The sequence below is a fragment of the Bacillus rossius genome, chromosome 3, assembly GCF_032445375.1.
Source record: "Bacillus rossius redtenbacheri isolate Brsri chromosome 3, Brsri_v3, whole genome shotgun sequence".
In the NCBI taxonomy this organism is placed as follows: Eukaryota; Metazoa; Arthropoda; class Insecta; order Phasmatodea; family Bacillidae; genus Bacillus; species Bacillus rossius.
The window spans coordinates 39,096,037-40,171,855 of record NC_086332.1 but is presented as its reverse complement, the minus strand read 5'-3'; the positions used below and the strand labels follow the sequence as shown (position 1 = coordinate 40,171,855).

The following is a 1,075,819-nucleotide window of genomic DNA, read 5'->3' as shown; positions in this document are numbered from 1 at the left end:
AAACTCGTTCACAACCACTGGCTCAACTGACTCCATATCAGTATCAGAATCATCAGAGAGCACATCCACATACAATTTTTTTGCATTCCCCGTCGCTTTTCGCGAGGCAGACGTCTGAGGCTCGCTCGAGCGCAATTTCACACCTCGTTCGGGGGCTCGTTTTGCCCCACTGGTTCATTTCTCTCGATTACTATGCCTCATTCGATACCTAAGACACTTCCATGCATTTTCAATTGCTTCTGTTCGGGCGATTTCGCTTGTTTTATTTCTTTTCTCTGACATAACCCGTTTTCGCTAAGGCATTTTGCGATTATTGGCTCTAAAACAAAAGTTAGTAACTTTATAGTTCATTCCACTCAACTAGCTCCACTCAGTGATCACTCAAGAGCAACTTAAAGTATAAATCCTGAAAATCACTCATTTACTCTCGGAGTAACGGCTCTCACTGACTTCAGTTCGATGCTCCCCCCCAACGCTCATTACATCATCACCGCAAATGTTAACCTTGTGAGTTATACGTAACGACCACGAGCAAAGTCTGCTCTACTAAGATATATTTACTTCAAATCTGTAGCTCTCATAGTTTACGAGTTTTAAGCGGTGTCGAATCCTCAGCCGAAGTGACACATAACCTGAGATTAAAGACATTCATATTCCTATCGGAAATTCATGTCGAAAGAATATTTACTTTATATTTGGTTCAGAAATTATGGAATGTTGTATTAACAGAGTGGCGTATTGATTATAATGGCCAAATATACTTTGGGGTATTTTTTTAATTGTTAAGTTATTTTAGCATCAATGAAATAAGCATTGATGCATAGAAAAATATTATGCTTGCTTTGTTCGTGTGTAATTTTTGCAATACAAGCTGAGGTTATGATTTTCAGCGTTCAAACTTTGCTGCAATGCAGTTTTCAATCATATCATAGTGTTCTGACTGTCCCGTTTTGAAAAAATAAATCATCTTAAAAGTAATTTGACTGATATTCCCAGCAACGAACGTCCAAAAAAAAAAATCAAGGTTGCCAACGTTTAATTTCGAAAAATTAACGACTTTCTGGTTGTAAGGTTACCTCTAAATTCCGCACAGTTCTCGGATTCCCAAAGAAAATAAGAGCGTTAGTTATAGTAAGGTTAATTCTACTACAGGTTAGTAAGAAAAGGAGTTTTCTTATGGGCGAGTTTGGCACAGGGAAAATTTCTGCCGCTAGGTGCGCTGACGCAGCAACCGAGTAAAAGCAAGGCAGAACCGAGGAACGTACTACGATATTTATGGAGAGAAAGCTGCATGGTTAAGTGATTTTTATTTGCAATAAATTGTAAACTTACCCTCAGTGCAGAGTGCTAAATGCTTAACGTTCTTGTAACCAGGAAGTGGTGATGGTATTTAAGGTTAGTGTGTACACTTTATTGCAATCATAAATATAAAAGTTGATTTCACACAAATAATTTACTTTGTTTTACCTTGTTCACTTTTTGGGATCTTTCTGTTGCATAATACTCCTTTTTTTTCCTATAAGGGAGTTAGTAATATCGAAACGTTAGCACTAAACTTCCATTACACCGATTTTAGCACTCGGACGTAAAAAAACACTAGGCATACTTCGAAATAAAATTTAAACCACTAAGAGAGAAAGATTAATAATTTGTAATTCAAAAACCATAAGTATTGGAAGGATTAACACACATTTAATCTTTTAATTTAATTTTTGCAAACAACCACCTTGATGGAATTTAAAAAAAGAATATTTGAATCTGGTCAAACCCCACTGCTATCTAGCGGCGAAACCATTAAGTGTGCCAAACTTACAACATTGATCTTCCCAACCTGTAGTAGAATTAACCCTAGTTATAGCACTGAGTTGTGACTCTGTATATTCCTTGCTCTGTGACTCCGAAGCGACTACGCGTGTGAAACTGCCATGTTCTGCGGTGGTTTGCCATCGCCTTCTGCAGTATGCACGTGAAGGGAAAAAACACCCAGGAAGGATTTTCCACGAATGAAAAATTCTCGATTGTGCTGGGATTCCAACCCGGGACCCTAGGGTCATCAGCTAGAAACTCTCACCTCTTTTTTGATGTGTAAACATCTTCGCTCTCCGTATACTGCGTTTGGTAGGAGTAATTTCGTGAAATTCAAACGGCAGTCGATGAACGGAAATGTGACACGAAGATGGCGGACCCACATGTAGACACATAAGTCCGTATATAGTCACTTTCGAAAACATTAGGGTACATACCAAACGTATTGGTGTGCCAAATGAAACTTTGTGATAGCGGAACTACCCTGGAATATATTTGGTAAATAGTCATGGTAAAAAGTAATCCCACGTTTTAAAATACCTAATAAAACTGGTATTACAATGTTGATAATGCATAGTCTCCTTCATTAAACCCAATTTTCTCGCTAGCACAGTTGTAAAACGCGCTGTTAGTGCACTCTAAGGGTAAAATTTGACGTGGTTCAAACCTCGTCACTCGAAATACATTTTTTTTATTATACAAATTCCGCTTTAAGCAAATATGAATACATTTTATTTGTTAATCTTATTGCCATAATATTATTAAATACATAGTTAGTCGTGAATTAATTATTTCATACTATGTAGACCTATATCCTTCATTTATATTTAAAATAAAATTAATTAATTAATTAGTAAATGAATGTATATGAATTTTCATGTTTTTTATAAAAAAACTTTTTAATAGTACAAATGTCATTTAATAATTTATGTTATAATTTATAATCATCTAAAGTGTGCGGGAACGTAATATGCGAATGTTTAATAAATTTTAACCAGATGGGCCGTAATTCAATAAAATCCCTTGTCGAATAACTGGTCAAAGCTGGGGTTAAATGTTTTTTTTTTTTAAATCTATTTCGATTTTATGGAGCAGTTTCATTATACCTGTAGTTTAATATTTCGCTCTGCAAATCGAATGTTTCGATAGTCGAAGTAGCTGCTCCGGCAGCGAATTTTAGCGGTGGGTGCGGAACTACGTGTGATTCGCGTCCAGAAATGTAGTTGAATACACGATTTACGTGTATGTATTTATCACGTTCGGCATTATTTTAAAGATTTCTACGTTAAATTTAAAGTCCGAGTTTCGTATAATAAGTTAATTTTCAACATGAGAACACGCGAATTGGCTCGTTACCGAGGTTAGAAGTTTAAAAATCATTTGCGACTACTGAAAGACTCGCTCACTTTTTTTTAACTAAACGATTGACTCATTTGTAAATGTTCTTTACCAACGTGCCAACCATCCCCACTTTAATGACTAATTTGTATTTAGACAATTTCAGTGACTGTGACATGTGCTGTGGTTTATTATAAATAAATTACAGCTCATGCCTTTCACGGGACTCGAACCAGAACCATGTGCACCATAGAGCGGCATGAAGCCGGCTGCACCACTCGCCAAATTGTCGAACTTTCCCTGGAACAGAGCTCGGAAAACCCACTTCGTCATGGTTGCAAATTTATTTGTGTTGACTAATAGTGGTTTTCAATTTATTGCACAAATGATGTGAATAATCACATAAAAACAGAGTTTTGTATCGTTAATACTGAAAGGAGGGTGAATATATCAAATGACGCCCAGCATGTCTATTAAATTTTCATGAACTCCGAGTTGGGATATTAATAGTTAGTTTATGTGCGTACACTGCGACGTAAAACCTTTGCATTTGCACTGTAGCTTTCCCACCCGTGGGTAACACTCAACCTACTATCCGCCTTGCCATTTTGATTTACGTTTTGTTGATGGTTATTCAAATGAGGGGGCGATGAGATGGGAATGGAACATTCAAGAAACGAATTGGAAAAGAGAAGGGGGCGGTGTAGACGGGAGTATCCAGAGAAAACCCCAATAATCACAGCAACACTGCCACGTCTTTCACTTGCGAAAGCCCGTGGAAGGGAATGTAGGGGGAAAGGGTGGCCCCGCTGGAAGTCGAACCCGTAAGCAGGGACGCGACTAGACTAGTTTCCACCCGGGGCAAGAACTCATCTTAGCGTCCCCCCTTTTTTTTTCCAAACCAAAATCTACCCCGACAACACCTCGTATTTCCATTAATTCCACTATTCCAAATATTTGTGGTTCAACTTATAAGGTAACCTAAATAAATAGATTTATTTGCATTAATTCATTTTAAATACACCGCAAATTTGATAGTGTATCTTTCAATACAAATAATTCAGTCCATCTGCTCTCCAACATTTTTTTTTTGTGTTCAAACACTAAGATAATCGAGTAAATATCTATAGTAAACATTACTCTGCAAGTTTAGCGCTTACACCCCCCCCCCCTAGTTGCGTCCCTGTTGTAGCGCCCTGGCGGGAGGCGAGGGAGATGTCACAGTGACATAACCGCACAATCACCCGCACCTCAGAAGTGCCGTGCGCTCGGACGCCTCTGCGTGCTTGAACTAACACAGTGTTGCCATACCCACACATCACAGTACCTACGAGCGGCCAATGTTGCGCGCCGGACAGACAGCGCAGCTGGAACTACCTCCACGGGGCACTCGCGGTTGTCATTCCGACAACTACAATTATGCATTGGCATAATAGCCCCGCTCGATAACTACGTCTCACAATCTCCCTGTGTTCTAACCGCAACACGTAGGGCGGCGGGGGGTAAGCAGTCGCTGGCCCCTTGGCGGGGTGTAGCGACTGGTGCGGGCGCAGCACCACGACGGCCCTCGACCGCGGCTGAGCCCAGGGACGCGTGCAGACCATGGAGCTAATATACAGTAATACATCTGGAGAGGACAAGGGAAGGCCAGCAAAGGATGCGAGGTGAAGCCGGGTATCGGCGTTTGTTCCCTGCTTCCTACGCTGGAAGAAAACGAAAACGAGCCAAACTTGTCTCGCGCGGCGGAAAAATCCTCCAAACTAAACTCGCAACAGCTCCGAAACTATCAAAACAATCAAACTGAAAATTTTACTGGATTATCTGTAAACATTCTTCCCCACACCGCTTTAATATTTTTTTTCGAAACATGAATACTTTCATTTTTAAAAATTAAATACCTATTTACTGCCAAATTTTTTTGTGAATACGCAGAGTAAATTTCAACATCGAGGAAAAATTTTTGTTTGCAACTATAGGTGGGGGACACCTGCGAATGAAATTAGGAAGAAGCTTCAAATTTTATTTATATACCACTCTAGACGCATTCAACCCAATACTTTTATTTTTACAGAGAGTTGAAGTGGGTATAATGTTTCAGTGGGTAACACTACCGACATATGTCTTCGTAACGCACTTCTTTTTGTTATTATACTTCTCAAATTTTATAATTTCATACACAACGTTTATAAAAAACGAATTCTTACTTACTTCATTTAATCTATTACAAATCTCTTGTAATATACGTGTATTAGTAGAAGTTAGAAGTCTTTTCAATATCATGTTCATGTTCCAGTCTACTTACTCAACCAACGTAACATGCAAACCTTAGCTTAACACTGGTAGAGAATTGTTTGTAATAACTGTAATGCTATGCATATACTGACAATGTAAGAAACTTTCAATTTTATTAATTGTTTGCATAAGAATTAATAATTTAAAAAAATCATAGAATAGGCCTTTATAGACTGAAAACCTTTCACGTAGTTTCAAGTAGCGTACATAAAAGTTTTTAAATATATATAATTACCAAATATTGTTGAATATATTTAACATTTTTATACATGTTACAACACACATATAATAACAAGCCTATATAGGATATAAAAAGACAGACGCCAAATTTTAGCATTTTGTATTTCTTTTCTCTGTGTGAATAAAATAACAGTTCTTAACGTAGTTGCTAATACATACTGTACTATATTTCTAAAAAAAATACGAAAACCCCTGACATCGTCACCATAACAATGATAAATTTGCAAAATAATTAAGGCACGTCTTTTAATGCTACGAAGCACACTCTTAAGAGAAATGTTTTAAACTTATGTTGGGATTTATCTAATATCTTAAAAGCATTGTGAAACCGTTCCTTTGAGGGAAACCTTAATATACCGAACACCATATCATCCTTTAATCGAATTAGATTTTCGCTTCTTAAGACCCATTTGTCTTCAAAATGCACTGTACACAATGCATGGTTCGGAGACGCAGTCCAATTTTTCCGCTTTGTCGCTTTTTCCCAGATCTGTCGTTGATCGTCACGTTTTGGAAATCTATGAAAAAAGTAAAGAATTATACAACTGAAACTACTTCTCTTTGTTAAATAGTTTTCTTAGGTTTTTCGAAAAGTTCGAAGATTAGTTACTTCTGTTTAAAACATTTGCCACTTTTTTCTGATGCTTCAAAAGTTTTGGGAATTAATTTAGTTAACAAATGAAAAAAAAATCTTTAATACATGTGAAAAGCAACGCCATCCGGCTTGTAATTCCATCGATTTGTACAGCCATATGCGCTACAGGAAATCACCATTGTAGCCGCACACCAGCGCCACTCAAACCTCAAGGACAAGTGGGCTGGGGCTGCGTTTGCGGTAGAAATACGCTCTCCTCCTCTTTCTTTTCAACCCTTCTTCGCAACCGGCTGGCTTCGCTCTCGCCCTACACATGTCCACTCCAGATCTTCTTACATGCTCCTTGGTGCAGACCGGACTTCCGCGGTCACGCCGGGCGCGCGCCGAGCGCCTGTCCGGGTCAGCCCCGGGCACTAGCAGAGGCGCAACAGGGGGGGGGGGCAAGGGTATTTTGCCCCTCCCCCCTTCTGAAACCTTGAAGAGGGGGCAAACAGGGGCAAAGAAAGTGCGGTGTAATCAATTTTTAGATAATAAAACTGCCTAAATAGCACCATTTTCCACCTTGAAATTCAAATTTTTCCGGGGGAGGACCAGCGGGGATAGATGATTGTTTATAAAAAGGTATATTGCCCCCCCCCCTCCCTTTGGAAATTTAGTTGTTGCGCCCCTGACCACCAGGACTGCACCCCGCAGTTAGGGCCGTTCTACAATAGCGTGGAGACGGATCTCCCGGAGCATTCTTTCCAATTATGAATAGCCAGGCTTCGCTCTGTGATGAAAGAGTTGTATTTTGGAAAACTTTTTTTGGCGTGAAGATCAAATATCACAATACTATACATTATACTTACTTACACTTTAATGGTTAACGTAGCATTATTTTACAGATAATAAGACGTAACCAAAGACACAAGGCTGAGATTTTAAGTTTTTTTCATTTAATTATATACACACAAAGAAACCCTGGGATAAGTAAGGTAGATTGTAGTGAGTGATGTGTAACGTGTTATTTGTAATTTCATTTACTGATCTGTTGTTTTGATGATTTTCATAAAAAAAAAAGATGTGTCTTTTTTTAATTTTAATGACTGTTTTACACGTGGTTGTTTTTGTTAGAAAAAGTATTTGCCGAGTTTATTTTCCATATTTTTACGATGCTATATTTTTTAAGTTAGAATATAAATTTATGATTTATTTGTTTATTTTATATGGGAATATTTTTTACAGGATGTAAAAGTGATGGCGCGTGGAAAAAGGAGAGAAACCTAGCGGTGGAATGGCGAACTATCGGCGACCGCGACGGGAGTCCACGCATGAAGTTCGCGGTCACGTCGTCCCGGACCGCCCCGCTTTCCCCCCGGCCACGGCCGGGCGCGATGATCTGGTGTGACGCAGTACGGTTCACGGACAGCCTCCCGTACGTCCAGCTTTCTCCAGCTCGCCACTCGCGGGCCTATCTGCGGTCGAGATCATCTCCCCACCCCCCTCTACTACTTCGCCGAGGTCCACTGTAACGACCGCCTGCATCACGACGTCCGTGCTGCCGTGGAGCATGATAGCGCACAGGACTGAGGTTTCCTTTGGGCGAGATGGAATACCAAAAAATGAAAGCCTCTTGTGGGGTTATTTTAATGCATTTCTGGCATCTTGAAATTCACTTCAAAATTATGTAATATATTATTTTTACTATCCCTACGGTTTATTTTAGTTCCTAAAGAATAGAGAAAAAAAATGGGGGGGCAGGGAGCATCGCCCCACCCATACGACCGCCACTGTTGGCTGGCTATGCGTTTCTGCCGCTGTGGTTAAACCTACCGCTGCGTTTTGGGCTGAACACTCTTTCGACCGCTGTTCTTAGCTTCTCAAGAGTTCACTAAGTAAACTGATCAAAATCGAACATGTAAATAATTGAGCTGTAAGAAATCGCTGAACGGACACTGGTAACCGCTCCTGCTCCACTAGCCTGCGCAAAGGTTGGCTCCGCCTCCCACCGAGTTCCCGTCGAGGCTCTGGTCTGGCGAGTCGCTCGGTCGGCCATCTTGCCTGCGCGCGAGAGTCCTGGTGTGTGTCGCCGTGTCGCAGCTGCGACGAGCTGAGGAGGACTTCCGCCCAGGGTCGCCAACTGGCTCGGTAAAAGGTCGCCGCTCACCTGGCTAAGGAGGTTGTGCACAGCACAGAGGCCACAGCACTGTTTCCATGCGCCTTTTTCTCAGCCTGGGAGCGAAGAAGGTGACACGGGCACGAACAAACATTTCCCCTGTTTTCCGGTGCCAGGTTAGACTCTCAAGTCCATGCCATTGGCTGCTGCCACAATTTGTCGTTGTTACGAGTCGCACATGATTCGTTCAAAGGCTTTGCTGGGTGCGGTTTTCATTGGCTTGTAGTTCTTCAGGGCGTTCAAATAACTCGGGTTTCAATAACGAAGAACGTTGAAGGGGGCGTTCATGAATTATGTAAGGACGATTTTGGCCTTTTAGAACACCCTTACCCCCACGTAAGAACACATAATATTTTGTGGACCCCCTCCCATTTCTTACATTATATTTTACCTAGAGTTTACCTAAAAATCATTAAATAGTTAAATGCCGTTATAAAATGTTCAATTATGCTGAAAAGTTATTATTGAACTAAGATCAAAGATTTTTATTTAAAAAAATAATTATGCTATTTAGTTTTAGAAAATGCGTATTATAAATAAAGTTGAAATTTGATGCGTCCTGGTGCTTCTTGGTGAAGGCGAATTTCGACTCGTAGTAAAATATTATGTAAGAATGGCTTTCCCTCATTCCCCACAAAGTAAGGTCACGTAGAGGTTTTTACCGCCCCACCCCCCTCTTTTTTTCCCCTCTCGAGACCCTTACGTAATTAATTAACGGCCTCCAAGCGTGTAAACGTTTGCAACGACTGTCACCAGATAATAACTTGTGTTTTGCGACTCAGAGAGAAGGTTAAATGTGGCGGTAAACCAACACTGGCGACTCTAGACTTCATGGAGCCATGGCTTCTACAGTAACGTAACATTTCAAAGAGGAGCGTTACCGGAAGGAATGGAGCGTATGGAATAGCCCACAGGTCCTCCACCAGAAAATTAGAAAAATAAACTCTCTCAAACTGTTTTTTATTTTTTTTTTAAAGTCAATCCAACTTCCACTTTGTCGATGTTTTTTTTTTTAAATTCTTCCCTATCAATTATGGTGTTATTTCCTGATATGTTATCCTCTGGTTAGTTTTATAAATTATTACGATAAAATTCATGCCAAATCGCATCTTTATATCAGAAAAAAACATTAAATGATTTTATTTCCTAAAACGAAATCATGAATTGAAATAGGAACTGGCCAGCTCTTAAAAGTACGCTCTAATAATTTAACTTTCCTTTTCCCATGTATGACCATATATTTAGCAGAACGGTAGAGAAACAAGGAAAATGAGAACGAAATGGGCCGGCGCAGGGTCTCGCTAGTCGCCCGACTCCTTCATTGTGCCGCCCCTGTCGACCAATGAACACATGCCATCGACTTGATCACGCACACGTGTGTGGATTATAGCCTGGCGATTAAAACAAACAATAATTTGGCATATTTCTACTGTGACGAAGCAATCACACATTATTAATTTATAAAACAATAGTTATTTACGTTTGGAACTGTGTCTTGCGCCTTATACATGCTCCAGTGTGGATGCTGGAAGTATAAACAGAATACTCTATGATGTCTAATAGTGCAATTGAACAGTAAGCAATTTTTTTTGTATGGCGTAACATTAAAGCCGTAAACTGCATCAAAAACTAATGTTTTATTATCGGTGACCTTACAAGCACTGTTTAAGTTTGATAAGTGTGTGATTTAGCATTTGCTGCGCTTGTCACCGTGGCGCATAGCACACTAGCCAATAATGGCGCACCATTGTAAACAAACGTTTGTTATATAACGAATATAGCTATAAAATAAATGAGTTCCTTCTGAACCTATCATCTCAAAGTGGCATCTCAGAAATTTTAGTTAACAAGTTTAGAATTCCTCAACTTATTGATGCTTAGGGAGTTTATGAAGTTTTTTAGCTATTGAGGTATAACAGAGCAATATTAAAAAAAATTGCATAAGAGTAATTTTTTATAGAAGTGAGCACCGTAAGTACCTGCTCTATCACAGCCTCCATGATTAAAACGGACACATGACTCCAAGCCGTTAATTTAAACAGTGAAAGTGCGTGTAACTATTTCATGTACAAATTGTACTATCTTTTGTTTTGTTTGATTGTTCAACCTACATAAATCTTCAAGACCCTATATTTGCAGTTGTATTTATTGGTTTAGTGTCAAGTCAATATCAATTCAAGGTGAGTTACCTAGTGAATCAGATGTTTGTTAATCGCCCACATCACAGGCGTTATAATAAGTATCTGTCTTACAGGTTTTATTGTACTATACGCAGCTATAGTGATAAACTGTGTGAGGGGTAGAAGGACACAGCACACTACTAACTATGCGCTGCGAGTTGGTAACATAATTGCAACTCCTGTACCAGTTTCCCCACCTGCTCGAGGCAAGCCAGGGCGTTCCCAATGTCGTTGGAAGTGTGTTTGTGCGGAGATCACGTGCTGGTATGGGCTGAGACGTCCTTGACAGCGAACAGTTGTTTCTGAACGGGAATCTGCTCTATGGCATGGCTTGTGAACATGACAGATTATTCCGACCTTACGGCCGGCATTCTCGCGTTCCCCTCCCACATATGCGCCCTAATAGGGTAGGGTGGAAGTAGCGTTCCAGTTCGCTTTTAATAACATTCCAGAGCTTTAATAAAAACATAACTGTTAGGGATCGCTCCCTTTTGTTGATCGGGAGGGCATTAGAGCTTCGGCACCGACCAGCGGCTGGGGCCACCAACCCAGCATAGTCGCCGCCTCAGCCCCTTTACCACACTCAGATAACCAGACAGTTGGCTGTGTCCTGAGCCCTAAGACTTTAACAGCACTGCTTCCCCGATCTCCCACATCAAGCTGGGACCACTCCAAACACCCAGTGAACCCGTGGTCCGGTGGAGGCCTATCCAACCTCTCCTAGCTGTCCAGGCTAGTACCGGAGCTGTGTCGTCGCTCACCACGTCGACTCCGCATCGGGCTAGGGAACCCTTGGAGCCTGCTCTAAGCGATCGGAGCACCACTACCAAGTACGAGTCCTACCCAATCAGTGTGTACATGACCATGGTTTGGTTCGGCGATTATCTGAACTTCGGAAATCATGCGTGGCTCAAGATTACATAAAAACCCGCCAAACAAAATGTTGCTTGGATGCAGAAAATTTAGTTAACGTGAGCTGTATTATCAGCCTTTTTAAATTTAATTTGGGGGGGGGGGGGAGAAACGAGAATTTAAAGTACCATATATACTTTTTATCAAATTTGGGTGAGTACATGAGAATTATGTGTAGTGAAATCTAAATCTAATCCCTTAACGCCAAGTGTAACAGCTACTTAGAAAAAAACAGCAAATAATTAGGCGTCACTGTTATGTCCTAGTCAAAATGCGGAAGAGAGTGAAGTGAGTGGTCGCAACAGCAGCCAGTCGTCGTAAAATGTATGTTAACGTGTGTTCCGCGGTAGCTTTCGCTTCCTGCCAACTCGCTTCCGTAAGCTGCACTCGGCTAGACTCGGCTGCCGCGAAGGGTTGCCTACACTGTTAAAAATTACAGTACATTTACGGACCTTTCAATGGAGAACGCACATAGAAGGTAAACAGGCACGTGGGAGAAAAAATGAGTGTTTTCTGTGGGAGGTTTTCTTTGGAGGTTATGTTAATGTTCCAAGATGAATCCCGCGAGTTCATGTTCTAAGTACCGTAAATTTATGAAGATCGCTGGATAATTTGTAGCAAGTATACTTTTCGTAAATTTGAAGTGTCTGTTTTTAACAGTGTACAGGCCTGCTTGCCCTCTGCGGTGTTAAAACAGTACCGCGATATCTTTGACGGGCAGGAATGGGGAAATAATTTAGAGTACGTGAATCAAAACTTTTTAAGCATGGATTTGTTAATTTCATTCCAACCCGTTGACCGTAAGCATGAAAGCGTTGTGATATGTGGCGAGGTTGCGTGTCACGGCTTCACCCATACTTACTAGCCCGCTATAACCAGGAATGCTTTGTCACAATAAGCCTCTGTGTGCAACCGTGTGTCGTGATCCGCTGTCTTTGTTGACCAGCATAGTTTCAAATCGCATTCAACACAGTCAATTTTAAAAGGTCTTCTCAAATAGACAATAATCAACAAGACATTGCAATCGGCAGAAACAGTTATTATGTTTGTCGCGAAAAGATTTTACACTTAAGTAGAAATCAACACACACTAGCGACATCAACGTTATGTGATCAACTAAAATTATTTGTCACGTGTAGTTTGTTCGCTCACGAATCACAGATTCCCAATGTCGGAGTTGCGGGACTTGACTGGCCGGACCGAAAAATGCTACACGTGTTGCAGTCTAACCTGTTCTCAGAGTTTCGCATGGAAAAAAACCCTGATATTAATGACTGGGTATCCCAGGGTTATAAAACGTGTTGTCGAAACAGCCACAGACAATTTAAAAATTTTAAGCCAAAATAATTTTATTTTCATTGAGTGTCGGTTCAGCAATTGAAGTCGCTTATTCGCTGTGGATTTAGAAACGGATTCGCGTTTTTGTCCGGCGACAGCCTTGCGTTCGTGGCCCCGTTCTGAATGAACTCCAGCTATTCGCAGTTGTTCGACAGCTGCAGCCTCGGTCATTAGTAATTTCCTCCGTTGTTGGACGGACCTAATTGCGCCTCGCACCCAGGAGTGGAGTGTGTGTCACGGGGTCACAGCCATCCAGGGTGCGCATCGATTAAAAATAATTGTGGTTCTACGGAAAAGATACACATGCTGAAATTATAGCCTTTCACGGGAACATATAGCGCTAATTTAGTGGGTCTCTTAACTACAGGGTGCACACGAACACGTCAGATCCTCGAGAACACATTCCTCGGCCTCGCAAGTCCGGAGACTTCAGTGATCACGACAACGACCAAGCTTAGAGATCGAAGTGTGCTACGAAAGTATATCCTGCTTCTTCACTCGCTTTGAGGCCGACGAAAGCCACTCACGGCGACTTTGTGGCAAAGGAAGACAACCGGACAACGGTATCTCATTAGCTGCAGTCTGAGCTTCTGAGGTTCTACGGTGCCCTTCTTATAGGGTATCCATACGTTGCATACGACCGTAACGTAGCCCCGTTGCGTAACCAAAATGTGCATGTGTTGACGGGACTCGTTGCAGCGTTGCGTGTCAAAAGTTGACACGAAGATACGTAACGGGCTCGATCCGTCATTTGTCGGTCTTTTCGCCGTCACATCAAAGGAAGCAATGGCTCGATGAAAGAACCAGTGTGGACGGGTGACGTGTCCTTCTTCATTTTTCGACCAAATTGAACACAGAAGAAGATTCGAATCCCGTCGAATGCTTTCTCGTAAAGTTCTAGTACAGTCAACTCACTGCCTGAAACTTCAAATCGCAAAAAAAAAAAAAAATTCGAACCGCCGTACAGCTCCCTACTTGTAAAACTTTTGAAATTCACCAACTAGGTGTGTAAAAATGAAGGCGGCCGCTGCAAGTTTTGACCTGCACTCATGGCTACTGATGAACTGCCCTTCTGGATTGTCTACGGGACGTAACATTTGTTTTTAATACGGATACTCTGTAACGGATGAATGGCACGGTGGGAATTCCAAAACTGTTGCACCGTGTTGCGTCACAGGGTTATACATAACCCGACTAAACGTGCTATCTCCCCCCGTGTAAAACACCCTGCGAGTCTAGACTCTACTCTCATGTACATTGGAAAATCGGTTTATTTTCTTGACAGGTTGTTGTTACAATTTGCAGTTAATACGCAACTGTGTTTTTGGTTTATAGACCTTCAGGGCGTGTCAAATTACTCGTGATGCAATACATAGTAATGGTAACGCCAGTGTACAATAGTGTAAATTCTAGCATGATGTTGAACAAAAAAAATTGGTTGTCTGTAAAGTCGGTTTACGGACGATAGTTTATAGTTTAACGTGACAACGTCATAACAAAACATTGATGAAATGATTGATCCAGAAGAAAAGGAAATGTCATATTCAGCCTGAGACTGAGCCGTAATAGGTTTTTGCAACCAAACCATTTAGGCATTAAAAATATTATATTCTTAGAGGAAGAATTTTTTAATATTTTTTCTATCGTTTGCATGATAAAATCTACCTCTGCATACTTTTATGAATAAAATTGAATCATTTTTATTGAATTATCACTATTTTTTTTATGGATACAAAGGAATGAAATGAAATGTGCAATTGAATTAATAAATTTACTTTTATTTGCATTCATTAATTCAAATATATTTATTAATTTTGAAATGTTGCGTGCGCCGTATTTATTTTTACAAGTAAAAAAAAATTTTTCAGCAGTCGGATTTCGAACCGACAACCTTTAGTTCAAGAGGTTAGTACGCTAACCACACGCCCACGAGGCCATACTAAAACCACTTACTTTCAGATGGTATATATATGTTTATAAAAATTTTGTTCACGGTAGGGGAATAATATTAATACGATTTTATAACAAATACGCATCCCAAATACACCAAACTTATTTATAATGTGTTACAATATTTTATAAAACATTGTGCAAAAGATCCCGGGTGTAATTTGAATTATTATGTGTAACTGTAAAACACCATTGTTGGTTCAAAACGTATTTGAATTTTCAACATTACTTTTAAATAACCGTACCGATTGTGCTGAAAATCGGTGGACGATCGTTAAATTACATAATATTAATAATTCAAACGACGAAAATATGATTGAAAAGTCAAATCGATGGTTGTTCCAATCTAGTGGAAGAGAGATGCCACGCATGCGTACAATAAGCATGAAGAGAGATGCCACGCATGCGTACAATGAGCATGAAGAGAGATGCCACGCATGCGTACAATGAGCAAACAGGATACAACCGTAGTGGGACATCCGTAGTGGGACACTTTTTCGTGCGTGCAGCCGGCGTTCATCGATTTATTAGACGTTGTCACGTCAAAATGTTAAATTTGCAGGATCCTGGCTATCAAGAGAAGAAATTAGATATATTTTTTTTGTATCTCATTTCGAATTTCCTGAAACCCTCTGCCAAGCAGTACAGCAGAATAGACCATACGAGGTTTCCCACCTGCAAAGAAGAAGTCTTAATTGAAAATGTTTAAAATACTAAATGTAGTCAGTGAAATTACCTTCTTGCAGCGACTCTTCCAGCTTACCATACTGGACTTCAAAGTTTGTTAAATACTTGAGAAAAGGTAATATTTAATTGGATCCTCTTCGACGTGGTCTCCCGAACCAAACGAAGCCACACGAATGCTATCTAAGTGTCTACTTTTGTCTGAATGAACAGCAGTCCAATGATAAAACGTTTAATACTGCGGCTTCTAGCCTGCCACAGTGTTATGACCTGGAATGACAGGGTTTCGGCTTCGCGGACAGTGGTTCAAGTCAGTATGTTGTGTGCAGGACCGCCGATGGGGGAGGGGGGGGGGCAAAAGGGGCAAATGCCCAGGGGCCCGGTAGCCTTAGGGGCCCGGACGCCCGGCTGGGAAGTGTAAAATAAATGGCTGGAAAAACATTTTTCCCCTGCTATTAAAACATCTTGTACTATATGTGTGTGTGTGTGTGTGTGTGTGTGTGTGTGTATATATATATATATATATATATGTATGTGTGTGTGTGTGTGTGTTTTATGTGTTTTATGTGTTCCTGTGTAACATTCAGTTCACACCAAAATGGGAACGCCAGGTACGAGCACAATAGGTTTGCTTGGTCCAGTACACCCCCTCCTCTTGGGGTCAATGCCATTTAGACTCGCCCTTCTGAAGTAAAGAATGCGGTGATGGGCCCTGGCTGGAGGGGGTTTCATGGAGATATCTAATGAAATGAAACATCTCAAATCAATTAATGTTTCAAATATTGGTCCAAACCAGTTGAAACAAATCAAGCTTTTAAACACTCTATGGAGATTAAAATTGGATAGTTTATTTCCAAACGTGTGTATCGCTGTTCGAGTGTTCTGCACAATTCCCGTGACAGTTGCCGAAGCGAAAGGTCCTTCAGCAAAATGAAGGAAATAAAAAATGTACATCGCTCATCCATGTCTCAGGAAAGGATTAGTGGACTCACCTTGCTTGCCTTAGAGTCTGATCTCGCTCGGTCATTGAACTATGACGATGTAATTAACGATTTTGCTTTGAAAAAGGCACGGAAAATAGATTTGTTGTGATTACTTCTGAACTATTTAATTGTTTGTAAATCAATATTATTGAGTAGCATAATCCTTTTAAATGCATTATATGTTTAAAATTTTAAATAATATACTACAGTGTATGATTATTCTGAATGTAGTGTTTCGATATGAAGTAATGACTGTTTTGTCGTAAAACATTTTGCAGTGTTATTAAATTTAGACATTTTTATATAGTATATGACATTTGAATTGTGTTTTAGTAGGATGTAAAATATATATCATTGTTATTTAAAATGCACGTTATTTATGATTTTACATCGAACTAAGGGTATTAAATTAATTTGTATAAATTATCAATATGTATTACAAATTTTTCAATGTAATGAACGTGGTTCAATGTGTTTCATATTTTCGAAATAATAAAATTTATTATTACTTAAATTATTTTAATAATATTTATATTTAGAATAAATTATTATACTTACGTATTTTAAACACTCATATGATAATGCAATTTCTGATTACCATTTAAGATTTTTTTAGCAGAATATACATCAAAATTAAATATTATTTGTATATTGATGGGATTAACAATGTAAAAGTGCACTGAGACAATACATGCAAATGCTCTCTTTTTTTGCGTAACTAGGAAATCGTTATGTATGTTCAAATGAAGGATGCAATTTTATGATACCATATATATTTATGGTATAAGTAGTACGTAGTAGTGTTATGGAAAAAAAAAAAGAAGGGGGCCTACTACCCCAGCTGTCCAGGGGCCCACAAATTCTCTCAGCGGCCCTGGTTGTGTGTTTATCGTATGACGCGCGCTCACATATTCCCGCGAAGCGCAGGTGTGTCTCGCGACGAGCTTTCCCGCCGACAGCTTCGCTGACGAAAGCGGAAAGCAATCAACAGGTTATCCACCCGCTCGAGTTGAGGGAGAAAGTTCTTAAGCCCCGGGTTTTTGAACTGAGCGCCTCCTGATGTCAGCGCACTCTGGTAAGACCAGTCCACGCGAGATCTAGACTAGCGTGCTGTAGCCAATCACGTGCTTGCTATACACCGTAGAAAAATTAAAATTACATTTACAAAGGTTTAGTAATTCCCCATTTTTGTGTTGTAATTTAAACAAAGAAGTGCATTTTGTGTAATTTTACTCAAATTGTTTCTAAAAAAAAATTGTGCTGCAGGTTTCGGTAAAGATAATTTTATTCCAATAACTAACATGGTAAATGAGATATTTGAATGTATATGTGAAATTACACATACAACGAGTGTTATATGTGTTATACAATTTATTTTGTCAGTACATTGTAGCTGTATTTACACACTAAATTCATTGTAAAAGTTCATTGTATTCGTCCAAGTAAATTTACGACTAATAAACTGCAAAAATAGAAAAAGCGTTTTACAATTCATACTAAAAAAAATCTTATCATTAGGTTACGAAAGTAGTATTTCCATAACTTCATGGATTATTAATGTGCTAGATGTCCGAGAAGTTAGGAAATTAAACTAACAACCAAAAGATCGTGGGTTAAATACTTTACTAATTCGCTCAGACTGTTATAATTTTTCACTTCAACGATTTCAAGTTATTTAAAAAAAAGTTTTAAAGTAAACATTGTGCATTAACAGATCTTAGCACCAAAAAATGAAGTATTTTTGGAAATTGTAAAAATCAAAATGTTTATTGTTAATGTAAATCTGCTCAAAGATGTAGTAAAATTAACAGACAGTTGTGGTATACATACATATGCATGAATATGGAAATGTATATATCACGAAGTAAAAATACGTTAACAGCTATGAAATATTTACCAAACCATAGCAATTGTATGTTTGTACATTTGCACGTAGGTTTTCTTTTTGTTAGTTTACAATTTTTTTTTTTACTCAAATGAAACAGCTCTCTCACCGCACAGAAGTCAGAAAGAAAGAAAGAAAGAACACAGTATTTCGAAGTCCAACAAACTATTTTTTTTTTGCGTGAAACACTATCGAGGACATGATGTAAAGAAGAGGAGGTGAAACCGTCCGGCCGCCCAAACTCGTCCTCCACTGCGCACTACGTCACCTTGGTCGCACCGCCCGGTCTACACGCAGCGCGCTTACGGGAATACGACGCAAAAAGTTCATTTACAATCGTTTGAATAGTAAGAGTGACCACGAAGCGTAAATAAAAATACTTTGCTATGCACATTGTATATCATGCAATTTACATACAGTTTAAATAAATGTATTAGCATCCAAACTCGGGGTTTATATTAATAATAAAATCAACGAAGCAATATTTTTCTGCTGTTTCATCACTTCAAAAAGTTGATTGGGTCTTGTAAACACAGAATGGTAATGGGAATTGGAGTGAATATACTTCGAAAATATTTATTATTAATATTAATAAAATAGATATAATAAACATTCAGGATGCAAGCGGCAAATAATAATACAAACATATTACAAAAAAAAAAGCATCTGACACAAAGCAAAGTTTCTATAAATACGTATTTGTAATTTACATAAACATAAGCGCTTTTAATTTATTTACTAATTTTAATTTTATTTAGTTACAAACAATAAACAAAAGGGTAAATAATGATAGAGAGTATATTTAAAAAAATATTAAAACATATTATTAAACCAAATAGCTCTACAATATTCAGCAAAAAACAGCTTGCAGGTATTACAAAATTTTTTTCACGGCAAAGAAAAGGAAAAGGTTGGATTTGTTTATTATCTTGGAGAGGAAAAACCTAATAGTTTTCACATCCCCCCAAGTACATTGTGCGTTAAAACATGGCACATAATTGTTGGTTGATTAATAAAAATAACTCAATTGCAAAATAACTCGCTAGTAAATATTTCACAAAACCCGTATGCCTTCTATACTACATTTTATTAAAACCAAAACCGATTCATAATGGCTTGAAGAACTCCCGTCCCTCATAGGTATTTGAATGTAATTTTAACGCGTGTATCTTGGCTGTAGGTGTTTTTTTCTCAATTTTTATAACGTTAACTTCTGAAAACTCAAAAATGTTGCTTGCTATAATTTTGATTACTGAGAATTCCATGTTATAACAAAATAAGTATTGTTTTACCTACCGTACATTGTGCATTTGCAGGCACTCGCATAATTTGATAAGACAATTGAAGAGAGTCACGGCCTTTCCATGGAAAAAAATTACAAAATAAATATCTTAAGTTCATCTAATTCCCCTTAAAATTGGCGTTTTAAAATTCCTCCTGGATTCTGTAATACTAAAATGATTTGAAGGCAATAAATTCAAGGGAAATGGTGTGATAAAAGCATTAAAAATACAAAAAAAATATATTGAAATATAATAAAATCATTGTAATCGTCGAAACATTAAAATCGGAAATACCATTTTTCCCACTTATATCTAGTTTTACGGAAAATCCGCTTCCTTCCATAATTACTATTCCAAGGCCGCGCTGCAAATGTACACATGTACAATTTTCAATACATAGCTGTGTTTTTATATATCTCATGCGCTTTATAGTTATAGAATCTAGAAAAATGAATACCTACAAACATGCAAACTTATGTGCTACACTGTTTTTAGTTATAGCCGAGTTCTGTTAGTGTTAGGATTGTAGACACAGTAGGGGCGGATCCAGGAATTACTGGGGGGGGGGGGGGGGGTGGAGAGACCGTGAGTCTGGGCCTAGTATGATACCTGTTTATTACTGCAAAAGTCGTTATTAATCAATGTATATTTTACCCTTAGATGGGTGGGAGGTCACGTGCCCCTGTGCCACCCCCCCCCCCCCCCCCCCTTCTCTTTCTGGATTCGCCTATGGAGCACACACGCACGTGCGCTGAGAATGTACTGAGCTATGGTCCCTGCAAACCTTATGTTTAAGTATTTAAAACGTTAGTTTTTTTAACGCGTTAAATGCTATTTAAGGCGTAAACACAAACTCTTACAATGAGAGACGAAACAAAATTATACTATTATCTAAACGCTTGAATGGAAAAATTGGCAAAGACAACATTAGATAACAATGAATTAATTTACGTTAATTTTCATTATTGTGTGTAAACCAACAACATAACACAACACAAAGAGATTGTAATGCTGAAATCTTAAAATACCTTTAGGTAACTAACATATTATTAAAATCAGTATCTCACATGTAACAAGAAAAGTAATTCACTTTCACGCACCGCATTTTGAGCGGTATTTTGCCTTAACATTATTAAGTTAAATACATATCGTAATGAAATAAAAATTAACATCTTCCAAAGCCTAAACGAATTCATTTAAAACAAACATATTAGACCCAGAATTTCAAAAGTGGTTGTATTAAAGCCTGTTTATTTTTTCTATATTTTTTAATTCTTATCTCACGGTTTTGCGTGTATACTTAAATATATTTAAACGTAATGATATCTTATGTCCTACCCACTCCATTGAAGAGAACATTTTGAATAGAAAAAATGCGCATGTTTCTTTTTGATGTATAGGGGATTCACATTCCTACTTTCATTCGATTTGTTTACATGCATTGATGAAATATTTCCCCCTTTATTAATACTGCAAACCTAGTATTTGGGTTAGTGCTATAACAAACAAGAAAAAAAAGTTTAATTGAAATAAATTCTGTAGGTCTCGCTGATGCCCGAACACACAAACATTTTAAAAACAATTGAGTTGAGTTTTTTTTAATGGGTACGTATATATACGTTGAGATTTCATTTTTAATAAATTAATTCAATAAATAACCTTTTTACCGCGAAAGACTTTAGGAATAGATAATAACTCAGTATTTTGCACGAAATATATTCCTTGGCCTAATATTAACCTACAGTTAATCATATTAAAAAATTAAAAATAAATACTCGTATTATAAAACAAGTGACATTTCTACTTAAAATCACGTTTGTTTAAACTTACTTCTGCTAACACAGAATGTGTCCTTTCTTTTGCATACGTTCACCCACTTATTGCAAAGATGTTCATTTATTTGGAAAAGAAAAATATTTTATGCCAGAATCAAGAGTCTATTTGAAATGATTGTGGCATCCGAACACTGCACAGCTACATAAAAGCACTCAGGATTATTTAAGCACCAACAATAACAAAGGTTCGCACGAGACGCAGATGAAATGGATGATAGCGCCTGGAAGAAGAGCGCTGGCTACAACCAAGGTGACGTAGCAAGGGAGCGCGTGGAGGGGGAAAACCTGCGCACGGTTTCACCTCCCCTTCTTTACATCATGATCGAGGATGATCAGTAGAAACATTTTATTCGTAATGAGAGACATCGGGAACAACCTCAACTATAAAAAAAAGGTTGTTTGTTTTTATGCGAAATGTATGAGGCTTCGGAATAGTCTCCACTGATGAGAGTGCAGTTATAAACCTACATGCGTTGGTGTAATTTTACTCTTGTATAAATCAAATAATGTATCCCTAATGGTTTGGAACTAACGTAAATATAGGCTAATTGTATTATTATCTAATTAATTTAAGATTAAATTGCAATTTTGTTTAAATCTCAGATGACCTGCAGTAAGTCTTTAACTATAGTATTCTTTAAGAGAATAATTTCCCAACTTTATGTCTTGATGGCTGCAGCAGTCTTCAGTTATTAGGTAAAATATTGTTACAAGTGGAAAACAGGTCTAAAAGGATAGTCCGATTAATTGATTGAAGTTTCATTTATTAGCTAACAATCACCACAATCGATATGCCCGACCACAAATTAAAAACACTTTCATAAGTTCACAACGTGCTCTCTCCACTGGAGCTCTGTACTGTTCGTCTCGTACCGCGCTAACGCGCACCTCGGTCTCAACACACTGTTTCTCACTGCTCGCTCGTCCGCCGCACGCACAACACACGACGCTCCGTTCCTCGCACCTGAAGCACCGTCGCCTACAGTCGCTAGGCCAGGCGTCACTCACCCTCTTCACTTCACTGCCATGTCACCACCGGCCTGTGCCGCACCCCGCCATCTTACACAACTTCGCACTCCTGCCCTGGGAAGGTCTCGTAGCCCTCGGACGTGTCGCGTCGTCAAGCTGCGAGAACAGTGTCGTCCTAGTCACGCCCCTTCGCGCGAACGGTGCTCCGGGGACAGAGAGTCGCCGCTCTAAAAGTAGCGCTACCTGTGTTCGGGAGGTGGGGCCTCCCTTGCCCCCCCCCCTCCACCCGCAGGCCGGTGCACCGGACCGACTGGCCTCTGTCTCGTCTCCAGCATCCTCGTAACAATACATCGAAGGCCTTTCATTTTAAATGTGATCATTCTTGGTTTTCTACTAGAAAATAAATTTTTGGTAAACTATAAAATGATAATACGAAATTTAACCTAGAACTTTGTTACGTGGATGGACGACATTTTATTTTCCTTCGTGCACCATTAACGAGCACACAGCATTACGTGTTTCTCCTCGCCCAACTTCTGGCGAGCGAGGGCGGACGCATAGGCGCGAGTGCATCACTGGCAACCTCGGGCTGAGACACGCCTAACCTTGGTAATCCTGCGACTTCCTTCCTGTTTACACTCGGGCCGTGCGTTCCGCAGCGACCCTCGGAGACCTAAACAACTCCCAGGTTCGCAACACACTCGACCAAACATCTGAGCATCTCAAGGGTCCCGTCCACAGAGATCGTCGCAACGTGTTCTCGTGTTCAGCAAAGCTAAAGCCATCCATGTGCCTAACGTCGATTGTTCGTCAAGTCTCCAGCAAAGCGAATCGGATTAGCGAAAAGAAACAAACGTAACTTCTTGGGTATAGCGTAAACGCTGTATGTAAAATAAAATGCTACATTATAGTTCCTCTAACCGGTAAAGCAACCTGTGCATATTTAAAACAGTGAAATATACTCTGGGGTAAAATTTAACGTGACGTTTTCGGGTACAAATGAATTCGTTGACTTGTATAGGCTGTATTCCAAAATCCTGTGTATACTCGGGGCAATATGTATGTTTGCCTTACACTTCGTGAGAAGTATGCCCTGGGTGGACATGACCCAGTACCTACTACTGCAGAAGCGCCACGATTGTAAGAGTGTTTTAACACACCCTCCAATCAGTCAGCGAGTTTGTCCCGGTATCTGCGCGCGGTACCTGACACCGGAAACCACGCCGAAGGAGGAAGTGGAGCATCATCGCGCCAGCGCGACGTTCCCGCTGCCCGCGAGTCACACTCCCGCGGTCTTCTCGCTGACGTCTCCGGTCCGCCGCGGCTCTTTTCCAGCCCGGCGACCGCGCGCGACTAGCCGTCCCCTGCGACCCTGTGCCTGAACGAGCGCACTGACGCGCCAGCTGGCGAGCGGTTGTTCCGTTATGCAGTGCAGCGTTGGCAATATTTTCGAATCTCAGTGTACGTCACTTCACTAAATACAATACGGGCAATACTTACTGCTATACATCACTTGAAAATATACAACCGGATATTATTGTCTCGTTCCTTACTATGCATCTATTACAATTGTATCCAAAATGAAAATTTAATAACTAAACAATAGAAAATTTTGTGCCTGAAGTCAACACACGACAGGTGTGAAACTTCTTGCTTATTATATTATTAGGTATAGGAAAAATAATTCTCTTTGGCTGAGATCTCAGATAAAAAAAAATTGTGCAAATATGCGAACGCTAAATTATGGTATTGCGCAAGTATCCAAGTATGCGAAAGTAAAGCATTCACGTGTACAAGTATGCAAGTGTGTAAGTATTGCAGTGTGCAAATATGCAAGTGTGCATGAATGCAACTGTGCAAGTATGCTGCTCATTTCTACCTCTCCCCCGCCGTCTCCTCCTCTTCTTGTTTCCTCACCACGTACCTAACTATTCCCTTCATGCGATCGGAATTTTTGTAACGCTCGAAAATTTTAGCCCCATCAGCAAAGAAGTTTCACTTCAGAAATTGCATTTTTTTTTTTTTTCGCAAATCGTTTGCGCCAGCAATGCGTCTGTATGAGGAAATTGTTAGGAGGACTTTTACTTTCGAAATTTCTTTATCTGCTCATCGTTCGCAATATTTTGTTTACAGTTGTAGTTTATCTTGTGGTCAGTGGAATGCGCTGCGGAAGTTGTGACATGCCTACATTTATTTAGTCTTACAACGTGTGTGTGTTGTGTATATATAATTTCCTTTACCGAGATAAACATGTTTGTCTGCACTTGTGCAACCACAGCTGCTGTGGACAGACAGGCGGTGTCGCAAGGAAAGCTGGCAAGATATCTAGTACCTACTACGTTCCAACGACATAAGTTAGTTGGTTTAGAAAGTTTGTAAGCTGATACATCAAAATTTTTTACTATGTAATATGTCATATATTGACATAGATCGGACTCGTAACAGCTAACTTCTATGTTTAGTCCGAAAAAACAGGGCACTATTTATTCTTGAGACGAATTATTCCTTCCTTTGAAAACAAATTACTTAAGGTTATTTTCTATCTCTTTTTTTTTAAACGTCCACCGTTTGATTAGGGTAGGTTACGTTACTATTTCATTTTTCAGTCCCATGGAAGCAATAATTTAAAAACAATTCAAAGGCAATGTCAACAAGTTTGTCTTCCTGTAAACGGAAACACTCGTATCTTTTGAGTGCTCCTGCAAGTCCAGCCACGTGGAGGCCTGGATTGGCGGGATTAGCGGGAGCTTCGAGACTAGGAGAGTTACTCCTGTTTCTTCCTATAAGCACATGATATCGACATTAGTTGCTTATTCACTTTCAGTCGTAAGCATATCGATCTATGATCAACGAAGATACAGGCTACGGGCGCCTGCGGTGCTGGAATGCCTCACCAAATGAGACTAGCCGTGGAGATGTTGACGTAGCTGAAGACTACGCTGTTAGAAATAGCAGTAAATTTACGCACTTTTCAACGAAGAATTTAAATAAAATAAACAAAGAGTTCTTCTTAATTTCAAATAACTGAATCTTCGTAGAAACTACGCCGTATTTTGTACTTCCGAGTTGTATGTTTCGTTCTAAACAAATTTTTAACATGCATGTGGACAAAGAAGAGTGTTCTTACTTTCTTACTGTAGACTACAAGTTTTTGAATGTTTTGCTAATATATAAATGGTGTTCTTTTAGAAGTCATCTTCAAAGCAAAAGTGAACTCATTCTCCATAAATTTACGAAGATCCCTGGATAATTTGTAATCAGCGTTTTCGTAAATTGAAGGTGAAAATTTTTAACAGTGAAGAGAGTAGCCTACGGTAACGGTTGGTGCCAGAATATTAAAATTTCTGAAAATAGTTGAAAATAACGACTACAATGCTGCACCAAGCGTAATGTCTCGGTACAACGTTTTACAGTAAAACCTCGTTTAGCAGGCCCTCGTTCATCTGAATCTCGGGATAATCCGGATCACCTTTGTAGACATTTTATTAATCTTCACGTAAAAAATTTGACTTAAGTTGGCACGAACGTAATTACAAGTACGCCAGATATTTATTATTTTTATAATGATTCAATGCACAGTTATTGCATAAATTGTACAATTATGGAAATAAAATGTTTTTTGTTGAGTTTAAGAAGGCGCACCAACTGACAAACATCAAGGCGCAGTTGGAGCGTCAGCCCGACACAGCTCCAGCTGGGCTACTGTTGACAAAGCGTTTGCGTCGCCGTGCTACATTCAAACACCATACATGTTTGAAACGGAAGAAAGTTCGTTAACAAATGATGTGAACAGTTTTTTTTTATGTATTATAAACAATATAGTTATGTAAACTAGGTATTTTTTTTACAAAGATTAGTTTTATTTTATCGTAATAAACGGTAAGTCTTGCTTATTTAAGGATTTTATTTTGATTATTACCCATAATACCCGGATTATCCGCAATTGCGACTGTCCGGATTGCCTTTGGTCCTAGTTAGTTCGGATAGACAAGGTTCAACTGTACTTCATCTGGCCCACAGCACTGAACACTACTTCCCTGGGCGTAGCACGCTGTGCACAGGCATTAAAAATAACTGAGACATCCAAATGTCGAAGCTGTGAATTCAATGGCCAGGCAAATTAGTGCGCATTAAAAAAAAACAAAAAAAAAAAAAACACTAGACTACCGTTTGGATATTCGTCGTAGTAGTACAGGATACAACAGTTGAATGCAAACTTTGATCATATTTCTAGCGTCAAATGTTTGTTATAAATAAAATTCTGAGAACTCCTTATTTTTTAATAATTCTGTATTTTTAAACCTAGGACGAAGCTCAAAATGCGCTGAAAGAAAATTCTAGAGGCAAGCATAAAAGTAAATTTTTAATATGTTTATAGAAAATAAAATTCTGGATCGCGGGCTGTTTATTTACTATTTATTTTGGCGCTATTTTTACTACCGCTACTCTTACAAAGCAAATTAATTCGCTCGTAAACTATTTTTTACAAAAAAAAACATTATAAGAGACAAGTGCTTCCTCCTATCCCTGCGATTATTCCCACGTACATAGCGCTACCACAAGTCCAAGATGTCGGCAAGCATCTCTTCACGGTGTACGCGTGTGTTTGAAGGCCAGTGTCGCGACTGACAAGAACTGGCTGACACGCCAGCACCAACTCGCTCGCAGACGACACGGAGACGTGACCAGAGCAAAGCTTTTTAAATCTATTTTTCTGTCTTTGAGTTAATATATGCGCTCACATTTTTTTTGACGTGACAACGTCTAATAAATCGATGAACGCCGGCTGCACGCAAAAAAGTGTCCCGTTGCAAACATTGTTCCGTTACGCTATGTCCCGTTACGCACATCGCATCTATCGCATCTATCTCTCTTCCACTCGATTGGACTATGCGTCCGAGGAGAAGAAAGACAGCGGCAGCACACGACTTACATTTACACGTGAACTGTTTCGTCAACTGGTTATAAAGTGAAGTGAAAAGTTAATGTGGTTTTCATTGCTTATTACAACAACATTTTTCCGCAATAAAGGTTAATTATTCTTGCATTTTAAAAATCTGATTACTAGTATAATTTCAAGTATTTATTCTTTTATTATTAAAATAAAAAGATTCAATTTTATTCATAAAAGTATGCAATCATTTCATCAATGTTTTGTTATGACGTCACGTTAAACTATCGTCCGTAAACCGACTTTACAGACAACCAATTTTTCCATATAAGGTACCGTGTGATAATCAACTTATTTCGTGCAGCCGAAGGAAGTTTGTCGTTATAATTCAGACCTACGCTAAAATACAAACATAAAATACTAAATAACTTAAATACACAGAAAATTAAATTAAAAAAACTTCAGAGTAATACAATAATATATATAATAATATAAAAACGCTCATTACTGACTCACTGACTCTTGAACGCTGTATGAATTCTGTTTTCATGCGCTTACAGTGTAACATTTTTTAGTGATAAATTAGCGAACCGTGGCTTAGTTTGCCACGTTTTGGCCGCGCAATCTGTTTAATATATATAGTTCACGTTGTTGGTCTCCACTTGCAAATATGAATCTACCAACCTCTAATGATAGGATTAAATTAATTGTAAATATATGTTAAGGCACATTTGAATTGTAGCATGCTAATGTTGTTTGCAAACTCTATTTAATTGAGCACCTTCATACGAATTGCACTGCCAACGTAGTAGCCATTCTGGTGTATATTGAATATAATACACAGCAAGGAAGATTATCATTAACACGCAATGTAGTTTTTCAAGAGGTTCTTCATTAAAACATTTTTTTTCAAATATATAATTATATACATATATACACATTAGCTAATGCCCGGCATGCGTTGCTATGCCTCTTTCATTTTTTTTGTTATTTGTTTGAAATAGGTATTTATATACAAAGAATCTCTCTCTCTCTCTCTAATATATATATATATATTCCTCTATAAATCTCACAATATTTCTCTCTATATATATATAAATCTATCTATATATATATCCATATCTCTCCATATAACATATCTCTCTATATCTCTCTATGTATCTATGTTTCTATCTATATCTCAATCTATCTCCCTATCTATATCTCTCTACATATTTCTATATATCTGTATGTTTCCTGTCTTTATCTCGTTGTACCCCCCCCCCCTCTATATATATGTTTATATCTTCCTATCTATATCTTTACAAAACAGAAGATGAACGCATAAACACCCATTTATATATATTTTTTATTTATATTTTATCTAACTTTTTACCTGCCACATGAGTGACGTAGGTATATAAAAATTCGCGCATATTCTAATGCAACATTGTGTAAAAATTAGGGACAGGAAAAATTCTCAGGTTCAATGACCTGTAGGATGAACTCCATAGTTATACGTACACTCGGTCAAATGTCACCCACTCATTGGTTGCTGTCTTGTGAGACGTCCCAACGTATCAGCCAGTGATTCGATACAGCTTTGGTTGGGTGTTTGTCATTGGCTCAGAGTGATCCAGGTGAGTTGTGAGCCAATAGCAGAGGCAGCACTGAGGTATAACTATTTGTATTTTAGCCTATCGCGAAATGAACTCGCGAATTTTTTTTTCGGTCTCCAGTAAAAATTTCAAAGCAATCGGCGAAGAACTTCTGGAGTTCTAAGGTTTTTGAACGAAAGAACATTTACATATATATACCTATGTGTAATTATCATTTGCACGATATTTAAAGACATTGAATTTTTAATAAATATTTCACATGCATGAAATCAAAGTGTTTTGTTACGTACATTATTTTCGAACGGGCGCCATGCAACTAAACTAGCGTGACGGACAGAGAGGCAGATGTAGTTCGGCCACACACGTGTTCCTCCGCGGCCGGAGAGGGAAGGGGGAGGGGAGCTGAAGGGCAGGTGCGAGTCAGACCCGGGGGTCCGCCGTGCGTGTCGGCGAGGAGCGGCCGGCCGGAAGTGGCGCGGCGGGGTCGGCGGAGGACAGCGACGCGATGCCTCGGCCGTGACCGTCAGCGCGGGGCCGCCCACGACGTACAACAGGGACTCGGGGGAAGGAAACCGCCACGGCCCGCCCACACACACGATCAGTTCCGACTGCTCAGCCTTCCGCACGCACGATCACCGCGGTTGCTGTTACCGTCGGACGTTATCGTTTCATCGTATTAGAATGTGGAAGCGACTTTGGATGTTGCAGCTGCAGTTGCACTTAATTAATGGCAAAGAAAACAAAAAGAGTGGGTAAATGCTTAATACAATGTACGATTGTAGCTAGTTACACTGAATCACATGGATTTCTACTGCTGTGTATAATACTGTGTTGTGTTGATACCATGTTGATTAATGCAAGAAAATATCGCTAGACGCAAGACGTCATGCACCCTAAAAATTGAAATTGTTAAAAAAAAAAAAAGCAAAATTCTTCTGCCGGCTATTTATCACGAAAGCGTGTTAAACTGTCAGTTTGATTTGAAAAGTGTTATTTTCTTTCAATGCGCAAACACTGAAAAAGCGTAAACATAATGCCCATTTTCAAATAGTATTTTATAATCTTATAAACATAGCTTCTGCATCGTTAAAACTTTTCGGAATCTTTCCTTCAATTATGGAGGGCGGAAATGGAACGTGAAACGCAAGAAGTTAACAGATGCTTTGGTTGCGTTTTACCTAGTTTATAAAAGAGTATTTGAATACTTTTTTTTTCCTAACCTCACTAAGTGTATTTGTAGTAGGGGTCTGGGTTAGGGAGGGACGTAGGTGTGTCTCAGGCTGAAGCCTATACGCATACTCATGCTGGGTTTCACCCTTGCAGAGAAGGGTCGCATGCATCATATGCTTTGTGTGGGGATTGGCCAGCCATGGCAGCAATTGGCACCATTACTAGCTCCCCTATCTTAAAACTCTGCTACGTTGGGCCCAGGTAAAACCCGCATAGACACAGGGAAAACCCTGGGCACAGACATGCGGGATGCAAGGGCATGCATTAATATTGTAGGAGTATACGGGATACAGAGGATGGTACGGCTGAATAGTTGGACAAAGTATAAAATAGTCTACCATACGGGGTATAACTAGGGACCGGAAAAATTCGCGGATTCAATGACCTCTAGGATAGCCTCCATTATCCTCTGCACTTCTCAAGTAAACACACTTGTTCATTGGCTACTAAATTGCGAGTCGTCTCCACTGGGTAGCTTGTGATTCGACGCTTCTTTGGTCGATAGTCTCTCATTGGCCCAGAGAGCTCCAGTTGAACCGCGAGCCAATAGCAGAACCAGCAGAATTATACACATGTTTGAATTTCAGCCTATCACGAAATGAATCCGCTAATTTTTCCGGTCTCTAGGTATAACTTTTTGAGTGTTGCGTTTATTGCGAAGTTTCTTGGCTGGAGTGGTTCCGGCCGGTCCGTGATATGAACGCGGGATCTCAAGAATGTGAGTCTATGCGAGGCCAGTGCGTCAAATCTCTTATTTGCATTAGAATCATAATCAAAATACGTAAGCCTCATTTATTAATTGAGGGACCGGCACGCACACAGGCTACGATCTCAGATGCGTATAGAGCTTGTCTAGTTTTGCTCGAAGAAAACCAATATTATTTATTAAGCCACTGAAACGAAAATCATATTTTGTAGCATTTTCAAATCGCGTGGCCCTAAAAAAACGCAGCTGGGGCAGAGTGTATCACAGAAAAGTCCTTTGTCTGGTCGGCTGTGCGTGACAGATGAGGATGAAACTGTATTATTTCGTTCCCGCATATTTACGTCTACTTATGCGAAGAAGCTCGCTGGAAATGGCTTACATAATAATCAGCAAAAAAATAACACCCAAGTTGGAACTCAAGGCTCAACTGCAACACTCATAGGAAGATTACTGTAAAACATAGAGGTTTAAATGCGGTTTTAAACATATGTCTACTAGGAGATTGTAAAGCACCTAAGGCGTCCGTTGAAAAATGATGAATATAACAAACGCTTTAATTTAATAACCAAGGCATGTTCCACTTAATATGTTGCTGTATTTCAAATGTTACTCTATTGTTACACTTCCATTTTCTATTTTATACATTATTTTTTATATATTTGTGCTTCATGATACACATCTCTTTGGCGTTACAGAGTAAGTGAGTCAGTGTAACAGTGTATTTAAGTACGTGCTTCCCCTGTGAAGGCAGCAACGAGGCAGTTGAATGAACATATGCCCCAGACGACCCTCCGTTAGCGGCGCTGGTCAAAGACGCCGCACGATGCCGTGGTGACGCCATCTTGCAGTAGCGCCGAGTAGCTCGCGAGTTCCTGTCAATTGTTTCACGGCAATTCACGCGTTCTCGCGCTGGAAACTCCCTGTTTGATTGGCTGGAGAGTCCCTCGGAGCATGACGCCATCTTGAAAGTCCCGTTTGTCGGGCGTCTCTTCTGTACACACATAAAAAACCATTCATTCGGACATTTAACTTTCTCCACCCGTTCTCTTCTACGAACGCACTTAGTTTTATAATTTTTCGTTCGCTCTGAGTGATTTTTAGCACCTACCAGCTCATTGTAAATACTTCAGAAGTCTCAGGCAGTATTGCTGGCGATTGAGGGTCACCGCGCATCTGGTGGTGAAAAGGATGAGGTGGAAGGGGGTGGCCGCGATGAAGGAGGTGAAGCCAATAAATAGTTTACTGAGCACAACGGACACAAATGAAACATCATTCCTGACAGATGTATGCATATGCGCATAATGTGAGAAGGAAAATTTTCTGTTTGGAAACATATAAGCACTTTTTTTTTCAGGAAAAATTATTCTTTTTTATTAGCGTAATTAGAGATAAGATGTAAACGTACAGAATTTTTGAAGTGTAACATTTTTGGGGCACTCTCAAATGCTAAGAGAGCCATTACGTTGTAAAGAAAACCAAATGTAAGTTTTATTTTGTTCTTTTTATACAAAAAAAAAAGTTGATAAAATTGAATTGTTTGTTTCGGCGAAAGGACAAATGTTGAGAAAATTTCCCCAAATATACGCTAAAGGCTCGTACACACTGCGCTGACGTTTCGTGTTAACACGTGTTTACACGTGTCATCACATCACGTCAGATTGCGACATAACACGACATAACACGGCAAAGTGTGCACATTGTTCTGATACTGTCAGATGACGTGTTGATACGGAACAGGGTGCACGGTTTTGTGACAGGTATTTGAAATGGCTGAAATCACTGTACTTATGGATGAACTTGATGAAGAAGAAGATTGTGCAGTAGCAGTATGCATCATGTTAAATAAAAAAAAAGGAACGAGAGTGGGTGCATCCTATAAACGCAGACAGGCCAATTGTTGGCGAATTTCATCATTTGATGCCTCAACTACTGGACGATGAGGAGAGGTTCTTAATGTACTACCGTGAAGGCTTCCATGAGCTTCATGGGACAGTGTAAACAGGTGAAGTACATTCACGTGAACCTTCAACTGCGTGTAACACTATCCTAAAAATACTGAATAAATTATGCTGAATAAAAGGTTTTCAAAGAGGTAATCTAACAATTATAGCCAAGGATGGATTCAAAGGTTAAATTAGCAAGAATGAATTTACATACATGTCGTTTAATCCTGGGCAAAAGCCTCACGTAAAACATTCTTTCACATACAAGAGTAATACTGGGTTTTTAATAATACTGATAGCAAGAAAAATTAGCGGTACAAATGCCACGGCACGTGAACACATATCCATGTTTTCTTTAGGATTAAATGCTTGATTGAATACATAATATTAACTTGATAAATACTTGAAAGAAATTTTACAATTAAGTATTAACGATTACACACAAGGATAATGAACACTAACATGCCTCATTAGAGAATACAAAAACGTCAAATGAACATGCAGGCGACCGCGGCCTAACCTACACTAGGCGGTATAAGCTTACTGTAAAGCATGATAAGGCATGATATAAAAGGAAAATTCACAAATTAATACATTAAATACATTACGTAAAAAACAAGTCCTAACGAAGACTGTAGACCAGACGGGGAGAGACGTCAAACAAACTATGCATGGTACTAATACAAAAAATGATCAAGGAAAACAATAAATGCCAAATAGAATTTAGACGGTGACGGCCGAAATGGAATTTATAATACAGCTATTACCAAATACCGTTTACATTACTGTAAGGGTCACCACCTTACAACACTTACGTGCATTCTCCCCGCTGTCACACACTCTCTCTAAAGCAAGTTTCTGACTACATGCTTAATTCACGACCAGCACCGACTGACTGCTAACGAACAAGAAGAGCCTTCAAGGCATTACACCTAGTTTTAATTAAGCAAGAGGGCGCCACGCGCATGCGCGGACACCTCACGAGGGGAAGACAAAACACAGCACTGGACGCAGATAGGAGGGGGAAAGTAGGAAGGGAAGGAGCGCCGAAGTCCGCCGCGCGGCGCGAAATTCAAGTGACGCGCACCGACCACTTCAACTCCCCCACCCTTGACGAACGCAACCGCGAGCCTCGCCAACCAAGTCACAAGGACACGAGGAACTGCAGGTCCAGTCACAACTCTTGAAGTAACTCAAATGTCAAGTCAACACAATTCTATGTGTGTACAAATACAAACAAATGTTTCTAAATAACAATTTCTAGAAGTGAGTTCATGACTGGCATAGTTTCCGTGTAGGACACCAAGTAAGGATTATCAGTGTATCCACAGAAATAAAGAGTCTTCAGCGTTTCCACTGAAATAAAGACTCTTCAGCGTTTCCACTGAAATAAAGACTCTTCAGCGCTGAAGAGAAAGTTTAGAGTACGGGACGTCCCTAATAAATTCAATATCGGACAGCATCTTCTTCATCCCAGAGTAGCAGGAACAGCAAGCCTTCACCCAGCGCGAACCCAGGGCAAGAACGGCGGGCGTCCCCACCGCCTGCCCACGCTCGGCGCCTGGCAGGCAGGGCCATCCGAAGCGGCCGCTGCAGAAGAGTCAGTCTCCGCACGCGTCACGGCCCCTCACAGGCAGGAGACGGCGGCGACTCCATGCCACCGCTCCTCATCGGTGACGTGACGGCGACCAACGTCCCACCAAGCAAGTGACCTTGCAGACACGACGAACCCGGCGGGCGGCTGCGGTCACGCTATCTCGGGCAGGGCAAGGAGCGTCGGGTGCGCTGCGGCGCGAAGTCCTCTTCTGGGCGTGGCGGGAGCATCGGTGGGAGGAAAGGAAAAAAAAAAAAAGAGAAGGAAACACGAACACCCAAACAACAACAAAAAAAAAACTAAGTCAAAAAAAAGGTAATTATTGATGAAATTTCTTTAATTGACCCACATGGGCCTTTTTATATTTTCTAGAACCAGAAGGGTTACGCAATAGGACCGTGTTGTCTCCCAAAAATTTATCAATCACGAATGGCCCAACAAAAGCAGAAATCAATTTTGAATTAACATTATCAGCCAGTTTTGGCAATTTAAAATTCTTTAAGAGAACCAAGTCATTAACAGCAAAACCATGAGGTCTCCGCGTAGCATTAAAAGAGGCGGCTACAGCCTCGCGGGCCCTCTTAAGATTACAACTCACATCGTCAAGCATGGCCTCCAGGGAATCACTGTCAGACGCGAGTTCCAGAGGCGGCAGTCCCCAGGAGTTAAGCAAAGGATGGGTCAACTCACGGCCCATGAAGGGGATGGAAGGGGGAAACCCTGTCGCCATATGGACAGCAGAATTAAACGCCACGTTGATGAATTCAAGGTCACTGTCCCACAATGACTGGTCATCCCTGTAATAAGCAGTTAGAGTGGCTTTAAGCACCTTGTTTACACGTTCAGACTGATTACCCTGGGGGCAATAGGGACTACTGTAAATGGGTTTAATAGCCCATTCAAAACACATATCCTTAAATAATACAGACCGGAAGTAACGGGCATTATCACAGGTTATCATAGCAGGAGCACCAAAAAATTTCCACACTTGCTCTCTTAAGGCTTTAACAATACTAGTGGCCTTCATATTTTTTAAGGGGAGTAGTAACACAAATTTGGAAAAGATGTCCAGAACCACTAGAATGCAAATATTTCCCTTTTTGGAGCGTGTAAGGGGGCCAAAAATATCCATATGCAGAACGTGCCATGGAGCAACCGGGGGATCCGCACAATACAGGCCAACCTTGGCACATTGCGGGGGTTTAGAAACCTGGCAGTCAACACAGGACCTCACGTGGTGACGCACGTCTGCACGTAGTTCGGGCCATGCCAGATGCGCGCTGATGCGGCGGAACGTTTTTTCGATACCCAAGTGAGCACCCAACAATGAGTCATGAAAGTATTTAAGAACCATCGGACGAAGGGAGGCAGGGACCACTGCCTTCCTCTGCTTGCCTGACTTCCCTGTGTAATAAATTACACCTTGTTCCTCTACGTAGGGCGTAACAGTGCCATGATGCAAATCCCTGCGTATGCGAACGCACAGCGGGTCATCCTTCTGACAATCACGGATACTAAGAAAAGACTCTGGGAAGACCTTGCACACCGCGGCACTAATCGGCTCAGAACAGGATACTGGCAAGGCACTGGTGTCAAACTCCTCAGGGGTAAACATCCGCGACAACGTGTCCGCGACCACATTGTCACTACCCTTAAGATGGTGTAGCTTAAAGTTAAAACGGGACAGCCGTAACACCCAGCGCCCTAATTTCCCTAGCTGGTTAGGGTGGTTAAATAACCAGCTAAGTGCCTGATTGTCAGTGTACAGGTAAAATTCCTGACAGTCCAGGTACGAGGCGAACTTCTCAACGCCGAACAAACATGCAAGCGCCTCCTTCTCATACACGCCGAGACGCCTTTCTCCGTCTGTCAACGATCGGCTAGCATAAGCTATGGGACATAATCTATCATTTTCGAGGTGACCTAGGACGGCTCCTAGAGCAATACTAGACGCATCGACCTGAAGTGCGAACCTACGCTGAAAATCCGGAAGGATCAAAACGGGAGGAGAAGAGACAAGGGCCTTAAGATTATCAAAGGCTTTCTGTTGCGCGTCACCCCATTCAAAGGCTGTGCTTTTCTTGCGCAGCTTGTTCAACGGACCACAGACCGCAGCATAGTCCAGTATAAAGCGTGCATAGTAACCTGTCATGCCTAGGAATCTCTGAATTCCTTTGACGTTTTTAGGGGGCGGAAAATTAACTATGGGTAAAACCTTGTCAGGGTCCATAATGAGCTTTCCCTTAGAAATAATGTAGCCAAGGAACTTAACATGGTCCTGGGCCAAACGAAGTTTGTCAGGATTAACAGTTAACCCAGCCGCTCGAAGACGGTCAAACACTTGAGTTAGATGTTGTTTGTGCTCTTCTAAGCTAGCGCTATAAACAATAATATCATCAATATAGTTAAAGACAAATTTATACTTTAAATTAGAAAGAATATGGTCCAGCACGCGACTCATGGCCTGACTACCAAATGAAACGCCCATGGGCACCCTATTGAACTGAAATTGTCCCCAAGGGGTAGAAAATGCGGTGTATTTACGGCAATCAGGATGCAGGAGGATTTGATGGAAACTGGCGTTCAAATCGATGACGGAAGAAATGGCTGACTCTCCTAGGTGTTGTAGAGCGCTCTCTACCGTCGGTAATTCGTAAGAGTCCTGAATGACCTTATCATTTAAAGATTTGAAGTTGTGAACCAAGCGAAATTCTCCAGCCTCCTTTTTAGGAACTAGAAAAGTAGGCGAGCTAAAATCAGAAATAGATGGGGCAATGACCCCAGCTTCCATGAGGCGATCGACAATAATCTTCATTTTTTGTAGTTTAGGGGGTGATACTCTGTGGCCTTTGGCCTTAACAGGCGTGCGATCCTTTAAATAAAACTTGTAGGGCAATATATCACACCTACCTATACGACTGTTTATTACGTCAGGATAACGACTGAATACGTCCGAAATCAGAGAGTCTCTGAAGGTCACGTCACTCATGTCAGGACAAGACATGACTTCAGGGGCGGCATTCTGCGGAATTAATTTAATTTTTAATGAAGGGTGAAAGCCAAAAACAAGATGCTGATTAGCCACGTCAATCAAACAACGAGTTTTCCCCAGAAAATCCAGACCAAGGATAAGTGAATGACACAAACCAGGAATAACGTAAAAATTCCAGTTCCAGGAAAATCCGGCAATTTTAATGTGAAGCTCAACTGTCATGTTAGCGCGTACTACTTCTCCGTTAGCTACACAAATAATGACGTCAGGGCACGTAGTCACACGGCTCTGCAATGCAGGAAATTTATTACATAAGGAATCAAAAAAATCAGCACTCAACAAAGAACGAGTGGCTCCGGAATCCACTAATGCCGGAACAATATCACTAAACAAATTAACATGAACAAAATTGTAAAATTTATGAAAGGCGGCTTTTCTCTGACGACGATCGCGGCGACCGCTCATACGCCCTGATCGGGGCCCGTTTCCCGGACACTGATCCCTATAGTGCCCTGCGCGGTTGCACCTAAAGCATTTGCGTAAATCACGGCTCACAGCGGGCTGCGTGCACTCAGACACCGCGTGACCGAACTTTCCGCAGTTGGCACACCTAGACCGGCTGGCCTTAAGGCCGGGCGCATTAGTGGGAGGGGGGCGCCTGTCGGTAGCGCGGTCGGAGCCGACAAGGGGCTCGGTTACACTAGCCGCACAATCAACGAGCTGCGGCGCGCGCGTAGCACGAGCAGACTGAGAATAAACATTCACAGCAGGCTGAAATTCTACGTTTTTAGGCTTATAAAACCGCGATGTAGATGAAATGGGGAATTCCTCCTTATATTTTCTAACAGCGAGCAAGCGATTCTCCACTTCAGAGCTCCACTTGCGTAAAGCATTCAAAGTTGTGGGAGGACTAAGCATGGCGCTATGTTGAAGCACAAGCGGAGAGACATTCCCTAATATAGTTTGTACTAACTCAGTTTCCGTGAGATTTAAATTAAGAACGGCCGCATAATTGGCCACGGAATTAATGAACTGAAGAGTGGGCTCGTTAGGCAATTGAAACCTAAATACTAAGTCACGTTTACAGCTCTCAAGCACACGTGGAGGACAGGCAAATTGCAAAACTGAGCTTTTGAACTGAGCAAAAGAAAGATTCTGAGTAATTGCGTCAGTAAGTAATTGCAAAAATGCGGCTCCACAAAGACTCAGCAGGGCCTTTAACAATTCTGCCTCACTAACTAATTTCAGCCCTTCAAGACGTGATGCCGCACTTAAAAAATCCAAAACTGCTCGTGGCTCGCAGCTATCAAGCCGAGGAAGAAGCTTAAGGTTAGAAAAAAATATTTTTATATTAAACTTTGAGTTCAAGGCGGGGCCAGAAGGGGGTGGGAACTGCCGAGACGGTACCTCATCAGCTGATTCCCAGGAGTTACGAACATGCTGGACGAGTAGGCTCCTCAAAACAGCAACAGTAGCGCCCTCCTCGAAGGAAACGCCCTCCTCGGAGAGGATTTGAACCAGCTCGTCACGGCGTAGACGATACACCCATCCCGTGACCGGTGACCCCATGGTGCATGCAAGACAAAAGAGACAAACATAAACTTTAATAGTCAGCATAACAAAGCAGAGTTGCGCAGTTGAAGGCTTCCATGAGCTTCATGGGACAGTGTAAACAGGTGAAGTACATTCACGTGAACCTTCAACTGCGTGTAACACTATCCTAAAAATACTGAATAAATTATGCTGAATAAAAGGTTTTCAAAGAGGTAATCTAACAATTATAGCCAAGGATGGATTCAAAGGTTAAATTAGCAAGAATGAATTTACATACATGTCGTTTAATCCTGGGCAAAAGCCTCACGTAAAACATTCTTTCACATACAAGAGTAATACTGGGTTTTTAATAATACTGATAGCAAGAAAAATTAGCGGTACAAATGCCACGGCACGTGAACACATATCCATGTTTTCTTTAGGATTAAATGCTTGATTGAATACATAATATTAACTTGATAAATACTTGAAAGAAATTTTACAATTAAGTATTAACGATTACACACAAGGATAATGAACACTAACATGCCTCATTAGAGAATACAAAAACGTCAAATGAACATGCAGGCGACCGCGGCCTAACCTACACTAGGCGGTATAAGCTTACTGTAAAGCATGATAAGGCATGATATAAAAGGAAAATTCACAAATTAATACATTAAATACATTACGTAAAAAACAAGTCCTAACGAAGACTGTAGACCAGACGGGGAGAGACGTCAAACAAACTATGCATGGTACTAATACAAAAAATGATCAAGGAAAACAATAAATGCCAAATAGAATTTAGACGGTGACGGCCGAAATGGAATTTATAATACAGCTATTACCAAATACCGTTTACATTACTGTAAGGGTCACCACCTTACAACACTTACGTGCATTCTCCCCGCTGTCACACACTCTCTCTAAAGCAAGTTTCTGACTACATGCTTAATTCACGACCAGCACCGACTGACTGCTAACGAACAAGAAGAGCCTTCAAGGCATTACACCTAGTTTTAATTAAGCAAGAGGGCGCCACGCGCATGCGCGGACACCTCACGAGGGGAAGACAAAACACAGCACTGGACGCAGATAGGAGGGGGAAAGTAGGAAGGGAAGGAGCGCCGAAGTCCGCCGCGCGGCGCGAAATTCAAGTGACGCGCACCGACCACTTCAACCGCATGACGAAAAATAAGTTTTATAAGCTACTAAATTGTTGAAAACGTACAACAACTCGTACGTATGCACAAGTTCTATCAGTTGCTCCTCCATACTCGTGTCTGACGCATAACACGTCTGACGAAAATCTGGGAGCCTAGATATTGTTGTGACGCGTGTAATGTCGTGTTATGACGCGCTCCGCGTCAGCTTACGCAATAACACATCATAACACGTCACATCACAACAATGTGCGCACTCCCATATAAAAGTCATGACGAATTTTTTCTGCAACACGTGTTAACATGTGTTTACACGTGTTAATGCGTGTTAACACGAAACGTCAGCGCAGTGTGTACGAGCCTTTAGACCTCTACTCAGGCAGACGCGGGTAAGCGATGTCTCCTGGTGCGGGGGCCGGGGGACGGAGGAAGTGTGTCAGCGGGTCGCTGCCGGAGGTCGCCGACCTCGTCCCTGCTCCCCGACCCGCGGCTGGCCGGCGACTTGCCGCCAAGAAGCCGCGCTTGCACGGGACTCTGAACTAGGGATGTGCATGCTGAAAATACATCGATGTTTATTTCGATGTGATACATCGTAATGTGGCATCGATGTTTTCCGATGTATCAAACAAAAGCATCGATGTTTTCGATGCATCGTAAAGAAACATTGGAATAAATAAGTTATATATTTATAAACTATCTAGTAAACATTTTGCTAAGACATATTAAAAATCTTCAGGAAATTCTACTCTACCAGATGACTTAAATATTTCAGCTAGAGATAATTATAATAATGTTATTAACATATCTGTGCCACCGATTACGGAGAGTTTGATTAGGTGGGTCATTAAGAAACTGAAGTCAAATAAAGCTACTGGATCTGACGGTATCCTTAATTTGATAATAATTAAAGAATGTATAGAGACATATACACTCAATTATTAACACTAGCCTCAGTAATGCCTCTTTTCCCTATACCTACATGGAAAAACACAATTGTGATATCAGTATTTAAAAACGGGGGAAAAATCATATCTTAACAAATTACAGACCTATTTCTTTATTATGTAGTTTTTAAAAAAAATTCGAAAAAATTATTTTTTAGACACATCAATTTTCATTTGAAAAATAAGATTACTGAAAATCAACATGGATTTCAATCTGGAAGTTCCACTCTCACAAATTTATTTAGTTATGTAAATGATCTTTATAGTAAAATAACATCCAGATCCAGACAGCAAACTGATGCTGTCTTTTTTTGATATGAGCAAAGCATTTAATACATACATGCCAACATAATCTTATTCTTAAAACAATCATGCATTTTAGGTATTGACAAACAGTACTTAGACTGGTTGCCGAACTATCTGTCTAATAGAAATTATCAGTCAGAGTTGCTAATGCATTATCATCGTACTTTAACATTACGTCGGGTGTCCCTCAAGACACTGTCTTGAAGACAGTAATCTATCTCCAGTACTATTTAATGTCTTTATGAATTAGGTACAAGATCGATAAAAACTGAAAGATTCTACTATATGCTGATGACATTAAATTGTACAAAAAGATAAACATAATGGGTAAACGATATAATATCCTGCACTTGTAAAATAACAAAACACGTTATAAAAATCTAACCTTTTCACACTGTTCGTACAGAAAATACAGTTACCTACGAGAAATAAACATTATCAAGCCCAATGAACACTCAAACATTTTATAGGGTGCATATTAATTTAAATGTAGTAAAATATTTAAAGCTCTTATGTTCATACCATGGAAACAAATAAGTTTTAGTTTCTATGGCCTATGAGCTAACCTACGTCAATTCGCGTAATTTTAATCTAAATATAGGACTCTTGTCACATTATTTCTCTATATTCACAATGGTCCAGCGAGGTTGAATAACCTTATTTAGCCTACATTCAAACAACGATCGAAAATGGTCTAGTACAAAACCAGTGATCAAAACATCTTAATCACTTAATCCCTCCAATTTAGCAACGAAACTTGCATCATGCGATAGGGCCATTAATTAATACTACAAAATATCACCTGCACTCAGGTTTGGTTTGTAATTTATTTACATAATTCGCAGTTGAAGTAATAGAATCGTAACTATTGCTTGTATTAGATCTATTACAGAGAGACAAATATAAACAAACTTCATAGAATATTCCTTCCTTCCTAGTCCGAAACCGTTCTTTTAATGTAAAAAAAAAAACAACGTATTTTTCGATGTATCGAAAGAAATACATCGATGCATCGTTAAACATCGAAAGTCATCGATGCATCGGATGGGTTCGATGCATCAAATAGAAAACATCGATGTTTTCGATGCATCGATGTATATCGAACATCCCTACTCTGAACCACTTCAGGCAAACATGTTCAACTACACAGTCTGGAAATGTTCCGTTCCAGGCCATTTCCCACTCGACCCAAACTGGTCGGCGAAGTGGTTCAGATCGACATCTCTTCTACAGGGGTGCTGTCATAACTTAGAAACACACAACTTAGAAACACATAACTTAGAATTTTCTAAGTTGTGACTTTCTACGTTATGACGTTTCTAAGTTGTGTGGTTCTGCGTTGCGTGTTTCTAAGTTACGTGTTTCTAGGTTATGACAGTTCTAAGTTGTGTGTTTCTAAGTTGTGATAGTTCTAAGCTGTGAAATTCTACGTTATGACGTTTCTAAGTTGTGTGGTTCTGCGTTGTGTGTTTCTAAGTTATGATCTTTCTAAGTTGTGTGTTTCTAAGTTACGTGGATTTTCCCAATTGTTCTAAGTTATGACAGTTCTAAGTTGTGACTTTCTAAGTTATGTGGTGTTCCCTCTTCTACACAAGCCTCTGATTGGCTGTTGAGTGTTGAGAGTGTTTGCGGGGAAAAAAATGCAAGTTGGAGATTGTCCCCGGCACAAGTTTGTTTAGATATTTAATCGAATGCAACAAAAATATAATTAGGTAAATATATTATTGTTTTAAAATTGATGCTGATAGTAATTCTCTGACAGAGGTACACTCGCTCAAATAAAATAGGAACCACAGCACATTCATTCGATGGCAGTAGACAATATGTTTTGGCTTTGAACACACTTTATACCAACTGTCGCGTTTGTAAACATGTTTACTTAAAAACCTGTTTACCTGAAGTTATTCGGTGTTCCGTTTACTGTTTGGACACACATACGGTGTGCAGCGCTTCAGGAAAAAAAACCTACGCGATTTAAAAACTGCTCAACATACAAAACTGTTCAACATACACGACGATCTTTTCCGTTACTTTTGACACTTAGATAATTAATAATCCTTTAAAAACCACTTTTTTCCTACGTGTCACAAATATTTGTGGGAAATAAGGCTGTAAACCAAAATTATTTTAATTGAATAACTTTACTTCTGTTACAAGATTGGAAGTGTTTGTAGAACTTTGTATGGATATATATTATCCATACGCTTGGTTTTCATCGTTAATACTTTATTTATTACTTTCAATAAACGACTGGTTCAGCTGCAACTTCAAAGATGTATACCAGTTTTAAGGAGTACTTTAGACAGTAATTCGCAATATGTTTTTGACTTATTTTTACGCGTTTTTAAACATGCGAGTGTAGTGTGTGTTCAGTGCAATTTTGCTCTCTTTTATGTAGATTTCGAAGAAATACTACCTATTGTAGCCATTACCATGATGCGACTTACGGAAATTTTTTATATAGTTTTCGTTTCATGGTCCATAGACCCCAAAACCATCGTGTGTGTGTATTATATTTTGTAATATTGGAGAAAATAAATACGTTATATACATTAAGTTCTTAAAATGTCCCAGACGTTTATCTTTGAATATATATATTCAAAGCGTTTATAGAAGTGACCAAATTTTTCCAGAATAAATGAGTAATACGAAATCTACCTACACCTGTAGGATATGCCGAAAGGGATTTTTTTACGTACACGTGCTGAATGCACTTGTTTAATATCTTTGTGCAAACTTGTATACACAAAAGTTATCAAATGGATAGGCAAAATAAAATTACAACTTGTTGTGTTGTGCCTATTTAAGAAGAATTTATTTTAAAATGATACGGGAACATGAAAAAACGTTACTGTTTTTTTCAGTTCATTACATTAAAAAAATTTTTGTTATGCGAGAATTAGTATAGCAATGGCGGATCTGGGTTTGGATTCGGAGTGTGGTGGGTGGTACCGATGTTCGCCATTTTGGATTGTGACGTCACAGAGGCAATCTTAGACACACAATTCCTCAAAATTCCTCAAAAAGGCTCAAAATTCCTAGTAATTTCCCTATTTCGAGGGAAAAGTTCCAGTTTTGAGAGAAAATTTTCCGTTTTTATTCTAGAAAAATTTGAAAATTCGAAATGTCTCCATTGAGGCTTAAATTACATATGGACAAGCCTCCATCAAGCCTCTGGAGGGGAGATTTGACCATGACCTTTACCTCAGCCGTAACGGTTGCACTTTTCGTTACGCCCGCCATCTTAGATTCTAGAACATTACACTGCATCTATGGTAAACCGTATCCATTCGAGGACAAAGAGAAGAAGTGTGCTTTCAAGACATCGGCTGCTATAATTTACACTTCTGACGATGTGACAGGAAGAGGAAGAATATACTTATTATACTATACGACTATATAAGGTCAAAGCTCCCCTACAGATACATCGTTAAATTTAATAGGCTAAAAATAACGCATAAAAATTCTACCGTAAACCAAATTCGTAAATGTGGTGTGATCAGGTGTGCGAGTGCGTATGCAGATTTTCTTTTCTTGCGGAGGGGAGGGGAAAGAACACAGTATTTCGGAGGGGGGACATCTGCACCTCCCCACCCCGGAAAGGTGGCCATGGCAGTAGTGTGCATGGGCTGCATCCGAATACTGGCCTAATGGATCCCTTAGCTAAGGGATCCACTAAAAGTGCATCGTAGTGGATGCGGCCATCTTTGTGTTGAATCCGAATTATCACAAGGGATGCCGATGCATCCCTTCACGCATCCACTAATTCGAGATTTCTAGGGATGCGACACTCGCATCCACTAACGCGTCCCTACATCCATTAGCTTCGGAATCGGGTTTTATTTTGTTTGTGTATAATATTACTTCATATTTTCAGCATAAGATTTGTTTAAAACATTATAAGCGAAAGTGATAACAGAGACAAATGAAGACGTTAATAAATATGATCAAAATACGAATTTAAACTTAAAGGATAATTCAAAACTCATAAGTATTTTTAAAGTTTACAATTTATCAAATGTATTTTATTTGGGTCGCTAACATGTATAACATACAAGTTACATTATTTTTTAATTGGTAGGTATTTATTATTTATGTTTTGCTGAATATTCGTAGATATCCCTACACAAAATGGCTCCGTGAACATTAGTACGACTGACAGTCAACAGGTGGTGCTAGCAGTAAAAGTATTCGGATACTATCCATCCATTAGAAATGCGTCCTCTACATTGCTCTTAGATTGCAGTACACGGCTTATGGCGCGCGCTGTTGCCAAATCTCTAACACATTACGAATTTCAGGAGATGCGTATCTTTGTAATTCGGATCGAACAAGAAGCATTTTAAGAAATCATATCGTAATTTATAATATTTTAAACTATTACACATATAAATTTGTAATAATGCCACTTTTATGTACATTTCAAATAAAAACTACCTATTGTAGACGAAAATTTCTTATAGTTTTCTTTTATGTTCTAAAAAACCCATATATATATATATTTATATCGGGCCCATGAAAATGTGATATATATATATATATATATATATATATATATATATATATATATATATATATATATATATATATATATCACATTTTCATGGGCCCGATAAATGCCGTATTTTTGGACAAGGCATGTCCAAAATGATAAATAAAATACGGTAATGGAAATTCTCGGTCGAGTAAGTTATGGGAAAAATCCGAACAATTGGTTCGAAATGGGGAAGATTTTTTGAAAAACAGAAAAATCGCAACAACTCCCATAATATGAATAATATCGAATCCGTTTTAACGTATGATAACTCGGAGTACCTAATGCCGAAAAATGTTTTCTAAATAAATTTTTGATACGACCAGCCATAACTGCATGGGTTTGAAAAGAATTTTCACCGGACAAAAAAAACGTAACTGCCTTAGTAGACACCTTATCAAATCTGTTTAAATTGTTTGTAAATATCATAATTATTTTCCAAAACTTTGTCTAAAACAATGTTTGATAATATGTTTGGTGTTGAGAAGGATAGAAAAATAATTCAAAATTTTGTACCATGATCGCTATTAAATTCCTTCGTATTTATTTCATACATTTTACATATTATGTTCAAGAATCGATTAAAATATTTTTGTTGACTAAGGAGGCCATGTATTTGAAATTGCTTGTAGGACAGAACCTCACTTATCTAAACACACGACCCTGTTTCCTCTTACGACGGCAGCGCGCGCTGTTGTACTGATAAGACACATCTTTAACAGCTGTTTCCACGGAAACAGTAGAAGCAATTGAGATGGAGCTGCTTTTAAAAACTAATTCAATTCATTATGAACATTTTTCACGCTTTCGTCCCCCCATCTATCTTTAATAGAAACATTTTTTTCCGCTGGTCAACTTTTTGATGTGTCAGTTTGTGACAAAATGCATTTCAATTTATTAAAAATTTTATTTAAGTGAAACTTGTACAGTTTTTGTCTTAAAATTTGTTCGGTGGCGTCCTAAGCCATTAATTTATTAATAAAAAAATCTGAATGAAATACATATGTAGGTTTTTTTTTAAATGTGAAACATATCGGAATACTTCAAAACAGTTCGCAGCGAATAAGTTGTTTTTTTTTTTAATTTTTTCGGACACTTAAAATATTGTTAAGTATTCAAAATAAGCATTGCCTGATGCGTATTTCGATGCTATACAATATGAAAAAAAGCTTGGGCCAAAAATTAAAATTTTAATTTCGTTTGATATTTGGCAACAACGCACGAAGAAACAAGGACAGTGTTAACGGCAATCGGCGTGTGTTAGAGAGAGAGAGAATGCGCCCATTTACTCCCACACTGCAATCTAAGAGTGGGATGCTAAGGGATGTAGGGATGTGTGTGCTAAGGACGCATCCCTATGTATTCGGATACAGCCATGGTCTACTATGCAATTTCATATGTTTGTTAAAAATTATGAACTAAGTTTAACCGTAATTTTAAAACCATAAATTTATTTAGGGAAATAACTTGGTCACGCAATTAGTGTGTGTAGAGACAATGGCGATTCCGAGCACGTTACGTTTCCCTACGAGGATTACCACAATACTCGTTTAAAAATTCATTACTATATAAGTTAATCCAACACATATATAAAAACAAGTATTTGCAGCAAACTTACACATGCTTAATAAAGTGTAAACATTTACGTATGTACAGCGAACGTGTAACGCAAAGCGAGTGAAATGAAAAACCTAAAGCTGGAATCACAATGCCCCGACGGGTCCGACACGACAGGCCCGACAAACTGTCGTGCAGCATCTCAGCACGACAGATTGAAAAGCGTAGGGTCACAATACCACGACAAAAATAACCCGACGATTTTCAATTTGGCCTTCGGCTAATCGTGCCAAGCTAAATACTTCAATTAAAATGCATTATAGAAAGCGTTAAAAACAAAGTAGGCTCTTATTCATTATTGACAGTTGAAGTGCAAAAAAAACATTTAGTCGTCTGCGATACGAAGTAAGGTTAATTTGATTTGTAAAACAAAGAGTAGTTTTTTATAGGTACAAGGAAACAAGATAAAGATATGTCAGTGAGGGACAGAAAAATACTCCTGATGTTAGCTGTGCGAAGAATTAAAAAGAAACGAAAAATTAAAAGATGGATTCTAAAATAACGACTTTAACCATAAACACGATGATATCTGTTTATGTTTATATAAACAGACTAAGGCAAGCTACAAATTTTTCTATTCACCACACGTAAAACGAAATTTCACTTTTCAGCAAAAAGATTTACCAAGTAGGTAAATATTTTTGAAATTTAGTTCTGTGCTGTTTCCTTTCCGTTGCCGTTTTCTTTTCTGTCGGGCCCCGACACGACGAAATTAGAAATAGAATCTATTCCTTGCGGGCCGTCGGGGTGCGTATATTGTCGGGCTGACGTCACGGCGAGCTTGTATTTCATTGGCTATTGAACTTGTCGGGCCTGTCGTGTCGGGGCCGTCGGGGCATTGTGATTCCAGCATTACACCTAACAACTGACAATTTTCAAAGACACACTCGGTTGAAGTATCACTCGCCAGAGTGCAGCATTGTACGTTTGTGTTAGCGCCATCTACCAAGTGCTATAACAACTAATTCTGCACTTTCAAACGTTGAATTTTCCCCAACAAAAATTTGCTAATTCATTTAACAAAATATATAAAATATTTGAAATAATTCACGGTTTATTCACTAATGCGTTAACATTCGTTCTGACCCACTCGGCAGTGATTTTCTTTTGTACATACTCATAAATTTTTCTTAAACGAGTTTTAGTTCCATAATCCATGCATTGTACATGGAAAATATGTTCAGATTTGGTTATAGGCAAAACAGATTTGCTGTCTATATACATAAAAATAAGAATTTTTTAATGGATTTAAATGACATTTTGAAGAAGAAAAATGGTAGCTCAAAAAACTGGATTAACAGTATTAACACACAGGCTATTAATACTTCCGCGATTTCACCCTGAAATAATGGTTTAATTTAGTTTTTAATATTTTTTTTTTAATAATAAATCATACATCCAACGCTAATATAGCGGCAGGAAAGACAGTAATTACTAACACCCTTTTACAATTTTCCTCAATTCTACGGCGAAGATCGGTTTGTCTAGAGTTCTGTGATAACATTATATCTTACAACATTCAATTTTCTTTTAAATTATTTTTATGTAAATATTAATATATCAATGTATCATATTAAATAAGTGTCTTCAGGGCATCTCGCCTCCGTGGCGCAATCGGCTAGCGCGTTCGGCTGTTAACCGAAAGGTTGGTGGTTCGAGCCCACCCGGGGGCGTAAATTTTTTTATGTTCTAGTTTGTACATATCATATAAAGTCTGGTTAGAATTATTTTGTAGTTCAAAAGTACCATCTGGAAAATGGCATTTTTCAAACACTATTTAGCTATTAAACATTTTCAAATTAGACCTATTTCCGAAACGTTTTTGAACCTGCGTCACTATATATTTTATTTTATTTTATTTTATTTTATTTTATTTTATTTTATTTTATTTTATTTTATTTTATTTTATTTTATTTTATTTTATTTTATTTTATTTTATTTTATTTTATTTTATTTTATTTTATTTTATTTTATTTTATTTATTCATTCATTTTATGATCTGTAGATCCCATATGGAGGTAAGGACTCCGGGATATAGGAAAAAAAAAAAAAAAAAGCAATACGTATTCTCTCTGGGATTAATTGTAGAACTTCCTGTAGACCCTACTTTAAAACTCTTCAAATTAAAACATTCTACACAGAATACGCCATTCAAGCACTCAAATTGATTAAACGAAATCTGAATAACTATAATAAAAATGAAGAAATACACACAATACAAGAAATGCATACAAGTTGCGGATAACTCAACATAACAGCTCACTCTTTAGAACAAGTCTATTTCACTCTGGTCTGAAAATGTACAACAATTTACCTAAAGAAAAGTTACTTCTGAAACTGATATACATAAATTTAACAATAAAATTAAATGCATTTTTGAAAACCAGTATCTATATAGTGTACAAGAAATTGAAGAATATATCTTGAGCCTTTGCGAGTACAACATTAAATTTTCTACTTAAATTAATGTGTTTAGCTCGTAACCATTACTCTAGTCTGCTCTATGAAGTGTCATGTGAACAATAATTGCATGAATGTAAAGTTCAATAATTTTGACTGTATAGATAATTCATAGTGTATAAAATAATGCAAGTGAGTGAATTTTAACTATGATGTGAACTACGGTGATTAATGTGAATAGGACTAGAAATAGACATATTGATCTAATTCTAATGTTTAACAAACTCTGCTCATTAATACTTATTTTAATTGTTGAACATAATATCCATTATTAGAAATTTGTAATATAACTTTAATGCTAGCTAATGTATATATTGTACATATATTAGAAATAGTGTATGTAATCATAACCTACATGTATATCATAAATTTTGTAACCATGTTGACAAGCCCTATATTCAGAGAGCCACTGCTCAGGGCCGGCGCGTCCATATAGGCGAACTAGGAACCGCCTAGGCCCTAGGGCGCCAAGTAGCTGGGGCGGCGCAGCACGACACATAACAGCTGATATAATATGTTTAACGATTATTGAAAATAAATGAAAATGGATTTTTGTAACAGTTCGGAATGTTTGTATTGATATAAGTAATTATTTAAAGTCCACGGTGACCTGTTTATGATTTGTAATAAGTAAAAAAAAAAAAAAAAAAAAAAAAAAACACCTGCTTACATTTGATTGTTGACAAAATCTTAGGCTTACGTGTAGTATTTTGAGGCAAGGAAAAAAATTTTTGGGTGTCCTGGTGGTGATGGGGGGGAGGGGGGGGGTGAGGATTAAGGTTTTTCGCCTAGGGCGCCAATTTACCTTGCACCGGCCCTGCCGCTGCTCATCAACTGAGTCTATTGGGTGCTAAGAAAATAAAATAAAAAAGTCAATTAATACAAATATACACATAAATTCAAACAAACTGTACAACCACAAAAAATAAATATTACAGAGTACTTTTACATTTCAATAGTAAGAAAGAGAGAAGAAAAATCTGAACGCAGTAAATTCAATATGTCCATTAAAGAATGTCCCAGTAATCACTTTTAATAGTATCAACTGTAAACGTTGTAGTGTGTTGGTTCGAGGTTACAATTAAAGATTAACTCAAACATGTTTAAATAAGAGCATGCGCGAATACTGCCTTGTTTTCTCGCTTGCAGAGCCACCTATGCCGAAAGAATGGCTCTTTCCCCAATTAGTAGAGAGTGAACCTGTAAACTTTATTTGGCAACAGGATGGAGCCCCTCCCCATTGGAATCTCTTTGTACGAGACATTGATCGTCGAAGTCCCTGGCCGTTGGATTGGTCGTAATGGTCGAGACGACATAACTCTTTTTCGCTTGCTACGTTCGCCTGACATAACGTCATGCGATTGTTTCCTGTGGGGCTTTAAGTATAGAAGATCGTGTCTGCGTTCCTCCGTTACCTAATGGTTTTCCAGAGTTGAGACCCATAATCGAAGAAGCTATAGCTTCCATTACTCAGGACGTTTTAACCAAAGTGTGGGACGAATTGGACTTTAGGTTGGATGTGTGACGTATAACTAAAGGTGCATATATAGAGCATTTGAAGAAAATAAAATTAGGTTAGTTTACCTTCAATTTTATGTATGATTTGTTGTAAATAGTATAAATTAAACAGTTATAATATTCCATTGAAACTCGGACATTCTTTCATGGACATCCTGTAGAACGGGCATTATTGTTTGCCCGGCGATAGAATTTTTACACCCAGCTAACAGCTATATAAATTGCAATACACAGTCTAGTTATACTATACGAGTATCACCAGCCACGTTTTGCATCGGTACTCGAACCAACGATTCATTCATGTAAGTGTAAATTACGTAGTTCGGTTACACTGTACATGAGATGAGACCAGGTTGAAATTTATTTGAGCTTTGAGATTATTTTTAATAAGTCTTATTTAATATATTTCATTGTCAAACACAATTTATTGGATTATTCTCTTGGATTATATTTTCACAGTTAGTGTTAAAATTTCAAAACAAAAAAATTTATTCTCATCAGTACAAGGCAGAATAATAATTATTGTTCCAATGCAGATACAAAATGGTGAAATTCGGGATTGTAACTAAGTACGTGAAATTTTGCTGGTACGTAGGCCTACTGCTTGTTGTGATTGTTGTTATTATTGTGGTGCGAATGGAATAGGCATTACGTGTTTCGTGCATCCGCAGGATGCCGTTACTCACGACTGTCAAAAAGTTCTAACTCACCTTCGGAAGATTGAAGTGAAGAGAGAGAACGAAAGGGAAGGATAGGAATAGAGCGAGAGGAAAAAAGGTTTGCTCAACTTTATCTACGACCTATCGGTCTCCACAGCGACGCGTCGCCCATGAGTCAAGCCGGTGATTAGCGCTGCTGCTTAGTGTCGTGCGAGCTCACGTGATGGCGGCCTGTCAGGGAGACGGACTGTGAGCATGCTCTGCGTAAACAATGTGGCGCCCCAACTCTACGCTATAGTTAACGTTTATTTTCTTTGGAAATCAGCGAACCATCGGGTATTTATCGGCCACCTAACCTAAAAGTCGTTAATATTTCGACGAAAAAAAAATGTTGGCTAGCTTTTTTTCTTTTTTTTGGTTCTTCGTTGTTGGGAATATTCACCATACTTTTTTCCGATTATGTATTTTACAATGCGGAACAAACAAAAGACTTTGTTAAAGGGATTTATCGTTTGTTTAAAAAAAAAAACAACTGAATAGCGGAAAGTATGAGTGTTGGAAATCAGAACTTTAGTTTCAGTTATAAAAAAACACGTACATACGTCTACACATGAAATTCAGGGGTGGCAGTTAAAACCCCAGAATTGTCCAAGTATTTAGCCAACCCATTTTGAAGTAAAACTATCATTAAGTTACAAACTTACATGATAAAATATCAGGCATAACACTCAATCAATTAAAAATAGGCATACTCTTGAGCTATGTGTAAATTATATCTACTTTACAAATGGTTTAGCTACCTATTAATTAAAGTAATTAAAAATAAATATTCTAGGGTAAATAGAGACTTTTAGTAATTATTTTGCGATTTGCGATGAAAAGTCTAAAAAAAAGCTTTAAAAAACTAACAATTTAATGTTAGTTTTTAAAAAAGTTTCGAGGGAGGACACGTGGGGGGCATTCCATACTCCCCAGACCCCTGGCACGCCTTGCTACCCCAGTTCAAATATTGTAATTACGCCTCTGGCTATCGCCCAAATCGTTTCAATTTCGAAAATTTAAAATTTTAATAAGCTTTAATAGTTAAGAGAATATTTGTGGACCCTCGGCAACTGTGGACAATTTTTTGCGGAAAATAGCCTTCCTTACCTATGTTCAACAACCTCAGTGGCTATACGGTCAGGATACCGATTTCCCACAGCTTCCGAGGGGTGGGGGGGGGGGGGGGGGGAGGTGTCTTTCCGAGATTCGTAGCTGACGTCGCCGAGGACGGGCGTGTTTTCTCCCTTTCCACGTGTATTTCGTCACTGCATTCAGCGACGCAAACGCAAATGGGCCCCAGTGAGAAGTATGCCCACGGCGGATAATGTGTCTTCCTAAGGTTCATCTTCATTTTAATGTCATCCATGTGTACTGGCTCTAGTGAAATAACTATTACGTACTTGTAATTAAATAAAGACGCAATTATTATAAGTATCATATCTTACCTTCTCTTCCAAGCTAGGCTACTGTCATTAACAAACTCGAGTCAAGAACGTTTTCTCATTGGCCACTGCCTCGCGCCACTGTAAAATTTTAATTTTTGAGCTGGGGAATTCCACTGGAATAATTTTTTTCAAACAGAAACCAGGATTCGTACCGTTATAACAGAAAATACTGACGATGTTTAAATATGTGCTGCATCCAAATACTAGCCTAATGGATCCTCTAGCTCAGGGATTCACCAAGTACATCGTAGTGGACGTGGCCATATTTGTGTTAAACTTATAGGGTTATTTAATGTTTTTTATGAGTATTTTTTTATAATTTTATTTTAATAAATATATATTTATCTTGATTGCTTACATTTATAACATTCACGCTACATAAAAAAAAAATTAATTGGTTCTTATTTACGTTTTTCTGAATATTCGTAAGTATCACGAATTCACGACTCAAAATGGCTACGTGAACATTAGTACGACCAACTGCAAAGATGATGCCAGCAGTAAAAGAATTCGGATACTATCCATCCCTTGGAAATGCGTTGTGGTTGCATTTTCTAAGGAATGTAGGGATGTGTGTGCTATGGACGCATCCATATGTATTCGGAAACAACCATGGTCTGTGTCATTTAACTTGTCTCTCCCATATCCGAAAGTTTTCATAAAGTAGTTCCAGTGGCCTACAGGTGGGTTTACGATTGAAAATTAAGAATTAAGACTTAAGACTTAGTCGTGTTCTTACCATATGACTCTATGTAAACTAGTGGAATGGTTTATGATTGTCGTGTGTGAATTTTGACGGGTCTTGTGCGAACCATATGATGACTTAAGACTTAACAGAAATGGTTATATTTTATATTTTTCGTTAAGACTTAAGGGAAGCGACCAATCACAACAAACCGGAACCTTTCAACCGGAAGTTTATGTCTTATTATTGGACCGAGCGAGGCAGTATTTTGGGTTAGAATTCGTATATTTGTCATTATAATCATCATCCATTTCGAGAAATAGATATCCCATTTGTCAATAATCTATTTCAAACCTGCTTTATTCCGTTTCGAGCAATGGCCGACCATGTGTTTTGTGCTGTGATTGGTTAGAATTAACGACTTCTATGTCAATCATAAACTGGAAAATGTAGTTTTGACTTAATCGTGTGCTCGATGTTAAGTTATAATTCTTAAGGAAATCAATCGTAAACCCAGCTTACGAATCCTTCTGCCTCTGTTGTTTTGTCGCCAGTGTAAACAAACATGGTGTGTTGCTTTGCTAGTGGGATTTGCTACATGGGTACCACTGGCCTACTTCCAAGAACTGTCAAGTTTGAGACAGATGCGTGACGCATACCTTACCGTGCGAACAGGGCCGGTGGAAGCTGGCCCACAGGTTCAACACAACGGCCCGAGTCTCCGACAGCTGACGAGTCCGGACAAGAATGACAGCGACCGCTCCTCCATTGGCTGAACAACGAGTGCAACGACCCGTCTGGTATTGTCTGTCTGTTGATGCCTCGATGACACACCGTCCCGACTGTCGTGGTGGGAGAACGACAAGGGGTGGAATAAGGGGGCGGAGTTACACGTCACAACCACCCTGCTGTGAAAAGGGGAATGGAAGGGGGAGGGGGGGGATTGTTTTTGTTTTGTTCGCGAGGAAACGTCAGAGGTCACTGAGTATTCTGTAGTTGCCTTCGCTCTGAGATGGGCGGACCACGAGGAAGAGCCACCATGCTCCGCGGAGTTTACTCCGTGTTCCTTCTAGTATCGTGGTGCCGGCACTGTTCAGGTACGTGTAATACTCGCTTCTTTTTGTTCGCGCTGTCTCGAAAATATGATTGTTTAGGTCTCATTTTCCTTTGGAGTTACCAAACCCAGACTAACCAAAAATCTCGTAAAATCGTGAGTTACCTAACCACCAGGAATACAACGCATAACTAGTGATGTCTGATAATACATACATATTATGCACATTTATAAGTTCTAACCAATTTACTTTAAAATAACTCATGCTAAACTCGCTCCAAGTGTATTTAAAGATGAAATAACTGAAATATTTCCTGAATTGAATACATATTTTTCTGCAAGTATATTAAAAAAAAAAAAAAAAAAAATGAAAATTCTTCCTAAATATTACAAGTATTCGCTCCAAGAGTATTAAAAATGAAATAATGAGAATATTTCCTGAATTTACAGATTGCCCTCCAAGTGTATTGACAAAATAATATAATGAAAAGGTTTACTAATGTTTATGCAGAAAGTTCTCTAATATACTAAAATTAAGAATCTGATTGCGTTTTTTTTAATGTGTTCAGGATCAGGTTGAATTGTTATAAACAACTTCGTCGTTTAACTGAAATTATTATATTAGTGTTTGAAAACCTATGATCGCGGTGTGTCTGGCAAACAGTATACAGCGCAAGCAAAGTTTGGTCATTAATTTGATTCCAGGAACCTACCAGATTATGAAGAGTTTAGAAGTGAATTTATGTCAATACCTTGTTATATGTCTAATAGCATAATTACATTTACTTATTTAAGGTAGATTCTGAAGAAATACTGTCTATTTCTGTCGTTACCATGGTGATGGTGCGAATCTTTTGGAATGTGTCTACCTGATTTTTCGTTTCATGGCTTCTTCTACTAGACTGCAAAACCAACGTTATCTACAACGTTTATGTATGGAAAAATGATACACAAACCGTTAATAAGATTTGTATAATTCCTTAAAATTAAATTAATTTGTCTAACATTTGGTTGAAAATGGACTTTGGCCCCTTCTGTCCCAAAGTATAACAATATGAACTTCAAAAATCTAGCTTCTTCCGTAGGCCGGACTGAAAGGGATTTTGTAATGATTATTTATTTTCGATTAACAGAAAAACACAGCTGTAATCTTATTCAATACGGGTAACAGGCGTAAGAAGGGAATTTAATGAAAAATAAATCATGTAAATTGTCGAAAACAAGTGAATCAAAGAACGGAAGAATTTGGGACGGGTCACCGTCCTTATTTTCCTTACCTCCGTTGACGTAAAGGTATGACACATTCCTGCTTGTTGCACTCCTGAGTCATGACGAAGGTACCAGACGATTCAATAATTTGCTGATGGAATTTCGTGAATATGCTGATCTCTTGGGACTAGAACGTGCATGTTCGTTTATCTGTTTTTATTTATTGCAAATATGAACTTTTGACGTGAAACGTTTTAAAAATCAAACCGTAACATATAGGCCTGATAATATAAATTTGTGACGTGACTAAAAAGCCCACATAATACCGCCATGATAAACTTTAAACACTCAGTATGTCGGCCTCAGTCTGCGCCGAGCGAGCGTGACGGTTTCGGGAACGTCGTAGCAAAAGGTTCGGCGATCCTAAGGAAGTGAGCGAGTGAAGACGATTCCCTTACACCTGCTATGTCGAAATGACAATCACTTACCTTCCAACTCTGTCTTGTGTAAAAAATAAAACTAGGTACGCTGTCAATGTCTCGCTTTGGGTTTTAATCCAATACGCTAAAAGCAAAACTCTTCCTTCCGACACAGCCCCAACTTTTTTTGTGTGTGCGAATTTTACCGCGAGCTCGTATGATTGCATCTTCCCTTCAAAGACGATTTGAACTCCCGAGTTAATGGGTTCGAGTTCCCTCTAGGTATAGTTCTTTATCAGGGTACTGTACATAACTCGTAGCAATTTATGCACTATTCGGTCATTTATATACAACCAACTGGCGTCTGGGATAAAAAAAAAAAATGGATACGACTTTCGCTACTGTAGAAAACTTGCGGTTAGTTTATATTACAAAATTTTGCCATGGGACGTAGACCAAGATCTAAAACTACTGGAAGGGGCGAGTGGTACTGTACCACGTGGTAGAGATCTAATCGGCCGGCCACGCCAAGGGTAAATGTTATTACCTGGAGAGTAGAAGGCACGCAACGCAAACAGAGGGCGACTGATCTTATCTAAATACGACATATTCACTATCGGTGGGTAGCTGTTTACATCCCGACTCACGAGAACAAGAGGGCAAAGGGTAGAGAATAAGAAGAGAGGGGGTTATTCCGACCTCAGGAGGTATGAGTGAAGTAGAAACAACACTGCCTATTGTAGTAGTAGTCTTATCAAATGAGATAACTTATTATCTATTGAGGTAAATATTCTTACCATAGTTACCATACATATATTTATGTAGTGTAGTCCCATGCCCAGTGGCGGACCTAGATTCTGCGGGGCCCTGGACAATTTATTTCAGCGGGGCCCTTGTATCTCGGTGGGAGGGAGGGGGGGGTGGGGGTCTTATCAGACTGGAGTATGGAAAACAACTGGGGAAAGAGGGATTTGTGGTCACACTCCCGGAAAATTAGAAAATTAAACTTTTGAGCCTACATGGAACCTAAATTTCGACGATGGTAAAGAAATTTTATTTCGTGGTAAATTGTAATTGGGTTAGTTTTATTAATGCATACAATTTAATTCTGGTAAAATCTGGTCATTTGGCAAGTCTATAAAATCTGTGAATATTTTTTAAAGTGAACTGTCTTGTTTATAGTTTGGTGCAAGTGCTGTCGCAATGTTGGGTCAAATCGTGCAATCAAATTAACCAAATCCAAAAAATTTCCACTGTTATTCGAATTGGACAACCTCTCTTCATGCCCTCTGAAAGCCAAGTTATCAGTATCTGTGATAACTGTAACCTGAAGCAAACACTAATCAGCATCGCCGGCTGGCGAGTGTCAGGTAATGTAATCCACATATTGCTAACCCAATCATCTGACACCTGCATGTTGCGGGTAATACATATAAAAGAGGTTCTAATAAACATTAGGGGTGTACAACTTAATTTCGAACACCTTACATGACAGGTGCTAGGGTGAGGGCAGACGCGGGGCCCCACTAGGCGCGGGGCCCTGGGCGATTGCCCGGGTCGCCCGGCCCTGGATCCGCCCCTGCCCATGCCTACTGGTTCAAGTGCACGAGGCTGAAAAATTCTGATGTAACTGAATTAAACATACTCAGAAGAGCATCAAACAATAATTAATGATTCTTTTAATTCCCAGGATTCATCATACCTGCTAAAGACCTATCATATGTAAAGATTCCATTCTTTGGTAATGCACAATACGAGGAAAACTTCGCCAATATTTCAACTACAACCTTTAAAGGTAAGTTTTTCATAGTTTATTAAGTCCCTGGTAATCGATATATATATATACATACATACACACACACATATATATATATACACACACACTTTTAGGCAACATTTCATTTATGCACATGCATTTTGATTGTTTAAATACCTAAAAATCATAATATATATTTTATTAAATTTTATGTTGCTAATAATTTGTAAAAAACAATGGTTTTTCACACTGTCAGCTCTGAATCACTATTAAAAGGTAGGGCTGTGGAGAAATTATGCAGCTGTGTGACTGTTCATTTAAAGCTACTCACTGTCTTATTCTTTCAAGCACAGATATCTTTACTGAGCTGCCTGCAAATTCATATTTCATCTCAATCATGTTTACCATGTTTCAACTCTTAAGTTATCCTGACCTGTATTTAATTTACATTGTTTATTCTCTCCACTCTTGCCACTCGTACACCAGCTTCCCTCCGCCCCCTTCCCCAGTGGCCGTGCTCATTGGGGCAGCACACCATGTGGTGAAACCTACTGGTTCCAGCCCAGTCCACAGTAAGATTATAGTTATGACCCCTGCATTATTTCCATAGTGGTTTGGCATCCACTGTGATTTTGTAAGTCCTTTTGACTTGGCAGTGCGGCCATTAAATTTTAAAATATATTTGTATTCTTCAAATTTTTTGGAAAGCTTTAAAAAAATAAAAATTTGTAATGAACTTTCTCACATTTGTGTGTTTCTCAGTGTGTTGTGTTGTTAACATGTATTGTCGCTGTACGTATATTTTAAAATTTATGTTTGTTTTAAGTGTTTATTTTTATTGTCTTGTATGGTAATGTATTTTTTGTATTTTATTTTTGTCATTCTGTTAATGACCTACAAATGTTGAATAGCACATAAAAACTAAACCAAATAAAATTAAAATAAAAAATAAATTTATGCAGCCAAACACATTTTCAGAGATTATTTCCACATATTCAAAGTGGACTGTCTCTAACTACTTAAGAGTAACAGTCAGGCAAGAAAACAAAAGTGAGTTTCGTGACTTCCGACACCTTTGCTGTTTATTTAGGGACTTGTTCATGACTTTTGTGACAGTTCTTCAGTTTCCTTAACTTTTTAGTGAGTTTTGTGATCTGTATGCACCCTGCTAAGGAGTTTGTTGTACACTTGTAGGGAAAGCTGTGGGTAAACAGGTGCTCTGTACTTGGCAACACTCTCCTTGAGACCAGGGGCTCCAGGGCGGGGCTGGCCAGGCAATCGTCGAGGGCCCGTTCCCGGTGCTCTTCATTGTTTGTCTAGTGTCTGTTAAAATATGAAAATAAATGGGAAAAGGAAATTTATATTTTATTAGAATGTAAATTAAATTGCTGGTCAAAACCAATTTCAGTTCATGATTTTGTATAAGAAAAAAATTTCAAATATATCTTGAGATATATTAGCAAAACCATCATTGAAATTTAAGTTCCAAGTTGGCTTAAAATTTTGTTTGAAAAAGTTAATTTTTCAAATTTTCCAAGGGAGGACCTCCATAAAAGTGAAAAGCTTAGAGCCCCGCAGAGTCATGGCCGCTCTTAAATATTTCAAATCCTTACTTCACCAGCAGTTTCAGGACAACACTCTAATTGTGCATTTTGCAAATTGATACCAAACACAGTGTACTTTCTTAGTAACTATTCACATTACCACTGTTTTCTGTTAGAAGCCTTTCCAACACTGCTATGGATCATTTTTTTCTTGACTTATTTTGACTCAACTACTTAATTTAAGATACGTTGTGTTTATATTTATATTGAGTGTGTGTGTGTGTGTGTGTATATATATATATATATATATATATATATATATATATATATATATATATATATATATATATATATGCTGCTTTTAAGAATTTTATAGAGGTTATTTATAAGCAACTGATGATTTCTTAGGTTCCATTATTCCCGGAGGAGACTTACCCTACATAGACATTCCACTGATTGAAAATACAGGATATGATGATAATCACAACAGTACATCAGTTATACTTCAAGGTAAGATGTGCAACAGAAACTGAAGAATACACTTTAAAACATATGTTTTGCTCTTTACTATCACAGATCCAAAAGCTCATGAAGGAAAGGAGCTTGTGTTAAAAAACTTAATTTTTCATTGAACTCTTTAAATTTCATTCCAAGTAAATTGGGGGTAGGACACAATGCCCACATAATCTTGTATCCCCACTTCTACCTTGTACATGTTAGTCAAAATGTATCTTCATAAATAAATAAACAAACACAAGAAAGCAGAATTACTCTTCTATTTCCTAGCCAGTGATAAGGGTTGTTTTGCATCCATATGGCCCTAAAATCATCTCGCAAACTACAAAGATAGTTTAAATATGGGTTCTGCAGTAAAAATAAACATACAGATCATGTAGTACTGTATATTTTCTATAACTATTACTTCTTTTCTGTATTTCTAAACTTAAATTTTTGTCTGCCTGGATTTGTGGCCTAAGACAGAGATAAGTAAACAGACATAAAGGAGCAGAAATGAATAAAGAGAAGGACAAAGCAGATATTACTTAGAGAGGATGAGAAATAGTGATAGTGTTTAAATGAGTAACAAGGAAAAGAGGGCTTATTTTAAAATTTAAGTTAGGTTTCATATCTAACTGACAGCAAAGTAATTAAAGATGGCAATGCATAATAAATGAAGGATATTTCCAAAGGAATCGGCCATGGCCTATTATTGTAAGCAACATTTCCAAACATATGTCTGGAGTGTTTTCGGCGAAACCATCTCGGTGGGCTACTGAAGCCTTGTGCACACAGGCTTTTGATGAATAACTTAAACCGATACCTACTGTTTCAGGCAATTCCACAACAGGCGAGTGTAACAGCACAACGGTCTGCAGCAAGAGTGATGACACTATATGGTACGGTTGAGTCAAGTTCTTCCAATTTAGTGCATTGTAAAACTCTGATCCAGACCAATTTTCATTGCAATCCAAGCACAAAGTATTTATTAAAGTACCTAATTATGAACAATTATTTTCAGTTAAAATTTTTTTTAAATTAATTACCTATTAAAAAAAGTTAGAGTATTACATTTTTTTTTATATATTATGTATAGCTGTTGATTTCCTGCAAGGATACAGATTGACAGGGCACCGGCATCTTTTAAGATTCTGCCTTCATGGAGGTGTTCCACACATCCAGGACCGGAGAGCACGGCCGCTCAAAGTGTGCATTCCTTGTGATCACCAAGACATGCTGAAACAGCATGACGACTCAGCATGTTTCATCCTATTCCCCGGCGCAAATAAATTTACAAGCAAGCACTAAAACCAAGCCAAATGGTTCGGAGCTTGTGATAATCACAAAGTCCCATCGCTTCAAGCCTCTGTGCAAAACCGTGGTACGTGAACCGCGTGTGCATTGATGCAGTATGCTCAGTTCTGCGCTAATATTGATTAGATAATCTGAAAAGTTTAAAATTCTTACAAGAATTTTCTTTATGCCAAGAAGGGGTTAGAATGTAAACCTACTGTCCAAAGACAGGCTATTTTCAAGTTGAGTTATAGCAGTTGAAGAGAACGACCACCAGGACCTTAACAGTTCTGTTGGCCAGCAGTAAGGTGATGATGGTCGAATGCAGAAGACAAAATCTGTAAATATAATACAGTATTAGACCATAAAGGAAAGTCCCAGTTATCAATTTTAATAGTATCAACTGTAATCGCTGTAGAGTTTTGGTTCAATTTTGGTCACAATTAAAGAGTAACTCCAAAACGTTTTAGATAAGTACATGCGCGAGCACTGCTTTGTTGTTTTCTTGCTTGCAGCACCACCTACGCAAAATGGTGACTCCTGAGCATAAAGCGTTTTGTGTTCTGCAATTTGCTAAAAACGAATCTGTAATTTCGGTTCATAGTGCATTTCGTTTAAAATTAAAATGTAGCAAAAAAAATTTCAATGGTCGTGATAACAAAAGAGCTCTTTTTACCTGGCCTCCACGTCGCCTGACGTAACGCAGTTCGTTTTTTTTATTTGGGGCTTTATAAAAGATCGTGTCTACGTTCCGCCGCTTCCCAATGATTTGCCAGATGACACAGAATTGAAGAGGCTTCCATTACTGTGGATGTGTTAACCAAAAGGTGGGAAGAATTGGACGTTAGGTTGGATGAAAAAGGTGCACATACTGAACATTTGAAAGAAAAACTAGGTTAGTTCACCTTCAATTTGATGTACGATTTGTTGTAAATAATCTAAATTAAACTGTTATAATATACCAATGAAACTGGGACATTCTTTTTGTGGACATCCTGTACAATGTTCTGGAGGACTTGCGTGTTCCTCAAGGTAGTTGCAGTAAGCTGTATGGTGAGGCAGGACACGAAGCCAAGGGACGGAGGTTGTGCCGGCAGCGTGAGGAAGGATGCGGCCGCGGCGATGGCCGGGGGGAGCCTCCTGCTGGCCCTGCTGATGTACCTGCTGCGGCAGCGACTGGGGCCGGCCCCGCTGCCCGCCTGCAGTGCCTCCTGCAGCCCCAGCTGCCGTCTCGTCTGTTGCGGCGGCTGCTGCGACTGCCCCTGGCTGCTGGTGCGCGCTCTACTCTGGCTGTGCGGAGCACGCAACCACACGTACGTACCCGCACCCCTTTCCACCCCGCTCCTTAAAACCTAATGTATTTATGGTCATGTGTATCTTATGATTATATTGTTAATAAAGATTGCAGGCTTTCACAGCCATGGTCTGGAGTTGCTTGGCTTCTGGTTTGAAGATGCGTCAAAGGCAAAGAGATCACAGACTTCGAAACAGCTGAAACCCAGAAGCCAAGCAACTCTATATCGTTAATATTGGCATCATAAAAATCAATACTTAAAAATAAAAATAATATTGACTTCACCAATACTGACACTTCAAGTATCACTTATGCTATTGAAAATGGATCTAACAGATTTTAATTTCAAATTAAAATAAAAAAATTTGAGTAAAACAGCAAATATGGTGTGATATACGTACATACTATAAATTGCTCCAAATAATTTTTGCTATGTCACATATGTGGTTATTGAAACATACCGAATCCAGATCAGAATATCGACGAACTGCACTGCCCAGCTAGCACCCTGACCCAGAATTAAAATTTAGTGACAATTTGCTGACACTTCCCTCGGGGAAAATGTATGAAATGACTTCCTTTGGGCTTTTATTTTCAACTTAGTGAAATTTTTTCTCACCATTTGCATTTTTTATAATCGAAACCACATAATGTGACCAATAAATAATTATTCAATGATAAGTATTTTCTGTAACTTAAGCAACAAAACATTAAAAAGTTCACTTCTGACCAGTAGTGACACTCACCAATAGCAATATATTACTAGTTACTTGTGTTTAAAAGTATGCCTTTGATTAAATCAAAGTTCTTGTTTGCATTTTTCTCATTGCTTTAAATATATGAAAAAATGATTTTTATTGAATATGGAAAACAGAATAAGTTTATTATGTTCATTGATTAACACTGCTGTATACGTGATATTGTCAAGTGTTATAAAATACAAACATATGTTTCTAAAAACATCTTATTGAAGGTTAATATTATTATATGCGACAATTACATAGCAATTATAATTAACATCAGTTATTGTGAATTGAGCATTTCTAATACAATTTATTAGAAAATTAATATTTACATTTTAAATGTTCGTAAATTAAATATTCATACATACAATTTTTTTATCATAACTTTATACATTAAAACCACAAAATAAATTAAATGCTTATTTTACTTAAAAAAATTGGTAGTGCAGTACATTAGCAAACATTAAGTTGCTACGTTAACTCATGAAGTTCTAACATTTAGGGAGTGCCAAGAACCTGTAGTCCTGCTGTGGTCTACATCAAAGCAAAATGCAAGAGAGTGCAGCCTGTTTTGTTTTAAATTTACTAGTCAACCATTCATTTTTCGTCTGATGTATTGTAAAATCTGCGGCAAAGATGGTGGACGTGTTGTGTCTGTGTATTAACAGAAGTGCAGATAAGTCTTCCAAACACTGCCAATTATGAATATAAAGTGAGTCAGGTCACAAAGTGGCAGCAATATGCTACTGTTTCCGGCCCCTAAATGTTGTAAGCCATGCATGTTAATGCAAGACACACTAAAGGGTAACTATGAGTGGGCCTATTACATGCTTGCTTAACTTAGAATCCTTATTAGACATCTATCCTCCAGACACCACTGTTTGTGACTTTTTTGAACACAAGTTACCTTTCCATCAAAAAAAAAACCTTACAATAGCAAGTTACGGTTTCAGGCAGCACAGTTACGGACAGCCAGCCTTGTCTCAGAATCACTGTGATACAGCTGCGTTATGTGCGTTTTCTTCCGACAGACGTTCGCGTGGACACGATCGAGACGCCGCCGCAAGGAAACCCAAGCAGAAGCTCCCCGTGCAGGAAGAACTGCTGGGGTGCGTGTCTGCGGGTGACGCGAGCGACACACCAGTCCCGCAAGGCGACAAGCCGCCGGTCGAGCCGGACTACCACGAAATTCGGGACTATTACATCCTAGACAACTCCCTCAGCTACTTTGTGGTCTGCCCAGTGCACAGATGACAGACCAGTCGTCAGGTACCGCGAGAGCTGCACCTAGCTTGCTTCCCTGCTGCGAGATGGCTGTGTACTTGTTACACCAGCACCTCTTGCTGTAGTCGTTACGAGTTATGTTACTCATTCACTGCAGCCGGAATGCAGTTTGTTTTATTTTCATCTAACTGATCCTCTAATGTTTTCGTCAGAAACACATGTTTACTTATATTAAACATGCTTTTCTGAATTACATAGAGCAGTGGGAAAGTAAAAAATTTTTTTTAAGTACATTTTACAGACGATCTGGTTTTTTAGTTCTGAAATAATTCAACCCATCGATTTACTGTTGTTTCTGCAAGAAAAATTTCTCTGCAGCACTTTTTAATATTTTTTTACCCCTTGTATTTTACACTGCACTGTGCTAACTCTGGTGACATGGTGAAGTGTTTGTTTAATTGCAATGTGCACACATTTACAGATTTTCCATTGTTTCTTTGAAACTCTGCATCGTAATATTTAAGATTTTTTTTGAACTATAGCATAAATTTTTAAAATTAGTTGGAAATGATGAAAGGGGAAATTTTACTTTTCAAGCCTTTTTCTTGAATATCACAACCTCAAACCTACATGATAAAATGTAAAAAATTTTAAAACACAAAATGTGATACAATAAAGTAAACTAATTAATAACCATTGACAAATTAGTGTCTTGTGCATGTAATATACACGACCTAGGATTTGGTCTAGGTTCTAATTTATGTAAATACAGTGAAACCTCGTTAATATTATCCCGCTTATTACGAATGACTCGTTAATATTACCTATTACTATTTCCCCGTGAAATATGCCCATTAAACACAATGAAGATTTGTTTGGTTAATACGAAATTCTCGTTATTATGTATAGCGAACAATAACAATTCCCGTCCGTATAAACAAACAGTCATGTTTACCGTTTAATACGAACCAAAGATTACCACAAAGATACGGCCCCGCCTGAGTCTCCGAAGTGTGTTTTTAACTCTATGTTTTCAAAATCACTCGTTCGTGTGTTCGATATGTTCAGAAATCACTCGCGTTTGTACAATATTCGATATATCGAACTTCACGTGGGATGGTATTTACGTTCGATTTTGTACTTCCTTTGTATACATGAATCTGTGCCGGACCAATAAAAACAAAATATATGTTACGCCTAACGTGTTTAATATTTGTGTACGTTGTAATGAAAGTTTAAGTGAATTATCTCGTGAGAATTTTATTAAACTTTAGAATTTGTACGTACACACATAAAAATGGAGGCAAAACGTAAACGCAAGGAAATTGCATTGAAGACGAAAATTAAGATAATAAATTCAGTTCGTCAGGGTGAAAAAACGAAAACAGAACTTTCTGAAGAGTTTGGTATATCAAAATCAACCTTAAGTACAATTCTAAAGCAAGCAGATAAAATAGAAGAAGCGGTCAGGAAAGGTAGTAATCAAACTAAGAAAAGGATGCGCGTCGGTAAACATTCCGAATTAGAGGCCAAACTGCTGGAGTGGTTTCATCAAATGCGCGCCGCCAGAGTTCCAATTTCCGGGCCTATTATCCAAGAAAAGGCTGATCAGCTGGCACTGCAACTCAGAATTGACGATTTTCATTGCAGCAACGGATGGCTTCAACGCTTCAAAGATAGGCATAATTTGGCCACAAAATCCATTTGTGGCGAATCTGCAGCTGTCGACCAAACAGCAACGAGTGACTGGCTTCAGTCAGTACAGTCCATCGTAAGTAAATTTGCACCACAAGATGTGTTTAATATGGATGAAACAGGGCTTTTTTACAATCTGTTGCCCAATAAAACTCTAACCGTAAAAGGTGAAAACTGCCATGGCGGTAAACACAGTAAAGTTCGTCTTACAGTTTTACTATGTTGTAATCAAGATGGCAGTACTAAACTTCGACCCTTGGTTATTGGCAAGTCTGCCAAGCCAAGATGTTTCAAAGATGTTGCAGCAAAAAACCTGCCAGTAGATTACGAGGCAAACAGTAAGGCTTGGGTCACCACAAAAATTTTCCAGTTGTGGTTGTTAAAATTGGACAGGAAAATGGCGACTCTAAATCGCAAAATTTTGTTATTGTTGGACAACTGTGCTGCACATACTGCTCATGGTATGAAGTTGGAAAACATTACCTTACTCTTCTTGCTACCAAATACAACAAGTGTGACACAACCACTCGACCAAGGTATAATACAGTGCTTGAAAAGAAACTACAGACAGCGCTTGGTGAAATACCTTATCAGGCAGTGTGAAAAAGGAAAGACTGAGCTTCCTAGATGGTCAGTTTTGGATGCTATCCGCAGTATAGCCATGTCGTGGGACAGCATCAGCCAAAAGACAATTGTGCATTGCTTTGCAAAAAGTGGTTTTGGCCAGCAAACTGTTGAAGAACCTGACTGTGATCAACCTTTAGAGGATTGGCAAGAGTTAAAAGAACATGTGCAAGTTGATAATGACTTCAATGAGTTTGTTCATATTGATGACAGTGTGTACACCAGTGCAAGATTAACTGCAGAAGATCTTGTTGGTTCACGAGGATTACAGGAAACACCAACGGCTGACGCTGTACAGTCACTTTGTGAGGGTGGTACAAGTCAGGATAATGATGGTGATGACGACAATGGTGAGGTAGTGCATAAACTTCCAAGCAAAAGTGACACAATCAGTGCTTTGCGTACACTGGAAAATGTACTTGCTGCAAGTGATGTGCCAATTGACTTGATTGCAGGATTTGAGAAGATATGTTCTGCTGTAAATGATATTTACAGAGATAAGTGTGTCCAGAAAAAAATTAATGATTTTTTTAAACCTATGTAAATATATCTTGCATACTTTGCATAAGAATTGCTATACACTCAACAGCAATTAACTGTACGGTAAATGTTAATCATTTTTGTCAAAACTTTGGAAGCAAATTAAATAAGAATACATACATACGTATATGTATACTAATTATCAGTCTGTTATAGTATATTTTATTAAAACTATTAAAATTGCTTCTAAGTGTATTTTGTTAGTGTGCATGTCAATATCTGGCTTCTATTACAATAATAATATTCCACATTTTTAGTGCTCTGACATGTAGGAATTCAATATTTCTTATCGAGTTCTTATTCTACCTATTGGCTCAAAAACCTCATTAATATGAACCTCGTTATTACAAACTGAAATATTTTACTCCCCTTCAGGTTTGTATTAATGAGGTTTCACTGTAGATTGTAACACCAATAAAGTTTATTTTATGTAGTTTATTTTTTCTTCATATATATAAAGTTAAAATCAAACAAAAAATAAAATTTTAAATACTAAATTTATATGCAACATAGATACATGAATCAAATATTTGACAAAATTGGCAAGTGTTCTGTATAATCCTGCCTGAAGTAATGTAAAATTGTTGCACATCCCTACAAAGCACTTTGGTTATACAGCTGGCAATTCGAATGCTCAAAAACGAGACTAGACAGAACAAGATCAGGCAGAGATGTTATACATAATCAAATATGGTTTATAATTTTGTATTTACAGGTTTGCTTTTACTGAATAAACTGAATATTTATGTATCTACATCCAAAATTTGCATCTTTGAATGCCTGGAGATGCATGTATATTTATGCATATTAATAAGTATGTATTTACAGTATTTATATATGCAATATGCTATATAAATCATGTGAGAAAGAAGAAATATTAGAGTCTGGATGTACAAGTGGGTTGAACATATTGAGGTTTTTCCTGTTCAAACTTTTGAACTGCACTTGCCTATACCACTCATATTTGATGTCTGGTCCAACGTTTCTATCGAGTTGGGCCCAGAATAACGAGCATCCAATAAAGTAAACAAAGCCATACAAAAAGCTATTGGCCAACTTCAGCTCTCTACAAGCACACCTACAGCTGGTCGTATACTTGCAGACAAGTTACCACATTCCTTCAGGTTCACCTGCACACATGTGGATTATTGTTTCTTCGTAATTATACAATTTCACAAAGAAAAATTTGGGGAGAAAACAAAACTACATGTTTAGTTATATGCATTACTCAGTTGCAAAGATGCAAAAATATAAGCTTCTGGTGAGCAAATACGATAGGATTAGCTAAACAAAAGGTTTCTCTTCTAAATGCTTACTTATGAATACTTGCACAAAAAACAGACAATGAATTTGGTGAAAAAATTAGCAGTAAATATATAGGAAAATATATCAACGGATTGCACAAAAAAACTATTGTGACATAAAAATAAAAATCAAAAAGGTTGTGTGCTCCACTCACAATTTTTGCTCTTTACACAGTTCACAGAACTCCTGGGCCACTTATAGCTTTACTCCCAACCTCGACAGTAGACCAACACAATACCAATTCCCGGTGCCAGCTACAGACGTTATTAGGCTCTGAACCAAGTCATACAGTATTTGCATGCTAATAGAATAGGTCATTAGAATGTAAACCTACACCTATCTATTCAGGTTTTATGTGGGCAAACGGAGCAAGAATTCCTCCAAACAGTAAAAAACATAAAATATACTCTATGTAGCTACATCATAATATATATAATAATATAAATTTTATTTAGTGTTTTCGCGTATTTCTGGCACAATCAGTACTGGCTCTGGTAGCAGGTATCAGTGGTGACAGTACTGCGAATTGGTATTAGTACGGACGCACACAACAGGATAAATTCAGGTGTCAAGAGAAGTATCGCTATCAGTTACATGAGCTCCTGAAACTGCATCTGCGACGATTCGCCAGTTATTCATCAGACTCTCGAGCTTTGCTGTTGCATCTTCTGCAAGATATTTAAATGCTTCATCACACTTGAGCGAAAGTGTTGCAGCAAAAGATTTGTACACTGAAACAGAAAACAAACAAACCAAAACATATTTAGCTTTCAAGGCAATATTTGTACACAAATAAAATGGAGACAACAGATGTACACATGAACACATGTATTTCACACATCATTTATTTAATTTTGTATTTCATCTTTCTGAGCAACACACAAAAACAAATACAAAAATTGACCTTAATTCCCTTTTCCTAATTCCCACCCAGATATTAATGCTTGTCAAGTTCTTAAGACAGATATTTTGAATCTAAATATACTGACCTGTTTATGCAATCACTAGTGGTTAAGTCCTGTTTTCGACTATTACTAATACATATTGATATCACAATAGAAATAGTCTAGATCTGTTTGAATGTAAGTTATAATATAAATGTGTCAAATTTTAGTCTGCTTTATAATAGAAGTATCCCAAATTTGCATGTTACCTTAAACATATCTGTAGTAGTTTTAAATTACATTCCAGGTCGTTTTACAATTTTTTGGTTGACATACTTGCATAGATATGGTACTATAAATATGAGAATCCAAGTTGATGGCTTGAAATTATAATTTGATTCCACTACCGGTTCAGTACAAGCTCTCTAGTCTGGCGTGTTCAGGAACATGGCCATGCTGGAGAAGCGTTCAAAAAATCGCAATAAGCTAGCTTCAGTTTTAATGCATAGCTTTGCATTTGTTGTAAAGCTTTAAAAGATTGGAAACTTAAGATATGCTCATGAAAATATTTAATATGGTTTGCTTCAATAAAGTTTGTTATTAAAAAAATAAAAGGTATGAAGTTTGCTTATGAACGCTCAATATTAATATAGTTCATGGTTATTTTATAATTATATTGAATAACGTTACTATATATAGGGCCGAACTGGTTATCACTTAATCAAATCAAACATTACAAATATTTGACATGGCCGCGGCCTAACTGTCCTTATGCTAAGCGGGGGTTCGCGTTGATACATGTACTGAGATTAATTTGTGGGCTCCACCGTGCAAGGAGCACGGACCCAGGAGAGACTCTTTTTCAGGGCCATGATGTCGCCCATGTGAGGCGTGATTTTAACTCCCCTAAATCCAATCCTAGTACTCGCTACTGGTCCGCTCTCAGCATCGGGTACGCTCTTCACCTACGCAGTGGGCTCTTACGGTGTCCCACACGCTGTCACACTCAGGATGTTGAAATAAACAAATACAAATAAAATCGTATGTCCTGGTTTATTAGCCGCTACTTCGCCTACACCTTTGATTATATCACACAACACCTGTGGCACGAATCGGTTCACGTGGTGACCTGACCACGTGGTCACACTCTACAATTAGGTAATTAACATAAAAAGGACCATAATGGTCACTCATATAATTATTTAAACAGTCCCCCCCGACCGAGAGAAGCCCCGAGGAATTACTAACGAAAGATTTAAAATGATTTAAAATTTAACGGAATTACTTAGCAGTGCTGGCAAGCGGTGAGGTCCCTGGGGTGCTGATGCGTCTGCTCTCGGTCGGAGCTGGCAAAGGACTGGGGTGAGCTCAGGGCTCTGCTCGCCTAACATGGCGTCTTCGTGCCGAACCAATTATCGTTATACCTATTTACGATTACGTGCCACAGGAAGCTACAGGTAAAACATGAAACACTCTTAATAATTATATTACACCTAATGCATGATAAAAACTATTAACTAAAATTACAACAATATATTATTAACGATAACCAGTCTGGCTTCGGCGGACTTCGGTTCGCCTTGTGCATGTTCGGTACATTTTTTCGTTGTTTATGCCTTAACTAAATATTAATTACTTACTGGGGCGCAGGCCCGGTTGATGTCATGTTAATAATTATTTTTTTAGTTTGATCCTGAATTTTATAAAATAAATGTAATACAGCCTCACCGAGAACAATATCTGCAAGTAGATTCGACTTTGCGAATATTTTAAACATTCAAATTGATATTCACTTTGAATCACAAAACTAATTAATATTCGTACAGTCCTAGCAAATGTGAAATACAACTCCCTAGAAAACATCCACTAAAAATACTAGCAGCCCAACTTGTGCAGAATTAGACTTTTCCTTAGAAAAAAATGTCACCTTTGTGAGACAACTGTACTTTGATTCAATTAACAATTAGGAATTCTAAAAATAAGTTCCAATAAATGCAGTGAAAAATTAAGATTGAGTGTGAGCTATTAAACTGCACTATTATATAGTTAAAGATGGTAGTTGTACATTTATACCTTGAAAAATTCAAGGATATTGTCTTAATGTTTTTTAACATTCAAAGGTAGCAACAGAATACATGAGAAAAAAAAATATTGAACCAAAGGCTGCACACATCATGCCGCTAAGAAACATTATATACTTTCTCCTAAAAGCATCAACATATTTTAATGTTTCAGAAAAAAAAGAAGTACCAATAAGGCACTTAAGTTACGGCTGATTGTGATAGCAGAATCATTAAAGCTACAGAATATTAAAAAACAGATATGACTTAACCCCAAAGACTTACAAAAATGTACAAATTATCGATTACAAGGTGGCTTTCAGCAAGAGTTTTGTTGTTTTATTGTTGTGTCAGGTTTTAATTGTGAGTTGTCTCGTTAAAGGTTTGTATTATTATCATGGACTGAGTCAAGAAACATTAATTTGTCAAAATCTCTTTTAATTTATTTCCTGTACGTTCAATAGTACAGAGATGAATCTTATTATGAACCTGTTGTTGACAAGAACTAACATAGACATGTTATCAGCATCGTATGAATACCACTCAGCCTGTTCTGTAGCATACTCACCACTGAAAAAGAGAGAGTGGCATACTGACTGATGACGGGGATCCTTCACGATCTTCCACTCAACCTCGAAGTACGTCCTCCTCTGCTCGTCATGAGCGGTTATGAGCATGCCGCCAATCTCCACTCTGATGTCCACCGTGAAGAATCTTCGATACTCTCTCTCCAACCACTCGACAACCGTCTGTCTCGCCGTGTACAGCTCCCCGTACACCGGTATGCACCGGAGGATCGTCTGAAGGTCGTTGTTGCGCACACAGCCGGGCAGCCAAACTGATATCTCCAGTTTCTGGAATGGCTCTGGGAGAGTTATTTCTATCGACTTAATAACTCTGTTCAATCCAACCTGGGGAGCAACAGATTTGTCCAGCTGTTAGGCCAATAAAGACAGCACAAATAGTGTTAAAAAGGAAATAAACAAGAAATTAAAAAAAAAAAAAAATTCTGCACGCAAACATCTTATTATGAACCAATAACAGTTTTAGTGTTTCAATGTTTAAATGACATCTTGTAATGACCCAAAATAATACCCTCCCCACTAGCTACACAGTTTAATTAACGAGTTATTATGTTGTCTAATCATGGTCAGTACTATGTTTGGGTTGTTCAGTATCATTTAAATAGCAGCTTGTGATTCCTTCTAAGAAGAATTTAGGTGTTTGCCGTAAGTTTTATTATCTTAATTTACATTATTTCATGCTTTTAAATTTATTCTGACAATTTTTTTTGTGAATAAGCCCCTAGATATTATTTTTACTGGATTGTTTATTTGTTTAGTTATGTTTTTATGGGCTTTCACGTATTTTTTTTAACTATTGCTTGTTTTTTTTCCCTTTATTCATAAATGTTTGTTAACGTAATTTTTCTTTTGTACCTATATTTTTCTGTCATGGTCCTTTGTTTGAATGAGCAGGTGCAATAGTTTGCCGGGCGAGTACAGACAGAGAGTTCAGCAACCGTGAGAAAGGACTTTGCAGTTAGTTGAAGTGATGCTGCCATGTGCCATGATTGGCTGATATTTTTTTCCCAGGTATATTTGCGATTGGTTAAAAATGATGTCACAAGACTCAGTGCTTTTTGCTTGTAATTTTGCTAGTAAAGCCTCGTTGTGGAATCGGGAATTTGTGTACTGCTATGTTTTTGTGGGTGCTGTGGTGATTGGGTAGAGGTGGATGCAGCTGCATAGCCTCGTTTGTCAGTCACTGTCTGTACGAGGTACTGGTCGGTCACGTATTGGGCGGTGGCTCGATAACAACATATTAATGGCTTGAAGAGAGAATTTTGCGGCTGTAGTCCCGCCGCTACCTTATGGAATCAACCTTTTTCCGTCATTTCAAACTTTTAATTAGAATTATGTGACCACAGTCGTAGGTAATTCGCCCACAGCAAGGATTGAGAGAACGTCTTTGTTCCGAGGACTGAGTTCTGCTTGTACCGTGAGTTCGTGTGCAACTACAGGATTTACTTACGAACAACATTGAATATTAATTTTTTGGTACCTACAAACAGTCAGTTAGTATTCTTGGAATCAATGAAGATGTTTCGTGCAACCTGTTTGTATATTCGACATGTATTTATTTTAGTGGTCACAAGATGGTGGTCATGAATGACTTGTGAATTTTATATTATATTATATATATTAAAAAAAAAGTTAAAATCAGTTTGCTTACGAGAGACTTTTATCTCAGTAATCTAGCATCGAAAGTAACATTTATTTTGGAACTTACATAGTTTCTTCATCGCCCAACTTTTTTATTCAAGTGTTTATGATTGTAAACTCTAGGCATAATTTTGAGCTAGCTGGGAAGTCTGGAGTGGTACGATATTTATTCAATTATACCTCAGGCTCCTTATTTAGCCAATAATAATAGTACACACTTTGACCCTGATAGTTTAATTCATATGAAAAACTGGTCATCTGGGTTACAGAAGAGGAATGGAAAACCTGACAGAAAACCTACATCCCAGCTGTCAAACTTAAGTGCACAGCTACCGACTTACAACCCAGTACCTGCTTGCACTGCATGAACTAATACCTCTCCTTCGTCATCCTCGGACTGCTCCACATCGAAGCAGACATGGAACTCGATCGGCCCCGAGATCCCCGTAGCTTCGTACCGGAACAAGTCACTGGACAGCTGCTGGATGTGCTCGTCTACAAACTTCAAGTTGTTCATCCGTTCGCATCTCTGGAGACGCCGGGTCAGCAACTTGTCGGACTCGACACTTTTCGCCTGCTGCTGGCTGAAAACAAACGCACCTTTGTTTTTGCACCGTAGCAATTGCTTAATGGAAAACCAAATAATATTAATGTGCTTGATTTTTTTTACAATATACCTTTAAGCTTTTCATTTTTTATTTTGATTTTAAACTGTTGTAGCTATTTGATAAAGTTGAAAAAAAAAGCCAGATTTTATCTTAGAACAAGCTACAAAAAAAGGTTTAGCTTGTAAGAAGTTTGCTGGTGAATCATAGACCAGTGCTTGTATGGTAACGATGCAAGGATCTCCAGCACACACCGAGCCACAGTGCGTAACAAGCTCCGGCCAATACCTCACGACGCTAGTCCCGGGGCTGGCTGCCCCGTTCCTGGTCCGCTGCTTCAACAGTCTCTCCTCGCGAGCGATCAGCTCGTCGTATCTCTTGATCATGGCGCTGAGCCGCTGAGCCTCATTTGCCATCACGTCATGCAGACCAAACCTTTAACAACACACATTCAGATTATTTAAAAGTGAAGAGTGCATTTCAAAATATATCAGGCAAAATATTACAAATTAATGAGAACTTGCATAAAACCCATTTAAAAACAACCTTACCAAACTTCCACTAACACATGGGAGTAAAAAACGGGGGAGTGGGATTATTGGGAGAAAATATTCTTATGGTTAAATTAAACTAACAGGACTCAACATGTAGAAAACACATTTTTAAACTACGCAATGATCTGGAGACTTTCAGCTTGCTGCTAAATGTTTCCTCAATGATATTTGAAAATGAAATTATTATCGTTTTGATTTTTTCATAATGAACATAAATAATCTAAAAAAATAAAAAGTTTTTTTCTGTATTACTTAAAAGATGTGGTTTAGCATGATGAATAAAAAACATTTACAACAGGAAACAAGATTTATGAATTTATTTTGTTTATGTATCACACTTCTACTACGACAAGGCGGGTCAAGTTCAAAATACAATACCTGTCTTACTATTGCTCAGAAACAAAGTAGGGGAAATGTAAGATGTCATGGAAGTTGGCTAATGATAAACTGAATTGCAGAACAAAATAGAGTAGGTAGTGTGTAATATTGGCAACAACAAAAGCCATAACAGCACTGTGTTAGTGTGAATTTTGGATTATCATGGTACGAGGTGTGAATTAATAAATAGAATGAAATTTTTTTGGATATGTGTAGAAATAAGAGTAGAAGTTGTCACGAGATGAAAGGCCGTGTTTAATTATATTGAATTAATATAATGGTTCAGTGGAGAGAAAGAGTGTATGGTTGTGTGAATTTAGTAGACAGGAAAGCGAATGTTTGTTTTGTGATATAGAGGAAATTATATGAAGCAATAGCAAATTTACTTGAAGTCAATTTAATATCTACAAGAGAAATATTGATAGTAAATGATTATTGTCATAAAGCAAAGAAAAATAAATGATTTTTAAAGGCTTTTAAAGGTTTGTGATTTGTAATTGTGTTTTATATGCATTTTGTTTCATTTGTTAGGTGAGTTGTGTGTGTTTCATTTGCATGTTAGGTGAAATAGTTTAATTGGTTATGTGAATCATAAAATTTATTAATTAATGACAAAAAAGATAATTTTTTAATAGGTAAATTTTGCAATCCTTGAAGTGATAAAAACAAAGCAAAAGATTTGGCAAAGGTAGGTTAGCTAATAAATAAATATATACATTTATATTGTGATATGATAGGGATATTGATGAAGTCGTCAACAAAGCTGTCCTGAAGTAGTTACGTCCTCTACGTTCTTACGGTATAAGCTCTGGAATGGGAATTTAGGTTTGGGAAAATTCTCATGCTTATTTTGCAAAAGATATTGTTGTTGAGAAAAGTAAATTAGTGCACGGAATATATATTCAGTAGCAAGTTCTATAATTAAATTATAAAACATGGTATCACAAAATATACTAAACCAGATGGGATTATAATAAACAATAACATTGCTACCGCAATGGGGGTTGAAGTGTTAGTCGAATCCTAGGGCGCCACCACATGTATAATGGGCATGTGGACCTGGCTACTCTGTTCTCAGGGCCGTGACGTAGCCCGTTTCCCCCTGTATCACAAAAAAGCTCAGAAAAACAATGACAGGTGTGTGAAGCTCCTTTCTCTAACTGCAATCGCGACTCGCTGCCAGTTCGTCCTCGCTCGGCAGCTTTCGGGAGCGGAGCAATGACATCACACCGGTGGGCGTGGGCCGACACATGCACACACACACACACACGCACACTTCGGCAGGCGGTTAAATTCCGGGGTCATAGAGGGTGGTGGGTGGTGGTGGAAGGAGTGGGCTCGGTGGTGGCACATCGGGCTCAGAAGGGCGCAGCCTGGGACGATGTCAACGTAGCAAATTTATTTTTGGTATTTTGTTCTATACTTTAATAGATATGACTGAAAAATAGAACATGATACCTTGGGAAATATCACTTTGGGATAGAATTCTATATTTAAATATTCTGGAATAGTAGGTATACAACATCAGAAAGTTAGTTTAATAGAGAAACCTGGTTTTTACAAAATGTAGGGGTGGTAATGACATCAGTGCTGTCATCAATATTGTTACGGCAACGGGGTAATTATTCCTTAATTTTTCTATGATACGTATCCAAGTTTATTCCTTGATCCTAATGGCATGATCCTGTACATATTGATCCTGTGGTACATGATGCTTGCTATTTTAATTTAGTATGTCAAAAGATCCTGCACATAACAAAAACATGTGATATAACAATAATTTATGTTATTAAGTTGAATAAGAAGAAAAATACATTTTGTATTCAACTTAAGATCATTATTCATTGTTATATGACAAATATTTATGTATAGGATCTTTCGATGTACTAAATTAAAACAGCAAGCATCATGTACCACAGGATCAACATTTACAGGATCATGCCATCAGGATCAAGGGATAAACTTGGATATGTGATACGGAACAATTACCAGCATAGGGATCTAGACTACTCGCTTACAATTTTCCTTATCCTCATAGCCATCAATTTTATTAGAATCTACTTGGATCTGAAAAATGACAGTTGCGTGACAGTCAAACAAATTTAGAAGAACTCAAAAATAACATATTTAGATTTATATTTAACAAGCGCACCTAAAATCTACAATTAACTATTTTCCGAATCTAGACCAGTAAGAAAAATAAAAACACAATTAAACAAAAAAATGACAAGTATTTTTTTTAAAAAGGTTTAAAATTATAAAAGCCCAAGCTAAAAATTATTGTATACAGACTAATCCAACAAAATAAAAATCTTACATTAATTTACACTTAACTGCAATATAATTTCTTAAGGCACGTATTACAGATCAAAAGTTTGGAATCATCAAATTAAAATGTTTTACTTCAAAATACTAAAAATGCTAATTAACTTTACTTTTAGACAAAAAAAACATTAAAGGAATCCCTTGAATTATCTTACTTCCAAACGAAACTTTTGGCGCGCGCACTGCACTCAGTCCAACGAGCAACGAGGTAAGCCTTCTTTTCACATACGAGAGAGCCAAACGGCCGATCGTGCATCATCGGTTTTTTTTTGTTCATTGTAAATAAATATGGCGGTGTTGATAAAAGGAAAGACCATAAACAAGGCAACGGTATTTATTTGTAATTGTTTTTAAAGGAAAATACCTAATTGAAGAAACGTACTTCGTGGATTTGTATATTTTTCCTACCGTATAAAATCTAGGAAGTCTTTGTCTTCCACAAATATTCTCGGGACGTCCCATATTCCTTTGCAATTTAACGCATCTTGTAATTTTCAGGTAAAGAATTATGATATTTCTGATTGATTTTTAGAATACTGAATCGTTTTGTACCTAACATGTTTATAAAAATTACGAAGGCTTTATACGGTAATTTTGTTCTTTCAGATCTTTGTGAAGATTAATATAAGCTCAAGTGATGGTAGCAGTTGACTGCATTCAAGCGAGAAAATTTCGAAGTAATTTTTACTTGAGCTAAACTATTCAGGTGAGTTCAGTTAATTTAATTTTGGGTAATTTACTAACACATTATAAAAGCATATTTTGGTAAATATGTAGTGTACGGATTAGCGTCAAAAAAATTTCATTATTATGCTCTTTTACTTCCTCTTTGGTAAATATTTATTTATTTATTATCTTCCTGTTTTATACACTCACAAGGTGAAATAGGAGTTGTCAATTGATTACAATATTATAAATGATAAAAATCATAACAAACAATATAATAAACATCACACAAAGTATAAAAAGGACATATTATGTAAAAGCTAATAAATATAAAACAAAAATACACAATAAAATAATAAAATTGACAAGACAATTAATAAGTATCTATACATTAATCACAATTATGAGAAGATATTAGGTATTAATAAGAAATTGATTTAAACTTTCTTTGAAAACTGGAAATTTATTTATTTTAAAAGATAATTGAAGATCTTTAGGAAGTTTATTTATTAATTTTGCTGCTGAAAAATAAGGATTCTTTTCATATAATGTTGTTCGATGAGATTTAAAATATATATCAGCCTTTTTTCGAGTATTATAAAAGTGGATATCATTATTATGGGGAAACTTAATGTTTGTTAACCCAAAAATTATTGTTTGATATATATATAAACTTGGCACAGTAAGAATTTTTAGGTATTCAAAATGGGGTTTACATGTAATTGAAGATTTAACGTTTTGAATTATCCGTATAATTTTTTTTTTGCAAAATGAATACGTTTTTCCAATAGCTAGATGCCCCCCAAAATATAACCCCATAGCTGATAATAGAATTAACATTAGCAAAATACATTGTTCTTACTGTATCATGAGTACATGTTTTCCTAAGAGCATTAAAAGCATAACATAATGAGCTTAGTCTGCTACATAAATTTGTGATATGTGTTTTCCAAGACAAATAATTGTCTATTGCTAATCCAAGTAATTTAATATTATCATTTATATTATCATTTGTAGAGTAGCGGTATATTCGAAAAGAAAATGCTAAAAATCCGAAAATACTTTTATTATATGCTCTTTCACTTCCTCTTTTCAAAACAATCGGCGGAGATAAGAAATTCCAAATACTTTAGGAGATAAAAAAATTTTAATTTTAATAGTTCGGCGATATTTGTTAAAAAAAATTTAAAAATTCCGAAAATACTTTTATTCTATGCTCTTTAACTTCCTCTTTTCATTTAACCCGGCGGAGATAAGAAATTCCAAGTACTTTAGGAGATATTGAATTTTTAAATTTTCATCACCATACCTTGCATTAATGCGGCCACCATTGTTTCTTGTTTACGAGTTTTTTTTTTTTTTTCCGTGACGTAGGTGAACGACTACATCATTTTCTATTAATGGCAAAGGAATTGTACCCGCCTCTAACTTAGGTGAGTTTTTAACGTTTCAAATTTTAATGTTTTATTTTTGTTATTTGGATTTGTTGCGCAAGTAATAAGTAAAAAAAAAAAACAATTACGTGAGTTCCTACTGTTCATCCTTTGTCCCGGTTTGTTTGGCCAGGTCAGTTACATTATAAATACTTTAAAATAAACAAGCATTGAAATGAATTCACATTATTTTTAATGTCTGCTTAGTTTGAAAGTATTTTTTATGTAACTGACCTGACCTAATCGACCATTTTATTAATTACGCATTCACGAACACACAGCAAAATAAAAAAAATGACGACGTTCCAATGGTTGCACAGGTCTTGTATTGCAAAATTAAAAAATTCGATATCTCCTAAAGTATTTGGAATTTCTTATCTCCGTCGGTTGTTTTACACCAAACTTATTTATAATGTGTTACAATATTTTTTAAAACATTGTGCAAACGATCCCGGGTGTAATTTGAATTATTATGTGTAACTGTAAAACACCATTGTTCGTTAAAAACGTATTTGAATATTCAACATTATTTTTAAATAACCGTACCGATTGTGCCGAAAATCGGTGGACGATCGTTAAGTTACATAATATTAATAATTCAAACGACGAAAATATGATTGAAAAGTCAAATCGATGGTTGTTCCAATCGAGTGGAAGAGAAGCAATGAAAACCAGAGATTAAAATCTGTCGAGAATATTTTTGTTTTTATGTCTTCCAGTGCTCAAAATGATATGCAATTGTGGCCCCGACCACAAAATTTTATTTATAATTCATTAATAATAACGCCCCTCGCGATAAACAAAGGAAAATATGTATTAAGGAGTGCCTGGTTTCCGTGATAGCGGATAGGTATTGCGATTCATTTGGATCGCGTCCGTCACCGTAGATGGCAGCACATAGGGGAATAATATTATTTCGTTTTTATAACACGATTTTATAACAAATACGCATCCCAAATACACCAAACTTATTTATAATGTGTTACAATATTTTTTGAAACATTGTGCAAATGATCCCGGGTGTAATTTGAATTATTATGGAATTATTATGTGTAACTGTAAAACACCATTCGTTAAAAACGTATTTGAATATTCAACATTACTTTTAAATAACTGTACAGATTGTGCTGAAAATCGGTGGACGATCGTTAAATTACATAATATTAATAATTCAAATGATGAAAATATGATTGATAAGTCAAATTGATGGTTGTTCCAATTGAGTGGAAGAGAGATGCCACGCATGCGTACAATCAGCATAACAGGACACATCCGTAGTGGGACATCCGTAGTGGGACAATGTGCATTATGGGACACTTTTTCGTGCGTGCAGCCGGCGTTCATCAATTTATTAGACGTCACGTCAAAATATAAAGAAAATGTTGTATCCAACATAATATAAATACTTTTATACGTCAAGTTAGTACAAACGCACGTCACAGGTAAGGAACATTTCATAATGTCTTCATACACCATTTTTAGTAAGCAAAGCATGTACAAATGTGTACAATTCCTTTTGTACGTCATGTTTGCAATTAATATTACAAATAAATGTGTGACATCGTAGGAATAATCCTTTATATGAACTTACGGTACCTACATTAAAAAACTTAAAAACATTGTGGACTGTTAGTTTGATTAGTATAGCTACATTAAAATGTGAAATCGTGTGAATGGTTTGCTATGTCTGGGTACCTACATATTATACTGTTAGTTCCTAAGCAACCATATATGAGTATTTTCAATGTAGCTATCCTAACCAAATCAACCATCCTCAATGTTTTAAAGTATTTATAATGTAACTAACCTAACTGACCATTAGTTATTATGAGTTGATCTAAACAAACCTAAACGGACCCACACGGCAAACAAACATGGCGGCGGCCGCACTAATGTACAGATGTATGTTTATGAATAATCGGCGATTTATCCTAAACGTGTTGGAATTTTAATTCTCCGCAAGGTTGGTCGAATAGAGGAAGGTTTTAGCACTAAATAAAAGTGTTCTCCAATTTTTGAAACTTTTTTGAGGTAAGGAAAAAAATGGCGGCGGCTGCACCAAATTACAGGTATGTTAATTTATAAACGGCGATATCTCCTAAACAAGTTCGTATTTCACATCTCCGCAAGTTGTATTAAATAGAGGAATTTTTGTAGCACGAAATAAAAGTATTCACGTATTTAATTTTTTTTTTTTTAAGGAAGAGGGACTGGTCGAGATAATAACCAGGGACTGTATTACAGTTCACAATACCACGAAAATATTATCTCAAAATATCTTACTTTCTAATTATTAAATACTGGTATCAAAAACAAAACTAGAATGGGTAGAATTTTAACCTTCAATTCGATACCGAAACTATAATTTATAAAATTTTGCATGTAAAATATTGCGTCTACAGTACTCTATCCAAAACATGTTTTTCCTCGCTTATCCTGTAAGACTGTAGCTATAATATCATAACCGACTTCTACCTCATGATACACTTTTCCATCCTGACTATATTAAAATTTTTATAACATAGCTGACCTAAACTAATCAATCATTCACTTCATTTTCAATGCGAACAAGTACTATCCTCACGTATTAAATTGAAAATATCGCCTTACACATCAACACCATCATACATACTTAATTCTTCCATGCACACATTTTTACATCTCTGACTTATATCTTTTTTTCTAAGTAGGCCTAATTTCAATTACAATTTTTTCTCTTCAATCCAAACCCAACATAGTTTAAATAACTATGACCGTTCCTGTTTTATTACTCAACATACGTCACCACTCCTGCTTAGACTTCCAGACACCTCTTTAACATCCATCACAAATATCAAATGAAACCACTTCACATAAAACAATAACCTACTGTTCTATCAACTCCTAAACTTACATTCCGTACTTCCAAACTCTTACTACGCTACTGATATGACATCATTATATTTCCCCTCCGTGATTCTCAACCAATCAGAAAGCCATCGGATATTAGAATTGAGCCTTTTCATTGTCTCTAACCTGTGCTAACCAAACGTTGACAATATTTCACAGAATGTATAATGAAACTAACCTAATTAACCACTTCACAATTTCGCAATAATTCTCAACCCAACTGACTATTTTTTCAATTTCATAGCTTCGTAATATAGTAGGGGTTGTAATGACGTAAACGATGCCATCTTGGAGGCATCATTAAAAAAAAATGTATGGAATGCGTTGTAGACTAGTCCTCAAATTCTGTCAAATCATTTGAATGGTTGGTTAGCTTATCTAATCTAACCAAAACCGACCAATCTCACTATTTAATAAGTTTTTTTTTATGTATTTAACTTACCATTGACATGTTTTCATACTATTTGTATTATCCACAATCACCTGCTTGAATGTTGAACTACTGGTAACTAGTAAACCATTGTATGTATATTTAAAGACTTGCAGCACTTGCCAAGTGGAATGGAAGGACATGCACTGTACTGGTTATTGATTTACTGTAATGATTAAACAATATTTCCATGGATCCATAATACACCCTTGATAAACATGAGCCAATAATAAACAAGGAGAAAAAGTATTGACCCGATCACGTGGAACCCAGTCAAGCCTCCGATTGTGGTATTTGCCAATGAGTACACAAATGTGGTTGGATAACCTGGAGTGTAAATAACTTGGAAAATAATTCAAGCTCTATAATTTTTTAGTATAGATAGGTGCTGTTTTATAGAAAACAATTTTACTATAGGAAATTACTGAATCCATGTTAGCAGGATAATAAACTAATATTTTTAAAAACTAAAAATACCTCTTGTTGCATTCCTGTATTATACATAAAAAGGTGTTTCTAAATTCTTCCTGGTTTCTGAGAAATCTCGGTTTATATGTTTATAGCTTAAATTACTATACCTGTGCATTGATGAAGCAGTCACTTTTTTATTAGTCTTTTTTTAGAAAGCTTTAGTCATAACGTGAGTGGTTGATTAAGGTAGGTAAGCTACATTAAAAATACTTAAAAACGTTGGATAGCTGGTTAGGTTAGTATAGCTCCATTCAAAATTCTGTTAACTATTTTGATGGTTACTTAAGGTTTACCATTTTAAGATGATGTAGTTATTTTGACCTAACCAACCATTCACACGATTTTACAGTATTTTTAGTATAGCTAACCAAACCTAGTGGACCATTCTCACAATTTTCCTTGTCTCCAAAACATACATATGCACAGACCCTAAAGGGAAAGCAAAAAATTGTGACAGCCATGTCAATGCACACGTATTGTAATTAAAACAAACTCAGATTTCTCAGAAACCAGGAGGATTTATAAATGCAGTTTTCTGATCCAAAGAATAAACCTTTAGTAATTGGGTTGGGGGGGGGGGGGGGGGGAATTTCAGAATTTTACTTACGTAAATCCATGATGTATGAGTATTAAAGAAAATTGTTATTTGTAGTATGTATATAAAAATTAATGTTACAACTTTCAAGTTTTCAGTTCTTTTTTTCTTTGATATGTTTATTGTTGATAATTTTTTAGTTCATTCTATTTAGTTAAATATATATCACTTACCTGTAATTTTTTTTTTTTGTTTCAGCATCTGAAGAAATTGACAGCTTCAGATCAACTAGTGCACTTTGTCACCCAACTGGCTCATAATTAGTATTATCATTAAGGGGAAGAAAAATTTTTGCAGCTGTGGTCAAGGCTATAACAAACTTTATATTTTTTTGGAAAACTTAAATTATAATTAGTTAGATCACAATCATAGAGTATCATCATTGTTTAATGAAAAAAAATACCAAACAAGTATGGAAAACATAATTATTAAAAAAATTGTTACAGCCCGAAGATATGAAAATGTAATTGATGATGTTGATTAATAAATTTAGTGTTCTAATTTGTAATTAGGGACAAATTAATTAAATTGAACTGTGAACCCAAAACTTTCCAGAATTACTAAAACAACACTACCTCTACTATTGGTTTTCTTGAAGCTGGTGCAGGAGACCAGATGCTGATAAACCAAACATTTTAATGTGGGAACAAATTAGATAAAGTAAACTATATATAACAAGGTTTTTTCAGGTTCTCAATAGATGAACTTCCTTTGTTTTATTTACATGAAATAACTGTAACATTAGAAATAAAACTTATTAATTAGTTTTGCAGGACCAGTATTTATTACATTAATTATTATCAGTTACTTTACATTAATTTAACATTCATAAAACAATGTAATTCTACATGCCGTTTCAAAAAAAATTATTTTTAATCACAACTTGACATAAACAAATACTTTAATTTTAATATCATTCACACCAACAAAAGGAAAGAATTTTAAAGCAAACTACCCATATACAGTTCTCCTCCCTTCCCTTCTTCCCCACTGAAAAGAAATTTTTCTCCAGAATCTGGCTGATGCAGCTGAAAATTTGAAACAAAGTTTCAAAATAATAAATACATATTACAACACCCAAATTAGATGCACATTTGAATAGTTCATTAAACGTGGCACTTTCATAACGTAACATTTTCAGTAATCTATACTTAAGCATTTAATAATTAATTATAATTTAGGATAGATATCCAACATCATAAAGCAAAACCATAATACTCAATATTTTAAGTAATTAATAATTTATTGTAGAGCATATGAAGTGTTTGGTAAAGGTGACAAGATTACCCAATGTATGGCTGCATTCCTTTTCTACCACCTTAAAATGTTTGCTACATAATTGTTAGTGGCAAGAGACTTCAGCACAGTTACCAAGGGTAGAGCATGAGTGGCATAGGCCTACCTAAAATTTTATTTCGGGAGGGATCCGTCCAATTATTTAAGAAAAATTCCATACCTATACAGAAAAAATGAATTTTTACTATAATATATAGAAGACTATACACTATTAATCTAACTTTTTTTTTTAAATCTATTCCCCATGTTTTATTTAACAATTTGACCTATAACAACACCAAATAGCATTCTTATTACTTAAAAATAAAAATACTGGTAACTCTGGAAACATGTGTGATATTTTAGCTAGGTTAGTTTATGTGAACAAAGTGATCCTGGGCTGATCTAGCTGGAAAAAAAATTAAGTTGAATTAAAAAATTTGCTGGAATAAAACTTAAATTATTACAAAATTTCTTCAACCTTTGATTTTATTCCAATGATTTTTTTTTTTAATTTTCATTTCTTAAGTAAATGAATAGAATAGCCATGAATTTCATTTTTCAAACCTGGGTTATTACAAGTTCGTTTGTACACATTTTTTTTTTCAATTCTCAAGTAAGTATACATTATTATATTTAAATACCACACAAACCTAGTAAAATAAAAAATTACATAAAATAATTAACACTTTCTGAGTGCTATGGACGTAATTTTACGTCCTTCAATTTCTTTTGAGAAATGCGACGGACGTACTGGTACGTCCATGATCTAAAAATACTTTCCTTTGGCTAGTCGTAGTATTACGTCCGCCGTTTTACCAGTGAAAGTTCTTCGTTCATTTTAGTTTTTAATTCTATCGCTAGATCACATATGAATCGAAAATGTGGGCCGATAGAATCGATTGTTTTGTTTCGGCCAACCTGACAGTTCATTCTACGAATGCTAGGTGGCAGTGTAGTTTTCAACTGCGCGATGTTGATGAAATGAACACATTTGTTACAACTTTGCGTACTATACATACTGGCTTACACATACATGATAGTTTAGTGCTGTACACAAATACACGGTACAGTTTTCTGATAGTAGGCTTATATGTTTGTAAGGATTGTTCTTGATATGAGAGAAGGAAAAATTCAAAACTTTTTTTTTAAATTTTGAATATTACTATCTAAGTTTGTTTTATTTTTTATTTTTATTTATTATTTTGAATGGGCAATCTTTTGTATTTATAAGCACTAACATGTATATGTTGGAATTATTTTGGGGGCTTTCCCTGTTTCTCTACCTGTAATCTGTGGGTTTGAAAAGTCCAAGGGGGCTTCCCTATCTTCAGTGTTCCCAAAGATAGTAGGTGTTGCATTTATTAGAGATTTCTGTGTGTGAATAAATAAATATTGTGGTAAATAAACATAAATAAGGTACCAAAAATGTCAAGTGATACAAGTGAAAGTAACTCGCGAAATGAATGTGATGATAGTGATCTGGACCCAGAATTTTTTTATCTTCAGATTATACAGATTCAGGTAGGATATATTCATGTATTGGTTTTTATGTATCGGCCTGATAGGGTTTTAAATTGACTGGCAGATGTGCAATCAATGTATATATAAAACTAAAAAGAATAGTAATGAAAATAATAAAAAGTATAATGCATGGTTTCAAAAAATTTATGTATGTATAAGTTTTCCTAATTTCAACAGTAAAAAATTATGAACATTGCTGCGCTATGGTTTAGTAGAAATCATAACTGTAATATAGAATCTTACATTTCTTGGTACAGAAGCAATATTTGTTGCACATGCATATTTTGCTTGTGATTTCGCATGAAGTCCTATAGTAATTAAAATTCATCATAAGGAAATTTTTCTTTTTTACATGGAAATCCTAATTCACTTTACTATTTTCCACAGACAGTGATGAAGAAAACAATTCTGAAAGTGAACCTGAGAGTATTAGAAGTGGTTCAGTACCAGGTGTTGGGGCAAGAAACAGAGGGCAAAGCAGAGGGCGAAGCAGAGGTAGAACAGGCAGGCTTTGTGACAGACGGAAAAGGAGACCTTGTAGCAGAGGTACAAGAGGCAGCAAAGTACGAAGCAGAAGTAGAGAAAACAGAAAATTACAAACAGATTCGCAAGATGGATGGACGGAAATAGATAGGATGCCTTCCATAAATGTGTATTCAGGGGAAACTGGAGTTATGCCAGAAACAGATTTGGATGAACACAGTGCACCACTAGATTTTTTCTTTCTCATTTTATAAATACAGATATTATCAAGCATATGAAAGAACAAACAAATTTGTATGCTTGCCAAAAAATAAACAAGAAAAACGTTTCAACCGAATCTCACCCAAAAGTAGATTAGCGAGTTGGAAGCCTGTATCTCTAGGAGAAGAAAATAAGTTTCTTGCTATAATTATTCACATGAGCATTTCTGAACGCCCTGATATGAAAGACCACTGGAGCACTACACCAGTGGTTTCCTGCAACTTTTGCCCTAATTTGATGTCAAGGGATAGATTTTTATCACTGTTAGCAAATTTTCATTTGAATGACAATGAGCACATGCAACAGAAAGGCGAACCTGGGTTTGATCCTCTGCACAAAGTGCGCCCACTCCTTGAACTATTGCGTCAGAAATATAGAACATCATTTCAAGTTGCAGAAGACATTACAATAGATGAAGGAATGTGTGCCTACAGAGGCAGACTGTACTTCAAACAATACATGCCACAAAAACCCAGTCGTTATGGGATAAAGGTGTACATGCTATCCGACTCAAAGACAGGGTATGTTTGGAACTACAATGTGTTTTGTGGCAAAGACAATGTAGTTACCGATGTTGTCATGCGACTACTGGATGACTTGGCAGGAAAAGGTCACACTCTATTTACTGACCGGTACTAGACAAGCCCTTCCCTAGCTGTGGAGCTAGAAAAAGTGCAGACAGGACTGGTCGGAACTGTTCAAAAAAACCGGCTTGGTATGCCTCGTGCACTTCATACTCCAACTTTACAAAGAGGGGAGCAAATTTTTCGTAGGAAAGGAAACTTGATGGTGCTTTGTTGGAAGGATAAAAGGGATGTGTACATGCTCACCACACAACATGAGGCTAAGATGATAACATATAATGACAGGAGGGGAAATGAGAAAATAAAACTTGCTGCTGTTGTCAGTTACAATGCTAAGAAGTTTGGTGTTGACCTTTCAGATCAGCGCATGTCATATGGAGCTTTCAACCACAGATCTGTGAAATGGTGGAGGAAGTTGGCATTTCACATGATCCTTATTGGCATATCTAATGCGTGTATTATGTACAACCAGGTAAAACCAAGAAAATTATCAATTACATCTTTTATTAAGCAGATTGCCAGTGACTTAGCTGTGTTCGAAGAGGACCCACAAGATGAGCCAAGTCGTTCTGGAGCTAGTTTGGCTAGACTCACGGGGAAACGAAAAAATTCCAGTTCAAGAAGGACAGAAAAAGAAACAAAAGAAGTTTAGAGTGTGCGCAGAAACAGGTAGATCAAGGACTGGCACAGCAATTCGCAAGGACACAACATGGCAGTGTAGTGTGTGCAAACTTGCAATGTGTATTGAACCTTGTTTTTCTCTGTTTTGAAGTGGATAACAGTGAAATTCAGTATCGACACATTGTGAACACAGTGAAAATTATTACTGTAATTTATTTTTTATATTTTCTAAAAAAAGGTTCTATTCAGAAATGTCTCTAAAAATTAAAAATTCAATATGTGTACTTATATATATTTTGTTTTGTAGAAGAAGTTACAAACTTTCAAAAAATGTTTAGTGCCCAATTATTATTAAAATAATTTTTTATCAAAAAATTATTAAAAAAGGCTTAAAATGGCCAGTTTTTCTAGAAGGGAATCCATTATTAAGCCCAGCACTCAAAGTGTTAAAGTACTATTACGTTTGTTGTCGGATTAATTAACCTAACGGATATAAGTAGGCATTTAACAAACTTACCCCTAATAATTTGACGTTGACAAGACAATACAATTGTTATATAATTTTATTGTAAGGCTATTAACAACTAACAGCATTATTTAAAAAAAACATAAGTTTTGGACCTAATCGCCATGATTTAGAAAGATTTTTTTTTAGGGACGGTGAGCCAAAGATAGGCTCTGGACTGTATCATATAAATTTATGTGTTTGAATATGTCCTTTTAATTACAGGCCCAAAATTTTTAACCTGTCACACGTATAAGTTCAAAAATGTGTGCGCTCCACTTAACGACTTAGCAATGACTGATCTACAGAATATAAACACCCACGCATTGAGCTGAGGCCACCAAGCCGAGCTACTGACTCAATCACAACTTCTCACCCCATCGCACTCCATGTGGTTCATTTCATTTAAGATGGGAAACTCCAGTTTTAGTGTATGTAACTATCATCATTTAATATTACGCATCTCTCAATAATCAAACGTTTCTCTTTGTGTTATACGAAACAAATTTAAAGTTTTTTCTTACTGTTTAATGAAGTTTTGTACATAATTAAGTCGCAGCATTGCAATCTCTACTGTTACCCAGTACTCAATTCTGTTAAACAAAACTTAAACATAGTTGAAGTTGAGTTAACTAATTAATTAGTCCATAGAACAATCTCCACGATTCGAGAATTGAAACTGACCAATCATGAACCAACCACTGCGATCTGACTTTGTTTGTTTACGTTTGATCAGTGGTATTGTCTCGCTCGTCGCTTTAAATGTCACGAGCTTTCACAATTTTATTTTCTTTATTTATGGAGGGTTTGAACCCCCAAAACACTCCCCTAGGTGAGTGGAATCCAATTAGTGTTGAGTTTTTTGCTGCAAGAAGAGAATCCAGATTTCCTGCATTTTGAATAATGTTTTAATGTACCAGCAATAAAACATACATGTCAGTTTTGGTACTTAATAACTTAAACCAAAATTTTTTTTTGAAGTGCATTCCAAGCCACTAAGCAAATAAAGGCGTAGCAAAAACAATCACAGCTCTTTACTATAACCAGCTACACAGTAACAAATGTATGCTTCTAACCTTAAGGCTCAATTATGTACAGAGTGAGTTTTCTAGCTGATTGGTTGTAAACCAACCTGTACAATTTAATCACTGATAGACTCTTTAATTCACTTTGGTCCAGAAAGTTAACCTAAAAAATAGTCTACTCTTATTGTCATTGCTGTATGTGGTGAAAGGTCATAGAATTCTTTATATTTGAAGAATAAAACCGATTTATGTAAGCAATGTTGGAATTGCATCATTTCAATTTAAACTGGTTATAATTATTACACTTAAAAATCTGTGGTTTTCTTCTGCTTTTGGACATCCATACATATTCCTCTTCATGATCCTACATTGCTTTAAAATGCCATTTATTTGTCAAATTTCTTAATAAAATGTCATAAATCTACCACACTATATCAAAAGACAATTTTCCAATTGTTTTACAAAATCTATAGTCTAGACGTGAAAAGAAATAAAACTGTCAAGCAGATTTTACATGACATAACTTAATTCTATTAACACAATAATTCCAATATTTACAAAATACATCATACAATCATACTACATATCTAGGACATATGAATATGTATATCATATGTAAGTTCATGTTACAACATTTCCTTATTATTTAAACTTTTCATCACATCAGTAAATATGCAATCACACAACATCCACCAGATTTAATGGAGATATTCTTTTGACTCCTGGACAAATGGTTTATGTTAAGACAGTAGGATGAAAACCAACCTCTGACATACTAATGTTTGTTGGTACACTGACAACTAATTTATAAAGCAATGTAATAAGAGTTTTTATATATATATATATATATATATATATATATATATATATATATATATATATATATATATATATATATATATATATATATAAACCTAAAAAGCCATTATGACAACTGTTTTCACGTGTACATAACCACAAGTGTATTTATCATTACTCATTTTTAATTTTTTGACATGTAATTATTTGTTTAGTGAACCTTTAGAATTTTGATACTAAGTTTACTTAGGTTGCAAGAGAATATAATTTAATCAAACAATCGAAACAGGATTGCATTTTCTTCTCAAGGGCAGCATCTTATATTTTTGATTAATTTTTTTCGATGTGCACATTGTGTTTTCAGACAAAAGAGGCAATCCAAAATCACGTTTAACTTTTTTTTCCATTTCATTAATTTTGTCTTGTGCAAACATTGTTGCCTCGCAGAGGAAAGTACTGTCCTCACAGATATATGATAAATCTATTAATCTATTAATCTGTACAGTTTCTCTAGAAAATTTTGTTGGTGTTTGATTATTTCCGATGGTAGAGATACATCATCAGGTGTAATTTGAGTTCTTTGAGAGGTCACGTCAGAGGTATTATTTGCTGAGGAAGGATTGCTGAATTCTTCCAAGGTGCAGAAACTGTTCTCTGAATCAAGCGTGATGTATGGAGTGGTAATGTATGCAGAATTTAGCTGAAGGAAACTCCAAGTGGGCAAAAATTCAAATACTGCACACATATGTTTGCAAGGAAATCTAAAAGTCATAAAGTCCATGCAACTACATGAGGCATCATCAAAATTAACATAGTACATTCTTTCCATATCTGTAGAACTCTCAACTGCAAAAATTCCACCTGAGATTTCTGTGATGGAAGTCCTTGGTGAAATCGTACTGAGCAGCACTTATCTTGGTGAGAACATGTTTTATAAAGTGCTGTGGTCGGTTCATCAGGTATGATGGAATATCTGAATTAAACTTCTTGATAGTAGAATTCTTGGAGCAGTATTTTTTGCATGCATCTGGTAAATAGTTATTTATAACAATTTTAAGCATTCCGGTCAAAGATTTGTCAGAATTGTTACACAGATATGAATGCTTTAGCACTTTATTTTGGCTTTCAATGCCATTGTTGGTATGAATTATAGTGACAAAGTCTTTTTCACTGAAGGCCTGTACCCACCTGTGCTTATGAGGTAGCCAGTGCAAAGCAATATAGCAGGATGCTTTCGGATTTTGTTGCATGATATTACTACTATTCATTATTTGTACATTTAGTTCAAACTCGTGCTCATTTCTTGAAGCTGCAATAGTGCGCCACATACTTAAAATCTCTTCTGCATCACCTGATGTAATCTTGCCACTCTTCCTGACCCACCTTAACCAGGCTTGCTCTTGTGAAATGCACATAAGTACACTGTGTTTTTAGGGAAGGTATTTTCAATCGCGTTTATTTCCATCTCACTAAAATCTGTCATCCAGAATTGTGATTGCCATTCAGGAAGCCATTTTTTAAATACATTCAAAGCTTCTGCAATGAGTGCTCTGCTTTCAGACTGCACAACAAATGTACCAACTACACTGTAGTCAACATTGGTCTTCACTACTAAAAAAAAAGTGGCAATGCATATTTAGTCGTTTTATAAGTCGCATCTAACAGACAAACACCACCCTACCGCAACAGCATCTTCTGTTGCCACTTTGTTTGGTGACAAAACAATAAAGGTGATGGCACATCACCATCAGCAACATCTGCATAGGGTCTGAAAAAAAAAAACAGTCCTCGCTGTTTTCAATTTTCCATTATTGTTTTCTGCAGCAGCTCTGGGTCAATTTGGTCTCGTTTCTGTAAAAACCTTGCCCTGTATACATGTGAGTAAATTGTGGAGTCTTCCGGGTAAAAGGATTTATTGAGGCTGGTAAGTATTTTATCATGAGAAAATTTTCTTTCAACATATTGTTTGAGAAGAAGTTTCACATCTTTAATGTTTGTAATGCCTTGCTCTGCTAGTCTTTTTATTTCAGTGGCAATGTCGGTATGTATTTTCTGCGTAAGAGCAGAGCCTGTTGCGGAATGATTGTGGGTTTCAGCACAACTTACTCTTACATACCAACGAAGGTAGCTTGTTAGGGATGTCTTTTTTCCCCAGTCTCCTTTTAATTTTTTCACCATCTGAAAGCAATGTAATTACATTAGTTATTTGCACTTTAAATGTTCAAATTATTTCAGAGATAGAGTAAGACTGAAAGGAAAGAAAACAAACATTGATGGTGTGTAGTTGTACCTAATATAAATGGACAATTCAATTGTAGCTGAAGTAGAACTATGTTATTCACTAACTGTAGTAAGTAATGATGTAATGGTTGGCTAACCTGGCAGTTACAAAGATGGTGAGGGTCTGTACACATGTATGTAGTACGAGATGATTGGAGACAAAATCAAACAGTGAAATAAAGAACAATACATGGCGCAGTCGGTACGATTAATATGACGAATATCTTAGATGTACGCGAACCAACAGTGTTCATCATTTGTTTGAATGTATATTATTAATAAATAGTGTCGGCCTATAGTGTCATTTGTATACAACATGGCGGCCTGTTTCAACACTCCAGAAAAGTTGTCGCTTCGCGGCAATTTAAGTGAAAATTGGAAGAAATTTAACCAAGTATTCAACATTTACTAGAAGCATCGGACTCGGTTTTACAATCAGAAACACGTAAAATCATCTTCCTCAACATTGTGGGTGAAGAGGCTTTAGATGTCTACAATACCTTCACTTTCACTGATGAGGAGGTTAAGAATAAATCGTTGGCAAATGTACTCAAGAAGTTTCAAACGCATTGTAACCCCAAGAAAAATATATTACATGTACGTTTCTTGTTCTACAACATAAGTCAAAGAAAAGGTGAACCATTTGACACATTTTTAACGGATTTAAAGACACTAGCATGTCTGCCAACTTGTACGATTTTCCCGTAATTTGTACGGAAAATAATTCATATTACGATTGTATGGAAATTCGGAACATCTTACGATTTTTTCCTGTTCAAAAATGCAGTATAATATTTGAGTGCCCATATAAATGTACCGTTTGAGCAGCATTTGTTATTGTTTAACAACATGGCGTCCGCGATAATATGAGAATAATGGAGTCCGAGAAAAATCGTTCCGAAAAGAAAGTAATTTTTGTAAGTTTCGTTGGTACACAGCAGGCTGGATGGCAACTGATCTTGCTAATCTTTTGTGCGGAATCAACGACCTAGGTCGTTGTGCGGAATAGTCATGAAAGTAATTTATGTGAGTTTTGTTGGTACACAGCAGGTTGGCTGGAGACAAGTGAAAAACCGTTTATGTACGAGTGCGGTAAATATTTTATAAGTTAGCGCTTGTACGAAACGTAAGATAATATAATGTCATAATGGCTACGAGTAGTGAAAAAAAATATGGACAGGTGTTTCGGTCATGTTACTCAGAATTATTTCCTTTCATTACTAAGAGTGAATAAGGCTCTAATTTTGCGTTTTGTATAGTGTTTGTCGTTGCGACATTGTTTCCCATGGCGGCAAGCACGATATTGACTATCACGTCGAGAGCTTGAAACATGCAAATAACGCGAAGCTTGCAGAAGAAAACAAAAAAATCAGTAGTTTCTTTTCCGTGAACCATAACAGGGACAGTGATGTGATTAGGGCGGAATGTTATTTTACAAGCTTTTTAGTGGAACATAACCTTCCATTCAGCCTCGCCGACCACGCCGGGCATTTGTTTCGAAAAATGTTCCCAGGGTCTGATATCGCAAAAATATACAACTGTGGGCGCACTAAAACTGCAGCAATAGTAAAAGAAATGGCTTCCAATACTACTACTTCAGTAGTAAAGTGCTTGCAAAGTGGCCCACATACACTAGCTACTGATGGAAGCAATGACACCAGTAATAAGTTATATCCTCTCGTGGTAACTTATTACAACCCTGACTGCAGGTTAGTAACTAGTTGTGTTTTGGCCATGCCTTCATTGGAAGGTGCTTCTACTGGTAAAAATATTGGGCAGTTATTGCTATCAGAACTTGAAAGTATGAATGTGCCAATTCATAATTGTATAGGTTTTGGCTGTGATAATGCAGCAGTTATGGTTGGAGTTAAAATTGGTGTTATTTCTGTATTAAAAGAAAAGCAGCCAAATTTAGTAGTCATAGGTTGTCTGTGCCACTTAATTAATTTGGCTGCAGAAAAGGCTTCTGCAAGTTTGCCAGTAAGGGTGGAAGAAATACTTGTAGACATTTATTACTTTTTGGAAACAAGCTCCAAAAGAAAGGAAAGGCTGCGTGACTTTCAAGGTCTCCATGATAATGAACTTTTAATAAATTGCAGTAACTTTTTATTTAACTTTCGTATTTTGGGTAGAGACGTGGTGTTATCAATACAAAATAAACACGTGTTTTCCGGATCACTTATTTTAAACATCGCGCCTTACAATCTTACTGCTTGCACTCCTAACAAGTTGGCAGGTATGCACTAGTGCGTGACTGTGAGTTAAAAGATGCTGACGACCTACTCCGAGACCGCATTGTATTCGGGACGCTGGATCGCCTGACCCAAGAAAAAGTTGTTAAAACTGGTGGGGCTTCTTTGGAAGACACAGTTCAACAGTTTCGAACTGTGGAGGTTACAGCTGCCCAGGCCAACCAGATACTGCAACCTAGTCAAAATGACCCGGATCACATCAGCATTGACGAAGCAAAATACAAACAGAACAATACTCAGAGGTCACCGCTCCTCTGAGACACCTGTTATGGAAGGATAGTGAATTTGTCTGGGATCATAGGTGCATGGTGCTTGCATTGAAAGATTGACAACTATATTAGTCACAGAGCCACTCTTGCAAACATTTGACGATGCAAAAGAAATTGTAATCCAAACCGATAGTAACAAAGAAGGCATAGGCTGTGTCCTCCTCCAAGACAGCAAGCCAGTGTGATATGCATCAAAGTGCCTCTCGCCAACAGAAGTAAATTATGGACAAATCGACAAAGAGTTTCTAGCAATTTTATTTGCTTGCAAAAAGTTCCATCAATATGTATATGGACACGAGGTTATCGTTCAAACAGATCATCAGCCACTGTTGTCAATAATGAAGAAAGACATTCACAAAATTCCATCCAAAAGGCTTCAATCCATTAAACTTAAGCTCAGCATATACAAGCTTAAATTAGAATACGTCCTTGGCTCAAAATTGTTTGTGGCTGATGCCTTGAGTAGGGCTTGCTCGAAGGCTGCAGTGAATGACATTGACAATCAATATGTCAGACGAAAGAAAAAGGATCTTTCAACAAGAAACAGACAAGGAAGCGGTCTTAAGGGAATTGAAAAAATTATTTTTGAGGGGTTGGCCAACTTCTAGAACTAAGGTAACAGATATTGCTAAGATGTATTACAAGCTGAGAAATGACATCACAGTAGAGGATGGACTAGTGTTTCTAGGGGACAGAATTGTTGTGCCCGTTTCTCTGAGAGGATTTGTGTTGCAAAATCTTCACCAATCCCATTTTGGGGTGACCAAAACGAAGGCCAGAGGTAAAACCCTCTTCTACTGGCCAGGCATGGATTTGGATATTGAAAACTACATAGCCAAATGTAGCTTGTGTAAAAGATTTAGTGCCCGGAACCCGAAAGAACGAATGATCTTGCAGGAACCACAGACACTGCCATTCTACAAGATTGCATGTGACATTTTAGAATTTGACTCCCGTTCTTATCTTGTCCTGTGCGATTATTATTCCAAGTGCGGTCAAAAGATGCACATAGCATTGTGAAGGTTCTAAAAATAATTTTTACTACTCATGGTATACAGAGTATTATTGTAACTGACAACATGCCTTTCAACTCTCAGCACTTCAGGGAGTTTAGTGAAAAGTATGGTTTCAAGATGCAAACTTCCAGCCCATACTAACCTAGAAGCAATGGCTTGGCTGAACGTGCGGTAGGCATATGTAAGAGCATGCTGAAGAAATGCAAACAGAGTCTACTTGACCTACACATCATGCTGTTGGAGTACCGCAACACCCCAGTGATGGGCTCGAATGCTAGCCCAGCTCAGCTTCTGTTCAGCAGAACACGGACCCAGCTACCGATACGTGACACATTGCTAAAACCCAGAGTCGTGCACACCTTCAGTGATGTGCAGTCACGGAAGGACACCCACAACAAAACATATTGTCTGTCATTTGTAAGAAGGGGCTAACCTACAAAACATAAACTTTTCAGGAGAGCAGAAAAACAAAATGAGCACACTGTAATGCATCACTGTATTTTAATTATTTATGGTTAGCCCCTGTCATATCTTAAAAACTATTAGAGATACAGTTATCCCCTTCTTACAGACCATGAAGGATGAAAGAAAACATGTATTTCTGCAGTTAACTCATTTTAAACAAAAATGTAAGATGGCCCCTTCTTACAAATGACATACGATATTATGATAAAAATGCTCAAACTAGAAACTTGGATCTTGAAAACAGTGACAATGTTGTTTACTGGGATAAGAGTGTTTGGAAACCAGCAAAGGTGGTTGGAGAAGAAGGAAGCCCACGCTCCGTGTTAATTCAAGATGAACAAGGAAAAATAAAGAGGAGAAACACACATTTAAAGAAGTCCTTGGTGAGCAGGGAGTACCAGCAGAAAGAACCACAGCAGAACTCAAATATGTACAACCAATGCTATTGGTCAGACAAACGTAGTGTGATGAGGATGAACCCAGAGCAGACTGTTCAAGGTAGTGGAAGGGGCGGCGAAGAGGAAGAGGAACACAGTGTCGGGAGTGAACAGGAAGAGGGGTTCAAACGATTTGGACCTGAACATAGGGAGACGGCAGGAGTGAGAATACATCGAGATCCGTTTGTTGAGTCAGCACACCAATTAAAGAGGATGACCAAGACACCGCATTACCTTGAGGACTACAGACTGAAATAAAAACTTCTTCACAGTGATGTTAACTGTATTAATTTAAAAAAGAAATCTTAGTTTTGTATAAAGGGAGATGTAGTAAGTAATGATGTAATGGTTGGCTAACCTGGCAGTTACAAAGATGGTGAGGGTCTGTACACATGTATGTAAGACACTAACTATTCAAAGTACAGAAGTTTACACTTCAGATTTACGAGTTACTTTTGGATTTTAATAATGTCGCTGAATTAAGTCTAGTCAAGTATTGCTTTTAACATGCTGACCTCTGTATCGTAGTTGGTTGGAGCACCAATTCCACTGTGTGGGGTTTTGGGTTTGAAGTAAGGTTAAGGCTGACCATAAAACTATTTGCCTTGAGCATACAGCGACTTACAATTGAGAAATGTCTTAAAATGCTGGAGTTTGTATCATACAACACATGTTACTGTAAGTTGGTCAAACAGTTTATTTTAACCAATTGTTAATTTTCCCTGGATGAAATGACACACAGTTACAGTAGATAATTACCATGAAAAAGTATTACCATGATAATAGTAAAATTTACTACAAACTAATACATTCAGTATAATTTCAAAACAAACTTGTGTGTAACTTTTGATTAATGTAAATACCGTGAATTGTTTTTTAGTTGCAGAATTACTAGAAAATGTGATGTTATTCAATTGTAACTTGTGAGCATATGGTGAATAAACATTGCTATGAATAGAGAAAAATTGTTACCTATTAATTTTTTTTCCATTTCATAATCATGTTTTAATTTCATAGTTTAATTTAAGGGTATTTCATTTTACTTTAATATGTTAGGCAATTTAAAAGCTTGTCAGTGTGAGGCTCAGCCATAAAGATCAGCAAGACCAAAAGAGAAAATGGACACATATTTCAGTCTTTGTAATGTTCAAGCTAATGTCAAATTTCTTCAAACATTATTGCTAGCAGGAAAAAATATAACTAATATTTAATGTATTTAGTATACCTACATTCTTGAAGAATGTAGTGTTTGGGAAATACTATTTAAGTAAGTAGCTAATAGCTGTATAGGTATAAGTGAAACAGGTATGTAACTTACGGAACGTTTCTTCAATTTATGATCAGGTGCTGAATATTCTTCATACACCCGCACACAGTTAACAGCCATAAATGCAGGGCATCCAAGTTTTTTTGTATTTTGTATACATAATCTTCGCTTAGCTGAATTCGGATGGTCAGACTAGAAAAAAAATAAAATACTGATGAAAGCTCAATTTAGGGTTCGAGTGATTTATATGTAATTCAATTTGAATAAAAAAATTATAAAAATCTTACAGACTACGTGTATTATTTAGTGACATATAAATACAATCATTTTTATTACTTGATATTGAGAACTGTCACTTAATTGTTTCATTTAAACATATAAGAATCCAAATGCAAAACAGCCCTAGTATATGATATAGGTATAGCAAACAATAAAATCATCTCACAGTGTAACATGTCCTCAAAAATGTGGTGCATGATTAAATATCATATACATAGCAAAAGTGCCATCGGAAGATGTGGCATGTTATAAAACATTTTTAACCACGTAACCTTACATTTATACACTTGTCTGTTCAACCATGCTATTTTCAACAGACTGTGTGCAATAGAACCATAACACATAATGTGGCAATGTTCTGCAGCAAAAAATACAAAGAAAGACACCTATCAAATAAAAATAAAGCTAAAAAGGCTTTCACAAGGTAAGAAACCCCTTTGTTATATTAAAAATGGGTGACACTCAAATCTGTAAATTTCTAAAATGTGCAAATTTTCTGTTGTGCTATATGATTAATATCTACATTAATATTAAACAAAACGTATTAAAATTTATCATGGTTAAGTAGTAGAATAAAAACCAAAAATGAAATAAGGGAGGTATCCATAGAAAACCTTTAATTTTAAATGCAATAATCTAATAAATTCTGGAGTGGTTAAAAAAGAATATGGTTTTCTTTGGTACCTAATGTAAAGTGCACTCTTGCGAACCATATGATTTTGAAATCACAGTCTGCCAATCTCTTGCATCAGTAGGTAACTACTTACAATTTAACTCAAATTATCTTACTTCGATTCAACTGACAACATATCAAATTAAAATGTTTCATATTTTTAATTATTCACTCAAAGAAAATCAACAAGAAATCAAAAGTGGTTAGATTAGCTGGACTACGCTATAAATATGTAATGTCAGATTGATATATAAAAATGTTTACAAAAATGAACATACAAAAAGAAATAACTTACCAGTTGATCAGAGGTTTGTTTTGAGCTGTAATATTTTGGACCCTGTGAACACTGCATAAATGTTCGCTTCTCAATTGAAAATGGTGCCCCAAAAAAATCAATTTTTGGCACATTAATGCCACGGTGATATTTAAAATAGAAATTTGGCTCATTTATATTTTCACCTGTAACATATAAATAGAAACAATTATTTATATTATGTAATGTGCATTGCATATAATCTAAAATCTTGATATGTAATGCCAGTCTGATGTAATACATGCCAGACAGGCCATTTTTAACTTGAATTTAATGAAATTACTGTAAAATTGTTGTTGCTCTCTCTCATTCTACACCAGAGGGGCAGAACATTAAAAAATCAACAGTACCAGAGAGTCAAAAAATAAAGAAATGAGAGTAGAAGGAGAGTAACAGAAAAGAAAAACAGTAACACAGTAGCAAAAAAAATCACTGCGGCCAAGGGGCTAAAGTAATTAATAATTGTGGCTGAATATGTTACATTAAGCTAATACTATTGTAATATTTAATTGAAATTGCAGTTAAACAAGCTAACCAACAGTCTCCAATTTGAACTATTTTTAAAATTAAAACTATTGTCAGCTTGTTCTGAGCCTTCAGTAACTGTTTTAATGTCTTAATTATTATTTAAAGAATTGGCAAAAGGGTTTAGCAAGTAAGTTTTATGCATGTACAATATTAGTGAATAGGGCGCGGGGAATGCGGGAGGAGAGACATTTCCCTCCCTCGTTCACCGCCATCTTCCAGCAGTTCTCTCCAACTCACGATCCGGGTCAGACCTGAGGTCCCGTGGGGAGCCATCAACTTTGCATTTCACTGATTTTGGTCTTACTGGTAATTTTAAGTTACAACCTAAACCTCTTTCATGAGCCCCCCACGTGTACCCGGGCCATTTTTAGCAGAGCCGGGCTATAACGACCGCCTTAACTTAACCCGTCGCGTGCGCGTCGCAGAGTTAGCAATTATACGGTACTGACCGACTCCAGCCACCATTCTTAACTTTAAGGAAGCCATGCATACGTCTGCCAGTTACACCAGACTAGACTGCAAAACGACTTTACAGCCACGCTTTCGGAGCCTTCTCTCAACAGTTAAACTTCCGGGGTTGGCCGTAATCCAACCAGAAAACCCACCTCTCCCGAGACTGCCGCGAGAAGGGTGGATGTAGTGCTTTGTTTATGTGCAACGTTACAGTGTGTTTAAGTTCAGTGTAATTTTTGTGACGTAGCATGTTCATGCCCTGTGCATAACGAGACGCGCCATGAATAAAACGCACGTTCTCAGCAAACTATTTAATTTAATAGTTCTGACTATCCTAGCTAGGCACCAGTGTTTTATGCTGTCTAGGGAGTGTGAACCTGCTGCTCAGTAACTAGGGTACACCCTCTGCAAGCCGCCGAGCCTAGTGAAACACACTGGGGCTGACGACCCACCAAGCAATTGGCCGAGTTTGCAAACTAGCCTGGCGTCCTCCCAGAAAACTTAACTAAATATTAATTCACTCATTGAAATATAGGTGATGGCATATGTACTTGCAGTGACAAATATATTTAAAAAAAATTATTATTTTTGGTTTAAGTTTACATTACACGTAGTTAGGTATCATAATGATATTTAATTTGGGAATTAAGTAATAAAAATAAGATTAACTTACTTGATGCAGCATGCACTTCACTGTCTCTGATAGAAAAATAATAACCCGCAACTTTCAGTTCATTACAAAACCGATCATATGCTTCTTTTGACTCAAAAAAACCAGATACTGTTTCATCTTCATTTACTGAATAATTCTTTAAATTACTTCTTGCTAATTTTAAGAATGACATCTTATAAGTTAAACCCGCGCATTTGAAGAATAAATAACAGAAATTTATATTATTTTTTACCCAAATAAATTACGTTATTATTCAGGCCTGAAAGGAGAGGGGGTTTTCAGCTCCGAAATCCGTGCCGCTACGTTTCACGCAATTGCCGCTAGATGTCTCTCTAATTTGCATTAAAAAAGGTAAATCAAAACAGAGTTGTATGCGCAATGTGGTCGATTTGTAATGTATTACGAGTGTTCGACAATTCATGTATATAATTTTTCATTTAAAATGTGTTTTTTAAATTTTATATTAGGTGATGATAATATGTAACAAAAATATGTATGTAGGACATTGTAAATATGATATAATTATTCAGAAACTTGTAGGGCGATTGTGCAATATTCAAACATAATTTCACATGTGTGTTAATTCCCGCCATTCGAAATGGTTTACTGTTGCGTGCCAAACTGCACGTCTGAGTCATCAAAATGTGACAAAAATGTGACATCCCATACATCTATATATATAAAAATGAAACCCGTTTTCCTTGGTCACGGCATCACGCGTGAACGGCTGGACCAATTTCACTAATTTTATTTTTGTTGTGTTTGCTATGGTCAGGAGAAGGTTCTTATAAAAGAAAAAATTAAGAAAATTGTGCGGAAAATTAGAAAATTTAAGAATAATGAATTCCTATTTCCCTTGGTCACGCCATCACGCGTAAATGACTGAACCGATTTCACTAATTCTTTTTTTGTTGTGTTTGTTATTGTCACGAGAAGGTTCTTATGAAAGAAAAAATTTAACGGAAAATTAGAAAATTTAAGAATACTGAACCACCATATATAAAATTATTTCCAAACTAACCCAACACTTTGTACAATATAAATATTTTTAAAGTAACCTTATGACATTCAGCTTTAAGCGTTTACAGTTTCCAGTGCGGCTTGCATTTGCAATGTCAATAAATAAATCGCAAGGGCAGTCGCTAAGTGTATGTGGAATCAACCTAGAAAATCCATGTTTTTCACATGGCCAATTATATGTCGCCTGTTCCCGTGTCGGAAAACCATCAACATTATTTATTTACGCGCCAGAACATAAAACTAAAAATATAGTTTATCAAAAATCATTAGAGTAGAGAGAAGCAGTGAGGGGTACAGAGACTATTAGATGATTTATAGAGCGCACGTGGTATTGAGCTCATTGTTTACTTAAAAATGCCAAGTTGTTCAATAGCAATTTGTAAAAACATTAGTGGAATTATTGAATCCTATGGAATAAACACTATTTTGACAATATATATATTTTGTTTTTTATTTAATTAAATTAGTAAGGTCCTTTTCAGTTATAGTGATACCAGGGAATTATGGATTCATTTTTATATGGAGGATATTATAGATTCCAGTTAAAATTGAATAGGTACTCATACCTAAGATAGGTCAGCTATACAAAATAAAGTAGTGCATCATTGCTACGCTAAGGCGGTACGAAGTTCGCCGGGTCAGCTAGTTTCCTATACAACCTGAACTAAACGATAGGTGGCAAACAGCGATTTCAAGGCAGGGTAAAACAGCTGGATCTCTATGGTCTCCGTCTTCGAGTTCACGAGTATGTAGTTTACACTTCAGGACATCTGATTTCAGCATAAGTATAACAAGAAAAAGATTACTTCCAAATGTGGTCCCCACATTCTTCCCAGGGTATACTCTGCACAAACAGAGAAAATTACCGAAACGAAGTCCAGCTTCTAGATCTGATGTAAGCCCGAAAATTAAACGAAAAAAAAATGTGTATACAAAATGAAAACGAGGAGCTTGCATTCTTGTCTGAAGATAATATTTAAGTCAAAGAAGTAGGAACACAAGTATCATCGTTTTATACACGTAGACCTAAACTCACAGCCATAAAAACACAAGTACAAACTCGTCAAACAGTTGACGTCGTCCGGCCGAAGACCACCTAAAGCCCGACTTGCAACCGCCAGTATCCGAACCCGCTAATGAAACGTACCCCTAGCAATGGCCCACCCGAGTCAGGCGAGCCTCCGATACCAAGGTAGAACCAAGAGTCATGTCTAATTAATCAGCCACATCGACCCCTGTTCAATAGATATCAGACACAATTTAATTTTAACGTCACTTTTTATTGAAAACCCGGCCAAGGAAAGTGCGACGCAGGAGTGCCCGGGTCACTCACGTGTGAAATTACATTAATACAATTGTGCGAGTCTCCCTCGCGGCCTTCAGCCTAAATTCATTAGAGTATTGTGTAACGTAAATATGACATCCAGGTTTTTTGTGTATAACTTGCCACCGGAGCAGTCAACAAGTGACGAACAGTCTCTGGTGTGACTCTTATTATTTAAACTTAATTTAAGTAAAATTGTTAAAACTAAATCTTAGAGAGTATCTGCCAATTAAATTAATCATTAATAATTAATGTACGAATTTAGAGCCACTCTCTGTTTCCTGTCATTACAATAATTTCAGAATAACGGAACTTTAGAAACTTTGGCGCGAGAGAACGCTGAGCCCTTCCCTCGCGCCAAGGGCAAACGCCAGTACCGAGCGACTCGCGGACCGGGGCGGACGTGCGTTCCACAGGGAGTCATCACCTTTGTCTCCTCTGAACATTCTTGCTGGTAACTATAGTTACTAAATCAAAACCTTTTTCGTTTGCATAAACTCCCCGTGCATCCCCCGTCCTTTTTTACGGTGTAGGGCCTAACCCAGCCGCTTAACTATAAACTCCCCACACTAGACATTACGTGGGGCAGTTGACCATACGGCACGGGTCGACTCCGGCTACCAGTGATTATTTTATTAAACGTCGAGTGCACAGGCACCGGCAACAACGACGCATAGACCTTGCATATAATTTAACTGCGAGCCGCAGTCCACACAGGTGGACCCGGGTACCGCAGCATTAGCAGTTTTCGGGATTGGCCGTCTCCAATCAACCTCCCCCTTACCACGACTGGCGCGAGGGTTTAAATTAGTGACAGTGCATCAGAGAACTCAGTGTTAATTTAATGTAATTTCGTAGGGTAATTCAATGTACGTCATGTAAGTGTAAACTGTACTTGTAACTGTTCGAAGCGATTAAACGTCCACTCCGCACACTCCGTGCGCGATGTGTCACTGACAGTACAAAACCTGAATTCGTGTGAGTTATTGCATTGAGTCTCCCTAACCCAGCCAGGAATCAGCGTGTTATGCTGCAAAGGACCTGTGATGTGTTAACAGCCAGGGATCCCTCCAACCGCAACCATCGCCGATGGTCCTAGCAGGCCACGCAGGGGCAATGCACCCACAGACCCAACTTTTGGTTAGACACAGAGCTAGCCTGGCGCTCCCCAGACACATTTTCATTAAGAGCCAGTTTCCCGCTAGGATCCACACCCGATCTCAAAGACGAGAACCCGGACGACGGCAGCATATTCAATTGTATGCGAAGATACATTTTGAAAATGCGACTATAGGTAGTTGACAACTTGCACTCCAATACAGTGCAAACTTTTATTACATTATGATGCCTTTTGTCATACCACCTACTTTTTAAAATAAATTATTAATGCATTCCTGCTTTTTTTTAAGTGTAAGATGTAATATTTTGTCAAGGATATTTTATTTGTTAGAAACTAATTTCATAGGTAGTCCTACTTGTGATTTATGAGGTCTATAATGTATATCTAATTTTGAAGAAAATAATGGAACATTAAAAGTTATGTGATGCCGAGCCTTGACGTTGTAACGACCATATCCGTTAAGCCCGTGCTCCGCACCGCCAGTACCGTATCCCGTTTTCGGAGCGCACCTCTAGTCCAGCCAGAATGAGTCAAGCGAGCGCCCCGGGCGTGACCTCAATTAACTGAATTAAACATCAGGACACGAAACCCCGGGGGCTCGACTACGGAAAACAATTCTCAAACGAGGCATTAAGACAAAGTTAATCAATCACAAGCAGTGAGCAAGTGCGTAGTAGAGGCTCTGTGCGTGGGCGGCACGTACAGAACAGAAAACAAACCCCGTTACTAGCCACAGCGGCTACTGGCCTTTATTAACTGGCCTGTGATAGTGGTCTAGCCATACTAAGGGAAATGAAATCCAAACAGTGCACGTTGAGACAATTTATAGTTAAATTTACAGTCGCCAACTTGGTGCCGCTTTTCAAATTAGTAAATCAATTAAAACAACTGTTAAGCCTTAGGCAACTATTTAACAGGTGCAAAGTTTTAATCAAGCACCTGGAGTATGTTTTTTACTCATCATATAACCAATTAGGTTATTATAAGTTTTTGGCACCGACTCACAAAGGAGGTGAAAGTTGCCTCCCTTGCGAAGCGGCCATCTTTCGGCAGTCTCCAACCACTCCGCGCCGGAAACAGACGTGTGTCCGTGGTCAGCATTCAAGTTAGTTTCACTGATCATTTTTATTCTGCACTATACCTTCATAACTAAATCCTTTTATTAATTCACCGCTGCCCAAGTCGACTCAGCGCGTATTTTGCGGAACCGGGCCTATCCCAACCGTCCTCATTGTGATACCGCGCTGTGTATCGGATCACGGAACTTACGGTACTAGCCGACTCCAGCGAGAGTATTTTAATTAAGGATGCCGTGCATATACCTGCCGACTGCACTCATGTGTTTCTCCGAACTTAGGAGCCCGCTTATCGAGCCCCCCTATACAAGTTAACTTTCGGCGCTGGCCGTCTCCAGCGAGCATCGACCCACGTCCCGCGAGACTGCCGCGGTAATCACTTCAGTGTCGCGTAGTGTTGTGTTTTTTTTTTTGTTTTTTGATTGTTTTGTAAATGTAATTGTGTAACCGCTAGATGCTGCCAAGTGTTGGTGATAGTTTTTGTAGTGGGACTGAACCGCGGAGCGAACGTGTAGAGCATACCGTGTACCCCCGCGGACCCCCGGTGAAGCTCTTAAATTAAACGTAATTCTCACAAACTTGTGTACAATCATTTCCGTAGTCTTCTGTCCTCCAACGGCCGAGCAGCCTTCACAGCCAAGGGGAAACCATTCAGGTTTCAAGCCGTGTACCTGGCGGGGAACGCGGGGGCAGAGTACCCACGACCCGACATCAACGGCCTAGCAGCCCGCTAGCCTGGCGCCCCTCCGTACAACAACAGCATCGCGACGCCCGTAGCGCCCGTCAGGTACCCCCCGGGCCTTTCACAGAGGTCGGGTGACGGCAGCCTTAAATTATTAGTGAGTTACATAATTTCATGTTGTTGAAGGCTTCCATGGGCTTCATAGGAAAGTGTCAGCAGGTGAAGTACTTTCACGAGAACCTTCAACCGCGTGTAACACAATCATTAAATATGATAATACTATGAGCTGAGTAAACAGTGTTTAAATGTGTGATCCAATTAATAATAGCCAAGGATAGTCACATTTCGTTTTAATCGTGGGCAATAGCCTTATGTAAGATCCTCATACAATTACACAAACCTTTTACATTGAAATTAATACTGATTAATTACAAAGGGATACAGAGACAATTATATAAAATTAAGAACAAGAGCACTAGTACAATTGTCACGGCAAAATACGTGAACGTATTTTCAATATGACAAATAGTATTGGATAGTATTGGATAGTAAAGAATAATCTCTCGTTAAATTAACATCAACAAGTGCAAAAGAGTGACAACCCTCAATCATCGCAGCGACCGAGAATTACGTTAATACAGACAAATGTCTCATTAGACATTACATGACCCGTAAATGTTAATGCGGGCATCCGCGGCCTAACATACACTAGGCAAATTGCAACTTAATTCAAATGCATAAGATATCAAGAGAAAACCCACAACATGTAACAATTTAACACTACGTGATTAAATACATTACGCAAAAGCGAAACACAAGCATTAAACACGAGTAACGACATGACGGGGAGAAATGTCAGACAAAACACGAGTAACAATGCAACCTATTAATAAAAAAAGCGTAAAGAGAAATAATGCCAAAAGTAATTTCAAAGGTGATGGCCGAATAAACAATTTAGAATACCTTAAGAGTTTAGCTGTTACAAGTTACATGAATGTAAGGGTCACCACCTTACAAGCACTTGCATGAAGTCTCCCCGCTGTCACACTCACTACATTTAACTAACTGACCTACATACTGAATTCAGTAAATACCAGCACCGACAGGCTATAACAACCTATCTACATAATTTGCTAACGAACAAGAAGAGCCTTCAAGGCAATACACGCAGTTTTAAGTAAAACCGAAGGAGCCACGCGCATGCGCGGACACCTCAGGAGGGGAAGTCAAGCACAGCACTAGATGATGGGAGGGGGAAAAGGAGGAAGGGAAGGAGTGCCAATGTCAGCCGCGCGGCGCGAAATACAAACGCAGCGCACCGACCACTTCATTGTTTTGGTGTTTGTGTTTTGCAGAAACTTCAGTAACGCTGCAAATCGCGTCTTTAGCTATGATTGCTGGTTACTTGGTACAGGTTGCAGAAGAAAATTTTAACTGTGCCAATTGCCTAGAACAAATATCAACTCTCGATTGTGACAGCCGTTGCTCCGATTGATTAAAATGCAAGATCGCGGAGGTCTGCGGTACCCATCTAGAAAATTAGTTTTTTTCCTGAGCAAGATACTAAAATATACTTGTGTCACTCTTAAACACTTAGGACGTAAACAGCTCATCAAGAAGCTTAAAGTGTTTCTAGTGCCAAAGTATTCATAATTTTAAGTGTTCACTGTGCAGTCAAGAAAAGCTTGCAAATACCATACTAACCAAATTTCTGAAGCCTTTTTTGGACAACCAAGCACGTTCGGTGACAGACATATTTGACAAACCATCAAAAATATACAGACAACCATTGAGTCGCAAAATTTTAAAACCTTAAGCGTAGTTCCAGGTGAGTAACAATTATCACTTTATTTGGTGTTACAACTGTTACATTCATTTAGTTTACGACTGCTTTAACTTTTAGAAGTATTTGAACATAGGTTTCATTGTATTTATCATAACAGTTCGTTCTAAACACCAATGTTATGAGTTATAGGACCTATGGTAATTTAAACAGATCTTTCGCGCCGTTCCGTGTACTGCTATTGAGAGAGCTACCTAGCGGCGATCTCTGGAACTGATTCGTCTCGCGTATTACATCCTCTCCTTCCCGGCCTTGAATAATAACGTAAGCAACAGTTATACGGAAAAAAATAGCGAGCATGAACTTCGGGGAACTTCTGGTGTGGCTCTCTCGCCTGTGAAATAATGGCTTTCCATCCAACGTGAGATGTGAGTAACAAACATTTCCAGAGAGTAGAATAAATTATAGAGAAAGGGATGTCAAAAGCAAATCTCAAATATCCTTATATACCTTAGTCATCCACTCTTGCTTTAACTTCTTTACTCTTATTTTCACAAATTTTCTAAAATTTGTGCACATTTTATAATTTAAAAAAAAAATCGGTTGTCTGTAAAGTCGGTTTACGGACGATAGTTTAACGTGATGTCATAACAAAACATTGATGAAAAGATTGCATAATTTTATGAATAAAAATAAATCATTTTTATTTTAACTATAAAAGAATAAATACTTGAAATTATACTACTAATCAGATTTTTAAAATGCAAGAATAATTAATCTTTATTGCCGAAATTGTTGTTGTAATAAGCTGACGACAGTCGTCGTGCCCTCCTAGACGTAGAGGCCGTACCTGTACACCAACGTGGGCCTAAGGGAGGAATTTTCCCCATAGTGCAACTTAAGTGCAGTGTAATGTCTACGATCAGGGACGCACCCGCGTGCGCCCTGGAACGTCCACAAACGACCACATGTTTTGTTAATAATTTCTACTATCTTATAATTATCGTGTCAGTGTATTTCCTGTTGTAAATACTCACGAGCGTCTACGTTTTGTATAATATTTTGTGATATTTTCATAATTCTTATTAACTTGTGTTTATGTTTTTGTATAATAATTTATAATGTTTTCATAACTCTTTAATAATATGTATTTAAATATTTTTGTATATATTTTTAATTGCAGTGCCTGTAACATGTAAATCCGCAACCTGGCCCAGCGCGATACGCGTCTCTCCCACGCCGGCCTATTTCCCCTTCCCTTCCTCCGCGGCCCGCGTAATGATGTGTGGGCGGGCGGGGAGGCAGTGGCTTTCCAGTCTCCGAGCCGAGCAGATGTGCGCACACTCCCTCCGCTCGAGGCGCGTGCTTAGTATGGCAGAATTCTCACAACCAGCACATTTCGTCACAGGACTGTCTCCACATTTATTTCCGGTCGCGTATGAGTTACTTTGTACTGCTGAATTCTGGCAACCAGCAAGTTCGTCACGGGACTGTCTCCGTCGTCATATCAGGCCGCATATGAGTTTCTTTGTACGCTGACTTCTCGCAACCAGCAGGTTTTGTCAGTCATATCAAGTCACGTATACGTTGCTTCAAGTGTATTTCCGGGAGTCCGGGTCGCGGCGAGGGAGAATGTTCGTGTTGCAACGTGTCGGCCAGGCTGCGATAGGGCTTCGGCGGAATAAACTAGCTCGTGAAAACGGACATCAATGTCTTCTCCTTTATACCTTAATCTTAACCTCTAACCTCTACAAGATTCCCTCCCGGTCCTATGTTTCCCGGTCCCGACCACCCTGGCCTGAACTCCACTATCTCTCCGACCGGAGCTAGGCGGGCAAATCAGGGTGAGTTTCAGGACAATTCGCAACAGGGACTTAGGGACCACAGGGCGATGGACGTCAAAGCAATGAAAACCACATTAACTTTTCACTTTACTTTATAAACAGTTGACGAAACAGTTCACGTGTAGATGACTTGTAATTACTTTTAAAAAACTGGTGTTTAGCTATAAAGTTTAAAAATAATTATGAACAAGTTTTCATACAAATAAACTGTAATCAAATATCTATAATCAATTATATGAAACACCATAATTTTTTAGCCAATTGTAACATAACCTATTATTACTGCATTCGCCGACAGATGCTACTTTTTTAATAATAAAAGAATAAATACTTTAAATTATACTAGTAGGTAATCAGATTTTTAAAATTCAAGAATAATTAACCTTTATTGCCGAAATTGTTATTGTAATAAGCAATGAACACCACATTAACTTTTCGTTTAATTATAATTATGAACATGTTTTCATATAAATAACTGTAATCAAATATCTAACATAACCTATTATTACTGCACTCGCTGAGAGATGCTACTTTTTTTTAATAATATAAGAATAAATACTTGAAATTATACTAGTAATCAAATTTTTAAAATTCAAGAATAATTAACCTTTATTGCCGTAATTTTTGTTGTAATAAGCAATCAAAACCACAAATTAAAATTCGTCGAGAATATTTTACATTTTTGTGTCTTCCAGTGCTCAAAATTATATGAATTGTGGCCCCGGCCACGAAATTTTATTTATAATTCATTAATAATAACGCCCCTCGCGATAAACAATGAAAATATGTATTAACGAGTGCCTGGTTGCTTTGGCAGCAAATTGATAGCGCGATTCATTCGGTTCGCATCTGTCAGGGTAGATGGCAGCACCATAGGGAATAATATTATTTTGTTTTTATAATACGATTTTATAACAAATATGCATCCCAAATTCACAAAACTTATTTATAATGTGTTACAATATTTTTTAAAACCATTGTGCAAAAGATCCCGGGTTTAATTTGAATTATTATGTGTAACTGTAAAACACCACACACACCGTACAAAAAAAAGTATTTGGAAATTCAACAGTACTTTTAAATTGCCGTCGTCCGAGGTCTCGGGCTCGAGTCCCGGTGCGGCTCCTAGCGGGAATGGCTGTTGCCGGTGTATTGTTTCCGGGTGGGCGACATACTAGCTCTGTTTCTAGTCTATAGGTGGGTCGTGAGGTCGGTTGCTCTGCGTAGCCCACTAGGACCGTCGGCGGTGTTGCGTGGGTTATGAGGAATTCCCTACTTGGCGGTGGTTCGGAGTCGTATGGTTAGTTAATCAGACGTTGAAGTGATGCAACAAATGACGTGTGTCATTTATTCATGCGACTGTGTGCTTGGTGTAATACAGTTGATTGCACACCACGTCGTACAGAGGGTGACCTCACACAATACAGAAGTTACACAATTACACAAAGTTGGTTTGAAAGTTACGTAATAAGACGTGGCACAAGTTTCCAACAAAATGTTACGTGAAGGTGCGTTGCATAAGTTTATTGAATGTTACGCGGTGGCGCGTCGCACAAGTTTACAAAAGAAAACGTTCTAGATTCAAGGCATCGTACAAAGTTACTAAATATTACGTATTAGCATGGCACTAGGCGGTTCTGAGTTTGGTTACTCATAAGAGGGGTGAGGGCAATTGGAGGCGGCCAATCCCGTATATCAATGTCTCGAGGCGGTGTTCGCGTCCACTGTAGTGGAGCGCGGTACGCAGCTAAATTCGCTCAAGTTCCCTTACGGGGGGTTATCAGCGCCGGAGCGACTGGTTTTAATTAAAGGTCTGTACTTTGGGAGGCGGCCCGTGCCGTATGCTGAAACTACCCCGCAGACCAAGTGTGGTGCAGGGGGTTTTAAAAGTTATGCGGCTGGATTAAGTCCTGGACCGAAAATTGGACCGGGTACGCACGGAGAGATAAGTAAAAAGAGGTTTCGAGGAAGTGACTATAATTACCAGAAGTGAGTTCAATGCAGACAATGGATGATGTCTCTCTGTGGGACGTGCATCCGCCCCGGTCCACGAGTCGCGCTGTACTGGCATGATGTCATGGCGCCCGGCCGAGGCTCGGTGGCCCTCGCGCCAGAGTTGACCTCATTACGTTAGTTTCTAATGTGACACGTTAATAAGAGATTTTAAGGGCGCTAAATTCCTACATTAATTATTAAGGCTAAATTAACATCACTCGTCCGTTCTACAAATTGGAGTTAGTATGTTTACGAATTATGTCCTCTAAATTTTACGTCACACCAGCGACTGTTCGTCTCTTGCCGGACTGCTCTGGTGGGGGTTAATAATTAACACAAGGTGTTAATAATTATGTCATATGGTTAATTAACTAATCTAAGCAGAAGGCCGCCAGGGGAACACTCACACACGTATCGACGTATTTACACACGTGAGTGCCCGGACACTCCTACGTCGCAATTTCGGTAATCAACTTTTAATTTATACATAATATTGTTTAATATTCTGTGTTTGTTTTTGCAACGTGGTCGGCTGTAATGTCGGTCTGTTTATTAGGGGGCCGGGTTCTACCTTGGTTGCTGGTGGCTCACCTGACTCGGGTGCAGGGGCGTAGCCAGGGGGGGGTTTTAGGGGTTCAAACCCCCCCCTTAGCACCAAATCTTTAATTAATTTCTTATTCATCACTGAAACAAATTTCATATTAAAATTAATAAAATTTTTACCATTACAATATTTTAATTTAAGTACCGAAAACTGCTAAAATAGCACTATTTTACACCTTAAAATCCAAATTTTCCCGGGGGAGGACCCCCCGGACCCCCCGCTTTAATGGGGGGGGGGGGGCATGCTTCTTAACACCCCCCATACACAAATCCTGGCTACGCCACTGCTCGGGTGGGCCATGGCTAGGGGCGCGTTCCGTTAGCGGGGTTGAATACCGGCAGTTGCAGGTCGGGCTTTAGGGTGGCCTTCGGTCGAACGACGTCAAAATAACCGTACCGATTGTGCTGAAAACCGGTGGACGTCCTTAAATTACATAATATTAATAATTCAAACGATGAATACATGATTGAAAACTCAAATCTATTGTTGTTCCAATCGAGTGGAAGATAGATTCCGCGCATGCGTACAATGAGCGTAACGGGACACATCCGTAGTGGGACAATGTGCGTTATGGGATACTTTTTCGTGCGTGCAACCGGCGTTCATCGATTTATTAGACCTTGTCACTTCAAAAACCACCTATGATCAGTTAAAATTAAGCATGAATAATGAATATGTATAAAATTTGGTCCACTCAGGGGGGTAGCACAAGGTCGTGCGTTTGACGAGAGGTATGATGCCTTTTATGGGGGAGGGGGGGCACCATATTGGTAGATTTCACTTTTCGAAAAACACTTATAAGATTGCATTGGGCAGGTGGTGGTGTTGAGCTTCAAAATCGGTGTAAATGTGTATTTAGTGGTTTAAAACTAAAATTTCATAAATTTACTGATATAAAAAACGTGTACATGATCTGCTGCCTTTATTATTTCATGTTACTAGATGTGGGATAAACGAAAATGACTTGTGTAGCATTCGGCTGTAGTAACCGAACTGGATGAAAATCTATTTTCATTTGGAGAAAGAAAGTATTAGTAAAATCACTTTCAGGTATTTATAGATTATTTTTTTATTAGTTACTGAACTATGTATTTTTTGAAGCCTGTTTTTCTGTTTATGCGCTTGTTAAAGTATCACCCGTGAGTTATTTCTACTTTTAGGTTATATTAGTTAAATTTAAATCGGCATGCACTCGTAATACGACACTGAACACTATATAAATATGTTCGGAATTTGTGAATGGTTATGCATATTGGACACTATTTGATGGCAACCTAATGACCAAACAAGCAGGTTAACATGTTTTTTTATGTAGAACCAAGCTACCAACTGTGTTAATTTTTTCAGATTGTAAAACTTGTTTATATTTCTGCCTCATTGGCTGTGGTGATATTTTCAACCACAAACTAACCCATCTTGACGTCGTACCGACCATGGCCTTTAAGCCCGTGCTCCGCACCGCCAGTACCGTATCCCGTTTTCGGAGCGCGCCCCTTGCCCAGCCGGATTGAGTCAGGCGAGCGCCTCGGGCGTGACCCCAATAGACAACAAACCAAATTAACAGTCACCGCGGCCACTGGCCTTAATTAAAATGCCCGTGAATGTCGGAATAGGAGAAGTCCCTCTAAAACAATTCACAGTGGGACAACATGGTAGTAAATTTACAGTCGCCAACTTGATGTTTCATTTTAAATAATTAAATACATTAAATCTATTGTTAAGCCTTAAGCACCCAATTACCAGGTGCTACATTTTAATTGGGCACCTGGAACATGTTTTAACTGGTAATATAGTAAATTAAATTAATATAAGTTTTTTGACGCCGACTCACAAAGAAGAGAAAGTTTCTCTTCCTTGCGAGGCGGCCATGTCCGGCAGTCTCGAACCACTCCGCGCCGGGAACAGACGTGTGTCCGTGGGCAGCCTCCAAGTTTCTTTCATTTTATTACTTTTTATTCTGTACTAAATCTTTAAATTTAAAACCTTTTGTTAATTCACCGCTGCCCACGTCGACTCGGCGCGTATTTTGCGGAGCCGGGCCTATCCCGACCGTCTTAAGTGTGATACCGCGATACGTATCGTAGCACAAAACGTACGGTGCTGGCCGACTCCAGCGAAAGTGTTTTTACTTAAGGACGCCGTGCATATGCCTGCCGGCTGCACACACGTAAGTGTTTCGCCGAATTTAGGAGCCCGCTCATAGAGCACCCCCTGCACCCGTTAATGTTCGGCGCTGGCCGTCTCCAGCGAGCATCGACCCGTGTCCCGCGAGACTGCCGCGGTAACCATTAATGTCGAGTAGCGTTGTTTTTTCTGTGTTAATCGTGTAACGGCTAGACGTCGCCAAGTGTTGGTGAGAGTGTTTTGTAGCGGGACTAGATTAAAGATAATTCTCACCAACTCGTGTATACTAATTTTCCGGAGTCTCCCGTCCTCCACACGGCCGAGCGGCCTTCACAGTCAAGGGAGAACCATTCAGGGTAGATTCAAGATGTGTACCTGGCGGGGCACGCGGGGGCAGAGTACCCACGACCCACAAGTTCAAGTGTTGATATATGCTCAGGCTAGTAATAAGATTGGTTTGAACTTTTAAACTTTAGTTTTAGAGTATTTGTCAGCTTTTATTGGAGAATTGTAAACATCAGATTGTTTTCACAATCTTGTGTAGGCCTAAAACATGGAAGGGTAATTTTTCCTTAACTCGTATCCAATTTTAGCACTTGATCCTGATGGCATGATTTGCTAATTATCAATCCGTGGTAAATGATGCTTGCTGTTGTAATTAAGTAGGGCCTACAATGAAAGATCCTGCAAATAACAAAAAAATATTTTTGATATAACAATAAATAATGATCTTTTGTTGGATAAAAACTCAAAATATAAGTTTCCAAGTTTCAAACTATTGCATAATTCAACAATACATTATTTAAAGCATTAAAGTGGCTCCAAAGAGCGACACACATAATTTAAATGATATAAATTAACCATAGGAATATTTAAAGCATCTATTTTCAAGTGTGATTTAATTTTCATCGAATATTACCTCATATACTCGCATAAGAACTCAAATTAATTCAAAACCAAGTTTTTACGTATGAAAACACGTAGCCCCAATGCATTGTTTTTATTCTCAATGTGGGCGTGGCTTGGCAGAATGTAAATACGGCCGCCATATTGGTACATTCCACGTCAAAGTTTGTTTTGTTTCACATTCGCAGCCATGAACTTTATCTGGTTCAACAACCTAGAGATATATAGACTGCTAGTGGGAGGCCATCTTTGATTCCAATTGTTTTTGACAGAATGGTGGGCAAACAGTGCTTTGTTAGCAGACGACATACGTTGACAGCAGAAAAGTGGCAGTGTACTAAGTTAATTATGAAATTGCATTGAATCTGAAATATTAACAGTAAAGAGACAACTAAAACTCGTAATGAACGAATACGACTACAATAATAACAAACCCACACACCATTTAAAAGTGGTCATTATTCCATTGCAGTAGATTATTTTAAATTAATAGTACTTAGTTGAGATAAATTCCACGTACTGTATCAGATTACATACACGAAATACATATTTAATAGGTTCAATAACTGATGTACATATATTGGTCACAAACGTTGGGTCGAAGAAGGGTTAGCTATTTTCTAGCGCATTTAATGTCGTAAATACACATCACATTACAATGAAACTGTATTTAAAATTATATTTCACTCGATCCATCTTTAAGTATTACCCGCAAAAACTGTAAAATTGCGGAAAACCTACATTTTTAGGGAATTTACTAGCAACTTGCATCTTTCTCCCATAAGAACCAATGCTTTTGCAGCTATGTTTTGCCCACCATTCTGTCAAAACAGCTCTCTGTCTCTCTCGCTCGGATTGTAGTTCCCCAGTATGCCGTCGACAGCAGCAATTGGCGCTGAAAGCAGGGTGACAAGCAGTCTATATATCTCTAGGTCGTTGATCTGGTTACTTCTTATTTCTGTGGGTCTACTCGTCCGAAGCAAAGTGATTAAAGAGTTAGCATAGTCTATGGAACGTTTTGTTTACTTTCATCAAATATTGCTTTCAGTTTTCAGTTATTCGCTGACATTTGAGGGTTTACAAGTGTTATTGGAGACGTGACGTAATAAGATTTGCTGAATTGATTTGAGTCGCTTACGCTTTGAATTGTAGGGAAGATTAAGTGCATGTATGGTATTTAAAATGCTATTCTTATAAAATTTATTGATTGGCCTTGGGCCTGACATTCTTTCTTTTCATATTTTTAAATTCAAATATTTATTTTATAGTTATCTGTAGGTAGGGTGTATTAAAAAGTTATATGCTTAAATTAATGTATTATATATGTATGTATGTGTGTATATATGTATATATTTATATGTATGTGTATATATATATAATCATTTTTTGTTTGTCGACATTAGCTGCGTCAGTCTTGTTTTCTGTGAATTTTTTATCTTCATATTTTTTTTCTTCTGATTTTCGTAATTTTTTCTTGAGAAACAGTGTAAAACTGCAATGGCATATGTCCAAAAAACCCTTTCCATAAATCATTTAAAGAATGTACCCAGTCAGTATTCAAGTGGTTCAGAGTCTACCGTGCATGACCTTGGAGGTCCCATTGCTTTAAATCTCTGTGGTTTGTAATGGGATGTGTGATGTTAAATTATTTCAAATCAAATTTGAAAGAGCCAAATTTAATAGGTTTCCATTTTCCCAGTATGAGTTACAAATATTAATGTAATGATAATACTTAAAAATAAACTTTTTCTAGTTTCTACCCTAGTGAGAAATATGGCATGGCCCAGCAAGCAAGGTATGGTTGATATGCTGCAGACTGGGTTTTGCGTCTGATACTTAGATTAATTTTTTATTTATTTATTAACCTTAGGAATAAAAAAGTATTTTCTTATATTTTTTTTAAATATTATCTCTTGCTTTGCCACTATTATATTTGACAGTACATTTCTTGATAAAGTTTTTATACACAGTACTTAACTGTCTATTGTCTATAGTATGTTTGTAAACATGGCATAACGGTATTGGACAAGTAATTATTTATAAAAAATATAATAATACAATAGTAAAATGACAACTGAAGTGGGCACTAGCAAGAAAGCCTTCCTAATTGCACATTGAACAGTTTGAACAGAGATGGGTTTGAAAGAGAAGATGGTGGTGGTGACGGGGTTCGGACCGTTCGGCGAGCACAGTGTGAACGCCAGCTGGGAGGCGGTGAAGCTGCTGCCCTCTCTGGCGCTGGACGAGGAGCTGGGCTTGCGCTTGCACGTGGAGGAGGTGTCGGTCGCGTACGACGCCGTCTCCTCGCAGGTGCCGCGCCTCTGGCAGGCTCTGGAGCCCGCGGTGAGACGTGCTTCCCCGTCGCTTCAATTGTGGTCCCAGGGAGGGATCTGGGCTTCCCTTCACCAGGGGCACCTTCTGCCCTCTCCTCATGTTCACCACTTTAATAAATGTATTAGGGATAATTTGATTTACATCCGTGTATATTTTGCAGGGTAAATATGTAGTTGGGCGGTATTTGCAAAAAAAAAAAGTTAAAAATCCGAAAATACTTTTATTCTATGCTCTTTAACTTCCTCTTTTCATTAAACCCGGCGGAGATAAGAAATTCCAAATACTATAGGAGATATCGCCGTTCTTATTTTGTAATATAAGACCCGTGCAATCATTTGACTGTTAAAATTTTTTTATTTTGCCATGTGTTCGTGAATGCCTAGTTAATTAAAATGGTCGATTAGGTCAGGTTAGTTACATTATAAAATACTTTCAAACTAAGCGGACATTAGAAATAATATGAATTAATTTTAATGGTTGTTTAGTTTTAAAGTATTTATAATGTAACTGACCTGACCTAACAAACCGGGACAAAGGATCAACAGTAGGAACTCACGTAATTTTTTTTTTTACTTATTACTTGAGCAACAAAATTCAAATAACAAATAAAACATTAAAATTTGAAACGTTATAAACTCACCTAATTTAGAGGCGGGTACAATTCCTTTGTCATTAGTAGATAATGATGTAGTCGTTCACCTACGTCGCGAAAAAAAAATCCTACTCGTAAACAAGAAACAAAGTTAAAAGCCGCATGAATGCACAGGTATTGTGATGAAAATTAAAAATTTTGATATCTCCTAAAGTATTTGGAATTTATTATCTCCACCGGGTTTAATGAAAAGAGGAAGTTAAAGAGCATAGAATAAAAATATTTTCGGAATTTTAAATTTTTTTTTTAACAAATATCACCGTACTATGAAAATTAAAAGAATCGATATCTCCTAAAGTATTTGGAATTTCTTATCTCCGCCGGGTTTAATTAAAAGAGGAAGATAATGAGCATAAAATAAAAGTATTTTCGGATTTTTAAAATTTTTTTCGCAAATACCGCCCAACTACATATTTACCATTTTGCAGTGTTTACTAAGTGTAGGTACATTTTATTTCACACACTGTATCTAAAGAAATAATATACCTAGTGTTTAAGTTCCAATGGCATGCAATATTCAAAAGAAAAATTACCTATTGTGTTAAAGTTTTAAATTACTATATTGAAAAATATTTTGACAACGTACAGGAACTAAACTTATTTTTATTGTTGTGTTACCTAAATCCTAAACATATTCAAGGTTCAATAAAAAATTATGACAAGAATATATACATGTTAAATGAGGTAATTAGGACATATATACTGTACTGTTTTCAATTACTTAGGTGATATTATATAATTATTTATTTTATATTTGCCTTATATTTCACACTTTTTGTAGTCTACAAATATTTGTCGGCCCATCCTGCGCTCCCTCTAACCAGGCAACTGGGGCAGGTTGTCCCCCCCCTCCCTCCATCATCCATCACCTACATCCGTCCTGCGTGGCACATGGCTGTTCGTTACGTCCCTTTCAAGTTCTTGCTAAGAGTAGGTGGGTGCGGAGAAGTGCAGAGTCATGCAAGTAACTTAATTTGTATTTACTGTTAAGTACCATGCCAGCACTTTCGAGATCATAATTCATTTTGAAAAATACTTGTATAAACACCACATAGCATCCACTAAAATTATCTGCCATTTTTTCAGGGATACCCTATACTGTTATATTTGTTCATATAGTAAGCATAAATATATTTATGTTCATGTAATCGACAAACGTAAGCATTTACAAAACTGACCTGAGGATAATTTATCAGGAAAGAACATCAAACTATCCTAAAATAAATGAGCAAAACTATTGCAAAATTTAAATAAATTTTGGGTTAGTAATGTTGTTTGAAAGAGTTATTTTTTCAAATTTTCCGGGGCAGGGCTTCCATGAAATGAAATAGCCCAGGGCCCCATAAGGTCTAGGGCCACTGCTGCATGAAACCCTACAATCGGGATGTGCTTGAGTGAGTGTGTTGGCCTGCGGACATCACATTGATAAATTTCCTTTACGTTCAGCTGTGATGAAGTTCAGGCTTCCTGCTCGAGAATGCCTGATTGCTAGAGGCAAGATTTTATGGTGTTATAAAAAACCTAATTTCATCATTAAATATAGTGGATTTTATCTTTGTAATTAAAATTTTAAACGAATATTAGCACATACAAATATTAGTACATACATACAATTAGTACATACAGAGCAAAATTACATTGATTAACTGCTTCAACAATTTGTGATAAGACCCTTAAAATATTTACATCAAACAATACTACATCTACTGATGAAAGTTAAACCAAAACATGCAATAGGCCTAATCAAAAAATCAAAATACGATGTTTGTAGCCCAAAATCATTATACGTATACATTTTCTTGTGGTGTTTCTCTGTAGGCCTTTAGGCTATAAACTGCCTTTATTTACTTAGATAAACAATTTTTTTTGTTGTAATTGTTTCTTATTGTGTAACTAGTTAATTTTAAAAGTTTTATAATTCATATTTTCAAAATCAATTATATGTGGGTTATGGTATAGTTTAATATTTTAGGTTAGAATACAATTGGATACGTTACACGAAACATTTGCTCATGACAATGTTTCTTATCATCAATCCAGTTTATATCAAAACTATATAATGAATATCTTCAAAATCAAAAATTTATTGGTAATTGTACTGTTGCAAATCACAAACATTCAACTGCTCAATTTATTTAAAAATTTTTACATTACAATGCAACTGGATACGTTACACCTCAGAACAACACTATTCCCGAGAACAATGTTCCTCAAAGTTTTATTCATATTTTCAAAACAATATTATTTTTGGTAAATATACAGTTTTGTGTCACAAAACACAATCAATTCCTTTCTTTATTTTCATATTTTACTTTAAAATAAACCTGGATATGCAATAAGAAAGTTACTTTTTTTACTGCACCAGTTTGCTCTACTTGAAATACAAGGTAGGTGTATTGGTTTTGCTGTCACACTGGGGTTGGAAATAGCTACGCGTTGTGAGTGTCTACCGGATATGGGCGCCACCACGAGGTTTAAGGGCACGTGGACTCGGCTATCCCCTCTCGGGGCCGTGACGTAGCCCAAGTCAAGTGTGATGAGGCTCGAACCCCCCTATACAATGAAATCTAACCTGCCAGCCCGCTCTAAGCATCGGGCACGCTGTAATCTTACCAAAGGATGGTTGTCTGGGCTCTCCAGGCGGACCACACGCCTCAACCTCGGCGTAGAGAAGAACATGTGTCACAGTTTGAACAGGTTTTATTGACTCTCCATTCTACACCTGAATCACCCTCTCGTCTCGCAATATCACAGTCACAAAGTGCCAACGATAAAGAAATCAGATTACGGCGGGCCAGTACACCCCAGTCCTGGTCTAGTAGTTACAATCGTCTGGTTCGAAATGTCCTCCTAGTGACTTAAATGATTATAAAACAGTCTACCTCCTGGAGTAGGCCCCGAAGCAAAATAAAAGGTTCAAGAATTAATTAATACCAGACAGATGTTAATGGATCAGAGATGCAACAGTTGAAGTCCACGAGGTGTAGCCACTACATCCTACTCTGGGTGGGGATATAGAGAGACTGGGGTTTTACTAGGGCGGCAGGAAGCTTCCTCTTTACCATTAGTTGCCGAATACTGTGTAGCAGAACACGTAAAACAACAAACCCTTTACAACTAGTTACATAAAAATTATACATGTTACCCTGATTAAACATTAATTAAAAAGTTGTTTAATATTTGTTTAAGTTTAAATGAGAGAGGCCTGCACCGGGGCTAGTTCTGGCAACGACCGCATAGGGCGCTACTCCGTCCTTACTTACGCTGAAAGGAAACAACAACACTGGGGGTTATAATTACATAAGTAAAATTACAAATTATATTAATTAAAATATTATTTTAGGGGTGCGTTGTAGACACTACTCGCCTCTTGCAGGGCGGGCAAACACGCATGCACACACTCATGCATGCACACACTCATGCATGCACATGCACACACAGACACACGTTCCTGATGGTGGGAGGAGATGGGGGAGGAGGGGCCAGGCGAGACATGAGGCACATTGGGCTTAGGGAGGGCAGCTCTGGTCGACGTCAGTTTGAAGTATTTTGGTTGTAGTATTGGTTTGAAGTTAGTACATTCTGGCTCTCAATTGCTGCAACTATACAATACTGCGCAACGAAGGAATCGGGCATTGCAGAGGATCAGTCGAGGGGAGAGCTTGTGCATGAACTGGCAGCCTTCTGCGATGTAGCCGTGCGCGCACCACTCAGGTGCTGACACTGTGGGAGGCTGCATTCGGAGAAGAGAATGAGGGTGGAGCTGGTTTTGATGTGAGGAAGGCGGAATGTCATAATTTCAGCAAACCAACGTATAGCTAATATAGCATAGAGGGTGATTAAGAGGGGGGGAGTGAAGGGAAATAGAGAGAGATGGAGGGAGAGAGCGAAACTGTAACAGATGACCATAGTCACAGTTGCAGCTGATGTCTACTTGCGGCTTATAGGTACTTCCGACTGGCACTGTCTCAGAGATAGCATCATATGTTGTAAAAATTCTTGAAGAGATATATTTGTAAACCATAACTAATGATCAGGGAAAGGTGTGCGCAGGGAATATGTGTGCGTGCATGTCTATGCATGTGCATCTGCTCATGCATGTGTGCCCATCTGCACATGCATGTGTGCATCTGTCTGTGCGCATGTCTGTGACTGTCTGTGTGTGTTTGTATCGTTCTGTGCGTGTTTGTTTTTGTGTTGTTTGTGTGCATTTTCTCATAGTTGTATATGATAGTTTATTGTGAATAAGGTTTTTAACAACCAATATATTAGTTACATATATAAAAACAAAATTAATGGGTCTACTTACCAGGCACTAAGTTGCATACAAGGGTGCATAGAATACTGGTTTTGCCAGTAAAATGCTTAATGCTAAATGCTGAATGTAATGGCAATCCGTTTTCACGTGGAAAGAAAAAATTACAAGAATGGGTTGCCTACACTCTATTACATATGAATCAGGTAAAAATATTATCTAAGCTCTCTAACATGGTTAAAATAAATTTTGCTGTGTATATTAACGAAACTACACAAGGTCCGTGCATTGAATTTTGTGTGGCACTTACCCATGATAAAATAACCGGTAGGGTTACAGGCAGAATTCTCCTTAGTACATGCTGTACGATCAAAGGACTACATGCCCGCTCTTTGCCTCGTGCGTGGAGGGGACTGATGTTTGGCCAGTGTTGCTCTTAGTGCTTGTTGCTTGTGTCCAAATACAGTGAAGAGTCTTTAATCCAGGACGTACTGGACCACAGCCTTGCCGGTTTATTGAAGGTCAGTATAGTTTTAACAAGAATAATAGGGTCACGTAAGATATTCTCAACCACGGGGTGTAAAGATTATTGCACAAACTTTTAAAACTTTCCTGTGAGGTTAAAGAAAACAATAAAAAGTGACGTATAGAGCCTTTTTATCTACACTGCATCTTAAAGAACCTATAAAACACATTTAATTGATTTTTTTTTTTCACCATACAGTAAGATATTAAAAGTTTGAGGTATTGTCTTTTCCCCATGATCGGAATTACCTCACTTGACCCTAAATGTGAAAAGTAACCTGCTAGAAAACAGGTAACATTGTACTGAAATGAAAACCAACAGGAATGATTACCTCTAATTGATATGAAAATGCAGGCAGCGCTGTAGTGCCACCTGGCGCCAAGGTCAACCGCTGGAATCCACTCAAAGCATTCTCGACGCAAGCTGCTCTATTGGCGCTGGATTAAAGAGTGTGTTGAACCGTACAGGGCAGGATTAGAGATCTCTCGTCGTAGCAGTCATAGCTCGTGGCAGGTGGACCCCTGAGTGCATGCGCTGGGAACTGCCGAGTCACGTGCTGGGTGTGGGAACTGTCTGCAGCTCGTGGTGCACGTGGGCGTGTCGAGTGTCGCCACGGACGTGGTGCTCGAGAGCTGTGCTCACAGGGCAGGCTACGTGAAGCAGGACGTGTGCGGCAAAGTCCCGCTGGACGGCCAGTGCTGCAACGGAAGCACCGAGAAAATAATTTCCGACATCGACGTGGAGTTGATCAGCAAGAAGGTCAACGAGTCAAATATCGGCGTGGCTACGTCAGTTTCTAGGAATGCTGGGAGGTAGGAGGTACTTTCGGAATGCTTTTGATTCCATTTAATTTATTTTTTTTACACCCTATTTATCAGACACAATCTACAGTTAAGTTATGCTTCCTGCCTTACTTATATGGCAGTCGTCTACTAGAGGCAAGATGGGCTGAAGTTATGCTGCAAATACTTGACTATAAGTTAATCCAAATCCTTTTCTCGCAATAAAGTGAAGCATGTTTTGATATGCAACCACTCATTCCTTCCTCTTAATGTAGAAAACTGCAGGTCAGATGTTGCCAATGTTTACCCCTAGTTTGCAGCCTTCCGTTTTTTGTTCTGTTTCCACTGTTGAGCCGATAGTTATCCAAGAAAGTGGCAACATCAGACGTGTGATTTTGGTGATTCTGGACACTGCAGAGCCTTTGGCAGTTGCAGGCATGGAAAAAAATCTGGGCGCCTTTTAGCTGTTCACATAAGTAAGCAGGCGAGAAGTTTTTTTTTTCTTCAGACTTCTTGGTTACTTAATCTTTGAACCTATGCTTTTGGTCAAAGAGAGTCAGAATTTTAGTGGAGCTTATGCGAGTAAGTATGGTACTAACTGATTTCAAAACTACTTGTGAGAAGTCGTAAAGCAGGTTGTTATAATGCCTACTGATAATCAGTCCAGTTTTTGATTTACTTACTTAAGAATTTTATGAAACATATACTTAATACAAAAAAATACTGCTTGGTGAAGTGGTGGTGTAAGAATATTTCGCTTTAGTAAAAATTAAGAATGAAGAATTAAGATTGGGAATTATTGCAATTAAATTCTATACATACCTTACACATTCATGATTTTCTAAATTTTTTATATTTTATTATATTTTAATTTTATTGTGAAAAATCTTAGTATACACTATACAGTTTCATTTTAAGATTGATGCTCAAATAAGCCAAAAACTGAAATAACCTCTTAACTGAATGAACTAGAAGCAGGTTAAACCCACCAGGATGTACGGAGTAGCACAGCGAGGTTGCGAAGGCAGCATGCAAAATGGGCTCAGAAAAACATAATATTTTTGTAAAGTGTTATCAGAGTCATAATTTAGCACTTGCTGCATTTGTCCGCAATGTGTTCTCATGTTGAGCAATAGTTGACCTAGTGGGATGAACAGTATGATGATTTACCACACACTTTTATGGTCTGCCAGTTGTCAGCCTTTGTGATTTGATAGCCAAATTAATGGTTGCAAATAGCTGTTGAGAAAAATATTCTGAACTATTAGTATTTACAAAAAAAAATGTAAACAAATTACTATAGTATTTAAAATGTGAAATCTGAATGAAAATTATTATTGTGATTTTACTGCCTCAGTCTACAGGTAAACTGGATATGCTTGATTGCCAATATTAAGAAGAAAATATTTTTGTACAATATAGTACAAATACATACAGAACTCACACAAGTGAATTAATTTTGAAGAGTAATTGTGATAATATTATGTCACTATAATCAACAACCGTAAAAAATCAACTAATGTGTGCTCTGTGCTTTAAGGGAAACAGAATATCAAATATACATAGTTTTTTAAAGTTATTGTGAAACATCTATAAATAATGACTACCCTCCCCTTTGATGTTCTATTGCTAGCCATGCAAAGTTTACGTGGCAGATTGCAGTTTCTCTCGAGATGTAAGTAGCCAATTTTGCAGGGGGTTTGGTGTCACTTGGAGAGGTTTTGAATTTTGCACATTTCTATTGCAGGTACCTTTGTGAGTACATATACTACACATCTCTGTGCATCAACAACTTGCGCTGCATATTTGTCCACGTCCCACCGCTCGGCAAGCCATACTCTGCGCAAGAGCTTGCACGCGCTCTCAAAGAAATCATCAAGGTCATCGTTCAAAACATGGACCAGTTTGAAGGCAGACGCTGTGATGCTACGTGCGACAAAAATGTGTTATGATGAAACTGCAAAACCATGCCAGAAGTTTTTCATGATTTTCACACCTTTGGGAATGGGCTTACCAATGAAAAGCCAGTTTAAAAGTATGACAATTTGTGGGGGTCAGTGCCTTCAGGAATTCTTGTGTCATCCGTGTATATAATATAATTGCTTTAGATTTCAGAAAAGAAAAAAAAATTATCTGCCAACAGGCAAAAACTCAGATTCTGAAGAGAAGAAGGTATCAAAGCATGATGTCAGTGTGAAAAGTCACTAATTGTGGAATCTGTTCCATTTTGATGTTTAACATGAATACGCACAATTTTCAGGTAAACATTTTAGACTTGTGTCCGATTAAGAGAGTGTAAAGATTTTAAATTTTTTATTTTATTTTTGCATTACTGTTGTCTTGTATAAATGTTTCAGTATATTTTTTGGGGTTGATACTAACACTAAGTGGCAACACCTTCCACATTTTTTAAAATAATTTTTATTGGAGTTAAAAAATTTTATTGACTGGTGTTTAAGTTTAATAAATACCAATAGCAAAATTTCTGTATGTGAATATGTTTAAAGTCACTGTAGACAATTTTACCATTCCTAGTTTTTTTATTATTGATTTCTAGACACATTTAAAACAATTTGTTTGCATATTTTGATAAAAGCCCTTAAAAGTAATTTATTTTTATTTTTATTTATTTCGTATGTTAGCTAGGTAAAGAGGTAGCTGAACATAATTTTATAGTATTTGTTATTTCTAAGAGAGAGGAAGGTGATGCTCTGAAGTGTGAGAGTCAGGAATGGGTGTTCCGCCGAGCGTGGGAACTCAAAGGCAAATATATCACAGTGAAGGAAGCATGATTAAGAATTAGAAAGAAACAGAGAAGCGAGAGTATGCAGAGATTTTTTATGTATTGTAACTGGTGCCTTGATTAGCTGATTTTGTAAGGAGTGTTTGTGATTGGTTGTTAGTAAGCCTGTGCGAATATCAGTTTTTTAGTTCGAATAGAATTCAAATATGAATACCAAATTATTCTCGAATACGAATATTGAGTTCGAATAATTGGAATGAGAATTGAAATCCCATAAAACAAGTTATATCACATCACATTACAATATAACAGGTACATATTTACTGATACAATGTATTTAGAATCAAAAAACTGACAGTACTTAAAATTTTAAGGTTCTCCAATTTTATAATCAGTTCGTATTAAAGAGTCTTTTCACATCACTACATATTAGCTAATTTAAATTTTTGTGGAGAAACACAAGCTGCTCTACATTTTCGGGGAGTAGACTCTCTCTTCTACACGTCACAATGTTGCCAGCTGTTGAGAAAAGTCTCTCACTGCACACTTGTGTGGCAGGTATATAGGCAAGTACTTTCTTGCTACCACAGCTATGTTTCGGAAACAAGTGCGCCCCTTCTCTGACCAGAAACTGAAAGGCTGAGCTGCTGTTGAAGGTTTCACGTAGGCCCACAGAGATGACTTCTTAATAGGCATTTCACTTGTAGCCTCACTTGTCTCAGTTATAGTTTCAGCTACTGTGTTCAGCTTACACAGCTTATATACCTCCCTGCACAAATTTTCAACCCATATCTTTTTTTATCCTCAATTAGTGAATCTTTGAACCGTGGATCTACCATCATAGAAAACACATTTACTTCACAATCTTGGTACACCATGTAACGTGATCGCAAGCTTTTAAGTAAGTTCTTGGCAAGAGATTTTTTTCGGGACAGGATAATTGCCTGAGCTGTCACTACGTGAGGAATTTGGGAAGAGTCGGATGGGTATGAATTGGTGGGGGGGTTGTTTCCGCCTGCATCCGGTCGTTTACTGTGTATTATCCTATTGAAAAACATTGACGTAGCATGTTAGGCTTTTGGAGTCTTTGCTGTGAGTATGCGGCCAGATGTTTTCCACATGGTCTGTACAATTTTCTTTCTCTTCGCCGTCACGTTCGGAACGAAATTACAGTGCCGACAAACCATGTTTCATCCTCTAATCTGAAAACTGTCACCTATAACACCCCAGTTGTGTGGATTTTACAGACACGTATTTATCTTTATCAGTATGCTGACAGTTCAGATCTATTTTAAACGACCTGACGACATTCTTCTACATAAAATACGTTAGTTATCGCTCCGGATTACTGTGTTAAAACGGGCTTTACGTGGCCAGATGTAGTGGAATAACTCCACATACATAACTCTAAAACATTACAAAAATCCCGCGGAACTTTTGCCCTCGCCCAACGAGAGAAACCTCCGTAATCCCGAAATGTTTCCCGGTTTCAGTGATCCCGTTCAGCCTTTTTCGTAAATGACTATTCATTTTTTCGAAGTGTTAGTATTTGAAATTGAATACGAATAATACCGTATTCACTCGCGTAATGTCCGCCCTCGCATAATGTCCGCACCCTTTATTTATATATCCTTAAAAGAAAAAATTAAAAATTCGCATAATGTCCGCACCAGTCGTCTAAGGCGGGCAACACAACTTTGTCCACCCCTAAATGACGCAGTACGAATGGAAAGTTGACGGCTCTGTAAACAAAGCCGTGACCTTCAGCTGTCCTTTCTCTCCTGTCCTGAAAGGGTGGGGAAATTCGTTGAACTGAACAAAGCACAGTAACGGTAAACACAGCTGACCAACACGCACGCAAGTTCAAGGCATGAGTTTCGCGTCGAGTTTTGTAGTGTAGAGTACAGAATGGGTAAATATAAATCCTTCACTGCACAGTTTAAATTAAGAGTTGTTCGTTATGCTGAAGAGCATGGGAACAGGGCTGCTGAAAGGGAGTTTGAAGTGCAGGAAAAAAGTGTTAGTCAGTGGCGGAAAATAAAAGAACAGTTGCAGTCAACAAATGCAACACGGCGTGCGTTTCGCGGACCCAAGGCTGGGAAGTTCCCAGAACTTGAAGTTAAAGTTTTAAACTATATACGTGAATTAAGAAGTAATACCTGTGCTGTTTCGTATGAAATGGTTCAAGTAAAGGCGCGGGGAAAAAAAAATTAACATCACATTTGCTGACATGGATCAGTCTTGTTTTCTGTTGAGGTAAGACACGCAGCGCAGCGTAAAAGAAACGTCAACTTTAATTAGTGTATACCCTGTTTTACGTGTCAGGACAGAACAGAACCCCTCTTTGTTTACATTTGGTTGGAATCCCTCCCTCGGCCATTCTCACGCTCTAAATGTTTCCTTCCCCTTCCTCCTTCTCTACGTCACGAAGGCCATCAGTTGCCGGAAGGGGGGGGGGGGGGGGGAGTACAGTGCGCAGCAGATGTGGCACTGGTGAGTCACTGCGCTGTTGCCAGCTCGCTGGTTCCCTACGCGCCGCACGTAAGGATATGGTACGGCTAAAATATTGCAGCCGTGCCGTTAATAGCCGTTTTAATCCATCACATATTAATCACATTAATAAGGCACACGTAACCACAGTTATTTCAGTGTAGCGTGTAATTTTTTTTAATGTTCCGGCGGGTGCGAGACAGTTACCGGTGGCAATTACAGCAAAGTAAACATGGTCTAAGCCGGGTTGTTTGCAAGCGATCCCGCAGCAATATTCTTTTAAAATACATAGCTAGTTAAATCCAAATTGATTTTAGATACGTTTTGTGCCTTTTTAGTAATAATTAAGACACAAAATTTTGTATTTTTGTTTTTCCTCGCATAATGTCCGCACGCCATTTTTTTGGCCAAAAAAGTGGTCAAATTACTGCGGACATTACGCGAGTGATTACGGTAAACTATTCGTTTTGATATTCGAAAATTCGAATATTCGCACAGGCCTAGTTGTTAGGGACACATGACCACCTCCCTTCTTCGTGGATAGCGCTAGTCAAGTCATCCAGTAGTATTATAGTTTGCTTTTCATGTTACTGAAAGGTTGTGTTACGATAATATAATAACGTAATTTGAGAAGTAAATTTTGTGTCTGTGGCCAGGCTTTTTTTAACTTTGGAATTGGAATTTGTTGATCACAATCGTCAGAGTGAGTCCACAACAAGGCAAACGTAAGTTTTTTTGTCTTCATTCTTGGGAAGGAGTCCTTCAGTTGTACTTTACTTTGAAAGACTTCCAGGAAGCAATTATTGCATTAAATAATTTTTTGTTTGACTTTTCAGAACCATTTAAAAGGAAATTTATTTAGAAAGTTACAATACATGAAAAATCTCTGCATACTCAGATCTTCTTTGTTTCTAATTCTTTATCATGCCTCCTCCATGATGATATATTTGTCCTCAAGTTCCCACGCTTGACTTGGAACACCCATTTCTGTGTTTTTCTCACACTTCAGGGCATTACCTGCCTCTCTTTTAACCATAACTCTTACCAATATGAATGAGACAATTTAATGCAAAAATTTCCATTTTGAGTTAAAAAACAAAAAATATATAAAAATGGCACTGTTGTGGTTGACTGGCCGGTGCTGGTAAGTGATGTGGCTATCTGCCGTTGGCCCTGTGGCACTCTGCTAGAGGGGGAATCTACAAATAAACCAGCCAGAGAAAAGAGAATGTGTGTTTGAGTGCCTGTGACCACGCAGCAGTGTTTATGGTTCTCCCTCCCTCTACGTCGTCGTAAACTGGCACGGTACACATTCATCACATCTGTCTCGACAGGTTTTTGTGATGAAACTGTGTCCAAACATTGTTTTTGCATGCAATTTCCTAGTCTGTATACTGCAACATTTCATTCATGACAAAACTGCTGTAAAATGCATGCTTGTTTGTGCTGAAGAAAATGACAAAAAAAAATTGACAAGGAAATAACCTGCAGTCTTTTCTCTCTTTAGGAAGATGGGAAGGGAAACATGGGTATTAAAATAGCTGTAATTTTTGTTAGATAGTGCTAGAATGAATGGGGAGGGAGGAGGAAGGGCCATTAAGAATGAAGAGGGGGAAAGACGAAGGACATCAGTGCCATTTCTTACACGGCAATAAGCTGAGATACAGATCAGCTGTGACTTCAACTTAGACTTCTCTTGTATTCTACTGGAGACAGTTATATGGAGTGACTCATATTCTAGGGCGACTCTTATAATGAAAAGGTTACATTTTTTGGCCCACAATTGGGGTGTGACCCATACGAAGAGGTGACCCTTCTGCGTGTAAATATGGTACTTGCAGAAATTTTGCTATAATTTATAAAATTCCAAAACCAATCAATAAAATGTCTTAACTCCAATAACATACATTCCAAAAAGATGTATGTAATCGGTGTGGCCCATTGCAATCCACAACTGATTCTCTGTGAGGAATTCACAACTGCTTTAAGCAATGATCCTTAATTGGATAATTGTCAATACTCAGGTGGTTGGGATGGTAGTGGTGGTTTCAAACCAACACAATTAAAGTTGGTGGTATGGGTTGAATCCCAGCCGAATTTTTCACTAAGAGTTGCACACATCAGAATTTGCAGAAAGCATCTGTTTTTTTTCTTGTAGTGCTTCCATCCACTCTCTTCTTGTTGCTTATAAATAGTTAATTGTTGGAATTATAACACATTTCATTGACTCCTTGAGGGGTCTGGACAATTAGCTTGCAACAGATCTGTAGTTATGAGTCTACAGGTCCATAGATGTGTTTTTTCTCTCATGCATCACAATGCTGGAGGAAATAAAATAATGAAACTGTCAGAATTTAAATAAGCAGAACAGTTTAAATGCTACAACTGTGTCCATTTTCGTACAATAGCACTAAATACAGGTAGATTCATAGCATCAGAGTAAATTATTTGAGCAAATTTTAGTTGTAAAAAAAGAAAATCCTTATGAAGCTAAAAGTTAATTCTTTAAATGTACATATGTATCTATATGAATAAATATTTTGAACATTTGTTGTATGTACTGAAATAAACCCTCTTATATTTTATTTGCTTATTTTTGGGTCTCTTTTTCCTTAAATGGTGGTAAATAATTCTTAGTTCTGTATTGCATTAAATTCAGTGATTTTTTTTTTTTTTTTTTTTTTTAAATTTTGTAATGTCCATGTTTGAAATTTTAATTTTTTACTTTGCTATATTTAGATATAAATTAAAATTTTTTTACATATTTTCTATTTGCCAATCACACCTGTGCCTGCTGAGACCAATCAAACTTATATATATAAAAAAAAGATGATGATTTAGAATTTTCCATTTGATTTAAAAAAACTTTCTAATAAGCCAATATTAACTTAAAGAAATTGTGTTGGTAGATAAAAGTGAAAATGTTTTCAAAAAATTATTAAAATATTTGCCAATATATGATATACTCTCAGAATGTAAACTTTCTTAAAGCAGCATTCATTTGTTTGATTACTCAAATTTTGGACATCCTAAAATATCCAATGAAGAAAAACTATACCTTTCCTTAAAAATCACTGCTTATTCTACGTTCGTAAACCCCCCCCCCCCCCCCCCCTCAAAAAAAAAAGGCCAGAACGACATTTGGGTAGTGTTTAAATTATATCATGACAAACAATTAAATATTTTATATACCCTCTATTATCGCATAATCGTCACACCTATATTTTAGGCAGTAATCATCGCATGTTTTTGGTCCCGCTTTGTGTGGGTATTTTATCCGTATAAAACAATGTATTTTAAAGTATAAATTTAATATTTATTCGTGCATTACCACTTACTTTTTTAATTAACGGGGATTCAATGTTGTCACCTTGTGTAAATATTCTTTAAAAGACGTTTTTAAACGTTATCTTACAACCTTTATCTGTTCGTTTGCGTCACCACGGTGTACCACTTACAAAAATGTAGCCAAGGATAGTTGGCATCATTCATGCTTGGTTATGTTGCTTCCCGTATAGAGCGAGCACACATAGTCGAATATCGATATCTTGCCGATTGCATGCAATGCGTGCTCTCTGTTGAGTGCCGAGTTGACTACATTTAATGCCCCACACTCTTATGTGGTAAGTGTGTACTACGATAGTTACGTGTTCATTCAGGCTCGCATTCGGATCACAGATTTTGTTTTTCTATTTAAAGTTGAAGATAGGTTTTTGTTGCATGACTTATTAATTTAAATTGTTTGGAGTGCTCTTTTATACTGCACTTTTTTAACTTGCGTACTTTCCATGAATGGGTTTTGTTTTTATGAATAACTTTATCTAACTAAAATTTGTTTCTCTCGCATAAACGTCGCACCCCTACTTTTTAAACTTGATTTTAGTTTAAAATGTGCGACAATTATGCGATAAAACACAGTAAATAGTCTTATTAATTGACTACTGAACAAAGAGTTTGGCACCAGCCAGATGTGTACAAGGAAAAATAGTGTTAACCATGTCATAGCTAAGATCTTGGCCATTTTGCAATACTTAATGACCCAAGGACAATATTTTTGTTTTTTCTTTGACATTTTTTACCAGTTCACAACTTCAGCTGATGCACCGAAATGTTGCATTTTCCATTATAATAGTATTATCTATCACACATATAAGTGTGTTTAACCAGACCGATAAGGTTGAAGTCTGTTAACTTGAACTCATTTAAATATTATCAGTTTATAAATGAAACTGAATATTTTATATTCCTTAGTAAATAACATACACATGATACAGTTAGCACTATATCCATAATATGGTAAGTTATCTGGGTGTATCTTAAACTCCTCCTGTGTAGTTGGATTGAAGAACACCTAAGTATTATCACCACTGACGAACTTGGTGCGAAGGGGAGTGATGTTGTACTTGACGTCTCGGCTGTACGGCTTGCGCAGCACGCTGGCGGCGTGCGTGAGCTGCAGCGCGCAGTCGGGGTGGGCGGCCCCGGGCAGCAGCGTGCACTCGCGCTCCAGCACGCCGGCCAGTCCGTCCAGCAGCTCCACGAAGCCGAAGGACACGGCAGCCCGCCGCACACGGTTCAGCTCCTTGTAGAACTGCTGCGTCTTGTCGGGCAGCTTGCGTGCGTGCCGCAGGATCTTCTGGATGTCTGACTGGAGGCCCGCCTGGCGGATCCACGCCACGCAGTTCTGGGAGTAGCTGCGCTTCTCGGCGGGGCGCACGGGGAAGGCGGGCGCCGCGTCCGGCAGGCCCTCGGCCGACCCCAGCCGCCGCAGGTCTCCCAGCCAGGGCACGGCCCCCGCGCCGGGCTCCAGCACCGTCAGCATCAGGTTGGACTTCTTCTTGCCGTCCGCCCACGAGCACACCAGCCCGAACCAGTCGTCGGCCAGCAGGCACAGCGCGGCCATGCCCTCCACCTTGAGCGCGCCGTGCAGCAGCACGCAGAACGAGGCCAGCTTGCCCTCGTCCACCCCCGACTCGTCGTCGGAGTCCACCTCCAGGTTCACGTCTGCTGGAACAGCTGCGAGCGGGGACCCCTCGCTCTACATCTCTACGTCACAGTTACTGTGATGTAGCTTGACAATAACGTAAGTGCAGCAGGCTGGAAATTAATATCAACAAGGTAAATCTCAATAACATGTATATATTCTCATCTAAAATCCAGGCAAATACAACACTTACAGTACCATCCAGTATTATACATTTTTTACGCACAGGAAACTCATGTTATCCATTCCCTTGAATTTCACCATATGGCTATCTGTAGATTCATTTTGCTTAAAACATTTACGATGCACCACCCTTTCCTGGATAAAACATTAGAAACACATTCATAGAACTACGATAAAATCTAAACTTTCAGTTCAAATTCAATATTTACAAAGTGCTTGTGAGTCATAGATATAGCAATGGCCAATGAGTGATGATCTGATGATTGTGGAATATTATGCAGAAAATGGTTATTACACTAAACGCTGTAGGCGCAAGGATATTTAGACCAAAATGACAATCTATGTCTAACCAAGCATCTACGATATTTTTACCTTTTTGTACTGGTAGCACTGCAGCCAGTATGCCTACCATGGAAATGGAATAACAGCAAATCTTAGATTAACTGACACATGTTTAACGGATATTTGTTATCATGGACACTATATTTTGTTCCCTTTAATATGCACAAACTCGTCACTGCTGAGACATTTCTACGTTGCAACTTAAGAATGGGTGGGGTTGGTACCACTTGAACAGCCTGTATATAAACACGTATTCAAGAACTATACTGTGTAAAAACGTAAATAATTCTTGCATGCCTAATGGTTATCAAAGGATGATGATACAACTGTTTTAAAAAAAAAGTATCTACGTGTCGACGTAGGTTTTCTCCCATGCCTGTAAATAAAAAAAAGGAAGTAAAACGTGACACTAAAATTTATGATGCACGTGGCACAGAAAACAACAGCTAACTCACCCCTTTCACCAGCCTGTGCCTCCATCATGACAAAGGAATCTGTGCAGGTCTTTAATCAAATTGCTGGATGGTGATACACACCAGCCATTATACTCAAAACCAGTTTTGTAGCAAGCCATTAGTCCTTCATTGCACAGGCACTGTGCGTTCGAGGTATGTTTACCATAAATAAATAGATTCTTATAGTTCTTTGTACTCAGTCAGGGGCCAAGCAGGGGGGGGGGGGGGTTTGGGGTTCAACCCCCCCCCCCCCCCTTAGCACCAAATCTTTAATTAATTAATTTTTTATTCATCACTCAAACAAATTTCATATTAAAATTAATAAAATTTTTACCATTACAATATTTAAATATAAGTACCGGAAACTGCTAAAATAGCACTATTTTACACCTTAAAATCCAAATTTTCCCGGGGGAGGACCCTGGACCCCCAGCTTTAATATGGGGGGGGAGGGGGGGGGCATGCTTCTTAACATCCCCTATACACAAATCCTGGCTACGCCACTGCACTCAGTGAAATCTTATAATATACTGTTTTCTACATAACCGTATGGATGAAAAAAGAATATGATAAATCTGCCTCCAGTTATCATGGGAAGAAGAAAGGTTTGCTTGAGTTTTTTCCCCCTCTATCAAAAGCACGTGAAGGGAACCAGCCACTTGTCACACACACACTCATTTCTGGCCGATTTACACACACCAGTGTCATGAGTGTCATGGCCAGCCCATGAATCCACCAACAAGATTGAAAATATTGTAAAAAAAAATATTCTATGACTTCGAAAGGTTTTGTTTACACACACCCGGCACGCGTCCGTGCCGTTGCAAATAGTGCTGTCACTGTGCCGTGACCGCTGGATAATTAGGGACTATATTTTTTTGTTTCACTGCATGCAACTGATGGATACTTAAAGAGTGTAGTTGCCAGACGATGGATGAAACACTGTCCATTGTGAATAGATATCAATACGCGATCATGATCTGCAAAGTTGACAGGTCATATCACAAGTGTGTGTGAATCGGCCTTACCTCATGTCCTTACTCTCAACCTCGCTCTTGACAAGGTCACTGGACTGATATGTTTCCAACCATCATGTCACCAGTTAGCTGTAAAGTTTTTACATCAAAACGAGGTTCTCAAAGTGTGCGCTACTGTGCTGTGGGGCGCCTCTCTTCTCCGGAAACTTCATTACTTATCGTGTTTTATCGCATAATTGTCGCACATTTTATACTAAAATCAAGTTTGAAAAATAGGGGTGCGACTTTTATGCGAAAATTTTTTTTTGTTAGTTAAAGTTATTCTTAAAAACAAATCCCATTCATGGAAAGTACATTTATTTAAAAAGTGAAGTACAAAAGAGCATGCCATACAATTTAAATTAATAAGTCATGCAACAAAAACCTTTCTTCAACATTAAATATAAAAATAAAATCTGTAATCCAAATGCCAGCCTGAACGAACGCGTAACTATTGTCATAGTACCAACCACGAAAGAGTGCGGGCTATCAAATGTAGTTAATTCGGCACTCGACAGAGAGCGCGCATTGCATGCACTCAGCGAGATATCGATATTCGACTACTTGTGCGCGCTCTATACGGGAAGCAACATAACCAAACATGAATGATGCCAACTAGCGCTGGCTAAATTTTTGTAAGCGGTACACCGCAGCGACGTAAACGAACCGATAGAGGTTATAATGTTTAAAAACGTCTTTAAAAGAAAATTTACACATCAGACAACTTTGTATTTCCGTTAATAAAATAAGTAAGTGGTAATGTCCGAATAAATATTAGATTTATACTTTAAAATACATCATTTTATACGGAAGAAATACCCACACAAAGCCCTCGGAAACTAATAGCAGGACCAAATCATGCAACGTTTACACGAGAGGATTTTTTATTTACATTTCGACGCCCTAAAATATACGTGCGACGATTATGCGATAAAAGAGAGTACATTCGTAATAAACAATTCAAATTGCGCACACATCATGCACCACTTGTTGTGTTTGCCGGTACTCACGCTTGGGTTGTATTCGGAGATGAGATCACACAGCTCACACGACACATTAATTAACTTGACACAGATTTTTTTTTTTTTTTTTTTTAGTATTTTTCTGTAGTAATAATAATAATAATAATAATAATAATAATATATTCTTGAGTGTCAATTCTAATATATATTACCGATGTGAGCCTGAGATTGTAGTTCTTTTAATTTCTGTATCTAGGCTTATCAAATAAATATCTTTATTACATTTTTCGCCATTCTACACATATTTTGACTAGGTAGGGTGCCACGTCAAAATACTAAACCTGTAAGTGCGCTGCGAACTGAAAAATTTTGGGAACCCCTGATATAGGCTGAATTCATAATGGAATTATTTTCCATCAAACATGCTTTATATTAAAAGGGAGTAACTACATAAGTATTGACCTTCAGATCTTGTGTTGTATGAACAGAAGCACTTTACTACATATTCACCTTCTGTTTTTGTTGTCGGGTGTGGGAGCACGAGATGTCTGGAAACTGCCATCGGACTTCCAACATTGACAACCTCCATGAACCCACAGATATCTATTGTGTTGGAGATTGACCTTTTGATGACATCAAAATCTGTCTCCTTATGATATGCCTGCAATTCAATTAAAATAAACACATATTTTTCATATACAAAAAACTCAATTATTAAAATAAAAACTATCTCAAATTGACTCAGTGTAAATACAGCTGAGTTCTGCAATACAATTATCATTTACTATCATTAAGGTTACAGTTAAAAGATATCTGTTAATAGGTAGTTATTATAAAAGCTGTTAATTTTTAATTTTTTTTTTTAATTTTAAAACAGTATATTTTAATGGCAAGTTTTTATGGGAAAAAAAAATTACATAACATTAAACAAAAACCCTTCCAAAATTTGAATCCAATTCTACTGTATATGTCATAATATTATAATTTTTTTATAAGGTTTATTTTAATACTTAATATTTAATAAGTTAAAATTTACAAAACCACTCAAAAATTTTGTTAGCCATTTGTTTTTTGTTTTATTTATTTTGACAGCTTATTACAGAATTTGTACTTAATATTTTATCTTAAAAGATTTCTCACAACAATTACAAAGTCAATTCTAATGTAATACCTAGGACAGTTCAGCATAGTTCATTTTTTAAACTTAGTGTTGTTGTTGACATAATTTCAATCCAAGGGCTGAAAAATGTCATAACAGTTGTCTCTTGCGGACTGCAGTCAGGGATGAACGCTGTTCCGCAGGAGTCCATGTCTTTGTCTTCACCGATATTAGTGTGCAACGGTCAGTAATTATTTCTTTAAATACTTGTTTTTCTCTGTTCCTATGAAAGCCCTGCCCCAATAACTCCACCCTCTGCACTTAAGCCCCATCCTGCCAACATGAGCTGTGGGATACGTGTATACCACACAGCTGGTGGTTTCAAACAAATTTCTCTCCAAAGACAGACATTGTAAGTAATAAAAAATTTTACCATCTAAAGATAGTTAGTGTCCTTTGACCAGCCAATACGGCCGAGTCACGATGCATCCTCATGCTCACAGGGCGCTCGGGACCGAGCAACTAGCAACACATCTGTGGTCCGAGACCTGTCCCACCATCAAGGCCAGTGATACTAGGTGATGACCAATCAACACAGACTGAATTCACTTTTGCTTTGCATCATGTGTTGGTTAGCAATGACTGAGATGATTTTTAGTGCAGTTTCTAATATTTGACCACCAACATGTGATAAAATAAAAATGGACATCATCTTATTGCATTATGGTGCAACGTGTTCAACTATCCAGATGCTCAATATTATAAAGTTTTTTCTTTGATTGGAACTTCACAGTTTCCTGCTTTCCCAGAAGAGAAAACCAGAGTATTGGAGACATGATAGAGACCTAGGTATACATTCTTATAGTCTATACTACGACTACACATCTAATTAATAATTTGCAATTATTAGAAGTATACTAAAACATTGGTACAGAGGTATATTCATACAAGTTTACAAGTTTTTGGAACACTTTTAAATAGTATGTCTTGGTAATATCATCTTTAGTTTCTAACCAATTTATTTATAATTATAAGACTCCAAGGATGTTTATTTTGGTTATGAAACTTGGTTTTATGTATAAAAGGACTGTTTGTAGTTTAGACTGCATTTCCAGTTGGCATGATGCGATTGGCTGCTGCTTGGGCAGCATGGCGTTGAAATGTCCAAACAATTTGATTGTTTGAATCTTTCGAGCGTCAGGCCTGTAGCATCATGGGAATTGGAATGCTGGAGAGCTTCTCGGGTTCAGGTCTAAGAGAAGCGTCACCTGTGTCGGGTGAGCGTTTACCTGGCCCGAATTACAGTTAAAAGTTAACGATGGCACTTAAATTAGGGTGCAAGTGCCGAGACCTGTTGACACTGCAAGATTGTGACCATTTGTACGACGATTTTGACCTGTGTTGCGAAATGATGTAAGTTTTTTGATAGTTCATATCAGCAGCATCTCAAGGTAGGCCATCTCGAAAAGTCGTTGTACTCTGGTTTGGCAAAGAATCTAGTGATGCTTCCACATTTTCGTGCCCTGATCACATTTTGAGTGATTGAAACACTTGCATTCACACATCATAAAAACTTTAATGTACACATTGACATTAATTTTATATGGTTAATTCTGCCTCAGTTATATAAAACAGCCATTGAAAATACTGCGCTATCAGATATTACAGGTTCAGTAGTCCAAGATATAGGATTATTGTACAATACTTGCCTGAACTTTGCCGGCGCATGAAATATTTCATATAAAATTACCATGAGACTCATTTAAAGAAATTTGAAATATATAATTTTTGATTTGAGAAATTTTCTACTACGAGTGAGGACATTTGCATAGTTTGTGCTTATCACATTGGCCATTCTAGGTAGATATTTCTTATTCTAGCTAAATTATTTTTCCCAGGAAATAGTTGGAATGACTTTCATATTTCAATATGTATTGTTATCAACTTTAATAATTATTAAGTGTATGTCCATGTATGATTCTGTCAAGTGTGCATGTCTTTCACGTGTTGTGTTCACTTGCATGTTATTAATTTCTTTCTCTTTTTTCAATACAAATTAAATTTTTTTAACAATAAATCTAATATTTAATTAGTTATTTTAATGCTTCTTTTTGACATCAAGCACTTAACGTGTTATGTTATCAAAAGTAACATACTCTTACAGGTTTCAATTTAATATCTTTTACAGTTGTTGATAGGTTGTAATGTAAATGTTTCACTACAGAAGATATATTTGCAATAAAGTGACTTAAGAATTTAAAGTATTAATAGTAATTGTAATAACAATTCCTCATTTCTTTATTTTACTTTCTTGCATTTTCATGCGTATTAGTTATGTTGTTGTCTACATGATACATACTTCACAGTGTGACACCTACACTGGACCTGGTGATGCGTACCTGGGGCGAGGGGAACAGTATAACCCGGGAACTGAGATTGCCGCACTTGAGCGTGCCGACAAACGTGGAGAAGTTGTTCTCCGCCAGCTTCTGGAACATCTCGCGCACACTGTCGAGGCCCAACGGGGCGTCCGGAACGTGCACCGTGCTACCCGCGCCTGCAGCTTCGGCCAGTCGGCGGTACAGTGGTAGCGAGAGCCGGAGGTCCGGGCAGTCGGGTGCTGCCACACACATCACGCTCAGCTGGCCCGGGAACGAGAAGGGCAGCGGGAAGGGCGCGGAGGCATCGCGCTGCCCCGCTGTCGCCAGCGAGTCCTTCAGCGACAGCGGGCCAATGCCACGGTTGCCGTCCGTCACCAGGACCACCTGCACAGCTCTTCATGACTACAGCCAGTCCTACGTGCTATGCGTGCACAGGCTATTAGTACACATCCCCAAAGTGTAGAAGCCTGGCCGGCCGGCCGGCTTTTGCCTTCATCTAGATCGGTAGTTGTGTCAAGTTAGCATGTGTAAAGGTAATATAGACAATACCTATAGTTAAAAATTTATGAGAATTAAAAAAAAAAAGGGTTAAAAACTTAAATGCAGCTAAAAGTATATGAACACTGTTAAATGAAACTGATATCAATAAAAAATAATAATTATGATTAATAATAATGATTCTTGCAGATATTCAGTGTTGGTCATAATGTCAAAGCATTTAAGAGGCAGGCTCTTTTAACAAATGCCTCATACAATAAAAAACCAGACAAACTAACTCAAGAGCACAAGACAATGACACCTAAAGACAACCAATACAAAAAAAAATTGTACATACAGATTGTTCGCAAAGTGAGTTATATAAAATTAATTTGTGGCAGGGAATGAAAAAATAAGCATTTTTTAATAAGGAACAGAGGACTGGAAACGAAACTATGCTAAGTTACAGCCGCAAACAGAAACGCACAAAATTTGTAATTGGTGTGCTTCAGGGAACTACTTCAATGGTCGAGAGGATACACGATTGCAGTACAGTAACGTTCAAACGTTCCACGGGAAGCAGGTGACATGCAATTTCTTAACTGGCAGGAGAAATAAAACTGTGGAAAACTGTAATGTGCACCAAATTGAAGTGTAAACATTTCTTAATCAGTGATGTAAAAACACCATTGTAATGGCCAGTCTACAACTGCAATGTCCTAAACTGTGTCCGACAGACACTGATCGCTGATTGGTCCACGTGACCCTCTGACGTCAAGCGTGGTGTGGGCGATGGTCCAAATCTCCCAGGTCCGAATACATTGGACAACTTTAACATTTTGTCCCAATAAGTGACCTTTGGTAGCACAGAAAAACAGAAATACTCACAATATTTCAGTTCCCGGTTCCAGTTTGAAAAACAAACATGAAAAAAAAAATTTACTACGCTCTAGTGACTACTTTAGGATTCAGGACATTTGGAGATCAGACATCACAATTGTAGACAGGGCAGTTTTCTGTGTGACAATGTGAGTCCTTCACATTAGGATAAAGACACGGACCGCCCACAGGTTCAGACTGTTGTAGACGGGCCTTAAACAGTTTTGACTGAATAATTTTCATCATTGTTACTAAACCACACCCTGAAATGGTTATGATTATCATACAGCACCTGGCAAGGAGTGGAATTCCCCCATTCTCCAAGCACCATTCTATTAACTCCATGCAGGGCGGTCTCGATTGATGTCCTGCTGTATTCACCCAAGTGCTGTATCTTTTCCTTGATGCTGTCAAAGTCTCTGGTGAACGGCACCACCCTCTCGTACAGGGACGAGAATGCAATCTGGAAAGAATAATTATGTACTCAATATTATCCTCCAAAAGGTTACAGATAATAATAGGCTCTGGATCATAAATATGCTAACTGCAATACATCCCTGAAAATCTGTGGTGTCCAATACATGGCGCACATTAAAAGTACCACAAGTGGAAGATAACAGAATGTGTGGAGGTGAACAGAAAGAGGGAAACATCATTTCTAGTGAGGACAGGGTGGGAGTGGATTTGGTTTGAGGAAGGTATTGGAAGTGAGAGTTACGGAGAAAGCTAAAATGAACGGGAGAGTGAAATAGAGGAAGACTTCTCTCCTCCGGGCAAAAGCCCAATTGCAGGTGTATTTAATCCATTCAATAGCTGCAATACAAGGGCTACGGTACCACTGACAAACAGTCCACATTCACATAAAAACTGATTATGGAAGTGTTAGAAATTTATGGTTTACGATCCGTCTACCTCTTTCACTGAGCACGGAAAAACATGGCAACCAACGAGACTGATGTATCACATTAATGAAACAATTTAGTTGAAAAATTTTTGAGTTACAATAAGATAAGTCAGAATTTTCTATTTAATAAAAATAACCACAACGTCATTATAGAACACTGGTCATATGCTGACATTCTTTTACTTAAAAAAATTATTACATATTATAAAAGTAAACATACATGGCTAACAACACAGCAAAATAATTGGCTTCTATTCACTAATAGTTCTTCTAATACTACATAAAATACTTGAACCAAACACTCCTTAACATTTATCTGGGCAATTTGCATTTTTAAGCTCGTGTCACAGTCTTGGGACCCGTTCAAAATAAAATTGTGAACTTTTAATACCCACGCATGAAACCAAAACAATGTCAACAACCTTCACAGTCACTACACCTTGCCGTGGGAACAGCCTCTACCAGCATGCTGGACACCAAAAGTCTACCAAGGTATTTAAAAAAAAAAAACTTAATATAAACATAGGCTCTCTAAATACATAAACTCATGTGTGAGTGAGTGAATGACAGTATCATAATAAGAATTTAAATTATATTTTTATAATTAAAACTACAGTTATCACAGTTTATATCAGTAATTAATTTTTTTTCTCTCTATTTAATACAATATTTAAAGGGGATGAAAACAAGGGAGGCAAGAGATGCATACATGGAAAGGCTAATGGGAGAAAGGTGGAAAGGAAATGATGGGGCAGATCATTACAGCTATGTGCGAAGGGTGAAGGGAGAGAAAGGAATAGCGGTGCTCAGAGGAAGAGAGGAGCGGGAATGCAGGGAGGGCAGGGAGAAGGCAAATTTGCTACAGGAGCAGTACCTATCTGTGACTGTAAGGGGGAAGGTATGGGAGTGTCGGAAAGTAGCAAACACAGCAGAACAGAGAGGTTTATAGATAAGGATGGAAGAGGTGCAACAGAGGGTCAAGAGTTTAAAGGGGAGGAAGGCATCTGGTACGGACGGGATAGGGAACAGTCACCTTAAGTTGGGGGGTGAGCAAGGTATGTAGATACTTAACTGTGATGTTCAAACAATCCCTGGAGGAGGAGAAGTGGTAGTGGTACTAATTTACGAGGGAGGTAGGCATAGGACAAATCTGGGAGACTACAGACCAGGCAGCCTAACGTCCTGTGCAGGGAAAGTAATGAGAGGCTTCTAGGCACATATGGGGTGGAAGTAATGAATGACCTAGGTTGGGTGGACGATAGACAACATGGATTCAGGAGGTGATTCTCATGTGAAACACAGATGGCGAGGTTGCTGGAGGATCTGGTGGAAGCCGTGAACGGGAGGAAGCAGATGGATGCAATATTCATAGACTTTGAAAAGGCAGAGTACCACACAAGAGGCTAATGGAGAAGGTAGAGATATTGAAGGAGGATGAGAGAGTGGTTAGCTTGGTAGGAGACTTCCTGAGGGATAGAAGGCAGAGGGTGAGGGTGGGTGAGGAAAGGTCTGGAGAGGGGTAAGTGACGTCAGGAGTTCCACAGGGGGGGGGGGAGGGGGGGGTGTTGGGGCCCCTATGGTTCACGATAATGATGAACAATATCGGAAAGGGATGGAAGCCGGGATGGAAGCCAGGATGAAAGTATTTGCAGATGATTGCGTAGTGTATGAGGTGGTGGGGGATGGATTACGTCTGCAAGGTGACTTGAGCAGACTGGAAGGATGGACGGAGGAGAATGGTATGTTGCTGAATGTTGAAAAGACGAAGGTGGTCAGACTCTCGAGGAAGAGGAAAATAATGAGGGAAGTGTATATGTGGAAGGAGCAGGAGATAAAGGAGGCCGAAGAGTATAAGTACCTGGGGGTGACCTTGCAAAATAACCTGGGATGGGCAAAGCAGGTTCAGCGGGTGGTGAGTACGGATAGGAAGGTGCTGGGGCTGCTTGGCAGAACCCTGCAGAGGGCAGGGAGGTGGGTAAGGGAGAAGGCATACTCCACATTGGTCAGGCCATGTGATGGAGTATGCAGCTATGATATGAGATAAGGGACCTGCAGTGTAGAGCAACAAGGTAGATGATGGTTATGTGGAGGAGAAAGGAAGGGCAAGAGGAAGAAATGCATAGTCTGGCTAAGATGATTAAGGAGCTTGGGTGGGAAGCATTACAAGGGGGAAGATGGGTGGAAAGTTTAGTCAGACTGAATAAGGTGATAAAGGGAGAGGGTAATTGGGGACTAGGATACACAGAGGTAGGAATAAGGGGTGGAGAGATCATGTGTGGAAGCTCCAGAGGGTATGAAGGAGAATGAAAAGGGTTAGGAACGCTTTCCTTGGGCGAGCGTAATATTCAATTCAATTCAACACTAATTAAAAAGTTATAAAAAGTAAAGTTTCATTATAATCTTACATTGGCTACTATATTTAGGGTAAACTTACCACAGAGACGTACTCAAGTTTACAGTTTGCAGCCAAATAATCTAGGAGCGTATTTACGCCTTGAACAGCTAAAAATTGTTTGGTGACTACTTCTCCTGTTTCAGGTAATTCAATAGGCTCTGACATAGACAACGAAACATCGATAACTATAACGGTAGGCATTATTTATTAAACGTTGTGAACTTCAATAGCTAAAGGTTTATTTTACAACTGGTCAAATAATCTTTTAACATTAATTGACGTCGGTTCGAAGTAACACATGTGTTTCATTGTTAGTAAATATTACAACTTAGTCCCTTAGATTATAAATTGAACTTTCTAGAAGACACGCAAGTATGATATCAGAACATTCAAATAAAATTCTTCTTGTGTTTACTTATCGCTTAGTAGAAAAAACTAGGTAGCTTTATCTTAACATCGTTTTTGACATTTAATATACCCGAATTCTTGTTTATTGCACAAAAAAAAAAGCTATCTGATTTGAAAAATATAAATTTAAAGCGATGGTGTAGTACATTTGGTTTTATGAACATGTATTGTTCAGAGTCTCATGTAAATAAAAACTTCTGTGTATGTAGCATGTGAATCAATATTACAATAAATACTCAGGAGAACTGACGTGCCGTATGAGTGAATTTTATCAGGTTATCAAATATTATTCTAGATTTAATGCTACCGAGTTAGGAATTGTCAGGAGACAATGCTGGGGCGTAGTTGAATTCATTTTTAAAACTTAGTTATCGCCATATTGTTCTATTGTTGTGGAAATTAGTGATGGGTCGTTCGTTAACGATTCGTTCAAAAAGAACGAATCTTTGAGAGAACGAAATCTTGCGATTCGTTCGCGATGTAAAGAACCGGCTCTTTGAGAGCCGGTACCTTGAAAGATTCGGAAGAACGAAAACGCGGAGAGAACGAGAGAACGAGAGAACGAGATGAGAGAACCGGTCACGCGCCCGGTCTGATTCGTTCGTAAAATGATTCATGACGTCAGGAGTCTGAAGAATTTGTAATCACAGCGTGCGCATGTTCACAAGAGCAAACGATAACTGATCAAATAAAATAGGGTAACATGAAAAGTATCTATACCTGAAAATATCAACTGTTAAGTAGTGGTTTAAAATTGCTTTTTCACATTCACATACACAAATTTGGAAATAAAAAACTAAAAAAACAAAAAAAAACCGTATGAATTAAAAAATAACAGGGAAAGTAACTACAAATGTTCACACTTACCATTTTTGGGTTAATTAATGTACTTCATTTGTTTCTCTTCATACTGAATTGCAGTAGTATTAAATTTTTGTCTTTTTTCTCTAAATGTGTTGGTCTACATGTAAACACTTTACTGTCACTAGAGTGTAAATAGCCTATATATTAATATTTGTAACTTAAAAAATAATAAAATATAAATAATCTTGTTTCATATACGCAACTGTGATTCACTGGCTACGGAAAGCAATGTTCAAATTCAAATACAAAAACACGTACGTAATACTCTAAAGGATGAACGAGTTACGACACCTGATAAAAGAGCCAGATCTCATACACAGAAAAGAACGAATTGACCGAGATGAACGTATCGTTCTGAACGAATCATCTCACGGAACTGATCCAAAAGAACCGATTCGGTCAAAAGATCCGTTCTGCCCATCACTAGTGGAAATAATTGCGTTAGGAATCGTGGAGACGGCATGCGGTGACGTAGTTGGAGTCACTTTTTAACCTCGTCATTAACTAATTGTTCCAACCATAATATAGTGGAAAAGGTTCTTGGTTACTTCTAATGATGGTTAGTAAGTATGAATCAAAATCTCCGTCGTTAAAAACAGTCATTCAAATAAACAACATATCATACAACACCCATCGGGGGTTCCTGCAGTTATTCGTTGTTGCCCATTTTCGTCTTATTTTCCCCTGCGGGCACCGCAAACGAGTGCAGTGTAACGTGTGCTGTGCGATGAATGGCCCGCATCACCAAGCTATCGATAGCCGTATCGACCCATGTTTATGTATCATTCCGTTAATCTTTTAATGTCAAATCTAATTATAAACTATTTATGTATCTGTTTTTAAAGCACTGTCATATGTATTTTACTATTTAAATGTAATTCAACTTGCGACTAAATCTTTGATTACAGCCTATCTTGTTCTGCGGTCTCTACGCACTTTTTGATCACGAACCTGGCAACGTGGCGTAGTGCCTCTTAGTGCCTGAACTTAAGAAAAACTTGTGATATAAAAGTGAATTATGATCGCAAGTTTAATACAAAAATAAAATTTCACAAGATGAGACATAAGTAATTTGTTTGTATTGAGATATATTTGTTGTGTTCAGGTTCTTTAGATTTACTAAATTAAAACAGCTAGCATCAATTATACAGGATCATGCCATTGGGATCAAGGCTAAATTTGAATACGTGATGTGGAACAATTACTTATTGTAAAGATAGCATATAACCTAAGAAACCCTTCACACCATTATTAATTTTAAAAAATTCTGAAAATACCTTTTTCGAACACTAATGGCATTACTCTATTTACCCAGTAAATAGCGTTTCTTTATTCCTGTTGGTTTCTGAAAAATTACCGTTTGTTGTGATTTAATTTCATTGATGATCCTATAGTTTTCCATGAATATAAACGTGTATGTTAAGTTTTGACATCGTACGGCCGAAGGCCACCTCAAAGCCCGACCTGCACCCACCAGTACTCGGCTCCGCTAACGGAAAGCACCCCTAGCCATGGCCCACCCGAGTCAAGTGAGCGGACCGCAGCCCCAAGGTAGAGAATAGCGAACCATTTCTAATTACGCATGCAATGCACTCACCGTGCCTACAAAATTCCCCACGCAATAATAACGTAATCAAAAACAAACAAAAGCCCCTAATTAATAAAGTGCGACGTAGGAGTGCCCGGCTCACTCACGTGTAGTTTTCCGCTAAAACAGCTGTGAGTGCAACCCTTGCGGCCTTCAGCCTAATTTCAGTAGGGAAACGTGTGACGTAATTCAAACCACCCCAAATTAGCATTATCGTTCGCCACTGTAGTAGTTTTCAAGAAACAGACAGTCTCCAGCTTGACTCTAATATTCAAACTTATTTTAGACAAAATTATTAAATGTCATTTCTATAACATATATAGATATTAGATTAATCATTATGGTTTTATTATGTGAATTTAGAGCCACTTAAAATTAGTTAATTATATAGATTTTTACGAATAACGGAACTTCAGAAACTCTGGCGCGACAGGGAGCTTACCCCTCCCCTCGCGCCAGGGCTGCACGTGAGTACAGCGCGACTCGCGGACCGGGACGGACGCACGTCCCACGGGGAGCCAGCATCTCTTTGTTTCACCGAACATCCATCTGGTAATTATAGTCACCACCAAAACCTTTTTTTAATACTCCCCGTGTGCGCCCGGTCCTTTTTCCGGTGTAGGGCCTAACCCAGCCGCATCAATTTAACACGCCCCACACAAAGCATTACGTGGGGCCGTGCAGTATTCGGTACGGGCTGTCTCCCGCCACCCCAGAACTTTATTTAATCGCCTAGTGCACAGGCAGAGGCTACCTTCAAGAGTAAACGTGTTTTAATTTAGTAGCGAGCCGCGGTCCACACAGGTGGGCCCGCGCGTCGCCAATTACAGATTACGAAATTAGCCGATGCTAATTGAACGCTCTCCCTCGACTGCAACTGGCGTGAGGACTTAAGTAAACGCACGTAGAGGCACGCAGGTGCCCCTCTCAGACGTGTGCAGTGTAGTCGTGTACTTAAAAGCACCACAGAGTGCCGTTTTATCAAGTGTAATTGTAATCATAGTGTAATCAAAACTTCTACGTGTTCCGACGCCCCATTGGCAGTCATGTACCGCCGAGTAAACCTCGCGCCCAATGTAATGAACCAGTGTCAATCGTGAACAATAAAAAGTCCACCCCGCACCCCCTGTGCGCGACGTGCGACCCGTAGAACAGCCAAAACAGTGTATGTAAATTAATTTAAACAACCCAACCCAATCAGGAAACAAAATTCACCACCGCCGACGGTTCTAGCGGACCACGCTGGGGCAACGAACCCACGACCATCACACGGTTAGACACCGAGCTAGCCTGGCGCCCTCCCGGAGCAGAAAACGCTAAGAAAGCCAGCCACCCCGCTAGGACCTGCGCCCGATCTCGAACACGAGACCGCGGCTGACGGCAGTTTGATACAAGCAGTAACAATTCCTTTTATAATATTATGTACTACCCATTGAGAACCGCCATTCAAGTTTAGAATCTGTTAAACAAATTAGTGTTTCCAATTGTGTTTCTTCTCAGTTATAAAGAAATAAAGAAATCCCATCAATAAGTGTCCATTAATCTATGAATTATTGTATAAAATTAAAGAATTTACTTACCGTAAACTGGGCCAACTTTGTCCAGTGGCGTAGCCAGGATTTGTGTATGGGGGGGTGTTAAGAAGCATGCCCCCCCACCCCCCCATCAAGGGGGTCCTTCGCTGGGAAAATTTGGATTTTAAGGTGTAAAATAGTGCTATTTTAGCAGTTTTCGGTACTTAAATTTAATTATTGTAATGGTAAAAAATGTATTAATTTTAACATGAAATTTGTTTGAGTGATGAATAAGAAATTAATTAAAGAATTGAGCTTTGGAGAGGGGGGGGGGGGGGGGGGTGTTTGAACCCCTAACCCCCCCCCCCCCCCCCCCGGCTACGCCCATGACTTTGTCCCACACTGAGAAAAAAGGTTGATTATTTTGTTTTACAAATGTTTTTCAAAATAACAGGTCCAACATTAGTTAGACTTCTTTCCCATTATGTTACTGTTTAAAATTGACGCCGTCCCCGCTACCTCTGATTATTTAGACGTGATTTTTGTCCGGTTCGTGTTCTCAGGGAGGGTTCGGCCTTGTGGCTAGAGGTAGGGGTCAACGCAGTAGGGCCCCCCGAGCTGTTGAGGCCACTCGGGACGCCTGAATAATAACACAAAACTTCTTCAGATAGTTGGTGAATTTAATACAGCACAGCCCAATACATGCTGCTGCCCGTTCTGGCCGTAACGGTTTGCCCGACGCGACTAGTCACACGCGCAGCTCACTTCCTCAGTGGCGGCTCACGATTCTTATGCGCGTGAGGGGCAGACTCGTATACGTGACGCGAAAGTTACAAAAGATACTCTGACATGGCACACGATATTTTGAAGCACAATACACTACACTAATACCTAGCTCTGGATAAACTGGGCTAGCAACACGTAGGCCCGTGTCTCCGGCGACTCTACGTGGTGTCTAGGTGTGTCCCAGGGACTGAATCGTTATTAAGTTTGGTGGCGCACTGCCGTACGACGGTGATACATAAGCCCTGACATGACGAATTACACTTAGGCGAACAACTATTCCACTAACATATTACACTTGATAAACTGGGCTAGCAGCACGTAGGCCCGTGTCTCCGGCGACTCTACGTGGTGTCTAGATGTGTCCCAGGGACTGAATCGTTATTAAGTTTGATGACACGTGTCGCCTGCTGGCTGCCCCGTGCGAGCCAAAACTAAGTAGCCTGTAGGCTAGGTTGGGCATGAAGCGCCGACGTAAAACCACATACTCTCCCCACAGTACTTACGTATGACGTGGAACACTCATCTCGGAGCACTGATTGAATTAAGTTAAGTACCTCATGGTAAATTTAGGCCGACCGCGGAACTGTACAAAAGGTTGAAAAGAAATTACACTATGGAAAACTACATGTCGGTGAATGCAAAGGTTGAAGGTTCCGCGTTGCGCGCAGGCTGCCGGCCTGGTTGAGCTCTCGAAGGACACTGGCGGTGTCGCCGCGCTCGACCCCCCTCCCCCGCCAGCCCTCCCGCGGAAACGTGTGAATTTCGCGGGAAACTGAACCGGCCAGGTTCGGGACAAATCGCACCGTGAAACATGATTTTGCAAAGACTTAATTATTAATTAATAAAAAATAATGTTCAATAAAATCCTGTGGAAAAACATAATTATAACAATTTGTTGTAGTGCGGCGGAAGGATATGCCACACCCGGCCGGATCCTTGCGCCGGTGTAGCACTCGTTGTATGGCGTTCGCCTCGTCGCACGAACTGCACTTAGCTGCGCGCACGGGCGCGTTCGGTGCACACGCTTCTAGGAGACGTTGATGAGGCATAGCGGTCTATGCGACATAGAGGAGCATTGGCGGTCGGCGTCAAAATATGTAGGTAGAAAATTTTAGAGGTGTTAAATCGAATATAAACAATTAAAAGTATTTGATAATTAACAGCTTTTGTTAACCAAGAAACAATAAAATCTCATTGGAGCAGCTTTATTATAATATCTCTTTTAAGATAAGAACAAAAAACGTGAAAATACGCGATAATAAAAAACAAAAACATACATATTTATAATTTGTAAAAAATACTTTCTTACGTTGTTTCTGTTCCAATCTCAAACTTTGTCTACACACACAATACCTTTAATAAACAGTAAAAAACTTGGACGACGAATTTCCAAATTATACTTTTCTTAATAAACAAACATCGTTCTTTATAACGAATAAGCGCGCGCATGCGTAAAACATACGAAAAATGCGAGTAACGAAATGCATTCGTGTGTAACGTTTCGTTACTCGTTACTAGATGCCGCACCCGTTACTCAGTAACGAATACATACGGTTTGCTCTAGAAAATTTTTGTACCACTTCAATTGAGGTGGTAGCACTGTTACAAAAGAATCAGCTGTTTCATAAAGAATTATTCAGTGCACAACTTTGTGGTGTGTGTATTTTGAATTTAGTCGGACAATTCTGGTAAGTGTAATATTATTTTCGTTATACATATGTCCTTACAGGAACATTTGGTAAATATGTAGATTAGCTGTAATTGCGAAAAAAAATGTTAAAATTCCGAAAATACTTTTATATATGCTCTTTAACTTCCTCTTTTCATTAAACCCGGCGGAGATAAGAAATTCCAAATACTTTAGGAGATATGGAATTTTTTAATTTCCATCACAATACTGTGCATTCATGCGGCGTTCCATTGTTTCTTGTTTACGAGTATGAATTTTTTTTTCCCGCGACGTAGGTGAACGACTACATCATTTTCTACTAATGGCAAAGGAATTGTACCCGCCTCTATCTTAAGTGAGTATTTAACGTTTCAAATTTCAATGTTTTATTTGTTATTTGGATATTATTGCACAAGCAATAAGTAAAAAAAAAATATTACGTGAGTTGTTACTGTTCATCCTTTGTCCCGGTTTGTTAGGTCAGGTCAGTTACATTATAAATACTTTAAAACTAAAGAACCATTAAAATTAATTCACATTATTTTTAATGTCAGCTTAGTTTGAAAGTATTTAAAATGTAACTGACCGGACCCAATTGACCATTTTAATTAATTAGGCATTCACGAACACATGGCAATAAAAAAAATTGTGGCGGTCGAATGATTGCACAGGTCTTGTATAGCAAAATAAGAACGGCGATATCTCCTAAATATTTGGAATTTCTTATCTCCGCCGGGTTTAATGAAAAGAGGAAGTTAAAGAGCATAGAATAAAAGTATTTCTGGATTTTTAACATTATTTTTCAGAAATATTGCTAAACTACATATTCACCGAACATTTCAATATCAGCTTAATTGTACAAATTTTTTTCAACTTTGCTCATAGTAATAGCAAATGTCAATTTAGAGGTTAGTTTGGACAACTTTGTTCCGGGTTAAAGTTGCACCATTGAAAATAAATTACCTCATCTGTCACTCTTCCTGTTTTAATGTTTCAGAAAACTTTATATCACATTGAGGCCAAACTATGCTAAATATTTTTTGCTTGTTTATATGTTTCAGGGAGTAAACATGCAGCACTAAGAGAACAGCGAGAAAAGGAAGTAGAAGAAAGATAGGGAGTCGTAGATATCAAGACTACACAGAAGATACTTTACAGAAGTGTTTGAAAGATATTAGGGATGGTAGACTTTCTCAGAGGGCAGCAGAGAAGTTTTGGAACATCTCCCGCAGCAAAATTAAAAACAAACTGAAAGGTAAAAAACCAGGTTGGCAGCCAATACTAACCGAAGAAGAGGAATAAATACTCATTGAACATACTACGATTTTATGTGATTTTGGGTTTCCCATTACAGAATATGCTCTAAGATGTGTTGTCAAATTTTATTTAGACAAAATGGGTTGAAATGTTTGTGAGTTCCGTGACAACCTACCAGGTTATGACTGGGGAAGGCACTTTCTGGAACGTCACCCCGAGTTAACGTGCTGCATATCCTCAAACATGAAGCGAGACCGGGCTGGTAATTACTTAATTTTTTTTCAAATATGGAGAAAAGTGCTGAAGGCATTCCACCTGAAAATATGTAGAATTACGATGAAACCAACATTACTGATGACCCAGGAAGCAGAAAAGTTTTGTCAAGGCGCAGAATGAAACATGTTGCGCAAGTAATGGATTATTTCCAAAACGTCCACCTCAGTTATGATTTGTGGAAATGCTAAAGGGGAACTTCTGCCCGTCTATGTTGTCTATAAGGCAGAAACGTTATGGGACACATGGATGGAAGGGGGTCCGAAAGGTGCACAATTTAATAGGTCAATGAGTGGATGGTATGACTCGGGATCATTTGAAGACTGGTTTTTCCATCTTGTGCTCCCTAGACTCAAAAGACAAGAAGGAAAAAAGTTACTGATAGGAGACAACTTAGCATCTCACATTAACAAGGAAGTCATTTCAGCTTGCCAAGAAAATGACATTGTCTTTGTTTGCCTGCCCCCACACTCCACCCATCTGACACAGCCACTAGATATGATGTTCTTTCATCCACTGAAGACAGAATGGAGAAAAATCCTACATGAATGGCATAAAACTCCTAGTGGAGAGCGTTTCAAAACTCTACCGAAGGATGTATTCCCTAGATTGCTGAATAAACTTTTGGGAGTCTCTGTTCAAGACAAGGGGCAAAATTTAGTCTCAGATTTCAAAAGTTGCGGCATTCATCCTCTTGATGCCACCAATGTTTTGAAACAATTGCCAGGTGCTGAAAGTTCTGTGAATGTTGAGATTGTCAGTGAAGCATTCCTCGAAACAGTAATCAGTAAGAGATCAGAGACCACACCTTCGATTCGAAAGAAAACTTGTAAACGTTGAACCTGGTAAAGGAATCACTCCAACAGACGTGGATAACAGTACACAAGTCGCCTCAGAACCTAAACAAAAGAGAAAGAGGGGAAGGCCAAGGAAAGACAATTCTACCTCATCTGACGAGGGATCCAGTGTTGACATTTCCGATTCCACAAGTGACGATCTGGAATCTGGAAACCCTAATTCCGATTCTGAGTGCCTAACTTCACACAAAAATGAATCATGGAAGGAATAACTAAGTGAGTGTGACTATGTTGCAGTCACATACAATGGAGAACTCTATCCTGGCAGGATTGTTGGCTTTCCCATAGAAGATGACAGTAGAATCTATCCTGGCAGGATTGTTGGTTTTCCCATAGATGACAGTAGAATCAAGAAAGTTAATGGAAAAAATTATGAAATTTTGGAAATGGCCAGTCAATGGTAAAGAGGACATAATGATTTATGATTTTGATGACATAATAATGAAAATACGTGAGCCTGTGCCAATAAGGAGGGGATAATTTTTTGTCCCTCAGCTCAACACTTTCACTTCATAAAGAGTTTTGTCCTCATATTGACTCTGACTACCTATGTAAAAATGTTTATCATATGTTGCCTAATAATTTTTCATGGTGACTCACAAGTGTGCTTGGACATATGTTTGCATTAGTTATCAATAGAAGGTACAGGTATACTTAAAATAATGAATGTTTTAGTGTGATTTTTGTATGCTTTAGATAATCACAGTTTTTTCTTAATAAAATGTTGAACAAAAATTTCTTTTTAGTCATTTATTTGGTCTTATATTCTAGGTATAACTCTAAATAACATTGTCCCATAACCCCATTTGTACAACATTAACTCTCTAATAAAAATAAACTCACTACTGCAGTAAAAATGATAGTGGGCTAAAGTTGTCATATGATGGGACAACTTTAAACCACTAAAAAAATAATTTGTAAAAAAACAATAAAATTTTATAATACTCCAAACCGACATAACTACTTATCCCCAATACTTTCACCTTTACACCAAAAATGTTTTGGAAAATTTTACTTTATTAGGTAATGCAAAAGATAAGAAGCATCAAATTTGAAAAATTGAAAAATGTGGGTCAAAGTTGGCCTAGTTTACGGTACCTAAGTGTGTTTGTGTGTGTGTTTGTGTGTGTGTTTGTGTGTGTGTGTGTGTGTGTGTATATGTACAGTAAGTCCTCGGTTTACGTCGGGGTTACGTTCCTGAAAACCGCGACGTAAATAGAAACGACGCAAAATGAGCCATGTTTCATGCCACCGGCCGGCCATGGCCCAAGGTCGGCCGGAAGCGCTGGCATACAGACGTGACAACGGGCAATTTTATCAGCAAATGACAACCGACGGCGTGGGAAACAAGTCCAACTAGTACTTCTCAGCTTTATAGAATGGTTATTTAACCAGCTGCTTTATTACCTTTATTGATTGAAATATAAAAACAGATATATAGTACATACTGTACGTAAGAGCAGGAAGCGTCCCTCATGATGTATGATAAGATAAGGCGGTGAACGTGTAGCTTACGCTACATAGCATAAATTAACTACCGAAGGAAACAAAGAATTATAAACAAATTATATACGGTGTTTTGGTTAAAATAAAGATTTACGGTCATTGTAAATGACGTTATTGTGAATCGGCGACAACTTAAATTGAAACATGAGTACTCAAACATTAGCGACGTTACTCCGAAACGACGTAAATCGGTACGACGTAAATAGAGGACTTACTGTATTATATATATATATATATATTAGGGATGGGACGAATCCACATTTTGGTCGAATCCGAATCCTTGTTCGAATCCTCAGTGTTTGTCATCGAATCTCGAATCCCAGTCCCACACTAACCTTCACCACATGTTATTAAAAAAAAATCCCACATTTATTTTAAAAAATTAAATAGGCCTATGTATTAAAAAAAATCACATGTGTATTAATAAAATTATAAAATAAGTGTATAGTGTATACACCTGATATAAAATAGAGACAAATAACCTCAAAAACCACACACGTAAGTTTGCATCTGTCTAATTCTCTGTTAAATTAATCCTTCCTATGTTTTCAATAAAATACGTTTGTATAACAGACACCATTTAAAAAAAGTTACGTTTTTTTCTGCAATGTTATATTATTGAAGGTTGGAAATGATAGAGTAGTTATGCTAATTGACAAAATGCAGCGTAGTTTATCTTATGTTTGTGCCATTTCCGTTACCTTTATAATATAGTTTAGGTATACAATTTTCTAGAGCTGGACGAACCTCAGTTCTCTGGTTTCGAACCGAGCCGAACTGAACCTCATACAGAAATAATTGTTTTGAATTAAAATGAACCGATGAGCAGCATTTTGGTCTAACTGAGTGGTGAGAAAGAAAGGTTCTCAAGCCATATGTAAAATTAAAACCTTATATAGCTTAGCTTATATATATACCAACTTTTAATTTATGAAGAAGTTCCAGCATTTTGGTCTTTAACTGACTGGTGAGAAAGAAAGATTCTCCAGCCATATGTAAAATTAAAAAACATTATATCGTGAAGAAGTTACATCTAAATTTCAAAAAGACTATATTCCTTTTTAAGTGTACACTAACCTTCGTTTAAAAAAAATATTATAAAGATGACGAACATTCAGCATAAGGCCACATAACATATTTTTGTGGTAGACATAACCTAACATTTTTAATAAGTAAAACTTTTTAATAGGACATCAAAAAAAAGGCGAATGTGAATTAAGTTACCTATCTACATTACAAAACCCGCTGACTGCAGTTGCTGTTTTCTTGGAAGAATGCTGCTCGTTAGAAGAAACTTTAGACGTTTTTTTTGGGGTGGTTCTGGATCATCCGGGTCGTCATTATCTTTTCTCCATTTGGAAAACTTAAACGACGTTAGCCTGCTCATCGCAAATCACCTCAAGAACAATAATATTATAAACGTAACGTAAAAAGTGTGGTTTAAAAAATTTGCGTAGGAAAAAAGAAAACACGAGAAATAATGAAAGCTGCCGCGACTACGCTAGTCAAATTAGTACCGTACTGTAAAATTTACTGGACCAGTACTTTTAATACACAAGATTAAATTAATATTTTCATTACCTGACTGTTATAACCAAAAAGGCCAAAGAAAATAAATACATCCCAGTAATTTAAAATACGTAATTTACGTAATCATTTCCTACCGCATTTGTCTTGTGTTAACTTGATCACGTTAGTTTTGCCGAAATACGAGAGTTCTCGTACATGCGCTTTAGTTTAACGTATGGGGTAAGCAATTTTTGGTGATTTTACAACACTTATCGTACACGCACTATAGTTAAAGGTATAATATACAATACCTTTGGCATTTGTACGATAGTTTATATTACGTAGTACGACAAATGCATACAAAATTCTCTAAAGTAATCAAAAAACAAAGCGCGCCCATATGAAAAAATGCTATGCGAGTTATGCGACGATTAATAATTTTTATTTTATTTTGTCTGAGCTTGAAACTTTGAGGCGACGATTATGCGATAAAAGTCGGAATATTACAAGTAATAGAATTTTGTTGAGCTGTTTTGTGAATGGTCTCTAATGGGGGTTAGAAAATTAGAAAAACGTAATTTTTTTTAAACGAACTTTCGGTTTTTCGAATATATTTTAAGAGGTTTCGAACCGAACCGAACGTAAGGGTTCGGTTCGGTTCGAAATTTTCAAACTTCGCCCAGCACTACAATTATCAGTTACTACCTAAAACTCTTAAAAACCCACCTCGAATCCCACCTCGGATCCTACGAATCCTCGAATCCATAGGATTCGGTATATTCGACGAATCCAAGATTCGAAAATCCCATCCCTAATATATATATAAAAACCAGTAATCAATTAATCACAATCCCCTATACTGAAGTTTGGCAGTAATATCAAAGACTCTCTGTTCTGATGTTTTTAATTTTCAAATAAGCTAGTGACATGGTTGTACAGCATGACCATAACTCGTGTCCCAATTCACTTAAAAATAGTGAAACATACTTTAATATACATTTATTTAAAGATTCTATCTTAGACTGAGTGTTTTTGAAATAAACCTTGCAGCAATAATTTATACCTATTGATTATATATTTTAGATATATTTTTGACTGCTGCTGCAATGAACTTTGGACTATGCTTGTTTTGTGTATAACTTCTCAGTATTTTTCATCTGTCAAAGTCTGAATGCTCTTTCTAGCACCTATATGCATAAATTTGGGAAGGGGAGGAGGTGGCCCTATCTGCCCCCCCCCCCCCCCCCTGAAATTTAAAATTTCTAAAGGTTAAAGAATTATATTTATAATATAATATAATATTATTATTTTCAATTATAGCCTATCCAGAGCTACAATTAACTTTTATCAGGAAAATATTTAAATTTTAGGTTTCATGAAATTTTAAATTATGAAATAAATTTTAATTTTTAAAATGTATAAACAAGTTTCTGACATTAACATCATGCCACAATATTAATACTATTCTCGTTTCTAACTGCCAGCAATTGGAGTTTTAAGATTGTTGGTTGAAAATGTCAATAAAATATTTCTAATTACAACTCATATAATTTAATAAGCTGGTGCTCGTGTAATTAGTTCGTCACCCAGCCGCGGTCATTAACAACTGTGCCCAACACCTAGTGGAGCAATCACTATCTTGCCAGCAACGAGGTAGTTTTCCATTATTAATATTTTCTGAATCCGTTTCCATCAGCTCCGTGGTATGTCCTCCTTGGTCAAGAGCTGACCATCTGGCAGCTTAATTAATATGTTAGCCCTCCTCTGAGAGGTGTTTTATTTTCCTACAAGTTAACAGAGTATTTTACCTGCTACGGGCCACGAGAATACAGAAACTTTGCCAGTAGGATTTTCCAGCATCGCCCTCACAGGGCCGCCTGCGGGCTAAATGTGTAGACAAACTTTCGGACGAGTCATTTCCCTGGGGCTTTACAGTAGGGCATTACAACGTCCACGAGGTGGATCACTTGTACCTTTGCCCAGGTTTTACACCAGACAGTGTCAGTTAGGGTATTTTGTGTAATTTCGCCATCATTGTAGTTTGTAACTTGTACTTTTGGTAACTTCTGTCGTCACCCGTACAATGGACCCTAGGGGTCCTCCACCCAGTTTTAGCACCAGATGGTCCCTGCTCTTGAGAGTTCATGTGTGTTTGTTTAACATTTCGTAAGCGCCGTGTAACTGTGGGTAATCCATCATCACGCTTGTGCAACCTGTACGACGTCTTCAGTGCATCGCTGCTCAAGCACATGACAGGCTAGGGACCTGGACAGCACCGTGTACAGTGTCACGCAGTTATGAATAAATCTAGTGTTTGCAACAGTTTTCTTTCATTCCCGAATAGGAGCAACCTGCTCAGGGAGCCTGTACTGACTGCAAGCCACTGCCTCTGGCACATGGCCAACACCCACCCCATGAGAGACACTCGTGTAGCAGCGCACAGTAATTCGTTGGTTGGCGCTCTGGGCTAGCTCATTCCGCAAATTATCCCCGGAGGAAACTGGACCGACTTCAAGTAATGTAAAACATCTTCCACAATGCAAGCACTACACTTCAGCCAATGTTTTGGGCATTTAACAAATATAGCACAACAATTAGCTAAAGAAAAAAAATGGCTCTTCACACTTACGAAACATGCAGATGTGACCTGGAAGAAATAAGATTTGATAACTTCTGATGGTGGTTAGTAAGTATGAATTAGAATATTCATTGTTAAAAACAGCCACATTTATAAAACAAGCCAGTTAAAACTGTTCACACAAAGCAAACAACATTTCAGCCAATGTTTTGGGCTTCTAACCAATATGGCTCAACAATTGGCTGAATAAAAAAAAGTCAAATTACATGCGAAGCATTGTCTTAAAAATTTGTTGCAATATCACACTTTTTAAATCTTTGCTATGATAAATTAGTAGTTACCTGACAAAATGTTGGATGATTTGTTGGTGAAACATTATTTTATTTAAATACAGTTCTTCGGAATAAATATTTTATGACACACGTCTCTCATTTCCAAAGGAAGCATAAACACCTAAGTCATGTTGAACACTTAGGCCCTTTTTACATTGGCATGGAAATGAAGACGGATCGCATCTCCCTGAACATTTCACTATCATGTCTGCTGCTTCCACAATGCACGAAAATGTAACAAATAGCAGCCAATGAAATTGTAGTTCAAGGTAAATAGAAAATCTCAGAAAATATTAAACTGAAAAATACAAAAAATGCCCCAACAAATTATTTATGGTACTTCTTATAATATTTCATAAATATTCGCACATTTTTAATTCAGTAAAGTGCAAAATTTTCCCCTTCTTTGAAGCCCTTCACAACTACACGAATTTTCATCAGTTCAATAAAATAAATTAAGCACTTTTGTGAAAACTCATAATTTTAAAGATTTTATAGTATTTTAAATGTTGCTGACCCGACCTAGATCAAACTGACTTTTTACTTGCTTGTATTTCCGCCTAAACCTGTTTGAATCTAACCACAACACGATTACCACCACTCCTTCAAACACCTTAATTTTTCATTAGCCATAAGCTTGGAATTCACCAAAGCCAGCACTCAATACATTTTTCCTAATTCTTTTGACAAATGGTGTGAAAATGCTATGTGAGGGGGAACCAAAAAAAAAACTGGACTGAGAGCGCGCTGCCATTCGTAGACGGAGTAGAGTTTTCTCGCTAGATGGGGTTAGTAGATACCTTCACTAAACAGCTGTCCAGATGGCATCAGTTTGTAGGTTAACGTTTTATTCTGAAATTATTTTTCTTACTGTTCTCGTGTTCCGCTTGCGAAGTTGTAATAGCAGATTTAAAAGAACAAAATGTGTGTTTGAAATTTTGTTTCCTGCTTGAAAAATCGGCATCAGAAGCTTACCAAACGCTTCAACAGACTTTCAAAGAGGATACTATGAGCCATACACAAGTTTTCAAATGGTTTTGCCAAAAAATCAATGAGGATCGTTGTTTCACGATCGACGAAATTTCAGAAGAGACAGGAGTGAGTTAGAGCTCATACCAGAGGATTTTGACAGGATTTGCAAATGAGACGTGTTGCTGCTAAATTTGTTCCTGGCCTTCTCAAACAGGATATAAAAAAAAAAATTGGATAGAATTTGAGCCAAGAACTTGAAAAACGAGATTGAAAATATTCAAACTTTTTGACCACAGTCATTAGGGGTGATGAGTGTTGGTATTACGGGTTTGACCCAGAAACCAAGCAAGCGTAAAGCTAGTGGAAGACTCCCAACTCCCCCAGACCAAAAATAGCAAGACGAGTAAGGTCGAATGTTAAGACAATGAACATAGTATTTTTTGATGTCTGTGGAATTGTGCACCAGAAATTTGTTCCCTCTTGCCAGACTGTTAACCAGAGCAATTTTATTTGGAAGTTTTAAGAAGTTTGTGAGAAGATGTGCGGAGGAAACACCTTGGAACTATGGCGATCAGGTGACTGGTCCTTTCATCAAGACAACACCCCCCCCACAATATGGCCTTACAAGTGAACCGCTATTTGGCCTCTCAGGGGTGGTCTGTTGTTCCCCACCCTCTGTAATCGGCAGAACTAGCCCCATGCGACTTTTTCCTGTTCCCGAGAATGAAGAAAAATTTAAAAGTGAAGTGTTTTGATGATGTGGAAGCATTAAAAACAGTATCACAAAGGGCACTGAAGGATTAAAAAGTAGAAGAGATCCAGAAGTGCTTCAAACAGTGTGAAAAAAAAATTTTAACAAGTGCATTGCATCTATTGGAGAGTACTATGAAGGTGCCTGAAGGAATTTGTAAAAAAGGAAATAAATAATTATTTTTGATAGAAATCTGGTCTCTTTTTGGTTCCCCTTCGTATATAGTCTCATTCTTAATGGTTATCACTATTTATCACAATACAGGTAAATACTGATTATGCACAGCAAAGCAAATAAAATTAATCATGTTTTATATGTATATACAAAAGTCACAGTTTAGATATTCATAAAAAATGCTCACAAAGTTTTAAGTGCTTGAACAACACACAAGTTGTACAACATTTTGTTTTGTAAGTCCTGCCAACCCGACAGCTGTTGCTCACGCAGGATGCTGGCGTGAGTCCTCAGCTCGGGCTCCGACGCGACAGTGTCCTCGTGTCTCTTGAGGAACAGCCCCAGGTAGGAGTAGGCCAGCTCAAAGTTCCTGCGACTGTCCAGCATATGATCGATGAGTCTCATGAACTGCAGCATCAGCGCTACGGAGCCCCCCGCTGCCGGCGCCAGGAGACTCACTTCCAGGTCTATCGCAGAGGGGCCCATGCTCATGAGCTTCTCCAGCACCGGGTCGAAGTTGTCAGTTTCTGCAGATTTGCTCAGCAGCTTTCCGAAAACTGTCAGGTTCTGATTTACCTCCAGGAAAGTTCTACTCTCGTCAACTCCTGCTTTTTGCACGGCATCACTCAAATCGAACCTCATCTCCAAAGAAGGCAGAGTGGGCAGAAAGAATGGAGCAGCTTTGGGAGCCTTCGGAGGTTCTTTTGGTTTGTTTCGTCTCTTTATGACATCGAGGTTCAGAAGGTTTTGCCACCGAGATGTAGAGAGTGTTGATAAAGTTATGAGCATTTTATTTATCTGCTGAGCTGAAGTGAACTCTGGCTCTTCGGGGACAGGCACGTGGTTTTCTTCAGACGTGGGTTTGCCCAACGAGGAAGGAAGGTCCACGAGCTGGGGCTCGGCCTCCGGATCCACAGGTTTCAACGACACGTGAGAATACAAGGTGCGGTTGAACCACAAGTACACTCCGAGATAGTTCACGTGTGTGGTTGCAAGCAAGCTGCCCGTCGGAGAAAAACTGAGCGATGTGCAAGGTGATTCTGTCTGCAACACACAACAAGCAGACAAATTATTTTTTAAATGATCATTAGTAATTGCTGATGATGCCTGTTACATAAAACTGTTTCCCTTCCTAGTGTCACTGTCTAAGAAGGTAACTCAGGAATGATCACAGTACTTTTGGAATTGCCTTGCCTGAAAAATTGTGAAACTCTTGGATGTTGATGAGAAGGGAGTTAAATCCCTCGACCAAAAGATTGTTTGTACATAGGTTTAACGTCAACAGGGTTACGCAGAGGCTCAAGGCGGTGAGACCTCCAAGATTATACTGGACTCCGAACCACTTGGATACTAACTACGTGCTCATAAATTTGAGTTCCTGTTGGATGCTGGAATCAAGTCAGCAACCCTCGCCACACAAGCACGCCTCGTCAGCGGACAACTGCCACCAAGACGTTGGTGGGAGGGAGTGGACTGCGGAGCAAGGCCCACCTGGAAGCAGTCCACGAGCTGGCTGGATGGCAGGTCCCAGGTGTGCACGGAGCAGTCGGTGCCGGCGGTCACCAGCCAGCGGGCGTCGGGGCTGAAGGCCAGGTCGGTGACGGCGCCGGCGTGGCCAGGGAATCTTCGCACCACGCTGTGCACGTCCATGTCCACCACGAGGACGGAGTGGTCTTCCAGGGCCACTGCCAGCATGCTGCTCTCCCGGTGGCAGCAGAACCTGTCCACCGGCTCCTCCACGTCCAGCTTGCCCACCAGCGACCCTGGGGACGACCGCACGACCAACCGCCAAGCTAGCGACACTATACATGCAAGGAAACACTGTGAGCCTTCGTCACTACATGGCATGATAAGACTCTACTGAGTACCTGCAGATATCTGCAGTTTCACGAAGAGTGATGTGGAAAAGAGATCAGTGGAGGTATCAGGAGTGTTATGAGAAATTCCTTCCTCCCCCATCCCTTCACAAGGATGTTTTCTACGTGCCAAAAATTCAAGTTTGACCTCGCTGGGAACTGAAGTCTGATATATGGAACAGGAGTGTCTGACTAGAAAACCATGATGGACCGTATTCTAAAGCTTTGGAGAGGAACACGGTCACAATGTTTTTATTTACCTAAAAGTCATTAAAAATATTCCTGGAGAATATAACCTGGTAGAAAATTAGCGTAAGTAGTTCTCCATCTCAACATCTTAGATAGAGATAAAGTACCTCACTATTAAGGATTTCTCACTTTAAAATATATATTTTCAGGTCCCAACAAGATTGTTTACATTTAGTAACAGTTCAGTATAAAGTACTTTCATTATTAAGTATTTTTAAAAAGGTGGGTTTCATCAGTTACGTTGTAATAAGATTTCACAGTACAAATTATTTTCTCCTAGTTTCATTGGGAAAGGAACTGGTTTAATTAAAATAATTACAATGATCAAGGCCCTGCCAGCTTAGATTTTTTAAGTATTTTGCCACAGCTTACAACACAAACTTGAGTATTTAATTTTTTTTGGCTCTACATAGCATTAGGGATGGCTTTGGACTTTGGTTACCATGACAGTTGAAGTTGCATTCCCACCAACATAAGGCAAGACTTTGAAATCAAACAGCAGGCAAAGGGGTTCATTCCCTCCACTTTTCCCTTACTCCTGCACGTATGAAATGATCAGTTAGTGCTCCCGGTGGTTAGGCTCCAACCTGTCACTTGGTAAACATACTATACACCCTTGAGGAAATTTTATTAAAGCATTGTTATGTCAAAAATTGATAGGGTAAATAAGCAAAATTAAAAATATAGTAACAAATTAAAAAAATTTTTTTTTTTTTTGGCAAACACGTGACAATGCAATGTGGGGGATAAATAAAAAAGTGAGTTTAACCTTACAGTAGTCTGGCCCAAACTAACATTATCAGTAGTGAAAAGGGAGGGGGGGGGGGGGAGAGGAGGGAAACCTAAGCTATTTTAAACACTAATTTCAATTCTAAAATATCAATTATGATAAAATCTACCTAAATTTCAGACAACCTTAAATATAAGGCAACTCCAAGTACAGGCTTTACAAATAGAGGGAGGCCCTTATTTATTTGGTTTCAGTCACGCTAGGGTACCAGCAGGGTTGAAGTGAAAGAACTTGACGAGGCAGTCGCTGCCCCCAGTGATGACGACCTGGTTGAGGCTGTCCGAGGCCACGCCCCGGACCGGCCCCTCGTGGGCCCGGGGCTTGCCGTAACTGCCTCGGTGCACGCCAGACTGGATGTTGAACCGGTCCGCGTGCCCGCTGCTGTAGCCGACGACGACGAAGTTGCCGCACTGGGAGAGGCACACGCACGTAGCGGTCACCTTGGACTGACTCTTGCTCTCCACGCTGTCAAATCTGCCAAAAAAATTACATCAGTCTCTGATGAAACCAACCTAAGATAAATCAAAGCAATTATGGTTTTAAATGTGACATTTACAAAATATTGAATGCTTCAATTATTTGTCCCTACATTTTAGCCACTATTTTTTTTTAGATTTATTATAATCTTTATTTATTTTAATTTATTTATCATCTTTACTTGAGACAAAGTTAAGAGACGCCGTTTCTTACTGAACCAGATTAAAAGATTGTGTACATTTATATTGCATATTAAAAATGAAAACAATAAAGAAAAAAATATAACTAATGATAGAAAATCAACTTGAATGCAAACTAAATGTTTAACGATAAAAGATAAACAGAAAAATAATTTATATGAATAGTTTATAATGTTTATGTACTTGCAGGAATGAAATTAAAGTTAAAAAGACATTAGTTGCCAATATAAGATGAGAGACTAAAAATGTATTACATAATTACCACTTACTCACACATTCACACACGGATACTGCTGAGAATAAATTTGTTATTAAGTATGTAATACTACTAAATAAGAACATTATAGTTTTCATCAGGCAGCTAGATACAAGAAAAGGGTAATTTTCTTGCATCGCTGCTTTTCCATAAAAAAAATAAGAAAATTTAGAAACTACGTTTTCCAAACACTAAAGACGCCCCTCTATTTACCCTATGATCTTAATCACTACTGGTTTCTAAAAAAAATTATCGTTTGTAGGTCACATAAGATAGCCTATGCTGTGCAGCGGCCATCTCCACGTACTTTAATTGCGTTGTCGATCCTGTGGTTTTCCATATGTAAGAACGTTTAAATACTGCATTTGGATATTGTGATGCAATGGAATGTAAATGTAAATAATAATGAAGAAAAAAAAAAGTAACTTCTTACTGTGCATCCAACCCAAGCATCAACACTTGACAGGAACTTTTTTTTAGCAATGTGGAGGTGCGAAGTGTCAACGTATAAAAGGGGAATTGTAATTGTGTGTATCAAACATAATAAATCCTTTTATATGTCAAGTTATGTGCTATCACACGAAACAAGTCAGCGTTTCGTGCCTCCATACTGCTAAAAACAATTCCGTCCAAGGGTAGACACTCGGTTTCAGATGCACAGTAGGGAGTCATAATTATTTTAAAATTATTATTTACGTTACATTGCCTCAAAATATCCAAATCAAAATTATACTCTTTCTTATGTATGGAAAACTACAGGATTAAAGAATAACATGGCGATGGCCGCTTCACTGTATTGGCTATCTAATGAGACCTATAAACGTAAATTACTCAGAAAATAGTAGAAATTAAGAAACACTGTTTACAGACTAAAAAGATAGATGAAAAAATAGATCTTAAGTGTTAAAAAAAAGTATTTTCTGAATTTTATTATTTTATCTACGCAAAAGCCACGACGCGAGAAAATTACCACGATAAGCACTTATGAATCATTATTTCCACTCAGACAAACCTTTCGGGCAACAACTTCAAGTCGCCCATCTTGACCTTATCGTACGACCATGTCGTAACATGCGGGATCCCCTGGTGGATGGCAGCAATGTTGTCCCACTCCTTTTCACGAGTCATTTCAGAAGTGAAAGCAACTATCGGAGGCATCTTCAATGCACTCGCAACTGTCCATCCCTTCTTCTTGGTGATTTTCCGATTGTAAGACGCCTTCCCCAAACTTTTGTTGAAAGTCTCGTTGACAGTGTTGAAAATCCTTAACGTGGAGTCGGCTCCAGCGCTGAGGAGGTTATGGCCGTTGCTCCCATGGAAGCGGATGAAGGCAGGAGGCGCCGAGTGTCCCTCACGCAGCCGCAGGAGCCGGGCGCCTCCGTCCGGCAGGTCGAAGATCCACATCTTGAGGGTGTTGTCCGGCGAGGAGGTGACCATGAGAGGCTCCCCGGGGAAGCAGCGCATGCCGGTGACGGACCCGGCATGGGCATTCTCCATCTGGCAGAGCACCCGGCGCTCCTCCAGGTCCCACAGCACGACGGCGCCCGCAGGGCTGCCTGTCACCATGGTGGGGTGGCCGTCCGTGCGGAACGAGATTGCCGTGACGGCGCCCCAGTCCTGTAGCAACTCCAGCACCGTCTCGTCGTAGCGTAGGTTGTGCAAGACGATCCTGCCGGTGGCGAGCCCCACGGCGACCACGTCCACGGCGGGCGCCTGTTCCAGCACCGTCACCGCGGACTCCCAGCCGGGGAAGGCGTGCACCCGCTTGCACGTGCGCATGTTCCACAGCTCGAGGCCGCCCTGCCGGCTGCCCAGCAGCACCTTGTTCGCGTACGTGCTCGGGTGCACCAGCGCCGTCACCTCGAACACGTCCCGGCTGAAGGTCAGCTCGGCGTGCTGCTCCTCCGCCTTCACGTCCCACACGCGCAGCGAGCCGCCCTCGTCGACGGTGAGCAGGTGCGGCCCGAAGGGCAGCATGAGGCGCACCGCGCCGTCGTGGCCCGGGTACTCGTGCTTCACGTCCTTGCCGCGGCGCCACGCGCGCACCACGCTGCCGGCGGCCGTGTACACGTGGTACGAGTCCGCCGCGACGCAGCTGATGTCCTCGTCGTGCTGGCCGCTTACGCTCAGCAGCGCAAAGTGCGAGCTGCCGTACGTATGGAACGCGCGCCCCACGCACGTCACCACCAGGTTCTCCTTGCGCAATTTTATGTAGCGCACCTGGAGCGGCACGTGGTTGCTCACGTAGCCCAGCGCGCGGTTCCTCTGAAATATTTTGCTCATTGCCCTGCTCAAACGTAACTTATAGAAATAAAATAAACAACTAACCTGTACACCAATAACAAACAAGTGTGTTCGCCATATTTATTTGCGTGTTACCAACTACGCTAAAAACAGGACATTTATAGTTAATTGACACTACATAAATACTTTAATATATTAAAATAAAAAGATAATTAATAAATTAAAACTGTTGCAAATGAAGTGTGAGATTTATCTCCTTAATCACTTTTTCCAATGTTTTAAAATCAATTTGTTAATTTTTTTTTATCACAAGTTGTGGCAATGCTTGTTTGGAAAATAAATGAAAGCCTTGAAGGAGTAGTAGTAGTTAATGTACAAAGTTAATAAGTAATTTTATCGTGTAAAGAGGTAAGTTTTGGTTTCGGCTTGATATTTATGATTTGTGTAAGTTTTATTGAAATTGTTTAAACATTTCATCAGGGTTATTGATATTTTAAAATTTCAATGATAGTTTTTGTCAGACATAACCTATAATGATTGTTCATACAGGATGTCTGAAGGTGGTGGGAAATCGCCTCTTCCTATAGGTCCTCAGGAAGGAGTATCATATCCAATAACTGTACAGTATTGTGGTAACTGTACAATGCCAATAGAGGTATAGTATTCCATGAAGTAATTAAAAAAAAAAATCTAGGCTTAGTTATTTCAAGAAGTTCTTATAGCCTTTTAATAATGTGCGCTTATTTATTTCTTCCAGTATTGTGAATACTATCCAGAGTATGAGAAGTGCAAGCATTGGCTAGAAAAGAATTTACCTTCAGAGTTTGAGAAGGTGTTGAAACTAGGTAAGTTTTGGGTAAATATGTATTGTACGGATTAGCGCCAAAAAAAATCGTACCAATATGAAATAACTTTCATTATATGCTATCTTACGTCCACTTTTCAGAACCGCCTGCGGAGATAAAAAATTCCAATTACTTTAGGAGATATCGAATTTTTTAATCTTCATTTTTTGGCGATTTTTTTAAAAAAAAATTTTAAAAATCCGAAAATACCTTTATTCTGTGCTCTTAAACTTCCTCTTTTCATTAAACCCGGCTGAGATAAGAAATTCCAAATACTTTTGGAGATATCGAATTTTTTAATTTTCATCCTGTGCACTCATGCGGCGAAAACGGTTGCTTGTTTACAAGTATGATTTTTTTTTTGCGACGTTCCCGAACGGAGAAAGCTAAGATGCACATAAAGTTATGCCATTCCCGATTACACCCGAACAATTCTTCTTCGGCCAACCTCGGGTTTATTTATTAATATTTATATTTCTCTGTTTATTTTAATGTAGCTATACTAACCTAACTAACCATCCAAAGGGTTTTAAAGTGTTTTAATGTAGCTAACCTATCCGACCACTTTTAATATTTCAATTCATTTTTCCTGCGCAAAAATAAATAAATCCCGAGGTTGGCCGAAGGTGAATATTCGGGTGTAATCGGGAATGGCAGAACTTTATTTATTTATTTATTTATTTATTTATTTATTTATTAAAATCCACCACTAGATCCCCTTACAAGCATTACACTTGGGGATATGGGCTTAGTCAAATTAATATAAGTATACATATTTACTATATATACATACATTCCTTTTTCAATACTTATAATAAATTACAGTCACAAATTAAAATTAAAGAATAAAATTTCCCATATTATAGATATATCAAAAGGCCTGTGTTTCATAATACACTTGGGGATATGGGCTTAGTCAAATTAATATAAGTATGCATATTTACAATATATACATAAATTCCTTTTTCAACACTCATTACAAATTACAATCATAGATTAAAATCAATGAATAAAGTTTCCTATATTATAAATATATCAAAAGGCCTGTATTACATAATAATAACATGTTAAAAATCATTGATATCTGATATTGAATAAAATTTTTTTTTAATTATAAAATTTCTAAGTTCTTTCTTAAATTCATTGTGATTGTTTAGAAGTAATAATTTTTTAGGCAACTTATTAAAAAGCGTAATACCTTTATGTTGAACTCCCTTTGCATATAACGTAGTTTTAAAACACTTAGGTTTGAGTTTATATTGATACCTAGTTTCATAGTAATCGATAAAATGAGTTTCTTTAAAATTTTCCACATTTTCTTTTGTAAATAACAGTAAACGATAAACATATTCGGAGTAATATGGTAAAATATTTAGTTCTCGAAAATATGGTTTACAGGAGGAATTTGGTTTCTTATTACAAATAATTCGAATAGCTCTTTTTTGTAATCTAAAAATGTTCACACTGAAACTACTATTTCCCCATATTTCAATTCCGTAAGTCATGTAAGAGTGAAATAAAGCAAAATAAGCAGTACGTAAGGATTCCTTATCTAATGTATTGCTTAAAATTCTGAGTGCATAACATGATTTGCTTAATTTTTTAACTGTTTGTTCAATATGTTCTTTCCATTTAAGACTTTTGTCTACTATTAAACCTAGAAATTTGGTTGTATCAGTCATACAGTATTTGTTTTTTGATTCAATATTTGTTCTAGAATACTTTTCTGATCAATGTCATAATTAGGCCTAATCCTATTTTGAAAATACATAAATCCGGTTTTATTAATGTTAATTTTCAAGTTATTAGCAATTATCCAGTCACACATGATTTTAAATTGTTGTTCTGTTTTAGTCTTAAGTTCAAATAATGTATCAGTTGATACAATTAAATTAGTATCATCAGCAAATGATATGAGGTTTCCATTTGTAATTTGATTGGGTAAATCATTAACATATAATAAGAACAATAGAGGACCCAAAACACTTCCCTGGGGTACACCTTTTTTTATATAACCCCAGTCGGAATAATTTATATCATTATTACTTTTTAAAAATACTCTTTGTTTTCGCATATGTAAATATGACTGAAACAACTTCAATTCTTTTTCTCTTATACCGTAAAAATCTAATTTATTTAGAAGTATTTCATGATTAACTAGATCAAAAGCCTTAGAAAGGTCACAGAAAACTCCAAGTACATGGCGGCCAGAATCCAAGCTATTCAGAATAGTTTTAACAAAGTGGTACATAGCCAAAGTAGTAGATTTGCCTTTTTGAAATCCAAATTGCTCAGGTCTAAGAATGTTATTATTTTCTAGAAAATTAATTAATTTAACATGAATGATTTTTTCATAAATTTTTGAGAAGATAGGAAGTAAACTTATAGGCCTATAGTTATCAGCAGATGTAAAAGTCCCTTTCTTGTGTACAGGAATTAGTTTTGTAATTTTCATCCTATCAGGGAAAATACCTTCCCGAATAGAAGTATTAATAATATGATTCAGTGGTTTAGAGATTTGTTTTGCACATTTTTTTATCAAAAAAGAAGAAAGATTGAAAAAGTCAGTTGACTTTTTATTACTAAGGGATGAAATAGTTTTAATAACTTCTCTTTCAGTAACTGGACACATATGGAAACAATTTACATTTCTAGTAAGTTTAGAAAGAAAATGTTAAGAATTTATATTAATTTTTTTTAATTCGTCCGATATATTCAAAAAGTAGTTATTAAAATAATTTGCAATATTAACCTGTGAAGTAATTAATCCTGATTCACTGTTTAATTCATTAATCATATTATTTTGAGATTTGAGTTTAGTTTCATTGTTTATTATTTTCCATAGCATTTTAGTTTTATTATCGCTTTTACTTAATAACCTTTTTGCATGTAATTTTTTAGCTTCTTTTAATACTTTTTTATATATCAATTTATAACTTTTGTAATATTCCAATATTTCATCACTTGATTCATTTCTTTGTACTAAGGAGTAAAGCTCCTTTAGTCTTACACTCGAAGTTCTTATACCTTTTGTAACCCAGTGCTTATTATTTCCTGTGTGCATCTTATAATTGTTTACTTTAAGTGGGAATACATTTTCAAAGAGTTTCAGAAAACTATCTAAGAATTTATTATACATAGTATTTATATCATCAGATTCATATACCTCTTCCCAAGTGTTATTAGTCAATTTTCCAATAAAATCTTTTATCTGGAAATCATACATAGGTCTATAAATTTTTTTATTTATTGTATTAGTTGAACTTGATATATGTACAGGAAAATTTATTAGTTGAGCACAATGATCAGACAATCCAAAATCAATATTATCTACATTGATAGATGAGATATTAGATATCACATAATCTAATGCGGTGCTGTTTTTATTTGTTAGACGAGTATAACCACTAATCTTGTTTTTTAAATTGTATGAATTCATTATTTCCATAAGTCTTTCCCTCTCCCTAGACTCTACCATAAAATCAATATTTATATCTCCACAAATTATAACATTTTTATTAAAATTATTTTGTTTAAATAATAGATACACTAGTATCTCAAACCTTTCAAAAAATATTTGTAATTTACTATTTGGAGGTCTATATATACAGACAAATGTAACAATTTTCCCACTACATTCTACTGTTATTGCTACACATTCAAATTCACTAGTGACACTGAGATCTTTTATATAATTCAATTCATTGCACATTGGTAAGTAATTATCACGAACCAATATGCAGCTACCTCCATACCCTTTTTCTCTACAATATATGGACTTGATGGAATAGTTATATAAACCTATTTTATTGGAGCCTGCTTCTTGTGGATTGAGCCAATGTTCAGTGAGACAAATTAAGTCAATTTCTGTCTCTAAAGATTCTAAATAAGCTGTTAATGCTAAGTATTTATTTCTGATTGATTGAATATTAATATGTAGTGCATTTAAAGGACCAACATTATCTGATATTCCTACAAAATTGTTACACATACTAGTATTTTCTTTACCAACATTACATACATTTTTTCCACATTTCCCAGAAATTTCATTAAGATCAAATACCTTTCCAACAGGCCTACTTTCTAGTTTTTTTGATGGCTAATTGAGGGTAATTCAATTATTGGATGGTTTACTTTATGTGGATCTTAGGACTCTCACGTGAACGAATACATCATGTAAAAAGAAACTTACGTGAGTTTATTCTGTTCATCCTTTGTCCCGGTTTGTTAGGTCAGGTCAGCTACATTATAAATACTTTAAAACTAAACAACCAATAAAATTAATTTTATTATTTTTAATGTCCGTTCAGTTTCAAAGTATTTATAATGTAGCTGACCTGACCTAATCTACCTTTGTCCCATTTTGTTAGGTCAGGTCAGTTACATTATAAATACTTAAAACTATACAACATGTAAAATAAATTGATATTATTTTTAATTTCCGTTTATTTTGAAGTATTTATAATGTAACTAACCTTACCTAATGGAAAATTTCTGTTATTTAGACATTCACGCGCACACGGCAAAATATAAAATGGCGACGGTCAAATTATTACACACGTCTGGTATAGCAAAATAAGAACGGCCATATCTCCAAAAGTATTTGGAATTTTTTATCTCCGCAGGCGGTTCTGAAAAGAGGACGTAAGATAGCATATAATGAAAGTTATTTCATATTTGTAAGATTTTTTTTGGCGCTAATCCGTACAATACATATTTACCCCATTTTTTTTGCCTCACCACAACCCTTAAAGTTTCATTAGTGTCTAGTGGAATTCTGTGGCAGTGCTATGGGAAGTGCGATGGGGGTGATCTTCCCTCCCCATAACCTTCATTGGCATTCGTTCCGTATCACGTTTCCAAGTTTAACCCTTGATTCTGATGGCATAATCCTGTATAATCAGTCCTCTGGTACATGATGCTGGCTGTTTTAAGTTAGTAGGTCAAAAGATCCTGGCCAAACAGTATCGCAATGCAAAAAAATATGTCAAGTCTTGTGGAAATATTTACTTCTGTATTCTAGTTACGATCATAATTCATTGTTATATTACAAGTTTTTGTGTATGTTCAGGATCTTTCGACGTGCTAAATTAAAACAGTATGTAAACATTATGTACCACACGATCAATGTATACATGATCATGCTATTAGGATCAAGGCATCAACTTGGATACCTGATATGGAACTTTTACCCCTTCATTAATTAAAAAACTGGAGACATAGAAAAATTAATTTTCTTGACATCAGAATTGCATTAAAATAGTCTTTAAGGGGCTATTGCTTTTCAAAATATCTGACTTTTTCATTTACCTTGGAAGAATTTCCATACCTACTACCTAAAAAAACAAAAAAAAAAACCTCTGGTCATCTGCTTCCACCCACCCTTCCGTCAATCATCCGTCTCAAAATTATGTATATATATGTTAAAGAAGTACAGACTTCATAATTTTTAAGTACTACCACAATTTGGTTGTCACTTTAATTAAGTATAATGTTGAGAATACATAGATGTGTTGGTTGGTTGTTGTCATGATCAACATTTAAATTTTACTCTACAGGTTCATAGAAAAACTCACAACTCGATGATGGTTGGGTGCCGTACTACTTTTGCTTATTAACTAAATAAAAAAAAAATTGAAATAATTTCAAAAGATGCAATTATTATTCTGAATGTAATTCATAAACCTAATAGGTACCTTTACAAATGGTATGGTGAATGAAATTGTGTGTTCGATCCTATATTACGGACATCTTCAGTATTAAATTCAATATATTCTCACCATTCATTCAGATTTCCGCTCATTCTCAAAAATTAGTTTCAATAGCAAACATATGATATATTCACTTAAATAACTAATATGACTCGACTGTGTGTGATTCTAGAATTAAGCTCGATTTTAATCAGCGTGGTAGAGCAGGACCACTGGTTCATGTATACAAGTATTAGTCAAGACAAAATATAATCAATCATCTAAATACATTTAACTATTTCAAATGCCCTGTTCGAAGGTCAAAACTCTAAGCAAATAAGTCCTTGGAAGTTATTCTACATCAGATGACAAACATGACTTTAATGGCAAAACTATGCAAATTAAATCTGAGTTCATGGTGGAATGCAAACAATTATTACACAACCTGAGTAACAACTTATAACTATATTTAATGATGAACTCGCAACTTAAAGATTTTATGTCCTAAAACTGGTATTCTTATCAACCTACCCATGTCTGAGATATTTTGTCTCTATAAATCATCAACTGAATGAACCCTGTTACCACTGTTTAAATAGGTCTAGCCCCTCCGAAGTCTACCAACGGTTCTGTAGTCCTCAGTAGATGAATGTAGTTCGTCACTGATGAATTTATCATCTGGACCTAGGCTGGCACACTCTTCTCTTGGTTCTGGAACTAGAACTGTGCCTGGGAAACTGCGGTAGAACTCCTTCCTTTCAGTTTGTATTTCTTGAAGAAGAAGTCTTGCAGACAGTCGTCACTTGAAATACATTGATTACCCTGAATATTAGTTTGCTGGTTGTTGATTGCAAAGACTAAAAATTTGAGACAAAAAAAAATTGAATATTAAACTTCAATAAAAATAAAACATTAATTGTATAGAGAAATATTCCAAATTCCAAATTCTAATACTCTTACACTAGTTATGTTCCTAACATCGAAGTGGTACCCTAAATAATAACTTCAAGCTTTATTATGTAATCTGTGAAATTCAACTTTATCTGACTAGTCCTAAACTAATGTTATATGCTTAGTATGACTGTTTCCAAATACATAGGGATGCATCCACAGCACACACATCCCTACATTCCTTAGCAAATGCAGTCACAATATAAAGGGTCCATTTATAAGGGTGGATTATAGCCAAATTCCTTTAAGGCTAGTGCTGCCTGTTAACATTAAGTCGTACTAATGTGTTAGCAGCCATTTTGAGTTATGATATCTACAGAAATTCAGCAAAACATAGATAATAATGATCTTTCGTAAATAAAATTACAAAAATTAATGTAGTCTGGATGTTAAAATAATTAATGATCAAAATAAATACTTAACTATGAATAAAAAAAGTTTATTATGAGCATTAAATACCCTTGTTAAGTTAAATTTCATCAATAGATAATTGTCTCCTTTAAGTTGTAAACTAATATATTTATGTCTTCAACAAATCTTATGCCAAAACTCGAAGCTAATGGACGTAGGGACGCATCAGTGGATGCGAGTGTCACATTGCTAGAAATCCTGTTTTTAGTGGACTCGTGTAGCGATGCATCGCATCCCTTGTGAGAATTTGAAAGCAATGCAAAGATAGGCCGCGTCCACTACGATGTATTTTTAGCGGATTCCTTAGCTGAGGGATCCATTAGGTTAGTATTTGAAAGCAGCTAATATCACAAAGTAAAAAAAAAAAGCCAAGAGAGCATTATTAGAGTTAAAATATAGGTAATCATACTTAGTGAATCACAAGAATTCACCATAAATATTCTGATTCACCACTGAATTACTGTCACTGATGTATAGGTTCTCAATATCCAGCTTTTCTTACTGCAGCACTTACCTGTTCCAATATGAGAGTAAAAATAGTTATTTTGAAATCTGATAATTGAATTTTGAGTACTACTATGCTTTTTGTTATCTTGCAAAGTAGCATTTTGAAATAATATTGTATTCTATAAAACTCTATATTGGAAAGGTAGATGAAATATTAGGAAATTTTGTTGTAAAAACCATAAATTTTTTTTTAAAAAATGTAACTTAATTTGCTATAAAAAAATTTATGATGGCAGTTATAATAAACTATGTACATCAATATTTACTAATTTTTAATTCCTGTAACCACACAATTTTCCTTGATTTCTATCCAATACTTTCATAATAGCAATTTTTCCAAAAAGCAGTGGGAATTTATCATCTTATTTTACGGGAGGGCTAACGTTGCTTCGACAGAGAGGTCCTTGGAGACAGTAGGACATGGCATGGACCAGGAATATCGGGGGAAGGAATATTCCCAGCATTTTACTGCAATTATGTAATTTTAAATAATAATAATAATAATAATAATAATAATAATAAAACCAACATAGCAACCAGGATTTGAATCTGGGTCGTCTGCTTTGCAAATCTAGTGTTTACCACACGCATTCATTTTATGGGACTGGCCTAACCCAACTAAATCTTTCATTTATATTATGATCATAGAGATATTTTAACACTTTGCTCGTGGAATAGCCTTGCCTTCTCAGAGTGACATAGCCATCGATGAAAAATTCACACAACAAATATCCTAGCCTTCCTGGTAAAATCACAGCAATGAACCTAGTATTTGCAGACAAATAAAGTAGTAGAAACATTAAATTCATGAAAAACTCATCGGCATTTCAAATTCCAATACTCTTACACTAGTTATGTTCCTGGCATAGATGAAATGGCATTCATGGGGGAAAAATCATACAACAGATGGCAGAGTAAAATAACAAAAATTACACAATATGAATGAAAAAAATTCACATTTTCAGAGTATTATTAATCCTTAGTATGCTTTTTACTCATTAATCATTAACATTCATCAGAAAAAAAAGTGACACATCATGAGTTTGGCAAAGTATGAAAATATTTGTGAAGCATTAAAATAATTTCAAAATGCACCATTGAAGATTCTACATTAAGAACCAAACAATTTCGGCTAATCTCCAAAGACTGACAGTAGATAAAAATGCAGATGCCTTATATTGATGCAACCATTATGTTTACAAATACAAACTCAAATGGCTTTACCTTGGACTAGTTGTACAAGAAACACAGTGAAAATAGAACCATCCCTACAGCATACTAAATGTTTTCAAGTCCTTGTATACTAGTCACTAGCATACTCTACAACCACTCACACGTCACAATTTTGCAAAGTGTGTAGGTGTACATTCTCGTGGGTCACTAGAAAGAAGGCTTCACAGTTTTTGTATGCCCTTGTGTAGATCTAGTGACTAACGTGTGTTAGGGGACAAAGATGATGGTGGCGGAGCTGGCGAGGAAGAGAAGAAACGCCAGAAACGTGGAGGCAAAGGCATGATGAAGGCGAAGAAGAAGGAAGACCTCCCCAAGCAGGTGTGCGTGTTCAGGGCACCGCGGGGCAAGAAGAAGTCTGTTACCGTGGTCACCGGCCTCAGCACGTTTGGTGAGTCTTCAAGCAATATGCATTGCACTCTAGTCTTAGCTTTCTCTTAGGTCAGGGTTTGTCAGTGTTCGTAACTCGAGCATGTATTTGCAGGCATAAATTCATTTCTGACACAGTGATTGTTCGATGATATTCTTGAAGGTAGGAATATATTTGTCAGGGTGGTGGTGGGAGGGATACAACCTCTTTGTCTGCTGTTTGCCACCAAATTCTTTCTTTTTGTTGGTGGGAATGATAGATTTATTTAGGATTGGGAAGGGGGGGGATATATCCCCCGATCTCCCACCTTACATACACCCTTGCTTAAAAGATTTAGCTAAGTTTTCATGAGCCTAAATGATGAATTTGCCAAAGGTTTATTCTGAAATAATATAATTTAGTCTATGTTGTTTTAAAAATAACAAATGGAATTCAAACTTGATAAAAAAATTGTTGTTTTAATTCAGACGGTTGTATATTTATAAATCAAATATCTAAACCACATTATTAAAAAAATTAAATTATGTTAATTTCCTTGGACTTGAACTAGATCACTGATTAGAACAATCAGTTTGGAAACAAGTTTACATGGAAGTGTTTAAACGTGTATGATCTGAATTGTAGTATTATGATACCATGTTCTAATTAAATCAGTGTTTTAAAAAGCCATTATTTATCAAACTGAAGGTCTGAAAATAATATAAAATAATTGGCACTTCAAAAGAATTCCATAACATTAATTACCAAGGCAAAATCACTTAATAGTTGTAGGCACTTATTTAAATATCTAAAAACTGTTAATTTTAATTTACATGTAAGTAGTACAGCCATGCTTTGTAAGAAGTTTTTCTATATTAAAAAAATACATTTTACCAAATCCTGATTTCCATAGCCTAATTAGAATCAGGTATGTATTTCTAAAATTGAAAACGATGGAAAGGTTGTCGATTACAAAATCATTCATCCTTACATCTTGACAGCAAATGATTTAGTAACACTCTTATGCACAATATTGTGTATAGTTATAGCCAAAATTTTATGGTCTTATAATAAAGCTAATTTTGTGATAAATAGTGGTTTTCGTCTTTATCGTCATTAAATATTAAAATACATGTAATGCCAACATATTTTAAAATTTAAAGCTACTTTTTATCTGTCTTATTTTCTGAATTCTATTAATATGAATAAAAAATCAACGTGCAATGAAAAGCTAATAATATTGTAATGTGGGACTTTAAAAGAACAAAAATAAATAAATAAAGGGTTGTGTGTGACCATCAAGTTGGCAACATCTTATTTGGGGGAAAAACAAAATAACTCTTATTCTGGTTGAGCAATTAAATGCAGCGAGAGGAATTATAACAATTACCATTATTTCTCCTTAAATCGGCTAGTTTCATCCCGGTATAGGGATTTTCAGGGTATGACGACTTGCTTATTCTAAGGATTAAAAAATTTATTGAATATATCTTAAATCTAAATTCTATAAAAATAAGCATTTATTAAGACAGTGACAAAATATTTAAACTTACAATTAATTATTTGGGAACTGACTCTACATAGGATAAATACTTGCACAATCTACATACATGGTTTAATCAAATGAGATACCATGGGGGCGTGTAAGAAACTTCTATGTAATCAAAATTTTCTGTCTTACTTGATTAGCGGCACCATAACCTTTAAATTAAATCTCCTCAAGAGCTTCACCAATCTGGTTTATTTTTCATGAAGACGGAGAACTTTGTTAACTTACCTGGACTGCTGTTCTACGAGCCCCTTGGGCCTCGACTGATTGACTGAAATTTAAATACTTACAGTGTCTTAACTTTTTTTCTTCTAATCGTAACCTCCGAGGGCCAAAGTCTCTCCTTGGAGTGAGTCTAAAACATTTCATCGCGAACTAGGGAACTTGTCCCCTTAAGCGAGAGGCATAGCGTCCGCCTGAGTGAGCCTCGACTTCTCTCAAACCCCAGGCTTAAATCCCTGCGCGCTGCAGCGCCTACCAGAACAATCCATGGTTGTTGGAACCAAATTTACAAACATTTAACCAGGACAGTTGAGCAGGCTACCCCCTCCACCCGTGCGTGCTGCCACACCGTGCCAGCGTGCCCCAGTAACTGCGCAAGCGTGCAGCTGAACAAACGGACGACATAAGAATGTGTCCACTCCGCATGTTAGCAGTGCACCGCACCAGCCCCGTGCCCCAATTACTGGTCACGCCACCCACGCGGCGAGTGAACAGAGCCGCCAGCCCAGATTCCCATCAGTGAAGTCCTAAAATTTATTTTCAAAAATACTGGAAAATTATGACACTTGACAATATATTTATACTTAAGCATTTCCTAATGCTGTTTCTCTTTAGGCCTTTAGCTAAATCTCGGTGAAAAAACCACACATAGAAAGATAGAAAATAAGAACTTTTTTTTTACTTATTACTTTAGGTTTTTAAAGAAAGATATGTTAAATTTATTTTATATTTTAATAGACAAAGTGAAGAAATTAAGGTAAAATTTGAATCATTGTGTGTTTTGTCTTGCATTTCAGTGTTATATGGACTTCCATTTTGTTGCTTGGCGGTGTATTTATTTCCATTTCGCTGTTATTTTGGTTTTACGTTATTCACCACATAATCTTGCCTCTGTATATATTATTGATGACATTATACAGCTGATTGTATGGACATTACACCATAACCACCAAAATGTGACTAGCAACATCAGTTCAGTACTACAGCTAATGTACAGTATAATAGTCTGATCTTTGATTTTGCAAATGTTACCTAAGTGTGGGCTTGCTCAGCTGAAGTGTAATGTGTAAGATGCTAAATATGTAGGACAAGATTATGCGATTGAACTGAAATAACACAGAAATGCAAGTTAATACACCATATAGCACTGAAATCCAAGTTATATCATGGAATTTAGTAACATTTAACCAAAATTTAATTCAAACCATAAAAAAGTAACTTATTAATGTTTGAAATTCAGGGAATGTCATTTACGTACAAAAATTGTACCAAAGTGCATGGATCACAAAAATTAAAAAAAAAATTGTTTTATTGTGCATGTTTTATTGGATCACTTTCAAATCACAAATGCTCACTAATTTATTCCTATTGCTCTGAATGTATCTCGTTTTAGACAAAATTTATTAAAAATAATTTTATTTTAAAAATGCAGCATACAAATTTTACTGGCGTAATTATTACAAAACCACTTTTAACTTTTATAAAAAATGAAAACAATAACGCCAAACCCGACTGTTTTAAAAAGTAAATTGGGCTAAAAATAAATTCAAATAATCTTGTCTCTACAAATATGTTAGTGGTGTTGTGGCTGTGTTTGCAGACATAGACTTGAAGGTGGCGGCAAAGTTTTTCGGCACAAAGTTTGCTTGCGGCTCGTCGGTAACTGGGGACGACGAGATTGTGATCCAAGGAGATGTGAAGGACGACCTGTTTGATATCATACCAGAGAAGTGGCCCGAGGTGAGACGCCTTCCCCAGGCCTCCATTAGTTGGGCTAGGGGCCCACGAATAGTATTAGAAAAATATTCTATGTTCCTAAATAACTTAATATTAAGTCCAACAGTTTGAGTCAAATAAATTTTAAATTATTCATTACTAGAGACCCGTGAATTTCGCGGATTCATTTTGTTTTATGCTAAAATTCAAATAATTATACCTTTGTGCTGCTTCTGTCATTGGTTCTCTGTTAATCTGGAGGACTGAGGGCCAATTAGAGACCCTCACTCATAGAAATGTCGAATCACAGGCCACCCAGTCGAGACGACTCACAAGTCAACAGCCAATGAACAGTTGGCATTTTCAAGAGTGTGTAGAGGATATTGGAGTCTATCCTGGAGGTCATTGAATCCGCGAAATTCACGGGTCTCTATTCATTACCAATAGATAAACCAAGTGGGACTCATTCACAAAAATTTAAAAATTTAAAAATTAGGTACCATGTATGAGTCTTAAGTTGTATGAGAAATTAAGATTAGTTTTTTTTTAAACATTATACATGCATTGTTTTTATGTGTGACAAATAATTTATGATTGTGATTTTAAATATTTCTCATAATAATCTGTTTTTATGTATATAGGTAATCAGTTGGATCAACAACCAAGTTATTAAAATTTTACTGGTTTGAGAAAATGTGTTGCCAGTTAATTTTATTTTATCTCATTTGAAAACTTTGTATTATGTTTTCATATGTATATTTTTCTTTTCCAGTTTACTGTATTTTGGATCAACTTTTCTTGGATTTTAGTAAAATGTGAAGGGAAAAAAAATCCTCTTTCATTTTAAGTTTTTATTTAAATAATTTTTGATATTGGTGAATAATATATTTGATTCAAATAAAAAAAAAAGTATTCACAGAAGCCAAATACTTACCTTATTCACTCGCACATTTGTCGCCATTGTGTAATGTACGCATCCATGTTTTTAGATGCATTATTTGGTTCTTATTAGTATCTTCTTCTAATAGTGCTCCTTGCTTTTGTGTGATGCCTGGCAAGTGATTTAGGACCATCTTGTAGGTTGTAACAAATAAGAGGTTTGCTGTAATCACGTAAGTGGTGTGGTGTGGTGTGTTATTGCCTGGTAGGTAGGGGAAGGAACAGATTTATCAACTACTTATGCTTATAAAAGTGCCTTTGGCGAGCAGTAAAACTGATAACACACACTCTCACCTAAATTGTATTTTAAATTTCTGTGGAAAGCCAAACCCCACAGGTGAAAACGTAGAAGTGAATTTTCAAAGCTCTGCACACCTCTTCATGTGCAGACAGCCTTCTTGAATAGAAGGCCAACTATTACGGTATACCAGCAGCATGTGTTGGGGCATGAGATATGTGCGTTTGCTCTTGCTAATGCAAGCTACCCTTTTACCTACCTTCCTGTGGTTGGTGTGGTAACATTCCTTGCTTTCAAGGTATTTCAAAACTCAGTTGTTTAGTTATTCATAGTAAAGTGAAGACCAATAAGGAGACGTTGGAGCCACGGGACTGCGGGTTTCCACATTCCTGTCTCGTCCTTCCAGCCTGGAACTGTGTTGGAAATTGAAGAGTGTTATATTTCTTTTCCAAATATGTTGCAATTTATTTATACCACACATTTAGTACAGTAAATACTAATAAAACTCTTTATCAGCCATTTGCACGATTCCTTAGATAAGTAATAAATAAAATAAAAGTAAGTTTTAGTGAAAAAAATGTAAAATTTTCTTGAGATTAAATGTTTTTTGAACTTTTTTCTTTGAGGAAATGGAACAGTGGGTTTGATCAAAAATGGGTTTTCTCTATGCGTCTGTCTGTCTACCACACACTTTTACAATTTCTTGACATTGAGGTAATATGTTATGGAAAAAAGATAAATTCATGTAATACAGGTGTATAGGAAAAGCAGGTTAGACATGGTCTATGTTAGGGATTCTTCTTACAGTGGTTTTGGGAAACCATAGAAGTCTAAAATCAAGATGGCTAGTTTTAAATTCAAAACTGGATTCTCTATAATGGGAATCCAGTCTTACCACTCACTACCATCTCACTCTGTAGATTTGAGAAAAGCAAAGATTAACTAGTGTATAACTGACTGATAACACATACTCCAAACTTTTGTTGGTAATATGGGTGGTGCCTATGTTCTTTCAGCTCAGCTTTGCGACATCACCTTAGTTTCACTAGAGTATTTTGACTCTTAGCCAATTTTTGTCAAACATATTTTTTAATTATATTACCCTCAGGATTTCGTGCTGCTGTCTGTGTTCCTGCATTTCACGACATTCTGTATATGATTTTCTTGGCTTTCTATTTCACTATCTGTTGCGCACTGCAAAAGACCTGAAAATATATTCTTGTTTGCAGATTGATGAAGACCTCATTGAAGATCTTGGTGACCAAAAAAGATAGCCTGCTATCGTCATTTTATTAGATTGTCCACTTTCACGTGCTTGGTATTGTCTGTACATTAAAACTGTTACCTCCAAGTTCAGAACAGTGTTGTTTTATCAAATAATGAGTTAAATGTTGCTCTTAAAGCCATGAAATGAATTTTTTTTTGTATACCTACTGGTTTCATTCAGTGCCTGTGTGTTTTGTTTTATTTATTTAAAAACACCATGATATACTGTTTTGCTTCAGCTACATTTTTATGGATATTCGTAAGTCGGTGATAACTTCTTGTTGCATAAAATTTTTTGTAACGTTTTCATGTTTGTGAAGATGTGATATTGATGAAAGATATAAATTACATAATTTTTTAATAAAAGTTTTTTTGATATAATTGCGTACTTACAGAACAACTTTTGCCATAATTTGTGAAATGTAAGATATATTTATGAAAATTGTGTGTTTGGAGTGAGTAAAAATAAAAAATTAGGCAACTAAATTCTTTGTTTTCAGACTACTGTACTATGTTAATCCTGTACAGTTATATCACTGAATGTTTTGGAGAATATTTAGCATTTGGTATTGTGTTTTGCAACATTTACTAGATAGATATTACATGGCATTTAAGCAGAACAAAAAAAATTACGGTGATCCTAGAAATAGCTATGATAGAAAGTGGCTACGAACTGTCTGCTAACTACTTTTCCAACAAACATAACCAAATTAGTTTACTAAATTTTGAGTTAAAATGTTATATAGTTCAAAGATTTAATATTCATGAAGAAGACATCTATAGAATTAATGGTATTTTAGTCAAAAAAGCTATTTTTGTAATAGCATGTGTATTACTGTTTCTGCTTCCCATAAGATAAAACAAAATTTATTTCTTATTACTCTCTGTTCTACGACTTATATTTTACCAACTTATTACTGGCATTTTTAAATGTTCCTTTATTTATAACTTCAACTGCTATTTTAGTCTTCATTTGAAAACACAATTGATGACAGTTTTCTGTGCACATCAAAACAGCTCAACGACTGCATACATTTTTTTTAGAACCTCATATGAAAGAACTGTTTGGAATTTTGTAATGAGACATTTGCTTGACGTTTATGGAAGTTTTTGATCATGTGTAGCCGGGATGAGCTGCCATGCGTGGTGAATGTGAAATGTTCTGTTCTCTCTCTGCCGTTGTTACAGTATAATATTGTAAGAAGTTTATGGTAGTAAATACTTTTTTTTGGATTAACATGTAAGTAGATAGTAAATGAAATGGTTTCAATTTACTTCACTGCCCCAGTAAACTCTATTAGGTCATTTTGTGATGGGCCAGGGCAGATTAGTTCCTTCTTGGTGGTTATTAGTTTTGTTTTAATTGTAATTTTGGGAAGAGAAATTTAAAATTTTCCATTTCCGTGGTATTGCTGCATTTACATTATGTTAGCCATTCACTCAAAAATTCTACCTTTGTATAAGTTAATTTAAAAGTTTATGCAAACAGAGTTGGTTCTGCAGCACCTAATTTATTGTTGCTGTTATTTATGTAGGATATAGATTCCCTGTTCACCAAATGAGAAATATTTATATTTTTAGATGGTTCCTCTTTATAATTGACTGTTCATAAGTAGGTTTGATTTGGCCATAACACAGTCCGCAATGCCAAAAAGAAATCTGTACTCTCGCGCTAAACTTTCTTTTTCTGAGCTGCAAGGTGTTAAGCTATGGCTTCTGTCGCCAGAAATCAGGGTGGGGGAGATTATTGTGTGAGCTTTGGCTCATCCTGTTTCCTTTTTTAAATGCTGTATTTCATAGTCTGCAGATGGTCGTTGCATCCCCTAGAATAGTTAAGATACCAACCACACCATGATTTTAGCAATAACGTAGTGTTACAAGTGGAGGAAAAGAAGACCAGAAAGCATAGCCCAATTAATTAATTTAAGTTTTTTATTATCAGCTATTATTTACACTAATAATTATATTTCAACAAATTTTAAATGTCTGTCCGCAAATTAAAAACACTTTCATAAGTCTGCTATTGACTCTCCTCATTGGAGCTCGGTTCGACAGCGGCTCTCTCTTGCAGTGGCGTGTCTAAGTAGAGGTTGCAGGGGTCGCAGTTCCATTCTCAGACCATCCATTTTACTAGAGATAAGTTATGAACCAGATATATGCTTATTTTTATATTTCTAACTTTAAACACTTGTGGCAGTTGGGACAGAGCACTCAGGGTGGGGAAGCTGAGAGAAGGAGTGGGCCGCATCTCGACAAGGGCGGCCTTTCTGATGTCCCAACCCAACCTATTATTTTTTTTTGCTTTTTTTAATCTTTATTATTGTTGATTTGAAGCCAGGCCTAGGCACTAGATATAAGGCCTGGCTCTAGTGAACAATACCACTAGAAGATATTTTTTATATATATATATATATATATATATATATATATATATATATATATATATATATAGATAGATAAATAAATAGGAAGGTAATGGGACTTAACTTTGCGGAGTTTGTAGCGTATTCAAAGAAAAAGCTAGGAAAAAAGTATAATTTTATTATAAATGATCTTTAACAGCTTCAACATAACAATTTATGTAAAGATGTAATAAATGCTTACAAATTACTATACATAAAAAACTGTTAAATAATATATGTTAGAAGATACCGTTATAAGCTCTTACACAGTAATTCTTAATACGTTGTTTTACAACAAAATAATATCCGTATAGAGTCATGAAGAAGTACAATGCTCGATATGTTTAGCGTAAGGCTACTTAAATACAATTTACGCATTTATGGGCGGAGTTCATGGCTAGCAGCTACGAACCAAGTAACCTACACAACTATTGAGCAAAACCTCACATATATACATGTGCGACGCGTCATGTTTTAATGAACATTCAAAAGAGTAGATAACGCATCGGGCACAGAAGATAATACTGATACAAAACAGCGGGCCGCTAGGCTGAGCAGAGGCCTCTTAATCATGGAGGATCCCTACTAAGGCAAGTGTAAGCGTGGCTTAACGTTACGCGTCGCTGGCCATCACAGCATTCCCGCACAGTGCCTAAAATCTTAGATGTGAAAAGAGGGTAAGCTATCAAAATGCAATTTGTATGACCAAAGTTAAAGACACTCGACGAAGCAATATTAAGCATGGAAACAGACAAACTAACAGGGACGCAAGACTGAAAATTATTAATACGACTGGCCATATCCAAGATACCAAGTGACGCGGTAACTACGTGCGAACAAGAGTGTCGGTTGAATTCGGACATGGCTTCGCCGAATGCCACGGAGGAAGACAATACTGATGCCCGATGGACTGTCAACAGCTCCTAAGAGTGCTAATAAGCGCGGGCTTATATAGCACTGGAAACTACTACACCAGGAGCGCTAGTGTAGTGGCGGGTGGGGAAGGAGAAGACAGGATTGGGGAAATTAAGGGAGGGAAGGAGGTGGCGGGTGGGGGAATGGAGGGGAAAAGAGGAAAGGAGCGCTGTGCTGCGGCTGGAAGCAGAAGCATCTGCTTCAACCCCCCTCCCTTAAGTGTCTCTGCCTGCTAGAACGTTGAACAGCTTCAGCTATGTTCCAAAACACAGATCGGTAGGCTCACGACGCATCGTGAAGAGTATGAGGTCTACCACAAATAATCTCTATCATGGACAACTTCCACAGGTCCGACGAAGTCAATACAGCATAAATCAAAACGGGGCTCTGGCAGAGGTGCTGACAGTCCAGCGAGTGACCCTCCAGGGGCCCACGGAGAGGACACTCCAGCAAGTATCAGCACAATCCAGCTGTCCTAGCAGCTCGAAGGAGAAGCTCACGGAGAGCTGAACTCCCACAGAGGAAGATCAGAGTGGCTGCGGAGATGTCTAGAAGGTCACACTCGACGCGGCCGCTCCATATGCTCACTACAAGGAAGCAGACGCAGAAATCTTTAATGACGGTAGCGTAGCAGGCAGCTCCAGAGAAGAATAGGTGAAGGTCTCTAACAGGCAGGTCCCACTACCAGGGAGGAGGATCCGTAGTGGTTTGAAGAAGAAAACAAGAAAGTTTTCCTCAAAAAGAGAAATTTTTAATTTTTCAAATTTTTTGAGAATTTTCGACGGAATTTTTTTTCCAAATAACTGGAAATTTTGGCGAATTTTGAGGATTTTTGGATAAATTTTTGGCTAATTTTGCCAATTTTTGAAGGTCAAATTCAAGATCAAGGTCAAAGGTCAAGGTTACGGACATCCAAGATGGCCGCCGTGACGTCACAATCCAAGATGGCGGTCGGCTCCTCTGGCTCCTTCTGCGAGTGCCTGGCGCTGGAGCCCCTTTTACATACTACTGTTATTTAATGCTTGCAAGAACTATAGTATCAGGAACTGTGTTTATGTAGTCTTTAAGCAATGTTGTTTTGGTTGCTTTCGAGTGATTTCAAGTTTTACATTGTTAGATGTACATAAGAAATGGATATTATACTTAAAATCATAATCAGTATATTTCTACTTTCACCTATAAAAACACTACAATGAAGTACCTAGTTGTATTAAATTTCTTAATTGCACAGAAGAAAGTATGCATTAACTGAGTCTGATTTTGTTTTTGGTGTTCAAACTGTTTGCAAATAATCGTCAAAAAATCACACCTCACTGCTTTTAAAACACAAATTTTCAATGCATGTAAATAAAAAATATAAAACCTATACCAATTTATTTAAAATGCTATTGACATTATATTTCTTCAATGGTAAAGTAATTTGTAGTACATAAAATGATTTTTTAAGATTCTGCAAAGTTACTAACAAGGCATTAATGACATGGGTTTACTTTAGGCCAGCTATCATTATGTACTGTATTAACTTGTTTAGTGCAGCCATGTTTTATTATCAAATACATATCTACAATTGAATTATTTTCATACAAGCAATAGGTTTTTATGTCTGGCAGTAACAAGAGGCAATTATTATGCAATGAAACAATGTTGACAGATGACATAGGTCTAAATAATAATAATAATATAATATCATTTTATAATGCATGTAAATAAAAAATATAAAACCTATACGAAGGGAAAAAATTTATTGAAAATTGTAGAACATTGTATATTAAACAAAATCTATACATTTCTAAGTAATTCACATTGAAAAATGATGACATTGTTTTCTTCAATTAACTCCCTCAAATCATCACAGTATCAACCCCTGGTTTACTTTTTGTCTCTTACCACGCACCTCTGTTCCAACACAGTGCTGCTCATTACTCACTCGTCCAATTCGCGACACTGTCCTCGATGATGCGATCTTCGTTTCCAAAGTCCGTCGCTTGTTGCCTGCTGTTCACTCGCCAAGGGGTCACTCACCATCTTCACTTCATTGCGTCGCCGTCCACATACCACTCCGGAAAGGTCTTGTAGTCGTTAAAATTTTTCACGTCTTCAGAATCCCCGTCTTAACACTCGAAGCGTCGAGAAAAATAGCGCCTTATTTTCACCACTTCATGCATACAGGGCTCTGGAAGCATGCCTAACTCTCGGGGGAGGTAGGGAAGTGCTGCATTAATTGGATTACCGTGACAGGAAAAGACGGGTGGACGTCACCTTTATTACGCCTCTTCCGCAGGCTAACTAGTCGCATTAAACAATAGTGTTAAGCAAGAGCTAAACATAAAGTTAACATTCGTGAACACTAAAACCAGGCTTCTGTAAATGCTTATCACAATGCATGTTTGTAGCTGGTCAGATTGAATGACATCAAGTTCAACTATTATGTATAATACCTACTGTTTTTTGTTAGTGAAATGCTAATGTTGATTGTGTCTGGGTCATTAGCTGTAAATTTTGCATCCTATGAAATACACTAGAACTACTATTTTGTATTTTTTTAAGGGGCAGAGTGAAATTATGTGAGTAATGGGAAAGTGTAAATGAATAGATAAAAGTGTCATTTACTTAAATATCATTACTTCGAAATGATTGTGATGGATAATCAGATAGATAGCTAGATAGATAAATAGGTGATAATAAAATGATATTATTATTATTATTATTATTTAGACCTCTGTCATCTGTCAACATTGTTTCATTGCATAATAAATGCCTCTTGTTACTGCCAGACATAAAAACCTATTGCTTGTATGAAAATAATTCAGTTGTAGATATGTATTTGATAATAAAACATGGCTGCAGTAAACAAGTTAATACAGTACCTAATGATAGCTGGTCTAAAGTAAACCCATGTCATTAATGCCTTATTAGTAACTTTGCAGAATCTTAGAAAAATTATTTTTATGTACTTCAAATTACTTTACCGGTGAAGAAATATAATGTCAATACCATTTTAAATAAAGCGGTAAACTTTCAAATGAACGCTATAAATATTTTTTACAACCATAATTTGCTCTAAGATTGTACCTACTGTAAACACTAAGTTCTCTTTCACCGAAATTTACATACCTTCTGTTATTTTGCTCACAACTTAAAGGGTGCAGAATAAAACTATAGTATTTAATTTTGTTTTAAATTTTTGAAATAATCAATACACACATCACATGCTGAGTGAGCTCAGCCTGTTACCGTACACACATATCAACTTGAAGTTCAGCATTGAAAACATGGAATATTGTCAAAAAAGTACCAAATACATGAAGGGCTAATTAATAATGGCCTTATATATACATGTATTTACTATGTGTATATTTATTTATGATTTCACACTAACATGGAAGTAGCAACAAAATAACTGGTATTGTATGATAGAAAGTTCTGCGTATGATGGTTGCATTAATATGTTTTAAAATTTCATAATCCTTCCCCAAACCATTGTAATACCAATTAAAAATCTTTGTGCTTACTGTTCAGGGTGTAGGAATCAATATTTGTTGTTCTGTTGTCTCCGTTCTTCATTGGGAAAACAGGGTCTCTGTCTTGAACACACTGTAAATTGCTATGTGGGATGACAGAAGATGTGTTCCTGTCAACCTGGCAAAAGAGTGGTTTTAATAACACCATAAACAATACACCAACATCTGGCTGAAGAAAAGTGTAAGACACAGCTAGCCATACTGTGTTGTGGTGTGTAAAAATAATTGTTTGCATTATAAACATAGTGTATAATCAGGGCATTGAGAAAAATGGTGGGGGCAGGGAAAACCAAATCCACAGGGCCGTTTGTTTAGAGATTTAACTATTGTATGAGTTTACTGAGAGTATGACTAATATTACTAGTCCATTGTAAATAGAATTCATAAGAAACTTTACAAGTAATCAGATACGCTCATCACCTTTAGAGTTGTGGCCACAGTAACGTTTACAGTATTTAGATTTTTTTTTGTTATGGGGTTTGCAAAGTTGTACATTAAGTAATGTGGAGGGGCCCCGACACAATTGTTGGTCCTGGGTCCTTGGTTTATCTCGTGGCCATGACTGTAATTAAGGGGAAAGTTTGGGGGGGGGGGGGGGGGGGGGTTTAAGGTCTGCCATCTTGGATATTTCAATCTTTTGTTATATTTATATTTTGAGGAATATATAAAAATATCTGGTACTACATGGCATAGAATATATCTTGCTGAGCTTTTATACCTAACAAAAGACTTACAGGTTTGTCGCCCTACCGGTCCCTGCTACGATGTTGCCGTTGCTGAGGGCGCCAACTAGCCTAAGTTTAGACCCTGTGGGCCAGTTCACAGGTAGAGCGGAGATCCTCGGGGTCGTGACGTCGCCACGTGGCTGGCAGGGAGCTGGATCGGTAGAGGTGGTGGCCCGGTGCGGGCGGAGCTGCTCAGTTCCCGGCGGAACTGTTCACTTGCGAGGCGCGACACACAAACTGGTCCAGGTCTGAAGCTCAACTGCCGCGTTCCGTATCGCTGCGCGTCACCCGGAGCTCGCTTCCCGCATAAACGTCCCAAGCGCAGCAGGCTCCTCAAGCCGCGAACTACCCCCCCCCCCCCCCTTCCCCTGGTGAGGCGACGAGGGAACATAACGACCTGTGCGAGCAAAGGGAGCTCTTGGAACAACGTCAAATGCCCCCCCTTCACTGAGGCCGTTATGCCCCTCGAAGCTCCATGTCACACGCATTGCCTCGGGGCCTGTTCCCCACCAATGTTCGGAATGTTTCTGGAGGGTTCTGTGCTCGGGGTTTGGCTGGCAATGATGGGGAGAATGGACCGGGCATCCAAAGGGAGGAGGGTCATTACATGAAGGCGTGGTGCATCGGGGTGTGGCGCTCGGTTGATCTTCTTATGTGGGTTTTCTCATTCGTAGTCCACCAGGTGTCGTGGGGCTACACGGACTCGGGTAGAGCACCTCAGTCCCTCGTGTCGGGCTTCCCTCAGGATGCTGGACTCCCCTTGACTCTCCCGTTGCGGTTCGACTTCATCCCTGTCTCCCGTTAGGCCGCTGGGTGTAACTGCCGTTGTCCTGGGGCTGTTCTCGCAGCCCTGTTCCACCAAGACTTGCCGCGTGTTGCATGGACGTCCTACCTGAGATGGTCCGGTTTCGGATTGCTCTGGCTCCTCCATGTTCATCCTGAACATTGAACTGCCATGGCTCGCGTCCAATGGCCAGCGTGGTTGATCTCATCCGGGCCATCCTGGCGAACTGGATTGGGAGTTGTCGTCTATTCCATCAGGGAATGTGATCTACGGATGCGACACGAGGTTGAGCAGGGTTGGGTCGTCCCCATCGTAAAGTTCTACGGACAATCCCTCTGGGTCCAGCCGATCCATCAGGCTCTCGAGCTCGCGCAAAGTTGCGCCGCTCGAACGGAGTACGGGGTGAGCAGTAGATGGGTGTTGGTCTGATGGGGACGCGGTACGAGTGGTGCTTAGGTGTTGAGCTGATGGGGACGTGGGACAAGGAGTAGTTAAGTGTTGAACTGATGGTGATGTGGGACGAATGGTTGTTGGGTGTTGGTCTGATGGGGATGTGGGACAAGAAGTGCTTGGGTGTTGAGCAGCTGGGGACGTGGGGTGAGCAGTGGATGTATGCTGGTCATTACCACTGTCCCTGTCCCCCGCTGGGACAGTTGGGGCGCCTGTGGGTGGGACGAGACGCAAATCATCCCGGTGGATCTTTGTCGACCTACCGTTCGGGAGTCGGATCAAGTAAGAAGTGGGCCCTAGACGTCGCAGTACCTCCCGGGGGGCGGGCCATTTGGGGCTCAGACCTGTGCAGTAGCGCTTGCTGCTAGACGACAAGTGGTGACACCGGGCATACACCATTTGCCCGGGCTCCAATGGCGTCGGTGAATTTGGTGATTGTGGAGTGCGCGTGGCTAGGAATCGAGCCTGGTGTTGCCGTGCCTCTTGTCTAAAGTCAGTGACAGGGGGATGGGTGACAACTCCTGCTGCTTCTGCGACCCGGAGCTCCCCTGGTAGGGCGAGATTCTGCCCATGAAGCAGTTCAGCAGGGGTGTGGCCCGTGACCACATTGGTCCGCCGCTGCAGGCAATAGAGCAGCTTGGGCAGGTGGAGATCCCATTTGGAATGGTCTTCCCCCAGACGGAGGCGCAACTGGATTTTTATGTCCTGGTTGCGACGTTCCGTCGGGTTCGCCCTGGGGTGGTAAGTCGGGGTAGTGTGATGCACTACGTCCCACCTGCGGCAGTCGGCCTTCCACCGCCGTCCTGCGAACTGTGTTCCGTTGTCCGTTAGTAACACTCTCGGATACCCATAACGGGGGAAGACCTCATTGTCCATTAGGGCTGCTACTGTCCCTGCTCGTACGTTGGATACGGCGAATGCCTCCGACCAACGTGTGAACACATCCGTGACCACGACGAGGAACTGCTTGCCCCGCGACGTGCGAGGGTAGGGGCCCATGACATCGAGGGCTACTGTGTGGAATGGTTCCTCCGGTCGCCTGGGGCGCTGTTGCTCAATCCCATCGGCCCGGCGGGCCTTTCGCTGCTGGCAGAGCTGGCAGTTGCGCACGTATTCCCGGACATCCCATGCTATGCCCGGCCAATGGAACAGCTTCCTGATCTCCCGTTGGGTCTTATCTGCTCCCGGGTGGCCTGCTAGGTCATGGTTGTGGAAATACTGCAGCACCAGCTGTCGTGCAGTGGGGGGTACATGGGTTTGCCAGGTGTCCATGTCACCCGGCACCCTGCTCTGCAGGACCCCGTCCAGGTTGCGCTGGTGTGGGAGGGCACGTTCACCGCATGCTGCCAGGTTGCGCTGCGTGTCTGGGTCATCCTGCTGGGCCAGTTTAACGTGATCTACCAGAGTGGCCAGGGTGGGCGATGCCTCTGCTGGGCCGTGGGATCCGCTCTTCCGATGACGTAGAGTGCCGATGGAGGTGATGCTGCTAGACCGGTAGCTGGCTGGTGGGACGGTGGCATCAGGTCATCGCACCCTTGAGTGTCTTGGAAGATGGTATCGGGGTCTGGGTGACGGGACAGCTCATCTGCCAGCTGGTTCTCTCGCCCAGGGATGTGTTCGACATGGAATGTGAAGACCTGGAGCATAAGTGCCCAGCGGGTGAACTTCGATTTTCGTCCCTGGGCGGAGTCCAGCCACCGCAGACACTGACTATCCGTGCGCAGGGTGAATGGTCTCCCCTCAAGGTGGTGCCGGTAGCGTTTGAGGGCCCACACCACCACGAGACACTCCTGCTCATTCACATGATAGCGTCGTTCTGCGGGGCCGAACTTGGCACTTGCATACTCTGCTACCCGCCGCTCCCCATCATCACCCACCTGGTAGAGAACCGCGCCCATACCGTCCTGGCTGGCATCCGTCTGGACAAAGATGGGCTTGTCTGGGGCCAGATGTGACAGGTTGTGGCACTCGCGGAACTGTTGCTTCACTAGTATGAGTGATTGGTCCGCGGCTTCTGTCCACCGGAACTTTGTTTTCGGGGAGAGAAGGTCCGTCATGGGTGCGGTGATTGTGGCAAGATTGGGAATGAATGAACGTAACCAGTTTAACAGCCCCATTAGCTTCTGGAGCTGCTTCCTGGTGCGGGGCGCCTGTTTCCTGTCAATGAGGCTTAGCTGTTCGGGGATGGGGCGGCAGCCCTCGGCGCTGACGATGTGCCCCAAGAACTCTAGCTCACGGGCGCCGATGTAACACTTGTGTGGCGCGCATGTGAGTCCGTGTGTGGCGAGCCGTTCGAGGACCAGCGAGAGATGGTGGGCATGGTCCTCCCACGTCCGTGACCAGATGATCACGTCATCCAGGTACGCGGTGGCAAACTCGCCGATGTATCCGTCCAGGACGTGGACCATCATGGTCTGGAATGTCGGGGGGGGGGGGGGGGGGGGGGGCGTCCTGCAGCCCGATTGGCATCGCGCAGAACTGAAAGCGCCGCCCATCGGGCGCCGTGAACGCAGTCTTGGGGCGATCCTTGGGGCTTACTGGGACTTGCCAGTACCCCGACTTCAGGTCAAGTGTCGAAAAGATGCGTGCGTCTCCTAACCTCGTGAGGGCCTCTGAGATGTTGATGAGGGGTGGTGGTGTGGGGATGGTGAGGTTATTGATTGGCTTGAAATTAACACAGAATCTAAGTGAGCCGTCTTTTTTGTCTACCATTACGATCCTACATTTGTATGGGGACTCGCTATGCTCTATGACGCCATCGCACAACATCTCTGCGATTTGCTCCCTGATGGCAAGTAGTTCGCGGGGCCCAAACCCGAATGGTTTCTCGTAAGGCGGAATGTGAGGGATGGTGGGGATGCAATGCTCTGTTACATTGGTTCGGTGTAGTTGGTCTGCTGCGGAGAACACCTGGGGCTGCTGCTCCAGGACTGTCTCTTACAATCTGTGGTACTCAGGGGGAACATTGTGGCGGAGATCAGCTAGGCGGGGGGGTTCGGCCCGGGAAGGGGGTGGGGTATGTCTCAGCCCATATACAGTTCGGCGGCCCCTGGTCCCCACATGTATCCTCCCTGCGCGGACCTCAACAGTGGCGTCCTTTTGCACCAGCCAGGGTAGCCCCAGGATGAGGTTATCGCGAAGGTCCTGCACAACCAGGGCACTGGTGCAGCTCACAATGTCTCTAATGCCAATCCTTACCTGGGCACGCCCAGTCGTTAGAGTGCTAGTCCCAGTAGTGGCCAGCTGGATGGTGTTGACCTCCAGCACCAGGTCCCCCTCAGGAATGAGGTGGGCCGCGACATAAGTGTGTGTGGCTGCGGTGTCCACTAGCGCGGCTATAGACTGCCCATTCAGCTCCACTGGGATCCGGATCAGCTCCGCGGCATCTGGCCCCATTCGGCCCAGGCGGGTTTTGGACCGACTTGGTCCTGCAGCTGCGGGCGTGGGCGGCGCCGATGCCTGGTGGGCGGCGTCGCTCGCCGGCGACCTGGGGCGGGCCCCGAAAGGATGAGGCGGGCCGTCCCCAGTGGTCCCTGATGGACAGGGCGGTGCCTCGTCGGGCCCTGCAGCTGCGGGCGGTGCCTCGCCTGGGCCCTGCAGCTGCGGGCGGGGGCGGCGCCGATGCCTGGTGGGCGGCGTCGCTCGCCGGCGACCTGGGGCGGGCCCCGAACGGATGAGGCGGGCCATCCCCAGTGGTCCCTGATGGACAGGGCGGTGCCTCGTCGGGCCCTGCAGCTGCGGGCGGTCCTCGCCTGGGCCCTGCAGCTGCGGGCGGGGGCGGCGCCGATGCCTGGTGGGCGGCGTCGCTCGCCGGCGACCTGGGGCGGGCCCCGAACGGATGAGGCGGGCCGTCCCCAGTGGTCCCTGATGGACAGGGCGGTGCCTCGTCGGGCCCTGCAGCTGCGGGCGGTGCCTCGCCTGGGCCCTGCAGCTGCGGGCGGGGGCGGCGCCGATGCCTGGTGGGCGGCGTCGCTCGCCGGCGACCTGGGGCGGGCCCCGAACGGATGAGGCGGGCCGTCCCCAGTGGTCCCTGATGGACAGGGCGGTGCCTCGTCGGGCCCTGCAGCTGCGGGCGGTGCCTCGTCGGGCCCTGCAGCTGCGGGCCTTGCCTCGTCGGGACTTGCAGCTGCGGGCGAGGGCGGCGCCGATGCCTGGTGGGCGGCGTCGCTCGCCGGCGACCTGGGGCGGGCCCCGAACGGATGAGGCAGGCCGACCCCACTAGTGCTAGGGGGATGAGACGGCGGCTGGACGACTGCTGCAGACGCGGGCGGGGGTGACGCCGACGCCGACGCCCGATTAGCGGCATCGCTACTTGGAGGGAGGCGTTGCTCCCTGATGTCCTGGAACGTGGTGCGCTTGGGTGGGGCGTCATCGCGACCTGGTGGCCGTGGTGGCGCACGCGTGTGCGGGGCTGGATGATGGGTAGGGGGGTGGTGGCCAGCGATGTCACTGCTCCCTAGATGGAGTTTTCCGGAGGTACGGCCTCCCCCCCTCGCGCCTGCCAGATGGCCTCGCGTGTTGGACACACATTGTGCCAGTGGTTTTCCGCCGTGGGGTAGTAGCGACAGCGAGGCGGGCGACTGTCTTGGGCACCCTGTGGTCCACTGCGGCGCTCCTCGCGGCGCGGTTGTTGCGCGGCCCGGCTGGGCGGGCTGGTTTGTGACGCTCCCCCCCTCCCCCGGGGCGGAGTGTAAAGCCGGTAGTTATCTCTCGGAGGCGGCTGTTCTACGTACGGAACGACTGCTTGGGCGTCCTCTGGTTGCACCGCCTCCTGAGTTTGCGGAGTTGGGCGCAGCGTCGCGATGTTTTTGGTACGTCGGTGCGCCATCAGATCGTATTCTAAGTCCCTGGCTCGGGCGAGGAAGTTTTCTAGTCCGTGCGAAACTACCCCGAGCAAGAATGGGCGTAGTTCGGGAGACATCAACTCTACGATGAAAGGGAGCACGTCGTCGGCGCGGCCCCCGAGTGAAAGGCGGCGGTAAAGCCGGAGTTTGCCATAAACAAACGCCTCCACGCTTTCCCCACTCTCTTGCGCGCGGCTGAACAGTTCACTGCGGCATTTGTTCTGGGTGCGTGCGTCGTTGAACCGAGCCTCCAACCGGCGTGAGAAGTCTTCCCAGCCCACATCGTATCCCCCCGCCTGAGACCACAAAGTGCGCGCTTCCCCTCACAGCTGTCCGCTGACCCGCTCTGTCCAGTCTTCGAGCACTGTGTTGTGCCGGGTTAGTTTCTCTTCACAGGCACTTAGGAATAAACGCAGGTCATCGTGGGCGTGGCCCTTAAATTCTGGGAGAGTGACAGGTCTGTTAGGGGGGCGGTGCACTAAGGCCAGGGAGCCACTCTGTCGCCTACGTGCGCGTCCTTCGCACTCGACACATAGGTAAAGTCTGTCGCGGAAGTTTACAAACTCGAGTGCGTCAGTGCATGCGCGGTGCCTGATAGTCCCACACTGTTGACAATGTGCTACTTCGTCATGGCGGCCCGGACACCTGTTCGCGGCGCACAGAGGGCCTGTCGGGGCTCGGAGATTGCTCTCTGCCATTAAATGCTGAAACTGACATGTGCAGCACTTATGAGGGTACTCACCAGCGCAGCTGTTGTTGGTGTATGGTTTTCCGCAGCAGTCGCAGGGCTCCTCCATGGCGATGGTTACGTCAGCTCCCGCGTACATGGCGTGGTTCGCGGCTGTCAGACCCGGACGACGGGTCGTGGCATCGGTGGCGGGCGCGGACAGATCCGGGAGGGCGCTCCCTTCGCTATCGTCCGAGCGGTCTTGTCCGCACATCCTCGCCCCGCGGATGTTTGCGCGGTTGCGGTCGGTGGTGAAATGTGTTACCTCGGTGATCCTCGGGCGTTCTCGCGCGCGCTCGGCGCATGGGTGGAGGGGTGGTGTTCTGGAGCCTGCGCGCTGCTGGGGTGGGGGGTGCTGTGACCTTATTTCTCCAGCGGGTCCCGTTTCCCGGCGCCTGTCTGTCTAGTGCTGCGCACCTGAAGTTCTTTGTCCCTACCCTGCGAGTTATGCCGTTTTCGCCTGCGTTTTTCACTGGTTTGCGCTGTACATCTCTAGAAAGACGAATTTTTTTTTCTGATTTGCCTAAAATTTGGTAGCCACACTAGCTGGGCGCCATTTGTCGCCCTACTGGTCCCTGCTACGATGTTGCCGTTGCTGAGGGCGCCAACTAGCCTAAGTTTAGACCCTGTAGGCCAGTTCACAGGTAGAGCGGAGATCCTCGGGGTCCTGACGTCGCCACGTGGCTGGCAGGGAGCTGGATCGGTAGAGGTGGTGGCCCGGTGCGGGCGGAGCTGCTCAGTTCCCGGCGGAACTGTTCACTTACGAGGCGCGACACACAACTTGCCTGGTCCAGGTCTGAAGCTCGACTGCCGCATTCCGCATCAATGCGCGTCACCCGGAGCCCGCTTCCCGCAAAAACCTCCCAAGTGCAGCAGGACTCCTCAAGCTGCGAACTACCCCCCCCCCCCCCAACCTGGTGAGGCGACGAGGGAACATAACGACCTGTGCGAGCGAAGGGAGCACTTGAAACGACGTCAGGTTATAGTTTAGCACAGCCGGGTGGAAATAATATTATTTCCTGGGAGCAACAACTGTCATATATGTTATTGCACCAGTCCAAAGATAGGTTCTATGTCATGTCAAGCCATAAGACATAATACTACAGCTGTTCTTCAAACTGTAGCTCAACAAGTGAAAAACCAAGTGAGTTGAGCCAGTGTATCCTAAAAGATGGGAATGTAATGAAATTTCCTAATGCAAGGTAAACCTTTCTTGCACTGTTAGGTTAATTTCATGAAATATTAATTTAGTTTAACATAATATTAAAGTTAGTATTCTTACTCATTAGTGAATATATTTTGAATTTCTTAAAAGTATAAGTTTTGTTGTAATTTATGACTTATATTAACTAATTTGGCGTGTTTATGTATGTCAAATTCCAAATTTATGCAGTATCTTGTCCTTTGGTACTAAATTAATAATATAAAAATATACACCACATTGTATTTTACTGTTTTGTGAATGTGAACAAGATGGGTAGTATTTTATTGAAATTCCTTGCTGAATTCAGGTCCAGGGGCCTTTTCTAATAGTTTAAAAATCTCGGTTGTTTCGTGCTGCTTTTAGAGAGGAGTGGTATTTACGTTATGTTAACCGGTATATACAACTGTTATGAAAGAATAGCAGTTTAGTTACGTTTCTGAGTCTGATAACAATTTATTGAAGAAAGAAAATCTACTTCCCAACTGTGCGGTAGCCTCATCGCCCGATATAGTGAGCAATAAAAATACTGTTACGATTTAACCACACATTCGTAAAGGATAGCCCGATTAAAGATTTTATTACAATAGACAGTTTTATTGATGACCACTACTTATATCACTTACAAATAATTTTCTAAAATGGCAAATTATCAATTGCACTTAAAAATTTTGCTTCCCCAGTCACTCAGTTTCCACACGCCACACAACTCGCTGGGCCGCACCTCTGGCGCAACTCTCCCCGCAGCACCCCTCGTGGATCTCCACCGCGGGACTACGTCGCCGCACTCCGCCGTCGCCGACGCACTTGCCTTCGCCGAGGATCCGCTCGACGCCTCGCTCGGGACTTCACACGGAACTCCGCCGTGCCCGCGACACTATCGCCCAGAACTGAACTTTCTGCCCTAGAACCTTCGTCCAGGGACTTTGCCGTTCTATCGCCCCGGAAACTCCGCCGCGGGAGAACTCCCGACTGAACTCTCACTGACTCTCTCAAGGCCGGCATCCCGGGCACATATATAGGCCCAGAAACCTTCCAGAACTCCCGAGCGTGGCTGGGGCCAGTCGCGTCATTCCGCGCCGTCCCGAGGGCAGAAATCTCTCGAAACATGTGTCGGCGGCTCGCGTAACTCCGCAGCTGTCAGGTGTCAGTTACGTGTCAAAGGCAGGGTGCCACGCGGGGAGTGGTGTGAAGGAGGGGGGGAAAGCGACAATCCTTGTTATCTTCCAGGCGCGCGCGGTGCATATCATGTTGCGGCAGCCGCCAGCCAGCTCTGCACCTGCACATGCCTCGGCCTTGCTCACATTCGTAACATTGCCCCCTCCTTATACCTGTTCGTCCCGAACAGGTAACACTGCGCTGTTGTGAGCCATGCGGCGAAGCCATCCTATGCAACGGGCAGGTGTACTGAATATGGCCCACTTCCTGACAGATGTAACATCGCGGCCATCCTCCGACTTTTCGGGTCCGTAGGCCAGCTTTGCGGTGACTATGGGTCTCGCTCTTCCGCTCCTGCTGCTGTGGCGCTTCCCTTTCCACCAGGCAACCCGGCTGAACACGTTCCCATTCCGGGCACCTACCTTGAGAATACCCTTGTCGGCACGCAGAAGCAGAACACCGTAGGCGACATCCCGTTCCTTTAACCAGTGAGTTACCACCCTCCTTAATCCCGCTGTCACATCGATGTCCTTCCCCTTTCAGTTTCTTCACACGATTCGGACAGTCACGTTGGATGTGCCCTCTTTCTCGACACGCGTAACATCGTGGGTGACCTTGTCTCCGTCGGTCCGGTAGACTCTGCTCCTGTTCGATCGTTGTTTTACAGCGTTGTACTTCTCCCTTGGGCTTCCTACCACGATTCGGACACTCGCGCCGTATGCATACGAAGCACCGCTGTCTTCCCCTTGTTTTCCGAAACTGCAATCCATTCAACAGCTTCCTTAGTGTTCCAAGTATAATCTCTTCGTTAGTATCTGAGCGGCCATTCGCTTGGTGGTATAGTTCTATCACGGCCTGTCTCGCACTGATAATCTTGTTTCTTGAGGCCATGCAGGCACCTTCGATTTCCAGGGCGTGAACAAGAGCATCGCGAATGTTTTTGTGGCGAGCCAACCAAAGAGTTTGCTGAACATCCGCATCTCTGAGCCCGTTATAAAAGCACTAGTGGCAGCTGCTGGCGGAACTCTGTTGGTGCTTCTGGGTAGGCGAGGTGCACGAGTCGCTCGATGTCGGCTTTGAACTCTTGGAGGGTTTCCGAAGATCTCTGTTGACGTGTTTTCAGGGCTGTTCTGTACACCTCGCCCATGTGTCGATCACCATACCTCAGCTCAAGGGCCTCTACTAATACCCCATATTCTTTCTGGTCTGTAACTGGTATGGTCTGCATCAGCTCTAGTGGAGATCCTCGCAGGGCCAAGACGAGTGCCGTAGCATTTTCTTCATCGTCCCACCCATTTACTTCAGCAGCTGCCTCAAACTGTAACCTGTAGACAGTCCATGACGATTGGCCATCAAAGGTGGGTGGCTTGAATTTTGAGTGTCAGGTTGCTCCTCCCACCTTCACATCTCCAGAATAACTGCTCCGTTTCGTAGCACATGTAGCATCCTTGAGCATCCGACGCCATTCTTCGGTTACCGCTGATATTCGCTGTTCTGTGGTGTGCTCGAGTTGGGCCAGCTGTTGTGCTACTAGTTCTTCATGTTCTGCTACATGTTGCTCTAAACACTGTACTTTGCCTTCCAACTGGTTGCTGGTTTCATCGATTTACTTTTTCATTTCTTCTTGGTTTTTCTTGATGTCCTTTATCTCTTCCTTCATAGCATTCTTCAACTCCTCTTGGCAGTTATCAGTTTTATTCTTCATTTCTTCCTGGCCACTCTTCATTTCATTTATTGCTTCCTGGCTACTCTTCATCTCGTCCAGCCTATTCCCCATTTTCTCCTGATTATTCTTCATCTCCTCATGGCAGTTATCAATTTTATTCTTCATTTCTTCCTGGCTTCTCTTCAGTTCTTCCTTGTTACTCTTCATTTCATTCTTCATTTCGACCAAGAATGCATGACATTCTTAAGGTCGTCGGCAGCCATCTTTCTTGTCCACATACACTACAAACTAACACCACTGTAATTCCCCTATGAGCTAACCTAAACCCCTACTAAACAGTAACACTCAAAACTAACTACGGTTTCTAACACTAATTTTAATACCGACAACCTAAACTCTAATTTAATTTTTTTAGTCACAATTAACTATTTTCAAATTATTCAATTAGGGATATCCCACTTCTGACACAAAAAATGATGCGATTTACCATGGGTTCGTAAAGGATAGCCTAATTAAAGATTTTATTACCCTTGACAGTTTTATTGATGGCCAGTACTTATATCACTTACAAATAATATTCTAAAATAGCAAATTATCAATAGCACTTATAAATGTTGCTTCTGCAGTCACTCAGTTTCCACACGCCACACACCTCGCTGGGCCGCACCTCTGACGCAACTCTCGCCGCAGCACCCCTCGTGGATCTCCGCCGCGGGACTACGTCACCGCACTCCGCCACTACCGACGCACTTGCCTTCGCCGAGGATCCGCTCAACGCCTCGCTCGGGACTTCGCTCGGAACTCCGCCGCGCCCGCGACACTATCGCCCGGAACTGAACTCTCTGCCCTAGAACCTTCTTCCAGGGACTTTGCCGCTCTATCGCCCGGAAAATCTGTCGCGGGAAAACTCCCGACTCCACTCACCCACTCACTCCCTGCCCTGGAAACTTCGTCCAAGGACTTCGCCACTCTGCCGCACCCGCGGCACTATTGCCCCGGAAACTCCGCCGCGGGAGAACTCCCGACTGAACTCTCACTGACTCTCTCAAGGCCGGCGTCCTGGGCACATATATAGGTCCCGAAACCTTCCAGAACTTCCGAGTGCGGCTGGGGCCAGTCGCGTCATTCCGCGCCGACCCGAGGGCAGAAATCTCTCGAAACATGTGTCGGCGGCTCGCGTAACTCCATAGCTGTCAGGTGTCAGTTACATGTCAAAGGCAGGGCGCCGCGCGGGGAGTGGTGTGAAGGAGGGTTGAAAGCGACAATCCTTGTTATCTTCCAGGCGCGCGCGGCGCATATCATGTTGCGGCAGCCGCCAGCCAGCTCTGCACCTGCACGTGTCCCGGCCTTGCTCACGTTCATTACAATACTGTAACTTCAACTCTTGTGCAGCCGTTGGTATCGTGTATGTGCATTTTATTAGTAATAGATCTTGCTATCGATAGTATCGATTCTCAAACAGCAATAACTATTGTCAGAACGAAACTATCTATACCTTCACACAGTTCTCGGTTATAAAATAATCGTTTAGCACTTACAATTTTACGTTCTTCAAGTAATAGCAGATCTTTAAAATAAAGTTTTATACCAAAGTTCTCTGCTCGCGATCAACATAAATCGTTCTGTGCTCGCGATCGACATTTTAACCAATTCTCAGTTATTTGACCACTACAAGGAAGAGGCAGTTATTAATTATTTCGTAATTGTGTGGTATTAACAGATTAACAGTTTAAGGTTGTTTTATACGTGCGTCAATATGCTATATCTTCTGCACATCAAAGTTTAGCGTAATATGAGCTAAATTATATAAAATTTGTCATTAATTCTTTCAGAAGAAATTTCTTTGTAATTACGCAAATAAATGTCGTGCCTGAATAAAATGATAGATGGTTACATCTGTAACATGACAAAATATTCTTGTTAATGAGAAAAAAAAGAAAAATTACAATGCCAGTATTAAAATTACGCTATTATTTTGATAACAGTAATGATTTTTTGGCTGCTCTTTGAAATTGGAATAGTGAATGTTTGAAAACACACCATGCTCAATAACTGATAACGTTAACCATCTAAATAACCAGTTATTCAATCGGAACCATAATTGCCACAACTGCTATTGGAAAATAACCTTTTTGCTCATGCCTAGCTGATGTCTGCGTTTGATGGTGACAAGCAACATTTACGATTCAGGCAGCGAACTCTAGCGCAGAATTATAGCGGGCGCAGAAAGTATGTGTGTGATTCGCATCCAGAAATGTTGGTATATGATAAACTAAAAGTTCATCTATCAGTTTGTTTACCACGCTCAGCATTATTTTAACGAATTCTACGTACAATTTTGTATCAGGTTACTTATTACATGTTTATTTGCAACATGAACATGAGTTTATCGAGGTTAGATGTTTACATATCACTGGCGAGTACTAAAAGCAACACTTTTTTTTTTTTTTTTTTTTTTTTAGTTAAGTGAGATTGGTATATACTCTCTCAATTTGTCGTGGTTGATAATTTTGCACAAGTACATATGCATTTCTTACACTGTATTAGAAACGAAATAAAGACATCAGTCTGGAAAAATACTTACATCCTGCAAGTTGCTATACAATAAGTATTACCAGTTAATAATGAGTGGACGTGCTGCTACACAGCGATGCAGCAAAAGCTCAATCCACATGTTGGCCCAGCACATTCCAGCACTTTTAGCGTAGGCTAAATGACTCATGTTCGACGCAAGCGAGTGCTACCGTCCATAAGTTGTCTTTGGTTACAGTCAGATGTCGTAAACCACTGAAAATGTTAAGGCAGATGCCTTTTCACTTCAAAAGTACTTAAGCTGGACGCACAATTATCCGAGCGTCAATTACGTGACCTACAGCCAATCAGATGGCCCGAAAAATTCCGTCCGTCCGTCCGTCAAAACCTTGCCAAGCTTTAACTTTCGACGGACAGATGAAATTATTGAAAGGCAGCCTTTTTTTTTTGTTTAAAAGTTTTTTTTTCAGTTAGCTTATTTGTTTGTTGCTTCCGTATTAAGATTTAATTTGCATATGAACACGTTGTAATCTTGATATTCAAAACTAAAAATGTCTGAGACACACAAAGTAAGCATAAATGCACGGCAAATAGAAATTATATTGAAATAAATATTTTAGAGGTTGTTTAATAATTTATAAGTGCTTAGAGCACTACAAGATAAATTTTCTGAAAAATTTAAGCCTCAATAGTTAGTTGCGACATCCAAGTAGAGAAATATTACGATGGTCGGACGCGGCGAATTATTGTGAGCCCGGCTTCACTGTGAATAAGAGCTGTCGGTGGGATGGCAGGTCTCTCGGCAAATAAAAACAAGAACGTTTACAAACTGTAATAAACTTCTCATCTCATTCGATTTATTAAGAAAACTGTAAAACTATATACAAGAATGTGCACAGAAGTGTAGACACTAGTCGAGCGGCTGTTGCCGTGCTGCATGGCGGCCGGGTGCTCACCTGCGAACACAACGCATGCTGCGGTCAGAGTCGGAACTAGAGGAACTCTGGCGCGCCGTGAGCCGTGGTTGGTGGGGAGAACGCCTTGTGCGACACACTTGTCGCTTCTAAACACCCAGGTGTCCATAAAAGAAAGTCTCCAGTTTCAACGGCATATTTCCAGTTTAATTTAAAACAAATCATTCATCAGACTGAAGGTAAACTAACCTAGTTTTGTTTTACAAACGTTAAATATGGGCACCTTTAATCATACCGCACACATCCAATTATTCCCACACTTTGGTTAACACGTCCGGAGTAATGGAAGCAACAGCCTCTTCGATTCTGCGGAAGTTAGACACGGTCTTATAACTCTCACAGTTTATATTATGGAAATTTATAACTGGGACATTCTTTTATGTATTACATTCGCAATAGACTGTTACTTGCTGTCAACTACTACTGAAATGTGTTCTGTGGTGTTCATGCAAACACGTGCATACATTCACATATTATGTATTGAACTATTGACATATTAGTAGGTTTATGGTAAATGAATGAACTTCAGGTTAACATGTCCTTGACATTGGGGTAATAAGAGATGATGAGGTGTAACGAGATGAGAATGGAGATTTGATGGAATGAACGGGTGGGCAAACCGCGAGTAGATCGAGAAAACCCACGCACTAACAACAGTTTTAAGTCCTTGGTGGAAGGCGAGTAATATGGTCACACTTCCCGTGGCCTCTACTAGGCTTACAGAGTTATTATTAGGTTATACTATAGTTTGTTAATAATTTACATTAAGGCCCCTGCCTGCCTTGCCACACATACGGTGTGGCAGCAGTGGCGTAGCAAGCGGGTGGCAGGGATGGCCCCCGCCAGGGGCGCCGGAGCTGTGAAAAAAAGGGGGGGGGGGGGGGGGGGCGCAGCGACGGTTTCGCGTTACTGAACCCTCCGCCCAATCTCTTTTAATCCAAGAGGGGGCGCCATTTTCAGTTCTGGCCAGGGGCGCCAGTCACCTTAGCTACGCCACTGTGTGGCAGAGATATAGAACAAAAAAAGGGTTAGATAACTGCTTAGATATCCAAGTGGGGTCTGTTTACGAAAAGCATTTAAGAATACGCTGAGGGCTTATAAGTACGTATTTTGTTTACGGATTGCGTTGTTAAACTGTAATTTTAGAAGACTGAAAACTTCTAAAACGTGTGCTTTCGGAATAATTTTTGGCATTAAATATCCTCAAGGGACTTACATTACATATTTATATTATTTTCATTACTCTGCTGTATAATGTAAAGGTTACCGCTCGAATATCATAGTTGTTCTACGCGCAACGCGAAGACTACCCGCCAGTTCATAGATTTGCGCTGAGGTGATGCTGCTTGGAGGTGATATTGCGCTAGAAACACCAGCCACTCTACCAAAAATTTACAACAGAAACCAGAAAACCCTACAGGAATCTGTGTTTCCTGTTGCGTGACATATATGAATTAAGTGTATTTTGTTGAATACTATTGGTTTCGGTTGTAAACACAATGGTTTCAGTGGTTTATTTTAGAAGAAATCGACTCACAAAAAAAAAATCAGAGTATTATGTTGTCAAAAAACACTGAATTCATTTGTTTTGATTGAATTATGTTGTGAACTAAATTTGAACAGAATCTGTTGGGTTTTGTTGTTTCCTGTTGTGAAACAGTATGCTGGTTTCTATTGGGTCTTAGGGCCGTTTTCACCAACGCCTCCTAAACACACCCTCAGCAAAGGACTGCTTAAGTTAAGGCGTTCCTTAAAAACAATTCTCACGAAATTGGTTTTCACCATCGTAACATTCACTTATGTAGGGGTTGCTTAGTTAGGGACTTGCTTGCCATAGAGCGAGGTTTCGTACAGATATAAGTACTAATAGTTTTCAGGTTGGTACTTCGAACTTGTTGTCACGTGACATACATAAGCCAATCAAATATTTTTACTAAACAGTAAACAAATATCTGAATGTTTATTAATTTCGCAGTAATTGGATGTTACGATGTTAGTGTATTTTCACGGAAAGTAGTAGCTATATGGTCGTTGCAAAGTAGTGTGAAAAAGTTTGAAACAAAGAGAATGAAAATGCAAAACTTTTCTTCTGATGAGAAAATAAAGGTGTTGAGCCTAGTTGAGAGGCATAAAAATATAATAGAAAATAAGAGGACGGATGCTGTTTCGAGCAAAGAAAAGGACGCAGCATGGGAGAATTTATTCGCTATTGTAATTTTGTCTAAGTTTAAACTAAGTTTTAATAGCAGATGAAAATAAAAAAAAATATCAGTTTATTTCCTTTAGGACATACAAAATTCCTTGTAATAAATGTTCTTTTAAGACTTTTCAAAAGAAAAACCTTTAATTACTTCCTTATTAAATGAGTTCTTAAATAAAAGTGGAGTATGCGAACATTCTCGAATGTATTTATAATAAAGGATTTCACATTAAGTTCACCTTAAAAATGTTCCACAACTTCAGCAATAACATTTATATCAAAAATAAAATGTACATCTTCGGCTAGTTCGTATTCCTCCACGGCATCCATTTTATTTTTCTTGTTTTGTGACAGTAAGTGCCGCTTAAATAGTTAGGGGCCCGATTTCCACCACTTAAACTAAGGGATGCTTAAGATTACTTAAGAGTTCCTTAACTGTTGGTGAAACGATTCAATGTGCTAGGCAGCCCTTACACATGCCTTAAGCAGCCCTTAAAAGTTAGGGGACATTGGTGAAACCGGCCATTAGTGTTTTCCATTGCATCTGTTGGATTTTGTTGTCAAAAACATCTTTTGGTTTTTGGTGGTTTCTGTTGTAAGGCATTCTTTATTTTATGTTTTATTTGATATCTTCAATGTTTTTTTTAAAAGTTTTTCTAATGAAAGGCACTTTTTTGGGGGTCTGTTGTTTTCTGTAGTAAGGTATTCTGTTGGCTTCTGTTGTTTTTTAGGGGTTTTCTGCGGTGAGAGTTGCGCGCGGAGTGCGGTCCAGTGAAGAGTGCGGTCTGTAAGAACTTGAGACACTGAGTGATTTGGGAATATAACATTTCTAATTGAGAGAAATTGGTGATTAGGCATTTATGAGTAAGATTATTTATTATTACTGCAAATATTAATAATCAATATAACTGTGTAATGAAAACTTAATTGGGCTATCCCCATACGAATACGAACCCAGTAGTTCTCCCACACACATTAATAAATCGTAACAATAATATCTTAAACCTTGGTGCAAAGCAATTTTTTTTTCACGACCACGTTATTAGTACAAGGGATAATAAATAGTGTTTGGTTAAAACCATTAAGTAATTATTTTACTTGGCATATAATATGAAATTCGTTCTAAGTTAATCAATGGCTAATATATTGAATTTAAAATATTCGTAATATTTTCACTGCGTGGAAAACGAGGAAATATTTAATCGATCATTTTATAATATTGTAGAACATAAATATGATATGTACATTAAGTTCTTAAAATGTTCCAGAAGTTCATAGAAGTTTCCAAAATAATTCCAGAATAAATCGGTACTTCCAAATCAGCCTGTAGGCTGTGCCGAAAGGGCTTTTTAGTGTACGATGTGGAATAAAATACGCATTCGCAAATATCAAGGTACTTAATTAAACGCCCTTTCCATGCATTGGAAATAATACAATTATGAAGAAATTTATGTGATAATATTTAGTTTTGAAATATTTGAGTATTGTTTTGATACTGGTATTCATACCCTCCGTTCTATCTCTTTTAAAAACCAGAAAATCTGTAGAAGAACATTTAGTTTCATCAACGTCGACCACACATATCGATAATGAGGGTGGCTTTCAAAACATGTCATATGTCTTGTGTCTGTTGAATATAAAAATGTCATCGGGCCACTGACAACACTCCACTAAAATGTGACGCGTTTTAAAAGCCATTAGAGCCTTCTAGAATTTTTAAACCACCGACAGCCATGTTGGCAGATTTTTTATTTTATTTCTAGTGCCGTACACCTTTCATCCTTCTCTCTGATGGCTTTGGCGTAGAACCTACTGCAACTGCACGCACACAATACAAAATAGTTTGCCCATGTTATTATACTGGCCTGTTGTATAGTCCATCCTCTGCGAGGATAAATTATTCAGGATTCTCCGGCGTATACAGAGCGCTTTCATGTTGGCTCGTGTTCCCGATCCGTTAAAGCAAAAACACTCCAAAATGAACGAGGTATTACCGCGCGTACGTTAATTATGAATGCTATCGCCGCTAACAGCAAACGTTTGTTTTCATTTACTTATTACGATCCCTAATTCCGATTGCTTTCGTTCTCTGCGGGACCGGGGTACATGGCGCAGAGAGGCCGTCAGGGTTTTACGTATCCCGCCCTTTCTGCTGGGAGAAAATCCTGGTAGGCAAAAAAAAAAAATACCCCAGACGTGAAAATAAATGTCTCATGCATGCAACACACGTGTGCAAGCGCGTGGAGTTTATCCTGGTACCAGAATATAACGCGAATTTTTATAGGTCTTTAAAAATTTATACTAACTGCATTCACTTCTGACGGGATAGAACACGCAAAAACTTGAGCGATAGGTACACACCGGAAAAAATTCGCGTATTCATTTCGCGATGTGAGCCAATGAAAAACCTTCAACCAAAAAAGTTTCGAAACGCAAGCATCCCAGTTGACAGGTTTCACGGGTCAACAGCCAATGAGCAGATGGCATTTGCCTGAGTATGTAGGGGATTGTGGATTCTATCCTATATGTCATATAAAGTGCGAATTTTTAAGTCCCTATCCATCCATAGGAATGCATTTGGCAGGAACGATGTTTTAAATCCGCCTTGTATAGCGTTGTTCCAATATTTCAAGAGTTTGATTTCGCTTCCGAGATTCTCGTTGAAAACAAATCCAAGAAGTTAAGACCTTGGCCAAGCTCCTGCTTAACAAATACATGTTCGACAGACATGCGGAGCTCATCAATCTTCCAGTGACAAATGACTCTGACCGCGCGCTTCGAGACCAATTCCACACACTACTTGTTTGGATTGTAACTGGCAAATAAAAATGCAGTTCAGTTGCTATGTTATTCTCTAAGCCAAGGAAACTTGATCCACATGCACTGAACTAACGAAGACGGGGTAAAATATTTGTACAGTATCAATATAACGTGTTACCCTTTCTGTAAATATCCGAACACTATGCGAATTCATTTTATCCAAGCGCAGTTTTTGAATACTTGAAACATTCGTTTGTTTAATGATTTTACCATAATTATAACGACCTATTCAATGGTAGCAAATTAGCAGAAGCATACCACTTACCGACAGAGATATATAAAACAGAGAGTTTGTTGCTACACAGTAATGAACAGGGACTTAAGTTGACGGGTCTTACAAGACGGCAGTGGGCTCCGAAGCTGTTAGAAACCAACTCTGAGCGCATGTATCGACCCACGTTTCGGTCGAGGGATCGAACCCGCTACCCTCGCACATGAGTCATCGCGGCCGTGAGAACACCTTAACTACTTAAGGCTAAGACCGCAGGAACAATAATGCATCACATAACAGCGACTCGAAATAAGCATATGATGCAAAAATTTAACCCAACGTATTTATAAACAAGGTTGTAAATTTTCAACGTCGTACTAATATGTTTTCTACGGATTTTTTTTATAACCCGTTGGCTGATACATTGGCTGCTCTAAGCGATAAATAAAATGTTAAAAGCAAAGCAGCGATAGCATGGGAAGGAAGGTTTTTATAATGGCTTTGGAAAGTTTAATTTAACTCTCTGAACCTCGTGCTACGGAAAACGAAGTGACCACATTTTTTTAAAATATAAAATACAAGATGTATTGCGACCAACCTGCGGTCTGGGATAGAGGAACCGAGTGGACTTTCAGCCCGGTGATTTATACTCTCTGTTCGCGAAGCCCCTCTCTACCCCCGCACATGCCTTCCCCTCTGGTAGGCTGTCTCTCTCCCCCAACAGCGCCCTCCCAGAATCTTTCTGCTGATGCTCCAGGTTTATTGGAAAATAAATGTGATTTAGAAGCTAAATTGTGTTCGCTAACTTTACTGCAGAGGCCAAACAGGAGACACGGGAGGCATGCACTCTCGTCCTAAAACAAACTGGGCTTAGTAACAGTTACACACGGAGAGGAAAAATAAATTCCACAATTTTTCTTGAGTGAGTTACGATCAAATTGCATTGTTCAGTATTAAACACGCCGTACAAAAGTGGCGCTCTCAAAGCTTAGACGGATATAAAAAAAGAAGAGTGTTTTGACGGCATAGTGACCGTAGGTCACGAAGTCAGAGAGTCATGTGACATTGGAAGATTGGCGAGCGCTGCATGTCTGGTAAACGAGTGTTTGAAAAACGAGAATTTGGACAGGGTTTTAAATTCTTGGATTTTTTTTTTTTAACGAGGAAGCGAAATAAAACACTTCTAATATTGGAACAATCCTAGACATAGCGGAATTCAAACTTCGTTCTTGCCAAATGTACTCCTTTGGCCCAAGTTTTTTTGCGGTGTACGAGGTAAACAAAACACTGAGAGTCATTTTAAGAAACCTGGATAATTCGAGTTATTTTCTGGTACCAGGATAAACTCCACACACACGTTTACACAAATAAGTGGGTGTCAACTGTTTGGTGACTGCTGCTACATGTTAACTTCCGGTTAGATCGCATGTGATTGGTTCATTTGAATTTTGTAATATTGTTGGAGTCCTGTCCTTCGGGGAATGTAAAAACTACCTATGGTCCAATGAGAACGCAGTTCAAGTGTTAAAATGGCGTACATGCCAGTATCTCTAAATCGTAATGACGCGAACTTTGCATGCACCTAATTAAACAGGGAAATAAATTTTTTAAATAGATACTTCGTAAAACTTAGTTATTTTGGCTTCCGAATTTGAGTCACGTCACAGTGGTAGTATGTAACGACATTTCGTTCTGCATTGCAGCAGGCATCTTCAGAGTTGAGAATCAACTGAGAAATGAGATGTATATTGTATATGTATTTTTTTTTGGCCGAAGGCGCTCACATCAGCGTGTATCAGTTTTGTTTGGGGCCTGCCTTCATCGGTAACGAGGTGCTCTGGCGTCTCAATAGCTCCTGGCTGACGTGATTGATGTGTTTGTGATCACCGCAGACAGTTCCCTGTCCGCGTCGGAGGGAGATGTCACTCTTAAATGGCTTCGTATTTAGTGACTTGTCAGCAGTGAATGATATCACGTACAACGAAAAGAATCACAAAAAATAAATTGTTAAAAATACTGCTTGAAGATAAAATCTAGGTAGTTATATTAAATAAATCTTCGAAATAAAAAAAATCATGCAATGAAAAAGACGAACTACGCGTGGATAATTTTTGTAAATAGCTTATTATTTGCTAAACAAAAACTGCATGGTTTCACAAATCCGATGAATTGAAAAATCATATGAGCAGGAAAAATATTGTTCAATTTAAATAAGAGCATGTTTATTTAGTTAACCTTGGATGTACTTAAGTTAACAAAATATCGTTGCCGTAAAGGGAAATAAATAACTACTGAGACTTTTGTTTAAATGTATCTAGCAAGAGTTCTCCTAACATGAAAGCACTCAAGTTTTTAACAAATAAACATTTTCAGGTGATGGGCGCACTGGTAAAAGTTGCGATATTAATTTCGAATTGGGGCGGATGGATACAAATTGAGTTCAAAAAGAATTTACTCAGTGCTTCAATAAAGTTAATTTAAATACAGCAAAATTACACTTCGAAATCAATCTAGATTATCAAATTTAGGAATTTACCCGTAAATAAATTTTAAATACGGTCCAACAACGAAGAGCGGCCAACGTGAAATCGGTAATTTATTTTTAACGCTCATTCATATGCGTGGGGATACCATTTTATTTTATCCTTCGTCAAGAGTGTACAGATGATTCCCTCCCGGGTCTCAACGATCAATCAAAGAGTCCGCTGACCCAACTACAACCTAACTTACTCTGTGTTTCCCCTCACCCGATTTTGTAGGAGACACCCAATCCTAAATATCATTCCCAAACCCACCCCTTTACCACCCCCCCTTCCCTGGCACAGACAAGGGTTTTAGAGGGGTCAACCAGTTTTTTTTCCCCCTTTCCTCCTCCCCCTGGCAGACATCGCGAGAACGCCCCGTTAAATAATCTGCCTCGCAACGTCGCTTCACTGGAGGGAAGGATTTTTTTTTTTTGCTGTAGAATCTCGTTGCGTTCGCTGTCGATATTTCCTTAGTTATGGCTTATTACTTTCCCCGAGGGTCAGCGGGCAATCTCGCTATGGACCCACCGCCCGCCCCCCCCCCCTCCCCCGACTGGCCGTCGGGCCGCGGACGAGAGCCCCCTGCACGTGTCTGCAGCCGCCAGGTCACGTGATGTCAACCGCATGCCAGCGGGACGAGTCGCGTTTCTGCGGCTGCGGTGAGATTTCCGTGCGTGGAAGCAACACCCAGGTTACAGTCGCAGCGATACCTTCTACGGAAATGAAAGGAGAATTATTTCGTATGTCTCTGTTGAAACACACACACTCAAATATACAGGATTATGCACTGAGAGTTATTTAAAAATTTCACAATTCAGGCAGTGAAAGCTTTGTCGAACAATTTTTGTTGAAAAATCATTCCGTTTCTTTACAAATCTTCAATTATGCTTCCATAATGAGACAAAATAGTAATAAAAAATTGAGGCGAGTATTGCAGTTTCCATGATAATTAGGCGAAATAAAATTAATGGTAAATATAAGACGATTGTATTCTTTCCGGAGGATTTTTTTTTGTACGGAAGTGGTTGAGCGTCGAAGTCCCTGACCGTTGGATTGGTCGTAATGGTCGAGACGACAGAGATCTTTTTCGCTGGCCTTCACGTTCACCTGACGTAACGCCAGGCGATTTTTTTCCTTATGGGGGTTTATAAAATATCGCGTCTATGTTCCGCCGCAACCTAATAATTATCCAGAGTAGGGACACAGAACTGAAAAGGCTAAATCTTCCGGTACTCCAGACCAAAGTGTGGGAAGAATTGGACTTTAGGTTTGATGTGTGCCATTCAACTAAATGTGCACATATTGAACATTTGCAAAAAAAAAAAAAAAAAAAAAAAACTAGGTTAGTTTACCTTCAATTTGTGGTATGATCTGTTGTAAATAGTATAAATTATACTGGTATAATACATTATTGAAACTGGAACATTCTTTTATGGACATCCTGTATGATACCTACCAGATACAAGTTCTGGGTGCGTTCGTGGAATCCACAAAATAAATAAGAATTAAGGACATTGACCACTATACCGCGCTGTTACTTCTGTCGCCGCAGAATAGTGGGGATAACGTACCTACATGAATAAAATACTTCCCCAAGAATATCTGCAATCATTTGTTACAATGGACAATTTGTTACATTAGGACAATTTATACGGCTGAAGTAGCTTGGCTTTTGGGTTGTAGCCGCGTAACTGCTCCCTGATGATGGCGACTGCAATGTCGACCGAAACGTCGGTATATTATTCGCCAAGGACATGGCTACAACCTAGAAGCCAAGCTACTTCAGACAATAGCCGTAAAAGCCTGCGAACATTATTAATTTATACGGTTTTTCCTTTATATGAGCACTGCGTTTTGTATTCTTTAGCAAATATGTCACTAATTTTACAACTGATAAATAACTTAAAATGAAGTATTTTATATAAAATATCAAAATAAATAATATGTTTTTACAAAGAAAAAATATAAAAAAGTTAAAACTTCTATAACACTACATAAAAAAAATAATAATATATATATAATAATAATAATAAACCGACCACAATCAATTAAAAACCAAATTAATTTAACGATGAATGAAAATATATTTTCAAGCAAAATAGCTGTTCATGTTGTTTACTATTGTAAAAAATTTTTTTCAGGAAAATAGTCATAATTCAATTTTTCCTGACATAATCTGTTATCGCCACTCACTAGAAGCTGATATCCTGCATCTTTACAGCTGGGCGACGCGTACAAAATGGCGTGGAACGTCTCGTTCTTGAAGTGAGTGGGAAACCAGAATCCAAGATGACCACACGCAGGTCCAGACCAGCTCGGTCCGAACCGTAACTAACTAACTTGAGTAATCCAACTGAAAGTTGGCGGTAGGGAAGCTGGAATGAAATCACGGGCGGAACGCGGCCTGGCGAGACACGGGGCATCTCCGCACCTCTGACGGACTGTTGAATCTCCGCGACGCAGTTCACCTGACACGACGCCATCCCCGAGTGACGTCACGGCCAGCGCACTGAGCATCTTCGCGCATGCGCCGAGGAGACCGGCGTACCAACTCATAACCCACTACAAGCAACCTCCACGAACTCCTGATGAAAGTGTTCGGATTACATTTTATACATGTCTGAGTTTGTACGCTTGTGCTGAAAGGCAAAGTGAAGACTGAAGGATAATATAAAAGCTAATTATTGAAGTTTATGCTTCTTTAAAGCACGTTATAAAAAAAAAACCATGAGAGTGAAATTTTACGATGCGCGCGTGCCACGCAACGAAATTTTCACAGCATGAAAAAATTCTGCATACAAATAAGAGACTACATTATAATAAAAAATACATATATATGCTTTTATATCTTATAATTTAGGGATTGAATACTGGACCATATAATTAAACATATTTATTTATTACTAATATTATTGATAGAAAAGTTGTTTATAAACTTTTTCAAGTGTATTTTCAAGTGTATTTATGTAAGTAAGGTTATGTTTCCGTATGTATTAACGATGTCAGGTTCCTTGTAAGCTCCCATTGTCGCTGACAGGGAGTGCCTGTGGAAGGTTTAGTAGTCTCCTGGCCGTTTTCATGGAGTGTTTGTGAGGTTATGTTCCTGTATGTATAATTTATTCCCATTATACATTATTATTTCATATATAATTAAAGTTAATAAATTAGAACTAACGTTCACCATATTGATTGATTTTCATTATCAAATACAATTTATCCCAATTATTGTACTAAATTAAATAATCAATTTATACACGTGATTTTATTAATATTTAATATTACTTATTTAATTTTTGAAAATTTGGTTTTATTTAATTTTACTAACCGTATTTATAATATTACGCCAATGATTTTTATTTTATTTTTGTTAGTTTAATTGAATGCAAAATTAAAAAAAAAAAGTTAATTTTTACCACGCCAAGTAAGTGTAACTTCTAACGCGCGGCACCCATTTTCATTTACTTCAAGATAGATGATAGAACTCGACAATTACAAAACAACTAGGTAAAAATATAGATTATAAAGTTTTTACAAAGAAAACTTTTTTTAATATTTTAGAAAAAAAATTGAATTTTTTTAAATTTTTACTCTGAAAATATTGTTTTTTTTTTTTTAATATTCCGTCAAAAACATGATTAGAATTCCTTTTAATTTTTTTTTTTTTCGTAATTCGCTAAAGATAACTGTTATTCTTGCAGATGAAGAACTGTCTCGCTGGCCAGAGAGCAAGCGGGCAGCCAGCACCCGCCTCAGTGGTCTCGCCGGCTGGGGCGACATCGGCGGGCCTCCCTCCCTGGCCACGTCACGAGTCGAGCTGACGCGCGTTTTTCAAACCGGCGCGGCGCCCTGCGAGCAGGGGGGGGGGGGGGGAGTGACTAATGAATCGCCTGCCACGGCGGGCGGGCGCGCATTAAATCTGTCGATGGCCGCCGCGGACATGCGAGCAGCTACAAGCGTGTCGCGTCTGACGCCACTCCAGTGGTTACAACTCTACCAAGAGAAACAATTCTACCGAGTTTTCATACATTTAAAATTTTTTTCCATAAGACCACAGACGTACGCATTATGGTTTCAGCTATTAAAAAAAACAATGAAACATTATATACTATGGCACTACGAAAGATAATTGTTAATAGTGTTTAAGTTATGAAAAAACTTTTTTGTTTGTTTATGAATGTTAGAGTATAATATAAATGTGTGATACTGCTATGTAACTGTGGCTCTTTCTTAATTTTTTGGTTACGTATCAATTCTATAAAAGAAAAAAAATAAAGGCTCGTGTACTTGTGATACACAATCTCTACAACTAATCTTTAATCTGTTTTAAAATTTCCACAAATTCTTGCAAATAAAAGTTTACACTTATTTCACCACCACCACATAATTTGGCAGCTGCTCTTTTAAGTTAATTGAGAAGTATTTATCATTATTCAACAAATATCCTAAATTTAAGAATTGTCATTTGGGACCTGGATGCAAAACTACGTCCAAATGGCAGTCTCGTCTGGAATACCGCCACCAAACAGACAGCCGCGGCGGTGTAGTGGTCCAGTGACTCCTTCCTCACCTGGGAGGCCCGGCGGAAAGACATCTCGGTCGGAAAAAAAATAATGTTCTTTAAACAATTGTGAAGAAATAGAAAGCATATTAAATTAAATGAAAACAAATGAAAAGTAGGTAATAAATAAATAATAAAGACATTTTATATGATTTTGACCGCACTAAATGCATCATCTGTAGTTTTGCTGCCTAAAAGTGCGTGTCCAAGCAATACAAAACACAGCAACACAATACTTAGTAATGTTACATATGCGTGTCTTGTGATCCATAATAAAGGCCATTTCCTTGCTCGCCACAGCTATCAGCATATTGATTCTATTTTTGATGAAAAAAATTAACGTTCATAATTTTTTCTAACAAAATGTTAAAATCTTTGCTTCAAATGGTTTTATTTTACTTGATTCGTTTGTGAAGCGAAGTCTGTATAAAAACACAACAAAAAAAGTGCAAAAAAATTACTGTTCTTGAAATGAAAGCTGTCATTTACACTTAACAATTTAATCTCGCATCATGGCTTGAAATCCCGCGGTTCAATGAGATTTGCCACCGTAACACTGACAGTAATTGATTAAATATGGAATAATGTCGGCACATCAGTTTACGTCATTCAAAATAATTTTGGAATTTTTTTTGAAAATTTTATATCAACTTTTACAAAAGTCAATGGCACGGTCACAGAATTTTCGATACATAAAATAACTGATGATTTTTACCTTTTAGTGTTAATCAGGATATTGATTATATCTTATGGTAAACCATAACAATTATCATTTAAACCGTATAACTTTCATGATGAAGTTCTTAAGTCATAATAATTTAGACAGCAATAATTGTGATTAAACAACAATTTGACAGACGATGGAAAACAAATCCTTGAATATACGCTAGGATGCATATAGAATCTTTTTCCCCAAACAACAAAATATTTTTATCCTTGTAAATAAATTTCTTCTGCGTGTGGAATTACGAGCTTACCTACTAATATTTTCTATATCCTTCAACTTTTCATCATGTTTATGAAATTTATTTCAATGAAATAAGTATGTATTCTAGAATCATAGAGCTAAAAACTATCTCACGGAAGAAAAGAAGAAAACTAATGAACATCTAGTTGGAATGTTTAAAGTGTATCTCTGCAAGGGCGTGTTCTGCGTATATTTGAAGTGTAAGAGGCCAGCCGGCTCAGCAGCCTTTGCACAGAGCTGAACAGTCTTTGCACAAAGCTGGGCAGCCTTCGCACAGAGCTGACCAGACTTTGCACAGAGCTGAGCAGCATTCGCACAGAGCTGAGCGGCCTTTGCACAGAGCTGAGCAGCCTTTGCACAGATCTGAGCATCATGTGCACAGATCTGAGCAGCTTTCTAATAGAGCTGAACAGCCTTTGTACAGAGCTGAGCATCTTTCTATAGAGCTGAACAGCCTTCGCACAGAGCTGAGCATCCTTCGCACAGAGCTGAGCAGCCTTTGCACAGAGCTGAGCAGCCTTTGCACAGATCTGAGCATCATGTGCACAGATCTGAGCAGCTTTCTAATAGAGCTGAGCAGCCTTTGTACAGAGCTGAGCAGCTTTCTATAGAGCTGAGCATCCTTCGCACAGAGCTGAGCATCCTTTGCACAGATCTGAGCATCATGTGCACAGATCTGAGCAGCTTTCTAATAGAGCTGAACAGCCTTTGTACAGAGCTGAGCATCTTTCTATAGAGCTGAACAGCCTTCGCACAGAGCTGAGCATCCTTCGCACAGAGCTGAGCAGCCTTTGCACAGAGCTGAGCAGCCTTTGCACAGATCTGAGCATCATGTGCACAGATCTGAGCAGCTTTCTAATAGAGCTGAGCAGCCTTTGTACAGAGCTGAGCAGCTTTCTATAGAGCTGAGCATCCTTCGCACAGAGCTGAGCATCCTTCGCACAGAGCTGAGCATCCTTCGCACAGAGCTGAGCAGCCTTCGCACAGAGCTGAGCAGGATGTCGAGGCTCTGCTGCGGTGACGGGGACCGGTGAGGCCAGGCCAGGATACACAGAGATCCAGTGTAGTTAAAAGGGAAAAGAATTAGCCCACGAAAGAAAATTTTCCAATAGGCCAGGAATCGAACCTGGGATCTTTGGTTCACTAGTTAGAAAAAATGATCTCCAAACTAAATATGTGAACATCATGTACTGTATGGAACGATAATAAACTATAATATATATACTAATGATACAACCACGTCTTGCAAAATGGGTTCTGAAATTATTGAACAATACTATAAACCAATTTGTGATATAATAAATAATAATGAATTCTTGACTAACGTATGGACGATAGCTCAGGAAACTCATGTTTGATTTCAAAACAGCAGTGGAAACGCAAATTTTTATCCTTCATGATAAGTGACAAGTCAAAAGCGTAGCATTTATTGGCGAGTCTTCTACGAGTCCAATTCCACAGTTGTATTAATTTTGTCGGGTAAAAGATAATTTGGCTGATTTATGTGGTGAAACAATTAGTTTGATCATTAAAAAGTTTCACTGGCGAAAATGAATGAGAGAGAGGTGGGATAGAGGTTGCAGCAGGGAGAAACACACACACACATACACACACACAAACACACACACTGGCACTTCTGATTAAATACGTAAGTTAAAAAGAAACTTTCTTCTATGAGGGGAAAGCAGACGTCAGCCGTGCCTTAAGGACTCGTGAACCACGAATCCCTGTTAAGGTCAGGCGAAGCTGCAGCAGGTATTAAACATGCAAGCGACGAGAAAACCGAAAATATTTCCAAACTGCGGGAGTGAAAAGTTTACCAAAGCCAGAGTTGGCCGGGACCTATTACTTTGCCAGTTGAAGGATGGAGCGGTCACGTGGTGCTCGAAGCGCCAATCGAGAGGCAAGAAGCGCGGAGGAACTTGCTGGAGAGGTTGGACTGGATGAGCGGTGGCGGGGCTACTGAAGCCAACTACTATTTTAAGGCTCGGCTCTACCCCTGCCGTGGTAGCTTTCCTTCCTGATTACACGTATTTATGAAGGGAAATATTGAAACTGGGACTGCAGAAGTGAAGTTGCATGCAAAACCCAGCGCCGTTGAAACACGGAAAACGAGTGCCTAGAAAGCTATTAGCCAGACGAAAAATTAGAATAGAGAATATTTGAATGACTTTGTACAAAAAGCAGATTACGTGTGGATCACATCTGGCGTGGAGTCCACGCGCGACAGAAGGGAAACTTCTTGCTTATTAAATATTGATAGAGATGAATTATTAGAATTATATTGAACAAGAGATAATAATTGAGAATAGTAAGGATGTGGGTATGATCTAAAAAAAAAGAGCAGGCGAACACAAGCAGCGTTACGAGAATTCCTTAGCATCATTTCTACCTCTCCCCTGCCGTCACCCCTCCCGGCCGTTACAACTAGCATATAGCATGATCCGCTACGTACCTGTCCCCCCTCCCTTGTCATCTTCCCATTCGACCGCTAGCGCATGCGTTGGAGTGGAGTCGCCGCTGACGCACTCTCCTGCTCTACCGGTTCCCCCACCAAGTACCTGACTATTCCTCTAATGCGATAGAATTTTGGTAACGCTCATTCAGCAAAGAAGTTTCACTTCAAAATCAACAACTACCAACACGGAAAGTGGAGATACGACTTTACAGAAGTTCTCGCGATGGAGTAATTTTTTTAAATGAAATATAAAACGTTCAACCAATACGGAGCACAGTACAACTGTGTCTCTCCACCCACTCCCAAATAAAATAATGTTAAATATTATGGTTTTACAATTTCATTTTTAAGTGTTGTTGATAAATCTGTGCTTAATACTAAATTATGTTTAACATCAATTCTAGTCTACTCCATCATAACCCTTGAAAAGCTAGTCATTTTTCCATTATATATGTTTAAGATATATCATAAACATTTTTCGTGTATTGTATTAGAGACCAGCTAAAATATTTATTAAGTTTTATAATATTAGAATGGTAGAATCAAAATTTGTACCACTCAATTAAGTCACCATAACGACAATAACAGTGAAACAATAAGTGGCTTTTGGCTGAAAAACCAGTGAACACAGGGCAAAACTTATAAGGTAAATGTAAAAAAAAAAAATTGAAATTGTTTGCATCCAAGGCGTCATTACATGAACGCCTTTTAATATTTTACTTCATTGAATAAAGTTTTAAACATAAAGACAACTTAAAATTTATTTCTGGTTTTCTACACGTAGACTCGAGATTCATGATTCCATTCCACAACCTCCTGAATCGAAGGTACGGAAGTAACGATTTGTTTCAAAGAATGAGGCATGCGATTAGGTTTCACTGAGTTCACAATTACAAATTTTTATTTGATTTGGTTATTTTCACGATTTAACTCTAAAATAGTTAACAAAATGAAACTATAGAATGAACCCGATTTTTTTTTCTTCAGAACTTCTTCCTCTTCACTAATACACCATTTTTTTTATTTTGTCCACTTCAAAACATTTTCACTCATTCAGTCAGATGATTTTTAGATTTCTCAATCATCCGTTCGTTCTGACATTCACATATAAAATTTATTGCATGGTGTTTCTCTAAACATGTTTCAAACAGTCACTAATTCATATTTATTCATGATTATTCACATTTATTCATAATCAAGCAATTAACAATAGTAATGAGTGACATTTAACAGTACTTTAGTATTGTTTAACTGGATATAGTGGTCGTTACTCGGTGATGACACTGTAACAAATTCATATGTGTTCATATTCATTCAACCTTTTATTAAAACAAGTATTCTTTGTTCCAAACAATTATTTATTCTGCTTTACTCTATAAATTCTCCTTGCTTAGTAATATATTTGGTGTTAGCACACACGGTCAGCTCAGCGAGTTACTACTCATTCAAAATTATATCTTGAGCATCGGATAGTGACAGTGAGGCGACTGTGTAAGTATTCTTTGACTAACGTTATAAAGTGTCGACACGCCTCAAGGACGGCGCGGGCATCAAGCCAGTCGTGTGCTCGCCTTGACACTCGCTGCTCCGGACTCGCTGCCCGACCGCAACTCCGCGTCCCCTGGGGTCGGGAACACTACTCGCCCCGCTACTCCTCCGGCCAGGTCCCTGGTTGAAGCAGCTGGACGGTGTTGCTCGGGCCTCCTTGCCCTGCTGGTCCCTCCTCGGGACTGGGGTCACTGGAAGGCACTCGCCTGCTCGTCGCTACAGTAGTAGTCCGCTACTCGCTCCTCCCCCGGCGAGTAAGGCGCGGGCGTCTCTCCTCCTCCTCCTATCGGCTCGCTGCAGCGACCAGCAACCCACTCGTCCCCTCGGCTGGGACTCGGCGACGACCCGGGTGGAGTCGCGAACAGCCCCCCAGTCCGCGGGCCGTCTCAACCGAAGTTACTCGCTCGTCACTGGCGTCTCCTCCGGGTCCCGTACTACATCACGTCCGGGCGTTGTGCAGAACCCGTGCGCTGCTGTGGAGTCACAGCGTGACGACACTCCAGTCATTACACATACTCCCCTGTCCGGGCTGACGTCACACGCCGATTCATTTGCTGCAGATTTGCCGTACGGACCGCCTGGCTCGCCGCCTAAGTTTCATGGCCCGAAGGTTACACAAGGCGAGACTCGTCGCCTGCCGAGATGTTCCACGCTTGAAAGACCATTACGCAAATGAGTTACGGAGTAACGTGCGTACTTCCCGTTATAATTTGTTTTCAAAACCCCCTGCATGCTGGTCAAGGAACCTTTCACTGCACGACCAAGTCAACGCAAGTCATTGTCGCCGCTCGCCAGAAGACCATCACACTCGCCATAAGCCATGTTCATATTGTCGGGGTTCTAAACGAGTATCTGAACCGAGTTACAAATTACCAAGGAAATATTTGTGCCACTACTTTTCAAACTTAGTTCTTCTTTTTGTTACCTAACACTGACTTAGTATTCCAGTAATACTTAAATGCAAAAAAATAATTAAACTGGTCTATTGATTGCTGAGCCCGAAGAATAACAAGACCAATTGCGGTGTTACCTAACAAATCGAGTATGTCAGAGTTATAACTAGGAACAAATTGCACTAAGCACATAATATTCCCCGACCTACGTATTTCGGTGTGACCAGAGTTCGACATGCTGCTCCGTAACAGTATGCATTGCCCGTGCATATAATTAACAGTTTCCGCTTTCAACAAATGGTTGGTCCGGAGAGCACTAATTAAAGCGATGGCGGGCGCAGCGTAAAGTTGATTGCCCCTGTTTTAAATAAGCGCTGTTTTGAAAGCATTCGCTGTGTCAGCCTCACCGTCCGTCACAAACACGCATTTGGCCGGGACGAGAAGCCAGACGTGCTGACTACAATCACTTTCAATTAACAACATGGCCGCTCCCAGAATATTGCAGTGGGTCTCCGCGTTCGTGTGACAAAGAACTCGATGAGACCTTTTTTATGAGCGATGTTGAACTCTCGTTATCCAACACGGTGAATTACTCTTCTGCATCACAGACCCCCTGTCATTTATGAATCTATAGAAATCAGATGATTCAATGACATTCACGCTAAACTCTCAGGTACTACGAATAAAAATTGTTTTACAGTTGAAAACATTTTCATTCGGAAAAAAAATATGTAGGTATTAATTATTATACAGTCAGTCCATAAAATAATGTCCCGGTTATAAAATGTAATAGTATCCATTGTAAGCGTTGTAGAGTGTTGGTTCCAGGTCACAATAGAAGAGAAAATAAAACAGTTATTAATGGGTTAGCAGGTAATAACGGAAATAACATAGAGAGGATCGCTGTAACTAGAAACACATTTATTCATAATTAACCAACTAACAATAAAAATGGGTGACACTGAACAATACTTCAGTTGATAGCGTTTATCTGGATATAGTGACCGTTACTCGGTGATGACACTGTAACAAATGAACGTAACATTATTAGGTAAGTGCGTGCGCGAGTACCGCTTTGTTGTTTTCTCGCTTGCGGCGCGATAGAATGGTTCTTTCCTCCAATTAATAGAGGGTTATTATTGGCAACAGGATGTAATCTCTTTGTACGAGAGTAGTTGAACGTCATAGTTCCTGACCGTTGGATTGGTCGTAATAGTCGAGACTACAGAGCTCTTTTTCGCTGGCCTAACACCTTCACCTGACATAACGTCATGCGATTATTTTTCCTTTAGGGCTTTATAAAAGATCGTGTCTGCGTTTCAGCGCTAAATAATGATTTGCCAGAGTTGAGACACGGAATTGAAGAAGCTAAGACTTCCGTTACACCAGACCAAAGGGTGGGAAGAATTGGACTTTAGGTTACATGCGTGACGTATAACTAAAAATGCACATATTGAACATTTGTAAAAAAAAACTAGGTAGGTTTACCTTTAATTTGTGGTATGAGCTGTTGTAAATAGCCTAAATTAAATTTTTTGTAATATATAATATTGAAACTGGGACATTATTTTATGGGCATCCTGGACATTATTTAATGGTCATCCTGTACATTCAGTGACCCAGCTGCATGGACGTCACTCAAGTGTTACCACATCGACGGAGTTCTGGTGTGGAGAGCTCCCCGGACGGCCACAGCAAGTCGCCGTGGCTTCGGCCACGAGTGTTCCCCTGGGGTCGTCCACCTGCCCCAGCATCTCGGAGTGGTCACGAGTCATCCTCCTCGCCATGACGCCAGTAAGGATAGTCGTCGGTGGACCTTCCCCGCAGGTCTGACCCTGTCTCGTCGGGAGGGCACGAACTCTCCAGCGCAGGAGGACAAGAGCAACGCGAATTAGGATCTCGGGTTTTCGCGGTCGTTGCCTCAAGTTGCTCTGGGTTATAGCCGCGTCGAAGGCGAACACTTCACCGACACCTCGGTTCGACCTTGCAGCCACCATCTTCAGGGTGGATATTGCCTGGTAACTGCTACCCTGATGATGGCGGCTTCAAGATTGGCCGAAACATCGGTGAAATATTCGCCTTCCACGCGGCTAGAACCCAAAAGACGCTTTTCTTCAGGAGCAACGTGATTGGCTGTTTTAACTGCGCTGGTTTATTGTTGTTAAGCAGACTTCTAAGATCTTATCTTGTTGAAAAACTGATGAACTACGGTTCATCTGCGATCATAAAAACAGAGTGTACGAGGTAACTCAGTAGGTTACTAACACTGCACGGCCACTGGGCCTAAATCAGGAAGAGTGACCCAGCACCGAGTCGTCAGCTAAGTATCGTTCATATATTCTTTGGCCTTAAGCCTTCGCCACAATGTTAGTGGTTTTACCTTGTTTAAGATTGTCAGTAACGCTAGCGTGTTAATGCCAGAGTGCAGCGTATGTACCACTTCACATAGTTGCTGTTGGAGCAGGCATAATCTACCCACGAACGAAGTATTTAACCACAAACATTACTTCTGTGTATCATCCTCAAGCCAATACGAAGAAATGTAAAACGTCACTTGTGTATGACACAACCCCCATTTCAGAGTCAAAAGGAAATTCTTGTTTATGAGTCGATAACGAAGCTAATATAAATGTTTTATTTCAAGAGTGACTACTACTATCGCGGTCAACGTAAATATTTGTGCTCAAAATTGCTCGAGTAGCTTCATCTCAACCGCTACATGTATTTTTGTTGCGAAACTTACAATTATATTTAAATATTACTTTTCATATACACTTGTAATTATTCGGACGTGTAAAGAAAATACAGATACTCGTGGTAGTAAATGATAAACCTAAAAGCTCGGTAAGAAAATAATATATATATACCTACCTATAAATATATATAATCAATTATATTTTAATGCTTGAAAATAGGCAATTCAGGTTTTAAGAATAGTTCATTAAATATAGTTTCATTTTTTAAAACTATTTTAGTGTTAAAACGTGAAAATAACCAAATCAAATAAAAATTTGTAATGGTGAACTTCCGTACCTTCGATTCGGGATGTTGTGGAATGGGGCTGTATTGGGACACAAAGGCCATTGGTTCAACGTGACACGTCCGTGTCAGCGAGTAGGTAGCTGATAGTGTAATCTCCACTCGCTATGTCGGCTGGTGCAGGCGCCACAGCGGCAGAGCTGCTTCACTGAGCGAGCCTGGCGGCTCTGAGACGCTCCAGAGACAGTCTCGCTGATACTGTGGTGCCTGTGCCTCTTCTCTCCAGCGACATGCGTGATTGTACTTCCGGCTGGCTCTTGCACGGGCTGAGGCTCACATATTGTAGTTTAATACTTTTATACGCTTACTCTACATTTTTACAAATAAATACTATCCAAAATAAACTATTTTTTTGGCTTGGATCGATCTATCTAAATAAAATCTATACACAGCACACGAATAACCGCGCCATCACGCCTGAGTCGTGAGCTGCGCTGAGTAGAAAGGAGCGGGAGCGCCGGTTGTGACCAATCAGCGCTGTACTGCTTCCCCGCCAACCCGCCAAACGCTAACTCTAATGACACCGCACTTACGACTCTAATACTAATAGTTAAGGAATCATTAAGGCAAGACGATATAGACCTTTCCGTTGCGGCACAAATTTCTGTTCTAGTACCTGTATGTTTCGATTTGATTTTAAACATATTTTTTCCCCGTCAGAACATGACAGTTAAAATGAATATAATTGTTGAAAGGACAGAAAGGAACGTTATGAGGATCTCTCCTCCTTATTGATAACCCAGCCTTCATATCCTAAAGGATTTCCAGGCTGGGGCCCCCATGGGCACGGATACGGATACGTCGTATACGCAAAATGGAAAGGCGTTAGAGGCGCGGCTATGCCCAGAGAAGGACAGGAAGGCAGTCGAAGGTTGAGCACGGGACGAGAGAGCCCGGTGTACAGGGACAGCTCACGTACCGTTGATCACGTGCACCATGACGCTGGCCGCCTTGGCGATGGTCGGCACGCACGTGTAGTTGCCCGAGTCCTGCGGCCGGGCGTGCGAGATGCGCAGCCACGACGTCAGGCCGTCCGTCCACTCGGTGTGGATGCGCAGGCGCGGCGCGGGGGCGGAGACCCCGGGCTGCTGGGGCGGCGGCGGCTGCAGGATGGACGCCCCGCGGTACCAGAACACCGTGCCCAGGTCGTGCGGGCCCTGGCTGATCTCGCACCTCAGGCTCACCTGGCTGCCCGTCTTCACGTACAGGTCGGCGGGGCCCAGCACGCGCGCCTTGGCCTCTGCAACCAGCCACACACACGGCTCAGGCGCGCTACCTACACTACAACACTACACATGGTTTACACTGAGGAAAAAACTTTTTTGTTTGACTCAAGAAAAGAAACAAGTGCTTCTTCTGAATGACCAACAACTACATTTGACGTGGCTAATTAAAATAAGTTATTTCAGTCTGCATGTACTCTATACATTAAATTTAATGTTGTTAAAACTCATTGCACAATCCCACAATATTTTCTAGCGCCCGCGCAGGAAAACCTGATAATCTCCTCTATAGTGCAAACGAAACGATACATTGAAAGGGTGAACTCTTGGAGTGGGGAAAGCTTGGAAATATTCGGTTGAATATGCGTGATGTCCGTGGTCCGGGCACGTTACCTTGGAGCGGCGCGGCGGGTCAGCGGGAGGTGAAACAAAGAAACGCGCTCAACAATATTTGCCGCGCCGGCGCAGGTTCGCGTGCCGACCGCCAGGCGCGCTCCACGCGCCACAATGGCGGGCCCCGGGTGTTGTTTCTGCGGCACAATGCCGCCCGCGCACAATGACCGCCGCCGGGTCGAAAGTTCCCGCCGACCATCAATAACGTCAGCGCCGCCCTCTGCCCTCCTTTCGGAAATCCATCGACGGTCACGCCCCTTTCCCCCTTCCGAACGCCAATTAAACTTTCATAGCCGCTTCCCACGTGATCTCCTTTCGTTAAAAAAAAATGGCTACTGCAATCGCCATTCTGCGAGCAACATTTTCATTTGATTAACCTATGCAGAGCGCACCCACGCGAAGATTGACGTCCTGGGAAATGGACGAAGGCGAATTGGGATTCTGGACTCGAGGGTGGCGTTCGCGGCTCTGCGGACTGACGTGTGATCGATGTCAGCGGATCCGCCAATAGAAAGGAAGCGGTCAGATGCTCCATAAACTTAACGGTCGGCTCATCGTTCACGTGTGTGTGGTAAAAGCCTCATCACCCACACAATTTTGAATCTTCACTTTTTTTTTTTTTTAATTATTTTGACGAGACAACGTCTATTTGCTCGTCGCTGTGATAGTCGGTCGAAATTTCTCGTGCGACAAAATACCGTCAGATTTGAATCGCTAATAACTACGACACTGTAAATGTTTTGAGTCTACAACGGATGAATCACGTCTGTACGAGTGTCGCTCAGTATTTGTTTTCCCTGTGACGTCATCGTACCAGTGTAGACGCATGCGTGTGATTGTATTAACGAGATTGATGATTAAATTGCATATTAATACGAAACTTTTATTATGATTTATCTCGACGTCTTAAAGGAAACTTAAAGGCAAGTCCCGAACTGCGTCGTTCTCTGGTTTTCTGTTGGTGTTTCACAAACCGCCGAAGCTGCGAGAACACTTCACGGAGCTTCGGGAACCGGCAGAACTCCGGACAGCCAGGCGTGGCCCGCTAATGGAGGGTCCATGTAGCGGCAAAGGAGGGACGGACGTCACCTGTGTCATGTCCGCTCCAAGAGGAGGTGGTGTTTCCCCTAGGAATGCCACAGTCTGGCTGGCCGGACCTCGTCTCTAGCAGCCTCGTAACAATATCTTTGTTACAAGAAACAGGCAGTTGTATTATTAAGGTGGGTTTCCATATGTTGCAAACGACCGTAACGAAAATGTGCATGTGTTGACGGGACTCGTTGCAGCGTTGCGTGTCAAAAGTTGACGCGAAGATACGCAACGGGTTCGATCAGTCATTTGTCGGTCACGACGAAGGAAGTCACGGCTCGACGAAAGAACCAGTGCGGACGGGTGGCGTGTCATTAATTATCGACCCAATCGAACACGGAAAAAATTTCGGAATTCCGTCGGATGCTTTCACGTAAAGTTATTGTACAGTCCACTCGCTGCCTGAAACTTCAAATCAGTCAACGAACTCGAACCATCGTACACCTTACACTCCTGCTTGTTAATATTTTTGACATCCACCAACGATGTGACTTTCTCTTCTTTCTTCTTTTAAGCGAGATGCGTGTAAAAAATGTAGTTGCCGCTGCATGTTGACCTGCGCTCATGGCTACTGATGAACTGCCCTTCTGGAGTGTCTACGGGACGTAAAATTTGTTTTTGATACGGATACGCTGGAACGGATGAATGAGAGGGTGGGAATAATTCCAACATAGTTTCACTGTGTCGTGTCACAAGGTTACACGTAACATGAACATTATGGACACCCACCTTTACAGAGAATTGTGGGACGCGAGGACATGGCGTTGTCTCGCGGTCCGCGGACTCGTCATGCTTCGCGACAAGACGCCCGACGACGGCCCGCGAAGTGCCACTAAACCCGCCGCGAGCCCTTCCCCCCTCCCCCCCAGGGCCCACCTCGCGCCGCAATGCCTTCCCTCCTTAATGCGCAGGTAATATCGTCCTAACGGCCGGAGCGCTGGTGTAAAGGCGCAGTAACCAGAAGCGCACTCCGCGGTGAAGGAAGACGTCCGAGCGAGCAGGACGGGAAGAACTGTCCTTCCCTCCCCCCCTCCCTCACGCTACAGCAACAACACAATTACTCCCTGCATTCCAGGTAAGGCGGAGACAGGCTCTTTACACTCCTTCAGTAATTACTTGGAGTGCGACCAATGATATTATCATCTCTGCGAGAACTAGGAAAAAAGAACTTCGTAGTAACGCCAGATATCGCAATAGGACAGTAGGAAAATAATACTGACCAGTTAACATGGCGAAGCGCGAGACAATTTTCTGCATTTCTTTCAAGCAATTTTACACTTCACGCCGCTAGATGCCACTACTGTGAACTAGTTTCACTCAATTAAAAACGTAGGTACACTCCACATCGCCAGGTTCGCTGGCATCACTTGTCTCGCGTTTTTCTTACCAGTTTCCCATATTGTCCCAAATTGGTTGTGACGTCATCATTGGTACGTCCCTCTCTAATAGTGTACTTTTATGGTTATTTTTTATCATGCCACTTATTTAGTTTATAATTTTTTTACTGTTATTATAAATTTTACTGGGTCAGAAATTTCCAGTGGTGCCTTTATGCCAAAGTTGGTACGAACTGTGAAGCAGAGATGAGAATGGACTAGAAGCGTTGAGACTAAGAAAACTTATCTGTGATGTTATATTTTAAAGTGTATTATTTTTCTCTGGTGATTTTAGTGTTTAGATATTTTTATATGTCGTTGTTTTAGCTGTTTTTGGGCGTAGAATTAGTTTGACAGTTAGTAATATTATTTAGTGTGTAAACAGTGTGGTAGTCTATCGGAACTATTTCCCGTCGGTGGCGCGTCGAGGGCGAGTGCGCGCAAAGGAGAGGGGTAGAGGGACAGACATAGGTCAGATGGCTGTTTGCTGCGACACGCCTTCAAGGCGAATACCTTTTCACGTAATAACGTGGAGTGCCCTTTTGGAGCTTCGCGCAGAAGTCAGTGTGGTCTCCAATACGTGGTGAGCAGGGGCAAAACACGCGAGCACCGCTAGCACAGTTTCCGTCACCTGGCGGTGGGGCGCGTTCACGTGAAGGGCGGTAGCTACCACTCTTCTATTTGCTGAGGTTTACCAGGAGCCTGGTATATTCCTGGGAATGCGAGATTGAATGTGCCCAACTCATCGAGAGATGAAGAGAGACGCCACGACCTTTTCAAGTACGTAGTACCCGCCCGGTGTAACTGCACATTGGGCATACTCGTTAAACTCGGACGCGTCCAGTGAGCTTGTTATAAAGACATTTTTTTATGACGCCCGGAACAGCCTAGTTTGCCCCCTTACGAAGTATATATGTGCACAGGAACTATAAAAGACATAAATGAATACCACTAGTGGGACTAATGTAAAATAGGCATAAAATAGCGTTATTTTGTAGCATATTCATTCTTTGGCAGTTGTATGAGTAAATTCTCCACCCAATTAAAATTTTTAGTCGAGTGAAAAAAATGATGTTGACAGTTGAGAAACTGCCTCCTTTTTAAATATTGTTTTTTTTATCAGGCTGTTTGTTCCCGCAACAATAAATAGTATATTCATATTTAGTGTCTTTGGAAAAGTATTTATATGCGGGGAATTTGGTACGCATGTAATTTGTAAGCAAACTCACTTTTCAAAAATGATTTTCGGTATTGAGCTAAGGTATGATATAAGCTCACGGACATTGTACAGCGATGGTAATGATTTGGCTTAACGAATTTTTTGGGGGCATAATAAAATGCTTAATAATTTTATGCCTTTTTATTTTTGGCTGCGATCACCTACTCGCTACTTAAAAAATTGGAATCATAATTTTTCTTTGATGGTTGTGTATATTGTGTTTTGTTCACGCACTAAGAATACAGTCAGGGATGGTAATGCGCCCATTTCTTTGTGCCTTTTGACAATTTGGAGCCCACAACCCTGGTGTGTGGGGATGTGCCTCACGACCCAGTATAGCGGGTTGTGAGCCACATGTTTAAACATCCATTCAACAGACCAACAACAGACACACTCAAGTGTAGGCAGAAAACGTTAAATTTAATATGTAACACGAAATATAATGCTGAACGGGTCAGACTTATACCGCATGTATTATTATGCTTCAAGATGAAAATTTGTGTGTAGCCTTCAAAATTTTACCACAAATTTTCTATCGTTAATTTTTAAAATTTAAATCAACCAAAAATGGTTTCATTAATGTAGAAAATGGTTAAAATTTCTGTTTACAACTCTAGGTTTTAATTAATTTATCTTAACCATAAATAAAGGAGCGCTAGTTCCAATAAATAGGTCATCAGGACAATCAAGGGCGGATCCAGGATTCTTTTCTGGGAAGGGCACAAGGGGCGGATGGGAAAAAAAATCAACAACTGTTAGAAATAAACTCTACAAGTTCAAGTATGTATAGGAATGTTTATGAAAGTGTCAAATCAATAGAAAAATTAAATGTTTAGTAAAGACAGTTTTCTTTTATGTTTCCTGCTAAAGATGTCCAGCACTTCATTAGCTTCCATTTTTGCCGCAACATCTTGATGGATGTGCATTAAAGCCAATCCATTCAAACGCTCTTCTGTCATCCTGTTGCGAAGATCTGACTTTAATCAGCGTAAGGTGGAGAAAGATCGTTCGGCAGTGCTAGTATTCACTGGAAACGTGCACAGCAATTGACAAATAATTCTAATATTTGACAGCACCGTTGCTCTTCTGTAGGCATCTGCTGGAGATACTGCGATATTTTCTCTCATCTGTTGACAAATTTTTAGCTCTTAATTCAAAGCTAACAAACAAGGAAGGTCTTCTTTATATACATCAACGCCTTGCAAAACATCCTCTACATCTTCGTCGCTGAAGTTATGGGACAGCAACTTTTGCAACTTTCCGATTCTTTGCGTGGGAGCGATAGGGAACCTGGATGACATTTCACTTAACATGTAATCTAGAAAATAAATATATATACTGAAAGTCGGTAATATTCTTCAATTGACTAAGTCTGAATGTTCGGCCGATTTGTTTGACGGCCACGGCGGACCGTGATTTCTGCACCAATTTCATTTGCGATGTCCTCAGCCTGATTGAAAAGTTTTTTGAATGTGTCCGTGCTAGTTTCATGTTGCCTCTGGAGACTTGCTGTGGTCGTATTAATAAGATGAACTGCAGAAAGTATATCAATTTCAATGGCTTGTAATGATCGGGATAAGGGCAGCGTGATTCCTAAAATATCAGAGAGGATTACCAAGCTTATGAGAAATTCCGACGACATTATAGCTTGGAGTAACGAAAATTGAGATGTAGCACTTCTTCTGTTTCCTTGATATTGATCAGCCATTTTTTGCAATATTTCAGGAAGACATGGCAAGACGTCTAAAAATTTCAAAACAGCTTAATGTCTTTCCACCCATCTGGTCTCACACATTTTTTTTCACACGTTTTTGTTTTTCCTTTGGCAGATGAGCTTGTATTTATTCTCTGAGATTTATTCGTTGAGCTGAGTCACGAAAGAAAGTTGGTACACTTGAGATAACTCCTACGGCATTTCTTATGCTGGGTACGGTGCAGGCTGTACTAATAGTTAAGTTGAGTCGGTGGCTTGCACAGTGGGTAAAAAAGGCTAGAGGCTGAATACTGGAAATTAGTGCATGAACACCTTTTATTTTACCGCTCATGTTGGCTCCTCCATCATATGCTTGACCCCGGCACAATTTAATGTCCAGGTTAAGGTTTTCCAACGCCTTCAAAATATGGCGAGCAATGTTTTCACCAGTAAGTTCAACAACTTCGACAAACATTAGGAAGTCTTCTTGTATTTCGAATACAAATAGCTAGTTGCTCACAAACAGAAAACATCTGTGGTCTCATAAACTATAATGGTAAAATATTTAGCCTTTTTAATTTTGTCCACTATTTGTTTCTGATTAATTCCCCACAGCATTCAATTAAATCATTTTGTGTCGACTTGCTAATGTAGGAAGCGTTTTTAGCACACGTTTTTACGTATTCATGCAATATCTCATCTCCAGCATCGGTTCGGAACTTTAACAACGCTCTGAAGTTTCCTTCTCCGTGTCCTTAAGAACTTTCCGATTCTAAACTACCGTCATCCCTGTGACCTCTTAACGGTATGTTTTGCCTTCCACATAATATTGTTTTTATAATGGGTACTAGTTTTTTACGATTCTCTTCAACAGTTTTTATTTCCTGGGATCTCATTTGGACAACAACATCCATTGATTTTCCCTCCATTACCATCAAACAATTTTGAGATGCTACCACGTTCGCTTGGTGGTAATTCGTGCTCTCGTGGTGTGTGATCGTTTCGATTGCCTTTTCATATCTTGCCAATGGTTCCGACACCAATTTTCCCAGCTTCACATCATTTGTACCCGCTTCACGTCGACCAAAAAGAACGCACATTTTGCACAATACGCCACCAGCAATTTTACTGTATGCTAGCCATTCATGTCTCTTTAACCAGATTATTTAAAAAGACCGGTTCTTTTTTCCCTCACGCACCAGTGGAAACTTAAAGTCGGTTATAGGTTGCCAAGTATATTTCAACCACTGGTACCTTTCTTCGTCTGTAAGAACTAACCCGTCTTGCTGGTTGATTTGTAGTGTACCTGAAATTAAAAATAAGTAATTAACTGTTTAGATACCTACATAGAAGTGCGATTATTATAATTTATTTATTAGAAACTGAAATAGCCTAGCCGTAGCCCAGTAATAACTATTTATTTAATGGTGGTTTTATCTATGAAAAGCAAGCACTGACGAAGTGACTGCGAAAGCAGCTCTCTATTCTATAAATGATAGCATGGCATGCCTATGCTTATGCGGCTTCAGGGACGCGCACTGTCCTACACGACGTCTAATCTAACCACAACACAACCATGGGTCGACCGCGCTCGTGCGTGAATTCACTCGCGACGAGTATTAGCTACGTGTGACCGAGGCTTAACACAGGAGCAAGGTGTGTAGGTATAACTTGTAGGTAAGTAAATGAAGCTGCGGCGAACGAAGAACAAGCTGCACATATAATAGACGTTCGCAATTCGCAGTCACCCGAATATACATAGCCACTTCCTAGAGATATACAAAATGTTTAAATACACAAAGATTGCGATACCCACCTATGTCTCGTTCCTGCAACATGTAACTAGTAGAGGCTGATGCTGCTGATAGGTTTGTTGGCATTGATGTAGTTGCCGCATGCGTGGATGCACATGGGACACCATCAAATTCAACCCCTTTCCCTGTATCTGCAACTGCATGGTCGGTTTTTTTCTTTTTTGGAAAAGAAAAACGCACTTATGCGCTTTTGCCTTTTCTTGTCTTTATCACTCATTGTATTATATACAGTAATATTACTTGTTACTTGCTAAAACTACACTGAACTAGGTAGGCTACAAAGATAAGTTTATTTTAGTTTACATAATTATAACAAGCGCATGAAAAACTCGGCCGGCTATGACCTGTCGCAAGTCGCGACCTGACTCACAATGCGCTGAGACTCCCTCGCCCACGCCCCCCCCCCCCCCGATACACGCCCGCGCCCCTCACCACCCCGACCCTAGCTGATCATCATCTCTCATTTGCAAGTGCGTGAAAGGGATGCAACGAACAAACTTCGCAATTCCAGCCAGAAATAGACAAGAGTTTCACTCATGTTCTTTCTGTTATTTTATTCATATACTTTAACTCCTCTGATAATTTGATTTGCTTCTATGTATGTACTGTGATGGAATCTCCACAGTACACAAAAATACGGTCTGGGGGGGGGGGGGGGTGCACGTGCCCCCGTGCCCCCCCTTAAATCCGCACTTGAGGACAATAAGCAATAGTTTGAGGTTCGATGATAATTTTCGTACTCATTCCAAAAGTGTAGAGATGATATTCTTTAATGTAACTGAAAATTAGTCTGCAAATAAACTCAAAGCAACACCAAAAAATTTCGAGAGCACTGCAATGGATTAATTGAGAGAAAGAAGACGCATAATTCCCTCACTGGGATATAGTATTGAGAGATGGGTAACCGAACAAAATCCACCAACAACGAGCACAATACAACGGATATTCATTAAATTAGTTCCAAAGTATAGTTTGAGAATGAAATTATTTAAAATGATAATTCAGACAGTAGAAACATCAACTAGCGAAAACACGGTAATTTGAAAAGGTAATCCCATTTGATATGACGTTTATTTACAGTATTTACGCAAGTCGTGGATAATTGTAACTTTCGAATTATATGTTACTGACTCTCTCTCATGGACATTGGGAAATCTTGCAGTGGTCAGGTTCGCTGCCTTCAAACTTCGCGCTTCACCGCGAGCGTCCTCCCTCCTTCCCCCTCTTAGTGTTGTGTTTTGATTCTCCTCGCCTCCCCTCTCGGGATTGGCGCATGCGCGCTGTGCCGCGCCGATTCCATATAAGCAGCCGTCAGGGTTTTATTAGCCCTTCTTTTTAGTAGTCATGAGCAAGTAGTCTTCAAGTAGAGTTTTCTTTATCAACGACGTGTGAGAGCGACCTCGGGGGGAAAGCTATGTAAGTGTCATATCTCGTGAGTGAGGCGGTGGCCCTTGCCATATTGTGATCCGCAAACTTTAACTTTTTGCTATCTTGTATAAATTCTCTTTCGGCTGCCACCTTGGAAAAATCGTGTTTGGATTTAACTTTCCGTCGTTTGCCTTTTCATGCATTTACTAATTTCTATTAATTGGTTACTCAGAACTGTTCCCCTCTCTCCCCCCCCCCGAGGAGTCGATATTGATATTGATAATGATCATGTTATTTATTAGTATGTAAACTGTATCGCGTGTAAACGTTTTTTGGTTCATGCATTTTTTGCTATACGTTTAAAGTATTTATTATCCTGTATCTGTGGCGTAAGGCTTGTAGGTAATTGAGTTGGTTGACACAACGGCCCTTTTGATGGTCCGTACAGGGATTATACTCCAGTTATGCGGGTGTTACTTGCGTTGAAAATGTTCATGGCCTTGATAATTGTAATGCTCGTCTGAATTAGGCGTAATTATTCGTGTGTATCCCTTTAGGATTTGTCAAATATCATTGCTTGAGGCAATCGTATTTCGCTGGATTGTTTTTTTTGTATTTACCTAAATTTATATGTCTTAATGTTCACGGAAAGCATAACTTCTAATGATAAATTATCATGATAATGGTTTTTCACCTGTCAGTATTACTTTGTATGAAATGTTCTATTGTGTATTGTGTAGCTTCATTAGGCTCTGGGCTTGATTAAAAAAATGAATTTAAATATTCTCTTATTGGAAATTACCTTCGTAGTCCCTGTTGAATGCATTGTTTTCTGATACACAAACACCTTAGTCTTTGCCGAATAATTTAATTTGGCCACTTCTTCTTTAGACGGCAATGATAGAAAGATAAGCTTTCAATCTATTGAAAATCTGACGTAATATTTAAAATAGTTTATAGTGCAAGATTACGAAGCATAGCTGCTTTGAGAATAACGACGTTCTCTAACGATACACTGTTAAAAATTACCGTAAATTTAAGGCATTTCCAACTAAGAATTCACCTCAAATAAACGAAGAGTTCTTAGTAATTTCAGATAACTGGTTCTTCGCAGAAAAAATGCCGTATTTCAACTTCCGCGTTTTGTTTATTCACTATAAACAGGGTAAACACACGTGGAAGCAATATAAGGGTTTTTGCAGTAGACTTAACCAGTTTCTGAACGTTTTGTTTATGTACTAATATTATTCTTGTGAATTCACGTTCAAAGTAATTAAACTTAGTAACGGCAAATTTACAAAGATAACGATAAATTTACGAAGATATTTGGATAATTTGTAACCAGAATTTTTCACAAATTTAAAGTGAAAATTTTTAACAGTGTAAAGCACCGCAGTTCTGCCAATACCAGAGCAGATCCTACAAGGGAGACTTGCCATTGGGTGATTTAGACCGGAAGGGTGGCACGGCTAACAGCAAGCGGTGTTGCCGAACCTGTCGTGACAAGCAGGTAAATGTAGTTAGACAGAAAAAATAATTCTCATTTTCATTTCACAACGACAACTTTCAAACACTTTCACCAACACCTGCTTCTTCTATTGATTCGCAGGCCACTTGGCGGTCTTTGAGCCAATGAGGAACTCTCAAACAAAAAAAAAGTCTGATCAGGGGTAACCCAGTTGAGAAAGCTCTGAAGTGAGCAGCCAATCAACAGTCGACGTTTGCCCAAGCACGGGTATTACAGTGGCGTCCATCCTAATAGGTCAATGAACCCACGAGTTGTTCATAGTGACGAGACACTTCAAACTACTTCCTGCTTGGAGCATGCGCTGTTTTGCACGGAGTACAAACACTCTCACAGGCGTGACGCATAGTGAAAAGCTACTACTCATTTGGCGACAGTGTAACATTCGGCTACTCTCCCTGGAAGGGCCCATGTTTTCCTCTCGCTTTATGTGGCAGGGCCAAATCAAGTGTTTGCCCGTCGCTTGAGCAGTCTCTACGGTGACCATGACATCGTTTTGCAAGGAGACTTGTAAAGATTTATCTAAAGACTTTTTTTAGTTTATGAAATATGTATGGTCGATCTTAAAGGAAAACAGATGATAAAAACTTTTATATGCTACTTTTTATTTAATTTTATTTAGTTATATTATCGAATGACACTTCCACCGGTCTACATATTGTCGGTTAAAGTAGATGCAAAACTTAGGGATACATATAGGCTAAAAATAAAGGAAATCTAGAAGGGTGAGAAAATATCACATTCAAGGAATAATATTTTTTTGAAATGACCTGTAAAACATGAAGTTAAAAAGTCATAAAATGTGACGAATCCAAACCAAGTGTCATGTGGATCGTTTTGTGGGCTTTATATTACTGAGAAAATCCCAAAAGCAAACCGTATTGCTAGTGAATTACCTCGTTCCAAGCTCAAATGCATACTCAGAGAGCACTTTGGGATATTGACCACCTTCTAAAAAGTGAATGAAATAAATATTCTAGGAGCAAAGGTTCCGCACATTTTTTTTGCAGGGGTGGTAGCGCGGATCAATTCTACAAGTGGAGAGTTTTTTATTTATGTGGGCACCCTTTGATAACTCGTATATTTTTACGGCTGCCCACAGTGGGGGGTCGGTAAAATGCGGCTGGGAAATTGACCGGTATTTTACGTCACCGACACTGCCAGAAAATGATGGCGGCCCTATAACGATATTAAATAATATATCAGAATACGGTCCGTGGTTGTTGACCCTCTCGTGCTTTATGGACACTTCAAACTGTGATGACGGAGGCTCACGGTGGATATTGAAAGCTTTTTATTTTGACACACGACAATCAAATTGTATAATTTTGTAAAGTAGTGGTTACTCGCAGTTGTCTGTCCGAATGCATAGCGTAAAGTGATTGGAAATCCATTCCTCAAACAGTCAGATAATGCCACATACACTGAGATAATTTTATTCAATAACATATATTTGCTGGATTTTTAAAACACAATGAAACTTGCTTAAGCTATGCCATATTGCGTATCAGTTGTAAGTTCAGTATTAAAAATAAAACTGACAAAATTTTTTTTAAAAAGAAACCAGAGGTTGTCCACGAAGTTTTTGTAACAGCTAGCTAGCATTAGCTCACACGTGAGAAATAATTTAATACCTTTTTATACTTGGTTATGAATGCCTCTCTTTAATAAGAACTTGGTCTCCAGCTGAGTTAGTTGAATTTATACTTCAAACGAGTTATTGTACGATTACATTTAAGTTAATATTACACAGAATATTGGAAAAAAAGTTTAATATTTCCTTTTAAGGGGGGGGGGGGGGGGGAATACATTTCTTTATTCTTTGAGATTTAAAACTGAACAAGTCGATTTATCGTTATTAAAAAATGCGTTCTTTTACAGGTTATTTTGCGAAATCATTAAATTATTTGGTTAACAATCTTTAAACTAAACGTTTTTATTGAAATAATTTTTCAAGCAACGTAAAAAATAAAATTAATTGACATGTGCAAACTATTTTTTCCAACTTAATAAACAAACGCAGTGCCACATTATGACTGAGAACTATTTCACGAACAAATCTTGTTTAAAATTTTTTCTCCAGCATTACGAAACTTTACGTTATTTTTACAAAATTATCCGGATTCAGTGTACAGGCAAAACTAAAAAAAGTTGTGTTTTGGCAACTTTTAAAAAATTTATTGAACATTAAGTATTCTATGACCTAACTTTTGAGAACATAATTTTAATTAAAATACTTTCTAAACCACTCGAAGTTGATAATGAACCTATGGACTCGGCGAGGAAGTTTTAATGCCCAATGTTCCCGTGTTCGAGTTATTACTCCGAGTGTGATAATAAGCGAATGATCAAATGGATAGTTTGTCTTTATTACTTCTGTTTTCGAATTTTACAAATAGAAAAGTAAATTACTAAAAGAAACATAATTAGCAGAGCAAAAATTTCAAATCGGAACAGTTATTAACTCACCTAAATGAAAAATTGTATCAAAAAAAGTTTGATATTTAAATTTTTTTAAATCGCCGCGTGTAATTGTGATGTCCTGCGTGATTTATTTTCTTGTTTGGAACATTTTCAATTGCGCTCTTTCAAGGACGCAACGTTTTCTTTTTCGAAACAATGGGCAAATGACGAGGACCCGGCTGAAACATCCAGACCTTCGCGCTCAGCAGGTCTGAATGTTTTCATTTACTTTCACCCTGCAAACAGGCACGAAAGTTGTCACACATTAAAGGTTTTAAAAAAAGAAATTAAGCTATCCTACCATTTTTCAGTGGGGTAGCAAAAGATTGTGCATGAAAATGTCTCCTACAATATCAGTTGTTTTTTGTAATAACCAAATTGACCAGAGTGAAACGCGTAGATATAAGAACATTGTTAGAGATTCATAATATAATTTACTAAATAGTGTTTTAAAATCTGGACTCAAAAAGTTGGCTAGTGTAAAAATGTATTTTTATTTTCACGGATTTTCCACTCAAACTCCACGCTCAGCGGCCCCAGACGCCGCAGAAGTCCCAAAACTCGAGAATTTTTTTTTTGCGTCGGCCCAATGTGCAGCCCATCTTTTTATCCTGCTTGTTTTGCATCTTCTCTTCGTAAATGAACTAGGACGCCGAGAACAGGTCATGCGTGAACTTTATGCCTCAACTCTGTTCGCTAAACCCAACCCCCCCCCCCCTTTTATAGCTCTCCAAGAAATTCATTTAAGTAAATTGACATTTTTACTGCTTTCAAAGAAAACTTTAAAGCAAAATTTTTTATTATTTCATCTCAAAAAAAAAAAAAACTTTCGCGGGCTTTACAGAAGTAAGTGGTAAAAATATAACATCCTGTTTACGAAGGGAAATATCATCGTGTGCGGAGCTCTTGGGTCGTGTTCTTTAACTTCACCTCAGAAGTTAATTGCAGCTCGGCTGAAATAAATTTACAAAAGTACCACCGAAATAATATAGTCAGTGAAATATAAGGTGGAATGTTCGCGAGCCTGTTTTCAGAGAAAAGAGTACGGGTAAAATAATCAATTTTATGAGACACCAGTACAACTATTACATAGCAATGAATAAAAGCAATTAATTATATTTCAGGGTGTGCGGTATGGTAGCACAGAGACGTACGAAAACATAATTGATTGTTATTTTGTAATTTATATTAAGATGTGACTAAATCATTACCGTTTATTACGTCTTAAAAGGACATAAGAACTGGAAACAGCCCTACGATTGTCTTAGCTGTACGCAGCATGAATGTATGGTCTTTAACTCATAAGGGAGGCTAAACACAGTTCACGTAATTCTTAAAACAAACAATTTATATAAGAAATTTTCATGTCAGTAACTCCTATTTTGAATTTGATTTTATTAAAACGTGAAACTGTAAATAACATACAAGTATTTATATTATTGTCAAGATAAGTTTGTTATGACGTCACAGGCGTCAGAATCGGTAAGCTACATTTTTTAAACCAACGGAAGATTTTAATAAAAATTTTCTTCCCCAAATGGCGTCCATGTTATTACGCTCCGGTAATATAGGAATAAAATATTTATTTAGCTAGGCATCCGTCAGCTTAAGCCAGTTAACGTAATGCCAGGAAGACCAGGTATTATTTTAGTACGAAGATATCTAACGATATCTTAAACAGGAGTGTCTTATCTGAGTAAGCAGAATCGGCTGCTAAGGTAAGCCATTCTTCTCCTGTCAATGGCTGGGGCGTAGTGTTGCCAAGCGCATAACTTAAATATCCTTAAGTGATCATATTCACAAACTTAAATAAGACTGTGTGAAAATAATAAGTTGAACGAACATATATGTAAAAGCGCTATCATACGACTTGTGGAACCAGTGGTCCTGGAAAAGGATTCCGGGCAGTTGAAACCCCTGAGATATAGTCGTGAGAAAATTCAAATACATTTTTATTATTGGTGACCCAAGATTATTACATTTTCGGTAGTGAGAACTTTTGTTTTCAATTGTTGTGCCCTGCGTGAATCCTGCATTGATACTGCATTACAAGCGGACCACTTAACTTAAATGTATGTGTTAAGGGATATAACGGTAACACACGTATAGCGTATAGCACCAGTGAGGTTTTAATTTTTTTTTTATAAAATTTTGGGTTCAACTAAAGCCGAGTCGTCTCTCACATTGTCATATAGGTCTTATGTGTTTATGTGTGATACGTGTAACGTTATTGCCTCTTGTCATACGCATGTCTGGCGCAACATTAATATTTATTCATCATTAAAATATAACATATTGTTACGAACGTGAGAGATCAGACCACGATGCCAGGTTCGGAGCTGACTGGTGGCCCTACACGTACCGTCCACTGACGTCAGGCGTACCACGCGCGCCTGGCCGGATTACAAGGGTCGTCACTACCCCCTCTCCCCTCTCCCCGAGCAGCATCATTCCTCAGCGCTGTTATCTATCGCTGTGTGGCCTTAGGAATCACGCGGAGTGGCGTGAATGAGCGCCGCCTTTCTCGATGTTTCGGGCGTCGGGTCAGCCCAGGATGACGCGACTCGTCACTGCCGCTCTCGTCGGTTCGAGAAGGGCGCTCCATGTGTGGTACTTAAGCAGCGACGCCGGCCTCCGCGGGAGTTCCGCGACAGTTCCGAGCGAGTTCCAAGAGTTCGGAGAAGTGCGACATCGGCGAAGAGGGTGAGAGCGACCCCTCCCTCTGAGAGTGGCGCGACGCGGAGCGACGGGATCGAGGGAGTGTGACCGAGTGGCGAGAACTGTGTGTCTGGACAGGCGCGAGGTAACGAGCGAACCACTGTTGAGCCTAGCTCTAGTGAGGAGTGCAAACTGTGGAACTTTACAGATATCGTTGACTTGCGAATAAACATTTTTAAGTTCCAGTGATTGATGGTCAGACGTTTTTACGTAGAATTATACTTTAGTAATGTAAATATTAGATATTAATAAAACCCTAATTAAATTTAATTGGGCTATCCTTTACGAACCCAGTCCTCCCAATATAGGTCATAACAATATTATTGTTAGCAGTGTTATAGCAGTTACAGTAAAAAAGCTACACAAACGTTATTAGATTACACATAAAGATGGTTTAAAATACTAATTAAAATATTCCGGAATACTATATTTATAAGTTTCAAGATTATTCCAGTACATTTTCAGAGTAAATAGTTGTAACAGTAATGGGAACAATGTTATCATAGAAGTTTCCTCTAAAGGGTAGCTTATGTTAATGAGCTATTAACATAAAACAGGAACTTGAAAAATACTATTTTCTTAGAGAGAAGAACACGTAACTCATGTGAATGCTAACAACATTTTTGTATCATAAGCTTTATCACAAATATAATTTATTTTAAGTGTTACTACTTTGCAGTCTTCTAATAAGTATTTTTATATATACATATTTACAACAAAGATAAGTTAGGTTCGCGTATTTTAGATAATGTTTTCATATATATTGCAACGAAAAAATATTCAGTGGCATATTTCGAATATCACACAAAACTGATATGAACAAAATTATAAAAACGTCCTATTACTTAGTATTAACAGTCCTAATAGATACAATTTAATCTCTTCAATTGGATTAAGTACTTTCTTCACCTAACACCCACATAGTTTATATTCATTCACTCAGCAGCATGCTCGCATGCTACTACCTTATGCAGCCGCGTTTCTCACGACAGTCTACAGGGAGAGCACAGTATACAGACAGAGCACAGTCTACAGACAGATCACAGTCTACAAGGAGAGCACAGTATTACAAGGAGAGCACAGTCTACAGGGAGAGCACAGTCTACAGGGAGAGCACAGTCTACAGATAGAGCACAATCTACAGACAGAGCACAGTCTACAAGGAGAGCACAGTCTACAAGGAGATCACCGTCTACAGGGTGAGCACAGTCTACAGGGAGAGCACAGTCTACAAGGAGAGCACAGTCTATAGACAGAGCACAGTCTACAGTGTGAGCACAGTCTACAAGGAGAACACTCTCGCACTCCTCATACACGCCCCACCTCAATGCCTCTTCTCGTGGGTACGTCACTGCCACGTCACGAACAAAAAAAAAGTTAAAAAAAATTAAATCAACCTATGAAAAAAATTTGTTAGAAATAAGCTTAACGGGAAGAAATATAAACCAAAGACGCCATCTGAAATAAACAGTTTTCACGGGCTTTCAAGTTCGCATGTATTTAATCAACAATACCGTGATGGTACGAGGACAAATGTTGATTACATAATGACTGGGTGAGATTAAAATCAGAGTGAATAAAGTATCGAAAATGCAGTAGCCGTTGCGAGACGATGAGAGCGCCAACAATGCATTGGCGGTTGCAATGGAAATGATTGGGAAAACGTAGTGACTGAATATAACATTTTTTATGTGTTCACTACGTTCTCTGCGCGTTATTTTTAACATAGCTTCTGAAATATTGCAAGGACTAGATCTGATATATTTACTTATGGTCCATTTTTTTTTTTGATTTTGAGACATTGGAACATTTTGGTTATCTACAACAATGTACTATTTTAATGGCACATTTAAAAACCTGGAAAATTTCTGTGTGTAGTAATGTTTACGGTGTGAATCTTCTGGTTTACTTCGAGTAGCAATAGTCACTAATTCCTGAGAAACACGTTATGGCTGGGTAAACTGCAAACGTTTATGCAAATAACAGCGAGTTGTGTTTTCTCGCTCACCCGCGCAGCTGTGATAGAACAAAGTTTGATGTCTGTGTCGCGCACCGAAGTGGCCAAGAGAAAAGACGTGACAGAGGAGTTGCGCGAAAGGGGAAGAGAGGGGAGGGGATTGCAGAGAGATGGAATGAAGCGGGGTTGGATATGAGGATAGGACAATCGATCAATTGCGATCCATCACTCGCCCTTGTCAAACCTTCAACATTTTCCCCGAACTCTTTATCAGACACTCTCGGCTTCTATCTCACAGTCTCTGGACTCCACAGGTAAAGTGGCCGGGCCTGTCTGCAGTTGAAGCCATTCGTTTTCCCGAGCTTTCAGAAAGAGCCAAGGGTTTTGACAACAAAATGGCGCTTGTGCGATTGAATACAGAATATTAAGTTTAGAGCAGAATACTAAAGGCAAAGCAACGAGGCAGGCCGGTCGGTCCGGTGCGCCGGCCAGCGGGGGGTCCAGTGGAGGCCCCACCTTCCGGACAGGAAGCGTCCGTCACTCCCCTACATGGCAACCCGATTATAGCGACGCCTGTCTTTTACACCCGAGTGTCCGGCACTCCCCACAGACTTGTACAGGTGAAGTGGCATAACTAGGACGCTACTGTTCTCGAAACTTCGAGTGTCAAGTCGAACTTGTTGAAGTAACATTTCGAAGGGCTGCGAGACCTCTCCAGAGCGCAATGCACCCAGGAACACCAACATCAGGGCACGAAGAACGTGATTATAATCGTACCACGAGGGAAACACTAATGCCCCTACCAAAGAAGGGGATATCACCAGGGCTCTAAAGAGGTTGCTGAATAGTAGTCAAGGTTCCCAATACCAGAGGACAGGATGTCACCCACGGTGCTTTGCCAGCCAAGAACTAGGACATATACAGTGAGACTGCGCATAATGCAAGAAAACCCGACAACAAGAATATCAGTAGGGATACGTGCAGTAGCTTGTGTGAAGGTCTGCATGCCAGCCTTATGGGAAATAATAGCCCATAGGATGTTCCCTGTCTATTTACTCTGAAGAGGAAACACCAGTCTATTACTTAACGGATAGGTCAACACCAGCCAGTGCTTACTTACCGTCGACAACGGAGTATCACCATCTACATTTCGTACAGACATCATTAATAAGGAACAGTTAAGGACACCTCTACCATAAAAACTGAAATCAGCAACTGGAGATACATCACCCATGCATGGACAGCTCGATTTGAAGGTAAATATAGGAACTCTGACATTTTTGTTGACATTTCTTGTTTCTAATATTACTGATGAGAAAATGGACATCATGAATTAATTTATATCTGTTCTTCACATGAAAGTTCAGGAATTGCGAATTAGAGGAGAAAAGCTAGCATTGTTTACTCCCAAACCAATAGAAGTGCCCTTAATGAAGGCGGTAGTCGATGAAACTGTTTCAATTCCAGCCAATCATGATTAGCAGCCCGAAAAACAGGGAGACTCTGGGGGCAACATGACTCACATCATCGAGCCAGATATGACAATAGTCCCGGAGAGACACCTGATCGTCCGCGGCATAACCAAGGTTGGTGAGATTGTGCCTGTAAGGGTGACCAAGTTCAATTCAAAAATGAAGTCTTTGTAGCAGTGCGAATTAATAGATAACGGTGAATCAAATTGTTTTTATACAGGAATCAAAACAAAACTGGAAATCATTTTTTTTTTGGGAGCTAGAGTCTCTTTCATGTAGACCCTTCAATTGTTAACAGTGTACCTTCGAAGTAGCCTGCTACGTTCGGCGACGCTAGCGCCAGTGCTTCTCGTCGGTCGCCCGAGGTACTAGCGACTGTAGCCCGCGCACCACCAGGGGGAGTGAGACCCTGCCGTACTCCCCAAGAAGGGGGTTGTTTGGGGCAGAGGGCGGGAACTTGACTCTGCGTGCATCGCGCGCTCGGAACTTGACACCGCTGGGGCGCCGTCGCCTTCAAAGCTCGCAACCCGACACCTGCGCCGAGACGCCCATCAGGACGCGACGAGACTTCGCCGAAGCTCAGGTCGGGACGAACTTGCCAGAGTTCACAAGGCTTCAATGCGAGAAGCTAGACGAAGTTTCTCTTCGTAAAGAAAGTTCTATATGAAACCATAGTTTTTGGACAGTAATTTACTCCCTACCCTCCCATTTTTAGCGGTAAAAGGACTTACGAAATCGTCTTCCAGATTGAGCATGTGTGTGTCTGTGTGTTTGTGTGTATTTATTTTTCCCCTCCCTCTCCATTAACATATCTCCCGCTGAACCGATTTCGATGAAAATTAATTTGCAAGATTTTTCTGCTTGTAAATCGTACTTTTGAATTTTTCGTCAAAATTGGTTTCCATACACTATGCAGTTGAAATATATGAACATCATCAAAAAATTTACAGTACAAAATATTTAAAAAAACTGGATTGTTTATCAGCATAGGTAACATTAATTGTTCATTGAGTATTTGAACCATATGCTCAATTTCACGCATTGATCGATCATATAGCAGGTCTCACTTAAAGAAACATCTGCGGTTTATGTACGTTTAGGATAGCACCTAAGAGCACCTGGATCTTCTTCTAGTTTGTTAATTGTTAACGAAGACGTGATAACACTTTGGTGGTTGCTCCCCACTTACTACTGCAGAGATTTTGAGGAGGTAATCTCTTGTTTTGAACTTCTGTGCGGTGTTGACAGTGAGTTAGGAAGGTTACGGTTTTGTCGAGAGTAGGCATAACATCGAAGGTTTTAGGTGCGTCAACATGTTCTAGAAGTAGGTCCTCCCGTGTATAATCGCTTTAATATATCTAGAAAAGTAAAATAAATAATATAAATAATTTATAATTAGCACAACTAAGTTTGTGGCCGTCAGGGCCACATTTAACCTTGTAATTAAATTTGGCTTTATTGAGGTTAATAGCTTTAAGTTTTATATCGTTTTATTTTACGTATTTTTACGTTTTTATTTTTTATTTGATGTTAATTCATCTCTTTAAATAATGGTTGTGACTGTTAATATTTTATTTTAAGCTAAGCGCTTTATTTTGTAACTATGGATTGGTAATTACGTGATATCGATTGTGTTTCGCATGAATTCCACTTGGTGCGCTACCGACGGTTTGGCAATGACGTCACCGACGCGGCCGGCCGGGAGTAAGGGGTATCAGCTGGAAGCGAGGACTTTTGGCGAGACTCGTGGGGAGAACGGAGCATGTGACGGCGGACTGAAGAGCCGGGCGGCAGCGGGCGGCTATGGGCAGGGTCAGCATGGAGACACCACGCAGGACGACAGGGCAAGGGATTGCCCGGCGATGCACTCTTCGTACAAGGTAAAAAGAGGCGGCTGCATTGAGTTTTTTCCCTCGTGGCGTTAAACCAACTGTTGCGAAGATCGTAATTTGATTTTATGCCCATGCTGAACTTTTCTACTTTGGACGAAACTTTTGCACCCTTTTTGTGAGAAGAGGCCCATTTTTTTTAATGTCACACATTGGTGATGTGATGACGTGTTTTTGTTAACGGTCGCCCGTTTGCCTGCTTTGTGGGACACGAAAGTGTTTTTAAAATAATGCGGCGTTTGGAAAATTGTAGCAACGTTTTGAGACTTTGGCGAAATTAGCGTATTTTCAATTGGACTTTACTAATCCTAATGACTTTCTGCAGTATTATAGAGTGCATACGAGGGAGTTTTGCCGCACGCACGGACTGAAGTTAGTGCGTAATTTATTCATTTTTATGGAACAGTATGTCGGCGAGGCATTAGACTGTCTAGTTTATTGAAGAAGGTCAGCGAGCTGGCGGACGTCTAGAATGTTAACATAATGGCAAGCTTGTAGTGACAAATTATTTCAAGAGAACAATTAATGAGAGCTGGGAAATACGTTTAATTCTTGTTTGTATTAGAACGTTTTATGTAGAATTTTATATAGCATTTTATATAGATTTATATATTTTTTTATAATTGGTATTAAGGTAGGCCATCTTACATTAACCTTTTTTTGTGGCCACACCTCACGACCTTCGGTGTGATCATTTAATTATTAGTAAGGCCGTTCTTAATATTTACATACATATATATATATTTGTTATCATCATTATTTTTTTAATTTAATCTGTAATGAGTATTTTTGAGAATGGGTTAAGAGACTGCCATTATGATCGCCCTTTGTTTGTAACCAAACGTGTATTGTTATATATAGTAAATGCTAATTCCTGAAAATTATTTTTCTTTAATAGTAATTACCCAAAGTCGTTTTTGGCCTGACCCCTGAGCATTGGTATGGGGAATTTTTTATTGTGTAGCATTTCATACCTTTTCATAATTTTTGGAATTTCCCTTCGCGCCCAGAGTGGGTCGGGGACGCAACCCCTCTTCCAAGTTAGCAGGAAGAAGGGTTACAAGTTTAGTAGTAACTTATGAAATAATGCATAGAAATAACATTTATTCTGTTTACATAACTATTTTGAAGTGATACATAAGTGTTGAACCACAGATAAATATAATATTATAATAAGGAACAGTAACTGGGAAGCCTTAGTGGAGGAGGAGTGACAGTTTGATAAAGGAGGGAGATGTATTAGGTTCATCGCGAATGATGCCAGGATTCTAAATTTTTATTGTAAAACAAGTACTTCATGGATATACACTTTTGGTGCCATAAAACGTTCAGAAAAATTAAAAGTTTTAGACTTAGCGTAGTAAACTTTGACACGGGTGCCATTTTTAGCTCTGGCGGTGCCTGTATTAAATTCCTACCACTTCTACTGAATCGTGTACACACTTACAGTTGCAATCGCTGCAAATACTCTATCTCTCTCTCTTTAAAGTGCTGGATGTTCGTAATCTTCTCAGCTACACAATGTTTTCAACATATCCCTACAAGAAATAACGAAGTGTCAGTGAGTTCTTGAGTCTTGAAACGCCGCTGGCGGGGGGAGAGTGAGTGTGGATGCGAGACTTCACTGTTAGAAAATACAGTAAATTTACAGATATTTCAACAAAGAATTGAACTCAAATAAACGAAGTGTTATTCGTAATTTAAGTTTAATCTTCACAGAAACTACGCTGTGTTTCGACTTTCGAGTTGTACGAAACTTTTCCTTCTTAACACATGCAGACAAAAGAAAAGTGTTCTTGTCGTAGACTTAACCAGTTTTTGAATGTTTTTTAATATACCAAGATTAATATTTTGGGTTCATGTTTGATGAAAGTGAACTCAGTGTTCGTAAATTTACGAAGATAGCTGTAAGTTTACGAAGACCCCTGGATAATTTATTACCAGCATTCTTCGTAAATTGAAGGTGAACATATTTAACAGTTTGCCCTGGTCACTCCGCCTTAATTGCACGATTTAGCCCATTAAACAGAAGGCTCAGCTTGTATTGTGGTGTGGAGAACTGAAATTGGCTGTCGCAGGACAACAGAAGTGGTGATGTTTGCATCCACGGGAAAAACCTTCTGGTGACAAAGCCTTGAATCGGCGCCTGAAACAGGGTAGTCACAGCCCCACCCCCGCATGGCGGTCACACAAGGTCACACAAAACTTATGTCTTTCTTGTAGGGATACGTTGAAAACATTGTGTATACTGAGGAGATAATGAACATTCAGCACCTGAGAGAGAGAGAGAGAGAGAGAGAGAGAGAGAGAGAGAGAGAGAGAAAGAAAGAGTCTTTGCAGCTATTGCAACTGTAACTGTGGATACGATTCAGAAGAAGTGGCAGCAGAGATTTGAATACTGTCTGATCATCGCCAGAGCTAAAAATGGCACCCATTTCGAAGTTTACTAGCTAAGTCTAAACGTTTAATTTTCTGAACATTTTAAGGTGTCAAATGTGTATATCCATGAAGTATTTATTTGACAATAACGATTTAGAATCTTGGATCAATGTCGACGACCTTTAGAATGATACAAACGTTATTAATCTGTGCTACTGCATACGCAAAATGCTTTATAAACTTCATTGGCCAATCAACATCTAAGTTAGACGTGTCATTCCAGAAACGCACTTTCTATAGTTGGAGAACATTGTTGTTGCCCGCGTCCTTAAACATTATGTTTATTCAAGTATTTAATTTCTTAGTTAATTTATACATATCATTGAGTAGTCTTGCTCTTACCTTACTTCTTTCAAATATTTATTCAAATAACGTTGATAACTAGCTGAAAAGTATTATCAAATATTGTAGAAGAACAATATAGGAAAGTCACAAAAAAACGGGCGACACGTTGTGCAGCGCATTCTATTGGCATGTCCTGCTCCTACAGCGTAAGCGCATTTGGGACAATGTTATTTTAGCGATTTTTATTTTAATTTTTTATAAGTTTTCTTCAGTAGTTGTAATTTATTATGACTGGAAAAAATTGTTCAATGTTTGGTTGCAACAATTACGATGTTGCTAACTGTTCGAAGTCGTTTTTTTAGATTTCTGAAGGACGAAACACTGTAAGTAACCCACTCCACTACTTCATAACCATGATAACCTTTGTATGGTTAAAAATTTTCACTTATTGATAGGTATATAAATATTGTTATACTGTAGGATTAGTTACTTAATAATCTTCTTAATATTTCTCAAGGTGCAAACAGTGGGTGTTGAAATGCAAGCGAAGTGACTTGGATGTTGTGCTCAGAAAGAATGGACCTGGTCATTTTAAATCCAGACGCATTTGCTCTGACCATTTCAAGAAAGAGGATTTGCGTAACCCTAACCTGCCATCACAAGGGTAAGAACAAATATATGTTAATTTTTAAATCTTTGAACATTTGGTCAGGTTTCCTACATTTACAGTATATACTGTAGTTTATCTGAATGGTTGGTTAGGTTAGGCTGGGTACAACACAAAACCTGTAAATTGGGTAACTTTCGGACAGGGAGACTCCTGACGAAATAAAAAATGGGAGGGAAACTACGTTCCTTGCATTCTAGACACGTCCCTGAGTTTACCCTTAAAAGTGCGTTTTTAAATTTCTTATAGTTTGGGATAAATCACACTTCATATCTTCCGGTTTAAAATACCTGTGCTTTTATGCAGCAGCAACATTGTTACAGCTATTACAGATGTTGCATCAACAGGCATAGGCGGATTTAGGGAGGGGAGTTACATTCCTTTCCCCCAGAACCTTAAAAATTTGCAAGGAGTTTAATACAGTCCCGCTAAAATTACGTTCATTTCGACCCTTGTCCCCCCCCCCCCCCCCCCGGTTGAAACATTTTTGTGCCCCAACCCGTCCCCCCTCCCAGAAAAATATCCTGGATCTGCCACTGTCAACAAGTCTCATTAAGTCTTAAAAAGTTTAAAGAAATATATTATGTTTACATATCTACAACATTTTGCTCTTAAATTTTGTTTGTTGCAATATAAACCAATTTTAAAAGCATTTTTAAGATATTTTATAGTTTTTTAAGTAGATTCTTGTTAGAAAAAAATTAAAAAAATTAAAAATTGTATTTTTTAGTTCCTCTCATTCTATTTAATGACTTAACTGTACGTAACTGCTATATTTCAAGAGTTCATCAGTATTTACTTATTTCAACAGTTGTGAAAATTTTGTTTTCTACATTAAAAAAACTAAAATAGTTGGTTAGGTTAGCTACATTTATTATACTGTAAATTTTTTGAACAGTTTCTTACATTGTGTTAGCTACATTTAAGTTATTTTAATTTTTGTAAATTTAGGTAAAACTAGCGATATTGAGAATTCTCACTTTTGTTTTTGGAACAAGTATCTCTTAATTTTTTTATATATTTTTAATTTTTTTCGAGATAAACTCTTCCTTAGGAAATTACCTGTTTTAAATTTTTTTCGCGGAATATTTACGAAGTAAACAATATAGTGTATATTTAATTGTTAAATGCTGTCTCATCTGTGTCCTTTAGTTTGTCTGATATGTTTGAAATGACATAATTTTTCAGATCTTATAGTCAATAAATCTTTGTAGATTGTAAAAAAACGTGTTCTGGTTATGAAACACTGTTTTAATACAAATACAAGGACGGTAAATTCTTTTCGCGATGACAACAAGTTTTCAAAAGACGAGAGAAAAAGTGTGCCGAAATCACCCATTATATTACACGGAAATTTGAATTTCGCGGGCGTTCTGCAGGACAAGCCGCTAGGATCGCTGCAATCATGTGTCGCCAGCGCTCGCCATGTTAAATGGCCTGAGTTTCCTATATTGTTCTTCTACAATATTTGGTATTATGTTAACAGTAGTGAATACTATGAAACAATTTATCTTTGCTAATTGTATTTAGATATGAAACTTATGTACAGTATTATTATTTAGCGTAACTACAAATACTACAAATTAGTCTTTTGGTGATATGCTTTCTTGTCACGAAGCACTCCATCTAGCCGTTGATTCGCCTTGTTTATCTGTCTCAGTAGCCTGGTGCAAACACAGCACGAATTGGGCACTTGCCTCGACACACTACCGCGCGCGGGCCAAATCGAGTCCAGTTCGCAGCGAGAGGCCACAGCATGTCGGGCCGGCCGGTCAGGCAAGACGCGGACTCGAGTGCTTGCAGAAGTTGTGTCCACAATGAGGCCGGGAAGGCCCCTGTGTCAACCGCAGTCGGGAGTCGGCCGTTGTGGCGGCGAGGTGAGGTGTTTACCGAAGGGCTGTCCGGTGACCCCTGGGAGGGAGGTCAGCTCGACTTCTCGACTTCAAACAAGGCTGGTATTGACCTCGATCGCCATGTCGTCCAAGAGGCTCTGGTGTTTCAGCGGGCAGAAGTTTGAGAGAAAATTGAGGGTTTCAAGCTCCTGGCACTGTAGGGCTTATAACTGTCGGGGCCGTTACCAATTACAGCCGATAAAACAAGTTCTCCACTGCTGCCAATAAAACCATTAGAAAAAAAAATTGCAACGGATGATAGCCAGTAAATATCTTAGCTACAATATTTATGTATTGTTGAAAATTTTAAACTCACATCATGGCGAGACATGCCCAAAAATTACAGTTGTTTACCGAACATACTTTTAAAATGTGACTACGATTATTTTTTTTTAACTTGCAAATTTTCAAGTAATCCAGTGAAGGTAGTTTATAATTATGGTTTAGATTACTTTCATGGGCAAAATTTATTCTTCAAGTAATAATTCAAGTGGTCCAGCGGAAAAAAAGTAAAACAATTATCGTCCTTCAAATCTAATGAGCGTACATTGTAATAGGTGATAGGCTAACTTTAAATAACATTCTCATCACTGGGAATGAGTGATAGTTGCCGAGAAGCTCTTGCACATTGGGATCTAGGTTGCTGGGCAGTGAGAGCTCAGCGAAACCACGACAGGGGGACCTGTTTCAGGAGGAAGCACCGAGAAGCGGACCTCCAGACCTGACCGACCGCCCTCCTAGAGAGAGAGAGAGAGAGAGAGGGGTCCGCGCTGGCTTGTCTGGCTTGCTGCCAGCACGCGCGCCACGACCATCAGGGCTCGCAGCGCGACTCGGCGGTGCTGACTGCCGACACGACCATCCATCATGCGACAAGTTGCCGCCCCCCCCCTCCAACTCACTGTGCCAACGCCCGTCGACGCTCCACGTCTCCTCCCCTGGCGCGCAGCTCCGACAGGCGCGTGGATCCACTCCCCAAACCTCTCCAGCGACTGTTTCCTTCCAGGCGCCTGCCCTGTGGCTCGAGGTGACGACTTATTGTAAAAAAAAAAATGTTCCGCACCGAGATGGTGCACTGAACACTCTAACTCCGTACCACAGTAGAAAGTATTTAATCTGCTACGTTCCGAGGCCATGGCTATGATGGATTACTGAATGTCAATCATAGTTTCAAAGCGAGTACCAAACGTGAACATGTTAAGTTTAAGCCGCCAGTAAACAGGAACTACTGTGGTGAAGTGAAAACCTACACTGTGACCAAACTTTTGATTGCTGGATGAAATAAATTTTTTTAATATTTTGGTTACAATGAAATTTCTTCAACATGAAGTTATGTAACGTAACATCTGGGTTCATAATGGCCCATGTAACAGGTAAGCAAGTTTCTTTCACAGGACAGAACCAGTGAAAAGTAAAACATTTCACGGATTTAAACAAAGCGTTTCGAAGCCTATCGAACAGTTATATTTTAATGGGATCAACCAAGATCCCTGTATATGGCATAAAAACCCAGTATGCCCTAATGAACGAGGGGCTCAGCCATGCCGTGTTGAGACCATGTTCCGAGATTACAAAAGCCATGACGTACAGTTGTCAGTAAGCAGTCGGTGAAGAAACAAAACATTAAACTCTGTTGACAAAATGCTGTACCTCTACAGCAAGCGTCGTCACAGCCATGCATTCATCCACGAAAACAATAGCTGTAACGGTCCTTGGAAATGTATTCCTTGACTCCTGCGGGAGCAGCTGTGGAAGCTGTTGCCAGCGCTAATATCCGAGTCAGATTACAACAGGTACGCGGAAAGGTTGCATGGATGCGAATACATAGCTTCCACACACCACGGCAACTTGCTACCTCCTTCATGGCACCAAGACTGATTACCAAAGTGAGCTCTTCCGGGGAGTCGTCGTCCCCCGTTATCTTCAGATGTATCTCTCTGCAGGCAACGGCAGATGGTTTTCAGAAACTTCGTCGTGGGGTCAGTACTCCCAAAGGCCTTGGATCACCGTGATGATCTAAAAGGCATGCTGGAAATAACCGGGATGGGCGGGGCTTCTGACCTGGTAAAGATCACGACCGGGCCGTTGAAGCTGGTAAGCTCCGGGGTGCCGGAGACGGTGGGAAAACAAAGGGTCTGGTGTTGCGGGTGCCCGGACCGGCACAGCTGCCCCACTAGCTGACACTCCAACCTGCCGGAGAAGCTCCCAGCGCCATGGAAAGTCCAGGCAGTAGTGCGGGACGGCTAAGCGACACTGGGATCGCTCCTGCTGAGGTTTCCTCATGGAGCCCCGGTTGTCAGGAGTTGGACTCGCACTGGTAGCTGGTCGCTCTACGCTTAAGAGCAAGCCCTCTTGAGTCCCCACTCTGATACGGGCAGACAGGTGGGCAGCGTTACTGCTCCGGTACTACTAGCCTGGATAGCTAGCAGAGAGTTGGATCACGGGCTCTCTGGGTGTTGTGAGGAGTCCCAGATATTTTATAAGTTCGGATAGTCCCCCTCAGTGCTTGCTGGAGGGGCTTAGCCATCAGTGAGTTTCTGTTGGTTGCTGAATGGGCTTAGCGCTTACGGGTTGTGGTGGTGTCGTTGCTTGGATGGGTTCCCTCAGCCTCTCGACATAGTTCTTCCCCAACACCTCTGAACCACGCTGAAGTGGTGTATCCACTTCCCTCGCAAAATGGGGCCATGCCAAAGAAGGTCCAGCCCCTCACGGGCAGTACATACTGGTCCCGCAAGGGTCATTATCTGGCAATCAGCACGGACATTTAATACTGTAACGGTCATATATACAAATTTAAGTTCTGTGTTTTCCAACTTTGTAAGAATTAGTTGGCATGCACTGAATATTACAGCCTTATTCATGTTATCAAAGTGTAAGGACGAGAAAGGCTGGTCGATATGCACAATACCATTTTCCCTGTTTTTATTTTCTTGCTCACTTTTAGAGTAATTTCGGGACGGTAGTTGGTATGATATAATAATAAAATACATGAGCTAAAGTTTTTTACCTCCTTATAATGTTTTATAAAGACAAAATAGTTCTTTCAACCTTGAATCCACAGTAACAAGATATGACGAACTGCCAGATAATTCTGTGGCAAGACATGGCATGTACAACCAATGTGTCAATTTCCTCCTGCATACATGGTTGAATAGAGAAGGAAATTATGTTTTGCCCATGTATGTAGATTATTCTTCATTTAACTATGACAAATAGATAAGTTTCAGTTAACTAGTGTAACAAGTTCTGCAAATGTAATCGGTTTTGCTATCCGTCACTAACAAAAAAAATGTACTTCTTAATTATTGAATTTTAATCACAATATCAAAAACATTTATTGTTAATGTATCAATGTACATTCCTACAAAAATAAAAAAAATATAAATACAAAATGACTAATTTATGCACCCCTTTATTATAACTACTATTTATTTTAATTTTTACAAAATCAGACCTCCCTTACCAAGTAACTTTCATTTTGCATCACCTACTTATAAGTAAGTTATAGGTAGCTTAAGAGTATCAAACAAGGAAAACAGATGCAGGAACTGAACATGTATCAGTTAATGCATCTGTTTGCAGAACATTTTCTAACCCACACAAGCCAAACTTATTATGTATTGCACTAAATTACTGAGATCGATGACTCAGACTTGCTGTTCCTACATATAATGGTAAGCATAAACCGATGCCGACAATCTTGTTGTCGTTTCTCGAGTGCCACTTTTTAACGCCATCACTGGCCTTAGCCATTAATTTTCACGTGGACGTATGAAGTTATTACCGTTATACGTCACAGAATACTCCGAGCGCTGCTCAATGGAACACGTAAAAAAAACTGAGACAAAAAAACTGTCATTGCTGCGCACACAAAAGAGTTGTCCGTAGTGACTGAGCGCTCTTCGCTTCCGCCATGACCACGAGAGTCCGTTGTGCGCATGCGCGAAATTGGTGTCAGATAAATCTTTCAAAAGGAACGCGCACGAGCATGACTATAACTAGAAGTGACTCGCACACAAAACTAATCATGAATAAGCTCCAATAGATCCATTTGTCATATGAAGGCGCTCATTCAATTCAGCTGAAAAAAGATATAATACTGCAGATATTTAAGTACTGATTATTGATATTATATGTACCTGTAAACTACGTACTAAGATCGGTGTCATGGCGTGTCTAGTTTGACTTGGAAAGTGTCGAAAGAGTAGACATAGAGTTTACATAACCTGCGCACTGGGCAAAAATAACGTAATGTACATGCAAACAAAACTATAAAAATCACCTTAGACAAAAATTTTGTTTTGAAGTAATATTTCATCCCAACGAAAATGAATATTTTTTGTTTGTTTAGGAGAGTTTTCTTTAGTTATAGACACGCATAACTCCGTCAAACACACACATTTTATCACTACCTTGAAATATATCTAAACCGAAAACGTAAAAAATTCTCTTTAAGTTGGAAAATATCGAATTTAACTAACCATTTGAATTCGTGATTTTGTTTAAGTGGAAGTAGAATATGACACTAGAATAAATTTTAGATTAATTCTAATTGAATAAAAGGGATAACAATATATGTATAACTAAAATATAAGTAAAAAAAATAAGAAAGTTAAAGATATAAATTTTTTTGTCATAAAGAGAATGATGAAAGTGATATAAATATAAAAAAAAAACAGACAAAATGGAGAGGTATAAATACAGACTGAGAGAAAGAAAGAGTAAGAGGGAGAGAGAGCAAGGGGTAAAGGTTAAAAATTGGCATTAAAAATATATTTCAGTTTCCAGCAAATAAATGGCAAAATATTAAGCAATGAAAACGCCAACTGTCAAAGTGACGCTCGAAATTAAAATAGAATTCATTTTCTAAATTTCCCGCTCAGCAAAGTTGAGGTAAATTTTGTCTGCTTCCTGCCGTTCAGACGAGAGTTGGCGCCGTTAATGCCAGAGTTTGGGGCTGGCAGAGTTTGCCGGTCCCTGCGGACAAAAGACGAAACAATATAAACAAGGAACAAAAGCCGAACTCGGTTCATGGGCGAGACGAGCGCGAATTGAAAACCGACTTCTCGCACGCCCTCAGGACCCGTGTTGCCAGGTCTTGGTAACCGCAGCGCGCAGTTGCCAAGTTGTCCCGTCCGCCACTGTGGTCCCAGACACGTCTCTCCGTGCGCAGACTGCTCATTGCACCGTTCACTTTTTCAAGTAGTTATGGGTACACCCGCTAGATGGTAGCTTTCATAATACTGAATGTTCATACAAGAATGTTCCAATTTCAATGGTATATTGTAACTGGTCACTAAAGTAAGTATAAAGTTTGCAATGAAGCTACGAGATAAACACCAAAATCTTTCATCCACGGTAAAAATCCCTGATTAGAGTATGGCGACAACTATAATGATTATAATACATTTTATTATGAGGATTAAACAGTTGATCAGCCTGGCTACTGGTTGTAATCACGAGCTGGTTAACAGGCAAACCATACTCCGGCTGCGTAGGGAAGCGGTCTGCAGGGTGGCAATGCGTGGCATGTTAGAATAAGCTATGTATAAACATAATATATAGCCTTGTAAAATTAAATATTATAATAATATAATTAAGTATTATGCATAGAATATGATAAGTCATTTGCTTCTGCCATACGCGGTGGCTTGTTTATTTTATTTCAACATATTTCTTGTGTTATTGACTTTTACTTCTCTAGTTTTAGGTTCTGACTGGCAGCGGAGCGAGTGGTCTGTGTAGCCACTCACCACCAGGGGCTCTTGCGTCCCTGGTCACTAAATCCAGCCCTGGATAAGATACAAAGCGGACCACGAGTCCAAGTGCCCAACCCCCCGCATGGTAGATTCTTTTCTTCTCTGTCAAACTCTTCATCCAGACCATCCTCTGTCTCCTGTATTATCCTATACTTAATGCATGCAAATTTGCACCCCGCATGACAGGGTTTTCCCTGTGTTTATACATGTTTTACCTGGGCCCAACCTATCTCTAGTTATAGTCTAGATTTATGAGTGAGGGGAGTTAGTCATGGCGCCAATCGTTGCCATGGATGGCCAATCCCCTCCTAGCACACGATGCATGCGACCCTCTCCCTGCATGGTTAATCCCAGCATGACAAGGCGTATAGGCTTCGGCCTGAGACGCACCTAGGACCCTCCCCTAACCCGGACCCCTCCCAAATACACTTAGTTATTAGTTAGGTTAGAAAAAAAATGCAATCACGAGCCATAGATGCATGTAGACGGACATAGCGCGACAAAGGCAGCCCTCGCACATGATGATTGTGCGGTGGTTTCCCACCGACTATTGCAGTATATATGGAGGCGAACGGACAGCACACCATATGGTAAAAACATGTAAAGGAAACACTTCTTACATGAAATTAAAAGTCCCCAACCCATGAACGAAAATTAAACCTAGAACCTTATTTATTCTACTTATAATATGCCCTGACATTTATGTCTGTATACAAAAAGGTTGGTTGTTAGAAAAAAATCGTCAGATAGCACCTGGCCTGAAACCCAAGAAACGGACTATATTTTTGATCGATTTAATGAGTGATATTATCAACCATTGTAATAATGATGTAGTTTGGAAACTGTTCGAATATTTTACATTTTGAGGTTATTCAAATTATCACGTAATCCATCTGAAAGTTTATTTTTAAAAATAAATAACACATATTATTTTTGAAAATGAAACTCAGAAAAAATGGACAGAATCGCCAAGTAGTTTATAAAGGCAGCGATTGAGGCTTTCTTAAGTAGCAGACTGAAGACCAGCCAATACGGTTCATAACCTGCGGGAAACTGCGGGCAAGAGGTCCCAAGAGATCGAAGACAAATGGTGTCGCCACCGGCAATCTCTCCTGTTCTAAAAGGGCAAGTGATGCCTTCGCGCGGGGTTGACTTTACCCTCGAACAAAGGGGGTTGTTGACAAATGGCGTGAGATAAAGTGCTGACTGGCGCAAGTACAATGCTCTGGTGACCGAACTCACTCTCCCCCCCCCCCCCCCCCAATTCCCGCTGTTCCACCGAGGACCAACACTCCTGCCTTATCAGCTTCCATTAACCTGAGTGAGCATGGGACGAATCACTCCGACGTTAAGAGTCTACAATCGCCCAATCTGTTAGAAAAAAATTTAAGCCCAAATCCAGCCACCCTGATGAGTTATTTTAGTTTAACGTCAAAAATGTTTTAAAGAATTTCTTTGATTCTTAAAAACTATACATTTCCGTTAAACTTATAAGCTATCATGGCTTTCGAGGTTGAGCTACGTCGAAGTGGTAGATCGTATCGAAGTTTTGCTCTGAATTGCAGCAGATATATTCAGGGCTGAGAAATGAACTGAGAGGTAGAAGGTAGAAGGGTTGTATATATTATTGTCAGGTGACCCAATGGCTGACACTGTACCCAATGGGAAGAGGCGTCTCATGACTGACTGTCCGAAGAAGACACCTGGAAAGTGCATAGAGAAATCCCTACTAACCCTAATGATGCCTGCTGCAATGAAAGGCGAAACGTCTTTACAATCGACGTCTGTACTTCAACGTGGCTCAAAATAGCTACATTATTATACAATACTTGCGAAAACCTGAAATAAATAAAAATAATTCCTCGTGCCGAAATAATTTAACATTAACTCTCAATACCTCTAAAGGCACTCATAAAGAAAATAACTTCTAACTAGCAGGATACGACCTTCGTCAACACACACATTTAGAGTTACAAAGATACCAAATTACTTCAAAATTTTTTAAAAAATACATTCGATTTTTGTTAACTGATACGTTAAATAAAACATAGCTCATACTGAGAGAAGAAAAAAAAATCATGTGGGATTTTATAAAAATAACGTAATGATGCATATTAATTACTTGAATGTATATGATAAAATTTATTTCATAGTGGTTAACATGAACATACTTTCCTCATAGAAAATTTCCTTCATAAAACGTCAACAGACTGAAAACACCTAAATATAATAATGTTATTATAAAAAGCCGCGGAGCTATAGTTACTAGGAGCTGGGCTGATTTAGGAATTCAGTCTGAAATTTAATTCATGCTTGTGTGTGACAATTTAAAACAATATTTCGTTCAATTATGAATTATAACATGGCATTATTTAAACGTAAATGCATATTAAAATTACTCTTTTTATAAACTACTACAATGCTATAGTCCTTATGAAACAGCATCCAAGGTGCATATTAACATATGTTAATCGTGTCCAAGTTTAACGGCTGAGTTCGGGATATGACGAACCATTCACTTCAGGAAGTTTTGATTGTGTAAGTTAATATCTCTTCCAGTTAAATGAAGTTTAGAGACAGTACTTGAAGGACAAATAATATTGAGCGGGATACCAATGATTGATCCCCTAGCTTGCCGCTTGCAATTAGGTTACTGTCAAGACTGTATAAAAGGTAGTCGATCCGAGAACACTGTCAGTATTGTAGGTCTCTTGCGTGGTTCATCGACGGTCACATTGCCAAGAAGGTTAGCCTGCAAACCACGAAACCTCCACCAGGCGGTCCTCGTCGACCCCTGACCAGGTGCGCGGGACGTCTTGCGGAGCTTCTTTGCGCCGCGCGGACACTCTTAGACACAGTGACTTGATGTAAGTTTTTGGACATACGCCATTGCTAAGAACTTTTTCTGTTGAAGAAAAACTAAAAACTAAATAAAATAAAAAAAATAAAAAAATAAATAAAAATATCCAAAAAAGACAAAAAACACAAATTAAGCAAAAAATTGCTGTTGTCAACAAGGATATAAACACCACAGAATATTCCGTAACAGGAATATGGTCAACAAACAAAGAAAAACAAAGAAAAATGTACTAAGAGAACGAAAAAAAACCCACAAATGATGACGACACAGAAATATTGAACCCAAAAAAATTCAGCACAACGGTTGAAACGAAACAAAAACACGACAAAACGAAAAGACGAAACAAACACAATATTTTTCCAAAACAGAATAGAACTTAGACACAGTCGTCAGCGCCGGCGCAGCCCCAGCCACCCGGCTGTCTCGTTCACTGCCGCGACTGTGAGGCTGCAGACCATTTCGTCGGCTAGGGTCACCAACTCAGCCGTCGTCCATCGTCTGCTCGCGACTCCTCCGGTATCTCGCTCTCTTTGTTATGTTCCAACGACCTTCTGGGAACTGCTTTCCGAGCGATCCCACGCCGTCTGTCCCCAGTCGCCGATCTGCCGTCCGACACCTCACCAGTTTACCGACGACAGCGGCAACTACTCTCGCGCGTCGCTTCTAGGAACTGCACTGTTATAAACGTCCACCTCTGGTTACAAATTACTTACTGATCTTAATAATAATTTACGGTTATAGTGGTCAATTAACTGGTAATGATTCCACTTGCATTGAGCACGAATCCAGACGATCAATCTTGGTACACCACAAACACATAAAAAAACTAGTTAAGTCGACAGCAAGACCACCCTTCTTCCTCACACTTTCGTGTTTACCATGTTCACAGCGTAGATCGGAACTAGCAAGTCGGAATTTGGCATGGTTTTCACGAAGATACAGTTGTCTGCAATTACATAGAACTCTTCGATTGTTTCAGGTATTGTCTTCGTTAAAAGTGTCCATACATCTACTGTATTTACTACTGTATTTACTATACTGTATTCGCTGCCACCGAACTCTGCCACGCTACCTATACCAGCTACCGTAAAATCTTATGAAGTTCAATCAAAGAATATCTGTTCATATATTTTAAGAGGAGACTAAATACAACAAAACATATACCTTATATAACCTACTAAGCCCAGAGGAATCCAGACACCGCCTTACATTTATTGTATTTTGTGCTTTGTTGCAAATTTTAACATTTGATGTTTACTTCACTTTACTTGCTTACCGAGAAATGCCAGGAATATGATAAAAGGTGATGTTACAATTTTCACGTAGTAGTAATGAAATAAATGTTTTATTTATTTATTGACAACCTGATTATAGAAAACTATCGAAAGCTCTAAGAAAATAACGCATACTTTTTTCACAACATATCTCTAAAATCAGAAATAATGACCGAGAGCCAGTTTTAGTTCGCGAAGTCTTTAAATTTATTCATTCCGAAACTTCGTGCCGGAAGAAAAAGTTTGATTTAATTTGGAAGCAGTAATAACATCGCTTTCGGAACGCGATCGCGCCGCGCACAAACCTGACTCTGATCACGCCCAGCAAGCCGCCGCGGTGGCACGAGGTGAGCCAGAAAGTTCACGCGGAACGCCCCGGAGCGCTATTCGCGAGGAGAAGTTCGCCCTGAACCAACCGGCAGCCCAGGAAGAGAGGCGCCGTAACATTTCACACGAGCGGCAAGTTTTTTTTATTCGGTCTGCAGTTACGCCCCTCCGCGGTCCCGCTTCGCTCAGCAACAACTTGAAAAGTTTGCTGGAATGTTGTTCGGCAAGTCGCTGGCGCGACGAATAAAAGCTGTCGGCCAGGAGCGTTACCAGAAACAAAACACTGCTTCGCGGGAAGTTGGAAGGAGAGGGTTAAGTTCTTGGGAGCGTTGTTGACGCAGGCAGAACGCTCACGGCCGGTAAACATGGACCTGCTCACGTTGTTGTTACACGGCGTAGACAGATCATAAATCAACCTATTCCTCTATTTCATAAAATAACTTCACAGACATCTTTAGAATTTTTTGCTTCCGAAAATTGTAGTTGTTCTTCCTGAAAAATTAAAAACAAAAAAACTTTGAAATAAAAATATGTTAATCTTCGGCTGAATAATTTAACCGATGAAGAGATTCCTGTAATATTTAAGTAAGGTTTATTAAATGTTGATATTATATATATATATAAAAGGAGATTTTTTAAATGAAATAATGTTAAACTTTATCTTGTATTTAAATTAATTTCTCTTTTTAACTTTAAAATTTATAAAAGTTTATGTAAATTTCTAAATTAATATTTTTTTATTTGTTTATTATTACAATTTTTATAATGTTTACATTAGTCAAAATACGGCATGTAGTTTTAAGTGACTAGATGCAGTCACAAACAAGCTTGCTTTTGTGAGCGCTAAATTTTCCTGTTTAATTTAGTGAATTGTAATCAAAATGTTAAAAAAAAGGATTTAATTATTTTTATTATTATTGAGCTGGTAAAATAGCGCATTAAACTTTCACTGCCTGCTTATTTTGTCTGCGGTAGGAGCATATTTTATTCGACACGCTCTGTAGAACACCGGGCCACTGTGAAACAACCAGTGAACATATACTAGGAATTCGCTGAAAAAAAAAAACCCGATCATTCCGTTGCCTGCTTCAAAGCGCTGTTCGCTGTGTGTTTATGACATCACTTTCTGTGGAAGCACAGCTTCAGTGTTCAGTTAATTACTGATGTATAAATTATTGCCAGAAAAGTAAGTAATTGTGCATTTTTTTTGGTTGTTAGGTAAACATTATACCCAAGACTCACCTACGAGGCGAGGTTATTTTTTCTCTTAAGAAAGGAAAATGGCGTGTCAAAACGTTTACACCCATATATACAGAAGTTAATTGGGTTAAGACTGGAATCAAGCCACACGTTACCATTTATTTACTGTTAACATGCTCTCGAAATTACTTTCGGAAATATTGGTGTGGAGTTAAGCGCTGTACGTACATGTATCGCTCTATGAGAAGTGGCACTCCGAACTGCCGAAAGAGCTTCGGACCACTCGCACATCCACGGCGATCCGCTATTAGAGACTTTGATGTCGGCCCTTATTTCTAATCACGGTGATTCGGGATCGTACACAGACGATCCCGGGGCGTGGGATGGCAAAATGAAAACATGCAAAAAGTATGTAAAAACAAGCTTTGTCATTGTTATTTTACTAACAAAGTAATTTATGTCCTTACACAATAGTCATTTATGAGTAATCAGACATGAATCCACACAAACACAATAGTTTTCCCACAAAAATCATCGAGTAGGGCCTACTTCTTATATTAAAAAAAAGAAAGACAGAGGTATAATCTGGAAAAACAGAACAGAAAAACATTTTGGAATTTTTTATCGAACGTAACCCTATAACAAAAAAGAAACACTGATTTTCAAGAAAATATTGTCTGTTTACTTATCACACAAATATAAAATAGTAAATTGACTTCCAAATTTAGCTCTAGCACATAACCATTATTTTAGATCATTTATGCTAATCAACAAAAAAAAAAAGAATAAATAATGTTACTTGCGCGATGTAAAGATCAGATTTTTAGACGCCTTCTCACTCACAAAGTCACAACTCTCCCAACTCGCAACTTCTCTGTTTGCAGGCACATTCGCGACTAAAATCAGCTGTTGAAACAAGATGGCGGACAAGAATGTCAAAGCGACAGTGACAGATATGATGAGTGCGTTTCGTTGGTAAATTTTTCGTTTTATGATGTGTGTTTCATAGCAAGTATACTTTTCACTTTCCCGGGCTTAGGGAAATGATTGGTACAACATTTGGGGCGTGGAAATGGACCGGGATCCCGGGAAGGCATCCACCAGCCTCGACGCCTCTGCCAGATGACCGCGGAGCCGCAGTGCCGGCGCCGCCCGAGCGCCGGGGCGGCTAATTAATTAGCTAATTACAAATATGGACGTGGCCGATGACGGATGGCCGGCGCAGCTGGCTCGCCGGTGGGAGGAGCCGTCACGTGTCGCGTGGGTGGCGGCGCTAATTAAGAGCGTTTAGTGTTACCGCTCGCCCTCGCCTGCTTCCGTCACCGGCACTAGACGGAGTCACTTCACCGAAGAAACCACTTTCTGTCTAGTGCCTTTCGGTCTGTTGCCAGAATTAAGACATATTTCTAGCTAAATAAATTTTAAAATTTTTTGTCTAGTGCCTTTTTGTCTAGTGCCTTTCGGTCTAGTGTCTTTCGGTCTAATGTCTTTCGGTCTAGTGATTTCCGGTCAAGAGCCATTCTGTCTAGTGCCTTTCGGTCTAGTGCCTTTCGGTCAACTGTCTGTTGCCAGAATTAAGACATATTCCTAGCGAGATAAATGTTCAAATTTTTGGTCTAGTGCCTTTCTGTCTAGTGCCTTTCTGTCTAGTGCCTTTCGGTCTAGTGCCTTTCGGTCATCTGTCTGTTGCCAGAATTAAGACATATTCCTAGCGTGGTAAATTTTCAAATTTTTGGTCTAGTGCCTTTCGGTCTAGTGATTTTCGGTCTAGTGCCTTTCGGTCTAGTGTATTTCGGTCTAGTGTCTTTCTGTCTAGTGTCTTTCAGCTAAATTACTTTTGGACAAGTACCTTTCGGTATAGTGATTTTCGGTCTAGTGTCTTTCGGTCTAGTGATTTCAGGTCAAGAGCCTTTCTGTCTAGTGCCTTTCGGTCTAGTGATTTTCGGCCTACTGCCGCATCCCCGCGTCACAGACCCCGTGATCGGCGACTGGCTTTGTGGCGGATTGAACACGACTCTCCACTTGAATATTTTTATTAGTAAAGTTTTTTTTTTTCCATTTACTAAATGTCACTTATTTCTACTGATTTCGCTGTAGACTCCCCTTATTTTGCCAGTTACAAATAGCTTCCTGAGTAGTCTGGAGTGAATACCAAAATGAGTAAAGTCACACGCGTTGAACAGTTTAAACTGTACAACTAAAAGTGCGAGAAGTAGCAGTGCCGAGTGCGATGGCTTCACAGGACGTATGCTACGAGCCAATGTTGCGCTTTGGGCTAGCGCTCTTCATGCTAACTAATGATTCTGTGTTTTTTTTCTCTTCGTGAATTTGATTCAAGTCGCAAAGTAGGATGCGAGTTCGGAGTTGTCCACGTCCACTGAGTCTATATCGCCGGCTGGGTCGATGCAGACGGCTGCAGCTCGAGTAGCTGACCTCTCCGGGCGTCTGGGCGCTTCCTTGCTTCTTCTGGCGTCTTTCTCTCTGACTGGCGGCATCGGGGAGTCTGGGCGTCACTCGTTGCTTCTTCGATTTCTCCACGTTTGGTTTGGGCATTGTTCCTGGCTGCTTGCGTAAAAAAAATAATATTATCCACGAAAATTAAAGTATATTATTTCCACAAAACGTAGTTTACACTCTAACGTAAAGAATAAAAGTTGTTTGGAGCAAATCCACGAAGTTCTTTCGTTGCTGGCTCGCTTGAGACTGAACGCTAGCCGCGCATACTGCGCATTTTAGCTTCGCTGCCGCGCGGTGACCTCATTGCGGGAGACACTGGGAGAGCGTTGGTGCCTAAGCGGGCTTTACGATGGTGAGGTTGTAATTATCCTCGGGTGTACACTTTGGCCGTAGTGGGAGTTCAAAGGTATCCTACTTTCGTGTCGCCAAGATTCTGTCGTGATCCCCCGTACGATACGTCCTTTAAATGATTCATGATTCATATTTTGTCACAGGAAACCTGCTGTGTTCGTCGGTGTTGTCATCGTTGTGTTGACCATAATAACTGTTTATCTTCAGCGTTATGTTCGTATATTTACTGCGTTGACCAGGGTTTGTTGTCTGTCTGCATTTAATGTCATTGTTGAAACTATCTCATCGTTGTTAGCCCACTGTGTCGACGTTGTGTTGTCCATAATACCTGTTTAGTTTCATCTTTGGATTCATCTCTTTGACATCAGCTGATTTAGGCTTGTATTATGTGGGTTCATGTTGTCATTTTTTTTTATTTTGCATTTTTAATTTGACAAACAGTGCAAACCTGCAATGACGGTTTACCAAGAAATTGTATTAAAACCTTGTACGAAACATAAGACGTTTATCGAATTCACGTCAAAACAAGAGCTAAAAGTATGAGTAGGGAAATGGAAGTTTTGGCTGCGTGTGTTAGACTCCATCGCTAGAGAGAAGCCACGTGTTGTGCAGAATGAAGACCAGAGCAGACCGTGGCAGAGCCGAGGCAGCACGAGTCAGCCCCGGCTGAGCTGCGCGAGGAACGGGGATCGCCCGCAGCCTGCCCCAGGAGAGGCCCTCCCGCAACGTCCGCCACGTCTCACCGAGTCCCCTTCAGGGCATCCAACCAGAATCATCCCAAGAACCGCAACCTGAAAACAAAACTAGTTTTTTAAAGTTTAGTTTCCCGGCTTCTTCAAATTTATCTTTCTTATCTTTCAGTATATGGCATTTGGTGGGAGTAATTTCATGAAAGAACGGAAGTCGCATGGGACCGAAGTGTGTAACCACGGTGCTGCGATGTGTGGTGGATGGTGCGAACCAGATTTCAAAAAACCAACGTGAAACTTATTAAAAATTCCCTTGTTAAAAATAAGGTCCAAAGCCGGGGTTTAGTCTTTTCTCAAGTCGTTTTAGCTTTTATATAAACCGTTTCAGTATATAGTTTAAAATTTCGTTTTGCTGATCAAATGATTCAACAGTCGTCGTGGCTTCTCCGGAAATGAACTCTAGCGGTGGGTGCGGAAACTACTTTTTTTTTTCGCGCCAAGAAAAGAAGTTGAAAACACAATTTGCGTACATATTTATCACGCTTGGTATTATTTTAAAGAATTCTAAGTCAAATTTTGTGTCCGAGTTCCGTATTTCAAGTGTATTTGCAACACGAGAACACAAGGTAGATGTTACACATCACTGGCGAGTGCTGCAGGACTCGCTCTCATGGCTTTTTCTTCTGTGAAATAACTAACGAAGTTCTTAAAATACAGTTAAACTATTCACCAAAAAATCACAAACGTGGTCGAAGGAGATATAGTACTGAAAACTTAACGCGCATTAGGAGCAACATTTTTCAACCCTTCTACATTGCTAAAAAAAAAGGGGGGGTTGTCTGTAAAGTCGGTTTACGGACCATAATTTTACGTGATAACGTCATAAGAAAACATTGATGAAAAATTGCATACTTTTTAATTTCAAATATTATTTACAGCTTTTGCAAATTTAATTTAAATAATTTGTTTAAATATAATCACGAACAATTAGTTACAGAAATAAACTGAAATCAAATAAATGTCAATAAATTGTTAATTTAAAATGACGAAATTGGACAAATAAATCAAATTGTTTAAATTGCTGCTTTTAAAAAGCCCGCCTTAACTTGTTTGATATTATAGAAGATTTTCTCGCACGGTGATTGGTCAGTTCTTGCACGCTCGGCTCAGGCGGAACGTGACAATGAGTCATGCTTTTTCGTGCGTGCAGCTGACGTTTATCGATTTATAAGACGTTATCACGCAAAAAAAAATGTATTTCCAGACTTTCAGTTCTTGAAAAAACAATAAAAATTACAAAAGTAGGTTATTTGCACATAATTTTGTTACAGACCTATAATCTTCAAATTATAAGTCATAACTGAGGTTTTCATGGTTGTACACCACATCTGGAATTCTGCGTGCCAGTTTTCAGAGCCTTGCGCCTAGGGGCGGTTCCGCACTATGAACACCAGCTAGTGTCGCTCTTATCACGTCACTGTTCGAGTCCCTCTGAGAAGAGAAGCGTCCACTAGTCTCTGGAGTATCTCACGCATGGGGGGACGAGTTTTTTTTTAATTTGCGAAACCATAACTGGAGATCAGAAAAAAAGTTCGCTGTGTAATTTTGCGTTAAAAATAAAATTTAAAAAATGCAATATCCCAGATGTTCTGCGATTGGCCCAGAGTACACGCCGAGGCCAATTAGCCAATATAAACCCAACAGAAGCACCGAACCACTGGGTCCCTAGTTGAGACAGATCTCACTTGAACGCCAAGGAGCACACGACATTAACAAGAGTAATTTTTTTAGGATTGTGGAGTCCATAATAGAGGTCCAATTACTAAGTACCACGTATGGGAGAAATGACAGACGGACGTCACTCAGAAATATGGAGCATGTATTCCTACACCCAGAGGTTAAGTTCTTGTCTGGCTGTCCAGGCAAACATATGACCACACACGCACAAACACACACACATATATTTTATTCGCGTGGACGTACGACAGAAACTGTCATGTTTTCGTCACTGAGTCTATACTCTGGCCTCTGTGTCCAGAACCATCTCGTCGACGTAATTGGTTTGAAAGTTACCGTCCTATCAGGTTAATCCTACTGTGCCCGGCCTCTGGGTCTTTTTTTTTCATCCGGTTCGACTTTGCAAACAAATCACTGCTGCGCTGCCACCTCTACCCTCTACCCTGGCCATTATCCCCCCCCCCCCCCGCCGGGTGAATGCAACTCGGCACTCACCTCTCCCGGTCTGTCCGCCGCCGCCCCATTCGTTCCGTGCGACAATTGAAATAAAATATGCACGTGCCCGCGACAAGGTGACGCCACCGCGGATTTGAAACGAAAAAAAAAAAAATGAACGAGGGAATGAAAAATGTTGGGAAACAATGTGTCGAGGAAACGCAGATGTTCTAACGAAAAACAAAGCCGAGCTACTGTGATGTGGCTGAGCCAACAGACGGCGCCGGCGGTGTAGACTTCACAAGACCACGAACAGTTAAAAAAAAGTTAGTTAGAGTGTCATTAGTTTACGAACATTATTGAAAAAAAAAATCTTCCGATGTTTAAATTAGAATATTTCCTTAGATTTTCGCATCCAAATATACTGTTTCGTTGAGGAAACTAAAGTGAATAAAACGGTGTGTTTTCCTCCACTGTACCTTCATCTTATCCCTCCGTCGCGTATTGTACAGGCAGGAAGAAAACAACAATATTTTCTTCCGAACTGAACCAATGGCTAATCACAAGTATTAGTCCCATTTCATAAGTTTCGGAAATTGTTCAGACATGAGTCTAGCGGATTTATTTTTGGTGTGTGTGTTGTTTATGAGCGACAATATATATATATATATTTTTTAAAACTGTTATTTTTGTTTTACGTAAAACTTAATCGTAAGTCAAGGATTTAACGTACAGAAATCTCATTTTAAGCCGCTCTCTGTGATTATATTCAATGTTGGTGGATTGTAGCCCTGGTGGTTTTGAGTTTTTACTCAGCCATGAGTATGAATTTCTTTGTATCTCTTTACTTTATTAATGGGTTAATTATGCCTCTGCTTTAATGCTGTTTGCCAGTGTTACAATTTAAAACGCCATCCACAACCATGTATTACCCGAGAATCGATCTTAGAGCCCTTCTCTGGCATTTTAAATATATGTTTTACGGAGGTTAGATAGGGTTTGTTTAGAATTAATAAATTTGTATATCGGCTTCCATGAATACTTCCGACATAAGGCTGACAGTAGTATATAAATGTTCTTCAGGGAACAGGAATCCGCATGAGGTGCTGACCGCCATCTTTGATTGTGATGTCACTTCGTCCATCTGGGATGAATTTGACCTTTGACCTCCAGCAGAACTGAAAATAAGATGGCTGCTGTGACATAATACAAAATGACGGCCTCCAGCAGGTGAACACAATATGGCAGAATCCATAATGGCGGAAGGTGCTACAGTAACGAAAAAATGCAACGCATGTGGGAGGGGCCTTCGATTTCAAGGTGGTGGAATGAAAAATGGTACCTAGGCCAAGGTCAAATTTCAAGTTTAAAGGTCAAGGTCTAAGGCCATCAAATATGGCCGCCATGACGTTACAATCCAATATGGCACTTGGCACCTCCTGCAGAACCTGTCTTCATAGGAACATTTATACATTAATGCAGACTCATTATTTTCTGGTAGAAATTATGACTCTCCATAAAAACAGGGGGCTATTTTTCCCGGAGATCGTCGTCACGGGTACACAGGAGAATATACAAGAAATGTTGTAAACTGCAAATGAAGCATTTAGAGACGAAGCACGGTCGTAACTAGCATCGGCGAGCACTTATTTTGACGCGCCCGCGTTTGCGCCACGAGCCGGATAATTTCGCAGATGCCAGAACAGCAAATTCGCACGAAATTCGCTCAAGCGCCTTATTATATCATCCCTCCCGCCCCCCTTTACCAACCACCCCTCTTTCGGTGTCGAACACGGGTGGTCACGCCCATCCCTCCGCGCGCAGCGGGAACCAGCTTCGGAACCAACGAAGTGTCCAGGGCACGAGACATTAACCGCCCGCTGACCGTATTGCTGAAAGGGGCGGTGGGTTCGTGCATGCACGCAGATAATTACAGCGGAAAGTAGGGGCTGGCGTAAATTTGAAACAGTATATATAAACAAAAAAGAAAAAAAAAACACTGGAGCGAGGCAGTGAGGAGTTTAGTTGTATTTGCGGACAGGGGAAGGATGTCGGGGCTGATAAAAGAGAGAGAGAGAGAGAGAGAGAGAGAGGAAGGGAGGACGGGATTAGCGACTCTCCCTTTTCCATTAACTGGATTATTCGCTTTGTTTTCGCTCCACTTTATGATTACCGCGCATTAATAGCGGTCTCTCCGGGGGCCGGGCTCGCTGCAGATGTGCGGCTGGCCGTGGGTCAGTGACCCGGGGGGGGGGGAGGGGGGGTCTCGCCGACCCTCCGGCGGCGGGCAGTCCGGGGTCGCCCTCAGCAGTCGCCGGACCAGCGATGCTGCCCGAAGCCAAGCAATGCCTGGTCGCCCCGAGCCCCACGCCAGCGGCCTCGGCGAGGGAATCCGGGAGGTCAACTACCCCACACCACACAGTCCTCGCACGTTCAACACTATATGCGCCATTCTCTCCTCGGCAGCAGCCACTCCGAGAACATACCTTTATTTGTAACTGACTGCCACTTTTCCAACATTTATTCCAGCGTTTAAATATGCTTAACAGAAAACGTAGCACAGACACCTATATTTTTTAACATTAAATTTTAATTGTAACATTTATTCATGGCCTTATATTTGTTTTTTAACTGCGAGATAATTAGATACCAACACATGCAACTAAAAAAGGAGTAGTAATAATCAGGAAGGAATCGGTCACGGCCTATAGTAATAGCAAAGAACTTTTAAACAACATATAAATAAATAAATAAATATATATATATATATATATATATAAACCGAATAAAGTTGCGGTTTCATTTCGCGATAGGTTAGAAACAAAATACACTTAAAGTTTTGCTGTTTAAATGATTGGACCACAGTTTACTGCAAGGACTCTGAGCCAATGAAGGAAGAAGTGAACAATCAGAAGCATCAAGTTCACAGTTGTCGCGAGGCAGTAGCCAATGAGCAGGTGTAATTTATCCCGGATACATAGAGGACCACATGGAGTCCATCCTAGAGGTGTTTGAAACAGCGAATTTTTTTCGAATCCCAAATAATAATACAGACACTTCAGGTTGCGATTTTTTCATAAACCTTATAAAACAGAATTCAGGAATGCGAGCGCAGTGATTTTGATTTTGACTTTACTATCTCTATCAAATAATTGAAACCTATCCCGAACAGCAAGCGACCCCCCACGGCCGCTAGTAGACCGGCAGCTCCGGTTAAAGCGATACCGTGAACAGCGGCAGCTAATGAAGTCGTGGTTTGGCGCTTAATTACGCAAAGTGCTGGGAGCGAGGAAACGAGCAGGCGACTATCAGGCGCGGGGCTGCCCCTGAGGCGCCCGGAGTGCCGGGTCGCTGCTTGTCGACAGCGAGGACACAGTGGGGACAAATAAGTGAACCAGCGAGTACACAGGTAAACCAGCGAGGACACAGGTGAACCAGCGAGTACACAGATGAACCAGCGAGGACACAAGGTGAACCAGCGAGGACACAGATGAACCAGCGAGTACACAGATGAACCAGCGAGTACACAGATGAACCAGCGAGGACACAAGGTGAACCAGCGAGGACACAGGTAAACCAGCGAGGACACAGGTGAACCAGCGAGTACACACAGGTGAACCAACGAGTACACAGATGAACCAGCGAGGACACAAGTTGAACCAGCGAGGACACAGATGAACCAGCGAGTACACAGATGAACCAGCGAGGACACACCGGTGAACCAGCGAGGACACAAGGTGAACCAGCGAGGACACACAGATGAACCAGAAAGGACACACATGCTTCCTGTCTGCAAACATAAACAAGAGGACCTTCAAAATAGAAACTTTTTCTTTCAGCGTTCAGTGTAAAATTTTCGCTCAGGATACTACACACTAGTCTCAAAGTTTCGACTTGATTTTAATTTTTTTTCTCGTTCCTCTCCTAGTTCAGCCGAGGATATAGTTTCAGTCATGAACTTCTCGCCGGGATCCGAATGAAAAGCTTACTCTAAACGCGTTTGGTAGTGTTCGAGTGGCGACGGGGAATCGGCTTCCAACCGGTCTGGAGTCGAGTGCCGACGACGCGGGTCAGTTCTCGCGGCGGGAGCCGGACCTCTGAAGGGAGGCGGACACTTGTGCCGTGCTTCCTCTCAGTCGGCGGCTCCGAGGGCCGTGTTTCATCCACTCAAGCTTCACTCCATTACCTCCTGCAGACGTGTTATCCTGTTACAGCGCCGAGGACCGGCGGCAGGAATTGAGGGGGTCTCCCTCCGCCAAACCACACCACATATCTCTCGCAGCTGCTTGCTGTCTTTATTTAGCTGGGTCGCCCGCACACTCGCAGGGCGCAGGCTGGGCCTCTGTGCCACGAAGAAACTCAATGCTGTAACTAACGCTTTTATTTTCTTTGGAAATACAGGAACTGCGCGGTATTTAGAGGCAACCTAACAACCTGAACAACTTTTCCATAGCAAATGTTGGCTACCTTAATTTTTTTTTTTGGTCGTTCGTTACTGAGAATTTTAATCGTATTAAGCTTGAGATGATTTATTATTCAATACGGAACAACAGAAACACTATGTAAAAATGCTTTGTCTTTTGTTTCAAGTATTGAAAAATGCATAGCCGCATAGATTGAGCCCTGAAAACCACAACTTTGTTTCCATTGCAAAAAAAAAAAAATACACACGAAAAAAAAATAATTTGCTTTGCAGCCGTTGTTATTTCATCTCTATCAAAATAATTTAATATTGACGAAAAATATTCAAAATTATATTTTACTATTATACTTCGTTAATACACAATTACACAAATTTTGAACCAAGAATGTTAATTAATATTCTTTTTTTATTTACGTTATTATGTTTAAGAAATGTCTCTTTCCTTCATATCGAAATCATATTTTGGATGTGGGCGTTTCTCAACCGCACAGTTTGTTAGTGGCCGTGTTCCGCCCGCACAGTTGCGCCCCCTGCTCGGTGCTCGCCCCCCCCCTCCTACCCGAGAGGGGCCGTGTGGCCCCCGACTCGGTGCCTAAACGTTTCCACAGCGCCTCAGTGAAGGGACGCGCGCCAAGTCCTGCGCGGCGAAGGCTGAATGTCACCTCCCGGATTACACTCATCTCTGGACCTCTTCCCTACGCAGGGACGGCAAAACCTCGGAACACGTCGGAATATCGGGTTTTCGATGTATCGCTTGAATTATATCGATACAGATAAAATATCGCCATAAAGTTATCGATATATATTGGTCTGTAATAATATAAAAACTTTAACTCAAGCTTTACTTAATATAAAATTATTATTTAAGTATATGTTAATTTAATGCTTGATACATCTAAGCTAATATAACAGAGTTAGCTAATACAAGTTTAACTTAATTTGATCTTTCAGAAGCCTTCAATTCGCCATTTAATTATTTTTTCTTAAAATTTATGTACAGATATTAAAAAAGTGCTTTTTACTTTAAAAAAATATTTTATTCAAATTCGATATTATAGGAACAAAATATTTGATATCAAAATATCGGAACTAAAATATCTATACTTAGTCATTTATATTTTGAAAATGAAATAATATTTTCGATATATCGATTTATAGTTGCCGTCTTTTTCCATACCACCTAGGTTCTCAACTGGAGGGTAGACACAACACATCTGTGCGTGTGGTCATAGAACGAAATTTACTACGAGTATTTCGTATTACTGTCAACACGTTTTCGTATCACCGAATTATGTAACATTACTGAATTATTTGTTACAACTATGCCGTTATTAAATGAGATAAGAGTTCTAACAGTGTGAATGGCGGAGTAGTTATTTGTAAATAAATCAATGCAAATCTTAAGGTGAACACAATATTTATTTTGGTTTTCAAAAACAAAAATCTAGAAATAATGATAAGGCGCTAGAAATGCACATAAAATACTGTATGGGCATTCGCCCTGGATTGAAAAGAAAGATCTCATGGAGAATAAAACACTTTAATATAATCGGTCAGGTTGGAACCCGTGACATTCTTAGTACGAAAGCACTCCAGCCAAATCTTGAGCCATTAGTTATTATATTTTGAAACTTCCATGTATTGTACTTGCTTGTATGCGTGCTTCACTTGTGGCATCGCTGACGAAATGTGAAACCTATACACAAATATTGAACAGGACAGCACATACATCGACAAAGAATTCCTTTGCGAGTTGCTACTGTTTGGAAGAAAACTTATCTGTAGAATTTAATCCGTGCGTTGTCTATAATGCGCTATGAACAACGAAATAAAGATAATTGTTTTGGGGTTGAAAAAGCCGTAATGAAAATGTAGTCCACTTCTTTACGCCACGCTTATCCCGGTGCCCCTGGTGCGTGGCGTCGACGGGGAGGTAAACAAAGTCATTGAGGGGCCGTAGCCCTCTAGCGGTGGGGTTGGCAGGGAACACCCCCTCCCTGCTCCTCCCTCCCTCTCAGCCAATGAGCACTCCGGGTCTCCTCGGAGAGAAACGAGCGTCTCGAGAGGGTGAGAGGGAGGGAGAGAGCGAATAAAAGAAACTGCGCTCGGCAACAAATGGGCGTAATGAAGCAATTCTGCGAAGACTCTCCGATATGGCAGGCACGTGCAGGCAAAAGGAGAAGTATGCTCCTGCACCGAGCACGACCCAGTAGCAGTGACGAGTCCGGAGCACTTTAATGAGCTGCCACCTTCCTTTGAAGTTGGCTGTGAAGAATATCGTTTAGTGTCTTGAGACAACGTACAATTTTCTTTTAAACGCACGGCAGCAAATAAGAGCTAATTATCTTTTACAAAAAAAAAAAAAAAATAAGGGGGCTGTACATCACGCCGTTATAGGAAACCTACCACGAGTACAAATCAGACGCACTGGTAAAGGAATAGGACAAGGACTATTGCCCGAAACAGTCACAACAAAGTGTTTCAGCACTTTCCCGTTCAGGTCCTCGTTAGCAGCCAGATCTCTTGGGGTATGTGGTGGAGTGATACCTGCAAGCTGACACAACAGGGACAATGGCAATAGGCCGAAAATCACTAGACCAAAATGAATCAGACTGAAAGGCATCAGACCGAAAGGCACTAGACCGAAAAGCAATAGACTGAAAGGCACTATATTGAAAGTCGTTTCTCCGAAATTTCGGTAGAATTATTTTCGGTCTAGTGCCTGCTACCCGACACAATTTTTCGACCAGTTAAGACTCTAAACAGCGTATCACCGAATCTACAGTTTTCATTTCAGAGTATCGTCTACAATAGACCATTTCGCCGTGGCTCAACCTCGAAATCCTGCAATCTACTCGTCTACTTGTTTGGCACGAGATACACACGGACATGCATATTCTGCAGATGGAGTTATCACAGGGTCATTGCTGATGTGCGGGTAGTTTGGTGTCGACTATCACACTTTGATCCAGCCAATGTTTTTGCTTCACCGAAGGTTGCGACTTGATAGCGACTTCATAAGCAATCGAGTGAACCACAGATTTTGGTGATTGGACGGCTATTGGAATTCGTGAAATATAATTTGTCGCTTAGACGATATAAATAAAAGTTAAGAGATGAATGAACTAAAAAAAAAAAACAGTCAGAAATCACCTGTATTAATCCTAAAAACACCTTGATTAGAATTCAAAACGAATACCTCATGACTTTGAGGCCAGCCTCTAAAAGATTTGGAAAAATCTCAGTAAAATATATGTTTAGTTTAAAAACAAAATCATTCAAATAAATATGGAAATGTGACTATTTATAATAAATGTGATTAAAATGTTATAATAACCGGAAAAATTTGACCAAAATGTAATGAATTTTTAGCTGAAGTCTTTTATTTATAGATTCAGATATTTCATGTTAATGTTTGGCCAAAAATACCGTTAAAATCAATTCACTACAGGACGTAATTCACTTAACTCCTGGAAAATGAAAAATTGAAATTGACTTGGCAAAGGAACGCCTTCGTAAATTTTCTTTTCCGCGGATTTTTATCCGAGTTACTTTATAGGTGCTGAATATATTGCTCTGAAAAACGCTAGTTTTTTCTTATAAATTTTAATGCGCACTTTTTGAAACACAAGTTATGGAAGTTGGAAAAGTTTTACACTTTAGATTTTACGCTTCTTCGCAGACTGTATTCAAAATAATACTAATGAACTTTCCTCCAAAACAATAAAACGCAGATGGGCTACGCACGAACATATATCATGCTATTAAGGAGCGTACTTCTGCGATGGTAATGGGACCGTGTGCCTACAGCTCCCAGGCCGGCGGGAGGCACTTAACTCCATTACCGCTTCGCGGCATTACGCAAACAAGAAGGAGAAAGGGAGGGCAATGTCGTCCAGCGAGCAGAACACGGTGCGCCTAAACAAGTGCCGACGTCTCGTCCACAAAGGGCCGGGCCGTGGACTTCAGACCTGCTGGGCGGAGCTGAAACTACGAGGAGCCGCGCATGCATTAAAGAAGAGCTTCAGTGTCCTCTGTTGCTTCAACGTGGCCACTCGGAGAACTTCCCACGATGACTGTCGTCACAAAAAAAAAAAGAGAAGACAGTTGTCTATGAGTATTCGGCCCAAACAGCACCAGGTTCTATTCACACTGAAAAACAACAGTTATCTGTCCAATATAATATTTTTGTCAATATAGACCACATAAATTTTTTTGGAGTTCGTAAGCACAAATACAATCACATGGGAAAAAATGTGGTCAGTATTTTTAAAAAGACAGAACAAAAAAAATTCATTGAATGAATGGTTTAATGGCACACTTACATTACCCTAACAACTGGGCCTCGAATATACATACTGTAGATACAGGCAGACGACCTGAAATTATGCAGATCCATTTGTCACCAATATAGAGGATATATGTCTTTGTCTTACAGGATACAGTCCCAGCACCTCTTGCCAATCGATTGCTAGCACACTAATCCACTTTTACTTCTGAGCTGATTCTTTATGGCCAGTGCTCATTGAAAACTTTGTTAATCTGCATTTTATGTTAGGAAAATCTTTAATAATTAATTTTTCTTTTTGCAATAGTTTGATTTGTTTACCTTTACTTTTTAAATTTACATATTTATTAGTGTATTATTTTTGTTATTTAAATTGTTTAGTTTCATAGCTTTAATGAGTAAAGTTATAGTTGCCTTTTATTTAAAAGTTTTATTTGTATAGTTGAGTTCTGTACTTAAAAACAAGTGTAAGTAATTGGTAGCAGAGCGTGGTTTCGATTCATGTACCTATGAGTTATGGACCCACACATTGGCCTCCCAGTGCTCATAACTTGCTCCCATTCTCTCAGGAAGGTTCACCATAACTAACACAATGAGTACACGTGCTTTAAATCCACCCTCCTGCCCAATGTTTAGTCAAAACTTGTGACCAAGATGTTTTAGGTCGGACTTTAAAAAACTTTCTGTCAATAGTTGGGCCTTCAAAATGTGTAAGTTTTCTGCCACTTAAAGAAATTACTTTTATTAGGCTATATTTTGGGCGTGATATTCACAACTATTTAGGGCATGATTAGGTCTTTTTGTGTATATTTATTTTAGCAATTCGTGGCAAACAAAATATGATCTGCTTACACAAAAAACAAAAACGGAATAGGGTCTAAAGTTTAGCGATACTCTGTCTAGAAACAAGGAAGACAAGCACTGGCATTAAGTCTTAATTTATTTAACAAAGTGGTTATTAAATACAGTCTTAAAAAGAACAGGTATGTAGTTTTTGACATAAAACCAGCACGACGAGGCAGTGCCTGCGAAGAGCAGCGTCGATGGAAACTGGGTTCCTCCCAACAGCTAGCTGAAGTGTCGAGGGAGATTCGCGAGCTATCGACCGGTCGAAGAGACAGCGTGAGCGCGTCTTCTTCTCGGCCGGCAGAGAGATTGATAGCGTGGGTATCGATCTATCGCGCGCGCGGAGCAGGCGGGCAAACATCCCGGGGCGGGATAACACGAGGAGGCCCGCGGGGCCGTGGAGGAGGAATATGCGAGGGGCTGATGGCGGCATCCCAAAGAATACCCGAGCGAGCACGGAGCTCACCGGAACACACACAAAAAATGCTCTCATTTTGTTATAGTGTCCTGCTCCAGGCTAAATCCCAGCAATCGGAAAAACCTTAACAAAAAGGGAGGAAAATAATAAGGAATCTCTGTAGGCGAAATGTACATTACCTACTATCACATTCCTCTAAACACAGAGCTTAAGTAAAATTAAATTAATTAAAAAAATTATATTTATGTCTTTGATAAACTTCTACGAGATCATGGCTGTGAGATCAATTAAACTATTTAACGTTTTTATCCTTATATTGACATATGTTACAACTGCCATAATGCACTTTATTATGATACAAATAAAGTAAAAAAATGTCCTGCAACACATTTTTGCAATTTGAAGAAAATTTAAACAAACAGCTAAAATAATGCGACATTCTAATGAGTAGCATAGTGCGGAGTACAGTTATTTGCTGTACGGTCGCGCTACGCTCTGAACAGTAAACAGTCACTCGTTATTTGAATTGTACATTAATTCCAATTTTCCAATTTCAAAATAAATGAATATTAAAGATTCGAATGTACTTTGATTCTAAAACCATTTTGGACTACAAAAACAGGAAACGATAAAAAACAATTATACTCCAAGAGAGCAAGCAGCTTCTTAGGTATAGTTCGAGCAAGAAATCGTTTTAAACGTCAGCACTTCGTTATAATGAAATATACCAAGTAGCGGTTTATATTCCTACAGCACGGTATTCTGATGTGAAAACATTACTTAAGTATTGGTGCAGTAAAATGACTCCATAAAATGTTACTCTGAACTTAACCCGAAAGCAGTCTTCATGGGCACTAATACGTAGCTAAGAAACATGAAACGATGAGAAAAATAATAAGGTGATCTATTAAAATAATGCGTTTTCGAGATTGAATTAAAAACATCTGCTGCTACAAAATAGATTTCATATTCATTCAATTTAATATTATTAATTTAATTATTTTTCTCCTCGGTTGTCTTCATATTTTCTAGACGTTTTTCAGCGGCTAATAAATAATTTATTTAGTATGTTTATTATCAGTTAATCTTGAGACTTAAAAACATACCTTGGATGTATATTTAGTTTATATCACTTCGTCAATATTGTACAACACACCTTGCGAGTTATTTTTATCAGTGTCTCTTTCAGAACTGGCTCGATCGATAGAGTTTATTTTGCGTGTTCTGCGCGCTCTTGGCGACGAAGTAGGACCGCTGGTTGTTCGAGACCAACATTCGGCATGATAAATAATTCATGGGAACTGGATCGGCACACGACCGGTTCGTACTCCACGGCGGGAGAACCCCATCGACCATCCGCATACATTCGTCGCGTTTACCCAAATGCCCAGTGCAACAGTTCAGGAGCCGAGCAATCAACCGAGTGTTCATCAAGTAGACGGATCATTTTTGACAGGAATTTCCGACAGGAATATGAATGTCTTTAATCTCGGGTTGGGTGTCACTTCGGCTGAGGATTCGACACCGCTTACAACTCGTAAACTATGAGAGCTACAAATTTGAAGTAAATATATTACAGTACAGCAAACATTTGCTCGTGAAAGTTACGTATCACTCACCCGGTTAATTTTTGCAGTGATGACGTAATTAGCGTTGGCGTGGAGCATTGAATTGCAGTCAGTGAGCCCGTCACTCCGAGAGTAATAAAGCGATATGATTTACTTAAAATTTAATTGGCTCGTGAGTGATAACTGAGTGGTGCTAGTTGAGTGGAATGAACTATAAAGTTACTAACTTTGGTTTCGGAGCCAATAATCGCCAAATGCCTAAGTGAAAACGGGTTATGTTGGAGAAAAGAAACAAAACAAGCAAAACCGCTTGAGCAGAAGTAATTAAAAATGCATAGAAGTGTCTTATGTATCGAATGGGGCACAGTAGTCGAGAGAAATGAATTAATGGGACAAAACGAGCCCCCGAACGAGGCTAGAAATTTGCGCTCGAGTGAGCCTCAGCCATCTACCTCACGAGAAGCGACGGGGAATGCAGAAAATTGTTTGAAAATGGACGTGGATGTGCTCTTTAATTATTCTGAGGTTGATATGGAGTCAGCTGAGCCAGTGGTGGTGAACGATGGGCCGAGTTGGTCGCGGATTGGCGTCGCAATTTTTCTGGCGTGGCCGCCCGACCACAAAGTAAGACTTTCATCGAATTCACGTCAAAAAGTAAAGTAGCATCCATTTTGTTACATTTTTTATTTATTTAATACACAAAATTCTCGTTCAGCGCGATGAGAATTCATGAAACAAACCCTTGGCGGCTGTAGTCCAAAATACAGCCACCCAGACTTTTTTTTTTGTAATCTGGTTTATTGACACTTTCGCTTTTGAAACGTAGCGGATCATCAAAAATAACTTAATCAAATATCACTATAATAAACCAAGCACTACCATGGCTACCCTGGTTTTGAGCTCAGTATCCCTCACCAGTATACACGTGTATAAAGTGCCCGCTCACACGGGCACACATACGTCGAGCACTTCTTCACAAGAACCCACGTGATTTGAAACCTTATACAATACACAAACATTCTCTGTTCACGAGAAGTATTTAATATTTGAATGGTATAACTGTTTTCGTATTTCTTTTCTAAAATGTACAATTAAAAAAAGTGAAAATTACGTAATATTTAGGAACGAAAATCATGGTGGAATTTTCTGAAAGCACCAAAAGAGATTTGCAGTTACCTTCATCTTCATTTACTTGCCATAAAATTTTATCGTCACTACTTAAACCTCATAGTTGTACTATGCAAGACGTAAAGACTGCGCGCTAATTGAGAGCCTTGCACTATGGCGACACCGCGCTAGAAGCACCAGCAAAGGGTCTCATGTATCGTTCCGCATCACAGACACAAATAAACCTCTTGCTAGACGAATCCTTTAATAACTGCCTACGGAGGTATGCGCGAACCTTGGGCGGAAACAGCGACTGCTTCTGCCTTCCGAAGGATCATGCTTTTAGCTACTACAAAACTACGAGGATTGGCAGATGGTATGATGTTCTCCATGACTAGCACGGAGGAAAAGTTTTTACAGACATTGTTCAGCATGGCTAGCCCCGCGGTGTTGCGTTCCTGTTCGTGGAATGGCTTTCTGGAATCCGGTTGGCGAACAAGATTCTCCAGGAAGGCGGTCCCTGACGTCTTTTTGAAAACTGTCTCACTGGACAATTTTCTAAAGTTGACTTCGTTAAATAAGGGACTATAATTAAATTTATCGTTACACATAATTATAACTGATACAAAAAGATTCCCTTATGAAGTCGCTGGTGTTTATTATTAAATAGTCTAATGTTCGGAAATTACATAAACTGCAAAATATACTATATACACTATCTTGTAGTCTTTAAAACGCCCTTAACACATGACCTCTGCCTTATCGAAGGTCGATTTTCCGTATTTAATGTTAAAATAATGCAAGTGCATAATAAAATGTCGAAATTTTTATGGAGTATTTCCAATTTCGTTATAAAAATTAACGTTACAATTATATAATTAAAATAATGCATACTTATTAGATAATAAAATTCATTCAAATTTTTTTAAATAGTTTTTATAAATCTCGCACATAGAACCTATATATTGACATAAATTAATGGTTAAATAAATATAATTTCTGGGACAGGGCGTGTTACCTCAAATTTAATTTCACCCGAGAATCTCTTTTTTACGCAACTTTAGCAATGTGATAAAATATGTTTGCGATTTGGTAATTTTAATATTTTCGTTTTGAAGTCTTGTAATGATTGGAACACATTAACAGTTGATGGTTTGTAGTTTAGGATGCACAGCTTCAGTTTACAATCCCTTCAATTACAAGAGCGAAGTTAATAGTGATGGCTCACCAAATACTCTTATCCTCCTATACTATTAAAACCACAGTATTCGAAAGGTTTCATATTCGTGGAAAAATATTTGAAGAATAATATTTTAGGAAGGTAAATTCAGAAAATATAAAAATCCCTTTCGGCACAGTCTACAGGCGTAGGAAGATTTCGAAGTACCTATTTATTCTAGAAATATTCTGGAAACTTCTATAAACTTCTGGAAAATTTTAAGAACTTAATGTAAATAACATATTAATGTTCTCCAATATTACAAAATGATTTATTAAATATTTTCTCAGTTTACATGCAGTGAAAATATTACGAATATTTTTAATACAGTGTATCTAGCATTGAATAGCTTAGAAAACATTAATATTGTATGTCAACTAAGGTAATTATTGAATTTTTTTGACCTTCAAACACTATTTTTCATCCCTTGCACTAATAAAATTGGTTCTATAAAAAATTCGCTTTGCACCAAGGTTTAATATAATATTAAGATAGTTTAAAAAATAAATATGACAAATTTGATACCAAGAAAGTTGATTTTTTTTTAAATTTGAACCCCTGCTTTTACAATAATAATTAGTTTCGTCAAAATTTGTTTGAGCCAAAGCTTTAGATAAAGTTTAGGATCTATAAAATACATTATAAAGGATTTGATAATATATATATTAAAAAAGTGATAACTACTTTTACTTTCAAATGTTTTTATTTACATCCTTTGCAGGAATGGTTAGTTATATATAAAAATTATTTTAACAGTAGTTTCAGACAATATTTAGAAAGTTAGATAAAAAATAAGAATGGACCTGATAGCGCACACGGTAGGGAAGTTTCCATTTATTTTCGTTTTACAATTCCAGGTTTTTAAACACCTTGAAATAAGGGTTTGTATGATCAAAAATTGTTTCAGACAACAGTTTTAGATAAAAATAATAAAATTTACAAACAATTTGAACGGATTATATTGTGCCCTTACTAAGAGAGTTATATATATATATTTTTTGTATTCCAACCCTTCTTTTCCTACCCCTGGCAGTTATGGTCGGTCGTTAAAAATTGTTTAAGACAATTTTTTTTGTATAATATTTATACAGTTTACAAACAACTTGAACGGAATTAATAGTGTGCATAATAAGGGAGTTATTATTTTTTTTGTCTTTGAACCCTGTTATTTTCCACATCTTGCAGTAATAGTTGGCCATATAAAAATAATTTCGGCCGAAAGTTATAGATAATATTTTTAAGTTTTACAATAAAAAAGAATAGATTTAATGGTGCACAAAGTACGGATTTTATGATTTGTTTTAAAGTTCCACCCCTTTTTCCCAACCCTTTGCAGTAATGGTTCGTCTTATCAAAAATGGTTTCATACAAAAGTTTTGGATAAACATTACAAGATTTACAGACACTTTGAACGAATTCGATGGTGTACATACGAACATAGTTATGTTTTTTTTTGTCTTCCAAACCTTGTTTTTTCCACTCCTTGCAGTTATAGTTGGTCGTAACAAAAATGTTTTCAGACAAACGTATTTGCTATTACTCCTACGAGTTATTATACATTCAAACGGACGGGGTATTTATGATACTGTGGAAGTTCTAGCGATTATTCTGTTTTTCAAAAAACCTTCCTCATTTATACCCCTTTGGTCGGATATGGCCCATTAACGAAATCGACCAAAGAATTTCCATATTTTTATTTTATGTATCAGTTTGGAAGTGATTTGTAAAAAATTACCGCAGTTATCGTGTTCGCAAAAATGTGACATATATATATATAAATAAATATAAATGTGATGTATATATAAATATAAATGTGAGTATAAATTTTAAGTTGACGATGGTTTTGGGGTCTATGGACTATGAAATTAAAAACTGTAGGTATAAAATTTTCCGGAAGATCTCACCATGGTAATAGCTACAATAGGCAGTATTGCTTCGAACTCTACCTAAAAAAATATTAGCATCAAGGTAGTAAAAATAATTACATTATTGATCCCTACAGCATAAGCTATTGAATAAATGTTTTTATTTGCTACCGACTCTGAGGATGTTTGTTTAGCAGTTCAAGTTTTTTTTTCTAGAGAAAATATTTTGTTTATATCCTGAACATTTAAAAATTATGGGTGGACTATGTGAAATCTTCGAGCTCTCGAATCTCTAGTATTTAACAGATTTGAGATTTGATGAAAAAAAATATATTTTGAGAAAAATATTGGACGAAATTTAGTAAATTGAAAAATTCGACACTGACAAGTCTCACTAGGTCTATTTTTCTTCATAAATTTTATATTAACTTCGAGAAGATATTTTCAATTTAATATTACATATGAAAAAAGTATATGTTCTGCAAACTCAGTTAAACAAACATTTAAGGGGTTGAATGATTCAACACCATAGTTAATATTGTTAATTTCTTGTACAGAATCTTATTTTTGACCCTAGACACCTATATTTGGTTTCGAGGGGTACTTGCGAGGACTGTTTGGGATTTGAATTCAATAAAATGTTTATTATACCTACCACTAGTGGTTGTAATTATAAAATAAAGAAGTACAGTTATTACTAAAATAATTCCTGTGATTTTCATCACTATCTCGTAAATATGTGGCAAACAGTTTTAACTTAAAAAATTGCATGAAACTGTAAGATCTAATAATAAAATTGTGCCATTACAGTGAACATATTTCATATTACGAATATAATATCATACCGAGTACTTAAATGTACATTATCTTACGAATATAATTCGTTTATTTATTCTCAAATATGTACAACAATTTTAATTCCTCGGCTTTTTTATTCCATTATTCCCGTAGGTTGTCTGTCATATCAAAATTTTGTGATTATCATTGAATACATTTGAAAATTCTCCACAATGTTCAAATATAGGAAACATTTGTGTTAAAGTGCAAGAATATTAATGAAGTTAAACGGGTACAACATAAATATTTCAATTCATTCTTAAAATAATGTTAAGTTCTAAAAAAAATATGTTTTCGGTTGTATTTACTCCCTTTATTGTAAGTATTCCAGAAAGTTGAATGGTCGCAAGGGAGCGACAGTAATTACTGACTTGTTTCTCGGAAGGAGCAGAAGTGCTGCGAGAGCTCAAGAAACCCCAATCTCAAAGCAACGGAGTGAACCCTAGAACCAAGTGGAGCGTTTACCCTGCTGAAGAATACAAACTCGCAGAAAGGTTGAACGTAATTTCAGAAGCGGCGAGACAGGGGTTTTATCAATGACAACGCTTGACTGGGCCGCAGAAGTTCTCACCTCGCACAAAGAGGCGCGCTGAAGCTAACTCTCTAACACACGAGCGCGCGCGCACACACACACACATGCACACACCTGCCTTGCGCACAGAGGCCGTGTGTCGTCTGCTGTTTTCAGCGATCCTTTCTTCCCTCTGTTGTTGTTCCTTCCGCGGAGTTGTGGCAACACCGCCGCCCCACCACAAACCCCGACGGAGAAACAACTTGGCGTCTAGTTTTCCGTTTGCAGTCCGTAATCCGTAGGGCGCCTGGCAGACGCCGAATTAAGGGAGTTGTTAACACCAACACAGGCATAACTCAATGTACACACGGCGTTATGAAGTTCAGGGCTCCACTTCTTAGGGGGGGGGGGGGGGGGGAGGTGGATAAGAGGCAATTCGAGAAGGAGCGTACGGAGCGAGAAGGTGATGGAAAGGGTGGCAGAGAAAAATTCATAATTGCATTTTCCTCATCCCCTGAAATTCTGTAGGAGTTCCCAGAAGAAAGTGTCTTTTACGAAGCTGCGGAGAGAGAGAGAGAGGGAGTTAAGTCTCGTTATTTACGCAGATTAATTAAGGGATAATACAGGCTTCGTGAAGGAAGTTGGGTTTGCGCGGGAAAGTTTGGTTTCGGCGGGACGGAGGAGTTGGCGCAAAGAACTGGCGGAGGCTCTGAGAAATGACGTTACAGTCGCCCGGATGGAGGCGAAGCCAACGAACGCCGCCGTCACCGGGCGAGCAAGTCGGACGGAGCCGGAGGATCGAACAGCTTGGCTAATCACGTTACCGCGCATGCGCAGAGCGATGCCCCGGTCCTTCTTGCAGACCAGCGCACCCGGAGCGCCGCGCATAGTTCCCAAGCCCTTCATCCCTCCGTGTGGCGCGGGCGAGCCCTGCGTGGATCGAGACGTACTGCGGGTGGTGTGGCCACACAGGGGAACCGGGCAGAAGTTCATCAATGTCTGAACCAGCGTGGGGGAACATCCAGACGCAGAGACTCCAGCAGTGTTAAGTCAGAGCGAGCTGCTGAAGTTTCTAAATGCTTCATGCGCATGTACGTGCGTTATCTTAAAAGGCGAAATTTAGTCGTTGCCACTGAAATACATTTCACAAATTAAGAGGAACGCTCAGTTTGTTTCAGTGAGATGGGGTCATAAGTGCGACACTCGCTTGCACTCTGAACGCAAGGCTTTGAACTTGCGCGCAGTCTTCTCGTCACGCACAGGGAAACTGTGATATTTTAGTGGTAACCATAACATTATACTGCGGGAAATGAAGATGAAGGTGCAATGCTTTAAAGGATCTGTACAGCATGTTTCATGCCTAAACATTATTCTGAAAAAAAAAAAAAATTAAATTTTTTTTCTCTTATAAAAATAGAGTTAAAAAACGAAGTACGGAAACAGAACAACTCATCGGCCTTAAGTGTATTCTCAAGTGCTTTTCATAAAAAGGCGCCACTGTCTTCAGCAGTTTAAGTTTTCTGAAGCTCTTCACATCGTGCTCAGATAGGCGGGGCCCTTAAAATGTGTTTATTTCATTGCAGTCAAATCTGCATCAAAGAACAAAGTTCAAAACTATTTAAAACTATTGACAAGTCCAGGAAAAGGGTTTACACCTCACATTTGTGCATATAAGTTGTCAAGGAAACGGACCTCCAAAGAATGTAGTAGACTCCGGGCACTCGGAAGCACTAACGTGGCGGTAGTCGTATCGACATCGCTAATATAATCAGGACATCGCCGCTAGCGACTGCTCTTGTGAACAATTCTTCGAGGAGCTGGCCGGTGATAAGCTTTGAAACACTTGGATCATGTGTGCAGTTGTCACTTCGTTTCTGGCTCTGGCGGGCAGACCGACACGCTCTGCGCTTGCGTTATCCGACCGAGAAAAAAACTACACCGGGATCAATAAAGTTATGTTCAAAAAGTGCAAGAAAAAAGTAACGTGTTTTAAAAACAAAACTGGACCAAATATGTTTTATTTCGCGGCAAACAACTATCTTCAACATTTAAATGAAATTAGTTTTTAAAATGCAATAAAACATTTTCAATTTAACTTAAACCAAACTAAAGCCAATTGAATGTTTTTTTTTTTTTAATTCGGAGAACTCTCCAGCAAGTTGGCAGTAATCCATTGTTATCGTCCGCATTGGCTTTTTCAGACGCGGATGACATATCAGAGAACGTCAGATGTGAAATGCTGGCAAATCACACATTCAAGGCAATTATGTCATCGTAAAACGCACTTCCTGGTTACTCAATTCGACCTGTCGTACAACCGGCCTGGATAATTTTAGCAACGGGCTCAAAGCTTACAGCATGACACAGAATTTCCAATTTCGCAATTTCGCAATTAAAAAGAAGGTTAAATAAAAATCCCACTATATTTTCGATGTTGTTACTCATGGGATTCTTCACAACACCAGATCGCTTGTAACTGTTATTTACAGTTACGAAACACGTTTAACACTTTGATGTGAAACTGGCTTCTTTGTTGAAACCCGTGCGTTACGTTCCAGTGAATATCGAGAAGTAAAGTTTTGCTAAAACTAAATTTTAGTAGGTTCATTTTCTCATGCTGTTATTATAATATATTTTATACTCGTACCTAAAACCGAAGGCATGGTTTTACAGTGGACGGCAACAGTTACGTGGAAAGTCATAGTTTCTCGGTATGGTTCCTCATGCATTGACTAACGCAACGTTATTTGATTTACATTTCCCCCCCCCCCCCCTCATTTCTCGCTTGCAAGCAAGAAGTTTGCTTGGTGAAGTTCCAGCAACACCTCAAAGACACTGACTCGTACAAAGTAGTAGAACAAGAAAGTCGTCAAAAAAGACCCATGCAGAAGACTCAAAATATGTTGTAACCAAACTTTAATTTAGAGCTCAACCCAGTTTGCTGATACTGAATTAAATATTTTGAAAGAAGTAGATTTCTTACAGTAAATATTTAAGTTAGCTTTAAAGTAAACGTTGATTATGAAAAACATACAAATATTCATGTTTAGTAAGGAGACATATAATAATTTTGTAGTTTTATTTAAGTGGTAAGGTTATTCTGAAGACACCTATTTCTACTAAAATTGTTTTACAATCCTTTAAAGAAGGGGTCCGTCCTCATAGCAGCAGATTATGCACAAGTGATTCTGGTTAGTGAATTTTTAACAATGCTAAACATTGACTGGTGCCTAAATTTGTAGCTAGGAGTTTTGAAAGTTCTTTGGTTGCTATTTTATAACGCTAAAATCTAAATAAAGAAAATAAAACTTGAAAAACATATTTTTTTTTCTTTACAAGAAAAGTCTTTGTTACCTTTAAAAGTTATTTCTTTTTTTCAGCGGTTACTTCAACAACTATCCTGTATTTTCGCTCTCCAATCTGCTCATCTTAAGCTGAGAAGTAACGAGATGGCCGAAGCGCAAGAGGCGCAATCTCCCGGTGCTCCTCCGGTTCGAGGCAGCTCACGGTGGTGGTTAAACGCGCCCTGGAAGTGTTCTCCTCGTCGACTCTCTAGTGCCCGAGTGTAAAACGGAGCAGGTCTTTAACGGATCCCGCCGCTCGGCGAACACGAGGGGGGAGCCCGAGGCACAGGGGAAGAAAAGGCGGCGGGAAGAAAAGGGAATTCGAGGAAGGGCGACGTAAGAAACGGGAGCAATTTAATGGTTGTGCTTAGTGGCATTAAATCAGCTATTCGTCAGCTAATGGCCTCCTCTAAAACTTTTTACCACCGCGCTGAGACCAATTCAACCGTGAATCCCACTTTTCTCATCGTTACTCTTCAGCTTCTGGCCATCGGAGAATCTGCACACTTTGTTCATTTTAAAAGTTTTAGTTTAATTAATATTTACAAAGTTGCGTGCTTGTGAAATTCACTATAACGTTTCAGAATCGAATGATGCGAGACGTTTTAATTATCGTTAAAACAAAGTTACGCATAGACTAATTATTACAGTGTATGTTCATATACAACTAAAACCAACCTTTTATTTTCTTATCAAACACGCCCTAATTTCATGTAGCCTCCTTTAACATGTGCAATGCGTACGTTTGTAATGTTCATTTATAAGTTGGGCTTGAATATTTTTGCCTTATAAAAAGAGGAAAATATGGGATTTTAAATCGCAGCTTCATTTCACGGCTGCAAAGGATAAACGCAAATTTTTCAAAGTTCTGTTTTAACCTAATGGTGCGGTGTGATTGGATGAAAGCTATTTTTTTTAAATTTAATCTTGGTTGCGCTTTTAAGCCGAGTCCACGCTGTAACGTAGATCCTACTTAGTTTTAAACAAATAAGCAGATTAATTATTGTTACATACTAATAAAGGATTTTGGTACTGTAAATTTAAATTCAAATAATTTTTTTGTTATAATTTATACCAAGTATTGCATTTATGTAAAAAAAAGTCTTTATACGAATGTAAGTAATTGTATAGTGCAGTGCTCTGTTTATTTTAAACCTAGTACGTAAAAATGAATGGGAGTATATGTGGTTCGTAATAACGGCTTGCACTTACCAGCCAGCGCGAAATGCAACAGTTGCATTAGCGAAACTACAGACACGGCGATAATGGAGAAGTAGCTGCACCAATAGTTTTACGATGTGCAGAAACAGTGCGGGAAAAGATGTTAAAAAACTGCTAATGTGGAAATATGTGATGTCAAACATGCTATCCAAAGCAGAAAATTCATAAATGAATAAATAAACAAAACTTAACTATTTTAAATTTGGGTATTGATAAAAAAATTTTCCCACGTAGAATTATTATCCACCATTATTTAAAAAAAATTCCCAGAAATAACTGATGGAGTTTAGATAACAAATTTTCATGATAAGAAACCCATACATAAAACTTTTAAATTCTAAAAGTGAGGCAAACATACGTGTTTTTCTCGGAGTTGTAAAGTATCACTTCTGATACTTTGAAGTTATAATTCTTTAGGTGCGTTACGAAAAAATTATGAAACTAAATTTTTAAGATGCACGCGCACTATGCAGCGAGATATTCACAGTATGAATAAAAGGCTATATACAAATACAAATTATATATGCGCTTTTAAATCTTATACTTTAGTACTTATATTTAATACTGGTCTATATATAATTAAAAACATTTATTTATTGTAAATATTAGTGATATAAATTGTGTTTATAAAGTTTTTAAAGTGTATAATCAAGTGTATTTATATAAGAGAGGTTATGTTCCCGTATGTATAACGATGTCAGGTTCCTTGTAAGCTCCCATTGTCGCTGGTAGTGAGTGTCTGTGGAAGGTTTAGTAGTCTCCTGGCCGTTTTCATGGGAGCGTTTGTGAGGTTATGTTCCAGTATGTAAAATTCATTTGCATTAAAAATTATGATTTATTTAATTATTTAATAAATAATGAAGAGTAATAAATTGGAATAAACATTCAACGTAGTTATTGATTTTGATTATTAATTAAAATTGATATCGATTATGTTACTAAATTAAATGTTTATACGAATATTGCGTACTGATTATTTATTTAACGTTTTATATAATTGAAATTATTCTTTAAAACATCACTCCAGTCCTATTAATATTTTATTTCTAATATTTTTTTTGCGTGCATAATTAAGGTTTGTTTTTTATTACGCAAAGTAGGTATAACTACTAACGCGCTTTCATAAATACACGGCCACTTTAAAAAAAAAATGCAATTTAACGTTGCATTGTTTTAAGGCACGTGATGATGTTGGAACATTGAGTCATGTACGGCATCCTCCCAAAAATTAGAAGAAATATATTAAACATTTTCAGTTTTCTTTCCGCAATCTTTTGAAGTAGAACTTAAAAATGGTGGACTTATTTAGAGTCTCGGGAAACATGGAAGAAGCAGGTGTACTGAATGTTAACGGTACTTACTACTCTTCCTTGATCGTCTTAGAAGGAGGCATGTCAATGGCAGAGGTTAGACATATAATTGTTTCAGTTACAGCAGATAACGTCGTGGTAGGGTTATCAGCCATCATTGCGAGAGAAATACTGCGACTAAGAACAACATATATTACGCTGTAAGCCAAAGAGGGATAACTGCTACTCAGCGGTGGTAGAAAAGAAATTTTTGGAATTGTGGAAGCATAGGAAAATATCAAATAAAAACCGACTAAAGATTTTCACAAGTGGATAAAGCAGCTTTGGAATAAGTTCAAACTGAACGGGCTTGAGTGTTCAGCAGGTGAAAAAAATCGTTCCTCGTTTAATGTCGGAAAGAAGAAAACAACGAAGGGTGGCATGAGAGGAGGATACGATAGAATGGAAAAACCCAACGATGACTGCTTCTGGTTAATCTGTTGGTCGTTCCTTAACGCATTGTTTTGTGGGCAGCTGTGGATGCAAGCGGTCTTGAAGTTCTGGAATCCCTTGTGGGTGGAGATGCGGATATTAGGAAAGGATACAGATAGAGCATTAGCCGTCAGTTGTGAAGCCGTTTCCCCCTTTATTTCCTTCTGATTTCCATGTACAAATATAGGGGCCCTTTGTATATATATTTGTATAAGCTGTTCGGCAATCCTGATTTCAGCTGGGATGTTTTCTTACTACAAGCCATGGTTGGTTATTTCTCCAGTTTTCTTTTTTCTGCGTCGTTAGGCTAACCCGTTCCTAATGACCTCGCTGTCGACGAAACGTTAGGGTCAAAGAAAATAAATTCCAAATGCTCAAAATTGAAATTGAACACGTTTAAATTGACTTGTAGGGACAAGCTTTCGTATTAAAAAACCTTCTTGAACGAAGAATGCGCTGTGTATAGCATGGCAGTTTTTGGGGGTGGACGTGATGGATTTGGTCTTTAGGGGGAGGAGGGGGAAGTATTGGGAAGGGGGTTAGTCACAGGGAGGGAGAAAAGCGCATTTCCAATCACCGTCCAAGGAACTCCGGGCACCCCCTTCTCCCTCCCTTTCATAAATCTGGTTAATCCCAACGACCAGAGAGCGAATAACTTTTAATTGCCCTCGCCTCGTGGGCCAAGAAACTCCGCGCACCTCTCCCCCTTGATCACCCTTTCCCCCAGGACTGCTTCCTCCTTTCCCTTCTCACGCCATTAACAACACCCCGCCGCGCACCTTAGTCCCCTGACCCTTAAGGGCCGCACCTTTACTCCTCGGATACACGGCTGGACCCGGCTGGGAAGGACCTAAGGGCGGAAGGTGCGGGGATTAATTCCTTCCACAACAGCCCTCGAGAGCGTCTCCCAACCGCTCACAGCCAGCGAGGTCCATCTGGAAGAAATATCACTGAAGATACACAAAAATTCGGCTGAATTTTGTTTTAAAATCGTGTAGTCTTTGAAAAGCATTTTTCTAAATTCACTGCTCAACTTACACCACAGAATCTATGGATATGGGTGTTGGAGAAAGTAAAATAACAATAACATTTCAACAGGAAAATTGGTTACGTAGTGTAAAATAGTCACGTTTGTGTGGCGAGTAGGCAAAACCATTACTTATGGTCCGCACTTATCCTTTTACATTGCTTGCAGTAAACTTGGAGGTCCTGTAATGTGAACGCCCCCAAGCGTAGCACTAGAACTTGCCACCCGAAATTTAACCAAATTCTGGCTTACACTCTCACGGAAAAAAAATTGCGTTTGCGAAGCCTTCAGTCGGGTTTCTGCATGCAAATGACATTCCGATCACTGTCAAAAAATTTCAGCTTCAATTTACAAAAACACTGGTCACGAATTATCCAGTGATCTTCGTTACATTACGAACACTGAGATAACTTTCTTTTAAATTGAGTATTCTTATTAATCTAACAAACCTTTCAAAAACTCTTCAATTACACCGTTTTTTTGTGCATGTGTAAGTTGATCTGTGTTTAGAAAGAAACATACAACTTGGAAATCAAAATACAGCGTAGTTTCTAAGAACACTAAGTTATTTGAAATTACGAAGAACTCTCCGTGTATTTGAGGTTAATTCTTCGTTGAAAAGTCAACAATTTATAACTGTGTAGCCTGCTTCCATGTTATCGAGATAATCGATTCACGCATCGAGTCTCGACGTCTCGAGGCCACTGGATGATTCGACGTCGACGGGGGGAGAAATGAACGGCCGAAGGGAAGTTCGGCGCGGTTTTATTTCTCCCGGGCGAGACGGAGCACCGGCGGGTGATACGGGGTTGAAGGAGCGGGCGGAAATGAGTTCTTCCTGCTCGTGTGACCACTCGACCCGCGCCCAGGCGCGGCAGGCGGGCGCGGTAATTGGCACAGGCGCGAGCTAGGAGCCCGCGAGCCCGCCCCAAGAGTTGTCGCCGAGTTGCACCTCGCGCTGAGCCCCGGGGCTGTGTTTATCCGCGGGGCAGCGCCGACGGAATCCAATTACCCCGCGCGATTGTCGGCGCGAACAGGACTTGCACTTCTGCCCCCTCCTCCATCACCCGGTGTCCCAGTTCACGAGGAATTACACTTCTGCCGCTGATGAGTGTGAGCGCGCGACCAAACTTTTATTGGTGTAGTTAGAGCTGGAAATACGAATTTCTCATTTATATTTCTAGTTACTTTGGCTTTCCGAAGCATGTGTTTTTATATATATATATAAAAACATTTTTTTAAGGATGCCATTATTATTTACTGGAAAGTCAACCGCCCAAAAAACTATATTAGAAGGAAATTTTAATCTTGTAGGTTTTTAAATTTACTATTTTCACGCGTCCTCAACATGTTCCACTTTGGTTTCCAGCGAATGCATTTATATATGAATACAAAATAATACAGGAAAAGTGTTTCAAAATCAGCCGTCTAGCCTGTTATAATACCCTCCACCAATACACCTAGATATAATAATAATATAAATGCTTCGCGTTTAAATAAACTTGTAACAACACGCTGATCAAGTGTAAATGGGAAATTGTTAGCAACGCTAACATGCAAGTGTTAAGGGCTCCACACACACAGTCCGAACTGACAGTTTGGACTTAACTGAAGTATCCCCACACAGGATCAGTCTTATGGTTGCTGTTGCTGTTTGAAGTATCGTTTCATCATAGATTATGAAAGTAACTTTGGATGTTGCCATTTCAAATGCACTTAGAGTTAGAAAAAGGGTAAATAAGAGTTACTTTGCTAAGTAACCAAAGATTATAAACAAAGATATCCACCCCAACACTCAACTGATGGACGAATGGACTGATTGTTTGGATTGTCAGTTTGGACTGGCGAGATGCTGTTCCCACACATGGCAGTTCGGTCTGAGTGCACTTGAGCCCACAGTCCGATATGATGGGAAGCCATCAGTTCGTCAGTCCATCAGTTCCAACTGAAAAGTCCACCGTTCTTGCTCACACACGATAGTTCTGACCGTTCAGTTCATACTGATAATTCTGAACTGATATTTCGGATTTATCATGTTTGTGGGCACCTTTAACGCGACTATTGTTAAAAGTTAACTCGAAAAACCACTTACAATGCCTTTCGACGTGGCGAAAACACTTAAAACTACTAAAGTTTCTTTGTTTATGTGAAATTAAGCTGCGTTGAGGATGAAGGGTTCACTGACGTTTCGGTTAAAATTGCTGTCGCCATCATTAACAAACCTTATGAGTCTTATGTCCAAAAACAGAAACAAGTAACAATTTTTTTTTCTCTTTCGGGGGCAGCGGTGGTTGGGCGGTCACATCATTCGCCCGGGTTGATCACGATTTTGGAAACGTGTCGAACGTCGCCATGAACACTTAGGTATCCTCGGGGTGCTGTCGTTTACCCTGCTGAAACATTCCGCCAGCGTTCCATTCACAGGTTGACCAACCCCATCATCTCAAAACAACCCCGATGACGTTGCGACGTTAAGCCACGGATCTTTTTTTTTTTTCACCCCCAGGGTTGGTTTCAGAAGCGCGAAGGTAAGAGCAAGCGGACGGTAACTTGGTTCATCCTCCCTGATTCGCTGCATTCACCGGCCTCTCGAAGTCGCCGGCAGGTCGGCGGCCGGGCTACAAGCACGCCGAGGATCGCGCCAACCTGGGGGAGTTCATTAGGAAATCTCATTTCACCTCGCGTCCCGGGGAAGAAGGATGTTCGGCGAAATTGCCGAGGTCGGCTGGGGGGGCTTTGAGGGGGTAACTTAATCCCGTCCCGTCTCCGGGCTAGGCGCATGTTTCCCCGCGTCTCCCCTAAGTGCAGCTTCTTCGGGGATGATCTCCCTCCATGGAAATTCCTCTTACTGATCAAAGACCAGTTTTTTTTCCCCCACATATCGTCTCGACGTTAACCCGTCACGACGAGACTTCACAATGTACATAATAAATTTTACAGGAAAAAAAAATTAAATACTTTTTACTTCAACTAAAATGTGAGAGTGTCTTTCAATACTCGCGAGAGATGTGTAACATCTAGTTTTCGGCGAAGAGAAAATTCGCGTGTTATCATGTTGGCCAATACATTTACAATCCTATACTCTGACAGGGAATTTAAAGTAGAACACTTTTAAATGAATGCCGAGCGTGATGAATACACACAAACTGATTTTTCAAGTACACTTCTAGACGCGAATCACACGTAGTTTCCGCACCCGCCGCTAGAATTCAGTGTCGGAGCAGCTACGTCGACTATCGAATCATTTTATTTGCAGAGCGTAATTTTAAACTATGTAATGAAACGGCTCTGATAAAAGCAAAAGACTTGAATAAATACTAAACCCCGGCTTTGGACCTGATTTTATTAAAAGATTTTTTTTAAATACTGGCAATATCTTTAAAATTCATCAGACAGTTAATACTTTAAAGTTTTTCTTTGGCGTTGTGAACTTTCGTTCATGTAATCCACCACAGATGCCAGCACCGTGGTTACATATTTCCGTTTCATGTGACTTCCGTTCCATTCACAATTACTCCTACCAAATGCAATATACCGAGAGTTTAGATGTTACCCATCAAAAATATCTTTGAGCGTGATTACTTTCATTACTCATACATCGCACTTACCTAATGCTTTGAATCGAGTTGGGGTGAATAAACTATTTTTTTTGTTTTACATGCAATTTAAATCCTGATGTTTTAGTTGTTTAGTTATATAGTTACTTCAGGTATTTAGATAATAGTAAAACCTGGCTTCATATTAGTGATCTTGAAATTCTGTCAAAATATTATTTCATATTCATGTAAAAAAACATGCCATTACATAGTTATTTTAAGTGGCAATTTTCATTACATAATATTTCCTGATGTTGAGTAAATTTCGCATTATTAGCCGAGTTCAAATGTTTTTATGTGGTAAACGTAACGAAAATAAAAAAAACCTTATATTCAAAATGTAATTTTGGACATAAGTTCGCCCTTTTATGCCATATGAAACTTCAAAAACATACACTAAGAACACCCAATAAAAGGGGAAATAAAAGAATCAGCATTTATTGTCAGCGATATAACAATGTTGTCAGTCAACAACGTATTTAATTAAAAATTACATGGATTCCTTTAATTAAAACTGAAACTACGTTACCATAAAAATACAACAGAAAACCAACTATCCTCGCAGCAAGACACCAGCCAATAATATGGGTTCACTAGTGCACGGCCAAACAGAGGACTGCGTGTCATTGGCCGCGTCTGGAGATGAGTTCGCCTGTTTTCCAACACCATTTAGTTGATATAATTGTTGGGGAGGGGGGGTATAATTTTTCTCCCCCTGTACACCTTTACGTAATTGAAATCAGCATTGCACTACAAACTACACCATAAGGTAGACTTCAGGCGCGTGTGCCAATACATCCCACATAACTGCACCGCACCCGTTGATCCAAGTTGCTCTACAATAGTGTGGAGGGCATTTGAAATACAGTGCACAGATAGCAACTTAGATTTCTGGTCTCGCTGACAATATGACGGATTGGTAGGTATCGTCCATCAGACTGTTTGTGGCTTTCATATCTCAGTTCCCGAAACATCGCAACTGTTTTCTGAGGGAGCCTACTGTGGCGTCTGTGCTATCGTCGTTGTGTTTTCCAGAATATATGTTTTGCCACATCGCTGGGTTCGCCTGTGCGTCGCTGTTTTGTCACGGTGTTGTCCATTTTAACTGCTTCGTACCATCGTTAGGTTCTTCTATTTGTCGTTTTGCTGGCCAAGGTATTTTTTGTCTTTATTTAATGTTCTTGTTGCTAATGTCTCGTCGTTGTTATCCCACTATCTCCACCTGTAATATACTTTAATGCAATTTGACTTATTCCTTCCATGGAATTTTTCCTGCTAAGTTTTAAATTATTGCCTGTTTTTGGCTTGTTTTCTGCGTGTTTGCATATTTATTTTCCGTGTCTGTTTTTAGGTGTTTTTAATGACATACTGTGTAATCAGCAATAGTGTGATTTTAAACTACAAACTACAATGTTGTTGGGTATTAAAAGCATAATTTTATTCTGCTTAGGGAAATATTAACTATTTAATGGGGCGTAATACATAATGTTATATTGATTATGGTTGAAATACAATAATTGGCGTGATATGCTGCTCTAAACAAATGTTAACGGAATCCTTGAATTAAACACAATAATACATTTTCTTTCGTTTAACAAGTTATTTAGTTTCTTTTACTTAGAACACCACAGTGAAGCAAAAACTAGATAGGACTTGCTTTCGATATAAAAAAATCAAATTTGGTAAGGATTTAAAAGTAGTTTTCGAAAAAACGTATACATCGTTACAACGAGATCTGATAGTTTGTTATGGGATGAATCACAAGTATTCAAGTTTTTATATTCTTTGTCGAAGAAGTATGTTTTGAATCAAAATATGTATTATTCATATATTCGGATCAACATAATTTAAAATAACTGATTAATGAGTAATGGTAATGGATAATCGGGACTGTGATCACTAACACGTCATGCACACGTGTGTAGTAGGTTTGATCCTAACAACCCGGCAAGACTTGAATTTATGAGCAACCAAGTATGTTTCCAAGTGGTTTGGAGCCCACTTAATATTGGAGTTGTCGTCGCCTTAAGACTCTTTAATACCCGAGTCACGTACAACTGTTATCCTAACAAACACATTCATTGCTACTTTTATGAAACTCGCCTACGAATTTTGTTCAGAAAGTCCATTCGATAAGGAACGCATAGATGAAATTAGAAAAGATTCACAAATAATCTTAAACTCTAACCTCCTCCCCCTCCCGGAAACATGGATGATGCTAGAATTTCCCCAGAGAATAATCGGGAATCCTAATTTTCAGTTTAAGAGCTTTACTGCTCGAGAAGTAATCAGTCCAACCTCCAGTCACTTGAAGGAGAAGGAGTGATGACGGAAAGTTAGTGAAACCTTAAATCGAACATCCGTCTCGCTGAAAAGCCAGCAATTCATCTAGAACTAACGGGGATCTCATCCCATTTGTCGAAAGCTCGAGGTGGATGGAAACTATGACCATTTGTTCTCTTGAAGGCAAAGTCAGATTCTAGACGAGAACTTCAGATCTAGTGATGTGTTTGATTTGGCCAAATAGTACGGTTTTAAGCGTCTTCCATGGGTTTTGAAGTTTACCTCCTTGGAGTAGCACTTTAAGAATGAACTTGCACTCGAAACACTATGGTAATAAGTAATATGTCACTTAGTTTACTGTCTGGGTTGTTTGTAGTTGGGACCAGAGGACAAGAGTTTAATATTATGTGCAATTTTTAACTGTGCCTGTATTTAAGAATTGCTCGTGGTTTGATAACAGTCAGAGACAAAATAGAGATAAAAAAAATTACTGAGCAAATATATTATGTAGAATTTGTTTAAATATTCTTTATATGAATGCTATAAGTATTAAATTAGTTGACTACTTTTGAAGTGAGGACGTAATTATCACTGTTGGTGCTTATTTAATCTTGCTATTTTTCAGCTTATCTTACTATAAACGCTTAAATTAACTATCATACTGAAAAGTAAGTATTCTCGTTACCTCTCACAAGTCCAGAATACCAATCAGCCAATAATTACTGACATATTTTGTTACACAGATGACCGGTTCACGTTTTCGGTCATTCATCAACGTTAAATGCTAACTTTTGTAGACCTATCATTTTACATAACGCCAAGTGCTGATACGCTTTGCACACCATTTTGAAACAATATGTAGCCTAATCACATAGGTAAACCCGATATATGTTGACGTTTATATCTATGAATATATCAATATTAATAATATATTCATATATATATACATACATATATATTCATATATATGAATATATCCTGTTTACATAGATGCGTAATATTGATTTACAGAATGATAAACGCAATTACAATATAAACTTGTTATATCGTTCCCTGAGAATTATGTTTGCTTTATTAAGAAATTCTTTCCTGCTTGAACGGACCATACATCGGAAAGGAAGTTCGTTTGTCTCAACAAAACAGTTGCTTGTATTTGGCGGAATATAAACAAACTAGCTGAAGTACCCGGCGTTTCCGGGCTAAAACATCACCACCGAGTTTCAAGTCTGTATGATATACTCTTTTGAATAACGGGGAATTTTGATTTTAAAGTCACTTTGATTGCAAACTCAAGGCTAAGCATCAGTCAAACTGGGACGCTAATGTTCAACTTCATTTTGTGGGAAGGCAGGTAACCCCTAGGCAAGACGCGATGGACGCACCAAACGACAAATTACAAATTCAAGCAATATATCGTTGACGTTCTAAGCTAAAATTTTATAAGTGCCTTTAGTTCGCTATTAGCCGTGAGTTTCACTAAGCGGATGGGTTTCGCCAATTTGAAATATAGGAAGTTGCCAGACCTTACTACATGACCGTGTGGCGGACATAGATAAATGGTACAAACTTACTGTTTGTGTGTCTATTACCTACTTTATATTTCTATTCTTAGAATTAATTTACCCTTTTACACTCCCTTGGGGATGGAATTTCAATATTATATATAACCCATGTCACTCTCTGGCCCATAAACTATCTATATGCAAAAATAAATATCACGTTGATCCGTTGCTCCGTTGCTGCGTGAGAGAAGGACAAACAGACAAGCACACTTTGGCATTTATAGGGATGTATCGTAGCATGAGAAATGTTATGGACCGAACAAAATGAATCCGTCAGTTCAACTGCACCTGTATTTAGTCGGTCGAGCGGAGGTTGGCCAGGCCCGCGGACATGTCTCCTGCGCCGACGCGAGCGACCCGGGTACTTAGCAGTGTTGCCAGGCATAGAGCACACAATCTGGACACACTCACCTCTACGTTCGGGTACTTTCGGCCACAAGAAGTTCTCAGTTCGGGTGTCATCCATGTACATGCACACGTGTCAGTATGTAAACAAATCATTGCTGTCATTTAAATACAAATATCACATACACTGGTCTGTTAAATCTCACAATAGCGTGACAACACCAAATTTTATAGTTTAAATGCAATATTGGCTCTGTTGCTCAGTCCCACGAGTAGGATTTTAAAATGCGTCGTTGGGTAGTTGGTGAGGAGAGGGGATAGTGTAAACGTTGAACACTATTATTTCAGCTACATGTGGAAAATTTGTATTATCAGGTTAATGGTTGGTGTATAATTATTGGAAATATTACCCGTAATATAAATACAGCAACGTAAATTTATGTTGGGCTTTAATGGTGTAGCCGAGACTGTTTTCAGAGAGTGATACCCTTGATCCTGTTGTCACCGCCCTTCTATTTAATTGGTTACTAGCTGCAACTTGACCCTGTGGTTCTCCAGAAATCCTTGTTTAATATCAGTGCGTTACGGCCAGGAAAAAGACTTCCCCACGACAATTGGTTTTACATTTTAAGTTAATATTGTTAGTATATTTTTTAATATTAAATTTTCGCTAAATGTGTTTACGTTTGCTTACCGGGGCGGATCTTCTTGGGTACCGGGTACGGACGTGGTAGTTCAGGTACGTGTACCAGCATTCAGGTACGCTGAAACCGGCGCTCGCCAGGCTGCCCGGGAAACTCAGCGAGCTAGGGGAAGGAGGGGGGTAGGAGGGGTTGATAAATGTGAAGGGGGAACGAGTTGAAGGACCGAGCCGGGGTGCAGGGAGGGGGAGGGGGTTAATCGCGAGATTACGTTGTCGCCGTGGATAACAAGGGAGGCGGTGCCGTCGCCGGGTCGATGCGGCGCGAGTTGCCGCGACAGGGGGGGGGGGGGGGGGGCGAGAGACGGGCGAAGGTAAACGCTGGGGTTTACGACGCGACGTCGCAGGAGCACCCGGGCTCCGGGACACTCGCTGCTCAGAATCAGCGCTTCTTAAACTAGAATGATCCGTGTAGCGATCGAACTATCGACCCTCGCTGCGTGAGGGTTGTTTCAACAGGGCTTATCTGCATCTCCTACCTTCAGCCCCGCCGGGCTCTCACCAGGAGACGCCTAGCATACTGAGGAGATACAGTCCATCTCGTTAATAGTTTTTAAATGTGTGTCCGGCGCCAGGGTACGCCATTTTGACCTTTGACCTTAACCCCTGCAGTTACCCAACATAAATATACATAATATTCTCATTGCTGCATACTTCCAATAACCATGAATCAATGTCTTAACGTTAGTATAAAACGAGACTTTACTGAAATATGTGTCATCCCTAGTCAAATTCTCAGTCCGTCCTTTTACAGCTAATTTTAAATTATGTAAATTTTTAAACATTATCTCAAACCATTGGCTGAAACAATTTTCGAAGAAACGAACTTTTACAGTAAAAACAGGTATTAGAAATAAAAAAAGCCATTACTATCTTACTATCACATTCTTTTTAATATATTTTAAATTTTATTAAAATTATTCCAACCTTGGTCTGAAACAAATATTTATGTGACTACGTATTAGTGCAAGAGTTGAAAATTAGTTTGAATGTAAAAAATTTCATAACTATCTTAATAGGCATAATATGAAATTTGTTTTAAGTTATTCAATACTGGATGCATTAAGTTAAAAACATTCGAAACATTTTCGCTGCATGGAATATGAGAAAATGTTTTATTAATAATTTTGGAATATTAGAAAACATATAGGATGCCACGTACATTTATCCTTAAATTGTTCCAGAAGTTTATAGAAGTTTCCAGAACGTTTCCAGAAGAAATAGATACTTCGAAAACTACCTACGTCTATAGACTGTGCCAAAATGGATTTTTTTATAATTGCATTATTTTTATAGTATATTGATTGGATTTATTTGTGTGAGAATTTCAAAGATTTAAATCAATTTAATGTATTTTTGAGACTAAATAGTTACATATTTTTGAAATTACAACGACTTCACATCTTCGCAACCTCTGTACATAGCTCGCAAGCCTACACCAGGCCTCCATTTTCTTGCTTGAAAACCTGTTAGCGGAATTTTACGCTAATAACCCTGGCCGTGATGAAACGAATACCCGAACCTCTTCTCTCCTGTGGCCAGTAATGAGTCATAACCCTCATTAACTCTGCGAAATGGGGGAGAGATAATTATCTGGAAGATGCCTCCACCTATTCATCGTCATATTTCTGTGCGTATTGAGCCGGCGGACTGTAATCACGGCTCCACCCTCCAGGAACAGCATGGGGCGGTCCTCGGTCCACAGTAATACCCGGTCCAGAGGAAACAGATTATGATTAAAGAAAAACCCTTTGCTCTCCCAGCGATGCAGAAACATGGGATCTGGTACTAAGGGTAGTCGTTGCGTCAAATGCATTGTCAGTTTATTAAAAATATATTAAATCTCAAATCTCTAAATAAACAATAAGACAAGGTTAAATCTTCAAAACAAATTCTGAACCAGCATTTTCAGGAAATAAATTTTGTATTTCGTGACTGTCAATAATTTAGGTACCTTAGACACGTATTGGCAGTTGCATACAATTAAAATGTTGCGATTCAGAAAAATACCTTTGTACAGTTTTAACGATGAAAACATAGTCTATGTTGTCTTTAATATCATAAAATACTGTGAGAGGTCTTTAGTCCGCCATGTTCCGGATCACAACCATGCCACGATTATCGAACGCCAATAAAGTTTTAACGGGAACACCAAATGTAAAAATGTGAAATGTAACGCTCTAAAAACAAACAGGTAACACTGAACTGAAGCGAAAGCCCACATTAACGATAAACTCTGTGCGAACTAAAAACGATAAACTCTGTGTGAACTGAATATGATAAACTCTGCGCGAACTTAATACGCCAGCGGTGCAGTAATTGTTCCTGGTGGAAAAATTCACAGCCGAAAGCCCCGAATTTTTGGGATAGTAATTACGGATTTTCAAGATGGCCCACATGTCAACATAATTTCAAAATGGCGGAAAGTAGTTCATTTAAATTTAATTAATTATTTTTTATAATTTAAAAAAAGTTTCTTAATATTTTCCGATAATATGTACAGATTTTAAAGATTTTGTAGATGAGGACTTCAACCTCTTTGAGGAATTATGCGTTTTTTCAAAGACAAAATAGTTTAGAGGCATTTAGCATTTCGAATATTGGAATGTTTTACAGGTTTCTTTCAAACGAAAATTAATATTTGAATTTAAAATTTTTTCATAAATATTTGTGGACGAATTTTTTTCTAAAAACTGGAAAATTTGGAGTCTATTTTAGACACATTTTTGGCAAATTTTGAAGGTCAAGTTCAAAGGTCTAGGTAATCCAAGATGGCCGTCGTGACGTCACACTCAAAGATGGTGGAAATCACCGCCGACACCACACTCCTATTCCTGCCGCAGGAAATACTTTTATATACTACTCATATTAAATTCACATTTAATCAACTATCAAACACAAACTGTAATGGAATTAGACCTATCAAAGTGATTCGATGTTTCATGACCTCCTCAACGTACCACTGCGTCCACCACGAAAAGCGACTTAGTACTGTTTACGAATAAACAGTTGGACGTTGTACACGTATTTTTTTTTCCCATGCAACTTACATGTTAGGTAAATTGTCTAAAACTTGACCGTACTCAGAAGTGGCAACAGTGGTACCCATTCACTAACTGTAACGCTGGAATCACAACTGCGCGACGGCGCGACGCGTGCGACGCGATGCGACCGAAAAAAAATATCGCGTTGTTTTGAACATCCGGTTCTCAACCACGCGACGAGCAAAAATAAACCAGCTATTCAACATGAAAATGTTTCTTTCCATTACATACGCAGCAAACATACGACAGCCATCAACATTTGCAGGATTTTTAATCGACATGTCTGAGAAAATTATGCTGAGTTAAAATTTAAAATTGATTTGGTAAATTCACTATACGTTCACATTTCAGAGATTTCACAAATATTTGTAGTAAACAAAATCTTAAATAGACAAATAATACTAGTTTTACTAACATACCAGTTTAAATATTTTTTTGAAAACAATATTCTGACGTTCATTTTGCAACGCAATGGAAATAGAAAATTATTTCTAATCGGGAAATCTGTCGCGTCCACCAGTTATGTCTCTCTGACGCCACGGATGTGTCTAACGTGATAAGGCCTGCGCGTCGCACTATCGTGACTCCAGCATCTCTCGAAGAGCAGGTAAAGATGCTGGCTCTCGATCACTAGGTACAGAACAACAGATACAGGACACGTGCTGTGAGGTCTGGGTGGCTGAGGGAACCCCAGACACATGTGTAGTAGACTAGGTTAAGCGCCTTGCGATACTCCTGGTATGGGGCATCCCTTGACTCCACCACAGTTATAGGGAGCGGGTGGCGGTGATCCTGGGATGGGTAGCCTCAACCTCTCATTGTAGCTCCTCCTCAAATAACTCCAAGTTGTGTTGAAAGGGTGTACCCATTTTCCTATGTATCTAGGGAGCTGTAATTATTTTTTTGTAAATGGAACATAAATATTCATGCAAAAATTACAAGTATTTGTAAATTTGTACAATTACATGAACACAACAGTATCACTTTCCCGGACATTTATTCTTTGTGTTGTCCCAGTACCTCCAATGGTTAAAGGTACTTGTGAACCGTTCCCAGTATGTAATAAGCATGATACAACAAAATTAACTCAGATTGTTGAACATCAGTTTATATTCTCCATGATTAAAAAAAACATATATTCTTGAATGAAACATAAAATAAAACATCACAAATCACGTGCCAATTTTCGTAAGAAATACTTATTATTATCTCGAGAAAAAAGAAACGTTTTTAATGTATGTGAAAATTACAATAGGCATGTGTTGCACAAATTTACAATACCTTTCTTGTGGTATTACAAACTATTTCTTGGCAACTGGCTTTGAAAGGAATCTTTTCTCGGGAGTAGTCGCACGTGTGTTCCGAGAGACACCGGCACTGACCTATGACGTTGAGGCGGAAAGCGAGGCTCATCTTGGGCTCCGTGTTGACCTGGCACTCGTACACGCCAGAGTCTCGCTCCTGCGGGAACTTGATCTGCAGCGTCCAGTTGTCGGACTTGTCGGGCCGGATGACCTGGAAGCGCGCGTCGCTCGTGTACGTGAGGATGCCCACCGTGAGGATGTGCAGGTCCCGCTGGCGGATCCACGACACCTGCGCACACGGTCACAGCGCAGTCCAGCCAGGCGCCAGTCCCGACCACCAAACCAGGCACCACCACGTCTCCTTAACTGATTCATGCAACGGGGAACAATAAACCAAACACCACCACGTCTCCTTAACTGATTCATGCAACGGGGACCACTAAACCAAACACCACCACGTCTCCTTAACTGATTCATGCAACGGGGAACAATAAACCAAACACCACCACGTCTCCTTAACTGATTCATGCAACGGGGACCACTAAACCAAACACCACCACGTCTCCTTAACTGATTCATGCAACGGGGAACAATAAACCAAACACCACCACGTCTCCTTAACTGATTCATGCAACGGGGACCACTAAACCAAACACCACCACGTCTCCTTAACAGATTCATGCAACGGGGACCACTAAACCAAACACCACCACGTCTACTTAACTGATTCATGCTACGGGGACCACTAAACCAAACACCACCACGTCTCCTTAACTGATTCATGCAACGGGGAACAATAAACCAAACACTACCACGTCTCCTTAACTGATTCATGCAACGGGGACCACTAAACCAAACACCACCACGTCTCCTTAACAGATTCATGCAACGGGGACCACTAAACCAAACACCACCACGTCTCTTTGAGTGATTCATGCAACGGGGACCACTAAACCAAACACCACCACGTCTCCTTAACAGATTCATGCAACGGGGACCACTAAACCAAACACCACCACGTCTCTTTGAGTGATTCATGCAACGGGGACCACTAAACCAAACACCACCACGTCTCCTTAACTGATTCATGTAACGGGGACCACTAAACCAAACACCACCACGTCTCCTTAACTGATTCATGCAACGGGGACCACTAAACCAAACACCACCACGTCTCCTTAACTGATTCATGCAACGGGGACCACTAAACCAAACACCACCACGTCTCTTTGAGTGATTCATGCAACGGGGACCACTAAACCAAACACCACCACGTCTCTTTGAGTGATTCATGCAACGGGGACCACTAAACCAAACACCACCACGTCTCTTTGAGTGATTCATGCAACGGGGACCACTAAACCAAACACCACCACGTCTCCTTAACTGATTCATGCAACGGGGACCACTAAACCAAACACCACCACGTCTCCTTAACTGATTCATGCAACGGGGACCACTAAACCAAACACCACCACGTCTCCTTAACTGATTCATACAACGGGGACCACTAAACCAAACACCACCACGTCTCCTTAACTGATTAATGCAACGGGGACCACTAAACCAAACACCACCACGTCTCCTTAACTGATCCATGCAACGGGGACCACTAAACCAAACACCACCACGTCTCCTTAACTGATTAATGCAACGGGGACCACTAAACCAAACACCACCACGTCTACTTAACTGATTCATGCAACGGGGACCACTAAACCAAACACCACCACGTCTCCTCTCACCATTATTCATCCCATTTATAAACGCTGCACTTTTCGTTACGTTCTTATGAATCATCATTTTAACTCAGCCTACCGGCTGTTAAAAAGTTTTACTTCAAATATTTATTTGTAAAATTCGTTTAAAGGACTTGAATTAATTTTTGAAAAATTGATAAAATTTACAACTATTAAAATGTAATTGATGAGAAAAAACAGGTCGCCCTCTTACCAAGGCGATATTTTTAAATTATCTCCTTCCGTAGCACAGCAAAGATCTGTAACCAATAGCACGTGACCACGAGGTCCCCATGCCTCGGTTAATTAATTAAATTAAGCTGAAATAAATTCAAGTAGTTCATACCCTATGCATGTAAAAGATTGGAAATTCGTTTCTGGCATTTAAAGAACAATCAAATTTTAGACACAACCTTCTATTTTTTACAAGACCTGATTAAAAACGATCTATAATACAATAAACTAATGCCACAAGTATCGAGAAACACAATTAATTATTGAAATGTTTACGGTTCACACGCCTCTGACGCTTAGTTGGTCACACATGTTTCTTAAACTGACGTATCTACAAACAAGTTTAACATTGAAATTGTCGTTACAATATCTCTCACGTAGTATGACGAAAAAGAGTAGCTACCAGTTTCGCACAGATGAACACAAGTTAAAGGTAAAGACTAAAGCATGATCGGCCGTGTACATCGTACATCGGACATAATTCGATACGATCCCAAACCTCGCGAAATCGTACAAATTGAATTTGACATCGACTGCCTGTTGACGAGCATGTCTAAGGAATGGCTAACATCAAATCCTCTAATCACTTGTCTTAGAACTTAAAAATTACAAGATTGCGAATTGTAAATCCAAGATTACCAACATCGCGACACAAAGGACCGGTATACTATCGTCAAGCACTCCGATTCTCTACAGTGAACCCCAGACTGTCACGAAAAAAAACGTTGTAACAAAATAAACTAAACTGCTTCTGAATCATCATAAGCAAGAAATTACGATTCAAACACTTAAAGATTAAGGCGAATATACCTTATCCCACTTAACAAGGTTACAAGAGCACTATCCTGCTCTCGATCACAACGAAAATAACCAACCTCACTTTAAGCTTAGCTTACATTCCTGTAGCTTCAAGAGCTCGTTGACGAAGAAAGCAATATGTCATACTGCCCTCAAGACCAAGTCTACGATATCACTCGTACGCATGGGTGAAGGGGAATGAACCGACACAGGAGGGGTAGGGAGGGAGAAGTAACGTTGAACGGGAGGGGAAGAGCACAGTTCAGAAACAAAATACAGTCGTCCGGCGGCGGGAACTTCAAAAATAACGAAGTCTCTCCTAGCTCCCGGCTGAGATCAATGGTGCAAGAAATACAGTCTGGTTAATGGTATACCACAGTCGGGATGAAGACTTTTGTGTTTTGCTTTGCGTGCAGGCGTCCTAGGGATGATACTAATTTTCAAAATGAAAAATAAATATTTTGTTTGTATGATTGTTGTAAGGAAATTAATATCACAGTATACGAGCTTGAGAAGGAAAACAGCCCGAAGAATCACACGGCATAGCCGCACAAAGACTTTATAATTAGTCGAAAACTTCCGAACTATGCATTGATGAAATTAATTCACATTGCAGTGATTAACCGCAATCCGTCTGTAACAAGCAGCGCCGGGCTGGCATCTCCCTCCTGCATTGTCTAGTTCCTTATCATCTGCTGCCTGGAGTCACGAGGCCAGTCAGGCTACTCAAGCTCGCAAGTTAGCACATGAAGTTCAAACTTGCTCGCTTATTTTTACGTCCATGCCTTCGCAGTGGGGCACAAGTGTCAAGTCTCAATGTGTTCCACAACATACTTAAGATTGGACGAATATACAGTAACTACACTGGTTCGATATTTTATACGAGGTGGCATTCTAAATTAACACATCACAGTGAATTTATGATGCATTATCTGCTGGAAAAAAATTGTTTGCCATTCCAAAGGTATCAAACTATACTTCACATTTTTCTGTGAATGATGATTCAGGCCAAGGTCTCTACCCAGATGCGTGGTCGTTACATTGACATAAGTTACGCAACGAACAGTCTTATGGATCCTTACATACTCCCTATTTTCATGGGACACCAATTATACCAAAATTTGTTGAAAAACTTCAGCCGCCCCAAAGGAGAAATCTCCATAGATAACGTCCACACCAGAGAGAAGTCACCTCGATGGATAGTTTGACTTCCACCCGGCCTCGCTGTCTGACCTCTCCTGGAAAACTGACTTGTGCGAGGATGTTTCTGACGAGTGCCGTGTCGCCTTGCACATTTCACTCTATCCCAGAGCCACCAAGGTATGGCGGCACGTAGTTTCTTCATTCAGACATATATAAATTACCCTATTTACTTGACGAAAACATCCACCAATATATTAAAAACCTTGTGTTTACTCAAAATATTCAAGTTTCAATTTTTGAACTTATACTTCTTTAGGTGCGTTATGAAGAAAATGACAAGAGTGAATTTTTACGATGCGCGCGCACAATGAAACGAAATTTTCACAGATTGAACAAAAAGGTTACATACAAAAAAGCTACATATAAATGAAAATTATGTATGTGCTTTTAAATCTTATACTCAAGGAATTGATACTGAATACTGGTTCATATAACTAAAAAAATATTTATTGCGAATGTAAGTGATAAAAATTGTGTTTAGAAAATTTCAAGTGTAATTTAAAGTCTATTTATGTAAGTGAGGTTATGTTCTTGTGTGTATAACGATGCCGAGTTGCTTGTAAGCTTCTATTGTCGATAGCAGAGAGTGTCTGTGGAAGGTTTATTAGTTTCCTGGCCGTTTTCACGGAAGTATTTGTGAGGTTATGATCCCGTATGTATAATTTATTTAATGAATTATAAATCATTCCAGTTTTGTTTGATAAATTATTAAAATAATTAAAAAGAATAAACATATTAGATTAAACATCTAGCATATTTTTTGATATCCATTATTAATTAAAATTATCTATACAGATTTACTAAATTAAGTAATTAATTTTATACACGTGTGTATATTAATATTGAATACGGAGTATTTTTAAAAATATTTTATTTGATTGAATTTATACTTTATTAGCTGTATTTAAAATATCGCTACAGTTCATTTATTATTTTATTTCTATTAATTATTTGCATGCGTAATTAAAGTTAGTTTTTTATTTAGCCAAGTAAGTATAACTACTAACGCGCATACATAAGTAGGCCTATAAGCACCTATTTTTTTTGGAATATCTGTGCCTTATATATTGCAAATCATCCATAAACGAATCCAATACTGTGTTGATTAGTCACATGCAACGTAAGAATTGCGTAAAAAGTTTTGAAAACCGTACCAACTGTTGTATCCAGCTGTTTTTCACTGTTAGGCTTATTTCTGTACATAAGGTTTTAAGCCCACAATAATAACGATAAAAAGAATACAGCTCTCCCCTAAAGCAGTGGCGGATCCATACGCTCGTAAAGGGGTTGCTTGAAGAGGGTGTGGTGGTGGAATAAAATAGAATCGTTTTCATTAAATTATGTTTTTTATAAAGTAAATATTTATAAGCTACCTTGGATTCACCTCTGCGGTAAAATAAAGAATGCAGATTGTTTTGAACATAACTTAATCTTTATGAGTATAAATTTTTGGTCAAACAATGTTCTTTGGAGGACATGACTTAGTCATGTGTAAATAACTCTCTCTTAAAATAGATTTAGGGACTAATATAATTTGATATTTTTTAGTGCACAGTCATTTAATGAGTACAAAGTTATTAATGGGAATTTTTGGAATTTTTTTTTGACACAGCTGCACCACTTACTTACAAGAAAGGCTAAGTGTGTTTGAAACCCTTCCTCAATGTTTCTTTACTAGTACCTAACCAGTTTCGGAAGAAAACGCTTGAGTACTATTGTTTTAAATCACGATCGTATTTTTCACTAAAAGAAACATCCTAACTCACAGGTGGCCATTAAATATCATTTTACTCTTAGATCTCGTTACAGTATAATATTTTCTGCTTTTGATTATTTTTTCCTATTTTTTTATCGTTTTGTTTTGTTTACAATTTGTTTGAAAAAAAAACTCAGAAAATATTCTTTATCCCTCCAGTTTGCATAGTCTGAAATCACCATAATCGGCATATAGTTTGCAAACCAACGTGCGTACAAACGAATAACTTGATGTAAGATGAACACTTAAATAATATTTTAGTATATTCTGAAATAGGCTATATTTAGAGGTGACAGAAACATTTAAATTTGTGCTGAGTAATAAAAAAACTTGTTCGTAACTAAGACACAAATAATTATCATTTACAAGGATTAGTTTTTAAGTTAGCTATAAAATAATTATGTCATTAACTCTATAATTATTTGTTTGGGCAAGAAACAGTAATATTTGCTTTAAAATAAAGAAAATGCTATTTTATGATTTGCTTGGTTTGCGGAATAGATTCGTGAATATATCTTAGAGTTGAAATTATTTCCAAAAGAAAGTTTTTCTTTTGGCACGCTAAACACAAAAGAACACAGAGCGATTTATTATTCTGTTGTTAGTAGTGATGAACGGATGTGAACTCGTTCATATCGTAAAAAGAGATGTGTTCGCTTGGCCAAGTTTTTTATGGCTCGTCGGAAGTAATGATTGCGGTGCAATAATTTTCACGCTCAGTGTACTTAAACGAAATTATTGGATTCTAAATTACCAGTTTCATTTGTTTGTCAGGTTTGAAAGCCAAAATACGTCCAAATAATTTGCGCTCATATTCAATTCCCATTTGATTTAAAAAAAAAAGATTAGTGATGAAAATTTCGAAAATTAACAGATCCATAAAACCCAATGGATTAATCAATACACAGAGAGATTTTTTTAGACTAAACAAATCACACCATTTAATTAAAAACGGGATCGTTAAAGTAACTTAAGTGCCAACCATATAAATTGGTAATAACGTCTGGCTGCATGGTTACCTGATCAACTACACGCAACGAATTGGTCCTAAATTACTTTCATTTAGTTCGAGCTATAACACACTATACGATTTGCAGCTAACGAGATAAATCGTTTTATCTGACACGGGAGCTTGAAGCTTGCATTTCAAAAGTAAATCAGACATATTATATGTCCTTCCTGTCTGTGTATTTCGGGACTATGTGTATGCGCACCCTCTGCACTTTCTCCCAGCCAGCATACTGTTTCTCTCGCTTGAAAAATTTAGACAAAATCCTGCATCCAGGGAGGCCGTACTGAAAAGTCGTTACGACACATTTTACTGACGCCACGCAGTTTTCAGGCACTTTTCATAGCAATGTGTAGGTAAAAAAATATATAGTTGCGAAACCTAGACTTGAAACTGATTAATTACACACTCTTTCAATGTTTCCCAAGGCCTAATTTTGAACATCAAGAAAATAATCAGTCAGACTGAGACAACTAAGTTCAGAGGTCCAAAGGAATGGAAATTTGTTGCTTCATCACTCTGAGTTGGTCAAATTATAATTTAAAATATACTCTGAGAAACAACAATTTAAATATTTACGAAACTGTTACAATATTACTGAAGACAATAGTGACATTTGTAGGAGTTGTGTCCAACATATCTGAAAACTTTAAATTGTTTTTTTTTTCTCTTTTCAACATTCCGTTTATTTTGGAATAGTGTTGGAGTAGCCTGTTGTCTGTCTAAATAATATTTTATTTTCTTTAAGAATAAATATTAGCCATTTCTACTCTTATTCATGTTCGTTGTCATTGTGCAATTTTCATGCCAAATAAAGCCCTACACTATTAAATGTATTATAGAGAGAGTATTTTATTTAATCTGTACACACTAAGTCAAGTGTTTGTTTACAATAATAGCGAGAGAGGAAAGTTTTGTATGTATTAATAAATCTTTAGCAAGAAATGAACTGTCAAATAATTAAATAAATCATATATTCCCATTTCTTTTACAGTGTTTGCTATGTATCTTGGAGGCAAGCGTATGCCGAGACGACCAGTCATGAGCCCAGAAGTAAACTAGGGGGCGTGGTAATGAGCCAGTATTTTTGTCGGGAAACTCATGTTCCCCAAGCATTTGCATTACGTCGTTGCTCCCTTTCAGGGGTGGATATACTGTGCCATTCATGGACGATGGACTCTTGTAGGATCTTCTTATAAACTTTTTACTTACCTACTAATGTGCACTGAAATTAATGTATTGTGGCTGCCAAAAATATGTTTGTCTTTATAGACACCGCAAAATATTTAGTTGTAACACACAAATAATTTTGTAGCCCCAAAAAATATTTTTTACAACACTTTACTTTCATAAGTATTAATTTTTTGTCACCAAAATATATTTTACGAGGCATGAATGAAATGAAAAATAAAATCAATGATTACAAAACATTTTGTTCAGTGTGATATTTATGAATTAGGACGCTATAGCCATTTAATGTTTATAAAATATTCTAGGGTCTGAAAAGAGGATAAAATTTATTATAATAACATCTTGCCGTTAGTTTTGGTACACATGTTACACTTTAATAATAAATTTAAACCTTGGCGCTCATACAAAATGCATGGTAAAAAATGTTTGTTTTTCGGTGTAAAATTAAAACTTAACAAAAAAATAGTGAAACTTCGTAATGTGGAAATGAAAATAGGAAGGGGTAGAAATTGATTTTTAGTGAAATCATATTGTATCAAATCCAACTAAAAAATCAAGTAAATGAAATAATGAATATTATAAATTAAAATAGAACAATAAAATAGAACAACCAGTACGTATTTCAACTAATTTCACGACGCTCACACTGTTTACTTCGCTGCATAGCAAGAATACCACGCGCATGTGCTTGGAATATTGGACGCTGCTCGTTGCTAACGCTCGCGCTGGCCTGTAACAGGTATACATACTACGCGCATGCGTTCGAGTGCCACGCATTCACTCTCGCTCTGTCTCGTTTCTATTCCCCCTCCCCAGGAGCGTTGAACGTTTAACGCAACAGTGCTTTCATACCCCCTCCATGGTAGCGTTAAACGTTTAACGCAACCTTGATGGAAGTCGCATTAGAAGTTTCACTTCAAAAAAATTTGACTTTCACTTTCTGTTTTTAAATTTCTTAGTTATTAAATTGGAAGACGTGCAAAAGAAATAAAAGATGGAAATACGGGATAGACGCAACCAAAATTAAGTACGGACAACCTAATGTTGTTTTATAGATACCAGCCTGACCAGGTTTCGTGGAAACAACACTGCAGTCGACTACAGTCCATGCAGTAAAGAATTCTAGGTTACAGAAAATGTTAGTTCCACGGACTCATATTTCTTCTCAGGAGACACGGAGGAAAACATTCTATCGGACGGTTTGTTCCAGGTGAATAATTACGTTCGCGAACCCTGCGCGCGGTCGCAGCCACGGCAGCAATCGCTCACCGTCTCCGCGATTCCCCGACGGCATAATTCCCCCCCCCCCCCCTTCCCAAAACACGTCGCTGGAAGCAAGGTGCGCGCGCACTTCGCGCCGCCGGGGCTTGGTTTTTTTTTGTTTCGCGAGGGTTGGCAGCGAGGTTATTTGTTCGCGTCTGGAGTTGTTGTGGGTGCCGTTTATTCATCGCGCCGACGAGACGTTATCTCCCACGCTGCACCTGGTCCAGGAGGAGGCAGCGCGCGCTGCAGCAAGGCAGGGACGCTGCAGCGATGCTAAACGGAACGTGTTACGTGTTACATGACATGTCACTGGGGAAGTACAGTTTTTTATTTTTCCATAAAAGAACGTCCCAGTTTAAATTTTTAACAAACTATCAACTGCAAGCGTTGTTAGAGTTTCAGTTCGAGGTCAGAACATGAAAGAGTAACGCAAACAGTTTTAGATAAGCGCATGCGCGAGTACTGCAGCTCGAAAGAATGACCCTTTTTTCCCAATTAGTAGAGGGCGAATCTCGGCAACAGGTAAAGCCCCTCCCTATTGGAATATTTTTTGTACGAGAGTGGTTGAACGTTGAAAGTCCTTGGAATGTTCGATTGATTGTTACTAATAGGAAATCGTTTGAATGGAAACGCAACCGTTACTAATATTCCATGAAGGTGTTAATTTTAAAACGTGCAACACATGGAGAAGTTATTGTTTTGTAACGTCAATTTGAAATGAAGGATTCTTATGATACAATCTTTAAAAGTGTATTGACGTATTTAAATAGACAGTTACTAACTAGAAAATTTTGATAATCCTCGAGTGAGACTTCTGCAATACAATGTATTCAAGTCTTAACGTTATCAATAACTAAGTCAATCTGATACAAAATTTAATAACCACCTGTGATGCACTAGTATGTCACTCCATGTTCTCAATCTGATAAATCTGTTTTATATATTATAAACCTAGTATACATTTATGGGCAGCTAAAATTCAGTTTTTCCAGTCAGTAGTAAATTAAGTAACTTAAAAGTATGTTTAATACATGTTCAAAATAATTTGTACTTGTTTGAATGAAAATTTGGAATTCCTATTAAAGATAAACATTAAGTGACTTGTGCCACATTTCCTAACTCAGCCCCGGGCCCAGTGGCATGTATGCATGCATCGAGAAATGCACACAATTAAACTAACAAAATTTTTCGGGCCATCAATCTAAATGACAACACTTTTAATCATATTCCAATGATGAAGATATGCGCGCACTGAAACTGTGCAGTAATAATAACTGTTACTACTACAACTAATTGCTTATTGGCGGTGGAAAAGTATAAAAATGTGCCCTGGAGATGGCAGTTTGCACATTGTACAGTTTTGTAGCTTTTTGTATGTATTCAGTTTAAACGCAGTAATGTAGTGACTTTCAGGCCTACATTGAAGTATGCACTGGATGAAAATATAATGTGACATTTAATAATTAGAAAAAAATGTGTTTTGGAGTAATGTTTGTAAATAAAGGCACCTATCATTGTTAACATCAACTTATCTCGACAGTTACACTGGAAAATTGCGAGACACTAATTGATCCAATGCTCACTAAACAAGAATCGATTTAGTTATACTATCAGTGAAAGGTTTTGCATGATACGGTAAGTTGAGTAAACACTACTTTCTAAATTCTGCCAACTTAATAGAAAATGTACTAGAATTTACTTCATTCGCTTTCAGCTTATTAAGAGTGAAATTCAGAGTTTAGATACTGGTGGCTACCACCACAAACTTATTCGTGATGACAGGTTTGTAACTGAAACAGCAAGCAGCCGGGAATCACGGAAAGCCGCGCGCGAACAAACACACGGCATTACCGCCGGGACGTGTGTGGCGATAGAGCGGTTGGTGGGGGGAGGGGACCATGGGGTGATAAGGGGCGGGGGGAGGGAGCCCAACACGACGCGATAACACAGCCAGAAACATTGGCAAAACTCATTAAATCTGGCTTTTGGTAATCAGGAACCAGAATCCCAAATGAACCGCAAATATTGGCGCGGCGCACGACAGTTACACGAAATACTGATCACATGTGTTTGCAAGGATTAAATTATTAATTTATTCATGATTAATTTTTGGTGCTTCCATTCTTATTTTAATTTTGCATGTTTCCGTGTTTAAGTAGCTGGTTTGGCTAAATGGCCTTGTGTGTGACATCCACCACCAAAAACGTTTTCAATGAATAACAAACGTTAATTGATATTTTCATTATTCATGTGAACCTTACTTAACCTTAAAACATTTGCCAACAAACCCATTGTATTATTTTCGTAACTTTTAAAAATACTGTTGTCTTTATTGATACTGGAGTATTTAACTATCAGAATGTAATGCAATACTACAATTATGTATCAGTAATGAACCACCCACGAGTATTTCATATGTCATACGAAGAATAACAAATATTGGTATAGAAATTTTTAGCCAACTTTACGACCTGATACACGTCAGACATTGTGTTCGAGCATTTCCCTGTATTGTAGGCAACTCTAGTTCTACTCCTGTAATGTAGGCAGCCCTCGTGCTACTCCTGTAAAACAGGCAACCCTCGTGATTCTTCTGTAATGTAAGCAACCCGCGTAATACCAATGTAGTGTAGGCAACCATTCTGATATTCCTTCTGTAATGTAAGCAACCATAGTGTTACCATTGTAATGTAAGCATCCATCGAACTACTCTTGTGATGTAATCAACTCTCGTGCTACTCATGTAATGCTGAGTACCCTCGTGATACTTATGTAGAGTAGGTAGCACTCGTGCTACTCCTGTAAAGTAGACAACCTTTGTGCTACTTCTGTAAAGTAGGCAACACTTGTACGACTCCTGTAACGTAGGTAACCCTTGTGTTACTCCTGAAAAGTAGGCAATCCTCAAGCTACCCCTGTATTGTAGGCAACTATCTTGTTACTTCTGGTGGTTGAACAACACAACGAGCTCTGTTCTCATTTTCTAAATCATATTTCTGACATTTAGTCTCAAAACCTGTCTTAAAATTCCGGTTGAATATTGTAACTCATTTGACAGATGGTAGAGAAAAGATTGAAAGAACAAAAATGTGCCTTCAATTTTAATTTTATAAAATTAAATTATTTCTTAATATTGGAGTTTTACCAAAAAAAATTCCGCTTAAAATGGGCACACACATCCTTAATTATCTTGAATTCGTATCTGCAACATGTTATGGCTCATTAAAGAAAAACAAAACATGGAAATACATTAAACTTAAAAAATTCTATGTCGGGGTTATGAGTTTTGCATCCAAAAAAATATAAAAATAAAACTAATACATTTTATGACGACTGTGTAAAGTTTTCCAGCTTTATATATTCTTTTCCTGTGAATAAATATAGTAAGATGGAAGATAGCTATAAGGCTGTCCTTATTCTACTTTTATGGAGGAGATAAGTGAGATAAAGTTTCAACTCTCACCATCCCCTCGTTCCCACCAAACGGCACGAGTTCTGAAAAATTGCCAGCTAGAGGAATAAATATGAGAAAGCATGAACAGAAGAAAAACTTAGGTCTATAAACTAATAGAAATTTAACCAATATGTAGAACAAAATAGTTTACTAGTATATACTGACAAAGTTTATAAAAATTGACTGATTTTATTTAATAAAATATTTACAACTTGTTTAAAATTGACGAGAAAACAAATATAAATCAGTAGTATGTTAATATCTAATGTAATTATCCATATTTACGACATGCACCACCGAGATGTTGTCAATGTTTTCAGCAAAAATTAATGGTTTACGCAGAATAAACGCCATTTTCTGTGCAGCATTACACAATCCTGTCCCACTCACTAACTTTCTAGCTTTGCCCGGAATGCAGAAATGAGACGTGAGATAGAGATAGAGTTAGTGAGAGAGAGAGAGAAACTATGTTTATGATTATGATATAAATGTGGCCATGAAAATATAGCGTAATTATCGCTATGGACAGCATTTGTCGTGAAATAGTTATATTGATTGTTAGACTGCAATGAGGTATGACCGTGCTTGCGTTTCCTTGCAATTGGAGGCTGTCAGCAAGAGAAGTCATGTCCCTATTTGGCCGGGCCATTCAGAACTCGTGTGCTTCCGGACTGGGTGGCTATGGCTGGTGTGCTGACAGTACTACACGCCCAAGCCAACTGTGGTCCCGGGAAAAATGTGAACTACCCAAGGTCAGACGGACCCCTCCCTCCGTCGTCATCCCTTCCACCCCACTGTCCCCTCCTTTCCCTAGTCCGCCTCAAGGCTCGGAGCGAATCATGTCGCGGGTGGGACGGCAAGTAGAGTTGTCACCATACCCCTCCTCATTCCCCACCCCTCTCTCACTGCGACACTAGCGCTCCCGTCACTCCCCTCCTCGGGATCACAGTTGGCTTGGGCGTGTAGTAGACATGCACATAAAATATGCCCAGCCAACCACGAAGCACCGATATGCTGAGAAGTTTTAGCACATGGTTGGTCTGTAAATCTTTTTCACGTGAAAGTACACGGCCCCTATTAACGGCCGCTTTGTTAACGTGTTCCTTTCTCTTCTCCGCTCACTCGACGTCGGTGAAATTGAAGCTGGACGAAGAGCGACCACAGACGGCGGTGCAGTCAAGTCCAAGCGCTCCGCCAATGGCTGAGCTGCGAAGGCGTGCAATGACACGGACTGCGCGCACTGGACACCTCCCTCCCGAACACACGACCCCTCCCCCTTTTTCACCCCCGGTCAAACGTGTGATTTATTCCGGCGATTATCTGGCCCGCTGGCACTCGCGGATAGAGCGGTCACGCGCGCGAGCCGCGCCATGCAAATTGTATGGTAAGCGCCACCGAACAAGTGAGCGTGGCTTCAGGGCGGCCCAGGGGCGGCGCGCCGAACGCATCGCGCCCTCGCAGGTGACGAACGGGACAGTTTGACGCCGGGCAGACCGAGCGACGGGTCTCAACTTGTCCCCGCGGAACTTGTTGCGAGTGCTCGCAACCGATAAGCACATTTGCAAACAGAAATTATCGCTTAAAGGTTTTTTGTTTTCAAACTTCTTTGGGCGTGATGAGCGTAAAATTTCAAGGTTGAATTATCAATGCAACTTTTTTCGTGAAACATTTTATTTTTAAGGATATCATCACTGCATAACATTTAAATTTACATTTACAACACATCAGTTACACGTCCTTTTGTACTGTGAGCTTTTTTTCCTCTCTCGTGAATAAATACAATGGTTATTAAAATACCACATTTTACACTTTAGGTTTACAACAATTCAGAATTTTCAACTTGAGAAAATAAAAAAATAAATAAAAAAAACACAGCTTATCAATATACAGGTTTAGCAATTGAAAAACATATTAATACATAGAGTTTTATATTTATTGAACATAAAACGTTTTGAAATAAAATAAAAATTTACATAACATGTGATATTTAAATTAAAGATTTACGTTACAGATTTTTACACAAGAAATTCTGTATGTTTATCTGTCGTGTTTGAAGGTTGCCAAAGCACAAAGTCTAATGATTGACGAACATAGTGATCTTTTGAATAAAAAAAAATTGGTTGTCTGTAAAGTTGGTTTACGGACGATAGTTTAACGTGACGTCATTTTATTTGCACTCATTAATTCAAATATGTTTATTAATTAACGAAGAGATTATTTTAACTATAACATTTATACATGTTTGCTATTTAACTTCTTCCAATCTGTGTTATTCGGTTAAGGATAGGACGATGATAGGAAAAGTAGAAAACGAATGGGAGTGTTTCAAGTTTAACGTGCCTCGAAAAATTCAAATCGATGGTTGTTCCAATCGAGTGGAATAGAGATAGATGCGGCGCAAGCGTACAATGAGCGTAACGGGACACAGCGTGACGGGACAATGTGCGTAACGCGACAACTTTTTCGTGCGTGCAGCCGGCGTTCATCGATTTATTAGACGTTGTCACGTCAAAACATAACACTCGATAATTATATTACATGTATAAGATGATGACAGTTTATTTTTTTGTCACGAGGACATCAGTTCATCGTGTCGTCGTGTCTGGAGGTTGCTTCAGCCTGCGGTGTTACGAGCGGGTCTGGGACAGGGACGGGGTCGAGATCACGAGCGCGCCAGGGCGGGGCAGGGGTGAGGGGGGGGGGCACTCCCAGCACCGCGCGCCGCCCCTGGTGGTGACCCGAGATGACGGGGCCCGCGGCAGAGGTCGGGCGCACGTGACCACCGGGCAGGGAGGGCAGGACGAGGGTCCGCCACGGCTTGGCTCGTGTCTCCGCTGCCGGTGGACAGCGTGTAGCAGACACGCCCTGCTCCAGACACCCAGCAGTTGCGCACAGCAAGGCCTCGGCGATGCGCACACGACAATAGCACAACACGTACATTATTACTAAGACTGTCAGTACTACTAAATACAGAATTTTCAGGTTCATGTACGTTCAGAAAACACATATCTCATAAGCAAGCTGTAATTGTACTGTACTAGCCCCTTGAAGCGCAAATTTACGTATCACATTTTTTTCTATTAATTAACTTGCCAAAAATACTGTAGCAGCGCTGGCTGCAAACACCAATAATTTTGGTATTACAAACATTTCGTTAAGTATTAATTCAAACGCACATGGCTTAATTCCCCATTCGTTTTTGTTGTACAAATTTTCCATTTTTTTTTTTAGTTTTTGCAACGATGATATTTAATAGATTATGAGCCAACCATTCCACATGTATTGACGTGTTATTTTTAAATACATTTATTTTATTTGAGAGTTTCTTTGGCTTCAACATTTTTGAGAACCATTTTATACGATACAAATTCCCATCCATGCCTCATCCAGGTCTTGAACCCATTTCCCCTGGTACCAAAAGCCGTCATGAATCCGACTGCGCTACGGAGGTTGACTAGCTCAGTTGCTAAGTTTCTTAATAAACAGTTATGACCTTTGAAAAGTAGTTTTTTAGACTTGATCTGATAAACTATAGCCAGAAAAAAAAGATCATTTAAAGTTTTAAACGTTAATAGTCAGTTTCGTAAGTCTTTTGCTGGTTTATTCCTGATTCGGCTTCTTGGTGCCATTAAATAATGTCACATAATTTTCACACTTTAATTGGTATCACAAAACGTTTGTTCACGAGTAAATAATAATTATTTAATTATTCATTACTGCATCACTCTAATTACGATGTTTCACACATGCCATGCATTTTTATTTACGTGCAGCACTACAAATTTATGAACAAACTGATTAGTCGACAGCAAACCAGATTTTTAAGAACATTTCCCGTTTTGATGTATTTGATTAATCGTAAAACTGTCGAAGGCTTTCACTATGCCATTAAGAGATCAACACACGGCGGCAAAGCCAAACACTGCAAAGTTAATGGTCAGAAGAACTCAAGTTTACAAATTTTTTTCGTCATTAATATTCTTTAAATAACAATTATATTTTTAGGAATGTAACTAAAAAAAGGTAATGAAAATGATTTTACGTATCATATTTGCGTTATTCGTATTTTAACTGGAGTAATCTCTAGCTGATTAAAAAAAAATATATTCTACTTTTGTAACATAAAATATAATTTTGAATGACAGAACACATTAATAATTGTTCCAGAGCAAGTTTAGTGTTGTTGAAGTGATCAGAGTTATAGCATAATAGTATCATGATAGTATCTGCTGCAATAGAACCTCCCTTACCGGAGTAGGCCACAACCAACTGTCTAGCTCGGCTTGACACCGCGAGAGAACAGCACATGAGCGGATCAGTAACTTTCATATGGTTTACAGAATCAGAGTATAATGACGGCCGCAACTGTGATAAAAAAAGTTAACCTTTAATGATACTATCACCATGACCATCAAGTTTTTATTAAAAGCTATAAGAAAATAAATCCAAATGCATGTTTATTTCCTGTCTTCTGTCTAATTAAGATTTTGAATTTTCCAAGGGGTTCAAATTAGATTAGTTTATTTCCCATAAATTCGCGTACAGAAACGATGGTGACTTAATTTCGTGCTTCATGATGAGTTTATCTCAGCGTGCGATGGAATTGATGAGTGCGACAGGCGAGAACTGCCCAACGGACTAAGGGCGGTCGACCATCACACTCAACAGTGCGTGCCAACGCTGAGTAGCGGCGAAATATGTAAGGTTTTTCAACTTAAAGTGAAGGGCAAACTCAAACATAAGGGCAGATGAAGGTTGCTGAAACGGTAGCATGGCTAACTTGATACAAACCTGAATCAATTACCTGGGTGGTCGTTCCAGCCCGACAAAAATACCCCCCCCCCCCGTCACGCGAAATGCAAGCGGAACCTTGCAGCTAATCCCTTTCGTTCCAGCCAATAAATCCACGCGTCCCTCCCCCTGAGGCTACAACCCTCTCCTGAGAGAGACCGTGTTTGACTTGGCCGGAGCAATATCCGGCGGTACTGGCGCGCGACTGTCGCCATAGAACAAGGAGGTAGGTGCACGAGTGCGACTCTTACAGCGGAAACTGAAACCATGTTTTGCGCAACATGTGACGCTATCTGTTGAGTGGACCCATAACTTCTAGAAGAAAAAAAACCTCGGACGGGAGGTTTCTATCCAAAGTGTTAGGTTTACAATGTTAATTTAACTACTTGACGACAAATGTCTTGGCAACAGAGATTTAAACTGTGAGATAAACTCTGAATGCTGTTTTGTAATAAACAAAAACATGTTCTACATAAATTAACAAGATGCAAAAATTCTGATATGCCGCACCACAAAGTATGTGGCTAACAAATTAAAGTTAAGTAATTTTCACTGGTTTGTTTGCGTGGAAATAGCTTATGCATTACTCCTCACGATCAATATAGCTGTTAGCAGTATATTATGAAAGCTACTATCTAGCGGGTGGGCCCAGAACTACTTCAGTAAAACAGAGAGTGCCAGTCTTGGCGATTAGAGTACCTCCCCCGTGACCGTCGTCCGGTCCACGTCCTGGGAAGACGGCGAGGGAGAACGGTGAAGTCTCTGGCGAGGAGAGCAGCTGTAAGCTCCTCGTATCCAGCTCAAGGGACGAGCCACGTGTGATAGGTCAGGCCCAGCTGACTGGAGTCTAGGAGCACCGCTCGTTTCTCCTGTCTGTGTTTGAGACCGCGGCTCCGACGACCAGTCTCTCTGAAAGTTCTGGCTGGTCTCTCTCTCTCTCTCTCTCTCTCTCTCTCTCTCTCTCTCTCCTGACGTCCTCTTCGTGTGCCCCGACACTGCCAGTCTGGGATGCTACAGGCGGAGAAAACAGGGGAAAGTCAGGGCAATCATCAAATATCTCTGTAATTTTTTCCTTGTATAAGCCAAAATTAACCGAAAATACAATTTCCGCCAACGTTCAAGCCCCTCAAAAATCTTCTTCAAACGTTTACTAATCACGAAATTTTGTTGATTTTCCTTTTCGTGAATCCCTGGTATTATTACTGTAAATACAAAGGTGGGTAAACTAATTTTCGGGTACTCACAAAAACGTTCGAAGGACTATGTATTCAATAGCTTTAGGCGAATCTATAGAAATTGTGTACAGACAGGTGTAACCATTTAAAAAATGGCGTTAATTTTGCTAAGGTGACACATTTGAAAGCACATACGTTCCCCCCTAAAAAAAAAAGCAACACCAAGTGAGCCGTGGTATAATTTGTGTCTGGAAGGTCGGGGAAACTTGTGGATTCAGATCTGGAGAAGCTTTAAAAGTCAGGGAATTCTGGAATTTCAATCTTGAAGCAACGCTGCGTGCACAGACGACAGACCAGTCCGTAGCGATGAAGGCGAAGAAGTACTTAGAATGATATATTGGATTGAACATTTCTGACGTGTAACATCTTTGCTTTCGGTATGCGGGGAATTGGTAGGAGTTTATTTCTGGAATGGAACGGAAGTGTGTAACCACGGCGCTGCCATTTGTAGCGGATGGCGCGAACCAAAGATCACCAAGTCAAGGGATAATGGTGTACAGGGACTCTGTAGAGTGGCGCACGTGACTGTCCCTGTCTCTCTCCACGCGCTCTGGGGGAAGAAGTGTGGTGCTGCGGATCATGGAGTACAGGGGACTCTGGCGCGCGGCTAATCGTCAATAAATTATGCCCTGGAAGCCGTCGGCCCTCGGAGGCGCGCGTGCCCAGGGAAACGTCGTTAAACTTGAATCAGATCAATGCGGAGCTCTGCTAAGCCGCGCCACGTTAATCGCCCCTGCGCCGATAATCAATTATAAATGATGAATAGTCTGGCGCAAGTCGCCACAGAAAAATTCTCAAAGTACTGGACTGTAATCACGAGCTTCCCCCCTTCCTCAACAAGCCACCGACTAACGTGAACATAATTTGCAATAAGGGCTTGTCACGCCATGCGCAAGGTATTTGCATGGATTTTAAAACCTCGCAAATAACTTTTATGGCGTGGCGTTATTTTAACTCTCGATAAAAACCATGTTAAAATTATTCCACCCGATTAATCCATAATATATTTAACTCAAAGCATCCTTGTATACATTCATTTTATCATGTCTAGCTGGATTATAATAGTGAAAAAGAATTGGTTGTCTGTAAAGTCGGTTTACGGACGATAGTTTAACGCGACGTCATAACAAAACATTGATGAAATGATTGCATACTTTTATGAATAAAATTGAATCATTTTTATTGAATTATCACTATTTTGTATGGATACAAAGAAGGAGTGAAATGAAATCTACAAATTAATTGATAAATTTACTTTTATTTGCACTCATTAATTCAAATATGTTTATTACTTTAATGATGACATTTTTTTTAACTATAACTTTTAAACATGTTTGCCATTTAAATTCTTCCAATCTGTGTTATTCTGTTAAGGATAGGACGATGATAGGAAAAGTAGGAAACGAATGGGAGTGTTTCAAGTTTAATTTGCCTCGAAAAAGTCAAATAGATGGTTGTTCCAATCGAGTGGAAGAGCGATAGATGCGGCGCAAGCGTACAATGAGCGTAATGGGACACAGCATAACGGGACAATGTGCGTAACGGGACACTTTTTCGTGTGTGCAGCCGGCGGTCATCGATTTATTATACGTCACATCAAAAAGAAGTTCCACCTACAGTTTTTTTAACTGTAAATTTTTTCTCTCTACAAATGTAGTTTTCTTCTATTTCTATTTCTTCGTTATTTGCTTATCCGTTATTTTTTTCCCCGAGATTTTTGTGTTTTAAAGAAATAATTTTTAAGGAGCGTTATGAAAAAATTATGAAAGTGAATTTTTACAATTCGCACGCAGCATGCAACAAAAATTTATTGACAGGATAAAAAGAGGCTACATAAAAAGGAGCGAGGAGACGGTCCACCATCTTGGATTGTGTCGTCACAGCGGCAATATAGAGTTTCATTACCTGCAAAAATTGACAAAATTTGCTAAAAATGGCCCAAAAACAGCCAAAATTTGCCAATATTCGCTCAATTGGACCAATATTTCCACTTTCTTTTGAAAATAATTCTGCCAAAAAACTCAAAAAATCAGAAAATAAAAATTTATTTATTTCAAAGTTTAAAAAAAAATCATGTTTCGAGGAAACATTTCCCGTTGTAGTTCACAAAAAAAAAGCCGGAGGCTTGAAATGTCCTTATAGAGGCTTAAATTTCTCATCTACAAGTCTCCATTGAACCTCTGAGAACATTTTACCTCGACCATTAGGATTTCATGGCCGCCATTTTGAATGGTGACGTAACCGTTGCAATTATTGTCAAGGTCGCCATGTATAAAATGTGTAAAATTATAGGAAAAAAAGTGGAAAAATTTAAAATTTGAAATTATGAAGTACGTCCGCCATATCGAAATCTCATCACAGGGATAAAATCTCATCATAGGGATACGATATTATCACAGGGATACGATATAATCACAGGAATACGATCTTGTCACAAAAATAGAATCTCAACACAGTATACGATATTAATCACAGCGTTAAGATCTCATAACAGGGATACGATCTTATCACAGGGATACGTTCCCATCACAGAGATACGATCTCATAACGGGGATGTCTCATAACGGGGATACGGTCTCATCACATGGATACGATATCATCACATGAATACGATCTCGCCAAAGGGATACGATCTCACACAGGGATACGATCTCAGCAGCGGTTCACGATTTGTCGCAGAATACGATAGAATACAGTAGGCGGGATACGGTAGGATACGATCGGGATACGACTGGCAGAATACGATAGGATAATACTAGAACTCAGTCTTAGTTAGAACAGCCTTAATTAGAAATCGGATTCTAAGGAATAAAGACATAAATTTTTAATTTTAATATTTGATTTATTTTTCAATTTTGTACACATGCAGTTAAACAAGCGATTAATGTATTTAGCCGGCTTCCCTCAGTTCTTTAAGTATGTTACTTCATCGCTGTGCAAGTAGTTTACTCCATGAACCGATGACACCAACAGTCTCAGACGATCGACTAATATTTCGTATATATGTATGAATGTATAGTATGCCTTGTGTACGCGCCTACAGTCATACAGAATGAACAATAAATTTATTTCTTATGTTTGTAAACCCTCTTCAAAATATATATTTAATTTCAATGTTATTACTAAATTACATACTTTGTGAGATAAACCTCTTTGCGAAGTGATGTCTATGGACAGTAAAATTTGTATATGATTTGGACTTAAAGAGAAGTAAAGAGGCATATTTTTTAAAAATAAAATAAGTTTGTTGTTTTGATAAAAGTAATCATGACTAGATTTATAAAATACTAATAAATTATTTACAACTAATAATAACACAATGATGGTGGTAAACTCATTATATGACTTTGGTGAGTTTTGTAATTTGTAGTTTATTTGAATTAGCATATTTTTATGCAAGACATTTAATATCAGTAAACACTGTGTGACGTGCAAGTAAAAACTATCTCTTTTATTCGAATTGAAGTATATAGTACGATATACGATAGTACGAATCACAAGTACATACTTATATCTTACCACACTCTATGAACTCTCATTGGCTTGAAATTAGGAACTCTTGCCAATTGACTGAGCGAAAGTCGAGAACACTTATAACATTAGAGAATGTACCTATTTATGGACTTTTAGAGACTAAATTATATTTCTAGAACATCAATATCGAAAGTCATCTTGATCCAACTAATATGTATATAACGCTGTATTGTCAATTATATTGCTGTATTGTGCATTTGGCGACTGAACCATGCTTGTATTGAGTATTCGGTATAGTATTCATTAGCATATGATGTATTGATGATATAGTACTGTCTCATGAGTAATTGTAATTGTATTTGAACTTCAGTACTGCTAAATACAAAAATTTTATGCAAATACCATTAACGAGTACTTCATATGACTTCACCTTTCGATACACATATAAATTGTACTATCTAAGCCACTGCCGATAGATATAGATTTTCATATCCAGAGTCATAAATAAATGTTAGAATTTACATTTTGTACTGATGACAATATAAATTAACATACGATATTAATTGAGGTTTTAAAGTAAGTACATTTGAACGCATAACCATATATAAATAACAAGTTAATCATAATTACATTACATAAGCAGTTAAGGTTAGTTATGGTAAACTCGCATAATAATATGCTAAGCATATGTCTATTACAAATGTGAATAATCATAAAAATATATAAATATGCTATACATATTATATTAAGTATGTAAGCATACATCTAAATGTATTCACTTGGCTAGATTTACAAGACTTCTGCTGGTTTTCTCCGTGTACTCCTTATTAGACCTGTCAAAACTGATGTTAGTGTTCTCCGTGTGCTCCTAATTATTTGTGGCATAATTTTGTTGGGTTTCTCCGTGTGCTTCTGGTTATTGTTGAGAACAATTTCACTGAATGCAATAATTTTTTTGCATGAACTTTGCTATTGTATTCATAATTTCGTTTATTTACTCATTTCCCATTATTAAATCAACACTTACAATATTTTATATTGTGGAAATTAAACAGAAGAGATTCAATACTGAGTCGATTACTATGCCTTGAGACAGCTGTGAAACACTAGCATTCTAGCGAATTTCCTTCTCCTTCATGTCTAGTGAAGCCCTCTTTCTCTTGCGATCATGATAGAGAATCCCGTATCCCACATAAAAAATAAATACACATTTACCTCAATACGTGGTGACCTCTGTTGGTAGGAATAGGAACTACTTGTAATATTTTTCTTGCGTGAGATAAATTATCTCTCGCTGACGAAATATTTAAATGCATACATATAAGAGCGATAATATTAAAGAACATTTTTCAAAAGTGAAAGTGTTCGACCCTGGTTGAATCATTTTCTTTTTGAACTATGGAAAACGATTTTAATGATATCAAGAACAGTCAGCGTGGTTCCAAAAGTAGTAGTGTCATCGTCGGCATATATGTGTCGGTACTGTGGCTTTAGTTCACTAAAACCAACAATGCTAGACATCACGAAAAAGGCAATTGTGCAAAGAGTCCTTTGAGGAAAAGTGCGCGGTTCAGTTTGGACAAATTAAATTAAAAACTAAGAAGGTTCAATTTTTTTGTCTACTGGGAAAAATTCAGTGTTTGGACCGTATGTATGTGGAGTTGGCATAAATAACCACACTTGGATATCTGCATCTCCTGCTTTGAAATGTAATGAGACTCCAGCATCGAAGAAACTGAAACAAGCTATCGTACTACAGGAAGAAAATTATAACAAGTTTCCTAAGATGAGTCATGGAGGATTTGATCTTCATACAGAATTCTCTGAAGGATTAAATAATATTACTGGAAACCATGACAGCAACAACAGCTTCCCATGAAATGAGAACAATATATAAGAATTTGAAGTTGCCAAGACAGAAAATTGTGATGATGGACTGAGGCCAAAACGATGGAAACGACGGGTTAAAAAAAATTATGTTCAAGATTATGATGATCACTGGGACAATGACAATGGTGACGTTGAGGCTGGTGCTAAAACGGAAGTCTTCAGAGATCTTAAAAATAATACACAATATAAACATGAATGGAAGATGGAAGCAGCAGCAGAAGAGATTGGATACACGTCATAGAAATATCTTAAGACTTCTATTTGCTTTGCTTCGTGGAGGAAACTATTCGCACCTAAAAGAAGTAGCCACCAAACTCTGTGAAATAATTACAGGCTATATACAATAAGGACTTGTTTTACTTTCATGTTTATAAAATCGAAAAATAAAACCATTATTCATATTTAAAAAAAATATTATTTTATTTATTTTAATCTTATTCCTAACCAAGACTGAGTTCCCGTATTGTCATATTGTATCCTACACGTATCCCGCCTACCGTATCCCGCCTACCATTTCCCGCCTGCCGTATCCTATCATATCCTGAAACAGATCGTATCCCTCTGATGAATTCGTATCCATATCGAGTTGGATATAGGTATGTACAAAATGTGCGTCCTTTTCGTTAAATTTGCGTAGTCACGGTTGTAGATTTTATATTGATTAATTTTATATTTTAGATTGAATATTTGAAGATTCTATGGTAAGAGTAAAACATTTTTCAGGATTCTTGGTCCTATAGTAAGCGTAAGAACATATAATGTCCTATTTTCCTGTTTTAAATTATATCCATACTGTATGTCTGATAGTTCAGAGATTTTGTCTTGTCTGCTTAAAATATGACATATTTGCAATAAAAGATATCGTCCGATAAGGCTTCACGGTTCTGATACTCTTGGTCTATATGCCTAAAATGTACATGACCCGTCTTCGTGGTTCGGAGACACTTAGCCTATATGCTTGTAGTTGGAACTATATTAAAAAAGTTCACCGAATGTAGTCTCCATTATCGGCGTAGTACTATCGATTAACATATTTATTAAGCTGGACAGAGTCCTTGTTTGTAGTGAGAATGATTAATTAAATAAATATTTAAGAGCATAAATAACTTTTTGTATCGACAAAGGATTGAACCAAGTAATGAATTGAATAAAATCAACCGTTACAGTTATAGTTGATTTTTTTGTTGATTTTTAGGATTTTTCCCCATGAATTTATAGGTTAATTATTACGAATTTCCAATATGGTGGTCAATAGGTCATCATCGGCTTACTGGAGAATTTAGGTGAGGAATTTAAGACAGTTTTTGGATTTTGACCATGTTTTATTACATCGAAGTTTTTAAAACTTGAATTTGGATCGCGGAAGGATAGAAACAAGGATAGGATTCAATTGAATGAATCCATAAATTAATGAGTAATTTTTCAAGGATTTTTTATTTTTGAATTTCTAGCTAAATAGTTACGAATTTTCCTAGATGGTAGCAAGACGACTTACAAGATGGTGGATGCTGTGGTAATAAAAACTAATGCACTCTAACGGGGGTAAAAATTAAATCAGTATGGATCCGCTAGCAGGTATTGTATGAGACACTAGCGCTCCTGGTAGCAAGTACTGAAAAAAAAAAGAAAAAAAAGATGGTGACTTATACGTCATAATCCAAAATGGTGGCCTCCAGCAGACTTAAACAGTATGGCGGACGTGACGTCATAGTACTAATATTCTTTGATATATAATATTGAACACTGAGAATTTATTAAAAAAATTTTTTTTATTGAATTTATACTTTACCAATCGTATTTATAATATAAATCCAGTGCATTTATTATTTTATTTCTTTGCATTTTTATTTGCACGCAAATTTAAAGTTATTTTTTTATTACGTCAAATAAGTATAACTTTTAACACACACCTTTCTTTTAGCAACAGTAAATATTTTACTGGCAAAAAAGTTATAAGCAATCCAATGCCGAATAGAGAGAAAATGTTAATAATGCACTAAAATATATAAATAACTACGGAACTTTATGTAAGTAATATTTTTAATACAGTTTATTCACTCTCGCGAATTTGCTACCTATAATTTACTTCATTGGTTAATAATTGTGCTCACGACAATATACAGTTGAATTTTTTTTTAAATTTTGATACTAAACAATTACACCATTTTAGTAGCCACATATACAATTTTAAATGTACAATATTTTATTCTAACCACCTGAACGTATTTTTTTCCAGGTCTGTGCGTTTAATGATCCAGATTAGTTACTTGAACATACTCCCAATATCAATACGTGCAAGTGTTTTTAAAGCTCACGTATACAAACTATACGTTCTTGGTGTGGTTGGCTTATTACTGTTAAAAATTTAAATTTTTAGAAGCAATTTTCTTGAAACAAAGACGCAAAAAATGTTAACTGGTGCCATGACAAGGAAATTAAATCTACGACACGTTAAAGTCTTTCACTAAAAGTGCCGCTTGATGTAATATTGTATCTATTAATTACGTCTCGCCAGCTAATACACGTCTGAAGACAATACCCAAAGGACTCATCTTCATACAGTTATAGAAGGATGATGATAAAAGGACGTTAAAAAACCCTGTACACGAAAGAAGACAAAGGAGCGTTTCCAGGCAACCGGAAAATCAGGCCATGATCCGTTCCCTGCACGAACGCGCTAACACAAAACTTCGCGAAACACTGTTCCGTTACCCTGAGTACGAGTGCATCATCCCGAAGAAGAAAATGGCTCCGCTTCGCTGGGCGTGTAGCCTGTTGGGAACGAAATCGTATAAGGTGCATTCTTTGACATACTGCTCTGAATACTCTATATACGCTATACATACTCACCCTTAGACATCCGTTCAGCAAACCAGTGTATGACCTAAAACTAAGATATGCTCCTTCACATTTTACATAGCACGTATCATTCTCGCGCGTGGATAGCAGTACAGATAGAACGTATAACACTGTTGCCAGAATGCCTATGCATGGCAACGTACATGAGTAGCTCTTTGTTGATTGATGAGCGTAAAAGTATGAAACTCTCAATATCAATATTTAATTTAATATTTTTATAAAAATAAGTGTTAATCTCGAAGATAACGCTCATTATAGTTCCATTACACATTAATAAAAATAAACTCTTGAAATGTAATAGTGTATTCATCTATGATAGGTGTGAAATCTGTTATACATAGAAGACAAACAAAAGCTTCATGCAAGGCAAAGCTTCATATCGATTTATTTACTAAGTACGTCATACAATAGTGTATATGACAAATAATTCACAGTAAAGGCCAACACAGTTTTCAATATTATACGCAGTTAGCTGTTGCAAAGGGAAACAACCCAACTGCAACTATACGTTTAATTGTTTAGTAGGTACAAACACATTTGTTTGAAACAATTTGACTAAACAATTACCAGCGTTTTGTACCTACAAGTTTAACTCACCAATGTAATCAAACACCGATAAAACTAGAAATGTCTTACTTATGCGTGAATTGCTTTCATAAGTTCCTATTGTCTAACAACATAACTGATTAAAAATTCTAGAACTGTTTAGCTTGTTCTTCAAGATGATTCTGTTGTTCTCTTAACTGTCGCTAGTCACACAAATATCATAGTCTTGACATGGGGCTCGAAATATTCTTGTAATCCTAATCTAACGCGTTATTAAGGGCCATGCATTATGCTCTGCTTGAGAGTTATTTGCGAGGCGACTATTCCCAAGCACTGGGGCGTTCGATGACTGGCAACAGAAGCTATTGGCAGTACAGCCTTCGTGCGCTTATAAGTAGGGTCAGATTCTCTTAAAGTATTTACTGTATGCACATTACGTGCTAATGACGAAGTTCCGCAATCAGAACAGAATCACCAATGCGCAGCTTTCTTCATTTCACGCCTGTTCGTCTGGCGCACTAACTGCACGGGGCTCAGCATTGAAACGACATAAGCGGTGGCCCACGTGGTGCGAGTGTCCAGACTAGTCTAGTATGTACTTAACAACTGCAGACACACGTCGGAAGACACAGGAATAAAGTCTATTTACAAGTAGCGCTTGAAAGTAACTCACAGGAAAAAAAGAATGAAATTATATATAGTGCCATGTTTTTGAAGTTTCGCATGTTCCATTTTGCTTACGACACATTAAACTATATGAGCACATTCTAAATACGAGACTATAAAAACTTCTAAAAATCAGTTAAATTTTAAGGATTTTTTTTAAAAAAAAAATTCCATTATTGGTCAGTTTGGAGTTGATAAAACAGTTCTTCTTTCAGCGCATGAAGTTACAGAACAAGATTCGCGTGTCACGCGAGTAACGGAACGCGACCTAGGAGACGGGATGTGCTCAGACGGTCTGGCTGGCTGAAGTGTGAAGGGAAAAGATGAAAAAGGCAAGTGTGTGTGTGTGGAGGGGGGAGGAGGAGGTGGGAGGAGGGAACTCCCAACGGGTGTCTTCATATTCGACGCTCCAGCCATTAGCGCGTGTCTAACAATGCGGGCGGCGGAAGACGGAAGACACGGCGGGAACTGGCTGTTGAAACAGCGCCGGCGACGTAATCACCGCGAGGTAAGTGATTAATGACGTCCCTCGGCGGCGAGCTCTCCTAGGGGGGGGGGAGGAGGGGGGGGGACGCGCCGGGTATGCGAACCTTGACCCGCGAGGAACCAGCCATCGATCAACCCCGTCCTCCTCTCGACCGCCGACAGACAGGACGCTTGCCTTCTCGCCGCAACCCCCTTGGGGGGGGGGGGGGGGGCGCCTCCCCCCCCCCCACCGCTTCACCCCGCCCTCCGTCCGGGCCGTGTTTGCGAACTACGCGAGGAACGCGACAACGGGGAAACACGCGCCTCTGACGCAACGCGAAGTTCGCAAGTTCTTAAGACGTCAGCGGACTCTTAGGGGAAATACGAAGGCGGGTGATTGGTTTCACTCGTGTCTCGAAAGCCCAGCCAACTAAGAGGCGGCGCCGTACTGCCATACAAGGTCCGGGACAGCTCTTGCAGGGCTACTTGAGCCCTGGATTGGACGTTGCAGTGGTCACCCCCGCATCCTGGCGTGGGCCTCGAGGAACGCGCTCCCCTCCTGATGGAGAGCTGGACCGAATACGGCAATACTTGTCTTGTTGCTAGCATCCCGGACAGAAGCAGGAGCGTGTACAGCACTCCGAACAGACCTGGTACTGACGACAGTTAGGAAAACAACACGATCGTCTTGAAGGACAAGCTAAATTGTGCTTGAATTTTTGATCAGTACTGCTGGCAGCAGTGGCGTAGCCAGGATTTGTGTATGGGGGGTGTTGAGAAGCATGCCCTCCCCCCGTAATAAAGCGAGGGGTCCGGGGTTCCTCGCCCAAGAAAATTAGTGTTATTTTAGCAGTTTTCGGTACTTAAATTTAAATATTGTAATTATAAAATTTTTATCAATTTTTATTATGAAATTTGTTTGAGTGATGAATAAGAAATTTAATTAAAGATTTGGGGCTAAGGGAGGTGGGAGGGGTTGAACCCCTAACCACCCCCACACCCGGCTACGCCCCTGGCTGGCAGACGATAGGACCTCATGAAAATAAGTCCCGCTTAAGAAAAGACATTTCCCGTTTTTATCGGTGTTTGATCACAGTGGCGAGTGAAACTTGTAGGCACAAAAAGGTTTGTAATCGTTCAGTCCACTTGTTCGAAACAAACGTGTATGTACACACTAAACATGTCCACGTGTAGTTACTGCTGGACAACAAACTGCACGTGTCGGCCTCGACTGTGGACTGTTTGCTGTCGAGTGGGAGGTGTCGGACCGGCCGGGACACCGGGCGCCTCAGAGCGACTGCCTGGGGCTTCGTGCGGTCCAGCTGCGGTGCTCCCTGGGAGTCAGGGCGAGTGGGACTCCGGGAAGCCTGAAACTCACGTAGTTTCGGTTCCCTACCACGTTCGTGCAACTTCGGATTTCTCTCAAAAATTGAAATTAAAAAAAAATCGAAGGGTTAGGCTAGGTTAGGTCAGTCACAACATTCTTGTTTTCATTGGAAACTTCTGATTTAGCTGCTGAAGTGGCGTTAATACCAAAACGCAAAACTTCGGAAATCTTTTGAAATTCTTGCAGGGAACCGAAACTACGTGAGTTGTAGGCTTCCCGTGGGACTCCAGCCTGCACGAGGAACCTCGCACGGGAATGCCCGCAGTGCGCACGGCTTCACCTCGGGGGCTGCGAACTCGCCTCTCTTGGAACTAAACCGTCTCGAGGGAACTTCACAATCTCACCACAAACTCATTAACACGACACGTCGCCTCAGCGCAAGACTCAGAATCTACATCAAGTAACAAATGACTCCGGAAACAAATTGATTAAGCATTGAATTTTTTGCGTCATAAAAACTGATTACGTCTTTTAGTGGTTCCAATGACTTAACGACTTTGAATGTTCTATTTATGGAATAATATAATAGGATTGTTAATAACACACTTTTTTTTTAAATATTTACCATTTATCCTCTAGTATCACTATTTGTTTATTAACGATATATTTTGTATTTACAGTTTTGCATTATAGATTGTATAAGATTATGTAAGATCACACAAAATTACACACTGATAACAATTTTATTCTCGAAACCTAGGTAACGTATTCACAAAACAGTATCCTAAACCTGTTTACTAGTAAAATCTGCTTTAAAATGTTTAAGTTAATAAATAGTTGGAATAAATACACGAATTTTTTTTAAATATTTAAGTTAATATTTAAGTATATTTAGGCATATATAATATTTAAGTATATTTAGATACTTATTTTATCATACTTAAACATTATGTTAAGCATGTATTGAACAAGAATTTTTTTTAAACAATATAATCTTTTAATGTTTGTAAAAGATTTCACTTTTAAACTACAGATTATGAGTAAAAGAAATTTATCGACACTTACTGAGACTCACAGTATCGAAGCATTTTTTTTTCCATTGAAGGGATGAGGTAAAATAATAAAAAAACTGGGTGTGGCCACAGTTTTGTACTGAGGTAACGTGTTGGGAAGGAAGTACAGTTTTTGACGCCTGTTAGATATCTTGTCAGGCGTAGTTATTTATGAGTCATTCCTTGGATTGGTGGCTCCTTCGGGAAGTACGAGACCCTGCGGCCGAAGGCTCTGACTCCTTATCGTGTGCCGCAAGACAACCCGCAGAGCTATTCTGTACGGCGGGTTTACCACCCCAATTATCTGCAGGCGTCGACAGCGGGCTTTCCCTTCTCCGTCTGAGATAGGCAATCCCGCACAACACAATTGCTCTCCGGGTGGACACGGCTAAGGCGCGCTCAATTGAAACTCCTATTTGGGCGACATCTCGTTATGTGCTGGCAACCACACACGCGACTTGTTTGTTTGCACTATGAATGTGACATTGTACATGAACACTGAAATAATTATTTACATGTGGCATAAAAACAAACAAACACTTTGAAAAACAAATCAAGCAGAGGAGAAACGGTGTAACGTTAAGAATATTTTGAACTTTCTTCGGAAATAAAACCATTTTTCAAAGGTATAAAAACATTTACGAATAGGTAAGTGAAATCTTTAATTTTTGCAAAACATTCAGAAAAAATGAGTTGAAATAACAAACGAGTTGTATTAAAGCGGACAATAAGTATAAAAAATAAATCGAATTGATCTTATTTAACTTGATTGTAGTCTAGAGTCTGGTCGAATAAACTAACTTTGAGTCTGCTTTAAAAATTAATATTTTCTTGCTGTAAGAAACGTTTATCGTTTTAGATTTAATAAGATGTTTTTATATTGAAGCCGTGTAAATGTTTTTGCTTAATCAAAACTTCCGAATTTAATGTGGTCCCTTTAAATTGTAAAATAAAAACCGTAAAATACAACATAATTCCATACTAATATTTAATCACGCTTGAGGAATAATAAGATCTTTTTTGGAACAGGTTTAGTAGCTTCACAAATACATGTTTACCTTTTATTCTTGTTTAAAGCTCAACGGTAGATGAACTATTATAATTATTATAAACAGAAAGAATAATAATTGCCAATCATAAAATTCGTGACTAAGAAAGTGAGAATACAGCTCTCTGCCAAAAATTTTAACGAACTTGAAATTTTTTTTTAAACTGATTGCGAAGATGGCAAGTCAAAGTTGTGAATTAAATTAAAAAAAAAAGTACACATATTTCCAGCAAGACTCCATTACAACGGAGATTCCCGGATTCAGCTGGAAACTGGTAGCTCCAATCTTGTTGAAACTTTTTGACGTGACGTCTAATAAATCGATGAACGCCGGCTGCACGCACGAAAAAGTGTCCCTTTACGCACATTGTTCCGTTACGCTGTGTCCCGTTACGCTCATTGTACGCTTGCGCCGCATCTATCTCTCTTCCACTCGATTGGAACAACCATCAATTTTACTTTTTCGAGGCACATTAAACTTGAAACACTCCCATTCGTTTCCTACTTTTCCTATCATCGTCCTATCCTTAACAGAATAACACAGATTGGAAGAAGTTAAATAGCATACATGTATAAAAGTTGCAGTTAAAACACTCTCTTCGTTAAAGTAATAAACATATTAGAATTAATGAGTGCAAATAAAAGTAAATTTATCAATTAAATTGTAGATTTCATTTCACTCCTTCTTTGTATCCATACAAAATAGTGATAATTCAATAAAAATGATTCAATTTTATTCATAAAAGTATGCAATCATGTCATCAATGTTTTGTTATGACGTTGTCACGTCAAACTATCGTCCGTAAACCGACTTTACAGACAAACAATTTTTTTTTTGTTCGCGAGTGTATTTTCTACTTGTCATTCCGCGGGTGGCTGGCGTTCGGTCGCGCGGCGGACTCTCAGAGCGCCGAGACCTGCCCTCGTCGCGTCGCGCGAGCGCCGACATAATGAGCCAATTTAACGCTTGTTAATCACTTTGAGAATTTCCCATTACCCAGCGACGCGCCCAGGCCCCCCCCCCCCCCCCCCGCCAGAAGAACCCGGGCGTCGAGCGGTCGGCTCGCAGGTGGCCGCCGGCTACGTTTTAACAGGCGCTGCGTTTTCCTTTCCGCGCTCGGGAACTAACGAGAGGCGACGCAAGTTCACTGCGAAGAACTCGCGAGTTCATGTACATCTCCCCCAGCTGGGTGAAGATCTTCTGCACGTTTTACATACAAAGCAAGATGACGCAATTAAAAAAAAACTTTCAAGTTCACCGAATACAAATTTACCAGACTCTAGCACAAAATGTCACGGTTACCTTCGTATGTTTACGGTTGATGGAATCATCTCCGAGAGTGAAGAAAACATTCAAAAATGTTTTACGTATATATAAAAAACAACTTTGTTGTATGTTTTAAAAACACTTACTTGCGAAAAAAAATCAATGAAGTCTTGGTAACAGAAATAAACTATTCCCGATGGCAAACATTACTGTTATTATGTTAGAAAATTTTACAACCAAAAAACATTCTTTAGAACACAAAATAATAATCCCTTGTAATGAGCGACTTGAACTGCTGACTTATGGTCGCTGAAGCCTCTCCTCAAGGTAACTAGAGAACGAGAAGGAACTGTTATTAATATATGATACATAAAACTAACCTCTAACCGATCATAAAATATAATCAAAAATGAATACAATTGCTTTTCGGTTTAGTAAGGAACAAATTACCTCGATAGATACATGCAAACAATGGCATGAACTAGAAAGTCTAAGCTCCAAATATACTGAAGAATATGAACGGTTTACATGTACTAGTACTTCAAACTACTGAATTATATACCTACTATAACAAATACAGCTATTAACTGATGCTACTCTTCAAGCTGACGGTTACTGCTGAATATCTTATGTCTGTCTAAGTCTAAGCTCCAAATATACTGAAGAATATGAACGGTTTACATGTACTAGTACTTCAAACTACTGAATTATATACCTACTATAACAAATACAGCTATTAACAGATGCTACTCTTCAAGCTGACGGTTACTGCTGAATATCTTATGTCTGTCTAAGTCTAAGCTCCAAATATACTGAAGAATATGAACGGTTTACATGTACTAGTACTTCAAACTACTGAATTATATACCTACTATAACAAATACAGCTATTAACAGATGCTACTCTTCAAGCTGACGGTTACTGCTGAATATCTTATGTCTGTTCGCCACCGGCAAATGTGACTTGAATTCAAAACGTCACTCGCCTTCCAAAGCTAGGCGAGCGATCCACGCCAGCTCGCACGGAAGATTTATTCAACTCGCCGAATCGCTCCTCTTCAATCCTCCGCCGCTCGGTGCACCGTCAGGCGGTGGAGCGGACTCGCTCGGCGAGTGGTCACTCGCCCGACGAGTGCCGGGCCGCATCCATCAGTCGAGTTTAGTCTCTGCTCCTTTACCCTCGTCTTCTAGAAGTCGTTTCTCGCTCGGCGAGTGGCGACTCGTTCAGCGTCAGGGTGCTCACCGCCGACTGAATTGTGGCTCACCAGTCGTCTTACGATGGCTACTCGCATCTCGGCTTTGCTCCCAAGGTACAATCATCGCTGGCGACGCCTTCATTTACCCGCCTGCTGACTCTATGACGAGCTCGCTAGGGGTCTACTCGCCGTGACTGAGTATTACTCGCCGGACTCGCTCTTACTGGACTCGAACCCGCGACTTCTGGGTCTTAGTCGCGGTGGCTCCGAAGAACGGCTGGCGACTCCTTAACTCGTGCGTACTTCATTGTCGAATTACTTTCACCTACTGTATGTTTGCACTGTACTGCTTGCAACGGCTCGCTCTATTCCTTATAAACCTCCTCCCCCCTTCTGAGGTCGCTGTCTCCATTTTATCCAGAAGGTCTGCTCTGATTCTCCTGCTTGTTTTCTCCACGTCGTTCTAGGAGCGTTGGGCTAGGTTCACTGATCCCCACACAGTTCGTGCGTGACGGGCATAAGCCTACTTACACGCGCCTGTTCACACGGGTTTAAAACGGAACACGAAAACTAGGAAGTCGTAATCCGATTTGATTTGTAAGAAGATCCAGTTATTTGAGTTTAAGAATAACTTTTTGTTTATTTGAGATGGATTCTTCGTTGAAAAGTTCGTAAAATTACTGTTATTTCTAACAGTCCACTGAAATCACACTATGGAGAAGCTGTGTTAGAATTCCAGTCCAGCCGTGCTCATTTTGGTCTTCCGTTTTTTTCTTAAAGAAGAAAATAATTGCTGCTTCTAGAGTAAAAAAAAAACAACAACAAAATAGTAGATATTTTAATTAGAATGTTCATGTATCGATATTTCCATTGCACAACTAGCAGGCCGCCTATACAATTATAACTTTGTGTACGGTTTCATGGACAACCTTTGTTTCATGACCAACCTTTCAATTGAGAGTAATAAAACAACGGTATATTTTATTTCGTTAATTTAAAATTTAATTACTGATCGTTTGAAAAATCTACGATTGTTTACTGAAAAATAAACTAGTACAATAACAAGACATGTTTTATTTTAACTAACGAAAAATATAATATTACCAGACGTACTACCTCACTTCAGCCTCTTCATGTATTGTGGCATCAATTAAAGCCCGATGTTTTAGGAGATTGAAAAGTTCCAATTTGTACTGCACAGTTAAAAATATTCAAAATAAAAAAACAGCATTTTCATAACTTTTATATTATTATAGTGAATAAAAATTCTTATCGGTGTTACAAAGTGTTACATTTTTACCTTAAATAAAAACAATAATAGATGAAACATTTTTGTGAAAAACGTTTGATTAAGGAATGTGTTGTTTCATATCAGGTAGTTAGTTTATATTAAAATAAAAATATTTATAAAACTCTTGCTGGAAAAGGGCGTACTTATCTCAAACAACACTATAGATTTTTAGTTGTATAATGTTATTTGGCTGTTATCAGTTAATCAGGGACAGTCATTTCACAAATTTAAGCGGTTGCTAACACGTCAGGTGAACGTTCGTTTATTCGAGAGGTTCAGAGGTCACTGTACTACTAAAGAAAACTAAATAAGTACCGAGTTGTGGCATGGAAGTAAAAGGGTTAAAAAAAGTTGAGAGAAAATCCAGTAATAGCATCTTTATGGGGTATTAAAGGAAGATTGCGAAGAATTACGGCGTGGAGTTTCCCATGTGCTTCTAACAAGGTTAAGATTCTCTTCAGAGGAGACTCTCGCAGTATCTTCACGACACAGTGAATCTCTCCGCGTATCGGAAACTCTTGTGTTCAGCGCCAGGTCGTTACAGCGAGAAGCAGTGCGAACACAATAAAATACAACGGTAAACGCATCCAGAGGAAGAAATAATGCGTTTGAAATGTTTACAAAAAAAAACGCGTTCTATGTGTGCTGCTGCTAGACAGTTTTATTGCTTTGAATAGAGTGAGTCTGAATCCAACAAAAAAAAACTTTAGCTATAGGTTAGTCACTAAAAAATGAGTTGAAATTTTTATATATTTGAGTCATATCCTATGAGTATAGAGAAATAAATATTCTTATCAGTGATACCAAATGCAATAGTTAACTTAAATAAATTATGCAAGCAATGACGTTTAATTTAGAAATTTGTAGTTTTGATTTATACGTGTTGCTATAGCCAATAATTGTTTCAATGAAATCATTTTACGACTGCAAAAGGTCTTGTGGTGGTTGTAAAATTTTGTTAGATTAAACAGTATCCAGACGCTTCTAAGTTCATATTAAATATCTTCTCTAGTATTTGTGTTAAACCAGTGGTTCATCTCCCAGCTTCAAAGGTTATACATCCGATTTTTAAAAAAACACGCTCGCTCTGTATTGAAGTATGGTTTATGTCCAAGCATGAGTATGTCATAGACCGAGACAGACACGTGAGGAGTTATTCCTGACGTCGTGGCCACGGTTGTCGAGCGGTCAGAGAACTGGTGGGTAACGTGGCGGACGTTGCCTGCAGGTGGAGGGGCCTTCGAGTGGTTCACTCGTCTCCCCGATTCTACCCTGACCGCTGATAACGTTACATAGTCAACTCCAGGTCAACGAGATATTAAGCTCTGGTTATTCGCTCATTCATCCATACATCCATTCATTTTGGGTTTGGGTAGCAGGTAAACTATACGATTAGAAACATTACCATGTATCCACGGGTTACTGCTGGCAAATCATACAGAAACCTCCCTATTATTAACAAGTATTCTTATGGGGATTCAGAATGTTCCGTTAGCTGTCTTCTTATTGTATTGTTATTTGTAATTTTAGAAGAGTTTTTACAAAATTTCAACTGTGTGGCGAAGCTGTTGCAGTAAGCATAAAAACATTTTTTTTTCTTTTGAAGTGATTTAAATTTGATCACAAGCTAAAACACATCATTATCCTACGACTCCTTTTTTTTGAAATTAGTAGTTGACGAGTTATTGATTATAAAATTGTGAATACCGATCTGTGGGCTTTTAAACACATTTGTATGACAGTTGGTCTGAACTACATAGGAATGAGAATTTTCGAGCTTTATTTGCGAATAGCTTTTTAGCTTTCGTCAAACTTCATTTTAACACTCGCAGCCACAACAAAAGCGGAAACTCTTCACATACATATTTTTATAAAGAGGTTTCATCCATTTTGTGAAGTTAAGAACTTTGTTTCTGTAAATTTAGTCTACATCTTGGTTGAGGTTTGAGCAAATTTACGGACTCTCGAAATGTGTAACTAGAACACATAATAAAAATAACGTTGCGACGGATTTCCTCTGTAATCAGTGTCTAGTTTATAAAACTAAAACATGCGTATCGGAACACACTACCGAACGAGCCACAGCCGGTCGATCATACCGCAGTGATCGCGAACAATGGCAAGCCTGGTTCTTTCCTGCTAGTTAGGCCCGCACGTAATACCCTGGAAACCACACACAGTGATCATTAATATTTAACAAGCTTGTTCGCCACAGCAACACACGAGATGACACACAAAAATGAAATTTCGGAATATTAAAATATTCTAAAGTGCGACATTCCAATACCATGGCTCAGTTTGTCCTCCAATAGACACAAACAAAAAAATCCATAATCAGGAACAAATTTATTTGAATTAGACAAGACACCTTCCTAAGTCAAAAAGATGAAGTTTTTAACCGGTGGAATCATCTAGTGTTTGCATAAATTAAGCACATTAGAAGGGATGAAGAACGATAAAACTTATTAAATATAATTCAGGCGAATGTTTGAAATATTTTATTCTTTTGTTCGATATGAACGTCAGAACTAATTTAATAGAGAGTACGCAAAAATGTTTCTGTTATATTGATAATTTTATTTGGATCAAAATGTATAATACTGTATTTGACATGTTACAAAGTGAAATTATACTTATAAATTAAATATAAATCATTGAAACAGCAAAAAGGCGTGTCTGAGTGTAGAGTATGCAGCACTCGTGGTACTTGATTACGATAAAAATCAGTTCTTAAAAAAATTTAAATATTCCTAAAGAATCCATGCAAACTCTGTGCTAAAAATTCAGTTATGAATAGATATTTCTTACAATGAGCAGCGTAACATTTTCCCAGCTATAGGCAAAATATTCTAAGAATTTTTTCACTTAAAAATTTTAAACTACTGAAAGTGGCTAGGATTTTTATGGATGAATTCTTACATCTAATTAAGGATATTTTATACTTATTTATCTCGCAGTCCCGTGAAACAGGAGTCAGCAATTTTCCTTCCTACGTTTTCGTACGCAAAAATAAATTTCAGTTTCAAATTAAGTTTATTATGATGTTGCAGGATCATTTTCGGATATTTTTACATTTTACGAAATTTAATTTTACTTTATTTCTAGAGAGCCGAAATTTAAAACAGCCAGCTAACGCACACAAAGGCCATAGCTGCAATGAGCACAGTATTTGGAGTATTTTATAACGAGACAAATTCTAAAACATCTATTCACTTTTACACATTACGTTATTCGACCATCATTAATTTGACACACTTTATAGCCAATGGCAATTCAAGTGTTCTATATTCCACCTGGTCAAAACAAGGACTTTGGTGTGAAATTGAATAGTTTCTGAGGCAGTACAAAACTGAAAATTACTTTTATTAAAAAAATATATATCATAGGTTCTCCAGTTCTCCACCAGTTTATAGCTTGTCTCAAGAATTATTTGGGTGAAATAAATAACGAAAGGAATAAGCAGGAAAAAGGACAATAAAAAAAAACTTGTCTTTACATGAGCATATTCTTTTGAGACCTTCGGGCACGTGAAAAATGAACCTATTATACTGTACTAAAATTTAGTTGAGCATTAGACGATTACGATGAATATTTAAACATAAAATAAATTATGATTTACTTGGGAGTAAAACTTTACCTATTTTCCGGCTATTTTCAATTTATCTCATAATCTTATATGGCTTATGAAGTGGTTGACGACTTTGGATGTTAGCACAACACCAAGTGTTATCATCTTCGAAACGTATAAATGAAACGAGCACTTCGAACGAGGTAAAATAAGTACATTCCAGAAAAGCTTCGTTATAGTAAATGCAAATTTAGCTACAGGAATATAACAAAAATATATCCATAATTGCTGTAGAAACCAGTCGATTTGAAACTTTAATCACTTAAATGTTCATTTGTGGCGTTTAGAAACACGTGTACTTGAAGTGTGATTTTTTTTCTCAATTTAAAAGTAAATGACTGTGTAAACAACTACAATGTCCAGCACTCCTTTGAGGGTTCCGAGTTACATAACCGACAGGAACAGAAGTTTCTTCCACGTGTGGTAAATGTCCTCTCCAGACCCTAGGTCGGGCGATGTCCGTCCACCTCCACGTTGCGGTGGTGACAATGAGCGCTGCAGACAATCCACAGGAGATCGACTGGGTCACCGTGCGCGGAGATTCACCAAACATTCATCACCGCAGCCACATTATTTAAAAAACTTTTCAAGTGAGACATTTAAATTTTCTCCATGTCAGCAGATATTTTTTTGAGATGGAAAGAACTGTCACCACGTTCAATTGTACTCAAATTATAGTAACTCAGTATCGCAAAAAAAAGAAGATATTTCATCTTTTGGTTTTTATCAATGGATTTGGACACTCGTTACTAGTAAATTTACCACGACTATATATAGTCATTTATTGATAGTTTTATCATTTAACCCAGACTCATGATAGCGTTACCGAATAGACAGAATTAGAGTGGAGGTCATATAAAATATGTTATCCAATTCATTATTACCATCCAGCTATTTAATCTATGAGTAATAAGTAGTGCATATGTTTCAAAATTCTTCGTCACATTTCAGAGACCATAATTTTGGTCACACTTATTTTACATGCTAGTGTAGATTTTTATCACGGCTTGAAAATAATTTTGAAACAATCAGTACGTATCTTTGAGGCCAGAAAACACAATCCTCAAAAAGGTTTATATATGTCATTAATTTTTATTTTTATTTTCAATACTTTCAGTAGAATATACAAACTATATTGCTATTTGTGCCCAATATCAGTAATTTTATCTGTATGGTTCCTCTTAAAAGAAGCCACAACGTATCTGTCCAGGCATGAGTTTAGATTATTTTTCACAAAGCCCAAACTTAAGTTGACGGATTAATTTTTCATTACTTCAAAAACATCATACTTTAAAAATGCATAAGAATGACATTGACTACATGGTAAATTTTCTCGTACTTTTTACAAGGAAAATCCTTGGATATCCATTTGCCGACGACACCACTTTGTAAAACTTCAAGGCAGAGCTTTGTAAAATTGATAACGGTACAAAACTTCGACTTGCAGTTTTACATGTGATATCGTTGGCAACTGGGTTTCCAAGTACATAATATTATTTTTTTTTTTCATACGGTGTACGTCGCAGCTGCGAAGTGTCACCTTAACTGGTCGCTCGGCTTCCCTCCCGCTCTCGCCCGTGTCCAGCTCTGCTCTCGTGCGTTCGGGACGCTGCTCCCCCTTGCCCCTGCTCGCCCCCCGGGCGACGGCCCGCTTCATTATTTTAAAAGGTGTTCCCGAGCGCGCCTTTGTCGCCCGAGCGCCCGCCGCGTCGCCAGCCAATTGCGTCACTCGCCGCGCGCCAGGCGCAAACACAACTGTGTTGGCAAACAGTGAGCGTCCATAGGGAAATGTTAGACCGCAAACGGCGGAACCAAACTTTCATGTACACATAGTAACTTCTCAAACTCTTGAGAAAAGTAATGCACGTCGATTAAAGGACACAACAAAGTTTGTTTCGACGAAAGTTAAGGGTCGGCAAGACGGTTAATACAATCATCATACTTCGGGTTGAAAACACGATGTAACTAAATGAAAAAAAAAAAATTCCTTCGGGAATGCTTCGAACGTGGGAAACTACATATTCGGGTTAAAGTTTTCGTGCTGTGATGCCTCCGTAGCAGCACACAACTTGGGAGTTTAGCGTTGCGATGTTTCCTGAGGATAGCTGGTTTATGTGTTCGTAGAACACTTTTTAGTATAATCTGCTAAAGGTCTCGAGCGTTATGATTTCCCTTGATGTACAGGTTTGATCACTAATACTACCACCTCAAAGGATACAGTCTCACGTAGTCATGAAGAAGTGGGTATCTTCCAGAGTAAGGACATCTTGTGTCGCGTCAATTGCAGCCACTCTCCTTGGAAGCTGAATTCACGTTGGTTAACTGTTTCCACCTTGCCGACTGACCTGACCGGCAGGAATTGCGAAGCAATTAGTTTGTGGTACTCGGTGGACTGAGAGACAACACACGTGACCATAATTTTGAACACCCAGGAATTTTTTCACGGCAGTTTGCACCCGGAAATTGTAAGTAGCACAGTGGTGTTGTGAGGGAGATCATAAAGTGTTGCCTAACTTCCAGAAATACCACGAATTGTTGTCTATCTTCAAGTTGTTCCCAAGCGTCGTTTTATGACGTCAGTCACGACAATTCATAATGTTTTCAACCTGTAAATAATACTTATAATACTTAAATGTTTAGTAACGATTGTAACATTGTGTATATAATATTTAGAGGGAGCATTCCTGCGGCTTTCACCTCCCTTATATGAGCAAATGTTTGATTATATTTAAATTTATGTCACATCAGTGTCACAAAATGATTACACAGACACTTCGACTGACATTGCAGTTGTAATTTAATATCGTAGTTACTGAGGCTCTGTGGAGTCTTTACACAATGTCGTTTGTTTGGCTATTATACTCTGCACACGAGATTGTTTATACATATTTAAAGCTGTTTGCTAATCAGACTGGAAGCGAATCAGTTACATTGTGGTTATGCTCCTGTATATATAATGGGAGATTTCGTCCCATTTACCTCTCATTCAGCTGATACTTAATGCATTTTTAAAATATATATTTGAGTAATCCAACCCAAATTATGGTAACTTTAATGTAAGCCGAAACGGTAGTAATCTCTGCTATAATTTTGTGTCTATGAAACCAAAATCCAAGAATATACATTATAATCTTTGAGTGACACAAATGAAAACATAATAAAATAAAATGTTAAAAAGAAAGTTTTTGAGCGCACATAATATACCATACAGATAGTTTATGATTAAAAAATATATAAAAATACGTATTTTGTAACTTTTTTTTGTTTGTTAGTATGTATTTTTGTTTTTATGTTTGTTCTGGTGTTTATTTATACTACACACAACAAGACTAAACAGTTTCTATTGGTTAATATAAAGCCTACACGAGCATGTACGGTACGGTCCATGTAATCACTCTGAAAATCGGGGAGATAAAATGCGAGGTAAGGGCTTTGCATGTTTCCGCCCCAACGGCGGCAAAGGGGATGGCGAGAATGAAGAAGTGAGCGAGGGAAGAAGGAAGTGAACCTGGTCTTCCCCGGGAATGAACACCCGATTAGTACATTCCCCTCTACGCGCGCCAGCGTGCCGTGGGAAATTGAGTGGGACGAAATGAGGACGGAATGTGGCTCAATTTTCGTTCCTGCTTCTGCCATGTCGACAGGCATCAGCTAGGTACTTTCGGTTCGCGGAAAAAGGGTGCACAATTTTTTAAAATCTTGAGAGCTTAGATATTTAATTCGCAGCTTATCTTCCGCGTTCGTGATCAAAAAATACATACATTTATAGAATTTATCATAGTTTTTACTATAAAAGCACCGCTAACTTATGATCTGCAAGCTGTTCCATTGTCAGAGATTCTCACAAAAAGAATATAAGAGAGTCTGCTTGTAATCTGCGCGACATACAAGAGCTGTTGACAACTCTAAGAGGTACAATACTAACGTGCTACATGAACAATAGTTCCTTCTGGAATCAAGCTGCAGTCTCTCTTGCTACGCACCAGTCTGGCTCCCACCAATTTTTTGACGAGTTATTCCACCCCTTTATTTTACTACAGTGGTCGGGGATGTTACAAGCTAGCCAAGTTAGCAAGAAAAAAGTTTCAACTCACAGTGTCACACATCATTAATTGGTGTTAAGAAAAATTTAATTACTTTTTGTCAATATGTGCAGTTACACACGTATTTGTTTAGTTGTAACACGCAAGTCAGTTTAAAGTTGTCTTTCGATGGACCCATGTATATAGTAAAGGGAATAGGCAATAAAGAGTATATGCAAGCTTCGCAGTAGCTTATGCACATGTCATAGTTTGTTTTTTAGTATTTTGACAGGCACATATATACATGCGAAGAAGGCGAAAAATCAGACTTTATTATCATTAGTCTATAATTTACTCAAGGTTATTTTCTTAGAGAATAATTCGAAACAAAACACCCTGTTCAAGGCGTGGGGGGAAATTAATTTATAGCCCAGGAAGATATAGTAACTTCTCACACAAAAGGCTTCTATAAAAACAAATATTTAAAACTAAAAATTTCACCATATATTTAATAAAGAGGTGAGTGTTTTGTGGTACAGAGCTAGCTAGGCCTTTATGTCCTGTGCAAATTTGGGTTGATGGTAAACTGCTTAATTCTGTGACCAAACAATTGTTCTCAGTAACTGGAACTGCTTCTTATTCCAGGATCCGGCTGTCCATCAATTTCCGATAAGTCCGGATGCCGAAATCAGATGCCGGGCCTATCCTGGCAGTGTTGAGAGGCTTGCTACCGAAAGATTGCGAATTGGTGGAGGCGCCGGGTACGAAATTGGTGGAGGCGCCGGGTACAGAATGAAAGAGGACGCGGATGGGGGTGTTCGCAAGGAAGGGAGGCGGCACAGAAACGGTGCAAGCACGTCAGAGAATGTGGGCTCACGTAGGACGACAGTCCCCAAGTGGATGGGGGGAAGGAGGGAGGAGACAATTGCGGTGTTTGTGGAGGAGGACGAGAGGGGATGGCCCGCACAGAAACGCATTATGAATACATTTGAATGCGTAATGGCAGCCGTGCCGGCCGCCGAACGCACGACGGCGCGCGCGGACGCAGACAGCATTGCCGGCGACATCTGCCCGCCATCCGTCAGGACTTACCCCCGGAGCGCGCTGTCACGGCGGTCCTGGCCGCTGCCCTCCCACTGCCCGCTCGGCACTCACCTGCACGGGCCTTCGGGAGCCCCACCGACTCCAGTGACTTAACTTAGTGGTAGAGAACAAATGAATAATTAACTATCCCGTAACTTAATGTCAAGTCAATAGCAGTCGATAGAACAATTAATAAAGTTTATCAATCAAAATACCAAAATTCATAAAGTGTTGTTTTCAATTACCAACCCTGAACCAAATTACAAGATACTGTGCCAAATTTTTGTTTGCTATGCAATCATAAACAATTCTTCTATTCATAAACTTTCATAATAAAATCAAACATGCTATACTTTTGTGGGAAAAAGTTCTTTGCACGAATTATACGGCAACAATTTTTATTCGGGTAACATTGTCTATTCACACAGAAAAAAAAAATTTCTAACTGAGAAAGTTATTTGATTTAATTGTCCTTTTTAAATTAACGAGCTAAGTTAACAAAGTTATTTTTTTACGGTATGATTAGTCAGATTTAACTGATTAAATTATTATTTTCTTCCGCATTAATCTTCGAAATAATAATTTTTCTCTAAAAATATGGGGATGTTTGATTTTATTTTGAATTGTTATCAGTAGGAGAGTTATTTGTGATTGCGCAGCCTAAATTTTAAGTCTCAAAATCTAATAATTTTGTGCAGGGTGGAGAATTAAAAACTTTTGCATAAAGCCTACAATTTGAAAACTACGACATTATTGAATTTTGTTTTTTTTTGATTTATAACCGTAATTTACTGGCCTATCAAATGTTTTCGGCATGGCGTTGAGGCTTAGGAATTCCTATTTTCTATTAATAGCAGATGTAGGAAGTGAAACTAATGTGAAAATAAGTAGAAGATTACTTTACAAGATATCACGCAGAAATCAATGATATATGACTAATGCTATAAATATGAGCAAAATTAATAACTAATTTTTAAATTTGGTAATCCTATCTCCATCCTTTTTTGTATGATTGTAAATACAAACATTTTCTGTTCTGCAATGCAGTGAAAAATGTTTTATTACAGTTACAAACATGTTTTGTCAGTCCAGACCCTAACAAGTATTTTGTTTTGACAAACAAACAATTTAAAAGTATCAAAAAATGACTTATTAGTGACAGAAAAATGTAATTGTCCCTTATAAATGGTTTTCTTGAGACTAAAAATTTATTTTGATGGCAAAAAAAAATATCAGTTTTCATCCAAAAAAGCCAACTGACTTATTAAAAATTTAACTGCTATATACACGACAGAAAAGTAAATTGACGAATACAAAGAATTCAATTAAAAAACCAAATTTAATATGACTTATAATATTTTATCTATAAGATTTTACTTATAATTTAAAAAAAAATTGAAGCTAGCTTTTATAAAATTTGTGGTTACGATTCTGCATTGCAATGCTTCTCCGCATTTTATTTTCACCAATGTGACTTCTATGATTTTCGTTTTGATACGCAGCAGCATTTTATTCAGATTGTTTGTACTTAAATGTTCCAACACTGAAGACGGGTAAGAGGGGGGAGGGTGGAAAGCCTCTTACACCGCCAACGTCGGAGCGAGACACACCTGCGAGGAACTCAGCACCCGCGGAGCGCAGGTGCAGATAACTGCCCCCTGGAAGGTAGAGTGCGGGGCGGAGGGACGGGTGAAGGCAGGGGGGGGGGGGGGGAAAGATGGAAAAGGGGTGTGTGTTTGGGGTGGAGGGGGAAGAATTTTTTTCCTGTTTCTCATTCCTTGCAGGGAGAAAATTTTGTTTGTAGGAGATTGGCGGACCCGCACAGTTTCCCGTGAGTCGCGGCCGTTATTAGGCCGGGAACTTCCGCATGCAAATTGCGGGGCGCAAACTGGTGGAGGGTGGAGGGAGGGGGGGCTCTCCGGCTTGTTAGAAGTCACCCCTTTCTCTGTACCCTATCCTCCCCTCCTCCCCTCCACAGCAGCCGTGCCTGGCGAGCGAGCACACTTGTTTGTCCGCGCGGACCGAGGAGATATGCTCGTCTCTCTCTCGTCGAAAATGAGTTGCAATACCATCTCCACATGAACCTCGTCATATCTCTTCATCCTCGTAGCTGCGCTTATAAGGGGATTAGCAGAGTCTCTGTGTGGAGGGGGCGGGCGGGTTGGAAGGTTGGGTAGACGCGGGGGGAATGAAGGATGACGAGGAAAACTCATATCCCGGGAAACCCACGCGGAATATATTTCACAGGAACGACCGGCGGCTGCAAACGAAAAGAAAATTTCGGACGCTGGAAATAATTTAATGAACCGATGAAGCATGACTCCTGGTATGGACTAATCTCCCCGTCGAGGCGCAGATAAAAGGTCCTCACTCGAACCAACTGCGAGGCGCAGAGCTGAGCTGAGCGCCAGTCACAATGTGTCGGGTACATGGTTCATGACGACATTGATACTTTGTGCTTGAATGTACTCAGCCTCTAGCCCGCATCGAACCTGACTTGGACACCAGGATTTTAGTAAGGTATACGTAAGCTATCAATTTCGAAACTACAAATTTACTCTGATGTATTTTATTATTCAATAGAGGATTATTTTAAATTTTTAAAGTAATTTATTTAATATATATTTAAAAAAACTAGAAATGCTCAATATTTCTATAAAAAATGTTATTTTATTTAGTATTTCTTTGTTCATTGTTAAAACCATTGAATAAAATTATTTTTTTGTATGGTGTTAAATTTTCGGAAGATAAATTTTGCCTTGAAATGCCAAAAATTTGGAATATTATATAAACAATTTAAGTTTCCCACTAAAGTTTAGTAACATAGAAGTCACCAACATATCAATTTAAATGTATTTTCTTCTCTTGTATTTACTTTTAACGTACAGGTTTTGCAATTATGAAAAAGTTCATTAAAGCACCACATTGCATTAAAAGTAATTTATATTTATTTTGGGGACTATTTACTTGCTCGGCCAAAAATAATAATGCGAATTTTTTTAGTTTTGTCTGGATGTATTTAGTTGAAAGGCTGGATTTTAAGACTTTTAAAATGAAATTTATTTCAAATGGCTATCGCTGTAATATAAAAAAACACACAAAAACAGCAACACTTACGATCAAAACAATCAAAACATTTGTTATTTAAAACACATTGGGCAATTTCACTTTAATCACATTCACACACCTTGTGCGGGTTATGTTATAAAGTTCACCATTTTTTTTCTTGGCTACGTGGGACTTGCCTTATTTAGAGCAACGGTTTCCACTTGTAGTGAAGCACCAGGCCAGACCGGTCTCAGTTGTGTTTCATGTCTGGTGCAAGGATGCAAGTGCGTCGCCCTAACACTTCAGCTCTGAGCGCTGACGTGGGACGTGCGAACGGAGCCCAAGCAACAACGACCAGAAAATACGAGGGCTGTTCGTAAAGGAAGCTCCTGTTGGACGTTAAAAAAAATTAACTCGCGAGAAAATTTTTTTTACCGGCAGTTAAGTTTACTACAGACCTACTTTACATTTTCACATAATCGCCTTTCATTCCACGCACTTCGCAATGCTGCACCAGTTTCTTTAAGCCCTCTGCACAGAAGTTCGCCGCCTGGAAATTAAACCAGCTGACAATCGTTATTTTGTAATTTTTGCCGTAATTGCTTACCCACGATTTATTAAATCAACCAAAATGACGCCTCTTTTGTTTCAAAAAAACGTATCCATCATTTTCCTACTCGAGTACGGCGATTGCTTAAGCGTTTTCCGGAGATGTTTACTGAACGCCTGTACTCAGACTACACGCATTACATATTCTAAGTCCGTGATGCCTATAGCCGAGGCGTCCGTTCCATTTCCAGGCGGGGAACTCCTATGCAAAAGGGTTAAAGAAACTGTTGCAGCGTTAGGAAACTTGTCTGAAACTGTTTGGCTTTTATGTAAAAACATGAAGTAGATATGAAATAAACTAAAACTGTCAATAAAAACCTTTTATCTCACGATTTATTATTTTTTTAAATACCAACGGAGCTTACTGTACGGACAACCCTTGTATTGTGTTTAGTCAGTCAGTCAAATAGTGTTATATTAGAATTTCGAAACTTATGAAGAAAATATTTACATTCCCTTCCTCCCCCATCTCTTCCTTTCTACCCACGAAATTTTTCTGAAACAGTTATGCAATAACTTACTGGAAGTCACACCTAAAGCAACGTGAATTACAGTAAAGTATTATTTTTTTAATATTAACAAAGTCTTAGCAATGATGCTGGGCCCTTAGCGAGTAGCATTTACCATTCCTATATACTAATAAATACTTTTCAGCTAATAGTTAATAATTTACCAAACTTTTTTATGAAATTTGTAAGCAGCTGTGTTTTCGTCAACATAATCAATCTCGTGTTTCATGGTTATTTAGGTACCAAACGATCATCGGATTTTCAATTTTATTGTTTATGTTTTGTTCGGAGAAAAACTAATTAACTTACCAAATAATTATTTAATGTTTTTACTACCTCAAAATTATCTTCTATTGGCACATTTATATTAGAAATGTCAAACCAATATGTTAATGACTCATTTTTTATATTGTTTCACACTTCATAAAAATAAGTAGTCGATATTAATACAAAACGTAAAAAAAAATTGCCTTTACATACAGCCTTATACGTTATGTTGTTAACCAAGTTTTGTATAAAGTTTCTTTAAAAATTTTTACTAACCTATTACATGAACAATGATAATTTTTACTATGATAGCTAATTATTAAAATTCTAACAAAATAAAGGCACGTTGTTTATAATAAAAACTATACGATTTTAGTGATTCAAAAATAACCCTAAACTCGCACATATAAAAAAAAATCAATATACAAAAGAACCAACAGCAGCAAGTTATTTCAAAAGTAATAAGGAAATAAAAAATACAATAATTTTTTTATTTAAAAACTTATAAACTGGTGAAGAGTCAAACGTATGTACAGATTTTCAGTTGATCTTTTTCGTTCATTACTTAATCCACATGAAAGATTGAACTGCTATTTCTTAATTGGATTTAGAAATGGACAAAAAGAAACGCGCACATCCACGTAAGCAATAATAAATTTCAAGCAGCAAAGCATCCCGGTTTTTTTTGTCTTTGTTTCTTCTTCAAAGAAAACTGTGGGAGGGGAGACGAGGAGAATTTATTTTCGCTGTTATTTCTCTCCGAGTCTCTGCACCTCCCTGGCTACGCACTGCGAACGGGACAGTTGTACAAAAGAGCGGGAAACAGGACACAAGTCAGAGAAAACGAATCGCACATTTCCCGATCTGCATCAAGTCTCTCTCTCTCTCCCTCTCTCTGTCTCCCTCTCTCTCCACGAACGAACTCCTCCAATGCCAGACGCTTGCTTCAGCGTCTCCAAAGTTATGCCCAAATGGCAGAAAATACTTGTCGTTATACTTTTTTCCCCTTCCTTTAGTTCCCTCGTCCTTCCCTTTTATCAACCACGTCTTCGAATACAATTTCCTCTTCTTTTTCCTGTAATACGTTTGGCTGTCCTCCTACCAGACATCTCAGCAAACTTCTGCCTTCTTCACTTATTTATCACGGCGGATTTTTCTTCCTCGACTCCAAGACGGATTTTACTTTGCTTCTACTTTTACTCTTTTCTTTTTTTTACCCCAATCAGTCACAACTATTTTTCCGACTTGTCACCAGTGCAAACAAGCACAGACGAAACAAACACACTCGTAGTTAAACACGGAAAGGGGAAGGGGGAATAAGGACGCACGGAAACCAAATACTGAGAGAAAAATTTTTCAATTCAAAATAGTTTTTTTTGTTCAATTGTTTCGTCACTGAAGTTTTTGTATGGTAATATTTCACTCAACTTAAGTGTTGAAAAACGAATAGGATTAAATAATGTTTGTTTATAAAAGATATTTGCTTGAAATTATTTGTGCCTTGACCATATTTGAAGTGTTATAATAATTGTCCGAGTGGTTTACGAAAAACTTAATGTATGTAATCAACGTAACATATGTCTGTTCACGTGCATCACTAGGGTTTTTAGCCTATGACCCTTCACAGAATAGGATGACATTCGACCAACTTGACTCGTTGGCTGGCCAAAGTGCTTTGAAAAGAACTGACTTTGAACTGTTAATTGCTTCTAAGCCACGCATTAATTTTTTCCCCCCAGGTTGGACTGTTCTGTCTGACGTTGGAGCTAATTAGAAGCCAAGAAAAGGAATTTAAAATGATTGCCATTAATCGGACCCTTCTGGAGCCGAGTGGAGTTCCGCACAGCCACTCATTCTTTCTTTTCAGGCAAAGGAAAAACGAAATAAATTATACGACAGGTTGGACACATTTAAGCACCACATTTCTTTCCGCTCAATAAAAGACTTTGAGTCACTTGAAACGGATGGTAAGTTGCTGCAAGAATTATAAAATATTTAATTTTTTTGGTCCCATAATCACGTAAAAATATTTCCGTATGCATATATATATTTTTAGAAAGGAATAAAAAAATAAATGTTAATATTCAGTCCTGCATCTTACATGTGTAATCAACATATTAGGGGAAACATTTTCTTAAATTAATCAGTCGTTTATAAGCTAAAATCGACGAACCATTAGATAATGTTGGCCAGTTACATCTATTTACAGTGTGTTTACACAGTAAAATGTATTCTTTTTTCTGTAGAAAATCAAACGTAGTTTTAAAACAGTTTTAGGAATTGGATAATTTTCTTTTCTCTAGTAGCATATAACTATAGTTGAAAACTGCAGCCTTTGTTTTAAATAAAGCCAAGTAATATTTTGTTATTTTAAAACAAAATTTTGCAAGCAGTAGCAGTTACGTAAGCCAAATTGACGTATTTTTAAAGACATAACACTCTACTTAACATATTGCCTTAATCCTATCTCGACTGTGTGTGATCACTATTGAACTTAGTGAATTCAGTTATATAGGTTTTTGATTAGTATATGATAAATGGTTCTCAAATTAAATAATTAATAACAATCAATATATTACAAGTTCTAAAACTTTGAATTTGAAATAGATTTTATTATATTTTCATTAAAGGATCTCAGGCTACATTTTTTTTTCGAATACCATGCTAGTCATATTAAGACTTTTAACCCTTTCAATGGTTTACTCAGATCCTACTATAATGGTGTTTTAATATTTCGCCATTAATATAAATTCTCGAAAATCTCTATATACTTAAAGGTAATTATAGTTGCAACTAAGTTATTGAGCGATTTGAACTCTGGTATCATCGATAAGAAACATGAACGTCGGGAAGATATCATAAACTTAAAAAATTAAAATTAAATAGTGTCATAAAAAACTGCAGCTTAGTAAACAAGGATCTCGTATAGTATCATAAGGTTACTAAACACTACTTCCCGTTAGCTAATAAATTAAATAACTGCGTTAATATTTATAACATCACGTGATTTCAATGATGAAGACCAATATTATCGTCAAAATATAAGTTATTTTAAAATGTCACGATATATTAAAATTGGCAATATAATATTTATAACTGCACACAACCACCAAATACTTGTACACTGTAACTACTACATTAGTATTGAAGAAGTTGAAGTAATCAATCGTCCCTCGTCAATTTGTCGATAACATAGTACGAAGAATCCATAAATTTCGACCCTCAACTATGACACCAGTTCGTTTACGGAGTAGGAATATTACTATCTTCGTATTACACATACTGGACATTAAATTCTGGCAGAATTGTAACCGGTTGTAGATATCTCTACGAACTGGAATCTTTAAGTTATGGTAGATAAGTTCCAATGTAGAAACTTGAATCACACGAACATTATAGAGATATATTGAATTCTTGAAGAAAAAGTTGAAATAAATGTAGTCTGTGTTACCGAGGACTTAGTTTTAAAACAGTTCGTAAAGTTTTAAAGTAATTGATCCATCAAACAAATTATCACAAATTATATTCGCTGAGTTGGATATTATTCCTTAAATAACTTAAAGCGGGCATTTATTTTCTCCAATCGATGTACCTATATTATTCTTAGTATGAAAAAAATTGATTAACAATTTGTCAACTTTAACATTAATCGAAATTTTAAGGAGACTTAGATAAATGTGTCTTGCTCCTTCCAAGCCTGAAAACATTCTTTTATTCTAAATATTTTTAATTAATTTTATACATACAATATTAAGCTATACTACCTTCTACCATAAATAACAACACAGTTTACATAGTATTACTCTAAGTATTTAAAACAGATAATAGTTTCGCCATTGTTTAAAAATATATAAGATCAAAATTATTATTTTTTATATTATAAAGAAGTGATTTTAAATAAGTAAAATCAATTAAATAGAACATGAACTCTTACAACTATTTAGGATTTTTCATGCAGAATCCATTGGAATAGTTAAACAATTGCCTGATTCCTATCAGAGAACGACGTGAAGATAATGATAGAAACAGTACTTATTCCTGCAACGCCAGTATGTGTCTCATGCCTGAACAGTCACGTTGAAATTTGTAAAATATATTCATATTCATTATTTAAAAAAACACAATCTATAAATGGCAGTCGTCACACGCGGGTTTTACGCATATTCAGGCTCTAGCAGCACGGGAGCGATAAATGCGAATTAAGCTCGCGCATCAATTGCCTTATCGCATCTACATGCATCCCACTAAGCTGGCGTTCCATGCTTTTGTTTTCAGCTCGCTGCTATGGACCTTTAAATTATAGATGTATGTATTAGCTATTTCTCATCAGAAAAACACATGGTTTAAAAATGAAAGGAGGAAATTATTAATGCCCAGTTTTTAAAATTTTTATTTGTAATTTGTTTCAGCTTAAAAATATTAAATAGATTCTATGAGAAATATCTTTCTACCGTAACTCAGAACACAATTTTATAATTAGCAACGGATACATGCTTAGTGTACCTGATATACAGGCTAATTATAAAGTCCGTGAAACATTTCATAAAATCGGTACAGCGAAATGGAATACAATAACGTAACAAATTATATACCGCGTGAAAGAACAACTCTCAAAGTTTTTTTTAACACATCAAGGATAGTGTTTATGTTCCACCTCTACCACAGAACCTTGACGAATTGAGACACCGCATCGTATCAGCTGCTCTTACCATCACTCCTGATATTCTGGGTCGGGTATGGGCAGAATTGGACTATCGATTAGATGTGTGTCGTGTGACGCAAGGTGGAAACAATTAACATTTATAACTAGTGAAAAAAAAAAAACTTTGAGAGTTTTTCTTTCCCGTGGTATATAATTTGTTACATAATTCTTAGTCATTTCACTGTACCAATTTTTTTAAATGTTTCACGGACTTTATAATTACCCTGTATATATATAATTTATTTAAAAATTGTTAGTATCGAGAGATCTGCCCTCGGGTACACATAACGTCTTGTCACTCCCTGTCCAACACTCTCAGTGACGTCACAACACGTCCTCCTTTCGAGCCCTGGCGCAAAAGGGGAAGGGGGGGGGGGGAATCGGGCAAGCCGCTTGTCAATGCAAAACCCTCCATGTCTCATGAACGGACAGGCACCAGGGTTGGAAGGATGGGGGGGGGGGAGAGGCCGGGAAGCCGAGGTGACAGGCCTCGGTGTCACCCACAGCCTAAAAAAAGGCTACGAAGTTCCCCTGAATTGCTACAAAAGCGAAAATTATCGTTAAGAGAAGATTCAATTAAAATATACTCGATCGTGCACCATTAATTTAGTGCTCCTGTTTTCTCCCCAATGATTCAGTGTGCTTGGTTTGCATTAAAATTGAAAGAGAAACGACCTTCATTTAAAAACCCGGATGAAGTATGCCTTCATTGAATCATATTTCGGGAAAAAAATATTGTTTCTAAATAATGCTTTTATAATACGTGCTTGTTGAGAACAATATTTATGTTTTAAAAGTTGCGTTGATGATTACCACTCTAAAAAATAAATATATTTCTTCTGATAGCAAATTAACAAAAGCGTAGAAATTACTAGAAATTTCGTAAACGTTTCTTTATCCAAAACCTCGCCAAATTTAGTAATTAAACTGTTTAAATTAGTGATAAATCGGATATCCGATAACTATCCGGTATCCGGTCTATCCAGCCTAAATTTACTATCCGGCCGAATACCGGTTGATAAGCGAGTATCCGGCCGGATACCGGATTAAAAATACGAAATATAAAATTTAGGTACTTTATTTAATCCACAAAAACCAATATAATCACAATATTTTCATTTTACAACAAAATAAATAGTATTGATACTACACTATGTGCAAATTACGGTGAATGAATACCAATATCTCTGCATTAAGAGACAACAAACGGTTTCGCTTGTCTTCACAGACACAGCCAGCTTCAGAAAAAAGATCTTTCGCTGTCCACACTGCTGCAGGGTGCTTAGCAATTCATAGCGGGGTAGAGCTTGTTCTAGGAGTCTGGTGAATCCGGTTCTTTCTACTATGGATAATGGCTCGTTGTCTAAGTACAATAATTTCAGCTATTAAATACTGGTAGTCTCGGCTTTTGCGTCATAAACGTCCCAGACAAGTGCTTGACCACGCCACGCCCGCTGACTTGGAAGTTCAAATATATAATATACCTCAAACTCTAAATTAAAATCTTAAAAAAAATCTTTTTCTCGCTTCCTAGAGTCCACTCTGGATGTTGAAAGGGGCCCCTACCTGCTTCTACCCACACAGTTTAAGCCACATCGGTGAGCCCCGACTCCAACACTCCTCTTGTAATTGTAAAATAATGTGCGTAGAATGTCACGCAAGTGGTAATAATTACGAACACCTGCGTGGCATTTCACATAAATGAATGAATATCTGTTCACATGTTTGTGACGGATCACTAACTGCAAGGGATGCATCGTGTTAAAATTACATTATTAGCCCTTAAATTATAGCGCTGACGAGAAAATGAAGGAATAGTTCTACATGGCGTGTGGCACCGAGCCTTAAATATCAAATTGAGCTTGGTTTGCATATTATGTACATTTGTTTGGAGAGTCTTGCATGGCCGTAATCGCTAAGGCGCCTCGCTGAGGTGGATAGAGATCCCAGCAATCAGGCATGTCTCTCAGATCCACTGGCTACGGAAAGGTTCGGAGCCCACTATAATCTCGGAGACGCCGTCGCCTTGAGTCGCTGTGCGTCAACGCGCGGCGTTAACCCATGCCTAATGAAATCCCCCACTCCGAAGTCCCCGTGCCGTGCCGAGACACCGTTGGTCCCGATGTAAGTGCGAGTGGAAGATGAGCGGTCCGGATGACGAGGGATGTTCCAGAAGGTCTCTGTGGAGGCGATGGAGGCCGTGAATGGTTGGTTTGGGGGGGGGGGGAGGGTTTGGGGAGACCGCGTGCCTCTGCTGGCGGACTGGGGCAGGACGGGGTGGTTTCTACTACTACATGCGCACTGAATTATGCAGCCCTCGCCTCCTCCCCTTTTCTCGGCTCTCATAGCGCGGCCCTCTCTCTCCTGGCCAATTGCCACGACGGATCCTCCAGATTTTACCCCTCCCTCGCCCCGTCCCTCCCTCCGGAGGTCCCGCCACTCGGTGGGCGACCCGTCGACAGCCGACCTCAGAGGTGTCCACCTCCCGCACTGGTGACCAAGGGCTGGATCCTCACTGCAATTGTACAACCCACTCAACCTCTGCAGAGAGAGGTCTAAACGTAAGAAAGACTAACGAAATATAACTAGTAAGCCCTTAGATTTCTATTATCTAATTTTTGGAGAAGAGAAAGGTTTGTTTTACAAAAAAACGCGTAGACAGTTTTAAGAGACTATCAGTGGAAAAACGGAAATCTTAGGTGTACAGACGCTTAACTGACAATGGTGTGAATGAATTTTGATGAATTAGTTATCTCAACTCAAATTGAAGAAAATCTTGTAAAATAATCATTTAAACGGGAATTGAAATTCGAAATTTTTAGTAAATGACCCAGCACTAAAGAAAATAGTTTTTTGAGACAGTAAGTTAATTTTATTTAGGTGTAACAACTGTGCAGTTAGAATTAAGAGAATGTTTTTGTTCTCGCAACTCAAAATAACGTATAGCCTACATAGACTACATACGTTTGAGTAAAAGAAACCCTTTTGTTAAATATCTGGCGGCGTGTTTAAAATTACGTTGGCTAACTTTCTACGAGATTAAAAACTCCAACTAACCTGTGACTCATACAAAATACTTAGTAAGTTCAACTAATAATTTTTTAAAGAAAAACCAAGGTGTGTTCAAGCGAAGATAATAACTAAAAACAAAGTACATACAGAGCATTAAGAGCAGCTTATCTAGCTATGAATAGTATATTTGTTAAGTTTGTTCGAAAAAGGAATTCATAGCGGCCGCAGTTATATGGTTCTCTGCGTCTCCAACATCGGGAAATTTCTTTGTTCGCTGAAGTATTTCTGGTGCCTGTGTTCAGTCCGCTGTCTCCTCTCTCTCTCTCTCTCTCTCTCTCTCTCTCTCTCGGTGGTGAGGTCTCTCCCACGCCACGCTATGAGCTGTGGTAGTCTGCAGTGCACGAGGTAGTGAAACCTCTCAGAATGTACGCGTGCAGATACCAGGGCGGTTTTGTCTGCTCTGCATCTTCTGTAGACTTCCTCCGTTGCCGCGACGCAGAAATTTGTTTATTCTCACTTTGAATCGCTTCAACAAACGTAACGTCACATATTTCCGCTATCTTCACCACAAGCGTGAGCTTCAGTGCTACTGCATGGCAGGTCTTAGTTCGCTTTAAAAAAAATGTGAGCTAGTTACTTCAGCACTCGCCAGTGATGTGTAAACATCTGACTTCGGTAACAAGCAAATTCACGCGTTCTCATGTTGTTCATGTTGCAAATAAACTGATAAGAACAAACTCAGACACGATATTCAACGTAGAATTCTTTAAAATAAGGCCGAGAGTGTTAAATAAACTAAACATATACTTTAAAGGAAACAAATGGTCAATTCCCCCCCCCCCCCCTTTTAAAACCAAGCAATAATTCTGTTAGCAAGTTGTTTAAACTGAACAGAACGTGTTCATCTGTACTGTCGTGTTGTCCATGATACCTGTTTAGTTTCATCGTTGGGTCCATCTAATCACTGTCTTGTCCAGGGTTCCGTGGATTTGCATGCGTGAATATTTTTCCATGACAAACAGTGCAAAACTGCAATGGCGTATGTCCGTGAATTGTATCAAATCAGTAAAACGGTAAACCTAAACATTTTACTATGTTAGCACAAACAGGAACTTACTTAAAAGGTACTTAATAGTTTTCGAGTTTTGCATCAAATTTTTATTTTTCGATAACAAGTTTGGTAGAGTGAATTTTTAGGCTTAGTGGCTGTGCGGGCTGCGTGACTTCATGAGCTGTCGGCTGTGCTCGGACATTCCCTCTGCCACTCTACTGCATGTCCATAATAGAATGTCCCATTTATAAAATTCAATAGTGCCTGCTGTAAGCTTTGTAGATTGTGGGTTCAAGGTCACAATTAAAGAGTAACTCGAAAAGTTTTAGATAAGCACATGCGAGAGTACTGCTTTGTTTTTTTTTATCACTAGCAGCGCCACCTATGTTTAAAGAATGTCTCTTTCCCCAATAAACTTTATTTAGAAACAGGATGGAGCCCCTCCCCATTGGAATCTGTTTGTACGAGAGTAGTTGAACGTCGAATTCCTTGGCCATTGGATTGGTCGTAATGGTCGAGACGACAGAGCTTTTTTTCGCTAGTCTCTACGTTCACCTGTCATAACGCCAGGCGATTTTTCCTTCGGGGCTTTATGAAAGATCGTGTCTGCGTTCCGCAGTTACCTAATGATTTGCAAGAGTTGAGACACAGAACTGAAGAGGCTATTGCTTCCATTACTCCGAACTTGTTAACCAAAGTGTGGGAAGAATTGGACTTTAGGTTGGATGTGTGCCGTATAACAAAAGATGCACATATTGCAAATTTGTTAGAAAAAAATAGGTTAGATTAATTACAATTTGATATATGATTTTTTGTAAATAATGTTAATTATACTGTTTTAATATACCACCAAGACTGGGATATTCTTTTATGGACATCCTGTACTTTGCGCCCGGAAGTCACTTGATTACATTCATAGGAAAATTCAAATGTAGTTGAAGACTGAGATCAATATTAACGAACTAACAACATTAAAAATATTGAATCCGATTATGCCTTTACTATACTCAGGCACCCACTCAGAGCTTTAAGTGCCTAATCCGTCGCTAGCAATATATATAAAATAATCAATCAAAATCATAAATTATTTATTACTAGGCGGTTGGTTTCTGACATACTATAAATAAATATACACTAGCAATTATGGTTTTCATTATTTTATAGCAATACTGCAAATAGATGACATAAAAAATCAAGACGATATTCAAACTCTTGAGTTTACAACACACATACTTTTAGATTGCCTCAGTTCATCCAACTTATTGGCCAGCTCAGATTTATATTATTAATTAAAATAGCCTATAAAGTTTGGTTATAATATTGAACGAATAAGGAAGCTATGCCACCAGCCTACTCTTGTTACTGGTCTGGCTGATATGATGGGCACAAAACCAAACCAAAGTCTTATTGAGCGAAGTATTCCCATTCACGTTAGAATGGACTACACTTTTTACTGTCTCTTAGATTCAGTTTCATTTATGGGTTCCGGCTAACTGAATGCAGTGGTAGACAAAAGGACCGCTGGGGGATTTAAATTTAAAGTATTTAAATTCAGTTTGTTAACGTAGAAATCGTATGTTACTTTTATTAATAAAATAATTTAGGTTTCTTTTGAAACAGTCCTAGTTATCATCAGTTCACTACTGTTTGAATAAGTGACTAGGCGTCACATGATGTTCACTAACAATAGCAGCTATGTGTAAAGACAAGGGACTCACTGCGTTTATAGTACTGTTGATTCGTGCCTTTAAGAAACACTTAACAGTGATGCTTTATCATTGTAGCTAACTAGCACAACTTTTGGCACTCCCTAAGCATCTTTACTCAGATGAATGCTAATTTACTTAGCTAAAACGCACTAATAAAGTAACAGAGTTCGGTAACTGCGTTAAACCATTTTGTAGAAAATTTTATTTTCTTCTCACATTGTTCATTCAAATAGATTATTTTTTTGTAGCTTGTCTCTGATTGGTTCTGCTTCTCTGGTTCACTGAATCCAGAGGCAGTAAACATACAAACACACGTTACATAAAATTTTAAATATAGAGAGTTTTAAATATCTTTCAAAATAGTGGCGAATAAAGTTCATAAAGTTTATTATTAAATCAACTTAAAAGTTCGTTGCTGGGATAATTTTCCTTAGAACAGTCTAGATACCATAGAGCGTACTAACTGTAAAGATATAGTTTTTTTTATTTGGCTAAAATACTGTTTATACACAACTATTCAAAATATAGTTTAAAATGCAAACATTTCAGTTTGTAAATAATGTAGGCCAGATAATACGTGGGTGGTTTTGTCACACGATTTTATTGGGGGACGTGGGTAAATGTCTGGAAATTAATAATATATATTCGAAGATTTTTATCATCGTAGCTGAACATAAAAACTATAACAAACAACGCTTGCCTACCAACGGAACATCATTTTTAACAGATTTGAATTTTACTAGAATTTATGTGATGCCATGTATTGGTATGACGTTCAGCAAAGCCAGCCCGCCAACGTCTCGTAATGAAATTCGCGTCTAAGCTTTCTTTCACGGCCGCTTATTAAAGCGTCGAGAACAAGAAACTAGAATTCTACAGCAGATTTAATATTTTCATTTTCCATTATATTCTTAGAGATGAAGAATAAAGGGCAAGGAAAAAAAAAACATTTAATTTATGCGCAGAATTTTCTCTCAAAGAAAAAAGACGAAATATAAAAAATACTGAGGGACGGAGAGCTAACGTATAAAATTTTTAAGACTTAGGACAACAAAAAAATAAATATTTTAGCTGAATTTTGGATAGTAACACTACCAGCAATTCATTTTGATTTATTTTCGCGTTTTAATGGTTTGTAACTTGAAATATTTCGTGAGATATAACCACCATTATCCCTGAGAGACGTCAGATAGATGATCGTTCAAATTTTATTGTTTACTGTTCGTGTGGAAGGTTCTTAATTGGTTTGAAATTTCAGCAAAAAATTAAAACCACATATCTGAAAATAAGACATAAAAACACGACCTTAACGTTCATGAACCTTTATTATCATAAAATTAATATTTTATAGGATATGAAAGTCATCGACATATTCCAGCTGGGTTAATTGAGTGGAAAAAGGAGGGGGGGCCCCTTGAAAACTGACTATAATAACTCTAATGTCTAAGGTGGGCTCTAACCCGTGACTCTAGGATTATATAGGTGCATCACATAACGAAATACTTGAGTTAGAATGACGTTATCCAAAACATTTTTGTTTAAGATTAGCTATGTTACTAGAAAAGTAACACGAATTAAATTCAGCGTATCGTTCAAGAATCAGTACATCCAGAATGTCCCATAACTCAAAATCAAGCCGAGAACAGATGTTAGGCCAATTAATCTCGGTTCTGAATTTAAAAAAAAAAAAACACATTCAAAATGTGTCTTAGTTTTCGAGTGTAGGCATTTATTTTAAACTAATTTTATTCCCACCCTGTGCCAAATTATTAAATGCTGTGACTAAACATTGCTAAGCGATGATAAATAACACTACTATTGATACAAATTCAATATAAAATCAAACATGTTATTCTTTTGGTGGAAAAACATTATTTGCACAACATATGCGGCAACACTTACTTTGCCAACTTAGTAAGTTAATGCTTTAATTAGCTATATTTTCAGATAAATTGCTAAGTTTGCAAAGCATTTTTTTACATTATTACTTGTCAAAAGTAAAAGAAGATCAAGAATTTTTCTTCGCATAAGTTTCTCAAATATTTTGTTCGCCCTAAAATGTATGTTATGTTTGATTATATTTTGAGCTGTTATCAGTCGGAAGATTATTTATAATTGCGCAGTTGAATATGAGTTATGGGACAACCTTTATCTGCGCCACTTACTTGCGATATACATCCCCAAAGCCATCCTGCCGGACACAGAGACAGAGAGAGAGAGAGAGAGAGAGAGAGAGAGAGAGAGAGAGAGAGAAAGAGTGAGAAACCAATAATACCAACTTGCAGATATTAATCCTCGATTAAAAGAAATATTCCGAGCTCGCGCGAATTTTTTTTTTCTGCGTTGCACATGACAAACTGCAAACGTGATTCCCTAATTTCGGCCGGCAGAGGGGGGCATTAGTTATTCCATCACGTGCGCTCTGAAAAACAAATAATGAGGACAAAACGTCGGCGCGCTTCCCCGATCGCGCGGCACGACGCAAAGAGCTTGTTGTTATTTTGTTTCAGCCTCGTCCGTTCGTCGGAACGGCGTCATTAGAGCTACGAATGTGCCAGCTATGTTACCGGCAGCTCATGTGGGTGCGGGGAGGGGGAAATAGAAATGAGCAGCGGCGGAAACTGAAGAGAGGAAGGAATATTTTTTTTTACCCCCTCACGGGAAACAAGGTTTAATTGCCAGGCACGTCATATAGCAGGTAAAATTGGCCAAATAAAAATAGCCGCGCGCGGAATTTCGCATGAAAACGGGTCGAGACCGTGCGTCAGCGCGATGAAAGGAGCAGACGTACCAACTGTTCGCGGCGTGTTCCAACCGCTTTGCGCGCGGGCCGACGGCACGTGACAGGCCACCGACAGAAGCCAGTCGCTATTCGTCTTCTGCATTTTTAAACTAACGACCGACGCGAACGCATCCCGCCATATTTCTGGGAACGGGCGCCCAAGTCCTTTGTGTAACTCGCGAAACACCAGGGTGTGTGGTACGTAGTTTCACATTTGTGTCTGCGCCTCATTTAAACAGTAAACAGAACACACAGGCATAAAAAAAATACCGACGGAATTAAAAAAAAAGTTTACGATTCATTGAAGTTCGGTTGTCATTATCTTCGTTCAAAGTACAGGCGTTTTTGCTTTATGATCGATTTACAATGTAAATAAAACGTGTAAATGTACACCTTCAGTGTTAGTGTATTTTTACATTTTTTTTTGGGCGTGTGATTCGAAAAAAAAAACATATGCAGTTTGTGTAATTTTACACATTCCTTGTGTAAAGTTACCCCTATGTCTTGTAATGTTACACCCGATGTTAGTTATTATTCTAAAAACTCAACATTGGTGTAAAAATACACAGTTTCCGTGTAAATTAACGATTATTCTGATAATTTTACGCCTACAACGTCCTTGTAAAATTACACCAACATGTAGTAAAATAACACATTGTTTTGTGATAACAATACAGCGACATGTTTGTGTAATTTTACAGAAACAGTGAGTATTTAAACATTATCAACAAGTGTAAATTCACTCAATTGTGTTCCTCTGTGCCTGTCAGGCAGCATTCTTTGTGTATAATTCTCCCTGCGTCGTCTTATTTTACACCTGTTGTAGGTAATAGTCTTCAAATTAAACAATGACAAAAAACTGAGAAGCAGTGTATATCTACGCATTTTTGACGGTTTTACACCTAAAAAGTTCCAGAAAATTACACTAACACGAAGAAAAATAACATTGTGTTTTGATAATTATACACCAATCTGGTGAGTGTAATTTTAAACAAGCATTATGTATTTTAAAACAATATCAAGTGTTCATTTCCTTACTTGTATCCCTGTGTGCCTTAAGAAAAATTAATTTTCACATTTGATGTAAGTGTATTTTTTAAAGTAAGTATGAGTAAACTATGAAAACTCATTTAATGTAATTTAAACAAATATTCTTACTTTATAGACCTTAATTTAAAAATTCCCAAGATATTATGTCGCTTAATGGTGAAGGCCGTTTTTTTTTTCCGGATCAAATAATGAACATACACCATCATGGTTCAGACCCGCCACCAGACTCTTTATTTTTTAAAGGTATTTACATTTAGGCACACTAGTGACATCTAGTATCCAACTACAGAACCTCCCAAGATGCCATACAAATTTCAAATTTTTTTTAAAAGTATTATTTAATGAATGATAGAGAGACATATACAACAGAGTAGTTTTACACAGACAAAAAGAGTGTTATATGTTACTCTGCGCTGCATGGTTACATAGGTTGAACGGCGTATGTGTAAATTTACATATATATTAGTAAAATTACTCATCCAAACCGTGTAAAATTACGCGTACAGGTATTTATGTGATTTTTAATGCTAAATAGTTAAATTACCTGACAGTGAGTGTAAAATTACACCTCCTTTATTGGTTGTTTTTTTTTACAAAAATTTTTTTTTTCGTACCTTCATGTGTAGGTTAAAATACACTTACACATTTGAGGTAAAATACACTTACATCAGTGGAGATACAGCTGCCATCTACATCGGTGTAACATTACACATTTTTTTTTCCAGTGTAGATCAGGAGTGGTCAACGTTTAAACAGCGAGGGCCATCTAGAAACATTTAAAAATCGATCCATACCAGTTTGCAATTTTCTATGTTTTTTTTTACAAAAAAAATCCTTATTTATTTTGTACCTGATTTTATGACATTTTCATTTGTAACAGAACATAAATTAGAAAACTGAGAATTTCATCAGGAATACCTCTGCTCTCACCTAAAGCAATTAAAAAGCGTATTTTGCCAACTAATTTTTCTCTAGGGTATGTTAAATTGTTTTATTCCAATAATTTATGTTTCAATCGAGTGGTGATATCATGAGACGGGTTGCTGTCCAAGTCTTGGGGGACAAAGGTGGCCTGAGGGCTATAGGTTGGATACCACTGGTATAGATATAGGTACAGGTACAGGCTATAAGCGAGTCTTGTTTTAAATGAACCAAAGTGAAAAATCATTTACATTCGCCACTAAAAATTATTTTTCTGTCGCAGAAAACCAAGACTGATGAATAAAATGTATAAACATGAACGAAAAAAGGAAAAGCCCACATAACCTATTATTACAAATAAAAAAAAAACCTTGAGCATTTTATGAACGGATTGCTTTTCCCATCACGTTGGAAATGATTCGTTGCTGAAAGCTTACTTTGTTCGCCTGTGTCGTCGCCGCTGTTGCGTCACCGTTGTATCGTTTAAGTCTGTTTGTCTGTTATCAGTTATTTATTCCCCGTTGTTTTGTACAATAAATTAATAATTCATTTGTTCTAATTTTATGAGTGTCCATAAAAAAACTAACTCTCTATTTTTACTAACAGGTGCTTCACACAAGGCAAATTCAGAGACGAACTCCATCATGCTACAAGAAAGATACATTAACGAAAACTATCATTACACAAAAGCAGAAAATCAAACTCTGAAAAATTGCTGGCCATAATTGAAAAAAAAATCAATAAAACACTACCATACTTAGCCATCCATTACCTACATCCTTCTGTGAAACACACACACACACGCACACACATTATATATATACTATCTGCAATACCCGGCGATGCCCGGGCTGAACACAGGGTGAAGGGGACCTTTATCGAAATCAGACGTAGTTAGTAATTGTCTTCTTAATTTGAATGTCAAGTGTACAAAATAATTTATAGGACTTTCAGATCCCGACAGACGTTGTTCTGCCAGTGTATAGTTATTTACCTGTATATATCTAAAAATTGGTGGTCTGTATGTAATATAGACTCTATAAAGCACTTTAGAAAAAAGCTGAAACATTAGAGATTACTAATATTGAAAAGATTCCATTATCTAGCTAATGCTCAGCATGCATTGCAATGCCTCATTCAGTTTTGTTTTGTAATATGTTTAAAGTAGTTACACATATACAAATTATCTATCAATCTCTCTAAATATATATTTATCTCTATCTATATATCTGTGTATCTATCTCTATTTATCTCTTCATATCTACATATATACATATATACCTCCCACTATCTCTATCTCTTATATATATAAATCTCTATATAACTCTAACATCTATATATCTCTTTATCTAACCCATTTCATTCTCTATATCTTGCTCTATCTCTACTTATCTCTCTCTATCTCACTCTATATATTTTTATATATATCACTATCTCTGTCTCTCTTTTATATTAAAATAAATTGTGTCATGCGCGCACATATACAACAAAAACAGACGAAGTGCTGCTATATAATATGAAATAAACACATTTTTTGAAACGATTCGTGCTCCAACTATTGCAAAATAGTTATACCGTCTCAGAAACCTTTACGGGTATGCGCATAACAACTCACCAAAATTTCATCGCAATCGAATGAATTGTATAGGAACGCATACGGCACAAACAAACGAAAATTAAAGACATGACAAACGCATCAAACGATGGTGCGTTTAAAATTCAAGGCAATTGACGAAGTTGAGAACAATACTGTTATTAGAGCCTTATTATTCTTGCCTCTGCGAGCTCCACTAAGCGGGCTGGTCTCACCAAGGAGAAAAATATGAATTTGCCAGACCTTACTATGTAGGCCTATGTGTATGATCGTGTGGCAGACATAGAGAAGTGACACTCACGCACTATTTGTATGTCTATGACCTATGATTTTTTCTGTTATAAAATGAAATTATCACTTTTTCACTCCCTTAGGGATGGAATTTCATATTAATATGGGGTCTATGTGTTACTCCAGGTTATGAGCTCGCTGTAAGCCAAATTTCATCCAGATCGGTTCAGCCGTTCTGGCGTGATTGAGTAACAAACATCCATCCATCCATCCATCCAAACTTTCACATTTATCATATTAGTGGGATATATGTATATGTATATATCTGTCAATGAATTGTCAGCATCTTGGATCTTCTGAGGGAAACGATAGTGCCCCGAGAAAACCCCTATCGACTCACGCCAACGTCCACCACATTTCACATTCGCGAAAGAATCCGAGGTCCTGTGTCAAAGAGTCCTTGTAACCCATAATTTTACAACAGTGATGACCCGAATACGCGTGGCCCGGGTTCGAACTCCGCTACCGCGGACATGGTTTCTGAAACCCCACGTGGCTCCACAGAAGTCGCCACAGTTCTCGCGAGACTTGGCCGGTTCTTCCCCAACGATCAGTGCTTGTACACAACCGCCTCTGAAGACCTCGCTGTCATCAACGAGACTACAAAAAAGGACTTTTGAAAGAAAGACGACGGAGAATCGCGATACGCTGCGGGAGACATGCGTCATGCATTACTGAACTCTGTAAGCGGATTGACTTCTCCCACGCACGGCAAACCATGTCAAAGCTGTTGTTCCGCGACGCACAGCGATACAGCGGAAAGGGCTTCGAAGGAATTGTTTGAGCCCTTAAGCTATCGATTCCCTGCTCACCAATTAATTTTGCCATGCCTTTCGCCTGTTCATGATGTTTTATCACAGTCTGTCCCAACAAATTAGAAATGATTGAAAATTGGTTTTCTCTACGATTATAAACTAATCATAAACCTGGGAGGAAAAAAAATTCTTATGCTTAGTAATAATAAGTTCAGTCTCAGTTTGTTTTGGTTATGTTGGAACCGACGGATAATACAATCTATAATTTATTACTTTGGTGATAATGATACATTTTCCACAACATTTTACCCTTTTTTCTTCTTCTGATTATTGAATGTTCTATAAACAAAATAACTTTCGCAATTGAATACAGAGACGGTGAAAACGTCACTAAAAGAGGCGCAGGGCAAATAAAAATGGCCTAACATATAGGCCCAGAATGTGCTGTCAAATGTTCTCTGCGGAGTAGTATATAATAATCGGTCCTGCGCCTGGGTTCTGGGTGTGGTGGTGATGGCGGTGTCTGCTGCCTTGGAACCTACATCTCTGATGACGTCACGGCGGCCATATTGGATGACTTTGACATTTGTCCTTGACCTTCAAAATTTGCCAAAAAATTATAAAAATGACTTAAAATTGGCCAAATATTTGCAAAAATCCGCCAAAACTACCAGTGTTAAAAAAATCCTCCAAAAACTCTCAAAAAAGTTGAAAAATGAAAAATTTCCCTATATATTTTGGGGGGAAATTTCCCGTTTTAAATCACAAAAATGCCAAAGGATTTAAAATTCCTTAAAGTGGCTTAAATTCACCAGCGATAAGCCACTCTTAAGCCGCTAAGGTCATGACCTCAACAGTTAGGATGCCATGGCTCCTAATTTTGAATTATTACATAACCACTGCAATTATCGTTACGGCAGCCATCTTGAAAATAATATTTTTTTTTTGTGGGATGCGGGATGCTCACTAACGGTGGCAAGAGAAGGAAGGCTTCGCTAGACTTCAAGGAGAAGAAAGTTCATCTTTCATGATGGTGCTTCTCAGCTGTCTCAAGGTATATTATTTGACTGAGTAATGGATGTTTTTTCGTTTGAATTCCACCTGAACAAAAATGTTTTCAGTGATAATTTGGTAGCAGAAATTCACAAATTAAGTGTAACTCTGAATTAAATTGCACGACTTATTAAGTAAAAAACATTCGTGCAGAGATCGATTTCTCGGAAATAACAAGTTGCTCTCGGAGATCATCAGCAGAAGTCTTGACATGAATAATAAGAAGCACATGAAGAATACCATTAAAATATTGGAAGGAATAATCAAGAGCACACGGAGAAAACTAACGCACGGTTTCCTTAATCAATATCAGCAAATCACATAAAACAATTAAAATGAATGAAAATAAAAATTACAAAATAACAAATAATGGTAATAAAAAAAATATAAAAAATTACAAAAAATTCTGGCTTGTGCTATAACTCTATCCTCGCTCGTCAAGTGGGAAGTTCACAAGCTGGCAGAAGTGTGGGACCGAGAAATAATTCCACTCACACCTTCTCCCGCGCGGCTGAGCATTTACTGTGGCATTGCGGGCATGTTTCAGAAGTTTAAATTGCAAATTGGCATAATTGACAGTCCAGAACTCATTAACCCAGCTTGAACGCCAGGCAAACGATCTGCGCATTTTTTTTCGTTGCTTAGCCATGGTTTAAGAAAAAATCACGTTAGTTTAAACAAAAAAAAAAATGTTTCATCTCAGACGTCCATAGTTCGAACCATTTTTCATAGATATCGTTTGCAATTACTGAGTTTTGACTGCCAAATAGACGTAGTTATGCAAAAAGGAACCAACCCAAATAATAGTGCATACATGTACCATAACAGCTTCAACAAGGCTCAAAAATGCCATGCATGATGACGTTACGTAGAACTGCCACGGGTCTCGATGACCTCGTGGTATGATCTGGTGACGGGATGGACTTGGAACAAGGCCTCAGCTGGCTCCACGCTGGTTGGCCGACGCGCCCAGGTGAAACGTGATCAACTACCAGTCATGCATACCATACATGCATAGCCATTTATTCAAGGTAATTAAGTGTATACAGTACTTTCACACAAGATTCCTTTGGAAATTAGTTGCCAAGAAATAGTTCGTAATACTATAAGAAAAATATTTTTAATTTGTACAATACATGGCTACGGTTATTTTTGCAGAAATGAAATACGTTTTTTTTATAGAAAATACTGAGTAGTTCTTACGAAAATTGGTGCGTGATTTTATATTTTTTATAAATACTTCATTCCAGAATAATTTTTACATACCACGGCAAAAATAATCAAATATTCAATAATTTAACTCTATTTGGTTTATCATGCTTATTATCTAATGTGCGCAAGTTAATACTGGAAAGCTATTCAGGGTAAGAATCAAAACCCAGTATTACTGCAAAGACATATGTGTAGGGATACAGTTGTTTTCGTGTAAATGTACAAATTTACAAACATATGTAACGTTACGTGAATATTTCTGTTCCATTTACACATTAAAAAAAACCATTGCAGTTTGGTTGGGCTTCTGTGCTGTTTGACGACTTTATACACAGAGTCTGTGACAAATTTACATCATAGTAGTGACCAAATTTCAATATCAGAAATATAGTGGTCTAGGTTGTATCCGAATACCATCTCAAAGGACACTTTAGCTTAAAGGATTTTTGAAAAGTACGTCTCAAAGTTTTCAGTGGCATGAACTGTGTTGAACTTCCGAATAGTTTCTAGGATCCTCACAGAACTACCGCTACAGCTTCCATGACGGGACGAACCACTCGAATGCTTACATTAATTCTTATGGCCTTTAATCGGATTTTGTTGTTCTCTTAGTTGGAAATCTAACATTACTTGATGGTTGAACGAGCCAACTTCTGTCCACATCTCTTATGTGGATTTATTGTTGTCAACTGACCAACTAGAAACACGAAGAAATAAATAAAATTGAATACAACGTGAAAATAAACAAATGACCGCCCAAAATGTATCTTTTTTTTATACGCCAGATTGCGTTAAAGTCAAAAAATATTAACCTACTTTCACGACTAGTGTCTTACTAAATGCAGCCTCTACATTAAAGCATCATTTGGTTAAGTTTGGATAAGTGAAACACGAATTCTTACTATTCCGAAACTTAAAGCAGTTTTGAACGGTACGAGGGCTATTCGTAAAGTAAGATACGTTTGGTCATTAAAAAAATAATAAGCAACAGTTTTAGTTTACTCTATATCTACTTCACATTACCACATAATCTCCATTCAGTTCTAAGCACTTTAACACTTTAACCCATCTGTACTCAGAAGTTCGCCGCCTGGGAATGGAACGAACTCCTTGGCCTTAGGCACCGTAGACTTCGTAAACTCAATGCGTGAAGCCTAATTACAGGCGCGTTTAAGCGATCTCAGTACTCGAGTCCAAAAATGATGGCTACTGTTTTTTTTTTTGGGACGAAAAGAGAATCAATTTGGTTGATTCAACGAAACGCGGGTCAAAAATTACTGCAAAAATTACATAATTACGATTTTTAACTGGTTTAATTCCCGGCGGTGAACATTTATGCAGAGGGGTTCATGAAACCGGTGCAGCTTTACGAAAAGCGCTTGGAACTGAATGGCGATTACGTGAAAATGTAAAGTAGGTCTGTAGTAAATTATAACTGTTAATATAAATATATATTTTTCCTCTGGTATCACTGTATCAAGTTTTGTAGGGTAGCAGGTCCTCAGTGTACAGTCACAGCAGAGTCCAGAGCCGAACCGAGCAAGGTGAGGCAGCAGTAAAACACAGGACTGTAACTCGGAAGCGGTCGTCCCCGCTGTACCCACGGAATCATGCTATGCGAAGCCATATCACGTCTCATCCTTTGTTTGCAGTGTGAATTTCAATGGGCATTCACCCTCTCTCTCTCCAATGCTACTATCGCTGTCCTTGTTTCAGTGAGCTCTGGTGCCGGATACACGTCGTAGAGCGCGATAGCTCTACAACACAACTTCATAATGTAGTGATTTTTAAATGTATCTGAATCATTGCATTCTATAAAGGAAAATTTCGATTAAAATTTTTTGAAACCAATTTTCTCGTTGTATTTTATCAAACGCATCATTTCATAATATTAAATTTCTACTTCTAAGGAGACGTACCTAACTGAAGGACACCATTTTTGTCAACTAGTTTTTTTTAAATAATTTAATTGTAAAAAAATGTTTCTCGGGTGGAGCATAGAAAATAAATGAACGTAATACCTTGTTTTTACAAAGAAGGTAAACTACTACTACTACTACACAAAGTTTCTCCTGTGAAACTATAATTAGTGTTAACTTTCGTATAATTTTTTTCTTACAGATTGATTACAACGGTAATAATTCTGTCCAAATGTAATATTTTATGGTCTTAGAACAATAATTATATTATACTAAAATAAAAAAAATTAAAACCTTTTGAAGTTAAACTTCTAGAGGCGCATAAAAAATAATGAAAGTGAATTTTTTACGTTGCCAGCGCACCACGCAATGAAATTTACACAGAATGAATAAAGGGTTACAAACTAAAAAAGGCTACACATAAAAAATTAATATATGTGCTTTTAAATATATTTATTTAGTGATTGATATTCAATACTTGTCCATATCATTAAAAACAATTATTTATTGGGAATATAAGTGATAAAAATTCAGTTTATAAACTTTATGATGTGAGTTTATATAAGTGAGGTTATGTTCCCATGTTTATAATGTATTTGTATTGTAAATTATTACATTATTACTTAATGAATATTTAAAATTAATACAATAGAATAAACATTAAGCATATTTACTTATTTTCATTAATAATAAAAATGTATCTCTAATATTTCACTACCTACCTTAAAAAAATAATTTTTTACCCGTGATTATATTAATATTAAATACTGAGTATTTATGTACACGTTTTTATTTGTTTTAATTTATACTTTATCAACAGATTTTATAATATCACTCCAGTTCTTTTATTAATTTATTTCTATTAATTATTTAAATGCAAAATTAAAGTTAGTTATTTATTACGTCAAGCAAGTATAACTTCTAACGCGCGTACATAAGAACACGCACCCAATTTTTTAACGAACGACTGTGTTCAATTGAATATATTTAATGTAAACAAACCGGTTAGTATCATGCTGGCTTCAGTGGTCACGATTTACTGCGTACTGCAAGCTAAGAGTGAGACACTCTATAGAATACCACGGTGTAACAATACACCAACATACGACCACAGCAGTTGTACTTTTACAATTTTGGTAGTAGTTTTACTTGAACACAAGAGCACAATTACACCAACACATGTATGAGTTCATAAAAAATAAACACCTACATCGATGGAGACACAGTTTCCATCTATATCGCTGTAAACTTATACAGTAAGCCAACAGCTAACAATTATAATGTTACGATCTCTCTTAGAAGTGGAGATATTTTCCTCAGCTATGTTTGTATGCTCGTGTGTGGTAGATGTAGAACAAGTGATTCCATCTTCAACTCGGGCGAGCTCTTCAATGGCACTCTCGCGAGCAGTTAAGTTACCACGGGATTAAGACCTGGTCTTAAGGATATATTTTAAATTCAGACATGAATTTTAAACGCATGAGCTGTAGTTTTCAAAGCTTCAGATTTTCAATTTACAGGAAACGGATAAAGAGTGGCACAGCAAACGATTTTTTTTCCCTCCTGTAGACTTGACGTTCCGCCAGATAACGTTTTTTTTTTGACTACGAAGCAGTTCACAGGGAAAGAAAACTTAATTCACTACGAACCAGTGCACTTTATGCATCGCTTAAATTGTCGCTTTATTGAAATTTTGCCAATATAGTTGATATAGGGGAGTTTATTGCAAGTTCTGACAGTGCTAAGCAAAGCTGTAAAACTACCAAAATTAAAAAAAAAAACGTACACCAGATAAGATATTTCATATAAATTTTACTGCCCATTAATAAAAACGAAAAAAAGACGAAAACGATATTAAAGAATTTTTTTTATGTTTTTTTTTTGCGTATGAGTAACCATTTAAAGGTCTCCATTTGAATGTTGCTCATTAAAGTGAACTGAGCGTATTACGAAGCATTTTGCCCGATGGGCTTATTTACTGACATCGCAAATACGTGCCTTCGATTTCTAGTCAAAGGCTTAAAGTCAATCGGTAGAGGTCACTCTACTGCTCAGGGGTTTTAAGGAAGATGTTTGATGGTCACTGCTTAGGAACTCCATACTCCCTCTCCAATTACATCTGTAAAAACATTAAAAAAATAAAAAATTTGGTAAAGCCCTTTTAATATTGAATAAAAAAAAGCATTACACAGGATTAATTACACCAACAATGTTTGGTCATGAACTCACACGTCATAATATCAAAATATTACCCAGGCATTTTGCCAGACTCGTGAGGGGAGGTATTGACGGACATGTTAGTCTTCAAAACAACACCCTCCTTCGATAACATACGCGTAAATAACTGAATATCGTGCACAACTACAGTGATTGAATTAATCTTCAACGAACTGTAGCTCCCTAATTCTGTTTCGTACACGCTCAACTATTCTTTTGCTTCATTGGCAACTGTCTCCACTAAGAAGAGTCTTGAATCTGCTCATGTTCCTGATTGGCCAATAACATTGTATTTTTTTTTGTAAATAGAACATGAACATTCACGTAAAATTACATACCTATATTTATACATTTACATGATAACCATTTTTTAACTACAAAATAGCGTTCGCAGTAATAATGAGTCTTGATTCTTGCCCGGGCATTTATGATTTGTGTTGTCCCAGTACCACCAATAGTTAAAATTATTTGTAAACGATTCCTTGAATAGATTGCCAGTATTAACTGCGCACATAATATAACAGAATAAAGTAAAATTATTGAATGCATGATTATGGTTTAAAAAATTTATTGAATGTAACATCAATTAAAATATAAAATTATGCACCAATTTTAGTAGGAAGTAGTAAAGTATTATCTCGATTAAAACGTTTTTCACATTAGGAAAAATAACCATAGCCACGTGTTTTAAAAATTTAAGATGTCTTTCTTGTAGTATCACGAACTATTTCTTTGGCAATTGGTTTCCAAGGGAATTTTTTGTCGAAGTACAGAAGTCCCCGCAGGCAAGTACGAAATAACATCTGAGCATCTGATCAGCGGACAGCCTCAGGCAGTCGGGAATAAACCCGACAGAAACTTTTAGAGAGAATTAGAATTTTTTTCAAACTTGAATTAAAGCTAAAGTGCACTATGCTTAAAAACCGTGGATTGGTCTCAGGCCTAAGTGTGTACGCCTTATCATGCTGGGTATGAACCTTCCAGATGCAATCGCGAGCTTTGTTTGAGGATTGGCCGGCCATTGCAACACCTATCGCCATGAACAACATACTTGTCTTAACTCTAGACTTATGCTAGCTGAAGTGGACCGGGGTAAAACCTGCATGGACCCAGGGACAACCCTGGGCTCAGTTAAGCGGGCCTCAGTACGGCATGCATTGAAGGAAGCAGGATGCAAGTAGCAGGAACATTGAACCGTGTGTCCCGCATTAAATTTAGTACCGCGCTGGGTCAGTTCCTGTAACTATACAAAAAGACAAAACGTAGTGTAAAAACTGACTTAAACATTTATAATTCCAAGCTGCAGTATAATCCAACAGCGGCTTCACGGTGTGTTCTTTAAACATATGTTGCAGGTGTACCATGATTCGGATGCTTCTACACTGAGTAACTCATGTTGGGTACAAATTATAGTTTAGATATAACTACGTTAATACTTAACTGCGATTCGGAAACATGTATTATCATGGAATCAAGTGAAGTAATTAGAGCGCGTGAACTTCCACTGTGCGAATTGAAAGTTTTGCCAGTTACGTATTCTAAACAATAAAATAATTTGCCGTGTTTATTATTTTTTCAATCGGAGGTAATTCCGAGAATTAGCAGGAGCGCAAGGCCGCCGTTAATTCGCCACGAGATATGTAAGTAACGACCAAGTCATCCCGCAATCTGTAATTTTAAAATTCCTTCTCTCCGTGGTTTCAAAATTTTTTTTTAACTACAAGAGCGACGCGCGAATGTTTTTTTATTTGCTATTGTCGGCACTTGGCGGCGCCGCTGGTTGGGCAGTCCCGCCGGGAGCAGTTCCGAGGCGTGCCGCTACGCCGCGCCACTGCGCCTCCCGCGGCGCTGCTGGAACGCCAAGGGACGCGAGGGGAAAATAAATAATGCCGTTGGCCGCCCTGTCATTTGATTACCGTCTCTCCCGCGTCGCCATCCATCCCGCGACCGGCCGCTAAATTCTTCCGCAGCGACGCCGAGACTTTCGACCTCGATACATCGAGTGTCGATTCCACGGCCGCAGCAATCAGGCTTCCCCAGAGAAATCCCAAACGCACCACGGCGTTCGCTCTTTTATTCCATTTTCCATTAGATTCTTCATAAAACGTTGCGCAATTGGGTTTCTGCGTGAACACGATACGATGCAGGTGATTTATTTACGGACGACATGGAAGGTTTGTGTTACGAAACGACACGAATACCGAAGTTCTGTTAATTAATTTTAATTTATTATTCCGTTAAGATTTAACGATTAAAATACTTTAGGTTTCTAGAATACGTAAGACAGCCTATTTCTAAAAATTATCTTTGTTGTATTGATTTTTAATTTCCATTTCGTTCTACCACCGCGCAGAGGTCTCGTGACTGAGAACCGGGTTGAACTTAGTGTCGCGTAAGTTAATTACAATAATTTAATATCAGCTTGGTACACGAATAGCAGCCATTGAGAACATAAGAAAACGCGTCCTGAATGGCCCGGTGAAATAAGGCAATGACTTCTCTTGCAAACGGCCGCCAATCACGAGGAAGAAAAGGCTGGCACACCTTAATGCAGTCTAATGAGCGTTCAGATTTCATCGCGAAACATACACAACACAGCCTAGTGCCTGGTGTTTGCTTCGAGGCAGGTCTCGAACCTTGGCAACGCCGCGGGGGTGAAAACCACAGAAGAGAGGTGATCCTACCTTCAGTAGCCCGGTGACAGAGGGCAATGTATGCCCCTGGAGCACAGAAGGGCATCGAGTCCGGGCAAGTGACGCAGTCTGTCAACTCCACACCGTAACAACTTACCAGAGTTGGGGGTGTCCGCTGAAATGGACAGATTAAAAAGCAAATTTTAAAATGTCAACGACTATCTCGGACATTTAGTGGGAATAATGAACTCTTTAACCTGCTATAAGTGAGTAAAAAATGTGGAATCCCCAAATTGTTAATTTTTTAAAATATCAGGGGGGATGTACCTATATCACAGTTCTGGTAAGGGTTTAGAAGTATTTTTTTTTTCTCTGCAAAGTTTATTAATAATTATTCTTTGTAACTCACGTATCTCCTCAACTTCAAAGATTCCAATGCAGTTTCCTTCCAGGATGCCACTTTTATTTACAGCAACCCAAAAAACCACTCGCTGTAAGTAGTTGCCGGTTACCAACTTTGTAGCGATGAGAACATAACTTCATTATCCGACGAACCCTTGTAAAACCAGATTCTAGGATGCACTTACGCTGACGTATAGCAAGGGATTAAAAAAGAAAAGGTTGAAGTAAAAACTAGAAAAAAATATCTACGTGTTTTTAAGTGCCATCTATTATTTCCACAAGAGTTCGAGCTAAAGCAAAATAACGAAGTTTATAGTCTGCCAAGTGATATTCTCAGACTTCTTCTTCCCCATGAGCTAAAGGAAAGTGGTGTACGTTCAAGAGATCTCTTGGTGTACACGTGCCATCGAGCTTACAGCGCGAAGGTCGGGAGCACAGAGCAAGGAAGGTACAGAGTCGCAAATCAATGATATAACTAACGCTCTTATTTTCTTTGTAAATCAGCGAATTGTGCGGCATTCAACGCCAAACTAACAACCTAAAAGTTGCTAACATTCTGAAAGAAAATGTTGGCCACCTTGATTTTTTTTTTTGGTAATTTCTTGCTGAAAATATTCACCATGAATGTTTCATATTATCTAATTTCCAATACGGCACAACCAAAAAACTATTTCAAAGTGCTTTTTCTTTTGTTTAAAAACAAAAAAAAAAAAAACCTGCATTCCCGCCTTGTATAAGCGTTAAAAATCACAAGTTCAGTTTCATTTACAAAAAAAAAAAAAAAAAAAACTAATATACACGAGCACAAGCATGCTAGTGTGCACATGGCAGCCATGCTTATTTCATTGCTACCAAAATGATTCAACATTTTCAAAAAAAAAGATTTACAGAGTATAATAGTTTATAATTATACAGAATACAAGACTCCGTTAATGTACCATTCCATAAATTTTGAACTAAAAACGTTTTTTTTTTTTTTAAATTTTAGTCATTGTGCTAAAGGAATTTTCATGTTTCATTTATATTTAAAAATTAATTTTTGATGTTGGCATTTCACAACCGCGCACTGTTCAGTTGCTCCCCCTGGTCCTGCCTCCCCGCGCGCACATAGCCCGCGGCAGGGCTGTGCGCGAGGGCGCCAGGCATTAGCCGTCGACCTCTGTCCCGGCGGGGGAGCGTGTTGGTTTATTCAATTCGACCTGCCCGTCGAGTGCAGCGCCGCGATGTATCGATCTGCACAGGCCGCGCGGCGGCTGCTGCGACCTTTGTTCGCCAGCCGCGGCCGGCGGGTCGCTGTCCAGTGGCGACTCGGAGCGGGGTGTGGCTGTGTTGTACGTGAATGCGTGTACGTAACAGGTAAATATTTCATATGCAAAACATACAATAAGCTATTTTTTTTATTTTAACACCATATATATCCACTGTAACTACTTTAAACTAATGTTTTATGTACGCAATAGATAGATTTTCACGAGAGCTGACGATTGAAACACAAACGAACGTCGTGATTTCTCCGAGTCAAAGGTTGTACTAAATAGAAATCTCGAAACGCAGAAAAATGACCTCAAAAAGGCGGCGCTTCCCCCTCCACCGCGCGCGATGCGTCAAAGTCCTCACTTAGCGTAACGGATTCTTTGATCCTTTAGCTATCCAGTGGTGTAATTAAATTTTGGATGTAGATGATAGATATTTAGCTGTAACACCAAAATTTATCTCTCGATTTTGTTATCATTGGTTATTTTGAATTGCCTCCCACTATGGTATCAATTTTAAAGACGTAGTCACGTCAAAAAAAGCGAAGACAGAATAAGAAAATCATAGCAAATTAGCTTTTTGTAGATTATATTACAAGGCTTATTGTAATACTTAGTGGGCTACAATAATGTATTTCCTCGCCATCATAGACCGACATGCCTCGTACACAGAAGCAGCAATAATTGTTTTTAGAAGTAGTCTACATTTAATTCCTGTTTTGCACGCGTGTTACCGTAAGCATTTCTTCCTTACAAACTTGACATGCAAGTTTCATGTATCAAATAATATAAGTATATGTGTATTTAAGACTTGTTCTAAAGCCATTGTCAAATAATCACTTACGAAAAAAATATTGAAAACAATTAAAATAATCACAAATATACGAAATGTTCAGTTTCTTCAATCCAAATCAGTACTTAAATTTGTACTTTTAAAGGTCCGAGTTCTAAAAATTTTCTACTTCCGGAGATTTTAAGTGTGACAGTAAATTTTCTTTTAAAATTTAGTTATAGAGAAAAATCATCATAAATATGTATAATTATGTAATTGTTATACTGGACTCTTTCCTTCACAAAATCCTGGGTACAGCCCTGACTCGAATCACCACACTGCTGCGCGCGCGCGCACACACACATGTTTAAAGTCCAGCATGACCATATATGGGCAGGGACTGTGACCCATGGGCTGGGCTCCATGCTCCTACACTTAATTGGTCCAAAGGAAGCAAAGGAATATGTTCGCTTTCTGCCGTCAGCATGAGAAGTCGTGACTAAGGGCGGTATTACAGACGTTCGGTTAAGGTAGTGAACAACGACCGCCTTATTGGGACACAACCGTGACCTAACTCGCGGGCCGTATTCCAGAACGTTTCAAAACACAATCCCAGGGAAAAAACAGACAGACAGCCGTTCAAATGATCGGTGCTCTGCGCAAGTCTAGAAATCGGTTCCAACGCATTCTAGCGGACGTTTCGCTTTCACCGATTCGTGTTGTGCGGTAAAAATCATAGTGATAGGAGCACCATCGCACGAAAATTTAATACACAAACCAGACACTGTAAGTACTTTTAAGCTGCAATTATTTTTTGTTATAAACATTTAAGAGTAGCAAATGTATTCCAGGATAGTTTCGTTATTATAATGTTTCGTTTGGCACACCATTTTTTTTGTACTTCCCCCAATGTTCACGAAAGTGAATACATTCGAGTTAATGGTGCCAGACGCTGGTCCACCATCCGGAAGAAATCGCAGAAAAAGTGATACGATACCAAATTCCGTTTTCTAAAAGTAAGGGACTGACCGTTGCCCATCTAAGAGTTTGGGATCAGTTTTGTTCACTTGAATTACGGTTAAGGCACAGGTGTTTCATATATAACACCTAAACCCTAATTTTTGTGCCTTGGAATACCGGCCTAAGTCAAGCGTGATTGGGCACTTTCTCAATTGCAGGTCTGCTATTGGTCCGATAGTCCCACAGGTAGTATCTCAGAAAGCGTGGCTCATTTGCAGGAGCGGTGTTAATGCGGATATATGTTTAGGGTATAGCTTGCCACGCAATAAATACGCGAATTATTTTCCAGTAGTCTAAATAAGAGTCTGGCTGATTTTGATCTTCTGATCGTGCGTCCGTAAGTGCCTTAAGATTTCCTGACAGAACTCTCAATCCACCACTCAGTGGAAGCACGTTAACATTCACACGAAACAAGACGGATGAAGTAGTATGGAATGAAGTAACTTGGCTTCTGAGTTCTAGCCGCGTCCTTGGTGAATAATTCATCAACTTTTCGATCGACATTGCAGTCGCCATCATCAGGGAGCAGTTACCTACTGAACTAACCTAGGTAACTGCTCCCTGATGTTGGCGACTGCAATGTCGACGTCGACCGAAACTTCGGTGAATTATTCCCCAAGGACGCGGCTACAACCCAGAAGCCAAGTTACTTCAGACAATGGCCGTGAAAGCCTGCGGAAATTTTTAATAGTATGGAATGAGTAACACTTCAAAAAACAGGTGGCGGATTTTGTATCTGAAAAGACTACAAACTCGAGACAATCGTATAACTCTATTCATTCATAACTACTCGGATTGTTAAGAACAGTGGTTTCGATCGTCGTCCCAAATGCTGCTAAAGGTTATGGGTTTTCCAAATCATGTAAATTTATTTGAATTTATTTAAGGTTAACACGGTAAGTATTGTTACGAACGTGAACAAGGCCGGGACACGTGCAGGTGCAGAGCTGGCTGGCGACTGCCGCAACATGATATGCGCCGCGCGTGCCTGGAAGATATCAAGGATTGTCTCTTTCCCCCCTCCTTTACACCACTCCCCGCGCGGCGCCCTGCCTTTGACACGTAACTGAAACCTGACAGCTATGGAGTTACGCGAGCCACCGACACGTGTTTCGAGAGATTTCTGGCGTCGGGTCGGCGCGGAATTACGCGACTGGCCCCGGCCGCGCTCACGAGTTCTGGAAATTGTGGCTGATAGATAAAACGAGGACGGCGGCCTCGAGGGAGTCAGTTGAGTCAGAGTTCAGAGAGAGAGAGTTCAAGCGGGAGCCTTCCCGCAGCGGAGCTTCCGGGGCGATAGTGCCGCGGGTGCGGCAGAGTGGCGAAGTCCTTGGACGAAGATTCCAGGGCAGTCAGTGGAGTTCAGAGTGAAGTCGGGAGTTTTCCCGCGGCGGAGTTTCCAGGCGATAGAGTGGCGAAGTCCCTGGACGAAGGTTCCAGGGCGAAGAGTTCAGTTCCGGGCGATAGCGTCGCGGGCGCGGCGGAGTTCCGAGCGAAGTTCCGTGCGAGGCATCGAGTGGGACTCGGCGAAGGGGAAGTGGGACGGCGGCGGCGGAGTGCGGCGACGGAGTCCTGCGACGGAGGACCACGAGGGGCGCTGCGGTGAGAGTTGCGCCAGAGGTGCGGCCCAGCGAGGCGTGTGGATTGTGAGAAACGAGTGACTGGAGGAAGCAACATTATTTTTTTTAAGTACAACTGATTATTTGCCATTTTAGATTATTTGTAAGTGCAAAAGTAGTGGCCATCAATAAAATTGTGTGTGATAAAAATCTTTAATTGGGATATCCTTTACGAACCCGCAGTAAATCGTAACAGTATAATACATTCTACGTCAGAAATTACAACATATTCAAAGTTAAGTCAGGGGTTGCTTGGACTGACTAAGTTGAAAATTTAACTAAAAATATTTTGGTCACGGTTAATATTGTCCTCGAATGAATATTTTTGGGTAAGAAATACATTTTAGAAACACCCACGTTACCATAACCCAAATTAAATTCATCGCTAAAAACAAATGTTCTACAACTCTAAGGGCCACTTTCAGAGTCAGGTTAGGAAAATTTAAGCAGAAACTTTGGAGGTGAATAAAATTGAGAAATATAATCTTTTGCCTCAAATCACAAATGTGACTATGAAAATTTATATTTCTGTATGAATACTGTTGTATTAAAATTTTATATAACTATATATTTTTAAGACTTGTATATGTCAATGTAGAAGGAAGCAGCCACGCTTAATGAGTTTGTTGGGAGAATTTATACAGCCTAAATTCAACTTTATAGAGTCAGGAATAATAATTTTTGAAAACAGGTTTTGGAGAAAAACTTTCAGTCTTAAATGCTAAACGAAATTGGGTTTATCAATAACTTAATATTTATCCACATAGCTTCACAGCGGTTACTAATAGCTCACAGTTGTTATTGATGTTATATTATAATTTACCCGTCAATGTAACACTTTAAAAAGAGACTTTTCAAGCCTTTCTGTGTTTGAAATTAGACACGTGACTTGGCACTGCAAGAGGAAACTGATAGTTCTACCGTTTCTCACTGCACATAATTGTTTGTGATAACGATTCACAGCATGTAAGGTATTTACCCTGAATCGAGGTATCTCTCCTGCATTATATTTTGTTAAGGGAAAAAGTTAAATACGTATGAAGGCAGGAAATTGAATTTACAGCATGCCCGCGGAGGAAAAGCTAGATAGGTCCATCAGGGTAAATGTGTCCCCACAGCGAGGCCAAAGAAGCGAAGTTTTTACCGAGCAACCCAACACCCCTATTCCTCTGTCTGGAAAGACCTTGTTACAGATATGGACAGCGCGGTGCAAAGTCCGCGGGTGCCATTTCCTACCAGACTTCTCCTGCGGGCCAATTTCCCCGCCAGCGCCGATTATCGGATTCGCTCACCGCTGTTTTATCTCTCTCTCTCTTTTCCTCCCCGCAGGCCCCGTCTCCCTCCGCGGGGTCACGGGTTTCTGCGGGAGAAAAAGACGTCGTTTATCAGCGGCGTGTGCCTCGACGGGATTGGCCGACGCCGACCCGCGGGGCCGAGGTTGTTAGCGGGATCCGCCAATGGCGATCGACCGCGGCCTGAGAGACGGGCAGACTCCGCGGAACCAGTCGCCGCCGGGGCAACAACACACGCGGACGAACCCAAGTTACGACGACATTCTCGAGTCTCCATAACGATGCCGCTTGTTATTTATCATGGAACCTCACTTGTTTCAGGCAACAACTTCCGAGAACTTGGCCTTATGAAAAAGAACCGCTACTCAGACTCAGGCTAAAATTGATAGCTATAGTATATATTTTTTACTAACAATTTATCACAAAATTCAAGTCAAATCAAATATTTCAATAATAAAAATCAAATGTTATTTATTTATGTCCCTTCCCCCCCCCCCCCCCCCCGTGTATTTAACTACTTGCTTTGGCAATAAATTCTTCCTACTCGACTTTCATGTATAGTATTATTGTTTGTATGCAAACATTTTTTTTATTAAAAAGAAAACTCTTAATTCTTCTTATTACTCATAGGGAAAAAATAAAAATTGTTAATATTTGTTCCGAGAGAATAATAAAAAGATTTTTTTTTCAAAAACATAATGATTTCTTAAACTCTTTGAGAATACACCTACCTACTGTTCACATGAAAACGTTACATATATTATCTCGAGAAGGTGCTTTAAAAACCGCTAAAATTCGTCTAAAAGATATCTGACGATCTTCCATTTGTCTCTTAGCAGATGAGATTTCCTACAAATTACTTTTATTAAAAATGCTCAGTAAAATAAGAGTAGCAAGAGGTTTTTAAAATGCTGTTACAAGGAGAAAGAAATGGTAAATGTAGTTAAAAATAAATAATAGTTTAAAAAACTAAAAAACACGCTTTTATAGAAAATCCAACTAAAAAATAGAATTTTTTTTAATAAATTCGAATTAAGAATAGTGTAAATAAGAAAAAAATGTATTTTATTGTAAAAAAGCGTGGGGTGCTTTTTAAGATATTATCAAAATGATAATCCTTCTACTCATATCTGTCAATAAAATATTTGTATCTATTGACACCATGCACCCCACGCTTTTTTTATAGTAAAATCCTTTTTTATTTTCTTATTTACATTATTATTAATTCAAATTTATTTTCTATTTTTAGTTGGATTTTCTATCAAAGGGTTTTTTTTAGTTTTTTAAACTATTATTTATTTTTAATATTTTAGTCGGATTTTTTATAAAAGCATGTTTTTTAGTTTTATAAACTATTATTTATTTTTCATTTTTAGTCGGATTTTCTATAAAAGCGTGGATTTTAGTTTTTTAAAACCATTATTATTTTTCATTTTTTAGTTGGGTTTTCTTTATTACATCAATTTACTATTAAAGTGAGTTTGAGTAGATATTGGCTGCTTTTAAAATATATATTCCATATAGCGTATTGTCAATATCCTATTCTGAAAATCAATAATTTTCAATAAAATTGGGAAGTCACTGATGTTTATTCTAAGTCAGTAACTTATCCGAGAAATTAGCAATTTGGGCGCCTACTGCCTCCCTTGGATGAGATAACTGGTTCTCAGGTTCCCTCTCCAAAAATTTCATTTATTCAAATTCAGTAACTTATACGAGAAATAGGTGATCGGCGCGCCTGGTAATTTCACTTTTTGGTCTTGGCGCAAATACACTAGGTACCTGTTTTAGGAAAACAAAAAATCGCTAATCCTGATTATCCTAGTAATGATAACGGGTCTAACTGTTCAAAATATTGAATTGTCATCGGTCCTTGATAAGTATGCCAAATTTCGAGTAAATCCGAAGTTTTGAAAGGGGTCAAAATCATGTTAAAAGTTTCCGTTACATACTAACATAATGTTACGAACGTGAGCAAGGCCACGACACGTGCAGGTGCAGAGCTGGCTGGCGGCCGCCGCAACATGAGACGCGTGGTAGATTACAAGGAGCACCGCTTCCCCTCCCTCCAGCGCACCACTCCCCGCGCGACGCTGATAGACATCCGAAACCTGACAGCTGCGGAGTTACGCGAGTCACCGACACGTGTTTCGAGAGATTTCTGCCGTCGGGTCGGCACGTAATGACGCGACTGGCCCCAGCTACGCTGGTGAATTCGAGAAGCGGCGCCTGTGATACAAAAGCCCGGGACGCCGGCCTCCGAGAGCAGAGAGAGTCAGTTCAGAGTTCAGGCGGGAGCTTTCCCGCGGCGATAATGCCGCGGGTGCGGCAGAGTGGCGAAGTCGTTGGACGAAGGTTCCAGGGCAGGGAGTGTGTGAGTGAGTGAAGTCGGGAGTTTTCCCGCGGCGTAGTTCCGAGCGAAGTTCCGAGCAAGGCGTCGAGTGGATCCTCGGTGAAGGCAAGCGCGTCGGCGGCGGCGGAGTGTGGCGACGGAGTCCCGCGGCGTAGATCCACGAGGGGTTCTGCGGCGAGAGTTGCGCCAGAGGTGCGGCCCAGTGAGGTGTGTGGATTTTAAGAACTAGTGACTGGGGAAGCAACATTTTTAAGTGAAATTGATTATTTGCCATTTTAGAAAATTATTTGTAAGTGATATAAGTAGAGGTCAACAATAAAACTGTGTAGTGTAATGAAATCTTTAATTGGGCTATCATTTACGAACCCGCGGTAAAATCGTAACAATACATACGTATGAAGCTAATAAAAGCGTGTTAATATGTTTTTTTCTCTCTCAAAGCCTTAAACCTCACGGTAAATATTTTTAATATTGTGTATATATGGTTTTAAATGGCGTAAAATATTTTTCTGCGAATATTATTATCTTTTAAATAATTGAAATATTCCATTGACATTGTGCTTGAAGATGATTGTCACAAAAATGCTCGAAAAGTCGTTTTCTCCAGACTGCATTTCCAGTTTGTAAAAAAAAAAAAAAATGTTTTAATGAATTTTCGGAAACCTGCAACTCAGAAGTTATAGAACCATGATATTTATAGTATGCCTAAAACTACCTCTAATGAAAATATATAAATTTGTTTGAATATGTTTTGGTATAGTATGCTTAAAAATACAATTAATCAAAAATAACTTTATAACATTGTATCAACATTTTAAAAGGAATAAAACGTGTTATAGTTTTCATTAAAACAAAACATTGGTTTTGGTTGGTAAATTATACTTGCACAAAAGCCTATATCATGAAAATTCACGTGAAAGTCTAATTGTGCAAAGCGCGCCAATACACATACCTTTTCGATTTCAAATCCTGTATTTTAACCATCTTATTTCGACTGCGGTCACCAGCTGCGCTCCTGCACTTTCTTCTTCGACCGGGACAGTGACCAGTGACTACACAATTTTAAGGGGATTAGCTAGAAAATTATAGGTCAAAATATATAATAAGCCAATAACAAAGTATACTGTACAAGTAACACTAGATATATTCAGAAATCGTTTACATGTCTTATGTGTATGTCGGCAAGAACATTGCTTCGTTAAACAAGGCATCTCTCGTGTCTTTCCAGCGCATCTCATTGAAACTTGTAGACTGAGATGCTGGCTCGAGCACGGGGTAGAAGTGTTAGCAACTCAGTGAGGCATTCATACACATATTGATGATGATCTAATTGACAAGTTTTCACTGAGTGAAACTCACAGCTTCAATTTGTCTCGTGATTCTAATAAAAACAATAAATTCTTGATTGCAAAATTTTTTCAGAACTATGACCTATGTTTATGTCAAAAAGCCTGCTTCACATTTTTAAATAAACTGTATAATTTATTATAAGTTGGACAAGTCATTATATATATTATTGGCTGCAAGCACTATAGTGACAAGAACTGTGGTTGTGTAGTCATAATGCTATGTTGTTTTGGTTGATTTTAGGTGAACTTAGTTTATGTCGATATAGTTTTGAAACATTTTTAGATTAAATGACATATTTAAAAAAAAACACTATATCATAGCATTTGTATAATATAAATAAATATTTCTCCTAAAAACAGTAATTAGATATTTCAAAAGTCTCCATTGTTTGCAGCGAAAAAGGTTTCAATTAACTGAATTGTATCATTTTGTAAATTGTGTTTGAACTGTTTGAAGATAAATGTCACAAAATATCAACCATGTCTTAATGCTCTATACACATAGAATTTTCGATACCTATAAGTAGATATATATATATATAAACTGATTATGAGGCGAACATCTAATAAACGTCGTAGGACGTGGTTTGTTTCAAAGTCTCAAATCATCACTGACTCTGTCCCCGTGCCGTACCAGTTAATATTCCATCATGCTTCAAGCTGTTTGAGAAGTATCCTTAGCAAGATCTTTCCCATTAAAACTGTATTGAGCCTGCCCTATGCGGGAACATAACTTTTTTTTTTCCCTCGGTTGTGACGGCAGCTTATGTTCGGAGTCAGTCCGGAGGGATGTAGTTTATACCTCGTAACTGTTCCTCCATTTTCCCAGCATCGCCGCCCCTCCCAGCGCCCCTGGCGGAGACGGGCCGCAGCTGGCGCGCCGTTGCCAACACTGCGAAAATAAAACGAGGAAACTATCGGGCCGGGGCCCGGCGCGTAGTTCCGCAGTGCGGCCAACCGCCGCCTGGCAGCCCCGCACCTGACCCGGGGAGGGAAAACAAGCAGAGGTGCAAATCTCTTGAGGAGAGTGAGTGGAGAGGCGGGGGAGGGGGGGAGGGAGGCTTGCGCGCGGAAGACAAGATGGCGGCAGAAATCCCTGCCCAACTAATGGCCGGCCATAAGTCCCCGCAGGACGCCAACAGCCCACCGCGTAATACCAGCCACTCATCCTCCAGATAAACCCACCACCTGTTCGTTGCAACCGCCCTGGGCCAAGAGGGGCGAAAAGGGGCGAAGATCGATGGCCGGTACATTCAGAGAGAGAGCGAAAAAAAAATACGCACAGGCTCGAAATAAAGAAATCTATGGCCTCTCTCCCTAATAAATTACTAACGAAAACAAGTAATAAAGAATTCCGTTGTTAAACTGCAGATTTTTACAGTTATTTCTAAAGTTATGGGCGCAATGAAACCATACCTTTGTTAAGGAGAATGTAGAGGGAGACAGAAAGCTACGGGTACTATAAGGATACGGCAAAACTGTTTAATTTTTTTCAGATACCGAGCTGAAATCTACGCATCTTCGTACCAACGAATCGGTGTAATATTTCATTGCAAGTTATCACATTGAGATTTCAATTAACTGCATAACAAAATGTTATTTAATGTCACAAGGTTTTTATTTTCTTATTACTCTAGCAACTATAGTTAATATTAGACTAGCTAATAACTCATGGCTTCGCTTTCGCAATTCAAAGTATTGCTGATATTTTACCATTTTAAGAAAATTATTTGTTTAGTTCCAAGCATTTTTACTAAAGAATAGACAGAAAAAAGTCAGGTGTATAAAAGATTTTATTCATAAAAATAACGTTTAAGAATAATATTTTTTAAAGTAATTATACGTAAGCTTTTTATTTTTAAGCATAGATTTAGCATATGATTTTATTTCCCGGTTTATTATGTTCTATTATATGTTTTATCTTGATGAAATGACATCTTCTCATTTCATGAGTTAGTAAATTGTAAAAAAAAGATGAACACGCAGCTATTTCAATTTAAATATTATTATGCCATCGTTTACACTAACACTTATATTTATTTTAGTTATAGCTATGCATAAAATAATTATATAATTATTACTTTATCAAATTAACCAACTTATTTTAAGATTTTTAAAACAATCGAATTTTTATTAAAATGTAAACTTCAGGTATTATATTTATTTTCTCACAGGAATGGCTATGGGAAAATTTAGAACAACAGATATAGAAATAAGGCAAAATATCCGTTCACCAAATAAAACCAAACCTATCCCGTTATTTTTTTTTATCGTAGATGTGAAATCAAGGATATTTTTAAAAACTTACATTTATATTGAATTTAAATTTACCTTGCCAATACTGATTAAGTGGATCCATAATGTTATTTTTATTTTTTAAAAATAAATATTCACCCCTGTTACAAATTAAGAGGTGGTATTTCAAAGAAGATAGGGTTGTTTTAGTAATGTTTATTGAAGTGAAACTTATTTAGGTGCAATGAGAGTAAAATTTCAATTACAATTTCAAGGCCCAATTTTAATGCAACGTTTTCGGGAAACATTTTTTTGAAACGTTAATGTTTCCAAAGAGAGCACTTACCAGTAGAGTTTTAAATTGTCAAAGAAATTTCACTTCTATCACGTGTACTGAGTTACACGCGCTCTTTTTTTAATCATTGCGAACATCTTAAATTAGGTTTTATTTAATTTGATGATATTGTTTTTTTAATGTTTAAACCATATATTCAATTCTTCATCCCTATAATGAATAGAATTTCAGAAAATAGTAGAAATGAGATAGAAGATTTGGCATGTTTATAAACTATACCGCATAACTTACATTCCACTTGATTAGCTTCAGAGATATGACTTTTATGATTAGAAAATTTGACCGCCTTATCACCCCTTTTGCGGTTGAGCTTAGAAAAAGGTAAATATTTCTATGGAATCATATATTGTACGCTTTTTTTGCTCATTTTCTTACCTTCAGCTTAATTTTCTTGGATATATGATATATTACTATTAAATATAATGTAACCCCGTTTCACTGACTTTGTATTAGAATTTCTAAAAATGGTGAATTCACCCTAAGAAATTAATTATTTAAGTTATTCATTCTCAGTTTCTTACAACCAGTTTTATTTGCTATAGAGATAAAATTTTTTTGTGATGAAACAAAACTGACTCCTTTTTCACACCCTTAAAAGGCAATATCCGGAAAATTGACAAAGGCAATTCGTAACTCTATATGCTTGTTCATTCGTAATTTTTTACGTAAGTATATTCGGAAGTATGTTTTTTTTCTAAAAGCTAAACTAACCCCTTTTACACCCCTTAGGATTCGAATTTCGCAAAATGTTAAATTTTTTATGGTTGGTACTAAATACATTTCTTTTGCTTGCTTAAACAATATTTACAATATTTACAATAAATACTCCCTTTTCAACCCCTTAGGTGTTGAATTCCGGATAAAAATAGTAACATTAGGTTTTGTATTATTTGGAATGTTATTATTGGTATCCAAAATTTTTTTTATTGCTTTAATAGCTTAGAAAATATGATTAACTATCTTAAAACCATATTTACCGTTTTTCATCCACTTAGAGTTAAATTTTGCAAAATGGTAAAACTGTGGTTGGTTTTTTTTGTTGTGTGTTTATTATTTGTACCAAATCTATTTTTCTTTGCTTTGGTAGCTTCGGAAATATAATTAATTTTCTTAAAAACATATTTAAATCTTTTTCACCCTCTTCGGCGTTGAAATTTGCAATATTGTAACATTTTAGCTGGTTTTTTGGTGTGTTTATTATTGGTACCCAATCATTTATCGTTTGCTTGATTAGCTTTGGGGATATCATTAAATGTCTAAAACATTTACCCCATTTTAACACCCTTAGAGGTGCAATTATTTAATTATATCTATATAGTCTAGTGTTTTAGTTATTCAAACACATTACTAATTTAAAAAATTCATCAATATCCGTCTAGTATTTTTACAGTGATGCCGGAACAAACTGACATATAAACAAACATACAAATAGATAGTTACACAAACAGACAAAATTACTAAAAACTATATTTTGACTTTAAATTAATATTATTAGCCATTTACAATATATATTTTTTCAAATTTTAATTTAGTGTACAACATTTTTACCTCGAACAGTTTTTTAATTAGTATAGATTGATTTCCACAAAGTTATTTTAAAAAACACAGTAACTTCTAAAAGTTTTATTTGGCGATATGAATGTTTGTCGCGCTCTATAAAACAAACGGAATTTACTTGACTCAATCTAGAGTGGTGCCAAATACAGAGTTGCAGGGAGGAAAACCATAATGCTCTGTATACATAACATTTTAAACCATTCTTATCGCAGGACAGTTGCATGGAACCTGCCCATCTGATAACTGTCTCTGTTTTAAGAAGTTCACCTGGTTATGGGTGTATTCGTGTCAGTGAGGCGGGATTACAAGTGCGACACACGCTAGTGCTTCTAGCACTGTGTCGCCTCTAAGCACAAGGCTGTGGATTGGCGCGCAGTCTTCCCGTACTGCATAGGGAGCAATAACATTATACGGTGGAGAAATGAAGACAAAGGCGTAATGCATGTCCCTTGAGTTCTTTCAGAAATATCTACCGTATGTTTCATGCCTAAATATTATTCTGAAAACATGAGTTTTAGCCATTTTCACTCTTCTAAAAATACAGTTTTAAAACGGAATACGGAAACAGAACTACTCATCCGCCCTCAACGCATCCTTGAATGTTTTTCGTAAACAGACACCACTCGGATTTTCCGAGTAGTTCTTAAATCACGTGGTTGCTTCTAAAGCCCTCCACAACGCGCGTGTGCCCGGGTAGACGGGGCCCGTTAGAAAGGTGTACGTGAGCGGTGATAAATAAAATTGTGGTTCCCTGCGACCACTCATTTCTCTCACTTAATCATCATTTCGTCTTGGCAATCGAGATCGGGAAAATGTTGACGGCTGATGCTGTAGCACTCGAGGCTTGATACAACTCCAGCGATTCTCGCGCGTGCGTGCGCGTGGTTCTGACAAACTCTTCTGTTGTTCTCCGGAAAGCGAAAGTGGAGGTCCTGTCGCGGACGGAGCGAAAGAGAGGCAATTAATCCAAAGTCTAGAAGTTTCCCGCCGAACCCCCCCTCCCCCCCTCACCAAGGATAAACAAAAGCGCTCGGCGGCTGTTTTCTCCAAGTGATGATTGGGATGGTTTTGGTGGATTCGGCTCAGGGGAAGGGGTGGAGGGGGTAAGGAGAAGCGAACGGCTTCCTTCCTGAAGGTGACGGCAAATGATGGCAGGGATTTTTCCCCGCGGATTTAGCGAAGGATATTTTTTTCTCCCTCCTATGGCGTGGAAAGACAGGAAAGAATTGGTGGTATCATTTTTCATTGTTAACTTCATAGCCCCAGGCCCATTAAGACGAACGTAGCTCGCCTCTCTTACGCCGCGAGACTTGCCTTGGATTTATACAAAACCTTACGTAGATTGTAATAATAAAGTATGAACAAGTTATCAAGAAACCGTGAAAGATACTGCGATAGTAATTGGAGATAGTAATCATGATTTATTTTTCCTCACGTACCTACTACAATAAATCTGAATGCAAGCATCTGAGAGCAATGACATTGTATCAATACTTATTACACTGGATGAAAAATGTTCCTATTCTATAAAATAATGAAGGGATGTACGCTGCATAAACTGGAACATTAAGTATGTTTGTCTAATGCAACGAAAGCCATAAACTAGGAAAAACAGATTTTAAAGATCAAATTGCAATTTTCTGAAAAATGTAGTTACTTAAACGATTTCCAATTTTTTTTGATAAGTTCCGCATGAAAACTAATATTTCGTGGCAAAGAAAAAATCAAAATCTTGAATTATAAAAAAAATCTAAAATACAGAGCATAAGAAATAATTTATAATTACTGAATTTCCGTTAAATTTAGAATTTTTAAATAGTTAGCCTAGCTCACTTACTATCCATAGTGTGTTGAACATTACAGAGATAAATGGAATATATTACGTTGTTTTATAGTTAATGTGGTATTTCTAACAGCTGATACAAAATAATGTAGAATATTCATATAAATAAACACTGTAATAGAAGTAAACATTAATTAGTTTGTAAGTATTCAATGATACCTTTTTTTACAAAACTATTCACTTAATTGTTGCGTTTGAATTAAAAAAAGGTTTATTAACTTGTCTGAAAACGCGTATGAAGAAATGAAATATAAAAAAAATCACTGTGTGAGAGAATTAAAAAAAATGTATGTGAATGATGTTATGAAACTACTAATCGTAAAAAACTCGCAGTGTTTCGAACAGAATAAACATAGATTTTTGAATGAGATCAGTACCAATAAAACCTATGTGTGGAGAGAAACGTGGATAGGGCCACAAACAATGCCGTGTTTGAAGGCAGTGGACGAGGAAATCGAAAACTAGAAAAATAACAAATGTTTTTGTGTGTGCAAAACGCCAGTGAATTGTCGCTACTTAAATCAAGCCCGGAAATGTCGAGAGTTGGTGATTTACACAACTGTGGCAAACGGTTGTGACAATAACGCAGGCAACCAGCAGGTTGGTGAACGCGCGTTCATTGGATCGTTGGAACTGTCATTCTTTACACCAGCAGACAATTTACCTAATGTTCTTTTTGGAACACGTGCATGCCGGTTATTGTGAAAACTCATTGCGAAACAGATTCGTGGCAGAATGTATCAGAACTAGAGACCACAGAAGATCTTTTATTTCATAATCAGCTTTATAAATTGGGGGGGGGGGGGGGGGGGGAAACCCTCATAAAAGAGTATCATGAAACGTGGTACACAGATGAAGAAACTTGCACTCAGAATCATGTGTTACAAAGTTTCTGGAGAGTGAGAGATAACGGTAAACACAAATAAAGAAGGTCATACCTTGTTGTGTATTTCCTGCAAGTAGGGAGACGCAAATTTCATATTCCGCGTTCTTGTACTTTTTCCCCCTCTCTATTTGTGTTCCTTGCGCGCTCTGCTTCTCAAACGAGAGTATTATTTTCACACAATAAAAGGAAACGAAGCAGGGAGGAGAGCATCAGTTTTCTCCTCCCCCCACCCCCGGCCAAGGGGAGGGCGTCTGCGGAAATAAAGCGCCCTACTTCCCAGCCGCAATAAGTTCCAAGGTCGCGTCTGCGCGGAGGAGGAGGCGAGATACAACGGTTTCATTTTTCTGACACTTTCTAGTCTCACTTTTGTTTTTGTCGGTGGTCTCGGCCAGTCATTCTTTACGAATTTTATTTTTTGAAAATAATCCGGGGGCTAGACAAATAATATAACATTACGTTTTTAACAATAATTTTACACACGATATATGTTCTGTGATTAAGTAACCTGTTTTATATATCTTACGTTTTATAAAATTTTAGAGTGGTGATTTGGTTGGTTTGGAGCCATAATTACATTCGGCTTTCTTGAGGTCCAAAAGAAAGCGTGCTAGCCACACAGCCAAATGCACAATTAACATGTTATGATGATATTACACTACTTTAATATATGTAGAAAATATTTGTGGCTCAACAACAAATGCAAGGGAGGTATCGAGTTAAAATTTTAGAAATAGCCATTAAATAAAAGTATGGAAAATAGTGCTTGTACTTATGTACGCACGTTAGAAGTTATGCGTCTTTTTTGTCTTCAGACACTGAATTATTTTGTAATTTACTGTAACAAAATTAATTAAATAAATACTTAGTATTTAATATTATCCTAATATAGACATGTGTATAAAATTAATCATTTAATTTAGTAAAATAATCGAGATAAATTTTAATTAATAATGAAATCAATAAATAAGCTGAATATTTATTCTATTTTATTAATTGTAATTATTTATTAAATAATAATTCATACTGCAAATACATTATACATAGGTACAGGAACCTGGAACGTCTCCGATAAAAACGAAAAAGACTTGTGAAAATACTTAACTGTGCCGTGGACTTGATTTTAGACAAGGAATTTTATTAAAATACTGCTCAATTTGTTAAAATTCATAAAAAAATTAATACGATATCGTTTTTGCACTAGTTATGTCCCTATAAATTATTAAAGGGTAGAGTTGTTGTATTATAGAGTTTTATTTCTTACTAGCTGCAGTACCCGGCTTTGCCCGGGCTGAACACCGGGTGATATATTGTCCGCGAGTTACAGCAAAATGGATAGCGATATGTCCAGTGTGTTGGACATTAAGAAATGACACATAATTACTGTTTGTGTATCTGTGACCTATGATTTTCTGTTTACCCATGGCGATCGGTTGAAAGGTTTAGAAGTTGATGCGCTACAGCGCCATCTAGCGGCGAGTTACAAAAAAAATGGATGATAAAAACACTTCGATGTGCCAACTTTCATGGCGATCGGTCAAACGGTGTAAGAGTTTATCGACGTCATACATACCAAAATCCAATTATATATATTCTTATATTTCGAAATTTTGGGGCTTTCACTTTTGCGAAAAGTGGATGTTCAGGACCTCGAATGGTTTGGAACACTCCATCTCGAAAGAAATGATATTTGAAATTCCTGAAATTGTCGAAATTTTGGGGCTTTGTTCCCAGAGGGGGGGGGGGGGGGGTGATGTTGAGGACCCCGAATGGCTCGTAAACACTCCAAATCGAAAAAGAATAGGTTTTTGGAAATTTTGGGAATTTTTTTAATGATTGGGTCTTTGACTCCTTGTGGGGGGAGGGTAGTTTGAGAACCCCGAATGGCTCGGAAACAATCCAAATAGTAAAAAAAGTATTCTTAAATTTAAGAAATTTTTCGAAATTTTGGGGTTTTACATTCCCCCAATCCCCTTAACACAAATTTGTTGGAGAACACGTCTTTGGGTAAACGTTCCGTCATCCCCCGGACACTTTAGTTAGTAATGACTTAATTTTAATACAATTTCCTCCAATTTTTCGAAATTTTGTGGCTTTCACTTTTGAGAAAAGAAGGGGGGGGGGGGTGGAGGTTCAGGACCTCGAATGGTTCGGAACACTCCATCTCGAAAGAAATGATATTTGAAAATCCTGAAATTTTCGAGATTTTGGGGCTTTGTCCCCAGAGGGGGAGGGGTTATTTTGAGGACCCTGAATGGCAAGGAAACACTAAAAATCGAAAGAGAATGATTTTTGAAATTTTCTAAATTTTGGGGCTTTAACCACCTGCGGGGGGGGGGGGGGGGTGATGTTGAGGACCCCGAATGGCTCGTAAACACTCCAAACCGAAAGACAATAGGTTTTCGAAAGTTTGGGAATTTTTTTTATTATTGGGTCTTTGACTCCTTGTGGGGGGAGGGTAGTTTGAGGACCCTGAATGACTCGGAAACACTCCAAATAGTAAAAAAGTATACTTAAATTTAAGAAATTTTTCGTAATTTTGGAGTTTTGCACTCCCCCCCCCCCTCTCACAAAATTGGGTGCGAAGTCGACTTTGGGTAAAAGTTCCACCATGCCCCGGACACTTTAGTTCGTAATGACTTAATTTTAATACAATTTTCTCAAATTTTTCGAAATTTTGTGGCTTTCACTTTTGAGAAAAGGGGGGGGGGGGGGAGGTTCAAGACCTCGAATGTTTCGGAACACTCCATCTCGAAAGAATAGATATTTGAAATTCCTAAAATTATCGAAATTTTGGGGCTTTTTCCCAGAGGGGGGCGGGGGGTTCTAGGACCCCGAATGGCTCGGAAACACTCCAAATCGAAAGAGATATAAAGGAAAACTAATTACCTACCTATAAATAATTTTCTAAATAAATAAATAAATAACTCTATGTTTAAGAATTTACGTACATACATAATATTAAACTTCAAACTATACACACCAAAAAAAAACTAAGGATGTCTGTGAAACCATTTTTTATTTGTCATAATGTTTAAAACATTTGTAGGATTTGTTGATATGTAAAACTGTGGTGGCCATATTCCGCTTATCCAAAGGAGTATAGAAATTAATAGAGATATCACTCCCTGTACACACCACAAATCTTTGAATTAAGTAAAAAAAAACATAGTCCAAAATGAAACAAAAAGTATAAATAACAACTAATTTGTCAAAAAAAATTATTCAACTGGAATGACAATGATAACATCCACCTGAAATTTAATAGAAGTAGGTAGGTAAGAATATATATATATATATATATATATATATATATATAAGAAAATAAATGAAACTAAAACATACATAAATAAAATTATCTCACACTCAACCAAACATAATGTTTAATATGAAATAAAGGAAGATGGCAATTACACGTAACTATTCTAATTAATAAAAAAATCGACCTACCTGAAATAGTAAAATTCAAATTTTTCAACAATATATTACATAATTGATAAATATTTCTGGTCTTCGGTCTCAGTAGCCCTAAGACTCTTGACGCTCAGCAGATAAATTATAAACACTAAACCAAACTCCTTGCAAATAAGTTATAAGTAGGTACTGTAAAAAAATAATTTAAATTGTAATATACAAAAACGGTATTGAAAATTGAAACAAATATGGCGACACTACAAACTGTCAAGATCTTTATTTTTTTCTTACCCTCTACTTAGTTCCTTACAATAGCAAAACGTAACGTAATGTCTTGAAAGCTATTGCTCGGCAGACATAGAGGAATGAAACTAACAGTTTGTATATCTATGACACACGTTACATAAAATTAAGATATATTTTTTTAACCAGTTTAAAATTTATTTTTTTAGACAAAAGATAGCCTATGTCCATCCCCAGGATATAATCTATCTCCTTGCCAAATTTCATTACGATCCGTTCAGCCGTTCAGACGGGAAAAGGTAACAAACAGACAGACAGACAGACAGACAGACAGACAGAGTTACTTTCGCATTTATAATATTAGTAAGGACTAGTAAGGATAACCTATGAAAATTAATTAAAAATTCCCAACAAAGTAATTAATTTGACATTTCTTTAAGCCAAATAGAGTTTACAGAATTACCTAGTATGAAATGAACCATTAAATGGATTGAGCTATTTATTTAATAATATTATAGCAATACGACCAACAAATAAAATGTTTATATATATTTGCTTAAAGCACAATTTGAATAAAACAGTAGTATATAATTTAAAAAAAAACGTAAAATTTTTTTTCACTACCACTTTTCGAACCATGCTCATCTGGTCATTTAACCCTGACAGGTTCTTGTAAGGAGAATATTTATCATATTAGAGTAATACCAGTTTTTTAAATATTGGAAATAACTCCTTACTATGACTATTTTAGTATACCAAATATATTCCAGGGTAGTTTTACTATCATAAAGTTTCGTTTGGCACACCAATACGTTTGTTATCTCTCGTAAATTGTATGAAAGTGACTACATGTGGATTTATGTTCATACAAGTAGGTTCGCCATCGTCCTGTCAAAATTTCGTTGCATTGTGCGCGCGTAGTAAAATTTCACCCTCATCACTTTTCCATAACGCGCCTATTCAGGGGTGTATGTGTGTTAGTGAGACGGGATGATAAGTGCAACGCTCGCTGGCGCTTCTAGCGCGGTTGTCGCCTCTAAGCGCAAGGCTCTGAACTGGCGCGCAGTCTTCTCGTCGTCACAGGATAACTGTGAAATTTGAGCAGTGACCATAACATTATATGGCAGAGAAATGAAGATAAAGGTGTAATGGAATTTGTACCGGTTGTGTTAAACCTAAAAATTACTCTGAAAATAATCCTTTTAGCCATTTTAACTCTTATGAAAAAACAGTTTGAAAACTTAATCCGAAATCAAAAATACTTATCGGCCCTCAGCGAATTCTTAAATGCTGTTCGTAAACAGACTCCATCACTGATATCTCGAGTAGTTTTGAAATCGCGTGGTTTCTCCTAAGGCTCATCGCGTCGTGTGTGCCCGCGTGGGCGGGGGCCTTCCAAGGCGTTTTAACTACTCGGACGACGCCGAAGAGCACCAACCATCCTTCGCGGAGACGATCGGCGGTTCTGGCGCGCACCTGCGATGTATCGCGAATATGAAATACGGGGCGGAGGCGGTAATGAAATTCCGTGAACGAGCCTTCTTTCTCATCGCTTGATGAAAATCCGCCACGCGTTCCACTCGCTCTCAGCCCTCCAGACGTGCCAGGGCGTTCAGTCACCTCAAGTTAAACTAGCCGCGGGCCCTACAGGACGCACATGCGGTACACACGCCAAGACGCCTACTTTGGGACGTATGCAGCACCGGTTTGAAACGGGCACCATGTCAGCGAAATATGCACAGGAATCCTTCAGCTTATCTCTGGAATCGTTACAGTGTACCGTGAGATGCGCTGGATCCATGTTATGAGGAATGCCGTATCAGCGGAAGTGCGCATGCTAGAGGTTCCGGTGTGGCGAGTGGTGTACCTTGACGTTAATAACTGCATAGGTTTCGATAAAACATTACAACTTTATCAGGGTGTAATCGATTAGTAATTCACATTTACAATTATCTTCAATACACGAATAGTGTTTTGCCAGAAAATAAACTTGCAACTTGAAACCGACGTTTTAAGTAAATATACCACTGTCTATTGTTTATAGGACATATCTTTGATGCATATAAAGGAAACTATATAAATAATCATGCAAATTCTTAAACACTATTTGTAAAAATTGTACTCTCTGTGTGACATCAGTCATATTATTTGTATTAATTAAAAAAAAAATATAGTAAACTTAACAAAAGGTTTGGTAAGGTAATTTTATTTGACATAATTCTTTATTTTTACAAATCTTTGTAACACTTGAGGTTTTTAAGTCATTTAATTTTCTAATTAGTGTTTCATTTTTGAAACTCTTGCAATGAATTCTTTACGTACGAAAATTAATAAAATGTAAATAAATGCTGCTAGTTTTGTTGTCTTAAACACATGTCACACTTTATGTTAGTTGTTAAAAGCAATACATGTGGTTTTTAATGCACATACATAATATTGTGTTTATTATTTACATTTCTTACACAGTTAAAATTAACTTTTTTTTTATTCTTTCAATTGAATCCACGCAGTCCCAATTTAGAACATTTATGGTTGAAATTCGGACGTGGAGACTGGAGATCACACGAGCAGCCACGGAGGTGCCTGGACACCCCTGTCCGCGCGGCGGAGTAGTTTTTTTTTGCGGGGGGGGGGGGGGGGGAGGAGTTGACTAGGGGCAAATAAACTAGCGGAACAAACAGAGCCGGGTTCGAGGGGGGAAAAAACGGGCGGCGAGAAACAAGAAAGTAGGGAGGTTCTTCCCTTTTCCTTCGTCGGGAGTCGAAGACGGCACAGCGGTCGGGAGATGAAGGGCGAGAGAGGAGAGAGCGAGAGAGAGAGAGAGAGAGAGAGAGAGAGAGAGAGGAGAGTGTAGAGGCCCGGAAGACAGCGAGTCCAGCCCGCCAGTCCGACCGGATGCGAGAAACAGTTGCCAGATAGCGAAAGATAAAGATTTTGTACGAACAAAGCGAATTTAGTTTCTAGTATTTTGTAAGAAATACGCACGGTGCAATAAAACAGTTTTAAAGTTTATTTTGACGAATATTGTACATTAATTTTATTAAAACATGAACTAATTAAAAAAAAAAAGTGTGCGTGTACTTACATACGTGCGTTAGAAGTTATACTAACTTAGCGTTATGAAGAAACCAACTTTAATTTTGCATACAAATAATTAATAGAAATAAAAAAATTAAAAGGATGGAGTGATATTATAAATACGGTTGGTAAGTATAAATTTAGTCAATTTTTTAAAATATATAATAAATATTCAATATTAATATAAACCATTTTCTCAAATAAATTATTAAATTTAGTAAAATAATCAAGATAATTTCAATTAAGAATTAAGATCAATAATATGCTGAAATTATATTCTTATTTAAAATTTTGAATATTTATTAAATAATAATGTAATAATTTATAATGCAACTTAATTATACAAACGGAAACATAACCTAACTTGTATAAATACAGTTGAAAAAGTTTATAAACACAAGTTTTATCACTAATATTCACAATAAATAAATGCTTAAAATAATATGGACCAATATTCAGTATCAATCACTAAACTATAAGATTCAATATCACATATATTATTTTTATTTGTATGTAGATTTTTTATGGAAATTTCGTGAAACATTTGCTGCATGGTGCGTGCGCATCGTAAATATTAACTCATTATCTTTATAACGCGCCTAAATAAGTATAACTAAAAAAAAATATATATATATTTGGATATAAATTGTTAACAAATAAAAATAAAACCTTGATATAATACTAAAATAAAAATTTCAGCATAGAACCATTTCACATAGATAATTTTTTAATGGGATATTCTGGATTATAGCTGTAAAATACAGGGCGAACACCGTACATTACCAGCACACCTGATCACTGAAAAAATAAGATAGTTCTCAACAACATAAAACAATTATTAAGGATTATATAAACTCAAAGTTGGAAGTTTTACTGGCAATGATTCGTTCGTCCTGATTATTTTATTATGAAATAAATGAAGTTTTCGACATAAAAAGTCATACTTTCTGGAAAATGGTTGGACTACTGGTAGCGTCAAAGCTTTCAACATATCCACCATCCTTAGTCACCCGATCTCTTCACACCCACTCGAAGGAGACAGTTCTCCGAAGTGGTTTGTTTTTGACGTCTGAAAACGGCACAAGCTGACGTTACGGTGCTATTTGAGCTGCGGAGCTGGGACTTGCTTAAGTTACTCCTTTTGATGCAGGTTTTCGTAACTCGGCTACGCGGAGAGGGTTAAGGTGACGGGATCTCCAAGTTGTGAAGGGCTCCGAACCACTGGGTCACCGACTCACTGCTCGTTAGCTTGAGTTATGCCGGGGAATTGATGTCGAACCCACGATTTTCGCCACATGAGCGTGACGTGAAAGCGGACGCGGTCACGTGTTTTTCCTAAATGTCTGTCTCGTTCCTAATTTACATCGCTAACGAGGCAACCACCCACTCCTCTTTGTGACTTTTCATTGACAATCAATTGTTTAATTTTACAAATTCATTTATTTGAATAATTTTTGTAACGAATTCGATACAAATTACGCCATGCCTTATCCGAGCCCAGAACCCCGTGATGTCGACACAAAACACCCCTGTACAATTTACCACGTTTTCTACCATTTAAGGCATGATTGTGATTGACCTGAAATTTCTTAATCAAGAAGAAAGAATAAGACGATGGCTTTCGAATACTTCCGGAGATAGTGTACTGAAAAAAATCCTCAAGTAATGACGTATACAACCGAGAGCATTCCACATTCGAATATTTCTTAACATTCACAAGAAATTTATTATGGTCAAGAAATATATTTGGTTTCTGTAGCAACATATTTGGCCCAAGAAATTAAAAATCACCTCTTTTTTTAATCTGACAATCTTTCTCCAGTACGTTGGAGCAGATTTAGCCATTTCTAATCGGTTTTCTTCTAAATCTCCTAGATAGTATCACTGATGTGCGTATCCTAGAATTTATTTTGTGCTTAATTATTTGTTCTTCATGTCCCTTGACAGCCTTAAATATTCTTAATAAATTAGTATTGGGGTTTTATATACACGAGGTGTCTACATACATTTTGACCCAATATTTCTTAATCATTAATCATTTCTGACTTGTTTATATCTATGTACACATTAATTTTTATTATATATTTATTATTACTAGCACACCAGTTGATTACAATTATATCATAAACGATTTTAAATTTATTGTTGTATTCAATATATTATATTCTTCCTGTGGATCAATGATACAATTAAAATCGTATAACATTATGTAATTTGTAGCCTAGTTAGATTACTCCTTTGCGAGAAGACCCGCCAAGAAAACCGCAAGGGCGTATCTGATTTAAACTCACGCAATACCGTTTCATTGTATTTGGTGGCGTCGGGGGGGGGGGGGGGGGGGTTCGCAAGTCTCGTCCTCCTTGCTCGTTAGATGTTGGTCTTCTCCGCAATTCACCGCAGTTCATTACAGGCTTCTCTGTTTTCTTCGACCCTCTGTTTCTCGGGTTCAACCTCCCGTTCTTTGTCATCTTTCCCACTGCGTTGGAGCAGTGATGACTTTGGGAAGTTGTCGTGGCGTCTCGGAAGGCGAGCTGTCTCGCAGGGCGCGGTGTGGAAGGGGGGGGGGGTGTCACGTGACGGCGAACGTGACGCTGGCGTCCGAGAAGCGGCAGGTCTCGGAACTAACTCCTCCACCTGCGGTGACGTCAGGGGGGAGGATCATGTTCAGGGTGGGACTTTGCTGCGCCATAGGTGTGCCCTGGGAGTACAGCCGGGTGGAGAGAAAGTAAGGTTTCCCCGTTACAAACAAGGTTAATATTTGTTAATGTTTTTTTTTTTTATCTCAGATGAAACTTAAAATACTTTTTTATTTTTTAATGTTAGTATGAGAAAAAGGCTGTCCAAAAACTCAATTTTCTAAAAGATGTTTTAAATTTCTCCAACAAAAAAAACCGATATTTATATAAATTTTGTTTTCATTAAGTATGCGTATATTGTTCCCGTTAAAGAAAATGAAATCTAATAAAAATACTGATTGATCTGAACAAGGTTACAGAAATCTTAGCACTAACTTTGTAAAGACTATAACTAGTTACTGAACAAAATTTTTTTTAATGATTATTGATAAATTTGTTAAAGTAATTACATATGTTTTCAAAGACTCTGGTATACAAAAATATGAATTATTCCTGGTTATTATTTTTTAAACAAAGAACAAACTGTCGTTACAGATTACGCTGAAGAATATTAAAACGCGCAAATAAAAAAAATGACTAGTGTAGAAAGAATTTATGCAAAAAATTTGTAAACCTTAAATTAACAAAAAACTTAATTAAAACATTTCTTAATCCACCAACGGGTGCGCTACAGAAAAACTAATATGTTTCACTTAAATTGTGTACAACTTACTTGAAAGGTGGATATTATTGGCGAACTTAACACAAGAGCTCTGATTTTAACTGCTGGAAATAGTGATGCTTAAGTTTAGGCTAGAAATGCATTTCTCAGATGTTAGTTAATTAATGAAAACCTGTTTTTTTATCAATGGCATGGAATTAAAAAAAAAAAGAATTTGATTAGACGTCAAAGGCATTTTCTCGTTTTAAAAACAATAGCATTATATTATAAACGTATTTGAATTGTTATGTTAATAATTTTTTTCATGGTAAGGTGATTATACTTTACAGTACAGGGAAATATTTTATACGTATCCAGCAAAACATTTCCTGTGTAAAATTAAAATAATCGAAATCTTTTACGTGAAAATTTATTTGTTTAATGGTGATAATTGATATATATCATTAATCTTGGTTTCGTACCTACTAGATTCGTATTGGGTGTATTCATATAATCAAACCGTATGTCAGCGATTGTCTCGAACCTTTAAGTAAAACGCCTTCATAAACGATAGAGGAAATAATTTTTGTATCGACGAACAAATGTCAGAATGTACACTTTAGTCCATCTGACATAAAAGCGCATTCAAAAACAAATTCGAAAATAATTTGTGATTAAATTTTTATAAGAAGATATTGTAGCATTAAATCACTTTTTGCTATTTATGCTGTCATGTAAATGAGAAGGGGGGGGGGGGGGGAAATGTGTGCTTGTACTCATGTACGCGCGTTAGAAGTTATTCTTACTTAGCGTAGTAAAAAACCTAACCCTAATTTTGGAATCAAATTATTAAGAAAAAACAAATAATAATGATAAAAAGCCTGGGGTGATACAAATATGGTTGGCAAAGTAAAAATATATATTAAATTTCAAATATTAAAATAAATAAACAGTATTTAAAATTAATATATACACATATAAAAATTAATTAATTTAGTAAAATAATTTAGGTAAATTTTAATTAATAAAAAATCAATAAATTGCTGAATGTTTATTATAATTTATGAAATATATAATTATTTATTAAATAATGATGTAATGATTTATAATTTATAAAGCAAATAAATTACGTACGGTAACATAACCTAACCAACACTTCCATGAAAACTGCTAGAAGACTACTAAACCTTTCACAGACACTCCCTGCCAGCGCCAATGGAAGTTTACAAACAACCTGACATCGTTAATACATATGGGAACATAACCTCACACTTGAAGAATTTCATAAACATAATTTCTTTAACTGATATTCACAATAAATAAATGTTTTTAAATTATATGGAGCAGCATTAATATCAATCATTTAATGGATCAGTATTAATATCAATCGCCAAAGTAAATGGTTTAAAAGCATATATATAATTTTTATTTGTACTGTTACGAACGCGAGAGACCAGACCGCGATGCCAGGGTCGAAGCTGACTGGCGGCCCTGTACGGCCACTGGCGTCATGCCCCGGGTCACGTGCCGTACACTGACGTAAGGCATGCCTCGCGTGTCTGGCCGGATTACAAGGGTCGTCGCTAACCCTCCCTCCTCCGCACCCCGTGCATCATCCTGCCTCTATCGCTGAGCGGCCTTGGGGATTCTGCGGCCCACCGCGCGAAGTAGCGTGATCAAACGACGCTATTCTTGATGTTTCGGGCGTTGGGTCGGCCCGGGATGACGCGTCACGTCACAGCTGCTCTCGTCGGTTCGAGAAGGGCGCCACAGTACTTTAAGCAGCGACGCCCGCCTCCACGGGGTCCGCGCGATGACAGCGTGAGTGCCAAGTTCCGAGCGGATTCCGAGCGATTCCTGAGACAGTTTCGGAGTTCCGAGAGTTCCGCGAGTGAAGGGAAGTGCAACATTGACGTAGAGGGTGAGAGACCCCCCTGCGAGTGGCGCGGCGAGGAGTTCGACTGGATCCAGAGAGTGCGACTGAGTGGCGCAAGACTGTGTGTGTGTGGACATGCGCGAGGTAAGGGGCGAACCAGTGTTGAGCCAAGCTCCAGTGAGGAGTGCGAACTGCGTAACTTGACAAACATTGAGTGACTTGAGAATAAACATTTTTTTAGTGCTAGTGATTTGTGATCGGACATTTTAAAATAATATTATTCATTATTAATGTAAATATTAGTAGTTAATAAAACTGGGAAAAAATCTAATTGGGCTATCCCTCATGGACCCAGTTTTCCCCACATTAAATTATAACACTATGTAGCCTTTTAATTCATCCTGTGAAAATTTCGTTGCAATGTGAGTGCTGCGCATCGTCAAAATTCACTCTTATCATTTTTTAATAACGCGCCGAAAGAAGTATAACGTCAATTTTTTTTATTTTTACTGGATAAAGTACAAATTAATTTCAAATTATATAAAAAAAATATTATTTATATATTTTTTTAAAGATTATGACAGAGAGCGTTCTAAAAAAAACCAAACAAAGAAAATGTTCCACCGACACGCGAAGCAGAGCCAGGCCGTGACGGCACTCTGAGGTCAGCACCGGCTGCCTCGCAGTCAGCACACACAGCCGTCGCGGCAACAGTGGCAGGCAGGAATTAACACTCCCGGCCAGACACGCGCCTAACATTGTTCGCGCTCGTTATGTTAATCACGAAATTAACGCGCGGGAACTCAAATGCAGACCTGTCACGGCAAGCAGATTCGTTTGCGAGGGACAGGAGGAGTGGGGATGTGTATTGTACCGGGGGGAGGGGGAGGGTTTGTGAGCAGGGTCCGAAGGAGTGTGTTGGGGGGGGGGAGGTGTACCCCCCGTGGGATCAATTTTCGTAATTTGCGAACGGGCGGGAAAACAGCGACCGGGGCTATCTGCGAAAAGCTCCGTCGTGTTTTTGCGTCCCCTACCCCCCCCCCCCCTTCCCCACGTCACACCGGGCGAAACAAAACTGGCATGACGCAGTAGTTAACACCGCCCCCCGGGGCCCGACTTGTCCAAACAGGGCCCGTGATGAATCGCACCTCGCCTTGTTTACTGCAGGGCTGCGTGAGGGAGTCGACGTGCTTCGGATAGGCGGGGGAAAATTAATTGATACCGAAACCGAAAGCGCGGGTGGGATATGGCGGGAGGTAGTGAGGAATGAGAGGAGGGATGTAATTACAACTTTCGAAATGGGCCTTGAGAATGGTCTCTCCCTGCGTTCGGCCTCGGCAAAAATTAAATTCTTCGACTCGAAATTTCTTTCCTCGACCCGAGCTCAACGGAACGCCCACTAACAAGGAGACGCCCCATCCACCGACTGCCCCGCCCCCTCTGCCCCACTCATACGGCTTCAATACCGGGGGTCAAAACACAGGCGGCTGGAAGTGGCCGTGCCTTTAGTGAATCAGACGACGAGCAATGATTCGGGCTGCTTCTTACCGAGGGCAAGTTGAACAGCACCAAGCAATAAAACACGTCATCACTCGTTGAATAAACACCCGAAAAACAGCCATGTTTTATCGTTTGTCCACCCCAGAGAACGTGTTGCTGTTTGGCCGCACCATCGCAGCGGAGGCACTAGTTCTGTCCTCGACAGATACTGACCGCGCACTTGAGTGTCATCTCGGCGCGGGGTTTATGGTATTCCGTCGGCTTGGAAGTCATCTCGAGATGTGCGAAGTTGTGGTGCGATTACGAAGTTAGCACAAATACACGTGTCGCTCTATGTTAGGATATCTTTAAAGTGCACGTGATTCAAATTAGTTTCTTATTATCAAAAACAGGTAAAGTATCCTTGTTTTCGGAAAAAAAATAGGAGACCAGTTATGGATATCCTTAAGCGCAGAGAATTTGTCTGGAGTAGAAAACCAAGAATAACAAAATATGGTGCGTGTACTTATGTACGCGCGTTAGAAGTTATACTTCTTGGCGTAATTAAAAAAAAACTAACTAACTCTGAATGTAATTAATTAATTGAAATAAAATAATAAATTGCAAAGAGTTTTATAATAAATAAGATTGGTAAAATATAATTTCAGTCAAACTAATAAATTATAAACAAATACTCAGTGTTCAGTATTACTATAACACGTGTATAGTATTAGTGATTTAATTTAGTAAAATAGTCGAGATGAATTTTAATTAATAATGATAATAACAAATATGAATAATTTTAATTCTTATTTTATTTTAATTATTGATTAAATAATATTGCAATAATTTATAATTATAATGCAAATAAATAATACATACGGAAACTTAACTTATTTTAGAACATTATAAAATACACTTGAAAAAGATTATAAACACAATTTCTATCACTAATATTCACATAAAATGAATTATTTTAACGATAGTGACCAGTATTTAGTATCAGTCACTAAAGCAGGGGTGCCCACAAGGGGGGGGGTAACGACGCAGACTGCGTCATTAAAATTTCAGGGGGGGGGGGGGTGTGTTGTCAAAAGACGAGAAAAAATATATATCATTTACATACTTATAGCTTCTAATGTAAAAATTCGTTTCTGGTGCTTTGATAATTGAAAAGGGATCTTGTATATCAAATTGGCAACCCCGCACTTTCCTCAACAAAAGCAGTTTGGCATCTGTCGGTTCAGGATGGTCCCTATCTCCGCTTCGACAATAAGTGCACACACGCATATGACCAAAATTATTATTATTAGAAAATTAGTTTTAATTAATGCAAAATGTGACAAAAGATAATACTAAAAAAGTATAATATTATAAAATCATTGAGAAAATGGCACAAAAAATTTTTTTTTTGGGGGGGGGGGGGCGCCCTCATTAGGTTAGGGGGGGGGGGTGAGTCATAGTGTTTGGGGGGGGGGCACCTCTGACTAAAGTATATGAGTTATAAACACATTAATAATTTTTATTAGAATGTAGCCTTATTCATTATGTCATTTTTTTTGTTGCATGTTGCACACACATCGTAAAAAAATTCACTCTAAAATATGTTCCATATTGCAACCTAATGAAGTATAACTTCAATAAAAAACAATAGAAGTAAATTACTATCTACAAAAATAGCAAACAAGCCAAGGTTAGCTGTAGTCAAAAATGGTTTCCTAAGAACGAACTGAGTCAGTAAAAAACACATAGAATTACACGAAGAAGAACTGGACCAGTAATACTACCCAGGAAACAAACCGGAGGGAACGACAAGACACCAGATAGAGAGCTGTGGATATCATGTGACGAAACAAGTGCGACGAGTCAGGAACTAAGAACTGTAGCCGTCGTCAGGCTCACAGAAGACGATGACCAACAAGCAGGTGTTCTCTTGCGATGCTCATGGTAGTTGGTCTACTAAAACCAGTTTCTCTCTGTGCATTATAAAGTACGTTCATAAAAGAATGTCCCAGATATATCAACTGTAAGCTTTGCCGAGTGTTGGCTCAAGGTCACAACAAAAGAGTAACTCAAACAAATTTAAATAAGCACATGCGCGAATACTGCTTTGTTGATTTCTTGCTTGTAGCGCGAATGAACGGCTCTTTCACCAATTAGTAGAGGGTGAACCTGTAAACCTTATTCGGCAACAGGATGGGATCTCTTTGTACGAGAGTGGTTTAACGTCGAAGTCTCTGGCCTTTGGATTGGTCGTAATGGTCGAGACGAAAGAACTCTTTTTCGCTGGCCTCCATGTGTACCTGACATAAATCCATGATATATATTTTTATTTTTGGGTCTTTACCGTGCCTAAGTTTCACCACTACTTAATGGTTTTCAAGAATTGAGACACATAATTGAAGAGGCTATTGCTTACATTACTCTGGACGTGTTAACAAGTGTGGGAAGAATTGAACATTCTGTTGGATGTGTGCCGTATAACTAAAAGTGAGTACATTAACTTTTGTAAAAAAATTAGGTTTGTCTACATTTGATTTATAATTTGTTATAAGTAGTCTAAATTAAACTGGTATAATATACCTTTAAAACAGGGATATTCTTGTATGGACTCTCTGTATATAGAAAACCCAACTTTCATCATCAGGACATCGCTGTTGACAAAATATAGACCAAACTTATACATCTGGAAGTTTCTTGCCTCAACGGTGGTTGATTTTCCATATAAGCTATAGTTAAACAAAATAATGCTTTTTTTTAATATCTCGCAGAAACTTAGGCGTAATGGATGAATTATTGTCGTATTCCACGATTTGTCTCAAAATGATTGTGGACAAACTTAAAAAAAGAAAAGATATTCGTTCAGTAGGTATAACAACATTTTTAATGGGACTAAAATTTTACGAACTTTTCTAAGGCGCATTATTCAACAAAATAACACAAATAAATTAACCCTTGACGAGATCCCAAGTTTCTGTACGGGAATTTTAAAAATGTTATTATTCCATATCAGAAACAGAGATTAGAAATTTTTTCCGATCCGTTTAATGCCGTACATCTGAAAGAATCGAATAACGGACTGATAAAAAAAAAGCAAGACTAAAACGAAATCCCTTGATTAATATTCGAACTGGCAGCGTGTAAACGCGCCCGATGTATTCGCAGGCACGAGAGCGGGGTAAAAAAATATTCCATCTCATTTATTGGAGAGGCTTATTCCAAATGCTGTGCATAATCTCTTATCCAATTTCATCCATCGCTGGACAACAATGGAATATGGATTTACGTAGCGAACGTCAAAGAGCGGCGGGACGGAGACGGATGGTGTTTTGGCGCGGCCGGTAAAGAGACAGAGAGACAGAGATAGAGAAGTAGAGAAGCATGAGAGAGAGAGAGAGAGAGAGAGAGAGAGAGAGGTTTACCCACCCAAGAGTTCCGCGAATCACACGCACTGACAGTCAGCTGCGGTGATCGTAGTGACTGCGGATGTTGGAAGCCGACAAGGACAGTCGTGCGCGAGCTGATCAAAGGAAAACGAGATGTCCTTTCAACCATGGAGAAATTTCACAAAATGACCTCTTGTGATAAATAATGCCACGTATATCTACCTTGTCATTAGGTAAATAAATACAAAATGTTTGTTAAAACAACAGCATTTAGTATAAATATGCTTTCATTATCGAAACTGGGAAGAAAGGTTATGCTACAAGTTTTGCGTAAAATTAATGCCGTACACAAACAATATTACGAATATCACTGAAGCCGACATTTTAAACTGGCGATATATAAAAATTAATGTTTAAGAAAAAAATCTATTATATACTAGGCAACAGCTGGAAAATGAAATGAAGTCTTCTAAACATGTGAATCAAGTAATTTTTTTTATTATTATAAATTAGTGCTTGCGATCATAGCCAACACTTTAAATACAGATTTTAAATTACATCTCATGGATCGACAGGGTATGAATTAACAATGGCTTTAGACAACATCTGAAGTCAAAATTGTATCATTTATTTTATTCGTTGTTACTCGGAAGTATATTTCAGACATAAGTGATATTAGGTTACAAAATATTCACTAACAACAAGCACATTTGAAAACATTTACAGAAGCCTCGTCATCCACACAAATCTACATTAAACAGAACAGATGGTAACAAGAAGCATATAGGGAAGAGTGCAATGAATACAATGGAGAACCTTGCAGCAGGAAAAGACCACTTAATACATTTGATAAAATATTAGGAATAAAAGCATTCTGCTCAAATTGAGTTATTAATTCTCAATGTAACTTTGTGTTTGAGTTTTAAATAATAATTTATGTTTATGGACATTTGCCATTGCTGGCTTTCACCTTATGTCATAGAAAAACCACACTATTGGACAACGACGTGTCAGGGACCGCAAAAAGGGACGGGAAAATATCATAGTGTTAGTACTTAACGATGGTTTTCTCACTTACTCACAACATTGAATCTAACTTAAAGTCAAAGTAAAGTCTTATATTAAAGTTAAACCGATAAATGTTTTTTTTAATCTTCTGGTTTCTTTATCCCTTCTCATAACTAATATGATTGACTTCAATGTGGCGTGGTATAAAATTCAATTCTTATTTATCTGTCATTGATAAACTACATTACTAGTGCAGTATGTATAAGAAATGGGTAGATAGATGTTAACACTATATTATAACATTAATTGATTACGTTTTTATTTCGTAGTTTTGGGATACACATTTTATTAGCTATAGTTATAGGTTTTTTAATTGATACGTGAGATAGCGTGTTTATCGAAAGTGGGGGTATGAATATGTATGAGAGAGTGCGGCTTTTTTTGTCTACAGTGGCCGGTAGTTTGAATTCGCAAAGTTGGTCACTTTGTTATGGGAGGGGCGACAAATGTGAATTTTGCCTAGGGTGGCAGACCTGGTTGCGCCGGCCCTGCCTGCAGTGGAAATAAGTGCACATGACGCAGCAAAGGAACGAAGAGAGTTAAGAAACAGATTTTACAAACAATAATACATTTTATTTATCTGCAATTAAATGCACTAATGTGATGTAAATGTCTCAAAAACAAACACTATTAATTCTTGTAGAGTTTTGGCAAAACATAATTGGATAATGAATCGTAATATTTCGAAGATTTTTTAAATTATATTTTAGTCAGTTCTGGGATATTAAAATAGTTTGAATACTTATAGTGAACGAAAATAGTTTTCATGAAGAAATATTATGAAATAAAAACTCAAAAAGGTTAAGGGGATTAGATAAAAATGATTTTGATGACGTAGTTAAAGCAAATAAAATTTTTTATGAAAAAGCTATACGATTTTTTGCAAACAAAAGGGGAGAGGGATTACAGTTACCTTTATATTAGAGTATGCAAAGATATTTAAAACTTAATTGTATTCAAAGAAGTTAAGGAATCAGTATTTGAATTTTAGCGACACATACACACCTGCACACTAGTTACGATAATCTGATAAGCTGCACACTAGAAATAAATTAGTCTGGCAGGTGAAATATATATACATCTATATATATATATTAAAACACACGTTTAAAAGAAAACAATGATGAAAAATTAGAAAACAGAGAGATCAGCAGCAGCTTTAAAAGGTACACAACCAACATTTGCTGCAAATTCGGATACATAATTTACTTGTTGAAGAGGATTATTTATATTTAATTCCAGTCTGCCAGCTTTATTCTTTTATCGCCTTTCCCTGCATTGTGCTTTGCATAAAAAAAAACACCCCTTCCGTAGACATCTGCTCTTTTGCCCACGTGACCACACATTCAGGAGAAGATATTTTAAAAGCAGCGTTGGCGGAGGGATGTGCCGGACTCCGGTTGGTCGACAACAGTGGTGTGCGATAGGGGTGTTGGGGGAGGGGGGGGGGGGAGAAAAGTGGGCTGGAAGGGAGGGCTGCATACACATTCTGCCTGGGGCAGAATAAAGAGACGCAGCAATAACAGAAACAAGAGATTACGAGCTTTGCACGCGCATACCTCACACGCCGCCGCACGCCTGGATTATCTCTGCGAAAACCGCAACTTGACGAAGAGCCAATTAAGGGCGGACATTATCCTTTCTTCTACTTTTTTTCTTCTCCCCCTCTCTGCAGGTTGAAGATAAAGATATTTCCGTAAATAAAGGATGATCTGGGGTTCTTCTGGGCTCTCTCACCCTCTGCGCCAAGCCGCATAAAAACGAGCAACCGTAGTAGAAACAGCGGGTTGGAAAAATCCCCTTTACTAAGGCAGTAGTGAAAGATCTAAACCTCCAGTACTTAGCGGAAATTGTCGGTAGCTTGGTGGCAGACAGCTAAATTATTTTCAGTAACCAAAATCGTAATCAAATAAGAAAAATACAAAAGAAATCATAAGGCGACAGAATGGTAGCTTTGCAACCTCGTTAGATATGCAATGGAAATGTTAATATTTACTAACAAGTATATTTAACAGAATTTATATAGACGGCTTGAGAAAAAAAGAAGATTACAATGACAATGACAATGACAACAAGCCTACTAAAGCAAAAATACAAAAAAAGAGAAGAATAACAACGTTTTCAGATAAAATAGTTTTAACACGTTCCTAACGTTTCTTGCGCCAATTATTATTTAATGTTGGTTTATATATGGTGGTTTTGTAGTATGCAGCGAGATGTGACGATTTATTTAGTTTTATTAATATTTGTCTTCAAAATTAAAATAAAAATATATAAATTTTTACTCAAAACTGCAGTCTGGCATTGTTCAGGCTAGAGAAAGTCAGTTCTTGGTCAAGTGAGAAAAATTTCAAGCTTAGTCCCGCTGTATTGAACACAAATAAGTATACTTAAGATTGAAAATAAATTTCAGTTGTGATATTAAATTTAGATAAAAAACTATTTTTCATTGTTTTTATAGAAATGAAGTTCAAAATAATAATTCAAATTTTTAAGTTAATTAATAAATTAGGAATGTTAAACAATGTTTCTTAAGAGCCTTCTCCACCCTTTACGATAATAGTTAAACATTTATAATAATATTTTGTTTCTATTCTCATGAAACCTTTCAATCAGGTTCAACTGATTAAATGAAAAAAAAATCCCTGAAGAAGTTCTCATGATGTTGATTCTCATTACAAGTAACTTGCTTATGTTTATACAATTTTTGTAGGCTCATGTGGTTGGAGCGTGGCAAATTTAATTGGTTTATTGAGAGGAGAGTTCCACACTGGATGGGGCGAAAAAAACAATCCAGTTCCTTGAAAGTGCCAGGCGATACTGATACGTAAGGGCACGTGTTCCCCCCCCCCCCCCCGAAATGATCTGATAGCTAGGAACAGGAAAAATTCGCGGGTTCAATGACCTCTAGGATGAACTCCACAGTTCTACGTACACTCGGTAAAATGCCACGCACTCATTGGCTGCTGTCTTGTGAGACGTCCCAATGTAGCAGCCTGTGATTCGATAAAGCTTTGGTCGGGCGTTTTCTCATTGGCCCAGAGACATCCAGGTGAATTGTGAGCCAATAGCAGAGGCAGCACTGAGGTATAACTATTTGTATTTTAGTCTATCGCGAAATTAATTCGCGAATTTTTCCGGTCTCTACTGATAGCTCATTAGACTGCAACAAGTTATGCACACGTCAGCGATTGCTCCCTTGTGATTGCCCTGTTTGACCGGGGCCAGCCAGGACTTGTTTGCTCCTGCCCTGGATGGCCGTGATTGGCGCGCTGGCAGCAGACACGCGCCTGGAACGAACCCAGTCGACAGCGAAGCACAGACACTGCTGCAGAGTTTGGAAACGTGGCTGGTCAGGAAATGTTTTTTCTCGAAGAGCACTCGACCCCGCTGATACGACCCGTGGTCCTAGCAGCAAGAGACTCTCAGCAGTGGCGACGCTGCGGGCGACCGGAAATGTTTGCGTTGTGAACGCAGCTTTACTTTTTACAAATGTCTAGAGACCTGCAAAATTCGCGGATTCATTCGGTGATAGGCTAGGATTCAAACACATATACCTCTTAGATAATTTTGCTATTGGCTTACTGTTCATCTGGACGAATCTCAACCAGTTATAAACCCTCAACCAAAGAAGGAGCGAATCACAGAGAAACCAGCTGAGACGACTTACAAGTCTGCAGCCAATGAACTTGCGTTATTTGCCCGAGTGTACAGGGGTATGTGCAATCTATCCTGAAGGCCAATGAAACACCGAATTTTGCAGGTCTCTACCAATGTCTAGAGACCCGGAAAATTCACGGGTTCATTTCGTGTTATGCTAAAATTCAAATAATTATTCCTTAGTGCTGCTTCTGTCATTGGTTCTCTGTTAATCTGGAGGACTGAGGGCCAATTAGAGACCCTCACTCATAGAAATGTCGAATCACAGGCCACCCAGTCGAGACGACTCACAAGTCAACAGCCAATGAACAGTTGGCATTTTCCTGAGTGAGTAGAGGATATTGGAGTCTATTCTGGAGGTAATTGAACCCGCGAATTTTCCGGGTCTCTACCAATGTCCTATTTTACGGGAGTGGCCAAAATAAAAAAAAATGGGGTGTGGCTGTATCATGGACACGGCCGCGTGTGGTACGTGACTGCGTGTACGTAACAGGTAATAATTTCTATACAAAATATAAAATACGCTTTTTTTATTTTAACACCCTATATATTCAATGTAACTGTTTTAATCTAACATTTAATATATTCAATCGATAGTTTTGATGAGAGCTGACGATTGAAACTCAAACGAACGTCGTAGCTTCTCCGAGTCAAAAGTTATACTAAATGTAAATCTCGAAAAGCAGCAAAATGATCTCAAAATGGCGGCGCTTCCCGCTCCACCGCGCGCGATGCTTCAGATTATTTTTTAGCGTAATTAATTCTTTCATCCTTTAGCTATCCAATGGTGTAATTACATTTTGGATGGAGATGATAGATATGTAGCTGCAACACCAAACTGTATCCCCTGATTTGGTTATCATTAGAGACCCGTGAATTTCGCGGATTCATTTCGTGTTATGCTAAAATTCAAATAATTATACCTTAGTGCTGCTTCTGTCATTGGTTCTCTGTTAATCTGGAGGACTGAGGGCCAATTAGAGACCCTCACTCATAGAAATGTCGAATCACAGGCCACCCAGTCGAGACGACTCACAAGTCAACAGCCAATGAACAGTTGGCATTTTCCCGAGTGTGTAGAGGATATTGGAGTCTATCCTGGAGGTCATTGAATCTGCGAAATTCACGGGTCTCTAGTTATCATACGTTTTTTGAATTGCCTCCCACTATGGAAGTTATTTTAAAGACGTATTCGAGTCAAAAAACCCCCTTCACTTTAAAAACCATATACATTCATTACATACATTCGGAACAACGTCGGTCGCTAAAGGCTAAGCGAACAACACGAAGCCCGTTCAGTAGGGACATGCATGTTTCGCGGAAAGATTCCGAGACTAGATAAAAGTTAAAACACTGTAGCACATCGTCTGTGTTCCGTGATTAGTAGAGACCTGCAAAATTCGCGGTTTCGATGGCCTTCAGGATAGATTGCATATACCCCTGTACACTCGGGCAAATAACGCAAGTTCATTGGCTGCCGACTTGTAAGTCGTCTCAGCTGGTTTGTCTGTGATTCGATCCTTCTTTGGTTGAGGGTTCATAACTGGTTGAGATTCGTCCAGATGAACAGTAAGCCAATAGCAAAATTATCTACGAGGTATATGTGTTTTAATTCTAGCCTATCACCGAATGAATCCGCGAATTTGCAGGTCTCTAGTGATTAGGTGAGTTTCTTTCAGGTGCATGTAGATTATTTTAACACCAGTCACAGTAATTCGGTGCGGAAGCAAACGCGTCTTGAATGGCTCGGTCAAATATGACAACGGCTTCTCTCGCAGACGGCTGCCAATAATAAGGAAGAAATCAGGTGGTGCGGTTGTACCTTGTTGCAGTCTAACAGGCGTTCAGATTTGTTTCAGTTTGGTATATTCGTAGAGAGTATTTTAGAATTTATCTGAGGGCTGAGGTGCTCCGTAGTGTATACCGTAGGGTGGTGGTGCTGAAGTGTGTCGAGTGGTGGGACGAAGGTTTTTACTGCATGGAAAATTAGTCCAATGCTGAACTTTTGTACAGCGGCAGAATCAACGTTTCTTAGTAACATGTCAAAAGTTTACCTTTTCGAACCATGCGCGTCACGCCAGAAACGTGCAGTTAAGTCCTAAATGATAATTATTTTTTGCAAAGATCCAAAAAATGCTTTTCGTAAAGGCAATTTCTACAGTAGACTCTCAGTATGGACCCCTGAAAAGTCTTGAAACATTATCCTACAAGATAAAAATGAAAAAAAATGGTATTTTAGTTTTAACATACCATTCACAGACAATGCAAACCTATTAAGTTATACAATAAAATATTTTTCAAATGTACGGAAATCAAAATACAGATTACATAAACATGAATGCCCCGACGTGAAAATTACTCAAACAAATTTTGTTGCATTTATCTCAAGCTTTGAAATGCTGTATTTGTTAACAGTCTATATTTTTATTGGCCCCCTACAGCGGTTGGAGCGTCGTAGTGTGTAGTGGGCCCCATGACACATGGACAAATGATAGGAAAGAAAGTTCTGACTAAACAGATCAAAAATCAATAGTAAATTGTTTAAATAAGGAATGCATTGTAAGCAGATCGAAACGCGTGTTTCAATTTTATCACTACACTAGAATAGAATTATTTACTAATAATTAGAAATAATATACATCATGAGAACTATTTGTGTTATGTTTTCTGAATGACCACGTAACCTAGGTAAATAAAAAATCGACTGCCAACGTTACGAAAGTGATAGTATGAGTCAGTAACTTTCAGATTATACGTTTTTGTTGATTAGTAAATGTATTAATTTAAGTAGTTAGTTTTTAGATGATATCTAATTTACATACTGAAAATATATTCTCATAAGATATGCTTTAACCGAAATGTGACACATGTTCGAACCCTTATAAGAGATTCAGTTCTTTCATTAAAATAACAAACAGACACCAGCCAAATTAAAAATGAACACTTAAATCATGCTTTATGATAAATAAAGCCTACCTATTTTTTTTTATATATTTACATATATAACAATTAAACTTGGATTTTAGGGTTTTACTGTTGACAAGTTATAAGAAATAAGTTCATTAAAATTTTATTGAGCCATATTGGAAATACTTCAAAAGAGAACATTGATTGAAATATAATTTTACAAGCGTCAATTTAAATCAAATACACTAAATCGAATAAACTTAATATATTTGCAGTATTTTCTAAAAAAGAAAATAATTCACTAACTTGTGAACTCGGCCAACATGGTCGCGAGTAACACACGTCACGCAGGCTTGCTGCGTCAGGATCACCGCCACAGACTACACACTCCGTCACTAGGCTACTCTAGCGAGCCAAATAATTGCGCTAGACTCTTTGTAACTATACTACCCTGAAACCTAAGGATTAGGCAACAATTTTACGGAGACTATTTTCACGTTGGGCCCTTAATTTGCATGTAAATAATAATTTTCTCTCCAGAGTTGATTAAAAAAAAATCATCTATAAATTTAACAATTTTTATTTCATATTGAGTATTCAACATTTTAAAAACTTTTTATATGGTTTTGTAGAATCACGTTTCTGTATTATTTTTATTGCCTTTTAGAAAGTCTACGGTAGGAACTGCGTTTGTGGGAAACATTTTAATGGATGGCTGTAAGACGTTGTCATGAATGATTTTACTGCAAGTTTTCGGTGTCACTCACGAGGTGTTCGGCGGTAAACTTTTGGAATGTTGTTAAACATAGTCGACTCTGTTTTGGTGTTGTTTTTGCCTGTTGTGGTGTTTGTTTCCCGGACCAGAGGCCGGTCTCGGACAACTCGGCGCGCTACGGATGTAAGCCCGCTGGCACACTCTGTCGGCAGGGAGGGGAAAAAACGGAGTCTCTTGTTTCTAGTCGGATAGGCTTCGCTTCATTTTTCCTTCTGTGTCGATGAAAAGTGCGAGATAGAACCTTTTATCCTCGCTTGGATTTTGTTTCCAAGGGGTAAAAAAAAAAAAAAAAAAACTTCGACACAATAGAGCATAGCTGAGGTAGATCTGTTTGAAGTTGAGGTATTAAAAGTTTCATCTGTTTTAGAAGAAAATGTTCACTGGAAACATTATTTCTAATTTTTCTTGTTTAAAATTTCTTTTTTTTCATACTAATCATATAAAATTTATAAAATTATCCTTTTATTTTATTTAAAAATATAGAAATTAAGACTATTATTATTCTAAAATAAAATAAAAATATTTCCAATAGATTCACCATAATGATTTTACGATTTACAACTGATTCAATTTTTTAAACATTAATAACCATAGTTGCATTTTTTTTTAACAAGGGTTCCACGTAGTTAGAACTTTGTTAGTGTAAGTGAGGCGCTTCTAAGTGTCAGGCTCTGAACTGAGGTACAAAATTCCTTCCTGCACAGAGCAACCGTGGTACTTGGGTGAATAAATAAAGATTAAAGGTGAAATGCAAGTCCATGTGGTGCTCTAAAGAATCTGTATCAAGAGACTGATACATAAAAAAAATATTTTGAAAACACTTGTAGCAGCCAATTTCCCCCTTCCAAAAATACATTTAAAAGAAACCCATAAAGAATCGTAAATCAAACTTTTCTTGCATATTTTGTGCAGTTTTTAAACCGCGACCATTGTTTTGGTTAGTTTACTGTAACTACTTTAAGTATCGTGTGTATGAAATAACGAATACTTTCTTCTCTTCTAAGATGTACAAACTGCCATGCACGTTTTTATTCACATGGATACAAACAAAATGTCTATCAGAAATTAGGCATTTCGTATAGTGGGCTTACATAACTTCCTTACCTCATTTCCAACATGTAATCGCTGACACTTTGCTATACCGATTGTGATAAAGGCCCCGTTTGAACGAGTTCAGAACAACTGTTGTAACGACGCGAAGGAAATGGACGTGAACCACTTAACAGCAAAAGACCCTTGGACACTGCTGTGATATTCTTGAAAATAACGTCAAAAAAGTAAGCCAGGCTGTTCCCGATTCGCTGTTGATCCAGGGGTGAAAATTTTCTGATACGAGTGAATGTCACGCGTGCCAGCTTTGTGGAAGGGGAGGGGGAGCGTGTTTCCAAGTTGTATCGTAACCAGAGATAAGGAAATGATACAGGTGGAGTATTATCCGGCAGATATGAATCTTTTTTTTACTTCTGATTTTCACATACCAATATGACGAACGTTTGTTTATATTTGTATCAGCTGTTCTGACCTGCTTTTATTAACAACTGCAGTTAAGCTGTTCGGAAGAAAATTATATCAAAATTTTACTGGTTAACATGTTTAAATATATATTGGAAGCCCAAAACGATCTTCTTAATACAAATGTAACGATATTAGTTGACAATTATTTCTCCAATTTTAAACTCCAATTCAGGTAGAGCCGATACATTTGTACACAAAAGTCCGCCATATTGGTTCGTGTGTAGTAAATTGAAATCCTTCTCCCCTTTTGGCTCCATCCACCTCGTCTATAAATGGACCTTATATGTACTGCATCTGTATATTTCCCAATCTCTGAGCGTAACATTTTTTGAAGAAGACGTTAAATTTCAAAACGAAAGTATTTTTTTCCAAGTGTCTTTCAGAATATCGTAAGTTTTTTTGGAGAATACGTTAAATATATTATTTTATTTTGTTTGAAGGGTTTTTAAGATTGACGTAAATGTTGTACAGCGGGATTCCACAGTAACGTTTTTTTCCCCCCACCACGGCGCGGCGTGAGGGCGCACAGAAGTTGAGCTCGGTGTAGTGGCAGCAGTGAGCGGGGTCTGCGGCGGAAGGGGGCGGGGCGAAGTTACGCTCGGAATGCAAGAGGCATTTGCATGAATGAGATCGCAATGATTTAACCGATTGGGCCGCCGCCGTCCCGTTATTGGCGCGGACTGCGTTCGACCGTGGCCACCGTTATTGACCGGAGTGATTTACCCGCCGAGCCAGCTCTGCCGCCTTCCTCACACCCTCGTCGCTTTCCACTGCTTGCCACGTCCAATAGTTCTCTTCTTGAAAACGACACCTTGTAAATTACACAAAAAAAAAAACAGGATTCGTAATATTGCGCATCATGCACTTGTAGCACCAGTTTTCGCCGCTGTTCTGTTCTGTTCTGTTCTGTTCTGTTCTGTTCCCCATGAGTCAGTCTGCCAAGTGACGTCACCCGAAAACGGCTAGCCGTGGTTTCTCCGGCGGTTCTCTGTGTGTGTTTTTTTAGTGCACCCGTGTTGTTTTTCACTCGGCAAGAGCGCATCGGAAACTTCACAGCAGTGAAGACAGTTCGTGAAGACCAGCAATTTCTTCGTGTCACGAGTGCACTGAAGACACAAACACAGAACTGCCAGGGAAACCACACTCGTTTTCGGGTAACGCCACTTTGGCAGACTGACTGAGGAGAGGTCCTACATTATGATTCCGGTTATCACTCGTATGCGTGTGTATATAGACACACACACGCAAACAATTTTTTTTCTTCAAAAATTTCAAAACCTACTAACAAAGACGTTGCTTGGCTTCTGGTTTGTAGCCGCGTCAAAGGCTAAGATTTCACCATCGGTCAGATCGACCGTGTAGTAGCCATATTCAGGGAGCAGTTACCTTACTGCTTGGCTGAGCTAATGCAACCTGAAGATGGTGACTGTCAGGTCGACTGAAACGTCGGCATAATGTTCGCCTTCGTCTCGGCTAAAACTTCAGACGTCGACAGCGAAAGCGTCAGATCCTTAAGTACTGACAAAGCATTCAAACGTGAAATCTGAAGCTAGGTTTTTTAAACTTTAAGTTCCTAAGAAGTCTGTACCTTAGTTCAGAGCCTGGCACTTAGAGGTGACATCGCACAAAATTCACCTGTGAGTTTCAAACTATCATTCCGCTACGCTTACACTAATAAAATTCTAGCTAGGTGGAACCATTAGTAAAAAAAATGGTAACAATGACTATTAAAGTTAAAAAAATTAATGAATGAATCAGTTGTAAATCGTAAAAAAGATGGTGAATGTACGGGAAATGTAGTTATATTATTGTGGAATAATAATAATAATTTTCGAATTCCATAAATTGTACATAAAATTAAGATAATATATCAAAAATTTTAATTACTAGTTTGTAGTAATGAATTTTTACAACCAAAATTACCAAAATTATAGTATGGAGTTCACAATGTACCATTTTCTCTAAAACTGTAATTAAGACGCCAGAAAAATAAAATGTAATGACGTTGGAAATTTATAATACATTTTAGTAGTCTATCGACGAACACTAATTTCATGACAACATTTTGTAATTTTATATGAATAATTCATATAAACTACATTCTAGGACCATACTATTTTACTATCAGCATGTCACATCTCTACGAGGTACATGATTTTATAAGGTTCCCTTCGGGAGAAGTAATTTTTATCGTAGACACCAATATATAATTAATCATATTAGTCAAGTTAAATGCAAACCCTGATCTCCTGACGGTTTTGGCTACAGCGGCAGCACAGAGTGTTTGAAGGCTTGTCGGATCCAAGATTCGTCAAGTACTAGAGGAATTTAATTTTCGGAGTCAGGAGAAGGAGGAGTGGGGGTGGGAAGAGAGAGAGAGAGCAGCAAGGTATAAGAGGACACTTAAGTGCGTGAAACCAACCACTTTAACCTCCCTCTCTACGCCAAAGAGCAGACACACGGGCTTTACCTACAACACGACCAGCCAGAAGTACACGCCACGAGCGCCATCTCGTCGACAAAATGATAGCCTCAGATTAAATTCGAAGTCTGCGTAAACGGAGGAGCGCGAAAGAGCGGGCCACTCTAGAACATCGCTGTTAACCTCCGCAATCTTAAAAAAAAAAAAATGAACGGAATTCATCCCGTTTAAGTTTATCGTAGATCCTGCGATACGAACAAAAGAATGTTACGGTGTCTGGTGAATCCTCTTGAAGGCAGCTAACGTGTGCTAAACTGGGCGCGTCGTTAAACGTCAAATAAAACAGTACACCAAAAAAAGAAATATATTTTATTGAGCGTTATGTTAACAGCCCCTCCTTTTATTTCCGCCCGAGCGGAGACCAAGGCAGCATGTCATCCTCATAAGCTCTGGTTTAATTGCCGCACTTTCCAAGTTATGTCACTCCCCTTTTATTTTTTCCTTCCCCTACTCCGCGAGCCGAATATCTGTTTTTATGTTGTACACCCCATTACGTCCGCTGTTCTGAAAGAAGTCTGTAAGCGCGGGAAAAAAAAGAAGATTGTCAACTAAGGTTTATGACGGTGAAAGGTAATATTATTTTTATTAACAGAAGTCCAAAGCTATTACTCTAACAGCAAAGAGTGGTCTTGTTTTCTCGTAGGGATTGGGAGTGAACTCTACTCTGCCATAAAGCATAGGACTCGATGGGTAATCACGGCTATACGAAAACATCCCGTAGTTAGGTCAAGCTTGTTTTACACTCAGTAGTTTCCTTTCTGAGGCTGGTTTTAGTTTAGTTTTATATTATGTTCATTTTAGGAAGTGATAATTATATATATAAATCTATATTCCCAGGAATAGGTTCCAAGTTTGACCCGCTAAGGGCTTCATCAGGCGAGGAAAGTTGGAAGTAAGAAAAACATTCACAAGAACTCCACTGAAGCTTAAACGAGTATATCAATAGACTAACGTATACGTGTGTTGGTGAGGAAGCAGAATGTAGACATTTTATACAGCTATTTAGAGCAGCGGTAGTCGAGACGCTCCAGACGTGCTCAGCCTAGCTCATCCACGCCTTAGACTAGAACTACTCAGCGAAGCGAGATGAAGGCGGGTTAGAAGTCATAATTAATATCCACACTTTTCCACGTTTCGTAATTTACTCAGAGATTTGAGTACCATACTTATAACTGGACTCGTAGCATCAGCGGGAGACATTAACTGTTTGAATAATCCGGATGAAAGGACTAGGTAAATTTCGCTTCTTGGTCGAAAGACTAATTTCATAACGGAAAAATGATAGTTTTCAATAAACTTGTGAAAGCCATAAACTTTAATTTGTAATCAAGTAAGGCGATACATTAATGCTGATTCATACAAGATGATTATACAAGATACATTGTGTTGGTCTGGTTAATGAGGATAGTTCTTTTTATATGACAAGGAGTTTTTAATTCGTTGAGTTTAAAAGTGTAAAATACATGTTTTGTTTAGTGGTTTTGTTAATTATTTTCTAATGTTTCATTTCTGGTTGCTTCATAATTTGGAGGGACAGTAGGTGTCACTGGAACTGTTGACGAAGAGTAACTGTCAATGTAATGTTATGTAATTTTTTAAATTTAATTAAAATATAGGAGCTTATTGTCTGTCGGTACTAAACTACCTGCATAACCTCAAGTTGAAGCAATCTAAATCAATAACAAACCAGCAGCAAATGAATCATATTCGAACCATTTAGGAGCACGGCTTCGCAGCACATCTAAACTATTTTAAGTATGTGTAGGGAGCCATATTTTAAAACATTTACTTGATAGAGAACAAAGTGCTTATCAGGTTACACGGAATTCGATTGATTGCAGATCGAAAGTATCGCATTTATTATGTTTAAGTTAAGGTGTTTATTAGGATGAGTCTTTAGTTGCAAGCTTAAAGTTATTACACCACTCACTTATTTAGTGACATTTACTAACACTATATAAAAAAGCATAAATTTTATTTACTTGTTACATCTGCTGCTCTATGAGTCACGTTCGACCACATCATTAGCTATGGTTTGTTGAAGTTAAACAATACATAGGGAACCTGCTGTGTTCGTCGGTGATGTTTGTATCTCATGATGGGAACAGATGCTAGTTCCCAAAACGTCGCAACTGTTTTGTTTTCATAGGAAACCTGCTGTGTTGGTCAGTGATGTCATCGTTGTGTTGTCCATACTAACTGTTTATCTTCATCGCTGTGTTAGTATATTTGCTGCGTTGTCCAGATTTTGCTTTCTGTCTGCATTTAATATTATTGTTGAAACTGTCTCTTATTCGTTAGCCCACTGTGTTCACCTGAGCTATTATCTTTTCATTACTAAATTCCTTTCTGGGAATGGTTGTGCAGTCTGGTATTTAAGTTTGAATGTGTTCGTCTCTGCTGTAATCCTTGAGTTGTCCGTACATGATGCCTGTTAGGGTACATCGTTTGGGTTTATCTGTTCGACATCAGCTGATTTAGGCTTGTTTTCTGTGGGTTTATGTTTAAATTTTTTATTTCTTATTTTGCATTTATGAATTTTTCCCATGACATACAGTGCAAAACTGCAATGGTGTATGCTTTCAGGGGCGCAACAACCAGGGGGGAGGGTATTTTGCCCCCCCCCCCCCTTCTGAAACTTTGATGTGGGGGCAAACGGGGGCAAAGAAAGTGCTGTGTAATCAATTTTTAGATAATAAAACTGCTTAAATAGCACCATTTTTCCACCTAGAAATACAAATTTTCCCGGGGGAGGACCCCCGGACACCCCGCTTCAATAAGGGGGATCGATGATTCTTTATAAAAAGGTATATTCCCCCCCCCCTTTTGGAAATTTAGTTGTTGCGCCCCTGTGTCCAAGGAATGTTATTAATTCGTTTCCCGAATGTTACGTAGTCCACAGTAAAGTTGATCGAAGTGCTGCGTATCGGTGTTTTCGCTCGCAGTGGACGAAGCTCGAGAGTACAAAGCAGCATTATGTATATAAGTTGTTTCGGGCCGAAGCCCGGCCTAGCCTCACCACCTCCACCTCCTAGGACTGAACCCGTGAGGATATTCCAGGAGCACTAGCTTTTCTTCTTTCCATCCTGATGTCACCTGGTCTTAATGGCATCAGGATGATTGGCCTCAGATGTTCATATGCCATGGTTTTGAATGGTTAAACACCATTCGTTTGCCTCAACCAGAAACAACTTATCCATTCTGTTTGAGCCGCCGTGCCTGCAGCCAGAATATAGCTTTGTCAGTTTTATAATATATATTGTCCGATGCATCCATTCAGATTTAAAACACGACGGCTGATGTTAAAACACTTCAGTCACTCCGCGTGGGATCTCTTGCATTGTGTATATAGTGTGAAGATCACATTTTCAGCCCTCTGCTAGTCGTGAGCGAGGGGGGAAAGTCGGGGAGGAAGGAAACAGGAAGCCGAGAGGCGCCGCCGGCAACTACGGAGTCTTCGACCACGCGACATAATTGCGCTGCTGTGATGGTCTGATGGGGAGGAGAGAGATGGACGGAGGGGATAACCCACGCCGCCAGTGTGTCGGATGGCAGGTCGTTGCCGCCAGGCGCCGGTGCGTCCAGCGAGAAGATCACAGACAAGAGATGGTAGATACAGCAGACCCTACCACTTCCTTGTTGTCAGCCCAGGATGCGTTTGGCGCTCCAAGCGGGAGTGGGCGGAACCAGCTCTGTCTGCTTGCCTCAGACATCTGACAGTCGAGAAAAAACATTCATTTCCAGGAGGAATAATTTAATTTTCACAGCAAACATGTAACTTTAAATACGCAAAAAAACACTTGGGCACGTATTTCTTATATTTAAATAATAAGCGATGATTATTAAAAAGGTTTGATTAAATAAAATATTAAATTTATCAAAATGTCCAACTATAAATTTGTCGTAATTTATAACATTCTAGCTGCAATACCCGGCGTTGCCCGGGCTGAACACAGGGTGAAGGGGACCTTTTTCGAAATCAGACGTAGTTAGTAATTGTCTTCTTAAATTGAATGTCAAGTGTGAAAATTAATTTATATCACTTTTAGATCCCGACAGACGTTGTTCTGCCAGTTTATAGTTATTTTCGTGGTCTGTATGTAATTTAGACTTTATAAAGCAATATAGAAAAAAGCTGAAAAATAAGAGACTACAAATATTGAAAAGATTCCATTATCTAGCTAATGCTCGGCCTGCATTGTAATGCCTCATTCAGTTTTGTTTTGTAATATGTTTGAAGTAGTTCCACGTATGCAAATAATCTATCCATCTCTCTATACATATTTATCTCTATCTACATATATATACATCTATGTATCTCTCTATCTCTATTTATCTCTTTATATCTACATATATACTTTCCACTGTCTCTATATTTTTTATATATAAATCTCTATATAGCTCTATACATCTATAGGTATATCTCTTTATCTAACCCATTTCATTCTCTATAGCTCGCTCTATCTCAACTTCTCTCCGTCTCTATCTCACTCTATATATATACATCACTCTATCTCTGTCTCTCTTTTATAATTAAATAAATTGTGTCATGCGTGCGCACTTATACAACAAAAACAGAAGAAGTTCCGCTATATAAAATGAAATAAACACATTTTTTGATACGATTCGTGCTCCAACAATTAAAAAATAGTTATACCGTCTCAGTAACCTTCATGTGCATGCGCATAACAAATCACTAAAATTTCATCGCAATCGGATGAATGGTATAGGAACGCATACGGCACCAACAAACGAAAATTAAAGACATGACAAACGCATCAAACGATGGTGCGTTTAAAATTCAAGGCAACTCTATATATTGACGAAGTTAAGAACAAAACTGTTATTGGCGCCTTTATTTTGCTAGCCACTGCGAGCTCCACTAAGCGGACTGGTCTCACCAAGGAGAAAAATATTAATTTACCAGACCTTACTATGTGTATGATCGTGTGTCAGACATAGAGAAATGACACTCACTCACTATTTGTATGTCTATGACCTATGATTTTTTCTGTTATAAAATGTAATTATCACTTTTTCACTCCCTTAGGGATGGAATTTAATTTTAATATGGGGTCTATGTGTTAATCCAGGTTATAAGCTATCTGTAGGCCATATTTCATTCAAATCCATTCAGTAGTTTTTACGTGAAAGAGTAACAAACATCAATCCATCCATACTTACAAACTGTCGCGTTTATAATATTAGTAGGATCAATTAAAATATTCTAAATGTAACTGCAAAATTATATGCAATTTTAATTATTATTAATATTTTTTGCCATTTACAATGTTGATAAAAAAAACTATTAATCAATACATATGAAGGACAAACATCAAGGAAAAAAAGAAAGAAAAATATCTAGAGAAGAACTGTAATCCTAGCAATAGAAAAATATAACATAAAAATTTATTGACAGAACTTAAAGAAAAAAAAATCTTATGCCGCAGAAATACAGGTTCCTCCACAGCCGCAAAAAAATCCAACTTTTTACGCAGTGACACACTCGCAAAAATAAAATAATCAAAAACAAAAGCTTACTGCAAACAGTTCAAGTCATAAGTGTAATCAAGCAAATTGAAACATTAGCTCAAGATTAGTTGACCAATAATTGTTAGGCCATTTGTACTTCGCCCAGTGAGTAATTCGAAATGGCAGTCTTAAAGTCTGAAATGAAGCAAAATTGTGTCGTGAGTTTTGTATTTCATTAAAAATTTTTAATATTAGTTTATACCGGCTTTACTCCTGGCGGACAACGATTGAAGGTCAATAGAAACGGAACACAGCACAATAAAGCCTTGGCCTGTGGCAAGGAACCAATCAGGTATTATTTTCCAGTAAAGCTTGAAACCTTGGAGTACTAGAATATGGATGGACTGGTTATTAAAACCGAGTACTACTGATTTGAAAGTTTAGAGTTCTATCAGTCTGTGCCTGATGACGGGAACAGATGCCCGAACGCGAAACGTGGCAACTGTTTTGTCGTAGGAAACCTACGTGTTTGTCTGTGCTGTCGTCGTTGTGTTGTCCATAATACCTGTTAGGGTACATCGTTTTATGTTTATCTGTTTGACATCAGCTGATTTAGGCTTGCTCTCTGTGGGTTTATGTTTTCATTCTTATCTCTTAATTTGTGTTCTTGAATTTCTTCCATGACAAACAGTGCAAAACTGCAATGACGTATGTCCAAGAAATTGTATTAAATCAAAATTCTTCTTTCCATGAATCATTTAAAGAACGCATTAGTGTTATACCACTACAAAATCTCAGTATTTCTCTACTCAGATAATGCCAATCAGGTTTGTAAGATATTTCTGACTAAAGTGTATAAAAATATACATAAACTTAGTCAGCTATGCACTCGTTACAGTCGACAACATACAAGGTCAAGCAATTCCATGTTTCGATGTATTATTGGCCGAAAGACAATCCCAAAAAAGCATCGGTGGACGTCCTCGCCATGTGGTGAGGGTCGCGGGTTTGAATCCAGCAGCAAGCCATACCTAACATTCATGAGCACAGAGCTGATGCCGAGTGGTTCGGGGTCCACAGTCATCCGGGAAGTCCCGAGGTCTTTGGGCCCGTCCCGTCCGAGCACACAACGTTGCGCAGAGCTTCAGGTAAAACCACGTGATTTGACTACTGATCAAGACATCCGAGTGGTGCTCATTTACGAAGAGAATTCTCTAATACGCTTAGGGTGAATTGGTAGTTATGATCCCGTACATATTTTTAACAAGCTTTTATTAGCTTCACTTGTAACTAACTAAAGATATAAAGAAATCTTGGAAGTCGATATTAATCTACTTCTAATTGGCGTATCGATTTGGAAATTTTCAAGTTTATGTAATCCGGATGACAATATAATTTTTACTATTTTAGTAAACAAAATTTAGTACGTTAATAAGGTATATTAGAACTTGTTGATAATTTTATTTAAAAAAATGTGTTTTTAAATTTTTTAACTATATTTTTTTATATAACTGAATTTTTAGAAGCGAGATAATAGTTAGACGCCCGTTTTAAGAAAAATATTTATGTATGAAACGTCCGGTACAGATTCTTAAAAACACCCAAGGGAACTGCATTACACATTTTGCTTCATCCCTCCGTCATATATTGTTACGGTGTCCGCTCAAATCTCGCAGTTATCCTATGCACGACGAGAAGACTGCGCGCCAGTTTACAGCTTTGCGCTTAGAGGCGACAACGCGTTAGAAGCACCAGCAAGCGTGCACTTATCATCCCAATTCACTTACACAAGTAGCTACACCCCTGACTCGGCGGGCGACTTTAAGGCTCTGCTATACCCACCATGTTGACGTACTGCATTGTTAGGTCATTATATTTGCTCTAGAGCAGTGTTTTTCAATCTGTGGGTCGCGACCCCGAGGGGGGTCGCGAAGCCTTACTCGGGGGGTCGCCGGCTGAAAGAAAAAGGCAAGGTTCTAACACTACAAAAACAAAGTACTTTTACTAAAAGTAAACAGCCGACTTCTTAAAACCATATTTATTACCTAAATAATAGTGTTTTGCTGCTGACTAAGAGCTTTCAACTTTCGTTCAAAGAAATCCAACGGCTTATCAGCTTCTTTTTTATGCTTGGTTGTGAGATGCCGCATAAGCTTTGACGGTTTCATACTCTCACGTGATAAAACATCGCCGCAAATTACACATTGAGGTTTATTATTTATGACTGTGAACCCGTATTTCAAATAACTGTCATCGTAATGTCTATTTTTTTTTGGGTTTGTTTCACCACCACTGCTATTGACACTCGTACCAGATGCTGAAGGCTGCAATCTTTTGAGAAACTTATCCATTTTACAAACGCGCCGAGCAAGTGAATAACAAAAGAACGACGTCCGTACTCATCGGTGACTACGCTTAACTGGGTGAGATGAGAGTTGAAACAAAAGAACATTGCGGGCGGCGGCGGGTGGCGCGCGCGGGTCGCTTTCTGTCGCCGCAACGACAATGCGGCGTGTCAACGTGGCCGTCGCCGACGCAGTTTGGCCCGCGCGAGTTGGCGTCCAAGTTAAGTCGCACGTAGCCTTACCAACTTACCTCGTACTTACTTTCAAAACCCTCGCGGCTTCCTGCAGAGTGTAGATCCGAATAATAGATAATTGTACCAAAATAGAAAATACCATTAACGTAGTCTTTTAATTAAATAATTTCTTTGTCTTTCTGTGACACAAGGGGGTCACCGGAATTTTTCAACTTGTAAAGGGGTCGCGAAAGGAAAGGTGGGTCGCCAGCTGATAAAGTTTGGGAACCACTGCTCTAGAGAAACATATACTGATGTTTGTGATATCTTCTCTCACTTAGAGCAAGCCATTACAACTTTTACACCCAACTGGTAGCAAAGTCTCCCAATTAAAAATAAAAATTTCAATCTACGTAAATCACACGTGACTTTAAACGTGCTGTGCCAAGCAAATGTACGTAAGAATAAAATACTTAAACTGCAAAAAAAAATTAATAAAGATAAGGTTGATGGAAGAAACTAGTCAGGGTCAAACAAACTAAAATCTGAAACCAAATGTTAAAATTACCATAATAAAAAATGGAGATTAACACAATAATAAAATAATAAAAACTAGCTTTTCATATTTAAAGTCCAGGAAAAAGTTTCAAACTTCCAACAATCACAAAGCGGGGTCTCATGTACCACTGCATTAGGTTGCGTTTTGAGGTTTTGTTGGAAATTCGCCAGGTATAAGCAAATTGTGAAATTGTTGGGCAAATATTCATAAATGATTTGATTTATTTGGCTAATTGCGTCACGATATCTAACATAAAGTGAATTTTCTATGTTTTCACCATGCTGGGCAATACATACAACTTTTATTTTACAGTCCCATTTTCGGGATATTTTATTTTTCATAAAATTTGGAGGCTAGCAAAAAAAAAGTAATCGTTCAGAATAAAATAAACAAACGGGAAGGTTTCAGCTCGGTGGGATCCAGCTGAAATGCAGCATATCTGCGATGGCCCGCTGCATCCGGCACTATGCCTGTGCGCGGATTTGATGGCTGGAGGGGGGGAAGGGGGAGGGGCGCTCGACCGGAATAACCGGATTGGCCAAGCGCAATCCGGGGCGAGACAAGGTCTGGCAGGGCGCAGTCGACCCTTTGCCCCGTGGCGCGGGAACGGATTACTCCCTCTACCCGCCCTCGCAGTTCCCCTCCCACAACCCTGCACTGCAACCGTCTGCCAGCTCTGCGGGCTCACGGGAAAAAAATCACGCAAGCGTAAGATTTGCGACGCAAGTCATTTATAAGCATCTTAATCACGTTTATTTTTTTTTATTTTTATTTTTTTAAAGTGAAACGTCTTGGCTGAAGGGGGCTACAATTTTCGAGCGTTACGAAAATTCCAATAGCATGAGGGGAATAGTTAGGTACGTGGTGGGGGAACCGGTAGATGATGAGACGGCAGGGGAGAGGTATAAATAATGCAGCATACTTAAACTCTTGCATGCTTGCAGACTTGCATGCTTGCACACTTGCCTACTTGTGCACTTGCATACTTGCACACTTGCACATTTGCACACTCGCATACTTACACACTTGCATACTTGCACACTTCGTATTTTCTTTTATCTGCGACTTCAACCAAACAGAATAATGTTTCCTATACCTAATAATATAAGAAGCAAGAAGTTTCACTTCTGTCGAGCGTGGTCTCCATGCATACATTTTTTTTTAAATTTCAGTTTTCGTTTTGCTTAGAGTCTTTACAAATGTAAGCCTATGATGACTAACAATAGTTTCGGATTTCTGAGAGTTTATTTATATACAATTCTTCATTTAAATATAGTGTGTGTGTTACTAAATAATAATCGATTTTTTCAGGCTTGAATGGACTCAAATTTCTATTTTCTTTCTTAAATTTTATCGGCTAGAAAAAAAAACTGGAGTATCCGATGTTAGCATACCCTCGATCATGCTTTTAGGTCCTGAATGTCGAGACTCTCTACACATAGTAGCTAATAGATAGATACACTAAAAAGGCATCTTGAAGAGCCAAAACAAGAAAATACAAAATAGCACAGTTAAGGGAGTGTGTCCTGTTTAAAGTCATCATTCTATATTTACTTTCCACAAGTTCAAACTTGCTGAGTTTTTGAGTGACTGAATTTTTACAAAATGAAAGTAATACATATCGCATGATTAGCTGGAAACGTAGAACATTTAACGGTTTTGTGCAGTATACATAAGATGAATGAGATGGATTATAAAACTGGAACTTTTTAGGTTTAAAGTCAGTTTTACTGGCTGCTACGTGATATGTTTTGTTTCTTTCCGAAGAAAAAATGTTTTATTTTACCTAGCCTTTTAAAATTATCAGAATTTTTATTATTTTAAAATGCTGATACCATAAAATAAATAAATTAAAATAAATTTTTACCATACCAAGCATTACCCACCAACTTTGCCTTTAAACACAAACATTTTCAGTTATTTAATCCATTATGGTTCTTATCCATAGTACACAAAAATATTAAAAATTCAACTTCCAACTACTGTAGGGCCGCGACGTCTTGGTGTGTCGTTTTGCGGGGAAGCGGGGAAGAGTAAGGCCTAGCGCACACAGAGCAACTGTTCTGCAACTAGAGTCGGCAACCAGTTGCATCTGCAACTAGTTTGTAACTGAAACAAAACTTCTGTCCGCACACGTCAACGGGTCAGTTGTGAATCAGTTGCGTAATTAGTGGAGTATTTTGTAGGCCTAGTTCGCTGTGTTTTAAGGCATTGCCTTGACAATTTGTGCTTATCATGTCATCAGACTCAGACGAAGAGGATGTCATTAACTACTATCTTTACCGAAGGCGGCGAAGGACACAAAGAGAGCATTGGGTCCACCCTTATTTAAGAAATAATGTGAACTCTAGGCTATTTGTAGCAGCTAGAGAGTTGTCTCAGTCAGATAGGAAGTTTAAATATTTTTACCGAATGACAAAAGATACGTTTTTGGAACTAACAAGACTGGTTGGCCCTTCCTTGGAGAAGATGGACACACACCTGAGGGAATGTATTCCAGCACAGGAAAGATTACTGATCACTCTGAGGTAAGTTTAATAAGTCAACTTTATTGTTATTTTAAATTTACATAAGAATAAAACATATCCACATAAGAAATGACCATTGAGTACTTATATTGAGTATTTACATGTTTGAGCTATTAAGACCTTGTGAAAAAGCGTTATAAAAATCTGCAGTTTGGATATTTACATCAGACGACATGTGAGTCAAGTCTATTTGTGAATCTCTTGAGTCGGACATCGTCGGTGAGGTGAGGATGGTGAGGCCTGATGAGGACCGTGGCTGCTGTTGATGGTGTCCCGAGAAACTTATGTCATCAATCACTCTCAACACCTGTCGCTTGAAACGTTTGATTTGTAAATCACTCAATTCTTCTAATTCTGGAATCAAGCTGAGCAGGAACATCTTGATCCCCTGCTGTCGATCAATTTTCTGATTGGTATCATCGGCCTCAGGTTTTGATAGTAGCTTTGCCCTTTTTTGCCTGAAGTACTCCGCTACCGTTTGGTCAGCAATGGTCGCAGCACTTTTGGCTTTTCTCTTTGGGATTTGAGTAGGCCTATTGCTTGATGTTGAACTTGTGGATTGCATTTCCACTGCCTGTTGGGAATGCTTTAAAATTGAGGGAGACATATCTGGGGAAAAGTGGCCTTCGTCTGTAGGATCGATTTCCAACTGAATGGGGTCATCAATTTGGGTTTCAGAACCTTCAATTTCAGGAACTGTAGACTGGGTATTGCTGGGTTGTGGAGGCTAGTTTCCCGGAGAGGGGGGAGTTACTGTTTTTATAAATGGCAGACAAAACTGCATGGCATTTTCTAAGTAGTATGCCTTTTTCTTCCCCCCAGAACCACTAGGGGAAGGTTTCATTCTTCTCATTAAGATGGTTCGTAGATTTCTCCACTTCTCTTTGCAATCTTGCACTGAAACAAAAAAAGATAAAATCTTATGAAAAATTAGATATTTTCTTTATGTAAAACCTATTAAATTATCATAATTTTAATAGGTTTCACCTAACCTATATGTTTTTTTCTGTTGCAGATATTTGGGAACTGGTGAAACATTTGTGGCAGTGTCCTTATATTTTGCAAGAGGTGAGAGTACAGTTAGAAAAATTATCAAGGAAACCTCAGAAGCTATCTGGAACGTACTGAGGGATATTTACATGCCTGTTCCTACTCAAGATATGTTGAAACACATTGCTGATCGTTTTGAGCTGCTATGGAACCTTCCAAATTGCATTGGAGCACTGGACGGTAAGCACATAAGAATTGAAAAGTTTCCACTTACTGGATCTGAAAACTTCAATTACAAGCACTTCCACTCAACTGTACTTTTGGCATGTTGTGATGCCGATGGGCTCTTTACAATTATTGAGCCAGGTTATGCTGGGCGTAACAGTGATGGAGGCATTTTCAAAGCAAGCTCAATGAACTTCTGGATGGCACATGGTGATAATATCCCCTTGCCATCACCATTGCGGTAGAATGAAAAAAACATACCGTTCCCATACTATTTCGTAGGAGACGAAGCCTTCCCACTGACTCGGAACCTTATGAGGCCTTTTTCAGGTAAAACACTGGACAATGTTAAACGAATATTTAACTACAGGTTGAGCCGAGGAAGGAAAACCATTGAATGTGTGTTTGGAATGGCAACAGAAAAGTTTGCATCTTAAACGGGCCAATACGATGTCGTGATTCTTCAACAGTAAATAGCATAGTGAGATCAGCTTGCATCCTACATAACTTTGTTCGAAAGCAGGAAGGAGCTTAGTACAGGCCTCAAGACATATCTCAACGTGAAAATCTAGCTCAACGTCCGACCGGTATTGAAACAAGAGACTTGGTGGTAAACAATGGATCATCAGCGATTGCTCTGAGAAATTATCTGGCCAATCATTTCCTTTCTGCAAGTTTACCGTGGCAGTGGAAAGCAGCAGTGTAACTACCCTGACTTAAGCTAAAATTACAAAAAACTATACAATAGATTTGTGATGGATACAAAGAAATTAACGAAAAATGTGGTTATTTATAAACTGATGGTATGATTATCACTTTAGTAAAGTTATTAGGTTACTAATTTAATTTATAAGGGTCACTGTAAAATTGAACGTAAAACATTCACCCGTTCAAAAATTATTGTGCCTTGCACCGATTTGTACTCAAATTGAATCTAAGTAACAATATTTCGCTGAAAAATACAAAATAAAACCTTTTCTTACCTGGCATATTTACTTCAGCTGCCACTTCTTTCCATGCTTTCTCCGTTACATCTTTCCGTGAATAGTCTGGGAGTTTGTAATTGTACAGTGCTTCATGTTTCTCCACTTCTCCAACTAGCTTAATGTTCATTTCTTGGTCACCCATATTAATTTAACAATATGCGGCCGTCAAAAAACCAACAAAACAACAACACAACACCCCGTGATCACGTGTGACTGAAGTCTGCAACGCAAATGCAACCGCGGGCCCACGATTGGAAGCGACTGGTTTCAGACTGGTTTGAGATCGTCACAAACCGGTCGTGCAGTGTGCGTCTCCCCACTCCAATACATTGCCGAGGTCACCAAAAGGTTGCGCGCCAAACTGGTTTGCAACTGTGGTTGCAAAGCAGTTGCTCTGTGTGCGCTAGGCCTAAATGAGAGGGGAAGCAGCTGCGCGCGCACATCAGCCGCTATGCGGTTCATAGCAAAAACATCAGGCGCCACGCTCTCAGTCTGAAGTGAACAATGGAGCCCGATGCAGGACGTTCAAGATACAATAAAGTAATACATAGTGGGGAGAGGGGAATTATAAATAGTGTAATCCAGTGTTGTGATGAAGAAGCTGCCAACAAATGTCTGCTAGTATCTCTTACAAAAGCAACCGAAAGAGCTGCGCGATACACAGGTATAAGCCAAAGATCAGTTTCGCGCATCCGAAAACACAACAGAGAGACGCCAAATAAAAAACAATCAACAACATTATAAGTTTTTCAACGCATTCCCCGTAATTTCACCCGCAGTTTGTTTGTTTTGCATTTGGCAATTTTCCAAACTTTCTGCACAGCTTGTTAGAATATTTGTTAACTACAAGTGTAGCCGATATTGCTACACATTATATTGCATTATATTACATGATATTATATTACATTATATTACATTATATACATTATATATTTTATGATATATATGATTTTATGATATATATTAATGTATGTTTAATTATTCATTTCAAGCCAAAAAAACTGTGAAACGTTTGTTGTCAGTTGATGACTATGATAGAAGAGTGATCAGAGACACTAGCAACGAATTTCATGCAGTAAAAAAAGTGGTTCCCACAACAAGGAAACTACTGCCAGTTTTGAAAAAACTGTGAAACGTTTGTTGTCAGTTGATGACTTTGATAGAAGAGTGATCAGAGACACTAGCAACGAATTTCATGCAGTAAAAAAAGTGGTTCCCACAACAAGGAAACTACTGCAAGTTTTGAAAGAAAAAATCGGATGGAGTTGGGGAAAGACATCGCTGCGTAAAATACTCAAAGAAATGGGTTTTTCGTCGAGAAGAAGCCAAAATAAGCGAATGCTTCTTCTCGAAAGATCTGACGTTATTGCTTGGCGATAACGGTAGCTGACTCAGATGAAACAGTGCAGGGAGGCTGGGAAGAATATATTTGACATGGATGAATCCTGGGTTGACACTTATTTAACCTTTCAGAAATGTTGGCAAAAGAAAGGTGACGTTGAAGGTGTAATGGCAACAGGAAATGCAGCGCACAGACTGATAGTTGTAAGCCTTGGTTCTAGGCAGGGCTTCCTTCCTGGAGCCTCTCTTGTTTATAAAGCAAGCACAACAACAGGAGACTTTAAAACACGCGAGGATGGCTTGTTATAAATATGGTTTTCGACCCCCTCGAAATGACTAAAATGGTTCTTTCAGAGTGCTGTTATGGAAAAAATACCAACCCGTGTGCATAAAAGTGGTAAGGTTCTTGAAGTGCGTGAAAGTGTCATGTCGATCGTCTTCACATTTCAGCCAAACCAAATGGAAAAGTAAGCATCAGCGAGGGAGTTACATGCAAGTCTTAGTTAATTGTGTTTCCTACAGCAACCCACAATTACAAATTTAGTTCTTAACTTTAAAGAATTGTATAGCTATGTTTAACTATATTTAACTAAGCTGCCCAGTCGAGCAAATGGTGCACTACCTTTAAATAATAAATTACCGTAAAGCATTATCGCATCTTTGTATCATTAATATCTGCGCTGTGTTGCACCGTACGTGAGATTTTTCTCGACCGATGTTTTCGGAACGACATGAAGACTTCCAGGCCGTTGCTATCTGCGGAGCAGGCAAGGCGGGACGTGTCGAATACAAGGTCGCTGAGCTCTAGGGAGTCGACCCGCCAAGACGTCGCGGCCCTACAGTACTAACTCTGCAAAAATTATGCACTTTATATTTTCTTCATTGTTATGAAGTTCCGCCACTCAAAATATCCACAAGTTTAACAGTGTTAAACGTAACAATAAAATAATGACCAGGAACAGGACATACACCCTTAAGACTCTAGTCTTGTTTTCCAGCGGGCCAGGTTCTCGGATCACATCGGAACATCCCTATTACAGGTTTTAAGGTATACGAAATCACATAAGGCCCAGGGATGATTCCTTACTAGAGACCACGATCGATTACTTTACTACTATCTCTAATTTGTGGTGTTACATGTTTTCCCTAGCGACCTTGCTTATTGCAAAACTACCGAGGGACAAATTCCAGAAGAAGTCTTTTTCTTTGGTTTCTGAATTAATATAATCTGGTTTGGAATTTTCTGTATCCAACATTCTGTTGCAATTATTTTTAATGAAAGACATAGTCAAGTGTTCTTTAAATGACTGATACAATGCAAAATTTTGATTTAATACAATTTATTGGACATTAACTTTCCAGTTTTTAACTGTTTTCCAGGGAAAAAATTCATAAATGAAAAATAAAACTGTTCTATAATTTAAACCTAATGTCTTTGTCGGTGTTGTTGTCGTTGTGTTATCCATAATATCTGTTCATCTTCACCGGTGAGTTAATATATTTGCTGCGTTGTCCAGGTTTTGTCTGTCTGCATTTACTGTTATTGTTGAAACTGTCTCGTCGTTGTTAGCCCACTGTGTTCGTCTGTGCTGTTTTTGTTTCATGGTTATATTCCTTCCACGAAAATCTTGTGCTGTCTGGTGTTTAAGTTTGAATTTTTTTGTCTGTGCTGTAGACTTGTATTTTGTCCATAACACCTGTTTAGGTTCATTGTTTATGAATAAACAAATAATTCATCCTGGGCTTGGATTTGAATCTATGCTCCTCTTCAAATGAGCGTGACGCGTTACCAGTGACAGGCACCAATGGGCCAGAACCATCTTTCAAGAAAGCGCGTAGGCTTCAATGCCCCGAAATATGCTTTGGAAATCTATATTAATTAAGACAAAATTTAGAGGTTTTACTTTAGTATTGATTAAGTTTTCAATACAAGTGTTTATACTGATGATTTTTTTATTTTAATTATTTGTTTATTCATAATGAAAGTGTATTATTAATAAAATATGCACCAAAAAGCGTAATTTTATTGTGATACTTGACAAATTTTAAAAATATTTAATTTGGATTACCCATGCCTAGATCATAGTTAGGTACTTGGCACGTTAAAATAAATTGTCCAATATTTGTACATTAAAAAAGGTAACAACGTTAATAAAGTAAAAATGTGTTAAATTGTTGGGTTTATCTGTTTGGCATCAACTGATTTAAGTTTGTTTTCTGTGGGTATATATTTTAATTTTTTTAAATTTTATTTTTCATGTATGAATTTTTCTCACGACAAACAGTGCAAAACTGGAATGGCATTTGTCCAAAAAATGGTATTCAATAGTCAAAAGGTTAATAGGAAGTTAAAATTTGTCCTCGACAATGTCTGTGACAAAGCATGCTGAAAGTTAAAAATAAATCTCATAGAAGGACGTTCCCTCAACCCAGAAGCCGAAACAGGGAGAATGGCTTGTATCAGCACGTTCTGACGAGGTGGCGCTGGAAAACACGGGCCTTCAGCGTCCAGTGATGATGCGTCCTCGCGTGGCATAACTGTGGCGGGAGTACGCCAGTCTGAGGCAACCACGGAAAACTCTGGCGGGAGTCGCCTGGAGGCTGACGGTGCATTCCTAGTCCCATTCCTTCTTGTCGCCACCTCTACCGCCGCGAGTGTCTGAACAAAGGAGGGCGGGTTCGTGGGCTGAGGAATTTCGTTTACGAGTTTTATTTATTTATTTTTGTAAAAGAAAAATATACTGGGAAAGTTTTCTTCCTTCGTGTGAATTTCTCCGCGCCACTTCCAGAAAGTAATTTTCTTCTCGTTCCATTTCACCCAGCGTGAGGGTTTTCGCCGAAGGCGCTGATGTTCAAGACGTCATTCGGTGGCACCGGAATTTCTTCAACTCGGGGTAAAGCCACAAGCCTCTGGTCTCATGGCCTGTAGGGCCGATGCGTTAAAAGTAGTTCGTAGCAAGTACTTAGACCACGCACTGCGGCAAATAAAAAAAACTTTTAAAAATAAATTTCTTTAAAAGTTGTTAAATAAATTGAGATAAAGCTTTGCGCATTACGATGAGAATATTTTCTGGTTTGTAAGTCACGTTCTATTTCCGGAATTAAATTTTTATAAGTGTGTATGTTCACCAGGGTTCTGAACTCTTGTATCCTCAACATGAATATATTCCATCCATGTTTAATTGTACCCTTTGTGGCTTTATTTAAATGTAACCTGAAATTAACTAAGCTCAGGGTAAATTAAATAAAAACTCTAGCTGCCATGTTAATCCATCGCCGTCAGCGAATAAAGTTCCCTTACCGTATTCTAATTGCCGCTACTACCTTTCTTTGGCCGATTCCCTGAAAAACCTCGAAGGGAGGATGTAAACTTTCCCCAGGGGTGAATTAAAACTTTAACGTATATTGATTTAAATAATTTTTAAAGCCCCCAAACTCTAAACTTTTTCGTTTAAGAAGAAGATTCCAGAGTCACAAGGAAAAAGCTTTTAAAAATGAAAGTAATAAAGGGGAGGAGGGTTTCATCGCTCGGTCTTTTTCTCAGAAGCTTATAACATGCGGGAACTACAGGAACATGGTTGTTGGTGCTCATGACTATGAGTCAGTCCTGGGCTTGGAATTGAATCTACGCCCCTCTTCAAATGAGCGTGACGCGTTACCAGTGACAGGCACCAATGACCCAGAACCATCTTTCAAGAAGCCGTGTAGGCTCCAGTGCCCCGAAATATGCTTTGGAAATCTATATAAATAAAGACAAAATTTAGAGGTTTTACTTTAGTATTAATTAAGTTTTCAATACAGGTGTTTATGCTGATGGTGTTTTTTTTAATTATTTGTTTATTCATAAAGAAAGTGTATTATTAATAAAATATGCACTAAAAAGCGTAATTTTACTGTGATACTTGGCAAATTTTAAAAATAATTAATTTGTATTACCCATGCCTAGATCATAGTTACTTGGCACATTGAAATTAATTGACCAATATTTGTACATTAAAAAAGGTTACAACGTAAGTAAAGTAAAAATGTGTTAACAAGACATGTAAGATATAGCAAAGTAAATTAATGTTTGCTAATAATTTGGTCTATACATTTCCGTAATATCTCTATGCTATATAAATGATATTCATCCAATTAAATATATTATTAGAAAACACTTCTGTGATTCGAGTTAGGTTTTGTTAAAATATTGAATAATTTCAGGATTTTACTTGCATTATAGTTTTTAAAGGTGTATTGACATTATTTTCGGCGTTAATTCCTTTTTATCGAATTAATCGTAAACTCTTGGCTCCACGTTATTTATTGTTGAAAATTTCCATTGAAATGTTATTAATTTTGATAACTCGGCAAGAGATTATGTACCTACTAAATTTTGAAGCGCGATAATGACATATACTATCAACATTTTATTGCACTGTTCATAAACCCACCAACAGTTATGTAGTATCAGAAATAATTCTAAGTAATTCATCATATTATTTAATAAATTTTTTATAGATTGGAAAATATTTTTGAAGTATCTCAAATTTGTTTACCTCGAAGTAGTTTTAAAATTGCATTTTACATACTCGGTCTAGATTTATGAATTACAAACTTGAGTGTACTTTCCCTGTGCACACATCTTCGTTTAAAATTGTCTCTCGTTCTCACACAAACTAGACACAACCGCACCAATAGAGATTCCCAATATATCTTAAGTCGTTAAATTTCCATTGACATTAATATCGTCTCGTCAAATAAGTCGAGAAAATAAATTATTTATTTTCTTCAGATATGCTGCGAAAAACCTAGCCACACAAATAAGATGCGGCATATGAAGTTCAGAAAACACCATACTGGGCCAAAATGTTTGCAAAATGTAAGGTTTACAAAATTACAGAGATTTTTAAATACCGAGTTAAAAAAATACGAGATGTTTGGAATTTATTTAGTTCATGCTACAATATTTGTTTATTTTTATTCGAACAATAGGTTTATAGGATGTGAAAAAAAAAGATTTTTATAATTTTCTTTGTGGTGCGCTGAATCAGACTATATTATTTATACAAACGCCCTGAAGACAAGTTTTTTTTTGTTACGCTGGCTAATAAGGACTATAGTAATGCAAATAAAGTAAAACTTCATAATGTCCTGTGGGATCGGGCGAGGCGAAAACCGCGCGCCGGGATTAAGCATGTCTCCTGCAGGCCGGGAGCCCTTGATGGCGTCCGTCATCAGGCGCCTTCTACCATCTTCACGAGGTTCCTCGCCACGAAGGCGCCGCGGCTTCTGCGCCTAAGAGCGTCGAGCCCCCCCACCCCCCTCCCTCAGCCGACGAGCTGCTGTGTCCTCCGGGCCGCGCCTGTACGATAAGAGGCGGCCGTTAACCCTTACGTACACACCCCCTCCCCCTTCTGTATCCCCTCTCAGCTGCTGTGGGGCGCAGCCCTGCTCGCGAGGAGCTCCCATGCCCTTGCATGCCTCGAGACCACAGTACGTTCTCTTCTGCACCTCGAGGGACCAAGTAGGCTTACCCTGGACGCAGCAGATGTCGCACGGCTCTTATCATCAAGCATCACATTGTTAACTCCGTGAAAATTCCAGGAAAAAATCCAATACTCAATCATAGAAAATCAGTTTTAAGGTTCGGTCCCACATGCTATGCCGACATTTTTTGTTGTTGTTGTAATTTTATCGTCATTACTTTTATATCAGGGCTATTTCTGAAATATCTACACCGTACCTCCCATGCCTTTTTTTGCTGCCATTACATTACACTTACAGAAAAGGCGTTGAAACTGTTAATGGCAGAACAACAAATTCAAAAGAGGTATCGTTTCAAAATTTCAGAAATTACATTCAAATAATTGTAACGTCGAGAAAAAAGACAAAAATTGAAGTAGCGCGTGAAATTAAGTTTTAATTGTGGATTGATGGCAGTCGAAATGTGTAACTTTTATATGAATTTAAATGGATGTTTTCTATTGGATAACACTAGACTACAAATAATAAGAAACGACAGGTAAGCGTAAGTAAATTGAACTCACAGTACTTAACAAAGAAACGAACTTAAAATGTAACGCACATACTTAATTATTATATGAAACTGATGTTCTGACGATTTTTAAACCCTTAACTCTGTGATGTTCTCAAACACGAACAGTGCTCAAGCACAATCACTGTTACAATGCTACTTGCGTCAAACAAAGCAATTTAATAGTTAGCAAGTGAGGCACAATTAAAGTATATCTGTTTCACGTGATGCCTGCTTGACTCTTCTAACAATCCTAGCCCGATGTATTCGAATTTGTTTAGATCTTGTTTTATTTGTAAATTTCTACACTGAAATCACTAAAATTCTCAAACTCCATTTGGTTTTTTTGTGTCCATTGTGTTTTAAAATGTTTACTCTATGCACTATGTGGTTACGTTAAGCGTGTTGAAGCATTACATTTCTGCGATGTAATACATTTCACTGTGACGCGGTGTGACTAGGCTATTTCCTCTCGAGTACGTAACGTCGCAAAGTTGTTTTGATTTACTTTCTTCACCGGTAAGGACGCGAGTCAAACTTCTAATGGCCCCATTCTACGGTAGAGTTACATCGCAAACTGTACTCATTTGGAAAAGTATTCATATCGTATTTTTTTGTCAAACGCGACAAACTTTTAAGGCACTGTTAGAAACAGCACAGTTTTCCCCAACATCGTCAAGGAAGACGTAACAGTCCGCTTCGACTGGCCTTTAGCAGTAAAGCACAGCACTTTGTTCTAAATAGCCCGTGTACTTCTCCTCGCCAGTAGGAGAGTTTATTTTTGTCGCCAGCTTAAAAAATCTTTTTCTCCATTGCTTTTGTAATAGATTTCAGTAAATCCGTTCTTACAACGCTAGAAAATCATTGCGATGTAAACTGACAGCAAGGTTATAAATTGTTACAAGTATTTCCTCAGAACAATGTTTCTACCAGTTGGACTATGAGGCAGGGAAGAAAAATAATAATTATTACATGTCTATAACATCACTAACCACTATTATTTTAATAACTAATAATCTGGTTAACAAATACTATTTAATCACAATGTGTCGTCACGCAAGCAAATATAACATAGACCAATAACGTGTCATCTGAAATATCGTTTTATCTAATTACAATTAAAGTTATTAAGCTCCATTTTTATTAAGAAAAAGTTGCAGATTAAATTTTTAAAAAAGTTTTGCTTCCCGAATTAATCATATTATTTCGTATCTAGTTTTATAACTGATAGTTATTAGTTAATTACATTCCACTCTATATTATGATCTGCTGTTACAGTTTTCAGAAAGCATTGAAAAATGCAGGCTTCTGGCTCATTACGTGAGCTTTAACCGCAAATTTGTCAAATTCGAACAACGCTTCGATATGTATGTGAGCTATAAGTCGGCACCGAGTGGCTTAAGGCGTCTTTATATCCCTGGTGTCGTTTCACTTACATGTTTCTTTGCATTATCTACTTATCAACACAAAATCTAAACTTAATATTTTAGTTTTTTTCCAAGTAATCGGGCACTACTGCGTTACAAATATTGTCTACCTTTAGTCGAATAACGCTTATTTTATTTGGGACTTGAAAATAAGTCAGCGTCTACCTCCAGAGGCGTACTTTTGCTGTCAAGATGTACATTTATTTTTCACACGTGTGAATAAATTACACGTAATTATCTGTTTATAGGAAAAAATAAACGCAGTTACTATACAAAGCCTTGTTTGAATTCGTGTATTTTATACCAAGCATTTTTAGCAGCAATAAATATTGCGATGACTTAAAAAAAATATTTATATTTTCTTTTTCATTGAAATCTTAGCTAGGGTGTACAAAGCAAGCGCATGTTCGTTTTAGCCGAAGTAGCGAAACATTAGGTTTTTAAGTGCTTTATTCAAAATTGTTTAGATTGACTAGAATATAACGTGGAGTCAAGCCTAGTATACATGAGACTATCTTGTGAGAAACAAGCTGAACTCGTGTGCGCACAGTTTGACTTGCAGTGAGTTTGCATCGTGTGAATAGTCACTGGACATACTAGAGTTAAGAACACAGACACTGATGTTCTGCGTAACACATGAGAAACACATCTATATACCCCACAATGTAAACACATAGTTATTCTTTAAATCATTAAAAATATCGAATTTGTTTTACCAATTATTTTTTAGTACTTGACACTATTAATTAGTTGTTAGCGATACATTTTCATATTTTCTCTTGCATTGAAATGTTTTCATTTATTTATTTTATTTTCTTTATCAGTGTTTCTTACTTATCCACCGGTTCGTAGTAAAAAAATACCCTTCAGAGTTTGCTTTAAATTTATAACTATTTGAAAATTATGTTTTACAAGTAATCATTAAAAAAGACTATCAATTGTGCAGTGTGTATTATTTACATCCTTACTCACGTTTTTCGTGCCAATTAATGTTTGCGAAAGATACCGGTCAATACTAGAGGCATTGTACGAGTGTTCGCAGAAAGAGGCGACTTCCAGCCGAACAGGCAATTGACGCGGGTTGCATAACCACAAGGCGATTCCCGGCGCTCGGCAACTCGACAGCAGCGCGCCGAGCGGCCGTTTCGGCGCAGTTTTAAACGAGGCGGGCCTCCGCCGCGATACGCATCGATGGCGCGATATTCGCCAGGCGCCTCCTGGTATCTGCGCGGGCGCATCTGCCCCCCTCCCCCTCCCCCCGCAATCTACCACCGGATAGCCCGCCTCATTGGCCGTAAAACCCTGTCCCTCCCGGTGACGTCATCGCGCGCGCGAGCGAGAGAGCCGGAAGGTGAAAATGTGGCGGCCCTGATATCGCGGTACAAGCAGGACAGCCGTAAAGTGGACCCCCCGCGCCTTCCGTGCTAGTCGTCCAGCTGACGAACGAACGAGGTAACGATCGTTGGTGTGCTGAAAGTAATTCTTAAATTGCCTTGCGGCTGATTAAGAGAAAGAAGATGAAACTGTTTTGATTTATTATTTCAATATATTGCGAAAATTATTTTCTTAACATGTCAAACTGACTGGTATCCATACGTCGATAAAATATAACTTAAAATTATTTAATTTAAATTAAAAAAGTATAGTATTCTTACAATTACGACACTTAATATGTGATACATTTAACTGATGTAATATTTGTTTAGAAGTTAGAGCAGCTGGCGAAAGCAAACTGTTGTAATGGCCTTGTTTTTTTCTTTGACAGTGCTATGGTTAAAGAGAGAGATTTGCATGGAATAAAGTTACGAGGTTGGAAGAGAGGTGTTTCGGTTTAAGAATTTGTTTGATTGACACGCGGCGAATTAAATTATTGACCTTATTTGTTAACCGACAAAACAAAAATGCCTAAATTATCCTTTCCACTCTAAGCACTTCAGTCTTAATATTAGGAAAGATACCTAGAGATGTAACAGCTTGGTCAGTAAACCGGATTAAAAATTCAGACTGAACTACACGTAAATGTAACTTTATTCTTTTTAAAGTGTTTGTTGGTTCGTTGATAAATTATCGTATCAAAATTTATAATTTAAAATTGTAGCAGCAAATTGGTTGGACGGTTAGACCAAGCAAAGACGAACAGCGGTAACACGTCGAATTAACGTTCGAAAGGAATGGGTTCAAATACTGATTAATTTGTCCTGATCTCGGTTTTCTGTTATTTTCTGAAAATTCACTCTCGGCGAATGCTAAGTACCTCGCTGTCGACGATAAGTTAAACAAAAGTTAGAAAAAAAAGTTTGTATCTGAGTGGTGCGTGTTTGATAAGCATGGATACTCTTGTTCCTGGCGTATTTTCCGGTTTCTCGTGCGCGCCGCAGAGTAACGGAACGGCACGTCGCCAGCCGGCGGGCCTCGCTCGTTCGTGCGCGGAGCGGGTCGCGCGCGTCTCGGACGCACAGAGTCGCTGGCGCGCGCATATTTCCCCGCGCGGGGCAACTCGTTCATGCCCCGGCGGTCGTTACACTCGGCCCCGGGTAATTTACGACGGGAACATAAAATCCAACCCTCACCGGAACTCGTTCACCGCACTCTACCCCTTCCCTTCTCCTCTCCCACACTTTCCCTCCCTCATCCCCCCCCCCCACAAGCACCACCTTTTAGCCGCTCTAAATTTTCTGATCCGCCGAATTTACGACGCGGAAAAAGGATCACATTTACTGCGCAATTATTTATTATTACATAATACGACCGATAGCGGGCTGCAAGTGGTGGCGAAATTGTGTTTTCCCACAAGAGTATTTTTTTAACAGCTCATTAAACTACTTTAATGTTGTCATGAAACCATTCTCTCTTCCCACCCCTTCCCATTCAACAATCAATTTACAAACGTTTCCTAAAACTCCGAAAAAAAGACACATTAAAGCTTTATCACCTTTTGAATTTAAATTTAAAAAAATACTTTCAATTAAATACGGATGCAAAACATAAAACCTGTCTTAAAAAAATTAAAGCTACGTGAATTCCAAATTAAAATTAATATTTCAAAAACACAAAACGAGTGTAGTATATTCTGCGTTCTTATATCAGAGTTTGTCTCTTACTTTATTATATAATTGACACTAAGAATTAAGTTTTATTCATATACGTTATATGATTCCAACATATCTTAAATAAGAAACAATACATTACTGTTTATACTTCATTATATTACAAATGTTGTAAAGTAAATATAATGGCCAAGGTTACAATAGATACTACGGGCGGATCAATTCTTTATTAAAAAATGTTTGCCTAGAATTAAAGTTAATTGCTATGCGTATATTGACGTAAAAACCAACACATACGCGAAACGATCAATGTTCGTTTAGAATTATACGTCGCAATATGATCCTATTTGAGGGCGGACGCACTCAAATTTCACTTTAAACAAAGCGCGCTGGTTAAAAATTGTGTGAGTCGATATGGCTCGCGCAATTTGATATTCTGCCATAAAACCAATCCATCGAAACCATAGATCACTTACCCAGATTACTAGTTCAAACTATACGAATATGCTTTCAAGAGCATCCATGTTCTACTGTGTTTACCCAAAGTGTTTCATTGTTAAAGTGTCGTTACTTAAAATATGTTATTTATATATTAAAGAAATGTAAATGTTTAGTGCATATTCCAAAAAAAAGAAGTTGATTGATTTAGTAACCATATTTATTGGATGATGACTATAAAGCTACGCATGAAACACACCGTGGCCCTAATACCAGTAGTATTATCATGCGTTTCGCACAAAATGATCGCTTAAATTACAGTACAATGATTTTTTTCAATCGGACAGGATACCTATGCTTGCTGAGTAAAGGAGCTTCGGTTTGCACAGTGCAAGAGCGTTGTTTACAATAAATTCCACGAACGAGTGAACTTTTGTGTCAGGTAACATCATCAACATTTTTTTTTTGCTTTGAGAAGTGAAGATTCTTCCAAAATATCATAATGTAATACTGATAGATGGTTTCTAACCAATTTATCAATAAATGCACAATTATTTTATTTGTGGGATGAAATCTTAGTGCATCACTAAAAAAATCGCACTCCGTGACACGAGATGGACGACATTTGACAGCACACTTGCTCTCACGGATAGAACTGTGATCACCGTCTCGTTTGTTTTCACTGGGACTTAACAAGGTGAACCCTGCAGATCTGTTCAAGGAAGCCGGGGAGAGAACCATCACGGGATGTGCATGTAGTGATTGAGGGAAACCATCACGAGGTGTGCATGGAGTGATTTAGGGAAACCATCACGGGGTGTGCATGGAGTGATTTAGGGAAACCATCACGGGGTGTGCATGGAGTGATTTAGGGAAACCATCACGGGGTGTGCATGGAGTAATCGAGGGAAACCATCACGAGGTGTGCATGAAGTGATTCAGGGAAACCATAACGGGATGTGCATGGAGTGATTTAGGGAAACCATCACGAGGTGTGCATGGAGTGATTTAGGGAAACCATCACGGGGTGTGCATGTAGCGATCTAGGGTAAGATGCAGGGATCTGAAACCGATTCCCCTGGTGTGCGAGGCCAGTGCCTACCAGCGCTACTCACTCCCGCCTTGCGCTCCCCGAGCTCGGCGAGCCGACCTCGACCACGACCCGGAGGGTGTTTTTGTTTTGTTCGCCTGACGGAGGCTCGAGTGCCGCCAGCTCCGAGTCCCAGGTCACGTGCCGCACCCTCCCCTTCCACTCCCCTTCCCCACAGCTGCAGCCCGGAGGTCGTGGTGGTCACGTGACCCCGGCGAGGAGCGACGTCTCTGTATGCAAGACAGGTGTCTTCATTATACTGACATTTAACTCTGTCCAAACCACAAATGCAATTTGAAATAATATTTTTGTACTTTAAAAATGAAAGTTATGTTCGCGCGTTAGATTTTTTTACTTACTTGGCGTAATTAAAAACTAACTTTAATTTTGATTGCAAGTAATTAATAGAAATAAAATGACTGGAGTGATATTATAAATACAGTTTGTAAAGAATATATTCAATCAAATTAAAAAAAATCACAGAAATACTCAGATATCAATATTAGTATAAACGCGTGTATAAATTTAATTATATAATTTAGCTCATTATTCATAATAAATATTAATAAGTAATTAAAATTAATAAATTTTCTTTACGTTTATTCTAATTTGTAAATATTAATTATTTATTAAACAGTAACATAACCTCACTTATATAAATACTTTTGAAAATACACATGACTAAATTTATAAACAAAATTTATATCACTAAAATTTTCAATAAATAAATGATTTTAATGATATGGACCAGTATTCAATATGAATCACTAAATAATAAGAGTTACAAGTACAATTTAATTTTTATTAGAATGTTGCCATTTTTTTGTATGTAGCTTTTTTTATCCTGTGAAATTTTCGTTGTATGGTGCACGCACATCGTATAAATTAACTCTCACAATTTTTTTAATATCATGCTTGAAGAATTTTAACATAAAATTTTCGGATTGACTATTTTATCATCGAAAAAAAATTCTTATTGTGTAGGGTTATAAGAGAGAAAGACTTCCAATAAAATTAGAACAGTCCAGTTTATAATATAAATAGATGCATTAGGTAACCTTAATTATTTAAAAGACAACATTTTAAGTGCAGAATAGCACTAACAACGTCAGTCATCCAACAAAATAAATTTAAAAATGGAGAACATACACTAGTAGAGTAAACGGGATACCAACTAGTGAAAATATTGCTATAGGCTATCATTTACTCTACCAGTGAAAGCGCTCTTTAATAAAAGTAACAAATTTATAAAAGGCTTAAAAATTACGAAATCGCAAAAAAAAACCTCTTGAATCCAAGATGATATAGACGAATTTTTGTCATGTCATTTCTCTTGTTCTCTTTACTATAACTAGCTTACGTTTTGTCAATTTAACTCACAAAAATTCTTACTTAAACAACGAAATGTGCGATTGTTTACAAATAGTTTTCCAACAAAGGCACAGTTTTTAGATGGAAAGTTGTGTTTTGATTCAGAGCAAGTATTACTTTATAGTTACGGAACATAAATCAAACTTACTGCGTTGAAACCACGATGTAAAAAGGACGTATTCGCTGGATTCTCCCAACCTAGAGAAGTTACTTTTCAAGTATTTCCTAGATGAATTCACTATTTGATAACTCAAGTCCCTGCAAAGATGTTTAGAAAAAATTTCCGACCTGTAGAAGTAACTTCTCCGGTCGATGTGTGGAGTATCTACAAATTGCTGTACACTGTAAACATCTCAGCAGGCAGAGAGTTTGGAAATGTTCTATCCTGGTGAAGGTACATAGCTAGCACAATGTGCGTTAGCTAGCTTTGTAATATCAAATCTAAGTCTTTGTAGAAGAGATATAAAACTGAAATGAACAAGATCAAACAAAATTAAACTTTCCGTAATGATATATCGGCTTTCAGTCCTACTCTTAGCAGAGTGACTTGAACCAGACTTGCATTGCCAACTTGCTGTACCGAGCTTGATTCGAGCTATTTTTTAAGCTAAACTTTGATGATCATTACACAGACTTGCAATTGCAAGTTTGGAAATAGCTTGAATGAGACTAGCCAAATTAACTTTTCCCAGAAACTTTTATTCAGTGTCGACTGAAGCATGAGTCAAGCTTGCGCCAGCCTGATTAATGCTTGTAGAAACTAGTGTGAAGAGTATTAGGCTTGTTTAAAGCTACCCCACAAGACGAACATGTACAGTGAATGGTCTTTAATCCGGCACTATACACATTCTGTAATCCGGCACCAATGGAGCCACACGAGTTCAGATTTTTTCGGGTGGATTCCGGCTTTGACATTGCCAGCCAGGTCGCAGCACTGCGCTGCCGGCTTCTGTCTGCTCAAAGATTACCGTTACTGGCGGGTTTTTCCTTTCAGTACAGTGTTTCCTCTGTTTTCTAGCTGATGAAAAGAGACGCAACGTAATATCGGAGACATTTTTAGATAGTATTTTTCATCTTATTTTTTTTGTTTCTAAATATCAAGCTTATAAGGAGCGAATACAGGATTTGATTTGGGCCAGGGGAGAGGGGGACCAACCTCTTTGCCTGCTCTTCTTTTCGAATTCTTTCCTTTTTTTTTTAGAATGAATGATATATTTGTAGGATTTCTTAGGATTAATTCTCCCCCCCCTTTCCCTACTGTGTACTTCCCCGTTGCTTATTGGAATACGAGGAATATTCTTAAAGAGAGCTCTGTTTTTTATTATTAAAAAAATAAACTCGCGAGAAAAATGTTTTTTTAAAATTTTTTTTTTAAGCTTTAGTCTACTCGATATATACTTCAAATTTTCACATAATCTCCATTCAGTTGTAAGCACATTTCGCAAAGCTGTACCTGTTTGTTTAACCCCTCTGCATAGAAATTCGGACTTTTGAAATTAATCCAGTTGGAAATCGTAATTTCGTAATTTTTGCTGTAATTGTTGACTCACGCTTCATTGAATTAACAAAAATAACGCCCTTTTGTTACCAAAATAAAAAGGTAGACTTTCACTTTTCGGCTCGAGTACGGAGATCGCTTAAACGTTTTTCGGAAATGTCCACTAAGCGCCTGTACGTAGACCACACGCATAGCGTATTCTAAGTCAATGATGCCTATGGTCAAGGCGTCCGTTCCATTCCCATACGGCGAACATCTATGCAGAGGGGTTAAAGAAACTGGTGCAGCGTTGCGGAAAGTTCTTGGAACGGAATGGCGAATATGAGAAACTGTAAAGTAGGCCTGCATTAAACTAAAAATGTCAATTAAAACTTTTTTCTCACGAGTTTATTTCTAAAGTGAAACTTCTTTGCTGAGGGGGGCTACAATTTTCGAGAATTACGAATATTCCGATCGCACGAAGGGAATAGTCAGGTACGTGGTTGGGAACCGGGAGAAGAGGACTTTGCGCCAGCGGCGACGCCACTCCAACACATGCGCTAGCGGTCAAACGGTAAAAGGGGGGGGGGGGGATAGGTACGTAGCGGAGCATGCTAGGGAATAATCGTAACGATTCTTGCGTTAGTCTATTCCTCGTTTTTTTTTGAGATCATAAACGCATTCTTACTATTCTCAATTATTATCTACTGTTCAACACATTTTTAATGTATGTTATTAATTTTTATAAATTTAATGAAAATTTACAATGAATCCATTGAAACTCCTTTTATCATTTTTATTACAACGTCAAATGCCTAGGGAAAATACCATAATACCTATTTATGGCAAATTAAATTTACCGTACAACTGTTTAATTTTGTAACTTCCACTGCGTGCTAAGAATTATTACCAATTTCGTTTACAGCACTCACTTGTCTGTAATAAATATAAATATTTGATAATTAATAATTTTTAAAAATTATTTAATAATTTTTCTTTGTGCCGAATGAGCAAGAAGTTTCACTTCTGTCGCTTACTTGATGGAAAGCCCTTGTTTGTCTCCGCTACCGCTAGGCGGGTGTGGGTGTGTAGTGGAGAGCACTCACCCCCTTGTCGCCCAGCTGCTCGACGCGGCAGTGCAGGAAGGCCGTCTGCCCCGTGGCCGTGGTCACGTTGCGAGGCACGCTCAGGTCGAAGAAGGGCGCCGCGCCGCCTGGACCAGCGTCCTCCGGCGCCTCCTCGTCCAGCTGCGGCCAGCCTGCAGCACAGAGCGGGCGGCCGTCAGCGCCTGTCTCCCTCCACTGTCCGGGCCTACCCGGCTCCTGGGTCACAACCGCGCGTCACTCGACGCCTCGTACTCCTGGCTTTGAACACTCTCGCCTGAGAGAGGGGAGGGGGGTGTTGCCTGATTGGCTGCAACCGTGGGCCAGTCAGAGCAGAACACCAGTCAACCACTCTTCAGAAATACTAAAAAAAAAAAAAAAAGCTTTGCATCCAAAAAAAGGAAAAGATCGCCCACGATCGGCAAAACTAGCCCAGCCAACCAGAAGAGAAAGTGGCTCCGTTTTTCGCCCGGTACCGTCAGCGGATTCACAGGATCCCAGCTCCGATTGGCCCAACAGCCCCCAGCCAATGAGAAGAGAAGAGGGCCACCGATTGGCCAGCGGCCCAGAAGGTTTTAAGCCCTGATCGGGCAAACCAAACATGCAAACAATAACAGAGGAAGACTCCGATCGGCCCGCGGCTGCAGCCAATAATCGGGAAACACCCCCTTTTTTCAGACTAGAGTAGGTACTTAAAGTCGGGAGAATTTCCAAGAACCTGATGATGGCGACTGCAAGGTCAACCGAAACGTCGGTGAAATCTTTGACTTCGACGCGGCTATTAACCAGCAGCCAAGCAATACCAGTATAATTACAGTTGTAGTCGTCCTGAACACATTTTAGTTATACTAAACGCCAATTATTTCTCTCCAGATACTATTTGTAGAAGCTTGCCAATATTGATTTTAGGGATTCCAGTAAATCATGTGAGTCTAAAAGTGTAAATTTTAAACTCTAAAAATAATTTTTAAACCACGATGTCAACTTTTAAGTTTGTCTACTTAGAAATTTATATATATACCTATATATATAATATATATATAATTCTTCTGACAAAATACAACATGAAGATGCATTATTTTCCAAATACTCATTTAAAACTTAACTTAACTCACAATAATTCAGATATATTTTTCAGAAAGTTTTCATAAACTTAGGTAAACGTAATTTCTTGAAACAATACAAAGTTTGTCTAAAACTGTTATGCTCTATGGCGCCTATATCTGGTAACAGTGCACACAGAAATAAAGACAACGCTGGTGGCTGAAAGAGTGTTCTGGAAAGAGAGAGAGAGAGAGAGAGAGAGAGAGAGAAAGAGTGAGTGGCCATCACACTGCCCACTGCAGACTAAGGATGAGACGGGCTATGGACAGTGACGGACACATCGGCCGTGCGCGAGTGATACTTGGAACGACAGGCAGGCGATCCGACGCGGGAAAGTAACACCAAGTGATTCTTACACATTTCCCACTAACATGATCCACAAGCAAACTTCAGAAAACATTTATTTAATACTAGCCGTCCCCGGGCACGCGTTACTGTGGTCCAGTATGGTTAAATGAAAAAAATAGAAAGTACATAATTTTTTCGTAATATGTTTGAAGTAGGTACAAATATTCAAATCATCTCTCTTTATCTCTATCTCTGTATATGTGTCCCTCTATAAATCTCATTGTATTTCTCTATATACATAATATATCTCTATATAACTATCTATTCCATTATATATATATCCATATCGCTCTATATCTCTCTATATCTCCTTCTGTGTCTGTTTTCCATCTATATCTGACTCTATCTCTCTACATCTGTCTATATATCTCCCTCGCTCTCTATCTCTCTCTATATATCTGTATATGTCCTTCTCTATATCTCTATGCCTCTCTTAATATCTCTATCTCTCTATGTCCATATATTTTATATATATATTTACTTTTAAAAACAGAAGACAAACACACATTTATATATATATACATGTATCTATTTTTATGTATTTGTTTACCTGATATAGGTACACAAAACACGCGGGTATTCGAACTCAACGTTGTGTCAAAATTTAAAAGCAACAGGTGAATAACTTTCTAAGATATAAGAATTTAAACGGTCATATAATTATTTATTTATATAGATTAAATAACTTAAGGAACTTACATATAAATCAGTGATTAATGTTTCATATAACAGAGATTTACATCTGTGAATAAATGGTAGAAAATATACATCCCTCTTCAATAAACAAAAGGGGATGGCTTAGTGCCGTATAATTACATGCACAAGAGGTTGCCCACTACTTATATTAATTGTAAATATGGGGAATGACAATTTCCGTCAATTAGCTGCAATAAAAAGTGTTTTTTTTCAATTGTTGGTTTTTATAGGAGTATAACTAACTTGATTATTAATTTCATAATATATGATACGAATGACCTCGTCCTACTTGCTTTTAAGGAGTCGCTAAAAGTCACTGATGTTTTTTAGGATACAACAGTATCCTGATTCTTGTCCACTGCGCGCTGGCCACAATTTCGCTGGCGTTAACCCGGTCATGTCCGTTTGTTTACGCATGCCACCCCAAAACACACAGTAACTTGACACGGAACGTATCCAAGTGCATTGTCAACAAAGTATTAAACACTTGCTGCATTGTAACTGGTGCATGCATGCAGATTGCCAACAGGTAATACAACTTCAACATCGCACAATCTGCTTTCGCCATGATGGATGTCTAAGCAAGTAAACCAATAATTGAACATTGAAATTGTTATCTATGTCTATCATTATTCAATGAGAGAAATGGTCTCCAAGAGTACAAACCAAACAGTTCTGTTATAAGTTTTCAAATTCGTTGTGATATAACTTTAGTTCCAGTAGCTGACTAATACATATATATTTTTAATAATTTTTTTTTTAACTGGAGAGTTCCAGGGTGAAAAATGACATCTAATTAGTAACTAAATCACAAAGAACCATAGTTAATAGCAGTTCTAAGTGCAACAATAACCGTTGAAAGTACCAACATTTAGGGAATGAAAAATTTTCAGGTTAAATGAACTCTTGAATAGAATACCTTGAATTCTCGGGCAAAAGTCACATGTCCATTGGCTACTGACCAATGAGGCGTATAAAATGAGGTGTATCTGATTGGATATGTCTTTGGTTGAGAGTTTTCTCACTGGCCCTGATTCATCCGAATTAACTTTGAGTTTATAGCAGAAGCTGAAAAATATGTATAGATGTTTGAATTCTAACCTATCCAGAAATGAATCTGTAAATTTGTCCTATCTCAACCAACAACCCAGCTAATATTACTTTATGTTACGAGTCTGTGAAGATTATGGGAGAAACAGTTTGGTACTTGCAAGCAAACCATTTTTTTTATGCACTAACCACTGGTAAGAAGTTTCGTGACAAAGAACTTTCGTACACATAGCCAAATAGTGCTGAAAATAACTGATTTCGTCATCTCAGTACAACTGTACAAAAATTAGAAAAAATAAATTTATAAAATTCTTTGACCCTAACTAAACAGGAAAATAATTCAAAACAAAGTATCTCTTAGATAGTCAAACCATTAAACAACTTTATTTGTTTCTACTCTACTTTATGATTTAAAATACTTTATAATGTTGATGGTTTGGGTTTGATATTTTAAGCATCCACGTTAAATCTAATGGTTCCAATACTATCCAGTTAATTTTTATAATTCTTAGTATCCAAATCATAGAAAGCTTAACTTAGCTAAACAAGTGGTAATAAATATGAAAATACAGATTTTTTTTTATCTCAAGACTTAGAGTGGTAAAAAGTAAAATATCTTCTATATAAAATCTGTTTAAAGATAATGATTAGAACAACAATTCTTTTACATAGCTTATAGTAAAAGCCGAAAATGATTTTCCTCCCCAAAACATGTAATATATACTTGGTTTCGATTACACAAATTACCTGTAAATTATTTTTATAAAACCTAATTATTAAGAGCTGTAGAAGCCTATAATGTAGGCAGTAATATTTATTACGTGGATAAGTAAAAAAACACGTTTTTATAGAAGATAATATAGAAAAAAATAGAAATACTTAATCATTTTTAATAAAAGGACGGCCAATATTTTTGCTGCCTTAGGTGATCTTAATTTCAAACTATACCCTAACATTAATCTTCGTGAAAATAACTTACAATTTTTGTGTAAATACGTTTTCTTTCATCTACGTAATTTAAAATCGGTTGATTCAGCATAAGAAATTTATCGCGCGCTAGAAGCATAAATCTGGGGGAAAACTCGCCGAGTGTGACCTGTATAAAATTCATGAGAAAACATTTTCGTTTGCCTGCCTTTTCGCGGGAACACGTCTCCTCCTCCCAAGCCACGTTCCGCAACTTTCTCCCTCCAGGTTTATGGCTTCTGTGGACTTAATGTTCGCATCCAATCACTCACGCCTCGCATCTCCCGAGAAGTTATTGCAGGGGAAAACTTTTGGCTCCGACAAAATATAAAAATATCCGTCGGTTTCCTTCCAGCCGACTTCACGATTTCCAATGCAACGAATAAGAAATATTATTTTTCTCTAAATTAGAACACACGACGTTCAAAAGAAGCACTGAACAAGTTTATCAGTTTTTCAGTATTTTATCATGATTCACGAAACATTTGCCTTGTTAACATACTTTGGAAATATTGTGAACCAAGTATTTGTTTTGAATAAAAAATTGTTTTTCATCACAATTTTAAAATTAGTAGTCCAATAAAATATAAAAACACCTCTGATTCACTCCTGAATATAATTTATATCTCTAAAACACTGTTGCTTAACGTGATTTATATATTAAAAAATATCAAAATATCTTGGGATACGAAACACTACTTATATAAAACTTACGTTATTTTACTAAGTAAATTTTTTTTTCTGAAATTATTGTAAGTTTACTTAAGGGTTTATTTGTAGAGTATGAAGTTCTAAGTTATTTGACATAGGGGTTAAATAAAAAATATTTCCTGAACTGTATTTTAATAAGAATGTTTATATGTAAATGCGACACAGAGCAGCTAAAAAAAACTATACTTAGACCATTACTAAGTCATTAAAATATACATATTTGTTGGTAAATGTACGGAATTTAAATTTAAGAATGAATTTGATAAGCTATTTGTAAAATAGAATGGGGAAAACTGGTGCGTTAGTAGGGTGCAGAGTATGTAAATGAACTTTGACGAATGTTTCAGTTTCGACGCTACGTGTTTCACGCGGGATTGGGAAGGGGGGGGGGGTTGGGTATAAAATAATGTCTCGCAGTTGGATGCCCGTGACAGCAATCGCGGCCCGCGAGGGGCAGGATTGATTCCACGTGGCCACGGCCGACGACCATTGTCAGCCAGTCGAATGGGGCGCCCCAGGCCTCGACACGCGCCGAGCGTTCCTTATCTCGACATGCCCTCTCGCCCGCCAGGGGCGCTGGCGCTGGCCGGGCGTGATGGATTGGGTTAGCATCCTGCTGATAATGATTTCGTCGCGTCCATTGTGCGGTGCATCGGCGGGGACCGCGAGGCAGTCGCCAATAAATCTGCCCCCTCCTCCCCTAACCCCTCGTCACGGCAAGCCTCCGTCCGACTGTCAAAGGGGGGTCCTTCGAGCTTCATCATCCGTCTGTATCCTTGTCTCCCCCCCCACCACCCTCCTTCCTCCCAATGACCGGTAGGGACTAATGCTAATCTGGAGCTCGCTGGGGGAAACCAGGTCTCCGTGTTCAAAAGTCTATTTCGTGCATGAGGTTTATTTTCCTCCCCGCCCCCCTCTCCCGCAATTCGCTGATCTGTGAACGAGGGCTTTTAGTTTAGCCGTCCGATCGCCAGCTACACTCGTTCCATTCCCTCGTTCGCTCGCAGGGACGCCCGTTTAAATATTGCCAGAAGAGTGGGCGCTCCACTGTGATTCTCTGACGTGCGCGTTCAGAAAGAGGGGAAAAAAAAAAACAACAACTAAATAACGGAGTCGCCAATAACACCGCAACCTATTTGAAAACTCGTGGCTTCCTCTCGTAGCCACAAAGCCAAAGAACATGCACGTGGATAGTATGGAGCAGCGAGCTCCGAGGCCTTGTCGTTAAGAACACATCTAAACTTTTTTAATGGTGAATAAAAAAAAATGCTGTGAGAGGTAATCAAATATATACTCTGTATGTGATGGCTATAACTGTAATTCCAGAATAAATATTACTGATGTCAAGTATAGACAGAATAATAAACCATAAAAAAGATAATAAAAAATAATAAAAAAACTAAAATAGTGAGAAAAATAATTTGTTGACCATTAATGTGTTTTGCAAAACCTTTGGTAGCAGTTTTCCGGGAAGCTAACGTTTTCTCTTGCTTGTTGTTTGGTTCTCTGGAATTTTATTCCACCGTAAAAAAAAGTGCCAATTTTGTATCCCCATAGAGTTATAGTGTTTCCCACTAATCTGGAAATGTTATGATTCTAATTAAGTACTTACATTCATTCAAAAAAAGTTTAAATATAAACTGCACGCTATTTATAAAAAAAAATTGTACGTGTACTCATGTACACGCGTTAGAAGCTATACTTATTATTGGTAAAATACACAAAAATATTTTGAGTTTAATAGTTGTAAAAATATAAAATTTTGGGAACATAACTCTTGTAACTGATAAAAAAAATTATAGCACCAAATTATATAATATTTTTAAATACCTATAAGCTGGAACATCCGTACAGCCTGGGTCTTTTAAAGTTATTAGAATACAAAAATGTGATGTTTTCTTTCAGTAATTTTAAATTACTGGTGAATAGTGGATAAGACCCGGTTTTTTTAAAAATCAAATGTAGACAGTAATTTTCAACTTATATTCAATATAAAGTGTGGAGAAATTCATCATCTAGTACTAAAATTATTTTCTAAGGGGTGAGGATCTCGAATGATGTGGTATTTTAAAATCTAATGCAAATCTATTTTTTTTTTCAAAATTAGATGTCGACGTTTGTATTTCATGTGTGCAAAATTTCATCAAGAAGTGCCAAAATTCAGCTATAAGATATGGGAAAGGAGAATAGGGTGGTTTTTAGAAATCTTATGTCAACAGTTACGTTCCTCTTGTTTTGAAGGTCAGGAGTGGAACCATTAATAAAGCTCGGAATAAAAGTGTAGATTGTATTAACAAAAACAACAAACAAACAGAAACTTTTTAATATATTTGAATATATTTATAAGATTAATTTTAATTTTAATTAAAATAAAATATTGAGTGGCTACATAGCGTAAAATAATCAAATAAATGAACAGATCTATATATTAAAAGTTATTACAACAATTAGCCAAAAACAAATAATAATATTTTTTCTTAAACTTTAGTGTTAAAATGCAATGATATATATCTATATATATATATATATATATATATAAAACCGAAATACCACTAACTGACTCACTTATCACGAATTATCTGGAACTGTAAGACTTACAGTCTTTAAATTCGGCACGTATATTACTTATGTTACATGAAGAACATACACTAATAACAGATTTGCAGAAATGAACTCACCAGGGGGGTGAACTGGGGTGGGTTAAAAATTTGGTGGTTGACATTCTCTCTGGAAAAATCAGACTTCAAACCTTGACATTTTTCAGATATGTTACTTATGTTATATGAGCATCCACCAACAACCGATTTTATGGAAATCAAATCACAAGAATCTGAATGGGGGTGGGTAAACGAATTTGTAACATTCTATCCAGTTTAATCATATGTATAACGAACAGTGCAAGGGTGTTTGTCATGTACAATTCTGTACTGGGTAAAAAACTAATAAGTTATTTACGAAAAAATAAAAAAAATACATATTTTATGCTTTAACGAGATTTGAATTAAGAAACTTGTAATCCGAAATCGCGAATTTAATTGCTAAACTAAAAATTTTGTTATAAATCTTATAATCCCAAAATTATAAAGTGTATTAAACTTTGCGATCACTTCTTTTTGTGACAATTAGTGTTTGTATACTGCATTTCGAAATCGTTTTATCACAAAGATTTATTTGACTCACACATACGCTTGTTACGTCCCCCGAAGTTCATGTGAGCTAATATATATCACAGATCGAAGCAGCATTATGAGGTCGGCTATCTGGAGGACTTCGCCAATTGGTTGTAGCAGAAACGAGCGTTTACTGTTGAAATACACCATAGATAAAAACGGTGCGCGTTACTGTTTTTTCAAACAGTTATGCCATTCTAAACACGCCAAATCTCTGTACGTAATATGAACTTCACGACAGATAGCGCTATCTATTTGGGAAATGTAGAGACTGTCTCAACTGCGCTCTCTTACGCTGTTGGTTGATCAAAGAGGAACGCGAGCGCTCTGGTAGCAAATATAAAATCCAAGGCATTCAAGCTAATTGTATAGGACATCTATATCTATTTTCTGAAACAAGTTCATGCGCTCACTCTTTGTCTTATTCTTTCGTTCATCTATCTATCTCTCTGTTCAATTTTTTTTGAAGGGAGAGAAATCATCGCACAAAGAGGAGAACGGAAACGAGTCCAGCAGCATATAAAGCATAGTGCTCTCTTTATATCTCTTTGGCAAAATGCCTCTTTGCTTCAGACAAGTTTCACAATGATTTTAACAAAGAAGTGGCATTAAAATTCGGCCTCGAAACTTTACTCTCATCGCGCCCAAAGAAGTTTCACTTCAAAAACGACTCAGCCATGTCAGGCCGAGAGTTGGCGCTGTGGTACGACGCAGGAATTCTAATACTGTTACGTCATTTTGTGTTTAATTTTTTTTCTGTTTTTTTTCCTGATGTCGAGAACATGTTGCGAATCCAAAGGTTCGAGCAGTGAGTCGGTGGCCGGGTGGTCCTTGGAGTCTCCGCGCGGCAGAAAGCACCGCCGACCCTGGTCAATCCTCCTGAGGGACAGGCGGGCCAGAGGACAAGGGGTGCGAGCCACGGCGAGGGACCGTCGAGGCGTGGACCGGACAGCCGTGGACTGGGAGCCCTCCGGCCCCATTTGACGCGCGGCGGGTGATTTCCCCTCGGAGGGAATTCCCGCCTCGTTGCCTCCCGCAGCTGACGAGGCGCAGCGGGTCCGCGGTCAATCGGGCTTTTTTGAGGTCCTGTTTATTCCCTCACAATACCCGCTAGCCGGTGTCAACTTTCCTGCTTGTATACACACTATTTCCATGAAGTAATATCCCAGCCATTAATTTTAATAATATGGACTGTTGTAGAGTGTTGGTTCAAAGGTCACAACTAAAGAGTAACTCAAACAGTTTTAGATACATGAGTGCATGCGCGAGTACTGATTTGTTGTTTTCTCGCCCCAGCAGCGCCACTAACGCAAAATGGCGACTCCTGCGCGTTATTAGTGAAGGGTGAAACTGTAAAATTTATTTTACAACAGGATGGAGCCCTTCCCCGCATTGGAATCTGTTTGTACGAGAGTGGTTGAACGTCGAAGTCCCTGGCCTATTGGGTTGGTCGTAATGGTCAATACGACATAGCTAATTTTTCACTGTCCTCCACCTTTACCTGACATAAATATCGTGTCTACGTTCCACCGCTACATAATTATTTGGCAGAGTTGAGACACAGAACTGAAGAGACTATTGCGTCCGTTACTCCGGATTTGTTAACCAAAGTGTGGGAAGAATTGGACTTTAGGTTGGATGTTTGCCGTATAGCTAAAGATGCACACATTAAACATTTGTAAGATGAATTAGCTTGGTTTACCTTTAATTTGATGTATGGATTGTTGTAAATAGTCTAAAATAAATTGTTATAACCTATCTTTGAAACTGTGATATTCTTTTATGGCCATCCTGTATTTACGAGTCGATCTATTTTACTTGTCTCTCGTGAGTCGTTCTCTGAAATTATTTTCACATGAACTTCCAGCGATCCATGGAAAAGGAAGGAACCAACTGGAAACCACCGGCAGTATTTGTCAGCCACTGGTGCTTCTACTTGATATCATGACTTGTTTTCATAGGTTGCGATGACTGGAAGCTAGCTAGCAAATCTCACTATTTTATATTTCCACGTATATAGAGTGAGTCTAAATTCGACCTCGGCTTCGATTACAGGTTCATCACGTAAAACATTAGTTGAAAACATATTTATGACATAATGTCAAAAGTGCTTCCTGTGACTGGTATACACCTTGGTATACACCAGCTGAACAGTTCGTTTTTGGAAAAAATAAAGTTTTTTTTGTGATTAAATGCCAAGCGTTTAGGTAATGTTTTGTTGAACAAATTTCTACAAACAATTCAAATATTGTCGTTGAAGAAATAATTTTGCGTAAATAATTTACGTTAACAACCTTATTTCCCATGCATTTTTACGCGGAGAAATAATGGTGTTTCTTAAGGCTGATTATTAATCTACATTTCAAAAGTAACAAAAAAAGGTCACTTTGTTGTACTAACATCACCGTTTTCGCAAAAAGCTAGTATAAAATTTAGACCGAAATACTTCTTTTCTCGTCAAGTGCGCAACACTCACAACAATAAATTTAAAAATCAGCCTAAAAATCAGGAATACTGATTGTTAGTGATGTATTCTGTAAAGTAATATTAACACTTTGTTTTCTCCAGACATCATACTTTAAATTTTCGAAGTTAAACTTTTTTTTGCGCATTAATGAAGAAATTCTTAGTATGCAACGAAATTTTCTTGCCCCAAGCAACGAAAATTCGACAGAATTAAGTGCAAATGGCATGCGTTTCGTCCAGCTGTGTTGAAACGCAAAATATACAAACGAATAAAAATTGGATTATGAAGCAAAAAAAAAAAACCTGAAAATATTATGCTCATATATTGTTTATATTGGAATAATTGCTAAAACTACTAGTTCCTATTTCTTTTTTGCCGAAACCAGCGAGTTCAGTTTCTGCAGTTTTGTTTTATTAAGGTTAACTTATAATTTATTAGCAGGGAAAATTTGTGCTAGTTCATAATTGCGTTGATGAATACCACAGCGTTAGTTCTATTTAATATGGCAAGGGATCCCTTTTGATGTTAACAATATACTTTATTTAAAATAAGTATAACTGCTAATGAATGCGAACGGATAAGTACTAGCACCATTGTTAAGTAGTCGTTATGTCTGGGATCCAAGATTTTTACAAACATCATTCAGTTTCAGTATATTTTTTTAACTACTACACAATTAAATAAAAGCGTTTGAATAAAAACAATAGATAAGAAATACAATTTTTGATGAAACCTGGAGTGAGTGCAGAAAAAAAAAAACGGGTTACTTACGGCGCCATCCTAATGTGAACCGACAACGCCTTTGTATTCTTCTGAAATCCCGACATGTGGCGAATTTGCACGAGTGGTCAAAATGGCAGCTCGTACGTTGCTACGGGCCCCGTACCACCAATAAGAACTAGTGACTCTCGGATAGTTCGGCTCGCTCTAGACTAAGGGCTGCAACACTGCCACCCACGGTTGAACGTGACAAAGAGCACGCACCTGAGAGTTAACTGACATGAGGTGGTCAGATCCACGGGGGAGAAACTCAACTGCCGGAGACTGAGACATAATTTTTTTTAAGTAGTTCTGGGGCCACCCGCTAGATAGTAGTTTCATTATATATTACTGACATAAGTGTATTGATTGTGAGACGTAATTCATAAGCTATTATCAGGCAAACAAACCTGTCAAAATTAATTCACTTTATTTTCGTAGCTACATACATATTTTGTGAAGTGGCGCACCAGAAATACTGAATCTCATACTAATTGATATAGAACATACTTATTTTAACTAACAAACAATACTAATTTTTTTCTCGCAGCGTTAAAGGTTTTTTTCTAAGCATTTAGTCATCAAGTAATTTAATTTACATTATAAACCAAACACTTTGGATAGGAACCACCCATCCGATTTTTTTTGTTGGTAGTTATGGGCCCACGTGTCTCTCTAAACATGGTTTCAGTCTCCACTGTAAGAGCTGCACTACTATATCTCGCTTTTGACTTACGCCTAGGAGGTTCGTGTTCTTGACCCGGTGGGGACGCACATGGATAACTCGCTATACGGAAACGTGACGGACGCTGCCGTTAGTCGGTGGGTTTTCCCGGGGTGCTTTACATTTCTTTCCCCATGTCATTCCGTCAATGCTCCGTTCTTATGTCACCATCCCTGATTGTTTCTATTATCCTCGCTGCCGACAACAACTTTAGCCCATTCGTGAATTATTGAACATCGGGTACTCGTCCAGAAATAAGTCCGATAACTTTGTATCAATAAAAAGCGACGAGGAAATAAATGTGTTAGCAACCCTGGTTTAAAACAACTTGCCCGAAAAGAGAAGAAAAAGAAAAATAAGTAACGCATGCCAGAGATTCCTGAGCCGAGGAAAGTGTAAAAACACAGAAATTCACGCTGGAAGGCAGAATCAGCCAATAATATGAACATACACATATATATATATATAATGGCTATAAAAGTACCGTATAAAAAGAGTGAGAGGAAATTTTCAATTGGTAAACTTGGAATAAGAGATACGTTATGGGAGAAGTTATCGAATGTGATTGAGGGATCCATAGAAAAACAATGGAGTGGAAATGCAAAGATCCAGGCATCAGTGACACGAGAGGGAAAGATACTGGCAAAACCCCAAGAATAAAATGAGTCCGTGCATAAAATACCAGGAAATAAATTAAAATGATACAACATTAAAAAGGTTAAAGTGCCATACTTTATTACGAAGAAAGGAGGAAATACGTTAAATTCTCTGAATGAAACGCTTAATTAGGTCAACACAAAACAATAAATTTAAATTGCAAATGAAAACTTGTTGTATTAAATATTCCACGAAGTATTTACAACCCAACAGAGTGCGTGAGAAGTCATTGTAATTAAATTAGTTTATGGGTTGCAATTTTTTTCTTGCGGAAGTATAAGTGTTTTTTTTCAGTGAAAGTTAGTAAATTTCACAATTGGTTCCACCCCATTATTAATTGATTAGCCTAACATCTTATTTGATTAAAACATTTGGCCTAACTCACGGGGTACACTCTGTGTACTTTTCGTGATACTCGTTGGCGAGCTGACAATAAGCTCTAGGAGATAAAGTTATCGGCGGACTGCACGGGAGATGTCAGCCATATGATTGATTCATTAATAATTATAACAACAACCCAATCTGAAAAGTAAACCGGCTTGCTGCCAGTTGAAGATAATTTGTTCCGGAAATCCCGGCCGCCCAATATTCAGAACTGGAAGCGTATCGCAGCAACTCCCGGTTCGCCCTGAACAGAAATAAGGCGGGGGAACTGAGGCAAGACTTCCCATGCTGCGGAATCCCATCGGCTGAAATTGCGAAATCACGTGACAAACAAGGCAGAGCGAGATAGAGAGAGAGTGAGAGAGATAGAAAGAGTCCTCAGAAGATGTTTAATACCCGTGGGCGAAATGCGATGCCTGGAAGGAGGGTCTCGGCATTAGGGAAAGGGTTCGGAGCGGAATTGAAGGGTGAGGTAGAGGGGAGGGGGTGAGGGGGTGCGTCCAAAGGTTCGCCGCACAAACACGTAAACAGACCCGCGTAATTGCGAATCCATCCCCTCCCTCTTCACCACCACCGGGTGCATGGTTGTCCCTGTCATCGTGTCGCCGCAATGACTGCGGTCTGTTTATTAACGTCCCGCACGAGATTTCGTTCCCGCGACCGACGCCACCGAACACTCCACCCCCCCTCCTCCCCCGCGCAAAGTACGCTCGCTTTGAAGCGACTCGATATGAGGCCCCGCCCCACTAGCTCTCACCGGCGGTCGACCTCGCCGAGGCAGGCCCGCCAACCTGGGGCACCCGCAGTGACTCCCCTGGACTCCGCTCCTGAATCAAGCTCGGCGCACAACTGGAAAAAAATAAAGTAACAGTAGATCGTAGATATTACCTTTGAAAGATTTGCGCAATGGGAGTGCATGACTTGATGCAAACTTTTTGGACGTACGCTATTGCTAAGCTTTTTTTGGCACAAATCTTTCAAAGATAATATAAATGCCCGGCATGGACCCCGGTATGCATATTTCTCTGAGGAAGTTGAAAAAGGCTTAGCAATGGCGTATGTCCAAAAGCTTGCATCAAGTTAGTAGGTGGTTGATCGCCATGTTTTCGAGCCCACTGATTCACGATAGCGCAAAGGACGGTCGTGTGCATAGAAGCGAAATGAATCGAGGGCATCATACCAAAAGGGCGTATCAACGAAAATGCAAGTTTACAGGGGAGTCATTTAAAGTTTGGCTGTTTTTCTCTTTCTTTGTCTACATAACATGGTATCATCATTCGATTCATGGTTATGTTTTTCAGAAGTTCTGAATAAGTGTTTATGAACCTAATTGGGTTATATTACATTTATCTCGATATTGTAAAAAAAAGTGTTGATACGCCCTTCTGGTATGATGCCCTCGATATTTTATTCCTGTTGCGGGCGCATGGCGCAACAGCCAATGAGAGTACAGTGGGATGCACTTTTGGCGGGACCAGAGAACTGTTTGTAACCATCAATTATATTTTGGCAGTAAATTGACGATAAAATTATAATGCTAATGTGTATGTAGTTCCTGCTTTAAAAATAATTACTGATATTGCTTGTAAACATCTTAAGTATTAATGCAAATAAAAAAAAACAATATTTAATGGGTAGAGGGGTAAACCAACCATTTTATATGAATCAAATTAAATTAAATTTTGAAAAACTTTGTTCACAAATTGCTGCTCAAACGTCGTGGGAACATCATTTGGTAGTTAATATAGTTACTTACAGAATTCTGATGCATCACGAAATGTCATTGGCTTAAACTAACAGTAATATTTCAATTGTGAACCCATTTCGCAAAGGTAGTGTGTACAGTCGCGCGCATGGCCTGCTATGCACTCGCTTATGTTTTTTAATCGTGAACCCAGCATTAAACGCGCAGGTAGTTCTCCGTCTTCCATAGTTTGTATTAAACTCGCTATGAATGAAGTGCATCTGTTTCGTCCTCGACTATCTTTGCTGACGACACCTCATTGCGAATATCTAGAGAAACTTTCTCAGCACAATAAAATTATTGTTGAATAATGACTTAATTTCATTGAATTCGTAAACTGAAATGGAGGGTACTGAAAAGTAAATCATTATTTTTTTACTAGCCATTGCAGTAATGCTCTAATATAAAAAATGTGATTTCATCATCATTAATTTAAAAACATAAATAAAAGTATTTGCATGTTTCAAACTTAATAATCGTGACTAAACATAGTAGTTCTGGTACTTTTATGTCACCCGCTGAACTCTTGAAAGATTGTCAGATATATTGAAACGAATAAAACTAAACATGCCAACAAAGTTGATATGTTACCGCAATCGAACGTTGTCGAATATGTAATGCGTAACACATCTGGTTTTGGCATTGCGTTAAAAATGGGACAATATTTTCTAGTGAGCTACCAATTTGAATGTTCACGCTTCTGGAATATTTTTTGTTTTAATTTTAACATCATACGAGGAAATATTTTGTTAAAAGATAACATTTTTATAAACATTATCGGCATAATATTATTTGAATACACTATTTTGCTAGTTGAATAAACAGCGTTTGTGTTTTAAAAATTTATGACATATGTTTCAATGCATGAATAAAAGTTAACTGTGAGTTAAAGTCTTGCTTTGTACGACTACGTGAAGGGGACTTGTGAGTATATGTTAGCTACAAACCATCCACTCGCTGCAAGTAAGAATTAACAACTGTTATCACGAACGCGTAAACGGTCGGGGGGTTGCTCTATCAGCGAGGAGTCTCCCACGAGGGTCGTGAGATGGGGCAGACAAAGAAGCTGGCGACAAGTGCCCGCGAACAAAGTTCCCTCTCCGTCCACGTGATAACCGCGGGAACATTCAAGTGAAGTGTCGGCTGCTTTCAAATGCGACACACAATGTTTTTTTCCTATGATCTTTAATGGGATCTGCAAATAGCCCTTAACAAAGCTGCCTCGCTCGGGGAGTGCTCTGCAGGGGAATAAGTACTAATTAGTTGTACAATCTCTCGCCTTATCACACGCGCTTTCATCCAAACGATAAACATGCGCAGTTATAGTAAATCCGTGGTAAAAGTACTGGCTCATGTAGAACCTTTAAAATTAAAAATAAAAAGTTTTACTTTTACCGTGACTGAAGTTTGACGTTTTCGATATAGCTGTGGAAGAACAAAGTTTGTTCACAGTAGTTATAGAAACTAAATATTCCGCGATCCTTAAAAAATATACGATAGAAAGAAGAATTGCAAAAGAATGGAATATAAATAATAAATTATATGAACCATTCATATTCTTCAAAATAAACTTGTAATATTGTCGCGGGTCGAAATTTCCCATGGTTCTTGAAATCGACTGTTACGACTTCACTAACGGGACTCTGGGCAGGTGGCTCTGCTCGCTCGCCGCAGTGAGTGGCTGACGCGGTGCGCGGCCGGCTTGCAGACTGGACACATTCTCTTGTTAGTCCAGCCGCGCACCTGGCACTGTCTCTGGGACGCGCTGGCGCAACACGCCGCGTCTGGGTGGAGGAGGTAGCCTGCTCAGCTGTCCTGGTTAGTTGCTTGTGGGATTTTGGTTCAACAACCACGGATTGTTCTGGTAGGCGCGGCGGTGCGCGGGGATTTAAGCGGCAGTTAGAGATAAGTCGGGGCTCACTCCGGTGGAGACTATGCCTCACGACAGTGGCAACGAGTAGCTTAGTTCGTGATGTAGTCAGGGTGGTGGAGGTTGTGCCTCATGTCAGTGGTAATGAGTACCTTAGTTCGTGATGTCGTGTTTAGGCTCACTCCGGCGGAGGCTATGCCTCTCGTCGGAGGTAACGAGTACCCTAGTTCGGGAGTAGATATGTTACTATCGTGTTAGGTTCACTGGTCGGTATGCTGCCCAACTTGGTAGCGAGTCGGTAGTGTTCAAGATCGAAAATGTAAAGCTTGGTCGGGTTACGAGGGCAGGAGAGACCCTCATATCAGTTTTACAGTGTTGGATCGGGAAATGTTCAGCTTCTTTAGACTAGTGAGTACAAAAGTAATTTTTCTTTGTTGTAATGATAAATTATAGGTTTTGATGTTCTTGTGTTAACGTGTCAGAAGAGATTAGGGTAGGGTTTGGTGAACTCTCTCGCTCTCTCTCTCTCCCTAATTAATTGTAATAACATAATTATAATTACTCAACTCGTTACACGTAGATAATAATTGTAATTTATTATTAATGATTCATCTTAATTTTTAAATATAACCTGTTCCTTGAAACTCATTTTACTCATTATAAATTGAAAAATAAATTAAGTTTATTTTTGGAGTTAATGTTAAGTTATTTTTAAGTAACTCCATTTATTAATCTCTCTCCAGACATCCTGTAGAAGATGTCGAACCTAGATCCTAGAATGAAAGGTTTTTTTACTAAGTTGGGTGGAAAATAAGAATAAACCTTTTGCTAGCTTATGCGATTGTTCTCAGAGTTACAATTTCCCCCCAATAAGTTTAAGACAACTCTTTATAGTTTCCAACTGTCTGATTGACTGATTTTTTTTATTTAAACTATTTTATTTATTTATTTTTATACAAAGGCAGACAATTTGCTTTCTAAAAAGCCTTTTGCCATATTTGGTGTTTTGTATTTCTGCCACAATATTAAACCAGTATAGATTGAGTGAATCGGATTCGTGCATCATGTTGCTCTTAACTTAAACTGTGTATATACTCATCTGAGTGTTTATAAATTGTTGATAAATTAATAATTTTGCTTACATCAATTCTGTTTTTCATTTTGCAAGCTAAACATGTTTTCTAGTTAGAACCATATAAAAACATTGTAAAACTAGCAATATAGGTGAGTTATAATTTGTTTGTAGGCTTCTTTTTCAAAACAAACAAGCAACACATATAGCTTTGTCATGTTGTTAGAAATATCTCGAAACAAATATACCTCGTAGACAAGGCAGGAAAAGGTTTTAGAAATCGCCCGTTATGGAAATATTTCTGCAATAATCTGAACATGATTTTCGGCATTTTATTAATACAACACTATTAAATTGACATGAAATCTAAATCATCTAAATTTTCGTATTTACGAGCAAAAAACAGAATAGTGACAAGATAATATTGTGATCGTTTGTAAGGTCACAACAGTATAACGAAAAATGTTGAGTGAAGTAGCAGGGATTCGAATTTAGATGTAGAAAAATATGAAACTCTTACTTGAACGAGTCGTATAAAACAGTGTTCTTATGTAAACGTGAGCCCAATACTGTAGCTAACATTCTGCCACCTTTAAAAAATACCGACAAAGTTTATGTTCATTACTTACTTTTGCTGATGTGCACTTTTTAAAAGACGATAACACGCAAAGCATGACCCGTCTTGGAAAACACGGTCACTAGAGTGCGAGCATGGTTATAATGCGTCTGACCTTTTGAGCACATAAAACACTGTACAAAGGAAAATGCTGGCGTGTGAAACACAACCACCGCGCTACTTACTTCAGCTGCACGCAACCTCCTGGTAGATTACTGCTGCGAGAATAATGTAAACATGAAAAAGCAATGGTAGGAGCTGAAATAAAACACAGCTCACAATTGCAGCTCACACGCCGCAGGGGACAGCCTGCGCTTGTTTTAATCCTCTGCTTCGCTACGAACCCAGCACATCGCGAGTTAGAGTTCCGTGTCAACAGCGTGGTAACAAGGCTTGTTTTGATTGTTACCACTTTGGCTTTAGCGCTCGCGGGTTTCAACGTTGTTTCCAACGTTGTTTGGTTGGCTACACGACATCGGTTCATAGATAATTGCGGTCGAATCCAGTTTTTGTTGGAGGGAGCACGGAGTTTGATGCTCGGCTCCGGAATACACAGTGAAATGACTCGATAGTTCTGAGCATGACTTCTGCAACTGACTGGGTTCCAAAGAGATTGAGCTGACACACGCGGTGAAGTGCCAGCGCAGGCGAACCAGCTACGCCTGGCTGTGCTACCACTGCGTGGTGCCGGCGGGACGTGATGAATGTTCCAACGTTGAGACCAAAGTGCCATTTGGTGTGTACGTACCCGCTGGGCGTCACTGCTACGGCCGCAAGCTAACGGCGCGAGGCGACGAGTGTTCCTGGAAGTATCGTAGTCACAAGCGAATCATCGCACACGGAAAAATACTCATCGTAGCCTTGAGTACAGAGCCAGAAAAACCAAACAGTTTCCACATTAATACCGAATATAAAGATAAAAATCACCACTAAAGCATTACGTTTGAATCTTTCAGACATATAGTTCACGCTCACGCATCGATAATTAGCTCCAAGAGTTATTAATTTAATTTGATTTTTAACTATTTAGAGGCTAATATATTTATTAATAAATTGAAATCATTGAATGTTCTACGGATTTCTGTAAGAATAATTAACTTGTAACACTTTTACTAAAAACCTCTAAGTTTTTATTTATATAATATTGAAACATATAACCAAAAAGGCGGTATAATTTTTTATCACATAAAAACGCAATATTGTTGTACGAACACCACAAAACTGGCTATTTTTCTGACTGATGTGTTCTCGTTGATGAACTGCGGCGAGACAAACTCCAAGCGCATACGGCCTGTACTGGCGAGGTACGCTACAGCGGCAGCCTCTGCAGAGCACCCCGGAGGCTCTACACTACAGAGGCAGCCTCTGTAGAGCACCTGCGAGGCTCTACGCTACAGCGGTAGCTTCTGCAGAGCACCCCGGAGGCTCTACACTACAGAGGCAGCCTCTGTAGAGCACCTGCGAGGCTCTACGCTACAGCGGCAGCCTCTGCAGAGCACCCAGGAGGCTCTACGCTGCAGCGGCAGCCTCTGCAGAGCACCCAGGAGGCTCTACGCTGCAGAGGCCGACTGCAACGCTTCAGCACTGCACTAAGAAGCGACAGCCACAGAAAAGGAGGGAGATATAGAAGTGAGAATCTTACAGTGTAAATTGAAAACTCGTTTTGCGCGACATGTGGCGCTATCTGTTTAGTGAGCTCATAACTTCTAGCAAAAAAAAAAATCGGACGGGAGGTTCCTATCCAATGTGTTAGGGCTATAATGTTAATTTAACTACCTGACCACTAATTATTCAGTAACAGAGATTTAAATTGTGCGAGAAACACTTTTTGCTGTTTTGTAATAAAAAAAACTCTATATATATTTATGGTATGCCACATCACAAATTATGGGGTTACAACAATGAAGTGAATTAATTTTTTCTGTTTTGTTTGATTGATACAGCTTATGCATTACTTCTCACAATCAATAGAGGTGTGAGAGTAATATATTACGAATGCTACTATCCAGCGTGTTGGCCCAAAACTACTTGGGTCTCATTCTCGGCCGTTATAGTTTCTCCCCCATGGCGACAGTGACGCTCTAGAATGTCCACCTTCATACACCTCTGCACTTTATGGCACGCCGTGGTAAGTAGCCACTGCCGCTGTGACGTACTGAGCCAGTGAGTAGCGGTAGCAGCGCCGGGGCGGTGGGGTAGCATTCGGAGGAGGGTTCCGGGGATCCCGCAGGATAAGAGGCGAGAGGAAGGAAGAAAGCCCCAGCCAAGACAAACCAGGGTGGGGATGGGGGAGGGAGGGCAAGAGAAACAGCTCAGGAAGCGAGACAGATGTGCGTCTGAAAACAAGGGAATTCAATTTAGAGACGCTCCTTCGAGTCAAACGAGCACGCCGCTCAATCCATCAAGTGAAAACACAGAGGATTATACTGACCAGGAAGAACACTGCTCTTTTAAACTGTTACTTTTTCTTTTTCTACGTTTGCCTTCGGTCTGTGTGAGTTGGCTCGCACAAGCTAGCAGGGAAGCTTACTCGAAATTATTTACAAATTTGGTTTTTGTAAAAACGGATGTCAATTCTATTTGTTTTTGAATTTCTGCAAAGTAGCAAACCCCAAAGTAAACTATCCCTTTCCCCAATGACCCCACCTTGAGACACACCAAAGTGGTCCATGTTCGATACTATGCTGGTTATTGCTTAGATGCTATACGTGGAAAACCTAATGGAATTTGCCTGTGGAAGAGGGGAATTATTCGTAACCATTTTTTGGTGTTCCTCTTTAAAACCTAATTCCTTTGGTCACGTCAAAGAATTTTAGAATTTATATTTTGGAGGCTATGATTCAATCTTGGTTCCTTCCTGATACCTGTATTATATCTAAACCACTTTCTCAAAAAAAAATTTTTTTGTTACTAAGTAAACCACATGTATATATTTTAAGTGTTATCTATTTTTATTCAAATAATTTTTCAATTAATAACCGTAATTGAATTGAAAATAAAATTCACAAATTTGGTCGTATTGGTAATTTTTCTAAGAAATAAATTTAATGATGTCGGCGAGAATTTGATAATCAACTTTTGCAAAACATCTCGGAAATAATCAAATCTCGTACTTTGTATCAATATTGCTAAATTTTTTTGGTGACCGCCTGAAGTTGTACGCCTCTTAGCCGATTATGTCACTAGCAACTCTGTTGACGTCTTATAAGAACGAGGTAGAGTTTTCCTGGATGCACATTAGTTCAACAAACAAAATGCCACTAACAGAGGAAATATAATTACAACTAAAGTGTTTAGAAAATTTTTATACTAAATATAAAGCTAGTGGCTGATGACATGTGGCGCATAAAATATTTTTGCATATTATGTCCTCAAATTAATAAAACATATATAAATACTTAAGAAATACAAGATTTTACTTTGTTTTTGGGATTAAAAACTTGATGTGGAAAAATAAGGATAATTGTTTCCAGCGAAAGTGCTACTAGGAAGTATTTAAAAATTAAATTTTGAGAAAAAACTCACAGATGCGTGGTCGCCACGAGCATTAAAAGTGAGACTTCACAGACTGGTTGAAGTATTGTGTGAGCTTAACTGCGGTTTCCATCTTGCTGGCCAAAACATGATGCATAATTTCGTGATGTGAAGGGCTCTAGTGTTAGTGCTAGTACAGTACATTCAAAGGTTATGTGTAAGTTATGTGTTTCCAAGTTTACATAAACAGGAAAAGTCAGTTTTCAGTAGTGCTAAGAGGCTTTAGAATAATGTGTGTAATGTGCAATTGACGTATCCGCAGCCACACCTAGCAGCTAGGTGTCATCATAGAAGTGCAAGTTGGAAAACATTGTTTCAAATAGCAATGCAGTTACAACACTTTATTCCGGTTCGTTACACTTTCCGTGACGCTCTGAGCGTTGCACATTTCGTTACGCTAGCTTCGTTACGCTCTGATGACTAGACTCACCCAACCGGTTGTCAAAATGGTTTACTTCAGAAATCACGCTTCTAGTCTCTAGCTAATAAATTCGCTTGCGCAGAGGAGGGAGGCCTCATTAGTGTCAATTCTGTTTAAAATAAGCCAAACAAAAAATTTAAATCACCATCAAAGCGTGAGTGAAAAACGCGGAACACAATGGATTGTTGAACCTTTATCTCTGAATGGCGGTGTTTGCTGACAGTGAAGAAGTAACCTTTCAAAGTTGCGGAAAAGAATTCTCCTAAGCTAATAAAGGAACTGTCGCTCGTTCGCAGGGCTCAGCATCTAATTATTATTTTTGTTTGCTTATGATGGGAGCTTGATATTAGTTTCACCATTTTGCCTGAGAGGATAATAGAGCGAGAGAAAGAGAGAGTATAAGAGAGCGAGAGAGAAAGAAAGACATAGAGAGAAGGATAGAGAGAAAGAGAGAGAGAGAGAAAGAGAGAGAGAGAAAGAGAGAGATATGAAGTAAGAAACAAGAGAAAGAAGTAAAGAGGGAAAGAGAGAGAGAGTGAGAAAAAGAGAGGATGAGAGAAAGAAAAGAGAGGGAGAGATAAAGAGAGACAAAGGTAGAGGAAGAGAGAAAAAGAGATAAAGGTTGAGGAATAATGAAAGAGAGAAAGAGAGAGCAATACATAAAGTGAGAGAGAGAAAGGAAGAGAGGAAGCGTTAAAGAGAGAAAGAGAGAGAAATACAGAGAGAAAGAAAAATAGGAAGAGAGAGAAAGGTATAGGAAAAGATAAATAGAGATAGGGAGAGAGAGAGAGATAGTAAGAGAGGGTGAGAGAGTATGACGAGCAGGAAAATACAGAATTATGATTAGTTAAAGGCTTACAAATCATTGTATAAAGAAAGTATTAAAATATTATTTATTTAGAGTTGATATGTATTGTAATTACACGATATTAAACATGGTTATTGAGAAAATAAGTTAGTGAATATTGTTTTGACATTTTTGTAGCATGGTGGTTTAAACCTTATCATAAAAATTATTTCATATCTATTTACAAAAGTGTTTGTTAAAGTATGATATTGAGCTGGAATGTTATTCACACAAGCCAAATAGAAATTAAAAAAATATAGTGATTTGAAATGGACATATTTATCGTCTTAACTTAGAGCTAGACGTCAAAATTGTATTATTTGACAACAGAAAAAATTAAAATATATAAGATTTTCGGTGAATTCGAATAATTATAATTGGTGCTGACACAGGCTGAATGCTGTTAACTCTGTTGCCAAGAAATGGTTTGTATTACTATAAGAAAGATAGTGTAACTTTCTACAACACTTGACTATGGTTACTTTTTGCATAAATGGAATACGTTTTTCAAGACAATACTGAGTATTTGTCAAGAAAATTGGCGCATTATTCTATATTTTAATTGACGTTTTATTTGAACATATTCAATAATTTGACTTTAACTGGTTTTATGATGCTTATTAATGTGCACAGTTATTACTGGAAAGCTATTCAGGGAATGTTTTACAAATAACATTAACCATTGGAAGTACTGGGACAACACAAAGCATAAATGTCCGGGTAAGAACCCGAACCCAGTATTACTGCGAACACTATTTTGTAGTGATACCGTCGTTTTCATGTAAATGTAAAAATTTACAAATATTTATAATTTTACACAAAAACTTTTTTCCATATACAAAAAAAAAATGTTTCCGTGTGCGCGCGTTATAAATTAAACTTACTTGGCGTAATAAAATCCTAACTTCTATTTTGCATCAAATAATTAATAGAAATAAAATAATAAAAGGACTGGAGTGATAAATAATACGGTTGGTAAAGAATAAAGTCAATAAAAAAATAAAATAAATATTCAATATTCTATTTTAATATCAACATGTGTATAAAATAAATAAATAAATTTAGTATAGTAATGGAGATAAATTTTAATTAATATTGAAAATTAATATTTATGCTTATGGTGTATTATAATTTATTAATTTAATTTATTCATTAAATAATGTTGTAATAATTTATAATTAATAATGAAAAAAATTATACATACAGAAACATTAAATTACTTACATAAATACACTTGAAAAAAAAAGGATATTGTATATAAACACAATTTATATCACTAAAATTCACAATAAATGTTTTTCATTACTTGGACCAGTACTCAATATCGAGCATAAAAGTATAAGCAATAAAAGCATGTACATAAAATTTATTTTTATGTAGCCCTTTTTTCATCCTGTGGAAATTCCGTTGCATGGTGCGCGCGCATCGTAAAAATTCACGCTCATCACTTTTTCATAACGCGCCTAAAGAAGTATAACTTAAAAAAAAATTACTGTGTGCAGTGCCATGTATCTTCGTTGTCAACGAGCATAAATCAAAAGTAGTAAAAAAACCAAGAAATTGAAGCGATGGCGTGGTTGCAGAATTTTTTTTTAACCGTATTCGTAACGGTCCGTGGAAGGACAGTTTTGCTCGGTTCGCTGACGCAGCGACGTTAATTTCCAGCTCGGCCAGCCCGCCTTCCCGCCTCCAGCCAAATAGCTAGAGTTAAAAAAAAAAGAAGAAGCCGAGGAGGGGCGGAGCTAATCGCATCGGGAGTCGCTCTGAGCGCCCGGGCACGCGGGAGGTTGATCATGCGAGGCGCGAGCCGTCGCAGTTTTAATGGCATTAGTCTGTAATGGCCGCCGGCCACGCCCCTCGCTCCCGGAGATAACTGGCGGGCGAATACCAAGCTTTCGTGGAGGAAATATTTTCCGATTGCTTGCATATCAAGATACTGTACTCCCACGAGAACTCTGTAGATACTTTTGAGTATTCAAGTTAGAGACGTAAGTAGTATATGATAGTTGGTCCGAGCCCAGACTGCGGTCTGTGGTGCTTGGTGCCAGTCTGCCATCTTGGATTGTGGCGTCATGGTGGCCATATTGGATGAAATTGACATTAACCTTTGACACTGACCCTTGACCTTGACCCCGCTGGCCATTCGGAATCCGTCATTGTGGATTATGCCATTTTGAATTTCACATCCACCATTTTGTTTTCTAGAACTTTCCACCATTTTAAATTCCACCAATTCGAATTATGACGCACCATTGCAATTTTCATGGTCGCCATCTTGAAAATCTGTAATTCTATTGCCCACGGTCATTTACTCGTCGAGCGAGTTCACTACTTGTTGAGCGAGTCTTTGAAGTTGCCGTTGGCTGCTTCCTTTATCATGGGCCAAGTCCGTCCTCAAGAAATGCAGAAAAATGTCTCTTGCCCACATCCAGGCCATCTCCGCACTTGTAGACTTCGGTGGTCATGGACTGGCTTTCCCAATTAGGCTAAAAACAACTACAATCTAGACACGTCACTGGGAACGGCCTTTGCTAAATTAATTTTTTTTAAAAATTAAGTGTAATATTTTTTTAGCTAAATTTAATATACCAAATCGCTATTCCTTAACAAACGTGTCCTCAAAAACACGGTTAAAATATTACTCCAAAAATAATTTAGAAAGTGACAATCCTGAAGGGCCTTACAAAATATGCACAAATATTATTAGATGTTTCAAACTATTTAATAATAAAATATTATTTCTCCTTTGAACGAATCGGCGTTTCAATGCTTAAAACCAGACGTTAATATAAACTTACAAAATAAAATAACGTTTGTGCGATCATTTTTTCTACTGATTAATTTTATGCGTATTAAAAATATATACTGACAATTTAGCAAATAAAACCTGACATGTAATTATATTAATGACTACATAGGTCCTCTCCAATCCATACTTCATGCCATAGAACAAATAACATTCGGCCTATTACAAAAATTATACACAAACATTTAAATACTTTTGAAAAATTCTAAAAATAAATATACTATATTAAAAATATTCCTTCAAAAAGTTACTCGACCCAGGTCATTCACTAAAGCATACACTTGGCATAAGATCTTGGCCGCCTAAAATCGCTAACACAGTAATTTCGAGAAAGGGTGGTGTTTGTTCATGCGCATAAAAAATATTTGGTCAAAAAATCTACAAGACTGAAAATAACACTTTCACTTCCGGAAAACACAGCACGATTCTTTTTATCATATATTCAGTGTAATCATTACGCAATAATACTTTCCAGGCTCGTGCGCTGCGTGCAGTAGAAGGGGAAATCCCTTCAGCTGATCTTGCTTTGTTTTTATCGAGGACATGCCCTCGGCGACAGGCCAACTTACTTCAGTTCAGCTCCCTGGCGAAGAAATACAGGTCTCCAAAGACGTATGCCACAAATTTGTGTCCCGGTCACGAATCAAACCCAGAGACGTTTCGAAAGCCACAACAGGTATGCTTACGCCCTCCGTTGCGCGGACTCGTAGACACGCACTCATTTCTTCAAGAAACAGCGTTGGTACGCCCGTTCCCCGACGCAGTTTTCGTTCTTAAATCGGCGGGAAATGTCGTCCCCGCAAAATATACGCGAGTACTTTTCCGCTACCTTCACGTCCGTTTCGCGCAGACTACACACAAGGACATTTCTTCACCTCAGTCGCAATACTGCTTGAATATTCAAAATTCCGAAGAATGAAGTCTGCGAAACAGCGATGCGCGGTTCTCCGCCACGTCCACGGCCCTACTAGCCGCCGCCAGCGCTCCACACTCGCGCGGCGCAATACGTCACCACCGCCTCCACCAGCGCCTCTAGCGGCGGGGAGCGAGAACTCTGCTTCAAGGAACGTGTTCAGCTTTCCTTTAAGTTCCCTCACATAATTCCAAAAATAAACAGCCTTCCGAAACTCTTTTATAAGATTCAAAATAAATTACTAAAAGACTTATCAACTTAAAGCTTATAAATGAATCAATTAAGTAAACGTCAGATAAAATTAGTGACAAAATTTATGCCAACATATGAAATGAAATGGCTGTAATTCTTTAAAAGCCAAAATAAAATGTAATGCAATATTAATAAAGAACCATTATGGAAAATAATGCTTAAAGTTAATATTAAATGTATTTAAAAAGAACATGGGAAAAATTTCAATACTTTAAATAGTCCACAGGGCACGCGAATCATGCCACAGTTTAGGCCAGCGTGGTGGTCTTCAGGCGGCGTGACGCTCTCTGGTAGTGAGCGAGGAGAACTCTGACTGAAGGAGTCCCGAAGGGGGTATGATGACGCGCTGTCGACTTGGACCAAGTCGGAGTGGTTTACCCCTTGCGACAAAGCTGCAAGCAACCTATACACATTGCATTATGGCGGTTGGACTACCTCCAGGCGTAAACTAATGACTAAATAGGCGGGGTAGAAATATATTTACAGGCGACTTTTATATACCTGTAACAAAGTAAATGCACGTGGAGTATGGGCTGACGAAACGCCTTGTCGCTGCTAGTTAAACACACTGGCCCCAGCGGGAGCACCATGCTTGTTTAATTAGTACTTGCGGGCAGCTGAGGCAACAACAGCCCAGGATTGCTCGCGAGGCGCTCAATCAAATCACGGGCGCATGCTGTCGCAACAGCAGGGGAAGTTTACCAACAGACGTCAGGCGACTCAGGACAGCTCACGTCACTGGGCGGGCACTGGCCGCAAGTCGGACGCGGCCAACCACGAGCCACAAAAATTGCGTTTCTCACATAATACGTAAACGACGTTTCGAACAAAATTTAATTTGAAATTTTTTTTAGGTGTAGTGGGGAAATTGGGAATGGGTAGGAGTGCTTACGGATGAAATAAATTTAAATTATAAATATAACGGCCTAAATACTGACATTTGTCAAGGCACAAGAGAAAAATAATGAATTGCAAGTAGATAAAAAAAAAATAGTATTTTGTATTTACTAGGCTACTTCGACAAATGCTGTGAACAATTTTTTTTTGTTTCTAACTTGAAACAGCCGCGTTTTCGTATTTCAAATGGCTGCAATAAAATTATTTTTATGTATTTGCAAATTTTCTTGATGTTTACGTAACATGCATATTTGAGGTTTTTATACTTAAATTTTAAGGAAAAAACTGCAAAATACCTTACAAATAAAAGAGGAGAACCTTTATTGACACGAAGATGGCATATTTATTGACAAAAGTTTGAAGCTGCTACCGCAGCTAACAGTCCAACTGTCACAGGTAGGTGTAGTGTTAAGCGGCGCAGCAATAGGGACCACAGACGCACGCTAGCAGGCATCCCGTGGCGTCCCTGCGACGAGCCGCGAAGGAAATGTAAAGGTTCGTCGGAGGAAGTCGGTCAGTGGAGCCAAATGTCGTGGTCAAGGGAAATGCGCCGGTGATAACTCGGAGGCGAAATGTCAGGACCAGCGTAAAGATCATCAAAGATTAGCGACCCGGGAAGGTAAAAGATTGGGAGCAACAACGATCCATAGAATGCGCGCGTTTTTATTCGTTTGGCATGCACAGAAGACAAGCAGTTTTACTTAACGTTTTACGAAAGAACCCATTAAAAATTAGTTAAGAATTTATTTCAATATATTTAATAGCTTTTCTTTTATTTTCCGGAAAGCTTTGTTTACGAACGACAGTTTTGACAGTAGTTCATAAATAGAGCACACATTATAAATATTTTTAACTAAAAAATATTCAATACAAAATTCGTATTCTTCTCTTTGAGATATGGAACGCTTTTCCTGGTTCGCAATACCTTAAATACGATAAAAACGTTTATTTTCTAAAGCCGAAAAAAATATAAATGCCTGTTAATTTATTTTTAGTAACAATGATCCCAAAGATTTAAGATATTATTTGTGTGAACAGTTTCACTTTTAAAACAGGAAGTTACTTAAAAAATATTTTTTTTGCCGTGCTCAATGGAGCAATGTTACTAGAAATAAAAGCATTTATTTATAAAAACACTCATACTGTTTTCAAAAGCAAAACGCTTGTAGCAACATTTATGTCAACTTACGTCAGCGGTGAACAGATCGGTAAAAGGATTTCATTTGACTAGAATCTTCATTTCTCTTGTCATGCGAATGGGCGTACTTTCAACACATCGCATTGTTTTTGAGGAAATCGAAAACATTTCTGTAGTAAAAGAATTTTGTCATATTCGCATTTTAAAATTTTCTTTATGAAAAAAAATACTTCTAAAGGCAAATAATTTATAATCTGGTTTGTAACATAAAGAGCTAAATGATTATTAGTAACAAAAGTGCATTTAATTTATAACGTTTTATTAATAACTGAAGTATTAATAAATACAATTATTTGCTGGCTTCTAGCTTTGTTGAAAAGGTTATCGGAGTAAGCCTACCATATTTCTTGTTACCTTAATTAAACCCTGGAAGTAGAGTAAATTAGTATTTTTTGTATCTAAGTTAAACAATGAAGATCTTAAATTTTTTCCTCTTAAGCGTAGCTCAGCACGGGGAAGAGGCCAAATGAAATCTTGGCAGAGAATTCTACTCTGGACTGCGAGAGCATTAAAATTTGCATTCCTTATGCAAAGTAGGCGATTGACGTGCCAAGCTAGGGTAGATATTAAAAAAATAAGGCAGCAGCTGAGAGTTTATTATGGAACAGGAAATATATTAGAGGAACCGTAGAACACAATTTAACGATTTATTTTGAGGTCTTGAATAAACACGTGAATAATGTAGTAATTATTCAAGTACAGTTACGGAAATAATCACAACTACTGCCAGGTCAAACAAATTAAAAGTCAAGTAGACAAATTTTTATTATTGAGAAATAAACCATAGACACTCAAAATTATATTCAGAAGCTGTAGTTCCTACACTTTAGGGCTCGTTTAGCTAAAAAGTACCAACATTGCCACTAAACGTCATTACCAAACATCAATGAATATTTGCCTCGTAATTTTAACTTAAGTTATAAATATCTTCCAGAAAGTTACCTTATTACCTGTATTTTATTAAACATTTCATTCAGCCATTTTATATTCTAAATAATATAAATTGAATGACAGATTCCGGTCGATTTTAAGAAGTAATTTCTATTTACGTTTTTCAAAAATCTATTTTAAGTTAATAGAAGAACACAAACAGTATTAATCGAAATATTTTGACGTGACAACGTCTAATAAATCGATGAACGCTGGCTGCACGCACGAAAAATTGTCCCACTACGGATGTCCCACTACGGATGTCCCACTACGGATGTGTTTTTTTTCTAACCTAACTAATTACTAAGTGTGTTTGGGAGGGGTCTGGGTAGGGAAGACTCTAAGTGCGTCTCAGGCCGAAGCCTATACGCTTTAGGCATGCAGGTTATGAACCATGCCGGAGAGGAAGCATGCATCATGTGCTAGGAGGGGATTGGCCAGCCATGGCAGAGTTTTAGCCATGACTAACTCCCCTCACTGACTATTCTAAGTTAAAACTAGATAAGTTGGGCCCAGGTAAAACCTGCATAGACACAGGGAAAACCCTGGGCACTGACATGCGGGATGAAAAATTTCATGCATTAATTACAAGCAGGTTGGTTACAGGAACAGAAGGATGGTTCTGGAAGAAGAGTTGGACAGAGTAGAAAGGCTACTATGCAAATGGGCGGGAGCTTGGAGCCCACGAGCGTGTAAATATTTCGAGTCCAACAGAGAATATGCTAGTTAAAAGAAATTCAAACAAATATCGTGCGTGGAAATTTCTCAATTTGTACCATCTGAAACAATAATTCTCAATATGGTCTCGTGGCCGTGTGGTTAGTATGGATGACTTCCACTCCAAAGGTTATCGGTTAGAATCTCGGCAGCTGCGAATTTTTTTTTGTACTTGTAAAAATAAATACGGCGCATGCAACATTTCAAAAACAATAAATATATTTGAATTAATGAATGCAAATAAAAGTAAATTTATTAATTAAATTGTACATTTAATTTCACTCCTTCTTTGTATCCATACAAAATAGTGATAATTCAATAAAATTGATTCAATTTTATTCATAAAAATATGCAGAGGTAGATTTTATTATACAAAAGATAGAAAAATTAAAAAAATTCTTCCTCAAAGAATATAATATTTTTAATGCCTAAATGGTTTGGTTGCAAAAACCTATTACGGCTCAGTCTCAGGCCGAATATGATATTTCGTTTTCTTCTGGATCAATCATTTCATCAATGTTTTGTTATGACTTTGTCACGTTAAACTATCGTCCGTAAACCAACTTTACAGACAACCAATTTTTTTTCTGACTTAACGGTATTATACAATTTAATTTATGTTGATAAATATGGCTTTTGTATTTAAGACAAAATTGACATTTATCTGAAAAATATGGAATAATAATTTTTTTTGCAAATTTTAAGGATAGGAAATTTAATACATTTTGCATGATACCCACTGCAATATTGAAACCAAATTATTTCTTTTTTAGTTATAAAATGGGCTATTATTTTATTTCTGGTACTTTAAGAAAACTACTGAAACCAATTTTATATTAATAGATTTGGGTATTTTTTTTTTGTTGGCAATGTCCCTTAATTTTGCCAAAAGAACATTAATTTGAATAAATTTAAGTAATTCTGTACATCACGGGATTATGTAACTGTTTTGCTTGGCGTCTTCCATTATTGGCAGTTGAACAGTTGAACAAGCGAGGCAGGCAGACAACACACATGCCACTTCCATGATACTCTCTGCATTGAACCTGTTGCTGCAGGGGAACGCGCTGATGCAAGTATGTTTTGGACCAATCACGAGCGAGCCGCCTTGGGGATGCATTTCACCCGCTGATTGACGTGAGCTTTAGCGGCCACTGCAGAGCTCAGATAACAACGCCCGCTGCCTGGGAAACGACTGATAACCTAATCATCACGCAACAACAATCACTGGCAGCTCGGTGTTACATACGTTATTATTTTTTCTCGTGAGCCTTCAGTAATCCACAAGTTAACATCAAACAGTTTTCATACAAATATGCTGTTTTGTTTCATCGTCTCGTACACGCAAAAAAAATTAAATAAATATTTTAATAAATTATTTACAAATAAAAATATTTTTTAAATAATTTTTTTGCATACAATTGTTTTTCTCAACGCTTAAATAATGTCTGTTTGCTACAAAAAATATTTATTTACAAAAAAATTATTTCCGGTAAAACATTTCACAAAAAATGTACACTCAGAATTGTGAAGAGTGAGAACAGTGTTTATATAATATAAAAACTGTTTATATTGATTGTAAATGTACAGAATGTAAAACATACAAATTTTATAGAAAATGGAAAGGGTAAATAACACATTTAAAGCCTATAACAAAGCACGAAAAAGCGTAATGAAATAAAAAAAAAATTAAACAAGGAATAATGAGTACAGAAGATGCTGTCTCAGCGTCAAACATTTAAGCTTAATGAATTTTGTACGGTAAATAGCAAAATATAATAAAATAACCCTAAATTAATGGAATTAAATCAAGAGGCTATTAGTAAATGAGAACAAGCATAGTGAGATGACACCGTAGAAGCTTAAAATAAATTATCTTCAACGTAGCATATTTTTACATACTATTTGAATGGTGCTGATGAAAACACTATTTCGTGAATCAAATTTAATTAAATTACATAAATAATATTTATAATTTAATATGTGTAAAAAAACTATCGTTAGATTTTTAGATTCTTTACTTTGGTGTTTTTACTTCAGTGATTAATTAAGTTTGTATAATAATTTTTAGTTTATTACCTATTATATGAATGAAGCATTTTTAACTTTAAGACTTTTAATGTGACATAATTTTAGTAAATTAAAATTACCATTATTAAATAATAAGCTCGTAAAATAAAGTAAATGTTTGCAAGTTACACTAAAATCACATTTAAAGCGTCAATTTTTTTGTGATGGACTTCATTGACCACATGCCAAATAAAGTTTTTGGGGCAGAGCTTCTTCAACTGTGAAGCCAATCTTAATTTCTTTCCATTATTTTACCCTGGCTAAAGCCATTTTCTCAAAAATATTCGGGAAAACGAGTAAAAATCTCACTTTGTCTATAGATTTCATAATTTTAACGTTTCATGAAAAAAAATACTCTCAAGTTACATAAACTGAGAATTTGTATATAATTTTTTTAAATCGCGAAAATTTTTAAAAAAAGAGTAGTAGCTATATAAATGTAGGTCCGGCACCTTTGTTCTGGGTGTGATGTCGGTGTTGGTGTCCGCCATCTTGGATTTTGACGTCATGGCTGCCATCTTGGATAACCTTGACCATTAAATTTGACCTTAATATTTTGCCAAAAATTACCTAAAATGACTAGAAATTCCTAAAATTTGCCCAACTAACTGTTAAATCCGATAATATTTCCAGTTTTTAGGAAAACAAATCGGCAAAAATATCTAGAAAAAAAAAAAAAAATTACATTTCCTTGTTTCCAGGTAAATATTTCCATTTTGTGGGAAATTTACCGTTTTAGTCCTCAAAAATGTCAACGTCTTGAAAATTCCTCAAAGCGGCTTAAATTACCCATTAGCAAGCCGCTCTAAGCCGCCGAGGTCATTACCTCACCATTAGGATGTCATGGCCGCCATTTTGAATTATAAAATAACCGTTGCACTTTTCGTTATGGCCGCCATCTTTAAAATACGTAATGTTTGGTTAGAAATTTAGGGAAAAAAATTGAAATTTAGTAAAACAATAATTTAAATACAATTTTAATACATTTTTTATTAATAAAAACACTTACGGCATCTAGTCTTTGGGGAATTTTCAAGATGTTGACATTTTTGAGGACTAAAACGGAAAGTTTTCACTCAAAACAGGAATTTTTTTATCTCAAAACATGTTTTTTTTTAAATTTATTTTTTTCCTCAAAAAACTGGAAGTTTTGGCGGGTTTAGGCGAATTTCGGCAAATTCTGAGGAATTCTGATGGAATTTTTAGCAACTTTTGGCAATTTTTTAAAGTAAAATTTAAAGGTCAAGATCAATTTCATCCAAGATGGCCGCCGTGACGTAACAATTCATGTTGGCGTACACCGACACCGACTCCACTCCCAGAACCCTGGCGCCGGACCTACATTCATATACTAGTCTACTGAAAAGTTAGTATAACTTTCGAAGTATGTTTACTCAATTATTATTTGATTAAAGTCTTTTTGTTCTTGAATTTCATTCGGAATGATTATACGGCATATCAAGGAATGAAATCGGTACGTACTTAAAGCGCTATTCACGTGAGACAATTGCGCATGGATTAAAATATTTCAGTCTCGACATGCTGAAAAGCTGCTTGGTGGCCTTCGGCAGAGTAATTATGTAGCAAAAAAAAAGCTGAAATGATAAATTCTTAAAATATTTTTTCCCCTTCCTTTGACTTTACGGAGGCGTGTTTGAAACGTCACCAGGGAAGCCGGAGGGCGGTAAATTGTAGGCTGCGGCGAAAGAGCGCTTTGACGAGGGAGGGCGAGTAAGAGGCAGGGAACGGAAGTTCTAATTAGTCAACCTCTTGCAAGAGTTGCGTCGGGCACAATCAACAAACTCGACAAGAAACTCGGCGGGACAGTCCAGCCGAGCGCGACACCGTCTTCCTCCTGCTGTGCCGACTTCAACAAGCATCGTTTAGCAGCGAAAATTACGGCCTACGTAGAAAATTCACGCCGAGGCATAGCTTACATACGCGAATACTTCTTTGTAGACCATAGTCGAATATAGTTAACATATACTTTGGAATCTTCCCGTATTGTTACTAACACGCCTATTAAAAATGTTTCATGTTTAAAATACAGGAAAAGGAGTAGCCAGAAACAATTTTAGTAAAAGCAAATATTTCTGTAAAAGGCATGAAAACTTGAATGATTTGCTGATAGATACAAAACTGATTTTTGGTCATAACAATACCAACACCTAACAAATGATGGGCTGAGTGTAAGCCGGTTCTAAGTAACTTGAAAACCATTTCACACAACGTGATTCTTAATAATAATTATTAATTAAATAAATAAGAATGTGTCATATGTTAGATGTGAATATCATATGGTAGTTTGGTTTATAAATGTTATTCGATCAGAGCTATGAAAATATAAAATTGGCCTTACTGATGACCTCTGCGTTGTCGAAATGCATCTGGCATAAAAAAACAATTCCAAAGCAGTCATGAGGACTGCCGACTGAAGTGAAAACGTAATTGCAATTTTTACGAAAATATATTATCACACAACAAATTAGTTTATCACGTTAGTAAAATAACTCCTAAATTACTATAAAATACGCATTGCATAGTAATTGTAGGTATCAAATAAATAAATAATAATGGTTCTAAATTTTAGGTTATATTGCTACAAAGACTCCGTTTTTCACACAAATTCAAGTATAAAAAAAAATAAAAATATATACTTAGAGAGAATAACAATATACTAATGTACAAAACATTTTTCCTAAACTTAAAATGATAGAATTAATAATAATAATAGAAGTAACTATTATAAATATTATTAATGTAATTAAGAAAATATAAATATAATTTGAAATTGAAATATTAGATTTGTAAAATATAATTGTGTAAAATAAGAAAATTATTTTTTAATGACAATCAGATACTTTTTCGCAATTTTTACAAAAAAGTATTAACACACAACAAATTTGTTTTATCACATTAATAAAATAACTCCTAAATTACTATAAAATACGCAATGCATAGTAATTGTAGGTATTAAAAAATAAATAATGATGTTCATAATTTTAAGGTTATATTGATACAAAGACTCCATTTTCTTCTTTATTCAAACTATATATCTATATGAGAATATTAATATATTTTATACTCACTTTTTACTGCACAGTAATCGTATAGTTAAGATTTAAAATAAATGTTGAAAATAAACACAATTTGAACACTGGATACACACATATACACAGCACTGATGTACAGGGACTGAAGACGCGTACTGGCTGCGCGCGCACCACTGTGTGTGTGTGTGTGTGTGTGTGTATATATATAATTCCTTTAAAAGTTTTCACTTCAAAAACGTTTGATACTTGTCGAGATCTGAACAGCAATACCCCACATAAATTGGGAGAAAATTTTTTTCTGACATCTGCAAATATGTGTAAGGGCCCCGGGAACACCATGAGGAAACCTATATCGTTGGTGAAGTACGCTACGTCTTAGAACTCACTAATATCCAAGGATTCAGCCAGCAGGGAATCGATCCCGAACCACCGTGCTGGGATGCTGGCGCGCCAATCACATGACCACGGAGACATGCAAAACAAAACAAAAATTACCCCAACATTTTTGTTTTGTTTACAGAAGTTCGTAAAGTCCTACGCGCTTGGAAATAAAATCGCGAAATTTATGGGTCCCTACGTCAAGCTCGCACCGAAGGTTCGTATTTCTGGAATGGTTCGAGCCATTAAAATATACTTTGGCAAATTACTGCGTCTGCCGGAATATTTATTTTTTTTTTCTCTAGGAGAGAGCTGGGGAGACGTCGACGCCGTTTAGGGTCCGCGAGGGGAGGAGGGCTGCAAGACGGCGATAAAGTCGATATATCGACCCTGGCGGGGGAAAGGGGGCGAGATGAGGTTACAGGGTCAACCCGGGTCGACACGGAATGTCTCTCAGACCGCCTCGGGGGGAAGGCGCACGAGGGAAATGCGGTCACGGAGGAGTAACTTTTCTTCCCCAGGTTTGTGTTGGCAGCTCCTTGGCTCTTCCCCGCCCCAGGGTCGCCTCGGGCCGCAGCCAGGCGTGATCCGCCCGAGACAAATACAAACCTTACAATATTAAACCTAATATAATCCACGTAAATAAAAAATGCAAATGTTCGTTTGTTCAAATTCTAAAATCTCCGAAAGCTCTTCACCAATTGCTTTGAAATTTTTACACAAACGCCAAAATTGCATTCGAATACGCGCGTTTTTTTTATTTACCTATGACACACCTGCCATATGTTAGATAAAAAGATTCATAGGTAAAATCATATATTTTAAATATTTTCAATGCTACAGCGTGATATATACAGAGATATATATTGACATAGGTATATTGAGGAGAGACAGAGAGATATAGATATTTGTAGAGAGATAAAGACAGATTGAGAGAAGTATATATGTAGATAGATCTATAGAGATATACATAGAGAGATTTAGAATTAGAGAGAGGGATAGAGAAATACTTTGTATATGTGTACCTACTTCAAAAAAATTATAAAAAAAGTGATTGAGGCATTGCAACACATGCCGGGTATTTACTATTAAATTAATAAAAGTAAAAATATATCCACACCCTAAAATATTTTTATATGACTATAAAACAAAAACAACAGGCAAAAAATTTCTGTTGTGAAAGGAAAAAAAAATTGTTATAATTACAAACACGCAGGAGAAAAACAGGTAATTATTTTAAAATATGTGAGCGAGTCTTTCATAACTTTTATATCTAACCTCAGTAACCAGAAAATTCATGCGCTCTCACGTTACAAATAATCTTAAAACACAAAACTTGGATACCAAAATTAACGTATAATTCTTTTCAATAAAGTCAAGCGTGATAAACACAAAAAATGTATTCATTTTAGGAAAAAAACTTTACAATTTTTTCGACTTTTTAACACCTAAATAAGAAATTTGTTTAACGAGATCGTACTGTTGATTTCTCAGGGCTAGCCGAGCGCGTCACATGTAAATACCTTAACGCTGAACATGTGACATTTCCTCTTAGACCAGATTTATTATCGCCTGCGTTTTTGAGGCTATACTTTTTTAGGTTCTTTGAGGGTGAATTTAGTATGCACTAGAAATACAATGAAATAAGCGCGCATTACACAACGGAGATTTAAAAGGCTGAAAGCTGAAAGCCAATGCGCATGCATGCAGAATCTGGTATAGTCACAAGCCGAATTCCACAAAATAGCGGACCAATGTTTGCGCAGCATGCACCTGTACATATTAATTTTCGCGAACATCAGGGAATGTAATAGGCGTATTGGTGGGCCAAAGTAAACTTTCTGATAGTGAAACTATCCTGGAATACATTTTGTAAACCTGAATAGTCATAACAAAATATAATAGCAATTTAAAAATGCCTATAATTTATTAGAAAGAAAAATTGTGTTAGGACGAACATTGCATCAAAGATATTTAAAATTTTATTCATTCTCCAAAACATTACGAACAAACTCAAAGTTGCAGTCTAATAGATACATTAAAACAGAATTAATCTGAAACCTTTTAAAACTCATATCTGTACTAATTATATATATATTTATTTTTGATTAAACGACAGGAATGTCTGTAAATACTTCCTACAAAAAACCTTAACTGTATTTAAATTAATCAAAAATTTAAATTTAACAAAAAAATTCCTAAGGCCCGACTTTGAACTTGATTTTCTGCAAGGAATTTGGTAAAACACTGGCCATCTTGTTATAATTCATAAGGAGTTATACTATAAAGTTTCCGCACACGTTAGAAATTAATTTCTATGGAATTAATAAAATATTTACGTGAAAAATTTAAAACACATATTATAACACTAAATAAATGTTAGTATATTTATTTTTGCATAAACGACTGAAATCAGACTTCTTACAAACCTTAACATTATTTAGTTGATTCAGCATTATTTGAAATAGAGCTAGATGAGTGGAACACGCCTTAATAATTAAATTCCAGTTTTGTATTCATCATATTTCAATGGGCCCATTAGGCGCCTTACGTCTAACTGTGCTTATAACTACTAAAAAGGCTCCTATCTCAGAAATATAAGCTCTAAACAAAAAACCGTGAAAATTTTGCCGTTTTTAAGATCTTTGCGTGCGTCACTGGTATTATTTTAATGATATTTAGAATTTTGTACTTATGACCTTTCGATAAACTGGCTTGTTTTAAATATGTTCAGTACATTTATAATTATATTTTTGAAGTTTATAATTTTAATAAAACCTTTGGTGGTTTTGTCTTTTATTTATATGATTTATTTTTTATGTCTATTTTATTTTTGGTAGATTTGTTTTTTTTATTTTATTTTCGCCATTTTGAATTTTTATATTCTATACTTCTTTTGTGGTCTCTTAATTTTTTGCCGCTAAAATTATCTGTAAATAGCACCAATTCACTTTTTATATATAACATAATATTCTTATTTGTCAATTATTTTTATTATTATATATCTATCAGAAATAATTTTCATATGCGCAATCAAAAATAATTTAATTTAAAAAATTCGTGTACATTAAATTACAGAGTTTTTTGTATTTATTATTTTTTAACGGGCACCATATGCCAGTGTCCTTAGGTATTTAAAGTTTGTGATTACTTTATACTGTGGCTATTTAAGTTTACCAAATACATTCCTTGTTAGTTTCACTATCATAATATTTAATTTGGCACAATTTTGGTATGTCCCCTAATGTTTACGAAAGTGACTATATACAGGTTTATGATGATATACGTGTGTCCACCATCTTTGTGACACATTTACTTTCATCAACATCCGTTCCGTTTTCACTAAATGACTTCTACCAATTGCCGTATACCGAGAACAAAACTGTTTACACATCAAAAATGTGTTCCACTGTAAAAATAACATTTGAATGATTGCATTATTTTGTTTGTAATAACATGACTCAAAAGGGTGTGTTTTTCATTGAAAAAGTGATAAATGAAAAATGTTTCTGTGTGCAGTTGCGAAGAACTATATTATGTTGCTGAAGTGTGGGCTGAAAAAATATCAAAGGGACTGCTCCAGGGTACTCATCACGATATAACAGCAAACTACAGTACATGTCAGTCTGTTGCGAGTGAATTATATTGAGTGGGAGAAATGTAATGGGAGGTATAGATCATTTTACACCTTACCGTCATTTGCTTGGTATCGAAAACAAATTTAAGGTGAAGTTATTGGTATTATTTTAGGTTCAGTACATTTACACTTATCTTAACACTTTTGGAACCAAACGTAAAAATAAAATCCACTGGTACTGTATAAAAGGAATGGAAGAATATACTCATGATATTTTTATAACTAATTTAATTCAACATCGACCTAATTCTTAGGAAAAAGTATATTTTTTAATAATATGATGGCTTTTGAAATTGGTTTATTTCGTTTTTGTACATTAGAATAAGTTATAGCATTATCGCTATATTTTGTTATATTTTAAATAATATATCTTGCATAAAATATTCCCAGTAGTCACTAGGCTCATACAATGATATTACGGTGTTTGTTGGAAGGGTACGGATCGCAAAATTTTAATATGAGCTTCAAAATATTAACTTAGCTTAGACCAGCTTGTTTCCGTTCGACAAAACATTTCCTTAATTTGTACATGCGATATACCTAGATATATCTCGCGGTATAAGCTGTCAAAGTTAATGAATTTTTATAATTTTTTGGCTACCGTTTAAAGGATACCTAGTCATTAACCACGAGAGCTCGTGTTTGTCCGAATGCAACAACGAAGGCCCGTCAAGACACAGCTGAACTAACTGAAGGCGCAGAACGGCGGACGGTGTCCTGTGTATCTGGCCGCGTGATAAGCGACCACGCAATCACGCCCGCGGTCGGCAGCCGCGATGAGCCCGGACATGGCGCGCGGGCAAACCCGCTGGAGCCGGACTCGCACCAGCTCGCTCTACGAACAAACGGAACACAGCGGGGGGGAAAAAAAAAGACGCGGGAAAAACAGCACGAGCCCCGCGGTCGAACCGTGTCCGCTAGGGTGACGTGGAAATGAAAATCCGCTTTCACCGGCCCGCGGAAACCACCTCCTTCCCCCTACTACCCCCCCCCCCCCCCGCAGCGGTCATTTTTCCGACCTGTCCGGTCAAGCGGACATCATCGTCTCTGCCTCCGACAGGCTGCGCCACCGCAACCCACTTCCAGCCCGTCAGTCACGTGATTAGACTGCGCGCAGACACATGTACATGTATGTTTATTTAAATAGAGGGGAAAAAAAACAGAGGTAGTCAACTTGTATTTCGTAAAAGTAGAGTCAAGGAGATCATAGGACCGAGAGGGATGTATCAGATTGCTAAGAGAAAGAGAGAGAAGGATGGAAATATAATTAGAGAAAGATAGACACAGTCAACTGGATGTCTTTGGAACTGAGAGAGATGGAGCAGGGAAGATGTGGTTGGGGAGGACACCCATCGTATCCCCTGCTGACCATCAAGGGCACTCGAGGGGACGAAAGGAGTCTTGGCAGTGGTTTTCAAAAGGGGCTTACAGGGGAGGGGATATGCAGTTAATGGGGGAAGGGGTCTTCGCAGGAATCGACCCGCGAGCAGTCAACACAAAGGGAGAGATCGGCAGCAAAGCAAAGCCGAAATGAGGTTCGGGCCTGTGTCTCTCCCCCGGCTCTATTCTACGTCGAACGACCGTACTCGGGAGAGCCACGCTGACCTACACACTGCCCACTTCCCGCGCGCCTCATCGTATGTCCAATGGCGAGTCACTTGTTCTTTTACATATTGCCACATTATGTCAGGCTTTTCTATAATTAACGTAGTTGTCGGTAATCAACGTGATGAAGGTAATCATTATTTTCGATCGACGGGTAACTAAAATTTTGGTATCTTGTAAATAAACGCCCCTCTGTCACGGATATTTATTTATTAATCTTAGGAAATCGACGATACATAGAGAGAAAAATAAAATTACATTCCTCAATGGGAATCTCTTAAAACAAATTCAAGTTACCTTAATATTGATTTAAAGTGTACTGATAATCCGAGAATATGGCAGTGTTTGATGTTTTTAATAGGATACTGGACCATTTCACTAAGTACACATTCATACACACACACACACACACACACACACACACACACACACACACACACATATCAGCTGCCAGTTGACTGCTTGTTGACTGAGGTTGTTAAGAGTTTAAGGTAAGGTTGTAGAAAAAGTTTATTTATTCTTAAGTTCACAATCAAACAAGCCTTGCTGGTTAATTTTTTCAAGTGTGTTGACCAAACCGGTGGCTGGTTGTACATAGAAAGTTAGGTATCATTTGCCTAAGATAATGCCTGAGTTTGTATTCGTCGAACTGAGGGTGTTCGGTAAAATAACTCGCAGAATAAAAGCGCGTGAACATGGTCTAGTTAAAGTTCTTTTATTGCTTTTCGATGGATACATATTGGTAGCAGTACCTCTCTCAGCTATTATTAGATCTTTCCCGTTGGGAAATATCTTTTATATCTTCCAAGAAATTTTGACAGCAGCTATGCTTAGTATTTTGTGAACACATAATTACACGTGACAACGTTGGTTGTAGGCGGGGACATCATGTCTGTTGTTTGTCCTTAATACTTTTTGTCCGTGTTTGTTGTATCGGTTCTTTCGAATGGCTGAGATCGGCGAAAAAGACCCCGTCGGCTTTTGTTCAAGGTTTGGTGGGTGAGTCGATGTAGGGTTGTTTTTTAGAGGAGGCACACCACTATAATTTTTCCGACAACAACAACGCAAAAAAAAATATTTTTTAACAGTTGTGAAGCGAATTTTGATTTTAAATCTGTTTATAACTATATCACAAACATTTCCCAACACATTACGTACTATGGAACATATATATTTGGTAATTCATTTATATATTGTAAGTAATATTATATTTAAAAAAACTGTAAAGCATGTTTAAACGTTGTATGAACTAAAAAGAAAATAATATTTAATTTTAAGTAGTTTATTCAAAAGTGACAGAATGAAATACAACTTTTATAATGTAATTTTTCTAATAAGCTTAAAATAATAATCAAGTCATTAACATAAATCGTTGATTTTAATTTAAAAAAACTTGGGGTGCTTGATATCTGTTGTATTTTTTATATCACTGATATCTATTTGTTAGGGTTGAGTCATTAAGAACATGAAAGAAGAGAGCCAAGTATGTTTCATATAAGATGTCTTAAATTTTCTACCACAAATGGCTATTCTTTAGGACAGAGTCACTATAAAAACGCATCGGTTTCAAACATTTGGTCTCTACGAAAATGTGGCCAGATTTCCTCAGAAATGAAACAAATGTTACCATTGACGAGGCTTTTCTCCACTTCAATGTTAGATCGTAACATTATCTTGGCACGTTCGGAAATTCTCAGTTAGCGTGGGAGGCCACCAGTTTTATTAATGTCCTTAGTTATGATAGACGTCAAACTGGTGTTTCAAAGGTTGCGATTTGCATCAACAATTTGGTCCTGGGCCTTGATATCGTACATTCCAGTACCATTCAGTCCGAAATATTTAAGACGTTTATCGTTGTGCCTGATCGTTTGTGGCACAGATTCGTCATGCTCAAACTAGCCGGTGACATTTGCCGATATCTTATCACGAAGAACCGCAAGATGTTCAGACCTCATATTTTCAACTCTCAAAAGAATTTAAGATGTCAGAAAATGTAGTGTCTCCTTGCTGTCGCATATTTTCGGTAAGTTCCAGGAATGTGAACAGAAACCCTGTGCAATAAGTGAATAGCTGGCCTCGTATGTTCCAGTCGTTGGAATACTTGTCTGCCCCTCACTGGCTATAGCTGAATCAGATCACCAATCAGCATAGCGTTTATACCTCCCGGCGGCTCACAACAGTTCTTCAAATTACGCAACGGGCGTCCATCATTTGGAACTGGGAAAAAAAATAGCGTTTTTAATTTCCTCTACGATGGACTCCACAGTCCTCTGTGTACACGGGCAAATGTCATCTCTTGAATGGTCGCCGATTGATAAGACATATCTTCTATTTATGAGAGTTTATAATAGGCCTAGAGCATTCCCTATAAGCTATGTGCCAATAGCGAAAGCAGCTTAGAGTTATACATATTGAGATTTTATCTTTGTCACGAAAAGATCCCGAAAAACTTCCCGGTCTTTATCTATCATGCAAAACATCTCATAGGAAACCATAGATATCTCGTCTACGAACAAGAACTGCACGTTTTGCCATTGCTGACGCATGACTCTCCAGCAATTACCTGTGAGGAGAGGCATGTTTACAATGATACCGTCTTTCTGCACTGGCAATTTTATTAAACTATGTAACGTAGAACCACCCACTAAATGTTCTGCAACTCCGTTTAGAACATCTACCTTCACAACCTGCTTTCCACAGCATCGATTAACATGATTGTTATGCAAGTTAAATAGGAAGGGTTTGTCTGTATCCGCACCACCAGTCACGAAAAGATTTTCCCGTCGTTCGTCTCGTATTGTTGCGCTTGTATGCAGTTGAACAATTGTCCTTTTTTGGTCCATATTCATAGCCTGACGTGCTGACTCCAACTGTTTGTCATGGCTTTCTCCGGCAATTCATCATCTTTAAAATCAATATCTGTTGGCAGGTGATCCTCGGAAAATTGGAAAGCATGCACTTGATTGAAATTCAATTATAGCTGCCTTTCGCGCTCCCTATGCTGTTCCATTTGTTTGTTGATCGCTTTCAACTGATCTTCCAGAGATAAGAAAGAATTTCTTGCATTATAAAACCCTTCTAACAATTCCGGCTCTAAGCGATAAGGCACATACTGAAGTAATAAGCTGTAATTGAAGTTCTCAGGGTCTGTCGTAGCTATGAAAGTTTGTACTCTAAACATTTTCAGGCGTATTTCTTGGTGTTGCTGTTTCCAGTCGCTTTAATTGATTTGTCTTTATTTGTATTCATGTGTGTTCCCACGGGTAGCGGACAATGTTACAGTCGACTTCCAGTCTTCTGTGTGGGAGAGCAAAGCCAACCGTGTTGCATTAAATTCTTATTCATTAAGTTTCTTTAATGGTGTTCTATAGCATGGTGTAAATGTTTAGTGTTAAACTGATATTTTACTTAAACCAAATGTATTATAACATAATCAATGACAGGGTACTCACTGCTAAATACGATAAAGTAAATCTTGCACAGGCTTGTCAATTATGGTAAAGCAAGTTACGAGAAACTTAGACAGTTTAAGATAAAACATATTAATAAAACAAAATGTGTCAACAGAAGCAGGGGTATAACTATATTACAAAGAGCATGCTGATACTCATAGACTAATCATTCTTCTACAGAAAACAATATTACTCTATGATAATACTGAAAGTCAATATTATATACATTTTTATAAACTTCTCCTTGAAAGAGTGACCCAGTTAATAATATTATTGAGAAAAACAACATTTCGTTTAAAAGGGTCAGGACCCATCCCTCTGAGAGTGAGAAGGTAAAATGGAGAGGGGGGGGGGGTGACGCACCGACGTCCCCCTCCCCTTACCGTGAGATCATCCGAGGGGGACCGATGGTGCCTGAAGACCTAGGGAGCACGTCTCAATCAACGGTCTTCAATTTTCCTGAATTTCGAAAAATCGGAGGTAAGTGACCATCCATCGAGGGGGGAGGGGGTGAATTCGAACCCCCGGTAACATTTTATACCATGGTCCGGCCTCCTGGATCTAAAACACTCAAAATCAAAATGAAATTAATTTTTCAAATTTTGGATATTTTCGGTTTTGACCTCCTGGGAAAAACGTGAAGGGGAAGCGCAGCCTATCCTTTGGGAAAATGTGCCTCCAAGCTCCGGCCTTATGGATACACAAAACGCATTGTTATTGTCCATATATCGAAAATAGTGGATTTTTGCCCCCTTAATCCTCCTCCTTATCTCTTCAGGTTTTAGTTATGAAATTATTGTATTGTAATCGGAATTACATATAATTGCAAAGTTTCAACTCGATAATTATAAGTAGTTTGAAATCGACTTATAAGATTTTATTACATAATTAGTTACAAGTGAAGCTAATAAACGCATGTTAAAAAATGGAGAATCGCTATTACAACTCTGAGGTGATCTGTATTTGTCTTTTTTTAGTTGCTGTTTACAACAAATTTTTATTTGCTACGTTTAAAACAAATATCCGAGATAGTGCTTAAAATTATATTGTTCTAACTTTTGACAAACATACATCTAACACAACGAAGAAGATCGTTTCCAGTAAATTAGCGTGAAATATTACTAAATAAAATAAAGTGTCTCCAGCTGCACTTAAATAAAATTTATAAAATAAATTCCTTGAAATATTTTAGATATTAAATAATCCACGTCTGCAAAAAATACTAGTATTTTTAAAAATCTCTGCAAGGGCACAATTATCGTGTCAACACGTTGAAAAACTTAAAAATGTCTTAAGTTGATTTTTGTGCTCTTAAATTTTGACACGCGTCACCTGAGCCGCTTATAGCGGTTTAAGCCCATTGCTGAACTGAAACTTATAGTTTTTCTTCGTCAATTTGTTCTCAGACTTTTTTTCAAGGAATGATGATAAAAAAAATCCAGTCTCATGAGAAAATGTCTAGCATCTTTCCCAGAAAAGCATCGATAGCTTGTGTGTCGTTTGCCAACGACTTATAACTGCTGTCCGAGATGTGTGCTGGAGGGACTTTGCTAAACTGAAACTAATAGTTTTTCCTCGTCAATTTGTCTTCTGACTTCTTTCAAGGAATGCTGATATAAAATTCTAGTCTCATGAGAAAATGTCTACGATCTTTCCCAAAAAGCATCGAAAGCTTTTGTGTCGTTTGCCGACGACTTATAACTGCTGTCCGAGATGTGTGCTGGAGAGACAATGCTAAACTGAAACTAATAGTTTTTCCTCGTCAATTTGTCTTCTGACTTCTTTCAAGGAATGATGATAAAAAAATTCTAGTCTCATGAGAAAATATCTACCATCTTTCCCAAAAAGTATCTATATCTTGTGTGTCGTTTGCCGACGACTTATAACTGCTGTCCGAGATGTGTGCTGGAGGGACAATGCTAAACTGAAACTAATAGCTTTTCCTCGTCAATTTGTTCTCTGACTTATTTCAAGGAATGATGATAAAAAAATCCAGTCTCATGAGAAAATGTCAACCATCTTTCCCAAAAAGCATCGACATCTTGTGTGTCGTTTTCCGAAGACTTATAACTGCTGTCCGAGATGTGTGCTGGAGGGACAATGCTAAACTGAAACTAATAGCTTTTCCTCGTCAATTTGTTCTCTGACTTCTTTCAAGGAATGATGATAAAAAAAATCCAGTCTCATGAGAAAATGTCTACGATCTTTCCCAAAAAGCATCGACATCTTGTGTGTCGTTTTCCGACGACTTATAACTGCTGTCCGAGATGTGTGCTGGAGGGACAATGCTAAACTGAGACTAATAGTTTTTCCTCGTCAAATTGTTCTCTGGCTTCTTTCAAGGAATGATGATAACAAAAATCCAGTCTTATGAGAAAATGTCTACCATCTTTCCCAAAAAGCATCGATAGCTTGTGTGTCGTGTGCCGACGACTTATAACTTGTCCGAAATGTGTGCAGGAGGGACAAACTGAAATTGAAACTAATAGTTTTTTTTTCGTCAATTTGTTTTCAGACTTCTTTCAAGGAATGATGATAAAAAAATTCTAGTCTCATGAGAAAATTTCTACCATCTTTACCAAAAAGCATCGATAGCTTGGGTGTCGTTTGCTGACGACTTATAACTGTTGTACGAGATGTGTGCTAAAGGGTCTTTGCTAAACTGAAACTAATAGTTTTTTCTCGTCAACTTTTCCTCTGACTTCTTTCAACGAATGTCTCATGAGAAAATTTTTATCATCTTTCTCAAAAAGCATCGATAGCTTGTGTGTCGTTTACCGACGACTTATAACTGCTGTCCGAGATGTGTGCTGGAGGGACAATGCTAAACTGAAAACAATAGTTTTTCCTCGTCAATTTGTTCTCTGACTTCTTTCAAGGAATGATGATAAAAAAATTCCAGTCTCATTAGAAAATGTCTGCCATCTTTCCCAAAAAAGCATCGATAGCTAGTGCGACTGCTGTCCGAGACGTGTGCTGGACGGCCAACGGGCCGATCAGCGGACGGCGAGTCACGGGTCTTGCCGACGAGGACTCCTCGCAGGCGGCGAGGCGAGACCTCCGTCGCGCCGACGGGCCCAGATTGCAGGCTCCTCCGGGCCGTCGCAGGGTCCATGACCTCCGGAAATTGAATAAAGTTCCTGCGAGATCAAAGCCTTTGGCGCGCCGCTGCGAGAGTCTCTTTTCCGTTCGGGCGCCGAGGGTTTATTTGAAGTCCTCGGTCCCATGGCCCGAGAGGCAGGGGAGGCAGAAAAATTCCCCCTAGAAGCCCGTCGCGAAATTTTTTTTATAACCCCCCTTTCTCTCTTCACCACTAACCTCCGGCTTTGAAAAGATCAGCGTCGAAGAACACGGTAACAGGCGAACGATTCTCTCGGAACGAATAAGAGAATGGCAGGTCTGCGTTTATCTCCCTGGCACTCTTTGACGTTGGAAGTCGTCCCGGGGCGGGCCGGATAAATAAGTCCCCGTCGGATCTTGTAGCGACGTGGGTTTACTGAGAACAAACAATTCCCCTAATAATTACACTCTGAAACGTGATCAAAGCCCGGCTCACTAACGAAGTGACGTTCCTTTTATATAATATTCATGATGCGTGCCGGTGATAACGCGACATTGACCTCAGGGTACTTGTTAAATGAGGCAAAGCCAAAGACACGTATATTATAACACAAATGGCTGTTGACGGGCTGTTAATATTTTTTCTCTACACAGGATGAATTTGTAATGTTTATCCTGGTGGTGTTATGTACCTCAGAATAAGAATGCCCATAGAAATAAAAATAAACAATCCTGTTACTTTTCAACCCTCATTTTACCAATCTTTTGAAATAGAATCTTATGCTGTTTGGGAAAACGTACCACAATAAAACTGGAAGGTCCCTGACAGAAATCAGCACAAACGTGATAAAATCGAAGCATTTGTGCAAGTCACTGTGTTAGCGCTTGGGCCAGTAATCAATACTCAGTAGGCTAGTTACCAAATCTTTCCAAACATCTGACTTCTGGAAATGAGGAAATGACATAGAAATTCGAGTTCGGAGAGGAAGGTGAAAAATTAGTCAGTAGGTGAATAGAATTGTGAAATACGTGGGAATCTGCCATATATATTTTACAGTGAAAATAATAATAAAAGTAATTGTTGAAAGAACCTATTCGATACAAATTTTTGAATTTTGCTTGGAATTTAACTTCTCTTTGAAACAAATTGCAGATGGTTACTAATTAAGAAATACAATTTTAATTCTGTAGAGATTTTAATTTATGTTGGAATTATAATGTAGGAATATAATTATTTTAATTTTATTACAACGTTTATTTTAATAAATTTTTACTTTTCCGGATAAGTGGCTTTTCGTTTGGTTAGTAAATTATCATAAATATTTAAACGGAGATAGTAATAAAGGAGAAGTGAGCTAAGTGGACTGTCAACTATAAACGATGTAACGAAGTAATCAAATTTTCAGCTGATGTAATTGGAAGCTTAGTGTTACTCTTGGTAACTTGTTTAGCGAACGCTGCATTTTTATACAGAAAATTTCACTTTCGCCGGTTTTGGGATACAGACGTCAAAAGTGGAGAGGCAAAAATTTACGAACAATCAAATTTCAGTACTATTTATTGTATGGTCGCTGCACGAGCAAGCAGAGAGCAAACTGGATGCGTCTATAATTCAAGCGAACGTTTAATGTCAGCAAGCGATCCCTCCCAAAAATCAACCATTCATCATTCGGTTCAGATATTTATTTTCTAACTGCGCAAAAGTATCAAGTTACTGAGCTGGTGATGTGGCCTATGTTGAAAGCACGTAAGTTATAATATGGTAAATTCATGGCACAGAGCTCTTGAGATCTCAATGAACAAATACGGATATACCTTTTTTTTGCGTTGTGGTCTTTGAATAATTTAACATAATTGAAAAATTGAAATTATTAGAATATTAAATTTTTATGAAGGGTATTTGTAAAAACCAACATTCAAAATTTTATATACATGTGTGTATATATGAACTATATTTGTTGAGTAGCTATATACGCAACGCATTGTTAGTTGAAGTGTCTTCTGGTGTGCATGTCAAGAACTCAAATACATTCAAAGTGATTTTCAATACAGAAAACTATCTTGCATGTGGAACGCTGCAGTAGCCCGCTTTCCCTGCACGTAAAAGTCTCTGGACACTTGAGGCGCGCGCCAATGTCATCCTTACAGCTTCCGTTCCCCAAGTGAGATAGGATCACTTTCCTAGGAATATGAATATGGATCCAGTTTAGTTATTTCCTACACATATTTGCGAGTTCTGTACACCTAAAATGTCTCGTTGGATTTTGGCTTTTTCTTCTTAACACGCATTTACACGCAATAGTTGGTTGACAAACATCTATAATGCGTTGAAACCAGTTTCTAGCCTCGCGCAGGGCGCCGTTTACTAAAACGGTGGTCGGTTTTTTTACCTTACTGGGATTCGGGTTGGACACGTTCTGAAATAAGGCCCGCGAGGCAGTGCTTATTCGCTACCTTACCCGAAAGTCTTGGAATATCGCCCTCAGTGACTAATCTAGTCGAACAATGTGCATCTCTTTTCATATGAACGATACTCAGACTGACACGCTAGGAAGAGTTGAGCTCATGAGATTGATTGTCCAGACAAGACCGATATCGATCACTCTATTGGTAAACGACAGAAACGCGTGTGTGAAATGTTTGTGTCACATGTGCGGCGTTATCAACGATAACGGAAACACCACGATTAAAGGTTAAATTAATATACAATGTTTGTGTTTACAACAACGTGCTTTGAAGGGCGAATCTAAAAAAAAAAAAACATAATTTGGTTTTTAATGTGACAATGATGATATTATGCACAGGCCATAAATCATATTTTAGAGTGACTTCATTTTCACTTAAAGAATAAACCAATCTGTTGTTTTTACTGCCTAGTTATCCGTCAAAATATAATGGTTAAATATGTTTGGACTCAGAAGTAAAGCGAACGAATTATATAAATTAGCTGAACCAGTTTTAAAATTCAGTGCCACTGTATAGTTAATGATGCAACTGGCAGATATTACAGAAAACTCATCTAACATTACAAAAGTGCTGAAATGTTGGCAACAATAGATAAGCCATATAGGCGACATTGGCAACATAAACTGAAATGCTTAATATTTCAGTAAACAATTTTTATGAAAAATTTATTATTATAAATCATTAAATTTCTGTAACATTAAAACTGTGACTATTGAAACATAAAATAAAGTTGTAGTGATTAAACATTGATCAGAAATTATTTTACTGGATTGAAAAAATCTGTATCAGCCAAACATTGTCAATTGAACACATTAAGTTAATTTTAGTTTCTCTTTGAACTTTTATGTTAATATTAAAGCAAATGTTGAATATAAATTTGAATCGAAATATTTCATCGCTTGATATTTGTCAAACAAAAAAAAAAACACAAGTGACAGGTGAACACAATTAATTAAAAGGCTTGCATGATAAATCACACAGCATCGATCTGGAAATCCTGCTAGGTTTACTATTTTAATCCTAGGTCTGTGCCATTTTTCTTTGGTTTAAGCTTATTCAGTTGTGATGTCCGGTCTTTCATAGATTTTGTTACTGATGCTAGTTAACATAGCAGAAATGAATGTAAATTATTAGCTACGATTTAAGGCGAAGAAATAGGAATCGATGGACGCAATTTTGTTTCAACAGTTTTTATGCCACAATTTTTAAAGTTTATATCGCAAATTTTACTTTCTAATGGCACTGATGACACATTAAGACATTTTGTAGACCATAAAATAGTTATCAATGAGAGCGTTATTGCATTTATAGTCATTCCCAAATATTAAATAAATACTACATGCCAATGACTTCACAAATAACTATATACTACTGTGATTTAAAAGAAACAAATTTTGGAAATTTAATGATATAAAAAGTTTAGGGACTAAAAACACTTGAAAGCAAAATTGTGTATTTCAGTTCTATCTGTTTCCCTAAAGGATGTATAGCTGAAACCAAATATGGTGCCATTCGGCCTCCATCCCCTCTCCTCTTCATGTTCGATGGGCGCTTTCGTTTTATTTTATTTTCTAACGCGGCGACGCATTTTGTAAAGCGGCCGTTAACATCCTGGGCGTGAGATTCCTTTTCTCCCCGCAACGATGTTTTAACTCGGGCGCCGTTGTCCCTGAGAGGGCTGCGAATCCGTGATAAGTGGCCCTCGTTAACGTAGTCGTACTTTAAGAGGGAAGAGGGGGGTGGTGGTGTGTAGTCAGTGTTCTTGCCCTCTCTTCCCCCCCCCCCCCCCCACCCATGAACAGCCGCCGCGACCCGGCAGTATCGCTGTAATGGTCGCGCGGGGCGGAGGAGACTCTACGGCGGTGTTAAAACTTGGCAACGTCGCCCCGCGGAGGAGGGAGGTGTTTCGCGAGCGGACTCTGAGACCGCTTTGCGCGCGGCCTGAGGCATGGTCGACCCGGGGGTCGTAAACTAGCATTTGGCAGCCATGCCGCTGCTCTTCCGACCCCCTCCGTACTCAGTGATTCTGCTGAGCGTGCACTCTACTCTCCTCCACCTACGGTGACTCTGCTGAGCGAGCACTCTACTCTCCTCCGCCCTCAGTGACTCTGCTGAGCGAGGAATCTACTTTCTTCCGCCCTCAGTGACTCTTCTGAGCGAGGAATCTACTTTCTTCCGCCCTCAGTTACTCTGCTGAGCGAGCACTCTACTCTCCTCCGCCCACGGTGACTCTGCTGAGCGAGCATTCTACTCTTCTCCACCCATTGTGACTCTGCTCTGAGCGAGCACTCTACTCTTCTCCACCCCCGGTGACTCTGCTGAGCGAGCACACTACTCTTCTCCACCCATTGTGACTCAGCGAACACTCTTCTCTCTTCCGCCCACAGTGACTCTGCTCAGCGAGCACTCTACTTTCCTCCCGTACCTTTGGTGCATGGACACGGGAGCGACGATACACTGACCTGAGAGAGAGAGAGAGAGAGAGAGAGAGAGAATATGTGAGAAAAAGAACGCGAAAGCGAAGAAACTGAAATAGAAAGAAAAAGGGAGAATAAGAGCGTAAAAGAAGTCGAACGAAAGAGAAAAAGGGAGAGAGATTAAGGGATGAAGAGAGAAAGAAAGAGAAAGAGAGTGTAAGATAAAACAAGGGAGAGATTAGAAAGAGAGAGGGAAAGAGAAAGATAAAGAATTAGAGAGAGCGAAAAAGAGAAAGAGAATGATAGAAAGAGGAGAAGGAAAGATAGAGAAGGATAGATTAAAAGAGAGATATAAATTAGAGAGAAAAAGAGTGAGAACGATAGAAAAAGTGAAAGCGAAAGAGAGACCGAAATAGATAAAGAGAAAAGATTGAGATAAAGAGAATGTGAAAGAGATACATAGAGAGAAAATAAAATAAATATAGATCAATAAGAGAGAGAAAGAGAAAGAGAGGAAAAAGAGAAAAGAAGATAAAGATAGTGAAAGTGAGAGAAAACGAGCGAAAGAGAAAGAGTGAGACAAATAGAGAGAAAGAGTTAGAGAAAGAGAGAGAAAGAGAAATAGAAAAAGAGAGAGGAGTTCAGGAAGAGTTAGATAAAGAGGGAAAAAGAGGAAAATAGAGAAAGCGTGAGGGGTATAATAGTGCGTTATTAGCTTTCGGTTGGTAGTAAGTACCATTTCAGATTATTATTTATTTTACGTTTTACACGGTTAAGCTTTAGACTTTTTGAGTAGCCGAACTGCAAAAAAAAAAAATTAAACAATAGTAATACATACATAGTGCACATGTTTTGCGTAATAGCTGGCAAAGTTGAATTTTTAACATTTTTGTGCAGTATACATAAGGAAAACAATGAAATAACAAACTGTACATTTTTTAATTTAATGGCAATGCTGGTGGCTATTGCGTGGCATGGTTTAAAATATTTTCAGAAAAATTTATTTAGACCTTTAAAAACCTAAAATATTCTGATGTTTTTAAAACGCCCGGGATAAACGCATCATAATACAAGGAACATCACTACCGAGTTTCAAGTCTGTAGGACATACACTTGAAAAACGGGAAGACCAGACCTTACTACATGACTGTATGGCGGACATAGAGAAATGACACAAACTACTTTTGAGTGTCTGTGACCTACCTCGTATGATTTTATATTACAAAACTGAATTTACCCCTTTTCACTCCATTAGGGATAAAATTTCAAATGTCATCCTCCGGCACATAAACTAACTCAATGCAAATATATAAATATATATATATATATATATATATATATATATATATATATATATATATATATATATATATATATATCGATCTGTTGCTCTCTTGTTGCACGAAAAAAAGACACAAAGAAAAACTCATTTTTGCATTCATATCATTAGAAGGGGTAGGAGGGATTCCAAAACAAACGTTACTCAATCTATAGTCTGCTTTGGTTGAACATGGCATAAATGCCACAGTGAATTTGCAGTTTGAGTTAACTTAGCTCCACTGAGAAGGGAACATGGTAGGTCATAACGTGACAATTACCATATAGCCTACTTATTTCTGCATCACATAAAACTGTTATAATCTTAATCTGCGAGTAGTATGTAAATGTATTTCCTGAAACAGGCTTCAGGCTGTGGTGCTGTGTGTCCTTTCCGCCATCTTGGATTGTGACGTCACGGCGGCCATCTTGGATGACCTTGACCTTGACCTTTGACCTTGACCTGGAATTTGATCCTCAAAAATCGCCAAAAATGACCAAAATTGGGCAAAAATGGCCCAAAATTCCTCAAAAATCGCCATAATTTCAATTTTTTTGAAAAAAATTTCCGCCAAAAAATCTCAAATAATTCCACAGTTCAAAAATTAGGATTTAGAAAATCCTCAAAAGTCGCTTTGCCCTAGAAAAAACGAAAACTCCTAAAAGCGGCTTAAAACTCCTAAGAGCTAGCCGCTTATAAGCCGCCGACCTTGAAAATAAGGATGTCATGGCAGCCATATTGGATTATGACGTCACCGTTGCTATTTTCGTTACGCCCGCCATCTTGAAAATCCGCAATTTTTATGTTAGAAAATCGGGAAAATTTTTAAAAATCATTAAAAAATTAAATAATCGAATTAAATAAAAATCTTAAAAACCACTGTTGGACTTATCGTTACGGTCGCCATCTTGGATTATATAAATGTTGCAATTTTCGTTACGCCCGCCATCTTGAAAATCCGCAATTTTTATGTTAGAAAATCGTGAAAATTTTTAAAAATCATTAAAAAAATTATTTAATCGAATAAATAATAAAAATCTTAAAAACCACTGTTCCAGTTATCGTTACGGTCGCCATCTTGGATTATATAAATGTTGAATATTTCGTTACACCCGCCATCTTGGTTGAGTACCATGTCATTCTTACACTTTACGTTACGACCACCATATTGGATCCTATTAATGTTGCAATTATCGTTATGGACGCCATCTTGAAATTTAGACGCCATCTTGGAAATCCGTAATTTTTATGTTAGAAAATCGGGATAAATTCCAAAATTCATCAAAAAATTAATGTATTTGAATTCTGTTTGATTATATCGATGTACGTCCTTGGTTCGAAACCGGTGAGGGCAAAAAATAAAAAATAAAATCAGATCCTTCCTCCACAGAAGCCACCTACAGACTGACCTACCACAACCAATAACTAGGTATTTACCATCAGCTGGTATGACATCATGTCCGCCATCTTGTCTTTGTCCGCTGGAGGGAACCATCTTGTTTTCGTCTGCTAGAGTGTGCTGGAGTCATGTTAGTATAATGTTCCGTTCTCCATAACTTTGATCTTGACCTTGAACTTTGACCTTGACCTTGGACTTTAACCTTGACCTTGAAATTTGACCTTGGACTTTGACCTTGACCTTAAACCTTGAACCTTGACCTTGGCCTTTGACCTTGAGCTTGAACTTTGACCTTGACCTTGAAATTTGACTTTGACCTTGACGTCCATCATGGATTCGACATTTTATGTTCAGTACATGCTACCAGGAACTACCACATGCTAGTGGTCATTGCCATCATCTTGTTTTCGTCTGCTGGAGGGGTATCCATATTGTGTGTACTCGTCTTACCAAAATGTTAGTTTTATTCTAACCTGTTACAGTGCAGTAATCATTTATTATTACCGAGGTGCCCGCCATCTTGAAATTTGGTCGCCATCTTGAAATCATGTAATTATTTAGCTATAAATGCGGGAAAAATTCCAAAATTCATCAAAAAAATCACTCATTAATTTACATATTGAATCGATGGATCCCTGTCCACGGTTCGATTCTTGACCAGTGACAGTTGTAACTAAATATTTAAATAAATTTTAGATTCTGTTTTCCATTACCTTTCACAGAGTTTATTAATCATTCGCTCTACGAAAATCAACTCTAGTCAATATTCCTCACCAACGAATTAATACAGTACCGCTATGCATTACATGAAAGTCTAATTGTTCAATAATCGGAATAACCTATAAGCCGTTCATGTACAAAGCCACACATATAGATCAATTGTCTTCACTCCATGAGACCGAGTCATGTAATTATCAGTCGTATAGGCTAGAAATTTCAGGACCGCATGACCTTCGTCGTTATCTAATTATATACAATTAATCCATCGTGACATTTTTTTATACATACTAAGGGACTAAGTGACCTTGAAAAATATTTTAGTAAAACCAAGAGGTTTTAAACTAGTAAATATTCAATCACTACATTTTGTACTACGCGCAATCAACGAAAAGGTAGCACCGCCAACGAAAAGGCAGCTCATTTATCATTGGCTCCAATATTCATTGGCTCCAATATTCATCGGCTCCAATATTCATCGCCTCCAATATTCATTGGCTACAATATTCATCGGCTCCAATATTCATCGGCTACAATATTCATCGGCTCCAATATTCATCGACTCCAATATTCATTGGCTCCAATATTCATAGGCTCCAATTGCTCCAAATGCTCCAATATTCAACGACTCCAATATTCATCGGCTCCAATATTCATCGGCTCCAATATTCATCGACTCCAATATTCATTGGCTCCAATATTCATGGGCTCCAATTGCTCCAAATGCTCCAATATTCAACGACTCCAATATTCATCGGCTCCAATATTCATCGGCTCCAATATTCATCGGCTCCAATATTCATCGGCTTCAATATTCATCGGCTCCAATATTCATCGGCTCCAATATTCATCGGCTCCAATATTCATCGGCTCCAATATTCATCGGCTCCAATATTCATCGGCTCCAATATTCATTGGCTCCAATATTCATCGTCTCCAATATTCATTGACTCCAATATTCATCGGCTCCAATATTCATCGACTCCAATATTCATTGGCTCCAATATTCATGGGCTCCATTTGCTCCAAATGCTCTAATATTCATTGACTCCAATATTCATTGGCTCCAATATTCATGGGCTCCATTTGCTCCAAATGCTCTAATATTCATTGACTCCAATATTCATTGGCTCCAATATTCATTGGTTCCAATACTCATCGGCTCCAATATTCATTGGCTCCAATATTCATCGGCTCCAATTGCTCCAAATGCTACAATATTCAACGGCTCCAATATTCATCGGCTCCAATATTCATCGGCTACAATATTCATTGGCTCCAATATTCATTGGCTCCAATATTCATCGGCTTCAATATTCATCGGCTCCAATAATCATTGGCTCCAATATTCATCGGCTCCAATATTCATCGCCTCCAATATTCATTGGCTACAATATCCATCGGCTCCAATTGCTCCAAATGCTCCAATATTCATTGGCTCCAATATTCATGGGCTCCAATTGCTCCAAATGCTCCAATATTCAACGGCTCCAATATTCATCGGCTCCAATATTCATCGGCTTCAATATTCATCGGCTCCAATATTCATCGGCTCCAATATTCATCGGCTCCAATATTCATCGGCTTCAATATTCATCGGCTCCAATATTCATCGGCTCCAATATTCATCGGCTCCAATATTCATCGGCTCCAATATTCATCGGCTCCAATATTCATCGGCTCCAATATTCATCGCCTCCAATATTCATCGGCTTCAATATTCATCGGCTCCAATATTCATCGGCTCCAATATTCATCGCCTCCAATATTCATTGGCTCCAATATTCATCGGCTCCAATATTCATCGCCTCCAATATTCATCGACTCCAATATTCATCGGCTCCAATATTCATTGGCTCCAATATTCATGGGCTCCAATTGCTCCAAATGCTCTAATATTCATTGACTCCAATATTCATTGGCTCCAATATTCATTGGTTCCAATACTAATCGGCTCCAATATTCATTGGCACCAATATTCATGGGCTCCAATATCAATTGGCTCCAATTGCTCCAAATGCTTCAATATTCATTGGCTCCAATATTCATTGGCTCCAATTGCTCCAAATGCTTCAATATTCATTGGCTCCATTAATTTTCTCGCTCCAATATTCATTGGCTCCAAAAGGCTCCAACAGTCTTTTTGCTCCTATATTCATTGGCTTCATTATTAATTGACTCCAATATTCGTTGGCTCCAATATTCATTGGATACATTATTCATTGTCTTCATCAATCATTGACAACAACAGTCTTTTGGTTCCAAAAGTCTTTTGACTCCAAATATATTTGGCTAGAATTCTTCGAGTCTAAGAGACTATGAGGCCACATGGCTACGAGTCTAAAATAATCTAGCTGGTTACAGGTTATACATGGCTCGTGAGGCTACATAGCTACGAAACCTCTAGAAAACGAGTTTACGTGACTGTGTGGATACAGGAATACAAGTCTACATGACTACTTGGCTACGAAGCTACGAAGCTACTCGTCTACAAGGCTCCAATTGTCACATCTGTCTTCGACGGAATTTTCTCTTTTGCTCCAACTGCACCATCAGCATTGTTTTATAAGATTATAAGGCTACTTGCTTACGTAGCTTCAAGTCTACGAGGCTCCAATACATCATGGCTACGAGACTACGACTCATGAGGTTACGAGACTATGCGATTGCAAGTCTTCAAGGTTACGTGATCGCGAGGCTATAGGACTACGAAGCTTCCAGAACGCATGGTTACGAGACTGCATGTCTAATTGGCCGCGCGGCTACGAAACTTCATGTCTCTAACTGTCTACAATAGCACTATTCAGTGGTGAGAGTTAATTTATCTCATGAAAAATATCCTGTTTAAAGTAGTGTCGATTATTGTCATCAGATGTCATCACGTGTTGCATGCAGGTAAATAATATTTATTTCTTTTATGCGGGATGCGGGATGCTCACTATCGATCGCAATAGAACGATGGCTTCGCTAGGCTCTATGGAAAAGGAATTTTGTTCTTCCAGTAAGTGTTTCACAGATTTCTCAAAGCATATTATTAATTTGACTGAGTAATGATATTTTTTTAAATTCCACCTGATAAAAATATCGCAAGTTTTGATTTAGTAGCAGAAAGTAACGAATTAAATGTAACTCCAAATAAAATGACATGTCTCATTAGACAAAAAAAAAAAATATCCATGCAGAGAGCGGTTTCTCAGAATAGTCAGAAGCACTTGAAGAAACCCCAGGAATGATCGCAAAAACACGGGAAAAATTATCAAAATATTGACAAGAATAATCAGGAGCACACGGAGAAAACCACCATAATATTATCAATAATAATCGGAAAAACACGGAGAAAACCACCATAATATTGACAAGAATAATCGGAAGCACACGGAGAAAACCACCACAAGTTTTCTTTTATATCATAAAAATTCAGAAAAAAATATTTAATAAATAACAAAAAAAAATTAATAAAAATTTTTAAATGACAAAATAAAATACAAAAATACATAAACAGATTCTGCTAGCTTGTGAACTTCTCATTGTTGAGCAAAGATATAGTTCTAGTACAAGCCAGAATTTTATGTATTTTTGTATTTTATTTTGTCATTTAAAAATTTTTATTAATTTTTTTTGTTATTTATTAAATATTTTTTTCTGAATTTTTATGATATCAAAGAAAACTTGTGGGGGTTTTCTCCGTGTGCTTCCGATTATTCTTGTCAATATTATGGTGGTTTTCTCCGTGTTTTTCCGATTATTATTGATAATATTAAGGTGGTTTTCTCCGTGTGCTCCTGATTATTCTTGTCAATATTTTGATAATTTTTCCCGTGTTTTTGCGATCATTCCTGTGGTTTCTTCAAGTGCTTCTGACTATTCTGAGAAACCGCTCTCTGCATGGATATTTTTTTTTGTCTAATGAGACATGTCATTTTATTTGGAGTTACATTTAATTCGTTACTTTCTGCTACTAAATCAAAACTTGCGATATTTTTATCAGGTGGAATTTAAAAAAATATCATTACTCAGTCAAATTAATAATATGCTTTGAGAAATCTGTGAAACACTTACTGGAAGAACAAAATTCCTTTTCCATAGAGCCTAGCGAAGCCATCGTTCTATTGCGATCGATAGTGAGCATCCCGCATCCCGCATAAAAGAAATAAATATTATTTACCTGCATGCAACACGTGATGACATCTGATGACAATAATCGACACTACTTTAAACAGGATATTTTTCATGAGATAAATTAACTCTCACCACTGAATAGTGCTATTGTAGACAGTTAGAGACATGAAGTTTCGTAGCCGCGCGGCCAATGAGACATGCAGTCTCGTAACCATGCGTTCTGGAAGCTTCGTAGTCCTATAGCCTCGCGATCACGTAACCTTGAAGACTTGCAATCGCATAGTCTCGTAACCTCATGAGTCGTAGTCTCGTAGCCATGATGTATTGGAGCCTCGTAGACTTGAAGCTACGTAAGCAAGTAGCCTTATAATCTTATAAAACAATGCTGATGGTGCAGTTGGAGCAAAAGAGAAAATTCCGTCGAAGACAGATGTGACAATTGGAGCCTTGTAGACGAGTAGCTTCGTAGCTTCGTAGCCAAGTAGTCATGTAGACTTGTATTCCTGTATCCACACAGTCACGTAAACTCGTTTTCTAGAGGTTTCGTAGCTATGTAGCCTCACGAGCCATGTATAACCTGTAACCAGCTAGATTATTTTAGACTCGTAGCCATGTGGCCTCATAGTCTCTTAGACTCGAAGAATTCTAGCCAAATATATTTGGAGTCAAAAGACTTTTGGAACCAAAAGACTGTTGTTGTCAATGACTGATGAAGACAATGAATAATGTATCCAATGAATATTGGAGCCAACGAATATTGGAGTCAATTAATAATGAAGCCAATGAATATAGGAGCAAAAAGACTGTTGGAGCCTTTTGGAGCCAATGAATATTGGAGCGAGCAAATTAATGGAGCCAATGAATATTGAAGCATTTGGAGCAATTGGAGCCAATGAATATTGGAGCCAATGAATATTGAAGCATTTGGAGCAATTGGAGCCAATTGATATTGGAGCCCATGAATATTGGTGCCAATGAATATTGGAGCCGATTAGTATTGGAACCAATGAATATTGGAGCCAATGAATATTGGAGTCAATGAATATTAGAGCATTTGGAGCAATTGGAGCCCATGAATATTGGAGCCAATGAATATTGGAGCCGATGAATATTGGAGTCGATGAATATTGGAGGCGATGAATATTGGAGCCGATGAATATTGGAGCCCATGAATATTGGAGGCGATGAATATTGGAGCCGATGAATATTGGAGCCGATGAATATTGGAGCCGATGAATATTGGAGGCGATGAATATTGGAGCCGATGAATATTGGAGCCGATGAATATTGGAGCCGATGAATATTGGAGCCGATGAATATTGGAGCCGATGAATATTGGAGCCGATGAATATTGAAGCCGATGAATATTGGAGCCGATGAATATTGGAACCGATGAATATTGGAGCCGATGAATATTGAAGCCGATGAATATTGGAGCCGATTAATATTGGAGCCGTTGAATATTGGAGCATTTGGAGCAATTGGAGCCCATGAATATTGGATCCAATGAATATTGGAGCATTTGGAGCAATTGGAGCCGATGAATATTGTAGCCAATGAATATTGGAGGCGATGAATATTGGAGCCGATGAATATTGGAGCCAATGAATATTGGAGCCGATGAATATTGAAGCCGATGAATATTGGAGCCAATGAATATTGGAGCCAATGAATATTGTAGCCGATGAATATTGGAGCCGATGAATATTGGAGCCGTTGAATATTGTAGCATTTGGAGCAATTGGAGCCGATGAATATTGGAGCCGATGAATATTGGAGCCAATGAATATTGGAGCCGATGAGTATTGGAACCAATGAATATTGGAGCCAATGAATATTGGAGTCAATGAATATTAGAGCATTTGGAGCAAATGGAGCCCATGAATATTGGAGCCAATGAATATTGGAGTCAATGAATATTAGAGCATTTGGAGCAAATGGAGCCCATGAATATTGGAGCCAATGAATATTGGAGTCGATGAATATTGGAGCCGATGAATATTGGAGTCAATGAATATTGGAGACGATGAATATTGGAGCCAATGAATATTGGAGCCGATGAATATTGGAGCCGATGAATATTGGAGCCGATGAATATTGGAGCCGATGAATATTGGAGCCGATGAATATTGAAGCCGATGAATATTGGAGCCGATGAATATTGGAGCCGATGAATATTGGAGCCGATGAATATTGGAGTCGTTGAATATTGGAGCATTTGGAGCAATTGGAGCCCATGAATATTGGAGCCAATGAATATTGGAGTCGATGAATATTGGAGCCGATTAATATTGGAGCCGATGAATATTGGAGTCGTTGAATATTGGAGCATTTGGAGCAATTGGAGCCTATGAATATTGGAGCCAATGAATATTGGAGTCGATGAATATTGGAGCCGATGAATATTGTAGCCGATGAATATTGGAGCCGATGAATATTGTAGCCAATGAATATTGGAGGCGATGAATATTGGAGCCGATGAATATTGGAGCCAATGAATATTGGAGCCAATGATAAATGAGCTGCCTTTTCGTTGGCGGTGCTACCTTTTCGTTGATTGCGCGTAGTACAAAATGTAGTGATTGAATATTTACTAGTTTAAAACCTCTTGGTTTTACTAAAATATTTTTCAAGGTCACTTAGTCCCTTAGTATGTATAAAAAAATGTCACGATGGATTAATTGTATATAATTAGATAACGACGAAGGTCATGCGGTCCTGAAATTTCTAGCCTATACGACTGATAATTACATGACTCGGTCTCATGGAGTGAAGACAATTGATCTATATGTGTGGCTTTGTACATGAACGGCTTATAGGTTATTCCGATTATTGAACAATTAGACTTTCATGTAATGCATAGCGGTACTGTATTAATTCGTTGGTGAGGAATATTGACTAGAGTTGATTTTCGTAGAGCGAATGATTAATAAACTCTGTGAAAGGTAATGGAAAACAGAATCTAAAATTTATTTAAATATTTAGTTACAACTGTCACTGGTCAAGAATCGAACCGTGGACAGGGATCCATCGATTCAATATGTAAATTAATGAGTGATTTTTTTGATGAATTTTGGAATTTTTCCCGCATTTATAGCTAAATAATTACATGATTTCAAGATGGCGACCAAATTTCAAGATGGCGGGCACCTCGGTAATAATAAATGATTACTGCACTGTAACAGGTTAGAATAAAACTAACATTTTGGTAAGACGAGTACACACAATATGGATACCCCTCCAGCAGACGAAAACAAGATGATGGCAATGACCACTAGCATGTGGTAGTTCCTGGTAGCATGTACTGAACATAAAATGTCGAATCCATGATGGACGTCAAGGTCAAAGTCAAATTTCAAGGTCAAGGTCAAAGTTCAAGCTCAAGGTCAAAGGCCAAGGTCAAGGTTCAAGGTTTAAGGTCAAGGTCAAAGTCCAAGGTCAAATTTCAAGGTCAAGGTTAAAGTCCAAGGTCAAGGTCAAAGTTCAAGGTCAAGATCAAAGTTATGGAGAACGGAACATTATACTAACATGACTCCAGCACACTCTAGCAGACGAAAACAAGATGGTTCCCTCCAGCGGACAAAGACAAGATGGCGGACATGATGTCATACCAGCTGATGGTAAATACCTAGTTATTGGTTGTGGTAGGTCAGTCTGTAGGTGGCTTCTGTGGAGGAAGGATCTGATTTTATTTTTTATTTTTTGCCCTCACCGGTTTCGAACCAAGGACGTACATCGATATAATCAAACAGAATTCAAATACATTAATTTTTTGATGAATTTTGGAATTTATCCCGATTTTCTAACATAAAAATTACGGATTTCCAAGATGGCGTCTAAATTTCAAGATGGCGTCCATAACGATAATTGCAACATTAATAGGATCCAATATGGTGGTCGTAACGTAAAGTGTAAGAATGACATGGTACTCAACCAAGATGGCGGGTGTAACGAAATATTCAACATTTATATAATCCAAGATGGCGACCGTAACGATAACTGGAACAGTGGTTTTTAAGATTTTTATTATTTATTCGATTAAATAATTTTTTTAATGATTTTTAAAAATTTTCACGATTTTCTAACATAAAAATTGCGGATTTTCAAGATGGCGGGCGTAACGAAAATTGCAACATTTATATAATCCAAGATGGCGACCGTATCGATAAGTCCAACAGTGGTTTTTAAGATTTTTATTTAATTCGATTATTTAATTTTTTAATGATTTTTAAAAATTTTCCCGATTTTCTAACATAAAAATTGCGGATTTTCAAGATGGCGGGCGTAACGAAAATAGCAACGGTGACGTCATAATCCAATATGGCTGCCATGACATCCTTATTTTCAAGGTCGGCGGCTTATAAGCGGCTAGCTCTTAGGAGTTTTAAGCCGCTTTTAGGAGTTTTCGTTTTTTCTAGGGCAAAGCGACTTTTGAGGATTTTCGAAATCCTAATTTTTGAACTGTGGAATTATTTGAGATTTTTTGGCGGAAATTTTTTTCAAAAAAATTGAAGTTATGGCGATTTTTGAGGAATTTTGGGCCATTTTTGCCCAATTTTGGTCATTTTTGGCGATTTTTGAGGATCAAATTCCAGGTCAAGGTCAAAGGTCAAGGTCAAGGTCATCCAAGATGGCCGCCGTGACGTCACAATCCAAGATGGCGGAAAGGACACACAGCACCACAGCCTGAAGCCTGTTTCAGGAAATACATTTACATACTACTTCTGCGGTCTAGTGTTTTTTGTATCGGATCATTTAGTAGCTTTTTCTGGAGTTTGATACCTGCTGCCTTGCAAACCTCTTACAGATATATTTTTTTTTTAAGTTTTCCCTTTAAATTCTCAATGTAATATATTGGAGTTAAAATTAAATATTCTAATTTACCTTCAGGATAATAGTGAAGCAAAAATTTACGCTCTGTAACTACATACTTTCTCTTTGCCACATTATCATGCTAGTCACAGAAAAAAAAACACCGTACTCGTTAAAGTTTCTTTATTATTTTCTTACCTTTTGAAAGCATGCACAATGCAATCTATTTATATGTAGTCTGGCGGAAATTCATTTATGAATTAATTTAAAGTTTACTCTTTGTCTAAAGGAAAATTTCAGTTTGGAACTAATACTCGTTAAGTTAATTCTGAGAACTTCTCTGAATTGTCTACTTTTTCATGTTCATAAAAATTCTTCTACTTCACTACAAACTTAATCCGGAATGAAAATTAACTGAATGCATGGTATATGGTTGTACTTCTTACAAACAATGCTGCTGTAAATTGCCTTAAAAAACTAAATAAAATATTGATCCGTTTAAATGAAACGCTTCAAAACACAAAAAAATCTTGAATTTATATTAGTATATACTAATTTTGAATCACTTAGTTATATTTAAAAAAATTGTTTTATACAGATAGAAATTAAACATCTTACAATAAATCAATATATAAAATTTTAATGAGGAGTTTTGTTGCTTCAGCAGGAAAACATATATACGCTGATGTACAAATTGGACGCGGGCAGCTTTAATAAATGAGTTGCTTGCCAATTATGGTCCCACTTCGAGGTCGCAGATGGTGGATAAGCATGTTTGCTTGGTTTCCTAGGCAATTAATACTCAATTATAATATCCTTAATGTTCTGCATGTGTCACGAAATTCAAAAAGTTCAGTCAGCAAAGTGCACATTAGTACACCTGACTAATGATGAGACAGATGTGCGGGATTGATGCGGGCAAACATTTTATGGCTCGAATGTAGAACTTCTGATTTGCCAATGAAACTGTCATTAGCACATTCATAGTGGACACAGTTACCGCGATTTGGAGGTAATAAAATGTAGAAGAAATTTGTATGCCAGTTCCAATGCAGCAAGTGTTTGAAATGTAATGTCTAGTAAAAAAAAAATATATGTATTGTGTCAAAATACAAGTTTAAAATTAATATTTTTTAACAAAATTGCAATTTCAGTGGAGTGTATAGGCAAAAAAACCCATGAGGCATATTATACTCCAATGATGGAGCCATGTCCTGAGGGCGATATTTTTGGTCTAAATCATCATTAGTCTATAGTCCTTACAAAGGTAACTCCATTTTCGCGTAGCCATGTGAGTTTTGTTGTCTGGGGGAAGAGCGTTGCATGTTCCAACGTCAAATTAGCAATCGCAGCAGCTTAGTGCAAGACGAGAGAAATTTAATTTTTGACTCGATTATTAAAGGAGTAGTATTTTTTATTAGAATAGAGAGAAAAATTACTTTCAGACTAAGTCCTGTGTTTAAATGTATGGAAACATTAACGTGTCTCTCCGAACATCACAAGAATACAATTTATATTAGTACTAGCGGTCGTAGCCGTCGTTGACGCAGATGGTTCCCATTTCATTCCAAAGCGTTCTGCTCCACTATACTCCATAAGTAGAGACATGCAAAATTCGCGGATTCATTTCGCGATAGGCTAGCATCAAAACAACTATACCTTCGTACCGCTTCTGCGATTGGCCCACATTTTATCCGGGGAACTGTGAGCCAATGGGAAACACTAAACCAAGAAAGTGCCGAATTACGGACAGCTTAGTTGAGACGTCTCACGCGTCAGTTGCCAATGAACAGGTGTCATTTTCGCTAGTATTTAAAGGACTGTGGAGTCTATCCTAGAGGTCAATGAATCCGCGAATTTTGCAGGTCTCTATCCATAAGTGTGTGTGTGTGTGTATATATATGTCACCATGAAAATAACTGATTCAGTATCATTAGGTATATGGTGGTAGGAAAAATGAACAACTATAAACTGTCCATGTTAGTAGTATGTAAATGGGGCTACTAGATCAGGATGCAGGATGTAAATTGTGATTGTCGGTCCGCCATCTTGGATTCTGACGTCACGGCGGCCATCTTGGATGGTTTTGACCTTGACCTTTGACCTTGACCTTGAATTTGATCCCCAAAAATCGCCAAAATCCGCCAAAATTGGGCAAAATTTGCCCAAAATTCCTCAAAAATCGCCAAAATTTCCATTTCTGTGGAAAAAGTTCCGCCAAAAAATCTCAAAAAATTCCACAAATTAAAAATTTCTCTTTTCGAGGGAAAAATTTCCCGTTTCGAGGGAAAAATTCCCGTTTTTAGTCCTTAAAAATCCCAGCGGCTGAAAATTCCTAAAACTGGCTTAAGCATCCTTAACTCAAGCCTCAGTTAAGCCATTTCTAGGAATAAGGATACCATGACCGCCATCTTGAATTATGACGTCATCGTTGCAATTTACGTTACGGCCGCCATCTTTAAATTTATTATCCGATTTTATGAAAAAAAAATTTAAAATTCATAAAACAAATTAAATAATAAAATTTTTAATAAAATATTTAAAAAACAAACATTTACGACACGGAGCTCGGAGTCCTCGGTTCGAACCCGACGAGTGCAAAAAAAATAAAAATGGCGACCGATCCTTCCCCCGCGGTGGCTGCAGGCATACTGACTCCCACCACTTTTTATCATCATCTAGTATGACGTCATGGCCGCCATCTTGTCTTCGATGCTGGAAGCCATCATCATTGTATCGTCGGCTAAAGTGCGCCGATGACATGTTAATTTAATTCGTATCCGATAGAGTGCAGTAATCATTTATTACTGTGACATCCGCCATCTTGTTATTTGGCCGCCATCTTAAAAATCCGTAATTATTTAGCTAGAAATTCGGGAAAAGTTCCAAAATTCATTAAATAAATCACATATTAATTTACATATTGATTCGATCGATTCCCGTCCTCGGTTCGATACCCGATCGTTGCAATAATGTTTAATCTTATGTAAAAAAAATAATTTAAATAAACCATGTTCAACATTCGTAAAGAGACTCTAAATTCTCTACGACCACCATCCTATCAGACATCAAGACCACCATATTGGAAATGCGTAATTTTAATGCTAGAGATCCGGGAAAAAGTTCAGAAATCATTAAATAAATTTCCGATCAATATACTGATTAATTAGATCGACTAAGTTCCTTGGTACGGTCTAAGATGATGCAAAAAAAATTAAATATAACATCAATTTAACATAATAGTAACAGGTTTGAGGAATTAAACAACGCAAGTTCTTTTACAAACATAATATTTATTTCATAATTTCTATTCTACTACAGGATCACTTACGAAAGCCAGCAATCTTATAATCATTTAGTTCCGCAGCGGTGTGAAATGACTAATTCTTAGCTCCAATGGGTTTATACTAGACAGAGTCCAGCCAGAACCTTTACAGACATAGTCCACCTCTTCTTGACAGAGTTTCTGGATACCGTTTTTAACAGTTTGCTTCACATCGTTAGAACTGTAAATTACTGCAGCCGATGTCTTGAATGCACACTTCTTCACTTCGTCATCGAACGGATATGGCTTTCCATATATACAGTCCAACCACAATTTATATTTCATAGGTCCGTTTGTTGCTACATCATCAGTAAGCTGATTGATTATCTTCTGTCTGATATCGTCAAGAAAATTACAAATGTCCTTCGACTCACCGAACGTATTTAGATAATAGTAGTCTTTCAACGTTCCACGAAATGCAGACTGCGCCAAGTAGAAGCCATTATCGTTCACTTGTAATGTTCCGAACACAATCTTAGGTTTAGTTCCATGTTCAGACGTCATAACAATCGGTTGCTGGGCATCTGTTTTTTTGGTTGTACGCTTTCGTGTCTCCAATCTAAAGCGAGGAGTCGAAATGTCGGCAGGTAGTTAGCAGTAGGAGCACAGACTCCACCTTTACATTTTTTCGCATGATGTCGCAAACTGTCAATTCGAGTAAACCATTTAAGGCACTCATCACATCGAAACTTCATGCGAGAAGGATTCTTCGCGCATTTGCTCCGCTCATGTCTTCGTGCATCATGGGAAAATGCGAACGACGTATCACAGTAGCTGCAAGGATACCGTGGTGATGAAGACGATCCTTTCAGACCCGATCCAGATACAGGCGTTGCAACAGTAGTACCATTTCCAGGCATTCTCTTATGCACATCGATGCATCGTTGTTGCGCCGAAACCTTTACTTTCTGCCGCACAGCAGGACCTTTGCATGCCTTCATGTGCGTTTTCATATTATCTTTTCTGGCAAACTGCTTATGACATTTCTCACAAACAAACATTTTACGATATAGGTTCTTGGCACTTTCGCTCCTCTCGTGTCGCCGAGCATTGCTGTTGTTTGAGAAAATCTTGTCGCAGTAACAGCACCGATGTTCGCTAGTTGTCATATCAGCATCCATTGAAGTCTCCATCGAGGTCGTATCGTCGATCGTCGTGGTTTCCTGCACATCCAGCTCAGTAGTCATTAAGCTATCTTCTGCTGGTGGTATCACATCTGTTGAAATCTCCTACAATGTTGACGTCGTCGTCTTTGCCAACGGGATCTGCTCCACCATTGTCGTCGCTGTCGTCAAGGTTCCCGTAGACGATGGTACAACGTCCATCGAGTTCGGCGTTAAAGTCGGTAAATATGCCATCGAGTTCTCAAGAACAGGTAATTACGCGACTTATGCACCAGATGAAATAATCTAGGTGATCCTTACACCGTCGACGACAGTAACAAACTGAGCGACCTGCTGTCTAGGACTCGCTTATATACATGCACCGGATGGAATAATACGCAAGTCAAATCAAGAACCATTTACTATAATACCAGAGTCAAAACAACATTAAAAATAGAAGGACCATCAACGAAAAGGCAGCACATTTGGAAGCACCGACAACGAAAAGGCAGCACCGACAACGAAAAGGCAGCACATTTGGAAGCACCGACAACGAAAAGGCAGCACCGACAACGAAAAGGCAGCACATTTGGAAGCACCGACAAAGAAAAGGCCGCACCGCCAACGAAAAGGAAGCACATTTGGAACCACCGACAACGAAAAGGCAGCACCGCCAAAGAAAAGACAGCACATTTGGAAGCACCGACAACGAAAAGGAAGCACCATCAACGAAAAGGCCGCACCGCCAACGAAAAGGAAGCACATTTGGAAGCACCGACAAAGAAAAGGCAGCACCGCCAACGAAAAGGAAGCACATTTGGAAGCACCGACAACGAAAAGGCAGCACGATCGACGAAAAGGAAGCACATTAATTTGTCATTGACTCGGTATTCATTGATTCCAATATTCATTGGCTCCAATATTCATTGGCTCCAATATTCATTGGCTCCAATATTCATTGGCTCCAATATTCATTGGCTCCAATATTCATTGACTCTAATATCCATGAGCTCCAATATCAATTGGCTCGAATTGCTCCAAAAGGTTCCATCAGCCTTTTGTTCCAACAGTCTTTTGGCTCCGATAGTCATTGGCTCCAATAGTCATTGGCTACAATATTCATTGGCTCCAATAATCATTGACTGCAATATTCATTGGTTCCAATATTCATTGGCTCCAATATTAATTGGCTCCAATATTTAATGGCTCCAATATTCATTGGCTCCAATATTCATTGGCTCCATCAGTCATTGACACCTACAGTCTTTTGGTTCCAAAAGTCTTTTGGCTCCAAATATATTAGGCTAGAATTCTTCGAGTCTAAGAGACTATGAGACCACATGGCTACGAGTCTAAAATGATCTAGCTGGTTACGAGTTATACATGGCTTGCGAGGCTACAGAGCTACGAAGTTTCTAGTACACAGGTTTACATGACTGCGAGGATACAGGACTACAAGTCTGCAAGAATACTTGACTACGAAGGTACTCGTCTACATGACTCCAGTTACCGCATCTGTCTTCGACAGAATTTTCTCTTTTGCTCCAACTGCTCCATCAGCATTATGTTATAAGATTACAAGGCCTCTTGCTTACGTAGCTTCAAGTCTACGAGCCTCCAATGCATCATGACTACGAGACTACGAGCCATGAGGTTACGAGTCTATGCGATTGCGAGTCTTCTAGGTTACGTGATCGCGAGGCTATAGGACTACGAAGCTTCCAGAACGCATGGTTACGAGACTGCGAGGCTACAATTCAACGAGGTCCCAAGACATCCTGGCTACGCGACTACGAGCCATGAGGTTACGAGACTACGTGACTACGAATCTTCAAGTTTACGAGACTGCGAGGCTACAGAGCTACGAAGCCTCTAGTACACAGGTTTACGTGATTGCGAGGATACAGGACTACCAGTCTGCATGAGTACTTGACTACGAAGCTACTCGTCTACAAGGCTACAATTACAGCATCTGTTTTCGTCAGAATTTTCTCTTTTGCTCCAACTGCACCACCAGCATTATGTTATAAGATTACAAGGCCGCTTGCTTACGTAGCTTCAAGTCTACGAGGATACTTGGATACGTAGCTTCAATTCTACGAGGTCCTAAGACTTCATGACTACGCGACTTCGAGCCTTGAGGTTACGAGTTTACGTGACTACGAATCTTCATGTTTACGAGACTGTGAGGCTACAGAGCTACGAAGCCTCTAGAAAACGAGTTTACGTGACTGCGTGGATACAGGAATACAAGTTTGCATGAGTTCTTGACTACGAAGCTACTCGTCTACAAGGCCCCAATTGACACATCTGTCTTCGATGGAATTTTCTCTTTTGCTACATCTACGCCATCAGCATTATGTTATAAAATTACAAAGATACTTGCTTACGTAGCTTCAAGTCTACGAGGCTCCAATACATCATGACTACGAGACTACGAGCCATGAGGTTACGAGACTATGCGATTGCAAGTCTTCAAGGTTACGTCATCGCGAGGCTATAGGACTACGAAGCTTCCAGAACGCATGGTTACGAGAATGCATGACTAATTGTCCGCATGGCTACGAAACTTTATGTCTCTAACTGACTACAATAGCACTATTCAGTGGTGAGAGTTAATTTATTTCATGCAAAGGTACTTGCTGCAAGCAGTTCCGCTTTTCAACATCAGATGACGTCACGTTTTGCTTGCAGGTAAAATAATATTTATTTATTTTATGCGGGATGCGGGTTGTTAACTATCGATCGCATAAGAAGAATGGCATCGATAGTCTTCAAGGAGAAGGAAGTTCGTCCTTCCTGCTAGTGCTTCTCAGATTTCTCACGGTCCGCCATATTGGATTGCGACGTCACGGCTGCCATCTTGGATGGGTGTGACTTTGACCTTTAAACGAAACAGCAGGAATGATTTAAAGCACACGGATTAACCATCAAAATATTGATAAGAATAATCAGGGGCACACGGAGAAAACCATCATAATATTGGCAAGAATAATCAGGAGCACACGGAGAAAAACGACACATGTTTTCTTTGATATCATAAAATTACAGATAAAAAAAAATTTAAAAATAAAAATAAATTAATAAAAAAATTTAAAATAAAAACAAAAAATACATAAAATTCTGGCTTGTACTAGAACTCTATCTTCGCTCAACAATGATAAGTTTACAAGCTAGCAGAATCTGTTTATGTATTAATTGTTTTTATTTGAAATTTTTTTATTAATTTATTTTTATTTTTAAATATTTTTTTTCTGTAATTTTATGATATCAAAGAAAACATGTGTCGTTTTTCTCCGTGTGCTCCCGATTATTCTTGCCAATATTATGATGGTTTTCTCCGTGTGCCCCTGATTATTCTTATCAATATTTTGATGGTTAATCCGTGTGCTTGCGATCATTCCTGCGGTTTCGGTCAAAGGTGAAAGTCACACCCATCCAAGATGGCAGCCGTGACGTCGCAATCCAATATGGCGGACCGTGAGAAATCTGAGAAGCACTAGCAGGAAGGACGAACTTCCTTCTCCTTGAAGACTATCGATGCCATTCTTCTTATGCGATCGATAGTGAACAACCCGCATCCCGCATAAAATAAATAAATATTATTTTACCTGCAAGCAAAACGTGACGTCATCTGATGTTGAAAAGCGGAACTGCTTGCAGCAAGTACCTTTGCATGAAATAAATTAACTCTCACCACTGTATAGTGCTATTGTAGTCAGTTAGAGACATAAAGTTTCGTAGCCATGCGGACAATTAGTCATGCATTCTCGTAACCATGCGTTCTGGAAGCTTCGTAGTCCTATAGCCTCGCGATGACGTAACCTTGAAGACTTGCAATCGCATAGTCTCGTAACCTCATGGCTCGTAGTCTCGTAGTCATGATGTATTGGAGCCTCGTAGACTTGAAGCTACGTAAGCAAGTATCTTTGTAATTTTATAACATAATGCTGATGGCGTAGATGTAGCAAAAGAGAAAATTCCATCGAAGACAGATGTGTCAATTGGGGCCTTGTAGACGAGTAGCTTCGTAGTCAAGAACTCATGCAAACTTGTATTCCTGTATCCACGCAGTCACGTAAACTCGTTTTCTAGAGGCTTCGTAGCTCTGTAGCCTCACAGTCTTGTAAACATGAAGATTCGTAGTCACGTAATCTCGTAACCTCATGGCTCGAAGTCGCGTAGTCATGAAGTCTTAGGACCTCGTAGAATTGAAGCTACGTATCCAAGTATCCTCGTAGACTTGAAGCTACGTAAGCAAGCGGCCTTGTAATCTTATAACATAATGCTGGTGGTGCAGTTGGAGCAAAAGAGAAAATTCTGACGAAAACAGATGCTGTAATTGTAGCCTTGTAGACGAGTAGCTTCGTAGTCAAGTACTCATGCAGACTGGTAGTCCTGTATCCTCGCAGTCACGTAAACCTGTGTACTAGAGTCTTCGTAGCTCTGTAGCCTCGCAGTCTCGTAAACTTGAAGATTCGTAGTCATGTAGTCTCGTAACCTCATGGCTCGTAGTCGCGTAGCCAGGATTTCATGGGACCTCGTAGAATTGTAGCCTCGCAGTCTCGTAACCATGCGTTCTGGAAGCTTCGTAGTCCTATAGCCTCGCGATCACGTAACCTAGAAGACTCGCAATCGCATAGACTCGTAACCTCATGGCTCGTAGTCTCGTAGTCATGATGCATTGGAGGCTCGTAGACTTGAAGCTACGTAAGCAAGAGGCCTTGTAATCTTATAACATAATGCTGATGGAGCAGTTGGAGCAAAAGAGAAAATTCTGTCGAAGACAGATGCGGTAAATGGAGTCATGTAGACGAGTACCTTCGTAGTCAAGTACTCTTGCAGACTTGTAGTCCTGTATCCTCGCAGTCATGTAAACCTGTGTACTAGAAACTTCGTAGCTCTGTAGCCTCGCAAGCCATGTATAACTCGTAACCAGCTAGATCATTTTAGACTCGTAGCCATGTGGTCTCATAGTCTCTTAGACTCGAAGAATTCTAGCCTAATATATTTGGAGCCAAAAGACTTTTGGAACCAAAAGACTGTAGGTATCAATGACTGATGGAGCCAATGAATATTCGAGCCAATGAATATTGGAGCCATTGAATATTGGAGCCAATTAATATTGGAGCCAATGAATATTGGAACCAATGAATATAGCAGTCAATGATTATTGGAGCCAATGAATATTGTAGCCAATGACTATTGGAGCCAATGACTATCGGAGCCAAAAGACTGTTGGAGCCAAAAGGCTGATGGAACCTTTTGGAGCAATTCGAGCCAATTGATATTGGAGCTCATGGATATTGGAGTCAATGAATATTGGAGCCAATGAATATTGGAGCCAATGAATATTGGAGCCAATGAATATTGGAGCCAATGAATATTGGAGTCAATGACAAATTAATGTGCTTCCTTTTCGTCGATGGTGCTGCCTTTTCGTTGTCGGTGCTTCCAAATGTGCTGTCTTTTCTTTGGCGGTGCTGCCTTTTCGTTGTCGGTGGTTCCAAATGTGCTTCCTTTTCGTTGGCGGTGCTGCCTTTTCTTTGTCGGTGCTTCCAAATGTGCTGCCTTTTCGTTGTCGGTGCTGCCTTGTCGTTGTCGGTGCTTCCAAATGTGCTGCCTTTTCGTTGTCGGTGCTGCCTTTCGTTGTCGGTGCTTCCAAATGTGCTGCCATTTCGTTGTAGGTGCTGCCTTTTCGTTGTCGGTGCTTCCAAATGTGCTGCCTTTTCGTTGTCGGTGCTGCCTTTTCGTTGTCGGTGCTTCCAAATGTGCTGCCTTTTCGTTGATGGTCCTTCTATTTTTAATGTTGTTTTGACTCTGGTATTATAGTAAATGGTTCTTGATTTGACTTGCGTATTATTCCATCCGGTGCATGTATATAAGCGAGTCCTAGACAGCAGGTCGCTCAGTTTGTTACTGTCGTCGACGGTGTAAGGATCACCTAGATTATTTCATCTGGTGCATAAGTCGCGTAATTACCTGTTCTTGAGAACTCGATGGCATATTTACCGACTTTAACGCCGAACTCGATGGACGTTGTACCATCGTCTACGGGAACCTTGACGACAGCGACGACAATGGTGGAGCAGATCCCGTTGGCAACGACGACGACGTCAACATTGGAGGAGATTTCAACAGATGTGATACCACCAGCAGAAGATAGCTTAATGACTACTGAGCTGGATGTGCAGGAAACCACGACGATCGACGATACGACCTCGATGGAGACTTCAATGGATGCTGATATGACAACTAGCGAACATCGGTGCTGTTACTGCGACAAGATTTTCTCAAACAACAGCAATGCTCGGCGACACGAGAGGAGCGAAAGTGCCAAGAACCTATATCGTAAAATGTTTGTTTGTGAGAAATGTCATAAGCAGTTTGCCAGAAAAGATAATATGAAAACGCACATGAAGGCATGCAAAGGTCCTGCTGTGCGGCAGAAAGTAAAGGTTTCGGCGCAACAACGATGCATCGATGTGCATAAGAGAATGCCTGGAAATGGTACTACTGTTGCAACGCCTGTATCTGGATCGGGTCTGAAAGGATCGTCTTCATCACCACGGTATCCTTGCAGCTACTGTGATACGTCGTTCGCATTTTCCTATGATGCACGAAGACATGAGCGGAGCAAATGCGCGAAGAATCCTTCTCGCATGAAGTTTCGATGTGATGAGTGCCTTAAATGGTTTACTCGAATTGACAGTTTGCGACATCATGCGAAAAAATGTAAAGGTGGAGTCTGTGCTCCTACTGCTAACTACCTGCCGACATTTCGACTCCTCGCTTTAGATTGGAGACACGAAAGCGTACAACCAAAAAAACAGATGCCCAGCAACCGATTGTTATGACGTCTGAACATGGAACTAAACCTAAGATTGTGTTCGGAGCATTACAAGTGAACGATAATGGCTTCTACTTGGCGCAGTCTGCATTTCGTGGAACGTTGAAAGACTACTATTATCTAAATACGTTCGGTGAGTCGAAGGACATTTGTAATTTTCTTGACGATATCAGACAGAAGATAATCAATCAGCTTACTGATGATGTAGCAACAAACGGACCTATGAAATATAAATTGTGGTTGGACTGTATATATGGAAAGCCATATCCGTTCGATGACGAAGTGAAGAAGTGTGCATTCAAGACATCGGCTGCAGTAATTTACAGTTCTAACGATGTGAAGCAAACTGTTAAAAACGGTATCCAGAAACTCTGTCAAGAAGAGGAGGACTATGTCTGTAAAGGTTCTGGCTGGACTCTGTCTAGTATAAACCCATTGGAGCTAAGAATTAGTCATTTCACACCGCTGCGGAACTAAATGATTATAAGATTGCTGGCTTTCGTAAGTGATCCTGTAGTAGAATAGAAATTATGAAATAAATATTATGTTTGTAAAAGAACTTGCGTTGTTTAATTCCTCAAACCTGTTACTATTATGTTAAATTGATGTTATATTTTTTTTTTGCATCATCTTAGACCGTACCAAGGAACTTAGTCGATCTAATTAATCAGTATATTGATCGGAAATTTATTTAATGATTTCTGAACTTTTTCCCGGATCTCTAGCATTAAAATAACCATTTCCAATATGGTGGTCTTGATGTCTGATAGGATGGTGGTCGTAGAGAATTTAGAGTCTCTTTACGAATGTTGAACATGGTTTATTTAAATTATTTTTTTTTTACATAAGATTAAACATTATTGCAACGATCGGGTATCGAACCGAGGACGGGAATCGATCGAATCAATATGTAAATTAATATGTGATTTATTTAATGAATTTTGGAACTTTTCCCGAATTTCTAGCTAAATAATTACGGATTTTTAAGATGGCGGCCAAATAACAAGATGGCGGATGTCACAGTAATAAATGATTACTGCACTCTATCGGATACGAATTAAATTAACATGTCATCGGCGCACTTTAGCCGACGATACAATGATGATGGCTTTCAGCATCGAAGACAAGATGGCGGCCATGACGTCATACTAGATGATGATAAAAAGTGGTGGGAGTCAGTATGCCTGCAGCCACCGCGGGGGAAGGATCGGTCGCCATTTTTATTTTTTTTGCACTCGTCGGGTTCGAACCGAGGACTCCGAGCTCCGTGTCGTAAATGTATTTTTTTAAATATTTTATTAAAAATTTTATTATTTAATTTGTTTTATGAATTTTAAATTTTTTTTCATTAAAATCGGATAATAAATTTAAAGATGGCGGCCGTAACGGAAATTGCAACTATGACGTCATAATTCAAGATGGCGGTCATGGTATCCTTATTCCTAGAAATGGCTTAACTGAGGCTTGAGTTAAGGATGCTTAAGCCAGTTTTAGGAATTTTCAGCCGCTGGGATTTTTAAGGACTAAAAACGGGAATTTTTCCCTCGAAACGGGAAATTTTTCCCTCGAAAAGAGAAATTTTTAATTTGTGGAATTTTTTGAGATTTTTTGGCGGAACTTTTTCCACAGAAATGGAAATTTTGGCGATTTTTGAGGAATTTTGGGCAAATTTTGCCCAATTTTGGCGGATTTTGGCGATTTTTGGGGATCAAATTCAAGGTCAAGGTCAAAGGTCAAGGTCAAAACCATCCAAGATGGCCGCCGTGACGTCAGAATCCAAGATGGCGGACCGACAATCACAATCCACATCCTGCATCCTGATCTAGTAGCCCCATTTACATACTACTCATGTTATTATTAAACACAAAATAAATAATGATTCTAACTAAATCTTTATTAAAACTATAAAAATAGGCACTAATCACTATTAATATTGCTATTTTTGTACGTGTCGTAATTTTTTATTTTAAATAGAATTATAACGGCTATTCCCTGATGAAATTTATTTTTTAAAGAGATACATGCTGCTCTGTGTTCAAATCCAATAAATGGGTTGTTAACATTCCCAAAGTCATCAAAATTGGTTAAATAATGAAGCTGAGATCGCGTTACAAACTTCGAAAGTTCACGTTTATACTTTAGAAGATAAAAGCAAATTAATGCAAAAATACCAATAACATTTTTTGCGAACTAGTTAGCGTGATAAAGACTACAAAAACGATTTAATTTTAAAGGGAGAAGTTTGCAAGGTAAAGTTTAAATATATAACTTTTTTCGCTCTCCATTATTTATTGCAGGGACGTCAGAACAGTTGAGCAGTGTCAGCAATAATCTCCGCATTACGTAAATATACGTCTAACAAACGAACACTTAAATTAAGTCTATGCTGCACAGAGGTACTTATATTTTAGATTCTTTAGTTATTAAACACTTTGTAAAAGTTTTTTGAAAAAAATTGTGTTTGGTTTACATTATAATGGTAACCTAAGCAGTCGTAAATCTTGTTGTGCTGTTACTTGTTACAGATATGAGGTATTTCACTACAATCACGTAGACACCCGTGTTCAAATTATATATAAGGATGTCAGGAATCACTTGCCTCGGAAAGGAGGAATATTGTATCACCACAGTTTTGTAAACGTTACGACGTCTCTGTTTGTGTGTGTTTATTTCGCCTGCTATATGAACTTAGCGAACAGTCTCTGCTGTGCATCAGTTCCTTCGAGGACGGAGACCGGGTCCAGGAAGCGATGATTGATCGTTCAACCACGACGGCAGTTGTTTCGCGCCGCTGGCGCGGCGCGCGGGGGGAAAGCCAACCGACGAGTGCCTTATTAATTTCGCGGCTCGCCCCGGCCGGAATGGAGACGGTGGCAGGTTCTTGACGGTCGGAAAGAGCAGAAATACAGTTATGTGTTTTTTTCTTCCCCCGGAGAGGGAGGGAGTCGGCGACAGGCGCCGCGATGAGGGAGGGTGACGTATGGCCGAGCGGCGACTCGGGGAGTGAGATACGCGTCTCGGAGCTCCGGCGCTGGAGTGATGACACGGCTGTCCTCGCTTCAAGCGTCTCCCGGGAAGCCCTTCCGCTCTCTCTTCACTCGGGCGCTCGTTGAAACTTCCGTGACGTGATATGCGCCATAAAGATAAAATCGTTTTTCGACGTGCAGTGATATGTCCGGCTCTTACACGCGAGGTCGTGCGGTGACATGTCCGGCTCTTACACGGGAGAACTTGGGCTCTATCCCGCGCGTCTACATCGGTGAAACATTCCATCTCCAGACTGGAAATATTCTGTAAATTTTTGTTTGGTAAATGGAACAGAAATATTCACAAAAAAATTACTGATATTTTTAAAATTTGCACATTTACACGAAAACAACTTCATCACTACAAAATTGTGTTTACAGTTATACTGGGTTCGTATTCTTACCCAGGCATTTATGTTTTGTGTTGTCCCAGCACCTCCAAAAGTTAAAGTTATTCGTAAATCGTTCACATAATAGCTATCTAAAGTTAACTGCGCACATTAATAAGCACACTAAAACCAAATTAATTATAATGAATGATTATTTGGTTATCTTTTCAATGGTAAATAAATATGCTTGAATTAAACATCAATAATCAGTAATATCTTGAAAAACGTCTTTAATGTATGCGTAAATAACCATATCCGTGTGTTGTACAATGCTACAATTCTTTTTTTGTGGTATTATAAACTATTTATTTACAACTGGTTTCCGAAGGAATCTTTTGTAAAACCACAGAAAATCTTTTTCTGTGTGTACTCGAATTCCTTATCCTTCACGGTGCTCATCAGTAATTTACAGCATTCTGTAGACCAGCACACAGAAATAGGCATTTTACAAGTCAGATGACGGAAGGAAACATCAGTGTACGGCCTACTGGCTCAGTGATTGGAATCTCGAGCAGGTAATGTCCCAGGTGCCATTCTCAGGAGTGCCTGGGATTTCACACTGATGGAAAATTTTCGGATCCAGGACCAGTTTTTGTATAGTCCTAATCTCCGCGCGGCGCGCGATAGGAGGTATCGCCGAATCGTCCCACCAGACCTGTCCCAGTTCTCTGGACTTGTGACGGTTGTGGACTCGAACCAGACCGCGGGTTCGTCGACCTGCCAGCTTCAAGTGCGGAGCTTGACGTTGGCCATCAGAGGCTCGAGACAGAGTGGCCTCTAAGGGTATGTAAAACACTATCCGGAGTATCCGCTCTTCGCCACGGCGGTCCGCGGGCAGAACACACTCGCACTACTCACTGTACACGCCCTTCCTCGTGGGTGCGCCACTGTCGTCGCCAAAGCCCGTGGCCACGGAAACGAAGAAAGCATCATCAATGAATTGGCAAAAAATTTAATTAAATCTTGCTCATTTTTATGGTATATCACAGCTTCGCGCCACTCAAGACTGATTCCCCTTTATTATGAATGAACTTGAAATGGGATCTCACCTTATATTTGATTCACTTTGTTGTGACAAAAAAAAGTGATTTTATTGTTGTATCTCCGGCTCTCATCGTCGTACAGAGATAAAATACGTACCAGTTTTTACGTCCAGTCCGGGGATAAGCGTGTTTGGCTTCTAGTCTGAACTGAGCCTGCGGTTTAGATTTTGAGTAATATAATTAGTAATGACTGTACTTTCACAATTGGCATCCATAAGCACTCAACAGGAGATTTCAGTTCATGAAAGAAGAATATAGAATACGTAACTCCAAAATAAATCGTTGTGGTTTTAACAAACAAACATATGACTCATTGTTTCTTATTTATTTTTGGTTTTACCTTCACATGAATATGCTGCTCTCGTGTTTTCCAACAAGGTTCATTTTATGATGGTGTTATAGGTTTAATCATGCGATAGTTTAGTAGCTGTAAGATTAAATTATCTGCGGTACATCCATCCCAGATTACGAAATGAGCACGGCTTTAGTTTATAGCCTCTAAGACATTAAAAACTTGGAAATACTTCTACGGGAGCCATTTTAAGACTAAGCCATGAAAAGAGAAGGGGGTGGAAATTCGTGAGGTTAACATGCAAATATACGAGTCTCGAGCTATAAAATTTGCTAAAGCAATGTCATAAAATATTTGCTTTGTGAATGCAATGATATTGGATTTCAATATTAAGACTTTGCATACGTAATTTCAACACGAAATTGACGTTTGGGCCAAAAAATATTTAGTTAGGAAAAATCCAAACATAAAGTCCACCCATCGGAACGGCAAGTGTGTGTTGAAGAAAGAGAGAAAGAAAGAGATCGTGAGAGAAAGAGAGTGAGAATAAAGTATTTTTCTTTGGGGAGGATATGAGGAGGGGCAAAGAGGGAAAGTACAGCCAAGTTTAAAGCAAGCAATTTTCTTCCGCTCTTAGTCAATTTTCGTCAACCTCAATATAATCCACCTCTTAGTAGGTCTTGCTGAGAATTTTCAAACACATGAAGGATATGTTGAAAACTTTCGCAAATTAGTATGGTAGTAGGCTGATTCATAACATTTAATTATTTTAGGCTACATAGGTAAATTTATATAAGAAATAACGAGTTACCTGTATGGGTTATAAACAAAAAAATGTGACAAATACCTTATCAAGGGAACCCATTCTGTTTATTTACAAATCTAACAATTAAAAGGGTGTCAATAGCCATGCGTAGATGACATGTGAAGCTTGCCTTAAAATTATTGAAGACACGAATTTGTTCTGTTTAAATTTACATATCACAAATCAGTTTAAACGCGTCAAGGTAGAAGAAATAGTCTCCAAAGTCTCGGTCGACATTGAAATCGCTATAATCAGGGTAACAATAAATTGCCTACTGACATGTCGTTATCTTGCCTTTTTACATACTTGTCTGGGCAAGGCATGGTTATGATTGGCCGCAGCTGTTGGCCAACCCCCGACTGGCTGAGGGACATGGTCAATCAGGGGTCACTATCTCACTGATTGGCAGGGGGCGTGGTCAACTAGAAAAGAGTTTATGTGTCTCGCAGAAGGTGTTAGCCGACCAGTGGGGGCTAAAATGTTCCATACAATTGTCTTAGATAACTTTTCCATCGTCGTGCACTGCTACATTTAGAAAATATTTTCGTACCAATAATTTGCCACACTGTATTAGTGATTTGGTTACAATTTGGATTGTGTAACACAAAAAAAAAGACAGAAAATTATAATATAATATAATTTATAATATAATTATAAATGCGAACGTCTCAACTGTAAGATGCCGTTCACGCAAGGGCAGGCAGTTTAGCGATACTGACAGCAGTTTAGCTCATAAGAAGTTCTTGTCTGAACGGTTAGAGGAAGGCTGTTTATAGTGTATTATTTTGAACATGGGGGGGGGGATTTTTTTGTGTGTGTGTGGGAAGAGAGAGATGGCGAGAGGAAGAGAGAGAGAGAGCTTGTGCACACGGCTGACGAAGCAGAAAAAGTTGAAGCGGCGAGGAAGAAAGACGAGGAGTGGATGTTACCGAGGTTGCCACAGGTTTTTTTTTCTTGTCACCCTCGCTCCTTCAGATGTCAATCCTTGCCGCAGAATACGTCAACTGTCCGCCGGGCTGCGAGAGTCGAGGCAGAAGTGCAGGCGGCGCAGATACGCGGCGGGCCGTGTAGAGCAGCGAGGCGCGCGAATCGTACGTCCAGGTTTTTGAAGTTGCACTTCTATAGGCGCGTTATGAAAATATGATGACAGTGAATTTTTATGATGCGTGCGTACCATGCAACAAAATTTTCACAGGATAAAAAAAAGGCTACATAAAAATAGTATATATAAGTTTTTATATCATATACTTTAGTGATTGATATTGAATAGTTGTCAATATTTTGAATATAAGTTATATAAATGCTGCTTATAAACTATTTCAAGTGTATATTTTCAAGTGTATTTATATAGGTGATGTTATGTTCCCGTGTGTATAATTTATTTGCATTAATAGTTAAATAATTATTAATTTATTGAAGTGAAACTTTTTGGAGGGCGATGGGAGTAAAATTTAAAAGCCGAATTTTAATGCAACGTTTTCGTGAAACATTATTGTGGAACGATTCCTAACGCTAAGCGGACGGAAAATAGCTTGTGAACGGTGCAGAGAACTCGTCGAGCCTCGATGCCTTGAGTTGACTCCACGTGACGGCGCGCGGCTCAGGTTGAACCCCGCCATGCTGCAGGGATAGGCGGGTCGCGGCGGTAGGAACCCGCCTGCGCCTGACTCCACCCCGACTTGCTGGCATCTAGTAAAGGAGTGTTTGGACAGAGGGAAACACAGCGAGGTTTGAGCTTATTGTTGTGCACCGTCCCACGTGCCATATTCGCATGAAAATGGTGTTTTTAAATTACGTATTTCTTTCAAATATGTATTATTTTAATTACTTGTGTAAATCATTATTGTTAAATGCTGTTGTATGAGTATTTATTTAGCCGTGTAACTAAATATTTTTTTTACTGGTATGATGCCTTTCACGCTTTAGCTTGACAGGGTAATTATTTGTCACGAATTATTATTTGATTAACTAAATCACACACCGATGACCCCACGAGTGTGTAAATATGTTAAGTTCAACAAAGAATATGCTAGTTAGAAAAACCCAACCAAATCCTGTTGGTGGAATATTAATTGTTTATACAACGCTTTTATTAGCTTCAAATGTATGAACGAATATAATATGTTATAAAATATTTCCATTAAATTGTTACCCACTTTTCGACGTCCGAATGTGTTAAAATTTTGATAACATATGAAGAACCTCTGATAATACACTATTTTGATAACTCAAGACTTTAGTTTTAAGTGTGTGTGTGCAAGCAGGGGGGGGGGGGGGGGTTGTCAGAGGGTTAATCAAAACACAATAATTTTGAGATATGGTTAATAACCAGGCTTTTTGTGTATACATAAGTTCGGGGCATGGTGGGAATTTGCCCCGGGGCAACCATTACCCTATCGGGGAGGGGGGGGGGGGAGGGATAAAAACCTAAAATTTCGAAAATTTTAAAACTAAATGCTTTTTATATTTTGAGTGTTTCCGATCCAAAAGGTCGGGTTATGGTGGAAAATGAACTCGGGTAAAAAAAAAAAAAGGGTGGGATTAATGTAAGTCCATGGTTCAGTTAACGCGGACACGTTGCTATTCTTCATTCGACGACAGAACATTATCAGTGCCTATGAAACCATTGCAGTGTGACTACGTAGCCTATTAGCAGAATTTGTTGCACTTTAACTGAATGATAAGGTGATATTTGTAGAACTATGAGATCAGTCTATTACAATGCTTGATCACATATAACCTATACATAATATAAAATTAAATTAAAATATTATTATTTATAATCAAAAATACTTTTGTTGTATTTCAACAGTGAGTAATATTTATTGTTAAATAATCAATATTGATCTATTTAATAATTTTTCTATATCCTGGCTTGTTATTTTGAAGTGAGTAATAACTTTGTTAATTCATGTTTATTAATTCATTTCTATTTTAATAAAATTTCTAAACATAAAAAATATTAGGATTCTTAAATATTTGAAAAAGAAATGAAAGCCAAAAAATAAACCTGCGCTGAATTATTTGTTATTAAAATTTGTAAATGGTTTTGCTGAGTAATCCTATTCAATATTATAAATGTGGTTGAGAATAAAATTTATCTAAATTGATTTAATTTTTAAAACATGTTGACATAATAAACCTTATCTTCAGAAACTAAGGCTTTATTAAGCACAAAACATGACTTAGATTGTTACATGAATTAATACATTGATTTGAATAAGAGGTAATATTGAAAGTTAAACAATGTTCATGCAAAGAGGTTGCTAAGAGGTTGCTAAGAGGTTAAAACCAATATCACCACATTCGCCCCCTCTTCATTTAAGGACATAGTCCTTGAGATATTCAGAAGGTCTAGTGGTGCGGGAAGATCTCCGGAGTGGAGGTTGAGGTCTGGGAGGAGATCTGGGTGGAGTCCGAATTGGGTTCACTTGAGGTAGGTCTTGATCATTCATGTTCTTCGCAGGTGAATCTTCTGGAGTGAGGTTCAGCTGGGTGTCTTCAGATGCTTCAGTGTGTTGATTAGGATCATCAGCGAGGTTTGGAAAATTCACGTCTTCTAAGTTAGATTCATTGTTGACAATATCCCCTGCAGGAGCGAGATGCCTGAGGTTGACTGTTGTCTCCTTACCATCTGGAAGTTGAACCAGAGCATAGTCAGGGTTCGCCTCAAGCAGAGTTACTTCTTGCACCAGGGGGTCATATTTACTCTGACGGACGTGATTCTTCATTAGAATTTTCCCTGGTGTAGTAAGCCACGAAGGAAGAGTAACTCCAGAACTGGCCCTTCTCTTATGGTAGAACATACGTTCGTGGGGTGTAGCGTTAGTAGCAGTACAGAGCAGTGTGCGGATGGAGTGCAACGCTTCAGGTAACACCTTCTCCCACTGCGTTATCACGAGTCCCTTCGTTTTCAGCGCCAGCGATACAGTTCTCCATATTATCCCATTGTAACGTTCTACTTGGCCATTTCCACACGGATTGTATGGTGTAGTACGACTAGTAGCAACTCCATTGGAATGTAGGAATGATTGAAGTTCTCTGGATATAAAGGATGTGCCTCTGTCTGTGTGAATGTATGAAGGATATCCGAAGAGTGTAAAGATCTGATTTAGTGCTTGAATGACGGTTGTGGAGGATAGGTCGTTGCAAGGGATGGCAAAAGGGAACCTGGAGTACTCGTCGACTACCGTTAACAGATATTTCCGAGGAGTGTTGGATGGTAATGGTCCCTTAAAATCAACGCTGAGCCGTTCGAAGGGTGCGGTGGCCTTGATGAGGGTGCTCCGCTTGTTGTGAAAGCGAGGTTTGATTTCGGAGCATGTTCTGCAGGAAGACGTGACTCGGCGTATCTCGTCGATGGAGTAGGGAAGGTTCTGATTCTTCACCCAGTGAGCCATCCGGTTGATCCCTGGGTGACACAAAGCCTTGTGGTAGTGGACAAGTCTGTCGAAGGTATGGAGCGAGCCGCAAGTCCTAGAGAGAGTGTCAGCCGCCACGTTCTCCTACCCCGGTCTGTAGATGATGTCATAGTTGTAAGGAGCAAGTTCTAACCGCCATCTTGTAAATTTTTCGTTCTTGATTTTACCAGGATGCCGAATGTTAAACATGTAAGAAATAGACTTCTGGTCGGTTATAAGTTGAAACTTTCTTCCTATCAAGTAATGCCTCCACTTCCGAAGGGCTTCAATGATCGCATAAGCTTCCTTCTCGACAGCTGAATGGTGTTGTTCGCTCTTAGTGAGGGTTCTCGAGAAGAAGGCTACTGGTCTCTTGTTTTGAGTCAGAGTGGCGGCGATGGCGACGTCAGAGGCATCTGTTTCGACGCAGAATGGGATGTCTTCCTCTACGTTAACGACGAAGGATTTAACTATGCAGTTCTGTAAATTGTTGAAGTCTTGGATTAGTTCAGGGGCCATAGGAAATACTTTACAGTTCACTAATCTATATATTTTTCTGAAAATTTTGGAATCCATTTAGAATAATAAGCGAACATCCCTAGTGCTCGTTGCAAGGATGCTTTGTTTCTAGGGATAGGGAAATCAATCAGTGGCTTAAGTCTGTCGGGATCTGGTTTGAGTATATTGTTTTCGATGAGATAACCGAGGAGCTTAAGAGACTTCAAATTGAAATGGGATTTTTCTTGATTAATGGTTAAATTATATTTCTTGCAGACGTCTAAAAATTTTCGTAGATTGGAGTCGTGTTCAGATTGGTTTTTTCCGCTCACCGACACATCGTCCAAGTAGATGTCAACTCCTTGTAGTCTTTCTTTGGTCTTGATCTCGTCCATCTTCCTCTGGAACGCAGACACTCCATTGGTGACGCCCATTGGTATACGTTTGAATTGCCAGAGTTTTCCTGCTGCCTCGAAGGCGGTGTACGGCCTGTCTTCAACCCTTATTGGTATTTGATAATATGCGCTCTTGAGATCTATTGTGCTGTGGATATTATATTTAGCTACATCGGAAACTATTTTCTCTATGGAAGATATTGGGTAAGCGTCTAACATCGTGTATCGGTTTATAGTCTGAGAATAGTCGACGACCATACGTTTTCGATGTGTTCCACTCACGACTAGTACCTGCGCCCTCCAGGGTGAGTTGCTTTCTTCAATGACACCGTCAGAGAGAAGTTTTTCTATGTGGGATTGAATGTATTTTTCGTCTTCGTTTGAGTGTCGTCTGGACTTGATCGCGATAGGTCTACAATTTGGTGTTAAGTGTTCGAAGAGGGTGGCCGGACCGACTTTGGCACATGCTAAGCTACTGATTTGCAGTTCAGGTTTATTACCACCAAAAACTATCGACAGAGTGGAATGCTGCTTAAAGATATCGTGCCCTAATATAACATCTGCGCAACAGTTGTTTAGAACGTTAAGCTTTGTTTGTCTGTATATATTGTCCGAGATTTGTAAATCTACGGAACAATAAGCTTTTATAGGCATGGCCAAAGAGGACGATGCCATAGCTACTTCAGATGACGTAGGATATTGTTTTAATTTATGTTTGGAGACAAAACCATCATTTATGTAACTCTCCGAACTCCCCGTGTCTATTAGCCCTTCAGCTGGAAAACCATTTACTTTCAGTTTGACAATGGTTTTGGAAAGGCTAGTTGGAGAAGCAGCTGATTTTTTGGAAGATGTTGGTTTGGTCTTACGATTACGATTAGATTGGTTAGTAGGGAAAACCAGAGACTTAACAGGAAGGCAAGCAACAGTTGAGAAGTCATCTGTGTCTTGAGGAGAGTCAAGTAAGGCGGCAGTACGATCTTTGGGCTTAATTGACCTACAGACTTTTGCATAATGGCCTTTCTTACCACAGAGTTTGCACGTAGCTTCTCGCGCTGGACAGGAAGAACGAGGATGACGAGGGAACCCACAGAAGAAACATTTCTGACTACTGCTGGCTGCGGTTACAGGAGAATTTGGTTGCTGAAACGGCTCAGTTGAGGCTAAAGGTGTCTGGCTAGGAATATAGGATTCAGAAATTATATGAGCTGATTATAATGATCGTGCTTTTGCAAATGCTTCATCCAGGCTAAGAGTTGCGTTTTCTAACAAACGTTGTCGGATACTGTTCGATGAGAGACCTTTTATAAATGCATCTCTAATGTATTCATCCCTATAAGCTGCTGCTTTAACATCTTTGAACTCGCAGTCAGAGCTAAGGAGACGCAAAGATTGTAAGAATTGATTTACACTTTCATCAGGTTGCTGGTGTCGGCTCATTAGTTTATGCCTTGAAAATATTTCATTCTTAGGTTTAATAAAGAGTGAATCTAGCTTTTCGATTGCAGACGCATAAGAAGTACATTTGCTAATAAGTTCGTATATACTGTGACTCACGTGATTGTAGAGTAGTAACAGCTTATCAGCTTCAGAAGTCTTGATTGAAGCTGTGAAGGCTTCGAATGTTTTCTTCCAGTGATTCCATTGTGAGGAGCTTTTCCCAGTTGTGTGATCTGCTTCAAATCTCTCGGGCTTGAAATACTTGTCCATTGTTTGTATTAAATGTTTCTTGATAGAATGTGCTTAATAAATTGACATAATAAACCTTATCTTCAGAAACTAAGGCTTTATTAAGCACAAAACATGACTTAGATTGTTACATGAATTAATACATAGATTTGAATAAGAGGTAATATTGAAGGTTAAACAATGTTCATGCAAAGAGGTTGCTAAGAGGTTGCTAAGAGGTTAAAACCAATATCACCACACGTGTATAAAATGTAGTACGAATTGTTTCCATACTATATTGGGGTCATGTAATCTTAATATAACATAATATGGTGTAATTATTTAAACAGTGAATATAATTGATTGTTATTTAATCATTATGGAATTGATAATTAGTTATTAATATCCTGAGCAGTTATTTTGAAGTGAGTTATAATCTCGTTTTTTTTTAATTTTTATTAACAAAATTGCCTTCTTTCTCTCTTTTTCTCTCTTTGCCGTTTTATCCCTTCACAAGTCGAAGTTTTATTTTGCCAAAGAAGTTTCACTTCTAGCATATGTACGTACTATTTTTTATTTTAAAAAAAAAACTTAAAACTAATAGATTAGGATAAATATTCATATTTTAATTTTTCAATAATTTATTTTTATTATTTTACTATATTAACTAATTTATTTTATATACGCGTTTATATTAATATTTAACACTTAGTATTTATTTTAAAAAAATTGATTCATCGAATTTATACTTTATCAAAACTTTTTATAATATCACCCCTGTCCTATTATTATTTTATTTATAAATTATTTGCATGCAAATTTAAGATTCTTTTTTTAAATTACGTCAAGTGTGTAAAACGTTAAACGCGCGTAAATATGTACACGCACCCACTTTTTTTTGAAGTTGTAATCGAATACGGCGTCACGGAGGAAAGAATCGTGGACGTACGCTAGTTCGTATTTCTTCCGCGGCCGTAAAACTGGGTCGCGTTTGGAATATCTGATGAGGGCAGTCTTCCGGCGACCGGCACTAGAAGGACGAGCATTCACGGCACCTCTTCTCCTCCGCAGCTAGCTCCAGGTCTGCATTGGAGGTTTCCTCGCGACAGCCAAGACCCTCTACACCACTCTCCCTCTCATCAGCTCATAACTCTCATCAGCTCATTGTTGGCTCACCTTCGACAGAAAGTGTTCGGCAGTCATGTACCCTCAACATGGACGTGAGAACGGGGGGTTTTATGCGTCAGTCGAACTTTTAGAACTATAATTTTTTTTTAAGTTATACATCTTTAGGTGCATTATGGAAAAAAAATGATGAGATGGATTTTTTTACGATGCGCGCGCATCACGCAAGGAAATATTCACAGGATGTACAAAAGGCTAAATACAAAAAAAATTATATATGTGCTTTTAAATAGTGTATTTTTGTGAGTGATATTAACTGCTGGTCCATGCGATTAAACACATTCATTTATTGTTAATATCAGGGAGAGAAATTGTGTTTATAAACATTTTCAAGTGTATTTTCCTGTGTATTTACGTGAGGTTACTATCCCGTATGTAAAATTTATTTGTATAGTAAGTAGAGACCCGTGAATTTTGCGGATTCAATGACCTCCAGGATAGACTCCAATATCCTCCTCACACTCGGGCAAATGCCAACTGTTCATTGGCTGTTGACTTGTGAGTCGTCTCGACTGGGTGGCCTGTGATTCGACATTTCTATGAGTGAGGGTCTCTAATTGGCCCTCAGTCCTCCAGATTAACAGAGAACCAATGACAGAAGCAGCACTAAGGTATAATTATTTGAATTTTAGCATAAAACGAAATGAATCCGCGAAATTCACGGGTCTCTAATAATAAGTTATTTAATATTTATATAATAAATATTTAAACATAATTCATTATAATAAAATTAGCACATTTATTTATTTACATAATTAATTAAAAATTATTTTCATTATTTTATGAAATTAATTAATTCATTTTATACAAGTGTTCATATTGAATACTTTTTTATATATTTATCTTTTTAATTTGATGAATTTATACTTAACAATACGTAATTATAGTATAAATCCAGTAATTTCATTATTTTATTTCTATTAATTATATGCACGTAAAATTAATATACTTTTATTACGCCAAATAAGTATAACTTTTAAAGCGCGTACATATGTACACGAACTTTTTTTTATTAAAAATTCAATTTAATTTAATACTGTGCAAATGAAAATTATTTCTGAAACATAAATGTATTTAAATTAATTGATTAAAATATTTAACAAAATTTATATTAATATATATTAAGTACATTTGTACTTTTTACAGAAATTAAAACACTAAAAAATAAGAATATATTACACAAACTGAAAATGGCGTAACTAAAAAAAAAAAAACAAATCTCCCGAAAACATTTTGGAGATACAAACACACACACACATACATATATATACACACACACAAGCACACACACACAACGCATAAAAAGCTACTAAGGGTTTTAAATAAAATTAGAAACTTAAATTGTATAAGAGTATTAAAAAATTAAAACAAAGACTTTTGAAAAGGCATAAGTATAAAATTCAACATATCAAACGATTCCTAGTGACGCAAAATAAAATTATCAAAAAAGGAAAAATGTTAACTTTTTTTTTAGAGCTTATCGTTATTGGATATAGACTTTTTAGTAATTATAAGCATAGTTATTATACCGCGCCTACTGATAAATATAACAAACACTTTTAATTAATAATTAAGGTTTATTCCACTTAGCAGTATTTAAAATGTTACTCTATTGTTACACTCCCACTTTATATTTTATACACATCTCTATGGAATAGGCTAATAATTGTGCTTCATGATACGATTGTCTCCAAGGTATACATATATCTTTGGCATTACAGAGTCCGTGAATGAGTGATTATCGTAACTATATGTAAGTTCATATAGTTTTTAAAAATACATTAATTCTAAATTAGAACAAATATTCAGAATATTTATCGATTTTCATTTATCAATTAAACTTATCTTGATTATTTTACTAAATGGTATAAATAATTCTATACACGTGTTTATATTAATATTGAATACTGAGTATTTATTTATAAAATTAATTGTTGAATTTATACTTTACGAACCATTTTTATATCATCACTAAATCATTTTATTTTTTATTTTTATTAATTATTTGCATCCAAAGTTAAAGTTAGTTTTTTTATTACATCAAGTAGGTATAGCATCTAACGCGCGCACAGTAGTACAAGCTCCCAATGTTTTATAATAATAATTTAACCACATCATGAATACAAGGTACTTTTGTTTACGTGAATAAGGACAAAAAATCACTTGAGGGGCCAAACATATTCTTAAACTTCCCGTTTAAGCCAAAACATTTTTTTATGTTTATTTTAAACCAACTAGATGTGTAGTAAACCTGGTAATGTTTGCGTTGAACTATACGCAATTACCGAGCGTGAAACTTAAAAATAAAAAGTTAACCCTAAAGTGCTCAGATAAACACCATTGTATGCGGATTGACAAATTTTGCAACACTTAGAGACATTTTTATTCCTATTAGTTTAATGGGTAAAAACACCAGAGAATTTTTTTAATATGCCGAATTGGATTTATTTTGGAAACGCGAGATTAAATTTTAATGTTATTATTAATAGAAATACTTTTAAGAAATAAAATAAAATGTTTTTAAAACTGACTGTTTTCCTTAGTCGATAAGGTTTAAAGCATCATGTATAACGTGATTGAGCGTTGTGATGTCACCGTGCCGTGGCGAGTTTTCCCTTAAGGCACCGAATGCGGAGCACCACCACCAGACAGCTCCGCAGTCGACCGGACAACGAGGCCCCGCCTGGTGCGTGGCGCGACCTGTGCTGAGTTCACGCTCGTGGCCCGGAGCGTGGACCAGAGCGTGGACCAGAGCGTGGACCAGACGTCCCGCGACCCGCCAGCACCGCGAGGGGCGAGCGCGGCTGGAGGGGAAGTAGGGCAAGTGGGGGGAGAGGATCGATTAAACACTTAGTGTGAAGCCTTAACAAATATTCAGTAAGCTAATGAAAAACTTGATGTAAGCTTTTGGACATACGCCATTGCTGAGTACTTTTTCTGTAGAAGAAAACTAAAAAATACTCAAAAGACTAAAAACACAAATTAAGCAAAACATTGCTGTTGTGAACAGGATATAAACACCACATAATATTCCGTAACAGGAATATGGTCAACAAACAAAGAAAAACAAAGAAAAATGGACTAAGAGAACGAAAAAATCCCCACAAATGATGACAGCACAAAAATTTTAAACCCAAAAAACACAGCAGAACAGTTGAAACGAGACAAAAACACGACAAAACGTCATTATTTGTGTTTTTTTTTCGTTCTCTAAGTCCATTTTTCTTTGTTTTTCTTTGTTTTTTGACCATATTCCTATTATGGAATATTATGTGGTGTTTATATCCTGTTTACAATAGCAATGTTTTGCTTAATTAGTGTTTTTAGTCTTTTGGGTATTTTTTAGTTTTCTTCTACAGAAAAAGTGCTTAGCAATAGCGTATGTCCAAACGCTCACATCAAGTCATGCACTCCCATTGTACAAATAAACTAAAATACCATTGAAAGTATTGTTTCAGAAATGAAATTTAATTGATTTCTAGTTAACTAGTGTAAGTTTAATTATTTTAAATATTTTATAAATAATTTTGTTTCGTATTTGGTGGAAAACCGGCGCTTGGCTGGATTTGTACGGGGGTTAATAAATTAATATGTTATAATACTTATATGTGGGGTGTGACCAAGGAGGGTGCAAAATATTATTGGGTGAGGCACTTTTAAATCTATAGCCGTTCAAATGCTGACCATTTAGTAATCATACAGCAATTCAGCAAAGCCTCAAGCGCAGAAAAGCAACGATGGTGTTTTTAGAACATATGATGTGTAACCGGGCCGTGTCGAACCAGCACTACACTGTTAAAAAAAATTTAACATTAAATTTACGAAGAACAAACTAAAATCACAGCTATCTTCGTTAATTTACGGACACTGAGAACACTTTCTTAAAAACCTGAATAGAAAAAGAATAGTCTTGGTATATGAACAAAAATTTTGAAAAATTGTTAAATAACCACTTCTTTTGTTTACGTGTTAGTTTATCTTTCTTTAGGACAAAGATACATATTGGAATTTTTTTAAAAAAAAAAAGGATTAGCTTTGAAGAAGATACAGTTATTATAAATGACGTAAAATTTGAGGTAAATTCTTCGTTATGAAGTCCGTAAATTTACTGTAATTTGTAACAGTGTAGTTATTCTCGTACGGCTTCACCTGGTACTTGGCTCTGCGGGTGTGCTCAGAGCATAGCGGTTCCACCGAACTACGAACCTGCAGGAGAGCCGAGCAGCTGATTTGCAAGAAGCAACACGCTCTGCAAGGATACCACCCGCAACACAGCAGCGTGTTGCAGGGGAAGGATCGGTGCCGACCAGGGGCACGCCAGCTTTGCTACAGCGCCAGCGGTTCAAAATTAAATCGTAAATCAAAAAACGGCGTAATTTCTAAGAAGATTCAGTTATTTTAAATTACGCTGAACTCTCCATTTATTTGAGGTAAATCCGTCGTTGAAAAGTCCGTAAATTTGCTGTAATTTCTAACAGTGTAGTTATTCTCTTAGGGCTCCGCCTGCTACCTGGCTCTGCGGGTGTGCTCAGAGCATGGCGGTTCCACCGAGCTACGAACCTGCGTGAGAGCCGAGCAGCCCACTGTTTGTTGTTTGTGACTGGCGCAGTACCTCTAGTTGTCGTTCCGCGAACCTCCGATACCTCCGGTCGCGGCTGCCTTCGGAAATGAACGCACCAGGCCAGGGTGTCGCTCTTGATTTATCTGATCTTCCCCTCCCCTTCTGCCGGGCTCGAACCACGTGACAAACAGCGGCAATGAATCACCGGGCTAATACGTCAACTCGGGGACATCCTCTGAAAAAAAAAAAAAACCTAGCCTACAAACGTAGCTCCGCGCTTCGACCACACCGGCGTCAGTCAACGTTTGTCACGAATTTGAGCCAGAAGTTTCTTTGTGACTCAATTTGACCTTTATTTTCGTGTTAACAAATCTAGAAATTTGTTTTGAAAGTTTCAGAATTTTTATTTAAATTCATCTGAAATAACTACAGTATAGAAATCTAATACATATAATTTACGATTCAGTAAAAACAAGTCAAGCGGGAAGACATCAGACTGATACCCGCCATGAAAAATGTTTCATTACTATTTAAGCATTTTTTCACCGTGTAATGGTTTTAGCTCGTTGGGCCTAATACTTCAACTTTTTATTACTAAACTTGAGTTTATTTCTTAATACATAGTATCTCAACTAAGCTTTTAATTACAAGCGAAGCATCTTAAAATAAGCTTATAAAAGGGAGCACACAACAAAAAAAAAGAAGTAATTACCTGGTCGCCGTTGTTATTTATTTAATACCAGCTCGAAGAACCGTGCACAAGTAGCTTACTTCTACTCTAAATCATTACTAAGTAGTCCTCAAGTGCTATTTGCTCACAAATTAGCGTTACCACTATCCTAAAGCGCGCTATCTATTGGTTTCTCTCAATAGATCTAGGTGGTGAGGTGTAATAAAGCGGAAGTCTTGTATTTACAAACACTTTTGCAAATGGTGTAAATGAGTGATTATTAATTAATTTGAGAGTATTTAGAGAGTTTTACGGTAGAAACCACACTTAACAGTGGTAAGAAAATGTCGGTTGCAGTCAAGTCATTGGCGCGCCGAGACCACAAAATATGAAATGAGAATGCAATGATGCAGAGCTGTATTTTCTTTCTGAAATCTGAAACAGTAGGACAAAATGAAACGGGAAAATTTTAAACCTCACGAATGGAAAGTGTACAATCAGAAACACAGGAACTCCAAACAAGCTATGTTCGTGGGATATTTTTCGTTAGAGAAAATATACCCTTTACTTCTGTTACGAGGCAACCAGAGATAACAGGAGTGGTGTACTGGCCGGGCTTTTTTCTTGGGAAACCCCGCTGCGACCTAGGTAATGGCCGTCCCTCCCTCTTCCACTACCAGTACACGGAAACGCCCCCCCCCCAAATTAGTAGACCTCTTTCTGTACTACGAAGTCCGGGCGCAACGCTGATTCTATCTCTCTCTCTCTCTGGTTAGGCGGGTTCCCAGGGCCTCGTTGCGTGACATGACGAAACTATGACACCACTGTTCTCGCAGCTTCGAGTGTTAAGTCAAGGGGGAGGGGCTTTGATGACGCGACATTATGAGGGCTACGAGACCTTTCCATGTGTAAAGGCGGTAGGTACGAGGTATATTCGTAAAGAACGATCAATTTGTTCATTAAAAATTTAACTCTAAAGAAAAATATATTATTCAGAGTTTTAGTTTACTACAAACCTACTTTACATTGTTACATAATCGCAATTCAGTTCCAAGCATTTTCCGCAACGCTGCACCAGTTTATTTAACCCTTCTGCATGGAAGTTCTCCGTCTGGGAATAGAACGGACGCCTCGGCTATAGGCATTATGCACTTCAATTACGCAATGCGTGTAGCCTAAGTACAGGCGTATATAAAAAATCTCCGGAAATCGTTTCTGCAATCTTCGTACTCAAGTTAAAAAATTTTAGCTCCCCGTTTTATGGAACGAAAAGGGAGTCATTAGGTTTGATTTAATGAAACGTAGGTCCGAAGTTACAGTAAAAATTAAAAAAAAAATTAGGTTTGTCAACTGGTATGATTCCCAGGCAGCGGTATTCTATGCGTAGGCTTTAAAGAAACAAATGCAGCTTAGTGAAGCGTGCTTCGAACGGAATGTATATTTTTGAAAATGTGAAGTAGGTCTGTAGTTAACTAAAACTGTGAATAAATTTTTTTTTCTCGTGAGCTTATTATTTTAACGACCAAACGGAGCTTACTTTACGAATAGCTCTCGTAGATAAGGCGACGCCGATATGCGGTGGGGAGCGAGACTGGTGACAACACAGGGGAACTTTTGGAGCCATGACAGCAGTGAAGTGACCCCTTGGCGAGAGATAGCGGGCGACGAGCGACGGGCTGCATTGGAGCATGGGGAACGGTGTCACGGCGAGTGGATACAGTGACGCACAGTGTGTTGGGACCGAACCACTGTCGAGCTGAGTTCCAGAGGGGAGAGTCAATAATGGACCTATGAACGTGCGATTCATCTGTGGACAGTCATTTAGATTGTTGTAGTTTAGGATGTAAAACAATTGTGTACATAGTTTTTAATTAAATAATTAAGGCTATTATTTCCGGACCTGTATTCCCCACTCGTAACTGTTATTTAACTTACTATTTGGTACTTAAAACTTTATGAAACTTAGTTTTGTTATATCTCGTAAGTTTGAAGTAAATCGTAAATTGTACATAAATTTGTGAAAGCAATATATTTATAAACAGTGATATATATATAACCGAGTAGAGTAGAAGGAATGCCTGCGTCGGGGCGCAGCATTCGCGCGTTGTCGCGCGGGTTCCAGTAGCTCGACCTCGCGGGAAAGCGACCAACAAGGCAGGCCCGGGGGGAAGCGAGCCTTTGCCGTGTTCAGCCGGACGGCCGGACAGGTCGAAACGGACAGCCGCCCACAGAGGGTCAATCCAGTTAGCCCCCTGGAGCACCGGGGCAACCGCCCCGCCTTCCCTGGCGACCACTCCCCCCCCCCTCACCCGTGTTGCTCCAACCCTCTTGAACCGCACTCCAAGCGCCGACTGAACGTCACTTGTCAAAACGTCACGTGATTAACTCGATTACGTCGTCGGGGCGGGGCCAGTGGTGACGGCACAAGGGGGGGGGGGTGATGTTCAGACAAGCAACCCCGGCCTCCGGCGCGAGTGTCAACAAGTGGGGGAAGTTTCGGTAAAAGAGAGCGACGTGCAAACACAACAGTTCTCGTGTTATTTTAACCGACTTTATAGTGCATTAGCGGCGATCTTAACAACTTAGAACGAGACTTCGAAAAATTAATCAGCACACGCTTTTGCATAGAAATTGAATGCATTTTTACACTGCCTGCCAAACAGACAGTCCTTTTAACATTTTGAATCCTGGTTTAATGCTCTTTAAAAACATTATGAAACTCTTATTTTTTGGACATTTTATTTTAAATTTAGTCTTGCAATAAAATGACCAGCATTAAAAAATTTGAAAGTCAACCCAATTTTGTGATCATTAAGCAATTAAAATGTTGTCATTTTATTGTTAATGTGTTCCTTGGAAAAATTTGTCTTCGAAATAACTATCAATATAAAATTTCCCCTCAGTTACTACATTTATTTTCAAACGAAAAGCCAAACTGACTTTCTAGGTCGATATACAGTTATACAAGCATACATTTAACTTGGCTTAGAGAATTATAAAAAACCCGCAAAGAAATTTCAATATAAAGCGTAATGCAGATAAAATTATTGTCAATATTGTAGTATTCATGGGGAGAAAATATACTAATAATTTTTTTAGCTATTGGTTAAAATTTTCCATGAGGGGAATGCCAATTTAAATTTTTCATAATTAAAAATATAGTTTTCTGGGACAGCATACAATAATAAATAGAATAATTTAGAAATGTATTTGAAATGTTAGGAAGATATTTTGTAAGATGCAATACTATCGTGCCATGAAAGGAAACAAGCGACTGGCTTTGTTTGCTTTGAACTGTCCCACGAGCTATGCTCGGCGCGCCGGCATATTGAACCAGCTGGGGCAGAGAGACACACAGCCACAGTTTGCAGCGCGACTAATCCACTCCCGCTGTCTTCACTGTTTCATTTGGGACTGGGGTATAATGTGAAACTCAGCGGGACAGCCAATGACAAGCGAGGGTAGGTATGCAGGGAGGAGGCTGGAAGTCTTCGACCACACTTCGCCTGCAACTTGCAAGACGCAACACGCTCTGCAAGGATACTATCCGCAACACAGCGTGTGGGGCAGGGAAAGGAAACCACCCGCAGTACAGTGGAGTGCTGCATGGGGAGGATCGGTGCCGACCAAGGGCACGCCAACTTTGCTACAGCGTGTGCAAAATAATTTTTTTAAAATTAATTATTATTTTAACTTGAAAAATATTTTTTGTAATCAAACTTGATTACCTATTAAAAATATCCAAAAACTGAGTTACTTGCATTTGGCCTTACTACAATCTTTCCACCGGTGAATTAAATGACTGAGCTCTGAAATAACAACTTTAAAAGTTGTGCACATGGATATCATACTCCGTTTAACGCACGAGCGAGCTTCATGCGAGAACATGCTATTTGGCAAGCAGAGTCATTATAAGGTTTAACCTGATCACACGATGTGTACTCTACAAGTCTGTGTGCGTAGGACATCAAATGGCGAGAGCTAAAGGCTTAATCAATTTCAGTAGCCTCTATGTGCAAAGGCACTGATCTGGTATAGTGGTAAAAGTTTAAGATATTCTGTCATTACTTGAAACCAAATCAGATACGAACGAAACCTATACGTCACCATAGTTATTCCAAAACTCTGTACCCATTACTCAGTTGACTTATTTTCACTGTCCAAGATACACACAGAAAAGAGAACAAGTAAATAAAAATTGTTATGTGCGTGTAAATATTGGTAATATATTGTGTAATTAAACAAATGTCAGAAACCTTAAGTAGTTTCCAAACGGTGTGAGGAAACCTGGACTTAATTAGGATTTTTAGAAATAATTGTTTTGTTTCCAAAACAACAAAGTTCCTTTTTTGCAGCAAACTCGAGAGATTATTTTCCAAAGCTGAATCTTAAAATATTAACAAATACTATGTCTGCACGGCAAAAATATATATTTTGGATAGGTGGTAAGGAAAAATCATTAACAGTCGCGATCTGCCAGAGTAAAGCTTTAAATGACGCGCAATTTATTCCAAATATTTGTGCTAATGCTGTCATAGAACAGAATTTAAAAATACAACTGTCTAAATGCTAGTACTTTTCTATTTTTTCATAATACTAGAAGCGGTGTATTTTCCACTATAGTTTTTTTTTTAATTAAGAAAACCTTGTATAGTATTTGAAGCCATAGATAGGTGTCCTTCCAGCGTTTTCTTTATTACTTTGCCAGAGAACACTGCGTAAAAGATATGCAGTAGTATATGATGTACCAGACACTGCTGGCCTTAGCTCTGCAGAGCTTGCAGAGCTCGTATACGCAGCGCTGCATAGCTGGCAAAGCTTGTATATGCAGCATGGCATAGCTTGCAGAGATCGTATACGCGAAAAATCTGCAGCCAAAGTGCGCAGATCCTCGTGATTTCCTTTGTAACGGAGCGGTTCCCTACACCACGCCGGGAGAGTCAGCCCCTTGATCCGCGAGGATGCAAGCCGCACGACACAGATGTGGCGCGAGAAGGCTATTAGCGTAACACCAGGTGGTGGGAGGCCTCCCCAACTCCGTGGCCGCTAAGCCAATTAGTATCACGGGTCATTAGGCGTGGCAGCTAGGCGGCAAGGGCCCTTTGACGGGTCACGGTTCATTAGAGCCCGCTTCCTCAGGGTCTCTCGAGGTGGCGAGAGGCGACACTTTCTTGCACCTTCGCGGGAGCTGCCTTGTTCGCTCGCTGCTGTTCGCCGACGTCTCTGACTACCGGGAGCACCGGGTGTTCGGAAACGATACTACCTCTTCTCTGTACATTTGTGCTTAAGAAAACGGCAAGTTGAAAACTAATTGCAGTAATTTTTTTCACACATATGAATAAAAAACGCGTCGTGTAACTCTTTATATGAGATAGAAGAGGAAATTCTTTGGTAATTCAAACCTCGACTCGTTAGTATATCGTTAGGCGTAAAATGGCAGAGAGAGTGTGAGAGAGAGAAAGACCGAAAGAAGATAATTTTATTAATAAACAAGAATTAACAAAATTTTTACTCACTTCAAAATAATTGCTCAGGATATCATTAATTTATGATAATGAATAATGATTAATTAACAATAAATATTACTCACTGTTGAAATACTCACACCATAGAGAAAAACTGTGCGTTTTCCTGTTTCTTCAAACAATTCTACCGTTTGGAAAACGCCAAATCTTTGAACGAAATATGAAATTCATTACAGTTAGCGTTATCTATGCGGAAAATGCAGGGACTGTCTCAACAGCGCTCTCTACGCTGCTGGTTGAACAAGGAGGAACGCGAACGAGCGGGTAGGAAATTTTAAATTTAAGGTGTTCACAGCTGTCTGTATAGGATACCTAATTCTATTTTCTGAAACAAGAGCATGCGCAGAGACCTTTTCTTATTCTTTAGTTCATAATCTCTCTCGGTTCTATTTAAGACGAATCATTACACAAAGACCAGAACAAAAAACGAGCCCATCAACGTTTATAGCATAGTACTCTATATATCTTTGGCCAAAGACCTGTTCTCTGTCCTTTTCGCGTTAGAAACTTTTCACAACAATTTTGCACAACCCGAACGATCCACAACTATCCACACGTCCGTGATCATATTTTTATATACTTGGATGCTGCCAACTTAGTATTAAGGCTTAAATTATTGAGAAAATTTCTCTTGTAAAGGATTACCAGTTGGACGATTAGGTAAGCTAAGCATATGCCATTAAACAAACTCTTAAAAACTTATTTAAATATAAAGTCAAATTTTCGTGCATTATTAATTAAATTTGTGTCTCAGATAATTTTGATTTGAATATCAAGTTTAAAACGTGTTGATAGGCAATTTTATAACACAATATGGAAGCAGCAGAACAAATAAAAAACTTAAAATCTTTTAAACAAATAACAATGCATTTTAAATATTATTGTGGTTATAATTACATCCATCCGTCCATCCGTACAAAGTTAAAACTTGAAAATATTTTAATGGAAGGGTGGATGGAATTTTTGTCGGGCCATCTGATTGGCTGTAAGTCACGTGATTGACGAATGGACGGATGACGGACGGATTATACGGATCATTGTGATATCAGCTTTACCACTTTACTAAAAAAAATTATACTTGTACTACAGTATTGTATGTGCGTAAGAAAATATACTTGCTTGGTGTGATAAAAAATTTAATTGTCCATGCTAATAAATAAGTAATATAAATAAAATAATAAAAGGACTGGAGTGAGATTATAAATAAGGCTGTAAAGTATATACATATTCAAATAAATTAAAAAATTTAAAATAAATACTCAGTATTCAATAATACTATTGTTACGAACGTGGGAGGCAAGGTCGCGACATGTGCCAGGTACCTGAGCGGCCTGGCGACCCCACACGGTCACTGACGTCACGCGCGCATACCTTTGGGGATTAGCGCGGCCCGGCCTCGTCACCCCTGCCCCCGCGTCATCTTTACTCATCGCTATTATCTCTCTCTCTTATCGACCTGTGAATTCCTTGAGGCCGCCGCGTCAAGTGGCGTGAAAAAGCGCCACTGTTATGGATGCGTTGGGTTGGCCCGGGATGACGCGACACGTCAAAACCACTACAGTCAGTTCCAGAAAGACAGACGAAGAGTATAAAAGCGGCGACGCCAACCTCCGCGGGAGTCCCAACAGGAGAGTTGAGTGAATTGCGTGCTCGGCTAGCGATGCGAGAGTGTATGTGTGGACAGGCGTCGAGGTAAGGATCGAACCACTGTCGAGCCCTAGCCCCAGTGAGGAGTGCGAGCTGTGCACTGGACAGATACTTAGTGTTTGGTGAACAGACATTAAGTGCGGTGATTTAATTATAAATGTAATTATTAGTTATAAATAAAACTGTATAAAATTAATTAGGCTGTCCTTACGAACCCGTTTCCCCAATTGTAACAATTGAAGACACGTGCAATAATTAATTATTTAATTTAATAAAATAATCAATATACACATTAATTTATAATGCAAAAAAATATAAATATAAAAGGGAACATAACCTCAAAAATACTGCCATGAAAACGGCCAGCAGACTACTAAACCTTCCACAGACACTCCCTGCCAGCGACAATGGAAGCTTACAAATAATCTGACATCGTTAATACATACGGGAAAATAACCTCACTTATATAAATACACTTTAAATTTTTATAAACACATTTTCTATTACTGATGTTTTCCATAAATAAATGTTTAAAAAAATGGATCCAGTGTTCAGTATCGATCACTAAAGTAGTATATTTAAAAGCACGTATATAATTTTTATTTGTATGTAGCCCTTTTTCATATTGACTATTTTTGTTGCATGCTGCGAGCGCACCGTAAAAATTCACTCTCGTAGTTTTTTTTTGTTTTCGTAACATGCCTAAAGAAGTTTAACTTCATAAATATCCTGTATTAAGTCAGTGAAGTTGACAGCAGGCAAGAAGTGTGTATTGAGAGCTGGACCTATCGTTGTGACAAAAATCGTCCTCTGGAGGAAGTGAGGACACGCAATTACTTCTCGCTCCGCTGCAATTCCGTTCCGTTTGTTTTCCGTAAGCGTTCCGTTTGCGTTCCACGTGGCGTAGTTTCCACACGTCTCCCGCTTTAATTACTGGAACGGGCCAAAAGTAAAGACAGTCGGTTTCTGTTCACAGTACGTTTCCATGGCGTCGTGACACCGGAGCTAATGGCGTTTGCTCTGCTTAATTGTAAACATTTTCACATTAAAAAAAAGAGCGCTCGGTACGTTTGCGCAGTTAAATTATCACAGTTCATAATCTCCGACACAGTTATTCTGAAATTCAGCAAAAGAGGTTTTTGTATAAAAAAAAAAACTCGTGCCTGGTAAAGCCAAACCAATTTTCTTCCTTAATTAGCGAAAAGGTTCTTTGAAGTACTTCATAGTTTTGTGTAACTTTTTCCGGCGGAAGTCTTGTAAGTTTCACGTTTCCTGAAGAGAGAGGTGGTTCGAGAAAATTTCTTGTGAGGTTTCACTGTTTGCTCGAACTTTTCGCAGCCTTACTCGAAGTAATTACTATTTAAATAGAGCCACGGTTATTGCTAACACGTAATAATACTTAGTCACGCCTTCATGACTAAGCAGAAAACTAATGAATAATATATTTAGAATAATAAGAAAATATTTCCTTCGAAATATTTATGTGTGTCGAAACTTAAAATTGATCACAAAAATCAAGAAGACTATAATTGCATGCAAAAATAATCATTAGCGAAGTATTTTTTTTGGTAGCATGTTCTAAATATTACGCTTGTGGTGCCAAAAAAATACTTTGAAATCGTCCGCAAGGTAGATAGGTGTATTAAGATCTGACAAATTGGTACGTGTACTTACATACACGCGTTAGAAGTTCTACTTGCTTAGCGTGATTAAAACTAACTTTAATTTTGCATGCGAATAACTAATATAAATGGAATAACAAAAGGGAAAGAGTTATATTATAAATACGGTTGGTAAAATACAAATTGAATCAAATTTAAAGAAAATTAAAATAAATAATTTGTTCACCTATATTATTGATTAAATAATTAAGTTATGAGTAAAATTTCTTAATGAAAATTAATTATACGTGCAGAAACATAACCTCTATTATATAAATACACTTAAAAATACATTTGAAAAAGTTTATAACCACACTTTATATCACTAATATTCACAATAAATACAAGTTTTTTTAATGATGTAGACCCATTTTTCAATATAAAACACTAAAGTATAAGATTCAAAAACCCATATGTAATTTATATTTATATGTAGTCTTTTTTTTTCATCGCGTGAAAAATTTCGCTGCTTGGTGCTTCGTAACACACTCATCATTTTTCCATAACGCGCCTGAGGTAGTATAACTTAAAAAAAAATATTTTTTACTTGACGTCTAATAAATCGAAGAACGCCGGCTGCACGCACGAAAAAGTGTCCCGTTACGCACATTGTTCCGTTACGCTGTGTCCCGTTACGCTCATTGTACGCTTGCGCCGCATCTATCTCTCTTCCACTCGACTGTTTATAAAGTGAAGTGAAAAGTTAATGTGGGTTTCATTCCTTATTACAACAACATTTTAGGAAATATAGGTTAGTTATTCTTGCATTTTAAAAATCTGATTACTACTATAATTTCAAGTATTTATTATTTTATTATTAAAATAAAAATGAATCAATTTTATTCATAAAGTATGCAATAATTTCATCAATGTTTTGTTATGACGTTACGTTAAACTATCGTCCGTAAACCGACTTTACAGACAACCAAATTTTTTTTTTGTGAACACAAACTAATCGATGTGGTGAAAACTGACGATTCGATATTCGATATCGGCCACAAGAAGGGCTGCGTGTTTTACCTGGTCCAGTCCGAGCCGTCAAAACCGACCTTTTCCCAGCCAGACGCCGTGCCGGCAACTCCCTCCTTCAGCCAGGTAGAGGTGGGGGTGGGTGAAGGTTGGTAGGGGGGGGGGGGGTGGGTGCGGACATCAATTCAATCTGCAAGTTTGACCGCGGCCAGCGCCGCCCCTCGGGGGAGCTCGCAATTACCGGCGCGGTGTGTTCCAGCCGGACAACACCCCCGTGGGACGGCGGGGCCCGCGCGCGCGACGGCTGTCCGCGAGCAATTAGCGACCCGGGGTCGACGTGCAGTCGGCGCTGGCCCCAGTTCGGGCCTCCGTCCCCCTTTAATCCCCCCCCCCCCAAACTTGCCCCAAACCTCGCGTCGAACTGTTGCTGCTGCCGCGACCCTGAGGCTCCATAGTTCTCAAACCTTTTTTTGAACTCTGATCGCATTTAGAAGCAATTGTAGGCGCACCCATGATGTACATAATGGGCGCACCACACTCACACACACACACACACACACACACACACTGTTAGAAATATTCATATTAATTCCACGAAGAACGCTGGTTGCAAATAATCCAAGGATCTTCGTTTAAAAAAAAACGGATAATGATTTCAACTTACATTTAGCACTGATCAACAAAACAAATTTTAAAAAAATTTAAAAAAAAACTAGTAGAGTCAACACTTGCCTGCTTACCCTGTTCGGGCGGAATATGGCGTAGTTTTTACGAAGACTCGGTTTTCTGCAATCACGAAGAACTTTTCCTTTAATTTAAGGTAATTTCTTCGTTAGAAAGTCCGAAAGTTTACTGTAGTTTCGAACAGTGCACAATTGTTCAAATAATAAAACAAGTTAAATATTTCAAAAAAAAGCGATAAAAACAACCCGAACATACATTAAGATTATTAAGGCTTGTTTAAAAAAACCCGGAAATAGCGACCTCAGTGCTATACTGAACTAAATCTCTGTTCGAGTGCACCCTGTAGTTGTTCAGATAGCTACAAATTAAAGACGCGTTAACAAAAAAAAGCGGTATATCTGTAATAAACTGGTATAATAGAGTGCCTATTTTTGTTTTTATGACTGGACACGTTTATCTCTGAAATGCCTTAGGGCACATCTGGTAATCTTCTAGTGAGCACGCTTTGTAGACCACTGCCTAACGTAAAGGATTCTGAAAAAGCGCAATTTCAAAGGAGGTGGTTTGAGTCAAGAGGTTATAAGTCACAGAATTTATAGATTTATGTGTAGTTATGTTTTAAAATGAAACGGTATGTAGGCAAAGCGAAATTGTTTCGTCCCAAAGTTTGCTGCTGCTATGTAGAAAGTTTTCGTTAAGTTCTTAACAAAATTTCCTTTATGCAATTTTTGTTGAGACTTTACAAATAGTTGCCTGGATCTTTACAGAATCGCAGATGCAGCCTTTCGTAAAAGATCGAGTCACACGAACTTGCATCCTTGCGGTCTTTGATGAGTTTGTTGCGCTATTTTCTCCTATAAATTGCGATGATAGTCTATTGCTTAGCCAGCCAACTACCGTCTACACCATTTGATCTTTATGTGTTATGTAAAATGATTAAGATGAATGTGAAAAGATTGAAAATTGTTCTAAAATATAGTGAAACGCAGAAAAATTGACTGAAGAAAATGTATCTCTTTGTTGGTACACGAGGTACGCTGACGTCGAAATAAATTCTGATATCCTTTCACGACTAATTTCTCACTGAATGCAGCCTTGAAATCAAGAGATCCGTTGTCTAGACCAAGTTGGTAAAGGGCTCATCCTCACTATTTGGAATCTGCAAAACCAAAAATGCACAAATATTTGTTTTTAAAATGCTGGGATTTTCATAGCTGGTATGCAGAAATAACTATCTTGGACTGCTATCTGTTGTCCTTGTTCGAGAATAAATTGAACTGTCACATAAGATATAATGGTCTACTTACATCAGGCAGTAATTTAATGGCAAGTGTGTATCGCAACAATTTATACAACATGGCTCAGTTTTTTTAAGTTACCTGTGCCTATTTTTGTTGACTAGTTCACCAAGATATGCTGCGTGCTTGTGGAAACATTGCCTGTTCATTGGCTGCTGACTTTTACAGCAAGGCGTCTCAACTGGGTAACTTGTGATTAGATTCTTCACTGATTGATGGTCTCTAATTAACCAAGAAACCCCCACATTAACAATGAACCAATAGGGGAAGCCATACAAAGGTATACATTTATGAATTTTAGCATATTAATAAATGAATCAGGAAATTTTTACGGTCTCTACCTTGTGTTCATTAACAGTTTACCTTCTGTCCGGATTGCATATGATTGCACGATAATTATTTCTTTAGATTCTCATTTTTCCCTAATGCTCCAATAAAATTATATTTAAGTGTATAACAGTACACGCGCTAGCCTGTCTGTAAATAACCACGTGAATTTTGCAGGCCCCTACGGTGCTCCATTTTAAATTAACAATTCAGAATTTTTCTTTTTACCTGGCAGTTAACCGACGGAAAGGACATGTATTCTACCGGAATAATCTCATCGCTTATTAGACTGCAACAAGATATGCCCGTACTAGCGATTGTTAGCTTGAAATTGACGGCAGTCTGCCAGAGAAGCCACTGCCCTGTTTGACCGGGCCATTTAGGACGCGTTTACGTCCTCACTGGGTGATCATGATTGGTGTGCTGGCAGTAGACATGTACTTGAAATAACCCCAGCCAACCACAAAACACATACAATGCAACAGAATTCAAACACATAGCCGGTCTGGAAATCTTTCCGCGAAAAGTACACGGCCCTACCAATGGACTTTCTCCAGGAACTACTTCCCTCCGCCAATTTTAAACTTAAATATATTTTGGCGACGCACTTCAGTATAAGTCTAGAAGCCATAGTTCATAAAGGTGTCCCTGGAGTGAACCTACAATATCACGTCCATACCTACTCAAAGTTTTCATTATAGCAGTTATTAATGGAGAATCACTTCTCTTTTTTTATGGGAAATGAACGGGCATAAAGTAAATTACGTGTTTTTTTCTCACGCTTATTCTCCTCCATATTGATTCACATTGTAATTAACACCATCACATCTTTCACGGGGAATCAGTCAATTCGAATAATTAGATTCCTTACAATAGGCTAGTTAATGATGGCGGCGTCCTGGACAGAACAAACGCATCTCTAACGAGTTGATTCAGGTCCCAGCACAGGCAGATAACAGGCTTTAATGATGTTTTTGTTAAGTGGACGAACGTAATGGGATCCAGTGAGGTTTTTCGGTGATCCATTCAAATTGTTTAAAGTTGCTGGTAGTTATTCAATTATTTCATTATTAAATCATTGGTAATAGATTATATATTTAAATTAATAATACTGTTAATGGATTACAAGTAAAAACAGAGAATAAATAAAGTTTCGTTTTCTCGAAAACTTTGAAGAAGTATTTAAGTCATATGATAAAATGCTGTAAGTCGTGTAAAATACGTTTAATATTTTTTAATCTTTACTTGTTATCAAATAATTTGGAAAAATTTACTTTGGCTAACAGTAACAGGATATAGTACACAATCATTACAGCTTAACACGTTCCTTTTTAAAATTTGTTTCACTAGATTAATGCTTACATTTTCCGATGTGAAAAATAGATGCGTAGTACAGTATGTCTATAAAAGAATGTACCAGGTATAATAACTTTTAATAGCATCATCTGCAAGTGTTGTAGAGTTTTCGTTCAAGGCCACAATTAAAAAGTAACTCAATCCGTTTTATATACGCGCATGCGCGTGTATTGCTTGCAGCGCCAGTGACTCCTAAGCCTAAAGCGTTTTGTGTCCTGCAATTTGTTAAGAGTGAATTTGTAATAAAATTTCAGTTCACCTGCGTTTCGTTTAAAGTTTAATCGTGATCTCCCATGGAAATATTTTAGTACGAGAGTGGCTGAACGTCGAATTCCCTGGCCGTTGGATTGGTCGTAATGCTTTTTTGCTGGCCTCCACGTTCATCTGACATAAAACCAAGCAATTTTTTTTTTTCCTTTGGGGTTTTATAAAATGCCGTATATACGTTCCGCCTCAACGTATTGATTTGCCATAGTTGAGACACAGAATTGAAGAGGCTATTGTTTCCACTACTCCGGACGTTTTAACCAAGCGTGGGAATAATTGGAGTTCAGGTTGGATGTATGCTGTATAAATAAAGGTGCATATTGTCACGTGCACCTAGCCGGTGCCACCGCCATTTCTGTCACGATCCACCTTCAGAGGGGGGGCGAGAATCGTAGCTCTTTACATAGAAACAACTCGCTTGGCATCAACTAGTCTTAACTTCATAAAATACTTTACTGTACCTAGGATCATAGGTTCGTCATCCCGTACAGGATGTCTGGTGAGAGCTGAACTAAGGAGATTTTGCAAAATAACATAATACTTAATTAAAATTATTTTATTCTTAAAGTCAAATACTCAACATCATTTTAAAGAACATTTAAATAGCGGGATTACAATTTAAAACAATAATCTCTTTACTTCCTTAACGATTGAACGACCTTACAAGAGAGAGAATGAGAGAACTTCACTAAACACTTCCCTAGTCCTTCCGAATACCTCAAATCATAATCAATACTTAAAATTAAAACAAAGATAAGTCCATACTCACATTTTCCGAAAAGCCTTTCTTGATCGATTACTTTAAAAAAATAACGTAGGGGCCTCTCCTGCCCTTGAAATCCCGAACGAACATTACATTTTAAAAACTATGACGCGTGACCCCTGACGAGGGCCATAGCCTCCGCCCGAAAGCTTGACGACTACATTATGACCTAACTTAAATTAAACGACTCGTGGCCTCTGGCGTCGACCATAGCTTCTGCCCGAAAGCTTGAATTCCTACATCACGAACGAACTAACAACTCGTGACCACAGGTGAGACGCATAGCCTCCGCCTGAGTGAGCCTGAATTCCTACATCACGAACGAACTAACAACTCGTGACCACAGGTGAGACGCATAGCCTCCGCCTGAGTGAGCCTGAATTCCTACATCACGAACGAACTAACAACTCGTGACCACAGGTGAGACGCATAGCCTCCGCCTGAATGAGCCCCGAGTCATCACTCACTTGCGCTTAAATTCGCGCGCCCTGCCGCGCCTACCATAACAAAAGCTCGTTATTGAAGTCAAATTTACTAAACAACTAACTAGAACATCTGGGAAGACTACCCCCCCTCTACCCCAATGTGCAGGCCACACCGCGCGGCTTGTTACGACAGCGCGCCCCAGTAACTGCGGCCCGTGGCTGCGCCAGCGCGCGGCCAAACAAACAAACAAAATTCTGCAAGCCCGCAGCGCGCCGCGCCGGCCCCGTGCCCCAATTACATGGTCACGCCACTTGCGCTGACGAGTGAACAGAGCAGCCAGCCCAGAGTCCCGTCAGTAAAGTCCCTAAATTTGATTTCAACAACCCTGCAAAATTTCAACCCGCGACATAACCCTCCCCTCACAGAGCTCGAGCCCCATCGAGCTACCTCAAAATTACAAATTGTCTTTTTCCATTAAACCATAACTATAAATTCCTCATTTCACAAAAATAATAATTTTCTTAGTTCCTTGCTGTCTGAACATACATCTAGATTCTGCATAAGATTTATTTTAAAACAACAAGTATTCATAAAATTAAAGGTAAAACTTTTATCTGGTTTGTTCTCACAGGAACCTTCAGAGGCTCGAGTTCTCAATTCAAAAAAAATTGTTCTGTTAGTGAAGCTCTCTTTACAAATTAAATTACTGTTCTTAGTTTCTCAGTATTCGTTAAACAATGTGCAAATTCTTGATAATTATTATTATTTTTTTTTTCGGTTTCCGTTTATTACCATACTTCTTTCGTTCTTCAAAAAAAATTAAGTGTCCTTACAGTGTTTCAATTAATTAAACTCTTATCTCGTGAAGGTTGGTGCAACTCCTCGAAGTCAGTGTTGTCGAGAAGAGTAGCTCCCTGGGCTGGCCATCAGCAAACACCACTCAACTCCAACAGCTACTGGACTGGCTTCCAGGGCAGCTCACAACTTCTCCCCACATCTGCTTCGGAGTTGTGCCATCCTCATCACGAACAGATTACAATTCTGAAACATCATCAACAGGCATTACCATCACGCCTGACAAATACAAAACTAACTACTAAACTGCAATCGATGGGCAAGGATGCAAACACACAAAAAAATAAAATTAATTAATTCAACTGCTAACATAAAGTATCCCACCCTTAGCATAATCTAATCAGGCAAATAATTTGATAGGAAAAACTTAAGGAAGGGAAACATGACCTCCAATGATTTTCCCTAACTCTTGAGTCTTGATCTTCTCTATACAGCAAATAGTCCCCACGAAGTAACTGGGTTGAAGGTCAGTTCACATGACCCACCCATAACCTCTTCTACTCTTCTTTTCTTCTGGGGGCAACCACAATGCCCACCAATCTCTCTCCATGGTGCCGAACCAGCTATCCCATGAGAGTAAACAACGTAGTCAATAGGAGCGCAGAGGGGAAACACCAATCTCTGGCTTGTCGAGTCATAAAACTGCTTTATCTTCTTCTTCTTCTTCTTCTGAGTAAAACATCTGATTAATCTTGCTACTATTCTTCCCAACAATAAAAAAAATGTTCATCAGGTATCTTCATAAAAAAACATTCTAACTAATAATAAGTCTTCTTTTTCTTCTTTTTTTTTTCTGTTAGATGTAATAGAAGGCCATGTTAGGGAGGTTATAGGGAAAAAGAGTGGCCAATTCCCACCCCATCACCCACCTAGATCATGACTAATTAACTTTTAAATTTTCTATTTCAAACAAATTAAAAAAAAACCATTTTTATTCAAATTTTTAAATTATAGCTACTTTTCCTTCATAACCTCAAAAGCAAATCAATAATTCTAAATGAAATTGTGATTTACTGCATCCTTGTTCCATCCGATCTGTTTGTTTATAACCTTTCTTGTAAAGTATAAAATTTTCAAACATTACTAATTCAAAAAAAAATTAAATTCTGGTGTCCTTTGAGTTACAATTAACTTTACTATTTCTTAGCTTGAAATAATTTAAGTTTTCAGAACTATTTCATTGTCTAATTCACAACACTTAAAAATCAACTCAAAACAACAAATCATCAAAATCAATAAGATCATCTGACCTACCTATCAGTACTGTGAACTTGAACTGTTCGTACACATTTATAATAAGCTATTGTATTTAAATTCCAACCTAAATAAGGTTTAAAAAAAACTACTAATCCCTCTGTAAATTAAGAAAATTAACTTTAAAAATTAAACTTAAGGTATTAGTTCTTTTTGACAGCTACCACAACTCACTAGTTCCATTACATTACTATAACCTAAAAAGTTCTGTAAATAATGTTTATAACAAAAAAAACTCCAGTTACTGTCTTCCATAAAAAAAAATAAAACTTTACATGACCTTATTAATCTCCACTTGTAAGTCCATGGCTGCCAGCTTTCTCTTCTCTTGAATCTTCAGTCTTGGCTCTTGTTTCAGTGATCTTGTATCTTGTCTCTCGAACTCTTGTCATCTTGTAAACTGGACTGCTGCTCAGCTCATCTTAAGGAATCTGTAACAGTTTCAAAAATACATGTTAATTTAAATTACATAATTCCTGTTCTTTGGTCCTAAAAAAAAATTGTATTATTAGTACACATTACCCTGAAACAACATTATTATTCATTGTTTATTACTTAAAAAAAATGCTTTACCATAAAATCCTTTTTTGTTCTTTTCATTAGGCCTATTTATTTTCCTTCTTCTTAATTAAATTCTGCTTCAAATGTTAATCCTAACTTAAGACCTACCATCTATTTATTATTCATTACCTACATTATTTATGTTACCCTAAAATTCCCATAAGTTTCTAATACTTCCTATCAAAGACATTCTCTCTAAAAAAAAATTTACTTGTGACTCTTAACTTAACAAACTTAAAAAAAACTTTTACACTAGACTTAACTTATTATTCATTCTTAGTTACTAAATTTCTATATGTAAACTTTAGTACTTACAAACAAAAACTGCCTATTTCCCTCTACCTCTTAATCTCTTTCAATTATTACAATAATAATGTTACCTTGCATCTTTAAACTTTCTTCTTTTCAATTAAATTAGACATCTCATAACAATAAAAATTCTGCCTATACTCTTCTTATGGGTGTCCAACCCAACAACAAAATTTCAAATTCTCAAGTTTCCTTATATTTAAATTATGCAATGCACATAACCTCTGTGGTGCCTGTACCCTTTTAGGCCTACCACCTTCTCCTCTCACAGCATGACAACTCTTATTCCTCGGGGTCTGTATTCACTGTTACAAATCAAATATCTCAAATAAATTAAAAACAAATTTATTATTTTAAGAAAACAAAAATTTACATTGAATTTACTATGGAGCCTGGAAATCTTAATGTCTCACAGCAGCTAACATGACTAAATCCCATGGAACCCCAGGTTTACATAACCTGTGCCCAAAAATTTAAGCATACCAGGCTTTCTCTGCACTGGTTTTACAGCATCACACACTATTTAGGGCCCCTGATCTGCCATCAGTCCCAAGGAGTTTTCCCACAACCCCTCTCTACACAAGCGCCTACCGCATTCCTCTCAATTGGCTATCGGTTTTACGGCATTCTTTTGGGATCCGACCATCAAGTTAGGGCTAATCGAACACTAAACCTCCATACTTCCAAACTAATGTAAATCAATTAAATTTTCTCTGTAAATTCTAAAAATCAAAAAAAATTATTCCAACATGCCAAAGAAACTTCCAAAAAAAAATTCATAATCTTATCTTCAAACCATTAAAATAAAAATAAATAGATTACTCTGTTTTCTCCTTAATAACTGTAAACTGTCAACAAATATCATGTCGTAAATTTTAACTATGCTTACTGACTCTTAATCATAAAATCTCATTTGTCCTAATTAATAAACAACCGATTTCCTTAAAATCTCACTGTATCTCTCACACTCAAACTTCACTGGCTGAATATCTCAATAAATTCAAAAACAATTATCTAAACTCTTAAAGAAACTCCTCCCCAATTATTCAAATTACTTCACCTTATTTTATTTCATTACTTAAAACACCTTACTCAAAAAAAATTAATTAATTATCTAGCTATCTTCCATTATTATTTATTTACCGAACAAAACTTTCTCCTAAATTAATTTAGTAAAATTCAATTTCACATTAGGCAAGTACACTAACTCTCTACAGCAATGTTTCTCATTTCCCTCCTTCCTAACTGAATCCAATCTTACTTAACCTCCAGGGAATTTACCTCACAAAATAACCAAAAATTTCACTGTAGTGCCTATCTGCTATAGGCCCACTACACAGGGGGCTCTAACCCCACCAACAAACTTCATTGAAATGGTACCCTATCCCATACAGGATAGCCACTTCGGTACTACCATGGGGAACTCCTGCCCCAAACTACTCACAACTCTCAGGATTCTCCTGACCCTTAATTCCGTAGTCAGCCCATCTCCTATGGTCTGCGCTACAATTCCCTTTCTTCCCAGGGACACAACGCCTCACCTTAGGGTCCCTCGCCCTAATGAAAACATTAATTTTGTCTCTCTGTTCTTTTGGAGTAAATTCCCTCTACACACAAAATCTAGCCTTCCCAGTTTTCTTAATGCTTATCGATTTTATAGTGTACCTCCTTAATAATGTTTACAAATCCCAAAAAAATATTTTTAAAACCGAGGTAGAATTTAACTAACAAAAACATAAACAACTTACAACGAAACACTTCTAGCCTATACATCATACACTTCTTAAATTAAATTACTTACATACTGAAAGTTCCTCTTCTCCTAAAACACACTTAAATTTAAATTTATTTAACCAATAGTCTATTTTCTTATCGCTAAGTTACCGTACAGCTGATCAAAACAAGGTCACGGCCTGTCCACGTCTCCGTATGAGCCCGTGACGTCACCGAATTCCATCAGGTGCGCCAACCCTCGCTTGCGGTTCCTCCGTTCTCCGCTAGGTCTCAGCACCTCCCCGTCACGTGTTCACTCTGCCACGTCCACTGACGTGTCGTTCTGAAACAACTCTCAACATTTTTCTAATTAAAACAAAACATCACTATAAATTCTATAACTCTCTTTTACATAAACTCTCGTTTTCTCTTTAATTCCTTTCTAACGTTTATCCTTCCCTCGACTGATTTAATTCGTACGTCTCGTCTCCTACGCGCACGAAAACAAAACAAACTTCTCTTGAAAATAATTCCTATTTACGACAAAAAACTTTATTTTAAATTATAATTCTCTTAACCTACAATCTTAAAATGAACTTCAATTAAATTAAACCACTTGCATTATCTCTAATAAGCATTTAACTTATAACGTATTCTCCTCACGTAATAATCCCCGATATAAATCTACAATAAATTCAACGACTTAAAACAACTTATCACTATAAACTTTATCCTTACAAGTATCCTCAAATAAACATCTGTTACGTCAAAAAAAAAATCTCAAAGACTTCCTCCACTATAGACTAAAATTCCGTAATCCTCTCCTCAAGTAAACTCTTAATAACCTGCTATCAGAAGCTGAAACTAACTTAATAATAAACATAAAAATCTACCTCTCTCTCTCCAGAAATAGAACCTATCCGGCGAACTCTACCATTTCTGTCACGTGCACCTAGCCGGTGCCACCGCCATTTCTGTCACGATCCACCTTCAGAGGGGGGGCGAGAATCGTAGCTCTTTACATAGAAACAACTCGCTTGGCATCAACTAGTCTTAACTTCATAAAATACTTTACTGTACCTAGGATCATAGGTTCGTCATCCCGTACAGGATGTCTGGTGAGAGCTGAACTAAGGAGATTTTGCAAAATAACATAATACTTAATTAAAATTATTTTATTCTTAAAGTCAAATACTCAACATCATTTTAAAGAACATTTAAATAGCGGGATTACAATTTAAAACAATAATCTCTTTACTTCCTTAACGATTGAACGACCTTACAAGAGAGAGAATGAGAGAACTTCACTAAACACTTCCCTAGTCCTTCCGAATACCTCAAATCATAATCAATACTTAAAATTAAAACAAAGATAAGTCCATACTCACATTTTCCGAAAAGCCTTTCTTGATCGATTACTTTAAAAAAATAACGTAGGGGCCTCTCCTGCCCTTGAAATCCCGAACGAACATTACATTTTAAAAACTATGACGCGTGACCCCTGACGAGGGCCATAGCCTCCGCCCGAAAGCTTGACGACTACATTATGACCTAACTTAAATTAAACGACTCGTGGCCTCTGGCGTCGACCATAGCTTCTGCCCGAAAGCTTGAATTCCTACATCACGAACGAACTAACAACTCGTGACCACAGGTGAGACGCATAGCCTCCGCCTGAGTGAGCCTGAATTCCTACATCACGAACGAACTAACAACTCGTGACCACAGGTGAGACGCATAGCCTCCGCCTGAATGAGCCCCGAGTCATCACTCACTTGCGCTTAAATTCGCGCGCCCTGCCGCGCCTACCATAACAAAAGCTCGTTATTGAAGTCAAATTTACTAAACAACTAACTAGAACATCTGGGAAGACTACCCCCCCTCTACCACAATGTGCAGGCCACACCGCGCGGCTTGTTACGACAGCGCGCCCCAGTAACTGCGGCCCGTGGCTGCGCCAGCGCGCGGCCAAACAAACAAACAAAATTCTGCAAGCCCGCAGCGCGCCGCGCCGGCCCCGTGCCCCAATTACATGGTCACGCCACTTGCGCTGACGAGTGAACAGAGCAGCCAGCCCAGAGTCCCGTCAGTAAAGTCCCTAAATTTGATTTCAACAACCCTGCAAAATTTCAACCCGCGACAATATATTTTAAGTTTTTAAGAAAAAAAACTATGGTAGTTTACTTTCAATTTGATGTACTATTGGTTGTAAATAGTCTTTATTAAAATGTTATAATATACAATTGAAACTGGGATATTATTTTAGGGAAACTCTATATTTCAGCGAAGTTATGGAGTTGTTGCTGTTTGCGACTGCTGAAAGTTCTGGGAAGAACAGTTTTTCTTTCACTTTGACCGCGTTATCCCGAACGTGTTTACGCACAAGCCCCGGGCGGCTAAAGTGTCCAGGGTCGGCTCCGTAGGAGAGCGCCGGCTCTTTGAGGGCGTCGTAACACTTTCGCCCGCCAAGTGACGAAGTTTAGCGGTCTTGTCTCCCGAGCGCCTCCCCCTCTCATCGCTATTCAACGGGAACACGTCGGCGACTTTGTTCCGGCGGGGATAATGCTTCCCGGTGAAAAAAAAAAAAAAAAAAAAACACACCCCCATCCCCGGCGGCGGAGCGCCGACCAAGTTAAGTCATATTTCTGGAGAGTTTTCTAAAGCCCTGAGACAGGGCTTCGCCGCTGAATGCGTGATGATTTTTTTCTTCCTGTACCTGGTTGCGGTGAAAAGTTGGTCTACGTGAAAGGCGCGCGGAGAACTCCTCACCTCGCGTCCCGACGATCCGCCAGCTCGACGCGCGAGATGGAACTCTGCGGCGACTGTCTGGGGGGTCTCCTCCGGCAGACACTTTCCTCGCGTGAAATATTTTCCTCCGCCATTTTCGAACTGTCTCCAGCAATGTCCCGACGCCCTCCGCCTCGAACACGAGCGAGAAACAGACATGACGTCGTGCAGATGTCGAGGTCACTGCAGACGGATGAGCGGTGCAGCGACTAGCGGGAGCACCCCGCGATAACCTAGATCCTCGCAGCACCGTCCGCCGACGTCCCTCTTGGAGTCTTCCCTCGTCGGGAATCTAACCATGGTGTTTTAATTCGACTGCCTAGCAAGACATTCCAAATAACTCTTTTCTCGTTTTTTTTTTAAATGTTACATTATTATTCTGTTTCTTACATGTATATATTCATCGAACGTTTCATCAGTTACATGTAAAGCTAACGTGTTTTTTTTTTTGCGATATGGTGTAGCTTACATAAGTTTAATTTTTTTTTGTTAGCTGTAGTTTTTGGTTTTTATCTATTTTTTTATTTTATGTATCTATTGTGTACATTTTCTTTGTAAGAAATAAGGCAAACATTTTAGAGTACATATTAAAAAGAAAATCAAAATAATTTTACATTTATTTCCGTAGTTTAAATATGAGCTGTTTTCTGCTTAGTCTTTTTTTTGTGATCACTTCTTGTTTTACTTTTTAATGTTGAATTTTATTTGTGAAAATAATATATATTTAACCTGTGGTTAAATGTAAGACAAGGTGGTGTCTACGCCTTAAATTCACATGTACAAATAAGACGAATTTTTTTATTTAGACTTTAGTTTGGCGCAGAAAAGGCGTGTTACACCTTATCTTACACTGAACCATGAGACATAAACTACTTATAACAAGTTATATCTCGGAATAAAACATAATATTACATACTATAAAATTACAAATTACAGCAAATACTGATTAATCATTTACTAATTTAACATACAAGTTTCGTACTAACATATACCATATAAAATAATGTATTAAATTTACAAAATATATAATTAAGTATATTAAATGTATTACGTTTTTTTTAATAAATAAAATTTTATGTAATATATAAAATTCTTATTCTTTCTCACACACATTCATTTAGTATTCCCTTGTTTACGTGCAAAAAAAAAAAAGCCCGAACTCTTACCAGAAATCAGTCACTGCCATATCGGATTAAATGATGTTTCCTCTAATAGATTCCGTGTGGCGATACACGTGGCATCGCGGACGCGTTAATAAGGGATAACTGCTGAGAGAGAGAGAGAGAGAGAGAGAGAGAGAAAGAGAGAGAGGCCTCTCTTCACGGAGCACCTCGTGGTCCCGGGTGCCGGTGGTCTCCGACCTCACCCGAGGGCAGACGCCGACACGGATCCTCCCCGGGAGGTCATCAGCAAGACAGCCGCGCAGAGCGAAGCGCGCGGCGCAGGTGTCGCGGGCAACAGCCCCGGGGACCGCCTCCATAATGCAGCTCCTCCTTCGCCCCGGCCATTGCTTATTCAGGCGCGCGCGCGGTCCTCCGGCGTCCACGAATCCAATGCCATCACTACCGCTCGCGTAATGGCCGCCTTGAATAAGTCACTTCGGTGGTGGGCGAAGGACCCGTCTCGCCGAATCCCTCTTTCACTCCGGGCCGGGCTCGTAACTTTTTTAACGCGGCTCCGGAGCAAGTGTTTTGGGATCGCTCGCCTCGAACGACGGGTCGTTAGGGGCGGCGAGCGGCCCTCCTGCTGTGGCCGAGACACCCTCCACTCTCCACTCTCCGCCGAGACAAAGATTGGCGCTAGCAACTAAATACCTCACTTGCTAAATGTTCTTTCTTTTTTAAATGTCAAAGGACAGTCAATTTATTGGTATTTTGGAAGAAACGGCCATATTTACGAAGAAAAAAAAGGAACAACATTTGGTAACATGGCAATATCATTGGGTAAAATTACATAAAATGTTACAGAGGACAAGTAATTTATCTATGCTGCCAAATAATTACAAAACGTCATTCATGTGATTGCGAACCAACATGCGGAGTGTGTTTCCACGTATTACCTGCGAGACGTAACGAGCCACGGCAGATATAAGTCGATGATATCAATGTCCCAGCAACCACTTCGTAGTTAATGTTTCCGTTCAATAAACTTTTATTTTTCAGTATGAAACTTGACTCTAACGTTACTTCAATAACTCAAAAATGTATTTTTTTAGCATAATATTTTCTTGTCTTAAGAATTTGGAATTTTCGTTGGTTTGTAACAATACCATTCAGTGTCAATGTTGCCAAACGTGGAGATTGCCATCGAAAACATGAAACCATAAATTAACCAATTATAAATTACTACAGTAACAGTTTCTGAAAGGTTTGACTCCTTAACATAAATAAATCATGTTTGAAAAAACTCGTGCTATAAAATATTCACCCTATCATACACATTAAAGTTAAGTAATATTGCTAACCTTTTATTAGCTTCGTGCCATACGTGAGATACACCGTGGCACCATCCGTAATGTGTTTCATCAATTGTCTGAGTTGAACTAAATATGTTGTGCTCATAACGCCGAGCTTCTTCCTGCTGTAGTTTCCGCGACACTCTTTGCTTATCGTCACTCATATCGCTAAATGTGTTTCCTGATCACCCCCAGATCATTGCTCCTTGCTGCTGGTTGCACTCGCTTTAAGCCACTCACACGATAGAGTCTGAAACTTCTGTCAAAGCGGCATCTCTAACTGGTGAATAGTTTAGAATCTTCAGGAGTCCACATTTAATGGGTCCGCGTGGTTAGGAATGTATCTGTGTTGGTGAGGCGGGATGTTAAGCGCGACACTCGCCGTTATTTTTAAGTGCAATGTCGACATTAAGAGCAATGCTCTTAACTGGCGCACAGTCTTCTCTTCGTGCATACGACAACTATATTTGACCAATGATAGTACATTATATGGATGATAAATGAAGTTAAGGTGCAATGCAAGTCCCTTAAGTGCTTTCAATAGTATTTACCGGTTGTTTTATGCCTAAAAAATTACACTGAAAACACGCATTTTAGACATTTTAACTCTTCGGAAAAAACAGTTTTAAAAACTCAATCCGGAAACAAAAACTACCTATCAGCCCTCAGAACAAACTCACATAAATGGTTTTAGTAAAGAGACCACACTCGGGTATCTTGAGCAGTTTGGAAATCGCGGAAGCCCGGAGTGGCAGTGGCTCGCGCGTCACTCACCGCACAGCCTCTGCTCTGTCGGTGGACCTGATTGGTCGACGTCTCTCGCCTTCCCCCGCCCTCGGCGGCCGAGGGCGCCGGTGTGCTCTGCCGGGCGTCGAACCCTGTAGAGAGCTCCGGCTCCCCAGCCAAGGGTACCCGGCCCTGGACTGCCACGGCAGCTCAGCGCAGAGTCCGCACTGTGGGTCATGTTTCCAGGCCCTTCCCGACATACATTTAAAGCAGTGGAACTCGTACTCTCGTTGAAGTTAGGCGTGCAATGAAAAAAAAAAAAAAATCACGTGATTGAATTCTCACGATGCGCGCGAAACATGCAAAGAAATTTTCACAGGATAAAAAGTAAAATAAGCTACATACAAATAAAACATTATATAATATGTGCTTTTAAATATATTACTTCAGTGACTGATACTGAATACTGGTTCCATATAATTAAAAACATTCATTTATTGTGAATATCAATGATAGAAAATGTGACTTGATGTAAACTTTTGGACAAACGCCATTGCTAAGCACATGTTGTATGTCTGTAGAAGAAAACTACAAAAAACCAAAAGACCAAAAACACAAATTAAGCAAAAATTGCTGTTGTCAACAGGATATAATACACCACATAATATTCCATAACAGGTTGTTGTGTTTTTGTCTCGTTTCAACTGTTGTGCTGAATTTTTTTGGGGTTCAATTAATCACTTATGTTTTTTTTTCGTTCTCTTAATCCATTTTTCTTTGTTTGTTGACCATATTCCTGTTGTGGAATATTATGTGGTATATATATCCTGTTTACAACAGCAATTTTTGCTTAATTTGTGTTTTTTGTCTTTTGTTTTTTTCTAGTTTTCTTCTACAGGCATACATGTTCTTAGCAATGTCGTATGTCTAAACGTTTACATCAATTCATGCACTCCCATTGCACAAATCTTTCAAAAATGATAGAAAATGTGTTTATGAACGTTTCAAGTGTATTTATATAAGTGAGGTTATGTTCCCGTGTGTATAACGATGTCAGGTTGCTTATAAGATTCCATTGTCTCTGGCAGGGAGTGTCTGTGGAAGGTTTAGTAGTCTCCTGGCCGTTTACATGGGAGTGTTTGGGAGGTTAAAACTTATGTATGTGTACATAATTTGTTTGCATAATAAATATTAAGTTATCACATTTTTATTTAATAATAATTAAATTTAATAAATTGGAATAAACATTCAGCACATTTATTGAGTTTCATTATTAATTTAAATTAATCATCTCGATTATTTTACTAAATTATATAATTAATTTTATACAAATGTTTATATTAATATTGAATACTGAATAGTTATTTAAATTTTTTAATATGATTCATTTTATACTTTTCCAAACGTATTTGTAATATCATTTCAGTATTTTTACTATTTAATTTCTATTAATTATTAGCATGCAAAATTAAAGTTATTTTTGTATCACGCCAAGTAATTATAACTTATAACACCTGTAGATAAGTACATAAGCGAGAAATTAATAAAATCCAGCATCATAATTTTTGGTTGTTAATTTTAAAGTTTTAATATAAATAAGCATAATAGGTTTGACTATTTTCGTGATCTTCACATGAAATTAACAAATTTTTAATAAGTTAAAATGATGCACAAATTAAGAAAAAATGGTTCTTATTCAAGTAAAAAAAAGTATATTTTTTGTAACGACTATCCTAAAAGATTAAAAACAAAAAAAATTATATTCCATTTTTATTTTATTTTACTAACAAATGCTTGAAAAAACATGACGTTTTGTAATTATTTGGCAGCATAGATAAATTACTTGTTCTCTGTAACATTTTATGTAATTTTACCAAATGATATTGCCATGTTTCCAAATGTTGTTCCTTTTTTCCATAAATATTGCCGTTAATTCCAAAATACCATTAATTTGACTGAATTGTGACATTTAAAACAGAAATAACATTTAGCAAGTCTGGTATTAAGTTGTTAGCGTCTTTTTTTTTTAAGTTTTATATGCATTGCTACGTTTTAGGGAATGACCTAACAAAACGTAAAAAAAATCGTACAAAATTAAAGTGAAGTTATGTTTCATTAAGTCACAAAAACGTTTGTTTTTAAAAAAGATAGTAATATTGCACTATTTTTGTTAGCTAGTCTTATTGCGCACCAGCACGTTGTTCTGAGCTGCATACGAGCGAGGCGGTTTTCCCCCGAGCTGTCCCTGGCCGCGTGAGCTGCCCGAGCTGTCCCTGGCCGGCGCGAATGGGGCAGCCGGCGCGGAAGTTGTATTGAGTTCTGACAAGTTCATCCGCGGAGACGCCACGTCCCGCCCACCGCGAAGCGCGGCCATAACTCTCGGTGTCTTCTTCGAGAACAAGCCGCCATCGCGTCAGTCAGCTTTCAGGTGTTGCATACTTCGAAACAAAGCACTCTAGCACTTACACGGCACTGTGTTCACTATCGTTAACAGGTGCATCAGCGAACATTCGTGATCTGACTGCTGAATATTTTGACTCAACGAACAAATCTAACTGAAATTCGTGCAGCACCAGAGTAGCGAATCACGTATCAACGATTATTACAACATTCTGCTGTCAAAGGTTAACTAAAATTTTCAGAAACTTTAAAAAAAAGGACAACTTTTCTTGAACAGAATATATATGTTTATTATTACGATGGAAACTGCGTACTTGAGAAATCATACTAAACAGCCTTATGTTATTAAATTTTTATTAAGTTGTCACCTAATTTGGTTTTAAATGTTTGGTCAAAGGGAACAAAATAATTAACTGTAATTCATGACAGCGAAAATAGCTTAGTACATTGTAATCGTTTATTTTTTGCGTTTGATGCGACTTAAAGATTAATGAGAATGTTTTAAATTGATTCTTGTCTCGGTATACTAGACACACGACGCGTAGTTCAGATCAGTGGAACAGATCACTCTGAACCCAAAGAAAGAGGTTTAAGGGGGTAAATCCTGGTTACCAATGTATCTTTGGACGTCGCATCAGATACATAGTTCACTGACATGTAAAGTGGGAAGTCCAGTTCCATACTTTTTTTTTATAATATGACGCACGTATACTGAATTTTCCGGACGACTACGCGGCCTTCAGTTCTGTTTCTTCCCTGTTCACTTCACTCCACACTGCCTCTTCCTGCTTTTCCACAGCTTCCCGTCTGAAAGTTGCAGTGATTAGCACGCGAAAATCCAATTAAGGAAATCGAGCTTTCTGGGGTGCACAGCGCCAATTAGTGAAGGGAGCGATTGTGAAGTGTGAAGGGGCCACTTCTCCTTGAAACTTAAGTTCACCCCCTTTACTTTCCGGTCTCCTTTAGAAGAGATCACGTTAAGGTCTTGAGATCGCTAACGCACCATCAGCTGCGACAGGTTCCCAGTTCTCTTTCCCCTCGTTAGTTTATGTTAAAACAGTGTTTCAAGTTTCGGCTGAAAAGGAAGCTGAATGGAGTATCCACACTGTAAAAACTGAGTAAAAGTACGCATACACAATCAGTACAAAATTACTCGTTTGTCGTTGAATTCAGTAAACCAAACTCAAAATACACGAAGCAAATAATTTCAGATGCCAGGCATTTCTGTAAAAAAAAGCACTGTTTACTATTAAAAAATGTTGTGTAAATTTACACATTATTAGAATAATTTTACATTTACATTTGGTAATAAAATAAAATAACACACACCACCACAAAAACATAAAATAAGGAGATTTTTACTCACACCAACATTCATGTAAAAATAGAAAAGGTGTTACAGTATGGTTTCAGTTAAATATACTTCATAACGTTCACTAAATGCGCTGCCAGGTATGTGTTTTAATAGGTAAAATGATATATTCATATTTTGTTTACACAGTAACATCAGATTCCCTTTTTGCTCTAGTATAGATAAATATAATTGTCAAGACTATTTAATTAAATATTGAGAATACAGAGGAACTGATTGAGTAACATTCAGGATCCACTTGGCTCATCTGCTTATGACTTTACAGATATATCTTCTGAATGATATTGGAAAGTATGTTTAAGAAATATTCATTACGTAACATACTTTTACCTCAATGCAGTTCACCGTGTCCTTGCAAGATTTTCGTTAATGTTATAAAATTTATTAAAAAAATTATTCCTTTAAACTTTATTTACAAGATTATTATGACAATTCACTATTAGATACAGTATTAATGTGTGTTTTCAGCAGGCTGAACCCGTATTATTTTAAGTAGAAAACGTGGAGGCCATTTAGGCGAGCTGGTGGATATTCTCTAAGTGATTCTTGTTTTCCCCACAAATTCATTCCACTGCTTTTTTATCCTCCTAGTTATGGATGTACGAGGTACTAAACACTCGCTCATTCATTCACACATAGTTTATGTACGATCAGCGAGAGTCTTGATATCATACCAGTCGGACCTCTGAGAGAAACATTAACGTAGTAGAAACCGGAATACGATACCCGAAACCCCTTTCAAAATGTTAATATTCTGACAACAATAATCTGGGTCGAGATATCCTTTTATGCAACTCAAATAACTGTTAAAAACTAAAGGCGTAGATCGACCGTTCTGTACAAAGGTACCCAAAGTTTAGAATTAAGATACTTTGCACATCTATTACTGAGCTGTTGAGTGTTACCATCGCGTCTTTGTGGTTCACAGATCCATGCAGTCTGGAAGCTCGGATTCATGCTCGTCCAACGAGGACCCCGTCCAAACTGCTGGCGTGTTCCTGTCTCCGCTGTTTCCCATGGCGTCTCTGTGGTTAACAGACCCATGCTCTCTGGAATCTCGTATGCCCGCTCGTCCAACGAGAACCCCGGCCAAACTGCTGATGTGTTCCTGTCTCCGCTGTTTCCCGTGGCGTCTCTGTGGTTAACAGACCCATGCTCTCTGGAATCTCGTATGCCCGCTCGTCCAACGAGAACCCCGGCCAAACTGCTGATGTGTTCCTGTCTCCGCTGTTTCCCGTGGCGTCACTGAGGTTCAGAGACCAGTGCTATCTGGAATCTCGTATGCCTGCTCATCCAACGAGGACCCCGGCCAAACTGCTGATGTGTTCCTGTCTCCGCTGTTTCCCATGGCGTCTCTGTGGTTAACAGACCCATGCTCTCTGGAATCTCGTATGCCCGCTCGTCCAACGAGAACCCCGGCCAAACTGCTGATGTGTTCCTGTCTCCGCTGTTTCCCGTGGCGTCTCTGTGGTTAACAGACCCATGCTCTCTGGAATCTCGTATGCCCGCTCGTCCAACGAGAACCCCGGCCAAACTGCTGATGTGTTCCTGTCTCCGCTGTTTCCCGTGGCGTCTCTGTGGTTAACAGACCCATGCTCTCTGGAATCTCGTATGCCTGCTCATCCAACGAGAACCCCGGCCAAACTGCTGATGTGTTCCTGTCTCCGCTGTTTCCCATGGCGTCTCTGTGGTTAACAGACCCATGCTCTCTGGAATCTCGTATGCCCGCTCGTCCAACGAGAACCCCGGCCAAACTGCTGATGTGTTCCTGTCTCCGCTGTTTCCCGTGGCGTCTCTGTGGTTAACAGACCCATGCTCTCTGGAATCTCGTATGCCCGCTCGTCCAACGAGAACCCCGGCCAAACTGCTGATGTGTTCCTGTCTCCGCTGTTTCCCGTGGCGTCACTGAGGTTCAGAGACCAGTGCTATCTGGAATCTCGTATGCCTGCTCATCCAACGAGGACCCCGGCCAAACTGCTGATGTGTTCCTGTCTCCGCTGTTTCCCGTGGCGTCACTGAGGTTCAGAGACCAGTGCTATCTGGAATCTCGTATGCCTGCTCATCCAACGAGAACCCCGGCCAAACTGCTGATGTGTTCCTGTCTCCGCTGTTTCCCGTGGCGTCTCTGTGGTTAACAGACCCATGCTCTCTGGAATCTCGTATGCCCGCTCGTCCAACGAGAACCCCGGCCAAACTGCTGATGTGTTCCTGTCTCCGCTGTTTCCCGTGGCGTCTCTGTGGTTAACAGACCCATGCTCTCTGGAATCTCGTATGCCCGCTCGTCCAACGAGAACCCCGGCCAAACTGCTGATGTGTTCCTGTCTCCGCTGTTTCCCGTGGCGTCTCTGTGGTTAACAGACCCATGCTCTCTGGAATCTCGTATGCCCGCTCGTCCAACGAGAACCCCGGCCAAACTGCTGATGTGTTCCTGTCTCCGCTGTTTCCCGTGGCGTCACTGAGGTTCAGAGACCAGTGCTATCTGGAATCTCGTATGCCTGCTCATCCAACGAGGACCCCGGCCAAACTGCTGATGTGTTCCTGTCTCCGCTGTTTCCCATGGCGTCTCTGTGGTTAACAGACCCATGCTCTCTGGAATCTCGTATGCCCGCTCGTCCAACGAGAACCCCGGCCAAACTGCTGATGTGTTCCTGTCTCCGCTGTTTCCCGTGGCGTCTCTGTGGTTAACAGACCCATGCTATCTGGAATCTCGTATGCCCGCTCGTCCAACGAGAACCCCGGCCAAACTGCTGATGTGTTCCTGTCTCCGCTGTTTCCCGTGGCGTCACTGAGGTTCAGAGACCAGTGCTATCTGGAATCTCGTATGCCTGCTCATCCAACGAGGACCCCGGCCAAACTGCTGATGTGTTCCTGTCTCCGCTGTTTCCCATGGCGTCTCTGTGGTTAACAGACCCATGCTCTCTGGAATCTCGTATGCCCGCTCGTCCAACGAGAACCCCGGCCAAACTGCTGATGTGTTCCTGTCTCCGCTGTTTCCCGTGGCGTCTCTGTGGTTAACAGACCCATGCTCTCTGGAATCTCGTATGCCCGCTCGTCCAACGAGAACCCCGGCCAAACTGCTGATGTGTTCCTGTCTCCGCTGTTTCCCGTGGCGTCTCTGTGGTTAACAGACCCATGCTCTCTGGAATCTCGTATGCCTGCTCATCCAACGAGAACCCCGGCCAAACTGCTGATGTGTTCCTGTCTCCGCTGTTTCCCATGGCGTCTCTGTGGTTAACAGACCCATGCTCTCTGGAATCTCGTATGCCCGCTCGTCCAACGAGAACCCCGGCCAAACTGCTGATGTGTTCCTGTCTCCGCTGTTTCCCGTGGCGTCTCTGTGGTTAACAGACCCATGCTCTCTGGAATCTCGTATGCCCGCTCGTCCAACGAGAACCCCGGCCAAACTGCTGATGTGTTCCTGTCTCCGCTGTTTCCCGTGGCGTCACTGAGGTTCAGAGACCAGTGCTATCTGGAATCTCGTATGCCTGCTCATCCAACGAGGACCCCGGCCAAACTGCTGATGTGTTCCTGTCTCCGCTGTTTCCCGTGGCGTCACTGAGGTTCAGAGACCAGTGCTATCTGGAATCTCGTATGCCTGCTCATCCAACGAGAACCCCGGCCAAACTGCTGATGTGTTCCTGTCTCCGCTGTTTCCCGTGGCGTCTCTGTGGTTAACAGACCCATGCTCTCTGGAATCTCGTATGCCCGCTCGTCCAACGAGAACCCCGGCCAAACTGCTGATGTGTTCCTGTCTCCGCTGTTTCCCGTGGCGTCTCTGTGGTTAACAGACCCATGCTCTCTGGAATCTCGTATGCCCGCTCGTCCAACGAGAACCCCGGCCAAACTGCTGATGTGTTCCTGTCTCCGCTGTTTCCCGTGGCGTCACTGAGGTTCAGAGACCAGTGCTATCTGGAATCTCGTATGCCTGCTCATCCAACGAGGACCCCGGTCAAGCTGCTGATGTGTTCCTGTCTCCGCTGTTTTCCGTGGCGTCTCTGTGGTTAACAGACCAATGCTCTCTGGAATCTCGTATGCCTGCTCATCCAACGAGGTCCCCGGCCAAGCTGCTGATGTGTTCCTGTCTCCGCTCTTTCCCGGGGCGTCTCTGTGGTTCACAGACCCGTGCAATCTAGAAGCAAGTATGCCCGCTCGTCAAGCGAGAACCCCGGCCAAACTGCGCCAGGGAGTGCAGGTGGTGGTCCCGGCAAGAGGTCGCGCCGGGAGCACTCAGGAGGATTGCCGACGCCTCAAAGGGCCAATCACGTCGAGCAGACGTGGCGCCCCGAAGTCTGGCGTCAGCGAGCGTACGGCGTCCCGGCGCACAGGAAAACATCATCATGATTTATTGCGTAAAAGGTCTTTTAGATCAAGGAAAGCCTAAAAAAAAAAAAAAAAAAAACACCGTCGATTCAGACAGGAATTTTTTTTTTTTTTTTCGAAAGGACGTAGCTATTTTCAGACCAACCACGGGCGTTCTGTAATGTAACATCTGTGTTCTCATTGGCTGTTTCGAGCTGCTCTCGTCAAATATGTCATACATTATGCGAATATAAACGAAACATGCTGAAGCTAACAAACAGTTTAGGGTAGCGTGGAGTAATTTCGCTCATGGAGCTACTGCGCTCATTTTATGTAAGGCTTCGTGAAAGTCACCCGTAATGGATTAAAAAAAACGTTTTAGCAACTGTTTATCTTAGTTTAGACACTCAACAGTAATTGCATCTACCTGAGAGTGTCAGACTAACATTTCTGGGAACAGGAGATAGGCATGGAAGGGGATGTTGTTGACAACGGATTTTATTTTATTAGAATTTTTTTATATACATTTGGGGCTATTCAGCATAGTGTAAATGTGGATATATAATGTGGGAAATAACAATAAACTTTTCAAATGGTACAAAGTCATAAGTGTATGGAAAATAAAAAGAAACAGAAAGTAGGTAGTCCGTAGAAAACATGGAAATGATAACTCGAACGGTGTTTTTACAACTTTTTTAACACTTTAATTTCACATCTGAAGAAGTGAATTAATACGATAAAAACATCAACAAATTATGTTAAGGAGATTAATATTATTCACATCTTGTTTTTTCCTGGACATCACTCCAGACTATAAAAAAGGACAATTAGCCACCGAAACAAGAAAAGCCCCAAAGGAAACGTTCTTGAGAACTTCACACCAATAACTTAACTTTCGAAGAACGTTACACGAAAACCAAGGTAACACGAAGTTTCAAGATGAAAGACTCTTACAAATTAAATCATTTCCAAGCACCAAATATTTGATGTATCGGTCAGGTTACACGGTTTATTGAAAGAGGTTGAAAATATACCATGTGGTTTCTGCGACTTGCATACTTTTCAGAAAAAATGTATAAAACAAGATAATAGTATATAATGTCCTAAAAGTCAATTGTGGTTTCATTAAGTGTGGAACCACAGGGAAAAAAATAACTAACATATGTTTATAAATTTTGGAATATTTGTCAATGATTAGAATGTCTTACAGGAGAGTGAACTTGCTCCTCCAATGTGAATGTATCTCAGTTTCTTCGTTTATATTGTATTAGCATCTAGTAGAATAGTCATTTATTTTTAATATAGTTTCTGAATTTTTATGTATAGCTAAGGAAATACCAGTTTTTTGTGGTTAAAATAAGATTTACCTAACTTTCCCTCACAGGAAAGATGCCGCATTGTTTACATTTGTGTGCAAAACAAGTTTTACGTTAATTGAATAGTTTTTGTTACCTAAAGTGTTCTTTCAGGGTTGTTTGTTTGTTATATTGTTTAGAGTATTTCTTTTTATAAACCAAATTAATGCCTTTTGTGAAATATTCGTTGTAGTATGTGTAACATAATTTCCATAAATTTAATTAATTAATCTGCGTAACCATATTATTATAAAATAAAGTATCCAGAAGTATCAACTTTAAACTTTCACGTATAACTAGTAGGCAAAGCGCTGCACAAAAAAAAAAAACAACTTATAACCCTGGTGAATTCGGGAAGTAAATACGATATACGTCTGTGCAACCATTTTAGTTTCACGCGTCTGTTAATTCAAGAAAATAGGTGATTAGTTTTTATTCAAGCATAATGAAAGCATACGAAAGTAATTTGAATAATTAAAAAACTACAAATGATAGGATGGCACTAAGAAGGTTTTTTTTTTTTTTTAACTCGGTAATTAAAATAGTCATATAGTGCACATTTCAGCAATATTCGTGTGAAACCCTTGAAAAAAATCGGGGTGGGGTGCAAGATAAACCAAGAAATAAAGAGAATGACGTTTGTTTAGCCTAAATTTTTGACACCAGGAATGAAATTTCCGCGCTCTAAGTACAGCCGTATGTCAGAAAACTTGAGTGACAGCATCGCCGAATATGATTAAGCGTTTGCCCCTCCTTCAGAGCTCTCGCGACGCCGAGAGGCCCACAAAGTTTTTAAAACTGACGAAGATTGACGACAATGGGCTTGGGGTTAATTTGATTGAACGGTGAACGCGGGGCAATAGGAATGGTCTATCGTGGTGGGGGGGAAGGGGGGGGGGGGCAAGAGGGGAAACCCGAGCGAAATGAGGGGTGACGAGAATGAAGGGATGTAAAAGAGGAAACTTTCTTTCCGACTGTGACTGCCGTGGAAAAATTCACGCCCTAACCAAAGAAAAGCAGCGCGAGTCAATTTGCTAAAGTTTGACTTTTTTTTTATCGCAGGAAATATCTCCAACCTTGTCCTTCTCCACTCCACAGTTACAGAAAGCATTCAACTCTCCGTTAGTTGGATCAGCTCAAGTTTTCTTTTTTTTTTGCGATGGTGCCGGGCAGCTATTAAACGTGCGGAATTTTACGACTTAAGCCACGTCTTCCAGTCCTTGTCCACTGAAACATTCAGGACGAATGTTTTTGAACTGCTGGCATCTCTGTGATGATCTTCGCTGTGAGATAGTCTTAGTTTATGTACATCTTGTGTAGAAAATAGATTCTCTTTTGTGAGCCAGTGACTGAGCTGCTTTTACTAATGTGAAATATAATTTTATAAAAGTTCAGTTTTATTGTTTAAGTGCTTGAAGATATTAATATTTGGAAGGAAAATAGCTATATATTCTGAATTAACTTGTATTTAATCGAAACAATATATATTTTTAAACTTAAAAGTGTTGTTTTTTAATTTCTTTTTAAATTATTTTATAAAAAAATAAAGTCTGCAAAAAATATATATATATTTCAATGCGGCAACACAAAAATTTGGCGTCACGAACACAGAGTTTTGAGGTTAGCTAAAAAAAAAAACATAAAAGAACATTTTTTTAAATTAATATATTTAAGGTAAAGTGAATTCCCGCTGAAATTATTATTTTTTGGACCAGGAGACTCATTCCCTCCCCCTCCCCTCGCCGGGGCAGCAAGCAGGTACGCTGATTGGTGACTCCTCGCGCGGTCACGCCGGACAATGGCCAATGGCGTCACGCCCGCTGGATACGTCACCAGAGTTCACGGAACTGAATGAGCCGCGCGGGCGAACGTTTATAAACGAAAAAAAAAAAAAAAAATGGAGAGAATTTCGTAAATGAAAAAATATTTCACTTGGCAGCTCAGTTAAAATCATTTTCGTAGGTGGTTGTTCAATAACGTGTATGAAACCATACTTCTAACCAAAAAGTATTTTCAAAAAGTTCATTTATTGGGTTTTCGAATTCAAAATTTAATTATGCTGTCTACAATTATCCTTATGCAAAAAAATATATAAAATCAATAGAAAATATAGTACGTATTATATAGTGAACGCGTTAATACGTCTCTTTTTTTAAACAAAAAATAAAATACATATACTCCAAGAATTGTTTTATATATAAAAAATATGTAAAATTTTTACGATGGAGACGTTTTTTGATTCGAAAAAATAAATAATGTGCGGTAAATACAAATATTTTGCTGACGATAAAAACTGCTGCTTGTAAAATTATATTAACACATACCCATGTTTATGAAAGTACATTTAATGCGACGATATAGTTTAATCTTCACACAATTTCTGCAAAATTAAATTAGAAAAATTAATTTTACAAAATAACGTAATTTACACTTCTCATAAAAATCTACTGTACGTTTATAACTCTACTATATTGCATAAAATTTTATTTTAAATCATTCATTAATAAGTACCAATACAAACGTCATTAAGTTGGTCAACATATTAATTCGCACTATTCATTCACATAGACATGAGGTGATAAACAGTTAAGTCTGTTAGTCTTTGTATCGCTATATATCAGTTGTAGAATTAATGCAGGCCATTTGAAAACCAAAATATTTTACGGACATGATAGACTATTGATAAGACTTAGCCATCAACCAGATCATTAAAAATAGATATACTCATTGGTTACGGACTTAATAATTTTATAGAGTACACTTTTTATGTGATTGGAGTTTTAATTGTAACATTTTAGTTGTTGTCAGATATTGACAGATATTGTGAAACAGAGGGAGTGACTTAACTTTGACGTCTTAACCAAACTTTATAGTAAGACAGTCTACATACTGTACTCTCAATCCCACAAAACCTTAATAAATTCATCTGTTAAACTAAGCGTACAAGGATATATTGTTGTGGTTGGTCAATTGTGTTAATCAGACGTTTAGACTTATTATATCGAATTAAAAAGGAACACATATATAGCTAAAGTATATGTTTATAATATATTTAATTAAAACTTTGAATTCGTAATTTCGTCCAGTCTATTCGGAAATTTAGACTTAAAGCAGATTTAAATTCGTGCGCAAATCTATCAATTGCATTATTAATATGAACTTGTTGGATGCTTAAATAAAAAGATGAAAAAATATAAAAAATGTCGTATGGAAGGTTTAAAGGAAAAAAATTTCCAATAACTTTGTTTATCTTTTCCCCGGTAGTAAAGTATCGGCCATATCTTCGAAGTGTAGAAATATACAAAACATCTTTGCGAATTCCACGTACGCCTCAAGAATTCATATCATTGTGCAATGGGCTACCGTCTACCGCGGTGATTTAATAATGTCTGACAACAGTTTCATTTATTATATTTTTTATCTTAGAGCACATTGCTATCCCCAACTCTAACCTCTGATATGAAAAGGTCTACTCTATAAATTTACTCCCGGGGGTTATTCCTCCGACTCCGACCGCAAAGCAAACAAATTCCTTTTCTTTTTCCTCCACTTCCCTTCTTTACCTTATAAAAAAAGGAATAAAGGTTAAGGAATCTATTGTGACGATGCTCTCTGCAGAAAGAAGGAACAGAAGAATACGAAGAAAGCTTCGATCGTGATCGAATATCGCAAAGGCTAGACCCGGAGAAAGTATTTCTCCCGTTTCCCCATTGTCCCGAGTATTAGACGCGTCATAAAATTTCTATTACGTAAAGGACATAAAGGTAGCGTTTCTGTGAAAAAAAAAAGAGTAAGCATGTTGCGCACAGCAGAACATTCTTTACAAAGATACTACATGAAAACAGCTTATTAGCAGTGAGCGCAACACAGTTCGCAGAGAATAAGATCAAATAGTTTTAAGAAACTCTGAATAACCGGTTTGTTCATCGAACAAAACCAAATACAATAACAAAACCTGTGAACATAAACACATGCTTTTTCTTTATTTGTATGAGATTTAATTTTGAAACAATGTTTCACGGTGAAGGTGTTAGAAGGACTAACTAAAAACGTTTTTGGGCCCATGAATTTATATATTTAACACACCCGGAAACTTGGGACTTCATAAACAAAATCTATTTAGAGGAAGAATCCCAGTGTCATTTTACGATAGTCTTAAGGTAGCACAATTTGTCTTCGTTTAGTATCGATGATTGTCCCACAGCTGATTAGGAGTGTGAGCAAACGAAAAAACCTGAATCAGAGAGAGAGAATTGCAAGACTACAGTTATCACAGTTAAGACGCTACATAAGCTAGCAGCCAATGACCCATTGACATTTGTCAGAGTTAGTAGAGTTCAGAAAACTGTATGGAAAATAATGGCTTTACCTCCAATTATTTCATTGAAATAATTTTACATTTTGGGGTGGTTATTGAACTTTTCTAATTGAACCTTATCCAGAATCTTAGTATTAAATTTTAAATACTTTCTATATTGTTCATCACTTCAAAGTGTACTCTAGCCTTGGAAAGCAAATAGAACATAATTAAGGACTGGAAAAAAAATCGCGGGGTTTTAATGACCTCCTGGATAGACTCGATGATCCTTTGCAAAACTCGGGCAAACTTCACTGCCCATTGGCTGCTGACTTGTGAGGCGTCTCTGTGATTAGATAAATCCTTGTTTGAGGGTTTCTGATTGGCCAAGGACCCTCCAACAGTAAACCAACAACAGAAGCAGCAAAGGTATTATTATTTGAATTTTAGCACATCACCAAACCAAATATTTTCGGTATCTATCCATAAGGCGTATTGTTTCGACACACACGCCTCACTGCGGTGTCAGCGACGACAACGGCGTCAGCTCGTCAGGGAGAAGTAGTGAGACAGTGCCCTACCCTGTAGCGTGGCCGGCCGCCGTACTGGTGTTGAAGAAGTAGGGGGGTGGGGGAATTGGAATAAGGACTGTGGACCCGAGGTTTCAAATACGGCAGCCACGGCCAAAAAGGGACTTTTTGGGAGGTCGAGACTACGGAGCCCCGGTGCGCTACGGTGCCTCTCGTCGCCGCATCCCGCCTCTTCGAGAGGTCAGAAGAACAACGAAGATAACAAAGCCCTACAACGGTGTGCTGCTAGAGTGGCGACAACTAGATGGGTGACGATTACGGACTCATGCATTCACTGCTGTCGAAACCTCGCAATTAAAATCTATGTTGATCTTTTTAAAGTCTTTGATTCCCCTCGAGATCCCAGTAGGAAGAAGATGTCTAATGACGGCTGGTTGTGAGGCCAGCACAAACTTAACCATATTTTTAATTGTTGAACTTGCAGCGAAAGTCCGTGGTAATGTCCTGACTCGTCCTCACAAGCACAGATGCGCACAGAAATGAAACCAGCTCTGAGCTAGACGCCGGGAACAGGAGCGGACGGTTGTTCTCCAGGCAAGTGACGACCGCTAAAGCCCCGACGATGAAGCAGATTCGGCTGGCGGGCTCGAGTACCTCGCGGCGTGTGGCGGAACAAGCGTCAAAGCGGGCAGCTCACACGCCCGACAGTGGACGCCGCTGTTTGATGTGACGGTCGCGAAGGGTGCTCTTCCCCTGGCGCGCCTCATTCAGGCGGCATTCCGCGAGCTCTTCCCGGCTCACGGCGATCTAGTTCAACCGCCACGTGTTCTGCTCTGAGGACCCGAGCTGGTCAGCTCTCGGCTGCCCACTTACCCGTCTTGGCCCGGTCTCGCACTCCATTGGGTTACTTCACGTCTCATCCCTTCTTTTTGACATGATAACTCTCTTGCATTATAAGTTTGTATCTAAATTTCGACACCATTTTCTACCTCTGAAATGATTCGGAACACTTGCTTGATCTTCAACAGCTATTAAGTAGACAACACTTTTTATTTAAATATCTAGTAACGAAATTTCAAATGAAATTCTAATTGAAAAATAACTATCATGTTATATTTACAAAAAAAATCCCTTAAAAAATTATTATAATGGTATGTAAGACTCAAGCTTCTCTTCCTGATCAATTGATCCTGACGTTGGATTTCTCTTGTTTACGCGAAATTAGACTACGAAAATACTGGCGTGTTTTGTTGCCATAGGCCATGTATGTGTCTGTCTCTACGCTGTTACAAAATTCCAATACAAATTAACGATAAATCCTGGTTACAAATTAAAATCATGTATGTTTGGCAGATACGAATATTAGTTTAGAACTAATGCAATAAGGCCGCTATTCAAAGACACAAAAAGAAAGGTTTAGATGTTGAATATTCTACACCTGTACCCTAACCGTATTCTTAGGGAGTTATTTTAACGAACAGATTTTGGTGTCATATACATTTCCAATTTGTTGTCCAAATTCCGCGCATGCGCAGAGCTCACTTTTTCGTTGATTTCGTACAGATAGCGAACCCGCATCTGGTGCCATTAACACGTAAATATTCATTTCTGAGATCATTCGGGGACATACCCCGCGTGCTAGTGTGCGAAATGAAACTTAATGATAGCGAAACTGTACTGGAATACATTTTGTACACTTTAATGGTCATAACAATAAAAAAAATCGCTACATTAAAATTACTTGAAAAGTTAGGTGCTGCTGTATCTAGTATTTTTTTTCCCGGAACTATTACATAAATGAATACAAAACGTCCGCTAGAGTGAACTGAAACCAGTTCCTAGCTTCGCGCAGGACACAGTTTATTAAAACGGTTGCTGATATGGTTAATTGCTGGGATTCGGTTTGGATACGTCCGGGAATACGGCTCGCGAGTTAGGTTAAATGTTTGTACCCCAACAAGGCAGTGCTTACAAGCTACGTTACCCGAAAGTCTTGGAATACCACCCTAAGCCATTAGTATGAGAGTCTCCAGCACTGTAAGCTAAAGTAATATAACGCTGTCCGCCTGAAGATGGCACGAGGAAGTGTGCAGCTTGCATCAGCTCCGAGAGGCGCGGGCCTGCTGGTCGTGATATCGACCGGGGCAAGGTAGCCAAGAGCGTCCAGCCCGCTGCGTACCTGGGCGTACCTGGGACTACTTGGGGGTACTTGGGAGTACCTGGGAGTACCTGGGGGTATCTGGGAGTACGTGGGGGTATCTGGGAATACCTGGGCGTACCTGGACGTACCTGGGAGGACCTGCGAGTACCTGAGGGCACCTTGGAGAACCTAGGAGTACCTGGGGTACCTGGGAAACCAGGGAGTGCCTGGGGTACCTGGGAGTACCTGAGAGTACCTAATCGTACCTTAGTGTACCTGGGAGTACACGGGAGTACCAGGGAATACCTGGGAGTACCTGGACGTATCTGGGAGTACCTGGGAGTACCTGCAATTACCTGGGGGTACCTGGGGTACTCGAGCATCGTGGACCTGTTGTTGGCGGTGTTGGGTACTGTGGTGACGTCGCGCGATGGATGGAGACGAGGTTGCGTCTTCAGCCACAAAACCAAGTCTCCTGGTAGCTTGGCTCGTGACTACAAAAGCCAGTTTCGCCAACACAGCTGAGTGCCTGCGCCTAATATGGCCCTGTTTTAACCTACTAATAAAATTGAGAAGATAAATGCGCAACAGAATTAAAACTTATTCAGTTATTTGGGTAGCAGTCACCAAAAAACATCACTAGCAACATAGCCTTCTGTAAAAATAAAACTTTAAAATCTACAGTTCATCTTTGTTTGGCAGGAAATGTTACATGGTACCAACAACCACCAGATAAATGCCCCCATAACAAGGGTCTTGATAGGTTGTATGTAATAATATTCGGTTACAAACACTATATTCGTATATTTTTCATTTATATATATTTTTTAGAAAAATGCTTATCCGTATGTGACTTCAACGGTAAGATTTCATCTCATATCTTAGGTGTGGCATATCCGTTCAGGCACCTTAGTGCAAGTACCAGATAACCTATATAATCTGCTGCTGAAACAAATCTGGTAACGACCCACAGGGGCCTGGAACCAGTCTGGCCACGATCCAGAGGGGCCTTGAACCAGTTTTTTTGCGACCGAGAGATGCCTTGAACCAGTCTGGCCGCAACCCAGAGGGGCCTTGAACCAGTTTGGTCGCGACCGAGAGATGCCTTGAACCAGTCTGGTCACGACCTAGAGGCGCCTGGAACCTGTCTGGTTGCGAGAACACACAGACTTTATGAACGGTCAAGTCTGCATGGTTCATAAATGCGAGGCGATGTGCGGAAGCAGAGCCAAGCTCTCGTTTTGCACGTAATGAAAACATGAAGTTTTAATGCTCTCTGCTTCTGTTTGACCCGAGTCCGACGATGCTGCACGGTGTTTACTCTTTTTTTCACTTTGCGAATTAAAATTGCAGTAGTTCTCGTGCTTGCCGCTTGCAGCGTGTAGCGTCCCAGTGCGCGTATATCTTGAAATAGAGGACGTTTCGGGGAAGTCCATAAACGAGTGTTCTAATTTCCCTCATAAATACATTTTATTTTTTTAGCTTAAGTTAAATTTTATTGACCTATTTTTGCTTGAGCGTTTTTCGTGTATTCGCCTATTTTTTTTTGCTTCTTGCGAAATTCATTAATTTTGCTGACTTGGCCAAAAAATAAATAATTTTCATGCTTTCAGTAACTGTTTCTACCGTGCCATACCTACCCATGTCGAGTGAAAAAAATACCCATAGTTATGCTTACCCTATTAAAGTCACTACTATCAAATTCATATAATTATTTTATAAACAAAAGCCTCCTAACTCACAACGGTAGTGGATTGGCATGCAGTTTGTAAGAAGAACGCGTTTGAAGTTTAGTGCGTATAAACTTGATATGCTAGACGGGGCCAGAATATTCTTTTCCTTACTTAATTAATGACAATAGTCATTTGTGGATTCCAAAATGGCGGAATTGGAATCATTTAAAGTGGCCAAAAACCTCCTGATCATAGTCAACGAGCGGCGGAAACGCCCGAACATGGCCGAATCCTGACGATTGACAAGCCACCACAAGAATCCACCACAAAATTGTATCCCATATCGGCTATTATATACTACTAAAAAGATAAATTATTAGTATTTTTATTGAACAAGAAATAATAATTGAGATTAAAAAGGGTGTGTAGGTATGATTTCAGATTTGAAAAAAAATTGCTTTTTTCCGTGCCCAGTTCTTTCGCATCTGTTCACTGGGACTTTTTAGCACCTTATTTGGCAAATTATTCATACATTGCCTTTCATACGTACCTCTTATTTGCTTCTTCCTTTTTTTTTATAGGTATGATATTAAATCACGATCTCAAGCTGAATAAAATGAAAGAACAAAAAAATATTAAACATTCCCATGAATGTAAATTACACTTATAAAGTTGATCTCAGAAGTCTGTCAGGCCTTTTCACATTTCAAATCACAGTGTCCATATACCAAAACAAATTACACTTAGAAAGCTACCTTTTCAAGTCTATACTGATTTTTGCATTTCAATCACACTATTCACATAAAAATGAATAACACTTATAAAGTTAATTGCAATAATCAATTACTGTATTACACTCGAATAAATAAATAGTTTAAAATTCAAACAAAATAAAAAAAGTATGGTTACGTCAATTGTTAGCCGTTATGAAAAGTGAGTAACAAACATACGAACATAAGCACCGTTACGAGAATTCCGTAGCATTACTGTTGCGTTATTTCTACCTCTCCCCTGCCGTCTCCCCATCTGGCCGTTTCAACTAGCATATGGCATGCTCCGCTACACACCTATCCCCTCCCTTTGCCGTCTTCCCATTCGACCGCTAATAATGGTTGGAGTGGCCTCACCGCTGACGCACTCTCTTCCTTTCCTGGTTTCCCCACCACGTACCTAACTATTCCCCTCGTGCGATCGGAATTTTCGTATTGTAGCCCCCTCAGCAAAGAAGTTTCACTCAAGAACTTTAAAATTTGAGTTAAGCTACGTGGCACAGACTATGCGGTGCGTCTCGGAGCTCGGACGTCGGCGCGCAAGAACACGGCGCACATGGGACCCGCTGCAACCGTCTCTTCCTCCTGTTGTAGTTCTCCCCCAGGAGTACCGGGGCGGGCTTTAACGGCTCCTCGGCCTGTCTCGAGGCGACGGGCAGCTGGGTTGTTCACTGCTGTCTTCCTGCAGGAGCGCTTCCGGAACCCACCTGCCAAGCCAGCGCACTTTACACGCGCGTCCTCGCTCTCTTTCGTGCTCTTCCGTCCTCCTCCCACCCCCCTTGTCGGGGGAAGCAACATGGTCAGTGCGGCAGAAGGCTCTTCTACCAACCCGAGGAACTTTTAAACACGCTTTTAAAACTAACTTGAAGCATGCAATTTACTGCCTGGAAATTGTCTTTCTTCCCTCGCAATGAATTCTCTTATTTCGGGCCGATTCATTCCCACTCCCCTCTCCAACCTCATCGTCCCACCGCGAAACGCCATTCCCGGTCCGAAATACGTTCTATTTTACTGCTTTGGACTGCGGACGCCAATTCGTTTCAGCGCGAGAGTTTTATTTCACCCTGAAACGGCTTTGTGGAGAGTAAATTAATTTTTCTTTGGTTTGGAGCCGAGACTTTTTCTCATTCTAACTTTACCCCGCTTGAAGAACTAATTCATATTTTTTGTAAAAAAAATGTGAACTCGCAGTTAATGATTGTCTGTAGCCTTCGCGTGCAAGTGTAATTTAACACCCTTTAACAGCGAACTTCGCGAACGCGCTATAATAAAGCGTGCCGTCTTTGATCACAAACATTTATTAGTAACGTCCACATTTATGAAGCGAGGAACAAAAAATATGACTTTAATTCTCGTTATAACACTTAACTCATGAGAGAGTGGATAAAAATGTATTCTTGAGGGTATGAGCCATTAAAAATTGCATTTTATTATTTCTTACCAAAATTGTATCAATATAATTTTTACTGATTATTACATTTAACTTTTCTAAATAAAATATGTAGCTGTCAGTAATTTCCTGGTTTTAATCTTGAACACAAACCCCGCTCTGATCAAAGCAGGCTAATATTATTGTTTTTGTTTACATTTAGTTAAACCGCATCCCAATATATTTCGAACAGAATAATAATGGTTATTGGGTTGTCTACTTTATCTCTATTAATCTACAAACAATGTACAATTAATGCATTATGAAAGGTTTAACTTTAATAATTTGTACGTAATTTTCATATTATAAATTTTTAATTGACTCTATTTAAAGGTATTAATAATAGAGGCCGGCAAATGCGCGTTTTGTCAAGCTACCAGGATTGGGTACAAGCACTGTACATAAACGAACCAATGTGTTTCGTTCATTTTCTGTTGTCATATCTTATGTACTTTCTGTCCGGAGGTATTTCTGGGGTAGTAACGTATAACTTAAATCTTAGTTTGAATCATATATACCATCGTAACAAGAAAAGGCAAATTTTTGTCACTCCAATAATTCTAATTAAATAATTTTTCTTGTGTTATTCAGTTAAGTCCCTTTTAATTTATTACATTGCTTCTTATTTAAAATATATAAAACGTATTTAAGATGAAGAAATTGAGTTTCACTCAAACATATTAAATTTTTCGCTTGCTACAAATATTTGTTGTATTTGTAATAAAATGTCTGGTAAAGAAAAAAAAGGTCATTTAATCCTGTAAGTAAAACACAGTTTTTAATTTTCTTTAAACCTCAGCACAACGAACGTCGCAAAACATTTAATGAATGCAGAACAAGGGAAGTCAACAAGGAAAATTCCAGCTTCGTACCACAGGACTTTCGTAGCAGCGCTTAACGTGAACGTAAGGAAACACGACTTCCTTTTCTAGGTGGTTTCTAATCTCAGAAACTGATGTGTTACTGAAATGCTATTTCCCCAGCTATCTCAAAGCTAAGTTCTTATGGCATAGTTTGCACAATACTACATCAAATTCATACACTCAGTGTGATTTTCAGACGAATATCGAACGTCATATGATTAGAGATAATAATTTATCAAAAGGAATGATGAGTAGGTGCAGGTATATTTCACGAAAAAAAACCTGAGCGTCCATTCGACTGCAGTAAGCTACGCCCCGCTAGCTCTTTCTTGCTTGTGATTGGCGGCCGTCTGCAAGAGAAGCCATTGCCCTGTTTGGCCGGGCCATTCAGGACGGGTTTAATTCCGCACTGGATGGCTGTGATTGATGTGCTAACAGTAGACATTTACCTGAAAGAAACTCTACCAACCATGAAACACAGATGATGCTTAGATGTTTTCGCGAAAAATACATGTTCCTAATGACTATAGACCGGAAAATTCGCGATTTCAAATACCTATAGGATAGACTCCATGATCCTCTATGCACTCGTGCAAATTACATCTGCTCATTGGTTACCGACTCGTAACACCTGTTGACTGGGATGATCGTGATTCGCTAATTCTTCTGTTAAAGATTTTTCATTGGCCCAGAGTCCTTCAGATAAACTGTAGCCCAATCACTTAAGCAAAATAACGTCAAAAGTATTTAGACTCTATACTATCGCGATATGAATACGCGAATTTTTCTGGTCTCTAATAATGACGATTTATCGTTTGAAATTTTGACATTCTTTGAATGGTTCCAGAATAGGGAAGGCTGATTTGAGATTTTTTTTGAACATACGCCATTGCTGATTAAACTGTATGTCACGAGGTAAATCAATAACCAACACAAAAGATAAATATGCAAACACACATGAAACAAGCCAAAATCAGGCGATGTTAGAAAGAATTTAAAACCTAGAAAGCATAGAAAATTCCGGGAAGGAGTTAGTCAAAAAATTATTAAAGCACAGACTGACACTGCGAGCTCCTTAGACATGAGTAGCAACACACATTTTTTTCTTGTCTTAATTTTTTCTCTCCTCATTGGTTCTTATTTGAGAGAGCAGCTTGGCTCATTGACTGGGCAAATAGGAACACAGATGCTGAGCTTCCGACCTTGCGTGACGGGCTTCAAATATCTAAGTCATGTTTAAATATAATCATAAGGACTGACAGAAAATTTTTGCGGATTCATTTCATGACAGGCTTACATTCAAGTAGTTATTCTTATTCTTAGTTCTGCTTCTGCTATTGGCTCACAACTCCTCAGGAGGACTCCGGTCCAATGGAAACCCTCAACCAAAGCTGTATAGAATCACAGGCGGCTAAATGTTGGAATTTCCCACAAGACAGCTTCCAGTCCTTAATCATAAGAGTAAATATAAGTTACAGCAAATTACAAACTATCTCTGTGCCGAAAATATTTGACAATATTTATCACGAATATTTTTTCGGTGAAGATATTCTACACAACCACTATGTAGCACATTCGTAACATTTTGGCTGGAAGAAATGCGATTTTTGAAAGGCCGAAGTTATTTTCAGATACGAATCACTGATATTCTGTAATGCGACAGTTGCCCTCTCATTCGTCCATTATAAAGCCATACATGCGCTTCTTGCACCAGACAGAGCCAATAAGGTTATAAATCCTGCAGACATAAAATAACACACTAAAGCATATCAAACAGTCAAATGTCCCCACGATAGCTACATCACCATCCATAACTTTAATAAATCATCTGAGTCCTCAACAGTCGGTGAAGGTTGTTCTTCTCGGATCAACGTCAGGCCCTGAAGAAATGTGTCTGGCAGAACGATCAGTATCGAAGCATCACAAACAGAATAATCGTCCCTCCGTTACTTCTGTGCGCATTGAAGATTTTTTTTTATGTTTGTGAGCGAACAGTGTGTGAACAGAGAAGGAAAATCTAAAGAACGCTCAACATACTCACTGACCGCACTCTCTTAATCCGCAGGGCCATGCGTTATTCGCGAATAGATTTCCAGATCAGCTGTGTGTTGATACTGTGTAGCACTGTTTGTGTCTCGTGATTGGCTGGGGTTTCTTTCAGGTACATGCCAACACACCAATCATATACTGAGGAGAAATTACAGTATTTAAAAATTTTGAAAAAGGAATAATTCACCTCAAATAAACGAAGGGTTCTCCATTATTTCAGATAACTGGATATTCACAGAAATTACGTCCTATTTCAACTTCTAAACTTTGTTTTCATGTATAAAAAAAGAATAAACGCACACGTGGAAGAAATATGTGTTTTCCCACGGTTCTCGACCAGTTTTTGAATGTTTTTAATATATACCAAGATTATTGTTGTGGGTTCATGTCCGATTTAGTGAAGTTTATTCGCGTAAATTTGCTAATATAACGGTTCATTTATGAAGATTCCTGGGTCATTTGTAACAAGATTTTTCGTGAATTCAAAGTGAAAATTTTTAACAGTGTAGTCGTCCAATCAGAAAGAAAACGCGTCCTGTTTGGCCTAGTCAAATAGGCCATTTGTTTTTTTTTTTCCAGACGGCTACCAATTACAAGGAAACATTCGCTTTAGCGAGTATTACTTATTCAGGTATAATGAATGGGCTAACAGATAGTTCTTTTACGAAAAATACAACTGCACATTAATGCCTCATTTCTTTTTTTTTTTCCAGGAGCTTGGACGCCAGACGGGTGATGATGGATCGTTATACAATCGTGAGACCGGGAAACACGAATGCAAGCACTAGGTACGTGTACATAAAGTAATATAACGCAGACAAAAAAATATTACGTTTGTAACGAAGCACTCGCGACATTGACGAGCATTCCAGACGACAGATGACATTCACAATGTTATTTATGATGCTCTCAGAAGGACACGGGCTAGAATTACAGTCACCCAGTTCTGATTTCGGTTTTCGGTGTTTTCCGAAATGACTCCAGGCCTGTTTATTCCCCAGTTTTGCCAACTTGTATAGTGTTTGTGCGTCTATAATCACTCGTCCACAAGAAATCCAGCAAAAAGAAATGAAAAATTGTTTTATAAATTGACGCAGCAAGTAAAATAAATTATTTAAGGTTATATTTTTGCTACATAATTTTATAATGTAACATTGGAATGAGTAGTATGTGAATGACGGTCCGGAAAGAGGCCTCAGGCGGTGGTGGTGGTGTCGGTGTCCGCCATCTTGGATTGTGACGTCACGGCGGCCATCTTGGATTGTGACGTCACGGCGGCCATCTTGGATAAGCGTAACGGGACACCACGTAACGGGACACAGCGTAACGGGACACCGTGTAACGGGGCATAACGTAACGGGACAAGTAGATCACGGCGGCCATTTTGGATCCGTCATCTTGGATCCGCCATTTTGGATGACGTCATTGTGTGTTCTCGAAAATTCCGGTGGTGATGTGTTTTCCGCCATATTGGATGATGACGTCACCGTTGCAATTTTCGTTACGGTCGCCATCTTGAAAATCCGTAATTATTATCTGATTTTAATGAAAAAAATTCCAAAATTCATCAAAAAATTAACTTATTCGAATTCTGATTGATTATATCGATTCCCGTCCTTGGTTCGATTCCCGGTGAGTGCAAACATCAGATCCTTCCTCCATGAAAGCTACCTAGACTGATCTACCACCACCAGTACCAAGGTATATATCATCAACTGGTATGACATCATGTCCGCCATCTTGTCTTCATCCGCTGGAGACCACCATCTTGTTTTCGTCAGCTAGAGTGTGCCGATACCATGTAGTATAATTATCTGGTCACTAAACTTGTGTCCTCAACTGTTGACATTGAACATTGACCTTGAACTTTGACCTTGACCTTGAAATTTAACCTTGACCTTGAACTTTGACCTTGACCTTGAAATTTGACCTTGACCTTGAAATTTGACCTTGACCTTGAAATTTGACCTTGACCTTGAAATTTGACCTTGACCTTGAAATATGACTTTGTCCCTGAAATTTGACTTTGTCCTTGTCGACCATCATGGATCCGGCATTTTATGTTCAGTACATGCTACCAGAGGATACCACCTGCCGGAGTACGCCATCTTGTGTGTGTACTTGTATTATAGAGTACATTTCCATCTGGATTATTTTATTCTAACCCGCTACAGTGCAGTAATCATTTATTACGGAGGTGCCCCCCGCCATCTTGAAATTCGACCGCCATCTTGAAATCATGTAATAATGTAGCTAGAAAAGCGGGAAAAAATCCAAAATTCATCAAAAAAATCACTCATTAACTTACATATCGATTCGATCCGCTCCAGTCCTTGGTTCGATCCCTGAATGATGCAAAACATTTAATTTTATGAAAAAATAATAACTTCAATAAGCCACGTTCAACATTCTTAAAGAGACTTTAAAACCTCTACTACCATCATCCTATAAGCCATCAAGACCACCATATTGAAAATTCGTAATAATTAAACTAAAAATTCAGGAAAAAGTTAAAAATTCATTAAATAAATTTGCAAACAATATACTGATTAATTAGGTCGTCTAAGGTCCTTGGAACGATCCTGGACGAAGCTAAAATAAATTTAATTTAAATACCAGAAAAGCGTAAGGTTCAAGAAATAAAACACCACAAAGTCGTTTACAAACATAATATTTATTACACAATTTCTATCCTACTACAGAATCACTTGCGAAAGCCAGCAAACTTATAAACATTTAGCTTTGCATAGACGTGCAACGACTACTTCTTAGCTCCAAATGGCTCCAAATGCTCCAAACGGCCTCCAAATGCTTGACAGCACCAAATGTTTCCAGCAGCTCCAAATGCTCCAAATGCTTGACAGCTCCAAATGCTTCAAAAGGCTCCAAATGCTCCAAATGCTCCAAACGGCCTCCAAATGGCTCCAACAGCTCCAACAGCCTCCAAATGCTTGACAGCTCCAAATGTTTCCAGCAGCTCCAAATGCTCCAAATGGCTCCAACAGCCTCCAAATGCTTAACACAGTTCCAAATGGCTCCAAATTCTCCAAACGGCCTCCAAATGCTTGACAGCACCAAATGTTTCCAGCAGCTCCAAATGCTCCAAATGCTTGACAGCTCCAAATGCTTCAAAAGGCTCCAAATGCTCCAAATGCTCCAAACGGCCTCCAAATGGCTCCAACAGCTCCAACAGCCTCCAAATGCTTGACAGCTCCAAATGTTTCCAGCAGCTCCAAATGCTCCAAATGGCTCCAACAGCCTCCAAATGCTTAACACAGCTCTAAATGGCTCCAAATGCTCCAAACGGCCTCCAAATGCTTGACAGCTCCAAATGTCTCCAGCAGCTCCAAATGCTCCAAATGCTTGTCAGCTCCAAATGCTCCAACAGCCTCCAAATGCTTAACACAGCTCCAAATGGCTCCAAATGCTTGACAGCTCCAAATGTTTCCAGCAGCTCCAAATGCTCCAAATGGCTCCAACAGCCTCCAAATGCTTAACACAGCTCTAAATGGCTCCAAATGCTCCAAACGGCCTCCAAATGCTTGACAGCTCCAAATGTCTCCAGCAGCTCCAATTGCTCCAACAGCTCCAAAAAAGGCTCCAAAATGCTCCAACAGCCTCCAAATGCTTAACACAGCTCCAAATGGCTCCAAATGCTTGACAGCTCCAAATGTCTCCAGCAGCTCCAAATGCTCCAACAGCTCCAAAAAAAAAGGCTCCAAAATGCTCCAACAGCCTCCAAATGCTTAACACAGCTCCAAATGGCTCCAAATGCTTGGCAGCTCCAAATGCTTCAAAAGGCTCCAAATGCTCCAAATGGCTCCAACAGCTCCAAAAGACTCCAAATGCTTCAAAAGGCTCCAATTGCTCCAAGAGCTCCATCTTCAATTGGTTTCAACTGATTCCAATACTTTTATCGAACTTGGCATGATTACTAACATGTCTTTATCAGTATACATTTTGACTGGCAGTGGTAACGTTTTTTACACCTTTAAGTTATAAGTTTTATTTAGAAATCAGATTTCGATAAATGATAGCTTCCATCTGGAAAGAAAATATATTAATTTATCTTCAAGTTTATACACATACATTTAATTTAATCCATTATTGTATGTAGCCAGCTTCCCTCAGTTCTTTGAGTATGAAGGATATTTCTTTAATGTTCGAATAGTTTCCTGCACAAAGCGATCCATGTAGTAGTCGTAGCCTGTTAACCAATATGTTAGGATCTTCCCATGAGGTATAATCAATCTCATCTGCTGCCTTCTTCATCCTTGCATGTTTATAATAAATATTATCTCTGGTGTCTATCGTTTTAACACCAACCACAAGGTCACTTTCGTCATCTTGCCAGTGATTATCACAAGCTTGATCAGGATAATTTATTTTATTACGTCGTTTCCATCGTTTTGGTCTCAAACCACCATCACAGTCTTCGCTCTTGCATGCTTTTGGTGCTTCAGTACAGTACTCAATCATGTCAGCCTCAGATGTGTCACCACAGTCTTCGATCACGCCAGCTTCTGATGTGTCACCACAGTCTTCAATCATGTCAGCACCACAAACTTGATCAGGATAATTTATTTTATTACGTCGTTTCCATCGTTTTGGTCTCAGACTACCATCACAGTCTTCGATCTTGCCTGCTTTAGGTGTTTCAGTACAGTACTCAATCATGTCAGCCTCAGATGTGTCACCACAATCTTCAATCATGCCAGCCTCAGATGATTCATCAAAGTCTTCGACCTTGTAAGCTTCAGGTGGTTCTCCATCTTTCACATTTTCATGGAGACGACTAGATATTGGAGTAAATATATTTTCATTTCTAATGTGGTTACAACTTCCTTCGTTTGTTTTAAATTTTAAATTATTATCTTGATCTAGATCAGTAATTTTAGCATTAGCTTTTTCGCCTTCGTTCCTCTTCCGCGATGTTGTAGCCCAGTCTTCGTTATCTTTATTCATCTTAATTGTACAGGTCTTGTAATGTCTATCCAAGTAATATCTTCTACCAAAGGATTTCTGACACTGACTGCAATGAAATGGTTTTTGACAAGGACCCAAATTACACTCGCTTCTCTCATGTCGTTTAGCATTCTTTCTCAAGGTAAACACCTTGCTACAGTATCTACAGTGATGACGTTTTGATACAGCAACAACTCCCGTTTCAGGATTCATATTAGTTATTGAGACGAATGCCAGATGCAAACTAAGAGTTTTAAATTAGATATATTACTTAAATAGAATTTTTTAATTATTTCATCAGCGAGAATTAATTTATCTCATTCAAAGGTACTTGTTGCAAGTAGTTCTGCTTTTCAACAACAGATGTCGCCACATGTTACTTGCAGGTAAATAATATTTAGTTCTTTTATGCGGGATGCGGGATGCTCACTAACGATCGCAAAAGAAGGATGGCTTCGCTAGACTCCAAGGAGAAGGAAGTTCGTCCATCCTGTTAGTGCTTCTTAGATTTCTCAGAGATTATTTGACTGAGTAATGATATTTTTTTTTTAAATTTCCACCTGATAAAAATATTACAAGTGCTGATTTATTGGCAGAATTTCAATAATTAAATGCAACCTTGAATAAAAAATGACATGACGCATTAAGTAAAAAATTCTTCATGCAGAGATCAATTCCTCATCAGTAACCAGAAGCACTCGGAGAAAACCATCAGATGTCTAGTCAGGAATAATCAGAAGCACCCAGAGAAAACCATCAAAATATTGTCAAGAATAATCAGGAGCACACGGAGAAAACTACCATAATATTGTCAAGAATAAACGGGAGCACACGGAGAAATCCACCATAATATTGACAAGAATAATCAGGAGCACACGGAGAAAACCACCGCAAGTTTTCTTTGATATCATAAAATTTTAGGAAATAAATAATAAAAAATAAAAATAAATTAATAAAAAATTTAAAAAAAATAAAATAAAAAAATACATAAAATTCTGGCTTGTACTAGAACTCTATCTTTGTTCAACAATGAGAAGTTCACAAGCTAGCAGAATATATTTATGTATTTTTTTATTTTATTTTTTTTTAATTTTTTATTAATTTATTTTTATTTTTTATTATTTATTTCCTAAAATTTTATGATATCAAAGAAAACTTGCGGTGGTTTTCTCCGTGTGCTCCTGATTATTCTTGTCAATATTATGGTGGATTTCTCCGTGTGCTCCCGTTTATTCTTGACAATATTATGGTAGTTTTCTCCGTGTGCTCCTGATTATTCTTGACAATATTTTGATGGTTTTCTCTGGGTGCTTCTGATTATTCCTGACTAGACATCTGATGGTTTTCTCCGAGTGCTTCTGGTTACTGATGAGGAATTGATCTCTGCATGAAGAATTTTTTACTTAATGCGTCATGTCATTTTTTATTCAAGGTTGCATTTAATTATTGAAATTCTGCCAATAAATCAGCACTTGTAATATTTTTATCAGGTGGAAATTTAAAAAAAAAATATCATTACTCAGTCAAATAATCTCTGAGAAATCTAAGAAGCACTAACAGGATGGACGAACTTCCTTCTCCTTGGAGTCTAGCGAAGCCATCCTTCTTTTGCGATCGTTAGTGAGCATCCCGCATCCCGCATAAAAGAACTAAATATTATTTACCTGCAAGTAACATGTGGCGACATCTGTTGTTGAAAAGCAGAACTACTTGCAACAAGTACCTTTGAATGAGATAAATTAATTCTCGCTGATGAAATAATTAAAAAATTCTATTTAAGTAATATATCTAATTTAAAACTCTTAGTTTGCATCTGGCATTCGTCTCAATAACTAATATGAATCCTGAAACGGGAGTTGTTGCTGTATCAAAACGTCATCACTGTAGATACTGTAGCAAGGTGTTTACCTTGAGAAAGAATGCTAAACGACATGAGAGAAGCGAGTGTAATTTGGGTCCTTGTCAAAAACCATTTCATTGCAGTCAGTGTCAGAAATCCTTTGGTAGAAGATATTACTTGGATAGACATTACAAGACCTGTACAATTAAGATGAATAAAGATAACGAAGACTGGGCTACAACATCGCGGAAGAGGAACGAAGGCGAAAAAGCTAATGCTAAAATTACTGATCTAGATCAAGATAATAATTTAAAATTTAAAACAAACGAAGGAAGTTGTAACCACATTAGAAATGAAAATATATTTACTCCAATATCTAGTCGTCTCCATGAAAATGTGAAAGATGGAGAACCACCTGAAGCTTACAAGGTCGAAGACTTTGATGAATCATCTGAGGCTGGCATGATTGAAGATTGTGGTGACACATCTGAGGCTGACATGATTGAGTACTGTACTGAAACACCTAAAGCAGGCAAGATCGAAGACTGTGATGGCAGTCTGAGACCAAAACGATGGAAACGACGTAATAAAATAAATTATCCTGATCAAGTTTGTGGTGCTGACATGATTGAAGACTGTGGTGACACATCAGAAGCTGGCGTGATCGAAGACTGTGGTGACACATCTGAGGCTGACATGATTGAGTACTGTACTGAAGCACCAAAAGCATGCAAGAGCGAAGACTGTGATGGTGGTTTGAGACCAAAACGATGGAAACGACGTAATAAAATAAATTATCCTGATCAAGCTTGTGATAATCACTGGCAAGATGACGAAAGTGACCTTGTGGTTGGTGTTAAAACGATAGACACCAGAGATAATATTTATTATAAACATGCAAGTATGAAGAAGGCAGCAGATGAGATTGATTATACCTCATGGGAAGATCCTAACATATTGGTTAACAGGCTACGACTACTACATGGATCGCTTTGTGCAGGAAACTATTCGAACATTAAAGAAATATCCTTCATACTCAAAGAACTGAGGGAAGCTGGCTACATACAATAATGGATTAAATTAAATGTATGTGTATAAACTTGAAGATAAATTAATATATTTTCTTTCCAGATGGAAGCTATCATTTATCGAAATCTGATTTCTAAATAAAACTTATAACTTAAAGGTGTAAAAAACGTTACCACTGCCAGTCAAAATGTATACTGATAAAGACATGTTAGTAATCATGCCAAGTTCGATAAAAGTATTGGAATCAGTTGAAACCAATTGAAGATGGAGCTCTTGGAGCAATTGGAGCCTTTTGAAGCATTTGGAGTCTTTTGGAGCTGTTGGAGCCATTTGGAGCATTTGGAGCCTTTTGAAGCATTTGGAGCTGCCAAGCATTTGGAGCCATTTGGAGCTGTGTTAAGCATTTGGAGGCTGTTGGAGCATTTTGGAGCCTTTTTTTTTGGAGCTGTTGGAGCATTTGGAGCTGCTGGAGACATTTGGAGCTGTCAAGCATTTGGAGCCATTTGGAGCTGTGTTAAGCATTTGGAGGCTGTTGGAGCATTTTGGAGCCTTTTTTGGAGCTGTTGGAGCAATTGGAGCTGCTGGAGACATTTGGAGCTGTCAAGCATTTGGAGGCCGTTTGGAGCATTTGGAGCCATTTAGAGCTGTGTTAAGCATTTGGAGGCTGTTGGAGCCATTTGGAGCATTTGGAGCTGCTGGAAACATTTGGAGCTGTCAAGCATTTGGAGCCATTTGGAGCTGTGTTAAGCATTTGGAGGCTGTTGGAGCATTTGGAGCTGACAAGCATTTGGAGCATTTGGAGCTGCTGGAGACATTTGGAGCTGTCAAGCATTTGGAGGCCGTTTGGAGCATTTGGAGCCATTTAGAGCTGTGTTAAGCATTTGGAGGCTGTTGGAGCCATTTGGAGCATTTGGAGCTGCTGGAAACATTTGGAGCTGTCAAGCATTTGGAGGCTGTTGGAGCTGTTGGAGCCATTTGGAGGCCGTTTGGAGCATTTGGAGCATTTGGAGCCTTTTGAAGCATTTGGAGCTGTCAAGCATTTGGAGCATTTGGAGCTGCTGGAAACATTTGGTGCTGTCAAGCATTTGGAGGCCGTTTGGAGAATTTGGAGCCATTTGGAACTGTGTTAAGCATTTGGAGGCTGTTGGAGCCATTTGGAGCATTTGGAGCTGCTGGAAACATTTGGAGCTGTCAAGCATTTGGAGGCTGTTGGAGCTGTTGGAGCCATTTGGAGGCCGTTTGGAGCATTTGGAGCATTTGGAGCCTTTTGAAGCATTTGGAGCTGTCAAGCATTTGGAGCATTTGGAGCTGCTGGAAACATTTGGTGCTGTCAAGCATTTGGAGGCCGTTTGGAGCATTTGGAGCCATTTGGAACTGTGTTAAGCATTTGGAGGTTGTTGGAGCTTTTGGAGCCATTTGGAGGCCGTTTGGAGCATTTGGAGCCATTTGGAGCTAAGAAGTAGTCGTTGCACGTCTATGCAAAGCTAAATGTTTATAAGTTTGCTGGCTTTCGCAAGTGATTCTGTAGTAGGATAGAAATTGTGTAATAAATATTATGTTTGTAAACGACTTTGTGGTGTTTTATTTCTTGAACCTTACGCTTTTCTGGTATTTAAATTAAATTTATTTTAGCTTCGTCCAGGATCGTTCCAAGGACCTTAGACGACCTAATTAATCAGTATATTGTTTGCAAATTTATTTAATGAATTTTTAACTTTTTCCTGAATTTTTAGTTTAATTATTACGAATTTTCAATATGGTAGTCTTGATGGCTTATAGGATGATGGTAGTAGAGGTTTTAAAGTCTCTTTAAGAATGTTGAACGTGGCTTATTGAAGTTATTATTTTTTCATAAAATTAAATGTTTTGCATCATTCAGGGATCGAACCAAGGACTGGAGCGGATCGAATCGATATGTAAGTTAATGAGTGATTTTTTTGATGAATTTTGGATTTTTTCCCGCTTTTCTAGCTACATTATTACATGATTTCAAGATGGCGGTCGAATTTCAAGATGGCGGGGGGCACCTCCGTAATAAATGATTACTGCACTGTAGCGGGTTAGAATAAAATAATCCAGATGGAAATGTACTCTATAATACAAGTACACACACAAGATGGCGTACTCCGGCAGGTGGTATCCTCTGGTAGCATGTACTGAACATAAAATGCCGGATCCATGATGGTCGACAAGGACAAAGTCAAATTTCAGGGACAAAGTCATATTTCAAGGTCAAGGTCAAATTCCAAGGTCAAGGTCAAATTTCAAGGTCCTATTTCAAGGTCAAGGTCAAATTTCAAGGTCAAGGTCAAATTTCAAGGTCAAGGTCAAATTTCAAGGTCAAGGTCAAAGTTCAAGGTCAAGGTTAAATTTCAAGGTCAAGGTCAAAGTTCAAGGTCAATGTTCAATGTCAACAGTTGAGGACACAAGTTTAGTGACCAGATAATTATACTACATGGTATCGGCACACTCTAGCTGACGAAAACAAGATGGTGGTCTCCAGCGGATGAAGACAAGATGGCGGACATGATGTCATACCAGTTGATGATATATACCTTGGTACTGGTGGTGGTAGATCAGTCTAGGTAGCTTTCATGGAGGAAGGATCTGATGTTTGCACTCACCGGGAATCGAACCAAGGACGGGAATCGATATAATCAATCAGAATTCGAATAAGTTAATTTTTTGATGAATTTTGGAATTTTTTTCATTAAAATCAGATAATAATTACGGATTTTCAAGATGGCGACCGTAACGAAAATTGCAATGGTGACATCATCATCCAATATGGCGGAAAACACATCACCACCGGAATTTTCGAGAACACACAATGACGTCATCCAAAATGGCGGATCCAAGATGACGGATCCAAAATGGCCGCCGTGATCTACTTGTCCCGTTACGTTATGCCCCGTTACACGGTGTCCCGTTACGCTGTGTCCCGTTACGTGGTGTCCCGTTACGCTTATCCAAGATGGCCGCCGTGACGTCACAATCCAAGATGGCCGCCGTGACGTCACAATCCAAGATGGCGGACACCGACACCACCACCACCGCCTGAGGCCTGTTTCCGGACCGTCATTCACATACTACTGGAATGATAATTTACTTCTCAGTTTAAATATAAGTATAATCCAAAATACAAAGAAAAATGTGTGTGTGGAGTCCACGTGCGACAGAAGTTAAACTTCTTGTTTATTTGGTATAAATAGAGATTAGTAATTAACATACTTTAATGAACAAGAGATGATAATTGAGAATGATGCGGTTATGATTTCAAAAGAAATATATGTCTTTTTCTGCGCCATAAATTGTTCACTGACTTTTTGGCGCCTCTTTTGGCAGTCTATTACCACGTTGCCTTTAATAGTACCTACATCTTATCTGCTTCTGCTGTTTATTATTTTTAGGCATGAGAACTCAAGCTTAGTAAAATGAAAGAACAAAAAAATTCCAATCGTACATTAACTGCACTTATAAAGTCTATCTCACAAGTCTATAGGTCCTTTTGACATTTCAAATCATGGGTTTCATATACCAAAAATAAATTACACATATGAACCTCTTAAGTCTATACATATTTTTTTTACATTTTCAACTACATTATTCACATAAAAATAAATTATACTTATAAAGTTAATAGCAAAAATAAATAACTCTTTTTCACACGAATAAATAAATTGTAGATACGTTAAATAAAATAAAAGAAATATGGTAGCATCAATCGTTAGCAATTACGAAAACACAAGCAGTGTTACGAGAATTCCGTAGCATCACTGCTGCGTAATTTCTTTCTCTCCCTTGCCGTCTCCCCTTCCGGCCGTTACAACTAGCATATAGCATGCTCCGCTTTGCACTTATACCCCCCCTTTATTTTTCTTTTCATATTCCCATTCGACCGTTAGCGCATGCGTTTAAGTGGCGTCGCCGCTGACGCACTCTCCTGCTCTTCCGGTTCCGCCACCACACACCTAACTATTTCCCCCTTGCTTTGAAATTGTAGCGCCTTAACAAAGAAGTTTCACTACAAAACCTTCATTTGATTTTACGAAGCTTTATAGACAACATATCGGACTTCGAATGATAATGTTTGGCATGTTTCATGCATGACGAAAATAAAGGACGAAAAAATATTCCCAAGCCACCAAATTAAACCAATTGAATCGAAGTTTAAACTCCGACTTATAAAATTAGTTCATTAGGGATTATTTAAAGCCTTCAAAACAAGATAAGCGGCTTACTAAAAGCCTAAAAGCCTGAGTAGTAAACAATTAGTTTTGATAATGAATTAACCGGTATAATTTTGACCAAAAATCTTTAATTCACTCACACATATTGTGTTCGCTTACAAACTATAGGTCTGCTTACATGAAACTGGAACACTGGCTATGTGTTAGACCGATCCTGAGATCCAGTGTTACGATAATCACATTTTTCGTGAAAAGCTAATTAAATGGGATTCAGGAAAGACTTAATTAATTGAATACTTTTTTGAGCTATGTCAGTTATTTAGAATATAAATGCTTTTAGGGTTTATACGGCTCATAGTTTAATATATTCATGTTACTTTGTTATCTTAATAATGCTGAAAATTTAAAAGAATTATTATGATTTTACTACGTAGTTTTAAAATATTACAAAATCAAATTGCAAAGAAATAAAACGTTTAAGTAAATAGGTAGCGGCAACCACTGTTTTGAGCCAACTTCTACACATTTAAGGAGAATACAAAGGGCTTGGTTTGTTAAAGTAATAAAAAAAATAATATTATTATGCAGAACTACGTTCATTTGTCTGTCCGACGGGTATTGTTAACTGGATGCGATTAAAGTTTTGTATTTTGACAAAATATATTTGATCCAAAACTAAAGTACGGGTTGATAAATTTGTAGAGCGGTTTATAAGGAGCAAATAACTTATTTATTTAAAATGCATGTTTTGACAAAGAACGTAAGTTACGTATCATGCTTGAGTATAAAAAAATCGTAAATATACATTTTTTTACGTGATAACGTCTTATATATCGATGAACGCCGGCTGCATGCACGAAAAAGCATGACTCCTTGTCACGTTCCGTCTGAGCCGAGCATGAAAGAACCGGCCAACCACCGTGCGAGAAAATCTTCTATAATATCAAACAGGTTATGGTGGGCTTTTTAAAAGTAGCAATTAAAAAAATGTGATTTATTTGTCCAATTTCGTGGTTTCAAATTAACAATTTATTGACATTGATTTGTTTCTATAACTAATTGTTCGTGATTATATTTAAACAAATTATTTAAATTAAATTTGCAAAAACTGTAAATAATATTTGAAATTTAAAAAGTATGCAATTTTTCATAATTTTTTTTCTTATGACGTTATCACGTAAAATTATCGTCCGTAAACCGACTTTACAGACAACCCCCTTTTTTTCAAATATATCGTTCGTCAAAATATCTTCACACATATAACAATTATATTTTTTTTTATAAACGAAGGGTGACGTATTTTCAGAAAGATTGGTCCGATCAGGGCGAGACGCGAGGCAGAGAGGTGTCTGTCGGCCGCGATCGCTAAGCAGAAGTTCGCGGGCTGTTAATTAGAGCGCAATTACTCGCAATTAAGGGGCGCCCCGCGGCCAGCGAGAGCAGTTGGAAGGGTAGGAAGTCGCCCCGGAGAAGGGGAAGTTGGCGGGACGAAGACCAGCAGGCGCTGCGGGAGGGGACATCAGAACTTGACCACCGCTCTCATTACGCGCGCGAGTTTCGAGAGGGGGAGTGGGGGTGTTTGCCGGGGATTTGCCCTGCTTGTTTAGAAGGGACGTAAGGGCGAGTCGCAGGGGAGAGGGAAGGAAGCGGCCGTGCCCCGGGGGAGGGAACAAAGTGTCCCGGGCAGTTCCCTCGCGCCGACGACGCCCTCAGCTAATTGGAGGGCAAGGAACGACGGCCGAGCAAGATAAAAAAAAACCCACCCGGAGACCCGACGGTGCGCCGCTCGCGACACAACGGAACGAGAGACGGCAATAGTCCCAAACTGCCACGTTCAGGGCTACAAACACATGCTATGCTTATTATGTGTGATCACGTAGATTAGTTGCCGGGGTTTGACAGGAGTAGCCAGAGGTGTAGACCGCCGTCTTGAATTTGAGAAGTCACTTCTGAAATTTAGGTAATTTTTTTCACATTTATTTACCAAAAAAAATAATCAAAATTTGGAAGAGAAGAACTTAGATTTTCTTAAAATAAAATTCACCCAAAAAAAAAATTCAGTATTTCCACAACAGCTAGAATTTTCCTCACAGTGTTCAACTTTCCTCGAAAAGTGTCATCGCATTTCATAAAATTGACTAAAAAAATATTTCAATTATAATATAACCACTCAAAAAACTTCTAGAAAATTCAAAAAAAAAAGTCGGTTATTCAGAAACAAAAATGTACTCTCTTGCAAGCCACCTTGACTATGGCTATATCAGATTTTCCACCTACGACTGCATAATTACTTTTTTCTTAAAAATAGTATGGCAATGCTGAACTGAGCCTGTAATTACTTAAATTTTAATGGATTTTCATCATAAATTACTATTTTTCTTTAATTGGTGTTAATGGTCAAACGTAATCACCGTGTGAATATATAGAGAGGTCTCCATATTAAAAACTTGAATGATTTCCCGGGCTGTATTTCAAGCATCCATTTAGTTTAATTTAATTCTGAGGTATTATCAATTCTTAAGAAGAATTTGACCTCATATTCCAGTTTTATCTCATATTTATGTGTTTTTTATACTTGAGGAAATTTCCCACAACGAACCCTGCTCCTTGTACAACCAAATTTTGTCTGTTTGTTTTACTGTATTTAAGAGTTTTTGTATATTAATTGATACTTCATTTTAATTACATGAGCTGGACCTGGCAGAGTAGTCTACTTAATTTATAAAAGTACTGAAAACATAATATGATTAGAGTAAGAAATTAATAGTTGTCTTTCCGACCAGGAAATATTAAAAAAAAAAAAGGTTTAGCGAAAAATAGTTTCAGAATTTTTAAAGTTATTTCAGAAAATGTTATTATTTTTTTGAACGAATATGTATATGTCACAAGTATTCCTACTTAGCCCATCGGATTGTTATCTTCTGTAAATGAATTGAGGACAATCAAGAAAATCGAGAACAATCTCGATTGTCAAATAAAATTGGAAAATGTTTGTTTTTGTGGAAGTCTTAGTCTAGACTCTTGCTTTAAAGCCAGTGACGTGAATTTGCATCGTTAATGAACTTGGTAGGCCTGGCAGATAACACGTCGCCCGTGACAGTGGACTCCTAATTGGTCTTGGTGGAAAAAAACAAAAGAATTCTTTCACGAGACCTGCGACGAAGCGCTGCATTCCCCGAGCGAGACGTGCACGGGGAAGCTGCCCCGAGTGAAGGCGCCGCGGCGCGGGAAGGAGGCATGTCCTTCTGGACCGGGAGCCAAGCCTCTGAGAAGAGATCCTGCCGAGAGGACGCGCGGACAACTTTGCGGCAGGGACAGATATGACCGGCGTTGGCCGAAGCTCTCCGCGATACACCCAGCGACTTCATCTCGTTTCAAGTCTCTCCTCTTCACTCCCAGTGTCTGCTGATCGCTTTACCCGGCTAGCGAGCGACCAGAGAATACTTTAAATACACGACAAACGAGCTACCAATTTTTTTTCGCTATTAAATTTAAACTAATACGGTTTCATATCTTGCATTCATTGTGATATGACAAAATTGTATTGTGCCTGTACCGATGATCTGCACAATTTATGGTGTTTTGACGTATCGAACTGTTAGGAATTAACGCAAATTCACAGACTTGTGAACGAAGAGTTCCTCATAATTTCAAACAACTGAATCTTCGTATAATTAAAAGCCGCATTTTGACTTCACTGTTGTAGGCTATATTTCTTTCCAAACAAAGGTAAACGCGCGAGTGGACGAAATAAAGAGTGGTTTTGCTGAAGATTTAGTCAGATTAAAATTTTTTTTAACTAATACCCCACGAATATTCTTTTTCATTCATGTCCAAAGTAAGTGGACGGAGATAAATCGCAACCAGCGTTATTCGTAGATTGAAGGAAGGTGAAAATTTAAAACAGTACACACACCCGGAGTTCGTTTCCAGAAATTCTCGGTAAATACAGAATGTAGGGAGGAGTGTTCACGTGTGGTGTGTTCAGGTTATCCTTTCACAAAGGAAAATAGAGAGGGAGAGTTGGTGGTGGGTGGAGGGGGGTTGGAGGGGCATAGAAGAAGCGGCATGGAGAGGAGACGCTGGTGGACAAAGAGGGGAGTAGGGTAAAGAGTACCGCAGATGGAAGCAGCCCGGAGAACTGGCGATCTTTTAATCCTCTTTGCCGGCGGTGGGACGCGAGCGCAGGTCCGGCAGGCTCAAGAAGGGTGTGGTGGGAGGGGGGGGGGGGTTGCCCCTGGCGCCAAGGAGCGGCGCTCAGCGCTGATCCAGGCCGGGCGCAGGGCTAATGAGTCCTAATGCCTTGCAGCTCAAATCTCTCTTCCCCCATCCGCGAGGGATTTCGCAGGGAAGAGCGAGGGACGGGAAGGACACAACATCGCATGACGCACCACTGTTAGGTGCCTTAACCCAGGGGCACAGCCATCGGGATGTATCCCTCCCCGAGATTATTCGGGAGAGGTACTTTTGCTTTCGTAGTAGCTTTCCGAGTGCTTAAAAAAAAATTACTTCGCTAACTCAGCAAGTTATTTGCTTTGATTAGCCGTCTTTTTAAATAACTAGCAATGTTAGTAAAAATTTTTTTTTACAGTTTGACTTGTCAAACTAAACAGATTAAATATTTTTGCTGCGTAAGTCATCCAACCTTTTATTTTAATTTTAGAATGTTATCAATAACTATTAGGGTTTCTTGTGATTGCGTAGCACAGTATCTGATAATTTTTTGCAGGGTGGGGATTTTAAAAAATTGAAAAAAAAAAATGTCTTAACTCAAAAACTACGACACTGAATTTTTGTATTTTTATCCAACTGTTCTAGGCATGAAGTTGAATTATGGGACACTCTTTATTTTATTAGGCTCTCAAACTACAAACCGTTGGTCTAATACAACATTAAGTAAAAACAAATTAATGTTTAGCTGACAGAGTAAAAACAAATATATAATATATATATAATCCTGCCCGAATAATCATCCTTTTTGTCGGCACAGTTTTAGACTCGTCAAATATAAAACTTGAAGGATTTCACCTGCCTTGCCACACACACCGAGGAAACCGCATGGTTGTAGGAACGTAATTAAATTGGTTATCTTAACATATCCAGACTTTTAATAAAGGAAAATTTATTAGACGTGTTATTGGTACTTTTTAACTGTTCTCTGCAACACACATAACTGTTTTTAACTCTGATTCAGAATTTTCTTCATATAAAATCATTCCGTTGCTGTTATTGTAGCTCAGTATCTCTTGTCTTGTAAACCTACTACAGAACTGTTTTGTTGGATTTTATGTGATCAGTTTGCTACGTGTGAAGACGTTAAGTTACATTTATTAGTGAAGGTGACCAACTGATATCACCATCGTTTGGCAATATTCTAAACTAGAAAATATTTAAGGTTCGATTTCTTGCCATTTACAATAAATTCACCTCACCTAATTACCTTTTATTAATTTCTAACTAGAGACAGGTTTTAATTTTTCGTTCATTAGACACCGCGTAAAAAAAAAGGACGCCTTCCTTGAACGATATTTGCGTTGGCGGTTGGAAACTGAATAAAAATAGCGTTGAAATATTGCATTAAAAATACTTGAAATTACTAAATTTTTTTTCGTGCATGTGTGCGTATATTGCTCAAAATTCCCAGATTTTTTTTTTTTTTTTATAAATTTACCGTTATACACTACACGTATTTATGTTTTGTAACATAAAAATTTCCGTTCAACTGCATGAGCCCGGTGTTTTGGGGAGTCAACTCGAAACAGAAGGGTCTGGGTTTGAATGTAATATTTTATTGTAATAATAAGTTCAGTAGGGTGTAATTCCTCCCCCTCCCCACACCCGATTAACCTAACGTCTATAAATCGAAGAGTTTTTCAAAACAAATAAAAATATAGCGAGTGGGTTGGCGCGCACTGAGTGCACACCCCTCTACCCAGTGTGCGCTCCAAGGTGTCGGGGTGTCTGCCCGGACACGTGCTCTCGCGGCGGCGGGACGTGACCTCTCACCTCGGCGGACCTTGCCGGGGGGGGGGGGATGGGGCACGGGAGGGCCCGCCGAAGTCACCCGGCGAACCGAGGCGTCGAGTGGCCGGCCGAGGATCTCTCCGCCGCTGGCGGCCCGCGCCGAGGGAAGGAATCATCATCGGCTTCCGCGATGCCCGCTTGGTTGGGGGTGGGGGGGAAGGAAGGGAGTCTTCCAACACTCACCAGCGATGTGTCAACTTCTAACCTCGGTAAAGAGCAAACTCGTGTGTTCTCATGCTGTTCGTGATAACAAAAATAAAAATGGTTGTCTGTAAAGTCGGTTTACGGACGATAGTTTAACGTGACGTCATAACAAAACATTGATGAAATGATTGCAAACTTTTATAATTAAAATTGAATCATTTTTATTGAATTATCACTATTTTGTATGGATACAAAGGAGTGAAATGAAATCTACAATTTAATTGATAAATTTACTTTTTTTGCACTCATTAATTCAAATATGTTTATTATTTTAACGAACAGATTATTTTAACTATAAAGTTTATACATGTTTGCTATTTAACTTCTTCCAATCTGTGTTATTCTGTTAAGAATAGGACGATGATAGGAAAAGTAGGAAACGAATGGGAGTGTTTCAAGTTTAATGTGCCTCGAAAAAGTCAAATCGATGGTTGTTCCAATCCAGTGGAAGAGAGATAGATGTGGCGCAAGCGTACAATGAGCGTAACGGGACACAGCGTAAAGGGACAATGTGCGTAACGGGACAATGAGTCATCCTTTTTCGTGCGTGCAGCCGGCGTTCATCGATTTATTAGACGTTGTCACGTCAAAAAAAAAACCTTATATGAACTCGGACACGAAATTTAACTTAGAATACTTTAAAATAAATCAAGAGAGATAAATAAACTGATACCAAATTTTTTTCGATGCGGATCGTATATTTCCGGCACCCGCCGCTAGAACTCGCTGCCTGAATCATAAACGTTGCTTGCCACAATCAAACACAGATTACAATTGCAGCACGAAATAACAGGATTTTTATAACTGTTAGAAACGGCTCCAATAAAACCTCGGCTTTGGACCTGAATTTCAACAGGGAATTTTTTTTAAACTACTGCCTATCTTGTTAAAATTCACCAATCAGTTAATGCTATAATGTTTCCGCAAACGTCAGAAGTTATACTTATACGGAATTACTAAAATATTATTTTAAACATTTTTAAACGCGCATTGAAGCACTACGAATAGGTTTGTGTATTTGTTTTTGCTTAAATGACTGAAATCAATCTGCAAATAATTCCTACAAACAAACATTAACCACGTTGAGCTGTTTCAACATTATTAATTTTAATGTTATTACAAAATAAAAGAAAAAAAATCCATTGATGAGATTTGAACTACGCCCTTGAGTTTATCAAGAGCGCGCTATGCCGATGTGCTACCAAGCTTACTGGTAACACAGAAGCGAATATGTATTATGATCATTGTAATGTCAGTTTTAATAAGTATCATACAACTTGTGATTACTTATGTTATGAATATTTTAGTTTACCAGATATATCCCAGTCGCTTGTTTCTGTTTTGGTAAAACTATTGTGTTCGTTTCGTCTTTTAGTTTTGTCGTGTTTTTGTCTCGTTTCAACTGTTGTGCTGAATTATTTTGGGTCTAAAAATTTTTTGTGCTGTCATCATATGTGGTTTTTTTTATCGTTATATTCTGTTTTGGAAAACTATTGTGTTTGTTTCGTCTTTTCGTTTTGTCGTGTTTTTGTTTCGTTTGAACCGTTGTGCTGAATTTTTTTGGGTTCAATATTTCTGTGTCGTCATCATTTGTGGTTTTTTTTTTTCGTTCTCTTAGTACATTTTTCTTTGTTTTTCTTTGTTTGTTGACCATATTCCTGTTACGGAATATTTTGTGGTGTTTATATCCTTGTTGACAACAGCAATTAATTTGCTTAATTTTGTGTTTTTTGTCTTTTTTGGGTATTTTTATTTATTTATATTTATATTTTTTAGTTTTTAGTTTTTCTTCAACAGAAAAAGTTCTTAGCAATGGCGTATGTCCAAAAACTGACATCAAGTCAAGCACTCCCATTGCACAAATCTTTCAAAGATAATAAGTATATATCCCAGTGTAGTTGCACTGTCGTAAAGTTTCATTTGGCACACCAATACGTTTGGTATGTTACAAAAGCGACTACATACGTGTTTAAGTGGGGCGGCCATTTTTGTGTCACATTTCCGTTTTTCGACTTCCGTTCCATATCCGCAAAATTATTCCTACCAGTTGCCGTACACCGAGAGCTAAGACGTTTACACATTAAAATATGATTGGACTATTCTGCAGTCATGGCTAGTTAGACTAGAGAACCTTGACCTCCAAACTCAAGGCCCACCTCCAAGGCGCCAGCTTGGGTTAGAATCTCTCTGACGTCACGTCAGGGGGAAGGGGGGGGGGGAGGAAGAAATGTGTGGGGCACAAGATTACGTCAAGTTAGAACCGAAACTTTCACAGAGTTAACAAATCAAATCAAATAAAAAGAAACTAAATAAATTGAAGATAGTGTTAGAGTTAAAATCGATGATCGTGATTAATGAGTTATGGTAGAGTTAAAATTCCCACACTTTCTGGTTATGAAACTCTTGCTACATAAACACGAAGCTGAAAGACAGGATCGACAAAAATATTTCCATACAATCGTTTATTTGTTTTATTTTTGTGCTGACGAGCACATAGCTTAAAGTGTTTGACGAGTTCTTTTCTCTAAAAATATGTTCCGTTGTTTGGTAACATAAATTTTTATTGTCCGCTTTAGCTTCTCCAGCTTAAAAATTATTGTGATGTATTGTGCACTATTAATTTTAATCTCGATCAGCGTCAATAGTATATATTTTTCTTTTCTGAGATTTATCAAGTACACATGTAAATACAAAATCAGCTAGGCTTTTCAAGTAAACGCAACTCAAATTGTTACCTTTTTGAGATGCACAATTTTTCCGTCACAGCGTTCCGCTTACTATGTAATGTACTAGGTCACGCAAAATGTCTCAAACTTGACAATTCTCAAAATTTCCCAACAGTCACTTTATAAGCACCAAATGAAGTTCATTTATGAACGATTACAACAGCATGAACATGTTACAAGCACTATTAAAGATCGCAGGCTTTCACGTCCATTGTCTAGAGTTGCTTGGCTTCTGGGTTGTAGCCACGTCGAAGGCGAAAAGTTTACGGACGTTTCGATCGATGTTACAGTTGCATAATCAGGGAGCAGTTACCTACTGAGGTTATTGCAAGGTCTTCAGCCTTTCGCTTGAGAGGGGAGTGTTTCCCGATCGGCTGCATATTTGAGACGATGAGAGCCTTCCTGTCTTCTGGTTGGCCGGTTGGTTTGGCCAATCGGGACTGGACCTCTGTGATTGGCTGAGGGTGCTGGCCAATCAGGGGCCTCTTCTCTTCTGGTTGGCTGTGCTGTTTGACCAACCAGAGGCAATCAGTGTTTTGTTGGATCCAGAGATAGGTTTTGAGGTTTTTTGAAGAGTGGTTCCCAAATCCTCTCGATTTATGTTCGATGAGTGTTTTAATATTTCTATGGATTCCCGAATGTATATTTTCTTGTATTGTGGTACGTTGGGTATGGTGTGGAATGGGTCAAGTTGAATGCTGTGCCTGGAATCGAGGCATTTATACTAATTTTTCAAACAGTTCAGTTTAAGACAATTTTTGTTACACATGCTACAACAGGATTAAAAAAAAAGAAACAACGAATTAATTTTACATCGTCCTGTAAGCAGAAACACATTCGTGAGCAGTGATACGTTAAGAAGCGGAACGATGACAGTTGGTTCTCCGGCCGCCAGACTGCGTGTAGACAATGCGGTGCTCGTGTCAGATGTCACGTGCAGTGAAGTGGCGGGGTCGTGGCGTGAGTAAACTGGAGCGCAGCCCGGCGACTCGCCGTGGCTCCTTCACGCCCGCCTGCAGATTGGACGGCATGATTGATATCGCTTCTTTGAATATTCAGCGCCGGGGCATATTCCTCCGGGGTTGCCTGCGGAAAGGGGTTGGGGGGAGGGAGGCTGGAAGCAAAAAAAGGGGCCGCAAGCGGAAGAAATATGTCAAATATTCCTCGTTGGGCGGAGGATTGGAATTTCATGGAGCCCGTCGCAGTAATTCATATCGTGACATTTCAACGTCGCTTTAATATATGGGCCTGTCTCGCTGATGGAGGGAGACGGGGGAATAGATTCCAGTCCGGCGTCGCCGCGAGACATCCCACATATTGCCCCGAAACTTACCGCGCGGAGGAAGGGGAAGAGCAAACCACAATGGAAGACTGGGGACGACAAACTCGCAGAAATCCGGAAGAGTACTCCTGCGTCGCCGTGTTTGCATTGGTAACTAGGTCGCTCGCAACGTCTGTAGTTTGTATACGTTGTGGCTTACTATTCTTCCCATGTTACAATCTGCACATATTCACGACGGCAACAGAAGAACTCATCTTTCCTAAAAATGAAGATAAAATCAGCATCTCAAGACGTTTCCTTTGATATCACCACCAAATTTACAACCTCAATGCAAAACCTTTCCTTAATTACACAGTTATGTTTTTATTAAAATCCACACATCTTACTAACGGATATAAGAATAATTCTTGCTGAAAGTGATGAACTCCCTATTTGGAAAATTACTTCAATGTTCCAGTGAAGCAAGTAGTTTAATTTAATTCAACACTTTATGACCATTGCACCTAACATTCAGAATAATTTCGGTCACACCAACGGATGGGATAATCAACATATTTTAAATTGCATCAAGCCATGGCACGGAAGTACTACAATATAATGTGGATGAACTGTAACTACAGCCGATATTTTTGTTTTATTTTAAAAATTAATTCTAGAGGATAACCTCAAAATGTTTTGAGCACCAGAGGGATCTCCTACCCTGTAAAAAAGTTACTTTATGCGCCAACGGTTTTCACGTCAATCAAACTAGGTCTGTTACTAAAACGATTTAAAATTTCATAGTCGCTATTCCGTGCGAGTCGGAGATAGTTGGTAGTGGATTATCACGCAAATAATATCACACAGGAATTTTTTTTCCTTCACTGCCAACCTTTTAATTAATTTTTAAAAAAAGAATGATCAGAGAATTGGGCAAAGAGAACAATCTGTCACATGCAATACCAATACGTTATATTGAAAAAAAAAATATTAATTTTTTTTGTTCACGGTTGCATTTGACCGGCGCACAGCCAACGGAACTAGAGGTCGCACGTGTGTCTTCCAGTCAACTGCGCCTTCCCGCTCGTGCTCGAGTGACGCCTGCCATTGGGCGACGCGCCTTCCAACCAGAACAAACTGTTTTAATATCAATCTGTAACAAAAATCCCCTTCTCACCACGTGCTAAAAAATTACTCCAGTTCCAGTTAAACGTTCTAGAAAGTTAGGTAAAGAATGTTAAAGTAGGCTGACTATGCTTCTTATACTGCTTGGTTAGAGAAGTAAAATTATTTTGTTTAACGAATAGACAATAGGTAAAGGAATGATTGAATTATTTTCTTAGAATATTTCCAAGGATTTAATTGAAAATTTAGAACTCAAATACAGATTTAAGTACTTTTTGAGGTAAAAAAAAGAAACAAAATAGTTTATCAAATTACAGATGTGATGATATGCCGTGTGCAAACAACTATGGCTTTACACAACAAATTCAGTGTTAAAACAATCAAACACTCTACACATGTGAATATATTAAGTTCTCTACATCATCAAGAAAATATGGGTGTGTGACAAAATATAGTAAAATTACCTTACTTGGTACCAAGAATAATATTCAAATAAATAAACGCGTATTGGAGTCTAACAATCATACATTTTCACGCAATCGACGTACATTATTAAGTCACTAGTTAGTTGTGAAGCACCTTAAGCGCCCGTTTAAAAACGATAAATATAACAAACACTTTAATTTAATGTACACGAAATACTTATTTAAAATAAATTTTATTATAATATTGCGCAAATGAAAATTATTTATGATATATATCAAATGATAAAAGAATTGAAAAAAAAATGTTTTTTAATGAAGAACCTCTGAAAATACTATATTTCGTGTTAATTGTCTATGTTCATTCAACATTCTTCCTTACTGTGGATTCGGTTCACTATACACAAGGATGGTAACCGTATAGGTAGTGTGATTCATATGAAGGTGCTCAATAGAATAGAGTTCGCAACAACATTGGCGTGCTAAAATTCAAATGTGCCTTAACATCTATTCGCGATCAATTTTATCCCTTTATTAGCTCTGGAAATTATGCACAACAGTTGTTGGTCGATTCATATTTGCTAGTGGAGGCCAACAACTTGAATTATATTTAACATATATAAGCGGCCAGAACTAACTAAGTTACGTCTCGCTACTTTATCACTGAAAAATTCTGAAACTGCGGGTCTCGTTAGAATATGAAGCCATGCCCCCATGCATATCATCTTTGCGTCACGGACTCGGCAGCAATGCTAGGAGGAACAGGTTAGCAAAGAGCAGTGAAGATGTTACACGGTAAGCGCATGAAAAAAGATTCATACAGCGTTAAGCTGGACTCACAATCATCCGTCTCATCCGTCCGTCACACGTCCGTCCGTCAATCACGTGACCTGCAGCCAATCAGATGGCCCGGGAAATTCCATCCGTCTATCCGTCAAAATATTACAAAGGTTTAACTTACTACGGACGGACGGATTAAACAATCTCCAAAATGTTAGCAAGATACTTATCGCCGGCAATCTTTACTGTCTTATAAGGCATTTAAGAATATTTATTTGTTTAGCTGCTTCCATTAAATGTTATTGAAATACGTCTGAACGTATTTTTAACAACTGAAAATGTTTAAATAAATATCAGAGCAAAAAAAAATTGAATTGAATTATTTCTTAAGTGCTTGAATTTCATGATTGTCAGTATAATATAACTAAACAAGATAAATCTTCACCAGTAATTGAGGTTTTTTGGTCTGTTGGCAGCGGTAAAATAGAAAAGTATTTGACGGACGTGCGGATGAGTGTGAATCGCTCGGCTTGAGGATGGACGGATGTCTGACGGACGGACGTACCATTGTGAATCCATCTTTAAAGAGTCGTTCAGTAAGTCAGTGATGAGCGTATTTATATTAGTCATTAGGATCATGGAAGTTACTCTAAACAAGTGGAGGAAAGAAACATGAAAATAGAATGTGGGAAATGAACAAGCAGAACTTTTATTTATGATTGGCAAATTACATCGGTAGTTTTGTATACTTCTCATCTGGTCTTTCCTCTCATGATTGGCACATTGTTTTGATGAGTTAATTCTTCTTCATACCATCGCGGCCTAAGCATATCTCATGTCAGCAAGACACACGAGCCCACATTTTAGGCCAAACATTTTGCCTGTATGATGAAGACAAATTAAATAAAGTATTTACATACTCCTTAAAGCGTGCGCTAATAATAAATCCACAACCATGTGAATAGCCGATAAATATTGTAATCAATGGCTCCAAAGATTGCAAACGAAATAATTATTTTTTGTATAAAACTTCAAAGCTGTAATAAAAAAAAATAGGATATTCTGAGATCATATTAAAATTGCCAAAACATTTTTCACATAATTATGATTAATAAAACTGGACATTATATTTTCAGATAGACCTTGAACCAAAATATATTGTAGAGTTCGTAAAACGTTTGCTCATAGAAGACACGAAATTTGAAGAAGAAATGTCAAACAATATAATCACAGTAGCTAATTGGTAATCTCACACAGCAGTTGCACAGATGTGATGATAATCTGTCAATTTTTATTTTGAGCACCTTTACATGAAAATTTACGCCAGTATGCTGAATTTTTACTCTTCGATTTTGTTTTCAATTCTAGTAGAGATTTTCTTCAAAACATAGGCCTATTCTATCCACAACTCGCTTCAATTAAGAAGGTATTCGTTAAGTATTTAAATGACAAATTCATTCAGACAGAATAAAAACAATAATTTTTATCTGCTTTATTTTTTATTAGTGATAAATTCTCAGTTTAGGATAGTCAAAGTCCAGCTTACATGATCACTCGCCGCAGTAGTACTGGTTGCAGATTATTCCTAAATGCTTTGACTCCTTGCCAGTTTCCTGGATGATATCCCGTTTAGGATGTACAAGGAGAATACTCTTAAATTCTGAGTCTTCACTTGCCAAAAAATTGGCTTTCTTGAGGCACTTTGATTCTATCACCATTATTGTTTCAGACATAGTTTATTCTTATACCTTGTTTCATTTATGCATTTATATAAATACTACGATTATATTACACAAATATATAAACTTATATTCCGAAATGCCGCACCGAATATAGTGAGGTTTTGTACGTCGTCTCAATGTATGCTCAAAACCAATCTTCAAGTCCACTGGGCTGTCTTAGACGTCTTTCACTATAAGGATGATATCAGCATTCTGCTTCTTCGTAGGTTTTGTTGGCGTGCTGGTTTGCAATGCTGCGGCTACCCGCATCACAGTTTATCGCAGGAGAGCGATAAACTTCCTGGTAGCGCCAGGGTGGTTTTGCGGCGTCATTCGCTAGACCGCGCGTCACGTGACTTTCTGCTCGACGAGGCCAGCGCCATCCGGGGGTTGGTTTCCCCTCGCCCCCCCCCCCAACCCTCCACCGTGCGCTCACGTGCCGGGAGGGGGTGGGTCAGGGGTTCATTGCGCGCTACACGACGCAACAAACAATGCCCGTCCCCCCTGCGCTGACCTCAAAGATAAAATCATTTAACGTCGCTGGAAGGGATGATCCATGCGGCCGAGCGAGAGAGGGGGATTGTTTTAGGGTGGCGCCTGTAACTGCAGGAACGAAACAACGGCCCCTCCTCCTAAACGAGCCCAAGGAGGGGATGATGGCAGGCGCTAATATGAATTGCAAAACACCCCGTTCGAGAACAATTGAGGCTCGCTCGCGCTGCCGCGATGTGTTTAATCTGTTTGCACGCGCGCGCGCACACACACACACACTCTCCCGCCGCCAAATCAAACAGTGGTCCTTTCCACCCTCCTCCCCTCCCAAACCATCCTGCGTGTGTCAACGTGCGCGACCCTTCCATCCCTCCCGTCGCAATATTCACACCCCTGTCCTCCTCATAACAGCTCCAGAATCTCACTCAATTAGGCTTATTAATAACACCGCGCATTGCATCTAGTGGGTACAGACCTATATTCTGTACATTCTTGGTGATATTTTTAACCGGAAAAATTTACAAGTTTAAAATATTAAATATTTTTTTATAGAATAGTCATCGTTGCAGCAAAAGTATACCTAAGTATTGTTACCTGTGGGGAATATCTACAGTTCCGAAATCATAGTCTAATTAATTTCAATTTTCAATAATAATGTTTTTACACTACCAATAAAATTTCAGCGATTTAAATGTCTGTACGAAAATAAATCACGCATCTGTAAGTCCACTATTCAATCTCACCCCCAATTGAGCTCGTCTCTTGACACGCAACTCAGTCCCAACGCACTGCTTTGAACTGCTCGCTTCACCGTCCGCTGAGACACCGTGCCCCTGATGATCCGATCCTCAGTGATCCGATCTGCGCGCACGAAGACCGTCGCACGTCGCCCGCCATCGCTCGCCAAGCGGTCACTCGCCCACGTCACTTCGACTGCTCCAGCCAGCCTCTCCCGGTGTCACTGTCACCGGAGGTCTCAGCGTCGTCTTATACACCAGCGAACTCCCACCACGGGAAGGTCCCATAGCCCTCAGAAAAGTCGACTTAACACCTTAAGTTGCGAGAGCAATGGCGTACTTGTTACGCAAATTCACGTGAACGGAGCTCTGGGGACGTCCAGAGCCCTAGAGAGAGAGACAGACAGGTGCCGCTCTAATCGGATAACCATGAAGTAGGGTGACGGGCGCTTCCTGTCGGGGAAGGTGGGGCCTCTCCTGGACCCCCCGTTGGCCGGCGCACCGGACCGACCGGCCTGCCTCGTCTCCAGCATCCTCGTAACAATATTTTATGTCCTTCTCTTAATTTTTATGAACATCATTAATGTGTGAAGTTTATGTTTCCGTGAGAACACGTGTCAGTATAATGTGTGTATGCAAATTCTTCATCGCAGTTACATCTTTTTAATGCAAACATTGATTGGTATACGAAAGTTAAAAAAAAAAAAAAAAAATTCAATTTCGAACGCTGTGGGTTCATTTTCGACGTTAAAATTCCCACTAATATTATAAATGTGAAAGTTTGGATGGATGGATGTTTGTTACTCAATCACGCCAGAACGGCTGAACGGATCTGGATGAAATTTGGCCTACAGAGAGCTCATAACCTGGATTAACACATAGACCACATATTAATATGAAAGTCCATCCCTAAGGGAGTGAAAAAGTGATAATTTCATTTTATAACAGAAAAAATCATAGGTCATAGACATACAAATAGTAGTGAGTGTCATTTCTCTATGGCTGCCACACGGTCATACACATAGTAAGGTCTGGCAAATTCATATTTTTCTCCTTGGTGAGACCAGCCCGCTTAGTGGAGCTCGCCGCGGCTAGCAAAATAAAGGCACTAATCACAGTTTTGTTCTTAACTACGTCAATAGATAGAGTTGCCTTGAATTCAAACGCACCATCGTTTGATGAGTTTGTCATGTCTTTAATTTTCGTTTGTTTGTGCCGTATGCGTTCCTATACCATTCATCCGATTGCGATGAAATTTTGGTGAGTTGTTATGCGCATGCCCGTGAAGGTTTCTCAGACGGTAAAACTATTTTGCAATAGTTGGAGCACGAATCGTTTCAAAAAATGTGTTTATTTCCTATTATATAGCGGCACTTCGAATGTTTTGTTGTATAAGTGCGCACGCATGACACAATTTATTTAAATATAAAAGAGAGACAGAGATATTGTGATATATATATATATATATATATATATAGATATATAGATATAGTGAGATATATAGAGACAGAGAGATAAGTTGAGATAGAGCGAGGTATAGAGAATTAAATGGGTTAGATAAAGAGATATATAGATTTATAGAGCCATATAGAGATTTATATTATATATAGAAGAGATAGAGATATTGGGAGGTATATATGTATATATAAAGAGATAAATAGAGATAGAGAGATACATAGATATATAGATGTAGATAGAGATAAATATATATTTAGAGAGATGGATAGATGATTTGTATATGTGTAACTACTTCAAACATATTACAAAACAAAACCGAATGAGGCATTGCAGTTCATGCCGAGCATTAGCCAGATAATGGAATATTTTCAATATTAGTAATCTCTTATTTTTCAGCTTTTTTCTATAGTGCTTTATAGAGTCTAGATTACATACAGACCACCAATTTTTAGATATATACGGGCAAATAACTAAATACTGGCAGAACAATATCTGTCGGGATCTGAAAGTGATATAAATTATTTTGCACATTTGATATTCAAATTAAGAAGACATTTAGTAACTACATCCAATTTCGAAAAAGGTTCCCGTCACCCTGTGTTTAACCCGGGCAACACCGGGTACTGCAGCTAGTATATTCTATAATTAGCATGTCTGAGTTCTAATTCTGTAAGTATTTATTAGCACTCAACTATTATCGAATTATAAACGACATTAAATAAATTAAACAAAATAATTGTCACACAGCATAGTAATCAATATTATATTTCATCAATTACATAAGACGATATTTTATAACGATTTAATGTAAAATAATATTGAACTGATCGGCATACGCACGGAAGGCGAAAATTAGTCCCCTTTAACATTAGTATACCTAAATGGCCTTTAAAATATTATGTTTAATTTTAAGTGTAAGACTCATATGTGTGTGTAATTAATATAAATATGCCACATGTTTTGGAAAGTCTGTTTATTTTATAATTAAATATTTTCCATGTGCGAAAATAAATTAGCTATATACACCCCCTCCCCCCAGTTCACTTTCTGAAAGAGCTTGTAAAGTGAGGGACTGTAGGTCCCGGAGCTATGAGAAACCCCAGGATATTACGTAATTGTACCGTGGCTACGCAACACCAAGGATGGCAGATGAGTCATGTTACGTTACTTATTTTGCGCAAGCATTCCAAGTTAAATTTTGCGGTCGTGAAATAAAATACATGCGAATAAAATACCAGTGGATTTTTCGGTAATTAAAGTTAATTAGCATTTTAAAATTATATTTTAAAAAATATCATCTAAACATTTATAAACCAGCTTATTATATAATACTTAATTTGTACCCACATTAAAACGAACATTTTATTTAAAAAAAACATACAAATTAATAAATATGAGTGAGGTGGAACAATGAAAAAACTCCGAACTTGCATTAGGGAGAGCAATGATCGAGTCACAGAGAAGTCATTCTTCTCTCTCTGTTCGGAAAAAAAAACGCAGTGGAAATCGATTTCAAGATATCGTCTGCTAGGCCTGATGGCTGGAGCGCAGAAATGTTTAACTTTTCTATGTGCGCGTTTCTCGTCCATAGAAGTTAATTTTTTTTCGGTTTAGTGTGCTGCATAAAAGAAAACTCGCAGTTCGCTCACGCGGTGTTTGTTCGGCGACTTCGCCAGAACCTATTGAAGTTCACGATGCCTGGTCGAAAAATATAAAAAACCAATCACAACCTCCCGAACACAGTATGGGCGCAGATGGACGCCACATGAGACTGTTCGTTAAGCTCTTCAATCGTTACGTTCGGGCGCCGCGTTACGCTAACTCATTTTTGCAAAAATAGAAAGAAAAAAAAACTTTCGTTTTCTGTGGCGAAGAGGAACGGGGTTTGCTCGAATTCAGAGGTCGTTTTGTGACTGTAATTATTCCAGACGCCTTCCCTTTAATTTTCAGCACTATTAAGCCTCCCCCCTTTCCCACAACAGAACCAGCCTTCTCTCCGCTAACTGCGCAGCAGATTATTGCAAAACGTGTTAACTGCATTCCTGCCATAGTCTCTCGCAGCGAAAATGTGTTCTAGTGCACATAAGCCCAATAGGTTAGTCCAACGCGTTATCCCTATTGAACGTTGCGGCAAATTTAAAGAATGGGTGAATACATTTTATTTTATAATATAATATATGAAAACTTTCCACGAATTTCTAATGCTCGATGTACTGATGTTGAATTTTCTTTAAATAAACATTTGTTTTAGTTTATTTCGAAACTAATTAGTTTTGCAGATTCACCAGAAATGAGTACTGTTAAAACTAAATAAATAATAATTTTTCAAGAAAAATTGCTTCTGTGAAGCGGAATTAAAACTTATTCGCAGGAAAACGTTTTTTTTTTTTTTTTTTTCATTTTCCGTTTTTGTCTTCTAAGCAATGGTTTTGGGAGTACTATTACTCATGAAAATATACTAATATTTCTCTTACATATTTGTGTTGAGTCATTGGTGACCGTCACTGATAGTATGTGTTAGCGTTTTATTTTGTGATAGTATGTGTAAGCGTTTTATTTTGTCAACAACTTTCTCGATCAGGTTTTATTTAAGTTATACTTTTTTTTTGCTTTGGCCTCAGATAAAAAATTGCACAAGTGTTGATGACGTTACGTATCACTTGATCCTATGAAGAAGAAAACCATAGGTACATAAAAAATGGGGACCTGCAAAAGTTTTGTTATTATTTTGAGGAAGATTGTAATGCATATGACTGTACACTTTTACTGCTTTCTCATTGTCGCGCACAGAAGCAAGGAGTATAGACTCCCAGGTTAAACATAACAATTCCTTATATTTGTCTCTCAAATCGGTCACTAACGATTCTGACACTACCTACCACACAGCATAAAACCAAAGAAATTTGGCTTTTTCCCGGACCATATCAGGATCTAGGTTGTTTACCGAATTCTCGTGTTCAGGATTTAGGGCTTAGTAATAAATTTATATGTTTTAGTAAAACATCGTCGAGTTAAAAAATTAGGATTTTTATAAGATTTCATTAGAGATGATAGGTGACTTTCGTTGACGATTTAGAACATTTTTATATTAACCTAGATGTTTCACAATAGTTATCTTTGGCTCGTAAAATCGCTAAATTTATTTACATGATTGCTCATCTAATGCAATACACAAAAGTTGTTTTTGTTGAAAGTGGTAGCTATAAATATCGTAAATATCGTAAAAAGGAATGTACTATTAACTAGTGCCTTCAATAGTGAACCGATTCAAACACACAACGTCACAAAATTTTGGTATTCAATCAAAAACGTTTACAGAGGTCTCTCGATTACTTTATATTTAGACGCCACATATTATTTAATTGTTATGTATCCTATGTATTATATTAAATACATCAGACAGGCATGTGCAAAACACAAAGATCTTGTGACGAGCGCGATTGAAAGATTCAAGGACTCCAACCTGGAGGTGTAACATTTGTTGATTCTCACCTTTGTTTTTAAAAATAAAATAAAAATTTTAAAGGTTTCCTTAACATAAAAATGGTGTACGAGTCAAAATAGTGATATTAAGAAAGTAAAATTACCATCATATTATTAACAATTTCTTGTAATTTAGCTCTTAATGTGAATGACATTCTTATGTTGGTACGGGCGAATCGTTACTGTACAGTAAGATATCAATAAGTGTGTTATAGACCCTAACTAATAAAAGCCCCCCGCCACGAAGGCTTTACTAAACTCAAATAAGCAAACTGCATGCAATCCAGCTGTAAAGCGATATGAGGCAGCATCTTAGCTCTCGGTATATAGCATTAGATAGGAGTAATTCCGTGAATATGAAACGGAAATGTGTTACCACGGTGCTGTGTCTGAGCGACAGTCTCAGAAACCTCGAATAGATGGCGGACCTGCGTGATTCATTAATGTCTGTATGAATATATTTTTATAGTTTTATAAAATTCGTGGTCACCTATTAAAAGTACCAGCCACGCCTGATGGTGCTTAACTTTGATATTAGTTTACCCGCTCGCCCACCATACATCATAAAATACAATGGTTTTATAATTATTGTGTATACAAAACAAGAATTTCCAGAAAAAATATAATATTTTCGAGTCCTTTAACTTTCCTTTTTGTTCGCACGAACTGCATCATAACTGTTCCGAAAATACCCGAAGCGCAGCAAATGCACAGAAATTAAGAATAATAGTAGGAAATAAAAAATAGCCTAACTGAACCTCAGTTGGATTCAGTTCGGTTCGGTTCGGTTATTACTAACTTGTTAAACAGAATTATAGTTAGGTTTTAAAAAGTGGAAACTTTTTTCCTTTCTCCCTCCTCCCCCCTAAAATGAATACTTTTCGTATGTTTAACACGCTTGGCATTATTTTTAAGAATTCTACGTTAAATTTCGTGTGAAAGTTTCATATTATAAATTTATTTTCAACATGAGAACACATTTATCACCTCGTTACCGAGGTTGGATGTTTACACATTATTGGCTAGTACTGAAAGACATACTAAAATTTTATTTTAATTATCAAGCTGACCTTGAAATATTTGATAGAAAACAAACATTTTTTACTTTTAGTTATTTAAATGGTAATTTTTATAAAACGAGCGAGTGACGTTAAAAGGGCAGTTGTTTAGTAACAAATTTATATTTCATAAAATATTTTTATAAGGAAAATACATTAATTATAATTTATCCCAAAGCCTATATACCTACATCTTTAAATACTTATTATGTGTTAGTAAATACATGCTAACATCAGAAACATGTCTTTTAGTGGTTTAAATAACTAACGAAAAATTATATATATATATATATCGTTTTGGACATGGATTATCTACACTAACATATATTTAAGAAAAATAATAAAATTATAAAACTAATTTTACTTTTAGATAATCTTTTGCGCGATAAAAATGCCGTTTTCAAAACTATGTTTCACTTCCAAGAGTATGTAAATGTAGGTCCGAGCACTGGTGTTAAGAGTGTGGATTGTGGATGGAACAACACAGACCGCCATATTGAATTATGACGTCTCCGGTGCACGTTTTCGTTACAGACTCAATCTTGAATTATCACGTCACGGCAGCAATATTGGATGAACGTAACATTGACAATTTTCCTTGACCCCAGCGGCCATCTTGAACACAGCAATTTTGAATTCTAGGGCATTACGCCATTGTGAATTATTACGTCACCGCTCAAATTTTCTTAGTTCGCATGGATGGCGATAGTACCTAACATACGAGACTCCCTATGTTATGACTAGAATTTAGAATAAAGAAAGTTTTAATTTTAGTAATAAGATTTTTTTTCTGCTATGCGCAGAGGCTCGGGGAGACATGAGCTAAGAAACACTTGCGTGGCCGATTCTGCGCTCATGGACATGAGTCGTGCCGAGGTGTTGGATCTGAACCCACGACCCTCGCCTCGTGGTCGTGATGCCTGAGCGACCGCGGCCGCACAGGATCCACTTTGTTAGGAATTACAGTAGATTTACTGACTTGTCAACGAAGGAATTAACTCAAAGGAACGAAGAGTCCTTCGGAACTTCAAATAGCTTAATCTTCATAGCTACTACGCCGTATTTTGACTCCCGAGTTGTATGTATCGTTCTTAACAAAGGTAAACACACACTTGGGCAAGAGAATAGTGTTAAACAGTTTTTTTAAATGTTTTGTTTATATACGAACAGTATTTTTTTTGGATTTATGTTCAAAGAAAGTGAACTCAGTGTCCCTAAATGATTTGTAATCGGCGGTCTTCATAAAGTGAAGGTGACATTTTTTAACGGTAAAAATATCGTGAGAAAGTGCGCATATTTACAATTAATTAATTTTTTATAAAGACTACACGGTGATGAGAAACATAACCGTTAAGATATTATATGGACAATGACCGATCACTTTACCAATATTCTCGGATTGTGTTGAGAATTCAAACTCTCTAATAACCTTGATTCTTACTGTTAGGAATTACAGTAAATGTGTAAAATTTGTGACACGGAAAGTAAATCAAATGAACGAATGGTTCTTCGCAGTTTTAGACAAATGGATATTCGTAGACACGACGCCAGACTCAGACTTCCCTGTCCGCTGCCCTTTTATAACCACTGTGCACATGCTCTTGTAAAACAGAAGAAAGTTTTAGCTGCAAACTTAAAACGCTTGTCTATTGAGGTTTTGTAATACTAGGGGATAAATTATGTGAGTTACGTTGTAAGTTGGTTAACATAGAATCCGAAAATTTACAAAAATCCCAGCGGAATTTGTAACAAGTTTTCTTCATACTTTTTAAGTTGAACGCTTTTAAAATGTTGATGAGTTAGTATGAAAAAAAAAAAATAAATAAAAAAAATATTTCTCTCTTTTTGCGCATTTCCAAGCCACTCACTGTCGAATGGGATAAAAACCCAGCGTTGGAGAGGTTACGAAAATGGATTCGTAGCGACTGCCAATTTGAACCCCCTCCCTTCAAAAAATAATCGCGCTGGAAATTGGGACGACGAAATGTTCACGGATGTGCGCGGACGGGAGAGCAGAATTGCGAGTTTAAAATTAAAAGCAGGTACAGAGGGCGGGAAGTTAGTAATCACGCGGATTGGACTAACGTTTACAAGTACGCATGGTGGCGTGACTGACTGTGCCGACGCGAGAAACAAAACAAAACAAAACAAAAAGTTAATTGTGTTTCAGTTTACAACTCACCGAAAATTTATGATTTTCGAAAGTGCCGTTGTTCTGTATTTTCATTATGAGGTGACTCGATTACCCTGCAGGCATGTAGAAGGTGCATTCTGTTTGTTTTCCCGTCCGGCGTTCGTGGAGATAATATCTTAACGGTTCTGTTGCTTCACGCCGTGAAATCACTTTTAATATTAATTAATAGCATGTGTGCACATTTTTGCACGATATTTGAACTGTTAAAATATTTCACCTACACGTTATGAAGTACGATTTACAATTTATTCAACGATCTTCGTAAATTTACGGGCTCTGAGTTCGCTTACTTTGAACATGAATCCAAAAGAAAATTCCTTGTATACAAACAAAACATAAAAAAAAAGGTTTAACACTCTTTTATTGTCCAAGCGTGTGTTAACCTTTGGTAAGAACGATACATACAACTACGGGAGTCGAAATAATGCGTAGTTTCTACGAAGATTAGGCTATTTGAAGTTACGAAGGACTCTTCGTTTATTTCAGTGAATTATTTCGTTGACAAGTCAGTAATTCATAGCAATGGGGATACTGAGGGGGCCGCGGTCGCTAATACGTCACGACCACGAGGCGAGGGTCGTGGGTTCGGGTCCAACACCTCGGCACGACTCATGTCTATGAGCGCAGAGTCGGCCACGCAAGTGTTTCGGAGCTCATGTCACCTCCGAGCCTCTGCGCATAGCAGGACAAGAACATTTACTACTGGAAAAGGTCGAAGAACCGTCGCACAAGTTGCTGGGGTGGTTTCGGGAGACCGCGCCGGACAGCAGTCGGGATCCGAACCCCGAGCCCTCTGGAGTGCGACTCCGCGGTCTTTCTACTCCGCCACCGGGCGTCCATAAGTGTTCACGTTTCCGGACAGGAAGCTGTCGACGTCTGACAACAAGAAGCAGTTCACACAATCGCAGGAAGCCTCGTCTGAATGCAGCGACAAGTGTCCAGGTGGTTGTTCAGCATTTTTTTTAAAAATTAAACACTATCCACACGCTTGTTTTTCAGTCTTAAATAATTGATGTATTATCTGCGATAACCCAGGGGCACGCCCCAGTCTTGTGAAGCACTTTAGACATTAAGTAGCATGTGTATTGGCTAGTCGGTCGAATTCAGACACATGCTGTATAACGGGCAAATGCTTTTTATTTTTTATTATTTCGCTAATTACGAACATCAAATCAAGTGCAAAATAATATTTTCTTTTCGTCTATCAGAGCCAGTAATGGAATCATATGTTGAAGAATTGAAGAAAGTGATTCATAAAGAACGGCAAACCTTTCGCACGACGAATCACCATCTTTAAAAAATCATTTGATGTAATATTTTATCATAATAAATGTTGCCATTTCATCTACGAAACCACAAAATAACTGGCTAGAGAGTACGTGTAGCAAATGACGATTTGTCTTATTTCTTTGGAGACCGCAAATAAATAATATATTTTTTTTTCTTTATCTACGCATGCCTCGCCTTTGCTCGGTCAAGATCAGACGTGTTCCTGAACTTGTTTCCGCCATTATCGCGAGTATTCGCGGGCACCCCGGAACCCCGGAGCCTTGCGGCGTTTCCGGTCGAAGCCGCGCGCCGCCTGTTTTTAGCGGCGATCCCTTTTACGGGGAACATCACAAGGAACTACGAACTCATTACGCACCTTCTCTTCTCTCGCTGTTTTCCCTCCCATCTTCCTCCTCCCGTGTCCCCCGCCCCCGCCACCTGCCAGGAGCTGAGCTCCCCGCGGACTGTAATAAAAGCCAGACCCCTTTTAATGTTTTTGCGCCCGGCTGCCGTGTTGAACCGGGCCGTAAGGAAAAGGAGAAGAGGCGCAGGGGAGGGGACCAGCACAAAACCGAAAACATGCCCCGCAACACCGCATGGAAATGTGTTCGTCTGAGCGACCCCGTGCGTGGGGAGAGAGAGAGGAATTATAATCTCCGTCTTTTTTTTTACTTCCATTTCTTACAAGCCTTTCCTTTCGTCTCGTCTGAAGGAAAAAAAAAATTGAAAATAATACACATCGCCATGTTAGGTATCTTTTGAAACCTTCAAAGCTCGCGAAATTATTTTGCAACAAAGGCGTAACCACAGTACGGAAATCCATGGAAGCAGTGACACCCCTAGTAAATATAGAAACAACATTTAAACACGAAGAACAAAATTAGAAACAAAATTTAAAAAATATATATATTTTGCGCAAAATAATAGCATATTATGATAAAAGCAAGATTCACCGGACTGTAAAATTTGTTAAAAATGTAAATGAAAATTTTTCGAATTTTTTCTGAAATGAGAATTTTAGTATTGCTTACGGTGGCTGAAACTTGAGCGTGCTTTTGTGGTAATGCTACTGGGAAAAATAACGGCAATCTTTCAATAATCTTTGCAATCGAGGAAAAACATTTAGTGTTCAAAAATAGTATCTAGCGACGCAGTAACTCAACTCTGTCCGAAACATTGCTTCGACTCACCGCAAACTTTCCTGACTAGAAAACAGCTTCTATGAAAAATATGCTATTGTACTCAGCAAGAAGTATTCACACGAAAAGTGCCTAGTCTCTGGACGTCGTTTATAAAATCTCAAGATATTTTGGTCCTCAACTATTACGAGAAATTTATAGTGGTCCCTACACTGTCAAAAATTTTCACCTCCAATTTACGAAGAACGCTGGTCAAAAATTATACAGGGATCTTTGTACATTCACAGACACTGGGTGAAACTAACTTTGGGCACGAATCCAAACGAATATTAGTGGTGTACGTATTATCCAAACATTCAAAAACTGGCGAAGTCTACAGTAAGAACACTCTTATTATGTCCACATTTGTTATAAGAACGAAACATACAATCGGAAGGCACGGCGTGGTTAACGCGAAGATTCAGTTATTTTGAATTACGAAGAATCCTTCGTTCATTATTCGTTGGAAATTCCGGGCTTTTTACCGTAACTTCTAACAGTGTAGATGTACGTGTAGGTCCTTGGAGCGTCGTATACGCGCGGGAAGTTAGTTCGCCGCCGCACAAAAGGGTGAAGGGCAAGCCCCGCTGCGCCTGAATAACCTCTCCATCCCGAGATGAACTGCTTCGCTGCCGGGGCCCGCGGAAAGCAGCAAACAACTCGCCCGAGCCGGGGAGACGGCCCGTGTTTGGCCTGAGTGCGGCGGGAAAAACTCGCCCTTTGCGCAGGTCCGCGGTGGCCCAGGACCATTGTCGCCAGAGGCAGCCGCCGCCCGAGCAAGAAAACACCATCACGCGCAGTGCAGCCGGACCAGGCGAACAAACTTCCCCGGCTAAGAACCACACTGCTCACTGCACTATCAGAAACTAAGGTAAGTTTACTGACTTTTGAACGAAGTATTCATCTGGAATGAATGAAGAGTTCTTCGTAATTTCATATAACTGGATATTCGTAAAAACTACGCTGTGTATCAACTTCGAAAGAACTGTTTTTTTCTGTACTAACAGGAAAAACGAACTCGTGGAAGAAATGAGCTTTCATTTTGCTCGAGTCTTAACACGTTTTTGAATGTTTTTTTTTTTTTACATACCAGGATTATTCTGGTGGGCTCATGTTAAAATTAAGTGAACATTCTACCCGTGAATTTACGAAGATCGCTGTATAATTGGTAAAAAGAATTCTTTATAAATGTAAGGTTAAAATTATTAGCTGTGTGCTTGTCCTGACAGAACTTCAGACACGAACACGTGTGTGCTACATTCGTTATTGGTGCGTCTACGGACCTGGCGTGGAACTAGCGTGCAACATTCTCGCCCATTGCTCACATTCAGTCCTACAGTGGCGGACTTTTTTTTATGTGACTCCGGCATAATGCTTGCTATGACCAATTGTTAGGGACGCCTGTATTTCACGATTTCATTTCATGTCAAGGTATTTCACAAATCACTGTAGCTTTTTCTAAGAGTCATGGCAAATTGTGAGGGTGCAGCAGTACGGTGACCACATTCTCATTGGCCCCGTCAAGAGTGGGACGACACCTCTCCCCGACCTCAGCCAATAACCACAGGAGAAAAGCTACAGTATTTTGTGAAATACCTTGACACGAAATGTATTTGCGAAATACAGGTGTCCCTACCAATGGTCGATTAAAGGTGAGTTTTCTTTAGCGCAAAATTAGATTTTCAATCAATTGTTAGAACTATATTAACAGAAGTTGTTTGTTTCAGAATAATCATGCAGTAAGAAAAGGCTCATATATAAAAAATCTTGCTACAACTGAAAACAAAATCATTAGAATTTTTTCAACATATTGAAATTTATAAAAACTAATTAAATTAACAAGCAGTTTATAGGACGTGCATTGAATAATTTCTACTGTTGTCAGATACTTTGTTTCTGTCGGGAAAATTTATTTTGTTACTTTGTATGACTAGCAAAGGTATCTCTTTCCTCACTTGTTTGGGTTGTTAAGACACAACTGCTTCATTCCGAAAACCACTTCGCCATGTTGAGTTTATCTGATTTATATGTCACCACACATATGCACGATCAATTACTGGTCTCTACCTATTGATAATTGCTTGAAATAATTACCAATGTGTAAAGCCTGGAAAAATTTCGCGATTTTGACAAATACCACCTGCTCATTGGCTACTGACTTTTGAGACCCGTCAACAAGGATGACAGGGATTTGTTACTTCTATTGTTGAAGGTTTTTCATTGGATCAGACTCCCCCAGCTAAACTGTTGCCAATAAATGAAGCAATGTCAAGGTAAACATGTTTTGATTATAGCCTACCGCGAAATGAAACAGCGAACTTTTCCGTCTCTGCCATTGTGTACTGTATACGTTACCCCTTCCTAGCAAACTTAAATTTAACTGCAACCACATGTTAGCCGTATTCGTTATCTGGGAGTGTATGTATACGTGAGAACATTATTTCTCTCTCGTGTATTGCAGGGCCTATTATTTTCTGTTACATCCAGTAGTCTGATAATGCCGGCCTTGTGACAACAGAGAAGTAATTACACAAACGCGCCCAGCTTTGCTGAACATGAAGCTGGAAGCCCTCCACAGTTTTGGGTTGGAACTAACATAATTTCCTTAAAATGATCTACTCCGGCATCTACTACTGGTCGATTCTGTTAGGCTGCGTGCTCCTCAGGGCTTTGTACTCTCGTCGCCGAAGTCTCGAGTTGCCGTAATGAGCAGCACGGAGCATTTGTGGAATAATTATGTGACGTGCGCTGATTCTCCGCGCGAGAGACTCGGGTGCTTCCGCAATCGGTAGACACACGAGGCTAGACTTGAAAATATTAATTGCAATTTAGTGGTGAAAATGATCGAATTAACACTAAGCAGTAGGCCATTAGTCGAGGAAAACCCGTTTGGAAAGGGAAATTTTGAATCCGGTCGCGTTTAAGACTAATTAATGGGAAGTGCTAAAACTCTTTTAATGGGAAAGTGGGTTTCAGAGGCAAGTTTCGCAAAATGTTTTTTCATGAAAATTATTCACTTTAAATTCAGAGCACAATATATTATTTTACTGAAAGGAGATATCATGAACATTGTGTCTGTTGAATTTTAATGAATGCTTTGCTAGTGTTATAAATTGTAATATGAGATAACAGTAAGCGTGACAACTTATTACCTGTCATAATTATATAGCTAAATACTGCTTGTTATTTATTACAAATAACTCTTTTTCTATTTTTACATATTTCGAAATGTTCTTTATTCATTCGTTTAGAAATCAATACTTAATAGCTATTTAGATAAGACTTCCTACTTTTTGTATGCATTGTAAAAAAACTCGCAATGAATGATCATTTATAATATATTTAATACCAAAAATTGACAAAATGTCAATGACAATTAAATAAAAAAATGTTTTTGTGCTGCAATAAATCAAGAAATACAATAAGTTCGTAGAATAATAAGCGCGTTATGTGTTCTCTGGGAATGCAATATTTAGCTGTAAATTAGTTAAAATAAAGCATGATATAAATTATTTGCATCTATATTAACTCATTTAAGAAAAATATGAATAATAATTTCTTCACTGATATATATATATTCCGCCAACGACAATTATAAATTACTTGTTAAGTGATTTGTATAAATGTGTCATTGACTCAAACTGTTTTAAAAATAAATATGTTTTTGTCACATTAGTGTCATTAAGTGTAACAGCTATAACAGCTGTGCAAGAGGATACAAAATTCATTAATATTATTTGCATACAATATATGATTTAGCAGGAAGGATTTTAAGGAGAACGTAGCTGTTCTACCTTTTAATGAACGCTCTACCGTAGACCTGACAACGTTGCGTATGTGTGACGCAGCTCCCGAGACACGCCCTTTTAGTCTTATCATATCCCTTCCATCTTGGTAAAGGAGGGGGGGGGGGGGGGTTAAGTAGAGTTCATAAAGGAATTATATTGCTCTCTAGTAACCTGAACCTGAAGAGGGAAAAGAAACTGGTGGATTTTGTGTGCGAGAAGCTTCGCACTATATTAAGCTTAAACTTGCACTTTAAACAAAAATAGAAACAAACGAAGTGTTTCAAAATGTGGTGTTGTAATAGAACAGATAACTTTTACACGATGCGTACTGTGGAAACTAAGAGAGACCCTGAGAAAAGAAATATTCCGTTAGAGATAAGAAATGAATGAATTATAGGGATTAAAGTTTCATCCAGAAAATTGGTTCGTGGAAAATCTTTTAAGAGTGACTTAGAATTAGACTTGCTGACTCATACTTGTTTCAATCTTAAATTTTTTTTAAACATCTTTGTATAGGCTTGATTTGTGCTGGCTAATTTATGTAGCCACAGAAATCTCAATATAAGCATTGTATATATATATATATATATATATATAACAAGGTAACAAGTCACATTTTGGTGATATTTAGAGAACAAGTGACTTAAACTCTTAAGTATACTTAGAATATGTAATGCATTTTTAATCATTGGCAACTATGTTGGTAAATATGTTGGTAAATAAAAGAATAATGCAAGAAAAATTTAAGTATTTAAATTCAATTTTTATCTAAGAATTTTTTGTTTCTCCTGCAAAAAGTGAATTTTTGACTTGTTACCTTTTACCCGGAGACCGTATTGAATGATACAAGGTTGGAGTAGGTAAGACGCAAACTGGCAGGCTTGGGATGGCGAAGTGACGGCGAGACGGCTGATCTCGGAGAGGGGTGGCAGGCTTGACGGGAGCTTGCTCTGCGAGGTGGACGACCTCCTGAAGTGTGCTTTCCTCCGCCGGCCACCGGGGTAGTCACCCCTCTTTCACCCGCGACTGTTCGGGGCGCCGCGGGAGGTCCGAGCGCCGGAACAGGCGGGAATTGAAGGGGACATTTGCATGCCAACTGCAGGGCGCAGCACTCGGATCGTGTAGCAGAGCGAGTGATAGCGCACGGTGAGTAGGGGGAGGGATGGGGGTTATCCCGCACGGGCTTAATGGGGCGGCGGGCCCATGTGTGAGGTAATTGTCCAACCCTTCCCCCCCCCCCCTGACCGTTCTCTTCGGTTCCTCTTGCGACCCTCTACCCTCCCCCTGGGGTTGGGGGGAAAAGGGGGTTCGCATTTAAATTCCCGCTCGTAAGAGCCGCGGACTGGGGATACGTCCCAGCGTCTCGCCGCGCAGATAGCGGGGCTAGCGCGCCGGGGAGAGGGGAGAGGGCGGTGTGTTCGTCCACAGAGACCCTCGTCTGGTTAAACATGTCGGGACGCTTAAAGGGGACGTCTGTCGCGCTGCCCTTTTGGAGACCTGGAGCTGGTACTGCACGCACCAACCAGGCGATAAGAGTCCTACCTTCGGGTTTTATCTTCTTTAAATAGGTCAACAGTGAAAAAGCTAGAGGAACCTTAAAACGTATTACACAACATTTCGACTGACAACTTTTTAAAGATGGTTAAAAATAGGATTCCAACTATCTGGGGCATTGGTTGGAGGATTATACAATTTTTTTAGTACTGTATTTATAAAAAAAAAATCATTCATGTTACACGACTTTAACTTAACCAAAATATTATTAAAATGCATTTCGGCACATGATTCCAAATAAATTTATTTCTTAAGTAAACAATGTTCCAAAAATTTATTGAATATATTTTTCTGATTTTGAAAATTGTATTTTAATTTTTAATATTGTTATTTTTTTTAAGTGTTTCGTCACGTTACGATAAAGAAAACTTTACTCGCTAAATTTTGGGGTTCATTCATTTCAATTGAGAAAATAGAAAATACGGGTTGTGCTAAAAATCAAATGCCAAATGGTCAAGCATTTGGTTGTTTTGAAATTCCAAGCTTCTGTTGACGAAACCGGCCCCCAAAAGATAAACGTAATAGACTCATTCACAATACACTCGCACTTATCAGAAAACATTTAATTTGAAAAAATAAATGCTTTTGAAATGGCGATATGTTGAGCGTTTGTTCATTCAAAATTGCATATCAGTTAGACTGACAACATATCAAATAAGTTCAAATAATAATCACTCTTTTTTTTATCATTAGAAACAAAATCTAAAATAATAAAGTTTTATACAGGTACACTAGGACAGTTTTAGGATAGTAACTTGAGAAACAACAAAACAAAATATCGAATGAGTAGCTTTATCGTAATTAATTTTATTTACAAATGTTTTATTTTTCACGAACTTCCTTAAATGGCTCCCTGCGATTGTGTAGGTAAACAAGTACGCAAGTCAGAACTCGTATAATACGCAAGCGCAGACGAATGATGTTTGCAGACAAGAATAAAACCTAAGACTGTAAAAATATTTTTGTACTTTAACAGTGATAATCCTTGGAAACTCAGTTGTCAAATGCATCACTTGTAAAATTGCAAGGCAGAGCTTTGTACCATTTGCAATTTTACAAAGCTCTGCCTTGAAGTCTTACAAGTGATGTCGTCGGCAACTGATTTTCCAAGGATTTTCTTTTTAAGGGGAACTGTATTTTTTACAGTGTATTTAATTTCTAAATGCTCTAGACAGCACTGGCGGTACTTAAATAAGAACACGATTCGCTTAGTAGAGAACTTAATTTTACAGAATAGGTAGTATTTAAAAAAATGTGAAACATAATTTATTTAAAGGAAACTTTTGTTTTTGAGATTGTCTAGAAGTAAAGAAACTTTTATCTAAAACAAAAACTGGCCCGCCTCTGGTACAAATGAAACTTAATTATATCATTTAAGGTTGCGTCTGTAGCTCCAAAGGGGAGGGGGTGAACAGCGTTAATTTATTCAGTTGTCCGCCGCAGGGTTAATATGCTTGTTATCTTGTGCTGGGAATGGAAAACAGGGGGTTTTTTTTTTTAAAGGAGGGGCTAATCGTGGGGGTGAAAAGGGGTGAATGAGGTGGTCACAGCGAAGTCGAGTCCAGGTGGCGTGGTCACGACGAGGTGAGAGGGATAAAAAAAAAAACCCGGAGCCTCCTGGGAAATTAAGGTCGGCGGTGATTGGCCGGCCGCGGGCCACCCCCGCCCGCCCCTAACGACCTGGTGATTGCGGCGACCTGTGTCGGGGTCTCGCAGGTGGTTGCTGGGTGCCGCGGTCTTCCTGGAGCAGGAGGTGACTCGCCCGCTAATGACCCCGCTCTCGCGAGCGACCCGACCCTGCTATCACATCCCTTCCCCTGCCCAGTTTACGAACACCGCTACTTACATTTTATCTTTGAATATATATATACTGTATAGGAGTCACGAGTGGATAGGATTTACTCTACGTTTTTCAGAAGCGTATGATGAGCAGCTTGGGAACTTCACCGCTGCAGTGCGCTGCCGTAACGCCCTGTATCGTCTTAGGTTGTTATTTACACGTTAGAGCGCAGCTCTGTCGCCCGCTGTCATTCCCCGCAAACCCCCCCCCCCCCATCTATCATTCACTGCAGCTCAAGTTCGTTCAACGGGAGGGGGAAGGGGTGTCTGAAGAGTTCGACACTTTTCCGCTAGGGACCACCACAAGTCGATGCCCCAGAGATGGTGGCGATTGCGGCGGTGAATTAACCAACCACCTCAAAACCGTATTAGAAATTTTAACCTGGGCTGGCGACTTCTATACAGTATATATATTCAAAGATTTTATCAAAGTAACTTCGCAAATCTACGGGTGCTGCATTCTCGAACGAAAATGAACTCATCTAGGATTATCACATTTAAAATGGGCGTGTGTACTTAACGATCGCGCGTTAGAAGTTACAACTACAACCAACTTTAATTTTGTACGCAAATAATTACTAAAATTAAAATAATAAATTGAGTGGAATGGAGTGATGTCGTAAACAAGGTTGGTGAAGTATAATTGAAAGTTATTAAAATATACATTTTCGTGTATCGCGCCATCAAGCAATCACTCACCGGATATCTCTCTCTCTATCTCTCTCTCTCTCTCTTTTTCTCTTCCCCTTCCACGTTAGCGTTAGTAAGTAATGCAAACGTTAAACGCGAGAAACCTCGTATAAGAATTATAACTTCGATAACTAAACACACTCTTCTTCCTTCCTCGTGCCGGCTTGCCCTGTTAAAAAAAAAAAAAAAAAAAAAAACCGGAAGTTGAAATGCGACGTAGTTTATACGAAGTCTGCGGTATATACAACCACGAATAACCCCTAGTTTATTCTAAGTGCATTGTCTTCCTTCAAAACATTGCATGCAAATTTAGTGTAATTTCTAAACCAGTAAAAAAAATATCACTGGTTAAAAAATACATATTTCAATACAAAAATTGTCTACTTTACAATTAAACATGTTGGCAGCATATCACGAGTAGGTTTTTCCTTTACGTTCATTTCTTGGGAACTACCTTCCTTTATGCTACCATTTAATTAGATTATTTCTAATGATGCATAAAATTGCAATACATATTTTTACACGAAAGATAAAAATGTTCCGATTTTAAGCGATTATTTAGAAGGGGGTAACGCAATATTTTTTTTATCTCTGTAATGGAAATAACATATTAATATCCTAAGAACAAAACACATATAAATGTTGGTATTTAGCACATGTTATAGCCTATAAAAAATTCGTAAACTATAAGTGCAATTAATTAGTGTCGAAAGCACTAAAAATTATTGACGTTATACTTATTTAGGCATGTTATGAAAAAAATGATCAGAGTGATTTTCTACGAAACGCGCGCACCATCCAACGAAATTTTCACAGGATGAAAAGAAGGCTACAATATATATATATATATATTGTATATATATACAATATATATATTGTATACATATTTAATATAAATATATAAATATGTCCTTTTAAATATTATATTTTGGTGAATAATTTTGAATACAGGTTCATATCATTAAAAAACATTTTTTTACTGTGAATATTAGTGATAGAATATGCGTTAAAAACTTTTTCAAGTATATTTATATAAGCGAGTATAAGTTAACATAAGCATTATTTATTTGGATTATAAATTATTGCATTATCATTTAATAAATAATTACAGTGAATAAACAAGAATAAACATTCAGTATATTTACTTATTGTCATTATTAATTAATAATTCAACTCAATTATTTTACCAAATTAAAAAATTTCTCAAACGTGCATTTATATTAATAATGAATAATGAGTATTTATTAAAAAAAATTTAATTTGATTGGATCTATACTTTAACAACTGTATATATAATATAACTCCATTAATTTTATTATTATTTTTTTCTTTTGATTATTTAAATGCAAAATTAAAGTTACTTTTTTAATACACCAAGTAAGCATATATTCTAACGCGTGTACATAAGTACTCGCACGCATTATTTTTTTATAGTTTTTTGGGATATAAATGTTTTTTTGTATACGTCATTAAAATCAGGAAATTTCCAAAAGTGTCTGCTATAAAATCTTATGATCGCATCACCTCCGGTTAGGGCAACCCAAAGCAACTCAGGGCAACCAAGGACAACACAATGTAACTCAGGGAAACCCAGAGCAACCCAATGCAACTCAGGGCAACCCAGTCCAACTCAAGGAAACTCAGGGCAACCCAGTCCAACTCACGGAAAGTCACGACAACCCAGGACAACCTAGTGCAACTAAAAGCAATCCAGGGCAACACAGTGCAACTAAGAGCAACCCAGGGCAACCCAGTCCAACTCAGGGAAACTCAGGGCACCCCAGTAAAACTCAGGGAAACCCATGGCAACCCAGGGAAACCCACTGCAACCCATGGCAACCCAGTACAACTCAGGGCAACCCAATGCAATCCAATGAAACTTAGGGCAACCCAGGGCAACCTAGGGAAACTCAGGGCAACCCAGTGCAACCCAGAGAAACTCAGGGCAACCCAGAGCAACCCAGGGCGACCCAGGGCAACCCAGGGCAACCCAGGGCGTGGTTGCCGCAGCGGCCACCCCAGCGGTCGCTGGCCTCGGTAGCGGGTTGCCGCCTGGGCAACCTCGTCGCTCCGTTCTCCCCGCGGCTCTCTCGGCGGGCGCCATGTTCCATGGATGCGCGCGCTCTCGAACTAGGAATTTAAAGTTTTCTTTATACTCCGAGAGTTACGCCCATTCTTTTCAGTATTAGTGCGTCCGCGTGCAGCTGAGCTCTCTTCAACCGTGAAACACTCTTGTTCCGTCTCCGTAAAGCTTCCGATATTAACTGCTGTGCCAGTGAGAACCGTTGTTTCGATTTGCATTACTAGTCTACGTTAGCAGTTAACATTAATAACACCAATTTTTATACAACTAAGACATCTCTCTATTGCGAGTTTCAATAAGAAAGAAAATAAAATTGTTGCTTAAAACCGTTTATTTTCTAGGTAATTGTCACACGTTTAACGTTGGTTAAGTGATTTATTAACAATTAGTGCATTACCGTGTTTAGATTTCAGACTTTTTATTTTTAGAGGAACGAAAATACTTTTAAACCCTCAGCAACACCACTTAATGCGAAAAAAAAATTACGTTTATGTATATTATTATATAATTTTTAAACTATGCGAGGTTATGAATTTAAATCCACGTGTTCCGCTAGAGTTAGATTCATTCCGCAAACACACGGACGTGAGTCTTCGCAGATGTACACATAAAAAAAAAAAACAAATAAAGGTTTGTGGATGAAAATGTCCCAACCAGAAATGATTTTTTTTTGGGGGGGAAGGGGAGGGGGACTTAATCAATCCGTCCAGCGCAGGGGAAAATGGCGAGAGGTCCGGCAAACGAGTCCGCGTGTAAGAGAGTTTGAGAATGTGTGGGGGGGGGGGGGGGGGAGATGGAATTTGAAAGTCTGTCGCAGACGTCTGGGCGTGGAGGTGCGTCATCTGCGACGGAGTCTCCGTGGTCGGCGGGCGACGCGCGGGACTTCAGGAACAAGAACGTGTATGCTTGCTCGTTGACGCGACCCTTGCGCGTGACGAGTTGCAACCAGCGCAATGGCGGATCCTGAGAAAAAAAATAGGGGGGAGGGGCTTAACGGCATACTTACCCAACCACCCTGAACCCTGAATAATTTTTATTGAAGTGAAACTTCTAATGCGACTTCCAACAAGGTTGCGTTAAACGTTAAACGCTTCCATGGAGGGGGTATGAAAGCACTGTTGCGTTAAACGTTCAACGCTCCTGGGGAGGGGGAATAGAAAGAGACAGAGCGAGAGTGAATGCGTGGCACTCGAACGCATGCGCGTAGTATACCTGTTACAGGCCAGCGCGAGCGTTAGCAACGAGCGGCGTCCAATATTCCAAGCACATGCGCGTGGTATTCTTTCTATGCAGCGAGGTAAACAGCGTGAGCGTCGTGAAATTAGCTGAAATACGTACTTGTGTTCTATTTTATTGTTCTATTTTAATTTATAATATTCATTATTTCATTTACTTGTTTTTTTAGTTTCATTTCCACATTACGAAGTTTCACTTCTTCCGCGCGGAGGGACTCCACGCACTGTTTTTTTTTTTTTTTTTCCAAATTCCTTACCATAGTTTACCAAACGTAATTAATTATTATATTACTGCAGTGCCATAGATAGCAGGATGTGTTTTTTTCCAAAAAAAATTGAATGCACTAAATGTACTAAATTTTTGTGTTAGAAAATTTAATTTGGCCCTCCCGTGACGCTCACTCTGTATCAGCCCTAGAGCTTGGCTTTCACCGCTGGCTTCTCCCAGCGTCACTCTTCGCTGGAGGCCCGCAATAGAACAACGTGTGCTGGCTGGAGTGTCGCTACTGGTCTACGCCGGGTAGAAAACGTGGAAACAAGTTGGTGTCATTTGTTACTAAACGTAAACAAAATATCAATTTAATATATTTTTTTTTAAATTTTTGGTTTGTTACACTCCAGACTGTTATAATGAAGTTTTATTTTTAGGTGATTGTTTGAAGTATTTAACTCGTTCTGTAATAAATAAATAGGATTTTATAAAGCTTTAAATTTAATCAAAAATATCATGTCGAAAATATGTGTTTTTTCGTTTCTTCAGGGAGATAATTTTTTTGTTTCGTTCACATAATTTTTTAAAAATTAAATGATATTTTTTTTATTATTCTCAGCATTTTACAGATGTAAATTACTTTGATATAAATACAAATAAATCTTTACGGTACAATATATAGGATACCACAGCGTGTACGACTTATCGAACGAATAACCAAGCGTAAAACTTTTGAAACTTTGAAAACATTACAAACACACAACCTTTAATATAACCCTGTAGTTAATATAGTTTAATATAATGTTGTATAATGTTATCGTAATATAGGTTTCTCTAGATTTAAGCGTAATACAAGCAAGAATTGCGTGACCTACGTTAATACCTAACACATACCGACATCCATAAAGTCTTGAATTTAAAATACTTTAATATTATTTATGTGCTTGCATTTATAATATTTTATTTTTCTTGTTAAAAAATCAAAATAGAGCTATAAAGCTGTTTGCGCATTGCTTTTTGTACACGCCTACACATAATTCATAATTTGGGTTTTGAACATGATTTATTTACCCCCATACCGGCTTTAACATACCTACTTGAAATATAATGTCATATTTATTAAAAAAAAACTTATAATTGAAAACATAAACGAATTAAATTTATTAAAAATTCTGCACTTAAAACATCGAAATAGGTAGCAATGCTCCACTTTGAAAATTTTTATTGCTTCTGAAAAATTAACAATCGCGTTTCAGAAGAAGGAATTAATCAAAAAAATAAACAACGTAACCATGAAAACAGTCAAGAAATTTATACCTATAACTAAACACTCATGAGCATTATTTTACAGACAAATCAAAATATTGCAGTATATGGATTTTAAAATCGCACATATCTAAAATTTGTTGCTTCTTTCATTGATTCATGCATAAAGATGCAGTAGGTTTACAGATACTTAAAGCAACGGAACCATTATATTTCATGGACGTAGTTACACGTGTAATTTATCTCAACCCATTCCTAAATATATATTTCTTTCAATATATACTAGATAATGCCCGGCATGCATTGCAATGCCTCAATCAATTTTTTTTTGTAATTTTTTAAACATATACTAAGCATCTCTCTTTATCTCTCTAATTCTCTATCTCTCTATGTATATCTCTATAACGCTCTCTATCTTTATATTTATATCTCTATCTCTCTATATATCTTTCTAGCGGACCCGACAGACATTGTCCTGCCCAAATGTACTTTTTGTGAGATATGGATATGGCGGTAAGTATTTCTACGCTGGACATTTTGTATCTTCTCATTATACATACCCCTCCTCTTGGGCACGCCACTGCCGTAACCAAAAACCTTTCCCATGGTTACGCAGATGGCAACAACAATGCAAAAGCCCGTTGCCATGGAGGCTAATTATCAACAAAGCTTAGTTTTTTTTTTGCTTTTAAAGCGTTTTTGTTTAGTTTTTCTTAACTCAGAATCGAGATAAAATATCCAATTGTGAATCTAAACCATCCTCGAATCCCCGTGAACTCACACACAAAATTTCATCAAAATCGCGTACAAACAGACAGACAGAAAAAGTACTGTTTTATTATAGTAAGATAGATAGATTATTCTTACATGTTCGCATCCATTCAGTATATGAAAAATCAGCATGCATAGTCCCACACCTATAACTATACGTATCTGCTGCCCACGACTTTTTCCGCATGGAATTTTGTATTATCTTGCACCATTTAGAAATTTAAACATTATAACATAACAGTTGATACAGTTGTAGTAGTTTTCTTATGTTCACAAATGATAATTTTTCTCACCTCTATTTCAGTCTTGGCAATAAAAATATGTTACTACCTAAATTTTGAGTAAATATGTTTCTACTTTCAAATGTAATCACGGGAAGACACTTCATAAAATGTCTTTGTAAACCACATTTACTGTTTTTTCCGTCTTGAGTTAGAATGTAAAGATTATCTGTATTACTGACCCGCGAGCAAGCTACATACATTTCAGAGAGAGAGAGAGAGAGAGAGAGAGAGAGAGAGAGAGAGAGAGAGAGAGAGAGAGAGTGAGAGAAAGACACCTATTGAATGTCTATCTAACTAATTTTTTTATGAGAGCATATTTTCATTAAATAAATCATGAAATCATTCAACGATAAAAGCTGTTTATTTAATTAAGCGGACGGGTTCGCTCCAAGGAGAAAATTGACGCGGCGAGACCTCGTGGACATAGAGAAATGACACACACTCACTATTTGTGTGGCTATGAAACATGATTTTTTTCTGCAATTTAAATTGTAATATACAAAAAGGGTATTGAAAATTGAAACAAATATGGCAACACCATAAACTGTCAGGATCTTTATTTTTTTCTTACTCTCTACTTAGTTCCTTACAATAGCAAAACTTAATGGCTTCTAATAATGCGTTGCAATTTTTGCTTTTAAAGCGTGTTTTTTTAGTTTTTCTTAACTCAGAATCGAGATAAAATATCCAATTGTGAATCCAAACCATCCTCACTATTTGTGTGGCTACGAAACATGATTTTTTTCTGCAATTTAAATTGTAATATACAAAAAAGGGTATTGAAAATTGAAACAAATATGGCGACAATATAAACTGTCAGGATCTTTATTTTTTTCTTACTCCTCTACTTAGTTCCTTACAATAGCAAAACTTAATGGCTTCTAATAATGCGTTGCAATTTTTGCTTTTAAAGCGTGTTTTTTTAGTTTTTCTTAACTCAGAATCGAGATAAAATATCCAATTGTGAATCTAAACCATCCTCGAATCCCCGTGAACTCACACACAAAATTTCATCAAAATCCGTCCAGCCGTCTAGGAGGAGTTCAGTGACATACACACGCACACAAGAAATATATATATAAAGATAATTAAAATGTATTACAAAACTTCAGTAACTTTGAACTAAATGTGCGCATTTTTCGTAGGCATAATTTAATTATCTTCAGTTGGGTAGATACATTTTTTTAAAAAATTAATAAATGCCATTATAAAAATTTAATTTTTTTAGCATACGTGTCTTTAATACAGTTTTAGCTTTTTAAATTTGAAGTAAATTAGTTTTAATAAGAATTGAGGCTGATGCGATGAAAATATGTTTTATTAAATTATTGACTTTATAAAAAACGTAGACCACTTAAACGTGTGTGAAATATTTTTTTTTGAATGTTCGGCATTTAAAAATAATAGTAGGTGTAGCAAAAGTATTAAACCTTCCCAAAACTTAGAGTTGAAAATAAAATTATTTATTTGTGTTTAAAAATAACTTTTATTTTATGGCCCCTAAAAAAACGGTGTTATTGTCAATACACGTTTTTTATCGTGACAAAATATATGACAGAAAATTCGATATAAAATACTTAGTGACAAACCTAAAACCTTTTTAAAAATAAAGTAGGGCTTAAAACTGTATTTCAAATATTGGCTTTTGAGATTCATACGGGGAAATCAAATTACATAACGGTGAACATAACATGATAATGCGATTTCTGGAACATTTATTTGTTTGTTGCACAGGCTAAAAATAAAAGGTTTCTTTCCTGTAAAACACTGCCAACTCACACGGGCTTTATTTCTTACCGGAGCTGCTCATACACTACCCTGCGGAAAAGTTTGAAAAACTATGATTCGGTGATTTATAGACGTAGATACGGACCACGCCGAAAATTTTATGCTCGCCACTTCCAATAACTATTTGTTCCCAGTTGGGGATTTGTTTTTAACGATATTTCATCGATTTATGAGTGGATGCTTTCTGATCGCGCTTCTCCGTCCAGCCTTGAGTCAACCAGAGAGAAGAAATATTTCATCCAAGTGAAAAGAAAACCAGACAAATGACTGCATACCAGGCACTGTGTGGAAGTATGTGAGCGTCATGTTGACCGGTTCTCGGTTCTGTCCACTCGCGCAAGTTTTCACATGATTCACAACGCTCTGAAAACGTGATGGTAATTCGATTTATCATCAGAAACCACCAACTAGCACGAATATAAGTTCTAGAAGGATAATATCCCACTAAAAGCTATGAAAGATAAATTTATTTACAAGCTACGCAGTGATTACATATATTCAAAACTTTGTTGTAATTTATTTATCCAAAAATCACTTTTTATTTGACCGAAGTCTCACAAAATTTTCATAAATATTAGTACTAGGGTGGGTCGAAATTTTTTTTTAAATAGCTTTAATGCAGAAGAGTTATCACATAATATAAGACGTATCTAAGAAAAATTTCGAAATCAATTGACTTCTCCTGGTCACGCATCGTGCGAAAAAGGTTTATACAAAATAAATAAGTTTATAATTATACTTATCTTGTATTTTTTTCATTTTTTTTCTATTTATTTGAGAGCACTGAGTTACTATCTTTTGTTTAGAAAATAAATTTTTATAGTACAAAAGTGTTGTGAGGTTATGTTAGGCGAAGAAAAATGTAACTTTCAAAAATTTAGTAAATTATTTTTTTCAGACACATGGTGTGACTCAAATACATTGAAATACTATGTTGTAAATAATTTAATTTAAATAAACCACAAAAATACAAAAAAAATCTGTTATTTAATTTATTTTAACGTTTATTACGTTGTAGACCGGAATATGTCAACCGATTAATATATTATTATGTTGTTTTTGTTCATATTATAGAAGTCAACGAGAGGTTCAAAATTAATCTAAGTTTACTATAAGAGCATTGAAGAGTAGTGAAAACAATTAAACGTATTGACTACAAACACAACTAAGAACTACTTTGTTAGAAAGTTTATTTAACTTTAGTGTAAACAAGGAGTTGGAATGCAAAAAAAAAAAATATGAATTGCCAAATTATCACCAAGATTTTATTTTTAGCAATATATGAACTGGAACGGCGAATATTATTTTAAGATTTGTAAACACGCACAATGTTAAATATTAATTTCCGAAGTATTTCCGCGAAATAATTTTCTATTTGATGAGAAACGTATGATAAATACAGTTATTTTGTAAATGACAGTTTCCTGCCGAAGAAACAGAAACAAAAGTACTTTTCTTTCATACTCCTAAAACTAACCTCAACTTTTACAAAAAAATTAATTAAATTTATCATTAATCAATTGATCATGACCATTTTCCAAGTCGTTTCTGTAAAGTCCGTCTTGCTGTTAAGTGCCATATTTAGATAACCAAAAATATTGCTAGTTCAATGACTTATTACCGGACTTCTTGCTGTGTTCATTAGCGTAACGGTAATTTTTTTCATTTGGTGTTCTTATCGTGGAAGGAATTTTTAGTGTTACTGGTACCAGTGTAATTTGTATTTTCTTGTTAATGGCCTAGACGTGCAAAAGTAACCGTGTGAAAAAATTTAATTTAATAAGCCTAAAAAAGGAGCGCGTGTAACACATGATAGAAGTAAAACTTTTTTGGGAATTCATACCTCGATTAGTAAGTATATAGCAAGAAGAAAAACGGTAGAGAGAGAGAGAGAGAGAGAGGAGACAATTTTATAATAATGTATAATTAACAATAATTCTTACTCACTGTTGAAATACTCCCACCATCACCATAAAGAAACAGTTCTGCCATTTGGAACACACCAAATCTCTGAACAAAATATGAAATTCATAACATGTAGCGCTATCTATTCGGGAAATGCAGGGACTGTCTCAACAGCGCCCTCTACGCTGCTGGTTGAACAAGGAGGAACGCGAGCGCGCTGGTAGCAGATATAGAATTCAAGACACTCACAGCTGACCGTATAGGAAACCTATAACTATTTTCTGAAACAAGCGCATGCGCACACACTCTGTCTTATTCTTTCATTCATCATCTCTCTCGGTTCTATGTTTATTTTGGAGGGACAGGGGACGAATCATCGCACAAAGAACGAATAAGAGCCCAAGAACGTATACATCATAGTGCTCTCTTTATATCTCTTTGGACTAGTACCTAGTTCTCTGTCCTTTTCGCATCAGAGACGTTTCGCAACAAAACGAGGCATTAAAATTTGGTCTTGAAATTTGACTCATATCGCGCCCGAACAAGTCCCACTTCAAAAACACAAAGTCTTAAAGTATAACTTTTCGTTTAATGAAGCCTGGAAATTTCCGGTAATTTTTTTTTAGCCGTGACGACTGCGTCAGGGCTTCGTGATACGGTACTTCGCGCTGAAGCAGCGATATATTTACCACAAAAAAAAAAGAAGGAAAAAAAAAGGATGTTTCAAGTGATACCGCGGATTCTCTGGCGATGGACGGTCGCTTCGCTGGCAGAGGTCCATCGGCGCAGAACGAGAGAGAGAGAGAGAGAAAGAGAGAGCATCGTGGCACGGGGGAGGGAATGAAAAAAAAAAACACAATTAATGGCCGTCGGTATTTCATCAGGAGAGCAGAGTCCTCGGTTCGAGACCGGCTTCCGGCCGCCGTGAAACAATGCGTCAAAAATATCGACTGACGGGAAGCTGAGGCAACGCGAGCCTCGTACCCACACCCCCGTGCGCATGCGCGCGTTTTGTTGAAAAAAGTTATGTGGAGGGGAGATGGCGCTCCTTTATCGCCAGGCACTCGTCGAAGCGCGTCGAAATATTGCTGGCTTTTTCGCGAGCGATAAAAACCATGAATCAAAAACCGGCGGCCCGCTCCGAAGGGACAGTTGAGATCGTGATGGACACGTCGGCATTCCAGCAGAGATAAACTGAGGTAAACAATAATAATAAATATATATTTTTTATTGTTTTCTAGCTCCATAGATTTCTATATAGATATTTCAACAACTGAACGTTAAGTCATCGCATTCACACGGGGATTTGTTGAGTGCTGTAACAATATAGAAAAATATACGAATTCCGGACAGAAAAGATAAATAAACACATCACTAAGGCTTACACAATTCTCTAAATTTTATATTTAATGTCGTAAATCAAAGATATTATTTTACTGGCAATAATTCAAGTAACAGCTTGATTTAAAAATGACATTTATGAATATTTTATAAATTTTACAAAATTAACTGCAAATATTGTTTTGTAATGTCTGATATTAAATTGGGTCGTCGTAACTCAGGACAAGACCCACCAAAGACAAGCAGCGTTGCCAAGTGTAACCAAAATCGCACACTAAACGAACGCTTGATTCATGTAATTTTTCGTGAGAAGAACCAACTTTGTCATGTGTAAACTCTCCGAAAATCATAAAGCTGTTTGACACGTTACTACTCATGTGGCGACGACGCATTTGTCTGACACATGAATTTAGCTATCACTGAGAACAGTAAGTGGTTTTACGTACAAGTATAACATACGACAGTTTTATCTCTCTCACACACACTTGTCAACTATACAAAATAGTCTGTATTCGACCCACATACTTCGGCTGAAGTTATGTCACAAAAAAAATTGAAGATACATTCGACTTGTCTAAAGTGCATCCCGAGTGCTGTGTCTCTCCGAAGTTGAAGCTAAACAACTGGTTTATTGCGAACAATACAGACATTGTTTAAGATGGAACACTTAGCGTCGGGATAATATTCGATTGAACAATTTTTTACAAACACCGCCAAACTTGTCGATGTGAAATGATGTCAGTGCACGATCGGGTGTCGGAACATGCAACAAAAATATTTATAACACAATGGTTTACCATCAATGGCATTAATGAAGTTGAATAGTGTGATTAATATTAAAAACAATATATGTGTTCCATTAAAATTCTTTGTATTTTATTTCCAAATAAATCACTTCCTCAGCTCCAACTTCAATCGCGTAAAGCATCGTTGGGAAACACTTAAAGACCACAAGTCGTATAAATTATTTCAAGTTAATTTTTTTTCCGTGATGAATCTCGATCCGATGTTTTCGGTCAAATTGAGACTCATCCTGTATAAAAGTTAACCTCTTAACATTCACATTTATTTTGGACGGGAAAATTATACTTCTGGTCATACTTCATGATATTTGACTGCTGGTCATACTTCATAACATTTGACTGCTGGTCATACTTCATAACATTTGATTACAGGTCATACTTCACTATATTTTACTGCTGGGAATACTTCATTACATTTGACGGCTAGATATACTTCATTACCGACTGCTGGTCATACTTCGTTACATTTTGTTCGTGTCTGAATCATTTATTTCCTTACAGGCTCTGATCTTAATGAAGATTCACTGAGCCAATGAGAACATACTTGCTACATTATAGAACATCCATGATGGGTCTGAAAATAGCTACGCCATATCAAAAATATTTCTTACAGTTTAAATTAGAAGTGTTTTGTAGTTAATCTTGTTCCAAAAAAAAAAAACGCCTTCGTTATTAATCACTTATTTTACTTATTCCACACTTAACAGAACAACAGCTCTAATATTCTGTATAATTCGGCTCTAAATAACTGAACAAGGATTAAAAATATTATTCCAACACTACAAACCAATAGAAACTTCAATCGTATCAGAAAAAAAAATGGTAGAACAATGTTTTCATTAGATATTACTATCTGTTTCGCTACAGAAACAAGTGCAGTAGGCCCATTACTGATGAATTATTGAAAGTAAGTAATTACGTACGTTTAAAAATCATGGGAGGTATAAAATATCTAATAAGAACAACCCTCATCCATAATTTATTAGGTTAGTTACAATATCAAGCTAAATATTTTTTGGAATGTTTTTAAAATAATAATTAGCCTAATTTATAGCCACGCAAGAAAAGATTTGTAAACTATATTAATCAGCACTGTCCCTGGAAAATGATAAAATATACTAGGTATAATTAACCACAGAATCGTTAAAGAGTTTTCTGTTCGGTTTCACGAGTTGGCCAATCTAGTTCGATAGCGAGGCAAGCATTGATATTAAACGTAGTAGTCCAAATGCATCGAGTTAGAAAAATTTTATGTAAACATTTTCCATTCCTGCGCAGAAGTTTCCTGGATAGGCGGTGTCTGACTGTTATAAATTTATTCATTCATTTTAAACCAAGGTCTCGTACTTTTTTAAATTTATTTTAAAATCAATAACTTCTGTGATTTTTGTCTTTTAATGAGCTATTTGCCTTACTTTTTCTCCAAAAAGCTAACTTCAGATTTTTCTGTCTATCCTACATTACCGTTCTTAATTTTCCATTGTTCTTTACTCACTTCCATAACATCATTCTATTCTTTACAAATATTTTTCGTTACTTATTTTATTACGTTGGCTGTATTATTTTTTATTTAACGTCACATTTTTGTAGTAATTTTCTGAGGGATATCTACTAAAGGCTATGTAAGATTATGTTTCCGTTTGAAAATAATTTTTATACTTTTTTAGTACTTACTAAACGTCATATATTCACTTATATATTTTAATCGCTTCAGCTTTTTAGTCCATAACTGATTGTTCGTTTACCTAACGCAATTTAAATAATTTAACATTTTAATTCCAAGTCAGCTCAATGAAAGTGCAGGTTTAACTATACAAATAATTTTATTTATTACTGTAGGGCCTAAACCCTAACACAGCGTTGTTTGATTTGATTACTTAAAACCACCAAAGATAAAGGGAACCAAAATAATCCAATTCGTAGGTAGATTTCAAAGTACATACTTCTGAAAACTTCTATAAACTCCAGGAACACTTTAAGAACTTACAGTACATAACATTCTAAATGTTCTCCAATATTCCAAAATGATTTTCTAAACATTTTCTCATATTTCATGCGGCGAAAATATTTTTAATTTTTTTTTTAATTCGGTGCATCTAGCATTGAATAACTTAGAATGAATTACGTATTATGCTTACTAAGGTAGTTATGCAATTTTTTACCTCCAAACATTACTTTTAATCCCTTGCACGAATACACAAATACAAAGTACTGTTAAATTTTTTTTGGGTTTAAAATAAATTTGAACTATTTTGATACTAAATAAGTTTTGAATTTTTTTTTAGTTACAACCCCTGTTTTTACGGTATTTGTACGTTCCATGAAAAAAATTGTTACACGTAAAGGTTTTACAGAATTTTTAAAATAAATTATAACGGATCTGATAGTATATCTATTAAAAAAGTAATGACTTTTTTGTCCTCAAACTATTGTTACTTTTACCCCTTACAGTAATGGTTTGTTGTATAAAATTTGCTTCAACAAAAGTTTTAGACTATATTTTAAAACTTAAACTTGGATAGTGTACATGGTAGGGAAGCTTTTTATTATCTTATTTTAACCTTGGGTGTTTTCAACCCCTTGCAAAATGGCTAGTCGTATTAAAAATTATTTCAGAAAAAAGTTTTAAATAAAAATTATAATATTTACCAAAAAATTGAAAGGATTCGATGATGTACTTACAAAGATATTTATGAAACACTTTTTTTGTAATCTAACCCCTCTTTATCCACCCTTTGTAGCACTATTTGGTAATATCAAAATCATTTCTGACAAAGGTTTTAGATAATATTTATAAATTTTACAAAAAATCAAACGAATTCGATTGCATGCCTTCGAAGGGAGTTATTTTTTTTGTCCTCCAACCCTTAATTTCCAATCCTTGCAGTTATGCTTGGTTGTGTCAAAAATGTTTTTAAACAAAAGAGTTATTACTCCCACGAGTTATAACACGTTCAAACGGAAGTTATATATTTCATATTTTGGGATTTATAGCGATTTTCAGTTTTTCAAAAAACCTTCCAAATGTCCACTCCTTTGGTCGGATATTACCCATTAACAAACCAGGCTGAAATTTTCCATTAATATATTTTACGTATGTTTAAAAGTGATTCCTGAAAAATTTAAACATTCTCAAACATAATAGGTCCAATTTATTAATTTTTACAATTAAAGTCACGTTTCCTAAGCACGATAAAAAATCGTAGAAAAAAGATACTTAAACATCTTACTAAATTCAGTCTCTTGAGTGAAACAAAGAATTAATTGTATATATTCCATCGTTTAGGGGACGTGCACTGCTCAAATCCACTTCACAAACGATAATACTTAGAGAATAATGAATAACGAAATGATTTTCGGGTCACCCTTTGGAATAGGCAATTTCGACGGAAATAATTTGAAATAGCACGAGGTCCCCCCGTGGAAAATTCGGGAAACAAAAGCGGTGAACTCAATAACATCACTTAATTAAAATATATATTTTTTAATAAAACGAGAAAGTGTAGAGGGAAAGGGAGAACTGCGGAGAAGGAATTTGTCCCCAGATTCCTCGGGGAGGGGGGGGGCCAGCGGGAATGGAGGAGGGGGCTGGCGGGAATTCAGGAGGCGGTAGTGAGTGCGAAAGAGCAGGATCACCGGGGGAGTGATAAGGTTTTATGCCTGCGACCCCGTAACGCTATTGATTGACGATTTCCACGAGGCTGCCACAGGCGGGAAAGACTGGCGCCTAGCCGCGTCTCCACAGGGACCAGCGGCGCTGCCCGGGGAGAGCGTTCCGTTACCCGCGCGAACTGCACGAACCACGCAGCTTCCGTGCGCCTCGCTGGCGTCGAGCAAGTTCTTCAGTCGATCCCGAGCCAAGTGCTTGCACTCACGAACACCCAGTCGTTTATCGAACCATCATGTTCAGGATTCCGTCACGTCACGTTTCCTTTCCCTGCGTGCTTTCGATAGGCACGGGGGGAAAAATAATTCAGGTGTGTTTACTTACTCGAGATTGTACGAACTATACAGAGACCGGAAAAATTCGCGGGTTCAGTGACATCCAGGATGGACTCCAATATCCTCTACACACTCGGGTAAATGCCAACTGTTCATTGGCTGTTGACTTGTGAGTCGTCTCGACTTGGTGGCCTGTGATTCGACACTTCTATGAGTGAGGGTCTCTAATTGGCCCTCAGTCCTCCAGATTAACAGTGAACCAATGACAGAAGCAGCTCTAAGGTATAATTATTTGAATTTTAGCATAACACGAAATGAACCCGCGAATTTTTCAGGTCTCTAACTATACAGAATGAGTCACAATTCAAAAGACAAAATCCAGCGGAAGGATAGTTGCGAAAAAGAAGGTGAAAACGATTCATATTCTAAAGTGCTTCCCATGCCCGGTATTACGCCTTTGAAGTTGAAGTACAACTACCTTTTTTTATTAAATATTATGAAGAAAGTATAAGTATGTCAGATGGAACATTAAGAGTCTGGATAATATTTTATTAAACAAAGTCATTCAATCGCGAAACTTGTAGCTTTTTCCTCACATGATTTAATTTAAATAATTAGGGTTAACAACCTTGTATCGAATGGATTTTCATGACGAGTTTTTACCCCAATTTAACTCAATGAAATAATTTTACAACTGCTACAAGTTTTGCGGTGTTTGTAGTAATTGGTTCGATCTAATATTACTCAGATGTTCAGTGTTCCATAAAATAGACTTTTTTTATATTATTTTCAATAAAAAATTGTTGTTCAAAAGCCTGGGGTAGCACTTTAGACCATTATAACATGCATGAGTTTAACTTATTTTTTTCGTCATGAAATGATGAACCTGTAGTCGATGTTTTTCAGTCGAATCCTCACTCATCTTGTGTCTCCCTCTCGTTAGTTGTTCAGAATGTTGTCTGAACACCTCAAGGTGGAGTCTTACGTATCTTCTCGACATGAACCACCCGGCAACATTCTCAGTTTCGCGGATGTTGTTTATGTGGGTATCTGGTTACACAGATCAGTTGTCTTAAATTATCTATCGCTAATGGCTATACGTTAGGACAGGGTCACTGTTAAAATGAAGAGAGCACCCTATTAAAATTAATTGTTTTGTGTATTTCTTGATTCTTATTTTAAGCTTATCAAAAAATTTGGTTATACAGAGTTTATTTAATTCTGTCGCTGTTCAACAAATTACTTAAGTTTAATGATTAGTTTTTTTACTTTATAGTTGATACAACATTTAAAGTGTTTTTATTTTAGATTTTAAAAATATAATTTTACCATCTTACACGTGTTGATACTTCATAGAGAAACATTTAAATTCAGAGAAAAGAGAATTTACAATATGTTAAACACAACTGTTTTCTTTGTTTTAATTTTGGTAAAGATTTTGAGGTAAATGAACACGGAAATCATGTTTTGCAGTTACTTTAAATGAAATAATTTAATGAGGGCAGAAGTATATTTGTGCTTGGTGGAAAATAAAATATTATTAATTCCTAAAAAGATTCTAATTTGCATGTTTTTTCGCGGTTGCTAAGTGTAAATTTGGTCAAATTATAATTTTTTGTACCTTCTGATATATGTATTCCCACAGTGTTTAAAAGTTTATAAATATATCAACTGCCCTTGTCTATTCTATAGTATTTCCCACTCTGATACATTTTTAATCCGAAATCCTAATGCAGAATTTTGTATACTTTGAAATTGTTTTACTTTACCTTTATTATAAATTTTCTTTTGTGGTGTTTAATATCAGATCATTTGTTTTCTGAGATAGCTAAGCAAAATAACCCTGAAAAAGAATAATTCGAACAATTGTTACGTAACAAAGTTTTCAGTTTGTTATAAGCACGTCCATCAGGAACTAAATAATAACATATTTTATTTAAACGTCGATTGTGTATTATTTCGAGAACGCGCCTTAGTTACGAAGCCACAGTCTACCTACAGCTTCAAACGAAGAGAAACTCCAGTCCCCATGTCGTGGATAGAATTCCAACTAGGACCACCGTCAGCTACACGTGGGTCTCCCCGGTCTACATGTTCGGCTTGCCTCCCTCGCGTTTCAATCGTTCCACCAGCCCACGTAGGAAGAACAGCAGATAAGTCGGGAGATGGGAAATGGAGAAGAAGGAAGAGAAAAGAGCCGGTCGGAAGATGGAGGGGAAAGCTGAAACTCCGCGATGGTAGCGGGCGACAATGGAAATTTCTTCCATCAGGGATTGATTTCCACCCGCGCGCGTCCGCCGTTTCCGCGCGAAGTCGGGGTAAGTGGGGAGGGAAGATAGAGATGTTGAAAATGGGTAAGGACCCGCTAGCGAGAAAAAAAGCGAGGGGACAAGGAGATGAAGGAATCTCAGAAGCGGAAACTCCGAGCCTTGTTAAATGGTGGGAAAGATTTGGAAAGACTAGAGCTACCAGAGGGTGGCCTAGGGACTACGCAGATACTGCGTGTCGCTCAGCCCAGGACGTATTCGTTCTCGATTACCCGGTGGTCTCTTTCACTCTCTTTCTCTCTCACTCTCGTAGCTGATACCTTCTCCACCACCTTGAATTTTTTTAAAGGACTAAGTACAGTTTAAGTTTTATGTTTTATGGGCATGCAGGTCAAATTTTCCTGTTTATAAACCTGTCCAAGCTAGTAGGGCGCAACTATTACCACACAGAGTCAGTCATCTGACGGAGGTTGAATGCCGGATCTTGGTACTACAAATGATACCGAGACAAGAGACAATGTAAAGGATCTAACTTGGATATTCATAATGATGCCCTGTCATGCAAGAAACTGGTCACAACAATATTACAAATTAAAATGCAGCGTAAATTAACGATCCAAAATTACGAATACCTCATTGAGAAATTGTAATACGTACCCATACAACCATTTTATGAAGCAAGTCCAGAGGAAATAAATCTCCCAAAGATATGGTTTTTAACCGACTTCAAAAAAAAGAGGAGGTTATCAATTCGACTGTATGTTTTTTTTTTATGTTTGTTACCTCAGTACGTTCGACTGGGTGAACCGATTTTGATGATTCTTTTTTCATTTGAAAGCTGGTGCTTCCCGTGTGGTCCCATTTAAATTTAGTCCAGTTCTGACAATGGCATCCATGAGAAAACCATTTAAGTCTTAAATTTTCATTAAATGTGTGCGCGACAAAATGACGAATAACTCAATATCACGCCAACCGATTTCGATAATTTTTTTTTTTATTGGAAAAGACGTACTTCAAGGGTATTTTAATGAGAGTTTGGTTAGGTTCTGATCATGGGATCCATGACAAAGTAACGGAACTCTTCAATTCTTAGGAGCCTGCCATGGCGGTAATTAGCAATAGCAACATTTTTTTTAAGTTTGTTATTTTAATTTCATTTAATTTGGTTAAACGTGACTTCAAGAGGTAGTTCTTCAAGACACAGATAAGACACGACTAACACCGGCCGATACTGGTACATGAATCTATAATGATCTGTATAATGAAGAAGCACATTAACATGTATTATTATTAAATAATGAACGAGAGATAGATGCGTCACAAGCCCTCTCTGTATATAGTTTGTTTAGCCCTCTCCCTTGCACGCTCGGACATTTCGGAACGTGGCACATTTTCGTGCGTGCAGCCGGCGTTCATCGATTTATAAGACGTTATCACATCAAAAAATATTTCTTAAAATATTATCTTATTGTTATTGTTAGGTATATTGTAGTGTTTCCTTGGCTGACACCGACTCCAAAAATAACAATAATTGTAACTACATTATATTATCGTAATAATTTGATTGACTTTTAAGTAGTCTAATATTTTTCATTTCATTTTACTTAGGAGAACTCTATAAAACATTTTGATCATTGTTTGTTATTCATAGGTATGTGTTGAGTTATATTTGAAGTGGGTTGGTACCTACCTACCTTCTTGCGTGGTAAACACATAGATCGTACATACATATTGATGAGTAGAAAAAGTAATTTGATTATTAAGTTGTAGAAGAATACACAATTATTTTTTTACTTTTTAGTGCATATTATTTTGTGTTGGAATTGTTTATTTTGAAGTCGGTTTATTTTGTTAAAATGTTTGTTTATTTTTTTCATTTTTAGGGATCAAATGAGAAAGCGCCGTTTAAAGGTCTGAGGTACCAAACCTAAAATTAATAAAGTACTTTTTTTTACTTTTTATTGCATTTTCATTTAAGTATATTATTTTGAAGTCAGTTTTTAGATTTTGTTAAAATATTATTTATTTATACTTTTTAATTTAAGTTCGTAAATATAAATACAGGTATGAAGTGTTTTTTTTAATAATAATATATGTTAATGTGCTTCTTCATTATACAGATCATTATAGATTCATGTACCAGTATCGGCCCGTGTTAGTCGTGTCTTATCTGTGTCTTGAAGAACTACCTCTTGAAGTCACGTTTAACCAAATTAAATGAAATTAAAATAACAAACTTAAAAAAAAATGTTGCTATTACTAAATACCGCCATGGCAGGCTCCTAAGAATTGAAGAGTTCCGTTACTTTGTCATGGATCCCATGATCAGAACCTAACCAAACTCTCATTAAAATACCCTTGAAGTACGTCTTTTCCAATAAAAAAAAATTTATCGAAATCGGTTGGCGTGATATTGAGTTATTCGTCCTTTTGTCGCGCACACATTTAATGAAAATTTAAGACTTATATGGTTTTCTCATGGATGCCATTGTCAGAACTGGACTAAATTTAAATGGGACCACACGGGAAGCATCAGCTTTCAAATGAAAAAAGAATCATCAAAATCGGTTCACCCAGTCGAACGTACTGAGGTAACAAACATTAAAAAAAAACATACAGTCGAATTGATAACCTCCTCTTTTTTTTGAAGTCGGTTAAAAAAACACTTCATACCTGTATTTATATTTACGAACTTAAATTAAAAAGTATAAATAAATAATATTTTAACAAAATCTAAAAACTGACTTCAAAATAATATACTTAAATGAAAATGCAATAAAAAGTAAAAAAAAAGTACTTTATTAATTTTAGGTTTGGTACCTCAGACCTTTAAACGGCGCTTTCTCATTTGATCAGCACGTTTAGTAGGTCTACCCATATTCAGACAAATTAGTTCGTGTACTTCAGAGTCCCTAAAAATGAAAAAAAATAAACAAACATTTTAACAAAAAAAAACGACTTTTAAAATAAACAATTCCAACACAAAATAATGTGCACTAAAAAGTAAAAAAATAATTGTGTATTCTTCTACAACTTAATAATCAAATTAAAAGTCAATCAAATTATTACGATAATATAATGTAGTTACAATTATTGTTATTTTTGGAGTCGGTGTCAGCCAAGGAAACACTACAATATACCTAACAATAACAATAAGATAATATTTTAAGAAATATTTTTTGATGTGATAACGTCTTATAAATCGATGAACTCCGGCTGCACGCACGAAAATGTGCCACGTTCCGAAATGTCCGAGCGTGCAAGGGAGAGGGCTAAACAAACTATATACAGAGAGGGCTTGTGACGCATCTATCTCTCGTTCATTCCTTGGCTGACACCGACTCCAAAAATAACAATAATTGTAACTACATTATATTATCGTAATAATTTGATTGACTTTTGATTTGATTATTAAGTTGTAGAAGAATACACAATTATTTTTTTTACTTTTTAGTGCATATTATTTTGTGTTGGAATTGTTTATTTTGAAGTCGGTTTTTTTTGTTAAAATGTTTATTATATTTAAACTAGATAATGCCCGGTATGCGTTGCAATGCCTCAATCATTTTTTTTTTGTAATTTTTTTATACGTATACTAAGCATCTCTCTTCATCTCTCTAATTCTCTATCTCTCTATGTATATCTCTATAACTCTCTCTATCTTTCTATTTATATCTCTATCTCTCTATATATCTTTCTAGCGGACCCGACAGACATTGTCCTGCCCAAATGTACTTTTTGTGAGATATGGATATGGCGGTAAGTATTTCTACGCTGGACATTTTGTATCTTCTCATTATACATACCCCTCCTCTTGGACACGCAACTGCCGTTACCAAAAACCTTTCCCATGGTTACGCAGAAGGCAACAACAATGCAAAAGCCCGTTGCCAAGGAGGCTAATTATCAACAATGCTTAGTTTTTTTGCTTTTAAAGCGTGTTTTTTTTAGTTTTTCTTAACTCAGAATCGAGATAAAATATCCAATTGTGAATCTAAACCATCCTCGAATCCCCGTTAACTCACACACAAAAGTTCATCAAAATCGCGTACAAACAGACAGACAGAAAAAGTACTGTTATATTATAGTAAGATAGATAGATTATTCTTAAATGTTCGCATCCATGCAATATATGAAAAATCAGCATGCATAGCCCCACACCTATAACTATACGTATCTGCTGCTCACGACTTTTTCCGCATGGAATTTTGTATTATCTTGCACCATTTAGAAATTTAAACATTAAAAAATAACAGTTGATACAGTTGTAGTAGTTTCCTTATGTTCACAAATGATAATTTTCTCACCTCTATTTCAGTCTTTGCAATAAAAATATGTTACTACCTAAATTTTGAGTAAATATGTTTCTACTTTCAAATGTAATGACGGGAAGACACTTCATAAAATGTCTTTGTAAACCACATTTACTGTTTTTTCCGTCTTGAGCTAGAATGTAAAGATTATCTGTATTACTGACCCGCGAGCAAGCTACATACATTTCAGAGAGAGAGAGAGAGAGAGAGAGAGAGAGAGAGAGAGAGAGAGAGAGAGAGAGAGAGAGAGAGAGTGAGAGAAAGAAACCTATTGAATGTCTATCTAACTAATTTTTTTATGAGAGCATATTTTCATTAAATAAATCATGAAATCATTCAACGATAAAAGCTGTTTATTTAATTAAGCGGACGGGTTCGCTCCAAGGAGAAAATTGACGCGGCGAGACCTCGTGGACATAGAGAAATGACACACACTCACTATTTGTGTGGCTATGAAACATGATTTTTTTCTGCAATTTAAATTGTAATATACAAAAAGGGTATTGAAAATTGAAACAAATATGGCAACACCATAAACTGTCAGGATCTTTATTTTTTTTTTATTCTCTACCTAGTTCCTTACAATAGCAAAACTTAATGGCTTCTAATAATGCGTTGCAATTTTTGCTTTTAAAGCGTGTTTTTTTAGTTTTTCTTAACTCAGAATCGAGATAAAATATCCAATTGTGAATCTAAACCATCCTCACTATTTGTGTGGCTATGAAACATGATTTTTTTCTGCAATTTAAATTGTAATATACAAAAAGGGTATTGAAAATTGAAACAAAAATGGCGACTCTATAAACTGACAGGATCTTTATTTTTTTCTTTCTCTCTAATTAGTTCCTTACAATAGCAAAACTTAATGGCTTCTAATAATGCGTTGCAATTTTTGCTTTTAAAGCGTGTTTTTTTAGTTTTTCTTAACTCAGAATCGAAATAAAATATCCAATTGTGAATCTAAACCATCCTCGAATCCCCGTGAACTCACACACAAAATTTCATCAAAATCGGTTCAGCCGTCTAGGAGGAGTTCAGTGACATACACACGCACACAAGAAATATATATATAAAGATGGGCTTTTCCATTTGGTCTTCCAGGTTTGTTCCTGGGACAAATCAGGGGTATTGGAGACCGGATCGGCCAGCATTCACCGGGAGTGATGTTTGGAAAACATGGAAACTAGATGTTACGATTGGTGGACCGGGATTATGTTACTCCTATCTTCCGGGATCCCGGTGAAGGCACCCCATTCCCCCCCCCCCCCTCCCGGGAACTCGACCAACCTAGTGACTTGCTGATGAAGCGAGGAACGAGAACAACACAGCTATGTTAAGCAACATTCATACAAATTATTATTTTCTGATGTGAACATTATGTTTGAAAACTCTTTGTTAAACCATGCGTGCATACATTAAAGTGAAGACTTATGGAGGCAATGAAAGCCACCATTCAATCAAATTTATGCTTTGATTGTTACTTGTTTTGCGTTTGTGTCGAAGGAAAGTTCATCTCTTTTTATTAAATTGTGTTGCCATAAATTCTGAACAGAAGCAAAATTAGAAAACAGACTTTAATTATTTATCTTTAGAGTGAGCTCATGCATCGATGACTCAAAAGGTTTTCTTTTATGTTTATTGCAATACATATTCTTTTGATTGTAACATGTTTCTTCCCAGTGATTCAATGTAAACAAAATGGTCTTGTAAATATCAAATCCCACTTTCTAATGTTTTTCCTGTGGTCCCTCACATGGATGCACACGCCGAGGTGGAATCTTATGCAGACTCACGGTCAGGAAGCTCATTTTACGAGCCTTCTTTGGTTTGGGGGATGAAGAGAGGTGGGAAAGTGGTGGGAAAGTGGTGGGACACTGGGCTAGAATTCCTGAGTGCCCGGGATAAACCCTGGATAAGATATCCTGATTCACGTTCTTCGTGTTTTACCGATAGCCTTCCAGGCAGATGCTGCCACGGTTCTTTGTTCTGCGTCGATGTTGAAAAATTAAAGAAATTGTAACATTACTTATGGTTATGTGACTATGCTATAAATGCTGAACTCTCTTTAAACTATAATGAAAACTCCTATAACAGTGCATTTTGATTTTGCTATTTCATGATAGCTGGGTAACACATAAGCTACTAATTACAAGATAAAAGTTAACTCTAATGAACCTTAAACTAACTAAACAATTTATTTTCCTTAAGTTTTTCAAAAAATAATTTCAAAAAGAGTAGACTTTTCTAATTGTTTCAATAATTGCTGTTTCATTTTTTATGCAAAACAAATGTTCACATTTTTACTTAATTATGCGTGTTGTTTACATTAGAGTAAACTGAAATTTCTCGAAAGGTTTATATACTTCAGAATTATTCCTAACACAAATAAAATATTAGTTGAGTTAGGCTACCTTTATTGCTAAAGTCCAAATCCGCCGAAGAGCAAATCATAATTTTTGAATCAATTATTTATTTTGCCTGTGCTTGAAAGAAAATTAAAATACAAAGTTAGCTTCATTATAATGTTGTGACAGAGATTACAGAGAAAGGTTTTGTTAAAAGAAAAGTTTTTCGGGATACTGCGAGTTAATGTATCTGGGACTGATGTTTGAGTTCCGTCATGACACTTCGTTACTCAGTGTAACTTTTCACTCGCCGGAAAGTTTTTCCGTGCTGTGGATGAGTTAATTAATTTTGGAGACAGAAAAGTCAGTACCTAAAGAAGCTCTGTGATTTCCATGCTGTCCAGAACGCTTGCAGGTGCAGAATTAATCCGTAAATTCACTTTTATACTATCGTGGCTCTTTCACAGTGACGCAGCGTCTGAAGTTATTAATGAAATACTCACAGATCAGCAACTCTCTACTGTACTGAACGTTTGATGGGTAATATAATTCTGTAACGAACTGAAAAAATTTTTAATCATAATTTATTTTAATAGATATTGTTACATCCAAAAAGACTCTTGGTAACAAACAACGGCTATATTAAGTGCTTGAAAAACTGATTTAGAACCTGAAATATGGGTGTTTTTAAGGAGAATTTTATAAGTTCACAACGAACAAGATTCTTAATTTTTTTAAAATGATTTTATAGTGTTAGGGCCTATTACGTTGCATAAATCATATCTTTAAAGCGATGTGGAATAAATTAATGAATCCTATTCGTTATGAAGCGATAAAAACTTTAAAAATTGCTGCTGTGATAAACAATGGTATCTTATAAAATTTTGCCGCACATGAATAGCTGTTACGAAAAATGATTTATTAATATTTCAACTTTCTTGAAATTTTTGAGACTTTAAAAATAAATTAACAAACAAATTTTTAAACCATAAAGAATTACATAAATACTCTTTAAGAACAGCATGCATAGAGTTTTCTAGTAACAAGAGCTCAATTTTTTTTGGTGAAGACAATATTTATGAATATGTTTTTTTGAAAATCATTTTAAAACCAGACCTGAATTTTTCTATTAGTCCAATGGCAACACAAATCTTAAACAAACCAAATTTAATTGATAATTTCAGCACGCATTTATTATGCCATAAAATAATCATTTCCTGATTTTAATATATATATATATATACATATTTATATATTATTGCTGCTCCCCATAATGTAACTATATAGTAAACTTATTTTTATAGACAAATTTTTTATGGCTTTTTGTTTGGATTGGTATAAACTTTTAGATAGTTGAATTGTTCGCCACATTTAAGTGGCGGTCATTATGGCCAATAGCTCTGAACTGTTCTAGCACCCTACAACGACCAATCTAAAACAAAGAGGCGTGCAGTAAGGAAATAAAGTCGTCAGCTGACCAATAACTTAGCTATTAATGTTGATGTCAGTTATATGTTCAAATAAAGTACACCACAGGCGCCTTGTTATTTAAAAACCTGTCGAACGGTTTAACAGTCGGACACTTTGTCCCGTATTTGAATCAACTGTTCACCGCATCAACTGGTCGCCAATGAAGCGTGCCATTTAGTGCCTGGGTTTCCCGGTAAGTCAGGCTAGTTCAATAAGACAGCCAAGCATTTAGTGCCTGAGTGTCCATGTAGGTCATGCTAGTTCTCCAAGGCAGCGTGGCATTTAGTTCCTGGGTTTCCAGGTAGGTGATACTAGTTCGATAAGACATCCTTGCATTTAGTGCCTGAGTTTCCAGGTAGGCCAGGCTAGTTCAATAAGACACGAATAAGGGTTTCCCCCCTTTTCTTTGATAACCCAGCGCTCTTAGCAATAAGCCCTACCGCCCTGGGGCCCCCACGGGCGTGGATGCGGATACGCCGCATACGCAACCAGGAAGAGCGTTAGAGCTTTTGGCTATGCAAAGGGACTGAGGCTACCCATCTCAGTTTATGCACCACCTCCGGCCCCCTACTCCACTCAGCTAACCAGCAAGTTGGATGCTCCCTTAGCCCTCTGGAGTTGTCATCACTTCTGGCGCCTACCCCAGTCTCCCGCCTCACACTGGGACTCCTCAATCACCCAGCGAACCCGCGGTCCGGTGGAGGCCTACCCAACCTCTCCCAGCTATCCTGGCTGGTAACCGGAGCTGTCCTCGTCGCTCACAACGTCAGTACTTCAATGGGCTAGGGAGCCCTGATACCTGCCCCTAAAGCACTCGGGGCACCACTCCCAAGTACGAGTCCTACCTCACCAAGAATCCTGGGCCTTAAGGAAACCTCAGCGGGAAACCATTCAAACTTGATGGATTCTTCCCGTACTACGACCAACTTTTGGTCTCGTCGGCAGACTGTTCGCCGGTGGTTTGACCAGACCACCGCGCTTCAGAGTGCAGCCACGAGGTGTCCTCGTCGCCTCGGAAAACCCTCCGACCCGCCGTACCTCGGCCCGGCGGGTTTACAGCCGATTAAGGCCCGGATGCGACTGCACTCGTCAGGCGACGACCGCCGTCAACCCCAGCTGGAAATGGCAACTACAGTGCCCAGGCAGGAGGCACCTGGGGGTTTCCTCAGTACCTCCACCGACTACAAGGCTAAAGGGGAAACCTCGCCGTGCAGTTTACAGCCAGCTTTTAGGCCCGGTCGCCCGACACCGCAACCACCATACCCAATCGAACTCCTTTACCATGGGGCCTAATCCATTCACTATGGGGCCCTTTGGGACCGATGCACCGAGGCTCGGCCGTCGAACCCCCCGGAAAGGTTTCTATCGTATCTGCTGTTGCCCGCAGATTCAGCCCTTTCACCATTTCCGGTCTCATACATGCAATTGAGGATGCACTGTGGCAGAGTTAGACCCGGCAGCGCCCTCTTTAGTTAGAGAGGTGCTAAGACCAGAGGTTGGGGAACCCTCCCAACATAGTCACCACGATCCTCCCCCAACAGCGGTGCCAACGTGGAGGCAGAGGGTTGCCACTTGGTGTGGAGATGCTATATAATCGCGTCACACACCCTTTCCGCGGACTTGATGGTTCATGTTCAATAAGACAGCCAGGCATTAGTGCCTGAGTTTCCAGGTAGGCCAGGCTAGTTCAATAAGACAGCCAGGCATTTAGTGCCTGGGTTTCCAGGTAGGCCAGGCTAGTTCAATAAGACAGCCAGGTATTTAGTGCCTGGGTTTCCAGGTAGGCCAGGCTAGTTCAATAAGACAGCCAGGCATTTAGTGCCTTGGTTTCCTGGTTGTCAGGATAGTTTAATGACAGCCAGGCATTTAGTGCCTGGGTTTCCAGGTATGCCACGCTAGTTTGCCAAGGCAGCGTGGCATATAGTGTAATAGATTTTATAGTTAACCTAATATGGAAGTTATAAATTTTTTTAACTTTTAACCTCTGATTATTTTTGACCCTTGGCAAAAATGTTTGGCTGTATAATTTTTTTTCAGACAAAAGTTTTAGATAATACTTATAATATTAAAAAACAAACAAATCTAACATATTTGATGGTGTGTTTACTAAGGGAGTTATGGATATTTTGTATTTTAACATCTGTTTAGCCCACCCTTTTCAGCAGTGGTTCAAGAGTATAAAAAAATTAGGAAACGATTTTATGTAACATTTATAAGGCTTATAAACAATTAGAACTGATTCAATAGTATGCCTACTCAGGGAGTTATATATTTGTTTAAACTTCAATCTTTGTATTTTCAACGCCTTTCAGTAATGGTTGGTCGTACTGAAAAACTTTTGTCCGATAAAAGTTGTAGATAACATTTTGCAATAAATAAGAAAAGTTTTGATAGTGTACATGGTACGGAAATTATGAATTTTTTGTTTTTTCAACAATTCCTGTTAGTCGCTGTCTTAAAGCTTTACCATCTCACAAAAATAATAGAACAAATAATTTCATAATTTAACAACTTTGATGAAATAATACACTTGACATGCTTTTTCAAGAGTTCTGATAAAATGTAATGTGATTATTTATCTTGTAATTTGGGACGAGTGGGGAAAAAATCAAAATTGTACAATCGATAAGAAATAATTTTTCAAATATCACGAGTGTTAAAATATTCTGTGCCACGTATCAGTACAGCTTAAAACGTAATATTTAACCCAAAAACAGACTCCTGTAACATTAAGTCAATATTCTTCAGAAATATATAAATGAAGGTTTACAACTCAAAATAAAAACATGCAATCAAAGAAGTGAAATAAATCTTTATATAATTAATTTTACTTTTCACTTGATAGATAGTCACACGTATGTTGCCTGGATCAGAAATATTTAATACTAAAACGATTGAACAAACTTATCATCAACTTTAAAGAAGGGTACTTCTATATGTAAGACCACACACAAATTACCAAAAGCTGTACTTAAAAATAAATTCACCAGTGCTCTCTGCAAACGGAAATTCAATTGAAAACTGGTCAGAACTCACCCAAACATCACTACTTTCAAGTGATAACAAACTTGCTGGCAGTGACGCGCAGCTGACAGTTGTTAAGAAGGCGCTGTAGCCATCCAAAATTTATACACCATGGCTCCACTTACCTGTGAACACAGAAATCTCTCTTTAAAACAAAGTAACACCGTTATTGATGGAAAACTGACGCTGTTTCACACATTGCGCTCTACAAATAACAAATGAATTTGAGCAAATACATGGTCTCGAACACTGAGATCAGTTATGGACGTAAGCTTTATAAAACGAAATAAAACTATATATTTCAAAATTGCTTTACTTCTTGTTTACGTTTTCATTATATTTCCACTTTACGATTAGAATGTTTGTTTAAAATGGTCGTATTATAGTTGGTATGTACAATTTTGTTAATAATTAACAATAATGCATATATATGATATTTATGATGCATTGCATGTTGTACCTGGTTTTAGGATGTTACCATATGTATGTCTGAAATATTTATATTTGATTTATTCTATATACGCATTTTTAGTAGGTAAGTAGAAAGCATTACCAAGATGGAGTAAGTAAACAAGTAACTATAATGTATCCTACTTTTTAACTCAAATCATGCCGCGACACAGATTTCACAGTACTGTCCAATTCTATACTTGATATTTTTTTTATTATTCCAAGTCATCTTAATGGTGATTTTGTGACACAGGCACATGCCAAGATCCCGTTTTTTTCCTGATGCCTGTAGTGCTAGGCTATGCAACAGTGTCCTTACATACACGGGGTGCCGTTGTCTGTCGTTTTCCTCCTCTGCGGACTTCAATCACCTCGTCCGGTTTCAACTTTGTGACATTAACTATTAAAATTTCACGAAATAACTTATTAACAAATAAACGAAAAGCAGTATTCATAATTTATTTTGGTACACCAAGTTTGAAACTAAAATTTTGGAATTGTTGCGAGTGAATGTGAGTCAAGCAGCCAATGTTTTGCGAGACAAGATAATTACACACAATACTCCATAGTTATGATAAATTAATGAAATGTTTGTTCTTAGAATTTTGCAAACCCGTATTTAGCGATGCGAACAAGATATGTTTATTTTTGGAGGAAGTTAAAACAGCTGCAATAAAACGGGCGTTTGCAGTTCACCGCACCATCGATTCCTCGGATAATTACATCGATGACACGTGACCAGTAGTATACCCAATTGAAGTGACGCGTATAGGTTTTTATCAGCTTTGTAAACTGATACCTCGCAGCATCGGGCGTCCTTAATGAGATGGAACGTCGCGGGTACACACCCGCAGTGTTTAGCTAACGAGCTTCAATTAAGAGCTATGGCGAAGGATGAATTGCAGGGGAGGGTGAGAGCTTTGGTGGATGCGGTGAAAGCAAAGCACTACGAATACTCGATTTTTTCCCCCCTGCGAACATTCGAGTTGTGAGGATCGAACCCGCTGCCAAGGCTGTGAGAAAACATCCACTTAATTTGAAAACTAGCGTGTACTCGCTAAGAGCGAATTTGTCGTATTTGAGGGGGGGTGTTGTATAATTCCACAATCCATTGCGCAAAGCCAGACGCCATTCGTAAAAATTATATTTCTTTCGTAAATGCGGATGTGTTTGGTGCCACTCCAATGATACATCCATGTAGAAGTTCTGATGTTTTATTCGTAAATTTTATTAAATATATATTATTTCAAACGTATTTTTATTTTAAGCAATGTTTGAGACTTAGTCAGTCGTGAATGGTGTTTACGTAATTTGATACATAAATTAAATAAATGAAAAAGTATTTTAATCCACAGTTATTCCATCTTTAGATAATTATAATTACAAAGGCGAAATTTAAAAGTACACATTTAAGTATGAATAATTGTAAATGAAATTTTGAGAGCTTGAGCCTACTGTCAACCAAATGTAACTAAAAACACTAGAACTCAAAGTAAATAAATAATAAAATAGGTGTATTTTTGATAAAATGCGTTTTTATTTTCGAGTATTAATTTTCTTCTGATTAGGATACTTGGTTATCAAAATTATAGTACATTTTTAGTGTTGTTTTTAAAACATTTATCAAATGATATTTATGCGAGAAACTTATTTATTTTCTAATTAATATTTAATATCTAAAGTGGAAACAATAGTACTTATTATGTTGCGGTCTAAATAAAATTAATGTACATAACGCATTTAAAGTAAAAAAAAATATTATTGATACGAATTGATTGAAAGTAAAAGAGTATTCAATGAAATTTATTTAAGAAAACATAAATTTTAAAGTGTTTCCTTGGAAACACGTGATTAATAGTGAGTAAAATAAAGACAGGCTGGTATAACATTTTCTGACATATAAAAAAATAAATACTAATTTATTTTGCGCTTGGAGAATATTATTCTTCCGTATAATAGTGATGGGCATGAACTAGCGAGGCGACGACCAAAATTTTTTAAGTAATATCAGAAAGAGATTTGTTTGTTAAAAATCATTATTTTATATTTATGTTTAACACTATATAATTAGATTAAACTTGTAGACATGTTGAGTGATTGAATTTTCATAAAAAATATATATACAATTAAATTTATTTCTGTGAGTTATTAACATGGTATGACGTTACATCTAGTTGAATGAAACGCCATTGGTATAGTTTTGTTTTGTAAGTGAATAAATATCCGTTATCTAATCGAAACAAGGCTCTTGTATGACAAAATTAAAACAAAACACGTTCCAAATAGCACGTGATAGTAACATTGTTTAGGGCGTAGGTCACGTTCCACGTCATTCCTTTATATTCACGGTGAATATTGTTAATTTTGCAGATTATAAGTGGCTGCCCTCTACTCATAGCACGCAGTAGCTAATAGCATTGTATTACACAAAAAAAATTCTGATGTTTATTCTAGTTGATTCTCATCATCCCTACGGCACAAAAACGTAAAAATTACAATTTTAGCATCTAATTTTTTAAACGGTATTATATGTGTGTGTGTTTGTGTGTAAATTATTTCTGGAGAAAGTTCGTTTCATTAAAACACGCTATACTCACACCACCTGGCGTAGCCAGTGCAAACTTCATGCCGTTTCTTACCCCGGCTACGGCAGTAAAAACACTATACATAATAACGTTAACGTTTTGTATTCATATACATAGCGAATGATGAAAGTTATTATTCTTAACATATAGTGTTCAACATTGTTTACGAGAATTCTATAAACACATCCACTCTGCATCCGCATTTCCTTCTCTCTTTGGTATAAGATTTGCTTCCTAATATGAATAAATACATATACATAGTATTTGTTTTCTGTTGCTTTAAAGTATTTTAATATAAAAATGTGCTAAAAAAGTTTATTTCCTACAGTTTAAATCTAGATAGGACATTTTATCACGCCCGAGAAAAAACTAAATCGCAAGAGCTATTTTTGAGAACGGCAATACGTACAATAATTTTCTGATTTTAAATTTTAAGATTTATTAGTGAAACAATTGTCAAAGCCTTTATATATAACGTTTGTAAGTTATAGCAAGTGAATACTTCAGCCCTTACCAAATGCAATGTTTCCTGCCAGAAAATACACATAGTTATGTTCAAAAAAGCAGAAGGGATCGCTTCGAAATCTCCTTCACAGCGACGCATTTCTGTTCCATCCAGTGGTTCGCGACAGAACAAGGATAGGAGAAGGGTGAGGAACCACACGTTTTACATTATCTTCAATAGGTTTCTCCTTTTTTTCTTTTTTTATTCTTTCGATTAAACTCTTTTTCGTGTACCCGCGCGGCCGATTTGTTGCGAACAAATGATTTTTCCTCTCTCCCCTCCCTCCAAGCCTTCGTCCTTTTCCCGAGCTCGGTCCGCGAAGGGTTGTGAAAGCATTTGTGATTCCTCCCGTGTCGAAACTGCCGCCGCCACTTCTCCGAGTGATTGTGGACCGTCCATTGTGGCTCGTTTCGCGCGTGGCACTCTGTCGTAGCACTCTCTCTCTCACACTCTCTCTCTCACACACACACTCTCTCTCACACACACTCTCTCGCACGAACACCTAGGTCCTAGACTCGCAGCGCAAACACTGACTCGGCAGAGTGTTTTCTTTGGCGCGAACGCTTCTGGAGGATTGGTGGTATCTCGCTCAGCGACACGTAAACTATATATATAAACTTGGGGCAATGTTAGATGAAGAAGTAAACCTAGTTTTACCAGGGTTAACTTTTAGCATCATCCAAGTTTGTTGCGCAAAGTCCGAATAGTCGCTGAAATAAATTTAAATTCGACGTTTACCCGTGTACAACTAGCTCTACCCAACGCTGACTGGGTAATTTTATATAATAAAAAAACGATTGATAACTTCAATTTAATTTAGTGGATTTAATAATCGACAAGACATTGATACCTTAACTAAACATACATAGTCTTCAATTTGGCTGTTTTTTTAAACATTTAACATAATTGATTAATTGCACATACTGTTCGTTGTTAATGTAAAAGCAATTCGATCCATTCACAAACAATAACTCTTGAATTTTTTTCCCAAAAATGACCACGGAACGCATTACGTGCACTCTGCCGTGATTCTGTCACTGACTGGTATGGCGGATGTCGGCCGCCATTCTGTCACTGAGCGGCGTGGCGGATGTCAACGCCCAAGCGTCTAGTGCCACGTGCTCAATAAATATCGCAACACCTAACATTGCCCAGTCAGCGTTGGGTAGACCTAAGTGTACACGGTTTAACGCAGAATTCAAACATGGCTAATGCTAATTTAACCGGGGTAAACCTAGATTTACTTCTTCTAGCATTACCCGTAACATATATATATATATATATATATATATATAAACATCTGTTTAATAAAACTCTAGCACTGACTGACTGACAATTAATGCACAGCTCAAACCGGTGGGTATAGAAGCAGGAAATTTTGCATAGGAATTCCTTATATTACGTAGGTGAGCACTAAAAAAGGATATGTGAAAATTCATCCCCTAAGAAAATTAAATAGGGTGTGAAAATTTGTAAGGTAGTTTATCATTTGTTAAGTAAGCGTTTATGGTGATTAATCAAAAACTCTGATCAAATAGTTTTGAGAAATTTTATGCTATTAATTAGAGAGTAGGTTACCCAAAAACTCTCAACATTTGTGGAAACAGATGGTTCCTGAAATGTTGCCTTTGGAAAATCCCATCGGGCACACGGCTAGTATTACATAAAATGTATTACTTTTTTTCAGGCCGGCTTTCATCCGCCTTGTAGTTTTATTTCAAATACATGCCATTATTATTTTATCAATAATAACAGTATACAAGCAATGCACATTGAATTTTGTAACAAATTTTGTCGCTACATTTTATCTGCTGTAAAATAGGCATGCAAACGTTCAAAACTAAAATATTTTTCTCACTAGTTGTATTGAGTTCACTCACTTTTAAGTTATTTTCAAAATTCTTCAGTTATAATATGATCACAAAATTCTTTTATTTAGCCTTAACTTGGAACCATTCGCACGTAAATACAGAAATTTCTCATAACCATAGAATTTAAAAAGGGCTGGAAAACCCGATCCCTGATAAATCTGTTTGAATATCTTCGAAATTAATACTTATTGGAAGACGAATTACGTACTGTCCGCGCCGAACATTTATCGGCCCCGTCAAGACATTTGACCTGGGGTTCAACTCTGACGGAGAAAAATCAGACGGTATTTGGCAAATATTTTCGTGAAAGTTTATAAACAGCCGTGACTTATAGAGCGCTAGCTATGACTATAGTCTTCCAAGGACAGTGACCGGACAACTAAGCGTCTAGCCAGCAGGACATCTGGCTCGGACAGTGGATTATGAATATATTCTGCACCCACGGACATAGAGCCCAGGCTCGATTGTCTATACAGATTGTTCAAACTATTTGAGTCTTCACCAATCCTAAGAGTAGGTATGTAATTCATTGGTTTGCTTCATTTATCTTTAAAAAAATATGCATGAATTTTAGTGGATGTGACAGCTTTAAAAATTATTAACAGAGACCTGTTTCTTGTTTACTTAACTTCAATAAACCACTTGCATTGTAAAGTCATTGCATCATTCAGTTTGTTTAACACCAAGAACAAGCCAAATATGTATTAACTGAAAATTCCAATTTTTTAAATGTTTTTGTTGACGATATGAAAATATTAATAAAATTCAAAATAAACACAAAAATCTTGGCGAGCAATCACATAGGTATTACTTACGTTTTTCCTCAACTTTTTATAAGGTTTTTTTAGTACTAAGAAAAAATAGATAGCGGAAGTGTTTTACAAATATTTTTCTCTCCGTAACCAGGACATGTTTGCATAAGTTTTATATTGAGATGATTACGGATGACTTTCTCGTACTTCTAATTAAATAATATGTTTTTAGTTTGAAAACTAAGTAACACGCTTTTATCAGTTATACAGTAAAAATTTAATATTATAGTTTTAAATCAACGATTTTTTTAGTGACGGACTAAAACGTAAAGGGTTAACTAGTAGCCACTGAAGAGTTCCACTATCCACCTCCTGGTTCTATCATCAGATCAGTTGTATTGTCATCTGGATTACATATACTTAGAATGTTTCAAATCGATGCGACAATTAGAAGGACTTGCAGGATTTGTTTAAATAATTCGTTACTTAGATACAAGTGAAGCTAATAAAATCGTGTTAAAACATTACTGTGGATCAGTCTAGATAAAGGGAAAATAAATAAAAGAGAACCAACACATATTATTTTACAATGCTTGTGGGTATACGTAAAATATTTTTTTTTGTTTCATTATCTGTGCAGATATAGAGATTGTAACATATAATTGTGCATGTAAGAAGCAATCTGTATCTAGATCCAAACCGTTGTCCCAAAATAATTAAATCAAAAATAAAATTTATTGAAACTGATCAATCACTACAAAAAATTATGTTCGAATGGAAGCAATGAAAATATTTAAAATAATATATATATGCTCTTCTTTATGTATATTTTTATCTATCTCTTTACCTGTCACAAGTGTGACAGATGGTTATAAAAACACGAGAGTATTCTAATACAACGTTGTGTCAAAATTTGAAAGGAATCTTTGAACTCCCGTACGTTTACATTATTATTTATAGAGAATTTTAAAAGTTTACAAAACGAATTTTTAACATACCGGAAGACCTCACAGATATCAAAAACACCACATCCGCTCACACTACGTCCACACCCAAGACACGTCTCACTGCGCACATCAAAAGACACTCGCTTCTGCAGTTTATTTGCACTGCCGTCTGCAGCCAGATGTACTTTGCGCGCTCCGTGCCTATCACCGGCGGATCGTCAACTCGGCGCCAAGCGAGAAGTGGCTGTGCTGAAGTCCGCAGCAGTGACTCCATCAGCCCGGGATAGCAGGCAGTTATTGTGTTATCATTCTGCTAGCGAAAGCAGGGGAGATGGGGAATAGTCAGAACCTTAAAAAAAATCGGTTGTCTGTAAAGTCAGTTTACGGACGATAGTTTAACGTGACGTCATAACAAAACATTGATGAAATGATTGCATACTTTCATGAATAAAATTGAATCTTTTTTATTGAATTATCACTGTTTTGTATGGATACAAAGAAGGAGTGAAATAAAATCTACAATTTAATTAATAAATTTACTTTTATTTGCACTCATTAATTCAAATATGTTTATTACTTTAACGAAGAGATTATTTTAACTATAACTTTTATACGTGTTTGCTATTTAACTTATTCCAATCTGTGTTATTCTGTTAAGGATAGGACGATGATAGGAAAAGTAGGAAACGAATGGGAGTGTTTCAAGTTTAATGTGCCTCGAAAAAGTCAAATCGATGCATGTTCCAATCGAGTGGAAGAAAGATAGATGCGGCGCAAGCGTACAATGAGCGTAACAGGACACAGCGTAACGGGAAAATGTGCGTAACGGGACACTTTTTCGTGCGTGCAGCCGGCTTTCATCGATTTATCAGACGTTGTCACGGCAAAAAGTGATCATAAAATTTCACGCATGCGTGTTTTTACGGCGGATGTTTATGTGCTGTTAAAACTTACACCACAGAATCACCCAAGTTAAGTTGGGCTCCAAAACGCAGTGGTACTCATTAATTGGGACTCTCAAAATACGATCATTAATATGCCTAAGCCTAAAACTTACACCCTTAATGTTTGACATTTAATCATTGCCCGTTGTTTTCTTACGGGGAACTACCCTAATGAAAGGGGTTTTCAAATTTAATTTTTTTTGTGTGCTGTCAGCTACACAACCTAAATTATGTAACATAAATAACGTTAAATAGCAGCATATCTGTAAGGGATATAAGGAAATAGTTAACAGAACCAAAATTAATTAATTTATATTTTTTTAAGTATATACTTTGACTAATAAATTTATTTAAGAATAAAACTAGTTAGAATACTGTTATTTTTGAAAATGTTTTACTTCAAATTAAGTAGATTTTTACCTATCTAAATTTTATCGGCAAATATATGTATATTAGGATGTTAATGTGAAATTTTTAACACAGAAAAATATTTTCAAAGATCACTGCTCTCAAGTATCGTACGACTTGTACTTCTTTAACCCTTTAACTGTTTAATAGCTCTGCAATTTAAGTTTATGTTTTTTTTTGGTAACAAACAGAAATTTAAATGACAGCCAACAATAAGAATCGAACGGAATCCAAGGAACTTGCCATTGGATCGGCCAAACCATACAGCTTGGTGTATTTTAATTAATAATATACATGCGTGTGTACTTTTTACTGTGTCAAATTTTGCATTGAGGAGTGTACGCCAGTGTTAAACCTGACTCTCTCTCCCTCTTTCTTTGGAGTGTCCGCTGTGTCGTGACCTTTAATCCCTGTCCGACCGTAGCGGCCACGTGCTGGCGAAAATATGTTTTGGCAGCCCAGGGTGTGATGTGAGTGGATTTCCCTTTCCTCTCCCGCATCGGCCCCTTTTCCAACTCCGGGGGGGACGGAGGGGTAGAGAGTCGAAAAGGGCGAACGGCGTGACATATTGGAGGGTCCGTGGGAGACATAACCTCCCCCTTCCCCAAAACCCTACTCCCTTTACTTTCTGCTCCACGTCGCCCTGGAACATTCTGAATCGCAGCCTTGCCCCCCCTCCACCATTTCCCCGGGGGGGGGGGGGTGGGCGAGCCTTATGACGCAACTTTCGGTCATGCATGGCTGCCAGCTGTGAAACAAGATATTCCCGCGAGGGGTCGAGGGCTCTTAGCCCGCCAGCACGCACACCGGCCCTCAACCACGGCCCTGCTAAAGGGCGTGACACCGAAGGGACCTCTTCCCCCTCCCCCCCCCCACCACCCAGCGCAATATGAGACCCGCGGCGTGAAGTCACGGCTCAGCACGACGCCGCGTCGCGACGCTCTAGGGACGCGATGGGGCCGAGCGCCGAGCCACGCACGCCCAGCAAGAAAGTTTCTTTTGCCTGCTGCGCTTACACCATCATTTTAAAGGGTTTCAGATACCGATTCATCAATGAAATTAGTGAAGTAGTTTAATTATTTTATATCTATTAATTATATGTGTGCAAAATTAAAATTAGTTTACGCCACGTAAGTATTACTTCTCATGCGGGTACACTAAACATACCTACAATAGTATTTTATTCTGTAAGAGGACCTTTCATTATTATTATTATTATTATTTGATTTACGACACTATTATTACTGGTCGTGTGAAGAAAACACACACTGAATGATTGACATAGCTCAAAATATCCAAAACAGTGTTGTACGTAACATATCCAAGCCATTATTTTACTGGGGTTGAGTTAAAAATTTCTACAATAAATTGTGAAATATTTATTTTTACGTTAAAAAAACTGTCATGATTCTTTTACCCCCGAAGTTTGCTTTGTACTTAATTTTTTCGTGTAGTACTTGAAAAATGACACTATTTTACTGACATTATTTTACTGGGCGTGCGATCTTCAGTCACCATCTCGTTGCTCTGGACTGTGACTCCTAGGAAATCTCTCTCATCAGCATCAACATCAGCTTCAATTATATTACATTCCTTTTAACCGTAATCGAAAATAAATAATCTGGGTGAAAATGCACATGCGAAATGAAAATGCAAAAATAAAGTTCCTAAAATGAATGCTTTTATAATATTTATCACCCTCGGCATTATTTTAAAGAATTCTACGTTAACTTTTCTTATAAGTTAATTTGCAACATGAGAACAAATTAATCCCCTCGTTACAGAGGTTAGTTCACACATTATTGGCGAGTACTGAAAGTCTCGTTTACATATTTTTATTTTTTAATGTAATTATGGTATTTTAAAATCGTATATTACCTTGCAGCATCAACCACTATCCAGTTACAGCCAGCATAAATAAAGCACTGGAGTGCCAATTGTCAAAATTCAATATATCTCGTAGTCTCGTAGTAATGTTTGCAAAGTTTTCACTGTTTTCAGTTCTAGGTGATATGTGCCGTAAAAACCACTGCTGCTATTATGATTTAAGTGAAACACTAAACAGAAATGTATTGAAGTACAACTTTTATTTTTGAAAATTAGGAAAAAAACAACGCCTTGTTCGTAATTATTTATAGAACCCAAAAAATAATGTAAAATATCTTTGACGCCATGTTTGTTTCAACACAATTTTTCTCTTTATATTTAATTTCTTTCAGGCGGCTCCCGTGTTCTAGCGAGATGAAATATGTACAAGTTTTTTAAAGTCTAATAATAAGTTTTTAAACACAAATTTTTCATCAAAATCGGTTGAGTAAATTATGCGTGATGCTCGAACAGACAAAGATATGACGGACGCACCAAACGATAGGGCATTTCTAATTTAAGGCAACGTCATCTATTAAGGAAATTTATAATCAAACTGTTATTAGCGCCGTTAGTTTCCTAGCGAAGAAGTGTAAAAAAAATGTTTTCTTATTGTCATCGCTTAGTTGGAAAATAAAATATATACCAGTTTTTAATTTTAATGGTAAGCTTTTAAACACAAAAAGGTTTCTTTAAAATAGATCCAGGATTATTGCATGACGCCCAAACAAATAAAACAGACAGTTACAGTTTTATAATAGTATAAAGAATATAGATTTTATATATGCATCAGCCTATAGTAATACTAATAATGTTAAGATGGGAAATATAACTAAATACCTGGAAGTTGTGGCTTTCGATTTGTGTGAACTAATTTTAGCTATTTTGTGATAAAATATCTTTATTTTCTTTTAATGATAAACACTCTAAATTGTAATCACTTAATTGATTTTTCCGACAAGGTATCTACTTAACATGGAACGTGGCGAACAATGTCGCTTAGGCACACCATGTTATTAGGCAATCTTTCTTAGAAATATACCTAAAAGAGTGGTTGTTTTATATTAAGTACGGAAATGTTTTAATGATATAAAATATGTACGCTAACTGTAATTCCAATAATTTTTTTAATGAACAAGGTTTTATAATTTAAAAATATCGTATTTTACTCAGAAAATATTCTGTTACCAACGGGGGAAACGATTGTATTATCTTCTTTTAACCATTCAAAATCCGAACAATATTTATTTCAAAACTAGCTACTGCCCGCCATGCATTGTAATTCCATATATATATAATGTAATTTTTTTAAGTAGATACACATGTACAGAGAATATCTCTATCTCTCTCTAATTCTCTATCCACCTATCCCTCTATTTATAACTCTATCTACGTATATATCTCTCTCTAGTTATCTCTCTCTCTATCTCTATATTATCTCTCTATAGGTATCTATATCTATCTCATCTTTATACCTAAATATTTATATATGTCACTCTATAGCAATGAACATATTAAAAATGAATGTTTTTACCTATCTATTTGTTCATCTATCTTTTTACCCCTTTTACTGGTGTGACATAGGTAAATTAAAACACGCCCGTATTCGAATAAAAAGTTGTGTCAAAATTTCAAAGCAATGGAGATTTTAGAATGTGAATGAACAAACATTTGAATTTTCATTCATATAGATATCATCCTGATATAAAAATAATAACCCCTTAAATGAGGTAAAAATGTTGTGCATGTACAGAATGAGCTGTGATCGTAAGGGACGATATTACGTTAAACGCGCAGTGCTATTGTTTCGTGGTCAATGCGGAAACCATTCAACGAGAGCGAGCCAGTCGCCGCTGTTGGCCGCCAGCAAAGGGAGACAACACATTTAACGAGGCGACGGCGGATCGATAAAACGTCATTCGAGTGATGTAGTGCCATATTTCGCAATCACAGTGAATTTAATTACATCTGCTTAAACGCACTTCGCGAGGATCGTAAATTAATAGTGTCATGTGCCGAGACCGTGGGGGGTTGGGAAAATGGGGGGAGGGGGGAGGCTTGCTAGAGCGCGTGTAGTTTGAAATGAGGGCGTAGCAATTCATCTGAATAAAATGTCACAACCGTGAACCAGGCGAAACTTTAACTAAATAAACGAAAAAAAAAAATACCACCAGTATCGCTCGTGTACCTCTGTCGAAGGTACCATCGAGATAAATAATATTAATTGCCACTATAGATCGTTGCAAAAAACACATATCAAACATTCTTTCGGATCGCGATTCGTGTCGGACATGAATTCTTGCAAATGTTCGAAAACGTAACGCGAAATTACCACGTGACATGCGCTCAGGGAATTAGTTGGATAAGCTGTACGAATCACTAAAGTTCGATGCAAGCGATCTAGTAATGAATTGTAAACTTTTTTTTTTTTTTAACTGGCTCTCGTCATTTTTGTTCACATACTCTCACTCATAAATTTCTTACGTTACGTACACAATACAATTAAAAATGTTGCATAAATTTGAAAAAAAAAATATTTTGATTTGGCATCTTTAATAATATCAAAATTATAACCTTTTAAGTGAACGTAATTTTCCATCCATGTTTAAGTAAAATTATAATTACATATATTAGAATTATAGCAATATTTGTGAAACTTCTAACACTTAAAAAAAAAATTTGATCGTGTTTTCCATTACATGAATTTTCAAAAATTAGTACTTTAAACGAAATTCTTTTATTCAGGTACAGCATAGAGTACGTAAGCATATTTCAAGATATTAAGGCATTTCACAGTTTTTTAGGTATGCATTTTATCAATAAACATGTGATATATTAATGTTAATATTTGTTATTTTCCATTCAGCAGCGATTAATCGTAAAAATCATTTGTTGAATTGCATTCAGCAAAATGTAAGGTGCGTGATTATAGAATTTTGATGATAGTTTAGAGTCTTGCGATCTTCAACCAGAGCGAGGTGTCACTGTGGTAGAACACTGCAGGCACTTCTGTTCGAATGCTCGTTTGGCCGTCTTGGATGCGGTTTACCAAAGTCCACCCGAAATCACTCTTCAGGTTCCTTGTTGTAGCCCGTGGCACTCAAGTACGTTCTAGGATGTTTATGCTTCTAATGACATTTTGTCGACTAATGTGTTAAACATTTTGGTCATAAATTTACGGAAAACGCTGGTTACAAATTATTCAGGGATATCCGAAAATTTGTCGTTATTTTCGTAGATTTTCGGGTGCTAAGTTTATTTACATTGACAATAAATCCACAATAATAACAATTGTATACAATTAAACATTAAAATATTGTTTAATACAACTGAAAAAAAAACACATTTATATCTTCCACGTCTGTGTTAACCATGTTTACAACGAAAAACAGAAATTAAAGTGTTGTAAATTCTGCTTTTATTTCAAGTGAATTCTTTGTTGAAAAGTCCATAAATTTACTGTATTTTCTGACAGTGTATACGTTAAGTGAGAATTATCACTCGGACAGTCGCAGAAATATAGTATTGATGGCAGCAATCAATAATTGTTTGGAGGCAGGTGCTGCTGTGTCCCACACAGGACAATCTGCAAAGCGGTGACGTAAAGTAATTGCCGTGCTCCGTAGGGAGCCTGAAGAGGCAGGGAGTGGGGGAGGACTCGGGAGATTCCAGAACCACTTTGTCCCTCTTCTCCCCCCACCCTACTCACCATCTCACTGGCTCCCGCCCCTCAGGAGACCAGCGGCTGACGTAGCTCGCTGTCAGCCGTGATGCTGCATGCCCCTGGGGGACGGGCAGCCCGCGAGACAGCGACTGTTGCGCGGGTTGCCGGCACGCCAGGGGAGCGTCATGGCCGGGAGCCGGGGGGGAAAAGCTCTCCCCAAAAACATTCCGCAACGCTCCAAGCTGCAGAGTTGCGCATCAGAGCTTCAATAACGGTACCACCACAGAGTAGCAGCTTCTGGCGAATACGGTGAAAAACAACTGAAGTTAATTTTTTTGCTAAAGTTAGATCAAGAAACTTGATATTATATAACGATTATAATTTAAAATAATTTATCTGCCGTAACTTTACCATTCTTTGACTTAAGTTATTATTCACCTTACTTCCTAGAAACACCTTCTCTAAGGTATTATCTTAAATAAACTGTTAAATATAAATTTTTTTTCTGGTTTTTTATAAATTTTTTTTTACGGTTCGCAGATTTTGTTTCGTTTGGTATAAAATCCTAAAACGATATTTCACATACATAACATTTAATTTAATACATTTTGGTCTCATGTTCTAGGATTCTGATTGTAGTTACTTAGTTTTCTTTACCTTTGAGGAGTATTAAGTTTATTTTTCTAGTGAATGTTTACCTAAATTACTATATTAAATAATCAATTTCGTGAAGTGTATAAAGTACTTAATATTTATTTTGAGTTTGCTCCACAACTGGTATTTTCTTTAACGATGGCCATGGAAAGAGAAGATAAGTTCTTCTTCAGATATAACGTCAGATTTCAGTTTGAAATCTAGCTTCACGTGGTAAATAATGAAGATACAATTAAACACTAAAAAAACTATGTAAAACGTAGATTATTAGTGTTTTTAAAGTAATTAAATATTGTTCAAGATAAATTCTCAATTTTTATCACGAAGCTTTAGCGAGAAATCAATTTAACATTAAAAACTGTAAATAGTTATAAATTGTAACGGTAGAATATATTGCTCATTTTCTCGCAAATAGAAAATTGTTTTAAACATGATAATACTGCTATAAAACACTACGAATTCGGTTACTTAGTGTTTTTTTTTCATGCGAGATTTATCAAAGATCTATAATCAATACTTTTTTCGACAGCACTTGATATTTCCTCCTTATTAAATGTATGAACACCAGACAAACTTTCTTTCCGCATTTAATGCGTTAGGTATCACTTTTACCAAGTATAAATTAATTATTACCAACAGCGAATTCGAGGTGACTTAGTACTAGGACCAGAGCAACGAAAATTGTAGATTTTTTATTTATGTCCTTTTTTGTCCTTTTGATTGTTTCTTTTTTACTAAAAACAAATCTTAAATAGTATTGCAAACATTACAGACAAAAATTAGATATAGTTATTTCCTGCCAACCACCTTCAACATATTGTATAAAAAAGAATATAATACAGTTTCTAACGCGCAACTTCTTAGTGTCTGTATTTTATTGTAAGGCTGGAGATCGCTCAAAATGTAACAGTTTCGTTTCCTACGGCCTGTGAGATTTCCCTGGCGGCGGCTGCGCTGTATCGCGAGTGCATCCCCGAAGCAATGGCACGTCTCTTTGGACGGCTCGTGTCGGGAGTTTCCGCTCGCCTTCGGCTATCTCCCTCGACGCGCGCCGCCCCGAGGGCGGATTCGGGCGGATTCGGGCGGACTCGGGTCGCGCGGGTAAGCCCGAACAACTCGCCCCGGGGCGGAATACCCACTCGTGAGGGACGTGTCGCGCGAAGTAAGACCTCTTTTCCCCCTTCCCAAACACTCTGGACCCTGGCGCCGAACCGCCGTAACGATACTACTAGCCATTCCTCCAGCCAGACAGCAGTGGCGCCACCCTCCCTGGGGACATCGCCGCCATCTTGAGCATTTCAGTTTCCTTTCGTGACTCTTTCATCACTGAATATACAACAATTGCTTGGATGGTCAAAGCAATTCAGATGCTAGTACATTTTAGATTATACAACTTCTTTATTCAGAAAGTTGCGAAGTGAAGGCAGCATTCTCTACGCCTAAACGTTACCTATTAATTTAATTTACTTTTACCTGATCAGTTTCCACCTTCATTCTACTAAACTACGTAAGAGTATGACGCGTAAGATACATCACATAATGCTGAAAAAAATTATAAAAAAGGTCTTTTCTTCTAATTTTATGAATATGATTTTATTTTCATCAGTAATATCACAATTTGAATTTATAAAATATTTAATTATTAACTTTTTTGGCTTGTAATGATAGACGTGAGAGGAAAAGATGAAACTAAACATTTCAAAGTTTATGAAGTGTTTTAATAAAACGCAAACTAATTTCATTCTTGCAAAGAATGTTCATTTTAGTTAATGAAAAACGTAATAAAAAAGGGAGTATTGGCAATCATTGCAGGCAGAGATCGAAATTTTTTTTCCGTAAAAAAATTTATTTCTTGATAATAACAATGATTTGAGCGATATTAATTATAACAATCATTTGGGCAAGGTATGTTTACAGACAAAATCACAGTTACATCTTTATTAAGGCCTATTTGCACGGAAGTCTTAAATTCTGCGTGAACGAACTATGGATGAAGTGTCCAACCCGCTGGTCGAGCTAATTCTGACATGTTGCGAAAGAATAAACAAAATGGGGGAAGAAGGGGGCGAACCAACTTTAATCATGTTTCCCCGCGGACAAAGCGAGACTCGGTCCACGTGGCGCAGCGCTTCGCCAGTTTTGAAAAGCGGCGGTCGATACTCGCTAATTGCAAACCAAACGAGGTTCTTTGCAAATTATTGTGTCGGAACTGGACGAATCGCTGACCCTGTTTCCTGCAGCTCAAAAATAAGTTCAAAAATCCCCGAGGAAGGGTATTACATATAAAACAAAGACTATGATTTTTGTGACAATCATTCTGTCACTACATATTACTCCAAACCAATGATTTCACATTAAGAAATAAATTTTAAAAATATTTCTTTTGCTATGGTATAATAACTATGATGTAGAACTCATACGAGAAGTCATAGGTTTTGCCGACTCACGTAGTGTAGTTGTATGCACATCGCATTTCGGCGCAAGGGGCTCTGTATAATGTCCCGCGTAAGGCATGACGTATTAATAGAGACCCGTAAAATTCGTGGGTTCATATCGTGTTATGCTAAAATTAAAATAATTATACCTTAGTGCTGCTTCTGTCATTGGTTCACTGTTAATCTGGAGGACTGAGGGCCAAGTATAGACCCTCACTCATAGAAGTGTCGAGTCTATCCTGAAGGTCATTGAACCCGCGAATTTTTCCGGTCTCTACGTATTAACTAAGTTGGTCACACAATGTTTTGAGCCTAAGTCACCCAAACTGTCAGAAGAAACTGTCAGACTGTAAATAAATATCAGCAACTAGTCGCACACTTTCATGGGGAAATGTGACCTCGATCGCAAACTTGACTCTCTTTAAGGCAATTGTCAATAGATTCGAACCCAACACTGGCATGACTTAACTTTCAATGACTGAGGCAGTTATGCTGCCTAGTACGCCGGGATTTATGACCTAATAGGCTCCGAACCACGTGATGCCTGAGTTATATCCCAGTCGCTTGTCTTACTTGTGAGACGCCTTGGATATCTCGACTCCTAAAATCCGTATGAAATTAATTTATTCCTCCAGATTCATTGGTTGGCAATAAAATCCTTGGCATCTATTTAAAGAAAGAAACGAAAATATTACGAGCATGTAACGAATTGACTCGTAAGGTAATGTAGAGAAAAGAATGCGAGAGAAAAAAAAAAATGGAACTAATTGGAAGAAAGAAATGTTTTTATAGACTTTATAAAGAAGCAGGTAAAAGGCTAAAAAAAGAGAACAAAAGAGTTGATTAATGACGTTAAAGAAAAAAGAACGCTGAAAGTTATGACACAATGTATTGTTTTATAAAACTCTATTGTCATGTTCTCCGACCAAGAAATGCGTATTTGGACGTTTCGTAATTTAAAAAAAAATTCTGTGCTAATAATAAAATATTTATAAGGTTTATCTCAGAATTTAATTCATATAATTGCCTGTTTCTCTTCTCTGATTAAAGCAACGGGTAACTTGAAACATAAATGGCCGTGCTTTTTATTTCGCGTAGCCGGCGCCCACTCAGTGAGCTCGGCTGGTTGGTTGATTTAACCCACAGTTAAAGTGGCTGCGGGCGTTCCGTTTCACACGCCAGATGAACAGCGTACGTTATGACTTGGTTGCGCAAGGCGCAGCAGTTGATGTTTGTTCTCGCGCTAACGATGAATGTTTTCCATTTTTTTGTAATATAAGTATATAAGTTCTTTAAAAGATTCATAAAATGGGGAATTTTGATTCAATGTATTTTCTGGGCATACGCTATTGCAGTTTGCACTGGTTGTCATGGAAAAATTCCGAAAATAAAAAAATTAAAAATATGAAGATAAAAACTTCACAGGTAACAAGACTGACTCAGCTGATATCGGACAAACGGAACAAACGATGAAACTAAACAAGTATTATGGACAACACGATGGCGACAGCTCGGGTAAAAAATATCAAACATATAAATATCAGACAGCAGAAGAATTCCATTTAAAAGAACTTAGTCATGAAAAATAATATAACAACACAGACGAACACAGACACTGGAAAACTATGGGGTTTTATATGTTAGAGTTCCGCTCCTTGCACAGCCAATGGCAGGTGATGGCTATCCTGATTGGCCGCGCACAAAAGAAGTGATATTATTGGCTGATGTTGTTTGTTGCATCTGATTCCTGTAGTAAATTGATTTCTATTTAAATTAAAGATATACATATATATGTTTTGTTCAGTGCTTTGTTGACTGATAATATTGCTATTGCTGACAATAAATGCTGATTCCTTGTTTCCTTTAAATTGGGTGTTCTTCCTGTATGAGTGGGGCAGCTTTTTCCAAGCGTATTCTATGGCTATTGTCTCAGGCATGTTGGGAAGGTCTAGATTTTGAAGTTTCACCCTTATTATGTTATTTGTGTGCTTCTTAATGTTTAGTTTTATCGTTGGTTCCGTTTGTCCGACATCAGATGATTCAGTCTTGTTTTCTGTGAATTTTTTATTTTCATAATTTTATTTCTTTTTTTATTATTTTCGGAAATTTTTCATGATAAATAGTGCAAAACTGCAATGGAGTATTTATAAAAAGCTACATTAAGTAATTAAATACCTCATAAACTTTCAAATACTCCTAAATATGTGACTGATTTGTAGTTAAAATTATTTTGTGTGAACTGTAGAGGCAAAAGGAATTTTTCGTTTTTATTTGGAAGCAAAGTAAACTTAAACTACACATACATCTGCGTTCATGATTTGCCTACGGTTATAAACAAAAGTAAAATGTACTACACAGTACATTTTATGAAAGATCTGTAAACTTATTACTGGCCAGTCGTCACTCTGTACTGGCTTGAATATGTATATGATTTCTTAATATACCTAGAAATAAAATAAGCCGTGGTATAAGCATGGCTCTCCGAACACAAAATTACACACGTAATTATTAATATTTTTTTCTTCAAAAAACGGAATTTTATTGAAAATTATAAATTATTTTTGTTGTTTGTCGTAGGGAAGGATTTAATTATCTTTACCACGAAAAATAAAAATTATAAAATTTAACTAATTTTTAAGTCTGATAGCAGCCCAGGCCATCAAACGGTGTGTGTTTCTTTAACTACATTAAGTGCTATGTACAATCTTCTCGTGATATCTAGACGTTCGAAATATTTTAAAAGTGTTACAGACGCTACAGAAAAATGAAATATATAATATGTTTTAAAACGCATTTTTAACCTGACATTTATATAATTTACTGAGTAAGTACACAGGCAAAAAAAAATATTTAGGTTTTTTTTACACTTTTTAACTATTATAACTTAGCGTTTGAGTCATGTTGACAAAAATAAAAACTTTAATTTATTAATTAAGGCTTAATAAGTTCTTGCTTTACTTAAAGTTTGCATATTATTAAGTCAAGTGGTTTTTAACAGTACAAACGCGTAGGTTTTTTTTTCATTTTTTTTAAAAAAAAAAACCTTGTCGGTGTCTTCTCGCATGCTGTTATAACTTACCATTTACTCGCGTTTCCCCAAGTTTCCACCCCGCACTCATAATTCACGATTACCCAGATTACGGTAAGATACGCCTTCATTAGCTGCAAAATAATAATGAACCTTTATTGTACCTTCCGCGAGAAATTTGATTTATCACTGGTCTGTTGCCATGGGTGCAAACGCTACAGCAGCACGCAGCCTACAAAAAACGTTTTTCTTCTCTTATCTCATATGAGGCAAAAGAAAACTATGTCATGCGTGTTCGACGTTAAATAATGTTGTGCCCTTTGTGTAGGTTAATTTAATGGTTTACTGCTTTCAATTCAAGAGACTTAATATAAATCTGTAAAAGTATAAAATTACGTCACTTGGTTTTGCCCAATTTGTCTTGGAAACTATTTTGCTGTTCAAGTTCTAGTATTGTTGGAGCGCTAAGTGAAACATTGCATTCCGCATTGATTCATTGTGTCAGTATTAAACAAACTCTTTATTGGAGTTAAAAATTAATTAAAGTATAACTGTTACATTTAAGACAGGTGCTTCAGCAAACATTCAGACTTTGACATCTGAAATATCTTATAAAACTAACAAAATTATCACTGACATGTGATTAGCTATTCTGGAGCTACATAAAACTGGGTTTGTTTGGTTAATTACATAACACTGTCCACATGTCAAAGTATGAGTGATAACTGAAGCACTTGTAAAAAATCTTTCTCTTGAACATAAAATTTACGTAATGGAAAAGCCATTAGCATTGAGTTTAAACATTGGAAAGTTCCAATTCTGCAATCAATTAGATTCTCATTTTGGACAGTTCACAAAAGTTAAAACGTCTCATTGTAGCAGCAATATTTTATATGAATCGGATACACATTAATAAAGATAAAATGAAATAAAACTTACCCAACGAAAAACAATGATTCTGGAGATAAATTAGGAAAACGTTGATATATGTCAAGCACCATTGCCTGAAAGAATCCTTCTACGATCTCCCGCAGACAATTTGATTTAAAAAATATCAAGGTTTTTTTTTTTTTTTTTTTTTTGGTCTGCCAAGCTAAATTTCAGTTAGAACGCGTGTAGGATGTTCAACTCTCGGGCGATTAAGACACGTGCATATAGCGGGATACTAAATCTTCTTTGGGATAACTACTTACCAGTAGAAGGGTGGGCTTGTTGGGGATGAGATATGCGGCCTAATCAGCTGGTAACCAAGGAAGGGGAAGGGGGGGAGGGTGTAGCACATGGCGGGGTTGCGTCTGGAGCATGCGGTTCAGGGGGCGACTGGTAATAGGGGTGTTTGTTGGGGAGAGGGAAGAGAAAGGAAATGAAGGGCGAGAAAATGAAGAGAATGGAAGTAGAGAGGCGAGAACCAAACCAGTGCGAGTCGCAGCGAAAGCAGTGAAAAAAAAAAGCAAAAAAGGAAACTCCCCTTGCAAGTGTCTATCTCCTGACTAATGGAGAGGAAACGAGAGGGAATTAGGATCAAACTGTATTTCACCCCTTTTCTCTTATTCCTTTTTTTTCTTTCAGCTTCCCACTTTTTCAGCTCCTTTTCCTTCTGGACGTTTCCTTCAAAGTTATTTTTTTGTACCCCCCCCCCCCCCTCACTTTCACACTCCTTGCCCGCGTTCTCGTAATACCCCGGCCGAATTCATATAAATCCTGGCCCCAGGGCAGAACCTTTAACGACCTCCCTCCTGCGGTCTTTCCCCGGGAGAACAGGTCCAATTACTCACTGCCCGAGAAGGGCGACCAAACAATACAGCAGCGAGATCAACAATGAACACTCTGGGCCGTAGCTCAAGTTCCCCAAACTGAACTTCATTATTTGGTGCAGCAAATAAAATAAGGAGAAAAAAAAACTGCAATGAAGCTGATAGAAATGTAAGATAATATTCCACCAGCATTCAGCGATTATTTGTATCAGAATTATTTAACACAACATTAGACATTTTAAATATATTTGATAGTTTAAGATTTATCATTTTTATAAAAGTCAGTTTTAAAATTCTGTTTCACACATTTACATGCCATTTCTGTGGTGATAGAATATCTTGAAATGTGTATTTGTCTAACCTTTTCTATAACTTATACTTTGTTTGACTCTTAATTCCCTTAACTTATAAATATTTAATTTGTTATTGAATTCTTCATGTTAATAGGCAGGTAAAAGGGAAGAGCGATAGTTTTGAAAACAAATAATTATCCTAAATACAAACATGTAAGGTAACAAAATATCCTGGCAAAGTGCGCATATTTGAACTCAAGGAGAATGTGTCTACTCTTAACACCGCTTATCATTAAAAAGTTTTGTTATGGATTTAAAAACAAGTTATTTCAGTGTTTAAATCTTCAGTAATTATTCTGTAAACTGACGTGAGAACTAATGTTATGTTTCTTTAAAATACAAATTTGTCTGGCATAGACCAATTTTTTGTGTCCATTACGTAACTTAATGGAAATCAATTATTTATATTAAATGTTATTTTAAGATTTAAAAAGATGCTATCACCATAAAATATTGGGTACAGTGTATTTAAAAAATTAAAAAGTTATAATAAATTTTTCTTAGTCTCAGCAGAACTGCAGTAATGTGAAGTCTTATTCATTTGTAAAAAAAACACATTGAAGTAAAATGCCTTCATTGCAAATTATTTCTCTTTTTCGTAGAAAGATTTATAGAAATGCATTTGTGCCTGAAAATAGTTTTCATTGGCTGACTAGTCAGGATTTTCAAAGCCAAGACATTAATATTTACTAGGTTAGTTTCATGTCACAGACTACATGTCAAGACTGGGGTACTGATATGAATAAAAAAAATAAATTATGGAGAGGAAGCAGAATACAAGTGTTTTTGTTTTGTCTTCGAAGAAGTTCGTAATATCCCATTTATAATAAAATATAGGAAATCTTTAAAATTGTTGTTTCCTTGATATAAAACAATTGTAACCGTTCACTCTTTCTGCTTTAATTATCCTAGAAAAGGAAATTAAAACCAATGTCATATTCTATCTTTAGCCCTTTACGCATCTTCCGTTCAGTCATAAGTATGTTGAATTGTCGGTATCCATTTATCAACATGTAAAATATTGAAGTCGCACTAAATATGCGTACATAACTATTGACGTTATATTTCCACAAAAGGTTCTTATTTCAATGTTTGTTTGCATCTAGGTCTATAATATTTATATATATTTTATAAACAGAAGTTTTGTTTTTACATTTAACATATTCATTTCCTCTCTACCAGAATTTGCCTTAAAATAAATAGTATGCTACTGTACGAGGGGAAAATATAATTCACGCTATGATACCAAACGTACATATGTTTTCCCAAAGTCAAGCAGTTTTAAGCTTATGCAAGACGGTGTTTTTGGAGTGCCTTTTTTGTTGTAAAAACTGGGAAGTAAACACAAACCTCCATAAATAAAAAAAAGGAAAAAAGTTGTTCCAGCTACTTAAATATAACCTTCTCACGTCTTATGGCTTTCGTGTAATCTGATGTGAGATAGCCATGAGCATTCCTCTTGAGCTCTTAAGCAAACACAAAACATGAGCAAAACATTTACAAGCAACTCCCCACTAGCCAGACGAGAAAGAACGTTATCACGGATTTTCTTACTTCCATGCGCAACTCTAGACTACATTAAAAAAAAAAACTACGAAATAAATCTTACATAAAATACAGGAAGTATTTCAATTAGTTTATTTGTGAACAATACATCGGCTGAAACATGTCTAGAAATATTATAAACTTGAAAATAATTTAAATATTTAATATCAAACTATTGATATTTGTCAGGTGTATTCGTGTGATTTGTAGCGGGAACGTAGTGAGAAATATATGTGTATATTAAATTCCATATTTAGTGTGTTAACCACTAGTTCTTACGACGGTAATTTGTGAATGTGGGTGTTAAACTTATGGTAGACGGACAACGGGCGTTAATAAAACTTCGAAGTACTAGAAAGTAATGAACTCTAGCAGCTACATTAACATTAAAAACATGGTAGAAGTGAACACAACAACGATTTCAGCAAAAACATTAAGATATTTTTTGATGTCTGACAATAAAACTTTTTCACTTATACAGCCTCATAAAATATATTTTCTCCATAGAACAGCAAAGAAATGGTAAGAGTATGACAGTGACTGCCTTTCCTAAGATAAAAATGACAGAGTTATGGTGTAACGGGTTTGCTGGATTTCATGGAAAATGGTTGCCGGTCTCCACGCCAAAGTATCCTGAGGCTCTCAAACAGATGAAGCACAAAAAAAAAAAAGAATTTGTGGTAACACGTAGCATTTGAGGTAATTTAATTTTGATTGAAAGAATACTTGAACTTCCCTCGTGCAGCAGGCGAACAGCGCAAAGAAGCGGGCTGTATGTTCTGATGAAGACTTCACGGGGTGGGCCATGCATGGACTGCTACCTGGAGACAGCGATAACCCGGTTTTTAGCCAGCTGATGGTCTGTGCGAGGTTTGCAAGACACCAGAAGCATCGGTGTTTGCTTGTGGATTTAGTTTTAAAGGACTGTACTTCGTAAGAGAATGTGGTTCAAGAACGTAAATTCCAATTCCATACTTATTAACCATCATCAAGCGTGGTCGGGTAGCAGGCACTACTTCGAAAGTCATTTGACCGAAATTTCGGAGAAACGGTTTTCATTTAAGTGCCTTTCGGTCTAGTGCCTTTCGAAAAAGTGCCTTTTTGTATAGTGCCTTTCAGTCTAGTACCTTTCGGTCTAGTGCCTATTGCCAGAGTTAAGACATTTTCCTAGCAAGATAATTTTTCAAGTTTTTGGTCTAGTACATTTCGGTCTAGTAACTTTCGGTCTAATGATTTTCGGCCTAATGCCGCGTCCCCGCGTGGATCAAGAGTAGTATAGTTTGGTATGTCCTGCGCCTGGTAACTGGTTGTGGAGCCTGTGGAGCCGACCGCCATCTTGGATTGTGACATCACGGCGCCTATTTTGAATTAACTTGACCTTGACTTTTGTCTTTGACCTTGACCCCAGCAGCCTTTTTGGATCCACTGTTTTGGTATTTCCACCATTTTATATTGCCACCGTTTTATATTGTCGCCTTTTTATAAACCACCATTTTGAAATATGAAATTTTGTTTTCTCATGACATCGAATGCCCCACTCCTTAACGTTGATGTTTTCTTACGTACGCCATTTTGAATATCTGTAATTATTATGCTAGAAAATATGGGAAAATTTAAAAATTAAATAATTAAATTTTAATAAAAATCATTTCTCCATCTTGGAATCTAGAACGTTGCTCTTTTCGTTACGGTTGCTACCTTGAAAATCCGAATTTTTATGGTAGAAATGTGGATTTTTTTTAAAAAGAACAAAAAAAGTTATAAAAAATTATAATAAAAAAACAATGTTAATTATATGGAGTCCTCGGTTCGAACCGGGTGCGGTCTTTCGATTATAAATTACGACGGATCCTTCCTCCACGGCAGCCACCAGCAGAATGACTGCCCATCACTAATGTTAAGGAATATATTACATCATCCAGTGTGACATCATGGCAGCCATCTTTGATCCTCCAAAATGGCGGAATGAAAGACGCAGGTAATACAAAAATGTGGCAATACAAAATAGTGGATCAAAAATGGTTTTCGGGGTCAAGGTCAAGTTGAATGTCATTCACGATGGTGCTGTGACGTTGCAATCCCAGATGGTGGTCGGCTCCACCGGCTCCACAACCAGGAACCAGGCGCAGGGCATACCATACTATACGACCGCCAAAGTACGTTTCCCAGCAATTTTTTTAGTGTTGCGATACTGCGGTGTTGAGGTAAAGATCGACTTCAACTACTTCACAGCACGCCATCTCTCTAATCCATCGGAGAATCACACGGAGGAACAGATGAAGGAGGCGGGGCGGAGACCCCAGGTGAGCGTACTTTTCTCCGGATGGCAACATCCCGCGCTAGCAGCTCCCTCTAGGGCCTCCAGGGGTCCTCATTAAAGGAAACTGCTTCTTTCCTGCCCCCCCCCCTCTTTTTTATACCTCTCGTAGACATATTGTTGCACGCAGGACGTCTATGCGTTCCTTCACTGACGAGACGCGCGATGTGACGAAACTGTTTCACTGTTAAAAAATGTTCACTTTCAATTATTTAAAGAAGAACTTTGGTTACAAATCATCCAGGGATTTTCGTAAATGAACGGAATATGAGTTCTTTTACTTTGAACATTATTTCAAAAGAATTATAATTGGTGTATTAACACAACATCCAAAAATAGATTATGTCTGCAGCAAGAGCAGTATTGTTTTTCCACGTTTGTCACGTTTGTCCACAACCAAACATTAAACTCGGAAGCCGAAATACGGCGTAGTTCATACGAAGGTTCAGTTACTTGGATTTACGAAGAGTCAAATGCTTCGTTGAAAAGTCCCTAACTGGACTGTAATTTCTAACGGTGTTGGAGCGTTGGAACTCCAACTGGTTGGAAGAAGACACGAAGCAGGGTACTTTCCGGGACGCAGTTACAGGAAGATCGTCTAAGTGCGAGCTCCCGTGTTTAGTCCGTGTGAAAAATGGTGATTGCCGCTTTTACGTCCAGAGGGGACCAGGTTTAAGATAAAATGCTTTTGCCTTCTTTATTTAACGCATTCTCCGGTTTAACATGAAATCTTGCTCGTTATACCAAAATACACATGAATCCTACAGTTAAACTACAGACAGCTTTTATTAACTAAAAATTAGCTACTGTTTCCGAAACGATATATTTTTTTTTTTAAATTTTGATTTTCGACTTAGATCAAAAATTATTTATTACACACCTCTCTCAAATATCAGCTGATTCATTTTGTTTGATAAGATAATAAAATGACCAAATTTCAGTTATTTTGACAAATAAATAAATGTCTCGTAAGTTTTTTTTAATTTTATTTGCTTTCTGCAGGTTTTATTTTTTGTGCCTGGTGCAGCTACAACTAAATAAACGCAACGATCAAGCGAAGTTAAACCCGAGGCACTGAAGTAAATTACCGAGCTAAGCGTATACAGATATTGAACACGTATTGACTACTTCGTGTTACGTTTACTCTGATCGTGTTAACCCGGTTAAGGTTTTCGAAAGCACATTTTAGCGTAAAACAAGTGCTTCAAGTCTGTTCCCATTTGATAAGCTCGGTGAGATGAAGCTTGGATTCAACTCGTTATATTTTTTTGGACGATGTAAAAAAAAAACTTGCCTGAATAATGGAAGAACTAAAATGTTATGTTGGGAAAGTTTCGACATGAGGTATGAGTCAACGTACTCAAAATGCGGGTTTTGTTATGTATCCGTCCACCCACGTCCTTGCAATCCTATATAAAACTTCATTTAACTCCACCGCGCGTAATTTTTTTTTTTTTTTTTTTTTACGTCTGATGGGGATACACTTTGTCTGCGAGGAAGCGCCCGAGGGATTTGCCGGGTTCGCGCGGGGGGCTTACCGCGTGGCCCAGATAGCCGCGCCAATAGCGGCGGCGGACTCTCTCGTCGCTCTAATCTCGCCCTCAGCTCCGCCCAGGACGCGCGGGCGCTGTTAACGCTGCGAGTGCGAGCTGCTGTGCTGCATTCAACGATCCGCGGCGCATCTTCCGAAACCTCCCGACCATTCAGAACGCTTCTTTGTTACAACGAGCTTTCGAACCACTTTAACAATAAAACAAACCACCTTCGCCACGGGCGGGTCAATGAAACCGCTGTAGCAGAAGTATGATTCCGCAACCCTGAAAAATTCACCCCAACGCAACTATTTAGAAATGAATATGTGCGAGGAATTAGTTCGCTCGTAGTAAAATAATTAACATTAAATTTGAAAGCAACTAATAAATATAAATTAAATAATACATGTACTGGAGTGATATTATAAATACGGTTGGTTAAGCATACAATTTAAAAAAAAATATTGAAATTTTAAAATAAATTATTAGTACTCCATTTTAAAATTAACACGTCTATACAATTGCTTATTTAATTTAGTAAACTAATATAAATAAATTTTATGTTAATTTAAAGCAGTAAACAATCTGAACGTTTATTATAATTTTTTTAAGTTTAATTTTTTAGGAATTAATAATTTATAATGAAAATAAAATATACAAACTGGGTCATGAACTCACTTATTTAAAAACCCTTTCAAAATTAATAAACCAAAATTATATTATTAATATTCACAATAAATAACGGTTTTTGTTGATATGGACAGTGTTCAGTATCAATTACTAAATTATATAATTAAAAGCACATATCACATTTTTATGTACCTATGTATTTTTTAAGTGGCCTTTTTTCACCCTGAGAAAATTTCGTTGCATGGTGCGCGCTTATCATAAAAATTCACTATCATCAATTTTTCATAACGCGCATAAAGAAGTATAACTTTTAAAATATTTATTTTTATAAACGATTATAAATATTTTATTTATGCTAGAAATAAACATTTAGAAGGTTATTTAATGATGTCAGCATCAGGTTTCGTGACACTTTTTTTTTTTGCAATGGGTGTAAGAAGTGAAGTAAATAATTTTGGTCATAAAATAAAACATTAAAGAAATTTGTTTGTTAAAAATTCAATACTGACAATACAAGATTATAACAGACATAAAGACCGTCATATACATTACATTTTAATTTATATTATTCTATATCATATAGTACTAGTAATTGATAATATTATAAAAGCGAAATTGTGTATGTCTGATATTTCGTCTTTCACGCAGCAACGCAGCTGGAGATAGTTTATGGGCCGGAGAGTGCCATAGGATACTTTTTATCCCGGAACAAGTGAAGGATTTGTGTGGGATGGATATGGAGCCTAATTTTGTAGCATTTTTGAAGCTTTATTTGCATCACTGGTAGCAGGGCGTTTGGATTTTTGATAACTTCTGCGTCTCCACGGCAACGGCTTTTGCATTGTTTGCCTGCACTTCGGGGTTGATTAGTCGATTAGTTAATACATCATCTCAATTTTGACTTTGTTTTGTTACTGCATTTTTTAAATGATTCAATGCCTTGCAAACTAAAGACTTGTTTTACGTAAATAAAGTCTTTCGAGGGTGTCATGCCAAGCACAAGCGAAAAGACTTGCTCGATCGCTAAAGTCAATGGAATATACCGAACACATTGCTATTGCTTCGCTTGGCAACGCCTACTGCATTGTTTACTTTTTTTCTTAGTTTAGGCTCGCGGTGACGTACCTTTGATGAGGGGCAAGTGTAGTGAGCTATTTTGGTTCAGCCTGTAGACTGCGGTATCTAGTCTTAATTTATATAAATCCAGTGTCCTGATGTTTGTTTCCAGTGGACTCTTCCCTAAGTCAACCGATTTCGATGAAAATTGGCATTTATGTGTAATTTTTTTGCAACTTGAGAGATAGCATAGTTTTTATTTAGATTAATGGTCTTAATAACTTATAATTAATAATAAACTGATTATCAATGTTGATTGGTGTTTAAGCCCGGGAAACAGTGGGTACTTCGTCTCCATGACAACGTTGCGTGCTCGAGAGTCGGGAAACCATCGGTGCTATTCGTTTTTTCTTCGGTACATTACAAAGCGTTGTATTAAGTTTTTATCAAAATTAATTAATTTTCATTTTATTTCATTTATTATAACTGTAAATAAGAGATTTGGTCTCATTTTTTCCGTGCTAAGCCGGGTCGGGCAGCTAATTCATTATAAAAATAATGCTAGCAAATAAAATGTTTTCCCTGTATGCCCGCAGTCCTATAAAATATACATATCTATTTTTTTTTTGCTACGGGAAAGCTGTAGACATGACATACAACATATATATTATCTGCGGCTGATTAATTTTATTACTCTTTGTAAAATAATACCATGTCTTCGCAAATATAATTTATTTATCTATGTATGTAATTGTGTTAAATTGTTTGAATTGCAAGTGTGTTTTTAAATGCCATGTTGTTCCATTTTGTTGTAAAGTGATGTCTAATGCTAATTATATTGATAGTATAAGTCATACATTATTATAATTCTGGCGAGTCTTCGTCACATTTTGAGCTTTAATATGTATTTATTTTGTTTCAAAGTAAATAATTGATGGAATGAGTTATGAACAAATTTGGTAACAAATTATATTATTCGTCATTTATGTTTGAAAATACCTACGACAGAATCATTAAATAAACCTTAACTGTAAAATTAGTTTGTCTCTGAACTCAAAAACAATCCAGTAGTCTTGAGAAAGTGATCGTTTTTCAAACCGATCTTTTGCCTGGAGTATATGCATATATTTATACATAACATTACACTTAATTGTCATGGGCATGTGATAGTGACCATAAATTTCGAGGTATATTTTGTGTGTATGTTCTTAGAATGAGTTCATAAACAAAATAATAATAATAATAAAAATATTGGAGCCTGAAAAAAAACTGGACGAAATCGTTACAGTAGGTATATGTACACACACAAATGAATGTAGAAAAAAGAGAAATATAAATGAAATAAAAACATGAAGACACATTTCGAAAATTATACCCAACCAATATAGGACAATCGTAAAAAATACAGCTCGTAAAAAAGGAAAAAGTAGAGTTTCCATCTAGCGATCAAACAACCAATTAATAAATAACATATTGCCACGGGTATAGAGTTTCGAATTGCCTTCTAATATTTAAAAAAAAAAAAGAAATTATTTAATCAGAAGTTAGATACTTTACCAATACACAACCTTTAAGGTCAAAATGTCTGGCTCCAATATTGGAATTGAAGCCACATAAATGAACATGTGCCGCTTGTAAAACATAAAGGTATTTATTTTATTTGATGCATTCCCATTTCAAATTGGGGTCAACTTCATTTGGTGTTTTACAGAGGTGGTTCAGCTAAATTTAACATTTATATAGCATCTCGAGAGTTAATATGCCACGTTCCAGCTATAATTGCAAATCGCGCGATAGTTTAAAGTAATTGGTGAATTTAAACGTTATAATTTTGTACTGCGCTCTTAAAATTTAAAAACTGCATTTGATGCTTGGATATTTTTCCTCCAAATTTTTATAATGTAAAATATTGTCTACAAATAAATAATATTTGCTATATCTATAAAGTGTTTTATTTAAACAAATAAACTTATACTTTAATTGGGTTGTGTATTGTTTGAAATACTAATATCCGTTATTCTGGGTTTGGATTCATATTGCTTGGTGGTTACTTCAACTTTTTGAAATTATACTTCTTAACTCACTTTATGAAAAAAAATTATGTTCATTATTACGTTGCACCTGCACCATGCAAAATTTTCACATTATAAAAAAAGGCTTCTTATAAAATAAGACTACTTACAAATCCAAAATTTTAATTTGCTTTTAATTTTTTTACTTTAGTGATTGATATTGAACACTGTTCCATATAATTAAAAACTTTTATCTATTTAGAATATTAATTATATAAATTGTATTTATAATATTTTTCAAGTGTATCTTCAAGTGTAGTTATGTAAGTAGGTTGTGCCGTAGGTAAACGCACTCTTCCTTGGTTTACCTTTGTTGTTGTTTTTTAGTGAGCACTTGTACTCGACACCTGCGGAGCTTGCAACCCGCAATGTTTGCGCGTCTGAAGAGCAGTCTGCCGTCCAGGGAAGTGGTGGTTCTGTGTGAAAGAAAAAAAAATTCCAGGGATAAAAAAAAATGCTCCTATTGTCAACGCCCGGAGATGACGTCATACCGAAAGGCAACCACTCCTGCGACCACCTAGAAGACCGCCGACACTCCTACTCCATAGACGCCGTCACCGGATTGCCGCTGGAACGACGCACATCCGGTACGGCAACGAAACACTAAGTCACGTTTCTATTTCTAATTTTGTCGTGTTGTGCTGCCCGACAGAAAATCAAACGTAAACGAAACCCTTACAGAACTAAACTTCAAAAATATTTACCTAATTGGTAAATCGTTATGCTGAATATATTAAATTTCTTTTGGATATTTGTAGCTTGGCTTCATCTGTTTATATAACGGATATCATCGTGCCGATGGTCAATGTTGTTGTTGTAGATTGGTGAAGATTTAATTTAAGAATCAACGAGTTTGGCGAAGAACTTATTATTTAAAAGTTCACGCTCGTGGTATTGTATATCGCTCTGGGTTGAAAAATTACAGAAATCAGCAAAAAAAAAATGGGCTGAGATAGCATGCTCTTTTTTTTTCTTCTAGGCTGTTTTTAGCGCATTCTCTACTGCATTTCATGGTAGTATTTGGTTTGGCACGATTTGCCGACAGCGAAATCAGAAATCGTCGGGATAATGCTGTCGTGATAGTGACCCTACGCAACTATCAGTCGGGCTGGAACGATGTACGACGGTTCGACGGCCCTGTCGTAACGTGTTGGTCGTGCGGCATTACGACTCCGGCGTTACAACTAACTAGTTATAAATATTAAAAAAAGTGTTTTCAACAATAAAGCAGTGGTATTTTGCTGTGAAAAAACTGATTACAGATGCAAAACCGGTGGAAAGTTGTTTTTTAAAACTAGTCTTAAGCTGTGTGATCTTCCAGACTGAGAATATGTGCTCTCCTTCCGAGGGAAAGACTGCAGTAAAGTTGAGAAAGCGCGCAGTGCAATCCCGCGCCAAGCGGAATGGCTCCTTGAAGCACACAGGGTGTGCGGAGTTATTTTTCACGACCCGGTGTGTGGCGGTCGTAAAGACGATGGCGCTATTGATTCCCGCTTGAGCATCGACTACGCCGCTCCACTCTCTAGGAACAACACGACAAATTTCCTTGCCACGCGCTCGCCGAGGAAGATTGCTTCACGGATACGCAATATGGCTTTACTCTGGCGCTTATGTTTTTTTTTTTTTTAGCATCGAGTAGCTAGTTCCCCTCCGGGTGCGCTGTTTAAACACGTGGTCGTAAAACACGAATAAAATGAACTTCCGTTATAAGCCCTCGTCTAGTGAGGTTACTCATGGGAAGTTACTAATTTTTCTCTTTAATTATGACAATTATAACTGAGAAAATAAAACAGTCCTAACTGTTTGTCTTTGCCAGCATCATTAGTTAAGATATATTAAGTGTTTAGTTTTTTCTTCAAAATATCTCTAAAATATCACAAACAAATTAAAAAAAAAATTAAAGGAAAATAACTTATACATAGTAAAAGTTCGGCTTAACATGTTCATGTTTATTTCTTTGCTTTATTTTTTCCAAAACTTTGCTTAGTCCACACATTTATCACTAACACGACACTGATCATCATTCTTAAACTACGGCAGTCATGTTATAAAAGGTTCGAATTATTTATTTTTTCCTTGATAGAACCATTATTTGGCCTTTAGTTTCACTCCCACCTTTAACAGTATAAAACACAAGTAGTGTTTTATTTGCTTACTCCCGAGACACTTTCTGCAAGTCCCGCGTTCAGAAATCTCTCCCGGTGGTTGTAAAGTCTGAGCTCCGAGCCCATAAAGTAAAGAGAGAATCCTTCTGGCCAGTGGCTGTGTTTATCGCAAGGACAAGAAGCCGTGAGTTCATTGATCGCAGGATGGGTGTCTCGAGGCATTCCGCGAGTCTGGACAAAGACGAAGCCATTTCGCTGCGACGAGGGAAAATATAGACAAATAAATAAAATCTATTTCTTGTATGGTTTCAGTTGGATTATGTTTATCTTATTTTCTAACGTTTAAAATGTTTGTCAGTCTATCCGTACGAAACGATTACACTCAAAATCTAATTATGCAGTTGTCTTGAAACTAACACAGGTTTCAGATAATAACCCCAGAATGAACTTATTTTTATTTTTTGCTATGTTAAACTTTTCCAAAGTTGTGATAATTTTACACCGTAAACTGTTTTCCGTTCTGAATAGCTCTATTGTACTATATATATATATATATATATATATATATATATATACTGCGGTAATTATATATATATATATTTACTGTGGGTGTTAATGAATGCAATATTTTATACTTTTTCATTTCGTTATAAAATTGTTAAACAAAAATGTTTTCTATAAATGAAACAATTACACTACTGTTTGTAACAATAAAAAAACCAAAACTGCAAGGCTTCAAATGCTTCGCTTGGCGAGCATAGAAACATATCTTGGTTTCATTTTTATTTTTAAAATTAATTTAATATTAGTTCTTACTTTTCACTGTTAAGTTAAGTTTATGAATACATCAAATTGCGTTTAAAGTTTAAGTTGATAAATAAATACTGTTATCAACATTAAAAATTAGGGAGTTTTAATTTATTGTATAAATAAAATTATTTCAATAATTTACATCTAAATAATGCAGATGAAATCGCGAGCCCAGCAATTGAATAAAAAAGGATGGTGGTAGAAAGATTTAAATTTTCATAAACTCTTTATAGTTACAAATAATTCAACTACATAGAAAATAATTAAATGAACTCAGAAAAAAACTCAACTTATTCGTAGAAAAAACGAGTACACAAGCGAAAGGGAAATATTACTTAAAATCTAAAGAAAACGCATGTGCCATAGGAACATTGAAATGAGAAAGTTTCCACTGTGTACCTAAATTATTTGAATTAAAATAAACACTAACCAAAAAAATTAAATGCATTTTAATGAAATAAAATACTTAAATTCCAACTAATAAGTCTTTCCGATTTTATAAACGAACACAAATTTCATGAACGAATTGATTTTTTTTTTAAAATTAAACATGTTAAGTTGTTACTACCGCGTATCTTTTCTTTTTCCTAGCTGTACGAACCCTGAGAATAACGCATTGGAATGCAAATTGTAGCTAGACACATGCGGAAGCAGCAGCTTGTGAGTGAAATAAACGTCCGCTAGATAGCTCTCCTCTCTCCTGTTACCCCGGAGTCGCTCCGTGACATGCGAGAGATAGCAGGCCGCTCATCTGCGTGTGACGTCACTCCCCGGCGCCGGCAGCGAGAACTAAGGCTAGGTTCACAAACGATGCAACACACAAACTTACGCAATCGGATCACGCTCGTTCATAAAGCACTAAATCCGCCAGATGTCATCAAACCTACAACTTGAAACGTTCTTTAAACGATTCACGCAATGGGGAATTTTGATTTAAAACAATTTCTTGGACACACGCAATTGCAGTTTTGAACTGTTTGTCATGGAAAAAAAATTGGTTGTCTGTAAAGTCGGTTTACGGACGATAGTTTAACGTGACGTCATAAAAAAACTTTGATGAACTGATTGCATAATTTATGAATAAAATTGAATCATTTTTATTTTAATAATAATAAAAGAATAAATACTTGAAATTATACTAGTAATCATTTTTTCAAATGCAAGAATAATTAACCTTTATTGCCGAAATTGTTGTCGTAATAAGCAATGAAAACCACATTAACATTTCACTTCACTTTATAAACAGTCGAGTGGAAGAGAGATAGATGCGGCGCAAGCGTACAATGAGCGTACCGGGACACATCGTAACGGAACAATTTGTGCAACGGGACACAGCGTAACGGAAATATGTGCGTAACGGGACACTTTTTCGTGCGTGCAGCCGGCGTTCATCGATTTATTAGACGTTGTCACGTCAAAAATATTAATGCATAATAAGAAATTAAAAAATGAGAACAAACCTAAATCACAGCTCGTTTAGGCTTGTTTTCTGTGGGTTTATGTATTCATTTTTTAAATTTATTATTTTGTACCTACTTATGAATTTTTCTAATGACAATCAGCGCAAAACTGCAATGGCGTATGTTAAAGAAATTGTATTAAACCTACGGCTATAATTTGTAAAACAATGGAAAACAAAATTCTTCCCTGGGAGTCTTAGCATATTTAATGTTTATCGTGAAAACATTTAAAATGGTCAATGATTTAATTTACAAGTTTTGCTTTCCTTAACTCTAAAACAGATTAACTAGTGTAACAACAACATCGAAACGCTCCATCAACACAACATTTACATTTTAAAAGTTTTTGCAACACTTCAGTTTTAGAAGTCAAAACTCTAGAAAGTGAAAGTGAGAGCCGATGATTGCGTTGAGATTTTGCATTTTGCTTTATTTATAAACTGGTACCTATTTGAAAAAAAAAACTGATTATTAATCCTTGTAATAGACGGATAACAGTAACGTGAAATCACTGTGGGCTTGGGTACATAGGTACATCTACATATATACATACACTAATAACTTTATACAGTATTTAAAAGTAATCCGTGGACAATTTGAAAGGTGTCTGTTTGTTGGTTTGTTGACACTGACGTATGGTTTTTATGTGTTAAGGGGGTGCCTCCCATTTCAGGTCATGATTTTATATTTATATTATTCACTTATCAACTTTTAGACTTTTTCAATTGTTTAACTTTCACGAAATGGAAAAAAATATATACAACGCATACTTTTACATAATTAGCTGCCAAAGTTACATTTTCAACGTTTTTGGGTTGTACAAATAAGGAAAATTAAATTTATTGCAGAACTAAAACTTTTTAGGTTTAACAGCAATGCCACTGGCTACTTCATGATTTGGTTTGCATTTCTGTCACAAAAACTCATTTCATGTTTCTTAGTTGTCAAAATCATAACAAATTTGAGAATTTCGAAATGCCAGTTAAAATTAATTAATATTTTCTGAAAGAAATTCAAACCATTTCTTGAAGTAGCCAGTGACATTGCAGTTAAACCGAAAAAGTTTCAGTTCTGCAATAAATTAAATTCTCCTTATTTTTACAACCCAAAAACGTTAAAAACGTAACTTTGGCAGATAATTAAGCAAAAAGCATGTGCTGTATATATTTTTCATTTCGTGAAAGTTAAAAAATTGAAAAAGTCTAAATGTTTATCTGTATGTACTGTAAACATAAAATCTTGACCTGAAATGGGAGGCACCCCCTTAACATCTTAGTTCCCAGTGTACGGCATTTGGTGAGAGTAATTACGTGAATGGGACGGACGTCGCGTGGAAAGGAAATGTGTAACCACGGTGCTGCCATCTGTGACGGATAGCGCAAACCAAAGCTCAAAAAGCCAAAGGGAAACTTTATACGTATAACTGTTTAATGAATTTTAACAAGATGAACAGTCTTTTAATACAATTCATTGTAGAAAGTCAGATCTAATGCCTGGGTTTAGTATTTTCTTATAGTCTTTTTCACTTTATCGGAGACGTTTCATTAAATAGATTTAAAATTTCGGTCTGCAAATGGAAAGATTTGATAGTAGAAGTAGCTGCTCCAGCAGCGAGTTCTAGCGGCGGGTGCGGAAACTAAGAGTGATTCGCGTCCAGGAATGTAGTTGAAAACACAAATTGCGTATATCTATCACGCTCGGCATTATTTTAAACATTCTGATGTTACAGTCCGTATTCAAGTTTTATATCATTAGTGTATTTGGAACATAATAACATATTAACTTGTTCGTTACAGATGTTAGGTTTCTACACATCTCTGGCGAGTACTGAAAGATTCGAAGAAAATTTTTTTTTTACAGTTACAGACAAACAGAAACAGAAGGCTAAATGAGTAACGATAAATCGAAATTTTACTTGTATTTAATTTTAAAGTGAAACTTATTTTGCTGAGAGGGGCTACAATTTTTCAGCGTTACGAAAATTACGTTCGTACGTGATGAAGGAACCGGTAGAGGAGGAGACGGCAGAGAAGAAGTAGAAATGCCGCAGCATGCTTGCACACTTACATGCTTGCACGCTTGTATGCTTGAAAAACAATTGAATGCTTGCAACACTTTAATGCTTGCACACATGTATGCTAGCACACTTGCGAAATAGCGTAATATATTGGTCGCATACTCGCAAATATTTTGTTTATCTGCTACCTCAGCCAAAGAGAAGTACTGTTTCCCATACCTAGGTACTGGAAAAATTCGTGGTTTCAATGACCTCTAGGATAGACTCCACGATCCTCTATGAACTCTGGCAAATTACGACAGCTCATTGGCTACTGACTCATAATACCTAGAGACCTGCAAAATTGGTGGTTCCTATGGCCTTCAGGATAGACTGCACATTCTCCTGTACACTGGGCAAATAACGCAATTTCATTGGTTGTTGACATGTAAGTCGTCTCAGCTGGTTTGTCTGTGATTCAATCCTTCTTTGCTTGAGGGTTTATAATTGGATGAGATTCGCCAAGATGAACAGTAAGCCAAAAGCAAAATTATCTAAGAGGTATATATGTTTGAATTCTAGCCTATCACCGAATGAATCCGCGAATTTTGCAGGTCTCTATTAATACCTAGAGACCGGGAAAATTCACTATTTCAAATACCTATAGGATAGACTCCATGATCCTCTATGCACTCGTGCAAATTACATCTGCTCATTGGTTACCGACTCGTAACACCTGTTGACTTTCGCTAATTCTTCTGTTAAAGATTTTTCATTGGCCCAGAGTCCTTCAGATAAACTGTAGCTCAATCACTGAAGCAAAATAATGTCAAAAGTATTTAGACTCTATCCTATTGCGAAATGAATCCGCGAATTTTTCAGGTCTCTAGTAATACCTCGTTAACTGGGATGCTTGTGATTTGAACCCCCCCTTCCCTTTTTTAGGGTCTTCCATTGGCTCAGAGTCCTTGAGGTAAAACGTGGTCCAATCACTGTAGCAGCACGAAAGTAAACTAGTTTGTATTCTAGCCTATCTATAAATGAATCCGCGAATTTTTCCGGCCTCTACGCTATACCTAGGGCCATGCATATTTCGCGAAAAGATTTCGAGACTCATTAAAAGTTAAAACACTGACTTGTCCCGGGCTTCTGCGGGGGACCCTGGAGTGGTTTAGGTGGGGGTAAAAACCCCCGAGGAGCGACGCGATCAGGCGTCTGGGCCGAAGAGCTCTTGCAGCCGTGCAGCCAGTCTGGCCGAGATGGGTTGCGGCCGCGGGTCCCGAGGGCTGTCACCGGCCGTGTAGGGCTTCGGGGGGCGGCGGTTGGGAGGGGGAGGAACTTCGATGGGGATGAGGGGAGGAGCAGGAGAGCTGGGAGGTGAGACGGGGGTAGGGGGATGAGGGAACAGGAATTGCGCAGAGGGCGAGTGCTCTGGGGAGTAGGGAACAGGGGAGTACTGCCCAAGGACCTCGGGATGGTAGGTAGGGCTGGGTTCCGTCGGCCCCGTGAAATAGCCCCGCTGGTACGGCTTCAGCAGCTCCTCCGAGGTCTCCTTCCCGGGTCTTCCCTGCTGGCGAGAGCGTTTGCGGCCGGCCCTTTTTGGCATGGAGGGGCAGAGGAGAGGAGAGGAGTGGGAGCGGTCCCCGAGTAGAGGTCGCTGCCCAAGAGCAGGGAGTGGTAGGAGCGGTCCCCCAGAGAGGTCGCTGCCTACCAGAGGAGGAGGGAAGGAGGAGGAGCGGTCCTGCAGAGAGGTCGCTGCCTACCAGAGGAAGGAAGGGGGAGGAGCGGTCCTCCAGAGAGGTCGCTGCCTAAAACAATACTGCTCAAGTATTCAGTCACTTTTATTGGCCCAGAAATACTGGGAAGAGCTTTCTGCCTGGCTTAGCTCAGCCAGGGTAAATATACAAAATATGTACATATTCAGTAGGGAGGGCACATCTGTACCCTTCCTGTGCATACATATTCGACTTACAAAACTCTTTACATTCACTTGTATCATTAACAGTTTCTTGTCACAACACCATATATTTACATATTTGCCCTGAGTTAGACGGGGCAGGTAGACAAAGTCACCTTACTTTACATTCCCCTTTGTCTGCCATCTAGGGGCGGGTGGCGAACTTAATGTCCTGCCCATAGAGTGTGTAGGAGGGGTGGCGCACCTGGGGCTTGTGCTATTATACCAGCCGAGGCCAAAATGGTGGGTATGACAATTCGCCCCCCTCCCTCTGTGGTCTTGACTGGGATCGTTGCACATGCCAGGAGTCAGCACGCTGGGCTTCAGTCCCAGGGCTGGCTCCTCTACACTGGCCACTACACTTCGCTTTATGACAACCGGTACCGTGCCGGTTTGGTGAGGCGATCCCGTGGTCGTAGCCTCTGGCATGGACTGGAGTGTCTTCTTGGAGTGGTGTTTTCCTCTTGCCGAGTGTCCTGTGGTCCTGATGACATCGTCCCTAATGATGGGGATTTGCGGAGGTTATCTGGGCCTGAGTTAGGTTTTCCGGTGGGATCCCTTAGTGGGGATTTTCGTAGGTCCTGACTTGTCCCAGGCAGAGGGGAGGAGCAGGAGCGGTCCCCGAACAGGGGTCGCTGCCCAAGAGCAGGGGAAGATCGGGCAGAGGTGAGGAGCGGGAGCGGTCCCCAAGTAGAGGTCGCTGCCCAAGCACAGGGAGAGGTAGGAGCGGTCCCCCAGAGAGGTCGCTGCCTACCAGAGGAGGAGGGAAGGAGGAGGAGCGGTCCTGCAGAGAGGTCGCTGCCTACCAGAGGAGGGAAGGGGGAGGAGCGGTCCTCCAGAGAGGTCGCTGCCTAAAACAATACTGCTCAAGTATTCAGTCACTTTTATTGGCCCAGAATTACTGGGAAGAGCTTTCTGCCTGGCTTAGCTCAGCCAGGGTAAATATACAATGTATGTACATATTCAGTAGGGAGGGCACATCTGTACCCTTCCTGTGCATACATATTCGAATTACAATACTCTTTACATTCACTTGTATCATTAACAGGTTTCTTGTCACAACACTATATATTTACATATTTGTCCTGAATTAGGCTGGGCAGATAGACAAAGTTACCTTAATTCACATTCCCCTTTGTCTGCCATCTAGGGGCGGGTGGCGAACTAACGTTCGCCACCATAGATTGTGTAGGAGGGGTGGCGCACTTGGGGCTTGTGCTATCATACCAGCCGAGGCCAAAATGGTGGACATGACAATTCGCCCCCCTCCCTCTGTGGCCTTGGCTGGGATCGTTGCACATGCCAGGAGTCAGCACGCTGGGCTTCAGTCCCAGGGCTGGCTCCTCTACACTGGCCACTACACTTCGCGGAGGTTAGTCGGTAGCGGGCTGGGCTGCCCAGCCGTTCCCATGGTCGTAGGGTCCTGGAGGTAGTTGTCCTGGTGGAGAGGGGCTAGTAGGTTCCTGGGGTTCGGGGTTTTTGGACAGATCTGTTTTCCGTCTCCATGGCTGCAGGTGAATCCTGTTCTGGGGAAACCATATTCCTTGGTCTGGAAAAGGCTCTTTCTTCCAGTGGCATCTTGCCTTTGAGAGGGCGCCGCTCAGCGGCTGTCTCCATGACTGCATGGTCGATTTCCCCTTTGGGGTTCCTCCTTTCTGGCACCACTGAAAACCACTGCCCGAGTTATTTTGGCTTAGCTTGGTTGTGGCAGAGCGAAGGGAAGGAATTTCTTGAGGTGTCTGGTCCCCTTGCGTCAACACAACCATAGGTTGGTCTCTGTGTTGTTCAGTGCAGATTCCAGGATTAGGGTTAACACCACTTTGATTAGGGGCATTCAGGTCACCCATTCCTTTGGTGCCCCAGTCAAGAGTCCGGCGAGACGTTCGCCCGAAGTGTATAGTTTGATCTTCAAAGTCCAATATCGCCTGCTGCTGCGTGAGCCAATCTTGGCCCAGCACAAGTTCTTCTCGAAGGTCCTTTGCGACTAAACATGGGATCTCCATCTCCATATCGGCTATGTAGCATTGTACCACAGCATTGCCCAGTAAGGTCATGGTGGATCCCTGGGTGGCAAGCTGTGCCATTTGGGGTTGGGAATTAATAGGGGTCCCTATTATCTGCACCACACTCTCGCGCACATAATTAGTGGTGGCAGCTGAGTCGATAAGAGCCTGAATGGGCTGTGAGTCCAGTTGCACATTGACTCTTGGCAGTTCTTGTTGTGGGTGGTGCTGTACGCACATAAGGCTCGGGGTCGGTCTACCCTCGAGCCGAGCTTGGGAGTTGAGGTCTTCTACTTTCGGTGTAGGGGTAGGGCTCGTTGGCACCACTCTTTCCCTCCAGGGGTCTACTGTGTTGAGGCTGTTCCTTTCAGACTGTTGGCAGCGGAGCAGTGGGCAGTCTTTGTGAAAGTGTTGTTCAGGGCATTGCCAACACTTCGGCAACCTGTTGTTGGGGGTAGAATATTCTTGTACCAGGGTTGGTGGTGAACAAGGTTTACTTGTTACAGTGCCCCTAGTTTCGAGACAGTCTCGCTGCACGGCAGTGGCTCGAACCATAAGTTCGGATAAATTCTCGGGAGGCGGATGCCGTAGAAATGGCCATAGGTTGGGCCGCACCAGCTCCAACAAGGTAGGAAGAAATTCATTTGGGTCTCTCCCTGGGTGTAGCCTCTTATAAAGTTTTCTTTTCTGTAGTAAGAAACTTTCGACATCCTCTCCTTCCTTTTGTTTGGTACCATATAATTGGGCAGTAAGCTTTGCCAGTCTTGATTGGCTTCCAAAATGGTTCAGGAAGCCCCCTGTGAACTCTTCCCAGGTGTCATACAGCCCCTCATGGTTATTCCACCATCTAGAGGCTTCCCCAAGTAGTAATGGGCCTATCTGGTCCACCCATTCGGTGGGGTGGATTGCATGTGCTCGTAGGGCTTGCTCCCATTGGTGGACAGATTGCACAGGGTCCTCATGATCCTGCCCTCTAAAGGGCCGAGGTACACTTGCAGATCCTGTACTTGAAGGTAAACTGGGATTCACTCTACACTGGGCGCAGGTAAACGACATCCCAGCAAGGTCCAGTGGTGTATCTTCCCAGCCTAGACAGGCGAGATGGTAGTCGCGATGGCAGGCCTGGCAGGTGACGATGACTAGGGCTGTCTCCGGGCAGTTCGGCGCGAAGCAGCGCCGGGGAGCTGGAACTGTTGGCTTCTTCTCTACCAGAAGTTGTCTGCAGGGCTGGCATATGTGGATATATGCCTGTTCACTGACTTGTTCCACGATACCAAGGCATTGTAGGTGAAACTGGGCATTGCAGCATACACAGGGAATGCTGGGTCCATCCGGTGCACTGCAGCGAGATGCGGCACAGGATCCAGAAGACATCCTTCAGTTGGGTTGGGCGCCACCAGGTGTTTTCTGCACTCCTGGAAGTGGATGTGGCTCCGGCTGTGCTGATAGCTCTCGTAGAGGCAGGGCATGGTCCTCAGGTTATCCAAGCTGACTGGCCCCACGTTGGGCACCAAATTGACTTGTCCCAGGCAGAGGGGAGGAGCAGGAGCGGTCCCCGAACAGGGGTCGCTGCCCAAGAGCAGGGGAAGATCGGGCAGAGGTGAGGAGCGGGAGCGGTCCCCAAGTAGAGGTCGCTGCCCAAGCACAGGGAGAGGTAGGAGCGGTCCCCCAGAGAGGTCGCTGCCTACCAGAGGAGGAGGGAAGGAGGAGGAGCGGTCCTGCAGAGAGGTCGCTGCCTACCAGAGGAAGGAAGGGGGAGGAGCGGTCCTCCAGAGAGGTCGCTGCCTAAAACAATACTGCTCAAGTATTCAGTCACTTTTATTGGCCCAGAATTACTGGGAAGAGCTTTCTGCCTGGCTTAGCTCAGCCAGGGTAAATATACAATGTATGTACATATTCAGTAGGGAGGGCACATCTGTACCCTTCCTGTGCATACATATTCGAATTACAATACTCTTTACATTCACTTGTATCATTAACAGGTTTCTTGTCACAACACTATATATTTACATATTTGTCCTGAATTAGGCTGGGCAGATAGACAAAGTTACCTTAATTCACATTCCCCTTTGTCTGCCATCTAGGGGCGGGTGGCGAACTAACGTTCGCCACCATAGATTGTGTAGGAGGGGTGGCGCACTTGGGGCTTGTGCTATCATACCAGCCGAGGCCAAAATGGTGGACATGACAGTCCTTTTGGTGGACCTTGATGGTCTTCTGAGGATTCATTTCTAGGGCGAGCACTTGCCCGCGTCTCCCCACTATTGGGTAGGGTCCCTGCCACCTAGGGGAGAGGCTGACGCAGAAGTTATCCCCCTGTGAGGACATTGGGTGTGTCCGCCAGTAGGCCCAGTCCCCTACTTGGAGTGTTGATTCTTGCACTCCTTCAGGAGACGCAGAGTGAACCCTTTGGTGGTATTGAGACTGATGTTCTCTGGCGGCTTGTTGTCGGACTTCGGCTTTTTGGGGTTGGGTAGTGGGTAACTCCTATTCTCCCGGTCGGGGAAGTTCGTTTCCCAGCAGCAACTGGCTGGGGCTGCAGCCGAGCGCTTCATTGTATCTGTTCCGAAGGGAGAATAATATCGATGGGATATGCGAGTCCCATTGGCGGTGGTCTTCCCCAAGCCGAATCCGTATTCCCTTTTTAATTTCTTGATTCCTTCGCTCGGTGGGGTTCCCCCTGGGGTGGTACAGTGCGGTGGTCCATCGGTTCACTCGCCATAGCTTGCAGGCTTTGTCCCATTGTTCTCCGGTGAATTGCTTCCCATTGTCTGTAAGGATCTGTTTGGGATATCCCCAGCGTGAGAAGACTTCATTCTCCAAGGTTTGTATTAACCTTGGTGCTTTAGAGTTTCTTAAGGGAAATGCCTCCACCCATCGGGAAAAAAGGTCGGTCACCACTAATAGGAACCGATTTCCCCGGGCACTCGTGGGGTATGGCCCCATGAGGTCGGCTGCTACTGTTTCCCAGAGTTTCTCTGGGCGGCGAGGATGAAGGTGGTCGGGCCCCGCAGGTCGGTGTGCTTTGGCCGTGTTGCACCGATAGCATTGCCCTACATACTCTTCCACATCCCTCTTTATCCCGTCCCAGGTGTATCCCTTTTGGATTGCCCTCCGGGTTTCCGCCATGCCGGGGTGGCCGGCGAGATCCGCATCATGGTATTCCCTTACTACCCTTTCCCTTAAGGCTCGGGGAACTAATAGTTGCGGGTTGACCCCCTTGTCAGGCCATCTCACTAGGCCAGTGGGGTGGAGGCGGTGGGTGCGAGCAAACTGTTGATCAGCGGGCGATTGCTCAGAAGGTGGGGTATTATGTATGCGCTGCAAGCGCTGCACCATCATACAAATGCCTGGGTCTGCTTGTTGACCCTGTGTTATGGCTTGGCAGAGACTTTCTCCTAGGATCCCCGTTTGTTGTAGGCTCATCCCTTCCGTTGCTGTTGGAGGGAGTGGGTTCGTGTCTGCGACCATCCTGTCGTAGTCTTGGAAGTCATCTTCCAGTGGTGGTCCTGTGGGTGCTCGTGACAAGGCGTCTGCGAACTCATTGTCTTTCCCGGCGCAATGCTCAATGGTGAAATCGAACTCCTGTAACATCAATGCCCAGCGGGCGAGTTTCGCCTTACTGTCCTTCATGGATCCCAGCCACGTAAGTGCCCTGTTGTCGGTGCGCAACGTGAAATGCTGGTCTTCCAGGTATGGCCGAAATCGCTTGATGGCCCACATGATGGCCAAGCACTCCAGCTCATTGCTGTGGTATTTTTGTTCTGCCGGTGATAGCTTGGTGCTGGCATAGGAAATGATCCTTCGGTTTCCTGGAGTCGGTTCCTGGTATAGTACCGCTCCTAGTCCCTTTCGGCTGGCATCTGTTTGTAGCGTGAATGGCTGGGTTGGGTCGGGTCGGCCTAGCCTCTTGATCTGGGAGAATGTCTTGCGGAGGTCTGCCAGGGCTTGTGCTTGTTCGGCCCCCCAGTGAAAGCGCACTTGGGGGCTCAGCAGATCGGTAATGGGTTGGCAGATACTAGAGAAATGTGGTACAAATTCCCGGATCCAATTGCAGAGACCCATTAGCTTCCGGACTTGACGTACCGATCTGGGCGCTTCAGCTTCCATGATGGCCTGTATTTTCTCTGGATTAGCTTCGTTTCCATCTGCTGATACGATGTGTCCCAGGTACTCCAGTTGGCTCTTTCCAAAGTGACATTTTTTTAGATGACAAGTTAGATGGTGTATCTGACACCGTTCCAGTACTTGTGCTAGATGGGTTAGGTGCTCCTCCCAAGAGTTGGAAAAAATAATAATGTCATCGAGGTAGGCAAAGCAGCATTGCCCAATGAGGTCCGGTAATACATCCTGTGACATCATTTGCTGGAACGTACTAGGGGCGTTCTTCAGGCCGAAGGGCATGACTTTGAACTGATAACGCTCCCCTGTCGGAGTGGTGAAGGCAGTCAAATGCTTGGAGTCTGGGTGCATGGGGATCTGCCAGTACCCTGATTTAAGATCCAGGGTGGAAAATACCCGTGCTGTCCCAATGGCTTTAAGCGTTTCGTGGATATTTACTGCCGGGGGCGCTGCACTGACTGTCGCCTCATTCAGCGGCTGGAAGTTAATGCAGAAGCGTGGTGTCTTGTCCTTTTTTGTCACTATGACAATTTTCGAGTTGTATGGAGACCGGCTGGGCTCTATGATATCCGCCTCCCGCATTTCAGCCACCTGTTCTGCAATCAACTTCCGCTTGAGGTGTGGAGGATCCCCCAGCCTACAGTAGATGGGACGGTTGTCTTTTAGCGTGATTTGGTGACATGCACTTGAAGTTCGTGGCAGGTTTCCATTGGGCATGAATACAACTCTATAGGGCTGGAGCATATCAACCAATTGTTGTTGAAGAGACTCAGGGAAGGCTTGTTGTAGGTCTGCCAATGATAGTTCCGGTAGGGATGTCTCAGTTACTCGCCGGGCTACCCAGTAGAGGGTTTGGCGTGGAGCTCTTCCAAAACATATCCGCTCTGCTTCGAAATCGATAACAGCCTTTTGTTCAATAAGCCAGTCTTGCCCCAGTATCATGTCTTCATGGAGGTCCTCGGCTACCCAGCAGGAAACTGGCACTTCCCTGTCTCCAATGTGGCATCTCAAGGAGGTCCTGCCTTGGAGCATAATACGGGTGTTTCGTTGTGCCAGTTGGGCATACTGTACTTGTGTGGTCATGGCGGCTCCAGTCTTCTGAACCAACTCAGCTTTTACGTAACTGGTAGTGGCTGCAGAATCCAGTAATGCATAGATTTGGTGAGGGCCCAGCTGTACGGAAAGGCGGGGTAGGACCCGAGGGTGGTTCTGCTGGATGCTCGTCACTTGCCCAGCTCCCTCTGGTTCTCTTGATATGGCCAGCGGGTTCTTGTATTCCTCCATTCCCTTGGGGAAGGTTCCGGAGGTAGGTTTCCTTCCCCTTATGCGTTTCCCTGCAAGGGCTTCTTGTCCTGGGTGTCCCGCTGTTGGCGTCGGACCGGGCATTCTGCGTTGAAGTGCCTCTCAGGGCAGTACCAGCATTTTGGTACCTCCTGGCGGCTGACAGGTTTCTCTTCCCGAGTGGGGAAGGTGTTCACTTTTCCCGTGGGAGTGCTCCGGATCTCTTGATAGTCCCGTTGTACTGCGGTTGCTCGGAGATGTAGCTCTGCCCAATCCTTGGGAGGTGGATGTCTGAGGAATGGCCGTAGGTTGGGTCTGACCAATTCCAGTGCCGTAGGAAGGAATTCCTTCACATTTCTATCAGGGTAGAGGCGTTCATATAGTTTCTTCTTGCGGGCGAGGAAACTCTCTATCTCCTCGCTGTCCTTCTGCTTGCGGCTGAACAACTGGGCAGTAAGTTCCGCGATTCGTGGCAGGCTGCCGAACTGGTTGGCGAAACTTGAGGCGAAATCTTCCCAGGTGTCGTAAAGTCCTTCATGACTCTTCCACCATCCAATAGCTTCTCCCATTAGTAGTCCTCCGACATGGTCAATCCATTCGCCCTGGGGAATCCCCTGGGTCTGTAGGGCCTGCTCCCAGTGCTGGAGCTGTTTGACAGGATCCTCATGGTCTTGTCCCCGGAAAGGCCTCGGTGTCATCTTCGTTTCGGCGCCACTGGGAATTTCTGGGATGTTCCTACATATCCCGCACTTGAAAGAGAGTTCTGTGAGGTTCAGTGGGGTGTCCTCCCAGCCTAAGCAGGATAAATAGTACTCCCGATAGCAGCTCTTGCAGGTGGTAAGTACTAGGGCAGTCCGTGGGCAGCCTTGGGCGAAGCATCGGCGTGGTACAACTGACGTTGGCTTCTGGTCCCGCAATTGTTCTCGGCAGGTTTGGCATATGTGGATGAAGTCTTGGGGATCGAGGTCTCGCTTATTGTGTCCCAGACACTGCAAGTGGAATAATGTCCTGCAACACACGCAGGGGGTTTGGGGTCCATCCTGGGCACTGCAATCTGGGGCGGCGCACGGTGTAACCTCCATCGCGGTACTTCTGTTGGGCGCCACCAGGTGTTGTCTGCACTCCTGGAAGTGGATGTTTGCTCCAGCTGTGCTGATGGCTCTCGTAGAGGCAGGGCGTGGTCCTCAGGTTATCCAAGCTGACTGGCCCCACGTTGGGCGCCAAATTGACTTGTCCCGGGCTTCTGCGGGGGACCCTGGAGTGGTTTAGGTGGGGGTAAAAACCCCCGAGGAGCGACGCGATCAGGCGTCTGGGCCGAAGAGCTCTTGCAGCCGTGCAGCCAGTCTGGCCGAGATGGGTTGCGGCCGCGGGTCCCGAGGGCTGTCACCGGCCGTGTAGGGCTTCGGGGGGCGGCGGTTGGGAGGGGGAGGAACTTCGATGGGGATGAGGGGAGGAGCAGGAGAGCTGGGAGGTGAGACGGGGGTAGGGGGATGAGGGAACAGGAATTGCGCAGAGGGCGAGTGCTCTGGGGAGTAGGGAACAGGGGAGTACTGCCCAAGGACCTCGGGATGGTAGGTAGGGCTGGGTTCCGTCGGCCCCGTGAAATAGCCCCGCTGGTACGGCTTCAGCAGCTCCTCCGAGGTCTCCTTCCCGGGTCTTCCCTGCTGGCGAGAGCGTTTGCGGCCGGCCCTTTTTGGCATGGAGGGGCAGAGGAGAGGAGAGGAGTGGGAGCGGTCCCCGAGTAGAGGTCGCTGCCCAAGAGCAGGGAGTGGTAGGAGCGGTCCCCCAGAGAGGTCGCTGCCTACCAGAGGAGGAGGGAAGGAGGAGGAGCGGTCCTGCAGAGAGGTCGCTGCCTACCAGAAGAAGGAAGGGGGAGGAGCGGTCCTCCAGAGAGGTCGCTGCCTAAAACAATACTGCTCAAGTATTCAGTCACTTTTATTGGCCCAGAAATACTGGGAAGAGCTTTCTGCCTGGCTTAGCTCAGCCAGGGTAAATATACAAAATATGTACATATTCAGTAGGGAGGGCACATCTGTACCCTTCCTGTGCATACATATTCGACTTACAAAACTCTTTACATTCACTTGTATCATTAACAGTTTCTTGTCACAACACCATATATTTACATATTTGCCCTGAGTTAGACGGGGCAGGTAGACAAAGTCACCTTACTTTACATTCCCCTTTGTCTGCCATCTAGGGGCGGGTGGCGAACTAAATGTCCTGCCCATAGAGTGTGTAGGAGGGGTGGCGCACCTGGGGCTTGTGCTATTATACCAGCCGAGGCCAAAATGGTGGGTATGACAACACTGTAGCATCGTCTGTGTTTCGTGATTGGGTGAGTTTCTTCCAGCTACATGTCGATTGTTACTACACCAATCACATTAATTCGGTGCGGAAGGAAACGCGTCCTCAGTGGCTCGGTCAAATAATGCAGTAACTCACTCGCAGACAGCCACCAATCATAAGGAAGAAATCACTGGTTCCGGGTATACCTTGTTGCAGTCTAATAGGAGTTCAGAATTTTTCGCGGAAAGTGCCTGCCCCTAGCTATACCTAACGATTAGAGACCGGAAAAATTCGCGGGTTCAATGACCTCCAGGATGGACTCCAATATCCTCTACACACTCGGGCAAATGCCAACTGTTCATTGGCTGCTCACTTGCGAGTCGTCTCGACTGGGTGGCCTGTGATTCGACACTTCAATGAGTGAGGGTCTCTGGTCGGCCCTCAGTCCTCCAGATTAACAGTGGACCAACGGCGGAAGCAGCACTAAGGTATAATTATTTGAATTTTAGCATAACACGAAATGAACCCGCGAATTTTTCAGGTCTCTGCTAACGATATAATTAGCAAGAAGTTTCACTTGCGTCGCGCGCGGACTCCACATCACACATTATTCAACGTTTCTGTCCGTCGCCCGGCTGACAGGCCCGGCCCCTCCCAACCCGCGGCGACGGTACCTCGACGGCGCGGGACAGCGCCGCGATCGATCTGCAGTCGCGCGACATCGCCGTCGGCGGCCGCGCGGGGAGTTGGTTCATGTGCGGCGGTAATTGCTTCGGCCCGTGACATACTGCTCGTCCGGCAAGCGGCGGGACGACACAATCCCGTGCGCGGCCGGTGGGGAGGGTTCCATTCCGCGCGCGGTGTTCGCGGCTCACACGTCGATTCCTTCCATTGAATTTTTTTTTATTGAAATAAAAAAAAATATTTCATTTTTAATTCACAAAAAAAATATTTTCAATCGTTTAATCTGCAGACATTGTGACTACACGGCTCCAAAGTTCGACATAATCCTGAATATATCAGGGGCGCAAAACAGGGGGGGGGAAGGGTATTTTGCCCCCCCCCCCTCTGAAACCTTGAAGTGGCGGCAAACGGGGGCAAATAATGTGCTCTGTAATAAATTTTTAGATAGTAAAACTGCTTAAATAGCACCATTTTCCACCTTGAAATACAAATTTTCCCGGTGGAGGACCCCCCCACCCCCCGCTTCAATAAGGGGGATTGATGATTCTTTATAAAAAGGTATATTGCCCCCCCCCCCCCCCCCCCCTTTTGGAAATTTAGTTGTTGCGCCCCCCTGCTGAATATAGTTAGGCTCATCACTCACTCATTGACTCTGTAACGCCAAAGAGACATTTATACCTTTGAGACAAGCATATTTTGAAGCCTACTCCATAGATATGTGTATAAAATAGAAAATGGAAGTGTCACAATAGACGCAGCGGTTCCGAAACGGTGGATCGCGACCCACTAGTGGGTCGCGGAAGGGTTACAGGTGGGTTGCGACTCGATCCTAAAATCATCAGAAACCATCGAATAAACCATCAAAAAAAGATAAGAACAATTGAAAAAAATCGAATTGTGTGCAAACACATATCTATTGTTAAATAAGTAACTGTTTTGCTACAAAGTGCTTATATTTTGTCAACCATTTTCAAATCAGAACACAAATTGTTTATCAATAATCAATCGGTATCTTAAAAAAAGAATATATATTTATATATTTCCAATATTTGATGGTAAATTATATATACGTAAGGAAGGAATACGATAAAAATAAGGTTTTTTACTCCACCATTGACCGATAGACCGTGAAGGTATTCCTATAAGGAAAGGTGGGTCGCCAGCTGAAATAGTTTGGGAACCATTGCAATAGAGTAACATTTGAAATACAGATACAGACATGGAATAAGCCCTAATTAATAAAGTAAAAATTTGTATTAAACTTATCATTAGGCGTCTAACCTACAACTATGCTTATAATTACTATAAAGGGTTATATCAAAGAAATTTTAATTCTAAATGAACAACGGTGAGATATTTTCATTTTTTGAGAACCTAAGTTAGTGTCACTGGGAATATTTTGATGATATTTTGAATTTTGTACTCATGCCCTTTCCAAAATCTTTATTTTTATATTGTAATAATGCTTATAACATTGAGATTATAACTTTACCAAAAAATAAAGTTGGTATTTTTGTTTTTTTACGTATACATATTTTAATGCCCGAATTTTGTTTGGCAGATTTAGTTTTTTTAGTTACGCCCTTTTTTATTTTGATATTATATTCTTATTTTGTGATAACTTAATTTTTTTATTCTAAAATTTGCGGTTAATAGGAAAGATGCACTTTGTATATATTAATTTTGTCAAACATTTTATTTTATCATTTCGTAAATATAAATACCTATCATATTTAAAGAAATTGAATTTTAATAAAAATACAGTAGATATTAAAATAAAACTTTTCTTATACATATATATATATATATATATATATATATATATTATAACGGATGCCTTAAGCGCTTTATAACCATTAGTGAAATATTTGAACTTTGCATTATATTATAACAGTTTTTTCAATGTCGCATTATTTGCCATTAAGCGTTACACCAAAAAAATGCTTTCTATCATGTTGATAATTTTTTTTTACAAAAAACAACTAATTTTATTGTGGTTGAGTTATTTAACAGAAGCATTACATGTGGTTATTTGTGGCTGAATATGAAGGAAAGGTCTTTGTTAGTATGCTGTAGCACAAAATCATCTTTAACGGCGTATAAATGCATGTTAAGTGTGCTTTAAATAATGTATTTCTATCCTGCATCAATATCATGTATTTATATTATGTTTCTAAAACTGTAATTTTTTTATAATTTTTTACTATTAAATTTTACAACTTCTTTAAAATTTATTTTTTGAGATTGATGTAATAAAATATTTTTTAAAAAAATTGATTCTTACAAAAAGTTTTGGGAAATTCATTATTTTAGTTTCTGAATTTTAAAAATTGGTTTAATACATTTTAAATGTAGTATATCTTACGTTTTGTATCACGGATGATTCATCCTTAAAGGTCGAAATAAGAAATCGTTAGGATCTTTGGGCAGGTAAATGTGTTTATTTTACAAAAATTTTTGCTTACTGAAAGAATTAGTACAAGAAGTTTTTTTGTCTAACTATCGTGAGTAGTGTGTAATAGCCGGTCTGGGATCAGGGTCCAGGGGGTGGTGCCGGTGCCAGTGTCCGCCATCTTGGATTTGTGACGTCACGGCGGCAAAAATTCGTCAAAATTCCTCAAAAATGACTCAAAATGACTCAACAATTCCCGTTTTTAAAAAAATTCCCGTTTTCGAGGGAAAAATTCCCGTTTCGAGGGAAAATTTCCCGTTTTAGTTCGTAAAAATCGCAGCAGCTAGAAATGTCCTTAAAGAGGCTTAAGCATCCTTAACTCAAGCCTCAGTTAAGCCTTTATCATGATGTGACCTTGACCGTTGACCTTGAACTTGACCCCGGCGGCCATTTTGGATCCGCCATTTCGGATGACGTAATTGTGTTCTCGAACATTCCGGCATTGTGTTATCAGCCAATTTGAATTATGACGTCACCGTTGCAATTCCCGTTACGGCCGCAATCTTTAACTTTTTTATGTATTATCCGATTTTAATGAAACAAATTTTAAAATTTATAAAAATATTTAAATAAAAATTTTTTAATAAATTACTTATAAAGAATTGTACTTATACGACACGGAGTTCGGAGTCCTCGGTTCGACCCGGTGAGGGTAAAAAAATAAAAATAGCGACCGATCCTTCCCCCGTGGTGGCTGCTGGCAGACTGACTCCCACCACTTTTTTTCAAAGCATATATAACATCATCTAGTATGACGTCATGACCGCCATCTTGTCTTCGATGCTGGAAGCCATCATCATTGTATCGTCGGCTAGAGTGCACCGACGCCATGTTAGTTTAATTAGTATCCGCTAGAGTGCAATAATCATTTATTATTGCTGTGACACCCGCCATATTGTCATTTGGCCGCCATCTTGAAAATCCGTATTTATTTAGCTAGAAATTCGGGAAAAGTTCCAAAATTCATTAAATAAATCACTCATTAATTTACATATTGATTCGATCGATTCCCGTCCTCGGTTCGATACCCGATCGATGCAATAAAATTTAATTTTATGAAAAAATAATAATTTCAATAAACCATGTTCAACATTCGTAAAAAGACTCAATCCTCTACGACCATCATCCTACCAGACATCAAGACCACCATATTGGAAATTCGTAATTGTAATGCTAGAAATTCGGGATGAATTCCAAAATTCATTAAATAAATTTGTAATCTATATACTGATTGATTAGGTCGACTAAGGTCCTTGGTTCGATCCCTGGCCGCTACAAAAAAATTAAATATAACATCAATTTAACAAAATAGTAACAGGTTCGAGGAATTAAACACCGCAAGTTCTTTTACAAACATAATATTTATTACATAATCTCTATTCTACTACAGGATCACTAACGAAAGCTAGCAAATTTATAATCAATCATTTAGTTCCGCATTGGTGTGAAATTACTAATTCTTAGCTCCAATCGGTTTATACTAGACAGAGTCCAACCAGAACCTTTACTGACATAGTTCTCCTCTTCTTGACAGATTTTCCGGACACCGTGTTTAACAGTTTGCTTCACATCGTTAGAACTGTAAATTACTACAGCCGATGTCTTGAATGCACAATTTTCACTTTGTCATCGAACGGATATAGCTTTCCATATAGACAGTCCAACCACAAGTTATATTTTAATGGACCGTTTATTGCTACGTCATCAGTAAGCGGATTTATTATGTCCTCTCTGATATCATCAAGAAAATTACAAATGTCTTTCGACTCACCTAACGTATTTAAATAATAGTAGTCCTTCAATGTTCCACGAAGTGCAGACTGCGCCAAGTAGAAACCATTATCGTTCACTTGTAATGCTCCGAACACAGTCTTAGGTTTATTTTCCTGTTCAGACGTCATACCAATCGGTTGCTGCACATCGGTTTTCTTGCTTGTACGCTCACGAGCCTTCAACCTAAACCGAGGAGTCGAAATTTCTGCAGGTAGTTCAGCAGTAGGCACACGGACTTCACCTTTACAGTTTTTTGCATGTCTTCGCAAATTATCAATTCGAGTAAACCATTCATGACACTCATCACATCGAAACTTCATGCGAGATGGATTCTTCTTGCATTTGCTCCTCTCATGTCTTCGTGCATCATGAACAAATGCGAACGTCATATCACAGTAGCTGCAAGGATACCGGGGTGATGAAGACGAACCTTTCAGACCCGATCCAGATACTGACGTTGCCGCAGTTGCACCATCTTCAGGCATACTCTTAGGAACATCAATGCATCGTTGTTGTATAGAAACCTTTACTTTCTGCCGAACAGCAGGACCTTTGCATCTCTTCATGTGCGTTTTCATATTATATTGTCTTGCAAATTGCCTGTGATATTTCTTACAGCCAATCATTTTGCGATAAAGGTTCTTGGCACATTCTCTATTCTCATGTCATCGAGCATTGCTGTTGTTTGAGAAAATCTTGTCGCAGTAACAGCACTGATTTTCGTTAGTTGTTGTCGATTCGGCATCCATTGAAGTCTCCATTGATGGCGAACCAGCGTTCGCCGAGTTTCCCTGTGCAGCCAGCACTAGCGGCATTAAAATCTCTTCTGCTGGCGGTACCACGTCTGTTGAAGTCTCTTCCAGTGTTGACATCGACGTTGCCAACGGGATCTGCTCCACCATCGTCGACGCTGACGTCAAGGTTCCCGCAGTCGATGGTACAACCTCCATCGAGTTCGTCGTTAAAGTCGGTAAAGATGCCATCGAGTTCGCAAGAACAGGTAATTACGTGATTAATGCACCAGAAGAAACAAACTAGGTGATCCTTACACCGACGACGTCAGTAACAAACTGAGCGTCCTGTTGTCTAGGACTCGCTTATATACATGGACCGTATGGAATAATACGCTAGTCAAATCAAGAACAATTTACTAAAATACTCGAGTAAAAACAACATTAAAAATAGAAGGACCATCAACGTAAAGGCAGCACATTTGATAGCACCGACAACGAAAAGACAGCACATTTGGAAGCACCGACAACGAAAAGGCAGCACATTTTGGAAGCACCGACAACGAAAAGGCAGCACATTTGGAAGCACCGACATCGAAAAGGCAGCACATTTGGAAGCACCGACAACGAAAAGGCAGCACATTTGGAAGCACCGCCAACGAATTAGGCGGCACATTTGGAAGCACCAACAACGAAAAGGCAGCACATTTGGAAGCACCGACAACGAAAAGGCAGCACATTTGGAAGCACCGACAACGAAAAGGCAGCACATTTGGAAGCACCGACAACGAAAAAGGCAGCACATTTGGAAGCACCGACAACGAAAAGGCAGCACATTTGGAAGCACCGACAAAGAAAAGGCAGCACATTTGGAAGCACCGTCAACGAAAAGGCAGCACATTTGGAAGCACCGACAACGAAAAGGCAGCACATTTGGAAGCACCGTCAACGAAAAAGGCAGCACATTTTGGATGCACCATCATCAAGGCAGCACATTTTGGAAGCACCATCGAATAAGGAAGCACAATTTGGATGCACCATGAATAAGGAAGCACATTTTGAAGCTTCATCAACAAAAAAAAAGGCAAAAAGGAAACACAAGTTGCGAGATCTAAGTCTTAATTAGAAATCAGAATACAAGAAATAAAAACATTAAATTTTTATATTTTAAATTATTTATTTTATTTCTTTACATTATACAAAAGCAAGTAAAACAAGCCATTATTGTATGTAGCCAGCTTTCCTCAGTTCCTTGAGTATGAATGATATTTCTTTGATGCACGAATAGTTTCCTTCACAAAGCGAACCATGTAGAAGTCTTAGCCGGTCAACCAATATGTTTGGATCTTTCCATGATGTGTAATCATTCTCTTCTACCACCATCTTCCTTGCACGTTTATAATAAATATTATGATCTCTGGTGTCTTCCGTTTTACCACCAACCTCAGGGTATTTTTCATTTTTGAGACAGTGATCATCACAAGCTTGATCAGATTTATTTAATATATCACGTCGTTTCCATCGTTTCGGTCTCAGGACACCACCACATTCTTCTATCTTGTCAGCTTTAGGTGCTTCATCATAGTATATGTCTTTGTCAACAGCCTCAGAGTCACTGTAACAATCACCGTAGAAGGAATCGTATTCACCCAATTTACCGTAATAATTCGATGTTGATGATGTTGAAGTGTCTTCATCGTCTTCATGCTTCCTTTTTAGGAGTCCATCATTTCTACAAAGTAGGAAAGATCTACTTGTATTCGGCTGGAATATATTCTCACTTTTCACGTTAAGGATTCTTCCACTGTCTTCATTCTTCCATAAATCATCAACCTCCTTCAATTTAAGTTCATTGTCGAGATCGGAAGAGCCAGGAAAATTATTGTCTTAATGTAGATCACTCTTCCTTAGTCTAGTAGATTCATCGTTGTCCTTTAGCTTGTACGCAGGCTTGGCGTTACAAGTTCTGACATGTTTTTTTAAACTCTCCGCGTAAACGACTTGCTACATCGAACACATCTTATCATATTGCATAGTGGATTTTTAACACAGTCATTCTTCTCGTGTTGTCTTTTATTCTTTCTCAAGATATACTCTTTGCTGCAAAACTCACACCTATGTTCTTTCGATACAGCGTCAGATCCTAAATCGGAATTCATATTAGTTACCGAGACTAATGCCAGATGCAAACTAAGAGTTTTAAATTAATAACCATTACTTAAATACAATTTTTTAAATATTTCGTCAGCAAACGCTAATTTATCTTATTCAAAGGTACTTGCTGCAACTAGTTCCGCTTTTCAACATCAGATGACGTCACGTATTGCTTGCAGGTAAATAATATTTATTTCTTTTATGCAGGATGCGGGATGCTCACTATCGATCGCATAAGAAGGATAGCTACGATAGTCTCCAAGGAGAAGGAAGTTCGTCCTTCCTGCTAGTGCTTCTCAGATTTCTCACGGTCCGCCATCTTGGATTGCGACGTCACGGTGGCCATAATGGATGAGTGTGACCTTTAACTTTGACCGAAACCGCAGGAATGATCGCAAGCACACGGATTAACCATCAAAATATTAACAAGAATAATCGGGAGCACACGGAGAAAACCACCATAATATTGACAAAAATAATCATAAGCACACGGAGAAAAACGGCACAAGTTTTCTTTGATATCATAAAATTTCAGGGAAAAAAATATTTAAAAATAAATTAATAAAAAATAAAAAATAAAATAAACAAATACATAAAATTCTGGCTTGTACTAGACCTCTATCTTTGTTCAACAATGAGAAGTACACAAGCTATCAGAATATATTTATTTATTTGTTTATTTTATTTTTTATTTTTATTTTTAAATATTTTTCCCTCTTACATATCTGAGTGTACGGGAGAATTATTCGAGGTATTTAATAATGTACAATATGTCCATTAAAGAATGTTCCAGGTGTAAAATTTAATAGCATTAACTCTAATAGCTGTAGAGTATTGGTTCAACACAATTAAATTAAAGATTTACTCAGTTTTAGACAAGCTCATATGCGCGAGTACTGCTTTGTTGACTTCTCGCTTGCAGCGCCACCTACGCAAATTGGCGTCTCCTGAGCGTAAAGCATTTTGTGATCTGCAATTTTCTAAGAGCGAATCTGTAATTTAAGTTCAGCGTGCGTTTAGTTTAAAGTTTAACTGTCGAAGTCCCTGACCGTTGGATTGGTCATAATGGTCGAGACGACAATGCTCTTTTTCGCTGGCCTCCACGATCACTTGACATATAACATATATCATATGTGATTTTTTTCCCTCGGGGCTTTATAAAGGATCGTGTCTAAGTTCTGCCGCTACTTAATGATTAGCCAGAGTTGAGACACAGAATCTAAGACGCCATTGCTTCCATTACTCCGGACTTGTTAACCAAAGTGTGGGAGGTGTGCCATATAACTAAAGGTGCAAATATTGAACATTCAAAAAAAATATTAGGATAGTTTACCTTCAATTAGATGTACCTATTTTAAACATTAGTATTAAACTGTTTTAATGTACCATTGAAACAGGGACATTATTTTATGGACGCTCTGTTCTTCGGGAGTCTCCTAGTTGCCAGAAATGACTCCAGTGGATGCAATCCAAAATTGGTTTCCGTTGTTCAGAAAGTTAATATCCTCGCATGCTGGTGTCCCGGTTGGTTCCGCGTCCGGGAATAGTCGTGGGAATTCGGCGTCGCGTGATTTAGAAAAGAGGGGTGGTGTGAAAGGGAGGGCGCAGCAGAGCGAAGAACAACAGAACAGGCCCCGGATTGAGCGCTAACCTATGCGGAACTATTCGTGCCGCTCGGTGAATTTCTGCAATCTTCCGATCGGCGTAAATTTTCGCGCCCCGCTTGTCTGCAGAACTATTCGGCGCGACTTCCCGTTCGCTGCATTCCGCTGGCGCCCGCCAATCGGAAACGAGCTTCCGGGAAGCAGGGGGCGTGGTCGAGGGTGTGACCGAATATTTTTTTCTCCCCCCCCCCCTCTACACTGGTCCAGCATCGTGCGGCGCGATTCGCATTCCGGCCCATAACGAAGACTCGCGGTAATTTAAGGAGAGGGGCCGCGCGTGCGATGGTGTCGTGGTTTCTCGGGATGAAACATTAGCTGTTAAACAGTAGAGCAAACATGCCGGCAATACACGTTCTTTCCTGCTCGCCGCACAGCCAGATAAATGAGAGCAATATACACTTTTAATTCCTCTAAAAATAAGCTTGATTCTTTGAATTAATACTTTTTTAGGCGCGTTATGAAAAAAAAAATAATGAGAGTGAATTTTTACTATGCGCGCGCGCGCCGTGCAACGAGATTTTCACAGCATGAAAAAAAAAAGCTATTTATAAATAAAAATAGTACTTGCGATTAAATCTTATACTTTAGTGATTTGGTTTTGAATACTTGTCCGTATCATTAAAAATGTTTATTTATTGTGAATATTAGTCAAATTAATTCTTTTAAACTGTTTCAAGTTACTTATATAACTGAGGTTATGTTCCCTAATAAATAATTTATTTGCATTATGAATTATAATAATTTTTAAATAAATAATTAAAATAATAAATAGGATAAACATTCTATGTGTGTATTGATTTTCATTATTGATTAAAATTATTTATTTTATTAATACTAAATAATTAATTAATTACTTAAAATTAATGAATTTTGTTTAGTTTAATTGAATATTTGCCTTACCAACAGTATTTATATCATTACGCGAGTCCTTTTATTTTATTTCTATTAATTATTTGCATGCAAAATTAAAATTTGTATTTTCATTACGCCACGTAAATATAACTTTAAGTAAACCACATCCATTTTTTTAAGGATACAAACACCTCTTTGTAGGAGTTCATAACAACTAATGCACTTCAAAAGTTTAAGTATTATTGTAATGATTTTGTTAGGTACTGAAATGAAAACTAGAGGATCCACAATCTCAAATTTGGTCATAAAAATAGATTATTAACACCAATAATTTTTTTTTCGCAGTAATCCAACTTTGGACAAAATATAGAGTTTTCCCATCTCGATAGTCGCTAATTCCGCCCTCGGCAAACAGTGCCGCCAGAGATAATGAACTTGTAAACATGCCTGATACCCTCTTTCGCCGCCGCTGTTGATGCAGTGCCACAAACGCTCCCATGCTGGACTGCGCAGACACTGTTGACCCGCTGCCGCTTCGTCTGTGGGGGCAGTCGTCCGCAGTATTTGTTGTTAATCTGCTTGCGACAGCCGCCCGCACGGCATCTGGCGCGCGATGCATGTTTCAGCTCCCGCTCTGGGCGGCTGTGGACAGACGAACTCGGCTCCGGCGACGTGTTTGCTCGCTCTGATGGGCGGACACAGCTCTTTGCTGCTGGTCGGCAGACTCCGCCCACACCTGCCCACTCAGGCAGCTACTGCCCAGCCAACACGCGTTCTGCCACACGAGACGCGGTGAGCGACGGAGGTCGTGGATATGAGTACACGTCGTTTTGCCTAAAGTCATTTTGCCTAAAATGTTCTTTAATGACTTTAGGCAAAACGACTTTAGGCGAAATGACTTTAGGCAAAATGACTTGTAGGCAAAATGACTTTAGGCAAAACCAATTTTAGGCATGACGATTTTAGGCAAAACGACTTCAAGGGAACTTAAGCAGGCGATTATAATTTTAGGCAAAACAACTTTAGGCACAACGACTTTAAGCAAAATGACTTTTAGGCAAAACAACTTTAGGCAAAACGATTTTAGGCAAAATGGTTTTAGGCAATACGACTTTAGGCAAACTAACTTTAGGCAAAACGACTTTAGGCAAAATGACATTAGGCAAAATGACTTTAGGCAAATAGACTTTAGGAAAAATGACTTTAGGCAAAACGAAGGTGGGGAAACACGATTAGGCAAAACGATTTTAGACAAAACGACGGGCCCCCGTGGAGATCGCCGCGTGGCTCCGACCACTGATGACATTTCGGACGGTATTCATCGCACTGGCGCGGCGCGGCGCTACGTTACGTACCACGTGCGCATCGGTTGGTGGAAACGAATGAGATGTTAGCGATGTAATTGAACTATTGTAAGTATTAAACAATGTGAAGTTTAGGTGGCGTATTGTTCTTTTAACATAGCTGAGAATTTTAAGTTCCAAACCTTATTACAATGAAGTTTAACAAAAAAACTTTGTTTGAGATTAGGTTTTATGTTTTCTATGGCAAAACACAAGTATTGCAACATTGTCGAAACAAATTTATTTCACTCCATGTTTAAATTAAGAAAAAAAAAAACATATCACAGATAGTTTTAAATGTTTCAAACTAAAAATAAAAAAATAAAAATAAATATCCATCACTGAAAAAAAAGTTTATTTAACGCACACATTAAAAATTCGGTAGTTGCTTGCCTTTGACGTCATTGAATTTACCGAGGCTCACAAGTCCCGCAGGTTATAAAGAAACACAAGGAAACACACATCACATGTTGGTTCGTAATCAACGAATGATGCACGTGTTCTGGTGGAGCGTGTGGAACACCGCCTGTCTGCTTGAGAGCTCCTAACTAGCTCGCTGCTAGCGCCAGCCTCGGAGACTCCTGGAGTCGTGGGTGGTGGTGAGCGCCGTGGCTTTGAGATACAGTTAATGAGGCCACATGTGGCTCGCGCCTGCCGCCAGGCATCCAAGGACGTCAAGTCCGGGGTGCGTCGTTTGCCCTAAGGTCGTTTATCCTAAAAGTAGTTGGTCCTAAAAGTCGTTGGTCCTAAAAGTCGTTGGTCCTAAAGTCGTTGGTCCTAAAAGTCGGTGGTCCTAAAGTCGTTGGTCCTAATAGTCATTGGTCCTAAAGTCGTTTGTCGTAAAGGTGTTTGTCCTAAAGTCGTTTGTCCTAAAGGCGTTTGTCCTAAAGTCGTTGGTCCTAATAGTCGTTGGTCCTAATAGTCGTTGGTCCTAATAGTCGTTGGTCCTAATAGTCGTTTGTCCTAAAGCCGTTTGTCCTAAAGGCGTTTGTCCTAAAGGCGTTTGTCCTAAAGTCGTTTGTCCTAAAGGCGTTTGTCCTAAAGTCGTTTGTCCTAACTTTAGGACAGACGATTTGAGGACAAACGATGTCTACTCATTGAGCCTAGAAAATTTTTCAGTTTTTTTTTAACAAAATTCATAGGAAACCTTTCTAGTTATGCGACAGGCGCAGATCACCTTTTACAACGTTGGCCATAGTAACGTTTACTAGATTTCAGAAATATTTTTATAATTGTGGAGTTAAAAAAGTTCTACTTAAATGAAGAGTGGAAGGGGCCCGACAAAATTAACTTACCCCGAGTTCGTAGTTTGTGTCGACGTTGCTGGGCATGGGTCATTAATTATTAGCATCGAGACTTTTATGTTTCACGACTGTGAGACTTTATAACTCCGCTTTTACGTGATCCTTCAGAGGCTACCATCCCAGGCCGAACGCAGGGATCTGTATTGGCGTGGTTCATATCGTTCCACAAGCTCATCATCTTAATTCGCCCAGTTTTATGTGGCATGGGCAAATCTATGTGATAGTTGTGTGACATTATTCCTCACGGACACTATGGCAAAGTTAAATGTCAGTCATTTACCAAAACTGTTTTTCTGCCTGTTTAAAAGTGTAGCGTGGGAAGATATTTGTGTAACCCCCAAGACAAAAAAAACTATGAAATGTGATACAGTACTTCACTGTGTTTTGGAGCAGTTAATATCCGTGCCTGCATCACCACATGTTCTTTCTTCAAATATAAAATGCTATTTTGAAAATTTGAATTGATAAACTGTTACCAATAGGCGCACGATTTCATTCAAATTGTTTCATTTTAAGTAGTCATTGGACTCGGATCATGCTTGAATGCACTTGCAATGTAATGACAAACACGTACCGCACTGAAAACTGGGATTTTGAAAGCGACACGAGGTGTTCATAACCTCAACCATGAAATGTTGCGTCGGACGTAACGCACTCGTGTTCGACCATTCAGCCGGCGAGTTAAGCCGTTCCGGTGCTGGGCTCAAAAACAAACCCACGCTGCTCTTCTCGGAGGAGCGGTCCTCTCCCGTGCCTTGGTCCGTGGCTGGGACCGCGCTGTCTGCTCTGCCCGCGGCCTGCGCTCTCGCGGCGTAGCCGGGGAACTAAACTATCTGCTTAATCGCCTTAAGACCTCATCCCCGCAAAGCACGGGGCGTGGAGGTGGTGGGGGTGGAGGGGGAAACATCTCAGGGAGGGGAGGCAGGACGCTCTGGGCCTGGGGAAGATTGCGTGGGGCAAGTTATAACGTCTCTCCATGACCTCGAGGGAGCGACTTACACGGACCTTTTCACTCCGCAAGGCCGCACGGCGAGGGACCTCTGGTAAACTGTTCTTGCAGAGCGCGCCTGGCGCTGGGAAAGGGCTTTGCCTCGGCCCCCGCCCACACGGGCACACACACGGTGCGCAGAGCTGCAGGAAAACAACGCGATTTCAAAACCACTCAAGACATCCGAGTGTGGTCTGTTCGCGAAAAGCATTTAAGAGTTCGCTGAGGGTCGATAAGTATTGTTTCCTGAAGGGCGTGTTTTCAGAGTAATTATTAGGCGTAAAACAACCGGTACAGATTCTTGAAAGCACTTAAGGGATTTGCATTACACCTTTACCTTCATTTCTCCGCCGTATAATGTTACGGCCACCGCTCAAATTTCACAGTTGTCCTACGCACGACGAGAAGACTGTGCGCCAGTTCACAGCTTTGCGCTTAGAGGCGAAACCGCGGTAGAAGCACCGGCGAGCGTCGCACTTATCATCCCGCCCCAGTGACACAGATACATCCCTGACGAGGCGGGCCCCTTAAGGCGACCAGCAGTAAGGATGTGACATGAACGTACATCTCATCTCCTGGTGTTGGTGTTACGGTCAGTCTGACTGCCTCCAAGCCGGTGATTTAGAGCCCATATTAGGGCATGCAATGCTTCATCTGACCTAATTATTGCCGACCTCCGTGGTGAGTTGTATAAGAGCCAGCGTTTTGTTCCAGAAGTTCTGGGTTCGAGTCGCGGGCAAGGCATGGGTTTAGATTTGTTAATTTTTTTTGATCACAAATTCGCCACAATTGAGAAAAAAATAGTTAAGAAAAACCTCTGAAACCGCTCAGTAGTTTGACCTTCAAACTGGTGAGCTTCATGTTCCGGGTTCGATTCCCAGCCGGGTGGGTGCATTTTTTAACGACAGCTATCTTTACCAAGTTTACAACCTAACTACGCTCTGTGTACCATATTTGGTAACGACTGCTGATTAATAGAGAAATTAATATTTTATTTTGGTTAGGAATTAAAACCTATAAAGAGTATGATGGGAAACAAGCTAGCATAAATCAGCCTTACAAATGAATTCTCAACATGTATCATAATAAAATAAATCCTGAGGAACTTATCATTTATTATGTTAACTTTGTATTTATATATATTGGTTGTGATATATTAAGAAATTTCTTTTTCAAAGAAATGGATACACAAAAACATTAAAAATTTAAAAAAGAAAAATAGGAATAAAAGTGTCGTTAAATTAAAAATATTTTATAGGTGTTGAACTAGGGTGCATCCGAATCACATCCTTGTTATGATGCAATTTACCTTATCATTTAATAATAAATAAAATTGTAAAATTATGTTCTGAATTAAAGATTACAAACGTAGGGTTTTTTTAAAATTTACACATACATAGATAATAACCATTTCCAGGAAAAAAATAAAAAATAATACTTAAAATATATTCTCGAAACTAAAAACTAGAAACGGTACGTTTTCCACCTATGGAAAATTTATTCTACATGTTTAGGGCAGGATGTTGTTACGGTCCATTCACCTCCAAATAGCATAAGGCAATGACAAACCTTTTTCAGGACAATCTCGCCCATTTTGCGCTAGACAACCAAACCTAAATTTCCGTGGTGAAGGCTGCCTAATCCAAGAGACAATAGGCAAGTTGGCCAGCTACTTGTTCGAAACTAAATCCGTTTGTGAGAGAATGTGTTTCTCCTGGCCTTGCACGTAATCCCTCAGTAGACATTCTGCGGTAGGCTAATTTTTATGATTGGATGGTCATTTTTTTATTAGTTATTCCTTTACGTATTATTTAATTTTGATTTAGAAAATTGTTGTCCTTCCACTCTTCCTAGAAACTTCGCCGACCGAAAAACATAGAATGAGTCTACTAGCCAGGTGCACTCTCGTGGTTTTTATACGTACATCGGGAAATATATGAACTGAGTATCGAGAAATCTAACCCAGTTTTTAGGTAAATATGTCATAGGACTGCGAGAGGCGAGTTAATTAATCTGCGGCATTAATCAGGTTGGGTTGGTAGCAGCTAGTGAATAAGCGAGCGAGTTATTAGCTAACTCACAGAATGTTAACCGTCTCTTCACAAAGCCCAGTGGCATCACGTGGGGATTAGAACTCTTAAATCAGAGTACCACGGGCTATGTGGCTGCAAAATTCGAATCCATGAACGGTAAGGGCTCAAGAGTGAAAGATTAAAAAGATTTTGAACAACAATAGTTTATTCATGCAGCCTTGGCTTACTATATTAACTAAAAATAAGTTCAAATATTCCTGTGGTAGTATATTAAATCGTATTATAAACTGCATCATGATTAATTTGGCTAGCACGATGACGTAATAATCAAACAATTTGATTATCGTAAACTTTACGACTCTTAGATAAAAAAAAATAGTTATATGTGTTAATGGGGACTCAAATTTTCATACGACATTTTATCTTGCTTGTATATGTACCCCATAAAATATACGCCACTTGAGTCATTTCTGCACTTGATGGTAAAGTATTATTGTTGCACTGATTTGAGAGCCATATTATACATTTGGGTGATTAGGATGTTAGTTCCAAGCCAACCTTCACTCTTCAAATAAAATATCCAGCAAAATTAGAGACTTCATATCTCCAGACATGAATTAAAATGGTTTTCAGGTGTAGTTCATAAACACATTGATTTATGCTTGTATGTTAATAGTGAATGAACAAAGGCATTCTTCACTTAGAACTTTAAATAAAGCTGCACTCTAAATAGGCAAGACTCCTCATTTTTTCCTGAATGCCAACTCAGAACCCTTTGCATTTAAATCGATCATACGTGCAAATATTTATCCACTTTTCTTATTGACTGAATGTACATTATCCATTAAAAATAATTTTATATTTCAGAAGTATTTAAAACACTGCTAATTAAGGAACAAAATAATGTTTTCGAATATTTCCAACATACAAAATTAAAATAATAAAAAAGTAATATAAATATATATACATGACATAGAATTATAAGTGCTACCTACTTTTAAAATCATAAAGTCATATACCGAGGAACGAAGAAAGAGAATGAGAACTACTTTTGTGTTTGCCTTGCATTAAGTAAATGAAAGTTTTATTACGCACAGGAGAATCTAAATTAGAAAACTTCTGTTATCTCCCGAAGCTGGGCTTCTCAAGTCATTAGCAAGATAGTTGATGACACAAAACTAGGCGTCTTATGCATTTCATAAATATTTTACTTTTATTTACATAACTCTGTCAAACTGATGTTATTTATATTTTGAAGTTATACTTCTGATTAAAGTGAATTTTTACGATGAACGGGTATCATGCAACGAAATTTTCACAGGATAAATTGTAACTTATAACATTGATATATAATAAACAAATAAAATTAATAAATTAGTATATAAATATTCAGAATTTTGATTGATTTTCATTTTTAATTAAAATTTATTTGGATTTTTGTAAAATTAAATAACTAATTTTATGCACTTGTTTATATTATTATTGAATACTGAGTATATATTATATTTTTAATTAAATTTAATTTACATTTTAACAATCGTGTTAATATTATCATTAAACCCCTTTTATTATTTTATCCATATTAATTATTTGCATGCAAAATTAAAGTTAGTTTTTTGCTACGCCAATTAAATATAACTTCTAACGCGCGTACATTAGTACACACACCCATTTTTAATTTCAAATGACGAAGATATGTATATATACACATACATATACATTTAAATTTTGGCAGATGTTTTGCATTTTTATTTAGAATTTATGTTACACTTCTCTATACAATGTTTTGTTAAGTTTCAAGCAACCGATATTCTTAAGCATTTTGCTTTCAAATGTGACCTAACAACTCAAAACACGTACTAGAATTGTAGACACAATTTCATCCGGCCAAATGTATTCTGGGGAAAATTCCAACTGAGTAAGACTTGCTAGGATAGACGACGCAGGGCAAATAATTTTTCGGATAGCTTACTTGAAGTTACAGATTTTCCCACAGGTCAAAGCAAAGAAACTATCTTTTTTTATCAAAAGTAATAGTGTGAACCGTCTCAAGATAATTTCGTGACCAGGCCAATATTTTAACATCATGACTCTAAATTTGAAACTGTCAAAACTTATGACATACAAGTTAAATTTTATAACAAAATATTGAAACTGGTTCGTAAATTAGTTCTTTTAATTTCTCCATGATAACTAAAATATATTTTTGCCTGTATGCTGCAATGTCAGATAAAACATGTAGAATTTTTCTTAGTCTACCTAATTTTTACTAAACCGGAATTATTGTTCACGCCGTAATAGGTTGAACTTTGTAGAACATTACAATAAAGCTTTTTTTTTTTAATTTTAAATACATTATTTAAAAATTATTTTTGCTGTATTACAAATAAAAACCATTAGACGAGACTGTGAAACGATTAGCTTTAGTACAAAGTTTTAATCCCTTTAGGTTGTAACTTAGGCGAATCATATAACATCCATACTTTAAATTAAATATATAATTTACGAATTTCACTTTTCTAGTGTCAGTGGATTCAGAAAATGTTTCAGCCATTAATTTTAAAACCTAATCCCATTTCACTCATTTAGGTAATACATTTTGTTAATACATATATACCGTTTTTAAGATCTGTCAACAACAACATTTCAAAAGAGCAATTATCCCAATAAAATAAAATATGTACTTTAAAAACGTAGATCTTTAGTATGACGTGAACTGATTAAAGCAATGAACATTAGGTAATTATAATATATAACTTTATTGGTTATCCGCAAAATAAAAGATTAATACTTAAAAATTGGCCAATTTTTGTTGCCTAATTGTTTAGTAACACACATTTGTATAACACAAATCATTTTGGAATATAATAGTTATTTCGAGTTGGTTTTTAGTTCAACAAAATTAGTCATGTTTCTATCATACGAAGGCTTACTTTGGTTTAATTGAAACATTTGTATTGAATAAAACCGAACATCTGAGCTCCTAAGATCGGATACGGAAATAACAGCCGCCTACGAGGGTTCGTTGACAAACCGGAATGTTGAAAGTATTTTCAAAGCGTTGAAGAGATGAAAAGAGGAAAACCACCAATACAAAATAAAAAAAAAACTTTCTGGCATAGAATTTACTAAAGTCCCTGTCGGTTTTGGAGAGGTTTATTTCATGGAACGCGAAATCAACCAACCCGCATGTCGAGACGCAAAAGGAAGTAAATATGTGGGTAGTGCTTGTTATTTTATGCGCTTTTATTCCCTTCAAGAGACGTGATTTGACTTACTGTCTGTGCGAGGTGGAATTTTATGTTAAAAACAAGATAAAAAACGAAGATGTAAAAGTCTTGCTAAGTATGAAATAATTGAATAAAAGCCAGGCGAATTTTATTTCTGTATAAAAATAATGCGCTGAAAATTACAAAAATCGTATTATGGAATATGTTTGTTTCCTCATTACGTTTACAAGAATATCTGGAAGATATTTTCTTGAGGGCAATCAATACTGTTGGTTAATTGGAATGAACTTTTTTTTCCCCTAAAACCTCTTTAAAACCCCTTTGCGTTTGCAAAGTCTCTAGCAGACTGAACTCTGTAACGACGTGTTAGGTGTTGAGAGAGAAATAGAGAGAGAGAGAGAGAGAGAGAGAGAGAGAGAGAGAGAGTGTGTGTGTGTGTGTGTGTATGGACTTTAAAATGAGCAAAACAATGACTCTTTGATGGTGTTTATTAGGCAAAAAAAAATCTAGGTTATGGGATTTGGCTTCCAATCTCGATAATTATAGGCTACATAATAAAAACATATGTTTAATCTCGTGTATAGTATGTAGTCATATTTTTTAAGCGCAAAGACCCCCATTGAAAACCTCAAATGCAAATTAACTGAATATTATTTTGTCAGATGCTGTGTTAGAGTACTATCCCAAAAATTTCAATTGCCATTGATGAGTTGGAAAAAAAGGAGCATAGTAAGCAAGAAACTTTACATAAACAACCACACACACAATCACACACACAAATTCCAAGGTAACGCAGAAATATTTAGTTTACATTATGAACACTCTCACAGATGTTTGTAGTTCAAAACTAGAATAGAAATAAAACGAAACTCCCTTGTACATTACAGATGTGTTCAATTGCCGTAGGTCGCTCATAGCTAAAGTAACGTTAAAAAAAAAAAAAAAAAAAATGATTTTCCACGCGTCTCGCGGCAGGTGAGAGCGGAGTGCGAACAAGTCCTCGACTGTCGATGAGTCGTGATGGCAACACGGCGGGGGACGCCTCAGCAGCCACGGCCGCCTGAGCGAGCCGGAGTCGTCGTCGTGTGGCTGATAGCGACGTTGTCGCGCGCCTTTTGTTCGGGCCAACCACTCCCGCGCGCACTCGAGAGGGGGAAGGCACTAATGTAAGACGACGGCTGGCTTCTCGAGGGAGGCCACAGGGGCAGGGTTGGAGCGCGCAAAGCGATTCCCGAAGAGGCCGAAGTTGGGCCCCGGAAGGAATTGCGGGGAGGGGGAGGAGAGTGTCTCCAAGGTTCGACTGGCGTTCGCGACGGCGGGAAGGAGAGATTCCCGACCATTTCCAAGTCAATGGACGGGAGCAGCTGCGGCTGGAGGAAGCAGTCCCCCATTGTGACACGTGCTCCCCCCTCCCCTCCCCCAGCACCTCCTCCGGGCCTGGCGGCGCGGACAAAGCTGCCGTCGACTCCTCACTCGTGGCTCGAGACGGAGCCGGCTCCTGCGCCGCGGAATGCTGACTAAGAGAATTCCCTGGGCGCCCCATTTGCGCCGCGCCGCCGGGCCCGGAATAGCAGGCCCGAGGGAGCCGAACACACGGCTCAGGGCACGCCCTCTGGTGCATGCGAGCAGCCGACACGCGGCACTGGGCACGGCTTCGCCCCTTCAAAACTGCTCAACATCTCTGAGCGACGCGTGCCTATGAATAGCGTTTAACTTTCTGCAGATTCCGGAGTGCAATATATACACAATGTTCATAAAGGGATGTCCCAGTTAGAAATTTTAATATTAGCAACTGTAAACGTGGTACGGTTTTGGTTCAAGGCTCACAATCATAGAGTAACTGAATGAGCGCATGCGCCAATATTACCTTGTCGTTGTCTCGCAAAATGGCGTCTCCTGTGCGTACAGTGTTCGGTGTGTTCCGCAATTGGTTAAGAGTGGATATTTATTTTATGTTCGAACGTCCGTTTATTTTAAAGTTTAACTGTCGAAGTCATTGACCGTCGTATGGGTTGTAACGGTCGAGATGACAGAGCTCTTTTTCGCTGGTTTCCACGTTCACCTGACATATAAAGCCATGCGATTTATTTTTTTTTTCCCTTTTGGGGCCTTATAAAATATCGTGTTTACGTTCCGCCGCTATCTAATATTTGCCAGAGTTCAGACACGGATTTGAAGAGGCTATTGCTTCCATTACTCCGGACTTGATAACCAAAGTGTGGGAAGAATTAGACTTTAGGTGGGATGGGTGCCGTATAAATAAAAGATACACGTATTGAACATCTGTAATAAAACTAGGTTAGTTGACCTTAATTTTGATGTATGATTTGTTGAATAGTCTAAATTAATTTGTGATAATTTACCATTGAGACTGGGACATTCTGTTTTGGACAACCTGTATGTAGTCCTTGCGGGTCACAATTTCATAGTATTTTATAAAGCCAGCACCACATAACACGCCTTTCCTTAGCAGTTTTTATGCCTTTATTTCTGCGCACCTGCCTTCGTGTAGGCAACACTATAGCACCATTAAAAAGGGTCTGGATCTGGGTATAAAAATTGTCATACTTACCCAAGTTTTAGCTAAAACCGTACTGCTATGCCCAAAAACTAAATTCGTCAAGATGGCGGACCCACGTTTGACAAAATAAACCCGTATTTATTCACTTTTGAACATTAGAACACGTACCAAATGAAATGATGAGACAAAAATTGTGATGGTGCTACAACCTTGGAGTATATTTGGTATTCTTAAATTGTCATAGCAAAAAGTCATCACAGGTTTTAAAATACGTAACAAAACTAGCATTACTCTCCGCTATGATATCCCTTAATCTCAGTAGCGCCGCGATAGAGCGAGTTGTTTCAAAGCTACAGAAATTAATGTTGCATGGTTTAAAATTCTTAAATGAAACAATGTTTTATACATTTTATCATATTACTGAATTGCAATAAGTATTCTTTATGAAAAAAAATATTAATTTTAGTTTGTTTATAATGATAATTATGAAGGTATTTTGTGAAAGATGTTTATATTGATATCCATGAATTTATTATATATAACATTTAACTCTTAAATATTACTTAATCTTTTTGACGTGACAACGTCTAATAAATCGATGAACGCCGGCTGCACGCACGAAAAAGTGTTCCGTTCGCACATTGTTCCGTTACGCTATGTCCCGTTACGCTCATTGTTCCGTTACGCTGTGTCCCGTTACGCTCATTGTTCCGTTACGCTGTGTTCCGTTACGCTGTCGGCGAATGCAGTAATAATAGGTTATGTTACAATTGACAAAAAAATAATGGTGATTCATATAATTGATGATAGATATTTGAATACAGATTATTTATATGAAAACTTGTATATAATTATATTTAAACTTTATAGCTAAACGCCAGTTTTTAAAATTAATTACAAGTCATCTACACGTGAACTGTTTCGTTGACAGTTCATAAAGTGAAGTGAAAAGTTAATGTGGTTTTCATTGCTTATTACAACATTTTCGGCAATAAAGGTTAATTATTCTTGCATTTTGAAAATATGATTACTAGTATAATTTCAAGTATTTATTCTTTTATTATTAAAATAAAAATTATTCCATTTTATTCATAAAAGTATGCAATCATTTCATCAATGTTTTGTTATGACATTGTCACGTTAAACTATCGTCCGTAAACCGACTTTACAGATAACCAATTTTTTTTATGTATTTTGAATGCTGTTGCTTTTCTGTATTTCTAAAGAGTGTGGTGCCGAGTTGCTCCGGTGACGTCACGAAGCGACTGGCCGGGAGCGCTACGAGCGCGGCGCTTGCAGTGACGTCAGCCCGGCCGACGGCAGTGGTGCGCCCCTCGCAGGCCTGGGACGACCCACCGGGCGTGCGTCACGCGGTCTACAAGACACCGCCACACATGCGCAACGATCCCCGAGAAAGTCCGCTTCGCGAGTGAACCGCCTGCGTCAATTGGAAACGAAATGAGATCACTCATTGTTTGACCCAACCGATACTGAAGTGATTATTTTAAGTCATAGTTATTTCATGTTTTCATGGTTATGCATTTTTAAAAACAATATTTTAAATTTTCAAATATATTATTAATAAATATAGTTTATCCATTGATCAACCTATCTCCTTGATATTGTCACTTTGGGAGCCTTAAAAATAACGCCATCCACAGGAAGAAAGTCCTCAATGACTTTAAAATATAACTCATTCCATTGGGTTGGTTATTTAATAAAACATAGACCCATAGCCTTTATTTCAACTTACATAAATTGAGACAGTGAAAATTTCTTTTAACAGATATTTTTGGTTTTATGAAAATTCCAATACAAAATATTTAAAGTACATGCATCAAAAGTATTTGTTCTATACTTCACCATCAAATGGTAGGTAATTAGAAAAAATATATATTCATCACAGTATATATATATATATATATATATATATATATATATATTAATATTTTTGAAAGGGTTTTTGCTTTTAACACATCGTATAATATTCAATAAATATTTTATGATGCGAGCTACAACAATATTGTGCTACGAATTTGAAACCTTGTTTGCTCGTTAAGGCACACAATTTGCCCGTTGCCCGTTATGCGTCATTCGGGGATAAGTAATCTATGAACACACGCTAATCCAGGTCAAATGCGCTAGTGTAATGTAAATTTGCTCGCAGAGTGTGCGGGCGCGGTATATGGCTCCCGGAGGCCTTGTGGCTTCGCGTTTCTGCGGCGCCAACAAAGCGCCGTTGTTCCTTTCTGTGCTGGAACGGCACGAGAAGCGCGGGTCGGAACTTGTTCAGTTCCAGTGCACCGAGAGTCCAGTCCAGCCTGCGTCACGCGAATAATTGAAGACAGCCTCCCATCAGCACTGCACATAGCCGAGGAAATGACGTTTTTTGTGGGTTTCAATCTTGTAACAGACCTGCTCACAAGTTTCGCGTTAGCGTTTCGATCTTCAGCCTGATTGTGAGTCGAGTACTAGCTTCACCAAACTGCGTCGGTCGTTTCTTTTTGGCCAAATCCTCTCTGCTTATATGAAATTTTTTTTTATTATTTTTACAAAGTGTTATTAAATATTTTTAAAAGCAATTTATTTCAAAATGATGTTTAGCCAAAAGACTTTAGGAACTTACTTCTAGATAAAAGTTCTCTAAATGTAATGAGAAATTATTATTCGAATAATCTATGCTAAGTTGTGGGCCTAAATGTATTTATTTGTCTTTGATTTTATTTTTTATTACTAGATTATCGTGTGTATAGTTTTCGTAATAGAAACCAGAACGAACAATTGATCTTACAAAACATTTGTTTTTTCTGTTTAGAAGTTTTGTTTAACTAAGAGCTCTAAGAAGATTATTTAACACGTTTTCTCGATATCTAATCGTAACTTTGCTTTAATTACATGCAAGATAAAATAAAAACATCATTGTCGACTGTTCCTTGTTTTGTATTAAGTACAAATTACCTGAATAAATGTCCTGTATTTGGTAGCATTTAAACATTATGTTTAATGAACACAGGCTGCTTTATGGGAAAGGTACGAGGTACGTATTATACGTAAAGAAACGAAAAAGGAATGACGAAAAACGTCACCCTTCGCGGATGGGTATATTCCGTTGATCCGAAATCTCTAAACTACAGGTACGATAACAGGGATTGCACAATTGCACAGACTGTACCGTCACTGAATTGCAGTCGTAAACGTTAACCTCGTTTGAGGCGGAAATGTGAGCTTCTCTCGCTATTTTTTTTTTCGCTGATGGTAGCCTTAGGTTAATAATGCTTGTGAGCACAGCAACCTTATCTAGCTCTCAGTATGGAGCATAGCGCTTTGAACGTACACTAGAAACAGGGTTATTTTTTTCGTCCTCTCTTTCAAGTACCAGCCGTTTTGTGGCAAACAATTTTAAGTGAAGGAACCCACTTTGTGTTTAATTGACCTTCATCTTTCGAATCCCGAGGCCCGAATAAAGAATGGGTGTAAATTGGTATCTTATAACTAGGGTACGGAAAAATTCGCGGGTTCAATGACCTGTAGGATGAACTCCATAGTTCTACGTACACTCGGTCAAATGCCACCCACTCATTGGCTGCTGTCTTGCGAGACGTCCCAACGTAGCAGCCTGTGATTCGATAAAGCTTTGGTTGGGTGTTTCTCATTGACCCAGAGTCATCCAGGTGAATTGTGAGCCAATAGCAGAGGCAACACTGAGGTATAACTATTTGTGTTTTAGCCTATCGCGAAATGAATTCGCGAAATTTTCCGGTCTCTACTTATAACTAAGGGCGTGTATTTTATTCGAAGTAAATATCTGATCGCTCATTAGACATCAATAACGCATGCCTGAGCTAGCGATTTTTCCTTTGTTATAATCAAACGTCTGCAAGAGAAGCCATTGATTACCCGGTTTGGCCGGGCCATTAAGGACGCGTTAGCTTCTGTACCTTATGGCTGTGATTGTTGTGCTGATAATAGACCAATACCTGAAATAAACCCAGCCAACCACGAAACACAGACAATGCTACAAAGTTTTAACACATAGATGGTCTGGAACAATTTTTTCGAAAATTACATAACCCTACTTTTAACACATCACAAAAATATATGGATGTCTTTAAACGATATCAAATTAAAGTAATAAGTTTCGGACGTGGGGAAAAAAGGGGTGGTGGGGGGGGGGGGGGGGGCTTGTTCAGTCATTGATTAAAATAAATTGTCTACGACTAGCGTGTTCCGGGGTCGAAATATTACAGAGGTTCAAATCCGGATTTTTCGTCAATATGAAATGTGGCGGACATTACCACGAGCCAGTTTTCTTGAGGTACTCTCGTTTCCCCCCAAAAAATTCGATTCGTCAATGCTCCATTCTTATTCCAGCAACCCTCATCGTTCCTAATGACTTCGTTGTCAACAAGACTTTGAAATTTAATCCATTAATTTTTTTTTAAAGCTGGACTCACAACATCTACTTAGCGTGCGAGCGTGCGAACGCAGCTATCTTTGGCTTATTCTTGCGAAGGTATGAACACGTGACCTATAAGTGACAAAAAGTATCACGTCGAATAAAACGTTTTCACATTATGTTTTATTAGTGAAATTTATTATTATCAACTGCGATATAAATTTTATGAATCATTTAAAATTACCATATATATATTAAGGTAATTGATTTTTTGTTTAATGCTTTTGAATAAATAACTGTGGAAAATAAAAATGGGTTATTTACAAACGAAAATTTCTAGGTTTTATTTCTTAAATAAATTAAACTTACATACTATTTTGAAGTTGATATTTATTTCAGTCTATTCAGAATTGTTTGTGTGAAAAAGAAAAAAAATTACAAACATTTCTGTTGAAACTCTCAAAACAGTTTAAGTGAGGAAGGCCGCTTGAGACGTTCAAGCAAGTGTGTGTACACGCATGGAAACTGAGAGTTCAGCTACCATGCATACTGGCGGTCAAACACGCCAAATTAGTTATTTCATTTTCTTGCCATTGCTATTAAATTGAGATTCATTCCTACAGTTGTGTTTCTTTTATTGTTGGATTAATTTATTGACCATATATTTTCTGAACGTTATATTAAAGGTGTAGAATGACACAAGTGATACAGTTTTGAACCATTATTGCATGAAGTTTAACAGAAATTTGATAAGATATATATCTGTTGAGGAATTTTGAAACGAAACAAAATTTGCGAGAGCACGGTCATGTAAATTTACAGGAAACCCCTTAAATTACAGCAGTGACAACCAGCCTGGCGTGTGAAGTTCAGCCTTAAGCCGTTCGCTTAATAACAGGCCATACCCTTCCCTCCCGCACTAGCAGTCAAACGGCTCTGGTAATCATCGCAGTCGGAAGGAAACGCTTAATTTTCTCTCGTGATTGTGCAGGATTTTCGACGGTAATCACGAACAGTGCAGGTACAGACAATTAAACATGGTTTGAACAGTCATGTTTCGCAGTACGGGGATGGCGATGGGGTTAATTAAATGCGGGTCTCTCGTCCGAACCTCGCTATTCAACGTGGCTGGTGGTAATTCAACTTTCACCGAGATTTTATGACTACCAAGAGCAAGGAGCGAATGCTAAAGTACCCCTTGCCGTGCCGAAAAACGAGGGAAAATGAAAATCCAAGGACATTTATTGTGAAGAACAAAGTTTGTATGGCCCTGCGTAAAGCACAATGGATGCGATTTAAAGCGAAGCGAGAAATTAAAAAAAAACTACTTAGGAAGATATTTCAAGACACAGAAATAAGGGCTTGGCTGTTGAATATAGTACAACTTTAACCTAACATAATTCCATGAGCAAATTACAACTTCCAAACCCTTAGATAGGCTATGGACAGTACCTTCAATTTGGAAAAGGTATTGTGGTGTCCTATCCTTAACCGATCTGCGCCTAAATTTCTGCGCATTCGCAGCGCTCACGTTTTGGTGATTTTTTTATTTTACAAATGGCGAACCCGCGTGCTTCGGCATTAACTCGTGTATATTCACTTTTGTGAACCTCGGGGAACGTACCAAGCGAATCGGTGTTCCAAATTAATCCTTATGATAGCGAAACTACTCTGTAATACATTTTGGGAACTTTAAAAACCATACCTAGAAACAATAATAACCTAAAGAATATTTGAGAAAATTATCGTTACATATTTTCAACAAACAATAGTCTAGTCACAGTGACAGATTTTTCAAGTATACGTGATACTCGAGACCAACTGTACTTTTGTGTACCAGGTTCGAAATCACTTCGATATTTTTCTACTTTTAAAACAGTCTAATTTTGCAATATAAATATTATAAATTATGCAAAATACATTATTAAATGTTTTTTTGTTAATAAATTGTTCTAACAACTTTAAAACATATTTTAATCCGTTTGTTTGATTATTTAATACGATTGCCCTAATTGTTTATTCATAATAACTATCAATCATATAAACACAATTCAAATAATTTAATTATATGTAATAATTTCTATAGTCATTGTACTGTGTAATAATTTTCAGTGATAAAAATAATGTAAAGAGTTATTTCAGTACTCGCCAGTGATGTGTAATCATCTAACCTCGGTAACTAGCAAACTTATGTGTTCTCATGTCGTTCGTGTTGCAAATAAACTTACAGTACGAAACTCAGACAAAGTTTTTAACGTAAAATTCTTCAAAATAATGCCGAGCGTGATAAATAAACTGATAAATAAAATAGTCGCTTTAAAAATATCAAAATTTCTGGATGCGAATCACGCACATTCTTTCTGCACTCGCAGCTGGAATTCGCTGCCTGAATCGTAAACGTCGCTTGCCACAATCAAACTCAGATAGCAGAGCAGCACTAAGCAACTGTACATTTGAAACTATTATAAACGGCTCCTATATAAACCCAACTTTGGACCTTTTATTAAAATCTTACCCATATTGTAATAATTCCACTGAACAGTAATACTATAAAGATTCCGCACACGTTTGAAGTTATACATACTTCTATGGCATTACTAAAATATTTACCTGAAACTTTTTAAAACGTATAACACTTAGTAGTGTAAGTATAGGTAATGGTTTTTGGTTATACGACTGAAGTCAATCCGTAAATACTTTCTACAAACAAACCTTAAATTTATTGAGCTGATTCAACATTTTTATCATATAATATATTAGTCAAAATAAATAAATATTAAGCCTGACGAGACTTGAACCATGCCCCATGAGGTTACCAAGCACGCTCTACCGTCTGCTGCAAGAAAGAAGGAGAATGTGTTTTATAAACATTACAATGCCAGTTGTTTACGTTTATTAAAACTTTGGATTGGTTTTTATTATGATTATTTTAGTTTACCAAATATATTCTAGGGTAATTTTACTATCATATACTTTCATGTTGCACGTCAATATGTTTGGCATGTACCTTATGTTAACGAAAGTAACTATATACGGGTTTATATTGCTACACGTAAGTCCGCATTCTTATTGTAATACTTCCGTTCATCGGCTTTATTTCAATTTTAACAAAATTACTTCTGCCAAATGCAGTATACCAAGAGATAAGATGTTTACACATCAAACATTGTGTTACATAATCTTGGTAAGAATATTAAAATGTTTGATGTTAATTTTGTAAGAAATATTTCTATTTAGTGTATTAATTTAAAAAGTCTAACTTCTAGCGTGTGTGTTTGAGTACACGTAACCACTTTTTGTGATGTTTTTTGTATTTACACTTTATTTTCAATATGGTGCAACCCTATTGAGGTTTTCATGTGATATTGGGATTTCTTAAAAATGATTCGTCTGAAGATTGATGAATTAAATTAAGTATATCTCAATTAATAGTAATATGCACAAAACGTAATGGTCTTGTATGACGACGCGCAGCTAAAATAATGTTTCGTTTCTCCCTGGTCACCAAGTCAATCTTGTACTCTTCTATAAATTAAATAAATAAATAAATAAATAAATAAATAAATAAATAAATAATCATCAGGTGTAATTCAGACGCTCTAAGTTTTGTTTTCTAAACAAATAAATGTTGTGTAGAGGTACGTAAAGCGACGTGCTTGTTCTGAGATATGAAATTGTTCATAGCATTGCTCAAAGAGCTGTTTATTAAAATATATTGCCGATCTGTCGCCTTGGTGAGATTCGAACAGGACATATTCCGGAATACGAACCACGAGTTAGGTTATGGCTGTGGCCCAAAATGGCAGTCTTTATCCTCTGCCTTACCCGAACGTCTTGGAAAACCGCCCTTAAAACAAAGCACTGGAATTACATAAGATTATTTTACATAGTTATTTCCCTTACCTGTACCTACAGGAACAATTTGTTTTAGAATCTTTTACTGATACTCATAAATATAACTTTAAATAAATTCATTTGAAATTTATTTGTTCTTTATTATGTGAAAATTCTTGGGCACGGGTAAAATTTCAAGCAGAATTTTAATGCAACGTTTTCGTGAGAAATTGTTGTGAAACGTTTCTGCGCCAAAGAGATATAAAGAGAGCACTTAAGTCGAGGTTTCAACTGCCAAAGAAGTTTCACTTTTTCACTTCTATAACGTGTACTGAGTTACACGCGCTCTTTATTTTAAAACTAGGAGGTTGTAGGGCGTCTAAGGCGCCCGTTTAAAAATGATAAATAAAGCAATAACTTTAAATTAATATACAGGGAGTGTTTAATAAAAAGCAAATTATTCTAATATCGTGCAAATAAAAATTATTTCTTTTATAAATATGAAATCATAAAAAATATTTGATTAAAATGTACATTTATATAAATATATAACTTTTATCTGTGCTATTTATTAATACTTTTAGCAGTAACAAATTAAATGACCAGGAAATAAGAATACAATATAAAATTTCAAAAGTACGTATCTACAAAAAAGCAAATCTACCAAAAATACTTATAGTTATTCAATCATTTATATACATAACAGACAAAACTAATAACGTTTTTTAAATAAGATTATAAACTTTAAGTTATCGTGAATATTAAAAAATAATAAGAACCAAGATTTTCAAAAGGGCATAAGTACAAAATTCAAAATATCAAAATATTTCCAGTGACGCAGACCTTAATTTCCAAAATAGGAAAACTTTTTCACCGTTCTACGTTTAGAGCTAAACTTTCTGAGATTTAAGCCTTTTTACTATTTATATGCATGATTATTCTTAAGGCGCCTAAGGCGCCTATTGAAAAATGATGGCTACAACAAACACTTTAATTTAATAACTAAGGCGTGTTGCACTTATGTAGCTGTATTTAAAAAGTTACTCTATTGTTATACTTCCATTTTCTATTTTATACACATCTCTATGGAGTAGGCTAATGTTTGTGCTTCATGATTCTGTCTCCAAGGTATACATATATCTTTTGCGTTACAGAGTCAGTGATAAGTGTAACTATATATATGATTGTTTCATCTTCTTAAATCTTATTATTTTATTTGAAACATTTAGTCCCTTATGGGGCAAAAGAAAAAGATATCAACTTTTCGCCGTAAAAAGTAGGTACTTAATATGCCTGGTTATTCAGGAAATAAAATTGTTAAAAAAGATTTATTTTATTCCCGCTCTTAACTTTACATTATTTTTAAATTTATAAACTGATGGCGCACATTCCTCTTGACAAATACCGCCTTCTTGTTATTTATTACAAGCAGTTCCCTCATTTCTGTCAAAATGATTCTTTAAAAAAACGAAACCCTGCAAAGTTTTAATTTTGTCGCAAACAAGAGTTCTAATATAGAGTAAATGTATTTTTTTTAAAAAGAGAAAACAAACAACTGTAAAGCAGTGGAGGGAGAACGGTGGTTACTAAGTCCACTGCCATTTTTAAAATAAATTAACAGCCCCACCGTCAGAGTTCGGAGTTCAGAAACTCATTAATTTAAGTGTAACAAACGGGCCGATCGCATGACTTCCTTCGGCCGAACCTCGCCTGTGGATTGCGGTATGGGGGGAGGGGTGAAGTACCCTTGCGTGTGCGCCCTGCTAATGCAATCTTCAAATTGAGGCGTTAGGGGGAGGGAGTGTAAAAAAAAAAAAAGGAATTTGGAGTGGGTGGATTTGAGGGGGGAGAGAAGCAAAGAGGCCAGCCACATGCTTAATTATGCAGACATAAATTGAACAATTTGGGAGCTTTCTAAGAGAGGGGGCGACGGAAGAAGCATGCAAATTAAGAACCACAAATTCGTGAAAGAGATAAAGAGAGATAAAAAAAAATGAAGTAGAGATTCCGCCGCCAATTTCACCGACTGCCTAAGAAACACGAGAAGAATGAAACCTGGCCTGAATACTTAAATGTACACAGGTCTAAATAAACCAATTAATGAACGTACAGTGAAGCGTGAATTACCCCTTAATATTTTCCGTTTATATTGTTTTATTAATTTTTTCTTAGTCAGTACCCAGGTTGTAATAACTTACTGTGTTTTAAATTTTAATTAATCATTTGAGACATAGTATTAAATTATGAAACCTCTTTCTCATGCCAAATATTATTTCTGTTATACGCATTTTCATAGTTAGTGTAGTCAGTTTATTTAACAACTATCTTTTTGGCATTTAATTTAAGTATTTGTTTATAAAGCTAGTGTTTTTATGGTTAATGCAGGTGTAGGATTATTCCCATAAACAGAATCATTACCGTGCTATTAATATTTTTATGGAAAAGTTAAGTAAATTTATTTTGGTTTAACACCTGGTATTTTAATTACCTTTCCTTTCATCGCATTTTGTTGCGACGGTGCTTTAAACGTATTTTCAGATGGTTGCCTCTGACTTACCTAGGTGGCATAGCCCTAGACGCCTCAACAGTATAGATATTTAAAGAAAAATATTATTTTGCGTAAATCGTTATGTTGCACCTCAGAATATGACTGAAACCAGGGCCGTGGTTTTAACCAGCTCGAGGTTGTGTTTCTGATAGGGACTGGAAAAATTTGTGGTTTCAATTACCTCTAGGATAGACTCCACGATTCTCTATGTACGCGGGTAAATTACGCCTGCTCATTGGCTACTGACTTGTAATACCTATTTAACTGGGATGCTTGTGATTCGATACTTCTTTTTATTGAGGGTCTTCCATTGGCTCAGAGTCATTTAGGTAAACTGTGGTCCAATCACTGAAGCAGCATGAAAGTAAACTAGTTTGCATTCTAGCCTATCTTGAAATAAATCCGCGAATTATTATGCCGGTCTCTAGTTTCTGATAAAGGCACGACGGTTGGCCGACTGCACGTTCTCTGGCTTGTTGTTTGTTTCAGTTGCGCCCGGCGACTCGTCGACAGCCCACCCGAGGCGGCCACTCACGACGCAGTGCGGACGCAGTGGGAGGAGCCAGCCAGGGTCCGGCCCTGTGGATAGCCAATCCTGCGCAGCCTAGCGCCACGCGGCTCTCAATCGCAGCGTTACTGCGTCCACTGCGTTTGGTTACAACTCGCAGGTTACAATCATTTCTTAGCCAAATAAATTTGTGTTCCTAAATTAGTTTTCTCCTGTTCTTGTAAATAACTTTCATTTGCACTGAGATGGACATACAAATAATTTTTATAACAAAAAAAAACAATCTATTTCACAATAAACTTTCTCTTTAGACTCTCAGTATGACTAATCGTGAAAAAAAAAACATTATTTAATTCTAAAGTTTTTTTTCATTTGCCAAATTTGCAAAAATATTATTTAACACTATGTACTAGGGCATTAATGAAGTGTAACTGCTTGTTTTAATTAAATTATAAACAAGTATATCTAATTAATCTTTACGTATCACTAAAAGTTTTATTATACAAGCAATTGAATTTTTTACTGTTTGGTTTATTTATTTTTCCGTCCCGTACACTGAGATGCCATAAGAACTGAAAAAGCAAACTGATCACGAAAAGTCAGAAATATCGTGGAAGCAATCGGCAATGGCCCTGATCAAGGAATTACCGTAGTCTTTTCTTGGGATGATTTTGGGCAACCGAAGCTATTATAAAATTTGGGTAGAAACCATGCCCACCGATGGGTGATTTGGATTAAGTCTTTATTGTATCCTTTTTTTTTTTGTTGGGATTGGGGCTCTTCATTGTAAATGAGAGGCCAATAACTGGTCACTATACCAACATTAAATTTAACTTTAATATTCTAATTCCAATAATTACAATTCTTAATTTTTTTTTCTGCATGCGTAAACTTTTTAATTATACCATAAAAAACATTACTTATATCTGAGCAAAGCTTTAGTTTGAGAAATTCTTTATTCACAGTGATTTTTCCTTATTATTTTCTTCAACGTCGAGCTATAATTTTTTCATGGTCATTGACGTCGGCCATGCGAGTCCGGAGTTTATTTTCACGGCCCATGCGTATGCCACCGCCCGCACGACACCCGCCCGTACGACACTCGCCCGCATGACGATCGCCCGCACGACACCCGCCGCACGACACCCGCCGCACGACACCCGCCGCACGACACCCGCCCGCACGACACTCGCTGCACGACACTCACCCGCACGACACCCGCCCGCACGACGACACCCGCTGCACGACGCTCGCTGCACGACACCCGCCCGCACGACACCCGCCCGCACGACGACACTTGCCCGCACGACACCCGCCCGCACGACACCCACCCGCACGACACCCGCCCGCACGACGCTCGCTGAACGACACTCGCCCGCACGACACTCGCCGCACGACACCCGCCGCACGACACCCGCCCGCACGACACTAGCTGCACGACACTCGCCCGCACGACACCCGCCCGCACGACGACACCCTCTGCACGACGCTCGCTGCACGACACCCGCCCGCACGACGACACCCGCTGCACGACGCTCGCTGCACGACACCCGCCCGCATGACACTCGCCCGCACGATGACGCTCGCTGCACGACACCCGCCCGCATGACACTCGCCCGCACGACGACACTCGCCCGCACGACACCCGCCCGCACGACACCCGCCCGCATGACACTCGCCCGCACGACGACACTCGCCCGCACGACGACACTAGCCCGCTCGACACCCGCCCGCATGACACTCGCCCGCACGACACTCGCCCGCACGACACTCGCCGCACGACACTCGCCCGCACGACACCCGCCCGCACGACGACACCCGCTGCACGACGCTCGCTGCACGACACCCGCCCGCACGACGACACCCGCCCGCACGACGACACCCGCCCGCACGACGACACCCGCTGCACGACGCTCGCTGCACGACACTCGCCCGCATGACACTCGCCCGCACGACGACACTCGCCCGCACGACACTCGCCCGCACGACACTCGCCCGCACGACACCCGCCCGCATGACACTCGCCCGCACGACACTCGCCCGCACGACACCCGCCCGCACGACGCTCGCTGCACGACACTCGCCCGCACGACACTCGCCCGCACGACACTCGCCCGCACGACACTCGCCCGCACGACACCCGCCCGCACGACGCTCGCTGCACGACACTCGCCCGCACGACACTCGCCCGCACGACGCTCGCCCGCACGACGCTCGCCCGCATGACGCTCGCCCGCACGACGCTCGCCCGCACGACACTCGCCCGCACGACACTCGCCGCACGACCCCCGCCCACACGACACTCGCCCGCACGACACTCGCCCGCATGACGCTCACCCGCACGACACTCGCCGCACGACACCCGCTCGCTCGACAATCGCCCGCACCTCACTCGTTCGCACGACACTCGCTCTCTCGACAATCGCCCCAACAACACTCGCCCGAACGACACTTGCCCGCTGGCTGACGCGTTCTCCCCGAAAGCGACTTGGTGACCTTTACCTCTGCTCGTGACCCCGTGACCTCGGCCCGAGCCCTGGCTCCATGCTCGCATCCGACGCCCCTGAGCGAGTGGGAAGGCGTGTTCGCCACCGAAGAGAGCAATAACGAACCTCAAAGAGACGTCACCTGAATGTGTTTGCGTCGGATTATTCTCATACTCAAAATAATAATAACACGTTTTTTTTTATAAAAGTTCAATACCGTGCGCGGGTATTAAATTATTCAAGGAGAAATCTGGTAGCTTGAGTGACGATTATAAAAGTAATAATCTTCTTATTAAAAATAAAAGCAATTAAAAAATATCATTTAAGAATTTATATAGTTGAAAAAAATTTAATGAACATTCTCAGGAACTGCATGTATGTATGTATGTTGGATTTTTTCTTTGAAGTTTAATATTAATAGTGCATTATTACGCTCATACACATTTCAATAGATTTTATTAATATGACATAAAATTCGTATTAAACGAACGACGCAAAGCTTGAAATAAAAAATACCGTACGTAGAATCTGTATGTAGGGTAGAGTTCGCAAAAATTGCAGAAACAAAAAAAAAATATCAAAAGATTATTCATAGTGAGAAAAAAAAGTTAAATCCGGTAGTTTTTTTATTTAAGTACATCCAAGTGTTTTTTACAGGATCATTGGTGTTTAGGTCTTTGTGAAATCTTTTTTTTTTTTTCAAAAAAATTGTGTCATAGAGGGAATTCTATAAACATTTAAAGATCACGGTACTGCGAAATCAAATACTTCGCGTTAATGGTAAGGAAGAACGGTCTCTAAATCAGTAAGAAATATATATGAGTAAGGAATATTTTTTTCCAAAAAATGTAGAGTAAATTTATCTTCTTCCCTCTCTCACTCCATCCAAATTGTAATTTTTAAGTGAAACGTCATTACAGCTGAATGGATAAGTGGAAGCGAAGACTCATCATATTGTAAAGAAAAGTGCAATCCTCAGGCGTGCGGAGAATATTTTGCAAGCGTTATCGAAGCGACGCTACAGCGCTGCATATTTCGTTACGCTGCCGACACACTCATGCTGCTGATAACCGTTCAACGGGCCGTCTCTCAGCTGCTCATTTCCTAGACAAGATGGCGTATAGCGTGTTATTGTGTACTCCATTGCACGTTAAAGCGGGTTATTTAAGACGAGCCGTGTGACAGATGGGATTTCCCACCCTAATTTTTGATGACTTTCCAGAAACGCTGATACAACTTAATTTGTTTAAAAAACAGAAGCCTTAACACTAATTAAAATATTTCTATCTTCAAACATGACATACTTCTTATCAAAATGTAATAAGTAGGCACACAAATCACAAAGCAAGCTATATACAGCAATTTCGTTAAGTTTTTAATATCCAAAACACAAAACGAAATCAGTACTAACAACCGTATATTCTAGCAAAATAAATTCAATGTTAGTTTGCAATCGTAAATCCGCTTGAATTATTTCGTTGACGTAAACTTTTGAAAATACTTCTGTCACTGAGGTAAAAAACCTAACAGCGCTATCTATTGATTATTTGGTGCATTGCGCAGTTATATTCGTGTCCGGGAACTTCTGTGAACGCCTTTTAAAAATCAACTAATGAAACTCCACCTTTTAACTTTTCTACGATCTGTACTAAGCTCAGAAGTCTCCTAAAATTTAAAATTAATATATATTTTTTTCCTTGAGCCGATTTTTATAAAATAAAGTACATATGTTGCCCCGAGCTGTGCCATGAAAATTCGTCTAGTAGTATTGGAAATTAGCGTATTCAGACAAACAGCCAAAGTTTTCTTTAAAAAAAATAGTCTTATCGTATGCTGTTACACTACCTACATCACCCGAAATCAGTTTTTGGCAAATATTATCAATGTTCAGAGACGACGGTTTTAGAGTTTTACTATAGTATAGAAGAAGATTCGGTTTCGTTGTTTATTTATTTATTGTTTGATTTTTAGTGGTGAAGTTAAGGAGTACCGCCTTGTCTTACACTTAACCACATACATCTTTACTAACTAGGTACATGCAAAATAAATTTGATAAGTATTATAGCCTAGGCATACCAAAAATTGTCACAAATACATTTAAATAAAAACTGAATTGACATATAAATAAAAATACGAAAATGACAAAAAAATAGCATACAAGATTCACATGAGCTACCGTAAGTATAATATATTACAGAAATATTTTAAAAAGGTCCTTTTTTTCAATCTATCTAATGCTGGTCCAGCACACACATTATTTTTTCTAGCATTCTCCTGGTGGACAGAGATTCAGGGCGTGTCTGAGGTGCTCCGACAATGGAAGTGATAAGGTGGGGAGGGGTGAAGTACAGAACTCTATTAGCTGCAAATCTGGCACGTAAAGACTTCACGGCGCCGCGCGCGGGCAGGGCCGTGGATCTAATTCAGCCCTTCATCAGATTACCGCTCCGGCGACGTGCCGACCGCGGCGCGCATGCGCGGAGAGTTGCGCCGAGGCACCGCGCATGCGCAGAGGAGGCGGCGGCTTCTGCCGAGGAGAACTGCCTCGTGGTTAGAAGGGGAAGGGGGACTGCGGGTCTCAGGGAACGTAACGAGACACGCCGTGTTCCGGGTTGAGGGATCAGTTCGAGCTAAAAGGGACTGAGGGATTTTTAGCTCAGTTAGCTATAAATTTAAGGATTTTGAAAAGATTATTAAATTTTGTTATGTTTTAGAAATGTGAAAACATTATTAAAAAAATTTGTTGTCTCTAAGTCGGTTTGCGGACGATAGTTTAACGTGACAACGTCATAACAAAACATTGATGAAATAATTGCATACTTTTATGAATAAAATTGAATCATTTTTGTGCCATATTTTTTGTATATTAAGCGCCCCATGCTTTTTTCTCATTTATACTAGTATTGCTTATATACTATTGTCATAAATTAATTTTTAAAATTATTTTTTACTTTTTAGTTTGATAATCTTTAAAAGCATGTTTCTTTAGTTTTTTAAACTATATTTATTTTTAACTTTTTAGTTTGATATTCTTTAAAAGCATGTTTTTTTAGTTTTTTAAACTATATTTATGTATAATTATCATAGGGAAATGAGTTACCGACACTACCTATTACCATCTGAGATAACTATTTGGAGTTGCAACGTCACAAAGAAATGGTAAAGTCTCTCCGAATCATTTACAGTTAGATGTATGGATATAATCTTAGAATTTACCGGAAAAAAACAAACATTTTTTTTTCGGCGTGGTTAAGCAAGCTGAAAGGCTAGCACTGAGGAAGGAACAATTGAAACTGGTAAAAGTATGTGCTTTGCAAGAAAAGAAAACTTAGTCGAAAGAGTTACAGACGGACAGACAAACAGTTACAGACGGACAGACAAACATACAGGTGAAGCTAATATAAAGCATGTAAAATTGAATCATTTTTGTTGAATTATCACTATTTTGTATGGATACAAAGAAGGAGTGAAATGAAATCTACAATTCAATTGATAAATTTTCTTTTATTTGCACACATTAATTCAAATATGGTTATTACTTTAACGAAGAGATTATTTTAACCATAACTTTTATACATGTTTGCTATTTAACTTCAAGATCGTCGAGAATGTTTTACGCTTTTTCGCAATTACACATTTAACGACGAAGTTAGTTCATCATGAAATTAAACGTAGAATTTAATAAAAATGCCCTTGAGATAATAAAATAAATATAAGTAAGTTTAAGAAAGAATTTCGGATTTAATCTCCAACCCAGACGTTCGTGGTGCGCTGGGGCTGAGATTAAAATTCGTCCAGAATATTTTACGTTTTTATGTCTTCCGATGCTCAAAATGATATACAATTGTGGCCCCGGGCAAGAAATTTTATTTAAAATTCATTAATAATAACGCCCCTCGCGATAAACAAAGGAAAATATGTATTAACGAGTGCCTGGTTGCTGCGGAAGCGGACAGATTGCGCGATTCGTTCGGTTCGCGTCCGTTCCCGTAGATAATGCACCGTAGGGGAATTATATAATTTCGTTTCTATAATACGATTTTATAACAAATACGCATCCCAAATACACCAAACTTATTTATTATTTGTTACAGTATTTTTTAAAACATTGTGCAAAAGATCCTGGGTGTAATTTGAATTATTATGTGTAACTGTAAAACACCATTGTTCGTACAAAAACGTATTTGAAAATTCAACATTACTTTTGAATAACCGTACCAATTGTGCTGAAAATCGGTGGACAATCGTTAAATTACATAATATTAATAATTCAAACGACGAAAACATGATTGAAAAGTCAAATCGATGGTTGTTTCAATCGAGTGGAAGAGAGATGCGGCGCAAGCGTACAATGAGCGTAACGGGACACATCGTAGTGGGACAATGTGCGTTACGGGACACCTTTTCGTGTGTGCAGCCAGCATTCATCGATTTATTAGACGTTGTCACGTCAATAACTTCACTCTAGTATTTTTTTGTAAATTTTAAAATTGAAACCGAATAATCGGTTTGTAAAAGAAGTAACACTTTTTTTTTAAATTATTTTTATGACCGATTTCGCACCAGATTATTTTTTTATAATATTTAGAAAGATAAAAAACTTGTTTTTGAACATCTTACTGGATGTGAGTTTCACTTATTTTAATAAAGCTCATTGATTTGATTTTATATATTTATGTGGTAAGAATGTATGTTTTAAGCATCTATGAAGGGTTTTGGGTATTTAAGACCTGGCAACACTGGAGACTAATAATGGAAGCGGATTGGCCTCGAAAGGGATGGTGACGTGAATACATTAACATGGCTTTCAGCGCGTCCCAGGAGACGTGCCTACAAGTTGCAAGGGTTGGGACAAGCCTTACGGAGAGAAAATCCATATTAAAAAAAAACACAAGTGCTGTGTTAACGTGTAGCCGTAATTTTCATGGTCTATTCCACGCTGGCAGGATTCATAATAATCCCGTTTCCCTTTAGAATGTTACTAGTTTTTATATTTCATTTATATATATATATATATATATATATATATATATATAGGTCAAAATATTTTAATTTACACAATATTAATAAATCTTTTCATTTGAAAAAGTTCCAAATCCTTATTTATTAAGAATATGCTATTCAAACCATGAAAATATGCAAATTAGTTTCTTCTATGTATTGAAGAAGGGCGTGTCAAAATTTTAGCAAAAAAATCATTCTTGAAAAATGTGACTTTTAATTTTATCGCACTGAAATATCAAGGTATTTGTGACAGCTTTTCTGAGTTATTGAGATTAAAATTTACCTTTGAAGAAACCTTGGAATGTAGATAAAAATATAAAGAAAATCAACCTAGCTGCACCACCCGGAGAAAAATACAAGAAAATAATTTCAGATGAATTTTTCTTAAATATTTGGTGGGATATATATTCTATTGCCAAAATATATTGCCTTGATTTACAAACATAATATAAAAATTAACAAAATATAAATATGGATTTTACTGTTTTGAACGTCTGTTTTTTGATCAGCGTTTTTCCCAGAGTTATTTTTCCGAAGAGGGAAAAAATAATGTTTCGGGATTACACACTTCTTACCTTAATTTCATCCAATAATAACTTTCTAAAAGTAGAATAGTTGTTTGAATTCTATGTTTTATTGTATACAAATGTGACACTTATCGCAAACATTTTTTGACCTTATTCAAAATTTTACTATAACTTTGACAACATTTAAAGGCATCTAGCCTGGAAGTACGGAGCTTTGTCGGAAGGATGACAGGAATAAACTTTGCTTCTGAGCGTAACGTGTATTCAGAACAGTGTAACATTAATGTTTTCCACTACGTTACACAGAAACCATGCACATATCATAGGTTAAAGTAGGAAAGAATTCATGGTTATAATTACGCATAGAGAATTTTCAAATAAATGGGCTTACGTTAATTGTCTCGGGTGCCAAAACAATATGTTCTGACTCAAGATGTAGGGACATACCCGGAAGACGCCATTTGTAACCAAGCAGTTTTCAAAGCGATGCATTGAGTATACCTAATGTTCAATGGAATGTATATACCGTTAAAAATGACAGTAAATTTACGAACTTTTGAATGAAGAGTTCGTAATTTCAAATAATTGAATCTTCGTAAAAACTACGCCGTATTTTGAATTCCATTTCGTATGTTTCGTTATAATCAAAGGTAAAAACACACAATAGAAAAATAAGTGTATTCTTGCTGTAGACTCAACAGATGTGTTTGTGTTTTTTTAATAGCAATAATATTGTTTTGGGATTTATTTTAAAAGTAAGTGATCTCAGTGACCGCACATTTACGGAGAAAGCCGTGCATTTACGAAGACCCCTAGATTATTTGTAATCATCGTTCTTCATAAATTGAAGGTGAAACTTCATAACAGTCTAGTGTTGACAATGAATGGCTGTAACAAATAGTTTTATTTGCAACATCTTTAGGAAATCAGAAATAAACTAATCTTGATGAATGGTTAGTCATGAAATAATACTATCATTTGTTCCTAATTAACATTTTTCATAAAATTTATGAACGTGTGCGATCTGCTTTAAAAAAGGCGAATGTTCGATAGTAAACATTAAATATTTATGAAGTAAAATGTGTTAAGTCCATTATGGAAAATTTCTGCTAATATCCCTCCCATTATTGACTTCACAATTAACCAACTATGGTCTGCCTTGAACTATTGTAAATTCAGAATCCACGCTGATATAAATTATATTTAATGTAAGCACTTTTCAAGGAGAAAGCTACTCAAATAAACGAAACATATTTTGTAGTTTCGGATAACTACGGCAGATTCCAACTTCATATTCCTGTGTTCCGTAAACAATAATTTGGAAGGAAAAACTGCTTCCGTTGTGAACTTAAAAAGTTTTTAAAGGTTTCTCTCTAATATTTTATTTTGATTTTTTTTTGTGAATTCATGTCCAACGTTATGTACGAAGATAATCCCAAATTAACAAAGATCCCGGAAAATTTGTAACCAGAGTACTTTGTAAATTTATAACGAAATAGTAAACACCCGAATTTCGTTGACGTCTCGGATTAGCCAGTAAGATGCGGTTTAAAACAAACTGATTCGCACATGTCGCAGCCAATAATAGTACTGACACACAGACAGAGGCAGCTGAGATGGCGGTGAACCAAGTCGGTAATTTAATGTAATTGAGTGATTTCCTACATGGTCGCAATGGGGAATATATTCAAACATATTTGGTTGATTTATATTTTGTTATAAGTTATAATGGAAATTTTTTAAATGACTTACCCAACAACTTCCATGAAAAAAAAAACAAGCTTAAAAAATTTATCATCGTATTTAAGCTGTTATAGTGCGTTGTTGATTACCAGGTTTCAGTATTTAACCGTCAGACCAAAATAACTGGTTATTTCATGCTACATTTAAACTAGGTCACGAATGTTGGCTCCCACAAGGATTCTCATATAGCACATGTGGTTTGCCGAGCCAGAACTTTAAATAACTTTAAATGTTTGATCAGGAATGGTAAAGTAACTGGAGACTGTCGAGGCAATGCACGTTAAAGGTTAGAATTATTGCTATCTGTTCCGTTGTACCAAATTAAAAACTACTTGAAAAAATGAAAATGGAACTATGAAAGATGTTCGAACACCAAAACACACCCATTACGTACGGTCTAACGGGAAACTACTATAATATATTTCAAAACAAGTCTTTTATGTACTTTGTTTGCATGTACATTTACATAATAAGACAGGGACATGCATGCTTAACAAACATAGAAACTTACTTTGGTACAACGTTTGTTGTTCTTTGTTCCAAGTAGAAGAATAATTTCGGGAGGGTTGAAGCGAGAGGACTAGCTGAGTGGTGTGGAAGTTGGCAACCCTGTACTATGTGCAACATACAGGACACTGCATATGCCGCGCCCTGAAGACCACAGAGGAACAGCAAGCAGGCGACGTAGATCCATATGGCCAGCGGGTGGTGTTGCCGAGTCTAGTCTCGCCACGGTCGCTGATCCAACGTTCGAGATGACCCTAATTCTTTCAAGGTCTGTCTCAGTTTTTTAACAGCTGACAAAGAGGACTTGGGAAGAAAGTCCTTAAGGTTCCAAAATAAAATTAAGAATTACATAAGTACAAGGCTTTACCGTTTAGTACAATAGTCTAGACAATATACAGATGCTCGCTTTAGACGCATGCTTATACTAACATAGTTGACTGGTGTAATAGTTACGATGCTCATTTAAATCAACTAATCAAATTAACCAGGAATGTCGTAGGACACCGGGCAGAAAACAACACACCGATTAAAGTGGAACGATGTGTTGTTTCACAGCCTGCATAACATTTTACCATTTAATGGGTCATATATTTATTATATAATTTTTATGCACACTGCTAATAAAAAGTGCAATGATATAGTTTACGCTATGACATCTTTAAGAGATCTCGAAGATGTTTACTGTTTTCTATTCGTAACTTTATTTTAAAAAATTACATACTATAAACTCAGGGAATAGGCTATTAGTCCTGAATAGGTAAATTTCTGCAAAATACCACTACAATAACGACGCAGCCTTATATTTTTCTCGTTGTAGCTAAGTTACTCAGGTTTTAAACAGAGAACGCTAAAATTATTAAACACAAAAATCATCACAAGTGATGAAAATCTCTCACCGAAAGTATAACATTTTAGGCTTACAAGTCACACACACACCCATGTCTTTTTGCGTTTAATCCTCTCAAAATATGAAAATGAAATGCTAATAGCTAAAAAAAAAGCTGTTATGTAAAAACTTTAACCGCAAGTTTGGAGAAATTTTTAGTAACTGAATAAATACTTTTCATTCGGACTCAATTTTTAGAAATGATGTCTGAGTGGTGTTTCTTACATTCATAAGTTAATAGCACGTAAAAATGAACCGTGCGACATTTTTGAAAAAAAGCTGCGCGAGTAAGTTTCAGATAAAATACGTCACTTTTTACAAAATCGCGCAAGGCTTTCTTAACACCGACGTGTCGTTTTCCTTGCGTTCTTTAAAAAGTCTCCGCAAGAAGCAGGAGGAAAAAAAAAAAATAAAAGGTTGCGAAGGAAAATCCGCGCAGATGTCAAGGGACAAGGGTCTCGCTCCAGGATTTGCGACGGGATTTTCACCCCTGCCGCCTCCCCTGCTTCACCCTGCCCCACTTGCCTGGTGTCGCCGGGGTGCCTGCGCCCGGCCGAGTGACGCGCGCCAATCGCGCGGGCCAATTTATCTCCCGTCGCGTGTCCGGGCGGGATTTACAGTCCGCGCCGGCCCCTCCGGGTAATTTACACCGGCGAGGTTGGCAGTTCGCCCGCGCGGTACCTAGCGCCGGCGTCGGCGGTTTCTGGCGGGTAGAGTCCGCGCGGCGTTGCCAGATGGACGACGATTCTCGCACGTGCGCAGGTGTTAAAGGTGGCGAGATATGAGCGCCATATAGTTTCAAACAGTTTCCTGGCCATAACGACGTAAACAAAAACTGACTAACTTTTCGTTTTATATAGTATGTCCATAAAAGAAAGTCCCAGTTATAAATTATAATAGTACCCACAGTTGTAGAATGTTGTAACTCAAATAGAAACTCAAATAGTTTTAGATAAGCGCTTTGTAATTTTCTCGCTTGCAGCGCCACCTACGCAAAATGGCGAGTCCTGAGCGTAAAGTGTTTCGTTTTCTGAAATTTGCCAAGAGTGAATCTGTAAACTTTATTTGGCAATAGGAGGGAGTCCCTCCCCGTTAGAATCTTTTTGTACAAGCTTCTTTATTTTTTTTCACTAGCCTCCACGTTCACCTGACATAACACCTTGCGATTTTTTTTCCTTTGATGCTTTATAAAATATGGTGTCTACGTTTCGCCGCTACCTTATGATTTGCCAGAGTTGAGACATAATAATTGAAGAGGCTATTTATTATATTACTGTGGACGTGTTAACTAAAGTGTAGGAATAATTGGACTTCAGGTTGGATGTGTGTCGTATAACTAAAAGTGCACATATTGAACATTTGTAAGAAAAACTAGGTTAGTTGATCTTCAATTCGATGAATGATTTGTGGTTAATTGTCTAAATTAAAATGTTATAACATACCTTTGAAACTGGGACATTCTTTTATGGATCTCTTGTATTTGTATTCAAAAGTCCTTCTTTGAGCCAGAGATTACACATAATATATAGTATAATGTATACTAATGTATATTGACAGTAATTAAAATTTGGCTTACTATTAAATTATATAGGCTATTAGGAAAAAGTAGAAATTGATTAAACTTTATTTTGTTCTAAAAACTATAGAAAAAAAGTAACTTTGGTATCATATCTATACATTTAAGGAAAATTTAATCCCGCCATTAAGATTCTATTTATTTTAGCTGGAATTTTAAGTTTGGTTTATTTATCAAAATTAAAAAATACCAATTTGGATACAATATCACACGTAATTTTTTTATACTTTTTATACCGTCGAGTATTAAAAGAAAAATTCTAACATGCAGGCGTACACGGGTGAGGGAGAAAAATTATCCATTTTTACTTTAGTGTCTCGATGACATAATAAGTACACTTGGTTTTAACTACCTATATAAAGTGAGGTCCTGTGTTTGATATAACCATAAAACTAAATCATTAATTTTTACTTTAGTATTTTTAGACTGACGTACGAGGTAACTTTTGTGCCCGATCTTATACTATCACCAATAAATTTCATTCAATTTTTTAATGCTATTGTGTCCTATTTAAAAAAAACATATTTATTAACTATATGAAGATATTTAAAAAAATATATTATTGAATTTTTCTATACGATTCTCTACAGTAAACATTGCTGGTAAGGACTTATGATTTTTTCGCCTAATTTTATAACGATGGGCGTAAATCATGGGGGTGGGAGTCCACTTCCATTTGAAAAAAAAAACGTAACTGTAAAACAGGAATGATTAAATTTTTCCTTTCCCCAAACCTGGTTATAACGTCTAGAAAGAACAAACTGCGAAATCAAATACTGAAGAAATCTGGTCGGGTACGACATTTTTTGTTCGGTGGCAATCCTCAGGCACACCTGCGGTCTCCGGGTCGATCTCATTCAGAGGCGAGTTGACGGTCGATAGCGCTGCAGACTTGGTCGTGGTACGTCTCATCTCTAGCTCGTCCGCAGTTCAGCTCCAAGGGGGGGGGGGGGGACGATGGGTCCGGCTCCGACTGACCCTTGAGCTCCTCTTGGCCCGCCGAGCACTCAGACGCTGTGTCCCCGCTCGGGGTAGTCAAAACCCGCACCCCCTCCCGTCCGGCGTCGTGCAGGGCGTACACGCAGCCGTCATTGGTGGGACGCTCTCCGACCCATCTTTAATGTATTCCACCAAATAAAACACGTGCAAAAAAGGGTATAAAATGACGCCTAACTCCGCTTGGTAGGCCATGCGATAGCTAATTAACATACACGGTTAAATAATAATGAGAAGCAAAAAAAAAAATGAAACATGTAATACTTACTAACGTGATACAGATAAATATCCATTGAACACTTATTGATATCATTACAATGATTGTATCCTTATATAAGCCAAAGAATATGTAGTTATGGTGCGTAAAATTCTGACGCTCGGAAAGAGTTTCGCAGTAATCTACTTTCAATCCCAACACAGCTTTGGCTCACCTGTACAGGCATGATTAAACATAAAACGGTCGATATTTATTCATGTTTTGGTAAACTGGAAAAAGGGTAAAAATGAATCCCTTTTGGCACAGCCTACAGGCGTAGGTAGATTTCGAAGTACCTTTTTGTTGTGGAAATTTTTTGGAATCATTTTAAGAAATTAATGTACACAACATCCTAAAGGTTCGCCAATATTAAAAAATTATATAAACATTATGCATGCAGCGAAAAAGCACCCAGCATTGAATGTCTTAAAATTTTTCATTTTATACCTACTTAAGTATTTATGCAATTGGTTTTAACATTCAAGCCTATTTTCCATCCCTTGCACTAATACGTGGTGGTATCTTTGGATACTAAGGAATTTTTTTTAATATCTCTCTTTCTTTTATATTTGGTTTCATTAAAAATTGTTTCAGCCTAAGCTTTAGATAAATTTTATGAGTTTTACATTAAATTATAACGGATTTTATATTATATCTATTAAAACAATTAACGACTTTTTGGTCTTTCTACATCCTTTGACATGACATTTAATAGCAACAAAAAGTCTGATTACAGCACGTTTAACTTAACGTTTAATAAGTACATTACTGCGATTACATATTCTACGAAAAGTAAATGCATTAAAGAGATGCTCGATATGCAAACGTGTACCGGGAGGCGAGCGAAAATGTTGCAGAAGCAACTGGGAGTTTTATACCAAGAAGGATGTCCTACACCAGACTTCTGGTAGCTGGTTGCTACTGTGTTTGACTCATTCTAAAGGCACCCTCACACGATCAGTCCAGCTCCCAGTTCGGAAAGCTCAGTCAAAACTGTCAGTTTGGACTGAACTAAAACCTTCCTCATACACGAACATTCTTGTGGCTGCTGTTGCTGTTTGCATGTATCGGTTTGACGGTAGAATATGGATATTAACATTGCAGTTGAACTTTTAGTTATTAAAAAGATAAACAAAAAATCAAAGCAACCGAAGAGTATAAACAAAGATGTCTGCCACGAAAATCAGCTGATGGACTGATAGTTTGGACGCTGTTCCCACACTCGACAGTTCGGACTGAGTGCTCTCGAGGCCACATTCCTATTTGATGGGAAGCCATCAGTTCGTCAGTCTATCGACTGTTTAGATCTGTCTGTTAGCTCCGAACTGACAGTTCAGACTGAGTGTGTGGCGGCCTTTGCAGAGGCGTGTCCGGCTTGTCACCTGCTTCCCGCGGAGCATTTGACGTCACCGTACTGAGAGGGCGCGTCCTCTCAGCCAATGGAGTGGCGCATAATGCGCGTAATTTCAAGCACCTGTAACTTTGCAGGTTCAGTTCCATTAAAAAAATTGGCTAGTTGTGGCGATACCTAAGCCGTCAATTAAAATTTTTGCCCAGCAATTACAGGACATACTGAGTACACGGTGTCGCGAGTTGGAAACGTGCCGGACGTTGCCGTGATACATCATTTTATCCGGACCCCTTGCACGTCCTGTCAATGCCTGATGGCTGCCGTGCGTACGAGACGTTAATCCGACGTACGTGTGTGGTTTGATGTCCTGGGTAAACCCGTTTGCAAGGTTTTTAAAGTAGGAGGGGAAGAGAAAGGCCTCTCGGCCCACACGCCACTGGCTGCTGGGGGGGAGGGGGGGAGGTGTAATAGAAGGAAGAGCAGCCAGCCCGTCGTGGGCCTCACGACCGCTGGAGATCCAGGGCGCTGGAGACGAATGGCCTCGCGGTCCTTATCTTGGAGCCGCACGTTCCAGCCTTCCAGCCGTGAGCGCGAGACTCCTCGTTATCGCTTCCCTTTGGCTCGGTAAAGGTAGTGGAGGGGGGGGGGGGGGGCTCACGTCTAACCATTCCTCCCCCACGAGGTTCACCATCCACCCTGCAAGGGTCGATCCTCAGACTCTTCCGCAGTCCTTGATTACAAGTCTTCGTGTTCCTCGGCTCCACCCTAAAGGAGGTACCGCGCCAGTTACAAAAAAAAACTCGGATTTAAACGTATTTTGTGTTTGTCAATGAATTGTTTCTGTGCTATGAATATTTACTAAATCCCATTCAAAAATGTTTTCGTTTTAATCCCCCTCCCACATATTAGCACGTAGTTAAAATAAACTTAGCACTCCGTGTAACCTAAAATTTCAATACACTGACCTAAGCTAAATGTTTATAGTCGTGTGTTACATAACTTTGGCTCCCCCTCCTAGTTTACGGTGCCGGAGTATTTATCCCTCCACCGTGCCCGTCCGGTTCTATATAATTGATAATATATAAATAATTATATATAATATAGTACTTATTGCGATCTGGACATGCGAAAAGTTTTCTGTTTCATTAATTCAGGCGCATGGCATTGGTGTGAAACATCTGCTTACAAGTCAGTCTTCCAGGAGCAGACAGACTCTGAGGCCGGGTGGGAATTAATAAAACCACCGAAATAGATTCCATTTAAGAGCGCGAATTTTTCCTTAGCTCCTCTATGAAAGCCATCTTGAGAAATTCTTATATGTGGCTGCTGAAATTCTGCGAACATTTTGGTGGGATTTATTTTCCTTAAAAAATGGGAAAATGTAATTGTCCAGCAGCTGTTCGACGCCTAACTTATGTCCATGTAACGACCACGCATTTCGCGAAGAGACATCAGCCTCAAGTATCATACAGAGAAAACTATGAAGTATAGCATGATATCTTTGGAATGGCGAAATTTTTATAGTCGCTGATACGTCATAATGTTTTTTGTGAAGATGTTAACTTAGAATTTAACCTCGTATAAAAATTAATATGTGAACTTTTTGGCGAAACTTAGATGGGTGTTAGAGCACACTGAGACAAAAACATATATTTATCCCGACTGTACCCTACGAAAAAAACACTTCATGGAATAACACCACAAATACTTACTGGAAGTTATCTTTAAAAAAAAATAAGTCACAAGGATCAATTTTAATTACTGACTTTTATAGTAAGTATAATATATATTTTAAAATAAGTTTTTAGTATTTTAAGGGGTTTCATTTTATAGTTCAATCTGTGTGAAAAGAAAATAACAACTGTCATCCTGGTGAAAGTCCAAGATTTTTTTTCTCAATCTGTTAAATATTAATCGTAAAACATATATTTACGTAATTTGCTTAAAATTGTTCAAATTAATTTTTTCCACTTTCTTTCTCGTACTGAAACACTTAGAAACCAGACACGTTATTCCTTTGTTATGGTAGGTGCCCCTACCTAACGATTTTTCCCTTATACGGCTGGACATCTGCGAAAAGTTCAAGTCAAGAGGGTCGTATAACAATCAGGTATTGACTACTCCTACTTCTACAAGAGAACCGCTGGTGTCCACGTGCTTAGAAACAGCTAAGCGAACGGCTATTGGGCGAGGTCCGCGATTGGATACGATGTCATTTTATTTTCCCCGAGTATAAATAGGGGTCGCCTGATAAGAGTCAAGCAGAAGGTGCCTGGATGGCGGCCAGAGGCGAAAGCTTATACAACCGCTCGGAAGATATCAAGACAACGTCACGCTGCCACCATCCGCTACGTCACTCGACAACACCACGGCACCCGAGGGCGAGTCGGGACTTAGAAGATTCCGTACCGCCACGAAACAAGACCAACTACGAGGGAGAGCCGAGATACAACAACTATACACCAGGGACGTCTCGCAGACGTCTTCCCGGCTGCTTCAACCACGCCTCCCGAGACTGTCCTGACGCCCGAGGTCGAGGCGGGACTTAGAAAATATCTACCACTGTAAGTCGAACTTTAACGTATTTTTTGTGGTTTGGGACTTAGCCAGTGGTGGATCCAGGATTTTGGTTTGGGAGGGGCTTGACCCAGCTGAGGCTAGGCTTTATCAAGGCAAACACTAAAACAATAGTGGACCCAGATGCTTTTGGGGGGGGGGGGGCTTGAGCCCCTTAGCCCCCCCTCTGGATCCGCTACTGGACTTAGCAGCTGGCGACTGTGAGGAAGAGACGGACTTAGTCTCAGACGCAAAGACTCGCTAACAGTAGGCCCTACTCGCCGTGAGCGAGTAGGGACTCGCTCGGCGAGTACATTGTGGAAAGCTGCTGTTCAAATTTGGAGTCCTCAGGTGAAGGCAAATACCCCCCGGAGGTCGGGAGGGCTGAGGGCAGACTTTCGTTTTTGGGGTCACTCGCTCAGCGAGTGACAAGCGAACGTGTCGGCGCGCAAGGTGCGCCCGTAGAGTTAAACGTCGTCACCGAAGGTTACATAGGCATAGTGGAAGCGAGGACAACGAACACTGGACGAGACTAAGAACCTAGATAAATACTTTACAAGATAAACACTAAATACTAGATAAACTTCAAATAACAAGGGCTGTTGTATGTGTTTTGTTTATCGGAGTTGTGAAGACGCACTTCGTAGATTGTAGGCGTTTCGCCACTATGGACGTATATTCTCTGAGTGCTCAAATAATTAGTTGCCACTCTGGTCTAATCCCTACTTGTAAATTAGTAGAAATTGTGTGTAAATATCGACTGGACAAAATTCATTTAAACTGCGTGTTTCTGTTGTGTGTTTTGAGTAAGGAGAGATGTTTATTAATTATAGGTCAAGCTTCGGAATATAATCGGGAAGAGGGTTTGTGTATTTATCGTTTGTTCAGTATTTATAAATACCCCTTCTGTTTACAGAGTCTTGCAAGCCGTATCCTGTTAAGCGATACTTCGCGACGGCTGTTCACGGCTACCTAAAGTGCCAAACTACATTTATCATCTGTAAATCTTGTTCTAATAAAAAAAGTGTATTACACCAAACTGTTTAAGTTTGTTCGCAAGTAAACTTAACCCATTTCTCCTTTGGCGTCTCTTGACGAGCTTCTACAGTAGAGATAACACCTTCTTTCCAAACGTAAATATAATATTGCTTATTGCTGTTCAGTCTGATGTGATGAGTGGCTGGCTGCAAGGAGGACGGTTGGTTGACTTGCGAGCATTTGTTGCACATCATTTATTTTCCTCGGGCTAAGTGGTAATTAACCGTAGCAACGTAAAGAGATAGCTAATTTCCTTTAGTCCTCATTTTCCCAAGTATCTTATTTGTAGTTACACTTCTTTAGTCACGTTATAGACGAATAATGAGAGTGAAATATTATGATGCGCACTCACCATGCTACGAAATTTTCACAGGAAAATGGCGCACCCATGCGTATTAACACAAACCTATAATATATTATATAGACACTTTCATAGGAAATAAGGGGACATATAAAACGTAATGGTGTACAAAAAGAAACTTTATGATAGTGAAACTACCCTTGAATATATTCGGTAAACTAAAATTCTAGTCATAGTAAAAAATTATTTCAAGTTTTAAAAACCCTTTAAGACACTGGTATTGCAACCATTATATTACATATTTACCTTAGAATATGCTCAGCGGTCATGGAGCACGGGTAATAAGCAAAATAACGTGGATCAAAACTTTTACTTCTTTTAAATTATAGATTATAAAACTCGTGCTTTAAGCAAATATATATGAATACATTTTAATTGTTAATCATATTTATTTATTTATTTATTTATTGTCTTTATTGGTGGCGAAGTTACACTTAACCACTTTTCTGCAATTACATCAAAGATTTGAATATTAGAAACTAAGCATGATATAGACTAAATATTAAGAGAACAAATTAAAATTTTAACTTAATGTTTAATATTATTAAATAAGTAGCTAATGCCGTTAGATTCATTAGTTCGTACTAGGTAGGCATTTATCTTCTATTTTACTTAAAGTAATATTAAATTAATAATGTTTATCAGGAAATTAATTAACATGAATTCGCTTACGTAATAAAAATTTATAATATTACAACTATCATTTAATGTTTCATAATTTATAGTCATCTAACGTGTACGGAAACTATAAAGTATTGACTATTTAATGAATTTGAACATGGTGGGCAATATATTATAAAATTGATTGTAAAAAATAAGGTCCAAGCCAGGGTTTAGTATCTTGTTAAAGATTTTTTGCTTTTGTTTTCATTGGGAGACGTTTCATTCTGTAGTTTAACTTTTCGCTATGCAAATTGAATGATTCTATAGTCTACGTAGCTGCTCTGGTAGCGAATTGTATCGGCGGGTGTGGAACGACGTGTGAGTATCGTTTAGAAATTTAGTATTTGATATTGAATACTGGTCCATATAATTAAAATTATTTATTTTTTGTAAATATTAATGATACAAATGTTTTTATTAACTTTTTCATGTGTATTTAAATAACTGGTATTATGTTCCCGTAGGTATAATTTATTCGCGTTATAATTTATAAAGTATTACATTAATATTTAATAAATAAATAAATATTACTTAATTTTAATAAATATTTAGTAAATTTATTGATTTTCTTACTAACTTATATTAACCTCGGTTATTTCACTAAATAAAATATTTATTTTTATACACATTAATATAATTATATTGATACTCAGTATTTATTTTATTAATTTTTTTACGATAAATGTCAAAATAGTTCAGAGTCTTAAATAAAAAATATAACTTCTAACGTGCGTACGTAAGTACACACACCTTACTTTTCAATGGTGGATGTTAAAACGCTTTCTTTAACGCGTGGTAATTATTTCCGATTTGTAGCAGCTAAAGGTCAGTGGTAAAAACTGTTCTTCTAGATCGGACAGAGAAGGCCAGCGACCCACAACTCTTCCCTCGCACAATACTCACTTGCCCCTACTTCCATTACTAAAATTTCAAGAAAAAAAAAGTAATTTCTCTATAGGGTATTAAAAAATTACTTTGGACATACGTCATTTATGGTAAACACTATACGTCATGGGAAATGGACACGGCGGCACGTATAACGTGTCAACCAATATTGGCGTATGTCCGAAATAATGTTTTTTAAAATAAAATCCACTCCATTGGCCGGAATCATGTTAAAAAAAACGTACTAAAACATATTTTATGCTATGTTATTTTGTGAATGTCTTGTAACAACTACTCTGTGTTCAATTATTCCAAGAATTTTCTTAAGTCAGAACAAGGACCGTCGGACTGTACTGGAGAGGGATTGAGTCCTCGCGCTTCTACACTTATCGTCGCTTGAGAAACAGCACCGCATAAGAAACATATTTTTTAAAAAAGTAATTTATTGTGTTTCTCCATGGAAATGTACGTGTTAAGCGTCTTCTCACGAAGTAAATTCGCCGAAAATCCAACAAAATGCGCTGCTACGGTCTTTTTTTTTTTTTTTTACACCGTCTGTAATTCAGTTCCGGCATGGAGCATTGAGCTCTCCTGAAATTCTGATTTGTGTCACATAAGCGGCGTTGCTTCTCAAGCGACGTTGTGCCTTTTTTCGTGCGGAACGGCGCCCGCTCTGACGTCGCTTTCGAGACGCGAGCGAGCGAGTGCAGAGTATGTGGCAGACTGGAGCTCTTCGGAGCGGCGGAAGGGGGGCGATTTCGGACCGGGCCGTTCTGGGCCCCGGCGCTCGGAAGCCTCGGGAAGCACCCCTTGACAGCCGTATCCCCCCCCCCCCACCCCGACTGCCCAAACCTTGCAGTCGGCCCCGCGACCGGACAGGAGCAGCGTACAGTCTGCGGGTGTCGCCGGCAGATAGCACCGACCATCCGGGGCGGGATTGGCATGCTCCGCAGTCGAGATGGCCGCCACGCACATTCTATTTCCGAGAAGAAGAAAAAAAGTGGAAACGTCTTACCTAAATTCAATCTTCGTATTTCGCATGCAACGAAATTCATAAATTTATCAAAAAAATAAAATACTGATTCGCCAAAACTATTTTTTAAAATAACCAAAAAAAATTGTGTTATAAATTAGAGGCAGCGATCAAATGTTCTTGTACATTATTGTCATTACCCTCAAAAGTACAAATATTTTAATAAAAAAATATTTATTTTAAAATAAAATTTGAAGCGTTTGAAATATTTGAGACATCTATTGATTAAATGACAATATTTTTACTTTAAATATATATATATATATATATATAAACCTTGAGTGTTTTTATGAGTGCGAAACAAGTGTTACAATAATTCATCTGAATATAAACCTGCCAAATTACCAACTTAAAATTAAATTTAGCGATAATGATGATATTAAGTTCAGCTTGCACAGGTAGGATTTGAGACAGTGCAACGTATTTCTCAATTTGATTAACTCGCAGAGTTTTTGATAAGGTTTTACTCATGTGACTCAGCAAGCAGTTCTAATGACCAAATTAGGTACCTACGATACACAATATTTTAGTTAACCTTTTGACAAATGTCATTATGGTTCGTTGAGATTTCTTTTTCGAAGCCGTTTTGTCTTAAAATGTCTTATGTGTTTGTTAATGGGTTTTATGCCATCACTCAATATTAATCTTAATTTTATTTGTAATTGAAAAATGGAAACACATGTGGCTTTGGGACTAGAAAGCTATTGACAACGTTAACTTAGGATTTGTTACTAGAAATTGTGAACCTAAAATTTTAAAATAATGCACTCTTTTTTTACCGTTGATACTAAAACCAATCGACTGTTTAAAACCTTTTTTTTAACATTAAGTACATTTGCCGTGTTTGATGTTACTATTCTACCTTTATTCTGATTCGCAATGTTGAAAAATTATTTTTCGCATTTTTTTTCTCATCAATTTTTAAGTAACAATTTGTCCTCAACTCCTCGTTTTATCTATATGTCGTATTGTGTCGGAATTTTGGAGCTTATGAGCGTAAATTAAATATTCTTGTAAGCTGTGCCGTTTTTTCGGTGATTTTAAGGTCGATGCACCAGATGCGATAATTATATATATATTATAAAACTGAAATGAATTGATTGTACTTTAAGTTTTTTGTTCGATTTATATCTCCAAAATAATTGTCCGGGTCTTACCACGACTCAAAAATCACGTTTATTTTAAAGAAGCATGCGGTTTAGACATTTCAACTTGTTAGGCTGAGAAAATCTGCCCTATAAGAAATTTTTGGTACATGCAATGCAAGTTTTCAACATATTATTCATCTTTATGGAAAACATTTTTGGTATATTTTATTTGTATTCAACTTTCTCCTAAACCCATTGAGAAGAAATGACATGGATTTATGGGCAATACACCATACAATTTTATAGCTTAAAAATTTTCATCACATTATTAATAACGTTAACAAAAAATAATTTAGTTTTTAGATGTGGTGTGTAGTGCGTGAATCTTAGGTGAATAGCAGGTGTGCTTCAGTACTTGGGGTGGTCACATTTCCCGAGTTCTTTCAGACAAACCACCACGGCCCGTGAACACGCTGGTAGTTCCGCTTCTGTAGGCGCGGGTGTTCTGTGGCCTGTGGCTGGGTTGTGAAGAGGGGATGTCGGGAGGCGGGAAGCCTACTTTTCACAGACGAAAGAACCAAACGCCCGATCGTGCATCTTCGTTTTTTTATTTGTTCATTGTAACTCATGATAACTAACGGTCAATTAGGTTAGGTTAGCTACATTATAAATACTTTAAAACAATTGTGGACGGTTGATTTGGTTAGGATAGCTACATTAAAGATACTGTGAAATCATGTAAACGGTTTCCTAGCCCTGGATAGCTACATATTAAAAAGTTATTTGCTAAGCAACCATAAAATTATTTTACAGTGTTTTTAATGTAGCTATACTTACCTAATATAACCAACCATCCACAATGTTTTAAAGTATTTAAAATGTAGCTAACCTATCCTAATCGAACACAAAATTTAACGCCACACCGGTTTATACAATGAGACAGAACGGAAAAGAAAAGCGAGCATGAAATTCGGGGAACTTCGGGTGTGGCTCTCTCGTCTGTGAAATGAAGGCTTCCCGTCGGGAGGCTGGCGAGCAAAATCCTCAGTTCTCCGCAAGGCGGTGGTGATGGCAGCACTGGCGACCGGTAAAAAAAAAGGTAAAGCACGAAGATGAATAAAAAAAACAGGAGCCCGCACACTCTCCGGGGCTGCGGAACGCCCTTCAAGCCCCGAGGCCACGAGGCGAGGAACCCGCGGAGGATCTTCAAGAGCGGCGAATATCGATGACTACGAAGCCGGGACGAAGGACACTTCAACCTCGACCCACTTGACGGCTGTACACCCCTGAGCTGAACTTCCAGCGGCGCGGTTAGGAGTAATTGACTCGAGTCTGGTTCACTCGCCACTCAAGACAGCTTTAGAACAGAGGTTGGCCATATTCACTCAAATCGCGTACCAAATGTGTACCAGACCGGTGAAAAATTTCGCGGATTTATTTTCGTGATAGCTAAAATTAGAATAATTACACCTTTGTTCTGCTTCTGCCATTAGTACACTTTTAATCAGGAGAAATGAGCGCCTGTTAGAGACAATCAATCACAGAAGTATCGAATCACAGTATACCCAGTCGAGACGACTCACAAGTCAGCGGCATTTTCCCGAGTATACAGAGGATCATGGCGTCCATCCTGGAGGTCAATGAACCCGCAAATCTTTTCGGTCTCTAAAAATGTTGTAAAACCTAATTAACTTGTAAATAACAAAAATATACGTTTCTTATCGTTGAAAAATTATTTGTTCCACAAATACAAAAAAAAACTTAAATAGTGATGGTTAATCGGTTCATTTTTAAAAGAGATAAAAATATTTCACGTATTCTTTACAAAATTAAAAGGTAACATTTTCTGCCAGTATTAATTCATATTGTTTGTATTTTTTTTTGTGCCTCGAAAATACTGCTTGAAGGAAACATATTTGCTTTTTATGCTTTGGTTTTCACACTGCCGTCATAAGGTAATTGTTCCACGTCACATGTGGTTGCATCCTCGATTGGACTTTTTTAGATATGTCCTTCAAACATAGAGTTTGAAAATTCTTTAACGTTTGTTAATATATGTATATAAAAATAGCTTTAAAGGTGTAATTAGTTTGTTGTTTTGTAGGTATAGGGTTTGGAATTTGTTTAACGTTGGTTAATATAGGTATATAAAAATAGCTTTATAGTTATATTAATATGAAAGGAAAAGATTTTTGGTTATTTAAAGGCACGGGCACAAAACCACATATCTCTGTAGACATTTTCGTTAAAAAATAGTTTTAACTACAGGTGAAAGTAGTTTACATATGCCGGTCTGGAATCAGGAGGCAGAATTTGAATTAAATACTGAAAAGTGCTATCTTGGCCTAGTAACCTTAATATTGAACCTAAATTTAAAGATTTATTTTTTAAGCTGAAAAATGACACTATAATCCTTAAAATGATAACATTTAATTTATTAATTTCTTTGGTTCTTTTTTTTTTCAAACAAACCCTGCAAAATCATAAACAAATACGAAGGTAACCAATATCTTTAGAAAGTAAGCGGTCTTAAAAGGTCCATTTGAAGTCATGAAATCGATATTTTACCAGGCTGTTATCATATAAATCATAAAAAATATTGTTAAAATAATAAATGTTATTACATATATTATAAATCACTTATATAATATATTTTGGGGGTTATTTTCTCGATTCCCGATGAAGGTTCTAATAAGAAAATCACAGTGTATCCTCCTACATTTTAGTGACAGTTGGTTATTACTACTTAACCACTTACGGCATAACTACAAAAATACCCACAAAAATATTTACCGTAAAAAACATTCATTCCAATAATTGGAAATTTAGGATATTCTTTAATGACCATACTTAGGCATTGAAGAATTTAATGTAAATGTGCAATACACAGAGCTTAGACTTTTATGTAAATGTAAAATTTACCAAGCTTAGAACTTTATGTAAATGTGTAATATGCAGCGTTACAAGTTTAGTTACAATTTTATTATATTAGATACTTGACCATTTTATTCTCTTTGTCAAGCCGTGATACTTACATAGTTGATTTACGTTTTTTAAACAGTATCGTTTAAAAAATTTATTTCATATTTAAAAATTTAGATATTACTTAAAGTAATTATGATTTTGGGTATGTTCTACGATATAATTTATCATAGGGAAGAAGCATGTTAAAAACATATTTTTATTAAGTCACAGTGAAATAAACGTATGTTCTACGACCCAACACATGAAAAACTATTTATTTTAAAGCATAAGCCCTTGGATGAGTATAAGTCCAGAGAGGTTAGTCCTATCGAAATAAGGGTGCAAACCATAATTTTTCATAGTAAATCGCAGTTCGTGAGGCTTAAGAGAGCAGTAATAATTTGTCAATAATTGGTAGTTAACTGTTCGCTGAGTGGCTAAGATTTATTTGCTATCATTATTACCAAGATAATAAATATTAACTTAACATGCCATTCAATACCACATTTATTTTATATTTTCCTCATGAAAATTTTTGATATACCATTAATATGTTTCCCCTTAATTACACTGATATTTTTGTCTCCTGACTTACACTATGTTTCGAATGCATTTTGTTCCTGTTTTATTTTCGTTACAAGGAAGTATATTATGTCTCCTTATTTATACTTGTTTTGCCTGCCTTTGGTATATTTTTCTGATGCTAATAAAATCAATATTCGCCAGTGTTGAGAGAAAAAAATAATACATTTTGTCACATCGCAAAAGATTTTATTGCATGTTTAATGTCACAGCTCGAACTTGATGCACGTTTGTGTATATTCAGTGCACTTTAGCGATAGTTTTGCTTTGAACAAAACTTTCATAATTTATTGACATTAGTTGTTTACTGCAGGCATGTTTATCATTGAATACTTTCTATATTTATGTTTATAAATATATTAATGTGATAATTTATGCATTTATTTATTTAAAAGTGACAGTGGTGGTATTTTTTATGTAATGAAACATACAGACGTAATAGGTGCTTGCTGTAATCATAAAAAATAGGCTTTGTACGAAATTTAATATAAAATTTAATGATACAAATTCTCTGACACGTTGGCATTAAGTCTGATTTGCTTACCGTAGTTTTAATTTCCCTGTTATCTTTTTTTTTGTGGGTCAAACAAATTTGTAGGATGACAACGCAAACGAATATCAGAGAGCGAAATGGCGTGTGAAATTATAAGCAAGCAGAGTCAACGAAATAATAATCCGTCAACAGCAATTAAAAAGTGATTTGTGATCATCAAAATTAAAATTTAAATAATTTTTATAATTGATTACCAGTGTGAACTTTGCAGTTTCAGCACCCAAGTGTTTTTCATACAATGCTTCCTTACGGCGTGCCAAATTATAAAAAAATAATAACGTTTTAGGGAAATTAAATGTACAGGAAACAAAAAAAATGAGGCCGCAATAAAGAAATATTTTATTATTTACATAGCAAAATTTATTTGTGTGTTACACACAACCCAATATTTGGTATGAAAATATGTAAAAAAAAAATATTAATTATTTTTGTCATTGGGAGCTTGATGTGGTTGAGTGTTTATATTATTTTGACAAGTGTTGCTATATGTATACCCTACACATTATTTGTTGTACATCCGTGTGGTTACAATATTTTTCTAACATATGATGTGTATTAAGAGCATTTAGAAGGTATAACATATTCTTCTTTTTTGGGTGTTCATTCTAAGTTACTGCTACAGTCTAATTTCCTTGGAAACAAAGAACCAAAATGAAAATGAATATTAAAAGTTTTTTTAATTCGTTGCATTCTTTTTTTTTACCGACGGAAAAACTTAATACCTATTACAACTCATCCTTTAATGTCTAAAGCTTACTCAGAGCTTTAAAGACTATAAGTTTACCATTTAACCTGCAGTTAACACTTTGAATAAATTTTATCGTTATTTCCTTGGTATATCACTGCTAACAAATCGTTACCCTTTAGAGACATACGACGTACAGTAGGCGTCATTATATATTACTTATAAATGTTTATTTATGACAACATTCCAAAATGGAATATTAATGTCGAAATTTCGAATAGCCATTTGTAGACAATCCTTGCAAAATTAATAAGGACTTAACGATAATCTATCGGTCGATAAGTCATAAAACTGGTAAAATTTTATAATCAATATCCAATTAATTTCGTATGAAAATCGCCCTCTATAAAGTAACTGAAATGGTACATTAAAATATAATTTATAAACCAGAGAAAGAGATTTAAAAATGTTGTTGAATTTTTCGTCTTGAAAAAAAAACGCTTCTTTATTAACTGTAGAATTCACCTTATGTTTTACAATGGTTCCATCATGAATAATACAAATATTTGTTTACGCTGTCTTGATGAAATAAATTCGTTAATGTTTTGTCCTGTGGACTCAAAGAATCCCACAACTCATTCCCCACTGCTAAGAGAATTACGAAAGGAGCGTTTTCAGATTCCTTGGCAGCGGGGAAAATTCCATTAACAGAACTTCCGAGGCAGCTTTATCGCCTAATGGAAACATCGGCACGCAAAAAATTAAAATGAAGGTATTAAAGGAGACATAACAGAGGGTTGGAGGAGAATAGGGAGGGGGGAAAAATACGGAGGTGAAATCTGGGAGCGAAACTCTTGGGAGTTCTCTCCCCCCCCCCCTCCTTTCCCAACCCCTCCTTCCCGCAGTAATGTGGAACGTTAATAATAAATCGTGTAGTCTGGAAGAATGTTTCTTGCAGCTCCCCTCCCTTCCATGTTTATTCATGTTTACCACTGCCGCGCCCTTTTTCTCGCTCCCCTCCATCGCCCGTCGCCACACACCGCCGCCTGGCCGAGCGAAGAGGAGGACGTAGTTGGCATCAGTGGCGAGGCGTGGATAGAGTTCATGCGTAAGAAGTGGATCAAACCTTCCTTACTTAAATTACAAACTTACTACAAGCATTTACACTGTTAGCAAACCACATGCTATTAATAAAAGAGTCGAGCTTCACACACCATTCCTTAAATTACATGTAAATATAGTTCATTAAAAAAATTTAAAAAACCTTGTCCGCAGTGTTTTTATCAGATCTTACACTTAAACAACATTTGTAATAATAACACTGAACGTTATAAAAAAAACACTCTTTGTCAGGCCAACGACGCTCTAAGATCGGTTTGGAAGATAGTGTTTCCCCTTCCCCCTAACGAATCAATGGAGTCACACCTGACTTGTCTGCCGATACTGGCTTCAAGCAAGAGACAGTCTGCCTACAGCGTGTACAGCTGGTTTCCAGCTGAGCTTACGTCCACCCTCCCTCTGAGACGCGCCTTCGAGAGTGGGGGTGACGGCCTGGCCAATATTACTGCACAGCTGCCTGTATGCAAGCCCCCACACACGATCAGTACAGCTCTCAGTTCGTACTGCCCAGTCCGAACTGACCGTTCGGATTGAATTGTTGCACTCTGCACAAACGATCAGTCCAGGTGCCTAGTTTGGACTGATTAGTCCAAACTGACTGTTAACACTAAACTGAACCCTTCCCCAATCACGATTATTCTTCCGGTTACTGTTGCTGTTGGATGTATCTTAGAATATGGAAGAAACTTCGGATGTTAGGGAAGCTCGTGTCTGTCAGCACCCCGAGCGAGGCTCATGTCCATCAGGCCCCCGAGCGAGGCTCGTGTCTGCCAGCAACGCGAGTGAGGCTCGTGCTTGCCAGTTGCCAGCACCCCGAACGAGGCTCGTGTCCGTCAGGCCCCCGAGTGAGGCTCCTGTCCGTCAGGCCCCCGAGCGAGGCTTGTGTCTGTCAGCACCCCGAGCGAGGCTCGTGTCCATCAGGCCCCCGAGCGAGGCTCGTGTCTGCCAGCAACGCGAGTGAGGCTCGTGCTTGCCAGTTGCCAGCACCCCGAACGAGGCTCGTGTCCGTCAGGCCCCCGAGTGAGGCTCCTGTCCGTCAGGCCCCCGAGCGAGGCTTGTGTCTGTCAGCACCCCGAGCGAGGCTCGTGTCCATCAGGCCCCCGAGCGAGGCTCGTGTCTGCCAGCAACGCGAGTGAGGCTCGTGCTTGCCAGTTGCCAGCACCCCGAACGAGGCTCGTGTCCGTCAGGCCCCCGAGTGAGGCTCCTGTCCGTCAGGCCCCCGAGCGAGGCTTGTGTCTGTCAGCACCCCGAGCGAGGCTCGTGTCCATCAGGCCCCCGAGCGAGGCTCGTGTCTGCCAGCAACGCGAGTGAGGCTCGTGCTTGCCAGTTGCCAGCACCCCGAACGAGGCTCGTGTCCGTCAGGCCCCCGAGTGAGGCTCCTGTCCGTCAGGCCCCCGAGCGAGGCTTGTGTCTGTCAGCACCCCGAGCGAGGCTCGTGTCCATCAGGCCCCCGAGTGAGGCTCCTGTCCGTCAGGCCCCCGAGCGAGGCTCGTGTCCGTCAGGCCCCCGAGTGAGGCTCGTGTCTGCCAGCACCCCGAGTGAGGCTCGTGTCCGTCAGGCCCCGCAGTCGCACCGGCAGTCGAGGCGGTGGCGCCCACACGACGAGATACGCGTCTCGAGAGTTCGCCCCCGCCTTCCCTGGTGAGCCTTTCTCCTCCGACGTGATGCCCCAGCGCTCGCAATTTCGGGCATGATATATGATACTGCTGGAATCCACCCTGCGACACACGTGTTCTTGCGTCCCGGCAACTGAGCAGGTAAACAGAGAAGGGCGCACGAGCCAATATAGCTGAGGTGTGTCCGTGTTAGTGAGGCCGTATTCCTCGAAAGCTTTTCGTAGACATCATGTGGACGTCTTAAGAAGTTTTTAAAATCGGGTGGTTTCCATCTAAAGCTCTGCACTCAGAGTGTGTGGCCAGGTAATTAGGGCACTCAAAGATAAGTGAGTGGAAAATAAAACAAAATTGTGTTTTCTTGCTTGAGTGAGCTTGACGAAATTTCGAAAAAAAAAATATAAGACCGATATCAGGAAAGCCGGACAGGTAAGTTTTGCCACGTGTTCTCAAATGTGACTCCAATTTATCGTTGCAACTTTTCACTATTTTTATAGAAGCAATTATTCAAATGCAGGAAATATGATGTAATAATTTAGTGTGTTATCTATAGAATAATAAATTGTTTCTTTAAACTTCATATGAGATTATTTCTAATAACGTGTCAACAAGTTCTCTGGTTGGCATATTTAGAAGAACGTTGCCGAAAATCTCGTATGGTTGATTTGAAATAAATATTTTACATATATTCCGTAGCCATAAGAATATTTTTTATGGCCATACAGGCCATTGAGCTAATTTCACCGATCAACTCTGATATGGCACAATAAAAAAAATGGTATGAAATTTGACTTTTGAAGGCATTTGTTCATAAAAGCACAACGATGGTGCTTGGTAATGTTACTCAGGAACGTATTGGAAGTATTTTTATTGAACCTGAGTATCCTCTACACGATGGTAAGGGACGATGTACGCGGGTGATTTAACAGCCACGTTCCCCTGTCCCACGAATGGCGCGGCCTACCAACCTGCCCCAGACAGGCAGTGAGTGATGATCGTGTTGTGACTATTGCCTTGTTCCTGCTGACGTTCCTCGTCGAGCAAGCATCCGCGCGTACGGGCGAATCTTGACGAGCAACCCATAACTCAAGCCTCGCGCGATGAACTTCACATTCTTTTTTATCGTTTAAAGGTGCCGGTCCGATTTCGGGTCATCATTTTGATTACATTTTCACACTGTTAAATGCGCAGATTTTTGTGTGCTGAGCTGTTTGAAAACACATAGATAAACGTAGCAACCATTATAAATAATTAAGCTGCCAAAGTTACCTTTTTTAACATATTTTAGAAAACACGAATCAATTACAGAAAAATAAAACTTTGTATAGGTTTGAACACAATGCTACTAGCTATTTCATGATGTGTTTTGAATGAATCAAATACATATATTTTATTTTACCTAACTTTTTAATTTTCTAGCATTTGTGAGGATTATTCAAAGCATAGTAAAATAGAGTAACTTTATTCTGAAAGACATATTTACATATCAAGAAGTTGGCTTTATATCCAATTATTTATAATTATTTAATCATTTAATTTCCCTTATTCGTACACTAAAAAGAAAGTAAAAAATATGATTTTGTCAGTTATTTATGAAAACGTTTATTGCGAGATAAATATCGATCATGATTAACTGCTTAAACAGCTTTACAATGGAAAGTAAAAACAATATTGTGATATTGTTTTAACTTTTGGATTACATATAAAATAGATTATTGCATTATTAATTACATATAATTTAAAAAATATATATTTTTTGTAAAAATAAAGTGTAAGTTTTAAATTTCATGTAAAATTCTACATGCATAATAATAATTTAAATATTAATGTAGTCATGGAACGCGTGTGTATACCTAACTAGCTTCATTGAAAGGTGGTAGGAAATTTAATGTTCATATTATGTTGAACTCATTTTAGTATAGATTAGGTGTTTGTATTGTTAAAGGTTCATCTCTTGTACTCGGTCTAATTTGTATTCTCGTAAAAGATCTGGTAGTTTGTTGGTAAATTTTTATATTGCTGGTTTTATTAACTTCTGCATCAAATCTAAATTGAAATATAAAATTGATTGAACTAAGAGTCAGTTTAACAAGGTCCACATTTCTGAATATAAACATGTGATTGCTTAAAAGTTGTTACTAGCTGGTAAATATGCGACGTAAGTGTGATTATTTGTTCAAAAATTCAGAAAAAAACTCAGTAAATTCAAGTGGAAAAGGTTTCAACAGGTTGTGATTGAATGTCGTTGTTTTGAAACAGTTTCAGACTCGAGGATGGGGTGACGTCGGCGCAGTAATCTAGCGCCTCCGTCAGCAACGGAAGACTTTTGGCCGGGAAACTCCGGAAAAGCGCCCCCCCCCCCTCCCTGGGCGGTTCTCGCAGGGCAGCGGAACTGTTACGGCGCTGTTAATAAATCAGGCAGGATTTGTGGCGTTCATCCTCTTAAAGCTGGCGGGACGCGGCCAGCCATGAATATGCCGGCGCTGCCGAACGACCCGCGCTGCCTTCGGAGGCCGTGTTCCCGAGGGCATTTGCACACGGGCGACCTCCTGTCGCCCTGTCGCAGCGACTTGAAAAGTCTCCCTTGAAAGAACCGATTCTTTGCCAATTGAAACTCACACGAGTGACATTTTTTTATCATCATCGCCGCGACTAAAAAAGGCGCAACTGGTTCCATTTCTGTCGCGAGTCGCCTCGGCCAAACAGTCGCCGAGGACAAAGAAACTCGCATGTTTAAAAACCTGTCCCTTCACACGACGAAAGTACATCTACTTCAATCAGTTCGAGTTTCTGCTACCTTTTTTTTGAACAACGGCAGCCCACATCATCCCTGCCATATGTTGAAGAAACAAGTAATGCTGCAGAAAATTAAATAGAAACAGATGAGGCGTTTGAAAATCCAATACAGATGGAAGAGAAACAAAAAAAAATTAAAAATCTGAATAAAGTTCTTTCGAAAATGATCCTTTTCAATTACTGGGAAAGAAGGCAAAACAGGAATATTATAAGGATGATGACAAACAGTTATTACTGTCTATTATACCAACTCTAAAAAAATTTGGTCAAAACGACAAGCTCCTAATAAGAATATAAATAATGAATATAATTGAAGAGTTAAAAATAATATCCACAACAGGTAACGCCAAAATCTTCTTGAGACTATTCCAGAACAAGCATATCCTTCCCTGCAACAGTCAATAAAGAAGAGAGAGAACGTTAAAAATGTCGATGTCAATTTTTTTCTGTGGTGTATTTTAAAGAATACTTTTTACCATGTTTTGCCTTTGCCACTGTTTATAAATTACTGGCACAAGATAAGGAGATTCTAATATTACTAGTTTTTGCATAACTAATCAAACATTTTACTAAAGAATATTACATAATGCAGGTGGGCGGTTATTTCTATAGCCAGTATTTAATATCCATCAAATTTACTGTAATATATTATTCCATGATTTATTTGTTAAATGTAACATACTACAGTGTGTAACCTGAGAATTTAGTAAGGCTAATTTTGAGTAATTAAGACGGACACGCAGGTTTTCTCATGTTGGTTGTTTGGTAATTTTTTGACTAACTAAATCAAGAAGTTTAAACTTTAGGTGACTTGTTTAATAATAATGTATTTAAAGATGAAGTAAAATAAAAATTTTTTCGTCAATGTTACAATACCTGTGTAATGCCACAGCAAAATAACCATAGTTAAAAATAGTACTACCGTAACAGTTACTAACCTCAAATATGGTTTACGTTAAACTTAGTTGTGAATATATCTGGCTTTTAAATAGTCCCAGCTAAAATTTCACATTATTTTATACTAATTTTAGTTAATTTACATTGCTAACCTCTTGTTCGCTTCACACCACCAAATGATGCACACGTGGTATACAACGTAGCACCAAAGCTATGAATACCGAACGAAATGTGTGTTCGTGCTCAGAGGTTACGGTACACACCGCCAGAACGTCACCATTGGCCGGATTTTAACGGGAACTTTTGCGATCGTAATCACGCAGCTTCTTCCTGCGGGAATCTCCGCGTTCTTTGATTTTTAACCCGTCTTGTGTCGCAGCACGTGTGTTCGAAACCAGGCCGCTGGTGTGAGCCAGCAGCTGCAAAGCAGTACGTTTTTTCTCCTGCGAGCTTCCTCATGGAGAAGCTTGCAGTCGCCTTAAGCTCGCTTCTGGTCATGGTCCATCCTTTCAGGACAGTCTTCATTAAAAAAAAACAATTAAAACATCATTTGAGAAAGGTAAAATAATTTTTATTAGAGAATTTTTTAATTGTGTAATAAAGGATATCCATTAAAAATATGTTCCAGTTTCAATGGTAAGTTATCACAGATTTCAACTATTCACAAAAAATCACACATCAAATTTAAGGTAATTTAACGTAGTTTTGCTAATTATTGTCCAATTCTTTCCACACTTTAGTTAACACGTCAGGAGTAATAGAAGCAAAGCCTCTTCAATTACGTGATTCAACTCTGGCAAATCATTAGGTAGTGGCGGAACGTAGACACAAGCTTTTATAAAGCCCCAAATTTAAAAAAAATCGCATTGCGTCATGTCAGGTGAACGTGGAGGCCAGCGAAAAATAGCTCTGTCGCCTCGACCATTACGACCAATCCAACGGCCAGGGACTTCGACGTTCGACCACTCTCGTACAAACTAAACGCACGTTGAATTTAAATTACAGATTCACTCTTAGCATATTGTAGAACACGAAACGCTTAACGCTCAGGAGTCGCCATTTTGCGTAGGTGGCGCTGCAAGCGGGAAAACAACAAAGTAGTACTTGCGCATGCACTTATCTAAACTGTTTGATTTACTCTTTAATTACAACCTTGAACCAAAACTCTATAACGCTTACAGATAATACTATAAAAATGTTTAACTGGAACATTATTTAATGTACATACTTTTCTTAAATCTTGAAATATATATTTTATTTTAATATATTTTATTTTAATATATATATATACTATTAGCATTAAATTATATTCCAAAGATTTAAAATGTGTTTTCTGATGGTAAGTCTGACGATGTTCTGAGTCACTGTCTTAAAACTACTCCAATACTGAGTTTGCAGCGTCAGTGATATCGCAACACACGTGAGAAGCCAAACGCAAAATCGTGAAGCGATCCAAAACTCATTACATTCGGCATGTGCTGCGGTATTCCCCGCTGTTTGTGGCGCTGTGTGTTTCGCTCCGGCTAGTACCGCTGGCGCTGTATTTCCACGCCAAACTCTCTGGCTGGAATGACGAGGGGCTGGGGTTGCTCCTGACCTAGTTCTCTCGTTGAAGGGAGCAAGAAGGAATCTTGGACTAAAACTGCTATTAAACTGTTGTTAAACTTGGACGTTTGGTCTTCGTTAAGACAGAGATGAGACTACAAAAAAGTGAAGTTTGGTAAAAGCTTTGCACTCTTATTAACTATTACGATTTATTTCGTTATTAAACGCTAGTAATTAAACACAAAAAAAATTGTCCATCAATTTCATTTCATTTGTGCAATACCTTAAATATGTTTTTTTTTTCTTTCAGAACAATTGATAAAACAGTGCGAAGAAATAAGTTATTATTAAATTTTTGTGTCCTCCCCCACGTAAATCCTTGGTAGGGCTTTGAATTCACCGCTAAACCTCAGAAATTCTCCATGTGGATCGTACTACATATAATGCTTGCGTGTTACACCTTCTATCTTTCCGCCGGCTGGCTTTCTATATAACAAACTCCTCATGTCTTCGAATACAAAGACTGGCGGGGGTGGGTAAGAATCCCCAAAATATCACAATTATAAAGAAAACAAAAATTCTCAAATGATATAAAATACTTAACGTAGATAAGAAATAAAATTAGCTATCCGCGGCTATAAGGTCGAAAATATGTACTGAGCAAACATAAGAATAAAACTATTTTTGTATTTGGTATTTTTTTTATCTGCCAGTAGAGGTTAAAGAGAATTGCCCTTCCATGAAATTGAAAAGATTAAAAAAAAAAAAAAAAAATGCTGACAACACTTGTTGTTGCTCGCAGCCAAACAACTCACCCCTTCCACTCGTCACTCTGAAGTCACTGCCGTTATTTTTTTTTTTTCACTCCAGCACTAATTAACGTGATGTGCCGACAGATTAACTGGGCTTTGCCAGCCTCGCGTCGCCCACTTCAACCCGCCCCCCGCCCCCCTTTTCCTGGCGCGACAAACGAGCCCCGGGCGCCAGGTAGCGAGCGCGCGCCCCCGCGGAAAAGTACTTAATTAGATGACTCAATCAGTCGTGCAGCCGGCGAGCTCGCTAATTACCGCCGGCGCGCTCCGCCGCGCGGCCCGAGGCCCCGAGTCCCCTCGCCGGGCCCCGAGGGCCTTCGAGGGCCTTGGAGGGCCTTGGAGGGCCTTCGAAGGCCCCTCGCCCGCTGCCATGCGCACCTTCCCGGCTGGCGGCGTGGCCTTCGACTTGCTGCAAGCATTGTTCTTGGGGACGTTTACAAACTGATCTACCCTCTCGTTGGCTGGCCGCTTCAACAGTGAACAATTTTTCCAAAGTCCACGTATTTGTTCCTCGGAATCAAATAGGAAATTAAAGATATTTTAAGTATTTTAAATTACAATACGTCTCATTATAAACGTTTTCTATAAAAAAGTTATTAATAATTTATTTTAAATTATAAATGGTTTTTAATTATATTACAATTATTCTAACATGTAAACGTAGCTTGACTCTTAACTTTACTATTTATAATATTTTAAGTTGTATTTAAGAAAAAAAATATTTTCTGGAACAAAAATAGTGTTTTTTAATTAATCATCTTCATTTTAAGACTTGAGTGAACTTTATGCGTTTATTGCGCAGCAGCGAGTTTAAATCAAAAGTGAATAAGTTGAAACAATTAAAAGTTAAAAATGAATTTTTGAAAATCTAGCTAGACATATATCTTGACAAAATTGGTCTTTAAATCGAAAAAAAAATAATGCATCTATGAAACTTGTACAGACTCTCCTATGTACTTTTGCGCTCGCTTTCATCCAATAATCACAAAGGTTGCTGCATAAACACCTTTATTTGCATATGCATTACGATGGATAGCCTACATGTCATTGCGATGGCTCTGCCTTTGAGGCAGCTAGGGAATTAATGTGTTTGCAAGAGGCACTTGTAATACTTTATGCATGCGCTAAGAGTCAAAGTATTCTATACCATAATAAAAATACATTTACAATAAAACTAAAAAAACCTTGTATAAATTACAAAATTAAAAATATGAACACCCTCTAAAAGGGGGAAGGTGAGGTTGAGGTTCTCGAATGGCAGTGGCTCAGAAACACTAAAAAAAATGAAATTTTCGAAAATGTTTTGCTTGCCAAGGTGACAGCTGACTTCGTGAAAATTTACCACCATACCCCGAACTCATTTGATACACAAAAAGTATGATTATAGCCCATAGTTTGAAATTAGTGTTTTTTTTGTCCCTGTGACCCACCACCCGTCTTTCTTCGAGTCATAGTCATTAAATTATTGTATTATCTGGATTACATATAATTGCAAAGTTTCAAATCGAGGTGAACATTAGAAGTGAGTTCAAATCGACCTCAAAGATTTAATTACATAATAGTTACAAGTGAAGCTAATAAAAGCGTGTTAAAACAACCAAGTCAGCAAGCACATTATCGAGAAAAATGGCAGACTGCTAAAGTGTTGTTTTTGGCAAATAGTTTTTTCAAAATGTTTTTAGATGACTATCCTCACTGTCAATGTAAACTTAAAAACCTATGTTGTGTTCACCCCCTCTACAAGTTTTTAATGATTATAAGTTTTTGTTATTATCTAGTTTGTAATTTAACTGAGAAAAACGGAAGAAATACTATTAAGTCATAAATGTTGTAACCCTTCTTCCTCCTTAATTGGAAGAGGGGTTGCGTTCCCGACTTACTCTGGGCGCGAAGGGGAAAAAATAAATATTAAAACCAGGCATAAAAAGCTAAACAATATAAATTCCCCACACCACTGCCCAGGGGTCAGGCCAAAAACTTCAAAGGATATAATAGCAGAGTAACCATTAAACAAACAAGAGGCAAGACTTTGGACGTATGTTATTAAAAAATAGAAATTCGCAAAAATAGTATTTACTATACATAACCATACAAGCTTAGTTACAAAAGCTGACGTTAATAATGGCAGCATCTTATCCCCATTTGCGATACTAACAATAACCTTTAAAAAAATGTAAAAATATAAATACTGATAACAACAAGTATAAAAATATATAAGGGGGTGAGGCGTGGCCACTATAAAATATCAAAATTTACTGACTGCCCTAATACCAAAAATCAAAAAAGACAATCAATACATATATATAAAAATTCTACAATAATAAAACTTAAGTACAAAAAAATTTATTTAAATAAAGTTCTTAAACTCTCAATCAACGGTTTAGTCTTTCTTCAGATGTTCGTTGCTAAAGACTTGCCAAAAAACAAAGTTAATATCCTAGGCGTGCGCTGGCTTCCTGACCTTCCTCACCAACTCCAGAGTCTAATGCCACGCCGGGCCATAGGTACGAATTCACAAAGGCGTGAACGATGATCAAAAAAAATTATCTTATTTTTAAGGGAAATGTAGCAAAAACTCTTCACGTAACATAACTATGTTACCACAGAAGTATTTATCACCTACTTCAAACAAAGTCTTACTTCTTTATTAACTTGCCAATGATTTCATAAAAACGTAGAATGGCCGCACCAACGAAAATCAGACTGCGGATGTAGTGCAATATCGATCGCATACTTTTAATAATACTGCACAAGCTGATTATATTAGCTAAAGCCAACTTTAAGTATGCAAATTCCGAAGACAAAGTCTCAAAAACAAATTGCAAAATGTTCGTTTCTTGCAAACAGGCAAACGGGCGACCTTTTTTTAAAAAAAAAATCCCACACTGGAACAACGTGTGAAACAAATGGGCCTCTTCACCAAACAGGCTAATAAAAGTTCCGTCCAAATAAAATTTAGTATGGGAAAATACACAGTTCACTAGGTTTGCCAAAAACCAGTGCAGCACCACGAGGGTAAAAATCAAAATTGCGGCCTCTCTTTACCTTGATTTCTTCTGTATCACAGGGCAATCCATTGCCCTGCCACCCAGCGTGGATCCTCCACCCCAATACTCTTCGTCGCCCGTTGCCGTCCGGCACACCAGTCCGCACCGTCACATAGCTCTGTCCTCCACGGTCGCTGGCCACCCACTTCTCGCGGCCCCAGCTGATTTTCCACTCCCGGCAAGACGAATGTCTGACGTCATCAGCCAACCGCCGGGCGCTCGCCAAGTGGTATTTACGTGAAACACAATCGATGTTCTTAAACTCATAATCGATAGCTACCAAACGGCGTATAACTAATTAACAGAAACAAATATAATTAAATAAAATTACAAATAAATTAACATTAATTAAAAAAGGCGTAAAAATACGTGAAATAAAAAACCATATAAAACTAGAGACCAACAACAAAAATAAATTACAAGTAAAAATGTGGCCCTGCCGGCCACAACGTTGAAGTCACTATCTGAATGTAAATAAAAAGGCATGTTAACAACAATACAATTATATTTTTCTGGAAGGAGTAAAATTAATTTAATTCATATGTTATTTATGATGGAAATATACTTAAAAACACAAAAATAGTGTGTGTGTACTCATATATCGGAGTGATATTGTTTATTACCTATTTTATAATTTATATGCTATCATACACTACTGAATTATTCTTAGTTTATGGGTGTCAATGCTTAAGTTTACTAACACATAACAGGTAAACAATTTTTAATCAAACCCAATTTAAGAAGTAAAACTTGAAATAAATAATTTTATAAATTTTTTTTCTTTAGGGAATCTAACTAAATATTCTTACCAAATAAATTAATGTATATTTATATATATTGTTTCCGTGTTTTTTTAACAGGTGTTTGTAATTCAAATTAGGTACTTAAAATTTCGTATACTACGGTTCGGGACAAAAAATTCTCCTTTGATCTTGAAATCTAGTTAAGTATGTTTATAAATCTTTTAATGTATAAGCATGGTTATCACTTCAAATTTTAAGGACATTCGTTTCCACAGCAAACTCACTGCTTTGAGTAAAAGGACCCTGTTATTTCGCCATGAGCCTCAAGATAACGCCAATTGCTAGGCGGGCCCTTGAGACATCTGGAGCGGCGTCTGTTAGACTATGTCAATGCGGGGAGACATGACTAAAGCTCCATTTGTACCATCAGAGAATATTTTTATATTTTAGTGTAAATTATAATTGGTTTCATTAAATCCTTCCCTTTTATAATCTTGTATAAAAAACGCCACACGCCGGCATTCGAACCCAGAATATCCAGCACCGAATTTGTTTCTTTTACCACGTAAGTCACGGAGTTTAACTACCCTCCACCATACAAAAAAAAGTAGTGTAATTTGGCCGTTCCGCATGACTTCAGTGCCTGTCACAACGTTGGGGGGTTGTTTCGACGCAGAGGGAAGGGTGGTTGTTAGAGCAACTAGGGGTTGGAAGAGAAGATTGTCCCTCGGTTGTACTCCGCATTAGCGTGACTCGAGCCCATCTTGGTCCGTTATGTCCACCGTGTGTCCTAGGAATTGTGGGAGGGGAGGGGGATTACCGCTGGCTGTGTCCAGGCAGTTGGAATTATCTAGCATTACGACCACCCCTCCCTCCCTCGGGGCTTGGAGAGGGGTGGCACCCCGAGATGGCGCGGGGGATCGGGGGTTGTGCTCAGACTTCCTGTACCGAGACGATAACACCTAGCCTCGCGAGACGCTGTTCCGTTATGTTCGCACGGCGTAAACGAACGGATGTTGTGCACTGCTTCAAAAAACTTAATTTTGTTAGAGGAATTGGTGATACTACTCTTAATTTCAATTAAGAAGTATTAATATTTCGAGAATTTTAATTATATAAATAAACACAAGTAAAATAATAAATAAACTATCACACAATACACATATGGTTAATACAGACAAGGGCTATGGAAAATCTAATTCTATCCTAGGTAACGTTGTTTTTCACTATCCTTGAGATTTAAGTCAATTTTAACGCTTTTTCATTAAAAATGTAAGGGTACGTGTATTTAGTGTTATTTTTACCTTTAAACAAGAGGTTACCGTTAAAGTGCTTCTAATGTCTGTGAGTAATGGACATTATTGTGAGAAACAAATTTCTGGACTCTCCCTGATGCAATGCGAAATGGTTTATAGAAACACGCCTTGCAGGTAAACGGCCGGTGATGCACACAAGTGTCGTATGCTGCCTACCCCACAGGCGGCCAAACTTTAAAGCTACACTTCACACAGGATATCTGAAGGTTTGGCGACCGTCGTATCTGGCCTCAAGCCAGGTCAGTAACCACCCCCGCTGGCCTTTTGTCTTCCTTCAGAAGCGAGATAAAGATTATAGAGTTTAAAAAAATTATTTAGTGCACAGTAAAATCTGGCATGTTGTCCTTGTTCAAGGTCAGTTTAAAATGTCGCATTGCTGTTGAGAGTCCTGGTTACCATTTATCATCTCCCAATAAAACTAATCAGAGAGCAAATATGCAAGAGCTTCTTAGGGAGAACATTAAGAAAAACACAAGGTTTATTTGAAGAAGTATAACTCATATAATTATTGTAGAACTAGAACACACAAAACAAATAACAGATGTTATGATGGAAGTAAAATTAATGTGAATACGAGCCGCTTTACGTTTTCATAAAATTAATATTGGCATCCGAACGGAAAAAGACAGTTACTACGTCTGACGTACAGCAGCCCTGATGGATCATCCTGACCTTAACGACTACGTGCAGATATTTTACCAACTGCAAAATAAAATAACGAAAACTTATCGTATCTGTTCACAAACATAATTAATGGTATGGAGCTTCTTTCCCCCGCTGAACACCAATGCACTATAAGCTTAACATCCAACACACCACGGAAGTACCTAGACTTCCTTCGTCCGGGGCAGTAATTGTAGTAAGTGCCCACCCCCCTCCTATAATCACTATCATTCTCAGTCCCTTAGTAGATATTATAGAACTATTTTTTAAAATATTTGTTTTATATACTTTTTTGTAGTCTACGAAACTTCCTCTATCAGTCCCTTCAATATATGAATACGTTCCCTGGGCCTGTGTGCCCAATTTTCCAATTTCCACACGGAGCACGCATCCCACCCTCCGACCCGAAGTGATTTGACACAAGTGTAGGGTGCACATATGCACAGCGCGAGTTAATGAAACTTCGGTTTCTGGTCTCACAACTCCAAATGCTCCGCATGGCCATGTGATGGATCGCCGGGTATCTGTTACAAGAATTGGGGAAACAATTCCAATGCAAGGTCGTCCGTGTTACTCACAGTCATTCATATGCTCTGCAATTGGTGCGATTAGTACCTACTTATTTATTATTTTACCTGTTGCAATTATGTATAACTATCGTTACAGACATAGACCTGCAAAATCCTCGTATTATTTTATCGACAGAGCAAATTACAAACCTGTTTGCCTTTTTCGCAGCTTCTACAATTATTAGTCAACAATTCACACCCCGTTTCCTGCACCAAACTAGTAACTTGAGAAGTGTCGAATAATGTCAGAACCAGTGGCGGGACTCACAGAAACGCCAGCACGCGATGAACAGATAAACGTCATATCGAGTACGCAGAAGTCTATGGAGTCAATCATGGCGGTCGCTGAACGCGCGAATCTAACCGACTTCTACGGATGGACCTTCTTAACAGGCGAGGCGGTGACTCACTGTTGGACAAGCTTCGGTGCTGCAATTTTCATTACGATGTGAATGACTCCTCCACCGCTCTTCACGGAGCTGCCAGGTAACACTCGGGCCGTTTCCCGGCAGCAGATTTCGTTCACTGAGGGTATTTGGCATGTTCGATCTTGAAATGATTCATGCAGTGAGAAAGGTTGTTTTAAAACATCAGTTTGGAAATACGTCATTGATGGTTTACACTGTATGTCATAGACACAAACCTCAAGAATGGACAAAAAAAAATGGTTGTCTGTAAAGTCGGTTTACGGACGATAGTTTAACGTGACATCATAACAAAACATTGATGAAATGATTGCATACTTTTATGAATAAAACTAGCTAAACCCGGCCACGCTTTGCTGTGGCACAGTTTAATATTAATTCATTGTTTAATTTAATATTTTACTGTGCATGGCTGTGGAATGTAATAGAAGAAATAAAAATGTGTTTAGCTTAAATATTTTTATTGTAAAGCTAATGGAAGGACTACATTTTTGTTTTCCCATTTTTTGCATAAACATATAGATCAGATGGTTTACCGACTCTGGAGCACCCGACATATAACTGTCCATGAGAGAAGCATTCATTTTCTAAATTCAAACCGCACACTTGCAAAGATTGTCCTTGTGCTTTATTGATGGTCATAGCGAACGCAAGGCGTATTGGAAATTGAAGTCGTTTGAACTCGAACGCCATATCTGTCGGAATAAGTGGCATTCGTGGAAGTAATACGTCTTCACCTTTATGAAGTCCAATCAAAATTGTTGCTTCAATAAGATTATCCATTAATTTTTTAACTACTAATCGTGTACCATTACATAATTTAGGCTGACAGATATTTCGAAGCAATATAATTGGCACACCAATTTTCAAATTCAAAATATGTGGTGGTAATCCTGGAACATCGAGTGAATTGAGAAATTCCGTTGGAAAGTTCACTGCTTCATTTTGGTGCACTACTGAATCAATAGATTTGTATGTCATTGTTTCACCTTCGATTCTGTTTATAATACTATTGTTCATATCGTGTACGTCAACATTTTTAGCCGCTAGAATGGCTCTTTCGCTCAACCATGCATGATTTTTGAATTTTGTTTCGATGTTTTGGAATACCTTGTCTACTAATTCCTCTTTTGAATCTACGATGTTGCATAAATCAGATGATAAGCTGATTTTTCCTGTTTCTGGATTTGTAGGTACAGTGCCGTTACCAACTTCAATTAATTGTCTTGAAAATATGACTGCTGTTGGATCGTTCTGAAGTTTAACTCGCATATTCGTGGTTAAATGCATTTTTTTTACTGTGCTCCAAAAATTTGAATATTTTTTTAATTTAAACGTATTTTTATCATTAGAGTCGAAAGAATATACTTTCAAATTAATTAAAGTTTTTTATTCTTTCTTGAAATATATATATATATATATATATATATATACATATTTGTGTAAATTATAGTCGTCAAGGCACAATGGTCGAGTAGCCTGATGTGCTTGAACTTCGACAATATGGTACAGCATCGTCGAGCGTGGTCACAACTAAGTTGGGTGACCATGATATTTAGTTATAGAAACTTTTTTTTCCGACTTTTCCGGTGGATTTTCCCAAACTTTTATTTCATATAAACACTCTTCTGTTAAGATGCAATGTTCTGTAAAAATTTCAATCCAAACCATCGTATACTTTCCGAGTTTTGCGGCCAAATACATACGGAAGCTAAATTTTTATATATATAGATTGAATCATTTTTATTAAATTATCACTATTTTGTATGGATACAAAGAAGTAGCGAAATGAAATCTACAATTTAATTGATAAATTTACTTTTATTTGCACTCATTAATTCAATATGATTATTACTTTAACGAACAGATAATTTGAAATATAACTTTTATATATATTTACTATTTAACTTCTTCCAAACTGTGTTATTCTGTTAAGGATAGGACGATGATAGGAAAAGTAGGAAACGAATTGGAGTGTTTCAAGGATGATGTGAAGAAAATGGCTTACCCAACACCAAAATGCAGTCAAAAATAATATATTTGCGCCACGGACTCTGCAGCAATGCTAGGAGGAACGGGTTAGCAAAGAGAAATTAAAATGTTACATTGAAATGTTTGAAAACAGAATCACGCCACGGACTCGGTCGCAATGCTAGGAGGTTCAGGTTAGCAAAGAGCAATATAAAATGAGCGTAACGGGACACAGCTAAACGGGACAATGTACGTAACGGGACTCTTTTTCGTGCGTGCAGCTGGCGTTCATCGATTTATTAGACGTCACGTCAGTAATTTGATTAAAATAACTCACAGAAAACAAGCCAAAATAAGATGGTGTCAAATGCTAAATTTACAGATAACCCCTACAATTTTATAGAAGGAATTAGTCAGAAATAATCACAGCAAGGCCAACTAAGTGGGCTGACAACGACGAGGCAGTTGCGACAAGAACAATGAATACAGACAAAGAAACACCCTTGACAACAAAACGACTAACAGAGGAACCCAACAATGATAGAAAACATATAATCTTAAACACACGACAGCACAGACAAACACTGTAGGCTTCCTTTTCTATGGACATTCTTCAATTTTTCCTAATGGCATGGGTCGCAAACCCGCAATGTTGTACGTCTAAAATAATGTTTTTACATTAGGTATGTATGTTACAGTACACTTTATTATTTTTTGATGTGTAAACATCTTAGCTCCTGGCATACGGCAATTGGAAGTTGTAACGGAACGTAACGGAAGTCGACGAACAGAAATGCGACACAAAGATGGTGGACGCATGTGTAGCAAAATTAACCCTTTTATAATCACTTTCGTAAATATTATTGTAAGTAGTATATAATAGTTCCTCCGAGATCTGGCGCCGGCGCGTGGTGCCGGTGCCGGTGTCCGCCATCTTGGATTGTGACGTCACGGCGGCCATCTTGGATGGATGTGACCTTGACCTTTGACCTTGACCCCGGCGGCCATTTTGGATCCGCCATCTTGGATCCGCCATTTTGGATGACGTCATTGTGTTCTCGAAAATTCCGGCGATGTGTTTTCTGTCATATTGAATTATGACGTCACCGTTGCAATTTTCGTTACGGCCGCCATCTTTAACTTTTATATTTATTATCCGATTTTAACGAAATTTTTTTTAAAAATTATAAAAAAAATTAAATAATAAAATTTTAATAAAAAATATTTAAAAATCAAACATTTACGACACGGAGTTCGAAGTCCTCGGTTCGAACCCGGTGAGGGCAAAAAAAAATTAAAAATGGCGACAGGCGCCTTCCTCAATGGTGGGTGCTAGCAGACTGACTCCCACCACTTTTTTTCAAAGCATATATATCGTCACCTAGTATGACGTCATGTCCGCCATCTTGTCTTCGATGCTGGAGACCACCATCTTGTTTTCGGCCGCTAGAGTACGCTGACGCCATGTTAGTTTAACTCTTACCCGCTAGAGTGCAGTAATCATTTATTACTAAGGTGCCCGCCATCTTGAAATTTGGCCGCCATCTTGAAAATCCGTAATTATTTAGCTAGAAATTCGGGAAAAGTTCCAAAATTCATTAAATAAATCACTCATTAACTTACATATTGATTCGATGGATTCCTGTCCTCGGTTCGATACCCGATCGATGCAATAATGTATAATTTTATGTAAAAAATAATAATTTCAATAAACCATGTTCAAAATTCATTAAATAAATTTGTAATCTATATACTGATTGATTAGATCGACTAAGGTCCTTGGTTTGATCCCAGGATGATACAAAACAACTTTAATTTTAAAAAAGTACCACTAAAGTGTAAGGTTTGAGAAAATAAAAACACCGCAAGTTCTATTAAAAAAAAATTTTATTACATACATACTACACTACTACAAGTACAAAAAAAATACACAGACAAATTACTAAAGTCTTGTGGATTTCTCGATTGAAACAGTCTTCTTACTATACAGACTAAGTCCTTTACATGACTTTAAATGTCTATTCAGTTTATCAGGTCGACATATTGGTACACCACAATTTGCACACAAAGCAGAATTATCGACTTCATTAAAAGGACAGTGATATATTTCGTGTCGTTGTGCACTTTGAATATTTGCCAATGTTTTGTTACAAAATATACAGCTTGATTCCGATGAATGTACAGCCAGTCTATCACAATTCCTGAGGTGCCGTTTTAATCTTCCATATTGTACAAACTTGCTTAAACATCTGTTGCACTGATATTTAATGTGTTCAGAGTTATCACTACAATTGTGTATTACATAATCACGTAATTTCAAGTTTTTGATCTTCTCGCAGTACGTGCAGCCGGATGATGGAACACCGTTGGATGCACCTTCCTTCATCAATGCCACTGGAACTGTTGACAACCATTGTAACACTGCTGACATGTTAACTTCTGAAGCCGTTGAGGTCTGCTCTGCAGAAGATGTTGCACGCGTCGAAATCTCCCGCTGTGCTGAGAGAGCAGGTGTAGCTGTAGACATCGTTGTCATCGGGCTCTGCACTGATGATGGTAGACCTTCGATCCAGGTTGGTGTTGATACTGGTAATGATGCCATCGAGTTCTCAAGAATAGATAGATACTGGTCCATTATGTTATACAAGTCTAACTATCCGAGCCGTTCATCACCGCAGCCAGAGACGGACTGAAGTCCATATCACCTGGGGTCTCACTTATATAGTCTCATTAGCCGGTACAACACATGAGTCAAATCAATAACCATGTTCATTATACGTCTCGGAGCATTTTTTATAATGAAGATGCAAGCTATCGAGACGTGAAATTAGTTTATTGCACTTTTTGCACTGAAACAGTATTCGTTTCAGTAAATTATTCGGACAGCTGCTTCTTTCATGTCTGCGCGCATTTGAAGTTCTAGTAAATGATGCGTCACAGTATTTGCACTGACGCAATGTACGCTCTTCATTAGTTGAAGAATCCATTGCTGACGATGAAACTTCGGATGATGGTGGTATCACATCTGTTGAAATCTCCTCCAATGTTGACGCCGTCGTTGCCAACGGGATCTCCACCGCCGCCGTGGTCTCCTCTGCAGTCGGTATCGGGATCTCCGACTCCATCATCGTTGCTGCCATCGAGGTCCCAGCTGCTGTCGGTAAACATTCTATTCCGGTCGACATAACTAAATCTCACGAAACTTAATGGAGAGAGCACGTCCGTACTGCACCGCGACCAGAGGTGAACTGCGGGTCCAGTCGTCCGAACCTCGCTTATATACCCGCGGTCTACTGGTATATCTCATGAGTCAAAATAATGTCTGTATTTAAAATTTTCCTATTAGGTACCTAAAAATTGTAGAAATAAAAAGCATACGAGTTCAAGTTTTACACATTTATTTATAAAAATTACACAAATACATATTAGGTTAAGGAATCAAGCATTTTCACAAGCAAAGTCTTTAATGCCGCACGAACTGACACGTCGACTCCGGTCCCAACTGGTTCGTCGACTCCGGTTCCAACTGGTTCGTCGACTCCGGTTCCAACTGGTTCGCAGGCCACAGGATCAGGAACACAGGTTTCCAGCTGGTCAACTTCTGCGACATTGACAACTCCGACAAGACATGGTCGGTGACGTCTGTGACCACGTCTACGCCTGGGCTTTGGCTCAGTGCTAGTTGGGACAGATTCACTGCCTGAACTGCGACGACGAGACACACACCGTTTGGGCGTCTGCGTAGAAGCATCACAGGTCGCAACAGGTTGCAACTCGTCCATGTTTGGTGTTGCACGTGCAGACGAGGCGACTACCTCAGCGATGCTAGCAGGAAGGATTGTGTGTGGTCTCATGTGATAGACGGCACAGTTTCCAGGTTCGCAACAAGCTACCAGCTGCTGAGTCGGTTCGTAGGACATAGGAAAGTGCGCAAACTGCCAATGCTGAGCACATCCATCACAGGTTTCTGTATATGTACGTAGATATCCGGAATCCCAGTAGCTGTACTCGACACTGCTGAAGCTAGGTCTTGCGCTCACGTACACGTTAGCAGGATGAAACGTAAACATCTTCTTGCAGGTCGAACGTCAACTGAAGGCACGTACATATGTACGCCATTTATATATGCAGGCTCCTACTAACATTGTGTGTGCCATTTCTGCATTAGCTGCGAGTTTGTACAGGCAGAGACACGTTCAAACTTGTCACATGGCTGCATGTCGTATATTGCACTAAGCTTGCGCAGGGAAGGACAGCCGTAGTCGGTCTGTATATCTACGATTTCAGCTGCTCCAACGTCGCACAGTTCTCGTAGCCATTTCTTCTGTTCAGGTCCGGCAACGTAGATTATTTCGTTTTGAACTAGTAAATCTCCAATAGTGTTTTTCACTTGGTGGTACGGAATTTTTCCTTCGTCCCACTCTAGTCCGTGATAATATTTACATAGCCATTCGTTCGACCGTTTACTTTTTTCGTCTAGCAGTTTCCACGGATACGGAGGTCGGAAGCTGCGGGTTCGAGTCTTGTCTCCAGAGGTGACGCTAATTTCCTTGAGCACGAATCCATTTTGACTCTGGAAACCTTGCAGGTTGCAGTACATTTTGTCGCTAGCAATGCTCGGTCGTAACTAAATTATTATCGAAAACGAAACAGTATTTATGTCAGAATTTTTACAAGTTTGTCTCGACAATTGTACGAAGCAAGCCGATCGTGAAGTATCAGACAAAAAGCATAGGTGTTTGGTGGAATATTTCCGCTAGTCGTTATCTCGATCCTACAGTCGATGATGTTTGAATTTATTCGATCATCCTGTTTGGAAACGTCAAACACCATTAACGGTGCCTTGTTCTTGAAACTGTCAGGACTCAGTATCGGTGACTGTCTCTGCCCATAGTAAGCTTGCTGAAACTTGGCATACATTTGATATGCTAGAAGGAATCTTCCACTTTCAAAGTCCATGTTCATGTCAACGTACGGATAACTTTCGCTGCTTAAAAATATTTTTACATTACGTATTTGACAGTTATCGAATACGGAGCGACTTACTCCTGCATTGAGCTGTCTTCCGGTCTGAAGCCCGACGATGATGTATCTTGGTTTTTCCGTAGCGAAGCTGGACTTTACTATCCAATTGATACGCTGACTATGAGGCAAGCCAGGATAAGTTTCCAGGCTCCAGGATCGGAATGGCACATCGAAGTTCTTGCCATTTTCTATGTTCTTCAACATCTTGACTCGTTCAACGGTGCTCACTTGGATGTGGGGCAGCATCCACTCGATAGACTGTAGTGTTAGCGAGACATCTTGAGGGTTTTCTGCAGCGGTGACAATTGCATTAATGTGCGTGTTGGCTAGAAGCAGTACGAGCTCTTGTTTCGAATTAATGATTATATGCTTGTAGTCCTCAGCGAATCCGAGAAGCATGGACAGAGGAACACAAACTTCGAACTTCCCTTCGGCATAAACCGGAAGCTTATATTCATCCTCGAGAGCCCAACCGGCCATCTTTGCAGCAGACAGTTCATTTGGAGTGAGCGAAAGGTAATTTTTCATAGCAGATGTTATGCCTACATCTCTCGTCTGGTCTACCTCGACACCATTGAGTACATAAGTAATGCGCTCGATTAGGTGTAGAATACCATTGCAGGATATTGATGTCGTTGTCGGATGCGTACCATCCGCTTTTGTAAGCGTGCCTCTTATACGTAGAAATGACTGCGAAGGTAAAGTACAAATATCTTGGTGCTGTACTGCAATGCGTACTTCTGATGGTAGTGCGTACGGTCCGAGCAGGAAAGGCTGGTACTCGTGCAATTCCATTTTCGTAATGCTGTCATCAAAAATGACCGGATCTTCCACGTTGAGGATTTCGTCTTCCATATTTATTCGGCACTTGTCCAATACTGAGAAGATACTTTATGTTGTCAGGTGTTAATGCACCGATGTCTGGTAGAGAACTGTTCTTATTCACGGCAATACGATTTCTTTTATAATTGTTCGGTGTTACGAACTTTATGCCCATCGCTTCAAGTGCAGACGTAGTGTAATTTCTTCGGTTTGAAAATTCACCAATCGTCCTCGCTGGTCAACGATTCGGACGACGACTTCGTGTGCGCACTTCACGACGACTGGAACGTAAATGATACTTTGCGGTACTTCGATCAGTTTATATCCTGGCGGGACCATCGGCGAAAACTCGTGCAGCATGTTGCTTAGTCTTCCGTTGAGATACGTTCCACTTGCCAAATTACAGTTTATTCTTATGACATTCACAGGCAAAATGTTTACTGCGCTTGTAGATTCGTACGTTCTTCCCATATCATAAACCTTTGATTCGAATCCGAGCATCGTACCTATGGTGTCAGGTTTCGTAAAGTCGACATTTTCACTGCATGTTAGAATGCTTTTTTGAGTGTTTGGATTTCCACGCAGTTGAAAGTCTACATCCTGTGGTAACATATCCCTGATGTAATTTGCAATGTCGTCAATTTCGTAAGAGCCAACAGGTAACCGTATTTCATGAGCGGTCCCATCACTTTTCAGGAAGCAGATCTTGCAATTTTCTTCGTCGATATTAGGTATAGCATTATACGTTTGAAAATCTACGAGTCCGATACACCATTCTCCGTCTAAATCCAGAGGCGGGAAATGAACCGCCCGCAGCTCAGATGCGTGACCTGTCAGGGTAAGTGTTATCGACATGACTAATAAATTAACATCACTGCACAACCTTTAAGTAGCAATTTTTATTTGTCAGCTAATTTTTGTTTGTTAAAAAGCGAAGACACAAGTGTCCGCAGTTTGTTTGATTAGGCTTCTGTTCCGTTTCGTAATTGTAAAACAACGTAGTGGACCGGCCCAGGTACTGTCGCAGTTCGGGCGGAGGGCGTAAATTTCCAAAACTGTCGTAGTAAGTAGCTTTTTTTCCAGACTTTATGTACGCCACCCAGTGCGTGCCGCGACCCGCCGACGTGTCTAAATTAATTATGGCGCACTCACGTGTCTTTGGCTTGCTGGGCAAAGTGTCTCGCATAAACACGCCACGGAAATTTGGTATTTTCAGTTTGCGTGTGTACTTTATTAAATCTACGTTGGTGAGCGGACGTTTCGGCAATGAACTTAGGATTTTTTCATTCGTTTCTTCCTCATGCCTCGTCCTGTCTTGTGAGGTTGCAAGTAGAGTCCTGCGCCGTTTTTTTTTACCGATGGCAATGGCTTCCATGTTGGCATTGTGTCGCTGTGCTTCTTTTAACTGCTTGCGCTCATTCTTCGAAGTGTTGACTGCCCGCACTATACCGCTCGTTGCACCGATGAGGCCGCCGAGAGCACCCAATGCAGGCAAAAGCAAAGGAAGAAATCCTCCTATAATCTTCTTGACGAGAGTCTGTAATTTTTGCTTGGCTTTTTGCACGCCTACACCAGTCTTGCGCTTCTTGGTCTTGCGTGAGTTAGTCTTTGACTTGATGGAGCTGGCTTGACGAGCACCCAGTCCTAATTTCGTCTTTGCCTTCATGATCTTAGATACGCCCCACGCTGCGATTTTCTCTCCGAGTCCCGCGTTCGACGATTTACTTATATCTTCGGCTTCCTGTGCCAATATCTCGTCGGCCCGGTGTCTGGATTCCAGATCCTTGCTTAATGAATATGCGATATCGTCCTGCTTGCACTTTTCGTCGAGTGAATTAATGCCCACGTCACCGCGAGCTAACCTTTTCGCTAGTTTAGTGCCGGGGCCGCAGAATCTGTAGCCGGGAATGTGTAGCTCGAATGGTAGGTTGTTTATCAGCGAGTTCACGAGTCCCGCGCCGACGTATTTTTTGTTCTTACCTCTTCGAGTCATTACGCACAACTGACCAGAAAGTATAAATGTGTTTGATTTTATACAATTACTTTAGTACAATGCAGGTCGTCAAGCAAGACGTGTGTTTGCCCGTACGCATTACGCAAGACGATGTATTTAGTGCGCGTGAATCACGACATGGCTTACTGTTGCCTTCTGAGGAGATATTTAAACCAATTACTAGTCGCCTCGACGAACTTAAAAACAAGGAAGAACCAGCCTTCATTGTGAAGACAGAAGTTGAAGATGAAATGCCGACTGTAAAGAAGAGAAAGTATGAACCAGATCGAGAAGAAGAGGACTTAACAAGTACAGAGTCCATGCACAAGAAAAAAATACCAAAAAAGGGACATCAAGTTAATGCAATGGTCCGACCATACCTGATATCGTTTACGAGCCGGAATAATGACACGACCTACGGAGTGTACAGAAAACATAATAAATGGTTCCTCGGTGCTAAAGAAATAGACTTTCTACCAGGAAATATCGTGCGCGTAGCAGAGTTCAAAACGCGCGGGACTCCGGGTCTGTACGAATTGCTGTTTCGCAGAGAGCCTAAAGGATATTCTCACAACGACTTACAAGAGTACAAAAAACTGCTAGAGCTAACCAACGCACATTTTCGCGATAACGATCCAGATAGTGGTGTATATAAAGACGTAGATCATGAAAAAATCGACATTCTCGCTAATCTCTTCAGTGAACTAACAATACATGGAGAAGGTTTAAAAAAGCTAGAAAGTGGTCAGATATTTGACTATGTATATTGGGACGATCCCAATGAATTAGTTGATCGCCTTAGAATTCTACATGCTTCGCTTAGTGTAGGAAACTATTCGCACATCAACGAAATAGTCTCCATACTTGAAGAACTGAAGGAAGCCGGCTACATACAATGAGTCGAACCGGAATCGCTCGCGAACTTCATGCTCCTGCTAGACGGAAATACCTTCGTCGCAAAGTCATAGTTCGTGGAATTGACGATTTATTCCAGGCGGACCTTGTTGAGATGATACCGTATTCCCGATTGAATAAAGGATTCAAGTACATGTTGACAGTCATCGATGTTTATAGCAAGTTCGCTTGGGCTAGACCTGTCAAATCAAAGACTGCAACTGACGTAGCCAAGGCCATGAACAATATTTTGCGTGATGGACGTGTACCGTCGCACCTGCAAACGGACCTCGGGAAAGAATTCTACAATGCAACCTTCAAGGCTTTGATGAAGAAGTATGGCATCAAACACTACTCTACATTTAGTAACGTCAAAGCCTCCGTTGTCGAAAGGTTTAACCGAACTTTGCGTTCCAAGATGTGGCGGCAGTTCACGGCTAACGGAAATTACAAGTGGCTTGACATCTTGCCGAAACTAATAAGCGAGTATAATTCCACGGTGCATTCTACCACGAAAATGAAGCCAAAGGACGTAAAGGACAATCGCCTGCTTCAAACAGTGCACTCTAAAAAAAAATTTGTACTTTTACAAGATAAATTCTTGGAAACCCTGTTGCCAAGGATATTTCTTGCAAAACTACAAGGCAGAGCCTTGCAAAATCGCACATGGTACAAAGTTCTGCCTTGTAGTTTTACAAATAATATCCTTGGCAACAGGGTTTCCAAGGATTTTTCTTGTAAAATATACAAAAATTTCTTTCAGTGTGTTTTCCAACACGAAGAAGAAAGATCCACGAAAGCGTAAAGCTAACGTCGGCGACATTGTGCGAATCTCCAAAAAGAAAGGTATCTTCGAGAAAGGTTTCACTGCGAACTGGAGTCCCGAACTTTTCCGTGTGACACATGTTCGTGAATCAGAGCCTAGGACCTACTACCTCGAAGATTTGGACCACAAACCTATCCATGGCGGCTTCTATGCCGAAGAGATTCAGCCTACGTTGTATCCCGATACGTACTTGGTGGAGAAGATTATAAAACGAAGAAATGGACTGTCCTACGTCAAGTGGTGCGGCTTTCCACCTCGCTTTAATTCGTGGGTGGCAGATGCAGACGTCGAGAAATCCACAAGACTTTAGTAATTTGTCTGTGTATTTTTTTTGTACTTGTAGTAGTGTAGTATGTATGTAATAAATTTTTTTTTTAATAGAACTTGCGGTGTTTTTATTTTCTCAAACCTTACACTTTAGTGGTACTTTTTTAAAATTAAAGTTGTTTTGTATCATCCTGGGATCAAACCAAGGACCTTAGTCGATCTAATCAATCAGTATATAGATTACAAATTTATTTAATGAATTTTGAACATGGTTTATTGAAATTATTATTTTTTACATAAAATTAAACATTATTGCATCGATCGGGTATCGAACCGAGGACAGGAATCCATCGAATCAATATGTAAGTTAATGAGTGATTTATTTAATGAATTTTGGAACTTTTCCCGAATTTCTAGCTAAATAATTACGGATTTTCAAGATGGCGGCCAAATTTCAAGATGGCGGGCACCTTAGTAATAAATGATTACTGCACTCTAGCGGGTAAGAGTTAAACTAACATGGCGTCAGCGTACTCTAGCGGCCGAAAACAAGATGGTGGTCTCCAGCATCGAAGACAAGATGGCGGACATGACGTCATACTAGGTGACGATATATATGCTTTGAAAAAAAGTGGTGGGAGTCAGTCTGCTAGCACCCACCATTGAGGAAGGTGCCTGTCACCATTTTTAATTTTTTTTTGCCCTCACCGGGTTCGAACCGAGGACTTCGAACTCCGTGTCGTAAATGTTTGATTTTTAAATATTTTTTATTAAAATTTTATTATTTAATTTTTTTTATAATTTTTAAAAAAAATTTCGTTAAAATCGGATAATAAATATAAAAGTTAAAGATGGCGGCCGTAACGAAAATTGCAACGGTGACGTCATAATTCAATATGACAGAAAACACATCGCCGGAATTTTCGAGAACACAATGACGTCATCCAAAATGGCGGATCCAAGATGGCGGATCCAAAATGGCCGCCGGGGTCAAGGTCAAAGGTCAAGGTCACATCCATCCAAGATGGCCGCCGTGACGTCACAATCCAAGATGGCGGACACCGGCACCGGCACCACGCGCCGGCGCCAGATCTCGGAGGAACTATTATATACTACTATTGTACACTCAAAATGAAACATGATAGTAAAAAAGTTATCTCAAGTTTTAAAATAAAAAAGAAAAATGCCATTACAATGGTTATAATCTCCTTGCGCTATGTCAATGATCTCGGTGGCACTGCGCGCTTTTTGACCTCAAGGCACCTGGTTGAAATTCCGTTTCTGTCAAAGAAGTTTTTTTTTACTTTTTAAATAACTTTATTATATCATATAATAATAATGTTGAATAAGCTCAGTATGTTTAAGGTTTGATTGCAGGATGTATTTACATACTGATTTCATTTCAGCAGTTCTGTGCTCTCGGTCGACAGAAACAATTCTCTGCTCGCGAATAAACTTAAACAGTTTCCTGCTCGCAATCGACATTTTAACCGATTATCAATTATTTGACGACTATCAGAGTGTGGAAATAATGTCATCATTTTGTTATTGTTTGACTTTAAAAGAATAACAGTTTAAAGTTTTTTCCATGTGTGCTTCATAGCGTCTACATGTCAAAGTTAAGCGGAATTTGAGCTAAATTATATAAAAAAGTGTTCTTCAGTCAGCTAGTAGAAATTTCTTCGTATCTACGCAGATTTTATATAATTAAATCTGAAACCGCAAAAAAATATTTTTTTTCTTCTGAATGAAAAAATGAAAATTACTATGCCAGTGCTAAAATTACGCCAAAATTTTTATAGCTGTAATAATTTTTATTTCACTCTCTGCAATTGGAATAGTGTTAACAGACAATTGAGAATTGAGTGATTGAAAACAGACTTTTGTGCCTAATAACTGATGACGTTAACCATCTAAATAACCAGCAACATGAACCACCTGATCTCTCATGAATTGGATCGCTCCCGAGGTTAGATGTTTACACATCACTGGTGAGTATACAATGCTTGCTCACAGGTTTTTTTTTTAAGAGAAACGTATCTGGGTGCGATGAGAATAAAATTTGAAGGCCGAACTATAATAAAACGTTTTTGTTAAACATTGTTGTGAAACGTTTCTGACGCAAAAATGATAGAGATGTACTTGGCCAAAGAGATATAAAGAGAGCACTATGCCATGTACGTTGCTGGGCTCTTTTTAGTTCTCCTCTTTTGCAATGATTCGTCCCCCGCCCCAAAAAAAAAATAGAAACGAGAGAGATATATGAACGAAAGAATAAGACAGAGAGTGTGCGCATGCGCTTGTTCCTATACAGTCAGCTGTTGAGTGCCTTGAATTTTACCTGTATATTTGCTACCAGCTCGCTCGCGTTCTTCCTTGATCAACCAGCAGCATAGAGAGCGCTGTTGAGACAGTCTCTGCATTTCCCGCATAGGTAGCGCTACCTGTTATGAAGTTCATATTTCGTTCAGTGATTTATCGTGTTCCAAATGGCAGAATTGCTTGAAGAAACAGAAACGCGCACAGTTTTTCTTCATGGAGCGAGTATCGTTAATTTTTCATGATTGGGTGATCAATAATAATTGATATCCTGAGCAGTTATTTTGAAGTGAGTAATAATTTTATAAACTAAAGTTTATTAATTAATTTTAATCAAATTTCTAGTACATAAAAATGGATGAAAAGACTGATGATATTTTTAGGAAATCGTCTTCTTTTTATCTCTCTCTCTCTCTCTCTCTCTGCTGTTTTACCCCTTAACATTTACTTACGAGTCAAAGTTTGAATCGCCAAAGAAGTTCCACTTCCACCACGTGTACTGTGTTACACGCGCCTGAGTGAAGTAGCGAATACTCAGTTGTATCCTCCGACAGGGTGACTGAGGCGCTGCGCCGGACGCAGGCTCGGGGTCGCGCCTGAGACTGGCGTGGCCGCTGGGACTCGAGGCGGCGCTGATTGCGGTCGGCGCAGGAACGCCACATGACGGCCTCGGAACGCCGGAGGGGGTGGGTGAGGGAGGGGTTTTTGGTGTCACGACAATTGGCAATACGTCTCGCCACCTCCCGGAGAGGCATTCCTCCCGCGACACTCGGTGACGAAGCCTGATGCGCAGGCAGTGGGTTCACCGACGCCAAGTGTTGCTCGCTCCATTTGTTCCAGTTCGGTTTGAACGACATGCCTCTGGAACGTAAAACGTAATTGAGGTGACACTTTATTGAAACCAAATTCATTTCATCACAGTGTTAAGTTTCCGCTTACGAATGTCAATAGTTGAGAATGTTTGGAACAAACATTTTTATACGTTTGCAAACTTACCAGACTTTGTATTGCTCGTAATCAAAAGATAATCCTTAAAAAAAAAGCACAGCCAGATGAACTGTCATCGGCCTGAAAGTACTTTATTTTATTATTGCAACTTTATTCATAGTAAATTGATCATTTAATTAACAGAGCAAGTTAACAGAGGAATATATGAACAGACCTGTTCAACTCTTGACTTATGTAGTACACCCTCAAAGTGGTGTTTGTTTTCGTCTTGTGGTTTGTAAACGGACAGGTTGTGTTGTAATGTCATTGTCATTGGAGACTGTAAGTTGTCTCGCGCATGTTTGCGTTACTCTTTAATTGTGACCTTGAACCAAAAATTTAAATTTATAACTTGAACATTCTTTTATGAACATAAACATAAACCGCTATGGTGGTCCTGGATTTTAAGAGATCACACACACCCAACTACAACAAGTAGGCACGAACATGTAATAAACTCGCAATGTCTACTTTACAAGGAAAAGAAGGGTAAGAGGACATTATACTTTCATCGGCCCACTTGGTTAATGGGCGGCGGGGAAAATATTTTAGGCAAATCCGTCATCCAACTGTAATTCTTGTAAGAATTACCCCTGCTTAGTGGATGCGCGCCCCGGGAAGATGGACGAGGGTAAAAGAGGCGAAGAAGGGGCTAGGGGTGTTTTCTCAGCGGGTAAACTCCCCCGCGCAAAGCGGTGGCCGTAATCCTGAATGAAAGCTTTCATGGAAGGCGGATTTAAAGAGAAGCTCTTCTACCATGCCAACGCCAGTCGGCTAACGTGCCACTAAATATATCTTCTTTCAGCAAAACGTCGAAAAAGTTTCAAATTAATCTCAATGATTTTGCTGGCAAACATAGCCTACTGTGGCACAAGAATATTCGATATCATGGTAGTCGTTTACTTTGAGTGACGAAATTATCCCTATCCATTTCTTTCTAAAGTATATTTAATCCCCCTCGCAACTGTTGTATTTAAATGGAATCAAGGACTCAATATCTAAAATATTTTTAATAATTACTATAATAATTTTCATAGATATTTCTAAAATTATATAAATTTAAGATGATAACTTTATTTGGTATAATGTATAGTGTTCAACTTGCTATCAAATATTAATAAAATTAAATTGATTATTACGCAATTAATATATTTTTTTGGATTCCAAACGTTAAAAATATTACTTAATTATTTGTCAACTTATAAATCAGCTTGAATGCTTCCAAACAATAAAAGTGAGTATGAAATTTAAGTAGAATAGCTTGGTTAAGGTCGTGCATGCTGGGGCGATACTGAGAGAATTGTTGTGTATTCAGTAAAGTACACAATTATACACGTTTATCAGTCTGATAATGATGATTAACAAATGTTTATGTAATTATTATTTAACCTTTGAAATCGGCTATAGAGGATGTAAATAAATGGTTACAAAGAGTGGTCTTTTGACTCATTTCTTAGTTCTTGTGCTCACATTCAGTGTTTTGAGCTTGAAAGTTGACATTGTCAACAATATCAGAGTGCCATTTAAATTTTCAGCTCTGACGAAGATACAACCAAGCGGAGACATAATTTCGGCGCATACATAAAAATATTTTTTAAATTTATTCATCTACCGACAAAGACTTATACAAAACTAACTTTATATATATATATATATATATATATATATATATATAAGAGTTCGTACAGTCAGCTAAAAATTAAAATGGTTTATTCGCAGTTTTGTAAGATAAACATGTTCTCGAACACACGGAATATGGTTACAAAAAAAGGTCTCCACATAAAACACTGATCTATTTTTTGAAAAATCTGCAGCCAACTTACATTTATGGCCATTCTTATCTGGGAAATATTAATTTATTAATTTTACACTGAAAATATTTGCTTTCTTAACAGTACTTTAATGGGAAGCTGATTATTGCAAGTCATCCAAAAAATTAAAAATATATGTTCGTGATACACGTCACAGTGCCGCCTGGTTAGTTTATACTGTCATTTAGAATATTTCATAAGATATGCAAAATTTATAATCTTTACATATGTAACCATTTAACACTTTGCTGTAAATATTCTTACGTAAATGTTGAATTCAAAAGTTATTCTTTGTGCATCATATTCACGCATACACATTCAACAATGGCATTGGAATTTAAAAAAAAGTAGCAATGTTACTGGCTGTAATAACAGACAACAAAGTACTCTCACGAACATTCAAATTGCATGAAACCATAACACACAAACAATGTCCCCTTGTAAGAAGTCAGTGACCGTCCTTTTAACTGAATTTGTTTACGTTTTTGATATCATAAAGTTGGATGCTGTGGCACATCGAAGCGGGATAAGTGCCCCTAAGGTTAGTTTTTGACAGCGTCTCTTTGACCCAGTTCCTCCGTTGGAAGCACGAGAGATATAAGCTAATAAATTCGTCACAGTATTTTTTTATTCTCTTGGCTTTCTGCTGACGAGTAGCGGGAGAAAAGGAGTTGGGGGAGGGGTTGGCTGTATCCTGTCTCAGCCGGCGCAGACAGTCTAGTTAATTACCCAGGGCGCAAGGATCCAGGACGCCTGGAGACGCTTGCAGAAGGGTTGAGTCTGGCGCTGCTTCCTCGCTAACAAAGGTCACATCCCTCTCTCCACCTTTCCCCCTTGAAGCACTGTTCTTCGCAGGTCTCGCTACTCTTTGAGAGAGCGCTGTACGTCTCCGAGCCAAGACGCGACAGGTTCTAGCACATGTGGGAGCCCGCAGACCTCCCCCCTCCCCCCCCCCCCACACAACGGTGCGGTCCCTCGCTAACACAGATGCCACCCCCTCACCCCCTTATCGCACAAAAGACCGACGTCAGACGTTATTAACGCTGCGGCCGACGCAATTACGTCACCTCCCGAGTAGCGCCTGCCACCCTTCCGCCGAATCCCTCTCTCTCATCCTCTCTCTCTCTCTGGGTCTCTCTCACCCTCTCTCTCTGCGTCGAATACCTCTCTTCCGTCACCGCGTCGAGGAACCCGCATCGGCGACGCAATAACGTTCACATCTCCTAGCTTATCACAAGCATCCTTCGGACTTGTGGCTTACAAACGCACACTGAACTTAAAAAGAAGTTTCCACCTTAGTTCTTACATTCTATTATTTGAGTACTCGCTAGTGATGTGTAACAACCAACATATGGTACCATAAGCTAAGTATTAACGCAACACGTATTTTAATAATACAGTAGCGCCTGGGATTTTTATTTTCGACGCTTTGTTCCAAATGTTTTTAGATAAGATAGAACAGCCTTAAAAAAAAAAAAAACTTGAATTTATGCGCCGGCCACTTGAAAAACGGAAATCGTTGCATATTGTAAACCCTATACCGTGTAAAAGTTAAACAGTTATTTCTTTTTTTTTTTTACTACTAAAGCCTCCATATTTTTCGTTTTGATGCACTGGCGTTAAAAAAAAAAAATGTTCGTTCCGCTTGCTTGGTTGGACCAAGAGATCAAGCAGGATTGCCTTGGCGAAAGCGGGAGGGAATTCTGTCGAACTTCGCAGGAAATGCTAATTTTTTGGTGAATTCGTGCTCGACTTCCAGTAGTCGCAACGCATAAAAAAAAATTCACGGAGCAAGTATTTCTGACACCACCGCGAAAAGGTCGCGTCATCGCGAATGCGGCGTGGCGGCAGTCCGTGGATCAACACACATGCGCCTCGTTAAAAAATAAAAAAAAAGTTCCGTAGATTTGCCGAGTCGGCGAAGTCGGGAGCTCGCGGGCTCAGCAGTGCGAGAAGTTCAGCCCCCGGGCATCCCCTCCCCCCCCCCCCCCCCAACCAAGCCCGCCAATGGGGTCGCCTCACGCGGCGCAATGCAGCAGCGGGGACGGCGCGCGCCGAGGCTTGTGCGTCTCGAGCGAGTCAATTACGGATGTACTGAAACGTACTTTGACTACCAACTTAAGCTATCGTACTTCGATTAATCGATCTTCCGAAACTGCCTAGAAAATTTCATCACGTGAACAATTTACATCATTGTTCTGTGAAAATGTGTGATCGTTTATGCGTGTTGTAACGAATACCGATACAGATTCCGTGGAAGTGTTTCTTAATTTTAAATCTGTAGGTTTAGAAAGTTCGTCGAGCTGCAGACGATCCGCAACCAGGGTTGGCCTGTCAGGACACGTGAAAAAAAAAAAAAAACAGTTATAGCTGTACGTCCACCGCACACACATCCCTACATCCCCTTGGAAAATGCAGCTACAACGTAAAGGACGAATTTCTAAGGCATGGTTTGCATCCGTTGACAGTTAGTTGGTAGTACTTATTTGCACGCTGCCATTTTGATTCGTAATATCTACGAATGTTCAGCAAAAATTTAATTAAAACGAAAAAAGTATAAAAACTGAACTTATAAATAATAGCGAATAAAATAAAATTGTTTAATGAAATTTTAAAATATTAAAAATACGTACATGTGGCGACAATTAAAATACACCTGTATATTAGAGGTCGTTTTTAGGTAATTTTTACTGAGGTTTTTATTTTTCTCAAATCATCGCTTATGATTTAAACGTTTTAAACTAATATGCTACAGATATGAAGCAATACTATTATGTACAAACAAAATAAAACCGGATTCCGAAGCTAATGTCCGTATTAAAGCATCAGTGGATGCGAGTGTCACTACTCCATTTTAGTGGACGCGTGTAGGGAGGCCGATGCATCCCTTATGAGAATCCGGAAGCAACGAAAAGATGGCCGCGTCCACTATGATGGACTTCTAGTGTATTCCTTAGCTAAGGGGTTCATTCGGCTAGTACTCGGATAGAACTAATATTTGAGGCGAAATTGTATTTGGAATGGTCTCTAAGGGCGGTATACCAAGACGTTGAGGTAAGGTAGCATTAAGCACTGCCTTGTTGGGACACAACCGTAAGCTAACTCGCGGGCCGTATTCCAGAACGTGTCCAAACCGAATCCCAGCTGTAACGAAACATTGTTACAGATGAATTTTTTGCATTGGTTTTGTGAATCGATATATATTTAGTTTTCAGTGCCATGTTTGTTTGATATATTGAAGTATGTGCTATGGTATTGGAATTGTGATATTGTATGTACATTACTCTATGCTTAGGAAGGAGTTTTAAAAATGAATGAAAGAATTGATATCCTCGAAAAGGAAATAATTAAAAAGAAATACGAAGGCCGTGTTTTTCCTTTTGAAATGATAATCGTATAAGATTATATTTTATGAGTGAAGAAATTAACTAAATACAATCGAGTCTGTCGACTAATACTGAGTACTCGTCGGAATTTCAGAAGTCCAAAGGTATGAATTTCGTTCTCTACCATTGACAACAGTTGGCCGGGATTTATAATTAAAACATTATAATATAAACTATATCGTGGTGTGCATTAATGTTGGAACCCAATTTTAATATTGACAATAACTTTTGTGTTTTTAAATGATGTGCCCAACCTAACTTCCAGTCATTTAACAAACATTTGAGCTGACACAAATGGTTTATTTGTTCATAATTTTACATACTTAATTATAATTTTCCATATACTATCACAGATTCAAGCTAACCATATTGTTCGAGCTTTATTTATTGTGTAGAATCTGTGTTTCAGTATTGAGGATTAGCCTATAAGTAATTTTTTTTATTTTTATTTTGTAATTATAACACAGAATATTATACATGCACACACACTCACAGAGAAAATTTTTATTCACAATGAAGATCCTAATGTTAGTATTAGAGAAAATGGAGCCCAGTACGTGGGGCACGAATGTACGACGAGTGCTTTGTTTAGTTATTTAGTATTTTTTTAGTTTGTTATTGAAAATATTGGGCATCTTACTACCTACTCCATACACCATGTCTAGAGGTAGTGCGTCAGTTTACAGTCTCCGTAATAGAACTGAGACTACCTACAATGAGTCAAACGAAGTTGAGGTTATTAACTCAGGTAGTGACACGCTAACAGCTTCGTCCGAGGACATGGGTTCACAGGAAAGGGTAGTTAAAGTGGACAGTCCGGTTACATCGCTTACCAGAGAATGTGAATGTCTGGAGCGGCCGTTGGTCCCCGCTCAGATGCCTACAAGGTGTGACACCTCCAGAACCTCAGTGTTACCAGCTGCAGCTGCTGTAATTGAACAGATTCAGGAACCTTTTAATGTAGCTTTGGATAGGATATCAGCGGATGCAGTAGTAACAGCACCTATACAAACAGCTGTCTTGGGCCATGTGTCTATTCCATCACCAGAAGTCTTCGATCTGGATCGTTTAGGCCAGATGTTACTCAACTTGCAGGTCAACATGAGTAGTATACAGTCGGACATTAGCAGTGTGCGTACAGACCTACAGTCGGACATTAGCAGTGTGCGTACAGACCTACAGTCGGACATTAGCAGCGTGCGTACAGACCTACAGTCGGACATTAGCAGCGTGCGTACAGAATTACAGTCGGGACTGTTTAACATAGAGACCTGTCTAAGAACCGATCTCAATATATTAGAGGGGCGATTGGAGTCAAAGTTCAGGGAACAACACAAGACCTTGAAACAGCTGGCTGATCGAGTTTCACAAGGACAGTCCCAGGTCGAACAGCTGTAGTCACGCACGAAGGCGCTTCTCGTCAATGCGACACAAGAACGCCAAGAGCTTCAGAGGCAGTGTTCTAACAACCACTCTGCCATAAGGGAAGAGACCTTACACCTATCTGAAAGATTAGATCACATAGAAGAAGCAACATCCATATTAAGCAATCGAGTCGATGCGATCGGTGGCGACGTTATGCAAGTTGCGGAGAAGGCTGTTGAGGCTAAAACATTCTCCCTGAGTCAGCGTGTTGAACAACACCACCACCAAGTAGAAGCCCATGTACAATCATTGGAGCGACGAGTACATGAACTGGGATCAGCGCTTATTACCAACCATATTCCCAGAACAGAAATCGAAAATAGCAGTCCATTAAAGGAGAGTAGGAGTCAGGATACTGCACCAGACATGCCAGTAGTTGACAGACAGATCCTGAACAAGCCTGCCAACCTGACCAGCCTAGACCCGGCTGCACTTATTCATCACCCTGCTCGCCAATGGTCGGAGTCTATGCCGACGTTTTCTGGCAAGTCATCCGAGAATCCTGTAAGATTCTTAAACAAATTTGAAGAGTATGTAAAAACCTTTGGCTTATCCGATACAGAGAAACTGAGATGTTTGAGCACGGCTCTAAAGAGTCATGCATTTTACTGGTGGGAAATACAGCTTAACACCACCCACTCGTATGAACATTTCAAGGAGAAGTTTCGACAACAGTATTGGAATCTCAGGATCCAAGGGAACTTACGCGCACAACTTCACACTGAACGGTACGATCCGAAGCGCGGAGCATCGCTGGAAGCACATATTTCCAGTATGTATGAAAGAACTAGATACCTGGACCTGGCTATGACAGATGAAGAGTTCATTGCTACCGTGTCAACACAGCTTCCTTTAAAGTACCAAATGCAACTGAGTGGCAGAAGCTATAAAGATGTTACCGACTTCCGGGAACAGCTGTTGTTACTGGACAAGTTGGAAAGGCTCCACAAGTCACAATTCAACAAAGAAGAGTCTGAAACGAAAGTGACATACCCAAAGCATCAGCCGGTACACAACTATTGGCAGTCGCGTGACAGTAAGCAGCGAGAAGACAGACAAGCGGTCGTCAACCTGCTAGGATGGGAGAGTGAAGAGAATCCACGACGCAATCAGCAAGGCCACAGAAGGAAAGGCGGCTACCACAGCCAACATTCCAGTTGTCCACCCAGACATTCAGGTCCATACAGGAGCAAGACCTGGTGGTCAAGTAACCAAAAGTACCACAGTGACAATGAAGACAGTCAAATGTACCGAGATGAACCTCGACGAGGTAACAGAATTCGGCGTTCCCTATCACCGGAGGAGCGGCCACCCAAGAAATCTACGTCAGGACGATGCAAGTCTCATTCGGACGAAGAGTACGAGGATGCAAAGAGATATCGCAAGTCTTTCGACAGTCGATACACCAACAAGACCGAAGAGGACCGACTGTCATCACACCAAGTCAACACTGTTTCAGGGAACAGCAGCATTGTTCAGGGCAGTAAGCAAGCATCATCGTCTTTTCAGAAAGCATTCTCACCACCAGTAACTACGCAGCAGTTAGGGTACTTCGCACGCCACGAGCCATTGAATCCTGCGGCGGAGGCATTTCAGGTGACCCTAGCCAACTCCACGAATGGAGGAGTCTAGATCGGTCTTTGACGATCAACCCTGCATATTTACCCAAATATGACATACCACCAACAAAAGATAATCTACCCATTGGAGAAGTTCGTAAACTAGTACATGCTATCAGAGGCTGCAGTAAGACGTCGGCGAAAACCAGCATCCAAGCATCGGAGCTTCTGCATAGGAGATCTAGTATGGCGGAAAACCGCACCCATAAGCAAGAGTTGGGAGTTCGTAACTAAGAAGCTATTCCTACTCTACACAGGTCCCTATGTCGTCACGGAAGTCGTGAACTCGAATTGCTACACATTAAAGGATTTGAAGACTAATCAAGTCATAGGCAGATACAACCTAACACAACTGTGAGAGTACAAAACACCCATCACTCAAGTATAATGTCGACATGGAGTCCAGAAGCTTTCTAACGAAAGGCTAAAATAGTCAAGCAGTCAGCTTATAAAATGAAATTTTATTTAATTCTTAGTCTAGGGTTTAGAGACGTATTGTTTACACATTGTGTGTAGTGAGGTGATAATCCAGTTTGCAGTATACCGAGGAGTCGCACTAATGTGAGCTTGGCATCGTGTATGTCGACTGAAGTTGTATATCAGTCGATCGTCCTGCGAATAGGTGAAGAGATATGCCACCCTCGCCGGGATATAGATACTGCAGTGTCTATGGACATATAGCCGAAGAGCTATTGCTGCAGGTGGGCAGTCAAACATAGTGTTTGACGTATTATGTCAAGGTCATGCGGTGAAACTATTCGGAAGCAACCTGAGAGAAACCTACTGTTTTAAGGAATTTTTAGTAATTGGCATTAATTGATTACACGAAAACCAGCTGATTTGCTTAGTTTTAGTCATAGTTAACAATGGTATTCGGCATACTCCATGTGTTGACTTAAATGTTGTGACTTGAACTAAAATGCCTATGGTGTTACTGTATGTAGTAGTATGTACATGACAGCATTGAGAGTTTATAGTTATTCAAACAAATACAAAGCACATGCATATACTAGTAGTCAGTTATATTATATATGATGAATCCCATGTATGTTTAGAACACATTACTAATTTAAAATAATAATATTTTTCTCAATTTGATTTAAACATATACACCTTCTATTATATCCAGGAGATAACCGAACGTGAGTATGGGATACTCCAAAAGTATCCAAATTAGGAAAGTACACCCACCATTGTGTACAATTCACTAACCAAGATTAATTAATGATAGTTAATATGACACATATTGTACATAAGGAAATGACTAAACATGACTAAAAAAATTTTGTAAATCCTAAAAAATTAATCTATTATGTTAATGAGATATTATAAAGTTTAACACGTGTTTTAATGTTCAAACAGTTATTGTTAGCGAAGGTTAGCATTACAATTATTATTTAAGTTAGTATTGAATATTGTCGTAATTTATGAAAATTTAAATGTAATTTGAAACTAGCTAAGTTTTGAGTTATTTAAGTAGTTCAATTAAACCTGCTGTGTCAGCAACAGCAAAAACAGAAGTGAGGGTAGGTGATTAACTTACATTTGCAAGCATGTAAGTGGCACATAATTAAGCTTAGTGAAGTGAGATTATGCTGGGACACCTATACTTCGAGTGCGAAAGCTAAATGTGTAACAATGATAATGTACCTAAAGGGAAAAACTGGACTTGAAGCATCCACGTCGTGTATGATGTGACAGTATCACGTCACCACATCAGCAATTACAGCAGGTCGTAGTGACGACCCCTGCCACTGCCGCGGACCACAAAACGCTGTCCGAGTGCTGGAGCGGCACCATGGAAGCGGGATGTCTTCCGTCTCGCATCCAGTATGCCTTTCTTCCTGGATGCTGTTCGGGAACCTCATCGCTAAGGCACCCTTCTAATGGAGTCATGTTGCAGTAACAGGAGTGCCTGGGTGAGATGCATTAACTTTCTCCCAATCGCTCAAAAACTGTTATATCAAAGTCTGCATCAGCCGCCACCAACAAGGATTCTCCTCTGGTGATCCGCTGTCTGCTGAATCGTTGGGGAAAATCGCCATCCGGACGATGTCAAACTGCTCCCTTAAAACCATCCTATTGTTCTCATTAAATCAGTGGTCAAGTCTTGCGAGATTTGTTATATATATAGTCATAAACTTTGATTAAAAACCTATGTTGTGCAAGTTGCGATGTTTGTAACTGTTGTGTAAAAGAAAAACTCAGACACGTGATACAATATAACAGCGACTTTTTTATATACACAACAGGGAGCGGCAATCTGTAACGAAACATTGTTACAGATGAATTTTTTGCATTGGTTTTGTGAATCGATATATATTTAGTTTTCAGTGCCATGTTTGTTTGATATATTGAAGTATGTGCTATGGTATTGGAATTGTGATATTGTATGTACATTACTCTATGCTTAGGAAGGAGTTTTAAAAATGAATGAAAGAATTGATATCCTCGAAAAGGAAATAATTAAAAAGAAATACGAAGGCCGTGTTTTTCCTTTTGAAATGATAATCGTATAAGATTATATTTTATGAGTGAAGAAATTAACTAAATACAATCGAGTCTGTCGACTAATACTGAGTACTCGTCGGAATTTCAGAAGTCCAAAGGTATGAATTTCGTTCTCTACCATTGACAACAGTTGGCCGGGATTTATAATTAAAACATTATAATATAAACTATATCGTGGTGTGCATTAATGTTGGAACCCAATTTTAATATTGACAATAACTTTTGTGTTTTTAAATGATGTGCCCAACCTAACTTCCAGTCATTTAACAAACATTTGAGCTGACACAAATGGTTTATTTGTTCATAATTTTACATACTTAATTATAATTTTCCATATACTATCACAGATTCAAGCTAACCATATTGTTCGAGCTTTATTTATTGTGTAGAATCTGTGTTTCAGTATTGAGGATTAGCCTATAAGTAATTTTTTTTATTTTTATTTTGTAATTATAACACAGAATATTATACATGCACACACACTCACAGAGAAAATTTTTATTCACAATGAAGATCCTAATGTTAGTATTAGACAGCAAGGAAACAAATCGGCAACCGTTTTGATAAACGGCGCCTTGAGCGAGACTAGAAACTGATTCCAACGTATTCTAGTTGACATTTGGCACACCACCGATACAATTGTTGGAAAAAATTCCTAGAGATAGCAGCATCGTCACATTTATTATATTTTTTAATTCTAATTTTCACAGTTACTTTTTAAATTGCGATTATTTCTTGTTATGACGATTCAAGTGTACAAAATGTATCACAGGATGGTTTCGCTAGCACGAAGTTTCATTTGGCACACCAACATGCTTGTTACGTCCCACGATATTTACAAAATTGAATATATAAGAGTAAATGGCGCCAGTCGCGGGTCCACCATCTGGACGAAATAAAAAAAAAAAAAAAAAAGAGCTTTGCACATGCGCGGAATTTGGGCAACAGATCGGCAACGGAAAGGAAACCAAAATCCAACCCCTTAAAATAAAGGACTGGCTGTATCCCATAGTGCACTAAGAACACGGGTAGGGTACTGGCGTAGCATATTCAACACATATACACTATTCTTTGTGTCTTGAAGTACCGGCATAAGAATCAATAAAACACCTGTCATTATTGTTTATCCCTTTATTTGTGCGGTTTAGTAGTAGAATCAGTTGTGCTATGTGAATTTAAATTTACGTTTTCCTTTGTTAAACCTTAATCAACAAACATCTACAAACAATACAACCTCAATATTAGACAATGGAATACGTCAATTTGAATTCGTAGGTATCAGTAATATGTACTTCACCATTAGGTACCATTACACTTTAATACAGTCATTTTCACCCTGGAGATAGCCAGTATGATTGCCGTGCTATTTTCATGATCATAGATTGTGGTTGAAGCCGTGAAAGTTGAATCTTACGACTAGAGTTCGCACCTTCCAATCGCAGCGTTGGGCGAGGGTCCCTCCCCCCCCCCCCACCTTCCCGGCCCCTTCAGCCAACAAAGGTCACAATAGAGCCGATGAAAAAATTTGTGTTTCGGGAAAATGGTGCCAAGTGGCGCAGTGACAGAGTAGATACCTTTCAGAGACCCCGGGTCTGAACTCTGATCCAGCCGTCCCGACTTCTGAGTGCGATGGTTTCCCGAAATCATTGCAGGCAAATGTTGGTGTTGTACTTGCTGCAGTATTCCCGAGTATCCATGTTGGCTGTCGTCGTGCGTTACCGCCTAAAATGACTGGCGACTCAACGTTAAGCACAAATTCATATATATATATATAGTTACGCTCATCACCACGTAACGCCAAAGAGATACGAATACCTTGAAGACAAGTGTATCATGAAGCCTACTCCATAGAGAATAGAAAATGTAAGTATAACTGTTTAGTTACATTTTAAATACATCTAAAAAAGTGAAACACTCCTTAGTTAATATATTAAAATGATTTTTATATTTATAATTTTAGCCGCCTTCAAACCAAATATGCTTATAATTACTAAAAAAGGATTATACCTCAAAAAGTTTAGTTCTTAACGAATAAAGGTCAAAATTTTTCCCTTTTTGGAAATCTAAGTATGCGTCACTGGGAACAATTTTATATTTTAAATGTTGTACTTTGCCATTTTAATTTTTTTTAATATGCTTATATCATTAAAGTTTATAATTTTATAAAAAAAAATATGTATTTGTCTTTAATGTATAAGTATATGTTTGTTTGTCAGTACGTTAGATTTTGTGCATATTTTCGTTTTTTGAAGTTACGCCCTTTTAAATGTTTATATTATATTCTTTATTCTTGTGGTCACTTAATTTCTTGTTACTAAATTTATCGGTTAATAGCAAAGATTAAAGTGTTTGTTTTATTTATCATTTTTCAACGGCGCCTTAGGGGCCTTACAACAAACTATGCTTATAATTTCTAAAAAATACTTATATTTCAGATAGTTTAGCTCTTAACGAAAAACGGTGAATATACCTATAAATATATATATATATATTTTTTTTTATGAAATCCAAGTGTGTGTCACTGGAAGTATTTTGATGATATTTTGAATTTCGTATTTATGTCCTTTCGAAAAAAAATTTTTTTTTTTCATTTTTTTTAAATAATCGATATTTTTATAATTTTGGAGAACATATGAAATGTCATTTCCAATAAGACCTTAAACGGTTTCAGGAGATAATAGAAGAATAATAAAAAAGATGTATAGAATAAATAGTTACTTAGAAATCTACCTACGCCTGTAAGGGTGTGCCGAAAGAGAAATTATTTCTTTTATTACTGCTTGCGAATGGTGAAGAAACTAGTTCAGTGACGTGACGGCCCACCTTGCCTGAGTGGTGAGAACTCACGTCATTAGTCTGTAACAATTTATTATAACATTAAATTTGTAGGGTATCGAAACAGGAATGGGCTGCACAGTATTCATAAATGAAAAAAAAAAAATGTTATTTTTTTATTTTATTTTGTGACGTCACGTATAACTGTTATTTACTTTATGATTTTGTTAGTTTATTTATTAAAATATACTTTGTTCCATTTTTTCTGTAAGCACTTAAGTTTTTTGCAATTTGATTACATATTCATAGAACCTAATAAGTCAACTTTGGTAGAACTTCTAAATTTTTGTATTACCTCCGGTTACGGAACAAAACTTATTTATTTGGGGGTTTCATTAAACAGAAAAAAAGAAATTTCATTTTTAATTGCAATCACGTTGCATAAATTGATGATTTCAAGTCCAGCACGAAACAGGCTAGAAGCCGTGAGGGCACACGGATTTATTTACAGCGAGTGGTGTTGCCAACCTCTGGGAGTTACGCTTTTCTCTTTTCTTCTTCCAGGGGTGGTATGGGCTCTGCGCTCTTCTTATGGAGTCCCGCTCTGGCTCTCTGGACTTCCGACTCTTTGGGTCCTCGGGAGCCAAGGAGGAACACTTCCAGCAACAAATGGGGGCCCGCTCTTTTCCCACCCCTCTCCCTCCCTCCCGACCCCCTGCCTTCATCCACCCTTCCTTCCCACGACGTCCCGGACTTAACATGCCTGGCAGCCCCCTTCCCATCCCAATTCAGAGCACCCTAGACGCACGGCCGTTTTTACGAGAAACTTAAATTTTAAAGCCTACGTAACTTAAAAACATCCCCCCCCCCCACCACTATCTGCCCTCGCAGTAGGGGGAACACCAGCCGTTTACCCCTCGCGGGGACGCTTGGACTGGATTCTTTTTTGTTTACTGCCGGCGCTGCGGGATTTTATTATTTCCGTTCGTTATTTCCGGTCCCTGCGCGATCGGCCGCGCAGCCTGTTCCCGCGGCTGTGGCCTGGAGATTCCCGGCATTCCTGGCGCGTGCCTTCTGTCTGTTCAGGCTGCGTTCCGAACATGCGACTGGCATTCGCACTCGTACACCAGCTCCTCGCGTGGAACGCATGCACACTCGCCCTCTCTCTCGCACACCGAATACACAGGGAAAAAGGTTTGTTTGGATCAAAGAAACATCCTTACTAAAAGTACAAATGCGAAATTGTGTTTTCCCTGTTTGTCCTTTTAATACGATTTTTTATATATAGATAGTTTATGCGCCGGAGAGAGACATATACTACACAAAATTATGAAATTTCATCCCTAAAGGAGTGAAAATGGTTTAAATTCAAATTGTATAGTCTAAAATTATAGGTGGTAGGTCATAGACATACAAACTGTGAGTTTGTGTCATTTCTCCATATCCGCCACACGATCATATTGTCACGTCTCACTTTCAGGGGGAGAGAGGGTTATCTTCTTAAATGTCTAGCTCAAAAAATAAAACAAAAACTTTAACTAGCCATAGAGCTTCTCGGCACTAGAATCATTTTAGTAGTTTTATCCTTGTACAAGTACTGAAAAATCAGGATACTGAGAAAAATAAGATAAAACTAAAAAAATAGATCACATAACATTTATTAAGAAAATAAATAGTGATAACAAATGAGGTGGAACCTTCCACGTCCTCTACAATAAATAAATGCATTAAATAAATAAATAAATACAGTCAAGCAAGCTTTCCTTTCAACATGTGAGGAAAATACTGCTAAACAAAGTTAACCCAATAAAAAAGGAATAAGCCGTTTGGTCGCTGTAAAGTAAACCAGGAGTTTTTATGATTACATTATTCTACCCACAATTTTTTTTATTTATTCTTATCATAAGTTTCCATGCCACCTAGTGATGCCAAACGTCATTAGTAATTCCACAACTTCAGTATTAAAATTATCAAGAACATTCACTAACAAGAAAAAGACTTTACTCAGTTTAGTTCGATAACATCATCATAAACATGTAAGAAAAGGATCGTGATACTGCCGTCGGCGTCGCCCGGGTTCTCGTGTTCGAGACTCGGCGGTGTTCCTAGCGGGAAGGCTGTTCTCTTGCGGGGAAACGTGTTCGGGAGGGCGCCAGGCTAACGCGGTGGTTATCCACGAGGTGGGTCGTGAGGTCTGAAGGCCCCTGCGTGGCCCACGAGGAACGGCGGCGGTGGTGATGATGTTAGGGGTCCCTAATGCCTGTTGCCCCACTGGCCCTGCACAGCATAGGACGCTGATCCCTAACTGGATTGGTGAGGTTCAGAAATAATATACACGGCTTTGCACTGTTGTTCACCCGTCGCGCACGGAGTGTGCGGAGTGGACTTTTAATTACGATGGCAAATTACACGGCACTTACAATCACACGAATTCCCTAACATAAAGTACATTGTCCATTACACACGAGGCGCTCTGACGCGCCGTCACTAACGTTATGCCCTCACGCCAGTTGCAGCTGAGGGAGAGTGTTCGATTAGAGTCGGCTAATCCCGTAATTGGTAAGCTGCGACGCGCGGGCCCACCTGTGTGGACCGCGGCTCGCTGTTAAATTAAGAACACGTCTAAGATTGGATGTAGCTAGTGCCTGTGCACTAAGCAATTAAGTAAAGTTCTGTGGTGGCGGGAGTCGGCCCGTGCCGTATATTGCACGGCCCCACGTAATGCGTTGTGTGGGGCGTGTTAAATTGACGCGGCTGGGTTAGGCCCTACACCGGAAAAGGACCGGGCGCACACGGGGAGTATTTAAATAAATATAGTTTAAAAAACTAAAGAAACATGCTTTTAAAGATTATCAAACTAAAAAGTAAAAAATAATTTTAAAATTTAATTTATGACAATAGTATATAAGCAATACCAGTATAAATGAGAAAAAAGCATGGGGCGCTTAATATACAAAAAATATGGCACAAAGCGCCTCAAGCTTTTTTCTCATTTATACTAGTATTGCTTATATACTATTGTCATAAATTAAATTTTAAAATTATTTTTTACTTTTTAGTTTGATAATCTTTAAAAGCATGTTTCTTTAGTTTTTTAAACTATATTTATTTTTAACTTTTTAGTTTGATATTCTTTAAAAGCATGTTTTTTTAGTTTTTTAAACTATATTTATGTATAATTATCATAGGGAAATGAGTTACCGACACTACCTATTACCATCTGAGATAACTATTTGGAGTTCCAACGTCACAAAGAAATGGTAAAGTCTCTCCGAATCATTTACAGTTAGATGTATGGATATAATCTTAGAATTTACCGGAAAAAAAAAAATTTTTTTCGGCGTGGCCTGGAGTAGAACCCACGATCGCTGAATCCGAAAGCTAACGTCACAGAAGTCGCGCGCCTTAGACCGCTCGGCTAACGAGCGTAATAAAATTGGTGGGACATTTTACAATCATGAGACACTCACTCTTAGTCGAAAGAGTTACAGACGGACAGACAATCATTTACAGTTAGATGTATGGATATAATCTTAGAATTTACCGAAAAAAAAAAAAACATTTTTTTTTCGGCGTGGTTAAGCAAGCTGAAAGGCTAGCACAGAGGAAGGAACAGTTGAAACTGGTAAAAGTATGTGCTTTGCAAGAAAAGAAAACTTAGTCGAAAGAGTTACAGACGGACAGACAAACATACAGGTGAAGCTAATATAAAGCATGTAAAAAGGTTTCGGTTGTGACTATAATTACCAGATTGAAGTTCGATGAATACAAAGAGATGCTGGCTCCCCGTGGGACGTGCGTCCGTCCCGGTCCGCGAGTCGCGCTGTACTGGCGTGCAGCCCTGGCGCGAGGGGAGGGGTGAGCTCCCTGTCGCGCCAGAGTTTCTAAAGTTCCGTTATTCGTAAAAAATTACGTTAATAATAAAAAGCAAGTGGCTCTAAATTCATACAGTAAAACTTAATGATTAACTTAATATCAATATATGTTTTAGAAATGACATTTAATGAATTTGTATAAAATAAGTTTGAATATTAGAGTCATACTGGAGACTGTCTGTTTCTTGATAACTACTCCTGTGGCGAATGATAATGCTAATTTGGGGCGGTTTGAGTTACGTCACATATTTCACTATTGAATTTAGGCTGAAGGCCGCAAGGGTTGCACTCACAGCTGTTTTAGTAGAAAGCTACACGTGAGTGACCGGGCACTCCTACGTCACACTTGTGTTGCATGGTGTTATTAATTCAATGTGGCGGGTTTGTTAAAGTTTGGTGAATTTACTGTATACATGGCTTGGTTTTTCTTGCCAATTAATGAAGGGCGTTGAAATACCTAAGTGCCGCGGCGCTCGCCTGACTCGGGTGGGTCATGGCTAGGAGTGCGTTCCGTTAGCGGGGTTGGATACTGGCGGTTGCAGGTCGGGCTTTAGGGTGGCCTTCGGTCGGACGACGTCAATACAAACGAATTACAGAGTTTATAATGGAAAATAAAAGAAAACTTTAGTTCTGACTTCATTAAAATTTAGTAAACCATTGTTCAAAAATTATTTAAGAGTAACTACCACGCCAAAAGTGAATTTTAAAGTTAACTACGAAGAAACATGAGTTGCGGAAGACTAAGACCAAGGCATCATCCAGACGCCATTTCACTCACCTAACCCTCACTCCTACGACGCACGGCCGGGCAGCATAACCTTGGACCCAAAATCCCTACGGGAAAAACATTCTGACAAGAAGTTTTCCTGTGTTTTCCAAACACGTAAAGTTATTAAAACAAGCCGGCCGCGCGCGTCCACGCGCTGTGATGTCCACGTAGTCAGAAAACCGGCCGCTAGATTGCAACACTCGCCTGCGCACGGCGACTGCGCACAATCTGCGCTCTCAGCTGGTCTCAAAAAACGGCAAACAAGCCTGCGCCGAATTTCTCCAGAATCGCAGCACAACAACGCGTCAGCTGGCCTGGATGAAACGCGGTCACGCCCGCGCCCCCAGACAAATATGTGCAAGGCTCGCACTCTCCCAGCACCGCGGAGACCCAAATTAGGTACATCAAAGGTGTTACAACATCTGAGCTTGAGGGAAACCAAGTCCCGAACTAGAGAAAAGATTTAAATTTTGTTTCCGACAAATAAAATAATTAATAAAATTAATGATAAAAATTTTTAGCCACGTGACAATATAGTAAGATCTGGCAACGTCATATCATTATGCTTGGCGAAACCCACCCGTTTAGTGAAGCTCGCGGCTGTTAGCGAACTAAAGTAATTAATAGCAGTTTAGCTTACAACTTCGACTATATATGGGGTTGCCTTGAATTTGTAACGCGCTATCGTTTGGTGTGTCCATGTCGTCTTGCCTAGGGGTTTCCTGACTTCCCACAAAATGAAACTGAAGATTTGCAAACTGGTTTCGTTGTTGGATATCCTTGATGCACCGAGATTGTGCAATCAATATGACTTTAAAATCAAAATTTTCCGGTTTTAAGTGTACGCCCTACAGACTAGAAATTCGGTATTAATGTTCCTTATAGTATGATGTGTTTAGCCAGGGTAACGCCAGGTATTTCAGTTAGTTTTATATATATGGCGAAACAAATATTTACTTACTGCAACAAAATATTTGGTTGGCCTAACGAGTTTTGGTAACAATTTTGATTTGTTAAACCCAACTAAATGTACAGTTGAGTTGACAAAATCGTATTTTTTTATCAACAAAATCTTTCATACTATAAAATATTGGTTTGTATCAACAAAATATATTTATTTCGCCATATGAAACCGATTATTTTAGTAATGAAATCAAACCATTTCTCTCGGTGTATTTTGTATATCCAAAAGAAACCTCGTTTCGTAAGTTTTTTTTTATTTGTATACCACCTACATATTTTAACTACAGGGAGTATATTATGTTTAATAAGTAAACAATGACAATAGTATTTTTGCTTAACTTAGGATCGCACTACCCTTCTCATAGTACCAAAAAAAATTAAATTTATAAATGTTAATAATTCTGGAGACCAAATAGTGTTTAATTATTGCAATCCTTTTCTATAAATGGTAAATGTCTTGTTGAAAAATAATAGTTACCTGCGGAACAACCGCTCAGGCGTAAAGTAAAAAAAAAAAATTATGTGTCCTGCGCAAGCCGACACTTGGTAAACACACTCGGACTCGCTCTCCGTCGTATGGCACTGTACTCGCTGACTCGCTGATAACTCACTACTTTGCGAGTATACGAAATTTGAATATCAAGATTAGCACGGTCACAGTAAACTTTCATGTCATAAAGAGGTATTGTTACAGCTGTTAAGTTCCCAGGATATATTTCCGTTTAGAGGTCTTAAGGTCGAATGTGTAAGCGGTTTGCAAGTGAATTGTGGACTTATATCTGTGTTAACCAGTTAAAAAAAAATATTTAAACAACGTTGTTGATATTAATGTACTTATTTGTTCTTTCATCACTAGCTATCGGTGTTAAAAAATTACTTTTATTTATTACTAAAAAGTATTTTACCAACGAAGAAATAACTTGTATGGCGTTTGTTTGGAAGGAATTACTTTATATATCGTTGTAAAGCATATTTTTTCAGTGTTTGAACAGTTATTTTACCTGCCGAATTTAATTTTTGTTTACTAGGAGAAAAAAAAAAGACATGTTTTGTAGTGTCTCTTTTCATCGGTCGCTAAAAAAAAAATAATATTGTTCAGATCAACGCAAACGAACCGAACCGGGCGTTCCCGAGCGAAGGTGATACGCCCCGGGCGCGCGGAACAATATTAAAACCTCCCCCCCCCCCCCACCCCCCCGAGAATGCAACTCCCCACTGCCCGTCGGGCGAACTCGAGTACCTGTCCGGCATAGCACGTTGCCCGGGTTGACGAAGGAGGGGGGGGGGGGGGGGGGGTCGCTCTCCTTTCACGACCCGGCTGCTAGACGCGCCCTCCCCCACTCCCCCCCCCCCCCCTCCTGGCTCATGCAACACCTGGGAAAAGTTCTCGGGCCCGCGCGCCGAACGCGAAATCGAAATCCCGCGGCCGCCCGCGAGCCATTGGCGCGGAAAGCTCTCGGAGGGATTGCTTCAATTTGCCTGGGCGACCTTCTCCGGGCGCCCGCCAGATGTCTCCCCCCCTCATCCGTCCCCTTACCCCTCGCGAGCTTCACCACCGCCATCTTCTTTCCGTGCGTGGAAACACGCGCGTGTCCAGACTGGGCTGTAGAAACTTTAATAAAGAACACTTCACTCTTCTCGAGGTATTAAAACCTTCTAACTCAACTTCGTTTTCCTAATAAAGTAAAAACAAATTAGTAGCCAATATTTATTTAAAAAAATACAACCGTTTCATAACGGACTAAGGAGGTATAAAATAATATACCTCAGCCCCATTTCATATTGTCCTGAAAAATTGTAATTGTGAATTTTTTATACCTATGAATATACATTGTAATATTTAAAACGAAAAAAGTGGCACTCTTGTAATAGATAATTCACTAAGTCACTAACGATTTTATTGCACTGCATATGATACGAGCTGTGGTGTGAGTTTTCTCAAAGACAGCTACTCCGTACACTCCTTACTATTATCTATGCGCCACATGTTTTACAGTTTAAAGCTTAAAGTATTTTAACAGATATTAAAAATTCACAATAGAAATTTTCAGAGCGATTTGTAATAGTTCTAGAAATATGTGTAGGATTAAAAATATGTATAAGTTAGGAGAAATTATTTTATACTCTTTAGTCAGTTTTAAAATCATGTTATATTAAAAAAAATTTATTTTCTGCTTTTTTAGTATAGTGTGTGAAATTTTTCAATTGTTTTAAAAAAAACTTGACTTGAGTGGTCTGTGATGTGGCCACCGCCTGCGGGTGCTGCGTTATGCATCCCGCAACACTGCACTGTTCTGTTCGTAGCTTAATCCCACGGATCCGGGGGCCTTGATAAACAAAACCAAACAAATTTGTACCGATAGGCAAACAAACAGATAAAACGGATAAGAAAGCGAGTTAATATTGCATTTTTATCCAGTCATGAGCTATTTTCAATGTTTCAAAACCCCTAGCTCATCGGGGAGTAAGTTAAAAATCGATTGCCAAATTTGTAAGAAAAAGACCGACAAGAGACCGAGTTAATAAAAACGTGTTAATAATAAAAATAATAGGTTTGCCACGCGGACGTGAACGCGCTAAGAGTGTCAATCGGCGGTTTAAAACACGCCTTTCTATGTGTTCTTGTTTAAAATACATACATGTGTTACAAAACACGAGAGTGCGTATGTTTTTTATAACGAATTTTTTTGATAATATAAATCTGTGCTTTGTTCATTATCATTAGAGTATATATAAATATTTTCCGACATATTACAATTTTTTTTTTGCCCTTTCGATCGAAATTATTGAAATGGCTCCGGCATACTTATCTCTGACCATCTTCTTTGATTTTTTTTTTTGTTATTTTACAAAGCAAATTTTTGGATACTCAAGTTACCAATTATATTACTTGTAAAACTAGAACACATAGCTTTGTACCAAATTACAAATGATTATCTTTGTTTTTGATGTTATCCTGGCGGGTGTTGGTGGCCAACTTGGATTTACATAGTCTGCTGTCGGCTGCCTTCTTGTTGTAGTAGTATTTAATCAAAACGTTTTAAAAATATTTAGAAAATTTCATTCTGGCAGTGGGCTGGTTTTGAAATGAGGGAAGCTGTTTCACACGTTAACGTTGTGAAGCAAGAGACCTTATCCACTAGGCTAAACATATCACTTGGGAAAATCTGATAGAAAGGAGCGTGCTGTACGCCTCTGGGAAGCTATAGTAATTGTTTCTTGCGAATATCATGTTTGTCACGTTTCAGCTTTAACAATAGATGTCACTGCTGCGACCTGTTGTGACTGCCGATAACTGCGCGTCCATACAAGAGTTTATTTTGTGGTCATACAAGCATTGCTCTTGTAATTTTACAATCATGTGATTTTGTAAGAGTTGGTGAAAGTACTAACAAAGTTCTTGTGAAATTTACAACAATTTTGTAGTAATACTTCATTCGGCGTGTTTTGAAAAAAATGACGAGGATGAATTTTTACAATGCGCGCGCACCATGCAACGAAATTTTCACAGGATGAAAAAGAAAACAGAAAAAAAGAGTACCGTACTTAAAAATAAAAAAATATATTTGTCCTTTTAAATCTAATACTTTAGTGATTGATATAGCATGTAATACAATTTATTTATTTATTTATAGTTAACTTAAATAATATATTGTTTTGTTTTTTACTTTTTCAGGTGTATTTATGTAAGTGAAGTAAGGGTACCGTATGTAGAATTTATTTGCAATCTAAATTATAAAAAATCAAAATTAATAAATTAGAATAAATCAGTATTTTAAAATTTTCATTATTAATTAAAATTTATCTCGATTATTTTACTAAATGAAATGATTAATTTTATACACGTGTTTATATTAATATTCAATTTTAGGTATATATTTAAAAAATAATAATTTCATTAAATTGATACTTTAAAAATCGTATTTATAAAGTCAATCCAGTCCTCCTATTATTTTGTTAGTGATTTACACGTAAAATTAAGGTTAATTATTTTTAGTAAGCCAGGTAGGTATAGTGTGTAGCTTGTTTTTGTCTGTGCGTGCGGGTGAAGATGGAGGATGTGCTGACACTCTGCCTGCCAGATACACGATGCCTGTCCTTGACCACTGCCGCATCAGGGGGGGGGAGAAGGGGGGGGGCTCACGGTGCCGGCGTGGGTTTGACACCGCCCCACCGGGACGGGAAGCTTAAGATGCACATTCAGTTCTGCCATTCCCGATTACACCAGAACAATTCTCCTTCGGCCAACCTCAGTTTTATTTATATATGTTTATATTTCTCTGTTTATTTTAATGTGGCTATACTAACCTAACTAACCGTCCATAGTGTTTTAAAGTGTTTTAATGCAGCTAACCTAACCAACCACTTTTTAATATTTGAATTCATTTTTCCTGCGCAAACATCAAACAAATCCCGAAGTTGGCCGAAGTTAAATTGTTCGGGTGTAATCGGGAATGGCAGAACTTTATGTGCATCTTAGGTCTCGCCACCGGGACTCGATCAGCGACCTCCCCCTCTCCCCACTACTCGAAGAAAGCGCGCTCGGGGAACGAGGCTGGTCTGTGCTCCCGGCCTAAACAGCGCCGCGGAGCGCGTGATTCCTCGAGTGTTTTTCCTTAAAAATGCCGCCGTCGCTGGTGGATCTGTGAATGGCCTTTAGCCAGGTAATAATCACGTCAGCATGATTACATGGCAAGTGTGTAGAGCCTCTTTTTCCCTCTCTAATTCAGTGTCACGCCGTTTTGGGTAGTGCCCAAAACATTGCCTGAAGCGTGGTTTTTACGTGGAAAAAATTAAAAAAAAAAAAAAAAAACACTTTTCTATGAAAGTGCCTGTGTTTAGCGACGGAGATTCTATATCATACGTACCGACCATCACCAGACTTTATCGAGCACTATTTCCAAAAATGTTTTAGGCGGAAGAATGTGGCGACGGTGAGGTTAAAAATGGTCTTCAACTATGTCACAGCATGCCGTCTCCTGACATATCCCGCCTCCGTGTCTTTCGTGCACGCCAATTACTTTGAACACTGAAAGAATCTTGCTCAGCCAAGGAAATTCTTATTCTACGGGGCGATTGTAAGGCACCTAAGGCGCCTGTTATTAAAGGACGAATATAAAAAAAATTAAATTAATATACACGAAATGTTTATTAAAAATTCATTTATTTTAAATTTCTGCAAATGAAATTATTTATTCTATATAGCTGAGATGATAAAAAAAATAATAATTTCCAAGTGGTCGCCTTAGGACTTCCGCCTACATGGGCACACCTGAAGTGGGCGGAGCTTCAGAAGAAAGAACGCCATTTGAAAACTGCTCAATACATCGGAGTAGCGTGTGTTTGCGAAAACCTAGTATGTAACAAAACTTAGAGGACGGAATGGTAAACATAAATAAAGCAGGTGATTGAATGATATCTTTAAGTATCGATCTCACATGCATTGTAGATTTTTTCGTCATTATTTTTATTTAAGGGTTTTTCATAGGTGTTTACACTATTTTTCTTTCATAGTAACTCTGTGTAAATATCTGCTGAAAATATTTGTGGATAAACAGCACATTCAATTGAATTAATACACTGTCCATAAGATTCTTTAACCTAGCTGGTCCATTGATAAGACCATAAGGCAAGAGGACATGTTTATGAAATATAGTAGTCGTAATAGATGCTGCGTGGTTGGTAGTGTCAGAATTGTTTGTATCTAAATTCAGAGTAAAAAAAAGAATCATGTTGATCATGGGAGTAAAACCTCTGTTTACATTTATATACGTTGGGCCCAAATCTCCTCGGCCATCTAGTGCGACACACTTCCTCCCACTAGGCCACCCAGTGTGACACACTCCCTCCTCCTGGGTCACCCAGTGCGACACGCTCCCTCCCATTCAACCATTCAGTGCAACACACTTCCTCCCACTCGTCCACCCAGTGTGAACACTCCCTCCCACTTGACCACCCAGTGCGACACGCTCCGTCCCACTTGGCCACCCAGTTTTGCCCCTCCCTCCCACTGTACCACCCAGTTCGACATCCTCCCTCCATTCGGCCATTCAATGCAACACACTTCCTCCCAATAGGCCACTAAGTGCGACCCTCTCCCTCCCACTGGACCACCCAGTGCGAACCCCTCCCTCCCACTCGGCCATCCAGTGCGACACACTTCCTCCCACTCGGCCACCCAGTGCGACCCCCTCCCTCGCACTGGACCTCCCAGTGTGCCACCCTCCCTCCCACTCGGCCATCCAGTGCGACACACTTCCTCCCACTCGGCCACCCAGTGCGACCCCCTCCCTCGCACTGGACCTCCCAGTGTGCCACCCTCCCTCCCACTCGGCCATCCAGTGCGACACACTTCCTCCCACTCGGCCACCCAGTGCGACCCCCTCCCTCGCACTGGACCTCCCAGTGTGCCACCCTCCCTCCCACTCGGCCATCCAGTGCGACACACTTCCTCCCACTCGGCCACCCAGTGCGACCCCCTCCCTCGCACTGGACCTCCCAGTGTGACACCCTCCCTCCCACTCGGCCATCCAGTGCGGCACACTTCCTCCCACTCGGCCATCCAGTGCGACCCCCTCCCCCCACTCGGCCACCCAGTGCGACACACTCCCTCCCACTTGGCCATTCAGTGCAACACACTTCCTCCCACTCGGCCACCCAGTGTGAACCCCTCCCTCCCACTGTACCACTCAGTGCGACATCCTCTCTCCCATTAGGCCACCCAGTGCGACCCCCTCCCTCCCACTGGACCACCCAGTGCGACACGCTCCCACCCACTCGGCCACTCAGTGCGACAAACTCTCTCCCTCACTGACGACCGCTACAAGGAGGTTCTCGCGTGCCGGGAAGGAGTAGATCTCGCGCGCACGCTCGGCCCATGTCGTGTTCGTGGTTTATTTTAGGAGCCTGTTCAGTTCCTGCCGTCGTTAACAGTCACGGCATGAGCGGCAGTGCTAGCCGCGGAGCGCGTGTTTCCTCAAGTGTTTGGTTAAAATGCCGCGTCGCTGGTAGTACTGTTAATGGCCTTTAGTCAGGGGATGGTCACGTCTGCATGATTACATGGCAAGTGTGGGAAGCTTTTTTTTCTCTCTTCAATATAGTGTTGCGCCATATTGGATGAACACCAAAAAAATTGCCTGGGGTGTAGTTTTGGCATTGTGGAAACAGTTTTATATATTATATTTTTATGAAAGTATCTGAGTTTAATGACGGTGAATCTAACTCATACTTACTAACCATCATCAGACGCTATCGAGCACTATTTCCTCAATGTTTTGGGTGAAACAATATGGTGACGGTGGGGTTAAAAAGTTAGTTCAATTACGTCACAGCATGCCTTCTCCTGGCAATTCTTGCCTCCATTTCTTTACTGTACATATGACATATGTATCCTTGGGTTTTCTAAAACTTGATATTACTCTTTACTGTAACTTTTTTAGTTTACTTATTATATTGTAAGGTATTTTCACTATCGTAAAGTTTCATTTGAAACACCAATACGTTTGGTATGTCCCCTGATTTTTATGAAAGTGTCTATGTATGTGTTTATGTTCATATGCGTGGGTTTGCAATTTTCTGGTGAAAATTTCGTTGCGTGATGCACACGCATCGTAAAAATTTACTCTCGTAATTTTTCATAACGCGTCAAACATAGTATAACTTCAAAATTCTTGCTGAGTGTTTTGTTATTAGATAAGGAAATTCTTATTTTATTATAGAAAGACTCCCACCAGTAGAACTTCTTTGGGGTGTTCAGAGTCTTGCAAACGTTAAATCGTCTAAGAGTGACAATAGATCGTGTTTCGAATCCCGTAAAGCATCAAGGTCCAATCTTTTAACTGGTGCGTTGATAAACACAAACGCAGTTAGCTGACGCAGCGGCATTGGGTTCGCATTCTTGAGGTGCTGGTTTGTAATCGCGATATGGTTATACTGAGTGAGGTATTTCATGGCTTCATGAAGCAACCACTCAGAGCAAAAAAAAATTATGACCGCATAATTAACCAACATCCTGGATTCATGCACAGAGAAAAATGGTTGTGTGAGCAAAACAAAATATTTTTTTAAAATGGAAAAACAAATATTAGTTTTGGCATACCAAATTTTATGTGTAACAAAATTAATTTTTTGCCCAAGACAAAATTTAAAGTTGAGTTGACAAAATTTTTTTGTCTGTTAAACCAAATCTATTCTATCGCTTAATGTTTGTTTGAATCATCCGTATGTGTAACAAACATATTGTTACGAAACGTAAGCAGGGCCGCGGCGCGCGCGGGTTCGGAGCTGGCTGGCGACCCCGCACGTCCACTGACATCACGTGGCTGCCTCAATGTGTGCTGTGCCGCGCGCGCCTGGTGGATTACAAGGGTCATTGCTTTCCCCACCCCTCCTTCCCTCCACTCCCCGCGCAACGCCGTTAACCTGACACCTGGCAGCTGTGGAGTTCCGCGCGCCACCACGTGAGCTGCCAACGCCTTTCTCGAGAATTCTGACGTCGGGTCGGCGTGGAGTGACGCAACTGGCCCCAGCCACGCTCGTGAATTCTAGAAGTGGCGCCTGGGCCTATATAAGCCCAGGACGCCGGCCTCCGAGGGGAGTTGAGAGTTGAGTTCCGGTGCGATAGTCCGGGCGATAGGGCCGCGGGGGCGGCGGAGTTCCGGGGCGAATATATGAGTGAGAGCTCCGGGGCGAGAGAGTCTGCGCGATAGTGCCGCGGGTGCGATGGTATTCCTGGGTGAGGAGTTTCTGGGCGAGGAGTTCCTCGGCGAGCGAGTTCCTCGGCGAGCGAGTTTCTTGGCGATAGTTGGCTGGTGAGAGTGCCGCGGGTGCGGCGAGAGTACCGAGCGAAGTTCCGAGCGAAGCGTCGAGCGGATACTCAGCGAAGGGAAGTGCGACGGCGGCGGCGGAGTGTGTTGACGGAGTCCCGCGACGGAGGTCCACGAGGAGTGCTGCGGCGAGAGTTGCGCCAGATGTGCGGCCCAGCGAGGTGTGCGGTGTGTAAGAACCGAGTGACTGGGGAGTACAAATTTTTAAGTGTAATTTATTATTAGGCATTTTTAGATGATTATTTGTTAGTGATGTCAATATTGGCAATCATAAAACTGTGTAGTAGAATCTTTAATTGGGCTATCCATTTACGAACCCAGTAGTTTTCCCACGAAGAATTATCTCATTTTTAATAAATCGTAGCAAAATTATTTATACAAACATGCCTTTTTTTCAGTGTGATTCAATATGCGAAGGCCCGACTGTCGAAGAGACATTATGCATACAAATAAAGTGTGAGTCATTTAAAAGAGGCTTCTTGGAATACATGGGTGAAAAGAATGAGTGAGAGAGAAAAATGTAGAGTTCTGAATTTTGAGTGTATAAGAGTTCCTTGCTACATACCAGTCCCTATAAAGCTCTCCACAAGAATAAATCACAGGGTGATAGATCTGGAGAAAAAAGGTGGCCAAGGTTGTTTGTGCTATAACTGATGACAAATTATGTACAACTCTGCTGCGTTGATGATTTTAATTTTTAAAGAGTTCTAAATGATTTAATGCGACCATAAAAACCACAATTTAAAGCTTATTTTCACTCCAAACTGTATGACACTTATGAAACAAATTAAGCAAGATTGGAATTTCACTATTAGGAGCTGAATGAAAACTGTCTTTAAAGGCCCGTCTACAATTGCAATGCCACAAACTATGTCCGACGGCCACTGATTGGTCCACGCGACCCTCTGACGTCATGGGTGGTGTGGGCGATGGACCGACTACATTAGTCCACTTAAACTTTTTGTCCCAATCTGAGTCCTTGGATAGCATAGACTAAGAACACTCGTGATATTTGCTGTTTTTTTGTTTCCGTTTCATAGAGGTAAACAGAACATAACAGACAATTTGGTAGGAAGCCATAGAAACAGAGACAATAATATTGATCAGTGCTGTTCGTTTACGACTGGAGCTATTCAAAGGCCAAACACACGAATTCATTAATTAACATTTACTCCTACAACTTTCACAGGTTAAATGAATGATCAATCATTAGCTGTAAACTCAATAAAAAGGATGGAAAAAAAAGAAAACCTTTAATTTTGGCACTGTATAATTTCAAAGCTCTGGTAACTACTTACATTGAAAATCAGCAGATGTGGACAGAGGATACGAAATTATATATAAAAAAAAGAAAAAAACCTGTTTTCCTTTCCGACAATGTGACTTCATTAGAAATAGTATTAGGACCACCCGCAGGTTCTGACAGTTGTGGACGGACTTCAAGTGGGAGCCCCACGGGTATATCGGGCAGTGGTGAGCGGGGCGCGGTCTCCGGTACGTCTCCGTGGTGCCTCATCGGCCCAGGTAGCCGCGACTCGTGGAGGTCGCCGCGGTGCCTTGACGGCCCAGGTAGCCGCGACTTGGAGCGGTTACCGCGGTTCCTAGTCGGCCCAGATAGCCGCGACCCGGGGTGGTCGCCGCGGTGCCTCGGCGGCCCAGGTAACCGCGACTCGGAGCGGTCACGACTTCACGCCGGTCGATGCGGGAGCCGCAGCCCGCCAAACGTGACATCGCTGCCTCTGCAATGACTTTGCGTGTTTCTGCGCTCTGCTTCGTCATCCAAGATCGCGTGGGTTCACAAAGAAATGCTTTGGAATTTAGTTGCCATAAGGAAGTCTTGCATCATATCTATCTGAGCACTGTATTTGTTTCAATGCATTTTTTTGGAATTTATAAAACGGTTTCCATTTTTTTTTAAATCTTACTGTAGTACTCAAGATCGTACTAAAATTAAAGCCACAGAAATTATTTTGTACATCCCGTAGCAAAGTTTAAAATTGTACAATCTTGGTTTGCTTACTTTATTACTATATATATATATATATATATATATATACTGAGATATCATTATTTATATATAGGCTATATGTGTGTGGGTAATGTTTTCTCAGTAAGTTAGTTGATAAAATGAACAACGTGTATAATTAAAGGTGAAGAAAAATAATTAGTAATTTTGTAAATAAATAACTTTAAATAATGTTTTGGTGTTACTATTCTATAACATACGATAATACGGAGTTATTATACAGCCTGTCCATAAATAAGTCCCAGTTTCAATGGCATATTAAAACAATTATATTTAAACTATTGACAACAAATCATACATCGAAATGAAGTGAAACTAAATTAGTTTTGTCTTACAAATGTTAAATATAAGCATCTTAAGATATACGGCATACGTCCAACATAAAGTCTAATTATTCCCACTCTTTGGTTATAATTCCGAAGAAATGGAAGCAATAGCCTCTTCAGTTCTGTGTCTTAACTCTGGCAAACCATTAGGTAGCAGCAGAATGTATACACGATATTTTATAAAGCCCCAAAGGAAGGAATTTAATGGTGTTATGTCAGGTGAACGTGGAGGCCAGCGAAAAATAGCTCTGTCGTCTCGGCCATTATGACCAATCCAACGGTCAGGGACGTCAACGATCAATCAGTCTCGTACAAAGGTATTCTAATAGGGAAGGGCTCCATCCTGTTGCAAAATAAATTTTACTCGTTCACTCTCTACTAATACCCATTTGGCATAAGCGGGCCTGCAAACAAGAAAACAACAAAGCAGTTACTCGCGCATGCACTTAACTAAAACTGTTTTAATTACTCTTTAATCGTGACCATGAACCAACACTTAACAACGCTTACAGTTGGTACTATTAAAATTTTTAAACTGGGACATTATTCTATGGACAAACTGAATAAACAACTAAAATGAACAAGCATATAACTAAATTTAAAATAGATTTTTCTTAAAAATCTGAAGAGAGATTAGAAAGAAAATTTTACCAATAAATACTTAATGTTAGGTCTGGAACAGATATAAGCTCAAATCAGAATTCGGAATAATTTTTTATTTCTCATCATATCAGTTTTTAAATGAAAATTGTAAGCTATTTTTAAAATAATACAATCTAAACGTTCTAAATCGATTAAAAGTAGTTTAGTAATAATTTTCTGGTGTAAATATAAGTTATTTATTCACAAATTGTTTTCTGATGTCATTTAATAATTTTCCTATGACTAGTGGAAACAAATTTACTGTAGAAAAATTTTCCATAGCCACCTTTTTCTAATATATTCAATTTTTTTATTTGAAAATAACAATCACAAATATCCAACTTGCATTAAAAAATGGTTTTTAGTACACGTTTAATGTATAAAAAGAATTAATGCAATAGCATTCATCAGCTGACCAGGCAAGTAAATATAGTTCATAGAATCATGATATAGTGTATAAATGTGTGTGTGTTTATATATATATATAAGAACAAAATTACTTACCTTAATTGTAAAAACATTTGCAGAGTGTAGGTAATAAATTTTTAAATTTCAAAATATAGGGTTGCAAATAAGTCATCAATGTATTTATCATTTAATTTTCTTAACTTTCTGTGCATCGATTACGAAGTAGAAATAATAATGCCTATCTTCATCACATCTAATAGAAGTTTTCAATAATTTACAGAAAGCTTTTTTAGCGTGTATCAATAATCTACTGCTGGTTATGCATGGCGAGCATGTATATTATAACACATATTTGAAGAAAGACGTATTTTTACTTATTATCATTTATATAGTAGCTATATAAGATATATCAGACTTAAGCTTGATTAATGATATAAAATTGTTTTAAAGTGACCATAAAATTTAAGCACGGCGGTATCTCAGTAACATTTTAATTTACTTTTTTTGATCAGTTAACAATTTTAACTTAAAAATTTGTTAACTGAAATATAAAAAATATAAAATAAAATCATTTTCTGAAGCAACTTAATTCATCCAACCAAATTTGCTCAGTTACATGCTTAGAAACATAGTTTTCGATAGTTTTGTATGGCATATGACATTAATATAAATTGCCAAATTCTACCGGTATCACGAATATGATGTAAGTTTTCAGAAGGTCGTAATGTTTGCAATGAAGTCCTTGCCCAACTGCCGTAACTCTGACACACCCAAGAGAGTTTCTTCTGGGTTGAAAAGGGAGGGGGGGGGAGAAGGCAACCAAGGGCAAAGGCCAGGTATAGTCATGCATGCACATCTCACACTTTACGACCCTCACCCGTGTTCCATACGCAACAAGCCGCCGCCATCTTGTTGCACGTGAGCTGATAAACAACTTAATATCGTAGAGCAAGGGAAAAGCTTAGATATACAGGCCATGTAGGATTAGTAAGCCTTATTTGCCCGAATTTACATGCTACGATGGATTTTTTTCGTTAAGTTCATGTTTTGTAAGTAAAATCTTTGGGACTGGGAAAACATAAATCAAGCAAAATGCTTCACCCTGCTGTAAAAATACAGACAGTTTGACTTGTGTCAGTAACCACGAGCAAATATCCGGGCAAACAATTTCACTAGGTATATTTGACTTACTTTTTTACAAATAGCAAGTAGCACGGAAATATACGCAAACAACAACAATAAAAAGTACAAATTAATGCTTGCATATTGAAAGATTCGAATAAATGGCAATAATGCAAAAATTATTACGAAAAAAAATATATTACATAACCTTCAGGGGTCTGCCTAACTGGCGCCGTACTACGCTGTAAGATATTTAAAATACACATTTGTGCTGGATAATACATTATCACAGTAATACAGTAATAAATACCTGGTTATGAATCTGAACCCAGTATTAGTGCGAACACTATTTTGTAGTGATACAGTTGTTTTCTGTAAATGTAAAAATTTACAAATATCTGTAATTTTATATTAATGTTTCTGTTCCATTTACAAAAAAAAAGTAAAGTTAAGCAGGGCCTTCAATATCAGGAAACTAGTTCCTGATTTCTCAAGCGATGCCTATTTTTCGCAAGGCAAATAGGTACTAATTTCCATTAGTATTTTACTCTTACAAGAAAATTTAACATGCTGTTTTCAGTAACTGTACTTTAAACTTTTTGATAATCTCGAATAAATACTGTGTAGCATGTCTGCTACAGCTCTGGCCTGGATAAGGTTTATGTGGTCAGAAAAGGTAGATTTTTTATATTTTTTTGGCCTCCCTGGTAATAGAAGTTATTTTGATTTACGTTTGTTATATTTGGTTTAACGTAAAAAATATATGAAACTGTAATTTTTATTTAGTCTTCTTAATTTGTTAATTTTAATGGACTTTAGTTATTATATTGGTCTGGAAGGTTCGAGAACATCATCGATTGTATCGCTCCGCGGCGAACGCACGTGGCGGAAGAGCTGTGTGTCTGACGTCAGCGGACATATGGAGTGGGTGTGACGTCAGAAGACGAGTGATGGGGAGTCGGCCCGTGGGCCTAGCCGGCGGCGGACGTGTCGAAATAAAGCGGGTTGGCCGTGGTGATGCTTCCACTACGAAGCGATTATGAACGGCTTGCCCTTTTGAAAAAGGTTGGGGAAGCCGTATACGTAGGACGCGAGTGAGCGGTGAAGAGGTTGGTGAATATCGCGAGCATGTTTTAAGGAGGAAATACGTGCGTCGACGACACCTCCGAACCAGCATGACGGGAACTCGTCACAGCAGAAATTCGCAACTCCGGCAACGTTTAATGGTGATGATTCGCCATCATTTTACGCTCGTGAGTAAGTGAGTGTACCAGGTGACCGGACTTCTCGACGTGGATCGCAAGTAAGTGCCAGCCATGCCACCGCCCCATTGACCCTTTTTAGTCGCAGCAAGAAATGATAAAGCGGGGATTTTGCAAATTTAAATAACTTACTACGCAACCTGATTGTTCAGCAGTTGGTTACCTTCCGCGTGCAAAAATAACTATACTCGACAGTCGTTGAAGTGAAAAGACCGTCAGCGTTAGACTATGACTTAAACTGTGAAAGGCCTTGTTTGTTTTAAGCCAAAATTTTGGAACTAGATAAAATTTTTTAAGATATTTAGTGAGATGTTAATATGTGTTAATATGTTGTTACATTACGCTTATCAGATGCAAAAGTTTATCCTTTAATATTTATAGTTGTACTATGCCTGACGCGTCAGAGGTTGTTTTTAATATGTTATATATATATATATTTATAGTTAATATTTTTTTTGGGGTAATTATATTAATTCTTCGGAGCTCCGAAATATAAGATCAGAGTATACCGTTGGTAGTAATTGATGAAGTATTTTGTGTATAGTTTAACGGTAATTTTTTTATATGATACAGTATGTATTGGAAGTGGTTCGCGGCGATTTGTGAGAAATCCGTTTATGATATATTTATCTAACTATTAAATGGTGCCATATAAATTTCTCATTTTTTTTATAACTTGCTGTCCCCTCTCACTGTTCAAAATCTTACTAGTAGTGTTGTTGTGTCTGCTATCGGTTTGGATTCAAATATTTGTTTTTGGGGTTTTCCTGCGCTCGCGGTACGAGTCATTAGAGTCTTTTGACGGTGTGGCGAGGCGCGGGAGTTGTACGTGTTGGCTAGGGTCAGGGCCAAAACGTTACAACTGTTACTTAAAATTAGTTTTTTGCCCACAGATAAGCTATTAATATAAATACAATTTCGACATAAATCCTCCTTAGGTTAATAATATACTCAATGATATAATTGTATAACTTCTTAAAGTGCTCTGGACTGTAAATTATGATTCAGCAATTGATTTCGCTAAATAATTAATACATTATATAAACATAAAAAATTAAATAAAATATGCCAAATAAAAGTTTTATTTCTTTAATAACGTTTTAAGTTTTTAATGTACACTTTTATTAGTTTTTTGTTGAGAACTTTATTGTTGCCCTTTATATTTCTGACGATATTGCTGATAAATTAATTTACGCCTTATTAAAGTGCTGAAAGTAGTAAAAATTTTCCAATAAAATGCCGTTTCCATTGAAAACTTTTTAAAAATTAAAAACAATAAATTTTAACAAAATGGATAAGAATAAATTCGTGGTAACATATTTTTGGTTTAAAAAAATTAATGAATAAAAACGTAATACGTGATAAGTTGAATACTACAAAGAAAAACCTGATATTATCATTTTTTTAATTTGCCAACTTGGTAGTTACTTTTTTGATAGTAACGTGGATTTATTGGTTTTAATTCATAATTTATTCTTGAAGAATATTTAAAGCCCTAATGAGCGTACGCTTAGAAAATTACCAATAAGCCGAGTTCCTGTTTGATGCCTTTTTATCCTTTTTATCATAATATTGTGTAGAGCACGTAGAACTAAACGTAAAAAGTTGATTTGCCGAAGAATCTTTTCATAAACAAGCAGCTTAAGAAGCTTTAAAATAAACGAATTTTGTTTGATGGAATTATTTTCAATTCACTTGATTTTTTCTATAACGTTTCTTCTCGCGTATTTTTTACTTTTTTCTCAAACATACAGAGAATTATTCCGGTATAAAGTTTTTAACGATCAAGATGTCAAAAAACCTTTACTGTTGTCCCTATTGTTTAAAACCATATTAACTTCGATAAGTTTTCCTTGAATAGTTTTCCAGGTTTTACTTAACATAATAAAACTCAGAAGCTAACATTTTGCAAACATTTCTATTCAGTATTATGTGCAGACACTATATAAAGTCCTTGGCGTGTATTTTTTTTTTTTTTTTTTGATATCTTGTACTTTTTTTCAAACATTTGTAAAGGCTTACATAAGGAACAAATATATATCATATTCTTGAAGTGGTAAAAGATGACAACGGATATCACCTCTCAATCGTACAGTCCAAAGGAACTATCAATGTATGTTTTACATCACTGACGCTATATGGAAAATTTTTCACATAATGAGAATCAGGTATTCCACATTGCAATGCTAAAAAGGGATTAAATCTAATTAATTGTAAAAATTCGCACACGAGTCTGCAAGAACTCTGTAGCCCAACTTCCCGCTGGTAGTATGAAGTTCCTTCACAGTTCAGACAGTACCACGAGCAAGAATAAAGCTGATTACTTAATGCTCTAGTTGTCACGAAGAGATCCTTCTTGCGTACTTACCTCAAATAAAACATATATACATTTATTAATACGCTTCATAAGGTTGCTAAGAATAAGCGCGGATTAAATAATTAGCTAAATTCGAAGAAAAATGTTAGAAACATTCCTACATTTGTGACGGCAGGTTTTAAAATATAGAATTTTATGTGAAGTTTACAATAAAATTATTTATTCCGATTGTTGATTAAGTAAAAGTTAGATGCATGGAAATGTGCCATATTTATATGGCAAGTTACTCATACAAATGTTTATGTTGAAATTTCATTTCAAGTTTAGAAGCGCATAAAACAATTTTCGTACTCTGCTGTTTAACATGCAAAAAAATGACAAAACGATACATTGTTTTGATTTAATGGGCCAAGTAAATTTCTGGCAGCCGTGGTAGATTGAAGTTACACAAATGACCAAAATAATTTAAGCAACATTTGCATTTTTTTCTTTACTTTAGTTAATTTTGTGTATGGTAGCGTGTCCTATTACTTAAAATTTTAAATTGGAAAGGGTCAAGTGTACCGGAAGGTCTAAAAACATCAAGCGGTTTCACTGCAACTCTGCAGAAAACTCGATGCTCGCTCAGTTCGGACCACGTCTTTGAGACAACGTGGATCTTGTAACGATGAGCGCGACCTTTATGGTTCTCCGCGGTACTTCAAACCTGACTGGGGTTAAGTGGACACTTTGGAGATGACGCGGTCAAGCTTGAGTGTGGACTTGTGGATGTGTCCAGGGGTATGTAATCGGCGCGCCATCTACTGGTCGACGGGGTTCATCAGGAGGGCCGTAGTCGTGGAGGCCGCTGCGTGCTTCGTGACGTCAGCTGACATGGCGGTCCGGACGCCAGCGCTGCCGCTCCAAAGGTGTCGCTGGTTGGAGTCTCGCAGGCCGGGACAGCCGAGCGAGTGAGCGAGTCGCGGAGGGGACACTCGCACCGGGGGAATGGACGTCGGTGCAGGTGCACCCGAGGAGCGAGCTGAGGCCAGCAACGAGTCGCAGAGCGAGTGGGCGCCTGGGCGAGAAGTACTCGCTGCGTCCACTGGCAGACGAGTGGCGCTGCGGGCTCGGAACCGGGAAGGAAGACGCAGCCGTTCCCGTCACCACGACTCGCAGAGCGAGTACTACTCGCTGCTTGTACCGCTCAACGAGTGGCGAGCGTGTTGCAGCCCCAAAGAGTCGCTCCCGACGCCCAGACCCCGCGACGGGTCACCGGGGAGGGCCGTGAAGACACTCGCTGGTCCCGGACATCTTCACGGACAGCACGGACAGCACGGACGAGCCCCGGCCCGTGGAGCAGGCGAGTCACTGCCATGGCAATACTCCGATAGTCCCGGGTGAAGGGCAAAATTTTATAGTAATTTTATAAGATAAATAACAGTGGTTCGTAAAGCTAGTAAAGAGTGAAAGCAATAATCTTTGAATAGCTACAACTCACCAGTCATAACTAGCAAGATACTCGTCATTGCGGACGAGCGAGTAACGTAATATTCAAATCATGTTTAACGTTATTTTCAATACGTACATGTGTTATTATGTATATTGTGTTATTAATCAATAACCTCTTTGTTGCCAGGATAATGTCCGAGTGAAGGAATCCACGAGTGACTGCAAATTGTCCCTACAAACTGTACAATCCGTATCAAGTACTGCACATATATGTATGTTCAAAAGTATTATTGTAAAATAATAAGCCAATTAGTTGAACCTGCACACTGTTGAATTCACATTCTTACCTGCTCCCGAATCCCTTGTAGGGCTGAGGTCAGCCAACAAACTTCATGTCTCCAAGAATTTGATCGATATAAAAGCAACTACTACGCTCTAAAACATCGGCAAATGAGAACACACACACGTACGTGTTTCCAAGTCTTTCGTGTCCAGTTGTCTTCTCGGAGACATCACAGATAAGCAAGAGAGTTTTCTTTCAGGCGGTGAGATTTATCTGCGCCTGGGCAAGAAGACGAGAAGGTTTATGTGGCGACGTTCCTGAAGCATGAGAACCGCGATCAGCGGAACGAAGAGAGAAAATAAACCCGAGCCTTCTCTTGGAAGCAAAGAGCGGGAAGCTTTTATCCGAGACGTGTTTTCAGCGCGATGCGGTGATGGACCCAAGAGGAAATCTCGTCGAGTCAACCCGGCGCTCGCCTGGACTGGACACAGGATTCGTCCCTTTCTGAAGTCCGGCAGCGGGCTGCTGTTTTTAATGCGCCAGAATAAAGATCCTTTCATGTATCATTATGACGTCTTGAGTCTGGATAATATTATGTAAAAAAATCTCATGTTTACATAAATAATGATCTTCAAAGTTGAAATTTTTTTTCACGCAAGGTTGAAGACTTAGTCGTTGCTCTGTCAGCTCGGTAGGCAGTTGCGGCCCGACACTTAGAAATCCTTAGAACGGTGGGAGGGTTGCATCCTAGTGCTACGAGGCACAATTAATGTATATCATGATCATTGACGCGAGTATCATAATCATCATTTGGGGATGGGTTGCCAGTGGATGGGTGTATTTCAATGGGCATCCTTCATTAGATACATGAGTCAACAAAAAGTAACGCAGTGGACGACACAATTGAATGAAAACCCAGGGGGATATAAAATTGACACCGCGAACGTAAATAAGGTTAGTTTCGTGAAACACTGCATATGATCATTGCAAACAAAAAAAATTGCCGTATATTTATATAACTATCCAGGAGATAGAGCTCTATACCAAACCACCAGGAGCGCTAGTATCACTTTTCGCACCATATTTGTGAAATAACTGACACTACCTCGTATGTACATATTTTCGTTATCCTAAAAACGTTTGGTACTAAGCGCCTTACCAGCTTTCGTATAAATTTTAAGATTTTTCTAAAGAATTCTTATATCAATTTACAAGAATAAACGTTTTAAAATATGCATTTAAGTCACAAAAAAGAATTAATAAAGCTTTAAATAATATCGTGTGATTTAATACAGGACTTTATACTACTAATCTTTTATTTATATTTTAGTTATAACTCACATAACATTACATTCATAAATTAATACTACTAATGCAAAAAGTCCCAAAACTCTAAAATTTAATTTTAGTTAAAAACCTAGACATAAATCACCATTGTTAGTAGTATATAAAAGGGGCTCCGGGCCCTGGCTTCTGGCTGTGGTGTTTGGTGCCGAGCCACATCTCTGACGTCACGTCCATCTCTGGCGTCACGGCAGCCATCTTGAATGAGCGTAACGGGACACAGCGTAACGGAACATAAAGTAACGGGACACAGCGTAACGGGACAAGTAGATCACGGCGGCCATCTTGGATCCGCCATTTTGGATGACGTCATTGTGTTATCGAATATTCCGGCGATGTTTTCCGCCATATTGGATGATGACATCACCGTTGCAATTTACGTTACGGTCGCCATCTTTAACTTTTTTATTTATTATCCGATTTTAATGGAAAATTTTTTAAAATTTATAAAAAAAATTCATTTAATGAAATTTAAATAAAATATTAAAAAATATATATACTTTTACGACACGGAGTTCGGAGTCCTCGGTTCGAACCCGACGAGTGCAAAAAATAAAAATGGCGTCCGATCCTTCCCCCGTGGTGGCTGCTGGCAGACTGACTCCCACCACTTTTTTTCAAAGCATATATAACATCATCTAGTATGACGTCATGGCCGCCATCTTGTCTTCGATGCTGGAAGCCATCATCATTGTATCGTCGGCTAGAGTGCGCCGACGCCATGTTAGTTTAATTCGTATCCGCTAGAGTAAAGTAATCATTTATTATTGCTGTGACACCCGCCATCTTGTCATTTGGCCGCCATCTTTAAAATCCGTAGTTATTTAGCTACAAATTCGGGGAAAGTTCCAAAATTCATTAAATAAATCACTTATTAATTTACATATTGATTCGATGGATTCCTGTCCTTGGTTCGATCCCTGGCCGATACAAAACAACTTTAATTTTAAAAAAGTACCAGAAAAGTGTAAGGTTCGAGAAATAAAACACCACAAAGTCTTTTACAAACATAATATTTATTACACAATTTCTATCCTACTACAGAATCACTTGCGAAAGCCAAAAATCTTATAAACATTTAGCCCTGCATAGACGTGCAACGACTACTTCTTAGCTCCAACAGCTCCAAATGCTCCAAATGGCTCCAACAGCTCCAAATGGCTCCAAATGCTCCAAACGGCCTCAAAATGGCTCCAACAGCTCCAACAGCTCCAAATGCTCCAACTGTCTTTTCTTTCAACAGCTCCAATGATATTGGGCTACAATGCTACGAGTCTAAGAGACTACGAGGCTACAAGGCTACGAGTCTAAAAGGATCTAACTGGTTCAGAGTTATACATGGCTGCGAGACTGCATGACTAAAAGACCGCATGGCTACGAAACTACATGTATATGAAGCTACAAGTCTACTTGGCTCCAACACGCAATGTACGCACAATACATGCAATTTACACGCAATAAATGTAATGATTACACAGTACACACAAGAAACGAAACGTACACACAGTACACACAGGAAACGGAACGTACACACAGTACACACAGGAAACGGAACGTACACACAGTACACACACAGGAAACGTAACGTACACACAGTACACACAGGAAACGGAACGTACACACAGTACACACACGAAACGGAACGTACACACAGTACACACAGGAAACGGAACGTACACACAGGAAACGTAATGATCACACATACAGTAGCGGAAACACACACACAGGCTTAGTTGGAAATCAGAATACAAGAAATAAAAACATTAAATTTTTACTTTCAATATTTTATTACTTCTCAACATTACACAAATCGAAGTAAAAGAAGCCATTATTGTATGTAGCCAGCTTTCCTCAGTTCTTTGAGTTTGAAGGATATTTCTTTGATGCACGGATAGTTTCCTGCACAAAGCGAGCCATGTAGAAGTCTTAGCCGGTCAACCAATATGTTTGGATCTTTCCATGATGTGTAATGAATCCCTTCTACCACCATCTTACTTGCTTGTTTATTATAAATACTTTTAATATCACAATCGTCCCACTAAACAAAATAAGCATTATCAGATGTATTTATTATAACACGACGTTTCCATCTTTTCGGTCTCAGGACATCGCCACATTCTTCGATCTTGTCAGCTCTAGGTGCTTCATCACAGTCTTTGTCTTTGTCAACAGCCTCAGAGTCACTGTAACAATCACTGTAGAAGACATCCTCTTCACCCAGATTACCGTATGAATTCGCTATCGATTATGTCGATTTGTCTTCATCGTCTTCATGCTTCCTTTTTAGGAGTCCATCATTTTTACAAAGAAAGGAGGATCTACTGAATATAGGCTTGAATGCATTCTCACTTTTCACGGTGGTGATACTTCCATTAGTTTCAGTCTTCCCGAAGCCATTAGCATCCTTCAATATATGTTCTTCCTCACGATCGGGTGAGCTAATTCCATCACGCTCAGGACAAGGAAAATTATTGTCGTAATGCAGATCACTCTTCTTTAGTCTAGTGGATCCATCGGTGTCCTCTATGCCGTATGTAGTCTTGACTTTACATGTTCTACCATGTCTTTTTAAGCTGTCAATTCGTGTTAACAACCTGCTACAACTATTACAGCTTAACATGTTGCGTAGTGGGTTTCTAGCACAATCATTCTTCTTATGACGTCTAGCATTCCTTCTCATGACAAAATCCTTGCCACAGTATCTACAGCGGCTTCCTTCCGATTCAGCTGCAGATAACAAACCATGATCCGTGTTAGCTTATGTGACTTATGTTAGATACTAACTGTATGTTTTCTCAAATTTTAACCATTTCTTAAATAGAATTTGTTAAATATTTCATCAGCGAGAGTTAAGTTATCTAATGCAAAGCAAATTGATGCAAGTAGTTCTGGCTGTCATCAACAGATGTCGCCACGTGTTGCTTGCAGGTAAATAATATCTATTTCATTAAAGCGGGATGCGGAATGCTCACTATCGATCGCAAAGGAAGATTGGCTTCGCTAGACTCCAAGGAGAAGGAAGTTCGTCCTTCCTGTTAGTGCTTCTTAGATTTCTCAGAGATTATTATTATTCGACTGAGTAATGATTTTTTTTTAAATTTCTACCTGATAAAAAAATTACAAGTGTTGATTAAGTAGCAGAAGTTCACTAATTAAATGCAACCTTGAATAAAAATGACATGCCTCATCAAGTAAAAAAATCCTTCATGCAGAGATCAATTTTTCATCAGTAACCAGAAGCACCCAGAGAAAACCATCAAAATATTGTCAAGAATAATCAGGAGCACCCGGAGAAAACTACCATAATATTGACAAGAATAATCAGTAGCACACGGAGAAATCCACCATAATATTGTCAAGAATAAACTGGAGCACACGGAGAAAACCACCATAATATTGACAAGAATAATCAGAAGCACACGGAGAAAACCACCACAAGTTTTCTTTGATATCATAAAATACAAAAAAAAAAAAATTAAAAATTAAAAATAAAAACGAAAAAAATTCAAACATTCTGCTAGCTTGTGAACTTCTCTTTGATGTGCAAAGTTAGAGTTCTAGTACAAGCCAGAATCAGTTTTTGAATTTTTTTCGTTTATATTTTTAATTTTTTATTAACTTTTTTTTGTATTTTATGATATCAAAGAAAACTTGTGGCGGTGTTCTCCGTGTGCTTGCGATTATTCTTGTGAATATTATGGTGGTTTTCTCCGTGTGCTCCCGTTTATTCTTGACAATAATATGGTGGATTTCTCCGTGTGCTCCTGATTATTCTTGTCAATATTATGGTAGTTTTCTCCGGGTGCTCCTGATTATTCATGACAATGTTTTGATGGTTTACTCTGGGTGCTTCTGGTAACTGATGAGAAATTGATCTCTGCATTAAGGATTTTTTTACTTAATGAGGCATGTAATTTTTTTAAGGTTGCATTTAATTAGTGAACTTCCGCTACTTAATCAACACTTGTAATATTTTTATCAGGTATTAATTAAAAAAAAATCATTACTCAGTCGAATAATAATAATCTCTGAGAAATCTAAGAAGCACTAACAGGAAGGACGAACTTCCTTCTCCTTGGAGTCTAGCGAAGCCAATCTTCCTTTGCGATCGATAGTGAGCATTCCGCATCCCGCATTAATGAAATAGATATTATTTACCTGCAAGCAACACGTGGCGACATCTGTTGATGACAGCCAGAACTACTTGCATCAATTTGCTTTGCATTAGATAACTTAACTCTCGCTGATGAAATAAATAAAAAATTCTATTTAAGAAATGGTTCCAATTGGAGAAAACTGACAGTTTGTATCTAACATTAGTCACAAAAGCTAACATGGAACATAGTTTGTTATCTGCAGCTGAATCGGAAGGAAGCCGCTGTAGATACTGTGGCAAGGATTTTGTCATGAGATGGAATGCTAGACGTCATAAGAAGAATGATTGTGCTAGAAACCCACTACGCAACATGTTAAGCTGTAATAGTTGTAGCAGGTTGTTAACACGAATTGACAGCTTAAAAAGACATGGTAGAACATGTAAAGTCAAGACTACTTACGGCATAGAGGACACCGATGGATCCACTAGACTAAAGAAGAGTGATCTGCATTACGACAATAATTTTCCTTGTCCTGAGCGTGATGGCATTAGCTCACCCGATCGTGAAGAAGAACATAAATTGAAGGATGCTAATGGCTTCGGGAAGACTGAAACTAATGGAAGTATCACCACCGTGAAAAGTGAGAATACATTCAAGCCTATATTCAGTAGATCCTCCATTCTTTGTAAAAATGATGGATTCTAAAAAGGAAGCATGAAGACGATGAAGACAAATAGACATCATCGATAGCGATTTCATACGGTAATCTGGGTGAAGAGGATGTCTTCTACAGTGATTGTTACAGTGACTCTGAGGCTGTTGACAAAGACATAGACTGTGATGAAGCACCTAGAGCTGACAAGATCGAAGAATGTGGCGATGTCCTGAGACCGAAAAGATGGAAACGTCGTGTTATAATAAATACATCTGATAATGCTTATTATGATCAGTGGGACGATTGTGATATTAAAAGTATTTATAATAAACAAGCAAGTAAGATGGTGGTAGAAGGGATTCATTACACATCATGGAAAGATCCAAACATATTGGTTGACCGGCTAAGACTTCTACATGGCTCGCTTTGTGCAGGAAACTATCCGTGCATCAGAGAAATATCCTTCATACTCAAAGAACTGAGGAAAGCTGGCTACATACAATAATGGCTTCTTTTACTTGTATTTGTGTAATGTTGGGAACTAATAAAATATTGAAAATAAAAATTTAATGTTTTTATTTCTTGTATTCTGATTTCCAACTAAGCCTGTGTGTGTGTTTCCGCTACTGTATGTGTGATCATTACGTTTCCTGTGTGTACTGTGTGTACGTTCCGTTTCCTGTGTGTACTGTGTGTACGTTCCGTTTTCTGTGTGTACTGTGTGTACGTTCCGTTTCCTGTGTGTACTGTGTGTACGTTCCGTTTCCTGTGTGTACTGTGTGAACGTTCTGTTTCCTGTGTGTACTGTGTGTACGTTCCATTTCCTGTGTGTACTGTGTGTACGTTCCGTTTCCTGTGTGTACTGTGTGTACGTTCAGTTTCCTGTGTGTACTGTGTGTACGTTCAGTTTCGTGTGTGCTGTGTGTACGTTCCGTTTCCTGTGAGTACTGTGTGTACGTTCCGTTTCCTGTGTGTACTGTGTGTACGTTCCGTTTCCTGTGTGTACTGTGTGTACGTTCCGTTTCCTGTGTGTACTGTGTGTACGTTCCGTTTTCTGTGTGTACTGTGTGTACGTTCCGTTTCCTGTGTGTACTGTGTGTACGTTCCGTTTCCTGTGTGTACTGTGTGTACGTTCCGTTTCCTGTGTGTGTACTGTGTGTACGTTCCGTTTCCTGTGTGTGTACTGTGTGTACGTTCCGTTTCCTGTGTGTACTGTGTAATCATTACATTTATTGCGTGTAAATTGCATGTATGGTGCGTACATTGCGTACATTGCGTGTTGGAGCCGAGTAGACTTGTAGCTTCATAGACATGTAGTTTCGTAGCCATGCAGTCTTTTAGTCATGCAGTCTCGCAGCCATGTATAACTCGGAACCAGCTAGATCCTTTTAGACTCGTAGCCTTGTAGCCTCGTAGTCTCTTAGACTCGTAGCATTGTAGCCCAATATCATTGGAGCTGTTGAAAGAAAAGACAGTTAGAGCATTTGGAGCTGTTGGAGCTGTTGGAGCCATTTTGAGGCCGTTTGGAGCATTTGGAGCCATTTGGAGCATTTGGAGCCATTTGGAGCATTTGGAGCTGTTGGAGCTAAGAAGTAGTCGTTGCACGTCTATGCAGGGCTAAATGTTTATAAGATTTTTGGCTTTCGCAAGTGATTCTGTAGTAGGATAGAAATTGTGTAATAAATATTATGTTTGTAAAAGACTTTGTAGTGTTTTATTTCTCGAACCTTACACTTTTCTGGTACTTTTTTAAAATTAAAGTTGTTTTGTATCGGCCAGGGATCGAACCAAGGACAGGAATCCATCGAATCAATATGTAAATTAATGAGTGATTTATTTAATGAATTTTGGAACTTTCCCCGAAATTGTAGCTAAATAACTACGGATTTTCAAGATGGCGGCCAAATGACAAGATGGCGGGTGTCACAGCAATAATAAATGATTACTTCACTCTAGCAGATACGAATTAAACTAACATGGCATCGGCGCACTCTAGCCGACGATACTATGATGATGGCTTCCAGCATCGAAGACAAGATGGCGGCCATGATGTCATATTAGATGATGTTATATATGCTTTGAAAAAAAGTGGTGGGAGTCAGTCTGCCAGCAGCCACCACGGGGGAAGGGTCAGTCGCCATTTTTATTTTTTTGCACTCGTCGTGTTCGAACCGAGGACTCCGAACTCCGTGTCGTAAAAGTATATATTTTTTTAATATTTTATTAAAATGTTATTAAATGAATTTTTTTATAAATTTTTAAATTTTTTCTATCAAAATCGGATAATAAATAAAAAAGTTAAAGATGGCGACCATAACGTAAATTGCAACGGTGACGTCATCATCCAATATGGCGGAAAACATCGCCGGAATGTTCGAGAACACAATGACGACAAACAAAATGGCGGATCCAATATGGCCGCCGTGATCTACTTATCCCGTTACGCTGTGTCCCGTTACATTATGTTCCGTTACGCTGTGTCCCGTTACGCTCATCCAAGATGGCTGCTGTGACGCCAGAGATGGACGTGACGTCAGAGATGTGGCTCGGCACCAAACACCACAGCCAGAAGCCAGGGCCCGGAGCTATTGTTATTCACAGATAAATATTATTTTTCTACTTTATACCCATGTTGAAATTTTCAAGATTTTATTTTCTCATTATTTTCATATTATTTATTATTTACTTTATAAAAATAATCCTTTCCACCTAAATTGACTTCAATTTACTATCATTCGTATTTATTTTCACGACGTTTATATTCCGTCTTTCAATGCTACCAATATTACATAGTAAAATTTTTCTTCGTTCCTCCAATCAAGTTTGTTATAATTGGCAACTTCATTGACGTCATACATTTCTTATATTTTCTTTCTGACCAAAAATAATCCACGGAAAAGTGTAATGAACTTGAAACAATTACTTATGTGATTATTTAGCAGAGTTGTATTAAAATTTCCTTTACTCTAAAAAAGCCTTTTCGGTGTTTTAGATTTTTTTATGGAATATTTTGTGAAATTATGTGAAATTGGACAAGTTCTGAAAATTAAAAAAAGAAAATAATTTATTACAAGAAGCAAACAAAAAAAATACTGTTAAATATGTTTTTTTGCACATGTTTATGTAAAAAAAACTGATAACCAAACAATGATAAAGTTCATATATTAATACTAGGAAGGTATAAGCAAACGTCGTAGTTTAGAAGGCACAGCCGCTTTAAAAAGTAGTCAGAGCTATTTCCGAACATTGAAAAATCAATGGTTCGCTCGGTCAGTCTATTCTTACTCACGCAGCACGTCAGAATCACGAAGTGGGATATAGTGTGGCACAGCAGTAGACCTAAAATCGTTTCCACTAACAAGTAAAAAATATCCTTTACTGCACCTTAACGTCATCCAACCGCAGGCAGTACTCCTAAACTGTTTCCAAATACCATTTTAAGGATACATAATCTAAATGATCTTTTAATGTGCATCTTAAAGGATGTCAGCCAATTTTATTGGCCTTGGAATAGTAGCAAGGTTCCTTAAATAATCAATGATGCAGCTTTTCGTGAAAGGGTAAATCACTCTCGTCCTTGCTTATATCCTTGTCCTTTGAGTGGTTTTAAGTGCCACATTTTAGTAAAAACGACAGTCTGCTACTTAGCAAGAAAAACCCTTTGATGTGTGTATGTTACCCACAAATAATTAAATAGGACCTGAAGGAGTTTAAGATAGCCTGAAACTCAGATGTAAAAGTTTCCTCAACGAAAAGAAATTAATTCCACACAAAAAAAAAACTTTTTTGTTGATACACTAGTTTGTGTTAGCGTCGAAAGAATTCGTATATCATTTTACAGCTTGTTTCTAATTGAATGCAGCCTTGAAATAAAATGATCGTTTTGTTGCAATCAAATCCTAACTATTTGGAAACAGCATTTAAGTCAATGGACTGAAGATTTTTTAAACCCAAAAATCTTAATATTTACCTTCTGGTAATTTTTTATTATTATTATTTAACTTCAGAAACAGGCTGTTGAACGTAAATCAGTAGAATAAACCATCAATATGTAGAAGTAAAACATTTGTCTGCCGACAGATGGTGGTCGTGTCGCACCAATCTGCTTCAACCAAGTCGAAACAGCGTTGATTTAGAATTCTCTCTTCTGCGAGTACGAACATATTCATGGAAACACACCCACTTCCCGCCCTCCCTAAAAAAAAACTACAAACTCGCGCTGACTCCGGCCGCAGATGGTCAGATTCAGTATGGGCTTGCATTCAGAACGCGTCGATCGCACGTAAATGTATTCTTCAGAAGTCTCTCTCGGACATTCTGCTCCACGACGCAGCCTGGTCCACCCGTTGCCACGCCCGCTTCACACGCGCGCGGGTGACGAACCTCCGTCACTATCCCGCCTCGCCCGAAGGAGAGCACCGTGTTACCGTGTTACTGTGTTACTTTACTGGCCAGCAAGCACTCGGCACTGGGGCGCAATCTAAAAAAGTCGTAGAAATTTTAAAAAAACTTTTTTTGAAGTTACACTTCTTAAGACGCATCATGGAAAAATGACGAGAGAGAAATTTTACGATGCACGCGCACCATGCAACGAAATTTTCACAGGAAGATGGCGGACTCACGTGTACGAGCTTAAACCCACAAATATAGTCAATTTCCTAAAAACTAAGGGGAAAAATGAAGCTTTATGATGATGAAACTACCCTGAAATATATTTAGTAAACTAACACAGTAACAGGAAAACAGTAATTTCAAGTTTTTTTAAAAAAAAACTAAGAATGATAAACAAAATGAACATGGTTCAATACTCGGGAGTGTAAATTGTATTTATATATTTTTTGATTACAGATTACTGGATTATACAAATTGTGCTTTAAGCAAATACGAAAGAATAAGTTATATTGGTTAATCTAAAGCTATAAAATTATTAAATACATACCTTAGTCCATTTGATGGTATTTTCATACCAGGTTGACCTATATCTGATATTCAACGTAGCTGCTCCGGTAGCGAATTCTAGCGGCGGGTGCGGAACAATGTGGGAGTCGCTTTCAGAAATTTAGTTATTTCATATTGAATTCTTTTCCATACAAAAAAATTATAACTGTAAATATTATTGATAAAAATTGTTTTTTTAAAACAATTTCAAGTACCTATATTTCTATAAGCAAGGGATTTTTCCCGTTTGAATAATTATATTAATATTTAATAAAAAATATAATAATTAGAATAAACACTCAGCATACATATTGATTTTCATAATTAATAAAATTATCTGTATTATTTTAATAATTTTATAATAATTTAATACACAATTTATATTAATATTGAATACTAAGTATTTATTAAAACAATTTTTGTTTCAATAAGTTTCAAAATAGTTCAGTGTCTTAAATTAAAAGGAAGTGTGAATTCTAACTCGCGTACATAAGTTCACACAACTTGTTTTTATATAATTACCTTCTTCCTATTCACCTTGTGACTACGCGAATCAGTCGAAGCTCTTTTTAATATTTGATTTGACTTCGCCAGTAACTTTGCTATTGCTATTATTTGGAGCTTCGGTTGTGATGAACAGCTTCGCGTTTGTTGCAGAGCTTTAAAACATTCGAAGCCTACGACTCGCTCATGAAAATATTTAGTTACTTTTGTGTTGTATATGTTTGCATTTAAATATGTTGGTTACTTAAAAAAAATGGTGGCACGCTGTTTGCTTTTATGAATGTCCAATATTAAATTTATGCATGGTTATATTTTTATTTAATAATGTTATACATAAGGACCAATTAGCTAATCACTTAACTAGCCCAAACATTACAAACGATAAAAGGTTATTTACTTCAACTTTGTATTTTATAAAATAGGTGTAATACAGCTTCGCCGAGAACAATATTCATAATTGGATTCGACCTCGCGATTTGATGTTCGCTTCGCATCTCAAAAATCTAGTATTCGCACAGGCCTACAGAATATGTGACAATTATATTTCTTAGGTTGGGTACAACAACTCAAACGCGTATATCAGTTTACGGCTGGTGTAAAATTACTCTAAACATTATATGTAACGTAGATATAGTGACGTAAATATGTGTTGTTCTTTAATAACGTATCAGAGAGTGTTCTCCATGAGATATAACCTTGAAACGGTTATCGCCGCCCCACTGTTTACTTCCTACTAGCTGAAAATTGATAATTTAGTTTTCCAGAGATCCTTAGGGAATAAGCGTAGCTGAGGCTCTTTTCAAAAAGACAGGAATTTGAAATTTTAGTACGTTACTGCTGGGACCGAGATTGTTTAACATCCTCATTGATTTTCCAATCCAAGTGAATATTGTTTCATATTCACTTGAAATGGAAAGTAAATTGGAGTATATAACCGTCCTGTTTCTGGCTGTAAAGTACGGACATTAAAAATCACATGTCTTTTTTGAAAACAGCCTCGGCTACGCTATTTTTCTAAGGATCTCTGTATAATCATGGGTTCAAGTTGCTACTAGAATGAAGTAAACAATAGGGCAGTGACAATAGGATAAATGTTATCTATCGTGGAAAACAGTCTCAGTTAGTCAAATGCTAATAAAACACAACAAAAATTTACGTCAGTATATTAACAGTATAAAAACGTATAACAGAAGAACAGGCAGACAACAAAATAGTTCGGAACGTAGTCTAAGTATCCCACGTGAAGTGATAACTTAGTTTTCACAGTAACAAATTATACATGTAATAAATTAAAAGAAATTAATAAAACAATTTAAAACATTTTAAATTTACATAAAAAAAATAACTATGACTTATCTCATACCTTATATTACCGTGTGGCATAAATACTCATACACTTGGATGTAAATGCTATCAAAATGTAAAAAAAAATTGTACCTACATATAGTTAACAGATCTTAAAAAGCCGTCCGCTGAAACGGTAAACTACTTTAAGTAACGCAATTATGTTTTATAAATGTTTAAAAAAAACGTTAGGAACAAATAATTAAATGTATTTTAGGAATTTGAGTGACATGGAAACGTTTTGTTCCAAGAATTAAACATGATGAAATTATATACTTGTGTTAACATACTACTGTAAAAATATTCTGCCGTAGCTATTGAAATAATACAAATATCGCAATGTCGTTTTTCAGACTGATTAGGAAGAAAGTACGAAAATAAAAAATGCATTTTCCATTATTCTTGTTTGCCTTTGTTTCGATGCGCCCATCCCCGAAATTTACCGCCAGGACCAGTCAATACGGTTGGTTGTTTGCTTTTACAGGCAAATTTACCAGACGGTTGTGTTTGAGTTAATGCTGGGGCAATGAACGAGTGAGTCTTACAGTCTTTTTCGTAGCGTTAGGCAACGAGCGTAACAGTACAGTTTTGCGGAATGCATAACGCATCACTCCCAGGCGGTACCCATATCACCGAATGCTTAAGGCTTTAATTTTTAATATGATGGAGGTCCGAAAAACTTCATAAATATGAAGTATCATTTAACCTCAATCTTTTTTAAACTCTTCAGCTATGTTATTAAATGAACACACTTAACCCTAAATTTCACAGCCAAATAAAATACACATCTATACATTTTCTTTACGTTAACAGTTTTACAAAAGGCAAAAAATAATTATTTTAGTTTTTAAAATTTATTATATTTAATTACTTGATGATACGACCTTAAAAAATTAAAATAAACAAGGGGAAATGAATACTGCTCGTTTAAAATAATTTCTAACTTACTTTAAAATAAAAATTATCCTTTAATTTGCCCAAACTTAAAAATATATTGTTTTTAACTGAAAAAGTGAGACAGGATTGGTTCAATGCACTCTCTTCAGCCAGAAATAAGCTTACAAACATTATGGACTAGAAAGGTAAAAGAAAGAACTAATTTTATAAATCTTCAATATACCACGTTTTTAAAACGGACCAAAAAGTATAAAATAATTTTATCTTGCCTGATACAGATTTTTAACCATATTAATATTCCTAACGCCATTAGAGATTGTCCTGAAAAATATTTTGTTGTGACGTTTTAATAGGTATAAAAATACTTGTAGGATTTAAAACTAAAACAAAATTTGTGGGCGCATGCAATGGACTATGAATAGTTCACGTAGGTGACTAATTTTCATAGCACTGCAATTTACATGAATTGTTGCGTGAGTTTTCTGAAAGAAAACTATTCCCTTCACGCTTTACTGTTATGTATTGCATGCAAGCCCCGCTATTTTCTTTTTAAATCTTCAAGTATTTTCTTAGCTACTAAAAAATCACAATCAAAATTTTTTCGGAACATTCTTAAATGGGTTTAGGAATCTTTATATTGTTTTAAAATCTGTCTGGGGCTAATATGCACTACTTTAAACATTTAAGTTCATTTAAAAATGTTTTGTATGAAATAAATTTATTTAATTGTTATTTCTTCCGTGGTTTACACAAATTATTTCTACATTTTTTTTTTTAACAAATGCTGTTACATACGTTTCATCGGTGTTCTTTGTTATAGTTCCATTATACTTTATCGTTGATGATACATACACCCATCAAACAAAAGAAAAAATTTCTGACTACACATGAAATTGCTATTGAAGGACTTCGCGTTCTTCATTGTAGGAAAGTTATAAACTGAGTCAGTTTCCGTGATACGTACGGAGACGCTTGACAAGAAATAGCTGATGTACGGAATTGTCGACAACGGCTATTGTCTCTTAGTTACTTCTACGATTTACACATAAACGTTTGGCTGTCTAAAATCACCTGTATTATATCTGCAAAAAAATATAAAAAACAATCGGCGTTCATTCAGAGACCCAACTGTTCACGTAACGAAACAACCAAAACTAATGAAAACAACTTCATTTTGACAGTAAAGACGGACCTTTATCTCAAAGTATTGGAATATAGTTTATTCTCTTACTAGACCTTGTTAAACATTCATAATGTGTTGATAAAAATAATTCTCTTATCTGGAAAACAAAATAAAAATAGTTAACCATATTTTTCATGGCCATATAATTAATTAGTCGAGAGAATTTATAATTCAAGATTTCACCATCATTGAACTTATTGATACCAATATGGGATTATGAAATTATATACAACATAATCCAAAATGATTAAATTACTATCACAGTTGTTATAAATAATAACTGTTTTTTGTTTAGTAAATATTTACATTTGTGTTAGCTTCCTCTCATAGTTAAAGACTGTAAAATATAACAAACAGCTGTAATATCACTGCAAAAAGCGTAGTACGGATTTAGTTACATAAAATAATCAATTTCAAATTTTTATTGATAATCCTGGTACCAATATTCTTTACAAATATTTTAAATTTTGATACATATTTGACTATCAATATAATTAAACCAACAATTTTAAGAGGATATCCACTCAAACTTTTTGTTTGGAAGTGAGGTGTTGTTTGTTTATAATTCAGCCAATGAGCATCGGATGTTTGTCAGCAGTAAAGAGGGTGCTTAGCACTGTATAATTAAACTGTCCATAACATACATTCAAACTTTGTTTAATGTGTTTACGCTGAACATTGCCCTCCTAGAAGCTATAAATTTACAGTGGAGCACTCAAAATAAAAACTTATTCGAGTAATTTGACAAAAACATTCAGAACTTAAACCACACTTGGTAAACTTACTAAACTAAGTTATCATGAAGTGCAATATTTACAGTAATTTGTTCTGAAAATTATTTAGTCAAGCAGTTATTAGAATCCAAGTATGTGATATGTAATAGGAAACATTAACTTAAAAATCTCAACCCGGAACTTTGTTAATAATAAATAATCGTACGCCAACGATCATTATTTAATCCTATTCAGAAATGCATCAAAAAACGTTTAAAAAAGCTGACAGTATCCACATTAAATATCAAAGCTAACGGACAAGTTAAAAACAATTAGAACTCGCAAATTATCTGAAGAGCAATGAGTTTGACATAAATTTATCATTTTATTCACCTCACCATTGAATGCAATACCATTTAATATGATGTAATAACCAGTAACAGGAATAGATTCAAAACTAGGTGTATAATGCTTTATTTTCGTTTGAGTGTCAGAGCTGAGCATAAAGGGAAACTGCGTAGTATTTTCTACCTGTATCGCAGAGACGTTTTTAATCATTAATCTCTACATAATTTTCTTTGACTCTTATTATTTGCAAGAATAATTAGCACATTTCAGTCAGAATTTTAAATTTTGCTTAATTAAAATTACTTATTATGATATATTTTTATAAAATAATGGACAAGTACGTTGTTGGTATGAAACTAGAAAAGGTAATGAAAATGTAATGATACACTGCTGTTGTCTCAAATGCCTCATTATATTTTAATGATGATAATTTTTTTAAATAAATCCAACATTTCTTTAGCAAACGCAGTGAATTTGAGGTAAACATTTGTAGCACATATCCAGAACTCATTAAATAAGATATACACTAACTAGTATTTATACATATTTTGTAATAAGTTTTTCAATTGAATGTTTTTAATATTATTAACTAAAAAAAACATATATTTTACGATAGGTATATAAAATAGTTTATCTTGTATACTTTCGTCACATTATAAAAATATGCTTCATAATTCATACAGGAGTACAATACCATACGAGTGACACACCTTTTACGTACATTTCTAAAATATGTTTTACACTATAAACTATGGCACCATTAAAGCATAAATGTCGCCCAGGAACTTTTACATTTAATTTTTATATCTACTCGTTCCAATTAACTGTGGCTTGATCTTAGTTTATATCTGAATGGCTGAACTAAGAATTTTTTTTTATAATTTTACTGGATTTATTGACATAGGCGAATTATGGAAGACAAATATGAGAGTGAATTTTTACTATTTGCATGCATCATGCAACGAAATTTTCACAGGATGAAAAATAGTCTACAAACAAAACGAAGGCTACATACAAATAAAAATTATACATGTGTTTTAAAATCTTATACTTAAGTGATCGATATACTGGTCCATATCATTAAATTATTTATTTATTGTGAATATTAGTGATATAAATTTTGTTTATAAAATTATTCAAGTGTTTTTCACGTGAATTTATATAAGGGAGGTTATGTTTCAGCATGTACAATATATTTGCATTGTAACACATAAATTATGACATTTTAAATTAATAAATAATCAAAATTTATAAATGCGAAAAACCATTGTGCACATTTATTTATTTTAATTATTAAAATTCATCTCGATTATTTTACAAAATTGAATAATTAATTTTATTCACCTGTTTATCTTGATATTGAGTACTGAATATTATAATAATAACTATATAAATGTTTTAATTTGATTGAATTTTTATTTTACCAACCCTACTTTTAATATCACTGCAGCCCTTTTATTATTTTATTTGTATTAATTATTTGCATGCAAAATTAATTTTTTTATTACTCCAAATAAGTTTAATTTCTTACGCGCGTACATACATGATTGCACGCATTATGTATTACAATGAAATTAGTGATAAAATATAGGTAATTTTTTTATTAATCTGTTAGTTTTGTAATACAGAACAATAACAAGTGGAAAAATATAAATTTTAAGCCACTATTTATGTTTCTCCTGTTAGTCATTGAACCCCCTCTACCGAAGAGGTACGAAAAACGGGAAGCGTCGCTAGCTCGAGTGCGGAGCTACCTTATAGCAAGTGATCAAGGCTGTGCTTAGACGTAAGATTTGTGTGCTGGAATAATCCTGTAAGCCGAGGGACGCTCCCACATAATTTCGCCGGACCGACCCCGAGCACGCCTCTTCATCATTTCCTTGCCGCCCGCAAGTGGGTCTCCCGTGCGTTTAATAATTTCCAACTCTTGCGAGCTTGTGGTTACCTAGACCTTTTTCTTTTTTAAAAAAAAATCTATTAAACATGCCTCTTAGATAACGGCAAACGCTTTCCTTTATAAACGATTTCCAAAAGAATGAGGGTGAACAACACCCAATTCTCTTTTCTGGACAGAAACTTTTATTTATTTATCATTCAGAATAAATTACGTTCCTACAAATTGCGTTCGCTCTACTATGAACGCAATTCAGTGGGATACGTGACGAAACGTGTCCAGTAAAGAAAAAAAAAAGCTTTTTTTTTTCATTCCGATTAAGTTTAATTGAGAGTGGCCTGTGTTTGCGTTAGATGCAAACGTGTATGCATGAACCAATTTTGGCTTGTCTAACCCGTGCTTTAGTATTATTCATTTTCTATACGTTATGCTAAATTCATTTCTAATAATCTATTCTCTTAAATTCCAGAAGAATAAGTAATCAGGTTTGTAATGGTTTGCGTAGTACGAGTATTGTTTGTGCAAAACTTCTTCATAAAAGTTTTTTTTTTTTTTTCGAAAATTGTTGACATTAATTTTTTAAAGTTTTTTGATAAAAAAATTACACACAAGAGTATACAATTTAAGTGCACACAAACAATTTTAACAAAAAAATTATTTTTGTGTTCAATATAACAGTTGGTAAAAAACAAAGGGCATTATTCAAGAAACATTTTTTCTTAAGTTCACCATTTAAATTTCCACACAAGTAAAATATGCTAGCGAAGGATGCTAAAAGCGAAAAGATGCTAAAGAGTTCATTTTCCACAAACTTTGACGCTAAGAGAAAGTTTAGGCTCTTACTGTCAAAGGGATGTAAAAGATGAATATAGGGTTGTACAAGATGACTACAGATGAGTACAACATGACTACGTATACATGCAGTATTACTACCGGCTTTCATGAGTTGACTGCGGATGCATATATGTAGTATTACTTCGGAAGTAGACAAGTGGTGTGCGTACTTACAACATGAAAACAACATGCGTGCATGCACTCTGTACTCCTGGATAGTCATGGGAGCTGGTGCATTGTGTTGCTTAGTTCCATATCACGTACACCGTTTGAGTTTCGCTGCACTGAATAAGGTATTTACTTCCAGATATAAGTTAATAGAAGCTCTTCTAATAACATCTTTAGTATGCAATAGTGAAAACGGTGCTACATCATAAATTTAATGTCACAATTTATTTTTCACCTACTGTTCTAACTTTTTTACTTTTTACATCCATACATATATGGGGTACCGTTTGCTTTCCTGCAAAACTTAGGAACATATGATATATATATTTTTTTAATTAATTTCTACCAACAATTTCTCATCCGGGAAATTCGACACCTTCAACTCAGTTATAAATGTTCTAAAACCTAAGGTAATTCGAATGATCTAGCAGTTTTCAATCACTGACATTATAAGTTTGCTTCAACTTTGCAAGTGCAAGAAATCGCGAAATCATGTCCTGCGTTAGTTCAAATAGTTCGCCAGTCGAAAACAATCTGGAAAAGATTTTCAGTCTGTTTGTGCGTGATGACGGGAACAGATGCCAGTTTCCGAAATGTCGCAACTGTATTTTTTTTTCATAGGAAACCTACTGTGTTCGTCGGTGTGCTGATAATAATAAGTTTTTCTTCATCGATTTGTTCGTATCTTTGGTGCGTTTTCTAGCGTTTGTTGTCCGTCTTTATATACTGTTATTGTTGAAACTGTCTCGTCATTGTTATCCCAATGTGTTCGTCTGTGCTGTTAGTATTTTTTTTTTCATCACCAAATTTCTTCCACCGAATTCTTGAATGCTTGCGTGTGTGCTGTCATCGTGGTTTTGTTCATAATACCGGTTTAGGTTCTTAATTGGGTTTATACGTTTCACATCTGCAGATTTAGGCTTGTTATCCGTGGGTTTGTGTTTTCATTTTCATTTCTTATTTTGCATTTATGAATTTTCCCCACGACAATCAGTGCAAAACTGCAATGGCGTGTGTCCAAGGAATTGTGTTAAATCTCCAGAAGGAAGCTCTCTGAGGCTCGAGCCGAGAGTCGACAGAAGTTTGCGGTTTTTCGCTGTGCTTGTGCGGCGGTCGCGAGACATTCTTCACGGCCTGGTCGTTATCTCGGAAGGCGACGTCCCGGTTTTAGTGCCCTCTCGGCGTCTGCAGCCGGGACGGGGAAAACAGTGATTTGCAAGTATCATCCCGTGATTTAAACTGCCTCTTCCACGTTCCACTGAGAAGAAGAATTGTTTGCCCTCGAAGTATATATTTTTGCTAGCATATGTCAAAATAAACATACACAGTTGATTAAAAAATAATAATAATTTTTGTACCAAAAAGATTTTGTTGACCCAAAAAAAAAAGTTTCATTATCTCAAATGTAATTAGGAAACTGTAGTGCTACATTCATATGCTGGTAGTTTATCGGGTAATTAGTAGCTAAAATAGAACTGTATTTCACTATTAAATATTCCTAGCTTTCACAGTCATTAAATGGAAGTTAGAAAAGTTATTTCCTAAGTATTTAACTATTTTACTAAATAAATTTAGGAAAATATATTGTAATTTTGTATAAGTTTAAGATTAATTAAAAAGGTTATTTTTCCATAACTTTTCAGAAATTTTTTTTCAAGCGCAAAATTATTTGACAAGGGCAGAATTTCACTAGAAAACATGTGACAAAATATGTAAGACTAGTTGGACAAATTTTGAGAAATCCCGGTTTAGTTAAATTAATAAATGAGAGTGAAGAACATGATAAGAAAAAATACAGACAAAAATGCAATAAGTAAAGAAGATAATATTTTAGTGAAAAGATAAGCACAGAATATGAGGTGGTGTCTGACTGTATTCAAATAAGTTAGCTGAAAGATAACTGGAAGAGCATCAAAGACAGCCAACTAAATCTTATCGTTTTTCCAATATTCATGAATGGCTTTAAAGTTTTAACGAGAAACGGTTCAATGATTTAAACGGGTCAAAACTCAGACACCTACACAGCAATGCGATCAGAATTCCCGGACCGCAATCGCAAATATCGGTATTCCCTCTTGGACGTGTTTTGGGTTGCTATACAGGGAAGCTGCGCGGAAATTAATTACTCTGCGCGCGACAGAGTGAAGATTACTGCGAGAAGATTTTAGCATTTGTGTGTATGGCCACCGTGATGGCCTCGCTTTACGTGCATGGGAACAATTTACTTGCAGATAAATAAAACAAATGGCACTGTTGCGTAAACAAGATTTTGTATCGCTTTTCCCTGGAACGGCTTTTGATCTCACTTGATAAATTACTTTAATCTGCTACAATATTATCTCATATCTCACACTAGCTTGTCAAATCACACAGCTAAACGAGTTTTTTTTGTTTGTTCTAACTGTCAAAGAAGCTGATGTTTAGATAGAATAAGAATTACTCAAAATATTTGAGTAAATAAAGTTTACAATATTTTTAAAAATGAGCACTCTAGCACTCTGCTTAAACTAACCTACAAATTAATTCTTCCGTGTGTATTAAGGCACATGATACATACTACTATGAAGAAAAATCTTACTAAACAAAGCTTGTTTTCAAAATTATAGCAGAGTTGGCATATACACTGCAATTAATAATGTAATGGAATATAAAATACGAATGTCACCACTACACTCTTGGCGTAAGTGATGTGACTTTTAGGTTTCGGTACGCTGAATGTGACGTTAAAAACGGTATTCGAGTTATAAGCAGCATATTTCGCTTTCACAAAAGTAAATGCAAGACAGCGTTTTGCATAACACCGTAACGCTCAAAATGGCTAACAGTGGAAAATCGACAAGTTTATAATGAGTACCGAACCATTTGACTACAATTATAGTTCTAAATACCAGGAAGGTTTCTCGTAAAATCATTCACGTAGGCTCACAAAGACGTAAGGGTTAAACGCATCCAGGTTAAAGATGCACTCCTAAGTTATCCGTGGACAGCCGCGTGCAATTATCGGTTATTGGCAATTGTCCGTAAATCCTCTTGGAGATTTCACGCGACGGGCTATTAGTTATAGCTAGGTCTCATACACAATGGTGACGGCTATAACTAGAGGGATTTCCCTGGGAAATTATCACGATAGTTCTCTTCCATCTGAGATTTAGTCAAAAATTTTCTCATTAGATATTTACCAAACGTTATTTTTCGAGCTGACGAAGTTCACGCAAATGATTGTTCTCATAAACGCATGAGTGAATTTTCACCACTTTTATGTTAAATTTTTTACGTAAAATTATTTTTTTTTAGAATATTCGTGACTAAACATAAGATGCAAGAGAGCGCTAGTGTCATAGATTTAAAAGAGAAGTGTTCAAATAATATTAACGACAAGAAAATGGAGTAACTGTTATGACTCGTGAGATTGAGCCTTGATACCAGACTGTAAAAACGTATATAAGATTAGAGCTATTTTGCCTACGCTCTGTAAAGCGATAAATTAGATGGACAAGTTAAAGTACGACGTGTAGATTGTTCCGACCTACGGCCGGCATTCTCACAGTCCCTCACACATGTTAACCCTATCAAGGTAGGGTGGGAGAAATTTCCAGTTAGTTTATACATTCCAGAGCAATAAATTTAAAAAGAACTGCTAGGGATCACTCCCTCTTTTTTGATCGGGAAGGTATTATAGTTTCGGCAATGACCAGCGGCTAGGGCCACCATCCCAGCATAGTCACCGCCTCAGCCCCGTACCTCACACAGCTGACCAGAAGTACAGCCAGACGTTCAGGCATCACGACGGCGGAGCGCGTGAGGGTTTGTCAGTTGGCCGCGAGGTGGCAGGTCGCGAGGGCGCTCTGAGCCAGCAGACATAGTTCTGATCCAGGACTGCCCGTGGCTGGCGCGATCCACATGATCAGGGTTTTCCTTCTAATCAATAAACTATTGGCTGTAAACAGGCAAAAAAACCTTTGCGCTTCACCGGACATTTTGAGAGCACAGAAAAAAAACGGTGTACTCGCCAGCGATATGTAAACATCTAACCTCGGTAATGAGCAAATTAACGCGTTCTCATGTAGCAAATAAACTCATAATACTAAAATCGGACATTAAATTAAACGTATAATTCTTCGAAATAACGCCGAGAGTGACACGTTGTGTTCTCAACTACATTTCTGGACAAGAATCACGTGTAGTTTCCGCACCCGCCAGTAGAATTCGGTGCTGGAGCAGCTACGTCGACTATATATTAGCCTAATTTGATTTGCAGAGCGAGAGGTTAGACTATTGAAACCAGTGGTTTCGTTCTGGTTTTAAAATATATTTATTTTTTTGTTGACGTTAATATTTTATTGAACTTATATTGTAATTCTTATTTTATTCTTTTTTATGTTTAGTTCATAATATATTTATTGTAATCAGCGGATTGTTTGGAAACATCCCTACGGAAATGACTAGTAAGTTGGTAAGATCAAAAATGGTCTGAATGTTATCTTTGAAAGATTTGTGCAATGGGAGTGCATGACTTGATGTAGTATGTCCAAAAGCCTACATCAAGTCATGGTCTGGAAGGTCGGGGAATATTCTGGTTAAGTATAATTTATATGGTATTTCGTATGTTGTAAGTGCGTTTAGAGTATTTCATTATATTAATTTTTGGTCAGATGTTTTTATAGCTTAATATTTTAGTGTGGCTACCTTAGTAATAGGTAGGTAGATAATAACGTGTGCAGGAACTATTTTCTATCGAGTGTGTTGACCGGAAGGTGGTCACGTGTGCTCCCGCGCGCAGGCGGTAGAGAAGAAGGGGGAACGTGTGTACAAGAGACAGTCAGCTAGGGCCGGCGCGGGAGACGCGAGAGCAGCTGCCTGCGCTCCGCGAGAATACTTTAAACCGGGCTTGCGCGAGCGTAACGTATTTTTTGATAACATCGCACGTAACGAAAAATAACTGTGTAACCATGTCCGTGGTCAACCACTCCAAAAAGTGGTTGCTGGTGTTCAAGACCTGCGAGTGCCTGAATGTGTGCCCTACAATACCGGGTGTTGCTGGTCGTCGGGCACTCCCTATGCTGCCGTAGTGCGCTACGATTTTAGCACACGCAAAGGAAGAAACCAACTACGAGCTACGGACTTGCAATTCAAGTGTTGGCCCGCCCTTTTTACGTACGCCCCTGGGAAAACAGTACTTTTTTCTTGAATAGAATATTACCGCGACAGCGCCGAGTGTTTTCAAGCATGCAATTTAAAGGAGACCACTAGTGTTAGCTTTACAACCGCGAGACTGTTAATAAGATTGCTTAAAATCCCACGTAATTAACTCTTCAGTGGATTTACCAAGAAATCGCCACATACATCTTACCTGACATTTTACATATTTTTTGTTGGTATAAAAAAACTTTGATAATGTTGATGAGGTTTTAATTTTTAATATTTGTAAACGGTAGCCGTAATTTTCATGCGGTGTATATATTTCTTATTTTTTTTGCGTAATTTAGGGTATTTTTATGTTTCTTTCTTAAGTATTTTTATGGGGTTAAGTCCTGTTATAAAATTTTATTTTTGCAAAACAACTCAAGGCCACGTGTATTTTCCTAGCAAGAGATGTTAAATAGTCTTTATGATTTTTAGAGTAAGTCGTTAAATGATAATTTTGTATTTTTTTATGCTACCGCCTATCCGTATTCTTCTACTTCCCTGCTTCGATGTTTTTTTGAATTTCATTACTGTTTGGTATTATTTTACTGGCACCCTTTTAGAAGCGAGAGCTAGTTGTTTGATTACTGCAGCACTTAAAGCACCGCTTTTGTTTAACTTAGCTCCCCGCAGCGTACTGGAGTTGTTATCACGGACCTAGAGTAAGGGTGGTGGTAACACTATATAATGAAACGGCCTCGATAAAACTGAAAAAAAGACTTTAAATTAATATTAAACACAGACTTTGGACATTGTTTTGACAAGAAATGTTATTAAAATACTGCCAGTCCTGTAAAAATTAAATTAAACAGTTAATACCATAACGTTACGCTTTGTCTCAATGAACTTTTTGTTTTACACCATCCACCACATACGGCATCACCATTGTTACACCTTTCCGTTTCATGCTACTTCCGTTCCATTCGCGAAATTACTCCTGCCAAATATTGTATAACGCGATAGCTAAGGCATTTACAAAAAAAATATAGGTATCAAATATTGTGGCAAACATAATTTTAGTGACTGTATTGTAACATATATTGCTTTGTAACATATAGTCCACAAATTGGAAATTTTTCCCGTTCGTTTTAATACCCGCATGTCTGTGGTCAACAGTTTGCTGGTAGCACTAAGAAAAACCAAATTTATTCGTTTTTAAGGTAAATAAGTGTTTTCAGCTTCTTAGAGATTTACTTTCAATGAAATTTTAAGGTTTTGTTTCATTTGCTTTGCCAAAACGGAATTAGTACTACGAAGATACCTGTAGTTTTTATCAACTGTTTATAAATTTTTCCTATACTAGACAAAGATCTGATGGAAACATTCGCTACTGCATGGAATCCGTAAAAAAATGTTTTAGGTGTAAACATAAGTTATATGTAAGTGTGCCAGTGATTCGAGATAAATTAAATTCAAACCTTAAATGGGTCATACCTGGGACAGGTACCTTACGTTAAATTTACGTGAATTATTTTTTACCAGTGGTTGTGAGATGGAGTATATTTACTATAATAAAACCCTAAAACTAAATTAAGAAACATGAAACCAATGACATGCAAAAATTATGGCAAGTTACTCGAAAGAGAAATTTTGTGCTTCGATTAGTCAGAGAGAGATGGTATCAATGATTTTGCACGTTGACACGTACGACGCAATATAGTATTGTTACGACCTATGTGGAGAGAAATGGGTTCCTAAGGGTTATCCCAATTAGGTTTTATTACAGTTTTCTTAGTTACAAATATTTACATTACTAATATATAATTGTACCTAAAAATATTCTGCCAACAATCACTGGCACTTAAAAATGTTTATTCGCAAGTCACTCGATGTCTGTCAAGTTCCACAGTTCACACTCCTCACTGGAGCTAGGCTCAACAGTGGTTCGCTCCTTATCTCGCGCCTATCCACACACAAGTCTCGCGCCACTAAATCGCACTCTCTCGATCCCGTCGCTACACGTCGCACCTTTCTTGAGGAGGGTCTCTCACCCTCTTCGCCGATGTTGCACTTACCTTCACTCGCGGAACTCTTCGAACTCTCGGAACTAGCTCGGAACTCCCGCAGAAGCCGGCGTCACTGCTTAAGTACCTGTGGCGTCATCCTGGGTCGCCCGAAGCCCGAAACACCAAGAAAGACGGCGTCCATTCACGCCACTCCACGCGGCGGTCCGCGGAATTCCCAAGGCCACTCAGCGATAATAGCTCGAGGCGGGACAATGCACTGGGAGCGGAGAGGGGAGGCGGTAGCGAGGATCCTTGTAATCCAGCCAGGCACGCGTTGCATGCCTTACGTCAGTGGACGCCATGTGTCACGGCGCGTGACGCCAATGGCTGTGCAGGGCCACCAGCCAGCTCCGAACCTGGCGCGTGTCGCGGTCCTGTCTGCGTTCGCAACAGTATCTATGTTTAATATAGTTTCAAGAGTGTTTAAATGTTATTTACATAACTAATGAATGTCATTATAATTTTTTTTTTTTGCATTAAGAATGATGGTAAATTATTTTTCCTTGCTATATATTTCGGCACCCTCAGTTTCCATGTACTCAGAACTGCCGCCTCCTTTGAAATGATTGGTTGTGGACGGAAGGTGGGGAGCGCGTTCCTTCGTGTCGCGTCAGGCCTCTCCGTCTCTGTCGCAGTTCCAAGACGTAACATCCCAGGAGCGATCACCGCCCGTCAAGCAACATCGATCTCCGCGCAGAAGAAGAAGAAAATAGCCGCCGCAGAGTCTTTTGAAGTTCCCAGGTTGACGTGCTTCTCGGAGTCCTATGCTGAATACACGCCGTCTGCGGTACACGTATTTAAAAATAAATAAATAATGTGTTATTGTGCTTATGTACGCGCATAGGAAGTTAAACTTACTTGGCATGATAAAATATAACTTAAATTTTACATGTAAATATATAATATAAATGAAATAATATAAGGACTGGAATAATATAAATACGCTTGGTAAAATATTAATTCAATAAAAATAGAAAATTTCATTAAATGCTCATTATTCATTATTAATATAATTACGTGTATAAAATTAATTATATAATTTAGTAAAATAATCTAGATAAATTTTAATTAACAGTGAAATCAATAAACTTGTTGAATGTTCATTCAAATTTAATAATTTTAACTATTTATTAAAAAATAATTTAATAAGTCATATTATCAATAAATTATACATACGGTAAAATTTATATACACTTTAAAATTTATGAAAGCAATATCTTCACTAATACGTACAATATATAAATATTTTTAATTATATAGACTCATATTCAATATTAGACTAAAGTGTAAGTATATATTTTTTTTAATTTTATGTAGCTTTTTTTATGTAGCTTTTTTTTCGTTGCGTGGTGCGTGCGCTTCGTAAAAATTCACGCTCATCATTTTTTTCATAACGCGCCTAAAAGAAGGAAAAACTTGAAAAAAAACGATAACCATAAATATCAAACTAAACTGGTGCTCAAATAACGCTACGGAACATCTAGGAACTGACTAAATGGGTTGTAATATTTGTCTTCTGAAAGTGATAGTGTTAAGTGAAATAAAGTTATGATGTATAAAGTTGCAACATTGTCTTCAATTAAGATAATGCATCGGAAAACTACTGTAAGTTTAGGATTGCTTTTGTTTTTTTTTTAGCTTTTGGTAAACACAAATAACTTTTGCGGTGTGGCGTTAAGCTGGTGTTACGCATCGAGACGGGGGTGACGCGACGACAGAGACGCGAATAAAGTTATTTTTCTTATCAATCACGTTTGACACACGCGACATCGGCACGACAAAATTCGCGGAATCAACAACCTTGCCTATAATGTTGAATTCATAATCGCGAAACGGGGCGCGACTCGTAAACGCGATGCAACATAAAAGATATCGCGTCTTTCAGATCATGCGGTTCTCACTTCTTCCCCAAGCAACGAGCAAAAATAGACGTTAAATGAAAGAATTTGTCTTGCCATCACATTCGCAACAAACATATGAAAGCGAACTAAAATTTAGCACTTAATTGTAAAAATTACCATGCGTGAACACATTTCAGACATTGTCCAAATAAATTTAAGTAAACAAAACCTTAACAAAATGCCCAAATAATAATAATAGTAGTAACAACATACCGTTTAAATCAGTTCAAATCAGTAGCATCGCGCCTGCGACGCGATGGAAGTATAAAATATCGTCATTTATGTCGCGCTGACGTCACGGATGTGTCTAACATGATTGGCTAGAATAATGTTCAAGTCCATCGCAAAGAACTCTTCGCGCTATTCTGATTTCAGCATTTTATAGTTTTTCAAGTTCCATCGCGCCTTGATTTCACCGTTCCTGGTAATAATATCAGATAATATTCCTGCATTTTTTAAACGATTTGTTCACTAAGTTTATATTTTATTTATTTTAAATATGTCCACGCACAGTCATTTTTATCCAATGAATTTTAAAATTGATGTAAAAATTTTCATGAGAAACACGTCCACTAAAAAAAAAAAATAACATTAATGATTATCGATTGTATGATTCGTGTTTAATGACAAGAAACATTTTCACATAAACATTTGATTTTATTTTTCGGGCGGATAAAAACCACATACTCTCAATAAAAGGATAATTATCTTTACTTTCACACCCGTAATAGTACTGTGATTATAGCAATTAGATAAAAACCGTTTAAGCATTTCATCACTTTATTTCATTTAGCACGATAATCTAATGTTACAAAGTTGTGCTTGTAAGTACAAACATAATTTATTCTGTAGTAAACGTTTTTTTTAACGTCTCGCTTAAAATAACGTGTGTCATAGGCTTCCTTCAGTTGTAACTAAATATTGTTTGAATGTACAGCACAATGACGTGTATCATGCACACAGACGCGTCTGGCTGAAGATTAGGAACGAAATTTATTCGGCGCAATGCGCCACATAAAGGTCCCTATGTATAGAAACGGTAAACGTTCCAGGGTCTCTTATTGGTTTTCTTCACGAATAACTGAAGCTAGAAGAGAAAAAAAAACTGCACCTTCATGGCGGTTCATATGCAGTACGATCATATCTGAGGCTGTTACGACACGGGCGTTGTTTACACGTAGGGTTTAATAATGCAACACAAGCAGGCTGTGTTCCTTCACAGAAGTGATCCCAGAAACAGCGTGCCCATTTTATGTGGTATAATCTCTATAAATATTAATGTTTCTGTTCGCGTGAAAAAAGATAAGAAAATGGGATGGATGATAACGATAAGAAAATACTCTAATTGATTCACTACATGCGCCAGCTTATTTCCAATAACCAAACAATTAAAAATTAAACATTCTAAGAATGGTAGCCTAATTCATGAAACGAGAAAGGTGAGAAGTGAATTATTTTGCTATTACGTTTGAAATATTTTAGGCACAGATTATTCGTCTTTTTTTGTTTTGTGTAAGAGTAAAATAATATGTACAAAAATTTAAATTCAAGAACTTCAGTAGCTTCACGAAAAAAAAACCTAGAAATCACTGCATCCGTTCTTTCGATAAATATAAAAGTAACCAATGCTACAAAAATTTTATATATGAAAACGAACCTGGTGCATAATATACAAACCATTCAGTTTAACGATCTACCTCCAGCTTTCGTACGTCAAAACAAACAAAACACACTGGCAGAAGTGATGAGTGTGATATTAAAATTACATATAACAAGAGTATAATACAAAGAATTAGTAAATTTTAGTTGGGAGAGATGCGGTATCCCGTTCTCATTGTTTTATAATAATTATCATGTTCTTCCAGGCTAGTTCAACAAATAACTAAATGTTAACAAGAGACACATGTTAAAAATTATGGAAAGTTTGTAAACTCATAATATATAACTTATTTTAAAATTATAGAATAAAAATAAGAAATTTAAATTTATTGGGAAGGTTATTAATAATTTAAGGTTCACAAGCGTTCATCATCCACGCAACGTTTTAAAACTAGATGTATGTGCACCTTGGATTCATAGTGGGGAAGCAGATGTTTTCCAACTTACTTCTGAACTCTTTAGAAATATTAATGTTCAATCTTAAATATAATGTTTTCCTGACATTTTATTAAATTGTTATTTTCATTTATTGTGAAAACAAAGATAATTATTAACTATATTGCGCTGAAGTGTTTTGAGGCTATGATTTATGTGGCAGACCATCACCTAAGAACGAAACACAGGTTTGAAGCGTAACTAGACATTTTACTTTAATTTGAAACCAATGCCATATTAAAAAGCTTCAGAAGTGTGGATATTTTTTACGTTGAAGTTTATTATGAAGCGTTATTATTGTGTGTAAATTACATCAAGTAAACATGTGATTGGTTGGATTTCCCTAACTCTTCATTCTACAGTAGGAAATTTCAGGAATATACAGAATCATTTGGTTTGGTATTTAAGATAAAATGTTAAATTATTGTAACAAACTTTACTAAAAGATTTTTATTTTCAACTTTATTCTTCTAATAAATTAATAACTAATCAGTTAAATTCTCACTCAATAATATCCCACTGCGTAGACTACAGACACGGTTGATTGTTTTATGTATACTAATGACGACCACATATTCTACGAAATTTTTTCTGAAGATTAAAATTCCATGTAGCGGGTTTTTTATGAAAAAAAAATAGTTTTTTTTGGAAGAAATGTTTTGTAAATTATTTTTCTCGTGGCATGTGCTTTTAACTTGCCCTCGATTAATGGCGGGAAATTGACCGTTTACTACAATGTAAAAAGTAAAAAAAAGAAATGCATTGTAAAAATTAAGCCTTTTCAACTTAAGGTTTTGATTGAGGTACTAGTGACTAGCATAGAATGGCTGCTAACCATTTGATGACCCGCCACAAAAGTTCTAAATCACCACCAAATTTCATAACTTTTTCAGTGTAAGGAAAAAATTGAATGCAAATATGGACTAGTCAAGACAATATATGCAGAAGCTGTATATGTGATTATATTAGGAATGTTAGTCAATAATCAATCAAAGTTTAATATTTTAATCCAGATGTCTAAGTGAAATACTTAGATATCTTGTCCGAATGCCCAATTTTATTGTGACCCCTGTATTTATGAAACATTTTTATCATTCACACATATTTTTTTGTGACAACTGGTATACTGCAGTGTTGCATGATCATTAAATAGCATTGGAATTAATTTTATTATTGTTTAGAAGGACTTTACTGGTTGAAGATGTGTTTACCTATTTTGATTTTATTATGATTTATGGCACCTAGTAATAAAATTCCTTTATAAATGATCCTTTCTAAATGGACTATTGAGGTAAATTATTTACTAGAAACTTGAAAATATTGTCTTTTATTTCCTAAAACTGTTTAAAATGAGCTGGTGGCATTGACATGTTAATTCAGTGTTCTGAAAAGCTTTTAGAAAAAATATTCACTTTCCATATCTCATACAAATAACACTTTTATTAATGGTGAATTTTTGTCCTTTTTCAATACCTTGTCAAAATATCTTTCTTTAATTTCTTTCATTAAATTTTTATAATTGCATATCTTTTTTTCGTGATTTGTCGCTACAATTTCGTACTTATTAAGCAATGGCTCTAGTATTTAATATTATTTGTGAATCTTCCAAATTCGTTGTTATTCCTTTTGAGAATTACGTGAATGTCAAAAAAAGCGCTCTGTGCTAAAAATAATTGTCGAAGACATCATCGAAATTTTAATCCATTTTTTTCCCACGCAACAAAAATGCATGCATTAAGGAATTACTTATTTTATAGCTGAAGGTAGATGAGTTCGTTAAAATTTTTTTTTTGGGCATTTATGAATTTTATATCGCTCATCTGCATTGCAAAGGCTTAAAAAATTGCAAATATTTTTGAAATTCAATTTTTAATTTATTTTCTCATAAATGGTGTCATTTTGCCCTGAATTTTTTAAAATTTTTAAATTGATTTTTATTTTATTCCAATTGAGAATATTTGTTGACACTCTTAGTAAGTATATAAAGAACGCAACAAACCTTTGGTGACTACTGTGTCAATTTAAAAATTTGAATTTGGTCGGTAAATATGAACATTATGCACAGTCCTTCATTGCACCCAACAATGGAATAGAGACATTGTAAACGGAACTGCGGGACAGGACAGCAGCAGTTGGTGACTCACCGTGACAGCTCGCCAGAACACTGCAGAACAGCAACCCAGCTACCAACCCTCTCCGCGCGTTGCTCGCTGCCGACGTCAAAGCCATCTCGTGCACTTTTCCCTACGACTGACACTTGGTGCAGCTGGAGTTTCCCATGTCCGCTCAGATGCCGTGTTCGTCCCGACGGTGGGTACAACTGGGTTCACTCACACGCCACGAGACGATGGATCCTCCCAGATCGCGAGTCCAACACTTCCAAAACACAAACAACACTTCAGAAATATGTACACTGAATTCTAAGTTTCCCTAAAAGCTAACCTACCCAGAGCGTCTCTTGAGTTCCAATCACGCGCGGAGATGTCGCGGCGGAACGTTGCAAGCTCGACGCTTAAGAGTTGTCGGCGCAGCTCTGCTTGTCCCCGGAGCCGACGGGACCGACGGAGAACAGTCCCATTTCGAGCGATGCGGTGGAGGCGCGCTCGAGGATTTCGATTTTCTCTCTCATGTCACTCTGTGATTATAGTATATATATATATTTTTTTTTTTCTCCCCTTCCAAAAGTTGAGAGTTCGAAGAGTCTTTGCTTCCTGCCGAAGTGACGCGGCAAAGGAGGGCTCTCGCGATAACGCGGCAGCCGCCGAGGACGTCGATTCCTCCGCCTAAGGGCGCCCCGGACACTTCGCAAGGGCGCTAGGGACTCCGACGCCGTGTCGGGACGCGACGGGCAGCGCTCCGCACGGCTGCGCAGGGAGACAGGCCGCGAGCTCTCCGGCTGGCCCTTGAGGGGGGGGGGGGGGGAGAGTGGCGGAAGCACCCGATCTTCGCCGAAGCGCCGAGATCGCTGCGCGCGCAGCCCGCCTGGCGAAGGGGAAGAGAAGAGAGGACAGCCAAGCTACGCTCGACCACGAGGTAGAAACTCTAATTACCGGGACTAAGGTTAATTCTACTACAGGTTAGGAAGAAAACGGGTTTTCTTATGGGCGAGTTTGGCACAGGGAAAAATTCTGCCGCTAGGTGCGCTGGCGTAGCGAAAGGGTAACATTTTACACACTGCCATGAGGGTGAACGTGAGAGAACCGCATTGAAGTCAAATAAAATAGTCGGTATGGTATTTAGTTATGTGCTTTTTGTTTGCAAGAATTATATTGAACAAGTCTTCCGTTAAGAACGTGTAAATTTCACAACTTTGTGCCTTTTGGGTACGTAAATAAAAGCTATACTGCGTTTATGTTTCGCCGCGAGCAATCTGCATATTATGAAGGTAAGCAAATATTTGAGGTAAGTTATGTCTGGATGAAAAAAGATGTGCTTGTTTGTGTTTTTATCGGTTTGATATCACAGTATCTATACTATTTAGTTTGTGAACGTTGTTGATTCTCGGATTAATGGAAATTAGGCGAATAATAACTAAAGTGAAGTTGAGGTCATGACCTCACTTTACCTTACTTCAGTTTACCTGCAGGTAAGCTTTGTACTTCAATTACAGATTTACTTGTTAATATAGCAAGCATAACATAAACAACCTTTCACTTGGTTATTATTCGACTGATTTCTCGGGATATGCGACAGTCTTTCCAAGCTTAACGTAATTTTGATTCATGCCACTAATACAATTTACATACCATATTCCATTATCAGTTACAGCAAGTCCGAATTTAAAATTTACGGACACAAAACGTTGGTGATTTACTAAGATATTTAAGAGAAAAATAATTGTTTTTTCAACTTTTCATCGCTTCACTGTGAAATTTGGTTTTCAAAACTATGGGTGTAGTGAGCTTGTATGGTGCACCCATCTACTTGCAGCATTTGTGCTTGTTTAGAAATTTGAAATAGGGATAAAATGTGGTAGGTAAATGGTTGTTCCTTTTGTGCTTAATCTTCAAGCACTATGTGAAGCAGGATGGAAAATATATTCAATTAAAAAAATTAAATAATTAGATCAATGCCATTTGATGTGTAGTTTAAAGGGGCGGTTCTTAACTAAACGATTTTACTATTTTTTTTTGTAGTTAGCCTAACTCAACTGACTATTTTAATATCTCAATCGTTGTAATGTAACCAACCTAACCAACTGTCCACACCCACTATTTAAGTATTTTAAACGCAGCTTACTAAAAACCTAACCAACCATTTACACAGTATAAAAATTCTTGACATATTTTTTAAAAATTATGTTATTGTAGTATACTGTTTTAACATGTAGAAACGTTAGGTTAGCTACATTAAAATTACTGTGAAATGGAGTGAATGATTGGTTAGGTTAGTTTTATGTGTATGTTGCAGAACTATTAGTTATTAAAATGGAAACGGGACAAACAAAATAATTCAAATTTTCAACCACATGGTTGCCTTCATAAGAGTGGAGAATACACCATGTAGATATGTGTAAAGGTTTTAAGTTGGATTTTTTTATATTTAATTTACTTATTTATTATGCTGTAAGTGATGGCCTCAATTTAATTATTTGTTTATTAAATTGAAATCTCATTGCAAAGTACCACACTTAATTGAAACATATAATTCTATATCCATGTAGTATGCTTTAAAATTGTGAACTTTTATAATGAAGTACCAAAGCTGTATTTTTTATGTTTCAATGGAATTTCACTGAAGTCAAAACACATGTTTTAGAGAAGTAATATAAGCAATTGTAACTATCACGTTTTAAAATTACTAGCTGATTGTTTTTAAATATATCAAATTGTGCTGGAAAAATCAGTGAAATAATATGTGTATTTGTATTACTAAGCCTGCACTAGAATTAATTTGTCCCTTGGCATGTAGTGTCTCTTGCTCCTGCCCTCTCTGTCGTCACCAGGTGCTCAGAGGCAGGGAATGCTACAATTGATATGTCCATAAATTTGTCCCTATTTTTCATTTTCAACACTGATTACTTTCCTGCATTTCATAACATTTTTTTCTGGGGTCTCAAAAATAGTTATTGAAAATTTTATAAGGCAAAAAAATTAAATTCCAATTGCAATATTGAACTTTTCCTATAGACATCACATAAGGATTAGTTAATTAGCTATTATTTGCTTTAAAAAGTCAGCAATGAATGTTTTTTTTTTAAATAATACATACCTCCAATATGTTTTGGTTGACCTTTGATGTGAGAAGGTAACGAAAGCCAATAGAATTAAGTGTATGTGACAACTCAATGATTGATGTTATCATTACTCTTATTCCACAGGCTGTTGATGGTGAAAGAAACAATTCTGGCTGATATTTGGTGGATAATTCCCACGTGTAAATATACTCCAAGAAACCAAGAAGTGTCTACATAAGAAATAAAGAATCATTAAGTATTTTTAATGTTTCAATACAGGAAAATCTTTATTTTTGTTAAGTGCAGTTTATGAATAGTCTATAAAATTATTTTTGTGTACTTATTTAATAAAACAAGTATATATATTTAATTTACAAAATAATTTTTAATGTGTTGTGTGCACAGGATGTGAATAAATTGGCCGAGCCCATATTTCCCATTTCATTCCCAAAAATGCTCTTGGAAGCAAAAGAAAATTGTGTTCATAAATTCATTAGTGCCTCTGGTAGTTAGTCGGTAAAGAAAACAATGACAAGTACCATTATCGCTTAAATTTTGATGTGTGGAAATTTTATTATGAATAACTGCATTATGGAAATTACATAATTTGTACAGCAATTTTTAGTTACCTGCTTCATGAGAGTAACACTCATTTTCTGGAAATTTTTTGGCTGCACATGTTTATATGTTAAATTTGGGGCCATTCTTAGGCCTGCCGCTTTACTGTCATACTTCAATAGAAGTTCCAAGTGGTTCATGCATGCTGCTTCCATCCCGATCTTAAATGAAACAAATTCCGTAACAGATTTTAACAATCAAATAATCATATTGAAATGTCAGCAATTTTTTTTTTACATTTGAAAACTAACCTTAAATACACGTGATTTAAGCCATCTGTTTCTTATACAAGTGTGGACCATCAGAAATGAAATATAACTTTCTGTCGCCTGTGTCACTACATGGGTGGGTAACTGAATTACAAACGTTCTTCTCATATTTTATGCCAATACCAAACTTTTTCCACATTGAACGGTTTGTTGTTGCTCCATCACACACTACGCAGTCTACAAACAGACCAGCTGCATCTAGTTTCGCAATAGCATCCAGAACCAAATTTGTAAGGACATTGCCAGGGGCTGCATTTTTGGTGAGATACAGACCAACAACCTGGCCCCAGTTACAAATAAATGGCCGAAAGAATAGGACCAAACCATGGTCAGCATACTGAGAGAACTGTGTGTCTGTTGTATTAGAACCTACATCCCTAACCCTGTGATTGTACCAGACACTGAATTTAAATCCAAATGTTGTGTTAAACTTATTTCGTCAAACGGCAGTACACCATGATGTTCAATAGTGTCTTTTCTTATAAGCAAGGATTACAGTTTACATTTAATGCACTGCAGAATATAATCTGAAATGCCACATTCTGCCTTTATACCTCGGATGTGTGTGTTGATAGTGCGTACTGTGGGAACAAAGAGAATTTTTTGTTCTTGAATATGCTTGTACAAAGAAGGGCTCTTACATCGCTTAAGAATACATTCCAGTATCCATTTCTTACTAAAAGAATTTTTCTGCAACGTACAGGAATGAAAGCACTGTTTTACAGCTTCTTGCTGTTTTTCTGGCAAATTGTTTATGGCCTCTTGTAAAGCAGTAGTAGAAAGCTGTTTGTTTTTTCCTTGTAAGTGTTTTATCATTGTAATGGCAGATCTTTCTTTTAGTACCGAACGCTTCACATTTCTAGTTAGAAAGCATCTTCGTGGAACTTTAGATTTACTTATTAGTCGTGTTTTGAAGCATTTGCAGTGTAGGAAAACTTCATTTGAAACAAAGCAACATTTTGGACTAAACAAAATTCCATTGCATATTGTTGCATTACTTAATATTTTTAATGACACTTGAGGTGAGTTCATGCTGGTTATTTCTTTGATATGTACCCCTTTGCAAAACTCTATTATTTCCAACTTTCTGAGAAGTAACAAAATGCTGTCTGTAGTATGGACATAGTTAAAATTTAACCTCCTCATATTTATTTTACAATTGCAAATGTACAAACTTGGCTGAGCACTGTCACGTTCCCAAACAACTTTAATTAACAAATCTGCATTGTTCTGCTCAGATTTTCGGTAGTAGAAATATGTCAGTGAAGCATCGTTTTCTGTTTTTCTGCCCCAACCATTATCAAGAGACCTTGATATTAGCCACTGCCACACATTTTCGTTTTTTGTGATGCTTGGGGAGCTGGCACTTTGTGGCTCTAAGCGAGCAATATTGACAGAATTTTTGTTATCAATGTTCTGTAAACAAGAATGTTCAAACATGATTATTATTTTGCTATATATTTCTAACAATAAATAGTCTGAAAAATTTTTATAACTATTTGTTTTACTTCAAAGTTATATGTATGTAAAACTAAGTATGTATGTGTATTTAAAACTGTGTACATGTAAAACTGTATGTATATGTATAACTGTAAATATGTAAATGACATGCTCCATAGCCTTATGGTTTCTACCAAAAAGAAGGCTCAATGGAATACAAATAAATAAATAAAAAATAATATAATAGTACACTGTTTACCTAGTTTCATACATTGTTTTATGCTTCTGATATAACTTAAATTATTGCCAAAAACTAATGTATTCCAATTAGTAACAAATCAGAGGTGGTAATTGAGTAGTTAATAAAAACACAAGATGATTTTTTTTTAATCACACTTACCTACAGTTTTTAAGATGATCCCTTCTTTTACAAACTACTGGATCTATTACAGATTCCAATGAAGATTGTTTTGACTTCATTTACATTTGCGTATTCTTTAAAGATGTGTGTATGTATGTGTAAACCATTGTGTGATAAAATAGGATTTTCTAAGCCCAGTGTAAATTAATTTTTCAGATTGAAATTAAAATTCCCTTAAAGTTTTACTTAACAGTGATTAAATTAACTCAAATAGGTTTTGTTTTATAGAAAAGCAAATACTTTGAAAATTATTATTATTCCTATTGTAATGCACTCAAAATCTTTAAAGAATTTCATCATTTTTTTTTCCTTCTGAATTGTGCTGGTGCCCAAGTTTTAATAAACATTGCAAATTATACTGCAATAAGGTAATTTTAAACAGACAATTATAGTCAAGTCTTTAAGTGAACAACTGAATTTCATGTTACGATTCTCAATTCTATACCTTTAATAATAAAACTTAAATGTATTTCTTTCAATTTTATGTTTTACTTAAAAGATATGAAAGAGCACTTTGCTGCCATAATTGTTTTACAGCAGATCCAATGTTCCTGAAGAGCCAAAAAATTGTGGAGAAATAAAAAAAAGGTAAGTTAATTTCCCCTGCCATGAAGAGAAAAAAATATTTTGTAGGACTTAATGCAATAAAACTATCATAACACACACACACAAAATTCACAGCTATGCTATAGCATAAAATCAAGTAATTAGGTATCTTGAAAACCACTGAGTACTGTGTGGTAAAAAAATTTCATTAAAAGTAAAAATGCCATCAACTGTAAATGGTTTTAAATGAGATTTTGGTTACTTTGAAATTTTAAATTTAAATGGTCATAACTGCAGCAAGTATTGTGTTTGGTTCAAAAATGAACTTGCACTCATCTCTAGTTTTCTTCTGTATGTCTTGCGCTGTGTCAAGTATGGAGGCAAGTTTGGAAAAATAGTTGGCACTGCAGATTATGTTAAAGTTATTTTACCTCTTGGTATCTTGATGGTATCACCTTTAACTTCGTGAACATAATATCTTAATATCATTTGTTCCTGAAATGTGTATACATAGTTGCTAATTACTTGACATTGCAGCTGTAATAACAGCTGTGTTCAACATGTATGCCACATGCCACTTCATGTCCTGTAACACTTTGTGCTCTTTAAAAACTGTGCATCTTTGAATTTGAGCACATTATTGTTCGAGCTAAGTGGTTTTTAATGGATTTTCTCGTTTTCAACACAATCCACAATAATAAGCCCTCATTTGTGTTAAAATATAAGTAAAACTAAAAATGTTGAGTAACATTACAGTCACCCTAACAAAAGTTAAACAGTTATCTCATTTTGTATTGTAAGTTTGGAACTATTCAAATCACTTCATTCATATATATATATATATCTGTGTGTGTGTTTTCTGTAAATCAACTGTGCTTTTTGTTCATCAATATTTTTCGCATGAATTTATTTAAACCCAAATAATATTTAAAATCAAAATGCAATTAAGGTAATAAGAAAGGGATTTTGAATGAGCTTCAAATAGTCATTGGCTTCATTAGAATTTAAATATTAAATAATGTACTTACAGCACACATTGATATACTTTTCAGTTGGTTGGAGCAAACTCAGGGTAGTTGGATATTAAATTATTATCTTTATACACTTGTGGTTGGGCTTTCACCCGTTGGCAAGGAGCTCCCCTCTAGCTCACTCTACCAATTTCTGAAGTCCGTCCCTCCTCTCCCATTCAGTACCCTTCCCTCAAGCCCATTCCACTCTCGCCCTGTCCTCACCAGAAACACCTGCTTTCCTGGTTCAGTTCGTCTCCACTCCCTCTGTACACCCCTCGGGCCAGCCTATCTCCCGGATTTCCCCAGCCCCTCTACCAAATTACTATTTTATATGACCTCACTCGTTAAATATATTTTTCCTACTTTATATTAAACTGAGGATCTTGTGCACTAAGTCACGTGCATTTAGATTTTCCTAGTTGTGAAATGAAATTGTATAGGTCTATAAATATATCATCTTGGGACATCTGGCTTCCACAATGTGTTTTTTTACGTTCCTTAATACACAGTGTATGTTCTCTGTGTTGTGTGTCTATTGGAAGATTGAGCAACAATTTAGACTGAATTGTTATTAATGCCAACAAAGTTTCAAAGTGCTGTTAACTTTCTCTAGTAAGTGCAATTGCATTTCAATTTAAATTAACACACATGCAGTTCTGGTGAAAACCTTTTCAATTGGAATATTTTGATCTAATTGGTTATCTAAAAAAATGTGTTAAATATAGTCAACAGATTGGAATCCTTGAGCAAAATGATAACCTGAATGAAAATTGAAACGAAAGAAATATTACTTATGGTAAGTAGTATTATAGCAAACTAGAAGGCTATTTGAAATTTTTTTAATTAATTAATAGGTGAATAAATGTTGATATTTAAAGTACCTATTACAATTATCAACAGCCCAAAACGTACTGAAAATATGAATGCCATTTTTTTTTTTTTTTTTAATTTTGGGGTTATTGGCATACAAAAGATATAACCTGAAGTTTTTTTTAATAATGATACAGAAACGAACACGAACCTTAACATAAACAAAAATTATCAAATGCATGTTGTAATACCATTTTTATATCTGGTTTGATACCAACGAACTCATCCTACTCTACTACAGAGCCTAACGTGACTATCAAGCTGGAAGTCGGGATGGAATTGGTTAGGATATACTATTTATTTTCACGAACCTCGAAATTAATTTCACAAACATAATCAGCTTTCCTCAAGTCTCTATCACTCATTGGGATCTTTCTGTTCCATAATTCTCTTATTTTTTCGTCTGCAGGAGCCTTAAATACTTTTTAATGCTTGCGTCGTACTTTCTACAACATCCAGTTTTGCAACCGGGCACAAAACAACACTTAGGCATATTGAAAAACTAAATTAAAAACTACTTAGAGATGAAAGTTAAGCTATCCTAATTTTAAATTCAAAACGAACTGAGAAGTTTTACACATATTGTTATTTCACTTTGAAAAATGCAGACGGCCCATTTAAATACATTGAAATAGATGAAAGTGACCACCTCATGGAACACTACTGCTACCTGGCGGAGAAACCAAATAGTGTGCCAAACTTATAACATTGATCTTCCCAACCTGTAGTAGAATTAACCTTACCGGGACTGAGGCCTAGCTTCTTTTTTTTTTTAAGTAGTTTTGGGCTCATCCGCCAGAGAGCAGTAATTTTAATGTACTACTAACATAGGAAATATTGATTCTGAGGACTAACGCATAAGCTATTATCAGACAAACAAAACAGTGAAAATTTATTCACTTTATGTTGGTAGTCACATGTTTTGTGGTGTGGCATAGCAGAAAAACTGAATCACCTACTATTTTATATAGAACATGATAATTTTTTTTTATCACAAAACAGCATTAAAGAATTTTTTTCTTTTACAATATTTTGACTCACTTAAGCAAGCTTTTGTGTGAGTGCATATAATCACTTTAATCTATGTGAGATATTTTGAATAATGTAAACATTTAATAAATTGTAATATTTGACAAGAAAGAAGATAACTTAAGAAATATTACATAAGTTTTTATAAAGTTTAAAGTTAAAACAACTATTTATTTAAAAACAAGAAAATGTATAACATTTTTTCATAAAAAATCTGTATTCAAAAATTTCTGTTTCAAGCAATTAGTCGTGAAGTAGTTAAATTTAAATAATAAACCTAATTTTTTGGTTTTGAACCTCTCGCTGGAGATTTTTTTGGCAAGTAGTTATGGGCCCACCCAACACATAGTTTCACATGTCTCTTAAAACATTGTTTCAGTTTCCGCTGTAAGAGTCACACTTCTATATCTCCCTCCTTGTTATATGGACGCTACCGCCAAGGAGATACGCCTGTCCGTTACATAGTGGAAAGTTTATGTTTTATACTCGACCATCTTAATACGCTGAGAAGTTGATTTTCATAAAGGGTAATCCTATCCACAAAGGCAATTAATTTTGACTTCACCGTTACCTGATCCACGACAATTTAAGTTTTGCAGAGAATTATCAGGGGTAAAATAAAAAAAAACGTTATTTATGTACTATGTATAAAATAAATCAGTTTCTATTTACTTTTAAACCTTAAAATATTATCTACAACTTTCATCCTAAATAATTTTTATACGGCCAACAATTATAGGAAGGCGTGAAAAATTATCTTACTAGTTCCACTATCGAATCCGATCAAGTTAATTTTAAATCTTATAATTTCTGTCTAAAACTTTTGTTTTAAACAATTTTAGATAAAACTACCTATTAGAGCAAGGGGATGAAAAAACAGGTGTGAACTAAAAAAATATATATATAAGTTCCGTACTACGTGCACAATTAATTCCGTTCTTATTTACTGTAAAACCTTTAAATATTATCTAAAACATTTGTTTGAAATATTTTTATAGGACAAACAATTATAGCGTGGGGTAAAATAAACACAGGTTGAAGAACAAAAAAAAATTTTAACTCTCTCAGTAGGCACACTATTGTAACTGTTCTTGTAAATCGTCTAATTTTTGTCTAAAACTTCTTTCATTGTTTTGATAAAAGTAATTAATTCACGCATATTAAAACTTCAATATTTATTTATTTTGGTTCATCAATTATAATGCGATCCAAATATACGGTACATTGGTAACCAACTCATTACCATTATTATTACCGACTAACCATAACAGTAACCTACTTTACGTCTGTTACAACTGTGGAAAAATCGAGAAAACGTTTTAACATTTGAACGACTGAAATAGAAGACAGAGCAAGGAATTTATGATAGTCAGATCAGTTGGAATGCACTTAAGTTTTTTTCTGACTTACGTGATTCCCGTCGGGAATATCTGTGTCTGAGCTCGCGGGAGCGCTCACCGCGCATCTCGACGTGAACAAAGACTTCGCAGGCAAACAAAGTTGGGTGTGGCTGTGTCATGGACACGGCCGTGTATTGTACGTGAATACGTGTACGTAACAGGTAATGTTTTCTATACAAAATATAAAATACGCTATTTTGTGTATGTTATAATCATGTTTTAACAATAAGAAGTCATCATCCACTTGCATGATTTAAACTGCCCCAGCTGCAGATGTACTGGCACCGTCGTTGATCCGCTCGGCCGCATTCATTCTTTTACGTTCCCGGCACTGCTTTACTCGGTCATATGGTGTTTTACTGGTACCGTTCGATTGCTTTTGGGAAGCCCTTTCCAACAGTATACATTTTCTGTATTTAGATTTGGTTTTATGACGCGTATAGGCCGACATTATTTATATTTTATTTTAACATCATATAATGTATACACTGTAACTATTTTACACTAATGTTTTATATATGCAGTCGATATATTTTGACGAGAGCTAACGATTGAAGCTTCTCCGAGTCATTACCAAAAGTTATACTAAATGGAAATCTCGAAACGCATAAAAAGGACCTCAAAATGGCGGCGCTTCCCCCTCCACCGCGCGCGATGCGTTACAGTCCTCACTTAGCGTAACGAATTCTCTGATCCTGTAGCTATCCAGCGGTGTAATTAAATTTTGGATGGAAATCATAGATATATAGCTGCGAAACCAAACTCTATCCCCCGATTTGGATATCATTCGTTTTTTGAATTGCCCCCCACTATGGAAGAAATTTTAAAGACGTATTCACGTCAAAGCGTCGCGGAAAGGCGTGAGACAAATTTTCGTTGAAGCGTTGCTACTTGAATAAAAGAACGCGAGACATGAGGAATAGTTAACTGCGTTGAAAAATTAATGGGTTGATAATGGATGCTTTTAAAACGGCCAACACGCGACTCGTGAATTGCTTCTGTTCAACATAAGCTTTCATTATATAGTTTATTACGCCTAAAGTGGTAGGTTTTTATATTGTTCCAATAGTCATCAAAGGTTGTTAAGTGAACGCACTTTTATTAAAGCTGATTCGTAGATTCCTTTGCGAGCATGACGCATATATGTATTGAAGTTCTAAAACTGTAAAATATTAATGACAGACCGTTTGAAAAAATCTTCTTTAACTATAATACAAAAGTGTTAAACACTTATTAAACCGAGTGCACATTTCTAATGAATGCAGTTATATTTCTAAACTCTGACATATAATGTTATCCTACAGTAGAACTGTGAAGGAATGTTTACGTTAGCGTAACGAGAGTGTTCCTCGAAGGAAGCCAATAGACGGCATCAAATCCTAGACGACAGGGTTTCTCGTACAAAGCTAATTCTATTGTAGACCTGTAAACAAGGGCAGGAAAATACAAAGATACAGTTTGATCACCAAATAAATACTGTATAAATTGAAGAAGGCACTAAGAAAACCACTATATCGATCCGAATTAGGTAATCGGGGCCAAATATTTTATTTTATTTAGCTTCATTTTAACTAAGCAAGTTTAAGAATAACTTAAAAATCCTTATGAGCTTAACATTATGTATAATATTTTCTCAAACAATACCTAGCTCAAAATCTGTCAAAAGAACAATCAACTAATAAAAGATGTTTAATGTTTTAACGAATTTAAAACGAGAGTTTTCTACTGAGAGTTTTACGTACGTATTTTTGTTGTTCAACGCCTGCCGGTATGAAATAAATTTGAAGACAAAAGTGTTGGATTAAACTTAGAGTGGGAGAACTCTCCTACTTTCGTTTGTATTGAGACGAAAAATCATTTTAGGAATAAGTGGGAGGCTGGGATTAAACTCACATGAACGATGTGATTTAGCAATGCTGATTCACACTATGTGACACAGCCTTAAGTAACTGTGGTTTTATGAAATTGTGTGGTGAGCGTTCACCATGGGTGAAAGATTCAGTAATTAAATGGACTATCTCTAGAATCCTTTTTTTTAATTTTTATTTACGTTTCCAAATACGGTTTTAATGATGCTTTTTCTCTTTTATGAATGCGATCTCGACGGCTCACTGCATGTAATATTTTTGAAGCTTAAAAAAGGTTTGTGCGTTTCCAATACGCCATTTAAAAAATGCTCGAAGCTTTCCGATTTAACGTACAACTAAACTAATAAAGGTAACTTAACATTATAGATACTTTATAAGCAAGAGTTCCCAAAATTTTTATTTTTATTTTTATCAACAGTATTGTAACCGTGTTGTAGCTAATCTTTGTCAGAGCGTCTATCACTTACACTAATCTCAAGAAGAAAATTATTTATTTTTTACTGTACATTTAAAATTAAATGAAAATCTTTTGTGGCAATCGAACAAAATAACTGAGAATACATAAAATTGTAAAAGGGGCGTAAATATTTTTTACCTATACTCCTGGTGGCTCACTATGACAACACTGTCTTGAATTGCAGTAGTGTTAAAATTGGATACACATTTTACAACGCTAACACAGTCAACAATTTAAAAAATTCAAATAATAACTAAACACTCCACAATGACAGTACTAATGACAATAGATACACATTAAACAATGCCATCACTGTCAACATTTTACATAGCTCTCAACATTGACAATAATGTCAAATGTGGCAGTACTGTGGTCAATGAATAGACATTTAACAATCTCAATACTGTCAACTATTTGCAAAATTCTCAACAATGACAACGCTGTCAAAAATGGATGCATTGTTGACAATTGATTCACATTCAACAATGCCAACACACTCAACAATTTGCAAAACTCTCAACAATGACAACACTCTCTACAACGGCAGTTCGGTCGTCAATGGATACACATTCAACAATGCCAGCTCTGTCATGAATTTGCAAAACTCTCAACTATGACAACACTGTCAACAATGGCAGTACTTTCAAAAATGTATATTTCGTTAAGTAAAAACTGAATATTATTTTTGTTTACAAACTTGTGTCCGATGTAAAGTATTTTCTTAATTCAAACAACACACTATCTACTAACCAGCATAATAAATAAAAAGCAAAAGTTTCATAGATGATAAGTGTCAACCTTTCATCAAATATTCGTTTTCCTGTCACTTATAGAAACATTATATTCTGGTGTGCGTCAAAAATTCTTTTAAAAAACTGAGAATAAGTACTTTTACTACAAATCGGTGCTAAATGGTTGATGAACTCCCGCTGGGATTTGATACCTCGGATTCTCAAATGATGCACCAGAACTCTCTTTTGCAGTGCTATAAATTAAACCCGATTCATTTCATGTTTTACTTAATGGACTCTTTTAATACCGCTAAGTCTTGAATACCAAATGTTTGTGCAATAAGTGTTTCTGAGCACATTTGTAGCTGTTTTCATAATCTTAGTTGTTACCAGTGAATAAATCTCTTGTTGAACTTTTAAAATAAATATGCAGCTATATGATCTGTCTAAAATGAATTTGTTTTAATTTTGTTGAAGTAACGATAATATGAAAATAACTTTCATAAAAGACAATAAATGCTAATTGTTTTAATATTATTTTTTTACAATGATAGGTTCATTTTCTGTTGGTTAGTGCTTCTTTGAAGTATATAAATCCAAACTCTTTACTTAAAAAAAATTATACCTCCTAGTTTTTTTTACTAAACAGCAATATCCCCATTTTAAAATAATGAGGGATATAGCTTTTAAAAATATTTCAGCAGTTTAGTTAGTGTGTAATCTTTAAATCTTCAGCTAAAACTTTCTAAATTTTACGAGCCTTAATTCAGCAATATTGATATATTTTTAAAATTCAAATATATGGAAAATGAGAGACTGACTTGCTGCCGACTGTGTCCAAGAATGTGAAGTTTAGGCTGAATGTGTCGCGTCTTAGATGACGGTCTATAATGACCAGGGGAAAGTGTTTGATTAAACGACCAACAATTCATTCGTTCTTCTGTGTGTAACGAATAGGTTGGTAACGTGGTGTTGTAACCGAGGAAGTAAAGTAGTTATTGTCTAACATTCCTGATTTGAATACACGACTATATTTTACTTCAGCATTTTGATTAGGATGTTGTGAATTGTTCTGATAGTAACAAATTTTGGTCTTGACAGAATGTAGATTTGTGCCTTCACCGTCGTTGTGATGGTGACAGTGTCGTGGGAAAAAGTGTTCTAAAACATTATTACTCGAGTTGTTTCAGTGTGTCGCCAGCGCTTTCATAGTTTCTCTTTCGGTAGATAAAGTGTTAGTGCGGGAAAACCATCTGCAGCAGGCTAGGTGGAGCGGACTGTCGGACTCTCGGCATCACGCCGCGGGACGTCCCTGCAGACGGGCGTCACAGCCGACAGGAGGCTCGGACCTCCCCAAGGGGGTGAAGAGCCGCTACCTCCGCCCCGGATAACTCGGACCGACAGCCGATACGTTCGCCGCGCCTCCCGGGGGTCTCCACTCGCGGGCGCCCACCTGGAAGCGTTACGTCTCCCGGTCGGGGAGCACCAATCACGATAAAACCAAACCCTCCCGCTTCCCCCCCCCCCCCCCACCACCCTCGTCAGGCCGTGCCCGTCGTCAAACCTCCCCTCGGAGACGAGCGGGATTTCTCGCCGTCTCCGGGGCGACCCGACGGGCTGAGTGCAAAGAAGACGCGATAGCTCCGCGAGAGAGCAGGTGTGGCAGGACTAGCTCGGGTGTGGCCGGAATAGCTCGGGTGTGGCTGGAATAGCTAGGGTGTGGCTGAAATAGCTCGGGTTTGGTCGAAATAGCTCGGATGTGGCAGGAATAACTTGGGTGAGTCCGGGCTAGCTCGTGTGTGGCCGAAAACTCGCGTGTAGCCGGAATAGCTCAGGTGTAGCCAGACTAGCTCCTGTGTGGCCGGATTAGCTCGTATGTGGCCGGAATAGATGGGGTGTCGCCATACTAGCTCCTGTGTGGCTGGATTAACTCGTATGTGGCCGGAATAGCTCGGATGTCCCCATACTAGCTCGGGTGTGGCCGGAATACCTCGTGTGTGGCAGGACTACCTCGGGTGTGGCCGGAATAGCTCGGGTGTGGCCAAATAGCTTGGGTGAGGCCGGACTAGCTCGCGTGTGGCCGGAATAGCTCGCGTGTGGCCGGAATAGCTCGGGTGTGGCCTGACTAGATTAGGTGCTGATCGGTGGGGACTGAAAATACGTGGTGTCCATAAAGAATATCCCAGTTTAAATTATATATAATAACACTTTATTCTATACTATTCAAAACAAATAATTGAAATTAAACTAACATAGTTTTTCTTACAATGTTCAATATGTTCACTTTTGTTATACCAACATAAAGTCCAAATCTTACTTTACTTTGGTTAACACGTCCGGAGTAATATAAGCAATAGTCTGTTCAATTCTGCGGCGGAACGTAGACACGATATTTTATTAGGCCCCAGAGGAAAAAAAAATTACATGGCGTTACGTCAGGCGAACGAGAAGACCAACGAGAAAGAGCTCTTTCGTCTCGAATCGCCTGCACCACCGGCGGTGGTTTATGTCATATGGTGGATCACAATTACAATTTAAACGAAACGCACGCTGAGCTGAAATTACAGATTCACACTTTCTATTCACTTTACTCTCAGGAGTCGCCATTTTGCGTAGGTGGCTCTGTAAGCGAGAAAACCACAAAGCAGTACTCACTTGCGGTAATCCAATGTAAAACTGTTTGAGTTACTCTTTAATTATTATTTTGAACCAACATCCTACAACGCTCACAGTATAATATTTAAATTTATAACTGGGACATTCTTTAATGGACATAATGTATTCACGAGCGGCGGACTCTGCTTAAGGCGACTATCATCGGTACCCCTGATGCATTTCGCTTATAACCATAAGGCGTCCAGTCTTCCCTACGTCCACTCGCATTTACAGATATTCCAGCAATTGGCGAACAGTCTTAGAATGAGAAAATGCGGGATATTCGTATGGCTTGGTTTTTATGTAGTATATGTATGTTTATAGACATGCTATGTGTGTATGCTATTATAAGTTACGTTGAGTGGCTCATAAGTGTTGTTTGCCATTTCCAAAACATTCAGAAAAATTGTCGTCCAATATCGTAAAAAATTTTAGTTTTATTTTTGCACAAAAAAGATTCTAAATACATTAAATTACTTGTATTAAACATAAGACTCACGAAACGCATTTCAAAATAAATTCATGAACCTTTAAAATTTGGGCATAACATTTACACGAGAACAATACTGTAAAAGATTAACAGATTAGCAGCAAACGAAATTATCGGTGCAGTAACGAATGATCGAATGATCCATATTTATATAATTATAAATCAAAGTTCATAACAACTTCTAATTCCTACAACTACAACTACAAGCTAGGGTGGTAAGTTCCAATTTGATTCAGCGGGCCTATTTCATTCTAGATAGACTGTCACAGATTACTGCAACACAAAATGCAGTCGGTCAAAAGTTTTCAGTGGTGTGCAATTTTTCATCTTCTTTAAGTTTGAACAGTTAGCATATCAATTTTGTGTCATGTAATACTGTGAATAGTAACGGTGCTGTTCCCACTTTTTTTACCATTTTTAAGTTAAATGTTCTGGGAAAACTTTGCATTTAATAATAATGAAACACTTATGTATAAGTATATATAAAATTTGTTTCTCAAGTGTCTTCGTGTGCGTGCTCTATTTATCTATAAAAAATTTAATATATTTTGATAGAATACATAAGTTATTCATTCAACGTTAATAACCTGGTAATCATCCACGTTAAACATTAAGCTATCAGTACGTAACTGTTAGAGCCAGTTTTTGTATAGTGTTCTGAATGCTTATCCATAAATTTCCGTCGTGTCGACGAAGTGATTGAAAAACTTCGCTAACGTGTGTACTGCATTGGTGCAGCTTTAGTATTTAGGAGTCGATTGTCCGCAAAAATGGACATCACCAAACAGGAAGCCAATAAATGTACGTTTGGCGACCAGCACAGGAAAACAATAAATGATTAAATACTTCCCGTCGATAATATTATGTGTGAATGTTATTGGCTTTAAATTTAATAATAGGACCTGGCTAACAACGCGGTTTGCTATACAAGATTGGTCATTGATTGTTTCTGTGAGCAAGTTTTTTGTCTCTGCTAGTAATTTCCACCCAGTTAACCAAGCGAATGTGAGTTGACGCTGATATTTTTTATATTTTTTATTTAATTTATCATAATATTTATCTAGTGATGAATTACACAGTATAACCCTTATGTGGGTCACTATAATTTTTTTTTCTCGTGTAAGGAGTCAGTTGAATAAAAAATCGAATGTCTCGTAATAATTAAATATGATACACCTCTAGCAAGTGATAAGAATTGTAATTCCAATTAAAATAAAAAAAGCAATAATTCAGAAATATGTGCGACAACACATTGATGTATTTCAGCGGAATTAAATTTTTCCAAAAGTATTTTTCACTGTGCTATATGTAATCATTAATTTTAACATTTTTGTATAAAGCCTCGCTTCCCTTTTAAACGAGTTGTAATGCTGGTGGTGGGTTATAAATTATTGTATTATCGATGGAGGACATGAGAGATGGATAAAGTATTACACCATAAAACACAGCAACAACAAAGTAAATTAAGTTGTGAAACTGAGAAAACTCACCGCCTCATTGAAGCCTCCACGAGTTTTCTCGCTTTATTTTAATTTCAATAAAAAATAATAATTTATACTTTGGCATTGTTTGTGAATATTATATTTTGTGAAACAAAATCCTTCATGAGAATATAGGAGCGAAACTGGTCTACGCCCATCTACTCATTAAGTATATCATTTATTTGACACGGAGCTGCGCTGTGGAGTGTTCGATCTCATCCTCTACAGGAAACTACAGGACGTGTTCGAAAAAGTTTATTTACGCACTAAACTTATATATATATATATATAGCGGTTGCGTGTAGTTACGTATGTGCGTTAGAAGTTATACTTACCTAATATGTGTGATAAAAAGTCACTTTAATTTTACATGCAAATATTAAATATAAATAAAATAATAAATGGACTGGAGTGATCTTAATACACTTGGTAAAGAATAAATTCAATCAAAATTAGTATATTTATATGCGCCGTTATTTCGCTAGTCACCATGAGCTCCAAGGAGAAGGATAGGAAGTTGCCAGACCTTACAATATGACCGTGTGGTAGACGTAGAGAAATGACATACCCTGTCTGTATATCACGTATGCTTTGCTGTTATGAAAACAAATTTACCTCGATTTAACTCCATTGGGGATGGAATTTCATTGCAATAAGTGGCCAACGTGTTAGTCCAGGTCACGAGCTAACTGCATGCCGAATCTCATCCAAATCCGTTCAGCGGCTCGGGCGCCAAGGAGTAACAAACACACACACTCGCTCACCGAACTTTGTGCATTTATAACGCTGAATGTGACGTCTCCCTCTACCGCGATGCCCACGGGGTTCTGTGCCCGGACGAATCATCCGCCGCGAGTGCAGGTAGCTAGACTCTCGCGGCCGGCAGTACCGCGATAGCGGTCCGAGCTGATCGCTTCGTGTCACCCCTCGCCCCCCTCCGCCCTACCCGCACGATACTGCCTAACCCCCTTGGTAATGCCGGCCCATATCCTATTACACGCGGCAATCCTAATCGATCCCTCTCCATCATGGTGCCGTGCATTTCAGCGGGATGGCGGGTAGAAAGGGGGAGGGGGAAGAGGGAGGGAATGCGACGAGGTCGAAGCCGGAACCCCCGCGACTACAAGCCTGGCTCGACCCCCCCTCGCGGGCAGGCCATTGTTCGCGGGGCGGCTCGCTACAATGTGCGCGACGTGACGGCTAGCCGGTCATCGGGAGGGCAGAGCGTGATGACGTGGGCGTGAGTTAACCGACTTACCCGATCTCCTCGCGCAGTCGCTTGGGGTTGCCCCCTCCCCTTCCCCCCTCCTCGACCCACACACCCTTAGCTGCTATCGGCGAGCGTCCGGGCCCAGAACCTCCTGTTTCGGGGACAACTCAAGTGTATTTTCATTTCAAGCCTGCAGTCAGGGTTGCAAGACATTCAGCATTCTTTAAGCATACCGCTGAAAACACTAAAATAATATAAAAATGGGCGCATGTACTTATAGTACGCGCGTTACAAGTTATACTTAATTGGTGTGATAAAAAAATTTCACTTTAATTTTGCAGGGAAATAATTAATAGAAATAAAATAATGAAAGGACTGGAGTTATATTATGAATACGGTTAGCATGGTATAATTTAAATCAAATTAAAAAAAAGATAAATACACCCTATTTAATATTAATATAAACACGCGTATAAAATTAATTATATAATTTAGTACAGTAATCGAGATAAGTTATAATAATTAATGAAAGTCTATAAATATACTAAAAGTTTGTTCTAATTTATTAATTATAATTTTTTATTAAAATAATTTATTAATTTATTACTTATAATGAAAACATATGGAAATATGACCTCACTTATCTAAATACACTTGAAGTTTATAAACACAATTTCTGTCACAAATATTCACAATAAATAAATGTTTTAAATGATATGGAACAATATTTAATACCAATCACTTAAGTAAAAGATTTAAAAGCATATATATATGATTTTTAATTTGTATGTAGCCTTTTATTTGTATGTATCTTTTTTTTCTTTTTTCATCTTGTGAAAATTTCGTTGCATGGCGTGCGCATCGTAAAAATTCACTCACGTATTTTTTCATAACGCGCCTAAAGAAGTACAACTTCAAAAAGTTTTCTAAAAATTTACCTACAATAATTTTCCAACTCTTTAAATAACATTTAGTATTTTTTTTTCTTAAATATATTAGCTTTTGATAACATTAGTTTAAGTTAACTCTCATTATTTTTTGTTTATTTTTCAGTGTTATCTTAAGTTTATAACTGCAGTAAATATAAAAAATAAACTATTCTACCCATGTAATTACGCAACTCATTAAAATACACAGTTTAAATTATTCTGTTCATAAATAAATTAGTTTTTATAACATTATTCTAAGTCAAAATCTCAATTTTCGATTAGTTTAGGAATTTCATACTTTTATAACTGCACTTATGATAGTTTAAATATTCAAACAGGTTGTTGTACGTCGGTATTAAAAGATTTAACACAAGAAACAGGATTTTATACAGTAAATTATCTTCACATATTCTTTGCAGAATTTACCAAAACTGAGCTGGACACTTGAAGTGGTCACTTATCAGTTCACTTGATTTTTATATTAATTTGTCAGGGTTCTTTTGAAAACTCTCCAGAAAAATGCGTACTTTGTAACCTGAGTGGTCATGCAACCAAAATTTCTTCTGTGCCCTTGATCGTTAACGATTTTCAATCCCTTTAGCATGACACTTTGCCATTGTGTTTTAGAGTCCACTACGATCTTAGAGTTCATCTCGTCCTAAATGTATGTGCATAACCACGTAATTCTCTATATTGTAATTTTATTCGAAACATCACTGATTTTATAGTCTTCTCTAAACTAAAAATAATTTTAAAAAATCTTGCTAAGGAAAGATTTTTAGCAGACACAGAACCATGGAAAAAAATAGTCTTTCAGAAAATACCAAGCACTTGTAAAAAGGCTTGAAAAAAGGTCCCTGATTCTCGTGCACCCATCAGGTTAGGCAACACACACACATCTCTCCCCAAAGTGGTGCACCATGATCTAGCACCACCAGGAAGAAGAGGTGGACGTCTAGCAGGAGCGACGAAGAGGGAGCATGTAGGGACGAGGAAAGTGAGTGACGTCCGCTTCACTTTTAGCCTGCAGGAAATTGCCCTGTCACTCCCTCATCTACACGCTCACTCGCCTCAGAGGTGAATGGAGTGAAGGAAATCCGCCTACCGAACGGCATCTGCTAGGAGCGGGCTGCTCCTCGGGTCTTGGCGAATTCTGCATGTCCGTGCGCAAGTCGTTAGGCCGATATCACAGACACACACGTAAATCAGAATTGCTACTTTTTATCCATCACTGCGAGTATGGGACACAGAAGATATTTACTTCACGGCAGTTCTGTTCTACTTCGGTATTTGGACGATTAAGATTCCTCCATGTCCAAAGTGCAGAGCGTAATACAAAATTGAGATTTTGGAGTGTCAAAATAATAATAGACCGTTTCATGTCGAGATGCGTGTCGTCTCAAGAAAAAAACAGTGGTCAAATAACTGGCACGAAGAATCAAACGTGCCTAAAGCTTTTCACAAAATATTTTTTTTTTCCTTCCAGGGGCTCGATTCTGAAATGCATTAGCACGTCTTGTCGTTACTCGCTTGCGACAACCCGTCTTCCACCAGTATCGGTATTCTCAAATGTAGAAAAAAAAAACACGGGTAGGCGACATAAAGAGTCTCGTCTACTTGTGGCTTCCGAGCTATGCGCACTATTAGGCGTCATCACAAGTGTTGAATGCTGGGAAACTGCGTTATCTTTCCTGATACACCCACAAGCCGAATCTGGCAACATGGCGGACTCGCACGTGTTGCAGCACGCACCAGTATGTGTTCGCGTTTCTAGACATCGAGAAACCTACCGAAAGTATAAGTGTGTCAAATAACACTTTGCCATAGAGAATTTACCTTGAAATTAATTTTAACTTAAATAATTTGAATATGAAATAAACACATCGTTAAAAATACGTTATTAAACTTTTATAAGGTAAAGTCTCAAAATTTCAGGATATTGTTACGATTTACCGCGGGTTCGTAAAGGATAGCCCTATTAACGATTTTATTACACTACAGAGTTTTATTTATTGCCACTATTCATGTCACTTACAAAAATCTTATAAAATTACCAAAATATCAATTGCACTTAAAAATGTTGCTTCCCCAGTCACTCGTTCCACACACCTCGCTGGGCCGCACCTCTGGCGCAACTCTCGCCGCAGCACCCCTCGTGGATCTCCGCCGCGGGACTCCGTCACCGCCGACACTTGCCTTCGCAGAGGATTCGCTCGACGCCTCGCTCGGAACTTCGCTCGGGACTCCGCCGCGCCCGCGACACTATTTCCCGGAAACTCCGCCGCGCGTAAACTCCCAACTCCACTCACTCACTCACTCCCTCCCTGCCCTGGAATCTTCGTCCAAGGACTTCGCACTCTGCCTCACCGGCGGCACTATCATCCGGAAACTCCGCCGCGGGAGAACTCCCGACTGAACACTCCGAACTGACCCTGACCGGCGTCCTCGGGCATATATATAGGCCCCGGCGCAATTCCAGAACTCACGAGAGCGGCCGAGGCCAGTCGCGTCAATCCGCGCCGACACGACGGTAGAAATCTCTCGAAACACGTGTCGGCGACTCGCGTAACTCTCAGCTGTCCGGTGTCAGGAACGTGTCAAAGGCAGGGCGCCGTGCGGGGAGTGGTGGGAAGGAGGGGGGAAAGCGACAATCCTTGTTATCTTCCAGGCGCGCGCGGTGCATATCATGTTGCGGCAGTCGCCAGCCAGCTCTGCACCTGCACGTGTCCCGGGATTGCTCTAGTTCATAATAATATGTATGTCTGTAATGCAGTAGTGGAGTGCGTGTGCCAATGAAAGAAACATGAAAGACAAAAAGACATGTTTCTAACCCTGACATTGAATTTTTTTAAGGTTATATACATTATTATTTCAGTATACTTTTTACCTTTAGTAAATATATTTTATGGTGAAATTAATTTAATTCATATTTCTGCCCATTTGTTCTGTTATTACATACTAGTAGTAAGGCACAAGGAAATTTTTAAAATTTTATTTTAAAATAAACAATAAAAACAAAGTAATTTAAAAATTATAAATGTATATGATCTTTGTAACTGAAATTGGTATTTATACGAACCATTTATACTGTTACGAATGTGAGCAAGGCCACGACATGCGCAGGTGCAGAGCTGGCTGGCGGCTGCCGTAACATGAGATGTGCCATGCGCACCTGGGTTGCCGCTTTATCTGCCTCCAGCACTCCGCCCCCCCCCCCCCCCCCCACCCCGCGGCACTGTTAGTTTGACATCCTAAACCTGCAAGCTGCGGAATTACGCGAGCCGCCGACACGTGTTTTCGAGGAATTTCTGCCGTCGGGACAGCTCGCAATGACGCGACTGGCCCCGGACGCTCTCGTGAGTTCTGGAATTGCGCCGGGGCCTATATATATGCCCGAGGACGTCAGGACAGAGAGTCAGTGAGCAGTGAGAGTTCAGTAGGGAGTTTTCCCGCGGCGGAGTCTCCGGGGCGATAGTGCCGCGGGTGCGGCAGAGTGGCGAAGTCCTTGGACGAAGGTTCCAGGGCAGGGAGTGAGTGAGTGAGTGGATTCGGGAGTTTTCCCGCGGCGAAGTTTCTGGGCGATAGTGCCGCGGGTGTGGCGGAGTCCCGAGCGAAGTTTCGAGTGAGGCGTCGAGTGGGATCTCGGCGAAGGGGAAGAGCGACGTCGGCGGCGGAGTGCGGCGACGGAGTCCTGCGACAGAGGACCATGAGGGGTGCTACGGCGAGAGTTGCGTCAGAGGTGCGGTCCAGCGAGGCGTGTGGATTGTGAGAAATGAGTGACTGGAGGAAGCAACATTTTTTTATGTACAATTGATTAATTGGCATTTTTAAATAATTAGCTAGTAATGTAAAGAGTGGCAATAAATAAAACTGTGTGTGATAAAAATCTTTAGTTGGGCTATCCTTTACGAACCCGCAGTAAATCGTAACAATACGAATGTCAGGTAGTTTTCTTTCACTTTGGATTTTAGTTTGTTAATGACTTTTCTTATCTTTAATTTTGTTTTTCTAGGTTATTACTTCAAAAAATAATGGTGTATTTAAATTACTCAAAAAGCTTCATTAGTTATATAACACAGTAATAAACTAACACACAATAACGTGATAAAAATGTATGACTCGTGGGAATTTTAAACTATTAAGATGAATATATTAGTTACTGTGGGCGTGGATTATTATCCCTATAAATTATATGCATGTTATTTTACGATTTGTTATTTGTTAAAAATTTCCTAGTTTAAATAAAATGCAAATATTTCTTGTATGCCTACTTATTAAAATAATATTAAATTAATACATTTGTAATTTAGGCCATAAAGAAGGAAATAATAATCTCATTTAGTCCAGTGCTGGACAAATTTTTAATCGATGACACATCAGTTGCAATATTTTTTTAAGTGACGTGTTGAAGTAAATTATATAAAAAAAATCAATTCCACGGATAACATTCTTCTAGAATCAATGACTTACAATTGTTGTCTATGTTCAGTATTTTATTAAATTTACTTCTACTATACAACATCAAATTTACCAAGGAAAAATTAATTATGTAAAAATTAAAGAAAAGTTTTTTTATTTTTAATTTGGTTGCATAATAACTTTCTTAAGTTATTTAAATAATTGTTGCGGTGTCAACAGTGTGGTTTAATGTAAAATAAATGTTTTAACAAGCTTTATCATAGTGAAGCTCTATTAGTGGTACAACACCAATAAATGAAATGTTTCAGTGCACACTTTAGCAACGATGTCTTCATGCTTATAAGAACATGGAAGCTTAAAGAATATCCTAATAAATGTACTATTTTGAAATTTAAAACAATTAGATATTTTATTCCACAAATTAAATCTTCTGTGTTATACCACCACTTACGCAAAAATAAATTACACAAAATAAATTAAATCTAATAAAGGGAATTACTAACAATATTTCATAAACACAAATTATAGAATAAAATTTGTATTTAAAACAATTTTAAGACATGTGAACCTGCAGAGATTCTTTAGGTTGCGAGTAAGCCCACCTTACACGATGTTAATTTCTACTATATCGTCTGAAATCCCTATAGGTATAAAGGTGGGCGTGACAATTTGTATATCAGTAGAGAAGAATGAGTTAGTTTCTTCACACACACGATACATAATGTACCAACAGAAAACAGCCTCCATAGTTGCCGACCAAAGTAGCTACATCTATGTGTAGAAATAAACACATTGCTGTAATATGTTCAAATACTGAAAGGCCACGACCATTTAATCAGTGAAATCCAAAATATATGTTTGTTATTTTTCTTTTATAGGCCTACCTCGTTTTCCTAAAATGCAACATCCGTGTCTCAATATACTGTACTTAAAAATATTATATGCACTTTTAACTTAGTCAAAATTGAATTTTCCTGATATGTGTGCTGTTGTTAAAATACAGTAACATTAAGTAAAAAAAGACTATAATGGAAATGGGGCCTGATTTAATGTAGGTTTGTTATGATATAACTATAACAGTACATGTAATCAGTCACTTCATCGAAATGATTCGCAGAAGTTATTTGCTCATTTAACATTAAGAATTTAAAATGTGACCGAATTTATTTTTAATATTTGATTAGATACTAATTAAACTAGTTTGAAAATTTAAAATAAAGTTACCTTACCAGCTGAGACAAAGAAACAAGCACATTTTAACGTGACAGTAATGCCCATCATTCATAAATACTTAATGAAATAAAAACCAAATTGCCTTTTCATATAACAGAAATGCAGTACCTATAAATAAATCGTTTATCCATTATTAATTAATGGAAACTTATTTACTTACATCCCCAGTGGTGTTCAGTTATATATAAGTCTTTTTTCAAGGTTTTTGTGCTCACATTATTTATTTTTACTATAGGTAACAAATAAAGACTTCACAGTATTAAATAACTGAACCAACCAACTTAGCTATGTATTAAAAGTTACTACAGCAATTAGATACAGGGAAAACCATAATATTTTTTCTTAAAGTAAATTTGTATAGTGTATTAATCATATATAAAATTAGTATTTTACGGTGAATGGATTTGATCCCATTCAATAAGAACCATTACGATTCGGATGCGCACGATTTGCTAATGCTCTTTTTTTTTTTTTTGTAAATTATGACTGGCACACTGCCAAGTTTGACAGTCACCATCGAGCCAACCATCTTCCCACCCTCCTTAATGTTGTATCTTTGATGTAATCCCGAGTCATTAAGTAATAAATTGTATTTGTTATAGTTGTAGGTGTATGGGTAAGCGCCAAGGACACGATTAGGACAAACAAATTACATTCATGTCTTACCCGGGAATCGAACCCAGAGCCCCCGCACCGAAACCCTTTCAAGCACAGCTTGAGTAGGAAAGAAATTGTTGGTAATCAACAGTAATATTAAATTTAAAACGTACTTTTTTAATTTGCGACTACTCCACCTATGAATTTTTGAGTTTACACAGTTTTGCTACTAAAAGTTTTAATTTGGTATACCAATACAATTGGTGCGTCCCCCAGTGTTTACGAATTTTATATATATATATATATATATATATATATATATATATATATATATATATATATATATATATAGGGGCATGCATATTTCACGAAAATATTCCGAGTCTATCCGTAAGTTAAAACACTGTAGCATCGTCTGTGTTTCTTGATTGGGTGAGTTCCTTTCAGTTACTGTTCTATTGTTAGAACACCAATCACAGCTATTCAGCGCGGAAGCAAACGCGCCCTTGGTGGCTCGGTCATACAAGGCAACAACTTTTCTTACAGACGGCCGCCAATCACAAGGAAGAGACCTCTGGTGCGGGTGTACCTTGTTTCTGTCTGATATGTAGGGGCAGGCATTTTTCGCGGAAAAATCTGAACACCTATTAGACTGCAACTAGCTATGACCGCAACAGCGGTTTCTTCCTTCTGATAGGCGACCGTTTGCGAGATAGCCACTCAGGACGTGTTTGCTTCCGCCCTTAATTACTATGCTTGGTGTTGTAACAGTAGACATGTATCTGAAAGAACCTCGCCCAATCACGAAACACAGTGTTTCAACTTCCAGCTACACTCGGAATCTTTTCGCGAAAAATACATGGCCCTACTGATATGCATTCAGGTTTTTTACGCGAAAAATGCCTGTCGTAATAGGTTTATGATACAGCACGAGGGTCCGCCATGTCGACGATTCAGCGGTAGCGTTGACGGATTCTCCCTCCTGTGGGCCTCTTTCTGGTGTTCTCAAATACTTACGACGAGCCACAGGCGGGAATCTTTGGATCATGAAAACAGTTCGTCAATTTCCAAGCTCCTGTGTACGAGGCTGCAATCACTGGCCACGGGAATGAACTGGTCAGACCTCAGGCACTGTAATTAACGTCCATAGCCTCGCAACTGGGGAGCTTGTGAAATGACGCCGTGGTTGTAGAGAGCGCCCGTGGCTAGAGACACCAGGACACGCCCTGCAGGCGGGAAACCCGACAACACTCGCCCCTACCGCCAACACGCAGTGCGCATTTCAGAACCGAGCCGCTGATCTCGCGCAGCCCAGGAAATAATTAAAACACCCCAATACCGGTTGAATGGTTAGTAGGATAAACTGCACCGTCTTTATTTTACCCTGGATGTACCTTGTATTGATATATTTTTATTTCAACTGAGCAGCCAATAGTGATCAATAGTAACGTAACGCAAAACTGTTATAAAAAATAAAAGTAAATTTCGGTTTCTTCCCGTTGCTCTAAACTAAAAACGACTCGTTTATGCCACTGAATAAAACGTTTAGGAAAGCATTTGAGATTTGTTGTGTATACCAGTGTAGCTACATTAAGTTTATTTGTTTTTTGATTTATTTGTTTCAGTTTAAATTGAAAGAAAAATAATGTATTGGCACCGTTACAGTATGAATTCCGCTTCATAAATTAATGATTCACTACAGAGCCTGGTGCAGCAGTAGTCGAGAAATACAGGCAATATCCTCTTGCTAAACACGTGCTACGAGTACCCAAACAGCAGAATCTTAGAGCAGTTGTAGTGATCGATATTTTGTCCAGTGCTAAGAATCGTGATTGTGATAATCATTTTTATACTTTAAAGTTATTATTACGTTATAGTGCATGCAAACTTTCTGATAGCTAATAACTGGATGTGTAAGCTATTAACTTCTTCAATATATCTAAATTTGACTTTATCATTTGAAAACCTGACAGTGTAGAATATCGCTGTATGTGTTTGCGTGCATGTGGCAAATTTTTAAAGGTTTAACTATTGTATGAAAGTAATGATTCACTATTCTATATTTGCTATTGCCTTGTGCAAAGCTAAAAATTATTTCTGATTATGAAAAATGTTTTAAGGCGTAAAATTTACTTATAATTTTTCATCTAAAGTTATTCACCCAACTTTATTATATAATAATAATTATTATTGTTTATACATTTGTCGTAATATATTTTGTGAAAAGATAACAAGAGAAATTTTGGGTAAGAATCTTTTTTTTTTGGGGGGGGGGGGGGGGGGGGGAGTGTCGTCTATCAAATAAAATCTTCTATAAAATAAAAGCAAAAAATTTTGCCGTGTTCACTTAATATTTAATCTATCTCTATCTCTATCCATATATCTATATATATATGGTGAGCAGATATTCTGATACGTTTAATGAATATCCTAAAAAATATTTTCACACATTAGAAGAGCTTCCTGAAACATATTTCAAATAATTTACATGATAGATTGGTAAATTCAAAAAAACAATATTTGGGGTCTTAAAACAACCCCCCCCCCCCCCCCCGAAAAAACCTTACTAAATTTTTCAGTTATTAAGTTATTTATTAATAATTCAAAGGCAAGGAAATAATTTACAGAGACCTGACTAGATATTTTTAAGTAAAGAAATGTTTTCTATTTTAGTGAGTGCGCTGTCAAGGTACTTAGCAACTCTTAGCAACTACATTTTGAAGCTAATTGAAGTAGAAAACAAAAAGTGTAGTGGGTAATATGTTTGTTTGGATATTTGGATATGCCACATAACATTTTCGTCAATATTTAGTAAATACTTTTAAGAGTTTTAAGGATTAAAATTTTATTCCAACCGTATCACTTTAGACTTCTATAGAATACTTGAAAGGATACGTATTAAATAAATAAGTTATCTGTAAGTAGATTAGAGAGGAAACAGCCAATACAAGGACTATCTGGGTTGGAGGCCGCGACTGAAGAAGTGATGGATTGCCCGAAGTTTCAGCATCAACAGTTAATCGTTGCTGAAGATGACTGCAAAAAATCACGCCGAAACGTCATTGAGTCTTTTTTGAAAGTAGACTGTAACTCTTGCTACGGTAAGATTATCGAATAAAACACTAAAAACGAGGTAGAAAAATGTTCCACGATTTCGCGACTGCTAGTAGATGAAGCGTGAGACAGTCTTCAGCGAAGATGTTAACTCAACTGCGGGTCGCTGTGCGAACAGCTTAGTGGCTGGGAGGATCGACAGCCATCCGCCACTCGGCGCGCGTGCCTACATTCTGTTGATAACACGGTCTTGCTTTCAGCCGGGCGAGGGGAGAGGGGGTGGGCCGGGGATACGGCACTAACGGGCTCATCGCATTTCCTCGCCTGGCCCATTCACGAGATGCTGAGACTCCTTTAATTGCTCGCCGCTTATAACGAACACTCCCCCCCCCCCCCCTTCCTGTCTTCAGATCTTCCTCGCATTTGCCTTGTCTCTCGTCGTTTTGCTGAGTTTCCTTCTCACCTTTCTCCCATGCCACTTCACTTTCTTTTTACCCTGGAGTAACTTTCCTTTATTTTTTATTTTTTCATTCTTTTTTTTGTCTCGTCGCTGCTACGAGGCTGGGCGTTTCTCTTTGAATAATTCTTGAGACTTCTCTTAACGCCTTTGAAACACTTTTTTTTATCATAAAATTATTTCATACGTTAATGATTAACTTGCCATCACTTCCAAGAGTTTTAAAAAAAATTGTTTCCGTGCTGCAATTAATTTTTAACATGTGTAGTTAGATTTTACATTAATTTTTTTAAAAAGTGAATAAAATTTTTACATAATTTACCTGGTAATTATTCAGCACGAATATAGCACTGTGTATTTATTAACTGTTTTTGATTTGCATTGTATCAAAATTTTAAAGTTTATTTCTTTATAATAGTTGAATGCTTTTTAGTTTCACACTTACACTGAACTCGCAAATAAAAAAACTCGACTTTGAAAACATTATTTAAAAACATTATTTAATTTAGATATCCAATTAAAATAATACAATGAAATAGATATCTGCATAAATAAAAGTTTTATCTTCAAAATTGGGTGTGGCTTTATTTTTAAGGTTTTTATGCATTAAAACCTTTATAATCTTCAGGAAGGAATATTGTCAAGAAATGCAGGTGTCTCAGACGTCTGGTGACAAGTTCTTGTCTCAATTATACTGAACTTTTGGAAAATCGTGGTCGCGAATTTAATGGGCGGAAGAGAATGCTGCATTGGCTCAGAAACGCAACTCTGCAATTTACATTGCGAAGCTGCAGCACACAAATGTGAATTTCGCGCACATCGGGGTGCCACTGCAGTGGCTGAGTGCTGTCACGCATGGCGTCGAACAAGTGCTGTACATGTGCACGTGCTGTGCATCTGGTGCCGTCACTGACACGCCGTGTCACACGCTGAGCCCCGAGCTCCAGCCTGCTGCCTGTTCGACCTCGAGATCCAGGATATGTGGCGTCCCAACAGTCCTCCTGTTGCCAGGGCGCCAACCCTTCGTGGCGTGAAACTACCAGCTTCAGTCGCTGGTCAAGACGTATGAGGTCTTTTATTTTTCTATTCGGTACGATTCCGTTGTGAATGTACCCTTGGCCAGTGCTTCTGCTGCATTTCCTCTCTGGCACGCCAGCTGTTCCTGCAAATCTATAGTCCGCCGTGCCGTTGCTGTTTATCGTATCTGTAGGGACTTGAAAAATTCGCGGGTTCATTTCGTGTAATGCTAAAATTCAAATAATTATACCTTAGTGCTGCTTCGGTCATTGGTTCACTGTTAATCTGGAGGACTGAGGGCCAATTAGAGATACTCACTCATAGAAGTGTCGAATCACAGGCCACCCAGTCGAGACGACTCACAAGTCAGCAGCCAATGAACAGTTGGCATTTGCCCGAGTGTGTAGAGGATATTTGAGTCTATCCTGGAGGTCATTGAACCCGAGAATTCTTCCGGTCTCTACGGATCTGCAATCGCAGCAATGTGCGTGCCGAACCGACGACTGCGCTAGTCGTGCAAAGCCCGAAATTAGTCGACAGTGCGTTTGACTCACTCCAAAACGCCAGAGCCCGGCTCGTCGCCTGGTTCCCACGGAGTGTTTGGACATTATAGTTACTGCACTGCACTCGCGCATGGGTGCCTAGATGCGCGCGAAATTCAAATTCGCCGCAGCTGTCCGTGCCTGTTAGTTTACAGGGCGACGTTTCCAGCCATTTCATCCTCAATCAAAACAGGTTGTTTTGGCATCCTTTGCCACTAGTTGAATTTACGCCTGGTATTTTCCAATCATCCTACACACAAGTAAGTTGCACTATCCCACGCCACTTCTAAGTTATTTACATTCACTTTAATGTGTAACTTTTTAACTACTTCCGAGAACATACTATCTGTATGTGATAAGCAATTTTGCCATGTTCTCGTAGAGACTTTGGTTTCGTAAGGAAACATATAGATAAATTAGAAACAGCAAGGTAGTGCAGTTACGTTTATTTTTTATTGCATTATTAGAACAAGTGTGATATGGCTTGGTTTTAACTTCTAGTTAAGATTTAATGTGTTAATTTTATTTAAAAATAATAATTATGGTTTCATGTCTCGGTGAACTTGAAGGCAGAATGCTTGGTTATGGCGATGTGATGTTTTTAATGCTCAAGGAAGCACCTTCATAAACTTCACAGTGCCTTACTCAGCACGACGTATTTAAAGACTGTAAGTAATTTTATTAATTATTAAAATTTTTCCTGTTTAACATTTTGTTCTTTCGGTTGATGCCTTTGAGATAAGGGAGAAATGCTATCTTCCGGCATTCCGTTCCTACTCCCCCTCCCCCCCCCCCCCCCCTTTTCCAAAAATCACCTACATTAGCTCAGACCACTCTAGCAAATACTCGAATGCTTACGTTTGCGAGTACCAACCCTGGAGTATAAATATGCATTTCGACGGTCATTAGCAATCTTGTTCACACTTGTCCACGTCGTCAGGTTTATTATCCGTTGGCTCAAGAGAAAAGTGACTGAAAAAATGTATTTCTTAAAACAATCGGTGATTTCTTTAAAAAAAACCATGGCGAAAGATTTATTAACAGTGACTATCATCCAAACTGAGAGGAAATAAAAAACACGGGCCGAATTATATCATGGGCGAGTGTGTTTGTCATCGCCGTTCTTTATTTTTCATTCTTTATTTAAAAATATCTTCTTGCAAAAATTTCACGCCTGGTGACGTTAACATTCTACGAAAATACTGAAACGACTTCCTTGAGCAGTGGTACAAATATACACAGTAAAACCATTTTCGGTAATGCTTCTAAACATTTTAGTAAGTAAATGTAGGTATTCCCCATAAACACTGAATTAATCTCCTACTTGTTTTTTTTTTTTTTAGGCAAAGCTATTACAATAAAAATATACCATATTACAAAATTGAATCATCATTTATTAAATGGGTCAAAATATTCTATTGAAGTTTGATGAATGTAACCATATATATTTTTACAGTGTATTTCATTTTAAATGCGAGGAAAATAAAGGTTATAATTCCGTCAGCGCTGACAACTATTCCTTACTATTCTAGAAATATTATGAACATTTAAAACTCCAAATTATATATGTTTTCTTTGCAAATAAAATTAAAGACTTGGCATGAAACATAACATTTAAATAATAATGGTTTATTTGATTGAAACCTGCATTTTATAACTAAGGGGCTGTTTTATTATACAAAATAATAAAACTCGGTGTTCTAAATGAAGGGCGATAATATTATCGACAAAAGTTTTATCGTTTGTATAGTTAAAAAAATTGACATATTAAAAATTTTAATATTGGTTTAATAAACCACAGAAGAGTTTGTTGTATTATTGCCAACAGAATAAGAGCCATTAAAATCACAGAATATTCGAGATGATAACACATCAAAAGTAAAAAAAAATAATAATAATAATTAAAACAAATTTGAAGAAATTTTTTTTAATAGGTACAGTTTAGATCTTTTTTTCATGAGGATTTAGTTACAGAATGATTAACAAGTAGTTACCTCCACTTTCAAAGCCTAATCCTTACAACATTAGGATCCAAATATGTCTTTCAAATACAGGTCCCATTCTCAATATTCACAAATTTTAAACATTATAAAAAATAAGAATCCACTGATAATCTATCCACATGTAAATACAGTAATGTATTAAGCGTGCTTATTTTTTTCAGTTGACCAACGCATTTTCGTGCAGCAGGCTTACTAATGCTGTTAAAAATAGTTTCCATCCACTGCCACACACTTGGCCGCATGCTCATGTACCTTGCATGTCGCTCTGCGTGGCTGAACACGGCTGGCTTTATTACTGCAGAGCCTTGCGTAATACGAGGAGGAAGGTCCTCACTTGTTTGTGTTGTCCTTCGATTAACCATGTCCTTCATCCATCCCCATCCGCAATGAGTTGATTATTTACTCTGTCTATTTTGGAATGTGACCCACTTTTATGTGACATACAGTATATGTCCATAAAATAATTTCCCAGTTATAAATTTTACTAGTATCAACGGTATTCGTTGTAGAGTTTTGGTTCAAGGTCACAATTAAAGAGTAACACAAACAGTTTTAGATAAGCGCATGCGCGAGTACTGCTTTGTTTTTTCTCGCTTGCAGCTCCACATACACAAAATGGCGACTCCTGAGCGTGTGTTCTGCAATTTTCTAAGAGTGAATCTGTTATTTCAGCTAACACCATTGGAATATCCTTGTACAAGAGTGGTTGAACGTCGAAGTTTCCCGACCGTTGGATTGGTCGTAATGGTCGAGACGACAGAGCTCTTTTTCGCTGGCCTCCTCGTTCACCTGACATAATGCCATGCGATATATATATATTTTTTGGGGCTTTATAAAAGATCGTGTCTACGTTCCACCGCTACATAATGATTCGCTAGAGTTGAGACACAGAATTGAAGAGGTTATTGCTTCCATTACTCCGGACGTGTTAACCAAAGTGTGGGAATAATTGGACTTTAGGTTGGATTGCGTTGTGTAACTAAAGATGCGCATAGTGGACAGCTAGGCTAGTTTACCTTCAATTTTATGAATGATTTGTTGTAAATAGTCTAAATTAAATTTTTATAATATACCATAGAAACTGGCACATTCTTTTATGAGCACCATTAATTTTTCTCCAGATGACGTAAGAAAAAAGCCTGTAAGTAGTGGTAACTCATCGGGAATCGTCCTGTATATGTGTTTCTTTGGTTCTTGAGTGTGATAGTTCATAAATATTGATCAATTACCAATATCGCGTATGGAACGCTCTGTTACCAGGAAAGCAAAAACCAACATTCAAGATCCCCGCTGCATTGATTTATCATTGGTTTTTATGTTTTCTCTTCTCCGTCTTACACTCTTCGACATCGCTCTTTCTTCCTCGAACCATCCTCGCCTTCAGAAGGGACTACGCAGCAGAACTCCCGCGGTGGTTAGCGCCAAGCGGTTATCCCTGCCTTCTCCGGAATCACCTCTTCCCGGGACAAACTGCAGGTTTACTGTCGCCGTTTCCGGAGGCAAACGATCTCCGAAACTAAAACAGCCCCTCCCTCTTCTGTCTGCAGGCAGTGCCACAACAACCGCCTTCACTCCGGCCTGTAGTCTCCTTCCTCACAGACGACCGCAGAAGATCTGATAGCAATGGGGTGGCTCAGACAGCAGGTAGTCACCGACAAACATGCACAGCGGCTGAATTTTGGTCACCTGTCTCATACCAAATGTGCTTTTTGTGGTCCTGGGTATTTGGTTTAAATGCCCAACTAGATATTATATTCCTAACGAGGGGATTGGTAACTCCACTCACTTTCTTTGCCCACCGAGGGTTTTTTTTTTGACCTCAAGTTCAAGGAAAATTAAACTTGACTGTCCCAGAAGAATTTCACTTCATAGCTCAGATAAGAATGTGATGAAACTGCTGAAGGTAGTAGTGATCTTCGCATGCTGTAGATGGCCTTTTCCAACTACGGTTTGACGCGGTAAGTGACAACGACAGCAACATCACAGGGATACTGCAGCGGTACAGTCCGCGAATCTGCTGCACTATGGGTGGGATGTGCGGACTGAGGAAACGTAAAGCTCTGATTTTATCTTCAAATAGATACTTGAGTCCCCATCAGATAAATGGCAACAGCTTTCGTCATTGCGACCAATATTGGCTGATTCATAACACAATGGTTTAAAACACGGTTTTAACGTAGTATGTATTAAAAAAAAACAATAAATAATGTAATTATAAATATAATGTATCAATAAATAAAATTTCATTCCACTCTAAAAATAACAAAAGTTTGCTCATTAATTTATCTTGTGTTTCAGGAACAAATAATTCAAAATTTTGTCATTTAAACTATCTGAATACCTTATTAATATTACCTACCTACATATTCCTCTAAAATTATAAATATTTAGCTTGTAATTCCTGCTTTGTAGAAAATCTCCGACTGTACTGTAAATCCTCATTCTGTGGGAAATACCAATTCTGTGGAGAATCCTCTTTTCGAGGGTTTCTGTGGTTTAGTCTCAGTCAGATGTGCATATATGCTGGACTTCAGTTCTTTGACGTTATAACTTTTCTGGTTCAACATGAGTGGCTAAAAGCGGGATGTTCTACGGCTTTTATTTAAACATGCTGACCAATATAACTAACGTAATAAAAATAACTTGATTTAAACCTAAAAAAACAGGGTTGAACAAAAAACAGGTTGTTCGTTTTTTTTTAAAAAACTGAATTTTTTTTAAATCTGATAACGACACTTGACGCTGGCGAACGCTGCAGTAAAGAACTGTACTGAATTAAATGAAATGTAATCTCGCACGTGTGATTGAACATATTTCTCACTAAGTACCCTTCGTACGGGTGCCAAAGAATCACAGTAGCTTAGCTTGAAAAAGTGAAACATAGTTCGTTGGATCTAGACTGTAACTGCTCCTGGCAGAGGCGGTTTTTAGTAAACACTGCACAGGCTATTGATTATTAAATATCATTACAAATGAATTTTTAAAAGAATCATACGTCAAAGCGTCTGGGTAAATTTTGATGGATCAATTAAGCTGTTTTGGCTTTTGACGATTATGTCTTACGTTACTGCTTGGTGGAGGTTAGAGTTTCGGTGCCATCATTTCCATGTCAGTCTCAACATTTATTTTGTAATGCAACAGCTGAATCACTAGTAGAATTGTTTTTTTCCTCTCCCTTGAGGTTTTGGAAGTTACTTCCGACAAATTACATTATTCATGTTACTTGCTAAACTCTGATGATCAGGTTATCTGTGGTCTCAGTAATATGTGGCTGAATATGCGTGAATGTTTGTAAATGAGAATGAATCATTATAAGACAATGTATTAGTATTTTAAATTTTTTGGTTTAGTTGTCATAAACCATTATACCTATAGATAGCAATAGATATATTTAAAAAATCAATATTTAATATCTTATAATTTAGGTAAATCATGTTTATTTTGTGTATTTTAATTGTTGTTATTTTATTTTTGTTAGTCATATTGTTAGTTTTATTTATACTTGATAGTACTTTTCGGTTTACTTAGCTAAAGTTTTTATTAAGCTTATCTCTCAAGTGCTCACTTATTAAATATGTATGTGGTTAAGTGTAATACAAGGCGGCACGCCCCAACTTCACCACTTAAAATAAGGCAACGAAATAATAGATAGGCTGATAACGCTTCCTTACCGCCGCGACGACCAAAGACGCGAGAAGGTCTTGCCAATGAACTCAGCAAGCTGCGTCCGCCCGACTTACATTTGAAAATTCTCGTCCTTTGCAACTCATCCTCCTCGGAGCAGTTCCTCGACCAGCTCCAATTACCCCTTTCCTCTCCCCTCCCCCTCCCCCCGGCAACAAGGGGCGATAATTCCTTTTTAACTGCCCCGCCGTCTTGAGAGGCGGGAAGCATTGCTAGGCTGGCTGTTTGCGAGCCGACAAGCACGCAAGAATAATGTGGCGCGCGGAATGTTAAACATTATTCCCGCTGAGCACATTTCCCTTCATTGTGTTTATCGTTTATTCTCAGGGCGAGCGTTGTTGTACTGATGAAAACAAATTTGTTTACTCCGAAAAATAATAATAATTTTTTTTTATTATTTTCTTTGTATAAACCAAATTTGGCTGTCATTAAAAATTCATTTCGTAGATACTACAAAATTATATTTTCTGTTTACAAAATATATTTGGTAAGTTCTGTAAGTATTGGTAAAATTTGTTGTTGTGGCCACAAAATTGTTTTCTTTCAGCGCAAAAACTGAAAGGTACTTACTCTTTTTATGGCATTTTTCTTCGCTGGGAGACCAAAGGGCTTCATTCAAGTGAAATTAGGATAACCTATTATGCGTTGTACATGAGTTTGACAATGGAATATTATCAAAAATTCTTTTTATGTTCATTTATTATGTCATACATGACATGAGTGTTTACAATCAAATATAGCAAATATATTTATATATTATGGTTAAATTACTTTTAAAAGTTTTCTTGTAGTACTCAGACAGTATTTGTGAACGCTGGCATTTGTAAGACGAACCCAACACAGATAAAAACATCACTTTAACCCCTTTAAAGTTTCTGTATAATATGAACGAATATCGATGATAATTTCTCATCTGGTTGAGTAAAAAGCAATTTTACTTTATTATACATATTCTTTGCAATTTTAAAGTCTACAATTTAAGTAAATCTATACTTAAGTTGTACAAAATTCATTTGTGCAACTACTGTTTAGCCATATTCAAAGTAAATATTGTGGATTAATTAAGGATACTCACAGAAATGGGAGATAGTAATCTAAGTTGTCAAAAACAAATTTTTCGCATTACAGAGACGACAGAAAGTATCTTAATAATGCAGTAAAGTTAACATGTTGAGTATAAAGTTACTACCTGCACTAAAGAAAAATTTCTGAAATGTAACGTGTTGAGTATAAAATTACTGCCTGCACTGAAGAAGAATTTCTGAAAACTATTTTTCTTGGCATCTTTCTTTTTGAGCTTGGTCAAATACTTAATTTTAATAAATATCTTTTATATACTATTTAAGAAGCACGTGTAATTGATTTAATTAGTACGAATCTTTATTGAAAAATTTATCAATTATTAAATTTTTTTAGCACATCAGAAATATTTTTCACAGCTGTACCATCTAATAAAAAAAAATAATATGTATGCTGGTTTAACATCACATAGTAAAATACAGATGCTAGTTTTGAAAACAGTAATTTATGCTGAGTTGTGGGTTTTTCCCAGTTTAGATTCATTTTTATCTGCAATAGAAAAAAAAGTAGGGTGGTATGATATAGCAGATGAAGTTCAAAAGAGAATGGCCAGGAGATAGGAAAAGAATGTACATATTAAGAGGTTATAGTTGGTAAACAGGGTCCACTGTGACGAATTCCACGTTCTCTGACTGCCCTGACATGCTCCCGCTTGTGTTATTGTCGCCAGAGGACTCGTCGGCAAGAAACTTCCTGAGACTGAAACCTAGTTTCGAGCACACCCGCTAGATTGCAGCATTCATGATATATTACTAACGTAGCTACATTGATTGTGAGAAGTAATACGTCAGCTAAAATCATGCATGCAAATTATTTTCTTTAATTCGGTAGCCACTCTCACTTAATTAGAACATGCCTTTTATTGCAAAACAATATTAAGTGTTTTTTTGTATAACTATCTTATTTTTATCAAATCAATTATCATTATAAAGCTAACATTGAACCTTCCGCCTGAGATTTCTTTTTTTGCTAGTAGTTATGTATGGTCTTACCTAATAGATAGCGTCACATGTCGCTTAAAACATAGTTTATTTTCGAGATTTAAACATTCGTTTATTTTTGTTACGTACTCAGTTGTCACATATGTAATATAAGCAAAGATATAAAGTGAAAAAGAACCTTGCTCTTCATCCCATAGATAGGATAAGAATGATGTTCTAGAAATTAGTTTTTTTAAAATATTTTTTTATGATTTTCAGAATAAGTAATTTGTTTTTCTTATTTCTTTTTCTGTCTCGTTTTCTTAAGTGTCGCTTGAAAGAGCCGATATGGCTGGAGCATGTAATGATTCACATTGTATTAAGGGTAGCCTCACATACTAGGCGCCATTTTATGTATATTTTCTGTGTAACTAAACTGCTTACTTACTTAAAACAAGATCTCAGTTTCCACTGTAAGGGTCGCGCTTCTACATCTCCTTAATTGTTCTACGTCTAGGAGTGTCGTCTCCAGCACACACCACTAGCGCTGAGTGGCGACTGGGGGAAGCTGGTTCGCGCGCCATGTTGGTGGGATTGCAGGGTAGTTCTCGGCACCGGACACGAGAGTGCGCTGGCATCGAGGACGGGTACGAACTGAGATATGTTACGGCGTGGTTACGAGACAAAGAGCATCGACATGGAACGTGTTGAGGTAACTGAATCATTTTTAACTGCATTTTAAATGCAGATCATTTAAATATTTTACTTTTTCACATGCAAAACGGGAAATATATTATAACTATATTGATTTTGGTTTCCAAACAAAATAATTTCTTGAAAACACCAAGAAATATGATCAAATTACGTTAAAATAACCATGATTAATTTGAGTCAATAAATAATCAAAATTTCTGATCGATGTATAGTATTTTTGATTGAATTAAAAGTAATCGTTTGTAAAAATTCCTATCAATATTATTTTATCAATAGATATTTGTTACGTGATCGAGTTTACGGTCGTAACCCCGTATTAATAATTGTAAACAATTTGGCCCTCAACGAAGAGAGGAAAGGTAAACAGCGATAGCAAACAGCGATATTAATCTACTTTTTTTAACGAAGAAGCCAGGTTTAGCCTAGTGTTCTAAACACTGCAAAATTTAAGTTTCTTACGAAGGGACGATGTTTGTTTGCTTCACGAATTTGGTGGAAAACAATGAAACTTTAATAATTTTGTCCTCACTTCCTCGTTCTTATCCAGTTCATTACTTTTTAAATGAAAATTTAATAGAGCTAAATATTTTAAAAAAAGCAGCATATATATTAAATCTAACTTATGTTTTTCAGAAAAAGAATGTGCTAATGTGTGAAGATACGAACTAAAAAGGTTTTGCGAAGCACATAACATGCACTCTAGGGACAAGTAACAGGTTTACAGTTGTTAATGTTAAATAAAAAAAGGGGGTTGTCTGTAAAGTCGGTTTACGGACGTTAATTTTACGTGATAACGTCATAAGAAAACATTGATGAAAAATTGCATACTTTTTATTTTCAAATATTATTTACAGTTTTTTGCAAATTTAATTTAAATAATTTGTTTAAATATAATCACGAACAATTAGTTAAAAAACCCGCCTTAACCTGTTTGATATTATAGAAGATTTACTCGCACGGTGGTTGCCCGGTTCTTGCAAGCTCGGCTCAGGCGGAACGTGAAAAATGTTCATGCGTGCAGCCAGCGTTCATCGATTTATAAGACGTTATCACCTCAAAAAAGTAAGATATAAATTTAAAACTTTCTATTCGATGCTTTAAAGCTTCATGCCTTAACTGAAAATTTCCAGTATCACTATAATAAACAAATTTTAAAATTAATGGGACAAAATAATCAAACATAGGCAATATAAATAGTCGAGATCTAATCAGGAAAATTTAAACATCGTCACTTGCAGATATATTTATTTTATTCGGGCTTTATGTGAAGGCTAATGGCGTAACTTCAATTACTTATCTGCACATCGGTTACTGATCAAAGCAGGCCTTAATTAAGTTTCCTCATCAACACTCGCCTGGCAGTAAAAGGTAGTAAAGGAGGAGAGATTTGTTAAGAACCAATTTGAAACAACTACATTTCAGGTTCTCACATCACAGGCACCCGAAATCGAACTCACGAACTCCCAAACTTGAGACCGAATCGCCAACTGACTATCAAACAAGTCGTCTGATAAATAAGTACGCAGTTGTGTGTTCAATTGTAAAATAATAATAATAATAAAGGTACCAATTTATGTGGGGCTAGTCGTGCTATATTGATAATGTCAAGAATAACGCACTGCTTTAATAACTACATTGTACATGAAGCATTTTTTTTCCCGGTATATGATAACGATACAGAGAGAGAGGGAGAGAGAAAGTGAATCTGCTTTTATTTAATCCTTTATTTTTTCGTTTCTGTTTTCTAGTCGCACAGCCGACGTGGCGTCGACACTTTGATACGGCGCGGCGCGGCTGAGTTTCGCGTGGGGTGAGGGGTGTTGTGGCAGGCATCATAACCCCGTTTCCCTCCCCTGTCAACTTCTACCCTCCTCGCCACCAGCCCTTGTGCATTTTTCCCGTTCCGTTTCGTCCGGCGAGAGCTTCAGGGCGTGACGCACGCGGCGGCCGCTGGAAAACAATTTCTGGTCGGCCCGGGGCCGATACCCCGGAAACGTTTGGCGGAACGCGGGGCTCTGGTCCTGTGAGGGGGAACGGAGGGAGAGGGGGGTTGGCCGCTGAAAATGGGGCTCCCACGTGTCGCGGTTTTGCGAGCGGGGCAATTCCGCGGTCAGCGCTCCTTTTCAACGCGCGCGGATTCCTGCCGAGGCCTGCGAACAAGCGACGGGATTGGAGCAGCTTCGTCACACCAGCGACCGGCTACATTACAGCCTGTCCGTGAAACAACATCCCAGTTTCAATAATATACATAGTATAACAGTTTAATTTAGACTATTTACAACAAATCATACATCAAACTGAAGGTAAAGTAAACTAGTTTATTTTTCTCTTAGAAACGTTCCATATGTGCACCTTTAGTTGTACGGCACACACCCAACTTAAGGTCCAACTCTTACAACACTTAAGTTAACACGTCCGGAGTAAAGGAAGCTATAGACTCTTCAATTCTGGGTCTAAACTCTGGCAAATCTTTAGGTAGCGGCGGAAAGTAGACACAATCTTTTATAAAGCCCCAAAGGAACAAATCGCTTGGCGTAACGTCAGGTGAACGTGGAGCTCAGCGAAAAAGAGCTCTGTTCTCGACCATTACCACCAATCCAACGGTCAGGGACTTCGACGTTCAACCACTCTCGTACAAACAGATTCCAATGGGGAGGCGCTCTATCCTGTTGCCAAATAAAGTTCACATGTTCGCCCTCTACTAATTGTGGAAAGTACCATTCTTTGCAGCAGCAATCGAGAAAACCACAAAGCAGTATTTGCACATGCGATTACCAAAAACGTTTTGAATTACTCTTTAATTGTGATCTTGAACCAACACTCTACAACGCTTGCAGTTGATACTATTTAATTTTATAACTAAGGCATTCTTTAATGGAAATACTGTATTTCAACAACTTATTCCTGCCAGCCATTGCCACAAGAGATAATACAGTTACTTCATTACTCTTCTCCTTGTACTCTTATAAACACAATTCACTCAATATCAGGTACACATCAATTAATTTCATTTTTACGAGAGAACAAACCATAGTGTAACATATGAGATGACACAGGCAGAAAACATTATTGGTTATTAAATATTTTACTAAACCTTTCTAAAACGGCCATCTACGTATTATCTAGTCAAAACGTGAGTACATTTCCTGATAATATATTCTTAAAGTTATACGCTTAGGACATTGATACTTCGTTCTATAATACGTTTTATTTTGAAAACATCAAAGTGAAAAAGCTTTTGTACATACTTCCGATTTTAAACTGAATATGTCAAATTTTTAACAGACATGTGATGCAGAAACATTCTTAATCATAATTTATATGTATAAATAATTTTGGTGTTTTATTTTAAACGCATTTTGAAACAAAAATTGCAGTGGGTCGAATGGCTGTTCGGATATATGGCTTTCAAAAAAAGCTTAGCGACAAAAAAATGGATTTTTAGCAAGCGGTCAACACAAAGTACATGATATATCATTCCCCTGAAACCCGTCGTTTTATTATCCGAAGTTTTATTTCATAAGGATGCCACCCAGCGTGCTATCCAATAGTGTATTATTCATATAACAAAAGCCAACATATCAAGCATTTTTAGTATAAATTTTAAAAAACTAGCTGGACCGTGTTGGGGGTCGGGCAGGGATCTCGCCCCCTGTAATTAAGAAGCCTCTCTCTGAGGGGTAAGGGGGGCTGCCTGCACTTACAAAAGTGCGTGACTGTAAAACGGGTTGGGTGTCAAAACTATATCTTATTGAAAGCTCTCTGTACATTTTAAAGATTTCTGCTCATTGCATGCATGTAGGCCAAAATATGGGCGCCCTATCCAGAGATGACGTGTCGGTTAAATTCACGAGAAAAACTATATCCCTCCTTCTCAACCCATGCTGCAAGTAAATTAGTTCAGATGAATCATTGTCCCTGTGCCGTGCCGTCGTTATGGGATCGAACCATCGACTGCCGCTCCGACACATGAGCTTGCAGGTTTTTTTTATTCTCCCGTCAAGTGATCAGCTTCCAGCTGACAAGGGGAGATGGAAAGAGGCCTCGGCCGCTATCTCGCCGGCGACGGGCCCGTCAGGCGCGGGGCGGGTACCCTGGTGTGGGCGAGCTCCCGGAACCCCACCCCCCTGGAAGGCCTGCGGGGGACGTGTGGGAGGGCGCCCGAGTGATAATTACCCTGGGGGTACATTTCCCCGACATCCCCCCTCCCCGCGGTGGCAGGGGCGGCTGAAGGAGCCGGTCGCCATCTGCATTGCTAATGAGGGTGTCTGGGTCAGGCCCTCTCGGACCCCGGCCGCGCCGATGACGTGGTCGAGTTGGGAGGTGGGGGAGGGAGGAAACTATCTCGTCCCTGGAACAGGTGGGAATTCGTGCGGCAAACAGGGGGAAGGTGGGAGAAGAGATAAGTCCGGGGCACCAAGTGTAGTAGTGTAAGGAGCGTCGAACACGCCTGGGGTGGTGTGGGAGAGACGTGTTGTCCGACCAAGTTGTCCGACCTTGCGAGTTGTGCCTCGGCTGCTCGGTGGACAGGAGATCCACGGGTCGCCCCCGACACCGGATAGCTCAGGAATGTTTGGGATAAGTCTCGCCTCGGTTTTACCTCTGGCCAACAGATGGCAGAACGCACGTTCACTATCAGTGGTATTTGTTAGAAATAATTAGAGACCCGTGAATTTCGTGGATTCATTTCGTGTTATGCTAAAATTCAAATAATTATACCTAGTGCTGATTGATTTTGTCATTGGTTCTCTGTTAATCTGGAGGACTGAGGGCCAATTAAAAACCCTCACTCATAGAAATGTCGAATCACAGGCCACCCAGTCGAGACGACTCACAAGTCAACAGCCAATGAACAGTTGGCATTTTCCCGAGTGTGTAGAGGATATTGGAGTCTATCCTGGAGGTCATTGAATCCGCGAAATTCACGGGTCTCTAGAAATAATCTACCCTGAATATTTTCCTTCCTTTCTTCAAATCAAATAAAATTTTCAAATGTCTAAACCACACATAGCAACATAATTATGTCGTAATGCAGAGAGTAGTTTAAAAAAAAAATTAAGTTAGCATATGTATGCAGAAATATATAAATTTACATTTTATTTACAAAATACTTCTTTAATGATGTTTCTCTTTAGGTTGATTATACTACTTTATTTACTTGTAGTGTTGAAATAGACCTCTGACATATTCGTGTATTTGGCTTCACTGACCCGTCAAGAAGTCCGTCCCTAGCATTCTAAACTCATATCAGTTGAAACTGAGCTTTGCCTTAGAATTTGTTGAAACCTCTTCTCTTGATTCCTACAGTGGGATTCTGTAACATAACGCCACTGTTTTATCACTAAATTTCACTAATATTTTTAAAGTCCCACACTTAAATTACAGTCTACTAATTTATCAGGCAGTGACCAACTGTTCGCAGAATTTTCAGTTGCTAAAAATTCACAAATTGAAATATTCAGATTTTGGAGTTATTGTTTAAGAAATTTGTGTTGAACTGATTCAGTGACAGTCTGGATTGCAAACACTTGTAGATGAAATGCCCGCCAAGATCTGGGGCTAGTGACTCACCGTCGTTTGAGGTGCCTGACCGATCTCTGGCCGTCAGCCAGTAAAAATGCTCTCTCGGCCCGGGTTTGCTGAGGCTTATGGATAGAGACCGGAAAAATTCGCGGATTCATTTCACGATATGCTAGAATTCAAACAACTGTACATTTATATTGCTTCTGTGATTGGCTTACAGTTTATCTGAAGGACTTTTAACCAATGGGAAACCTTCAAATAAAAAATATCTAATCGCAAGCGTCCCAGTTGACAAGTGTCACGAGTCAATAGGCAATGAGCAAGTGGCATTTGCCTGAGTATGTAGAGGGTTGTGTAGTCTATCCTAGAGGTCATCGAAAGCGCGAATTTTTCCAGTCTCTACTTATGGAGTGCAGTATGTCCAGGAGTCTGAAGCCGGCACTTGCTGCACTTCTGCAGGTAGCCGCACTTGCTGTTTCATACACAGCAATACTTTCTTATTTTTATATGTTTAAAACGTGTTTTTGAATATATTCACCAAAAGATGGTGCTAGAAGTTAAAATAATATTTTTTGTTAATCTGTGAGTTCTTAATCAATTTTGAATTTTAGAATTTGATTAATTAACTTTGTAAAGTAAGTTATTATTCAATTTATCGCTGAAAATGAATAATAACAAACTTTACTATTTAGTTATAATTTATTAAAAGTTATTGGATGAGACAATTCACACGAAATGATTTTTTACAAGGTTTTCCATTAAAAACAGTTTTTATGTCAAAATATGTTTTATCATTTAATATATATCAGAAATAAATATTATTTACACAGTATTAAAATAATTTAACTTTTATTAAATTTTTCGTGTATATTAAATAAAAGTGTTTGTTCAATTCATAATTTTTCAACGGGTGACTTATGCGCCTTACAACTAATTAGTTTTATAATAGTTATCTAATAGTTATCAACGTCGGATTCTCGGTCGGGTCCAATCTAGAATTTTGCAAATTGGGAAACGTGACGGAAAGTTTCATTTTTTTTCCCGTGTACTCCCTTTGCTCACGCTCGTTCATTCGCCTTAATGCACATTGACTTAGATCATCATCTCTCATCTTCTCCAGCGAGCTAGATATCGACGAGACATTATTGCCAAGTGCTCATTCATCCACTCATTGAAAACTAAATCCCACAGCGGAGTGATTAATTAATTTAAAAAAAAAAAAACTGAACTAAACCTTACGTGCTCTCATAGGCATGCTTGGCCATGAAACTTAAGTAGGAGGAAGAAGACGGATTATATTTTCCAAAGCAAGTTCATTTCATCGGAGCTCGAGTTATAGACATGAGGGAGCTTGAAAATCGCACACAGAACACCTAATTTAGTGAACCGTTTTTTTTTTTCACGTCTCTCCGGACCTCTGTACGTTTGAGAAGGTGGGGGGGGGTGGAGGGGAAGGAAGAAGAATTTACCGCCTGCGGGTGAAACCCGCAGATCATGGCGCCATCTGTCAGAGTCAGAAAACACCGGGGCCGGAGCTGAGTAAATACACACCCCCTCCCTTGCCGAACCCTCGCGAAGGGTAGGTCGGGGGACCCGAAGGGGCGAACTCATTAATCTCACTCCACGCAGCGAGGAAGAAGGGGGTAAAATAAAATAAAAAAACATTTCCCAGCGGCCAGGAAATGGACATTTTTTTTCCCAACCCCTCTCGCCCGGCGGACGGGTTGCGGACATACCTCCTGGCTTCAAAGGAGTCCTGTAAAGGGCTTGTCGGAGCAGGGAGATAAGAGCTCTCCGTGACGTCATGTTGTCAGCCGCGAGACGGAGGGAGCTCTCCGGAGCAGAGGCGAAGCGGCGAGCGACAGGGTGCGAGGGGAAAAAAATAAATATCCCTTCCGTCCACCCCATCGGTGGGAGTGGCAACCACTTCGCACAGATGCGGCTGGCAACCAACTCGCGTCGACTTCTCTTCTCCATCGCACCAGCTAAATATATATTCGCCACGCTGCTCATTTTAAGAATTTCCTACCAAGTTGCACTGAACAGTTTTTGCTCTGTCAACTACGTTATGATTGAAGAAGCCTGGCTTATGCGGCCTGACAGGCCGCCTCCGGTTGGGCAAACAGCTCAGCCAATCAGAAGAGTAGAGGCCACTGGTTTGCCAGCACGACCAGCCAATCACAGAAGCCCAGCTCCGATTGGCCAAACCAAACAAGCCAACTAGACGAAAGGAAGGCTGTGATTGGCCCACAGCTACAGCCAATCGGGAAACACTCCTCTCAGGCGAGAGTATTAAAGGTAGAAGAACTTGTAAAAACATCATTATGTAACTCTACCCTGACGATGGTGACTGCAATGTCGACCGAAACGTAGGTGATATATTCGCCTTGGACGCGGCTACAATCCAGAAGCCAAGCTAGTTCAGACAGTGGCTTCGAAAGTTTGTGATCTGTATAACGATATGTTTGTTTTAACCAAATTCTGATAACAGTAAAGTAGTAGGAATATTATGAGAAGATATTGACATTAAAAATAGGGTCGTTTAAGACTCTTTGACTGCCACCGCATATTTTTTTATAGATTTTTGTTTAAATTTTTTAAAACAAATTACTGGCACAAAAAAAACGCAAAATTATTATATTTCTAAGCTTTTGTTTATTGTGGTTTCCATAGTGGCTGCCAGGAGCACATTAATTACCTGTTTAGCTTAAGCGACTGCAAACGACGTAATGATGCGGTAGCAAACGTTAACTTCTTCAAGTGCTTAAATTTGTGGCTGTTATAAAAAAAATAGTAAGAGTAGGGGCTAGTGGCGTGAGGTTTTCGTGGGAAATTCTCCCGCTTGCCAATGGAAACATTAGGGTTTATTTCTACCTGCGTTTCGTTCAGCCTGCTTCCAGGTTATATTCAGACAGGTTATATTCAGACAGTACTGTGAATATTTTTTAACGTGTGGCCATCCTTTCTTTCGGTGTGCGGAACTTGATAGGAGTAACTTCGTGAAAATGTAATGGAAGGCGATAAACAGAAATGTAGGATAAATATGGTGGACTCACATGTAGCATCATAAACCCGTATGTAGTCACTTTTGTAAACATTAGGGGATATACCAAACTTATCGGTGTGCCAAATGAAACTTTATGATTGTGTAATCACCCTGGAATATATTTTATGGACTACAATAGCCATTGTAAAAAGTAATCTCAAGTTTTATAATATATAAGAAAACTGATATTACAATTGAAATACCTATTATACTTCCATACTTTTAAGAGGCTGAGTTGTAGTCGGCCTCCGTAGCGTAGTCGGCAACGCACCGGGATACGGTGCGGGGGGCTCTGGGTTCGAATCCCGGGTAAGACATGGTTGTAATTTGTGTTGTCCTTATCGTCTCCTTGGCGCTTACCCGTGCACCAACAACTACAACTACAATTTAACAACGACGCGGGGTTACATAAAATAAACATTAAGGAGGGGGGAGATGATTGGCACATTGGTGAATGTCAAAACTAGCCAGTGTGCCAACCAAATTAAAAAAAATAGTAGCGCTTGCGGCAGAGCGAGGACTCTGTAACAACAAGAGCCATGATCGAATCTCGTCTATAACCAACTTTATTTTTTAATAACATTACAATTTATCAATAATATATAATAATGATGTTGAATCAACTCATTGGTGTATAATTTTGATTGTAGGAAGTATTTACAGACTAATTTCAGTCGTTTAAGCAAAAACAAATATACAAACATATAGGCCCACTTAGTGTTATAATGTGTGTTTTAAAATGTTACATGTTGGTATTTTAGTAGTATCATAGAAGTGTAACTTTTAACGTGTGCGAAAACTTTATAGTATTGACGCTTTAGTGAATTTTAACAAGATGAGTAATATTTTAATAATAGGCTATAGCGTCTGCACGACAAAGTCAAAGTGAAATGTTCCATTCATTCAGTCAGTAAAAATTTCTTCGTAATTATGCTAATAAACAACGTGCTTGAATAAAATTATATATCTATAATTACATTTGCAGCGGTGATCTTTTTTTTTCTTTAGAATGAAAACAAAGAATAAATACAATGCCAGTAATAAAATTACGCCATAATTTTGATGGCTGTAATGTTTTTTTTTTTAAATTACACTTTGCATTTGGAATAGTGAATGATTTAAAATTTTAACAAAACAAATAACCAGTTTTTCAATCTGAACCATAACTACCATTACTAGTTTTGAAGAATAACCATTTCGCTAATCCATAGCTGCTATCTGCTTTATGGTGGCAAGCATCTTTTACGATTCAAGCAGCTAATTCCATCGGTGGGCGCTGAAAGCATGTGTATGATTCGCATCCAGAAATGTTGGTATTTGGAAAGCAATATTTTATTCACAAGTTTTTTTATCACGCCCGGAGATATTTTAAAGAATTATATGTCCATGTTCGTGTTTCGTATTATATGTATATATATATATATATATATAAATTGCAACGTGAACATGACAACACGTGAATTTGCTCGTTTCCGAGGTTAGAGGTTTAAACTTCACCAGCAAGTACTGAATGGCTTCCTCGCGTATTTTTTTTCTACGTAACCTTTTTTATATCTGAACGGTCTTAGTTCCAAAGAGAAGTAAAATTGCCATCGTACTCTATTCTATCTGCTGAGCCAAGCAAATAAATAACAACCCGCTCTCTGAATTCGATCGGCGTGCACTGACTCGCATGTCGTTACCCGACCAATCCCGTCCCCTCCCCCCTCGTCGTTGCGGCAGGTGGAGTGAAGTCTCGGCTTCTTCACCTGTCGCTTTCAACCTACCTCTGTCGTGCGTTTTCCCCCTTCCCTTAGCTGCTCGTTTCCCACTCGACAATTTCGCTGTCGCTCATAATTTAGGAATGACACCCATGATTCGTAGCGAACTCAAGGCTTCGTCTCTCGCGTTCTATCCTCGTTATTTTTATTTTAGGGCTTTTTATGAAATTTTAACTTGATGACTCCCTTACATTTATTGTTCTCCCAAAAATTGGTTGTCTGTAAAGTCGGTTTACGGACGATAGTTTAACGTGACAACGTCATAACAAAACATTGATGAAAAGATTGCATACTTTATAAATAAAATTTAATCATTTATATTTTAATAATAAATAAATAAATACCTGAAATTAAACTAATAATCAGATTTTTAAAATGCAAGAATAATTACCCTTTATTGCCGAAATTGTTGTAATAAGCAATGAAAACCACATTAACTTTTCATTTCACTTTATGAACAGTCGATTGGAAGAGAGATAGATGCGGCCCAAGCGTACAATGAGCGTAACAGGTCACAGCGTAACGGAACAATGTGCGTAACGGGACACAGCGTAATGGAGCAATGTGCGTAACGGGACAATTTTTCGTGCGTGGAGCCGGCGTTCATCGATTTATTAGACGTTGTCACGTCAAAATATTTTCAACAAATAATGTGATAGCATGGGTGTAAAAATAAAGGCGCGCAAGTGTCAGCAATTATCATTTAATTGTGCGACGTTTTACACCCAACATAATACAATAAGTGAATATCTATCCGGGGTCTAACTCCTGTTTGCGAATTCCCGCAGCACTCTGACGCTCTGCGGGTAGCCGTCCTTGCTGGCGCGTGACATGCGTCTGCTTCTCAGACTGCTGAGCCCTCGTCTGAAGCCGAGTGTTCCTCTTGCAAGAACGATACTTAACATTTCTGAAACGTTGATACACTTCATACCATTTAACGCCTATTCTCTGATTCATTTTCTTGAACAAATAATTAAAATAACGAATCTACGATGGCAACGAAACACATTTAACCATTTTCATAGCTGACAAACAAACTATACATCTAATATGGCTAACAATTTTGTAGTGAAACGTCCACTGTGTAGATTTCAAGCTGTTTTTGTTTTGATTGGTATTTATGTCCTAAATTATTATGGCTATTTCTGACAACAATGTTTTCATGAACCACTCCACATGTCTATGGACATTCTGACTTATTGGCTACAAACCATAGGTAGCAAGACAATTGTGCTAACCAATCTAGTATCAATTGAAATTGTAATTTCAACACTGCATTATTTGTAACCTAATGCTATTCAAGCAAATATTTATCTTTTTAAATTTGTAATTTTTCTGTACTATTTTTGGTTCTGCTACATCGGATGACAGTTCATCAGCGTAGCAGCCAGCCAATCACAGCGAAACATTTTGATATATAGTAAATTTTAACCTTATTAAATTAAGAACCTTCTGTAATTATCCATAATGTAACGATGTTATATACTCATTTTGCAGCCAATTTAATAACTTATGCCACACAATAATTATATCTGTTGCTGATGCATATAAACTTTTAATCTAATATGTTTTCATATATTGTAACGCGGTGGTTAAAAATTAAAGAATATAATAAATTAAATTAAATCACTCAAAAATCTACAACTATAATAAGCTACCTTTAACATAATGTAGGGGGAGGAATCTTAACTCGGAGGACCTACTCGCTTAGGCTAGCAAGAGATTTATTCTTACAGTACCACTTAACTTTATTAAATACTTTTCATTCTAGAACCGAAATGAATAGGTTCGTTATCCCGTACGGGATATCTGATGAAATATGAATTAAAGGAGATTTATAAAAATAACTTTACACTAATTTAAAAACATCTTCCATTTATTTTAAAACTTCTAAGGAGTAAAATCAGTCTCAAGGAACATATCATGACTAAAATAACAATTAAAATTCACAAAACTTCAGCAATGACTCACGTAATTAACTAATGAACGACCATACAAAAGAGAGAGCTTCCCCAAAGTTATTCCTAATCATTTCCGATGCGGTACATTAAAAAACATCTAAAACCAGAATTTATTATTAGAGCTATTAAAGGTAGTTATATAGTCACATTTTTAAAGAAGCTGAACATTTCTTGATCCAACACATTAAAACTAACATAGGGGTCTCTCCTGTCCTTGAAAACCCAAATGAACTTTACATTTTCAAACTTTAACTCCACCGACTCAGTGCCAAGTCGGGCAGCATCCCGACCTGTGAGCCTACCCTGACTACATCACGATCTATGCTACTCGTTACCACTGACGTGAATGTAGCATCCACCAGGGTGAACCAAAACGCTACTAATTACGATCTAACCTTCTCGTTTCCACTGACGTGAGGCACAACCTCCACCACCCTGACTACATTACGATCTAAGCTACTCGTTACCACTGACATGAGGCATAGTCTCCGCCGGAGTGAGCCCCGACTTATATCTCTAACTGCCGCTCTAATCCCCGCGCACCGCCGCGCCTGCTAGAACAATCCGTGGTTGTTGAACCAAAATTCCACAAGCATCTAACCAGGACAGCTGAGCAGGCTGCCCCCTCCACCCAGACGCGGCGTGTTGCGCCAGCGCGTCCCAGTGACCGCGCCAGGCGCGCGGCTGGACGAACAAGAGAACGTGTCCAGTCTGCAAGCCAGCCGCGCACCGCGCCAGCCACGAGCCTCAATCACCGGTCACGTCACCCGCGGCGAGCGAGCAGAGCCGCCTGCCCATTGTCCCGTCAGTGAAGTCGTGACAGTCGCTTTCAAGAACCATGGGAAATTTCGAATGTGACAAAATCATTTGGCACCTACATACAAATATTTAAGTAAATAAATTGTTTTGTAATATCCAAAATATAAAAAATAAAAAAGTTGGGTGTTCCAAGTAATAACGTACGAAAAATTTAATAAATCTTTGGTGCCAGCCATTTACAACTCAGTTATATTTTCAGACATGTTTACAAACACAACAACGAAAAAAAAATTTCCTCGAATCGGACCAATACCGCCTGCTAAATTACAAAATTCCCGTTACTTTCTTAACATACTTTCAAAGATAAAAAACTTCGCAGGTTCATCAAATGGAGAAATACTTTAGTTTGCCTGAAGTCACGACGATGCAAGCTGGCTCAAATCGTGTTCACGTTAGCGAAAAATCAATACCTCTGCGGGTGGGCCGGGGGGGGGGGGGGTGAGAAATCCTCACTGACCTTGGCAGCGACCAGTGCGGTCTCAGCTGCGGCCGACGCGACGGGTCAGAAGGGGCGCCCTCCGAGACGCGGGACTTGGAAGGCGGCTTGCTTCCCGGATCCGCCGCTGCGGGCGACTGCAGCGCCACGCGGAGGACTCGGTGCTGATTGCAGCCTCGCCCGGCGGTGCGGTAATTGACGGGGGTGCGCCGGCGGCAAATTGGAGTCCCCTCCTGCCCCGCAGCTCCGGGCCCCGGAGCCTGGCTTCCTCCGGGCGGGAGGCGGGAGCTCCGGGGTCCTCGCCAGCTATTCTAGGTCATTTCTCTAACATTTTGCTAATTATAAGCATATTATCTTTGAAAGATTTGTGCAATGGGAGTGCATGACTTGATGTAAGTTTTTGGACATACGCCATTGCTAAAACCTTTTTCTGTATAAGCATATTAAGTAATTAATCAGCAGGACTTTAACTATAATATAATAATAACAATTTTCTTACTATTTTTATTTATTTTTTAATTACAATTCAGTAAATATAACAGGGAAATTTAGCACTCATTAAAGCAAGAATCTGTGTGAGTGCATCTAATCACTTTAATCTAAGAGCGGTATTTTGACCAACTTTAACATTTAAAAAATTGTAACAATTGAGATGTAAATAAATAAAAATAATTTAAAATTTATTTCAAAAGATTTTAAAAAAATTTTAAGTTTAAAAGAGAAATTAATTTAGATACAACTAAAAGTATAACATTGTTCCCGAAAAAATCGATGTATAAAATATCAAAATTTAGTTTTTAAAGGAAAAGTAAAAATACAATGATTACTATAATAGGTATATAAAACCTTACATAAATATTACACAAATCTCCTCAACAGTTAAATTATTCAACCCAAGAGTGACATTAATTTTACATAATAACGATTGCTGCAAAAATAATTTTCCCGGTGAAATAATTGGCGATTACTATTTTACAGTACAGTATGATCGCTAAGTGTGATGTCTGCCTTAACGAATGGAAATGTTCAATAATAAAAAAAGCCGCTATTATTTTGCAGATTTATTTGTCTGCAGGTTGGACTCAGCCTGCCTCTATACAACTAACACTTATTAAAATTCTCATTGGTAGAGACCAAAAAACTTGGCAGATTCATTGCGTGACATGTTAAAATTATAGTAACTATACCTCGAAGCTGCTCTTGCTATTGGTTAACTGTAAATCTGGGAGTATCTTGGCAGATTAGAGACCCTCAAAAAATAAGTATCGAATCACAAGCATCGCAGTTAACGAGGTACTACGAGTCAGTAGCCAATGAGCAGGTGTAATTTTCCCGAGTACATAGAGGATCGTGGAGTCTATCCTAGAGGTCATTGAACCACGAATTATTCCAGTCCCTAGCAATAAGAAGGTTTTCTTGCCAGTAACCGATTTATTTATTGTCATTTTATCATTGTATCATTGTATTTTTTCATACATCACGGGAAGCAGTTTTATAAGTACTTCAAGTATACCGTACGTCCATTAAAGAATGTTCCAGTTATAAAATTAAAGAGTTACTCAAACAGTTTTAGATAAGCGCATGCGAGAGTACTGCTTTGTTGTTTTCTCGTTGTCAGCGCCAACTACGCAGAATGGTGACTCCTGAGTGTAAAGAAGTTGCACTTCCATCACGTGTATGGAGTTACACACGCGTTTGTTTTTTTTTGGGCTCCTTTAAAAATGAACTTCTTCGGGTGCTGGTAAACAAATGCTAATAGTTTTGTAGTTAGCATGAAAATTTTAAGCAAACTCTGATGACCCCGGCTAATCTGGTGAACCGTGCAAACAAACGTTTTTCTCTGCCAAGTAGAGTCGCGCAGTTCCCAAGCGAGTTTTGTGTTAGTCTGATAGCGCGTCGAGACGAGGAAAGTTGGGCATGTAATCTCTGTAGACTGAACTGTGTCCAGACGATTTCTCCTGGAAATTTGGTGTTACGCAGTAATTATAGCTTGTAAAGGTTTTGTCGATGAATGGTGTTTGCAACCCTTTGATTGTCGGACATGAAAGAATACTTCAGTTTGATACCACATGAGTCTGGACTGTAGTAAGCAACTTCGGCGTAGTTGGCCTGCAAATTGCAGTTCATGTGTAGGTATATGCCTTCCAAAAACCGCTTGAACTTATAACTACACGAGTTGCAAGCGAGCCTTGTTTATGCAAATTTACTGATGTGAACCCAGTACAAGCGGTGCGCGTCCTCAGGTGGCGAGCAGGGTCAAATGGGGAACAGTGGATTTGCGAAAAAGAAATTTATTGAATATTTTATCTAGGGAAAAGTTACCCTAGACCGTTTTTTGTACAACTCATTGTAGGAAAAGTAAATGGCAAAAGGGAATGGCGTGAAGTTATGTCATGGCACTAACGAAGAAACGAAAATTACGATACGGTGCGAATATTTTACGTTAAAAGGAACTAGATTGAGTATAGGATTTTTTTTTTAAGAAATCTAATCTGTGGAATTTAGTTATGTGTTGTTGTGTTACATGTAGTAACTCATCAAAACAAGATGTTTTCTACAATTTTAGTTTAGTTTATTTAAATTTTAAATGTTAATTTTTTTAAAACTTGTATTTTTAAGGTGGGAAATGTTTCAATTATTTAGTGCTGGTAGCCACTTTCAATGTAGTCGGGTAAGTTTAAGGTTATTCACATATGAGCTTGATGAACAACAATGTATATATACAAGTGGTAAAAGTTTATGTTCCTGGTAAGTTTACACGCTGTATAAGATGCTTTCCTGGTACAAGCAACATTTGATTTGTGTTTGTTTATGATATTCTTCTAGTACTTCTACTATTCACTCTGAAAATTTTTCGTTTAGGTTTTATTTGGACGATAACAGCAGGCTCACCGATGCTGTAGGCAGGTAGAATCTAGGAAAGCAGTCTGCCCTGCTCCTAGCATAGCGGTAGAGGGTTTGCCTTGCCCCTCCTGTTACTCATTTGGACAAAATATGGCTTGTACGTCGATATTATTACTAGTTGTATGAAGGTATACGAATAAACACCTACATCGATTACAACATTTCTCCAAATAAAAATGTGTAGAGATAACTAAGTTACTATTTTAAAGGTATTATATTTCCAAGATAATATTGGTACCAATTTTAACGCAGCTACGCTAGTTTCCGACGCCTGTTAGATATAAAGATTTTTTTTGAACCGTCGTCAAGTAATGTTTACCTTGTATTATAATGTTGTTCGGCTCGATAATTTTGTTTTGAATATTCTGTATGGTCAGCTTAATCTATGTCAATGTCAAAATTAATCGACCGCATGAACTTTAAACTATTTTGGAAAACTTTTTTGCAAAGTTTAGATTTTCTCAATATCCTTTACTCAATTATTTTCTTTTTGCGCAGCCGAATGTTTCTCGCTCCTAACCGCCAGCGACTGAGCAAGCCACGGCCGACGGCGTTGTGAAGGAAGTTGAAGAGGGGGTAAGGGGGATAAAACAGGAAACCATTCAATACGACCGGTACGAACAGACGTGGAAACTGAGCTCGGTGGTATTGCTGACTTGTGCATCGGACCACATCCCTCCCCTCCCCTTTCCAAATACGCCCCAACCAGCCAACCCCCTGCCGATAATCACTGCCCCTTTTCTCCTATTTCCGACTATTCGGGCTGCTTGTCGCAGTTCTTCGGGTATTCAAATCAGGCCCCACCCTCACCTTCTCTGCACTATTTCCCTCTCTCTCTACCTCTCTCCCTCTATCACTTTCCCCCTTTTAACGGTTTCGCAACTCTAAGAAAAACTCTTCAGATTGATAGGTATGTAAAATACGGGCCGTCCTATAAGATTACCGTTATTGTTCTTAATAACGGAGATTTTTGTAAAAAAAAAAAATAAATCTCCTACGTAGTATTCTAAGTGTAAAAGGAAATGTATGAAAAAAAGCTGCCAATGGCCAAAGCTAATAAAATGGCTAATGAGATATCCTATATTTTTGTGTGTCTGTATGTGTGTGTGTGGTGGTGTGTGTGCGCGTGTGTTCCTTGTCTCTTATTTTCCTCTTAACCAATTTCAATCACATTTAAATATATTTTTAGTAAGGATGTTTACCTTTTATAAATTTGTTTACGTTTTTTTTTTTACGTATAACACGCGCAAATTATAATGTAACCAAGTTTGAAAAAATTGAATGCTCATTTGCGTTATTTAATGATGATTATGTAACGAAGATTTTCCTATTCATAAAATATGTGTTGGACATTTTTTATGGTGAGTAAACTTATTTTGACTTCAACAATTTATGCTCAAAAATTAAAGAAAAATATAAAAATAACGATGGATTTTAAAACAATTGTATAATAATAATCATAGTGTCTCTTTAATGTATGTAAAATATTTATACTTAAAACTGGAATAATAAATATTTAATAGTTATACACTGAGACAAACAGTAGACTTTGTTATTTCGTTACTAAAAATTAAATATAATATTTAAACATTTTTAAAGTTTCTTAGATAACAACACGCCGTAAAATATTTTACAATTCGAAAGGAGTTATTTCTGGACGCTCTTAAGAAAACAAAAAAATAAATATATTTTTACATTACTTAAGTCACGCAAAATTATAAACAAAGATTTATAAAATTAAATAGTATCCTTCCTTGGGTGTTATAAATACTACCTTTACTCTAGTATAAATATATTTTCCTACAAAATAAAGATTTTTAATTTTTTTTTATTTTTGTTTGGCAGTTGACTACATTCGTACTTTTCAAGTGTATATATATAACTATGATTATGTTCCCATATGTATAATTTAATTGGAATATATATTATAACATTATTATTTAATAAACAATATATACTAAAAATTAGCATAAAAATATTGATTTTCATTGTTAAATAATGTTTATTTCTATTTTTTGGATCAAGTAAATAATTTTTGGGGATATATTTATATTTATAATGAAAACTAAGAATTTATTTTAATTTTTTAATGTTATTTAATTTTTACTTTTCTAAAGGTATTTAAATTATCACTCCAGTTCTGTTTTTATTTTATTTCTATTCAATTTTTTCATGCAAAATTAAAGTTATATTTTTCCTACGCCAAGTAATTATAACTTCTAATGCACGTACATAAAAACAAGCGCCCGTTTTTTTGTATGAATGTCTGTTAATTATAGCAGTTTGTTATATGTCAGAAATACATTATATAAATTCACTAAGCATATAATCGCCATACTTGACAAACAAAATTTTTTTTTCCATAAAATGGCAAACTAAAAATTATTCTCTGCTTACTAATTTATTATTAAGATTTATGGAAGTAAATATCAAAACGGTGGAATCATTCTGTTGTATTCAGAACATTTCTTGAAACCAACAAAAAAAAAATTTCCAGCAGTTTCATCAGTACTTTGGATTCCTCTTTAATCTCCATTATTTCGAAAAATTTTACTTTAATTTTTAAAAATTCTTTCTATTGCGCATCAATAACAAATAATATTCGTTACCCCCTAATCATATTAATAAGCGCAAAGTAAGGTAAGACCAAACCATCTTCCGCTCTTACAACATAAACAAGTCCGACCAATGCACATGCGGTAAAAGAAAAAAAACATGATAGGAGGGGAAAATACAGCAAAAACACCGCACAATCGTAGTCCACATAAATAACGAGTGACGAGGGGGGGGAGAGAGAGAGAGAGAGAGAGAGAGAGAGAGAGAGAGAGAGAGAGATAAAGGGGGAACGTTTAATCATCAGCATGCTGCTTTCGCTCTGAAACTAAAAATATTTATTTTTTTGGCAATTTCAGGGTGCTGGCATAAGGGCAGCAGAGGTCCACGAAGGATGGAGCTGGAGGGGGGGTTGGTAGATGGCGCGTCACTGGGCATAAAGTCATCTGAATTCTAGTCACACTTTAAAAAAAAATGTGTATTTTTTTTTTCAAGGGTGGTATCTGGGAACACAAGGAAAGGGAATGGAAGGGCGAGTGCAACCGTGGAATAGAAAAAAAAAGCGAGGGGGGGGGGGGGGGCAGAAGTAGGTGTGGTCGAGCCGGGCGCTAGCCAAATGTGTTTCGATATGGGTAATTACGCCGGAGCTGCGCCATGAAAAATGCAGGCCATGGGCCGACTCCCCCTTCGAACTTCCCCCACCATCGTATGTTATTTCCTCCTCCCCCCCTTCTGGACATCTCCCTGGGGGAATCTCTTTCTCCCCCATTCAGCATACCCTCCCCACCCCGCATTCTCCTCAGCCACCCATTCTCCGGCGCGCCGCGGAATAAATATCACTGCGAGGGCGGCGAGGCAGGGACAGCCTTTCAACCCTAGTTTGACATACCTTCCCCCATTTGCCACCCCTTCCCGCTCCCCCCTTCCCCCGCGATTACAGTGTGCTGCTCTCGCCTGGACCGATAGTGGCCCGCGCCACACGTCTTGCCGAGTGCCCGTCTACCTGGACACTCGTGCGGTGAGCGGAGCTTCGGCAGAAAAACCACGCTCAACAGCTCAACATCTCAGAGTGGTTGGATGTCTGTTGACGAAAAAGAAAAACCCCTTTTTAATTCCTCGAATGCGTATAAGTGCTTTTGTTATCGTACTTTGTTTTTCAAAAAGAAAAAAAAAATTATTAAAACGCGTGTTTCAAAATAATAATTATTTTTTAAATCAATTTTCTGGTAGAGATTCTTGAAAGCACTCAATGAGTAACACTCAGATTTCATAGTTCCTCTAGGCCAACTATGAGATTTTAGCAGTAATCATACCATTATAAATATGGCGTAGATATTAACTTAAGCATGTAACGCTAGTCTTTTGAGTGCTTTTAAGAAACATTGCCGGGTGTTTCATGCCTAAAATGTATTTCTGAAAACACGCGCTCTAACCATTTTCACTCTTCTAATTAAATAAATAAAGTAAAAAATGTTAAGTAAGTATGCAATAAGACCTATGATTGTTACTTTGCAATACATCATGCACAAAATTCTAAGCTCTCTTTCTAATGCTATATTTTTACAAATATATATATATATTTGAAACTCTTATGAGAAATAATTTTTTGAAAGCTTATTGGTTATATTAATAATTAAAATTCCATTGTTATTACGTATTAGCAAACAATATGTTCACGCCAGATCAGGCTGATAAAACACATCTCTGGACATGTTATGTGCAAATAATGGTTACTGATAATTTAAGGTTCTGCCTCCAAGCTGAGTAGGGTCACAAATTTTCTCATTATATATTTACTAAAATTATAATTATTTTAAGTTGTAAAAGGTTAAGCAAACATGCCAGTGTACTTTCATGATCATTTACAGGGTAGTCCCTCAAAAATTGTGATGACAAGAAAAAATAATAACCAACATGCCGTGCTACAAAGAGCCCTAAGTACTGAAATAAGGATTGAAAATCCTCCATTTAATCTTAATAAATTTATCATGCCAATCAATGTATTGTGTTAATATTTAATGAGTGCCCTGTTACAGTTTAACAAAATATTTTTTGGCCAGCAGCCAAAAAAAAAATTTGTTTTAGTTAGTAAATAAATTCGCTCAGTATTATTCTTCATGCAGTGAGTTACAAAAAAAAAGCGTGGTTCCAGTAGCTTTCTCTCAAGTGGAAAAATATTTATCTTTTTTTTTCTTTCGCCACCTACGCGGCAAAAAAAATTATAATTTTGCAAGATGTAGGCGTCGCAACTTTCAGCATAAGTCGGGCTGAAATACTGTTTACCTGGCGACCGTGCGTTTCCTCTCTTTGACTCTTCTCAAAGTATCGGATGAACAAATAAAAAGAAGCGTGGTCGGAAGCGACACGCGCAGACGACACCAGAAATGGAGAGATGCCGCCTTCACCGAGTCCCCCCCCCCCCTCCCTGGGGCGAAGCAGCGACCTGCAGCGCCCGGAGGCAGGGGCGAACAGCGGAGAGGAAGATTCGACAACGGACGAGAACAAAAGAACACACGGTTGCGAAACGACGTGGAAAAGTTTGACAATGCAAACGGGAGAGCGAGTAATATATATATATATGTATATATATATATATATATATATATATATATATTTTTGTTTCTTAAAGGAGCGGGTCTGACAGCATCAGAAGAGCTGAGTCACATCCGACGGCAAATCAAGCTTTTGTCCTAAGGCCGGCGTGGAGGGACAAAATATCGTAACATGCGTGTCTGAAGGATGGGTGCTCAAATATCGCGTGGGAAATACAAGTATAAATATTTATTTATTTATTTATTTATACTAGCTGAAGAATCCGGTGCTGCCCGGCCTAAACACATAATAATATAAGGAACATCACTGCCAAGTTACCAAAGTCTGTAGGACGTACACTTGAAAAACGGGAAATTTTGATTTTGAAATACCATTGATTGCACAATCTCGGTGCATCAAGGCTACGCACCAGCAAAACCGGGACGCCAATCTTAGCTTAAGTTTATGGGAAGGCAGGTAACCACTAGGCAAGACGTGACGGACGCACCAAACGATAGCGCGTCACGAATTCAAGGCAACGCCATCTATTGATTAAGTTATAAATTAAATTAGAGCCTTTTGTTTTCTAGCAGCCACTTCACTAAGCGAATGGGTTTCGCCAAGGAGAAGAATAGGAAGTTGCCAGACCTTTCTATATGACCGTGTGGCGGACATAGAGAAATTAAACCAACTCACTGTTTGAGCGTCTATGTCCTACTTCTAGGAATTTCTATTATAAAACTAAATTAACCCCTTATTTACTCCCTTGGGGCCGGAATTTCAGAATTATATGTAGTCTAGGACCAAAAAACTATCTATATGAATATTAATTCATTATGAACTAAAAAGTAAAAGAAACATAATATTATATTTAAAAATGTTTTAATTGTTGTATAAACTAAAAAGTAAAAAAATTATCTTAAAAAAGAAGTAATTTGTTTAACAGCAACAGAATTAACTACAACTCTGTATAACAAAAAAAAATTAATAAGCTGAAAAATAAGAACGAATAATAAAAAAATTAATTTTAATGAAAAAAAACTGTTGGTTGCTCTCTTATTTCATTTTAATAGTGACCATGTCCTAACAAAACGATATTACTGGTATAAAATTTAATACAACTTATATCAAGCACCCCACTCTTTATTTTATTAAAATTAATTGTTTGGTTCATTATTGATTTTTATTTTTAGCTTATTAAAAAATTCGTTATACAGAGTTGTAATTAATTCTGTTTCTGTTGAATAACATACTTAAATATAAGGATTTGTGTTACAATTTAGTTTATACAACAATTACCCATTGCAGAAAAGGAATAAAAACACAGGGGTGTAATTTAAAAAAAAACTCATAAATTCCGTATCATGTACACTATTAAATACATCCTAATTTAATTAAAAACCAAGAATTGTTTTTACAACCTTCGTCTGAAATAAATTTTCATACGGCCAACTATTAATGCAAAGGGTGGAAATTAACAGGAGTTGGAGGAAAAGAATAATTAATAACTTTCTTAATAATTACAATATTAATTCCGTTTGAATTTTTTAAACATTATATATATATATTATCTAAAACACTTGTCAGAAACAATTTTTGATGCAATTAACCATTTTGCAGAGGGTTGATAAAGAGGGGTTGAAATACAAAAAAAAAAAATTCATAACTACCTTAGTAATCACACCATCATATACGTTCAATTATTTTTAAATCTTATAAAATTTATTACAAACTTTATCTGAAACTTTTTTTCATAATACAAACTATTGGAATTAAAAATAAATAAAACTTTACTACAATGTACGCTATACATTCATATTTTTGTTTAACTTTTTAAATATTGTATAAAACTTTTGTTAAAATAAATTTTTATCTAACAAACCATTACGACAAGGGATTGAAATAACCTGGTTTGAAATTCGTTATAATTTATTGTATAAAGCCTAAACTTTATCTAAATCTTTGGCTGAAAGAATTATTGATGAAACAATTTATTACCGTCAAAACATGGGTTGAAATTTAAGAAAAACTCTATAATTATTAAACTATCATATTATTATCTTAAACCTCAGTGAAAAGCAAATGTTTATACAACCACGTTATAAGTGCAAGGGATAAAAAATAGTTTTTGAAGGTCTAAAAATTGTATAATTACCATAGTTGGCATGTAATTCATTTTTAACTATTAAATAATGGATGAATTGAGTTAAAATCATTCATAATATTTTCGTTGCATGTAAAATGAAAAAAAAATAAATCAATAATTTTGTAATATTAGAGAACATAAATAAGTTATTCACTTTAAGTTCTTAAAATATTCCAGAAATTTATAAAAGCACTTAAATTATTTTCAGAAGAACTTAAAAAAAAATAGGGTTGCTAAAATTTACTGTCCAAATATTAGCGACTTTCAGGTGGTTAGGTTGCCGACAAAATCACCATAGTTCAGTGATTTCCAAAAGAAGTAGGAGCGTTGTAGCACTGAGTCGCGACTCCCAAGCCTGGACGCATGGAGTAGGCTGACAACCGCGGCATGGGGGGGGGGGGGGGGGGTGATGGACCAAGGAGTGGGCGAGAGGGGGTTGGGGGGTTATGTTCGGGGCCGTGTCGGCGCGCGATGTCCGACACGACCTGGGCGGGCCGACGGGAGGCGGAGAGGGTGGCTGTCCCCCCACCACCGCCCCGCCAACCACCCCTCCGCGCGGCGGTTCCGTTACTGCACCGGTGCGCACCGTGCGCGGTTATCGCTTTGCTCCCGGGCGAGCTTCATACCTCGTCCGCGCGTCCTCTAGGGCTTGGTTCACAATAATTAAAAAAAAAAAGTAGTGGAAATCTTACTGTTGATTTCATCTATCTGCAAGCATCGATTGGTATATCAGGTGGAGGTTTGCTGAAGGTGATATGTTCAGATAGGCGACATATGGTAACTTGCTGAGGGGCATGTCAGTGAGGATGACGCTGGTTTGCTGGTGTCGTTGCTGGTATGGGTTCCTCAGCCTCTCGACATTGCCCTTCTAGTGCCAGGTCGCTGAACGGTGTAGGATGTGGGTGGTGCCGATGCCGGAATGGGTGGCTTTGGCCTCTCGACGCCTCTGGGCTGCGATGAAACGGCGTATCCGTTTCCCTCACCTTACAGGGCTGCGCTTTGTTCCGTCGGATCAGTCCCACCGGGGAGAACATACCGGCCCACAAGGGTATACGTTATGGGTGTAAAAAAACCAGCTACTTGACAGAAAATTATAATTACATTTTTTCGCGTGACCTCCAAAATGATAAAATATCGTAGAGTTAACATAGTTACATTTCCGATGCAACATAAAACAAAGTACTTTTAAGAGCGTGTTGGATAACAATATTCTGAAAGTATTTTTTTTTTATAAAACAAACGCATGGAGAAAACAGAACGTTTTCTTGCTGGGTTGCACGTTCGTGCGTTCGTGCAAGTGACGTTGTTTGGCCATGATTTTAGCGGTAGCCGGGAGACATTGACCAGCACCAAGATGCAAACCTGAGTCATATCATATTTGATTTCAGAAACAGTCCCAAAAACAAAAACCCGCGCTGTGTTATATTTATAAAATTGTCCTCTCTCTCTCTCTCTCTCTCTCTCTCTCTCTCTCTCTCTCTCTGCCGTTTTGATCCCTTACGATACCTTTTCGAGTCAAGGTTTGACATGCCGAAAGAAGTTTCACATCCATCATGCGTTACTTTGTGTTTCTTCACAAAGGTTCGGCCCAAAGAGCAGTGCCGACTACGGGGCTGGTGCGCCGAGTGCAGACTTCCTCGCCCCCAAACGGAACGGACGGCGGGCGGTCTGCCTTGCTGAACAGCCGCGCCTCGCCGGTTCGGCGGCGCGGCAGGACACAGCTGGCCGGGGTCGCGGGCCGCCCTCACGGGCACTTGGCGGCGTCCAGCCGCCCCCCTGGCGTCGCGCGTCGGCGTTCCAGCAGCCGCACCAGCGGTCTCAAGTCTTAGAGATGCGTCCACGGCACACACGTCTCTACATCACCTAGCAAACTCAGCTACAACGTGAAGCCCGCGTTCAGAATGGGTGGATAGTATATTAAATAAAAGTGCTTGTTATAAATAACATTCTACAACGGCGCTGTAGACGCCTTAAAAACCCCTTGTGAAAACACTTCACAAAAATAAACTATTGAAATAAATTTACAGGAAAAGACCTCTAATAATAAAAGTAACCACAATGATGTATGAGATAGTCTTTAAATAACTCAAATGGCTTTGTGACATAAAAACAGGCGACGGAAGTGTTGTAAATAGTTCAGAAATATTCAAAAAACAAAGAAATAAAGTTTTTGGTTGCTGGAATGATTATTTGGCAAATCGTGAGCCAATGTTGACCACGTGCACGGAAGACAGTAAGTAATATATTAATAATTAAATTAACAGTTCAGATATTCTCTCTGTATTGAATTCTATGGTTTAAGATGTTGTGGATGTACACCAGTATGCTGGCGGTACTGAGATCGTCCACTGCAGAGCACTTCCATTGTCTTTTGTTCGCTCATTTCTCTCCGAGTGCACATTCAACCTTTTTAAACGTTCTCCTCTGCATCCGGCAGGGCCGCGACCTGTGTTTTATTTATTTTCCTCGTGCCTGGAGACACGCGCCTTGAAGGGAGGGGAAGAAAGAGCGTGACTACCCCTCCCCCCCCGGCACGTTGGTGTGACGTCGCCGCAGGGGCTGCGACGCCCGCCTCTGCCCGGGACAGCCCGCGAGGTCTCCTGGCCCCGTCAAGCGCGCTCCGGCGACGCGGGCAGACAATGGCGCCCGCGGGGCTGCGACGCCGTGCGAGGCGCGCGTCTCTCCGCGGCGCCGGAGTGGGTGGCTCGTAGCGCCGCCAGTACTCTGACACACATCCAGCACGCGCTCAACCATAGAATACAACACCCGACAGCACTCTGATACACATCCACCACACGCTAAACTATATAATACAATACCTAGAGCACTCCGGTACACATCCACGACACGCTGAACCATAGAATACAATACCTGCAGCACTCTGATACACATCCACCACGCGCTAAACCATAGAATACAACACATGCAGCACTCTGATACACATCCACCACACGCTAAACCATAAAATACAATACCTACAGCACTCCGGTACACATCCACCACGCGCTAAACCATAGAATACAACACATGCAGCACTCTGATACGCATCCTCCACGCGCTGAACCATACAATACAATACCGACAGCACTCTGATACACATCCGCCACGCGCTAAACCATAGAATACAATACCGACAGCACTCTGATACACATCCACCACACGCTAAACTATATAATACAATACCCGACAGCACTCTCATGAACATCCACCACACACTAAACTATGGAATATAATACCCGACAGCATAGTGATACACATCCATGATATACTAAAACATACACTCCAGTACCGCCATCATACTGGAGCACATCCACCACACACTAAACTATAGAATACAATACCTACAGCACTCTGATACACATCCACCACAAGCTAAACCATAGAATACAATACCTACAGCACTCTGATACACATCCACCACAAGCTAAACCATAGAATACAATACCGACACAACTCTGATACACATCCACCACACGCTAAACCATAGAATACAATACCCACAGCACTCTGATACACATCCACCACACGCTAAACCATAGAATACAATACCAACAGCACTCTGATACACATCCACGATACACTTAACTATAGAATACAACACCTGCAGCACTCTTATACACATCCACGATACGCTAAACTATATAATACAATACCTAAATCAGTCTGATACACATCCACGACACACTTAACTATAGAATACAATACCCGACAGCACTCTCATGAACATCCACCACACACTAAACTATGGAATACAATACCCGACAGCATACTGATACATATCCATGACATACTAAAACATACACTCTAGTACCGCCATCATACTGGAGCACATCAACCACACACTAAACTATAGAAGACAATACCTACAGCACTCTGATACACATCCACGACACACTAACCATAGAATACAATACATGGTATAGAACAGTGACGTCAAAGGCAAACAACATCCGAATATTTAATATTTGCGTTAAATCAATTTTATTTTTGAGTAATATGTAAACATTTATTTTTAGATTTAATTTTTGTTTCAAGCTTTTACAATTATCTGAGATTTGTTTACTAATTATTTCATTTAAACATGAAGTAAAACTAATTTGTTCGTCAATGTTGCAATATCTGTGTTTTGCCATTGTAAACATAAAACCATATGTAGATAGATCCGTAACAATTACTATCATAAAATATTGTTTACGTTACACTTCGTTGGAAATAGATTTGGCTTTTTTATCATTCGCAGATATGATAAACAGGAAATCGTTTCACCAAAATTCCACATTATTTAATACTTACTATAGTTATTATTCATTTCACACCACCAAATGACACACACGTGGTATATAACGTATCACCGGTGAGATCAATACCGTGCGAATTGTGTGTTCAGGCTCAAAGCAGGTAAATGCCGTCAAAACGTCATCAAAAGACGGAGTTTAAAAAAAAATGTTTTGTGTGCGTAATGACTCAGATTCTTGCCGCGGAGATCTCCACGACACTTCGCTGCTGGTCGCGTCTTGTGTCGCCGCACGTGTGTGTTCACGGTCTCCCCGCAGGCCCGCCTTGACGGCAGTCTTCAGCGGTGCTTGACGACGCGGCGGTCTCTGCAACTCCGACCGAGGTCGTTACCGCGCCATGCCTCCGCTCGTAAGGCCGTGTTTCCCAGCCGCTCCTTGCCGCAGCGCGCCCGTCCGAGCAGCGACCCCGGAGCCGCTGTGCGTCGGGGAAGATCTCCACTCCGCGTCTTCATACAGAGAATACTTCAGAAGTGAGATAACAGAAGCAGCTTCAAATGCTGCGCTCGTCTGGAAACCTTGAAAAATATATGCTGGTAGCTGACCTCATTGCGAATATTAAAAACTAAAACATTTCGGTCATCAATTTTTTCAGTCAAAATGTATATTATATCTGCATATTATTCTACAAAGCACAAAAAATGCAATGCAAATAGGGTGATACAACATAACAAGTATTCGCTGTACAATTAAACAATTTTGTTACAATGCAGGGGTGTATTTTTGTTGGTAAGAAGGGACGATTGGTGCGACGCTCATTGGTTCTTTTAGCGCAAGTGTCGCCTCTGGACTGACGCTCAGTTTTCTCGTCGTCCATACGACAACTATGAAACTGAAGCGGTAACCACAGCATTGTATGGCGGAAAAATAAAAAAAATAGGCTATAAAGGTGTTATGCTAGGCCCTCGAGTACTTTCAAGAATATTTACCCCATGTTTCGTGTTTGAATATTATTCTGAAAACACGCGTTTGAGTCCTTTATCAATCTCCTCAAAAAAAAATAAAGTTTACAAAAGGAAATACGGAAACAGTACTACTCGTCCGCCCTCAGCGCATTGTTAAATGCAATAACAAAATCCGGGCATTAGAGCTTAAAGCTGGACTCAATATGGTCCGTTTCATCCGTCCGTCACCGGTCCGTCCTTTATCCGTCAGTCCCAATGATCCGCACGTCTGTCATGAGATATTTTTCTACTCGGATGCTGCCAACTAACTATTAAAGCTAATATTTTTGAGGAAATTTATCTTGTAAATGTTAACCGGTTGGACGATTTAGTATGCTAAGCACTTAGAAATTATCAAACAACCTCTATAGTATTTATTTTTTAATTACCGTGCATTATTAACTAATTTTGTGCCTCAGATAATTTTTGTTTCAAATATCAAACTCAAAACGTGTTCATAGAGAAATTAAAAACATAATAAGGAAGCAACTTAACCAATAAACAAACTAAAAAATTTTTTTTGATAAAAAAACAATGCTTTTCAGACATTTTTGAGGTTGTAATACCATCCATCGGGCCGTCGAAAGTTAAAGCTCGGAAAGGTTTTGACGGACGGATGTTTTCGGTTCATATTATTGGCTGAATGGCACGTTATTGATGGACGGACAGGTGACAGACGTATAAGACGGATCATAGTGCGTCCAGCTTTACTCTCGTTGATATTGACTTGCCCCTGCGAGTTCCGTTTCACGCAGTGCACAGCGTCTCGCCGGGCAGTCTGTCCGAAGCGCCACAAAGGATTTTCGGAGCCGTGCAGATAAGCTGTTACGTGATCACTTTAAATAACCTCTTACAGGTTTTCTTATAGAAAAAAATATATTTTTGTTTACAATGTCCACGTAATATCGAACGGCTACATAATTTCGTCTATATAGACGTTAACAAATTTAATAAATAAATAAATAAACTAAAACTTTAAGATATCGGTCATCAGCAGAATTTTTTTTTACAAATTAAAACTCCAGAATTATTTACATAGATATATATATATTTACAGAGAAACGCAAAACTATAGATCTAATATATGTAAAAATTAAATTTGTAACATATATAGTAGCCTAAAGTGAAATATTATTGATGGCTTAAAGATCTTGCCCCTAATTACTTTAATTCATTTCCAAGGAGCAAATGCCGACCTTAATTGCTGACGAATGAGAACAATTAAAATTTTCAGTGGTCTCAGATTAAGATATAACGCACGTATAGACGTTAAATCTGAGACCAATTTTTCCCCCTTGGATACACTCTCAACTTACTTCGTGTGTCTCTCCAAGGTGAGCACATCTATTTGAGCTCGAAGTTTAAGTACAGTGATGATTTTAAAGCTAATGTTCTAATTAATTATCTTCGACTCTGTTGTAAGTAGAACATTTTGCGCTTTAATAAAACGTTTTTAGGTACCTTGATTATTGTACATATACGCCACGAGAAAAATTTAATAAAGATGATTCGCTAATGTTTTTTTGAATGCTCGAATCGCGTTTACATAAAAGCCTGTTGGCTTTCCCTGTTATCATTGTTTCAAGTCCTATATCGGTGAATGGTTCACTGACAAGGTATTAGTTTTATATGCATTTTAAAAATCATTTTAATGGTATTCAGCCTTTATAAATAATATGAGGAATACAAACGAGGGTGAGTAATAAACAAATGTATTTAATTTCACAATAAGTAATATTATTAGTTTTGTTTTCCATGGGTGTCTCATACCCATGACAATGAGTGACTTGCGAATTAACATTTTTAAGTGCCAGTGATTGGTGATCGGACATTTTTAAGTACAATTATGTATCAATAGTGTAAATATCAGTAATTAATAAAACTGTAATAAAATTAAATTTGGCTATCCCTTACAAACCATGTTCTCCCCACATAAATCGTACCAATAACATATTGCAACAATACATTAAATTATATATTTAAGTTTCTTTGTAGTATGCTGGAATTATTAATGTAGCAGTATAAAATTAGCCATTATTTTTCGAAATGTGTTGTGTATCATTAAAGAATAGTCATGAATATAGACCTAACGGTGTATGACGATTACCTTTACCAAACCCGTTAATTAAACTAGTCCCAAGCGAGGTATTTACACAATAGACATTAAAACAACGGAGTATGAAATTCCGAAACAAAAAATAATGTGTACGTGGAGTATACGCGTGACAGAAGTGAAAACTCTTGATTATTATGTTATTAGGTATAGGCTGAGTATGCGAGCACTAAATTATCTTATTGCGCAATTATGCAAGTGTACAAGTATGCAAATTTGCAAGTGTAAAGTATGCAAGTGTAGCGTATGTAATTGTAAAGTATTCAAGTATGCAAGTATGTAAATGTGCAAGTATGCATGTACGCTGCGTCATTTCTATCGCTCCCCGTCGTCTCCTCCTGTACCGGTTCCCCCACCACGTACCTAACTATTCCCCTACTCCCTCGGTTCCCCCACCACGTACCTAACTGTTCCCCTACTCCCTCGGTTCCCCCACCACGTACCTAATATTCCCCTCATGCGATCGGAATTTTCGTAACGCTCAAAGTTGTAACCCCCTCAGCAAAGATGTTTCACTCAAAAATTATTTAACGCATGAAATGCAAACGTGAAGCATTTCCCCCTCTCCTCTCCTCCTGCTATCAGGAGCGCGAGAACACTGAGGGGTGCACAGCGGGCGGGCGCCACACACGAGGGGTGTCCAGACAAGAAGGGAGTGGCTGTGCGCAGCAGCGCCAGGCGCATGAAAGCCCGGCACACGTGTTCGTGGGCGGGTAATTACGGACGAGAGCAGCGCATGAAACATGCAGCCCCCGCGCTACGGGGTGCCATGCTAATTCCAAAACGCCGCCTGAGTTTTTCGCGACCCCCAGCTCGCGCAGCCGCGCTGATAGCAGGGCGCCGGTTCGATCCCCGCCGTAGCGAGTTTTGGCCGCAATGCGCGGAACAAGTTCTTAATCACATTTCCGTTATTCATGGCCGGCGCGCCATCCGCTTCGGCGCGAAGGGCGGTGCGTGTTTTCAGCGATGCTTGTCTGTTGTTAATGTGCTTCGCGTGTGCCGTTAGGGCCAGAGGAAGGCAAATGACCACACTAATTGTGTACTATTTAATACGAGTACAGCTCTGTAAGCAGTTTCGCCGTTTTCACGGAGTGAGCTAGCTAATAGTAATCATGTTGTAAGTCCTCTTCGTTGCAGAAAGCGGCTACTCATGCCAAATTGAAATTGTGATATTTAGTAATTGCTTTAAAAATTTAGATAACTATTCGAAATTGCCCTTTAAATATGGCCTGTGTTTTACTGAATCAAGTTGACACAGTTAATTGATTACGTATTTCGAAACTATAAACAAATATTAATATATTATTACACACTCTTTGGATGAGTGGGATGGAGAGAGAATGGGATAGAAAACTATACCAACAAAAATAATCTGCTTGAAAACATTATGCTTATATATGTATTTTTTGTAAGAACATCTAAGTGGCCAATTGCGATTGCAGTATTAAACAAGCCTTTCACATGTGTATAATATTTGAGTCTTCCAACACATATTAGATTCATTCACATATAATAGTGAACTAGCAAATTAATATTTATTTCATTAGAAAACAATGAGATTCGTTTATTTACTGCCAGTTATGAAGTTAAGTATGGCAATGTATTGGAAAGCTACAGTAAAAGTAATAACGTCTGGGAGGGAAAATTTAATGACCTTAGAGACACTTTTATAACTATATTAAAAACCAGCCATCTCTTATTCTGTCACTGGCAATAATAATGGAGGTAGTTTATTCCATTATGTCTGAAATTTATTAAAAGGGTAGATTAAAAAGTATATATGTTACTATCTTAAAATATCCGTTGTAATATCTTTAAGAATAAATGCGATAGAACACGTGTTTTTTATGCTATTTGATATAATTTTCTTATGGCCTTTTCAAGTTTCCAATCCGCAAGCATGTTATATTTCAGACACTGTGCTGGACTGCGTTGAACCGTCAGGTTTTTAAATGCCAACCGTGATATATGTGTGTTGCTCTCTTTTAAACGACGCTAATGGAGGCTTTACGCCAAAGTAAACAATGTTCGCTTAAATTTCTATGGGAAACAAAACTCAACTATTTTTCCAAACTTTCATTAGTGTCACGTCAAATTTACAGCAAAGCGTATATTGGTCACAGGTGCATTGCCACTTTGGATGATTGAATGACGTTATAACTCATAATATTTTTCATCAAGAGGATATCTTCATGCTGAAACGCTAACAGTAGAGCAGCTCTATCTAGAAAGAAGTAGTTACGCTACAAGCAACAAAAATTTTTTCTCCTATTTTTACATTAGGAATCAGCTTGCATTTTGACGTGACAACGTCTAATAAATCGATGAACGCCGGCTGCACGCACGAATGTGTCCCGTTACGCACTTTGTTCCGCTACGCTGTGTCCCGTTACGCACATTGTTCATTTACGCTTATTGTATGCTTGCGCCCCATCTATCTATCTTCCACTCGACTGTTTATAAAGTGAAGTAAAAAGTTAATGTGGTCTTCATTGCTTATTACAACAATAATTTCGGCAATAAAGATTAATTTTTCTTGCATTTTAAAAATATGATTACTAGTATGATTTCAAGTATTTATTATTTTATTATTAAAATAAAAATGATTCAACTTTATTTATAAAGTATGCAATCATTTCATCAATGTTTTGTTATGACGTTGTCATGTTAAACTATCGTCCGTAAACCGACTTTACAGACAACCATTTTTTTTTTATTTCTGTCAAATTGAAACTGATTTGTATTTCAAGCTAACAATTTATTATAAGATAACATTACTACAATAGTTGTTCTTTCTTTTCAGAGGACCAGTGATGTTTAGCTCAGTATTTCTTAGTTGAAGAGTAAACTTCTTAAACATAATTTTTTTTAAATTATTTGCTGGCTTTAAATTCATTGCCGAAAAGAGAGATTTTTATTTTCTAACATATTATAAAGAGTGATAATTTTTTTTATCACAATTTATAGTTTCAACCTTAAATTATTAAATTACAGGTATTGAAATTTTTATATTAATGCAAAAATTAAATCCCTAACGTATAATAGTAAAGTAGCTTTACTGAGAACAAGAAAGGAAAACAGCCAAAACTCTATATACGTTTGGTCTTCCAGATGACCAATAGCAATTATTTTTACTGTCCGCTTTCAATAAGAAAATATACATTTTTGTAAGCAGCTTTTTCAGTTCTAAATTTAAAATGTTTCTTCTTGTTGCAATATTGGAAACCATACGTAAATGAAATCAGTGAGCAATTGGAAAGTTACAAATATACTATAGGTAAATTTTTTTAATAAATTTGGCTTCTGTTTTTTTAAGTTATTTGTATTTCATATTCAAGTTTAGAATTTAATATTTCTTTTGAGACCTGTCATTAACCGAGGCGTATTTAAAACTAATATATTTAGAAAAAAATACATCGCAACTATAAAAAAAATTTGAAGAGACATTTAATTCTTGCAGACTGATTTGAAGTATTTGGAGAATGTTTACAATCATATATCAGCCCTTTCAGGTAAGTTGTCGCAAGGTAGTTTCAAAAACGGTTCAGTTAAATATCTGAAGGTAGTAAATTGTTGGTATTGTTGAACGTGAACGTGCAACGTTAGACCTCCCATGCGAGCCGAAAGGCCGCCTAATGTTATTTGCCGAAGGAAGATGTTTCCATGCGCAGAATTTATGCAGCTTCATCGGTTATGAGCCGAGCTGCGATCGCTGTCTGATGAAATATTCATACCGCGAGGGGCCCGGGAAGGTGAGTAAGACGTATCGGCGCGCGCCTGTACGCGACCGGCCGTCAGCGGAGGTATCGATACGCGGTATCGATGTGCGACGCACGCATCTCGCAAGCGACTCTTCATCCGCGAGAATGCCACTCAGATCTATCGAGAGCATTGAAAAAATAATGCGCCAACCGTAGTGGAGGATGATATTGATTTTAACATTCATAGCTTACAAGTAACGTAAATATTTTTTTTTTTTAAATAAGGTATATATAGGACATTTCCACAGGTTAAACATAACGTTTTTAATATAATCGATGAAAATAAAGAATCTTTTGTCATCAGAAAATTGTATTATGCTTTATTGTGCGGTGTTTGTAACTACCTTTATATATAATACCTCAAATATATAGCATTTATTGATCAGTTCTATTGCAGTGTGCTTATTGAAGCAAACAAAAAAAGTTGTCTATTTATTTCAGTTAAATGGCATGGAAAACGAAAAATTTTAGTTTTATGCATACAATTTTCTTGTGGGTTTTATAATTTTTATTAACTGTGCCATGATAAATCAGCCTACGAACACTGGAACTTACTCACACTCTTTATGCGATTTTTGTACAATTATTGTGAATGAAAGGTATAAAAAAAAATTAAATTAATTTTACCTCATTTGTTTGATTATATATTACAAATAAATTCTAATTTTAACATTTCTGTAATCTTGCATAGAGTTTTGTTTTATATAGACCATTAACAAATATTTTTTAAGGTACAAAACTTCACTTGCGTTACAAAAAGATAAAGTTGATGAAAAACTAATTTATATTTCCTTCATTTTTGAGACATCTTTGGAAGTTCCTACGGCCAAGTTAAATTTGAACTGTGCGGTTTTAAACTGCGACGCTTTGTATTTTTAAGAAACCTTTAAAAAAAAAATAAGAAATTTTCTTTAACGATTAGTTGGGCAGATGAGCATAGCAGTTGTTTTTTTTTTTTTTTTTTTTTAACCAGTTAAAGTTTTTCTAAATAGTTCAAACTTTTCCCTTGGAAATCTGAACTTCATTTTCTCTACCCTCGCTCTTGTAAAATGTTAATTGCTCTAAAATAGTTTTAGACATGCTCATTCAAACGAGATCAGTAAAACAAGACGACAGTTTATTATTTTTTGCATAAAGTCAGAAAAATGAGGACTGTAATCTAAATCGTAAAAATGTAATTGAAAATCTTCAAGAAAGGCGGGAAGAGATGTAGGAACAATAACGCAAGTAATTGAAGAAACTTTCAAGTTCTGCTCCAGAACATTTGTATTGTGTTCTCACTATTACTTGAATATCTACTCTTCAAAAGACGATTATTTTAATCCTAAAATGTAATTATTTAATTCTTGCAGTTACGTACAGAATGATTAAAATAACGTAAGCCACAACAGTATAGTGAACATCTAACAAGTTTAATACTTTCATAAAGCATGTAAATGATTATTTGTTAATAAATAATTCACGTTTAAACTTTAGAACAAAAAGAACATCTCTAAAGAAGTGATGAAATGTATTAGTGACTAGTAAATAAATAATAAATAATTGTTACGACTTTATTTCCAATACTAAGAATCAATGATTTACATCTGCATTATCTTAATACTCTTACAAAATTATGGTTTGGATTCACAACATTATTACCTGCTTTTCTACAAATTTTTGCATTGCAATCAATATTATTGTAGCCTTACAACATTATTTAACTTAAAATGCACAAAAAAAAAAGATTTTAATCTTCAAACATATGTTAACAACATGCCTGCTATTTAAAATATGGCAAATCATAGAATATACGCAACGTTATGTACAACTATAAATGAAAACAACTGACTGATGTATTTCATAAAGCTGGCAAATAAATCTTAAGGCATAATAAGCTCTTTTAACTAATTAAATTTCTGAACAAAATTTTCACCTTCAAACAGCTTTAGGTTCCTCTCATGGAAAACTTAATGGATTATTATACTTGCAGAAAACTTTTAATGACTCATCATAATACAGTAAATGTATCACAATATTTTCAACAAATATTGCCAAAACATTTTAACATAAAAATTTGAACAGAAATTTTTTTGTTTATTTCTTATGAAATGGAAAAGAAATCACAATGCTAAAAATACACGAACCTTTGTTTTACCATAAACGTGTTTTATTTTGAATTTGTAGTTTTATAAAATGAACTCAGTATATAAGTTTAATGTAAATTTTAAATCTGAAGCACATTATAGAATATCTTATTATAGGATATCTGTCAGTTTTTTAAGTATAGGGCTGAAAAAATTATTAAAGTAATTAAAGTTTAGTTTATTTCTACTAAAAAAATGGTGAGAAATTAAATGAAGCTTACTTACACTAAAAAATTTCCAATACTTTTGAATATACAAATTTAACCAGAAAAGAATTAGTTCATGTATTATGAAATGAAAAACAAATCAGTACGGTTAAAATATAAAATTAGCATTCTTTAAATTAAAAATTTATTGTAATAAATTAAACTAAGTATTTAAGTTTAACTTAAAATATTAAATTATAACACTTTATGGAACACCTGTTAGTGTCTAAAATATAAAGTTAGGTAAATAAAAAAGTAGCAAAATATTTATTTTTTTATATTTAAAAATACCATGTAAGTATACACGGTAATTTTTTTTGTTCGATATCGCGTGTATAAAAACAAATATCTCATTAAGTTAGAAACCCTAAGATTTTGAAGCTGCCATGCCAATCTCGGCATTTTGTCTGCAACCAGTAAGAATTTTCACAAAGTATAAGTCCAAATATAACGGTCAAATAAGTTAAAAGTAGTTTTTGCGATAAATATTTTGCTTAATTTTTTTTTATTTTTAAGTGAATAAGTAATGTGGGAATTTGGGTACAAATTATTTCTAGTAGGTCTATTCGGGTGAAGGTCTAACGTAGGCATCCTAATTTTTTCTATCTAATGTATGTCTGCACACACACACACCGATCTTGTCACTAAATAATTAAAATAAACGATATTTAAAATAAAACATTAATATGTCTTTTTCACTTATATATAGGCATACAAACAGACTTAAATCTCGCTCAATTCAACAAAGATATAAGTTTAAAAGTTAAGAGCTACGAAATATTCTCAAGACGTTCGCGTTTTCTCTCTATTTTTTTCTTTATTTTCAAGTGCGATTTATTATTTTTCCCAGTGTCTCCGGACACCGTGTTGGTCCCGTGAGAGGGGCCGATATTTGCGGCACGGACGGTAGATAACACTCGGCGCAGGGCTCCCCGGAGGGAGCTACGTTTTCGGGACGGGCCCCGCCGAGCCGCGGCGGTTAGATACAGCGTGTTGAGATTTGTACACCGCGTGGGATCCCCCCTTTAATCCCGGGCTAAACCTTCCCCCCCCTCCTCACCCGCCCACTGGGCGCCGCAGGCGCTGAGGGTCCGGAGCGGCTGGTCTATCACCAGAGTCAATTCCCGACGCCCCGCAGGGAAGTTGGGGTGTGGGTTTGGGGTAGGGGGTGCTGTATCGGCCACCGCCGCAGGGAGGGGGAAAGGCTTTGAGATCCGGTGACCTTTCATCCCTGCTCCTCTTCCTCCCCCTCCCCCACATGGACCGGACCGCAGACACTCGCTGCGTCTCCGGCGCGAGGGATGCTGGGACGCCGCAGGACATGGCCGAGCGCGGGGGGGGGGGGGGGGAAGGGGGCACAATGCTGGGGCCAGAGGCGCACCTGGAGCGCGGAGGACGTCTTCAGGAACGTCCCGTCGCCGCTGGAGCGCCCCGCGGACCGTCCTACATAGTTATCCGACAACGCCTTACCGAACTCCACAATCAAGCTCGAGTGTTCTGGTTCTCGCGGACACTCATATCTGAAGTGAAACTTCGTTACTCCAGCAGCGTCTGACGATTAAAGAGGCGAGGGTAATATTAATTACAAGGCTCTTTTCATCCCCCATGTTAGTGACCTTTCATTGTTTGGTTTTATTGCTAAAGAGAATCATTGAATATTTTTGCATTATGTAAATGATAAGTTTCACTTCTAACTTGACAATGGGCGTTAACATCTGATTTTAAGAATTAAATATGACACAGAAGATATAAATGGACTAGTGTTGAAATACCAAACACTAGCTGAATTGGAACACAGGTGTACACAGTGCTATGGGTGTTTATAACCTTCAGAAGGCAGCCGGTGCGCGGTCCATTTCGACACTTAGTCCGTGGATTACACGGCCTATCAACCCGAGATGTCGAACTCTTGTAGCTGGATTCGAAGCTATCAGTTCTTCGCCGGACTGGCTCTCTGGGTGGTGTATGAACTGACAGAACTGTATCAGAAGGTGCAACTTAAGCTAGTATGCTATGAGTCAGCTATAAATGGTAAAACGGCCCCGAGGCAATGCTAGAATAAATTTTTTACACGAAATTACAAGAGATAAATATATGTTAGTAAAGTTCCTCTTATATCTCTGAGAAGATATTGATAATTTATTTAAAATATCTTTGAATATATAAGAAAGTTTTATCACAGAATAATTTGTTGTGCATAAATGTTAATAATACGAGAACTATTTTAATGATTACTACAATGAACTTGAAATTAATTAAGTCTTGTTTAATGCAAGATAAGTGAAGATACACCATATTAAAAATTAATTAGAACAAGAAAAACTTTGATATTATTTCTATGTGTTATAAATAATGATTTTAAATAGAATATTGAATTTATTAAAAGTTCCATAACGTTTATTAGAAAATATTTGTAATTTTTTGGGTGCCTATAGAAAGCGTGCATGACTAGTGAGTGCAACCGTTTAAAAGCCAGGAAAAAAAATGGTTGGACATATTTTGGTCCTTTACGCCTACCTTTAGTTATCTCCTTTCATCCCCTGCCGCTTGACTGGTTCTTTAGACACCGCCCTCTACAATCTACGCCGACCTACTAAGCTACGTCTACAGAGAACTATGAAGTAGCTCTCAGGGCGTATAAAACCAATTTTAGGTAGATTTCAAAGAAATACTACCCTTTGCAGCCGTTACCATGGTGCGACTACCAGAAATTTTTTATGTAGTTTTTCATTTCATGGTCAGACCCCAAAACCATCGTCAACTCAAATGTTTGTGTGTATGTATATATAAAGTAGCTGCAGTACTCAGCGTTTCCCAGGCTGAACACAGGGTGATATATTATCCGTGAGTTAAAGAAAAATTGATAACGCTTAATGACAGTGTGGTAGACATAGAGAAATGAGACACAATAATTGCTGTTTGAATGTCTACGACCTACGATTTTTTGTTTACACATGGCGATAGGTTAAATGGTTTAGAAGTTGATGCGCTGCAGCGCAATCTAGCGGAGAGTTACAAAAAATGGACATAATAAAAACCTCCATTAAAAACTCTTCGATGTGCCAACTTTCATAGCGATCGGTTAAACGGTGTCGGAGTTTATCAACGTTATACGTACATACCAATATTATATATTTCACAATATTATGGAAACGATAACAACGCAACATTTCACAAATCACTTCCAAACTGATACATAAAATCTAGTAACTGAAAATCTCGGTCGAGTTCGTTAATGGCTAATATCCGACCAAAGGGGTAAAAAGAAGGTAAGATCATAATATAAACAACATGACATCCGTTTGAACGTATTATAACTCGTAAGAGAAATACCAAAATCTTTTGCCTGAATAAATATTTGATACGACCAACCATAAATGCAAGGGGTTGAAAATCATAGATTGTAGGACAGAAAAAAATCTGCCTTCGTAGGCACAACATTGAATTCGCACAGATTGTTTGTTAATATTATAATTTTTTTCTGTAACTTTTGTCTGAAACAATTTTTGACTAGACGAACCATTGCTGCAAGAGGTTGAAAAAAAGGGGGTACAATTTAAAAATAATTCATAACTCCTTTAGTATAAGAACACTATAAAATCCTTCAAATTGTTTATAAATCTTATAATTTAAATATGAACTTTTTGTCTGACAAGTTTTTGATAAAAGGATTCATTTTTGCAGGGGGTTCAAAAAAAAGTGTATAATATACAAAATTTCATGTATTTCGTACCATGTACAATATTAAATCCGTTATGTTTTATTGCAAAACCTTAAAATATTATCTACAAATTTCGTCTGAAATAATTTTTTATACGAACAACTGTGGTCAAGTGACGAAACGCATTCCCGAGAGAAACGTAACCACCCAGAGAAAAAGAACTGTCTTTCAACTACGTCTGCCACGTTTCCCACTAGCAAAAGATTTGGGATTGGTCACATTTGTCTGCCTATTTACGTTACTTTTTGTATTGCTTATTTTAAGACAAACTGAATACAGTTTGCTATAGTTAAATTGTTAGTTTTTCAAGATTGAGTTTTTCAATGGCTACTCCATACAACTACCTGCGCTCTATCGTCAATGAGTTTGCATACGGTGTTTCAAAGGGAAGGGCAAGGAAGCATACAGGTAAAGTTTTGAGGGTGGGGGGAAAAATTTTACTACTTACAGCTGAAGTCGGATCTACTTCTTTGTCTTAAAAGTTTTTCGAGATAATTTAAAGTGTCGTGGTTGAGTGCCGAGAAAAACTGCAGTTTCAGGAGACTCTCAAAGTCTAGAAAGACATCGTGGTTATTCTAATTAAATTCGGGGACCCTCTCCTAAATCCAGCCCTTTAATTAAGGAAAATCCGCCGCGGGATCTCATTCCTATTCCTAGTGGATGCTCGTAGAACTGCAGGCAGTCCGAATTTCGCGGGGTTATTATTGCGTCACGTGATGGAAACGGGATTGTGGACCGATTCCCAGAAACTTTTAAGTAAATAATTACGTTTTTTTCCCGAAATTAATGTTCCGATTTGCATAATGCTTTCCAATTTACGAACATAGCAAAAGTTGAATCCTTTAATGTGTTAATTGCTAACTAACGTGTTAAACGTGTTTACTAATGTGTTAATTACTAAAAAAATATTTTTTTTCATGTATATTTACGTTTAGTCAACGAAAAGGTGATTGCACGAGGACACAGCGTGGTATACATTTGCACCACCGACTTCCATGACATGAAGCGACGCCAAGAGATTAGAATACATAAAACTGATATTTACCTGTAAATACCGGGTCCTGACGACACTTCAGGAACGTTGCACCCATTCGAATGTTTGGGACATCGTGTGCTCTGCTGGTTCGCGCGTGTTTCTGTGGCAGTTCAATTATATTTAAAAATATATTTTTATAATAACCTGCATGTCTTAGCAAATAAAAGCACTTTTGAAACACGTGACATATTTTTTCTCTCGGTAGTGTGATTAAACAACCCTATATTGTTACCCGTCAATATGCAGTAATTACACCCTGCATTACTTATAATCCACAAGTGCATTGCCTTGTTTGAAATCGTAGTATTAGCTACATGATGACCGTTGATTACATCGCCTTAATCTCTCTAGGTTGGCTGAATTATTTCTGGATTGCAGATTAGAATGGACATGATATTGTTATTGGTTTGATTGCCCCCCCAAAGATTTGTTATGCGTTCTGTGTGGAGAAGATAAAGCATAATGCCTTTTCCCAGCGGTGACATCTTCAGGGGTGCAAATTTGTATGACTCGCAATGCGGCCCCGCGCGGCCTGAGAGTTCTGCTCGCGGGGTTGACCGACACAAGACGTCGCTGGATTGGGTGCTTGTATGCTGCACACCACCCTTGTGATGGCGTTGTGTGCACGCAGCGTGCAGGCAAACTTTTAAATATACAGGAAGTTTTTCATGGAACTCACTTTCTAACATTTACGTTCATCGACCCCGTTTCACAGTCACGATCTTGCGAGCGCAAGCGGTCCCCCCTGAAAGAGGGAGAGGCTTCTATACTCCGAGAGAGGGGAAGACTTGCCTCGGTGGTATCTTTGAATATATATACTGTATAGAAGTCGCCAGCCCAGGTTAAAATTTCTAATACGGTTTTGAGGTAGTTGGTTAATTCACCGCCGCAAGCGCCACCATCTCCAGGGCATCGACTTGTGGTGGTCCCTAGCGGACAAGTGTCGAACTCTTCAAACACCCCTCCCCCCTCCTGTTGAACGACGTTGAGCTGCAGTGAATGATGGATGAGGGGTGCGGGGAATGACAGCAGGCGACAGCGCTGCGCTCTAACTTGTAAATAACAACTAAGACGATACGGGTCGTTACGGCAGCGCACTGCAGCGGTGAAGTTCCCAAGCTGCTCATCATACGCTTCTGAAAAACGTAGAGTAAATCCTATCCACTCGCGACTTCTATACAGTATATATATTCAAAGGTGGTATCCAAGCCCTTTGACTCCCATTAGGAGGCGAGGTTCTGAGAATCGTTTCGTGAGATGATCCAGCTTCGACACTGGCTGTATCTCCTCCTCCTTGTGGCCCTTCGAGCCCTCTTCTCCCTGGAAGCGGCCGGCGTCGTTAAAACAGGCCATCGCCTCGTTTGGGCGGCTTTGCGACGCCCCGGGGCGGGCGCCTCTGAGCCGTCTCTCAGCGCGTTAATGACGCGAGTGCCTTCTCAGATAAAGACATCGTCTTATTTTTTAAAAAAGGAAATAATGAAGATCTGTAGTTTAATGAGTGTCTACATTCCGAACAATGAATGAAAAAAAAATTCTTTGAGTTGGGGTCTCACGCGCTATCTTTATTTTCTTTTGAAGAGAAACTTCTTTGGGTGCGAAGGGAGTAAAACTTCAAGGCCGAATTTTAATACAACGTTTTCGTGAAGCATTGTTGTGAAACGTTTTATTCATTTATTTTTCCTAACCTAACTAAAAACTAAGTGTGTTTGGGAGGGGTCCGGGTTAGAGAGGGACCTAAGTGCGTCTCAGGCCGAAGCTAATCACGCCTTAGTCATGCTGGGATTAGCCATGCAGGGAGAGGGTCGCATGCATCGTGTGCTAGGAGGGGATTGGCCAGCCATGGCAGCGATTGTTGCCATGACTAACTCCCCTCACTCTTATCTCTAGTCTAAACTACTTGTTAAGTTGGGCCTAGGTAAAACCTGCATAGACACAGGGAAAACCCTGGGCGCTTTCATGCGGGATGCAAGTTTGCATGCATTAAATGTAGGAAAGTACAGGAGACAGAGGATGGTCTGGATGAAGAGTTGGTCCGAGTACGTGAAAAGGACAAAGAATATGTTGCGGACGGTGCAGAGAACTCGTTCACACGTGGCGGCGTGCGGACAGGTGACCTGCTGCTATATCCACTCCTGAGTGTGTCCCGATGCACCAACTCGCGGTTTACTAATTATTCGTGCCTCATGAAGCGTATAAGTTGTTGCTAAGGTATTTGCGATGACAGATTGTGATACTTTCGCAAACCGACCGACTGCCTTTTGCTGGTAAAAGGCGACATGACGCTATGTCCATTCTGGTGCAAAGTCCGCGGCAGCAACTCGCGATTAATTGACGTAATTAAACTTACTAATGCATACACAGGCGTATCCTACATCCTTAGTTTTTAGTTACAAGAGCGGGCTAGCATCCTGGCGGGAAACGAAGAAAGTCTCCCCCAAAAAACCAGTAACGGCCAAAAACAAATGCGGACAAAAACGTTTACAAGTTCCCGCCCATTGCTTAGTAGTTTATTTCTACTCTGTCCAAAATACCAGTAACGGCCAAAAACAAATGCGGACAAAAACGTCCAAGTTCCCGCCCATTGCTTAGTAGTTTATTTCTACTCTGTCCAAATCTTCTTCCGGCACCATCCTTCTGTTTCCTGTAACCAACCTGCTTGATATTAATGCATGAAATTTTTGCATCCCGCATGTAGGTGCCCAGGGTTTTCCCTGTGTCTATGCAGGTTTTACCTAGGCCCAACTTATCTAGTTTTTAGTCTAGAATCAATAGTCGTCAGTGAGGGGAGTTAGTAATGGTGCCAATTGCTGCCATGGCTGGCCAATCCCCCTCCTAGCACACGATGCATGCTCCCTCTCCCGCATGGCTTAAACCCTGAATGATTAGAGCGTATAGGCTTCGGCCTGAGACGTACTTAGAGTCTCTCCCTAACCCAGACCCCTCTCAAATACACTTAGGTTTTAGTTAGGTTAGGAAAAAAAATTCAGGTTGAACCCTGCCATGCTACAGTGATAGGCGGGTCGCGGCGGTAGGAACCCGCCTGCGCCTGACGTCACCCGACTTGCTGGCGTCTAGTAAGGGAGTGTTTGGGCAGAGGGAAACACAACGGGGTTTGAGATTATTGTTGTGCATCGCGCCACGGACCATATTAGCAAGGAAATGTTCTTTTAAGTACGCATAATTTTTATTAATTGTTTATAGCAGTATTGTTTAACAATGTTATATGAGTATTGATTTAGCTGTGTAAATAAATATTTTTTTATTTCATGTTTATTTATAAAATTGTCTTCTTGCTCTCTTTCTCTCTCTGCCGTTTTACCCCTTACGATTTACTTACCAATCGAGGTTAGAATTGCCACGTGTACTGAGTTACACGCGCTCTTTTTTTCCTATTTTTTCGTCATTACTATAAATAATGGGTTATTTTTGTTAACACTTTACCTCTCTTGAATTTTTTGTTCTATCACAAATATTTTAAACACATATTTAATAAATGTTATGTAATGGGTGTAAAATGTTGCGCAACACGTGCGCTAAATTTTCCAGCAGTTACATAATACTTAGTAAAAAAACCTTCAAAATATTGGTGACGAAAAAAAAAACAAATGCAAAAGAAATGTGGTGTTGAATACACAGAAATATCCCTCAACGAATAGTAGAGACGTGAAAATGCCAAAAATACTCATTGCCTAAAGGTTCAGTTACACCCACCACATCAAATTTTGTGTATTTAAGTATGCTAATTCCATATCTGTATGGAAGAATATATAAAGTTATACTGTGTAACTATCCAGCAGTAAAAAAACACAGAAAACAACACCTAGTTATTGACAGTGGTGCAATTTCAATAAAACATGTTTTCCCGACTTATTTTCAAATATATGGTACCGTGCGAGATTTATCTGAGTGTGACTTACCACTAAAACGTCACCTGCAATGCCAATCTAGTAAAATATCCACATGGAGGTGCAATAATGGAAAGTAATTACGTGTAAATTGAATAACCCAGTATTTTTGGTAAAGACGAAACCTAACAAACAGACCTTGAAAAACTAGAAGCCTCTTTTCTATATAATAAGAAATGTGATGAATAAAACACCTAACAGGAAACAAAGTCAACTTGATACCCACTGATTCAAACAACCACTAAAATTACAATGATGTGCAATCATCTCACTTTTTGCCATCAACTGGGTATATGGTCTTTAGATATTCATATTCACTTGTTGGCCTTATTCATAACTGTATTGAAAATGATATAAAAGTTTAATTAATTATGGTTTAAATTACATAGATAATGTTTATTATTTCATCGAAGACTTCACAAATTTTTCTGTTCCTTCAGGACTAAGGCATTAAAAGTGTGGAAGTGGTATTCTCTTTTAGATTACATAGTTATCTGGTTAACTTTAAGAAACAATCAGTAGGATTTTTAAGTAAAAAAAATAATGAACAAAAAAATACACATGAAATTGTACGAAATGTATGAAATTGTATTTAGAAGCAAAGTTTAATTTTTCCATTACCATTGGCAAGGAAATATGTTTTATATTTTGCGGAATTTTTCTGACTACAATACAACTGAAAAAGACCGTTATTCGTATCTGGATATTTTAGAATTCACGTCGGTTTTTTTCTTATACGAGCGATATTTCAATAGCAGCAAGGATTCATCTACATCGGAAACGAAGTCGAAAGAAGGCGCATAATAAGCAGCAAGGAAAATCTCCCATACCCTCTCAGTTGATAAATGAGCTTCGTATTTAAAACAGCTCCAAGGGGTGGAATTTCATAGTTTTAACCGAAAATTTCCGTAACAAGGCAAGTTTTAGGAGTTTAATTGAATCACGTGTATTCATTTCGCAAGAAATAGAATAAAATGAAGGATTAAAGGTTACTGGCGGTAAAAACGGAAGAAAGAATTTTTTTAAATTGTGTATTTTAATTCATAACTTTATGGAAAAATTAATTTATAAGAAAGTTCCATAAAGATTTCTCACATAAAAATTAATACCAAAATTACTTAAACCCCTATTTTTTTCAATGCCGTCTGTTGGTTTAAGGAATTTGAATTAAATTTTTTGTTGTGTAAAATAGCGTTTTTCGATCTTTATTTTATTATTTATGCTATTTATAGAAATATTTTCCGCTACTTTATAACATTTAATGCGTTTATTTTAAGCACATACTTGTGTGTTATTTTCATAATTTTGCAAACTAATTTTTCCATTTTTTTTTTTCAATTGAATATAAGAAGAATTGTGGCTGATTCGAATCAACACGCCTGTCTTCATTCCCTGCTCATCTTTTATAGGAGTACAAATTTGTGAAAAATAAATATGAAGAAAGTAGTATAAGTAAACTAAAAACAGATAAATTTTGCATGCATGCTGCATCTCAGCTGACATAAAGATATTGGAAACCTTTTCTGGTAGTTATTCCTGTCAACAACTATATAATTTCCAAATTAAACATAACATGACCTAATGCTCCAAATGAAAACAAACTTCGTACTTCAAAGTTTTCTTAAATAAACAAAACACTCCGCAAGAACTCTAATGTGTTCATCTTAACTGTAATGCGCTTATAGTTTGGTATTCAACAGTCCTGTTTAAAACAAATAAGAATCCGATATCTTGGCTCAGGGCTTAAAGATTCTGACTGGTGAGGCAATCTTCTTGGTTCTATTACGGGTGCAGTTTATAACGGGTGGGTTTCTACCTCCCATAAAAAAAATGAAATCGGTTTTTTTGTGGGTCTGATGTAATGCCAGTAGTATAGTAGGCTCTTTCTCACATAGCATTACCTAAAACAAACAGCATTTAAAATAACAAACTCTTTGATCATATCCATAGAATCTTAACAATTACATTACTGAATTAAAACTTCTTTGCTGAGGGGGTTAATATTTTAAAGCATTACAAAAATTCCGATTGCATGAGTGGAATAGTTAGGTACGTGGTGGGGGTAACCGGTAGAGCAGGAGAGTGCATCAGCGGCGATGCCACTCCAACGCATGCGCTAGCGGTCGAATGGAAAGACGCCAAGGAGTGGGATAGGTACGTAGCGGAGCATGCTATATGCTAGTTGTAACGGCTAGAAGGGGAGTCAGCAGGGTAGAGGTAAAAATGACGCAGCAGTGATGCTACGGAATTCTCGTAACGCTGCTTGTGTTTGTCTACTTCTCAGTTTTCCTGACGGCTCAAAAATGACGCTGCCCTATTTATTTTATTTTATTTAAATAATCTACAATTTATTTATTCGTGCGGAAAGGAGTTACTGATTTGTGCAAAAGAGTTTATAATTATCATTAATTTTTATGAGGATAGTTTGATTGAAATCTAAAATAATTTATCTCTATCTATACTCAAAAAGCAAGAAGTTTCACTTCTGTCGTGAGCGGACTCCAAGCGCAAAATTTTTTTTTATAGGTATACTAAGATGTGTAGATGTATAAAATTATAGGCTTGATACGAAAAAAATTACTACATGTATTTCCATTTGGTTTTGCAAAGTACGTATTAGCAAATAATAATACCATTTTAGCTATTCGTATTCAATATCTGTTTCGGAGACGTAGGTCTTCTCTTTCTTGCATTGATGTAACCCCTGTCGGCACGCCTCCCGGCAATACACCGACACAGCGCCGCCTGCACGCCTGTCAGGCGTAGGACCAGTAAAGCTTGCACCGGGGCTGCTAAAGAACAGTCTTGAGTGTTTGACCGCCAGGTGGGCTGGAAGTCAGCGCAATACATTGTAAAGAACATTCTAGGTCTAGAAGTTCGTCGGCTGGAGGGGTATGTAAACCCCAGGCTTCGAGCCGGAGGAGGAGAATGGAAGCCTACGATGAACATCAAGCTCTGTCCCGGCCCGAACACGCCCGAATATTCACCTTCGGCCAACCTCGAGTTTAATTATACATACCTATATTTATATTTCTCTGTTTATTTTAATGTAGCTATACTAACCTAACTAACCGTCCATAGTGTTTTAAAGTGTTTTAATGTAGCTAACCCAACCGACCACTTTTAATATTTGAATTCATTTTTCCTGCGCAAAAATAAAACAAATCCCGAGGTTGCCTGAAGGTGAATATTCGGGCGTGTTCGGGCAGGGACAGAACTTGATGTTCATCTTAGGCTTCTCAGGAGGAGAAGCAGACCGACAACCGCCGAGCAACCGACTTATGGGCCGCTGCCTCCCGCCATCGTCGATGACGTCACGCTGCCCTCCCGTCTATCGCCTCACCCCAGGGCTTCGTCGTCAAGAAGGGTAAGCCGTATCATCCCCAAGATTTGACAAATAGACTCTGTACGAGACGGGTCTTCAGTTTGACGTCTCGGGAAATGCTCGGATGGGAGCAAGTGGAACTCGCTCAACGAATAGTAATTTTAACTCACTCAACAAGTGGTAAATTTAACTCGCTCAACGAGTAGTAATTTTTAACTCGCGAGGCGAGTTGAAGTCTTTAACTCGAGGTTTGAGGCACTTGTTGATGTGGCGAGCGTGACGGCGATTACGAGGCCTGGTCTGTAGAGACAGTTTTTTGTAAATACTCGTAGTAACTCTACTAACTTCGTCACCTATAATTGTGACAGACTACCAACGCAACAGACAGTACGTTCACGAACGCAACGTTTCGCAGATTTGAAACACTCGGCCGTCCTGTAATACAATTCAAAGTCCTGCTGTTGACTGAATTTAAGACCGCAAGGATGTGTGTGGTCTTGGAGTCAGTCATCTTGGAACTGCCCGAGAAAAGAGAATCTTTGGACAGCGAGTCCGGAAATAAGCGCAGCGAGTCCTGACGGTGAAGGCGCCGTTCGAGCAGAAATCGTCACGAGTGGAATACGTTACAAGGCAAGTTACGACATCGGGTACAACCGCCCTAATCGCGGTGGTGTTAATAAGACATCTATGCTTAAGTGTTGCTGTTTATTACTTATTTATTTAAATGTACTCGTTACGCCTATGTATATTAAAATGTAATATTGGTGGGCTGCTCCTCAATCGATAATGTGCTCAGTTTTGAGAAGTTTATTGGAGCTCTAGGTATTTTAAGTGATTTTCTCTTGTGCTGTTAAAAATTAATATCAGCTGTGTCCAGTTTCTTTAATGAAACATATTTTGAAACCAATTGTTCAAGAATTTCGTAACGTTTTCCATGGCTATATCAGTGTTTAATTACCTGCCTGTAGTTTTGTAGTATACCGATACTTAACCTCCTTGCATTCTGCGATCACAGAGGAGAGGAAGCACAGAAAGAAAAAACTCGAGTTAAAGTCATGATATTTTTTTTTACCTCTTCTGTCAATTGTGAACTCTGTTATAATATTAAGGTATAAAATTGTTCTGAACCAATTTTTTTTAAGTCGTTACGCACCTGATCCCAGGCGCTAACCTCTACACAGCGCGAAAGGCGGCGGGGGACCACGGCGGCATCCCCAGCCTCCGGGACGTCACTCCACCGGTGACCGGCGCTGCCAGGACAGACTCCCCGCGGCTCAGACCGCGAGCGCCCGTGCCGGATGGTCGGTTTATACCGTGACCTCGGGCCTAATGCCGCGTCTCCTCCTGGACCGTGGACCGCGCAACCACCGCGATCAATATGGGCCGCACCCGGGCAGCGCCGGACCTGAGGACCTCGGCCTATGGGGCGGGCTCCGGGGAGGGCTTCTCTGGAGGACTCCTCGCCGGCCCGCGGCTCACTCGCGGAGCTGCTAGCTGCTGATGGGGATATCCTCCCGGAGGCTGAGGATCCCGCTGCGGCGTGGAGTGGAAGAGAGAACCGAACCCGTAATCGAACCCGGGAGAGGTGACTCACCAGCCAGAATCTTTTAAGCCCTGAGCCAAGATGTTGGATTCAAGTTTTTTTTTTTTTTTTTTTTTTTAACGAGACTGTTGAACACCAAACTACAATTGCATCATATCTGTAGTTAATATGAACATTTTAGAATTCTTGCGAAAAGAGTTTTTTTTTTGTTTAATTAAAAAGACGTTGAAATAAGAGGTAAATTTACGTTTGGAGCATCTGGAAATGTTAAATTTAACTGTGATTTTGTATAGTTGTTGACAGAAATAACAACCAGATATCTTTTTTTTTTTTTCCAAAATGTTTACATTCAGCTGCTTTCACTTTGTTCGTATTAATGTACTTTCATGAACTTGTACTACCACAAAATATGAGCAGTGAATGAAGACAGACAAGTTTATTTGAAGCAGCCATGGTTTTTCTTGTATTCCTATTGGGGGAAAAAAATACAGTCATAAGAGTTCGTAAAATTGTGAAAATAACACGCAAATATGTACTTAACATGAAACAAATATAATTTAGTAGCTGAAAAAAAATATCAAAAGGTAATATTTCGAAGAAATAACGAAAAAAAATGAAATACACTATTTTGCACATCAAGTATTTCAGTCTAAATCCCTAAACCAACATAACCTAATTTTGTTAATTAGGTATTTCAGTATGCTGCGTCATTTCTACCTCTCCCCTGCCACATACCTAACTATTCCCCTCATGCGATCGGAATTTTATTAACGTTCAAAAATTGTAGCCCTATCAGCAAATAAAAATTCACTTAAAAGCAGCGATTGCGGATAAGCTAGAGCGGCAGGTATCTACAGGTTCGCTCGTGTTCCAGACCGACTTCTGCCGCTTCGAGCTCGGGCGCAGCTAAGCCGGTCTCCCGCATCCATTAAGAGTTACTCCTGGGCGTTCCGAACAGCCACTCCCCCCTCGCAGGACCACTTAACGCTAATCACGCGAGTTGCAGCATTAACACCGTGAGGAATTGGAGATCGCCTCCATTTGCGACGGGCCCTCCCCCCTCCCCCCTTACCCATGGAACGGAACCACCATGCCTCCCCTCCCCCCATCCCTTCACCAAATGCTTGCAGCTTGTCTCGTAATGGCCGTGGCCCGCAATCTCGAGACACCTCGACCCTTGCAAACTTCCCCAGCTTGGCGCTTGGAAGACTTGGTGCTTGGAGCTGCTCTATGGCAGGGAGGGTTAGTCACCAACGAAGTCAACGTATGTTGTGGGCAATGCCAGAGAAAAAAAAAGAAGTAAACATAGTTTCCCCCGGGTTAAATAACATTATCCAAGGTTAACTTTATACGAATAATCACTATAATAAATTCGAATCTGGCGAGTGATCTTGTACACAAGGTCTACCCAAAGCTGGCTGGGTAATGTTATAGGTGATGCATTATTTTTGAGCACTTTATGTTAGGTTATGTTAGGTTGTTTGGTTGAATTAGTAATGGAAATAAAGTTATTGATTATTTGGTTTTTTTCTAATTTTCTAACATTACCCAGTCAGATTTAGGTACACTTAGGTGTAAGCCGAATTCAAATTTATTTCAGTTACCATTCGAAATTTTCACAACAATCTTGGATAATGCTAGGTTAACCCAGGTAAACCTAGGTTTACTTCTTCTTCGAGCATTACTCGTAACTCAAATATTGGACCCAGCTTTCTCTGTGCTGAAAACTCTGCCGTTTAAGATTCGGATATAAAACCTGAGAGTTGTCCGTTGTTCAAACAATTTAAATCTGTACCTATAGATCTCTTAGAGAAACGATTCCTTGTTCTGTTGCGTTTGCTTGAATAGGTTTCACAGTAGAATATATATATTTTTTATGTCAACGGAAATATGATTTTACAAGCTTTGAGAATAATATTTACATTGCCGTGTAGTGTAAACATTGAACCACTGTGTCTGAGAGATACGCTTTTTATAAAATGCTTACTCTCGTATTGTGTATTAATGTAAAATAAATAATTATAAAAAAGAAAAAATATATATATTTTTTACCGAAGAAATAATATTAAAATTTTTAACTTTAGTTGTAATGGATAAATGTGTTGGAATCACGTAAAGACAATTTTTGCCTCGCGGTGTTTTGTGTAACGCTGAGTGTATTTTACATGCTTTATATTAGCTTCACCTGTATGTTTGTCTGTCCGTCTGTAACTCTTTCGACTAAGAGTGAGTGGCTCATCACTGTAAAATGTTTACCCATTTCATTACGTTCGTTAGCCGAGCGGTCTAAGGCGCGCGACTGCTGTGACGTCAGCTTTCGGATTCAGCGATCGTGGGTTCTACTCCCGGCCACGCCAAAAAAAAAATGTTTTTTTTTCCCCCGGTAAATTCTAATATTATATCCATACATCTAACTGCAAATGATTCGTAGAGACTTTACCATTTCTTTGTGACGTTGCAACTCCAAATAGTTATCTCAGATGGTAATAGGTAGTGTCGGTAACTCATTTCCCTATGATAATTATACATAAATATAGTTTAAAAAACTAAAAAAACATGCTTTTAAAGAATATCAAACTAAAAAGTTAAAAATAAATATAGTTTAAAAAACTAAAAAACATGCTTTTAAAGAATATCAAACTAAAAAGTTAAAAATAAATATAGTTTGAAAAACTAAAGAAACATGCTTTTAAAGATTATCAAACTAAAAAGTAAAAAATAATTTTAAAATTAAATGTATGACAATAGTATATAAGCAATACTAGTATAAATGAGAAAAAAGCATGGGGCGCTTAATATTCAAAAAATATGGCACAAAGCGCCTCAAGCTTTTTTCTCATTTATACTAGTATTGCTTATATACTATTGTCATACATTTAATTTTAAAATTATTTTTTACTTTTTAGTTTGATAATCTTTAAAAGCATGTTTTTTTAGTTTTTTAAACTATATTTATTTATATTATCGTTGTTACTTACTTTGGCGTTATTAAAAATACGCAGTTGGAAGTCAAATACAGTCAGTCAATTGGCATCAGGTTGATCTGACTGCTTGACTGCTGAATTATAGCAACCGCTCAGAATTTATCTCGTACATCAATCACACAAACAAAACAAGTGATTATTGTCATTTCAGTGTCAGTCAATTCAATGCTAAAATCATAAAATAACGAATTAAAATTTAACAAAAACAAGCATAGTTTATATTGATTTCTGTTTGTTAAACATGTGTCGCGTGGTTTTAAAAATATAAATAGAAACCTAGGACATATGCTTTCTTGCGCAGGTTCACTAACTTCTACTTGGCTTCTGTGTTGAGGGTACGTTCGTGTGCATAGATGCTGTTGTGAACGTTCCGGCATGCAGAGTTGGCTTCAGGTCTGCTGGGCTTATTTCATTTTTATTCTCCTTGTTTGTCAAGGTGTATTACACACACACATACATACATTACTGGAAAGAGGAAGACTTTAATTTTTGTTAGCACGTAATTTAACGATTTTAGTCGATTGTCAAAAATTTCATGCTACAAAAATGTTGTTAGAATTTATTCCCTCATACAATGGCGATAACACAGGAATTTCATAGTTAGCTTTTGTAAAACCAACCCGGAGAGAATGCAGACATTTCTTAAGATTAGTTAGCAGAAAATACAGTCCAAATTTAACCTTCCATGCTGGCTTTAAAAAGTCTTCGTTCAAAGAGCTGGTTGGCCATGATAGGTGTAGGGTCTCGCCGGGTCTTTACCACAACGCTGAAATACCACAACGCCGAACGTACAATAACGCCGAATACCATAACGCCGAATGCTAAATTGACCACAACGCCGACAGCTAGAAAACTGCTGTGTACCAAAACGGCGAAATACAGTAACGCTGAAGTACAGTAACGCCGAAAATTGTTGCTGCGGGGGGGGGGGGAGGGGCAGGAGCAAAATGAAAAACAAATGAATGAATTTGTGTGCTAACCTTACCTAACCTAACCTTTGTGGCAGTCCTGCAATGACATTTATCGGGGTTAATGTATTTCGGCGTTGTGGTAATTCGGCGTTGTGGTACACAGCAGTTTTCTAGCTGTCGACGTTGTGGTTAATTTGGCATTTCGGCGTTATGGTTTTCGGCGTTATTGTACGTTCGGCGTTGTGGTGCGTCCCCGGTCTCGACAACCAGTGTGAGTTTCCTAAGTATGTGCAGCAGCGTTTATTGTGTCTGACAGTTCATTAACTATTAAATCACCTATTACAATTCTAGGCAGTGCCACAGACGTTTACTTATTAAAAATAAAAATTTTTTTTATTTTTTTTTAATTTTAAAGTATATTTGAAGCAAGAAACGTGCTTCCTGTATATTAGTTATTAATGGACGTAATTTTGAAATAAAAATTATACTTATTCACTCGGTGTGAATAACAATTTTCATGACGGAAATTGGTTTAAACCCACCACTCTGCAATAATTGCTGCAGAAAACTTATATTTTACAACTATTTTAATATGTTATTAACATATTTAATTTTTATCTTAATTATATTTGCTATGACGTCTCGCCATCATAAGCTGTTCTGTGTAAAACTTTGCAACTAAAACAAACATCTGTATTTGTTTTCTTTTCCATGGATAATTTATATTTTATGTTTTAGAGCTGTACTGCCAATAGCAAAGTATGATTCAAATAATTTATCATTACTCAACAAAAAAATAATTTGTGTGACTCAGAGTTGTCTTGTAGCAACAGGGAAGTTTTCCTGCAAATATTATATATATATATATATATATATATATATATATATATATATATATACTCTCTCAATTACGAATCCACAAGCCTTAATGAGCACGTCGAGGTAAGCCGAGAAAAAGTATTTAGTTTACAATTTGATACTAAAACACTTTAGATGGGGGATTTTTTTTTCTTGCAAAATTAAAGGTTGGAGGTGAGTTTTTTTTTTCCCTTCTTTCACATCAGCGCTCATGTTTCAAAATGAAAAACAAATTGCGTCGTGCCACGCAAAAGTTGTGCTTTGGCTCGGGGCTGTCAGACACACGAACGGAGTTTCATTGAAGAGGAGGGGTTAAGGGGGGAGAGAGAGAGAGAGAGAGAGCAACACTGTCGTCAACATACACTACCGCGCCGGTAACTTTTTTCTTCTTCATCCGTCGCGTCGCGTTAATCAGTTTCCTCTTTCGGCATCAGGCGAACTGAGAGCTTTCGCGTCGGTGCTCGCAGACGTCACGAGATATCTCCCCTAGTTCCTCTTCGCTCTTCCCTTCCCCTCCCCCCTCCTCTCCACAGGCTGGCGAGTGGATAAACAGCGTCAAGCATGGGGGGGACGAGGAGAAACCCGAGCGAGGGGAGCATCGGGCAAGAGGGAAAAGAGAAACAGGGAGATAAGAAGGAACGGCGAAGAGGGGCCGCGAACACCGTGGGGCTGACACCCTCACAATAGCTGTCACAAAACCCCTCGGCGAAAATCAAATTTAAAAGTCTCCGCGTGTAGGTAAGTGGGCCTTCTAGCTCTAACTCCCCACCAATCCCCCCCCTCCCAAACCCCTTCTTTGCTGCTAGACACTGTTACTCCTCCTAACGGCTAGGTCTTTGAAGTCTTTTCCCCAGTTTGTCTTTTTCGGCAAAATGCATTTCTTCATATTTTCTGTCCGTCCATTAACGCGTAATTCGATAACGGGTAACTTAATTTTATACTTCTTTTGTTTTCTTTATTGTCTGAGGCTAAATTAAATTCTCCATTAATTTTTTTTTAACCTCATTACCGAAACAAACAACCAAAATTCTCTCTTCCCACCATCCCTTTCCCGAGAATCCTGGTCGCCCCAGACAACAATCAAAGAACCTTCACTTCTGGGCTTTCTTGTGTTTAAAATCAAAGCGCTGTAAGATGAAGTAACAGAAGGAATGAGGAGGCACAGGGTGGCTAGGATTGTTTGAACATTTCCTTCGTCACTTTCAACTGTTCTTTCGCCGACGCGAGTGATGTTCGTGCAGTTCAATCGATAAGCACCATTCCAGCGTGCCGCAAGTTATTCCATGTCCCCGCCGAGTCTCAGACATATATTTATCTCAGGAAAACTTTAAAAAAAGGCTCAAATATTATAAATAATCCCTCTAACATTAAAGTCTACGAATAAAGTAAAACATGGCAACTTCATCTCCTCTTACTGCGCAGTAAAAGCGTGCTCGATGGTGTTTGGCTGTGCCAGGAGAAACCGAGTGATATTCGCGTATAAAACATAATGTTTTCCGATGAACTCAGTAGCCACACGTTTATGGAATTTGCAGTGAATACTGTTCCACTGTGGGAAACTAGTTATTCAAGCTCTTTTTTTCTCCTGTTGATGTACTCAATGTTTTGTGTATTCTTTAGCACTTTTTATATTTTATACATGTTTTTCAATATTTTCACTTGTTTTTTCTGTTATGTTTTGATATAGCTTCTGGCCTATTTACTTTTTATTTGCATAGATATCTATGTCTAACATTTAAAACATATCAAGTTTTTGACGTGACAACGTCTAATAAATCGATGACGCCGGCTGCACGCATGAAAAAGTGTCCCGTTACGCACATTGTTCCGTTACGCTCATTGTTCCGTTACGCTGTGTTCCGTTACGCTGTCGGCGAGTGCAGTAATAATAGGTTATGTTACAATTGACTAAAAATTATGGTGATTCATATAATTTATGAAGATATTTGATTACAATTTATTTATATGAAAACTTGTTTATAATTATATTTAAACTTTATAGTTAAACGCCAGTTTTTAAAATTAATTACAAGTCATCTACACGTGAACTGTTTCGTCGACTGTTTATAAAGTGAAGTGAAAAGTTAATGTGGTTTTCATTGCTTATTACAACAACAATTTCGGCAACAAAGGTTAATTATTCTTGCAGTTTAAAAATTTCAAGTATTTATTCTTTTATTACTAAAATAAAAATGATTCAATTTTATTCATAAAAGAATGCAATCATTTCATCAAGGTTTTGTTATGACGTTGTCACGTTACACTATCGTCCGTAAACCGACTTTACAGACAACCAATTGTTTTAAATGTAAATATCACATTTTATTAACCACTGAAAATAATTTTCTACTAGTGTTAAACATCTACAACATCTTGAAACTAAACTAAAATTTCGGTGCAGTGTTTCGTGCTACGAGGTTTATCGCCGTTTTAAATACTACACCCGTTCATTGAAAGAACAAAAGTTGATACCAACTTATTGCATTCTAATTGTGTATTAAAATCACATGATTAAAGAAATTGGTCCGTGTTCTTATGTACATGCGTTAGAATATATACGTACTTGGAGTAAAAAAAACTAACTTTAATTTTGCTTCCAAATAATTCATATAAATAAAAAATAAAACTACTGAAGTGATATTAAAAATACATGCAAACATTAAATCTAAATGAAAATTTTTAATGAATACTTAGTTTTCAATATTAATATAACACCTGTATAAATTATTTATTTAATTTAGTTAAAATATCGAGACGAGTTTTAACTAATAATAATTATATATATTTATATGTGTGTGCTGAATGATTATTCTTATTTATCAATATATCAGAACCTCTTTTATATAAATTCACTGTAAAAATTTATAAACACATTTTATATCACTAATATTTACATTAAATAAACATTTTTTATCATAGGGACTAGTATTAAATATAAATCACTAAAGTATGAGATTTAAAAGCACATTTATAATTTTATTTGTATGTAGCCTTTTTTATTCATCCTGTGAAAATTTCTTTGCATGTTGCGAGTGCATCGTAAAAATTCACTCTCTCTCTCTCTTTTTTTTTTTTCTTTTTTTTTTCTTTTTTTTTTTTTAGTGATGCGTCTAAAGACAGGTGACTTCAATGAATAAACTCCCTTTTGTTGAAATTGTCCTGGACAGCCCATTTATGCGAAGAACGCACGCAAACGTTTCAGCGACTAGGAAACAACGCCGTAGTATTAGGTGATACATCCGGCACGTGAGGACGAACGCGGGAACGGCGCGCCGGCAGATGAATGTCGCGGAAGTCTCGGCGAACACAGCGTCCCGCACAGAAGAAGCACTAGGGAAAAGGGGGGGGGGGCGGAAGTCTCCCCCCCCCCCTTCCCCGCCACCAGGAGCACCAACTCCTTGGGCATCAGCACACTCAAACCCACAAGCCACCGCTACTCGATCAGCACACACACACACACACATACGAAACAAGGCAATACAGCCACATCCTCTCACAAGGACCAGAAACACCCTCCAATAAAACCGCCAAAAAGAAAACTACCAACCACAAACCCAAGTGGTGAGTGGGCGGCAACCCTCGGCCTGGGACTCCTTGGCGAGCCCCTGGTTCGTTGCCAAAGACAGGCATTCGGATCCGGCGGCTCGCTACCGGCAATGACGACAGTGTTGGTTCAGCGACGCACTGGTCGTTTACTGTGCTGTCCGCACTAGCAGCTGGTCTGAGTCCCACAGAGTCCCTCATGTCGACCCCGGCTCGCACGACGGACTGCCTGCGTCCCTGGCATCGTTCTGGCTCTTGCATGCGTCACGCGTAGAAACTGTTTGCAACACGAGAGGCTTCAAGTATCCACCAAATAAATAGGCGGGCACAAATTTTCTAATTCTTGAAGAAATTGCCATCTCCTGTGGTTCCAAAGAAGAAGATGGAGTACTGCAAAACGATTATTTTTATTAGGTTGCAGTGGTTCATAGTATGAAGAACTCTAAATGAACTTCAGTTTCCTAATGACCACTTTCTGCGAAAGATTTTCCATTTGTTAATTTGTGTATGGCACAAATGCAGAGCTTTTTGGCGATTAACGTAGACATTATTGTTTTTCCAATAATTAGTATTATATATTTCATTCTTGTACTTTATTTTACTAAAATTACTTTTTTTTATTATAGACTAGCGGAAAATGATGCTGCATGGCTTTATTTTTATTTATTACATATTTTGTTCTGTGGATCCATCATAGAGTCGAACACTCTGGAACACAGAAAACTTCAATAATCTCACAATGTACATAAACACACATGTATATTTATTTTCGGAAATTTATAAAAAAAAATAAAAGTTGAAGAAAAACATGGTTGGTTATCTTCTTAAAATAAAACACCAAGTGTGTACATAATCGACCGAGTGAAGCAAGTTCTTCAAATCCACGAACGAATCGGTGTTCGTATGTATGTACGTATGCATATATGTGATTTTTCCCGATGATAGCGTTCTAAATGTTATTTGTATCTTCATATAATTTTTTAGCTATGCATGAACGACCGATGGAATTTTCAAGTTCATAATCAGCTAAATCGGTCAAACAGTCGTTGATATATTGGGGCCAAAGCAGTTGTAATGGAGGGAGAAGGGGGAGTTAACCAGGTCAAGTGACCTATCTATAAAAATTCTTTGAACATTTCAGATATTTTTTTGACGATGGACTTTATGTTTTTAGTCATATTAACAAAAATATGGTAAAAATTTCATTTAGTGTGCTGCAAACAACGCAAGATGGCATTAAAATTTAAAAAGTCAAATGAAAATGTGGTTGTGGGTATCATTAAAAATATTTTTTTTTACCCTTTGGGGTATCATTAAAAAATTTTATTTACATTTTATTTCAAATAAAATTATGACAATAAATAATCCTCATTGTAGTACAAGTTTCACAACTAGGTATATGTCGTTAGAATAATGTGTGAAGTGATGAATAGCACTGGCGAAAACACACGCCAAAGTTCGTTAAGTTTGAATCATTTAGCACAATAATCTACGTTTCGTATTACTTTGTCAGTAAGTGGTCGATAACATTTAAATTATTAGTTATTAGCTATGGTGTTAAAATTTATAAAGTCAAAAAATTCAGATTGTGGGGCATCATTAATAAGTTTTAGGTTTTGTGGTTACATTTTGACAATGTTGACAGTTCTTAACCTACTTTATGAATGGAACATCTTTAGTTTTAGTTCTAAGCGAAATACTAGGAATATAAAGAATTAAGAATTGGTCACACATCCATTAAGAAATTATTAGAACATTATAAAAAAAGCTGTAATATTTAACTTTGGTTAAAAACCACAAGTGAAGATAATCATACATAACAAATGTTAAAATTATTTTCCAATACCGTGTGTACTTATGGAGGTATTATACGATATGTCGATAAAAGAATGTCCCAGTTTAACCTTTAAATAATATCAAATGTCAGCGTTGTAGCGTATTGGTTAAAGGTCACAATTAAAAAGTATCTCAATCAGTTAAAATTAGTGCATGCGCGGCTACTGCTTTGTTGTTTTCTCGCTTACTGCGCCACCTACGCAAAATGGCGAACTCTTGAGCGTAAAACATTTTGTGTTCTGCAGTTTGTTAAGACTGATTTGTAATTTCAGTTTAACGAGCGTTTCGTTTAAAGTTTTTTTTTGTCTAAGTCCCTGACCGCGTTGGATTGGTCGTAATGGTCGAGACGACAGAGCTTTTTTTTTTTTTTTTTTCGCTTGCCTCCACGTTCACCTGAATAAAGCCATGCGGTTTTTTTTTTCCTTTGGGGCTTTATAGAAGATAGTGTCTACGTTCCACCGCCATAGTTGAGACACAGAATTGAAGAGGCTATTGGTTCTATTACTCCGGACGTGTTAATCTAAGTGTGGGGAGAATTGATCTTTAGGGATGTGTACCGTGTAACTTAAGGTGGACATATAGAAAATTTGTAAGGAAAACTAGGTTAGTTTATTTTCATTTTTTTTTTGATTTGTTGTAAATATTCTAAAGTAAACTGTTAAAAAATACGATTTGAAACTGGTACATTCTTTTGTGGACATCCTGAACATTGCGACAAGTTCGCGGTCAAGCACATGACCTGCGAGGCTTCTCCCTCGCATCAGATGGAACCGTAGTCCGGATCACGCTAATCGCGACGAGCCCGAGCTTTCAATCCGACGGACGCCTGGGAAGTCACACACACTCGGTCTCCCCGGTGAACACTCGCGAACACTGGTGAACACTGTTGAACACAGGCCTGGTGCGCGCCGCTGGTTGGCCTGGCTGTTCGGATCGACGCCGAAACATCGCGTGCACGGGCCTTAATCACATTTCCAATTGGCCCGGTTCGGCCGACTGCTGGGCGAAGTGGGAGAAAGAGGGCGAAAATAACTTTCTCCGAATATTTATTAGTTATGAGTTCACTTCGCTAACCTTTCCCCCAGAGGCTCTAGTGGCTCAAAATATCTACATTTTAATAAGTTTTCCTCAATATGTATAAAAAAATAAAGTTAAAAAAGTACTCTATGAGAAGTACACGCCTAATATAAGATACGTTCTTCTTAATTCCTTTCAACGAATTGATTTTTTATGTGTCGGTAAAAAAATTTAAAAAATGTTTGATAAAGCAGCCTATTCTTACAGAAAGTTTTACAATCGCTCAAATGACAGGGATTTAGCATTTGACATGTAAGTGTCCTCATTACCTGAATGTGACTTAATAGATCCCCTAAGCTATACCTGCATTCGGTCATCCGTTCAAGTCGGTAATGAGCAATAATATTTTGTTCAACATTTAACAGTTTTCGGAAAAAAACGTTTATATTTTTTTCAAAACATTATACTTCATACATTTTTATTTTAAATCGGAAGTTTTAACAGTTTATAAACAGTCGAAACTTTTAATCTTTAAATAATAAGTTAAATTAGAAATTTCTCAGTGCTTAGAGCTGCAGAATTATTTTTTTGCAACATCACGGTATAAAAATCCTTAATTATGAAAATAACAACATGGAAATACTCATGTAAAGACGTGAGTAAAATTTTTTAGTGTGTGGCAAAGCCTCTCTAATGACCTACATAAATCTTATCTAGCTATACAATCCATGATATTTTGAACATCGAGTTTTATTAATTATTTTATTTTTTAAGAAACAAATACTTGTACATAAACATTATTATTCTTTCTATTATGTATAGGAAAATATGTGTTGAAAAATAAAGCCTAAGATTTTGGGTGGAGCGCATGGCCTTTATTATAGATGTATGTGTGTGTGTGTGGGTGGGTGTGTGTGTTGGACATGGCCCACATTAAAGAAAACGAAAAGGAATAACTGAAATTAAATTTTCAGACTTAAATTTATAAAAGAGCTGCATCGCATATGAAAACATTATAAATAAAAAGTCATCACTGGTACGTTCTAATAATACTCATAATACACATACAGTATAAAATATACAATATATATGTATTATAAAAAAATGTTTGTTAAACGTTTAATTGAACAGAAATATTAAAAAAAATGCCTGCAAAAACGTAACGTTGTAAAATAACACGAACATTGAGTGTAAACATTTGTTTTAAAAAACAATTCGTTTAATGTGTTTTTAAAAATAAGTGTTCATTAAACATACTGGCAGCGGTGGGATTTTGTCTATTTGGAATTACTAATTTGAGGTATTAAAATAATTTCTTCCGGTTAGCAGGCATATAATAATAATTAGCACTCTGAAAACAAACAAATAAACACAACGAATTCAGAAATTTGTGAATCGTGAAATTAATCTCATTGCATTTGTTTAGCCCACATCAAGCTCGTAGGAACGAATCATAATGAATTTTACACTCTAGCTGCTGTATTTATTAACTTTAGTAATGCAAATTCTTTGTTACTACGGTTTGCGTAAGAGATTTTTTTTAGTTACTAAAAAGAGAACTAATACCGCCCGTTATAGTGCAGCATTTTTTTAATTTTATAGTTTGTTCACGTGTTGATATAAAACCGACTCTAAATTAATTTAATCTTAATACTTTTTTAATTCAAAATATCTCATATCAATATTAATATTTCATTTGCAGGTGTAAACCAAAATACTAAAAAACAATTATACTTATATACATTAAGTAATAACTTTTTTATATAAATTGTCGACAATAATTGTGTAGGATCATTAGATTTTATTAACACCATAAAAGGGTACGTTTCCATGATACTTCTGAAGTTGAACCTTGACTCATATTGAGCGCACTAGGAAGAGTCATGGCTAGAATTTCACACAACCACAGTTGTACAGTAGTAACAAAGAATTTTCATTAGTAGAGTAAATATAACAATACTTAATTGCTAAACTAGAATGTAAAATCCATTACGATTCAGTCCTTCGAGCGTGTTGTGGGCTAAATATTTCGAAACGGAAAGGTCCTAGCCAATCTATAAAATAAAAATTTAATGTTCGTTCGTTCAAAATCTTAAATCTCCAATAAATTTTCATCGATCGCTTTGAAATTTTGACGCAATGTTGCATTCAAGTACGCGCGTGTGACAGGTAAAAATATATACCTATACTCGTAAATTAATTTTTGCATGTTCGTATTCTGTTTTGTAAAGATAAATATATAGCTAGGAAGATATAGACGTAGAGAGATACAGATATATAAAGGCATATAGAGTTATACAGAGATAAATATAATGAGATGGATTTAGATATGGGTAGACACAGATACATAGACAGATAGAGTAATATGGAGATATGGATGGAGATGTATAGAGATAATTGTATATGGAGAAATAAAGTGATATTTAAAGAGGGATATATATAATATGCTTTGCATATGTACACACCTACTTCAAATAAATTACATAATTATTGAAAAAGGCAAAGCAATGCATGCCAGGCATTAGGTAATGGGTAAATAAAACTGCTGAATTTTAACAAAATACTGTTCCTACCGTCCTGCAAGTAGTCCACGGACTCACAATTTTATCCTGCCTCTATTTAAAACCTTATCAGCACTTAGATCGTGCAGTGTCTGAAATAACCTTCCCTGTGAGTGGGCTTTGCCACAGGCGCCGAAACCACTTGCCTGCATGACACGAAATTGTTTTTCCTCGGCATCATTATGACCTCACTAGGAGTCGTCTCGGCATTCCTCAACCCCCCTCCCCCCCCCCCCCCTTTTTTTTTGTGTCGGCCCGCCAGAAATATATTCATAGCTAGACGGCAGATAACGAACCGGACGCGAGATAAAGTGTAATCCCTTCCCGCAGTGGCCCATGATTAAATCATGGTCGCTTCGAGGAGGGCGGGGGGGTGTGGCGCGAAATTTGGGTTTGTCCGTGTGCAAGTGTGCGAGTTGGCGAGCTACTCGTGCGCGTTCAGGCGAGTCGTCACTCGCTCGGCGAGTGTCCGTCGCGAATGGCGAGTTCAACTCGTTTAATAAGCTCACAAGAAATTGGCTGCGAGGTTTTAATTTTTTTATTTATGAATCATGTTAATTTTATGATCATTTTGTAATTTTTCTCATTTTGTTCAAAAGATAAGTAATCCTAAATAACAGGTTTTCTTTCAGTGATCCGTATCTTAACCTTTTTACGGAAACCCCAAAAACAATTCACCAGGATTCAAAGCAGCATAGCTTCAAGAATTGCGTGCGAAAAAACTTGGCGTTATTGTCTCGCTAGTCCAATAAATGGCAGAATATGTACGCAGTTTTAAAATTGTGTTTGTTTGAAATATTCAACACCAACCTAACGAGAAAAAACTTTATTTTCTCTTAGAGAAAACGTTTTCATTGTTAGACACGTTTTTCTTTTGTAAAAATAAACTTCCAGTGCTTAAAATTTTGTTACATTTATTTTCGCCAATTAAAAGCCTAATTGTTACCATTAATTATTTATCATATACATTAATACAATAAGAACGCAAATATATTTATCCTTTTTTAGAAAAAACACGCAGTTAATCCATATAAATTTTGTATCATTATGTAGATTTTTTTACTATTGAGATAAAAATATTTTGAATTAAAATAGTTTATAATTGAATTATATTGTACTGCATTGTATTATTATTGAATATTTGTTTGTTTTTTTTATTCAAATATCGCACAAAAACTAATGGAACGATTTTGATGAAACGTTTTGAGTTTAAAAGCTAACAATTAGTATAAAAAATTGGTACGATGACGGGAGCCGGAGATAAAACGATAAAACCAAAATATTTTCACAACCAAGTGCAACCAATATAATGTGAGCCCTAATTTATTCCAACACCCACTGTTACCAATACTACTATATACCACATATATAATATTTATTTATTCTGTCACAATCAATAACTTTTTCACAATTGATGATATTTTTTTATTACATGATGTGATAATTAAAGAAAAAAATATCTCTAGTATAAAAATATTATAGTATCACGACATGCCATTAGGTTATTTATAGCACCCTCGCTTGTGTTGATAGCATAGTATTTGACCCAAACGACCTTTTAAAACACGACGGAAAAATAGGTAGTCAGATTGGCATAGACAAGTCCACGAGAGGGAAGTTCATCAGCAATGTGTGAGTTCACAAGTGAAGGAGCGTCCAATGTAGATGAGGCATTAGAAATCACGCTGCCATGGGCTATTTTAATCAGGAGTCACGTAGTAGCAAGTCTCACAGAGTACAGGGACTCAGAGTCTTCCGTGGAGCCAAACAGAGACAACTAGGCGGAGGTAATTAACTGAGGCTTTGATCAGCGGGCTGGAGCCATACAGTAACTCGGCGTTCTTGCTCCTGGAAGTAGAGCCTGGAAATAGCACAACAAATTCCTACGCAGCTAAAACTTCTACATGAGGGTGCTGCATATCCTACCCCTGCTCGAGAGAATGACTTTAAAAGCGCAGAAGGTGTGGTCTGGCTGGGATTGCGAATTAAAACATGGCGTATCATACTGAAGCTTTCTTACTGGGGTTATGAAGGGAAACGTGAGTAGTTCACAAATGATTTCCTGGCACCTACATAATAATAAATAATAAAGTGAGAAAAAAATGTATCATTAACAAGCAAATTTTCGCAGACAATTTTAAAAGTAATTTAATTAATAGTTATTTGTATTTTATAATAGGAATTATTTACATTAAATGAATGATAAAGTATAAAGGAAAGTGGCTAAAATAAAATAATATTTCTTCTTTTATTTGCACTTTATATTTATTGAAGTTATAGTTCGTTAGGCGCGTTATTGAAAAAGGATGAGAGTGAAATTTTACGATGCGCACGCAGCATGGACCAAAATTTACACATGATGAAAAAAAATTGTATATGTGATTTAATTAATATACTTCAGTGAATGCTATTGAATAAACTTGCCATACGATTAAAAATACTTATTGTCAATATTACTGTTAGAAATTGTGCCCATAAACATTTCAAAGTGTATTTATATAAGTGATGTTATGTTACCGACGTCAGGTTACCTATAAGCTTACATTGTCAAGGAGTGTATTTTATATACAACTGTTTCAAAAACTGACTTATTGTATCTTCCCTTAAGGGGATTGGTGCAGGACAAAAAACAGTAATTCGCCAGAATTTGTTGGAAATGAGCTTAAGTGTTTCATAAATGCTTGTTTATTACTACTGTAAGGCCAGCCAGCACGTATATAAGCTAGCGGGTTAGATTTGGCGAGTTAGTGGCGAGAGAGCTTCTGTGGGTGGAGGTTGTCGAAGGTCGCAGCTCTGAGGCCTGCCATCTAGCGGGAATCTTTCGAAGGTCTTCCACAATATCGCCTTTCTCTCTCTCTCTCTCCAACACGGACGGAAAGCGAACCGCGATAACCAGCTATTATCTTCGCTTCCCATCTCGCCCTATCCTTCATTCTCGGATCAGGTAGCCGCCCTACCCCGCGTAGACTTTCAGCAGATGAGAATTTGTTTATCACTTTGAGGTAAATATCTATTTATGTATGTACTACTCGGTACTGAGTAAGCAGTTAACTGCTCTGTCTGTAATAACTGTGTTATTATTTAATTTTTATTTGGAGGCAAAAATAAATAGGTAGTATAAATTCACAATAAGACTACGAAATTAAAAATACTTCCTTAGTTTACTTTGAATATACTCATGTAACATCAAATTCGTTTAAAATAAGAATATAATTTGTTCTCAGGTATCTTGCAATTGACGGCAGCTTCAGAAATTTGAGTTTCCAATTTAAAAGAGGCGAAACTACAATTGGAAGTATTGTGCAGGATGTTTGCCCTGCAATATGGTCTGCGCTTCAGCCTGAATTTATGCCAGTGCCAACATAAGAGATGTGGAAATGTGTTTCTGATAGGTATTTGGAACTTTGGAATATACCTAACTGTATAGGTTCTCTTGACGGAAAACACGTTCGCATTCAATGTCCTAGTAAAAGAGGCTCTTCTTTTTATAACTACAAATGATATTTTTCCATTGTTTTGTTGCGTTAGCCGACGCGGATGGTCATTTTATCTATGTAGATGTAGGTGAATATGGAAGAAACAGTGATGGCGGTGATTTTCGCACATTTGCACTTGGTCGAAATTTAATAAATTATCAGCTAAACATTCTGGAGCCCACAAAGTTACCGTAACTGAACACAGTGTAGGGAACGATAACAGTTGCAGTGTACATGACAGTTCTTTTGATAATTCGCATTATTTAAAACCGTGCTGTACAAGAGCAACAACTGAAGCTGAAGGATTGAGAAATCGTTTGTGTGCATATTTTCTCAAACCAAATGCTCTTCCATGGCAAAACAAGTATTCCTTCTGTTGAAATTAATAATCATTTGCAATGATGAATGTCATTATATTACATTACTGGTAGGCTATGTCGTTGAAGGTGTACCCAACAATAGTGTACATAATCATCTGAAACCTGTTTATTAATTTTTATTGTTGCCAAATTGTTAATTGATAATGTATATAAATAGTGAAAAGGCAATAACAGCGAAATTGTAAACAAAGTTTGTACACATTTATTGTGATGTTAATGTTTTTTATTAATTCAGGAACTGTGCTAGAAATATATGTAGAAATAGTATTAACAACATTTTTAGTAATTTTTTAGAATCCAAATTTACATTTTTACAATGCTGATACACATAATCAGTTCACATTACAGTATAAAAATAAATTTTGATTTATTTTGAAAGTTAAAGGACCTGCCAAAGATTCCATTGGTTGGAGCATTATTGGAGAGCCATTAGAAGCAGAGCGAGACTGATCATAATCAATGAACTGAAAAGAGGATGCTGATTGGCCTGGTTGATAGTTTACAGTGTGATTCTGCTCACTTTCTGGCAACTCATAGAGCATGTTGTGCAACTTTTGCTGAACACTTATTTTAAAGTGGCTTTTCTGAGATGGTGACAATTTTGAAATATCGGGTAAAAGACTGCCTGCAATCACATAAAAAGAATTAAATTGAATCAGCAAGGAAGATATACACTGTTTAGAGTTAATTTCAGTTGTTTGACGGAAAATAGATGGTAAAAATATATCTAGAAGTGTCCGTTAATTTACAGAAGGCAACTAGATCAACTTATGTAAAATCGCATATTTTTGAGACTTCTTTAGAATGCAGATGCACAAAGTTGAATGTTCGCATACTTAATTGTTTTTACGCGGGTTTATATATGTATAACTACTAATGGAACAACATTTCATTTTAATGCATTGCAAAAGTAGGACCCCATGAATTAGAGGAACATTTCCGTATAATTATCCGTCAATTAACAGTAATTTCGAACAGTGTATTTTTATTTAAAAGGTCACAGGTTTCTTTGTACATACTAACCTTCTTGACTTCGTGAAAGGTGTCAGGAACGACAGATACTACGACAAATAATATGGCTTGTTAGGTTTTGAAGCGGAACCCCTAGCTTCTGTTTTTCTCAGGTGTCTGGCCCAGCAGTTTCGGCAGTTCCTCCATTTTTATTTACAAACGCTCACTGCAAGATAAATCAAATTAAAACATGGAGTAAAATTTTTTACAGAAATTAAAAACATAGATAATAGTTCCATATTTATTTATAAATAGTTACGATGTTATTAACTATTATAGCTGTCTCAACAATGTACTCTTTTCATCTCAAACCTGGTTTAGCAAAAAATATTTAGTTCATCTTGATAATAAATGCAATTTTATTTATTTATGTATAGAAAATGAACTTCAATACTCATTGTTTGCATGGGCTGTCATTCTTACAAGGTTTTATTTATAATTAAACAAATGAATGAATTTACTCACCATTGAAAACAATTTCTGTAGAAATTTCTCGCCAAGCTTTGTCCAATTTATCCTTATAAGAGTGACCTGCCATTGAATAATCATATGTAACTGGAAATTTTTCCACCGCCTGCACAAGTTTAATTACTTCTTCTTCGCTCATCTTTATCTCCTGTGCCTTCAAAATCGCTACTACGTCTGAAGCACGACGCAAGGAATAGGACCCAGCCGTGTCTCTTCAAGTGTGTCTGAAACATGAAGCTGACGTCAGCGTCATGCTTCATCCCGGTGTGCGGCGATTTCTATAATTCCATATATTTGCATTGCGTTCCTTTCCTTGCGTCACGTTTCAGACACGCTTGTCTTGACTCTTCCGTGACTTGACGCGTCCGGTGTGCGGCCTGCCTTAAAAATGCACAAACCTGTGAAAAATTTGTCCAAAGCTGAATTTTTGTACTGTGGTAGAGTTGACTATGCTTAATAACATACAGAAAGTTTACCGCTGTAGACTTTGTACGTTATCACCGAAAATTTGCATTTAAGTCCTAGGTGACAGCAACTTGCATCAGTCCATTAAAATGCTACCCATTTATACAGTTTTTAATTTTGACTGTCCGTAAACTTACCAAAATAATCTAGAAACTGTAATACACCCATTAATGTTAGAAAAAAAAATTTAATATTTAAGATATGATATAAAGCGATTAATTCACGACATATATTTTTTTATCTTTGCCACCCAGATAAAAATACGATTTACACCGATTTGAAGAGCCCAATGCGAAAAAATGTCTAATGTTTTTTAATTATACTTTTAGCTTTAAGATAGTATATTTATAAAGAGTCTAGCATAATTATTTGCCTCATTAAAGTTGCCCGAGCGTTGCAGTGTACTGCGGCCGTACTGATCTTTCACGGCCGGCGGGCTTTGAAACACGCTGCGTACTGCGACACTCAATAAACTTAGTCTTATTTAGGGATTACTTAAAATATATTTAATGCATATGATATGGTGTATTCATGTTACATCTATTGAGATATACATATTCTTTTTTCTTATATGAATGATTTTTGATACAATAAAATTAACAATAAACAATTTCTGCTTGGAACTTGTAAATCAAAATTCTAGAGGACCTCTGGTTTTATATATATGTGTGTTCGTATTTTGTTACAAAAATTTTATTATTCAAAATGATTTTAATACCAAAAAATATAATTATTTTTTATTTCTAATACACTATATTATTTTCGATCAGAACTATGCAAAATTTTAATGTAGCCTATATTATAATATATATATATATATATTTCATTGTATAAAATTAGTTAACTACATAACAATTGAAGAAAACCATACACCGTAAATGTACTTATTGAGTTTTGTCCCTTTTATAACATAATTCATATATTATTTTTTTCCAGAAAATAAATAAAACATAAGTTGTGTTGTAAAATGTATTGATAGAATTACATATTTAGTATTTTTTTTTTCTGTTAATTCATTGGAGTGCTGCGCCTAGCTTACTTCGTTGAATTGCTAGTGGCAAAGAGCGGTGGTGGATGTTTTTGCAAGAGTTTGACCGTATTTTATGACCCTAGCTGTGAGAGGGTGTTTGTCCCAGAAATCCTAACGGTCAAGGAAAATAGCCTTTCTCTGTAGTCACGTACGGGTCTGCTACTCGCGCAATATCGTCAGTTTATCACAACTTTCTGGGAAGTTCTATTGTTGTTATTTATTAATAATTTAGAAATTAAAGAGTTTATCATACTAACACTTTTACCTAAGCAAATCGCATCCTGGAAGATTTTTATCTACGTTTGCAGCAAAAATCACTTGTAGTTAGGAAACTTTTATTCTTTCAGAGTAAAATTCAGTCTGGAATTACCATACATTAAAAACCTTAGTTTTCTGGAGCAAAAAACGTCCCAGCACGAGCGACTTTAACACTGCTGCACACACACTACGCAGCTTGAAATACATCAGTGGTCAGACTATTGTACCAGACACTCAAAATATACACATTTAAACCTTTAAAAAAAAACACACACACAGACAATATTTATGAAGTGATTTTGACGCTACGCTCAACATATTTAATTTATGTAACATGTAGTCAAATTTCTATAAAAAATATATTTTTTTCTTACCTTTTATGATTAAAATTACCAATTTAATAATATGACGTTTAAACTTTGAGGTGTTTATCACAATTACCATGTAGGGCATTCTTTTATATTACATTGGTGTCATAATGAGAAACGACTTAAAAAAGTATTAAAGTTATTAAGTTTACGAAACATTTTTGTGGATCATTGTAGAAATTATCATTAAGGACTCAACTGCTCATTATTGGTGTGATCACAAGGTTTCATCGGTAAACGTTTGACGTGTTACTAAGAAATGTTCATTCTACTACTGTACAAAATTTTTGCTTTGGGATAATTTTCCATGTATTAAAAATTTTTGTTTCTTAACAGCGAAATTCGTCCCGACCCGAGCCTACTTCGACAACCTCGCAGTAGTATACACTACGCGCTCGGATCGCTTTAGTGGTCAGACTAATTGTATGAGACACTTAAAAAATATACCAATTTAAAGATGAATAAATATGCAACAACGTTTACTTCAAGCGATTTCCACGTTGGGCTCTTTAAGTTTATGTAAGATGTATTTATATTTCCTTAAAATTGAATGAAAGTTAATTCGTTACCTTTAATGATTTAAAAGGTCTATTTTATAGAAACATGTTTAAACTTTGTGCTTTTTATCACTATCCTCAGATAGGGCAATGTTTCTAGATTATTTTTGGTTCCATACTGACGGTCTACTCCATAAACTGCATTAGCAATATCCATTATTGTGGATCGTTGCAAAAAATTGTCATTTTGTACTTAACTGCTCGTTTTTGGTGTGACGCAGGGGCGGAACAACTAAATTTCCAAAGGGGGGGGGGGAATATACCTTTTTATAAAGAATCATCGATCCCCCCTATTGAAGCGGGGGTCCAGGGGTCCTCCCCCGGGAAAATTTGTATTTCAAGGTGGAAAATGGTGCTATTTAAGCAGTTTTATTATCTAAAAATTGATTACACAGCACTTTCTTTGCCCCCGTTTGCCCCCACTTCAATGTTTCAGAGGGGGGGGGGGGGCAAAATACCCTTGCACCCCCCCCATTGTTGTTGCGCCCCTGGTGTGACGCACAAGGTTTGCGGCTGTACTTAAACTTTTGACGTGTTACTAAGAAATGTTCATTCTACTACTGTACAAATTTTCGGCTTTGGGATAATTTTACATGTATTAAAAACCTTTGTTTCTTCACAGCGAAATTCGTCCCGACCCAAGCCTACTTCAGCAACCTCGCAGTAGTATACACTATGCGGCTCGGATCGCTTTAGTGGTCAGACACATTGTACCAGGCTCTCAACAAATAAACTAATTTAAAATTTAAGAACTAAATCGTGATCGTAAAATGGCCGCCATGGTGATTTGCGAATTTATGGAGAAATAAAAGCAGTTAAAATCTTATGTAGTTTCCAAGAGACATTATTACATCACCAATCATCTAAACAGGTTTAAAAATTTTAAACATATTCAGTAACTGGTCAGTTTTTTCAAATGTGTTAGTATTAACAATCTGGACCATATCTAGTCGGTGAGGTCTGTTTTGTTACAGACTATCTGTATTCTGGTATTTGGATTTTGAAGCTACTTAATGATTCGCTTTCAATGTCTATTAAAATATACCTAATGCTAATTGCAGGAATATTTCTACTCGATTTCAAAATTATAATTCCTGAACATTTGTAGCGGACACATTTCAATGTAACACTTAGTGATTTTTGAGTTGTGTTGAGGTTTTAAAGGCCACTTCGTGTATACCTGCTCTGGTAACAATGAGTCATCACAACCGGTGCCGTCTGTACGAGCGTCTTCACAAGTTATCCTGAAATATGTTCTTAAATATTAATTCAAGTGAATTCTTAAAATCCTACACACCTTATCTTAAGTGTCGTAAATGAATCGTTATATTTTGTAAATCCATATAATATAGGAGCCAACATGGCGCGAAGCGATGGACGCGATACGAATAATATTTTTTTTTTTTTACCAACCACTACATCAGTAAATATTTGTGGTTTCCATTCGCTATGAATTCAAGCATGTAACATTTGTACTGCTTCTTCAATTCGGCCACAGTTAAATGGGAGGCTCTGAATCACTGAAAACTCCTCAACAAAATCAACGATGAATCACAGGCATTACAACAAACAGTTGTCACAAGTCAATTAGCCAATGAGCAGGTGACATTTTTCGAGTCCGTAGAGGATTGTTGAGACTATCGTACAGGTCATTGGCAACGCGCCCTTACGCGCATGGTTAATACCCCGCATGAGTAGAGTGTAAAGGCGTAAGCATGAGACACATCTAGGTCCTCATCTAACCGCGCACACTTAGATTTAACTCAGGATAGGGTGAAAAATGTTTACTAATTTTGCAGTCCTAACAGTCACCAACGAAACGCCAGCAAAATAAATAAATAAGCTCACGAATATTGTTCGTGAATGAAGGCGAAGCTGATACTTTGGAAACGTTACCAGCAGATATTAAATAATGTTTAACTATTATTTACGTAGCTTACTTCTTAAAACTGCATTCATGTAAACTGATTTTGTGTGAGACTATGTTGAGTGTTTTCTGCTACACTTATTTTTCTGAAAAAAGTCTATTGTGGCTTAAAAAACTTGTTAACATTAATGCCTCTCATAAAAAAAATTCAAACGTAATTATACGTATACATGTTGAGTATAGTTTATGAATGGTTCACGCATTGCTGGAAAAAAAAAAAAAAACATGTTTACAATTTTACACATCTTTTTGTTGTCGCATCGCGTCCATCGCGTTGTACATATAATACGCAACTCTGAAAAATAAATGTATGGAAAAAAAGCTATAATAAAATAATATCTTATCTTTCTTTATTCTTTTTTCTAAGCGCTCTAATGGCTTTCGATAGTTTTGTTCTTTTGTGTACTCTGCTTCTTCGGCATTTTATTCCTGAATAAATCTCACGCTTACAACAAAAAACATCTAGCTAAATCACTGTGCTCAATAATAACAGAGAATAACCATTCAATTATACGCCGAGCTAGACCAAACACGTTCTCTTATCTACTGAAAATGAATACGTTGACCTTCATATCAGTTTCACGCGAAATCCCGTCTCCCCTTCGTAAACAGCAGACAGCTGTGGCAGGGTGGGAACGGGCTGCAACAAGTTCGGGAAACTGTCGCAAGGTGTCACTACTGTCCAGCGCGCTCCATAATTTCTCGTATCCGAGCTTGCACGCGGCTCAAACATCTACAGCTACGTTTTTACTTTAGGTCCGACTGCAATAAGCTAAAGACTAAAATAAAGTCAATCATTCAGCCGACAGATATGTAGGCGTTTGAATTACAAATGAAAACGCGAATGTTATTAAATTCGCAAATGAATATTACGCAATTTCGTAGCAGCTCATTTATTAAAATTTAAATTGTAAATACGTTAAATTAATAATGATTACAGATAAAATAATGGTCACAGTCATATCTCCCGTGTCTGAAAATTTATCTGCGAAAGTTTTACCACTGAATTCTTTATAGTTTTTTAATAAAGCTTGAATTTAAACAATTCCCGAAAATCAGCAATAACTTAATTAAAATAAAAAAATAAAAAAATAAATTTTACACCAGAATGGTTCAAATCTTCTCTAGCAGCTGAATCATTCACAAATATATTGTTTTTTATAATACGATGCTGGTGCACCAATCCCCTTAATATATAAATGTTTCCAATTACGAAACAGCTTACCTTTATTACTTTATTAACATAACTGTTTGAGTTCAAGTTGTCTTATTTTGATTTTTTTTTAATTCATTGACAGTGTGTTTTCTGAACGCCGGCCTTTGTCTTAAATAAGGATTTATAATATTTGATTAATTGTGTTTGTTCTCGAAAAATAATGAAATGTATAGGTATTAAGATCAAAACATTCCCTGTAGAATTTTTTTTAATTCTGTAAAGATGTATAGCTGCTTCCGTGTGTTTATCGATAAAATGTGACTAAAAAAAAGTACAAAATCTATTATTATTAATTTTTATATATATTGTCAGTATATTTACATATTTCCAGATAAAGTAATTTCCGTGTTTATGTTTAGGGAACTTTGTTGATTTCTGAGGAAATCAGAAAATAAGGATACAATTTTTTTTTCTTCACATTTATAAAATTTTTCTCGTAGCAAGGTCTGCTGAAAATTAATCCCAGCGAATTTTTTTTCTCCCCGGCCCCACGGCCCGCCTCTAGTTGGCCGTCTGTGCTCTCCTGCTCATGGCAACATAAACGGTCTCCGAGATGAGCCGGGAGCGAGGCTTGAAGAGAGCGCAGGAAGAAACGACCTCCTCCTCGGGCGCATCGCTGCAAACAAACACTTCCCCCGCGCGGGTCCCGGGGCCTGGAGATGAAAGGGGTTGGCGCCGGGGGTGGCTCGGGGAGGGAGGGGGAGGGTGCTTGGAGCACCCTCGAGGGGGCCCCGGCGGGGGGTGGGGTGGGGTAGGGACTCCGCCACCCCCGAGTGCCTCCCCGATGGGACGCGCTCCGGGTCCCAGAGGCGCGCACCGAACAGGAAGCTCCGTTGTGATCGCGACTGTTGGTCGCAGCCTCGAACACTCGCGGATCACTCCCGGCGAGCCGGCGGGCGCCGCGACGAACACAACAAGGGTGGACGTGTTCGGGGCTCGCTCAGGCAGATGGCATGTAGCGTGAGTGGTGTGTTGGGCCTGATAGAAGTATCCTAAGCCACTCTTCTAGCCCAGCGGGTGCTGTAGTGGTGGAGGGGACATGTTTTCTGGATCTGGTAGCTTCAGTAAGGCGGGGCTCTGGACTATACAGATCTGCAAGCAGACTCCCAATCTACCCTTAAAGGGCGCGCATTTGGGAGGGGCGGAAGGCGGGTGCGTTGGCCTTCGGGCCTCCGAAAACATGATAGAAGTATCCTGTGGCTTGTAATCCAAGTCGCAAAGACTGCCACGTATTGACATCTTTCAAAGCAACGGTTATATGTCTAGAGAAGTGTTTTTTTTTTCGGCCTTATGGTTCACCGGTAACACGGGAAGACAGTACAAAATGAGTATACTTTGAATTCATTGTGTAGGCAATACCGCGAAAATTACCATCCTTGGAAGGGAAGTGGTTATACAGTATATTACTTCAAGTGTTACCTTTCACGTTGAGGCCGGGCCCCATCAGAGTCCCAACTCCCACTGCAAGCATAAACTCCTGTTACCTTCCACAAGGTAAACACTTGCCCAGATGGGGCCTAACCTGCATATTAAATTCAAAATCAAAAGGGGCAAAACCAATGCTGAAAAAAAAATGTAAGGTGGTATAACATTGACCAAACACATCAAATTATTCCTAATGTTTATTGTTAATCTTTAACATCTCATAAATAATACAAAAATAGTTAGATCTGTTATGACTAATATATCTCATACATAACAAAATTTTACAATTTACACACAATAAATATATCTGACTTAATGCTTTCTTTGGTTTCAAACTCTAGGCTAGAAGAGCCAACATTTATTATAAGGTACATTTAAATGCTTCATATCTATAACCAATATAAACAAACTATGAATAAACTCATGAGGCAAGGTCTTTGGACAGCTAAAATCAATTTATTGAAAGCAATATGGCCACCAAACGAGAAAATGCACAGGTGGAACAGAAAATTGAACAAGTGCCAATCCACATTATAAGCACCTAAACAGTAAACAGGTGCATCATATTCACAAAAAAAAAAAACACAAGTCCAACAGATACTACACAAAACTCTCAAAGTTATTTTCATCATCAAAAATTCAAACTTTACTGGCCCTTTCATAACAAATAATTACAACACTCATACTTAGCTCTCCAAAACACCTTGCCTGCTGTCAATCTCTGCCAATCTCTTTCTCTCTCTCTAATGCATGATGTTGATGGTGATGGTCCTGCTGCTCCATGCCTAACTGGTCAAAACCCCGAGCTTATATACCCATTTCTCTCTCCCCTTCCCTCCTATTGCCCCTCCAATTGTCTGGATTAATAGAGATGATTTTAGAATGTTCTTGAATGATATTCACACCAGTTCACATAATCGGTATATTAACCGATTTCCGGGATTTATTCTTCTTCTTGCTAAATCCGGAGTTGGTAACACTGAATTCGGTGTTATGTTGGAATGAAGTCTCCACTTTGTCAAAGATTTTTGTTTGAAAGTGCACTGCCTTTTGCCGCACACAGCCGTAGCCTATCTATGAGTCGTGACGTCACAAGATCTCAGTTTATTCCTACACGTCAACATGAAAGGTAAGCTACTTCATGTTCTTAAATGTTTGTGTGTAGTATCGTAAATTAACGTCTCGTGACCATACACGGTCACAACGTTCAAATTATTTAGACATTCAGTTTTGATACTTAATGCCAAGAACTTTCATTTGAAAAAAATGTTTTTTTTTATGATTAATATTTCAGTCTCAAATATATATATTTTTATTATTATTTAGTGTGTTTCCTTCTTGCAGATTTTTTGTCCAATTAAAATGTTCGTCTTCCGTGCCACACATGGCCAAGTGTGTCGTGCCGCGAGTAGCGTGTGAAGCGCGGTCCACACTGCAGTGTGTGCGCGCCTTCATGAGCCAAGCCCGCCTCCGAGAGGAAAGGTATACCGCTTTGGGGCAGCGCTATCACTGTTACGGCATGCCGCGCGCGCAATTTACATTTGCGAACAAAAAATTTGTTCCTCCGTCCTCCACGGGTGTTGACGCTGAAACGCCTCGGGACCTCCGGTTTGCAAATCTGCATGAACGCAGCAGGTGGCTACACAGAGATCACGATTTCAGTGTCTTTCAGACCCAACGTCAAAATCCATCATCTTGCCTATCAAATATCCACATGCGTTCTGATCTATTTTTATACTTCTCTGCAGTCCCTTGCTATTAATCCTCACAAGCTAATTTTAAAAATTTCAACAACGGAAAAATTTTAAAATGGTTTGAGACGATGGAAAATAGCATTTATGAAGTAATTTACTTTAAAGCGGTTATTTTAAGTTCTACAGTGTTAATCAGCATTGATAAATTTGTCATGCATTTCAAGATGCATCGCTGTATTTATATGTTTTTAAATTTGTTTTTCCTCAGTTAATAAGTTTGTCTTACCGTCAGCTAAAACTACGTCGCATTGAAAAAGAAACAAAAACCAGAATTGTGTTTGAAGTTTAGTACATATGTCAGTCGTATAACATTTTCTTTCACTATCGTTTTCCATTGATAATTTTTCTTTTTTACTTTTCAAGTATAACTAAATATATGGAATCTTGGGCTCTCGACCAAAACCTACGTTATTTGCAGAAACACTGAGGCTAAGCGATTTGTACATATAATTCCTTCCTGGTAGCCTATATCTAACTCCTTCCTGGCACATCTAACTCCTTCCTGGTACATCTAACTCCTTACTGGTAAATCTAACTCCTTTCACGTTTGACCAGGGTTCTGCTGGTGATTACAGGTGCGAATTATCGCTTGAAGTATTTCTAGTGGAGAGGCTTGATGGTAGGTTGCGTTTTATTAGGACTCTTTCCTTCTCCCAAGACAGATACCCATGGCTTAGGGATTCAGCCCATGCCAATTTAATGTTATGTTGGTCTCAGTGAGGTGGTTTTGTTCCAGCTAGGTTAAATGATATGCAGAAGTACCAATGGAGGGGTTATTTCCCTATCAAGGTAACCTTTTTAAATGACAAGAGACTTGTGAAATTTGAGTAGTTATCTAACACCTGGGGTCTAATTCACAAAAATTCAAGTTTGTAACCAACAAGTAAAATACAAAGAGTTTGTGAAAATAAATATTACTGTCATTTCACAGAAGCACTCGTATAAACCTTTAGTGACAATTCACAATAGTAAAAGTATGCTACTAATAAACCTGCATTATAGATCATTGTAGCTTCAAACCTGTACAAGCGTATGTGACACTTGTTAACTATTAATTTTCTATCTACCTAAAAAATTTGGCAGGTTAAATTTACAAGTTTACTAATAATTCTCCAAGAAAAAGGTTTTGGTTTAGTTATTCCCCTAATGAGTTAAAATAAAAATACAAGTCACGTGAAATCATAAACAAAATTTAAACAACCAAATAAAAATAACTATTATCAATGCATTAATGGAATGAGGCTATCTTTCCTAGTCTTGTTAGTAACAAGTGTGATTTTAAAGCAAAATCATGTTAGTTACAAGTCCACTAACCACACTTATCACATTTAACTAGAGCTTTTTTGAAAATCCATGTGAAACGCCTGTTTGTAAAAACATGTGAATACATAAGTTTGTTTTTTTACAATTATTAGTCATAAGACTTGTTGTTTTGTGAAATTGCCCCAAGGATGGATTCCAAAGTCTTGTACGTAATCAGGGCGGTGTCATTTTATGACAGGATTGTGTCACTTGCTACCATTTATCCTGGTTGCATACGAAACGCCACATATTTTTCGGAACGTTATTTTCATCATCTTCTTCGAGGAAATGTACACCATTATGCATAGTAGTCAGCTGTAAAATAATAGAATGCGGATTTCACAGGGTCCTGCCAATGCTGGGTCGGCTCAGTGACGTCACAGTCATGTTACCAACCCGTGAGCGATAGGAGGGGTTGAGTACCCTGGCTGATTGAGGGGTGCATATTTAGTCTGGACGTTCCGTTTTGGCAGCGCAGCTATCGGCGATCCAGGGAACTAAGCCAGTCTCGGCCGGCAGAGCGCGCGGAACCGCATTGCATTTGCATATCCGTTTCCCAGAGCCCAAGTGAGCAACAACTTTGCCCCAAGACAACTGTCCGCGACAAAGTAAGAGAGAGATAAATGTCTCTGGACTTCAGCAAACAAACTTTATCGTCTATGTTTCTCCTGTCTGTGATTACTTAAACGGCATCCATGATGATCCGGGGAAGTAATACTCTAGCTCCGTTTCCGGTATAAAAATTACAAACGTATCACGGTTACTTACATTTATCGTTCCGTTTTAAAAAAAATGTGGCTTTTAATGTCACCTACGAGTGTAAAAAATGTAATCAGTCCGTTGCGGAGAACAAATATCTCTTTCCATGTGTGAAAATTTAATAAGACTAGCGGCCCTAATATCGCTTTTAATTGTGAATGTTCAAAAATCTATATATACAAAGAAAATTTCTAATTTTGTATTAATTTGTATTAAAAATATGACACAAAAGTGCCAAAAAATATTTGTTGACCTGATCGCTACCAAACATCAAAGGATCGTCCGCTGGGCTAATCTGAAGATTGCCTGAAAATTTCATAAAAATCGGTCCAGCAGTTTTTGAGTCCATTGGGAACATACATACACAAATCTATTTATATATATATATAGATTTATTACATTTATAACAGAGCTACTGTAGCAGTGTTTGTAAATGTAACTGATATTTATCTTGCGTTTCAATAATTGAATTCTACTTCGGAAGACTTTGTTTTTATGAACGTGGATTGGTTTGGAATTTTCTACTGTTTCCAATGATCTTGAAAAGAAATTGTGTCATCACAGAAAATCTTTTGGATTGGGAGTTCATGAAAGTTTAAATGGACGTGCGCTGTAATATTTTAATTCCGTCCTTCTTAATGGAGTTTTGCATTACGGACATCCCACAAATTACTTGTCGCAAACTTCCTCAGATCTTTCCCTGAGCGTTCGTGGGAACTTAAAAAAGATTTTATTCGTGTTTTCTTTTCCTTGCTTCAATCCGGGGAAGCTTTCTTTTGTTTCTTCTCGGTTCTGGTTTACTATCTTCACTTTCGAAGGAGCAGGCAGTCGGGAGAGGACAGCCCCTGAGCGTGGACTGTAGTGCTTTTCCCTGTTTCGAGCGGTGGATTTGTAGCCCATGGATCGATCGGGCCTGGGACGGGATGAATTTTTCATCTGCTCTCTCAGGTCACAGGAAGACAAAAAAGTTTTTTTTTACAGATTAAGCTCCCAGTGAACACTAGTCTCATGTTGAAAATAGTTAATAAATTTCAATGTAACGAGACAAGTCAGTCCATCGTGGGTTTTGTATAACAGTGGTGCGTGTTCAAAAAAAAAAAGAAATACGTTATTTTATGTCAAAGAACTCTTTTAAAAACTACATTATATCAAGCTTTTATTCTCTTTCAAAGCGGGGTAACTGAAAACGCATACATACAAAAAGTGCAGCTCAGAAAAACCTTTATGGAACCATACAAGTATTCATCAGAAAAGAATTTTGGGAAACCATAAAAAACCTGAAATCAAGATAATGGCCCCAGGATTCTAAGCAGCGTACTTCTTAATGCGAGCAAAATTTCAATCAATCTTATACATAAAAATTTTTATATTTGTTTCGATGCTCCATGCGCTCACGCATAGCTCATCCGATTGAGTTTAAACTTTGCGCACTTTACCTGTGAAACATTGGGAAATTCACTGTTTAGGTAAGATTTCGATAAAACCAGCCCTAAAAGCAAAAATTAGGTGGCGCGCGAGTAGTATCGGATAATTATCAGTAAGTATTTTATATCAGTTTCTCTTTTCTGTGGTGCGAATAATAATGGTGGGGTGCCAGTCAAGAGAAAGATATAGAAAGATAAAGAGAGATAGTTATAAAGATAGAGAGATATAAAGATAGACAGAGAGTGATGTAGTGAGATAGAGAGGTTTAAAGAGATATATAAAAGTGATAAATATAGATATATAGATTAAGAGAAATATATACATAAAGAAGATAGATATATAGAGAAATAAAAATTAAGGGTTAGACGGATAGATAATTTATATATAGACCTATATATAGAGATATAGAGAGATATAGAGAGATAAGAAGATAAATATAGAGATATCGATATAAAGTGAGATATAGAAATTAATAGATAGAGAAATTGAGTTAGGTGGGGTAATTTGGATAGATGAATAGAAATAAATATATATATATATATATATATATATATTAAGAGACATATAAACAGAGTTACAGAGAGGTAAATAAATATAGATATAGAGATATGCTTTGTATGTGTGTACTAACTTTCTAAAATTACCTAAAATATTAAAAAGGCATTGCATTGCATGCCTGGCATTAGCTATTGTGCTATATACCTCACTATGATTATATTTATTCCTTGAGAAAATTTTTCTTATCATTTCCACGGTGCTTTGGTATCATCGTATTTTAAATAGTACGCCACAAAAATTACACAAAGTATCGGAAACCATGCCCTTTTATTTTTTCGACATTCCCGTTAAGATACCACATGAAAGTTTTGTTGAAAAAAAAAACTTATGTTAATTTACGTATATTTCAAATATTTACGTTTCACGGGAGGTTAAACCTTTTGGCTGTAAGAAAACTCTTATTTCAGGCAAGGCTTTCAGGAAGTATTAATAATTAGCTGGCTGGATGTACGGGCGTCTGTGTCCTCAACATCCGGCGCCCGACCGGCCGTTGGCGGGTCGTGGAATTAGAGCGTCGGGGTAGTTTGTGACCGCACATCACTGCTGGACGACGGGGTAGCACTCATCAAGCGAGTAGCGGCGAGCACGAGAAGGCAGTAGTTCAAAGTCCGTGCCGTCCCCTCCGCCGAGCTCACAGGTCTTGTTTACCCGCCGGGGAAGTCAACGTACAACTGGCTGCGAGAGGGAAGTCTTTGGGTAAACTCCCGCGAAGCTCTTTGCTAATACCGACGACCGTCATTTAGTTGCAGACTGATAGGAAAAAAAATTGCTACACCGTAGATTTATTCACACCGGTACCCGCAATACCCCTTCCCAATATTTACTTTTATCTGTACATCCGAGTAAATTTCTTGTACCGTCAGGTGACGTATAACTGCAGATTGACGTAAATTACAGTTAACGGAGGAAATGTAGTTGGGCGAATACACATTGGTTTAAAATGTTTTGCTAACGGCATTATACGTAATCAAGCCTCTTATTTATTTTCAGAACGATCGTTGATAAATAACACACATTCTCCCTCGTTTACAACTGGTTCCGGGGTTGTCAATGACGTGTTGAGAGAGCTGTCGTCGGATCATCAAAGAAAAGACAGACGTTTTTGTGTTTCGAGTTGACTTTGCTACCCAATGGATCGGCGAAAAATAAAGTTGCCCTTCTTTACAAAATGTACAATATGTAATATTTATTTTCGGGCGATGAATTTTTATGTATGGATGTTACCCATAATTCATTGTTCATTTTTACGATCTTTTGGGCAATGAATTTTTATGTATGTATCATACCCATAATTCATTGTCCATTATTGCGATCTTTAAAAGAATCATGCAATGGAGAATTTTGATTCAATGTAATTCTTGGAAAGTATTCAATTGCAGTTTTGCACTATTTGTGATGGGAAAATTTGAAGAATGCAAAAATAAAATAAAAACCTTGACAGCACAAATAGTGTTATATACCGTTGGGTAATTATAAAATTCCTGTTTAGTATCATCGTTGGGTCCATCTGTTCGCTGTGCTGTCTAGGGTTTCTTATTCTTACCTTCTTGAATTATTTTTCCTGACGAACAGTGCTAAAAGCTGCAATGGCATATGTCCAAAGAATAGTATTAAATCTTTATCCGCTGTGCTGAGGATATAATTGAAATGTTGCGTGTAATTAACTGGCGAGCGTGCGAATTCACGGAGAGCTGCGAAGCGCGTGGTTTTCGACCAGATCCCTCGAGACTCGCCCGACCCAGCGACTCTGCAGTCAGACACTCGACGACTTTGCTTCGACCCGAGGCACTCCACATGCACACACAACACACACACACACACAACAAGGGGACCACAGTGCAAACCGATGCCACCTGCCCTCGGACGACCAACGGTGTGAAGACTGCAGGGCAGACAACTGCGACACACTTGTGTCATGGATTCCACCCTGAAACTTCGGGACGAAGACTTTGCATTGGTTGTAGCATTTGGTTTTTGCTATGGTAGTATTAATACGATTTGGCTAGCTACAACATTTCAAGCTTAATTTACATTTCCTCATATCTTATTTCAGTTATAATTCTTTAAGTGCGTTATGGAAAAAAAAAATGATGAGAGAGAATTTTTACTTGCGCGCGCGCCGTGCAACAAATTTTTCACAGGTTGAAAAAAAACTATTTACAAATAACAATTATATATGTGCTTTCAAATCTTGTACTTTAATAACTGATATTGAATAATGGTCCATATCATTAAAAATATTTATTTATTGTGATTATTAGTGAGAGGAGTTGTGTTTATAAACTTTTTCAAATGTATTTATATAAGTGAGGTTATTTTCCCGTATGAATTACGATGTCAGGTTGCTTGTAAGCTCCATTGTATCTTGCAGTTAGTGTCTGTGGAAGGTTTAATAATCTCCTGTCCATTTCAATTGGAGTGTTTGTGAGATAATGTTCCCTTATGTATAAATTATTTGCATTATAAATTATAATTGATTACTTTATTATTCAATATATATTTAAAGTTAATAAATAATAATAAACACTAAACATATTTAATGATTTTCATTATTAATTAAAATTTGTCTCAAATAATTTACCAAAATAAATAATTAATTTTATACACGTGTTTATATTAATATTAATACTGAGTAATTATTTTTTATATTTGTTTAAACTTATACTTTTCCAACCGTATTTATAACATTACTATAGTATTTATGTAGTTTTATTTCTATTAATTATTTGATTACAAAATTGAATTTACCTATTTACTACGCCAGGCAAGTATAAATTCTAACAAGCGTACATGAAAACAAGCACCCATTTTTTTAAAAAATTTTGAAACATTTGCAGTTTGCATATGGCAGAGAAATTAGCAATGAGAGTGCTGAGATAATGTAGTTACTACTCACAACAGAGATTCGTCAGGCAGCTCTGTACAACAAGGTTGTTCTGTACCAACTAAAGAATGAGAGTGAGTGTGCCCACTGATAACGACTTTCTTTAACGACAAAACGAAAGAGTTCTATGGATCCATGCAGCAAATCATTGTTCCATCCACATTTCAGTATTGCCAAGTTTTTGAACAATTTAAAAGATGTTACACATTAACGTGACATGCTTATTTTCAGTTTGCGGAATGTTTTTGAGTTTCAAAATATGCTTCAATACATCCTACTAATATTATAAACGCGAAAGTTTGTAGGTATTGATGGATTTTATTTACTCTTTCACGTAAAAACTACTGAAGGATTTGAATAAAATTTGGCCTACAGCTAGCTTATAATCTGGATTAACACATAGACCTCATTATAATATGAAATTCCATCCCTAAGGGAGTGAAAAAGTGATAATTTAATTTTATAACAGAAAAAATCATAGGTCATAGACATTCAAATAGTGAGTGAGTGAAATTTCTCTATGTCTGACACACGATCATACACATAGTAAGGTCTCGCAAATTATTATTTTTCTCCTTGGTGAGACCAGTCCGCTTAGTGGAGCTCGCAGCGGCTAGCAAAATAAAGGCGCTAATAACAGTTTTGTTCTTAACTTCGTCAATATATAGAGTTGCCTTGAATTTTTAACGCACCATCGTTTGATGCGTTTGTCATGTCTTTAATTTTCGTTTGTTTGTGCCGTATACGTTCCTATACCATTCATCCGATTGCGATGAAATTTTGGTGATTAGTTATGCGCATGCCAATGAAGGTTACTGAGACGGTATAACTATTTTTCAATAGTTGGAGCACGAATCGTGTCAAAAAATGTGTTTATTTCATTTTATATAGCGGCACTTCGTCTGTTTTTGTTGTATAAGTGCGCTTGCATTACACAATTTATTTAAATATAAAAGAGAGACAGATAGAGTGATATATATATATAGAGAGAGAGACAGAGACGGAGAGATAATTTGTGATAGAGCGAGGTATAGAGAATGAAATGGGTTAGTATAGAGCTATATAGAGACTTATGTAGAGAATATATAGAGATAGTGGGAAGTATTAATGTAGATATAAAGATATAAATCGAGATAGAGAGACATATAGATGTAGATAGAGATAAATATATATAGAGAGATGGATAAATGATTTGTATATGTGGAACTACTTCAAACATATTACAAAACAAAACTGAATGAGGCATTGCAATGCAGGCCGAGCATTAGCTAGATAATGGAATCTTTTCAATATTAGTAATCTCTTATTTTTCAGCTTTTTTCTAAATTGCTTTATGAAGTCTAAATTACATACAGACCAGGTAAATAACTATAAACTGGCAGAACAAGGTCTGTTGGGATCTGAAAGTGAAATAAATTAATTTTCACACTTGACATTCAAATTAAGACGACAATTACTAACTACATCTAATTTCGATAAAGGTCCCCTTCACCCTGTGTTCAGCCCGGGCAACGCCGGGTATTGCAGCTAGTCACAAATATTTTTAGCATTATATCTAACTGTTTACAGTAGAATGCCATAATTTTGGACCATAGTTTTGGGCACCACACATCAATACTTAATGTATTGTACAACACGAAGTGCAACAATTTACTAATATTACTCCGCCACCAGGTATGGAGTTATCCACGTCCTCTTTTACGACGAATTGTGAGAATGGCACGTTTACAAAATAAACGTTGAATTTCATTTCTCTTGCGCCTCTCCATTAAAACTCAAATTTCGGGCTCGCACAGACGAATGCCTTCCTTCCCTGTTTGCGATAGGGGCGGGCGTTTTCACGTCGGCGCTTCGGGCTAGAGACGCCGGCACCGGCGAGGGGGAAATTCGCGTATTTGCAATTCATATGTGGAAGTTTGTGTTGGGGCAGATAGGGTTGGTACGGCGCGTCCAGCCAGGCCTCGCTCATAGTTGTGAACAAACAAGTGGCGTGAAACATCGTTAGCCGGTGGGCCAAGCTGAACGAAACTGTTACGTGGCTGCGTTGTACATTTACGTGTGAAAGTGAATTTAAACGAAAAAAAATATGCCCGTGCGTGTGTTTTAAATTTAATTAAATCGTATAAACATTGACCATACAGGTGGATCATTAATTTAAAAAAATATATATCAAATTCTATAAGTGGGTGGGTTAATGTTTATTTTTCAGATAAAAACGTTTTTCAGTTCTGCTAATATTTATTTCGTAAGTATACAAATGTATTTTTGTTATATATGAATAGGAAACAATTTCGCTTAGGCGAAAACTTTGCAAATGAAAGCAGTTTGAAAAATATTAATTTGGGCAACCAACTATTCCTGAAAATTTAAAGAAGTCATAATATATTTGCTACCTAAATACAATTAATTTACTATGCACAATTGTCAAAGTCTCCTTTCATATCCTTTACTTAGTGGTCATATATTTGAACTATGTAACCGCCCACGGATTCGCTAGATCAAATTTTATAATTGTGCTAATAATTTAAAACTGCAAAAAAAAATTATTTCCAAAAATACTTTAGTAAAGCAATATGTACAATTAAATGTCAGGTATAGTTAGGAAATAATTCAATACAAAAAAAATTCTTGTTTGTAATTTCTAAATTGGTTACTAATATTTGTAAGCATAATTATAAAAAATTAGAAATAATTTTCTACATCCCTTTTAAGTGTATTTGGAAGTAATTTTATCAGTGATAAAAACCACTTACGTTCAACTCCTTTCTACTCCCTTAGGTAGCTAATTAAAAAAACATGGGGGAAAAAACGGACCTATTTCTTTTTGATTTACATTTACCCAAATTGAAAATTTGAGAAAACTTAAATCATTATTTTTAATGTAGATTACAGGCATAATGTTTCAGTGTATTCGCAAACATGCTTAGACTTAATGAAACCAAAATATAAACATCTCACCCCTTGAATTTTTAATACCATGATACCTGTCGCTCTAATACGATCAAACGTAAGTATATATTTTTATCACCTTAGGGATGAAAAAAATATTTTACGCATTACATTAATTTTATTTTCGATTTATTATCTTCTGCTTGAGTAAATACCAATATGTTCATAGGTCATATGAAGCCGAACCATTAAACCTTTCACATCATCTGAAATCATTTCAAAACATTTATTGAAATCTGGAATATTTAACATTTATAGATTTACATCATTAACCTTTATAAAACGTAAATAAATTTTTCATTTTTTTTTACTTGCCGCTTAGGATGTTTCAGGTTGGTTGATTTTTCTTAGTAAGATCGAATATAATTCTTGTACATCCCGTTAAAAGCGGAATTTCGGATGATTTTAAAAACGCTTTTCGTTGTTTTCGGATGTTAATTAATAACACTACCTGTATCTATTTCAGTTTGATTATCTTGTGCGATATAATTTTTACTATACAATTATATTCTTCACCTTTAGGGCTAGTGCACAATTAAGCCAAAGAATTTACGAACAAAAAAAATCAAAATTCTGTCAGTACCTTTTCGTTTTATACCGGAGAAAAATAACATAAAATAAAAACTATATTCATTTTGGTTTTAAGTAACTTTACTGTATGGGTTTTAAATAAAATATACTAGCTAATGCCCTGCATGCGTTACAATGCCGCTTTGAATTTTTTTTTTTTTTCGAGTTTGTACACACATACAAAGTCTCTATTTATATCTCTCCTTATCTCTCTATAACTATATATCTCTTTATCTCTTTGTTTTAATCTCTCCATATCACTCAATATCTTTAAATCTTCCTATATTTATCTATATATCTCTTTTTCTCACTGTATAGCTATATCTGTCTATATCTCTATATATATTCATACATATCTATACATCTGTCTGTTTCTATATAAATATAGCTTTATAGTACTCTATATCTCTAACCCTTTAAATTTATCTTTATATATACCCTATATACATTTATATTTCTCTTAATATATATTTAACTCTATACCTCTCTGTATATCTATATATCTATATCTCTATTCGTCACTATGTATTTCTCTATCACTCTATCTCTATCCCACTCTATCTCGCTCTGTCACTCTTTGCCTCTCTTTCGCTCGCATTCTCTACATCTTTCTCTCTTTATCTCTGTATTTATCTCTCGACTTGAACGCCATCATTATTATTTGGAACATATAAAAGAGGAACTGACATAAAGTACTTGCTGGTAATTATTTGATTCTACTCGCCCCATTCCAACTTAATTTTTGCTTTAAGGGTTAGTATTAATGTGATCTCACCTGAACAGTGATCTTCCTCGTGTTCTAAACATGGTGGTAAGAAGTAAGGGAGTTGTGGTATATAACCTTTTCCATTTTAATATGAGAACGATCTCTAGCCCTTTTTTTTTTGCTTCTGCATAGCAAAACATTTTTTGGTTATAATTAAGTTTAATTTGCAGATATTTTGGCAATATGTTTCTTTAGTAATATTCACTAAAATATGGCATATTTACGATTCGTCCTAACGAGTTATTTTAAAACTATTAAACAAATTTATATCATATATGTCTTTATACAGCTACTATACCAGGTACTTCAGAACAGACAACAATTCCATAAACTAATACCGCCATGGTTTCGAAGTTCATCCCTGAAAAATTTCATATATTTTAGATGAACGATGAATTATCAATGCAATGACGAAATATTATCAAGAATAATCAAATTCTGCCATAATATACTTCCCGTTTAAAGATGTATTTAGAGTTGAAAACCATTATTTGTTCGTATATGGTTACTTATTTAATTAACAGAAATACGAAGTTGGTGATGTGTAACGTTTCTTTCAAAGACGTTTTCAATTCTTGTAGTCTTTATCTGCACCGCATTCATATTTTATTAAGTTGATCACTGTATAGAAAGCTCCCGCATAGTCCAGAATCGATATCGATAGCTCGTCAACTGCATGCAACGCGCACGCACTGTCTCGTGCCAAGTGAACTACATTTTAAAGCCCGCTTTCTTTCGTGGTCAGTCTCTACTACGACGATGGAATGGCGAGATTCCACTAAGAATAATCAAAAAATATTTTTAAGGTTTTATTTTTTCGAAATTTCATCTAGGGAGTGACCTTCCCCTTGTTTCGAAGGTCAAGTGTACAAAGTTTCAACGCAATCGGATGAACGATGCATGAGCTCATAGAATGCGAATAAACAAACATTGATATTTATATATTATAGTTAACGTATATACTCTTTACCCGTGACGATTAAAGTTCTCTAGAATTTAACCAAACTTATCTGACAATGTTAAAAAAATAATAATGTTGTAAGCGTTCTAAAGAGGAGACGGTTAAGGGCAGAACACATTCCTTAATCAACGCCGCAAACGGGAGACAACTTGTTTCACACCAGGCAGATAGGACGTAAGGCTTCTACGTTGCCTAGCTCGAGACAAAGCGACGCAGCACGAAGGTAGTTTGTTTCGAACACGTAGAAGGTTTTCGGGAGCGGGGGAAGGGGGATGTCGGGAGACGAGTCCCAGCATGCCCGTGTTCCCAAAAGCCGCAACATCTTCTTCGCCAGTTTACAGCAGCGAACAGAGATCTCCAGAGGTCTACGGGTCGCCCGGGTTGTAGTCTCTCGGTGCGGGGAATGGGAGGGTGAGGACGTAGCGTGTGTACAAGAGTCACGCGCGGTGACTTTACCGCTACCCTAGTTCCAGCTTTTCGGGTCTCTCCTTCTTGCCTCCACAGAGAGCATCCCTTTGTCGACGCCGCAAAATGTTTTCAAAGTGTTTTCTCTGCATAGTTATATGTATTGAAAACATATGCAGTTATACTTCTTCAGGCGCGTTATGAAAAACAAAATTTATAAGAGTGAATTTTTACGATGCGCGTGCAACATTCCACAAAGTTTCCACAGGATGAAAAAAGGCTACATAAAAATAAAATTAATAAATTTTCTTTTAAATATTATACTCAGTGATGTATAGGATATTGGTACACATAATTAAAAACATTTATTCATTGTGAATATTAGTGATATAATTTGAGTTATGAGTGTACCTATTTATATAAGCGAGATTATGTTCCCGAATTTAAATATACAGCAAACTATAAATGATATATTTTTATTTAATATATAATTAAAATTAATAAAATAGAAAATATTCATTGATTTTCATGATTAAATAAAATTTATCTAGATTATTTTACTAAAGTAGATAATTTATTTCATACGTGTGTTTATATTAATAAATATCGCAGGATTTCGCGGCCATTGTCTGCAGTAGCTTGACTTCTGGATTGTAGCCGCATCCAAGGCGATACAGTTAAGATCTCTACCCGGATGATGGCGACTGCAATATCGACCGAAACGTCAGTGATATATTTGCTTTGGAAGCAGCTACAACCAGGAAGTCAAGCTCCTTCGTGTGTTTATATTAATTTTAATACTGAGTATTTGTTTGATTTTTTTTAATTTGATTGTATTTAAACTTTACAACTGTACATATAATTTAAACCATTTTATTATCATATTTATATTGTAATGATGCCTTCTAACGCTCGTACATAAGTCCACGCAACACATTTTTGTCATAGAAAACAAACATTTGTTCTAGAGTCCGTAAATATTTTATTTAAACTTATAAACGTTAATCACAACAAATAAGTACATTTTCCGTTACTATCACATATTTCAGATGATAATAATAACTTAATACATCTTGTTGTCCTCAAACGTTGTTTTGGTTTTCGGTGTTTGTCTGAAAGTCTAAAAATTATTTCTACTGTTTACTGAATTAACTTTAAACCGATCACTTATGAAATCAGTAATCGACAAATTAAGGAATTTCAAAATAAATAATCCTAGTCTTTTTGTGTTAATTATGAATGTTACACTAATTACGAGATTGGTTTTCGATACATTTGAGTTCCACAAAATTATACTTTAAGTTTAAAGTTTTCATTTATGGCACATGAAATCAGTTACTTCTTTCAAAACATAATACTAATGGTCACTAACATAAGAAGAGATCCGTTTTTAAAGATTAGTGTTTATTAAATTTACATTTTTAATTTATTTCTATCTACGTACAGGGTGACTAAAAAAAGATTAAGGAATTCGACCAAATATTAAATACTTAGTAAATAAATGTAATAATCTATCTCACGACACTGAAAGTTAGGTATACTTAGTAGCTAACAGTAGAAAGTGAATCTTTGTAAACAGTTATTAAACTTTATTATTCATAGTACTCGTTTATAATTAAATGATGATGAATACGTTTTTGCCCATTACTGGGTGTCGTGGGCACAGGCAACGCCATGGTATGACAGCCGTGACGTCCCTATGCTTTGTCGAGGTAGGATGATTCTGCGATGGTTTACCATTGCATTTCGCGGGATGATGGTGAAAGGGACTCCACAAAAACCCGGTCCTGAACCCGGGGAGAAGTTTGGAAAGTCTTCTACCCGGCCGGGAATCGAATCCCTGCCTCTTGACTCACCAACTAGCCCCGCTAGCTACTAGACCCGGTGGGCGAACCCAGTATGAAATATCAACAGCTAAATGTGAGAAGTGCAAATGTACATTAATTAATTAATAATTTATTTTCGTATGAATAGGTGGAACAAACACTTATTTCGTTACAAAACGAAATGTCCCCACTCATTGGTGGAAGTGGAAGCTCATTGCCCTAGTTTATCACGTGATATCACTCTCGAGAATGAAGTTCCCGTTGGGAAAGTTAGACATTATTATTGTCCATAAACTTCGCCTGCCTAATAACTTGAAGTCCCCTGGGGAATCGGTAAGTTACCAGGATAGTATCTTGCAAACTAATTAAGCCAGTCTCACGGAAGCTTTCCGAAATCCCGGTCTTAGAGCGTAATACAGCCGTCCCCGATTGTACCGCGAGTGAAGTTAGCCACTCGCCTAGTAGAACTAAAAATACCCGTTATGAGCGCAAGGGAGAAGTGGTTATTGATCATGTATGTTCGTGGCACTGAGAATATAACTACACTAAATTTTGTAGGTGATAGTTGAACAACATTATTTTTGAATTGATTATAGATTGGAGTTCTGTTCTAGTTTCCCACGCAGGAAGGGTAAAATATTTAATTCCATTATGTTTTCTCAGAGTTTTCCCACATTCCGACTACTCAACAGAATTTCTTCGATATTTCGTATACGAACGTCTGCACACTAAAGCACATTATAAAACGCTTATCAAATACACGTACAACATAGGCAGTAAGATCACCTGGCTGCCTGACACCATATAGTGTTATATATATATTTACCTAATGCACCCACATGTACATACCTATATGTTTCAATATGTCACTCAGACAATTTGTCATATCAATCTATATTATTTATTAATATATTAATTAGATTAAAAATCTCTACAAGAAACACTTTAAACATTTTGAAATAAACCTTCCAGAAAATTCTTGAAAATTAGAAATGATATTGCTTTTACATTACGTTTAAAAAAAAATTTTTTTTGGGAGAAATTGTTGTAATTTGCTGATTATATTTCTATATGTGGTATCTGAAAGGCATTTAATTTTACTAAGTTACTTTACTATATAGGTAATAAAAATTTGAACTTGTTTAAACTTACGTAGATAATGCCCAATAATTCAAGATTATTTCAAATATCTTACTATTTAGTTTTGCCATTTAGCGCAGCATAAAAACTATTATTAATTTTCCATCTGTGACAACTGTTTACATGATAATAATTAAAGAAATGAAAAAATAGTGGCAAATAAAAATACTCCTATGTGCAAATAAACGCGCTACTTACAAAAAAACTCTGTACTTTCAGGTTTTAAAATTTTTAACTCTTGTTTAAGAGCAAGTAAGCAAAACCAGAATGTTTTTTTTCTTATTACAAAATTTGGAACTCAATTTTTTATGTCGGGTCAGTGTTATAAGTATTTTCTAGAAATTAAATTTTATTATTCCATCTTGTAACATTAGAAAGGTCTGTGACATCCGAAAGAACACACAATCACACCCATATATTACAAAATTAAGGTTATTACTTTTAAAAATTGAGTTCATACACCATTTACAGTCATAATCAGCAGTGGTGCATTCCGATAAAAATATTTTAAATATTTTTTTCCCCATTGCAAGATTCGGTCTAATCTCGAACATTATGATTCCGTTATTTTTGATGCAGAATCTTAAACAGTGCACACCACCGCATCAGTATACACTTTGCGGTGCAATATTGTAATTGTATATGTGAGTGTCACATTTGTCGATACAATTCAATAAATTTGAAGTGTGTGTATTTTTTGTATTACTATATATTAATTATTTTTATTTTAGTAAATTAGATTCCTAAACCAAATTTATTTTGAATACAAATATTCTCTATGTCCATACATATTATTTTATTCAGAAATTACTTATGAAATAACTTAATATTCACAGTTTTTAGATAGTAACGCCAGAATATTAATTTAATAATATATTAAATGGTTGTATAGTTTTGATTATAATATAGCAAAAATTTATTTCCGTAAAGCAATAAAAAGCCGGTCATTATCTTACTGTGTTGAGCTTTTTTTTTTTTTACATATGCTGGAAGTAATGCTAGAAGAAGTAAACTTAGGTTTACCCGGGTTATGTAGCATTAACAAAGTGTTCTGGGTAAAGTCAGAATAATCACTATTGTCCGGTAAAATTATACCAAAAAATAGGAGCGAAGTTACAAATATTCGCACCCAGCATTCAAAAAGTTGAAAGAGTTGTGATGGTGTTTTGAACAATCCTGCCAATTTTCAGCTGGGTGCGAATTTTTTTACCCTCGGATGTCTAAATTGACCGCAATACTATTACTATGTGTAGGCTATGTCATGCTACTGGTGTGGTGCGTGCTGTCGATGTCCGTCATCTTGTATCTGATATCACAACCATAAGATTATATTATGACATCAGGGCTGCCATCTTGTTATCGTCTGCTGGAAGCTGCCATCTTGGATACCCCCATCTTTTTTTCTCGTGTTTATTCCTATAGAGTGCCAGCATATCTCTGTCTCATTACCTACCACTGATGTTACTGTCCTAATCTGCATAATAAATTTATTTTTTTATACATAATACATTGGAAGCGCAATGATTTGAACCATGATAACTCGGACCTCTGGGTTGTAAACAAACGTATTAACCACACGGCCATCGAGACAGTTAGCAGAGTGAGAATTAAATAAGGTATGTAAAGAAATAACAGACTCATATTTGGAGTTATAATTTTTTTTTTTAATTGGAAGGATGAATTGCCATCACCTGTTCGAGACCGAGTTGTAGTCCTTTATTTTTCAATACTCGCTACCAGGAGCTAGTGTCACGTAGTACACACATCACCTGCTAGAGAGCGCTGCCTCCATCTTGTTTTCAGTACTCGATACCAGGAGTGCGAGTGTCATGTAGTACACTTGTCACGTGCTAGAGGGCGCTGCCACTATATCAGTTAAATTTTTTACCTTTAGAGTGCCAATCACCAAACCGTCGTGGCATCCGCCGTATTGTCAACCGTCTTGGCAACCATTTTGGAAATTCGTAATTTTTTAACTAGAAATTCGGGAAGATTTCCAAAAATTATCAAAAAATCACTCGGTTGATTCGATTGATTCTTGTCCTTAGTTCGATCCTTGCTAGATCCAAAAAAAATTATGTTAAAAAATATTTATTTAATAAAACATGGTCAGCATACTAAAATCAGCTAAAATTCCTCATCTATTATTCTCCTGTAAACCGATGAAAACATATTGCCCAGCATCTTGAAAATCTGTAATTATTTAAGCTTAAGGTAAGGAAAAAATTCTAAAAATCATCAAAAAACACATATTAATGTAATTATTATTTATTTATTTTAAGAATTTGTTTCGTTCCTTTGTCTATAGAAAAAGTAATTAATGGTCTTAAATATTTATTTAATTAATAACCTTACTACGAATAAGGACTCCTAACAGCTGAATAAATATGTTACTCGATATCACTATTTCTACAATTGAGGCTGTATTCGGTGCACGTTTCTTAAATAGAGTTCCGACTACAAGCTTGTAGTCTAAGTGTCTCCAAACCAAGAAACCATGTCATGTAAAATGTCAGTCATATATACCAAGAGTCTCTGAACCGCGAGGCCTTCTTGGACGATACCTAACAAATATTTAAACAAGCAATGACCTATTTCAAGCAGAAAAGAGTCTCGGAACTGTCAGACATAAAGTATCGATAAAATCATTTACAAGCAAATAGACCAACATAGCATGTTTTAAGCTTACTAAACGACTAAGAATCCCCGAAAATTATTTTTTTATCAAGACCAAGAGGTTTTTAATTAATAAATATTCAGAGCTGGCAACAGACTTGAATACGCACATTTAACGAAACGATGCACATCCAGATAAGAACACGCTCTTCACACACTGGATACACAATGGACACGCAATGCACACACTGGACACTTAATGGACACGCAATGCACACACTGGACACACCATGGACACGCAATGCACACACTGGACACACAATGGACACGCAATGCACACACTGGACGCACCATGGACACGCAATGCACACACTGGGCACACAATGGACACGCAATGCACACACTGGACACACACTGTAAACGGACACACAATGGACACGCTTCGAAGCATAGCGGTAGACCGTGCGCTTGATAACAAAAATCGTTATTACTTATATTTTGATAGTATAATCAAAATTAGGTATTGATTTTTAAAAACAAAATTTCAATAACTTAAGTATATGTGAATTTTTGTGTTTTTTTAATGTGATGAAATAAGTGTTTTCTGTTTGAATAACCTGAACAGCGTGATTGTTCCGTCCCGCGAACGAAGTACCAGGAAGCTAGGTTAAATAAAATAAAGCATAGTGTAAAGTAAAAATAACGCTGTGGGAAGCCAGGCAGAAACGAAAAATTGAATAGATGAACTCGACTTCCGATGTTTCTAAAATTCGACTTGCGTGAACGTGCGTATGAGTACTGTACGTTCTGGCGATGTAAGGAGTGTTTTTCTTTTTCTCCTTCCGCGAACGTTTCTTTTCAAGCTGCGACTCATTTGGAGGCGCGTGCAGCTACAATCAGCCTTCATTCAGGGTGACGGTGACTTCTCTCGAACCACCCCTTGCCATCGCTTCCCCCCTTCCTTTTTCCTTCAACCCCCAACCACCGAGGGGAAAAAGGGCGAGTGGTCGCACCCAATCAGAGCGCCGCGTTGCCGCTAACGACGCACACCCGAGACTTTCATCGACTTGCAGTTCACAACAGAACAACCCTCTGCTGCGTCGCTCTAATTGAAGACGCGAGTGCAAAAGGGCGCGTTCCCTCCCGAGCTCGGGTCCTGGTGAATAATGCGTGCATTCTCGGAGAGCTTGATTCAAGAAAACATCCCCACCGAGCGCCTGAAAAACACGGACACTGATGTACTTTTCACTGACTTTCATTTAAACAGGAAAACGGCTGAAGTGTCTGGGTTTCCAAAGAAATGTTATGTGAATGTTTACTGAGAAATAAATTTTTTCCTCGCTATAATTTTTTTTTTAAATTTGAACCTTGTCAATTTAAATGGGAGTTCAAAATGCCATTTGTTATGAGAGAGAACAAAATAAATTAGATTTATTTTATATTGTTTCTTTCTATGCTGTGTTATGTTCAAAAATAAAAATATATAAATTAAGTTCAAAATCTTCAGCAGTTTTATTCAATAAAATCTGCTGACTTAAACACAAATTTTGCCTAAAAAATGGATATAATTATGTAAAAAAAATTTAATAAGGTAGTAACTTTTATTTAACAAAAATATATCAAACTAAGTTAGCAAACATCATATTTTATACCTGCAAATTAGTAAAACAAAACGTGAAGTACATACATATTAAATTGCCAGAACTGTCAAAAAAATGCAATTATAATTTTTACGTAAGTAGGCTATATGTTGTATGTAAGAGAGAGACATAGGTAAACATTTCACTACATCGTCAAATTTGTATTGTCATAATTAAAATTATTTAAACTTAACTTAACTAAAAGGAACGTGAATTTATGATAATATCTGCAGTAAAAATTAAAAATAGTTAAGCTTTCAGTTACAGAAATAATTGTAAATGGAGTCAAAAGCTAAGTTCAATCCTAACAAAATTAAAAATTAAATTAGATGTAACATGTAGTTATTTAATCCATTAGTTAATTTTTGGTACTAATGGCGATACGAAACTCGGCTTATTGGTACGTCAAATGCGCTGTAAGAATTGTAACGCTCTCGGTGCAACAGTAGAACGTTGCCGCGCGCAGCGGCCGAAATATGAAGTGTGTAACTGTGGATTTTGATTCATAGGTTAAAACGTAAGATCCACCACCTTCCCCCCCCCCCCTTGTTGCGTGATGAAACGCATTCCGTTGTGCTGGCGCTGCTTCCGGAACACGCCCGGTAGTGCGAGCAGCCGACACCCGGACGCAGCACGCGGCGTGTGTTGTGTTCGTGACGGCACACTCCACCACTCCGCAGACTCCAACCTGACCCCGCCCGTTCGCATCGAGACCACGCGAGAATTGAATAAGACCCAGTCTCATGAACTATCTGGGCTTTTGCGCCATCCCCTCCTCCAAGCGTTGCCGTTACCGTTTCCTGTGCCGTCCTCTGTAGCAGGAAGGGAGGGAGAGAGGAAGAACCAGGCAAAAGAGAACACGAGAAAGGAGGGAGAGCTGGCAAGAAAACCGGCAACCACGGAAAGCGGCGTTAGGACGCAAGTACCGTCGAAAGGAAGAAGAGACGCGAACGGATAAATATACCAGAATAATTCGACCAAACTAGAAATTTGATGCGTATTTGGCAAAATAAAGAAGAGAAACGGGTTTAATTTTCGCCGAGCTTTGACGTCCGCTGTGCGATGTCACGGCACGCGATTAAGCGCGGAATGTAGGTCGAGAAATAGGACAGCAATGTGGCTCCGTACCTACTGTTCGCACAGAATCAAGCCACGGGTAACAGTAACACGATCCATCCGCAAGAGATGAACTATTTCCACCACGCACAAACGTTTCTACTAATGAGCTCCAAAGTTCAAAAATAAAACAACCAATGCTTAAACCCTATGTCTCTATATTTATACTTTTTTTTCTCCATGATTTACGGGGATTATATCTCTTTAAATTTATTACAAAAATTGATGTTGCCAAGAGACTATAGAAAAAAGTGCCTTAATTCCTTGCCCTTTAAGTCTTCTCTGCCCGTACTAGCTCATTACTAAACGTTAGACTATGAAATTTATTGTATTTCCATAAAATATTATTAGACTCGTATTTTTTTTTAATATCAAACTGCCAACGTTCCATTTTTAGAATTTACGTATCTGACCTAACAAAAAGGGGAACTAATTTGCAGAACCAAGCTGATTAAAAGTCAACGCAAGTTTCGAAATAATGTTTTGTTAAATGTAAATTTATGTGAATAATTAAGATGACCAAATATTCAATATAAAGGTAGCCTACATAAAATATATAATCATTAGATTGTGTTAATGACTCGAAATTACCATTAGCGTTGATACGTAATTTTTCAACTGTCATATCGAAGATGTGCTGCATGTTGCAGTGGCACTTTTAAATATATCTACTAATTTTTCAAACCAAAATTATGCAGCAAAAACATTTTGTTAAATGCGTTTTAAAATTTAATTTCAAATATTGACAAAGCCATTAATGTGTATTTAAATGTAAATAATAACATCGTTTACAATCAATATATTTCTTAAATTGTGGCATGTAATTTTCGCGAAAATGTTTCGAGACTATCTGAAAGTTGTAATACTGTAGCTCTCGGCGAGGAAGAAAACGCGTCCTGGAAGGGCCGGCCATATAAGGCAATGGCTTCTCTTTCCAATTATAAGGAAGAAACAGCTGTTGCTGGCATACCATTTTGCATTCTAGTGAGCGTTCAGATTTTTTCACGAAAAATACCTGCCCCTTCATTATTTATGTACCCATGATTTAATGAATCGAACACTTATATATATTTCCATATTTCTCCTCGTAGCAAAGATTCATCACCCTGGCGTCAAATCGCAATGAAGAATGATTTAGATACGAAAGTTTCTGTGAAAACGTTAAACAAAAATTTTGAGACAGTTCAGAATAGTCCTAAAACTCGTTTCGAACTTCTTTTTTTTTTAAACAATGGAATATTTTTCGAAATGAAAAAGAGAAATATTCCTACTTTTTTATATAATGTAACAAACTGAATACTAAGGAATATAACATTAAAACTATATTGCAGTAATAAACATGATACACGCGTGAAGCCTTGTGTGCGCGTGGTATTTATGTTTCCTTGTTACACAACGTAGAATTAAAAATAACATCATGCTAACGTAACTACAGGTACACTGAATCTTTAGGCAATTTTTTTTATCACTACAAAGAAAGCGTTGCCATGGCGACGATTTGCTGCACCACGCGCCAGGTTCCCGCAGGAGTCCCTGGACCAGTGTTGCCAACTATGATGTTTGGGAAAAGAGATATATTTTTGATAGTGAAGATAGTTTTGTCTAGTTGCAATCTATTTGCTTCATAGACAGTCTATAAACGATGCCTAATGGTTTTGGCCCTCATGATTTACCTAATATGTATGTTAGTCAAGATAAGCCGCTGAAAAAGAGGAGGAGAATTCACTCAAATTAATAAAAGGGAAAGAGAGAGTGAAGCATGGATCAAGGTAGCGTCTCTTTATGGTAACAATACACTCGGGTTGGGAAGAGAGTTGGAGAAACCTCGAATTGGTGAACCGGAGGAAATTCTGCACCTTGTTAAATGGAAAGTGTGGAGTACCTTCCACTTACAGGAGCCTTATTAGGCTTGACATTAATTTTTAAATGAAGTTGATGAAATATCCCAACTAATATAATAAATGCGAAAATGTGTTTGTCTGTTTGTCTTTCACGTAGCAATAAGGAATCATATCGTCATCATGTTTTTTTTTTTTTTTTTTTTTGCAAATAGTAAGTTTATGGGCCTGGGAGTGACATAGACTACATACAATTTTGGAATTCCATTCCTATGGAAGTGAAAATGGCGTAAATTCAGTATTGTAATATATATGTACTCATAGGAGGTTCGTCATAGGCACACAAACAGTGAGTTTATGTAATTTCTCTATGTGCGCCATACGGTTATATAGTAAGGAACGGCAAATTCCTATCCTTCTCCTTGGCGAAATCCATCCGCTTAGTGAAACTAGTGGCTGCAAGTGAACTAAAGGACCTAATAACAGGTTATTTTATAACTTCGTCAATAGATGGCGTTGCCTTGAATTCATAACGCGCTATCGTTTGGTGCGTCCGTCACGTCTTGCCTAGGGGTTTACCTGCCTTCCCACGAAACGAAGCTGAATATTGGCGTCCCGGTTTTGCTGATGCGTAGCCTCGATGCAACGACATTGTGCAATCAATGGGACTTTTAAAAAATAAAATTTTCCAGTTTTTCACTTGTATTTCCTACAGACTTTAAACTCGGTAGAGATGTTCCTTGTATTATGATGCGTTCAGTCCGGCCACTGCCGGGTAAGCCAGCTGGTGTATGTGTGTGTGTATAGTTATTTTCAAAGTAGACAAGAATGCATTAAAGTAATGGCAAGAAGTGAGTTGTCGTGACCACCGAAATGTTTTTGTGTTGGTTGGTTGGTTGGTTGGGAAGCGACAGGCTGTGAGATCCTCCAGCGGTTGGCAACACTGGCCCGGTGTTTCTCCTCGGAGGGAGCGCGCCGCAAGACGGTGGTCGCCGCCGCGCCATCAATCAGCGGGCTGCGGTCCAGGGCACGCGCTCTGACGGCGAGGTAACTGCCGCCTGGCGGCCGGGCGACGCAGCTCCTCCGACACAGCGTCGACAAGCGCCCGCCGGCGTCCTGAATCCTTACCCGTCACGTGTTTCATGCATAACAAACATTCCGAATACACGCGTTTCAAACTCCTTTTCTTTTTTTTTAATTTAAACAGTTTCTTTGACACGTTCTTAGGCCCCTTTTATAAACTATTCAACGGACGCAACGCGCAACCAACGCAAGGAAAATCAACTGTCATTTATAAACCATGAACTACAACTTTAAATTGTAAAATAGTTGATAACAAATTTCTTCCCGGCCATATTTTGGTAATTCATGTTTATAATGTTAACATATTAAATAGTGAATTATTTGATTTAACTGTGAGAAAGTTTTAAGAAGTGAAAAAGTCGTGAGAAAAAAAATCAAGAACGCAAATTTTAAAAATTAAAACATAAACAAGCCTTGAATAAGCTTATGTCCAACAAATAAACCCAACGTTTCAAATGAAAAAAAAAAAAAACAGTTACGACGCTCCCGTCGAAATTCGGACGGGAACAGTTGCCAGTTCCCGTAAAATTCGCAACTGTTTTGTCACAGTATTGTCGTCGTTTTTTTGTCTTTAACATTTGGTCATCTTCGTCGTTTGTTCGTGTATTTGCTGCGTTGCCGTTGTCCAGGTTTTGTTGTCTATCTGCATTAACTGTTATTGTGGAAACTGTCTCGTCGTTGTTAGTCTACTGGGTTCGTCTGTGCTGTTATTATTGTTGTCCATAACACCTGTTTATGTTCATCGTTGGGTTTATATTTTTCTCATGAGCTGATTTTTTTTTCTTTCCTGTGGATTCATAATTTCATTTTTATTTCTTAATTTGCGTTCTTGAAAATTTTTCCACGAAAAACAGTGCAACTCTGCAATGGTGTATGTCCTAGAAAATGTATTATACCACAATTCCCAATTGAATGAATCATTTAAAGAACTGTTTTAACGTCCTTTTATTAGCATCTCTTGTAACCAACCAACAAAATTAATTACGTAAATAAATATTGAATGTCGATTTCAACCAACTTCTAATTGTCGTATCGATTTGAAACTCTACATTTTTAGTAATCCGGATGACAATACAATAATTTGGTGCCGCCGGACTGATCTGATGATGGAGCCAGAAGGTGGATAGTGGAACTCTTCAATGGCCACTAGTAAAACAATTTTGTACTTTTTAGTATGTTACTTACAAAAGCGCGTATTTTAAAACTTTGATTTATGAACATTTTAGTGTGTAACTATTTAAGGTTTTTTTCGGTTTTTCAGACTATGCTTATTATTTACTCTTCCCTCAGCACATTTTAAAATGCTGTTTACAAACATATTCCACTAGGATGTGTTGACTGAAGCTGTGCACGTCGTGTGTGTGTGTGTGTGTGTGTGTGTGCGCGCGGGTAGGTAGGGGCCTTAATATCCGTCTCACCTGAAAAACTTAAAAAAAATTTTTAGGTCAAACACCAACTATGTTGTCGACTTTCTGACTTCAAACTGCCGAAAATATTTATTATGACTTTACGTAAGTTTCAGGATTCTAAATTACTTTTAGTGTAATTCACTATAGTTAATCATGATTTAATGAAATAAGTCCACAAAGTGTCATGAATATGACTTTATAGACCAACTAAACAAAACGAACGCAAGACGTTTTTTTATAAAACTTTTTTTATTAAGTTTCAAAAAATTTTGAAATTTGTAGCTTTCAATTTGAATATTAAATAATGAGCTAAAAAGCATTGAAATTAATGTTTTAAAACAACTTATAAAGTAATAACATTTTTTTTGCACTGAAATCCCAATTCATGCGATTTATCGTGGCACACAATCCATCATAGATTAGAAAGTATTTTTAGAATGTTTTATACTAAAACTTTGTCACTTTAATACAATAAATCGGTTTGGTGAACATGCATTGGAACATGTTAAAGCCTACTCCCAATAACTTTTATATAAATTTAATATATATAACTTACTTCACCGCCCAAACAAATACGCATGCCGGATCAAAGTCTAGCACGTAGAGGCAATACTGACTTGGCTACAACAACATACTTCACCCTTAGCGTGTGCCTCACTCACACAGAGAATTATTCCAATATTCTTAACAATCGGAACACATACTTTATATTTCATTTTGTAGCTCTTCAAGGCATAAAATTAAGCTTCGAGAAATTCCTGAGGTGAAATTTAAAGAAAAAGCTTACCTGTTAAAATGTACTGTAGTCAGCTACGTGATGAAAACTTCCTTTTTTTTTTTTTTTTTGCTACTGGAGAGATTAAATATTTTTTTTCTCTGGACCACTCGACTAATGGTACCATATTCGACAGCGCACAAGTCGTTCGTTTTTCCAGCTCCGAGGCCATGAAAAACCACTAAACAGCTTCCAGGAAGGATTTAAAAAACATTCATTGAAACGGAAGTGGGCGAATCACTGAGCTACGGAAGATTTTTTTCTTTTTTTTCCCCATGGAACCATACCCGCGGAACAAAAATAAAAACAGCGAAGAAGCTTGGCTCGCACCCGAAGCACTAGACCGAGGAAGAAAATAATCCGAGAGGGCGCATTCGTCGCAGACTCTCGATGACAGAGATGGATTCCCACTCCCTCCCACACACGACTCTTTCCCAGTACCTATTTCTCTCCCATTTAGGCCCCCGTCGATATGGCGCAGAGTGGGAGAAAGTGATTTTTCATCGTGTCGCTCTCCGAGTGACGTCGGGACTCAAAGCACAGCGTGTATCGATAACACACACCGCGCGACCGCACCATCATCGTGAACTGTTCTGAATGGTGTTTCATCCAGTTCGATAACGGACAAAACTTACTGTTGAGCATTTCTCGTGCTGGCGAAGCTAAAATGGAGATAAAAAGTTTTTTTTTTAAATATAAATATACCGAACAAGGTCTGTCGCCGTTCAGAGTACGTTGATGTGAAACTGAAAGGGATTACGTCCGGATGTCCTTTTTTTTCCCGTTTGCATGGCTAGCTTTTGATTGAACGTCGGAATTTTTTTCAAAAGCAGGAGTTAACGTGCGGAGATTATATGGCCAGCGTATTTGCGGAAAGGGCTCAACTCGTTTTGCGGCTGTGCAAGAGTGATCGATGCTGGCTTGAGTGCTTATCCAGGAGCTACGAGGCTAAACAATTATTAAATGTAGTAGGGGAGGAGGGGGAGTTTTACTGGAAAAACACGAGCAGTTAACGTCTCAGCAGTATGCCGGCTGGAAACAGAACATCCTATATATAGTTACGCTCATCACTGACTCACTGACCCGTAACGCCAAAGAGATGTGTACACCTTGAAGACGATCGTATCATGAAGCACAACTATTAGCCTTCTCCATAGAGATGTATATACAATAGAAAATGGAAGTGTAACAGTAGAGTAATATTTGAAATACAGCTACATAAATGGAACACGCCTTAATTATTTAATTAAAGCGTTTGTTATATTTTCTTTAGGCGCCTTACGAATAACAATATTACTATAAATTCCTGAATCTCAGAAAGTGTACCTCTAAAAATAAACGGTGAAAATGTTTTTTTTTTTTGTTGTTGTAATTTGTTTTTGCAGCTCTGAGGACCATTTGATGATATTTTGAATTTAGTACTCATGCCATTTATATTTTTTAAATATGTTTATATCTTTGTAGTTTATAATTTTATCAGAAAACCGTTGGTATTTCGCCTTTTATGCGAATATCTTTGTATGCCCGAAAGATTTTTGTCAGATTTGTCTTTTTGTATTTGCGCCCCTTTGAATTTTTTAAGTATAGATTAATAGCACAGATTAAAGTATTTGCTGTATTCGAATTTTTCAACGGGTGATTTAGGTGCGTTACAACCTCAAAGTTTACAAATATTTAAATACAATCTTGACTGAGTTGGAGCTTGAGCTCTGGGTCCCAAAACCTTAAATTATGCGAGCTGACCACTAGACCAGACAGGGCAGGATGCCATTAAAAATAATTCAATTTTTAGTCCGAACTTTTTAGTGAAGCCACTTGAGTAAATAGTTTGTTAAAGGAACTTGAGTGCTTTTCAGTTCTGTTACATCACTTATGATAGAAATTCAATTTTGTCATCCCACTAAGACTCACGTCATTGTATACATAATTTTGAATGCATATAAGGTTCAAGAGAGTTTAAAACCCATGCAAAAATTATCTCAAATTTTAAATAACAAATGTTAGGCATTCAACATCAATAATAAAAGTGTATACAGCTACATATTCACTGTGTGAAACGGAGTAGTTACTAAACTACAATTTTTTTTAATAAATGCAAAATACAAAGATTTTGACAAAAAATGTTATATAATATGTAAAATATTAAAAATATTATGAATTAACTCAAGTAACCTATATTGTGTACATATTAATGTGACGTCTACAAGCTAGATACAGTCCTATTGTAGCACTTTTTCAAAGTCCAAATAAACTATGCTCCAAGACTCAATCAAGCGTTAAGTTCAAAAAAAATATTTGGACGATTTTTAATTTATTCTGAAAACTCACTTCTGAATTAAAAATACCTAAGTCTATTTCAAACATAAAACAGTAATTCTAGACGTATTACAGATGAGCTAAGTTGTCAGAACGTACAGTTTTAGGTATTTACAGATAATTGAAGAGAAAAAAATGTAGAGAAACGGAAAGGGGGAACTTAATTTGTAGCCATGCAGGTTTTGTATGTGTATATATACATATATATATACACACTTATATTCTCATTCGTAAGATTTCAAGCTTTCATATAATATTATTCCAAGTTAGGTCAACTTGAGAAGAATGGTTGTAGTTGTTGCCAATTGTATTCGTAAACTTTATGAAAAAAAAACCGTCAGGTGTTCCAGAGGCAAAGACATAAAAAATCTCATTATTCCAAACATTTGGGGACAAAAAATAGTTCAATATTAGAATTTATAGCAAACAAAAGAAACAAATGTGAGCGAGTTTTTGAGTACTCGCCAGTGACGTGTAAACATCTAACTTTAGTAACGAGCAAACTCATGTGTTCTCGTGTTTTTCGTGTTGAAAATAAATGTATAATAACAAACTCGGTCAATAAATTTAAAGTATAGTTCTTTAAAGAATTTCCGAGCCTCATAAATTAACTGGGAAATAAAAAGTAGCTTTTCAAATACCAAACTTTCTAGTTGCGAATCACACACTTACTTTCTGCGACTGCCGCTACAATTCGCTGCCTGAATCGTAAAAATTGCTTGGCATCATCAAACGCACATAGCAATTAACAGCATGAAACATCCGGCAGTTTCAAACTAATAGAAACGTCTCCTATAGAACCCCGGCTTTGGACCTGATTTTCGACAAGAAATTTTATTAAAATACTGTTTATTTCGTTAAATTACTCTAAAAATTTAATACTTTAAAATTTTGGTGTACTTTTGAAGTTATTGTTCTATGGTATTACTAAAATAACTAGCTGAAACATTTTAAACAACACATTATAATACTAATTATAATACTAATTACCTAAACGACTGGAATCAGCCTGTAAATACTACCTACAAAAAACCTTAAACCTATTAAGCTTTTTTAACCTTGTTATTAAAAAAGAAAGTTTCAATGACGAGATTTGAACCACGCCCCATGAGCTGGCCAAAAGCTTGCTCTACGGCTGTGCTACTAAGCCTCTTGGGAATATTAAATGGGAGTATGTATTTTAATCATTGTAATGCCAGTCCTCTTAGGTGTTTTAAAACTTGTAATTACTTTTTACTATGGTTATTTAATTTTATCAAATATATTCCTGGGTAGTTTCACTATCATTCAGTTTCATTTGGCACACAAATAAATGCATTTATTATGTGAATTAATGTTTACGAATGTGTCTTTATACGGGTCTATGTTACTGCATTTGGGTCCGCCATTTTTGTGACCCGTTTACGTTTATCGAAATCTGTTCCATTTTCCACGAAATTACTCCTAGTAAACGCCGTATTCCGAGAGCTAAGATGTAGGCACATCAAAGATATTAGATGACAAAACCTAATTCCCTTTAAAGTTTTTTTTTTTCCCCCGTTATATAATGAGGCCTCATCCCCCGCACTCCAATCTCGGGAAGAAAAGCGAAAGCCCGCTTTACACGGTCGAGCCGCGCCTGAGAGGCTAACCGGCGCGGCGCGCCGGTGTAAGTGGCCGCGCCGCGCCGCTTTGCCGATCGTTTTTACCCGGCTTCGGGGCTGCGCGGCGAAGTAATCATGAACCGGCGGCCGCAGCCTTTTACGCGCAGGTAGGCTTGTAACTGGCTGGGAAAAAAAAAAAGGGGGGGGGGGTGGTAGCGGGCAAATAAATCCCGTGGTAATAGCCGGTGCGATCTGGCGGTAATCCGCGCGCACTGCGATGTAATTGCGATGTTAAAAGCGATTACCTCACTGTCCCCCTCCCCCCTTCCCATTCGCCCCTTCTTGCCACTCCCAGAAAACCCGAGCCACCGCAATGGCAGGGCGCGGTTTCGTTTCCACCTATTTGCCGATTCTCACAATGCAGTTATCGATTCGGGAGGGAGCAGATAAATGCGTTAACTGTGCTTACCCCTTTCCCCCCATATTCCCCTACACACACCACACAACCAGAGGGACTCGTCCCATTTCACAACCTGCCTTCCCCCCCCCCCCAGAGAGCATAGCTGGCCTCCGGCAGTACAACATCCCCCCCCCCTCCCTTACGTAACACTCTTCACACTCCGCATTTTGCCCAGCCTTTTCCCTGTAGCCCGCCAGGGCTTTGCTGTTCCGCCCTAGCTACAGAGTGCGTAGGAGAAAAAAAATATTGCGCACACACACGTAACAAAAAAAAGATTTACCTACAAAAACGCGCAAATTGAGAAAGCACGTCGTCCTTAATCGATTTTAAACAAATGTACTCTAAAGTTAAAAAATATTTTACATTTTTTTTTTCAAATCAACATTATATTCAACAATTATCATTTATTCTGCACATTTTAGTGAGTTAATATATTGTTTTCATACGATTTGTTTGATTGTATGTTTGCGATTTATAAAAGAAACTCTTTAGTTCCGAAAAATAAAACATTAAATTTACTTTACGTTATTTTATTGAGGACAACGTTACAAGTTTTTGATGTTACTCTCCCAAAAATTGGTGGGTTAGTGAAGATTTATACCTAAAGATTACGCTTGTACATATATATGATAAACATTACGCAATCGGTTTCTGAAGTGATGGAAGTCGTATCTGAAAACACAAATCATGTTCACGCTTGTAACATTTTGCATTTTATCTATTATTTAATAATGACACTCCGGTGTCAAATGTCTGATATTTTTAAAATATTGAACTAAGCGCAATGACGTATTGTTTCAACCTAATTATCAACGGATACTAATAATGTCTTCCCTTTAAGCATTGGACACATATTGCTTGACAAAATTGGTCAAGAAGCTAGAAGGTCAAAGATAAGAAAAAATTGGGGGAGGGAAAGAGAGAATGAAAACAGATGGAAATTAACTCGTTTGGGAGTAAACCATTACGTTAAGTCAGACACGCATGATATAATGAATAATAATTTGCATATCCTCCTTAATAAATAGTATACGGTTTTTGTATGTATTTGTGAACTTAGTCTTAAAGCGACCTTATATGAAACTATATAGTTTTTCATCTTTAAAAACAAAGTCGACAAAATTAGACACTTTTTGTCCTATATTTACGGTCTTTATTCAAAACATGTAAGATAAGATTTCTGCGAGCAGAGAAAAATGAACGTAATCCTATTTTACGATGCAAAAAACCCACTTGCGTCAGTCGTTTCTGCTTTGAACTAGAGGCCGAAAAACGCTGATGAAGAAGATCTTGGTTTTCTTTGTCATGAAAGTGGAATATGTTTTCATGCGAATTTCAATTCTTATTGTCAACATGCGCGTCACATCGCGTGTGTGAAATAGCTTATAGTGGGTGGGGGGGGGGGGGTGGGGGAGGGGGGGAATATTACTTTTCGAACTAGAGAAAGACAGAATTTTGAAAAGGTATTTCGGTATTAAAATGTTGCCTGCCTGCATTCTTCCCAGCTTCGTGACTCTATGCCTTCGTGACTCTGTGCCGGGTCCATTTTCCGCTTCCCCCCACCCCCTTCCCGGAAACCCTGAAAGTAATTTTCGCTCCGAGCTCAGGTGAGCGTTAGGGTGTGGAAGAAGACTGGAAAGAGCGATATAAAATAGAAAGAGCGATATAAAATACTTCTGGTTGGTTGTAGCATATCGAACACTTTGGCCTTCGACTGCATAGCCGGAGGGTGTGTGTGTGATACGTGTTGAGTGTTGAACAAGGCTTTGTTTCACACTGAGCTGTCAACAAAATTACTATTGAAATTAATTGCAGAATTCAGTATATCGTTCCGATTTCCCAAGGTTATTAAATTCACACTTATTAAGACAGAACCTTCGAGTAAATTAAAACAACCGAATAAGAAAACAAAGTTATTATTTACTTTTCACGAATATTTATTTGGTAATTTTCCCTCCATTGGATCTGCGCCATACGACTGAATGGTAATCCAAAGTCCCACCACAAACTTGTCAGCATTTCCGGGGTAAACGCGCCCATAGTTGTTGTAAAGGGAGATACGTCTCTGACAAACTCTCCACGGCAAAAAAAAAAAAAATCACTCAGATCTTTGATCGGGTGGCCTTGAAGGATGGTTATCCATATTTTCATGGCGGTCGAAACATCTTCCATGATGATCATCATGGGAACGAACGACTTTCTCTGATACCCTGTGGGTGGGGGGGGGGGGGGGGGTGAAAAGTGAAGTTTTCCTCACGTGAACAACCAGTCTCTTCAAACTTAAATGCCTCCTTCGCTTCCGCTGTGGCTTGCAAGGGGTAAGGTTGGGGAAGGGGGGGGGGGGGGTTCACTGCCACGATGTCGGCGGAAATCAAGCAAGTTATACCTGACTCTGACTTGTAGAGGCGTAAAAATAAAATAAAATAATTCCCTTTCGACACAGCCTAAAGGCGTAGGAAGATTTCGAAGTAACTATTTCTTCTAGGAATATTGTGGAAACTTCATTAAGTTCTTAAACATTTAAAGGACTTAATGTACTGAACATCTTTATGTTCTCCAATATTACAAAATGATCGATTAAACATTTCATATTTTCCATGAAGAAAAAGATATGACGACTTTTAACTCAATTACAATAAATGATTAAAACAAGTGTTTTGTAAATAGTAAGATAAAGCGTACATTCCTCTAAATAAGAAGTTCGTTATCTTTAAAAACATAACTGTTAAATTTAAATGACCAATATATTTCTGTGAAAGCTGAACCATTTATAAGAGTTTGTTGAGGTTTTTGTTTTGTAAAATTAAATTTTCTAACTCAACATTTTAAATTTTATATTTTGAGAAATTGTATTGAGAACAAATTTATCAACAAAAAAAATATGAAAGATTCATATTTTGGACTAGAGGCCAAGAAAACTTGTTGAGGAACTTGGTTTCATTTTTATTAAAGTGGATGTGTTTTCATGCGAATTACAATTGTTGTTGTCAGCCTGCGCCACATAATGTGTGCGAAATAGCGGCGAGGTTGGGGGCCGCGTAATATTAGTTTTCGGAATAGAGAAAGACAGAAATGGTAAGGTATTTCGGAGAAAGAAAGTTGGATCCACTGGGACGCAGGGCCGGCGCGTCCATATAGGCGAACTAGGCAACCGCCTAGGGCGCCAAGTAGCTGGGGCGGCGCAGCACGACACATAACAGCTCATATCATATGTTTAACGATTATTGAAACTAGATGAAAATGGATTTTTGTAACAGTTTTGAATGTTTATATTGATATAAGTAATCATTTAAAGTCCACGGTGACCTGTTCATGATTTGTAATAAGTAAAAAAGTAAAAAAAATAAATAAACACAAGCCTGCTTACATTTGATTGTTGACAAAATTTTAGGCTTACGTGATGTACTTTGAGGCAAGGAAAAATTTTTTTGGGTTGTCCGGCGGGGGAGGGGGGTTGGTTGCATTAAGGTTTTTTGCCTAGGGCGCCAATTTACCTTGTACCGGCTCTGACTGGGACCAGGGGTGCCGCCGGCCTGTGCATAGAGCGAGTGAAGCTCTTACAGTGGACGCCATCTGTTTGGTGACCTCATGACTTCAATGAAACAAGCTTAGCGATTAAAATACGAATTTTTAGGTTCATAATTTTAATTTAAATACTTGACCAATTGCTTTAAATTGAGCGATAGTCATTCAACGGTGGTTTCTAATAAAAGAGCATGTACCATATAAATGAGAAGGAGACGAAAATCTTTTAGGTATGCCATACTACAAAAATATGTTGGTACCAAAATAAAGCGGGATATTTTTTTCTCTGGTTGGTTTTTTCTGATAAATTACTTCTCAGAATCAATGTAGGTATGTTGGTTATATTATTATGAAATCTGCTATCTAGCGGATGGGCCCAAAACTACTTAAAAAATAACTGGGTTACGGTCTCGGCAACTAGAGTTTCTGCCCACGGGACCGCTTGCCTGCCGGCACCACGGGCTGTCTGGATCTTCCCAGCAGCCTCTGGACATCTTGGAGCGCGCACGCACGCCATGCCACTTACACACGTACTCTCAACAATATGCATTATTATGCATTCTTTATTAACACTACACGAGTGAAACTTACAGATAATTTCAAAATCATCTGTTTGGGCATTATTCGCAATAAATATGGTTATGTGGCCGTTGAATTTGTGTTGAATGAAAAGCATTACGTAAAATAAACACTCATTTTTATTTTCTTGTTCGTTTAAATAAATGTTGTTTTTTTTCGAGAAACTTTATTTGAGCAGTCAAGATGTACTTTGTGTTTAAATCTTTCCTCCCAGATATTAACGTTGATTGTAAATTTTTTTTATGTAATTTAATCTCTGATAAATTATTCCTCAGTTTCGAAGAGCTATTTCATAACCAGTAAATTGACAATGCTTCGCTCCTCAAATGTCTTGTTGATTATAATTACATTTAATGCTATTTTAGCATAAGTTTTCATTAATAGAAATTAAAAATTTCTTTGAATAATGTAAGATAGCATGAAATCATGCAAAAGTTAAAATATTAACAGTTATAATTTTCGTCAACCTGCAGATTCTTCAAATATTTTTTTTTACGTTTGTTGTTAGATATCAAAGACCATTATAGACTGACCCGGCTTTTAATTCACATAATCACAAATAAACTAAAAAAACGTTGTGTGTGCACAACATCTTTTAAATATTAACATGAAGTTATCTATATAATTGCCAAAAAATACAGAAAATTTAAAAATATATATATTTTAGGTTAACGTGGTTGTTCAGATGCAATAAGTTGTGAATCAGACGCACTGTAAATCAAGGAAGTTTTGAAGGCGATTTCATATTTGGAAACTTATTAATTTTTTATGTGAATACTTACTGTTCTTTCTTAATTTTCATCTCACTAAAGACTGTTTACATTAGCAGGTCAGTACACAACGTTGTAACATCCAACACTGTTTAAACATATCAGAAATATTTATGTTTAAATAAAAGTGTTACGTTCATTACTAACGACGAAATTACTCTGGACCTATTTGTTTTGCCAAAGATTTACTAAATGTTGCCAAATTTAAAAGGAAAAATTTGGTTTTACTTTGTTTGAGTTCTCTGTACCCTGCATTTCTAACATGACTTCAGATAAAGCAATCAAGAACTGCACGGACAAATTGAAACTTTATAACGGAATAAAACCAGATTCTCTTTTGCAAATTAACTAAACGTGCATTCCATGTGCTCTGTGTTTATGTGCGCAAGCACAAAAACCAAATCCAGTGCTTTATTTCACAGTGGAAACGCTTATATTATTTAATTCAACCTTTTTCGTGAAGCAAGTAGAAATTCATTTAGCAAACTCCGTGTTTGCTTACAATGTTCATTTCAGTATTATGTTTCGTTTGTTCTAATTTATTATATACATTATTATTATTAAAACTGAACAGGGTAAAACCTTAGACAAATACTGAAATAAATTGTATTTTTTTTTTCAAAATAAAATTACTACTTTTGTTCTAAAAATACATTTAATTAAATAATTTATAAGGAACACATTCTTTCTATTTTCTGAAGGAGGCAAATTACACGTCATTATGATATAAAATTTCATAACGTTTTTAAAGCTTACCATTTTGTTCCTTTTCATTATAAGTAAATGGTCGAGAGTGCGAGAGGTATTCAACGAAACATATGAACTGAGAAATTTAACATTGGGTATTAAGAAGCAACCAAAAATAATATGTAACATGAAATTTATTCTAACTGTTTTTGTCGGTAGCCAAGGGAATGGAAATATCTACCAGACACACTAGTCCCAATGCTGCGTTGTACGAGTTGGATTTTTTTGGAACAGATTAAGTTAATTTAAATATGTAAATTACTGATTAATACAATTTTTGGACTTACGCTATTGTAGTTTTGCGCTGTTGGCAATGTAAAAAATTCAAAAATGAAAACATAAACTCAAAGAGAACAAGCCTTAATCAGCTGATGAACAGATAGGCCCAACGATTAAACTAAACAGGTTTTTTAAGTCACAGGTGAACACATTCAAACTTTAAATATCAGAAATCACAAGAATACTGTGAAGGAATGTAGTAATAAAAAAACAGCATGACTAAATTCCTTCTACGGAATTCTTGTGCTGTCTGATATTTAAATTTTGAATGTGTTCGTCTGTGCTGTCGTCGCGTCGTTATTTGTCCATAATAACTGTTAAGCTACATCGTTGGGCCTATCTGTTCAACATCAACTGATTGAGGCTTGCTTTCTGTGAGTTTTATTTCTTTTTTTATTTGCATTCTTGAACGTTTTCCCATTAAATACGGTTCAAAACTGCACTGGTATTAAGAAATAAAAATTGTATTAATTAAAATTTTCCCATTGCATTAATCATTTTAAGAATGTAAATCAATGTTAAGGTTGTCTTCAAATAAGACCTTATCACCTCTATACATGAGGTATATTATGTTCGTAGTAGGCTTTCATCAAAGTTTTTTTTTAATTACTCTCTTTATATTAAACTTATAAAACTACTGCCAACAAGCTGAATTTCGCTTGAAAACTTTTAATACTGTTACTTACAATTTTATAAAAAGAGCATTTTAAGCTGTTTTCCAGTGATTACGAAATACGTCATATTATTGTTTTTTTTAACAAATTCATTTTATATTGTGGTGCGTAATTCTAAAGACTAGTTTTACATTTATAAATTAAAATTTAAGTGTAAAAACTTTAGGTTTTGAGTTATGTTAGTCCAATAATATCATGTTTGCGTTTTCAATCTGATGAACTATATGGGCGTGCACGTGAGACTGGTGCTACAACATTTGCTTGGTCTTACAAAAACAATGGCACATCGCACATGCAACATTAATGTGTGCACGTCTCGTATGAATGTTTACAGGGTGGCATTACACGGCTGAGCTGGTTCGGTAACGTAGGCAACCATAATAAATAAACATCAGCTTGATGACATTTTGCATTCCCGCTGTTGCACAGCTCGTTTGATATGCCGCTGTAGTTCATTAAAACAATTCATCCTTCGTGTCGAACTTTCTGCGTGTCGCGAGGCCAGAGAACTCGCTGCAACTCGCCGTGAGCAATGTTCTGTGCCGAGCACTCCCACTGAAACAGCACTTTATTGCAAACTAGCTAAAGTACCCGGTGTTTCGCGGGGCTTCGCGTGGAGCGCAGTGGCTTCACTTCAGCTCAAAGTACTGAACAAAGTTTACGTTGCCACACGCGGTTGGCCTTCTTGACGACTTCGGCTCGAGGGCATGGCAGAAACTCCAGAAGTTTGAGGAACTTTTTTAATGTATTTGTTTACGTTTCAGGGAGTAATTCTAGTACTTAAATTAAAAATTGATTCCAGAATTTAAATCTACTGCTGGTGTCTGGAAAGAAAATGAAATTATTCCGGCAGAGAAAGGTTTAAGTTTTGGGAAAAGAGATGATAGTTCTTTCCGAAATTTGATATGTATAAACGGTAATTTTCCCCTTTATTTTCAACGCGAACTGTACAAAATTTCATAATGAATTATCAAAATTTTGCATTAAAAAAGGTCGTGGGGATAGGGGAAAGGGGTATATTTCTCCCCAAATCTCTTTCAGACAGTTACTTTCCACTTGTGTTGAAGATCAAATGTACAAAATTCAATGAAGCTGGGAGTAAAAGTGTAGATTCATATATAAAAATAGATTTGCCAATACGTTTTATTAAGTACTATATGTTTTTGTATAATTTCTTTCTTTGTGCCAAAAAAGACGATCAGCATAAACAAATTTTCTTTTTACTTTTTGCTACACAATGCAATTCACATTTATTCCTTATGGAGCCGAGACTTCCGAGGTCAGGAAAGACTTGTTTGTACCGGACCCTGTGGTAACACTCGAAACACAACATCGCCACCCGGGCAGTGACAGGGACAAAGTGGAATAGCCAAGTGATTAGCGACGGAACATAATGGTGTTGGAAACGAGGTAACCCTGAAAATACCTTACCGCAGAATAGTAGGTTAGGCCATGATTCCAACCAACCTGAAGTCAATTCTAGACTAAGAAAGTTTTATTAATTCCACATGTTTCTTCTTTATGAATTGGTTTATCCACAATCGTTAATATTACATGAAAAATATTAATAGACATAAGTATACATCAATATATGCTCTTTTACTAATAATATACTAAATAATTCTTTAATTATTTATTGACTGTTTTAAAAAAGTGTTTATGTTGTAAATGTTGTATACGTTTTTATAAATAATATATTAATTAAAACAAACAAAAAAAGTCAATGCAGGGCCTTGAATAAGCACTTCATCTGTGGTATATTTTATAAGTGAAAGCTACCAAAACAATACTTTCGTATTATTTGTAATATATTTGTATCATCAAAGCAACTCTTTGTATAGCTTTGAGTAAATTAGTTCATCGCACAATCGGAACGCATCTTAATAAACTTAGGATAACCCAAACTTGCAATTACATACAACCCACATTTACCAATGCGGGAAAATTGGGATTGGAAGTAGGATCCCCGCTTCACCTTAAGTCAACTGGAGTTTGAAATTACTTCATCACGAAAAAAGTTTTCTTTTAAGGGAGGGGAGGAGAGTTTTGACGTATGGTTGGCAACGATGTCGTTAGAGACTACAACACACAACCACACGGAACAGAGACTTAGGGGAAGTAACCTGTTTTGGTCTGTTGTAAGGGTCCATCGCATGATTTGCCTGATTTTATTTTGGGAATCCGTGGAAAACCGAAACCATAATGGCCAGAAAGGTCCGCTGAAATGCGAGTACATCCCCTTCAAGCATCCGAACCCAGCATGGTTGAAACTTCCCGCCCAACCAACTCTTCTTCCTGGACCATCCTTCTTGTCCTTTAGTGAACCTGCCTGCTTAATGCTTGCAATAATATAACCCCGAAAAAATTAGCCCAGGGTTTATTCTGTGTTTATGCAATGGGTCCAAATTATCTATTTATAGTCTAGATCTAAGATACGGGAGTTAGTCATGGCATGAATTGCTGCCATGGCTGGCCAATCCCCGCACAAAGCACACGATGCATGCTACCCTTTCGGCATGGCTGACACCCAACATGATTAGGCGTAAAGGCTTCGGTCTGAGACGCACTTAAGAGTGTTCCCTCACCCAGTTGTTTTATCTTGTTGCTTTCACCAGTCGTCGCATCTCCGTGGCTTGGGATCCCCACATAACTAAGAAAGTCGCAAGTTATAACAGTCATACAACTTATAATTTTTGAAGAAAATAACTTAATTTATAACTGACATAAGTTAAAACCATCATAACTTAGAAACACATAACTTATCAGCACACAACGCCTGAAAAAAACTTAGAAAAGTCATAGCTTAGAACTGTCAGAATGTAGAAATGCACAGCTTATAAATGACATAATTTTATAAACTCATAACTTAGAAATGCACTGCATCGAAACACGGAACATAGAAACACCACAACTCAGAAAGTAATAACTTATAACTGTCATAACTTAGACAGTTCTATCTTGTATTCCTAAGTGGTGTGTTTCCACGTTACGACACAGCACGCCCGTGGCTGAAGAGACTGGAGAAGAGCTTGTAACTTAGAAGCACGCTGCATCGAAACAACACGGAACACAGAAACTCAACTTAGAAGGTAATAACTTGGAACAGTCATAACATAGACAGTTCTGTCTTGTTATTCTAAGTGGCGTGTTGCTACGCGACCGGAGGGACTGGAGAAGGGCTGGAGCGAGGAAAGAGAGGCGACATGAGGAGCCCAGCGGGAAGACGGCTCGGCGGAGACTCCGTGGAGCCCGGCACGCGAGGTCTGGGCTCAGGCGGAAGGAACACGCAGAACGACAGCTCCAGAACCGCTGATTGAAGCTCTAAAGCACCCGACCTGGCTGCAAGGGGAAATACCCTTCCAAACTAAACATGTCGCCAAATGGCGATCTCTGTGTCAACAACAACAGATTATATGTTGTGTCATAGGTTTTTGACGTGACAACGTCTAATAAATCGATGAACGCCGGCTGCACGCACGAAAAAGTGTCCCACTACGGATGTGTCCTATTTGCTCATTGTACGCATGCGTGGCATCTCTCTTCATGCTCATTGTAGGGCCTACGCATGCGTGGCATCTCTCTTCCTCTCGATTATAACGACCATCGATTTGACTTTGCAATCATATTTTCTTCGTTTGAATTATTAATATTATGTAATTTAACGATTGTCCACCGATTTTCAGCACAATCGGTACAGTTATTCAAAAATAATGTTTAATATTCAAATACGTTTTGAACCAACAATGTTGTTTTACATTTACACATAATAATGCAAATTACAACCGGGATCTTTTGCACAATGTTTTAAAAAATATTGTAACACATTATAAATAAGTTTGGTGTATTTGGGATGCGTATTTGTTATAAAAACGAAATAATATTATTCCCCTACCGTGAACAAAATTTTTATAAATGTATATATAACATATGAAACAAATAATATTCGAATATGGCCTCGTGGGTGAGCGATCAGCGGCACTGTCTTATAATTGTAATATAATCGGTTCGATTCCCGGCAGGTACGAAATTTTTTTTTGTACTTGTAAAAATAAATACGACGCACGTAACATTTCAAAAGTAATAAATATATTTGAATAATCAATGCAAATAAAATTAAATTTATTAATTAAGCTGTACATTTCATTTCACTCCTTTGTATCCATACAAAATTGTGATAATTCAATAAAAATGATTCAATTTTAGTCATAAAAGTATGCAGAGGTAGATTTTATCATACAAAAGATAGAAAAATTTAAAAAAAAATTCTTCCTCAAAGAATATAATATTTTTGATACCTAAATGGTTTGGCTGCAAAAACCTATAACGGCTCAGTCTCAGGCCGAATATGATATTTCCTTTTCTTTTGGATCAATCATTTCATCAATGTTTTGTTATGACGTTGTCACGTTAAACTATCGTCCGTAAACCGACTTTACAGACAACCAATTTTTTTACTTCTCGCGCTTAATTATGTAAGACAAGAACCGAAATACTCCATCTATTTTTTTCAACCGCATTTAGGGCATGAAAAAAATTTTGACGTGAAAACGTCTCTTCGCTCGTTACAGTGATGGTCGAACTTTCTTGTGTGACAGAATTTAATCACTAATAACTACGAGACTAATGATGCGTCGACAATGGTCGAGCCCACAACGGATGATTCATGTCTGCACGTTTTTGCCTCGCAGCGTTTGTTCTTCCTGTGACGTCATCGTGCCAGTGTAGGCGCACGCACGTGATTGCTACAAATCAACTTTGTGTAAAGTTTTAAATTGGTGTGGTGTGGAAACGAGTATAGCTAGGACATTCACTCGGTTGTCATTGTGAAGCGCTTGTGGAGCACTACTAGGACCAAAAGAGAGACAGTAAAAACATTCACCGTAACTTAAGTCAAAATTGGTGTTAAATTGAAATATTAAAATTAATTAATTATGTCGTCCCATATCACTGGCATGGAGACCTGCGTGAAGGCGCTTCTCTGGCTGTGCGCGGGACTCGCCGTGGCCACCGGCCTGGCGCTGCTCGGCGCGGGACTGCATCGGGCGCCCTCTCGCCGGCGCCAGCCGCCCGCGGAGACCACGCTCCTCGAGGTCGCCGTCGTACGTACTCCCCCCCCCCCCCTCCCGCGGTCTCCTGTCTTGTTATGTCCACCGCGTAAGCAAGGCGATGTGGCCAGCGAGAGATTAACGTCTGAAGGGCGCCGTTTGGTCGGGGTGTTTGTGTGTGTCGGTGAGGCGGGATGATAAGCGCGACGCTCGCTGGTGCTTCTAGCGTGTTATCGCCTCTGAGCTTGCGCGCAGTTTTCTCGTCGTCCACACGACAACTGTGGAATTCGAGCGGTGATCGTAACACTATAAGGCACGGAAGTGATGGTAAAGGTGTAATGCAAGTCCCTTAAGTGCTTTCAAGAATCCGAAACGGTTGTTTTACGCCTGAAATTTACTCCAAAAACACTGCTTTTAGCCATTTTCACTCTTATAAAAACACAGTTTAAAAATTTAACCCAAATTTAAAAGTAATTTTCGGCACTCAGCGAATTCTTAAATGCTTTTCGTGAACAGATCCCACTCGGATATATATTGATTAGATTTGAAATCGCGTTGTTTTTCCTGAAGCTCTGCGCACCGCGTGTGTTCCCGGGCAGACCTCGCTCTTAAGGCTCAGTCTAGCACACCTTGTTTGTATCTCCAGCTGTTATTAATATACCTGTAACATAAATACGATCATCGCTGACTCACTGACTGACTCTGTAACGCTGTATGGATTCTGTTTTCATGCCCTTATAGTGTGGTAGACAGATAGACTATCACAGGGGTCCCCCCCCCCCCTCTTTTATTTTGTGACCCAGGTCTCTTAGTCTTGTGGCCCTACCGCCCTGGGCGCCCCATGGGCATGGATGCGGATACGCCGTTTACGCAACCAGGAAGAGCGTTAGAGCTTTTGGCTATGCAAAGAGGCTGAGGCTACCCGTCCCAGCTTATGCACCACCTCCGGCCCCCTACTCCACTCAGCTCACCAGCAAGTTGGATGCTCACTTAGCCCTCTGGAGTTGTCATCACTTCTGGCGCCTACCCCAGTCTCCCGCCTCACACTGGGACTCCTCAATCACCCAGCAAATCCGCCAAAAATTACACGCATGCCGTGCTTAAGACCCGTCACGAGCCTGTTCTTGTCGACCCCTCGCGGGTGGCTGACCCACACTCGCTCGTCCACGCCCGGCAGCCTGTCTCGACTCCCATAGAACAAGGAGGGACGCACAGAAGTGCGACCCTTACATTAGAAACTGAATCCATGATTTGCGCGGCGTGTGACGCTATCTGTTGAGTGGGCCCGTAACTACTAGTTACAAAAACTAAGGCAAGAGGTAAAAATCCAAAGTGTTTGATTTACAATGTTAATTTAACTTCTTAACGACTAATTGCTTAGTAACAGAGATTTCAACAGTGCGAGGAACACTTAATGCGGTTTGTTATAAAAAAAAATTGGTTGTCTGTAAAGTCGGTTTACGGACGATAGTTTCAACGTGACGTCATGACAAAACATTGATGAAATGATTGCATACTTTATGAATAAAATTGAATCATTTTTATTTTAATAATAAGAGAATAAATACTTGAAATTATACTAGTAATCAGATTTTTAAAATGCAAGAATAATTAACCTTTATTGCCGAAATTGTTGTTGTAATAAGCAATGCACATTACCTTTTCACTTCACTTCATAAACAGTCGACGAAACAGTTCACGTGTAGATGACTTGTCATTAATTTTAAAGTTTAAATATAATTATGAACAAGTTTTCATATAAATAAATTGTAATCAAATATCTATCATAAATTATATGAATCACCATAATTTTTTAGTTAGTTGTAACATAGCCTATTATTACTGCACTCGCCGACAGATGCTACTTTTTTTAATAATAAAAGAATAAATACTTGAAATGATACTAGTAATCAAATTTTAAAATGCAAGAATAATTAACCTTTATTGCCGAAATTGATGCTGTAATAAGCAATGAAAACCACATTAACTTTTCACTTCACTTTATAAACAGTCGAGTGGAAGAGAGATAGATGCGGCGCAAGCGTACAATGAGCCAAACGGGACACAGCGTAACGGAACAATGTGCGTAACGGGACACAGCGTAACGGAACAATGTGCGTATCGGGATACTTTTTCGTGCTTGCAGCCGGCGTTCATCGATTTATTTGACGTTGTCACGTCAAAAAAATATAATAAAAAGTTCATCACTGATTGAACGTCTAATAAATAGAAAATACAAATAATTTATATAGGAATGTAGCATTTTCAAAATAATTTGATGCCTGAAAGTTTGAAATACTAATTTAAGAATTTTTTGACGTGACAACGTCTAATAAATCAATGAACACCGGCTGTACGCACGAAAAATTGTCCCGTTACGCACATTGTTCCATTACGCTGTGTCCCGATACGCTCATTGTACGCTTGTCCCGCACCGACATAAGTGAAAACTTAAAACTTTGTTTATAAATGTGTAATATAAAATTATTTCTACGTCAAATGTACGTAAGAAAATGAATCTGATTACTAGTATAATTTCAAGTATTTATTCTTTTATTATTAAAAAAAGTAGCATCTGTCCGCCAGTGAAATAATAATAAGTTATGTTACAATTGACTAAAAAATTATGGTGATTCATATAATTGATGATAGATATTTGAATGCAGTTTATTTATATGAAAAATTGTTCATAATTATATTTAAACTTTATAGCTAAAAGCCAGTTTTTAAAATTAATTACAAGTCATCTACACGTGAACTGTTTTTTCGACAGTTTATAAAGTGTTGTTCAAGACGATCTTCCTGATTGAAAACTATTTTGTTTTTCAGAAATAACATTTTTAGGAATAAAATTCATGTGCCTGTAAATACTTTTTTTGTTGAAAACTTCTAAAATACTACATAACAAAGGTTTTGATCAATAGTTTGCGACTAAAATTTAACTGTCAATAATACTTCAAAAAATATATATACCGATAAATGGTTGAACACACAACATGGATATACAACCACTCACTGACTGATACACACTTAATTCAAATATTTTATCTACAAAAGCAAAATATATATATATATGTTGGTTTGAACATTATTTATAACATGGTGGAATGGTTGAATGATAATGCTAAAGTTACTAAAAACTAAAACGCTACAAAACTAAAACAAAAATATATATATTTTTCAAAACTCCGTTCCCCCGGAGAAACCCCCGGAATGGCCGCCGCATGGGGAGCCCAAGAAAAGAAACGGGCTCCCCATTTGGAAGCCATCTGGAAGGTTTTTTTCTGTTCCACCCACCGTTTCTTTGGTAGCCTGACTTGTTATAAGGGATTGTATTCATACCAGAGAAAATGCCACCATTTTGTCTGGGCAATCCGCCTTGGAGGAGCCGGGGCGCGAACCCGGGTCCTACAAGTCACAAGGCAGGCGCTCTACCCCAGAACCAGAGTGGTAGAGCGGATACTTGCAGTATTCTTAACACTGACATGATGTTATTCCACGTGTTTACTGTAGTTTCGTGTGTCATTAACACGTGCAGTAACATCTATCCTCGGTAACGAACAAATTTATGTGTTCTTATGTTGTTCGTTCAGCATAAATTATGTAATTTCATAACAGTGAAATATAATTTGTATAACTAGTCTGGCAATATTTAGTTGATTACCTGCAAAAAAAACTTACAGTCCCGCTGTACCATAATTATATAGAAATGTAGACTAGTAAACAAAATATGTAAGAGTTTGCACTGTCGATGGTAAAGTTATTTTGAAATAAATGTTAGATATTAAAAGAGTGTGTTTAGTTAAATATGTGTGTGCTTACAAGCATGAAGTTATTGTATAAACATTTATTTTGTTTTAAAGCCACAGAAAATTTAACTTTTTTATAATACTTTTGGCTTTTTATTATTTTTTTGTTTTACCGTGCTTGATATGCGCAGCTACTACTGTAAAGCTATTCAAACAACTGTTTGCAAATAGGTGCTTTAAAAATCTTAAATTAAGTACTAAATCTATGATAGTGTTGGAGATGTCAAATTAAAAAATACATTTTCATACGTAATACATTTTCGCCAGAATTTCAGGTAATTATAGTACTGACCTGAAATCGATCCGTTTGTGAACACTATGAATTTAGATGACACTAGTTTTGTGAGGTTTTTTTATTTATTTAGAAATATTCACATTATCTGAATACAACTATATTTTATTGTAACTTGCATTACTCCTGAGTACAGAAATTCTTGTTAATAACTTACCTCAGCAGTAGCAACTGGAACAGTAAATAATGACGAAAAATACTTTTGAAAACTGAATTTTCAGTACTTTTACAAAAGATTCTAATGGAAACCAACTGACGAGAAATTGTTTGCAATACTAAAAGAAATATATTATAAATTTGTACATCATATGGATTTGGTTATTTTTGCATATAAGAAATACTTTTTATTGCGGTATAACTGAGTATTTCTTAAAAAATTAACCAATAATTTTATACTTTAATTGATGTGTTCATTCGGCATAGTTTTTTTTTTTTTTAAACCATGGAAAAGATAATCGATCGATAATTCAACAATTTGGCTTTCTTTTGTTTTACCGTGCTTAATATGCGCAACTAATACTGGAAAGCTATTCAGGGAATGGGTTACAAATAACTTGTGAGGCACTGGGATAACACAAAGCTTAAATGGCCGGGTAAGAATCCAAATCCAGTATTACTGCGAACACTGTTTTGTAGTGATTCAGTTTCCTGTAAATTATAACATTTATAAATATTAGTAAGATTACTTGAATATTTCTGTTACATATACAAAAACAATTTACAGTGTGGTATAGGTACGCGTATAAAGTCTGTATTTTTAATATGCAGTACAAAATATAAGACCTGAGCTTTCTTTAAGTCCCATTGAGGCGTGTTACCGAAGCGAAAATCGTAGGCCAGTTTTGTGCCTGGCGCGCAGAGGCGAAGAGGCGTGTAATGCGAGAGCCAAAGTCACCCTTAGTGCCCCGTGCGCTTTCAAAGCTCATCTTTTATCTACTAAAAGGTGGTATTCCAAGACGTACTGGTAAGGTATCGTATAAGCACTGTCTTGGGATACAACCGTAACCTAACTCGCGGGCCGTATTCCAGTAAAATGTCCAAACCGAATCTCAGTAAGGAAACAACTCGGCAACCGTTTTAATAAACGGTGCCTTGCGCGTGGCTAGAAACTGGTTTCATAGTCTTCTAGCGGACGTTTCGCAACCGTAGATAGAATTGATACCAAAAAAAACTTCTTGAGATAGCAGCGACGTCGCACAAAAATAGAACTGCCTTCCCAATTTTCTCAAGTACTTTTTAAGTTGTTATTATTTCTTTTTATGACCATTAAACTGTACACAATGCATTCAAGAATAGTTTCGCAATCACGATGATTCATTCGGCACACCAACACGCTAGGTACGTCCCCAGATGTTCACGACAGTGACTTTGTAAGAGTTAATGGCGCCAGGCGAGGGTCCGCCATCTTGACGTAATCAAAGGAAAAAAGAGCTCTCCGCATGCACTGAATTGGGACAACAGAACGACAACAGATTGGTCAACAAAATCCGGTCCCTGAAAATAAAGGGACTGGCCGTGTAATATCGTGCACTAGGTATTCGGTTAGGGTGCAGGTGTAGCATATTCAACACCTTACTTTTGTGTCTTGAAATACCGGCCTTAAGGTGCCCGCCTTGTCAGTGGTGTATGTGTGTTAGTGAGGCGGGATGATAAGCGTGAGGTTCAGTGGTGCTTCTAGCGCGGTATCGCCTCTAAGCGCAAGACTCTGAACTTACGCGCAGTTTGTCGTCGTCACAGGATAACTATGAAGTTTGAGCGGTGACCGTAACATTATATGGCCGAGAAACGAAGATAAAGGTGTTTTACGCCTAAAAATTGCTCTGAAAACATGCGTTTTAGTCATTTTAACTCTTCTACAAATACGGTTTAAAAACGTAATCCGAAATCAAAAGTACTTTACGGCCCTCAGCGAACTCTTAAATGCTTTTTGTAAACAGACCCGACTCGGATATCTCGAGTAGTTTGGAAATCGCGTTGTTTTTCCTGAAGCTCTGCATACCGTATATGTGCCCGGGTAGGCGGAGCCCTAAGTTTCGTTTTTCCCGAGGATGATCAAGACTTGGTCGTCGGCGTGCGCACAGCACCTCCGTCGTAGAGCAGCTTCGATGGAGAAGGGTACAAGTTTTTAACAGGGGGAGGGGGAGGAGTCATTCACGTGGCGAGGGAGGTGGCCATTCAGTCACCCGCGGGCAGTGTACGCACCGCTGACGCAGCCACCGACATTCCAGCTCCCATACCGGTTATCTCTGCGCCTGCGTCTTACCTTCCCCTCCCTCCCAAAAGTCAGAAGCATCCCTGGCTCAGTGTTCCCACTGAGTAATCACCGTCGTGCGACCTACGTCGCGCGCTCGCTGACTGCCTTCGTCTTCCTGCCCCCCTCCCCCTCACCATTTTTCTCAACCCAATGGCGGATACAAAAAGTTTTTCAGGGAGAGGGGGAGTTATATAAATACTAATGGTGTGACATATTTATAGTTGAGTGTTATTCTACTCATTTATATTACGTGAAGTATATTTTCCTACACAATTTTGGAACACATTCAATAAATTAGCCTTGCTGTTTACGGAAACTAATGCTCCAGAATACGCGATTTCGAGTAACACGAGCAATTTTAGGAACGAATTAGTCGTGCTAAGTGAGGGATAGGTGTGTGTCTTTCAGTACTCTCTGCCACCCTGAAGATGATGACATCTACATTGTCTGAAACTTTGGAGCATTATTCTTTACTTTTGAGGTGGCTACAACCGAAAATCATAGTAAATTCATGAAAACGGGCTGTAGTATATGCGATCCGTATTGATTATGTGAAAACCAAAGTTTGACTCTTTTCGATCATATACATTCAAGAACAGATAAAAAGTAAAAAAGGAGACTATAAATTAAGCATAACTCGGTGTGTTATGAATAATTTTATTTAATTTATATATATTTTATTATGTAGTTGTATTCACTGTTTAAGCTTAGGTGAAGAAAGTATTTCAACGTGACAAAAAACTACCAATAAAATGTTTCAAAATTCTAAGAAAAATGTTTCTTTAACATTCATTTCAGATTCGAAAGATGTTATTTTATAAACGGTATAAATAGTTAACATCTAACTAGACTTAGGCCACAGGCTAATTAGTCGTAAATTGTTAACATCTTTGTTCGTGGTTATTCCCTAGGCCCATTCCTCAAGGAAATTTCCCACTTCCTTGCGGACCCTGGTCCAGCGACGGAGGCGAAGCTGTACTCCGTGCAAAACATACAGATATCCCTGTTAAACTACATGCTGACGGGTTTGAAAACCTTCAATGCTTTCTTCGGCTCGACGATAATGCTCGAGTTGCACAGGGTCAGTGTTCCCGGGAACGATAAGCTGGAGGTGAAGGTAAGAGTTTTTCTAAATCTGCAAAGTTCTCTAAGTTACATTTTTTGACACAGCTCCCTGAACTCTTTCGAAAACAACGGCCAAGTAAAGTATCACAGACCATAAAAAAAGTTCAACGTTATGGGTTCTAATTAAAGTGAATCTTATTGTATGAAAAATGTAGCAATTTTTATCAAAAGATTTTTTTTACTAGGATTTACATATAACAGTATTGTTTGAAACTAATGTAAAATAGATTTTGGGATTTTATACTTATTTAGAAGCGTTATGGAAAAATGATGGGAGTGAATTTTTACGATGCGCTTGCACCATGCAACGAAATTTTGACAGGATGGAAAAAAAAAAAGGCTACGCACAAAAAAAGTATACATACAAATAAAAATGATATATATGCTTTAAAATCTTATGATTTAGTGGTTGATATTGGATACTGATCTCTGTCATTAAAAACATTTATTTATCATTAATATTAGTGATCTAAATATTATGCTATTAACTTTTTCAAGTGTATTTATATAATTGAGGATAAGTTATATTTCCTTAGATGCGTTAAGAAAAATGATGAAAATAAATTTTACGATGCGCGCGCAATATGCAACAAAAATTGACATAATGAGAAAAGGCTACATAAAAATAAAAATTATACATGTGGTGTTAAATCATATACCTTAGTGATTTATATTAAATAAAAGTCGATAAAATTATGAACATTGTTTATTATTAATATTAGTGATATAAATTGTGTTTGTAAACTTTTTCAAGTGTATTTATATAAGGTACCTTATATTCCCGTATGTATTATTTCTTTGTAATATAAATTATTACATTTTTATTTCATAAATAATTAAAAAAAATATGTTATAATAACCACTCACCACATTTATTGATTTTTTTCTTAATTAAAATTTAAGTCTATTATTTTATTAAATAAAATAATTAATTTTGTACACTTGTTTATATTTATATTAAATACAAAGTATTTATTTAACTTTGGAATTTGACTTAATGTATAATTTGCCACCGTAATTTATAATATCATTCCAGTCCTTTTATTTATTTATTTCTACAAATTATTTGCATGCAAGATTAAAGTTAGTTTTTTTACCACGCCAAGTAAGTATAAATTCTAACGCGCCTACATAAGTACAGGAACCCTTTTTTTTCAGGGTGTTTTATATACGACGAGGAAATTTTAATAAGTAAAAAATACTGGCCCGTCTTCGCCAAATAAGTGGGTCAGCGGGGCACAGTCAATGGCATTCTTATAAGGCGTGTTTGGATTCCAGAGAATTAAATGACACAGCCAACTGTGTGTACTTCGTTTCTGCTACCTTGGGCTTATGCTTCAGCTTTATCGTAGGCTCTGATTGTGGTCCTGATAGTATATATATTTACCTGACCGCGTGTAAAAATTTAAACTCTTAGAGCATTTGTAGTAAAAGCAAGAATTTTATGTTTCTTTTTTTTTAATTTTTAAAATTCAATAATATGCATTATTACAAACAACAAACTAAGTTAAGATTTATTTTCAAAAAAAGCCTGAGTTTTACTTAGTAGTTTTAAAGCAACTTTTAAGGGGATACTTGACGACGCAAAAGGATTTTTCTGTGTGGACGAAATGGTATGTGAATTTAAGCTTCGTTGCGTGTAATGCTACGAATTGTAAGTAGACGTAGGAGGTATTTCACGAAGTAATAATCTCCAACTACGTAGGGTTTTCTTCTTGTAGCACCTGAACACCACCGACTACAGCTGGGACGACGGACATGCCTAGCTGCGACCGCCCGTGCTACCTGGAAGCCTTCCTGGAGATGTTAGAGCCGTTGATCCCGCTCAACTGGGAAGAGGATTGCAGCCCCAAGACGCCGTCAGAGCCACGCAACTGCGCTTGCTCCTAGCGTGACCTCAATGCAGCGCTGGAATGTTTTTTGTACCAGGAAAACACTTTCAAAAGTAGAATTTGCATTGTGAGAATTCTAGGACAACTTAATCCAAACAAATCAAACAGAAAAATAACTTTAAACACTCTCGATGCAATTCCTATGACATCTTCCATCTACATATAGCTTACCTGAAACACCGAATCCTTCTATTTTCCTTACCCTTGTGCATTAGCCACAATTATTGTTTAAATTAGTACCACTGTCTCTTATTATTTTTTATTTTTTTCCTTGGAGAAGTAATTAACTTGTTTAAAAAATGTTATACATAATACTAATATACATCTACAATTATAATATATTTAAAATCTTTATTATATCAATTGTTAATATATATAATATTTGTCAAATTTTTGATAAAAAGCCAGAAAATTAGGAATATTATCATTAACCACGTTTTGGTAACATAATTTATTTTTCAGATTTTAGTATTGCTTTCAGTATCTTTTTAAAAAGATTCAACGTCGCTATATCGAATTGTAATAAAATTAGTTACAGTATGCAGTAGAGATGTATTATTCATTTTTATGCCTCCCACAATTCAAAGCACTTGACCCTTGTTGGAATCAGACTCAGAGCCTAGTGTGACTATGAAGTCAACTGCAGCCACGCGTGACTTAATAAAACATTTCCTACCACCCATTGCATCCTGAAGTCTGTTTATTGATTTGTTAAAGATAAGGTGACAATTTTTTGAAAGATGTTTAAGCAAAAATTCATGCAGAGACCACCGAAAGTTCTTACAAAATTACAAAATATAAATGTGTTTTTTATTACGTCATGACGAAATTTATAACAACAGCTCAGATGAACACATTCAAACTTAAATATCAGACAGAACAAGAACTACGTATAAGAAATTTAATTTTAAAGAAAAATAATAACAGCTCAGACAAACACAGTGGGTAAGCAAGAATGAGAGTGTTTCAACAATAAAACCTGGACAACGCAGCAAATATACGGAAAAAACCAAGAGATGAACAGATATTATGACAACACCAACGAACACAGACTGGTGACGGGAACAGCTTCCAGTTCCAGAAACGTCGAAATTTTTTTGTCATTAAAAAAACCTACTGTGTTCGTCGGTGTTGTCTTCGTGTTGTCCGTAATAACTGGTTAAATTCATCGTTAGGTTTATCTGTTTTACATCAGCTGATTAAGGCTTTGTTCTGTGAGCTTATGTTTACAATTGTATATCTTATTTTGCATTTATGAATTTATCCCATGACCATCAGTGCAAAACTGTAATGGCGTATGTCCAAAAACTCTATTGGATAAAAATTTCCAATCGCTTGAATAATTTAAAGAACGAACAATTGGCCAGTAAACCTCCGCCATGAGCGGAAGATTAGGGGCCCCGCACGCCTAGCGGAGCTGAGCCGCTTGTCGCTGCGGCCTCGCCTCAAGCCAGCGAGATGCGTCGCCGCGCTGTCGGGCCAGTGTAGCCGGCTGATCCCGGGTTGTCAGGGGACAATCGGGCATCGCCTGTGACCCCGGCTGATTGTCGCCTGAGGACCCCACCCAGCTGGTCTCCCCGGGCGCGCGGGCGGGGGTGATGTGCCCTTAGCCACAAGCTCGGGTGTGATCACCCGGAGCTCCACGGCGGCCACTTTCCTAAATGTTCCCCTGTTCCTCCATGTTCCCTGTTCTTCCATGTTCCCCTGTTCCTCTGTGTTCCCCTGTTCATCTGTGTTCCCCTGTTCCTCAATGTTCTCCTGTCCCTCCATGTTCTCCTGTTCTTCCATTTTCCCCTGTTCCTCTGTGTTCCCCTGTTCCTCCATTTTTCTCCTGTTCCTCAAAGTTACCCTGTTCCTCCGTATTCCCCTGTTACCCCATGTTCGTTCCAGCTCATCTAAACCTATTAAGAACCAACTCCAGACACTCATGCCTGCCGACTACTGCTAGACCCACATTTCTTCATGTTTTACATGAAACAGTGTTCTTCTTGAATGTTTCTCAATGACGGTATTTTCATTACTGTTTTTTTAAGCTTTTGCATAAATAGCTATCAAAAACCCAATTTAAAGTTTCCGCTACATATTTAAAAATAAAGGTAAAAACTAGTTATCTGGACTGAATCTTTCCAGTATCCTTAGGTTATTAGAACTTGAAATTACGTTTTACTATGACTATTTTAGTTTACATAATATTATTCCAGGTTAGCTTCACATCATAAAGTTTCATTTGACACACTAATACGTTTGGTATTTCCTCTTTTTTTTTCGTTGTATTACGCGTGCGTATCGTAAAAATTTTCATCTCATCATTTTTTTTAATACGGTGCTTAAAAAGTATAAAAGTAATAGGGTCATGAAAATTATGTAGCCGGTTGTGTGACCACCCAACAACGACCTAAAATAGCCATCAAAGTGGTTTAGTTTTTAGTAAAACTTTTAGTCTCGTCATGTTCGTTTTTGAAAGTCCAGCATGTTCTACTTTACATCCCTCGCGAGGAACAGTGTGGCCCCTGGCAGCTAGGCCGTACGGTGAACAAAACTGAGTGGCGGGATGGCCGGTCCAACTCGCTCGCAGGCGCTGTTGAAAGGCCGGAAAGTTGAGGGCGGTGTTAAAGCGCGGGGGAGATATCGGGCGTGAGAGGAGATTATGAGCGGTCGGAGGTAATCGCTGCGTCTCTGAACCTCCATATTCATCCTCCCCCCCCCCCTTCCTTACCCGTTTGTGGTGGAGAGAACCCAAACCTGTCTCCACGGGTGTAATACATCATTGGCGGTGACATCCATGGCTCGTCCTTCCGGCCTGAGTCCTCTTCCCCTCTCTTTTTGGAACACTCTTTAATCGCGGAACACTCCACGTTGCCCCTGCCAAGTGGTTGCGTGTGATTCAATAAAGGTCGACCTGAATATTGATAACCCTCCTGTTGATAGCTCGTCACTCACTCGTATGCGCCGCGAGGGAGAACCCAGGGTCATTGAAACCAACGGCAGGTCACTTCCCCGAAGGAACCGCCCGCCTAGCATCACACCGCTCATTACGGAGCTCATAACATTAACAGTGGTTAATATTTACAGGCATATATATATAAACGTGTTCTAAATGATGTTATTGCGCAAGTATGTACGTGTGAAAATATTCCAGTACGAAAGCGTAAAGTATGCAAGTGTGCTGCGTCATTTGTACCTCTGCCCTGCCATCTCCTACTCTACCGGTTCCGCCCACCACGTACCTTACTATCCCATTCGTGCGATCGGAATAAATTGTCGTAACGCTCGGGGGAGTTGAAGTCCCCTCCTTTCAGCGAAGAAGAAGTTGCACTTGAATGAGTAGTTCAGTCGCAAGCGCGCTTACGAACACAAGGCGTTGTTGAGATTGCGTGCGGTGGGCCGGGCGTCTCTGCTGCGCTCTGCTGGGACGGAGCGAGCGAGCAGTTGCTATTTCACGGTCGGTCGGGCCGGGCCTTCTCCTGGGGAGGGGGTGGGGGTTAGCTGTTCGGCTAGCGCACTGCGGTCCAGACACTTCGCGAGATACACGGCAGGCCGCGCGAGGAAACTCTCCAGAGGAAGAACAAGAAAAATAAATTCCCTCCCACGCTTATTCATCGCTGTTTGTTTCGTAATCTCACGTGGGAGCCTCGGTTCCGCTCCACTCGGATATCGTAAATTGCCCTGTTCGGCTCTGGGGAAACATAGATCACGCGTTTACCGTCGGCTGCAATTTGAATTCCCGCGCGGTGGTTGGTGTAGCTGTTAATTCTTTAAGGCTTGTTTATGGATAATCAGTATCGTTTCAAATTGCCTTGTGAAGTTAGTACTTAATGGAGAATAAAAAGCTTATGTCGTATCAATTATGTATACTTAAAATTAATACGGTGGAAGTTCGAAACTTAATGTAATCGTTAAAGCAGTATTGTGTTAAGGTTTTTTGTGCATAACCCTGTGGTTAGAAATGATAGCATTTAATTTTAATTTTTTTAAAAAATTCATTTATTTTCGTTGTCTACAACATACAAGAATCTAGAGTAATGCGTTAAAAAAGAAATATCTATGTCAATTTAATCTACGCTGTTTCACTGACAAACACGGAAAATAAATTCTGATTTGAATAACAAACGACAGGTACAGTTATCCCGTTAATAAACATTCAATTCCAGTAGGAAACGGAAAACACGTATTGAGTCCGCAGTCTCTTTTTTTTTTCTATTTTATTTTGTAATCCTCTTTCTCTCCGGCGGACAAAAAAAAACTACCCCAGCAATGTTTTTCTTGTCATATCGTCCACTGTGTTGGTGTCCCTTCAGCATTGTGCCAGCTACAGCGGTGTTGTGTGTGTGCGTGTGTGTGTTGGGCGCTGTAGGGGGGGTGCTGATGGCTTTCAGGAGAGACACACAATGGGTTACGACTCACTGAACAAATCTATCCATCCTCTTCCCCTCCCCTCGACACTCTGCGGTCTCCAACCGCCGCGGCCATTGGCTCGCTAATTAGTACCCGAGCCAACGAAACGGCCGGCGTGCGGCAGGCAAGTATTAATTACCAATGACGTAACCTGCTTTATTCCTACTCTCGCGAACAAACCCTTCCGATATCCCCCCCCCCCCCAAACCCAATCCCTCCCTTGCGTGCACAAGGTCTAGCCCACAACAACAAATTTTTTTTTTTTTTCGTTAGTTTTCCACTCCCTTCTTTCGCATTGGTTCGTTCTGGGGACGAAGTGATCCGAACATCCCCTCCTTTCAACCCTCTTTTTTTTTTTTAGCTCATCATTCCGAGTGGAAACTGCTAGATTAACCTGCAGAGCGCCTCCCTCTTCGGGCTCAACCCTGGAAGCCTGCTCGCTGCAAATGGGCGCCCGCACTCACACACCCTCTCCCCTCCTCCCGGTGGTAGTCAGCGCAGCTAATCTCCCCCCACCCCACCCCCGGTTTCCCCCTCCATCACACCCTCCCCCACCGCACATCCGGCGGTAGCTGATTGCGACAAGCGCCAGTCGATAGGCGCGGGCCAATGATGCCTTTTGTCTCCACAGAAGAGTCTAGCAGCAGCAATGCTACCTTCCTGCAACTGGCTGCAAATGCCGCACCGCTCACGCTCGTTCCGGGGCCGGCTGCCGCACCGCTCAGGCTCGTTCCGGGGCCGGCGGCACGATCATATATGTCATCTGAAACTTCTAGTTATCAAAAATGGCCTCGTGGCTGAGAGCTCAGCGGCGCTATCTTTTAATCGCGAGGTTGACGGTTCAAATCTCAGCAAGTGCGAATTCTTTTTAATACTTGTAAAAATAAATGTGAGCACGTAAAATTTCTAATTTAATAAATATATTTGAATAATGAATGCAAATAAAAGTACATTTATTAATTAAATTGTAATTTTCAGGTAAAGACATGATAACTAATGGTCAATTAGGTTAGGTTAGCTACATTATAAATACTTTAAAAATTTGTGGACGGTTAATTTGGTTAGGATAGTTACATTAAAGATACTTGGAAATCATGTAAACGGTTTCCTAGCGCTGGATAGCTACCGATCGGTCAACTTCGGAGAGGATCGGCATTTGCAGCCAGTTGCAGGAAGGTAGCCTTGCTGCCGCTAGACTCTTGTTGTCTCCACTTGCCCGCGCGAGCCGGCTGGTTCAGAGTCCTGCTCCTCGCGGCGTGGGGCGTATCAGCTCCCGTCAAGCCACATCGAAGTACGAGCCGCTTATGTTAAAGAATGAAAATATCCTCGCCGTTCTCCAGTTGGGTGATCTGACATGCCACAGTTTCCTAAAGTTTACTTCTATCTTTAGGCGCGTCATGGATTTTTACCATGCAACGAAATTTTCGCAGGAAGATGGTGGACATAAACCCATATATAGTCACTTTCATAAAAAATTAGGGGACATATAAAAACCTATTGGTGCGCCGAGTGAAACTTAATGATAGTGAAACTTACCTGGAATATATTTGGTGTACTAAAAAGTTCATGGTAAAAAGAATTTTCAAATTTTAAAAAAAAACTTTAGGATACGGGTATTGCAACAATTATAATTCATATTCTTTTCTGCAAGTTCTGTCAGGCTTCGTAGCGCAGTGGTCGAAGAGTGCAGTGAATAAGATATAGGAACATGTTTCACAACTCGGCAGTGGGAATTATTTTTACTTTTTTTGAATATATAGATTACTGGATTAAACGAACTGTGCTTTAAGCAAATATCGTTGAATACAAATTACATTTATCTTATTTCTATAATATTATTAAATACGTAGCTCAGTCCACTGAATTGGTTTTTTCATAGAGGGTAGGCCTATATCCTCTAATTTTAATTAAAGTAATATCCAATTCATTATTTTTTTATGAATTTTTTTTATGAATTCGCATGGGTAATATGAAATTAACTTAATAATAATACAAAAAATTCTTTAATACTTATTGATTTATTTTCATCTATCAAGTGCGGGAAATATATAATAGTATTAACTTTTCAATGAATTTTAACAAGGTAGGAAGAATTTTAATAACATTACCTTGTAAAATCAGGTTTAAGCCGGGGTTTACTATTTTTTATTTTAAAATCTTTTTCGTTTTTATTGCAGACGTTTCATTATATAGTTTAAACCTTTCGCTCTGCGTATCAAATGATTCGATAGTCGACGAAGCTCCTCTAGTAGCGAATTATAGCAGCGGGTGCAGAACTACGTGTAGGTCGCGTACAGAAATTTAGATTTTGATATTGAATGCTGGTCCATATAAATAAAAAGTATTATATATTGTGAATATTAGTGATAGAAATTTTGTTAATAAACTTTTTCAAGTGTATTTTTAATCCACACATTCATGTAGGTGGATTTATTTTCCCGTATGTATAATTTATTGGTTTTGTATATTATTACTACATTATTATATAATTAATAATTCAAATTAATAAATTGGAATAAACATTTAGCATTTTATTTATTTTCATTATTAATTAAGTATAGTTTATCTCGATTTTTTTCATTATTAAAAAAATTAAGCACTCGTTTATATTAATATTTATTACTGAGTCTTTGATTAATTTTTGTTATTGTAAATACAAAAGAGTTCAGTGTCTTAAATCAATAAGGAGTATAACAACTTACGCGCGTACATAAGTAACACCTTTGTTTTTAGGTGGTTTTTAACTTTTCCTAGAAAACAAACATATGTTATCCATACTTCAGTCATACTTTTTCATTCTTTTTCAATTTTTCGTACTTTATTTATGTGTGTATGTAGTAGTATTTATCAAAGGAAAAAATTAAGGACGTATTTTGAACATTATTATCATCAATTTAATGTCAATACATAATTTTAACAATAGGGTAGACCGGGGGAAATCGGGTCATTTTTTTGAAATTCCTGAATAAGTATAAAACCAATATTAATTTACCATAAAATAATCTACAGTAATATCAGTCATACATTTATGTACATATTTACATACAAACATTAGCCAATCTTCCTTACGAATTAACATTAAACTTGATAAAAGGAAAATGAAATGTTTTGACCCGATTTGGACAGAAGTGGGGTAAATCGGATCACAAGTGGGGCAAATCGGATCAACAGATTTTCTTTACTGTTTTGACAGACACATTCCGCATACAAACTGTTTACACTGAAAAGCATTGACACAGCGCTCATGGTAACACATTTTGCAAGACTGGCACTGAATCCAGTCTCCAGCAGTGCAGCTTCTGATGTCTTTGTATGCAATTTTGCACATGTTGCAGAGAACATCTTCCTCATCATCCTGGCCTTCTTCCAAAATTTCCAACTCGGATGTGTTTTTAGTTTTTGTTCGCTTCTTCGTCTTCAGAGGTTCAATTTTGCTTTGCTTTGAACTTAATTTAACACCTGCTTCTTGCTTTTCAATTTCCTGGATTCCAACAATGTGCGATTCTCTTTTGACAGTAGCCTTAGATAAGCAACAGGTTTTCGTTCACCTATTCTCTTTGGTGTTAATTTTTCAGGTGTTGGTAACAGGCCTCTCACTTCTTCTGTGGTGCTCCTTCCACTTACATCTTTGGCAGTGAACTCGTAATTCTATATTTACATGGATAATATTTTCATTATTTTAACATGTCCTAAACTTCAATATTATTATAAGTACGTACTTACAAATTTTAACTAAAGTTGAAGCCATGTGCCTTAAATTCATTTTTTCCACTTATTTAGAATAGGTCTTAACTTAAAAATTGAGAAAGAAGAATAAAGTGCTTCACAATATATAGCAAATATATGAAGCGATCCGATTTCCCCACTGTATGCAGTGACTCGTTTTACCCCAACGGCAGCGACCCGAGTTACCCCATTTCGCACTTTAAAAAAAAGAAAAATATTATAAATTATGTCAAACATATAGAGCTTCAGTAATGCAGAAGAATGTTAATTAGGTACATATTTTCGTACTCCATTACTTAAACTACAATACTATTTCGAAATGCGAACGTAAAGGCTTATTTGAAACAAAATAAAACTTACATTGTTAAGAATTTTCCACTTCAGGACTACACAGGTTCGGGTTCATGTCGCACAGACTACCAGAATGTTGTTACAGACGATGTTCGCCTTGTAGTGGACGGTTGTATAGACAGATAGCAGCACTCTTTGGTAGGTTCCGTAGACTCCAGTTCATTCTTTCGCCACAAGACAGCAGATCTTGTTACGATGACCCCGTTTACCCCGTGACCCGATTTCCCCCGGTCTACCCTACTAATTAATATTTTATCCGTTATCTAATTTTTACGATATTTAAACAATTTTTAAGGACTCTTGTGTTTTTTCATAACTTAAAACTTTTGGTAATATAATTATGTTCCTACTCACAATGCGATGAAAATATTTAAGAAAAACTTAGCTATTATAATATTAGTGGTTTTTTTGTTTCGTTTAAACCTATGCTTAAATAAACTGAAATGAAGTAAAATTGGAAACTAACAAGTTTTTTTGATAGCCCAGTATGGTTTGGGTGATTTTAATCTCTATACTTTCCTAAAATGCCATCATTCATCTGCTATACTTCAAGCGGTAAGTTCTGATGTGCTTCAGAGCGGGATACTTAAGTGTTTACTCTAAAAATGGCAGTTAAAAGCACTTGCGGTAACTTTGTTGTTTTACCACTGCTTCCCCCACAACGATGTGATACCGACAAGGGTGGCCTAGAGTGCAAAGTTTGTTATAGTCTCACATGGTGGTAGAATAAGTCTAAAAAACAATCCTAAAACTCTCAGATTTCAAACACTGCTTGTGTGGCGAAACCGTTATATATTTTGCGATTTCTCCAAACATCATTTCCGTGTCTTTCTATTTAGGCTATTTTTTCACTAATACAATCATAAAACTTCTTTTTATAAATATAAGTAAAATTAAAATAATATAAAATTTTGTATAAAGTTAAAAAATTACGTACTATTATACACTTAACTATTAATTTTATTATAATTGCATGTTTCACATAATAATATGTATTAAAGAAGTTTAAATAAAAAGTTTAAATCCTTTTATTTCTATCTTTATTTGCCTCAGTTATGCATGATGACAAAAAATTAATTCAGAGACCATCTTATATACTTTTTTAATGACTCAGGGTGGTGAGTAAAAAAAAATTTCTTCCAATGAAATTTGCACCCGTGTAGTGTAAAGCAAACCCGGATGTACTGCTTTCGCATTCCTTAAAGTTCATTTTGCATATCTGAGAGTTTTTACTGCATCCGGTTATGTACCTACTACAGAAACAGACTTCTCAAGTCCAAGGCGCAAATTTAGGTTCCCATAAATACATAATCACGCTGAGGTTGGAAATGCATGTACATCGCATGGCCGCTGTAAGCACGAGGTTCCCACTATCAGAGTATTTTTAACGAACTAAATTATACAAATTTAATTATTTGCGTTTCAAAAAATGGCCTTGGGGAAACGCAATCAAAGAAAACAGTGCAACAGTGCAATAAAATTATTTTATTTCACTTTACTACACAGGGTAAGTCTCAACTCGACCGACGAATCTGGGCTGCAAACTCATCATGAAAAAAGTGAGTGGAAAACATACATGTTCCAAAGTGATTCCCATAGCTGGTATATGCTTTTAGAGTTCAGCTCAACGACTGTTTGATAGCAAATAAAATAAAGTCAATTTAAGATTAAACACTAAAGATATGAACAGAGGTAAGTTTGAATTTAAACATTTTTACAGTAACTTAAATAAACTAAAATTAAATTTGATGTTTTCGTGGCGTGTTGTGACTTCGAATGATTGTTCTAAGAATCGACAAATAGCTTAGTGTTTCTTTTTAAATAATTTTAATATTCATTGCGATAAATCAATCACGCTCTCGTTGGAGAAGTTAAAATCAGTTTTTGTAAAGCATAAGTCGTTTGGATTTTATTTATTTATTTCCTTATTATAAGTGGCCAAGTTGAGGTGTACCTCCTTGTCTTACACATAACCACATAATACATATTTACTAACTAGGTACACGAAAAATAAACCTGATAAATATTATTGACTAGAAATACCAGAAATTGTCACAAATGTATTTAAATAAAAACGAAATTAACATATCAGTACAAATATAAAAATAACAAAATATTTGCATATAAGATACACAGGAGCTATCTAAAGTATAATATATTAAAGTCATATTATAAAAAGACCTTTTTTTAAGCTATCTAATGCTAAAGTTAGGCTATTAAGATTTAAAGATATTTATTAACCTTAACGTTTATGTAAAAAACTAACGAAGACAAAATTTTTTCTTACAATAAATCATACATATACACGTACATTCACACATGTTCACTCTCACATGTCTGATAGCACAGCTATACCTGATCATCGGATAATGTTTTCTTAAACATAGAAAGGGAATTTTGAAGTCTGAATTCAGTTCTCCGTGATGAGCCTGCAGGAGAAGCTTGTTTTGTTTGGTCGGATTGAGAATCCTCGTGTGAACAGCTTCGCTGCGACTGTTTTCCCACAGCGTTGCTCACCCGAGACTCCGGAACTCCTGCAGTGCTCAGCGAGCGAGCGGGTTCGCTCACACGTGCCCGGCGGCGGGCGTAACTTCTGAACCTCGCTCACGCAGCGGGGGCAAGTCTGACACCCGCGTAGCCACATCACAGGGCGCCGTCGCGCGCCTTTCAGTCCGTCGCTACAAGGGCGAGGCCGGAGCTGTGCCGAGACCTGAGTTCTGAATAACTATCACTATCTCCCTCCCTCTCGCGTGCTGCCTTCAAACACTCCTCGCACACACACGTGGTGAAGGCAGCGCTGCAACACACCTTGCCGAGATAATTAGTATCTCGTTATTAGAACGTAAATATTTTCTTTTCCCAGTAAAAAGGTTTATTAATTTGATCAGATAGCACAAAAGTAAAATATGAAAAATTCAGTCCACATTCGCAACCTTGCTTAAGTTCGTTTTACGTGCGCTAGAAGTTGACAGAAAAGAGCTAAGCAAGGAGAAGTCTCCATACAATGTTCACTCCGAACTCAACCCCACTGTTAAAAAAAAA

At 38.2% G+C, this 1,075,819-nt stretch overlaps 7 protein-coding genes, 1 long non-coding RNA gene and 1 other non-coding gene across 19 annotated transcripts; 5 read left to right on the top strand and 4 right to left on the bottom strand.

The window, feature by feature from the left end:
- Positions 1-49,098: 49,098 nt before the first annotated feature.
- Trnan-guu (transfer RNA asparagine (anticodon GUU)) lies at positions 49,099-49,172 on the top strand. The gene has a single exon. It is a non-coding gene; the product is annotated as a tRNA-Asn (tRNA).
- A 6,099-nt stretch (positions 49,173-55,271) lies between these two features.
- Positions 55,272-68,634, top strand: LOC134530549 (uncharacterized). Its single transcript, XM_063365477.1, has 7 exons — positions 55,272-55,405; positions 58,681-58,785; positions 60,699-60,800; positions 61,624-61,687; positions 63,179-63,394; positions 65,150-66,113; positions 68,604-68,634. Exons 1-6 carry the CDS (start codon positions 55,321-55,323, stop codon positions 65,370-65,372), a joined length of 795 nt encoding a protein of 264 aa, XP_063221547.1. The 5' UTR covers positions 55,272-55,320; the 3' UTR covers positions 65,373-66,113; positions 68,604-68,634.
- LOC134530548 (uncharacterized) lies at positions 68,622-103,330 on the bottom strand. 5 transcript variants are annotated; one of them, XM_063365474.1, is made up of 7 exons: positions 103,003-103,320; positions 101,331-101,494; positions 100,135-100,275; positions 75,569-75,715; positions 75,052-75,259; positions 73,019-73,361; positions 68,622-70,237 (listed from the first exon to the last, which is right to left on the bottom strand). In XM_063365474.1, the coding sequence occupies exons 4-7, from the start codon at positions 75,694-75,696 to the stop codon at positions 70,068-70,070; spliced, it is 849 nt and encodes a 282-aa protein (XP_063221544.1). In that variant the 5' UTR covers positions 75,697-75,715; positions 100,135-100,275; positions 101,331-101,494; positions 103,003-103,320; the 3' UTR covers positions 68,622-70,067. The 5 variants fall into 5 exon arrangements, 4 of the variants coding, with proteins under 4 accessions (XP_063221544.1, XP_063221543.1, XP_063221545.1 ...); XM_063365473.1 differs by lacking the exons at positions 100,135-100,275; positions 101,331-101,494; positions 103,003-103,320 and adding an exon at positions 78,693-78,883; XM_063365475.1 differs by lacking the exons at positions 100,135-100,275; positions 101,331-101,494; positions 103,003-103,320 and adding an exon at positions 78,530-78,835.
- On the top strand, positions 78,923-86,498 carry LOC134530551 (uncharacterized). The gene is made up of 3 exons (XR_010074836.1): positions 78,923-79,035; positions 79,144-79,243; positions 85,220-86,498. It is a non-coding gene; the product is annotated as an uncharacterized LOC134530551 (long non-coding RNA).
- Positions 103,331-117,576: 14,246 nt separating the features above from the next.
- On the top strand, positions 117,577-133,811 carry LOC134530547 (pyroglutamyl-peptidase 1). Of its 5 annotated transcripts, XM_063365470.1 has the most exons (5): positions 117,577-117,606; positions 118,413-118,648; positions 119,603-119,823; positions 125,827-126,059; positions 127,777-133,811. In XM_063365470.1, exons 3-5 carry the CDS (start codon positions 119,614-119,616, stop codon positions 127,979-127,981), a joined length of 648 nt encoding a protein of 215 aa, XP_063221540.1. In that variant the 5' UTR covers positions 117,577-117,606; positions 118,413-118,648; positions 119,603-119,613; the 3' UTR covers positions 127,982-133,811. The 5 variants fall into 5 exon arrangements, with proteins under 5 accessions (XP_063221540.1, XP_063221538.1, XP_063221537.1 ...); XM_063365468.1 differs by lacking the exon at positions 117,577-117,606 and having other exon boundaries at positions 118,427-118,582; XM_063365467.1 differs by lacking the exon at positions 117,577-117,606 and having other exon boundaries at positions 118,428-118,653.
- Positions 133,812-135,463: 1,652 nt separating this feature from the next.
- LOC134530546 (integrator complex subunit 14) lies at positions 135,464-147,680 on the bottom strand. Its single transcript, XM_063365466.1, has 5 exons — positions 147,379-147,680; positions 144,333-144,503; positions 142,703-143,068; positions 139,715-139,865; positions 135,464-136,278 (listed from the first exon to the last, which is right to left on the bottom strand). Exons 1-5 carry the CDS (start codon positions 147,538-147,540, stop codon positions 135,614-135,616), a joined length of 1,515 nt encoding a protein of 504 aa, XP_063221536.1. The 5' UTR covers positions 147,541-147,680; the 3' UTR covers positions 135,464-135,613.
- A 2,968-nt stretch (positions 147,681-150,648) lies between these two features.
- On the top strand, positions 150,649-186,455 carry LOC134530545 (density-regulated protein homolog). 3 transcript variants are annotated; one of them, XM_063365464.1, is made up of 6 exons: positions 150,649-150,751; positions 170,999-171,104; positions 171,207-171,294; positions 180,298-180,474; positions 183,804-183,943; positions 186,326-186,455. In XM_063365464.1, exons 2-6 carry the CDS (start codon positions 171,000-171,002, stop codon positions 186,368-186,370), a joined length of 555 nt encoding a protein of 184 aa, XP_063221534.1. In that variant the 5' UTR covers positions 150,649-150,751; position 170,999; the 3' UTR covers positions 186,371-186,455. The 3 variants fall into 3 exon arrangements, with proteins under 3 accessions (XP_063221534.1, XP_063221535.1, XP_063221533.1); XM_063365465.1 differs by lacking the exon at positions 150,649-150,751 and adding an exon at positions 170,752-170,857 and having other exon boundaries at positions 180,307-180,474; XM_063365463.1 differs by lacking the exon at positions 150,649-150,751 and adding an exon at positions 170,752-170,857.
- On the bottom strand, positions 164,498-170,591 carry LOC134530544 (WD repeat-containing protein 36). The gene is made up of 4 exons (XM_063365462.1): positions 169,218-170,591; positions 167,481-167,746; positions 165,869-166,140; positions 164,498-165,421 (listed from the first exon to the last, which is right to left on the bottom strand). Exons 1-4 carry the CDS (start codon positions 170,486-170,488, stop codon positions 164,561-164,563), a joined length of 2,670 nt encoding a protein of 889 aa, XP_063221532.1. The 5' UTR covers positions 170,489-170,591; the 3' UTR covers positions 164,498-164,560.
- Positions 186,456-208,124: 21,669 nt separating the features above from the next.
- Positions 208,125-894,783, bottom strand: LOC134531429 (zwei Ig domain protein zig-8). The gene is made up of 5 exons (XM_063367131.1): positions 894,058-894,783; positions 463,841-463,992; positions 311,416-311,626; positions 230,400-230,720; positions 208,125-208,243 (listed from the first exon to the last, which is right to left on the bottom strand). Exons 1-5 carry the CDS (start codon positions 894,140-894,142, stop codon positions 208,131-208,133), a joined length of 882 nt encoding a protein of 293 aa, XP_063223201.1. The 5' UTR covers positions 894,143-894,783; the 3' UTR covers positions 208,125-208,130.
- Positions 894,784-1,075,819: the final 181,036 nt, after the last annotated feature.

What these genes read in the sequence shown, in the direction of transcription:
- LOC134530549 (XM_063365477.1), top strand. Translation starts at nt 55,321, where the DNA reads ATGGGCGGACCACGAGGAAGAGCCACCATGCTCCGCGGAGTTTACTCC. An exon ending in TACATCAGTTATACTTCAAG is followed by an intron (nt 60,801 to 61,623) that starts GTAAGATGTGCA and finishes CTACTGTTTCAG; the next exon opens with GCAATTCCACAACAGGCGAG. An exon ending in AAGAGTGATGACACTATATG is followed by an intron (nt 61,688 to 63,178) that starts GTACGGTTGAGT and finishes TTGTGCCGGCAG; the next exon opens with CGTGAGGAAGGATGCGGCCG.
- LOC134530548 (XM_063365473.1), bottom strand. Translation starts at nt 78,814, where the DNA reads ATGAACAAAAAAAAACCGATGATGCACGATCGGCCGTTTGGCTCTCTC. An exon ending in GCCAAAAGTTTCGTTTGGAA is followed by an intron (nt 75,716 to 78,692) that starts GTAAGATAATTC and finishes GTGTTGTTAAAG; the next exon opens with GTTTGGTCTGCATGACGTGA. An exon ending in CCCGGGACTAGCGTCGTGAG is followed by an intron (nt 75,260 to 75,568) that starts GTATTGGCCGGA and finishes GTTTGTTTTCAG; the next exon opens with CCAGCAGCAGGCGAAAAGTG.
- LOC134530547 (XM_063365470.1), top strand. Translation starts at nt 119,614, where the DNA reads ATGGGTTTGAAAGAGAAGATGGTGGTGGTGACGGGGTTCGGACCGTTC. An exon ending in GGCAGGCTCTGGAGCCCGCG is followed by an intron (nt 119,824 to 125,826) that starts GTGAGACGTGCT and finishes AACTGTCTGCAG; the next exon opens with CTCGTGGTGCACGTGGGCGT. An exon ending in GTTTCTAGGAATGCTGGGAG is followed by an intron (nt 126,060 to 127,776) that starts GTAGGAGGTACT and finishes TTTCTATTGCAG; the next exon opens with GTACCTTTGTGAGTACATAT.
- LOC134530546 (XM_063365466.1), bottom strand. Translation starts at nt 147,540, where the DNA reads ATGCCTACCGTTATAGTTATCGATGTTTCGTTGTCTATGTCAGAGCCT. An exon ending in TACTGTTCCCCTCGCCCCAG is followed by an intron (nt 139,866 to 142,702) that starts GTACGCATCACC and finishes ATTGAATTGCAG; the next exon opens with GCATATCATAAGGAGACAGA. An exon ending in CCCGACAACAAAAACAGAAG is followed by an intron (nt 136,279 to 139,714) that starts GTGAATATGTAG and finishes CCCCGCTCGCAG; the next exon opens with CTGTTCCAGCAGACGTGAAC.
- LOC134530544 (XM_063365462.1), bottom strand. Translation starts at nt 170,488, where the DNA reads ATGAGCAAAATATTTCAGAGGAACCGCGCGCTGGGCTACGTGAGCAAC. An exon ending in CTTTCACTTCAACCCTGCTG is followed by an intron (nt 166,141 to 167,480) that starts GTACCCTAGCGT and finishes GGTCGTCCCCAG; the next exon opens with GGTCGCTGGTGGGCAAGCTG. An exon ending in AGCTCGTGGACTGCTTCCAG is followed by an intron (nt 165,422 to 165,868) that starts GTGGGCCTTGCT and finishes TGTGTGTTGCAG; the next exon opens with ACAGAATCACCTTGCACATC.
- LOC134530545 (XM_063365464.1), top strand. Translation starts at nt 171,000, where the DNA reads ATGTCTGAAGGTGGTGGGAAATCGCCTCTTCCTATAGGTCCTCAGGAA. An exon ending in TGAGAAGGTGTTGAAACTAG is followed by an intron (nt 171,295 to 180,297) that starts GTAAGTTTTGGG and finishes AACGTGTGTTAG; the next exon opens with GGGACAAAGATGATGGTGGC. An exon ending in CACCGGCCTCAGCACGTTTG is followed by an intron (nt 180,475 to 183,803) that starts GTGAGTCTTCAA and finishes CTGTGTTTGCAG; the next exon opens with ACATAGACTTGAAGGTGGCG.
- LOC134531429 (XM_063367131.1), bottom strand. Translation starts at nt 894,142, where the DNA reads ATGGCTTTGACGTCGGCAGCGAGCAACGCGCGGAGAGGGTTGGTAGCT. An exon ending in TGTTCTGGCGAGCTGTCACG is followed by an intron (nt 463,993 to 894,057) that starts GTGAGTCACCAA and finishes TCTGTGCTGCAG; the next exon opens with GCTGGCCGCAGCTGGACGAG. An exon ending in CATGGTGCACGTGATCAACG is followed by an intron (nt 208,244 to 230,399) that starts GTACGTGAGCTG and finishes TTGTGTTCGCAG; the next exon opens with GTGAGCACCCGGCCGCCATG.